This window comes from Ciconia boyciana, chromosome 13, assembly GCF_034638445.1.
Source record: "Ciconia boyciana chromosome 13, ASM3463844v1, whole genome shotgun sequence".
Taxonomy (NCBI): domain Eukaryota; kingdom Metazoa; phylum Chordata; class Aves; order Ciconiiformes; family Ciconiidae; genus Ciconia; species Ciconia boyciana.
The window spans coordinates 19,116,125-20,109,083 of record NC_132946.1 but is presented as its reverse complement, the minus strand read 5'-3'; the positions used below and the strand labels follow the sequence as shown (position 1 = coordinate 20,109,083).

Genomic DNA, 992,959 nt, shown 5'->3' with positions numbered 1-992,959 from the left:
GCTCCGTAAAGGGGCAACATTCTAGTTTCCTTTATCCTCAGGCTGCCAAATGGCACTCCCTGCAAACGATTGCGCCCACTCTGTAATGATTGTGGATGCTAATGAGCAGCATTCTAGCTGATCTGCACTGTCTCTGGAACTGCATTCGTCCCCAGCAGTTAAGCACACAAAAGCTGCCAGCACCGGCTGAAACTTACAGCGATTGCGCCCACACGAAAGATGCCAGCACCGAAAGCTCTAGCTGATTTGCACTGTCTCTTGGAACTGCATTCGCTGTCCCATAGACTTTCGTGCTCTGCAAAAGCAGTGCTTCGTAACGGGGCAACATTCTGTATCCCAATCTCCCGGAGCCCGGTTGCCAAATTCGAAAAGTCTAGCGATTGCGTCCACACGAAAGCTGCCAGCACCGAAAGCTGTAGCTGGTTTTCTCTGTCCCTTGGAACTGCATTCCCTGCCCCATAGACATTCGTGTTCTGCAAAAGCTGTGGTTGCTAATGCGGCAACACTGTGTATCTCACTCTCCCGGAGCCCTGTTGCCAAATTCGAAACATCCAGCGATTGCGCCCACACGAAAGCTGCCAGCACCGAAAGCTGGAGCTGGTTTTCTCTGTCCCTTGGAACTGCAGTCGCTGCCCCATAGATATTCGTGCTCTGCAAAAGCAGTGCTCCGTAAAGGGGCAACATTCTGTATCTCACTCTCCCGGAGCCCGGTTGCCAAATTGGAAACGTCCAGCGATTGCGCCCACACGAAAGCTGCCAGCACCGAAAGCTGTAGCTGGTTTTCTCTGTCCCTTGGAACTGCATTCGCTGTCCCATAGACATTCGTGCTCTGTAATATCTTTGCTCGGTAAATGGGCAACACTGTGTGTCTCACTCTCCCGGAGCGAAATTCAAAACTTCCTGCGATTGCGCCCACACGAAAGCTGCCAGCACCGAAAGCTGTAGCTGGTTTTCGCTGTCCCTTGGAACTGCAGTCGCTGCCGCACAGACAATCGCGCTCTGCAAAAGCTGTGGTTGCAATGGGCAACACTGTATATCTCACTTTCCGGGTCTCGGCTGCCAAATTGGAAACGTCCAGCGATTGCGCCCACACGAAAGCTGCCAGCACCGAAAGCTGTAGCTGGTTTTCTCTGTCCCTTGGAACTGCATTCGCTGTCCCATAGACATTCGTGCTCTGTAATAGCTTTGCTCGGTAAATGGGCAACACTGTGTGTCTCACTCTCCCGGAGCGAAATTCAAAACTTCCAGCGATTGCGCCCACACGAAAGCTGCCAGCACCGAAAGCTGTAGCTGGTTTTCTCTGTCCCTTGGAACTGCAGTCGCTGTCCCATAGACATTCGTGCTCTGTAATAGCTTTGCTTCGTAAATGGGCAACACTGTGTATCTCACTCTCCCGGAGCCCCGGAGCGAAATTGGAAACGTCCAGCGATTGCGCCCACACGAAAGCTGCCAGCACCGAAAGCTGTAGCTGGTTTTCTCTGTCCCTTGGAACTGCATTCGCTGCCGCACAGACATTCGTGCTCGGCAAAACCTATAGTTCGTAATGGGGCAACATTCCTTATCTCGCTCTCCCGGAGCACGGGTTCCAATTTCCAAATGTCCAGCGATTGCGCCCACACGAAAGCTGCCAGCACCGAAAGCTGTAGCTGGTTTTCACTGTCCCTTGGAACTGCATTCGCTGTCCCATAGACATTCGTGCTCTGTAATAGCTTTGCTTGGTAAATGGGCAACACTGTGTATCTCACTCTCCCAGAGCCCCGGAGCGAAATTGGAAACGTCCAGCGATTGCGCCCACACGAAAGCTGCCAGCACCGAAAGCTGTAGCTGGTTTTCACTGTCCCTTGGAACTGCATTCGCTGTCCCATAGACATTCGTGCTCTGTAATAGCTTTGCTTGGTAAATGGGCAGCACTGTGTATCTCACTCTCCCGGAGCCCCGGAGCGAAATTGGAAACGTCCAGCGATTGCGCCCACACGAAAGCTGCCAGCACCGAAAGCTGTAGCTGGTTTTCGCTGTCCCTTGGAACTGCATTCGCTGTCCCATAGACATTCGTGCTCTGTAATAGTTGTGGTTGCTAATGGGGCAACATTCTGTATCTCACTCTCCGGGAGCCCGGGTTCCAAATTTGAAACGTCCAGCGATTGCGCCCACACGAAAGCTGCCAGCACCGAAAGCTGTAGCTGGTTTTCACTGTCCCTTGGAACTGCATTCGCTGCCGCACAGACATTCGCGCTCTGCAAAAGCAGTGCTTCGTAAAGGGGCAACATTCTGTATCTCACTCTCCCGGAGCCCTGTTGCCAAATTCGAAACGTCCAGCGATTGCGCCCACACGAAAGCTGCCAGCACCGAAAGCTGGAGCTGGTTTTCTCTGTCCCTTGGAACTGCAGTCGCTGCCCCATAGACATTCGTGCTCTGCAAAAGCAGTGCTCCGTAAAGGGGCAACATTCTGTATCTCACTCTCCCGGAGCCCGGTTGCCAAATTGGAAACTTACAGCATTTGCGCCCACACAAAAGCTGCCAGCACCGAAAGCTGTAGCTGGTTTTCTCTGTCCCTTGGAATTGCAGTCGCTGCCCCATAAACATTCGCGCTCTGCAAAAGCAGTGCTTCGTAACGGGGCAACATTCTGTATCCCAATCTCCCGGAGCCCGGTTGCCAAATTCGAAACGTCCAGCGATTGCGTCCACACGAAAGCTGCCAGCACCGAAAGCTGTAGCTGGTTTTCGCTGTCCCTTGGAACTGCATTCGCTGTCCCATAGACATTCGTGCTCTGTAATAGTTGTGGATGCTAATGGGGCAACATTCTGTATCTCACTCTCCGGGAGCCCGGGTTCCAAATTCGAAACGTCCAGCGATTGCGCCCACACGAAAGCTGCCAGCACCGAAAGCTCTAGCTGATTTGCACTGTCTCTTGGAACTGCATTCGCTGTCCCATAGACATTCGTGCTCTGTAATAGCTTTGCTCGGTAAATGGGCAACACTGTGTGTCTCACTCTCCCGGAGCGAAATTCAAAACTTCCAGCGATTGCGCCCACACGAAAGCTGCCAGCACCGAAAGCTGTAGCTGGTTTTCACTGTCCCTTGGAACTGCATTCGCTGCCGCACAGACATTCGCGCTCTGCAAAAGCAGTGCTTCGTAAAGGGGCAACATTCTGTATCTCACTCTCCCGGAGCCCTGTTGCCAAATTCGAAACGTCCAGCGATTGCGCCCACACGAAAGCTGCCAGCACCGAAAGCTGGAGCTGGTTTTCTCTGTCCCTTGGAACTGCAGTCGCTGCCCCATAGACATTCGTGCTCTGCAAAAGCAGTGCTCCGTAAAGGGGCAACATTCTGTATCTCACTCTCCCGGAGCCCGGTTGCCAAATTGGAAACTTACAGCATTTGCGCCCACACAAAAGCTGCCAGCACCGAAAGCTGTAGCTGGTTTTCTCTGTCCCTTGGAATTGCAGTCGCTGCCCCATAAACATTCGCGCTCTGCAAAAGCAGTGCTTCGTAACGGGGCAACATTCTGTATCCCAATCTCCCGGAGCCCGCTTGCCAAATTCGAAAAGTCTAGCGATTGCGTTCACACGAAAGCTGCCAGCACCGAAAGCTGTAGCTGGTTTTCACTGTCCCTTGGAACTGCATTCGCTGTCCCATAGACATTCGTGCTCTGTAATAGTTGTGGATGCTAATGGGGCAACATTCTGTATCTCACTCTCCGGGAGCCCGGGTTCCAAATTCGAAACGTCCAGCGATTGCGCCCACACGAAAGCTGCCAGCACCGAAAGCTCTAGCTGATTTGCACTGTCTCTTGGAACTGCATTCGCTGTCCCATAGACATTCGTGCTCTGTAATAGCTTTGCTCGGTAAATGGGCAACACTGTGTGTCTCACTCTCCCGGAGCGAAATTCAAAACTTCCTGCGATTGCGCCCACACGAAAGCTGCCAGCACCGAAAGCTGTAGCTTGTTTTCTCTGTCCCTTAGAACTGCAGTCGCTGCCCCATAGACATTCGTGCTCTGTAATAGCTTTGCTTGGTAAATGGGCAACACTGTGTATCTCACTCTCCCGGAGCCCCGGAGCGAAATTGGAAACGTCCAGCGATTGCGCCCACACGAAAGCTGCCAGCACCGAAAGCTGTAGCTGGTTTTCTCTGTCCCTTGGAACTGCATTCGCTGCCGCACAGACATTCGTGCTCGGCAAAACCTATAGTTCGTAATGGGGCAACATTCCTTTTCTCGCTCTCCCGGAGCACGGGTTCCAATTTCCAAACGTCCAGCGATTGCGCCCACACGAAAGCTGCCAGCACCGAAAGCTGTAGCTGGTTTTCTCTGTCCCTTGGAACTGCATTCGCTGCCGCACAGACATTCGTGCTCGGCAAAACCTATAGTTCGTAACGGGGCAACATTCTGTATCCCAATCTCCCGGAGCACGGGTTCCAATTTCCAAACGTCCAGCGATTGCGCCCACACGAAAGCTGCCAGCACCGAAAGCTGTAGCTGGTTTTCTCTGTCCCTTGGAACTGCATTCGCTGCCCCATAAACATTCGCGCTCTGCAAAAGCAGTGCTCCGTAAAGGGGCAACATTCTGTATCTCACTCTCCCGGAGCCCTGTTGCCAGATTGGAAACGTCCAGCGATTGCGCCCACACGAAAGCTGCCAGCACCGAAAGCTGCAGCTGGTTTTCGCTGTCCCTTGGAACTGCATTCGCTGTCCCATAGACATTCGTGCTCTGTAATAGTTGTGGTTGCTAATGGGGCAACATTCTGTATCTCACTCTCACGGACCCGGTTGCCAGATTGGAAACGTCCAGCGATTGCGCCCACACGAAAGCTGCCAGCACCGAAAGCTGCAGCTGGTTTTCGCTGTCCCTTGGAACTGCAGTCGCTGCCCCATAGACATTCGTGCTCTGCAAAAGCAGTGCTCCGTAAAGGGGCAACATGTGTATCTCACTCTCCCGGAGCCCGGTTGCCAAATTGGAAACTTACAGCGATTGCGCCCACACGAAAGCTGCCAGCACCGAAAGCTCTAGCTGATTTGCACTGTCTCTTGGAACTGCATTCGCTGTCCCATAGACATTCGTGCTCTGTAATAGCTTTGCTCGGTAAATGGGCAACACTGTGTGTCTCACTCTCCCGGAGCGAAATTCAAAACTTCCTGCGATTGCGCCCACACGAAAGCTGCCAGCACCGAAAGCTGTAGCTGGTTTTCTCTGTCCCTTGGAACTGCAGTCGCTGCCCCATAAACATTCGCGCTCTGCAAAAGCAGTACTCCGTAAAGGGGCAACATTCTGAATCTCACTCTCACGGACCCGGTTGCCAAATTGGAAACGTCCAGCGATTGCGCCCACACGAAAGCTGCCAGCACCGAAAGCTGTAGCTTGTTTTCTCTGTCCCTTAGAACTGCAGTCGCTGCCCCATAGACATTCGTGCTCTGTAATAGCTTTGCTTGGTAAATGGGCAACACTGTGTATCTCACTCTCCCGGAGCCCGGAGCGAAATTCGAAACGTCCAGCGATTGCGCCCACACGAAAGCTGCCAGCACCGAAAGCTGTAGCTGGTTTTCTCTGTCCCTTGGAACTGCATTCGCTGCCGCACAGACATTCGTGCTCGGCAAAACCTATAGTTCGTAATGGGGCAACATTCCTTTTCTCGCTCTCCCGGAGCACGGGTTCCAATTTCCAAACGTCCAGCGATTGCGCCCACACGAAAGCTGCCAGCACCGAAAGCTGTAGCTGGTTTTCACTGTCCCTTGGAACTGCATTCGCTGTCCCATAGACATTCGTGCTCTGTAATAGCTTTGCTTGGTAAATGGGCAACACTGTGTATCTCACTCTCCCAGAGCCCCGGAGCGAAATTGGAAACGTCCAGCGATTGCGCCCACACGAAAGCTGCCAGCACCGAAAGATGTAGCTGGTTTTCTCTGTCCCTTGGAACTGCAGTCGCTGCCCCATAGACATTCTTGCTCTGCACAAGCAGTGCTTCGTAACGGGGCAACATTCTGTATCCCAATCTCCCGGAGCCCGGTTGCCAAATTCGAAACGTCCAGCGATTGCGTCCACACGAAAGCTGCCAGCACCGAAAGCTGTAGCTGGTTTTCTCTGTCTCTTGGAACTGCATTCGCTGTCCCATAGACATTCGTGCTCTGTAATAGCTTTGCTCGGTAAATGGGCAACACTGTGTGTCTCACTCTCCCGGAGCGAAATTCAAAACTTCCAGCGCTTGCGCCCACACGAAAGCTGCCAGCACCGAAAGCTGTAGCTGGTTTTCTCTGTCCCTTGGAACTGCATTCGCTGCCCCGTAGACATTCGTGTTCTGCAAAAGCTGTGGTTGCTAATGCGGCAACACTGTGTATCTCACTCTCCCGGAGCCCGGGTTCCAAATTCGAAACGTCCAGCGATTGCGCCCACACGAAAGCTGCCAGCACCGAAAGCTGTAGCTGGTTTTCACTGTCCCTTGGAACTGCATTCGCTGCCGCACAGACATTCGCGCTCTGCAAAAGCTGTGGTTGCTAATGCGGCAACACTATATCTCACTTTCCGGGGCTCGCCTGCCAAATTGGAAACGTCCAGCGATTGCGCCCACACGAAAGCTGCCAGCACCGAAAGCTGTAGCTGGTTTTCTCTGTCCCTTGGAACTGCAGTCGCTGCCCCATAGACATTCGTGCTCTGCAAAAGCAGTGCTCCGTAAAGGGGCAACATTCTGTATCTCACTAACCCGGAGCCCGGTTGCCAAATTGGAAACTTACAGCGATTGCGCCCACACGAAAGATGCCAGCACCGAAAGCTCTAGCTGATTTGCACTGTCTCTTGGAACTGCATTCGCTGTCCCATAGACTTTCGTGCTCTGCAAAAGCAGTGCTTCGTAACGGGGCAACATTCTGTATCCCAATCTCCCGGAGCCCGGTTGCCAAATTCGAAAAGTCTAGCGATTGCATCCACACGAAAGCTGCCAGCACCGAAAGCTGTAGCTGGTTTTCTCTGTCCCTTGGAACTGCAGTCGCTGCCCCATAGACATTCGTGCTCTGCAAAAGCAGTACTCCGTAAAGGGGCAACATTCTGTATCTCACTCTCACGGACCCGGTTGCCAAATTGGAAACGTCCAGCGATTGCGCCCACACGAAAGCTGCCAGCACCGAAAGCTGTAGCTGGTTTTCACTGTCCCTTGGAACTGCATTCGCTGTCCCATAGACATTCGTGTTCTGCAAAAGCTGTGGTTGCTAATGCGGCAACACTGTGTATCTCACTCTCCCGGAGCCCGGTTGCCAAATTGGAAACGTCCAGCATTTGCGCCCACACAAAAGCTGCCAGCACCGAAAGCTGTAGCTGGTTTTCTCTGTCCCTTGGAACTGCAGTCGCTGTCCCGTAGACATTCGTGCTCGGCAAAAGCAGTGCTTCGTAACGGGGCAACATTCTGTATCTCAGTCTCACGGACCCGGTTGCCAAATTGGAAACGTCCAGCGATTGCGCCCACACGAAAGCTGCCAGCACCGAAAGCTGTAGCTGGTTTTCACTGTCCCTTGGAACTGCATTCGGTGCCGCACAAACATTCGCGCTCTGTAAAAGCTGTGGTTGCTAATGGGGCAACATTCTATATCTCACTCTCCCGGAGCCCGGGTTCCAAATTCGAAATGTCCAGCGATTGCGCCCACACGAAAGCTGCCAGCACCGAAAGCTGTAGCTGGTTTTCGCTGTCCCTTGGAACTGCATTCGCTGTCCCATAGACATTCGTGCTCTGTAATAGCTTTGCTCGGTAAATGGGCAACACTGTGTGTCTCACTCTCCCGGAGCGAAATTCAAAACTTCCAGCGATTGCGCCCACACGAAAGCTGCCAGCACCGAAAGCTGTAGCTGGTTTTCTCTGTCCCTTGGAACTGCAGTCGCTGTCCCATAGACATTCGTGCTCTGTAATAGCTTTGCTTCGTAAATGGGCAACACTGTGTATCTCACTCTCCCGGAGCCCCGGAGCGAAATTCAAAACTTCCAGCGATTGCGCCCACACGAAAGCTGCCAGCACCGAAAGCTGTAGCTGGTTTTCTCTGTCCCTTGGAACTGCATTCGCTGTCCCATAGACATTCGTGCTCTGTAATAGCTTTGCTTGGTAAATGGGCAGCACTGTGTATCTCACTCTCCCGGAGCCCCGGAGCGAAATTGGAAACGTCCAGCGATTGCGCCCACACGAAAGCTGCCAGCACCGAAAGCTGTAGCTGGTTTTCTCTGTCCCTTGGAACTGCAGTCGCTGCCCCATAGACATTCTTGCTCTGCACAAGCAGTACTTCGTAACGGGGCAACATTCTGTATCCCAATCTCCCGGAGCCCCGGAGCGAAATTCGAAACGTCCAGCGATTGCGTCCACACGAAAGCTGCCAGCACCGAAAGCTGTAGCTGGTTTTCACTGTCCCTTGGAACTGCATTCGCTGCGGCACAGACATTTCGCTCTGCAAAAGCAGTGCTTCGTAAAGGGGCAACATTCTGTATCTCACTCTCCCGGAGCCCTGTTGCCAAATTGGAAACTTACAGCGATTGGGCCAACACGAAAGCTGCCAGCACCGAAAGCTGTAGCTGGTTTTCTCTGTCCCTTGGAACTGCAGTCGCTGCCCCATACACATTCGCGATCTGCAAAAGCAGTACTCCGTAAAGGGGCAACATTCTGTATCTCACTCTCACGGAGCCCGGTTGCCAAATTGGAAACGTCCAGCGATTGCGCCCACACGAAAGCTGCCAGCACCGAAAGCTGTAGCTGGTTTTCACTGTCCCTTAGAACTCCATTCGCTGCCGCACAGACATTCGCGCTCTGTAAAAGCTGTGGTTGCTAATGAGGCAACATTCTGTATCTCACTCTCCGGGAGCCCGGTTATCAAATTCGAAACGTCCAGCGATTGCGTCCACACGAAAGCCGCCAGCACCGAAAGCTGTAGCTGGTTTTCACTGTCCCTTGGAACTGCATTCGCTGTCCCATAGACATTCGCGCTCTGCAAAAGCTGTGGTTGCTAATGCGGCAACACTGTGTATCTCACTCTCACGGACCCGGTTGCCAAATTGGAAACGTCCAGCATTTGCGCCCACACAAAAGCTGCCAGCACCGAAAGCTGTAGCTGGTTTTCTCTGTCCCTTGGAATTGCAGTCGCTGCCCCATAAACATTCGCGCTCTGCAAAAGCAGTACTCCGTAAAGGGGCAACATTCTGAATCTCACTCTCACGGACCCGGTTGCCAAATTGGAAACGTCCAGCGATTGCGCCCACACGAAAGCTGCCAGCACCGAAAGCTGTAGCTTGTTTTCTCTGTCCCTTAGAACTGCAGTCGCTGCCCCATAGACATTCGTGCTCTGTAATAGCTTTGCTTGGTAAATGGGCAACACTGTATATATCACTCTCCCAGAGCCCCGGAGCGAAATTCGAAACATCCAGCGATTGCGCCCACACGAAAGCTGCCAGCACCGAAAGCTGGAGCTGGTTTTCTCTGTCCCTTGGAACTGCAGTCGCTGCCCCATAGACATACTTGCTCTGCACAAGCAGTGCTTCGTAACTGGGCAATATTCTGTATCTCACTCTCACGGACCCGGTTGCCAAATTGGAAACGTCCAGCGATTGCGCCCACACGAAAGCTGCCAGCACCGAAAGCTGTAGCTGGTTTTCTCTGTCCCTTGGAACTGCATTCGCTGCCGCACAGACATTCGTGCTCGGCAAAACCTATAGTTCGTAATGGGGCAACATTCCTTATCTCGCTCTCCCGGAGTACGGGTTCCAATTTCCAAATGTCCAGCGATTGCGCCCACACGAAAGCTGCCAGCACCGAAAGCTGTAGCTGGTTTTCTCTGTCCCTTGGAACTGCAGTCGCTGTCCCATAGACATTCGTGCTCTGTAATAGCTTTGCTTGGTAAATGGGCAACACTGTGTATCTCACTCTCCCAGAGCCCCGGAGAGAAATTGGAAACCTCCAGCGATTGCGCCCACACGAAAGCTGCCAGCACCGAAAGCTGTAGCTGGTTTTCACTGTCCCTTGGAACTGCAGTCGCTGCCCCATAGACATTCGTGCTCTGCAAAAGCAGTGCTCCGTAAAGGGGCAACATTCTGTATCTCACTCTCCCGGAGCCCGGTTGCCAAATTGGAAACTTACAGCATTTGCGCCCACACAAAAGCTGCCAGCACCGAAAGCTGTAGCTGGTTTTCTCTGTCCCTTGGAATTGCAGTCGCTGCCCCATAAACATTCGCGCTCTGCAAAAGCAGTGCTTCGTAACGGGGCAACATTCTGTATCCCAATCTCCCGGAGCCCGGTTGCCAAATTCGAAACGTCCAGCGATTGCGTCCACACGAAAGCTGCCAGCACCGAAAGCTGTAGCTGGTTTTCGCTGTCCCTTGGAACTGCATTCGCTGTCCCATAGACATTCGTGCTCTGTAATAGTTGTGGATGCTAATGGGGCAACATTCTGTATCTCACTCTCCGGGAGCCCGGGTTCCAAATTCGAAACGTCCAGCGATTGCGCCCACACGAAAGCTGCCAGCACCGAAAGCTCTAGCTGATTTGCACTGTCTCTTGGAACTGCATTCGCTGTCCCATAGACATTCGTGCTCTGTAATAGCTTTGCTCGGTAAATGGACAACACTGTGTGTCTCACTCTCCCGGAGCGAAATTCAAAACTTCCTGCGATTGCGCCCACACGAAAGCTGCCAGCACCGAAAGCTGTAGCTGGTTTTCTCTGTCCCTTGGAACTGCAGTCGCTGTCCCATAGACATTCGTGCTCTGTAATAGCTTTGCTTCGTAAATGGGCAACACTGTGTATCTCACTCTCCCGGAGCCCCGGAGCGAAATTCAAAACGTCCAGCGATTGCGCCCACACGAAAGCTGCCAGCACCGAAAGCTGTAGCTGGTTTTCACTGTCCCTTGGAACTGCATTCGCTGCCGCACAGACATTCGTGCTCGGCAAAACCTATAGTTCGTAATGGGGCAACATTCCTTATCTCGCTCTCCCGGAGCACGGGTTCCAATTTCCAAATGTCCAGCGATTGCGCCCACACGAAAGCTGCCAGCACCGAAAGCTGTAGCTGGTTTTCTCTGTCCCTTGGAACTGCATTCGCTGCCGCACAGACATTCGTGCTCGGCAAAACCTATAGTTCGTAACGGGGCAACATTCTGTATCCCAATCTCCCGGAGCCCGGTTGCCAAATTCGAAACGTCCAGCGATTGCGTCCACACGAAAGCTGCCAGCACCGAAAGCTGTAGCTGGTTTTCTCTGTCCCTTGGAACTGCATTCGCTGCCCCATAAACATTCGCGCTCTGCAAAAGCAGTGCTCCGTAAAGGGGCAACATTCTGTATCTCACTCTCACGGAGCCCTGTTGCCAGATTGGAAACGTCCAGCGATTGCGCCCACACGAAAGCTGCCAGCACCGAAAGCTGCAGCTGGTTTTCGCTGTCCCTTGGAACTGCATTCGCTGTCCCATAGACATTCGTGCTCTGTAATAGTTGTGGTTGCTAATGGGGCAACATTCTGTATCTCACTCTCACGGACCCGGTTGCCAGATTGGAAACGTCCAGCGATTGCGCCCACACGAAAGCTGCCAGCACCGAAAGCTGCAGCTGGTTTTCGCTGTCCCTTGGAACTGCAGTCGCTGCCCCATAGACATTCGTGCTCTGCAAAAGCAGTGCTCCGTAAAGGGGCAACATGTGTATCTCACTCTCCCGGAGCCCGGTTGCCAAATTCGAAACGTCCAGCGATTGCGCCCACACGAAAGCTGCCAGCACCGAAAGCTGCAGCTGGTTTTCGCTGTCCCTTGGAACTGCATTCGCTGTCCCATAGACATTCGTGCTCTGTAATAGTTGTGGTTGCTAATGGGGCAACATTCTGTATCTCACTCTCCGGGAGCCCGGGTTCCAAATTCGAAACGTCCAGCGATTGCGCCCACACGAAAGCTGCCAGCACCGAAAGCTCTAGCTGATTTGCACTGTCTCTTGGAACTGCATTCGCTGTCCCATAGACATTCGTGCTCTGTAATAGCTTTGCTCGGTAAATGGGCAACACTGTGTGTCTCACTCTCCCGGAGCGAAATTCAAAACTTCCTGCGATTGCGCCCACACGAAAGCTGCCAGCACCGAAAGCTGTAGCTGGTTTTCTCTGTCCCTTGGAACTGCAGTCGCTGCCCCATAAACATTCGCGCTCTGCAAAAGCAGTACTCCGTAAAGGGGCAACATTCTGAATCTCACTCTCACGGACCCGGTTGCCAAATTGGAAACGTCCAGCGATTGCGCCCACACGAAAGCTGCCAGCACCGAAAGCTGTAGCTTGTTTTCTCTGTCCCTTAGAACTGCAGTCGCTGCCCCATAGACATTCGTGCTCTGTAATAGCTTTGCTTGGTAAATGGGCAACACTGTGTATCTCACTCTCCCGGAGCCCCGGAGCGAAATTCGAAACGTCCAGCGATTGCGCCCACACGAAAGCTGCCAGCACCGAAAGCTGTAGCTGGTTTTCTCTGTCCCTTGGAACTGCATTCGCTGCCGCACAGACATTCGTGCTCGGCAAAACCTATAGTTCGTAATGGGGCAACATTCCTTATCTCGCTCTCCCGGAGCACGGGTTCCAATTTCCAAATGTCCAGCGATTGCGCCCACACGAAAGCTGCCAGCACCGAAAGCTGTAGCTGGTTTTCACTGTCCCTTGGAACTGCATTCGCTGTCCCATAGACATTCGTGCTCTGTAATAGCTTTGCTTGGTAAATGGGCAACACTGTGTATCTCACTCTCCCAGAGCCCCGGAGCGAAATTGGAAACGTCCAGCGATTGCGCCCACACGAAAGCTGCCAGCACCGAAAGCTGTAGCTGGTTTTCTCTGTCCCTTGGAACTGCAGTCGCTGCCCCATAGACATTCTTGCTCTGCACAAGCAGTGCTTCGTAACGGGGCAACATTCTGTATCCCAATCTCCCGGAGCCCGGTTGCCAAATTGGAAACGTCCAGCGATTGCGTCCACACGAAAGCTGCCAGCACCGAAAGCTGTAGCTGGTTTTCACTGTCCCTTGGAACTGCATTCGCTGTCCCATAGACATTCGTGCTCTGTAATAGCTTTGCTCGGTAAATGGGCAACACTGTGTGTCTCACTCTCCCGGAGCGAAATTCAAAACTTCCAGCGCTTGCGCCCACACGAAAGCTGCCAGCACCGAAAGCTGTAGCTGGTTTTCTCTGTCCCTTGGAACTGCATTCGCTGCCCCGTAGACATTCGTGTTCTGCAAAAGCTGTGGTTGCTAATGCGGCAACACTGTGTATCTCACTCTCCCGGAGCCCGGTTGCCAAATTCGAAACATCCAGCGATTGCGCCCACACGAAAGCTGCCAGCACCGAAAGCTGTAGCTGGTTTCCACTGTCCCTTGGAACTGCATTCGCTGCCGCACAGACAATCGCGCTCTGCAAAAGCTGTGGTTGCTAATGCGGCAACACTATATCTCACTTTCCGGGGCTCGCCTGCCAAATTGGAAACGTCCAGCGATTGCGCCCACACGAAAGCTGCCAGCACCGAAAGCTGTAGCTGGTTTTCTCTGTCCCTTGGAACTGCATTCGCTGTCCCATAGACTTTCGTGCTCTGCAAAAGCAGTGCTTCGTAACGGGGCAACATTCTGTATCCCAATCTCCCGGAGCCCGGTTGCCAAATTCGAAAAGTCTAGCGATTGCGTCCACACGAAAGCTGCCAGCACCGAAAGCTGTAGCTGGTTTTCTCTGTCCCTTGGAACTGCATTCGCTGCCCCATAGACATTCGTGCTCTGCAAAAGCAGTACTCCGTAAAGGGGCAACATTCTGTATCTCACTCTCACGGACCCGGTTGCCAAATTGGAAACGTCCAGCGATTGCGCCCACACGAAAGCCGCCAGCACCGAAAGCTGTAGCTGGTTTTCACTGTCCCTTGGAACTGCATTCGCTGTCCCATAGACATTCGTGTTCTGCAAAAGCTGTGGTTGCTAATGCGGCAACACTGTGTATCTCACTCTCCCGGAGCCCGCTTGCTAAATTGGAAACGTCCAGCATTTGCGCCCACACAAAAGCTGCCAGCACCGAAAGCTGTAGCTGGTTTTCTCTGTCCCTTGGAACTGCAGTCGCTCTCCCGTAGACATTCGTGCTCGGCAAAAGCAGTGCTTCGTAACGGGGCAACATTCTGTATCTCAGTCTCACGGACCCGGTTGCCAAATTGGAAACGTCCAGCGATTGCGCCCACACGAAAGCTGCCAGCACCGAAAGCTGTAGCTGGTTTTCACTGTCCCTTGGAACTGCATTCGGTGCCGCACAAACATTCGCGCTCTGTAAAAGCTGTGGTTGCTAATGGGGCAACATTCTATATCTCACTCTCCCGGAGCCCGGGTTCCAAATTCGAAATGTCCAGCGATTGCGCCCACACGAAAGCTGCCAGCACCGAAAGCTGTAGCTGGTTTTCGCTATCCCTTGGAACTGCATTCGCTGTCCCATAGACATTCGTGCTCTGTAATAGCTTTGCTCGGTAAATGGGCAACACTGTGTGTCTCACTCTCCCGGAGCGAAATTCAAAACTTCCAGCGATTGCGCCCACACGAAAGCTGCCAGCACCGAAAGCTGTAGCTGGTTTTCTCTGTCCCTTGGAACTGCAGTCGCTGCCCCATAGACATTCGTGCTCTGTAATAGCTTTGCTTGGTAAATGGGCAACACTGTGTATCTCACTCTCCCGGAGCCCCGGAGCGAAATTCAAAACTTCCAGCGCTTGCGCCCACACGAAAGCTGCCAGCACCGAAAGCTGTAGCTGGTTTTCTCTGTCCCTTGGAACTGCATTCGCTGTCCCATAGACATTCGTGCTCTGTAATAGCTTTGCTTGGTAAATGGGCAGCACTGTGTATCTCACTCTCCCGGAGCCCCGGAGCGAAATTGGAAACGTCCAGCGATTGCGCCCACACGAAAGCTGCCAGCACCGAAAGCTCTAGCTGGTTTTCTCTGTCCCTTGGAACTGCATTCGCTGCCCCATAGACATTCTTGCTCTGCACAAGCAGTACTTCGTAACGGGGCAACATTCTGTATCCCAATCTCCCGGAGCCCCGGAGCGAAATTCGAAACGTCCAGCGATTGCGCCCACACGAAAGCTGCCAGCACCGAAAGCTGTAGCTGGTTTTCACTGTCCCTTGGAACTGCATTCGCTGCCGCACAGACATTCGCGCTCTGCAAAAGCAGTGCTTCGTAAAGGGGCAACATTCTGTATCTCACTCTCCCGGAGCCCTGTTGCCAAATTGGAAACGTCCAGCGATTGCGCCCACACGAAAGCTGCCAGCACCGAAAGCTGTAGCTGGTTTTCTCTGTCCCTTGGAACTGCAGTCGCTGCCCCATACACATTCGCGATCTGCAAAAGCAGTACTCCGTAAAGGGGCAACATTCTGTATCTCACTCTCACGGAGCCCGGTTGCCAAATTGGAAACGTCCAGCGATTGCGCCCACACGAAAGCTGCCAGCACCGAAAGCTGTAGCTGGTTTTCACTGTCCCTTAGAACTGCATTCGCTGCCGCACAGACATTCGCGCTCTGTAAAAGCTGTGGTTGCTAATGAGGCAACATTCTGTATCTCACTCTCCGGGAGCCCGGTTGTCAAATTCGAAACGTCCAGCGATTGCGTCCACACGAAAGCCGCCAGCACCGAAAGCTGTAGCTGGTTTTCACTGTCCCTTGGAACTGCATTCGCTGTCCCATAGACATTCGCGCTCTGCAAAAGCTGTGGTTGCTAATGCGGCAACACTGTGTATCTCACTCTCACGGACCCGGTTGCCAAATTGGAAACGTCCAGCGATTGCGCCCACACGAAAGCTGCCAGCACCGAAAGCTGTAGCTGGTTTTCTCTGTCCCTTGGAACTGCAGTCGCTGCCCCATAAACATTCGCGCTCTGCAAAAGCAGTACTCCGTAAAGGGGCAACATTCTGTATCTCACTCTCACGGACCCGGTTGCCAAATTGGAAACGTCCAGCGATTGCGCCCACACGAAAGCTGCCAGCACCGAAAGCTCTAGCTGATTTGCACTGTCTCTTGGAACTGCATTCGCTGTCCCATAGACATTCGTGCTCTGTAATAGCTTTGCTCGGTAAATGGGCAACACTGTGTGTCTCACTCTCCCGGAGCGAAATTCAAAACTTCCAGCGATTGCGCCCACACGAAAGCTGCCAGCACCGAAAGCTGTAGCTGGTTTTCTCTGTCCCTTGGAACTGCAGTCGCTGCCCCATAAACATTCGCGCTCTGCAAAAGCAGTACTCCGTAAAGGGGCAACATTCTGTATCTCACTCTCACGGACCCGGTTGCCAAATTGGAAACGTCCAGCGATTGCGCCCACACGAAAGCTGCCAGCACCGAAAGCTGTAGCTGGTTTTCTCTGTCCCTTGGAACTGCATTCGCTGCCCCATAGACATTCGTGCTCTGTAATAGCTTTGCTTGGTAAATGGGCAACACTGTATATATCACTCTCCCAGAGCCCCGGAGCGAAATTCGAAACATCCAGCGATTGCGCCCACACGAAAGCTGCCAGCACCGAAAGCTGGAGCTGGTTTTCTCTGTCCCTTGGAACTGCAGTCGCTGCCCCATAGACATTCTTGCTCTGCACAAGCAGTGCTTCGTAACGGGGCAACATTCTGTATCTCACTCTCACGGACCCGGTTGCCAAATTGGAAACGTCCAGCGATTGCGCCCACACGAAAGCTGCCAGCACCGAAAGCTGTAGCTGGTTTTCTCTGTCCCTTGGAACTGCATTCGCTGCCGCACAGACATTCGTGCTCGGCAAAACCTATAGTTCGTAATGGGGCAACATTCCTTATCACGCTCTCCCGGAGTACGGGTTCCAATTTCCAAATGTCCAGCGATTGCGCCCACACGAAAGCTGCCAGCACCGAAAGCTGTAGCTGGTTTTCTCTGTCCCTTGGAACTGCAGTCGCTGTCCCATAGACATTCGTGCTCTGTAATAGCTTTGCTTCGTAAATGGGCAACACTGTGTATCTCACTCTCCCAGAGCCCCGGAGAGAAATTGGAAACCTCCAGCGATTGCGCCCACACGAAAGCTGCCAGCACCGAAAGCTGTAGCTGGTTTTCACTGTCCCTTGGAACTGCAGTCGCTGCCCCATAGACATTCGTGCTCTGCAAAAGCAGTGCTCCGTAAAGGGGCAACATTCTGTATCTCACTCTCCCGGAGCCCGGTTGCCAAATTGGAAACTTACAGCGATTGCGCCCACACGAAAGCTGCCAGCACCGAAAGCTGTAGCTGGTTTTCTCTGTCCCTTGGAACTGCAGTCGCTGCCCCATAAACATTCGCGCTCTGCAAAAGCAGTGCTTCGTAAAGGGGCAACATTCTGTATCTCACTCTCCCGGAGCTCTGTTGCCAAATTCGAAACGTCCAGCGATTGCGCCCACACGAAAGCTGCCAGCACCGAAAGCTGTAGCTGGTTTTCACTGTCCCTTGGAACTGCATTCGCTGTCCCATAGACATTCGTGCTCTGTAATAGTTGTGGATGCTAATGGGGCAACATTCTGTATCTCACTCTCCGGGAGCCCGGGTTCCAAATTCGAAACGTCCAGCGATTGCGCCCACACGAAAGCTGCCAGCACCGAAAGCTGTAGCTGGTTTTCTCTGTCTCTTGGAACTGCATTCGCTGTCCCATAGACATTCGTGCTCTGTAATAGCTTTGCTCGGTAAATGGGCAACACTGTGTGTCTCACTCTCCCGGAGCCCCGGAGCGAAATTCAAAACTTCCAGCGATTGCGCCCACACGAAAGCTGCCAGCACCGAAAGCTGTAGCTGGTTTTCTCTGTCCCTTGGAACTGCAGTCGCTGCCCCATAGACATTCGTGCTCTGTAATAGCTTTGCTTGGTAAATGGGCAACACTGTGTATCTCACTCTCCCGGAGCCCCGGAGCGAAATTGGAAACGTCCAGCGATTGCGCCCACACGAAAGCTGCCAGCACCGAAAGCTGTAGCTGGTTTTCACTGTCCCTTGGAACTGCATTCGCTGCCGCACAGACATTCGCGCTCTGCAAAAGCTATTGTTCGTAACGGGGCAACATTCTGTATCCCAATCTCCCGGAGCCCGGTTGCCAAATTCGAAACGTCCAGCGATTGCGCCCACACGAAAGCTGCCAGCACCGAAAGCTGTAGCTGGTTTTCTCTGTCCCTTGGAACTGCATTCGCTGCCGCACAGACATTCGTGCTCGGCAAAACCTATAGTTCGTAATGGGGCAACATTCCTTTTGTCGCTCTCCCGGAGCACGGGTTCCAATTTCCAAACGTCCAGCGATTGCGCCCACACGAAAGCTGCCAGCACCGAAAGCTGTAGCTGGTTTTCTCTGTCCCTTGGAACTGCATTCGCTGCCCCATAAACATTCGCGCTCTGCAAAAGCAGTGCTCCGTAAAGGGGCAACATTCTGTATCTCACTCTCCCGGAGCCCTGTTGCCAGATTGGAAACGTCCAGCGATTGCGCCCACACGAAAGCTGCCAGCACCGAAAGCTGCAGCTGGTTTTCGCTGTCCCTTGGAACTGCATTCGCTGTCCCATAGACATTCGTGCTCTGTAATAGTTGTGGTTGCTAATGGGGCAACATTCTGTATCTCACTCTCACGGACCCGGTTGCCAGATTGGAAACGTCCAGCGATTGCGCCCACACGAAAGCTGCCAGCACCGAAAGCTGCAGCTGGTTTTCGCTGTCCCTTGGAACTGCAGTCGCTGCCCCATAGACATTCGTGCTCTGCAAAAGCAGTGCTCCGTAAAGGGGCAACATGTGTATCTCACTCTCCCGGAGCCCGGTTGCCAAATTGGAAACTTACAGCGATTGGGCCAACACGAAAGATGCCAGCACCGAAAGCTCTAGCTGATTTGCACTGTCTCTTGGAACTGCATTCGCTGTCCCATAGTCTTTCGTGCTCTGCAAAAGCAGTGCTTCGTAACGGGGCAACATTCTGTATCCCAATCTCCCGGAGCCCGGTTGCCAAATTCGAAAAGTCTAGCGATTGCGCCCACACGAAAGCTGCCAGCACCGAAAGCTGTAGCTGGTTTTCGCTGTCCCTTGGAACTGCATTCGCTGTCCCATAGACATTCGTGCTCTGTAATAGCTTTGCTCGGTAAATGGGCAACACTGTGTGTCTCACTCTCCCGGAGCGAAATTTAAAACTTCCAGCGCTTGCGCCCACACGAAAGCTGCCAGCACCGAAAGCTGTAGCTGGTTTTCACTGTCCCTTGGAACTGCAGTCGCTGCCCCATACACATTCGCGATCTGCAAAAGCAGTACTCCGTAAAGGGGCAACATTCTGTATCTCACTCTCACGGACCCGGCTGCCAAATTGGAAACGTCCATCGATTGCGCCCACACGAAAGCTGCCAGCACCGAAAGCTGTAGCTGGTTTTCACTGTCCCTTAGAACTGCATTCGCTGCCGCACAGACATGCGCGCTCTGTAAAAGCTGTGGTTGCTAATGCGGCAACATTCTGTATCTCACTCTCCGGGAGCCCGGTTGCCAAATTCGAAACGTCCAGCGATTGCGCCCACACGAAAGCCGCCAGCACCGAAAGCTGTAGCTGGTTTTCACTGTCCCTTGGAACTGCATTCGCTGTCCCATAGACATTCGTGCTCTGTAATAGCTTTGCTTGGTAAATGGGCAACACTGTGTATCTCACTCTCCCGGAGCCCCGGAGCGAAATTGGAAACGTCCAGCGATTGCGCCCACACGAAAGCTGCCAGCACCGAAAGCTGTAGCTGGTTTTCACTGTCCCTTGGAACTGCATTCGCTGTCCCATAGACATTCGCGCTCTGCAAAAGCTGTGGTTGGTAATGCGGCAACACTGTGTATCTCACTCTCACAGACCCGGTTGCCAAATTGGAAACGTCCAGCATTTGCGCCCACACAAAAGCTGCCAGCACCGAAAGCTGGAGCTGGTTTTCTCTGTCCCTTGGAACTGCATTCGCTGCCCCATAAACATTCGCGCTCTGCAAAAGCAATACTCCGTAAAGGGGCAACATTCTGTATCTCACTCTCACGGACCCGGTTGCCAAATTGGAAACGTCCAGCGATTGCGCCCACACGAAAGCTGCCAGCACCGAAAGCTGTAGCTGGTTTTCTCTGTCCCTTGGAACTGCATTCGCTGCCGCACAGACATTCGTGCTCGGCAAAACCTATAGTTCGTAATGGGGCAACATTCCTTATCTCGCTCTCCCGGAGCACGGGTTCCAATTTCCAAATGTCCAGCGATTGCGCCCACACGAAAGCTGCCAGCACCGAAAGCTGTAGCTGGTTTTCACTGTCCCTTGGAACTGCAGTCGCTGTCCCATAGACATTCGTGCTCTGTAATAGCTTTGCTTGGTAAATGGGCAACACTGTGTATCTCACTCTCCCGGAGCCCCGGAGCGAAATTGGAAACGTCCAGCGATTGCGCCCACACGAAAGCTGCCAGCACCGAAAGCTGTAGCTGGTTTTCACTGTCCCTTGGAACTGCATTCGCTGTCCCATAGACATTCGCGCTCTGCAAAAGCTGTGGTTGCTAATGCGGCAACATTCTGTATCTCACTCTCACGGACCCGGTTGCCAAATTGGAAACGTCCAGCGATTGCGCCCACACGAAAGCTGCCAGCACCGAAAGCTGTAGCTGGTTTTCTCTGTCCCTTGGAACTGCAGTCGCTGCCCCATAAACATTCGCGCTCTGCAAAAGCAGTGCTCCGTAAAGGGGCAACATTCTGTATCTCACTCTCACGGAGCCCGGTTGCCAAATTGGAAACGTCCAGCGATTGCGCCCACACGAAAGCTGCCAGCACCGAAAGCTCTAGCTGGTTTTCACTGTCCCTTGGAACTGCATTCGCTGTCCCATAGACATTCGTGCTCTGTAATAGCTTTCCTTGGTAAATGGGCAACACTGTGTATCTCACTCTCCCGGAGCCCGGTTGCCAAATTCGAAACGTCCAGCGATTGCGCCCACACGAAAGCTGCCAGCACCGAAAGCTGTAGCTGGTTTTCTCTGTCCCTTGGAACTGCAGTCGCTGCCCCATAGACATTCGCGCTCTGCAAAAGCAGTGCTCCGTAAAGGGGCAACATTCTGTATCTCACTCTCCCGGAGCCCGGCTACCAAATTGGAAACGTCCAGCGATTGCGCCCACACGAAAGCTGCCAGCACCGAAAGCTGTAGCTGGTTTTCTCTGTCCCTTGGAACTGCAGTCGCTGCCCCATAGACATTCGTGCTCTGTAATAGCTTTGCTTGGTAAATGGGCAACACTGTGCATCTCACTCTCCCGGAGCCCAGGAGCGAAATTGGAAACGTCCAGCCATTGCGCCCACACGAAAGCTGCCAGCACCGAAAGCTGTAGCTGGTTTTCTCTGTCCCTTGGAACTCCATTCGCTGCCCCATAGACATTCGTGCTCTGCAAAAGCAGTGCTTCGTAAAGGGGCAACATTCTGTATCTCACTCTCACGGAGCCCGGTTGCCAAATTGGAAACGTCCAGCGATTGCGCCCACACGAAAGCTGCCAGCACCGAAAGCTGTAGCTGGTTTTCACTGTCCCTTGGAACTGCATTCGCTGCCGCATAGACATTCGTGCTCTGCAAAACCTATAGTTCGTAACGGGGCAACATTCTGTATCCCAATCTCCCGGAGCCCGGTTGCCAAATTCCAAATGTCCAGCGATTGCGCCCACACGAAAGCTGCCAGCACCGAAAGCTGTAGCTGGTTTTCACTGTCCCTTGGAACTGCATTCGCTGTCCCATAGACATTCGTGCTCTGTAATAGCTTTGCTTGGTAAATGGGCAACACTGTGTATCTCACTCTCCCGGAGCCCCGGAGCGAAATTGGAAACGTCCAGCGATTGCGCCCACACGAAAGCTGCCAGCACCGAAAGCTGTAGCTGGTTTTCTCTGTCCCTTGGAACTGCAGTCGCTGCCCCATAGACATTCGTGCTCTGCAAAAGCAGTGCTTCGTAAATGGGCAACATTCTGTATCTCACTCTCCCGGAGCCCCTTGCTAAATTGGAAACGTCCAGCGATTGCGCCCACACGAAAGCTGCCAGCACCGAAAGCTGTAGCTGGTTTTCTCTGTCCCTTGGAACTGCATTCGCTGCCGCACAGACATTCGCGATCTGTAAAAGCTATAGTTCGTAATGGGGCAACATTCTGTATCTCACTCTCCCGGAGCCCGGGTTCCAAATTCGAAACGTCCAGCGATTGCGCCCACACGAAAGCTGCCAGCACCGAAAGCTGTAGCTGGTTTTCACTGTCCCTTGGAACTGCATTCGCTGTCCCATAGACATTCGTGCTCTGTAATAGCTTTGCTTGGTAAATGGGCAGCACTGTGTATCTCACTCTCCCGGAGCCCCGGAGCGAAATTGGAAACGTCCAGCGATTGCGCCCACACGAAAGCTGCCAGCACCGAAAGCTGTAGCTGGTTTTCTCTGTCCCTTGGAACTGCAGTCGCTGCCCCATAGACATTCTTGCTCTGCACAAGCAGTGCTTCGTAACGGGGCAACATTCTGTATCCCAATCTCCCGGAGCCCGGTTGCCAAATTCGAAACGTCCAGCGATTGCGTCCACACGAAAGCTGCCAGCACCGAAAGCTGTAGCTGGTTTTCTCTGTCCCTTGGAACTGCATTCGCTGCCCCATAAACATTCGCGCTCTGCAAAAGCAGTGCTCCGTAAAGGGGCAACATTCTGTATCTCACTCTCACGGACCCGGTTGCCAGATTGGAAACGTCCAGCGATTGCGCCCACACGAAAGCTGCCAGCACCGAAAGCTGTAGCTGGTTTTCGCTGTCCCTTGGAACTGCATTCGCTGTCCCATAGACATTCGTGCTCTGTAATAGTTGTGGATGCTAATGGGGCAACATTCTGTATCTCACTCTCCGGGAGCCCGGTTGCCAAATTCGAAACGTCCAGCGATTGCGCCCACACGAAAGCTGCCAGCACCGAAAGCTGTAGCTGGTTTTCACTGTCCCTTGGAACTGCAGTCGCTGCCCCATAGACATTCGTGCTCTGCAAAAGCAGTGCTCCGTAAAGGGGCAACATTCTGTATCTCACTCTCCCGGAGCCCGGTTGCCAAATTGGAAACGTCCAGCGATTGCGCCCACACGAAAGCTGCCAGCACCGAAAGCTGTAGCTGGTTTTCACTGTCCCTTGGAACTGCATTCGCTGTCCCATAGACTTTCGTGCTCTGCAAAAGCAGTGCTTCGTAAAGGGGCAACATTCTGTATCTCACTCTCACGGACCCGGTTGCCAAATTGGAAACGTCCAGCGATTGCGCCCACACGAAAGCTGCCAGCACCGAAAGCTGTAGCTGGTTTTCTCTGTCCCTTGGAACTGCAGTCGCTGCCCCATAGACATTCGTGCTCTGTAATAGCTTTGCTCGGTAAATGGGCAACACTGTGTGTCTCACTCTCCCGGACCCGGTTGCCAAATTCAAAACTTCCAGCGATTGCGCCCACACGAAAGCTGCCAGCACCGAAAGCTGTAGCTGGTTTTCTCTGTCTCTTGGAACTGCATTCGCTGTCCCATAGACATTCGTGCTCTGTAATAGCTTTGCTCGGTAAATGGGCAACACTGTGTATCTCACTCTCCCGGAGCCCGGTTGCCAAATTCGAAACGTCCAGCGATTGCGTCCACACTAAAGCTGCCAGCACCGAAAGCTGTAGCTGGTTTTCTCTGTCCCTTGGAACTGCATTCGCTGCCGCACAGACATTCGCGATCTGCAAAAGCAGTACTCCGTAAAGGGGCAACATTCTGTATCTCACTCTCACGGACCCGGTTGCCAAATTGGAAACGTCCAGCGATTGCGCCCACACGAAAGCTGCCAGCACCGAAAGCTGTAGCTGGTTTTCACTGTCCCTTAGAACTGCATTCGCTGCCGCACAGACATTCGCGCTCTGTAAAAGCTGTGGTTGCTAATGCGGCAACACTGTGTATCTCACTCTCCCGGAGCCCGGTTGCCAAATTCGAAACGTCCAGCGATTGCGCCCACACGAAAGCTGCCAGCACCGAAAGCTGTAGCTGGTTTTCACTGTCCCTTGGAACTGCATTCGCTGTCCCATAGACATTCGTGCTCTGTAATAGCTTTGCTTGGTAAATGGGCAACACTGTGTATCGCACTCTCCCAGAGCGCCGGAGCGAAATTGGAAACGTCCAGCGATTGCGCCCACACGAAAGCTGCCAGCACCGAAAGCTGTAGCTGGTTTTCACTGTCCCTTGGAACTGCATTCGCTGTCCCATAGACATTCGCGCTCTGCAAAAGCTTTGCTTGGTAAATGGGCAACACTGTGTATCTCACTCTCCCGGAGCCCGGTTGCCAAATTGGAAACGTCCAGCGATTGCGCCCACACGAAAGCTGCCAGCACCGAAAGCTGTAGCTGGTTTTCTCTGTCCCTTGGAACTGCATTCGCTGCCCCATACACATTCGCGATCTGCCAAAGCAGTACTCCGTAAAGGGGCAACATTCTGTATCTCACTCTCACGGACCCGGCTGCCAAATTGGAAACGTCCAGCGATTGCGCCCACACGAAAGCTGCCAGCACCGAAAGCTGTAGCTGGTTTTCACTGTCCCTTGGAACTGCATTCGCTGCCGCACAGACATTCGCGCTCTGTAAAAGCTGTGGTTGCTAATGCGGCAACATTCTGTATCTCACTCTCCCGGAGCCCGGTTGCCAAATTCGAAACGTCCAGCGATTGCGCCCACACGAAAGCTGCCAGCACCGAAAGCTGTAGCTGGTTTTCACTGTCCCTTGGAACTGCATTCGCTGTCCCATAGACATTCGTGCTCTGTAATAGCTTTGCTTGGTAAATGGGCAACACTGTGTATCTCACTCTCCCGGAGCCCAGGAGCGAAATTGGAAACGTCCAGCGATTGCGCCCACACGAAAGCTGCCAGCACCGAAAGCTGTAGCTGGTTTTCACTGTCCCTTGGAACTGCATTCGCTGTCCCATAGACATTCGCGCTCTGCAAAAGCTGTGGTTGGTAATGCGGCAACACTGTGTATCTCACTCTCACAGACCCGGTTGCCAAATTGGAAACGTCCAGCATTTGCGCCCACACAAAAGCTGCCAGCACCGAAAGCTGTAGCTGGTTTTCTCTGTCCCTTGGAACTGCATTCGCTGCCCCATAAACATTCGCGCTCTGCAAAAGCAATACTCCGTAAAGGGGCAACATTCTGTATCTCACTCTCACGGACGCGGTTGCCAAATTGGAAACGTCCAGCGATTGCGCCCACACGAAAGCTGCCAGCACCGAAAGCTGTAGCTGGTTTTCTCTGTCCCTTGGAACTGCATTCGCTGCCGCACAGACATTCGTGCTCGGCAAAACCTATAGTTCGTAACGGGGCAACATTCTGTATCCCGCTCTCCCGGAGCACGGGTTCCAATTTCCAAACGTCCAGCGATTGCGCCCACACGAAAGCTGCCAGCACCGAAAGCTGTAGCTGGTTTTCTCTGTCCCTTGGAACTGCATTCGCTGCCCCATAAACATTCGCGCTCTGCAAAAGCAGTGCTCCGTAAAGGGGCAACATTCTGTATCTCACTCTCCCGGAGCCCTGTTGCCAGATTGGAAACGTCCAGCGATTGCGCCCACACGAAAGCTGCCAGCACCGAAAGCTGCAGCTGGTTTTCGCTGTCCCTTGGAACTGCATTCGCTGTCCCATAGACATTCGTGCTCTGTAATAGTTGTGGTTGCTAATGGGGCAACATTCTGTATCTCACTCTCACGGACCCGGTTGCCAGATTGGAAACGTCCAGCGATTGCGCCCACACGAAAGCTGCCAGCACCGAAAGCTGCAGCTGGTTTTCGCTGTCCCTTGGAACTGCAGTCGCTGCCCCATAGACATTCGTGCTCTGCAAAAGCAGTGCTCCGTAAAGGGGCAACATGTGTATCTCACTCTCCCGGAGCCCGGTTGCCAAATTGGAAACTTACAGCGATTGGGCCAACACGAAAGATGCCAGCACCGAAAGCTCTAGCTGATTTGCACTGTCTCTTGGAACTGCATTCGCTGTCCCATAGTCTTTCGTGCTCTGCAAAAGCAGTGCTTCGTAACGGGGCAACATTCTGTATCCCAATCTCCCGGAGCCCGGTTGCCAAATTCGAAAAGTCTAGCGATTGCGCCCACACGAAAGCTGCCAGCACCGAAAGCTGTAGCTGGTTTTCTCTGTCTCTTGGAACTGCATTCGCTGTCCCATAGACATTCGTGCTCTGTAATAGCTTTGCTCGGTAAATGGGCAACACTGTGTGTCTCACTCTCCCGGAGCGAAATTTAAAACTTCCAGCGCTTGCGCCCACACGAAAGCTGCCAGCACCGAAAGCTGTAGCTGGTTTTCTCTGTCCCTTGGAACTGCAGTCGCTGCCCCATACACATTCGCGATCTGCAAAAGCAGTACTCCGTAAAGGGGCAACATTCTGTATCTCACTCTCACGGACCCGGCTGCCAAATTGGAAACGTCCATCGATTGCGCCCACACGAAAGCTGCCAGCACCGAAAGCTGTAGCTGGTTTTCACTGTCCCTTAGAACTGCATTCGCTGCCGCACAGACATGCGCGCTCTGTAAAAGCTGTGGTTGCTAATGCGGCAACATTCTGTATCTCACTCTCCGGGAGCCCGGTTGCCAAATTCGAAACGTCCAGCGATTGCGCCCACACGAAAGCCGCCAGCACCGAAAGCTGTAGCTGGTTTTCACTGTCCCTTGGAACTGCATTCGCTGTCCCATAGACATTCGTGCTCTGTAATAGCTTTGCTTGGTAAATGGGCAACACTGTGTATCTCACTCTCCCGGAGCCCCGGAGCGAAATTGGAAACGTCCAGCGATTGCGCCCACACGAAAGCTGCCAGCACCGAAAGCTGTAGCTGGTTTTCACTGTACCTTGGAACTGCATTCGCTGTCCCATAGACATTCGCGCTCTGCAAAAGCTGTGGTTGGTAATGCGGCAACACTGTGTATCTCACTCTCACAGACCCGGTTGCCAAATTGGAAACGTCCAGCATTTGCGCCCACACAAAAGCTGCCAGCACCGAAAGCTGGAGCTGGTTTTCTCTGTCCCTTGGAACTGCATTCGCTGCCCCATAAACAATCGCGCTCTGCAAAAGCAGTACTCCGTAAAGGGGCAACATTCTGAATCTCACTCTCACGGACCCGGTTGCCAAATTGGAAACGTCCAGCGATTGCGCCCACACGAAAGCTGCCAGCACCGAAAGCTGTAGCTGGTTTTCTCTGTCCCTTGGAACTGCATTCGCTGCCGCACAGACATTCGTGCTCGGCAAAACCTATAGTTCGTAATGGGGCAACATTCCTTATCTCGCTCTCCCGGAGCACGGGTTCCAATTTCCAAATGTCCAGCGATTGCGCCCACACGAAAGCTGCCAGCACCGAAAGCTCTAGCTGGTTTTCACTGTCCCTTGGAACTGCAGTCGCTGTCCCATAGACATTCGTGCTCTGTAATAGCTTTGCTTGGTAAATGGGCAACACTGTGTATCTCACTCTCCCGGAGCCCCGGAGCGAAATTGGAAACGTCCAGCGATTGCGCCCACACGAAAGCTGCCAGCACCGAAAGCTGTAGCTGGTTTTCACTGTCCCTTGGAACTGCATTCGCTGTCCCATAGACTTTCGTGCTCTGCAAAAGCAGTGCTTCGTAACGGGGCAACATTCTGTATCCCAATCTCCCGGAGCCCGGTTGCCAAATTCGAAACGTCCAGCGATTGCGCCCACACGAAAGCTGCCAGCACCGAAAGCTGTAGCTGGTTTTCACTGTCCCTTGGAACTGCATTCGCTGTCCCATAGACATTCGCGCTCTGCAAAAGCTGTGGTTGCTAATGCGGCAACACTGTGTATCTCACTCTCACGGACCCGGTTGCCAAATTGGAAACGTCCAGCGATTGCGCCCACACGAAAGCTGCCAGCACCGAAAGCTGTAGCTGGTTTTCTCTGTCCCTTGGAACTGCATTCGCTGCCGCACAGACATTCGTGCTCGGCAAAACCTATAGTTCGTAACGGGGCAACATTCTGTATCCCAATCTCCCGGAGCCCGGTTGCCAAATTCGAAATGTCCAGCGATTGCGCCCACACGAAAGCTGCCAGCACCGAAAGCTGTAGCTGGTTTTCACTGTCCCTTGGAACTGCAGTCGCTGTCCCATAGACATTCGTGCTCTGTAATAGCTTTGCTTGGTAAATGGGCAACACTGTGTATCTCACTCTCCCAGAGCCCCGGAGCGAAATTGGAAACGTCCAGCGATTGCGCCCACACGAAAGCTGCCAGCACCGAAAGCTGTAGCTGGTTTTCACTGTCCCTTGGAACTGCATTCGCTGTCCCATAGACATTCGCGCTCTGCAAAAGCTGTGTTTGCTAATGAGGCAACATTCTGTATCTCACTCTCACGGACCCGGTTGCCAAATTGGAAACGTCCAGCGATTGCGCCCACACGAAAGCTGCCAGCACCGAAAGCTGTAGCTGGTTTTCTCTGTCCCTTGGAACTGCATTCGCTGCCCCATAAACATTCGCGCTCTGCAAAAGCAGTGCTCCGTAAAGGGGCAACATTCTGTATCTCACTCTCACGGACCCGGTTGCCAGATTGGAAACGTCCAGCGATTGCGCCCACACGAAAGCTGCCAGCACCGAAAGCTGTAGCTGGTTTTCACTGTCCCTTGGAACTGCATTCGCTGCCGCACAGACATTCGTGCTCGGCAAAACCTATAGTTCGTAACGGGGCAACATTCTGTATCCCAATCTCCCGGAGCCCGGTTGCCAAATTCGAAACGTCCAGCGATTGCGTCCACACTAAAGCTGCCAGCACCGAAAGCTGTAGCTGGTTTTCTCTGTCCCTTGGAACTGCATTCGCTGCCCCATAAACATTCGCGCTCTGCAAAAGCAGTGCTCCGTAAAGGGGCAACATTCTGTATCTCACTCTCACGGAGCCCTGTTGCCAGATTGGAAACGTCCAGCGATTGCGCCCACACGAAAGCTGCCAGCACCGAAAGCTGCAGCTGGTTTTCGCTGTCCCTTGGAACTGCATTCGCTGTCCCATAGACATTCGTGCTCTGTAATAGCTGTGGTTGCTAATGGGGCAACATTCTGTATCTCACTCTCACGGAGCCCGGTTGCCAGATTGGAAACGTCCAGCGATTGCGCCCACACGAAAGCTGCCAGCACCGAAAGCTGCAGCTGGTTTTCGCTGTCCCTTGGAACTGCAGTCGCTGCCCCATAGACATTCGTGCTCTGCAAAAGCAGTGCTCCGTAAAGGGGCAACATGTGTATCTCACTCTCCCGGAGCCCGGTTGCCAAATTGGAAACTTACAGCGATTGCGCCCACACGAAAGCTGCCAGCACCGAAAGCTCTAGCTGATTTGCACTGTCTCTTGGAACTGCATTCGCTGTCCCATAGACTTTCGTGCTCTGCAAAAGCAGTGCTTCGTAACGGGGCAACATTCTGTATCCCAATCTCCCGGAGCCCGGTTGCCAAATTCGAAAAGTCTAGCGATTGCGCCCACACGAAAGCTGCCAGCACCGAAAGCTGTAGCTGGTTTTCTCTGTCTCTTGGAACTGCATTCGCTGTCCCATAGACATTCGTGCTCTGTAATAGCTTTGCTCGGTAAATGGGCAACACTGTGTGTCTCACTCTCCCGGAGCCCCGGAGCGAAATTTAAAACTTCCAGCGCTTGCGCCCACACGAAAGCTGCCAGCACCGAAAGCTGTAGCTGGTTTTCTCTGTCCCTTGGAACTGCAGTCGCTGCCCCATACACATTCGCGATCTGCAAAAGCAGTACTCCGTAAAGGGGCAACATTCTGTATCTCACTCTCACGGACCCGGCTGCCAAATTGGAAACGTCCATCGATTGCGCCCACACGAAAGCTGCCAGCACCGAAAGCTGTAGCTGGTTTTCACTGTCCCTTAGAACTGCATTCGCTGCCGCACAGACATGCGCGCTCTGTAAAAGCTGTGGTTGCTAATGCGGCAACATTCTGTATCTCACTCTCCGGGAGCCCGGTTGCCAAATTCGAAACGTCCAGCGATTGCGCCCACACGAAAGCTGCCAGCACCGAAAGCTGTAGCTGGTTTTCACTGTCCCTTGGAACTGCATTCGCTGTCCCATAGACATTCGTGCTCTGTAATAGCTTTGCTTGGTAAATGGGCAACACTGTGTATCTCACTCTCCCGGAGCCCCGGAGCCAAATTGGAAACGTCCAGCGATTGCGCCCACACGAAAGCTGCCAGCACCGAAAGCTGTAGCTGGTTTTCACTGTCCCTTGGAACTGCATTCGCTGTCCCATAGACATTCGCGCTCTGCAAAAGCTGTGGTTGGTAATGCGGCAACACTGTGTATCTCACTCTCACAGACCCGGTTGCCAAATTGGAAACGTCCAGCATTTGCGCCCACACAAAAGCTGCCAGCACCGAAAGCTGGAGCTGGTTTTCTCTGTCCCTTGGAACTGCATTCGCTGCCCCATAAACATTCGCGCTCTGCAAAAGCAGTACTCCGTAAAGGGGCAACATTCTGTATCTCACTCTCACGGACCCGGTTGCCAAATTGGAAACGTCCAGCGATTGCGCCCACACGAAAGCTGCCAGCACCGAAAGCTGTAGCTGGTTTTCTCTGTCCCTTGGAACTGCATTCGCTGCCGCACAGACATTCGTGCTCGGCAAAACCTATAGTTCGTAATGGGGCAACATTCCTTATCTCGCTCTCCCGGAGCACGGGTTCCAATTTCCAAATGTCCAGCGATTGCGCCCACACGAAAGCTGCCAGCACCGAAAGCTGTAGCTGGTTTTCACTGTCCCTTGGAACTGCATTCGCTGTCCCATAGACATTCGTGCTCTGTAATAGCTTTGCTTGGTAAATGGGCAACACTGTGTATCTCACTCTCCCGGAGCCCCGGAGCGAAATTGGAAACGTCCAGCGATTGCGCCCACACGAAAGCTGCCAGCACCGAAAGCTGTAGCTGGTTTTCACTGTCCCTTGGAACTGCATTCGCTGTCCCATAGACATTCGTGCTCTGCAAAAGCAGTGCTTCGTAACGGGGCAACATTCTGTATCCCAATCTCCCGGAGCCCGGTTGCCAAATTCGAAACGTCCAGCGATTGCGTCCACACGAAAGCTGCCAGCACCGAAAGCTGTAGCTGGTTTTCACTGTCCCTTGGAACTGCATTCGCTGTCCCATAGACATTCGCGCTCTGCAAAAGCTGTGGTTGCTAATGCGGCAACATTCTGTATCTCACTCTCACGGACCCGGTTGCCAAATTGGAAACGTCCAGCGATTGCGCCCACACGAAAGCTGCCAGCACCGAAAGCTGTAGCTGGTTTTCTCTGTCCCTTGGAACTGCATTCGCTGCCGCACAGACATTCGTGCTCTGCAAAAGCTATAGTTCGTAACGGGGCAACATTCTGTATCTCACTCTCCCGGAGCCCGTGTTCCAAATTCGAAGTGTCCAGCGATTGCGCCCACACGAAAGCTGCCAGCACCGAAAGCTGTAGCTGGTTTTCACTGTCCCTTGGAACTGCATTCGCTGTCCCATAGACATTCGTGCTCTGTAATAGCTTTGCTTGGTAAATGGGCAACACTGTGTATCTCACTCTCCCAGAGCCCCGGAGCGAAATTGGAAACGTCCAGCGATTGCGCCCACACGAAAGCTGCCAGCACCGAAAGCTGTAGCTGGTTTTCACTGTCCCTTGGAACTGCATTCGCTGTCCCATAGACATTCGCGCTCTGCAAAAGCTGTGGTTGGTAATGCGGCAACATTCTGTATCTCACTCTCACGGACCCGGTTGCCAAATTGGAAACGTCCAGCGATTGCGTCCACACGAAAGCTGCCAGCACCGAAAGCTGTAGCTGGTTTTCTCTGTCCCTTGGAACTGCATTCGCTGCCCCATAAACATTCGCGCTCTGCAAAAGCAATACTCCGTAAAGGGGCAACATTCTGTATCTCACTCTCACGGACGCGGTTGCCAAATTGGAAACGTCCAGCGATTGCGCCCACACGAAAGCTGCCAGCACCGAAAGCTGTAGCTGGTTTTCTCTGTCCCTTGGAACTGCATTCGCTGCCGCACAGACATTCGTGCTCGGCAAAACCTATAGTTCGTAACGGGGCAACATTCTGTATCCCAATCTCCCGGAGCCCGGTTGCCAAATTCGAAACGTCCAGCGATTGCGCCCACACGAAAGCTGCCAGCACCGAAAGCTGTAGCTGGTTTTCTCTGTCCCTTGGAACTGCATTCGCTGCCCCATAAACATTCGCGCTCTGCAAAAGCAGTGCTCCGTAAAGGGGCAACATTCTGTATCTCACTCTCCCGGAGCCCTGTTGCCAGATTGGAAACGTCCAGCGATTGCGCCCACACGAAAGCTGCCAGCACCGAAAGCTGCAGCTGGTTTTCGCTGTCCCTTGGAACTGCATTCGCTGTCCCATAGACATTCGTGCTCTGTAATAGTTGTGGTTGCTAATGGGGCAACATTCTGTATCTCACTCTCACGGACCCGGTTGCCAGATTGGAAACGTCCAGCGATTGCGCCCACACGAAAGCTGCCAGCACCGAAAGCTGCAGCTGGTTTTCGCTGTCCCTTGGAACTGCAGTCGCTGCCCCATAGACATTCGTGCTCTGCAAAAGCAGTGCTCCGTAAAGGGGCAACATGTGTATCTCACTCTCCCGGAGCCCGGTTGCCAAATTGGAAACTTACAGCGATTGGGCCAACACGAAAGATGCCAGCACCGAAAGCTCTAGCTGATTTGCACTGTCTCTTGGAACTGCATTCGCTGTCCCATAGTCTTTCGTGCTCTGCAAAAGCAGTGCTTCGTAACGGGGCAACATTCTGTATCCCAATCTCCCGGAGCCCGGTTGCCAAATTCGAAAAGTCTAGCGATTGCGCCCACACGAAAGCTGCCAGCACCGAAAGCTGTAGCTGGTTTTCTCTGTCTCTTGGAACTGCATTCGCTGTCCCATAGACATTCGTGCTCTGTAATAGCTTTGCTCGGTAAATGGGCAACACTGTGTGTCTCACTCTCCCGGAGCGAAATTTAAAACTTCCAGCGCTTGCGCCCACACGAAAGCTGCCAGCACCGAAAGCTGTAGCTGGTTTTCTCTGTCCCTTGGAACTGCAGTCGCTGCCCCATACACATTCGCGATCTGCAAAAGCAGTACTCCGTAAAGGGGCAACATTCTGTATCTCACTCTCACGGACCCGGCTGCCAAATTGGAAACGTCCATCGATTGCGCCCACACGAAAGCTGCCAGCACCGAAAGCTGTAGCTGGTTTTCACTGTCCCTTAGAACTGCATTCGCTGCCGCACAGACATTCGCGCTCTGTAAAAGCTGTGGTTGCTAATGCGGCAACATTCTGTATCTCACTCTCCGGGAGCCCGGTTGCCAAATTCGAAACGTCCAGCGATTGCGCCCACACGAAAGCCGCCAGCACCGAAAGCTGTAGCTGGTTTTCACTGTCCCTTGGAACTGCATTCGCTGTCCCATAGACATTCGTGCTCTCTAATAGCTTTGCTTGGTAAAGGGGCAACACTGTGTATCTCACTCTCCCGGAGCCCGGGAGCGAAATTGGAAAAGTCCAGCGATTGCGCCCACACGAAAGCTGCCAGCACCGAAAGCTGTAGCTGGTTTTCACTGTCCCTTGGAACTGCATTCGCTGTCCCATAGACATTCGCGCTCTGCAAAAGCTGTGGTTGGTAATGCGGCAACACTGTGTATCTCACTCTCACAGACCCGGTTGCCAAATTGGAAACGTCCAGCATTTGCGCCCACACAAAAGCTGCCAGCACCGAAAGCTGGAGCTGGTTTTCTCTGTCCCTTGGAACTGCATTCGCTGCCCCATAAACATTCGCGCTCTGCAAAAGCAATACTCCGTAAAGGGGCAACATTCTGTATCTCACTCTCACGGACGCGGTTGCCAAATTGGAAACGTCCAGCGATTGCGCCCACACGAAAGCTGCCAGCACCGAAAGCTGTAGCTGGTTTTCACTGTCCCTTGGAACTGCATTCGCTGCCGCACAGACATTCGTGCTCGGCAAAACCTATAGTTCGTAACGGGGCAACATTCTGTATCCCAATCTCCCGGAGCCCGGGTTCCAAATTCGAAACGTCCAGCGATTGCGCCCACACGAAAGCTGCCAGCACCGAAAGCTGTAGCTGGTTTTCTCTGTCCCTTGGAACTGCATTCGCTGCCCCATAGACATTCGTGCTCTGCAAAAGCAGTGCTCCGTAAAGGGGCAACATTCTGTATCTCACTCTCCCGGAGCCCTGTTGCCAAATTCGAAACGTCCAGCGATTGCGCCCACACGAAAGCTGCCAGCACCGAAAGCTGTAGCTGGTTTTCTCTGTCTCTTGGAACTGCATTCGCTGTCCCATAGACATTCGTGCTCTGTAATAGCTTTGCTCGGTAAATGGGCAACACTGTGTGTCTCACTCTCCCGGAGCGAAATTCAAAACTTCCAGCGATTGCGCCCACACGAAAGCTGCCAGCACCGAAAGCTGTAGCTGGTTTTCTCTGTCCCTTGGAACTGCAGTCGCTGCCCCATACACATTCGCGATCTGCAAAAGCAGTACTCCGTAAAGGGGCAACATTCTGTATCTCACTCTCACGGACCCGGTTGCCAAATTGGAAACGTCCAGCGATTGCGCCCACACGAAAGCTGCCAGCACCGAAAGCTGTAGCTGGTTTTCACTGTCCCTTGGAACTGCATTCGCTGCCGCACAGACATTCGCGCTCTGTAAAAGCTGTGGTTGCTAATGCGGCAACATTCTGTATCTCACTCTCCGGGAGCCCGGTTGCCAAATTCGAAACGTCCAGCGATTGCGCCCACACGAAAGCTGCCAGCACCGAAAGCTGTAGCTGGTTTTCACTGTCCCTTGGAACTGCATTCGCTGTCCCATAGACATTCGTGCTCTGTAATAGCTTTGCTTGGTAAATGGGCAACACTGTGTATCTCACTCTCCCGGAGCCCCGGAGCGAAATTGGAAACGTCCAGCGATTGCGCCCACACGAAAGCTGCCAGCACCGAAAGCTGTAGCTGGTTTTCACTGTCCCTTGGAACTGCATTCGCTGTCCCATAGACATTCGCGCTCTGCAAAAGCTGTGGTTGGTAATGCGGCAACACTGTGTATCTCACTCTCACAGACCCGGTTGCCAAATTGGAAACGTCCAGCATTTGCGCCCACACGAAAGCTGCCAGCACCGAAAGCTGGAGCTGGTTTTCTCTGTCCCTTGGAACTGCATTCGCTGCCCCATAAACATTCGCGCTCTGCAAAAGCAGTACTCCGTAAAGGGGCAACATTCTGTATCTCACTCTCACGGACCCGGTTGCCAAATTGGAAACGTCCAGCGATTGCGCCCACACGAAAGCTGCCAGCACCGAAAGCTGTAGCTGGTTTTCTCTGTCCCTTGGAACTGCATTCGCTGCCGCACAGACATTCGTGCTCGGCAAAACCTATAGTTCGTAATGGGGCAACATTCCTTATCTCGCTCTCCCGGAGCACGGGTTCCAATTTCCAAATGTCCAGCGATTGCGCCCACACGAAAGCTGCCAGCACCGAAAGCTCTAGCTGGTTTTCACTGTCCCTTGGAACTGCAGTCGCTGTCCCATAGACATTCGTGCTCTGTAATAGCTTTGCTTGGTAAATGGGCAACACTGTGTATCTCACTCTCCCGGAGCCCCGGAGCGAAATTGGAAACGTCCAGCGATTGCGCCCACACGAAAGCTGCCAGCACCGAAAGCTGTAGCTGGTTTTCACTGTCCCTTGGAACTGCATTCGCTGTCCCATAGACTTTCGTGCTCTGCAAAAGCAGTGCTTCGTAACGGGGCAACATTCTGTATCCCAATCTCCCGGAGCCCGGTTGCCAAATTCGAAACGTCCAGCGATTGCGCCCACACGAAAGCTGCCAGCACCGAAAGCTGTAGCTGGTTTTCACTGTCCCTTGGAACTGCATTCGCTGTCCCATAGACATTCGCGCTCTGCAAAAGCTGTGGTTGCTAATGCGGCAACACTGTGTATCTCACTCTCACGGACCCGGTTGCCAAATTGGAAACGTCCAGCGATTGCGCCCACACAAAAGCTGCCAGCACCGAAAGCTGTAGCTGGTTTTCTCTGTCCCTTGGAACTGCATTCGCTGCCGCACAGACATTCGTGCTCGGCAAAACCTATAGTTCGTAATGGGGCAACATTCTGTATCTCACTCTCCCGGAGTACGGGTTCCAATTTCCAAATGTCCAGCGATTGCGCCCACACGAAAGCTGCCAGCACCGAAAGCTGTAGCTGGTTTTCACTGTCCCTTGGAACTGCAGTCGCTGTCCCATAGACATTCGTGCTCTGTAATAGCTTTGCTTGGTAAATGGGCAACACTGTGTATCTCACTCTCCCAGAGCCCCGGAGAGAAATTGGAAACCTCCAGCGATTGCGCCCACACGAAAGCCGCCAGCACCGAAAGCTGTAGCTGGTTTTCACTGTCCCTTGGAACTGCATTCGCTGTCCCATAGACATTCGCGCTCTGCAAAAGCTGTGGTTGGTAATGCGGCAACACTGTGTATCTCACTCTCACAGACCCGGTTGCCAAATTGGAAACGTCCAGCGATTGCGCCCACACGAAAGCTGCCAGCACCGAAAGCTGTAGCTGGTTTTCTCTGTCCCTTGGAACTGCATTCGCTGCCCCATAAACATTCGCGCTCTGCAAAAGCAATACTCCGTAAAGGGGCAACATTCTGTATCTCACTCTCACGGACCCGGTTGCCAAATTGGAAACGTCCAGCGATTGCGCCCACACGAAAGCTGCCAGCACCGAAAGCTGTAGCTGGTTTTCTCTGTCCCTTGGAACTGCATTCGCTGCCGCACAGACATTCGTGCTCGGCAAAACCTATAGTTCGTAACGGGGCAACATTCTGTATCTCGCTCTCCCGGAGCACGGGTTCCAATTTCCAAACGTCCAGCGATTGCGCCCACACGAAAGCTGCCAGCACCGAAAGCTGTAGCTGGTTTTCTCTGTCCCTTGGAACTGCATTCGCTGCCCCATAAACATTCGCGCTCTGCAAAAGCAGTGCTCCGTAAAGGGGCAACATTCTGTATCTCACTCTCCCGGAGCCCTGTTGCCAGATTGGAAACGTCCAGCGATTGCGCCCACACGAAAGCTGCCAGCACCGAAAGCTGCAGCTGGTTTTCGCTGTCCCTTGGAACTGCATTCGCTGTCCCATAGACATTCGTGCTCTGTAATAGTTGTGGTTGCTAATGGGGCAACATTCTGTATCTCACTCTCACGGACCCGGTTGCCAGATTGGAAACGTCCAGCGATTGCGCCCACACGAAAGCTGCCAGCACCGAAAGCTGCAGCTGGTTTTCGCTGTCCCTTGGAACTGCAGTCGCTGCCCCATAGACATTCGTGCTCTGCAAAAGCAGTGCTCCGTAAAGGGGCAACATGTGTATCTCACTCTCCCGGAGCCCGGTTGCCAAATTGGAAACTTACAGCGATTGGGCCAACACGAAAGATGCCAGCACCGAAAGCTCTAGCTGATTTGCACTGTCTCTTGGAACTGCATTCGCTGTCCCATAGTCTTTCGTGCTCTGCAAAAGCAGTGCTTCGTAACGGGGCAACATTCTGTATCCCAATCTCCCGGAGCCCGGTTGCCAAATTCGAAAAGTCTAGCGATTGCGCCCACACGAAAGCTGCCAGCACCGAAAGCTGTAGCTGGTTTTCTCTGTCTCTTGGAACTGCATTCGCTGTCCCATAGACATTCGTGCTCTGTAATAGCTTTGCTCGGTAAATGGGCAACACTGTGTGTCTCACTCTCCCGGAGCGAAATTTAAAACTTCCAGCGCTTGCGCCCACACGAAAGCTGCCAGCACCGAAAGCTGTAGCTGGTTTTCTCTGTCCCTTGGAACTGCAGTCGCTGCCCCATACACATTCGCGATCTGCAAAAGCAGTACTCCGTAAAGGGGCAACATTCTGTATCTCACTCTCACGGACCCGGCTGCCAAATTGGAAACGTCCATCGATTGCGCCCACACGAAAGCTGCCAGCACCGAAAGCTGTAGCTGGTTTTCACTGTCCCTTAGAACTGCATTCGCTGCCGCACAGACATGCGCGCTCTGTAAAAGCTGTGGTTGCTAATGCGGCAACATTCTGTATCTCACTCTCCGGGAGCCCGGTTGCCAAATTCGAAACGTCCAGCGATTGCGCCCACACGAAAGCCGCCAGCACCGAAAGCTGTAGCTGGTTTTCACTGTCCCTTGGAACTGCATTCGCTGTCCCATAGACATTCGTGCTCTGTAATAGCTTTGCTTGGTAAATGGGCAACACTGTGTATCTCACTCTCCCGGAGCCCAGGAGCGAAATTGGAAACGTCCAGCGATTGCGCCCACACGAAAGCCGCCAGCACCGAAAGCTGTAGCTGGTTTTCACTGTCCCTTGGAACTGCATTCGCTGTCCCATAGACATTCGCGCTCTGCAAAAGCTGTGGTTGGTAATGCGGCAACACTGTGTATCTCACTCTCACAGACCCGGTTGCCAAATTGGAAACGTCCAGCATTTGCGCCCACACAAAAGCTGCCAGCACCGAAAGCTGGAGCTGGTTTTCTCTGTCCCTTGGAACTGCATTCGCTGCCCCATAAACATTCGCGCTCTGCAAAAGCAATACTCCGTAAAGGGGCAACATTCTGTATCTCACTCTCACGGACGCGGTTGCCAAATTGGAAACGTCCAGCGATTGCGCCCACACGAAAGCTGCCAGCACCGAAAGCTGTAGCTGGTTTTCTCTGTCCCTTGGAACTGCATTCGCTGCCGCACAGACATTCGTGCTCGGCAAAACCTATAGTTCGTAATGGGGCAACATTCCTTTTCTCGCTCTCCCGGAGCACGGGTTCCAATTTCCAAACGTCCAGCGATTGCGCCCACACGAAAGCTGCCAGCACCGAAAGCTGTAGCTGGTTTTCTCTGTCCCTTGGAACTGCATTCGCTGCCCCATAAACATTCGCGCTCTGCAAAAGCAGTGCTCCGTAAAGGGGCAACATTCTGTATCCCAATCTCCCGGAGCCCGGTTGCCAAATTCGAAAAGTCTAGCGATTGCGCCCACACGAAAGCTGCCAGCACCGAAAGCTGTAGCTGGTTTTCTCTGTCCCTTGGAACTGCATTCGCTGTCCCATAGACATTCGTGCTCTGTAATAGCTTTGCTCGGTAAATGGGCAACACTGTGTATCTCACTCTCCCGGAGCCCGGCTACCAAATTGGAAACTTCCAGCGATTGCGCCCACACGAAAGCTGCCAGCACCGAAAGCTGTAGCTGGTTTTCTCTGTCCCTTGGAACTGCAGTCGCTGCCCCATACACATTCGCGATCTGCAAAAGCAGTACTCCGTAAAGGGGCAACATTCTGTATCTCACTCTCACGGACCCGGTTGCCAAATTGGAAACGTCCAGCGATTGCGCCCACACGAAAGCTGCCAGCACCGAAAGCTGTAGCTGGTTTTCACTGTCCCTTAGAACTGCATTCGCTGCCGCACAGACATTCGCGCTCTGTAAAAGCTGTGGTTGCTAATGCGGCAACATTCTGTATCTCACTCTCCCGGAGCCCGGTTGCCAAATTCGAAACGTCCAGCGATTGCGCCCACACGAAAGCTGCCAGCACCGAAAGCTGTAGCTGGTTTTCACTGTCCCTTGGAACTGCATTCGCTGTCCCATAGACATTCGTGCTCTGTAATAGCTTTGCTTGGTAAATGGGCAACACTGTGTATCTCACTCTCCCGGAGCCCCGGAGCGAAATTGGAAACGTCCAGCGATTGCGCCCACACGAAAGCTGCCAGCACCGAAAGCTGTAGCTGGTTTTCACTGTACCTTGGAACTGCATTCGCTGTCCCATAGACATTCGCGCTCTGCAAAAGCTGTGGTTGGTAATGCGGCAACACTGTGTATCTCACTCTCCCAGAGCCCGGGTGCCAAATTAGAAAGGTCCAGCAATTGCGCCCACACAAAAGCTGCCAGCACCGAAAGCTGGAGCTGGTTTTCTCTGTCCCTTGGAACTGCATTCGCTGCCCCATAAACAATCGCGCTCTGCAAAAGCAGTACTCCGTAAAGGGGCAACATTCTGAATCTCACTCTCACGGACCCGGTTGCCAAATTGGAAACGTCCAGCGATTGCGCCCACACGAAAGCTGCCAGCACCGAAAGCTGTAGCTGGTTTTCTCTGTCCCTTGGAACTGCATTCGCTGCCGCACAGACATTCGTGCTCGGCAAAACCTATAGTTCGTAACGGGGCAACATTCTGTATCCCAATCTCCCGGAGCACGGGTGCCAAATTCGAAATGTCCAGCGATTGCGCCCACACGAAAGCTGCCAGCACCGAAAGCTCTAGCTGGTTTTCACTGTCCCTTGGAACTGCAGTCGCTGTCCCATAGACATTCGTGCTCTGTAATAGCTTTGCTTGGTAAATGGGCAACACTGTGTATCTCACTCTCCCGGAGCCCGGATGCCAAATTGGAAACGTCCAGCGATTGCGCCCACACGAAAGCTGCCAGCACCGAAAGCTGTAGCTGGTTTTCACTGTCCCTTGGAACTGCATTCGCTGTCCCATAGACTTTCGTGCTCTGCAAAAGCAGTGCTTCGTAACGGGGCAACATTCTGTATCTCACTCTCCCGGAGCCCGGTTGCCAAATTCGAAACGTCCAGCGATTGCGCCCACACGAAAGCTGCCAGCACCGAAAGCTGTAGCTGGTTTTCACTGTCCCTTGGAACTGCATTCGCTGTCCCATAGACATTCGCGCTCTGCAAAAGCTGTGGTTGCTAATGCGGCAACACTGTGTATCTCACTCTCACGGACCCGGTTGCCAAATTGGAAACGTCCAGCGATTGCGCCCACACGAAAGCTGCCAGCACCGAAAGCTGTAGCTGGTTTTCTCTGTCCCTTGGAACTGCATTCGCTACCCCATAGACATTCGTGCTCGGCAAAACCTATAGTTCGTAGTGGGGTAACATTCTGTATCTCACTCTCCCGGAGCCCGGGTTCCAAATTCGAAACGTCCAGCGATTGCGCCCACACGAAAGCTGCCAGCACCGAAAGCTGTAGCTGGTTTTCACTGTCCCTTGGAACTGCAGTCGCTGTCCCATAGACATTCGTGCTCTGTAATAGCTTTGCTTGGTAAATGGGCAACACTGTGTATCTCACTCTCCCAGAGCCCCGGAGCGAAATTGGAAACGTCCAGCGATTGCGCCCACACGAAAGCTGCCAGCACCGAAAGCTGTAGCTGGTTTTCACTGTCCCTTGGAACTGCATTCGCTGTCCCATAGACATTCGCGCTCTGCAAAAGCTGTGGTTGGTAATGCGGCAACACTGTGTATCCCACTCTCTCAGAGCCCGGTTGCCAAATTAGAAAGGTCCAGCAATTGCGCCCACACGAAAGCTGCCAGCACCGAAAGCTGTAGCTGGTTTTCTCTGTCCCTTGGAACTGCATTCGCTGCCCCATAAACATTCGCGCTCTGCAAAAGCAATACTCCGTAAAGGGGCAACATTCTGTATCTCACTCTCACGGAGCCCGGTTGCCAAATTCGAAACGTCCAGCGATTGCGCCCACACGAAAGCTGCCAGCACCGAAAGCTGTAGCTGGTTTTCTCTGTCCCTTGGAACTGCATTCGCTGCCGCACAGACATTCGTGCTCGGCAAAACCTATAGTTCGTAACGGGGCAACATTCTGTATCCCAATCTCCCGGAGCCCGGTTGCCAAATTCGAAACGTCCAGCGATTGCGTCCACACTAAAGCTGCCAGCACCGAAAGCTGTAGCTGGTTTTCTCTGTCCCTTGGAACTGCATTCGCTGCCCCATAAACATTCGCGCTCTGCAAAAGCAGTGCTCCGTAAAGGGGCAACATTCTGTATCTCACTCTCACGGAGCCCTGTTGCCAGATTGGAAACGTCCAGCGATTGCGCCCACACGAAAGCTGCCAGCACCGAAAGCTGCAGCTGGTTTTCGCTGTCCCTTGGAACTGCATTCGCTGTCCCATAGACATTCGTGCTCTGTAATAGTTGTGGTTGCTAATGGGGCAACATTCTGTATCTCACTCTCACGGACCCGGTTGCCAGATTGGAAACGTCCAGCGATTGCGCCCACACGAAAGCTGCCAGCACCGAAAGCTGCAGCTGGTTTTCGCTGTCCCTTGGAACTGCAGTCGCTGCCCCATAGACATTCGTGCTCTGCAAAAGCAGTGCTCCGTAAAGGGGCAACATGTGTATCTCACTCTCCCGGAGCCCGGTTGCCAAATTGGAAACTTACAGCGATTGCGCCCACACGAAAGATGCCAGCACCGAAAGCTCTAGCTGATTTGCACTGTCTCTTGGAACTGCATTCGCTGTCCCATAGTCTTTCGTGCTCTGCAAAAGCAGTGCTTCGTAACGGGGCAACATTCTGTATCCCAATCTCCCGGAGCCCGGTTGCCAAATTCGAAAAGTCTAGCGATTGCGCCCACACGAAAGCTGCCAGCACCGAAAGCTGTAGCTGGTTTTCTCTGTCTCTTGGAACTGCATTCGCTGTCCCATAGACATTCGTGCTCTGTAATAGCTTTGCTCGGTAAATGGGCAACACTGTGTGTCTCACTCTCCCGGATCCCGGAGCGAAATTCAAAACTTCCAGCGCTTGCGCCCACACGAAAGCTGCCAGCACCGAAAGCTGTAGCTGGTTTTCTCTGTCCCTTGGAACTGCAGTCGCTGCCCCATACACATTCGCGATCTGCAAAAGCAGTACTCCGTAAAGGGGCAACATTCTGTATCTCACTCTCACGGACCCGGCTGCCAAATTGGAAACGTCCATCGATTGCGCCCACACGAAAGCTGCCAGCACCGAAAGCTGTAGCTGGTTTTCACTGTCCCTTAGAACTGCATTCGCTGCCGCACAGACATTCGCGCTCTGTAAAAGCTGTGGTTGCTAATGCGGCAACATTCTGTATCTCACTCTCCGGGAGCCCGGTTGCCAAATTCGAAACGTCCAGCGATTGCGCCCACACGAAAGCTGCCAGCACCGAAAGCTGTAGCTGGTTTTCACTGTCCCTTGGAACTGCATTCGCTGTCCCATAGACATTCGTGCTCTGTAATAGCTTTGCTTGGTAAATGGGCAACACTGTGTATCTCACTCTCCCGGAGCCCGGGAGCGAAATTGGAAACGTCCAGCGATTGCGCCCACACGAAAGCTGCCAGCACCGAAAGCTGTAGCTGGTTTTCACTGTCCCTTGGAACTGCATTCGCTGTCCCATAGACATTCGCGCTCTGCAAAAGCTGTGGTTGGTAATGCGGCAACACTGTGTATCTCACTCTCACAGACCCGGTTGCCAAATTGGAAACGTCCAGCGATTGCGCCCACACGAAAGCTGCCAGCACCGAAAGCTGGAGCTGGTTTTCTCTGTCCCTTGGAACTGCATTCGCTGCCCCATAAACATTCGCGCTCTGCAAAAGCAGTACTCCGTAAAGGGGCAACATTCTGTATCTCACTCTCACGGACCCGGTTGCCAAATTGGAAACGTCCAGCGATTGCGCCCACACGAAAGCTGCCAGCACCGAAAGCTGTAGCTGGTTTTCTCTGTCCCTTGGAACTGCATTCGCTGCCGCACAGACATTCGTGCTCGGCAAAACCTATAGTTCGTAATGGGGCAACATTCCTTATCTCGCTCTCCCGGAGCACGGGTTCCAATTTCCAAACGTCCAGCGATTGCGCCCACACGAAAGCTGCCAGCACCGAAAGCTGTAGCTGGTTTTCACTGTCCCTTGGAACTGCATTCGCTGTCCCATAGACATTCGTGCTCTGTAATAGCTTTGCTTGGTAAATGGGCAACACTGTGTATCTCACTCTCCCGGAGCCCCGGAGCGAAATTGGAAACGTCCAGCGATTGCGCCCACACGAAAGCTGCCAGCACCGAAAGCTGTAGCTGGTTTTCACTGTCCCTTGGAACTGCATTCGCTGTCCCATAGACATTCGTGCTCTGCAAAAGCAGTGCTTCGTAATGGGGCAACATTCTGTATCTCACTCTCCGGGAGCCCGGTTGCCAAATTGGAAACGTCCAGCGATTGCGCCCACACGAAAGCTGCCAGCACCGAAAGCTGTAGCTGGTTTTCACTGTCCCTTGGAACTGCATTCGCTGCCCCATAGACATTCGCGCTCTGCAAAAGCAGTGGTTGCTAATGAGGCAACATTCTGTATCTCACTCTCACGGACCCGGTTGCCAAATTGGAAACGTCCAGCGATTGCGCCCACACGAAAGCTGCCAGCACCGAAAGCTGTAGCTGGTTTTCTCTGTCCCTTGGAACTGCATTCGCTGCCGCACAGACATTCGTGCTGTGCAAAACCTATGGTTCGTAAAGGCGCAACATTCTGTATCTTGCTCTCCCGGAGCCCGGGTGCCAAATTCGAAACGTCCAGCGATTGCGCCCACACGAAAGCTGCCAGCACCGAAAGCTGTAGCTGGTTTTCACTGTCCCTTGGAACTGCATTCGCTGTCCCATAGACATTCGTGCTCTGTAATAGCTTTGCTTGGTAAATGGGCAACACTGTGTATCTCACTCTCCCGGAGCCCGGTTGCCAAATTGGAAACGTCCAGCGATTGCGCCCACACGAAAGCTGCCAGCACCGAAAGCTGTAGCTGGTTTTCACTGTCCCTTGGAACTGCATTCGCTGTCCCATAGACATTCGCGCTCTGCAAAAGCTGTGGTTGGTAATGCGGCAACACTGTGTATCTCACTCTCACGGACCCGGTTGCCAAATTGGAAACGTCCAGCGATTGCGCCCACACGAAAGCTGCCAGCACCGAAAGCTGTAGCTGGTTTTCTCTGTCCCTTGGAACTGCATTCGCTGCCCCATAAACATTCGCGCTCTGCAAAAGCAATACTCCGTAAAGGGGCAACATTCTGTATCTCACTCTCACGGACCCGGTTGCCAAATTGGAAACGTCCAGCGATTGCGCCCACACGAAAGCTGCCAGCACCGAAAGCTGTAGCTGGTTTTCTCTGTCCCTTGGAACTGCATTCGCTGCCGCACAGACATTCGTGCTCGGCAAAACCTATAGTTCGTAACGGGGCAACATTCTGTATCCCAATCTCCCGGAGCCCGGTTGCCAAATTCGAAACGTCCAGCGATTGCGTCCACACTAAAGCTGCCAGCACCGAAAGCTGTAGCTGGTTTTCTCTGTCCCTTGGAACTGCATTCGCTGCCCCATAAACATTCGCGCTCTGCAAAAGCAGTGCTCCGTAAAGGGGCAACATTCTGTATCTCACTCTCACGGACCCGGTTGCCAGATTGGAAACGTCCAGCGATTGCGCCCACACGAAAGCTGCCAGCACCGAAAGCTGTAGCTGGTTTTCGCTGTCCCTTGGAACTGCATTCGCTGTCCCATAGACATTCGTGCTCTGTAATAGTTGTGGTTGCTAATGGGGCAACATTCTGTATCTCACTCTCACGGACCCGGTTGCCAGATTGGAAACGTCCAGCGATTGCGCCCACACGAAAGCTGCCAGCACCGAAAGCTGCAGCTGGTTTTCGCTGTCCCTTGGAACTGCAGTCGCTGCCCCATAGACATTCGTGCTCTGCAAAAGCAGTGCTCCGTAAAGGGGCAACATGTGTATCTCACTCTCCCGGAGCCCGGTTGCCAAATTCGAAACGTCCAGCGATTGCGCCCACACGAAAGCTGCCAGCACCGAAAGCTCTAGCTGATTTGCACTGTCTCTTGGAACTGCATTCGCTGTCCCATAGACTTTCGTGCTCTGCAAAAGCAGTGCTTCGTAACGGGGCAACATTCTGTATCCCAATCTCCCGGAGCCCGGTTGCCAAATCGAAAAGTCTAGCGATTACGTCCACACGAAAGCTGCCAGCACCGAAAGCTGTAGCTGGTTTTCTCTGTCTCTTGGAACTGCATTCGCTGTCCCATAGACATTCGTGCTCTGTAATAGCTTTGCTCGGTAAATGGGCAACACTGTGTGTCTCACTCTCCCGGAGCGAAATTCAAAACTTCCAGCGCTTGCGCCCACACGAAAGCTGCCAGCACCGAAAGCTGTAGCTGGTTTTCTCTGTCCCTTGGAACTGCAGTCGCTGCCCCATACACATTCGCGATCTGCAAAAGCAGTACTCCGTAAAGGGGCAACATTCTGTATCTCACTCTCACGGACCCGGTTGCCAAATTGGAAACGTCCAGCGATTGCGCCCACACGAAAGCTGCCAGCACCGAAAGCTGTAGCTGGTTTTCACTGTCCCTTAGAACTGCATTCGCTGCCGCACAGACATTCGCGCTCTGTAAAAGCTGTGGTTGCTAATGAGGCAACATTCTGTATCTCACTCTCCGGGAGCCCGGTTGCCAAATTCGAAACGTCCAGCGATTGCGCCCACACGAAAGCTGCCAGCACCGAAAGCTGTAGCTGGTTTTCACTGTCCCTTGGAACTGCATTCGCTGTCCCATAGACATTCGTGCTCTGTAATAGCTTTGCTTGGTAAATGGGCAACACTGTGTATCTCACTCTCCCGGAGCCCGGAGCGAAATTGGAAACGTCCAGCGATTGCGCCCACACGAAAGCTGCCAGCACCGAAAGCTGTAGCTGGTTTTCACTGTCCCTTGGAACTGCATTCGCTGTCCCATAGACATTCGCGCTCTGCAAAAGCTGTGGTTGGTAATGCGGCAACACTGTGTATCTCACTCTCACAGACCCGGTTGCCAAATTGGAAACGTCCAGCGATTGCGCCCACACGAAAGCTGCCAGCACCGAAAGCTGGAGCTGGTTTTCTCTGTCCCTTGGAACTGCATTCGCTGCCCCATAAACATTCGCGCTCTGCAAAAGCAGTGCTCCGTAAAGGGGCAACATTCTGTATCTCACTCTCACGGACCCGGTTGCCAGATTGGAAACGTCCAGCGATTGCGCCCACACGAAAGCTGCCAGCACCGAAAGCTGTAGCTGGTTTTCTCTGTCCCTTGGAACTGCATTCGCTGCCGCACAGACATTCGTGCTCGGCAAAACCTATAGTTCGTAACGGGGCAACATTCTGTATCTCACTCTCCGGGAGCCCGGGTTCCAAATTCGAAACGTCCAGCGATTGCGCCCACACGAAAGCTGCCAGCACCGAAAGCTGTAGCTGGTTTTCTCTGTCCCTTGGAACTGCAGTCGCTGCCCCATAGACATTCGTGCTCTGCAAAAGCAGTGCTCCGTAAAGGGGCAACATTCTGTATCTCACTCTCCCGGAGCCCGGTTGCCAAATTGGAAACGTCCAGCGATTGCGCCCACACGAAAGCTGCCAGCACCGAAAGCTGTAGCTGGTTTTCTCTGTCCCTTGGAACTGCATTCGCTGTCCCATAGACATTCGTGCTCTGTAATAGCTTTGCTTGGTAAATGGGCAACATTCTGTATCTCACTCTCCCGGAGCCCGGCTGCCAAATTGGAAACGTCCAGCGATTGCGCCCACACGAAAGCTGCCAGCACCGAAAGCTGTAGCTGGTTTTCTCTGTCCCTTGGAACTGCAGTCGCTGCCCCGTAGACATTCGCGCTCTGCAAAAGCAGTGCTCCGTAAAGGGGCAGCATTCTGTATCTCACTCTCACGGAGCCCAGCTGCCAAATTCGAAACGTCCAGCGATTGCGCCCACACGAAAGCTGCCAGCACCGAAAGCTGTAGCTGGTTTTCACTGTCCCTTGGAACTGCATTCGCTGCCGCATAGGCATTCGTGCTCTGCAAAAGCTGTGGTTGCTAATGGGGCAACATTCTGTATCTCACTCTCCCGGAGCCCGGTTGCCAAATTCGAAACGTCCAGCGATTGCGCCCACACGAAAGCTGCCAGCACCGAAAGCTGTAGCTGGTTTTCACTGTCCCTTGGAACTGCATTCGCTGTCCCATAGACATTCGTGCTCTGTAATAGCTTTGCTTGGTAAATGGGCAACATTCTGTATCTCACTCTCCCGGAGCCCGGTTGCCAAATTGGAAACGTCCAGCGATTGCGCCCACACGAAAGCTGCCAGCACCGAAAGCTGTAGCTGGTTTTCACTGTCCCTTGGAACTGCATTCGCTGTCCCATAGACATTCGCGCTCTGCAAAAGCTGTGGTTGGTAATGGGGCAACATTCTGTATCTCACTCTCCCGGAGCCCGGTTGCCAAATTGGAAACGTCCAGCGATTGCGTCCACACTAAAGCTGCCAGCACCGAAAGCTGTAGCTGGTTTTCTCTGTCCCTTGGAACTGCATTCGCTGCCCCATAAACATTCGCGCTCTGCAAAAGCAGTGCTCCGTAAAGGGGCAACATTCTGTATCTCACTCTCACGGACCCGGTTGCCAGATTGGAAACGTCCAGCGATTGCGCCCACACGAAAGCTGCCAGCACCGAAAGCTGTAGCTGGTTTTCGCTGTCCCTTGGAACTGCATTCGCTGCCGCACAGACATTCGCGCTCTGCAAAAGCAGTGCTTCGTAAAGGGGCAACATTCTGTATCTCACTCTCCCGGAGCCCTGTTGCCAAATTCGAAACGTCCAGCGATTGCGCCCACACGAAAGCTGCCAGCACCGAAAGCTGTAGCTGGTTTTCACTGTCCCTTGGAACTGCATTCGCTGTCCCATAGACATTCGTGCTCTGTAATAGCTTTGCTTCGTAAATGGGCAACACTGTGTATCTCACTCTCCCGGAGCCCCGGAGCGAAATTCAAAACGTCCAGCGATTGCGCCCACACGAAAGCTGCCAGCACCGAAAGCTGTAGCTGGTTTTCACTGTCCCTTGGAACTGCATTCGCTGTCCCATAGACATTCGCGCTCTGCAAAAGCAGTGCTTCGTAAAGGGGCAACATTCTGTATCTCACTCTCCCGGAGCCCTGTTGCCAAATTCGAAACGTCCAGCGATTGCGCCCACACGAAAGCTGCCAGCACCGAAAGCTGTAGCTGGTTTTCACTGTCCCTTGGAACTGCATTCGCTGTCCCATAGACATTCGCGCTCTGCAAAAGCTGTGGTTGCTAATGGGGCAACATTCTGTATCTCACTCTCACGGACCCGGTTGCCAAATTGGAAACGTCCAGCGATTGCGCCCACACGAAAGCTGCCAGCACCGAAAGCTGTAGCTGGTTTTCTCTGTCCCTTGGAACTGCATTCGCTGCCGCACAGACATTCGCGCTCTGCAAAAGCAGTGCTTCGTAACGGGGCAACATTCTGTATCTCACTCTCCCGGAGCCCGGTTGACAAATTTCCAAATGTCCAGCGATTGCGCCCACACGAAAGCTGCCAGCACCGAAAGCTGTAGCTGGTTTTCACTGTCCCTTGGAACTGCATTCGCTGTCCCATAGACATTCGTGCTCTGTAATAGCTTTGCTTGGTAAATGGGCAACATTCTGTATCTCACTCTCCCGGAGCCCCGGAGCGAAATTCAAAACGTCCAGCGATTGCGCCCACACGAAAGCTGCCAGCACCGAAAGCTGTAGCTGGTTTTCACTGTCCCTTGGAACTGCATTCGCTGTCCCATAGACATTCGCGCTCTGCAAAAGCTATGGTTGGTAATGGGGCAACACTGTGTATCTCACTCTCCCGGAGCCCGGTTGCCAAATTGGAAACGTCCAGCGATTGCCCCCACAGGAAAGCTGCCAGCACCGAAAGCTGTAGCTGGTTTTCTCTGTCCCTTGGAACTGCATTCGCTGCCCCATAAACATTCGCGCTCTGCAAAAGCAATACTCCGTAAAGGGGCAACATTCTGTATCTCACTCTCACGGAGCCCGGTTGCCAAATTGGAAACGTCCAGCGATTGCGCCCACACGAAAGCTGCCAGCACCGAAAGCTGTAGCTGGTTTTCTCTGTCCCTTGGAACTGCATTCGCTGCCCCATAGACATTCGTGCTCTGCAAAACCTATAGTTCGTAACGGGGCAACATTCTGTATCTCACTCTCCGGGAGCCCGGGTTCCAAATTCGAAACGTCCAGCGATTGCGCCCACACGAAAGCTGCCAGCACCGAAAGCTGTAGCTGGTTTTCTCTGTCCCTTGGAACTGCATTCGCTGCCCCATAAACATTCGCGCTCTGCAAAAGCAGTGCTCCGTAAAGGGGCAACATTCTGTATCTCACTCTCACGGAGCCCTGTTGCCAGATTGGAAACGTCCAGCGATTGCGCCCACACGAAAGCTGCCAGCACCGAAAGCTGCAGCTGGTTTTCGCTGTCCCTTGGAACTGCATTCGCTGTCCCATAGACATTCGTGCTCTGTAATAGTTGTGGTTGCTAATGGGGCAACATTCTGTATCTCACTCTCACGGACCCGGTTGCCAGATTGGAAACGTCCAGCGATTGCGCCCACACGAAAGCTGCCAGCACCGAAAGCTGCAGCTGGTTTTCGCTGTCCCTTGGAACTGCAGTCGCTGCCCCATAGACATTCGTGCTCTGCAAAAGCAGTGCTCCGTAAAGGGGCAACATTCTGTATCTCACTCTCCCGGAGCCCGGTTGCCAAATTGGAAACTTACAGCGATTGCGCCCACACGAAAGCTGCCAGCACCGAAAGCTCTAGCTGATTTGCACTGTCTCTTGGAACTGCATTCGCTGTCCCATAGACATTCGTGCTCTGCAAAAGCAGTGCTTCGTAACGGGGCAACATTCTGTATCCCAATCTCCCGGAGCCCGGTTGCCAAATTCGAAACGTCCAGCGATTGCGTCCACACGAAAGCTGCCAGCACCGAAAGCTGTAGCTGGTTTTCTCTGTCTCTTGGAACTGCATTCGCTGTCCCATAGACATTCGTGCTCTGTAATAGCTTTGCTCGGTAAATGGGCAACACTGTGTGTCTCACTCTCCCGGAGCCCCGGAGCGAAATTGGAAACGTCCAGCGATTGCGCCCACACGAAAGCTGCCAGCACCGAAAGCTGTAGCTGGTTTTCTCTGTCCCTTGGAACTGCAGTCGCTGCCCCATACACATTCGCGATCTGCAAAAGCAGTACTCCGTAAAGGGGCAACATTCTGTATCTCACTCTCACGGACCCGGTTGCCAAATTGGAAACGTCCAGCGATTGCGCCCACACGAAAGCTGCCAGCACCGAAAGCTGTAGCTGGTTTTCACTGTCCCTTAGAACTGCATTCGCTGCCGCACAGACATTCGCGCTCTGTAAAAGCTGTGGTTGCTAATGCGGCAACATTCTGTATCTCACTCTCCGGGAGCCCGGTTGCCAAATTCGAAACGTCCAGCGATTGCGCCCACACGAAAGCCGCCAGCACCGAAAGCTGTAGCTGGTTTTCACTGTCCCTTGGAACTGCATTCGCTGTCCCATAGACATTCGTGCTCTGTAATAGCTTTGCTTGGTAAATGGGCAACACTGTGTATCTCACTCTCCCGGAGCCCGGTTGCCAAATTGGAAACGTCCAGCGATTGCGCCCACACGAAAGCTGCCAGCACCGAAAGCTGTAGCTGGTTTTCACTGTCCCTTGGAACTGCATTCGCTGTCCCATAGACATTCGCGCTCTGCAAAAGCTGTGGTTCGTAATGGGGCAACATTCTGTATCTCACTCTCACGGACCCGGTTGCCAAATTGGAAACGTCCAGCGATTGCGCCCACACGAAAGCTGCCAGCACCGAAAGCTGTAGCTGGTTTTCTCTGTCCCTTGGAACTGCATTCGCTGCCCCATAAACATTCGCGCTCTGCAAAAGCAGTGCTCCGTAAAGGGGCAACATTCTGTATCTCACTCTCACGGAGCCCGGTTGCCAAATTGGAAACGTCCAGCGATTGCGCCCACACGAAAGCTGCCAGCACCGAAAGCTGTAGCTGGTTTTCTCTGTCCCTTGGAACTGCAGTCGCTGCCCCATAGACATTCTTGCTCTGCACAAGCAGTGCTTCGTAACGGGGCAACATTCTGTATCCCAATCTCCCGGAGCCCGGTTGCCAAATTCGAAACGTCCAGCGATTGCGTCCACACGAAAGCTGCAAGCACCGAAAGCTGTAGCTGGTTTTCTCTGTCCCTTGGAACTGCATTCGCTGCCCCATAAACATTCGCGCTCTGCAAAAGCAGTGCTCCGTAAAGGGGCAACATTCTGTATCTCACTCTCACGGAGCCCTGTTGCCAGATTGGAAACGTCCAGCGATTGCGCCCACACGAAAGCTGCCAGCACCGAAAGCTGTAGCTGGTTTTCACTGTCCCTTGGAACTGCATTCGCTGTCCCATAGACATTCGTGCTCTGCAAAAGCTGTGGTTGCTAATGGGGCAACATTCTGTATCTCACTCTCCCGGAGCCCGGTTGCCAAATTGGAAACGTCCAGCGATTGCGCCCACACGAAAGCTGCCAGCACCGAAAGCTGTAGCTGGTTTTCACTGTCCCTTGGAACTGCATTCGCTGCCCCATAGACATTCGTGCTCTGCAAAAGCAGTGCTCCGTAAAGGGGCAACATTCTGTATCTCACTCTCCCGGAGCCCGGTTGCCAAATTGGAAACGTCCAGCGATTGCGCCCACACGAAAGCTGCCAGCACCGAAAGCTGTAGCTGGTTTTCACTGTCCCTTGGAACTGCATTCGCTGCCCCATAGACATTCGCGCTCTGCAAAAGCAGTGCTTCGTAAAGGGGCAACATTCTGTATCTCACTCTCCCGGAGCCCGGTTGCCAAATTCGAAACGTCCAGCGATTGCGCCCACACGAAAGCTGCCAGCACCGAAAGCTGTACCTGGTTTTCACTGTCTCTTGGAACTGCATTCGCTGTCCCATAGACATTCGTGCTCTGTAATAGCTTTGCTTCGTAAATGGGCAACACTGTGTATCTCACTCTCCCGGAGCTCTGTTGCCAAATTCGAAACGTCCAGCGATTGCGCCCACACGAAAGCTGCCAGCACCGAAAGCTGTAGCTGGTTTTCTCTGTCCCTTGGAACTGCAGTCGCTGCCCCATAGACATTCGCGCTCTGCAAAAGCAGTACTCCGTAAAGGGGCAACATTCTGTATCTCACTCTCACGGACCCGGTTGCCAAATTGGAAACGTCCAGCGATTGCGCCCACACGAAAGCTGCCAGCACCGAAAGCTGTAGCTGGTTTTCACTGTCCCTTGGAACTGCATTCGCTGCCGCACAGACATTCGCGCTCTGTAAAAGCTGTGGTTGCTAATGGGGCAACATTCTGTATCTCACTCTCCGGGAGCCCGGTTGCCAAATTCGAAACGTCCAGCGATTGCGCCCACACGAAAGCTGCCAGCACCGAAAGCTGTAGCTGGTTTTCACTGTCCCTTGGAACTGCATTCGCTGTCCCATAGACATTCGTGCTCTGTAATAGCTTTGCTTGGTAAATGGGCAACACTGTGTATCTCACTCTCCCGGAGCCCCGGAGCGAAATTGGAAACGTCCAGCGATTGCGCCCACACGAAAGCTGCCAGCACCGAAAGCTGTAGCTGGTTTTCACTGTCCCTTGGAACTGCATTCGCTGCCCCATAGACATTCGCGCTCTGCAAAAGCAGTGCTCCGTAAAGGGGCAACATTCTGTATCCCACTCTCCCGGAGCCCGGTTGCCAAATTGGAAACGTCCAGCGATTGCGCCCACACGAAAGCTGCCAGCACCGAAAGCTGTAGCTGGTTTTCTCTGTCCCTTGGAACTGCAGTCGCTGCCCCATAGACATTCGTGCTCTGCAAAAGCAGTGCTCCGTAAAGGGGCAACATTCTGTATCTCACTCTCCCGGAGCCCGGTTGCCAAATTCGAAACGTCCAGCGATTGCGCCCACACGAAAGCTGCCAGCACCGAAAGCTGTAGCTGGTTTTCTCTGTCCCTTGGAACTGCTTTCGCTGCCGCACAGACATTCGCGCTCTGCAAAAGCTATGGTTGGTAATGGGGCAACACTGTGTATCTCACTCTCCCGGAGCCCGGTTGCCAAATTGGAAACGTCCAGCGATTGCCCCCACAGGAAAGCTGCCAGCACCGAAAGCTGTAGCTGGTTTTCACTGTCCCTTGGAACTGCATTCGCTGTCCCATAGACCATCGTGCTCTGTAATAGCTTTGCTTGGTAAATGGGCAACATTCTGTATCTCACTCTCCCGGAGCCCCGGAGCGAAATTCAAAACGTCCAGCGATTGCGCCCACACGAAAGCCGCCAGCACCGAAAGCTGTAGCTGGTTTTCACTGTCCCTTGGAACTGCATTCGCTGCCCCATAGACATTCGCGCTCTGCAAAAGCAGTGCTTCGTAGCGGGGTAACATTCTGTATCTCACTCTCCCGGAGCCCGGTTGCCAAATTGGAAACGTCCAGCGATTGCGCCCACACGAAAGCTGCCAGCACCGAAAGCTCTAGCTGGTTTTCACTGTCCCTTGGAACTGCATTCGCTGTCCCATAGACATTCGCGCTCTGCAAAAGCTGTGGTTGCTAATGGGGCAACATTCTGTATCTCACTCTCCCGGAGCCCGGTTGCCAAATTGGAAACGTCCAGCGATTGCGCCCACACGAAAGCTGCCAGCACCGAAAGCTGTAGCTGGTTTTCTCTGTCCCTTGGAACTGCATTCGCTGCCGCACAGACATTCGTGCTCTGCAAAAGCTGTGGTTCGTAATGGGGCAACATTCTGTATCTCACTCTCCCGGAGCCCGGTTGCCAAATTGGAAACGTCCAGCGATTGCGCCCACACGAAAGCTGCCAGCACCGAAAGCTGTAGCTGGTTTTCACTGTCCCTTGGAACTGCATTCGCTGTCCCATAGACATTCGTGCTCTGTAATAGCTTTGCTTGGTAAATGGGCAACACTGTGTATCTCACTCTCCCGGAGCCCCGGAGCGAAATTGGAAACGTCCAGCGATTGCGCCCACACGAAAGCTGCCAGCACCGAAAGCTGTAGCTGGTTTTCACTGTCCCTTGGAACTGCATTCGCTGCCCCATAGACATTCGTGCTCTGCAAAAGCAGTGCTCCGTAAAGGGGCAACATTCTGTATCTCACTCTCCCGGAGCCCGGTTGCCAAATTGGAAACGTCCAGCGATTGCGCCCACACGAAAGCTGCCAGCACCGAAAGCTGTAGCTGGTTTTCTCTGTCCCTTGGAACTGCAGTCGCTGCCCCATAGACATTCGTGCTCTGCAAAAGCAGTGCTCCGTAAAGGGGCAACATTCTGTATCTCACTCTCCCGGAGCCCGGTTGCCAAATTGGAAACGTCCAGCGATTGCGCCCACACGAAAGCTGCCAGCACCGAAAGCTGTAGCTGGTTTTCTCTGTCCCTTGGAACTGCATTCGCTGCCGCACAGACATTCGCGCTCTGCAAAAGCAGTGCTTCGTAACGGGGCAACATTCTGTATCCCAATCTCCCGGAGCCCGGTTGCCAAATTCGAAACGTCCAGCGATTGCGTCCACACGAAAGCTGCCAGCACCGAAAGCTGTAGCTGGTTTTCTCTGTCCCTTGGAACTGCATTCGCTGCCCCATAAACATTCGCGCTCTGCAAAAGCAGTGCTCCGTAAAGGGGCAACATTCTGTATCTCACTCTCACGGAGCCCTGTTGCCAGATTGGAAACGTCCAGCGATTGCGCCCACACGAAAGCTGCCAGCACCGAAAGCTGCAGCTGGTTTTCGCTGTCCCTTGGAACTGCATTCGCTGTCCCATAGACATTCGTGCTCTGTAATAGTTGTGGTTGCTAATGGGGCAACATTCTGTATCTCACTCTCACGGACCCGGTTGCCAGATTGGAAACGTCCAGCGATTGCGCCCACACGAAAGCTGCCAGCACCGAAAGCTGCAGCTGGTTTTCGCTGTCCCTTGGAACTGCAGTCGCTGCCCCATAGACATTCGTGCTCTGCAAAAGCAGTGCTCCGTAAAGGGGCAACATGTGTATCTCACTCTCCCGGAGCCCGGTTGCCAAATTGGAAACTTACAGCGATTGCGCCCACACGAAAGCTGCCAGCACCGAAAGCTCTAGCTGATTTGCACTGTCTCTTGGAACTGCATTCGCTGTCCCATAGACTTTCGTGCTCTGCAAAAGCAGTGCTTCGTAACGGGGCAACATTCTGTATCCCAATCTCCCGGAGCCCGGTTGCCAAATCGAAAAGTCTAGCGATTACGTCCACACGAAAGCTGCCAGCACCGAAAGCTGTAGCTGGTTTTCTCTGTCTCTTGGAACTGCATTCGCTGTCCCATAGACATTCGTGCTCTGTAATAGCTTTGCTCGGTAAATGGGCAACACTGTGTGTCTCACTCTCCCGGAGCGAAATTCAAAACTTCCAGCGCTTGCGCCCACACGAAAGCTGCCAGCACCGAAAGCTGTAGCTGGTTTTCTCTGTCCCTTGGAACTGCAGTCGCTGCCCCATACACATTCGCGATCTGCAAAAGCAGTACTCCGTAAAGGGGCAACATTCTGTATCTCACTCTCACGGACCCGGTTGCCAAATTGGAAACGTCCAGCGATTGCGCCCACACGAAAGCTGCCAGCACCGAAAGCTGTAGCTGGTTTTCACTGTCCCTTAGAACTGCATTCGCTGCCGCACAGACATTCGCGCTCTGTAAAAGCTGTGGTTGCTAATGAGGCAACATTCTGTATCTCACTCTCCGGGAGCCCGGTTGCCAAATTCGAAACGTCCAGCGATTGCGCCCACACGAAAGCCGCCAGCACCGAAAGCTGTAGCTGGTTTTCACTGTCCCTTGGAACTGCATTCGCTGTCCCATAGACATTCGTGCTCTGTAATAGCTTTGCTTGGTAAATGGGCAACACTGTGTATCTCACTCTCCCGGAGCCCAGGAGCGAAATTGGAAACGTCCAGCGATTGCGCCCACACGAAAGCTGCCAGCACCGAAAGCTGTAGCTGGTTTTCACTGTCCCTTGGAACTGCATTCGCTGTCCCATAGACATTCGCGCTCTGCAAAAGCTGTGGTTGGTAATGCGGCAACACTGTGTATCTCACTCTCACAGACCCGGTTGCCAAATTGGAAACGTCCAGCATTTGCGCCCACACAAAAGCTGCCAGCACCGAAAGCTGGAGCTGGTTTTCTCTGTCCCTTGGAACTGCATTCGCTGCCCCATAAACATTCGCGCTCTGCAAAAGCAATACTCCGTAAAGGGGCAACATTCTGTATCTCACTCTCACGGACGCGGTTGCCAAATTGGAAACGTCCAGCGATTGCGCCCACACGAAAGCTGCCAGCACCGAAAGCTGTAGCTGGTTTTCTCTGTCCCTTGGAACTGCATTCGCTGCCGCACAGACATTCGTGCTCGGCAAAACCTATAGTTCGTAACGGGGCAACATTCTGTATCCCAATCTCCCGGAGCCCGGTTGCCAAATTCGAAACGTCCAGCGATTGCGTCCACACTAAAGCTGCCAGCACCGAAAGCTGTAGCTGGTTTTCTCTGTCCCTTGGAACTGCATTCGCTGCCCCATAAACATTCGCGCTCTGCAAAAGCAGTGCTCCGTAAAGGGGCAACATTCTGTATCTCACTCTCCCGGAGCCCTGTTGCCAGATTGGAAACGTCCAGCGATTGCGCCCACACGAAAGCTGCCAGCACCGAAAGCTGCAGCTGGTTTTCGCTGTCCCTTGGAACTGCATTCGCTGTCCCATAGACATTCGTGCTCTGTAATAGTTGTGGTTGCTAATGGGGCAACATTCTGTATCTCACTCTCACGGACCCGGTTGCCAGATTGGAAACGTCCAGCGATTGCGCCCACACGAAAGCTGCCAGCACCGAAAGCTGCAGCTGGTTTTCGCTGTCCCTTGGAACTGCAGTCGCTGCCCCATAGACATTCGTGCTCTGCAAAAGCAGTGCTCCGTAAAGGGGCAACATGTGTATCTCACTCTCCCGGAGCCCGGTTGCCAAATTGGAAACTTACAGCGATTGCGCCCACACGAAAGATGCCAGCACCGAAAGCTCTAGCTGATTTGCACTGTCTCTTGGAACTGCATTCGCTGTCCCATAGTCTTTCGTGCTCTGCAAAAGCAGTGCTTCGTAACGGGGCAACATTCTGTATCCCAATCTCCCGGAGCCCGGTTGCCAAATTCGAAAAGTCTAGCGATTGCGCCCACACGAAAGCTGCCAGCACCGAAAGCTGTAGCTGGTTTTCTCTGTCTCTTGGAACTGCATTCGCTGTCCCATAGACATTCGTGCTCTGTAATAGCTTTGCTCGGTAAATGGGCAACACTGTGTGTCTCACTCTCCCGGAGCGAAATTTAAAACTTCCAGCGCTTGCGCCCACACGAAAGCTGCCAGCACCGAAAGCTGTAGCTGGTTTTCTCTGTCCCTTGGAACTGCAGTCGCTGCCCCATACACATTCGCGATCTGCAAAAGCAGTACTCCGTAAAGGGGCAACATTCTGTATCTCACTCTCACGGACCCGGTTGCCAAATTGGAAACGTCCAGCGATTGCGCCCACACGAAAGCTGCCAGCACCGAAAGCTGTAGCTGGTTTTCACTGTCCCTTAGAACTGCATTCGCTGCCGCACAGACATTCGCGCTCTGTAAAAGCTGTGGTTGCTAATGCGGCAACATTCTGTATCTCACTCTCCGGGAGCCCGGTTGCCAAATTCGAAACGTCCAGCGATTGCGCCCACACGAAAGCTGCCAGCACCGAAAGCTGTAGCTGGTTTTCACTGTCCCTTGGAACTGCATTCGCTGTCCCATAGACATTCGTGCTCTGTAATAGCTTTGCTTGGTAAATGGGCAACACTGTGTATCTCACTCTCCGGAGCCCGGAGCGAAATTGGAAACGTCCAGCGATTGCGCCCACACGAAAGCTGCCAGCACCGAAAGCTGTAGCTGGTTTTCACTGTCCCTTGGAACTGCATTCGCTGTCCCATAGACATTCGCGCTCTGCAAAAGCTGTGGTTGCTAATGCGGCAACACTGTGTATCTCACTCTCACGGACCCGGTTGCCAAATTGGAAACGTCCAGCATTTGCGCCCACACAAAAGCTGCCAGCACCGAAAGCTGTAGCTGGTTTTCTCTGTCCCTTGGAACTGCATTCGCTGCCCCATAAACATTCGCGCTCTGCAAAAGCAGTACTCCGTAAAGGGGCAACATTCTGTATCTCACTCTCACGGACCCGGTTGCCAAATTGGAAACGTCCAGCGATTGCGCCCACACGAAAGCTGCCAGCACCGAAAGCTGTAGCTGGTTTTCTCTGTCCCTTGGAACTGCATTCGCTGCCGCACAGACATTCGTGCTCGGCAAAACCTATAGTTCGTAACGGGGCAACATTCTGTATCCCAATCTCCCGGAGCCCGGTTGCCAAATTCGAAACGTCCAGCGATTGCGCCCACACGAAAGCTGCCAGCACCGAAAGCTGTAGCTGGTTTTCACTGTCCCTTGGAACTGCATTCGCTGCCCCATAGACATTCGTGCTCTGCAAAAGCAGTGCTTGGTAAATGGGCAACATTCTGTATCTCACTCTCCCGGAGCCCCGGAGCGAAATTGGAAACGTCCAGCGATTGCGCCCACACGAAAGCTGCCAGCACCGAAAGCTGTAGCTGGTTTTCACTGTCCCTTGGAACTGCATTCGCTGTCCCATAGACATTCGTGCTCTGCAAAAGCAGTGCTTCGTAACGGGGCAACATTCTGTATCTCACTCTCCCGGAGCCCGGTTGCCAAATTGGAAACGTCCAGCGATTGCGCCCACACGAAAGCTGCCAGCACCGAAAGCTGTAGCTGGTTTTCACTGTCCCTTGGAACTGCATTCGCTGCCCCATAGACATTCGCGCTCTGCAAAAGCTGTGGTTGCTAATGGGGCAACACTGTGTATCTCACTCTCCCGGAGCCCGGTTGCCAAATTCGAAACGTCCAGCGATTGCGCCCACACGAAAGCTGCCAGCACCGAAAGCTGTAGCTGGTTTTCTCTGTCCCTTGGAACTGCATTCGCTGCCCCATAGACATTCGCGCTCTGCAAAAGCAGTGCTCCGTAAAGGGGCAACATTCTGTATCTCACTCTCCCGGAGCCCGGTTGCCAAATTGGAAACGTCCAGCGATTGCGCCCACACGAAAGCTGCCAGCACCGAAAGCTGTAGCTGGTTTTCACTGTCCCTTGGAACTGCATTCGCTGTCCCATAGACATTCGTGCTCTGTAATAGCTTTGCTTCGTAAATGGGCAACACTGTGTATCTCACTCTCCCGGAGCCCCGGAGCGAAATTCAAAACGTCCAGCGATTGCGCCCACACGAAAGCTGCCAGCACCGAAAGCTGTAGCTGGTTTTCACTGTCCCTTGGAACTGCATTCGCTGCCCCATAGACATTCGTGCTCTGCAAAAGCAGTGCTCCGTAAAGGGGCAACATTCTGTATCTCACTAACCCGGAGCCCGGTTGCCAAATTGGAAACTTACAGCGATTGCGCCCACACGAAAGCTGCCAGCACCGAAAGCTGTAGCTGGTTTTCACTGTCCCTTGGAACTGCATTCGCTGCCGCATAGGCATTCGTGCTCTGCAAAAGCAGTGCTTCGTAACGGGGCAACATTCTGTATCTCACTCTCCCGGAGCCCGGTTGCCAAATTCGAAACGTCCAGCGATTGCGCCCACACGAAAGCTGCCAGCACCGAAAGCTGTAGCTGGTTTTCACTGTCCCTTGGAACTGCATTCGCTGCCCCATAGACATTCGCGCTCTGCAAAAGCTTTGCTTGGTAAATGGGTAACATTCTGTATCTCACTCTCCCGGAGCCCGGTTGCCAAATTCGAAACGTCCAGCGATTGCGCCCACACGAAAGCTGCCAGCACCGAAAGCTGTAGCTGGTTTTCACTGTCCCTTGGAACTGCATTCGCTGCCCCATAGACATTCATGCTCTCCAAAAGCTTTGCTTGGTAAATGGGCAACATTCTGTATCTCACTCTCCCGGAGCCCGGTTGCCAAATTCGAAACGTCCAGCGATTGCGCCCACACGAAAGCTGCCAGCACCGAAAGCTGTAGCTGGTTTTCACTGTCCCTTGGAACTGCATTCGCTGCCCCATAGACATTCTTGCTCTGCAAAAGCAGTGCTTCGTAAATGGGCAACATTCTGTATCTCACTCTCCCGGAGCCCGGGTGCCAAATTGGAAACGTCCAGCGATTGCGCCCACACGAAAGCTGCCAGCACCGAAAGCTGTAGCTGGTTTTCACTGTCCCTTGGAACTGCATTCGCTGCCGCACAGACATTCGTGCTCTGCAAAAGCTGTGGTTCGTAATGGGGCAACATTCTGTATCTCACTCTCCCGGAGCCCGGTTGCCAAATTCGAAACGTCCAGCGATTGCGCCCACACGAAAGCTGCCAGCACCGAAAGCTGTAGCTGGTTTTCACTGTCCCTTGGAACTGCATTCGCTGCCGCATAGGCATTCGCGCTCTGCAAAAGCAGTGCTTCGTAACGGGGCAACTTTCTGTATCTACCTCTCCCAGGCCCGGTTGCCAAATTGGAAACTTCCAGCGATTGCGCCCACACGAAAGCTGCCAGCACCGAAAGCTGTAGCTGGTTTTCACTGTCCCTTGGAACTGCATTCGCTGCCCCATAGACATTCGTGCTCTGCAAAAGCAGTGCTCCGTAAAGGGGCAACATTCTGTATCTCACTCTCCCGGAGCCCGGTTGCCAAATTGGAAACGTCCAGCGATTGCGCCCACACGAAAGCTGCCAGCACCGAAAGCTGTAGCTGGTTTTCACTGTCCCTTGGAACTGCATTCGCTGCCCCATAGACATTCGCGCTCTGCAAAAGCTGTGCTTGGTAAAGGGGCAACACTCTGTATCTCACTCTCCCGGAGCCCGGTTGCCAAATTGGAAACGTCCAGCGATTGCGCCCACACGAAAGCTGCCAGCACCGAAAGCTGTAGCTGGTTTTCACTGTCCCTTGGAACTGCATTCGCTGCCCCATAGACATTCGCACTCCGCAAAAGCTGTGCTTCGTAACAGGGCAACATTCTGTATCTCACTCTCCCGGAGCCCGGTTGCCAAATTCGAAACGTCCAGCGATTGCGCCCACACGAAAGCTGCCAGCACCGAAAGCTGTAGCTGGTTTTCACTGTCCCTTGGAACTGCATTCGCTGCCCCATAGACATTCATGCTCTCTAATAGCTTAGCTTGGTAAATGGGCAACAATGTGTATCTCACTCTCCCGGAGCCCCGGTTGCCAAATTCGAAACGTCCAGCGATTGCGCCCACACGAAAGCTGCCAGCACCGAAAGCTGTAGCTGGTTTTCTCTGTCCCTTGGAACTGCATTCGCTGCCCCATAGACATTCGTGCTCTGCAAAAGCAGTGCTCCGTAAAGGGGCAACATTCTGTATCTCACTCTCCCGGAGCCCGGTTGCCAAATTGGAAACGTCCAGCGATTGCGCCCACACGAAAGCTGCCAGCACCGAAAGCTGTAGCTGGTTTTCACTGTCCCTTGGAACTGCATTCGCTGCCGCACAGACATTCGCGCTCTGTAAAAGCTGTGGTTGCTAATGAGGCAACATTCTGTATCTCACTCTCCGGGAGCCCGGTTGCCAAATTCGAAACGTCCAGCGATTGCGCCCACACGAAAGCCGCCAGCACCGAAAGCTGTAGCTGGTTTTCACTGTCCCTTGGAACTGCATTCGCTGTCCCATAGACATTCGCGCTCTGCAAAAGCTGTGGTTGCTAATGCGGCAACACTGTGTATCTCACTCTCCCGGAGCCCGCTTGCTAAATTGGAAACGTCCAGCATTTGCGCCCACACGAAAGCTGCCAGCACCGAAAGCTGTAGCTGGTTTTCTCTGTCCCTTGGAACTGCAGTCGCTGCCCCATAAACATTCGCGCTCTGCAAAAGCAGTACTCCGTAAAGGGGCAACATTCTGTATCTCACTCTCACGGACCCGGTTGCCAAATTGGAAACGTCCAGCGATTGCGCCCACACGAAAGCTGCCAGCACCGAAAGCTGTAGCTGGTTTTCTCTGTCCCTTGGAACTGCATTCGCTGCCGCACAGACATTCGTGCTCGGCAAAACCTATAGTTCGTAACGGGGCAACATTCTGTATCCCAATCTCCCGGAGCCCGGGTTCCAAATTCGAAACGTCCAGCGATTGCGCCCACACGAAAGCTGCCAGCACCGAAAGCTGTAGCTGGTTTTCACTGTCCCTTGGAACTGCATTCGCTGTCCCATAGACATTCGTGCTCTGTAATAGCTTTGCTTGGTAAATGGGCAACACTGTGTATCTCACTCTCCCGGAGCCCCGGAGCGAAATTGGAAACGTCCAGCGATTGCGCCCACACGAAAGCTGCCAGCACCGAAAGCTGTAGCTGGTTTTCACTGTCCCTTGGAACTGCATTCGCTGCCCCATAGACATTCGCGCTCTGCAAAAGCAGTGCTTCGTAAAGGGGCAACATTCTGTATCTCACTCTCCCGGAGCCCGGTTGCCAAATTCGAAACGTCCAGCGATTGCGCCCACACGAAAGCTGCCAGCACCGAAAGCTGTAGCTGGTTTTCTCTGTCCCTTGGAACTGCATTCGCTGCCCCATAGACATTCGTGCTCTGCAAAAGCAGTGCTCCGTAAAGGGGCAACACTGTGTATCTCACTCTCCCGGAGCCCGGTTGCCAAATTGGAAACGTCCAGCGATTGCGCCCACACGAAAGCTGCCAGCACCGAAAGCTGTAGCTGGTTTTCTCTGTCCCTTGGAACTGCATTCGCTGCCCCATAGACATTCGTGCTCTGCAAAAGCAGTGCTTCGTAACGGGGCAACATTCTGTATCTCACTCTCCCGGAGCCCGGTTGCCAAATTCGAAACGTCCAGCGATTGCGCCCACACGAAAGCTGCCAGCACCGAAAGCTGTAGCTGGTTTTCACTGTCCCTTGGAACTGCATTCGCTGTCCCATAGACATTCGTGCTCTGCAAAACCTGTGCTTGCTAATGGGGCAACATTCTGTATCTCACTCTCCCGGAGCCCGGTTGCCAAATTCGAAACGTCCAGCGATTGCGCCCACACGAAAGCTGCCAGCACCGAAAGCTGTAGCTGGTTTTCACTGTCCCTTGGAACTGCATTCGCTGTCCCATAGACATTCGTGCTCTGTAATAGCTTTGCTCGGTAAATGGGCAACACTGTGTATCTCACTCTCCCGGAGCCCGGTTGCCAAATTCAAAACGTCCAGCGATTGCGCCCACACGAAAGCTGCCAGCACCGAAAGCTGTAGCTGGTTTTCTCTGTCCCTTGGAACTGCAGTCGCTGCCCCATAGACATTCGCGCTCTGCAAAAGCAGTGCTCCGTAAAGGGGCAACATTCTGTATCCCACTCTCCAGGAGCCCGGTTGCCAAATTCGAAACATCCAGCGATTGCGCCCACACGAAAGCTGCCAGCACCGAAAGCTGTAGCTGGTTTTCTCTGTCCCTTGGAACTGCATTCGCTGTCCCATAGACATTCGTGCTCTGTAATAGCTTTGCTTGGTAAATGGGCAACATTCTGTATCTCACTCTCCCGGAGCCCCGGAGCGAAATTCAAAACGTCCAGCGATTGCGCCCACACGAAAGCTGCCAGCACCGAAAGCTGTAGCTGGTTTTCTCTGTCCCTTGGAACTGCATTCGCTGCCCCATAGACATTCGCGCTCTGCAAAAGCAGTGCTTCGTAAAGGGGCAACATTCTGTATCTCACTCTCCCGGAGCCCGGTTGCCAAATTGGAAACGTCCAGCGATTGCGCCCACACGAAAGCTGCCAGCACCGAAAGCTGTAGCTGGTTTTCTCTGTCCCTTGGAACTGCATTCGCTGCCCCATAGACATTCGTGCTCTGCAAAAGCAGTGCTCCGTAATGGGGCAACATTCTGTATCTCACTCTCCCGGAGCCCGGTTGCCAAATTGGAAACGTCCAGCGATTGCGCCCACACGAAAGCTGCCAGCACCGAAAGCTGTAGCTGGTTTTCTCTGTCCCTTGGAACTGCATTCGCTGTCCCATAGACATTCGTGCTCTGTAATAGCTTTGCTTGGTAAATGGGCAACACTGTGTATCTCACTCTCCCGGAGCCCCGGAGCGAAATTGGAAACGTCCAGCGATTGCGCCCACACGAAAGCTGCCAGCACCGAAAGCTGTAGCTGGTTTTCTCTGTCCCTTGGAACTGCATTCGCTGCCCCATACACATTCGCGCTCTGCAAAAGCAGTACTCCGTAAAGGGGCAACATTCTGTATCTCACTCTCCCGGAGCCCGGTTGCCAAATTGGAAACGTCCAGCGATTGCGCCCACACGAAAGCTGCCAGCACCGAAAGCTGTAGCTGGTTTTCACTGTCCCTTGGAACTGCATTCGCTGCCGCACAGACATTCGCGCTCTGTAAAAGCTGTGGTTGCTAATGAGGCAACATTCTGTATCTCACTCTCCCGGAGCCCGGTTGCCAAATTCGAAACGTCCAGCGATTGCGCCCACACGAAAGCTGCCAGCACCGAAAGCTGTAGCTGGTTTTCACTGTCCCTTGGAACTGCATTCGCTGTCCCATAGACATTCGCGCTCTGCAAAAGCTGTGGTTGCTAATGCGGCAACACTGTGTATCTCACTCTCACGGAGCCCGGTTGCCAAATTGGAAACGTCCAGCATTTGCGCCCACACGAAAGCTGCCAGCACCGAAAGCTGTAGCTGGTTTTCTCTGTCCCTTGGAACTGCATTCGCTGCCCCATAAACATTCGCGCTCTGCAAAAGCAGTGCTCCGTAAAGGGGCAACATTCTGTATCTCACTCTCACGGAGCCCTGTTGCCAGATTGGAAACGTCCAGCGATTGCGCCCACACGAAAGCTGCCAGCACCGAAAGCTGTAGCTGGTTTTCTCTGTCCCTTGGAACTGCATTCGCTGCCGCACAGACATTCGTGCTCTGCAAAAGCAGTGCTTCGTAACGGGGCAACATTCTGTATCCCACTCTCCCGGAGCCCGGGTTCCAAATTCCAAACGTCCAGCGATTGCGCCCACACGAAAGCTGCCAGCACCGAAAGCTGTAGCTGGTTTTCACTGTCCCTTGGAACTGCATTCGCTGCCGCACAGACATTCGCGCTCTGCAAAAGCAGTGCTTCGTAAAGGGGCAACATTCTGTATCTCACTCTCCCGGAGCCCGGTTGCCAAATTGGAAACGTCCAGCGATTGCGCCCACACGAAAGCTGCCAGCACCGAAAGCTGTAGCTGGTTTTCTCTGTCCCTTGGAACTGCATTCGCTGCCCCATAGACATTCGCGCTCTGCAAAAGCAGTGCTTCGTAAAGGGGCCACATTCTGTATCCCACTCTCTCAGAGCCCGGTTGCCAAATTAGAAACGTCCAGCGATTGCGCCCACACGAAAGCTGCCAGCACCGAAAGCTGTAGCTGGTTTTCACTGTCCCTTGGAACTGCATTCGCTGTCCCATAGACATTCGTGCTCTGTAAAAGCAGTGCTTGCTAATGGGGCAACATTCTGTATCTCACTCTCCCGGAGCCCGGTTGCCAAATTCGAAACGTCCAGCGATTGCGCCCACACGAAAGCTGCCAGCACCGAAAGCTGTAGCTGGTTTTCACTGTCCCTTGGAACTGCATTCGCTGCCCCATAGACATTCGTGCTCTGCAAAAGCAGTGCTCCGTAAAGGGGCAACATTCTGTATCTCACTCTCCCGGAGCCCGGTTGCCAAATTGGAAACGTCCAGCGATTGCGCCCACACGAAAGCTGCCAGCACCGAAAGCTGTAGCTGGTTTTCACTGTCCCTTGGAACTGCATTCGCTGTCCCATAGACATTCGTGCTCTGTAATAGCTTTGCTCGGTAAATGGGCAACACTGTGTATCTCACTCTCCCGGAGCGAAATTCAAAACGTCCAGCGATTGCGCCCACACGAAAGCTGCCAGCACCGAAAGCTGTAGCTGGTTTTCTCTGTCCCTTGGAACTGCAGTCGCTGCCCCATAGACATTCGCGCTCTGCAAAAGCAGTGCTCCGTAAAGGGGCAACATTCTGTATCCCACTCTCCAGGAGCCCGGTTGCCAAATTAGAAAGGTCCAGCAATTGCGCCCACACGAAAGCTGCCAGCACCGAAAGCTGTAGCTGGTTTTCACTGTCCCTTGGAACTGCATTCGCTGTCCCATAGACATTCGTGCTCTGTAATAGCTTTGCTTGCTAAAGGGGCAACATTCTGTATCTCACTCTCCCGGAGCCCCGGAGCGAAATTCAAAACGTCCAGCGATTGCGCCCACACGAAAGCTGCCAGCACCGAAAGCTGTAGCTGGTTTTCTCTGTCCCTTGGAACTGCATTCGCTGCCCAATAGATATTCGCGCTCTGCAAAAGCAGTGCTCCGTAACGGGGCAACATTCTGTATCTCACTCTCCCGGAGCCCGGTTGCCAAATTTGAAACGTCCAGCGATTGCGCCCACACGAAAGCTGCCAGCACCGAAAGCTGTAGCTGGTTTTCACTGTCCCTTGGAACTGCATTCGCTGCCCCATAGACATTCGTGCTCTGCAAAAGCAGTGCTTGGTAAATGGGCAACATTCTGTATCTCACTCTCCCGGAGCCCCGGAGCGAAATTAGAAACGTCCAGCGATTGCGCCCACACGAAAGCTGCCAGCACCGAAAGCTGTAGCTGGTTTTCTCTGTCCCTTGGAACTGCATTCGCTGCCCCATAGACATTCGTGCTCTGCAAAAGCAGTGCTCCGTAACGGGGCAACATGCTGTATCTCACTCTCACGGAGACCGGTTGCCAAATTGGAAACGTCCAGCGATTGCGCCCACACGAAAGCTGCCAGCACCGAAAGCTGTAGCTGGTTTTCACTGTCCCTTGGAACTGCATTCGCTGTCCCATAGACATTCGTGCTCTGTAAAAGCTTTGCTTAGTAAATGGGCAACATTCTGTATCTCACTCTCCCGGAGCCCCGGAGCGAAATTAGAAACGTCCAGCGATTGCGCCCACACGAAAGCTGCCAGCACCGAAAGCTGTAGCTGGTTTTCTCTGTCCCTTGGAACTGCATTCGCTGCCCCATAGACATTCGTGCTCTGCAAAAGCAGTGCTCCGTAAAGGGGCAACATTCTGTATCTCACTCTCCCGGAGCCCGGTTGCCAAATTGGAAACGTCCAGCGATTGCGCCCACACGAAAGCTGCCAGCACCGAAAGCTGTAGCTGGTTTTCTCTGTCCCTTGGAACTGCATTCGCTGCCCCATAGACATTCGCGCTCTGCAAAAGCAGTGCTTCGTAACGGGGCAACATTCTGTATCTCACTCTCCCGGAGCCCGGTTGCCAAATTGGAAACGTCCAGCGATTGCGCCCACACGAAAGCTGCCAGCACCGAAAGCTGTAGCTGGTTTTCACTGTCCCTTGGAACTGCATTCGCTGCCCCATAGACATTCGCGCTCTGCAAAAGCAGTGCTTCGTAACGGGGCAACATTCTGTATCTCACTCTCCCGGAGCCCCGGAGCGAAATTCAAAACGTCCAGCGATTGCGCCCACACGAAAGCTGCCAGCACCGAAAGCTGTAGCTGGTTTTCACTGTCCCTTGGAACTGCATTCGCTGTCCCATAGACATTCGTGCTCTGTAATAGCTTTGCTTGGTAAATGGGCAACATTCTGTATCTCACTCTCCCGGAGCCCGGTTGCCAAATTCAAAACGTCCAGCGATTGCGCCCACACGAAAGCTGCCAGCACCGAAAGCTGTAGCTGGTTTTCACTGTCCCTTGGAACTGCATTCGCTGCCCCATAGACATTCGCGCTCTGCAAAAGCAGTGCTTCGTAAAGGGGCAACATTCTGTATCTCACTCTCCCGGAGCCCGGTTGCCAAATTCGAAACGTCCAGCGATTGCGCCCACACGAAAGCTGCCAGCACCGAAAGCTGTAGCTGGTTTTCTCTGTCCCTTGGAACTGCATTCGCTGCCCCATAGACATTCGTGCTCTGCAAAAGCAGTGCTCCGTAAAGGGGCAACATTCTGTATCTCACTCTCCCGGAGCCCGGCTGCCAAATTGGAAACGTCCAGCGATTGCGCCCACACGAAAGCTGCCAGCACCGGAAGGTGTAGCTGGTTTTCACTGTCCCTTGGAACTGCATTCGCTACCCCATAGACATTCTTGGTCTGCAAAAGCAGTGCTTCGTAAAGGGGCAACTTTCTGTATCTCACTCTCCCGGAGCCCGGTTGCCAAATTCGAAACGTCCAGCGATTGCGCCCACACGAAAGCTGCCAGCACCGAAAGCTGTAGCTGGTTTTCTCTGTCCCTTGGAACTGCATTCGCTGCCCCATAGACTTTCGTGCTCTGCAAAAGCAGTGCTCCGTAACGGGGCAACATTCTGTATCTCACTCTCCCGGAGCCCGGTTGCCAAATTGGAAACGTCTAGCGATTGCGCCCACACGAAAGCTGCCAGCACCGAAAGCTCTAGCTGATTTTCACTGTCTCTTGGAACTGCATTCGCTGTCCCATAGACATTCGTGCTCTGTAATAGCTTTGCTTGGTAAATGGGCAACACTGTGTATCTCACTCTCCCGGAGCCCGGTTGCCAAATTCAAAACGTCCAGCGATTGCGCCCACACGAAAGCTGCCAGCACCGAAAGCTGTAGCTGGTTTTCTCTGTCCCTTGGAACTGCATTCGCTGCCCCATAAACATTCGCGCTCTGCAAAAGCAGTACTCCGTAAAGGGGCAACATTCTGTATGTCACTCTCCGGGAGCCCGGTTGCCAAATTGGAAACGTCCAGCGATTGCGCCCACACGAAAGCTGCCAGCACCGAAAGCTGTAGCTGGTTTTCACTGTCCCTTGGAACTGCATTCGCTGCCCCATAGACATTCGTGCTCTGTAAAAGCTGTGCTTGAATGGGCAACATTCTGTATCTCACTCTCCCGGAGCCCCGGAGCGAAATTCGAAACGTCCAGCGATTGCGCCCACACGAAAGCTGCCAGCACCGAAAGCTGTAGCTGGTTTTCTCTGTCCCTTGGAACTGCATTCGCTGCCCCGTAGACATTCGCGCTCTGCAAAAGCAGTGCTCCGTAAAGGGGCAGCATTCTGTATCTCACTCTCACGGAGCCCAGCTGCCAAATTCGAAACGTCCAGCGATTGCGCCCACACGAAAGCTGCCAGCACCGAAAGCTGTAGCTGGTTTTCTCTGTCCCTTGGAACTGCATTCGCTGCCCCATAGACATTCGCGCTCTGCAAAAGCAGTGCTTCGTAACGGGGCAACATTCTGTATCTCACTCTCCCGGAGCCCGGTTGCCAAATTGGAAACGTCCAGCGATTGCGCCCACACGAAAGCTGCCAGCACCGAAAGCTGTAGCTGGTTTTCACTGTCCCTTGGAACTGCATTCGCTGTCCCATAGACATTCGTGCTCTGTAATAGCTTTGCTTCGTAAATGGGCAACACTGTGTATCTCACTCTCCCGGAGCCCCGGAGCGAAATTGGAAACGTCCAGCGATTGCGCCCACACGAAAGCTGCCAGCACCGAAAGCTGTAGCTGGTTTTCTCTGTCCCTTGGAACTGCATTCGCTGCCCCATAGACATTCGTGCTCTGCAAAAGCAGTGCTTGCTAATGGGGCAACATGCTGTATCTCACTCTCCCGCAGCCCGGGTTCCAAATTAGAAACGTCCAGCGATTGCGCCCACACGAAAGCTGCCAGCACCGAAAGCTGTAGCTGGTTTTCACTGTCCCTTGGAACTGCATTCGCTGCCCCATAGACATTCGCGCTCTGCAAAAGCAGTGCTTCGTAACGGGGCAACATTTTGTATCTCAATCTCCGGGAGCCCGGTTGCCAAATTGGAAACGTCCAGCGATTGCGCCCACACGAAAGCTGCCAGCACCGAAAGCTGTAGCTGGTTTTCTCTGTCCCTTGGAACTGCATTCGCTGCCCCATAGACATTCGTGCTCTGCAAAAGCAGTGCTCCGTAAAGGGGCAACATTCTGTATCTCACTCTCCCGGAGCCCGGTTGCCAAATTGGAAACGTCCAGCGATTGCGCCCACAGGAAAGCTGCCAGCACCGAAAGCTGTAGCTGGTTTTCACTGTCCCTTGGAACTGCATTCGCTGCCGCACAGACATTCGCGCTCCGCAAAAGCTGTGGTTGCTACTGGGGCTACGCTGTGTATCTCACTCTCCCGGAGCCCGGGTTCCAAATTCGAAACGTCCAGCGATTGCGCCCACACGAAAGCTGCCAGCACCGAAGGCTGTAGCTGGTTTTCTCTGTCCCTTGGAACTGCATTCGCTGCCCCATACACATTCGTGCTCTGCAAAAGCAGTACTCCGTAAAGGGCTACATTCTGTATCTCACTCTCCCGGAGCCCGGTTGCCAAATTCGAACCGTCCAGCGATTGCGCCCACACGAAAGCTGCCAGCACCGAAAGCTGTAGCTGGTTTTCTCTGTCCCTTGGAACTGCATTCGCTGTCCCATAGACATTCGTGCTCTGCAAAAGCAGTGCTTGCTAATGGGGCAACATTCTGTATCTCACTCTCCCGGAGCCCGGCTGCCAAATTGGAAACGTCCAGCGATTGCGCCCACACGAAAGCTGCCAGCACCGAAAGCTGTAGCTGGTTTTCTCTGTCCCTTGGAACTGCATTCGCTGCCCCATAGACATTCGTGCTCTGCAAAAGCAGTGCTCCGTAAAGGGGCAACATTCTGTATCTCACTCTCCCGGAGCCCGGTTGCCAAATTGGAAACGTCCAGCGATTGCGCCCACACGAAAGCTGCCAGCACCGAAAGCTGTAGCTGGTTTTCTCTGTCCCTTGGAACTGCAGTCGCTGCCCCATAGACTTTCGTGCTCTGCAAAAGCAGTGCTTCGTAACGGGGCAACATTCTGTATCTCACTCTCCCGGAGCCCGGTTGCCAAATTCGAAACGTCCAGCGATTGCGCCCACACGAAAGCTGCCAGCACCGAAAGCTGTAGCTGGTTTTCTCTGTCCCTTGGAACTGCATTCGCTGTCCCATAGACATTCGCGCTCTGCAAAAGCAGTGCTCCGTAAAAGGGCAACATTGTGAATCTCACTCTCCCGGAGCCCGGTTGCCAAATTGGAAACGTCCAGCGATTGCGCCCACACGAAAGCTGCCAGCACCGAAAGCTGTAGCTGGTTTTCTCTGTCCCTTGGAACTGCATTCGCTGCCCCATAGACATTCGTGCTCTGCAAAAGCAGTGCTCCGTAAAGGGGCAACATTCTGTATCTCACTCTCCCGGAGCCCGGTTGCCAAATTGGAAACGTCCAGCGATTGCGCCCACACGAAAGCTGCCAGCACCGAAAGCTGTAGCTGGTTTTCACTGTCCCTTGGAACTGCATTCGCTGCCGCACAGACATTCGCGCTCTGCAAAAGCAGTGCTTCGTAAAGGGGCAACATTCTGTATCTCACTCTCCCGGAGCCCTGTTGCCAAATTCGAAACGTCCAGCGATTGCGCCCACACGAAAGCTGCCAGCACCGAAAGCTGTAGCTGGTTTTCTCTGTCCCTTGGAACTGCAGTCGCTGCCCCATAGACATTCGTGCTCTGCAAAAGCAGTACTCCGTAAAGGGGCAACATTCTGTATCTCACTCTCCCGGAGCCCGGCTACCAAATTGGAAACTTACAGCGATTGCGCCCACACGAAAGCTGCCAGCACCGAAAGCTCTAGCTGATTTGCACTGTCTCTTGGAACTGCATTCGCTGTCCCATAGACATTCGTGCTCTGTAATAGCTTTGCTCGGTAAATGGGCAACACTGTGTATCTCACTCTCCCGGAGCGAAATTCAAAACTTCCAGCGCTTGCGCCCACACGAAAGCTGCCAGCACCGAAAGCTGTAGCTGGTTTTCTCTGTCCCTTGGAACTGCAGTCGCTGCCCCATACACATTCCCGATCTGCAAAAGCAGTACTCCGTAAAGGGGCAACATTCTGTATCTCACTCTCCGGGAGCCCGGTTGCCAAATTGGAAACGTCCAGCGATTGCGCCCACACGAAAGCTGCCAGCACCGAAAGCTGTAGCTGGTTTTCACTGTCCCTTAGAACTGCATTCGCTGCCGCACAGACATTCGCGCTCTGTAAAAGCTGTGGTTGCTAATGAGGCAACATTCTGTATCTCACTCTCCGGGAGCCCGGTTGCCAAATTCGAAACGTCCAGCGATTGCGCCCACACGAAAGCCGCCAGCACCGAAAGCTGTAGCTGGTTTTCACTGTCCCTTGGAACTGCATTCGCTGTCCCATAGACATTCGCGCTCTGCAAAAGCTGTGGTTGCTAATGCGGCAACACTGTGTATCTCACTCTCACGGACCCGGTTGCCAAATTGGAAACGTCCAGCATTTGCGCCCACACAAAAGCTGCCAGCACCGAAAGCTGTAGCTGGTTTTCTCTGTCCCTTGGAACTGCATTCGCTGCCCCATAAACATTCGCGCTCTGCAAAAGCAATACTCCGTAAAGGGGCAACATTCTGTATCTCACTCTCACGGACCCGGTTGCCAAATTGGAAACGTCCAGCGATTGCGCCCACACGAAAGCTGCCAGCACCGAAAGCTGTAGCTGGTTTTCTCTGTCCCTTGGAACTGCATTCGCTGCCGCACAGACATTCGTGCTCGGCAAAACCTATAGTTCGTAATGGGGCAACATTCTGTATCTCGCTCTCCCGGAGCACGGGTTCCAATTTCCAAATGTCCAGCGATTGCGCCCACACGAAAGCTGCCAGCACCGAAAGCTGTAGCTGGTTTTCACTGTCCCTTGGAACTGCATTCGCTGTCCCATAGACATTCGTGCTCTGTAATAGCTTTGCTTGGTAAATGGGCAACATTCTGTATCTCACTCTCCCGGAGCCCCGGAGCGAAATTGGAAACGTCCAGCGATTGCGCCCACACGAAAGCTGCCAGCACCGAAAGCTGTAGCTGGTTTTCTCTGTCCCTTGGAACTGCATTCGCTGCCCCATAGACATTCGCGCTCTGCAAAAGCAGTGCTCCGTAAAGGGGCAACATTCTGTATCTCACTCTCCCGGAGCCCGGTTGCCAAATTGGAAACGTCCAGCGATTGCGCCCACACGAAAGCTGCCAGCACCGAAAGCTGTAGCTGGTTTTCACTGTCCCTTGGAACTGCATTCGCTGCCCCATAGGCGTTCGCGGTCTGCAAAAGCACTGCTTTGTAACGGGGCAACTTTCTGTATCTAACTCTCCCGGAGCCCGGTTGCCAAATTCGAAACGTCCAGCGATTGCGCCCACACGAAAGCTGCCAGCACCGAAAGCTGTAGCTGGTTTTCACTGTCCCTTGGAACTGCATTCGCTGCCCCATAGACATTCGCGCTCTGCAAAAGCTGTGGTTGCTAATGGGGCAACATTCTGTATCTCACTCTCCCGGAGCCCGGTTGCCAAATTCGAAACGTCCAGCGATTGCGCCCACACGAAAGCTGCCAGCACCGAAAGCTGTAGCTGGTTTTCTCTGTCCCTTGGAACTGCATTCGCTGCCCCATAGACATTCGTATTCTGGAAAAGCAGTGCTCCGTAAAGGGGCAACACTGTGTATCTCACTCTCCCGGAGCCCGGTTGCCAAATTGGAAACGTCCAGCGATTGCGCCCACACGAAAGCTGCCAGCACCGAAAGCTGTAGCTGGTTTTCACTGTCCCTTGGAACTGCATTCGCTGTCCCATAGACATTCGTGCTCTGCAAAAGCAGTGTTTGCTAATGGGGCAACATTCTGTATCTCACTCTCCCGGAGCCCGGTTGCCAAATTCGAAACGTCCAGCGATTGCGCCCACACGAAAGCTGCCAGCACCGAAAGCTGTAGCTGGTTTTCTCTGTCCCTTGGAACTGCAGTCGCTGCCCCATAGACATTCGTGCTCTGCAAAAGCAGTGCTCCGTAAAGGGGCAACATTCTGTAACTCACTCTCCCGGAGCCCGGCTGCCAAATTGGAAACTTACAGCGATTGCGCCCACACGAAAGCTGCCAGCACCGAAAGCTCTAGCTGATTTGCACTGTCTCTTGGAACTGCATTCGCTGTCCCATAGACATTCGTGCTCTGTAATAGCTTTGCTCGGTAAATGGGCAACACTGTGTATCTCACTCTCCGGGAGCCCGGTTGCCAAATTCGAAACGTCCAGCGCTTGCGCCCACACGAAAGCTGCCAGCACCGAAAGCTGTAGCTGGTTTTCTCTGTCCCTTGGAACTGCAGTCGCTGCCCCATACACATTCGCGATCTGCAAAAGCAGTACTCCGTAAAGGGGCAACATTCTGTATCTCACTCTCCCGGAGCCCGGTTGCCAAATTGGAAACGTCCAGCGATTGCGCCCACACGAAAGCTGCCAGCACCGAAAGCTGTAGCTGGTTTTCACTGTCCCTTGGAACTGCATTCGCTGCCGCACAGACATTCGCGCTCTGTAAAAGCTGTGGTTGCTAATGAGGCAACATTCTGTATCTCACTCTCCGGGAGCCCGGTTGCCAAATTCGAAACGTCCAGCGATTGCGCCCACACGAAAGCTGCCAGCACCGAAAGCTGTAGCTGGTTTTCACTGTCCCTTGGAACTGCATTCGCTGCCCCATAGACATTCGTGCTCTGCAAAAGCAGTGCTTGCTAAATGCGGCAATATTGTGTATCTCACTCTCCCGGACCCCGGTTGCCAAATTGGAAACGTCCAGCGATTGCGCCCACACGAAAGCTGCCAGCACCGAAAGCTGTAGCTGGTTTTCACTGTCCCTTGGAACTGCATTCGCTGCCCCATAGACATTCGCGCTCTGCAAAAGCTGTGGTTGCTAATGCGGCAACATGCTGTATCTCACTCTCACGGAGACCGGTTGCCAAATTGGAAACGTCCAGCGATTGCGCCCACACGAAAGCTGCCAGCACCGAAAGCTGTAGCTGGTTTTCTCTGTCCCTTGGAACTGCATTCGCTGCCCCATAGACATTCGCGCTCTGCAAAAGCAGTGCTTCGTAAAGGGGCAACATGCTGTATCTCACTCTCACGGAGACCGGTTGCCAAATTGGAAACGTCCAGCGATTGCGCCCACACGAAAGCTGCCAGCACCGAAAGCTGTAGCTGGTTTTCTCTGTCCCTTGGAACTGCATTCGCTGCCGCACAGACATTCGTGCTCGGCAAAACCTATAGTTCGTAACGGGGCAACATTCTGTATCTCACTCTCCCGGAGCCCGGGTTCCAAATTCGAAACGTCCAGCGATTGCGCCCACACGAAAGCTGCCAGCACCGAAAGCTGTAGCTGGTTTTCACTGTCCCTTGGAACTGCATTCGCTGTCCCATAGACATTCGTGCTCTGTAATAGCTTTGCTTAGTAAATGGGCAACATTCTGTATCTCACTCTCCCGGAGCCCCGGAGCGAAATTAGAAACGTCCAGCGATTGCGCCCACACGAAAGCCGCCAGCACCGAAAGCTGTAGCTGGTTTTCACTGTCCCTTGGAACTGCATTCGCTGCCCCATAGACATTCGCGCTCTGCAAAAGCAGTGCTTCGTAACGGGGCAACATTCTGTATCTCACTCTCCCGGAGCCCGGTTGCCAAATTCGAAACGTCCAGCGATTGCGCCCACACGAAAGCTGCCAGCACCGAAAGCTGTAGCTGGTTTTCACTGTCCCTTGGAACTGCATTCGCTGCCCCATAGACATTCGCGCTCCGCAAAAGCTGTGCTTGCTAATGAGGCAACATTCTGTATCTCACTCTCCGGGAGCCCGGTTGTCAAATTGGAAACGTCCAGCGATTGCGCCCACACGAAAGCTGCCAGCACCGAAAGCTGTAGCTGGTTTTCTCTGTCCCTTGGAACTGCATTCGCTGCCCCATAGACATTCGTGCTCTGCAAAAGCAGTGCTCCGTAAAGGGGCAACATTCTGTATCTCACTCTCCCGGAGCCCTGTTGCCAGATTGGAAACGTCCAGCGATTGCGCCCATACGAAAGCTGCCAGCACCGAAAGCTGTGGCTGGTTTTCACTGTCCCTTGGAACTGCATTCGATGTCCCATAGACATTCGTGCTCTGCAAAACCTGTGCTTGCTAATGGGGCAACACTGTGTATCTCACTCTCCCGGAGCCCGGCTACCAAATTTGAAACTTCCAGCGATTGCGCCCACACGAAAGCTGCCAGCACCGAAAGCTGTAGCTGGTTTTCTCTGTCCTTTGGAACTGCATTCGCTGCCCCATAGACATTCGTGCTCTGCAAAAGCAGTGCTCCGTAAAGGGGCAACATTCTGTATCTCACTCTCCCGGAGCCCGGTTGCCAAATTGGAAACGTCCAGCGATTGCGCCCACACGAAAGCTGCCAGCACCGAAAGCTGTAGCTGGTTTTCTCTGTCCCTTGGAACTGCATTCGCTGTCCCATAGACATTCGTGCTCTGTAATAGCTTTGTGTGGTAAAGGGGCAACACTGTGTATCTCACTCTCCCGGAGCCCGGTTGCCAAATTGGAAACGTCCAGCGATTGCGCCCACACGAAAGCTGCCAGCACCGAAAGCTGTAGCTGGTTTTCTCTGTCCCTTGGAACTGCATTCGCTGCCCCATAGACATTCGTGCTCTGCAAAAGCAGTGCTCCGTAAAGGGGCAACATTCTGTATCTCACTCTCCCGGAGCCCGGTTGCCAAATTGGAAACGTCCAGCGATTGCGCCCACACGAAAGCTGCCAGCACCGAAAGCTGTAGCTGGTTTTCACTGTCCCTTGGAACTGCATTCGCTGCCGCACAGACATTCGCGCTCTGCAAAAGCTGTGGTTGCTAATGGGGCAACATTCTGTATCTCACTCTCCCGGAGCCCGGTTGCCAAATTCGAAACGTCCAGCGATTGCGCCCACACGAAAGCTGCCAGCACCGAAAGCTGTAGCTGGTTTTCACTGTCCCTTGGAACTGCATTCGCTGTCCCATAGACATTCGTGCTCTGCAAAACCTGTGCTTGCTAATGGGGCAACACTGTGTATCTCACTCTCCCGGAGCCCCGGAGCGAAATTCAAAACGTCCAGCGATTGCGCCCACACGAAAGCTGCCAGCACCGAAAGCTGTAGCTGGTTTTCTCTGTCCCTTGGAACTGCATTCGCTGCCCCATAGACATTCGCGCTCTGCAAAAGCAGTGCTTCGTAACGGGGCAACATTCTGTATCTCACTCTCCCGGAGCCCGGTTGCCAAATTGGAAACGTCCAGCGATTGCGCCCACACGAAAGCTGCCAGCACCGAAAGCTGTAGCTGGTTTTCTCTGTCCCTTGGAACTGCAGTCGCTGCCCCATAGACATTCGTGCTCTGCAAAAGCAGTGCTCCGTAAAGGGGCAACATTCTGTATCTCACTCTCCCGGAGCCCGGTTGCCAAATTGGAAACGTCCAGCGATTGCGCCCACACGAAAGCTGCCAGCACCGAAAGCTGTAGCTGGTTTTCTCTGTCCCTTGGAACTGCATTCGCTGTCCCATAGACATTCGTGCTCTGTAATAGCTTTGCTCGGTAAATGGGCAACACTGTGTATCTCACTCTCCCGGAGCCCCGGAGCGAAATTCAAAACGTCCAGCGATTGCGCCCACACGAAAGCTGCCAGCACCGAAAGCTGTAGCTGGTTTTCTCTGTCCCTTGGAACTGCATTCGCTGCCCCATAGACATTCGCGCTCTGCAAAAGCAGTGCTCCGTAAAGGGGCAACATTCTGTATCTCACTCTCCCGGAGCCCGGTTGCCAAATTGGAAACGTCCAGCGATTGCGCCCACACGAAAGCTGCCAGCACCGAAAGCTGTAGCTGGTTTTCACTGTCCCTTGGAACTGCATTCGCTGCCGCACAGACATTCGCGCTCTGTAAAAGCTGTGGTTGCTAATGAGGCAACATTCTGTATCCCAATCTCCCGGAGCCCGGTTGCCAAATTCGAAACGTCCAGCGATTGCGCCCACACGAAAGCTGCCAGCACCGAAAGCTGTAGCTGGTTTTCACTGTCCCTTGGAACTGCATTCGCTGTCCCATAGACATTCGCGCTCTGCAAAAGCTGTGGTTGCTAATGCGGCAACACTGTGTATCTCACTCTCCCGGAGCCCGGTTGCCAAATTGGAAACGTCCAGCATTTGCGCCCACACGAAAGCTGCCAGCACCGAAAGCTGTAGCTGGTTTTCTCTGTCCCTTGGAACTGCATTCGCTGCCCCATAAACATTCGCGCTCTGCAAAAGCAGTGCTCCGTAAAGGGGCAACATTCTGTATCTCACTCTCACGGACCCGGTTGCCAGATTGGAAACGTCCAGCGATTGCGCCCACACGAAAGCTGCCAGCACCGAAAGCTGTAGCTGGTTTTCTCTGTCCCTTGGAACTGCATTCGCTGCCGCACAGACATTCGCGCTCTGCAAAAGCTATGGTTGCTAATGGGGCAACATTCTGTATCTCACTCTCCGGGAGCCCGGGTTCCAAATTCGAAACGTCCAGCGATTGCGCCCACACGAAAGCTGCCAGCACCGAAAGCTGTAGCTGGTTTTCACTGTCCCTTGGAACTGCATTCGCTGTCCCATAGACCATCGTGCTCTGTAATAGCTTTGCTTGGTAAATGGGCAACATTCTGTATCTCACTCTCCCGGAGCCCCGGAGCGAAATTAGAAACGTCCAGCGATTGCGCCCACACGAAAGCTGCCAGCACCGAAAGCTGTAGCTGGTTTTCACTGTCCCTTGGAACTGCATTCGCTGCCGCACAGACATTCGCGCTCTGCAAAAGCAGTGCTTCGTAAAGGGGCAACATTCTGTATCTCACTCTCCCGGAGCCCGGTTGCCAAATTGGAAACGTCCAGCGATTGCGCCCACACGAAAGCTGCCAGCACCGAAAGCTGTAGCTGGTTTTCTCTGTCCCTTGGAACTGCATTCGCTGCCCCATAGACATTCGTGCTCTGCAAAAGCAGTGCTCCGTAAAGGGGCAACATTCTGTATCTCACTCTCCCGGAGCCCGGTTGCCAAATTGGAAACGTCCAGCGATTGCGCCCACACGAAAGCTGCCAGCACCGAAAGCTGTAGCTGGTTTTCACTGTCCCTTGGAACTGCATTCGCTGTCCCATAGACATTCGTGCTCTGCAAAAGCAGTGCTTGCTAATGGGGCAACATTCTGTATCTCACTCTCCGGGAGCCCGGTTGCCAAATTGGAAACGTCCAGCGATTGCGCCCACACGAAAGCTGCCAGCACCGAAAGCTGTAGCTGGTTTTCTCTGTCCCTTGGAACTGCAGTCGCTGCCCCATAGACATTCGTGCTCTGCAAAAGCAGTGCTCCGTAAAGGGGCAACATTCTGTATCTCACTCTCCCGGAGCCCGGTTGCCAAATTGGAAACTTACAGCGATTGCGCCCACACGAAAGCTGCCAGCACCGAAAGCTCTAGCTGATTTGCACTGTCTCTTGGAACTGCATTCGCTGTCCCATAGACATTCGTGCTCTGTAATAGCTTTGCTCGGTAAATGGGCAACACTGTGTATCTCACTCTCCCGGAGCCCGGTTGCCAAATTCGAAACGTCCAGCGATTGCGCCCACACGAAAGCTGCCAGCACCGAAAGCTGTAGCTGGTTTTCTCTGTCCCTTGGAACTGCAGTCGCTGCCCCATACACATTCGCGATCTGCAAAAGCAGTACTCCGTAAAGGGGCAACATTCTGTATCTCACTCTCCCGGAGCCCGGTTGCCAAATTGGAAACGTCCAGCGATTGCGCCCACACGAAAGCTGCCAGCACCGAAAGCTGTAGCTGGTTTTCACTGTCCCTTGGAACTGCATTCGCTGCCGCACAGACATTCGCGCTCTGTAAAAGCTGTGGTTGCTAATGAGGCAACATTCTGTATCTCACTCTCCGGGAGCCCGGTTGCCAAATTCGAAACGTCCAGCGATTGCGCCCACACGAAAGCTGCCAGCACCGAAAGCTGTAGCTGGTTTTCACTGTCCCTTGGAACTGCATTCGCTGTCCCATAGACATTCGCGCTCTGCAAAAGCTTTGCTTGGTAAATGGGCAACACTGTGTATCTCACTCTCCCGGAGCCCCGGAGCGAAATTGGAAACGTCCAGCGATTGCGCCCACACGAAAGCTGCCAGCACCGAAAGCTGTAGCTGGTTTTCTCTGTCCCTTGGAACTGCATTCGCTGCCCAATAAACATTCGCGCTCTGCAAAAGCTGTGGTTGCAATGGGCAACACTGTATATCTCACTTTCAGGGTCTTGGCTGCCAAATTGGAAACGTCCAGCGATTGCGCCCACACGAAAGCTGCCAGCACCGAAAGCTGTAGCTGGTTTTCTCTGTCCCTTGGAACTGCATTCGCTGCCCCATAAACATTCGCGCTCTGCAAAAGCAGTGCTCCGTAAAGGGGCAACATTCTGTATCTCACTCTCCCGGAGCCCGGTTGCCAAATTGGAAACGTCCAGCGATTGCGCCCACACGAAAGCTGCCAGCACCGAAAGCTGTAGCTGGTTTTCTCTGTCCCTTGGAACTGCATTCGCTGCCGCACAGACATTCGTGCTCGGCAAAACCTATAGTTCGTAACGGGGCAACATTCTGTATCCCAATCTCCCGGAGCCCGGTTGCCAAATTCGAAACGTCCAGCGATTGCGCCCACACGAAAGCTGCCAGCACCGAAAGCTGTAGCTGGTTTTCACTGTCCCTTGGAACTGCATTCGCTGTCCCATAGACATTCGTGCTCTGTAATAGCTTTGCTTGGTAAATGGGCAACACTGTGTATCTCACTCTCCCAGAGCCCCGGAGCGAAATTGGAAACGTCCAGCGATTGCGCCCACACGAAAGCTGCCAGCACCGAAAGCTGTAGCTGGTTTTCTCTGTCCCTTGGAACTGCATTCGCTGCCCCATAAACATTCGCGCTCTGCAAAAGCAGTGCTCCGTAAAGGGGCAACATTCTGTATCTCACTCTCCCGGAGCCCGGTTGCCAAATTGGAAACGTCCAGCGATTGCGCCCACACGAAAGCTGCCAGCACCGAAAGCTGTAGCTGGTTTTCACTGTCCCTTGGAACTGCATTCGCTGCCGCACAGACATTCGCTCTCTGTAAAAGCTGTGTTTGCTAATGAGGCAACATTCTGTATCTCACTCTCCGGGAGCCCGGTTGCCAAATTCGAAACGTCCAGCGATTGCGCCCACACGAAAGCTGCCAGCACCGAAAGCTGTAGCTGGTTTTCTCTGTCCCTGGAACTGCATTCGCTGTCCCATAGACATTCGCGCTCCGCAAAAGCTGTGGTTGCTAATGGGGCAACATTCTGTATCTCACTCTGCCGGAGCCCGGTTGCCAAATTCGAAACGTCCAGCGATTGCGTCCACACTAAAGCTGCCAGCACCGAAAGCTGTAGCTGGTTTTCTCTGTCCCTTGGAACTGCATTCGCTGCCCCATAAACATTCGCGCTCTGCAAAAGCAGTGCTCCGTAAAGGGGCAACATTCTGTATCTTACTCTCACGGACCCGGTTGCCAGATTGGAAACGTCCAGCGATTGCGCCCACACGAAAGCTGCCAGCACCGAAAGCTGTAGCTGGTTTTCGCTGTCCCTTGGAACTGCATTCGCTGTCCCATAGACATTCGTGCTCTGCAAAAGCTGTGCTTCGTAACGGGGCAACATTCTGTATCTCACTCTCCGGGAGCCCGGGTTCCAAATTCGAAACGTCCAGCGATTGCGCCCACACAAAAGCTGCCAGCACCGAAAGCTGTAGCTGGTTTTCTCTGTCCCTTGGAACTGCAGTCGCTGTCCCATAGACATTCGTGCTCTGCAAAAGCAGTGCTTCGTATAAGGGCAACAATCTGTATCTCACTCTCCCGGAGCCCCGGAGCGAAATTGGAAACGTCCAGCGATTGCGCCCACACGAAAGCTGCCAGCACCGAAAGCTGTAGCTGGTTTTCTCTGTCCCTTGGAACTGCATTCGCTGTCCCATAGACATTCGTGCTCTGTAATAGCTTTGCTTGCTAATGGGGCAACATTCTGTATCTCACTCTCCGGGAGCCCGGGTTCCAAATTCGAAACGTCCAGCGATTGCGCCCACACGAAAGCTGCCAGCACCGAAAGCTGTAGCTGGTTTTCACTGTCCCTTGGAACTGCATTCGTTGCCCCATAAACATTCGCGCTCTGCAAAAGCAGTGCTTCGTAAAGGGGCAACATTCTGTATCTCACTCTCCCGGAGCCCTGTTGCCAAATTCGAAACGTCCAGCGATTGCGCCCACACGAAAGCTGCCAGCACCGAAAGCTGTAGCTGGTTTTCTCTGTCCCTTGGAACTGCAGTCGCTGCCCCATAGACATTCGTGCTCTGCAAAAGCAGTGCTCCGTAAAGGGGCAACATTCTGTATCTCACTCTCCCGGAGCCCGGTTGCCAAATTGGAAACGTCCAGCGATTGCGTCCACACGAAAGCTGCCAGCACCGAAAGCTCTAGCTGGTTTTCTCTGTCTCTTGGAACTGCATTCGCTGTCCCATAGACATTCGTGCTCTGTAATAGCTTTGCTCGGTAAATGGGCAACACTGTGTATCTCACTCTCCCGGAGCGAAATTCAAAACTTCCAGCGATTGCGCCCACACGAAAGCTGCCAGCACCGAAAGCTGTAGCTGGTTTTCTCTGTCCCTTGGAACTGCAGTCGCTGCCCCATACACATTCGCGATCTGCAAAAGCAGTACTCCGTAAAGGGGCAACATTCTGTATCTCACTCTCCCGGAGCCCGGTTGCCAAATTGGAAACGTCCAGCGATTGCGCCCACACGAAAGCTGCCAGCACCGAAAGCTGTAGCTGGTTTTCACTGTCCCTTGGAACTGCATTCGCTGCCGCATAGGCATTCGCGCTCTGTAAAAGCTGTGTTTGCTAATGAGGCAACATTCTGTATCTCACTCTCCGGGAGCCCGGTTGCCAAATTCGAAACGTCCAGCGATTGCGCCCACACGAAAGCTGCCAGCACCGAAAGCTGTAGCTGGTTTTCACTGTCCCTTGGAACTGCATTCGCTGTCCCATAGACATTCGCGCTCTGCAAAAGCTGTGGTTGCTAATGCGGCAACACTGTGTATCTCACTCTCCCGGAGCCCGGTTGCCAAATTGGAAACGTCCAGCATTTGCGCCCACACAAAAGCTGCCAGCACCGAAAGCTGTAGCTGGTTTTCTCTGTCCCTTGGAACTGCATTCGCTGCCCCATAAACATTCGCGCTCTGCAAAAGCAGTACTCCGTAAAGGGGCAACATTCTGTATCTCACTCTCACGGACCCGGTTGCCAAATTGGAAACGTCCAGCGATTGCGCCCACACGAAAGCTGCCAGCACCGAAAGCTGTAGCTGGTTTTCTCTGTCCCTTGGAACTGCATTCGCTGTCCCATAGACATTCGTGCTCTGTAAAAGCTGTGGTTGCTAATGAGGCAACATTCTGTATCTCACTCTCCGGGAGCCCGGTTGCCAAATTCGAAACGTCCAGCGATTGCGCCCACACGAAAGCTGCCAGCACCGAAAGCTGTAGCTGGTTTTCACTGTCCCTTGGAACTGCATTCGCTGCCCCATAGACATTCGCGCTCTGCAAAAGCAGTGCTTGCTAATGGGCAACATTCTGTATCTCACTCTCCCGGAGCCCGGTTGCCAAATTGGAAACGTCCAGCGATTGCGCCCACACGAAAGCTGCCAGCACCGAAAGCTGTAGCTGGTTTTCTCTGTCCCTTGGAACTGCAGTCGCTGCCCCATAGACATTCGTGCTCTGCAAAAGCAGTGCTCCGTAAAGGGGCAACATTCTGTATCTCACTCTCCCGGAGCCCGGTTGCCAAATTGGAAACTTACAGCGATTGCGCCCACACGAAAGCTGCCAGCACCGAAAGCTGTAGCTGGTTTTCTCTGTCCCTTGGAACTGCATTCGCTGCCCCATAGACATTCGTGCTCTGCAAAAGCAGTGCTCCGTAAAGGGGCAACATTCTGTATCTCACTCTCCCGGAGCCCGGTTGCCAAATTGGAAACGTCCAGCGATTGCGCCCACACGAAAGCTGCCAGCACCGAAAGCTGTAGCTGGTTTTCTCTGTCCCTTGGAACTGCATTCGCTGCCCCATAGACATTCGAGCTCTGCAAAAGCAGAGCTCCGTAATGGGGCAACATTCTGTATCTCACTCTCCCGGAGCCCGGTTGCCAAATTGGAAACGTCCAGCGATTGCGCCCACACGAAAGCTGCCAGCACCGAAAGCTGTAGCTGGTTTTCACTGTCCCTTGGAACTGCATTCGCTGTCCCATAGACATTCGTGCTCTGTAATAGCTTTGCTTGGTAAATGGGCAACACTGTGTATCTCACTCTCCCGGAGCCCCGGAGCGAAATTGGAAACGTCCAGCGATTGCGCCCACACGAAAGCTGCCAGCACCGAAAGCTGTAGCTGGTTTTCTCTGTCCCTTGGAACTGCAGTCGCTGCCCCATAGACATTCGTGCTCTGCAAAAGCAGTGCTCCGTAAAGGGGCAACATTCTGTATCTCACTCTCCCGGAGCCCGGTTGCCAAATTGGAAACGTCCAGCGATTGCGCCCACACGAAAGCTGCCAGCACCGAAAGCTGTAGCTGGTTTTCACTGTCCCTTGGAACTGCATTCGCTGCTCCATAGACATTCGCGCTCTGTAAAAGCTGTGGTTGCTAATAAGGCAACATTCTATATCTCACTCTCCCGGAGCCCGGGTTCCAAATTCGAAACGTCCAGCGATTGCGCCCACACGAAAGCTGCCAGCACCGAAAGCTGTAGCTGGTTTTCACTGTCCCTTGGAACTGCATTCGCTGTCCCATAGACATTCGCGCTCTGCAAAAGCTGTGGTTGCTAATGCGGCAACACTGTGTATCTCACTCTCCCGGAGCCCGGTTGCCAAATTGGAAACGTCCAGCGATTGCGCCCACACGAAAGCTGCCAGCACCGAAAGCTGTAGCTGGTTTTCTCTGTCCCTTGGAACTGCATTCGCTGCCCCATAGACATTCGCGCTCTGCAAAAGCAGTGCTCCGTAAAGGGGCAACATTCTGTATCTCACTCTCCCGGAGCCCGGCTGCCAAATTGGAAACGTCCAGCGATTGCGCCCACACGAAAGCTGCCAGCACCGAAAGCTGTAGCTGGTTTTCTCTGTCCCTTGGAACTGCAGTCGCTGCCCCATAGACATTCGTGCTCTGCAAAAGCAGTGCTTCGTAACGGGGCAACATTCTGTATCCCACTCTCCCGGAGCCAGGGTGCCAAATTGGAAACGTCCAGCGATTGCGCCCACACGAAAGCTGCCAGCACCGAAAGCTGTAGCTGGTTTTCACTGTCCCTTGGAACTGCATTCGCTGTCCCATAGACATTCGTGCTCTGTAATAGCTTTGCTTGGTAAATGGGCAACACTGTGTATCTCACTCTCGCGGAGTCCCGGAGCGAAATTGGAAATGTCCAGCGATTGCGCCCACACGAAAGCTGCCAGCACCGAAAGCTGTAGCTGGTTTTCTCTGTCCCTTGGAACTGCATTCGCTGCCCCGTAGACATTCGCGCTCTGCAAAAGCAGTGCTTCGTAAAGGGGCCATATTCTGTATCCCACTCTCTCAGAGCCCGGTTGCCAAATTAGAAAGGTCCAGCAATTGCGCCCACACGAAAGCTGCCAGCACCGAAAGCTGTAGCTGGTTTTCTCTGTCCCTTGGAATTGCATTCGCGGTCCCATAGACATTCGCGCTCTGCAAAAGCAGTGCTCCGTAAAGGGGCAGCATTCTGTATCTCACTCTCACGGAGCCCAGCTGCCAAATTCGAAACGTCCAGCGATTGCGCCCACACGAAAGCTGCCAGCACCGAAAGCTGTAGCTGGCTTTCACTGTCCCTTGGATCTGCATTCGCTGTCCCATAGACATTCGTGCTCTGCAAAAGCAGTGCTTGCTAATGAGGCAACATTCTGTATCTCACTCTCCCGGAGCCCGGTTGCCAAATTGGAAACGTCCAGCGATTGCGCCCACACGAAAGCTGCCAGCACCGAAAGCTGTAGCTGGTTTTCTCTGTCCCTTGGAACTGCAGTCGCTGCCCCATAGACATTCGTGCTCTGCAAAAGCAGTGCTCCGTAAAGGGGCAACATTCTGTATCTCACTCTCCCGGAGCCCGGTTGCCAAATTGGAAACGTCCAGCGATTGCGCCCACACGAAAGCTGCCAGCACCGAAAGCTGGAGCTGATTTGCACTGTCTCTTGGAACTGCATTCGCTGTCCCATAGACATTCGTGCTCTGTAATAGCTTTGCTCGGTAAATGGGCAACACTGTGTGTCTCACTCTCCCGGAGCCCTGTTGCCAAATTCGAAACGTCCAGCGATTGCGCCCACACGAAAGCTGCCAGCACCGAAAGCTGTAGCTGGTTTTCTCTGTCCCTTGGAACTGCAGTCGCTGCCCCATAGACATTCGCGCTCTGCAAAAGCAGTACTCCGTAAAGGGGCAACATTCTGTATCTCACTCTCCCGGAGCCCGGTTGCCAAATTGGAAACGTCCAGCGATTGCGCCCACACGAAAGCTGCCAGCACCGAAAGCTGTAGCTGGTTTTCACTGTCCCTTGGAACTGCATTCGCTGCCGCATAGGCATTCGCGCTCTGTAAAAGCTGTGGTTGCTAATGAGGCAACATTCTGTATCTCACTCTCCGGGAGCCCGGTTGCCAAATTCGAAACGTCCAGCGATTGCGCCCACACGAAAGCTGCCAGCACCGAAAGCTGTAGCTGGTTTTCACTGTCCCTTGGAACTGCATTCGCTGCCCCATAGACATTCGTGCTCTGCAAAAGCTTTGCTTGGTAAATGGGCAACACTGTGTATCTCACTCTCCCGGAGCCCCGGAGCGAAATTGGAAACGTCCAGCGATTGCGCCCACACGAAAGCTGCCAGCACCGAAAGCTGTAGCTGGTTTTCTCTGTCCCTTGGAACTGCATTCGCTGCCCCATAGACATTCGCGCTCTGTAAAAGCAGTGCTCCGTAAATGGGCAACATTCTGTATCTCACTCTCACGGAGCCCGGTTGCCAAATTGGAAACGTCCAGCGATTGCGCCCACACGAAAGCTTCCAGCACCGAAAGCTGTAGCTGGTTTTCTCTGTCCCTTGGAACTGCATTCGCTGTCCCATAGACATTCGCGCTCTGCAAAAGCAGTGCTTCGTAACGGGGTAAAATTCTGTATCCCACTCTCCCGGAGCCCGGTTGCCAACTTTGAAACGTCCAGCGATTGCGCCCACACGAAATCTTCCAGCACCGAAAGCTGTAGCTGGTTTTCTCTGTCCCTTGGAACTGCAGTCGCTGCCCCATAGACATTCGTGCTCTGCAAAAGCTGTGGTTCGTAATGGGGCAACATTCTGTATCTCACTCTCCCGGAGCCCGGGTTCCAAATTCGAAACGTCCAGCGATTGCGCCCACACGAAAGCTGCCAGCACCGAAAGCTGTAGCTGGTTTTCACTGTCCCTTGGAACTGCATTCGCTGTCCCATAGACTTTCGTGCTCTGCAAAAGCTTTGCTTGGTTAAATGGGCAACACTGTGTATCTCACTCTCCCGGAGCCCCGGAGCGAAATTGGAAACGTCCAGCGATTGCGCCCACACGAAAGCTGCCAGCACCGAAAGCTGTAGCTGGTTTTCTCTGTCCCTTGGAACTGCATTCGCTGCCCCATAAACATTCGCGCTCTGCAAAAGCAGTGCTCCGTAAAAGGCAATATGCTTATCTCACTCTCACGGACCCGGTGGCCAAATTGGAAACGTCCAGCGATTGCGCCCACACGAAAGCTGCCAGCACCGAAAGCTGTAGCTGGTTTTCACTGTCCCTTAGAACTCCATTCGCTGCCGCATAGACATTCGCGCTCTGTAAAAGCTGTGGTTGCTAATGAGGCAACATTCTGTATCTCACTCTCCGGGAGCCCGGTTGCCAAATTCGAAACGTCCAGCGATTGCGCCCACACGAAAGCTGCCAGCACCGAAAGCTGTAGCTGGTTTTCACTGTCCCTTGGAACTGCATTCGCTGCCCCATAGACATTCGCGCTCTGCAAAAGCTGTGGTTGCTAATGCGGCAACACTGTGTATCTCACTCTCCCGGAGCCCGGTTGCCAAATTGGAAACGTCCAGCGATTGCGCCCACACGAAAGCTGCCAGCACCGAAAGCTGTAGCTGGTTTTCTCTGTCCCTTGGAACTGCATTCGCTGCCCCATAGACATTCGCGCTCTGCAAAAGCAGTGCTCCGTAAAGGGGCAACATTCTGTATCTCACTCTCCCGGAGCCCTGTTGCCAAATTGGAAACGTCCAGCGATTGCGCCCACACGAAAGCTGCCAGCACCGAAAACTGTAGCTGGTTTTCTCTGTCCCTTGGAACTGCAGTCGCTCTCCCGTAGACATTCGTGCTCGGCAAAAGCAGTGCTTCGTAACGGGGCAACATTCTGTATCTCACTCTCCCGGAGCCCGTGTTCCAAATTCGAAATGTCCAGCGATTGCGCCCACACGAAAGCTGCCAGCACCGAAAGCTGTAGCTGGTTTTCACTGTCCCTTGGAACTGCATTCGCTGCCCCATAGACATTCGCGCTCTGCAAAAGCAGTGCTTCGTAACGGGGCAACATTCTGTATCTCACTCTCCCGGAGCCCGGTTGCCAAATTGGAAACGTCCAGCGATTGCGCCCACACGAAAGCTGCCAGCACCGAAAGCTGTAGCTGGTTTTCTCTGTCCCTTGGAACTGCATTCGCTGTCCCATAGACATTCGTGCTCTGTAATAGCTGTGGTTGCTAATGGGGCAACATTCTGTATCTCACTCTCCGGGAGCCCGGGTTCCAAATTCGAAACGTCCAGCGATTGCGCCCACACGAAAGCTGCCAGCACCGAAAGCTGTAGCTGGTTTTCACTGTCCCTTGGAACTGCATTCGCTGCCGCACAGACATTCGCGCTCTGCAAAAGCAGTGCTTCGTAAAGGGGCAACATTCTGTATCTCACTCTCCCGGAGCCCTGTTGCCAAATTCGAAACGTCCAGCGATTGCGCCCACACGAAAGCTGCCAGCACCGAAAGCTGTAGCTGGTTTTCTCTGTCCCTTGGAACTGCAGTCGCTGCCCCATAGACATTCGTGCTCTGCAAAAGCAGTGCTCCGTAAAGGGGCAACATTCTGTATCTCACTCTCCCGGAGCCCGGCTACCAAATTGGAAACTTACAGCGATTGCGCCCACACGAAAGCTGCCAGCACCGAAAGCTCTAGCTGATTTGCACTGTCTCTTGGAACTGCATTCGCTGTCCCATAGACATTCGTGCTCTGTAATAGCTTTGCTCGGTAAATGGGCAACACTGTGTATCTCACTCTCCCGGAGCCCGGTTGCCAAATTCAAAACTTCCAGCGCTTGCGCCCACACGAAAGCTGCCAGCACCGAAAGCTGTAGCTGGTTTTCTCTGTCCCTTGGAACTGCAGTCGCTGCCCCATACACATTCGCGATCTGCAAAAGCAGTACTCCGTAAAGGGGCAACATTCTGTATCTCACTCTCCCGGAGCCCGGTTGCCAAATTGGAAACGTCCAGCGATTGCGCCCACACGAAAGCTGCCAGCACCGAAAGCTGTAGCTGGTTTTCACTGTCCCTTAGAACTGCATTCGCTGCCGCACAGACATTCGCGCTCTGTAAAAGCTGTGGTTGCTAATGAGGCAACATTCTGTATCTCACTCTCCGGGAGCCCGGTTGCCAAATTCGAAACGTCCAGCGATTGCGCCCACACGAAAGCCGCCAGCACCGAAAGCTGTAGCTGGTTTTCACTGTCCCTTAGAACTGCATTCGCTGCCGCACAGACATTCGCGCTCTGCAAAAGCTGTGGTTGCTAATGCGGCAACACTGTGTATCTCACTCTCACGGACCCGGTTGCCAAATTGGAAACGTCCAGCATTTGCGCCCACACAAAAGCTGCCAGCACCGAAAGCTGTAGCTGGTTTTCTCTGTCCCTTGGAACTGCATTCGCTGCCCCATAAACATTCGCGCTCTGCAAAAGCAATACTCCGTAAAGGGGCAACATTCTGTATCTCACTCTCACGGACCCGGTTGCCAAATTGGAAACGTCCAGCGATTGCGCCCACACGAAAGCTGCCAGCACCGAAAGCTGTAGCTGGTTTTCTCTGTCTCTTGGAACTGCATTCGCTGTCCCATAGACATTCGTGCTCTGTAATAGCTTTGCTCGGTAAATGGGCAACACTGTGTATCTCACTCTCCCGGAGCCCGGTTGCCAAATTCGAAACGTCCAGCGATTGCGTCCACACGAAAGCTGCCAGCACCGAAAGCTGTAGCTGGTTTTCTCTGTCCCTTGGAACTGCATTCGCTGCCGCACAGACATTCGCGCTCTGCAAAAGCTGTGGTTGCTAATGCGGCAACATTCTGTATCCCAATCTCCCGGAGCCCGGTTGCCAAATTGGAAACGTCCAGCGATTGCGTCCACACTAAAGCTGCCAGCACCGAAAGCTGTAGCTGGTTTTCTCTGTCCCTTGGAACTGCATTCGCTGCCCCATAAACATTCGCGCTCTGCAAAAGCTGTGTTTGCTAATGGGGTAACATTCTGTATCTCACTCTCCCGGAGCTCTGTTGCCAAATTCGAAACGTCCAGCGATTGCGCCCACACGAAAGCTGCCAGCACCGAAAGCTGTAGCTGGTTTTCTCTGTCCCTTGGAACTGCATTCGCTGCCCCATAGACATTCGTGCTCTGCAAAAGCAGTGCTCCGTAAAGGGGCAACATTCTGTATCTCACTAACCCGGAGCCCGGTTGCCAAATTGGAAACGTCCAGCGATTGCGCCCACACGAAAGCTGCCAGCACCGAAAGCTGTAGCTGGTTTTCTCTGTCCCTTGGAACTGCATTCGCTGCCCCATAGACATTCGTGCTCTGCAAAAGCAGTGCTCCGTAAAGGGGCAACATTCTGTATCTCACTCTCCCGGAGCCCGGTTGCCAAATTGGAAACGTCCAGCGATTGCGCCCACACGAAAGCTGCCAGCACCGAAAGCTGTAGCTGGTTTTCTCTGTCCCTTGGAACTGCATTCGCTGCCCCATAGACTTTCGTGCTCTGCAAAAGCAGTGCTTCGTAACGGGGCAACATTCTGTATCCCACTCTCCCGGAGCCCGGTTGCCAAATTGGAAACGTCCAGCGATTGCGCCCACACGAAAGCTGCCAGCACCGAAAGCTGTAGCTGGTTTTCTCTGTCCCTTGGAACTGCATTCGCTGTCCCATAGACATTCGTGCTCTGCAAAAGCTGTGCTTGGTAAAGGGGCAACATTCTGTATCTCACTCTCCTGGAGCCCAGGAGCGAAATTGGAAACGTCCAGCGATTGCGCCCACACGAAAGCTGCCAGCACCGAAAGCTGTAGCTGGTTTTCTCTGTCCCTTGGAACTGCATTCGCTGCCCCATAGACATTCGCGCTCTGCAAAAGCAGTGCTTCGTAAAAGGGCAACATTCTGAATCTCACTCTCCCGGAGCCCGGTTGACAAATTAGAAACCTCCAGCGATTGCGCCCACACGAAAGCTGCCAGCACCGAAAGCTGTAGCTGGTTTTCTCTGTCCCTTGGAACTGCATTCGCTGCCCCATAGACATTCGTGTTCTGCAAAAGCAGTGCTTGCTAATGGGCAACATTCTGTATCTCACTCTCCCGGAGCCCGGTTGCCAAATTCGAAACGTCCAGCGATTGCGCCCACACGAAAGCTGCCAGCACCGAAAGCTGTAGCTGGTTTTCTCTGTCCCTTGGAACTGCATTCGCTGCCCCATAGACATTCGTGCTCTGCAAAAGCAGTGCTTGCTAATGGGCAACATTCTGTATCTCACTCTCACGGAGCCCAGTTGCCAAATTGGAAACGTCCAGCGATTGCGCCCACACGAAAGCTGCCAGCACCGAAAGCTGTAGCTGGTTTTCACTGTCCCTTGGAACTGCATTCGCTGCCCCATAGACATTCGCGCTCTGCAAAAGCAGTGCTTCGTAAAGGGGCAACATTCTGTATCTCACTCTCCCGGAGCCCGGTTGCCAAATTGGAAACGTCCAGCGATTGCGCCCACACGAAAGCTGCCAGCACCGAAAGCTGTAGCTGGTTTTCTCTGTCCCTTGGAACTGCATTCGCTGCCCCATAGACATTCGTGCTCTGCAAAAGCAGTGCTCCGTAAAGGGGCAACATTCTGTATCTCACTCTCCCGGAGCCCGGTTGCCAAATTGGAAACGTCCAGCGATTGCGCCCACACGAAAGCTGCCAGCACCGAAAGCTGTAGCTGGTTTTCTCTGTCCCTTGGAACTGCATTCGCTGCCCCATAGACATTCGCGCTCTGCAAAAGCAGTGCTCCGTAAATGGGCAACATTCTGTATCTCACTCTCCCGGAGCCCGGTTGCCAAATTGGAAACGTCCAGCGATTGCGCCCACACGAAAGCTGCCAGCACCGAAAGCTGTAGCTGGTTTTCACTGTCCCTTGGAACTGCATTCGCTGCCCCATAGACATTCTTGGTCTGCAAAAGCAGTGCTTGCTAATGGGGCAACACTCTGTATCTCACTCTCCCGGAGCCCGGTTGCCAAATTGGAAACGTCCAGCGATTGCGCCCACACGAAAGCTGCCAGCACCGAAAGCTGTAGCTGGTTTTCTCTGTCCCTTGGAACTGCATTCGCTGCCCCATAGACATTCGTGCTCTGCAAAAGCAGTGCTCCGTAACGGGGCAACACTGTGTATCTCAGTCTCCCGAAGCCGGGTTGCCAAATTGGAAACGTCCAGCGATTGCGCCCACACGAAAGCTGCCAGCACCGAAAGCTGTAGCTGGTTTTCACTGTCCCTTGGAACTGCATTCGCTGTCCCATAGACATTCGTGCTCTGTAATAGCTTTGCTTGGTAAATGGGCAACACTGTGTATCTCACTCTCCCGGAGCCCCGGAGCGAAATTGGAAACGTCCAGCGATTGCGCCCACACGAAAGCTGCCAGCACCGAAAGCTGTAGCTGGTTTTCTCTGTCCCTTGGAACTGCATTCGCTGCCCCATAGACATTCGCGCTCTGCAAAAGCAGTGCTCCGTAAAGGGGCAACATTCTGTATCTCACTCTCCCGGAGCCCGGTTGCCAAATTGGAAACGTCCAGCGATTGCGCCCACACGAAAGCTGCCAGCACCGAAAGCTGTAGCTGGTTTTCTCTGTCCCTTGGAACTGCATTCGCTGCCCCATAGACATTCGTGCTCTGCAAAAGCAGTGCTCCGTAAAGGGGCAACATTCTGTATCTCACTCTCCCGGAGCCCGGTTGCCAAATTGGAAACGTCCAGCGATTGCGCCCACACGAAAGCCGCCAGCACCGAAAGCTGTAGCTGGTTTTCACTGTCCCTTGGAACTGCATTCGCTGTCCCATAGACATTCGTGCTCTGCAAAAGCAGTGCTTGCTAATGGGGCAACATTCTGTATCTCACTCTCCGGGAGCCCGGTTGCCAAATTGGAAACGTCCAGCGATTGCGCCCACACGAAAGCTGCCAGCACCGAAAGCTGTAGCTGGTTTTCTCTGTCCCTTGGAACTGCATTCGCTGCCCCATAGACATTCGTGCTCTGCAAAAGCAGTGCTCCGTAAAGGGGCAACATTCTGTATCTCACTCTCCCGGAGCCCGGCTGCCAAATTGGAAACGTCCAGCGATTGCGCCCACACGAAAGCTGCCAGCACCGAAAGCTGTAGCTGGTTTTCTCTGTCCCTTGGAACTGCATTCGCTGTCCCATAGACATTCGTGCTCTGTAATAGCTTTGCTCGGTAAATGGGCAACACTGTGTATCTCACTCTCCCGGAACCCGGTTGCCAAATTCAAAACGTCCAGCGATTGCGCCCACACGAAAGCTGCCAGCACCGAAAGCTGTAGCTGGTTTTCTCTGTCCCTTGGAACTGCATTCGCTGCCCCATAGACATTCGCGCTCTGCAAAAGCAGTGCTCCGTAAAGGGGCAGCATTCTGTATCTCACTCTCCCGGAGCCCGGTTGCCAAATTGGAAACGTCCAGCGATTGCGCCCACACGAAAGCTGCCAGCACCGAAAGCTGTAGCTGGTTTTCACTGTCCCTTGGAACTGCATTCGCTGCCGCACAGACATTCACGCTCTGCAAAAGTAGTAGTTGCTAATGGGGCAACACTGTGTATCTCACTCTCATGGAGCCCGGTGGCCAAATTCGAAACTTCCAGCGATTGCGCCCACACGAAAGCTGCCAGCACCGAAAGCTGTAGCTGGTTTTCACTGTCCCTTGGAACTGCATTCGCTGTCCCATAGACATTCGTGCTCTGTAATAGCTTTGCTTGGTAAATGGGCAACATTCTGTATCTCACTCTCCCGGAGCCCCGGAGCGAAATTAAAAACGTCCAGCGATTGCGCCCACACGAAAGCCGCCAGCACCGAAAGCTGTAGCTGGTTTTCACTGTCCCTTGGAACTGCATTCGCTGCCCCATAGACATTCGCGCTCTGCAAAAGCAGTGCTTGCTAATGGGCAACATTCTGTATCTCACTCTCCCGGAGCCCGGTTGCCAAATTGGAAACGTCCAGCGATTGCGCCCACACGAAAGCTGCCAGCACCGAAAGCTGTAGCTGGTTTTCTCTGTCCCTTGGAACTGCATTCGCTGCCCCATAGACATTCGCGCTCTGCAAAAGCAGTGCTCCGTAAAGGGGCAACATTTTGTATCTCACTCTCCCGGAGCCCGGCTACCAAATTGGAAACGTCCAGCGATTGCGCCCACACGAAAGCTGCCAGCACCGAAAGCTGTAGCTGGTTTTCTCTGTCCCTTGGAACTGCATTCGCTGCCCCATAGACATTCGTGCTCTGCAAAAGCAGTGCTCCGTAATGGGGCAACATTCTGTATCTCACTCTCCCGGAGCCCGGGTTCCAAATTTGGAAACGTCCAGCGATTGCGCCCACACGAAAGCTGCCAGCACCGAAAGCTGTAGCTGGTTTTCACTGTCCCTTGGAACTGCATTCGCTGTCCCATAGACATTCGTGCTCTGTAATAGCTTTGCTTGGTAAATGGGCAACACTGTGTATCTCACTCTCCCGGAGCCCCGGAGCGAAATTGGAAACGTCCAGCGATTGCGCCCACACGAAAGCTGCCAGCACCGAAAGCTGTAGCTGGTTTTCTCTGTCCCTTGGAACTGCATTCGCTGCCCCATAGACATTCGCGCTCTGCAAAAGCAGTGCTCCGTAAAGGGGCAACATTCTGTATCTCACTCTCCCGGAGCCCGGTTGCCAAATTGGAAACGTCCAGCGATTGCGCCCACACGAAAGCTGCCAGCACCGAAAGCTGTAGCTGGTTTTCACTGTCCCTTGGAACTGCATTCGCTGCCGCACAGACATTCGCGCTCTGTAAAAGCTGTGGTTGCTAATGAGGCAACATTCTGTATCTCACTCTCCGGGAGCCCGGTTGCCAAATTCGAAACGTCCAGCGATTGCGCCCACACGAAAGCTGCCAGCACCGAAAGCTGTAGCTGGTTTTCACTGTCCCTTGGAACTGCATTCGCTGTCCCATAGACATTCGCGCTCTGCAAAAGCTGTGGTTGCTAATGCGGCAACACTGTGTATCTCACTCTCCCGGAGCCCGGTTGCCAAATTGGAAACGTCCAGCGATTGCGCCCACACGAAAGCTGCCAGCACCGAAAGCTGTAGCTGGTTTTCTCTGTCCCTTGGAACTGCATTCGCTGCCCCATAAACATTCGCGCTCTGCAAAAGCAGTGCTCCGTAAACGGGCAACATTCTGTATCTCACTCTCACGGAGCCCGGTTGCCAAATTGGAAACGTCCAGCGATTGCGCCCACACGAAAGCTGCCAGCACCGAAAGCTGTAGCTGGTTTTCTCTGTCCCTTGGAACTGCATTCGCTGCCGCACAGACATTCGTGCTCGGCAAAACCTATAGTTCGTAACGGGGCAACATTCTGTATCCCAATCTCCCGGAGCCCGGTTGCCAAATTCGAAACGTCCAGCGATTGCGCCCACACGAAAGCTGCCAGCACCGAAAGCTGTAGCTGGTTTCACTGTCCCTTGGAACTGCATTGGCTGCCCCATAGACATTCGCGCTCTGCAAAAGCAGTGCTTCGTAAAGCGGCAACATTCTGTATCTCACTCTCCCGGAGCCCCGGAGCGAAATTAGAAACGTCCAGCGATTGCGCCCACACGAAAGCTGCCAGCACCGAAAGCTGTAGCTGGTTTTCTCTGTCCCTTGGAACTGCAGTCGCTGCCCCATAGACATTCGTGCTCTGCAAAAGCTGTGGTTGCTAATGGGGCAACATTCTGTATCTCACTCTCCCGGAGCCCGGTTGCCAGATTGGAAACGTCCAGCGATTGCGCCCACACGAAAGCTGCCAGCACCGAAAGCTGTAGCTGGTTTTCACTGTCCCTTGGAACTGCATTCGCTGCCCCATAGACATTCGCGCTCCGCAAAATCTGTGGTTGCTAATGGGGCAACATTCTCTATCTCGCTCTCCCGGAGCCCGGTTGCCTAATTCGAAACGTCCAGCGATTGCGCCCACACGAAAGCTGCCAGCACCGAAAGCTGTAGCTGGTTTTCACTGTCCCTTGGAACTGCATTCGCTGCCCCATAGACATTCATGCTCTGCAAAAGCTTTGCTTGGTAAATGGGCAACATTCTGTATCTCACTCTCCCGGAGCCCCGGAGCGAAATTCAAAACGTCCAGCGATTGCGCCCACACGAAAGCTGCCAGCACCGAAAGCTGTAGCTGGTTTTCACTGTCCCTTGGAACTGCATTCGCTGCCCCATAGACATTCGCGCTCTGCAAAAGCAGTGCTCCGTAATGGGCAACATTCTGTATCTCACTCTCCCGGAGCCCGGTTGCCAAATTCGAAACGTCCAGCGATTGCGCCCACACGAAAGCTGCCAGCACCGAAAGCTGTAGCTGGTTTTCTCTGTCCCTTGGAACTGCAGTCGCTGCCCCATAGACATTCGTGCTCTGCAAAAGCAGTGCTCCGTAAAGGGGCAACATTCTGTATCTCACTAACCCGGAGCCCGGTTGCCAAATTGGAAACTTACAGCGATTGCGCCCACACGAAAGCTGCCAGCACCGAAAGCTGTAGCTGGTTTTCTCTGTCCCTTGGAACTGCATTCGCTGCCCCATAGACATTCGTGCTCTGCAAAAGCAGTACTCCGTAAAGGGGCAACATTCTGTATCTCACTCTCCCGGAGCCCGGCTGCCAAATTCGAAACGTCCAGCGATTGCGCCCACACGAAAGCTGCCAGCACCGAAAGCTGTAGCTGGTTTTCACTGTCCCTTGGAACTGCATTCGCTGTCCCATAGACATTCGTGCTCTGTAATAGCTTTGCTCGGTAAATGGGCAACACTGTGTATCTCACTCTCCCGGACCCCGGTTGCCAAATTGGAAACGTCCAGCGATTGCGCCCACACGAAAGCTGCCAGCACCGAAAGCTGTAGCTGGTTTTCTCTGTCCCTTGGAACTGCATTCGCTGCCCCATAGACATTCGTGCTCTGCAAAAGCAGTGCTCCGTAAAGGGGCAACATTCTGTATCTCACTCTCCCGGAGCCCGGTTGCCAAATTGGAAACGTCCAGCGATTGCGCCCACACGAAAGCTGCCAGCACCGAAAGCTGTAGCTGGTTTTCACTGTCCCTTAGAACTGCATTCGCTGCCGCACAGACATTCGCGCTCTGTAAAAGCTGTGGTTGCTAATGAGGCAACATTCTGTATCTCACTCTCCGGGAGCCCGGTTGCCAAATTCGAAACGTCCAGCGATTGCGCCCACACGAAAGCTGCCAGCACCGAAAGCTGTAGCTGGTTTTCACTGTCCCTTGGAACTGCATTCGCTGTCCCATAGACATTCGCGCTCTGCAAAAGCTGTGGTTGCTAATGCGGCAACACTGTGTATCTCACTCTCCCGGAGCCCGGTTGCCAAATTGGAAACGTCCAGCATTTGCGCCCACACAAAAGCTGCCAGCACCGAAAGCTGTAGCTGGTTTTCTCTGTCCCTTGGAACTGCATTCGCTGCCCCATAAACATTCGCGCTCTGCAAAAGCAATACTCCGTAAAGGGGCAACATTCTGTATCTCACTCTCACGGACCCGGTTGCCAAATTGGAAACGTCCAGCGATTGCGCCCACACGAAAGCTGCCAGCACCGAAAGCTGTAGCTGGTTTTCTCTGTCCCTTGGAACTGCATTCGCTGCCGCACAGACATTCGTGCTCGGCAAAACCTATAGTTCGTAACGGGGCAACATTCTGTATCCCAATCTCCCGGAGCACGGGTTCCAATTTCCAAACGTCCAGCGATTGCGCCCACACGAAAGCTGCCAGCACCGAAAGCTGTAGCTGGTTTTCACTGTCCCTTGGAACTGCATTCGCTGTCCCATAGACATTCGTGCTCTGTAATAGCTTTGCTTGGTAAATGGGCAACACTGTGTATCTCACTCTCCCGGAGCCCCGGAGCGAAATTGGAAACGTCCAGCGATTGCGCCCACACGAAAGCTGCCAGCACCGAAAGCTGTAGCTGGTTTTCTCTGTCCCTTGGAACTGCAGTCGCTGCCCCGTAGACATTCGCGCTCTGCAAAAGCAGTGCTTCGTAAAGGGGCCATATTCTGTATCCCACTCTCCCGGAGCCCGGTTGCCAAATTGGAAACGTCCAGCGATTGCGCCCACACGAAAGCTGCCAGCACCGAAAGCTGTAGCTGGTTTTCTCTGTCCCTTGGAATTGCATTCGCGGTCCCATAGACATTCGCGCTCTGCAAAAGCAGTGCTCCGTAAAGGGGCAGCATTCTGTATCTCACTCTCACGGAGCCCAGCTGCCAAATTCGAAACGTCCAGCGATTGCGCCCACACGAAAGCTGCCAGCACCGAAAGCTGTAGCTGGTTTTCACTGTCCCTTGGAACTGCATTCGCTGTCCCATAGACATTCGTGCTCTGTAAAAGCTGTGGTTGCTAATGAGGCAACATTCTGTATCTCACTCTCCGGGAGCCCGGTTGCCAAATTGGAAACGTCCAGCGATTGCGCCCACACGAAAGCTGCCAGCACCGAAAGCTGTAGCTGGTTTTCTCTGTCCCTTGGAACTGCAGTCGCTGCCCCATAGACATTCGTGCTCTGCAAAAGCAGTGCTCCGTAAAGGGGCAACATTCTGTATCTCACTCTCCCGGAGCCCGGTTGCCAAATTGGAAACTTACAGCGATTGCGCCCACACGAAAGCTGCCAGCACCGAAAGCTCTAGCTGATTTGCACTGTCTCTTGGAACTGCATTCGCTGTCCCATAGACATTCGTGCTCTGTAATAGCTTTGCTCGGTAAATGGGCAACACTGTGTATCTCACTCTCCCGGAGCCGCGGAGCGAAATTCAAAACTTCCAGCGATTGCGCCCACACGAAAGCTGCCAGCACCGAAAGCTGTAGCTGGTTTTCTCTGTCCCTTGGAACTGCATTCGCTGCCGCACAGACATTCGCGATCTGCAAAAGCAGTACTCCGTAAAGGGGCAACATTCTGTATCTCACTCTCACGGAGCCCGGTTGCCAAATTGGAAACGTCCAGCGATTGCGCCCACACGAAAGCTGCCAGCACCGAAAGCTGTAGCTGGTTTTCACTGTCCCTTGGAACTGCATTCGCTGCCGCACAGACATTCGCGCTCTGTAAAAGCTGTGGTTGCTAATGAGGCAACATTCTGTATCTCACTCTCCGGGAGCCCGGTTGCCAAATTCGAAACGTCCAGCGATTGCGCCCACACGAAAGCTGCCAGCACCGAAAGCTGTAGCTGGTTTTCACTGTCCCTTGGAACTGCATTCGCTGCCGCATAGACATTCGCGCTCCGCAAAAGCTGTGGTTGCTACTGGGGCTACACTGTGTATCTCACTCTCCCGGACCCCGGTTGCCAAATTGGAAACGTCCAGCGATTGCGTCCACACTAAAGCTGCCAGCACCGAAAGCTGTAGCTGGTTTTCTCTGTCCCTTGGAACTGCATTCGCTGCCCCATAAACATTCGCGCTCTGCAAAAGCAGTGCTCCGTAAAGGGGCAACATTCTGTATCTCACTCTCACGGAGCCCGGTTGCCAAATTGGAAACGTCCAGCGATTGCGCCCACACGAAAGCTGCCAGCACCGAAAGCTGTAGCTGGTTTTCGCTGTCCCTTGGAACTGCATTCGCTGTCCCATAGACATTCGTGCTCTGCAATAGTTATGGTTGCTAATGGGGCAACATTCTGTATCTCACTCTCCGGGAGCCCGGGTTCCAAATTCGAAACGTCCAGCGATTGCGCCCACACGAAAGCTGCCAGCACCGAAAGCTGTAGCTGGTTTTCACTGTCCCTTGGAACTGCATTCGCTGTCCCATAGACATTCGTGCTCTGTAATAGCTTTGCTTGGTAAATGGGCAACACTGTGTATCTCACTCTCCCGGAGCCCCGGAGCGAAATTGGAAACGTCCAGCGATTGCGCCCACACGAAAGCTGCCAGCACCGAAAGCTGTAGCTGGTTTTCTCTGTCCCTTGGAACTGCATTCGCTGCCCCATAGACATTCGCGCTCTGCAAAAGCAGTGCTCCGTAAAGGGGCAACATTCTGTATCTCACTCTCCCGGAGCCCGGTTGCCAAATTGGAAACGTCCAGCGATTGCGCCCACACGAAAGCTGCCAGCACCGAAAGCTGTAGCTGGTTTTCACTGTCCCTTGGAACTGCATTCGCTGCCGCACAGACATTCGCGCTCTGTAAAAGCTGTGGTTGCTAATGAGGCAACATTCTGTATCTCACTCTCCGGGAGCCCGGTTGCCAAATTCGAAACGTCCAGCGATTGCGCCCACACGAAAGCTGCCAGCACCGAAAGCTGTAGCTGGTTTTCACTGTCCCTTGGAACTGCATTCGCTGTCCCATAGACATTCGCGCTCTGCAAAAGCTGTGGTTGCTAACGAGGCAACGTTCTGTATCTCACTCTCCCGGAGCCCGGCTGCCAAATTGGAAACGTCCAGCGATTGCGCCCACACGAAAGCTGCCAGCACCGAAAGCTGTAGCTGGTTTTCTCTGTCCCTTGGAACTGCATTCGCTGCCCCATAGACATTCGCGCTCTGCAAAAGCAGTGCTCCGTAAAGGGGCAACATTCTGTATCTCACTCTCACGGAGCCCGGTTGCCAAATTCGAAACGTCCAGCGATTGCGCCCACACGAAAGCTGCCAGCACCGAAAGCTGTAGCTGGTTTTCTCTGTCCCTTGGAACTGCAGTCGCTGCCCCATAGACATTCGTGCTCTGCAAAAGCTGTGGTTCGTAATGGGGCAACATTCTGTATCTCACTCTCCCGGAGCCCGGGTTCCAAATTCGAAACGTCCAGCGATTGCGCCCACACGAAAGCTGCCAGCACCGAAAGCTGTAGCTGGTTTTCACTGTCCCTTGGAACTGCATTCGCTGCCCCATAGACATTCGTGCTCTGCAAAAGCAGTACTCCGTAAAGGGGCAACATTCTGTATCTCACTCTCCCGGAGCCCCGGAGCGAAATTGGAAACGTCCAGCGATTGCGCCCACACGAAAGCTGCCAGCACCGAAAGCTGTAGCTGGTTTTCTCTGTCCCTTGGAACTGCATTCGCTGCCCCATAGACATTCGTGCTCTGCAAAAGCAGTGCTTGCTAATGGGGTAACATTCTGTATCTCACTCTCCCGGAGCCCGGTTGCCAAATTGGAAACGTCCAGCGATTGCGCCCACACGAAAGCTGCCAGCACCGAAAGCTGTAGCTGGTTTTCACTGTCCCTTGGAACTGCATTCGCTGCCCCATAGACATTCGCGCTCTGCAAAAGCAGTGCTTCGTAAAGGGGCAACATTCTGTATCTCACTCTCCCGGAGCCCGGTTGCCAAATTCGAAACGTCCAGCGATTGCGCCCACACGAAAGCTGCCAGCACCGAAAGCTGTAGCTGGTTTTCTCTGTCCCTTGGAACTGCAGTCGCTGCCCCATAGACATTCGTGCTCTGCAAAAGCAGTGCTCCGTAAAGGGGCAACATTCTGTATCTCACTCTCCCGGAGCCCGGCTACCAAATTGGAAACGTCCAGCGATTGCGCCCACACGAAAGCTGCCAGCACCGAAAGCTCTAGCTGATTTGCACTGTCTCTTGGAACTGCATTCGCTGTCCCATAGACATTCGTGCTCTGTAATAGCTTTGCTTGGTAAATGGGCAACACTGTGTATCTCACTCTCCCGGAGCCCCGGAGCGAAATTCAAAACGTCCAGCGATTGCGCCCACACGAAAGCTGCCAGCACCGAAAGCTGTAGCTGGTTTTCTCTGTCCCTTGGAACTGCAGTCGCTGCCCCATACACATTCGCGATCTGCAAAAGCAGTACTCCGTAAAGGGGCAACATTCTGTATCTCACTCTCACGGAGCCCGGTTGCCAAATTGGAAACGTCCAGCGATTGCGCCCACACGAAAGCTGCCAGCACCGAAAGCTGTAGCTGGTTTTCACTGTCCCTTAGAACTGCATTCGCTGCCGCACAGACATTCGCGCTCTGTAAAAGCTGTGTTTGCTAATGAGGCAACATTCTGTATCTCACTCTCCGGGAGCCCGGTTGCCAAATTCGAAACGTCCAGCGATTGCGCCCACACGAAAGCTGCCAGCACCGAAAGCTGTAGCTGGTTTTCACTGTCCCTTGGAACTGCATTCGCTGTCCCATAGACATTCGCGCTCTGCAAAAGCTGTGGTTGCTAATGCGGCAACACTGTGTATCTCACTCTCCCGGAGCCCGCTTGCTAAATTGGAAACGTCCAGCATTTGCGCCCACACGAAAGCTGCCAGCACCGAAAGCTGTAGCTGGTTTTCTCTGTCCCTTGGAACTGCATTCGCTGCCCCATAAACATTCGCGCTCTGCAAAAGCAGTGCTCCGTAAAGGGGCAACATTCTGTATCTCACTCTCACGGAGCCCTGTTGCCAAATTGGAAACGTCCAGCGATTGCGCCCACACGAAAGCTGCCAGCACCGAAAGCTGTAGCTGGTTTTCTCTGTCCCTTGGAACTGCAGTCGCTGCCCCATAGACATTCGTGCTCTGCAAAAGCAGTGCTCCGTAAAGGGGCAACATTCTGTATCTCACTCTCCCGGAGCCCGGTTGCCAAATTCGAAACGTCCAGCGATTGCGCCCACACGAAAGCTGCCAGCACCGAAAGCTGTAGCTGGTTTTCACTGTCCCTTGGAACTGCATTCGCTGCCCCATAGACATTCGCGCTCCGCAAAAGCTTTGCTTCGTAAAGGGGCAACATTCTGTATCTCACTCTCCCGCAGCCCGGGTTCCAAATTAGAAACGTCCAGCCTTAGCGCCCACACGAAAGCTGCCAGCACCGAAAGCTGTAGCTGGTTTTCTCTGTCCCTTGGAACTGCATTCGCTGCCCCATAGACCATAGTGCTCTGTAATAGCTTTGCTTGGTAAATGGGCAACATTCTGTATCTCACTCTCCCGGAGCCCCGGAGCGAAATTAGAAACGTCCAGCGATTGCGCCCACACGAAAGCTGCCAGCACCGAAAGCTGTAGCTGGTTTTCTCTGTCCCTTGGAACTGCATTCGCTGCCCCATAGACATTCGCGCTCTGCAAAAGCAGTGCTTCGTAAAGGGGCAACATTCTGTATCTCACTCTCCCGGAGCCCGGTTGCCAAATTGGAAACGTCCAGCGATTGCGCCCACACGAAAGCTGCCAGCACCGAAAGCTGTAGCTGGTTTTCACTGTCCCTTGGAACTGCATTCGCTGCCCCATAGACATTCGCGCTCCGCAAAAGCTGTGGTTGCTAATGGGGCAACATTCTCTATCTCACTCTCCCGGAGCCCGGTTGCCAAATTGGAAACGTCCAGCGATTGCGCCCACACGAAAGCTGCCAGCACCGAAAGCTGTAGCTGGTTTTCTCTGTCCCTTGGAACTGCATTCGCTGCCCCATAGACATTCGTGCTCTGCAAAAGCTGTGGTTGCTAATGGGGCAACATTCTCTATCTCACTCTCCCGGAGCCCGGTTGCCAAATTCGAAACGTCCAGCGTTTGCGCCCACAGGAAAGCTGCCAGCACCGAAAGCTGTAGCTGGTTTTCTCTGTCCCTTGGAACTGCATTCGCTGCCCCATAGACATTCGTGCTCTGCAAAAGCAGTGCTTCGTAAAGGGGCAACATTCTGTATCTCACTCTCCCGGAGCCCGGTTGCCAAATTCGAAACGTCCAGCGATTGCGCCCACACGAAAGCTGCCAGCACCGAAAGCTGTAGCTGGTTTTCTCTGTCCCTTGGAACTGCATTCGCTGCCCCATAGACATTCGTGCTCTGCAAAAGCAGTGCTCCGTAAAGGGGCAACATTCTGTATCTCACTCTCCCGGAGCCCGGTTGCCAAATTGGAAACGTCCAGCGATTGCGCCCACACGAAAGCTGCCAGCACCGAAAGCTGTAGCTGGTTTTCTCTGTCCCTTGGAACTGCATTCGCTGCCCCATAGACATTCGTGCTCTGCAAAAGCAGTGCTCCGTAAAGGGGCAACATTCTGTATCTCACTCTCCCGGAGCCCGGTTGCCAAATTGGAAACGTCCAGCGATTGCGCCCACACGAAAGCTGCCAGCACCGAAAGCTGTAGCTGGTTTTCACTGTCCCTTGGAACTGCATTCGCTGTCCCATAGACATTCGTGCTCTGCAAAAGCAGTGCATGCTAATGGGGCAACATTCTGTATCTCACTCTCCGGGAGCCCGGTTGCCAAATTCGAAACGTCCAGCGATTGCGCCCACACGAAAGCTGCCAGCACCGAAAGCTGTAGCTGGTTTTCTCTGTCCCTTGGAACTGCAGTCGCTGCCCCATAGACATTCGTGCTCTGCAAAAGCAGTACTCCGTAAAGGGGCAACATTCTGTATCTCACTCTCCCGGAGCCCGGCTACCAAATTGGAAACTTACAGCGATTGCGCCCACACGAAAGCTGCCAGCACCGAAAGCTCTAGCTGATTTGCACTGTCTCTTGGAACTGCATTCGCTGTCCCATAGACATTCGTGCTCTGTAATAGCTTTGCTCGGTAAATGGGCAACACTGTGTGTCTCACTCTCCCGGAGCGAAATTCAAAACTTCCAGCGATTGCGCCCACACGAAAGCTGCCAGCACCGAAAGCTGTAGCTGGTTTTCTCTGTCCCTTGGAACTGCAGTCGCTGCCCCATACACATTCGCGATCTGCAAAAGCAGTACTCCGTAAAGGGGCAACATTCTGTATCTCACTCTCCCGGAGCCCGGTTGCCAAATTGGAAACGTCCAGCGATTGCGCCCACACGAAAGCTGCCAGCACCGAAAGCTGTAGCTGGTTTTCACTGTCCCTTGGAACTGCATTCGCTGCCGCACAGACATTCGCGCTCTGTAAAAGCTGTGGTTGCTAATGAGGCAACATTCTGTATCCCAATCTCCCGGAGCCCGGTTGCCAAATTCGAAACGTCCAGCGATTGCGTCCACACGAAAGCTGCCAGCACCGAAAGCTGTAGCTGGTTTTCTCTGTCCCTTGGAACTGCATTCGCTGCCCCATAAACATTCGCGCTCTGCAAAAGCAGTGCTCCGTAAAGGGGCAACATTCTGTATCTCACTCTCACGAAGCCTGGTTGCCAAATTGGAAACGTCCAGCGATTGCGCCCACACGAAAGCTGCCAGCACCGAAAGCTGTAGCTGGTTTTCTCTGTCCCTTGGAACTGCAGTCGCTGCCCCATAGACATTCGTGCTCTGCAAAAGCAGTGCTCCGTAAAGGGGCAACATTCTGTATCTCACTCTCCCGGAGCCCGGTTGCCAAATTGGAAAAGTCCAGCGATTGCGCCCACACGAAAGCTGCCAGCACCGAAAGCTGTAGCTGGTTTTCTCTGTCCCTTGGAACTGCATTCGCTGCCCCATAGACATTCGTGCTCTGTAATAGCTGTGGTTCGTAATGGGGCAACACTCTGTATCTCACTCTCCCGGAGCCCGGGTTCCAAATTGGAAACGTCCAGCGATTGCGCCCACACGAAAGCTGCCAGCACCGAAAGCTGTAGCTGGTTTTCACTGTCCCTTGGAACTGCATTCGCTGTCCCATAGACATTCGTGCTCTGTAATAGCTTTGCTTGGTAAATGGGCAACACTGTGTATCTCACTCTCCCGGAGCCCCGGAGCGAAATTGGAAACGTCCAGCGATTGCGCCCACACGAAAGCTGCCAGCACCGAAAGCTGTAGCTGGTTTTCTCTGTCCCTTGGAACTGCATTCGCTGCCCCATAGACATTCGCGGTCTGCAAAAGCAGTGCTTCGTAAATGGGGAACATTCTGTATCTCACTCTCCGGGAGCCCGGTTGCCAAATTGGAAACGTCCAGCGATTGCGCCCACACGAAAGCTGCCAGCACCGAAAGCTGTAGCTGGTTTTCTCTGTCCCTTGGAACTGCATTCGCTGCCCCATAGACATTCGTGCTCTGCAAAAGCAGTGCTCCGTAATGGGGCAACATTCTGTATCTCACTCTCACGGAGCCCGGTTGCCAAATTGGAAACGTCCAGCGATTGCGCCCACACGAAAGCTGCCAGCACCGAAAGCTGTAGCTGGTTTTCACTGTCCCTTGGAACTGCATTCGCTGTCCCATAGACATTCGCGCTCTGCAAAAGCTTTGCTTGGTAAATGGGCAACACTGTGTATCTCACTCTCCCAGAGCCACGGAGCGAAATTGGAAACGTCCAGCGATTGCGCCCACACGAAAGCTGCCAGCACCGAAAGCTGTAGCTGGTTTTCTCTGTCCCTTGGAACTGCATTCGCTGCCCCATAGACATTCGCGCTCTGCAAAAGCAGTGCTCCGTAAAGGGGCAGCATTCTGTATCTCACTCTCCCGGAGCCCGGTTGCCAAATTTGAAACGTCCAGCGATTGCGCCCACACGAAAGCTGCCAGCACCGAAAGCTGTAGCTGGTTTTCACTGTCCCTTGGAACTGCATTCGCTGCCCCATAGACATTCGCGCTCTGCAAAAGCTGTGGTTGCTAATGGGGCAACATTCTGTATCTCACTCTCCCGGAGCCCGGTTGCCAAATTCGAAACGTCCAGCGATTGCGCCCACACGAAAGCTGCCAGCACCGAAAGCTGTAGCTGGTTTTCTCTGTCCTTTGGAACTGCATTCGCTGCCCCATAGACATTCGTGCTCTGCAAAAGCAGTGCTCCGTAAAGGGGCAACATTCTGTATCCCAATCTCCCGGAGCCCGGTTGCCAAATTGGAAACGTCCAGCGATTGCGTCCACACGAAAGCTGCCAGCACCGAAAGCTGTAGCTGGTTTTCTCTGTCCCTTGGAACTGCATTCGCTGCCCCATAGACATTCGTGCTCTGCAAAAGCAGTGCTCCGTAACGGGGCAACATTCTGTATCCCAATCTCCCGGAGCCCGGTTGCCAAATTCGAAACGTCCAGCGATTGCGTCCACACGAAAGCTGCAAGCACCGAAAGCTGTAGCTGGTTTTCTCTGTCCCTTGGAACTGCATTCGCTGCCCCATAAACATTCGCGCTCTGCAAAAGCAGTGCTCCGTAAAGGGGCAACATTCTGTATCTCACTCTCACGGACCCGGTTGCCAGATTGGAAACGTCCAGCGATTGCGCCCACACGAAAGCTGCCAGCACCGAAAGCTGTAGCTGGTTTTCGCTGTCCCTTGGAACTGCATTCGCTGTCCCATAGACATTCGTGCTCTGTAATAGTTGTGGATGCTAATGGGGCAACATTCTGTATCTCACTCTCCGGGAGCCCGGGTTCCAAATTCGAAACGTCCAGCGATTGCGCCCACACGAAAGCTGCCAGCACCGAAAGCTGTAGCTGGTTTTCACTGTCCCTTGGAACTGCATTCGTTGCCCCATAAACATTCGCGCTCTGCAAAAGCAGTGCTTCGTAAAGGGGCAACATTCTGTATCTCACTCTCCCGGAGCCCTGTTGCCAAATTCGAAACGTCCAGCGATTGCGCCCACACGAAAGCTGCCAGCACCGAAAGCTGGAGCTGGTTTTCTCTGTCCCTTGGAACTGCAGTCGCTGCCCCATAGACATTCGTGCTCTGCAAAAGCAGTGCTCCGTAAAGGGGCAACATTCTGTATCTCACTAACCCGGAGCCCGGTTGCCAAATTGGAAACTTACAGCGATTGCGCCCACACGAAAGATGCCAGCACCGAAAGCTCTAGCTGATTTGCACTGTCTCTTGGAACTGCATTCGCTGTCCCATAGACTTTCGTGCTCTGCAAAAGCAGTGCTTCGTAACGGGGCAACATTCTGTATCCCAATCTCCCGGAGCCCGGTTGCCAAATTCGAAAAGTCTAGCGATTGCGCCCACACGAAAGCTGCCAGCACCGAAAGCTGTAGCTGGTTTTCTCTGTCCCTTGGAACTGCAGTCGCTGCCCCATAGACATTCGTGCTCTGCAAAAGCAGTACTCCGTAAAGGGGCAACATTCTGTATCTCACTCTCCCGGAGCCCGGCTACCAAATTGGAAACTTACAGCGATTGCGCCCACACGAAAGCTGCCAGCACCGAAAGCTCTAGCTGATTTGCACTGTCTCTTGGAACTGCATTCGCTGTCCCATAGACATTCGTGCTCTGTAATAGCTTTGCTCGGTAAATGGGCAACACTGTGTATCTCACTCTCCCGGAGCGAAATTCAAAACTTCCAGCGCTTGCGCCCACACGAAAGCTGCCAGCACCGAAAGCTGTAGCTGGTTTTCTCTGTCCCTTGGAACTGCAGTCGCTGCCCCATACACATTCCCGATCTGCAAAAGCAGTACTCCGTAAAGGGGCAACATTCTGTATCTCACTCTCCGGGAGCCCGGTTGCCAAATTGGAAACGTCCAGCGATTGCGCCCACACGAAAGCTGCCAGCACCGAAAGCTGTAGCTGGTTTTCACTGACCCTTAGAACTCCATTCGCTGCCGCACAGACATTCGCGCTCTGTAAAAGCTGTGGTTGCTAATGAGGCAACATTCTGTATCTCACTCTCCGGGAGCCCGGTTATCAAATTCGAAACGTCCAGCGATTGCGTCCACACGAAAGCCGCCAGCACCGAAAGCTGTAGCTGGTTTTCACTGTCCCTTAGAACTGCATTCGCTGCCGCACAGACATTCGCGCTCTGCAAAAGCTGTGGTTGCTAATGCGGCAACACTGTGTATCTCACTCTCACGGACCCGGTTGCCAAATTGGAAACGTCCAGCATTTGCGCCCACACAAAAGCTGCCAGCACCGAAAGCTGTAGCTGGTTTTCTCTGTCCCTTGGAACTGCATTCGCTGCCCCATAAACATTCGCGCTCTGCAAAAGCAATACTCCGTAAAGGGGCAACATTCTGTATCTCACTCTCACGGACCCGGTTGCCAAATTGGAAACGTCCAGCGATTGCGCCCACACGAAAGCTGCCAGCACCGAAAGCTGTAGCTGGTTTTCTCTGTCCCTTGGAACTGCATTCGCTGCCGCACAGACATTCGTGCTCTGTAAAAGCTGTGTTTGCTAAATAGGCAACATTCTGTATCTCACTCTCCGGGAGCCCGGGTGCCAAATTCAAAACTTCCAGCGATTGCGCCCACACGAAAGCTGCCAGCACCGAAAGCTGTAGCTGGTTTTCACTGTCCCTTGGAACTGCATTCGCTGTCCCATAGACATTCGTGCTCTGCAAAAGCTGTGGTTGCTAATGCGGCAACATTGTGTATCTCACTCTCCCGGAGCCCGGTTGCCAAATTGGAAACGTCCAGCGATTGCGTCCACACTAAAGCTGCCAGCACCGAAAGCTGTAGCTGGTTTTCTCTGTCCCTTGGAACTGCATTCGCTGCCCCATAAACATTCGCGCTCTGCAAAAGCAGTGCTCCGTAAAGGGGCAACATTCTGTATCTCACTCTCACGGACCCGGTTGCCAGATTGGAAACGTCCAGCGATTGCGCCCACACGAAAGCTGCCAGCACCGAAAGCTGTAGCTGGTTTTCTCTGTCCCTTGGAACTGCATTCGCTGCCGCACAGACATTCGCGCTCTGCAAAAGCTGTGGTTGCTAATGGGGCAACATTCTGTATCTCACTCTCCGGGAGCCCGGGTTCCAAATTCGAAACGTCCAGCGATTGCGCCCACACGAAAGCTGCCAGCACCGAAAGCTGTAGCTGGTTTTCACTGTCCCTTGGAACTGCATTCGCTGTCCCATAGACATTCGTGCTCTGTAATAGCTTTGCTTGGTAAATGGGCAACACTGTGTATCTCACTCTCCCGGAGCCCCGGAGCGAAATTGGAAACGTCCAGCGATTGCGCCCACACGAAAGCTGCCAGCACCGAAAGCTGTAGCTGGTTTTCTCTGTCCCTTGGAACTGCATTCGCTGCCCCATAGACATTCGCGCTCTGCAAAAGCAGTGCTCCGTAAAGGGGCAACATTCTGTATCTCACTCTCCCGGAGCCCGGTTGCCAAATTGGAAACGTCCAGCGATTGCGCCCACACGAAAGCTGCCAGCACCGAAAGCTGTAGCTGGTTTTCTCTGTCCCTTGGAACTGCAGTCGCTGCCCCATAGACATTCGTGCTCTGCAAAAGCAGTGCTTCGTAACGGGGCAACATTCTGTATCCCACTCTCCCGGAGCCCGGTTGCCAAATTCGAAACGTCCAGCGATTGCGTCCACACGAAAGCTGCAAGCACCGAAAGCTGTAGCTGGTTTTCTCTGTCCCTTGGAACTGCATTCGCTGCCCCATAAACATTCGCGCTCTGCAAAAGCAGTGCTCCGTAAAGGGGCAACATTCTGTATCTCACTCTCCCGGAGCCCGGTTGCCAAATTGGAAACGTCCAGCGATTGCGCCCACACGAAAGCTGCCAGCACCGAAAGCTGTAGCTGGTTTTCTCTGTCCCTTGGAACTGCATTCGCTGTCCCATAGACATTCGTGCTCTGTAATAGTTGTGGTTGCTAATGGGGCAACATTCTGTATCTCACTCTCCGGGAGCCCGGTTGCCAAATTGGAAACGTCCAGCGATTGCGCCCACACGAAAGCTGCCAGCACCGAAAGCTGTAGCTGGTTTTCTCTGTCCCTTGGAACTGCAGTCGCTGCCCCATAGACATTCGTGCTCTGCAAAAGCAGTGCTCCGTAAAGGGGCAACATTCTGTATCTCACTCTCCCGGAGCCCGGTTGCCAAATTGGAAACTTACAGCGATTGCGCCCACACGAAAGATGCCAGCACCGAAAGCTGTAGCTGATTTGCACTGTCTCTTGGAACTGCATTCGCTGTCCCATAGACTTTCGTGCTCTGCAAAAGCAGTGCTTCGTAACGGGGCAACATTCTGTATCCCAATCTCCCGGAGCCCGGTTGCCAAATTCGAAAAGTCTAGCGATTGCGTCCACACGAAAGCTGCCAGCACCGAAAGCTGTAGCTGGTTTTCTCTGTCTCTTGGAACTGCATTCGCTGTCCCATAGACATTCGTGCTCTGTAATAGCTTTGCTCGGTAAATGGGCAACACTGTGTATCTCACTCTCCCGGAGCTCTGTTGCCAAATTCGAAACGTCCAGCGATTGCGCCCACACGAAAGCTGCCAGCACCGAAAGCTGTAGCTGGTTTTCTCTGTCCCTTGGAACTGCAGTCGCTGCCCCATACACATTCGCGATCTGCAAAAGCAGTACTCCGTAAAGGGGCAACATTCTGTATCTCACTCTCCCGGAGCCCGGTTGCCAAATTGGAAACGTCCAGCGATTGCGCCCACACGAAAGCTGCCAGCACCGAAAGCTGTAGCTGGTTTTCACTGTCCCTTAGAACTGCATTCGCTGCCGCACAGACATTCGCGCTCTGTAAAAGCTGTGGTTGCTAATGAGGCAACATTCTGTATCTCACTCTCCGGGAGCCCGGTTGCCAAATTCGAAACGTCCAGCGATTGCGCCCACACGAAAGCTGCCAGCACCGAAAGCTGTAGCTGGTTTTCACTGTCCCTTGGAACTGCATTCGCTGTCCCATAGACATTCGCGCTCTGCAAAAGCTGTGGTTGCTAATGCGGCAACACTGTGTATCTCACTCTCCCGGAGCCCCGGATCGAACGTGGAAACGTCCAGCGATTGCGCCCACACGAAAGCTGCCAGCACCGAAAGCTGTAGCTGGTTTTCTCTGTCCCTTGGAACTGCATTCGCTGCCCCATAGACATTCGCGCTCTGCAAAAGCTGTGGTTGCTAATGCGGCAACATTCTGTATCTCACTCTCACGGAGCCCGGTTGCCAAATTGGAAATGTCCAGCGATTGCGCCCACACGAAAGCTGCCAGCACCGAAAGCTGTAGCTGGTTTTCTCTGTCCCTTGGAACTGCATTCGCTGCCCCATAAACATTCGCGCTCTGCAAAAGCAGTGCTCCGTAAAGGGGCAACATTCTGTATCTCACTCTCACGGAGCCCGGTTGCCAAATTGGAAACGTCCAGCGATTGCGCCCACACGAAAGCTGCCAGCACCGAAAGCTGTAGCTGGTTTTCTCTGTCCCTTGGAACTGCATTCGCTGCCGCACAGACATTCGTGCTCTGCAAAAGCAGTGCTTCGTAACGGGGCAACATTCTGTATCCCAATCTCCCGGAGCCCGGTTTCCAAATTAGAAACGTCCAGCGATTGCGCCCACACGAAAGCTGCCAGCACCGAAAGCTGTAGCTGGTTTTCACTGTCCCTTGGAACTGCATTCGCTGTCCCATAGACATTCGTGCTCTGTAATAGCTTTGCTTGGTAAATGGGCAACACTGTGTATCTCACTCTCCCGGAGCCCCGGAGCGAAATTGGAAACGTCCAGCGATTGCGCCCACACGAAAGCTGCCAGCACCGAAAGCTGTAGCTGGTTTTCTCTGTCCCTTGGAACTGCATTCGCTGTCCCATAGACATTCGTGCTCTGCAAAAGCAGTGCTTCGTAACGGGGCAACATTCTGTATCTCACTCTCCCGGAGCCCGGTTGCCAAATTCGAAACGTCCAGCGATTGCGCCCACACGAAAGCTGCCAGCACCGAAAGCTGTAGCTGGTTTTCTCTGTCCCTTGGAACTGCATTCGCTGCTCCATAGACATTCGCGCTCTGTAAAAGCTGTGGTTGCTAATAAGGCAACATTCTATATCTCACTCTCCGGAGCCCGGTTGCCAAATTCGAAACGTCCAGCGATTGCGCCCACACGAAAGCTGCCAGCACCGAAAGCTGTAGCTGGTTTTCACTGTCCCTTGGAACTGCATTCGCTGTCCCATAGACATTCGCGCTCTGCAAAAGCAGTGCTTGCTAATGGGGCAACATTCTGTATCTCACTCTCCCGGAGCCCGGTTGCCAAATTGGAAACGTCCAGCGATTGCGCCCACACGAAAGCTGCCAGCACCGAAAGCTGTAGCTGGTTTTCTCTGTCCCTTGGAACTGCATTCGCTGCCCCATAGACATTCGTGCTCTGCAAAAGCAGTACTCCGTAAAGGGGCAACATTCTGTATCTCACTCTCCCGGAGCCCGGTTGCCAAATTGGAAACGTCCAGCGATTGCGCCCACACGAAAGCTGCCAGCACCGAAAGCTGTAGCTGGTTTTCACTGTCCCTTGGAACTGCATTCGCTGTCCCATAGACTTTCGTGCTCTGCAAAAGCAGTGCTTGGTAAATGGGCAACACTGTGTATCTCACTCTCCCGGAGCCCGGTTGCCAAATTCGAAACGTCCAGCGATTGCGCCCACACGAAAGCTGCCAGCACCGAAAGCTGTAGCTGGTTTTCTCTGTCCCTTGGAACTGCAGTCGCTGCCCCATAGACATTCGTGCTCTGCAAAAGCAGTGCTCCGTAAAGGGGCAACATTCTGTATCTCACTCTCCCGGAGCCCGGTTGCCAAATTGGAAACGTCCAGCGATTGCGCCCACACGAAAGCTGCCAGCACCGAAAGCTGTAGCTGGTTTTCACTGTCCCTTGGAACTGCATTCGCTGTCCCATAGACATTCGTGCTCTGCAAAAGCTGTGGTTGCTAATGGGGCAACATTCTGTATCTCACTCTCCCGGAGCCCGGTTGCCAAATTCGAAACGTCCAGCGATTGCGCCCACACGAAAGCTGCCAGCACCGAAAGCTGTAGCTGGTTTTCTCTGTCCCTTGGAACTGCAGTCGCTGCCCCATAGACATTCGTGCTCTGCAAAAGCAGTACTCCGTAAAGGGGCAACATTCTGTATCTCACTCTCCCGGAGCCCGGCTACCAAATTGGAAACTTACAGCGATTGCGCCCACACGAAAGCTGCCAGCACCGAAAGCTCTAGCTGATTTGCACTGTCTCTTGGAACTGCATTCGCTGTCCCATAGACATTCGTGCTCTGTAATAGCTTTGCTCGGTAAATGGGCAACACTGTGTGTCTCACTCTCCCGGAGCGAAATTCAAAACTTCCAGCGCTTGCGCCCACACGAAAGCTGCCAGCACCGAAAGCTGTAGCTGGTTTTCTCTGTCCCTTGGAACTGCAGTCGCTGCCCCATACACATTCGCGATCTGCAAAAGCAGTACTCCGTAAAGGGGCAACATTCTGTATCTCACTCTCACGGAGCCCGGTTGCCAAATTGGAAACGTCCAGCGATTGCGCCCACACGAAAGCTGCCAGCACCGAAAGCTGTAGCTGGTTTTCACTGTCCCTTGGAACTGCATTCGCTGCCGCACAGACATTCGCGCTCTGTAAAAGCTGTGGTTGCTAATGAGGCAACATTCTGTATCTCACTCTCCGGGAGCCCGGGTTCCAAATTCGAAACGTCCAGCGATTGCGCCCACACGAAAGCTGCCAGCACCGAAAGCTGTAGCTGGTTTTCACTGTCCCTTGGAACCGCATTCGCTGTCCCATAGACATTCGTGTTCTGCAAAAGCTGTGGTTGCTAATGCGGCAACACTGTGTATCTCACTCTCCCGGAGCCCGGTTGCCAAATTGGAAACGTCCAGCGATTGCGCCCACACGAAAGCTGCCAGCACCGAAAGCTGTAGCTGGTTTTCTCTGTCCCTTGGAACTGCATTCGCTGCCCCATAAACATTCGCGCTCTGCAAAAGCAGTGCTCCGTAAAGGGGCAACATTCTGTATCTCACTCTCACGGACCCGGTTGCCAAATTGGAAACGTCCAGCGATTGCGCCCACACGAAAGCTGCCAGCACCGAAAGCTGTAGCTGGTTTTCACTGTCCCTTGGAACTGCATTCGCTGCCCCATAGACATTCATGCTCTCTAATAGCTTAGCTTGGTAAATGGGCAACACTGTGTATCTCACTCTCACGGAGCCCCGGAGCGAAATTCAAAACGTCCAGCGATTGCGCCCACACGAAAGCTGCCAGCACCGAAAGCTGTAGCTGGTTTTCTCTGTCCCTTGGAACTGCATTCGCTGCCGCACAGACATTCGTGCTCGGCAAAACCTATAGTTCGTAACGGGGCAACATTCTGTATCCCAATCTCCCGGAGCCCGGTTGCCAAATTGGAAACGTCCAGCGATTGCCCCCACAGGAAAGCTGCCAGCACCGAAAGCTGTAGCTGGTTTTCACTGTCCCTTGGAACTGCATTCGCTGTCCCATAGACCATCGTGCTCTGTAATAGCTTTGCTTGGTAAATGGGCAACATTCTGTATCTCACTCTCCCGGAGCCCCGGAGCGAAATTGGAAACGTCCAGCGATTGCGCCCACACGAAAGCTGCCAGCACCGAAAGCTGTAGCTGGTTTTCTCTGTCCCTTGGAACTGCAGTCGCTGCCCCATAGACATTCGTGCTCTGCAAAAGCAGTGCTCCGTAAAGGGGCAACATTCTGTATCCCACTCTCCCGGAGCCCGGTTGCCAAATTCGAAACGTCCAGCGATTGCGCCCACACGAAAGCTGCCAGCACCGAAAGCTGTAGCTGGTTTTCTCTGTCCCTTGGAACTGCATTCGCTGTCCCATAGACATTCGTGCTCTGTAATAGCTTTGCTTGGTAAATGGGCAACACTGTGTATCTCACTCTCCCGGAGCCCGGGTTCCAAATTCGAAACGTCCAGCGATTGCGCCCACACGAAAGCTGCCAGCACCGAAAGCTGTAGCTGGTTTTCACTGTCCCTTGGAACTGCATTCGCTGCCCCATAGACATTCGCGCTCTGCAAAAGCAGTGCTTCGTAGCGGGGCAACATTCTGTATCTCACTCTCCCGGAGCCCGGTTGCCAAATTGGAAACGTCCAGCGATTGCGCCCACACGAAAGCTGCCAGCACCGAAAGCTGTAGCTGGTTTTCACTGTCCCTTGGAACTGCATTCGCTGCCCCATAGACATTCACGCTCTGCAAAAGCAGTGGTTGCGTAATGGGGCAACATTCTGTATCTCACTCTCCCGAAGCCCGGTTGCCAAATTGGAAACGTCCAGCGATTGCGCCCACACGAAAGCTGCCAGCACCGAAAGCTGTAGCTGGTTTTCACTGTCCCTTGGAACTGCATTCGCTGCCGCACAGACATTCGCGATCTGCAAAAGCATTGCTTGGTAAAGGGGCAAGACTTTGTATCTCACTATCCTGGAGCCCGGTTGCCAAATTCGAAATGTCCAGCGACTGCGCCCACACGAAAGCTGCCAGCACCGAAAGCTGTAGCTGGTTTTCACTGTCCCTTGGAACTGCATTCTCTGCCCCATAGACATTCGCGGTCTGCAAAAGCAGTGCTTGGTAAATGGGTAACACTCTGTATCTCACTCTCCCGGAGCCCGGTTGCCAAATTCGAACCGTCCAGCGATTGCGCCCACACGAAAGCTGCCAGCACCGAAAGCTGTAGCTGGTTTTCACTGTCCCCTGGAACGGCATTCGCTGTCCCATAGACATTCGCGCTCCGCAAAAGCTGTGGTTGCTAATGGGGCAACATTCTGTATCTCACTGTCCCGCAGCCCGGGTGCCAAATTAGAAACGTCCAGCGATTGCGCCCACACGAAAGCTGCCAGCACCGAAAGCTGTAGCTGGTTTTCTCTGTCCCTTGGAACTGCAGTCGCTGCCCCATAGACATTCGCGCTCTGCAAAAGCAGTGCTCCGTAAAGGGGCAACATTCTGTATCTCACTCTCACGGAGCCCAGCTGCCAAATTAGAAACGTCCAGCGATTGCGCCCACACGAAAGCTGCCAGCACCGAAAGCTGTAGCTGGTTTTCTCTGTCCCTTGGAACTGCATTCGCTGTCCCATAGACATTCGTGCTCTGTAATAGCTTTGCTCGGTAAATGGGCAACATTCTGTATCTCACTCTCCCAGAGCCCCGGAGCGAAATTGGAAACGTCCAGCGATTGCGCCCACACGAAAGCTGCCAGCACCGAAAGCTGTAGCTGGTTTTCTCTGTCCCTTGGAACTGCAGTCGCTGCCCCATAGACATTCTTGCTCTGCACAAGCAGTGCTTCGTAACTGGGCAATATGCTGTATCTCACTCTCCCGGAGCCCGGCTGCCAAATTGGAAACGTCCAGCGATTGCGTCCACACGAAAGCTGCCAGCACCGAAAGCTGTAGCTGGTTTTCTCTGTCCCTTGGAACTGCATTCGCTGCCCCATAAACATTCGCGCTCTGCAAAAGCAGTGCTCCGTAAAGGGGCAACATTCTGTATCTCACTCTCACGGAGCCCTGTTGCCAGATTGGAAACGTCCAGCGATTGCGCCCACACAAAAGCTGCCAGCACCGAAAGCTGTAGCTGGTTTTCTCTGTCCCTTGGAACTGCAGTCGCTGTCCCATAGACATTCGTGCTCTGTAATAGTTGTGGTTGCTAATGGGGCAACATTCTGTATCTCACTCTCCCGGAGCCCGGTTGCCAAATTCGAAACGTCCAGCGATTGCGCCCACACGAAAGCTGCCAGCACCGAAAGCTGGAGCTGGTTTTCTCTGTCCCTTGGAACTGCAGTCGCTGCCCCATAGACATTCGTGCTCTGCAAAAGCAGTGCTCCGTAAAGGGGCAACATTCTGTATCTCACTAACCCGGAGCCCGGTTGCCAAATTGGAAACTTACAGCGATTGCGCCCACACGAAAGCTGCCAGCACCGAAAGCTGTAGCTGGTTTTCTCTGTCCCTTGGAACTGCATTCGCTGCCCCATAGACATTCGCGCTCTGCAAAACCAGTGCTTCGTAAAAGGGCAACATTCTGAATCTCACTCTCCCGGAGCCCGGTTGCCAAATTCGAAACGTCCAGCGATTGCGCCCACACGAAAGCTGCCAGCACCGAAAGCTGTAGCTGGTTTTCTCTGTCCCTTGGAACTGCATTCGCTGCCCCATAGACATTCGTGCTCTGCAAAAGCAGTGCTCCGTAAAGGGGCAACATTCTGTATCTCACTCTCCCGGAGCCCGGTTGCCAAATTGGAAACGTCCAGCGATTGCGCCCACACGAAAGCTGCCAGCACCGAAAGCTGTAGCTGGTTTTCTCTGTCCCTTGGAACTGCATTCGCTGCCCCATAGACATTCGTGCTCTGCAAAAGCAGTGCTTCGTAACGGGGCAACATTCTGTATCCCACTCTCCCGGAGCCCGGTTGCCAAATTCGAAACGTCCAGCGATTGCGCCCACACGAAAGCTGCCAGCACCGAAAGCTGTAGCTGGTTTTCTCTGTCCCTTGGAACTGCAGTCGCTGCCCCATAGACATTCGTGCTCTGCAAAAGCAGTACTCCGTAAAGGGGCAACATTCTGTATCTCACTCTCCCGGAGCCCGGCTACCAAATTGGAAACTTACAGCGATTGCGCCCACACGAAAGCTGCCAGCACCGAAAGCTCTAGCTGGTTTTCACTGTCCCTTGGAACTGCATTCGCTGTCCCATAGACATTCGTGCTCTGTAATAGCTTTGCTCGGTAAATGGGCAACACTGTGTATCTCACTCTCCCGGAGCGAAATTCAAAACTTCCAGCGATTGCGCCCACACGAAAGCTGCCAGCACCGAAAGCTGTAGCTGGTTTTCTCTGTCCCTTGGAACTGCAGTCGCTGCCCCATACACATTCGCGATCTGCAAAAGCAGTACTCCGTAAAGGGGCAACATTCTGTATCTCACTCTCCCGGAGCCCGGTTGCCAAATTGGAAACGTCCAGCGATTGCGCCCACACGAAAGCTGCCAGCACCGAAAGCTGTAGCTGGTTTTCACTGTCCCTTAGAACTGCATTCGCTGCCGCACAGACATTCGCGCTCTGTAAAAGCTGTGGTTGCTAATGAGGCAACATTCTGTATCTCACTCTCCGGGAGCCCGGTTGCCAAATTCGAAACGTCCAGCGATTGCGCCCACACGAAAGCTGCCAGCACCGAAAGCTGTAGCTGGTTTTCACTGTCCCTTGGAACTGCATTCGCTGCTCCATAGACATTCGCGCTCTGCAAAAGCTGTGCTTGGTAAATGGGCAACACTGTGTATCTCACTCTCCCGGAGCCCCGGTTGCCAAATTGGAAACGTCCAGCGATTGCGCCCACACGAAAGCTGCCAGCACCGAAAGCTGTAGCTGGTTTTCTCTGTCCCTTGGAACTGCATTCGCTGCCCCATAAACATTCGCGCTCTGCAAAAGCAGTGCTCCGTAAAGGGGCAACATTCTGTATCTCACTCTCCCGGAGCCCGGTTGCCAAATTGGAAACGTCCAGCGATTGCGCCCACACGAAAGCTGCCAGCACCGAAAGCTGTAGCTGGTTTTCTCTGTCTCTTGGAACTGCATTCGCTGTCCCATAGACATTCGTGCTCTGTAATAGCTTTGCTCGGTAAATGGGCAACACTGTGTATCTCACTCTCCCGGAGCCCGGTTGCCAAATTCAAAACTTCCAGCGATTGCGCCCACACGAAAGCTGCCAGCACCGAAAGCTGTAGCTGGTTTTCTCTGTCCCTTGGAACTGCAGTCGCTGCCCCATAGACATTCGCGCTCTGCAAAAGCAGTACTCCGTAAAGGGGCAACATTCTGTATCTCACTCTCCGGGAGCCCGGTTGCCAAATTGGAAACGTCCAGCGATTGCGCCCACACGAAAGCTGCCAGCACCGAAAGCTGTAGCTGGTTTTCACTGTCCCTTGGAACTGCATTCGCTGTCCCATAGACATTCGTGCTCTGTAATTGCTTTGCTTGGTAAAGGGGCAACATTCTGTATCTCACTCTCCTGGAGCCCAGGAGCGAAATTGGAAACGTCCAGCGATTGCGCCCACACGAAAGCTGCCAGCACCGAAAGCTGTAGCTGGTTTTCACTGTCCCTTGGAACTGCATTCGCTGCCCCATAGACATTCGCGCTCTGCAAAAGCTGTGGTTGCTAATGGGGCAACACTCTGTATCTCACTCTCCCGGAGCCCGGCTGCCAAATTGGAAACGTCCAGCGATTGCGCCCACACGAAAGCTGCCAGCACCGAAAGCTGTAGCTGGTTTTCTCTGTCCCTTGGAACTGCAGTCGCTGCCCCATAGACATTCGCGCTCTGCAAAAGCAGTGCTTCGTAAAGGGGCAACATTCTGTATCCCACTCTCCCGGAGCCCGGTTGCCAAATTGGAAACGTCCAGCGATTGCGCCCACACGAAAGCTGCCAGCACCGAAAGCTGTAGCTGGTTTTCTCTGTCCCTTGGAACTGCATTCGCTGCCCCATAGACATTCGTGCTCTGTAATAGTTGTGGATGCTAATGGGGCAACATTCTGTATCTCACTCTCCCGGAGCCCGGTTGCCAAATTCGAAACGTCCAGCGATTGCGCCCACACGAAAGCTGCCAGCACCGAAAGCTGTAGCTGGTTTTCTCTGTCCCTTGGAATTGCATTCGCGGTCCCATAGACATTCGCGCTCTGCAAAAGCAGTGCTCCGTAAAGGGGCAGCATTCTGTATCTCACTCTCCTGGAGCCCGGTTACCAAATTGGAAACGTCCAGCGATTGCGCCCACACGAAAGCTGCCAGCACCGAAAGCTGTAGCTGGTTTTCACTGTCCCTTGGAACTGCATTCGCTGTCCCATAGACATTCGTGCTCTGCAAAAGCTGTGGTTGCTAATGCGGCAACACTGTGTATCTCACTCTCCCGGAGCCCGGTTGCCAAATTCGAAACGTCCAGCGATTGCGCCCACACGAAAGCTGCCAGCACCGAAAGCTGTAGCTGGTTTTCTCTGTCCCTTGGAACTGCATTCGCTGCCCCATAGACATTCGTGCTCTGCAAAAGCAGTGCTTCGTAAAGGGGCAACATTCTGTATCTCACTCTCCCGGAGCCCGGTTGCCAAATTCGAAACGTCCAGCGATTGCGCCCACACGAAAGCTGCCAGCACCGAAAGCTGTAGCTGGTTTTCTCTGTCCCTTGGAACTGCATTCGCTGCCCCATAGACATTCGCGCTCTGCAAAAGCAGTGCTTGCTAATGCGGCAACATTCTGTATCCCACTCTCCCGGAGCCCGGTTGCCAAATTGGAAACGTCCAGCGATTGCGCCCACACGAAAGCTGCCAGCACCGAAAGCTGTAGCTGGTTTTCTCTGTCCCTTGGAACTGCATTCGCTGCCCCATAGACATTCGCGCTCTGCAAAAGCAGTGCTCCATAAAGGGGCAACACTGTGTATCTCACTCTCCCGGAGCCCGGCTGCCAAATTGGAAACGTCCAGCGATTGCGCCCACACGAAAGCTGCCAGCACCGAAAGCTGTAGCTGGTTTTCTCTGTCCCTTGGAACTGCATTCGCTGCCGCACAGACATTCGTGTACTGCAAAAGCAGTGCTTGCTAATGGGGCAACATTCTGTATCTCACTCTCCCGCAGCCCGGCTGCCAAATTCCAAATGTCCAGCGATTGCGCCCACACGAAAGCTGCCAGCACCGAAAGCTGTAGCTGGTTTTCTCTGTCCCTTGGAACTGCATTCGCTGCCCCATAGACATTCGCGCTCTGCAAAAGCAACGCTTCGTAAATGGGCAACGTTCTGTATCTCACTCTCACGGAGCCCGGTTGCCAAATTTGAAACGGCCAGCGATTGCGCGCACACGAAAGCTGCCAGCACCGAAAGCTGTAGCTGGTTTTCTCTGTCCCTTGGAACTGCATTCGCTGCCCCATAGACATTCGCGCTCTGTAATAGCTTTGCTTGGTAAATGGGCAACATTCTGTATCTCACTCTCCCGGAGCCCGGCTGCCAAATTGGAAACGTCCAGCGATTGCGCCCACACGAAAGCTGCCAGCACCGAAAGCTGTAGCTGGTTTTCTCTGTCCCTTGGAACTGCATTCGCTGCCCCATAGACATTCGTGCTCTGCAAAAGCAGTGCTTCGTAAAGGGGCAACATTCTGTATCTCACTCTCCCGGAGCCCGGTTGCCAAATTCGAAACGTCCAGCGATTGCGCCCACACGAAAGCTGCCAGCACCGAAAGCTGTAGCTGGTTTTCTCTGTCCCTTGGAACTGCATTCGCGGTCCCATAGACATTCGCGCTCTGCAAAAGCAGTGCTCCGTAAAGGGGCAGCATTCTGTATCTCACTCTCACGGAGCCCAGCTGCCAAATTAGAAACGTCCAGCGATTGCGCCCACACGAAAGCTGCCAGCACCGAAAGCTGTAGCTGGTTTTCACTGTCCCTTGGAACTGCATTCGCTGTCCCATAGACATTCGTGCTCTGTAATAGTTGTGGTTGCTAATGGGGCAACATTCTGTATCTCACTCTCCGGGAGCCCGGTTGCCAAATTCGAAACGTCCAGCGATTGCGCCCACACGAAAGCTGCCAGCACCGAAAGCTGTAGCTGGTTTTCACTGTCCCTTGGAACTGCATTCGCTGTCCCATAGACATTCGTGCTCTGCAAAAGCTTTGCTTGCTAATGGGCAACATTCTGTATCTCACTCTCCCGGAGCCCGGTTGCCAAATTGGAAACGTCCAGCGATTGCGCCCACACGAAAGCTGCCAGCACCGAAAGCTGTAGCTGGTTTTCTCTGTCCCTTGGAACTGCATTCGCTGCCCCATAGACATTCGCGCTCTGCAAAAGCAGTGCTCCGTAAAGGGGCAACATTCTGTATCTCACTCTCACGGACCCGGTTGCCAGATTGGAAACGTCCAGCGATTGCGCCCACACGAAAGCTGCCAGCACCGAAAGCTGTAGCTGGTTTTCTCTGTCCCTTGGAACTGCATTCGCTGTCCCATAGACATTCGTGCTCTGCAAAAGCTGTGGTTCGTAAAGGGGCAACAATGTGTATCTCACTCTCCCGGAGCCCGGGTTCCAATATCGAAACGTCCAGTCATTGCGCCCACACGAAAGCTGCCAGCACCGAAAGCTGTAGCTGGTTTTCACTGTCCCTTGGAACTGCATTCGCTGCCCCATAGACATTCGTGCTCTGCAAAAGCAGTGCTTCGTAAATGGGCAACATTCTGTATCTCACTCTCCCGGAGCCCGGTTGCCAAATTCAAAACGTCCAGCGATTGCGCCCACACGAAAGCTGCCAGCACCGAAAGCTGTAGCTGGTTTTCACTGTCCCTTGGAACTGCATTCGCTGCCCCATAAACATTCATGGTCTGCAAAAGCAGTGCTTGCTAATGGGGCAACATTCTGTATCTCACTCTCCCGGAGCCCGGTTGCCAAATTGGAAACGTCCAGCGATTGCGCCCACACGAAAGCTGCCAGCACCGAAAGCTGTAGCTGGTTTTCACTGTCCCTTGGAACTGCATTCGCTGCCCCATAGACATTCGCGGTCTGCAAAAGCAGTGCTTCGTAACGGGGCAACGTTCTGTGTCTCACTCTCCCGGAGCCCGGTTGCCAAATTGGAAACGTCCAGCGATTGCGCCCACACGAAAGCTGCCAGCACCGAAAGCTGTAGCTGGTTTTCACTGTCCCTTGGAACTGCATTCTCTGCCCCATAGACATTCGCGGTCTGCAAAAGCAGTGCTTCGTAAAGGGGCAACATTCTGTATCTCACTCTCCCGGAGCCCGGTTGCCAAATTCGAACCGTCCAGCGATTGCGCCCACACGAAAGCTGCCAGCACCGAAAGCTGTAGCTGGTTTTCTCTGTCCCTTGGAACTGCATTCGCTGTCCCATAGACATTCGTGCTCTGTAATAGCTTTGCTTCGTAAATGGGCAACACTGTGTATCTCACTCTCCCGGAGCTCTGTTGCCAAATTCGAAACGTCCAGCGATTGCGCCCACACGAAAGCTGCCAGCACCGAAAGCTGTAGCTGGTTTTCTCTGTCCCTTGGAACTGCATTCGCTGCCCCATAGACATTCGCGCTCTGCAAAAGCAGTGCTTCGTAAAGGGGCAACATTCTGTATCTCACTCTCCCGGAGCCCGGTTGCCAAATTGGAAACGTCCAGCGATTGCGCCCACACGAAAGCTGCCAGCACCGAAAGCTGTAGCTGGTTTTCACTGTCCCTTGGAACTGCATTCGCTGCCGCACAGATATTCGCGCTCTGCAAAAGCTGTGGTTGCTAAAGGGGCAACATTCTGTATCTCACTCTCCCGCAGCCCGGGTTCCAAATTAGAAACGTCCAGCCTTAGCGCCCACACGAAAGCTGCCAGCACCGAAAGCTGTAGCTGGTTTTCACTGTCCCTTGGAACTGCATTCGCTGTCCCATAGACATTCGTGCTCTGTAATAGCTTTGCTTGGTAAATGGGCAACACTGTGTATCTCACTCTCCCGGAGCCCGGTTGCCAAATTCAAAACGTCCAGCGATTGCGCCCACACGAAAGCTGCCAGCACCGAAAGCTGTAGCTGGTTTTCTCTGTCCCTTGGAACTGCTTTCGCTGCCCCATAGACATTCGCGCTCCGCAAAAGCTTTGCTTCGTAAAGGGGCAACATTCTGTATCTCACTCTCCCGGAGCCCGGTTGCCAAATTCGAAACGTCCAGCGATTGCGCCCACACGAAAGCTGCCAGCACCGAAAGCTGTAGCTGGTTTTCTCTGTCCCTTGGAACTGCATTCGCTGCCCCATAGACATTCGCGCTCTGCAAAAGCAGTGCTTCGTAACGGGGCAACATTCTGTATCTCACTCTCCCGGAGCCCGGTTGCCAAATTGGAAACGTCCAGCGATTGCGCCCACACGAAAGCTGCCAGCACCGAAAGCTGTAGCTGGTTTTCACTGTCCCTTGGAACTGCATTCGCTGTCCCATAGACCATCGTGCTCTGTAATAGCTTTGCTTGGTAAATGGGCAACATTCTGTATCTCACTCTCCCGGAGCCCCGGAGCGAAATTAGAAACGTCCAGCGATTGCGCCCACACGAAAGCTGCCAGCACCGAAAGCTGTAGCTGGTTTTCTCTGTCCCTTGGAACTGCATTCGCTGCCCCATAGACATTCGCGCTCTGCAAAAGCAGTGCTTCGTAAACGGGCAAGTTTCTGTATCTCACTCTCACGAAGCCTGGTTGCCAAATTGGAAACGTCCAGCGATTGCGCCCACACGAAAGCTGCCAGCACCGAAAGCTGTAGCTGGTTTTCTCTGTCCCTTGGAACTGCATTCGCTGCCCCATAGACATTCGTGCTCTGCAAAAGCTGTGCTACGTTATGGGGTAACATTCTGTATCTCACTCTCCCGGAGCCCGGTTGCCAAATTCGAACCGTCCAGCGATTGCGCCCACACGAAAGCTGCCAGCACCGAAAGCTGTAGCTGGTTTTCACTGTCCCCTGGAACGGCATTCGCTGTCCCATAGACATTCGCGCTCCGCAAAAGCTGTGGTTGCTAATGGGGCAACATTCTGTATCTCACTCTCCCGCAGCCCGGGTGCCAAATTAGAAACGTCCAGCCTTAGCGCCCACACGAAATCTGCTAGCACCGAAAGCTGTAGCTGGTTTTCACTGTCCCTTGGAACTGAATTCGCTGCCCCATAGACATTCGCGCTCTGCAAAAGCAGTGGTTGCTAATGCGGCCATATTCTGTATCTCACTCTCCCGGAGCCCGGTTGCCAAATTCGAAACGTCCAGCGATTGCGCCCACACGAAAGCTGCCAGCACCGAAAGCTGTAGCTGGTTTTCACTGTCCCTTGGAACTGCATTCGCTGCCCCATAGACATTCACGCTCCGCAAAAGCTGTGTTTGCTACTGGGGCTACACGTTGTATCTCACTCTCCCGGAGCCCGGTTGCCAAATTGGAAACGTCCAGCGATTGCGCCCACACGAAAGCTGCCAGCACCGAAAGCTGTAGCTGGTTTTCACTGTCCCTTGGAACTGAATTCGCTGCCCCATAGACATTCGCGCTCTGCAAAAGCTGTGGTTGCTAATGGGGCAGCACTGTGTATCTCACTCTCCCGGAGCCCGGTTGCCAAATTCGAAACGTCCAGCGATTGCGCCCACACGAAAGCTGCCAGCACCGAAAGCTGTAGCTGGTTTTCTCTGTCCCTTGGAACTGCATTCGCTGTCCCATAGACATTCGTGTTCTGCAAAAGCTGTGCTTGGTAAATGGCCAACATTCTGTATCTCACTCTCCCGGAGCCCGGCTGCCAAATTGGAAACGTCCAGTGATTGCGCCCACACGAAAGCTGCCAGCACCGAAAGCTGTAGCTGGTTTTCTCTATCCCTTGGAACTGCATTTCCTGCCCCATAGACATTCGTGCTCTGCAAAAGCTGTGGTTGCTAATGGGGCAACACTGTGTATCTCACTCTCCCGGAGCCCGGCTGCCAAATTCGAATCGTCCAGCGATTGCGCCCACACGAAAGCTGCAAGCACCGAAAGCTGTGGCTGGTTTTCACTGTCCCTTGGAACTGAATTCGCTGTCCCATAGACATTCGCGCTCTGCAAAAGCAGTGCTTCGTATAAGGGCAACATTCTGTATCTCACTCTCCCGGAGCCCGGTTGCCAAATTCGAAATGTCCAGCGATTGCGCCCACACGAAAGCTGCCAGCACCGAAAGCTGTAGCTGGTTTTCACTGTCCCTTGGAACTGCATTCGCTGCCCCATAGACATTCGCGGTCTGCAAAAGCTGTGGTTGCTAATGCGGCAACATTGTGTATCTCACTCTCCCGCAGCCCGCTTGCCAAATTCGAAACGTCCAGCGATTGCGCCCACACGAAAGCTGCCAGCACCGAAAGCTGTAGCTGGTTTTCTCTGTCCCTTGGAACTGCATTCGCTGCCCCATAGACATTCGCGCTCTGCAAAAGCAGTGCTTCGTAAAGGGGCAACATTCTGTATCTCACTCTCCCGGAGCCCGGTTGCCAAATTGGAAACGTCCAGCGATTGCGCCCACACGAAAGCTGCCAGCACCGAAAGCTGTAGCTGGTTTTCACTGTCCCTTGGAACTGCATTCGCTGCCCCATAGGCATTCGCGCTCTGCAAAACCAGTGCTTCGTAAAAGGGCAACATTCTGTATCTCACTCTCCCGGAGCCCGGTTGCCAAATTCGAAACGTCCAGCGATTGCGCCCACACGAAAGCTGCCAGCACCGAAAGCTGTAGCTGGTTTTCTCTGTCCCTTGGAACTGCATTCGCTGCCCCATAGACATTCGCGCTCTGCAAAAGCAGTGCTTGGTAAAGGGGCAAGACATTGTATCTCACTATCCTGGAGCCCGGTTGCCAAATTGGAAACGTCCAGCGATTGCGCCCACACGAAAGCTGCCAGCACCGAAAGCTGTAGCTGGTTTTCACTGTCCCTTGGAACTGCATTCTCTGCCCCATAGACATTCGCGCTCTGCAAAAGCAGTGCTTCGTAAAGGGGCAACATTCTGTATCTCACTCTCCCGGAGCCCGGTTGCCAAATTCGAACCGTCCAGCGATTGCGCCCACACGAAAGCTGCCAGCACCGAAAGCTGTAGCTGGTTTTCTCTGTCCCTTGGAACTGCAGTCGCTGCCCCATAGACATTCGTGCTCTGCAAAAGCAGTGCTCCGTAAAGGGGCAACATTCTGTATCTCACTCTCCCGGAGCCCGGTTGCCAAATTGGAAACGTCCAGCGATTGCGCCCACACGAAAGCTGCCAGCACCGAAAGCTGTAGCTGGTTTTCACTGTCCCTTGGAACTGCATTCGCTGCCCCATAGACATTCGCGCTCTGCAAAAGCTGTGGTTGCTAATGGGGCAACATTCTGTATCTCACTCTCCCGCAGCCCGGGTGCCAAATTAGAAACGTCCAGCCTTAGCGCCCACACGAAATCTGCTAGCACCGAAAGCTGTAGCTGGTTTTCACTGTCCCTTGGAACTGAATTCGCTGCCCCATAGACATTCGCGCTCTGCAAAAGCAGTGCTCCGTAAAGGGGCAACATTCTGTATCCCACTCTCCAGGAGCCCGGTTGCCAAATTCGAAACATCCAGCGATTGCGCCCACACGAAAGCTGCCAGCACCGAAAGCTGTAGCTGGTTTTCACTGTCCCTTGGAACTGCATTCGCTGCCGCACACATATTCGCGCTCTGCAAAAGCTGTGGTTGCTAAAGGGGCAACATTCTGTATCTCACTCTCCCGGAGCCCGGTTGCCAAATTCGAAACGTCCAGCGATTGCGCCCACACGAAAGCTGCCAGCACCGAAAGCTGTAGCTGGTTTTCACTGTCCCTTGGAACTGCATTCGCTGTCCCATAGACATTCGCGCTCTGCAAAAGCTGTGGTTGCTAATGGGGCAACACTGTGTATCTCACTCTCCCGGAGCCCGGTTGCCAAATTGGAAACGTCCAGCGATTGCGCCCACACGAAAGCTGCCAGCACCGAAAGCTGTAGCTGGTTTTCTCTGTCCCTTGGAACTGCAGTCGCTGCCCCATAGACATTCGCGCTCTGCAAAAGCAGTGCTCCGTAAAGGGGCAACATTCTGTATCCCACTCTCCAGGAGCCCGGTTGCCAAATTGGAAACGTCCAGCGATTGCGCCCACACGAAAGCTGCCAGCACCGAAAGCTGTAGCTGGTTTTCTCTGTCCCTTGGAACTGCATTCGCTGCCCCATAGACATTCGTGCTCGGCAAAAGCAGTGCTTCGTAACGGGGCAACATTCTGTATCTCACTCTCCCGGAGCCCGTGTTCCAAATTCGAAGTGTCCAGCGATTGCGCCCACACGAAAGCTGCCAGCACCGAAAGCTGTAGCTGGTTTTCACTGTCCCTTGGAACTGCATTCGCTGTCCCATAGACATTCGTGCTCTGTAATAGCTTTGCTTGGTAAATGGGCAACACTGTGTATCTCACTCTCCCGGAGCCCCGGAGCGAAATTCAAAACGTCCAGCGATTGCGCCCACACGAAAGCTGCCAGCACCGAAAGCTGTAGCTGGTTTTCTCTGTCCCTTGGAACTGCATTCGCTGCCCCATAGACATTCGCGCTCTGCAAAAGCAGTGCTCCGTAAAGGGGCAACATTCTGTATCTCACTCTCACGGAGCCCGGTTGCCAAATTGGAAACGTCCAGCGATTGCGCCCACACGAAAGCTGCCAGCACCGAAAGCTGTAGCTGGTTTTCTCTGTCCCTTGGAACTGCATTCGCTGCCCCATAGACATTCGCGCTCTGCAAAAGCAGTGCTTGGTAAAGGGGCAACATTCTGTATCTCACTCTCCCGGAGCCCGGTTGCCAGATTGGAAACGTCCAGCGATTGCGCCCACACGAAAGCTGCCAGCACCGAAAGCTGTAGCTGGTTTTCACTGTCCCTTGGAACTGCATTCGCTGTCCCATAGACATTCGCGCTCTGCAAAAGCTGTGGTTGCTAATGGGGCAACATTCTGTATCTCACTCTCCCGGAGCCCGGTTGCCAAATTGGAAACGTCCAGCGATTGCGCCCACACGAAAGCTGCCAGCACCGAAAGCTGTAGCTGGTTTTCACTGTCCCTTGGAACTGCAGTCGCTGCCCCATAGACATTCGTGCTCTGCAAAAGCAGTGCTCCGTAAAGGGGCAACATTCTGTATCTCACTCTCCCGGAGCCCGGTTGCCAAATTGGAAACGTCCAGCGATTGCGCCCACACGAAAGCTGCCAGCACCGAAAGCTCTAGCTGATTTGCACTGTCTCTTGGAACTGCATTCGCTGTCCCATAGACATTCGTGCTCTGTAATAGCTTTGCTCGGTAAATGGGCAACACTGTGTGTCTCACTCTCCCGGAGCCCGGTTGCCAAATTCAAAACTTCCAGCGATTGCGCCCACACGAAAGCTGCCAGCACCGAAAGCTGTAGCTGGTTTTCTCTGTCCCTTGGAACTGCAGTCGCTGCCCCATACACGTTCGCGATCTGCAATAGCAGTACTCCGTAAAGGGGCAACATTCTGTATCTCACTCTCACGGACCCGGTTGCCAAATTGGAAACGTCCAGCGATTGCGCCCACACGAAAGCTGCCAGCACCGAAAGCTGTAGCTGGTTTTCACTGTCCCTTGGAACTGCATTCGCTGCCGCACAGACATTCGCGCTCTGTAAAAGCTGTGGTTGCTAATGAGGCAACATTCTGTATCTCACTCTCCGGGAGCCCGGTTGCCAAATTGGAAACGTCCAGCGATTGCGCCCACACGAAAGCTGCCAGCACCGAAAGCTGTAGCTGGTTTTCACTGTCCCTTGGAACTGCATTCGCTGTCCCATAGACATTCGTGCTCTGCAAAAGCAGTGCTTCGTAAAGGGGCAACATTCTGTATCTCACTCTCCCGGAGCCCCGGAGCGAAATTAGAAACGTCCAGCGATTGCGCCCACACGAAAGCCGCCAGCACCGAAAGCTGTAGCTGGTTTTCACTGTCCCTTGGAACTGCATTCGCTGTCCCATAGACATTCGCGCTCTGCAAAAGCTGTGGTTGCTAATGCGGCAACACTGTGTATCTCACTCTCCCGGAGCCCGGTTGCCAAATTGGAAACGTCCAGCGATTGCGCCCACACGAAAGCTGCCAGCACCGAAAGCTGTAGCTGGTTTTCTCTGTCCCTTGGAACTGCATTCGCTGCCCCATAGACATTCGCGCTCTGCAAAAGCAGTGCTCCGTAAAGGGGCAGCATTCTGTATCTCACTCTCACGGAGCCCGGTTCCCAAATTCGAAACGTCCAGCAATTGCGCCCACACGAAAGCTGCCAGCACCGAAAGCTGTAGCTGGTTTTCACTGTCCCTTGGAACTGCATTCGCTGCCGCCCAGACATTCGCGCTCTGCAAAATCTATTGTTGCTAATGGGGCAACATTCTGTATCTCACTCTCCCGCAGCCCGGGTTCCAAATTAGAAACGTCCAGCCTTAGCGCCCACACGAAAGCTGCCAGCACCGAAAGCTGTAGCTGGTTTTCACTGTCCCTTGGAACTGCATTTGCTGCCGCACAGACATTCGCGCTCTGCAAAAGCTATGGTTGCTAATGGGGCAAAACTGTGTATCTCACTCTCCCGGAGCCCGGTTGCCAAATTGGAAACGTCCAGCGATTGCGCCCACACGAAAGCTGCCAGCACCGAAAGCTGTAGCTGGTTTTCTCTGTCCCTTGGAACTGCATTCGCTGCCCCATAGACATTCGCGCTCTGCAAAAGCAGTGCTTCGTAACGGGGCAACATTCTGTATCTCACTCTCCCGGAGCCCGGTTGCCAAATTGGAAACGTCCAGCGATTGCGCCCACACGAAAGCTGCCAGCACCGAAAGCTGTAGCTGGTTTTCTCTGTCCCTTGGAACTGCATTCGCTGCCCCATAGACATTCGCGCTCTGCAAAAGCAGTGCTTGCTAATGGAGGCAACATTCTGTATCTCACTCTCCCGGAGCCCGGTTGCCAAATTCGAAACGTCCAGCGATTGCGCCCACACGAAAGCTGCCAGCACCGAAAGCTGTAGCTGGTTTTCACTGTCCCCTGGAACGGCATTCGCTGTCCCATAGACATTCGCGCTCCGCAAAAGCTGTGGTTGCTAATGGGGCAACATTCTGTATCTCACTCTCCCGGAGCCCGGTTGCCAAATTCGAAACGTCCAGCGATTGCGCCCACACGAAAGCTGCCAGCACCGAAAGCTGTAGCTGGTTTTCTCTGTCCCTTGGAACTGCATTCGCTGTCCCATAGACATTCGCGCTCTGCAAAAGCAGTGCTTCGTAACGGGGCAACTTTCTGTATCTAACTCTCCCGGAGCCCGGTTGCCAAATTGGAAACTTCCAGCGATTGCGCCCACACGAAAGCTGCCAGCACCGAAAGCTGTAGCTGGTTTTCTCTGTCCCTTGGAACTGCATTCGCTGCCGCACAGACATTCGCGCTCTGCAAAAGCTGTGGTTCGTAATGGGGCAACATTCTGTATCTCACTCTCCCGGAGCCCGGGTTCCAAATTCGAAACGTCCAGCGATTGCGCCCACACGAAAGCTGCCAGCACCGAAAGCTGTAGCTGGTTTTCACTGTCCCTTGGAACTGCATTCGCTGCCCCATAGACATTCGCGCTCTGCAAAAGCTGTGGTTGCTAATGGGGCAACATTCTGTATCTCACTCTCCCGGAGCCCGGGTGCCAAATTAGAAACGTCCAGCCTTAGCGCCCACACGAAATCTGCTAGCACCGAAAGCTGTAGCTGGTTTTCACTGTCCCTTGGAACTGAATTCGCTGCCCCATAGACATTCGCGCTCTGCAAAAGCTGTGGTTGCTAATGGGGCAGCACTGTGTATCTCACTCTCCCGGAGCCCGGTTGCCAAATTCGAAACGTCCAGCGATTGTGCCCACACGAAAGCTGCCAGCACCGAAAGCTGTAGCTGGTTTTCACTGCCCCTTGGAACTGCATTCGCTGCCGCATAGACATTTGCGTTCTGCAAAAGCAGTGCTTCGTAACGGGGCAACATTCTGTATCTCACTCTCCCGGAGCCCGGTTGCCAAATTCGAAACGTCCAGCGATTGCGCCCACACGAAAGCTGCCAGCACCGAAAGCTGTAGCTGGTTTTCACTGTCCCTTGGAACTGCATTCGCTGCCCCATAGACATTCGCGCTCTGCAAAAGCAGTGCTCCGTAAAGGGGCAACATTCTGTATCTCACTCTCCCGGAGCCCGGTTGCCAAATTGGAAACGTCCAGCGATTGCGCCCACACGAAAGCTGCCAGCACCGAAAGCTGTAGCTGGTTTTCACTGTCCCTTGGAACTGCATTCGCTGCCCCATAGACATTCGCGCTCCGCAAAAGCTTTGCTTCGTAAAGGGGCAACATTCTGTATCTCACTCTCCCGGAGCCCGGTTGCCAAATTCGAAACGTCCAGCGATTGCGCCCACACGAAAGCTGCCAGCACCGAAAGCTGTAGCTGGTTTTCTCTGTCCCTTGGAACTGCATTCGCTGCCCCATAGACATTCGCGCTCTGCAAAAGCAGTGCTTCGTAAAGGGGCAACATTCTGTATCTCACTCTCCCGGAGCCCGGTTGCCAAATTGGAAACGTCCAGCGATTGCGCCCACACGAAAGCTGCCAGCACCGAAAGCTGTAGCTGGTTTTCACTGTCCCTTGGAACTGCATTCGCTGCCGCACAGACAGTAGCGCTCTGTAAAAGCTGTGGTTGCTAATGGGGCAACATTCTGTATCTCACTCTCCCGGAGCCCGGCTGCCAAATTGGAAACGTCCAGCGATTGCGCCCACACGAAAGCTGCCAGCACCGAAAGCTGTAGCTGGTTTTCACTGTCCCTTGGAACTGCATTCGCTGCCCCATAGACATTCGTGCTCTGCAAAAGCTGTGGTTGCTAATGGGGCAACACTGTGTATCTCACTCTCCCGGAGCCCGGTTGCCAAATTGGAAACGTCCAGCGATTGCGCCCACACGAAAGCTGCCAGCACCGAAAGCTGTAGCTGGTTTTCTCTGTCCCTTGGAACTGCAGTCGCTGCCCCATAGACATTCGTGCTCTGCAAAAGCAGTGCTTCGTAAAGGGGCAACATTCTGTATCTCACTCTCCCGGAGCCCGGTTGCCAAATTGGAAACGTCCAGCGATTGCGCCCACACGAAAGCTGCCAGCACCGAAAGCTGTAGCTGGTTTTCTCTGTCCCTTGGAACTGCATTCGCTGTCCCATAGACATTCGTGCTCTGTAATAGCTTTGCTTGGTAAATGGGCAACATTCTGTATCTCACTCTCCCGGAGCCCCGGAGCGAAATTCAAAACTTCCAGCGATTGCGCCCACACGAAAGCTGCCAGCACCGAAAGCTGTAGCTGGTTTTCTCTGTCCCTTGGAACTGCATTCGCTGCCCCATAGACATTCGCGCTCTGCAAAAGCTGTGGTTGCTAATGAGGCAACATTCTGTATCTCACTCTCCGGGAGCCCGGGTGCCAAATTGGAAACGTCCAGCATTTGCGCCCACACAAAAGCTGCCAGCACCGAAAGCTGTAGCTGGTTTTCTCTGTCCCTTGGAACTGCATTCGCTGCCCCATAAACATTCGCGCTCTGCAAAAGCAGTGCTCCGTAAAGGGGCAACATTCTGTATCTCACTCTCACGGACCCGGTTGCCAGATTGGAAACGTCCAGCGATTGCGCCCACACGAAAGCTGCCAGCACCGAAAGCTGTAGCTGGTTTTCTCTGTCTCTTGGAACTGCATTCGCTGTCCCATAGACATTCGTGCTCTGTAATAGCTTTGCTCGGTAAATGGGCAACACTGTGTGTCTCACTCTCCCGGAGCCCGGCTGCCAAATTGGAAACGTCCAGCGATTGCGCCCACACGAAAGCTGCCAGCACCGAAAGCTGTAGCTGGTTTTCTCTGTCCCTTGGAACTGCATTCGCTGTCCCATAGACATTCGTGCTCTGTAATAGCTTTGCTTGGTAAATGGGCAACACTGTGTATCTCACTCTCCCAGAGCCCCGGAGCGAAATTGGAAACGTCCAGCGATTGCGCCCACACGAAAGCTGCCAGCACCGAAAGCTGTAGCTGGTTTTCTCTGTCCCTTGGAACTGCAGTCGCTGCCCCATAGACATTCTTGCTCTGCACAAGCAGTGCTTCGTAACGGGGCAACATTCTGTATCCCAATCTCCCGGAGCCCGGTTGCCAAATTCGAAACGTCCAGCGATTGCGTCCACACGAAAGCTGCCAGCACCGAAAGCTGTAGCTGGTTTTCACTGTCCCTTGGAACTGCATTCGCTGTCCCATAGACATTCGTGCTCTGTAATAGCTTTGCTTGGTAAATGGGCAACACTGTGTATCTCACTCTCCCGGAGCCCCGGAGCGAAATTGGAAACGTCCAGCGATTGCGCCCACACGAAAGCTGCCAGCACCGAAAGCTGGAGCTGGTTTTCACTGTCCCTTGGAACTGCATTTGCTGCCGCACAGACAATCGCGCTCTGCAAAAGCTGTGGTTGTAATGGGCAACACTGTATATCTCACTTTCCGGGGGTCGCCTGCCAAATTGGAAACGTCCAGCGATTGCGCCCACACGAAAGCTGCCAGCACCGAAAGCTGTAGCTGGTTTTCTCTGTCCCTTGGAACTGCATTCGCTGCCCCATGGACATTCGTGCTCTGCAAAAGCTGTGGTTGCTAATGCGGCAACACTGTGTATCTCACTCTCCCGGAGCCCGGGTTCCAAATTGGAAACGTCCAGCGATTGCGCCCACACGAAAGCTGCCAGCACCGAAAGCTGTAGCTGGTTTTCGCTGTCCCTTGGAACTGCATTCGCTGTCCCATAGACATTCGTGCTCTGTAATAGTTGTGGTTGCTAATGGGGCAACATTCTGTATCTCACTCTCACGGAGCCCGGGTTCCAAATTGGAAACGTCCAGCGATTGCGCCCACACGAAAGCTGCCAGCACCGAAAGCTGTAGCTGGTTTTCTCTGTCCCTTGGAACTGCATTCGCTGCCGCACAGACATTCGCGCTCTGCAAAAGCTGTGGTTGCTAATGCGGCAACACTGTGTATCTCACTCTCACGGAGCCTGGTTATCAAATTCGAAACGTCCAGCGATTGCGCCCACACGAAAGCTGCCAGCACCGAAAGCTGTAGCTGGTTTTCACTGTCCATTGGAGCTGCATTCGCTGCCGCACAGACATTCGCGTTCTGTAAAAGCTGTGGTTGCTAATGGGGCAACATTCTGTATCTCACTCTCCCGGAGCCTGGTTATCAAATTCGAAATGTCCAGCGATTGCGCCCACACGAAAGCTGCCAGCACCGAAAGCTGTAGCTGGTTTTCACTGTCCCTTGGAACTGCATTCGATGCCGCACAGACAATCGCGCTCTGCAAAAGCTGTGGTTGCAATGGGCAACACTGTATATCTCACTTTCCGGGGCTCGGCTGCCAAATTGGAAACGTCCAGCGATTGCGCCCACACGAAAGCTGCCAGCACCGAAAGCTGTAGCTGGTTTTCTCTATCCCTTGGAACTGCATTCGCTGTCCTATAGACATTCGTGCACTGTAATAGCTTTGCTTGGTAAATGGGCAACACTGTGTATCTCACTCTCCTGGAGCCCCGGAGCGAAATTGGAAACGTCCAGTGATTGCGCCCACACGAAAGCTGCCAGCACCGAAAGCTGTAGCTGGTTTTCTCTGTCCCTTGGAACTGCATTCGCTGCCCCATAGACATTCACGCTCTGCAAAAGCTGTGGTTGCTAATGCGGCAACACTGTGTACCTCACTCTCCCGGAGCCCAGTTGCTAAATTGGAAACGTCCAACCTTTGCGCCCACATGAAAGCTGCCAGCACCGAAAGCTGTAGCTGGTTTTCACTGTCCCTTGGAACTGCATTCGCTGCCGCACAGACAATCACGCTCTGCAAAAGCAGTGCTTCGTAAAGGGGCAACATTCTGTATCTCACTCTCACGGACCCGGTTGCCAAATTGGAAACGTCCAGCGATTGCGCCCACACGAAAGCTGCCAGCACCGAAAGCTGTAGCTGGTTTTCTCTGTCCCTTGGAACTGCAGTCGCTGCCCCATAGATATTCACGCTCTGCAAAAGCTGTGGTTGCTAATGCGGCAACACTGTGTATCTCACTCTCCCAGAGCCCCGGAGTGAAATTGGAAACGTCCAGCGATTGCGCCCACACGAAAGCTGCCAGCACCGAAAGCTGTAGCTGGTTTTCTCTGTCCGTTGGAACTGCATTCGCTGCCCCATAGACATTCGTGCTCTGCAAAAGCAATGCTTCGTAACGGGGCAACATTCTGTATCCCACTCTCCCTGAGCCCGGTTGCCAAATTTGAAACGTCCAGCGATTGCGCCCACACGAAAGCTGCCAGCACCGAAAGCTGTAGCTGGTTTTCACTGTCCCTTGGAACTGCATTCGTTGTCCCATAGACATTCGTGCTCTGTAATAGCTTTGCTTCGTAAATGGGCAACACTCTGTATCCCACTCTCCCGGAGCCGGGTTGCCAAATTCGAAACGTCCAGCGATTGCGCCCACACGAAAGCTGCCAGCACCGAAAGCTGTAGCTGGTTTTCTCTGTCCCTTGGAACTGCATTCGCTGCCCCATAGACATTCACGCTCTGCAAAAGCTGTGGTTGCTAATGCGGCAACACTGTGTATCTCACTCTCCCGGAGCCCAGTTGCTAAATTGGAAACGTCCAACCTTTGCGCCCACACGAAAGCTGCCAGCACCGAAAGCTGTAGCTGGTTTTCACTGTCCCTTGGAACTGCATTCGCTGCCGCACAGACAATCGCACTCTGCAAAAGCAGTGCTTCGTAAAGGGGCAACATTCTGTATCTCACTCTCACGGACCCGGTTGTCAAATTGGAAACGTCCAGCGATTGCGCCCACACGAAAGCTGCCAGCAACGAAAGCTGTAGCTGGTTTTCTCTGTCCCTTGGAACTGCAGTCGCTGCCCCATAGACATTCGTGCTCTGCAAAAGCAGTGCTTTGTAACGGGGCAACACTGTGTATCTCACTTTCCGGACCCGGTTGCCAAATTGTAAACGTCCAGCGATTGCGCCCACTCGAAAGCTGCCAGCACCGAAAGCTGTAGCTGGTTTTCAATGACCCTTGGAACTGCAGTCGCTGCCCCATAGACATTCGCGCTCTGCAAAAGCTGTGGTTGCTAATGGGGCAACACTGTGTATCTCACTCTCCCGGAGCCCGGCTGCCAAATTGGAAACGTCCAGCGATTGCGCCCACACGAAAGCTGCCAGCACCGAAAGCTGTAGCTGGTTTTCACTGTCCCTTGGAACTGCATTCGCTGCCCCATAGACATTCGCGCTCTGCAAAAGCAGTGCTTCGTAACGGGGCAACATTCTGTATCTCACTCTCCCGGAGCCCGGTTGCCAAATTCGAAACGTCCAGCGATTGCGCCCACACGAAAGCTGCCAGCACCGAAAGCTGTAGCTGGTTTTCTCTGTCCCTTGGAACTGCATTCGCTGCCGCACAGACATTCGCGCTCTGCAAAAGCTGTGGTTGCTAATGGGCAACACTGTGTATCTCACTTTCCGGGATCGGCTGCCAAATTGGAAATGTCCAGCGATTGCGCCCACACGAAAGCTGCCAGCACCGAAAGCTGTAGCTGGTTTTCTCTGTCCCTTGGAACTGCATTCGCTGCCCCATAGACATTCACGCTCTGCAAAAGCTGTGGTTGCTAATGGGGCAACACTGTGTATCTCACTCTCCCAGAGCCCCGGAGCGAAATTCGAAACGTCCAGCGATTGCGCCCACACGAAAGCTGCCAGCACCGAAAGCTGTAGCTGGTTTTCTCTGTCCCTTGGAACTGCATTCGCTGCCCCATAGACATTCGCGCTCTGCAAAAGCTGTGGTTGCTAATGCGGCAACACTGTGTATCTCACTCTCCCGGAGCCCGGTTGCCAAATTGGAAACGTCCAGCGATTGCGCCCACACGAAAGCTGCCAGCACCGAAAGCTGTAGCTGGTTTTCTCTGTCCCTTGGAACTGCATTCGCTGCCGCACAGACATTCGCGCTCTGCAAAAGCTGTGGTTGCTAATGGGGCAACACTGTGTATCTCACTCTCCCGGAGCCCGGCTGCCAAATTGGAAACGTCCAGCGATTGCGCCCACACGAAAGCTGCCAGCACCGAAAGCTGTAGCTGGTTTTCACTGTCCCTTGGAACTGCATTCGCTGTCCCATAGACATTCGCGCTCTGCAAAAGCTGTGGTTGCTAATGCGGCAACACTGTGTATCTCACTCTCCCGGAGCCCGCTTGCTAAATTGGAAACGTCCAGCGATTGCGCCCACACGAAAGCTGCCAGCACCGAAAGCTGTAGCTGGTTTTCTCTGTCCCTTGGAACTGCATTCGCTGCCCCATAGACATTCGCGCTCTGCAAAAGCAGTGCTTCGTAACGGGGCAACATTCTGTATCTCACTCTCCCGGAGCCCGGTTGCCAAATTGGAAACGTCCAGCGATTGCGCCCACACGAAAGCTGCCAGCACCGAAAGCTGTAGCTGGTTTTCTCTGTCCCTTGGAACTGCAGTCGCTGTCCCATAGACATTCGTGCTCTGTAATAGCTTTGCTTCGTAAATGGGCAACACTGTGTATCTCACTCTCCCGGAGCCCCGGAGCGAAATTGGAAACGGTCAGCGATTGCGCCCACACGAAAGCTGCCAGCACCGAAAGCTGTAGCTGGTTTTCTCTGTCCCTTGGAATTGCATTCGCTGCCCCATAGACATTCGTACTCTGCAAAAGCATTGCTTCGTAAATGGGCAACACTGTGTATCCCACTCTCCCGGAGCCGGGTTGCCAAATTCGAAACGTCCAGCGATTGCGCCCACACGAAAGCTGCCAGCACCGAAAGCTGTAGCTGGTTTTCGCTGTCCCTTGGAACTGCATTCGATGCCGCACAGACAATCGCGCTCTGCAAAAGCTGTGGTTGCAATGGGCAACACTGTATATCTCACTTTCCGGGGCTCGGCTGCCAAATTGGAAACGTCCAGCGATTGCGCCCACACGAAAGCTGCCAGCACCGAAAGCTGTAGCTGGTTTTCACTGTCCCTTGGAACTGCATTCGCTGCCCCATAGACATTCGCGCTCTGCAAAAGCTGTGCTTGCTAACGGGGCAACACTGTGTATCTCACTCTCCCGGAGCCCGGCTGCCAAATTTGAAACGTCCAGCGATTGCGCCCACACGAAAGCTGCCAGCACCGAAAGCTGTAGCTGGTTTTCTCTGTCCCTTGGAACTGCAGTCGCTGCCCCATAGACATTCGTGCTCTGCAAAAGCAGTGCTTCGTAACGGGGCAACATTCTGTATCTCACTCTCCCGGAGCCCGGGTGCCAAATTGGAAACGTCCAGCGATTGCGCCCACACGAAAGCTGCCAGCACCGAAAGCTGTAGCTGGTTTTCACTGTCCCTTGGAACTGCATTCGCTGTCCCATAGACATTCGCGCTCTGCAAAAGCTGTGGTTGCTAATGCGGCAACACTGTGTATCTCACTCTCCCGGAGCCCGGTTGCCAAATTGGAAACGTCCAGCGATTGCGCCCACACGAAAGCTGCCAGCACCGAAAGCTGTAGCTGGTTTTCACTGTCCCTTGGAACTGCATTCGCTGCCCCATAGACATTCGTGCTCTGTAAAAGCAGTGCTTCGTAACAGGGCAACATTCTGTATCTCACTCTCCGGGAGCCCGGTTGCCAAATTGGAAACGTCCAGCGATTGCGCCCACACGAAAGCTGCCAGCACCGAAAGCTGTAGCTGGTTTTCACTGTCCCTTGGAACTGCATTCGATGCCGCACAGACAATCGCGCTCTGCAAAAGCTGTGGTTGCAATGGGCAACACTGTATATCTCACTTTCCGGGGCTCGGCTGCCAAATTGGAAACGTCCAGCGATTGCGCCCACACGAAAGCTGCCAGCACCGAAAGCTGTAGCTGGTTTTCTCTGTCCCTTGGAACTGCATTCGCTGCCCCATAGACATTCGTGCTCTGCAAAAGCAGTGCTTCGTAACGGGGCAACATTCTGTATCCCACTCTCCCGGAGCCCGGTTGCCAGATTGGAAACGTCCAGCGATTGCGCCCACACGAAAGCTGCCAGCACCGAAAGCTGTAGCTGGTTTTCTCTGTCTCTTGGAACTGCATTCGCTGTCCCATAGACATTCGTGCTCTGTAATAGCTTTGCTCGGTAAATGGGCAACACTGTGTATCTCACTCTCCCGGAGCCCGGGTGCCAAATTGGAAACGTCCAGCGATTGCGCCCACACGAAAGCTGCCAGCACCGAAAGCTGTAGCTGGTTTTCTCTGTCCCTTGGAACTGCAGTCGCTGCCCCATACACATTCGCGATCTGCAAAAGCAGTGCTCCGTAAAGGGGCAACATTCTGTATCTCACTCTCACGGAGCCCGGTTGCCAAATTGGAAACGTCCAGCGATTGCGCCCACACGAAAGCTGCCAGCACCGAAAGCTGTAGCTGGTTTTCACTGTCCCTTGGAACTGCAGTCGCTGTCCCATAGACATTCGCGCTCTGCAAAAGCTGTGGTTGCTAATGCGGCAACACTGTGTATCTCACTCTCCCGGAGCCCGGTTGCCAAATTGGAAACGTCCAGCATTTGCGCCCACACAAAAGCTGCCAGCACCGAAAGCTGTAGCTGGTTTTCACTGTCCCTTGGAACTGCATTCGCTGTCCCATAGACATTCGTGCTCTGTAATAGCTTTGCTTGGTAAATGGGCAACACTGTGTATCTCACTCTCCCAGAGCCCCGGAGCGAAATTCGAAACGTCCAGCGATTGCGCCCACACGAAAGCTGCCAGCACCGAAAGCTGTAGCTGGTTTTCACTGTCCCTTGGAACTGCAGTCGCTGCCCCATAGACATTCTTGCTCTGCACAAGCAGTGCTTCGTAACGGGGCAACATTCTGTATCTCACTCTCCCGGAGCCCGGTTGCCAAATTGGAAACGTCCAGCGATTGCGCCCACACGAAAGCTGCCAGCACCGAAAGCTGTAGCTGGTTTTCTCTGTCCCTTGGAACTGCAGTCGCTGCCCCATAAACATTCGCGCTCTGCAAAAGCAGTACTCCGTAAAGGGGCAACATTCTGTATCTCACTCTCACGGACCCGGTTGCCAAATTGGAAACGTCCAGCGATTGCGCCCACACGAAAGCTGCCAGCACCGAAAGCTGTAGCTGGTTTTCTCTGTCCCTTGGAACTGCATTCGCTGCCGCACAGACATTCGTGCTCGGCAAAACCTATAGTTCGTAATGGGGCAACATTCCTTATCTCGCTCTCCCGGAGCACGGGTTCCAATTTCCAAATGTCCAGCGATTGCGCCCACACGAAAGCTGCCAGCACCGAAAGCTGTAGCTGGTTTTCACTGTCCCTTGGAACTGCATTCGCTGTCCCATAGACATTCGTGCTCTGTAATAGCTTTGCTTGGTAAATGGGCAACACTGTGTATCTCACTCTCCCAGAGCCCCGGAGCGAAATTGGAAACGTCCAGCGATTGCGCCCACACGAAAGCTGCCAGCACCGAAAGCTGTAGCTGGTTTTCACTGTCCCTTGGAACTGCATTCGCTGCTCCATAGACATTCGCGCTCTGCAAAAGCTTTGGTTGCTAATGCGGCAACACTGTGTATCTCACTTTCCGGGGCTCGGCTGCCAAATTGGAAACGTCCAGCGATTGCGCCCACACGAAAGCTGCCAGCACCGAAAGCTGTAGCTGGTTTTCTCTGTCCCTTGGAACTGTAGTCGCTGCCCCATAGACATTCGCGCTCTGCAAAAGCAGTGCTCCGTAAAGGGGCAACATTCTGTATCCCACTCTCCTGGAGCCCGGCTACCAAATTGGAAACGTCCAGCGATTGCGCCCAGTCGAAAGCTGCCAGCACCGAAAGCTCTAGCTGATTTGCACTGTCTCTTGGAACTTCATTCGCTGTCCCATAGACATTCGTGCTCTGTAATAGCTTTGCTTAGTAAATGGGCAACACTCTGTATCTAACTCTCCCGGAGCGAAATTCAAAACTTCCAGCGATTGCGCCCACACGAAAGCTGCCAGCACCGAAAGCTGTAGCTGGTTTTCTCTGTCCCTTGGAACTGCAGTCGCTGCCCCATAGACATTCGTGCTCTGCAAAAGCAGTGCTTCGTAACGGGGCAACATTCTGTATCCCAATCTCCCGGAGCCCGGCTACCAAATTGGAAACGTCCAGCGATTGCGCCCACACGAAAGCTGCCAGCACCGAAAGCTGTAGCTGGTTTTCTCTGTCCCTTGGAACTGCATTCGCTGCCGCACAGACATTCGTGCTCGGCAAAACCTATAGTTCGTAATGGGGCAACATTCCTTTTCTCGCTCTCCCGGAGCACGGGTTCCAATTTCCAAACGTCCAGCGATTGCGCCCACACGAAAGCTGCCAGCACCGAAAGCTGTAGCTGGTTTTCACTGTCCCTTGGAACTGCATTCGCTGTCCCATAGACATTCGTGCTCTGTAATAGCTTTGCTTGGTAAATGGGCAACACTGTGTATCTCACTCTCCCAGAGCCCCGGAGCGAAATTGGAAACGTCCAGCGATTGCGCCCACACGAAAGCTGCCAGCACCGAAAGCTGTAGCTGGTTTTCAATGTCCCTTGGAACTGCATTCGCTGTCCCATAGACATTCCTGCTCTGTAATAGCTTTGCTTGGTAAATGGGCAACACTGTGTATCTCACTCTCCCGGAGCGAAATTCAAAACTTCCAGCGATTGCGCCCACACGAAAGCTGCCAGCACCGAAAGCTGTAGCTGGTTTTCTCTGTCCCTTGGAACTGCAGTCGCTGCCCCATAGACATTCGCGCTCTGCAAAAGCTGTGGTTGCTAATGCGGCAACACTGTGTATCTCACTCTCACGGAGCCTGGTTATCAAATTGGAAACGGTCAGCGATTGCGCCCACACGAAAGCTGCCAGCACCGAAAGCTGTAGCTGGTTTTCACTGTCCATTTGGAGCTGCATTCGCTGCCGCACAGACATTCGCGTTCTGTAAAAGCTGTGGTTGCTAATGGGGCAACATTCTGTATCTCACTCTCCCGGTGCCCGGGTTCCAAATTCGAAATGTCCAGCGATTGCGCCCACACGAAAGCTGCCAGCACCGAAAGCTGTAGCTGGTTTTCACTGTCTCTTGGAACTGCATTCGCTGTCCCATAGACATTCGTGCTCTGTAATAGCTTTGCTTGGTAAAAGGGCAACACTGTGTATCTCACTCTCCCGGATCCCCGGAGCGAAATTGGAAACGGTCAGCGATTGCGCCCACACGAAAGCTGCCAGCACCGAAAGCTGTAGCTGGTTTTCTCTGTCCCTTGAAATTGCATTCGCTGCCCCATAGACATTCGCGCTCTGCAAAAGCAGTGCTCCGTAAAGGGGCAACACTGTGTATCTCACTCTCCCGGAGCCCGGCTGCCAAATTTGAAACATCCAGCGATTGCGCCCACACGAAAGCTGCCAGCACCGAAAGCTGTAGCTGGTTTTCACTGTCCCTTGGAACTGCAGTCGCTGCCCCATAGACTTTCGTACTCTGCAAAAGCAGCGCTTAGTAAATGGGCAACATTCTGTATCCCGCTCTCCTGGAGCCCGGGTGCCAAATTGGAAACTTCCAGCGATTGCGCCCACACGAAAGCTGCCAGCACCGAAAGCTGTAGCTGGTTTTCAATGTCCCTTGGAACTGCAGTCGCTGTCCCATAGACATTCGTGCTCTGCAAAAGTGGTGCTCCGTAAAGGGGCAACATTCTGTATCTCACTCTCCCGGAGCCCGGCTGCCAAATTGGAAACTTACAGCGATTGCGCCCACACGAAAGCTGCCAGCACCGAAAGCTGTAGCTGGTTTTCTCTGTCCCTTGGAACTGCATTCGGAGCTGCACAGACATTCGCGCTCTGTAAAAGCTGTGGTTGCTAATGGGGCAACATTCTGTATCTGACTCTCCCGGAGCCCGGGTTCCAAATTCGAAACGTCCAGCGATTGCGCCCACACGAAAGCTGCCAGCACCGAAAGCTGTAGCTGGTTTTCACTGTCCCTTGGAACTGCATTCGCTGCCGCACAGACATTCGCGCTCTGCAAAAGCTGTGGTTGTAATGGGCAACACTGTATATCTCACTTTCCGGGGCTCGGCTGCCAAATTGGAAACGTCCAGCGATTGCGCCCACACGAAAGCTGCCAGCACCAAAAGCTGTAGCTGATTTTCACTGTCCCTTGGAACTGCAGTCGCTGCCCCATAGACTTTCGTGTTCTGCAAAAGCAGTGCTTCGTAAATGGGCAACATTCTGTATCCCGCTCTCCTGGAGCCCGGTTGCCAAATTCGAAACGTCCAGCGATTGCGCCCACACGAAAGCTGCCAGCACCGAAAGCTGTAGCTGGTTTTCTCTGTCCCTTGGAACTGCATTCGCTGTCCCATAGACATTCGCGCTCTGCAAAAGCTGTGGTTGCTAATGCAGCAACAGTGTGTATCTCACTCTCCCGGAGTCCGGTTGCTAAATTGGAAACGTCCAGCGATTGCGCCCACACGAAAGCTGCCAGCACCGAAGGCTGTAGCTGGTTTTCTCTGTCCCTTGGAACTGCATTCGCTGCCGCACAGACATTCGCGATCTGCAAAAGCATTGCTTGGTAAAGGGGCAAGACTTTGTATCTCACTATCCTGGAGCCCGGTTGCCAAATTCGAAATGTCCAGCGATTGCGCCCACACGAAAGCTGCCAGCACCGAAAGCTGTAGCTGGTTTTCTCTGTCCCTTGGAACTGCAGTCGCTGCCCCATAGACATTCGTGCTCTGCAAAAGCAGTGCTTCGTAAATGGGCAACATTCTGTATCCCACTCTCCTGGAGCCCGGTTGCCAAATTCGAAACGTCCAGCGATTGCGCCCACACGAAAGCTGCCAGCACCGAAAGCTGTAGCTGGTTTTCACTGTCCCTTGGAACTGCAGTCGCTGCCCCATAGACATTCGCGCTCTGCAAAAGCTGTGGTTGCTAATGGGGCAACACTGTGTATCTCACTCTCCCGTAGCCCGGGTTCCAAATTGGAAACGTCCAGCGATTGCGCCCACACGAAAGCTGCCAGCACCGAAAGCTGTAGCTGGTTTTCTCTGTCCCTTGGAACTGCAGTCGCTGCCCCGTACACATTCGCGCTCTGCAAAAGCAGTGCTCCATAAAGGGGCAACATTCTGTATCTCACTCTCCTCGAGCCCGGGTTCCAAATTGGAAACTTCCAGCGATTGCGCCCACACGAAAGCTGCCAGCACCGAAAGCTGTAGCTGGTTTTCGCTGTCCCTTGGAACTGCACTCACTGACACATAAATTCTAGGGCTCCGCAAAATCCTTGATTCGTAACGGGGCATCACTGTGTATCATCTCCCTCTGGCAGAGCCCGGCTGCTAAATTCGAAACGTCCATTGATTACGCACACACGAAAGGTGCCAGCACCGACAGCTTTATCTGGCTTTCACTATTCCTTGGAACTGCATTCCCTGCCGCAAGACATTCGCACTCTGCAAAAGCTGTGGTTGGTAATGGGATAACACTGTTTATCTCACTCGCCCGGAGCCCGGCTGCAAATCCAAAACATCCAGCGATTGCGCTCGCACGAAAGCTGCCAGGACCGAAAGATGTAGCTGGCTTCACTGTCCCTTGAAACTGCATTCGCTGCCGCACAGACATTGGCGCTCTGGCAAATCTTTGCTTGGTAAAGGGCAACAATGTCTATCTCACTCTCACGGAGCCCGGCTGCCAAATTGGAAACGTCCAGCGATTGCTCCCACAAGAAATCTGCCCGCACCAAAAGCTGTACCTGGTTTTCACTGTCCCTTGCAACTGCATTCGCTGCTGCACAAACATTCGTGCTCTGCAAAAGCTTTGGATTGTAATGGCGTAACACTATGTATCTCACTCTGGCAGTGCCCGGCTGCCAAATTCAAAACGTCCAGCGATTGCGCCCACACGAAAGGTTCCAGCACCGAAACCTTTAGCTGGCTTTCACTATTCCTTGGGACTGCATTCCCTGCCGCAAGACATTCGCACTCCGCAAAAGCTGTGGTTGGTAATGGGGCAACATTCTGTATCTCACTCTCCCGGAGCCTGGCTGCCGTCTTCGAAAGGTCCACCAATTGCGCTCACACGAAAGGTGCCAGCACCAAAAGCTGTAGCTGGTTTTCGCTGTCCCTTGGAACTGCATTCGCTGACACATAAATTTTAGGGCTCCGCAAAATCCTTGATTCGTAACGGGGCATCACTGTGTATCATCTCCCTCTGGCAGGGCCCGGCTGCCAAATTCGAAACGTCCAGCATCTACGGCTACACGAAAGCTGCCAGCACCGAAAGTTGTAGGTGCTTTTCGCTGTCCCTTGGAGCTGCATTCGTTGACGTACAGACATTCGCGCTCTGCAAAAGCTTTCGTTCGTTACGGGGCAACACTCTGTATCTCACTATCGCAGAGCCCGTCTGTGTGATCGAAACGTCCAAACGTCCAGTGATTGCGGGTACACAAAAGCTGCCAGCATGAAAGTTATAGCTGGTTTTCGCTGTCCCTTGGAAATGCATTCTCTGACGCTCAAACATTCGGGCTTCGCAAAAGCTTTGGTTCGTAACGGGGCAACACCTCTTATCATCTAATTTTTCCTGAGCCCAGCTGTGAAATTGAAAACGTCCAGCGTTTGCGGCTACACGAAAGCTGCCAGCACGATAAGCTGTAGCTGGTTCTCACTGTCTCCTGGAACTGCATTCACTCTTGCAAAGACACTCGCGCTCTGCGAAATCTTTGATACGTAAGGTGGCAACACTGTCTATCTCACCATCACAGAGCCCAGCTGCCAAATGCGAGATGTCCACCAATTGCGCCCACACGAAAGCTGCCAGGACTGAAAGCTGTAGCTGGTTCTCTCTGTCTCTTGGAACTGCATTCACTGACACACAGGCACTCACACTGTGCACTTACTTAGCTTCCCCGTTGTGCATCTCTCTGTATCTCACTCTCGCACAGCCCAGCTTTGAAATATGAATCTTACGAATCCCGCCCAGCTGCCTAGCTCCTGCATGGTAGATGAGGACATGACCTGACCTAGTGTCGCAATGGATCCTCTCTCTCTCGGCAACTCCTCTCCCCTGCTTTCTCCTTTGTCTTCCCCAATCTGATGATCTCCACTGTCACCTGCTATCTGTCCTATGGTAAGTGTCTCTATCACAGGTATTACTACAGAGAGAGCAGTAAAATAACCCCACAATAAAATCACCAACATTCAGGTCACTTGTAAAGTAGAAGGAGACAGGAAAAGCAATGTTCTATTTTGAATGAAATCTCTTTTTGAACTCCCATAGCTTCCGGTGGAGCTGAGGATGTGAGGAACATGGGGTGCAGAGAGTGGACACACCTCTGACCCGGAGCCATCACCCCAGGCTTCAGGGGACTGCACAGGCGTTACCTTCAGGTCTGCTCGTGTCCCCAGAGGTATTCCCTATTTCTCCTCACTGCTGCAGTGAGCATCGAGACCAGGCTGCATGGGTCCCCCTGCACGGCCCCTCCAGGAATCCCCGGTTCAGGCTTGGGAATACATACACCCTTCCCTTGCAGACTTGCAAGACTAAGCAAGCCATTTGGTCCAGTGGCCAGAGCAGCAGCATGGTTGGGAGACTACCACTCTTACTGGTAGTCCGAAAGCAAGTCCCAGTCATGGACATATGCAGGAAGCACTTGGGCCACGGGAGTTCCCACACATACGGGCCAAAAAGGAAAGCTGGCCAGCTGAAAGCTGGCATCCGGCCCAGCCACGCTGTCGTGCTCAGATGTTTACTCATGCAAACTCACCAAGAGCCAGTGGGAGCAACAAGAAGATGACTTTCAAGAACCTCTTCTTCTGCAGGGCCATCTTTTGCCTGAAAAAGAGGGAGTCCGGTGGCTGTCAGTGAGCCAAGTCTTGAGCAAACCCTTTCAGAGATGGATTTCCATTTTCAGGCCCAAAAGCAACCATTTTGGAAGCCTGCAGCTGACAGAACAGGGCCCAGGAGGAACACAATTTCTGTCCACACTGTTCAACATTGCCAACAGCTCTTCCCCAAAGGAAGAGCTCCAGGAGCACCTTCCGAAAGCCAATAAAAATAATCCCAGGAAGTAAAGAGGTCAAGCAAATGAAGACTGCTTTTCAGAGTCTTTCTGGTGTGGACCTTGCTCTCTCTCTCCTTTGGCTGAGAAAGCAGGCCTGTTCTCACTTGCGATCACACAGATCTCTCTGAGGGGTGCTTCTCTGCATGGCTGGGAAGCACAGAAGCCTTGTCTGGCTTTCCTCCCAGAACCTGCCCAGACCTGAGTGGTTGCTTGCCAGAACTGGGGAAAACCTTTCCCCTGTGGAGGGGTGGCTCTGCACCCGAGCATCTGGCTATGTGGCATTTTGTCCTATTGTGGCCAAAGTTTGGACCTCCGGCAAATGCGTGGGAGTGAGACTGCCAAGGGGCTTTGCTCTTGGTTCTCCCTGAGAATGGCCACAGCATGAGCAGCGCCTGAGCTTTGGCGCCTGAGTGGGAGCTCTGGGCAGCTGGCTGGGCAACACCCCCTGCTCTCCCCTTTGCTTGCACTGGCCCTCAGACATCTCCTTTCTCCCCCTGTCCACAGCAGAAACATGTAGTATGTACATGGCAAAGATGCATGTGCTCAGCAAAAGTCAAGGAAGGACGCTGATATAAGACTGTCTGGTTTCAGTTCAAGCTCTCTGGTTTTGCCATCTTCCCATGAACCTGCACTCGATAAATGCAGGTGTACGCTGGGTTTCCCCAGTTGCTCTTCACAAGAGGCTTGATATATGAAAAGACTCTGTGAAGTGGCACGTTCTGTGAAGAGAAGAGGGAAAAGGAAACAGAGGTGTTAAGAGTGACAGTGCAATCAATGTATCCTCCCCTGCTAGCCCTGTTCCTGCTCAGGAACAAGCTCCCGAAAGTGGGTGGGAGCGGCTGAGGACACATGAGGCTCACTGCTGGTACCGGGGCTGCTGGGGAGGCTGGGGACACGGGAAGGGGGAAGGCACCTGGCACCCGGCTGGGGCTGCATCTCTCTTCCCTCTGCCCCTTTTCCTCTGCTGCTTATTCTGTGCTAACAGAGAGGCCGGGGAGGTGCTCCTATGCATGGGGCAGCTGGTGTTCAACCCCTACCTTCCTCCTGGCAGGCGTGAGAGCACCGGGAGAGAAGGGGCATGCTATGCTGGGAGGAGAGGACGCTGTCCAGCTTGCCAGCAGGCCATAGGATGGAGCGACGGTGCTGCCCGATGGCTTTCACTACCAGGTGTCCCTGTTTCTCCATGGCACAAAGGCGTTGCTTTGGTGGAGTGGCCACGTGTGCAGCTGGCTCTGCTGAAGGCAGTGGCTGGAACCAGGGATCTCTCAGGACTCATGCTCCCATGGGCACAACCCTGCCCTTGTATCCTTTTGCTACCACCACCGCGTGCTACTCAGCCCTCCCAACCCTGCCAGGTCTCTCTCGGCAGTGGTCCTGGCCCACTTCTTCAGGTGCTTGTGATGTCACAGGTGGCTGTCTAGCTGATATGGGAGATGCAGGAACGAGGCTTATGCTGCTGTTTTTATGTCACTGGTGACTGCGTATCTCATAAGGCAAGCGTGGGAACCTGGCTTGTGCAGGTGTTGATGTCACTGCTGGCTTAGTACCTCATAGGACAGGCGCAGGAACCTTGCCACGCAGGTGCTTGTGCTGTCACAAGTGGCTGAGTATCTAACATGGCAGGCATGTGAACATGTCTTTTGCTGCTCTTTTGACAACCCTGGTGGCTGTGTAGCTCGGATGGCAGGCATGGGGAATCTGTCTTGTGCAAGTGTTTATGTCACTGCTGGCTTAGCACATCATAGGGCAGGCTTGGGAATTGTCGTGCTTTAACCCCAGTCGGCAACTAAGCACCACGCAGCTGTTTGTTCCCCCTCCCCCCTCCCAATGGGATGGGGGAGAGAATCGGAAAAACACAAATAAGAAAACCCGTGGGCTGAGAGAAGAACAGTTTAATAATTGAAATAAAATAATAACAACAACTAATTGTGATGAAAAGGAAAATAAGAGAGAGAGGAACAAAACTCAGGGAAAACCAACAAAAAATAAAACAAGTGATACAAACACTCACCACCTGCTGACCAACACCCAGCCAGTCCCCAAGCAGCGATCGCTGCCCCCTGGCCAATTCCCCCAGTTTATATACTGACCATGACATCATATGGTATGGAATAGCCCTTTGGCCAGTTTGGATCAACTATCCTGGCTGTGCCCCCTCCCAGCTTCTTGTCTACCTCGCAGAGCATGAGAAGCTGAAAAGTCCTTGACTAGTGCAAACATTACTTAGCAACAACTAAAACATCAGTGTGTTATCAATATTATTCTCAAATTAAATCCAAAACACAGCACTATACCAGCTACGAGGAAGAAAATTAACTCTGTCCCAGCCGAAACCAGGACAGTATCCACCCCTTATTCTATACCATCTACGTCATGCCCAGGTTCTACCCTTTCTAATACATTCCAATTAATCACCACCACTTTTCCTGTCTTTTGATATATACACACAGATATCATTCCTTCAGTCTATAGGCCATCCCTCTAAAATCTCCATTGAGTTCATTTAGTCCATGACTTTGGGCTCCATCTGTTATAACAGTCTTTCGGAGATGGTGTGTGGTGTTGGATTGTTGCATGCTGAAGCCAGTTTTGGTTCCATCATCACTGTACTTTGTTCAGTGTTATCAAAGTTCATTCTTCATTAATCTGGGTGGTTCTCACTGTAATACTGTTGATAGGATATATAATAACCATAAAAGTGATGACATACAGTATTGTATAGTAATTAACATCATACATACCATAACATCAATAAACAATAGTTTATTGGCTATTTTCACCTAAAATCAAATCCCCTTGAGGTACACAGCGGACTTCCCCATCCTTTTGCATTACCCACCAAATGCACCCAGGTCCTTGAGCAAAAGCAATCCCACGAATGGGCTTGCCTTTGCCTGAGGCAGGAATAACCCAGACCGTCTTCCCCAGCATATTTTTCATGTGCACTACAGGGACTTTATCCCCTTCTACAGTATGTAAAAGTTTTGACTAGGCAGGGCCAGCTCAATTGGCAGATCCTCTAGTGTTAACTAACCAGGTGGCCTTTGCTAAATGTGTATCCCAATGTTTCAATGTCCCACCACCCATTGCTCGCAGTGTAGTCTTTAACAGTCCATTGTATCATTCGATTTTCCCAGAGGCTGGTGCATGACAGGGGATGTGATATACCTACCCAATGCCGTGCTCTTTGGCCCAGGTGTCTATGAGGTTGTTTCGAAAATGAGTCCCACTGTCTGACTCAATTCTTTCTGGGGTGCCATGTTGCCATAGGACTTGCCTTTCAAGGCCCAGGATAATGTTCCGGGCGGTGGCATGGGGTACAGGATATGTTTCCAGCCACCCAGTGGTTGCTTCCACCACTGTAAGCACATAGCGCTTGCTTTGGCGGGTTTGTGGGAGTGTGATAAAATTGATCTGTCAGGCCTCCCCATATTTATATTTCAGCCATCGCCCTCCATACCACAGAGGATTTAACCGCTTGGCTTGTTTAACTGTAGTGCATGTTTCACATTCGTGGATAACCTGTGCAAGTGTCCATGGTCAAGTCCACCCCTCAATCATGAGCCCATCTATATGTTGCTTCTCTTCCTTGATGGCCTGAGATGTCATGGGCCCACCAAGCTATAAATAATTCACCCTTATGTTGTCAGTCCAGATCCACCTGAGCCATGTCAATCTTAGTAGCCTGATCCACCTGCTGGTTGTTTTGATGTTCCTCAGTGGCCCAACCCTTGGGTACATAGAGCATCTACATGACACACTTTTACAACCAGGTTCTCTACCCGGGCAGCAGTATTTTGCCACAATGTTGCAGCCCAGAGGGGTTTGCCTCTCCAGTGCCAATTGTTCTGCTTCCATTGCTGTAACTACCCCCACAGGGCATTTGCCACCATCCATGAGTCAGTATAGAGATAGAGCACTGGCCACTTTTCTCGTTCAGCAATGTCTAAAGCCAGCTGAATGGCCTTTACTTCTGCAAACTGTCTCGATTCACCGTCTTCGTCAGCAGTTTCTACAACTTGTCGTAGTCTACACAGCAGCTTTCCATCTCCAATATTTTCCTGCAGTACGACAGGACCCATCAGTGAACAGGGCATATTGCTTCTCATTTTCTGGTAGTTTATTGTACAGTTGGGCCCCCTCAGCACACGTCACCTCCTCCTCTGGTGATATTCCAAAATCTTTGCCTTCTGGTCAGTCCATGATCACTTCCAAGATTCCTGGACAATTGGGGTTTCCTATCCGAGCCCACTGTGTGATCAGTGCAACCCACTTACTCCACGTAGCATCAGTTGCATGATGTGTAGAGGGGACCCTCCCTTTGAACAACCAGCCCAGCACCGGTAGTCGGGGTGCCAGGAGGACTTGTGCTTCAGCTGTGTGATGCTTAGCTGCCTGCCAGGGTTAAACCAATGGGGCTTGAAGGGTTTGGGATAACAAAAGATTTGACCAGAGTGTCTTAGACGGAACCTATAATTATTACATCTGTTTAACAGTTGCTGGTTGCGATGCTGACTTACCTGTTCTCGACATTGGTTTATCATCTGATCTGTGCCATGCTCCCATTTTGCTGTGCTGTGTAGCACTTGGTGGTGTTTTGCCTGGAAGAACTATGATAAAAGCAGTGGCCATGAGCCTAATTTGGTATATGGGCCCTGCATTTATGCCTTCCCTGTATTTTGGGAACCATCTTATGGAGAAAATGAACAATTCCTTTTTTTCCCTTTTCTCCTCCAAGAGCCAATTGGTGGAGGAAACACAGAATGGCACCTTCCCCTTTTTCTCCTGTGGGGTAGGTTATTTTCTCTCTTGTTACAGTAATTCTTCAGTATCTTGAACAACCTTGGGTAACAAAAGTACTCCTATTGGTACTTCTCAAGAATATTGTTTCTGCTTTTTCAAAGGTTAAGCAAGTATTTAGAAATATCAGCACAGGAATATGAGCTTAGGCAGTGGGGTTATGGGTGGCAAGGCATGTGGAAGAATATGGGCAGGTACCTGGAGCGGTTGTCGCCTCTGGTGGTCTGGGACTTCACCCCTGAACAACTGTGGGATCCTGATGAAGTGACAGAATGTTTGAAAAAAGGATGTCCTGGCCCTGGCTATGGCAAAGAGACACAAATTGTCGCACTGTTCTGGGGCCTGGCCTGTGCCTACTGAGCACTATTCATGACTATACAGCAGCTTCAAGGAGAAGAGAGGGTCTCCAGGTCTGAAGACATACAAACAGACACTGGCTAAACTGGAGGCCCAAACCCCAACTATATCATTTGCCCGTACGGCTGGCTCCAGCTAAGCATGAAGGAAAGGTATCCCTTCAAAGAAGATGCAAATTACCAAGTCAAGTGGACCACTGCTGAGGGACGTATCCAGTATCTGAGAGAATTAGCTGGGAAGAAAAATGCCGCAGCCTTGAACATACCCCACCCCCCAATTACCTTCTCCCCCACCCCCCCTACTCCTTCTTCCCCAAGCTTTCATAAGCTGAGCACGATGTCATATGGTTTGGAATATCCCTTTGGGCAGTTGGGGTCAGCTGTCCCGGCTGTGTCCCCTCACAGCTTCTTGCCCACCCCCAGCCTCCTCGCTGGTGGGTCAGAGTGAGGAACAGAGAAGCCCCTGACGCTGTGCAAGCACTGTTCAGCAACAGCTGAAACATCAGTGTTTTATCAGGACTATTTTGGTCACAAATCCAAAACACAGCACCATATGGGCTGCTATGAAGATGATTAACTCCATGCCAGCCAAAACCAATACAGTGAAGTATGTGCTACTCCTTCCATGAGAGCGACACAAAGCAGAGAGTGTTCAGTAACACAGGAGGGGTTGTTTTATCCCACAGGCCTTCAATGCCATCTCTTGAAAACAGCCCGACTGCAGCCAACCCCAAAACCCTGCCTGCCCAGACAGGCTCCCAGTAGCAGAGACGTATTGGTGCCCGGGGCAGACGCAATTTTTGGAAAAGGGCTGGGGAGAACAAGGGTGACTGTTTCTCAGGACAAGAGGGAAAATCTCTCACCTCTCTCCCCAGCTGTGCCATCTCCCTGCTGGTGTCATAATGGACCTTCAAATGACATGGGCTGATGTCAAGGGGGATGCACTGCATCACAGGGAGGTCTCCCCGGCCCCACAGAAGTGCAGGCACTTCCCAGTGAGGCCCGGGTGCTGCTGGGCACTGGTCAGGTGTTCCCCACCACACTGCCCTTTGGAGCTGCTCCGCAGCTGGGAGCAGGGTTGGGAAGCAGCAGGGATGTCCTGGGGGGCCCTTGCTGACAGGAAAAGGAGCATGTCAGAGAGGACTTTTGGGTGAGGAGCCAGGAAGAGCGTCCCTTTTCCTGAGCTGAGGGCAAGCAGCAAGCACGATGGAGGGCTGCTGCACCATGGCCGTCAGCTTGGAGCTGACCTGCTTGTTTCCCATGCTTCTGCAGCTCTCCACCAAGGGTGAGGGCTTTGGGAGCTCTTTCCCGAGGGGTGGCACCAGTCAGCTGTCAAAAGCTGTAATTGCTGGGCTGTGGGGGTGGCTGGACAGGGCTGGGGGGCTGCCGCAAGAGCTCTGCCTGAGGATCGCACTGGGCTCGGGGGACAATGTGGCTGCCAGGACTGCCAGGTCTTGGTACTGGGGCTGCCCTGAGTATCGAGGCTCCTGTGGGCATGGCTCAGTTCCCTCAAAAGTGGGACCATTGAGGGCCAGCTTTCTCTGGGAGCAGGCAGTCTGAAATTGGGGCACAGCTCAGCTCCACAGTGTTTTTCTGGGCTGTTTGTATACACCAGCATCTGTCATCCCCTGGGCAAGGAGCTTGCCGAGAGTCTGTGAGGTGGCCGACCTGGAGCCCGAGACCTCTTTCCCTTGCTTTCCAGAGATCGTGGCTATCTGGGGAGCTGTGTCCGATTACATCATGGGACAGCTGAAGCTGGACAAGGTGGGCTGGCATCCTGGTCCCCCTCACCCTGCAGGGGTTCGGTCCTCCTGAGAGTCTGGGCCCCGAGGTGCGATCCCTCCCTGAGCATCGTGGCAGCACACCAAGACCACCCCGTGTGCCAAGAGCAGCTTCTTGGCAAACTGGGAGAGAAACCAAGTCCAGATCCAGTCTGAGAAAGCGAGCAGCACACCCTAGTGCTTCACGCTTCCCTGTGGTCAGAGTGGAGAGCCCAAGCAGAGAGATGGGGGATGATGCTGGGTCCGTGCCAAGGCTAATCCCTGGGAATAAGTCCCAGGGGTATTCCCTGTGTTGGAAATGCCTGGGATCTTCTCTAGCCAAGAGATGTTAGCAAATATTTTGAGAAGGGGAAGTCAAAACATGGAGAGCATGTTTTCTTTCCAAAGCTTTCCCTTTTGCTACCTCTAAAGTACTCACTCATCAGCCTTTTTGTCTTTTCCCTGGGCAGGGTGTCCTGGTTGCAGGACTTGGGACCTTCGCTACGGTCCAAGAGCAATTCCACGGCAAATGAGTGGTGTTTGTGGTTCGCAGACCCATCTTCCAGATGGACACTGATGAGTTATGGATGCGGGAGCTTGCATTCCCCACAGTGATTATCCCTGGTGAGAGGCAGCGGCCATCCTCTGCTTTCCCCCTCCAGGTCTAGGGGATCGTGGGTTGTGTGCTCCGTATTCCTTGGAAAGGGCTGGGAGAAGTAAACAATTGCCACCAAAGGTTGGGGGACAGCTTGAGCTCCCCAAGAGGACAAATGACTCCCCAAGAGCTGTTTCTATAAATGACATTTTCTCTAGAACTTTGTCATGAATCTTGCATGGAAATTTGGCCTGCTGTGGCAGTGACGACGTTCCTCCTCCTTGCAGACGATGCCAAGATGGAGCCGCTGAACCACAAGCAGCTATCATGAGCCACCTCCTTCCCGTGGCATATTGCGGAGAACTGTGTGCAAGTGTGTCACCCAAGACTAAGAAGACAGACAGGTTCTTTTAGGGATCCTTGGCGGAATGATTCTGGCACTAAATTGTAGTTATAATTAAGCTTTATTTTCTTAACAGGATACTATGATTAGTATAGCACCGAATTTATTATTAGAATAGCACAGGACTTCTACAAGCAGGATCAATGCAGTACTATTTATAAGTAGCGTAATAGAGAATTTATAATACAACTTAACTTATAATTTCTAATCACCTGGATCCTAACTTAACTTAACTTATGATTTCTAATCACCTGGATCCTCTGCAGATCGGGTCAAATCTTAATACTTGGTTTGCTGTATCAAGATAAAAATCATATTCTAGACTCGAAAACCATATAAAAGAATGTGAGTCACTCACTCAGTCCTTGGAAGAAGCAGACAATGGTGGAGGCATCCCTGACCACTGGAGGGTCACAGGTCTCACTGTCAAGCAGCAGTTCCAGTCCAAGTTCCCCTCTTAGGACTTGTAAATGCTTGATTTATGGACAGTGCTCTGCCTATAAAAACAGGAGGAAAAGGAGAAGGAAGCCACAGGAGTCAACAAAAGCAGGAAAAAGGAGGAGAAAACAGGATGAAACAACAGGCAAGAGGAGGCAACAGAAGGAGTAGGAAGAGGCAGTAACAGTCAACAGGAGGAAATAGGAGAAGGAAAAAGAGGAGGCAAGAGAAGGACAAAGAAGGACAGAGAAGGTAAAGGACGAGGAGGGAACAAGAGGCAACAGGAGGAGGAGAAGGAGGCAAGAGGAGGCAACCAGAGACAAGAGGAGGCAACAGAAGGAAGAGGTAACATGAGGAGGATAAGGAGGAGGAGGAAATGGGAGAAGCAGGAAACAGGAGGCCACATGGGCAGGATTGATCAAGAGGAGGCAAAAAGAGGAAAAAGGAGGAGGAGGAGGAAGAGGCAACAGGAAGTAACAGGAGGTAACAAAATGCTGAGGCAACAGGAGGCCACAAGAGGAGGAAGAGGAGGATGAGGAGGCAACAGGAGGCCACAGTAAGAGAATGAAGACTGGCAGGAAGAAGAGAACATAGAGTGGGAAGTGGAAAAGCAAAGTGGAGGAGGAGGTGGAGGAGGAGGAAAAGGAGGAAAGAGGAGCCAAAAGGAAGAAGAGGCATAGGGTGCAAGAAGTGGCAACAACAGGTGACAGGAACAGGAGGAGGAAAAGAAGGCAATAAGAGGCAAAAGAAGGCAACTGGAGAAGGAGGAGGAAGAGCAGGAGAAGGAGGAAGAGGAGGAGGAGGAGGAAGCAATAGGAGGTAACAGATGGAGCAGACAGTATAAGGCAACCGGAAGAGAAGGACACAAGAGGAAACAGGAAGACAAGGAACCAAGAGGTGAAAGGGAAAGGAGGCAAAATGAGGAGGAGGAGGAGAAGGGAAGAGGAGGCAAAAGGAGGAGGAGAAGGAGGAAAAAGGAGCTAACTGTGGGAAGAGAAAAAAGGAATTAAGAGAAAGCAAGAGGAGGATGAAGAGCAGGTGAAGTAGGAGCCAAGAAGAGGCAACATAAGGAAGAGGAGAAGGAGACAACAGGAGGCAAGATTAGAAAACTGGAGGAGGTGGAGGAGGAGGCAAGAGGAAGTAATAAGAGGAAAGAGGATGTAAAGAGGAGGAAGAGGAGGAGGAAGCAACATGATGCAACAGTAAGAGGAGAAGGGAAGAGGAGGAGGAGGAGACAACAGGAAAAAACACGTAGAAACAGGAGGCAAGAGGAGCACGAAAAGGAGGATGCAAAAGGAGGGGCAAAAAGAGGCACCCGAGAGTAGGAAGAGGAGGAGGTAACAGGAGGCAACAGGAGGAAGAGGAGGAAGAGAAGGAGAAGGAAGAGGAGGCAAGAGGAGGAAACAAAAGGCAACAGTAAGAGAAGGCAACAAGAGTCACAAGGAGAAGGAGGCAATAGGATAAGGAGGCAACATGAGGAGTTAATGTGAGGAGACTAGTGAAACAAAAAACAACAGGAGGAAAAGGCAAGAGGAAGCAAAAGGAGGAAGGGAAGGAGAGGGAAGCAATAAGAGGCCACAGGAAGAGGAGGAGGAGGCAAAAAGAGGCAACAGAAGGCAAGAGAAGACAAGAGAAGCTTACGAGGTGGACAAAAAGATGAAGTCAACAGAAAAAACAGGTAAGAGCTAAGAGGTAATAGGAGGATTAGGAGGAAGACACAGGTGGAAACTGGAGGCAACAGGAGGGAGAGGAGGCAGAATGAGGCAATAGGAGCAGGAGGAGCAAGAGGGAACAGGAGGTAAGAAGAGGCAATGGGAGGCAACAGGAGAAAAAGGAGAAGGAGGCAATAGGAGAAGAAAAAAGAGAACACAACAAGAGGACACAGCAGGACAAAAGGGGTAAAGAAGCAGAAGGCAAAAGGAGAAAAGAGGAGGAAGAGGAGGAGAAAATGACAGGAGGTAAAAGCAGGCAATAAAAAGCAACTGGAGAAGGAGTAGAAGACCAGCCTCCTGTTGCTTCCTCCTCCTCCGTGTCCCACTACCCTCTCTTGCCTCCTATTGCTTCCTTTTCCTCCTACTCTTCCTATCAACTATTGTTGCCCCTTGTTGCCTCCTAATACTCTGCCTCCTTTTGGCTCCTCTTTCCTCCTATTTCCTCCTCCTCCTACTCTTCCTCGATCTCCTCCTCATCCTATTATTGTTACCTCATGTTGCCTTGTGTTGCCTCCTCCTCCTTTTCCTCTTCCTTTGGCCTCCTTTTCCATTGTCATCTGGTTGTCTCCTCTTACCTTGTCTCGCCTCTTCATCCTGTTTACTCTCTTTCCCTCCTGTTGCCGACCCCTGCTCATGTTGCTGCCTCTTGCCTACTTCTCCTGCTTGCTCTTCCTCCTCCTCCTCTCTATCTTCCTCTTTCCTCCTGTTGCTTTTTGATGCTTCCTGTTGCCTCCTACTGTGGGTTTCTCTTGCCTCCTGTTCCCTCCTCCACCTCATCCTGCTCTTGCCTCCTCTTCTTCCTCATAACATTGCCTCCTGTCACCTCCTGTTGCCTCTGGTTGCATTATCCTCCTCCTCTTGCCTCCTGTCTCCTCCTCCTCTTTTCTTCTATTGCCTTTCCTTGTCTGCTATTCCCTCATTCTGCTGTTACCTCCTGTTACCTCCTGGAGCACAAGGGAACATGAGGAGGAGGAGGCAAGAGGAAAAACCCGGTAGCAAGAGGAGGCAACAGGAGGAAAGAAGAAGAGAAGGAGGAGGAGGACACAACAAGGGTCAAGAGAAAGCAGACGAAGGAGGAGGAGGTAGAGGAGGAAGCAGCACCAGACACCAGAGGATGAGGAAATGGAGGCAACCCAAGGCAGAAGGCAACAGTTGAGGAGAGGAGGCCTAGGAGGTGGAGAAAGACAGAAGCAAGAGGCGGGAACAGAAGGTAACAGGGGGAAAAGGAGGAAGAGGTACCAGGAGGCAAAGGCAGGCAAGAGGAGGAGGCAAGAGGAGGAGGAGGAAGCAAGAGGAGGAGGAGGAGGCAGGAGGATGCAACAGGGGGGGAAAAATTGGAGGCAACAGGAGGACACAGGAAATAAAGGAGGAGCAAGCAAAAGGAGGTAAGAGGAAAAGAAGGAGGAGTAGGAGGCAAGAGGAGGAAGAGAAGGGGTGGGCTAACCACCCCAGCAGGTTAGCACCAATCTACACCAGCATGCAACCCAGCTGGTGCAGTTTTTGAAGGCTTAGTTGGACATTTGATTGCAAAATCATTTCATTGCCACGGCTTAAGAAGGTTACTCCTCTCAGGCCATGGCACTGCCTGTTAGTGTCCCATAGGCTCTTACAAAAGAGATGCTATGAAACCAAAGTGAAGTAGGAGCCCTCAAGCCTTTGGTAACCTTTACTGCTCCTCAGAGTACAGGAAGCTGTCTGGCAAGCAGGTTGCTGATTATTCTCCAGAATCTTTTTCCTGTATCAGGTCGTGATCTTCTTCAATACTTTAGAGCGTTCTCTATCAGTTTTGAGCTAGCTGCAAAGAAATGATCTTTACCTAAGCAAATTAAAAGCATCAGGCTCAGGACTGGCCATTAGTATGGAGAAGAAAATGTTATCTTTTTAAGGACATAGCCCATAATCTCTGACCCGGCTTGCAGGTTTCTTATACTTGCTTCCTTAGAAAGAGGTGGAGTTCTAGGGACTGGGGAACTAAAGTGTTTACAACCTTTTAGCTTCCCCTATCCCCCCAAACTCAGTTTTCATTGCTCTCAACCAACACAGGCCCACAAAGTCGATTTTGCAGAAATCAGCCCATCATTGCCAGAAAGGAAAGAAACAAAAAAGGTTAACGATGCTATCTCTATGTCTCCTGGAAGCTACAGCTTTTCACAGCATCTCCCAAGCTCTGACCATTACAGCTCAAGTCTCCAAAGGCCGCTTACAGACAAGCCTTGTTATTGCTGTGAGCCCTCTGCAGCAGAAGTGGCCTCCTTGTCTTGTGGAGGTGACACATGCACCCCCACCACTGCCTCCCTTCACTCCCATGCCTCCGCACTGAAGGCTCAAGACAAGGCATGCATTTAGACACAGCAAGAGACTCAGCAGAGCTGATCAGCAACAGCCTCCCAGGCTGCAGATGGCAGAGCGGCTGCTCCAACCATTTTTCAAAACTTACCAATTCTCAGAATTTTATAAAAAATAATTTAACCCACTTCTGCATTTTATTTTGTCACCATCTGTGAAATACTGTGAAATAGCAAAAAGGAAGACATAGGGGAGGGAGGGGGAGATTATAAAGTTAGTTAATCCACAGAGCAGAGAGATGAAGGAGGAGCAGAGCAGTGTGGTGTGCTGAAGCAGACAGGCTCCCATGCGCCAGACCCCAGCCATGCCAGTAGCATGGAGACAGCAGTCCAGTCCCGTCTGGTGCACAGCAGCTGCAGTTTACAGTCACAGTGATATGGCACAGATGTCTGCCAAATAACCTTGCAAACCTAAGACCCTCACCCTCAAGGTGATAATGAACACTGTTTATTTGGGACACTCTGCTATCTGAAAAGTTAAGCTGAATGTTTCATGTTTCATTTATCCAATTACAATCCAACATTACGGAGATCCTCAAAATTGGAAAAAATCAATAGCACTCATGTACTGCAAGAGCAAGAGATAAGGAGGATGTGCTTAGCACGTCTGCCATGCTTTTCCCAGTTTGAATCAGAGCCTCTGACATTCATTTTGTATATTAAATTGGGCTTGTAGGAATCCATTTGAGCAATCACTGAGAGAGGGGTCATGAAAGCCTGTCCAACATGCGGATGTCATGCTGACAGGCTCAGCTTCACTTTTCCACCAACGGCAGTACAAACTCCACACTCCTGTGGACAAGCACCTATCCTTCCCCCACATTAGGGCTTCACAGGCTTCACAGTCACATCACAACTTTTAATGCTGACTTCCAACAGCAACAGCCTTACTCCAGAACAGCAGTCCTCAAAGCCTGCTGCTGTCCTGTAAGAGGACACCTCAAAAACTTCTGCTGTCCCCAACTAAGGGTTACCAGCCTTTCTGCTGTCCCAGGGCTGCAGTAGTCGAATGCCCTTACGGATCACTGAGCAGAGTTAGGTGTTCCCTAACCCTTCCACAGGCACTGCTGACAATGGAGCACACACCCACAAACTCTACTACTGCCAGGGACTGCCTGTAGGGTAAGGCAGGTTTTCTTCCACTCATACAAGTTCCTGTAAAGTCAGCTAGTAGCATTACTAACCATGGAACAATGCATGAAATACTTCTATTTCAGGGCTTCCACTCTCTGGGGTTTTTTCCCTGAGAGGGATCAATCTCACCAGCAAGAACATACGGCTGGATGCTACTAGATGGGATCCAGAGAACCATTTTCCTCACTGAAATTGGAAGTGATCCGGAAAAAAAAAATGCAAAAAAAGTGTGCAGGTAAGGTGCTATCATCCTCTCTTATCTACCTGGAATGCAGCATGTATCTTCATCTTTCAGTCATCAAGAAGGCTAATATTTGCACACCAAGCCTCAAAGGTTTTTGAGTGATTCATCCGTATCAAAGGGGAGACCTCTACAAGGTATATTTAAGACTCACAGAGAATTTCTAGGACTGTTGGAAACCTGACCGAGTATTCTTGATTACTGCTGACAGCTGCCAATTTCAGAACTTAATACACTACTACAACTTCCAACTCTTCACAGAGATTCCCGGTGATCTCAAAGTCTACTTTTCTCCTCTTATTCTTGGTCCCTGATTCAGCAATGCACCTTCCAGTCCTTATAACCAAAGCCTTACTTTTTGAATCCTGGTAGCCAGCTCCTCATTAAGAAGAATGCCGTTGTCTCTTGTCTCTGCTATTGTCCTGAGCATTGTTTCTATGATAATGATAAGGCTAATTTTCCTAAAAAGAAGTGTAACTTTTTCTCTGTGTGTCACCTTGAATCGTATATATATGAGTATGTATTTTAGAATGTTTTAGTATATAAGTATGTATTTCAGAATATTTTAGAACAAAATAGAAATAGTATAAGAGTTATTAGTAGTTAAGAAGGGATCACAGTTAGAAATAGAAACTAGCATACGAGAGTGAGAATCGTAGACAGAAACAGAAACTAGCATACGAGTGTGAGAATTGTAGAATCTTCAAGGTAATAGATAATGCCTAAGTTAAATAAGAGGATACGGGCACTGCATATTTTACCAACAAGCATATGTTTGTCCTAAAAGAATGTGAAGCTGTAACACTTCAAAGACCAACAGGAACATCCTCTTACCAGGAGAGCCATAAAGATAAAGGGACGCCACAACAACCATGAAAACAACAGGAATCACAGTAACTAGGGGAAAGGTAAAGGCAGCAGGGGGAGATTGCGACCACAGACCCAACTGAGGGATGAAAGGACTAGCCCCCTCCCCGCTCCTTGTGAGCATGCGCAGCAAATTAAAATCACACTGTGGCTTTAAATCAAAGCGGACAAAATACGGACCAATGGAAGAAGAGGATGATTAGTTAGTCTATGATTATGTATTAGATAGGCATGGTGTGTTAACTTTTATGTATAAATACTGAAAATAATTGCAATAGGTGTGCTTGATCTGTGGAAATTTTCCACCTTGCACCCTGCACAGAATAAAGCAATGTCTCCTCTCTAAACATACTCTGTGTTTCGGGAGTTATTTTACAGTGAGACAACAGTTTTGGTGACCCAGATGGGACTTTGAAATTCGAGACTGGACTTCGATTGACACTTGCTACTGCCGGAGGATCGCGAGCCGGACTCCAGCATGCACCGGAGGACTTTGTCCGGGGAATCCTCTCGCAATTCCCTGGTGGGTGGTGAGTGGCCAATTGATACTGGGATAGAGACATTGTTATTTTGAAATTTTGCTGGTTATTGGTCCGAACTGGAGTTGTTGGTATAATTGGTCCCGGCGTATTTACAAGAGTGATACGAACCGGAGTTGGTATAATTGGTTTTGGTTAATTGCAGCCGCTGCAGTGGTATATTGGTCTCTCCTGCACTACTGTGGTGATGACTGGAGCAGGTAGAGTTTTGGTTTGGTTCGGTTTACTTGTATTGGTAATCATTGGTGTTATTGTTGGTGATTTTAAAGAATATTGTTGTACAATATTACAAATGGGAAATGTGACATCTTCCACAGAAGGGGAAATACTTAAAGCTTTCCCATTGGGTTGTATTTTAAAACATTGGAATAAGTTTGCAAGTGACCCGTTATCACGAAAAAAGTTAATAGAATATTGTAATTAATGGAACTTTGAAATATAATACTATGTCACAGTTAATGCTGTTTTGTAAAAGAGAATAAATATATGGGGAGGTAATGACCAGGGTGGAAATGAGGAAGCCGGAGAAGGTGATGCTAACAGCGATGCTGAAAGTGAAGGGGAGAATTTCAGTCCGATAGCAGGAAGAGACAGGAGAGGGGGGGGCAGTGCTGCAAGCACTCTTAGGGCAGGCAGTAGGTCCAGCAGGAGAGCCGGTGTGGGTTAAAACTCCTTTCTCGGTAGCAGACTTAAGGGCTTGGAAAGAGATATACAGGTGGTGTTAAAGACATTGTCATATGAGAAACGGAAGACTGTTGTGGTTAAGGCTAGGGAAGAAGCAGAGAGGGTTCATGCCCAGGATGCACAGGCAGGGAGACTGGAGGATCACTTTCCCTCCAACAATCCGAATTGGGATCCTATCAATCAGAGACAAAGATTATTGTTAGCTGAATATCAGAGGTTAATACTGTTCGGTGTAAGGAATGCGATTCCAAAACCGAAAAATTTGTCTAAATTATATCAGGTGGTACAAGGGAAAGATGAAACTCCATCAGCCTTCTTTGAACAATTATGTGAAGTGGATAAGAAATGGACTGATTTGGATCCGGAGAGAAAGGCTGATACACTAACATTTGTGACTTTGTGGGGCAGTCAAATCCTGATATTAGGAGAAAATTGCAAAAGATAGGAGAGGATGCAAGATCTATGAATAGGTTATTAGAGGTGGTGTGGAAAGTGCACCTTGTACCCTGCACAGAATAAAGCAATGTCTCCTCTCTAAACATACTCTGTGTTTCAGGAGTTATTTTACAGTGAGGCAACATGTGGTCTTCAAGAAACTGGGCACATTAACAAGTGTGTAAGAAAAGCTAGGTCCCTGCACCATAGCCACTGCCTAATTCTCTTCCTATTCCATTAGTTACTAATTTATGCTTCTGGAAAGACTAAATTTGATACTAGAGCAAACCTTACACAATTCATACTTTTTTGGGGAAAAGATACACACATCTTCCCATTGTGACTCTAATGGGTATAACTCTATCTCTGCCAATAGGAAGAGTGCTGACTTCCCACAGTGCTTTATTGGCTCAGGACTTGACACCTGCAAAGTATTTGATGAGATCTAGGTTTTAAATGAACAGAGGAGAAAATAGTTCAGTGGCACACAGGAAAGAAAGAAAGGAAGGGAGAAAAAGAATGAAAAAATTAAGGAGTTAGTGAAATCAGTTACTTTTAGATCATTCTGGCAGAAGGCCCTACTTCAGGTAAGAAATCCCATCTAAGAAACACTTTACAGGCATTTAGAAGTCAGCAGGATACAAGGAAATACAGAATTTCTTCCTTAGATTAGGCTCATGGAGTCTCTTCCACGTTTGTATTGTCCACAGCTAGTATTCTATCATACCATGTGTTTTATGTGTGATTTACGTGACTGAGCGAACAAGACATACCTGTTGCTTAATAACAGGAACTGCGGTGGTCAAGGTTCAATCAAATTCTCACAGAAAGCCTGGGCAATATTTCCCATTTGGTTAGATATAGAAGAGGACCATTTGTCGTCACAGGCACTGCTTATTTCACTTTCTTTAGGCAGAAAAAAGAAATAAGACCTTATGTCTGGAGATCAAATCCAGCCTCCTAAATAGATGGTGGGCCAGCACCAAGTGCTGAGTAAATACTTACCACCGCACTTCAGGGAATTGCTTTTGCAGCCACATTTTTATGACCTGCTTCCAAGTGCAGCATTAGAGTTCACCAACGCAAGGATTAAACAGAATTTCTCATATTTGATTTTTTTTGACATGGCATTACATGGTATATTGGTGTGCATAATAACGGATGAGACTTTAGCTAAGTAAATCTAAGAGGTACTCTTGTTTCTCCTCAACATGAGGATGAGAGGAAAGAAGAGGAGGTGGAGAAAGAGGGGGAAGAACAGGATAAGGAGGATGAGGAGAATAAAGAAAAGGATGAGGAGGAAGAAAAAAAGAAGGAGAAAGGAAAGGAGGTGGAGGACGAGGAGAAAGGAGAACAGGAGGAGGAGGCAGAAGAAAAGGAGGCAGAAGAACAGGAGGCAGAGGAAGAACAGCAGGAGGAGGAGGAGGTGAAGGAAGAGAAGAAGGATGAGGGGGAAAAGGAGGAGGAAGAAGAGCAGGAGAAGGAGGAGGGAGGAGGAGGAACAGGAGGAGGAGGAAGAACATGAAGAAGAGCAAGAGTAGGAGGAATGGGAGGAGGAGGAGGAAGAACAAGACAAAGAAGAACAAGAGGAGGAGGAGGAGGAAAAACAGGAGGAGGACGAGGACGACTGACAAAAAAACAGAGGAGGAGGAGCAAGAGGAGGAAAAAAAGGAGGAGGAAGAACAGGGAAGAGGAAGAAGAGGAGGAGAAGGAGGAGGAGGAGGAGGAGGAAGAAATACCTCCAAATTCACTCTAGATTGTCAGCACCTCAAAATTCTTGGATGGAGCACCTGCTACATATGTTAGTCCATGGGGATTCACGAAATCCAAGCCTACTGGTGAAGCCATTACTCACAGGAGTCATTCCATGTCATGGCCATCACTCCTCTCAGGAACAGACAGGAAAGCTCTGGATGACAAAGACTGTCAGGATGTGCTCCAGAAACAGAAGACCAGTGCAAGAAGATCCCCATCACCTAATCGCATAGAAATAATTCTAGCTCAATGGAACGATTATTGAAAATGAAGGACACAGAACAGCATCCACCATCAAAACTCTTTCAGTGGTAGTTCTAAGTGCTGCAGAGCTGCAGGCTGACGACCTTTCCATTGCTGTCTCAGGACCCTAAAAGAAATAATAACTGGCAAACAGTAACCCTACCCATAGCCCATATCTATCTAGCTTTTAACGGTAGAATAACTCAGCCTACAGCTCTGGAAGTATAGACCAGCCTGACCTTATATCCTGTGTCTACCTACTCGATGAACTGTCCAGAAAGTCAAATCAGAATTACCTGTGAAAGAGGATGGAAAAAAGAGAAAGTGTAGGCACACAATTAAAAAAGAAAGGAGCCGAGTTATCCCGAAGGCCAGCTCAGCCCAACTCACTTTTGCTGGTGAAAGGCTGTGCAGCTTCGAGGGAAAAAAACTGACTTTGGTGCTGGGATGCACACAAATGTCTGAGTTCATATCTGAAACAGCAGAAAAACCTGGACACGGCTCCTTTTCACTTTCCTCATACCTGTGGGCACAGTGTGACTTCCTCATTTCCCTGAAGTCCTCCCAAACTAACAGGGAAGTGGCTTCCGTCCAGTCTATGTGCCATGAAGAGAAATGGTTTTGACTATGAAGGGGGTAGCAAACAACTGCATCTGCAGAACCAAAGGGGCAGCCGCACCTCGGCTTCAGAGATGCCCAAAGCTGCCCTGAGCCGCAGGAGCCCCTGGCGCCCCAGCATTTGCTTGGCCCTGAAGCTCTGTGGGGCCTGCCAGTGCTGGGGAGCCCCAGGGACAGAAGCGAAGGACAGCGCTCAGCCCCTGTGGGGAGAGTGACAGGGGCTCTGTCTGTCCTTCCGGCCACAGGAGGATGCCCTGGGCCACACCAGGACAGGGCATCTCTCCTCCTCACCGCCCGGGGGAAGGCAAGGCCTGAGGAAGGCCCTGGTGCTGGGCTCAGCACGGGCGGTGTGACCGGGGCAGAGCCCTGTCTCCTGCCAGGTGCTGGCCTGGCCAATGCGAGTGGCTCCCGTCACACAGCTCCTCCTGCCCAGGGCTGTGGCTGGCAGCACAGACAGACCCACATTTTCGGACAGACATGCCAATCCAGAGCAAATCCAGGGAAGCTCCCCTTCCCTCCCCTCTCCTCTCCTTCCCTTCCCCCCTTCCTTTCCCTCCCTCCCTGAGCAGGCCCAGACCCCAGGAGAGTATTGCGGGACGGCAGAGCTGTGCACACACCTTGCGCTGCTGAGAGAACCGCTCCTGGTGCCATGGCCCTTCTTGAAGGCCATCTCTCCGCAGGCCCAGTGTCCCGGCTGGCTGAGGAAAGGCTGCAGTGTGGGGGGCAGCGGGCGCAGGGCGGCTCTATGAGGCGAGGCCCGGGCTGCCTGTGCCTGCCCAGCAACAGCTGCGCCATTGGCCTTGGCTGAGCCAATCAGCAGAGCCAGAGATGGCCTGTCAGTCCCAGCCGGCCAGGGGCGGGGCCAGAGGGGGCAAAGGCCGAGCAGCCTGAGGAGGCATGGGTGAGAGACAAGCCGGGGGCAGCCGGGGAAAGGGGGGGACCAGGGCCAGGGCCAGGGCCAGGGCCGGGGCCAGGGGTGCTGCAGGAGCAGGAGCAGGTACCTCCCAGTGCAGATGGGCCTGGGTGGAGGGACCTGGAGACCTCATCTCCCACAGGCCCCGCCATGGCCCACTTCACCAGCCTGGGCCGAGTGCTCATCCCCAGGGACAACCCCACAACCAGGGTCAGAGCGGTTCCTGCTGCTGCCTCAAGGGTCACCAGCCCAAGCCCTGACAGCTGGAGGTCGGTGTTTCATGTGTGCAGGCCAGGGGAAGGTAGAGTGGCCTCCTCTCCAAGAGGCGGCTCTAAGCTTTGGAGCAGGCATGCTCTGGTGGGGACAGACCAGGTGCCTTTGCTGTCCTCAGGCCTTCATGTGGGTCTCATGCTCAGGGACAACCCCATCGCTGTTGACAGCCTTTCATAAATGTGGATTTCCAGACACAGAAGGCGTTTCTCCCTCCTGGTGAGAGCATGCAGCGGGGCTTTGTCAGAGAAGCAAGTGAGGAGCGCTCCTGGTTGGCTGCAGCTCCCTTGGCAGATGCTTGTGGCCTTCACTCGGCCCCAAAGTGTGATAGGTGCCTTTCCGCCCACCCAAGCTGTGCTGCTGGCTTTTGGGAAATGGGGGTACAGAGGGTGGATGGTTTTACCACAGCTGGGAAGTTCCAGTTAACCTGTGACATTTTTTTTTCTTCCTGGGTCTTGCAGTAACAATTTTTTTTCTTTTTAAAATAAGTTTTTTTTCCAAGGTAACTTCACTGAGGGAAGTGCAGTGTTTAGCTCTGATTGCTTCTTGTGTGGATTGTATCTGTCCTCAGCCAGGCGCACAGCAGCTTTCAGGTGAGGAACAGGACTATTCCAGGGTGAACTGAGCAATCAGGATCCCAAGCCTGTTTTGTTTAAGGCAGTCAGGTGAAAATGTGTGGTTAGAGCTGTCTGCGTTGCTTCCCCTTTTGATTGCAGTGCTCCCCTCTAGTTCTCTGTAATACTCACTTCTCCATCAGGTTTATATTTCTGTAAATTGATGCTACACTTTGCAACTGTTTCCACTTGATTCTTCACAGATTTGAAAATTCCCTGTTCAGGTCTCTCTACTTTCTTCTCCCCCCTGTCCCGCAGAACCGTATTTGACTTCAGGGACTGCAGAGTCTGTGTTTCCTCCCTGTGGTGAAGAGAATATGGACATGAAAAAGAAATGGATAGTGATTCTGAAAAAAGCCCTTTCTTTGTGCTCATTTTCACATTCAATTGCCTGTTGTGGGTTCTGAAATGATGTGAGTTACTGAGCCTTAGCAATCCCTTGTTGGCATCCCTGTGCTCAGGAGGTGCATCAGAAACTCTGGGCATTGGTTATGTCAGACAAGTAACTGCAGCCCTTTCTGAAAAATAGCTCATGGGTTAGTTCCTAGGCCTTAACAGAAGGGTTTCTGTTTGCATCTGCAAGAGCTCAGGAGCAAAGCCTGCTGACGGAAACCCTCAGAAGAAAGGGAAGACTAGAGAGAGAAGAACAGATCAGCAGTTACGCTGCTTTACCCCAGATGGTGTCACACCTTGTGGCACGGTGACTCTTACGGGTAAGGGTGTTTTCTAACCTTTTCCAGTGCTCATCACCAGAGAGCTGTTGGCCTTGGGGGAAGGGTGGCACCCCCCTTCTTTGTGCACCCCAGGATCTTGTCACACTGCATAACCTCCAGCACAAACAGAAGTGGCCGATAGTGGACTTCTTCAAGGAGGCTGGTGTGGGCATGATGAAGACCCCGGGAGCAGACTTCATTCAAGTCATCAGAGGGGTATGTAGGGAAAAGAACGGGAGTGAACTGCTGCCACTGCTCTGTGTCCTTGTGTGCAGAGCTGGGGTGGTTCCAGTGGAGGAAATAGTGGCGGTTCAGCAAGGGGCATTTCCTTTTGTCTTACGCTCAGAGGACAACTCCCACAGTCTGGAAAGCTGGAGGGGAAAGGGAGGGCACAGATGTGAGAAGTGGGATGTCATGTAGAGCAGGTTGCGGGAGTGAGGGTGCCTGTTGCCTCGCGGTCTCCAAAAAGTCGCTGGTCAAATACTGTGGCTGCCTGGATCCTGATGCAGACACTGAACTGGCATCATGTTTCCCAGTGTCGATACTGGACCTTTCCCCACCAGTCTCATATTTATATACCCATTGCGCTGCCTTCCAGCACATACCTGTGCAGCACTGCTCACCCTGAGCCTCACTTCCCACAGGGTACAGCGCCTCGGAGCTGTGAGGAGCACGCTCAGGTCTACAAGGGTTTGGCAGTGCAGGTGTTAACTGATACTCTAGTCCAAGCCAAAATAAGCCTTCTGGAAATGCAGGGGGCTGGGAAGTTTGGCATGTTAACAGCCAAGAGGTCTGCAGAAGGCAGCGAAAGCCCAGTAAAGCCCAGTCAAGTTGTTAATGCATAAACCTCACCAAGTTTTCTTTGTGCCGAACAACAGCAAATCATATCCCCGCCTACCTCTGGGGCAAGCCCTGATGTTTTTGTGATCACACTGCCATTTTCTGTACTGGTTGCCAGACCAAAGTTCCCATGAGAGACAAGGATCAGGAGGACATGATCATGTTGTTGATTTCCTTGAAATGGGTGAATTTTACAAGCAGTGGAGATCTGACTGAAGGTCAAAATCAGTGGCTGGAGATGAGGAATGGCGGATGCAGAGAGAGCAGAAGAGGTGAGAGGAGCACAGTGTGCTGGGAGAGCACCTCTGTATCCTCATTGAAAGGAGATGCCAGAGTGGATGCAGAATATGGTTCCCTGAGACCCTGTATCAGCCTATAGCAGAGTGGCCAGGAGGAGAGTGCTGGGGAAGAGCTTGAGAAGCCAGGGGATGTGCAATGCTGCAGTCAGCCTAGTGGCAGGAGAGAGGTTATTCAGGCCTTCAGGTTGGGCTCCAAATGTGAAGCCTGAGGTGTAATGTCCTGTACTGGACTGTGGTAGTTAGCACTGATCATCCAGCTGATCAAGAGCAGACCCCTTCTGCAGCTGTTGGCAGTAGCTGGAAAACAGAGGTTCAGAAGACCTTGCTTTTTAAAAGCTAACCTAGAGCAGAAGGCTTGTCACGGTACCTGTGTTGCCTTTAAGTTCACTTTTCACATCTTTGAGAGACGAGGCATTTGGCTGCCAGTTGGTAGTCCTGACTGTTTTGCAGATTAAACACACTTTGTAAGCATGGAAGAGAACTGGACATGGCCAAGCAAATGCTTCAGACAACTGAAAAGTAGAGGTGGGGGCAGTCTGTGATATTTCTGTCGGGATCAAAAGCTAAAGGATGTTTCCATTCAAAGAGCCGAGCGTGTTGGGAGCTGCAGTCTCCAAAATTCCAAACCCCGTGCGTTAAACAGTGGCCAGCCCTGATGTTTCTTTCTGCTACTCTCTAAGAGAGTTTCTCTGGGATTTTTCTTTGGTTGGTGTTTAATCCCTGGTAGGTGTAGGTAGGTCCATCAAACCACTTGCAAACCTGCCACTTGCCCACCTTCTGCTGGAGGCCAAGCCAAAGAGATGAAGCCTCGTGCTCATACCAAGTCCGAAGCAAAGTTAAAGCCCTGCGAAGTTCCCCCAGTCAGGCCTGAGCCAGAGTGCAGTTATTTAAGCTGCAATGAGATGGAGGAGCCTGGAAAGCAATTCATTGGCAGGAGATGATGGAGGAAGGTAGAGTGTATGTGGCACCCGGGATTAAGTGATGCACTCAGTTTCGTGTCTGGCTCAGTAGTGTGCTTGCACATTGACTAAGCCCCAGTTGAGAGCAGCAATTCTTGTTACTAATCGTGAGTGCCAGAGTGCTGTTCCTGCTCTCCTCCGCAATGCATTAATTTCATCTTTTGTTTATAGGCAGGGCCTTGATAATGCTACTGCATGGGCACCATGTATGTGAATGGCAATCTCAGTTTTCCATGGCAGGCTTTCTGCATGTTTGTGACTGATCTTTCTTGTTTCTTTTAAACTGGAAAATCTTGGTACGTACTCCCCAGGAACTAAAGAAAGGCAAAGAAGTGATGAAGAAAGAGGTGCCAATCAAGGAGGGAGCATAGGTTAGTTCTAGTTTTAAATGTTCCTGACTGTGTTGTAGCCAAAAGCCTTGTCTTCAACAATTGAAATGAGCTGAACTACTGGGTATTTTTCTTCCCTGCACAATTCTGTATGGCTACAACTTTACCAGCCATAGTCTTGGACTCTGAGCCTGTCCTGTAGTGAGGTCAAAGCAGGTATCAAAAAAAAAAATGTGCTTTTCCAAATGCTTACATGCTTGAAAAGAGCAGATGGCTGAGGGCCCGTGGGAATACACAGAAATGGGCAGTGTTACTCAGAATGAGGAACAGTGATGTAGGTACAGCCGTAGTATGACAGTTTTCACAGCCTTGAGCAGCACAGCAAGGATTTTGAGGCAGCAAGGCCAGCTGCCAGGGGTGTGTGAACAGCTCCTGCTGAGGATGGAAATAGGCATGGGAGAAGACAGTGCTGTTCCTGTTATTGTGTAGCAGGTGACAGTCGGTGAAAGCTGTTCTCAGGACATGCACTTAGGAGCTGCTGTCACGGTACTCAGTGGGAAATAACATGAGGGAGGAGGCAAAGTCATGAAAGGCCATATTAACTGTATGTGTGAAGTGACGGAAACAACTTCTGGGTGTTAAGGAAAGACAGTTAGTTGTGATTAAGGCAGTGAGTGAGACGATCCTTGTAGGAGCTTTCTGAGTGGGTCAGAAGGGGTCAAGATTGTGCGTAAGGCCAGAAAAGGCTGTGGCAGTAATTGAGCCGATCAGAACTCAAGTAGGAGATGATTTGGGCAATACCGGGTGAAGTCAGTGTCTTGCACGTGTTGTGCAGATTGCATAAGGCCTGACTGCTGGCGAGGAAAGGAATGTGAAAGGAGTGTAGGAGTGCCAAGGAATGGGGATAGACATGATCACAGAGTAATTTCTCAGTTTTCCATGGGCTGTCTTGTATACCCCATGTAACTCATCTTGCATTCAGAAAGAAGTGCCACCCTTTTGGTGAAAAGAGGAAAAACAATAAGGTAATCTGTGGCTGAGCTAGAATTGGAGTGAGATTACCATGCTTAGTCTTACCATTCTAAAGTATTAAACACATTTCCTTGAAACACTTTCTTAAAATAACAAGACCTGACTTTCTGAAATAGCTGTTTCCCTAGGAGCTGCATCTGAGCTAAGCCAGGTGAGAGAGTCTTGCCTGCTGTGAGTCACTGAGGCTGATGACAGGTCATCCAGCAGTTTTGGCAAGGACAGAACAAGATAGACACATATGCTTTCTGTGCTGATTGCAATTTCTGGGAAGTGTCTTGCGTAAATTGGTCTTCAGGTTTTGCAGGTTGTAGGTTTGGCAGGTTCTATTGTGTCATTAAGATGTTGGTAATAACAAAACCCGGTGGGATGGGGTTGAAAAAGAAGAAAATAAACAACAGAAAGAGGAAAATAAAACCCAAGAAAAACAAATGATGCAAATGAAAACAATTGCTGACCGATGCTCAGCTGGTCCCTGAGCAGTGGCCCCCCTGCCACCCTTCACCCCAGTGTTATTGCTGAGCACGATATGGTATGGAATGTCCCTTTGGTCAGTGGGCTCGGCTGTCCCAACTGTGTCCCCTCCCAGCTTTCTGTGTACCTCCAACCTACTTGCTGGCGGGGCAGTGTGAGGAGCAGAAAAGGCCTTGACACTGTGTAAGCACTACTCAGCAGTGACCAAAACATCAGTGTGTTATCAACACTGTTTTCAGCACAAATCTAAAACAAAACCAGCTGGGGGAGGGGACAACGGTGTCCCCGCAGGGTCAGACAGCAGGGCAGGAGCGCCCTGTGGCATGCCAGGAGCTGTAGTCCTGGGGTATGGGGCTGCCAGGTGGCTATGTTGGTTCCCAGGGCATGCTGGGAGCTGTAGTCCTGGGGCATGGGGTTGGTGGTCAGCCATATTGGTCTCTGGAACAGCAGGGATCAAGGGAGATGAAACGCTATGGGACGGCTCTGCCAGGGACACTGAAATGCCCTGAGTGCTGCAGGGGCATTTCTGATTTGGCAGCAGCAAATCTCATCACTAAAGGAGACCGATCCTCCCTGGATAGCATCTTTGCTGGCTCTCTATCACCCTGTCAGTGGCTTTTTGGGGCCCTGGCTGGTAGGACCCGTAGGGCACGTTCTGAAAATTCCCTTCCCTAACTATTAGATCAACCAGTCTTTATAGTATGAAAGTGTATTCACTTTGTAGATATAGATATGATTAATTCAGATGATACACTGCAATACGATGAGGTAGTGGAGTTTTCCTGGAGACTTTGGTATTTGGTATTGTATGACCTCACTCTCAGTATGACCATATGATGTCATGCTCAGTATATAAAGCCCAAAGTCATGGACTAAGTGAACTCAATACAAACGAAAGGACAGCCTGGCCCTGGAAAGAAGGACTTTGCTTCTGGGAAGCTTAGAGCTGTCCATGAAGGATAAAGGATACCCCGGGTCAACCAGGATAAGACCAGCATCCTAGCCCCTATAACATGTCTTTGAAACCCTCCCAGCATCATCTGGCATCATAGATCAGTAACTCTAGCAAGACTGGTGCCAGAGACATCTGGATCAATAGACAAGCAGCAAGAAAGCTGCAAAATAGAATCGCTTTTCAAAGTTTGATTATGATTAGTAATCGGTAGTGTGGGTGCTAGTGATTAGTCAAGTTGTTTTGTACCTGAACGATTGAAGGGTGCAAGAACCCTGTGTAAAAACACATTTGGGGTGCCCCAATTGGGCTGTGACACAGCATGCACGTGAAAAAATCTTTGCCCCTGTAATTCTATACTTTGCATCCTAGCCTCTCACCTTGGTCGGTACAGGCTGGTTGCAAATTTTTCGTGACACTGGCTCGGGGCTCACCTGTGGGCAGGGGTTTTTGCTGGATAAGGTCCAGGCAGTGCTGGACGAGGCTGTAGAGGGGACCAAGAGAGCGGGGCAGCTGGTGCAGCACCAGCTCTGGGATCTCAGAGTGCGAGCCCCAGCCAGTGATGCCAACTTGCTAGCCAGGTGCGAGCTGAGTTTTCTGCACTCCGCCAGTCCCTGCCCAGCTTGGGTCCAGCTCACCGGCTGTGATGCTGGTGCTGGGGCAGTGATAGTCATGCCGGTACTGGGGCAATGATGCTGGTACTGGGGCAGTGGTGGAGGCCTCTGTCCTCCCAACGTTGATGCTAATCAACATTGTTCCTCCCATGGGCGGCAGCCACCTGGAGTGATGCCCTGTCTACCCGTCCTCTCAGTGGCCATCCCCAGCCCAGCTCAGCCACCTGTGGGGTGGGCAGGGGCTGCATTAACCACACCCCCACACACAGTGCAAATGACTGCAGGCAGAGAGAGGTGCTGCAAAGCTGTCCTGGTTTTGGCTGGGATAGAGTTAATTTGCTTCCTAGTAGCTGGTATAGTGCTGTGTTTTGGATTTTAGTATGAGAATAATATTGATAACACGCTGATGTTTTGGTGGTTGCTAAGTGGTGTTTACACTGGTCAAGGACTTTTCAGCTTCCCATGCTCTGCCAGGTGCACAAGAAACTGGGATGGGGCACAGCCAGGATAGTTGATCCAAACCGACCAAAGGGCTATTCCATACCATATGACGTCATGCTCAGTATATAAACTGGGGGGAGTTGGCCGGGGGGGCAGTGGTCACTGCTTGGGGATTGGCTGGGCATCAGTTGGCAGGTGGTGAGCAGTTGTATCACAGTTTGTTTTTTTCCCTTGGGTTTTGTTCCTCTCTCTCTCTCTCGTTGTCTTCCTTCTCATTACAATTTATTATTATTATTTTGTTCCAATTATTAAACTGTTCTTATCTCAACCCACGAGTTTTCTTACTTTTGCTCTTCCAATTCTCTCCCCCATCCCACCTGGGGGGGGAGGGTGAGCAAGCGGCTGTGTGGTACTTAATTGCCGACTGGGGCTAAACCACAACAGTCCTTTTTGTGTATCCACCCCTTATTCTATACCATCTACATCATGCCCAGGTTCTATCCTTTCTAATACATTCCAATTAATCACCACCACTTTTCCTGTCTTTTGATATATACACACAGATATCATTCCCTTGGTCTATGGGCCATCCCTCTAAAATGTCCATTGAGTTCACTTAGTCCATGACTTCGGGCTTTATATACTGAGCATGACGTCATATGGTCATACTGAGAGTGAGGTCATACAATGGGCACCGACTCCTCCTGCTCCTCCAGCAGGGTGGGCGCAGCCATGAGGCCTTCCCATGGCCCAAGTGATAGCAGGGAGTCAGCGGGAGGGCACAGCAGCTACGGCGGCATGCACAGCCTCTGTGGCAGCCCCTCCCGTGGGGTTTGGCCCCCTGTGAGTGACCAGCACAGCCAGCTCAGCCGCTTGCCTTTGGCAGCCGCCCTGGTGCATGACTTGCTGCCTGATGCCGCCGCCAGTGCCATCTCCTTCTTGCCATCAGCCTGGGGCTTGGAGGCAGCTGGCCCCGCACTAGGTCTCAGGGCCGCCAGCAGGGGACTGGTGACCCTGGGGGGGCACACTGAGGCCGGCTTGGGGCTCTGGGTGGGGCGGTTGGCACACGAGCCCCACCACCTTCACTCTTTGCCCCAGCGGGTGGAAATTGCGGGTGGAAATCAGCAAGTGCACCCTCAGGTCAGTGCGGGGCATCGTCATCCCCAGGGCGGGGATGCATTTCCTGGGGACACCAGTTCCAGGCGGAGGTGGGGATGCCGATAGCGGGGCTATCAGCAGCAGGATGGGGTAGAGATGGCGGTACAAGGGGGTTGGTACCAGACAGGGGTGGGGATGCTGGTTCCGGGTGGTAGTTCCTTTTAGTAACGACGAGGTGGCACCGTGGCTGCAGCCTCTGCTGGGCATGGGGCGTGGCCTCCTCTCCGGGGACAGGGCCGGCGGAGGTGTGGAGTCAAGGCAGCAGAAGTGGAGCTTGGCAGGCCTGGGGCTGGTGCCATCGTGGTGGGGAGAGGGGGCTCCCGTGTACCAGAGCAGTGAGTGCATCTGCCCTGCCTTGCCCCTGCCCCCACTGCTCCACAGCTTCCTCCTGGCCTGGGGCCTCCCGGGGCCTGCCCCGAGGCACTGCAGCAACGTGCTGCCCTGTGCTGCCAGGAGCCGCGGGGCCCGACTGGGCCATGACGCTGGCCGCGCTAGCGGCCTGCAGCACTGTGTCGCCCATTCCAGTGAACATATTGCAGCCCCAGGGCAGCAGAGATCCATAGCTTAAATCGCGGGGGGACAGGGGACCGGGGTGGTTGAGGATCCCTGCTTGGGGCGGGGTGCGGGGCTGGAGGCTCATTTAAGGCCTCCATGCTGTGGGTTTTCGGTGCACCAGCTGCATTAAACCTGTCCCCGCTGCTGCACGAAGGACCTTTGCCCCCTGGCATCCCCTCGGGTTCCAGGTCACTTGGCGGGCACATTGTTGCTGTCAGAGGCTCTCCGCTTGCTGCTTCCTGCCTGCTGCCTGCTGCCGCCCACTGCTGCACCATCCCCGTCCAGCTTCCCCTCCCACAGCATTTTTGAGTGTTTGGCCACCTGGCACACCACCATCTTCTTTGTTTTCTTTGGTGGGATGTTGTCCCACGGGGAGGTCTCTTGCATCTTGGGGCTTCTTGCTGGCGTGGGGCATGGCCTTCTTGCCGCCCACCTCTCCCGATCTGGGCACCACCCAGCAGAAGACGATGCCCGATGGCAGCGGCAAGCAGGTCAAAACCTCCTGGGGCTGCCTCAACGGGGCCTTCTCCACCAGTTGGGCCATGCGGGGTGGATGACACTAGGGGGCAGGTGGGGGAATGGCCAGGGGGCTCAGCAGCAGGATCCGCAGGGGGCTCAGTAGGGGACTCTCTGGAGGAGTTTTCAGGGAATCCTTCCAGGGACTCTCCACAGGACTCTCCTGTGAAGTCTCCTCTGAACTCTCCAGACAGCTCTCCTTGGAAGTCTCCAAGGGACATAGCGGCAGCCAGGTGGGGAGGTTTGCCACCAGCCTGCCCTGCTTCCCCTTGGGGTCCTGCAAGGGGGAGGCCACCACCCCCCAGAAGGGGTCAGTGTCCCCCAGCATCGCCGCTGCCAGGTGGTCCTCGGAGCAGTCGCCCTCCTCCCTGTACTCCAAGGAGTCAGAGACTTCATCGAAGGAAGTGGTGCTGGCAAGGCTGTCGGGGACATCAGGGAAGGTGTTTTCGCCATCCACCAGCATCACCGCTGCCACTTGCTCCTTGTTGCAGCCACCCTCTGCCCTGTATCCAAGAGGTGAGGGAGCTTGTTGAAGGAAGTGGTCAAGTTGGGGACATCAGGGATTGTGTTCTTGGTGCACTTGGTCTGCTTGGTGCAGCCACCCTCCGCAACGTACTTGGAGAGGTTGGGGAGCTCATCGAGGACCTCGTCGGCAGTCAAGTTGGGGACATTGGTGGCCAAGATGGTGTCCTTGCTGTCCCCTAGCTGCGCCACCACCGCTTGGTCCTGGGAGCAGTCGCCATCTGCCACATACTCCAAGACGTTGTGGAGCTCATTGAGGAAAGCGGTGCTGGCAAGGCTGTTGGGGAAATCAAGGACATCAGGGATGGTGTCCTTGCTGTCACCCAGCCCCACCACCACCACTCGCTCCTTGGGGCAGCCACCCTCCCCCACGTGCTCGGAGAGGTCTGGGAGCTCATTCAGGAAGGCAGTCATGTCGGGGATATTGGGGACAGTGTTCTCACTGTCCCCCAGCCCCACCACTGCCACTCGCTCCTTGGTGCAGCTGACCTCTGCCACATACTTGGAGAGGTCAGGGAGCTCGTGGAGGAAGGCAGTCAAGCTGGGACTGCCAGGGGCATCGGAGACAGTGTCCTGGCCATCTGCGGTGTCAAGCCAGGTGAGCATATGGTTGATGGTGGTGTCCTCTGCCATCTCAGCAAAGGCCTCAGTGAAGGCGGCTGGCCCCTGCTTGGGCAGGTCTGCAGGCTTCCCTGCGGCTGCTGGGTTGGTCATCACTGCTGAAAAAGCAAAGCCAACCCAACCCCACAGCAATGCAAGCCTTCCTTAGCTTGGCAGCCCACCTGCGGGCTGTGGTACCCCCCAAAACTCACCTTTGGGCTTTGTCTGTGGTTCTGCCGGTCGGTGGAGCTAGGGCAGTCTGGTGGGGGCTCCGCTAGCCCCCCGTGGGCCACCCCGTCCTTGTTGGAGGCCTCCAATGGATTCTGGGCGCTGCCGGGCACTGTGTGGAGCGCAGAGGGGCCCTGCACCCAGTGCTGAGACCGGGGGTGGCAGGGTGGTGGGGGGCCGGGGCGGGAAGGGACATGCAGTGGGCAGGAGCCTGTGGGGTACAGGGGGTTGCCCTGGACCATGGCCTATGGCCCCAGCCCCATCAGCTGGTGGGGCACCAGCGTCCCTTTCACCACCTGCTGTCCCCAGACATAGGCAGGGGGACAGGGAGCAGGCACATGGGAGAGCTGCACCCCGCAGGGGAGCTGCACCATGGCAGGAAGCAACACCCCACAGGGGAGCTGCACCAGCTGCACTGGCACCCCCTGCCAGATGCTGGCCTGCCCCAGCTGGTAGGTGATGGGATGGAGCTGGGCAGGCTCAGAGGACACCGGCAGCCCCGAAACAGAAGGCGGCACGCAGGCAGTGACTGGTGGTGGCATGGCCAGAATGGTGAAGCTCACCCCGGGCACCTCCAATGCCATCAGCAGCCAGAGAGGGAAGCACTCTGTTGGGGGAAGTGAAGAGGGGTGATGGGATGAGATATTGGCAGCAGAGCCAGCTGGGGGGTTACCTGGAGGGCAGGAGCACCAGGAGGAGCAGGAGCCTGCTGCTGTACCTGCCATGGTGGTTGGTCAGTGTGGGGTTTGTTTGGGGCAAGCAGCCTTCATCACCATGGCGATCATTCCCTGGGTGCAGTGTGCCATTGTGCATGTGCAGTGATGCGCTCATGCTGGTTGTGACCTGGCTTGTGTGGTTGTCAGCCAGGAAACCCCTCAGCGGAATGCTGAGACAGGGGCACCCGAGTCGCCAGAGCAAGCGGGTGGGCCTGGGAGTGCTGCGTGCAAGAGAGGGAGTGGAGGCCGAGCCAGGGCAGTGTGGGCCTCTCCCCATTGTCCGCCTGCCTGCCCGGGCTGCGAGGAGGAGCCAGGCAGGTGCTGCTGCTGCGGCCCAGCTCGATCACTGAGGGCTGCGGCTGGATTCGTTGTTGGGGCGGGGGCTGGGGTCTCCCAGCGCCACTGTGATTGTGTCCTGAGGCCTCTGGCAGCCGAGTCTGCCTGAGGCCACGGGGCCTGGCCATGACGGAGCGCCATGGCCTTTGAGTGCCACCGGCCCACTCAAGCTCAGCCCATGCTGCTTGCTCTAGCCCCCTCAGTGGGCCCTTCCCCATGCTGCCGCAGGCCCTAACCTGGCATGGAGGCCACAACGCCATGTGCTGCGGTAGATGCCATCGCGGAGCAGACACTTCCAGGCACTGACTGTGTCGTACATCCACCACAAGTTCTCCTCCCAGCTGAATGGTCACCTTCAACGGCTTCCACATCTCCCTGTGAAACCTCAAGCGCCAGATCATGGGCCGTGAGAAGCTGAAGGCAGCTAACTGTGACCCTCAGATCACCAACGCCCAGACCAAAGAACGTACGTGGGGGTGGCCAGCATGTGGCCTTGTGGAGCATCTGGCTGGGGGTGGTGCAGACTGCCTGCGATGGCTGTGGCCTGCGGGAGCCATGCTCTGCTTTTTGTGGCTTGTCCCCACATAACGTGAGTCAGCCTGGGGCCCATCCCGCCGGCATGTGGGGGGACTAGAAGGGCAACTGGTGCCAGGGATTAAGCGAGGCAGGAAGTGATAATGCGACTTGGCCACGATAGGTAGCTGTGACTTATGCTGGGGGCCTCACAGAGCTGTTCTTTTGTAGCTGATGTTCTGACACCTACCTTCAGGTCTGTGTTTTAGACACGGACCTAGGTGTAGAAGAATACATGGTTGATATGTGATGTATAGTGCTTACAAAAGTTTCGGTTTCCTGGAATTCTTCTAGGTAAAATGATAAGGAAATGTGGGAGGATAACTTGCAATAACAAACTCACCAGATTTATTTGAAATCTGGTGGAGAAAGCTGGAAGTGATCAAAATAGAACAGATGGCTAATTTGAAGAAAAAAGGTGGGTTTGGTGACTTAATTTTGTCTTCAACTTGTTTTACACCACTGCACTGGAAAACCAGTTTTGTGGCTGTTGCAGAAACTGCTCACTAGCAACATTTTGGATCAAGAGTGTATCTGGGAGTTATAATCTGTGCAGACCCTTTAAAGCCATCTTGGACATGAGTGTTCTCTGTATCTAAATTATACTTTAGAATTTTTTGTTAATACAGCTTCTTTTCTACACCAAAGACATTGTCATTCAGATGTTATTGAGCATCATTTCATCATTCATTTCTAACCATGTTTTTTTTTCCTGCTACTACGTGTTAACCATAACAGGGCAGTACTGAAGTTTTATGGCAGAACATTTATGGTGAATATACATAAGAAATCTTCTTAGAGAAGTCATAAATTCTTTTAAATTGAATAAATGGTGCTTGATTCTGAGAGATGATAATGGTTTCATATTACTTAGTATCATGTTTCAGTTTGGTAATCTGACATCTTGATAAGTTTAAATGTGATTAGAGACATTGGGATGTGACTTTACAGAAATAAAAAGGCTTGTAAAGTGTTTCCATTCCTTAAATTTCTTTCCCCCCCCCCCCCCTGTGGTTCTGTGACACAACAGGTTTTTTTTCCAATGTGTACTAGTGGTTTTTTTCCTCTTCCTGTTTGATGTATTGAAACATAAACAGAAAAATATGTACGCTCTGGTAACTGTAACTTCAGCCCTCACCTTTAAAGTGGTTGGACCTAAAGCTCGCTGCTTATCTACAGATATTGAAACTATTTTCAGGACAATGTCTGTGAAGAGGCTTAAGAGCACAATGTTAGGAGTGTTAGGGATGCCATTGGATTGCATGACATGCGTAGGCAGAGATACATTTCAGCAGCCTTGAATTTTTCTAGTAGTATTGAATACAATTGTCAAGAGCTTTTGAAAAATGTTTAATTTGCTTTAAGGGCTTTGCTGCAGAAGGGTCTCTGAATTTTGTTTTCAGTTGCTAATGTACTTTCAGCTTCACAAATGCTAGCAGGCTGAATGGCCACCTGGGCGACGTCACTCCTGTAACAGTTGGGTCTGTGTAAAGCAGAGCCTTAAAAGCAGAATGCTGGATGGTAATAAACTGTGATGGAGCCCGATTATTATTGCCAGAAGAAAAAATGTTTTGAAATAGGCCAAACACATGGATTCTGTTATAGCAGGTGAGGAACAGAAAGCAAAGTTTTAGAGGAACAATTTATGTTCATAAATATGTTACCCCATAAAGTGTCACTCTAATATACATACTACCAGTTTTGCAAAGTGTATGGCTTTGTTTTATTATGTAATTAGAATCCAGTGAAGAAAAAGCATCTGCTTTGCTAGGTTCTGTTAAATGTAGTGTTGCCTACAGGTGAAGTTAGAGGAGTATCTTTCATAACAAGAGCATCACTCTTGTTTAACAGTGACAAGATCCTCCTCTAGGTAGGTTGTGTTGCACTTTGACCTTTGTAAAATGAGTATAAAATTTTAAACTTGGTATATTAGTGACACAGATGCTTATTGAAGCTTTTGTAAGGTTGTTTTCCATGTGAAAATGCAAAAATCCCCAGGTGGTTTTCAGAGCAAAGCTAGAGAATACAGTGTCATACATATGTATGCCAAATTTTTGGTTTATATGCATAGCCGTGAGTTTCAGTTTTTATTAATCAGATGTAAATGCTTAAACTCACCTTCAGAAGATAAAGGGAAAAACTAGACCAGGATATCCTGCCTAAATGGGGTGTTTGGAATTCTTACATGTGGACATGAAGTATTGGGGTTTTATAACTTTGTCTGTGCAGGAGTCCTGACTGAACGTTGACATGAGCTTGGAGAGAACAAAGTGAACCTTGAGTAAGATGGCCTACTTGTTCAGATTTTTCCCAGTACTCTAACCTTTTACAGTTCGGGACTGTTACTTTTCATAATGGAAATCTAGTAATAGAAGCAATGCTAATATAAGCTAAAAGTAAACAGGAATGTAAATATCAGTGGAAAAAAATTATATGATGGACCCTTTTTAAGATGCTAGGAAGACAAAATGGATGGTTAGGACCTATTTTAAAAGGGGTGTGTGTGAGGGTGTGTGTGCGTCCTCTTCCATGGTTATTCTACAGGCATGTTCTATAAAGGCAGAATTCCCTTCAAAAAGCTTATACTCGAGAATGATGCATTTAAACTTGCCTCCTTTTAATTTGACCTGAATTTCTTGACCTGTCTTTTAGAAGAGATGTTCTCACAGTATTGTGGAAGAACTGCAAACTCCGGAACTCAGGTTTTTGAGTACTCTTTCCTGCCCTGTAACATTCTGACTCAAAACACTTGGAGAATGTGCTTTTCTGCTTATCAGGCAAAATACAAAAAAATATAAAACCAAAAGTGGGACTCTGAATGATCTTAGATGAATAGTTTTAAGGAAGAATCTTGTGCTTACAAGACTGTCTCTTGAACTCAGAACTTGCTTGAGTTCAGTGTTGCAGCATGCACTTTGACAGTAATGCCATGATGTGATGTCTTCAAAACAAAGTTAGTTTCTGTTAACTCTGCATGAAATCATTTGGCCTCACAGCTGATGTCTGTCTGTCTGTCGGTCTACTGGAATGTCTTCAACACTGTGCAGACTTAGCATTTTAGAGAAGACGTTTAAGTGACTTTTAAACCTGGTCCTTCGCTGCACCATTTTGTGTTGCAGTGCTAGTATGGGGGATTACTTTGGTTACACCTCAGAGTGCAATGAATTCTTGACCTGCTGTGTAACATTATTATGTAGAGCTTTCAGAAAGGATATGGAGTTCCCTGTTTCCCTGGCTGAGTTGAGGGTAAGTCATGTACCCATTCAAAAACCATGATATTACGGTGGAGCTCATGCACTGCCTGTCTGGGAGTCAGCTGCTTTGTCTCTGTCACCAGCAGGTTTGGGACCTCTCGGGGGTGTGCTGTCAGCTAGGTTCATGTCCCTTGGCCAGGTGCTTAGGGCAGGCTCGGTTTGGTTCATGACCACGTTGTCTCCAGCATTGCTTTTGCTTTTCCAGTCACACGCCAAAACAGCAAGCAGTGCCATCGGGCGGTCTGTATAATCAGATTAATGATTGAAAGGATGTTAGATTTCATTGACTCATCCTTTCAAAGCAAGGTAGGTGCTCTTTTGGAGCACAGTACTGTATACTAATAATGGAAATGAAAGTTCCATGAACTGTTTGGCCTACTGAACTAACTAATTAAAGAAATGATGATAGTTGTAGATGAGATCTTTGACACCTATTCTGATGGAAGCTGAAAATGCAGGAATAGCAGTCTAGTCTATTAATCAGGATGTTTTGAGGCTTTCAGTGTCAGCTACATAGATTATTTGTTTGTCACAAAGTGGGCAAGTGGTGTTGATTAGAACAGAATTTTTAAAATCACATAATGAGAAAGCATATTTTTAAGCGCTAGAGAGAAAATGTGTTCTTGGGAGTTACCCTGTTTTCTGGTAGAGACAGCCTGGCATGTTAGTAGTCATTTTCATCTCTTACTCTGCAAATCCTTCCCCCAGGAGCATGATAGCTGGTTAGCAAGGCATCTAAGCCTAATAAAGGCTTTTCTTTGTCATTTCACATATAGGCTTGCCTTCTGATGACTTCTGTTCTGATGAACTTCTGTGCTTTATCTGGGTGGAAATACTTCTCTGGATGGTGCTCACAGAGATGCTTTTGCAACACTGTCAGACTCAAAATGTCGAATTAAAGCAAGCTGTGAAGTGAAGTAAGAGCTTTTTTCAGTAACTTGTTTATAGCATACATGTGACACAAATCATTGAAACTAGCAGATTTTCAGAATTACAGATGAATTTAAAAATGGGATTTTTAAATTGTGCATTAAATGCGAAGCAGTATCAACTTCAGAGCATAACCTGAGCTGCTTGTACTTTTTTGCAGGAAGGCGGCTGTGGACACTAATGCAATTGCTGATTTAAGATTTCTAAGTCAGTATGAGGCAGCAGTCTGTTTGTTTAAGCTGTTTGCCTCCATTAATTCCTTGAAATACTTCTTTCCCTTGACTCTTTCAAGCATACTCTTTTCTTGTAGAATAGATAGCAAGTTTTAAACTGTTCTGTCTCTTCTGCTCTTGACCTGAATATAACATGCAAATCTTCCTTTGCTGTTGCAAGCTTTCTGAGTTAACGGAATCCTTATTTTTAATCACAAGTCAGATCGACAAAAGCCCAGTAGGCACTTACTGGCCATCACTGGCAGTAAAACAGGTTTTGTGCTATAAGGGAGTAGGAATCAACAATGTTTTTACCTCCAGCTTTGTTGAACATTTCTATTGGAGCTGTGCTTGGACAAGTGTGAAGAGGAGCCTTATTGAGTATGATGTCACTGCTCACTTTGCAGAGGTGGAGTCATGTGGTGAGGCAGAGTGACACTGCTTTGCAGGTCCTGGCAGTTGCCAGGTCTAGCTGCCAGCAACATCCCGTAGCCAAGTCTCTGCTAGGGGATGTTGCTGCTCACGGGGAACAGGTTCCTGCTGGGAGATGCCAGTTTAGTCGGAGAGGTGTTAGACTAAGCTGGCATCTGTTAAATTCAAATTGAGCAAACAAAAATTTCCAGGGACTTCAGGAATAGCACTCTAGTTTTAGTCCTTTCCTATTTTAAAAAAAAAAAAGTTAACTTTTTAGTCTACATTGCTTGACTTCACTTTTAATAAAATTTCATCACCAAAATGGATTCAATTAATTGAGACAAAGGAGAAATAAATGTATTAAAGCCAACTGGTATCAGGTCCCTTCACAGAACTAACTCAGCAATGTACTCTGCTGTATGTAAACACTCTTCCACAAATTCTCTGACACGGTGACCAAGCTAGTGGGATACTTCAAGTAGCAAACACAAATATGTGCCGTGGTAACTGTCCTATACAAATAAAGCCTTTACTTCACCAAGTGCTGTGGTTTAGCCCCATTCAGCAGTTAAGTACCAGACAGCCACTCGCTCACCCTCCCCCATGGGTGGGATGGGGGAGAGAATCAGAACAGCAAAAGTAAGAAAACTTGTAAGTTAAGAACAGTTTAATAATTGGAACAACAACAACAAAAAATTGTAATGAGAAGGAAAACAACAAGAAAGTGAGAGAGGAACAAAACCCAGGAAAAAAACAGTGATACAACCGGTCACCACCCGCCGACTGACGCCCAGCCAGTCCCCAAGCAGTGACCGCTACCCCCCGGCCAATGCCCCCCAGTTTATATACTGAGCATGACGTCATATGGTATGGAATAGCCATTTGGCCAGTTTGGATCAACTATCCTGGCTCTGCCCCATCCCAGTTTCTTGTGCACCTGGCAGAGCATGGGAAGCTGAAAAGTCCTTGACTAGTGTAAACATTACCTAGCAACAGCTAAAGCATCAGTGTGTTATCAATATTATTCTCATGCTAAATCCAAACCACAGCACTATACCAGATACTAAGAAGAAAATTAACTCTATCCCAGCTGAAACCAGGACACCAAACTATTGTCACTCTTCAGTTGATCCATTTAAATGTGTACTGATTGACTTTTAAGGTGAATTCATTTTTCTATCATTTTTCTATCATTCTATTAGATGGCTGGAGGTCTCTCCATTGTGTACTTAGCAAATGGATTGAAAACAAGCATGTATCTATCTCTCTAGATATACATGCAAGGATAGTCTATTCAGAAGGCAGATGTCAATGCTTCTCTTCTATGGTCAATGAATACTACTACTAATACACAATACTAAAAGAGGGCTTATTCCTCTTTTTCCATCATACACCTGTTGTGCATGTTCAAATTGACCTCTGCAGGCTTGCATGACTTGTGAATAAATGCATTGGTTGCTGTCCTCATATATACACTCTCTTTCTAGGAGAGGTGCTGCCACTAGTAATCTTCTACAGAACTACCATAATCCTCAGTTTGGCACAGGCGTAGCAAACTCCTGCCTTTTTGTGGAGCCACTGTTGCTTATCCTGTATCTCTGAAATCTGAATCCGGTGGTTTGTGATCTCGATCAGAGAGAATACCCTGTATGACTCTGTTCAGCATGTAGAAACGGCTGCTTTGGGCTTCTAGAACTGCAGCTGGCATGATCTCCCCGTTGTTTGTCTGGGCCTCGGTACTATTTGAGCTCCTCCTCCATCACGAAGTCCCAGTGCAGGCCTTTCTTGACAGGTGGCAGAGTAACAGTCAGGGTTTCCTTTTGAGAAGAGCTCTAGGGGTTGGTTTCAGGATATGACTTCTGTAAAAGCTTCTGGTTTTGTCATTAGTAGTCCTTTTTCCTACACTTTGAAACTGCTCTGAAGTCCAAAGGAAGCTTGCTGTTCGGTTCCCTAGGGGGGAAGATCAGGAATTAGTTTCAGTGAAATGATTTCTCAGTTTTCTGAAGAAGCATTCTGTCATTTGGAAATAGAAGTAAAATTTTCATTTCATGGTTGAAATAATGTCTTCTGGTAGGTATGTTTTGGTCTAAGAGAGGTTCCTGCCCATAGGAATAATATACTGAAAAATGGAGTATAAATTGTGAAATATTCCTGTTCTGTATGTGATCACTGAGCAAAACTGCACTGACAGAGCTTGACTGGAGATACAGCACCTTTGGTTTTCAGACCATCGTTCTGATTCGGTCTCCAAAGGTAAGGGCTTTTAGTATTTACAGCTGTAGGCAGATTACAGGGAATGGCTGCTGATAGTGCTTTAAAATATTTAGTCACATCCAGCTCATGTAAGTACAATATACAAACCATTCTCATGGAGAGATCTTTGTGTTTTAAGCTTCCTCAGTCCAAGTGGATAGCTTCAGGCACATGCTCTTTTCGAAAGGCTTTTCAAGGCTGTCTTCATAGGTAATTTTGTTTGAGTCTCTCTGCTGTGCAAAAAGTGAACTGAAGGAATCCATGTCTCTTGGGTTGATGCAAACTAGATGATTAGCTTAAGAGGGGAGATACCACTTTAGTTGGAGCCAATTCTGCCCTACTTGTGAAAGCAAGCTCAATAAAACCTCAAAATATCTGTGATCCAAAGTCTAGCAGTGCCAGTTGTGTTTCCATTTCAATGTAAAGCACTGGGCAGCTGAGAAGTGTGGCTGCTGATGGATTAAGCTCCATGAAATGAAATGAAACTAAATTAAATTAAATTAAATTTAAAAATTAAATGAAAGAATGCACTTAATTTAAATGAAGCAAAGAATTGAAATGTAACAAATTAAATTAAATTAAATTAAATGAAGTGAGAAAATGAAAAGAAAGAATGGAATGGAATGGAATGGAATGGAATGGAATGGAATGGAATGGAACGGAACGGAATGACAATGACTTGACATGACTTGACATGACTTGCATGAAATGAAATGAAATGAAATTAAATTAAATTAAATTAAATTAAATGCAACAAATTAAGGAAAGGAAATGAAAGAATGGAATGAAATGGAGTGAAATTGAATGGCATAAAATGAAATGAAAAGAAATGAAATGAAATGAAATTTTAAAAGTAAATGAAAGAATGAACTTAATTTAAATGAAGCAAAGAATTGAAATCTAACAAATTAAATTAAATTAAATTACATTACATTACATTAAATGAAGTGAGAAAAGGAAATTAATGGAATGGAATGGAATGGAATGGAATGGAATGGAATGGAATGGAATGGAATGAAAAAAAATTGAAACAATGAAATTAAATTAAGCAAAGAAATGAAATGAAATGAAATTAAATTAAATTAAATTACAAAAGCAAAAGAAATTATAGGATGGAATGAAAAGAAATGGCATGGAATAAAATGAAATGAAATGAAATTAAATTAAATTAAATTAAATTAAAGCAAAATAAATGACAGGATGGAATGAAAAGGAATGGCGTGGAATGAAATGGAATGCCTTGGAATGACATGAAATGTAATGAAATGAAATGAAGAAAGCAAAGGAAATGCAAGAATGGAATGAAATGAAACGAAATGAAATTAAATTAAATGAAAAAAATGAAACAGTGAGATGAAATGAAATGAAGCAAATGAAATGAAATGAAATTAAATAATGAAATGAAATGAAATGAAATTAAATTAAATTAAGAAAGCAAACAAAATGAAAGAATGGAACGAAATGGAATGGATGGCATGGAATGAATTGAAATGAAATGACATGAAATGAAATGAAATGGAATTGAATGAAATGAAGAAAGGAAAGAAAATGAAAGAATTGGATGAAATGGAATGAAATTAAAAAGAAAAATGAAATAATGACATGAAAATCAATGAAGCAAAGAACTGAAATGAAATGAAATGAAATTGAAGAAAGGAAAAGAAAGAATGAAATGAAATTAAATTAAATTTAAAGAAATGCAATGCAATAAATTAAGGAAAGAAAATGAAAGAATGGAATGAATTGGAATGAAATTGAATGGCATAAAATGAAATGAAATGAAATGAAATGAAAAAAGAAAAATGAAATAATGAAATTAAATGCAGAAAGGAATTTAAAAGAAATTAAAGGAAATTAAATGAAAATCAAAAAGAAAAATACAATAATGAAATGAAATTAAATGAAGCAAGAAATTTAAATGAACTGACATGAAGTGAAATGAAATGAAATTAAATGAAAAATGAAAAGATATGAACAAAGGAAAGAAAATGAAAGAATGGAATGGAATGGAACGGAACGGAACAGAACGAAACAAAATGAAACGAAATAAAATGAAGAAAGCAAAGGAAATGGAAGAATGGAATGAAACGGAATGGCATGGAATTAAATGAAATTAAATTAAATGAACTGAAATTAACTAAGGAAAGGAAATTAAAGAATGGAATGCAATGGAATGCAATGGAACGGAACAGAACGGAATGGAATGAAGAAAGCAAAGGAATTGAAATAATGGAATTAAATGGAACAGCATAAAATGAAATGAAATAAAAAGATAAAAGAAAAAAGGGAAGGGAAGGGAAGGGAAGGGAAGGGAAGGGAAGGGAAGGGAAGGGAAGGGAAGGGAAGGGAAGGAAGGGAAAGGAAAGGAAAGGAAAGGAAAGGAAAGGAAAGGAAAGGAAAGGAAAGGAAAGGAAAGGAAAGGAAAGGAAGGGAAGGGAAGGGAAGGGAAGGGAAGGGAAGGGAAGGGAAGGGAAGGAAAGGAAAGGAAAGGAAAGGAAAGGAAAGGAAAGGAAAGGAAAGGAAAGGAAAGGAAAGGAAAGGAAAGGAAAGGAAAGGAAAGGAAAGGAAAGGAAAGGAAAGGAAAGGAAAGGGAAGGGAAGGGAAGGGAAGGGAAGGGAAGGAAAGGAAAGGAAGGGAAGGGAAGGGAAGGGAAGGGAAGGGAAGGGAAGGGAAGGGAAGGGAAGGGAAGGGAAGGGAAGGGAAGGGAAGGGAAGGGAAGGGAAGGGAAGGGAAAGGAAAGGAAAGGAAAGGAAAGGAAAGGAAAGGAAAGGAAAGGAAAGGAAAGGAAAGGAAAGGGAAGGCAAGGCAAGGCAAGGCAAGGCAAGGCAAGGCAAGGGAAGGGAAGGGAAGGGAAGGGAAGGGAAGGGAAGGGAAGGGAAGGGAAGGGAAGGGAAGGGAAGGGAAGGGAAGGGAAGGGAAGGGAAGGGAAGGGAAGGGAAGGGAAGGGAAGGAAGGAAGGGAAGGGAAGGGAAGGGAAGAAGGAAGGGAAGGAAGGGAAGGGAAGAAGGAAGGAAGGAAGGAAGGGAAGAGGAAGGAAGCGAAGAGGAAGGAAGGGAAGAGGAAGGAAGGAAGGAAGAGGAAGGAAGGGAAGAGGAAGGAAGGGAAGGAAGGGAAGGGAAGGAAGGGAGGGAAGGGAAGGGAAGGGAAGGGAAGGGAAGGAAGGAAGGGAAGGAAGGAAGGGAAGGAAGGGAAGGAAGGAAGGAAGGAAGGAAGGGAAGGGAAGGAAGGAAGGGAAGGGAAGGGAAGGGAAGGGAAGGGAAGGGAAGGGAAGGGAAGGGAAAGGAAAGGAAAGGAAAGGAAAGGAAAGGAAAGGAAAGGAAAGGAAAGGAAAGGAAAGGAAAGGAAAGGAAAGGAAAGGAAAGGAAAGGAAAGGAAAGGAAAGGAAAGGAAAGGAAAGGAAAGGAAAGGAAAGGAAAGGAAAGGAAAGGAAAGGAAAGGAAAGGAAAGGAAAGGAAAGGAAAGGAAAGGAAAGGAAAGGAAAGGAAAGGAAAGGAAAGGAAAGGAAAGGAAAGGAATAAAGGAAATTAAAGAATGAAATGATATCAAATTAAATGAAGTGAAGGAAATGAAATATAGGAGTGAAATGAACTGAAATGCACTGATAACACGGAAAGAAATGAAATAATGAAATGGGATGAAAAGTAAAAAAGAAAAATGAAATAATGAAATGAAATTACACGAAGGAAAGAATTCAAATGCAGTGCAATGCAATGCAATGCAATGAAATGAAATGGAGAAAGCAAAGGAAATGAAAGAATGGAGTGGAATGGAATGGAATGGAATGGAATGGAATGGAATGGAATTAAATTAAATTAAATTAAATTAAATTAAATTAAATGAAGAAATGAACTGAAAAGAAATTAAATAATACATCAAATGGACTGAAATGAAAAAAGAAGTGGTCAGTAGGCCGAATCAGTATAGGCCGAATGCAAACACCTGCGGGAGTGGTGGAACAGATGGAGATTAGAGCTCGATTTAGCTGTCAAGGCCTCCTCACTGCAGGACAAGGCTAGGAGAGTCTTCCCCAAAAGCTACAGGGTTTTAAAAGCAACAGCATCAGCACACTGCTGACAAGAAGACACAAAAATAAAAGAGTTCTGGTTGGTTCATCCACGGTGCTTGACTAAATTACAGCTGGATTCTATAATACAAATAACATTTTAAAAAAATTAAAAGAAAATTACTCCAGAACGAAAAAGAAAATTAAAAGAAAATTACTTCTACTGCTGCACCGGATTTGTTATTTTTTAATTTTTTTCTTACATTACATATATACACAGTGATTACTACCATAAATGGCAGTAATCCCTGACGAGACTAATCATCACCATACATTATTGTAACCAGTCATTCCATCCAAGTAGAATACTCACTGACTTCTCATTATGCAAATAAATTATGCAAATTACATGCAAAAATTTATCCTCAACACCCCCCCCTCCTCAAACACCCTCAAACATCAGCAGCCCCACCCACCCCATCAAAACCAAATACAAACAGAAACGGACACAACCAATAAAACAAATATTAAAGAAACCAAACACATGCTGTCACAAACCCAACCCCATCCCACAATTAAAACAACCACCACACAGAAAAGACAATAAAAACACCTTATAGCCCAAAAATCCAGAAACAAAACAAAAAAACATACAGGACACAAAGGGTTAAGACTGAAATCCACCACTTCAAAACAAAAATCACAGCAGGAGTTTCCAGCACTTTCGGAGGACTTCAGAACCACAGAGACTAACTTCCGGGTAACAGACTACACAATAGAACTCAAGACTATGATCATGAAATTAGTCTCTATGGTCCAGAAGTCCTCCACTGTTTTTGGAGGACTTCCGGACCATAGAGACTAATTGTATGGATCATAGAGTACAACACGGAAGTCAGTCTCTGTTTTAAGCACAAACCGAAACACAGCCCCATCCCAGATACTATGAGGAATGTGTCCCAGCAAAAACCAGTACACAGGTGCTGGAGTTACACGTTGGGATTTGTGAGTTGGAGACCTTCTGAGTTAGAAACCTCATTAATTAAGTCATGAACGAGTGAATTCACATGTTAGACGAGTCTCTACAAAGGGGACGGAGCCTGTGTTTGTCGTGTTTGTTTGTTTTCTTCCCTAATGCGATCATAAACTAGAGTTGAATTTAGAGAGTCTTGTCCTGTAAATGTGAGAGATCTAGCTGGGTAGAGAAGAGAGGCTCTCTCATGTGATGTGATGCAGAAAACACAGGAATCCCACTGAGCAATGCAGGGACCACAAAACACTGAGCTGGCATTAAAAAGCTGGAGTTAAGGAAAAAAGATAAAGCTGGAGTTCTGTGGAAACTGCGTCTCCGGGCTCTGTCCCCAGGGTTCATCCTCTTTCTCCCTGTCCAGTAACAAGAGGTAGCCGTCCCATTTTGGAAAGAGAAGAGATGCCCTTGTAATCCTCATGGCAGTGGCCCAGGGAGACCTGCGTGTAGTCAATTATGTATTCAGTATTATACAGCTATGTGGGAAGATTCAGATGTGAGAAGTACTAAAAATCACACCCCTTGAGCCGGAGACCTCAGCCCAAGTAGAGACCCCCTCACCTCTGAGCATGCGTAGAACATTAAAGTAGTACTGTCACTTTAAGGGTAAGGTACCAAAATGTAGACCAATAAGAAACTGTTTTATGTAATCGCTTATGCATATGTATAACTAAACTGTATAAATATTGTACCTGTTCAACCGATCGGTGTGCTAGCTTTGTGGAGTTACCACCTAGCACCTGGTCTTATGCAAAACTTGGAATAAATTAGTATCTCAGCTCTGTGTGTGATATTGGGTGTTGCACACCGGGTAATGAACTCTGTTTGTGAGACAACATTTTGGCAACCCAGATGGGACAGCCGTAAGGCCTTGTCCAGTTCGTCTTACTGTCCTGACAAGAAGTGGCGGTCTGAATGGATTCCAGCACACACCTACCTGTTGTTCGGGGACTCACTTTGGCCTCCCTTCTGCTGTCAGGCAGTAAGCAACACAACAGTGCAACACGAATTTAACGAGATGTCTTCAGGGGACTGCAGAGAAGGAAATCTGAGTGAGTGGGAAATCTGATTCTGTTTTTGTTGTGAGCTCTGCATAAGACGCATCAGGAAAGATACGCAGCGGTAGCATCTGGTTTATGTTTCCCGTACCGATCTGTTGTAGCGAAGGGAGACTTCCCTCGTTCTGGTTTCTGTATCAGTCTGTTTTAAAATTGCTCTGCATAAGATGCCCATAAAGGACCACAGCAGAAGCTTATTTAGACTTCTGTACGTAGATGCTTCGATTGCTGAGCACATGAAGTCCTGGTTAACAAAGTTTTTCCTAGGAAATTATATGGGTTTAAATCCCTCTACCAAGATACCTTCCTGCACTCCTTTAGGATGCGTCCTGAAGAACTGGCAAAAGTTTGGAGGGGATCCTCTAACTAAAGAAAAACTCCAAAAAAATGTAATCAGTGGTGGCCAATGTACAAATTAGGTGATGATGAAAAATCGCCAGAAAATGTAACTTTAAATTATAACACTATACTACAATTGATGCTTTTCTGTAGGAGGATGGATAAATGAGATGAAGTACCGTATGTTGATTTGTTCTTTGCATTACAGAATAATCATTAAATCAGAAAGAAATGTAAACTGTAAATAATGATCCTGATGGTATATATGTTTTGGCAGAAAATGGGTTGGAGAAGAAGCAGAGATGTTGTTCTGCATGTGATATTGGGAAAGGATGTATCCGGGGTAATAAGGAACCAAAGGATGTTCAATTATTAGTGCCAAGAACTAATTAGGAAAAGTTGAATAATGAAACTGAGTCTGATGGAATAGGGGAACAGTCCACTCCGAGGGAATCTTCAGCAATCTCCGGAAGGACTCGGGCTCGTGCACCTGTAATACAAGCACCACTCCAACAAGCAGTTGGAGTGGAATGCTTACCAGTGTTTGTGCATGTACCATTTACTACTTCAGACCTTTTAAATTGGAAACAATCAGGTGGATCATATCAGGAAAACCCAGACAAAATGTATCAATTAGGGGATGTGTGAGAGGCTGAAAGAGTTAATGTCTCAAACGTTGTGGAGAGATGAGGTGCTATTTGCATGGTGACAGCAGGTTAGCGAGCACAGGGTGGGGAAGAGCGAGAGCGGGGGTGGGATGTGGAGGACGTGGAGAGCGTGTCGGAGGACGCGCGGTTCCGGGTTCTGACGGACCTTACCATATATGGCCAGAGGTCACACAGAGTTTATTTGAGGAAGGGGCTTGCAACTACCCAAGAGACCCCTCGTGACCACCCCCCTCCCCCAGCACCTGCGCAGAGGATTGCGAACTTTCTAGAACAAGAACCATGTAAGTCCTGAAGGGGCGTACCTGCAGGCGGGGATTAGCTTATAAAAGACAAGCCCTCCAGGGAACCACGTGTTGCGTTAAGAGTTACTGTCACGTTACAAACAGGAGTCTGAGGAGTGGCTGGGGGGGAACCCTCCCATTGAGTCACGAGGTTCAGACAGAACCCCCTTGCTTCCTAAACTCCTTCTCAGAGAGGAGTCTAGGTGCAGCTAGGTCCAGTCCTAGTCTCAGACTTGGTCAACAGTTTATTTTCTAAGGACTGTGCATATAGCCACTTATCAGAACCAGAGCTCTCTCAGGGCTTTCGCAAAGGCGACAGCATTAATTTACAACGTTGTAAGTCCGGTCGTGTCCAGCATACTGAAGTTCATGGTTACAGATTCACTAATAATGCGCTTACACCCCCAGTCTAGTTGTGTTGAATGAACTATCACAGCCACACTTAAAGAGTCTGGTCATGTTCAATGAGAACTACCATGGCTAGATCAATGAAGAGTGCAGTTTATTAGAGCAACAAACACACAGATTCTTTGGATTACCGGTGATAAATTCACTGTCTGCAAAGCACATGCAAATACCAAGAATATGAGTAACACTGCCGGCTACAAATGCGTTAAAAAGATAATAAAGCAACTCTATAGAGATTTCTAAGTTTCCTGGGGAGGCACTTGGTATAACCAAGTGTTCGACTCTTACCCAAAGGTGTCCCGATGGGGGGGAAGAGAGGCTCTGCCCGTCAACTGATCCCAAACGTCAGAGTGGTACGCGATGGTGTCTTCCCTAACATTCTCTTTCTCTTAAACCATTTTATACTATCTTTCACCTTTTGGGTGGAGCTTGAGTGACTCTAGTCATACATACCTTTGTTTAGGATTGGTGTAAAGTTTTCTCGCTTCGCTTTTAAAGGTATAAGCTAGAAAAATTCAGTTCACCAAAAGGCAGCATTTTGTCAAAAACGTGACAGGCTGTTGGCCCAGGGTAGTAAATATGCAGCTTATCAGTTCCATGACACCTTTAAGTTCCCATATAATCGCAGAGCCTGGCCACGGCATCTCCACACCACTCCATCCTCCGAGCAGTACCTCTTAGCACGCCAAGTTTCCCTGGCATTACCGGCATCTGAGGTTGCAGGCCTCGGGAACTTCCATGGAATGGATTCCTTGCATGTCAGCCACATTCCACCTGGGAAGCTTCTTCAATGCTGTGCCTTACCTAAAAGTGTGAATATAAGTTCTAATTTCTAAGTCACCTCAGCAGTTATCCCACACCACGCGCATGCCCACCACTGGAGGATTGCCACGTCTGTCATCGTCATCACGGGATCCAAGGGTGGTGATACTTTTCCTTTCTCTATCCTCCTCTCTTTTCCTTTCCTTTTCTCACTTCTCTCTTCCTCTACTCTTCCAATATATGTAAGTTTTGGATAAATTGTGACAGATTGCCCGGAAAATAGCTCCATTGCCAAATCACCTCTGTTCGTTTGTTGGGCTTGCCAGTTTGTTAAGTTTGTCTGTTTGTTGAATTCACCAGTTAATAAAGTTGCTGGCCAGACTGTTCCTCTGAGTCATTGTCATGACTCTACCGACCACGCGGCTTTGCCGAGCAGAGATCGGCCTTTGTCGGTACACAAACCATCGGGGAATCAAAAAGATTCACCCATCTCGCAACCCACTGAGTGGGACAAGACAGGATGCAATTATAAACAATCATAACCCTACGTGGGGAGACATGCAGACACTGTTAAGCACTCTCTTTACTCCAGAAGAAAGGCGATTAGTAATGGAAAAAGCCAAGCAGGAAAATCAGAGGCGGAATGCCAGTGATGATCCTGCCAGGTTCATGCCTAAAAGTGATCCTGAATCGGATCCCAATACCAGTGTCAGAAGGGCTATGAATAAACAATATCAACAATTAATTTTATATGGTATACGAAACAGGGTCTCGAAGCCTAAAAACTTAGCAAAATTGTATGATATCAAACAGGAAAACAATGACAGCTAGAATGTGTGAAACAGCTAGAAAGTGGACTTATTTGAATCCAGAGGAAGAGACTAATTAGAGAATGTTCAATATGCTGTTTATTGGACAATCTGCCCCAGACATAAGGAAAAAGCTGCAAAAGGTGGATGGGACAGGAGGAATGTCTATATCCCAACTAGTAGAAATAGCTTATAAGGTGTGTAATAATCGAGATGAAGCAGAGAAAAGGGAGAGACAAAAGGAAAAGCTAAAAGACAGGAAGCTGCAGGCTGCATTACTAGCTGCAGCAATTGCAGGGAATTTGACAAAAGGCAGGGGAGGCGGTCGAGGATACTATCAAAAAGGTGATAGTGGCAGAGGTAGAAACCCTGGGTCTATCCCTGTCACAAGTCATCGGTTAGGACTAAATCAGTGTGCATACTGTAAGGAAGATGGACGTTGGAAAAATGACTGCTCAAATAGAAAACCAATTGACCAAAACGGGGGATCCACACAGGAGGCTGATCTAATTATGTTGGGAACTTCAGACTCAGATTGGCGGGGACCGGGGAAGAACATCGAAGTTTCCCCAGCCAGCCCCCTGGTTCCAGTTAAGCTGGGGAATGAAGTTATAGATTTTTTTGATAGATACAGGGGTCACCCATTCTGTAGTGATTAGTTGTAAGATACCGTTAAATAATGTATATATGCCTATTGTTGGGGTCACAGGAAAGCAAACTTTGAAACCATTTCTGAAACCAATGGAATGTCAGATTGGAAGTAAAGTGGTATCTCATGAGTTTCTCTATATGCCAGAGTGCCCCATTCCTCTCCTAGGGCAAGATTTACTTTGCAAATTAAGAGCACAAATAACCTTTTCCGATAAATCAATACAGTTACATCTACTGAAAGAAACTGCCTCGAAAGCACAGTTTTGCTTATTGACTGCAAAGGAACAGGAAAATATCGACATCCCAGAGGAAATCCTAGATGCTGTGCTACCTACAGTATGGGCAACCAAGAAACCGGGAAGGGTGAAAAATGCTGTACCACTAAAAATCAAATTGAAACCTGGAGCACAACCAGTAAGGAAAAGACAATATCCTATTAAGCTAGAAGCCGGAATAGGTTTGGAACCATTGATAAATTACTTTATTCAGTATGGATTATTAATAGAATATCAGTCTGAATATAATACTCCAATTTTGCTGGTTAGGAAGCCCTGAACACAGGAGTATTGGTTGGTACAAGAGTTAAGAGAAATTAACCAGATTACAGTGGATGTGCATCTGGTAGTTCCAAATCCATATACTCTCTTATCATCAATACCTGAAAATAATGTTTATTTTACAGTACTGGATTTGAAGGATGCTTTCTTTTGTATACCTCTGGAAAAGGAAAGCCAGAAATTGTTCGCATTTGAATGGGAAAGTCCAACCACCGGAAGGAAAACCCAACTCTGCTGGACCGTGTTGCCCCAAGGATTTAAGAACAGCCCTACCCTGTTCAGTAATATACTAGCCCAAAAACTGGAAGAATGGCAAGGTGAACATCCTTCTGTTACCTTACTAGAGTAGGTAGATGATACACTAATAGGGACCATCTCAGAACAAGAATGCAGAGGAGCCACTGTTGATCTGTTCAATTTCCTGGGACTGGCTGGATACAGGGTATCATGAAAGAAAGTCCAAATTGTACAAACGACTGTGGATTCTAAGGTGGGGGCTTTAATTCCGACTGGAAGAATTTTACTGGATCCTCCAGCATATTCGGAAAAAGACAATCAATTAGCAAAACTTTTAAACTGTACCAAAACCCAGGATGGATGGTGGACAACTGATGATGGGCAAATAATAGTCACTGTCCCACTAATGAAGGAATTAATAAAAAGGACTCATCAAGAAACCCATGTGGGAGCAGATGCAGTAATAGCAGACATCAAACGATATGCCATAGGACCAAGAATGCAAAAACTGGCTAATGCTATTGTAAAACAGTGCTCGTTATGTTCCAAGAACAATCCAAAGATACAGAAAAGACCTCCTCCGGGACAGGTTAAAAGAGGACAGACTCCAGGGGAGTACTGGCAAATAGATTTCTCTGAATTACCTAGGTGTAATCACTTTAAATACTTATTGGTATTGGTAGATACCTTTTCTGGATGGCCAGAAGCTTTCCCATGCCAAACCAACAAAGCTAGAGAGGTAGTTAGTGTACTGTTAAAAGAAATAATCCCTAGATTCGGTATCCCTGAAGGAATGGCCTCAGATAATGGGCCCCATTTTATTGCTAAGATTGTACAGGAAGTTGCTAAGTTTTTACGATTTGATTGGAATTTACATACCCCTTGGAGACTGCAATCCAGTGGGAAAGTAGAGTAGATGAACCAAACTCTAAAAAGACAGATTTCTAAAGTGTGTCAGGAAACTCAAATTAAATAGGTAGATATCCTACCCATAGCATTAATGAGAGTACAAATTACACCCAGAGTTAGGGAAGGTATTAGTCCTTTTGAAATTCTGTGTGGTAAACTGTATCCTATAAATAAGTTAACAGGAAGGAGTGATGCATGTCAGTGGAGACCAAATACTGACTGAATGTCTGCTGTCGTTGGAGTGTACTTTGTTTTCCCTTCACGCATACCTGAATGAGAGAACACCTGTTCCACTAGACACTCCAGTACATATCTTTCAACCAAGAGACCAAATCTACATTCAAACCTAGAAAGACAAACCTTTGAAGGAATGCTGGAAGAGACCATATTTGGTGTTACTAATCACTCCCACCACTATTAAAGTAAAAGGAATTGATTCTTGGATTCCCTACACGCGAGTGAAAACCTCTCCACTGGAAGAGTGGACATCAAGAGAAATCCATAACCCATACAGATTGTGTCCAAAGGGAATTACTTCTGTATTTTCTTGTATTATTTGGAACAATAATATTGTTAACGTATCTCTGTAAATACACTGAATTATTTCAGGTGAAAAGTGAAGTAGAGAGAATGATACCCCTCTTATGCTTAATGATACTTCTACGTGTCGTCAGGTGGGAACCAGGAGAGTCATCCGAATCCATGAAGTTCTAATGTCCACCTGGGATTAATAGAAAAAAACTATGAGGATTGCAAACATCTAGCAGATATCACCACGCAAAATAGAATGGCCTTAGACATGCTCCTGACTTCACAAGGAGGAGTCTGTACAATGTTAAACACTAGTTGTTGTGTTTATGTTGACCAGAGTGGACAAATCTCGACTGATCTAAATGAAATTTGGCAACTAACTAAAATTTTACATGAAATTCAAAAGGATGATACTTCCTTAGGACTTGAAAAGACCTGGAGATGGCTGACCTCTTGGTTCCCTGATTTAAGACCGTGGGTAAAGAAGTTGCTGGGCATAAAACTGATTGCACTGAGCATCTTTCTATGTCTGTATGTGCACCTGCAGATCTTGCTTGGCATTCACTAAACAACCTGAGGAGAAAGTGAGACTTATCTAAAAAAATTATATTCTTAGTCTCAAAAGGGGGAATTGTAGTCAATTATGTATTCATTATTATACAGCTATGTGGGAAGATTCAGATGTGAGAAGTACACTAGAGCTCGTGGAAGGCCGAAGCATACGTAAAGCTGGTAAGGAGGATTCATGCTGGAATGTGGAAAGAATTATTGTCCCTGGGAGTGAAACACATCCTGAAGAAATATGTGAGCTGAGTAAGACATTGTAACAACAATCTGACCACATTAGTAGAAGTGTGATAAGAAGCACCCTTACGCAAACTATCCTCATTATAATACTAAAAGTCACACCCCTTGAGCCGGAGACCCCAGCCCAAGTAGAGACCCCTCACCTCTGAGCATGCGTAGAACATTAAAGTAGTACTGTCACTTTAAGAGTAAGGTACCGAAATGTAGACCAATAAGAAACTGTTTTATGTAATTGCTTATGCATATGTATAACTAAACTGTATAAATATTGTACCTGTTCAACTGATCGGTGTGCTAGCTTTGTGGAGTTACCACCTAGCACCTGGCCTTAAGCAAAACTTGGAATAAATTAGTATCTTGGCTCTGTGTGTGATATTGGGTGTTGCACACCAGGTAATGAACTCCGTTTGTGAGACAACATGAGGACAGAGGGTGGCACCGACTGTGGATGCCCCAGGCAGGGGCGTGGGGAATCTGGGGAAAGCCACACACACTCCTGACCCAGGCACAGTGGCTTAGGGACCTCCTTGCTAAGCAGATGGCAACACCTCATTGCTGCTGATGGGAAACCCCAGCCGCTGCTTCCCCACTAAACTGCTCACAGAGAAGTGAGGACCATTTCTGTTGAGCACCGGAAGGCAGGACTGAGCACAGGACTAGGCAACACGACGAGTTGCCATGCCCAGTTCCCCACGGCCACAAGAACTCATCATATGGTCATATTTCAGGCCTGATTTTGCTCCCTCTTAAAACTCTCCTGGCCTTCACTAGGCTATGCCAGTACTTCATGCTGGTCTGTATTCTTACATACTGGAGAAAACAGCCCTGCCCCCTGCCCCCAGTTTCTGTTGGGGTCAGAACGTAGGTCTGTTGGAGCCAACAGCCACCAGTGCCGGCAGGACGGAGCTGTGCTGGCACTGAGCGGCATGGGGAGGAGGCAGGATCTGGCCAAGCAGCGCTGGCACTGGCACCGGTACTCCACTTCCCAGCCTCGCTTGAGCTGGCTGGACTGCAGCCTCGGCATCAGCGAGCACTGTGCACTGTGAGGGTCCTCCTGGCCTGGGCGGGATGGGCCAGGCCAACTGCTGCTGCAGCTCCAGGTGGGCTCCTCCCATGCCTCGGGGACACATGGGCACAGCCAAGCCCTGCAGCAGCAGCATTGCTCATGCCCGCCGCTCTCTGCTCCTCAGGGAGGCTCTCACCAATGCTGAGCCAGTGCTGAGCACGGACGTGCAGCTGACCTGGGGATGCAAGAGGAGTGAGAGTTGCCTTCTCCTCCTTCTCCTCCTCCAGGAGGAACTGGTCATTGCCAAGTTGCAGTAAGACCCTGAGACCCCAGCTGCCTTTCCCCATCCCTGGCCCTGGGAGCAGGGCAGGGACACCCTGGCACCAGCCCCAGGCCCCAGGACCTTGGTGCTGGATGCACCAATGTCCATCCTAACAGCAGGTGGGGGACAGGGCTCTGCCTGGGAGCACCCCAAGGAGGCCACCTCCCGCTCACTGCCTGCCTCTCCTCTCTGCAGACGTGGCACCATGGTGTGCCCATAGCTCCGCCTGGCCCTGGACCAGCTGTGGGTGCTGAGCAGTGGGAAGGAGGCAGTGGGGGAGGAATAAGAGGAGGAGGAGGTAGGCAGTGGCAAGGACAGGACGTCCTTCATCCTCATCTGGCCCACCGACTCCTGCCTTGCCACTTTTGTGTGAGTCATGGTGCCACGTCCCACAGCAGGGCTGGGCGGTGCGGCACGGTGCTGGCCCCCGTCCTCTCAGGTCTGGCAGCTGCAGTCAGGGCTGGCAAGGGGCAGGAGATGTTCCCAACCATGGCCACGCTATCCTGTGAATGGCCTCTGCCCTCCGTGCAGAGCCTGGGCAGGGAGCGGGCAGCATGCTGGCAGGGAGGGAGGGAGGGAGGCTGGGTTTGCCAGCTAGGGGCTGAGGGGTGGGCATGCAGGCAGCTGAAACGAGAGGGATGGGGGGCATTTCCACGTCCTCTATCCTGTGGTCACCTTTTGGTCACCAGAAGGGAAGGCCGAAAGCAGCTCCTCTGGGAGGGCAGAGGGAGCCAGGGCTTTGGCAGCCCCTCTGTCCTGCCCCACAGGGCTTTGTCCTGCCCCTGTGTCCTTCCCCATGGGGCAGGGCTGTGCAGGTGCCCGCCTCTGCCCACGGGCTGGGGAGCAGTGGGGCCTGATGCTGTTTCTCCTCTCTTTCTGCAGCTCACATGCAGTGAAGAAGCTGTGGGTGGGCACACTGCTGGCGTAAGCTGGGGGGGTGCTCCAGGTGCAGCCGTACGGGGGAACACAGCTCCCCAGCTGGGGAGAGGTGCCCCTGCAGCTGCGGGCAGCTCTCGGGCAGATGGGGGATGAGCAGGGATGGAAAGCTTCTTCTTCCTCTGTTTGCAGAAGGGAGAAGCAGACGGGGAAGTGGGGCTGAGTGTATGGCAGGCAGGAGCTCTGCAGGCAGTTCTGCTCTCTGCTTGGCTCTGGGGCGGTACCTGGGGGGGGGTCGGAGTCCCTTTAGGGAGAGAAGAGGTGGCTTGGGTCTGTCTCACTGAGGTCTTTCCAAGTCCACAGGCAACCAGAAGGAGCAAGGAGAGCTCGTGTGACCCAACTGCCGTTGATCCAAGTCCTAGAGAAGGAGCTCAGCCACTACCATGCTGTGAGTGTCTCTCTCATCTTGGCTCTGTCCCCCGAGCACTGGTCCTCCAGACAAGCATCAGAAGCATCACTCCTCACTTTCTTCCACTCCTCTCTTGCCCAGTGGAGGACATTAAGCACCAGGAGCCTGGAGACCCTGATCGAGGGACAGGCAAAGGTGAGAATGGCTGCCTTTCACCAGCCTCTTGCTGTGCTGGGGTGCCAGCGATCTCTGGTGAGGGGGTGAGCTGCTGCGGGAGGGAGGGAGGGTCCTGCGGGTGCCACTTGGGAAGCTGAGAAGGTTGGGGATCCACCAGGAACACTGGCCCGTCCTTGCTGGCGGCGCTGGGAGGAAACCTGTTGCGCGAGGCAGAGAGCCTGGGAGGGCAGACAGTCCCAGCTCTGCCGCGCTCAGGCTGCTGGTGCCAAGTGGCAGCTCACCAGTGGCCCTTTCTGCTGAGGGGCTGCTCTCTCAGCACAGCCTGGTTCTTGCAGGATGATCCCAAGCAAGGACCTGCGCCGGTCCCATCTGGCAAGGGAGGGGGACTTTGCCACTCAGCAGCTGAGTTTTGCAAAGAAAGGCATCCTCCTGCAACCGACACATCTGCTGAGCTGGGGATGCTGCTGCTGCTGTCCATTGCCCCAAGCAAGTCAGTCCCCATCACTCTGCAGCAGGAGAGAGCTGAACCCTCAGGAGCGCTCAAGGTGCTGCCTGCCACAGCTTCATCCTCAGAGCTGGGCAGATGGGTCCCAGTGCCTTGGGCAGAGCCAGGAGGAGCTGTGCTCATTTTTCCCTTGAGTGTCGCCATGCAGGTTTGTCACCCTGAGGGAGGACCTGACCTGGAGGAGCAAGGACACACACTGGGCAGCAGCTGCTGAACGTGGTTCTTCAGGGACACAGAGCCTCTGCTGCTGCCCACAGCTTGGAGAAGGGCAGGGCGAGGGCCTGTCCAGGCTGTCATGGTGGCATGCCTGCTCTTGGGAGCTGGAGTGGCTGAGCCGGAGCTGTGATTCCAGCTGCTCTCTCCCTGCCTGTCCTGCCGCACCACTCAGCACCGCGCTGCAGGCAGGGCAGGGCAGGGTAGGGCAGGCTCCAAGAGCGCTAGCCTGGTGGTCTCCATTTACAGGCTCTTGGTCTGTTTTCCTTCGCAGCAGGAGGGAGTAGGAAGAGGAGGAGGAGGGGGCTGCCCTGGCCCTTTGCTCTGTGGTGGACCCCAGCCGCTGCCGAGGCACCAGGGCAGGCAGGGTCCAGCTGCAGCCAGGCGCTCTTTGGCCAGCCCCTGGCAGCCCTCTGCGGGGAGGATGGCACGCTGCCCCAGCCCATCCAGGTAAGCCAGCATGGACAGGGGTCCCCAGCCCTGCACCTTTTTGGAGAGGTGGTGTCCCCAGGAGAGGAACCATGTAGCTCCGGGGATAGGGGCTTTGGCTCTTCACTATGGCACATGCTTCTGGTGCCAGCCCTCTTGGGGGGGGCAAGGACCCAGGTCTGGGGCAGTGCTCTGGCAACCACTGTTGCAAGGCAGCTCCTCAGCCAAGTGACTGTCCTCCTGCATGTCCTGCAGGAGCTGCTGGCTGTCCTTCACCAGGAATGGCCATCAACAGAGGGGATATTCCGGAGAGCTGCCAGTGGGACATTGCTTCGGGAGCTGAGGGAGGCCCTGGACCACGGTGCAGACGTTGATCTGAGAAGCCAGCCTGTGCTCCTGCTGGCTGTCATCTTGAAGGTGAGCGCTTCTGGCCTGCAGCTGGAAGAGCTCCTGGCTAGCCTGCAGTGACCAAAGGCTCACCTGGAGCCCTCAGCATTGCAAGACTTCCTCCAAAGCATCCCCGCCAAGCTCCTCATGACCAACCTCTACGAGGATTGGATGACAGCGATGGAGAGGACAAGCAAGCAGGAGAAGGTGCAAGAGCTGAAAGCGTAAGTGTGGCCAGCAGCCTGCCTGTTCGGCAGGAGCACTGACTGCTGGCTGAGAGCACCTGGAAAGCTGCGCAACACAGCCACTGGCTCCCACCTGCCTTGTGCAAGCCTGGGGGATGGCTGTGGGCAACATCTGCTTTGCTGACCTTGTGTTCCTGTTCCCTCGGGTGGCCGACAAGTTGCCTGCAGCAAATCTCCTCCTCCTCAAGCATCTGCTGTCCCTCCTCCAGCATATTGGCTACAACGCATCCACTAGCAGGATGAGCTGCAGCAATCTGGCCATCTGCATTGGGTCAAACCTGCTGAGCCCAACCAACGAGGACCTTCTCCCGCTGGAGGCCATGCTGGAGGTGACTGAGAAGGTACACTGTATTTACCGGCCAGCTGCAGCCTTCTTGGCCCATCAGAGCTTGGCTGTTCAGAGGTCCCTGGCTGCCTCCTCCCTTGAGCAAATGCTGGTGGGGTAGCAGCCTGGAAGAGCAGCCCCACAGCGACAGCCTTCTGCACAGAGGCAAGGGTCAGGAGTGGGAAAGCCTGCTTGACATGTTTTCAGGCACCTGCACTGAAAGCAAGGCTTTCTTGTGTGCAGGTGAAGGTGCTGGTGGAGTTCCTGATTGAGAACGGCTGTGAAATCTTTGGGGAGGAGATGGCTGGCCTTTCCAGTCCCTCAGCTGAGGAGTTGCCAGCACCCATGGGCAGATCCACAGGTATGAGGAGGGACTGAGAATTGTCACAGCCTGAGCAGACAGCTGGTGTAGGGCTTCGGGTGGGTTTTGCTTTAGTTGTTGTCCACTTCCAACAACTCACTTTGTTGCACGTGCTTTTGCTCTCCAGAGCTGCCTTTGGAAGAGCAACATGGCCCTGCAGGTGAAGCAGATGTGGAGCACCAGGCAAAAGCCATCCTGGACACACTACCCTCTCTGCTCGTCCTCCAGAAAGCAGGAGGGGCAGACACAGTGGTGGGATTGGAAACGACAGAGGTATGGCAGCTCCGCAAAATTGGACAACGAGTCTCGTGTAGGAGGGTAGTTCCTGATGAGTCCAAGTAGCTGCTGTGCCTCTTCCTGGTGTTCCATCTCTTGTGGCTTTGTGTGGTTTGGGTTTCCCCCCTGCCCCCCCCAAATGATACATTGTAAGTAAAACTGGAAAGGTTGTTTCTCAAATGTGTTAGGCATATGCTTAATCAAGAAAATACCTACAGAAAGATTTCAAAAGCAAAGCCTCCCACTGCAGAAGGTGGTATTGCACCAAAGGGATATCTGCAGCCTCTGTCTCAGGAGGGCAGAAGAAACCCCAGCAGAATGAAGTGGGCAAGCCTTTTCTTGCCCGGAGGGGGACCGCAGGCTCCCTGCTGAATGGCCCCCACAAATGAACTGAGTGTCACACACCCGTGTGAACATTGTCTTCCAAAGTGAGGCCCTTGGAAGAAGGGCAAATGCAAAGCAGCCAAAGGGATCTTCTCTGTAGAGCTAAGGTAGCAATTTGCCAAACAGTCACTTACTACTCCAGGGCGTCCCTTGCCACCTGCTAATGCCAACATTTCTGTTTTAGGCACCCATTGCTTTGCCTCCAACCAGCCCAGAGACCACGGTAGACACCCTGGTATGTGCAGAAGAACTAAAGAGCCTTTCAGAGGAAAGAAGGTAAAATAAGTCAGCTTTGGTTAAATCAAGAACTGATTCCAGTTGATCGTGTCTTAACCTATCTAATCACCCTGTGGAATGGAAAGGTTTTCAGGCTTCCTCCAGGAAAATGAAAACCAAAGAAAAAGAAAGAGAAAAGAGGCCGGGGCAGAGGAGAGGGAATGCCAAAAAGAAAAGAAGGAAGAGAGAAAAAGACAGGGACCGAAAAAAAAGCAGGAAGGGCCAGCAGGTGAAGAAGCCCAGGTGTGTACACAGCTCTGCTGCCCGTCTTTCCCAACTCTGACAATGCTCTAAGTCAGTCGAACTTGCTGGCAAGGGATGGTGAGGAATGGTGCTGCACAGGGTTTGGAAATAACTCCATCCCGAATGAGCCCTGCTGTGTGGCACAGGGGCACGGTGCATCTCTGTACACTCACAGGTCTCTAAGGGTATTACCCATGAGGATGAGGCGCCAGAGCCATTCCGTAGCCAATGCCAGCAATAGATCTCTCTTCTGGGCTACAAACAATTCCTTGTCAACTGTGTTCACCAAAGAAAGGGGAACCAAGCCATGCCTGTTCCTGCCTTTGTGGGTTTATCAGTGCTTTCTGACTCTGTCATTGTAGGTGCTGATTTCCTGTTACTGGCTGAACCACTATGACTCCCGGGCTCCCGCACTTGATGTTCACGATAAAAGGATATTTTCTCTCTTCTGACTCTGTCTGCTGTATGATATTCTGGACTAGGTAGATGTTGTTTTTTGATTAATCCTATTGGAGGAGTTTGGGATCATCCCTCGTCCCAGAATCCTTTCCAGCAGGCATCAGGGCTGAGTTCAGAGTCTTTAGGAATCAAACCAAAGCACAGAATCACACAGAACAGCTGAGGTTTGGAGGGACCTGTGGATGTCATCTGGTCCAACCTGCCTTCCTAAGCAGGGTCACCTGGAAGCCAGGAGGTCACCTAGAGCCAGGAAAATATATCACCCCCAACAGTAAAATACTGGTTTTTCAAGTGCAGCTGGAATATCATGTGTTTTAATTTGTGACCCTTTCCTCTGGTCCTCTCAGTGCACACCCTTGAGAAGAGCCTGGTCCCCTCATCTTCCTTCCTTCTCAGCAGGTTTTTATACACATTGATAAGACCCCCCACCCACCCCCAGTCTTCTCTTCCCCCAGCTGAAGAGTGCCAGCTCTCTCAGCCTCTCCTCACATGGCAACAAGGAGGAGAATTTCTGCTGGTCCTCTTTTGGAAACTTTTGCAAGGTGTCCATCTCAAATAAGAAATTTCAGACATTAGTCTTCATCTAGGTTACCTCATGAGCTGTGCGATTGCAGTTTGGTGTAGAAGTGCCAGAGCACATCATTAACGGGGTGTTAATTTGGCAGTTCTGGTCATGAAGCTCATTGGAGCACTAAGCTGGACACCTGGAGATTGCACCTGTGTGTCAGCCAGGCTGGATGCTCAGTGTTCAGCACAGCAGTGGCACAGCAGTGCCACAGCCACTGCTCCAGGCATGCATGCACTGACAACTTGCACCCAAGTGTCCTCGTGCCCTGAGGTTTTGGATCTCTCAGGTTGTTTTGACAAGAAGTTACTGACAAAGGTATGAAGGTGGCGCAAGGCACAACTGTTGGAAGAATCCGCCACAGTCCTCATCTTGGTGGGAAGGTGTTGGCAGTGAGAGCTACGTAATGGGGGACATTGCTTACCGCTAGTGCAGCAACCAAGTGAGGAAGGTGCTACCATTTGCCACCTACCAGGAAGGTAAGCTGTAACAGAGAGGATGCGCTGCTTTGCTGCATGGGTAACAACCAGAAGTATCAACTTCAGTTTCTTCAGTGTCTTTTGAATACCATGTGTGGCTTTCTATTCTATGTGTGGTGTTGCTATTTTGCCATGGAGGGTAGTTTCTGTGTGCTGTGCTTTCGCCTTTTCCTGGTCTCTAGTGAAATAGCTGGTATCGTCAATCCAGTGCAGTACGTAAGAGAGCAGAGTGCCACTGATGGAGGTTTGGGCTCATTGCCTCGAGCTACCTGCGTAAAACAAATGCAATGAAGCTGATGACTCTGGTCCTGAGTGTCTCCCTTGCCCATGTGGAGGCAGATTGCCTGGGTCTCAGTTATCCTTCACTTTCTGTAGTCATTTACAATGCTGGCTGCTTTTTAAATGTTTTTCATGGTGCAAGTGCTCTTTGTCTTTCTCCCCTTCTCCCCCTCTTTCATAGCACATTGCTCTTAGGAAAATTTACTGATGAAATGAGATGTGCCAGCTGAAAATAAGTAACAAAAATAACCTCTGCTGACTGGACAGGGCCACTTCTGAGCAGGAATTTCCTAAGTGCAAAATGGCTATGGAGAGGAATCTTTGCCATCCAGATTCCTAGAGTGACCCAGACTGGGGGATAAAAAGACAAGAAAGCATGGTAGCCTGCTTGCTTTATTTTATTCTTCTTTATTTATTCTACTAACCTCTCACATAGGTGTTCCCATCTTTCATCCCTTAGCTCCTCAGAAGCACGGACTCGGCACTGGATCATATTTTAGAAATTATTTGTTCACCTCCTTCCAAACAAAGACTCAAGTGATTAAGACCTGGATGTATTTTCCAGTTAAGTATTTATTCTAGTCAGGGCATCATTGATTCTGTAGCTGTTGAGAGTTTAAATCTTTGTTGAAATCTTTTTCTGACCAGGCCATCAAGAAAGCTGATAGCAGTAGGTAGTTGATCTGAACTGGCCCCAGCAACCCACCATGCAATTAATTGTTCCCCTCACTAAGAGTTATGGAAATAGGTTTTTCTGTGAGGTAAGTACATGCAGCTGCTTCAGGGGAGATGCACCAGCTGATACAGGACGTATGGGCCTTGAAAGCTTGTTTGTTCTGTGGATTTTGGAACATGTTGAAATGCTGTTTTTAATTGGGAATGAATGTAAACATTTGCTAGCATATTGAAGTGCTTCCAGAGTCACCGGTTCAAGAAAACTGAGACACTGCACTGCATGTGACAAGGAGGAAAAAATGCTGTTGTTAATAACTCCCTGAGAAGCAGAAAACTGAAGGCTAGGGGCTGTGCATTCGGGCCTTGTTTACCTTGCCTTTCTGATTTGTGCCTGCTAAAAACGTGTAAGCTTCTGTTACTGTAATAAAAAGCAGCCATTTTTTCAATTGCATACATTGATAGCTATGGCAATTACAGAGTTGCTAACTACCATAATCTGGCACCTAAAGCACAACAGACATGTTCTGAAGGCTTTCTACGAATGTACAACTTTGAAATATGGCACTCGGTGAAAACATGGCTTGTTCAATAGTGGGTTATCTTGTTCCTGGTCGGCAAACTGAAAAGCACAAGGAGGTCAGGCTGCCACAAGCCGAGATGGTGCTCTTGAAGAAAACGCCTGTCGATTGTAAATAGGCAAATGTGGCAAACTTTAAAAAACCTGGTCCACAACACAATACAACACAATACAACACACCACCACCACTGTTTTAAAACAGCATTAACACCATCATGAAGACAAACCCGAGTGGTGAATATTTACAGACAATCTCCAGGTGCGTAACACCTTCCCTGGGGAGAGGGGACATGCTAGTAATATAAACAACTGATGTAAATGGGTCTTTTCCCATTTTCAGTATCCATGGTTACATGAGACATTGGCTGGGGACCTACATGAGACCTCCAGCCCCTGGAGTGGTGGCTGGAATATGGGCAGGTCAAAGGACCCTAATGGGAGCCCTGCAGGGCCTCATCCATTGGACCAACCTTCCCTTGTCACACAGAACATCTCATGCGCTGGAAAAGGGATGCTCTGGAGAGTTTCTGGCAAATCTCTGCAGAAGAGCTTCTCCCCTAGCCTCTCCCAGGGGCTTTCTCAGCTCTGGTGCCCTTCCCAAGAACAGCCCCACCAGGTGGGTGCAGGCAGCATTGCAGGAAAGAACAGGCAGCAGCCACAACAATCAGCACTGCAGGAAAGCTGGGACCCCAGAGAGCCTCCCAGGCTCTCCAATCCCAGCCTAGCCCAGTGGGTGTGAGACAGTGCCCAGAAGAGTAGTTTTATATCCCTTTTCCCAAAGTGTTAAATTCCCCTTAAAGAATTAATACTGGACCCACACTGTTTCTCGCTGGACTGTAAAATATCCAAAAGATACTTTTACAAATGTCTCTGGTTTCCTGCATTTTTCCTGAAAAAAAGGCAGGTTTTTAACTCTCTCAATTGCTTCTATTTTAATGAACACATTGCTCAGTCTCAACAGTTAAACCAGACACACGACATCAAAAGCTGACTTTGGATCCTTTTTTGGCCATCATGAAGGCCTTGCACACAAAGTTGTCCCTGGCTGTGTTGGCCGCTCGCTGGGTGAAGGTCACAGGTAACAGGGCAGGACTCCTTTCTGGGGCTCCTCCAGCCAAGGATGCCAAGGATAAAGCCTTAATACCCAAGTGTGCTGCTCCATGGTCATGAGTATTCCTGCCTAAGCTCACCACTCATTTCATTTCCATGGGGCTCTTGGAGCCATATGAATGGCTCTTCAGTGCTGGTGGTTCCTCCCCTCTTTCAGTAAAAATGGCAAATTTTCTTCCTGTTGGACCTGCCTTAATTCCAGCGTTTTGGGGATTGAAAGCTGGAGCAGCATGCGTGCCAGAGGCATTGCCACAGCTTGGCTGGTGTCCACCAAGAGGAGTCTGTCTTTAGCCATGATGGTAATTTCCAGGGAAAACAGCTTGTTTTATTGACCAGGACCCTACAGGGAGAACAGAAGAGCAGGGATGCAGACACAGTGTTTGCCACAAGTCCAATGGAGCAGGTTGCTCAAATGTAGCCCACTGTGACTTTCTGCGCTGCTGGGCCTGTGGGAGTGTTTGGGGGACAAAGGATTAAATCTGAATTACCTACCTGAAATACAGCTATGGCTAGCCTCAGTACAAGTGGACCCAAGAGATGGTCCTGAAAACCATCAATCCAGGGCATGGAAAGCTTTTAGCAACTGTGGCTATTATGGAATAGTTGTGCCATGTGCATCCGTTTCTATTACAACTCTTGTCCTGTAGCTGAAAAGGAGCTTGAGATCTTGCTCATGGCTAAAGGAGGCTGAGGCCTGGGGCTTGCATTGCCTATGACCAGCTATGCCCACAGAGTGACAGAGGAAAGAGTGGCGCTGGGAAGAGGCAGGGTCTGGCTGAGCAATGCTGTCCCGGCACTGGCACCAGCACCCTGCTTCCCAGCCTCGTTCATGCCAGCTGGCCTGCATCCTTGTCGTCAGCCAGTGCTGCGCACCATGACGGTCCTCCTGGCCCAGGCAACCTCATCAGCTCTAGTGGGAATCTCCCTCCTGCTCTGGGATAAGCCTCATCTCTGCTCCTAGTCCTTGCAGGTTGAATTCACCTTGCTTGATTGTCACTGTGAAGAGCTGGCAGTGGAGATGATGAAGGTGGAAGAAAAAATCCTCAGAGCAATTCCTGAAACATATTTCAGACAGAAAAACAAACCTGTTCTTTCAGGGATCTGCTCTGAGCTCATCAGGATCAGGATTTCACATCCAGGGGCCATAGAAACACACAAACAGCAAAATCGCTGCCCATGCCTCCACCAACTTGCAATACGAGGGCTGCAGTGTTTACAAATCCTTTGCATTCCTGCAGAATTTAAAAACCCTTTAAGTGCAAGTCTTCAGGAAGACCCAGTGAAGATCACAAGTCCCTGATGCCCTGCTGCTGTATGTTTGAACTCCCATCACTCTCAGGGCCTGCCCCTTGGCAATCTGGCAGAGTGAAGAGCCAGTGAAAACTGATGGGAACAGCCCCATGGGATGTCCTCCAGGAGATCACAGCTGCTGCAAGGCTGAACTATTGAAATGAACTGTTGAAATCTTCCCCTTTGGAGGGGAAAAGAATGCACGATCATTCAAAGGGCTCAATTCTTTTCACACCGCTGCTTTGTCCAGCTAGCTGAACTGGTGCAGCCCGCAGGGGCAACTGGGAAGAACAAACACCTGCCATTTTTACCCAGCAACTCCCCTGACCTTCTTACAGACTCCAGGCCCTGCTGCATTCCCGAAGATAGACTTGGATGCTTACAAAAGCAGAGCTCCCAGGTACTCTGTGGGAACGTGAACTAACTTTGGAGGAGACAAGACTGTAAAACCAGGGCCAGCAGACTACTGCACAGGAAGGGTAAGGCAGCCTGCCATCTGCTCCTTCGCTCCTTTTCCAAAGCCATCCCTTAAGCATATCCCCTTTCCACTGGGGCTTCTGAAAACTAAAGACTGTCTTACTGGAGCGACAAGCTGCAGGACAGCAGTCCTGCTCCCTTCCCTTGTCCCAAACCCAAGCAGAGGAAAGGCAAGGAACACATCTTTTCCTTTCCACTGTCTCAGCCATTAAATGTTATGGGCTCATACATTGCAAGCTCTTCAGGAGGACGCACCTCAGAAGGGACAAGCAGACACAGCTGGGAAGAAGAACTTGGAGGGGAAGGACACCTAGCAAAGTCTGGCTGGAGCTAGATGTTCTCTGGACTTGGAAGGAGTGCCAGCTCAGCTCCAGCTGAGCTTTTCACATCAGCTGTAATGGGCCTTTCAGTCTATTTGCTGTTGAAAACAAGATTTTTGTTTTAGTGTCCTTAAAGAAAAAAACAAACCAAAAACAAAACTTTAAGCGACATCTTTTACTTCTTCCTAAACTGTTTTTCTCTTTTCTTCACATTCCTCCCCAAAAAGAGAAGGAAATGCCAATGAATAACAGCATCAGGGCATCTGGAATGCTCTGCTAATACTTGAGGTTTACAACAAATGTGCCTTGGGAATGGGTGCAGTGAGCTGGAAGCTGCAAGGCACACGTACTGCAGTGTGCAATGAGGAATGGCCAGTGCACATCAGCACCCTTGTTCTGACAGACGGCCATCGCTGAAGACAAGTCTGCTTGGTCAGGACGCTGAACCTCCACTGCACCCATACCCAGCCCTCACCAAAAGGGGACACAGAGAGACACAGAGTGACTGTCCATAACCAGTGTTTGGCTTAGGGGGACGTGCAGGGCAACAGGGACCCAGACAGATGGATAACAAGTGCCCATGGTCACCTTTTTCTCCTTTTCCCCTTCCAAGTGATCAAGCCCCAGGCATCTGCAGCCACATTTGGCTGCACACTGTACACAACTCCCCTGGTACTGGATGTCTGATACATATTTAGTAAAACAAGGTACCCCCCAAGATTTTTTTTCTTCACCTTGAGACATGGGGAGGGGGTTTGTGTGGGCGAGGAAGATCTGCTTTCTCTGTTTAATTTTTATGCCTCAGCAAAAACACTGCAAGATTAGGACTGGAGGAGAGCACTGAAATCAAAAGGGGAAGCGACACAGACAGCTCTAACCACACATTTTCACCTGATTGTCTTGAACAAAACCAGCTTGGGATCCTGATTGCTCACTTTGCCCTGGAATAGTCTCGTTCCTCATCTGAAACCTACTGAGCACCTGAGGTGCTCAGGTGAGGACAGAGACAACCCACACAGAGAGCAGAGCTGAACACCGCACCACAAAAGCAGTCAGGTGCTTCCCTGCACACTCTCAGCAGAGAGCAGAGCGTCCTGGGGACAGTTCAGGAAAAATAATCATTAATTCATATTTGGAAAGGTGATAAATAATGATGCAGAAAGGATTTTTCCTGGGGGGTAAGGGATATTCTGATAGGCAAGTTTGCAATGACATGGCTTTAATACACAATTACATAGCTATGATGTTGGACAGTAACACTTCTATTTTGGTCGCTTATCCTGCGTAGTTGTAGGATGTTCTTTGACTGGAGACAGGTTTCAGGTGTCAGACTGGGGTCAATGGGCACCCTGCCCAAAGCACTCTTGCTCTGAACCAGCTTGTAAAAGGCAGTGTGTTTGCATTTGTTAGACCTTTCTCTTAGGACATGAGCTGGGAGACACAGACAAGCATCTGTAGGGGAAATTGGTGACTTGCGCATCAAAGCCTTTGTTCCAGCCCCTTGCTAACGTCTACTGTTGGCAAACCCTGCACAAACAGTGCACAGGCACAGCCTGGAAACACAGGCAGCAGGAGACAAGAGCGCAGAGAAATGCCTGGAGCAGGAGGAGGGTGCGCAGTACCCACAGGCTTCTGCTGTTGGCCAGAGGGCAGCAAGTGCCAGCGCTGCCTCCAGCCATGCAGCTGCTCCCGGGTAGCCATCGGATGGGGCAGCTCTCACAGGCCAAGGGAAGAGCCTCTCACAGCTCCAGTTCATCTCCTCTGCCAGGTCCAACCTCAAGACATTTGACAACACCCACTGCCTCAGGCACCCCTGGGGTAGAGACATCTCACCTGAGGTTCAAGCGCCTTTGGCGTCCATGTTTCAGTTTTAAACTCCCGAGCTTAACAGGAAACATTTACATTTTTTTTTACAGATGTTTAAGATCTAGAGAAATTCAGATGATCGGGGAAAACTAATAATAAAATTGGAAAAGGAATCCCAAAAGTTTCCTTTGCAAAGAAAGGGCAAAGGCCAACCAAGCCTGGATGAACGGGGGGACTGGTTAGAGCCCAGACCAGCACATACAGATGCTGAAGGCTGTTTCCCCTCCCTGCAGCAGGTAAGCTGCATGGAAAAGCCTGTTTCAAAACAGCCAAGGAAAGAAGGGCACAAGGAGTGACTCTGGCCTGAGCAAAGCACGCTCTGCTCCACTCCCCCTCCACTCCCCCTCCACTGCTCAGCCCAGGCTGCTCTGCTCAGCTGCATGCTTGCTTGTGACGTGAAGGGGAAATTCAAATTGTAACCGCTCAGCGGTGGTGATTTGTGACCAGGGGATGATCTGGCATGGAGGGCAAGAAGGGGTTAAGCAGGCTGGGAGCAGGAATGCCAGAGCCAGAAGGACTCCATGTCAGGGAGGGAAGGTTCCCTGGCTGACGAGGTGAGAAGCTCAGCAATGCTCCTTGTCCTGTAGCCATGGTGCAACAGGGGTGCTCTGGGGCACCTTCGGCCAGCAGAGCTGGTGCTGGGGCATGGACCCAATGCTGGGCTAAGGCGCCCCATGCCGATGCCCGCCGGATCGGTGCTGCTGCCAGTGTATATAAGGAATCAGCTGGCGGCACGTCTTCGCAGAGTCCTTGCAGAACTGCTTATGGCAGTAGGACTCAATGACACAGACAGTGGCAACGCTGCGGTGATGCCAGTATCAGGGGGATGTGAAACGGTACAAGGAGCTTTCTTTGGAGCTTGGAATATACTGGCCTTTTTTTCTCCCTTTTTTGTATGGTGGGTTTTTTTGTCATTTTTCTGCCACTTCCCTGTCAACCTGTGAGCCCCAAATGAAGTCCTTGGGGAGCAGCAAAAGTTTTGCTGCAAAAAGAGGTTTGTGTCCGTGTCCCCCCTCCCAGGTCTGTCCTTGTCCAGGGATCAGTGCTGCTTTCTGCATGGGGCTGTGTCCATGAGTCCTGCAGGGACCCGCCTGTCCTGGCTCCCCCCACCAAAGGGCTGCTTCCCCCCGGGGAAAGGGACAGGACAGTCACCCCCCTCCATTGCCTGCCCGCTGGTGGTTACTCAGCCCTGGGGACGGCTCAGCACCCTTTGGGGCTTGCTGGCTCCGATTTTGGGCTCAGCAGTGCTTTTGCACCTCTTTGGTACTTCCTGGTGCCCCCTGCGCTCCCTCCCCCTCCCAGGCAAGTACAGAGTGGTTCTGGAGAAAAGGCATTTAATGGAAAAAATGAGAGCAAAGCTCTCATCAAAGCAACTACAGTGAACCCCCCGCTCCCTGCCCAGCCCCCACCCACAGTCCCTCTCATCTTGCAGCCTGGCCTAATCCCACCCTCCTGTCCCAGCACTGGCTGCAGGAGCCTTGCGCTTGCTGCCTGGTTTTGAACACGAGCTCCACTGCCACTTTTTCTCCCACTTGTTCAGCCTGCTGCTGCCTGCCTGCATCCCAGCGGGGTCCCCAAGGGCTTGGCCATGGCAGATGGCAGAGTGGCCAGGGGCGATGTCATTACCCCTGGTGATGTCACCCCCCGGGGAGATGTATCTGCCCAGGGTGGATCCACCGTCCATGGGGTCATCAATGCCCAGCACGATGTCACTGCCCAGGGGGATGTCAACATCCCTGGGGACCTCTGAGCCTGGGGGGAAGCCACTGCCCAGGGGGCTGTCAATGTCCATGGGGACTTCTGTGCCTTGGGGGATGGTACTGCCCCGAGGTGCTCCCATGGGGTGGCCGTGGTGGAGAGACTGAGTTTTGTGATCTGCCCCACAACGTGGTGGTAGCCAGGGAAGGAGGGCGGCAGTGACGCAGGGGCTTGGACCACTGCTCTCCCCTGATGGGTGCAATTCTGGACCAGCTGCTGTTGGCCCCGGGGGGTCCACAGAGCTGCCAAGGCCAGGGGGAGCCCGCAGCCCCATGGGCCACACAGGGCAGTGCCTGGTGGAAAAGTGGAGCTGCGGCTGAGCACGAAGGTGGCCGGCGGAGGCAGGTTGGCAGTCCTCCGCTTGATATGGGCAATGCAGTGGCCAAAGCAGCCGCCACACAGAGCCATCCACAGACCTGCCTGGGTGAGTGGGAGCCATGCTGGGCTGGGGGACCATTCTAGGACACCCACCGAGCTGGCCCTGATCACCAACAGCCCCCAGCCACCAGGCACGTCGGGAGCTTATGGCCGGGGTGCTCCTCACATGGTCAGCTGCTGTGCTGGCGGGACAGGGTTTTAAACTGGGGAGGAAACTTGCTCATAGGAGGTGAATGGGGAGAGATGGCCCCAGGTGACCAGGGAATTCACCCAGGCTTGCTAACCTCCCGTGCCAAAACTGCCAGGAGGACTGGGGTGCTGGGAATTCTGTGGTACCAGGGTGCTAGGGGGTTTGAGGGTTCCGAGGGTGCCAAAGGTGCCTGGACACTGGGGGTTCCGGGGGTGCAGAGGGTGCTGGGAGAATGGGGGGAACGGGGGTGCTGGCTTACCAGGTCAGTTAGGTGTGCCATACCTGCTGGGGGTGTCCAGGGTGCCAGTGGTGCCACTGCTGCAGGAGGTACCCGGGGTGCCCACGGTGCCACTGCTGCCGTGGGTGTCCAGGCTCTGGGGAAGAGGGTCTGCTCCTGCCCGGGCAGTCGGTAGAGCTTGGCTGAGCCTGAAAGAGACAGGAGCAATCGCCGGCAGTCACCTCTGCTCCTTCCCCAAAGAGCATCCCTGGGCTGCAGGGGTCGGGGTCAGTCCCTACCTCTAGGGTAGAAGGTTTTGGGCAGGACAAATGGCTGATGCAGCCGAGGTGCTTGGGGGCCCAGAGGCCACATGGTGGGAGCCACAAGGCTGGCAGCTACATGGTCCATTCTGTCTGTTGGCTGCTAAGGACTTGGTGGGGTTGCCGGCTCTGGCTGCTTCTGTTTGGGGGTCTCCCAGGAAGGAATGTGGGGGGTCCCTGTGTTCCATCCCGCCCCCAACAGCCTCCCCAGCTCCTCATGGGGAAGGGAAAGGGTTAACAAGAAAGGAACAGCCAGTGGCCCAATACCAACTGGAAGCCAGCAAGGAGTGGTGTCCCTCAAGGGTCCCTACTGGGACCGATAGAGTTTAGTATCTTCATCGATGGCATGGATAGTGTCATCAAGTGCACCCCCACCAAGGTTGCAATGACACCAAAGCTGAGTGCTGCAGTCAATACGCTTGAGGGAAGGGATGCCATCCAGAGGGACCTGCTTGCTTTTCTCCAAAACAGAGGCATTTCACATTCTAGAGAGGGGAAAACACACCCAAAACCAAAAAAAATTTGTTTTTGTAAGAAAAATCCAAAATGGAGCAGGAGGTACAGTGCCTAACAGACCTTTCAGGAGGAGGAGTTTTAGGGAGAGTTTTCTTCCCACAAAGCATTTGACACCTGGGAAGAAAAGTCATCATGACTACAGCCTCTGAAGACCCTTTTTGCCCTCCTCTGTTTTTACTCAGGGTTTACACCTACCAAAACTACATCACTGGTTGGGCCAGGTGAGTTTTAACCCCAGTCAAAAGTGCCAGCTCCCCAGCCTTATCCAGAAGCACAACACGCACTGGAGCAAGCCAGTGGCACACAGAGAAGCTCTGTGAAGCAGCAGCATTTGCTAAATAGCGGCCAGGGAAAGGCCATCATGAAACCACAGAGTCAGCTGCTCCTGGAGAAGTAGCAGCAAAGGGATCTACCTCGAGATGCAAGAAAAGCAGCAGCCAAATTGGTCAGAAATGTCCTTTTTCTAATGAAAGAAACACATTTCTGTCAAAGTTAAGTCTTCATATCCACCTTGGATAATTTCCTCTAGTCAAAAAGGTTTTTAAACTCTGGCCGAAGTGAAGAAAATACATTAAAGCTGACATCTACATCTTCTTACAAGTCTTTCTACATTCCCACTCCAGACATTACCCAGTCTCTCTAAAACACTCAGGACAACATAAATACTCGTCCTCTCCCAAGAATCCATACACTGTCCAAAACCACGTTGGTGCTAAGCAGCAGGTAAACCAAGCCTGGGACACAACCTGAGGGCACTGGTGAGACACAACTGGCCTCTTTTCCAGCAGTACACAGCCCACGGCTCTCAGAAAAGTCTCCTCTTAGCAAATATTAACCTTCTGGCTAGAAGCTACATAAGACCAAACTGCTTTGGTGAACACCAGGAACATCCACGACTTTCTCAAACTCTTCATTGCCCCATCTGAGAGTCAAGGGACAGGATCTCCTAAAGGCTCCTTCACAGGCACAGTCCTGAAAAAATAACGCACTGCTTCTCTACTAGTGCACAAAGAGATTAGGAAGAGTTCCATTTTCAAGTGTATGTAGACGCTTTCTGAAATTAGACAAGTAATTTCTAATGAGAAGCCCTTTGCCTTGCATCTGGCAATTGACAGGGAGGTGGACGCAGCAGCACAGACCAGACACCAGAAATGAACACAGGAATGTCCCACCTTCTCCTCACCGAGTTACCTCCTGTCTTTTTGGAAGCCATTAGCTGACACGGGAAGAGCAAGAAGTTGCATGTCAAGCAAAACATTACTAAAATAAGTTGTGAAAGAGTAATTTGTTCAGTTCAGAAAGAAGATTGGACAATGCCAAGTACAAACCACCTCCCTACGCACAGGGAAATCTCGACAAGTCAGACATGGTACCAAATAACGACAAACAATGCCTCTTCACATCAGTTTTCTGTATGTTCAGGTTAGTTCTTTTAGTCAGACACAGAAATCAGAAGTGATTTCTTCTTCTTTTACTGAAGTAGACTTTTAAGTAGGTATTGCTAAAGATTGCAAAAACAACAAAAAAAAATTTAAAGCAGGTACTTTCATCCTCATAAGATGTACACCATTGTACATATTTCTCATATTAAATTCTCTTCTCTATTCTAAAGCGTCCCCATTTTCTCAGCTCCAAGGTAAACATCAAAACTATGTATGGGTTTTCAGAGAAAGGAACACATATGTCAGTGCTCAGAGCTATGGAGAATGGAGAACACTTACAAAACACTATAAAGGCAAATAAAACAGAGAGCAAACATTAATGGGAAATCCTGGGAGCAGAATGAGAAACACCACACAAGTAAAACTGTCACAAGCACATACACCTCCATCAAAGACCACAAGCCCTGAGGCTGATAATGGCTGTTGGATGAGTTTCCCTCCCCCAGATGGAAGCACCTCTCACTACACTATGCTCAGACCAAGGAAGGAAAAGGCAATACACTCCAACATCTAAAGGCATGCCACTCCATTCAAAGGTATTTTTTCATTTCTTTAGGTCAGCTGCCTGGCCAGTTACAACACCTGCTTATACTGACTCCATCCACCTTTACCCACGTAAAGTTGTGACATGCTGAGTAAGTGTAGAGAGTCAGGTGGACTTTGACACACACGCACTGCTACTTAACCTGTTTACATTTACCCGTCACTTTGAAGCTGCCCAAGGATCAGCATGCCCTTGCTACTGGAGGTTCTTGCTCTGTGTAGGCACTAAGGAGGACATTTCTGGTGATATACTACTTTCAATGGGTAAAGCACAACAGAACATACTGTTGATGAGCTGCTGAGAATCATCCCCCAGGCATATCAGGAACAAGGGCAAAGCTTGTATATTTAAGATGCAATTGAGTTACATGACCATTAAACATCCACCACTACCAGCCATTTCTCTAGACTGAAGGCTGACAGCAGTGTACAAGGACAGTCTTTTCTGGACATCTCACTCCTGGGTAAAAATCCTAGAGACTTCCTTTAAGGACAGAAATCCAAAGAGCTACAAAAAGCTTTTTAAATTAAGCAGTGCAAATAAAAAGCAAGCAAGCAAACAAAGAATGACACCTGAGGCACTAATGAGGAACAAAAAGTCTCCTGTTAAGTCCACTACCCCTCACAAAACAGACAAGGGGCTTAAACAGATTCCTGCAAAGAAACCGTGGATGGAAGATAACCTTGATAACTGCTGCACAAGTGATCAACGTGGAAATGGCAGTGCTGACCCTTCTGCTACTCCTCCTACAAGCTCTTCACCAGCCACGTGAAGAGGCGAACACAAGGATGAATGAATCAGACCTGACAAGAAGTTGGCCTCCAAAAATTCAAAACAATCAAGAAGTATATTTGAAATACAGATTCTCATCCACTGTCGTGGATGATGAACGTCGCCCTAAGCACATGTCGTGCCCTGAGACAGGAGCTAAGGACTGTATGAATTCACCACCATGAGCATATGTTCAAAACCAAAGCATTCAGAACATGTAGACAAATTTCTACCCTTTTTTCAGCGATGTTTTAAGTGACGCAACACTCAGTCCAGGACTTTACAAAATGTCACTAAACTTAACGATAGCAGCCTCTTTGCAGGTTTCTTACTCAAAAGCAAAAACCAAAAAGCCACGTACCCTAGGGAAAATCCTTGTCCTTCCATGAGGCTGGTGTCTTCCCATGGCTCTTCCTCAAGGCAGGAGAAATGACCATGTATTTGGAAGTCTACACAAATTCAGAAGTACACTTAGCCCTCTGACAGTCATTACCTATGGCCCAGAAGTCCTCCCACACCCCAGAAGTGCCTGTTACTCATCTGGCAGTCGTTCTCCATGGACCACAAGTCCTCCATACCTACCTACCTACCTATTTCCAATGAGTCGGACTGCACCAGAAGTCACACTGTCCGACCTGGTCAGACATATTAGACCACAAAGGGTGGTTGTAAGACAGAAAACGCAACACAAACCACCAGAACAGCAAAAAAACAACCAGAAGAAACATACATAAACCAAAGGCTCCTATCCAAACCTGGAAAGACAAGCACGATAAAAAAGGACTCTCCAAAAAAAAAAAGGACCACCCAGAACACAAGATAAGGCAAAAGTAAAATAACTCCAAGAACCCAGGGCCAGCATACCCAGATCCTGTCCATAACAGTAACACACTCTAATCCTAACTCGCTCTGGCATCCCATAACCAAACTCTGGCAACCTGTAATCCTGCCACCCCATAGCCCTAGCACACTGTAACCCTAGCATACTATAACCCCAGCACATTGTAGCCCTAAGATCTCAAAAAATTGAACACAAGCTCCCTGGAGATCTCTGCCAGAGCCTTCAGGTGGCCCCAGATCTCAGATATCACAGCTCTGAAGTGGGAGTGGGACAGAGCCACCAGAACATCATCAGCCATCTTCACGTCATCTGTCACACCCTGAAAAAGTGCCCAGGTTAAACACTCCTGAGGAGAAAGGCTAAGGCACTCGGAGACTTTGAACCGGCCAGGATGACCACAGGGCTTCAACTCATCATTTCTGTGTCAGAGACACCAGGCAGATGATCTCGTCCTCCCTGCAAGACCCCCTCGGGACAGCCGTACCCAGAGCTGGGTCACTGGATATGGCCTCTGCTCTATGGGGAGGCACTTCCTGGGAGCAGGATCTCTCACGGGGGCACTGGGAAACCCTTCTCAGGCCTGAGAAACATCTCTGCATTGCTCCATATCTCACCAAAACCAGGGGTGGAGGAAGGCTGCTCTGGTGGCCTCCAAGACAACCAGCTCACCTGGGCTGCTCTGTGGCCACCGAGTGCCTTTGCTGTCAGTGGGTCCCAGTGCTGCTCTGCAAACAGCTGTCACCTCCCTGTGGGATGCTCTCTATCACACAGTACGTCTCCACTTGGTCACCCTGTGGACAAAGATCGAAAAGTAGCAATTTGATTTGTTTTGTCCCCATTCCCAGAGTGCCACAAGAGAGACCGGCCACCCCCAAATCAGCTGTGTGATGTGGACACAACGTACAAGCTGCAGATGTGGGTCAGGACAGCTGTGGGGAGCGGGCAAGGCATTCTGCAGTGGCCCCAGCACTGGCAGAAACCAGAGCTGGAGAAAACAGGGGGGGAAGCCCAGGGCAGCCAGCAGTGGGGCCCAGCAGGGTGCAGTGCCCACAGAAATGCCTGGCTCCTTGAGCCGCAGCCCCGGGACTGCAGCACAGGGCTGGCACCACCTGGGGCTTGGCTGGGAAAAACCAGGCAGGGGTGACCCTGACCTGACCCTGTTGTGGTTTAGCCCCAGTCAGCAATTAAGTACCACACAGCTGCTTGCTCACCCTCCCCCCAGCCCCAGTGGGATGGGGGACAGAATCGGAAGAGCAAAAGTAAGAGAACTCATGGGTTGAGATAAGAACAGTTTAATAATTGGAACAACAACAACAAAAAAATAATAAATTGTAATGAGAAGGAAAACAACAAGAGAGCGAGAGAGGAACAAAACCCATGGGAAATAAAAAAAACAGTGATACAACCACTCACCACCCGCCAACCAACGCCCAGCCAGTCCCCGAGCAGTGATCGCAACCCTCCGGCCAACTCCCTCCAGTTTATATACTGAGCATGACGCCATATGGTACAGAATAGCTCTTTGGTCAGTTTGGATCAACTGTCCTGGCTGTGCCTCCTCCCAGTTTCTCGTGCACCTGGCAGAGCATGGAAAGCTGAAAAGTCCTTGACCAGTGTAAACACCACTTAGCAACAGCCAAAACATCAGCGTGCTATCAATATTATTCTCATACTAAAATCCAAAACACAGTACTACACCAGCTACTAGGAAGCAAATTAACTCTGTCCCAGCCGAAACCAGGACACACCCAGCACGCATACCTGGCCCCGGGATCTGGCAACCTGTCCCTCTGCCCATCACCACCACGGGATCCAGAAAGCAGCGCTGCAGGCCCTGGCATGGTCCTGAGTCATCTCTCGATGGACAAGTCTTTAACTAGCAGGCCTAAAAAGAGGAAAAACTGCCCAGAATTAAGCTGTGCTCAAGTTTTTGCTGGCAGTATAGTTTTTTGAGCTGCCTTGTGGTGCAGCTCCTAGGGAATGCTCAAGAAACAGGGCGGCTGCCTGTACCTGCAGGCAGGCAGTGGAGTGTCCACAGCGGGAGTGAGCAGTGGTTTGTGCGACTGTTGAACAGGTTCAGGATTTGAATGTCTCCAACCTGGTATGCTTGGTTCCTTTTTCCTTGCAGGTTGTATTTAGAGCTTAAACCAAATTTTTTTTAGAAGCAAAATCAACAAGCAAACAAACAAAAAACCAGCTGGGTGATTTTTTTTCCCCCCAGCTGGGTTTTTTTCACCAGTCCTGGCCACTCTGGAGGGCAATGCTCGTCACCAATATTAGGGTGCAGGACTGGGCCCAGGGCAGGGCTTTTGCAGGCAGCACATTTCTTGAGGCTCCCGGTAATGCAATTCCAGGGAGGTGCTCAAGAAATGGGGCAGTTGCCCATAATAGCAATTTTTGGTCTCTCCACATCGCTCGCTGTCCGGCTCCCTGTCCCCATTTTTTAATTCCTCCCTCTCTGTCTTTAGCCCGTCAATATTTATTTATTTCTCTTTCTTTGTCTGCTCCCTGTCTGTATTTTCTAATTCCTCCCTCTCTGTCCTATAGCCTGCTGCTATTTTTTTCTTTCTCCGTCTCTCTCTGTGTGCTGGTTTTGGCTGGGATAGAGTTAATTTTCTTTATAGTGGCTAGTATGAGGCTGTGTTTTGCATTTGTGCTGAAAACAGTGTTGATAACACCGGGATGTTTTAGTTGTTGCTAAGTAGTGTTTGCACTAGTCAAGGACTTTTCAGCTTCCCATGCTCTGCCAGGTGCAGAAGAAGCTGGGAGGGGGCATGGCCAGGATAGTTGATCCAAACTGACCAAAGGGCTATTCCATACCATATGGCGTCATGCTCAGTATATAAAGCTGGGGAAGAAGAAGGAAGGGGGGGACGTTCGGGGTGATGGCATTTGTCTTCCCAAGTAACCACTACGCGTGATGGAGCCGTGCTTTCCTGGAGATGGCTGAACACCTGCCTGCCCATGGGAAGTAGTGAATGAATTCCTTGTTTTGCTTTGGTTGCATGCGCGGCTTTTGCTTTACCTATGAAACTGTCTTTATCTCAACCCACGCGTTTTCTCACTTTTACTCTTCAGATTCTCTCCCCCATCCCACCGGTGGGGGAGTGAGCAAGCAGCTGTGTGGTGCTTAGTTGCTGGCTGGGGTTAAACCACGACAGTCCTTTTTGGTACCCAACATGGGGCTCGAAGGGTTTGAGATAATGACAGATTTAATTGGAATGTGCTAGCTAGAATTTATAGCTGTTATTGCTGTTTAGCTATCAATTGGCAGGCTTCTGTGCTTGCCATTGGCTTGCTTGCCTTACTGTATATTAAAGTCTAGTGCTCGTTAGTGACTGGTTTTTTGCTTTTGTTGCTTGCCGTGCTGCTGTACTGCTTATCACCTTACTCTGCTGTACCTGGAAACATTTTGATAACGGCAATAGCGATCCTCCTGGGCTGGCAGATGGCCAGGGCATCACTGCTGTTTCTGTGCTGCTGTACTGGACAGGCTGGAACTCCAGTGTGAACTCGCGTCGAAGGGACTGTGACCTGTGGATGAATCCATGTGGGAGCAGGACACCCCGAAGCATCTGTGCCCATGGATAAGCCCATGCCACAGCAGGTGTACCTCTGAAGGGATTGTGGCCCAAGGATAAGTCCATGCTGGATAAGGTACACCTCGAAGCATCTGTGGCTATGGATAAAGTCCATGCTGCAGCAGGTACACCTTGAAGCATCAGTGGCTGTGCATGAGGCCATGTTGGAGCAAGTTTACTTATGAAGGGACTACATTCTGTGGATAAGTCCAAGCTGGAGCAGGGGCAAGGGGACGAGTTCATTGCAATGTTAAACCCGATGGTCGGGTCCAAAGGGACCAGGGGTGGAGATTGTAATGGAAATACCTTTAAATTGTTGTAACCCAGGATTTGAGTTGCATGTTATGGGAATTACTATAGCAGGAACCCCTTGTTGCTAGCCAGGCTAGGAGCAAGGGGAGGAGTTCATTGCAATGTTAAACCCTATAACCTGGCGCAAAGGGACCAGGGGTGGGGACTGTAATGGATATACCTTTAAATTGTTGTAACCCATGATTTGAGTTGCATGTTCTAGGAATTACTATAGCCGGAACCACCTGCACCAATGGAGGACAAGCCTTACAAGAAGCAGTGCAAGTGCAGCAGGGACCTGACCTGAGCTGGCTTTGGTGCCCAATAACTCCAAGAAACACACCACCTCTCCTGTCCTGAGTGACCACCATAAGAGATGGAGCCCAAAGTCATGGACTAAATGAACTCAGTGGACGTTGTGTGGACATTTATGAACATTTCACAGGGGTGGTCCATAGACTAAGGGAATTATATCTGTGTATTATATCAAAGGATAGGAAGGGTGATGGTGGGTAATGAGAATGTATTGGATAGTGTGAGACCTGAGCATGACATAAATTGTATGGAATAAGGGGTGGAGAACATACTGGTTTTGGCTGGGATAGAGTTAATTTTCTTTACAGTAGCTAGTATGAGGCTATGTTTTGGATTTGTGCTGAAAACAGTGTTGATAACACCAGGATATTTTAGTTGTTGCTAAGTAGCGTTTGCACTAGTCAAGGACTTTTCAGCTTCCCATGCTCTGCCAGGTGCAGAAGAAGTTGGGAGGGGGCACGGCCAAGATAGTTGATCCAAACTGACCAAAGGGCTATTCCATACCATATGATGTCATGCTCAGTATATAAAGCTGGGGAAGAAGGAAGGGGGGGACGTTCGGGGTGATGGCATTTATCTTCCCAAGTAACCATTATGCGTGATGGAGCCGTGCTTTCCTGGAGATGGCTGAACACCTGCCTGCCCATGGGAAGTAGTGAATGAATTCCTTATTTTGCTTTGCTTGCGTGAGCGGCTTTTGCTTTACCTATGAAACTGTCTTTATCTCAACCCACGCGTTTTCTCACTTTTACTCTTCAGATTCTCTCCCCCATCCCACCAGGGGGGAGTGAGCGAGCAGCTGTGTGGTGCTTAGTTGTCAGCTGGGGTTAAACCACAACAGTGGTAAACATGTTTTGTTGTATTCTTCTCCCCTCGACTTCATGTGATAGTTCAATTCACCTCTGACTCTTCTATCCAGTACAACCTCTTTTAAAACCCAGGCTGCATGCCAACTGATGAACAAAAATGTAGCTGAGCAACTGTAAATGCCACTAACTGTCTTGCATCTTCAAGGCAGATAGCTTCCTTAGGACAAGGATTATATGATTCCAGAATAATTCCAGGAGATCTGTTTTACTTGTTGGCAGTTGTTAATCCTGTCTTGATTGCTTTTTACGTATTACATTTCATTTTGGAAAATGTAATCTATATAGAGTAAGATCTTCCTTTCTTTTTTTTAAGTCCCACACAGGTGATATCTCTCCTTTATTTTTGTCATTCCAACAGTAAGCACCCCACTTTTAAGTTTCTCATGTTGACCTATCATTGTGTCAAGAACCTGAGATGTGGCACTAGCATTGGGCTTCTGACCTGCAGACCCACTAGCAGTGTCCTTGCTCATCCAGCTGGGAAGTTGTAATTGAGCATGTTTTTCTCCTGACATGGCTCCCCTGTGATATCTTAGGGCGTAAGGCAAAGACAACTGCTGTTTGCAGGTGAACGTGACCATTGCAGCATCTCCCCTCACAGCTACAGAGCTAGGTGGGCAACAGCTTTCCTATACAAATGTGCAAGATTCCCAATACTTTCACATTTCTGCATCAGGAGAAAACCACCTGGGCCAAAAAGCTTTTTAGTGAGGCAAAGGGTGGAAAAAAGACACTTCCTAGAATAGCCAATATCCTGACGGAGATGCAATTTTTTGTTTTAGAAAGAAGCTTCATTCTGCACCCAGGTGAAAGTTAGTTGAAACTGGTACCTGGTGGCCTTCTTTCTGCCTAGTTCTTCCTCAGTTCTTTCTTTCCTCTGATTGAAAAATTGCAGTGATAAACAAGCCAGCCTGCTGAGTTTCTAACCAGACCAATACTAACAAAGTGTGTCATTCCCAAATAGTGAGATGGTTGTAAGCTTCATCAAGAGTAAAAGCTGTTGAGAAAGTCATGAATCATGTCCCATTCTGTGAGTTCAAATTCTTGACTATTTTCTCACTACTGTTGATTTAACTGTAAATTGCTTTACAATAGCACTTTAAATTGGTAATTTTTCATACCAGTAATTTCTTGATGCCATAAGAGAAACGTGCTGAGAAGGCACTATAAACATATGGCAATGTTTGTTTATATACATTTTGTCTTCCCTTAGATGAAGTTATTTTGTAATTTGAAACCTTAGTGGAAGGATTTTTGGTTTTATCATCAGACATCTAAGTGCCAGCCCTCTGCTGCAGCTGCAGCAAAGTGTTCAAGTTGCTTAAGCACCAAATTAAAATTTTGCTTTGCACTTATCTGTCAGTTTTTTCCTTCTTCTTAATTTTTATATTTAAAGAAACAGTTTAAGTATATGCTTACTTGGGGAAAAAGCAATGCTATCCTTGTCCTGTTATGATAAGCTACTTATTTGAAGGGCAGAAAGCTGAGACCACCAAGAAGCTATTTAGAAGAGGGGGAAGAATTTGAGAGCCATAAGTTGGATGTTCTTCAGCTGGCCAAAACTGAGGAGGGGGAAGACCACCTGCAGGTAGCTAAAGGGAAGCACAGGAGAGCAGCTGGGAGCCAACAGTGTGTTGTGGGCATAAGAAAGTGCTACACTGCAGTGTGTCAGGCAAAGCATTTTCAGGAACTGTAGAGAAGAGTTAATGCCATTGAACAGAGCACTGCTTGTCTGATGTGGTTGCTCTGCTGGTCCTTCACGTACAAGAAAGATGAACTCCCCCTGGGATAACTGGAGCGGAGAGCTGCAGGGATTGCTGGGACATGGGAGATGGACATGCATGGTGACATCAGGAGTTGCTTAGGCTAGAAAAGCAAGTGGAAGAAGAGTGGGGTGACTTCTGTAAAGTCAGAAGAGGGAAATACCATTTAGGGAGAACAATTATTAAGCTTGAAGGTGTGGGCACCAGAAAAAATGTGCACCACCTGGCCCTGAGTAAATTTAAGCTGAAAACTGGAAGAAAACTCTTAATGGTTAGAAGATTCGGGCTCTGCAACAGCCTTCCAATGGAAATAAAGTAGGAAGCAACCAGCCCACCCCTTATTGCTTAATATGGAGTTCAGTAAGTTTATGATGGGCCTGGAGATCTCTTCCAATCTCTCCTTCCTCCAAATTAACTGCTTCTTCAGGCATTGTCTTTCAAGATCTGTGTTCCCTTTTCACTTCTTAATTGCTCTGATGTCCTCTTGTTTGAAAGACTGAACTGTTGCTGATCAAGTATTTTGATGGCAAAAAGTGCTATGCTGACAGGATCGCTTCACTTGTGAACTGTGCTTAGGTACTTGCTGACCCTTCCCGTTTTCTGTCTCTATTTCTTCAGTCACTTCTTGTTACTAGATCCTACACTTCTGATAATGCCTTGTCTCTTTGTAGATGCTTAATACCTTTTGTTCCCTTTTTACTTAAAAGTAAGAAGTTTAAAAACAAAAAAAAACAACCAAAAAAACCCCCACACCTTCTACCTGTTGATCACAGTAACAGAAAAAATTAATTCCAGTTGAACATTGGGTTTGAAGCCAGATGCTCTTTAGGCTGTATTCTTAAGACAATGAGCTGCTCTTCTATCCTTGAGATAGTGGATGAGCTTGGTTTATTTACATTGCTTTCCTCTGCTTTTGTTTACTGCTGTTCCAAGAGAGTATTGGAAAAACCTACCCTGTGTATGTTAGCATGAGATGCTGTCTGAGGGAGAACTTTTGGCAGCATCTGTGGTATTGAATTAAACAGCACCAGTGAGTGTTCCCATGAACTGGACCTTGATCATGTGTAGTGCTAAATTTTTTGGAGGTTTACAGGTACAGGTTTGGCCCATGTCACCTGAAAAGCTCCACAGATTCCTCAGCACCACTCATGAGTGGGAATGGGCCAGGGGATTTCCCAGTGGGCATTTTGCATGCAGCTATTCTGCATCCAAATTTTGCACAACAAAATGCAACCAAATGGACAAGGGTAATTGTGCCAGTTGGCTTCCATTCAAGGGAATGGTGCCGGGCATGTGTAATTTATTGTTGTAGAGAGAGTTTTTTTATAGTTTAGTGAAAGGGAATTGGAAAATGTGAGTGCATGCTTAGTGAGACCTGGGGAAAGTTACTTGTCTTTGGTGTCTCATCATTACTGAAGTTGCTGTCTCAGCAGTAGATCAAGGAAAATGCTTCCTTTTCTCTCACACTATGGCTGTTGTGTGAGACATTTGGGCCATGGACTGTATCCCTCTCTCTAAATGACACTCTGTTAAATTGGGCCCCTGCACTGCTTCCAAGGCACTCCCGCGAAACCAGACAATGAGTCTTCATGATGAGGAAGAGCAAGCACTGTTCTGAGTGGAAAAGCCACTCCACGAGTAATGCAGTGCCAGTGTTTGTTGCTTTCACTTCTTGTCGTTTTCCAAGCTTCTGAGGTGCAGGAAGGCTGGAGGTGAGACGCTGTCAGCATCAAATACTTGGAGAAAGAACATTTATATCTCCATTTTACTTTCCTCAATTACATATTGTATTGGCAGGGCAAGAAGTAGGTAGGCAGCTTGCCTGGCCAGTGCCTGTGCGGTTCTGGCCCAGAGTATCAAGTGCTTCATGCTTCAGAGCTGTCAGGCTGGCACTTTTCACCACTAAATGCAGCTCTAAATTAAATCTAAATTAAAACAGAAATTTTGCTTCAGAGCTTGATCATGTCATTTTGTTCCATCCTTTTACTTGTTCAGTGGCTACAGAAGGGAACCACTCCCTTGGTAGGAGCATCCATTGAGTTACAAACGTGTGATATTGGAACATCTTTGTGTGTATTTATGCATGAGATCATAACAGTTGCTGTTTTAAAGATATCCATCTCTGTAATACATAAAAGCTTTGGCAGTAAAATTGTAAATCCACACAATGGGGTGTTAAGCACACAAATCCAATGAAATCCTTCAAACGGCTTTGAAAGCCTCTCCCAAAGGGTACAGAAATGGTTATTTGTGATTCTCTTGAACTGCCTTTTATGGCAGCTTGCTTAGAGTGTCTGTGACAATTTGTCTTCTGGGGGTTTAACGCTGCAAATGGTAGGTTCTTTAAACAAGCAAACAAATAAACTTAAGACTTGGTTTTACTCTTTAACAGATCCTACACAAATGGGAGGCCTGAGTAGGCTGCTTTCAGCAGGGGAACGTGCCCTGACTGCTTAAGAGGTAAGGAACTCTCTTCTCTCCCTTACCACGAGCCTTCAGTTTAAAGAGAGCTCTGAAGCGGAATATTTGACCAGTGAGAAGGGAAATTTAGCATACATACCTCAGGTGGGCCTGAAGTGTGAGCCCTGTGAATCAAGTCTTGTATCACAACCGTGAATGTAGAGGTTGAGTCCAGTTTTTATATCAGTTCACTATTAACTCTGCTGACTGAATATTTGATCAGACCAGGCAAGTCTGCCCCCTGAGAGGATATTGTCACAGGGGGAAGGGTTGAAATACAGTGACTGAGTTAATAAACAGGTGGCTTGCAAACTCTTTTGGACAAAGATTTCACATGCTTGTGTAATGCCTCACACAACTGTGGCCTTGGCACTAATAGCAAAATAAATACCTGATAATTTCCATACAGTCAGTGTCATCATGTATCCATTCTGAAACCATGCAAGTGCTAACAAGCAATCCAAGTATTGCAGGATATTCCTATTCACTAAGTCTTTATGTCTAAAAAGAAGTTTGTAGTTCAGTTGCCATCACAAACGTTTTGTTTTTATAAAGGAGTCCAGTAAATGAAAGTGTTCCTGCATATCTCCAGTAGTGCAGAGACCTCTGGTCTTTCTTTAGACTGATTATTATTTATGATCTATTTTTTGGGCTAGCTTTGAAAATTGTTCAAAATGTGTCTTGTATGTTGGGTAAGATAAGTAGTCACTGCCATAAATCTCTAGCCTGGAAAGAAGAGCCATGGAAGCAAGGGGGGTTTGTTTTTTCTGTTTTTCTTGTTATTGGGAGGAAGAGCAACGATTAACTATCTGTATGTGATACCCCAAATGCAAAATGTGTAGTGCATTTGAGATGGATTGCTGCTGTACTGCCAAGACTGAGCCAAGACTCCTCAATGCTTTGCACACTGGTTTGAACAGTGGAAGTCTTTGTGCAGATGTGGGTACTGGTTTTCTGTGCTGCAGCATGAAAAATAAGAAACACTAGGCAGAGAAGTGAAAAGAAGTTGATTCTTTTGTGCTAAAATGAGAATGTCCTGTAGTTTTCAAACTTTGAATCTCTCTGCTTGGAATTTAAAAACTGTTTTTGATCAGGTTCAGAACCTGATCAAACCTGATCAGAAAAACTGTTGTTTTTCTACACTTGGATCTAGTGTTTTCAGGGGAGTATGGGTAGCAGATTCCTGAAACAAAATACCACTGGTGCTATTGCAGTGCTTAAGCATCTCAGATAAACAGCAGCAGGAGCAGCAGTACAAGCTGTGTGTGCTGGAGGCCTGGTTATTCTGTGGTGCTTTGTGCTTATGGGCAACAGATGCAGTTGCTAGCTAAATCACATGTGTGCATTCATTAATAAATGCTATTGACATACTTGTTTTGGTAATAAATAAGGCAAAAAACACATTTGCATTGAGATGTTTTCAAGAAACTGAAATTTCATGAAGAATTAAAAATTGTTAGGGAAAAAAAATTCCATCCTGTTACTTTTCCTAAAATCCCACAGTCTCCTTCCTTTCTTCAGTTTCCTATAAGCCATGTTACATACCTTATTTTATACTAACAGCACCTCAGGCTTCTAGGAGTTACACATGTAAATCTTTTATACTCAAATGTGACATGTAATGAACATATCATATTCAATACAATTCCTTTACAGGATGATGGTTGATTAACACATTTCTGGCTAAGAATAGTACAGCTAAGCTCTGTGTAAGGCTGTTGGTTTTGAACAGTAATTTCTTTGTATTTTGATTTCAGCAGTTATGACTCTTTCTTGCACTGCTTCTCATAAACACCCCTAAATGGATTTTAGGTACATTATTTGAGCAATTTTAGGCTTGTGGTACCCTTAACTACTTATTGTCATGCTGTTCAGTGATTGGGGATTATTTTTCTAATAAGTATTTCTGTCACTTAGCAACCCTCGGTGTCTTCAAAAACCTTTTTTTTTTAGCTTCTAAGTAATTTTCTTATTCAGAATGGTAGTATAAATTACACATATAGCAGCGTTGATAGCATCACTAATAGAAGGTACTTGTGTCTGTAGCCCAAAATCATCAGTTTAGTATTTGGTTGCATAAAACTCCTTTGCAAAGTTTGGAATAAAAAAAAAAAAATCCTGGTATTTTTGTGCTCTCTTCTCAGGTGGTGGTGAAATACATTAAAATAGGTGCTAAACTATGTTTTCACCTTTTAATTTGATTTAACCCATCCAGGACTGTGAAGCATTAGATTGTCCATCTTCTCTTAAACACTGCTCCATGTTACTGCTGCCTGGTATTTTGTTTTGCTCGCTGTTGTTCTTAGCTTGGAAGAAACACCCCTGAGGTCTTACTCTCCACACTCCTTGTTTCAGGTTTCCTCGCACACTTGCCAGTCTGATGTGACTAATTCTACAGAAGCTTGTCAGAAGTCATCATTGTTTCAGTTTGCAGAGGTGAGTTTCTTTGAAAAGGGTTGTCTTCCCCAGTGTTTCCTTTTAAGAAGCATCTGATGTTCAGCTGAAAGAGACATCAAAAAACTTTAGCTAAAATTCATGCTTTCATTTGTTCCTTCTTTTTGGGTTTATGGTACTGGATCATTTATCAGCTAGATAGGTCAAACTTGAAGTGCAGGAGAGTGTGTTTAGGAACACAGTGGAAACCCTAGTGCAATAATGGAGCTGTGGTTTAAGCGGCAATTTAGAGACGTGTCATTCCTGCACTTAGTTTTTAACTAGAGTCTTAGTAACTGAAGTTTTAACATGTATATTTGGATGTTACATTATGTCCTTTATCTGTTGTGGCTGCTTTAGTTGCTGACTCCATCAAACATAACTGTAGTTCTGGAATTTCCAAAATTGTCTTCTATTCTGTAACCACCAAATAGCTCTATGCATCTATGCTTTAGTTTTGCAATGTACAGCATTTTTATCAACATATTTCCAGTAACTGCTAGAAGTGCAACTGTGGTGTTTGGTTTGTTTGTTGCCTGTTTGAAAGTATACACTATTTAATCGAAGTTTTAATGGATTTCAATGGCGTAAGTCACAAGAAAAGAATGAGGTTGCAAAGAATCCTGGCCCTCTGCAAGCATCACTTGCTTGTTTATATCCTTCCAATTTTTGAAATGGTCATAATCAAGTGACATATGAATATTTAGCTGTGTAAATATTGATTGTACAGGATGCTGGGTGGTGTTTGCATAAGTGCATATGGAAAGAAATTTTGTCATAGCAGGGGCTTCTTTTTATTGTTTTCACACCAGCCATGAATCTGACTCCTGTGTCTTTAATACTCATTGCTGTGTGCACCTTCATACTCCTCCCTAAACATCATCACTTACAGAACAGATACATTGCAATCCTAGAATGCAGAAAATGTGATTTGTTTGTTTGAACATCAACCCACAAGACCTTGAGTTCCCACTTAAGATCTGAGGCTTTCAAAATGCATTAGAAAGAAATTAAAGCACTGATCTTTTATTTCTGATTAAAGGTAATGGCCAGAGTGAAGTACCTAACCTGTGATGAGGCTCTTAAACAGCCTGCTGGCTTTTCTTGTTAGGAAGATGGAACGCCTGGTTTGCCAGCAATGAAAAGCAATACTTAGCAGCTTCTTAAAATTGGTTAATTCCGGTGTCACTTATGATACTTCTATGGTAATAATTCACCATCCCTCTTCCAGTATTTCTAAGATGCTTTTGCATACTTAAACTGTCAGTTATACTGTCAGTGGAGCAATGTAATACTTTATCTAGTTCCTCTTGATGATGGTCTGTTTCTTGAATTTCACTACTAAGTCCTTTAAAGAGTAAGACAAATACCAGCTCACAGAATTGTTTCCGTTCATTTTTTAGTGCCCAAGAAGGAAAGTGCCAGAGCCATGTGCTGGTAGGCAGGAACTGTGCTGTGTGCTGCAAGATACACTCTTGCTAAGGGCTTGTGACTGCTGGCTTTTCCATACCCATCGAAGAAGAACTTCAGTGGGTGCCAGGAAACAAGCTTATCTGCACCGCTAAAACATGCAGTTTAGAAGTAGCTCACTGATGACCAGTACTTAGAAATGCATATTAGCTGGTCTTCTTTTTCAAGGATGTTAAACAGACTGTAGTGAGGCTGCAACTAAACAGTGCATGGTAGGTCCGTGTGTCAATGGCAAAACAATTGGTCCTGTACCTAGGTCTAACATTAATCAGAAGTGTCATTTGCAACAGAAATAACTGACACAAGTTAAACAGTATAAAATGCAGTTCCCTTGGTGTCTGGGATGGATCCGGTATCTCTTCTTAAAGTACCTGCACATGTTGTGTCCCTGTCCACACTTACCTTCCATGCTAAGTAGCAATTTGTGCTCTATCAGCACCAGGATTCTGCAGTCTCAGGTCTTTCACTGAACTGTGAAATACAAGATAGTGTTAAGTTTTTGTTGCTAACCCTCTTTTGACATATCAGTGGGCAAATAAAAGCCCTTCAAAAAAGTCTTAGCCTGTTCTATTGATCCAAGGAAAGATTTTCCTTGTAAAAAATTATTCAAGATCACTCTTTCACAGATCACCCATTTACACGTCTCCTGGGAAGGCAGATACTGTGCATTGTACAGGTGTGCTGGGACTCCTCTGCATGTTCTTAGGTACCAGGGGTCTTTCTGTATGATGGATCAGAAATGTAGCATGTTGAAGTTTGATATTGAAACTGAAGAGTTAGGTAATACATGTTTTCCTGTACAAATAATTGTTTTCCTGACAGAACTCATAAAGCTCATTACATCCTGGAGTCTCGGGAGCTGTAAAACAAACTGAAGAGTCTGCATTGTTTCAGTTTTCTGAGGTATAATGGCTGAAATATGGTGGGGCAGGATGGGAGGAAGCAAGGAACCAGTAAGAGTTGTCACGGAATGGCTAAGCACCCTGTCTTATAAGGGATTCCCATCAGCAGATGTTTATGTTCATGACAGCACTGTGTTAAGAAAATCATGAGGGGGATAACCAGCAATTGGACGAGATGCTGGCCAGTTCAGCCAGCTGTAGTATGCACAAAAGATACTGGGCTTGTGAACATTGCCTGGCCTTCCATACCAAAGGACCACTGCAAACGTTTTTTTCCAAATGGCCTTTTAATTTACATCTAGAAAAACAACAAATAAAAGACATTCTGAAATGACACTACACACTGCCTAAGGAAGGGGCTGCAGCAGTAAAAAATGGCAAGTGCTCTAGAGGCAGGAATCCTTTGAAAAATAAACTTGCAGGTCAGAGGAAGCTTATCACAACAGCTACAAGGCTATGTAGCAGCATCGTTAGGTGGTGACTTATAAAGCCTATAAATTACCCTTAAGAATGTAAGTTCTCCTTTCTCCATGTATTGAAAATTTGGAGTTCATCAAGAATGCTTTTAAGAATTTCTTCTCCCATGTGTTTAATGTGCCTCTATGAATTGATTTTCCACACCTATACTCTCTTGCCCATCTGGGGGAGTCTGGTGCTGCTTACAGAATCAGTTATCCTAAATGTATAGTCTGGGTGTGTTTGAGAGGACTGGGATTGGACCTGGTGCTATCGTGGAGGAGCACAACGAGATGAGAAGATACCCAGTTCGTCATTCCGTGTAGTTACAGAGGTTTGACTACATACGACATGCTTCCTTCTGTAAATGTTAAGCTAATTGTGTACTGTGTGTTTTTAGCTTGGCTAGGATGGGCCTTGATGTATTTCTTAGGACATTCAATTAAGAAAAAAACAATTTACTGATTCAGGCACCATAAAATACCTGAATACAAATACCCCTCTAAAAGATACAATAGAGTTAATATCTCTAATCATTAAGATGTTTGCATATATGCCATCTTTTTTTAAAGTTACAAGTTAAATTGGGAAGTTCTTTTGAGAAAATCAGTGGAATTGAGCAGGATGAAGCCATGTGCTGAAGCCAGCCTTTTAAAGCCAGTAAAAGACATCAGCTGGAGAACATTTCCTGTGAATTTTATTGCAAAGTCTTGCACGAGTGAATTTGCTAACTTAGTTTCAAAAATCTTAGCCATCTTACATTTTAATTAAACAGCAATTTTAGGTATCTGCAGAGTTGAACAGCGTATGAATTGCCTTTACTACAGCATTTTCAAATAGTCTTTTAAAACCTGACTTAGCCATACTTTCAAAATTTCAAAGAAAATAAAACCAGTTCCTCTCCTAAATGAACACACAACAAAACAACAAACGCGGAAATTGTCATACAAATGTGGCAGTGCATTGAGTTGCATACCACTACACTGAGCCAGCTCATTTGGCACATTGGAGTGCATGTATGAATCATCAAATGTTAGGTAGAAGAAGTGCTGAGAAAGTTAATGAGAAACCGGAGAGGACATTTAAAGTCAGGGTTAATGCGGGTTTTTTTGTAAAACATATTAACATGTGTGTGCAGTCTGGAGGGGGTTGTGTTCTTTAGTTGTTTTTTCAGTGTCTGGAAATAAGGGGCAGAAACCAGGAAGACTGCACCTTGATTTCATTTAGGTTGCTCCAGGGGAAAGTACTGAGAATGCTACAGAACCTCTTAAAGCTTTCTCCACCCCCCGCTATTAAAGCTGCCTCTGCTCTTTCAAATAGAAGGGCTTTCATTTGTGCAGTGTGTCTTTGTCAAGTTTGGCAAAAATCCCATTCCTTGCTGTGCCACTTCTTACTGGGTCCTGTCTATATGAATGCATTACTGCATTTATATGTCCTGCCTTCGGCTGGGATAGAGTTAATTTTCTTCCTAGTAGCTGGCATAGTGCTGTGTTTTGGATGTAGGATGAGAATAGTGCTGATAGCACACTGATGTTTTAGTTGTTGCTAAGTAATGTTTGCACTAGTCAAGGACTTTTCAGCTTCCCATGCTTTGCCAGGTGCACAAGAAGCTGGGAGGGGGCACGGCCAAAATAGTTGATCCAAACTGGCCAAAGGGCTATTCCATACCATATGACATCATGCTCAGTATATAAACTCGGGGGAGCTGGCCTGAAAAAAAAAAAAACAGGTCTGAAAAAAAAAATATTATGAGAAATTAGTATACCCAGTTATATTAGTGTTATAGAAGAAATTTGATTTAACTATATTCTTCTCTCTGAATAGTCTTGTTTAGCATTAGTAGCTTTAACACTAGGGGCTAAAGTAGTTGAAGCCTTAGGCCGTGAGAGCTGACCAAGAGTACTTTTTGATAAAATTAATGCTGCTAACACAGAACTAGCTGAATCCGGCAGATGCAAGCAGAATGAAGAAGGTAAGGACCAAGGAAACAATTCCAAGAGAATGAGGTAACTTCAGAAGAAGGCCAGCCCAGTGACAAAGAAAATCAATAAGAAATCAAGACACCACTGACCAGAATTAAGTGATTGGACTTGGGGATCAGCTGATGGGTGGTACGGGTATAACTGGGGGGCGTGATCCCCCTGGTACGCCCCCCGGGCGCAATCCCCCCTCCAGAGAGGGACCAGGTAGGGGTCCCCTCTCCAGAGGCACCCAGCTCAAGGTGTAACCTGAGAACTAATAAAAGAGGAATTGGAAACCTACACTGAGACTTTGCATAATCAGCAGGATCCTAGGGTCAGACCCTGTCATGGTGGCCGGCATGCATAAATCCATAACAGTACACAATTAGTTGGGAGGGGACATAGCTGGAACAGCTGAACCAAATGACCAAAGGGATATTCCATACCATATGACATTGTGCTCAGCAATAAAACTGGGGAATGGAGGTTCACAGGGGAGTGGAGGTTGGCAACAATCTTGTGTTGTAGCTGTCAAGACAGTGAATGGTGGCATCTAAGACACCTCCTCACACTCTCTAAATCATAGAATCACAGAATGGGTTGGGTTGGAAAGGACCTTTAAAGATCATCTACTTCCAACCCCCCTGCCATGCGCAAGGACATCTTCCACTAGATCAGGTTGATCCGTCCAACCTGACCTTGAACACTTCCAATGATAGGGCATCCACAACTTCACTGGGCAACCTGTTCCAGTGTCTCACCACCCTCACAGTAAAGAATTTCTTCCTTATATCTAATCTGGATCCACCCTCTGTCAGTTGGTGTCTTCAATATGAGGCTTCCTAGATACATAGCTTCCTTCATGCACACACACTATAAGGCCATATCTTACTTTTGGGTACTTATACAGAGCCTGCGGTGGATATTGGTGATCTGGTCTGATGAGAACTACTAAGAGGGATCCTTCCTCACCTGGAGAGACAGGCCATCTCTTGTCTGCAGCTGGAGGCAGTTTCTGCCTGGATCCCCTTCATTTCATGCTCCAGCTGCTTTACCTTTTTCTGGTCTGTTGAACTTCAGCCACAGCAGCTCCTGCGCAGGGCCTGCCAGTATCCCCCCTCCCCCACCAGCAGCATGGAACTGCGGTAGCGATTCGAGGCCCCTGGGTGGCAGCAGTGAGCGATCCAGGGCCACCGCGCATGCGCTCCCCGGCCACTGCAGTAGCGCCGTTTCTTTGCCGAGACGCTGCGGCGCGCATGCGCGGCACCCAACTTGCAACACCGAGCTTAGGTCACCAAGCGGCAGCAGTGAGCGAGAGCGCGCCACCGCGCATGCGCAGCCCTGACCGGCAGGAACCACTTTCGCTCGGGGCGACAGCAGCCAGAGCGGCGAGCCCACCGCGCACGTGCGGCAGGCGACCGCAGTGCTGCCTCTCACTCCCCTGGCGAGGCTGTGTCACTGCGCGTGCGCCTTCGGTGCGCTGCAGTACCGCGTTGCCGCAGCATGAGCCCCGCAGAAAACGCCACGAAGCTGGCGGGAACTGCAACTCCCGGCATGCGGCTGGGACCGCGGCTGTAGGAACGGCTACGCAGCCCCACATGCGCCGGGACAACGACGGCCGACCGCCAGCCCGGCGCCGGAAGACTACAGCTCCCGGCATGCCCCAGCCTCGTCCGAGGCGTGGCCCTGCGGGGACGCCGTACCCCTCGGCACTGCCCCCGCCTGACCTGGGAGTCCGGAGCCCGGCCCCGCGGCCGCCTCGCTTCGGGTCTGTTGCGTCGCGGCCCTCTCGCACCCTTAGCACGGCCCCGACCGCCACCGCCGCTCCCCCGAGCCTTTCCCTGGGACCCGCAGTTCGCACGGCCTCCCGCCGAACCCCAGAGTCCCCGGTGTGCCCCCGCCGCCCGGGCAGTCCCGCACGCCCGGCAGGCGGCCCCCGGCCCCGGGATGTATCTCCCTGGGCCCCGTCCCGACACTCCCCTGCTCCCACCGTTTAGTGCCACGGCGCCGGAGCTTTCACGGTCCAGGGCATGCCCGGCCCCGCTCACCTTTTCCACAGGCCCAGGCAATGTTCGGCGACAGCTCCACCGACCCAGACTGGCCCTGCTGCCCCAGTCCCCTTTCACAGAGGTGAAAAGGGGTCCCTACCATCACTCTCCCTGGCCACACCTGGGGCTCCTCCAGCCCTGGCCCACAGCTGCAGCCCATCAGCAACACGGGGCCATCACCTGACACCCACCCCCCTAATATGTAACCTGCTCCCCTGGACACTATCACAGCCACTGACCAAGTGCAAAGGGATTGCAGGCACAGCCACAAGTACAAAGAAAAGAGCAATCACTTATTTTTCAATGCACATAGGTCATGGGACTGAATCTGCTCTAGGGCTCTGTGCCTGTACGCTCCCCCTTCCCCAGGGACACCCATTACTGGAGCAGCATTCATCAGGCTGGTGAGGAATGGTCGGCTTCTGCAGGGATGGGTTGCAGGGCAGCAATGACAGAATAAATAATAGGGCTGGGGAGCAGGACAGAGAGGAAAAAAGGGACAGCCAGCTGGACAGAGGAATATAGCAAGAAACAATGGGACAGACAGCAAGACAGAGAAAAAAAGAGGTATGGAGCAGGACAAAAATACACATGGAAAAGAGGGACAGGGAGCAGGAGGACAGATAGGGAAAGAAAAAAACAGGGATAGGGAGGAGGACAGAGGGACAGAGAGGCAAAGAGAGGGATGAGGAGCAGGACAGTGGGGTAGTGACACAGAGGAACAGGGAGCAGCACACAAGAATACAGAGAAAAAGGTACAGGGAAGTGGAATGGCAGAAAGGGACAGAGAGATGGAGAAAGAAAAAAGGAAGAGGAAGGAGGACAGAGGGATAGAGAGAAAAAGAGTGGGACAGGGAGCAGGGCAGAGAGCTGGAGAAAAAACTACTGATGGGGAGCAGAAGACAGGGATCAGGCAAGTAAGATGAATGGGAAGCAGGGCAGTGGGATGCAAAAAGAAAAATGGCGATAGGCAACAGGACAGATAGCAAAAAAGAAGGACAGGGGGATTAACAGAGAAAGACGGACAGGGAGCAGGACAGAGGGATGCAGAAAAAAATACTGATGGGGAGAAGGACAGAGGGATAGAGAGAAGAAGGAGAGGAAGAAAGAAGGAAGGATAGAGAAAGAGGGAGAGAGCAGGACATACAGACAGAGAAAAAGAAGGGCAGGGACTGAGAAAAGGGAGGGATGCAAATCAAGATAAAGAGATGGAGAAGATAAAAGCAGTGATGGGCTGCAGGACAGACAAGGAGGAAAGGAAAAATAGGGATGGGGAGCAGGACAGAAGAACAGAAGAAAATGGGGACAGCCAGTTGGACAGGGATATAGCGAGAATTGAAAATCAGTAGCACTGGGAGCAGGACACAGTGACAGAGGGGAAAAAAAGCAGAGGGAGCAGGACAGAAAGACTGAGAGAAAAAGAGGGACAGGGACCATGACAGAGGGACTGACAGAAAAAGACAGGGACAGGGAGGAGAACAGAGAGATGGAGCACAGGACAGAGGGACAGAGGGGAAAACATGAATGGGAAGAAGGACAGGGGATATAGAAAGATAAAATAGTGACAGTGTACAGGACAGAGGGATAGAGACAGAGAAAGAACAACAGGAAGAAGGACAGAGCAATGGAGAGAGAAAGACTGGGACAGAGAGTGGGAAATGCAGACAGGGAGAGAAGAATAAGTACAGGGAACAAGTCAGAGGGATAGAGGGGAAAAAAAAGAGAGGGATGCAGATCAGGACAAAGGGATGGAGAAATAAAAAAAAGCCATGGCCTGCAGGACAGAGATGGAGCAAGAAGAAATAGGGACAGGGAGCAGGACAGAGTCACACAGAAAAAAGGGAGAGGGAGCAGGACACAAATGGAGAAAGAAGAAACAGGGACAGGGAGCGGGACAGAGGGATAGCAAGAAAAAGTGAGGGACATGCAGCAGCACACTGGGATAAGAGAGAGAGAGAGGGACAGGAAGCAGGACAGAGATGGAGAAAAAAATAGTGGGCAGAGGACAGATGGAGCATGACAAAATAGGGGTGGGGAGCAGGACAGAGGGAGAGAGACAAGGAGAATGACAGGGACAGAGAAAGAAAGGGAGCAGAGGGGAGAGGCAGAGAGAAAAAGGGCAGGAAGAACAGTGACAAAAAAGGGACACACAGCAGGACAGAGGAATAGGCAACAAAATAGAGGGAGAACGACAAAGGAACAGAAAGGGAAAGAGGCGCATGGAGCAAGACGGGGTAGAATAAGAAAAAGGGACAGGGAGCAGGACAGGGATGCAGAAAGAAGGGCAGAGTGACAGAGGAAAATAAGGGACAGAGCAAGACAGATGGAGAAAGAAAGCACTGTGATGGGGAGCAGGACAGAGAGATAAAGAAGCAAAAAATAGTGATGGGCTTCAGGACAGATGGAGAAAGAAAAGATATGGATGGGGAGCAGGACTGAGAGAAAGAGGGACAAGGAGCACAACAGAGAGATTAAAAAATACTGATGGGGAACAGGACAGAGGAATAGAGCAAGAAAGAGAGGGACAGGCAGAAGGACAGAGGGATAGAAAAAGGGACAGGGAATGGGACATACAGACAGAAAAGTAGATAAAACAAGGATCAGGACAAGACACTGGAAAAAAGGAATGCTGATCAGGACAAAGAGAAAACAGCATTTGGCTGCAGGACAGAGATGGAGGAAGAAAAAAAACTATGGGGAGCAGGACAGAGCAACAGAAGGAAAAAGGGACAGCCAGCTGGGCAGAGATATTATAGACAGGATGACAGGACAAGGAGCTGGGCAGGGAGATAGAGAAAAAATAGGGACACGAAGGTGGACAGAGTGACAGTACCAGGACAGAGAGATGGAAAAAGAAAAAACAGTGATGGGCAGCAGGACAGAGGGCAAGAGAAGGAAAAAGAAGGACAGAGGGTTAAACAAAAAAGTTGAGGGACAGAATGCCAGAAAATGGGATACAGAGAAAAAGAGACATGGAGCAGGACACTGGGAGAGAGAGAGAAATAGAGGGACAGGGAGAACAACAGAGGATTAGAGAAAGAAAGGACAGGGAACAGCACAGGGATAGAGACAGAAATAGAGGGATCACAGAATCATATAGGTTGGAAAAGACCTTTAAGATCATTGAGCCCAACCGTAAACCTAACACTACCAAGACCACCACTATACCACATCCCTGAGCACCTCATCCAAACATCTTTTAAATACCTCCAGGGATGACGACTCAACCACTTCCCTGGGCAGCCTGTTCCAATGCTTGATAACCCTTTCAGTGAAGTAAAATTTCCTAATATCCAGTCTAAACCTCCCCTGGCGCAACTTGAGGCCATTTCCTCTCATCCTATCACTTGTTACTTGGGAGAAGAGACCGACCCCCACCTCACTACAGCCTCCTTTCAGGTAGCTGTAGAGAGTGATAAGGTCTCCCCTCAGCCTCCTTTTCTCCAGGCTAAACAACCCCAGGTCCCTTAGCCTCTCCTCATAAGACTTATGCTCGAGACCCTTCACCAGCTTCATTGCCCTTCTCTGGACACGCTCCAGCCCCTCAATGTCTCTCTTGTAGTGAGGGGCCCAACACTGAACACGGTATTCGAGGTGCGGCCGAGGAGCAGATATGGGAGCAGATGAGGAGCAGAACAGAGGGATAGAGAGAAAAAAGGAGGGACAGGGAGCAGGTCAGAGGGATGAGGAAAGCAAAAAACAGTGATGAGGAGCAAGACAGAGAGATGGAGCAAGAGAAGCTAGGGATGGAGAGAAGGACAGAGAGAGCAACAGGGACCCAGGACTGAGGGATAGAGAAAGAGAGGGAATGGGAGCAGAATGCAGAATAGAGTGAAGAACAGTGGTACAAGGAAGTGGAAAAAATTACAGAGAGGGAAAGAGAGGGTTGGGAAGTCAGACAGAGGGACAGGGAGCCAGGCAGATGGATGGATAGGCAAAGAGAGATGGAGGGGCAAAGAACAGCACAATAGATGAGGCAGGGACAGACGGAGAGGAGGGCAAGGATCTGGAGGTGTGGGGGGATGCAGAATGGGTCAGGAAGGGACTGGGACACAGAAGATGGGGACACGGTCCCAGGGGCCTGGGACTTACTGCAGCTCCTGCTTTTGGTGCCACTCAGAGAATTTACAATTCAGATGCTTCTCCCTCCCTCTCTCTTTCTCTCCTGTAGCTCTGGCTGCATGACTGTCATCCATCTACAAGAATACCTTGGTGTCTTAAAGCTCTTAAAATACAAGGCATTATAAATACATAGTGTGACCCACACAATACATAGACATACTGTACTTTTGGTTACACATACAGAGCCTGTGTAATATGTTGCTGATCTGGTCTGCTGAGCATAAGGATGGGGAGCCAAAGAGAAATAGAGAGAAAAAGAGGGACAAGGAGCAGGAAAAAGGAAGGAGAGGGACAGGGAGACAGTGAGATGGAGAAAGAAACATAAGGATGGGGAACAGGACAGCGGAATGGAGAAGAAGAGGAGCAGGGAACTGGACCAAGCCCTGGGGCTACTCTGGAGCACACGCTCCAGGAACTCCACAGCTGTGTCCTGGGGATCACCACCCTCTTACCTACTATGTCAGGGAAATGGCACCCTGCCACCCCTGCCACCCTGCACAGGCGCCAGGGAAAGGTGCCTCCCTGCAGAGGCTGAGAGCCCAGACAGTGAGGGGGCAGGAGAGAGGGCAGGCAAGAGACTGGGACGGGGCTCAGGGCAGGCACACCAGCAGCACAGGGTGCCCAGCAGATGAAGCCAGGCCTGGTCCTAAGGGGCCACGGTGGCCAGCACATGTGGCAAGTCCCTGCCCCTGGGCCCTACCAAACATGCCTGGCAGCACGGAGCTGGGAACAGAGGACGTTTTATTTAGAGTTCACCCTGCGGGCTCAGGGAGACCGTCCTGCAGAGACTTCAGGGTTCATCAGGGACCTCTGTCAGGAGGGCAGCAGCACCTCGCTGACCAAGGTCAGGGTCTGTCCCTGTTGGCATGCCAGGCAGGCATAGCGCTGCACCAGTCACACCCACAGCCGCACGCAGTAGAAGAGCTCAGGGTCGTGCTGTGAGCCATGGAGCACCGCAGCACCTGGCACCAAGCTGACAGCCAGCTCCAGGCAGGCAGAGAGCAGGCAGAGGGTCCTGGGAGACAGCACCAGGAAAACCCACCCCCATCAATTCCCATCTGCAAAGCCCACAGCTGGCCAGCAGCAGCCCATCTGGAGCAGGCATCCAGCCCATCCCACCCATCACAGGAGCCCAGGCACAGGCCCTGGGGTGCAGGGGACCCGAGGGGACAGTTGCTCCAGCCAGAAAGTGACGCTGCATCTCCTCACCGGCGCATCCCTCTCCTGTGGTACAACAGAGAGTGGAGACATGTCTTGGGTCTGGACCACCAGCGATGACTCCAGGATGGGGGCTCTGTGTGGGACTGCACGATGTCCCTCTGCCTCCACCCTGCACAGGCCTTGGCCAGGTGCTGTGTGGACCCCTCTTGCTGGTGAGACCCTGCCAGCTGGGGCAGGGTTGGCATGGGCTCGCCCCCTTACCAGCCATGCTTCTATGACTTCTGGCAGCACAGGCACCTCAGCCTCCTGCTCCACCTCAGCCTGCTGCTTTGTCTGCAGCTTACTGCAGGCAAAAGAGCTTGGCTGGGTGAGTACAGACCTCCATTGTACCTCCCCTGGGGCCAGGACAGGGGTTTCCTGTCATACCTCATGCTGCACAGACCCCCGCACCCCCCTCCCCTGTAGCACCATCGCTCTGGGTGCTGCAGCGGCCCCCAGCACACCACAGTGGACACAGGGAGCAGGGAGGGAAGAGGAATAGTCATGAGGGTGCCCAGGTGCCCCCCGGGAGACGGGCTGCGGCTGGGGGCAGCCCTGCCATGACCCTGTGGCTTGCTGCTGTGCCCAGGTGGCCTGAAATATGTATATGTGTGTCCCCGAGGATCTGGTGCCTCCCAGGGTTCCTTCAGGGTCATCCAGTCTCTGCCTAGTGCTCAAGACCCCCGCGGGGGGAGCTGCTGGGGGGGCTCCAGCCGCCCCTCTGGACCCTGGCAACCCCTGGAGCCTTCCCCAGTGCCCGCCTGGGACCAGGGAGTGGCGGCTGGTGCTGGGGGATGTGCGTGTGGATGTAAGTACGTGTGTCGGGGGGTTGTGTGTGCAAGGGGAGGCGCGCGTCAGGTTGTGCTCAGTGTCAGCGTTCAAGAGGCTTGTGCTTGCTGGTGGGTTTTGTAAGTGTGTGCTTTGGGGTGGGGCGTGCATGTGGTGTGAATGCTGAGTGTGTTCTGCGGGGGGCCGTGTGTTGCGGGGCGCAAGTGTTCACACATGGGTGTGCTGGAGTGTGTCTATACACGCGCGCGTGCCCCGGAGCGTGTGCATGCATAAAGTGTGCGCGTGTCCAGGGCTGCGCTGGGCAGGGGTGGAGCCGCCGCCGGCAGCGGGGTCTGCCCGAGCGGCACAGGCAGCCGAAGCGGCACCGGGCAGTGGCCCTGGCAGCGGGAACAGAAGCGGTACCGGCAGCAGCACCGGCAGCGGGCAGCTGCCCTCAGCGAGGCGAGCGGCGGCGCGGGCCGGGGCCAGGTAGGGTCCCGCCGGCGCGGGCGGAGCGCTGGGTCCGGCCGGTGCCCCATCGCGGGCAGAGAGGCTGGGAGCGGCGCAGGGCGCTGGGGACCGGCGGGGCAGGGGCCGGCGGACCCTGCGCCAGGCTGAGCCGCTGCCTCTCGCGGGCAGGGCAGGGGTGGGCAGGGATGGGCAGGGGAGGGCGGCGAGGGGAGCGGCTCCGGGGGACGGGCGGCCCCAACGGGGCACCGGCAGCCGTGCCTGCTGCAGGACAGGGCAGCGCTCGGGCTGCCCGACCCTGCCCGGTGCCAGGGAGGGGGCTGTGACCAGGCTGGGCACAGGCAGGGTGGGATGCCTGGCAGGGTGCTGGAGGGCAGCGGTGGCTCCCAGGCTGAGTCCCCGAGCTGGCCAAGCAAAGGGGGCTCTGCCTTGTCCCCCCGCAGAGCGAATGAGGCGCCTGACTGCAGCTTTGCTGCGCAAATGGGGAGGTGGAGGCACTCTACAGCAATGGCAGCAGCATAATGAGCCTGAGGGAGCTGGCTCCCAAGCCCACTGAAACAGGGAGTTCAAACCACCTGCTCTGTCTCCCCTCTCCTCTCCCTGCTCCTGTCTGGCCAGGCCAGTCGCTCCCCCAGCACTGCTGTGTCTGTCCCCTTACCCTGCCTCCTCCTGCCCTTCTTGGCCTTCCCTTGACACAGGAGCTAGCTATGCTGGCTCGCAGGCATCTCTGGCATGACCAAGGCCCCACCAAGGCTCTGTGTTGGTCCTTTCATTACACCCACCAGATGGTTACTGGGAACCATTCTCCCTGCCAGTCCTTCACTGAACCCTCGTTAGAAAAATCAGATCTCTTGAGTCCCAACTTTGCCACTGATTGGCTTCTCATTCCTGGGAATACTACCTCCTCCATCACATTGCCTTTGCCCCTGCTAACCCTGAGTAGCAGATGTGGGAGAGGAACCCTGTTGCCCATGCACTCCATTTTCCCTCTGCTCAGAGCAGCTGTCATTCTCACTGCTAGTCAAGGTTATTCAGAACCAAGTGAAACTCAGGAACATTGTCATAAACTCATTCACAAAATGGTAGGGTGTGAAATGGTTGCAAAATGCTTCCAAGGGACAACAGAGCCATGGGGGTGAGTGGCAACTTCCTGAGAAGATGCTAAATAGGGACTGGGAGACACCCCACTCTGTGAGAGGTGCTCTGAATGACTCTGTGAGAGTCTCAGTGCCCCAGCATCAGTGTCACATTTCGTATATGTCACTTAAGAGACCCTGCTTTCAGTCTGTGCCTGTTCTATCGCTGTCCTGTCTGCAGGCAGGACTGTGCATGGAGGGGTGGATCAGAGCTAATCCAGTGGAGATAAAGATTTGCTTCTCTGCTGCATCTGATCTCATGCTGCTTCTCTGAGTTCCCTGATCCGACCAGTTACAAAGCCACCTCTTCATGCTCGCTGTGTCTCAACTCCCATCTGTAAAGAGAACTGAAGCACTACTTTGACTTCATGTAGATGGGTCATGAGCCACAGGCAACCAGGGAGAACCTCAAAGCTGTGGCAAGGGTACAATTACCAGCCTGCCACCACATCCTTCCTGGCACTTTGCTCCTGGCCACTGGCTGTCCCTGAAAAGAACTCACCAAGCTCCCCGAATTCACGTTCCTACAGGCTCAAGAAATAAGCTTGGAGCTGAGTGGTAAATGACAACAGCAGTGGCTCCGTGACAGCCAGAAACAGTTTTTCCAAGTAAAGCATGAGCTGCTCACGTGCACATCAAGCGATGTCAAATTTGGACCGCAACCAGGCTATGTGGTGTGCCAGTACTCCAAAGTGATTTCACTGCCGGTCACACCAGTGAGGGGGAAGTTTGCAGGGTTGCCTTCCTTGATTTGCAGGGGGGTGCACAGGTATTCCCTGTCTTTTTGTTCTCTTTAGAGCAGCCTTTGAGGAGGGCTAACTAGCAGCTCATCTGCCTTACAAGAGAGAGCAAAGAAAGGATGCTTGGCAATGAGAAGGATGGGGGGAGCAGCCCAGGGTGAAGCAGCCAGAGACTCTACCAGGCAACACAGGCACTGTCTGGGTGGATGATAAGATGAAGTTGATTTCTGGCTGAGCTGTCAGCTCTTCTCCAGCTTTGCTAATACCTTTGCAGCCCCATGGAAGAAGGATCTCAGTGCCACAGCCTTGCATGGGGTATAATCCTGAGCACAGCCTAAGCCAGCACAATCAGCTAGAGGTAAGAATAAAACCAGTGGCAGCCTGAGTTGCTCTCCCCTGCATACAGAAAAGCTTCCTGGTCCCAGAGGAGTTAGGCAGCATGACCAAGGTCCTCAAACAGACTCTGGCACCAGACCCTCTAGCAGGCTCCCATCCAATCTCTCCCACTCCTGCCAGGGCCAGTGTAAGCTCCCCTGTTTCCCATACACCCATACTGCATGGGGTAATCTCTTCTTCAAGTGGCTGCAGGGGGACTTTTGCCTGTACTGAGAGCTGACACTGCCATTTGAATTGACTTTGTTCAGACACCGAAGCAGAGCTAGCAAAAATAAGCAGCATGCACTTCAGTACTGGCGATCCCAGCTTTGCAGAGGAAAGCTCATCCCTCTGACACACAAGCAGCATTCATGGAGCTCAAGGTCACTATAAAACAGAAGAGTCTAAGCCAGACATAAACTTCCTGTGCTGCACCTGCCACAAGGCAAATTCACATTCAGAGCAACTGAAGCCATCCTTGTGAAATCCTCTCTGCTTCGGGATGGGTAGGTGCTATAGGAGCAATCCACATGTAACAAATGAGATGCAGTGACCTTTTGGGTCCCAGAGAGCAGAGTCCAGCTCCCAGGTAGTAGCATAAGCTTCCTGCTGCCTGGGCAGAGGAAAGGCTGCCATGCCAAGTGGGGTATTTGACTTGTACCAACTATTGGGCAGTGCACAACAGGCCAACCAAAAGACCACATCCTGCTTCCTAGACTTTATAAGCCTTTGGCACTTGCCTCTGGGGATACTTGCAACTGTACGGGAATGGTCTCATTACAGCTGTGGTAATGTTGAACAGGGCTCGGTGTGATTCCAGGCAGCTTTCTGGCATCCCCAAATCTGCACTGCTACCAGGAACACTTGCAGCCAGGGACCCATGCCCACATGCCCCTTGCAGTGCTTCTGCTTCAGGCACTTGCACTGCTAGTGCTCCTCAGGGAGCCCTTGCTAATTCCCCAGCCTGAAAGGGAATGCACAAGCTAGAAGGTGGTTTCTTGCACACTCTGCTATCTCCATACTCATGGTGAGCCGGCCTTGGGGCCACACGCTCTGGTAACCACATCACATCGCTACAAACACTGCAGAGGGGGTAAGAACCCAAACCATGTGTTTATTCAAGGGAAGCTGTGCCTGTATCTGTATGTGATACTCCCCCAGCTCCAGAACTCAAAAACATGCAGACAGATTTCTATGGCTGTGACAGAGAAACGAGTGTTTCCACGCACAACCTCACCTTCTGCTTTCAGTTCAAATGCTTATTTTGGGGGCAGGGGAATGATACAAAAAGTCCAAGTCCTAGGGAGAGCTGCCCTGTGAGACAAAGAAAGGGAATATGTATCTGGGTCACTGAAGCCAAGGCAGGAGTAGGTCCCATCAGAGCTGTCCTCCTCAGAAAGTCCCCACCTGAGCACAACATGGAGCTGTGTAGTAGCTGTCACTGCCAAAAGCATTTCCAGCCCTGTGCCTAAGTGTGTGAGGTTTATTCTATGAGCAGGTACCAAAAGAGCTGGGAGCAGGGTAGGGATAAAACCCTGCATGTCAGTATTGGGGGAGCAAACAACTTGGCTTGCCCAGCTGGTTGGTTTGGGGCTGGAGCCCCATTGCTGGGAAGGAACATCACACCCCTCCTGCCATCAGCTGAACCAGCTGGGAGGCAGAGATCCTGACTCCATTCTCACACAGAGGAGGAAGCTGGGGATAGATGCCATTCTCTCCTCTCCCCCAGACCTCACCTCCAGCATCATCAGTCCAAGGCAGCACCTGAACATGGGCTGTGGATTCATTCCAGGGCCAGAATGGGGGAGCAGGGCACTCCCAACCTAACCCTACCTGTCCTCCAGGCCGGCAGTGTCCAGGGGAACCTGCTGAAAAGCATGTGGGTCACAGAGCTGAAAACGCGGCTCTGTGTGTCTCCAGTGAGCCAACAGGCCCATCAGCCAAGCTAACAGGCTAAGCAGTGTTTCTCCAGTCTCTCACATCTTTCCCTGTGTTGCCCCAGGCTCCAACGTCTCACCACAACACAGAATGACGGAGCATGAGGACTTCGCGAGCTTGGCTGGGTACTGGAACTCCTCCAACAGTTACCAGTTCAGCCCTGCCAGTGTCATTGTCCCTGTGGTCTTCTCCCTCATCTTCCTCCTGGGCACAGTGGGCAATAGCCTGGTGCTGGCAGTGCTGCTGCGCAACAGGCAAATGGGCCACAACACTACCAACCTCTTCATCCTCAACCTCAGCCTGGCTGACTTCTTCTTCATTGTCTTCTGCGTGCCTTTCCAGGCCACCATCTACTCCCTTGAAGGCTGGGTCTTCGGCTCCTTCATCTGCAAGGCTGTCCACTTCTTCATCTACCTCACCATGTATGCTAGCAGCTTTACCCTGGCTGCTGTCTCTGTGGACAGGTAACAGTCTGAAGACACCCTTGGGCTGGGGAAGGAGGGCAGTCTGAGAAGCTTGCCTGAGTGAGGGCATGGGAAGATCGTGGCCCACCACCATTAGGCAGATGGTTCAAACCCCAGTGGTATTGATCCATGCCAAAGGCAGTTTGGGGACCAGTTGTGTCTCCCTTGCCCTAACAACCTCCAAGCAGCACTTTCAGATCTCTCAAGCGCAAAGCTGGTGCTGCTCCTGTCTGTGCTTTCTGCAGGAAAGACTTGCCTTGTGGTTAGAGCACTTGAGACCCAAGCTCAGCTCCCCACTGTGCTATAGGCTCCCACTGAGAGTCGCCTAGCTCTGTATTAGAGATGGCACTCAGAGGGTAATAGCTATCCCCAAGCCACCATTTCAGAAAAGCATCATGTGCAGGCAGCAAGGTAAACAGAGAAGCATAAGAGAAGAGAAACAGTGGCACCATAAGAGAAGCCACATAAATACCTGAGAGATCCCAGTCCTGCAGCAAACACATCTCTCATTCCCCAGGGGCTGCCAGTCCAGCACAAAACCTGTCATCTAGCAAGTCCTGTTCCCCCACCACCCCCAGCCCTCTGGAACCCTGCGCAGAAAGGCACCCACACCGTGAGCCAAGTCCTTTCTCAGGAGGTCACCCAGGACACTCTGGCCTTGATTGATTGGTGCCACTTACATTGTTCCTAAAGGCTCTGTACGGTGACTGTGTCAGCTGCCCCACTTCTGACTGAGCCCACACTTATGGTCCAGGATGAGGAAGAGGTTCCCACCAGGGTAAGCTCCAGCCTTGACTGCCACAGGGAACACGTCCTGGCCTGTCTTGCTCCTTGTGTTTGCTTCCAAGGTACCAAGACAAGATAGGGCCAAACAGCCCTCTGCAATGAGGAAGTTCACAGCACTGCGGGCAGAAGGAAGCTTCAGTACCAGGGAATATCTGGGATGGGTTAAATCCCAGCAAAAAGTGTGATTGGGCTACTCTTCCAAGCCACCTTCCACTTGGTCCTGCTCCCAGGTGCCACCTGCAGAAACAGGCACCTGGACTCGAACAGTGATCTAACACTTCAGCAATTCACCCACCCTGAGATGCCAGCAGCCCCTGGTTGGGGCGAGGGGGTCACATGGAATCCCTGAAAAAATATCGCAATCCTCTGGGATTCCAATGGTTACACAGTTTGGCTGTGGTCACGAGGAAGACCCGAGATTTCTCATGGTCTAAGCCTCTTGCTTTCCTGCACATACATCACATGAGTGCAGTCTGTCTCTCCAGCCAGCTCAGAAGGAGGGACAGTATCTCAAAAAAAAAGGACATTTTGGCAAGGTGCTAGTGCCTGTGGTCTCTCCCTTTCTGGTGGCACTTGTGTGCTGTAGTGCAGTGCTCCACCTAAGAGGTGGCTGCATTTCAGCGTGACATGAAGTGATTCTCACAGAGCTGCCAGCAGCTTTCAGGATGATAGGATCGGCAAGCAACAAGGGTTTTGTCACACATGTGATCCTTCATACCAACTGCATGTCTTATCTACCTGCTCTGCTGGCCTTACAGTGCATCAAATGAGCATCCTTCTGTGGACGCTGGCAGGCTGAGGCTACAGCAGTTGCACTCCTGTCTGTGCTGACAGCTCCTCTCCTCTCCATCCCCTACCCACAAGCACCAAGCCACCTTCTCTCCTTGCTGACATCTGCCTCTTTGGCCTATGGTGTTGCCTGGAGGTGGGCGAGCAGAGCTGGTCCTTACACCGTATCTGGCCACTGTTGCTGGAGGGAGCAGACAGACCATCACTGCCTGCTTTGGGCTGGCCTGAGAAACCAGACAGTACCAAAAAGCAAGGCCCCACCTGGTCCTTTTGGTACCAAGGTGGAGGCAACCACAGCTCCAGTAAGCAAATCTCCCCCCTGCCAGGCTAGTCCGAAAGCTGGAGAAGGCTGGAAATACACCCTCAGTGGGCAGGAGCCTGCACAGTGCCCATCACCTGGTGAAGCTTCCCCAGGTCTTGAATCCTCAGTTCAGACCTCTTTCTGCTGGATAAATTCTGCCAAGCAGTGGATATCTGCATGGTCTCCACAGCACCTTCTCTCTGGCCCTAGCTCAGGGGCATAACCCACCCCACCATGTACAGAGGGGTGAACCAGCCTAAGCCTGTGGGAGGAGAAGCATCCTTGCTAGAAAGATAAAAGCTGCTTTACCCAAGAGTATCTCAAAGAGGGTGTGAGATAACAGGGACCTTCAGGAGAATGAAGGAAACTCTCTTGTCCCTGGAGTTTATGTGGCCAGGCAGAGCTTAGCTGAAATCTCAGTGCTGGTTGCTTTGCTCTCCCCTCCAGGTACCTGGCCATCCGCTATCCGCTGCGATCCCGGGAGCTGCGGACCCCCCACAACGCAGCGGCTGCCATGGCTGTGATCTGGGGCCTCTCTGCGGTCTTTGCTGGGCCCTACCTAAGCTACTATGACCTGATTGAATGGGAGTCCAGCTACATCTGCATGCCTGGCTGGGAGGAGTGGAGACGCAAAGTCATGGACACCAGTACATTTGCCTTCAGCTATGTCATCCCAGTGCTGGTCATCAGCCTCTCCTACACCAGGACCATCAAGTACCTGTGGACAGCAGTGGACCCCCTGGAGGACATATCAGAGTCCAAGAAGGCCAAGCGGAAGGTAACCAAGATGATCATCATTGTAACCATCCTTTTCTGCCTCTGCTGGCTGCCCTACCACGTAGTCATCCTCCGATACCTCTACGGAGACTTCCCCTTCAACCAGGCCACCTACGCCTTCCGCCTGCTTTCCCACTGCATGGCCTATGCCAACTCCTGCCTCAACCCCATTGTCTATGCCCTAGTCTCCAAGCACTTCCGCAAAGGCTTCAAAAAAGTTTTCAGCTGTCTCTTGAGGAAAAAGCACCGCAACAAGGTGCATGTGGTGCACGCTGCCCACATTGTGCCTGGATTTGAGGCAAGCTCCACTGAAGTGTCACAGATGCACGAGGAGAATAACAGATGTGAGCTGAACCCAGTCTCCATGGCAGTTCCCTCCAGTTCCTCCAAGCCCCTTCATATTTCTTAGTGGCCAAGCTCCACACCATCTGCCAGCTCAGCTGTGTCACCAGCTTCAGGCCACCCTTTCTGACTGGGTGAGAGAGGATGCTGGAAAGGCAAGCCAGAAACTGCTATACACTTGCTTCTGGCCTTGTCGTTCCTTCCCATTCCATGCACCAACTGTTCTCCTGAGCCATCTCCCCACAACATGCTGCATGCAAGGGAAGGAATGGACCCAGACTTGCTCCACCTTGATCCACTTGATCCACCTGGTCTCCAAGGACTAAAGCTCCAGCTCCTCTGTTGGTTTCATCCTTCCACCTCCTCTGCTCCATGGCCCCACTGCTCTGGACACACTGGTTAGTTGTCAAAGAGTCTCTTCTGCCTCCTAGTGCCCCATCTGACCAGACTGGCTCCCACAGCAGGAATGGCAAGGGATACAGGCAGTGCAGGCAGGGCCAGGCAAGCAAAAGTGATGTGGAATGCAGCTGGCACAGCCTGTGGATGGTTGCACTGATGCCTTTGGTGCTGGCTGCGCTGCTCTCCCAGTGACTGGGTCCTCCCTTGGGATGTGGGGCGGGCTGTTTGCTCTCTGCATGTGTGGGATGTTGCTGCTGTACATACTAGAGAAATGTCTTTCTAACCCGGAGCAAATAAATGCACTTCCCTCATCCAGGCAATAGTGGGGCCTGCAGTGGTCATCTGGGGTGGGGATGGGATACCCCATACCTCAATGGGGCCTTTTTGCTGACTGGTGTAAATCACAGTGCACCATGAAAACCAGCACTAAGCAAAGTCTGCAGAGCCAAACCCTGCCTGGTGTCCCCACTCCTTTCTCCACAGCTGTGTTTACTGACATGGTTGCCATGTCTCTGTGCAGGTCAGTGCACAGCTGAAATTTTCTCCCAAGATAAATGACCACTCTCCACAGTTAGGAGTCTACCATCAGTGCATAAAAGCAGCTTTACCTGACCACCACACTTCAGAGGTCCCATGGGCAGGCAAGGAGCTAATAGGCAGAGGCAGGGTTAAGCGGTTGGTTCAGTTATGGTTCCTCTTGCCTACATAGCACAGTCTTTGCACAGAGGATTGAGGAGGCTCACTCTCCATAGTGGAACAGATGCTCTTCAGGGCATGCTGAATCTCATCTCAGGATCTAAGCATGCACTTGACCCTGTGCAGCTGCAGGAAGGAGAACTCTCATCTCCCTTACCAGGCCTGATTAGATGCAAGTGGGTGCCTTCCTACCATTGCTAAATCACTGGAGATCAGAGAATCATAGAATATCTCAAGTGGAAGGGACCCATAAGGATCATCAAGTCCAACTCCCTGCTCCTCGTAGGACTACCTAAAAGTAAAACATATGACTAAGCGTGTCATCCATACACTCCTTGAACTCTGAAAGGCTTGGTGCTGTGACCACTTCCCTGGGAAGCCTGTTCCAGGGACTGACCACCCTCTCAGTGAAGAACCTTTTCCTAACATCCAGTCTGAACTTCCCCTGACACAGCTTCATTCCATTTCCTCGTGTCCTATCGCTGGTCACCAGAGAGAGGAGATCAGCACCTCCCCCTCCACTGCCCCTTGAGGAAGCTGTAGACTGCAATGAGGTCACCCCTCAGCGATGGGGTCACCCCTCAGCCTTCTGTTCTCCAAGCTGAACAAGCCAAGTGACCTCAGCCACTTCTCATAAGTCTTGCCCTCGAGGCCTTTCACCATCCTGGTCGCCCTCCTCTGGACACACTCATAGTTGGATGTTCTTCTTGTATTGAGGCACCCAAAACTGCACATGGTACTCGAGGTGGGGCCGCACCAGTGCACTGTAGAGTGGGACAATGACCTCCCTCAGCTGGCTAGCTATGGTGTGCTTGATGCACCCCAGGACACGGTTGGCCCTTTTGGCTGCCAGGGCACACCGTTGACTCATATTCAACTTGCCATCAACCAAACCCCCAGATCTCTTTCTGCAGGGCTGCTCTCCAGCCTCTCGTCCCCCAGTTTGTACGTATAACCAGGATTACCCCGTCCCAGGTGGAGAATCTGGCACTTGCTCTTGTTAAATTTCATATGCTTGGTGATTGCCCAGCTCTCTAGCCTATCCAGATCTCTCTGTAAGGCCTCTCTACCCTTGCGGAAGTCCACAGCTCCTCCTAGTTTAGTATTGTCAGCAAACTAACTTAATGTACATTCGATTCCTGCATCCAGATCATTTATAAAAACATTAAAGAGCACTGGCCCTAAAATTGAACCCTGGGGAACCCCACTGGTGACTGGCCGCCAGCCTGATGTAACCCCATTTGCATTAACTCTTTGAGCCCGACCCATCAGCCAGTTGCTTACCCAACGTACGATGGACTTGTCTAGCAGTGTGCTGGACAGTTTATCCAGAAGGATACTGTGAGAGACAGTATCAAAAGCTTTGCTAAAATCCAAAACCACCACATCTATTGGCTTCCCTTGGTCAACTAGATGACTGACCTTGTCACAAAAGGAAATCAAGCTGGTTAAGCAGGACGCTCCCCTCATGAACCCATGCTGGCTATGGCCAATGACTGCATTGTCTCTTTTTCAGTAACTCCCAGAATAACCTTCTCCATAATTTTACCAGGCACTGAAGTGAGACTGACAGGCCTGTAATTACCAGGGTCTTCCTTCATACCCTTCTTGAAAACTGGGATAACATTTGCCAGCTTCCAGTCAACTGGGACCTCTCCAGACTCCCAAGACCATTGAAAAATAACGGAGACAGGTCCTGTGATGACATCGACCAGCTCTTTCAGCACCCGGTGATAAATCCCATCAGGCTCCATAGATTTATATGCATCCAACTGGAGTAGCAAGTCTCAAATAAGTTCAGGGTCGGCTGGGAGTTTATCATCCCCCCAGTCACGGTGTTCCAACACAGGGCTCCAGGGGTCCCAGGGCCCATCATTGATGTTAAAGACAGAGGCAAAGACGGCATTAAACATCTCCACTTTGTCTATGTCCCTATTTGTGAGGTGACCAACCTTATCAAGTAACGGACTAATGTTATCTCTGATAACATTAGCTATCGCCATTGGATAACATCAGTTATCACCATTTCAGCGAAGCCTCCAAGGCAAGGGGCTCTGGGACACAGGACCACATCAGGGGACCGTTGCTGAATCGGCTAAACTGCAGCAAAACCGCACAGGGAAGGGAGAAAAAATGGCACGGAGAGAGAGGGCTACCACAGCCACGCCCTGGCCCCCGAGCAGGAAGGAGTGAGCTCCTGACAAGGGCCCGGCTCTGACTCAGCGTGGGTGGGGACAAGAGTGACGGCCGCAATTCCCCTCCCGTGCAAGAGCAGACCCCAGGGAGCGTGAGCGAACAGGACAGGCAAACAGGGCGTGGCACATCAGAAGGGCGTGGCATGGCAGTTTGCACGGCAGTTTGTGCAGGCAGGGCATGCAGGGAAGGCGAAGTCACCCTACCAGCTCAAGAGGTGCGTTCATTCAGTAGCCCTCATCCTTTCAGAAGAAACCTAGCTATGGTATTCACTCATCAAAAAGCAATGCCCTCTGTGCTCGCCAGGGTGGATGTGGCTACCCAGATGGAGCTCCCGCGAAAACATGCAGCCGTCCAGGTCTCAGGCTGTAGGGAGTGCCAGGGCATCTCACTGTTCACGGATGGCAGCCATGAGGACAGCTGTGTGAGGTGCGACCAGGTGGATGATTTGCTCTGCATGGTGGCAGAGCTACGGGAGGAGGTAGAAAGGTTAAGAAGCATCAGGGAGGCTGAGAAAGGGATAGACTGGTGGTGCCATGCTCTGCCCCCCCGAGACAGGAACAGGAGCAGCGGCAGCCACCAGTAAGAACCCACGATCATGGGGATCCTGTATCCCCCCCCCCTGCACCAGGCTGAAGGAAGCAGCTCAAAGGAAAAGAGTGAATGGAGGCAAGTCCACGCTTGTGGCAGCAGGCTAACGCCCTCCTTGCCCACCTCACCTCCTCAGGTGCCTCTGTACAACAGGTATGAGGCACTGGAGGTGGAAGGCCAGGCAATGGAGGATGAGGATGATGGTCCATCTACGCCAGAGGTGTCGCCTAGGTCAGAAAAGTGTACCTCTCATATCAACACCACCTCCATAAGGAAGAGAAGACGGGTTATAGTTGTGGGCGACTCCCTTCTAAGGGGAACCGAGGGTCCGATATGCCGGACAGACCCTCCTCTCAGGGAAGCCTGCTGCCTCCCTGGGGCCCGGGTGAAGGATGTCACGAGGATACTCCCTAGCCTGGTATGGCCCTCGGACTATTACCCCCTACTGCTCTTCCATGTGGGGGGCGATGAAGCTGCAACACAAAGTCCTAGGGCAATCAAAAGAGGTTTCAGGGCCTTGGGACGGCTGGTAAGGGACTCCAGAGCACAGGTTATTTTCTCCTCTCTCCTTCCAGTTGTGGGCAGTGACACTAGAAGGAACAGAGGTACCCAATCTATTAACTCATGGCTCCACGGCTGGCGTCATCGCCACAGTTTTGGTTTTTTCGATAATGGGATGGCCTACACAGCACCAGGTTTGCTGGCGTCTGATGGGATTCATCTTTCTTAAAGGGGAAAGAGAATCTTTGTTCAGGAACTTGCAGGGCTCATCGACAGAGCTTTAAATTAAACTCGAAGGGGGAGGGGGATAATATCAGGCTTGCCCAAGGAAAGCTGAGGGACGACGTGCCACGGTTAGAGGGAGTGGGTGCCAGCAAGGGCACTCAGCCTGTGTCTCTGAGATGTGCGGGGTACACTGGGGCACAGTTGAAGTTGTGCAGAGTTGAGAATACTGAGGCAATAGGAGCTAAGAGGGAAACGCCAGTGAAACACCTCAAAGCACACAAGGGGTGTTCCTCTATGAAGGAGGCATGGACGACAGCCCAGCTGAAGTGCCTCTACACCAATGCACACAGCATGGGCAATAAACAGGAGGAACTGGAAGCCATTGTACATCAGGAAAACTATGATATGGTTGCCATCACGGAAACATGGTGGGATGACTTGCACAACTGGAGTGCGGCGATGGATGGCTATAAACTCTTCAGGAGGGATAGGCAAGGCAGGAGAGGCGGTGGGGTAGCCCTGTATGTTAGGGAGTGTCTGGATAGTTTAGAGCTTAATGATGGTGATGATAGGGTGGAGTGTCTATGGGTAAGAATCAGGGGGAAGGCCAACAAGGCGGATATTGTGGTGGGAGTCTGTTACAGACCACCCAACCAGGATGAGGAGACTGACGAACTATTCTATAAGCAGCTGGGAGAAGCCTCACGATCAATAGCCCTTGTTCTTGTGGGGGACTTCAACCTACCGGATGCCTGCTGGAAATAAAATGCAGCAGAGAGGAAACAATCTCGGAAGTTCCTGGAGCGTGTGGCAGATAACTTCCTGACACAGCTGGTGAGTGAGCCAACTAGGGAAGGTGCCCTGCTGGACCTCTTGTTCACGAACAGAGAAGGACTCATGAGCGATGCGATAGTTGGAGGCTGTCTTGGGCAGAGTGATCATGAAATTATAGAGTTTTTGATACTTGGAGAAGCGAGGAGGGGAGTCAGAAGAACTGCCACCTTAGACTTCCAGAGGGCAGACTTTGGCCTGTTTAGGAGACTGGTCGACAGAGTCCCCTGGGAGGCAGCCCTAAAGGGCAAAGGAGTCCAGGAAGGCTGGACATTCTTTAAGGAGGAAGTCCTAAAGGCACAAGACCAGGCTGTCCCCAGGTGCCGAAAGATGAGCCGACGGGGAAGAAGACCGGCCTGGCTGAATAGAGAGCTCTGGCTAGAACTCAGGAAAAAGAGGAGAGTCTACAACCTTTGGAAGAAGGGGCAGGCAAGTCAGGAGGACTACAAAGGTGTAGCGAGGTTGTGCAGGGAGAAAATTAGAAGGGCCAAAGCCAAGCTAGAGCTCAATCTGGCTACTGCCGTAAAAGACAACAAAAAATATTTCTTCAAATACATTAGCAGCAAAAGGAGAGCTAAGGAGAATCTCCAGCCTCTAGTAGATGGGGGACGGAACACAGTGACAAAGGATGAGGAAAAGGCTGAGGTACTTAATGCCTTCTTTGCCTCAGTCTTTAATAGTAGGGCCAATTCTTCTCTGGGTACGCAGCCCCCTGAGTCAGAAGATAGGGATGAGGTCCAGAATGGAGCCCCCATAATCCAGGGGGAAATGGTTAGTGACCTGCTACACCACTTAGACATTCACAAGTCTATGGGGCCTGATGAGATCCACCCGAGAGTGCTGAAGGAACTGGCAGAAGTGCTCACAAAGCCCCTTTCCATCATTTACCCGCAGTCCTGGATAACTGGGGAGGTCCTAGTTGACTGGAGATTAGCAAATGTGACACCCATCTTCAAGAAGGGCCGGAAGGAGGACCCGGGGAACTACAGGCCTGTCAGCCTGACCTTGGTACCAGGGAAGGTTATGGAGCAGATCATCCTTAGTGCCATCACACGGCATGTAGAGGATAACCAAGGGATCAAGCCCAGCCAGCATGGGGTTAGGAAAGGCAGGTCCTGCTTGACCAACCTGATCTCCTTCTATGACAAGGCACCCCACCTAATGGATGAGGGGAAGGCTGTGGATGTTGTCTATCTTGACTTCAGTAGTCTTTGACACGGTTTCCCACAGCATTCTCCTGGAGAAACTGGCTGCTGATGGCTTGGACAGGTGTACTCTTCGTTGGGTAAAGAACTGGCTCAAGGGCCGGGCCCAAAGAGTGGTGGTGAATGGAGTTTAGTCCAGTTGGCAGGTGGTCACAAGTGGTGTCCCCCAGGGCTCTGTGTTGGGGCCAGTTCTGTTTAATATCTTTATCAATGATCTGGATGAAGGGATCAAGTGCACCCTCAGTCAGTTTGCAGATGACACCAAGTTGTGCGGGAGTGTTGATCTGCTTGAGGGTCGGAAGGCTCTACAGAGGGACCTGGACAGGCTGGATTGATGGGCTGAGGCCAACTGTATGAGATCCAACAAGGCTCAGTGCCGGGTCCTGCACTTGGGTCACAACAACCCCATGCAACGCTACAGGCTTGGGGAAGAGTGGCTGGAAAGCTGCCTGGCGGAAAAGGACCTGGGGGTGTTGGTTGACAGCTGCCTGAATATGAGCCAGCTGTGTGCCCAGGTGGCCCAGAAGGCCAATAGCATCCTGGCTTGTATCAGAAATAGTGTGGCCAGCAGGACTAGGGAAGAGACTCTCCCCCCTGAACATGGTACTGGTAAGGTCGTACCCATGGTACTCGTTAAGGTCGTACTGCTCTTGGCTGCTGTAGTAAATTCACCCAATGGTGAGTGCCATAAACAAACTACTTACTGGTTTGGTTCCTGCTAGGGAAGGAATCCCCTGGCGCCTCTGCGAGGCAGCTGTAATTAGTGACAGAGAGCTCCCCCAGCCCAGAAATACTTAGTCAATACTCATAAAACAACAGAAAAGCAGTAGCAACTCCAAAGTTTACAACTCACACCTCCACCAGTCATACCATGCCTGATGCATCAACACCACCAGACCTGGCTCAGGAGCAAACCAGGCAGAGGAAACCTTGGGGTCAGGAGAAGGGGAACCAGATGCTGCATGAGGCTGGTTCTTTAGTCCCACTGAGCCCTTGCTGATGAAACAGGATCTTCCCCTTCCATTTTGAGCAGCTGCCTCTTTCCAGTCTGATTGACTGTAAAGGGCCTTGGCAGGAGATGCGGGCTCTTGAGGGGTCCTGATAGGCATTTTATGTGGTATCACCTTGTGGTGCTTGCTTTGAGACCAGTGTAACTCATGCACAGCAGGCAACCTCTCCTTTGGCTGATCACCAAGGACTGCTGTTTCTAGTTCAAGCCCTGAGGTCATGAACATGTATGAGTTTTGCAGGAGACAACTCCAGCACAGTCCCTCTGCATTCCACCTTTCATTAGTATTACTGAAGTTCTGTAGCGAACCACAGTTCTGCAGCTAACCACACAGCCTCCAGCTGCTCCATCCCATCAGGAAACACCTCCTCTGCCTCATCTTCATCATTAAGGAACCAGGTTTGATTTTTCTCTGCTTGAATCAGATTGATAGCCATGGCCTTTAGCAAAGCTCTAGTTACTGCTAGAGCTTTCTCACCAGAACTCTTCTCCTGGGGAAAAAAAAAAAAAAAAATCTGTGCAGGAGCCACCAGACAAGAACATATCAAACTGGGATGCATCTATCATTGCTCATTAGCCCTGTTGGTGAGCTCCAGGCATAGACAACAGTACAGGAAAGACAGATGCTGAGTGGTAGCTGCATTTTATACTTCTTGCTCTCTGGAGGAAGGTGACTGCAGATTTTCCAAGGAGTTCATCTGGACTTGTTCTCCCGTGGGATTCACTCCTTCACCCCATCCCCAAAGGAGAACATTGTGTCCCTAGATCTCATTCACCTAAGGCTGTTATCTGCATCAACCCCGAAGAGCACACACTGAGTTCAATTGCTAATGGCAATTTCAGACACTTTGTTGTCAAGCTAGTGCTGGAAGTTACCTAGGAGTTGATGGGAGGAGACAGAGTGGGATGGATAAAGTTGGGGCCTGGGGTATCAACCCTGGCTGGGAAGAAAGCAGCCCCCTACTTACAATGCACACAGACAGTTAACCTGTGTCTGCATCTGCTCAAATAGAGGAAAAGCTTTTCCTCTCAAAATAGAAATCCACATTTGTTTGCAAAAATCTAAAAAGAGCATTTCAGAAAGAGATCACAGCAAGATGGAGAAGACGCTTCATGACATAGTACCTAATTCTTTTTAAACACAGAAATGCTCTCAAGAATCTCCCCAAACTGACTGAAAATTCAGCTTGCAGCACATGAAAGAGCTCCTGGTGCGCCCAGACCAGGAGAGGAATTTCAAATGTGATTTGGATGGAAGAGTTCAATCTAAAGTAACTGTGGATTTGTTCCCACAAAAAGAAAACTGGATTTAGTTTGTTTTGCAGAAGGTAGATAATTACCTCTCTCCCAAACCCAAAAGCTAGCAGAAAACCTTCACTCCCTGTATAGATCCCAGCTCAGCTGCAGTCACACTCGCTCTTCGGAGAAAACCCAGTCACAGAAGTGCATTATCCCATGCAACTAGCCACGTTGCCCCTTGCATAAAAATCTCTGCTGGCAGATGCAGCAGTCAGAAAGGGGCACATGCAGGGATTTCAGGATCTCACCATACCTAGGCTGGGCTCCCCTCCAGAACTGCTGACAGATACTGACATGTCTGCCACATGCATGGTCTAGAGGGGCTGAAAACAGCCCTAGCGCCCCAACCCTGGTAAAGGTGCTGAGCCAGGATGGCGGACGGAGGGCAGGAGGCTACAGTGAGAAGCAGAGGCACGTGCTCTGGCTTGGATGTCCTTCTGCATCAGCTGCTATAATAAATAAAGCAATTGTGCTTACTGCAAGCTGGGCCCAGCCAGAGCACTTGAAAGCTCTCACTGAAGAGAAGTAGTTAAGCCCTACCTCCCACACATGTCTACAAGACAGCACAGGCTGCCCCTTGGTGTTTGGCCTGGGGGGACAGCAGACCTAGTTTCCCATATCCCTTGGTCACACACAGCTCTCTCAGGAAGCTCTGGAGATGACAAGAAAGAGATGCCCCAGGTCCCTTGGGTGCATGACTGGCAAGGTTCTGCTGTCTTGCTAACAGGAACCACACAAGCAATTAAGCCCAAATGCAAAGATTTTCATCAGGGGTGAAAATCCACAGGCATTCTGTAGCTACATCTATAGCTCCTATTACAAAGGCTTAGTGCTGGGCTGACAGGTGGCTTTGTACGTATTGAGTGGCTGCCATTCCTCTATTCTTGCTGTACCTGCCCTCCCTGGAGAAAACCAGCTGCTTCAGCTCCTCTGTGCTGGGGAAGGGACGTTCAAATGGCGGCCAGGGCCCAACAGCAACGTGGAGGGGCAGCAGGTGAACTTTCTGTCATCAGGATTGGTGCCATAGCTGTGCAATCACCTATTTTACACAGCACCCCCAAATTCAATCCTCATGTTTGGAGCAATTGCAGTAAGGCGAGCTCTGTAATGACCAGGCTTGATTACCAGTAAGCAAGCACTTACCTGTTGGCTCAGCAATTAGAACCAAATCAGCACTGACCCAGAAAGAGCAAGGGGATGTCTCCTTCCTCGGGGCATCCCATGCAAAGATTGCCCTGCCAACCCATGTGGCCCAAAGTACCTCTCTCCAGAGCGCAGTCACATGCACAAGTGAGGTCCCCATTATAAGCTGAGGCACATGGACCACCAGCGAGCTCCACAAAGGGCTGCGTCTGGGTGCCAGCTACGGGCCAACCCCACATGAGGCTGCAGGTCCCAGGGGTCCGGGTGCCAGCAACTGCAGAGACCTGTCCTGAGCACGGCGGGGGAAGACTAGCAAACCTCAGGTCAGAGTAGCCAGCAAGTAGGACAGGCAGAGCTGTGAAAGGGGTGTTCCAAGCATTGAGCTCTAAAATCAAGATTATAAATCAGGATTTGAGGGTGCCAACAAAGGTGCCCCCTCCTATCTGTGCTAGTCTGTCTGTGGCTGGGTGTATCTGTGCATACTTGTGCTCATTCCTGTGCAGAGTCCTCTTGGTTTTACCAACTATTAAGTTATTTTCTACTTGTTTTCTGGTCATTCAGTGAGGTTTTTTAAGGAATGGAAGATACACAGGGGTAGGGGAGGTCTGAGGGACTTTACTTTTATCAGCAGAGAGGTTTTTCTCCTAGAATAAAATCCCTCCTCAAAGTGCCTCTGTGCCAAAGCTAGTTGGGTCAGAAGACCAGCAATCTTAAATTACAGAGAAACAGCCTCTTAGTTCTGCAAAACCTGCCCAGCACAGCCTCTGCCACCTCTGGCCAGGGCTCCACAGCCAAGGGCAGCTTCCACAGCCTGCAATACCTTCATCAGCTCTCTCTTTGCCTGCATGTATCTCTCTTTGATTTGAAGGATCAAACCAAATCAGCAGGTCTCAAACTTGACTCTCTGCTCCCAGGGCGGGCGCTTCAAGGTCTGACCTGAGTGCCTCACCACCAGGAGAGATCACTGCCTTTCAGTGGGTTTTAGACCATGCTTTATTCCTGTGTTTGGTTCTCCTGTATCATTCCCACATTAGCAGAGGGAGAATTATCTTTCCATTGCACAAGTAGTCTACGAGACGATTCATCTCCCAAAGAACTGAGTTTGTTCACAATCCCAGTTCAGTTCCCACCAGAAAAGGACATGGAGAAAGGTGACCATACTAACATAGGATCTGTACAAAAGTCAGTGGTGCGTGCTAATGGTCTCCTACTGCCTGTCTTGAACACTCAGCTCAATTCACACTTTCTTGAACTGCAGTAACTCAATCATCAGCACATTCAGATGAGGAAAATGGAAAAACATGTTAATACCCATTAGAGACAAAAAGGGACAGAAATTGGTTAGGAAGAGAATAAATCAGGAGAGTAACAAGCTCTGAGATTTAAAAGGCTGTTCCTAATGGTGGAGAACACTTTGTACAGTCCATGAGTCATTTTATGTTTGGCTGTTTGCTCTGACTGGTTTTCACTTATTTTTGTTTTTCTTTCTAAAGATGACAGAGGGCAAGATCGGGCAGAACATCTGAAGTGAACAGAGCTCCAAGAAGCACCTCTATTTTGGGAATCCTGATAGAAATCAAACTAGACGCTTTTCTGAAGCCATGGGGAAGTGCCAGCTAAGGCCTGGCATGAAGGGGAACACCTGCACATGGTGCCCCAGGTGTGGAATAATAGCTGGAGGTGACTTAGAAATTAAACTTATATTCACACTTTTAGGTAAGGTACAGCATTGAAGAAGATTCCCAGGTGGAATGCGGCAGACATGCAAGGCCATTCCATTGCAGTTCCCTAGGCCTGTAACCTTAGATGTCAGTGACACCAGGGGAGCTTGGTGTACTGACTCTAAGAAGGTACTGTTCGGAGGGTGGAGCGGTGTGGAGACACTGCAGCCAGGCTCTGCAATTAAATGGGAACTCAAAGGTATTGTGTGTGACCAGTAAGCTGCACATTTGCTATCCTAGGCCAACAGTCTGTCATGTTTCTGACAAAATGCTGTCCTTTGATGAACTTTGATCATTATAAAATCATTATAATACCAAAACACACCTCCATCCCAAAAGCTACCCGCCTCCAAGGTGTGACCACCCCTCACTGAGCTTGCGCTTTGAAGTTTTCCTAGCCTATACCTTTAAAAGCGAAGCAAGAAAACTTTACACCAATCCTAAACAAAGATGTATGACTAGAGTCACTCAAGCTCCACCCAAAAGGTGAAAGATAGTATAAAATGGCTTAAGAGAAAGAGAATGTTAGGGAAGACACCATCGCGTAACACTCTGACCTCTGGGATCAGTCGACGGGCTGAACCTCTCTTCCCCCCGCATTGGGACACCTTTGGGTAAGATTCGAACACTTGGTTATACCAAGTGCCTCCCCGGGAAACTTAGAAATCTCTCTAGAGTTGCTTTATCATCTTTAACGCATTTATAGCTGGCACTGTCACTCATACTGTTGGTATTTGCATGTGCTTTGCAGACAGTAAATTTATCACCGGTAATCCAAAGAATCTGTGTATCTGTTGCTCTAATAAACTGCACTCTTTATTAATGTGGCCGTGATAGTTCATGCAACACAACTAGACTGGGGGTGCAGCGCGTTTAAATTAACGCTGTCACCTTTACTCTGATGAATGGCTGCATATACAGTCCTTAGAAAATAACCGTTGACCAAGTCTGAGACTAGGACTGGACCTAGCCGCACCTAGACTCCTCTCTGAGAAGGAGTTTAGAAAGCAAGGGGGTCCTGTCTGAACCTCATGACTCAACGGGAGGGTTCCCCCCCTCCAGCCACTCCTCAGACTCCTACATGACAGTAACTCTTAACGCAACACCAGGGGAAAACACAAACAAGCTGGTTATAACAGGGCTTGACCGGCTTCCTCATTTGTATTGATTATCAGGGGTAGCTGGCTTAGTGTACATGAGCTGCAGCCAGAACCATGGGGAACAAAACTGTGGAGAGGCCCCATGTGCCTGGGTCACTGACAGTTGTTCTTCAAACCTTCCTGCAAAGAACTCCTCCAGCTTTTCCATCACAATATTTTTTTAGTGCCTCATCTGTCCCTCAGTAAATTGAAGCCCATGGACTTATCTCACTGACTGCAGGTGGAGAAAAGATATCACCTCTGCACTGCAGCAATGACTGCCATATATGAAGACTTCAGTCTCAAGAGAATAAGGAGGACAGAAGCAGAAGAATCCTGGTTCAATCAATCTTCCCTCACATATCAGACTTTTTTAGACTTTTGCTTGTTCTGTCTCTCTCCACCCTGACATGAGTTTTTAATTATACCCATCAAACAGGCATCTCACACACTTTTCCTACAATGCCACAGCATCTGCCTGTTCACATATGGGTGCTGTCCTTGGCTCATGCGGTCAGTTAAGATAATTTTCTACATCTGATACAAAGGGTCATGGCTCAAATAAGTACACCACTCACTTCCACCTGGGTACCACAAACCAGGCACAAAGCAGCTTCCACCAGTGACCTTTGAGATGCAGGAGTCCCTCCTGCTCTGTGCTGGGGAGAACATGACTCGCTCTCCCCCTCCATGGCAGATGTCTTTCTATTCACTAGAAAAAGCCAGGAGTTAGAGTCTGGCAAGGTCTTTTAAGGTGAGGAGGGAAGGGTGGGCAGGGGGGAGAGAGAGAGACTGAAAGGAAATAAATGAAATTGTGGGAAAAAGCAACTGCATTTTATCTAGGCATATTCAATTACAAGTACAGAAAATAACCCTACAAACAGCACAATATTGCCAAGAGAAACCTTCACGTAACACCTTAGGGTTCAACAGACAAATCTCAGCCACAACCATTCAATCCCATGGCAGCAGATGACTAAGATGGGTCCCTCCACACAGCAGTGCATTGGGGCAGGGCTCTGGTGGCGAGGATCCACATGCATGCTTTCAGTTCATGCAACAAGGAGACACAGAATACAGTTGTGCATAACTCGATGTGCCTGAATCACTACTCCAGTGAGGCAAACTGCAACTAATGATGGGGCTCCCCAAAACACAACATGCTACATGCACAAACACAACATGCACAAACAGCTACTTCAAGCACCAGAGGTGCCTGCACGTGACACGAGGCAGCATCAGCAAAGGTCCCTCCAGCATAGCTGCAGTAGCAAAAGAGTGGTCAAGTGAAATCCTCTTTCAGTCCCAGGGTATGTTTGCTTGACATGGAGATGTAGGAGCGATTTAAGAAGCAGATAGTGGTTCTTCCCTCCTGACCTAGAAGGGAAGGCCATGGCAGCACTCAGCAGTTTGGGAAGGTGTGCTAGTAACAGGAACAGGCAGGGAGCCCACAAAAGAGAGAATCTGGCACTGTTTAGCACATCATTCATTTCTGTGAGATTCCTGTCCCCCGCAGGGAGTTTTACAGCTCTTCAAGGGAGATGAGGCTTGCTCTCCAGCCAAGGAGGATGGTACAGATTGCTGTGAGGAAGCCAGTAGCAGGGGAAGGAGCTCAGAGTGGATCTGGAAGCATCTATGTATCCTGCCCTGAGAGCCATGAGCCTTTCACTGCAAGGCATGCCAGGGTCATCCCATGTCAGGCACAACAGCTACTTTCCCAGCTACTTCCCTATGCTGCAGTGAGGGTCAGCACCCACCTATGGGCTCAGGACAAGTGTTGCCATCTGCAGGAGCCACCAGGAGCCCTGCTATCTGAGACATGGCAGGAGCAGAGGGAGGTGAATGCCTGGCCCCAGGCATCATCCCACAGTCATCCATCTCAGCAGCACATCAGGTAAGCCCTAACCCCTAGGTAGGTGTCCTCTGTGGCAGAGGCAGTCACTGGCCATGCCTGGCAATCACTCCCCTGTGACTGTTCACTCAACTCCTGCTCAGATTTTGTCTAACTCAGCTCATGCTAAGGCCTGATGTATGGTGGCAGCAGCACCATTAGGTCAATGTGAGAGTACCACACAGGCAGGACAGGTGGCCAGAAAGAGCTAATGGTCCATTATGCAGCCATGATCACCTGCAGCTGGCTGTCTCCTGCAGCCATTATCTTTTGTCTGGCAGTTTCCTCAGAATCCACTAACTTATGGAAATGGTATAGACCAAACCTCCAAGCTGGAGGGTATAAAACATCAGCTTACCCAAAAAGCTTTTGAAGCAGATCCAGCAGCAGCAGGACTGCTGAGACCTTCATGCTTCCCAGTGTGATACGGGGGATACTCACATCGTGACCAAGGAGGAAGGATGAGCACTCTCACCATAGGCTAGGGAAATAATTCTTTTTGTTTTGCTCATAGGTGCACAATATTAAGAGTTGTGGGTTATAAGTTATGGAACGTTATGACTGGAACGGTGAATAAGTGAATTCACGTGATAGACTAGTCTGGGCAAAAGGGGATTGAGCCCCTGTTTGTTGTGCTTGTTTGCCATATTTCTTAATGAGCTCATGAAATAAAGTTTAAATCACAGAGTAGGTTGTCCTGTAAATTTGAGAGATCTGAATGGACCATGATGAAAAGAGCTAAAATCCCCAAAGACAAAAAGAAATGTTGTAAATATGTTTCCTTTTAGTTTCCCTTTCACAGATAATTTAGCCTAGCTTGCCAGTATTGTTGGCCTTAAGTAAGGAAGCTTAGTAGAATTGCTAACAAGCATTCTTTATTTGAAGGAAACCTACATATGGTCTTCCCCCCCCCCAATAATAATCATTAGAGTAAGAATGCTTTGCCTGTGTTAAATCCTTGGTTAGCTGAGATGGTTGCACTGTAGATAGATAAAAGGAATTCTTCAGGCCCTGTGTCCCTGGAAAGGGTTGATAAGGAGAAGCTACACAAGAACCAACTGGTTTTGGATATGCAAGGAAGGTACGAGCAAGACAAAGATGGACTGAGCATGCGTAAAGACAAAGTTCAGTCAGCGGTCAGAGTGATGAAGACTACTGACTTCCTCCAACGACCACCAGAGGATCCCTAACCACCACCTAAGGACTTAAGTACGCATGTGTCAGAGACATTTACATATATTAATGAGTTCCAAGAAATCTCATGTTTATATAAATTAATCTTATGAATATGTATGATTTTGCAACATAACCTCTGTGATCTTGCTTGTTTGTCGGAGCACTTATGGTGGAGCGATCCCCAGTGCTGCCCAGCGCTGTAAGGATGCCTGCTTAATAGTAACTCCGTTGCTATTGAGTTTTATTTTGGGAACACTCTGAAACTCCGATTCGCCTGCTGGGAGATTCGGATTTTAAAGGGTAGTCTCCATGAATTTTGCTTCAGTGACACCCCCCATAGCAGACTGCACCCTGGGGTACCAAGAGGCTTTGCAGTATGCAGCTTTCTCGAAGGTAGCTGTGGCACTCAGGAGTGCTGGGAAGGAAATTGCATTTGTCAAGTTATTTACAGATGTCTTACAGTTGTAAATAATTTGACAGATCTCATTTCTTCCTGACATGCAGGAGAGTGAGCAATATTCCCAATCTTCTTTGTCATCTGGATCTATTTTGCTGGACAGGATGAATTCATTGTCATCCAACGTTAACAGTAATGTCTCAGGATTTGCCCAGGCACCCAGACAGATGACCACAGCACCCGTTTCAACCCCAGTGCCAGCAACGAGCCATGGCAGAGCCAGGAGTCACTCTGCACTGAGGGGAGTGCTAGGAGCTCATCTGATCCTGGGGGTCGAGTTTTGGTTTTCCTGGGGACAGAGCCCATGCAGCACTGTTGCCAGGGGTTTCTCCTTGGCCTGGCTGGAAATCTCTGGTTTTGCTCTGTGTTGTGATGGTTTGGGCAGACTAACACGCTGTGTTTTTCTCATGTGAAAGACAGTTTGCTCTCCCTGACTGATACCGAATGGCTTGTAATTACCTTAATTATACCTCTCTCTCCTAATGTCAGACAGAGAGCAGTACTAATTCAAGTATATTGGTATAGACACACACCACCTGGGTGGCTCATGCAGGGACCTGGCTGCACCCTTAATAACCGCAACGGTAACACAGTCAAGGAGGAGATATGAGTCCTGGAGATTTCAGCTGGGGTCAATAAAGACATGAGCAGGCAGACATCTCCCTTGAGCATGGAGCCTGTCTTCTGCATGGGCTGGAGTGCATTCTCCAATGCCTGTTTCTCTACCCTCCCAATATATCACTTATGTAAATGCTGTGATTAGGGAGCCTGTAGCATGACCTGGCATTAAATAACATAGTCTGTGCTTCAGGACAGGCGTCACAACACTTCCAGATGCCTTCAGAGAAATTAGTATCAATCCAGGCAGAAATAAATGGCTCCATCTGCTCTTACAGCAAGTCCATCCTTCCCTGCTGACCAAGAGCATTCAACTTTCAGAGAGCAGTAATTTCATTTGGATGAATAATGTTCCAGTCAATGGAAAAAGAAGCTGTGCTGGGGATACCAGGATTGTTATTCTGCTTGACTTTTCTGGGTGGACACAAAATTTCTTTACAAAACTGCACTCAGTGGATGAGTTGGGTTTAGCCTCAAGGCACACATGACTGCTATATACATAATCCTGTGTTAGTCACATTTGTTTTTTTACTGCATGTAGCCAGAAAGCATCAGTGGAAATAGTCAAACCATTCCTAGATTGCCAAGTCTTGAAGGGAATGTAACATCAGGCTTGGAGGGGGACCTGTGAGCAGACATAATACACTCAAAGAGATAGTATGCTACCAGCTTTCTTCTGGGATGGTTGAATGGAGGGACTGCAGTGAGTACAAAGGTGGAATTACTGTATAGCAAGAGAGCCCTGCTTTCCTGGAGATGGCTGAAAACCTGCCTGCTGATGGGAAATAGTAAATTAACTCCTGTTTTGCTTTGCTTGTGCGCACGGCTTTTGCTTTACTTATTAAACTGTCTTTATCTCAACCCACAAGTTTTCTCACTTTTACTCTTCTGATTCTCTCCCCCATCCCACACAGGAGGGATGGTGCTTAGTTGCACCACGGGGGAGCTGTGTGGTGCTTAGTTGCCGGCTGGGGTTAAACCACAACAGTCCTTTTTGGTGCCCAGTGTGGGGTGGTGTGAGAGGCAAGAAAAGGCCTTGACTCTGTGTAAGCACTGCTCAGCAGTAACTAAAACATCCCGGTGTTATCAACACTGTTTTCAGCACAAATCCAAAACATAGCCCCATACTAGCTACTATGAAGAAAATTAACTCTATCCCAGCCAAAACCAGCACAGGAAAGAAGAGAAGAGCTAATTTTCTCCTCTTGGTAGAGAAGATAATTCTTCAAGTCACAAACAAAGTGCAAGGCTTTAGCAAGAGACAGGATTCATTAGGTTTGTCTGTAACAACTGTGTAGCCAAGCACACCCAGGAGCTACCTGGGTTTTGCAGGAAATCAGCTCGGCCAGAGCATTGTTTTATGTTACTTGCATGCAGATCCTCATCACCCAGCCTATTCTGGGGACAGTTCACGCCCTCCCTAGTGCCATCATCCACACACTATCTTCAACCAGTCCTCAAAAAAAAAAAAAGGGGGGGGGGGGGATGACTTCATTTGCCAAGGGCTGGCCCTCCAGAGAGGGGTCCGGAGAGGGAGATCTGCTAGATTCAGTGCCTGGGGGCTGCTCACATTGGGCATGGGGTCCCTAGAGGCAGCAGCCACAAAGCACCACTCTTGCTCTGCAGCCAAGGAGGTGGCTGGCCTTGGGCTCTGCCACACACCAGTGGGGAGGACAGGACTCTGCCAGCCAGTCCTTGCTGCTGTTAGAAGTGGGGGCACTTTACAAATGTAATTATTCTGTTTTATAAGCCAGCTTGGGGGAGCACCAGGCACACGGTGAAAGGGAAAATGCCCTGCCTCAGTGCTAGCAGAGGTGTGCCCTGCATCAGTTTTAGCTTGCAGCGTCCCTCTCTCCTCACCGTCCCTTCCCACGTAGCCCACCCATCATCACCCCAGGGACCTGGCATGCCCTTCTTCCTGCCCCTCAAGAGGTCCATAAGCACCCATAGGTGCCTCACAGCAGGATGTTACTGCCAAATGTACTGCAGCAGGCAGCCCCCTGAGTTAGTCTAAAGGCACCAGAGCAAGCCAAGTCCTGGCACTGGGAGACCAAGGTGAGGATTTACAACTCTGGGAGCAGCTCGTGGAGGGAACTGTGAGCTCCTACTAGAGCTGGAGTCACAGATTTTTTTGCCCTCCAGTCACTGATTTTAACTTCATCTTCAATAACATCAAGATGAGCACATGCGAGCTGGTCCCACATCTTCCATTTCTTCTGCCACCACCTGGGACTGAGCACAGAAGACACCCGCCTCCTCAAAGAATAATGCCATCTCAACCCACCCATGCTCCTCTTCATCTCCAGTAGCCACAGGTTAACATGGGACCTGCCTCTTCTTGGAAAGCCAGCAATGGTTAAGCTCATTCCTCATGCTGGGGCCTCCAGACACAACTCTCCCTGCAAGACTGAGCCAAAACAACCTTCTCAGCCCAACAGTCCTGGGATCCATTTGTTCTGTGGGCTGCAACTGCCTGAAAGCTCACACCAACTTGTGCTACTGCATCAATAAAAGGATCCAAATGGAGTCCATTGGATAGGCTCCAATTTGCTGGGCTGGATTCTGGATCAGGCCCTCCCAGAGAAAGGCACATATTTCAAGGGATATTTAAACATAAATTGTTTAGTGCCGTCTAATAGACTGATGCATTGTAATCAATTCATGCCAACAGCTGTGACACATGAGAAGTATTTTCCATTAGGGAGTATTCTCCATTAACAGAATTACTTCATCCTGTGCTCAAGCCATCTCATCAACTGCTCTTGCCCAAAAAACAGAAATAGAAGACACTTGACAACAACGGAAAGACCTCACATTAGAGCAGCAGAACCTGGGGGGAATACACAGTGCAGGAATAAGTGAGCACAAACCCCTGTGCAAGGCCCATGTGGAGCAGGCTGAAGGCTCTCCCATATCACATCTCCCCAGTACCTGCCAGTGCCACTGCCTCTGAAAACCACCCACTGGATGTCTGAGCAAAGGGACTGCACCCCTTAGCACAGCCCCACACTGAAGGGACCTCTGTTAGCGGCAGCTCAGACCCCTGCACTCCCAGCCTGGTACACAGCCCCCAGCGCAGTCAGACACATGGATGCCGTGCTGGAGCACAGCCTGCACAAAGGCTGCAGACAGAGCAAGCTGTTTGCAGATTTGCTAATATTAGAATGTTATACAGCTTGCTTCTAATGAAGTGTTCATCCTGACTTTGTGCTAGACAGCGAAATCCTGGCACTGTGTCCTGTACAGCTTCCTGCCCACAACACCTACCCATGTCCTTCCTGCTTGTACTAATGACTCCCAGCTGGCTGTTGCCCCAGCCAATAGCTAAATCTAGAATAAGTCGATTTTGGCTTAAATTTTTTCCAAAATGTTTGGTGCTGTTTTAAATGAAGCCACTTGCATCCTTTCCTTGATGATTTTAATGAAAAAGCTTTCCTGGAGAGAGATGATTTTAAAGCAGGGGAAGACCTAAATGCACATAGTTAAAACAACATGAGTTTCTCCCCTGAGCCTTGACTCCACCACGAGCTGCTGCCATTGTGCACAGGACGCGGTGCAGAGAAGGAGCGATCCCCCTTGAACACCATGGCTTGGCGATGCTCAGACTACCTGACAGCTGGCAGCATGCTCCTGAAGGCTCTCCTTGGCCCTCAAACACAAGGAGCAGCAAACATCTCTGCAGAGCAGGAGATCCAGCCAGGAGCACAGGTAAAGTGCTCACCAGGGAAAACTACACTTCAATGGTTTCCTTCACCCTTCTGCCATAGGCTGAAGAACTGCACCATCAAAACCAGCTCTCAGCACAATGCTCCCAGGAAAAGCTATGCCTTTGAGGTGGGAAGAAGGACAAGAGATGCAAAAGATATTGCCACAGAAGAGCTGGGACTTAAGACCACATGCTCAAAACCCTATTTTAGCTGTTCAGAAGTGTTGCCCTGCTCCCTGACATACAACTTGTATTTCCCCAAAGGCCCTTGGTCACTCTGACCAACTTCAGAGCTTGATTTGAGGGCTGATGTTGACAGATATATGCATATGAAAGTCAGACCTCCTGATGCTCCTTAGAGAGGCCAAGGAGAGAAAGCTCCTCCTTTCTCCCTGGAGAAGAGCTATGAGCTGAAAGCAGCACCTACCCTTGTGCAACCCCCAGCCCCACAGAACCATCTCAGCTCAGGGACTTGAGACTCTCCTCAGAAGATCTCAGCTGCTGCATTGACCACAGGGTTAAATGTACTTTTTTACATCTTCCCCCTTGATAGGAAGAGTCCCCTTAGCTCCTGTAAGTGCTGGATCAGGCCTGTTTATTGTCTTCAGGCAGACAGACCCAGTGGACCAGCTGCTTGACCAGGCTTAAAAGCAGCAGCATCCCCTTGACTTGCTTAGGACAAGTTAGTGGCATAGGACAGAGCTGTTCCCTTCCAGTGACACAAATACTTCTTGGGATGGGAACCTCTGCCTTCACCATGCATCAATGCCAACAAGCACCAGCTTGCCCACAAGTCACTCTGATGCAGCCCACCCCACTTGCTCCACGGAGCCTGTTACTAGTCAAGTCCTCTGAGAGAGAGCATCCCCATTAGCTCAGGATGCTCCGCTGCCCCAGGGCTCCTTTGGGATCACAGCTACCTTCCTCCAGAAGGCAGCAGCTGTCATTCAGCCCCACAGGGCTTTGCAAACATCTCCCCAAGTGAAGCAAAGTTAAGGCAGAAAGGGTACAGGGTACAGGATTTTCAGGACTGCAGGTACTCACAGTATAAGTCCTTCCAGGTTCCACCTACCCAGCGACTGCAGGAGTTTCCCAGGTAATAGCAAACTACACTTTGGACTCTTTTGGGGAGGGGGAAAAACAAAACAAGACCTAAAACAATGCAGCCCTAGGACAACTAAGACAAAGTTACAGGCCAAATCTACCTCCACACTTCTTCTGCAAGCTCTTGAGCCCTACTGTTCATGGATGAGCTTGTAAAAGGTTGCCAGAGGGCTGCTCTGCATTCAGAGGTTATATCGACACATCACCTTTCCCAAGAAGGGGACCACAATATCTACAGTCATCACTCGAAAGGTTTAAGGCTTACTTGCAGCAATGCAGAGCTCTCCTCTGTACCCCAGACAGGGACAGGCAGTGTCATGGGTCCATTACCTCCTCCCATGCTACACCACTCAGGACAGAGAGCCTCCCAGCAAGGGCTGTGCATCCTCTCCCCAGGAGATCCCTCAGCAGTGCAGCGCAGGCAGAGCTCCCCAGCAAGGAAGGAAGTGGAAACCAGGGGTTTAGTTCAAGACTGCCCAGCTTTACCTTGTATTTTACTGGCCATGCTGCAGCACACAAACACTGTGCTTCCTTCTGGAATGAAAGAGGGCAGGCATGTCCTTTGAGAGCCTCCACCAGCAGATGCCAAGATCCTTCCAGCAGCGCCCCATGGCACCACTACCTCAGCACCACTCAGGTCATTACAGCGTTTGCAGCTGCCTTTCCTGGTTTTTCCACCACTAGGCTTTCCCTATATATACATATAGGGAGCAAAGGGATGGACACAGAGCTGAGGGAAGCAAGGGGATCCAGCTCTGCTGGTGGAGATCCTGAGCATAGCAGCCCCCCCAGCAGGTGCTGTCAGAGAGAGCAGAGCACGCTCCCATCCCTGGCTAGCTCTGGAGCAAGTGGGGAACAGCCCTTGCTGCTGAGCTCTGCTCCAGCGAAAGTCAGCATGTTTGCCCAAAGAGAGAGCATCATGCAGGTGCAGAGTGCAACCGCATCCAGCCCCAAGGGGAATGGGTTTGTGAATTAACTGCAGCACCAGCTAATGGCAGAGAGCAAGCGAACCAACACACCAGCTCCTGCAAGCAAAAGTGAAATGAGACTGCTCAGCAACTGGTCATCCCCTAGTTCCAGTGACACAAACTCTAAAACCACTCAGGAGCAGCAGTGTCCTGGCCTTGAGGCAATTGCTGATCCTGGGCAAGGACCGGCGTGGGATTGCAGCTCTCCAGCACCTCATCCCAGCTGGCTTGCGAGGGACTTTGCTGGGAGAACTGGATTTTCCAAGATGTCTTTTCCTCTGATTAATTTAAAGCAGAGTGAACAGGAGATTCTTGAGCAGTATTTAACACATGCATCTGTGAATCCCCCTGTCTTGCCAGTACCTGAAACAGCCACTACATGACAGGAAATTTCTGCTCTGAGTGGCAATGCTAACATGCTCTGCCTGCCAGAAGTCAAATATCCCTGGACTTTCTAAGAACAGGCAAAGATAGTTTCCTAAATTAAAGCACTGCATGAGCAGATTATATATCACACTTTAGCTTGACAGAGCAGCGTTCAGTCTTAGAAGACCTGTCAATCACTTTGGTGTGCAGAAGTGTGAGGTGAGTATATTTATTACAGTGCAGCAGAAAAAGTTAAATGTAGTTAGATGTATAACCAGAAGACATCACTCATTTCCTCTGCACAGAGAGTCCTTACAGGCACCAGATCGACAGAGGGAAAGAACTGAAACAGAAAAATATAATAATTAGATTTTTTTTTCCAGGATGTTTTACTGTTGGCTAAAAAATACACAGTTCCACAGTTAGGAAAGGAGACTACCTGAGGAAACATGAAAAACGAAGGGGAAAGAAAACAATCCACAAAACAGATTGGCTAGGAGAGAAAATTAAAGCAGTTAAGAATGAACTGCTCCCCAGTCAATGCATAATAAATAACCAAAGCTAGAAAACTTATAAGGGAAGGAAGGAGACTGCTATAACCAACAGAAGTACCTTGAGGAGCTGCAATACTAGCACAGACAGGATAGAAGAGTTAATGAATATTTCTGTTCCCTCTTGGCAAGAGGAGATAATGTGTTCCTATCACGGGATGCGGAAATACTCCCCAGCAGTAATGAAACTTGGCAATCAACAGAAACCTCAGGAACAGCAGAACCAGAAAACTTGCATCTAAATTTTCTAGGAACTGTCAGGCCAGCCAACACTGGCTTTCAGTAAATCTTCAAATTCTTCGGAAGGTCTCAGGGCTGGCAGAGAGATTTGCAAAAGGAACCAGGAGGATGCAGGTAACTATACAGCCATCAGCCTGATGCCAACTCAGGAAAATAATGGAAAAGCTGAAATGGGATTCATTAATTAATGTGTCACGTGATCGTAGGACAGAGCTTTTACACATGTCTTCTTACATAAAATATCCACTTGCATTGAAAAATATCAAGTGACTTTGATGAGAGCTATTTTCTATAACCCCACTTTGATTGGCACTGTCTACCAGACCATGCCTGACTGCTTGATTAACACACAAGAAAAGACAAAATCAGAATAATGCACACTAAGTGGGTTAAAACCCCGTTAAAATGTCTGTCCCACAAACCACAGCTAGAAAGGGAGAATCATTGCTGAGCGAGTACCGCTAGTGATGTGGGATCCTTCATCACCCATCTTGTTTGGCAGCCTGGGAGACGGCAAGCATTTTGGCATTTCAATCCGGCTGAATATTGCCTTCTTGTGCTAAAAAAAAGAGAAGCCCCATTTGCAGACTGGGATCTCACACACTCAGGCTGGAACCAAAGCATGCATTTCTTTTACCAGGCAAGATGATAGTCATTAGGATTGGCAGCAAATCCTCCCAACAGTGGAAATGTTTGAGCTCAGGTCAAAAGCTTTCTCAAAGAAAAGCTAAAGGTCAGCCCCAGTGATGGGTCTTGCAGGAGCTTGTGCAATCCTAGGTTTGCAGAGGAGCAGGGCATGCTGTCTGACTGCCCAGGCTCTCTGGGGTGAACTTAGGGCTAGAAATATCCTCTGATGGGCAGCTCACCTGAGCAGAAAGTCACCAAGTGGCTCCCTTGGTCCCTCGCATGCATTGGTATGAGTGTGTGTATTCCTTCCCTGTCTCCTTCACTCATGATCTGACTCCCTACATGGGATTTGACCCCCAAATCTGTGTTGCTAGTGTGGGCTGATCATGCTGATAACCTGAGCAGCATCACTCACACCACTACAAAGTACACAGAGCCCGGAGATCTATTTAAAGAAGGAAAAATTACTCTCACATCTGTCTTGCACTTCCAAACACCCAGCAGTCATAGCTGCTGAAAGCACACCATGCCTTCCCGGGGGTGCCCAGCAAGACGGTGTTGCAGTCCCAAAGTTTAGTGAGGAAGAGGGGAGCTCAGGGACAGTGAAAGCAGCTGGACCAGCAGTGGGAATGCAGCAAGGGGGGAGCAGAATGAGCATAGTGGGGAAATGCAGCAAGATGCTGAGTAATTTTGGTGCTCAAGAGCCAAGGACCACCTCCCACAATGGCCGCAGCATTTTGGAGACTATGTTTTCTCTAGGACCACAAATCATTTTTGCACCCAGAGATGTGTAAGGCACAATCTCTCCATTTTCACCAGCTGCTTAACCTAGTTCTTCCTCATGTCTATTTGCACCTTTCTAGCCACTCAGCAAATAAATGAAGCATTTTGCCTCTTGCCCATTCAAGCTTTCAATCGCCCCAGCTAACTTTCTATCTGCCTGTAAACACACTCAGTCATCTAACTGGCCATGTGGGCAAATTTATCCAGCCACTGTCTCCTCTGGTGTCCTGCCCCCATCCCAGCTCTCACAAACAGCAGCCCAACAACGAGACATAAATGTCGTTCCCGTCTCTGGGCAATGAATCAGCACACATGAATATCTTTCAGGTGAATTGTGGACCCTGCTGATAAGAAGGAGAGGCAAAATATTCATTTGCCTGAGTTGACTGAAAATGCTTCCATTCTGACACCATGATTTGAGTGGTGGTGGAATTTGGCTCTAATTAGACTACAGGAGAGAGAAGCAGGGACACATTGTACGTCCCGCTGTTCACAGCAATCAGGACAAGCAATTCCACCTTCTGCAGAGATTACCGGCAAACAGAACTGGTTGTGTCTCCCACCTCAAATACACCACATGGGTGCCTGTTTTCTCCTGCGCACCTAGGTGCTCCCTGCTCCTAGGGTGTTGCACATATGCAATGAACCACTGAGAGGACAGCCAAGGGACAGGCTCCATGTGCACCCATACACATCCTGGACAGAGAAGGCAAGCTTTTACATCTATGCAATACATCCTTATCCATGACAGACCATGAGTTCTGCATAGAACTCTTGCTCTGTGCAGAAAGATTTGTATCGATACTGTGGAAGTTCTCCTTATCCCAGATGGGACAGAATTTCCCCCCAGATCTTACCCCAGGTAGACATGAAGCACCAGATTTCAGCTGCAGCCCCCATGCTCCCTCCCCCAGGGTGATGGTGTCCTTGGCAGCCTGGTGACAGCCTGCAGCAGGGACAAGGGTGATACCACCCTGTGAGACACATAGCAAAGTTCCCTGCAGCAAGTGTAGCACAGGCAAAACTGTGCTCTTGCTTCTGCCAATGATTTCCCCATGGGGAAGGATGTCACCAGAGCAGGTGGCAGGAGGAGGTGGAGACAGGGAAAACTCAATTCTCACTGTGCAGCTGAGGACAACCAATGAGATCTTCCCCCCTATTGCCCAAACCCAGAGAGGAAGTGGATGTCTCCAGGGGATTACAGCCCACCACATTTTGGGAATGGTGTAACTGAGGGACCTGCAGTGGAGAGCAGGTGGTTAGGAGACTATGGCTGCCACAGCAAGCAGCCATCTGGGTATAAATTGCAAGGACCAACAAAGGAGGCACATTCAGTGAGTCTCTGGATGAAAAGTGCAGGGTACCTGGTTCTGAACCATTCCTATCCCCTCTGGCTTCACCACAGCTCCTGGCTTGTGGAAAGGAATATTAGTCTGTGGGTCCTTGTGGAATGGTGCATCTATCTCTTTTTCAAACCTCCCCAGACACAGGCAGGTCCTAGAAGACTACCCAAGCTTTTGAGGACTCAGCACCACATCTACACACAGCCTCGCCCACTGCACATGGCTCCCCTGCCTGTTAACACGAGGACAGCAGCAGGACCAGACAGCAATCCTTCCAGATCACTGGACAGCAAAGAAATCTTATCGCGCTGAGGTCTGAGCCTCTCCAACAGAGCCTCTCCCACTCCAAGCATGCACCAAGGATCTTCATTGTTCCTCAGCTTCTCTCTTAACAAAAAAATAGCAGCAATAACATCACCAACATAGCACCCATAACAGTCCCTTACCCACTTCACATGGGGGCTTGTAAGGTCTTGTTAACATTCCCTAGTCCTTTTGAACACTAATAATTCTCTTGAGTCAGAGCTTAATCTGGAAACAGGTGCGCTTTATTAAAAATAGAAGGCAGCTGGGGATTTTCAAACCATAGAAGCAAGAAATCAATGCCTAATACTTTACCTAGTACATGCTCTGTCAGAGCATCCCCCACGCAAACAGACACTGCCTCTCACCAGCTGCCCCAAAAAGCTCCAGACACCCAAGCACTCTTGGCAGGCTTGGCAGTGGGCCTTCCCTCTTGACCCAGCTCTTCCATTACTTTAACACTGCCTTCTTGGCTTGCTGAAACGCCAGTAGCTCCCTCCTGTCTAAGCCATAGATTGAGGATCTGGCCCAGCACTGTCATATTCAGGATGAGCACCTATGGATTCATGTATTCTGCCAGGATTTAATGTTTAGAGGAACAAAGCCAAACACATCTCAGACCCACACCTCTCTCCTTCTGATGCCAGCAGGGCGCCTCATTGTGAGAGACTGAAAGAGTTAATGTCTCAAACATTGTGGCGACTTGAGGCGATATTTGCATGGCAACGGCAGGTCGGTGAGCATAGGGTGGGGGAGAGCGAGAGCGGGACATGGAGAGCGCGTCGGAGGACGCGCGGTTCCAGGTTCTGCCGGACCTGACCATGTATGGCCAGAGGTCACACAGGGTTTATCTGAGGAAGGGGCTTGCAACCGCCGAGAGACCCCTCGTGACCACCCCCCTCCCCCAGCGCCTGCGCAGAAGATTGAGAAGTTTCTAGAGCAAGAACCGTGTAAGTCCTGAAGGGGCGTACCTGGAGGCGGGGATTAGCCTATAAAAGGCTCCCCCCCCCGGGAGGCGCATGCGCCCACCACTGGAGGATTGCCACGTCTGTTATCGTCATCGCGGGATCCAAGGGTGGTGATACTTTTTCTTTCTCTTTCCTCCTCTCTTTTCCTTTCCTTTTCTTGCTTCTCTCTTCCTCTGCTCTTTCCAATATGTACGCAAGTTTGGGAAAAATTGTGACGGGTTGCCCGGAAAATAGCTCCATTGCTAAACCGCCTTTGTTCGTTCATTAAGCTCACCAGTTCGTTAAGTTTGTCCATTTGTGGAATTCGTCGGTTAATAAAGTTGCTGGCCAGACTGTTCCTCTGGGTCATTGTCGTGACTCTACCAACCACGCAGCTCTGCCAAGCAGAGATCGGCTTTTGTCGGTACACAAACAGTCGGGGAATCAAAAAGATTCACCCCTCTCACAACCCACCGAGTGGGAAGAGACACTCGTGCACAGGTCTGTTGCTGACTGATGCTCCCTGGGAGCATGGTATACTGGGCTCTTCCTAGCTCCAGTCCCCAGGAACCCACATGCATCCTCCCCTGTATCCCGAAGCTGATTACACAGCCCTGCCATGATGCCTCCATCCACTGGACTGCTCTACAAGAAGCAAGTAAGGACAGTCTCCTGGAAACGAGCAACAAACCAAGGTTTCCCTCCCCAGCGCCTCAGCCCCGGAATGAGAGCCAGGTCCTGAAAATGGGGGACACTAGAAAGAATAGCAGCTCTGCTAGAGCAAAAACCTTGAGACCTGGGCATCGGCTCTGCCAAGCAAGTCGCCTTCAGAAGCAGGAGGCCATGCATCAACCCCTGCACCACCTCCTCCCTCCTGCTGAGGATCAGGGAGATGGGACCAGACAGGCGTGAAACTACACTTCACTGTGACTCTATGGAGCAAAAACCCAACTGTCAAATCAGCTTGTTTGCTGCCATTTCAGATAACACAAGCACTGTCAAGCCTGGGGTGTATGTGAGCAAAATCCTTGTCTCAGCCCCCAGGCTTTCTATGAGGAGGCACAGACCCCATCCCAGGCATCATGGGAGACTGTGCCCAGGCAGTTGCAGCTGCCAGCACTCAGGTCTACGGCAGGCAGGCAGACCCCCTGGGTGCCTCTCCCCATCGGCACCAAACCAGCACACACTGCTGGGAAGTATCATCCCGCTTGCACTTCCATGGCACCAGAGCTGTTCTGACGCCATGCTGCTTTCCTGAGGAGTGTGCCATCCATCTCCAGCTGCCTGGGATGCGCATCCAAAAAAATCACGCCAAAAACATTTTCAACACCATTAACTAAGGCTATGACGGTTACCACCAGCTAAACATCTAGCCCTTGTAAACTGGAGTCAGAGCTTCAGCTAAACTTGCAAGATCTCAGGGCTGCTCAACTTGGCTCTAAACCCACAACTTCACCTCACACAACCCGTCCCGCCATATCCTTGCTCTGTCAGGATGGCTCGTTCTAGCAAACTACTTTTGCTATGTGATTTTTTGTTGTTGTTGTGCAAAAATGAAAAGTAACTCTCAGTATTAGACGTTCCTGCCTGTAAGCAGCATTCCCTCAGGACTACTGTATTGCTCAGTAATATACACAAGGTTCTTATAAGAAATAAATAGATTTTTGTAGCCTCAATGAAGAGCACTGTGGTATGAATTTCAAAATTAGTTTTGCACCTCTTAATGTGAAACAACATGGAGCAGCAGTAAAGGCAGAAAACATTGTCAAGAAAGGGGAAAATAAATTGCAGCAGGTCCTGTGGGTGCTGCTCTCTGACCCTGCAAGAGAAGGGATATGAGGGTACGGGAGCTGACGAGCCGGAGCAGGACTTCCAGCCTGGTCCCTCCAGCCTAGCCAACGGTGTTATACTGCTGCTAATCCCAACCCGCACTAGAAAAAGCCCCTCCTTGGGAGCTGCTTTAGGACAGCTTCAAAAGCAGAGAGCCAGAGCCTGGAGATCACTGCCCAGGTACCTTACCCCCAGTACAGTGGGGACCACATAAATGGGAATCGTGTCAGCAGCACAGGGGGAAGCAAAAGTGACTGCGTTTGGTGGAGGCAGGTAGGGAATGCTGCGGAGAGGTGCCCCTGGGCTCCACAAGCCTTTGGGGTGACTGGGCTGCTCCCACTGACAGCAGTGCCTCCAGCCAGGCCCCTGATAGCACCAGCCCAGGGGGAAAGGTGCAACTTCCTCAACCACTTGCCACTGCCTGGCTGCTCCCTGTCAGCCTCCCCCAGCCTGTTGGGGGATCCCCTGGCTGATCTCCAGGCCAGGCCTGTCCCAGCAAGCATGGTAGGACCACGGGGCCTGGAGCTGCTGACAAAGGGCAAGGACCCGCCTCACCCCAGGCTGATGGCTGAAACCAGGGTCTGCAGCCCCCCACTCCAGCAGCGCAGGGCTGTGGCAGAAAGGAGCCAACAGCAGTGTTTGCTGGGGCTTGAATTGCTTTCCTGCAGAGGTACAAAGAAAAGGTGGCATGGTCTATGCAGAGCTCTCCCCCCGCCATGCACCCAGGCTCCTTTATTTCTTCTTGGGACACTGCTAGTTGCAATCCGTCCTCACATTGCTGGACACATCAGCCTGGTCCCTGCTGCCCCAGGCTGGAAGACTACACTGGTGAAGCATGGCATCAACTGCTCACTCTAGGGCCACAAGCTGCCAAAAGCAAGACCCGTCCTGCTGGCTGGTTTTGGCCTGTGCCCAGCTTCCCCTGTGGAGTCCTCCCAGCAACTGCTGTAATAAAGACATGTAGACTCTGGAAGGGCATTTCTGCATCCACAGAGCAGGTTGGGGTCAACATTTTGAGCCAGGCAGGTACAAGCAGCTCCCAGTGATGGCTGTGGGTCACTGCTGGTGCCACAGACAGGTGACAGCAGCAGGAATAGCATGTGCAAAGGCTCCTGAGCCTCCATGCTGGGCTAATCTCTTGCAGGATGTTGCCTCCCGGCTCCTCGTCCTCCTTGTTACCCACTGCAATTCAGGCGACACGAGCCCTGCCTGGCTCCCTGTACCCTGGGGCCAGCCAGCAGCTGGTGCCCACATGCCTGGAAAGGGCTACCCACAACCAGGCCAGGAGTGGGGACAGGACTTCCACTCCACAATAGGTGGGTCCTGGAGGCCCCTGTACCTCTTGCCCTGACCCACTCCATAAAATCTTTGCCAGTGCTGGCAGAGAACAGCTGGAGAGAGGCTGGTTTGCTGACAGGCCAGGGATAAGGTAAGCTCTGCTGTCTGTGCCCCCTTCCTCAGCTGGCTCCCAGGGACCTGCCCTGGCAGGCACACACCCACCGACCCAGGTAGGGGGGTTATCCACCACTGCAGCATTCTCTGAAAGACTCTTCTTTAAGACCATGTGCCTGGTCAATAATCACAAGGACCTGAAAGATCATTTTTAGGTCATCAGGGATTTGCTGCCCCTTGGCATATACACACAGACATCCTTACATAAGGAGTGTGAGTGCAGCTACAATCCCTTTAAGTAGAAGTGAATTCAGCAAGAAAAAGGGAATGCAAATAAGATGCAACCACATAAAGGGAAACTGAGACAAGCCAGTGGTGACACATCCTCGCAGGACCTATGCAGGAGGGCTATGCTGTTTCACAGCTTGTGAGATGAAGAGCAGGCAAGATCACACAATGCACACCTGAACTACATAGACTCATAGAATATCTCAAAAGCTGGAAGGGACCTGTAAGGATCATCAGGTCCAACTCCCTGCTCCTTGCAGGACTACCAGTTTAAAAAATTATCATAATTCAGAAAAAAATAGGCTCATTCTACAATATGGTAGTTAAATGATTTACCTCAAGCTAATAGGACTGTTCATTTTTTAACTGTTGTTGTGAACAACTTGTGGAAAATAAATTTTCAGTATTCCATTTCTTTCAGTTGTGTTGCTCTTCCATTTCACTCAGATGAGACAATGGAAGTAAGTGTCCCTTATGGTTCAGTCACTTTCCACTTTCTGATTCCCTTTCACTAACATGATACCTTTTGCTTCTCTGCATAGATGTTGTGGATCTGTCACATTTCAGCCCTTCCAGTCCCACAGTCTGAGCAGAGGAAAGCAAGGCAGGAGCATCTGGAGGCCAGGTGGAGCAGAGGGGCCTGGAGCCACATGAACAGGGAGCCCAGGCACCACTGTGGGAGGAAGCCAAGTGCTGGGCTGGAGAGGTTTTCTTCTGGAGTAGCTCCTCCGGAACCCACAGGGACTGCCTTGTGTGCTCGGAGAAGGGCAGCGCAATGGGGGACCCCACATGCTGCCTGTGACCCCACCTGTGAACGGTTCTCCAGGGCCACAACCCCACAGGCCCCCAGCGTGGCTGCAAGCCTTCCTGTTCCTCCCTGCACCACAATGCACCACAGGAGAGCACTGCCACAGAGCTGGGCATCCCCATCATCCCCTCCTGGGCCCCCAGCTCACCCTGTCACTCCTGACCATGCCTATGGCTGAGGGGCTGGGCATGGACACCTTGACCCCAGGGAAAGGACCACCTTTTGGGGTGCTGCTGTGGGGCCAAGACAGGCCTGGCATCAGGCTCCCCTCTCCTCAGGGCTGAGCCAGGAGGCAAGCTGGGCTGGGAAGCCTTTGACCCCCTGCGGGAGGCTGGGGATCCACCTCCCCACAGGGCTGGCACCCACATCCGCACAGCCGGGAAGCCAGGCCCTGGAGCTGCCCTTGCCCTGAACGCCACACAGCTGCCAGAAGAGGTTTTCTCCTGCTGCTCCCCTGACAGCCCCTGAGCCTCCCTGCCTGGTGGTAGGTGCTATCTGGGGATGAGGTGGGGGCCGGGCCACGGCAGCCAGCTCTGCCCTGGGAAGGGGACATGGGGCAGAGCTAGCGCACAGGCAGCAGGGTAAGGCCAGACATGGCTAACAGGGAAGTGCGACTGGGAGGGAGGGAGCAAGGGCAGGGCCTAACTGCAGCCCTGGGACATTGCCTTCTCCTCCTGGGTGTCCCAGGCACGGCCCACCCCTTGCTCTGAGGTATCGGGCCAGGGAACCTCAAGCCAAGGCCTCGCTCGCCTGCTCTCTCTCTCCTCCCTGCAGGGGGTTGGTACCTCCTTGCTGCCTTCTCCACCCATTCCTTCTGCAGCAGAGGCTTCCAAAAAGCTGGAAGCCCTTCCCATTGCCATGCACCTGCCCAGCTCTGCAGGCTGGGTCCCACTTCTCCCTCCTGCCAACCAGGCCTGCAGAGGAGAGCAGGGTGCCACACTGACTCGACAGCCTGCATCTACAGCAGTTGCATGAAATGAGGGCAGCTTTTTCCTGACAGAAGTCTTGCCAAGCTCCTGCTCTAGCCTGGGCACAGTGTTCCCCACGCTGCAAGGCCAGCCCTAAGTAAAGGCTCGCCGTCAGGGTTAGAAGGATCACCCTGTCCCCAGGCAATGGCCTGCATCCTCTGGTGAGGGACCAGCAGCACGTGGCTGCATTTCTCTTCCAGTCCTCCCTGCTAGCAGGGGCTGTCTTGCCGCCCAGCAGGTCCACAGGTCGGCCACCTGGATAAAGCTCTGAGCAGAAATTGGGACAACGAGCCAAAGCCTAGAACTAGAAAATGAGATCCATGACTTCCTGAGCTGGCTGACAAGAAAAAGGTTCTTTGAGACTGAGTGGGACCTTTGCCATCTTTGCCATCTTCTGCCTTTGCCATCTTCTTCATCTTCATGGGTGAGTGCATAGCTCAGCACAAGGCATGTGCTAGACAGCTTCTCTTGGTGCTGGGCTCAGCAGGCAGCTGCCCTAATCCCAGCAACTCATGCAGCCCCCCCAGCAGCACAGCCCCGGAGGAAGAATGGCAGTGTGGCCACTCCATTTACATTCAGCAGGCAAGGGCAGCAAAGATACAGGGGCCCGGAGGAAACATTCCCTGTGTAACCTCCCCTGGTTGCAAGACCACTTTCATAACCATGCCATCACCTTGCCTAACGCTACCACAGTTCCGACCAGCCTGGGCTCAGATGGTGTTTGTGGGGTTGCTGAAAAAGGGAGCAGACAGCCAAGAGGGTACTTGCTGAAACGCAGGGTGCTAACAAGGAGATATAGAGGCTGATGCTGATGTAACTGCTCACTTTTCCCCAGGGACTCAGCTTCTGCTGCTGCTCCTGGTGCTTATCCACTGCTGCTGCTGCGACTCCCCAAAACAACGCAAGATGATAAAACTCAGCCTGCTCCCCCAAGAATGACCTGGGACACACAGGAGCTCCCAAAGCTGAGGCCTGCCCTGCAGTATCTGTGTTGCTTGTCGAAATGAGGGGGCAGGGGAGGAAAGCAGGCAGAGCACTGGACAGACCCTGCTCCCCCCTGAGAGACACACTCATGTCTTAGGAGAAATACAGCCCAGCCACCAAGGGGGAACATTTATACAGGGAAGGTGATGGGGAAGAGAGAGCAGGTTGCATGTGCTTGAGCAGGCACAGACATGCCCAGGACCTTTGCACTGTCCTGGGGGAGGCAAGTGGTACCTGGGCTTGAGCACAGACAAAGCATGGAGACTATTTTAATTTGTGTGTTCATGCATGTGCATGAAACTCCTTCCCCTCCCCTTTACAATGACACATCCTTTTCCAAAACAACTAGATTCCCAGAAGAAAAGAGGCCATAGACAACCTGGCAATGGAGCCCTAAACCCACCCCCCTCCTCACAGCTAGACAGAACGACTCTTCCTGCTTCGGCCCTCTGCTGCACCTACAAATCAGACTCTATCTTCACCTTGAGTGCCAAGAGCTGCCCAGCCACTTCCATTCTCCTCTACAACCTCAGCAACTACCCCTCCTATTCTCTCTATGTGGATGAATGCAAACCCCTTGCACGGTACCTGCAATGCCATCCTAGGCCAATACACCCACTTGAGTCAGTCCGCTCCACAATCCCTGTAAGATACAGTACCCTAACGCAGACTTTTCAGCTACAAGCCACAGATCATCCTCAGCTACTGCAGCCAAAGTGGAGAACAGGTGCTCCCCCATGCAGAGCCAGCAGCCATGGGAACCGCCAGGGAGGGAGGGCAAGGAGAAAGTAGGATAAACTATTGTTTCCCTCCGGCTAGAGGCTGGGATCCTTTTCCAAGCTCACCCTTGCTGATCATCAAAACATGCTGTGGAGCATCCTAACGCTAAGGTCCCTTCTGGGATGACTGAATAGGAGGCCCAGCTATGCTTCTTTTCAGGGTTTTGGGCCCTTCCATTCAGGCTTAATTTCCAGCAGGACTGAAAGCAAAGCATAGCACTGTCCTGGGCTGTGAACATCCATTAAAAGAGGCAGCACAGGGCTCTAAAGATGCTTCAAAGCACAGCCACAGCTTCTGGGAACCCTTTCAGTCCCTGCAGAGACATTTGGAGCATGTCATCAATGACCCAGCTTCCTTTATGTGCTACATCAACTTTAGAAACTGCCTCACTCTTTCCAGGGGACACAGAAGCATGTGAAGATCAAACTGTGCAAGGGAGCAGTGGCTCCCTCCTCCCTATGGACTTTGCAGAGGATGCTTGGGGCACCAAAAATAAAGCTTGTTCTTCATCCTGAAGATTAGCAATGCCTCCAATTTGAAAAGCATCACCCCCTTACCTAGCATCCTTACAATCCCAGGTGGAGCCACGTTTTCAACTGGTATAGTCCCCTCTGCTTTAGGGTGATACTCTGTGTCCCCATAGGTTGACCCCATGACGGGGCAGGGTGACCCTTTTTTGCTGGGGCACATACAGAACAAGAAAGGTCCAGTTCTGTCCTTAGAACACCAGCTCCAGAAGGCGGCACCCTGAAAGGCAGCAAAGCACCTACTCATGAATGGGAGTGGTGGTACATGCCCTTTCCGATAGCTGGAAGGCAGGATGAGGCCAGGGATGTTAGGTGCAATTCCAAGCAATAGTCCTGGCAGTGGCAATACTTGAGCAGACTGGCATCAGCACACACAAATACCTTTAGTTTCAACTCCAACTCCAGGAAAAAATTATTGTATCTTTTCAAACATTTAGCCTTAGCTGAGCTCAGCAAGGAGACATCCTTGTCTGCTCAGTGCTGAGATGCTGGGAAGAGTAGCATGGGATTCTGATCGCTGTCTGTCACTACTCTGTGGACAATGCAGAAATAGCTGCTCAGATGAGATAGGCTAGAGGCAGCCATAAAATAAACTTTCTTCATTGCTCTTTTAGTCTGTGCTTCTGCTCTGTCATTAGCCTGCTGCAGTGCTGTTGTTGAAAGATGCCCAGCAAGTGTCTTCTCCATCTTAGGAGGCAACTCTTAATTCCTTTTCGAAGGGCATGTAGAAGCTCAGCAGCAGAGGCCCATGGTCTTCTGTGGTTCCAGAACGAGCAGCATCCAGGCAGCAGCAACTCAAATGCTAGACCTATCAAAAGCAGGCAGGCAGTGGATCTAAGCAGCAGGCCTCTATCACCTGAAGACTAAGTAGAGATTCCCGGGGCAAAAGGGAAAAAGAAAGGTGCCACCAAGAAAGGCTTTGCTCATAAGAACTATAGCTTCCCCAAAAGGAAGCTAAAAAAAGAGAATAAAAACCCAGCCCAGGAAAAGGCAGACAGTATGATTATTTCATTCTGCTCCAGTTGCACAGCAGCATTCATCAGTGCATGTACCAATCAAAAGCCCTTGCAGTATTGCAGAGCAGCCCAAACTTCACACACACCTTGTGCTGCCAAGCACTTGCCAAAGACTGTGGCCCACAGCACGTTTGAGTTGCATTTGCAAGGGGAGGGGTGTGCTGCCAGTAGCTGCCCCAATACCAACCTCACTGGGCTGCAAAAGCAGAGCCCTTAGGGCCTTGTCAATTTTCTTCTGTGCTCAGAGGCTTACTGGGGAAGAGAGATAGACTGTCAAGCCTTTTAATTGGTGGACCCTTGTTTTATCTTTCAAATCACAGGCTACCAGCCCAGGGCTTTGGGCCAGCCTCTCCTGTTGAATCCCACCCACCCTGCTGCTACCCTGTTCTTCTGTAACAGTAACCTAGGCAGTGTCCTGTAGCAGCTACCACTGCCACCTAGCAGTCCTCATGACACAGCCACTGTGCATCAGAGCTGGAATCAGGACAGGTATTCCATTTTGCACACTCCTGCCCTCCAGAACTGAAGACAACTATTTTCATCAGAAGAAAATACACACTGGGTTGCATGTTATATCCCTATCAGCAGGAAGCTGAGTTGGAGAGGATGTGGCAACATTGATTGGACTGCACACACTAGTGTGAATTAAAAAAGGAGCCTCCTCCACACACAGGGAGTGTTAAAGAAGAGCACAGACAGCTCCAGAGAGGTTATCAACTATAAAAATACTCTCATCCAAGAAGCTGTTAATGGTGAGCAGTTCCACATATGCACAATCACCTTCTAAGCAGAGAATGGTCTGGAACAGAGCAAGGGTTGGTAAACACATACCCAGGGTCATGACCACAGCTAGTCATAAGACTAACTGACTGGAATCAGTAATGAGTCTGCTATTGCATCAGCCCATCCAAGCCTCTCTACCTTCCACCTTTCATTACTTACTACCAAACACATTAATCAGTCACAGCCCGATACTGATTTGTAGGCTCTCTTACTGCCTGCAACCTGTAATATTAGCATGCGTTAAACCAAGCACAGCACCAAGTGTCAACTCCTCAGAGAAGGAGGCTGCAGCAGTAACAAGGCTGGCACTAACCCACTCAGGATCTCAGGAACCTCACAAAGGGACAGAAAGTGAGGTCGCAGACAAGGTAGGCCACGCATGCCCACAGCAGAGGTCTATGCAGAAGGAAAAGGAAGGGGGGGAGGGTATCAAAGCAACATATCTATCTCTAGTCTCCATCCTTGGAGCTATTCAAAAGCCATCTGGACATGGTCCTGGGAGTCTGGCTTTGGATGGCCCTGCCTGAGCAGGGGAATTGGACCAGATAGACCCCAGTGGTCCCCTTCCAACCTCAACCATTCTGTGATTCTGCGATCTCTTCCTTTTGAGCACAGCACTCTTGACAACCACGCTGTCAAGATAGGCTCCAATGGCCCTGATGTTTTGTAGGGACCTTGGTGAGCCTGCAGTCTTCACCTCAGCACACATGTAGGTTCCTGGGTAAGGTACTCCAGTGACGAAAGCCACCAGAAACACAGGCTGGACAGGGCTAGCTGGAGCCAAGCAGGAGACAGGTGATGCTTCCTCATCACGTGACAGCCAGCTCCATGAGCCAGCCCAACCCAGTCTCCTACAGCGTACCCAGCCCAACCCAGTCTCCTACAGTACCTACAGCGTCTTCCAAACATGACCATGAAGGGAAGTTTGGAAAAGTACTTCAGGTAGTACTCGGGTCTCAGACAGCACTGGGCTGAGGCTACACAAACCAGGCCCAGCGTTTGAAGAGCTGCCCACCTCTGCCCTCAGAGACCATTACTGTCCTCCCAGTAAGGCAAACAGTAATCCAGCATGCATAACTAAGAACAGCCACTCACTTGTAAGAGAGCACATAATCTTTCATACTCTTTCATTCTCAGCACTGACGGTCCACAGGAGCATGGCAGGTCTGAGGATCTTTATTTCACAGTTATCAATGGCTGGAGGGATGAGTTACATACTGTAGCATCCACAGGTAGGCAAGCAAATCGTAGTAACAACATGGTACTCACTTGGGGTTTAATGACAGGATGTGACACTTGCACAGCTGTGCTCAAGGTACCAAGGCAGCTCCAAAAGCTGGCAGTGAAAACAAGATACTAAACCTGGAAAAAACCAATTGGCCCAACTAGGGCTTAGGAAAAAAGAAATATATTATCACATTGATGCCAGGGAAAAAAAAGAGTTCAAACAGCAGCCAGTAAGAATATCCCCAAAGGGGAATCAATAACATGGGCATGGACAGAGCAGATAGGAGAGGGAGAAGCTCAGGGCAGGTCATAACCATAGCTGGACCAGATCACAGCAACATATTTCACTACATGGAGCAGCATGCCCTACACTTCTCATGGTGTGTTAAATTAGTCTGTCTTCATCCCTTCCCAGCCAACTCACAGTCCAGCAGTTAGTTACAGCACTGTGTGCAAATACAGTTAGTGAGAGTGGTCCACAGCTCCCCATCCCTTATAATGGACTAGTGTAATTCATCAGAGTCTTGGAAAGTGTAAACCACACAACCCATATGAGAACAAAGACAGGTGGAAGCTCTCACCAGCCACACAGCATTGCTTGGTGCCCTGCTTATGCAGCAGTCCCAGACAAGGCTACTAAAGTTGTGTCTGGATACACTGACCCTACCCTATGGAGAACCACATGGTAGTGAACCACAGCACTCCTCAGGCTGACCTGGACTCAGCTGGCATGTTGAAAACAAACAGGGAGACACTGGAAGTACTGTAAGGACTTGGACACTCCACAGATAATTAATATGGCCTGTAGTTCCAGTAACTGGAGAAAACAGAGATCTGGAAAGCAAGAAGAAAAGCAGGTAAGTTCCTGTATCCCTTGGGCCATAGAAGAAAGAGCACATAATGCGTGCATGAAGATTGAGCTTTACAGCATTACACACTCCAGCACTGCACTGCAGAAGGGCAGATTTGCTGCTGTTGTCACTGAAGAGGCTTGGAGCACAAAGTTACTTGCTCAAGGTGGCAGCCAGGTCAGCTACAGAGCTGGAACGGAACATTGGTCCACTGGAATCTAGCTTGCTGAGGTCTCCATGCCTTCTCTCCAGCACCCTGGCATTTCCTCACATCCAGCTCATGACTGAGAACACAGAAGTGTCTACCTGCTCCTCTCCATCTAGTCAATAGTTCAGCAAACACATCTGCCACACTACTACACTTATCCCAGATGGCTGTCTGCTAGGCAGTGCCAGCCAGCTCCCTGGCTCCAGAGCATTGACTCATCGCTTGTTTTCAGTTTATATGTAAGTTGTACAGAATAACATCACATCAGAGTTTTAGGTGATCTGAGGTCCCCTCAAAATCCAGAGTTAAAAACAAAGCCCCTTCTCTAAGGCCATTACCTTGTCCTTTAGTTGCTGGCAAAGCTGCAGTGAAACTGTGAAGAAGACAAGGGCATCATTTAACCATGGTACAACACATTCCACTTTATGGACATGGCTGACTTCATACCGCTGGTTGCCAAACTCACTGGAGGGGGGGGGGGGGGGGAGGAAAAAAAATACAGCTTCACACACAACAGCACAGACCACAAAACTCAACTGTCCTCCGTTCTCACAGAAGAGATCACTATGATTTCTACTACATTTAAAACAGCACCTGGTAAAGTTATAGAATGCAAACTCTCAGTCTACCTCTGATCAGATTTAGAGTCAAGCTAAATCTAATAGGGTTAAGGTAGAAACTTTACCACTTTCCAGAGAGGCACAAAGGCAGGAAATGCAGGTGGCAATGCCAATAACCTAATGTTCATTTTGGTTAACAACTCATCTCTAGACACGCTCATGGCACTGTATGGGTGGGCTGTATCCTGGAAAGTCACATCTTTGGGCCTTTATGACCAAGTCATTAAAGAAACACTATTGTGGCACACCTGTGCATTCACAGGCACAGCCACAGCAAGTGACTCCGTCCAGCTTCTCCACTTAACAGATGCTACAATCAAAACTGTGTACAACCATTTGGATCTCATCCTCAGCATACTCTGTAACACAGCCCTTGTAGTGACTGTACTTACAACATGGCTCCAGGGTTGTGTAAAATGGACCCTCCAGCAGGCTTGAAGTTCTAGAGGAGAAGGAAAAGGTCATTAGGATTTTGATGCAATAAACAAACTTCTTAGAAGGAGGACGTTTAAGGTTTGTACTTTCAGTAGCCTGACATCGAGAAATGCCTATACTGTATCTGCCTGAATATTCCATTCATAGGGAATCCATGTCATTTGATCCCTTCCTGCTCCTTCATGAAAAAACATTTTACACAGTGGTCAAGTCCAACTTAGCTCCAAATTTTAGCACCACAAAAATAAGATGAGAAGATCCAGAAGAGAAACAAAAGATAGATTTTAGGAAGAATATCTTTATGGAAGGACTGCATTTCATAAAGCTTGAGTTTAACTCTGTTTTTACAGGATTTCAAGCTGACCCAAATGCAACAGGTGAAGCAGAAAAGTATCCATCAAAACTCCATTCAGAAAACCCAAAATGCTACTTCGATGTAAACTGGATTAATACAATCATGCCCTTCCAAAATTACAAAAAATTATCAAATTATATTGTAAAGATAAAGTATTACTTGGCAAAAAAATAGTTACTGGCTTTCTCCAGAGCACTGGTATTTTCTTCTGGGCTAAGTGGCCATGCCCCAAACTAGATTTAGAGCCAGTGTTCTGTCTGCAGCAGATCTAAACACAGACACTTAACACCAGTTACAGTCATTTCTGCATTATCTTATGCATATAGCATCGCACCATGTAGCAGTGCAATCTCCTCCTCACAGTGGGACATAGGGAGAGGTAAATAAACAAGGCTCAAGAGATAGTAGGCATCACCTTGGTTGTGCTGGGCTGCAGCACATGGAGTTGGTAGACAGTCAGGCACAGCTTATTCAGGTTAATATAGAAATTCACAAGGATGTCTGCAGGCAGAGCAGGGGTGAACATTTTCTGGTGAGAAAACAAGTAGTTTCTTTGTCAGTGAAAGGACCATTATTTCTAATGCTGGGAAATCACTACCTTTTTCTAAGCCATACTACAGTTACCCCATAGTGAGAAGGACATTAGAAAAGAAACAAAGACTGAGCAACTTGCAGGCAATTGTTGTTCCTCTTGCTGCACTTGATCAAATGGTGTGTGCACGATGGTGACAAAAGAGGATGGAGCAGTGTTCACAAGGGAAAATAATCTCTGGACAAGATTCCTGGGCAGAGAACAGAACTTATGCTCTGAGAACCAGAGGCCTCATGCCCAAGACACCTGCTTTCCCACGGGAAGATACAGAGCAGCCAAAAATGCTCAGGATTTGCACCTACTTCAGCTCTCTCTTTCTGCCTCACGAGACACTTCAGAAATCCACTTCCACCAGGATGCAGCACAATATCCTAACTGTTGCAAGCTGCCAGAGCATATGGAGATCTAGACCACCACATACTTACTGTGAGACCACTGGAGGCAATCTCTGGTAGAGTCAGAGTGGCTGGAGTGGTAAGACGATTTCGGGCTCTTGAGAGCTGTAACATCACAGCATCCATAAGCTACAAGATAACATACAGTACATAGCTGAGTGGTGATCCCTGGACAGCTCTGGATAATGTGCTGCAGAATTCTACAGGCTTTTGCAAGTGTTACAACAACAACCACCACCACCACCCCCTTGCCCTTCCAGAAATTCAGGGAAGGGGTGGCTCCCACATAAATGCAGTTTAACTGTTACCACCATCATAGACACTTGTGAGACAGGCCAAGAGTGTTTAATACCAGGGACTGAAGAGAGAACAGCTATTCATTAGAAGAATAAGAAGAGAACATGAGATCAATTACTGATGCCACAGAAGCACTGACAAACTCATCACCAGCTCTTCTGAAGAGCAGGCATTAAGGAAAAACAAGCTGTGTTCTACTTCTCCCCATTCCCACATGACAGGTACAACAATTGCTAAAGGGGCTCCCCTTGTTCATAACCATCTATGAGGTAGGGCACTAGAGAAAAGAACCAGCTCATTGTGAGTCCAATCCTGCCAGAAACCACAGTTCAAAGGCTCTATTCAGGCAGACTTCCTTTTCCAGAAAAAAAGTGGGAAGCAACATGTGGCTGTTATAGAGCTCATGACTGCTAAGATGAAGGCATTTTATATTATGACTAATTTCTCCCCTGTACTTCCACCAAAAGTAAAAAGGAAATAGTTTTATTTTATTACCTAGCTTCTTCCTATCAGCAGCCCTTGCCCATGTGGAGACTAAAAAGGTTTAGCTTTCTCATGTTTGATATTGTGATGGATTCTAATGAGTAAGTCAAAACCCTGGTAGCTTCAGAGAGCATTTCCAAGCAGAGGGCTGGGCTTTATTGCCATGCAGCAGCTGGTCTGTATCAGATCGCATCAACTACTACCAGCAAGTGAGCAGTCACTTTCAAATCATCAGTAAATCACAAGTACTAACTGTAATCTTTTGTTTGCTGATGACTGCCTCCTTTCTTTTCTCGCCAAAAGCACTGACTGACAGGGAAGAGCATGAGCTGTGTAACCACATCATCCAAAAAAGATCAAGGGAGATGCTCCCAGAATATCACTGCTGTGCAACAGGGCACCAACTGCTCAGATTACCATTCACCACGATGTACAACCCTCTTACTGATGTTAAACTGGTATAGATTCATACCAAATATGAGGTCACATGGATACCCCTTGACACAGGAACATATGGGTACAACTGGGGAATCCATTTCCAGTAAGAGGCTCAAGACAGCAATGTGCATTAACTGTGTTTAAAACAACAAATGGAGGGAAGAAAATGCACATTCCTACCCAAGTAGAGAAGGCTTTCTCCTCACCTTGAGAACCTCCAAGCCTGTTTTGAACTGGTAGTTTACATCTCTGTTCATAAGCAGGTAAATGGCTTGGTTAACGTGGTTTCTAGCATCCTGGATCTGCAAAGGTACAAATGCAGCCCTATTAAAGAAACACTCTCTATAATACACACTAGGAAGTAGAGGTTTCTCTGATTATCTCGTTGGCCCTAAGAAAATGGTGACTTCTCAAATGATAAGGCCATTTCTCTCTGAGTACCAGACACTTGCTAACACAAATCTACCACTGCTGCCCAGATGCATTATTGGGTTCTTCACTCAAGGACTAGAGATGCAAAACAGTCTGATAGCTACAACCTGGATTGTCAATAAAAATATTGCTGCTGCCCTGAAAGAACAGTGACATCAGGCACTCTCATCCTGGGAGCACTCTGATCATGACTGTTCAGGTAAGAATTCTCACTGTTAATGGTATATGGCAGTCAGGTCTAGCAACATGAATAATGATTTCTTCCTTAGGAACTACTAGAGCTAAAACCAATTACATCAATTACATCAATAGCAGCAATGACCAGCAAACACTGATTTCTAATATGGCATCTCTGGCAGTATTCCAGAGTCCTTCTAAACTATAATTGTTGGGGTTGAGAGTTATCTCCAGCATCAAGAAGCTGCCATCGTGCCGCTTCTGTGGAACTTGACCAGACTCAGGACACAGCTAGCTCAAGTCCCTCTCAAGCAAGACCACTTGCAGCCAGGAGACAGTTATCAAAGCAAGGTTGATAGGTGTATCCCAGTGCTTTCATGGGAGCAAGGACAAACCAGAGGAAGAAGAAAATGGCCCTGGGAGAAAGTGACTTGTGTTCAGTTCCAGGCAGCAGCAGGAAAACTGAAAAAAAGCAAAGGGGTAAATCAGAGGGTGCAATAAATGGAAAAGGTAAGCAGGGAAGCCTGTATGAGAGGTGGCTGCTGGGAGATGGATAAGACAGCTTGGGATATTTGTAGTTTGATACATCTACACAGCTCCCCAGCAACCCCAGATCCCAGCTCAGCCTTGTAGATGCCTCCCTGGTATAGATCTGGGCACTGGTTCCTTCTCATCCGGAGCTCAGTGATCACAGAATAGCCCTGCTCTTAGAAAGCACAAGGCACTGGAGGCTAGAGAGAGAAGAGACAGATTTATAAAGTCCACTGTCAGACAGCAGAGAGACTCTGCAGGTACTCGGGCTATGGCATCTCCAAACATCACCACCTCCAGCCTTTACATCTCACAGATGCTTTTGAGCAAGCTAAGTGGTTCCTGGCAGCGTTACCCAACCCAGCAATGCCAATCCTGCTATTATAAGGACTTGCTTCATTCTATTCCCCTCTGATTTTGCTGTTTTCTCATCAAGTTCCTCAAAATTTGTGTGCCTGCACTTGTGTTCCTCAAAAATGTGCCTATACTACAATTTCTTACCTATGCCTTGACTTTGCACAGAGAAACAAAACTCCAAGTGGCACCACTCACTAAGGGAAGAAACTCACAATACTTCAAGATGCTCATTTTTAATTCAGACAGGACAAAGACCTCCACATAATCACTGTAAATGCTTCTGCTCAGAGTACTTTAGGCACTCACATTCCACATCTGAACAACATTAGAACACAAAACTCTTCCAAGTAAATAAAGGTGTTTTCCATAAAAGCAGGTAGAAGCCTATCAACCAGGCAGCAGTACAAAATACCACAAAACAGCATGCACTGCTGAGTGTTATCACAAAAACTTCCTTGCCTTGTTGTGAGGCATAAATAAACTCAGTCAAGTTTGTCATTAACATCTCAAGTACTCAATTTTCTAGATTCCTACAAAGTTACCAGGTAGAGCTTTCACTCCACTGCCAAAGCAGCCGTTGGAAACTGCACTCAAGACAAATGCACTGATCACCTAGAAAAATCTGAGCCATGGCGTAGTGAAGCACATGGAATATGTCTTTCTCCAACCTACTCAGCTATGACAAAGTCTGTGGAAAACTACATCTTCAAGATCAGGCACTAGATCAGGTCCTGAAACCAGGTATCTCCCAGCAAAATGGTGGGAAAGAGATTCAATGTTCTGAATAGCCACATCCCTTTAACTCCTTAACTGAGGGAACTCAGCTATGCCACAAGAGCACAATGCAGTGAGATTTGTTCGCAGCATAAAAAAATGCTTCCATAAGAGAATAAGAGCAAGCTACTCAAAGCCTCTGAAGTTGCTCTTTGCCCTGCTAGCCTGGGTTTTACAAGCAGACACAAGGCCAGTACTGCACAGGCACCCTAGGCACTCCTTTTAAAGGATTATGACTGCTACGCAGACAGCCTTCAGCTTGCTCATGTTTCAGGAACAAGCAGAACCCACCTCTCTCCTAGCACCATAACGGAATTTAATTGCATCTGTTTCCTCCCTCAGCTTTTACTACTGGAGCTAACATGGGGTGGACATAACCTTCCCTCTCGGAAAGCGAGGTGCTACAGCTACTGCTTGGAGGGCGCAGACACTGCAGAGGGGTAGGCATCTAAAGTTAACAGTACCTGCTGCAATTTCCACTGCTTGTCTTCCCGAAACGCGAAGTGCAGGAGCTGATTATTTCTGGGCATTTTCAGATTAATGTCCTTGAAGAAAGAAACAAACACGTGAAAGCAAGCAATCCCCATATGCAGAACATGGAGACTGCCGGTCCCACTCCATTCTGTCTCCCAGACCATCTTGGCAAGCTGCTTTCAGCAGTCCTGGCATGGCCAGAACCTCAGTCCTCCTACAGGAAGATGTTAATACAGAGGATAAGTTGAAAGGCATTTAGTGAATCGGGATCCAGGCAGGACACATGACCTCATCTCAGAAGGCCCCCAAAGAAATTTGATATTACACAGCACAGGTGGTAAAGGCAAGGAATCCCCATGAAAGACGATTCCACCACTCACCACAGAGGGGGTGTGTGGGGGGGGTGGTTAGATGCCGGATCTTGACAAATTTAAAGAGTTGCTGAAACGTTAAGGATTTAAGGCCTATTAGGGAAGACTGACAAAGAATACTTATTGATCACTGGTAAAGCACAATAAGGATGAACTCTCCCTTGATGTCATCAAAGTGTAATAAGGATGACTCCCACCCCTTGATAGTAGTACAAAGCAAGAACCACAGCAAGTACTCACAGCTTGACACAGGGCATCTCCCTGCAGCGTCAACACACCTTTCACCTGGTCTGTGCTGGAATGAGAAGAAAGATCTGGGCAACACAAGTCACAGGAGGCAAGACACACCTACCAAAACTGCCAACCTGGCACCGCCCCTCCCTGTCCCATGTAGCTAGCCAAGCTCCCCTCCTTCCAGGGGTCAGCTGGGGGATGCAGATGCACTCTACACATACTTTCAAGTCCCCAGCTCTTGGCCTGCCTCCAGCTGCTGTCATATTCTTTATGAGCCACCTCACCCTATCTGCCCTGCCTAAAACATTACATTCATTTCTGATCCCATGCTTGTTTCATGCACTACCTATCAACAATTTGGTTGCTGTTACAAACAGCTTTAGCAGGCACAAACACAAGATATTAGATGAATTACTAACATTTGAGTGCTACGTGGTTCATATGGGAGTTGTAAGCTACAAACCCCACCCCATTCCCCCAACAAGAAAAAAAAACCCTAAATAAACAAAAAACCCACACCTCAACCCCTTTAAAAGGTCCTGCAAGATGGCTCACATCTACAGTGAACAGTGGGGGGAAGACTGAAGCACCTGGGTCTTCAAGAACTCAGTTTAGCCATACCTTACATTTTAATGCACTAGACAGAGACTCTTTTAGATCAACACTTTTTAAGATCCACCTTGCAACAACAATGAATTAAAACTAGAATCAACTTTAATACTTTAAGATCTGAAGAATGCAATCTTCAAACCCAACACAGAATCATTTCATCATTCTATAAAATGCTGCTTCTAAGGACTAAGGTCTCCTACTTTGCAACAAGCTTGCAACCTCTGCCAGAGTGCAGCTATTCAGACCAAGGCCTATGCTGAAGATCACAAAATGGACAGCTATTTCAGAAGAACTGCACTTCTATAGCACCTTCTGCACTGGTCTCAGTTTGCTCTGTGCAAAGTAGATTTATTGTTGCTATTTTAGGGAGATTAGGACAAGGTTAAGATTTGTCCACAGTCAGAGTCAGAAACTAAGCCAAGAGCAGAATTCAGGTCTTGTAACAGCAACTCCCTGCATCCAGAATCAGAAAAATGCCCCTTGGCAAAACTGCTGACAGCAGCATACTGATTCAACACACCAGCATATGGTCGGGAATCAATTACTATATTACAGGTGTCAGTAGGAAATGGCACAAGTCTGGCTAAGGCAGCCCCTGGAACATTGCTACAGACTGTTACGTTAACCTGACACAGGAGTTTGTTCGTTTGTTTTCCTTAAGGCAAAATCTCATATTAAAGAAAACCTCTTTGCTCTGGGGGTGCTGTAGAGACCTCTGCTGCAGACGCTCAGGGAACAGCGCCCTTTGCTACAGCAGGAAGCCCCCGGCACAAACACAGGCATCACCGGGCGCGGGGGGCGGTGGCCCCCACCGGAGCGGCCTGGCAGAGCACCAGCGTCCCACTGACCGCCACGACCACTTACCCCGCTGTGCTCAGCACAAAGTTCTCCTGCTTGACGGCTCCTCCTGAGCCGCTCACGGGCAGGGTGAACCGGTGAGAGGCCTCCTGCCCAAGAGAGGAGATAGTGAGTGCTGAAGCATACACCTAGGCTCAGCGTACCACAAAACAGGAACAAAGACAAGGCAAGAGCAGAAACGTAGATGGCTGGCAAGCGGCCCAACATGGAGCAGTCACCTTTGCAAGCCTCCTGCACCCCACCTAGCAGAGCACACGGATGTTCCCTCGTCCTGCAGGACAGGCGCGGTGTGTGTGAGGCTCATGGTGAAAAGCGTCAGAAATCCCGCGCTCCAGCTCTGCACCCCGGAGCCAGGTGAAGTAGCAGTGCCCAGAGGGATCACCTAGCTGTCCGCAGCAGGAGTGGCACTCTGCACAGCCTGGCCTTTCCACAGGCGACGTGGTGCTGCCCCTTTCTCAGCATGCTTGCTGGCCCAGGCTGCACAGTGCGAGCGCCACCGGTCCCTTACCCACATGGGAAGTCTGGAGCAAAAACCAGCACTCCTGACTGGTGACTGTCCCTTAATCACACTTCACCCTTAAAACTATTACAAATTCTTCAAAACAGACACTATATATATACAGACACCGCAGGTTATTGTCACCTGCTACTGAGTCACGTCCTGGGTCAGCACTATGGCACTCCTATCTCCTCTGGCACCCGCCCCTCACCTCCACGTTTTTGCCCCTGCTCTTGCATCACGCACTAACCCCCACCAAAACCTCAGAGCATTAAGGGGCTGGGCCTGTTGAAAACTAACCTAGCAGGAGAGTGGTGAACTCTTGTGCGCACAATCCCCTTTGGCCAGTTCACCACCTGGCTGCCTGGAAAGAGCCAAACCCAGCAGCCAACGCGCAAGGCTGGCAAAAGGTGCTGCAGGCCTGGTTCAGCTGAACACTTCACGCCTCTGAAAGGCGCAGGTACCGGCAGAGAAGTGGGTATATCGAGGGAAGGATGGTTTTGAATGAGGAGAGTGCATGCTACTAATTACTGCACAAGTACTAGCTTGTCAGCTAAAGGCTATCATGCTCATTTCTACCATTACATAACAGAGTTACAGGCAGATCCAGATTCTCTGTTTGAGAAAATATTCACATCACAAGCAAATGCCTGACAGACAGGTCTGGGTGCCTCCACGTGCCTTTTCAAAGCAGTTGTCTCTCAGGAAAGAGGGTCAAGAACAGAGCAATCTAGGGGAAATCAGCTTTATTCTGAGTCCTCGAGACCAGAGGGCAAGCAGACACTTGGGACAGCACTGGACATGCATGATGGACCTTTCTGTACACCCTCTACCAAGAATTTTTTCCTCCAGGGGAAATCTACCACTGTTCATCACATGGGAGAGCAAACAAACCCACAACACAAAAAACAGATGAAGCAAATTAACCTTACCTTCAAAATATCCTGCAGCTGTTTCAAAACAGCATGGACCTCTTCTTGTAAAAGCCACTTAAATTCTTCTTCCTATGTTGTGGAAAGATAGCAGTGGAACCATTAGAAGACAAACACTGGAAATAAATCAGACACATATGAAAATTATATAAATTCTAAGTATACTGCTATGTCCATGCTGCTTACATCACGTGTTAGTAGGAGAAGAAAAAGATTTCTTCCTGATTTGTTGGAAAGGCCTTACTCTCCACTTCTCCACCCCAGCCAAATGAATTGTCCTCATTCTTGTTTTGACTTCATTTAACAAAGCAGCATTCATACAAATCACTGTACGAATAATCACAGAATTAGGAAAGAACAGGCAGCACAGGATGTGAATTTCAGAGCAAAGTACAGATTCTGCTGCTTCAAAATCTGGGGCATAGTTTTAAGCTGCTGGGGTGGGCTGACCTTGGCTGGCCGGCTGCCAGATACCCACCTAGTCTCTCCCACTCCCCCTCCTCAACAGGATAGTGGGAGGAAATAAGATTAAAAGCTCTTGGGTCGAGGTAAATACAGGGAGATCCCAAAACAAACTCAACTTGCGGACAAATTTGTTGCCAATTAGATCATGAGAAACAAAGACAAAAACTAAAATGCTCCTCCTCCCTCCCAGTAGCATTTTACCAAGCAAGAGCAGCCTAAAAATAAAGCAAGCTAAACTGAAAAGTGGGTGGGGGGAGAGAAAGGCTGAGGACTCCCAACCATTTGGGCAAATTCAGTAACAAACAAGTTCAGATCTGATGACACACAACCTTGGGCCTCAATCAGTTGTCTGCTACAGAGAAGCCTGTATTAAAGCAGATCCTCAAACCACAGCTAAGCATTCCTGTTAAACCACAAGACCCCACACAGAAGATTATCAGAGAAGTGGGGACAGAAGCAAGCAAGGGACAAAGAAGAGATTGATGCTTGCTACCTTGTAAGGGAGGAGAAATTTTCCATGTGGAAAGTACTGGAAGGGAATGAATTGAGTGGGTTGCCCACAGAAAAATTTGAAAGGTGTGGTCAACTCAGAAATTTAAGCCTGTGGTTTCTCCACTAGGCAGTTCCTGTTCACCACAAGAAACACAAAATAACTACTCACTGATGTGTCGTTGCCTTATGCAAGAGTTATCTGAACAAAGACTAGGACAAGGATGGTTTTCTCTAAACAAACATTCACCCAAAGCAGGTACACACAACAAACCTAGGTAGGATTCTCTGTTACCCTTCAAACCAGCGCGTGCAGAACCACTGACTTTCACCATTTAATCCTGTTCTGGGTTTCTAGGCATCATATTGACATATTGGATTCCTTGCTCTTCAAATCATCATTGGCATCTTTCATCCCCCTAGTGACAGCAAAAGATCTTCCCCCTCCGGTATTAATTTCAGGCTAAGTCAAGTTCATTCACCATGTCTGTGCGCTACACATCTGTATTTTTGAGGAATGCTAGTCATATCATTCCAAATCACATCAATTTCAGAAGAATCTGTTTTTCACATGCGGCTTTCTGCCTAGCCCGGATGCATCTCTAAAATTCCCTCCCTAGATAGGAAGCTTTCACTGCTTCTTGCAGCTCACGTCCCCGGAGTTGTCTGCAATGTCAGCTGGTCTATGTCTTTCCTGCCTTTATCAAGTCAACAAGGCTGCTTTGACACGCCTGCCTGCCATTTGCTAGGTCTGGTCTTCCATCAAGCAGCGTACTGGACTGACTATGAAAAAATCAAGGTCACGTAACACATTTCACTGTTTACCGTAAGGACTGCCTCCGGCACTGACCTGCCTCTGGACTCACCCGAGGCCAACGCAAGGAGTGGCGTCAATCGCAACCCACCCTCGTACTGCTCAGGGGGAGAACACCAAAGCGGAGACCATTAAAGCAGCTAAAGGGGTAGGCTGGAGGAGACCACGGCCTCCTAGGTGGTCGCGGGCCTGAGGGGAGCACGGCAACGGAGCCCAGGGCCGACCCGAAAGCCTGTGCCGGCCGCACGGCCGGCCACCTAGGCACCGCCCTGCGGGCCCGCCGCGGCCGCCGGAGCAGCTGCCCCACGGCCCACGCCGCGGTGAGCGGGCGGCCCTCACAAAGCGCCTCAGCCCAGGCGCGAGGAGCCGGGGGCAGGCAACGGCCTCGCCGCCGCCCGGGGCCAGCCGGGGTGTGCGGCTCCCAGCCCGGGCCCGGCCAGCCGGAAGGGGCCCGAGGGAGTCCCGGCAAGGCCGCTACCGCCCAGGGCCAGGCCGATGCCGCTCGCCACGGCAACAGCGACCCCTCCGCCCGATTCGCCCCTCCCGCCTCACCAGCACCGCCCGCTCCGCCGCGCTCGCCATCGCTGCCGCCATCCCGCCACCGGCCCCGCCCCCTCGAGGAGCCCTCGGCCGCCCCAATCGGCTACCGGCACCACCCTCAGCCCGCCCACGCCGCCCCGCCCTCAGCCCGGCAACCATACCGAGACAGCGTCTGATTGGGCAGCACCGCCCTCCCCCCGCGATCGAGGCGGTGCCAGAGAGGCGTGACGTCAGGCGAGCGGCCGCGGGCCGGCGGCGCTGGAAGGAGGGCACGCGGGGCCAGAGGCGGGAGCAGAGAGCAGAGACCGCGGCCCCGGGGAGCGTTCAGGAGAAGCGCTCGGTCTTACCCGTGGCTACCCCACACCTCACTGCCACGGCTAATAGCACTGGCTCATAGGTGCAGTGCAGATGCGTGTTAGTATTGCAGTATGAATTGTTTTGATCTGCACTACTCACAGCTGTAGCTGACCGCATACTGGTTAAGATAAAACTGAGCTACATGTAAGAATCCTCAAGCATAGGTAAAGACGTGGAAGTTTCTTCTCAAAATTTTGAAACTGAAATAGCTTTATACTGGCATTGAAGTCTTTGCATTGAAGTTGGTGGGTGCCTTTTTCACACTGGATGTACTGCACATGAGAGGTGGCCAAGCAGACAGCATCATCTTCACCACATCAGCAAGGTGGGTCGTGGAAGGGAATACCTCACTCATTCACTGAGCAGGTAAAGCTTCCAACATTGCCAGTTTCTGCTGCGAGCACAACTCTGACTCAGTGGCCTTACTCCATCACTTTCTGCATTACTTTTAATCACAGTGCTAAAACTTAGTTTTTCCTTACCTTAGCACCTGTAATTCATTTTAACTAAAGCACACCATTTAATCAGTACTAGCCCATTATACCTCAGTACATGAAGATCTTCTGCTATTCAACATCAAAAAGGAATATTCTGGAGCTTGTAAACACTTCAGTTAAGGGGTCTTGTCTTGGAAGAGCCCAAGTGCTCATAAGAGTTAGTGCTCAAAAACCCCCAAACACTAGAAGGAAGGATAGTCCAGACAGCAATTGGGCCACCAGGCTCCCAACACTTAGACAACACAATAAGTCATCAACACCAGAAAGTTCCCAAACCTCCATCTGTCAGCATTCTTTGCTTTAAAACTAAGCCTTCATCCTCCTCTCAGTCCAGCTGCATGCAGTCCTCTACATGTGGAGGCTGGAATTTATCCAAATTCATCCTTTGTAGTGCCTCACTGACAAGATGAGGCTTCTGCAATGACCCACATGCCCTCAGGGCATACTGCTGTTTTTCAGCAACTCTGAATTTTGAATTTTCTTTAATGCCACAATACAGGTTTGATAGCCTTTAGAAACTGCTACAAGAACATTGTGTTACCAAGAAAGGTTTTATTCTTTTTGCCAGTAGCTTTGTTAATTGCACAAAAAAAAAAATCTTTTTGTTTTGCCATTTAAACATTTTCACACATCCTATTCTGAATGACAAACATTAATTAAAAACAAGGCAAAAAAAATTCACAACCTTAATTAACTATAGGATCTATCATTGAGGAAAAAAGAAACTGCTTTTCTTACAAGCTTTTCACAAGTGTCACATTTTCTCTTTAAAAAGGAGGGAGTCAAAAAAAGCAAATTGCTAAAACAGAAATCCTCATAAAAAGGAACTTTACAGAATTGTCAACAATATTAAGACAACATTGACTAGCCAGTTTTATTAGAGCATCTCTCAATCCACAGCTTCCCCTCCCCTTCCCTCCCCCAAATCTCAGGCCTAGGAACAGATTAAGATCCATGTTCAGAGGCTACAGACATAAATACAAGAATCCAAGTTAAGACTGACACGAGTCAATCTCAAACGGCATCTGAAGCAGTCCAGTCTTCACCATTTCCATCCCTCCTCCTCACTTTGCATCCACTTCAGAGCTCTTGGTCTCCTTCTGTTCCTCCCTGGCATATCTGTGATTGTACAGCTGGCTGGGCAGCACCCCATCCTCCAGCCACTCTACATCCACCTACCTCACCAGAAAGCTGCAGTCAGACTTTCCCAGGATAAATTACAGCATTTAACTAGTCCGCACCTGCCGCTCCCACATAAATAACTATCTCCATTTTGAGAACTACAGTATTTCTGGAAAACAAAACCTGCAGCAGTGAGTTGCCTAGGGAGTGGTTTTCCCTCTCACAAATACAGTTCTTCAAATTCACTACAAAATATATGTCACAGGACTCGAGAGCTCCTTTTGTATTCTCACTCTTATCCAGAGGCACCACAAAGTAAAAAAGAGGGAGATCCTCCATTACCTTTGCTCAGACCCATTCACCTTCACTCTGGCCCAAGAGACCTCTGCAGGGACAGGTCAGGGATGCTGCTGCACTGGCTCAGCACAGTTCCACTCTCAACTGGACCCGAGACAGTACCTCCCTCTTCCTCCCAAAAGATTTCTTACACTATAAAACCTGTGGTCTTATCTCCTGCCCCCAAAAAACACCATTTCCCCCAGATGCCCTCAATACACAATTCATGTAAGTGACTTAACTGCGGCATGTTTAACCAAGGACTTCTGATGCTAATAGCTGAGTTCTTCTGGATGGGAGAAGCACAAATGTGTCAAAAGCAGGCCAATGGCTGGTTATCCTGGGTAGTTATATGTGCCTTTAATATGAATATCTACATGCAGGATGACAGTTGCACTGCCAAAGAAACATGTATGTATAACTAGTATTGTTCACATATACCACTGGCAAACGGGCAAAGTGATAGACATCTAACGGATCTATTACTAGATGTTCACCACAGGACATAATGCATAACACAATATTAGCCCACAAATAATAGTGATCACAAGAGGTGAAATATTCAACAAAGTAACATTTACAGCATTAGGCATTAGATGTCATGATTTGTAATGAGTATCCAATACTTTCTCCGTTTCATAATAAGGTGCCCCTGAACCATATGCATGTGCTGCACAAAGCAGGACTGGTAAGAAATCCTAACCCACAGGAAAATTTCCCTACACAGCCATTAAGTTCCTAGAAAAATAAGACAGTGGGAGGGGCAGACCTCATGGATTTAAAGGAACATGGTCTAATTTGAATTCGCTTTTTTTTCTTTCAGAATCCCAACCAAAGGGAGGAGATTGTGCCACTGAGAAGTGATTTTGGCCAATGAAGTTTCTTACTGGCATTTTACTAACTCTCAAATCTAAAATGCAAGAACCTTCCTAAAAGGCTAATACTGAGAACAATTAAAAAACAAAACAAAACACGCTCTGTGCATTTTTAGAGAGACAGGCATCCTTTGCACTCTGGGTTGCTCTGCTATCAACACTGAGAGCATCTCTGCTCTCTAGCCTTGGCATCTGCAGTTCAAGTCCCACATTTCTAGAGTAAAGCTCAGCAGTGGTCTTAGCCTCCCATTTCATTTACTAGTCTTTCTAGAAGTTGGTATCTGGCCACAAGCAGAGTCACAGGTACAGGGAAAAGTCTCATGCTGTGCCACTGTTGTACCCAGCGTAGTAACACGAAGAACATGTATGGAAAATCTGACATGTATAAAGATCACTAATCAGTACACAAAAATATCCCTGTGAGGTAGGTAATCACCACCCACCTTTAAAGATGGGCAAACAGGCTAACAGATATAATGACCATGCAAAGGCCAGAGAGAGAGTGTGGAAAGGAGCTCAGGATTCTCAGTCTCTTGGCTCTATGATTGTTCTTCTCGCCCCTTTCAGATTCATCACTCTGCTTGTGACACTGCTACAATCCAAGACACCTTTGTAATTATTGACTACAAGGGTTAAAAAAAGGCAAGTAAAGCAACATAAGCTAAGGCCAGGAGCAACCCTAAGGTTTGTTCCTTCCCCAAATAAAATATCTCTGGCCCAGTTTTAGGTTATATGTTTCTCTTGCAGTTTTCTATGCAAACGTGTTGATCTCCAATGCTGTTTGTGGGACGGGCAGCTACGATTAGCCTTTTAGGAGGCTCATTTACACTGGCATTCTCTCATTTTCAGTAAGGTTTGTGTTCCCTAAGCTATAGTTGTCTGTACAGGGGAAGACACGGATGCAATCTGTTCTTCTCAACAGTACAAGGAATTCCTCCAGCAAGGAGCTGGGGAGGTGGAAGTTTAAAAAGAAACAGAATCAAGACAGTGTTGCATGCAACCCCATTACCTTCTGGAACTGCCATTGTCCTCCATGGGAGGTGCTTTGTTCTCTAACAGTGGCCAATTAACAGGAATGCTCCTCACCTGACTTCCTTACCTGGGACCAAGGACTTTAGTGATATTCACAGGCAGATGGGATGTATGTCACCTGTCCCCTTGATGCAGAGAGTCCAACACACACATTATTTCACAGCAAAGGAGAAAAGGGATTGTTAGAAACAGCATCTTGGACAAGCATACAAAGAGGAAAATAAAAGCAGCCAAGCAGCAGATTTCTGGCAGAGTTGCCTCAGAGCTTCTGAACAAGCCGCCACTGTTCTGTTCCATGACTGTCAGTGCATGGCATGGTTTTTCTAATTAGACTGCAACAATCCGAGCCCCCTCCTCCCCCCCTTCTGCCACCAGGGGAAGGCTCACCGCAGCAGCTGCCTCCATGGCAGATCTCAAAGTCTGTGTATAAAAGGAAATGGAGAGACAGAGATGGACTGGTCCAGAGTTAAAACCCAGTATCATAATAATATTAATGAATAATCATAGTATTAACAGTAAGAATGGTGCAGCCTAGTGGATGTAGGCCCTGTACACTGCAGACATGTCGTTGTCTGATTGGTCCAGTGCTTTTGCTCGTTTATAGACCTAGAGAAGAGAAATTAGAAAAGGATCAGTGCCTGCTCTTGTGCAAAGCCTTTCCCCAGAAGAAGAATTATTGCTGACCATTGCAAACCAGAGAACTGCATAGTATGTCAAGTAATTAGAACAGCGTAGTGCAGAACACACCAAGTCTTGTTGAGGCCATCCATGTTTACTGATGTGACATTCTAAGGTCTTCTACTACGATCAAAACAAATCCAATTCCATCCTAGTCAAAATATATTTCAATCACTGTTCCCCTGTCTTAGAGATTACTTAATTCTTAGATTTTTGTCTCTTGTTGACAAATGGCTCTATTGAAGAAATTTTGAGTAACACATATCTGAACACTGAACAGCTCTCACCTCGTTGGCAGCAGCTGCCATGGGAGTTGGGTGGTTGACAGAATCGCCCAGTGCAATAGCTAATCTAAGATCCTTCTGTATGTATTTCAGGTAGAAATCAGGTTTAAAGTTTCCTTGCAAGATATCTGTCGAAAAGAATGTGTGCAAAAAATAAGCATGACAAAAGTAAATCAAGTCCACATTGCAAGGGCATGCAATTCAACACCAAACTTCCCTTTCCCATGCTGATCACCAGGAACACTGTTTTTAGCTCTTCTGTTTCTCTGCTCTCTATCTTCATCTGGCCACAGCAGATAATGTCACTATTGCCCACTGACAAAGTGAGCTCAGATTTCTAAGCAGCTTGCCCTCCATTTCACTTAGTACCCTGCCCCAATGAAATCCTCACTGTGAACTCAAGTCCTAAGCAGGCTGTAGACAATGCAGAGCTTAGGGTGAATTCTCAGAAGCCCTGGCTATGAAGGGGAAGGAATGGAACTCAGCTTTTCATTTCCAGAATGCTTAAAATACCCAGAATCCCAGGCTGATAAAGATGGGATGGTTATTTTCTCCCTTCTGCCATTATCTGAAATGCTGCTACGTTGTGGCAAGTCCTATAATAAAACAATGTAAGAGAACTTTACTTTGGCACTTCTGGTCCAGGAAGATGCTGGCAAGTTGTCCCTGATTGAGGATATCCAGAAGGGTCTGTTGGGACTGGCCAGTCACTTGAGCCAAAGTCAGTCCTTCTGCTATCGTTGCCATGAAGCTGCCTTGGACCATGTTCACAATCAGCATCATCTTGGCAGCATTGCCTACTTCACCTGGGAGCAAGACATACCATTGGGCATTCCTCCAGAAGAGATACAGCAGCCTTGCTCCCCCATCCCACACAGTATTAACACTACCAGACTCTTCATATCACTTGGCAGCTCTCCCTTCCCCTGAAAGGCTTCAGAAAACTTACCTATTTTCCAAGCACTCAAAGGGAGAAATCATAACAAAGTACAATTTAAAATAAAAACATCATGGATCCTCCAAAATGAGCCAGTATTCAAAAAAGAAAACTTAGGCTGGAGGCTCTGAAATTGGCCAAGTTCCAGAAGAGCAGGCCAGTTTCCCATACTGCCCAAGGAGACAAGAAACAGATGACATACGCCTCTCAGACTCCTTGCTGGAATTCCCAGTTCTTGCACTGACTAAGAAACTGCTATCACACCCTTCATGTTTCAATTACCTAGAAAAAAAGAGGTCTTCCCCATCGCTTGGAAACAGCTACTGCAGTCCTCATATAAACCCCTGTCGCCAGCTGCCAGGATCACAAGCATCCCATCATTAGATAGCTGCTGATTTCCTGAGACCGGTGCTTCCAAAAAGCGACCACCCCGGGACACTATCACCTGGAAAAAGAGCATCTCTTGTTAGCTGTGCAGGAAAAGCACAAATTGATGCTGAGTAGGCAGCACAACAAGAACATTGTTTAGGGCATTCCTGTCCCTGAGGACAGAATTTGAAAGCAGAACAAATAGTTCAGACATATAAACAGGAGAGGAAAGCACTAACATGTGATGCGCTGCATCCTGCGCAAAGGGTACTCAAGACCAAAAGTTGCCCTCACACTCCAGCAATACTTTCCTGCACCCATCACTACCGTGCATATTTTAAGCAGCTGAACTTAGGTGCTTTTGCCATGGCATCCTGTAATGGCCAAGCAACCAGTGCTAAAGGTGTGCATGTGGTGTAGGAATCGCAGAAGATTGACTGTTATGATATTTTCCTCCGTTTTCCCCAAAGAGGAAAGGCCTTTGACAGATCTCTTCAGCCAGAGGTTTACTAGTATGTATGACTTCATTCTCCAAATTCATGTTGCACACTACTGCATCACCAATACGTCTGCTTAAAACTTCACCAAAACTAGCTCCCCTTCCTCGTGCAACAACACACACTGCCTTTAGGGTGGAGGATAACAATCAAGATACCAAAGAGGAAATCAAAGATACCACATCAGAAATAATCAGAACACTTCTACAGAAATCCTCTCTATAATAATATTTCTACAGAATGAAACATGAAGGCATTCTTTTTCCCCCAACCAGAACATTTAAAAAATAAGCAGATTATGCATTTTATAAATGTAAGGATAGTTATTAATCCAGACAGTGCTTCCTCTTCCAGTGTGCTACAGAATACCAATCTGGCTATAAATACTTCTTAAGGGATCAAAATTTGGCTCACTGTTTGCATTGGTGCCAGCTAACAGCCCTGCCAAATCTACAGGCTTTGTTGTTATCACCAGGGAACATCTCATCCAACTTTGTTTGCCGGTCAAGATTTGACCGTTTATTTTGTCTTATTTGCCTGGGACTTGAGTGTCTCCTAAAGAAGCCCAAAAATCTTCAGAAGCATCTTTATTATCAACAGATTACCACCTGAAGCGACAAGAACTGCAGTACTGCTGCTGAATCACAGACGTTAGAAGTTCAGTTCAATGTGATTACCTGGGCCAACTCTGTGACTGTATCCGCATCCACAGTGGACATATCCACGTAACACTTCCCTGGGCGAATCCCCTGCAACACTCCACTCGGACCAAGTACCAGCTGTGGGGAACAGAAGAGCGGTAAAGCAATAGGGTGTCTGCAAAGAAACTCCAATCCTGCAGGACAGCAGTTCAAGTGAGCCTGGCACTGCAGTGGTAGACTCCTAGAGGGATATCAAAACCTAACCCCCCAGGGATTATTTTTTAAAAAGTATGATTTTTATTGGGACGTTTATTTTTACATAGCTGCACTGCCCAGCATCTACGATGACCCAGGCTACCATGGTTAGTAGGAATCAGAACCAGTATTCAGTGACTGTATCTCGTAGTCTAGCTGGTGGAGGAAAAATAAGAGCTAATCCTTACATCCTTTGCTGCTTTTGGATCCGATACACAGGCAAAGGTGATGTCACAGGTAGAGACAACTTCAGCGGGGGTTCTTCCCAGCCGTGCCCCCTCCTGGATGAACAAATCACACTGCAAAAGTCACAAATCCAAACGTAAGAAAAATTAAGTACAGAGCAAATGGGTTCTCTAGCATTTGCTGAAACAAACTCTGCTGCTGGACCCAACTCAAAAGGAGCCAGGCATATTAATTACATAGCAACTGGGTTGTCTTCTGTTCGTTTGTCATGCCCCCCCCACACACACACTCACGGCGCCCTTTTGCAGCTTTTCTGAAACCCCAAGTGAAGAACTTCAAAAGAAAGACACAGGAAAAGAGAACACTTAGGTGAAATGATAAAGAGATTGAATGTTGTGGTTTTGGGAGGAGAGATGAAGGAAAAAAAATTGGTAAGCAGACATAGCAAAAGGTGTTACTGGACAGTAAGAGACTGACGTGTTTTAGTGGGCTGCTGCTTCAAAATCTTAGCTCCTTCTTACCCTATGCCCTCATACCATCCATGCTTTGCAGTTAAAAAAAAAAAATCTTTTAAACCCTTTTAACATAGTAACCACGGTGCCCTTCTTGCCTTTGATATATATTCTACAGTATCATCCGAGTTCCACATCTCCCCCAGTTACCTACTTTTCCTCCTCCACTACAAAGAATAATGCTGGCTAGAATGTAAGTGTAATATAAGCTCAATTTTCACTTTGAATACACCTATAAAATCCTCCTCATCCTGGTCTTATGACACAGCAAATTTTTAACAGAACCTTTGTTACTGCAACATGAACAGCACAATGGATGTGTAGGTGAAGCTGTGGTCAAGCAGTGCATCTTACCACACCACTCCCAGGATCAACTCCCCAGCACTTGGTCTTTTTGTCCACCTCCATGACACAATGATGTGGCTATTTACATCAGCAGTATTTCCAGAGGCACTTTACCTTGCATCCCTCAACACATATACAAGGTTGTTATTTTTCTGGCAACTCTCTCATCTCATACAAAATGGCAATGGTGTGGGGACTGTTCACCTAAGAGTGACCATACTAGGACAGACCATACTAGGACAGCTTCATCTAGTCAAAAGTGGCCACCAACAAGCACCTAGGAAATAACAGAACAAGGCAGCAAGCATATACTTGTGCTTCTTTGGCATCCTCTCCCAGGCACCACCGACTGGCGACTCCAGGCCTCCCCGAGTTAAGAGGTGGAAACTACATGTTTAGAAAAGGTTAAGTATCATCTGTACCTTGATCACATGCCTACCTTCTCGGCAGTCCGGTTCCAGACAGTGACAGTGTGACCCATCTTCAGTAAGTTGGAGACAATGCCACTTCCCATCAGGCCAAGTCCCAGAAACCCTATCCTGAGGGGAAGAGATAAACATTAATACAACAGAAAGCAACTGGTGTCAGCCTGTCATGGTCTTGGAAATGATGAAGAGCAAACCCTGGAACATCACCAGCAAAAAACTCCCAAAACCACAACAAAACCAAACATGTTCCACTGTGGCCACAGCTAGAATGGGCAGATACTGAGCTTTAAAAGCAAGCTGGTATTTATTTTGCTTACCAAGCATCCCTAACAATTTCCTGAAGAAAGTCTTTAGTCTGCTTCAGAAGACTATCTAAATATTAAAGGTTTGGGTGGTCTGGGGTTTTTTGTTTGTTTGTTTGCTTGGGGGGGGGGTTGTTTGTTTAGGGGTTGTTTGTTTTGTTTTATTAAAATTGCTGCTCTTGTGCTTTCTGTTGCCAGCCATTGCCTTATTGAAGATAAAGGGAAAATTCAGAGATCAACAGGTGCTAAAGGTGCTATTTTTAAACTAAGTCACATGTACAATGACTTGCTTATACTATTGAATGATACATTACAATCTTTATTTTAATAAAGCCCAGCAAGGACTACTGGGCTAAGCATCACGGACAGACCAAAGACCTAGTCCCTGCTCTACAGCTGCAACTTTGGACAGACGTAGAAAGGAAGTAATAGGCCAGTACAGGTCACCTACAATACAATAGTCCCAGGTACCAGCTGCCTTCCCCCATGCCTCCCCCCTGCCCCTCTCAAAACTGGCAAGAGTTTTGCTCCCCCCCCCTTCAAGAAAAAGGCAACACACTAACAAGTTCCATCCCTACAGTTACCTGCAACAGAAATTCCTTTGCAGTCATTGCTGCAAGGATGCTTTTATACCTCGTGCAGCTAGCTTCATACCAAAACCACAATTCTAGCAGGAGATTCTGAAGTGTTCAGTTACACATCTGATGTAACTTCACAACGAAATCTGCCTGGCAGTTCCCCAGTTAATTCTTCAGAATCAGCCACACTACAGATGTGCTGTGGCTTTCGCAAGCCACCCGCGCTCTCCCAGCTAGCCATGCTGCCTTTTGTTAGAGCAAACTAATTTAGACAGGTCAGAGCAAGTCACTATAGGCTCCTTAAATAGCCCAAACAAGGTCCACCCATTTTCAAGTCTCTAAAACAGAGGAGATACTCCTTCTCTCCCAACCTACCTCTGAACCACATTTTCCTGAGAGACTGTTTTACCTGAACAGCTTCATTGTTATTTTGGTTCCCCTGGAGTACAGTTGAGAACTGACATCCCATGAGAACGACCCCAACAGCAAACAGCAAGCTGTGGCCTGAACTCAATTTGAACAGAGCGGAAGTTACAGAGTGAAACAGGAAGCTAAAGTTAGGCTTCTCTCACTCTAGAAAGGAGAAGGGGGACGTTAGAAGAAACCAGAAAGCTCACGTGCTACACAGCAAAGCCCTTGTGCTGGGAGAACACGCCTCCCTCTTCCTCTTGTCTTCTACATGCTCAGGAGAGCAATTAAACGACCCCAGTCAACTGCCAGGCACTACTGGAGAAAGATACCCTATTATCTTTCTGCCTCATACAGCATTCAGAAGTACTGCTGCTTAATGTTCTGCAGTATGTCCTACAGGAAAAGGGCAACTGCAGAAAAGCCCTGAATTGCAAATGTACCTAGGCCAGACCTTATTCTGAATTTTCCTACTGTACAGCTCCTGTTTGTTTTTAGCTGCCTCCCTCCCCCCCACCCCCCCAAATCAGAGTTTCACACAAGGACAGAGGAGATCTGTAGTTAGAGGGAAACATTAGGTTTATTTATTCTCAGTGACAAGCTGGATAATGGCTGCATGTATGAGCTGGGAAGGAGAAAAAGGAAGGGAAATGGCTGAAGTGCGTTGGAGATCTTACTTTTTATCTGTAGGCGTGATACTGCCATTGACTGCTGTGCTGTCTGCTGCCTGGATGGAGGTGGATCCTGTTTCCTGGGGGGTGGAGGGGGAAGAGGGGTGGGGGTGGGGAAAAAAAAAAATAGAGTGCACAGCTCTGGAGGAACTGCAAGTCCTCATGACAATAAGGAAAATCCATCAAAACCAAGATTTGCCTTACCTCTTCACAAACCTTCAGCTTCTTCGTGATGGCCTGATAGCAGACAGCTGGCTGTATGGAGAAGACAAAGCATTCAGGGGACGGACAGTGCTGATTTGCTCTGCTGAGCAAACAGACCATATCCTTGTCACATAGAAACAGACAGCTCACCCACCCACCACCATCTGCAAAGCAGGAAAACTCTCAGGCTTCCCTCAATGGGAGAAAATAAAAACAAAAACCTTTCGCAACATACTAAGCTCTTCCTTTCCCACCCTGCCCCAGCCATTCAGCGTGTCTTCTGATACAGGTACTGCAAACTCCTTTCTGTAGTTCATATACATATAGGCTCCTCTAGAGGCAAGGATCCAGGGCATCCCTACTCTCTCGTTTGGCCCAAAGAAAACAGAGATCTCTAAAGCCTGCCATAGAGCACCTTGCCTCCTATCTATGCTCAGTATTGTCAATGCAGCTGTGGAAGCAAAACCTTCTTGTTAATATAAGAAGGCATGTGGCTTTCAACAAACTTTAAGGTAAAGGCTGCTCCTCCCCATGCTGCTTATTTTGAGCTTGTCTAGATTAAAACTGTTAGCTGCTCTTAATCATTCTGGCTCTGCCCAGATCCTCAGCTAGATATAAATCCTTTTTCATTTAAATTTGATCTTTCCTTTTCCTCCTGATGTTCACTGCTGAAGATAAAATCCTGCAAGGCTTCTGACTCTCAGGAGATAAATGGGCTACATTTTACATGGAGCTTTTCTGGTCCTGGAAATTCTCCTGCGATACTCAGTTAATTGACAAGTTCATCCAGATGAAGGAACCAGTAGGACAACCATCACAGACAATCAAACAACAGGGTTTTTAAACAGAAAAACAGCTTTTCCTGCTTCTCAGTGTTCAGTCTACAGAATTTACTAGAACAGATCTGTCAAATCCTGGTGCTAGATAATCTTTAATTACTTGAACTATTCACTGTACTCAATGCTAAATCATTCTAAACCTTAAGGTTAGGAAGTAATTCAACTACAAGATTGCATGTGAGAATCTAATTGCCACTAGCCCCCAAAGAACAGAATTTCAGAGCTCTTTATGCACACTCCTTGTACTTAGTCCCAGCAAAGGGCAGGATGCCAAGTTAGACAGACCAGCAGAATGATCCTGTCTGCCAAATCCTCACCTTCTCTGTCTGGCTCAGCAGAAAGTGATGGAAGTGTGGATCGCTGTCCTTCACAGGCTACAAAGAGAGAAAGTACAGGCTCAGAAACATTCCGAGAGAGTCACTGAGCAACCACAGCACAATTCCCTTGCTCTCCCAAGCTGCATGAGAACAATAGCTTAAGGTGGAAAATACAAAATGTATCAGCTGTTATCAAGCTGCCTGTTTCAATTAAGCAGTTTACATTATGTTTCATTCTCGAAACCAAAGCCATTCAAGTCAAATTCCTCATTTTTGGACATCTGTAGGAAAACGAAAGAAGATTGTGAGCAAGATTAACATGGGACAAAGAGATCTCATATCCTGCTTCTTCTTCTTCCCAAAGGGATGGAAACACTTATTTTCCAGCTTCCAAGGAACTCCGTAAAACAGCACTCTGGGAATTGGCTGGAGATTACACCTAGCACTGCCACATGCTAGGCAAACCCATATGAACAGCAACAAGGACCGTTAGGCCCAGGCATCTCACCTCCCCGATGAGCATCATATGCACTAACCTAGAGTCACACTGCTCTTACTCTGCTTTACTGACCACTTATTTATTTATGCACAAAAATGAAAGGTTTCCAAAAACTGCTTATGAGGGAAATCAAATGAAGCCACCCCATATGATAGTATCCAGACAGGGAGAGACTATCCACATCATCTCCTCCAGTTTTGGAAAGCCAGTCCCAGAAATACTTTTGAAACAAGAAGTGCAAAAATCAGTGCAGCAAGTTAAGTGTGAATCTGTAAATGGTTCCACAAAGACTGAAATCTCACTTTCAGCATACTTCCTAATTGCCCAGGATATTGTCTAGCTTTGTTACACTAGAGAATGACAGAATGAGAACGTCTTATTTTGTTCCTACAGGAGGAAGAGAAGATCTTGCTATTTTACAGCCCAGACAAAAGTTTCTAGATTTGCTTCCACAAACTCAGTTCCTAGATTATGTATGTTGTAAAGTTTCTCACCTCACTGACACTTGGCGGCCATTTAAATCCAGCCACTGTTCCAGTCATCACTCTCTTCACTGTACTTGACTCTGGAATTGTGAGGTCCTGAGGAGACAGAAGGAGGATCAGAAAGAGCTTACAGCCTGGCTCAGTGGCTGGCCACAGCACGTGAATCATATGAGCACACATACAGAGTTTTGAGAAGCACTACAAATGCCTTCCATTTCATATGCCCTTCCATGAAGAGTTCATATTTAAACACAGTGTATTATCAACACAGGTGACGTGAAGAAAACATGAACTGCCAACAAAGGAATTCAACCACAGTTATGGCTTCTGGAGAATGCATTCTTCATATGTAAGAGGAATCATTACACTTGTCTAATCACACAAAGAGCAGAGAAGCAAACGAACACACTCAATCCAGCATTTTCCTCTGGTGGATGCAAAAAGCTAAATAAATGGATGAAGAACATCACCACAGTCAGAGGTCTGAACTCTTCTAATCCTCCACTGTCATAAAAACATAGCCTACTTGTTAACAGGAGAACCTTCAAAGCATGAGGCTGATAGTCACATCAGCTCAAGTCTGCAGAATCCATGAGACAGAAACTGCTATGTGGACTGCCCCATTCACTCAACAGGCCCCAATTTGTAATGTCATGATAATACTTAACGTATTGGGTTGTGGTTTTTTTTAAACCGTTGAGCAGATTAAAATTTATCTTTCTTATTTCCCCAAGATATATAGGTTAAAATAGGTCTTTATGCTACAGGTCATAGACATAGGCTATAGACATATAGGTCTTTATGCTATGTGAAGAGAATGTGCAGGACTTATGCATAGTATGTGTTATCTTCCTGAAATGAGGGTTCAGAAATGGAATCACATTATCTCCCCTCCAAAATTACTTCCTGAAAATGCAGAATATACCTTAGTGTCAACGCAGAACCACAAGAGAAGCGCACTGTTTGCAAAAAAGGTAAGAGCAAGACTCCTGGAGGTAACCCAGATTGATGCAACCGTTTCATCTGTTAGCAGGGACAATTTAGACATCAGTCTCCAACCTTAAAGTGTCATTTCAGTCTAGGGAGAGCCTTGCACACTAAAACTGTCTCCTTAGAGACCATGCTGCTGTTTCAACTGGTAAAGCATGGATGAAGCCTGCTCTGATACCTATGAAGTCATGTTGGTCCTTTGAAAATATTCATATAAGCTTAAAAATGAGAGTATTTGAATGATCATGTATGCCTACTGAGCATTTCTAGATAGAGCACACCTCAGCAACAACTGGATCCTTGAATTTTGTGCATCTTTATTACTTGGAAAGCCAGAATTTGGACTGTGACAGGGCAAAAACCCCCAAATCCCAACACTGCAGTAATTCAGAACAGCGACATAAATGATTTCTACCCTAGGGCTAAGAATTTGGGGAAATTATGAGAACCAGGCAAGAAGACAACAAGATTTTAAAATTATTTCACAGGCTGAAAAATAAGGCAGTACTGTTATATTTTCATGGCAATTCCTTTAATTGTCAGTACTTTACTTTCCAGAAGCTATAAGGCTACTTTCCTACATTAATCTGCTTATTTTCATGGTCTGTGGCCAGACATTTATCACATAGCTGGCCACCTCTTTGTGATAAGCTGTTTAAAACCACTTTGCTTGCAATTTGCCAGTAAAATAATTTTTACTACCACAATTAACTCACTCAAAGCACTCCAATGCCCTGAGGTAGCTAACACAGTAAAACCTAAGCACACAATGTGTCAGCACGATCAGAATTCTCCCAGCCGTTAGTTTTGATCAATTTCAGAATGAATCTAGCTCAAAGACACAAAAGCATTTTGCAAGTGGAAAAAAAAAGCCCTGTGGCTTACTGTAACAGAAATTTGTGAAGATACAACATGCTCGTAGCAAGACACTTTGAAATGTGAATGTACATTGCCAGTAAAGTGTTTTCCTGCATCAGTCGAGTCACAAGTTCCGTAATTATTAGTAAGAAATCACAAATATACATCCATTCCTCCCCTCCTCCAACTCCCCCCAAAAGGAGAAACTGATGGGCTCTGTTGTACAGCCTGATTGAACAGAAGCTGGCTCTAAGAAAAAAAAAAAGGCCAGTATTTCCTTCATAGCTAATATCTGAGATGATCAGCTTCATTTTACTACATCAAGAAAGAGTTTGCTGTTCAACCAGTGAAGGCCAATCCATTCACAATTTTGGAGATCAAAGACTACCATCTTGACTTGCATCCTGAAGTGCACTGAAAGCAAAGATTGTGAAGCATAGCATAACGTGATCCCTTTGAAGCACAGCTGAGCAATCAGGCTGCCGCATGGTGTATCAGCTGAAGTCTCCCAATGGTCTTCAGGTGTAGTCTCCGATGGAGCATGTGCATTGTAATAATCCACTGAAATAATTATCCATTTGGAAAAGAAAGATCTGGACCACAACAGTGAGTTCCACCATAAATAAAAAGGCTGGAACTCTAGATGAGGATAGACAAAGTATTGGTGGCTATTGCTGCTGCCACAACATCCAGAAATAACAGGGAAGTAATGGGGATAAAATAATAATGCTCCAAGGTTGAACCTTTATAATGGAGGATGGAAATATATCCTATAGCATAGAAGCTGAAACAAATACAATTAATTCTTGTGGTGGATTCCCCAGGCTACAAGAGTTTCTTCTTTAAGCCCTAGCCCTTAAGAATGCCCCACCTTCTGTAAGTACTGAGGGTGAAGTTGAGTGACTACTAATCACTTAATCATACAAAGTAGATGAGATGGGAGAAGTCAGGAATCAGATGAAGACCCACATCTCTTCACTAATCCTGCCCACACAAACTGAACTTGAGGGATGGCAAGATGAAAGGTGGAGTCTCACAACACAGCTCTCAAAGCTCTCTCAAAGATATGAAGAGAGCCACTCAAAATAACTAACTGGTAAAAGTTACAGGAAGAATCAACAATATGCTTGCCAAAGGTATCAGGCAGCCAAATGGTCTAGAAGTAGTAACATGGAACAGCTTAAAAAAAACTGATACTGAACTGACTCTTCCTGCTGGCCTGTTAGTCAAGGTGCCAGTCAACCCTAGAGTCCATCTGCAAAGTCCACAGGGCACTGGCGGACATGCACAACACAAACCTTCTCATCCTTGGGTGGACGCCCCCGCTTTCGGGGGCTCTGATCCTGGGCTCTTTTCAAAGGTGATTTTGATCCTCTCTCTGATGATACAGAAGAGACCCTCTTTTTTCCTTCCCCTGTGCCCTTCTTCAACTTCCCTTCAGACAAACTGGCTTTGCGTTTCTCTTCACCAGTGGATTGCTTGCCTCTTTCTTCACTGGAATTACGACGATTCTTCTCTTCATTGGAGTTATGGGAAGACGCCTGAGAGATTACAGAATAGAAGATGGTAAGGAAAGAAGAGAAGAGCTGGAATGATTTTCATGCAAAACCAAGGATGTGAAGGACCCTGTGCTGATTACTATCAAGCAAAACAGCAGCACAGTAACTTGAAAACTAGATATTTTTTAGCCCTTTGAAGTCAGCGAGTGAAGTTCCTGGTTAGTTCTCCTGCAAAAACACATCAGTTTAAGTAAGTGAGTAACAGAACAGGCCACTTGAAGACTTGCTGGGAGCGCGTGCACATATATGCACTTCCAATACACTAAAGACAAGATTAGTAGATATCAAATTCTAGCCCAAGACTTCAGACTGATTTATCATATCATCTTAAACAGATCAATTAGCCTCTTCAGTTTCTCCATCAGTTTAACAACACTTTTTTCCCACCAAACAAGATTGAATGGGGAAGAAGAAGTGGGAGGGACGGACGGACACCACAAAGGAATGAAAACGAACCCCTCCTCAACTTGCCACAGGCAACAAACTCCTTTCACATAAAAATGTATCTGACCATCATTCATGCCAAGACTTGTTTTGATGCACACAGTAAAAAAGAACACACTCACCTGGTCCTTGCCTTTGGTTTTTCTAAGAAACTCCTCTACAGCATCCACGGCTTGCTGGAAGCGCTTACCCTTGTTAATCTTTATCATTTCCTCTTTGTGAGGGTGATAAGGCTTCAGCTGCTCCACTTTGATCCAAGCACTAGAAACAAAAAAAAAAAGTTAGTTATATTCTCCAAACAGCAACTTTCTCAACCATCCCACTTTTAGAAACACACAGATACACTTTTTTTCTCCAGAGCAACTGATGATAGCAGCCCAAACTGACTTGCTTTCTACAACCTGAAGGGCTGCAATTTCTGCATTCACCGAGAACTTTCTTCTGACACTTTTACTTGGTTTCTCTCTCAAGTTTTATATCCTCTCATGCTAGCAGTACTCCGCTCTAAGCTTTATTCATATTCTCTATCAGCAAGACAGCTTTTGGATGTGATCATAGGTTTAGAACAAAGGCAGTCTAGTGACTGCTCTTGCATCACCAGGAGGAACACCCACAATGCCTCCACAAATGGTAGCCAATAATATGAATCTTCGAGAGGTTGTTGAAAGCAGAGGCCACTTAACAATTCTAAGCCATCAATACCATGCACACACAAGTGTCTGCAAAAACTGGAGAAAAAACCCCAAAATTATGTATCTCACAATAGAGATGACCAGAAATAAAGTGAGGGCAAACACCACAGCTCTTTGCTGAACATATTTCTGAGGTACCTTGATATTCTGCATGAAAACAACATTTTCACTTTTGAGGAAAAAGAACTGTTTTCTTCACTGTTGATATTTTAAGATAAACTGGTACAGTAGCAGAGTATTAACCTGACTGCAGTCCTATGAGGAAACTCAAATGACTTCCCTGTTTCCATTGCTGCTAAATAGGACTTCTTGACATTTACCAAATGATTAAGTGGTCAAGTACTCGGTGACAACTCCACTTTCCTTCAAGTTGGCAAGCTCTTCTACCACTCCTTCACTGTAGCTTAGTGGAATGCCTTTACTTTCAACATCCCTTGTGGCTCTCACAGGGATTAGACTACCTTCTTCTCTCCCCACATTCAAACCCAGGCTTATCAGCCACACTGTTACAAAGGTACTTCCATCCTACTGAAAACAGACCTGTATAAGTTTTAGAAAAGCTTTTCCTGAGCTAGGATGGCCAACAGTGCTTCTTAGCATACAGCAGCCCAGCACACAGTAAAAACCAGTCAAACTGATTTTGTCTGGTCCCAAAACATCTCTATGTTACAAACATGGACTAGCCATGATTATAGGTTTTAAATATTCTCCAGTGCTGTCTAGCTCCTGCAAGCAGGTGAAGTGGTTTAATAGCTGCATCTTCAGACACTGTAAGCGTCACGTCATACAGCTTAACTGAACATAAAGGTGAAAATAATAATAATAATGCTTTGCTGGATCTTGCTTGTCCGCTCTTCACGAAGTAGTAAAGCCCAGTAAACTCTTTAAAACTTCATGGAGATCTTTCTCTTCACTGGCATTAGCCACTGTTTGTAGTCAGGAATCAACTTGCTTAAGGTAGACTGAAACTTTTTGGGTTGCATTTGGAGAGATGAGGCCTCCTGCTAGAACTGACTACAAAAATGCTAGAATCCTTTCCACACTGCCAGTATAGCCTACACCATGATTCCACCATAGCCTGGAAGCAGAACCCAATAATACTCTTTTGCACACAAAGCTGAATCCTTTTGCTTAGTTTACCTCTTCTTCATAATAACTGACTTAAAGTAATATAATAAGTCAAATCATTACTTTCAGACTAGAGCCTCCCATCCAGCAGCTATTCAGAGAACCCCTCCTAGTTGCCCAGACTTTATAGTGAAACGCATCTTAAAATTCTCTCATACTCCAAAGCTCTTCTGTGTGGCACAAAGCGTTCCTAGGTACTAGACAACATCAGCTCGTGAAAAGCCTTTCCATTATGTATATAAAGAAAACAAAATTTTGGAGTACTTTATAATAAAGCATGTTAAACATTGTTGCCAGATTTGAATTTCTAAACAAAAATAACTTTTTTCTATCAAGGCATTCTCTTGAGTTTCTGCATATCCTATCCCTCCTCACTGCACATGTTCATTAGCTTCCTTTCTCATTACTTTTCCTTTGGTATGGAGAAAGTCTGAAGCACAAAGCTTTCTGGCTCCTGCCTTCGAAGGTACATCTTGGCACTTGTGATCCCTCAGGACAAAGAGCTACAGATCTCAGAGACAAACTAATAAGTGAAAAACAGTCTTAAATGCTGCCTCAGGGTTAAAAATAAATTTTAAAAAAGGAAAAAAGAAAATTAAAAAAATAATTAAAAACAATCTGTATTTTCCTTTCCAGTTTATCCTTTGTGTGTCACCTACCTGGACAACCTTCTATAAGATATGAACATGTCTTTTGACACCAGATGTCCATAAAGCGTTTTGTGCAATGTTTCAGACACTTGAAAGTGAAAGAACTTTCCAAACAAAATAATTCATGTTTATACACAAGATCTCTCTCAAGCAATAACCTCAAAGCCAATGAAGGCCAATATTGAGATAAGAGGTCTCTAGGATGCAACATATAAAAGGAACTACTATTTCTCTCCTGACTTAGCAATGAATTAATGCTCTAGAAAAGCATTAGTGACATTACATTACTGAAGATGTCATATTTAAGACGAAATTGTATTCATACTGCTGCACAGTCATATGGTATCTGCAAAGAATGGGCTAAATGGAAAGTGAAAAGATGTAAAAAAAGATACGTTAGTAATGGGTTTCTCTGCTCAGTTCTCCATACCTTTCCTCATTCCCTCCAAAATGTCATTCTTATAAAACCACTACTCACATAAACTCCACGTTATATTCATGAACAATAATCAAAACTTAGAATGCTTGTAAAGCAGAGGCAAGTATGAATGTGACCTGGAGCTGCATGGAAAACAGTGCCACAGAAGAGATGCAATGAGAGATACCGGATTGAAATCCATGATATGAGCTTAGCATAGGCAAGGAGACCTTAAAACCCACAACTTTCTAGCCACTCTCTTCCAGTCTAAAGATATCAATTCCTAATGATAAACTGGAGAAATGAAAGTGAAGGAATCTCAACAAATACTCACTTTTTGCAAGCCTTACAGTTAGGGATGGAAAACAGTGGCACTGTATCTCCAAATTTCTATTACTTACTGGGAAAAATTTTGTAAAGTACACTGTAAAGTAAAGTACACTGTAAAGTAAAGTACACTGTAAAGTAAAGTACACTGTAAAGTAAAGTACACTGTAAAGTAAATTTCACATGTAAATTTTGTACACTGTAGCATTTAGTGTGGGCATCTAAACTGCTAACACAACCATTTTTGAAAGTCAAAAGATAATTGCTTGGTTATTTACAAGCCCAGTGTGTGTGAGCACACAACAGAGAAATCAAGACGGGTTTCCTGCTGTTAAAAGGGAGCGCTCCAATTTTTATCAGTAAAACAACTCAAATGGCTGAACTCTGGAATTTGATATGTAAAACCTCTTAATGAAAAAAAATACAAAAATGACCACACTAAATTAGAATAAACATCCATGCAGCTAAAAGGAGGGAATACTTAGCAAAAGAAAACAATCAGCAGGGCAACACTGAAAAAAATTCTAGGTATTATATTTTTCAAATTTGTGCAATAAAAAAATTTTGCAGAGTACTTACGCATCCAAAGATATCAGTAAGAGGTAGAAAAGTTTTGACTATAGTAATTTTCAGCTATGGCACTCTGCTTGCAGAGATGTCTGTAACAACATTCCACCTGGCTCTGCTATACAGCAGTTTGGCTACAGCAACATAGAGCTCTGCATGGGATAATCTGCCTAACTGAGAAACACCAGCAATGTAAACTAACCCTCTGTCAGCTTAGCCTACACCTTCTGGCTCCTCAGATTGCCAGAGTACCACATCCAACACCCAGCAAACTTTAAGCAAGTGTTTTCTGATGTCAGGACCTGAAAGAACATTTTAGAAAGACTACATCCAGAAATTTCCCCCTTCTTGAGAACCAGGGAGAACAGTGGCAGAAGAAGAGGGTAGGTGTTTGCATCTCAACAAGATATGGAGGATGGGAAGGCAATGAGTGCTGTGCTAAAAATCACTGTGCCTGATGGAAATAGGCTGCAGATTATTATACTTATCTTGGATTGCAAGCTTGCTCCAATTTTTCCTTAATATATCAAGTCAGGAAGTGCCCCTTGACCCCACCACATTTAGTGAGACTATTTAGTTTTGTACTGATGCTTCAAAAAGGTGCTATGAGTAAGAATGGACTGCTCCAGCTTCCTGTTAAGACTTTGATATACATGACTTGCAAGACCATTTGGCTATTACAGAATATCTAAGGGGGGAAAAAGGGTGGGATGGGAGGTGAATGCATGCATTTGTATACACATCTCTGACAACTGCAGGACTCTCCCTAGTACTTCTATGAAACACAGCAGAATGATACCTTCAAAGCAATTATTTTATTTTTTTTTTAGTTTTGACAACATCATAATGAATTCCCAAGCAGGCCATGAAATGTAAGAATATTTTGAACTGGATGAAGCACATCAAGAAAGGCTTGTAGGCTGTGGGCCTGCCAGTCTATTAGTTCTAACTACTAAATGCAATAAATGCATGTATATAGCAATGTGTAAGTTCTTACATTGCAGAACTTGACTACTGGAATGATCTACAAAGATTTCCTATGACAAGACTGTAGCTTGGGAAATAAAAGGGGATCTTAAAAACTAGCTGAAAAGCACAGTTAGAAACACAGATAAGAGGTCAAAGTTCCACTGCTATTTAGAAAGACTAAAACAAAATTGTTTTTTATACTCCCATAATTGGATGTGGTTACATGCTTGCCAGGTCTATGGGCAGGAAACATCAATTCTTCTTGATTTTAGATGAGACACTCAGAAAAATAACTTGTAGGCAGACTAGAAAAATCTCCTTATCAATTTGGAGAACAAGTAAATAAGAGACATTACATGAGTATGTTCATCACAATTAAGGCAATCACTTAGAATAGGACATGGATATTATATTACTACTATGAACATCAAGGTGGCTTTCACTGTGGTAAAGCATAGGTGTACTTCACAGTTTAAACAAATAAGCAAATTGTTCTTCCATGGGTAGAGAATCCTTATTTTCCAGAAAACCTATTTACTTTGAAGTGACAGAAGCAACTAACTCCACCAACACAATAAACATAAGGAGCATAGAGCTCAGTAGAAACTGTATCAAAGCCAGGTCTTAAAGCACCGTTTGAATGCACTCATGCTCTCACATTTATGTCTTTGGCTAAAACTGCTTCTAGTTAATGTATTTCCTTAGTCACTGCAGCATAGCACTGGGCCAGTCAGTATTAGTATTCAATTCACAGGTAAAGAAAAATGCATTTTCTTCTGTGCTGTATCTTAAGCTATTCAGGATTTTACAAATAACCAAAACTGATCTATACACTACACTAAAACCACTTCCAAACTCATCAGTATGTTTTTATTCACTTGTCCACTCCACTCAGATGTATGCACACCAGTTCTTACTTCTAAGCAGCTTTCTCCTTAATCTTTGGTATGGCAAACTGGAGCCATGTAAGTCAGGAGGAAACAATTTTTAACTAGCCTGAAACAGCGGCATTTCTGGCCACAGCAGTCACCTGGGAATCCTCAGAAGAAAGCAAAACTACCAAGTCTGAGATTGCCTACCCATCGACAAACTGGCAATCACGTTCAGAAGTTTTTGAGAGGGATTCCACCCAGCAACTAGCATCATCTTCACCTTACACACACTGGACAATAAGCAAATAGCTTATATCCAGATCCTCACCTGTTAAACTTTGACTTACTTTGAGTAAGGCAATAATAGAGGAGCTGTAAAAATGGATCATTGTATAGTAATGTCACCTTACAAACTTCAAAGTGGCAGAAAGAGCAAAGTGCTAGAAAACAGAAGCAACATGCACTAGAATATCAGCATGAGTCAGCGTACTCATCACACCACGACTACAGTCCGTGACAGAGCTTTGCATCCTCCTATTCATCATGCTGTTCATTATGTAGAGTAGTGACATTTTGTCAGTTATGTATTTCCACTTACTGTTTAAACACACCTAGAAAAAAGTATTTGCAAAACCCATTAGTTTACTTGCACAAAATAAGTAAAAGGATTTTCCCTTCATGCTCATATTTTAAGTGAAATCATTTAAATTTTTCCTGATTTGGTTCATTGATTATGCTCAAAGATAAGGATTTTCTCAAGCAGCACATTGGTTAGAACAGCATGGTTCTAACCAGCACACTCTTTTAGAGTTCCAAGTCAGGACAGAATAGGCACACAAGCGTCTCTCTTCTGTCTATCAACATTATTTTAAGAGAACAACAAAGGGGACGGTATTTATTTCTATTTAATTGTCAGGTAGGGTATGCCAGTCAAAATGAGCAAATTTCTAAACCATGATTATCTAGCAGGAAATGATTAAATTTCACAAGCTGGAGACGGAGCAGGAGGGAGAGACACAACGACCACACTACCTTACTGTGCCAAAAGACTGGATTTTCCCTAGCCAGAGCTCTAGAATCGTGTAATAAATCCCAATTATTTTGCAGCTCTGAACTCTTCATTTGCAATCATGCTGCTAATCTCAGCTACAGTACGCCAGACATATGACCACTTTTTCCAAACTTGTCTTAATACAAAATTTCTCTGTGTTTGATTCAATAACATGTAATACAAGAATTGAGAACAATCAGGACAGAAATAGTCAATCTCAAATTTTAGACCTTGATTAGCTCAAATAACCATGTTTAACAACAACATCACCACCAAAAACCACTGTCTACCCTAAAATCAACCTTCACCTGCCTTACATTACTAGAGATCCAACAAAACATTCCTATTAGCATGCAGCATTCACTTCTACTCCATCAAGTTTAGACCTCAGTTCTCAATGGAAAATGATTTTTAAATATTGAGCAAAAATAATTTAGCAGTCAAAAATAATTTCCATAAGAAACATCCATTAAATGGTCTCAGTTCTTGTCACCTTTTTTCCAAAGAAGTAAAGGGTTTTCTAGTCTTACACAGATATTTGTAATTTCCTCCCTTACTGCATGACTTAATGCAAAAGAGCAAAAAATAAAGGGAAAAACTGAAAATTTAGCAAAATAATTTTCAGTTTCATGAAATACCCAAGTTCTCAGGTTTTTGGGTTTTTTCCCAGTTTGTAAGTGTCTAAGTCTAAGACAACTGTGATTTTGTACATGTGTTTGGAATCAATAAATTCTGCCTTGCAAAAAGGTAGTCTGTAACAGTTTTGGCTTTCCTATACTAGAGTCTTCCCAAAGCACAGCAAGAACATTTTCAGTCATCAGGTGTGACAGAATATTATTTTACAAATGGCAAGTATATAGCTATTTTATTTTTCTGCCAGAAAAAGAAGTGAATACTCTTAGCTGTACCTTTCTCATACATGGTTACATGCTAAAATCTAACCCAGTCACGTCACACCTACTCCCCTAAAAATGGCAAGCTACCGAGAACTTTTCTTCACAGTGGCAACTAAAATCCTAACATGGTTGAGTATGCAAGTCTTTAGTCTTCATACACCCACACAAGCGGCTACAGCATGCAACAATAGTTGAATTTTTTTTGTGTGTAGATCAAAGACAATCCTTTGCAAAGCTACACTGCACTGTGTTAGTAAATATTTCTTCCATGAAAGATCCATATTATATGGCATAGTATTTTCACCAGATGAAAACAAGCAGGTACATACTGATCTTCTGTTCCAAAAAACTTCACAAAGAAGCACTTTTTTCCACGTGGTTTCTTCAGATCTTTAGGTGGATTAACAATCTGAAGGCGATTAGAAGTGAAAGTTAAAAAGCACATAATGAAAATTTATACTCTGTGATTTTACTGTCATATGTTACAGCTATTGTAGATTTTTTTTTTTTTAATCTGACTAGGAAGAGAACTTGAATCTGTTATAAGTCTTTCAAGTAAATATGTATTTTCTTAGATATGGGTATGCTGCAGCAGAGTTAAAAAGTACCCAAACTCCACTGATACATCACTACATTCTTAGTGAGGTTTTCTTCTCCCTATTCCCAACAGATAAGCTAGCAATCTTTTTTTAAATTTAGAAAGCCAAATGGCATTAATAAAAGTTTGTTGCAATTAGGTAACTTCTAAAATTTACATTTAAAGCTTTGTCTTACTCCCAGAATAGATTGCTTCTAAAGCTTAAAATATTAGTAAAGAGAAAAGCTGCCATTCAGTTACACAGGTGACACCTGAAAGACTGCAGGGTAGCCTGGACTTAACTTGATCCAATAACCACAGTGAAACCAAATGTTTATGGTTGTCACTCACATTGACAACACTTTTCCCTGCTGCATGCTGTTAATCTCAGCATGCTTAGTCCTCATACCTACAGCAAAAACAAAACCAAAGTTCTTTCAGAGAAGTAGAAATAATAAAAATGGCAGAAATAATTCAATTGTTTTAAAAATCTTTTTGGCCTTTCATCAGAAAAAAAACAACCAAACCAGACGAGAAAGTTTAACTATTCCCTACCCCCAGAATTATTACTCAAAAAACATAGCTCTAAAACAGTATCTTGAGAAGCCAGACTCTTTATTTCTATTATTTAACACAGTGCATTTAACCAATTTACTACGGGAGGAAAGAAACTTGTCTTGCAGAAAGTGATAGATATTAAATAACTAAATTTGGGAAACACAATCAGTTCCAGAGCTGGATGAACTGCTCTCTGTTGCTTTTCATTCCATCTGAATTAACAGCTGTTAGTGACAGGCTGAACTTCTAGATCAGCTAAAGCCCTAAACTGGTTCACAGTTCAGATTTGTGGGGTATGTATTTAAAAACAAAACAAAACAAACAAACAAAACCACCAAGAAACCCAATATTAATCTTTAACTGAAATGCTTTTTAGGCAAAGCTTTCTCTGTGCAGAAAGAAAAAGCAAAAACAAATAAACAAAAACCAGGAAAGCAATAATAAAAATAGAAACAAATCAAACCTCACCTTTCCTGGCCATGGAGGATACCTGCCCAGCTTCCCCCTAGAGAAAAAAGAAAGTATTAGGCGCTAGAACCAGAGAAAAAACAACAATCCCTGGTCTACCTTTTTGTTTTATGTCATATTTTTCATATTAAGAGAGTTACAACTTAGAGTCAAAACCTACCGTGAAAAACAAGACGCGCAGTTGACACACAAGCATTATACAATTAGATACCTGAACCTAAACTAAGCCTCTAAACAGTCTGCGTGAACTCACTGGACTGTAAGAACTTAAGTGAACAGAACAGCAGCAGCACACCTATTGCCTAGAAGATACAGTGCTAGAGCATTTATTACTCTTGTAAGACTGGATATTCCCTCACAAGGAACTGAAAAAAGTATTGACGCAGGCAATCAAACCAAAGTTCAGGTTGGTAACTTATGTCCATCTGGACAGAACAGTCTAGTGAGCATAGCAACCACCAATTTCCAGCTCAGAGAGACAAGATTCTTGGAAGTTCTCACAGGAAAGCAGTAACGGCAGGACCCCCTGAACAGATGTTCCATTACTACTTTATTCAGGTGCTCGCCACCACAGTAAGGCATGCTAAAGATATGAGAGTGCCATAAGAAAGGCAGAAAAGTTTATTTCCTATGCTTGCAAATATTTCCATTACGAAAACTACACAAAACTACTTCTTCACAGAGGAGGAAGAGAGACGTTAGTCTTAGCCCTCAGCACGGTGGCTTTATCATTATCTTACCCTTGTCACTTACTCGGGCTGCAATACTCTCACAAAACCTCATCAGTCATTGTCTTGCAAGAGACCGGTAAAGAACCTGTGGAGTGCACCAGCTCCTGAACCAAAAATACTCAGCAAGTGGCACTGCAGCCCCTCCTGAGGTGGCAATGCTACACAGATGATTCAGTAGCAATGGTCAGGCAAGAACATCGCCAAGAGCTGTAACTGTGACCATGTCTCATATTCGATGCTTCCATTCTTGTACTGAACAGGACATTCATCAAAGCCTTTCATATGTTACTGACTTATTGTTACAGTTCTTCTGCAATGGCTCTAGGGATTGTACCCGTCTAGGTTGTCATGTACAAAACTAAAGCAGGATAATCTGCATTCCAACACTGAGAGCAGTGCACTCCCCAAATCCTTGTTTGAAAAAAATTTGCTAAGAGAAACCAATCTTTACTTACTTTGCTATATAAATTAGACAACTTCACAGCACTGTCAATTTTTCAGATGAGAAACTGCAGTTGTCACAGCCTGAAGCACGTGCTTCTTTTTATCTGGGACATAAATATAAATGCATGCACTTGCGTGTCGGGGATTAGCTACTTCTTGCAAGCCCTAGCAGGGCACCCTAGCCTATCAAGTACCGTAGAGCACATGGACTTAAAAATCAGCGCTTACAGGGCTCGATGGAATCCCCTCAGTTCTCCTGATCAGGAAATACAAAATCACAGCTCTCTGACTAGTTGAGAGTAAATGGCTTCTGTGAGCTTCAACAGGGACATTCTGACCTGCAAAAAACTGCCGTTTTCCCGGATTGCTGTGTTGCTTCATTAAAGTACTACCAAGAAACGGTATCGGTGCTCTCCCTAAACGCCTACTAACTTATTTATGTCCCTTCTCACCTCCCTTGGGAGAGGACCGTCTTTCCAACGGAGCCCCGCAATGATCGCCCCTCTGTCCCGCTCCCCTCACCCCCCTCCATCTTACACGCGTTCTTTTATGCGCCGCCTCCCGTTAGTCTCCGGTGCTGTCCCGGCTAAGAGCCGAGCCTGCCTCCCCTCGGCCCGCTCCAGCCCAGTCCCGTGGCCCCAGACTGCCCCCCGCCGCCGCCCCTCCTCATACCGCCGCCCGGGCCGCGGCCCCGCCGCCACCTGCCCTGCCATGCCCCTCCCTCCCCTCAGCTGCACCTGGGAGTTCCACGCGGCTACGGGGTGACAGCCCTCGGCCCGGCCCGTCTCGGCTCCCGCCGCGCTCCCCCGGGCCGGGCACAGCCCCACCGCCGCCCCGCCTGCGCCTCCGCTGCCACAGGAGGAGCCTCAGCCTTATTCCGGAAGAGGTGTCTGTCCCGCCGTCCACCGCCGGCACCCGCGGCCGCCGCCCTACTCTGCCCCGCCACCGCCCGGCCTGCACAGCCACTCACCACACCAGGTCTCCGAGCCTCAGACTCACGGCCGCCATCTTACCGACAGAGCCACCAGCCGCACCGCGCAAGGCCTGCCGGGACAGGACGGCACCCGCCGCGGGGGGGGAAGGCAGCGGTAGCGGGAATTGGGCAGTCCCCGTCACGTGGGTGGGCGGGCTGTCCCCGGCCTGTCCCCCGAGGCGTGACTGCGGCTGCGGCGTCGATTGGATGCGTGGTATCGTGATGACGTCGGGCTCGCGCGGGGCGGGACCGGCCCGGAGCGGCGGCGGAGCGGGGCTTGCCCCGACTCCGACCCCAGGAGGCCTCTCACCGGCTCACCCTGCCCGTGAGCGGCTCAGGAGGAGCCGTCAAGCAGGAGAACTTTGTGCTGAGCACAGCGGGGTAAGTGGTCGTGGCGGTCAGTGGGACGCTGCTGCTCTGCCAGGCCGCTCCGGTGGGGGCCGCCGCCCCCCGCGCCCGGTGATGCCTGTGTTTGTGCCGGGGGCTTCCCGCTGTAGCAAAGGGCGCTGTTCCCTGAGCGTCTGCAGCAGAGGTCTCTACAGCACCCCCAGAGCAAAGAGGTTTTCTTTAATATGAGATTTTGCCTTAAGGAAAACAAACCAAGGATCCTGTTGGTACCCAAGACAACTTGTTGTCAGGATGCCGACTCTTCAGGGTGTCTGGATACCAGAAGACATTTGTGGCCTGCACTTGCACCCCGTTAGGCAAATTAGGAGGTGGTAGGTTTTAGAACATGGTTTGCACTCGCTCTCCTGCCGTAGCAGCCAGGAGATGCTGTCTGTAGCCAACCGCTGTAGAGTTGCATCAGTTTTTCCTGATGACTTGCTGTGTTTGGGGTTGCCCTTTCTGTGCATCTGACTAAGCCACTTTCACAATTTTTCAAGCATTCTTGTGTCCTCTCCCACTCTGTGCCCCCTCAGAAACCTGAATGTAGGTGCCTGAGAGGGCACGGGCTTGATACCTGTACTGCATAGCCCTAGATATGAGCTACCCACTCTGCACCCTGTAATAAGTGGTTTAATTGCTCTGCTTTTTCTCCCAGATTTGGGTGGATTGAGGTCGAGTATCTTATTCTAAATTGGTTTGTCAACTTAAGCAGGTATGTCCTCCTTGTTACAACTCCCCTGTCCTTTTCACGAGATATGCACCATATTAGGAGAAAACGTCCTCTTTTAAGAGCATTAATAGCCTTTACAATAGGTGTTTTACTTGTTTTGTTGTGTAGCACACACCCCCTGCTCCCCACTTTTTGCTCCACACATTGATCGTGGCTGCGGGCAAAAACCAGTCTCTGAATGCCTTCAGTAAAGGACTCTACAGCAATACTGGAATGGATGCATTTCCTTCAGTACAAGATATGGGTTTAAAAAGAAAAAAACCTTTCTCCTGAGAAGTTTCATTTAGCAGTCTGTAGCCAAAATCCAGGGACTAGTATAGCCAGAGCTATGCAGTTTTCTACTCCTTAAATCTATGCTGCAGGCAGCAGTTTCTGCCCGTGTGTCTGTCTTGCATTGGTGCTCTGCAGCCAGAGCGGTTCGTGCAAGGGGGACCTTGTCTTGTCCCGGGGAACGGAGTTAGGAGACCCGGCCTCTGCTCTTGGCTCTGCTTCTGACTCTAACCTCGGGCAGACCTTCAACATTGCTTTAATCTTCCTAAAACCTATCTGAGTGATTTACTCTCTGGCTTTGAAAGTTCCCTTCCCCGGGGCCTGGAATAGGTGAATCTATTCAAATAGATTTTTCTACCCCAGGCTTTCAGTTACTAAGATCCATCTCGACAACCAAAGTGTGCTGATCGGAAGGGGCTGTGCAGCACGTTGAAACGTCAGGGCGTTGCTGAGCTGTGCCTTCCGAAAGCCCGGGTGTTTCTGCCATAACCCACGCCTGCAACCAACAGCGAGAGGCGGACAGGTTTTACCGGCAGGAGCGGGCAGGCCTCCCGTGTCCGCACCGGGCTGCGCCTCGGGCCGTTGCCTGTCGGAGCCGTTCTGAGAGCAGCCAAACTGCTGACCGGCCGGGGCCCGGCCGAAGGGCGGCGGGGCGGCCACAGCGGGGTGAGGCTGGCGCTTCGGCGGCTGGCGGCGAGGGCCCCGCGGGCGGCTGGGCCGCGGCACAAGCGTTCCGCCGCGGCACAAGCGTTCCGCCGCGGCACCGGCGCTGGGCGGGGCGGTTTCCGGGCGACACGGGAAGCGGCGAGCGACGGCGGGGTCCCGGCGGAGCGCTCCGCGCTGTTGGCCGGCGCCATGGCCCGCAAGAAGCTGTACCGGCCCATCGCCGCCATGGCCAAGAAGATCCGCGAGTACCGGGCGCTGAAGAACCGGCCGCGGGACTCGCAGCGCTTCGCCCTGGACTACGAGACCATGCGGCGGCCCCTGACGCAGAAGCGGCTGCCGGTGCGGGCCTGGGAGGACGTGCGGAGCGAGAACCGGCTCTTCGCGCTGCTCTGCCGCCTGCCGCACTTCGGCGTGGGCCGCACCGTCACCCGCAAGTCCTGGCTGTGGGCGCACGACGAGCCCTGCTACTGGGTGATCACCAAGGTGAAGGCGGACTACACGGCCGAGGTAACCGTCGCCCCCGCCCGGCTCCGTGAGGGGCTGCGGCGGCGCCGGCCCCCAGACCCGCTCCCCGCCGCCGCCTCCTCACCGCTTGCTGCCCTCAACAGGTTCTTGTTTTCGTTGCAGAACATGGATCATGGAAGAGCTTGGGGCTACCTGACCTTCAGAGGTAAAACCGGCTTGTTTTCCTACGTACAAGGTTTGGAGAGGGCATCTGTAGGCAGGACCGGAGAATAACGTGCGGGGGGGGGGGGGGGGGGGGTATGGGAAGGTGGGAGAGCTGCAGGAAAACTGCAGCCTTCCTATTTGGGAAGTTTGTTTTTCTCAGATCCGCTAATGAGAAAATAAGTTCTCCATGTTTTAGTTTCACATGCTGGGATCTAGCCTTCACATAATGCGTTTCTAAGGAACGTTGTGGGAGAGCCAGTGTAGGCTGACCATGGGGAAAGACAGCATGCTAATGGGATTAGATGAGGCGACAGACTGGTTTGAGACTTCAAAAGCAAGACACAGAATGAACACATGAGGGTATTCCAGGTAAAATCATCAGTAAAACAGGAGTGATGGCAAGTAAATTTACATTACTGGGATTTTAAATCAACGCTTGGAGTTGAGTGAGTGAATTTGCCTTTCTAAGGCTGCTTTATATTAGGCATATTATTATCATTTACTAGAGTTTCTGAAACATTTCTCACTGAAAGGTTTTAAAGTTGTTGGTTATTTTTAACGTTAAATTTCCCAGGGAAGTTTCATCAGTGTAGAGATAAATTACTCTCGTTCCTTAGCCATGGAAACTGAACCAGAGAGACATTAAGTGACATTTTAAATTAAGAGAATTGGAACGACTTGCCTGTAGTCCTTTCAGCATGTTTCTGTTTTGATTTTCAAGGACAAAAGTGGGATCCCATAGGATAGCAGGGAAGCTACTGTCCGATCCTTTGAAAACTTCCTTTACTGTTGCCTGTTGTAGCGTCTTTGATACCGGAGAGTCAACACTTGCTGCATTTCCTGGAGGGAGTTTGTTGTCAGTAGCATTGTCCACTGGTGTTCATCATCTTTTCTCAGGCAAAACCGAAGACGAAGTGAGAGAGATCGACAAAGTCATGTACCATGACTGGCGTATGGTGCCCAAGCATGAGGAGGAAGCCTTCAAGAAATTCACCCCAGTGCCAGAGGAGACCATTCGGTACCTTCCGTACCCGCCTCTGCTCCGAGCCATGATCCTTGCGCAGTGGCAGAAAGAGGGAAAACCGATCACAGAGGAGCCAATGATTGATCTGGAGAAGGTCATGGCCTCTCCCCATTGGGGTGCAAAGAAAAAAGCTACAGGGACACCAGTGTAAAGACTTGTTCTATGGCCTGAGCTTCCCACGTGCTCTCACTGTGTGTTAGAAGCACGTCATCTTACAGAAGACCCCTTTGTCCACTGTGGTATGGTGTATCCAGGTTTCCTAGCTTTCTCCCCAGCCCTGTACAGTCACCTCATCTGAAAGGAAAGATGCAGATACATTCAGATTTTTTTTCCATAACTGTGGTCTCAGTTAGCAGAGGAGCCTTCTTGGTTCCCTGTAGTCTCTGAATGCATAGCTCCTGTCATCCAGCTACGATTCTTTGGAGCACAATTTCCTCTACAGCCTGAAAATCAGGTTTTTAAGAACATTTTCCAGGTAATTTGGTTCCTACATAAATCACAGAAAAATGACTGAGAATATCACAGTATTTCACAAAGCTGTGTACAAATGTATCTACTAACAAAAATAAATGTTTTCTTATTTCTGCAGCACAGTTCTAAGAAAACTTGGTATTTTTTTCAGTGCATGGAGATCATCGTTAGGTCCAAATGCAGAGTAATTAGCTTACCAAATACAGACACAGCACTGGATTCCTCTTAACCACTGTAGAATCATCTGGATTACTTATATATGATGGCAATGAAAACACAGGAGGAACACAACTTAACTTGACTTTAGATCCTAAGCTTATCCAAAGCTATCCATCTCTTATTCCCAGCGATGGCTGTCAGGAGATAGATAGGAGAAATCGTTTTAATTCTGGTGATGCAAAGTATACTCTTACTATTTGAAGCCAATTGCAAATTACCACCCGTTCCAGTGCAGCATGGCGTGGTGAGCATTACAAAAATGCAACTCCTTAGCATAGCTCTTGGCATTTCATTTTCTCTTGCAGTGGCTGTGGATTCTGCTGCTGAGTCAGGAACTATTGCAGGGTCTAGGCTGGGTGTGGGTGGAAGAGGCACAAGAGCTGTTCTGGTCTGTAACCCTACAGATCAGCTCCCTACAGAAGCAGCTATTCAGTTCATCCGTTGAAGTAGGTAGTGTCAAGAGGTGGTGTTCCATTTGCTGCAGCACCCTGAAATCACAAGTAGCCTGAAGGGCTTTCCTGAGGGAAAGCAAAAGCTGGAGACTCTGCCCTGCCCAGTGTGCATGGCAGGCCTGGATGGGTCAGGGGAACATGTGGCCTCAGCCACCACAAAAAAGGCTGTCATCAGGCAGGAGCAAACGGATCAACATCAGCTACCTTGACTTCCATGGGGTTCCTCACCAGGCGCTCCTGTGGGATAAGATGGAAGGTTTTTCTCATGAGTTAAAAGCTGGTCCTATGACAAGGTGCAAAGGCTGGGAAGAGCTGGGCTCTTGTCTCTCTGTTGTGGCAGGAGCACTGCAGGGCAGGTGCCAGGGCTGATTCACCAGCTTCAGAAGTAATGGGACTCCAGGGCAGGGAAAATCCAGAGTGTTGCTAAAGGCACAAACAGTTTGAGGCTGTGAGACTTCCCACTGCAGCTGCAGCTGATTGATGAACAGCTTCTCTGGTTTCCATAGCCTCTGCTGCCAGGTGCTGGGCTAAGGACAACAAGCCTTACCGTGATTGAGGTGCTACTGAACCAGCACACAAACTGAGGAGCGAGGTGGGAAAGGAGGTGTAGATGTGAGTTAGATGGGACGAGTAGAACAATCTAGTTCTCTGCCCTGCACAGCCAGGAGCTGAACACAACCCCAGCATAGGCAGTGCCCTTCCTAACAGGGCACAGCCCTGCACAGTCTGACCACAGTGGGCAGAGCCAAGTGCTGGTAACAGGGTCCACCAACAGCCCCAGACAAAGCAAGAAATGACCCACGACCAGGGTCCACCCAGGGAGCCCAGCCAGGAGCAAAAGCAGATGGAGATAATACACCATAAGGCATAGAATGATACAATGGCTTGGATTGGAAGGGACCTTTGAAGATCATCTACTCCAAACCCCTAAGTCCAAGGAGTCCATCTAGGAGCAGCTGTAGATATGCACAGCTACAACACAGCTCAGGCAAAGACTGAAGGCACCAGGCCAGTGCTTAGATGAGACTCCTGGGCCATGGGTGGGAAGGGTCCATGTACAGGTGGGGGCCCAGGTGGGGCTGATCAGGACAATCATGGCCTGCTGGTGACCTCAGAGCCTTAACACCTGAGGGGGGAGAGGATGTCTTCACACAGAGCCCTGGGCAGCCCAAGAGCCTTGTCCGATTGTGAAGGCCCCCTTGTGGAAAGCTGCACAGCCCTAGTTTGCCAGGTGTTGGATTCAATGCCTGGAACATGCTGGGAGCTCTGCCAGGACTCTCAAATCTGTGCATTAACCTCCTGGATCGTTTAACAGCATGGGGGTGGTTGTCTGAAGGATGACGGTAGTGAGCCTCTTCCTCAGCCATCCAGGTGGGTGCCAGACACGGCTGCACTTCACCCAGTGCCTTGCTCAAACTGCTCCTGCCTGTATCCAAGGGTGCAGCCCCAGGGGTGCGGGACAGGTCCCAGGGCCTGTTTCCAAACCTCATTGTTGAGGTGCTTCTAGTAACCCAGGAGGCATTGCCTATTGTACTTCACCCTGGCCTGCACAGGACCACAGTGCACGTGTTAGTCATGGAGCTGCTCAGGGTAGAAGCCACCCCTGGCATAAGGAGGTGGCTCCCTTGTCTATTATTGCTATGTACAGCCCTTGAATTAATGCAGTTCTACAAAATAAATATGAACATGTTTAAGTGCTACTGGGACTAAGAGGAATTCGCTTCCTGCAGTGCTGAATGTCACTGATTCGTATGGAATTTTGTGAAGGACCACCCTGTACTGACAGGGGACATCGGCAAACTCAGTGTTGAAAGCTGAGCCTGATGTGTTAACCCTGGCAGCTCCTGTGAAGGGGACACCACGAGGACAGCTGCAGCTAGCCAGCAGCTGAATGGTTGTGTTTTCTGCCTTTTATTTCTGGGAGCAGCTGGGAGAAGCTACAGATTGCACTGTGGCTTGCAGGATCAGCCCCTTCTGGTCTGGCCCAGTGAGCAATCCACATCTCATTTCTTGACACTAAATTGCTCAACAGTGAACATGTGAGCTGCCATTCCCACCCTTTTAAGTGTCTTGCTGTTATTAAAGACTGAGCAGAAATCCCAGTGCCTTTGTAGGAACAAGACACGCTGCACTTGCTGATGTTAACACATTTATTACATACAGAACAGATACGGTTTGTTGATAGCATAAGGGACAAAGCAAGGGAACGTATTCATACAGCAGTCTCTTTACAGAATGCCATCTTCAGAACAAATAGCGGAGTTTACAGGCCTTAAGACACTTTTTAAAATCCTTTTGTAACATACAAGATACTTTACATACATCACAGTGGAGATATGACAGGGAAGTGTGTTGAAGCCAGTCAGTTCTCACCTTGCTGCCCAGCAGCCACCAAATACCCACAGGAGCTGACAGCAGACGCTGGTTCTACTTAGCTGTAGCTGCCCCTCTTAGACATGTGCTTCTCTTGGAGGAAAACATGCACTGAGCTGGAAAGGAACCTGTTGGTAGAGGCCCGAGACCGGTTTCCTTATGTTGCCAGGGCCCAGTGGGTGACAAGAAACTGTCACTTTGACTGCTAAAACCAGATAGAGACCAAACAGTAAGAGCTAAGAATGTTGCAATTCTGTATTTTCCTATGGAAGAGTCAATAGTGCTAAGGAACTGGGCCTACTAGGGCACTTTTTTTTTTCCCCTTCAATTAGCTCAAATTATGAAGTTTACCTGGCCCTAACTGATGAACTGTTACATGTCTGTGGAATCTGTGGTCTAAATGTTGATCTTGTTAATTTTAATGCACTCTTGTGTTGTCATCCAAAGAGCTCTTCCTAGCAGAAAGCATTTTGGCAAAGTGAACGAGAAGTCTGGCATGGTCAGCAGGGCCCTGTTGAAATGTCCCTAGTGAAAGGTCCCCCCCACATGCAGGTGGTGGCTCCAAGCATCCCTCAGCCAAATGCCAGCCACAGAGCCCGGTGTGCCAATGGCTGGAGGACACCGTCCAGCTGGTTTCCTACCTCAGCGAAGAGTGGTGGTGCACATGTCACCAGCACCGCTCACAGGCAGCATGGGCACCACTGTGGCTCTGTACTTTGGTGCCCAAGGCCTCTATTCTCCAGAGACATCCTCTTGCCCCAGCCTTTTCTGAACTGTGGATCCAAAAAGCATTTCAGTGCTGCTGCATCAGGACAAATGCCACATGTTAGAGCTTGCCCTAGGAATACTGCATTCCTGCAGAACATGAGTTGCTTTAGACCACAAGCCTTGGGGGCAGCCTGGTCCATGGCAACAAGCACAGGACAGAAGCTGGGAGCTTCCCAGAAGATTGAGGCTTCCCCCAGCTGTCCCCATACCGCCACATTGGCACAAGGACATCCCTGTGAACCCTGGAGTGCTGCACAGCTCAGGGAAGAAACAACATGAGCACCAGGAGCTTCCAAATTCATCGCCAACAACTACTACTCACTCTAGTCCTGCACATCCAGGAGGAAGTGTTCAAAGGAAACGGAACTTGTCCTGGTGGAGACAGGACTGTTTCTGCTGTCAGAAAGGGAGGACAAACCATTGCCTCTACATCTGGAGCTGCTATGTTCTGCATGGAGCTCAAAACTGCTCTCCCTGGCCCCATTTTTTGCTGCTCTCTTGTAAGCAGGACACACATTTGCAATCCCCCAGCACTGCTTACACCAGGAGGGCCATCAGAATTTTTCTCGGGGGTTGTCAATTCTTTTCAAGAGTCAGAAATTTCCAGCTTTTCAAACTACTTAGTAACAAAGTCAGTGCTCGCAATGTTAGATAAAAGAGGTTGGGAGATCTGGCCTCAATTCCTTTTTCTGTGTGACCTCAGGTGAGACACAGCCTTTCTGTACCTTGACTGCACCTACACAGTCCTTCCTAACAGACAGCCACAGCATGAAGGAAAACAGCCATCTCCTCTAGCAGTTCCCGGGATGGGGACTCAGCCTTATGAGTCAAGGTAATCTCAACGTGTTAATGCAGAATTCACAACAGACCAACATCATTTGCTCTCACGTGTGTTCTGAAAGTCAACAAATGCTATGCAGAGATAGCTTTCTCCTGAACCTTTCAGAATGAGCTCAAGTGTTCTTTTCTGCCTGGCATTTTTGGAAGGGGGAGTTAAAAGTATTGCTGTCTTTTCTGCTCTTAAAAAAATCAAGGTTCCAGCACCCCTTTGCTACCGCAGTTTCCAAAGGCCCTGTGGCCTCCACGATCAAACACCCGTCTCCCATCTGAGGCTACCAAACAATCCTCTCCGGACACACACAGTCACTCAGCACACGACTGCTGAGACAACAACAGCAGCAGCAGAGGAGGGAGACTTTCCATCTGCATGTATGGAGGATGTGTTCCCCACAGTAATGGCACTGCTGCCTTCTCCAGCCAAACAGCAGAAGTGCTGCCCAAACCCTGACACTCCTTTCTATTGAGGGTTCCTTGGACCTGGCTGCTCTCAGCCTGTGGGACATTATTCTGTGCTTAAGGGTGGATAAGGTGGAGAGTCCACTGGTGAACTAGAAAGGATTTCTGCTAGGGTGCTGTAGAAGTTGTGATTCATCATCACTGCTTTGGCAGGGGATACCAGGGGGATGTACTTCTTCTCATGCAGGTGGGAGTGAGGCAACCTGCCAGAGAACCTGAGCCACCACCCATCCAGCTGCCAGCTCCCGAGTGCTGGGCAAAGGCTTTGCACAGTTCTAGCTCCAAGCTCCACTTCATCGATGCACTGCCATTTCTCTCCTTGTAGATGCCAGCTCCAGAGCAGAACAATAATCCAACCACGCAGAAAGCACAGGCCCAAGATGAAAGCTGCAAGTTCAGAGGTTAGAAGGGGGTCACAGTCCGAGGCAGGAGCCGTTGCAGTTGTCTGGGGTTGGTTTCCAGCAGTAGGTATAATGCAGGCGTTCTGTATGTACATCTTGGCATTCAGGCGGGAGGAGGGACACTTACATTGGTGGGAAAGGAGAAATTCTCACTCAGGGATATACGATACCTGCCACACAATAATGTGGCTCCTTTCAGCCTTGGAAAGTACTGGCTTCACCTGGGTGGCATCTCCTGCATTCTCCTCTGTCTCATCATCTTCTCCATCCCCTGAAGAGAGAAAACAGAGAGTAAAAAAAGGCAAGAAAGAAAAATCCCAAATTGCACTGCTCTGGAATACTTCCGAAGAGGCTAATATCCCTGTTACAGTCTCGGCAGTCTGACAACAGATAGCATGAGCTGAGACCTTCCTTTGTGCCTGGAGAACATTTATAGCAACATGATGCTTTTCTGAAGCAGGACTGTATGGATGGAACCAACCATCTCCAGCAGCAGAGAAAACCACCCTTCCTTTCGGGGAAGCTAACGCTTACAACACAGAGCGCCCTCGAGCAGCACAGGTGACCACAGCAGGGCAGCAAGGTTTGGAGCCAGTGGCACAGATGGTTTTATTCTTTCCAGGGCCATTAACTCAGACTGCGTGGCACTGCAGGCACAGGCAGGGGCAGGGTTTGGCAGCCTTGTGCTGTGGAAGGAAAATGCTTGCTATCTGCCCTCACAGCCAAAGGCAGGAGAAACAGAGAGCACTGCTTTTCAGATTTTGCTCCTCACTGCAGTGATGCCTTTCTCCACAACCATGTCCCTGCACCCCCTCCCGTTCCAGATGCCTCCCACCACAGGCGCTCACCGATCCGGAAATCGATGTACCCTTCTCCTCCACTCAGCACCAGGACGTTCTTCAGCTTCTGCCCCTCGGTCTCTGTGGCTGCTGTGCTGGGGTTCTCTGAAGGGCTGTCCAACACACTGCCATTCAGGGTTGCTAGGACATTGCCTGGGAGAGGACAGAGATGCTGTCGGTGCCTCTGCTCAGCCCCCATACAGTTAATGCGCGCACACACACACAAACACAATTGGGCAGGCCAATTCCTTCTGCTGGTGAAATCTCTAAGTTGCTGCAGTTTAAACTACTGATGTCTGAGCCACAGTGATCTGCAGCTGCTAGAAATGACATGGACAGCTGTCTGCTGCAGATCAGCTCAAGCTCCTGCTGCAGAATGGACGGCAGGACAAGACCCACACAAGGAAGGGCTGTGCTTATCCTTACCAGGCACAGAGACGAAGAACTTGACAGCATCACGGTGGCCGTGGAAACAGAGCTGTGCCTGAGCCATGGAGCAGTAGGGAATGAAACTGCTGGCAGATTTGTCACTGTTGTCATCACCATACACGTGGATGACCCCGCCAGAGCGGCTCCCCTCTCCAGAGGTTGGTGAGGTCTTGTTGGCTGGGGACAGGGAGGAGGAATATTGTCAGTGATGGCTTTGAGTCCCATTTACAGAAGGGACTCAGTCAAAGAGAAAACTCATGAGCCATGAAGGAAAACCTTTAAAGGCGCAGGTCTCTTTAAAGGTCTTGTGTAAAGGATGTGATGGAGGATACCACACTAGACTACACATCCCTCTCTCTTAGGCTGCTAACAATCCACCCATTATAACAAACTACATTTTCTCATCAAATCTAGTATTTGGCTACTAATGAGGCACACATCCCTGGCGGTGGTGGGCAAGAGTGACCCTAGGGCAAGCTAGACAAGGTCTCTGAGGTGTCCCAGTGAATGCCTCTTCACCAGCAGCAATCCTGTCGAGGCTCCAGAAATCACCTACTGTCCTAGCATCAACCTTGGTCTTTTGTACCTGGCAGGGTATCCAAAGGTGTCCACTGTACCCATGAGACATTAAGGGCACCTGGAGGAGAATTACTGCTATTTTTTGCATTGGTGAAGTTGCTCAGTTTCCAAGTTAAGTCCTTTGCCCATGCCAAGCTGTGAGCACACAGGCTGCTGAAAGCTCTGGGCCTCTCAGCCCAGTAAATATCACAGCAGTGGAGTGAGGTCCTTCCTTAGTCCTTGATTTAGCCGTGATACCAGAAGATCAGCTACTTAAGCAATGAACATCTGAAGGATGTTCACCATCCACAGCTTCTAAGGATTTCAAGGTGGGCTCAGGGGCCTGCATCCTTCATGTCTAGGCTCCGAGAACGTGAATGCTTCCACTCACCAAGGAACAGAGACCAGTGCTCAGAGCTCAGGATGGGAGATGCTTTCCTTCCGCATGTACCCACATCAGTAAAACAGAAACAGCACTAAAATCAGAAGGCTTTCACTTTCTGTGAGAGAACTGAACTGCTTGCTTAATTATCTATAGTTCTGTATTTTGGCTTGGGCTGGATTTCAATTATTAAGTGACTTGGACAAAAGAGACTTTTACCTATCAGGCTCAAGCCAGGATGGCAAGACAAGCACAAATATTTTGATGGAAGAATGAGAAGCAGTGTGTGCAGGGGGAAGATCCCCAAGATGAAGGCTCTCTGCACCTCTGTGCTTTGGTTTGCTGTGAGCAGCTATAACTGGATGAGCTCATCCGATTGACAGACAGGGCTGGTACTAGCACTTCTTCTCACTCAATACCTGGCTTCTTACTGCAGCCAACATCAGATGCTTTAAAAGGAAGAGACACATGTTCATAATGCTTCTGGGCAGCCACAGAAATGTCTTACAATGGGAAAAAAATACTCCTTTCTGACCCTGGAGAGGCTAAGGTAAGCATAAATTTGAACTCAGACCCTGCCTTAACTGGCACAAAACCAAACAATTCTTAATGTTTATCAAAGTCCCCCCTGGTTAAAAGTCTTGGTTGATTACTTGCAGCTGGCAGGTAACACAGCACCTGCTGCCATTGGCCTGGAACCAATGAGAGAAGCATCCTTGGAAAACCAAGAATGACCAAGGAAGACCTTGGAAGAACAGTCTACTGCTTCCTGGAACTCTCTGACTGAATGAACCTTTACAGTCCCCATCTCAAACCTAGCCTACCACAATAAGGGAACTACTGATGAAGAATAAAGTACTCTTGACACAAAAAAACCAGAGGGATGGCTAATGAGATGGATGCAAATGGTTTTAGCCGTGCAAAATGAGGATATTTACATTACTGTCTCTGGTCGCTTTTCTCAGATCAACTTAAACTGAGAGAGTGATGAGGAAAAATGGATGGAGAGAGCTGAATGGCAGGATGGAAGCATGGGAAAGTGACTGCAAAGGTGAATGAGTGCAAAAGGAGTGAAAGCTGAAGGAAGGAGGCAATGGACTTACCCCGGAGCCCAAGGAGTTGGCCTCGGTGGAGGACTACAGCTAGGCACAGGCAAGGAGTGGGAACACAGAGGGGCACGGGAAGAGACAGGCAGGATGGGAGAGAAGAAAAAGCTGATTACTGGGAGAAAATTCAGGGAGCAACAGAAATGTATAAAATCTAGAGAAACCACAACAGGAGCTACAGGCTTGGATCACTTTATACCAACACTTCTTGCTCACTTGGCTCTTATCTTACAAGGACAAATGTAATATCTGAGACGGGAGAGGGACCATGGTCACAAGGATTCATTGCTGAAGTTTCTAGTGAGACCTTACTGCTTACCACATTTTTACAGAAACACCAGAAGATAACACAACTGGTTTACAGCAGGGAACAAGCTTAACTCAGAATTAGGACAGCAAGCCCTAAGAAAGAATGGGCTTTAAAACAGGGATTCAGAAATGAGACCAAGATTGCAATGTGCAAAGATGACTGTGTCACTGGCTTCCTGGTGTCAGCCCTGGGCATATCCAGCTCCACTAGCCTTAGAGGACACCATCTCAGCCCTGACTTCCAGGAGGATTACAATAGGTTTGCTCCTCTTATACAAGAGCCATTTGCTTCTCAGTTTTCCTGCTAGCAGTGGCGAGAAAAATGTAAATTTGGCTGCTTTCTGTTGAAAGCAACTGCATCAGCCTCAAATCCTACTCCCCCATTATAATCTGGAACAGACCTTCAAAATTAGATGCTGACTGGCAGGTATAGAACAGGATTACTAAGAGCTTCAACTAAACTTCCAGCTCCAGAGATGCACCTATTAACTACTACTGCTGGGTCTCCTCACCAGGTTGGATTTGGTGTAGGATACTGATTTCTACTTGACTGATAAAGCTGAGCCCTAATTTGAGTAAATTAAGCTTTTCTAAGGTCAGTTTCTGGAAAATACTGTTATGGAGACGTTTAGATGTCTATGCCAAAACAAAATTTCCAGGGAGATCTTCCTGGTGACTTCTCATCCCATGGCCTCCTTTTGGAGACTTACTACAGTTCCCAAAGCTTTGTTTCTCCTGCTTTCCAGTAGCTACAGAATCAGTTCACATCAGTCTGCTCTGTCACGGTCATGCTCAAAAAAGAAGACTGTATGGATAGTAGAGATGTCATTGGTCCCCCAAGAAGGAAATGGCTTCAACTGAACTGAAAGGGACAGTAACAAATACCTATTTGGTTTTAAACAGGTTAAATCCATTCAACTGAACACTTAATTTCTTAAAAAGGAAGAGTTAAACCAAGTTCAGGGTTGCTCATACTCAGGGCTCTTCTCTCTGAACACTGCTATGATCAAAGGTGTGTCAGGTTCAGAGTAAAAATGTCCAGAAAGCATTAGCCTGCCAGAGCCATGCTGCACAAATAACACGCAAAAGTGTTCCTTTTTTAGGGGGGGACATAGAAGTATCTCCAATAAATGTCACTTACTCTCAGTCAATGGAATGGAGATGACGACACCGTTCCCTGTCCCTACCCAGAGGCGGTTGCCAGCAATGAGCAGGGCTGTAATCCGCACAAACGAGAAGCCCAGCTTTCCAGTGCCTAGTAAGCATGCATAAGAATTGGAGAGTCAGTTATGACTTTGGGCAAGGTCTGCTAATGAATTTTGATTTCTCTCTGATCTCAGACCATTGAATGATTCATTGAATGGTCTCAGACCATTTACTGACAGTCCCTACTGCCTCACCTAGCATCTTGCTGACGTAAGGCTCAATGTCGACATCTTGCAGATGTTGATGGCTGTGGGCATGGTAAAGCCTCAGAGTGGAGTCCAGGCGGATAGAAACCCATACTCCATCTCCAATCCATGCCAGCTGTCGCACCTGACTCTCCCGCCGAGGGTGGGCGTCAAAGGATTTCTGAAATGCCAAATAGGTGGACCAATGTGAGTTAACAGAAGGTTTGCAATTATCTACATGTATACTCCATTTTCCTCAAATGAGATCACTTGTTTGGGTTTCAAAGGTCTTGGAGAAAATGTGTTAGTGCCAGCTGACCTCAGAAGTTCACTACAGTATACAGAAAATCCCTTGCTTGAAATGATGAGTCGTATAGCAGCTCTGCAGAGATTATGGTCTTTGCAGACCACTTCAGGAGCAAGAACATTTAGAAACCAAGAGCTCTCAGTGTGCTTGGTAGAAAAGGAAAACACACAACTCCAGTATAAATTCCAAAGATCAAAGTGCCTTGGCTCACTGATGCGAACTTCAGATTCAGCACTTCTTCTCCCTTTGATAGAATTATTCCAAGCTCTGTCAAACAGGTTTGTACCAACACCACTGTATTGAATTTCAACCAAGAGGCTCTAAACGTCATTTTTTGATTAGGCAAGTGGGATCACTGGGGCTCACTAACTGTACTCTTCCTTTGTGCCACAACACCTACAGATGGAGAAGTCTCAGACCATATATGAAGGGTAGCTGTAAAGCGCACACATACATTTGTACAGTATGTGGCCTCATAGACTCACTAATAAAGGCAAAGAAAGTGCTCAGTTTAGATTTATCTAAAGATTTAAGCTCTGCAAAGGGAGGAAGGAATAAATACCCCCCTGGCAGATTGGGTCATAACATGACTCAGATTGACAGCCTGGGTCCTACGGTCAGCAATGACAATACAAAGGTTCTGCATTTCCATACACTGCAGCAGAAAACAGCTATAAGAATAAATACACACGAGCATGTGCATGCATACACACACACTTGCTCTCTTACCTCAATCTGCATTGTCTTGGGCTGGATAACATGGATTTTGTTCTTGTAGCCACACCAGACTCTATCATACACAACAGCCATGCAGCGGATGGAATGGTGAGTGTGACCGAGGTCCATTAGGTGGTAATTACTGAGATCCCACTGACCATCTAAGGTGAAAAACAAGTGTGGAAAGGTGCATCTCCTTCATGACATGTCAGTACACAACAGAATCATCTACCTTTCCATGTATATCTCAGTATACAGGCTTAAGTAATACTCAAATGCTCATTTTGCTTATGTCTGTGAACTTCCCATGAATCCACAATACTACTTCGGGCACAGCCTTATACTTACGGAATACATGACAATAAATTTTAGTTTGGTGGGCTGAAAGCTCTCCAAATCAGGCTAATTTAAACACCCTTTTATTGTAATGAAGTGAACAGGCTTCTCTAACAAGTACAACTAAAACAGCAGGGGAAGAAGAAAGACAGCCTAAAAAGACTATGCAGAAACTTAAAAGGAAATGGACCGTTACAGTCCTTGTGTGTGAGGCTTCCTCATATCACAGACAGATAACATAATTTCCCCCAAAGTGTATGGTCCTTTCCCCAAGGACCATACAGTCCTTGTGATATAAGGCTTCCTCATACACAGACAGATAACATAATTTCCCCGAAGTGTCAAATCCAGGATAAGGAATCAACCTCCCTTCTCTCATGCTTATTTTCTACCTAACAAGGCAGATACTGTGTCCTTCACAGACAGGTGGCCTCTGTGTCATGAAGCTTTATCCTATTTCTGATGGGAACAATTTTAATGTGTAAATGGTCAGGCTTGAACTTATGACAAAGGCTGAATCAAAATTTAGATTGCACAAAACCAGAAATCTCTGTATTTCAGCTTTCTGGATAAACTGCTACTCAATGAATAACTAAGTTCTTAATATACAAACATTAGTCACAGTTAGTAAATCCCCATGTGCTTTCAGGTATGAACACAGCTCAGAAACTGCTCAAGTCATAGGGAAACAAAACCTACAACAGTGAAGAGGACAAGAAATACAGAATTCAAAAGATATCTTGAAGTGACAGGATTAAGGCACGTCAGATTACTCAGACATCTCTTTTTTGCAACAAGAAAAACTGACCAAGTGTAATGCAAAGGCGCCATTTGTTTGGGACTTCCAGACTTCCAGAGAATCCCAGCTCTGCCTGCTGTATATGCAGTGACCAATTCCACTACTTATACAGAGTCCAACTTCTCTGGGAAGCAGTAGGCCTATTTGCAACTGCACAGATGATCTGCTCAGGTACAGCCTAAGTTGTGTGGAGCTCCCTGTGCATGCCCTGTTACAGTGAATGCACAGTAACACCAATATGGCCCAAATGCAGTAAATTTACCAAGCGTGCCTCAAACAACTGCACAGCGTATGTATTCCTAGAAGTGTTGCATTTACTCCACATGTGCTACACAGCACATACACACATTTTTGGTCAGAAAAGCTCAGGAAATGGTGTTAAAGTATGCCTTAGATGTTTTAGCATAAACACTTTTGGCCAAGTTTGGTTTTCTCTTATTACATAGATTCTTACCTTCTCCCCGGTGGAATATGGCTAGTGTTCCATCTGCCAGAGCAACAAGGACTCTCCCTTTCACATGCCTGAAATCACAGAAAAGTAAATACTTACAAAAATCTGTAGAAGTAAGGGACTAACAAATCCTTTCTGACATCCATGCATACCATCTCTACAATTCCCATTCAGTTTAGCACTTGCAGGAACATCCTGCAAAGGGCCGAGGGTCATACCTCTTACCTTTGTTGTAGTAAGATCATCCATACATTTCCTGTTGAGGTTAACTTCTCCTTCACACTACAAAGTCCACCAATTTCAACAAATTCTACCTAATGTACACCCCAGTGAATTTTTTTCTTTCTCCTCCCCACTTATTTCCTCCTCATGCTGCTAATCTCATTTAGTATCTTGTTCATTTAATTGTGTCAGGTCTGCAGTTGAGCACGAAAATGGCTCAGTATGAGGCTTTCCAATAACAAAAACCTTGGGAATCCTTCTTCACAAACCAATGCACTTAGAAGAGCAAAGAAAAAGATGACTGACAAAGAGCTGCTACTCCCATCCAAAATATCGCTTTGGCACTGAACCTTCTCCTTCAGTGTCCCTTGGCATGCACACTTACACTAGACTCAGTACAGAGTCCTTCAGCTTTATCGAGTGCAGACACTTCTTCCAGTTGGATACAGCCGAGTGCACATAAAGCCTGTGAGAAAGGACAAATCGGGGAGGGTTAGCAGCAAGGCCCCACACCTTCAGCCTGCCTAGGCTTGAGTCTTTTCTTCTGGTAGGAAAGGTGGAGGTTAGGTAAGAAAGTGAGGTTAAATCCCTCTGCCTATGATGAGCTGAGGGCTCAGAACAACGATGAGCAATAAAAACCTACTCCAGAAACAAGAAGTGAACTAAAGGTGTGAGGACATGAAAAGCGGAGCCCAGAGGACAACAGAGGTGACAGAGAGATCTGCTAGCCCAAGGGGAACCTACCAGCCGTTCTGTGCTCCCAGCCACATGGTGGGGGCAGCACTGGTGCAAGTCCCAGCAGCATCCCCATTCAACTCCTGATCCGGCAGTGTCGTGCTTGACTCTGTCTTCAGCTGCCCATTCTCCCTGAAGATGCAAAAGAACATTGTTAGAGGCTTTAGTAGCAGCAATGCACAGACTGCCCGTCTGGCATTCACAAGCAGATAAGGGCACTTGTATACACAAATTGCTTCCTTCCCTTCAGTGTTTTTTAATTGCTTGACTCCTGAATCTGCAATTTGCAAAACTTCCTTTTTGACTCACCAATACAAATAGCAAGTACTTAAAATCTATAGAACTTAACTTAGGGTTTGGCAGTACTATTATACAAATAATATTTTCTCTGTTTATTTCCAACTTCAACAGAAACAACTTTGAACAACTTGGTCATTTAAGAACAATTTCTATCCAAGACTTCCACCTTGGTCCTCAGGTCATCACATCAGACTCAATTGTCTTAAAAATATTTGGGTGCTGAATATGTTTTCTTCATTATCTTTACAGCACATTAGAGGTACTACTAGAATAAATCAATCATTATTTTTACACATGAAACAATAAGCTCCTTCAGTAAGAACATTAAGTGTACATGTACTCTGGAAGATCTGTCTTAACAGCGGGTCTAAATTCATACTGAGAGATCAAATATTTGCACTTAAACAGCTGACACAGTCTGCTGAACACAGGCTGCACCACGTTTATTTTCATTTCTTTCTCTCCCTATCATCCCATCTGTAATACTATTTAGGCACAAAACTGAAAAAAGTTTGACACCTTATCAGAAGATCAGGCTGGTTCTTATATCAAAAAGCTTAGGAAAACAGAGCTGATAAATAACTGAGCTGACACTTTGGCCCCAGACTGCCTACCCGTTCTGCCTAAGAGGTGCCTGTGCAGGGACTGGATCTGTAAACACGTGCTCCGTGAGGGGCCCAGGCCGGGCCTCAGCAGGCTCTGCCTCGCTTGTACCATTCTCTTGTACCTCTGTAGCTTCTGTTGCCTCCTCAGTAGACTGGGACTGGTTAATCTTCCCATTGCAGACAGCAGCCACCTCACCTAAAGACAAAGAGTGTGAGACATACTGGAGAATGAGCTGGTAAGTTACCTATACAGAAATCAGGCTGTCAGTTTTTGAATTTATCCTTCCCTGCCAAATTCAATCAAGCCCTGAGCCTGCACCACAGACAGCAGCTCATCCTCATGCCTTCTGCTTGGTTGGGGAACGGAGGCTATTTTAAAGTGAGGTGTAATCTGTGACTAGCAAAACATGAGAAGCTCTCCAGGGCTGCCCACTGTAGTATGGAGTCAGCATCACTATGGTTTTCATATGGGCTTAACTGACTTCACAAGAAGATATGGTTCAGAGGAGAAAGCAATGAGAACAGAAGCAATTGTAGCAGGGCAAACATATCACCTGTCCAAAATACCCTGCTATACCCCCCACAACCAGGCTGCAGGATGTGGATCGCTCAGAGAGAAAAGGAGGGCTCTGAAGAGCAATGTACCAAAAGGGCCTTTGGTCTTCCTGTACCACATTAAGAAACTTCTTGAGGCCTCTGAAGTAGTCAGCTCAGGGACAGGAGGATGCAGCTGTAAGACCATAAGCTCATATGGGACTAACTATAATTGGACCGCCATTCAGTTTTATGTCCCAAAACTCACTCTGTCCCTTGTCCAGCACAGGTGTGTCACCACGCGAGGAACAGTTGCTTCGTGGCACATTGCAGCGAGTAGCACAGCCCACCAGAGTGATTCCTGCCAAGACACCATCTGTTCCAGATGACTCTTCAGGATTTACATCTCCCTCCAGAAAGATCTCGCCTGGAGGATAATCACTCTCACTGGCCGCTGAAGGGCAAAGAACAGATTCTCCCATAAATCTAGCTGTCACTGCTAATTTAAATATAGCAGTACTCCTGAGGTAACCATATGTATGGAAGATGCTGACCTTCAGGGTTCACTACCCTGGGGAGGCACCACAGCATCAGCCAACATCATGGCGAATCCCCTCATCCCTAGCATCAACATCCAGGCAAGCTACAGAGCCCTCCCAAACCTGGGCAAGGCTCACTCCTGCCCCCAGGAGCCATCCTTAATGTGCTGAAGGAACCACTTACTAAGCGTTCAACAGTGAGGGATCTCCACGGAAAGGTACTACAAGAAGGCAAGATCTGAGTTATGGTTTTGAGGGACAATTACAGAATGTAGCAGGGTCCAAGGGTTAGTTCTGAAGTGAGGACGCTACATTTATCACTCCTCAGTGGAGCAGGTGACCCTGTGCAGATCACAGCCGGTGCCTGGGCCCCACTTACCAGGGATGCTGGAGATGCAGAGCACATGAGCATTGCAGACAGTGAACTGGTCCACCACTGTGCCAGGCTGATTGGCATCAATAATTACAACTTTACTTGTTGACAGCGTACTGGTGAGGATCCAGACACGACTGGATGTGGCGTCCATTTCATGGAGCTCCTTTGCCTTCAGGAGAGCAATCACACAGGCAGAATCAGTGCTCCTCTCAGATCAGACTGAGTGTATTAGTGCTTGGCAACATTTACACATGCAAAGGCCACAATGCTGGCTTCAAAGAGCTTCAAAGAGCCAAGTCTCTTCCTAGCTGATGCAAATAAACAATACGAGCCATGCAAATTTCATTCACATTGCCGCACTAGTATCTGGAACACTGGCCAAAGAGCCTGTCTGGCTCCCTAGGGTAAGAGGAGTTTGGCCATTAATTTATCTTCTGAGATGTCTGACTAATGTATTACTGAACATTCACTTTAGACAGAATACCATGGAGCTGGGATGCACTCAACCTACTAGTTTAAGCAAGCTGATCGCAGAAGACTATAGGGCAGCTATAAGACACACAGTAAGACAGCTGTGCAAAAGAACCCCACGAACCAGAAAGGATAAAACGTTCTATTATTATTATTTGCAAATTACAGCTTGGTTCTTAAAAAAACAAAACCACTTAAGACTATTAAAAAACAGAGCTGGAATAAATCTTGAGAGCTTCAACTTCTGAAACAAATGGACTCACGGACTCTGCTATGTCTATGTTCTTTTTAACAAAGCTTTGCCTGAATTTATTTATTATTTAATTTACAGTGATGAGGACTCCATAATCTTCCTAGCAACCTCATCAAGCACTTAATTATCCTTATTATTAGGAATTTTTTCAAAATGCCAAATGTTTCAAAAGCACAAGTTGGAAAATTTCATCCTGGATGATTTATCCCAAATCACACAGAGAGCTTCTGAAGAGCCAGAATACCACAACCCTACCCCACAAGATGATGCATCAGAATTACAAGTTAGAGCATTATATAGCATAGTACAAAGGTATTGAGAGAGGGGGGCATGTCAGGGATGGAATGAGAAAAAACACCGGAGGGGAAAAAAAAAAAATTCATTTTCTTTTCTGACCTTTTTCTTTTCAGGAGATGTATGGTTACTTTTGTTGTTCTCCTCGCCTTCTGCTTCCCTATCACTGCTGAGGGGATCACGTCCAGGATCCAGTTTCTGCCCATTCCCAGGCTCCTGTTCCAAAGGTCTCCATCCTGTGAGATTGACTCCAGCTGCACACCACAGCTAAGTAACAGAAAAAGGAATCTTAAACTAAGAATTCTGGAGGCTCCAAGGTCTCCTGAAATTCAGGCACCTTTGTAGAGAACTGCGGACACATGTCAAACACCTAAAATATTTAGTGGGAAACAAAAGAACTTGTTGACTTCTACTAGAAGACATAGTCAGATTTGATGGAGGTAAGATAAAGGTTCTCTGTAACCTAACGAAAATCACTTTTTTAACAGATGTGACTAACAGATTTAAAGAAAATAAAGATAATAAATCAGGTGCATAACTGAAAACAGGTTTCTGAAATGTCCCCAGTTTTTCTGACTCTGGGGTTCCTAACTCATTGCAGCAAAGCAAGCAGGACACAGCAAGATGTTACTAGCTTGGGGTACAATAAGCGTGACTGCTTAAACAAAATTGACAGTGACTGCTTGGCTGAGGATACGCATTCCGTGTGCTCCTGTTCCCTAGTCCCCCTCCTACTCCTTGCACTCTTCTGCTTCCTCACACGCTCCTTTGCCCAACAATCAGCATTCGCCTGATCTTAGAGAGCTATTTAAAGTAGTAAGACAGCAAAAAATGAAGTCACCAAAAAAAAAAAAAGGGTGAAAAAAAAATCTGCCGGTTTAGCTCCCTGCATAACAAGTGTAGAGTGAAAGAAGCACACCGAGTATTTTCTGAAATCCAGTTTAGCTAACCTCCTATGAGCTATTTCCAGATAGTTTTTTAGGAGAATGCTGGGAACAGGACTACAGAGTTTACTGGATTTATCCAAAATCATAAAGGAAAGATGCTGAACAGAGAATTATCCAAAGATCATGCCAACCTTCTAGAAAAAACTAACAGCATAAGAATTTTCTTACAACCTGAACATCAGAATAACATCTAAAAATCAGGTCTGAATGAAGTTACTGACAAACTGCCTATTTCAAAACAACTAGTTATAGCAGATAGATGTGCTACCTGCAGAGAGATCACCATCTATTCTCAACTGCAATTCTACTCAAAATATTCTAGTCTTGACAGACATAGCTTCACAAAAATCTGCTCTAGATAATTTTGGCCTGTTACCAGTGAATGCTGGTCAACAGTGGAATCTAAAAGAGAGTGATGAAATGCATTTTTACTTTCACCTGCTCGTTTTCATGGATTTTTATATTGCTTTGTATTACACCCTAAGGAGTCTTAGCAAAAGCCTTATAAGCATAAAATGTTGCTGGTATTATATAAGTTGTCTCAAAAAAGTGTAAGATGTAAGACAGAAGCATGTGACCTGGCAACCAGAATCAGCTAAGAATTATGTCCTTACAGAGAGAGGTACTTTTCCGTACACACACTAGAAACCACCATTCAAAAAAAGGAAGCGGAATTTGGAATATATAATGTAAAAAAAAAGAACCAGATTGTTGTAAAAATTGCACATTTAGCGACCAAAATTCTTTGCTTATTCCATATCCCCTTTCTGGACCAGAATAGTACAAGGAGACAACATACCTTCATGGTTGGGTCCTTCTCTACTAGTGGGCGACAATATACAGGCACGGGAACATTTTTCATGCGAGTGTCTTCCTGACCACCATTGGGACTCAGCTGTGGGGGAAGAGAAGATGAAAAAGACAGTACAAAGCTGTAAACACCAGGGTATGGTAAAAGAGATGTAACCAATATGGCAGAACTGAACTTATTAGCCTCAGAGGTGGGTGCTGCTGAGGCTTCATCTCACATCTTGTATGAAACAGTCCCTACAGGGATGGGAGCAGCCTACCCAAGAGACTGCCTCTCTCACTAGGATGCGGTGCCCCAGTTATGGTCAACAGAGGCTATACGCTGCACTGCTGATGGAGAAAGTGTTGTTAACAGATGCTCCCTGCAAAGAAGTCAGAACACTGGCGTTCCCTTCCACCATGGCCTGAAACTCATCCACTTTCAAGCCACACTGCAAGACTCCTTCCTTTCAGGTGGTCTTTGACCAGCTAAATGAGTCATAGGCCAACAAATGAGGCTGATGACATTTGATTTTGTGTTACTGCTGGGGAGAAGTGTGAGCAAACTGCACTGCATTTGGGTTTTATACCAAACGATTAGTAAAGTTCTCAGAGTATAAATGAAATACCTGATGTTCAAGCCCAATTATAATAACAAAGGAAATAAAAACAAGAACAAGTACTGGGCTCTGGACAAAGAAGGTTAATTACTTGTGGTTGAGGGTAGGTTCTTTCAGTACCTTTATGCAGAGGAATGCCCCCTCCATTGACTTTGGTGGAGATACAGAAAAGATTAATTTAATCTGTGCCTACAATTATCATACAAATAAAACATGCATATGATACCTCTAAATGAAATATTTAAGGACTAAGGCTGAGGTTACTAGCGGGAGAGTTAGGTCTTCACTGGTTTCACTGTGGGAGACGATGTCTCCTCAGCCTGTCCTGAGAGTGGTCCTTACCTGCTTGTACTTGGCAGGGAGGCTCCAGCCACAGGCCTGCAATCGCCCATCATCATTCCGCACATGCTCCCGGACCTGGCGGTACTGCTCCCGTTTCTGCTCGCGACGTGCTGAGGATGTACAGTCACTGAGGAGAGAAGCAACAGCGTTACTTCTCAATCTATGGTTAAAAACAGAAGCTGAAGGTTAAGGGAGTGTTGCCATAGCAGGGGGAGGAAACACAAAGCAAACCAAATGCATCTTTGCAAACAGATGCAGGAAATCGGAGAGAGAAAAACCCTTGTTAAGAAGCAGACACAGGCATCCCTAAACCCTAACTCCCTGTTACCTGAGCGATGTGGCAGGCCAAATCATTGTCATCTCCACTTCAATGCTCCAAGAGCCCTTCAGAAACAGGGAATCAACCCTCCATAAGGCCTATGAATCTTTGAGATTACACCCATTTTTGCTTAGCTGTTACAATTTACTGATCTTATGTCTCCATCAGGAAGGCATTTTGAGTTCTTCCCTTCTTCATTATAGTCAACTATTTATTTTTCTGTCCATTTTAAAGCTTTCTCTCCTGACAAGGAAAATATGCACTAACTGCTGTTGAAACTGCTGGTTTCAAAAAAACAAATCCAGCTTTGCACTGGCAAAGGTTAAAAGAAAAATTGATCTGTGAGCTCTTAAGATATGTTTTAATATAAACAAAGGCTGTTTGAATATCAGCTCCAGCTCTCAGTAGGTTTTTAAAGTATCATTCCAAGGTACGAACATCAGCAAAAAAATCCGAAACAAAACCCCTACACATACACACATAATGGCATATATACTTAAAGCAAAAACCACCCCCCGCTAAAACAAAACACTTCCCTGCACATGCTTCCTCCCCTAGGGGGAGGATGAGAGAACAAACAGCTCCTGACAGTGGTTACTCACATCGCTTAATGCACTGCTGAAAAGCACTCAGACACCACACAATGACTATGATATTGTAATCAGATAAAAAGAACAGAATAAAGGCAGTCAGTATCTATAAAATACAAATTTACCCTTCTAAAGACAATCTCTCTTCTCCTGATCTAGTGCATTTCCAACAAAGCCTTCTTATCGCAGAAGTTGTAATACTTTACTATCACATTCTCCAAAGTCCTTCCACAAAAACATACCACATATGAAACTGTACAACCTCATAATGGTAGAACACACACATTTTGAAGTAAAGCAAAGCACAGAAGAGTTTTCTCCCTTCATGTCAGAGACATAAAGGGTAGGGAGCAGACTCTGCACTAGAAACACTTAGAGGCTCTTTTTTAGCATGGTTAAGATTAAAACCAAATATTGTAACCTAAATGTGCTGTTGAGAGAACTTTTGTCTTCATCTACACTCCTTGTCAACAGGGCTGGGGCAAGACACTCCATCCCACTGTCCCAGTGCTGCCATCACACTCTACCACAAAAGCCCTACTTCATTCTATCACGCAGTCTGCAAATACGAGTGCAGAACTAGGGTTGAGGCCAACTCAAGCCTACAGTGGTCCCTGCTGAGATGAATCATCATGGCCTAGAAAGCCACGGCAGCGATAGGTTTGGGAGGACAAAGTTTGCTGAGCCCATCCATGTGGTAACTGATGACTGAAAGATCAGGGAGATATACCACAAGAGACAGAAACATATTAACACCACACAGACTTTTTTTAAAGCAGAAAACAGCTTATTTTAAGAAACGCTGCTATTTGGGAGAGCTGCAAGGGCACCTGGCTTGGCACACAGCACACGACTCACTCTTCAGGGAAGAACTCCAGGGTGCGGCTGCTGGAGGAGATCTGGCACATGGTGTGACTGCGACGCTGGCTGAACCCTGCTGTTGTTGGAGACTTGTAGTGGATGTTCACAGACGGGTAGGTCCTCTTTGCTGGTGGGGGACTCGAGGAAGAGCTGAACAGACGGCTGAAGCTAGGGACAGAAAAAGGCCAACAAATAAGAGAAAAGGTGCCTGGGGAGACAACACACCGTAGATTCACAACAGGGGAAGCAAGAGGTATGCAACCAGGGGCTGTAAGCCCTTCATGAAAACTGCCCTACTCCAAACATAGAGCTAAGTCCTCAGTTTGATTGACATACGGTGTTTTTAGCTTCCAGAAACAGATACCTTCTGAAAACAGCCCTTTATTAAAACTGATTGTGAGTATATGTATGTTTCCATTCCAAGATACTCATGATCTTTTTCAGCTTGTAAAACAAAACCAATGCGGATGATCAGATCCGATTTTAATTTCACTAAGGACAAAGGAAGCCCTTGAAGGCAAAAGGGTTCAGCTAACAACACTTTTAGTTGATGTTTCATTCATGTCAGAGTCTATTAAGTCGCTGTCTAAAGTTGAAATGGCAACACTTCCCCTTTTCTTAATCTTACATACAAACCACCAAAGAACTTACAACTGCCAAATAGTGGATTTCTTCTTCTCCTGGACGGAGGGGTGCTCACGGGAAGCTCTAAGGACAAACACAGCATAAGCAAGTTAATTTCAGCATCTCTTACGCAAGCTTCTGCCAACCAGCAGGCCATTTCCATCAAGGAAACCACGTCAAAATTCAGAATTCATTCTAACATGTTTCTAAACACAACAGAGGAAGTGACGTGCACTGGTCTTTAATGTAAGCTCACCCAACTGCTTTATGTTTCAATGTTGACATGAAGTGCAAGTAAGTGGGTTCAATTCAAAGTTTTATCAACTCCCTGCAATATTATCATTGCCACAGTACTAGTATGGTAACTACAAACCCCAGAATTATATTCACTTCAAGCCATAGCCTTTAAAATTCATTAATTAGAAGCAACCCTCTTCCCTACAGCTTCTCCTAGTTTAGCACACAAGAAACAAGAAAGACAAACAACTGCCCAGTGTCTCCAAGTAACGATGGCAACTCGAGATTTGCAGCCCAGGTTCAAGGATAAGAGAGAAAGAATTAGGTATTAGGAGAGAAGCATCTACAGTTTGGAAAACTTTCAGCACTTCTCAACCCCTATCTTGGTAGGGGTTCCATTGACCATGAGGTCAAATATGGCCAGGTTCTGTCCTAAATAGGAATGTTCACCAACACCCAGTCTCACCTAATCATCTCTGTCCACCTGACAGCCTCCTGGAGCTCCATCAACCTCTCTTTGTATTGATTGCGTTCCATCAGAACCCGGGCCATTTCCACACGGGTGAAGCGGCGGCGCTGAGCTATGGGAATGTTGTCCTGCAGGGGGGAGGAGCACTGCTTCAGCCAACAAAAGATGGAAGGGGATTGATGTTAGTACAGGGCAATTCAGGAGACAGAAAGACATATTTGTTAGCTCTCCTCCTGTTCTGTTTGATGACCCCCTGATTCCCCTGTATGAGGTGCTAATTCTATTCAAGTGAGCTCCAAACTATAGCCCATGGACCTCTGGGGTGTTCTGCAAACCCATGGAAATTAGAATTAGAACCACCACCAAATTAAAAACCCCATGCAGGGACTATTTCCAGCAAGGTGCTTTGATAGTCTGCAAGGAATTATGAGAATTGACAGTGGTCCATTGGTCCAGAAGTTTGGAAACCAAAGTTTTAGTTCATTAGCAAATCCAGTCACAAGCAGCAGGGAGCAGCACGTAATGCCATCCGTCCCCTCAAGAGGACTAGGAAGGAGGTGTTCTGTTAGTACACAGTAATAAAGGTGTAGGGCACAAGAAACTAAAGAAAGGCATTTTCCTCTTTGGTGACACAACTTGGCCTTCCAATGAGGGTACAAGGGGCTTTGGGTTAGTAGGCAAAAGCAATGAGTTTCTCTTTGTCTCTTTTGAGGAGTGGAAAATGAGAACAACATGACTAAGTGGCGGAAAATATCTGCCCAAAAATAAATCATAAGGATTCTGGGAACTCATTACTAGGAAGTGCCACTGGGTTGTGCCTAGACTGTGGCAATTCCCAAGCTCAGCCTGGCTGGTGAGTACCGCTGAGAGCTGGAATAGCACAAATTAACCAAGTCCCTCTCCAGCCTCCCCAGACTTGGAATAAACCTGTATGAGCAGTCAAAACAAGAAGTGTATAAATGAAAAGGAATTTTACAAACTTTTTTTTTTAATTTAAAAAACCCAGACCTCCTGTCAGTTCAGATTAAAAGAAATCTAGTCCTCTTCAGCATTTCACAAGCACAACTTGAAAATTTTCCTATCTACCTAAATTCTCAACAGACCAAGTTCACCTCAGTTAAGTCAAGAGAATTAGGCTAGAATTGAACCTACTCCAATACCTTTTACAAAGTAAGAACACAGTGATATTGAAAAGAAGTGTATCTAATTCCCTGTCCCAGCAGAGTGACATTTACAAGGAAAATCTCTGTCACCGCTTGGGTTTGCCTTTTTTTTTTGGCTACAGTTGGTCTTTGTTGAAAAGCCTCTACCTCAGCCAAAACTTTGAAGAGCTGTCACAGAAGAACAGCCCATGAGCCTTCTCTGCCTGCACCCTGTAACAGGCAGTGCTGGCTTATGTAAAAGAAAAAGAAAAACAATGCCACAAGACTGAGATTACAGGACTAATAGAAGAAGGCAGTTACTGCTGCAAAGCTGTCTGTATAACCTGGAATTCACTGCACAATGTCCTCATGGCTTACAGCTTCACTGCCAATGTAGAGACAAGCTCTTCTGGAGAAGCCTGACTATCAAAAGACCCCAAGAGAAACCACAGTGTACACTGGACTGTAATTCAAAATTAGGGAGAACCAGATAAAATGGGAAGGTGCTGAGCAGGGCACCACTCTAGCACCGTTCTGCAGAAACCACATTGTGCATTGTATTGCCACTGTGTCGGCTGCTCTTCTTTGCCAAACTATGGTTTGAAAGTCATATGAAGAGGTAATCTCATGGCATCTGTCTATTAGCATTGTTCATCAGCAACAATGTTCACCAGCTTTGCCCTCATCGTTAACGAAGGCAGATCAATCTGCATCTCAGGACTCACATATATGAAGTAATATAGAGAAAGTATATAAACCCCCTTTCCCCGCAGGCATTTTAGTAATGTAATATACCAATTCTGTACAGAGATAGCTGCTTACATCCTCCACCTCCTCTTTGGGTTCTCGTCGGGCAACAATCGCTTCAGATTTCACTCTAGGAAACAGGAAAAAAGGCATCAAACCAGCAAATGATACCCTGGCTGGCCCTGAGGACTTCTGGGAGGAGAACCATCTATGGGAAGGTTTGACTGCATGAATCACAAGGAAATGTTTTCAAACTGCAAGCTAAGTGTACAAATTATGAGATGCTTCTCTGATATTTTTCTCTCTCTCTTGCAGCATGTTACTCTGAAGAGCTTCACCAACATCACCCCATTTCTTTGGAACCTTTGATGTAAGCACCAAAATACTGACCACTGGAACAGTCCACCCAATTTCTATTTCAGAGCCATAATCTATGTTCAAATGTTTGATGAGATCTTAACCATGGGAAAACTGAGCCATTATCAGCAGTGAAAATGCTGGCTTAAGTTCTTCTTCTGGGCTGCTTCTGTTTTCAGTGCAGTGAAAAAAGCCTCTAACGTGAAGGACAGTTTGCCATAATGGTAAAGAAGAGAATACCAAATTTGTGCTAACAAAATACTTAAAGTATTTATCCAAGTGCTTTTAATTTCTTTAAACTCCATACCGAGGTGCAGCCATGCAGTCCCATTTGAACTACAAGCACTTCTATTAATAGCAAAGACACTGTGGAAAAAAAATGCTGTCTCCACCTCCTAAAAAGGCACACTTGCCAGTTAAAAGTCCATGTCCCTACTGCATAATATATTAAATGTATTATGTGTATTATGAAAGACTCAAAAAGGCATTTTAAAAAATCAGACCTACTTCCACTGCTTGTGATACTACTTTCATTTCAGACATTTTGAACAACAAAGAGACCAGTCTGTGCTGCTCTTGGTGATTTTGTGCTCAGACTACAGAGGCAACCTTCCAGATTCCAGCTGCAAAGTAAACACTGTCCTCTGAATTGAGATACCACAGTGCTAGTCAAAATGTAATTATGTTGCTTTGAGCCCCGTGGGGCATCTTTACTTTTAAGGATGTGAAATCATCACAGGCTTTGCTAGGCATTCAGGCTTCAGTTTCTCTAGTTTGAGCAGAAAATAAGAAGTGGGAACTCTCCAAATGCTACCTGCATAGGAATTTAAAATCTCTTCTGCCTCTTCTCATTCTTAACATGAACAATGAAACAATTAACAATACTGGCATTTAAATATTGTTTGTGGGAATCTGTATTAGCTCTTTCATTAAATGTATGGGCATTCAGTCCTCTCAGAGCTGTCTTGGCTGCTGTGAGGATCAAGCTCTTGACAGTTTCCTTCAGAACTATTGGTTTTGAAATCCCCCCCCATCCCCCCCTTTTTTTTTTAATTGCAAATTGAAACTCTGAACACTTCACTCCAGGGAGCCTGGATTTGCAGTTGCTGCTGCAGAATTCTAGTCCTCGGGAGGAAAATTCTGCGGGTTTTCTAAGGTTCAATAACCCATTTCAAACCAATAAAAACAATGTAACACTAGAAGTATCTCAACCACCTACCATCAGGCTCTGATGTGCTCTGTAAGTGTACCTTTGAACCTTGAAGTGCTCTGTAAGGTACCTTTGAATTCCAATGCTAACCTCCATGAGGGAAACAGAGTAAAACAGAGGAGGTGGGTTTATCACTCATGTCCTCCCAGCTCCCTGGGGCAGGGTGTGAATCACTCACCTTTTCAGCTCCTCCTCCAGCTCCTTGACTCTGATTTCCATTTTGGCTTTGGCCTGCTTTGTTGCTTCAAGCTCTCCCTTCAGCACTTCTTGCTCTCCAGACAGCTGGTCCACCTTGGCAATCAAATCATTCTTCACAACGTTCAAAGCATTTCTTAAAGGTGTGAAAGGGACAATAAGCAAAAATGCCCAAAACCAGCAGCTGTCCATAAGAGAGACCTGAAACTAAAGTTACAGGCACTACAAGGAGAGTTGAAATTAGTGTATTTAAACAATTCAATCCAGCTATAACTCATGAAAAGTAGATTTTGGCAAGAAGAAGCTGCAGAACACCACAGAAATCACCATAATTGGTCAGGATGAGGTCTGTTCAATCCTGTATCCTGACTGACAGACCAACATCTCCTTAAGAAAGAAGATGGCAGAATACTGCAGAAAGCAGGTGTAGGGCAACCTATCATCTGCATGAGGTTCAAATCTATTTTTAACAGAATGAAGATCTGAAACACGTCTTTCAGAACTGCTGTTATCTGTAATCATGGATAATTGTGGATGATCGTGATATAAATGTTTCCAATCAGCTCCAAAATATCTTAAAATCTTTAAAATCAGCAGCTTCCTGTCATAGTAAGTTCTGCAACTCTCCCCTGGAAGTACTTTGCCTTCCTCTTCCTGGCTGCTTAGCTTTAGTATCTCATTTGCCATGCCTTTCTCAAAAAGTAAGTCCATTATATTGTCTGCTTCTCCTTTATCAACTATTAAATCTTTGAAAACTCTTCTCAATAGTAAGAAAATTTTCTTTCCAAATAGCAAACCTTGCAAATAAAAACTTATACAGCAATATCCTCACAGAGGCTCAGACCCACATCTAGATTCCCACTAAAGTTAATTAAAAGCTTGCCATTGATTTCAGTTGGGATCAGACCCTCCCAGCACATGCCCAGAGACTTCACCCAAGTGCCTGCAGAAAGGAAACAGTTAGGAAAGTCGCTCAGAAGAGCAATTCCTCTTCTACAATTGAATGAACAACAAGTATTCAAGAGAACCTGTTAGATAAATAAGCAAGCTCCTGTGAGGCAGGAGTTCTGGCCAAGACCTACTTCAAGATGACATCTCATTTATAACTAGGCAGGCAGTTCAGATCACGCAACAGTTCCTTACTTGGTCTCCAGTAGCTGTGAGTTCTCCAACAGCAGATTCCCCACTTCTTTTCCCATTCCTGAAAAGAAAGGCCAGGCAGTTTTCACCTGCTCTCCTAGAAATAGGAAGCTTGTGTGGCACTGCCTGACTCATGCTTGAGGAATAGAAATCACTTTTGTTAGGCTTCCCTAGGCTTCTGTGTCCTACCGTGGAGAGTGGAGTGCCTCTTGCTGAAAGACCATGCAGCACAAGCAAAGACACCCATGTGTCCTTCTGTAAACAGCCCAAATGCAGACCTAGCTTCTTACCCCAACTTTGACATACTCCCTTGAGAGGGACAGAGAGGAGAGCTTCACTAACACCAGTCAGGGGAAGTCAAGTCAGTAACTCCTGGTTCACCCATGAGCTATTGCAACCATTTTTTATCATCACTCATACAGAAAGAAGGTAGAAGTTCATGGGATTTTCACAGAGGACAGCAGAACACTGTCCAAATTGCTGGCCAGATCCACACATCAGTGATTTTTTTTCTTTCTTAGTGTAAGCCAATTTTTCTGTTTCTCAGTACAGATTTGGGATCATGGTTGTGACCAGTTTCATGCACCTTTCAGGCCTCCCATTATCAGCCTTCCACCAGAACAATTTTAACAGGACTTTAGATTGTCCACTGCTCTATCTACCTTTAATAGTTTTCCCACAGATGTTTAAAATCTGACGTCTCAGTCCCATCACTTAAGACCCACACTCAAGAAAACATCTGTACCAGACACACTGCACTTGCACTTGGTCATCAACTTACGACGACTGCAATATGCAGATTGGGTTGCAATCACTTCAAAAAATCTGGGGCTAAGAGTGAAGGTTGAATTCAGTATTTCATAAAACCAAACAGAAAGCAATTTAGGGACCAAAAGCACATCTGGATTGTTTCCTACTGCCAGGGACTTGCTGGCTCCCAGGATCAGATTCTGTCCTACAGTGGGGAACAAAGGCCACCTCAGAGCTAAAGGCAAAGAGACCTCTCCCTGTTGGGGGACAGTGCTGAGGGTTGCAGCTCATTTCTCACCACAGGTCCCAGAGCATGAAGAAGTCTCACAACCATCAGTGTTTGTGCTGAAGTGCTCCTTGTGCTGCCCTCTGAACTACCTCTTCCTTTACAGCAAAGACATCAACAGTTTTCATGATCTGTTATTTGCTGATTAATTAATATTTGCAATAAAATAAAAACAACACAAACTTGAAGTAAGTGGAAGTTAGAGAAACATGGTAGCATACAAGAAGTGAGAACACATCACAACACTCCAACATACAGATCCTCTTCCCACAGTTAAATGGGATGAATTTATGATGGCAAAAGCAAATTCCCAGCAAGAATGAGTAAGAAGCAGCATTTTCAAATAACTTCTGAAAAATTAGTAGACAAATAATTAATCACTTTGATGTTTCAGGCAATGTGTTCTTTGGATGCTGTGTCAAAGAATACTGCAAACAGCAAAGAAGTGAGAGACACTAACTGTGGTGTAAACTGAAGTGTATTTTTGGTTTGGTAAGGTGAATCACCTATAGCCCTTTCTTTTGTGGCATGCTGTATGTTGATTGGAAGACCAAGAAGTCATCTGTTTATTAAATGATTTTCTTGTTCCTTTTTATTGATTCTACAAATGATCAAAAAAATATTTAACCAGTAAGACATTAAAATGGCACAAGGACATTACAGGTGCTGAGGGACATCAAGGGAAAGAGTTTGTCCCCAGTTTTTTGGGGCTAAATCTTTTTCCTTCCTATTCTTGAGTCATCTATCCCTCTCTGCAGCTGTTTTGGGGAAAGAAAGGAACTCTGGTGAAGAGGGTGAGCTATCATGCCAGAACTAAAAGCCATACAGCATCCCAACCATCAGTATCCTCACCACAGCTTCTACCTTGCGTGTGAGACAGTCACAGCCCAATGCTTTAACCAGTGAGAGGTCTGAAGGGCCAGTCTTGCAATAAAGAAATGGATGAAGCCATCCCAGAGTCATACAATTGACACTATGAGATAACCTTATGCAGGCTGTAATGGGAAAGCCCTGCTCATGGGGAAAGAAAAACACTGTGAGTGACTAAAAGGAGATCTCTTCACCCCTTTGTGGTGTGGAGCAAAGGGAAGAGAGGTCTGGACAGAGCCCTAACAGAGCCCATCCTACACTGTCCACCTCCCATAGCCAGGCAAATAGTGTGAAGCATCAAAGTGGATAATCAACTACAAGAAACAGAGGAGAATCTGCAAACCACCACTACTGACCAGCTGCGTCCTGCTTCTTGGAGAGGTGATACCACAATCACAAAAAAACCAAACCAAGGGAATGCAAGACATATGGAGGGATGTTGAATGAATGGAAGAAATTTAGAAAAAAATGCACATTAAAAAAAAAGAAAAAAGAAAGAAAAAAAAAAAAAAGAAAAAAGGCCTTCGCCTTACCAAAGAAATCATCCCGTACTATGAGAGCCATCCCATACGAGAAAGGGAACAGAAAGAGATGGGGACAAAAGGGGAAGAAAGGAAGAGAAAAAAAGCAGCCATTAAGTACCAGTCTGTAAATAGCAAACAGAGCAGCTCATCAGCATGTGTACATCTTGTGTGTGGTGCCAGTATATGTGATGCTCAGTAGTAACTAATCTACACCTTGTTCTGCTGCAGCCTGGTCTAACCGCGATTTACACCTGAGATGTCAGGACAAGCTCAAGATGAGCTCATCTGTTTCTTCCATCTTCGTCATTTCCCCTGGACTACACGTCTTTGGGTTTCCCATCCCTACAACAAAGGTAGTTCAACAGACATTATGAATAGGGTGAGGGAGGGACAGAGGCAGGTGGAAAAACAAAAAGGGGGGCGGATATCAAAGCTCTCGTCTGGCATTTTTGCACAGGCCCAAATCTATCTCTGCACTGTGACAAACTCCAGCTCAGCTTCAGCGGGAGGTTTTCGCGGTCCTTTCTCAGAAAAAGTGGCTTATAGTAAAAACAGTTTGAACTAAAGGAAAGGATTATGCCATCCCTTTCTTTTATAACCTCACAGAGCCAACACCAAGAGGCGCTGGGCAAAGGAACGTGACAGAGCTCAACACCGCACAGCATTACGCTATCACGCTGCTTAAGTCACCTGCCTTTACTATAGGGAAAAATTAACCCAATTTGCCCTGAAATCAAGAGAGATCCCCTTGACTTCATCTGAAATTGCATCAGGGCCCAAATGCACTTTATGGAAAGGTGCAAACCTTCTGACGACAGCGTGTGGCCCTAAGGCAGTGAGTCTCCTTTACCAAAACAAAAGACAGAGCTATCACTTAAACTCCTGCCAGAAAGGCAAAGCTTCAACAAAAGACAGAGGCTTTGCCACTCTAATCCATCAAGAAAGTGTCTTTAATATCACTACAGCTATTCCAGAAGAGGGCCAGTATGCATCAACTAACCCACAGCAGCCATCATGCACACAGAGGGATTCCTCACAGCGTGGTTCGCTGAGAGGAGCGTGGGAACCTAACTCAGTCCTGTGCCCACCCGAGCTCTGCTCCAAGCACAGCACCCGTCCTGACAGAAAAAAAAGCACTTTGAGACACAAGACCTTGAGTGACAGGCCAGTGTAACACAGTGGAGCAAACCTGCAGAAAGCCACACAAGAAAAGCTTCTTGAAACACAGCAGGCGTGTAAGCACAGAGAGGGCATGCCCTGCTGCCCAGGGACCCACCGGTGCAAGGCAGTCAAGCGAGGCGAAGGTGGGAGAAGTCTGCAAAGCCAACCGTGTTTGGACAAGAGCAGGGGAGTATCACACGTGTATACCACGTCATTCGACCTCAACAAGGAAAAAAGAAACAACAAAGGAAACTGAGCAGAGGAGATACACACCTGAGAACTCCCCTATGGGCCATGTCCAGCGAAGCACAGAGACAAGGGAAAAAAGGAAGTGAAAAAAGGATCAATCAGTGACTGAAACCAACAAAAGAAAAACTTTGTTCAAAAAAAATTAACAATGATTCAGCCATTTCAATGTCAAAAGGCATGAAATAGTAAGGACAGGACCTGCCATGACTGTAGATGGCATGACTCTACATACAGGACATAAAAAAATCAAGGGAAGGTAACCTGTGGTACAACTGCAACCACATGCCTCAGCTACCCCCCACTCTTCCAGACATGAATGTCAGGCAGTTGCATCTTCCCGGACTGGATAAACCTTTATTTTCTCTTTATTTAGTCATGTACCACTAAACGAAGAACAGCTAGTTCCCACTACGTTCTCATTTCCCCTCCCCTTGTGATTTTAGCAACTAGATCTTCTGATAATAAATGTGCTCTTCAATGATACTTTAGCTTGCAAAAGATAATTAGTTGCATTGAAAAACTTTTTTTTTCTTTTTTACAGTGCAGTGCTGGGACTTAGTTTGATAATCCCATTTTGAATCCCATTTCTGTACAAAAAACTATACATAAACTTACCGCTAATATGGCTGAATTTCTGTCTTCACCACAAAACCCCTGTTATTTTAAGTGAGGTTTTAATTTCCAAAGCAAACACAATTGGGCACCCTAAAACTGAACGGAAGGACCTGCCCACAGTGCACAACCAAACTGCTAGTGCTCCTTCACGTCCAGAAACTCTTGGGATAGCAAAGAGCAGGAAGAGGGAGATGGGAGAAGGGGGAGCCTGCCCAGGATCGGGAGGTAAGAACCTGCAATTAACAAGTGAATACGCAGGAAAACAGCCAACTAGTGTTCCTAAGGCTGTAGTGAGAAAGAAGGGAATTTGGTCTACAATTACCACTAGTAAATAATTGTTCTCATTCCACATTTTTCTCCAGAATACTTCCTACACAAACTCATGCATGTAAAGCAGTATTAGAGGCAGGAGGGGAAACCCATATATTTTATTTATTATTTTATATTCAAAAATTGCAATGAAGAGTGCCAATTTTGTACCAAGAGATGCTGGCCGCTTTGCAGATATCCAGAAAGAATGAGTGAGATTTTCCATTCAAGAAACAGACTTGCCTGCCAGCTACTGCTCAAGGGTAATTTCTTCGAAAATAGAAGGTAAGATCCTTCTATTTTAAAGTCCTCTTTAATGAGATTTCTCTTTAAGAAACTGAGCCCAAAAGGAGAGAATATTCTTTGAAGATTGATTGCCAAGTTTTGAGAGAGACTAGAGGAAATATCCAAATTTCACTTAGGTGGGGTAAACTTCATTTGATTTACAGGGAGAAGTGAGCTCCAAATATGACCCAGAGAGCACTCTTTTGGCTTGTGGATGTTGTTTCTTACGTCACGCCCATAAAGCACAACTTCCTCTGTGGCTCTTCAGACTTAAAGGTACAGCAGGAAGAGAGAACAATTTATCTAACAGAAAAGGCAAAATTTTGAATAATGTTGACAGATTTGTCAGTACTAAGATCTAGCCTTTTGCTTCCACCTTTACCAGACTTTCTTAGTGCTTTCTACTGAGCAAAGCCAAAACCAAAAAAAGTACTAATCTCATTTCTTGGTCAGAGACATGACCTCTAAGATCTCTGTCTTCCTCCCTTTGTACAATCCTGGCAACATGTGTGTTCATTTTAAAGAACACTTTTATGTAGACAGAGTCAGTAGCCAGAACTGAACAAAAAGATTGATTAGATTAACATTTCTCACAGGAAACTCACAGAATGACCTAATTTCATCACAGCCCATCTTCCAGGTTTAAAAAGGAACCAGGAGAAGCCTTCCTATTCTGCTACCCTGCCGTGGGATCACGTGCAAGAGTTTTGCTGCTCTGCTCAAACCAGAAAATTGTCCCAGCACAGAAATGTACTCTCTAAAAGCCACACTATGTGGTCTTCATAAGCCACACTTACACAGGCACTGTTCAACGAAGTCTCTGTACATTTTTATTACAAGTGGTAACTGTCAAACAACAGATGTCTCACAACCCAAAATCAAGCGCTGGTCTTTGGGTAGCCTTATTACTGGAAGAGGTGAAGCACCTTTGACTTTAACTGAAACTGCGATGACCAACCTTGCAAGGTTTGGGCAACTAAAATCTTTGACCCTTTGAAAACAACAGTTTGCATTTCTCACTGATCACTGGGCCAGACTACAGGGTAATCCAAAGGGGATTCCCAGAAAGCAGGCTTCCAGAAGTGCGAAACAGGTTGTCTAAAGCAGTTCATACACCAAGCAAATCATTTTCCTGAACAGTAACTCTTAGAAGCTGACAATCCCTGATGCCCCAGCCATTTTGGGGAGAGAAGGAAAGCAGCAGTTGGCACAATGATTAGGGGAGGATAGCCATATAATCAACCATACACCTTCCTAGATAAGGAAGCACCTAAGGACCAAGATAAATTAGATGGGCAATGGCAAGATTGTCAGTGTTTTTAATGCTTTGATTCTAACTAGAAAGAGAGTTCCCAATAATGTGTGGGGGCTGGCTAACCAAAATTCATTCCACAGCAGGTAGATAAAGCTTTAACCGTCACATAAAGTTCCTACTGTCATCTTCACTTTAAGCACGAGTCCCAGCCCTTCTGCAATGACTGCTGCTAACATCCAGGTGATTCTCAAACCTGGAAATCTTGCTTTTCTTTCTAAATTCTTAATTTTGTAAGTATCTGCACACATTGGCTCCATTTGCAGGCAGAGAAAGCCTGTGCTTTCATCTTGACTCTTCTGTAGATTTTTTTCTTCTGGCAATCTTGAGTTGGAGGTGAAACAATAAATGTTTTAACGCTTCAGGCAATGGTCATCAATCCATGCATGAGAGCTCTCTTGCATGTTGCAGGGCTAGCACCATGCTTCTTAAAAAAATCCCCTATCCATATCAAAAAGGTATTGCAAGGGTTCTGATGATAGTCTGGAACATGTTCTTACATTCCAGGCACACTATTGCCTATAATAGTAACGATTTCACAGATTTTTTTCTTTGATAAAGCAAGAAGTATTGCATTAACCTCCTTTCCAGTCTTCAGTCCACGTCTTCATAGTTAAGCCTTAGGTGAATAGGGTAAAATCTATCCTCTCTGCAGAAACATACCCTTTTAGAGGGTCCTGATACAAGACACGTATTCAAAGGTGATACAAGTATCTTCCTAATTTAATTTCTGCAAAGGTGAGCTGCTGCAAATCTGTGACATAATTCAGCTCATCCTGTCCTGGACATATACACAGAACAAAACTTACAAGATTATCCATAAGCAGCTCTTACATCAGTAATCACCAGAAAGGAAATGTACACTTTCAGATCACATCTCTTGCTACTAAATGCATAAAAGGCATATTGTTGGAGTCCTCATGTCTCCTAAGGCTCCTTAAATCAAACAGAAGTAAAGTAAAATGGAAAGTGAGCTACACAGTAATAAACTTTGTCAGCTGCCCGTGTTGTCTGGGTATTCAACGATCACTCATATTGTCCTGATTCAGGAAAACAGTCAGCAGGACTTAAGAACATGCTTGAATTCTGTCATGAATTAAAGTCTACAAACTCAAGAGCCCAACACCAAAAAGTATGGCAAGGGCTCAGACTGCTACCTGAGGCAAAGCTGCTTCTCTGACTGCTTCAAAGCCCTGGTTAGGAATACGGAATATAACCAGAATATAATGGAATATAACTTCAGGTATTACAAGCTCCTTCAAAATCAGCCTGAAAGTGAATTACTACATTTCTTAGACTGACTATAAAAGGGTAAAAAATGCAATACAGGCCATAATATTTCCTTATCATTTAAACGTCACTTAACAAAAGGAGTTACTGTCTTGGAAATTTCAAACAAACTCTTTATTCCAAGTGAAATTGCTAGCATGTAAAATTACAGGGGGGGGGAATTTGGGGGAGGAAGCAGAAGGAGCAAATTTTGTCTTCAAACTGTTTGTGTGGGAGAATCCTATAGAAAAATAACTTATGCACATAAAGACAACCCAAATAAAAGTTATCCAACAGTTTAAATTATTTTCTAAGTAAACATTACTATACTGCAGGTACATAACATCTCAATTTCCATGCCATTTTTTTAAAAGCTAAACATCCAAGATCTGGGGAAAAAAAAAAGAGAATGTAAGCGCTTCTAGACGCTTAATATACTTGTTACTGTATCAGAGAAAACACAATGGTTCTAAACAAGCTTTTACCTAGGAGATCTGCTCCTTCATCAACATCTCCGATAACCTCAGACCCTGCTGTGGAAAGTTCATGATACAAAGAGTCTGTGTTGATGCCAAACGCTTTGTTCACAATCCCCTGTGTTGGGCTGTTGTTGAAAGAAAAAAAAAACAAGGACTCTTGTTACTTGGCAATATTTAAGCTAGAACATTTCTCTCCAAAATACTGAGCATCCCAGACCATTGCGATCAAAACCCTGAGAGCACATTCCATCTATTCGCCATGGGCTGATTCAGGGAACATATTGAGTAAAGAAAAAAGCACGTTTTATTCCCCATATCAAGGACAAGTACCTATCATGCACAACCTCAAAGCTCGCCCAGCTGACTTCCTTTTAAATAATAATAGTTAATGACTATTCAATACTTGATAGAAAAATTTCAGCTCGCAGCAGCTCTCAGCTCTGACTTTTCAGACTCTGCAAGGATTCCCACACTCCTACCAATTTAGATAGCAACCTTAGATAGCAGTAAGATGAGATAAGGGCTCAAATGTTGAAAACAGTTATGGTCTTTTTTCTTCGCCAACCAGTAACTGAAATCAGCCTGAAGGGTTAGTTTCTTCTTTGGGTGAGCCTATGCGCCAAAATGCTTCTTCACATGTCAGCAAAATATATTTCATTAAAGGTAAATCAAAGTTAATGTTTTCAAATCATATCATATGGGAGCACATTTCCACCTCTTAGTGTCTCTGGTACCATTAAGAATCTTCTTGCATTTCTTGACAGTCTCATGGCTCAAACAGAAAATAGCTGTTACAGATGTTGAGGGTGAAGCAACCTCTGTGATTGTCATTGCCTACTCTAAAAAATGGTCTTAATGTGGGTATAAACACTTTTAAGTGCCCTGCTCTGTATGAGGGGAATCAGCCAGCATGAAGAGAGTCTGTGCAATTTTTCCAGCAGTCTAACAGAAAGGTCAGTACCACTGGAGATTATCTCAAGTTGTGTGGCTTTGTTCTTAGATAAATCAAGTGATAAAGTGATAAAGGTGATATCACTTTATCAGGTGATAAAGCCTGGAGGTTACAAATGGGGTGTGGTAGCTGTCTCTGATATTGCAGAGTTACAGCACACTGCAGAGAAAAGGAAAAAAAATAGTGGTTTTTTTTCACAGGTTACAGAAAAATTACAGCTACCCAGACATCAGAGAGCACTGAGGAGTTATAAATGGGTGCATTAACTGCACCAGAATTAATCAGTTCATGCAGTCTAATGGACAGCACAAGTGACAAGAAGCAACGAGCACTCAGCGTCTGACCGGAAGACCCAATTCAGCTTGAACCTACCTCTTCAGCACTCAACTTTCAGAAGCTGTATAGATCTCAAAAGCAATCTGCTTTTAAAGCAGCAAGCACACTGTTCAGCAGCTCCAGAGTTAGCTTGTGTCTCCTGCAGCTTTCAGTCTCACTACCTGGATCAGAGATCACTGCCTGTTCCCAGTGCAGCAATCCTCTCCGTTCCCTTCTTTTCCTTGGGTTTGACCAATTTTTGATCTGATCTCATCAGTCACTTTGGTCTTCCCCACATAGAGCTGTTTTGGCTACCTAGATTCCTCCTGCATCTGATCCTAAAAATTGTCCATGCATCCTACATATTCTGAGGGGAGCTTAATTGTATGTAGTTTCACAGCTGACAAATGCATCTCTTATTGCTGCTCATACCCTTCTCAATGAGGGTGCTCAACAGGGGGAATCCAGTCCAGATTTGGACTGTGACAAAATCCTGCCTTAACTTTGTCAGGGTATTATCTTCTGCATACCTGTAAGAGCTAGGGGGTTATTTTTGCTGGTGTAGTGCCAAGTTACCCACTGGATGAGGGTAAAAATCCATGAATCCTGTAAAATTAACCACCAGACCTTAGTAAAAATGAATCAAGGTACCTAGACTAATAATTCTAGATCAATACATGCCTCACAGAAATATGGTGCCAAAATTAATAGCCTTTAGGGAGCCTCCTATTTAGAACAAAACGGGTGATGGATAGGAACCAGAGCAGCAGAGTAGTTCAGTAAAAGTCTGCTAATTCAGAGGACTCTGTGAAGGTCCTGAGTGCACTGATGGGTCAAAATTGCTCTGACCAGCCTCACCTGTGACCCACACCCACCTACCAAAGGGTCCAAGGGCTCCCTTTAACCTCAGGTCTGTGCCTTCAGTCCTTCTCCGAGCTACACTGTAGGCGTACCTGTCTTCAGCCGTATTTCCTACTGCTTATGGGTAGCACCGGGACCTAATTCATCCCCTTGTCTTGTCTGGGGCTGCTGATGGAGCTCGTTATCAGTGCTCTGCCCTCTCTGCTCAGGACTTGCAGGACTGGGATCGCTGGGGTTACTCCTGCTTGTCCTCACTCATGGAGCATCCCTGCTCCTGCTCTTCAAACACTTGAAAAAATTAAAACTGAAAAAAGCTTGAGGTTTTAAAACTAAATTCAGAACTGATCTCTTATTAGACAAATGCACCTTTTCCATCTTCCTGAGAGCTTAAGCCCATGTCCCCTTTGCCTGTCTTAAACCTTTTGTTGCTCCATCTCTCTGTCCTCCCTGATCCAGCACGGCAAACAAGCCCAGTTCTGGGTCAGCTGGACAGATCCTTCTGCAGATTACCAGCAGACATTTGCCTTCTCTGCAGAAGTCAAAGGAAGTCAGGACCCCTTATATTCGCACTAGGCAGAATATATGGACTTTCTCAAACAGCTGCATCTTGAACTCAGTGTGAGCCACAGCATCCATTCCTCACTCCTCATAAAACCAAGCAAAAGAGCACACAGTGAAGTCACAAACAATACCTGCTACCAGTGCGTTCCAGGCGGGGGTCTTGACACATATCCAGCTCTGGAGTAGAGTCTATGATGTCCTGAACATCGGACCACTCATCACTGCTGCCCATTCCTAGGTAGGACAATACACATGATCTATAGGATCAGGACTTTCACAGGATGGTGTTCCCCGAAAGGAATTTTGCAGCTTTGAATACCGAGGTTTCAAAACTTCATGGTGTTGTGTTCAGTCTTAAAATAGGAACAGAAAGTGGCTGATCATCTGGAGTCACAAATGCACCAGTGCTGCGAAGGTGCCCTCACAATTCCAGAGTAGGAAGACCATAAGCATCCCCTCCCTGCCACCACACCAGAGTGTCACCAAGGTCACTGGCCCGAATCCTCATTAAAATGTGATAACCAGAAATACTTCATCCATTAAAATAAATTCCAAATAAACTTTTTATCTCTCAGTAAAAACTCTTCAATCACCATGCAGCTTTAGCTGCGATCAAAGACACAGTGACTTTCTGTATAGCTTCACAGAGATTACTGTAGTCATGAATTGGCATTATTTAGTGTTAATAGAAATATTTTTTCAATACAAACTCTCAAGTTTACAATTGGTTTAGATACCCATTACAGGGAAATTTCACTTAAAAACTGATACATGGAATCTCTGGTTTCTGTATAATCTACAGCCTGAAGTAAGTATTTAAAGAATAAGGAACTTCCTCCTCTTGTCAAGTCACATTTATTGGATACCAAACTGTTCAAAAGCTCAGACTTGCACCTATTCTAAACAAACAATATGAACACAGTGTCTGTTCACACAATAAATTCTTGAAGGACTGAAGACCTAATCTGTAAACTGTATTAGTCCCTCAACGGTGTTAGATGTGAAATTTTTGACCTTTCCAAATGGCCTCAGTAGCCAAATATACAAAGCCCATGACAACTTGAGTGTTGGTTTTATTCTTTTAGGCTGGCATTGTGCACCAGCTGGCAACAAATGCCACGTTTGAAGACAAAGCATGATGTGTATCTGTTGCCAAAGTAGGCATCCATACACCAGTGGTTCTCAAGCTCACAGAAACAGAGGCTTCCTTTTCTTTATTTTTTCAAGCTGGGAAGCTTTTCTGCAAATACCTTTGAGTACCTTTTTTTGGTAGTTCAACTCTAAGGCATTTGCATCACTGACAGACATTTTAATTACAGATGCATAAAGTACATGATTAAAATTCAAGTATCTGTGTTTCTCCACAGCATGGAGATCTGATTTTGCATTATGTGTGAGAAATAGCTGAAAGGTTGAATATGCAGAGCACATAGGAAAGATACAACTATCTGCCTTGAGCAGATTCCACAATATGATACTTCCACCAAGAAGAAAGAAGCTTTCACATGCACAATGACTTCAGAGTTGCACACATATAGAAGAGGGCAGACTTTGACCCAAGAAAGCTATTGATCGTAAATAAGCTTGTAAAGCAGCAACTGTAAAAATAAGGGGAAGTATTTACAGGGCATTCGAACTACTGACATACGTGCTCAATTTCTCTGATACCAACGCTTATACTGACTTGCCTTGGCCAGGATCACCAAACAGATCACAATTTAACAGTTAGCTATGCAGAAGCCATATGCTTTTATGGAGAACCATACTAGTTTCTGGCAGATTGACATCTGTGACCCTGTGACCCCCTCAGCTGCTAATATAAATACAGAATGGGACTCAGTCACAACAATTCTCATTCAAATGCTATAACAAAAGATGTTACATGTTGTTTTATAGTCTTAATTTGTTAGGAACCAGCTTGTGAATGTTAGCAGAGGAATTTCCTCTGTATTACTTAGGAAAAAAGATGATCACCTGGTTCAGATGCTAACCTCTGAGACCTACGCTCATCCCTGTGCTCCTGCACAGACTTTCCTCACGACCTTTAGCTAGTTTTACAGTCCTTTTGTATATAAGTTCGTGACCTATAAAACAGACCACTTCTCATTTCTGAAGGCTGCTGCAAGTCTGCATACAATACAGGCTGGGAGTTGCTCAGATACTACATTGGCACAGCTATATTAAAAAGCACAGAAAGGGGCTTTTATCATGTTATTACACCATTTTCTTTATTTAAACACCCTGGTGCTAAAGGCTTAGGTGATGGCTTTCCTGACACGAAATCATGAATTCAAATTACTAATGGACTCTGGGAAGTGGAGAGAAAACAACTGTAACTTCCAAAGATTTGGGGGGGGGTTCTTATATGATAAATAGACTAAAAGAAATCAGCTTATTTATCTGAGAAAAACGGCTGGATATAATTGCTATTTTTAAACACATCAAGGTGTGGGATAAACACACAGAAGGGAAAATAATTATTTAACCTGACTGACAAATTTGGCATATGAACAACTGGATATAAAATACTTACAAATAAATCTGGAGAGAAAACTAAATGGAAGCTTTTAACTATCATACTGATGAGATCCAGAAACAGCTTTCCAAAAGCTCAGTTAGACTAAGATGGGACTTGACTGTTCATGAAAGAGGTTCTATGACATGGATGAATGCAACTGCAGGGGACTGAACTCAATAACCTGTTCCCATCCTGTACGTTTGTGAAACTATTCATATTACTGACATTTTGAAAATTTGCTACCCGGAAAACCACTAACATCCAATCAGCCCTGTCTCACTCACGTATCTTTCTAAGTAAAGCTACCTCAAATTCTATACTTATGAAGCTGATTACCCCTCAGTCTCCCAGCCTCTTCCTCTAACAGAAGGACACAAGCACTGAGTCAATTACTTTAACGACCAAATACCCAAGCTCCAGCTTCCATACCTATGCTGACATTCCTCATCTCCTGCGTGACCTGGACTTCCATGTTCCGGCTGTTCCGCTTTTCTCGTGCCCTCTTATTGCTCTTGGTTGTGCCATTGTATTCGCTGATGGGCTGGACGCTCTCATTCAAGGGTGTGACGGCAGCAGAGGGCACAGATGACGTGGGAGTGTTGGACTTGGTTCCAGTGGTGCTCGGTGTGGCAGCTGCTGAGGACTGCCCAGATTCGGACATTTCATCTTGGGGGCACTAGGGCAATTCCAGGGTGGGGGAAGAACAGAAAGCGAAAAGCACAGCTATACATTTCAATTAATCTCCCACTTGTTGGTGTATGGCTGCCTTAAAGAATTATCAAGAATGAGTCTTGCTCGCTGTACCAGCTACATGTCCAGCGCTGGCTGGTAACACTAGGCACTGCAACCACAATGAAGCAGTGAGTTCTCATGCTGAACTCAGCAAGCAAATCCTACCTGTGAAAGGACTGATACCCTTCCTCCTCTACCACTAAACATTGTTCTTCACAAGTCACATCAGTATGTGATCTCTTCATCATGCATCTCAGGAAAGGTGGCCTCATCATAAGTGAAAAGCAGCTGCAGCTCACACTGACTATAGTGGAAGCTGAAGGGCTTTGGCACTTGTGGTAAGCCAGGCCAGCATTTCCCAAGACTGGAAGGCAACATCGATATTGCTTGGGAAGGATCTGAAGTGGCCTCTTAGAGGTCTTGGATGATGTCATTACTGTAAGCCGTCAACACAACCTGGATGAGGGAACAGCAAACTGGTTTTGACACTAAACTACAAAAGCAAAGTGGATACCAAGCTAGGATGGTCTGATTTTGCTAGCGAAGGAGACCTATGTCCCCATACCACCCTATGCAGAAGCTAGCCAGGCATGGGTCCAGCTTGACAACACAGCAGAAACAGGTGTGGTCTCCCCACTTCCAAATGACAGGATGACAAGACCCAGGAATTCAAAAATCAAAAGCTGACAAGTTAACATAGATGGATTCCCAGTGTGAAATGCGCACACATGGCTCTCAGTTTTACAGACATTACAGCCCCATTTCTTGTAATACCACCTCTTGAAAAACATGGGAGGCTTTCAAGGATTTGTCAGGATTTTATACTGTGACACTTGTTTGTCAATTAAAACAGCATTGCTTCACAGTCAGCCAAGTAACGTCTTGACCAATGCTGTGATCACTCCCAGACCCAAATGAGATCTCCCCATTCTTCACAGCAGCCCACTCTAATTACTGCCTGCAGGGAGATGACAAAATTAATATTGAGAGTTATATGTGATAATGAGTTGCAACTGGGTGCAGTGACATTCAGCATCTGCACATCCAGACCCAGCTTTAATCTTTACTGCTTGTCTCTCCCCTCCTGTGCAAGTACTAGAAAGATCCTGATTCTGCTCAGAGGCTGCTCTGAGCCTCCCAACCCTGGAGCTGTGACGCTGTTTCACTTCACTAATTTGGAAGTCTCGGTCTCTTGTTCTAATAATAACTTTACAACATGACAAAAAAATGCAAAATGGCATGAGACAAAAGACTGAAAAAAATGGTGACTTAACCCTTTGCAGCCATATTTTTTTTAAAATCTGGAATCTTATTAAGATCTTCCTTTAATTAGACTGGCCTCTATATGCTTAAAATAGCCTGCTGTACATTGCACTGTGGAAGTCAAAGGTTTTACATTGCGTCGGAGCATTTATATTGGAAATGTAAGAATTTTTAAAACTGCTTCACCATTAAATACGATCCACATTTTGTATATAGTTTGTGCATTGTCAGTCCAAACAGCACCCACATTCCCACATGGACATTCAAATAAATCATCTCCCTGCACATTTGCTGATTTTAGCATCAAGACTGAGATGAGGACTTTTCACTTAAGCTGCTACATGTGAAAACCACACTTCCTACTTCTATTTCATATTCCTGTTTCAGGAGCTACTTTCCTAATATATAACGAAAAAAAAAAATCAAACCAGGTTTTTGAGAACAAATATGATTCAGTAAACCTTGTACTACTTCAACTGCAGTTTGCCTGCTGTGCTTTCTAAAGTACAAAGGGACAAAGAGTATCAAGTGTAAAGTGCAACCATAAAACCTCTTTCCCTAAACAAAACTTCTGTTGGATGAAAGGATTCAGAGATGTTCTTGTACCCACTGTCAGTCTACGAGCATAACCAAAGTCCATGAGCACCTTAGCACTGTAAAAGAGACACCCAGGTGGGTCCATGTGTCATTCCTTGTTCTTAGGAACTAGATATCATTCAGAAAGCCTGTAATCATCAGTGTCTATAGGGCGGTATTTGTATCAGAGATACCCTGTAACTTCTTGTTTATTGATATAATCTGCCCGTCACTCAGAACACACCAGTGAGTAATTACCCTGGTCTTTCACTTACTCTTTGGTTATACATCCCAGTTTTATATTTACCTAGAAAACGTACTTTATCAACCTACCAGCCTGCGCTGGAGAAATTCCTCCCAAATGTAAATACTACTAAGGCGCTCCTCTTCACAGTCCCGAAGCTCTATTAATCTTTGCTGGTATCTTCCTTCTATTGTCCTGAGTGCTTCGTTAATGCTAAATATTCCACTATGTGTATTGGCTCTCCTCTACAGCGTAGGAGGCATTCTCCATAACCCATAGCTCACCCAAAGAATACTCTCCACAACCACCACTTACCTACAGCCATACCTGTCAACCTCCTAAACATCAAATGTGTAGTAGTGACCTCCAAAATGCATTGCAAAGGCCCAACATTCATAGCAGTCATATGTCACCATGAGAAGCCACAATTGTATGGTTATAACACTGAAAGCATAGTACATAAAAACAAAAATGTTAAGGACTTTCATCTCCAAAACATTATATAAAATAAATGTACAACTGAATGTAAAAATAAAATAATGACAGCAACTAAAACAGAAAATACTAATAATAAGTACACAAGGACACTTAAAATATAACTACAGTATGGCCCCATGAAGAAGGAAAACTAGTCAAAAGAGTTAGGATATACATACTGGGAAGGTGAGTCATGTGTGTGCAGCTGATGTCAGTGAAATATCAGAGCTGCTGAAGAAGAGGCAAGGAGTGCATGAGCAGTACTGCTGAGATTTCAATCATGCAAAATATTTAAGAAATAGCATTCCAGTCAGAAAGTGTGCAAGAAGCTTGCATGAGGTAAAATCTCCATTCCAAACTGCAAATCTACTAAGTCAGTCAATCACATCCTTTAATTATTCATAGGTTTGCTCCATACTCTTAGGAAATCCTCCGTAACACACTACCCCATCCAAGTCTTCCACAGCCCAAGCTCTCTAACTCCACCCTACCAGCTAGCCTCCTTAAACCCGGCATCCCACTTCTGAGTTTCCCTAATGAGCACCAACACAAATTCCAACACTACCTGTCAGACACATTTGGAGTAGCACACTCCTACTTCCGCACAAAGCTTTCTTGTAACCAGAAATGGATTTTTTTTTTTTTTGCCTGACATCACCACCACCAAATCACTAAGAGATCCAGTCAGTAACCCTCCATTATCTGAACTTGGACATCAAAGCTTCCAATTTATCTGGGTTCCTGTTGCATTCTCCTGCAATGCAGATGCTGGGTTATCGGTGAGATCCACTCAACTTCTTTCAGAAGTTCTGCAATGCTACCACTTAAAGAATAACGCCTTAGCAAGTCTGTGGAATATGGATCTAACCCCAACGTCCTCACAACTCTTCTCTAAAAACTAACCCCTGCTGCAAACACCTGATTGCTAGAGAGCTCAAGGGCATGTTCAGGCCATAGTGTGCAGCACTGCCTGGAGATCCCAAGGAATAAACTGGTTCCCAAATCAGAAGCGGATTGGTCTCGGAGCATTCTGGTTGCTGTCTGTGTCCTTGCAGCAGTGTTACGTTGGCACAGCACTAGTCTGAAGAAACATATTCATGCTCTATCTTCATTTCCACCATCCTTAATTACATTATTGCACTGTGACATTGCTATTCTCTAATTCCAGGCAAAGGTCTCCAGAAATGACGGTAGCACCTGACTGGCATTCTGCAAGTTGCTACATTTCCCAAACTTCCGTGCCTCTAACACTACAGCAAGGATTGGGTTCCAAGAACATTCTCCATCCTATCCAAACATCTTGCTTTTGGATTTCCAACTTCCATGATGGCAGAGGACTGACAAAGTGCTAAGGTTTGTGCTGTGCTAGGCCTGGCTACTTTACAAAGGTAGTGTTAAAAAAAGGGAAGTTGCTGCTTTGTTTTCTGTATAAATTTTGAATTTGTCTAAATTTCTTGTGCGATGCATCAAGGAGGCCACTCCTGCAGAGTCCCTCAGGCCAAAGTACCATTAATGTAATCTGGAGATATGCAGAATGGGTATAACAATAATTTGGGTTTCTTCTTTGTTTTTTTTTTCCTCCTCTTTGCCTTTACTGCCTCAATGTATTTTACAGGATTAGTGATTTACAACTTGTCAAAAGAAGACTAGATGTGACATATAAAACACCTGATGTTCTACAAATTCCAGGCAGAGAGAAAGTAAATTCTATCAGACACTTTTAAAGCAGACCAGAAGCTCTGTGAGATACTGGTGGACACACTGTAAGCCGTGCTGGATAGATGTACTGCTGGCTCTCAGGCCTGTCACCAGGCATTTGTGGAACATCATTCAAAGAGAGGAATTTGGTGGGATCCTGAGCACAAAGACTTTGAGCAGTCTAGAGATACAGCTCATGGGAAATGTGGGTCACCATGTGTAGTCTAAACTGTAAACAATTGCAGTGAGCTGTCAGCTAAGAGTACAACATCTGAGTCTTTAGGCTCAGACCAGTCTCCAAATGGCAGAGCGGAGCACCACAAGCAACAGGCAGAACCATGCAGCTGCTTCAGCACAGTTGCAATGCTGTGAGGTTTTTGGCAAGCCTTAGTGCAAAAGGCAGCGCATTGAAGGTGACAAGTGTATTGAAGGTAGACAATGCAAGTCTAGAGCAATGACTAGATATATGAGGAACTGAAGATCTTTAAGCACAGTGCAAGACTTGGGCATCCAGAGAGCATTAGGAGCCCTTTTTACTGAAGACAGGAAGGCCAGAACACCGATCAGTCAAAAAGGACAAACACTGGAGAGCAAGCGCAACCCAATGCCTGGTCCCAGCTGAGGTGCAAAAGCACTGCTCTTACCAAGGGGGAGAGAGGGGACAGGTTCCACCATTTCCTCTCCCAAATAAGCTATAAAAAAGTGAAGGATTTACCTTCCCTAAATCCCTAACTGCCTCCCCACACATTCCTTTCAACTTGGGGCCAGCCAAGTAAAGGAGGAGCTATCTCAAATCCCTCCCGCACCATATGCCAGATCTGCAAAAGAATATCCTCCCACCTACAGCACAGCTACCAAGGGAGCAGACACACAGCAGGGAGAGGCTGCAAAGGGTTATGGACACAGACTAGTCTCCATCTTAATGAAAATGTGGGATGCTATTGACAGTGGGAGGGTGGGAAACCCTTGCTCCGTGATGGTCTATAAAACCTTGTAGCTGGAGTTGGACTGCAGCTGGCCGAGGTCACTCAGGTGCCAGTGGTCCAGTGTTGGGACGATCTTGGCCCCTATCTGCCCACGTACCATGCCATCCGCGAGGGGGAAGACATTCAGAGAGTTAGGACGTTCCTTCCTGCTAAACAGAGAAACAGAGAGAGAGGGGAAACCAATGTTAGCCGCTTACAAGGTTCTTATAGAAAAGAAACAGCACACTAGCTTATGTGAAATATTAGTCACTAGAAACGGCATTACACTCCTTCCCCTCATGTAGCAGGTGTATGAACTCTCAACTCCCACACTTCCATGGTGTGTCTACTCAGACCCATGATGTCTACTGCTAGAGCCATACATCTTCCTGGGGAGACTCTAAGAGGGAGGGGTTCAAGTGACCACAACAGGCACGACTGACTTCTCCATCAGTATGAAACATTTTGGGGGAATGCAAAAGTGCAGGGAATCATCAGCCAATTAAAGTTGGTGTATCTTCTGAGAAACAAAGGTACTGTGGGAAAACATGCCACAGCAAACAAATCTCGCAGCAAAACAAAAAAGCTTCCATAGATCCTAGAGATGTCATCACTGGATCAGGAAAGAGGCTTTTAAGTAAAAGTTATCTACACAGCACTTCTGTACATTCCACCCCAAATCTGGTTAGCTCCAACAGCAGAAATCAGAGGTTTCTGGATCACTTCCAATATTAAGCAAGAAAAATAATACTTGTACTCTCTGATCCCCTCTCCATATACATATTACAATGCACTCAAAAATCAGAAATTAAACAAAGGTATAAATGAATGCATCATTCATATTGCCAGATGTCTGTAATTAGTTTTCTTCATCCTCTTCTTTCTGGCAATTGCAGGTGACTAGCTAGCTGCAGGTTTGATTCTGAATATAAAAGCTGGCACAGATTTTGAGACCAAGTTCCAGTGGGAGAAAATCTAGAGCGAGCAGTGGAGGTGGAAAAGGCTGCAGCAGCATGCCGAAACCGGCAACTGGTTTCGCGCCAGAGAAGCAGGCCTGCAGGGACAGAGCACACATCCATTTAGGAGATATCCCCAGCAGCCTCCACTAGCTGGACTCCAGTGGCCCTGCAGAGATGAACTAAGCTGATCCTCTGTGTGACATGCACCCACAAAGGGGTTCAATGATGGTACTTCACCTACTCCTGTATGGGGCTTCCGCTTATTGGTGTGGGGTGATGAAATCTGCCCTTCTGTACTCCAGTATTAATAACAGTAGATCTTCATGTGCCTTTCTTTAATGATCATCAGCACTGGTCTGATGACCAGGCTAGGCAACCATCACAATCACCTCACCTGTGACCGTGGGCAAAACGACTGCAGCAGGACCTAAGGCCTCCTGGGACATATGCAAACACACTAACAGAGGAGATGGTGCATGAACCAGCTCATTTATGACCAAAGGAGGTGGAGTGTCTAGCAGAAGAGACAATGTTTGTGGAGAAAACCAAGATGCCCAACCTTCCCATTCTCAGCACTGCCTGGCCAACACAGTGTGCCACACCGCTGTGTCACTGTCGCTCATGCTGAGGAATAATCGCTTGCTGTGGCCTATCTTGGACAGGCAGAAGGGACAGAAAGGTGTTTCCAGTGTGGCCCAGCAAGGAGATTGGGGATGCACTTTTCCTAAGAATCTGCATTAAAATCCTCTCCTGAAGATCCTAAAGACTCATACATGGAAGTTTCATAGACAAACCCTCTTACACAGGTAGCATGTAACTGGATTTTAGAGGAACACAGATCATTGACACAACCTAATTAACCTTACTTTCTTTTATAGAGAAGATGTAATCATCTTTCAACAGATTCAAAACCAGATTCATATATGATAGGGATGATCAGTTTCCTTGTAGCCTTTCCATTCAAAAGGCATCTTGGTGCTTGTTACTTTTAAATATTAACAATCGCTGAAGATTTATAGAAAACATTCCACTGCTGTTTGTCTAAATACCGATTTACAACCTCTATCCTTCCATTTACACCTGCTCCTAATAGATCATGATGCCAAAGTACCTTTACCTCTGTCTGTCTTCCTGCATTTACCTCTCTTTATCCTACTGCTATCATTCCAAGACCCTGAAAGTTTCTAACAAACAGCCATGTTTTAAGTTTCTAAATAACGTACTAGGGAAATTTTTCCCCTAATACGAAATCTTCACCCTGGCATTGTACTGAGCTAAGTGCCACAAAAAGTATAGTCAGTTACGTATAAGAGATTATGAAGAGATTCAAAACTAGACATTAGAACTTTATGCCACAAAGACAGAAAATTCCTAGTTTTACAGTTAAAGAAATAACTCAAGGGTCCCAAAGAGTCTCCTGCAAAAGAATGATTCTTTTCAGGGAGAAAAAAAAAATTAGGCCATTTTTTGAGCCGCTTTAACCATTAGTTTCATATCTTTCCTCTTCTTCAGGTCAGAATGATGGTCTTAAGGGAGTCATGCTTCACAGGTGTATGTAGCTGGAGAAAATTTCCTATAACTGCAAAACATTCCTTGCAAAACAAGTGGTGCAGTCAGAATATCTAACAACATGCTATAATATAAACGCTTTTGTGACTATGCTGGGATGGCCTGATGTAACTCACTGGTGGCACTGAGAAATATAAGCCATCCCAAACGTATGCTGAGAAAGACATTAAATTATACGTCCTCTTTAGGTAATCTCTATCAGATTTCTTTTGGGAACCCATAGCTTATTTCTGCGTTCATATACAAACACATTCGCATTTAACATGCAGGGAGACACAGCACCCCATTGAATGTACATGGAACATATGAACTTCACCGTCCCTGCTAAACAGAGACAGAAGTACAAAGTCTCTGTAGCATCAGAAGCTGTAGGATCTTCAGGAAAGGATTTTAATGCAGATTGTTAGGAAGTTAGTAGATTGTAGGATTGTTAGGAGTTTCTTTGAAACACCTTCCAGCCTCTTCTGAACCTCCCAGGGAAGGGGAAAGAGCAAACACTACAGAAGAGCTAGCTTTAGCTTTGCAGTCCTGCGGCTGACTACCAGTCTTCAAAGAACTTTAGAGCATCCTCAGGGCTGGTCTAAATTTTGAGTGCTGGAGTAACCTTCATACACACAATTCTTTCCAGTACAGGGTGACTCTTAACACTTGGTTAGTTCCACCTTGCGTTAGTTACAAGGTAAACAGCAAACTCCTCAATAAAGGTTTGCAGTAGCTAAAACCTGGGATCAGGATGCTCTATAAGTAACGTCCTAAAGTTTATAAAACATAACAAAACTACAATTTGTTTGCCAGCATTTAAAGATGAGAACTGCTCTCTTTGCAGGCTCCAGGCACAGAACTTACTGCCCAGCCCAGAGTCAGAAGTGCCTTTGGAGAACTACTGACACGCATGTTCTGCCCCACTCAGAAAATATGCATGCCTTGTACTCTATAGCAAAATAAGGGAGAAAACATGACTTTTTAAAACATTCTGGGACGTGAAATGTAAATGTCCAATCACAGAGGACTGATCCTGTTTTGGGACCAAACTTCTGCGTTTTCTGCGTTTGAGTACACAAGCTTCTTCCTGATGTGTTATCCCAGCAGCTTGGTGGCTCCCTCTGCCTCACCCGAATGAGCAAGTCTAACACAGGTGCCAGTAGACAAAGAGGGCAAACATGCCGGTACAGCACATTCCCAGCATCACACTGTTGCCACTCAACAGCAACCTCCAAAACTAGGATTAACAAAGTTAAGATGCAGCAATAGGATTTACCTTTTCCTCCATGACTGGCGATGACTGCAGTGACAAACATAACAGCCAAAACAGAGCAGCAATTGCACAAAAAGCGAGACAAAAAAACAACCATTAGAGAGCAAAGGTCATGCAAACATGCAGCCCTACAACAGACACGGGGTACGCATGCACTGTAATCCACACCACGTGGAAGTGTGCACCGTACTCATTAACCGTCTCAAATGGCGGTAGATACACACACCCCCCAACAGTTCTTGCACAAACTTCTCCCAAGTGACAGGCAAACATACTTGGTGTACTTACGGTCTTATGCAAATATGCACCCCTATACAGTCTAACATACCCAAGCACATCCACAGATGAAAATAAATAAATGTACTCAAATTTGTGTGACAGGCCATGAGAAGTTATGCCCATGTCCCCCCCAGTGCACATCAGTGCACCAAGATACACAAACGCTGGTGTTCACCCCCACCCAGCTGTGCAGTGACACAAAAACCACATCTGATCCAAGTGCTTGTACACAAGCATATACAAACACAGAGCTACACACGCACGCACACACGCCAACAGTGCAAAGCTTGAAATGAAGGAAGAAGTCCCATTTCCCACTGGTGGTTCCTACAAACTCAGATCATAGCCCCATCGGGGCTTTCATAGACATAATGTGTTTCTGTTTTTTTTCTCTCCAAGGAGACTAGCAACATGCCACACTTAAAAGAGTAAAAGACTAATTTCTCTAATATGAAGAGGCAATTCTTGATGAAAATTTTGCCCTTCATCCCAGAGAATGGCAGTCTTGCACATACAACCAGTAACGCTTTTCACTGTGCATCTCTTTCATGGAATGATAACATAAAGCCACAATTAATATTAGCTTATTTGAAAGTTAGGGAAGGAAAATCTCATTAAAATCAATTTCTACCATGCAGTCCAACCCAAATTTGGCAGATGCATATATGAACCACCCTTTAAAACAGAGAGGCCCTAAGCATGCTTCTGCCTACGGTACTTTTGTATTTTACTGTGTAACTATTTCCACAGATATGCTCTTATTTACAGAAGGATAACTGGGAAAGGAAACAAGCCTAACACACTTATCCCATTTCAGCTGTAACACTAGGATCAGATCATGTTCTGGGAGCTCACTCTGGACTTCCAGACTGTGAGGGGGAGAGGAAAAGGGAGAAAAATAGTCTGATAAGGGAGATTTTATGAACAGAAGAACACCTACAAACTACTGGTTCTTTTTACACCATGCTTTCTTCTCTTGCTTTCTACACCCCTCATGCCTGTCTCTTTTGCCTAGGAAGGCTGCCATCTTTCTTTTGATTTTTTTCCCCCAATAGATTTTTATATTTTAGACAATCCAATTTTTGCTAGACCCCAAAACACTGTATTCTGTATTTATTTTTATTCTCCTAAACCACTCTCGTGAGACTAATTTACTGTTTTGCAGAAAATAGAGCACAGAGATAACTCACTGTACAGCCTACTCAACAACTACAACAGCCTTTAGTTACTCCTCTCTAGAAGAAATACTGTAAGATAATCTTTTCTGAAAGGACTATTCAACTGCCAGAAGAGGAAGGGTAAATAGTCCCCCTTGATTCACATACAACCGTGTCTTTCCTTCCTTTATGTAAGGCTTTCGTAGCCTCACAACTGAGAGTATAAAAATCTTATAAACTGATTCAGAATAAATAAAGGATCTTTCTTTGAGATACCACTATCTTCCAGCTGCAAGTTACTCCTGTAGCCAAGGCTTACAGAAGTATCTTTAATTATTATGGGAGGTAACGGAATAGCAAAGAGACAGTATTGGAAAAAATTCTTCACTGAGAGGGTGGTCAAGCACAGGAACAAGCTCCCCAGGAAAGTGGTCACACCTCCAAGCCTGTCTGTGTTCAAGAAGTGTTTGGACAATGCTCTTAGATATATGGTTTAACCTTTAGGTTGCCCTGTGTGGGGTTGGGAGTCGGACTCAATGATCCTCGTGGGTCCCTTCCAGCTCAGGATTTTGTATGACTCTAAGGCTGCGGGGAAGCTGGCAGGAGTCCCAGGCTAGCTACCAAAGTTTCTGAAGATGCATGTCTTTTACTACTCCCTTTCCATCCTTCAAGCCTCTTTCATTGAAAAGGTGGGGTTGGGTCTCTTTTTCTCTCTCTTTTTCTTTCTTACAATACACAGTCAAAACTTTGGCAATTTGAATTCAGTCTTTTCCAGAGCAGTCCAATGCACCAACAGGGAGCCATAGCAGACTGAGGGTATTTACATGTCCTATGCCAAGACCTGAAATTTCCTTTCTATTACATTACCCCAAAACCAACTGACATTCTGGTATTTAAGTGTTACAGACCTAAATACAAGTTACTAAAATAGCCTCACTTATTCTTTCTTTATTCTTAATATATTTCTTTATTCTTAATTTCAAATAATTTTGCTCTTCCTTCATCTCCAAATTTTGCTCAATGTTCTTCTTTTGCATTTCATCATCCCTACCAGATGGTAGTTCAAAAACCTTCATGGCTTTCCATTTATCTGTTTTCCCAGTATTTTCATCTCTGTGTCTTTGCCCATGCTGCCCTTTGCGTATAGTCTGCCATACCAACCCCACTCCTTTTCCTAGCCTAATGCTTCCCAAAGGTTTGATTTTTGAGTGAAGTTCAGTGATATTAACCACCTGAAGTTCACAGATATTAACCAAGACCAGTCAGACATATTTTGTAAGAGACGAGGGAGGACACACCTAGCAGCCACTCTTTTCTGAGTATTGCTGTGCAGCTGGTACTGTCTATTTTTCAGACCAACAGCTCCTACGGCTTGTGGTCAGCATGTGTGCAAAACCTTTTAACATTCCTCAAGGCCAGAAGAAATTAAAAAGTTATAAAAAGACAACAACAAAAAGATTTAATCTCCTCCAGCATATTACTTGGTCAATAATGTTCCCCTGGAAAACACTGTTTTAGTTTAAAACTTCCTGGGCTAGACAGTGTCACTACAGTGTTAATAATTTCATTAGCATGTGATGATTAACACAACTAGTAATCTGCCATGCATAACAATTGCCACAGAAAACATCTTTTTTATGGCTGAGTGACTTAATAGATTATGCTTAATCTGAGTAGATTATGTGTTATGTGATCTATTACTTCTCTAACCAGTATTTATGGAACATCACTTCTATTTCTCACCTTGTGGGCAATGTTACTGGTATATAGCATCATCAGAGAGAAAGCATTTGGTTCCTCTACATACCAGTTAAAAACAGATGTATCTGTACTGAAATCAATGTAACTGCAACTTTTGTGCTTTAAATTTGTTCTAAGACTACAAAAGACTAGCTCTTCTATATACTGAACTTCTTTCCTACCACTGCCTTCTTTAAGCAAAGGCTGGTTCTTACTGGTTCGGTGCTCTGAAAACGAGGGGGCGGAGAGGGAGGAAAATCAATTTTGTGAGCGTAAGTAGGTCTATTGGGTGACTGACTTACAGAAAGCTTCCCTTGAAAAGAACAGGGGAAAATAAAAACTCCTATAATGGCTAATGCATTTAATTGCTACAGTTTTGCTGCCTATCACACATACGAAGACACACACACACAAATACTTTATATGACACCTCCACCCATTTTATAGATAAACCTTTTACATGCTACCTAAGAATATAAACATTTTTTTCCAGAGGCCCCCCATCAATAGCAGCATGACAAAGCCTAAGCTTTGTAACAGAGCACATAAAGCTCCTCGTCGTCAAGCCTTCGAAAACATACCCACAACTCACCCACAACCCATTTCAAAAAAGCTTCAACTACAATCCACACCCACAGGAAAAGGTCCTGCTTCTAGTTTCTCTCTCTAAAATAGTTTGTAAGTTTGTAAATTCCCAGAGGGCATATATTACATGGAGAGGTTATGGCCCTACCTTCTCCCAGATAGACTGCCCTCAGTTTGATTATTTCCCCCAACTTGCTGCATCTTGGATCGCTCAATGTGTTCCACGTAGGTCTGGATCATCTATGAGGAGAGAAAAATCCATAAGCCAAACAGAGGAGAAGAAAAGACTCATTTTCTGCTTTTGTTTGATCTGGATGCTGAAAAGCATCCATTTCCAATTCCCTTCCTTTTTTTTGCACATCTCCTTGTCTTTGCTCTTGTCTTCTAAGCTGATAAAGTAAGTGAATGGGCTAATCTGACAGAAAATCCAACAGCAAATAGTGTCAGAAATTACTTAAGCTTAATCTTGTAACAGAAGAGCCATGAAAGAGCATATCCAAAAATAATGTAAGACGTCCCCTGGGGGCTCGTTGGCAGTGGGAGATGAGGTAGTGGGGCACTGTTCACAGAATCACAGAACAGCTGAGGTTGGAAGGAACCTCCTGGGGTCCATCGGGTCCAACATCCCTGCTCAAACAGGGCCACCTACAGTAGGTTGCCCAGGACCATGTCCAGGTGGCTTCTGAATAGCTCCAAGGATTGAGACTCCACCATGTCTCTGGGCAACCTGTGCCAGTGCTCATCATTGCCACAGTAAGGAAGTTTTTACTTATGCTCAGAGGGAGCATTCTGTGTTCCAGTTTGTGCCAGTTGCCATTGTCTTGTCACTGGGCACCACTGAAAAGAGCCTGGCTCCCTCCTCTTTACACCCTCCATTCAGATATTTCTGATGTTCCCAAAGTTCAGAAGCTCTAGTCATCACTAGTATTGTAGAGCTGAATTCTTTGACATGACTTTACATATAGGCTAAGAGTTTATTTATTTAGAAATAATGAGATTACATCCTACCTCTGTGTGACGCTGATGTAGAGCATTATACTCTTTCTTCATTTCTGATTCACGTTCCTCCAGTCGTGAAACTACCAAGAGAAGATTCCAACCATCAGCTAACACACATCAGGCTCTCAAAAGAAACTAGAAGTCTCAAAGCATATTTTGTTAGAAATTAATTTATACCTACTGAACAAAACGAACCAAAACAGAATAATGCACATTGTGGGATCTGGTCTTCATTACAAACTCAATTCATGGGTATCTGCATATTCCCAAAATGAGTAGACCAAAGAGTGCAGTAAGACCACAGAAACAGACTTCTTCAGCAGTAGCCTGGTGCCCCATAAGTGTCCTAGTTTGACAACAATTTCAATTATCCTCTGGGATGGGTGCCTCTGGCTATTTGAGGAGCAGGAGTACTGGACAAAACACCAATTAATTCTGAGGGGAACCTCAGCCAACAAAACACGGCTGCACGTGTTAAGGAAGTATTTGTAAAAATAAACATACAAACAAATAAATGTGATAGTTTATATGAGAAAAAAATTCAGGGACAAGGAGAAACTGGAAACCAGGCTCCGAAGCTTCACCAGTGGCCCAAATCTTACATCTGGAGAGACTGAGCATGCCCCACACAAGAGAAGCAATGAAGCCTCTACTAAATTAGTGTGGATACATCCCATCTTTTAGAAGGCTCCGAATTTTATACCAAAGTAAGGGATAACCAGACATTTCAGGCTTTGCGTAAATTACATTAAAACAAGCAAAAAGTATGAAAAATATTTTCAAAGTAGCAGTATATGGGTGTGGAAGGCAAAGTGTATAATCATGTCTGGTGTACAACTCTGCTTACTCTGATCTGCATAGTTTTTGGTCTTCAGCTCCAGCTGTCGAGTCTGAAATTCAAGGTGTTCCACTTGGATTTGTAGTTCTTTCTTCTCCTGCTCCAGTGCATCTTCAAACTCTATGAACTTCTGAATAGGGAAGAAGCAGAGAAGGAGGCACAGATGAGGAAGAAATGTAAAATGTGCTTGCCCTCTATGACTTTTCCTCTCCTCACAAAAAAAGAAAAATTGAGAGAATATACATTACAAAATAGGATATAAGAATTTTTAAGTACTGTAATTAGTACAATAGCATTTAATCAAGCTGAAGAGACTATTTTATATGAGAAAGTATTAGCTATATTTAATGTATAATTAATACATGAACTATGGTCCAACATAAGTTATGTAAACCAGTGCAACTCTATCATCTTCAGCAACATTGTTCTTCCTCATGCGAGGCTGAATTTTGATTCCTGTTAATTTTACATCAGAGAAGACAAATTCTATTTCTATGGTCATATATTTATAAATATATATGTCAGAAACCTTCAGACCAATTCTTCTATTTGTGCAGTTTTAGAAAGCTTCACCTATAATTCATGCGGTGGGTAAGTTTTGCAGAAATGTGCAAGTCTTGCGGAAAACTTATCCACGACTCCGGGCAGCTGAGAGCAACCTCTGCACCCAAAGATGGTGACGTGCCCCAGCAGCAAACTCAAAAATGGCTCTGTGGTACATGGGAGCCGAGGGAAGGAGAAGGAAAACAGGCGGAGGAGGAGATTCTCACAGCAGAACTTAACAAATTTATACCTAGCAAGAAAAAGCTTGGCTAGCTGCTCTTGCCAAAGAAGGGAAGGAAGGGATCATTGCTGCTAACTCTCATTAGCAACAACAAAGTGGCAGCTGTGCACATAGTAGTGCACAGAACATTGTCCTGCACAGAACATTGGGCTGAAGGAAAGATTTTTACAGATATACTCATTTCACAATGAAAACACAACAGAAAAATACCTAATTTCAGGTTATTATTTCTGTAAAATGTCACTTTTGATCTGGGAGCTATAGTCATCCTCTGCATCGGATACTAGCATGCACAGCAAAGAAAAGTAAAACATGAAACATTCAATTTAGCTCCACTGTAGTGAATTGATATTACACATTACTCTTGATAAAATCTGTAGTCACAGTTGCTTTCATGAAATATTTACACTAAACAGGGTCCCTGGAAAGTGAATAGCACCTTCAAATCTCTGAGTATACTTAAGCAAGCCTAGTTCTTGCGTTATACGTGGTCACAAGAGTTTTTCTGCACGAACCACTAATGCATACCCATACGCAATAACGACCCCTAATCCATACTTCTGGACTCAGAAACTGAGCTGGTTCTAAGTAACACCCCTGACACAAACTTGTGGAAAAATCCATAAGGCTCAGAAAACATTTGCTCTGTTAACCACATACAGCCTCTCCACAGCAAGCCAACTCTAAAGCGCAGTCCCACCATGCTTACAATAGTGTAGGATACTAAAGCTATCTCACTACCTTCAGAACAAGTCCTATTCTGGCCTTATGAACCCAAAAATTCAAGTCTCGTTACATTACTCCTGGGTAGCTACATCCAAGGAAGCTAAAAACAGAGTCGTCTGCATCAACCAGTCCAGTAATTAAAACACAAACCCGTCAGCTGAGCATCAAGAGTACGACTGGGGCCAGGAGCAGCACTGGATTCAGAGCTGCAGAGGAAGAGAGCGAGCAGGAAATAAAGCTGAGACGGCTTTAATCTACCTTTAAGGTGTTTATAGAACAAGAGGAGCCTGCAGGAGGTAACTCGGGGCTATGTGGAGCTCACAAGGGTGTCCTGCTCCTGGCCCTGCCTCTCTTCCTCTCCGTCTGTTTGCAAAATGCTCCTTAGGTCGAGCTCTAACAGATTCACTAGCACATCGGCTGGCTGAAATCTCCTCTTTCTAGAAGTATGAATACTGGGGAAGAAAAGCCTTCTCCCACCCTCCTCTATACGGGGAAAGTGTTGCTCTCCACAAATAATGCCGCTCAAGAGCACATGGAAATTTTAATTTAACAAAGTAAAGCCTCATTGTACTCTAAGAGACAGACTCTGGTGAAAATGATTTTTGGGTAAGATTCCCAGGGAAATGAATGCATTTAAATGCACAGTAAGATTACTTTGTTAAATTCCGCACATGAAACAATATGCACAGTATTTGACTGCATTCTCAGGATAAGCCCTGTGCACATTTTCTATTTTACTGGAATAATTAGCAGTGACACTGGAGCCGTCATTATGTTCATGAACTGGATCTTCTCTCTGTAGACAACTGAAAGGCAACATCATTTACTATTCTTGCAGACTTTTAAAACTGTTCAGTAAATTCATCTGAACAATGAGTCAGTTTTCATTCCTGCATACCTGTATTTATAGAAACAATCAAATGCATTTTAGCCATGTCTCATTTTCCTGCACTCAGTGTTCTGCAGTGCCTTTAATCTTTAACTGGACTTTTAACTTTCTTTTCCTTCCCACCCAAATTTATTGCAATATGGGGGGTTTTTGCCCCCTTACAGTTGTTTTCCAGCAGTATTTTCTAGAAATACCAGAAATGCCAATAACTTTCTTCCACTATAAAGGAGTCATCTCAGAGGCTAAACATTTACTTTTTAATTAAACTTTAAGACTGTACAAGGTTTTAGAATTTTAAGTAAGCGTTTTTTCTCTGACATGTCAATTAAACATTGAAATCCCTTAGTCACTCACAAATGTCCAGTAACCTATTTTATGGATTTTGAGAAATTTATAAAGCAATCTGCTTTGTAAATTTTCAGATTTATTCTTGAAACATTTTCCAGAGTAACAAAGTAATTTCAGAGTGAGTAAAAAGGAAAAAAAAATCCTAACTGACATAGCTACACTGAGCAACAGACCTAGAGAAGCAGCAGTTTAACTTGCTCCATTTGGAGGACTGATCGAAGCTACACCAACAAAAGAGCTATTTTCCTGGTATAATCTCCATCTCCTCGCAGGGTTTTGCTGGAACCACTCTGTGCTAAAGCTCTATTGACAAACCCTTTTAATTACAGCCAAGGGCTAAATCCCCATCACATTGCAGTGGCTCAGCTTTCACTACCCTCTTGGCTCGAGATGCCCTCCTGCTCCTAGTTCTCCATCCAAGAGCACATCACCCAGGCCAGGCTGGAATGATGGTTTTAGCAGCAATAAAAATGAATGGACTTTAAGGAAAACATTCACAGATTTCCCAACAGTAATTTAGGAAGCAAAAGAAGGTACAAGCCCAATTTTATTCCCACTATGTAGGTCAACTTTAATAGGATTCCTGGATTTGCTACTGCTGTTTTGGTTTAATACAGACAAAATTGATGGAAAGATTAAGTCTTCTACAAATATGGCTCAGTCTTCTTATTCAGTCCTGTCTCTTTTGCAACCTAAAAGTAATCAAAGAAACAGAAAACTAGAAATCAATTAACCATTTGGAGAAGAAACATGGAGACAACAATGTTAAAAATTAATATTACCCTAAGTATTCTCAGGGAAGAACAGCATTTCAGATAAATGTATTGCAGTATATCCTGTCCTGTCTGCTGAAGGGATTGAACAACCATTTTTGTGTGCAGGGACCCAAGGGCTCTTTACTCCCCATCTCTGAAGCACCTTTTAGTTGCTCCTGCATCAGAAGCCATCTCACCTGAGGCTCTCCCTGTGCATCACAAGGTCTGAAGGGCTGAGAGCAGGAAAAGTCCCAGGAAAAGTCCCAGATCCAGACAAGAGTGAACAACCACACCAGTGGGATGAGGACGAGAGGTTTCACTGCCAGGGTCGTCCCCGAGGAAAGCGCGCTCCTGATTGAGAAGACAGCTTAGCACACACTGTCACTGCTGCTCATCCTTCATGATACAAGTGAGCTCTCATCAGGGTATTCAGGCAGGCTTTATTTTTTTTCCAATAAGCCAGCAGCAGACATTTCATATAGCATCCAGGGAACAGCCTTACTAGCCACTAAAAGCAGCAGAGATTGAAATGACCTTGCTCAGGAATATGAGCACATCCACAAGCACAACCAAGCAGTGCCAGTAGTTTGGGGAAAACAGGCACTTCAGGTACATTTGTATTACTCCTGTGAACAACAGCCTCCAGAGACAGAGACAGCAGAGGCACGATGCTGTGCCATGGTCCTCAAGCTGTGGCTCGTGGACCACGGTATATGGCTGCAGATGGCCCAGCCAAGCAGCACCGTCCAGGCTGGCTACGGTTTCTCTCCTGTCCTAACTCAGCCTGCCAGGTGCATCTCCTAGCACACAGCAAGTCCCCCTACCACATGGTGCTCTCTGCACCAACCCTTGTCTTCCCATGTTGCTAGAAACTCATACCAGGGCAGGAGAAACAGAGAACACAAACTGAATACAGGATTGTAATACTTTTTTTTTTATTAACCAGACTCACAGAGGCAGTTATGCTTTAAAACCAAGCACAGATTATTGAGTGAATCCAGTTCAGTAAATAAACGCCCATAGGCATTTCATATTTTCCATTTCTTGGGGCAGGGGAAGTACAATCCTGGTGCTACTGAAGCTGTGGGAATGTTCTCAGTAACTTGAAGAGGGCCAAGACTTCATCCCGACCTTTTAAACCTCCTAAAAATAAACAAGCAGAGGGGACACTAACTTGAAAGTCACCTTCCCATCTGAACATTTTCTGTCTGTAATATTTACAAAAAGCACCAAAACTAGTTATAATAGAAAAAGAATCCCTCTGGTTTACTCTTGTTTCTTGTGTTTTTCATCTAAGTTTGTGCACAGCCAATCCTATCTAAATGCTGCACAAATGTTTGATGCACAAAGATGAAGCTCCACCTCTCTGTGGGTGCTAACTAAAATCAGCAAGCCTTCATAAGGGAAAAGAATATTCACATGAATCAAATTCATACTTCTGGCCTCAGAAATAGTACAAATTCCAATGACTTACTGCAAGCAGATACTGCAGATATTGCTCTTGCTTCATTATAAAGTTAAATATTTAACAGGGTAAGGGTGGGCCAAAAAAAAAAAAAAAACCCACCACAAACAAAACCAAACAGCATAGCCTTATAGTCTTTTTAAAGACATCTTAAAATAACTGAGATACACTATCTACAAAAAACTCTGCCACAAATTAAAATGCCCAGGGTACTAAGTTTAAAAACTGAAATGCAAATTTGCTGACTGCATTCTTTCACTTTAGTGCTGCCAAGAGGCAAAAAAAATACAGTGCTGGCAAAGAATCACAGGCTTAACTTGCAGCTCATAAGCTGCCCTTGATTTCAAGGGGTCTCATTTGCAGAGTCAGGTGCTGCAACTCATTTTCTCTAATGGTTTCACTGCACAAAGCTCAGTTCAGACCCCCACCTCAGTGATTTCACAGCTCCCAGCCCCATCTTTATGGAGATGTAGTAAAGACATTTAGAAAACAGAAATAAAAAGGACCAGATAATTCCATGGATGGTTAAGAAAAAGTACTCTTCTTTTTTTTTTTTTTTTTTTTTTAAATCCCACTATGACAAAGTAGATGGGTGCACTGGAAGAAGAAACAGCCCACACTCCCAGCAGTTCTCAATAGCAAGGCTGACCACAGCATTAATATTTTCGCTATTTTTTATCATTTTACTAGTTTTTCCAGAGCCTCTATGCTTGCTGTCAAATAATAATTTCTGAACATGAACAGTTACAGTTAAACAATTAATCACCTCAGTGATCTAAGAAAACTGGAGTATGAAAATGCTACACATAAAAATTAGTCACATGGATTTTTTTCTGCCAGCCTCTATCCCAAGATTTCAGGCAGGATAACCGGTCTGTGATAACCCAGGATTATGACAAACAACCATGGCTCACACCCTAGTTTTTAAAGGGAAAATATCTAGCATAAAATCATCTTAAGGCAAAAGAATGAGTATTCCCCTGAAAAGCAGTGGTAAAATGCAGATTGCTTGATTTCCTGCTTTACTGCCTTTTGCAAAGGAAGAAAATTACTAAAAATAGTAGCATATAATCAGAAATCATCACATCACATCAGAGATAAATCAAGTAGAGAGACAGCAAGGCATATATATGCAGAAATCTTACTACGTGGCCTTAATCTGTGGTGGCTGGTAGTATGTGCCATGGTACTGCACACCAAAGGGAGCACTGGGGGTTCAGTCTCAGACCCCTCCCCTCGTCCCTTTGCTGGCAGGAGATGGCAGTGCTGTGGGTGCAAAAGCAGCGCTGCGTGAAGAAGCGAGGAATACACACCTGGCAGAGACATCCGCTAGGAAACTAGGTCTGTTGGTGAAGCAGGGGAGGGCTTGTGCTGCGTGCGACTTCCCAAGGGAGGTCACCTCACCTGCAGGAAGCCCGCAGACAAGGAAGGCAACGCTGGTTGTATAGTCCACCTCACAGCTTCCTGGCAGCACCTAATTAGGTTGGCAATTTAGGGAGTTGTGTTGACAGTATTTTGTCTTAGAAAGCCACAACAAAGAAAGAGGCCAACTCCTGGCTATTTAAATTCTGACTTGTTCAAAACCAAGTCTCCAGTCCCATTCTCAGGCCTGCTGCTGCTGAGTTTTACATGCTACTCAAGGTGAAGACCTTATTCTGGTCTCTTAACAGGAGGCATTTCACTCAATAGCAATTCAGGAAGAGAGATTACTTCCTTATGAAGCAGATGTCTACCACGCAGTATCTGACACTCAAATCAGCAAGTCACACTTTCTTACTGTAGCTCCTGTACAGGCAATGGCCACAGTTGGATACCAACAGTGCCAGAGCTTCAGGAACAGAGTGTTAAATCTTTTCAGTTTGACAATCAGAAAAAGGATCTTTAAATTAAGCCACTTCTCAGAATTACGGTGGTCATCAGCAAAACGCTCCCTCAGGAAATAACTTCTGTTTCAGTAGTCAATATCAAGGGAATTCTGCTTCTCACTTTATGAGCCAGCCTACAGTGATGCAGCTACTTTTTAGAAGAGCATTAGAGAGCTGTGTAAAAAATCAACAAATAGTTAAAAATCTCAAACCATGAATAGATGTTCAGATTTTTATCCCTATAGGCATTTTATATAAAGTCAAGTCATTTATTTAGCAAAGCTGAAGTAGAAGATTAAGGAATTGAGTCTTGTCTACCTTACACCAACATTAACTTGACTCCATTGCATGAAAACATTCCTAGTTTCTACCAAGAAGAGAAGCAGTACAGACATATTTAGTGCTTCCCTTGTGAAAACAAAGGTTTTGCAAGTATTTAAAGCCGCTCTCCCTCGCTGGTCTCAACAGCTGAAACGTACCCTCACACAAATAGAAAAATATGGCCATCAGCCCACGCACAGTGATAAAAGCATACCTGAATTTCCAATGTGTTGTATCTAACATGACATGAATTTTAGAAATGTTTTGGCTCCCTCAGAGCAGAGTTTCACTAACAGGTAAAAAGGGACTCCTTGCATTTCACCTGATAATCACTCATCTCGCTCTTCAATGCCCTGAGGTGACAGATCCATGGGTCTCCAGTCAGGGTGCTCCAAGCAATGCTCACCCTTTCTCCTGGAAAGCCCTTGCCTTCAGAAGGCCCTTCTCCAGGTGACCCACGTCAATCCCACCCATGGCACCTGAAGAGCGAACCCCAGATCCCCCGGCAGCCTAGATGCTCCCCAGCAGTATCAACGCGCAGTGAAACCCCAATACATCTGTAATCCATATAAAGGAGACCCCAAACAGCAACTGTGCCACAAGAAAATATGCAATCAGTAAGTGTAAATTCTAGTAACAGCCCATATCTTCTCCATCTCAGAAGGATCTTAGTTACCACAGACAAGAAGATACTACCTCAAGTATGAATTTTATAAGGCATAGTTCAAAAGACCAAACTGTAACACTCCCACAAGTGCACTGACAAACAGCAGACAGTCCACAAGCTGAAAAGAAGTTCAGCTCCAACTGTGAAATGAAGCAATCAACAATTTTAAACCCCTGACTACAACACACTTTCTAAAACTCAGAGATAATTTACCATCTCAAATTTCTTGCTTGTTCAAAATCTTATCCTGAACTCATCACAAAACTCAGCAAATCAAAACTCTGTTCTCCAATGGCTCTTGCTGTACTCTGTGTGAGTTCCCCACTTCTGGTGTGTTCAGCAATTATGCAATCACAGTTGTGACAGCTGTGATATAAAAACTCTTAACATTTTCATTGCAGAGCTTGGCCTGAAGTTCAAACCATATTGACAAGTACAACTTATGTTACGCATCAGCCTTGGGACCAGGAGGTGTTTTATATGAGGAATGCATGATTATATTAATAATTCTATATTGAATACTTAAGATACATAACACTGATTCACATGAAGATGTTTACACATAAATATGCATCTAATATGGAAAAATAAATATCAGCTTTCCTTGGCTGAGGTCTCTGACCTCAAATAAAGCTGACAGTGAACTAGGCCATTTATTAGTAGAACAGCCAAAACATCATAAAAGAGAACAACCCTTTCCTCCTCCTTCCCATTTTTTCTGACACATTATAACGCCATTTTAACTGTATTTTTAACTTAGTTTTTAGAGTTTATTAGTCCAGAAGGGCACGCAGCACACAGTTTCGTGATGGAAAGATGCTCTGAGCTATGCCCTGTGCCTCTTTGCTATTCTTTTCAAAAACAAATGCACTCCTGAAGGAACATTTCCATCTCCATAAAAGCATACAACCTTCTAGTGAAATAACATTTCCTTTACATCTGCAGAGCTTGGAGATAAAGAATTTTGTTCCTGTTGCTAACTTCAAGAAGTCAAAAAGACATCTTTTATCTGCTAGATACTCTGTAGTCATAGATTGGTCTTTGCATAAATCAACAGAAAAGACATTTATTTCACAGATTACAATCTCCTATATTGCTATTGCAAGGGATCTGAGTCTTTTTTCAAAGGAAGATGACTTTCCTCTTAAGATGCTGTCGTGAGGTAGGCCTGGTCCTACAGCAGAGCCGGGAGAAGCAGAGGGGACCCACACCCTCAACCCTGCTCCAGCTCTGCCTGAGACACAGAGTTCACCCGTCCTGCCACTCACATCTCCTGGTGGGACTAACGACATGCTTGCTTGGGACAGAAGATGCAGTGGATGAAAGGGGTGCACAAAGAAGGGATGGGCTGCTAGCAGAGTTCTTCTCAAAACTGCCCTGAGAACAGCCTTGTCCTATATTTCCATTGGCAAGCATGGCCAACAAGAAAGGAGGTGCGACTGTGAAGTCTTGCAGATGACACAAGACCAGGAGGTGCCATCAGCACTAAAAAGTACCAAACTATCACGGGGAAGAACTGGATGATGCTGAAGACCAGAGCAATACTGGGACTGAACAGCACATGAGTGCAAGGGCACGCACATAGGGGCAGACATTTCTGCTGTGATGAGGAGGGTCGAGAGGAAGGAGCTGATGACAGAACAATTAGTATATTGGGCCCCGCGGTGATGTGCTCTGGGCCAGATGCAACTGCAGTATGAGGAGGACAGAGAGGAGATGGACATGCTGCCACCTCCTGCCACCCCATGTCACACAGACTGCACTGGACCATGCTAACGAAAGTGACAGCCCTCATAAATCTTATTACTAGGACTTTGAAAAAGGCAACGTGACACTGGGACACTCCCAGGAGAGCATTCACGCCACTGTATGAAGCACTGGTAAGATGTACCTGGAAAACCACCCACTATTCCTCCTACCTCTCAGGGAGGATCAACCCAAGCACCAGATGTGGCTAAGTGTTACTCAAGGAAGAGAGGAATGAGGGAATCTGTAAAACAGGACTAGGCTGGCCAGGTGACACACGGGCACCTCCATGCTAGCAGGACGCACAGCACAGGCCAGCTTGCCCACCTTCTTCAGCGAGGGAACAGAGAGCTTGGCTCCAACACCTAGCAAAGGGAGACCAAGATAGGACAGGACCAGTTTCCATTAACACAGCAAATACATAATTATTTGATAGAGGGAAAACTTAATAACAGTAACAGACAACGCTGGCACAAGAACAAACCAGTAAAATCGGGCCATGAATTAAAAAAAAAACCAAAAACAAAACACTCCACTGCAATTTAGAAGGTTACCTTTCAGAAGAGTAGAGGCAGGAGATTTAACTAATGGTTTTAAGACAAAGCTTTATATATATATTTTTTTATATATATATATGAAACGGATTATGTAACTCAATTGCCTGCAATACCAAGGGACTGGACATGCTGACTCAGGAAGTCCCTTCCAGTGTTACTGTCCTAAGCTTTTAATTAAGAGTGGGTGTCTTTCTAAGAACGCTAGAGGCAAAACAGTTATAGATTTGGTGCAAAAATTACCATGCGGTAAGAAGCCCGTAGGGATCAAGTCTGGAGTAACTCAACTTAAACCAAGACACTCCCCAGTGCTATAACTATACATACTATAGCTACATACATATTTAATACTAATATTATCTTATATGTGTGTGTGTGTATAAACAAATAGTAATAGATCACTCAGTATTAAAACAACAGGTTGAGTGGATGCTGGACGCCCATCACATCATGACACCTCCTGCTTCACACACTGCTTCCACAACAGACTGTACAATGAAAGCTGGACACTTGGACAGAGGCATTTTCAGTAAAATTACATGGTAAATACTAGTTTAAGATAACTTTCCTTATTTCAAGAATGTAGATGTTAATTTTCTCCCAAATCATAGAGATCATCATACCACAAGTGCAGGAAGCGGAGAGCACCCAACAACCACTATCCAAACTCTTGCCTCCCTGTTTTTTCTTTCTTTCTGAATTTTTTCACGTTTGACATTGCATTATTGAAGTCATGGTTTTCTGCTTCCTGCATAGATTAGCACAAGCCTCCATTCAGGGAGATAAAAGATACTGATGCACTGTTTTTAAATGTTGAACAGAAACAGAGCATGGATAACAATGGATAATGAAACAAATATTAATGAACAAACATTTTAAAAAGGAAAAAAAAATCAAAATTATGCAAGCTAGTAATGTAAACTTTTCTTCCTTAGTGAGTACTAAAATGTATTTGTATGTATTTTTGTATCTGGAATTGTGGTGCAAATTGTGTGGCAATTCCGATCCAACTCAGGCTACACACTACAAAAGCCACGCAGCTGAAGGAACGAAAAGGAAAGAAACCAGGGAGGTGAGACTAAGGTGGGGCTGGTAAAATGTAGGCAGTGTTTCAAATAACTGGAATTACAAAGACACTGCAATTGCATTTAATGCTGCTACAAAAGGTGGCTGAGATGAAAAATTGTGTTAAACCACATAACTATCCTAAGAGGTGCTTAAATCATTAGTTTACAGATTTAAAAAATTGTAACAAAGTGAGTAGAAGATTTGCCAAAGACCACCATGCAAGTGAGCAGTAGAACAGGTAGCAGGCTAGTGGGAAGGGCAAGGTCAGCTGCCTGCAGGCCCATGGCAGGGCCCTAGAACAGGGTACAGCCCCCGCTGAAGCCACAGCCACCAAGGAAGGAATGAAGAAGCTGACAGCCATCACTGGATGGACAACCTCAACACCATGGCTGTGATGAGTGTGGCAGTTGATGGAGCCTGTGATGTCCCTGAAGCTGAATGCGTGGCATGTGTTCTGCTGGACTGGGACCTCCAGAGAGAGGACAACTAGTGAAACGAGAGACCCCGTGCAGCCCCAGTAGGCGCCCACAGCCAGGCCACCACAAGCTCTATCTCCCCCGTGCAGAGCTGGAGGTGCCGCAGGACTCTGCCAAGGCACCTTGCTGGGAAGCCCCTTGAAGCAGGCTTCTCCAGTTATGCTAGTAAGTAGAGGAGATTTCTGGAGACACAAGGCACCTAGTACAACGTATATACAAATCAATGGATAAAAATAACAGTCATAACAGTTTAAACTGAATGTGCTTTTAAACATAAATGCTCAGAGATTGAATGTGAAAGTATGGTAGTACCTGTTGAACACTATTGTGTTCAAATCACAAATGAAAAAGTATTATTTCTCTAACAAAGTCTTTCACCATTTTCTAATAAAATGAAAATGCAGGAAGAAGTATGACTAATGTAATTTCTTAAGCATATGCGTGTAAATACTGTATCTATCTCCTTATTTTATATATACATAGAGCCAAATTGCATCGAACAAGTGAGAAACAACTTGTCTTTAAAAGACTACAGAAAAGCACAAAGTGATAAAATAAAATAGATCATTTAGAATGTGAAATCTCTGTTTAAATAATTAAAATCAGTTACTGGAGCTTATTTTCAGTCACTCTAGTGTACTAAGGATAAAATTGATACCAAATCCAATCTAGTACACCTTAAAAACAAACACACCTTAAAAACAAAACTTTTTGTGTGCAAAGCTACCAAGCCACACACTCTTCATGTAGCTGTAACACTGGAGAAGACAAATTCCTTGTGCAAGAAGAGCCTATTAAGCATTATGCGAAAGTGAAGAGGCCAGCTGCCACGGCCATCCTTCTGTACTTCTCTCAATACTTTTTTTCATCCTTATTCCATGAATCTCTCTTTCATCTCAAAGGAAAGGATATTTCTAGCGGATATGTGTCATACTGTACGGTATGACACCTTCACGATCTAAAAGAAAAAAATAAATGTATTGGTAGCTGCTCAGATCTTCATAGGAAGCACTCCTGAGGTGTCTCAAAGCTGTACAGAACTTTCACCAATCTAGCAATGCTCTTCTGAAATCTTCAGCAGATGTAGTATCCATGTCTGTGATAATGTCTTACATAATAGAACATTTCTGCTTCCACAGCAGGGACTCAGGGTCGAAATTTAACCCTCCTATTGGAGGTAGGGCTAATTTCTTTTCTAGTGGAGCTTCAGATGAGCTTTAAAACTAGATTTTGGAAGGTCTAATTTAGACCATGTAGAGAAACACATCAGAAATACTCCATTATACCCAATATAAATCAGTGGATATTTCACTAACAAAAAAACATCCATTTCATGGGCTTCTGGGGAGATTATTAAAACTTAGCAACAATAAATGCAGTGAAATGGGAAGGCAGATGCAGACAAGAGGTAGTCAATTAATGCCATCATCACCATGAAATATAAAACTCTAAGATTTAGTAAGAAAAACACTACTTAATATATCAGTTACTTGAAAAATCTCTTAGCTCTGAAACCACTCACTCTGATTTTAGCTCTGATACTCTGAAACACAATCTATACAGTTTCCTTAAGTAATGCTGGAGGAGAACATATGCACCAAATTAAATGCCAAGAGCACCAGATTCCTCTTAATTTTACCACCACAGGCAGCTCTGCAATGAATACCATCAACCCTGCCTACCCACTCCTCAACCTAGGGAGGTTTCTCCTGAAAACAGACACCTGCCTTCTCAACTGCAGCTCTAAAGCAAAGAGGGAGACCCAGAACTTGCTATACGAGATGTGCCACGTGAGTAACCAGCAATTTTCACCGCCTTCTAGTCCTGCGCACACAGACGCGCACGTCTGCACGCACCACGCACCTCTTGCCTTACTCCTCATCTCCGTTTGCTGTGACACGCTGAATTTAGATTGCTCATTCTTTAAACACGTCCTAGTGTCCCATTTTCTGCAAGACACAATGATTAACAACTTATTTTAGAGTATTTTACAATGATTAACAACTAAATGAAAAAATAGAGGATTCTGTTTTAGCTCAACCAAAACATACATTTGGATTATTCTCCAAAGCTATCATGGCTTGGTGAAAGAAAACTGTAAAATATCCTCAAACGATACCTCTCTCCATAGTGGGAAGGGGAACGTACTTCTCCATAACCGAGTTCTTCTAAATGTGTTGTACATCATGTTGTATACTTCTTCCAAATGTGCTGTTCATAAATGTGTTGCAAATCAGCCCTTTCAGTCCTTTTTCAAGAACAGAATCCCAGAACCAAAAATTTCAGACTGACTCTGAAAAAGAGGGCAAAAAGCTAACGTGCCTCTGGGCCATACACCTTGAAAATATCCAACCATTAACAGATTAGTTAATTTTCCTGTTTTAAATTAGGATTTACAATTACTATCTACAATTATCTTTTGGGAGAAACTCACCATGTGTCTGACAGGAAAACCTTTCCACAAAACACTGCAGATGGAAGGGCAGGCAAGCCTGTTTTGATGCTGCTACATTGCTTCCCCTCTTCAGGGGGATGAGCAGGTCTGCTCTAGCACTGAGAGGCAACTAGCATTCATGCCACAAAGCAGAGTGGCCAAGCCCCAGGTAGAACGGGAAAGAAAAATAAGAGCCTGAAACTGTTTTTGTCAGACCCAGTTGAGCATCGCATCCTCCCTTAAGCAGGTCCCTTTGAATCAGGGCACTGGGAGACAAGGCAGACACCAGCAGCTGTCCATGACCAGTGGAGATCACATCACCATCCAGCTCAGGAGCAAAAGGTCCAGTGCTTCCCATTGATACCTGAACTAAAGCAATCTGTCCTGCAAAGCAAGACACAGCTCCAAGGATATCATTCTGGACACCCCGCAGCCCAACAGACTGCGAAGTGAATTGCAGGCAAACACAATGCCACACCTGATACATCAATTTTGAAGGCTGACCGCTTCCTTGCAGAAAAGAAGGGATCTTCTACCGCAAAATACAGAAGAATGGCAGTGTTTGTCATGGCCCATGCGTGGCATCCCTGGACATGCAGATTAGCTGTCAATCTTCCTGACATCAATGTGCAACCTCAGACTGATGGTCTATCTATTTGAAAGACTGGGCTAGAACTGAAATCACTGTTGATCAGGAAGCAGACAGATGAAATGGCAGCCCTGCACAGATCTGCTGGTCCTCACACAGCAGTAAGCAAGGGCTGGACACAGTCAGCGTGACACAGACTGAGCCTATGAGGCTCACATGCACAACGTAATGTAGTATTTGAGTACCATGGTGCAATCTCCTGGAAATGCCAAGCAGCTTCCCACTGGGAAAGCAGGAGAGAGTCTCGTTGGCTGCTCAGACATCCCTTCACCACCTGAAGTCAATGGAGAGCAGCCACCGCCTGGCCAGCACTCCCCAGTGAGCTCCAGGACTACGCAGGAGAACTACGCAGGAGGAGATAAGAACAGGAACGGAGCAGTTCCTCTCTCCTGGAACACCCCACGCTTCCTCCCCAAAGGCATGAAAGGATCTAGCCTGCTACAACTTGTCAGAGGCACCATGACAGCCAATGATGATGGAGATATGTACCATATTCATCCTCCTCAGCAGCCAAGAGGAAGAATGAAGGTGCCAGGGTGCCTCTGCTAGATTAAAGATTGCATCATTCTCAGAAAAGTGAAGACTGGCTAGGGATTTTTCTTGAAACTTCAGCCATCACAGTTATGTAAATACATTTGCAATGGTAGTAAGTCCTAATCTTCCCAAACCTTCTTGGCTTTTCTCTTACAATTCTACCTCCTAAAACCCCAATGCTAAGTTCTGCCTTCATATACATAGCACGTCCCAACAACATCCTTGAAAAATCCACCTGCAGAGCCATGAACAGAAAGTGACCACGAAGCAGCCTGCTTTTCATCAAAAGAAGAAAAAAAAAAAAAAATTCTCATCAAAGCCCGCTTGGGGATTACAATTTGACTTACGCGGGTAAACCTGTTGAGAGGAAACCTGGCCATAACCCCAGATCATCACCATCAACTAACATCCAGAATATTATCTTGAATTGCTCTTTAAATAAAGTAACAGCTCATAGTGCTTGCTCAGATTAATTTTACTTTAAAGGTAATTTTTAATAAAACACACTGATATTTATGAATAAGTGCCATAAGCTTGAGTGACATAAAGAGGATTTGTATGAAGGATCTGTGTTTGGATATAGATTTTTTTCTTCCAAGATTAGTGAGAATAAAGTAAGGTTACCAGATGGCAAGGGCTGATGGTCATTACGTTTGGAAAGCCTGATTCCTCATAAAGAAGTAATTTAGAAATACTTATCTTATGGTCAGTTTCTACTGCCTGTTACAAATCAATTTTGTTAGCTTTCCTTAATTTAATAAAACCTGTAAATTGAAAAGTCTCCAAATTCATTGCATCTAATCAGTGTAGACTTCATACCATTTATTAGAAAAACTCAGAATAATTAATCAAGCATTTTTAGCAAGTGGCTTTCCAGCAACTGTTTGTCCTATAACAACATCTCTAGTATGCTAAAAAAAAATCTATAGTTTTTACATTAAAAAAAAGCATTCTGCACACAAACTTTTTATGGGGAGAAGATCAAAAAAGTAGAGGGAAGGAAAAGCCGCTTCTGCATTTCTAAGAGCATCTTTTCCTCTGCCTAACCCCAAAGCACTACATCTTGTACTTTAGCTCTTAGTCTGCATTTGATCCACCTCCATCAGACCAGCTTGGCTTCTCACCAGCAAAAGGATACATCTCTCTCCTGCATCTCAAAACCAGTGCTGACTAGGCCACCACCAAGACAGATCCCATGGGAGACGAGGTCCCGGGAACAGACCAGCACATTCTGCATCTTTCAGGACGCCACACTGCTGCCAGCCTGGGTTTCATCAGCGCTGTCGCCCCCGGTCTGCACCCTATCACGTGCCAACTCGCATTACTCCTAATGGAGTGATGCACAAAGAAGGAAGCAAATAAAAAAGGGCAGACTGCCATAATACTAAAATCATACTGTGGAGAGGGAGAGAGTGACTGCTGCTCCCCCGGTGTCATGTTAACAGGGGTAGGGGCAGGACAGGAATCAATCTAGAACTGCAGCAAATCCTCCTTCCACTTGCAGAGGCAGCTCTCGACCCTCACATCTGAGTAGAGAAAAGGCATCATTTAATTATTTCCCAGCAAATGCCCCTACTTCACCTTCAGGGGAAGGAAAGAATTATCTCTATCACTGTTATTTGCATTAACATTGATCCTAGTCCTGCATCAGCAGGCAAGCAACGGGATGTTAAATCTTTGACTTACAATCCTATTTAGTTTTATTGCTACAATTTTTTGTAAGGAAAGGCATGCTCAGAATCTAAAGATTACCATCCTTCACACAGTGGATGTGCTGATCGTAAGCCAAAGCACTGATGAGGTTGTCACTATTGAGGACGGCAAGTAGGTTTATTTTGCCATTTAAGAGGGCAAGGAGAAAATTAGCATTGTTATAACTAACGCTGTCTACTTAGATATGAATTTGAAACACAGGGGTCTCCAGAAACATTTTTTGTTGTTGTTTACTTTTTAAATATATGGAGTTAATTTTATTATCTTCAGTTGAGTTTTAATCATAATCTGCAATATTGTGATCAATTCTGAATCATGTTCAAGTGATATCACTGACAAAAGACATAGGAGAAAAATGAGAAAAGATTATTAATAGCCCAATGATTTAAGGTTTGTCTCACCCAGAAGACATGGGATCACTTTACAGACACTCACACTTGTGTTGCTTTTTACTTCTGAACAACTAAATGGATATATTTTGGGACCTTACAACAAGTACGGAAGAACGTATCATAAATATGAAATCTAACATTTGCATGCTCAGTAGAAAAAAAATCATTACAAATATCACAGTACTTTTCATTAAAATAAAGAATCTAGTTTCTCTGGGACCAACAACTTTTGTAAATCAAGACAATTGCAAAAGAGGACTCAAGGTAAATTGGAAGAACCCTCTAATAACGACACAGATTCTGCTGCTCATTCTGTTGGTGAAATTTGACAGTGCCTGCAGGCTCCAGGAATGGATGAAGAGGGTTCTGAAGAGTATAGAGACAGATCTTGGACATAGACGGCTGTGCAGTAAGCCTGCATTTCATGTTTGCCAGTTACTTTCAACTGCACATGGTAGAAAGGATCCATGTGATAAGCAAAGCCTTTCTTTATCTGGTATCTGCTATTCCCAAATGCTTTTCTTCTTCGATGCGATGAGGTCACCATCAAGCTGCAGAAACTCCCATTAATCAGCTATTTGTGAGGTCAGGTTTCAGGGTGGGGAAACAGAAAGTGCCTTCCCAGGCTATGATTCATTTCACAGAGAAAAAAAATACAAGGCAAAAAGGGAAAAAGCGCTCACAGTGGAGAACACCAGGGGTTGGAGCACAGAGCACCACTTTTATCACCCTTCCTCACCCTTCCTCATCATCTTCTTAAAGGGAATTAGGGTACGAGGGATGGACAATATTTAAAGTATGTCTTAACAAATTGGAGGGAGGGGGTGATTTTCAAAAGCGTTTCTGTTGTTTGAGATGCAGATAGGAGCCAGTGAACTCGCAATATTGCCACCCAGCTGGAGAGCTCTTTAAGTACCTCAAGCCACACAGAAACCTGCAGCAACTACAGTCCATGCCTCTCACAAAGGACCATCTCTTCCCAAAGCACTGCCCACTGATTTTCAAACAAAACACCAGGGGCATCTCCAACTATTACATAAAAATAAATACTGGTAAGTGAACGTGCTTATTGTGTAAAATAACAATGCAAATAGCAAGCCATAAAGAGGAAGCGATTGCCACAGCAACATGCCATCAGAAGACAGAGATGCTGCCTTTTTTTGGAACCAGGAAAGGATGACACCCAGGTGTCCCTTGAACACAAGTCCCACAGTGGCAACGCCAGCAAAGGGCTTTTACAGTTCACATCCTTTTTGGGTCCTGCACCTGGGGAAGCACAACCCCAGGCATCACTACATGCTGGGGGCACCCAGCTGGAAAGCAGCTTGGAAGAAAACCAGGGGTCCTGGTGGACACCAAGTTAAACATGAGCCAGCAATGTGTCCTTGTGGCAAAGAAGGCAAATGGAGTCCTTGGCTATGGCCAGCAGGTGGAGGAGGTGATCCTTCCCCTTTATTCAGCACTGGTGAGGCCACACGAGGAGTGCTGGGCTCTCCGGTACAAGAGAGACAGGGACATACTGGGGAGTCCAGTGAAGGGCCACAAGGATGATGAAGGGACTGGAGCACCTGAAGAAGAAAAGGCTCAGGGGGATCTCATCAATGTATATAAACCCCTGAAGGGAAGGTGCAGAGAGGACAGAGCCAGGCTCTTTCCAGTGGTGCCCAGTGATAGGACAAGAGGCAATGGGCACAAACTGGAACACAGGAGGTTCCCTCTGAACGTCAGGAAACCTTTTTTCACTGTGAGGGTGACTGAGCACTGGCACAGGTTGTCCAGGGAGGTGGTGGAGTCTCCATCCTTGGAGATATTCAAATGCTGCTTGGACACAGTCCTGGGCAATCTGCTCTGCGTGACCCTGCTTGAGCAGGGTGGTTGGACCAGAGGACCTCCAGAGATCCCTTCCAACCTCAACCAGTCTGTGATTCTGTGAAAGTACCCAGAGCACAGATACACCCATTGGGAAGCCCAGAAGATGACAACTCAAAAGAAAGCCCACTAGGAATGTCACACGTGGCAGCACACACTGCTTCAAGGGTTTCCTGCGCTGCCAAAGCTCACGTCACGTCACTGGGCAGCTCTGAGCAACACTGTCCACCTCTCGGTCGGGTCCAACAGCAAGACAAGTCTTTGAGAACTGCAGCCTAGAAGGCTCTGCCACATGGTCGCATGCTGGCTCCTCGCTCCCGGAGCTGAGCAAAGGCCCAACCACGCCGACATGGGCAGCGTCACCTCCCCTCCAATGCCTGCAGCCTAGAAACACACCTACCACCACAGGCAGAAGAGTCATCATTTAGAAACAACAGTCACATTTACTGAGACACAGGTTTCTTTAATCACTTTCCAATGGAGGTTGCTTCCAGGTGCTGGACTGCCGTAGTGCAGAACACAAACAATAAAAGCCTTTCACGAGGGGGTCAGACCTCCTAACCAGCACTAGGTACTTATCTCTATACCATATGTATACGCATGTTAAATGAGCATCCATTTAAAAAATTCTAATGAGCATTAACTGATGTTGCAAATCAATCGACCAAGATCTTACTTTGCTATTAACGTACTTTTTGTTTCTTTGGACAGCCACCATCATTCCCTTGAGATGTATGAAATCCCAATGGAAGCAGTTTTCATGCAATGAGAGGTCAGAAGGCCACCTCCACACCTGGCAGAGATCCGCCTTGCTTTTCTGACCTCCAAGAAGCAATGCTAACGTACACCAACCGGCCCTGTGCTTCTGTGCTTCACATCTGTGAAAGCTTTTATGTTCTTTTACATGTGCACATGAATTTTGGAATTAGTGCCCAAATGTGATGGATAAACTCTGCAGAAACCAGCATTTAGGGCACACAGTGGTGGTTTTCTTCAAGGGAAGAAGAGTCCAGAACATTAGGAAAGCGGCTTAGATAAAACAAAATGTCTCATTAAGAGTGGACCCAATAAAGCTTGTTTTCCCTGGGAATTTCTGCTGGTGTCCCCTAGCCCTATCCCCGTCCCAAATCTACCCCCACGTCTTCGGAGCAGACACCAGAAAGACACAGCGTTTCCATGGGCTAACAAGGGCTGGACCCACCTGCCCCAGACCCACGTGCCAACTGTCCTGCTGCCTGCTACTGACCTGCACGCTGGCAAGCTCTGCCTGTCTCTCCTCCAGGCAGGACCTTCACTTGGCCTTTCTCTCTTTTGCTTTTCACAAAAAAACCAACCAAACAAAAAACAAACAAAAAAAAAAAACAAACAAACAACAAAAAAAACCACCTAGCCTTTTTTTTTTTTTTTTTTAACAGATATGGCTGAAAGTAGTCACCAGCTCCCTAAGTTATTGGGGGCAACTGCCTAACAGAGTGATCACACAGGCTTTATTTCCTTAAGAAATCAAGCTAAAAACAATACTTGGCCAGTAAAAATAAATAAATACCATGTGTTAGTATACACCACCACAAACACCAGGGCCACAAAGGTGGTAAATGGACTGGAGCATCTTTCATAGGAGAGGAGGCTGAGAGAGCTGGGGCTGTTCAGCCTGGAGAAGAGATGGCTCAGAGAGATCTTATCAGTGTGTTTCAGTACCTGCAGGGAGGGAGGACGAGGGAGCCAGAGGCAGCCAGACTCTTCTCTGGACAAGAGGCAACGGGCACAAATTAAACCACATGAAATTCCATCTGCACACAAGGAAGCACTTTTTCACTGTGAGGGCGGTCAAACACTGCGACAGGTCACCCAGCGAGGCTGTAGAGTGTCCATCTGTGGAGGTGCTCAAACTCCGACCGGACACCGTCCTGGGCAACCTGCTCCAGCTGACCCCGCCTGAGCAGGGGGTGTTGGACTAGATGATCTCAGGAGGTCCCTGCCAAACTAAACAAGGCTTTGATTCCTCGAAACACCATACCATGCAACCGATAATTACCCTATGTTCGTACATAATACGAAACAGATGGAAGAAAACAAAAACACCGAAAATCTGGTGCAATCTCACATCTTCAGTAGCTTGGAGGTCATGGAAAACTGAAATGTTGTGTACTAAGCCCTGTAATCACAGAGACTGACAGCACCACCTCATCTCAAAGAACTTCTATTTTCAATCCATTTGCCCAGGTGCTTCTGCTGTCCTATTTTAGGACAAGTGGAAAATATGGAGTCACTCTGCAGCCCAAGTGTTTAGAAAATAAAGCAATAATTTGCTCTTGGCAAAGATTGTTTTAAAAGATAATATACAGAATCATCTTAGAGAAAGAGACAGAAGAGTACTGAGAAGGAAAGCTTTCCTTTATGGCATTTTAGTGGAAGGGAAATGAAAGTTGTTAGAAACAGTCCTAATTTAACAAAACATACCTATAGAGTCTGTTTGTGCACAATTTCTGCATAAAGATGAAACAGCAAGATTTGATGGTTCTGCAGCAGCGGTAACGAGACAATACAATGCACACTTTTATGCCAGAGAACAATGCCCACTTGTGGTTTCAGTTACTTTGAAATTAATAAACTAATATAAAGTAATTTACTTGTTGTAATTAGCACTCATATGCAGAGAGGAATCAAGACTGGGGTCAAATCCTGTTCCCAGATGAGGATCCTCCCACTTAAAAGTGAAGATCTCACCCCAAGACTCGAGGAACAGCACAAGGAGGCTGAATGCTGCTCGAGATGTGGGATGGACCTTCCCTATGGGCACTGCTACAGAACAGCAATCCACATTCTGGTGGGAAAAACATTTTTCTATTTTTTGATCATTTACAATTATCTGGTGGACAGCAGAATTCTCTGTAATACATAGATTTTCACCTCCTTAACATGTAATTTACTGCATAGTAAGCGGCACATGGGAAACAAGTGCAGATAATGTACTTTCTTATATACAGAGGGAAATAACAGCCATATATTCCATACGTGACATTGTAACAGGGATTATGTAGAGGCAGAATACTTATTTGTTCTCATAAAAAGCACATTATCTATTCCTTTTTGGTAACAAGTCTCCTTGCAGACACTTTTTTCCCCATTTACATTGAGCTGTACACAAGGATGACAGAGTATCATCATCATGGGTGCTTTTGAAACCTCAGCAAACAGTATCCTGTGCTATGGTTCCTGAGTTTCCTTGCAGGGAATGTAACTGTTGTCACTACATTTGCTCCCAGAAAACACATCCTGTATCTAGTAAGTCAAGAACAGAAATCCACCCAAGTCCAAAGATGCAAGATCATTCTAACTGGATTGTTCCATTCCCCATTTGTAGTCCCATTCTTTTTCCCCATAAATAGTGCACTTCTAAAAAATTTTATTTCTCAGAAGTGGCAAAATACTGTCTCTACACAATGTTTAATAAGTAAAGTCTCATGTATTCAGAATCATTTTTCAATCCCTACATGCATTCAAAAGAATTTTAAAAGATTATTTATTAGTCCATTCATACATAATTAAAACCCAGGACTAAAACTGTTATTGACTGGCTCTCACTTTCAGTATTAGTAATGGACCACAAGTGTCCTCCTCATGAAGTTACCAAGATTCTTGCACGTGATTATTAAGCAACAAGAACATGTCTGTGAAAATACTGCATGGCGCTTTACATGGTTCTCCAGTTCAAAAGCTATTTCATTAACTACCCCTTATCAGAACTTGACTCCTAAGTAAGACTACTGAATCTTAAATCTTCTGCTCTTTCTTAAGTCTAAAAGATGGAAAAAACCCCAGTTTTTAAAAAGTTGTGTAGTGAAATGAGGATGACATGGTGGTGACGGACTTTTTCCACCACCAATGCTTTATCCCAGTTCACAGACTATCACTTCAAGAGGCTAAACAGCAAAACCTAGGGTTCACAGTCCTCATTTATGGCTGTAAAGATGCTCTTGATTTCAGCAGGGACAGGCGCAGATGTGGGAAGAAGACAGAGTGCAGTCACCTCCCCTCTCTGTTTTGCCTACATCTGAGTCTTTGTAACCCAAGGATTTTCGTTCCTTTCCCTCAGAGGGATTTGTTCTTCTCATGATCCACTTTCAACTCCCCCCTCCCAGCTGAGCAGCTCTGACATGGCTCTCATGGGAACGAATCCATACTTGAGGAAACTGCAGATGCTAACTTGGGAAAGTATTTTATTAAGGTTCAAGGTGTAGTTTTGGTAAAAACAAGTTTCAAAAATCAAATGCTATACTCTAAAGGTAATTTCTTGCTCCAGCTAAATAGCTTACTGCTGACATTAAAAAAGCTGTATGGCTGCACCGAAATTATAAATTTACAAAAGCATTTTTTAAGCCACAAATTGGCATAAATGTCAAGTCCTCTATGTGTTGTTGGCATTCCAAAGCGAATTCTTCAAATCCACAGGACTGCAGCTATTTTCGTTTAGTTTTTTTCTCTCCTGCTTTTACAGGGGCGGATCAGCCGCAGAGGCACCTGCCCGCCCGGCTCCGCGGCGCTGCGGAAGGCGCGGGGCCGGGCCGGGCCGGGCCGCCCACCCCGCGGCCTGCCCGGGCCAGGGGAGGGGATCCCGCCGTGGGGGGGCAGCGGCAGCCCCGCGCCCCCCCCCCGCAGGAGGGGACGCGTCTCGCAGGGCCCGGGCCCGCACCCGCGCCGGCTGCCCGCGCTCCCCTTCTAGAAGGTACGGCCGGCCGCTGCCCCGGGACGCCCCCGCCGCCCCAGCCTCCCCGCCCCGCCCCGGGCCCGCCGTCAGGGCCCGGGGAGGAGGGGACCCGCCGGCGGCGGCGGATCGAGGAGATTCAACCGAGGCCCGCGGGTAGGCGGCCCCGCCACAGGCCCGAGCCGCCCCCGCGGCCTCGCCCCGCCGCACCCCCCACCGCGGGCCCTGCCGGCCCGTCAGCCGCAGCGGGGCCGCGGCGCGGTGCCCCCGCCCGGCGGGCGGCCAAGATGGTCGCGGGGCGGCGTCGCTCACCTCCTCGGCCTGCTTGCGCAGCGCCTTCTCCCGCTCGTACTGCGTGAGGAGCTGCTCGTTGTCCTCCCGCAGCAGCTCCAGCTCCACCTCGTGCTCCTGGTTGTCGGTGAGCACCGAGTCCAGGTTCTCCAGCACCGTCACCACCAGCGGCATCAGCTCCTTCACCACCTCCTCGTCGTAGCAGTGGATCAGCCGCTCGAACTCGCGGTAGATGCTGTTGGCGAGGCCCGAGACCCGCTCCGACATCACCGACCCCGAGCAATAATCGTCGCCCGGGTACCCCCCGACGCCGCCATCGTCCAGCTGGATCTCCAGCATCCTGCCGGCCCGACAGCCACCCGCTCTGCCGCGCCGCGCCGCTCCGCTGCCGCTGCCGAGACCGCCGCCGCTGCCGCCAGGCTCTGGCCGCCCCCGCCCCGCCCGCCGCGTCACGGGCCGCGGGGACCGGCCGGGGCGGAGCGCGGCGGCACCGCCCCGGGAGCCCGGAGCCGCCCCCGGGCGGTGACCGAGGGACGAGAGCAGGGGGCCTCGGGGCGGCCTGGCCGTTCCGCGCGCGCAGGTCCGTGGCCGTGCAGAGAGAGCAGCTCCCAGCACATCAACACTTTTCCCACAGGGGAGACGCTAACCTCCTCCACGAACAGCACCTGCCCATCTGAACCTTCCTCCACGCGTGGCACACGCCGTTGTGCTGTGGGGGTACACCAAGATCGAGCCCACCCGTGGCCAGTTTCTTCCCCAAGACCTACGGCCAGACAAAGGATGGCAGCGAAGCGTCAGCTGCACGTAGGGGCTCCAGGCAAGGCACGAGATCTACACGTGTCACACCCCAGCGCTGCAGAGCACCACGCGGCAGAGGTACCAAGAGCACGGACAAAATACAGCGAAGCTGCAAGTTGCGCTGCGTGCTGGAAAGCCATCTTCTCTGGGACCCACATTAAAGACTTAGCAAATCTAGCTCTGTGCTTTGGTCCGTTAGGTTCATCCTAACTGAAATCCAATCCCGAGTCTCTACATCCTGATCTGGACCCCAAAACCAAAGGATTCAGGGAAAATAAGTTGTCCCAGGCCTGGATACATTAACAAGCTACAGACTGGAGAGGTCTTCAAAGTAAATGCTCTGAAGGTCACAAGTCAATTCTTTCCTATTCACACTCTCAAATTCTCCGTCATCTAACAAAAATGTAAGAAGCATTATCTAAACTTGATGTTGTTCAATCTGAGGCCTGATCTAGGACTCTTTTGAGGGAGGGGGACAACTTCCAGCTAGAAGAGTGTTCGAACCTAATTTTGCAATGCAATTATTAATGCAAAACCTCCAAACACCTTCAGACTTGCAAGTCTCTTCCTAATATCTATGAAAATCAGGGCACTCCTTTGCTCTGTATATGCTAGTTGTTTCACTTTAGTTACTCAATTATATTTCCAAGATAAGGCAGCTAGGAGACAAGGACCTATTCAGGCAGGGATGAATTGACAGATAAAACCAGAGGTCAAAACTGGCCATCTGAAGTCCTAAAAAAATCCAGCACCTGAGCCCTTGAAAGTAGCAGCACAATCACAGAACTTCATCAATAGATTTCTATAAGCAGCAGCACACTCCCAGATACAGGAGGCAGACTCCAGCACCCACAGCTTATATTACAAAAGGCAAATCGATGCATACAATACTCATTTATGTAATACACTTGTACAGAGCCTAACAATGGGGTAGAAATGGGAAATAATGCTCCAAAATGCTTACGTTATCAGCATCTCCCAGTTCTCACTGCTGTGACAAGAACATTTCATTACATTGTTATTCATCTCGATGCCCTTTTGCAAAATATCCTTGTGAATAACCTACTTGTGAGGGATATCACTTTTCATGTTCTTAGCTGAGAAAGTAGAGAGATTCTGAAATATCAAGGACATACTTTACTATTCTTAACAAAGACAAGGCAAATAATTAAATTCTGTACATATATCTGAAATTCAAAAGCTTCTCAATTAGGCATCCTAATTAGAAATAAAAATGGTTTACAAGCTAGGTGAGTGATTTGCAGCATTGGAAGAAATAAGCATAGGTAAATGAGAAAAAGAGATTTATTCATTAGCCAAGCTGTTGCTGCCTTAAAAAAAATAAAAAATCAAGCCCTAAAAATATTTTATTATATGCAAAATACCTTTTCAATCACCTTAAGATCAGAAATATTCAAATAAAGTATCTCTAAAGTTGTCTGAAGGATTATTTCTTTCCACTTTCAGGGGGTTTCCAACTAATTGAAATGTAAATCTAAACCAAAACTGTTGGAGGTTTATGGTGATAGTTGCCATTTCGAATTTTCTAAACAAAATATTTCAAAGTTACAGGGCAAATTTATGCATAGAAAATATGACCAAATCATTCTTCAAAAGTTAAAATTTCCTTTGTAGTACCCCAAATTCCACTCCTCTGGGACTCAACCACCTTTCACCAGTGTTTACTTTTGTCTCTTTTAGGGGTGCAGAACAGCCCCCGAGAACTCGTCAGCCAGGAAGAACGAATGGCCAAACTGATATTGCAGTAAGATTTCATATATTAGGGATGCATTTTTTCATCACGGGGGCAACACTTCAGCCTGAGCCTAACGAGCAGATGCAGGACTTCATGCTAACTGTACTCATTTGTGTTAGCTGCATATATATTAACACCCAGGAAACTACAGTGTGGTTACATTTCAGGTGCCATTCATCCAAGCCCAGCCTTACTTTTTCTTCCTCAGATTTCTACAAGTCAAGAATAGACACTTAAAAAAAACAATTATTGGACAACTTAGGTGTCTAGGTTCTTGGAACATACATGTTTTACTGTCCCTTTACAGTTACAGAGCTTCTCCTGAAGAAGCAATTCATCTTTTGTACAGTGTTTTTAAAAAAATTAAAAGCAAACTGGCCAAAGAAGGGCTAAGAGAAATATACAGCCCATTCACTATAAGGAAACATTTTCAGTTTGGGTGGTAAAAGGAGGAAACAAACAACTGCTTAAATTAACAGCTTAAAACCAGAAATAAATAGGTTTTCAGATTTAGTATTGTTATTAAAAGCTGCAAAACTTGGATAAAAAAGACATACCTGTTTTACAACACCACTGAAATCTGCATTTTGCAATACAGCTTTATTTAGACTAAAACAAGATAATTTAACAAGTCTGGTTTTGTAGGCAAGCAATACTTTACAGCAGTAAAGAGTTGTTGGTATCTTTCTAGCTGCCTTTAAATAGTTTACATCACTAGAGTCCCAAATATTGGATTTTATTAGACAAACTGAACAAGCTGAAGTATATATAGTCTTTCTGAATTTCAACTGGGCAAGGCTACAACAAATAGTGTAAACACCGTGACAGAAAAAGGGATATGCCCCAATGTTATATATGATTGTGTTTTCAGAGGAAAATTCAATGGTTCAATCACCTAGAATATAATCCCAGATATTAGTAGTTGTTATTAAGCACGGGGATAAAATCTGCATGATAGAAAACAACGTGGAACATTTTGCTCACAGATGAACTGAGACGCCTACTTGCATTTCTACAGATGTATTATAAAACAAGTTTCCCTATCTAACACCACCAAATAAGCATATCCAATGCAACCTGCTGATGCTGGTGACTCATATTGTGCTCTAAACATGGGAAAATGATGTTTAATCTGAATCTCCAACTTGCTTATTAAATACCTAGAAAAGAAATATCCACTAAACCCATATGCTAGTACTTATAGGTAGCTATTTCCCCCGCATACATGCAATAAGTACTAAACCAAATAAATCCAATTGTTTTTTTAGACACTGTGTCAGATATAGGGAAGAAACATGTACTATTTTCAAATAGGTCCTCATTTAAAAAGATATAATAGTATAATTCAGATGTCAAACTTCTTCTCGAAAATAACTTTTTAAATTGCACAAATGAGTGCCCTCGTGTTTTTGTAAATAGTCCAGTTTAACATAGTTTTATATGGATTTAAATGTTCCTTTCATCAGAATTTATAGATAAAACTGTTGAGTTAGCAAGGGGGGGGGGGGATGAAATGGAAGATTGAAGTGAATTGCTTATTTTCACAGAAGAGAAACAAGATCATCCTGGTTATAATGTAATCAAATAATTGCCCACAGTACCAACTGGAAAATGTTTCTGTAGCCCATGCAAACTAAACAGAGATTAAGGTGGATGAAATTCTCATCACCTAAACAGGGTCATTTTTTTGTCATTAATAGTAAATAAGGTAGCATCTAAAACTCCAAGTACAAGCCACAACAGCAGCATACTAAACATTAGGCAAACAAAGGCAGTAAGGTAAAAAATGGTCCCATTCAGAACAATCTTGTTATCTAGGAAAAAAAAAGTAGAAAAAAGTCTTGCAAAAACATGGGCAATTGGGAATTTTCCCATACAACAAATGAAAACTAAATACTAAGGCAGTCAGTTGTACACAGCAGCATAGGTATGGGCATATTCGACCGCACCTCGAATACTGTGTTCAGTGTTGGGCCCCTCACTACAAGAGAGACATTGAGGGGCTGGAGCATGTCCAGAGAAGGGCAACGAAGCTGGTGAAGGGTCTGGAGCACAAGTCCTGTGAGGAGCGGCTGAGGGAGCTGGGGTTGTTCAGCCTGGAGAAAAGGAGGCTCAAGGAAGACCTTATTGCTCTCTACAACTGCCTGAAAGGAGGTTGTAGTGAGGTGGGGGTCGGTCTCTTCTCCCAAGTGATAGGACAAGAGGAAATGGCCTCAAGTTGCACCAGGGGAAGCTTAGATTGGATACTAGGAAAAATTTCTTCACCAAAGGATTGTCAAGCATTGGAACAGGCTGCCCAGGGAAGTGGTTGAGTCACCATCCCTGGAGGTATTTAAAAGATGTGTAGATGTGGTGCTTAGTGACATGGTTTAGTGGTGGACTTGGCAGTGTTAGGTTAACGGTTGGACTCGATCTTAAGGGTCTTTGCCAACCTAAATGATTCTACGATTCTATGATTCTATATCCTGCAAACAGAAGCAATACAGAACTGAGTGGGATTACAGTGATATGTGTATTAATGATACATGTAAGAAATATCTGTCTTTGGTATGTGTGAGTCCACAGATCCACAGCAACAGTAACTCCCATTTTACAAAGGTCTTACACCTTCTTGTGAATATTGTCTCTGGTTTAGAGATGGAAGAAACTGAGGCAGAAGTGTTAAATGGACCACATAGGGAAGGACTGCTAGAGCTGGGATTAGAGCAAATAAGCTTTTGAGGGCTAAATGCAGATCCGGAGTCTGCATTTGATCTGTGTTTTCATCTTTCTACAGCCGTGTGAAGCACCACCATGGCCGACAGTCTGCCTTGGTGCACTGGCACTTCCTGACTGTAATAGAGTTATCAAGGTAAGGGAAATGCCAAAAGGATTGTACTTGGATAGGGACCAGCTATTCCCTTCTGCAGCACAGCTACAGAAAACCACTGCAGGCAAACCTCAGAGCAGTCAGCCAGATCTTGGGCTCAGCGGATCATAGACTGTGGAGTTCAAGTAGGAAGGCAGCAGAAAGCCATCTTCTCTGTACTGAGCCCAACCTGGCAGGATAAAGAAATGAGGGGTTGATTTGTGAAAAGGCTCCCAACATACACACTTGATTTAGAGCTCTTGAAGAAGAGTGTAATTCCAAAGTCATCATTAGCAATGACCCTAAAAGCTTCATATTACACAAAGGGAAAGAACTTTAAACCTATCCAGAAAGCATAATTGCAATGGGAATATCACATCTCATCGGTAATTAACAGTTTTAAGTCTTATGACTGTTTCATCCTATGTTATGTCATTATAGCTAACTATATTGCTAGTACATTATAGATTCATTGCATGACAGCTTTTAGAGACAGCTGCATTTATAGCAAAAAACCTGTTTGTCTCCCAAAAAAGGAGAACTGACAGAGAAAGAACAGAACAGAACAGAACAGAACAGGATAGGATAGGATAGGATAGGATAGGATAGGATAGGATAGGATAGGAGTTCACTTGGAAGGGACCTACAATGATTGAGTCTGAGGTGTAATTAGTTAGGGGATGGATCACCAATAAATCATGAGGCATTTGAATGGAACAGTCAGATTTTCAAATGTTCTCCACACAGAGCAGGTCCAGTCGAGTGCAGCGGATGCAAGGGGTGTATACATATAAGCAACAAATGTGAATGCAAAAAATACCACTGAAAAATTTAAAACTCAAAAAGTTGACCAACATGTTGGGCCTTGATTCACACTGTCTTGCATGGGAAACTATACAGACAAAAAGTTGCACTGTCATTCACAACAAAAATAGCATTCCAGCAAACTCAATTGCATGCTTGATTAAATGCTTGATTGCATTTAAAATATTATGAATAAAATTTTACAAGAACAGGTAAAAAGAGAGAGAAACAAGGCAGGTAAAGGGTGAGAGAAGGCTTATTTGCTAATTTATTTTGATTCATTCCTCATTACATCAAACTTCTAATTTCATGTAATCTAGAGGGTATGTAAAAAACATTTATAAAGTTTTCTGGTGGTTTGCCCACACACATACAAAACTATAACAATGGGAGTGACATGAATTAAAACCCACTAAATTGCATAGCCTGATGAGTTCATGGTATTACCCACACTTCTGGACTGTAATCTCAAAAGGTCCAGCAGGCATCCCTGAGTTGAGGTGATCTGAGCTTACATTCTCCTTTCTACAAAAGACAGCTTGTTCAAGTCCTATGATGTTGTTAAAGCTCCTACTGAAAAAGACGAGTGATTGCCTTAAGTTAAATTATACATTAAAATACACTCCTGTGTTTATAAATCCATAGATAATTTAAAGTCTAGAGATGAGTCAAGAAACTGCAGAAATGCTAGGTGCTGCCACATGTGAGAAAGAGTTAAAATTACCACTTCAAAATGAAAGTTGTCAAGGAAAAATATTTGCTTATTCTATCCCTCTTGGTTTTTTATTGCATCTAGTATAGGAACTTATATATGATTCAAATTGTCATTTGCTTAGCACTAACAATATGCTAAAAACTAATTGTTCTATAGATATGACTGCAAGGTCCCTTTCCTAAAGAGTTACTTTTCCAAGCAGATAATATAAAGGCAACACACAAGGAGTAACAAATGGATAGAAACACTGAGACTAAGCAAGTAAAGTCAGGATTGTTTTTTAATAACCATGCGATCTCCAATTAGCCTTTTTTTTTCCTTTGGACAGCTGGAACTTTGCCGTGTGAAAGAATAAACATTTTTAGGTTTTTATCTTGATGGCATATGGCCAAGGGAAATATTAAATTGTTTTTAGTGGCTAGAATTTACCTTCAAATAATAATCAGCTGAAAGCCAAGGTGTTAAGTTGTTTCTGTGGAAAATTATGGCATCGTAGTACCAATATGACAGTTGTGGCAGTGGTAGGATTTCTGTAAACCGGACTTTCTTTACAAGTGATTGTTCTTGTTTAAAAATACCTGTACAGCAGAAACTATTTGTGCTTCCTTTCTGTAAGACAGTATCTGGAGAGTTGACTGGCAAAATTTAGCTGCAGGAATGGGATCGTATAAAACCTTTTTAAAGAGGTTTATTGCGGTCTAGCATAAGAACTCTTTAATGACATTCCTTTTAAGTTTAAAAGGAACACTTGATTTGGCTTCAAATAACTTAATGAAGTTCCATAAGCATTCTAAAGACAGTGTTTACGGAAGACCACTGAAAACCCTATATAACAAGAGCAACTGATGCACATATAGCTCATCTCCCACTACAGAAGCTTCTTCCATATTTGTTAAGGTCAGGAAAAAATATTCTGGTAGTTTTACAAAACCTCATTCACCCAGGAATTGCTGAACTGTGGTAATGACTTGTGCTTTGGCCAGAGAATATATGCTACAGAGATATTCAGCCTTCATTTTTAAAAAGACAATCTACCATATCTCTTGGAAATCCTTAGTGGTATTTCCAGCTTTAAATCTTTTATCTTTAGTTTCAGCCATGGGATCTTAATATACCTTCTACAAGACTCAGGAGCTGTCTTGAATCAGACGTCTTTCCTTAGTAGGTACTTACAGACCACGAGCCCTCCTATTTCTGTTTGTCCAATTCTCTTCTGACTGAAGAAAACTGTGTGTAGTTTTCTACATCATTACACAGAGTGTCTATTAATTAAATGGCCTGTAAAAAAAAGGTAGATAAAACTACATATTGGATACCTTCACAACCATGAAATTTTTTTGTAGACTAGCTGTGTACATCTACTCACCCTACTAAGCACGCCATCATTGTTTTGCAAATAATACTCTCAGAATTTAACTAACTGCTTTGATGTAGCACTTTGCTTTCTGTAACCAATGGAGAAACAGGTGCACCAGTTCATCCTCCCTAATCTTTAAAATTTCTTCCGTAGTGTAAATGGCACTAGTATAAATATGCACAACAACCAACAAAAAAAAGCATTTTCAATCAAGGAGCAGTAGGCAAGATTGTGCAAATACCAAACAAGATCTCAGACAGTTGTTAGGGGCCATGTAATGTGATCCATTCCCCATCTGATCCTAATGGCTAATCGAGGAGGCATTTTGAAGGTTCTGGCAGAAGTGTAACCAGAGCCTTAGTCTTCAGAGGATGGTGGAAGGACGAGGAGGAAGTCAGACCTTGTAGGAAAGCGCAGGACAGTTTGAGTTTTGTTTAGCGTTCATAAAACATTAGTAAAGGCAACTTCTATTCTGAGTGAAATCCCTAAGATCTGCAAACACAGATTTCTGCATCCCTGAAGGCAAGTCCCCTTCTTTTTTGTACTCTATTTTATTTGAGTTCTTTAAAGAATGTAAGAAAGCACTGTGATTCTGTCTTTGAAATGCTTCAAGTAATTATATTTTTGACAATATTTTGATTAAAACACAGATTTATAAAATCTGACATTATTTTCTTCCCATCTGCTGGTTTGCTAAATTTTAAAGTGCACTACTCATTGCTGTGACGATATAGTTTAGCAACAGAAAAGTTGCTTTCTCCTCTACCTCTCTTCACTGCACTTCAGAAGCATTTTCTGGACACAGTTTTAAAAGTGGCATCTTTGCCTAAAGCAAATTTTTACATGGTTCTCCAAAGTCAGCGTGCACCCACTTATTAGGTATCTTTTGATCTGTCACAATAAACTACTCAACTTGTGCACTAAATAACTTGTCCCCAGTACATATAGCTGAAGTTCACTTGAGAGCTCTGCAATACATGAGGAAATGATATGCAAATGGTATAGTATTTCCTTAAGATGGTATTGTGCTAATTACCAAACCACTGATTGCAGTGGTGATCTGCCCGAAGGATCTGTAGGATCAGAGTTCCATCTTCCATCTCTGTATTTTATTAATTCTCATAGAATCATAGAATCATTTAGGTTGGAAAAGACCTTTAAGATCATTGAGTCCAACTGTATTGTCATTGCTTTATTACTGATATCCAAGCGTGCTTTTCAGGGGAGATGATAGTTACATTCACAGTGAATATTAACACCAAAAATGCATGCAAAGTGAAAGTTCAGAGTTGGTTTTTCTTTTACTAACTTGCATGTGGACTTTGTTATTTTTTTCTTGCATATTAAATCAATGAGTAGACTTCGAACTGAAGGCACAAAAGATTTCCTGAATGAGGCCAGGATGTCCTGGCCTGCTGATCTCAGACATTTTACTCCCAGCCCTATAAAGTACAGAGAGGATAAAAAAACCCCCAAGCAAGCTACATTATATGAAAACCATGGCCACTGCAAGTAAGGAAAATTGGAAAAATGGAAAATTAAGAAAGAGTAGAAGCGTAGCAAAATGTGCAGAAGCTCATGATGTTTTCAGAAACACTGGCTGCTGTTAAATGTTTTATAGTAGCCCTTCTGCACCTGATATCCTTCCATGCCAGTGAGAGACAGAGACAAACATGAAAGGAGTAGGATGAGAGATTTCAAATGTCAGTTTTGACACATATATTCTGTACCAGCATGCTGCTTTCTTCCGGTGTCCTGGACCTTATCCTGAGCCCCACTTTTACTCCTGTGCTTTCAGCTGACAAACTGCAGGTGCAGGGACAAGCCTGGCTAGGGACAATCTTTTCAAGCAGAAAGGGGCAGCTGCACACACCTTAGTGCCTGGAAGATTTACATCAACTCCCCCATTTCTTTCCATTTGCTTTTTATAAAGTAGGAGAGAGACTCTTGCAGACCCTCTAGAAACCTAAGCTACGTTTAAAAGAGACCTTCAGTACAAAATTAAAGTCACAGACAGATGCTCAGATGTGGCAGTAAGGGATGCAGTACAAGTACCGAAAGAGTCGGGTTGCCTTTATTAGCGGTTCAGCAAAGAGGGAAAATTCAGCCTCTGTGACAAGGACAAAGAATATAATTAACTAACAGGACTCCTTAGTTTAGTGCCATATTAAATCCATGGTGGGTTTTAAGGTCTGTCCTGAACCTGTGGGAGGGATGGCTTCTAAGCTAGCTGGAATGAACATCAGCAAATGGAGCAGTAATGCTAGGGAAGGTTACATTATTAATTATTTTAAAGAGCTCTCTTGCAACAGCAGGACAGAAAAAAAAGAATAGCTCATCCCTCAGACACCACAGTAAGCAAACACACACAAGTGTGGGTCTTCCTGCCGTTGTAAACCCCCCTCCTCCCCCCTGCTCACCCCGTGCATTGGGGATTTTCCTCCTCTCCAGCCACTCAGCCTTGGTGGGGTGAGCAACACACATCATCTGGTGAGGGAGCCTCCGACAGCAGCAGCAGCAAAAAGACGTTTCAGAGCTTGGCAGCGGAACAACCTCTGGGGACCCAGTGAGCCTGAGAGAAGACACTGGCTGGTCAGTAAGAAAAATACGCAGTCATGAGAAGGATATGGCAAAACATGTTAAATGTTTCCATATTAATGCTCCTGTTTCCTCTGTTTTCAGAAGAAATATGCAATTCATTGCAAAATTAAGTATAACACCTGACAAATTAAAATCACTCGCCTGCCTGAAAACATTGTAATTACTACGGCTATACTTTTACCTGACTGTTTATGACTGAAGAGATAACAAAAAATACAGTATCTTTTCAAAAAGATTTAACACAACTCGTCACAAAACCAGTTTCGCTGTTTTCTCTCATGTAAGGCAATGACTTGGAAACAATGCAAATAATGACACATGCTTTAATAAGTTAAGCATTAAACTCAAAGGGCTGTCCCACAATACTTGAGGAGTCCCTGAGACCGAGATCTTGGTGATGAAAAACCCAGATAAACAAGAGGAAACATGTACCAGAAGAGACTGCCTGTGTTAAGATAGAAAATTGAAGCTATAACATCAAAAAACTGGCACAAGAACTTCAAGGGCAGGAGAAGGACTTGATACTATCAGTAAGCTTTCTGTAAAGCTGAATTACAATTATCTGTGTAGGTTTTTATGAGAGGACTAAAACCACGACTTCTGAGAGCTTCAGGAAATAACAAAAACTCTGCAGTTTTGGAATAAATTTACAGTTGAGGCAAAATGTTATAATGATGTATTTATGGATGCACAGGTGTAGGAACCAGGTAATGGTTCAAATAAAAATCAGAATGACTGAACACCTACAAATTCAAGTTAAAATGAATGGAATTTGACAGAATATAAGAGACCTAATAGACAGGAGACAATATTAAAATCATGGATATACTTACAAGGTAGAACCTAAGGCAAGCCTTGAGTCAACCAGCTACCCACAACCATGCTCCAGACCTTACAAAGCCATCATGGATCCTCTACATTAAAGGTTTTGTTCAAGGATAGTCTCCATAGGTTGTGTTCATAATCTCCATCTTACTTGAGAGCTACCGGATTTTTCTTATCAAATATTAATTCTCTTCCTTGAAGCAGTAATGGAAAAAAGAGCTCTCCTCTGACTGAATTGGTCTGGTTCTTGCCCCATAAGTGTTGTGAGTAGATGAGGTTTCTGACATACTGCTACTTCTGCAGTTTTAAATTTTTGGATCTTCCTACTCCATTTGCGACATAAGCCCACACCTCTTCTACTACATAAAGACTTCTTACTGGATAGAAGATGGAAATAACAACAGTCTTCAGGTTCAGTGTTCCCAAATTATTTCTGGATCATAGATTTTTAATTGGTCATGTCTATTAGTTCTGAGTCTCTTCTAGGAAGCTCTGAGCAACAGCAGAGACACCAGAGCTGCTGACGTAGAGATTCAGCAGGAAAGTATTTCACCTGGCCATGCTCAGGAAGTTATCTTTAACTGACAAGACATCTAAAGTATTTTTATGCCTGTCCCTTTCCTCCCTAAAGACAGCCTAAAGGTTCTTCTAGACATGCAGTAACCTGAGTCTGGACAAACATTCATGCCACCATTCCAAATCCCTCACAAGCATTTGACCTCACCATCACTAGTCCTATATACTAATTCTTACTAAGGGCTCATGACTCAAACACACTTCCAATATCTACTCCACATCCTTTATGAGCTGGAGCTAAGAGGGGGAAAAAAAAGAGTAAAATTCAAAAGGTGAATTAATTCTAATGCATGAAATTAATATAGCCTGTTAGCCAAAGATTGAAAGGAGGGAGGGGAAAATATTTCATATATGTGGAAAATATATATTATCTATTTCCATATATATAACACTGAATATTATGAAATATATATGTATTTCCATATATACACACATACATATATACAGAAAATATTTCATATGTGTGATGGAAAACAAGACTCTTCTGAGGGAGAAAATTGGAAGTGTGTGAGCAGACTCACTATGCAAAGGAATCCAATATCTTCAACCTATTATTTACATAGCAGGATGCCGATACGTATTTTTCATTTCCACCCCTTTGGCACCACAGTGAATTTTGCCCAGCATATTAGTATTTTTCATAAGCAATGTGATTGCTTATGAAACACGTTCCTGAAGTGTGATCCAAATACCACTAGTGGCACAAACACGTCTTAGAAGTGCTACAAAGCTTTGTACAGAACGGGAACCTGCTGCTGCTCCCAGCAGTATTGGTACACACCCCCACCGCTGCTAGTAATGGTTATAGCCTGACAGGAAATCTGAGAATCTGTGGGCTATAGTACCCTGCACATATGTATTACTCCAAGTCTGGAATCTTAGATTCATTCTTTGACTTTAAAAAATAGTGCTGTCACAGTATATTGATAGCTGAAAAGGCTCTCCCAGATGCCATTTTAACAAAACTTGCCAGCAGGCATCCTTCATGAAGACATAAATCAGAAATGAAATGAGGGGCAGCACTGTTAGAAAGAACTGGACCTGGGAGCATTTCATAGCTTTCGTAAGGAAGCACCTAGAATCAAACCCCAGCTAGTTTCCTGAAAACCTGCAAATCATTAGGAAAGCTCTAACCCTAGTTTCCAAATCAATCATACACACAATTGCATATGTTTTATACATACACACACACATTTTTGTATACATACACTTATATATACACACACACATGTATATATAAATGTTACTGTTATCCAGACATTTTTATTTTTGCTAAATGCCTCTATAAAACATTTTTATTTGGCCAAAAGAGTTCCTTTCAGGAGCTGGTTCTTAGTGTACTGGGTTTACCTGGGAAGGAGTTTATTTTCTTTATAGCAGCTGGTACAGTGCTGTGCTTCAGGCTGGTGAGGAAAACAATGTTGGTAACACAACCATGTTTTAGCTGACCAAAGAGATGTTCCATGCCAGGTAGCATCATGTTCAGCAAGAAAGCTGAGGGGGAGTTTTTTCCAAGGTAACTGTTGCTTGGGGGCCAGGTGGGCATTGGTCTGTTGATGGTGAGCAATTGCTTGTGCCTCACTTGGTGGGTTTCCCACAAGGTGGGAAAACCTTGGGGTTTTTTTCCCCTTCACTTATTAAGCTGTCTGTATCTCAGCCCACAAGGCTTTCTGGTTTTTTTCCTCACTTTTGCCCTTCTGACTCTCTCTCCCATCCCACCGGGGAAACTGAGTGAGCAGCTGGGTGGGAGCTCACCTGTTCATTGGGATGAGCCCACCAAAGCTAGGTAAGGACGACATGGATCAGCAACATGAACCATCCTCTGCACATAAGGTAATGATGCTGTTTCAGCGTTCTCCACACCTGCAGCCCACGGAAGTGAGAAATCATAGCATAGGAAAAAATAAAAAACTGCTACATGGCAGCACAAGTGATGGCTAAAATGACAGCATTTATAAAAATAGACTTTAAGGATATCTTGTAGTCTGACTCTGTTCACAAGTCAGATGCTCCTAAAACTGTTAGTCATTGAACTATTTTCAGTAGACGCCACTGTTGAAAAACTTTTGTTTAACATCGCATTGGCTACCTGAATAAACTTTGTCTTAGTGCACATATAACATGAGCGCAGAGAACATTTTGTGGCACGTGTCCAGGTTGCTCAAGGTTATTTTTTCATCCTGTACCTGTTCTCTGATGTGTGTGTACCTTTGACCCACTGACACAGGAGCGGGAAGAAACTTCTGGATTCCCAAGTCGTGCTGCTTGCTGTGAAGGACAGCCACACCACATAGCCTTACTCATGTACTTATCAAGCCCTGTTTTAAAATCAGGTAAGGCGCTGGCCCTCACTGTTGCTGCTGCAAGGCTTGCCTTATTTGATGGCTCTTTGTGCCTTGTTTGGGTGGAAAATATTCTTCAAACAGGACGAGAAATATACTTACCCTTTCAATCATATAGGGGTTTTGAGGTTTGGAGGTTTTTGTGTGGGTTTTTTTTCTCCTTCTTCTTTCCTTCTTTTTCTTCTTTTCATTACCAGGACCCTGCTCTTGTGATAACTAGAAACCTCTAATTTATGCTTGGCTGGTTTCTATCTATCTGTTCTTGTGCAGTATCTCCTGCTAGCTTAAATAACTGCTCTCTTTCTGTGTTTCTTACATGAGACACTTCTATTAATACAACCTAAAAGATAGGCCTTTTTTCCCCCAGAACATCGCATTTTGACTCCTCTTTGGTTTATGAGGCCTTACAAACCAGTTTCTTCTGTGCTGCTGTTCCCTAGTCAGCTATTCCCCATCCTGTATTTACCCGTTTGTTGTCTTCCTTTTATGTACACTAGTTTTAATTCTCTTTACTAAATTCCCTCTGTTTAACTGAGGAGAACTCCTCCAGTTTATCACGCTGCTTTTCAAATCAGATCCTTTCCCTTCAGATTCCCTTCAACCCCTTCCAGCCCTGGCTCAACCCAGAGGGGCAGGCCGCGGCCCCGCGGCCGTACCGCGCCCTGCCGGCGGCCTCACCCCGGGGAGCGGCCCAGGCCTCCGCGGGCCCAGGCCTCCCAGGCCCGCTGTCCCCGCTGTGGGCGGCCGGCGGGGGGCTGGGCCCGAGGCGGGGCCGGCGCAGCGGCCGCGGCCGGAGGGAGGCGCGGGCTGAGGCATGGCGGTGGCGGCGGAGCGGGGTGAGCGCCGGCGGGGCGGGGGGGAGGCACGGCCCGGGGGCGCGGGCCCCGCAGGCGGCGGTGGGTCGGACCCCGTCCCACCGTCGCCTGCGGGGCCCGCAGCCCCGGGCCCGGCTGGGCCCGCCTGGCCGAGCCGCAGCGTGGGGGCTCGGCGGGACCTGCGGGAGGGCTGGGCCGTGCCGCGAGGTGAAGGGTGTGAGGTGAGGGGTGAGGTGGGTCCTCTCTGCCCCGCAGCCTCCTACAGGTTCGTGGTGCTCCTCTTCAACTGCCTCCTCACCTTCGGCTCCTACTTCTGCTTCGACATCCCCAGCGTCCTGCAGGAGCAGTTCCAGGGGGTAAGTGCTGGGTGTTCGTCTGGGCCGCGGCCGGCAGCGGGGCGGGCAAGAAAAGGCAGAACCAGCAAAACGGAGGCCTTGGTCGCCGGTAGAGTTCCAAAACCTTTTCTTATGATGTCAGTGTAGGAGTCGTGTTCCCAGGTCTGTTCCAGACGCTGCGGGTGAGGGGTTATTACTGGCATATTTGCTGTGAAGAAGATGCATGAAGCTGGGACAAGCCGTGAGGGGTTTGAGTTCTCACTACTGCCTGGAGAACTGGAAATCTAAAACCTGCCCCTGCTCAATGATTCTCAGCTCTCCGTCCCAATGACTGTTTGCTGCACTAATGAAGTTCAGAGTTAGAATGGTGTTCACACCACTCTGCGCGTGGAAGATACATAGAATTGACCCTTATTACCTACACTGGACTGGAAGACTAGTGATGTTGGAGACAGGAGACTAGAAAAGACTTTCTGGGTCTTCAGATCCAAACCTCCTGATACTGCAGGTATCACATCACACATTTGTTTGCCACCCGAAAGACAGAGCCATGCAGGGAGATCACAGGAGGACTCTGTCATGTAAAAACTAGTCGTATTCTCAAATGCTAGAAAATTTTGTTGTTCAGGGTTCAGACTGATATCCCAGCTGACTTCTGGGATTTCTCCAGGGATGCCGGAGTCCCAAAGTTCTTAACTGAATTCCTGAATACCTGACAGAAATTCTTACTTGAGTCATGTATCTGTCATTATTGCATTTGTTTCATGTCTTTTGAGAGATTATTTTAATCATGTGTGCCATCTGCTGGTAGATTAGTATGTGTAGGCTGAGAGTCGCTGTCCTGTTCTTTGTCTGCTTCAATAGCAAGGGCAAAAATATACATAGCTTTTATCTAACTCTTTTTTTTTTAAATGCAGTTAATCCATAACATTCAGACAGTGAATTCCAGGCTAAATTTGGTCAGTTTGTCATTGCAAAAAGGAGTAAAAGAAGAAAAAAAAATAGGTCAGTATTTATTCCTTGATCCTCCACAACTTCTGTAGGTCTATGGGAGAAAAGTCAGTTGTTTATTTATGGAGTAAAGGAAAGGTTATGTCATATTTTGTTACCTAGGTAACTTTATAGGGTAGTGAAACCAAGCCATATTTTTCTGTGTTAGGTACTGTGCAAACAGTGTTTTTATCTGTTGACACTCTCACCATATTTTTACTCTGGCGAATTTAGCCTCTACCTGCCTTACACAAGTGGTATAGGGATAGTTGGAGCATCTAAGTCCAGTGCTTGCAGTGAAAACACTTTATTCTAGAGAACTGTTTCCCCACAGCCTCGGACATTTCTACTATGGCAGATCTGAGGGGTTTGTAAATATGATGGCTATATAAAAACCATGTGGTTAAAATCATGCTTTCCTTGTGCTTATTCAAGACATTAAGCTTGTGCCTACTGGTGCGGAAGACCTAGCGTCCATTTCCTAATGCAGGTAAATTTTTAGTAGTTGGAAGATTAGGGTTTTTTTCTGATCATATGGTGTGGAGGAGATGTTGCTTTTCAGTAGCAAAACCAACATTATTAAATCATGCTAGGACTGCCAGTTCCCTACTGTTCAGCAAATGCTTTATAGCTGTGAATTAATATGGACTACTGCTAAGTTTCATATTTACATGCTGCTTAAGACTTTATTGTATGTAATGAGGAGTCAGATCAAGCTGAACTATAGCCAAGAAACTAAGGGATCTCATGGTGCAGTCTCCTGGCTTTTCTTTTGGACTGAAATGTCTATAAAAGTGCTGAGCCCGTGCCGCTACTGCCACAGAAGGGGAAAGGGAAGACGTGACGTGCCAATGGCCAATCATTTCTCATTTGACAAGGGCTGGCTTCCTGAGAGAAGACGCAAGTCCTCTAACTGCTGGTCGTGGAAGTGGGAACTGAGTAGGAGAAATAGAAATCTAGTAGGCAAGAACTTAACTTAATTTTTAAAAGAATGCATGGGTTTTCGTCTGTGTCTGCTGCCTAACACAGGCTCTGTGACTTGTTATGCAGAACTTGACCTGCCCCAATGGAACCCATCATAACAGCACCGGGCATAATAGCACGCTGGACTGTGTTGAAGGCTTGGGAATGACACCTGCGCAATACAATTTGCTGTACGCAATCTATGCTTGGACGTAAGTCACTTCTCTCTTGCTTTGGGGGAGCGGGGTAGTTTGCTAGTTGCTTCCCAGCAGCAAGACACAAATGTTTCTGTTCTTGTTTTCTCCTAGAAATGCAGTAGTGGTTATTCTGGCTGGATTCCTGATTGATAAACTAGGAAATCGCTGTAAGTTCTGAGGATTGATTGATTTATTCTTGTACTGAAGTGGGATTTCAGGCTGTTCTTTCAGTGCAAAGTGATGATCAAAGGTTCCACTTCAGTAAGATCACAGAGGGATGGGAGAGGAGGTGCAGCCCGGTGTGCAGAGTGTGTGACGGTTAGTTGAGCAGCTCCATGGAGGCACCTGAGACGTTTTCATCCTTTGACCACTGACTTACCTGAATTTACACAGCAGTGCAGTAAACATGCTTTCCTCTGACATGCATGTAACAGGGAACAGTGTTAGCTGTTTTCGATGGGACAAACTGATAAAGTAGTGTTCTGTTCTCTGCTCTGACATTCCTTCTGGCATGTGCCATAATCTAAGACACAGAAGTCCCAGCAAATGCAGTTTGCTCTGTCTCTGTATCCCAGAGGTAAATGTCTTACAGATGAGGAGACAGAGGCACAGAGAAAGAGATTGCTTGCTCTAGGCCATAGTCTGTAGTGGAGCTCAGGACAGGAACAGGGACTCTATAGAGTTCAGAGTTCTCTGTCTGACTTATTCTGCCTCTCTAACCTTCCACCATCATTATTTTGAGGATTCACAGGTCATTTTATAAAAAGACCAGTCTTTACAAAATTAAAATAATGAGGGTAAACTGATGGAGGCCCACAGGTTTACTGGCGTGTTTTGAGGTTGCTCTTCTGCTTTTTGACAAATGCTTTTGTCTTGATCTCAGCATGTCTGTTGAGGTTTGTGTATTTTTTTTGTTTGTTTCTCCCTAGTTGGTGTCTTTGTTTTCTCTCTTCTGACTGTGCTGGGATCTTCAATCTTTGCTCTAGGCTCACATTTCAAGGGGTCGCCATACCTCCTACCAATGATGCTAACAGGAAGACTGCTCTTTGGCTCTGGGAATGGGTCACTTACTAGTAAGGAATTCACATTCTTAATTATGCCTCAGCAGAGGGTCATGATACACTTTTATTTTGCCTCCCAAACCCTTGTCCTACCAGTCAGCTCTACCTGCTCTGCACCAGGAACCTATGTTGCTAACAGCAGAACACTGCTCCTTAAAGGGTTGCATGGATTTAATGTATGCTGAAGTGTTTAAAAGTCTTCCCCTCTGACAAGTTTGTCCTTTTCCCAAGGGTGGGGACGGACATGTGATTGCTGTGCCTTTGGGGTTATTTTTGCTTGCCTTATTTGAGGGATAAGTTCACCTTCCATGTCCCAGCATGATTTAGTACGTTTTAAAATGGACTGCGAAGTCGACACGTACTACCTCCACTTGGGATGTGTAGCGGTCTCTTACCCCAGCTCAAGCACTCTAGTTTGAGAGGCTGTGTTTGTTGGTTTTGTGCAATGCTCTTGGCCAAGTCTGTTCAAGAGAGGATTTTTGTCTTCTCCAAGTTGTGCAGAATCGTATCACAGCCTTCTGGTTCAAGGGGAAGGAACTGGCACTGGCATTTGGACTGACTCTGTCTTTCTCCCGTCTTGGGAGTGTCCTCAACTTCTTCTTCACCCAGCAGTTTGAGACAAAATTTGGAATGCAGTGGACACTCTGGGGAGGTGAGTTTCTTTGGTGCTTTGGCCTTTTGTTTTCTACACCTGAGGCTAGCCTGTTTCGTCCAGTTATGAAAAGAACCTGAAAGAGATAGTGAAGTTAGCAGGAGGAGGCACATTATTTTCCAGTTTTTCCTGTTGCTTTCTGTATGCAATGGAGTGGTGTTTTTCTTCACCGATGCCTGAAAACCCTCTCGAAAGCTGTACTGTCAGCCTGACAATTTTGTCTGCAGTTTTCTTGAGATATTTTAACATTTACAGTCCCAGGTAGTCAGTACTTGATGTAGGTTTACTCCCATGGAATGGAAACTTCAGAGTAAAACAAAAGAGGAATCTAATGTGTGTGTTCTGTATTTTAGCTAGCAGAACATGCTGGTTCTGTAGGAGTATCTGTATTGGTCTCAGCATAAGATGCCTTGCACGTAGACTGATCAAAACTGTAGGTTTAAATTGCTGTGAGAAGCAGAATCTGAATTACATGTTGCTTAGTGTGAATCTGTTCTAGGGCTCATATCTTCAGAAGATTTGAGTTTCTGTCCTCTCTTTGGTACAGTGAGATGGGATCTGTCTCTAGCGGACTGGATGATCTGTTTCACTGTGCAGTTAAGTAGTGGCACTCAGGTACTCTGGTGTGCTGGAATGGTGACGGTAGGGAGACCTGCCTCGGCATCCTTTGTGTACAACTCAGTGATTATAGGAAGGTGTTATTTCCCGAACAACAGAACAGTATGGGCCATCACCCATGGAAAAGAGGATGCATATGTGAGATAAATCTCTTGCAGAAATTGAAACCCGTTGCTCTCCTCTGATTCCAGCTCTCAGAGAAGAAACTGGGCTGGGCATGGCGTGTTGCATCCCTTCTATTACTGACACTATTAGTTTTGTGCTCAGGCAGCATTTGCAAGCACAGCACAGACAAAGTGTGTATGCGTCACAGAGATTGTTTTGGCTCTTTGGAAAACAAAACGGATACAGATCTCTTTCTGAGAGAAGGATGTCTGCAGCAGATGCCCATTGTCAAACTTGCTTCTGGCATACCCAGCATGATCGGACTCACTTCTCTGGAGCTGAGTGTGCTAACAGGTCAGATTGCTGTGGTAACGGCAGTAGGTCACATAAATGAAGAGGTATAACTTGGCTTCCAGTACCAGCCCGTGTGTGATACCTCTCCTGCTCATGGGACCATGGAAGTTTCTTAAGGTCTGGCTTGGTTTAACCTTGGGTTTGTTATGCACAGGCCTGCTGCAGTTTAGAAGGCATTCTGGCCATAGTCCAACAAAGTGGCTGTCTTTAGAGGCGGGTGGGGCTTTAGCTTCACTGGCCTCAGGCAGTTCTGCTGTGCATTGGAAGCTTAGTGAACAAAGAGCTCAAGGACTCTGACACGGTGGTCAGTGGTAAATGGTCCTATTATATGGCTGCAGTAGGGAAGGCTGTTAATGTTAACAGAAGCTGGGAGTAGGAGTCATAGAGAATTCTGGGTATTACATGCAGTTGGTTTTGTCATTCAGCTCTCTCCACACTGAGGAATTTCTAACACCTCTTGTGTCTTTTCTAGGTACCCTGCTCTGTGTGCTTGGTTTTGTTTCAGCCCTCACAGTCAGTGTACTAGATAAAGTGGGCATGAAGCAACTGGGCTTGGATGGGATTATCCAGCAAGAATCCAAAAAAGTGGTAAGTGGTGCACAGACAGCTTTTCCATCTCAGTCTTGAAAGCCTGGGGTGCATGAGCATTGCTTTTGCAGTGCAGGGAAGCCTGCAGTAAGTAAGAGCTGGTCCTGGCCAGAAGAGGGCATTAATACTACTTGGCTAAATCTTGCAGAGTAGTTCTTCAGGTACGTCTGAGGGTATTGCATCTGCAAGCCAACAAAGTCTAAATTTTCTGTTTAGAGCCTATGCATTTGCAGCTTTCCAGGGAGCTGAGTTAGCACTCTGAACGGCATTACTTTTCTGAGCCAGTTACTTCTTGACTGTAGGTGGCTCAGAGGAGGATTTTGTGCATAAAACTAGATAGTAGCCTCTCTCTGGAACTGCTTACTGGCTCACAGGATCCGTAATACAAAACAGCTAATCTGGTCAGTACTGAACTATCTTTTGCCAGCCCTTATCTTCCATTCCTCCTTGCATTCTTCTGTCTAGTAACAAGCATTACAGGCAATAGGTTGCAATTTTTATGGCACTTGAATCTATTAGCTTTCTTCTCATGACAGTATTCTTACTGGTTTCTGTATCTCGGTGTTGTGACTCCTGTTTATACTGTATCTTTTCGCTGTGCTTCACTTAAGGTTTTGCAGTAGAGCCTGCTCAGAATAGTCTCTTACAGTCATAACCTTTATAAAAATAAGAATAAAGCTTTTTTTTGTTTTCTTTACTGAATAGTGTTAAGGAAGGAATGCTTTGGAGACAGCACATGCCAAATTTCACTTAGAGGTACATGAGCTGCCTTTCAATTCCCTTTTATCTGCTGTTACTTCTTAAACTTTTTGTGACCTTCAATGGCTTGCAGGAGGTGGCATAAGTGTGAAGCCAAAGACTATTTCCTGGTGAGTGAGGGCACATCTTATCTTTGCAGCGCATTCAGGACATCCGGCGGCTTCCCCTTCGCTACTGGCTCCTGGTCCTCACCATCATGTTCTTCTACAATGGAGTTTTCCCCTTTGTGGCAGATGCCAGGTATTGCTCTATGGCTGTAGCCCCACTGACTGATACAAGCCTATCAGAGCCTTGCAGGCCCTCAATTTTTAGTTGACTGGGAAATATGGGGTAATATGCTTGTTCCTTCCACTCATGAAACACAGAGAAACATGTCTTTAACACCTAGTTAAAGAATATGAGGGTTCTTTGACCTTTCTTTCCCTTCAAAGGCCACAGAGGCTTCTGAAGGAAAGTAGAAATAACTTAAAGGGAAATTATTCATCCAGTATTTAAAGCTTGGAACACTGCTAAAGGAGGATCAGAAGGATTTGGAAGAAGGGGAAGAAATACTTTGTTTAAAAAATAGCCCGTAGACATTTCACCTTTGTGATTGATAGTCCAAGAAAGTGGCTGTCTTTTGAGCTGGGTGGGGTGTTAGCTTCATAGGCCTGGGGCAGTTCTGTCCTGCAGTTCCTGCATGTTGTCTGCTGTGACTGGAACAAAGCTAAGCTTGCAGCAGCCTGGGTTTGTAAGTGAGGAAGCCTTTGCATCCCAGTGCAAGGCTTGCAGACTTCCTTTTTTATGCCTTCATTTGCTTAAAACAAAGAAGCAACCTGCCCGACTAAATTGGGACTCCTGCTTCTGTCCTGTGGCTCTGCCACAGACTTGTCATTTTGCTGCTTTTTTCCTGTTTGTGGATGATGCAGCTTCTGTCACGTAATGAGTATGAACTTTTATATTAGCAAAGGCCTGTGGTAAGAAAAAGAAAATCATTTTGGTAGTATTTCATTAGTGATGTGTAGTAAGCCACTGTGAAATCGGGAGTGAAGAATTGTCATCAACATTGTCATAACAAATGTACAAGTGACCTCTTATTAAAATAAAGACATTCAAGATGGCAAGGATCGTCAAGGCCTTGATGAGATGGGCTTTCTATCAGTTGCCCTCTCATTTTAATTGAAAACAGTGTGATCACACAGAATCTTCATTTCTGCAATTCTCCCTGCAGAATTTTTTTTGCTCCCTGTGGAGCAAAAGTTCAGGCACCAAGAGTCACGTTTCAGACATCTTTTCTGGCAAAAAATGCTATGTTGCTTCCCAGTCAGAAAAATAATGGTCCCAAGGCCACTGCTCTTTGGCAAATTCTGCTGCAGTAAATCTTCAGGGAACAGTGTCTTGTTTCATACTTTGCTGACAGCACAGGCTCATTACTAATGGTAAGCAGCCATGCAAGTAGCCAAACCAGGTTTAAGCAGCTACAAGATCTCTAAATAAACTAGTCTTTCTAAGCTGTTACAACTGTATGACTATAAATTCTGTAAAGAATTTGAGTAAGTTTTAATGCCATTTTTGTGTGTCCCTAACAAAGGTGAAAGGCTGACTTCTGACAATGAAAACAAAACTTGGTTTGTATGTTTTCTGCTTTAACCAGAAGTCTCCTTAAAGATGCCAAGGGGGAATTCCTAGTACTTCTAAAATGCAGGTCTTCAATTTAAATGCTGATCTTTGCTGCTGGATTATTTTAAAATATTTTTCCTGCCCCTCAGCATTCTCAGCCTTGGATTGATAATGCTTTCTGCCTCTTCAAAGAGAATGTAAAAAAATCCATCCGTATGTTTTGGACAGGTGACAGCAAATTCCTGCTTGTGAGCTGTGCTGATGTAATTGAACATATGCCCAACTTTAACCTGCAGTTTTACTCTGCACTTGCAGAAGCATCTTGAAAGTGGCCATTTAAGCTACCAGCTTCTCTATGGTGTGCACCAATTAAAAAACCCAAACCAACAAAGGCTTGGCACTACAAACCAGATGGAATCAAACTTGTTTACAATTCCTCTCATTAAAACCCTTCCTGTCCATATGTTTGTGCTCAGACTCACTTTCTGTCATAATAACCAGATCAAGAATTCTAATTATGTAATTTCCCCCTCCCCCCCTTTCATTTTATTTTTAGCAAGTTTATCCAGGATAAATATTCTGGTTACAGTCAGCAGGCAGCCGCTTATATTGCTGGGGCAGTGTACGACAGCTCCCTTGTTCTCTCTGCAGCAGTTGGCATATTAATTGTGAGTACCCAAAACCAGAAATTGCTTGCTGATAACTTTTTCCTAATTTTTTGAAATGTCTTTGTTACAACCCTCTGAACCAGAATTTAGCCTGTGGTTGCTGAACAAGCAGTCCTTTAATTCTTGCAAACTACAAGATGCACTTTAGTCTGAATTAAAATACAAGAAATAACGTTAACCTGTTTTTCCCTCTGTCCCTTAATTGTGCTATGGTAGCATCAAACCATGGCAAATGGCTGTATGTTTTGAGAAGTCTTGAGAGTGGAACAGAAGGAATCGCGATAAGCTTTGCAAGTAGATGGGAAAGGACAACCTGCATGTAATCAGTCCCTGTTTTGTCAAACTCTTCCTTCCCTTATTTCCATAATTGTCAGGGTGTGTTTTTCCACCCCCTTTATTACAATTTCACATGAATACTGGACACTGATTCTCTGGCAAGTGTTTCAGTCTCTGTTCAGGAGTACGCAAGAGGAACTAGTAATAGCTAGTCTGCTACTATGTCAACAACTAGGAAATGACATTACTGCCACTCATGCCAGCCCACTTTGTGCGGCCACTCATGTCACTAGGATCTGTGGGAAGCGACGATCCCTTGTAAGAGGCCTTCTGTTTGTTTCCTGTACCAGGACTACGTTGGACTGAGAGGCATCTTTGCTGTTGGCTGTGCTGCATTGACTCTGCCAGTCTTCGCTCTCCTGGCATTTACATTTGTTCCTCCATTAGTCTCTACTATCTGGTTGGGAATTACTTACTCCTTTGCTGCTGTAAGTTCACAACCCTGCTGCTGTAGTTGAGTGTTTTGTGGCTGTGCTTCTACATCCTGGATGGCATGTGTCACTGCCCTTGTGTCCTGAGGAGCAGGTTTACCAGCCACAGTTTGAAGTCATTGGCTCCCCAATCCTGAAGACTTTGATTAGTAACAAATAACCCCAAAGAATCAACGTGGAGCAAAACACAAAGCAGAGTAAGGGACCATTTGATGTAGTGTGAAGCATGAATTTGTCTATGCTTTTCTTAGGGCTTTTTTACCTGGAATGTAACACCTGAATCTCCTTTGAGTCTTACGAGCTAAACCATCAGGTCTAACTCCCCTTCAGACATCTGGAGTCAGGTTATTCCAGTTTCAGATAACATGTGTTGTCTGTGCTGTCTCGAGCTGCTTGAAAAGGATGGGGAACAGTCTAGAACCAGCCAATAGGCTGGGAGGGATAAATACCAGATTTTTTGAAGAGAAAGTATAAATGCTTATTTAGCGGGAATAATTTATTTTTAAACCAATGACCATCTAACATGTTTAAATAAGGCTTTGAGTTAATTCCTCTTCTCATTACTCCTACCAGGCTAGTATGTGGCCATCCATACCTCTTGTGGTTCCCCAAGCAACTTTGGGGACAGCTATGGGGCTTGCAACTTCTGTGCAGATGATTGGAGTTGGCCTTTCAAATCTGATTGTTGGACACATTCTAGGAACAAAGTCCAGGTAAGAATGCTTTGTCTTTTTTTTTCAGGCAGGGACATCAGCAGTGCTTTAGTGGAGCTGTGTGAACAGAAATCAGTGTCTTTGCGACCTGATGCTGCAAGGAACTATAGAGATGCCTTAAATATCTTCAAGTGACTAGTTATTCCATCCTGTTTTGGCCTTTTCTAGTGAATTAAAGATCCCCTTGTGGCGTTGGCAGCAGATGATGATCTTTATGTTGGCAAACACTATTGCATGCATTGTTGCCTCCGTTAGCCTCAATGTTGTGGACAAGAAACAGGTAAGTAAGTGTGATAAAAGGTGAAGAATAGCCTTGCATCACTGAGTTGCTTTTATTGATGTAATAGCTGTTGGGTGTGTATATAAGTAATTCCCCCAACATAAAAACAGGACTGCATAAAAAGAGAATCATCTCCTAAAATATTGATGCAGTGCATAGTAGCCTTACCTAGTATCAAGCTATTTGGCGGCTGTATTTTTTTGCAAGAGGGGCAGGGAAGGGCCAGGACACAGCTGTAGCAATATACGTGTACAGGAAGAACAGTATCCTTTTTGTCACTAATTGCTTCTTTGAATTTCTAGAGTGGGACACTGAACAGAACAAGAAAGGGAGCACCTGTGGAGCAGGAGGACAGAGAGCCTGCAGATGCAGCACCACTCCTTGATGATGAAACAGGAAACGAAGGCTCTGTCAGCTGAACCTTTGCAGTGTGAGAACAATGACAGCTGCCAGACAAGCACTGATCAATTCTGTTTGATAGTAGATTTTTAGCCTGTGTGTTTTAAACATCTTTAAAGGGAATCTTGAAGGGAATTGTCTACAGAAAGGGAATGTTTCCACTTTCTTATGCCTGGCACACAAATGAAAGGTGTCTGCTGTATGGTTCTTAGGCATTCTCCAACACACAGAAACCTGCATGGGGCACTTTAAGAACTACACTACAGTAAGTGAAACTAACCTAGCTGAAGCTTGTTCATAAGCCATTAGGTACTTGCTTTTCACTCTTGCATCAAAACTGCCTACATAAGGTGTGCCTGCCTGGTCCACTGCTGTTTCTCCATCACAAGAATCCTGTACATCAGCACTTGCTAATCCACATACCTTGGTAGGCCTGCTGTTTCAGTTATTGCTCTAGATTAGCATGCATCTTTCACACATTACATATCCATGCAAGTGCCACCATCATTATTCTTTAGGCAGGAGACTGAATTAATCAAATTGATTACTTTTTGCGTACAAGCCTAGCTTAGTTGCTTATTACCTTATTAGAAATGCTTCTGTAAGCTGTGCCTATTCATTTGCCTTCAAAAGCATAAAAGGTTTTGATCCGAAATTCTGTCCTTTAAACCAGGGTGCTCTTACTCATGAATGCTAGAGGCTTATTTTGCTCAGCCAACTGCCCTTTTCACTATGCAGAATGCTCACAAACACTCACACAGTGTTTACAGAAGCACAAAGGATGCTTTAAGAATGAAGTAAACTTTAACATAGCCAACTACAAGGAAAGCTGAAGTGAGCAACTTATGTAAATTATTACAAATTCTTACGAGAAAGAGCAGCTCTGCTCAAGTTGCATTTAACGTAAACACTAGTAGATTGAAAACAATTTAGGCACTGACAGCATCCAGTAAAGTCACATTTTAAGTAGTTGTCACAGAAGACAAATCCACCCATCAAAGCAAAGTTTTCTTAAACTGATTTACTGAAGAGAATGTGTTCAGAGAGCAATATCTTCTAAGCTTTAAGTTACACTGTGAATTCATTTCACACCACAGACAATTAAAGGATTTCCCTGTTGGAGTCTGGTGCAGCAGAAATTTGGGGGTGGGGTGAGAAGTCACAGAACTGCAAAATCACAGACTCCTTTAGTTTGGCAGTGACCTGAGATCATCTAGTCCCCTGCTCAGGCGGGGTCAGCTGGAGCAGGTTGCCCAGGACGGTGTCCGGTCGGAGTTTGAGCACCTCCACAGATGGACACTCTACAGCCTCGCTGGGTGACCTGTCGCAGTGTTTGACCACCCTCACAGTGAAAAAGTGCTTCCTTGTGTGCAGATGGAATTTCATGTGGTTTAATTTGTGCCCGTTGCCTCTTGTCCAGAGAAGAGTCTGGCTGCCTCTGGCTCCCTCGTCCTCCCTCCCTGCAGGTACTGAAACACACTGATAAGATCTCTCTGAGCCATCTCTTCTCCAGGCTGAACAGCCCCAGCTCTCTCAGCCTCCTCTGCTATGAAAGATGCTCCAGTCCATTTACCACCTTTGTGGCCCATCGCTGTACTCCCCAAGTCACATCTCTCTTGTACTAGGGAGCCCAAAACTGGACTCAGTACTCTGTGAGGCCTCACCAGTGTTTTCACTCAGCTGGTAAATTGGACTCCTCCTAGACTGTGGCTTAAAGTACATCCCTCAGCTTCCAGTCACTCTACTACTCTTCAGTGCCGAAATCCTGCAGTTGCATTTTTTCATAGTGGAAAAATCCCATGGTGAATTTCCAAATGCGATTATGAAAAACCACATGCAGCAGTGCTATATACTCATGTTGAAGGCTTGCATAGAGAAGAAAGTATGTGTTCAACAGAGCTGATTTTTTGTGTCAATACTACCAACACCTGGCTTAAAAGCAGTGACTTCAGCCTGGCTGGCAGGAATCCATCAGCTTTCTCAGTTTATATACCATACGATGCTGCAGCTAAACTCCATGGGGCTGGTCCTGTAATGAGTGCTGGGATACCCACTGAAAGTCCTGTACTTGGTTCTTCACAGAAGAAGCTCAAAAGCCAGCCATTCCTGTTTGCCATCCCATAATTACCTCCAAATTACCAGAAAAGAAACTTTACTCTTCTGTTCTAAAGAAGGGTTGTGACATACTTTCCTTAAAATCTGCCACTGGTTAACAAGGTTCATGACAGTGTAGCACTGGAAATCTCACTGCCTACTCTACCAGGCTTCACAGTGAAACATTCCTGCATATTTCCTACATTTGCCACCTAGAAGGAGAACTGTTGGCTACAGCAGTTTTTGTCGATACCATTGTACAAAGATCCCCGCACGTGCTTTTAAAAACCCCTTCATATAATCTGAAGATGTGGGGAGATTCTAGTCACCTTCAAGTCTGTTGCACAAAGACCATCTTTAGGTTCACAGAATTCTACTAGAGCCTCTCACAGGCAAAGAGTTGTTCTTAAAAGACTGCTCATGTCTTTCAGCTCAGATTAATAAAGCTTGAAGCTGACTAACAACAGCCTTATGGAGGCAGAGAATGAGTCTTCCTGCAACAGTACCTGCTCATCTCCATTAGAGTTCATCAACAGCTTCCTGTTACTCCTGTTTAACTGCTTTTTTTCATTAATTACTCCACTGATGACAGGAAAGCCACCTTCACTTTGCCTGTCTTCCGAATTCTTGCTTGACACCTGCTGTTGAGATGCCAGGGCTTACTTCTGAGAAACTTTTTACAAAGTAATTGCATGGCTCTCTACTTTGTTTGAGCTTGTCATGAAAATGAAAGGGTGGCATTGACAGAGATCAACATGCTGCAAGAAATGAAAAGAAACAATCAGCTGGTTTTGTTTGATTTTTGCAGTGTTGCACTGATCACGTATACAGGCAACTGAAACCCCCCCACCCCTCACCCTCTCCCTAGCCTTGGGCAGCCCTAGAAATGGTAAGCTCTTTTCAGCAATATTTTTTGGCAGAACCTTCCTCTTGTGTAAGACGCAGTGGATTGCAACTCTTAAAATATAAACTATGAAACTTGGAAGTAGACTTTAGTTCAGGCAACTCACACCGAGGTGGATTTTTTTTTTTGCTCATCATGCTCCAGAGCATGCTCCCGGAAGCCAGAACGTTCAATGCTTTTACACAGTAGAGCACACATTTATGTAAGTTTGTGGGAGGTGGCAGCGGAGGAAAAGCCATCATCTTTATGAAGAAATTGGCACAACATTAAGTTCCTGGTTACTTCTGATAGACCTCTATGCTTCTGATACACTTTGGCACAGATCTGTTCGTGGTTTTGGCTTAAGTGGCATATAGCATACACCCAGCAGTAGCGTGGGAGGGATAATCAAGAAGCCAAACGCAGCATAGCTACTATTTAAAAATATATGTATATGTAGGAGGGAAGAGGAAAGCAGTAGGGTAAGAGACTAGAATTAGAAGATGGCTGGAGCTAGAGAGGCTGATGGCTAAAGCAGATTACTGTGTTCTTGCTGGTTATGGCCAGCATTTTGACCTGCTTGAGGAGGAGGAGGTCCTGTTAACAATATAAGGAATTGCAGCTTGAAAGAAAGGGAAAGCCAGATTCAAAAGAGGATAGTCTTCATCATCCCCAGAAGCAAGATGAAACAAAATAATCAGGGCTGCAAATTTAGCACAATAATTAAAAACTGCTCTTTCTGCTCATTGTATTTTCAGAGGGGGGAGCAAGCAGCAGTTGGGCTAGCAGCCTGGACATCCCGCTTAGTCTGCTGGCTGTTTGTGGGGGTTCTGCACATCAGTTCTTGGCTAGCAAGAAATCATTACCCTGTCTACTTCTTGCACAGCTGATAACAAGTAATGACATAAATGGCTTACCACCTGCCAAAGTCTCTGTAATCCTGCCCTCTGTTACCAGCAGATAGCCTACACTCACAGAGGTCAGTATCCTTTTGCTTTCTTTAGTCTAGCATAGCACAGCATCCTGGTTGTGACCCTACTTTATTCCTCCCTTTTGACAACTGAGCACACTCCACACGTTGACAGGCAAGCATCAAACTTCACCATGCAATCACACAGGTAGCCAAGATACTTGGACGTCCACGCACCAGTGTGATCACATTATATGTAAGAAACCGCGAGAATTTTTCAGGGAACATACCACAGGCTAGTCATTTAGTGCTTAAATAATTGTCTCTACACAACACTACTTTACATATGTTCTCTTACTAAACAAGCCCTGAGAATGTACTTTAGATATTCCAAGTCTTATTAACCTCTATAAATCCTTCAAAAAACCACAGTAATGCTACTTAAAACACTAACAGAGAGGACATTAATCTTCCTCATTAAGAGTGCAAAGTGGGCATTCATCAACAGTTATGCAGTGATGTAACAGAAGGACAATATCAGACAGTGCTTGCTTAAGAGGTGTTGCGTGGAAGCCAGCAGTCTTAATAGAGGAAAACATGCACTGATCTGGGTTGATCAGGTTCACAGGGGATCAGGAGGGATGACATATTGCAGCTGGGCTGCTCATTAGAACAGTATTGTCTTGGACTGGACAGGCATGGTGACATATTTAGGAACTAAGCAGCAGCTATGTTGTACACATGACTTAAGAAAGCATACAAGTCATCCTTTAACCACTTTCCAAGCTAAGCTTACTATAACAGGTACATCATTTTCCTTCCAAGACTGAAACAGTAACCTGGATAATATTCTATCCTAAGTGTTTAAACCACAAACCTTCTGTTTAGGGGCAAAGCAATGAGGTAATTTATAGAGTTGCAAAGTGAAGCTATATTGTCGTCTACTAGTTGGCAGCAGTTCAAAGGAAGGACAATCCTTTGTTGCTAACATATTATCTATCAAGGATATTCACAAGTTCCCACACTAAGCAGATCCTACCCAAAGCACTGTGCATGCTTGAGAGAAGAGTTCTGAACTATAAATGGCAAAACTCTCAGTGCAAAATACAGAAGTCACTGTAGAAACAAGTGCTGGCCAAGAGGCTCTGTAGGGCATTGCAATCTGTGAATTAAGGGATGAACGCAGCAGATTTAGAACACCCTAGCTGAGAAGCCACCATGCCCAACTCACCCGGAACTGGAATTGCTGTAGTTGTAGTTAACGCCACGCTGTCAGCCAAGACAGTTTGGCACATGAAGGATAGTTTTATGCACTCACCAGAAGTGTAGAAGTTGGGGTATGACTTCTCCACATAAAGAGCATCCTGTGCTCATGGGGAATTATTACACTATTCTACAAATAGACTTAAATATTTAAAATATTTGAATATTTAAGTCTATTTACAATATTGCTGAAGAGCATAACAGCATCCCTGCGTTGTACAGAACACCATGGAATGTTGGTGTTCAATGCCCACAACAAGGCTTTGACCTGAACAGCCCGCCCTTGCTACCATCCCTTCACACTCCCCAGGGATAAGAGGTGCTTGTCTCATGAGCAACCTTGAGCAGGATGTCACATCTCCAAAGCATACTCCATCTCCACTGCAGAAGGCCTAAAAAGATTTGTGCAATTTTTCAAATTTCAGATAACAAAATTCACCAGTGTATCTACATTGAACTAGATTACCAGTTAATTTATAAAAGCAGACATCTACAGCACACAATGAAGTAACAAAATACAGAGGTTTATTGACAATTGCATGATTATTCATTTGATTTCCAATCCCCTTCTGTCCCGGAGAAATGTTCTTATCAATCTTACTTGATGAGTTGAAAACATGGTTTAGATTCCAAAGAAAGAAATGCAAGAAAATGAACATAGTTTACCTAATTTAAGGCCTAGTTGGAAGTTGCTGTTTAAAAGACAGGCACTGTAGCCAATGCACATCAGGTACTAAAAGATGCCGAGTCTAAGCTCAGTATTACAGACAGCATCAATTACACCAGACCCTTCAATGCAGAAAGCAGCCTCTGGTTGACTCTTCCACATGGTAGCCTCTTAAAACCCTGTCAAGTACTGGAACAAGGAATTGAAACCGATAGATATGTCTGAGACTCAGCTGGAGGCTACACAGCACAGACTCAAGAATAGCTGCTAGGAAATACATGTTGGAAGTAACATAAATCTGTTACAGGGCTGCAATTAGAATCACTCTCTTGTTTTCCTAGGGGGACAAATAACAGGGAGCTCCAAATCTATCCAAAAGGTACAAAGGCATTGAAATCTCTACTTTCCATGGCTATTTCCACTCTCAGCACTGCCCCACACATTTCACTATTTGAAAAGGGAACTAAGTCCTCATGCAGTCATCCACCACTTCTGACATCAAGTGAACTGAGCAGTCTAGTAAGCACTATAATCAGAGTGTTTTAGCACATGGCCCAGAGAGTCCCCTCTCAACAGCAGCAGTTCCCAGGGAACCTGGGCTAGAACAGCAGTGGATATATGCAGATAAGGCCACTTGTTCTTTGGTGTACCTGAACAACTCCCGTTTCGATATGTCAGATTTAAAAAGTTGCTATTAAATACATTGAACAGTAAGCACCTAATGTTAAGATTCATATATCAAAGCTCTGGATATGATCAGAAAGTCCATTCAGAGAACAAATGATGGGAGCTACCCTCCCCAGCAAATGCTTGTGCAAAACATGCACATCTTCCAAACATGATTTAAGATAGCCAGCACAACCAAAAGGTTTGTATTGCTAAAGTCTTTGTTTCTCCAACTAGGATAGTCTACAGCATGTCTCAAAACAACTACAACTGTGGTTTGGGGAGAATCCACGTAGTTCTCCCAACCTTACCAACAAAAATCTGAGGCAAAGGCAAACGTAAGGCTGACCAAAGACAAGAGAATTCACTAACAGAGTCAGCACAGACAAACAAAAAAATGCACTGTGGTGAAGACAGCAGAACAGTCCTGGTTTCTGCAGGGTACAAAGTAAAAATCTTTGCAGAAGCTAAGGCATTTCTATACAGGTTGGGTCCAAGCTAGCTGGATGGACACCTCAGTATATCCTCCACAGTAATGGTACACTTGTAAATTGCTTCTGTTCAAAGAGTACCATAAAGCTATTGTTTGCACCCACATCTTTACCAGAAAATGTGCAAGCACTCAACCAGGATACTTTAAATAAAAGTCTTATAGAAGCACCTACATGAAACAGTATGTTGGACTGATATTATCACTTGTCAGGAGCTAGTCGTAGTAATCAGCAGATTACTGAAGGCGTCAAAGGCCTGAATACTCTGGGGAGGGGAAGACCACAATATTTATTAACATACCATGGTTTACGAGTATAAAAGAAGGTTTCAGCATGTTTTGTCCTTGTATCAGCAATCATGTGCTGCAAAGCAAGAAAGGAGAAAAAGAGAACCAAAGACTGAAGACACTCAAAACCATGGTAGCACTACTTGTTCCAGTGGGACATATTTACATTAAAGTGACTGCAAGTCAGCTCACACTGTGAAGCTGCATCCTATTGCCTAGGGAAAGCATAGCCTACCTGCTGTGCTTCAGGATCTTTCAGATGCAACCTCCAGGTCCTTATCCATTCACAATGTTTTACGTGTTGACTGTATGGATAAGCCTGACTCCACAAGAATCCTGAGCCACTAGCTAAGAACTTAACAGTCTGATGAACTCACCACAAAGTAGCACTGATCTTTCACAAAGTTACACTAATGTCCCCCTCTGCCACCCAACCAGTCCAATACTCACATCTTCCACGGGGCACCCTCTCCCTCCCCAGCCCTCCCTCCCCAAATCATCAGGTTATCCTTCCTACACACTTTAGCATAACCCTCATCCATCTGCCTAAGAATCTATCCACAAACAATAGTCTATAAACTGACCTCGCAACCACAGACAAGAGTTTCTGTGCAGACTCCATTAGTGAAAGTGAACAGATGACCCTAATAGAATGCAATACTGGATTTCCCCCCAGGGGGATTGAGAACTTTGTTGTGTGAGCGTGGCCTTGGCCCTAATCGGGGCTCGTGATTGTCTATCTTGGGTTCTGGTTCCTTGCATCGCTCCTCTTTGCCCAGATCTTTTTTCTCGCCTCCATCTTCCAGCTGTGGTTTGATAATTTCTGTAGCTGAATAAAAAGAAAAGGGATTAGATCAACTTGCTATCCTGTAGGGCACAAAGTGCCTCATCTTCTGTAGGCTGCATTATTTCCCATGTCTCCCCTCCATAGCACACTAAGGTTTCTCTATATCTGTTCATTTTTCCTGAAGGAAACAGGTGCTGAGCAAGAATTTATCTTTTCACAACAATTCCTCTCTTCCTTCACAATCTTTGTAACAAAGATATGTAGGCTAAGCAATATACCTTCAGAATTATTTTGGCAGTTTCAGACAATTAAGAGATGCAACATACCAATGAATCCTTTCATACTGACCTTGAAAGCAGCATTCCCACCATTCTTTAACAATAACTAGCTGAGCAATAATACATTTTGTCAGTCAGCTATTTGTTATTTAAAACTACAGAAGACCAAGATTATACACTTGAAGGAGATGGAGGAAGAAGCAATCTGATAGGATGTTTTTCTATATATACAGATTCCATATATATCTATATATACACATATGGTATCAAGCAAAATATATACACACACGCACACAGGATCAAGACTTATGCCTGTGGAGTTCTCAATAAGAGGAAAAGAACAGTTTCCCTGAAGTCAAGTGATTAAATTTCTGACTAACAGAAAGAAAGCTTCTCAGTTATATTATCCTAAACACCAGCCTTAGTCTTATATTTTTAAGAGGAAGCATAAGAAACTGTTCCTCAGAGCTTATCTTCTCAAAGAGAAGAGAGAAAGGAATTTCTCTTGCTGACCTTCTAGCTTCTTTGGTGTTTCATCTTCTTTCAAGACAATGTGATCCTGCAAAGAAACCAAAAACTATCTTAGTATATTATCAAACAGTAACTCTGTCAAAATCCTTCATAAAGTTTTGCTTTGTTTCTGATCCAAGTTTATACATTTATCATGGTAAAAGCCAACAGCTGCAGACGCTGTGTGCAGCCCTGCATCCCCTCCACCGCTACATAATCCCAAAAGTTGTAGAAGGTAACTCCTACGTTACGTCAAGGTGCACATCTCAGACAATTCACTGAAACATAGATGAAGATGCTACATTAGTTCATTAGAGGCTTAAAGCTTTGTCTATGATAAACAGTTCAGTCCAAAGGTCTGGAATTACCATTCTTGTCAAGCACCCACTACCACCCAGGAGAAGTTGGTATTCACAACTAGAACAACAAGCAGCCCTTGAACACCCTATTTATATGGAGCAATTACTGTCATCAGTAGTATCCATAGTGACCCGAACACTCAGGTAATTAACAAAACCTTTTAAGAGCATTTCCCCAACAATCCCAATTGATTGTCAGAAATACACAGCAATACTTCAGAAAAGCTTGCATGTTTTCCCACCCATGAAATTCAACTTGCAATAATTTTTGCAAATATGCTATCTCCTTTCCATCCCAGTATTTCCCACAATTCCAATGCTCTAATTAAAGACACAGGAATTTCCGAAGTGTTGTCCTCCATTTAGTCAGGGATTCACAGGAATTAATTTTACATTTGTAAAAAAGCAACTAAAAAGAATCAGAGACCAGCCTGATAAAGGGGTACAGAGAAACAAAACAAAGCCCTTTCCTACACCAACAGCACTACTCCTGACAAAACCTAGCTGCCAGTCTTTTTTTCTCTCCTTTCTTATGACCCAAATCCCCCAGAATACACTGCAGAGTCTGCACAAAAAATAGGCAAAAACCACACTCCCAGCACCTTCAAATTTAAGGGGAAAAAAGGAAAAGAAAAAGTTAAATTGGACTAATCTTTTCTTCCTAAGGTTCCAGGAAAAATGAGATTCCTGCTACTTTTTCAGCACAATGAGCTGTGTTTCAGGGGATGTTAGGTTCCCATGCTATCTGACATGTCAGAAGCATTGCCAACATAGTAGCTACTCACTTAATAGTATCTACTTAGAGTAAGGCAGCAGGTTGTAAATTCAAATATAGAGCATTTAAATACAGAAATAAAGTAACTGGCAACATATCTTCCTTTTTCCTAAAGCCAGATTTGGTCATAACTACAAGCATCTCCAACTATTACACATCCCAGCTTTAAGATGAAAAAATAACAACTGATACAGCAAGACACACTTTTGGCTGACATCAGAAAATCAAGTGCATGCTGGACTTGACACTCAAAGCTGATCTTGAGTTACCTTTTTCATCGTCATTAATCACTTAAGCTTAATCTCCTGCTAAAGTGCTTTCATGTTGAATGTAGATACATATATTTAACAGAGGTGAAGAGCACAGCCAGGCCACATGGAAGTTTCATGACTGTAGCTCACTGGTGTTCACCGACTTTCCAGAATTGGTATCAAGATCACCTCTGCCAAATTGCAGAATAAAGAAAGATATCTTCTCCTCATCTAGCTTAAATGCCTCCTCTTGGCTGTGTGCCAAGAACTCCAGCCGCACCTCACAAGGAAGAACAAAGGCTTCAGAAGCATTTTCTCTTTTCTGTTTTGTTTTTGGTTTTTTTTTTTTTTTTTTGTTTTGTTTTTTTTTAAACACATATCCACAGTCTAATTAATAGTTTTACTGCAAACTACAGAGCATTCTGAGATCTGATATACCAAAGATAACAAGCTATCAAAACTAGACTTTGGGAATAACTGTCTAATTTGAAGTTACCCTATGCATAATTTAGGTCTGTCATCTTAAAAAGAATACAGGCACTGCATTGTGACAAGACTGTAAGACGACTCACTGAGCTGCTAGCTTCTCAGTTTGACAGCAAAAGAAGTACAAATACCTTAGGCTTGTTTGGGTGTGCTCGCACAACACTGGTAGATACAGGAGACCCAAAGATATCGCTTGTCTTCCCACCAGGTGGATTCATGCGTGGACGAGGCTGAGCAGAACTAGAATCCTCAAAAATACCACTTTCTTTTCCCCCTGCAAGGTAGTTGTTAATTTTTTTTTTCTAGATGACTTGGTTTTACCACACTATATTAAAAAATAAAAAAGATATAAGAATTCAAAGACTTTAGAACCCTACTGCCTAGAGACTTGCTTTTGCTTGCCTGAAGATAGTAGCTGAAATCCTTTTTTACAAGAATTCACTAGAGGATCTCAGATTCACAGCTGTACTCACTGCAGCTCACTGATGACACAGCTCTACAATAGAAGCAGTTTCCTTTCACCACTTCCTAGACCTCAACTCAGAAAGAATTAGACTTGATGTGCTAAAAAGTCTGTGAACATGTAGATCACGGAAATATTCATATATTCAGAAATCCGAATAGATTTATTGTTCAAGCCCACTCAATTTGTAAAAATGCAACATAAAAAGACAGACAGATCACAGTGTTCCACTTTAGGAATACGAAACCAGTTCTGTGCTGCAATTCAGAGCCCAATCGTGCTGAAGGAGGTAGCTGCTCTTACCTGGAGGGTTTGTTCTTTTTGGAATGTTTTGAGGCTCTTCTGATGCTCCAAAGATATTGGATGCCATTCGGTGTGGCCTGCTTGAAGAAGAAACTTCTTCTGTACTCCCAAAGAGATTACTAGAACCTCCTCCAGGGGGCTTCAGTACCCTACATTGCAGAATGAGAGAAGCAAGAGACAACAGTTTGAAATTTATAGCATTCAACATATTTTATGTCCCCTCCCCTTTCTCTCTTGTATATTATGAATTCCGATTTGAACTTAATTCTGGTAATTCTGCTATGTCCATGAAGTATTACTTTTCAAGATATGTTCTAATAAAATATTCTCAAGTTCAGCACAAATATTGCCAGCCTCCTAGTCAGTCAACTTGATCATTTTGTTATTCACGATTACTTGGAATGGTCATAACAGTGCCACCAGAACAAAGGGCTATGCTATCTGTGGTGTTCCAGAAGCAACAGGAGATTAAGAGAAGACATATGACTCGGTTAGTATTTTAAAAATAACCATTACAGAATCAGACTTTTTGCTTGTGCTGGTTTTGGCTGGGATAGAGCTAGTTTTCTTCATAGTCGCTAGTATGGGGCTGTGTGTTGGATTTGTGCTGAAAACAGTGTTGATAATACAGAGATGTTTTAGTCCCTGCTGAGCAGTGCTGACACAGAGTCAAGGCCTTTTCTGCCTCTCACCCCACCCCACCAGCGAGGAGGCTGGGGGTGGGCAAGAAGCTGGGAGGGGACACGGCCAGGACAGCTGACCCCAACTGCCCAAAGGGATATCCCATACCATACAATGTCACGCTCAGCATATAAAGCTGGGGAAGGAGGAAGGAAAGGGGGGACGTTTGGGGTGATGGTGTTTGTCTTCCCAAGTAACCGTTATGCGTGACGGAGCCCTGCTTTCCTGGAGATGGCTGAACACCTGCCTGCCGACAGGAAATAGTGAATGAATTCCTTGTTTTGCTTTGCTTGCGTGTGTGGCTTTTGCTTTACCTGTGAAACTGTTCTTATCTCAACCCACGAATTTTCTCACTTTTACTCTTCTGATTCTCTCCCCATCCCACCTGGGGGGAGTGAGCGAGCAGCTGTGTGGGGCTTAGTTGCCAGCCAGGGCTAAACCACAACACTGCTAAACTGCACACACCAGCTTTGCATGTGTGATACAATTGAAACCCATTGACTTTTAAATAAAAGCAGACATTTTGTAACTACTAAAAAATTTGCTAGTTTCAACCATCAGTTATCATATTAGCTGCTGTAGAGTTTAGAATGGAAATGTGGAATGCCAAGAAGCCAGGTTTTCAGTGGTCAAGATGCAAATCCATTACAACCAAAGCTCTGCACCAGAGGTATATCGAACGGATTCTCATAAAAATTGGAGGTTAAATAGAAATGGACTGAATTCTTGAAAACCTACCAAAAGTCATGCTTGTCCTTAAGTAATAAGTCCACAGTTAATACCTATGCCTTGCTCAACAGGCTTCAGGTCCTGTCCTGAAAAGGAACTGAACCACTACATGGGAGTAGAATCAGTGGAATTAATTGGAAAATTAACAGAAAAAGCATGGGAAAGCGATGAATACCTAGGTATCAAAAATAATCCTTACAGTTATGTCTACTTAACCAGTTACCCACAATTTTAGCAACTGAGCAAAAGTAATAGGCGAATTATACCTCTTCTAACCTGAATACTTGATCTGGGACCTAAACTAACCTTTACTTTTATACAAAGATAACAGTTACAAATTGCAACATCTTTATCCCACTCTACCTGAACAAAATTCAAACATCAGTGAATTAATACAACACATCACCTCCACAGATCTGTGACAGAAGCAAGCCATTTCAGGTTAGATTATCTGCCAGGCATAAAAAAGGGGTTCCTCTGGGAGCCAAGATCTACTCCGATTTAACTCTAAGATTTAATTTCACAAAAGCAGAGATATTGGGCTGCCCTGTCAGAAAATGAGCTTTGTCAGCATTTCAGACCTCAGGATACAGAAAGCAGTTCTATTCTCTTTGGGAGGAAAGAGGAAAAAAGTTCCTTTTTTAGTCTGGGAGTAGTTTATATAGCCTCAGAGAGACTGTCTTTACCGGACAATTTCAATATTTTAATCCTTAGTACAACTGTGGATTTAATGAACCCCTTTAGCTTGAGGGAGTAACTAGAATTTCAGTAGACAGGACAACTGTCTTGTCCACTGCACAGGTAAGATCATATCTGAGCAGAAGGTTTATTTACAGTTTAGTGTCCAAGAGACTACAGATCCAACTATGCTATAGGCTTTCCACATATCTTAGGAGATCCAAAACTGCTATTAAAGCAGACATTGTATAGGCAAATTATGTATTTCAATCACCGACAATGGTCCAGAAACCATGAGGCAGTTTAGGCATTTAAACTTGGGAGATGGAAGGAAGAGAAAAGGGAACAATAAAAAAAATCTAAAACTAGAGGAGTTTGGGAAGGGACTCTCGTTAAAAAAGCAGGTCTGCTAGTATCCCTCATGTAATTTAAGCAATTTCTGACTTTACCCATTCTTTTCAGATTTTTTTTTTTAATGCACCTAGTCTTTCTTGAGTTCTAAGTATACTAATCTAAGTATACTATCAAAGAGATTGAAAGGAAGAGAAACATAGTTTATACGGATGGAGTTTCTTACATTACAGATTCATTCCATTTACCGTGCTGTTTTCTTAACACATGCCTACAAGCGTAGGAGGGAATAACAAAATAACTATATTCAGATTTTTTTGGTTTAAGAAAAACAACCAGTCATAAGAATGAAATTACTTCTCATTCCTGCAACTGGATTTAAGATCCATTGCAAAAAAAAATTCTAGAGAAACCCCATTTTAAGATTAAAAGTCTTGATTATTCAGTTAACAAATTTAATTAAGCACCAAAAGAAATCCAACACTGGTTAATCTTATATTGTCCTCCCATTTTCAGCTCAATATATACTGAAGAAAATCCTACTGTTGCAATGAATAAGTCAGAGGCACCACTTGAGGTGCTTACAAGACACTTTGAAATCAGCATAATAGGTGACCTTTTCTGCCAGCATCACCCTTGACTCTACACACACAAAGTGGATTTGCCTCCTCAATTTCAGAAACTTCCAATTGCTAGGAACCTTCCAAACATTCCATAACCTTTCAAGTGACTGTGACACCAGGTCCATAAAATTTTAACTAATGCAAAGTCAGATAACTAAGTCATTCACAGGAATTATCAAAAATAATACTGAAGTACAGCAACAAGGTCTTCCAGCTTACAACAGCAAATAGGATAGGGTTTTGCGCTCCTTCACTTCAGCCAAAAACCGGGGAGAATACAAAGCTATTTTCTTGCTGTGTAGCCTCTAGAGCATTGCTGACCTCCTTGTACTCCCATGTCACTCGGTTCTAGATCAGAGTGAGATGTGCAGGTCACCCCCACCAAATAAGAAAATAAGATTTAGCCTGGAAAATAAGATTTAGCCTGTGAATCCTACCGAAGGAAAACAGCATGCTAAACTTGATAAGCCAGTGTGAGCTGCTTCAACAGAGTACAAGGAAATTCAACATACACTTTATAGAAATTTTAGTTTATACTTTATAGTCATTTTAGCTTATATTGGTATTATGCCAGTTTACACAGAGATATTTTTGTGTCTTGCAGCCAGATAAGTTAGATCTTCTTTATTCCTTTGGGGATGGGGGAAAGGAAGGTGATGTTTTATTCTTTTAAACAGTAAGGAAAAAAAACCCTTTGGTTTCTATGCAATCTAAATCTGCCTCTTCTCCCCCTCCCCTCCAGTAGACCAGAAGTTTTTCAATTCATCTAGAACAGCTAAATTAAGAACCCTACCCTGTAAGTTTAAAAGCCTCTACTAATTGCTTTGTTCTCTTCTGGCAGGCTTGAAGAAGTTTAATTGGTTCTTGTGGTCTTTTTTTCCTACATTCTAATACACTTGAATTTGAATGTCCTTTCCTCATTAAACCCTTCAGCCGACCTGTGGAAGAGGTGCCAAGACTTAACTATTACTTCAAGGCACTGGCTATATAAATAGATTTTTTTTTTTTTTTAATTCTGCCTGAAAGTTAAACACTGAAGTCCTACCAGTTTTCAGACAGTTCTAATAAAGCAAGTAAAACATAAGAGATCATCAGTAAGGTAACTAGCAGAAAGCAGGTGTTAAGGTTTGGAACACCAGGCTCTAAAGCAAAAACCAGAAAGTTAGTGGGGGCACTCCTGCTGTTGGATCAATACAAACTCACGGCTCATAAAATAGCTCACTCGTAAACAAACAGCAAGCTTTGCTAAGTCAGTTATGCTCTTGACCTGAAAGCGCTGCAATATTCTGCAATAACACGGATGGGGAGGAGGGGAGCATATGCATCACACTTCCAAGATGGCTACATTTAACATTTTCAGCTCTACACAGCAGTTGTGAAACTGCTCAGATACTAGATGAATTGAGAACACATAAAAGCAATGCATCTTTACAGTGTGCACCAACACTAGAATGATACAATTCTGTCCTGCTTTGCTTTCACAGCAACAGCAACTCTTAGACATGCAATTCCTCTTTTTATTTCAGAAAAGCAAAACTTCCTTAAAAATACAAAGTGTCATTATTAAAGTTTAATAAAATAAAACTAGGCAGTTAAACTGCCAAAACATTCAGCAAACTAGCTGTTTGCTATATCACTGCACACATTATCTGGATCACTAGACATACATCTCACTGGACAATTATTTAAGTGGAAGCTTTCATTTAAAATATTTTTAGCATAATTTATTTCTAACAGTAACAACTCTGTATTATGCAGTTCTCAAAATGCAAAACATTTGTTTATAATTTCCTCGCAAAAATTTTCATATTAGGAAGAGTTATTTTTTCCCACTTCCACAGCTGTTGGTGGTTCCTGCAAGGATTTTGAATTAAGTTCAGTTTTAGTTATAGAAACTTCTCCACATCAAGAACTGCAAAAGGATTTGCATTATCATCAAATAAAGTTTTGTTTAGAGAAAGAATAGAATAAGGTCTGGAAAAAGCGTCCTTAAACCAAGTACTTTTTGCTTTTGACAGCGCAGGGCCGTATGTCAATAGTCACCATCTCAGGGACCACTCTGTGAAATCCAATAATGTAACGTATTGCAGTGCTGCAGTATGCATACTTGCTATGCTGGGTCTGTTTATATAGTTGTGTGTATTACTATAGCATGTTCTCAGGCACGATGAAAAAACACTCTGCCACAATGCCAGAAGCTGTAACAAGACCACCTTTGCTTGCTGTTCACTAAAAAGTTACGATGGTCTGCATTCCAGATTCTACCCAGAAACCCAATTTATGAGTTAAACATGGTTTCAAAATTACCATGAGAACAGAAGCTTCTCAGAGACTATATTAAAGGCAGAGCACCGTCAGAAGTCTTTTAAAACCAGGTCATAGCTTAGAGCGACTGGAATAAAAGGCAAACTTAAAGCACCCTTACACAATTTCGAAACACTTCCTTCCTTCCCCTCCGAGCACGTGATTACCTCGCAGATGGATTAATCACTCTAGCTCCAAGTTATGAGGATATATGCCCTCGTCCAAGTATAACAATATATTTCAGCTTCATAAGGCAAAAACAAGATAACATCTGCTTATGCAGGCGTTTGCGTTGGATCCTCTCAAAGCTTCACAGAGCGTAACCAGGCCCTCCTCCCTCCTTGAGAAGGTACAAACATGGGGGAAGGAGGGCCTCCACAGCACCAGGCCTTTCTTCCCGCACAGCAATCCCCTCAGGATCCAGACCTCTTCTCCAGCTCGGTAACGCCCAGCAGGAGCTCAGCTTCCGCCCCGGCGGGCCGGGACCAGGCGCCGAGCGCTGTAGCACCACGGCGACCGGCCCTGCCCGCTCTCTCTCCGCATGCCCCACGCGTGGCCTCCAGCCCAAGGCGGCACGCACCGCCGGCGGCGCGGCGCCGCGCCGCTCCCCCCCCAACCCCCGGGGCGCAGGAAAGATAAACTGAGGTACAGCAAGGTCACCGGGCAGGCGACGAGCGCCGCCGCCCTGTGCTGACCTACTGCCCCAGCGGCTACCGGAGGGATGGGGGGCGGCGTTCCCGCCCACTGCAGCCGAAGAGGACCCACTCCCCTCAGCCGGAGCCCCCCATCTGCTTCCCGTTCCTCAGCCGGAGCCCTCCCTCCCCTCAGCGTCGCGCCTCCGCCGCAGCACACTCTCCCCCCGCCCCCTCTGCCTCCCGTCCCTCGGCCGGAGCACCCGCCCTCAGCGCTGCGCCTCAGCCGGAGCCTGTACCTCTCCCTCACCCCAAACAAAGCCCCGCTGCACGGCTCTTCCCGTTTCCCCCTTCACCCCCGCACCGCCAATCAATCACACCCCCGCTGCGCCACCTGGAGCTGGGCTTGGCCGAGTCGGCCTCGGGGCCCTGGAACATGGTGGCGAACGACGGGCTCGACTCGACAGCCCCGCGCGGCGTTCCTTCTCGGCTGCCTGGCCCGCAGGTAGCGCCGGCGGGCCCGCCCTGCCCTACCGTTGGTTGATCCACCTGCCCATCACGTCGAGCAGCCTATCGAACGCAGCCCGCCCTCTCGATATCCCGCCTGTCCGGTGAGCCTCGCAGAGGGCGGGAAGCTTGAAAAGGGCCCTCGTCGTCATTCATCCTGGCCGCCTCCCATTGGTAAGACCGCGCGTCCGTCAGAGGGGACGGCAGAGCCATTGGCTGAGAGAAGGAGTGGGGCGAGCGGCGGGAGGGCATTTAAAGGGCCAGGGAGGAGAGTAGCACCCTGACTGTAAGTGGGCGGCAGAAGGCTGCGGGGCCCGCACGGGCCTGGTCGCCTTCCCCCTGAGGGGGCGCGGCCCGGCAGCCGCCTGCCTGCAGCCGTCCGCTCCCGAGGACGAGCTCTGGAGCGTGTAGCCCCTGCCCCACGGACGACCCCAGCCGGCCCCGCCTCTCGGACGAAAAAGGCCAGGTTTTGTCCACTGAAGGCTGGCGCCCTGTGGCGAACGGCTGCGACAGCCCCGAGCGGCGTCGGCTCCCGTCCGTGCTTCTCCCGTGCTGCCAGGCCCCTGGGGGGCCTTTCACCCAAAAACGTCAATGTAAAGCAAAAATCGGGAGGAAGACCATCGTAAGGAATAACCTCAGAGACAGCTTTATGACCTGATGATTTCAGCATCCTGTCTGTTGGGAACCTCTGCAGCCTCACCCAGCTTTGTCAGAGAGGAGTGGGTTGCACTTCAGTCTCAGGAAGGCGGAGAGGCATACACCATTATCGACCCCAGGATGTAATCTGATCATAAACAATCCATCTGCTATAATTCACTTCTTTCCCTGTCTCAGGAATTGGTGTCCATAAATTGCTCACAGCTCTGCAGGCTGTAGCTGAAGCAGTGTTGGGCAACAACCACATGAAAGCCATTGGTTTCCTGGAGAATCTGGGCTCAGAGGAGCTGGTACAGCTATACTCAAGGAACCAGCGCTTGCAAGAGCTTGTACAGTTACACTCAAGGAGCCCACACTTGCATGGCCTTTTTAACCAAACATTTTTGATTGATAGTAACATTACAAGTTAACATTTTCAGCTAAAGATTTTATTTAATGGCTCCACAGCTTTCCATATGCCAAGAAGTAAATTTAGAGGCAGCCATATTGCTGCTTTTGTCCTGAAGGATTAAAAAACAAACAAACAAAAAACCAACACACCAAAAATACATACTCTAACTGCAACATCTTGCTTTGTTCCACTTCTTGCTTTGCTAATCATTCTTTAATTCTGACTCATTTTTTCTGTTTTTACAGTGTTAAGTTTTGGTCATTAAGGGCAAAATTAGATAATCTGTGAGAAAAGAAAGTGGTAGGATTCAGTACCAGCTTTGACATAAGGTGGAAAAAAAGGTCTCTCTTAGCTTTAAGCCTTTGTCACAGCATAGTGGAGGTGAGAAGGTGCACAGAAAGAGCTTACACTTGGTCATATAGTCCACTTTTCCTAGTACACAAATGGTGGAGATGAGTCCTCACTCTGGATGGAAAGGAAGCATCAAAGAGTATTACTAATAAGGTTTTTGTTGAGCTTTTTAAAACGTTCATTCCTTATAACCTAGTTTAAGAACATTCTTGCACTTTCTCAATGCATAATTAAACCAAAGTTGCCATTGCATATTGCAGAGACCAAAATCCTAAATGTGTACAAAAAGCAATTAGTTAATGACATAGATCACAAGATAATTCAGCTTGAAAGGAACTTCAGGTCTGGAGTCTAACCTCCTGCTCAAAGCAGGATGAGCTAGATCAGACCAGCTTCCTCTGGGCTTTATTCAGTTTTGTCTCGGAAAGCTCTGAAGACAGACACTGCACAACCTCTCTGGGCAACCTGTTCCCTTGCCTGACTGTCCTCAGGGTGAAAAAGTTTTCCTGGTGGTGGCTATATAAAACATGATGGCCTGAATACAACCTCAACATCTAAGTTCCTGCTTAAGCTGTGAAGGAAAAAAAAGCTAGGGGAAAAAAAATAAAAACCAAGATATATGATACCCTTTTTATTGTACCCTTTTGCTTGGTGGTGTTTTTTGGGGTGGTGTTTTTTTTTTTTAATCTCTTTTCTTTCTTCCCCTTGTTACTGGTGACCAGGGAGAAAGACATTCAGGACAGACAGCCCTCTGGTTTGACCCATTTCTGATGCTCACAATTAGTGGACACTACTGGGAATGGAAGCTATAACGCAAAAAGAAAAAAAACAAAACCCAACCAAAACCTTCTCTCAGCATGGTGAAAATAATGAAAATTCTGGGATGGGAGATGTCAATGGAAGTTATGCCACTGATTTCACTGAAACCAGAATTTCACCTTGGAAGGCTTGGCCTTATGCACAAATTTTTAGCTGCCCTCCTCCCCAAGGGGCCATTATTATGTAAATCAAGGTTAAATGGAAAAATCTGATAGGGTATGAATGGCAAGTAACACACTGGACATAAGTTAGACCAAGTATTAGTATGTATTTATGCACAAGAATAAAAACAGCTTTACAAGTTGAATTGGAAATTTAAACAGAGGAAGTTTAACAGCTTTTGTATATTATATTAAATAACCAAAACACCTTTTTCCAAAATTGGTAAAGAATAAATAATATAATTTACAATATGGTACAAAAAATAATCAGTAAGGACAGGCATTCTGCTTTATACATACACTATATAGGTATATTTATAATCTATAAAACAAATTCACATCTCAAACAAGCCAGAAACCTTAGATGATATGGCTTAACTATTATTAAAAGAAACAGCATTAAATTTTGCTGCCAGAACCATAAGCTCTAAAGCAGTTATCATGTTTCAATAATTAATGATAACTTATTGCCGTAGTGCTTGCCAAGGTTTCACTTAGTTAACATTTACAAATTGCTGTGAAATTAAGAGATTCAAAGGTTTGAAAAGGTTAAAAAAAAGTGCAGTACTTTCCTTATAAATGCATCCGAAGTCTGAGTGTAAAAAACAAAATGCAACTTAATTTCCACTCTGGGATCTGTGGAGTCAGTAAATGAGATGTCTTTATAGATTAGATTTGATCCAAGCCATTTAATTCAATTTAGAAATATAAAGAGGGGTGTCAAGAAAAGGCTTAACAATGCCATATTAAAAACAATTAGTATTCCTATGCTTAGTAGATTTAGTGCTAAAGGATAAAATGAATTGTGTGGGTAATCAGGATGCAACACCCAGCAGAAAACCCAGTTAGCGCACACATGGGTAGATCTAATCTTTAGGATGTAGTACTGCTTTTCACCCAGACTATGATGACAACAAATACTGAATTTTCTGCCATTCACCTTGCTGAACTACTCAGAACTTCCTTATTATATGTAGTCACTAAACCAACACAGAGAAAGCCTAGAGCAATTAATACTAGAACTGGAGGTTGTTAGTGTCCATTTGTCCTCTCCAACCACCTTACAGTGTCCCAAGAAGCTATTAAGCTAACAAAGTCACATTTACCTCGAAAACAATCCTGCATTTCAGTATAATGTGCTTGAATGTTTGCTTAGGATAGGCTGACATTGTTACACATATGGATTTTGTTACTTCTGTTGGGGAAGCTGAAATAATTAAAATTGAAAAAGTTTTGTGTTTTACAAAAAAATAAATATATATATACACACATAAGCATACATATATATGTGTGTGTGTGTGTATATGTATGTGTGGATGTGTGTGTACACATACACACCCCCTACACCCTCCCTCCCCCCCAGTTTTTCACTTAGCAGTCTTAGGCACAAACTGATGATGATTAGTATTGTAAAGCACATCCACCTAAAATTCAGAACTGGTGGAATCAGAGGTGTGTTTAAGTGACCTTTCACATAATAAGGATAACAAATTCTGCATCAATTCAAAATTACCACAATGATCTAAGTTATTTTCAAGTTTTTCCCTGATAAGACTCACATGTCCTGAAAGGGCTTTATTATTAAACTGCAGTTTGCAAAGCATTACATTTCTGAAATCAAATTCTGTTTCATAATGACAACTTTTAAGGGGCTGATGCCAAACACATTTCTAACCACAAAATTCTGAGTGCTGAACTGACCTCTGCAATTTCCACTTTGTTATTACTTGGTGGCCCAAGTCTACTTGCAAAGGTTCAGGATATTAACATTTTCTGATCTCATGGCATCATTAAAAGTAGCCACTACGCTGACTTCATTCTGCAATTCTATTATTCCCCTATGGCAACTGATTGGGCTGAGAAAGGGCAACTTGACAGCTCCCTGTATCAGACGGCAGAAAGTCTTCACAGATCTTGATGAAGTGCCTGCCATATAGGTGCAGCAACACTGCCACTTATTCTAGACAACCTAAGAGTCAAAACCAGTGTCACATCCACTCCATTACCAGCATGGGTAAAGAAGATAAAATGTTTGTCAAGCTACCTAAATACACTGGAGACCATCAGGCTTGTCTTTCAATATTCAGAAGTTTAAGAATGAGAGTTCAGATTTTTTAATACAGTACTTGATTAGAATGTATCACATCTCCTCCTGCATGTGCTGTAACCCACAGCCACAGCTACAATAGGAGCCCTCTACTTTTGTCCTGCAAGTCCGAAGGATTTTTGGAGGTACAGCATATACGATAACCAGCATTACTAATGTAAGAAGCCAAAACCAAGAGGAAACAATCTGGGAAAGGCTGAACCAAAATACAGCTCAACTCTAAGTGAAACTTAGAAGTTTTAGACGCAATGAGTCTTGAGATTAATGGGTATCCTCTACATACCAAGGGTGAACGCTCAGAATGATACACTCCTCAGCATTCATTTTTCTGACAGCCTTCGACTTTTTATATTCTAGGTTTACATGATTTCCTGATAATTGCATCAGAATTCTCAAACAAGGCTCTGTAAGAATAATGAAAGAGAAATAGAGGACTTAATATCCCACATGACATGCAGTCAGAATAGGAAGTTAGCCCACAGGTAGGAAATTCTCCATTCTTCTGGTGACGATTGTTTTCTTGCTAGTAATACAAGTTTGCCTCCCTGCTGGGAACATCCAATTGTACTAATGCTGTTTTTACACATCTGTATGGTTCCTACGTCAAAGAGGACAATGTAGCAACCTGATACATGGGGTCTTGGAACGTCATCCAAATCTCACTACTTTTTGAGTGAAATCAGGAAGGTTGCTCTGGGCCACACAAAAGGTGAATCAGAAAACTTGTTACATTTTCTCTTAATGATAGGAAATATAAGGCAAACTATATAGCGGTTGAAGAAAAAAAAAATCTACATAAAGCAGGGTAAAGTGACTGGGAAAACAGCAAATCCAATCAGTGCATCGTGAGCAAGGTTACAAGAAGAAACTCCCAGTCAAATGCCTTGTAAAAGTAGCTAAAGGCAGGCAGAACTACATCCACCAAGTATAGTGCAAGTTGGGAAAATGAACCCCTGATAATAGTCTAAGAGATGGAGAAGTTTTGTTTTTTTATTAATAATATAAAGTTGAGGTTTATATATGACTAGCCCCCTGGATAAGTTCAGAGCTTCTTAAAATAGCCAAGGGACATCCTCTTACTGGAGAAGCAGACAAGTGCTTAAAAAAGGGGCACAATAAAGGTATTCTCTCTCATGACTGGTAGGAAAGGAAATAGGAAAAGACTCCTGAGTTATAAAGGTAGAATTGATGGACAACCAGCTGTAGAAAAAGTAACTTATAGTCCTTTGAACCTGCTGGTATCAGGATCTGGGTCTTTCAAATATTAAAACACTAACATTAAATGCATAGGGATTTAGTAGAGGAAGTACCAGACCCACTAATGCCTGGGAGTGACTATAATGAAAAATGATGCCCTGAGGTACTACAGAGCACCTGGAATTCACAGAACAAGGAGGAAACAAGGAAGGACTAAGGGATTAAGCTAGGACTTGACACCTCTCCTCTTCATGACACAAAACAGGTCTCAACAACTTTAGCGTTAACATGTTATTTGTTTCTATACATTACAATATTCTTTCCTATTTCCTCTCCCAGGTAAATCTCCCAGGTTTTTGTGAAGAAAGATGGCAATATATACAGGTTTCCAGCAAAGCCAAGACTAATTATGAGAAAGCTTTCATAGTGATTCCAGTAAGCTCTTTTGCAGTGTTTCCTGACTTAAAAAGCAACCATTCTTCAGGGAAAGCAAAAAAGCACTCTCCCACTCATGGGATGAACTGTGCAATGTGATGAAGAATCTCAAAGGTGGAGAATATGAGTGCTGTCAGGATGATGATGATTGTGACATGTGATGGGGTTTAAAAATAGAGGAAACTCCCCAAGGATCCATGCAATCTGGGAGTAGGGTGAATCAGAGCTCCCCTACAAAACAAGAAAGCAGGTACGTGCCCCTGCTGGAATGGTCAAACAACAAAACATAGCCAAAGAAACAGAATGGTCTATAAAAACAAAGCATCGTAGAGTTGCGTCTTTGAAGAGAGTGCAAGAAACTTCAGTTTGACTGACTGATAAAAAGAGTGCCAACTAGGACATATCAAGATGCAAAATGGTTCCCATACCCACCCCCAACCGTCATCCTCCACAACGTCAACGTGGATCCCAAATCATGGCATTTTGATTACTATGCAAAAAATATTTCATGTAGGGGAGCTTCTGGCAATACCCTTCCCTGCTTGAGCTTCTTGCTTAGGCCATTCCAAAGTACAAGTCCAGGGCTGTCCCATAAACCTGCCGTCTTATATCACTGATGCAGGGGACACACCATTTCCTGTAATACTATTCCATGTTTTGTTGTTCCCAGTATATTGCACATTTCAGGACTTGCAAGTACTTCTTCAGATCTTTGAAGACAATGCTTCTCTTTTAGAAAGAAGCGCACAAGACAGGGACAACTGAGCCTCAGCTGCTTCTCTACAACCTGCTCTTGCCATGATCCAGTGCTGCAAGCTCCAACTTTAGCTGAACAGTCTACACCAGCCTGCTGGTCTCATACACTCACTGGGAGAGATCCCCAATTGGAGGACCACCACCTCCTCCATCAAACAGAATTTCCCTGCGGGTTGGCTCAGGTATTGACAGTTCCTGGGCAAGGTCATTAAAACGAGATATGTAATCTATGCTGTTCTCATTCATCATGCAAGCCAGCTGGGAATCCACCACCTAGAAGAGACATGAGAGAAAAGAAAAACTACATGTCAGTGGAAATTTCACAGAATCACAGAACTGTTTAGGTTGGAAGGGGCATCTTGAGATCATTTTGTCCAACCATCCTGCTCAAGTAGGGTCAGCTAGAACAGGTTGCGCTGGACTTTGTCCGGCCAGGTGTTGAATTATCCCCATGAATGGAGATTCCACCACCTCTCTGGGCAACCTGTTTCAGTGTTTGACCACCCTCACATTAAAAAAGTTTTCTTGTGTTCAGGTGGAATTTCATGTGTTTCAATTTGTGCCCACTGCCTCTTGTTCTGAGAAGAGTTTGGCTCCCTCATCTTCATTCCCAGCCTCTCCTCATATGAAAGATAAAAGTGTATCTCACTTTATTTGAGTTCGAGAATAGCTCTTATCCATGGCTAAATGGAAGGATCTAAAAAAAAAAAAACCCACCAAAAAAACCCCCCAAACAAAACTATAGTCTCAGCAGGCCTTACCTGCCTATCCTTAATTCAGCATTAAGGTGCACTAGTAGATGCACTGTACAAAAACTCTACAGATATTACCTCTAACATAATAAATGCATTTGTAAATAAAACTTGATTCTGCAGGACACTTAATAAAAGGCCTTTCAAAATTCTCCCATCATTAAAGCAATTTTTAAATGATACTTGCTTCCTCTGAAAACTCCCACACAAACCCATATCTGCCATAACAGCTGCTCTGGTGTGCCTAAAATGGTGGCTTACCCTATTTTCTTCTGAAGGCAGTTTGTAAGATCAAGGGCTGCAATGTCACTTCAAATCCACACAAATAAATTATCATACATTCCTTTAATTAACAGACACCTTGACAGATTCTCACCACCAAGTCAGCAGATTCTTCATATTTATGCCAGGAAGTGGAGCTGTATGTGGAGTCTGAAGCTGCCAAGGGCACATTAAAACAGCATGAGCTTGCTGCAGCTTCTGGTTAGAAGGTCTGTATAGAACTTTCTTATCCAAATCCAAAGGGTAATGGAGGACTGACATTTTCCTTCCATCAGGGCAAGGCCCCACAAAGTTACAATGTACATGATGTTACACTGAGTCAACAACTGTAAACTGTAGGATAATTAAGATTGGAAGGGACCTGAAGAGATCTCTAGTTCAACCTCCTGCTAAAAGCAGGGTCACCAAGGAAGACAGACCCGCTTACTCAGCGCTTTATCCATGTTAGTCGTCAAAACCTCTGAAGACAGACACTGCACAACATCTCTGGGCAACCTGTTCCCCTGCTTGATTGTCCTCAGGGTGAAAAAGTTTTTCTTTATATGTAGTCAGAACCTTTCTCAATTCAGCTTTTGCCTGTTCCTCCCACCATGCATCACCACTCTGTGAAGTGCCTACATCTTCCTGATGACCTCCCTGCAAGTACTGGCAGGCAGTTAGGTCCCTCCCACCCTGAAGCCTTCTCCAGGTTGAACAAGCCCAGTACCATCAGCCTTTCCTCACAGACAGGCACTTCAGCCCCCTAATCATCTTGGTGGCCCTCTGCTGAACTTGCTCCAGTTTATCTATGTCTTTCCTGTACTGGGTGCTCAAAACTGGTCACAATATTCTAGACATGGTCTCACAGCTGTTGAGTGGGGTAATCATCACTTTGTTCAATCTACTGGCTATGCTCCTGTTGAAACAGCCCATGACACTGTTGGTCATCTTAGCTGCCATAGAACATCCTGGCTCATGTTCAGCTTCCTGTCTATCAAGATGCCCAGGTACTTCACAGCAGAGCTGTGTCCTGAACAGTCAGTCTCCAGCCTATGTTGCTGTCAGGGTTATTCCTTCCCAAGGGCAGGACTTTGCATTCGTCCTTGCTGAATTCCATAATGTTCCTGGCAGTTCATTCCTCCAGTCTGCCCCTCTGAAAGGGAGCTCTGTCCTCAAGCGTATCAAAGCCTTAATAACTGCTGGTCTTCACTCTACCCCTTCAAAATATTTCAGAACAGAAGGATAATTCTACCAACAGAGAAAATAACTCAGCAGCATAGGACCTTCTGCCATTCTCTCAGATAACTCAGTATTAGCCATTAGCTTCTTCCTTCTGGAAGCCACTCGTCCTTCTATTAGCCATTAGCTTCTTCCTTCTGGACCTATTTATTTTTTCTACCAGTCCTCCAACTGTACTGTAGCCGCATCAGTATTAACCTTTCTCTCATCTTTAGTATTTTCAATTCCTGCTCTACAAAGCGGGACACACAAAACAGAAGATTTCTCTCTGTCAAAACAAAGATACATCCAACAAGGCAAACATGACCTCCCCAGCAAAAAGAACCTGGGTCAAAGGTGCTCACAACAGCTTCTTGCACCAGCTCTGGTGCAGTATACCCTCAAGTAATTTTACATCCTTCTGTTAAGACTGTAACCCTGTTTTACTAAGGTGAAGTGCAGATGTCAAAGCATCATTGCCTTAAGTATCTCAGGAAGGTATGATGGACAATATACAATAGCACTGCACTAAAAAAGGAAGCAGACAGCTGAATGTAATTTGATGACATACCTCTGCCACATCTGCCAGAGACCGTGACACAAAAGAGTCCCGTGAGTTTCCATCCAGAAGGCTGGGACCCAGTAAGGAGGTGCCACTGGCAGTCCCAACAGGAGTTGGCAACATTTTTCGTCCCTTCTCGGGGGAGATGAAACTTGCTGTAAAGAACAGGCACATCAGTAAGTCACTGCACTGAAGGTTTGCAATTGGGAGGATAAAGAGAAGGGCAAGGAAACTGAAAATTGAGGACAGATATATATTTCTTCTCTCTCTTAAAAATTATGTTACCAGCATGAACACCATCAGCACACTGCTAACAGTACAGAGACTCATTACACTGGCCCCATTAAATATTAATTAAAAAAACCCACCAACCAAACCCCAGACAAACCCAGTGATCTCATGTCTTTGAGATTATGCTCACCAACCACAGAACGAAGCCTATTTTTCCAACAGCAGAGCCAGGGGCATCTTTTCATTTTGGCAGAACAGCCAAAATGTCTCAACCTAACTGATGAGTCAGGCTCCAAACAGACTACAAAGAACTGCCAAGGAATTATTTGTCCCAAGGTATGGGCCCCAATCTAGCAACAGGATCTTTTCAGGAACAGACTTGTAAAGAGAAAGAAAATGTATTCAAGGCAACACCGTTGAAATGAAAGCAAGAAGTAAGGGAAGAATTCTACAAACGTCCTACTGGGTTTATGATTTTCCACTTCTAATAAACAGTGCGCCCTTTTTTTTTTTTTTTTTAAAAAGGAAAGAGCTTTTTTGTTGCAGTTCTCCACATACTGACACTTACAAAACAAGCTGCTGAGAGACGAGTCTGTGGAGTCATTGGGGTACCACTGGGGATCATGGCTGGGAGAGGCAATCCAGTTCTGTTGAGGACTACTGGATGGGGACGGAAGACTTTTGGAGCTGTCACTGCCATTCAGCTTTGCAGGAGAGAGAGAAACACCTTCACCTGTAAGCCAATGTCAGGAATCACTGATTCAGTCAATGCAGTAAATTTTTGCACTGCACCAATTTATGTTTAGAAAGGAAAAAAAAAAAACAAACCAAAAAAACCCCACACCAACAAAAAATCCACCTATATATGCTAGAAAGTAAAGGCTAGGCACATAATTTTATTTCCAACAGATACTAAAAAAAATAACCGAGAACTGCTTCCTGGAAAAGTTTCTGCTGACATGTAATATGGCAGAGATTTTTTTTTTTTTTTTAAGTTAATAGGAAGACTTTAGCTAAGCTCAGACTTACTGTATTGACCAGAGCTGATAGCTATTTCAATGATAGAATCACTGATTTGAGTGGCAGGTTCTCCTTGAGAAAGCACATCTTCAGGTGGTCCAGGCAGAGAAATATCCAAGAGAGCAGAAACATTGGGAGGAGAGAGCCGGGTACTGGAAGCCTCTGCTGAAGGAAGCGGAGGGGTGGAAAGACCATTTTGGAGGGGAGTCTTGGACAGTTCTGACAGAGAAAGGACTGATGTGCCCTGTTACAAGAAACAGAGTTAATTGTTTATAAATTTATGAAGGACTTGGAAATCTGTCTGAAAAGCAACAGCTTCGCTCCTAAGCATCAGATTAAAATCAGACTGAGGGGAAGGGAGAGGGGGAGAAGACGACTAATAATCCAGCAGAAAATATTCCTAAAGTTTTAGGAATATATTATTTATATAATAAGTTTGTATTATTTTCATGAAAAATATCTGTAAGCATAAACAAATATGCTTCAGCCCATATCCTGCCAAATCATCTGAAAAAATATGGGTCTGTAATATTCCAAAGAATATTTAATACAGCCTACATAACAGAAACAAGCATAATAATAAAATTAACATGATTTTGATAAAGCTACAGATAGTTCTTAAGTACTAATTTGCCTTTGTATAGGCAAAAAACCTATAACTGCTTGAAGAGTCTATAAATATTTTAAACTGCTAACTTACTCCTCTTTACAGCCAGACTTCCCAAAACTCAATCGATCTTTTTTAAGGAGTCTCATTATTAGTACCTCATCATAGAAGCATTTGTGATTTTTTTCTGATGTAGTATATACAAAGCTGTCCTGAGAGCAAGAACCAGAACCTAAGGCCCCATTACTGCAAGTAAATGCCTAGTAGGTTCATGTCCTAACATCTGTGCTATAAAAAAAAAAAATTAAAAAAAATTCCTCTCCTCTGTGCTCTCCCATCAAATTAATTTGACCTTTTTCGCATGTACCTGTCACAGGAAGGGTGGAAAGTGCTTCCACTGAAAAAAGAAAAGCCTGTATTCTGAGGCTTAAGTATCTAACACAAGGTCCTGCATCCCACTGGAGAAGGAAGTTGGGGATAGGATGACAACTTAGGTGCTGCCACAGTTCCTTTTTAAGTATCTATGTCTTATTGGATCCAGCATAAAGAAATGTGATTCTCTGAAGAGTATGCTGGCATTATAATCACGCTTTTAGTCTTAAATATTCCTCCTTCAGCAACATACAAGCAGCAGGACTGCAATTGCTGAAATCTTTCTTTGTGATGTCTAAAATACACATGTATGATATAGCAGAGCGATTATAAACTCCTCCACTGTATCAGGAAATATGTAAAACTTGTTTGTCCTTCAGAGGTCAGAGATTGTCAGCTTCGCTTTGCTTTTTTAGAGAATGGCACCCACATAAATTTAAGCAGCTTTCCTAAATTTCTTTCTTTAAATTTCTTCAGATGCTAGAGATTTCAATTGCCACAAAACTGTGCCAACGGTGTAGAATTACCTGGGAACAAGGGGTTTTAGACAGTAATACCAGTGGTGTTTTCAGAACATTACCCATTTCATACAAATGTTCTTTCAACACATACTCTACCTGGAAGCCATCAGGAACTGCCTCCTGCTCATGTTGTGTTGGTAGGCTGATGAACGGAACCCGACACCCAGGGCCTGAGCCCTAGAAGCACAACAGAAATCATGTGAGTGACAAACATTTACACGAGATGCTGCAAATATAGCTGGGGAGGTAAGAGACAAGTGCCTATCACCATTTATGCATGCTCTTTTTACATATCATGCCTTTCAAAATCGTCCATCAACTCCCTGAGAAAATGACATGGACTAAACATGTATCTGGGTCTCAATGAAAGAAACAGCAAGGAGAAATCAGTTTCCATTCCAAACACATCCCTAAATGTCCATGCTTTGCCCCAGATTCCCTCCCGAATTACTGTCTATTGAAATGCTACTGTTTCTTTTCAAGCCCAAATTTCTGGATGGACAACTTCAACAGTCTCACAGCTGAAAGCTATTCTATAGGATGGAAATCTGTTTGATGTGATGATGATTTGATCCCTCAACCCCAAAATACACACTATACAACACAGATTGGGTTTGCCATGATAAAAGTGTCTAACAACAAGCTCCAGGAGAAAGCTCACTGAAGAGTCATTAATAATACAGCTTTTTTACACAATGAAAGAGCAAGACACTTAACTACTTTAAAAAGCATGCTCAAGAGACTGACCTCTACAGTGGCGATGGAGCCTCCATTCTGATGCGCTACCGTTGACTCCTGCCCTGTTACCACTGTGGTCACTCCGTCTGGTGACAACGGAGATACACCTGACAAACCATCTGCATCCAGGACAGGCACAGGGCTACCAGGGATAATACCAGCACTTTTAGCTGCCAAGTCAATAGCGCCTTTTATGAAACAAAAAAGCAAGACACATTACAAGCTTTTCTTCAGGCAATTACTTTGTTGTAACTCATCTAAAAGATTATTTTTTAAAAATTGCCCAGAGTCAAAACCTAATAGATGCAAAAAGCGAAAATGGGAATTATCTGATCAGCTGTATCAGTTGTTCTTCTTCACAGAGTATAACATTTCTTTCAGCTAAGATGTTTAATTTTTCTGCCCTGTTCCAACATGTTATCAGGTATATCAAAATTTAGAGAAACATCCCAGTTCTCCACCCCTGCCCTTTCCTTCTATTTTTTTGTCTTTTTTGTCCTGCAAATTGTTAAGTATTTGGTTATGCAATTTCTGGAAACTTCCTATGGTGTACTAGAGGAGCTATAAAAACAACATAGTCTTATTTTGTTACCTTGCCTCTAGCAGACATTTAGACTCAATATAAAAAACTTATGTTGTTGCAGGGTCAAGCTCACCCAGATCTTTTAAAATCCACTTAAAAGATCTGAATGTCTTCCCATCACAGAGAATCCTCTAAGTAAAACACAGAGGCAGGCATTGTTTTCACCCCACTAATCATTCTAATTATGGGACCCATTCTTTTGTTGCAAGACAGTACTTGCTTGGGGTACACCGGCATGTTTTTTTCTTGCAGAATTCATAATCCCATGTTAGTAGATAAGCTGTTTATAAGTTTCTTTCAAATATGTCACAACCCCTTTTCAAAGTGGTCTTATAACAAAACATCACAAAAGTGCTCAACTTTGGTTACAAATTCTAACCCCTTGCTTTGCCTGCAGGTCAGACACGGCAAAGGAACCTAGTTCACACCGTCCCACCACTGACTGCTCCCTTTCTGCAGCCACACAAAGACACAGAAAGTAAGATATCATTAACACTTCCAAAGGCACTAATGATTTTACGTAGGAAATAGAAACCAACCATGTAACATACACATCACAACAGACCATGACTCTCATTCTGTTTAAGAAATTACTTACTAGACAAATGGTTGGTAGCCTGTGTTGGAAGAACTTTGGGCACAATTGGACGAGAAACAGCAGCTTTAGTCAGTGAGGACTGGATTGGCCGAAATGAACCTCTCCCTAGGGTGAAGGATTAAATATGGTCTCAAGCAAATGAAATCTAACATCTTTAAAGCAGAACACAACACAGTTCAATGAAAGCAAACAAATTCCAAGCAGTAGCGAGCTCCAGGAATGTAAATAGTGGAGACGATGAAACAGACTTGAAATAGTAATGCAACCTAACCAGTGCCTTATCACAAAAATGCAACAGCAAGTGTTGCTGTATTATTAAAGCTGTCTCATGTTGATTTTGAGATTTAAGTCGAGATGGGGGATCACCTGTACTACCATTGTACTCAAGAGTGTATCAGCAGAAAAGGACAAATGGGCAGTATATTGATTGTACTGTATTAAATTTAAACTGTATCCCAGGTACTAGGAAAAGTCCATTATAAAATCTAGACGAATGATTACACCCTACAGAAAAAAAAATTCTTATCCAAGTAATTCATTCCAAAATTTTGTCGTCCTGTAAAGAACTCCTTACTCTTCCCTGCTTTCAATACTGGGAAATGGAAGAAAAAAATTTCTGTCATAATCATGAGTTGCTTAACAATGATCCAGGAGAACAATCCCATGATCCTGTAGGAAGTGACTCAAGCAACTGGTAAATGACCCTGTGGTTTTGAAAGGGTATTTTCCTCTTTTTAGAAATTATTTCTTTATGCAGTTTTAAGGGACACTTTCCAGTCCATCTCGTGGCAGCATAAAAGTGATAGAAGATATGCAGACTCACCTGTAATGGATGAGTTGGATAAGATAGAAAAGGAACAGACATGCTGGGATGGATTTCCAGATGGCCTCGGGAGCAGTGTTCTCTACATGAGAGAAACAACAATAAACCAGAACATATTTAAACACAGAACAGAGGGTAAAGCTCATCTTCTAAGGCACAGAACTTCATGATACCTTCCAGAATAAACAGAGTATTTACATGGCATTACTATCATGCAACAGACACAGCAATAAGGTCTGTGTAATCTTGAGAAAGAAGCTACAGATAGGAATCATGTGTTTTCTCTGTAAACTACTATAAGAGAAAATTTCCACATGGATAATTCTCACAGAAATGCTAATTAGAACTACATTCCTTTCCGATTATACTTGCAGTAATTTTCAAATTTCCCACAGAATTACAGCAGTGATCTTAAGGATGGGATCTAGTCTGTGTGCAAACTGATCTTCCATTACAATTAAACAAGTGTGAATTAATGAAGCAGCTGTAGGTATTTGGGAGCTCTTAAAACAAATGGAATTGCATAGACCAGAATATGTCAGTACCAAAAAGTAGTATCTATGTAATTTCTAGGTCTCCTACTCTTATAAAGAGCAGAAGAGACAAAAAGGTATATTGATACTTGGTAACTTTGTCTTCCCCAAACAAGTTTCCATTATTTTGTTTTTGGATTTCTTGTATGTTCACCACCTGTGGTTTCACAGTGGCATGTACCTTTTTGCTGGGTTATCAGAGTAGTCTAAGGGAAGTTAATGCCTGCCTACCACCAAAATTCCATGACAACAGGCTACCTCTTCCATACATCTCTTTGCAAGTCCCATTTTTTTTCCAAAAAATCACTGTTCTTTCAAATAGTGTTATGTTTTATTTTACTACAGAGGTTTATACCCACACCAGTTTAAAAGCCATTAGTGAGCAGGAAGCAGGAAAAAAATAAAATCTAAAGGGAGATCTTGTTGCAATAGCACTAAGAACTCTAACAACGACAGATACCACATGAACACACAGCTTGTGCATCAGTACCAGCAGGCCCAAACAGCAGAACCTGCTTTCAGATGAGGGGCTTTTTTACTTTTTTTTCCAAATTACCTCATGCACTGGACTACTACTGTTGTTGACATTCCTCTTATAGGGAACATCACATGGCTGGTTACAATATAGACTAAAATGCTTCTTCCTTCATATGTTCAGCTTCACTTTTCCAGCAGATGTATGAGGGAAGTTCAGTTTTTTATTTCAGTTAGGTGCAAATCATTATAGCCTTACTAATATCTATTCAGGAAGCAAAACAGGCATTTCACACTTTCCAAATTGTTCTGACCTGTACTACTAACGGCTTCCGTAAGTGCCTGTTCCGTAGCTTCCTCGGCTTTGGCAAGAAGAAGTCCGACTGCATCTGGACAAGAACAGGAAATGCATTAGAAAGTATTTTAAGCATGCAGACACAGAATAAATTATACCCCCCAAACTCTGTTTTTCAATAAAGTTGTAACTATTTACTAAAATACTGTGTTTTGTTTCAGGCAGTAGAATATTCTTTGTGCTAGAGTAGGAAAATTTTCCACAAAGAATGTATTTTTTTTCTTCTTGTTTTATGGAGATAAAGCTTTCTCCCAAAAAAAGCCATGTCACTACTTAACTACTGGAGCTTGCCATGAAGTTGTTACTGAGATTGTATATATAAAAATATAATGAGTATTTGAATTAAATACAGCAATAAGGTTGTATTAAAATTAGCTGCACGATAAGAAGGGTATCAGTTTTGCTAAACCTGGCAAATATATTTGCTGGAGCAACTTAATTGGAGAGAGAACCAGTTTCATCAGGCTGTGTGATGGCATTCAGATTCAGGTCTGAAGAGGTAATGTTACTTCAAAGCACAGTTATATAGTCAAAATCTACCTAATCTCAGCTAATATAATGTTATGCTTGAGCATCACTAGAAGCACTGCTTCATAGGGAAGCCCATACTTTCTGATGAACCAAAAAACCCCTGTAATACCTACTGGAAGCTGGCCCAGGCACAATATGCTACCTTTTTAATTCAGTCATCTCACTCACACTGATTGTGTCTAAGTGCTGCCGGAAGGTCAGTTCTGCTTCTTTGCTAGGCAAGAACAGTTTCCCATGGCGGCTGTTGGGTGGTAGAGTTGTAGGAACTGCAAAGAGTCCACCATCCGCATCAGTGCTTCCAGAACTTGAAGGACCAGCCACCAAGAGAGGTCTAGGCAGGTTTCTCAAACCTAGGCAATTTAAATGAAGTAAAGTGAAAACAGAAAGAATGTAGCTATTTAGTAACTGATGGATCATACAGAGAGCTGGGACTTATGGATGCTGGCTCTGCCACCATCTGTTTGTGATCTCAAATCATGAAACCCTCAATATTTCATCTTTCCCACCTGCAAACTGACAGTATTTACCTGCTTCTCAAGGACACTGCAAACATTCATTTGCTTTGAAATCCATAGAAGGGGGTTAAATGCAATTTTATGCTACTAAAGGAACTAGAATTTAAGCAACCAGTTTTAAGCCCCACACAGACTGTGTTAACCAGTTTATCTATTCAGCTTGTAGAAATACTCGAGAGCCCTTCCCACTAAACAAACTATATATCCACCATTCCTTTTGTAGGGAAAGATAATATGAACACAGACTCATTCTACAATGTTTATGTTTTATTTACACTCCCCCCACACCCCGTGGTAATTCAAAGTGCAACCCCAATAAAGTGATTCTGGTGACAGAGGAATGAAAGGGCAGGGATCAATTTACCAAAATACCTTCCAAAAGATGGATTGTCTTAGAAACACATTTGGCACATTGAAATAATGGCATCTGGTCCGAGTAAAACTCCTCCATTTACATTTAACTTTAAAAAACATTATAGGATTTCACAGTGCTGTGCCCACTCTGCAGGCATCCAGCTAGGATGAAAACCAGTATTGTTAGTATATAATTCTAAGATAACCAAGAAGTGTACCTGCCTCTCTTCCACAGAAGCGCTCGCTGCACATATAACACCCGGTTTCATTACAATAGACAATAACGGCTATTTTCACACTCATATTGCACCCATACTTGTCACGGTACTCCTGCCTCTACTGCTGGGCTGGAGATCTCAGCTGGGAAGCAGTAGGCACCTGACTCACCCCAAGGGGGAAGAAGCAAAGTGGGCAACCATCCTTAGTCATGCCTGCTGCCTCCCTGGGCAGGAAGACAATACAGCACAAGCTTAGGCCACCCTAATGCAGAGATGGGTATATGTAACCGTGTTCAAGAAGTGTTTTGAAGAACATCAAACTTTATTTACCTAACAAACCTGCAGGTTTTATTATCCTCCTGTTTAAAAGATGAAATTGCTACTTCCCCCTGCTGCTCTAGATTCTGCTGTTTTTCCAAAGTTAGTTAAAATTACACTGTGCCAATGTATCTAAAAATAATTAAATGCTGAACAACATAATTTGTGCCTCCTGCCTGACCAGGATTTAGAGGTAATTGTTAAAGATAATACACATGACAGTATCTTTAAAAAAAAATAATAAAGGAATGCAACTATAATTACGTAATGATATTTTAAGCACTATAGGTGATGTTTCATTACAGCTGTTGCTTCACTTTTTCTAAATCTCTTCACATGACGCTTTTTATCCTCTTTTTTGTCTCTCCAGCTAGTAGCATGGCTTTTATGGAGCTGTCAGTTTGCTAACGCTTTCGGTTCTTCTGGAGTGGACACAAGCTATCTTCTAATCTTTATTTTCTACTGAGAAGGCCAAATCAATTTATCTTTAATTAAAAAAACCCAAAAGATGAAAACCAAAAAGCAGTTAGCACCTAGATGGACTCAGGACCCAAGTCTATGAGGGAATGCATCTAGAAGGCTCACCAGCAGAAGTAGCTTAGCAGCTTGCTTTCTGACACCCAAATTACTGCAGTCATTTAATAGCACTGTATGTGAGGATACAAAGAAGCTTGGTAATTACTGTTTACTAAAGGTTGCAAGCCAGACCACAAACAATCCTATTTTAGATCCAGAACACCCTTATCAGGGCTGATAAAAGGGATTCAGGGCTGATAAAGGGATGTCTACCAAAACAACACAACTTAGGGTGAAGATATCAGACTTGCTTGGGTATCTGTTTGACATGCTGGAATGCCATTACCTGAGGCCTAAGCTGACTGCATTACCCCAGGCAAAACTGCTGGGAAGCTAAACTAATTAACTAGGTAGAATGTTGTATTGAACACACTTTTACTGCTTCTCTGTTAAAGCCAAACAGCTCAGCTGAAGCCAACTTGGCTATCTTTGGTACTGTACAAAAGCAGGAATACATAGTCTATATTTTTCACTTCCTGACTTTGCACTAAAGACTATATGCTTCATTATGATATCTTAAAACCATAGCGCCACACAACCCTACTTGTAATTCAGTGATGCAAATCAAAGACTAACATGGACAATTATATTTGGTTTTGCATCAGCGAAGCTCTGTGTAAACAAAACAGGTGTCTGCTTCTTGGGGATCAGATACAAAGTATTGTTATCTTCTTGCTGTTTCTGTCTGGTATCCTCAGCGGACGATCCTTACCCTTACTCAAAAGGCTTCAGAAAGGATTTTCAAGGCATTAGGAAAGCATAAAGTACAATCTGATAAAAATGAATGTTGCCAACTAAGGAAGTTTAATTCTACTTGCGAGTCTGATTTAAAAAGGTATGTCCTTCAAGCCTCTGTATCTCACTGAAATGTAACAATTTATCAGTTTGATCTATTAAATTATTGGCTTTTTACTAGATATTTAAGTAAGTACACCCTTGTCTGCAAGTAAGCACAATGAAGCTTTAGACAAAGATGAAACTGCTATAATTCCATTTAAAAGTGAAAACCACAAAGAGCAAGTATGTTTTACAGCATCAGTTAAATTGCTCATGGTCTACCACTTCTTACAGCACGGGTATGAAAAGGACAGCATAAGAATAACAATTGTTCCAAATAACCCTGACACCTTCACAGACTTTTCTAAAGTCATAAAACGTTTGCTGGCAAATGCAACTGGACTGAAGAATAGAACTGAAGTTCTTGGTCTGCATGGCTAGGGCTCACAAGTTATAGCAGCTGTATCTTCTATTAAAAGAAAAGGTAATTCATAATCATTCCATATTTTATAATGGCAGAATGGCATAGAAAATTTTCAGTAATTATTTTATCAAAAAACTTTACAACATATATTTACTCTCCTGCTCCGTAAGCCTTCACTCAAGAGATCCCATACCCTGTATCAGTCAGCCCCTAACAAATGCCAGCATCTTCTGTAAGAGTGACTCATGAGAGTTCTTCTGGATTGTGAACTGTATTATTGACATGCATTGTTTTTCAAGATTCAAAGTAGTACTGAATTTAGGACAAGTCTAAAGTAAATTAGCACATACCAATGTTCTGAAACAGTTAAGATTGTAAGAGTAAGAACACTTGTTCTCCCAGTGTTACATTACTGGGATGTACTCATCATGGTATGAGGTACTAATGGTCTGATCTCTTGAAACAGATTTTTATGAATACTAACCTGAGGAGCTGGAAGCAGCACTAGGAGAAAAAGTCTTGTTGTTGCGAAGGGCAGATTGATTTCGTGCACAACCTGGACTCCTGGTGCTGATGGCAATCACCTTTCCCGGAGGAGTCAGTGACTGCTCCTCTTGAGCAGGCTTTATAGGTGACGTGGCAACAGAGCTCATCTCGGGCGTCTGAAAATCATGCACGTTAAATGAATATTGTGTACTGTTACAACAAATATATTGTTAAACTCATTCTACTTAGGAAGCTTAAAAAAAAATAATGACATACTACAATATCTTTAAGTACTCTAACCAATACCCCTGTGTGTGTGTGGTGGGCAGCTGAAATTCCCTTCCTGTGCATTTAGCAGTGTTAAATGTTATCGGTTCAATATCGTTAACTAATGTTACAATTGGGTTAACACTCAACAAGCTTCACAGAGTGTGCTGGACCACCCCAGGATAAAAAGAAAAAAAAAAAAAAAAAAAAAAAGAAGAAAGGTAAAGACATATATTTGTCACAGTAATGGAAAACATGGTGTTTTTAATTCAATGCAAAACTAATTTTCATAAACTCTAACCATCCAGAGGGCTCCTTTGGTTGGAGGTATACCTGGACAAAAATATTTTGCTCTTAATTCTAATCAAGTAGAGACCAATAGTTTTGAATTTTTTCCCATCCCTTCTCCTATTTCATGCTGTAATACAGCAATAACAAGAGGCACATGGCAAGGTGCTTTACTAATTTTCCAGGCCTATCCAGTTATTTCATTAAGTTGTTTAAATGCTTTTCTAGAAAATGCTCCCATTTAAAGGAATCTGTGTGCAACCACAGGCATAAAATTACCACCCACGCTTGACTGCAATGCAATTTTCTACAGTTTGTTTTATGCTGGTAATCTTCATTTAAAGGAACGAACCACAGCACAGTTGGCCATTTTGGCTTTGTTACATACTACCTTGAGAAAATATCAGGCATCTAGACAATCAATCCTTCCCCTGTTTAAGTACCTTGCGGCAAAAATATCATGGTTCCTGTCATTATTTGATGAAATGCAGAGGATTTAAGAGACAAAACTTTCAAAAAGTCTACAGTACTTTCAATCAGGCAGTAAGTATCATCCTCGCCTCTTGAATATGTATCAGTCCCATGACATTCACTGCTGCAAGAAGAGCATCTCTTTCTAAAACACAGCCAGTATAAAGTGGTATTTGACAAATAAAAGAAAAGCTTACATTACTTCTTTTTATTGGAATGCATGATATGGTACATATCTGAAAGAGCTCCATTATTTTTCAGGAGCACTATGCTACTTACATTAAGACACTAGGAGTTCTAAAGCGACAGGAAAACACTTGCAAATAATTGCTAGATTTTTTTTGCCCCTCTTCTATCCCTCTCCCCCCAAGTCTAAGGGGATGTCCTTCTTCCTAGTTTGTGATTGTTTACTCATGTCATCCCTGGCTGTCACATGTGCCACCAGAAGTAAAAGTAGATGCCAAAAGAGGAGACACTGTCACAGATCTGTGAAAAGTCTTTACACTTTAAACGAAGTCTGTATCTGGAGCTGTATCTGAGCAAAGATGGTTTTAAATTTATATAATCCTACACTCTATGTCTATAGACATAGAGATCAAAAGGAGCTTCGGGGGGTGGGGGGTGGGTGGGGTGGGGTGGTGGTGGTGTGTGTTAAGTCTGCACCAACAAAGAAAGATCAAAGAACTACGTGTGTTTGGGAATAGTGATGCATTTGCATCCTATGCTGGAATACGATGCAAATGGTATCTTTAACTCATCGTATCTCCATCACAGGAATTCAGTCAGATCTATCAAATTCAGTGTCTTTTTGGTCTTTAAAAGGATGTTTTACTAAGTTTCGATTGGTTGCACCAGGTTGAAATGGCTGCCCAGGTATCACAGGGGCAGATCTTAAACATTGGTTACAATGCACAAGAAGGAAAGCAAGTTCATTTTCAGTTGTCTGCCTAAGGAAGAAGGTATTTTTCTGGGTCTGTTAAACAACTATCCCAGAGTCTGGGAACTTTTACAAAAATCACTGTGGCAGGCACAGTTATATTGGCTATGCTATCCCAAAGAAATAAATTCTTTTCACACTTACACTTTATGTAACTTGAACTACATAAACATTGGAAATTAAGGGTTGCAGTTTTCACATGGAATATTAATATCATCTAGGCTCCCTTTGTCATCTAGGCTCCACTTCCCACAAAACGCTGGACCAGATGATCTTCCAAGGTCCCTTCCGAGCTGGGCTGTTCTATGGTTCTATGAACCTTAGAGAATAGAAGGCACCTTCCCAACCTAACCTCATGACTGATCTTTTCAGTAGTCACATTAAAAGTTCACTGTAATACCATTGAGACTCACGGCAAACCAGAAACTAAAAGGTAGTGTAAAAAGCAGATGCAGCATATTGAGGAAAAGTCCACTCTGTGGCAAGCCAGGTTGTGTTGGGGTTTTTTTTGGGTTTTTTTGTTGTTTTTTTTTTTTAAACACAGGAATCTCCAAGACCTTGACAAGGCTGGTGACTGATTTACTATGAAAACAGGACTGGGCAATTATTCCCCAGATAAAATAAGAATTTAGCATCTGGAAGATGAACAAGAGCTACTTACTGGTTTGGGATTGACTTCAGTAGAGATGAGTTTTAAAAGGCAGTTTAGGAGTCTCTGCTTGTGAAAGGTGGTACATGCAGGAGCAGCACTCGACTCAGATGTTTGCTCCCTAGCATCCTGGGTTTCTGGCTCCAAGACAGCCAACCAGTCATATTCCAGCTGCAACTTGTTCGGTTTGCCCATCATGAGGTAGACTTCAGCCAGCGTAAGGCTCTCAGAAGTTCGCAGACTCCATCCTTCTTCTCTAACCTGTTGAGAGAGCCGGCTTGGGTCATCCTTGAGAGACTTTGTACTAGATTGTCCCTGAGGTGGAGGTGGAAATGAGGAGCCCAGCTTCTCTTGCGAATCCTCCATTACTGCATCTGTTATATCCTTGGTACAAGCATCAAGCTGCTGGCCCTGGCTGTGGGTAGCCTGAGTTTCATATCTGGATGGGCCACTGCCAGGTGAAGCCACTCCACCTCTTGGTAGCTGTGAAAAGGAGTCAGATGTCTCTGTGCTCCTCCCACTTGGAAAAGCCACAGGAGAAGTATCACCAGCTGCTGGAGTAGAGTCTTTCCCATGCAGTTTGTCTGTGCAAGAACATTTCTCTGGGACAATCAGGTCCTGACAGGACTTCATGTACCGTGGGAATGGATCGAGCAGAGAGAGCTCCTCCACATCAGGGATCTTACTGCAAGCACAAGCTGTGCTGCAAGATGGTAGCACAGTTGCTTGGTCACTAGCCAGGGCCTCCCTGCCCTCCACACAGAAGGCCACTGAGCTCAGCTTTTCATGGTTCCCTCCTGGATCTTGAAGTCCAGAAGGCAGTTTTTGGAGAGAATTAGTGATGCCAAGATTTGAAGCTGTTCCTTCCACCAGGCAAGCCTCCGGAGTGCCATCTTCAGTGCTTGCAGAAACTTCAGCTGTGGGCTGAGAGATTCTGCTTGACTCTGTAGTGCTCTCTGCCCTTCCAACACCCTTACCTTCTGTTCCCCGCGTATATTTTAGCTGTCCCCTAGCTGTCCCCTGACCACTCTGTATGCCTAAGATTTGTGCAGGGGGTAGTAAGTGAGAGTCTTTCGTGTTCTGTTTGCATTTGCCAGTTTCCTGCCAATGCACTGTGCAGAAAGCCTTAGAGTGGACCACTCTGGCTACCCCAGGCAGTGGAGTGAGTGTACAGTTCTCTCCTGGAAAGAGATGGAGCATCACTTTCTCCTCTGACAAGCTGCCTCTTGTTTCCAAGTCTCTGGAGTCTTGAAGCTGCCGTTCTTCTAGTGTTTTACGCTAAAAAAGATGTGTCAAAGAATACAACAATCATCTGCCCCTTCCAAACAAGCACCTGGTAGCTTATTTTGCAAGTCAAAAAAAAAAAAAAAAAAAGGTAGCTGATCAAGGACATGTTCTCTATTCAGCATAGATATGAGTACTCTATGATCAGAAATTAAGTCCTTTTGTGGCCATAAGGACTACACTGAAGACCTGCTACAAGCACAAACTAAATCTCTGTTCCAAGACAAAATTACTTATCTCTGCTTCACACACCATTGTAATTGTAAAAAAACCCAACCAACCAACAAACCCCAAGAAAACCAAGCAAAGAAATCCAACACCACTGCATAGCAAAACAGACTCCCCTTTCTGTGCAGTAACTTCCATCTTACATGTTTTGACATCCTTCTAAGTTTCAAGTGCTATGTTGCTACTTCTTCCAGGCTCACAAATTAAAAATAAAAGCCTGAATTAAAGGACTAAGAACAGGATACAGCATACCAGTCAACAGGAGAATGGAATGGCTGTTAACTCACAAATCCTTCTACTCCATGGATCAAAGTTCAGATGAAGGGATTATCTCTAATGTTGTATGGCTCAGACAGCATATAGATACATAACAGGTAGCAGAAGCTACCTAGACAGGAAGCTTAAGCCTTCATTTGGTGAAACTGCATAAAGCAAGTAGAAAGATCTGTCCTTAATCTCCTTGCTGAAACTGGAAACAAAATTGTCAGTTATTACCCAGGCTTCTCTGGCGGTCACCCATCTATAATGAACAGACTAAGCGCACTGTTTAAGGAAATTAAATACAGGCAGGGAGCTTCATTTATTACTAACTAGCTTTTCAGGGGATCATAGTAGAGAAGAGTTGAGGTAAGAGTGGAATACTATGGGATTTCCCATGAAAGGCTCCATTAGTGATGCTGAGGTACTGACTTTACTAAGCACAGGCTGGTAAATTTATGAGGTAGAATCGCATTTCCGATGCAGAACTGAACATGGAATAGGAAGGGAATAGCTCCCAGGACACAGCATACAGAACAGACTAAGCAGAAAAAGGATACAATACGCACTTCATGGAGAGCCCACTTCTGCTTCAGGAACTCAATGAGGCTGGAGACCTTCCGATGTAACTCCACAATCATCCTGTATGCAAGATAAACAAAGCAAGGGAACAGAGAAAAAAATGTCAGCAAGAGTTCAAATCACAGCCTTGATGCTAGAATGGGAATTAAGGGAATAAACTGGCATTCTGTAATACAAGGACAGAGAACACACCTACCACTCCCAAGCTCTAAGAAAAAAAAAACCCAAGAAAACCAAAAACATATGTTATCCCACAACTTTAAAATCTAGGTAACTTACAGCTGAGAAGGATCTAAAAGCCTATCAGATAAATCTGATTGCCATGATTCAAGATACTAGTTTCTCCAAATGGAAGAAGAAGGTAGGAAAAAATTGCAAGATTTAGATAAACTGCAAAACTGCAGGCAAGGCACAAAGCTACCACATGAAGTATAGAAAAAAGGAGAAAAGGGGGCACAAAAAAAATCCACAAACCTTTACTTTTTGCTCTCAAAGCATTTTACAAAATAAACCTAATGCTAAAAATCTTATTCGCCTCTCTGCATGATCTTTGGTCATTATACTGAAGTACTCTATTTGAAAGAACAAACAACATCACAGAGGCTTCGTGTTTTCTGCCTTGAGTTTTGGACTAAATCTAATTATCAGGATGAACAGCTATTGATGACACTGAAACAACAGCACCAACTACATTTTGCAGGGAGGAGATTAAGCTACAAATACCTTCCTTTCTGCTAGTATCACTGTGTTGCAGTTGACATGTTCAGAGTCTTGGTGCAGGCATCTCTGACCATTGATTTACTTCCCTCCCCTGTGCCTCTGTCTCATGGTACATTCAATAAAAATTTTAGCAGAACTAGTGCTGCATATCTCCATTGTACTTGCACTCTGCTCTGACAACTGGGTTTAAGTGACACAAAGTATATTCATCTCCCACTCTAGTAGCTCCTATCAGTACTCAAATTAAAAGATATAAAGAACAACAGTAATCTAATTTTCAAGTCTGATATCTCATGTTTACAACAATCATGTACTCTGGTTGGACAAAGCTTTCAGAATAAGTACATTTAGGCAAACTGCATTATCAACTGCAGATGAACTGCCCAGTTGTCAAAGAGAACCCTGAAGAGAGAGGAAGATGCTGGAATGCTGCTCATATATTTCCCTATTCTATTCTGAGCACCACAATTGGTTCTTCATTACCTAAGCCGTGGATTCTGGGCAAGACTCTGTACTCGAGCCCATGCATGATTATTTCGTGGCTGCAACTCCACAGGGACCTTGAGAGGAAGACGTACTGGCTTCTGGTCCTCTTCATCACTAACGCCTGAAGGGAGATGAAGCACAAAGGGCATGGGTCAAAACAAAGACAACTCAGTCAGAACACTATATGCCCAGTTACATGAAAAAAAAAAAGCATCACGGACATCGGCAACACCTACAGACAACTTAGGCAGCTCAGCTTCACCAGTGGAGCCTGCTTCCTTAGATTATCTCCTGTTCCAAAATGTTTATTTTTTTCCTTGGACACTGCAGTGGTATTGGAGCTTCCAGTTGAGCAAGCAGTGTCAAAATCAGGTGGCTGGAAACTTTCAACAAGTACAGTATTTCAGACCTTTAAACTGCACTGATTCTACTTATTGGGGGGGAAGGAAGAGGAAGAAAAAAAAGTAATAATAATAATTTTTAAAAAAAGTCACACATAGCTGAACTGGAAGAGGTAAAAAAAAGTCTAAAATGCTCAATGCTAAACAACATACTACTATTTATTCACTGGCACAGGGGACTAAACTTTTCATATAGTGAAAGCAAAACTGGTAAAGCAGTAGCGATCTTGTCTGGCGTAGCTACTTCATTTTCAATTTAGCTAGTGACATACTCCAAGACTTAGAGAGCTGGGTGGGTCCTAAAGTTATTGGAATTATACAAGCAAACAGGATAAGTAAGACAATAGGGACATATCTGTGCCCAACACAAATGTGAAATAGCACAAATTCCCCTGCCAGTGATGTACACATCAAAACAGACCTACTCTCTCTCATATTCTTCTGACCATCTGTTAAAACCCTTTCACGTTCCAGCGTCTCTTACTTACCATCTGGATCACAGAGTTTCTTCAAAGCCCTGCACATCGGAGCTTTGATACGAAGGTTTCTGCCTTTGTAACGAACAGTCGTAGCCCTGAATACGTTGAAAGAGAAGTATTTACAGCTACCATTATCAAAAGTTTGTGAATACATACATATTAGGGACACAGAGTCAAATACAGCTATGGCTATAGGTATGAACAAAGAAATGTAAGGGTTTGCAGTGCAGATTCACAAGAGCATTCAATCTTTTCTATCATCTTAATTTTCATTATAGAACTGCTACTCTTGTGACCCTCTTCTTCCAGACTTTCATGAAACACTGGACTGCCCACTTAGGGAAGGACTGCTATTTTATAAAGCAGACCAGAATTATGTTACTTCGGTTGAAGAGAGTACCCTCAGAGACAGCTTCTTCATAAAAGACAAGTGGTTTAACTTTAGTCTCCTCTTTATACTCCCAACTCTTAATTATGGGAAGAAAAAGTCTAAAGTTTTTGAAGAGTCTTCCATTCTGGAATATCAACACCACATCTGTTGCAGAAATGAGGTCTAACGGCTCATGCGGGAATCTGAACAAAGTAACTTTTACAGTATGATTTCACTGGCTTTTAGCTTCAATACCACATTAACAGCTATTAAGATCCTTAAAAGCAAGAGGCCATTTTTGTTTTCATACAGTGGAACTATTTGATTTCTTCACTCAGTCAGCTCTGTTTTCTTTTTAGAGACTTAAAAGGCAACAAAGTTATTGATGGCAGTATTTACTACCTAATACTTCAAGCAATAAGGATCAGCTAGCACAGAAGCAGCAGGATTGAACACAAGTCTTTGCAAGTAAAATGAAAGAAATTATGGAGAATATTCCTACAGAAGGATCTTATTTTTTCCTATGCTGTAAGGAAGGCAACATCAGGCAGAAAGAGCACTTGTCTACACTGCTAAGAGGGAAATTCACAAAAGGGCAGCAGAAGTGAAGTCAGACCTGAGAAGATGGAGTTGATGAGGTGAGCAGCTCAAAAGTTTCAGTTACTAAGCTGTGAACTTCTACAGATTCAAATATCCCAGGGCTGGAAGATTTACTCAATCTGCACTGAGCTACCAGAAGCTAGAGGGAATATGTTAGCCCTCACTCTTTCTAATAAGCTCTGGCACAGAAGTAGTGATGGCTCAACTAATGAAAAGAGGAGAAGGCTCTCAAGTGCTGAGGAGAAACTAGCAACAGTGCTACTTAAGAAAAAATAAAAAAGACCCAAGAGCTACTCCTGGTTTTAAATAGTGCTTCCTATTTCCACATCTGCAACAGCAGACACTACAGCTGCTATAACAGAAGCATTGTTGTTACCTTTCCTCTTTCAGCTTAACCTGAACTTGAATTGTGGGAAACTTGAATTGTTTGAAGATAGTGGGTCCCACCAAGTACAACAGTCAATCTCTGCCAGCGGAAAGACTCTTAGAGGAGGACATAGTAACACCTAGTCAATGATATAAGGGAACGATGAAAGGTAAAACTTCCTCCTGGCCATTGCAATGGACACCTTAGCCTTTTCGCATGAGGCTTAATATACTTTTGTCATTATATTAAAGTGCAGATATGATTTTATCAGAAAATCAGCATTTTTTAGAAAATAAATCTCCTGAAAATAAGCTTAATCATATGCAGCTAGCACCCTCTTTTTTTTTTTAAATGTGTAAATAAACCAAGTTTCAATACAAGTGAGGACAAGATCAGTATGAATCAACCCAAACTCACTTATATCAAGTTAATGGGGACTGCAACGTATAAAGACAGGAAACTCCAAATTCTGCTGCTCTCAAATTCAGCTGGTCAATGTTTGGACAACTTCTCTCTTGGGTCTGAATCTTTAGGTGGAGAATCTCCACTTTTCTTCACAAGCCCAAACTTTGGTCTCGGCCAGCAGTCAGAAGCAGCAGCCTAGTATTAAAGTGCTTGGTACAAAACCTGAAGGATTTGGCAGAACCTAGAGAATTTGCAGTAAATAAAAACTCTAGTTAGATATTATGTTTCTTTGTCCAGTGCTTATTATTATTTCCTCCAAGAAGAGTAACTGAAAGAACAGCTGAGGACTAAGCTAATCACTTTTACTATAGCTCCTAGAAATCTCTCTTCCTGTTACATAGTTTTACAATAAAGTAACACGTCCTCATGATTCACAACAAATACCCTTTGCCTTTAACTACAGGGATTCAATGAAAGCTACATTTACTGTATCACCACTAATGCTGTTCATCACAGTAAGTAATTTTATAAAGCTCGTGTTGAGATGATAGGATGCATGAATGCATCCAACTGCTAGACAACGCAAAGTCTGGGAATGTGATAGAATGGTTGTACGGAAAACAATGCTGCTGCATGCTCACACCAAAGTTATTGTCTTCCTTGTTCTTGCAAGGAGTTAATTACAGCATTACAGCAATCGGAACTGCTGTAATGATTTCCTTGCTTAGTGAAGACATGCCTAGATGTTCCCTCCTGTTCTAGTGGAAAACACAGTTTCCTAATAGCCTCATACAAAATCCACTAAAGCCAGTGAAAATAAATGCAATAATTCAATGCACCTTGAAACAGGTTGCTAAAATTTACACTACTTCAGGACAGCAAGTTCTGTTGACTACTTGTGCGAGCCAAGACTCTCCTCCTGCATCTTGATTTTAGCTAATGCAACACCTTTTTATGAGATGTGCCCTTGAAGTAGCTGCATGCAAGTGAAGAGTCAGAAATAGCAGCATTATTATTACTGTAACTTTGACAGTGTAAGGGTGTAAGTGAGAAGGGATTTGTGGGGAGAAACATTTCTTCTTAGATTAACTGATATGACTATATAAAACAGACAAGCTTTGTGGAAATTGTTTCGTCACATGACTTGAAGGTGACTGAAAGAAGGGCCTGAATGCTCAAAAGACTATTTGATCCACCCAGAACAGCTGAGCTAATATGATCAAGAAAAGGAAGGAAGAAGAAAAGCACTGCTGTTCATTTTTCGTATCTTCTATTTCTTTTAAAGAGCCTAACTAGTCGGTCATAAAGCATTTATTATTGAGTCAGGCTTCCTGGCAGTTGTTCCTGATCAATTTGTCTACCACCTGCTCTGCTGCACCTTGGGTTGCAGATGCCCACTATCTGTTACCACCACAGAGCAGCTCACAAATAAACAACGGATCAGCATCATAAGCTCCTGGCTGCATTTGTACCTGTGCTTAAAAGGCAGGAGGGGAGGGGGAAGGGGGGACACGACCAAAAACGCCCACCAAAACCTAGGATAAAAGCCAGAAAAGAAGTGTGAAAAACATATTACAGAAAAGATATTCCAAAAAAATTATAAAAATCTAGGAGAAAAATCATATTGGAATAAAGAAAATAAATGCAAAACTGCTGATAGCCCTAAAAGAGGAGCAAGAACTACTGTATACCCTGAGTACTGAGTGAGAACGGCACAGTTTAGAAGTTAGCAAGCAAAGCACACTGTTCAGTAAATGAAGGAACACAGAACACACACAAATTTGACAAAACAATGTTAAAACTTCACATGGAAGTTTTCGCCCTGGCACTACAGCACTCTTCCATGACTACAGCAATAAATACTTTTATTTTCATTGTTCCCTAAAACACATTTTAGAAGTAGCATCCCAGCTCTCTAGATTCAGGTGTTCTGCTTGGAGAGTGAGGAATAATTCCCCTAATTCCCTTTTCCATAAAGTATGATGGGCTTCAGGCAATCTAGGGAGTCTAATAATAAATTATTCTTTAAAACTAATATAAAATTAGATACATACAGAGACTGCAGTTTCCTAGTTGAAATCCATGGCTGGGAGGCTGGAAAAAGAATAGTTCTACTAATTTAAAAGAAAAGCACAGTAAAAAGGAGACAGCCTGCAACAGAACTACTCTTAGCTTAAAAATACTTATTTCCTTCTCTTCTCTTACCTAGATCCTGGATGTTTCCAAATGCAGTGTGGTAAATCTTAAAAAAAGTTATTCTACTGAATATACATTAAGAACTACTAGTATAACTTGACACCAAGAGCATATTCTGCATACTTAAAAAGATCAGTTTTGTATATGAGTTTTTTCAGGATGAATTGCTATTTTATTATCAAGATTTTTAGAGAGTTACAAATTCCCCCTCAGCATGCCAAACAGCTTTTACAAGGAGCAACGAAGGATCACTCCCACTGCACACAAAGCACACCCAGGAACTGAACCAGACAGATCAATGAATACCTGTTAAAAGTTTCTGTCTTTAATGGTCTTTCTTACTTGTGATATTAAGAGCCTCTCAGGTTGGGTGGCAAAAACACATATGCTAACAGACACTGAGTAGTACTGTGCTTTAACTGTTATGTATTTATGGTATTTCTTTAATTATGTGTTTGTTGTGGTTTGCTGTTTGTTTGGTTTGGTTTACAAAACTTAAAAGAGATTTACAAAAATATCCAGAAAATATTTCTATTTCCTCAAGTGCAGTTTTTTATTAAATGTAAAGATTGTTGCAAAACCTAAGTTAAATAATGTTTCACTCCTGAAAGTGAAACAAAACACAAAAACTTTGGTTTGTTTAAATGGGTTTCTGAGCAGTTCTGATATACTGCCATAAATCTTTGTTTCTTGTTATATATCCTAATCACACAATCCAGTGACATATCATTGCTGTAATAAAAAACTAGCACCAGGGGACTGGACAGAAAGTGATTCAGATTCCCTATAATTTCTAAGGGAGCTTTGTTTCATAGTTGTCCTGCTTAGTGATTCTGAAAACTTCTCGAAGCAGCTCATGTGGGCCAGTGTTGACATGAGTATGCTAAACTACTCAGACCAGTTACAAAAGCTGACAGAACAATTCTTATCTTCCCTTTGCATTTATAAATATCTAAACGTTGATCTATTTTCTGAAAGATCCCTGATTCACTCAACTACAATTGTACCAAAGGCTATGGTCTAGCCTGATTTTACACGTTACCAAAATTCTGAAGACAAGTACAGAGACGTATAGCAGTGAACGTCCTTAACTTCAACGACCAAACAGGGACATTTCACACAAAGATTTTGCCATTACTTGAATGACTAAGTTTTCAGGCACTATTTAGTATCTGTGACCTGGGTTATAAGCTCAGCTAGGAAGATTTTAAATATGGTTTTCTTATGGGCACCTCACAGGGTCATCTGTTTTTCCATACACCATGTAATTATTACAGAAAGCCAGAGATGATGTGTAACATAAGCAAAATAAGCACTGAATTAGAATGTATAACTCCAGGGTCTAGAATCGTCCTGCAAATAAATTGCCAGGTAGCTCCTTACAATCTTAGACTCTCTCGACCCTTCTTACCAATTAAATGAGGCTCATGTTTACCTAGTTCAGAAGATCATCAGAATAATGCATGTTCACGTTCCCCATTTTTAATCACTTTGGATTTGCTTTCACTCAAGACTTTCAACATACTGACAAGCCTTACAAAGCACACTGCACTCAGAGGAAAAGGAGGAGTATCACACTTAGGAACTGAAAAAAACAACTGCTTACAAATAGAGAGGGGGGATTACAGAATTGCAACATCACTGAGCAAGATGGAAAGTTTCATCTAATGGGATATATGCAATGTGTTTGCTTGTGTAAGAGATGAGGCTGCCCTGCACATGTAGAGGATTAATTCAGATGGTGTAGACATCCAGGCAGTAACGACAACAAAAATGTGAACATTGTTTCCCTGCCCAGTTTTCTCTGCTTCAGCTGACAAGGTTTACCCACCAAATGGGGTAAGAGATGCAGGAGAAAAAGGGAAGCAAAGATGTGTCCTCCACCTGGTAGACAAAAAGCCTATGCAAGAGCAACTATTTCTGAACAGCCTAAGAATGTTAATATTATGTACATTCTAGTTTTTGGTTAGAAGATTAGCATTAATATTTTCAAATGCAAAGACTCCTGTTTTCAAAATGGTTTGTTACAAAACTAGCTTTTATAGAATAAACACTTAGACTTCATAGAAATCATTAGCCCTCACTAACAATTAATTAGAAGAACTAAGACCTTAATCATGCGAAGTGCTAGACTGACGCTACAGCTTGCTAGAAGTCATCAGTCTCATTTCTTATGGTTTAGTCTATTTGCATGACACAGTATTAGAAAGGCTCTCCAGTACAACACAGAAAAACCCAAATGACTGCCTATATTCTGAACTCTAGAGATATTCGGGACACCAGGCGAAAAAAGGCTTATCCCAGGCCCATTTTAACCGATAACTCCAATTTAAAGAAGTAATTTGCTTTAAGAATCATTTCGTTATACGAAATAACTTACTGCTAAGATTTTCTTAATTGTACAAAACCAAACCAAATGACAATTTCTCTTCTAATTTGAAACTTCACAGTTAACAAAAGAACAAAAAAGTGATTTCATAAATAATCACATTAAAGACCTGCAACACAACAGCATACTGTACAAAGTGCACCTCCCAGGAGATGAAAGGTTAATAAACTGTAAGGAACTCATTTGGAAACTCAGTTTGTGAACAATAGAAAGGCGCAACAAGTATCCATTTTATGTAAGGTAAAGTCAAAAAGACAGCAACTTCTGAGTGGGCAAACTCTTCCTTCTGTTTACAGTAAAGTTTACTTCATCAATAATTTGTCTGCTACAATGAAGCACCCTAAAAGCACAAAAGCCAAAAGTAAAAAGAGATCTGCAACAGACAGAAAATAATACTGTTTTCAAATTGCTTTTAAAGACATGATTAGGACAAACCAATGCCTGCTTAATGATCACACTCCTTAAAATAATATCCTTTAAAAGAGATTTCACTTTAGAATACAAAAATTCTAAAAGCAGGACTACTTCAGAAAATTTAATGTACAAATATATCAGGTATTTCCTCATTTCTAATAGTACAGCAACTTCTAACCCCTTCTGTATTCTAAAAGTACATTGCCAAGACTGACCCCCCAAATCCCATAATTCTTTCTTGAAGTGAAACAGAATACTTGTTCTTAAAGCCAAGTAGATGCAGAAGCAACTGGAGGGCTGAGGCCTACAGTATACTGGAAGTATCGTTTCAGGTCTGAAAGTCAGGACACGTGAGCACTCTTGGCAGAACTGTTTGGAGATGAACTATATTCCCTATAGTGAATCAACATAGTTATAATGCCATAACTTCTGTAAAGAATTCTCATTTCATTACCTTCTTAAACTTCACCCACCATTTCTTACTAATAACAATTAATGACTTCATGGAAAAGGGGAGAAAAAAACCCATACAGAACAAATTAAGAAGGGAAAACGCCAAACTGCAGCTCTAAAAAAGTAAGGAATGCCCCCTAGACTCTGGATGACCAATTCAACGATCAAGCTGCTGAACAACCCAGTTTTAAGAGTTTCAGGAATAGGTTCTTACTTACCCAGCTTGAATGAGCTCATTGAGTTTAGCTGCATTCTTGTCATCCATACCTTTACATGAAATGGGATAACACAGTGAATTAGGATTTAAAGTGATATAGTCATGACCTTTTTTGTGTCCTGTCCAGTTTTCAAAGCTATTACATTCTATTCTCACATAGGGTTAATGTGCATAAATGTGCTATAACATACCCTTTCTGAAAAGTTTCTATTTTCATAATGTGCAAACTTTACATGATCCTTGCCACGAAAATGACATTTTACTCATAGATTAAATGACCCTAGTTTGGTGCTACAGTCATCTTGGGTTGCTGGGCGTTAATCTGACACTGCGCTATTAAAAAGAAAAGCTTCCTCATCTTCCTGTTCGATCTCTGTTGCTAAGGCAGCACAACATAATGAAAGAGCATCAAGCCCTCACAGCGCTGAATGCAATAAAAGTAAATAAAAATAATAAAATGCACACGTAGCCCACACTTTTCTTCTATGCATGATACAACACATTTTTAAATGGACATTATGGTAACTTGATTTATATTCCCTATGATTGTTAGGCCCAGATCTATTTACTGAACAATTAACCTCCCTCTGGCAATGCTGAAAGTATTCCTGACATGCTTTCATGTCTCAATAGCTCTATGTAAGTAATCTCAATTTCTGGGAAGACAGGACTGGGTGAATACCACAAGAGAGGGAAAAAAAAGAAAAAAAAAAAAAGGAAAAAGAAAAAAAAAAGAGAGAGGAAGAAACTACTTTCACCAGCTGCAGAGCAGACCACTCATAAACTGGGTGTAGAGGCTTGCAGCTTAAGCCCATTTGGTCTTGGAGACCAGAATTTTCCAAGTGACAGTGGGTAAAATATGTAACCAAGTTCCAAAGTTATAAAAAGACAGAAGCACAGAGTATGCATGCATTGCCATGGTGACTGTGTGAAACCTTATTCCCAGTCATAGCAAGGAGGGTCTTTTGATGCTTTTAAGACAAGACGTGGATACAGGGAAGGAACACTAATACTGATTTCTACTGACAATGCAATCTGTCTTGCCTCTGCACATTCTCTGTCATGAAACAGTTCAAATTGCTTCTCCGAGATGAATTAACACACTGGAGATCTTTGAAGAAACAGAATAAAGATCATTCGGTATGAACATTCACAACAGTCTCGTTCATGACACATTACAAGAAAAATCCCAGGTGAGGAAATAATATAGCAAAACAAAAAATCTGCCAAAATACCATGATTCTATTAGGAATTGTACACATCCACTCATTAAAGCTTTCTTGTCTTTTGCACTTTGCAACTAATATGACTTTAAAAAAAGGGGAAGTATTTTGATGATTTTCCATGTCTCACAAATTAAACAAAATATGTAGAAGATGCACTATGACATAACACTGACTCTACAAAAAGCTTGGCGAGAAATGAAAAACCACAGATAAGAAGGTATATGTGCATGGACTTAGTGCACAGTGCACATTCCTCTGCCCATTCTCCAAGCTAGCCACATTAAAGCTCTCTTTAGTCTGGAAGCCATAAAGACCATGTGAACCAAGTGTGGCCAACAGATCAAGGGAGGTGATGCTCCCCCTCTACTCCACTCTGGTGAGACCCCCCTGCAGTACTGCGTCCAGCTCTGGGGTCCTCAGCACAGGAAAGACATGGAGCTGTTGGAGCGGGTCCAGAGGAGGGCCACAAAAATTATCAGAGGGGTGGAACACCTCTCCTGTGAGGAATGGCTGAGAGAGTTGGGGTTGTTCAGCCTGGAGAAGAGAAGGCTCCAGGGAGACCTTATTGCAGAATTTCAGTACTTAAACAGGGTTCATAAGAAAGATGGGGACAGAGTTTTTAGTGGGGCCTGTTGCAATAGGACAAGAAGTAATGGTTTTAAACTACAAGAGGGGAGATTCAGACTAGATATGAAGAAGAAATTTTTTACAGTGAGGGTGGTGAAACACTGGCACAGGTTGCCCAGAGAGGTCGTAGATTCCCCATCCCTGGAAACATTCAAGGTCAGGTTGGACTGGGCTCTGAGCAACCTGATCTAGCTGAAGATGTCCCTGCTCATTGTGGGGGGGGGTGGACTAGAGGACCTTTAAAGGTCCCTTCCAACCTGAACCATTCTATGATTCTATGATTCTGTTTTTTCTGCAGTGTGTTTCCCAGAAGCCGGGGAGGTAGTGGGGTGCTGCTGTTTGGGTGAAGGTGGTGGGTGCCGTCCCCTCTGTGCCTGGGGTGGAGAGGGGCTTCAGCCTCTCCCCGAGGATGCTCAGCCCTGCTGCCTGCACAGCCCTGCCTGCGGTTGGAGTGGTGCTGGGTGCCACTTTGCCCATAAAGCCAAACCCATAAAGGTTCCTTCCAACTCAAACCATTCTATGAACATGGTACTAAGCCTAAGCTCAGATATCTTGCTAATGAAACTAATCAACTTGCAGAAAATGGGGGAGCATTGGTATGGCATATACTCATTCATCTACACTCATCCTTATGGACAAAACCAGCCTCCAGGATTGAGAAGGTCAGAACGCATCTTGGTTAGCCAGTAAAGTTGTTATTTCTGATTATGATTTGTAATGCTTTTTCATCATCAGGGTTCAATAAGTAAAGATTTAGAGATTGACTCAGAGAAAGGCACCATCCCAGATATTGATTGCATAGGCAGAAATAATTGTGGGTGCAAATGATATCATTTACACGTTTAATTGCTTAGTTTTCAAGAATAATAAAATAGATAATCTAAGCTGCATATACATTTACCTGCCATCTGTGGGCATTCCACAGATAGCAAAAGCTAAAGAAATCTATCAAAGAAAAAGGGGACTAATGCAACAGACTAAGGTCTTTAAAAATAAAAATGCATTTAATGAAAAAAACGATACCACAGATTACTGCAATAGAATACAATGAACACAAATTCTGAGTAACTCAAAAGTAAAACTGTACTAGACATTGCCAACTTCAAGGGTAGACACTTCCGATTCTACCATATAAAAATAATTTTAAATCATTCATACTCACATCCCCCAATCTTTTTCCTTAGTTCCCCATAGCAGATTAAGCCATAAAGCTCCAGGGAGGATTTTTTCAGCCCTTGAGAAAATACTGAAAAGCAGAAAAGGTGTAAGTGAGAAGCAGATTACAGATACTTATACACAGCAACATTGCAGATACTCATTTCAACACAGAAAATGAGATGATTTGTATTTTCAATGATGAGACAAACACCTCAAAGGTAAGACTAAGTTCTGTTTCAAGAAACACTATAATGAGATGGGTTCGCAAATTTCCTTTTGGTGACTTAAGCATCTGGGAAATGCAACTTTTTTTAGATTACAGAAAAAACAAAGCAGCTTCCACAGAATTGAAACAAATATGCAACAGTTCAATATGCAAAATAAAGCTAATTCATAATAAAGCTAACTCTAGTACCACTTAACTGTTTGCAATTTCTAAAGGAAATGTCCAGATGCCCTCAAGAAAATGCATATAGAACTCTTTCTTATATGAAAATTAAGAAGTAGGTCTGAATTTTCCAGAAGAGAATGTCTTCTGTGCACATGAATGCACCTTAGAGATTTAATGCAAATTCTAGATTCTAAATTTTTATATGAAGAATTACATACATTTTATTCAACTTTACAAGTTTTTTTTTTCTTCTTTCTCATCAACACACATGATGTGGATGTTATTACTGCCAATAGATCTAAATATCTATGACAGCACAGAAAGACAGTCTTGTGGTTTACAAATCAGATTAAAATACTTATTCTTGTCTATTAATCAAGAACTCAGTTCTCTTTGACTTGCAGACTCATTTAATATCAAAATCCAGACACACATATTTCTACCAATGCGAAAGCTTGTCAAACTACTGCACTCATTCTTGAATTCCTACAGCCAATCAGATTTCAGACCTTATAGGTACAGATACAGAACTTTACGTTATCCAGAAAACAGATGAAGTTCCTCTGTGACACCATTTTTTTTAAAAGTTCTTCCATACTGTATTTGCTGTTAATATTTGTTTTTAAATAAAATACTAATGGCTTGTTTCATCTTAAAAAGCTGTCTTGTTTTGAAAAAGGAACTCAAAAATACACCTTATGACAGGTGTTTTAGACATCTAAGTCCCCCTTTAGATAACCTAATCTCAGGAACAGACAAAATTTCATGAAGAGACTATATTGTACGCTATCTTTGCCTTCCTTCAGCTTTTTTCTAGTCATATCCATTTCTCACTGAGTTCTTTTTAACTTGAGAGGCTCTGGCCACAAATCATGTAGATTAATGTACTATCCAAACTTTTGCTGATGTTAAAGAGAGTTGTTTAAAGACCAAAAAATTCAACCCCCATGAAACTGCCATGAATTATGCAACTTAGAATATAGAATCAGAAGGATAGGAAAGCCCTAGAGACCTTTACTTGATCAACAAGCTAACTGGAGAACTGACATTCATCATACCTTAAAGAAGTCAAAAGAACTGCGTCTTAGTAAAATCTGTTCACTCTGCAATAGATTTCTTTAACCTGCTATTCAGTTTAGGCTACCTGCAAATTGACTTGAATTCTTGCTGCCTGTTACTGAGTAGTATGCATTTGATAAAAATCAATTATCAATGATCATATATTACTATTACTGTTACAAAACACCATTAGCAGTTCATATGACTTCCCAATTTCCTTTCCATTCAACAAGCTACGGAAGAAGGGAAAAGAATGGGAAGGAGGGAATATGGCACTGGGAATCCTAAGTTACTGAACCAATGATACAATTTCAGGCTTATTTAAAGTGTGAGCAAATATTTCACCCTTTACACTTGTATCTGACTATTTATTTATTTCTACCTTCCCCCAAGAAGTGCAAAGTACTGCTGGAGTCAATTTGCTTGACGAAGTCATGCCTGACTAACATTTAGGTAGCTGTCCTCAAAGGTGTGTTCCTGAGAACGGGAAAACATTTCCTTGAACCTGGCTTTCCCCCACTAGTAATAGTAGGATCAGCATTTATTACAGTGTGGTGAATTGATATAAAAGCAGTGATACAAATACCAGGTTTTGAGTAGTATTTTTCAAAAAACATGAACCTCAGTATGGCCATGCTAATAAACATGTTCACAGACATCCTATTCAGTATTTATTTTCTCATCTCCACCATTCCTACCCTCCATGATGGCACTAAAAGGCACCACTCCAACCCTCATGAGACTGTGAGCTCTACACTGAGCCTATTTCTTTGCATACTAACCATTATCAAAGTCAATGTACTTTGAGATCTTGTGCCAGGTGCGGTAGTAGAAATGGCGGACCTGTTCCTTATTCTTCACCATGCTTGCCGGTTTGCCTTTCTTCTTGTATTTCAGGGCAATGTTGTTCTGGATAGCTTCAAAGTCCTTCCCATGCTGAAGAATAAATAAAACAAATCCAAAACCTCAAAACCAAACTTCTATCTTGTCATAAGACAACTCCAACAACATGAAGGACTTTGGGGTTCTTTGTGGGAAATTAGATTTCAATGGTCATAAAATTCATGGGTATCAGAACTCAACAGCACAAGAATGACACTGGCTTCCTTTATTTTATATAAAATATATTATAGATGCCAAATAAATTACTTTCTAATTTCTTGAACTGTTTCAAAATAAAAACAGTAAGTTGCTAGCAAACTTTTTTAAAAAAAAAACAAACTTTACTCATAAATGTGCCAAGTAGCAGAATTGAAAATACTGACTTTCTCACTTAGCTTTCTCTACTTTCCTCTGCATCTTCCCCCCTCTCCCTCCTACCTCCATTTCTGACTAGGGTGAATGAAAAGCCTATTATATTTAACAGCTTCACTTTTATTTACAGTAAATTTCACATTCCGGTTATTAGGAGTACAAAATTTGAGTTTCAAATAATGAAGGAAAATATTATATTTCAAAAAAATATAAAAATAAATAACTTCTTACAGAAAACACATTTTTACACTGTAGGTCATTCAGAAGTTCATTCTCAGGGTAAAAATAAAAATGAGACACCTAAATGTGCCTTTAAAACTAGCCAATTCCTATAAAATCCTTGGAGTTCAAAAGAGGAAAACGTAATTTTATATACAATTTCATATCATTGAACTCCTGCTATCACAAAATTTCTTAGTATTCAAAAAAGGTTAGAACTGATTTAAATACAAAGTGTGACAACCTCTCTTGAAAGGTAGTGACACAAAATGAATGGAAGTGGGGGACCAAATAAACTGAGTCCCAAATCCATCTTAGAGCAAATTTTTGATCTTTTTCCTCAGCATTCAGAAAAACACATATTCTTTGAGTGATGAAGGGACTTAAAACTTACATGATTCCCAGGAATATTACTGCAAGTCAGAGGAGTTAAAAAAAGAGAACAGTGTTTAAGTGTTCATTTTGTCCACAAAATATATACATGTGAATCATGCCTACCACTAAAAAAAAAAAGTTTAAAAAGATGCACACATGCAAAAACCCACCACCATTTTTTTTTCTTTCACCTTTAGTATGTATTTTCATAACAGAGGTGCTCTTAAAATAATCATAAGAACAAGACAACCAGGAATACATCGTATACATCATACGAGAGAAAAGATCAGATGATCTAACTTTTCTTTGTCTCTCAGCCCTAGCACAAATCTTTTCATGGTCAAAGACTAAACACAGTGCCTACAATTCTTATTAGAATAGAACATATTTTCTTGTTTGCTAGTATTACAGCATAAGTGTGTTGCTTTTGAAAGTTGAGATGGGGACATTATTTCTCATTTGAAACATAACCATATTAGAAAAATAATTTAAATTGTTATAAACATTCATGAATAAAACTCACAAATATTTCCTGTGTATTTCAAAACAAAAAAAAGCCTGACACTTTTGAAATGTGGCTTTGATTGACAGCCAGTTTATAGCCAACTGTATAGATGCATATGCATAGACAAAGAAATGCATATGTGTACGTATGCATTTTGCTCCTGCAAATCTCAATTGAATCAACCTTTTTTAGGAATATCCAGATACTAAATGAAGCCATCTAAGCTTGTTATTTTCCTCTACACGTACCTCATAAAGCCCCTCGAAGAAAGTATTTTTGTCCTCTGTGCTCCATGATTCCCACTGCCGTCTGACCTTCTTTCCTTCCTCCTTCTCTCCAGCTGAGGAGCCCAGGTTCCTTGCCGCTGACTTAGAATTCCCAGCAGGATTGCTGGGAGGAATTCCTGATGTGCCACCAGATGCAGTCCCTCCATTATCTGCTGCTGCAAAAAAACATGACCAGAGTGAATATTAAACTCACAGGAGGATTCATGGATAGAAGTAAGTGAAGAACTCAAAATGTCCTCCTTCTTCACCACTCCCATCTATATCCGTTTTTTTCAAGATATTTCACTGAAATACAATAGGCAAGTAACAAGGTTTTTTTAAAGAAATAAAATCTCAAAGAGCAAAAAAAAGGGGAAGGTTTCAATGGCTTAATTTTGTATTTCCAGAGATGAGACAGATAAGCAGGAATATACCAAAGCAACCTCTAGAAGACAACACACTCTCTGATGCTTATACACCGGTGTGCTCTACAGGTGCCCCTTTGCAGCTGAGGGGAACTTCTGAGCAATGCTGAACATGGATGTGACCAATAAAGCAAACTAATGACCATGAGAAAATACACATAATTTCATATCCTTGTCTTTGGTCTTGATCCTACTGCCTCCGAAATAACTGTGGTAAAAAAATGACTGAAAGATGCCTACTTTAGTTCATCACAGGACAAAGGATCAGCATTAGCAAGAATCTGATCCTCAGTATAAAAAGCACCATCTCTTGACACTTAGCCCATCTAGGATAATTCAAGGCATCCCAAGAATGGGAAGTCCTAACCCCTTCTCCTTCCCCAAATCCTGGTGTGGCTTTTGGAAAAAGGCACAGAAGTGTAATCATGATTGTACCTTTGTCAGTTATCAGCACCCCAAAGAACATGGATCAGAAAAAAAATACGAAGATCGGAAATATTAATATGGGAATAAAGTCTGATGGAACAAGAGAATTTACTGTTTATGCAAGTAGGGGACAGGGAAGAAAATGGGATGGAGAAACTGCAGGAAGGTGAGAGCTACATATAATGCAGTAAGATTCCATTCCCCCACCTTAATTCAGGAGAAAAAGCCTCTTTTGGTTTTTTTAATTGCCTCTGAAACTATTAGTCTTTCAAAGACATTTTAATCAGCAAAAACATTATCAACTAACCTTAAACCTGTGGTTTATTCACAACAAAAATCAAACCAGACATCATGCTTGACACTGTAAGATTATCAGAATGTTAATTCAGAAACCAGAGACCTCCGTTTCATTTTTTCCCATGAAAATCTAACCATTCTCAGTAACTTACATTTCCAAAATATATTCTCTTCAATTTTGCTAAGAAGTATTATTTAAGATTTGACTGCCCTTATCAATGCAGGCGTGTACTTAATAATACAGAAGCCTTTTACTGTTAAACATACATTGCTCGTTATAAAAAATGCTTATTTCCATTTCCATTTTTCTGGTTACTGTCCTTTATGTTTTGTCTTTTATCTCATGATAAACTGGCTTGCCTTTGTTTATTTGCTTATAAATCCAGCTTGTACAATACAGCAGTCCCAACTAGTTTCCCAAACTTCTATACACATTAGCACAGTTCTCTCTTTCATATTTAGGCTTTAAAAGTTCGGTTATCTTTTAAAATTCAATTATATGAAGCAGTTTATTTCCTTGACAAAGTCGGTATTTTTATATATATACACACACATATATATATAAAAATATATATAATTCAAGAACCAGGATAACCCAGTTTGATAATCCTAATATTATTTTTAAAAGAGTATCAGAAGAATCAACTATTACAGGCTTACTCTCCTTCAGAGATTTGAAAGACTTGTATGTAAATCTTAACTGTAACTATTCAGTTGCAATTTGAAAGTAATTCCTTTGGATGACAAAACCATATTGCTCCAAAACCTAAAAAAGCTGTTTGTTCAAGTAACAAAGAACATACGAAACCAAATCTGGAAGAGAGTAAGATGCGTGAAAGTACTTTTTTTTCCGCATACAATAAATATTTACTTGATATAAACTGCTTCTCTATTTGCTAAAGCCTTCATCAGCCACTGATAAAATAATGGAAAGTTAAGCAATTTAGTTCTGTTACTGTGAAGGTAAATCCTTTAAAAAAATGAAAATATTAGAAAAACCTGAGCACTTAATAGATGGCTGAGAAGAAAACCAACAATTTTAAGACACAGAATTGCTTCTTTATTCTGCAAATATGTGATTGGAGTATCACAATTTGCATGGTAAAGAAATACAGATCTTAATATTTAAAATCTTTGGTCAAGAACGGGGAATTCAAACACATCAGGCCTCAATCTTAATCTACAATCTCCTGTTGCTACTAGTTCACAATGCAAAAGACATCCTTTATCAAAAGACAGATACAGGATTGCATTCCAGAGTTTCTATTCTGATCACAGACCTCTAACTTTCTGAGACATCATTTAGAGGAACCACGAATGCAGGGTTTTGGGGTTTTGTTTGGGGTTTTTTTGGGGGGTTGGGGTTTTTTTTGTTTTACATCACTCTGTATACATACTCAAATAAGTAAAAACCTAAAGTCAGCTGCCTAAAGTTCAGATTTTATCAAGGATTTTTTAAAGATTGTACAGTATACTTGGTACATGTGAAGTTTTCATTATTTAAAAGTGTAAGAAGCAAAAGTATCAGTGAGGCCTTTAAATTCTAGTAAGACTATAAAGTTCAGTAGATTTCCCCTTAGTTGTATGTAAAAGATGAAATGAACAGAACAGTTCTACTGAGGACATGCTAAGGACTCCACTGATTCAACTTCTACAAAGGACATGTAGCTCATAATTGCTCTTTTGTTACTTTATATGTACTTAATATTCTACAAGACAAACTGTAGTCCTGGGAAGTTTATCACAGTCTTTCTTGTTTTAAACACAAATAAATTACTCTCCAGACAATTGTTTAGAGTATCGTATATGAAGATCTAAAAATTCTAATATCCTGTCATAGATCTCTACAAAGATCTTATATGCCATTTAATTCTTCCAGGAATAAAGGAGTTTGCTATATTAACCCTTTGCATAAGCCTTCTTACTACTGTGCATGGTAACATCTATCATTGGGTTACCCCAATCCACTCTAGAGTTTACTGGATCTCAGTAAGGCAACGGAATGCAGTATACTCTAAAACATGGTATTATAAACCAATCCAGGGTAAAAGGCAAAACAAAAAGTAAAAATAGTCATACATCATTAAATGACACTGCATAAATTCATTCTTTCAATCTTACTGTATGAGATTCTTGTAACATACAAAACAGCTAACAAGTTTTCATCCCCTCTCTAATGATAGATGATGAGGATCATTAATTCCCAACAATAGATTATTTAAAACTTAAGCAATACATTAAAACAAAAAGGTCCACTGAGGCTAGCCATACCATTACTGCTGCAGAATTGCTGGAGAGAGGAAGGGGGCTTACTCTAACAATCTGCTTAAGTGCTTGTTCTAAGTAAAATAATTTATAAAAGGAGATCACTGCAGATGAGACAAAGACAAGATGGTCATTCTCACTCTGTCTACTTGTCCTGCATCACCCAACCACTGGACTGGATATCCCCACAATTACAGCTACGACAATTCCTTCCCTTTGCTCCAGGATGCAGTGGAGCACCAGCACCTGCATATGAGGTACAAAGCAGCAAGTTTGGATGCATAACTTCTCAGCATTTTCACTCAGCTTTCAACCCACAGTTTGCAAAGACATCAGGTTTCCGTACTTGGTATTTGAACTAACCCCCAACAAAATCACAGATCAGAACACCAATGTTTCAGAGAAACTTATTAATTCCTTTTATCCAGTGTTGTCTATCCACCTATATGCCCCGTTATTAGAACTCCATTTATCTGTGAATGGCGTAACATCAACTCAAACTACATTTTCTGTAGAAAAAGCTGTCTTCTTTGTAGTTCTAAGCAAAACACAAACACTTGCAAAAATTTATATAACGGGATTTAAAGACTGCAGTTTAAAAATCTGATATGAAAATGACAAACAATGGAACACTGCGTGTATCAAATAATTGAGCCCCTGACAGTATCAGTGTCTTACCATGGCTCCAGCCACAAGAAGGTCTTCCTTCCAGGCTCTACATAGCATCTTAGTGTTTGCTTTTCAATTTTCCACTGGCAGCTCTTACATGCCAGCTGATTCATATCTTCTATGACAGATTCCACATTCACAGAAGCTGGAATTCACAGAGTTAATCCCCACTACACCCATGTATCTCAACACACAGGCTGGTTCCGTTATTGGTGTTCTACAGGCTTAGCTTGCAAAATCTCAACTTCTTCAGGAGTCACCAGTCAACTGTAGGTGGAATATCTATCAGGGAATACTTTTATAAATGAGATGGTACTTTCACAGACTTTTGCATGCCACAGGCCAAAATGCAGAGCATTAGGATAAACTCACTCCCCAAAGCGCAGAATGCAAATGCCAACTTGTGACATGCTGGCAAGTTTCCTTCAGAACATTATTTCTTCTCTTTTGGATTCCACAGGAGTCAATAGCAAGGCAAAACTACACAAGATCACCTTCAAAAGTGGTTTTGGTAAAGACTGCCATTGAGGAGGCCATACCAGAAAACCCCTTCCAGTGACTACTTCATTCTCACAAACCTGCATTAGTGCTCAGCAGTCTTATGAAATGTACATCAAAACATCTGTTACCAACAGAGCTGGGTAAGGTTCTATGATGTATACTTTCCAGAAAGCTTCAAATGCATTCTGCTATTCCCATGGCAGAGCATGCCGCAATGAGCATTTACTCCTTGATTTTAATGAAAAAGCAATTGAAGACAAATGTCCAAACTTTCTGACTGCTTGGTAAATGAGCCCCATTTCTAGCCACGTATCTTTCTAATGGCAGATACGACATCATATACTTGAGTGAAGGAATCAATCAGGTGATCCCATAGGAAGTGTGCGCTTTAGTGAAGCCACTTGCTCTGTGGAAGGGCAACCCAACAAAGCTGCAGGCTGGATCCCATTTGCTTTTGTCTCCAAGAATTGTAGCTGAGAAGAGAATACAGACTAGAGAGGGAGACGGACAGACACATTCTCTGCAAGTCAACACTTCCGTTTGAGTGCTAACATTATAATTGGAAAACAAGTTTCTACCTTGTATGCCTCCGCAGTAAATAGCATGGACTCCTAAGAAGGGTAAGTCTACGACAGCTTATGCCATATTGCGTGGTTATACCATATAGCGTTCTTGTTATGAATTAACATCCAAAGTTTGAAACACAACAGGTAACTGTCCTACAACAATACAGACTAGTCTAGCTTCTTCTACTCATTATTATTTAGAAGATTTACATAACCAATACCTAGCTGAATGTTTTTAAACATATACTGTGTCAATTACCAACAGGAGTCTACCAACAAAACTATACTGAAGGCTTGCTTTTCTACAGACAGTATGTATTTAACACATAATACATCAAATGCAGCACTATCTGAGCTAACCAAGCATAGCTGTAAAAAACAAACATGGTTTATTATAAATTTGGTTACTCCCCCATCTCCAGTAAATCATTATTCTCTTGCTCTTCCATTAGAAAACACCAATAAAGCCTAGTATGAAGTTCCATCTAAACCACGTGGTTGTGCAGCCTTGCAGGCAGGCACCTTTCAAAGTTCAGTACCTACTGCACAGGGCACATGAAAAAAAATCCTCCTCTTGTGGTGCGGGATGAGATACTGCAGAGTTCTGGTCCTGAGCCACTTTCAAAGGAAGGGAGGGAGAATTGGGGTAAATGGGAGGGCAAAGATGAATGAAAGCATGTCAGAGTAGGATGGAAGGAGAAGTACCAAGTGTAAACGAGATGGACAGAACTAAGGAGAATATTAGAACAAGGGACCATGACAGTAGTTTTTAAATAGTCATTCATGCCCTAGAGAAATAATGTTGGAGGAATGACATCTCAAATGATGGTTACAATACATTCTGCAGCATACAAATTTGGGAATACACAAATCATATCACACAATAATCATATCACACAATAATCATATCGTAAGTACACATATCGAGTATCTTGGTATATACATCCTCTCCACAGGAGAAGAGAGTAGTTAATTTAATCCACATGCTACAGGACAGGCAACTTTGGTGGGCTGAAACAAACTGGTCTGCTTTCTAGCAAGTTATATACGATGTCAAAAGATGGAACGTTTCAATTCAATTAATGCTTTCAACCTAATGATTCTTTTTTCAAGAAAGAACTGCTTATTACTGCAAAACAAATCCAAATACTTGTTTAGGCCATTCTACACATTTTCTGAATAAATCTAGAGCAATGGCATGAAAGACATCTTCAAGCTTCAGCTCATCACCATTAGACTTTGTTACTGTTTCCTCCTGACTTCATTCTGCATTCAGAAAATGGATAAAAACACAGAAATGGGAACACTCTACTCTAGTTCAAACTAAGTCTACAGCACTTGATGGCAATGTATTCCACATTTGCTTTTACCATTGTGGTCACAACACACACCTGCATATTCTAACCACTCTCGCTTCATGGAAAAAAGCCCCAAAACACACCTTGAAACCTGTGCTCAGCAACCATGTGGCGTATTTGTATTTGAGAAGTAAACTCTCAGAAATACCTCTTTTTCAGCAACCTTATACTGGTCTGCTTCCTCTTCCTCAATGAACCTCCCTGCTTTTGAACTCTCATAATAAACTGCCTCCACCCCAGTATTCCTTCAAGTTCCTCCTCTGATTTCATGCAAGTTACTTTAAAACTTACTTCCAAGCATTCATACTTTAAAAGGCGTGCATTAGTTGAGGTGTGGACTATGAACTTGAAAATACAATAAAAATATGACCAACATTTGAAAATAAGATAGTAATCATTCTAAAAACAAAAAAGCATAGATTTAGATATTTGTGCAGGAAATTTGATAAACCTTTTAGCAATTCAAAACAGATTGGCATTTTGAAGTGAAATAGTTTTCAAACTTTATTTTACTACGCTACTTTCTATGTCATTTTTGCCCTAAACTCAAAAGTGCAACTCAGTACACAAAAGGCAAGAGACAGAATCCAAATATGCACTTAAAGATTACATCAGGGTAATCTGAAAATTAGCAATATGTTTATACATTCTACTAGGCAGAATTTGAGAATTATTATTAACAATGTTCCTTGAACCATAGTAAGGCAAAGTCAAAAAGTCAGCAGCTGCTGAGTGGGCAAACTCTTCCTACAATTTACAGTAAAGTTTAGTTCATCAAGAATTTGTCTGCTACAATGAAGCAACCTAAAAGCACAAATGCCAAAAGTAAAAAGGGATCTGCAACAGACAGAAAATAATACTGTTTTCAAAACTCTTTAAAATACACTATTAGGACAAGCCAATGCCTGCTGAATAACTACAATTTGAAAGAAATTAAGTTTATTGATTACGCTCCTTAATAACAGCCTGTGAAAGAGTTTCACTTCAGAATACACAGACTCTAAAAGCAGGACCACTTTAATAAAATTTTAAGGGTTACCTAGCATTATTGAAAGACCATAACAAAAACAAGTTTCTGGTTTCACTGGACCAAGTATAAGTGTGGTCTAGACACTCCTGCTGACCAATGTTAAAATTACCTTTGCAGCTATCACCTTGACTGTGACATGCAAAATGGAAAAGTTTACAGTTTTCAGAGCTGATCCAAAGCACATGCATTTGAGCTTTTTATCGTTTTTATACTTACAGGGGGAGGACAACTTGGTGGGACAGCAAATGGAAGGATTTAAGTCCAATCTTTATCAGTAATCTTCACCCTTCAATTAGTTCCCTATTGGAAGCTAGCTCTGTGAGACACTTCACTCAGAATGCAAAGCCCTATAAATTCTGGTCACAAGACATTCCATGAGGGAGAATTCAGACAAGCCTGGAAAACCTCTCAGTATGCATCCCTGAATGTAAAGAACTCAAATTAGAAAGGAACCCACTCCGTGGCTCTGTTCTCCAAGATCTGACAGTTATAAACTCAACCATATCAGAGAAATCAACTGTAATGCATTCACGTCAAAACTAGCCAGGCAGAGCTGTGGCTGGTCTTACAATTCAAAAAGTGAAAGCATAACCATAATTCTACCATGTCACCCCCAATGATTTAAGAAGTTTCCCCAAACCAGACAACAGAGTCAAGTACAGTGACTACAAGCACTATCTATGACCGATTACTGAAATAATATTTTCCATTCTGTATGTAATTTTATTAGGGTTATTTTGGAATCTGAATTGCAAAATAAACAAAGTTTGTTTTTCAATTGTGTCGATACACCTTGTTAAAAATCATTGCTGCTCTCAAATTGGAAATGAATGTTTATGTACAAATATACAAACATGAATATACACGTGCACAAAGATACATGTATTTTGTTCACATGTGTGTACACTTTCAAAGCAATGGAATAATTTCAAATACATATATTCAACTTGTCAATCATGGACAACATGTATTCCAAAGAAACACCTCCTCGCATTTAATACTATTTGCAACCCTTGAAATAATTATCTGTAGGTAAACACTCCTGGGTATTTCATCTGTTTGTTTATTTGGTTTAATACAACTGGGAGAAAAATTACGTAGGCCTTTCTGTTCTATCCTCCAACATCACACACAGGAGTTTTTAACTTAAAACAAAAAGTTTAAGAGATTAAAGAGGATTTACTAAGGTATTAAAAAATACTTTAGTCAATTATATAAACTAACTGTCAAGCAACTGAGTTCAAGAATTTTTTCGTGATATGGCAATAACTAAAATATCACAATTTGCACTGCTTTATTACTGTAACACAAAACTATCATAATTCATATGTTTACCTCATGTCCAGCATGTGCATACCACTGTAATGGGCCAAAGAGTGAGGTAATCTCCAAGACACATTTATGCGACATGGAGTTTTATTTCGTTTTAGCAGACAAGAGTAAATTTTGTTATTTCAAACGTTGAAGCAATCTCCAAGTGTTGTTTTTCTCAAAAATTAACAGAAAACAACACTTGAGTACTTTTGCACAAGGTATCCAAAATTAGTCTCAAGTACAGCTCAACTACAGTGCCAGGTGTCATCCAGTAACTACTGAGCACAAACAATAGCACCAAGATATTCAAATATCCCTGCTGTCTTCTAGCTACTCAAGTAAGAAACAGCTTCAAAAAAAATGAAATTCTTATCTACAATGCTAAAGTGAAAAAGCATGTGTATGTATGTATGTACATACAGACATTCAGATGTATACAGAACAATCTTAATAAAAACTCACATTACGTGGAAATGTCCAAACTGTTCTGAAACAGTAATGCAGGACTCACAAAACCTTAGAAACAAGTATGTCAATGTGTGTATTTCATAGCTGTTTCCAAAACAGTTCTTTGGGTAAAAGAGTAGTAGAAATAATTGGGGGAAGTCACCAATGTCTTGTGGGTTGTTTTTTTTTCCCTTTTTCAACTAGCACCCAGTGAATATTTTGTTATTATCCAAAAACAGAATTCAGAGTGCAGCCACCTGATTACACAGCTAGCTAGAGTCTAATTTCCTAACCAAAATACAGGAATTCCCTAAAACTCGAGAGATGAAATGCAGGAATTAAAGGTTTGCTTCAGTAATGAAGATTTTTTTCCTCCTCCACATACAAATCCAAACCCACCATTTCTGCAAGTAGAAAGAGGATAGTGGGCAGCACAGAACCTGAAGCCTTGGGACACAAAGAAGATTTCAGCTACTGTGAGAAACAAGCACCAGAACACCTTCCCCAAAACCGAACAAAAGATGGCATCTACAGGAGAATGAGAACCCCCAAACCCACAGGTGACTCCCCCCCGCCAGCCCCCTTGCCCGCGTGTTTTAAGGGTGCCAAAATAGAGTACCTTTGCCTTTTGCGGCAGTGCTGCTGCCAACTGAAGAAGATGCCTGGGAATCCTTCTTCAGCCTCTTGCTCTGAGGTCTGACGCTGGACCTGAGAAAATGATGCTGGTCCTGGCTGTGGGAGGGCTGGAGGGAGGCCGGGGCCTGCGATAAGCTGGGGTTCAGTGGGGGGCTGCTGTTGGTGTTGTTGTTAATAATCTTCTCTTCTTTCTTTGTGCTGCTGCTGCCTGGAGCTGCCTCTCCTCCTCCTCCTGCCCCTTCTTCTTCCAGGGACTCCTCATCTCCTCCTGCTCTCTTGCCCAGCTTTTTCACCCCTTCCTCCCCGCTGCTCTCTCCCAGTTTCACTGTCATCCTGTTGGGGAGGAGAGAGAGAAAAGAGGGAGGCACAAAGTCAGGCCAGGGAGCCCCCCAGAGAGGGAGAGAAATCCCTGGGCTGAGAGGGGAGAAGTTTAGCTGCAGAAATTCCTCTCAACATGGCCGCCGTTGTTTGTTACTAAATCCCCTTTCGTTTGCTGTCCCGACCCAACAACCTGTGCCGAGGGCGGGAGGGGGAAAGCCCCGCCGGAACCCCCCCCAAACCGGCCCAAAAGGCAGCCGGGCTCCCCTGACAGCCCTCCGGCACCCTCCCGAAGGGGTTCGGGGCGCCTTTGGCGGAGAAATCGCCCAGCCAAACTCGGGCGTGTGGAAGCGCTCGACAGCCGCTGAGAGGAAAGGCAGCCGCCGAGCCCGGCGGAGCGGAGCAGGGCAGCGCGGCCGGGCCGGCCCGGCTGCTCGCCCCCCATCCTACCCATTCCGCGGCTCCTCGGGCCCAGGGGGGCTCTTCCTTCTCCTCACCATGGAGCCGAAGTGATCCGACCTGCCGCGGGGGGGGGATTCATATTCCTAGATGCGGCGGCGGCGGCTTCTCCTCCTCTGTGTGTGTGTGTGTGTCTCTGGGGCTGGGACTGGCCGAGGCTACCGAGATTTCCAGCTCCCCCTCCGCCCCCACCCCCGCCAAAGCCCCGGCACCTCTCCGCTGCTCCCCGCGGGGCAGCCCCAAGCCCGGCTGCCTCCTCTGCGAGAAGCATCCCGCCGCGGGCCGGGCGCCTGTCACCGCCGGCCTCTGCAGACCGACCCGCGCCCGGAGACGGCCTGGCTCCCCACAGCCAGCACCTTCTGGCTGGCTCCGTCCGCAGCTTCCAGCACGTTTTTGTTTCAATCAGTGTGACCCCCTTTATTATTTTTTTTAATTCGAAGGGCAACAAACTCCGCAGGCACCTGCAGCGGCTTTTCCCCCCTCACCTCGATGGGGACCGTGCAACTCACAGCGATACTGTGACCTCTTGGCCAAGCAAGAAAGTTTTAAAACACCATTTGCTAGAGGACCAGTCCTGGACTTTCTGAGAGGCATCGCTAAACAACTTTAACTCCAAATCTGACATTTGGACTGGCCACCGGTCTAACTTCAGAAATCCTAAGGTTTTTTTTAAGACTTAGAACAAAACACCAGATACACACACAAAAGCTTAAGGCATTAAATCATATTCTCTGCTAAAACCCAACAACTGTTGGTTTTTTTTTTTCCTTAAAGAGTGTTTTAAGATATAAATAGAGATATTACTGACACCATATCTAAAAGAAGTCAACTTCCAAGAAAGAAACCACTTACAGCAAAACAGAAAGAAGTAGCAGTTGCAATGCAGCTGCCTTATCACCAGAGCAGGAACCACAGTCCAACTTTAATTAAGGGAAAAGATAAAAACCAACAAGAGAAGGAACTTCTGAATATCACAAATAAAAAGTGGAATTACTACAGATTAGGCTGACACCAGAATAACATGGTTTAAAATAAACAAGATCCATCAGCATTATGTGGCGTACAAATTTGTGCGATTACAGTTTATGGATTGTATTCCTACTATTAAAATGACACTTTTCCCTCTAATGATTTTCAGCTAAACCACTGAATCCACCAATTCAGAATTACGTTGGGCAGTGTTCCATTCTTTGCAAACACTTGATAAACTGATTTAAACTGTAGATCTAAACTCAAATTAAAACCTGGTTAACTATTCACCTGACAGACACCTAATTACAAACACGAACTTGTTCTCCACATGACAAGAATTAGTGTTTTCAGTTATTTTGAGGACAGAAATCTTCCAAGTCTGACAGTTTGTGCTCAAAAACTTCACGTAAATAAGGCTTAAATCTCCTTGATTTTAAGTTTAATTATTGCAATTAAATGATGCATCCACTGGCATCCCCAACAATTAGTAGGGGGATGAAACACAACGAAACACAACGAAACACATCTTGGGGACAGTTACTTACAAGACTAGGGTAGCAAATCCCAGTATCTGCCCCACTTCCCAACAGCTGGCTCCTTACAGCGTCCTGCACCTAGTTCACCCATTTCAGCTGCCTTTCGTTCTGACGTTGCCCCTGCTTTTCCCTTTTCTTCCAAAGGGAAAATCTTCTCAACCTCGCTGCTTTAGTCCTCTAGACCTTCATACTTAGTCGCCGTCCCTTCACCCTCCCTCCTACAAAAGCCCGGCTCCCCTCAGAGGAGATGCTTTTCGTGCGGCGGAGCTCCTCGCAGACCCCCGCGCCGCCGCGCCCCGTTGATCGACGGCACGGACAGGAGAGCTGGGCCGGGGTGGGGCGGGCTGGGCCGGCCCTCCAGGGACACGCACGCCCTGCGACGGCCCAAGGCGCCGCTTCTCCCCCCGCCACAGCAGCCCCTCCGCCATCCCCCGTCCCGAGTCTCACCTGCCGCATCAATGCCGCTGCGCAGCCTCCGCGCTCCAGCTCTCCCGCCGGCGGCTGCCTCGGGTCTTCCGGCACCCGCAGCCCTCGGCACCCCCAAGCTGCGCCCCAGACCCGCCAGCTCGGGAGGAGGCCGGCGCGCCCTACGACCACCGCGGACCCCAGCGGCCCTCCCAGCTTTGCTGGCGGCGGCAGCCCCGCTCCCGGCCGGGGAGGCGACCTCTCTTCCCCGGGCTCCTCCGCAACCGCGGCCGCGGTCCCAGCACCGCCGGCTCCCCGTCGGGCCTCAACGCCCCCGGCCGGAGCCGCGGCTCCCTGGCGCCCCGGGCTCGGCTGCGCTCCGCCGTGGGCTCCAGCCCCGCGCTCGGCCGCAGAGCGGGCCGCGATGGGGTCCTGGCCGCAGCGGTTCCGCTTCCTCGTCACCCTGCGCCGGGCCGAGGGGGCGGAGCAGGACGCGGCGCGCGGGCCCAGCTGAGCGCGCCGGCACTCCCCGCCCCGGGACCCCAAACAAGGCGTCCCATTGGCTCGCGGCAAGCGGGCGCGAGGCGGGAGGCGGGGCCGGGGCCCGAACGCAAGCCGAACAAAGCGCGGCGCGGGGCGGGTGACGAAAGCTTAACGCAGAGGAAGAGGCGGACACTGGCGTCCGTCAGATGGCGAGACGAATCCCGAGAGCTGACTGTTGATTGGCTAAAAGAAAAACCAATTGAGGGCCCTATAGCCGGAGTCCGTGGACGTGCTCCAGGATTCCATTGGTCAGAAAGCTGGTGATTTGCATGCGACGTGTTATTTATTGCTGCCGGGAAGCGTTCCGCCGTCCGGACGGGGCGGGAGGGAGGCTGGGAGCTGCTCTCGGTGCTGCTCCGCTGGCGCGGGCTTCGGGGCGCTCTCGGGGCAGGCGCTGCCTTATGTGGTTGCTGCTTTGTTTCGTTCGCTTCGAACCCTGGCTCCGCCGGGCTCGCCCGCGGTGCTCGGGTCTTAGCTAGGCGGTAAAGGCGGTGTGGGGCTCCGCCGTGGCGGTACCCGCTCGCCCGGAGGGGTCCGCTGGCACAGGCGAGGTCTGGTTCGCGGTGCGGGGGCTCGCTGCCCGGCTAAGCCGCATTGCGGTGGCAGTGCCCGGTGCTCCCGCTCGCTTACGCCCGTCGGAGCGTGAGGGGGAGCCCTGGGGCCGCTCTCTGCTCGGAGCTACTTGTGCCTTCCTGGGCCGTACCTCCGAACCGGGGGGGACGGTGCTGGGGCGTCCACTGGGGAGGCACTTTGCTGTGCTGTGGGTTTGGTACCGAGCATCCCTCCACAGCGTGGGCTTAGTGGCTCCTTGGTGTCCACTAGAGAACCTTCCACTTGCTAATTTCGTATTGGCATTAGTAGTTCTTAAAGGAGAAAGACAATGCCAGGGAGCGGGGCTGAGCGCCAGGGACCTGCCTGCCGCAGCTGGTGGAAGGCCAGGCTGCCTAACATGGCGGCCGTGCTTCTGAGAAGCTCTGAGCTGAGCGGGGTCCTCAGGCCCAGAGTGGTGCTGAGGCTTTCGCTGTCCTAGCAGCTTGCTCGACAGCATGCTTCTTACTAATTAAATATGCTAATAAGTTATTTATTGTTCATAAAGGTTACCACTAACATACATGAAATTACAAATGTGAAACTGCCTGGGAAGGCCTAGTGTCTTCGCAACTTTCTGTAGTCTTCTTCCAGAGTTTGCAATTGTGTAGGTACCCTTAAGTGAGATTTTCTTTTTTCAAATAAATTGTCTCCAGGATTAAGAAGCTTTATTCAGTGATGTGCTGAATTAAAGCGGGTTGAATTTCACTTGTTAACCTAATGTTTTGGCCTGTTTTCCAGTGACTGCTCTCTGATACTTTTGTGTGGTGACTTCATGGTAACTGCTAGGAAGAATGATTTCCAAAAATCTTACAACTGGTACTGTGTGAGATATTTTTTTTCCTTGATAAATTCTTTGTGGAAAGAACATTAGGTAATCCTCTTTGAAACTTTGTGGGTATCATAGCAGGAAAGGATGCCTTAGTCCTCTTCTTCTGAGGAAAATCTTCATAAGCTGTAGCTTAGAAATCAATGTCTTAACAATTTTCATGATGGCATCTAAATTCTGGAAGATTGGGCTCCCATGGAGAGTGTTGCAAGTAATTTTCTTATGATGGTGAGCTAAACTTGAACATGCCTTGGCCTCTGTATAAAGCATAGCTGTGAGTAACCAAGTGTATTGCTATAAATGCAATTGGTAAACAAAAAAGCAAAATTGCTTAATGGTCGTCTCCACTGTAGAGCTTTGCATTTAAAGCTACATCTTAATTAGTTCCTTTTTGTAGACAGTATTTTGTAGTTTTGTTATAATGTAGCACAAGATCATATGGCTTATTTTCGCCACTTGGTTCAACCACAACCAAATTTAACAATACTGGCAGGAAATGATGCATTCTGCATCTACAGTGCCATATATTTCCATGGTGCTTTGCAAAGAGACATGAAGGTATGTTCAGCTCCCCAAGGAGCTCAGAGTTGAAGGTTGCCATTCTCTCTGTATGTAAATAACTTTATATGCTTGAATAGCCCCATTGCCTCAAGTGGCCTGTTAAGGTGTGAAATTGCTCATGTGTGTAAATGTTTGTGAAAGAAAGACTGAATAAAAAGGAGTTGGACAAGAGCTGAGAGGCAGGGGGTAGGTTGAGATGTCAAAAGACACTTGAACTTTCATTCATTCTTTTTTAATAGTAGGGAGGGTCCATGATCCTACCAAAGGAGGGTCCTTTGGTAGACCTGCACAGATACAAAATGCAAATAATCTTTCACTGTTTGTTGCCATGGTTTTCTAGACTAGGCAAGAACATTAACTTGGATTTGTTGCACATCCTGTGTGTTTTAAGGTACGAATAACAAATTGCATGCTTAATAGAAACAGAGCAAGCAATGCAGAACTGTCCAGCAGAAGAACAAAGTTAATACTTCTGTTTTATGTTGAGGTGTTCTTAATTTTGCATCTAATGTGCATGATCATTACACTAATTATAGCATGAAAATACTTTTCCAAAGATTTTAGATGTAAAAGCCACCAATATAGTGGATGTTGTCCTGTATTTTCCTTTTAGGTTACTTAGAAGCTACTACATTTCATTCATAACTCATTTGTTCTTAAAAGGCTCTGAAGTTTTTTAATCTGGCAAATGATAACGGATGATCTTTGTGTTACTAAAGCAGTTCTTTCCCATTCAGGTAAGAGGATTTAAACTGAAGGTCAGACTTCTATTTTTAATCCTTTATGGCTTACTAAATAGGAAGCACCTAATCATGTAACTTATTTTTTTTTCTCAGCATCTGAAGCCCTTAGAGGAAGGGAGGAAACGCACTGTGTGCGACTACACTGCTGAAGCTTGTTCTTTGTCTGTCCTGGGACTTCTAGGGACTTGGAGCTGTTAGGCATCTTTTGAGTGCAGTACTCAGGTGGGAAGATCTTAGGATCTGAGGATGCCCTGTTCATTTGTCTATTTAGGGTATAAATCCTTTACAGCAGAGCTTCACTGTTGAATATTGGAGGGCAGGGAACTTTAATTTACAGCTAAGCCTGCACAAGTAGGGATATGTAGTTTAGCTATTGAGCAAAATTTTGTGTAACATTGAACCAGGCAATTAGGAAAGCTGTGAAAATGGTCACTTGAGCGGAGACAGTCACTGGGGTTTTTTTAGATGATTTTTATTCCAGCCCAGAAAGGGATGATAGACTAGACGATTGCTTGAGGTTCCTACTGGCCCTGTATTTGACTTGATTGTACTATGTAGTTGCAATAGTTTCCTCATTAACCTGGTTGAGAAAACTAGCCATCTGCACATGTGGTCTGCTCAAATACTCAACTTCAGGTCTGATGATCTCAAAAATACTATGTGCACAAACAGTGAAAATAGTCAGCTGGGCAGAGCCAAGACATGAATTACTAACTCTACTTTGGGAGTGGCACCTGAGTGAGCTAATGATGTTACTACATGTCCAAGAATCCACCAAGAAGAGATGCTGTAAATGACTTTGTTTAGAGCTCATGCCTTGTAAAGGAGAAGATAATTAAAGCATGAGATAAAAAGCTATGGGAAACAGGACTTTTCAGTTCTGCTGCTCAGAAAACAATTTGTTCTAGAGGGGATTGCTGAGCCTGTAGCAAGAAGGTCTGAAGCCAGGGTTTTGCCTCCCTACCTAAAGTCTATCTTCAAGCTCTGGAAGAGACAGCATGTTTTAATGCAGTCTGCCTCCCACCTACTACTTTTTCCTACTTGCTAACAAAACTGACTTTTTTTTTTGTTAGAAGAGTCCTAGTAGTTTCTGTATACTTGGAAAAGGGGAACAGTGTGAAACACCACATAAAATACACAACATTACATGTGGCCAGAGTCAACAAAAGTTAGTGCATGCAAAAACTGTTGGTCACAGCTGTACTAGAGGTGTGGCTTGTTTTCATCTGTTTGTGGAAGTGTTGGGACTTCTAAGAGGAATTACAAATGATTGTGGAGTTGACAGTGGTACAAGGATTGGGTCTTGAATTGTCTCTTTTGAATGTGTTGGGTAAACCTGGCTGTTAAGGCTGAATGTAGGCCCAGCACTGATGAGGACTGGAGATGGAGCTGGGCTGTCCCTGACCAGGACCATACCTGCTGCACCTGGGGGTGCTGGAGGAGAGGAAGGGTGGTGTGTGAGGGCAGTGGCAGGAAGGCTTTGTGGGGCTATCTTCACTTAGATTTTATTAGAAAAACTTGGCCACTATCTTAAAAAGTTACCAAATCACTTTTCCCACAAAAGCTCTGAAAGAGCTCATGAGCTCTGGGCTGTATAATCACATATGGTTATGACACACATTTATATTTCACTAAGTTTAAGTTGGATCAGGTTCTGTTGCAGTGAGCATTTAATGCATGTTCAGCAACCTGAGGAGTTTGTGATTGGATCTTGATTCCCAGGAAGTTGGGGAGCTGCACAGTCCCTCATCTGTGTTAGAAAAAGTTCCTCACGGGTTAATTCACAAAATCCTGAAGGCAGCTGCTGATGCTTGAAGGCTGCCTGTTGTGATTTGGGGTCTCACCAGCTGGAGCCCCGACGGTGGGTGTCCAGGTGTGGAGGTGGTTCCGCGCCCGGAGGTGTTGGCTGGTTTCCCTGCCCAGAGGCAGGAGGGTGGGACGGGGCGCTGGACCCGCCGCGCAGTCCGAGGAAGGGGCAGCCCTCCTTCGGTAACGTGCTTGGGGTGATGGCTGGGGAGGCTGGTGCCCGGCCGGTCCCCCGGCCCCGCGCAGAGCAGCGGCGCTTCCGGCCACTCCGACCACCGCTCCCAGGCGCCGTTCGCGGGGCGAAGGAGAGCCAGCCCGGAGCAGTTGCTGCCCGCTTCGGCAGGAGTTCAGGCCGCGCTGCCCCGCTCCCGGCAGAACGCTCGGTGCCGGTCCCCGCCCCGGCCCGCTGGCGGAGGACTGCGGGGCACTACGGCCGAGCGCGCCCGGCTCCCGCTGCGCTCGGCACTTTCCGTCTATCTCCGGTATGCCAGCGGACCGCTTCGGTTATTTCCGTGACTCTTCGGCTCCGGGTCGGGAGTTTCCGTGCTGGGCTCTCCCCGTTGTCAGGGGTAACGCAAAGCATCTCGGAGCGAGTGCGGCCTTCAGGGCCGGGGCCGCCGCCGGGACCGCGCTCCGGGGCTGCTGGCAGGTAAGAGAGGGCCGGGGGCGCTGGCCCGCTGGCGTCGGTCCCAGCGAAGGCGCCGGGAGCCCTTGGCGGCTTGGCCGGCTTCTTTTCGGTCGGTCTGGGCCCGGTCTGCGGGAGCGGGGTCGGTCGCGGTCAGCCTGAGGCTCCGGGGCGGCCGGGCCGCTGCCTGCGGGCTCCCCGAGCTCGGGCGGGCGGCGGGAGCGGCCGGGTCTGCCGGCGCGGCCACGGAGGGCGAACGCGGCGGGCAGGACCCCCGTGTTTACCGCGGCCGAGCTGGGAGCAGTCGCTCCGCGCGGGCTGTGGCGGGTTCACGGAGCCCGTTGTTGTTTTGTGCTGGTGACTGGCGGTTACAGCTCGGCCGAGGTGACCCACGCAGGTTTCGGCCCACGTGAAGCGTTGTCCCACGGGCACAAGAATTGCTCGAGAAGCATGCTGGGCTTGTCCCTGTGCGTGTTTTCTCATTCCATCTCCCTCAGGGAGGGTTCAGGATTTAATCAGATTTTTACTGTTTACTCTTTCTGTTTTACTCATTAGAGGAAATAGCATTTAGTCGTTAGCCATCTTTTTGTAGCATAACTCGATTTTGTATTCTAATTTTTTTCTGGAGCTAGCTATTTGAAACATTTTAAAATTTAAAAAAGCTAGCATTTCTTATAGGTAGGGATTATAAGAAAAAAACCTATGTTTTTGCATAGGTAGTTGTCAAGTCTTGTCAGGGAAACCTCACGGCAATGCATACAGAAAACTCATGTTATGAATATGCATTGTGATGGGTTTTCTGGTAAGCTTGTGGCTGGTAGCAGTGCCACTAGAATAGCAAACCTAATTGTAATCAGCCTCCCTTAGATGCTAAATGTGCTGACAATGTTGTCATACAGAGCATACAGGCAACTTTTTAAGAATTGTCACCGAAGACAGAATAGCATAATTTAATTTTTTTTTTTTCCTGAACGTAGATGATTGCTTTTTGAGATATGTGCATGTATTCTGGCTCACTGCTGTTATTTGTAACAATAGGAATCTCGAGGTTACCTACATAAATCCCAGAAAATTCAAACCAAACAAATAAAGTCTATTTGTTTTGTAATATTTAATACCCTGTCAATTTGTAAGTAATGAATTTAGAGGTTTGTCTGGAGGGAAATCACCCCATATCAAAGGATAATCTTCCCCTACTCATAAAATTACTGACTCCTTGTGAAATCTTATGCATGTCTATGTTGGTGGGTGCAGACGAACAGAGTCCTTTGACCATGCTCTGAGATGATGGCCAGTTATCAATCTGCATTGGTCCCTGTATTGGTGGTATATGACCTATGAGCTGATAAACCCTGAAATAAGGCTTGATTTCCCCAAAGGACCTGATATCCTGAGCACAGGGCCATGTTAGTATGAGTGCATGATCTCTGGACTAGACCTGGCTTGTGTTCGGCCAGTTAAGAACAGGGGTAGAGAATGACCTTGAACTTCTCTTAACTTTTCTCTGGGCAGACATTAATGTAATCTCTGATGTTTGCCTGTGTGAACCTTGTGAAGTTCAACAAGGCCAAGTGCAAGGTCCTGCACCTGGGTTGGGGCAACCCCCAGTATCAGTACAGACTGGGTGATGAATGGATTGAGAGCAACCCTGTGGAGAAGGAATTTGGGATACTGGTGGATGAAAAACTGGACATGAGATGACGATGTGCGCTCACAGCCCAGAAAGCCAACCATATCCTGGGCTGTGTCACAAGAAGCATGGCCAGCAGATCAAGGGAGGTGATGCTCCCCTCTGCTCTGCTCTGGTGAGACCCCCCTGCAGTACTGCGTCCATGTCTGGGGTCCTCAGCACAGGAAAGACAAGGACCTGTTGGAGCGGGTCCAGAGGAGGGCCATGAAAATGATCCAAGGGCTGGAAGAACCTCTTCCCTGAAGAAAGGTTGAGAGAGTTGGGGTTGTTAGCCTGGAGAAGAGAAAGCTCTGGGGGACCTTATTGCAGCCTTTCAGTACTTAAAGGGGGGTTATAAGAAAGATGGAGAGAGACTTCTTACCAGGGCCTGTACTGATAGGACAAGGTGTAACGGTTTTAAACTGTAAGAGGGTAGGTTTAATTTGGACATAAGGAAGAAAAGTTTTACGATGAGGGTGGTGAGATACTGGAACAGGTTGCCCAAAGAGGTTTTGGGTGCCATATTGTAGGACGTTTTCACGGTCAGGTTGGATGGGGCTTTGATCAACCTGATCTAGTGAAAGATGTCCCTGCGCACACAGGGAGGGTTGGAAGTAGGTGATCTTTAAAGGTCCCTTGCAACCCAAACCATTCTGTGATTCTGTGAACTCATGGATTTTATGAAGTGCTTGTGGGTTGTTTCAAAAGTGTCCATCAGGTGTATCTAATCTGATTATTGAGATCAGATATCTGGACTTGGTCATGTTGTATTCCAGTCCTCAGAGTGGTTAACTTTTTCAGAAATTCTTGTCTTTTAGACCTTGAAAAAAAAAAATAGAAGGTGCAGTGCCAGAATCATTTGTAGAGGTAGTGCTACTCAGTTTTCATTTTTTTTTTTTCTTTGAAGGCTTTTTTAAAGACGTATCTGTCAAAGCTACAGAGTGTAAGTACATGAGGTTGAAGCAACAGTAAACATGAATTCCCAAGATTACAAAAAGCAAATGAATGTTGGTTTAGTGATTTTTTTTTTTTTACAACACTGAGTAATCCACTTATATAAGAAATTTATTTGCATATAACAGTCTCCTGCACAATTTTGTATAGTTATGGAGATTCTGAAAAGTATTTTATATTAGGGATTGTCCATAATTTACTTGACAATATGACTGAAACTTGTTTTAGTAAGTGGTAGTTTGCCTCTTTAAATATATACAGTATTGATTGAAAAATTGTTTTTGCTGCCTATTAATGCCAAAAGGGATAGTTAGCTATAGCTATCCTAATTGGAACAAGCTGACAGTCACCTGTAGCAAAGCAGACAGCGTGGCTTGATGTACACATTAGTAAGTTGATTAAGAGATGCAGTTTGTAAGCTTGACGAACTTATTTTCTTCCCTCTCTGAAGGGGACTGAAGTAACTGAATAATAATAAGTAGATATGATAATAAGTAAATATGTACTTATTATATAAGTAAATATGACTACAGATGCAAGGAACACTTAACAGCAGAAAAAGGTGGCTCTACAAAAGGCATTACAGCTGTGTGGTTTTGTGTGATAAAACCATTATTTCACATCAAATGTGTTTTTTTTTCATTTAGGCATCTCAAATTTTTATTTTAATTTGAAGTTAATTTCTCTGTTAGTTCAAAGTTTGAGCCCATATAAAGCTTATATTCAAATATGGACTAAATTCTTCCCCTGTTAGAGTAAAATGAAACAGATGAAATAAGAACAAAAGTGGTAGAATGGGTACAGTATTTTGGAACAGAATTGGAGATTTAAGAAAACTATTAAAGCATGAAATAAAGATGAAAACTACTCCAATTTTTATTTGAATGGTTTGTTGGGGTTTTTTTGTGTGGCAATAAAACTAGACCTACACAGTGCTATGGGAACGCAGAGGATTTTGAACGAGTGCGAAAGTAAAGGTGAACGGATCTCGTTGGAAATCAAATTGTTTGTGATTAGGCTAACTATACTTGTTTCTGTTTTGATGTCTGGTAGTTCATGTTGTTCTTCGTAATACCAGAGGCAAGATACAGAACTACCAACTTATTTAAAAGTGTTACCCACCTTTCTAACCTGTCTAATCAAAGGTGCTAATCTGATTTAATTTTTCTTTTTTTTTGGGGGGGTGGGGGGGAAGACAGCCTTCTTAAAGCAAAATATTTATTTTAAGCACTGACAGAATATTTGACGTAAAGAGACTTTAAAACAAGAGTCTGTTTATGTCCATTTTACATCCTGCATTGGTGTCCATTTGGTGACTCAGGCAAATCTAACTGCCATGCATATGTGTGCCTGCAGGTTCTTAACTCATGGTTTAGCTGCACAGAAGAAAAAGTCCCTTCCCCTGAAATGTGAAGAGAGTCTTTTAAACCTTTCACAGTTGTTTTTGTGTTTTTTTTAATTATTATTTGTTTTTTTCACCAGGTCTTGACATTATTTGCTAATAACTCTTGAGGTGTTTTTCTCCAGCTGTTTTTCTTTTGAAACCAAGCCACTAAGATCACACAACACAAATCCCAAAGACCATCTCTGTATATATATATTAAAGATTATTAGTGACTTCCTCCATTTCTAACACACAACTCTGAAAAGAGCATTGCTTTCAGGTTCTTTTCCATGGAACATCAGCACTTATTGAGTATTTTCATGCAAATGTAGATAACAGATAGTATGAGTTAAACTAATCTTGCATAATTTCAACAGCACAGGCTCCAAAGTGGTGACAACTGCTAAAACTTACTTTGAAAGCCCAGATATGAGACTCTAAAACACAAAATCACTCTGTGCATTATTTGACATCTTTGGAGATGAAGTACTGGAAGTAGCTTTCTGGTAAATTCTGAGTTATTTCAGAGTCCTCTGAAATAAGCCAGCACAAGCCACTGGTGAGAGATTGGTACTACCCTATGTGCACTATGAATCTACAGACTACAAGGCTCAGTATTCCTCTGTATTTTTTAAAAATACCACTGTGACCTTTTTCATGTCTGTGTAGTGCGTATTAACAAGATGATGCTGTAGCTTTATTTTTTCCCCATTTTTAACCATACTTGTTATTGTATATATAATGTGTATATATATTAGATATAATATAGCATATATATATAGTGTATATATATGATATACTTAAGCATACCTGTTAGAAATGCTTGTTTTCCTTGTACAGGTTTGCAGTCTGTGACAGCTTCTGTTATTATGGCTGTGTATGTGGATCATCGAACAGAAGCTCCCGATTCAGTTGCCTCCCCTTCTCATATTGCATGGCACCTACTTCATCCACTCCTGGCAGTTGGTTCCATCAGCACAGCATCTGGGGGCTGTGTGGATATCTACCTGGAACAGGTGAATAATCAGCAACTTTGCTTTTGGGCTTGATACCATTTTGCTGGTTTGAAACTTCATTTTTTCTATGTATATATATGCAGCCTTACTTACGCTCCTTGAATTCCTCTCTCTGGATTTTAATTACTGTCCCTGTCCCATGCTATCTAGGGCATGTGAGATTCATCAGTTACTGATTACATGTATTTTATAAAAAGGTCTTCATAAGTAAAATTGCTCTTTCAATTGAAATTTAATATTTACAGCCTTTCAGTCTTATTTGTGATGGTTACCAATTTGCTTTTTACTTCTCATAGTATGAGAATTTCAGGCGTAGAAGTAAAATGAACACATGCTGCTGCCTTTTTTTTTTTTTAAAACTCTAAGTGAATAAAATGTACTAAGAAATGTAAATAAAAAACCCCATGCCTCCACCTTGAGACTGAGCTGATTTGCTAGACTCAGCTTGTTCCATTTGAGTAGGATGTTTCCTAGTACGGTTTCTGCCTGTAGACAGATACTTCCTTTGCATACTCTAAACTTTACACAAGAGGCTTGCGTAGGACTTGGGTTTGCATAATTTTCAGGAAAAAAGTGTGCTATGTAGGGAAATGGTACTACAAGCTATCTAGCAGCAGACGTACTGGAAACATTTAAGTCTGTTAATGAGTAGCCTATAAAATGTATACTTTCCAAAGTGCATCATGAAAAATTGTAATCCAAATTTTACAAATGGAAAAATAAATACATAGAGAGGTTAAATGATTTGCCTGAAATATAATTGCAAACCATGCGTAAAGGAGTGTCTGCCTTTAAGAGCTGTTTAAGCCTTAGTTTATTCTGTGTCCTCAGTGACATGCTGCTTTTTCAAAAGTTGTGGTTTTTTTACCTTGAAATGCGCTCGAGGCCGCCTTATCCTTCATACAGGAGTAAAAGCTTGATATTTAGTGAGAGCTTCTCATGTATACTGTGAGGGAAGAATAGCCTGGAAAAGCAGCGTGAGGCAGTCACTTAACACTGCTGTGTTTTTATTAGCAATTTTTGTGTGGATGTACTGCATGTTGTAGTACGTTTTTATGCGTGTGAAATAGTTGTAAAGAGAATTTCTGTAGCCACTTCATATCTCTTGCATATCTCTGTTACATGCCAGTCCTTTATCATAGAAAAATATCTTGTTGACTGGGAAGCGAATCTGAAAGTTTAGCTGCATCTGTGTACTGAGTTTCCATTGTACTGAGCTTGCACTTTATTTCCATTTGCAGGGAGAACATGTGTCTGATGCACATGTTGAGAGGAGCTTTCAGGTCACATCACTTTCCTGGCACCCTTCCAGACCAATTCTTGCAGCAGGCTGGGAGACGGGAGAAGTTGTGATACTTAACAAACAAGACAAGGAGCACCATGCTGTACCACCAAATCATAACGCCAAAATTACAGTCCTAAACTGGAGTACAAATGGTACCTGCCTTGTGTCTGGTGATAGGGTGAGTAGCTGAAATACCAAGTGTGTGTTTGATGTGGAACACAGTGTTGCAAGCCCTGTGATGGGAAGCCATTATGGAATGGATTGGTAGGGGAAGGGATAGTTGTGGGGGAGATAAATTTCCTCGCTTTAGGTACAGATTAAAACTGTTAGGGAGTAAAATCAAATCTCAGTGTGTTAACTTTTTCTACAGTACTTGTTGCTGTTTTATCAATTTATCTTTAAATAAAAGTGTATCTAATCTCATTATGTGCTGAGCAGTAGATTAGGGTTTAAGGCTATTTAATGGATGGGATAATTGAGGCATAGGCAATTTGAATGATTTGTTCCTGTCTATGCACGAATTTTGTGGCAGACTCAGGAATAAAGCCCAGATGTCGAGAAACAAATTTCAGCTACAACATATTCATCCATAGTGAGTGCACAGCAATGCTCACTTAAGTAAAAAAACCCATGCTAGTCTCTTTTGTTCTGTTTTTATTAATACTCTAAAAATGAGTCAAACTGACTGTATGGAAAATATGTTGTGGAAATACTTTAAATGTGACAGTCTTTATTTCTTGATGAGGTTGGTTGCCCTTTTATATAGTCAAATGAGAAACTAGCTATTGAATATTTAGTATTCAGGATTAAGTATTCATAGAAGATCCTGGTTTTGCCAGTTCTTGAGTCAGCAAATGGAAAAAAAAAAGGGGGGTGGGCTTTTCTATATTTTCCCTGATATAAACTTGAGCTTGTCCAAGAATTTAAGTTCTGCTCTTTGAGAATTCTTACCTATATGAGTCAGAGGAATATACAATTTTAAATCATTGTTTGTAAAATTCTGTTGCTGCATTTGACAGAAATGCAGAAATACAAAATTGAGTCAAAAATTAATTTATCCTCTTCTTTATTAGAAAAGAGAAAATGCTGCCCAGGCAACAGAAGGTGATGCACAGTGTAACTGAGGCCTTATTTATATGGAGATAATACATTAATGTAGCCACAGCTTACGTTAACCCTATGTTTATGAACAAACTTTTTTCAAATTGATTTATTTGGTGTCAGATCACAGTAATGAAGTCATCTTAAAACAGATACAGCTGTTCTAATAGGCAAATTTAACAATTTTATAGACTCATCCTAACTGCTCCTCTGATGAGAGTATTAATCAAAGTAGAATAAGCAGTGGTTTCAAGGAAATACCTTAACGTGACAAAACAAAGCCTATGCATGTGTTGACATGAATGGTCTTCAGTTTCATGTAGTTTCAATTGCAGTAGTTGGAAAGACCAACCTCAATAGGTGGAACAGCAGCACATTTGAACTCAGAAAAGTTAATTATTGCAAAATAGCTGTGTTACTCTCTGCAGACATTGAAACACACAGCTGAGCACAGTTCAAGGTACTCCCTGGTCAATGAAATGTGGGTCCTTAAAAACCTGCAGCTGTGTGTGTAGTGGCCAGCTTGAGCTAATCAGCCTTGCTAAGAGCCCAGGCTTGTTAGGCTGTGCATGCAGCTGGTTCAGCCTCCTGTGGCTAGCTCCAAGATGGTGTCTCTGCCCAGTACTGCACTGAGTGGGCCCACTCATCCCTTGTGTTGCACATTCAGTGTCATTGTACCATGATCTGATGTGCAGCATAGGTATGTTTCATTTCCTACATATTTTCTAACAGCTTTTAAGTTTATTTTTAAAATGTTTCCCATGAAGGTTTATAGTCAGGTAACTTTCATTAGGTGAGTGCTGCCAGGGTCATACTCGGCTCATAGTAGAGGAATACCCTTAGAAAGAAGATACATATTTGGGCCCTGATCTGGTTTCTGTTTGATCTTCACTGGGACTTCATAACTGAGAGTGCTCATCTGGGAACATTCAGTCATCATAAATCTTGAGCTGCAAGAAAATTCTTTGAAAATAACTTCTTAAAGCTGGAATAGGATGCTGTGAAAATCAGAAGCTCTTAAGTTGTGTTTTAAGTAACAAGTAACATGGGTGACTTCCAGGTTTCAATCACACAAAAGAATCCTAAGGATCTAGGTGCTTTCTATAATGAAAGGCTATTTATGAGGCAAACAGCCTTTATAACAAGAAGCTAAAGCTTTGGGTTGTTAAGAATGATTGGGAAGATACAGGATACCTTAAGAGTCAATCTTATCTATAAGGCCAATGTCCTTTGTCCTTTGCCTTTTGTCCAATGTCCTTTGACCTTTTGAAAAGAGACCAGTTCTGCATCCTTTCTATAACCAGTCACACTTAGAAGAGGTAGTGAGCTTTTTTTATTTCAGATCTCATGTGTTCCAAACTCAGAACTGAGTTTGCAACTAGGTTATCTGGATGCAGGATGGGATATCTAGAACGGGACAGAAGGAAGGTCAGCAGCTTTATAAAGCTGCAGGCTTTTCCTCCGGGTTATAAATGGTGCAGGTGTTCTTAGTTGGGATCCCTGGAATTTGGTGACATTTAAAGCTGAGGGAAAAGTGAGAGGAGGAGCCAACAAGATATGAACTTTCAGATCACAGGATCCTGTGATTTCCAGAGGTAACCAGCAAACATTGTATGAACCGCAAGTGGCCTTTTGAAACAGGAGCACAGCATTTTCACAGATGCACAGCTGTGTCACATTCTTTAAGCTGTAAGAGACAGCATTGCACTTAATAAACAGTTTTGGGTGGTATAAATATTATCATCTTACTGCTGAAAATAAGTTAGAACTTTGATTCTTGATTCTTAGGAAAAAAAGAAGGAACTGTTACCTTGGAAGGCCTCAGTTGCATCTCATGTGGCTTCTAGTTAGGATTGTGAAGAGTGTTTAGAGTGTACCACTGCTCTACTAGTCTTTCAATTCTAGAAAGACTATACTCCATTGAAAACAATAACGAAAAAATAGAGCAAATTATAATACCACTGTATTGTTATCTATCTTAATGAAATAAAATGAGATTGAACCTTGATATTGCAAATTGCTGTTTTTTTCATGTAATGCTTACACAGAGGGCCTCCAAATGCAATTTGGTTCCGTAAGCACTAACATCATAACAACAATATATAATCTTAAAATTCCAGCTGTGAGGCTGTAGCGTAAGTCAGTTCATTGGCATGGTTAATGTCTATGTCATGCTGAACTGTCTTTTTGCTTCTCTGCCTTCCCCATTCTTTCCAGTCACCAGGGGTTTGCTTCTCATTCTGATCTGGCACTGCAAAATGCATGTTACCTTCAGAACCTGTGCCAGGCTCTGAGGACTAACTTACATTGACTACTGTTGAATTAATTAGCTAACCAGTCTTCCTTTCTTTAGCGTCTATGATTCTTCTAGTTACTAAGCTCTGTTTCTACAAATGAATTCTTCTTGTACTCTGAAAGAACAGGAAGGCTCCAGAAATTCTGAAATTCTTTCCTTAGATTCTCTGCATCCTGTGACTTCACATGTGTCTATAATCATATACCCATGCTTGTCTATATCAGTGTTATATGCACTTACTCAGGGATGCATATCTTATACTTTACTATCCTTTATCTCAATATCTCTTCTTTTAGCAATCAGACTACTTGCAAAAAAAAAAAAGTGGAAAAGGAGTTACCTAAACAAATATTGGCATATACTACTTGCAGAGGAAGACCAAGGCTGTTCCATTTAATTACTCTGGCAGTGTCATTTTACTAAGAATGGATATGACCAACAAGCTTTTTTCGATAACTTGATTTTAATTAGCAAATAATATAAAGTTAAAAGAGAATTTTTATTCCTTGTGGCCTCAGTTTGAGTGGGAGTAATTGTATGTGTCAACTAAATGAAAGGTGTAGCTCTGTCAATAAAATGTTCATTTTTATGTGCGCTGAGTAGCTGGAGTCCGTATCTTCATCTGTGTGCAAAGTGTAATGAATTAACTGTTACCTTTTTCTAGCATGGTGTCTTGGTTCTGTGGAGAATGGACCAGCGAGGCAGAGCGCAGGGTCGTGCCCTGCTGAAACTAGAGTATGGAAAATGTCTGTCTCACTGTGTCTTTCGACCACCCCCTCCTGGCGAGTAAGTATTGTGCCCCGTTAGAGCACTGGTAGACCACGTCTTTCTCTTGTTCCACAGAAAGAAAACCTTACTCACAGACAAACTTTTAAAAAATATATATAAAAAAAGTTGTTCTCCTAACTGTCCTTTATTTCCAAGTTCTTCTCCCACTCTAGTAGCTGGCTATTTGTGTCCTGTATGCAGCAACAGATCTTCTTCCTTTTGTCCATACCTTTCTCTGTTGCTGTTGACTCTTCTTCCTTTAGTTCTTCTAATTAGCAATGTTGCTGATTGTGAAAAGCAGAAAACACACTGAAAACACAATTATCCATGAAATTATTGGCAAGAATAATTAAATTGAAAGTCAGTTCTTAAATATTATTATTTCTTTCCTCTCCGAGCAAGAAATAGGAAACAGTGGTAGTAAAAAAAAAAAAAGAATTTTCCTTGTCTGGGCCACTTGTTTCACATCTCTGTAAAAATAATAATGCTTATGGAAAAAAAGGTGAAACAATGCAAATTAAAACTAGTATTAAATTTTTACTTTGTATCTTTTTGAGTCTGTTCTTTTTCCAATCAGTGTATGAAACATCTTTATTCTCTCTTTACAATATGTTTTATTAACGATTCATCCATTCTTTGAGATGGAAAGTACTCTGTTATGTAAGGAATTGGAAATTAGGTATCTCTTTTGGCAGGGACTTCGTACAGCTGGCAAAAGCAGCTGTGGGTGGTGATGAGAAGGCCTTGGATATGTTTAACTGGAGAAAAGCTGGAACAGGAGCACCTCTGAAAATGGGACTCCAGGAAGGACTGTCTTTCTTTATCACTTTGACAGATGGTAAGAGCAAAACCACTTTTCCAGTCTGCTGGAAATTTGTCTCCTTAGTGCTTCAAAATAGCTCAGTGCACAATAGTCCTGTTTTCATATATCCAACATCTAGAGTATATCCATATATCCATCATATTCATATATCCAACAGGATAGAGTATTCATAGGAGTTGAAGCATGTTTGGTAAGAAGAAATGAATAAAATTATTAAAATCTTAGCATCTTCAGGGTGAGTTGTCTCCTAAAGGTCACCATAGGTATTGGATTAGTCAGGTTCCCAAAGAAGTCAGTGTAAGGAAAGTGATCTCTAACACCGAAGTGTAAATAAAATTAGAAGTTGGCATTTTGTGCAAAGCTTCAAAATAATGCATGTGTTGTGGGGTTTTTTTTCTAGGAATAGGCAAATGCTGCTAGAACCTTTTAAAATAAATTATTAATTTACTTTTTCTCTCATGCTTTGAAATGAGGCTTCAGTCTAAGGAAGCAAAAAAAGTCTGAGTATCTGTTTTGTTAGTTTTCTTCCTAATATTGTTTCTTCCCTGCCATTTGTCTTTTCCTCTCCCTTTTACTGTTCTGGGTACTAGTTTTCTCCCAGCTCATTTTCTTCCTACCCCAGTTGTTCTCATGATGCCTTCTGTCTCTCTAACCTGTTAACTCTTTGGACAGGAGCCAGAATGTGTGTGACAAGTATTGTAATGAGTATGTTTCTGGTAGATGATTTGCATATGTAATCCTCTCGATTCAAGTGTTAACTACTCCGAAAAACATTTAAGTTATGCTAGTTCTGCAGCTCAATTACAGTTTGATTTGGTGTTTACAATATCAAGAATGAGACCCATCATTTACACCAGTATAGCTTCTGTATGATTGCAGGAGTGGCATTGTCCAGCTGTGTGTTTGTTTTGCAGAACAGTGGACTGTACCTTCACTTGATTTGTGAGTTACAAGCCTCTTTGCTAGATATGAACCATTTAAATGAAAAAGGGTACAGGGCACTTCTTAAATGTACAAGGAAAGAATCTTTGAGTAGCTGTGCCCGTTACAGCCTCACGTTCAAAGCAACTGTTGTGGTGGTACACAGCTCCATCTAGAGACAGACTCTGTATGCTGCAAATGGCTGTCCGCATCTTCTTTCTTGGGCCTCCTATTCAAACTTTTCAAATTTCAGTCAAATGACACTGTTTCTTTTGAGCAGTCTCATTGCCTAGGTTGATTTGGGCTTATGTATTTTGGACCCAGTTCTTAATCTAGTTAGTGATCTGTCATAACTTCAGAATCAGTTAATGTTTTCATAGGGTTTAAATGTGACCTGTAAATTTCCTGTAAAGTATCAATTCTCAGCCCAAACTTATTTCAATAAAAATGAATTTTAAAAAAAATTCTTATTGCATGCTTTTAAATATCTCAGAAGAGATTTGACTAAAGGCAATAGAGCAGCTTTTAAAGCAAAACTAAATAAACAATTAAGCTCCTCAAAAAAGCCGAAAACAAAATGAAAAAAACTCCCAAGTTTCAAACATTTATTAGTCTAGATATTTTTTGATGCTTCCAAAACACTGATCATTGTAGTAAAACAATAGATGCAATTCAAGTAATATGTTACATGAGATGCTTATCTGAAGAGAGGATACCTGAACTGGTAACAATTTTTGGAGGTTGGTTTGCAACACTTTTGCATGAGCACAAAAAATCATCTTCATTACTGAGCATTTGAGATGACTGGCACAGGTATTGGGACATAACCTGAATAGTGCAAGTCATCTTGATATTTTTACTGAATGCACCCTTGTTTGTCTTCACTGCAGACATTTTAGGTCATGAGTAGTAATCTTCTTCTGGTCCCCTTTGTATTTCCTAAACAGCATACACTTTCTGCTGCTTTTTGTCTTCTGAATATCAGAGTTCTTTGCTCTACTTAATTAGCTCAGATTTGTTAACTTTTGAGATTAGTCTCTTGTGTGACACAGTGTGAAAACTTTCTTAAAGTTACTCAGAAAGCTATAACCCTCTCCCTAACCACCTAAGTAGCTTCAAAATAGCAGGTAGTGTTATCTGTGTGATACCTGATAGTTTGTATGGTAATGTCCAAGTACAGAAGGTTAATTTAACTTAAAAACAATTTCAAATGGCAAAGAAAATCAACGGACTGTCCATTTCTTGTAAAAAGATCCCGTAAAACTGAGTTTCAGTAGATGGTTGATTACTGCAATAAACAGACATCTGTGTGGTAGAAAATGCTACATTGGAGCACTATCCCAACAATCCCCGGTATTAGTACAGACTGGGTGATGAATGGATTGAGAGCAACCCTGTGGAGAAGGAATTTGGGATACTGGTGGATGAAAAACTGGACATGAGATGACGATGTGCGCTCACAGCCCAGAAAGCCAACCATATCCTGGGCTGTGTCACAAGAAGCATGGCCAGCAGATCAAGGGAGGTGATGCTCCCCTCTGCTCTGCTCTGGTGAGACCCCCCTGCAGTACTGCGTCCATGTCTGGGGTCCTCAGCACAGGAAAGACAAGGACCTGTTGGAGCGGGTCCAGAGGAGGGCCATGAAAATGATCCAAGGGCTGGAAGAACCTCTTCCCTGAAGAAAGGTTGAGAGAGTTGGGGTTGTTAGCCTGGAGAAGAGAAAGCTCTGGGGGGACCTTATTGCAGCCTTTCAGTACTTAAAGGGGGGTTATAAGAAAGATGGAGAGAGACTTCTTACCAGGGCCTGTACTGATAGAATGAGGGGTAACCGTTTTAAACTGGTGGAGGGTAGATCTAGATTAGGTGTAGGGAAGAAAGTCTTTACTATGAGGGTGGTGAAACACTAGGTTACCCAGAGAAATTGTGGATCCCCATCCCTGGGAGCGTTCAAGGTCAGGTTGGATGGGGCTTTGATCAACCTGATCTAGTGAAAGATGTCCCTGCACATGGCAGCGAGGTTGGACTAGGTGATCTTTAAAGGTCCCTTGCAACCCAAATCATTCTGTTTTAACAAGAGAGATGAATGAAGGTATCTGTTCAGTGTTTTATTTCAGGGAGAAAATGAAGCAATGTGGGAGGAGGTGGGAGAGGAGTTTGAATTTTTTTTAAGTAGTTGGAATGTAGAGAATGATAATTTATTTGCAAGAGTTTTGGAAATTAAAACATTCTTTTTAATTAGGTACATCATATTGCCTCTTGGGTACAACATATTAGCATGGATGCTTAATGTTCATTCTTACACATTTGTGTTTTCTACTTCAGCTTTTGGGGGAAAATATTACTTCATTTCATAGGGTTTTTGATTTGTACTGATTTGAAATGCCATGTTTATATATCATATCATGTTTTGCTAAGGAATTATGTGTGTGTGTGGCATAAGAACTGTGAGATTTCAATGACTTCATTTGTTTGGGTGATTTCTGTAATACCATTTGCAGACTGCTATACTAATTCAAAGGTTTTTCACTGGGTAGACCTGTGCATGATTATTTAACCAAATTATAATGGCTTTTAAAATGTTGATATGTGCTGTAGTTGCCAAGTCGCACACTATGTTGTCAGCGTTCTTAGAAAGACACTATCCCATTTGCTTGTGAAATTAATGCAGGAAAGCTGTATTTAGTGTGTGTGGTGGAGTGTTTCTAAACAATGAAGAACTTAATATCCACAGTTTTCCATAATCTAGATGCTGCTGTAAATTGTACCAATTCTTAGCTGCCATTCTTCTTTCACAAATTGTTATCAATCCTGAACATTTCAGAAGCCATCAGTCATGCACATGTATGCAGAAAGTTTACTTTTAGTTTAAAATTATTTAAATTATGGTGTTTAAATTATTCCCCTCTGGATTTCCTAGATGGGGGAAAAAGTGAATAAGTTTTGTTTTATTGCTGTGGTCAACTATCATAGTCTGTATCCTGAGGCAAACTGGAAGACAAAAGAATTGTGATTATTTTTACCTTTTCAGCACTTTAATTATTTTATTAAGGTTGAAAGCAGCAACTTTGATGTTTGTAGCTAAAAACTGTTAACTAAAAACTATACCTTGTTTATCTGTACTACAGGTTCTGTGCATTATGTGAGTGAGAAAGGAAAGACAAGGCATGTATTGTCCACAGACAGTCTGGTCCAAAAGCTTCTGTTCATGGAGGAAAGAGATGTTTTAATTGTAATAACAGAGAACCTGCAGTTGTCCTTGCATGCAATTACTCTTGAGGGAGAGGCAGAAGAGCTCATGAAGGTAAGAGTCAGTCTACAGGGTAAAGTTGCAATATTTAATCTTTATAAGAATTTGTTAGGGTTTTTTTGATTATCACTTTTTGTGTACAAATGAATCAACTCTCATTTTTGTTTCTCAGATAATACCTTAATGAGCAAATATATCCTCATTTAGAAGTGGAATAGAGTGAAGTGTTATTGCACTTGGAAAGATGGTTTTCATCTTGCCTTCCTGTTTTTTCTTAGTTTCTTTCATTTTGACCCTATGTTAATCCTTTTACACTTCATTTACCTTGTCTTAGTGAATTATAGAAGAATTGAAAATTCCAGTATAATCAAATATTTGTTAAAATGTCTTGTGGATAAACAGTTGATAATCTGTGTCCTCGGTTTTATTAGCATCAGTCACTCAGAGCTGTCTTGTCTTTCAGATTCTAAGGAGCAGTACCTCTGCTTGGTGATACTGTCTTTGTCTGCAAATCTGAAAGACAGTTTCGTTCTCACATTGTGAAAGTGTTCTTCATGGCTGCAAAGGCTAGGAAGCTTTTAAAAAATAACAACCCAGAACTCACAGAATCACAAATAATAATGTAGCAACCCAAAAATTATTGTATAGGAACAAAAACCAAACTGACCTCACCCAGGACTCGTAATCATCTTGGCTCAAATAAAATACTGTACTTCTGGATAATACTGGTTGGGGGAATGGAACCCAAACCTTCACCTTCCTAAGATTTTTTTTTTTCTTTTTCTCTAAGATTTGAAAAGGCTGGGCACTTGTGTATTACAGGAGTGTCCACTTCTTATTAACCTTTGCTTATTTTTGACCAGGAGTAAGATTTGGTATTTCGCATTTTAAAGCAATTTTTATCAGGGTCTAAGAGAAGGTCTAGTAGTACAAGAGAAAAAACTGTTCCTTACCTAATTAATTAACCCACTACAAGGTTTCTTTTATTAAATTTATACATCATATAGTTGATGCATTTAGAGGTGATCACTGCCTGAGAAATTATTGTTCTATCTGAACTGACAGGTCTAGTTATTCTTATAATATAACTTTTTAGCCAAATTAGGCAATTCAGATGCTTACTGTCTTTCAGTGTGTTCCTCCTACCTTCTGTAAATTTATTTATTTACTTATGGTTAACAGGTGAAGTTGAGTGGGAAGATAGGTCATTCTGCAGACATCATTTTAATAGATGATAGCCTTGTTGTTACAGCACTAGGCGAGACAGTCATCAGGTAAGAATCCTGTTTTAAAGCTGTTCTGGCTGCCCATGAGAAGCGCCAGCTAAAAGGTTTATGGTCTGCAATGCAGTGAATATTTTACTGAACTGTTTTTTGGAGGGTGGTTTTTTTTTTTACCAAGAATGAAAAAAATCCCAATATTTTCTAATTTAGTTTCTCAAAATAAATAGAGAAATTAAATGAAAAATATGTTTCCTTGAGGACAAAAAGTAATTCTAGATATCTTTTTTCTCTCTAGTTATTTTATTTTGTCAGGCAGCGCTACCCAAATCTGTTCCTTTCTTGAGTGCTGTTATTGATTTCTTCTGAAAATATATCCATTTGGGACTTTTGCATGAAAAAGCCACTTTGCTGTTCTTTCCATTGTTATTATCTGATTCTTAGGATAGTCATAGCATCAGCAACAGGGGAAAAAAAGCGCTTGCTTTTCAGGATTTTTCTTTGTTACTGTAATATAAGACAAGTATTTCGCTTACTTCTATCCCTAATTCTTTAAACTAAGTATGTTACTTTACCATGCTGCTATGTTACCATGTTCTGTAGTTTTTATCTTTTTGCATCTTTTTAGAAAAAGTATTGAATTCCCCCCCCCCCCTTTACTATGACTTGCTCTGTGTGTTTCCTCTAACTTTTTTGGGGGGGATGGTGGTGTTCCATTAACATCAGAGTTCTTGAGCCTCTATCTGCTAGTATCAGACAAAATCAGCTGTTAACTTTGTGAGAATGTGATAAAGACCAAGTATCAAGAAGGAATATGTTTGATGACAATGCTTAGTTCTAGAAAATAAATCTGGAATCCAAAGGACTACTGGTTAACCAAGGAATATTCTTAAAATAGAGGAGGAAGCATAAGTAGGGAGGAGGAAAATTTCAACTAGACTTCTTTTTTTTTTTCTCTTAAAGCTGGGTTTGCTTCTGACTCCTTTTTTCATAGGAGAATATCACAAAACATGCTGTAGATTAAAAAGCCAAAGGGAAAGGAAGGAGATTGTTAAGAAATCAACATTCCAGAGGCAGCTGCTGGCAATTTAATTTTAAAAATTGAATGATCTGGGCATTATGGAAATAGCAAATTAATGCCATGTACAGTATCCTATTGACTGTGTTTAGCAAGACACCTGGAAGGAAAAGCATTGTTAACACTCTTGTTTTGTGTACCTTAGGTTCTGGGATTTGGACCGAGATGAGAACTATGTGCTCTCCCCAGATGTGCAATTTGGCTTTGAGGGAGGTGAATGTATTAACTGTGTTTCTTACTGCAGTGCTAAAGGTGAGAAATAACATGGCAGCTGTGATCGCTGTATCCTAAACCTTGTCAAACCTCAGCCTTCAGTGCCCTGTAGTAATTTCAGTCTGTCTTGTTACTCAGGGTTTCGGTAACAGCATGTGATGTAGAAGCCTTTTAGTTCAGATCAGGAGTGTGCTTTCGAAGGTACAATGAGATCATTCGATACTCACCACACTTTGTCTCAGTGTGGAGTTGTCTGCCGGCACACAAGCTGGATTCCCTTTGACACTGAACTGGTACAAGTACTCCTGGAGTACTCCAACATGTTATGGGCGTTCAGTCTACAAGCCCACACTAGAGCTAATGCAAAGTAGAACTCACCAAACATGTATAGTGTGGATGTCAGGTCCTTAAAACTGATGTTTTCTACAGAGCTACTCCTATGCATCACCTTGTTTGCCAGCACAGGCAGAGCTAGTGTCTGCTAGAATGGTTTTCAATGGTGACTTGCCCATGGTGACTACAAAACCAGCTATTTGAAAATAAATGGTTAAAATTAAATCATTGTCTGACAGATTTAAAAGATAACTTCATCTGGTAGCTTAGAAAATGGGCTTTGCCACGTGAAACTTCTCCCATTGTTTCTTCAGAAAGTTTCTCCAGTTCAGGACTAGGATGCTGGTTTGCAGGAAGGCAAAGCAATGGATGCTGCTAGAAGAAGGCTTCTCAGTACCTTAGAACCAGAGCTAGGCTGCCTGCTACTTTGTATATTATAGGTTTGGTTTTTTGAAGTTTAAGATATGAAATGCCTAAAAGGTTTGTGAATGGCAGGTCTCTTAGCAGCTGGTACTAACAAAGGGAGAATAGCTATGTGGAGGAAAGCAGCAGGATCTGATCAGAGCATACGGGCTTTGGAGGGCAAGGAGAAGTGGAAGCTACAGGCACCTACAGAACTTGAAGGAAATGTCACTCAGATAAAGGTAAGACAGGAAAGAGTCTTCTTGCACGTTAGTAGGACTTCAAAAACATTAGATGAATAGTTCATCTTTGTGAAACAGATGAATATGATTGCTGTCATACAGATATGTGCACCAGTAGAGGCTGGTCCTCCTCCAGGAGAAGGAGGAAAAGCCATCAGGATCAAGTAACTTTTAAAATTGAAATGGGCAGAAATATTACCTGTTTGTAGCTATTCTGTTACACGCAGGGTTGAAATGCTCAACAAGATAACACACTGAAATGCAAATACATCTCTCTGGGAGAATTGGCAGTCATGGCATCCTTAAATCCCAACATTTCTCCATTATATGTCTCATTGACAAACCCTGTAGATTCAGCACCCTGAAATTATTTTCTGGAAAAGATAGATTGTCAGAAATGTCAAATTTACCTAAATTTATTAAAATAGCAAGCAAGAAAATCTGATTAAATGCATGACTTTATTTGTAGATAATTTTCTTTTTAGTCACTTTCTCAGTGTAAAGTTTGCTTTTTACTGGTAGCTGCAAAAATAAAAAGATGTATTTGCAACCAGATATTCTTTAGTGAGAAGATGTGCCGTTTAGAAGGGAATGCTGTATTTTTACACATGAAATGATGTGTTCAGCTGCTTTTTTGTCAGAAAGTGTTTCTTGTTTGCTAGATGTTATTTTTGTGCATGACAGTGTCAGACTAGATGTGGATGATAAGTTTTCTCTTACAAATTTGCAAAACCAATGCTTTAAAACATTTCTACTGCTATTTACAATATTTTTAATGCTGAAGGCTGTGACAATACATAGTGTTATAATATTTATTTTATAACCCATTGTCTGTTAAGTGTCAGGGTGCAGCATTTTTATTTGAAGTATTTTCATTTATCACAGTAAGCTTAAACACTGTAATTCTACACTTATTAGCATTTTGATATATGCAAAAGAGAAATGCTGAGTGTTACAATTGTAAATTTAAATTAAAGTTTTACACTAACAAACAGTTAGCTTTTTTGACTACCACCATTCTGCTAAAAGGCAAAGCTTGTGCTATTAGGTTCTCCAGTATTTTTGTTTTGTTTGTTTGTTATACCCTATTATTAATTTTTTTCCAGGTTTTTTAGAGTTTGTTAGATTATTCTGTTGCTGTCCTTAATATGTGAGAACAATACCTGTTATTTTTCAGAAGGAATGAAAATCAAACAAATATATCTGGTGCCTTTCAAGAGAACGTAACTTTGTTTTCTTTTATGTTTTTTATGTTCTTTATGTTCTTTTATGTTTTCTTTAAGTTTTCTTTTATGTTTCCTTTTATTCTGTTTTCACATAAGAATGGAAAGTATTTAAAACGCAACGGCATTTGCTTGCTCTGGGTTGGCATATAGCGCGAGGGTCTGTGTCAGAGTTCTAGTTACAAAATTAAAACATAAGTACTATTAAAGTGGAGAACCCAAATCTTTTGTTAAGATGCTTCAGTAACAAAAGGTCCAGGATATAGGAAATAGTGTGTGCCATTAGTATATCATACATCTGCTAATAAGTTGAGGGAAGGGAAGAGATATAGGTGTTTATGTCAGCTTGACCATTCAAGTATTTTCCAGATAACAGGATATGGAGTGCTGTCCAGAAATAGCACCTTGTTCCCAATGTTTGTTAGCATAAACAAAAGCATTGCCAAACAATTGCCAACAATCACTGCATTTTTATCTCATGTTATAAAGCTGTCTTTAATTATGGAAACTCTAGATTATTTTTTATTGTAATCCCTGGATTCCAAATAATATTTTGTAAAAGATTTTAAAAATTGTTACATGTGGAATCTTTTGGTAATTCCTACAAAAGCCTTTTCCTATATTACCATGAAAAACTCAGAATAGAAAGCCTTATACCATGGTGAGGTCAAAGGGCAGCAATAACTTCATTTGACTCCTTGCCAACCTCATCTTTTTTCAACCTGATATGGTGGCTTCAAAAGGGAGGTGGTTGGGAAATGCACTCTAGCTCATCTGTTGTGCAGCGTAGTATCTAGTTAATTGTAACTAAGCGCCATTAAAAAGAAAACCCCCCAAAAAACTGTGCAAAATAGTTTTATTTCTTAGATCATGCTCTTGAATAAAATGAAATTATTTCCAAACACAACTATTTAAATCAGTGTTGTTGGAAAGTATAGCCGCAGAAATATCAGTATGTCAGGAAATTAATATGAAACCTCAAATAACTTTGAGGGAAATAGAGACCTTAGAGACTTGGCATATCCCTAGAGTTTATAGAGCTTATCAATTGTGCAAGGACAGAGAAGTTCTTGGACTTCAAAGGGATTTTCTGCAGCTCTAAGAAACTTCGTAATTTATCTAGCCCATGAAAGCATGTCTGTATGAATAGATAATCTGGTAGATTTAATCTCTGGTAGATTAAAAAAAAAAAACCACACACAAAAAACCAAGCCCAAACCCCTCTGCATGTTCCTTGGCCCAGCCCTGAGGGAGCTCCTATGCTGAAGCTATGCAGTGAACTATGGACTGTGCTTATCACGGAGCATTATCAATGGTGTGTAGTAGCTCAGGATTAGTACCCCTGCACCCCCACACATAGTTATAGCTTTCAGACTGGAGTTTGGATCGCTTGTGGCTAATGTGGTATGTGTGAAGAGTTCGTGTGTAGTCAGCTGGTTGCCACAATGCTTTCTGACAAGAATCATCCTTTGGTAGGAATAAACATAAATAATGTCAGACACGCTTGTTTAACTGTGAATATAGAAAGAAAGAATGAAAATGGGAGCATTACTTTCTCTTTAATAATAGAATTCATCAGCTACATGTTAGAAACTGTGTCTTTGCAAGCCGTCTTGGAAACAGACCTTATCTTTCTCCCATTGAATTTTGTCAGGTATTTTCAGTTTTAGAATTGCTCTGCATAGGTGCTCTTTTTCAGTCTTAAAAGGAGGGAAAGATAACCTTCATAGAACTCATTGAAAAAGGGATAGCTGGAACATGGAGATTCTTCCAGGAGAAGGGTGTTGGAAGCCACCGTGTTGCTAGAAGGCTATGACCTAGTTGCCATTACTGAAACTTGGTGGGACAAATCCCATGACTGGAATGGGGCTATTGATGGCTATAGGCTGTTCAGAAGGGACAGGCGAGGAAGGAGGGGCAGAGGCATTGCCCTCTATGTCAAGAAATGGGTAGATTGTGAAGAGCTGTCTCTGAAGAATAGCCACGAACAGGTTGGAAGCTTATGGGTAAGAATTAGAGACCAAGGCAACAAAGGAAACGTTGTGGTTGGTGTTTACTACAGGCTGCCCCATGAAGGGGAGCCTATTGACGAAGGGTTCTTACTCCAGCTACAGGAGGCATCACGCTCGCAGGCTCTCATCCTTCTGGGGGACTTCAACCACTCTGACATCTGCTGGAAAAGTAGCACGGTGAGCTGTAGGCAATCCAGGAGACTCCTGGAATGCACTGAGGATAACTTCTTAAGCCAGGTTATAGACAGCCCTACCAGAGGGGATGTGTTACTGGACCTGTTGGTCACCAACGCAAGTGAGCTAATTGGTGATGTCAAGATTGGAGGCAGCCTGAGCTGCAGTGATCATGTACTAGTGGAGTTCACAGTCTTGAGGGATATGGGTCAGGCAAAGAGTAAAGTCTGGATCCTGAATTTTAGGAAAGCAACTTTCCAGCTGTTCAAGGAGTTACTCAATAGGACCCCCTGGGAAACTTTCCTCAGGGACAAGGGAGCAGAATAGAGCTGGCAGATCTTTAAGGACACTTTCCATAGAGTGCAAGAACTTTTGATCCCCAGGTGTAAGAAATCAGGAAAGGAAGCACAAGACCAGCATGGATGAGTCGAGACCTGCTGGTCAAACTAAAGGGCAAGAAGGAAATGCACAGGTGGTGGAAGCAGGGGCAGGTATCCTGGGAAGAGTATAGGGATGCTGCCCAGTTGTGTAGGGATGGGGTTGGGAAGGCTAAGGGGCAGCTGGAGCTGAACATGGCAAGGGATGCAAAGAATACTAAGAAAGGCTTCTATAGGTATGTCAGCCAGAAAAGGAAGGTCAAAGAAAGTGTACCTCCCAAATGAACACAACTGGCAAACTGGTAGCAATGGACAAGGAGAAGGCTGAGGTACTCAACAACTTTTTTGCCTCAGTCTTCACTGGCAACCTCTCTTCCTACACCTCTCAAGTGGATGGACCTCAAGGCAGGGACTGGGGGAGCAAAGTCCCTCCCACTGTAAGAGAAGATCAGGTTCGAGACCACCTGAGGAACTTGAACATCCATAATTCTATGGGACCCGATGAGATGCATGCCACAGTCCTGAGAGATTTGGCTGACGTAGTTGCCAAGCCACTCTCCATGATATTTGAAAAGTCACAGCAGTCAGGTGAAGTCCCTGGTGACTGGAAAAAGGGAAACATTGCACCCATTTTTAAAAAGGGTAGACAGGAGGACCCTGGGAACTACCGACCTGTCAGCCTCACCTCTGTGCCTGGGAAGATCATGGAACAGATCCTCCTAGAAGCTATGCTAAGGCATTTGGAGGACAGGGAGGTCATTCAAGACAGCCAGCATGGCTTCACCAAGGGCAAGTCCTGCCTGACCAACCTAGTGGCCTTCTATGAGGGAGTGACTACATCAGTGGACAAGTGAAGACCTACAGATGTCATCTATCTGGACTTCTGTAAGGCCTTTGACATGGTCCCCCACAACATCCTTCTCTAAATTGGAGAGATATGGATTTGATGGATGGACTGTTTGGTGGATGAGGAGTTGGTTGGATGGTTGCATCCAGAGGTGGTCAATGTAGTGGTCAATGGCTCAATGTCCAGATGGAGATCAATGACAAGTGGTGTCCCTCAGGAGTCTGTACTGGGACCAGTACTGTTTAATATCTTTATCAATTACATAGACAGCGGGATCGAGTGCACCCTCAGCAAGTTTGCGGATGACACCAAGCTGAGCAGTGTGGCTGACACGCCTGAGGGATGGGATGCTGTCCAGAGGGACCTGGATGAGCTTGAGAAGTGGGCCCATGTGAACTTCATGAGGTTCAGCAAGGCCAAGTACAAGGTCCTGCACCTGGATCAGGACAACCCCTGGTATTAATACCTTGTTGGAGCAGGTCCAGAGGAGGGCCACAAAAATTATCAGAGGGGTGGAACACCTCTCCTATGGGGAATGGCTGAGAAAGTTGGGGTTGTTCAGCCTGGAGAAGAGAAGGCTCTGGGGAGACCTTCTTGCAGCCTTTCAGTACTTAAAGGGGGCTCATAAGAAAGACGGGGACAGAGTTTTTAGTAGGGCCTGTTGCAATAGGACAAGGGGTAATGGTTTTAAACTAAAGGAGGGGAGATTCAGACTAGATATAAGGAAGAAATTTTTTTACGATGAGTGTGGTGAGACACTGGAACAGGTTGCCTGGAGAGGTGGTTAAATGTGCCATCCCTGGAAACTTTCAAGGTCAGGTTAGACGGGGCTCTGAGCAACCTGATCTAGTTGAAGATGTCCCTGCTCACTGCAGGGGGATGGACTAGATGATCTTTAAATGTTCCTTCTAACTCAAACTATTCTATAAGGGGAGAAGTGTACTTTTGGACCCCTTTATTTATCCATCTGATTTAGCACTCTTTTCTAGGGAATTTGAACTACATTGACTTAAAGGGCTATCAAAACTGCAGAAAAGAATATGGTAGTCAAAAAAGAAACTACGCATGCAACTTGCTTTTACAGATTGCAGCATTGTTTAGCCCTTTAAATATGTGATGCTCTCTTGCAGTAGTAAATGTAAGGTGGTGCATTAATACCTTAGGAAAGAAAAGTGGTTTTAATTTAAAAAACAGCTCCTCCCTTAGACTAAGGGAGTCTGAGTAGCTGGGTAACAAGCACAGTAGTTTTAATATGTAATAATTCCTAGTCATTGGCTATAGTTGTACTTTGATAGTAGGACTTTGTATATGCGTAAAAATGTTTATTTTATCCTACCCCTTGTCATCTGTATTGGGACATTGCTGTGACTGTTCAAGATCCTAGATGAAATTGTGTTGTGCCTTTTTTTCTTTTCTTCTCCCCATTTTGTGCAGTGGGGCTCCCGAAAAAACCTACTGGCAGTGAACAACATCAGCTCTGTGGTGATACTCAGTGAGCAGGCCATGTTGTCTCATTTTCATCAGCAAGTGGCCATTGTACAGGTGTCTCCCAACCTGTTTAATGTCACCTTCTTCAGCACAGGAACCACACACAGTCTTCGTGTTGATATGAATGTTAATGGAGTCTTCGCTACTAAGGTTAACTGGGGTTTTTCATTTATTTGCTTGATCGTTTGCCTAGTTAGGTGTTTAGACACCAAACTTTCTAAATCTTTAATATAACACTTCTTTGATATTCAATTTATTGTGCAATGGAAGTATTGTTATGGTGGTAGCAATGATGCTGTGGTGGACCTGATTGTCAGATACCACAGTGACTCAGTAATTCTCTGGGTGCTGACCAGAGAACTTTTGGGTTACCAAAACCCTTCCAACTCAATATACAGAGGAACTAGTGAATGGTGGCTATTGTGTGGAAGGTCTTGCTGTGTTATTGCATGAATTCCTGTATGATTCCAAAAGAAACTGAATTCTTTTGCTTTTTTGATTGGTTTAGGATGCTGTAGTATTCTGGAACGGGAAGCAAGTTACTGTCTCTGAGTGCTCAGGAGATACCTTCAGAAGTGCAGGTAGGACTTGGAATACTGATCAGAGTTGCAGTGGTTCTCTTCCTCCAAAGTTATATGTTATCTTCATTCATGATAGCTGATGGACTGTAATCATTAGCGTTAATAATATTTTTCACTTCACACTTATTAGATTCATATTCCCATTTTGCAGAATAGAAGGATTAGGGTATAAAAATCATCAACAAAACCAGAACTCAAATGCCAACTCCTACATCTGTGCTTTATTCACTAAATATGCTGGGATAAAATGTGTGGGTTAATCTCAGAATATGTTGGTATTCCTGGATATGAGTAGCAGCGCAGCAACAGAGGTAAAACGGAAGGTGATGTGCATCTGTAGGCATAAAATTAAAATATATACCCTCTTAACCTCTGTTCAGCTACAATCCAATCCCGGAAGTACCTAAAGACTAAATGTGCTTCATTCATAGAGTTCCTAAGGCATCCAGGTGTGTGACTGGCCTTGACAAAACCAAGTTGCTGTTTCCCACAGATTAGATGTATACCTGACTGTCACACCTAGAATTGAAAGGTATCCTCGGAGCTAGCATATCATATAGGGCCTTGCACAAAACATGATATGAGGATAAGGCTGCCTCTTCTTATCTTTTAAGTAAATCATTCCAACAGTTGATCAAGAACAGAATTTTTTCCTACTTTTGTAGCCATAGCTCCTGTTGCCTTCTACAGATAGGTCATGATGATGGCCATTGAAGGCTTTTCTTTTGCTTGGGAGAAAGTGTAATCAAGGTTACATAGCACTTACATAGGAACTGGGAAGGAGTGGGTTTTAGTCCCAGGTGTCAGGAAAATCTGTTCCATAAATTGCTGTATATACAGCTATGTCAAGTAAATTAGTTTTTTCTGTGATTAATTCTCCCTAAATCTTTCTGCCTTGAGAAACAGGTTATGCAGAATTCCATCAATCCCATCCAAAATCTTGAGAGTTTAGGCTTTGTCTTCTAAGAACCATAAAGTGTTTTCTGAGAAGTGGCTTATCTTGTCTATATTTACTCATTTATTTTATAACTTTCCCATGCTGAATCAAAGCGTTATTACCACCAAGGTCCCAACAGTCTACAACACTCATGAAATTATTTAAGAGCCGCTCTTCTTTTCTGACAGAGATTCCTTTATCACTCTTCAATTGTAGTTCAATGAAGGAAGGAGTGAATTCTCTTAACGGAACCTCATGTTACACTAGTCTTTTTCTTTCTTTCAGTCCCCATATCAACTCTTTCCCCTTCTTCTCCCACTTGTTTTCATGGGCAGAGTGTACAAAACACCTGTTTTCAGTAGGAGCCCCAGCTTTTGGTTGTAGTGGCAGAATGGAAGAAGGCCGCAACACCAAGGAGTTTGGGGAATCAGCAGAGACTGATGGATTTGGTGCAAGACAGTGGAAATTGAATGCTTTAAGTCAAAATTCCTTCCCCTCCCCTTTAAAAAAAATCTGTTTATTGTAATGTTGGCTTTATTGTGATTGTTCCAGGCTCTTTTCTTTGTGACTCTCCAGTTCTGTCTGTGCATGGAGAAAATCTGTACACAGTTGAGCCGTATCGAGTCCAGGTCCGCACTTGGCAGGTAAGGGCTGATGAAACCATGAAGTGACGAATATGCCTTATTGTTTTAAAGACTGGTGTTACAGCTTAAAATTTAAGTGGATGTTCTGTAAATCTATTATCTCTACCTTTGTCATAGAAAAAATATTTTGAGTATTTCAGCAGAAAGATCTTTGACATTTTCTGTTCCTTAAAAAGTCTGTCACTTTAAACGCTACTGCACTGTAACTAATAAGTATTTATAAAAGAAAACAGAATTCTGTAAGGGCCAGACTTTAATAGCAGGTTGAATATGCATATGTATATTACTGACATGAAAATGAACATACTGAATATTCGTATAAGACAAAGAAGAATACCCCCTGCACATTCTTGTGTGTTCCTGCAAAATCTTTCGCTTAACCTTTGCAGCGTCTGCTAGTCCATGAGAACCAAAAAGAGAAATCTAATTATCAGAGTTCTATGATACATAATTTTATTTAAGAAATAAATCTTGTATTCAAGAATGGGTGGGATTTATCACAATAAAGACTGATTTAATTCATATATTTATTTTTGCAGCTGTATATTAAAGGACCTTCAGGGACCTGTATTTCTGTATCCATCTTAGTTGGAAAAAGTTGTATTATTGAAGAGGAAATTGTTGCAGAAACATACCTCTAAATTTTGACTTTTTTGGAGGCTATACATCCAGTTTTCAACCTGAAACACAGATTACATTGGTAGAGACTGTGTGTGTGTACTTTCTCTCATTTTGCTGGTAGTGATTTGTCTAACATAGAAGTACAGCAGTTAGTTACTTAACTTGGTGACAAAATAAGTCCCTTCTAGTTAGACTCTGAACACACAAACCTGGTGTTTATACGTTTCTTCTCAGGGCACAGTTAAACAGCTGCTGGTGTTCTCTGAAGCAGAGGGGAATCCGTGCCTCTTGGATGTCTGTGGAAATTTCCTGGCTGTGGGAACTGATTTGGCTCACTTTAAAATCTTTGATCTCTCTCGCAGGTATTAACAAGCCTTTTAAAAACATCTGTTTATAATTCAGCATATATTTTGTGGGGAGGGGGGGAATCTTTAGTTGGTTTTGATCTGATGAAAAGTGATAGCCACTTTGAATCTTGAGACAATACATGCAGCCTATGTGAACTGATGACCTATCCCTAAAGCAAGGGAAGAGCCACAGAATTATTAGACAAGTCATGGGATGAGTAATAATAATCATAATAATGATTTTAAAAGAGGATATTGTGAGGGATATTTGTGTGTATTTGAAAATGGGTGGAGAATTTATGGAGGATCAAGAAAAAGGATGTCACATGTTTCTGCTGATAACTTGACCAAGACCTTAATCTCAGAAGAGTTGAAATAAAGAAAAAAAAAAATGCTGGATCTTGTATTTCCTCATAAATCAACAAACTTGATTCAGTGAATCCATGGAGGAAGTGAACCTAGAATTGTGGACATTCTGTTCTTCCTCCTGTTTAGGTTGAGAGAGAAGTTTACTTGACTTTGTTCAGACTTTACTGTATGTTCCCATGCTGATAAACAACTGTGGCATGAAAAAGCTATGTGCCTGACATGACTTTCAGTTGGAAAATTTATCTGCTAATGACAAATGTAATTTTGAAAACCTGAAAAACCTCAAGAGTAAAATGGATTCTGTTCTTCCTTACATACTGTCACCAGATGAATGCTGAAGTCTAGTTAGTTACCCACTTGGAAACTCGTTACCCGTGTTGAGATGGCACAAATTCTGCATGGGACACAATTTGAAGGTTATTGGATTTGGGCAGGTTGTAACTAGCACAAGTATTGGATTATGATGTTTGATAGTGGAGAAAAAGTAGCTTAACTCTTGCATGCTATGTTAAATTTTTGTGGCTAGTAATGAAAATACCCCTTCTCAAATGATGACAGTATAGTGCTCTTTAATTTCAAAGCAAGCATAGTTGGCTTAGAATAAATGAGAGGTCTAAACATGTAACCCAAGAATGTTGTTATTACAGAATCAAATATTTTTTTCATGGGATCGTATTATGGGTCTAAATTACTGTCGCTTCTTTCTGTTGCATTCTTTTGATTAATGAGATTTGTCCTCTTTGTTGTTGAATGATTGCTGGGTTTGAATCTATACTGGTAGTAAGATTCTTTTGAGATAATAAAAAAAGCGGGGAGCGAGGGCAAGGGTGGGTGTTAAGTGTGAATGATACAGTCTTTTGGAAGTTATGTACAGAGGGAAAGTGACCAGTAAGATGATATAAATACCACCTCCCCAGTGACATTTCTTTAGTTCTGCTCCACAGTGTGTTTTCCATACACAGAACTTCTATGTGATGGGCTATATTCAACATTCATGGTACTGTTCAACTTACATAGGAAAAACAGGCCTCTAAATGCAAAATTCTGATAGTATGTTCTTGCTGTGTAGCCCTGTTTTGGGAATCCTGTAAGAGCACTGAAGTTTATTCTTGCTGATTCATTGAGGAAAGACTGTCTCATTAACTTCTTCCTGAAAGAAAGGCAGGTCGCAGCAATTCTCTGGAGAGGAAGCTGGAGTCTGGGGCAGTGGTGTCATAAGGTAGAAATAGTTTGTTTTTAAGTCTTGCGCATAATCTGAAAAATGTTTTGGCTGATGCATATTGCCAGTTGCTTGCCACCATATGATTTAAGTTTATTCCTTTCCACAGAGAGGCAAAAGTGCACTGCAATAGCAAGAATTTCTCTGAGCTGTTTCCTGGCCTTGGAGGCATTGCTTCTGTCAAGTGCAATGCTAATGGCAATAAAGTCAGCATCCTTGTTAGCAAGGTGAGGCAAAGCTCTTCACTTACCACCCTAGGACCTGACCATCAGTTAATACTGGTGCAGTTCAAGACGATTACTGAAAACACAAGATTCGCTTCTCGGAAATAAACATATATGTTCTATGCAGTGTATTGGGTCTTGAAATGTCATGTCCAAGCATGTAACTAAACGCTAAAATTAAGGTATGGTAGGGTTTCGTACATGTGGTGAGAAGAACAACCCAGAAAAGGAAGAAATATTTCAGTTACAAAAGCTGCTACTTAGCATTTCAAAGAAATCAAAGGCTAACTTGCTAGAATAGAAAAACAGCAAGAAATTTTCTGATATTTCTTCTAAAGAACGTTCTTGTGTGAATACCAGCAAACAAAACTGAGAGCATGAATCACATAAGATAAACATATCATCTGAACTTTACCTTTTTTCTTTTTGACTGCATGCTTCAGCAACTTTAGTTTTCCCTTCTTGCAGGCAGATGGGAACATTGATTCCAAGATCTGTTTCTATGATGTTGAAACGGACAAAGTTACACTCTTTGATTTCAAGGCTGAACAGGGAAATGGTAGAGAGAAGCTTTCTTCTGGAAAAGGCATTGACAAGTAAGAAGCTTTTATTTTGAGAAGTATTACTTGTGGATTTAAGATAGGAATCTGCTCTATGAAGACAAGCAACACCTTGATGCTGGCATTCCTCTGTCTTTGTGTAGGAGCTTGTACGAATTTAATAATTTTATTTCTAAAGAATTAATTAAAACTGGTGCATTGTATGTCGATCAGCCTGCATCCCTGTCTCTTCCAATACGTGAACTAGGGAGTGTCAAATGAAGGTATCTGAAAGCAAGCTCAAAATAAGCAGGAGGAAGCGGTTCTTCAGACAACATGCAGCTGAGCTAAGGAACTCCATGCCAAAGGAAGTGATAGATGATGAAGGAAGGGTTCATGGAGGTATTGGACAAATTCATAGAAGAGAAATGCAGTGAGTGTTGTTAGATATGTGGGAGCCATATCTTGCTCAAGAGGTCTCTGAGAGGAGGATGATTGGGTGTTTAGGGGGGTATGCGTAGAGGTATTATATGACTGGAATCAGGATCCTGATCTTAAAATAAAGAAAAATCTTGGAAAGCTGCTCTTCCATGAAGAGTTTACGGGGTAGGAACTGAAAAGAGGACATTCAGAATCTCCTCCTAGGAAAAAAGTTAATTTTTAAGTCCAGTACAGGATGTTTTGTATGGATAAAAACTCATGAAATGTCTATTTAGAACTGACAGCTTTGTTTTCATACAAGCTGTTCTGTGGCAAATACATTAGAAATCCTAGTAGTGAGGCAGCAAAATGCAGTGAACTAGGAATTCTCATGGAAGTACAGTGGAATGTTAGGGTACAAATTCCAATCTGGTTTTACAATAAGTTTTCTGACTGTATTTTTCTTAAGAAAAAACAGCATTAGAATAGAAGATGGTTTGCTTTTTTAGCAGCTTTCTGCTATAGATATTATAAGCAAAAAAGCATTTGCTCTCCTTATCACTGAAAAACAGAAGAAACTACCCAGCTCATCAAAAACTAAGGGCAGTGCAAATTTGGGGCCTTATGTCTTGGTCAGTTATGCAAACTGTAATAATGAGTAGTGAGAAAGTTGTTTTCAAGTGTAGTATCTTGAGTAGCCCAACAGGGGCCACCACAAACTAGTAAAACTATTTCACTAATATTTAAATGCTAGATGGTGTCGGCATAAATAATCCATTTATCTGTGCTTCATTTTAGAGTATCTTGAAATTGGAATGAGTAAACTCACCAGAAAATAATAATCTACACTTCTTCCCCTTCTCTTTCCCTCTCTTCCTGAGGCAGAATCTAAACACTCTCAATTTTTTTTACACAGTACTGATTTTTCAGTTTGCAGGTAATTTATTTTGAATTCAGTGGCATGGATAGGACATTGTGTGTTTCTGCATCCCTTTGAATCTCTCCCTTAATTTGCCTTCCAGCCCTATTCCAGTCTTCCCCACAAAGTCCACCCTTCAGTGGTGACAGCAAATGAGAAAAATATTTTAATGATGTCTTTGGTTTCTCTCTCTTTTAAAATTTGACATCTATTTATATTCTGTATTTTTCAGAAGAATCCTAAGCCATTGCTAAAATAGTCTGATTTTGTGTGTCTAAAGTCTTAACATGGCCAGCACTGAAATAGTATTTAAATGCCTGAAGGAGGCAGTAAAATGTTTCTTATTTAAACTGCTGCCAGAGAGTGGCTTTCCTAAGGCTGCAGGGGTTGTCCTTGTGTTTCATGTGCTATTTCACAGTGCCTCGGAATTCTTCATACACAGTACTAAGTTCAAGCACAGTACTGAGGGAATGAACTGTGGCATATCTAGAGACTGAAGTCCCCCAGCTGTAGGTCACATTCAGATGCAGTTCTGGAGTTTCCCTCAGCACTGAGAAGTTCAGCAGTTCAAAGCATTGATCATGCTGCATGCCCAGGTCTCTTTGCTGAACTCTCAGTAGAGAGAGATCTGTTGCCTGAGAACATAAACTAATTTTTTTTTTTTCCGCCATCAGTTTAATCACAATTGTCTAGTTGTGGTCTCTTATGGCCGCTGCCTAGCTGGATTTGAACGTGATGCATATGTACTAGAAACTCCCTCTGCACTGCTTGTCTAAATGCACATCAGTGTACTTAAGCTATCTTTAACCTAGCTGGGCATTTCTAGCGGTGCTGGCAATAAGCACCTTGGGGCAGGCTGTAAAACCCACAAGAAGACAGAGCTGAGGTAGTCCTTGTGTTACAGTACCTACACTGGTAGCAGTCGCTGAGGTAGATCACTTGAAGAATGCTCAAGTATTTCTGTAGGACATGTAATCTCAGTGGAGGCAGATTTTGGGTGCCTATTTGTATTTGTGGCAGTACCAGCTTTTTTTTCTACTGAAATGCTTTGTCCTATAGTCATGGTTAATGTATACAGAACAAACTAAAAGTGGCATTGCCATGTATAAAGCATTAAGAGGTAGGAAGATGTATATGGTTAATGTTACAATGGAGAGGTACTGGTATAGATAACTGATGATCATCTGAAACTTATCGCTTGGTTAGTCCTTTATTTACATTCATGCAACTGAATGGGCTAGAATTATTTTGTCTCCCTTTCTACATTTTTTTTTCTCGTCTTTTGGTAGGTCTGTTGTGGAGTATCCAGAGTTGCACAGTCACATCCCTGCTTGCCATTTCTGGGACCAGAGTGAACCAAGACTTTTTGTATGTGAAGCAATTCTTGAAACAGGCCTACGATCTCCAGACCAGAAGGAAAACCAAGCTGAGAGCACAGTATGGTCTTTTTGTTTGTTTTACCTTGCCTTACATGGAGTTCTCCCTGTCCAAGTAATAAATCATTTGTCCTTCATTAAGGATGTGGGAGTAGGTAGTATACATTAGCTTGTACAAAAATAAGTAGTGAAACTACCTGTTTGGTGTCTGTGGCTTCAGGCAGTCACTAGTTTTCTGTTTTAGCCCTAGCTTGCATACAGCGATGAGGAAAAAGAAGCAATTTCTTTATCTATGCTAGAATTTTGAGGATGATCATAATGCAAGCTTGTATCTGGACTACAGTTTTTCAAGTGACATTATTGGGTGAATTGATAATCTAGAAGTTTGATACTTATTTTAAAAAAATGCAGATTTTATATCTTGAGTCCACTTTTAGCAGCAAGAATTAATTTGATAGACTAACAGGGACCCTAACCGTTAAGGTGAACAGTGAAGTACACTCTTGCCACCCAGTTCTTACCATCTTCTGCTTTTCTGGACAGACATTGTACGTATCTATGGTACTTCCCAAATTATCATTTACTATCTTTTTTACATTAGAAAAAAGATTTTGTTTTTGTTGATCAGAAATGATCTACTCAAAGATTTCTTTCATCAGACCAACAATTCTTCCCTGCTTCTCCTGCTAATATGCTTGTAGCAGTCCTTACTATTTCATCTGTACAGAACTGCCTGTCCTTCATAAATATTCCATTGATTTGAAATGTGCATGTTGATTTAAAGTTTTCCGATTCGTGCATTATTTCAGTGAAACCTCTTCCAATTAGAGATGGAAAGCTCTTTGTTTCTTTTGTTGGTTAAAACAACCTTAGAAAAATAATGGGAAGATCAATGTAGAAAGGAGGAGTGGAACAGGAATGTCTCAAAAGGCCTTGCTAGGGTCTCCTAGCAAATAGAAGAACACTTCAACCTAATATTCCTAATGTAAACAAGTAAAAATGTTTGGCTTCTACATAAAGTTGAAAAATAAAAAGATATAACAGGAGTGCAACTTTTTGGCCCTTTCAACAGAACTTTTAACTGTGTGCTTATCCTTTAAGAAATGAGAAGTCTGACTAACTTCAGTTGGAAATAAATGCTTCATTTTGACTTGAGTCAGGTCAATATGTAAGATGTTACAGAAACTATTTTTAAATGGCTGATATATTTCCCGGGAACTCAAAGCAGTCAGTGAGCTGCTGAAATTATAATAGAAATAATATAGTATTTAAAAAAGATAAATTGTTGAAAACAGTTGGGAGTATTTCTTTGACCTGAGTCAGCTCTGTCAGAGAGACTTCTAGAGCAGCAGTCTGTGGCCAGGGACTTCCCTCTTTATGGTCGGTGAAGTTGGTTCCTGAAAGGCAGAGGTGGAGGTCCCTTTGCAGTAGGAACACAGTCTGTAATGTACAATGAGTTGTTGGCTACTTACTATAGGGAGGGAGCATGCAGTTCTGCCCTCTCCAGCAGGTGTGTGCATATGAATGTATATGTCACATTATTTTCAAGAGAAGGTTCTGCCAAGTGAAAATGGAAAATAAAAACAAAATGAAAGAAGGATATTGTAGAATAAAAACAAAACAATGCTTTGCTTCCTTTTCCAGATGGATGCTTGGATTATATCATTCTTCAGTACTGAAGAGCACGGCCTTTTGCTTCAGGACAGTTTTCCATTGCCTTCATCCTACCAGGTTCTTCTGGGCATAGAGGTGCCAAATTATTACTTTGCAAAAAAGGTGAGGAAATCTTGCACAGTTCCTTCCCTTCCCAGAAGTTCAGACTTTTCATTGTGTAGGGATCAAATTTAACCAAACTGAGTCTGGGGTAAGTAGAACAACTCCAATGGCAGTTGCTGCATCACATGTAGAAATGATATAAAGATAATTCTAATGTGGGTGTACCTGGCAGTATTGTGGAAATTGTACTGAATTGGCTTTTCATGGGTATTGCAAACTGGATGCGACGTAGAGCATAGGAGACACAGTAATTACCAGGGAATGCAACTGAAAAAGGGATGTGAAAAAAATTCTTTCTACTTTATTTAGTCACCGTGCCTATTGCAAGTAAGGGGGGTGTGTGTGTCAACTTTACATAGGCCATAAGAGGGGACATTTCCTACTAACTTCAGCAGAAGCAACCCATTTCCTTCTTGGAATTGAGCTTAATCCCCATGGAATACCAAAGAGAGCAAGAATACTCATCTTGAACTATCACCAAATACCTACGTGCTACAAATACCAGGAATGCCTGCTTTAACTTCTTAAACTTGAATGTGAATCCAAAATTGTTTGTGTCTTAGGTAAATAATACCATGCATACTGGAAGAAATAAAGCCTGTTATGTACAGATAGGTTTTCTGGTTAAGCTCTGACCTGAGTTTCTTAGTGCCTGTTAAGATGGTGATTTACATGGCTCCCTTCTTGTAGGGGGAGCTTAACAGATTCTGTTTATTCTACCAAGGCATGCATTTTTGTAAAATCTGCAGGAACTCAATGAGACTGCTAATCCTCTAAGTCTTCTGAATAAGACAGACCAACGTGATCACGTAAATCTAATTTCATGTAGTTTAGGAGCAGTGTTAAACAGGGAGAATGTATCTAGATGTTTTTCTCCTTAATATATTTAGATTCAGAGCAGTACTTTGCAATTTAGCCCCCTTCCAAAGAACTGACTATTGTCACTCTTCCTGTGCAGATCTAGCTTTTAGAGTTGCACTCTATTTAATTTCCTTTTTCCCTTAATTTGAAAGGTCAAACATGATCCGCTGCATTTTCCAGTCTTTCTTTTAACACTTTCCCCATCATGTCTCATGCTATTTTACTTTGATATTATGTCTTTTTTTTTCTTTTAACTCTGTATGGATTATTGCTGCTATTAGTTGTTTTTTCGGAGGGGATGTGTCTATAAACCTGTAAGTATCTGCATTATTTTGCTCCTCTTCCTTCATTGTCTGCCTTTCTCTCTTCTGTTTCCATTTTATTCCCTCAATAGGTTACTGTATCTTAGTGACTAAATTACTTGTTGCATAATAATTCATTTTGGAAACATGATTTAGTATATGAACAAAGCTGCTTTAAATATAGCAAATTGAGTTGATGCAACAAGTCTCTTTTGACCAGGTTTCATTCCAGGGTTTCTCCTTATTCATTATAATGTCTTTTCTGTCCTGGTTCAAGAAATTCCCCAAATTGTAGTCAAATACATTTGCACTTTTGATTTCTGTCTTTTACTGTATCTAATACTTTCATAGTATAATAATATAATACTATTTTTATTGGCTTCTGTAAACCTTACTATTTAGTTATCTCCTCTAACTATACTATTGAGGTAAAGTATATGTGAAATTTGGTGTCCTTCATGACTCAGATGATCTTCCACTGTGTTTGGCTTGTGAAAGTTTCCTTATTACACTCTAGATGGATCATTTGATATTGATGATTGACTTTATTCCTTTTCTGAATAATGGTTAAATTGCTTTGAGCTGCCTTTCAATGACTGGTGAAAGTATCACTGAAGCTCCAGAGGCTCCAGAACTGCTAATTGTATGGGGAAGGGTTTGAATCTGAGCTTTAGGATTCATAAGCTTCGCATGAAGGCAGGAATAAAAGAATTGGGTCTATATAGTTAAACTTTCAGAACAGCAGACTCATTTTTGAGAAGAGACTAGCCTTAGAGAAATGTTCATCTGAAATCTCCAGAAATCTGGGGACTTAAAATAATAGTTGCTTATTATAAGAATAATAATATAATATATAAAATAATAAAAATTATGACTATAATAATAGGAGGCTGCCTCTCCTGTGGTATTTTACCAGTCTCCAAACTATCACTGACGTACTGTGATTGTTCATTATGATATGCTAATCTCTTCTGGGGCATTTTCTAGGAAGTTCTGAAACATTGCAATTATTGTCACTATTGATCATGGTCCTGCAGAAATAGAAAGCTTGGACTGTAGAGGAAATAATGTAATTAATTATATGTACAAAGGAGTAAGTTTCAACCTACTTGATACCTAAATGATAACATTTTCATTGTAGCCAGGAGAAGCTGAGAAAGGACAATCAGAGTCTGGCTCAATAAAGGTGTCTCAGATGGTTGCGAGAAGACCCATGAGAGATTTCATTGGATTAGGAGACTGTGATAAGACTACCCAGGATGCCATGCTGAACTTCAGCTTCTATCTGACTGCTGGAGACATGGATGAGGCCTTCAAATCCATCAAGCTGATAAAAAGGTATTGTAAATATTTGTATGTATTTCTTTATGGATACAGTCTGTTTTTGTTAAAAGTTTGTATGAAGTTTTGATCCTCCTAAATTCTCATGACATATTCTCATGACATTTTCCCTCTCTGATTTCATTCTCCCTTTCATTTTTAACAGGATGAAATATCTTTATCTTACAGATGTTTTAATGTATTCTCTGCTTATTCTTTGTCTACGAGATGTTGCAAGCTCTGTGGATTCTTTTTTACTAAATGGGAAAAAAAGATTGATAACAAGCAACCTTATTCTGTGTCTGAATGGCAAAAATCTCACGTTATCACTAGAAGAAAATGAACATTCACAACTTTATTTATACATCTAAATTAATCACAGTAATACCACGTATTATAAATTTACTGACCACATAGCTGATTTTTAAATTTAAATGTACATTATTATAATATGGGTATTGTAATATTAGAAGAAATAATATAATGTATTTTAAATATTCCAATATTTTATTTTTAAAAAACCCTGCAATTAATCATAGCATATTATTTCTAGAAAAGATTTTCCAGAAAGTAATGCAGGCAAATGAATACAAATCTTAGTTGGTTTTTACAAACCTACTGCTAGAAGAAACTCTTTGTTAGCTTTATGGTATTCTACCCTGATAGTCTAGAACAATGCAGTTGTTCTAGAGCATCAGTCTCTGCAGAGTGTTGCTCACTTTGAACATGGTGCAGAGCAGCGGTTGGGGTTGAGTTTCTTATTACATCAGAACTGAGTGCAGAACAGAACTCAAGAGCCAGCTTGATGATCACATTTTAACAAAGTGTGGAAAAGTATAGTGGAAATAATGATAAAGAAGAAAAGCAGTGTACTCAGCTGGGAGTGACACAACAGTCCTAAAGAAGTTGTAACATTCGCAGCTCATGGTCCTTCAAACCTATCAGTAACTGTGCTCAGAGTAGCATCCTTAGAGGTTTTAAACATCTGTCATTGCTTCTAGTTCCTGTTGTTTTTCCTCCTGAAAGTTAGGTGCACATGACTTTTGTGAGGCCATGTGCTTCTCAGTCAGGCTTATAAACATTATGCCTAATTCCAAAGGTACTAATTATTTTCATTTCATTACCATATTAAGTTACCAGGCAGGTCTTTTTTAAATCTCATGCTTAATTCCTGTATATGGGTCTTATTCTCCAATTCAGGTGCTTGAGTGGCAGTTATATTCTCCAATATTCACTGTGTTATGTGCCTCTGAGCATTGCTGGGCAGAGCTGGGTGTCCTGACATAGCACTCTAATCTGAAAATGTCACAGCAAATGTTAAAGGAGACTGGGAAGAAAAGAAATTAATTTGGGCTGAAATATCTGTTCTTAATAATCATTTCCAACAATGTAAGTTAATAGTATCTGTGATTATTAGGGAGCCCAGGTAACCTTATTGTGTAGATACCTGCCCTCAGTGTAACACTGAAGTAGACTTTTCAGCGACATGTAGGGCCTGTTCTAGCTGCGTACCCTTTTCATTTTTAATGGCATGTCTGTTTACATATAGGATAAACCCAAACCTTTGTCTCCGTATACAAAAGAAGTGTCTGAAAAAATGCAACTTAATTCTTCTGCATTCCCTTACTTTACAATTAGAATGGTTAGAGTTGCTTTTGCTTTTTACTGTCTGGGCTATGCTGTGGCTGGGGAGCAGGTGTTGCAGCTAATGAGAAGTTCCTTGAAGAGGGGTGAATGGAAGGACTAAAGATTCATGAAATTTAAACAGCTGTTAAAATAATCACTAATTCTACTGTGAGTTTTCTGCTTACTGAGATTGTCTGTTAACTCCAAAGCTGTTGTCACTGGTCTCCTATAGCTTTTTACATTATTATTAGGGAGCAGGATAACTTTATGCAGACAGAGAAAATGTGTTTGGTTGCCTCTCTTCTATATTCTCATTGCATACACTCTGTGTCTGCTACAGCTGACCCTGCTGATGTGTAACTGTGATGCTCTGTCAGGATTCTGACAATCCAACATTCTGTGCTGTACAGCAGAGGGAGAGGGCAATATAATATAATATGTATATAAAATTATGTGTTTTATACATATGTATATAGATGGAGCCCATCCAAATAATAATTGAGGGCCTCTGCCCACAAGAGTGAGCTTTGTGATGTCTTTCAACCCTTAGTTTTAAATTATAGCATATATTTATAGAAAACAACTCCAATGCAGATCTCCTTGGAGATCTTTCCCCTTTCAAGTCCACTCTTTCAGCACGGTGACTCAACATAGTCGTTTTCCAGGCCACGGCGAAACCGAGCGGTCAGGGTACGGCTAATGACAATGACCCGGGGCGCCATGCAGTCCTCACGCCTATGAAGGATGTTCCATATGAGAATGGCAGCTGCCAGCGTGGCCAAAAGACAGGCTCCAATGTTCAGATAGCAAGACCAAGAGAGGTTGGTGTATGGTCCGATGCGGTAGAAAGTCACCAATCCGATAACCAGAACAAAACCTGCAAGGAGAATGTGAGAATTATTTTTAATGTGTTATTCTCTTGAATTTCTGTAGTGGCAAGATGCCATAGGCCAACGTTCATGAGTCTGTAAAGGCTTCCCTATTACGATGTGCTGTATGTGTTCTTGAAGGCATATTTGGGCATGATGGTATATGCAAAGACTGGGTGCCTGAAATGGAATCTCAATGTTAAGTTTAAATCTGTTCACTCTGATTTAAATTTCTTACTCCCACTTAGCTGTATTTTACGTTGTGGTTTTTTTCCCCCTCCTCTTGTCCCACTTAAACAGATGTTCTCTTTCTTATTCCCATTGCCAACACAGAAAACTGGTGTATTAATGATAATAATAATGAAAATCTTTTATTCAGAATATGGTACACTTATTCTGAAATTTTAAAATGTTTATTTAAGGCAGGCCACTATTGTAAACTGCAAAGATGATGAATAGCTAAATATCTTACAGAGATAATTTAAAAAATGTACAGAAGCCTAAAAAAAAGGGAAGGTGAAATAAATGGGACTTCATGGTCCTACTTTTTCTATGCTGGAAAAAAGTGTTATGAGGCAGGAGTAATATCATGCCTCCAGAAGCTACCAAAGGCAAGGTTTCCATTCCCTTCCTAACTTTAAGCACAGTAGTAAGTTACCTAAAAGGCAGGTAATATTAGAGTAATATTGTATTTGCAAATGCAAATGTATTTGTAAATGCAAAATAATGCATTTGTCTAGCATTTCCATCCAGATGTCACAGTGTGATTTGCAAAAAAACTGAAAAAAGTATTTTCCACAATCTTTTTGGTAGACACCACTGATAAATAGTAATGTTATTTCAGAGATGAGGTGGGGTGACTTTTCTAGTCATGCAGGAGGTCCATGTTAGAACAAGGGGCAGAATCAGTATCCCTTGACTCCTACTTTTTTGTTACTAAGACTGTCCTTTCCCTGAAGAATGCATCAACAACACACAATTACTTTTCTGCCCTCTGTTTATTGTATTAGTCTCTCTTCCTGTCCCTACTCTCAAATAAAACTACTACTTTTCAGCTTTTTAAGAGAAGTAATTTATACATGTGATTAGATTGAAACAAACATACAGAGAAGCAAATATGCCTCACTAACGGAAAAAAGGTTTTCTCTTTGTTCTCCTACACACTTCACCACCACCATAATACAAAAGGACCCCTTCATGAAGGAAGCGTAGAATAAACAAAGTCCCATAAACAGCCAGAGGATTTCTAGATACCATCTTCCTAAGTTCATGGGCAAGGACAAGTCAAGAGCAAGTAAGTCCCAGTGGCTGCATGCTGTTCTCTCAATTAGCCATGCTGCTTGCAAACACTGTTCCCAGAGATACATGGCAGTGCTCTAAAATGGTGTTACACCTGGCTCTGGTCCTTGATTTTTCCATGAAAGAGCACATCCTGAGTATGCATTGTAACAAGTTTCTTTCTAAAAAGGGTACTAGTAATGCAGTGAAGATGGAAAAGACACAAATTATATACAGGTAAAAAAAAATAGAGGAGGGAAATTAAATACAAGTGGGAGAAGAAAAATCAATCACTACTTAAGTAGGCATGACACTTTTACTATTCTGAGAGTCAATAATGTGAAGGCCGAATCCCCCTCCTAAGAAAACAAGCAATCAATGAGTATTAATTCAGGAGATGTCTGGCATCCTCAGCTCTCTTGTGTCTACCTAGAAGGTGGTTTGTAACTCAGTTGCTTGCTACGCCTTCTCCTCCTGAAGTAGCACTGTCCCACAGATGGCATGTACCAGAGCGGGTTTGAAGTGAGGCATCTGTTCCTAAGGATATATCAGGAGGAAATAGGTTCTTACAGGAGGAGTAGCTCTTTCCTGCTCTTCTGCCACTCTGTAGTAGCGTTTGCTGTGAAAAAAGTCTAATGTACTCTGGATGCATTTTAGGCTGTCGAGTCAGTTGTAAGGACAGCAGTTAACTCCTTGATTTTATCAGTAAGTCTAGTAGTTATTTAATGATTCAGCTTAGTTATAAGTGAACAAGTTTCATCTGGGAAAAATGTGGCCACATGGAGCACATTGACTTGAGTTGCAGAAATCACTGATCTGTACAATAATTGTTCACTAGCGCTTCCAAGTTGAGCCTGCAGACCTACTTAGGAGGCGGTTTTAATGTTAGCCAAGTTGGAGATGGGATCCTAATACATAGGTGGTCATCTAGCATTATTTCAAAGTATATAGGTTTGAGAGTTGCTTCTTGACTCCTATTCAAAAAAATACTGAGTTACAGTTGAGGTAGAAAAATTGTGAAGTTGTGCTTTTGACAAATTAAGCTTAAGTCTTCATTTTTTTTCAGTAATCGCTGTTGGATGACATGCCTTTATATCAGATTACGCATGCTTTTTAAAATCCTGGTCTCTTGAAGCCAGGCAGATGTTATCTACATCCTTGGATGGACTGTTGAAGGCAAATCATCTGTCTTTGAAGGAGTTAATTTTTCTGTATATTCATATGCTTAGCTCATCACCACATGAAAGTGGAAATGTTCTCTCCTTGTGCATTCAAAATCCTCACTGAAGTTTGCAAATGTTTTTTCAGCATTCACAGAACACTACTTTTGTCCCCAAAGCCACAGTTAATTGTGCTCTTCCTTTTCTGTGGTGTTTCCTTGAATTGCTTGTGAATTCTCATGACTTTGCTGTTTGGTGTTACCTGGGTCTTGTATGACTTTATTTCTTTATTGTTAGCAGTAATAGCATACAAGAAGATTGCAGCAGAGCTGGGAAACAAAATAGTTTTCCCTCATTTCCAGTGTCATTCTCCAAGTTCAGTTTGTCCTGAGGCACTTGGTAGAGAAGAGAGGGGGAGATCAGATCTTGTATTGTGGAATATATCAGGTTTTTTAAACTCTCCTCTGAGATGGCTCGGTTCCCCATCTGTGGAACGAAGAGATAAAACTTATTTTCTCCTGTGTTTTGTTTTGTATTTCAGGGCTTTGGGAGCAGAGTGTGCTAGCTGCAATGTGCTTATAGAGAATGTGTATCTCTAGGTCTACGATTGAGGTCTTTAGGTCTTATAATACAGATAAACACTGATAGTGCTTTGGTCTTCCATAGGTTGCAGTCCAGTTATCAAAGGATGATAGATACCAATTTTCTTATAAACGTAGGAAATGGAGAGGAAGGGAGGCTGCACCTCCTGCGGCCAAGTTGTGGACCTGTTTCTTCTGGTTTAAAATTTGCAGGAAGGGGAGTAGTGAGGTACAAATCAAGAGACCCATTTTACTGATGAGTCTGGCATGTGACAAAACTTTGTGTAGTCACTTTTCCTTTTCAGTTTTCCTTTCAGAACTCTTTTCCAGTTCACATACACTTTCACAGGGAATCCAAAAAGCATTAAATAAATTTAAAAAATGTGTGAAGCACATCATAAAACCTTACGCAGGAAGAACTTTGAACCTAAGCTATTTGTACCAGTGCCTGCTTACAGATAACTCTAAGGGACAGTTATAAATATGAACAACGGTCCACTTTACACTATCTTGCATTATTTGTTTGAGGCTCTCGTGGCAGAGGGACCTAGGTTGAGGAACACCAGTTACACAGAGTAATCCTGATGCTATGTTGTGTCTTGCAGCTTAATTTCCAGTTACTGAATCGTGACTGGTGCTTTCCCACTGCAGGTTTACAGGTATTTAGCGTTATCTCTAGCTTAGAGAAGTAATGGATGATTAGCACTTCTAATTTCCTTACTGAAAGTCAGGTCTGCTTGTGCAAACCTGCTGGGAAAAACCTTTAGGGTTCCTGGTGTGTGTGAGTGCTGTACTCCCTTGGGCATGAGTTTTGCCCCATTCTTTGCTCACTTAGCCAAGGCAAGCAGCCAAGGCAAGCAAAGGTCTATACACATTCCTTTATGGCACAGTAGAAGTAAATAAACGCTGTAGGAATATTTTCAATATTTAAACTTTTTTCCAAACACCCACCTTTAAATTACTTAGCTTTTTCTTTCTTGCTTATGTATCACTTGTGGTTGATTACTGTCCTAAATGGCTACACATCTTCATGCTAGACCAGCCACCTTCATGAGCTCCCTTCCATCCGATGGAGAAATTATCAACTAGGGAAAAGCACTAAGGCTTCCTTACAGGTCCCAAAAGAAAACTATCTATGCTAGCAAGACTATTTCCCTTCACAGGCCCTTTGCCTGAACTCTGATCAGATGAGCAGCCAGTCATGCAAGTGGCTTTTTCTCCTTTTGCAGTTCTGTGCCAGTGTCTGAGTCGGGGGGAACTGGGAGATAATGGGTTTGAGATCTCCCTGACTTGGCAGGTAGCAGGAGTGAGTCACTGGAGCTCTTGAGTGAGAAATGTAGGATCTGTTTAGTTTGGAAGGCTTTGCTGCAGGCTAGACAGGAACTGACATTCAAGAAAAGAGAAAAACATGACAGAGGTGGGAGAGTTGGAAGCGTGTTACTGTAGAGTTTCCACAATTAGTTTTACAGTTCTGCCAGTGTAAGTGAGCTCCAGAATAAAAATGTCACTGTGAATATTATTTTCCAGTATTCTTATTTCATATTAGCATGACCTGATATTGGATTTATAAATGTAGGAAATCAAGAGCAAAGGGTGAAGAAATCATATTGATCCAAAAAGACTTGAGTTTGCATAGGATGATATTTAAACTTCAATGAATGCTGCTTTTGCAAAGATGTTGTGTGAAAACCCCCAAAGTTTGCTGGGAGAGATTTTGTCTGTAATAACTTAATCAAAATTAGACTTCTTGAAGCAAAGTGTTCCAGTGTGCTACTTATGTTTTCCTTGCCCTTAGAGTGGTCTTGTTGTACGCCAGCCAAGAATTGAGATGGAACACTTAGCAGCAAGTCTGTTTTCTAAATGACTGGGCAAACACATTCAATTCACTTGTTTGTGCCAGCCTGGCCCTTCTCCTTCAGTGGTTCCTCTTTCTTAGGGAAAGTAGATTTTTAATCCCCCCCCCCCCGTTATATGGATGTATCTGAGGAATGGTGTCTTCCTAGTTTGGATGAAACCTTACGAATAATTACGTGTGTACCATTTGGTTACAAACCATAGTGTACTGATGCAATAATACTCAGTTTCTGTAAGGAGAGAGAATGAAACTGAAGTTTGACTAATGTTTTACTTTTACTAACATAGCTAAAGTAGTGTATTTTCATTATATTGGTATCTCCTGTTTTGCTTACTGCCTTCACTGTGAGTGTTATTAGCATTAGGAAATATTTGACAACATTTTAATTTGTTGCCTTTGAATATTGTAAAATATTCAATTAGTGTATCACTTTTGTGAGAATTTAGTGTAGGAAAAACAGTGCTGGAATTCTACTCCTACTGATGATTGTGTAATATGGATATTTTTAATATATATGTTTGTGTATAAAAAAAACAAACCTCAGTTGTTAATGTAAATATACCAATGCAGAATTTGGCTCTGTATTCAGAACAGTTAGAAGTACACCTATAAAAATTAGCCTTGTATGAAGAATAGCTTCTGTCTCCATGACTAAAACTGACTGTGGTGACTTTTCACTTTTTAGATAGATACTTGTAACATTGACAACAATGTCTGAATTTAGTTTCAGTATTCCAATAAAATACCTGGAGGGAGACAGTTTGCTTCCCAGACTATTTCCCATGGGTAACTCTACAAAAAATAACCAGAAAATTGCTCTACTTACCATCAGTCTTCTTGACCTCTTAATTTACAATACAGTTTGAGGAGGGCTGCAGATGGGAAATATTTCTTTAAATTTAGTTATGAAAATATTAAACATTTTTCATCTGGTTTTCATTTCTGTTTCGTAGTGATGACAAGACTTTTAGATGCACGGCTGAATTTCCCTGAATTAATCTCATTATGTACATCAATCAATTTCTGATCATTTTATTGTGTATTGTCTAAAGTCTGCACAGAGGCCACATCTTTATTAAAAATCCTGATGAGATTACTTAAAGTACTTTATTTTCCCATAGAGCTGCTGTTTATCTCTAGTTGTTTCCCATCTGTAGCAAAACAAGCCTGGGGGGGGGGGGGGACTTTTCCGTTGGGGAAGGAAACAGATAACAAATTCACTAGGAGGACTTTTGGTTGGGACAGTATTGACTGTGAGTGGGGGTGGGTTGGGAGAATGTTGCTTTTTGAACTTACATTTCAGATCTGTATACTGAATTTCCTGTTTGACTGTAGCTGGCTGCAAGCCAACTACAGATTTTTAGCATTTTAGAAGAACTCTCAGTCACTTTTTTACTTCTGTGATAGTTTTGTTTTGTTTTGTTTTTGTTTTTTCCCCAGACACCCCTTGATTCGCATTCCTCCTTCTTATTAGTACATTGATAGTACAGTTGAAAAAATCTATATTATGTTTTTCCTGGGTTGGTAGAAGGTCTATATTGGGAGTTATAATCCTCCTCCTTACAGCTTGTCCTACAGGATGACTATTGCTGCCAGCAAGAGGGAGAAGAAGGAAAATAGAGCAGCCAGACTGTTGTTCAGAATTCACAACCCACGCTTGTGCAGCAAAACTGCAAACAGAGAGGGGAAATTTTTCACCCCCCTTCTCTACACACCCTGTAAACATTTACAGGGAAAGATTTAGCTACAGTGAGTCAGAAGCCTGAATAAGCTGCTTGCAGGAGCTCAACTGTATTTATCAGTGAGACAGATTCCTGAAGTGTGATTGCTATAAGACTTATGTAAATGATTAATCAATTAACACCTTTTCCTGTGTCAGCTTGGCACAAGAGAGTTGTTACAGTGCAAGGCAAATGTGGAGCTTCTGTAATAGTTGTGTGCTCTTCGTTGTAGTACCAGGCTGAAGGCTGTAGAAGTATGCTTCCTTTGGTTTATAATGCCACTGAGACTTCAGTGGCCTTTGAGTTTTCAGTTGTACATTGCTGAGTACAATAAAAATTTCCTTCCAAGGATTTTGGTAGAATGTAACATCTCTTAGAATTAAACAAGTTATGAGTAGCAAAGCTTCTCAGGGGCAATAAGAGCCTCTTGTCCTTCACTTTCACCACTGAATTACAGTGGCTTTCCACTTGTGTTCTTTGCATTTGTCAGTCCCTCTTTGTCTTTAACTTGATAAGGTTCGGATATTTAGTCAGCGTAAGGCAGTGAATTCTACTTTATGTTGGCTGGAAATCTTCAAAGGGAGGTGCAGAGCACTGTTTAACAAGTTTAGGTCTACTGACAGTGAACTTACTTTTCTTGGTTACGTTTTGGAGGTTTCCTTAGAAATTATGCCAGTCCTTGAACTGAAGGTTGAAAAGCATTCATATTAGACATAATTGCTGTTGGGCAGCTGTTTAAATAAGGATAAATGTGCAGACTTTCACACTGAAAGTCAGCTGCAAACATTGCTTGGCACCTTGGATTCAGAGGCAGCTGGAGTCAATGAAAGCTCTGCTTTTGATTGCAGTAAACTTCATATCAGACACAGGTGAGAGCTCTGGTCAGCCTGAGCAAAAACAACTTGTGCAGAGAGAAGCAGTCATTGACAAATTATCCTCCTGGAAGTTCCAGTGGTCGTCGTCTTCCATTTTTCAAGTGCTCTGTCCATCTCCTGATGCATCAAAGGGTAAGAGTTGCATAACTGTGGATCTAGCTGGGCAACTCAGTTTGAAATTTTTTTTAGGAGACATCTCTATATGTAGTATGCATGCTCATAAGCAATACAGTGAGTATTTGAGTTGAAGAACTTTTCATTTCACACGCTTCTTTCTGCATTACTGCATGATTTCTAACTCTGTGTCTGTCATAAAACATGTTCCTTATACTTGTGTAGCCAAATGATATTTACCTGCTAATATATTTGTTACCATATTTCTAATCAGAATACGTGCCCTTGACATTGAGATGCTACAACAAATCGCCTCCTACCCATATCAGTATTTAGACATGAAGAATATACGCAGATCTCCCTGCTGCAGTTACACCAGTTGAAGAGTTCAACATGCTTCTTGTGAGCTACTGCCCTTTCCAGTTCGCTGGTTCAGCTGCTTACATGAACCATTTCAGTCAAAATAAGTGGGATAGGCTTCCATATTTTAAGATCTTTGCAAATGTGGTTCATTTTGCAAACGTGTGAAAACAAGATCATTTTATTGTGAGGTTTGCAGTCCACATAAAGAACGTGCAAGTTTGGCACTGAGGTGAAATAAAAATGAGAAATAATGAAAACATGTAGCACAACTCAAGCAGTCAGGTTCTCTCTCTTTGTTATGATTTTTAGATTATTTACAGTGTCTCATTTATTTGCTTCCTTTTCAGGAAGTATTAGGTTTACAGCTCCATAGATTTCATCTTAGAACAGATCTGGCTTGAGGGTGTTGTGAAGGAAAAAGGTGGAAGGAAGTAATACAGAAATCAGGATCACATTGCTATCAAGAATATCTTCAGCTATATTCTCCAGTGGCTGCTTTGCTGGTCTGTTCTGCATTAAGATTTTCTGGGTATCAACCAATCTAAAGTTGTAGTACCCAGAAAGGAGAGACGGTAAATGGTCTAACAATTGTTTGATTTAGGTTTAATAGCACAGAGATGAGAGTATGTGTGAACTCAGATTTCCTGTGATGCGTTAGAGGTCTGAAGTGAAATACACCATCAGCAGAAAAACACAGTAGGAAAAGCTGGAATGCAATGCTTGAAATTTGAGAGAGGTGATATTGTAATTTATTTGGCTGTAAATTACAAGCTCAGTAGGAACACAAAACTTTTTAATCTTCAGGATGTTATGTATTAAAGTAATGCAATGCTGAAAACGGATTGGCAAGAATATTAATCATTATGATTCAGGTTTACTCCAATCTTGGACTTTCAGAAACCAGGGTGAAATCTATTGTAAGGGATATTTTATCCTGGATTTTCCCCACTATGTTTCTAACATTTCACTCTAAAGTCTGTGATAATCATCGTTGTACAAGATCGGAGACTTGGCTAGAGTTCCTTAAGGTCTGATCCAGTCTAGCAGGTTACTGCTTGTAGTAGTTTAATATTCTCTGAAGTGCTCTTGATTCCCTATCCTGTTAGTATGGATTTCCCTTTCTAACTGCTCTTCTGTCAGCTCTGTTATCCATCCTATATTCAGCACGCTGAGTTTGTAACAGTTCCTTGGAAAAAAAACATAAAACCCAAAACCCTCTAGAGGGAAATTTCTGAGCATTGACACAAAATTCCACATACAACACTGGTTCCATTTTCACCACTTGCCTTTTCCAAAGCAAACAGCTCGCTTTCCTGTTAACTGGGAGGTGTGAGGTTGCGGGGCTTTGGAGCTGTGTGAATCCCGTTGCTGTCCCAGGAGCAATGCTGTTTCCTCTCTTCTTTCCTTCCTCTTTGTTTCCTGGGGCTTTATTTTCTGTCAGAGGTCCATCCTTTTTGAATGACTGTCAAATGCTTGTGCAAGTGGCAGAAGTGAAAAAGCGGTGGAGCCTGGAGTCATCGCAAGCTCTAGTGGGATCAGAGATGGTTGATTTGAACTTGTGATAGGGTTTGGAAGATAATACTTAGTACATTTAGTTTTCTAAAACAAAAAGGACTTTTGTTCAGACCTCAGAAAACTCTAATGAAACCCACACATAATGTTTCAGTGGGTAAACTCTGACTAAAAATAAGTAAATTGTAGGTTGACTTCACGATTCTGAGCCATATACTCAAGCCTTCCTCCATAATATTAGACTTCATTCTACCAGTGACCATTGCAGTTCTCTTCAGCACTTGTTGGAATATTCCAGGATGAAAGTTAGAGATCAAACAGAAGTTGGAATTGGAGGGGACATGATTCAAGAGAATTTTTTCTGAAATTACTGACAGGATGAGCAGTTGCAGAACAATTCTCCAGATCATCTGGATTTTGAGAAGGAAAAAAAGGGAGGTGGGTGCTTGTGTTTTCAGTAACATATTTGAAAGTGTAATAAATAGAAATTACCCAGCCAGTACTCAAGAGATATTTAATAAGATCTAAGTGTGTATATTCTTAAATGTTGCTTGCTGTTCTCATGCAAATGATCTGTCTGGCCTAAAGTACTTGGCTTTAACCCTTACAATGAAGTAGGAGAGAGCTTCACAGCAATTTCTCTTGGGCTATTTTGCATGGATAAAGTGCTTTTAAATACAAGCTTTGTATCCACTGTTCCAATGTTTTTGCCTAATATTGCTACTTGAGTTTGAAAATAGATGAGAGGTTACCATCTCAGAGTGGAGGCTCAGAGGCTGAGTATTACCTGTGGCTTATAGGATAAGGGGTGGCTGCTTTCCTCCCCTTCAATAAAGAAATCTTGGTCTCAAAACGTAGCAGCAATCCTTCATCAGAGCAACAGAAATGCTGGACTTGCTCACAGTTTGCACGTGTTTTTGTCTGCTATTAAAGATATTTCAGTCATAATGTATAAAATGCTGTCGCCTGGGCCCAATTCAGGGAATTTGGTGGACAGGGCTGATTTTTGTGGCCAGTCTGAGTGGCTCAACATTACAGAGCACATGTTGGGTTCTGTGAAAGAGGAAACAGCCTCTTTTGTCAGTGCAAGCTGTACTCTGAACTGCCTGTCCTGTGAGTGCAGACCCTTGATTACCCAGGTAGTCAGCAGCTGATGTACCGCTGCGCTGGAAAACTAGGGAGGTCTCCAAGAAGTCTATATTATATTGGGATAATGGCAGGTATGACAACTCCTCTTTTTTCAAAAGTATACATTCCAGAAGACTTCAGCTGGTTGTTCTGGATATCAGGAAGGAATTTGTTTAAACATAAAACTTTCATTAAGATAATGAGATGTAAAATGAGTATCATGTTACTGACTGCAAGGCAGAAAACAATCTGATGACGGTGAAGGAGAGCATGGCATAACTGCAAAGGAGAATGGGGAAGGCGGTCAGGGATAGCCACCAAAGTCATAGAGTTATTTCTGCAGATGGGAGACCTTTGATTCATATAGCGCAATGTCTGTCTTTGTAACTGTCAGGAGCTGCCAGATCCATCTCTTCACACCTTTTGAACACAGGCAGGCAGATGAACTCCTTGATTCAACAGCTTCTTCAGCCATTCTCATTAGTGTTTTGTTAATCATTCTGACTCTGGCTTTCCTCCCCTCTCCCCTCCCAACACTGGGGATTTCAAGGTTCAGCTTGCATAACAGGTAATAGCAGGCATTTCCTTCTCCTGTGTCGGGATATCCTGGCGCCCTTCAGTCTCTCTCTGACTGTGTTTAAAACAGACTCCAGCACAGGAAAAAAAAAAGGGGGGGGGGGGGGAAGCCTAGTCTAAAATTAGCAGCCTTGATAGAAGAAAGGCACACGGCTGTCCCCTGTGCTGTTTGTCAATGAAACAACACATCTAAACAGGGCCAGAATGCATTTCCTCTCTGGGAAAAACAGACATGTTGAGTTTTGGGGAGGATGGGAGGGAGAGTAAAGCAGGCATCACACCAATGATCAGGGAGAACTATCCAGAAGGTATCCAGAGTTACAAAGACCATGGTGTGCATGAAGAGGCTATAGGGAGGTCTTGTTATGGCAAGGCTATATATCTTGTTTCTTGATAGCATTGACTGGTGCTTGAAAGTCTCACTACACCTGGAAGCTGGACCAGATGCTTTGAGAGTTACAGAACCTCTCCAGTCTCCTCCTGTTTGGATTTCAGGTTCATCATCCTTAATGGGTGTTTATTGCTGTGAGGACCGTATTTAAATGACCTAGATTCTGATCCTGAGGTCTCAGTAGGTTTATACCATTCTAAATATTCTGAGTTTTTAAAATTGAAACTAAAATTTTAAATAAAATGGTGTTACTTTATTATAACCTGTTGATTACATTAATAATAATGATACGTTTTTAATCCAATCTTGTAAGCAGCCTGAATGTTATAACTCCATTAATGACAGCATGGATATTTTATAGGATTGGACTCTTGGTGTAATGAATACTGAGTGACTTACCTTTCTTTACTACATAAAGTATTATTGCAAAATGTTTACAGTTTGTTGCCACTGCTGTCAATATGGAATTGTGATAAAACCATTTCCTTCTTTTCTCACTCATTTCTGTATACAGTCTGTGTCCATGAGAATTACTGTGGGAATTTTATTTATAGCAGTCAATGTTATGAATTGACTTCAGCTTTCTTTGCTAGATTGCAGATGTGTCTGTCTGTCAAATTCCAGCTGATGGGCACTGAGTAAAATTCAGTTAGCTAAAAGCAAATAATCATGTTTCAGTAAGACTTCAAAAATTTGCTCGGCTGTTCTGCTCTGCTTTCAAACACTTCCTTTGGTGTATATTGTCCTCCTAAATTGTGGGATTATATTGCATCCAGTTTATTTCTTTCATGTTTGCCTTCCTGGTTTCATAGGAAATAATAAAGGTTTGTTTTACTTGGTTGGCAGAAGACTCATTCTGATATATCCAAGATAAAAGCTTCTATTCATGTACTGCAGAATCTCATGGGGAGAGCTTTTAAAGGACAACGAGCTTACTTTTAGATTTAGGCCTTTTTGCTATTCTTTGTCACTTGAAAGATTGATAAAGTAAGAAACTCTTCCACGTGGATTTAATAGAGACTAAGTATTTTTCCATCAGTAAAAAGAAGTGGACTTACTGGCAAGTTGGAACACGGCAGCTATGGCCTCCTCCCACCACTGGGTATCCTGAGAAATGATAGGTAGCTCCATCAGGCCCAGGACGAAGATGAGCTGGCCAGCAGTCAGAGCAACAGTGGCGATGAGGTTACAAGCACGCATCATGTCAAACTGCACTAGGGAAACATAAGAAGTAAGCATAACGTTAAAATGATATAAAATTAGGAAAAGGAAAATCCTGGCTGAGCAGGTACGTAAAATTTGTCAGTGCATAGAAAATGATTCTCGGACACTATTCCTACTCCCAGCAGTCCCTTGCTCTAACTGCATTCCCCGTGGTCTGATTAAGAAAAGATTTTCTTTAGGATGTGTATTGAATCTTTCCTTTAGTTACACAGCATCCCGTAACTATTGCTTCAGTGCAAAACAATCTTGTATGAAACAAGCAGCTAATTTCCCAGGATGACCTGCTGGAGGTGCTTGACTTTTGCCCTATGAAGATTCTACCTATAATTAGTAGCCAGAATTGTTTGGGGTAGGAATGGTGTGTGTTTTGCATTTATGTGGCACTGACTGAAATGGAACCTTAGTTCATAAATAGGTTTTTAAGGCCCTAAAATAAAGATTATCCCAAAGACAAATCTGTAACAACCTGAATTTCTTTTTCACCTAGTTCATCTGTCTTGTCCTAGAAAACATCATGTGCATGTTAATGCTAACATCTTATTGGCTTAAGGGAGCTTTGTATAGAGAATTCTTAACTTTTCCTCCTTTTAACATTTATTAATCTTTTGGATGCACTGGAAAGATCCTTATATTTCTATCTGTGTAATGAGGGAAATGGTTATAATGAAGATGTCAATGCTTGGCAGTTCCGAATGATGTGTTATGGCATAATTTACATGTATAAGTAAAAAGTTCCTTTTTTATTTATACATATATATATATTAGTTCATATCTCTATATATATTAGTGGATGTTGTTATGGGAGTCTACTATTGACCACCCAGCCAGGACTACAACACGATGAATTATTCTACAAGGAATTAAGGGATATCTCTATTCAACTGCCCTTGGCCTTATGGATTATTTTAACTTCCCAGACATCAACTGGGAATATTGTACAGCGGACACAAACAGGTCCAGGAAATTTCTGAAGCATGTTAAAGATAACTTCTTGGTGCAGGTACTGAGGGAGCTGACTAGGAAAGGTGCCCTCCTAGATTTGTAGTTTGTGGGCAAAGTGATGATGGGTGGCTGGCTTGGTCACAGTGACCACAAAGTAGCTGGGTTTCAAATAGTTGGTGATAGGAGAAAAACTGCCAGCAAAATTTGACCCTGGATATGGGAAGAGCTGACTTTGGGCTGCTGAAGGAGCTAGTTAGTAAGGTCCCTTGGGAATCTGCTTTAGAAGGTATTGGGGTCCATGAATGCTGGTCACTTTTTAAGAGCCATCTCTTAAGAGCGCAGGAGCAGGCAATTCCAAAGTGTTGGAAGTCATGCAAGTGGGGCAGAAGGCCGGCTTGGCTGAGCCAGGGATCTTTTTAGGTGGAAAAGGAAAGTGTATGGACATTGGAAGCAAGGACAGGTGACACAGGAGGCCTACAGGGATGCTGTTTGCCACTGTAGGGAGAAAATTTGTGCGGCCAAAGCTTGATTAGAGTTCAAGCCAGCCAGCACTGTGAAGGACAACAAAAACGGCTTTTTAAAATATGTTAACAGCAAAAGGAGGATCAGAGATAACACTGATGATGTTGGTCACCTCACAAATAGGGACATAGACAAAGTGGAGATGTTTAATGCCATCTTCGCCTGTCTTTAACATTGATGATGGGCCCTGGGACCTCCGGAGCCCTGTGTTGGAACACCGTGACTGGGGGGATGATAAACTCCCAGCTGACCCTGAACTTGTTTGAGACTTGCTACTCCAGTTGGATGCGCATAAATCTATGGGGCCTGATGGGATTCATCCCCAGGTACTGGAAGCTGATGTCATCACAGGACCTGTCTCCGTTATTTTTCAATGGTCTTGGGAGTCTGGAGAGGTCCCAGTTGACTGGAAGCTGGCAAATGTTATCCCAGTTTTCAAGAAGGGTATGAAGGAAGACCCTGGTAATTACAGGCCTGTCAGTCTCACTTCAGTGCCTGGTAAAATTATGGAGAAGGTTATTCTGGGAGTTACTGAAAAAGAGACAATGCAGTCATTGGCCATAGCCAGCATGGGTTCATGAGGGGAGCGTCCTGCTTAACCAGCTTGATTTCCTTTTGTGACAAGGTCAGTCATCTAGTTGACCAAGGGAAGCCAATAGATGTGGTGGTTTTGGATTTTAGCAAAGCTTTTGATACTGTCTCTCACAGTATCCTTCTGGATAAACTGTCCAGCACACTGCTAGACAAGTCCATCGTACGTTGGGTAAGCAACTGGCTGATGGGTCGGGCTCAAAGAGTTAATGCAAATGGGGTTACATCAGGCTGGCGGCCAGTCACCAGTGGGGTTCCCCAGGGTTCAATTTTAGGGCCAGTGCTCTTTAATGTTTTTATAAATGATCTGGATGCAGGAATCGAATGTACATTAAGTAAGTTTGCTGACAATACTAAACTAGGAGGAGCTGTGGACTTCCGCAAGGGTAGAGAGGCCTTACAGAGAGATCTGGATAGGCTAGAGAGCTGGGCAATCACCAAGCATATGAAATTTAACAAGAGCAAGTGCCAGATTCTCCACCTGGGACGGGGTAATCCTGGTTATACGTACAAACTGGGGGACGAGAGGCTGGAGAGCAGCCCTGCAGAAAGAGATCTGGGGGTTTGGTTGATGGCAAGTTGAATATGAGTCAACGGTGTGCCCTGGCAGCCAAAAGGGCCAACCGTGTCCTGGGGTGCATCAAGCACACCATAGCTAGCCAGCTGAGGGAGGTCACTGTCCCACTCTACAGTGCACTGGTGCGGCCCCACCTCGAGTACCATGTGCAGTTTTGGGTGCCTCAATACAAGAAGGACATCCAACTATGAGTGTGTCCAGAGGAGGGCGACCAGGATGGTGAAAGGCCTCGAGGGCAAGACTTATGAGAAGTGGCTGAGGTCACTTGGCTTGTTCAGCTTGGAGAACAGAAGGCTGAGGGGTGACCCCATCGCTGAGGGGTGACCTCATTGCAGTCTACAGCTTCCTCAAGGGGGGCAGTGGAGGGGGAGGTGCTGATCTCCTCTCTCTGGTGACCAGCGATAGGACACGAGGAAATGGAATGAAGCTGTGTCAGGGGAAGTTCAGACTGGATGTTAGGAAAAGGTTCTTCACTGAGAGGGTGGTCAGTCCCTGGAACGGGCTTCCCAGGGAAGTGGTCACAGCACCAAGCCTTTCAGAGTTCAAGGAGTGTATGGATGACACGCTTAGTCATATGTTTTACTTTTAGGTAGTCCTACGAGGAGCAGGGAGTTGGACTTGATGATCCTTATGGGTCCCTTCCAACTCGATAATCTGTGATTCTATATTAAATATAAAGAACAAATGCAGAAATTATTACAGACATAGATATCTGGAGTCTTGGCTAGAAACGTAATTAAAATGTGTCTTCCAGCTGGCTACTGAATGGAATATATTCATTACAAAGTTGGGTACTTTTAGTGCGGCTTTTTTCCTACTTTTCCTGTTAACCTGATGGATGTCCTGTTTTCATCCTTTTCCTTCCTCTCTAGCAAAAGGTGGGAATTGTAAATATCATTGTGCCAGTTCAACATCTTTTGCTAATATGTTGTTGCTATTCTGAAACAGAAGCAGCTCAGTGTTTAAGTTGGCATACATTAGAAAAGGAAAGACTCTAGACATGAATAATCACCAGATTTTCAAAAGTGACTTAAATGGTTGTATGTTTACTGGGTGCACTGACCACCAGAATTTGATTCCTGATCTTCCAAGGAGACTGAGAGGAAGTGCAGAAAACGAAATGATATAAACAAGCAAGAGTAAACTTCATTGTGGTAATCGTTGAGTCTGGTCTACATTTGTGAGCCATAAAAATGAGTTATCCTTTATTTTCCCCTCATAGGTTATCTTTAGCTTCCAGTGTTCTAAGTAACAACTCATGATTTAATTAAAATTTAATAAAATATGGTATTGTATCTGAAAGAGTTAGTTAAGAACCATAGTCCCTTAAACTTCTTAACATGGAATAAAATGTTAAGAAGATAACATACTTAGTATTTCTGGTTTTTCCTAGTGAGTTCATCTCTGACCAGAGAGGAAGGTTGTTTCACTCAAAAAAATAGTTTGCTCAAAGATTTTGTGTTTAACTTGCAGAGTCATGCTTTCTAGCATTGGGAGCATTTAGATCTCTTGCCACATTGAACGCTTACAGGTCATGAAGCATGTTGGCTGATAACAGAATCATATTCAGATGCCTGAGCTTTGTAAATATCAGTAAAACTTTGAGCATTTGGAGTGTTCTGGTTTTCCTCTGAAATGGACTTCTGTAATACTTTGAGGACCAGTGCTTGCTGAAGAGATAGCAATGACTTTCAAAGGAGAAATGTACTAAGTAAAGAGGAGGCTTGCAGCCATTATTATTAAAGTACTTTAATTTGTCGACAGAGCTATCTGTAGTGTCAAATTAAAAAAACAGTTGGTTTACAACCATAATGAGTTCTGTTGCCTTATCTGTATATAGTATGTATGAGCTTAAAAAAAAAGCCTATGTTGTTATATACTCTCTGAAGCTTATCCCAGAAATACATACTACCCCTTGACATAGAAACAAACACCAAATTTTTGCCTTCACTGTTATTCATGACTTCTTTTTAACACTTAACTGTATTATAAATTCTTTTGGCTTTGCCATAGGCGATTTTATATCTAGCATACTAAAAATAGTAAGTTTATGACTGTGACTCAATTGAATTCCAACAGAATTTGTAATAATTTAGTCTTTGAATAACTAAAGAATAACTTTGAATAACTAACGTTTAAGGATATAGAAAAACCCCTACACATTTAAAACAAACGAAAAAAACCCCACAGAAGACCAAGACAGTCCATCTAATTTTTAGACACACCACAAACTATTCTTAAGTTCTCTAGCCAAGGCTTGTTAAAAGCAGAACATCGTATATGTTCTAAAAATTTGTATGAGAAGCAGATGGAGTATTTCCTTACAGAATGAGCCTTAAGTCAAGTGTAACAACTGGAATATATTGCTGTCCTCTTGCAATTGGAGAGTGCAGTAGCACTGGATGTGTAACACTGATGATCTTTACTGCTGTTTATAAGAACTGCAGACTTAGGGATGTTTATTTGCCTAATACACTACACTGTTCAGAGAGATGTAGAAATGCAACTGATATTTTGCGTAGCTGCTTCTTTTAACTGAAAAGAAGGTCACACATGGTCCAGGTTGGAACCACAACAGGATGATGATAAGTAGCATAAGGAGGAAGCAGCTAGTATGATTTCATTAAATGTGAAGACAGTTATTTTTATGGAATAAGGTATTACAAGAATTGAATACCCTTCCATATTTCATATTCGGATATTGTTGTTTTATTCTAGATGGTTTAATGTATCATCTGTCATCTTTTGGTTTTATTCTAGAATTGTAATGATTCCTTTTCCTCAGCAGGGGAAAAAGTCAAACTTAATAATGTGTAACTCTTATGAACGCCATTCTTCTTGCAGTGGAGCTTGTTAATTGTATTCAGCCTGAAAGTGCCACTCTGCAGATGACTATGCTTTCTTACTCATAACTTTGCATGTAACTTTTGTAACTTTGCATGTTGTCAACTCAGCACATGGTAATTCTATTTTGTACATACGCAACCCTAAGCTGAGCTTCTGCAACATGAAACCTACTACCCCAAAAGGTGGTAGTTGTGGAAAGCAGCTCTGGCCTCCTTTTATTGAGGACAACCAATGGACCACACTGATCAAGAAAGGGAATTGAGTGTGCAATTTCAAAGCATTTCTTCAGAGCCTGTACCCAAAGATATTGAAGATGTAAATCATGTTGAGGAAGGCCAGGCCACAAAGCTCTCTTCCTGCTTGAATGAATGCTCGATCCAGGAATAAATATTTCTCATCTCTTATAAAATTGGCTGCAATATAATTTTTGTAAGAGCTGTGAAATTTAGTGTTTACCTGTGTGCTCTTTTACTCTGCCTGTTGCTATTTTAAATTATATGTAAACCAGAAATTCCTCAGCCAGCTTCAGTCCATTCTGATATGTTTTCTATAGACTTCATAATTACATGACTTTAGGATCATCTGTTCAACCATTTCAGACATTTCTGCTTCATTTACAATAGCCATGATCCCATTGTAACTTTCTGTCACCATTGCAGACTTCATCAACTTTTGCAGAATGATTTATGTTAGCCACAATTTGTAAAAACAAGAGGTTCATAATGATTATAATGTCTGCACAATTACTGGTGGCATTTGTGTTAACCATTAGCTTCTAGAATCTGTTGTCTAAGACTGTCATAGCATAGGTATTTTGTATTTTGGATGTCCCACTTTTTTTGTTTTGAACTTGTTATTGTTAATGTCACCTGTCCCCTGAAGTTTTAACTGTGAAAGGAGTTTTCTATAGCTAGAGGTGGATGCTTCCAGCAGAACAGAACTGCACACTGCAGAAGGTGTTTATTCTTTCGTGCGTGTCTGACATAGGTGAAGGCGGGATGGCAATCCAGAGTATATCTCTGCTTTTTACATACCTTTCCTTCACCTCCCTTAAGATGTGACTTGGCTGTCGAGAACTGGAAAGGGGTAGACATGGAATGGCTCCAAAGCTCTGCTCTAAGGAGCCGTTGTTCATCAATATAAAATGCTAGTCTCTTTGACTTTTTCCTTCTGGAAGCCCATCTTGATCCCAGTTTACCCTGAGAAGTAGTTAATTCATGGACAGGGTATCCAGCTGGGTCTCTTGTACAGCTGGGGTACTGGCTAATGAATTCCGCTTTGTTTAAAACAGTGATCAGTCAAGGGTCAAAACCCAAACTCCAGGGATGAGACCAATTCAAATTCCTTCTTGTCTTGCTCACTTCCTAGACCAGATGTATCCATCTGGAATAGAAATGTTGATTTGATTTTGTTATTTGCAAGCAGCAATTTTGTTTTGTTATGTTCCGTGACAGCCCCAGGACTGATCTGTGCTTTGCAGAAGTAGGTTAGTCATATCGGAGAGTAATTTGCAGTGTTTTGGGATAATGAGGAAGGATGATCTCACTGAAAAATCAGATTATGCTAATTACTTAAAATGTGAGGTTTTCTTCCCCTTTGCTGTCTGCATATAGGGGAAAAAACAATCATAGCTGGGAATTCAAGCTTTTGACCGATTAAAGCACAGAGTGTGTATGAAGGAAACTAATGGCCCAAGATATTTTAATATTTATCTAAAACTTCCCCTGAGAAATACCACTTCTGGTGAACAAAAAGTTTAGTGCAAACTTAAGTCCAGCTTCTGTAACTTAAGTTACCAGCCCTGGGAAGAGTCTAGTGACCAAGCATTTACTCACTGTATAGGAGCAGTACTGGCTCTGAACATCTCACCATGGCTTCACAATTTCCTGCCTGTCATCTAAGCTGCAGGAGCTGACTGTGAGCATGCTGTTACCATATCCCCACTGTGGGACACAAAATGTGTTACATGTAAAAAATGCTATTTAAACTTTGTAATTAGATGGGCAGGAATTCGTTATGCTTAGCTGAAGGATAGTACCACCTTAGGCTGCTGCTAAGTTGATTACATCCATCAGTTTATCCATACTTTAAATCTCCTAAGGAATTTTGCTTCCTTGTTTCTATTGATTGTTTTGGTGTTAAACAACTATTTTAGTTGTGTTTAACTTCAGTTTTCTTTTAACCAAAAGTTACCCTTTTAGGTATCGATTTTAAAAATTTTCCCAACCAACTAGGGTTCTGAGTGTAATACCTTTTCATCATTGACTTGCTTTTTAAATATTACTCAGTTGTTAACCTTTTTTCACTGTCAATATAAAAAGTCAGACTTTATAGGAGGAATTCAATGGTTGCTATGTTTGCAATGAAAGGAATTTTTTTTTTTAAAAAAAGTATTTTATCGGTGCTCTTTCCTTTTTATGGTTCTTGGGTTTATTTATTGATTACTTATTCAGTGAATTATTGAGTATACATTCTGAGATATACCTGATTGTCTTCATAAATGCTTAATGTTCATATGTGACTTTATTCTGGAAAGGAGGATAAATGGTTGTGTTTCTGAAATAGAGGTTTCTAAATAATTATGGACAGAACTGGTAATGCTTCTTATGCTTAAGTTGCTTCACTTACTTTGTAAGAACCTGTTTTCAGTTGCTTGTAACTTTTTGCTAAACTTCACCTTCTTGGGCTGGGTGTCTGCAGGCTGAGATCATATTCTGCTGTTAAAGTTTAATCTAACTAGGTCAGTAATTAGATTTTCTCTAATATAATCAAGAGATTCTAACAGTACACAGTTTTCCTCTGGAACTTGATGTTTTGCTGAGGTGTTATTGTGAGATAAGGGATGCATCTCCTGCTGTTCTATTAATATTCACTCCAGTAAGTAGTTTGAGAAGTCTTAGTATGCACTGCCTTAACAGAACCATAGCTGACAACTAAATCCTCTGAAAGCCCAGCAGTGCTAGGCATGTTTGTCACACGACTCTGCTGTCACAGAGCAGTGGATATGCCACAATATTGACTACAGCCTTTGCATGTGTTCATCCAGCCACTGTGGTACCAGACACTCAAAAGCAGAGAGCAGGGAGTTCGTTCTGTCCAAGCTCTGAGCACTCGCTGGGCAGCTTCTCATTCCTGCCCCAGTTACTAAGCCATTTGGAAAATAAGTAACAGTTATGCCTGTGCATTAACTTGAAGGTTTGAAGCCTGCCCATGATTCAGGCTGGGCCTAGTACATGGTTTCATATAGCAGAGTTCTACTTTTTCAGTCTTTTGGAGTCATTTTTAAAAACCACATTATAGGGACTTCAGAAATGCAAAGCGAAGCATCCAAACATTGGGAAAAGCCAGAATAGTACACTTTAACCTAAATAGGCTTATACTGTTTTTTTATGGGAGCTCTGATTCATTCAACACATGAAAGAGTGCTTTGCAAAAAAGCTGAAGTGATGCTGTTCAGACCGGCTCTCTATTTGACTCCTGTCTTGCTAACTCTTACTTATGGTCTTGCTGTTAATGAAGTTGAGTTCCAACCTGGAGAACTGAATTCTGTATTAATAAATAATTTTAGAAGAAATCCTTCTTTATAATTAAAAAAAAAATCCACTTTAGCCGAACTTTTGGCAACTAATTTTGTGTTCCTTTTGTTTTGGATGTCAGCAAAGATCAGATGTGCAGAAACGGTCTCTGCAGCTGACATGGAAATCAGCTGGACCTGTGCCTTGAATATCAAGAGCACTATGAAAATGCGAAGTACAACTATGCTTCATTTTACAACAAAGATTTAGGAGATTCAGCACTTACTGTTAAAATAGTTAAGATAGAAATATATTTTGCAAATATTTATCCAATATTTTGCAAATATTTTCCAGGACAATAAATAGAATCACTGTAAGTATTTATTGACAGCATCATGCTACGCCTCCTAAACTTGTGCTCTATTTATGAAGTCTTTGGACATTTCATTTCTTCTGTTGATTTAAATTTGTGGTATTTGTGTTGTTAATCTCTTGAGCTGTTTTTTCGAGTATGAATTAGGAAATATATTGAAACACTTTAAAGGTATTTGTGAAACAAACTAAACCAAATGCTGGCAGTATGTAAGTGCACCTTTGCATGCTTTAATTAAAGCACTGCCTCTTTGCTACAGATATATTTTGATGGTCTGAATATACACTAATTTCTTAAAAGTGAAACAGGTCTGAATCTAGTTTTTTCTTCATCAGTTTGTTCCCTTTCCACATGAGGATGTTGTTTGCATGTCTTATTGTAAGGACAGGACTTTATCCTGAAAAGGAAAGTCTCTCCCTCTCTCTTTTCTTTTTAAATCTCCGTAAGCAGCCATATAGCTTTCAGCTACAAGGAGTCCTCAATATGTTCTGTTGCTGGATGGATATCTTAAAAATGAGAACAGTCACTTATTTTGCTTGGTTTCATCTCCTGGGTAGCTTTCTGAAGTATGCAGTTTATGCTTTTTCACTTAAAAATAATAATTTTAAAAAAGGGGGGGGCGGGGGGAGAAACCAATCTATTTTGGCACAATTAGAAGAATGTTCTGATGTGACAAACTGGTGAAATCTTCCACCCCTTTATGTATTTTGGAACTTTATGATTGAGCTCATCTGAGTGTGAAACTTCATATTTGAATATTTAGTTTGAAAGGCATACAGATCTTGTTTGGGGAGAGAAGAGTGTGGTTGGTTGGTTGTTTTTTTTTTAACAGCTTCAGTTACTTTTGGAGTGAAGACATAACTACATCAACTATTTTCAACATAAACAAGTGCTTATGGTTAAATGATGGGAACCTTTCAAACTCAACATTGAGAACACTTCTAGACAGTGATAAATTTTAAAAGACAAGGCTGTTACATAGTTCCTGTTGAGATGTTAGTTGTCTACATACTATGGTTTGCCTGTTTATAAGCATCAGTAGGGTATTCTGTGCTGGTGGCTGTAATAAATGCATGTAATCTGAAATTTTCAAAAGCTCCATAGCCATTTTCACTCTTAATGCTTTAACTGAATTCAAAGTCTCGATAGTAAGAGTAATCAAACATTGTTTTCTCTGATAGTATTTCTGTGCAACACATGTTGAAGGTACGGTATTGAAATATATATTAGGTTCGTTTTTCTATCCTGAATCCCAAAAAGTTTTGAACTCTTCCAAAATAAGTACACAGCATAGTAAAATCCACATTAAAATGAGCATTCACTCTAATTTGAAGAGCCAGACCTCTTACAATTCACCTCCATTGGCCTCTACTGTTAAATTAGTAATTTCACTTATTTAAATATTGATCAGATTGCAGATGTTAGGAGGGGAAATCACAAGCCCTGAGCTGCCAGCTGTATGCACTGCCTCCATCTCTGTGTAACAGCCTGAGCAGTTTACCAGGCAACCATGTATACAATAATTTTTTTAATCTGATGGTAGTTCCTGTCTTCTCCAAACGCAGCGGGCCTCCTTTCTTGACCTGTATATGTTGAAAAAGTAACATGTGTCTACAACATGCTCAGCTGCTTGCTCCAGCCTGGCTTCCATCCAGCCAAATATCAGAGAAATTTGTGGACATTGGAAATTTGTGTAAATACAGTGGACATGGGCACTCACGTGAACTGTTGCCTCTGCAAGCAAACGTCAGCTCCTTATTCCCACACTGAGCAGCATCCTGCCTCAGCCACCTTATTTCACAGTGTACATGTGTTTGCATAAATCATACATTTAGGCTGCACAGGTGTTTATATTTGGTCCCTATGGCAGTCCTGTAGTCGCTCATGATACTGTGCCTCTCCCTGGTGCTGGTTATACTTCCTTGTAAGAACTACAGTTAACGAGAGCCTATCTTGCTCTGGGCATCTGTAGTTGATACGTGCTTCCCACTGTTGGGATTTTCATTATGTCTTCTGGAGCCCTGAAGAGCCGACCAAGGTTTTTCTATCTTTTTAAACCCCTCCCTATTCCTGTGTTTCCACACTGTTCATAATGTTCTTTAGACAAAAAGGGACAGACTGTGACCTCTGCTAATGAATAAATCAGCTCCATCTGTCCACCCAGAGATAGCCTTTTAGCACAGTAGGACTTAAGGGCGTATTTGTACTGTGCAGTGTGGTTAAAAATATCTAAGCTGATTCCAAGTAATCTGGTGTGTTCACACAGTGCAACGCAGTATTACTGGCCTGGTGCTGGGCCAGGACGTAGGTAACGGTGGATTTGAGCACATCTGGTTTGCTCTGAGAGGGCATCACTGGTGGTGTAGCTACGTGTTCTCGCTACTCAAGGTAGCTTATGTGTCCCTGTGTGATGCTGCGTCGCTTGGTATGCTGTGTCTGCTCATGCGTTAAGTGGGCACAAAGCTGAGTATTGAGTGCTCAAGACATGCTGTCCTACCCAAGATCTTACTAAGTGTACTTCTACTACATGTGGGGTTTTTTTGAAGGGTTAAGAGATGCAGACAAGAGCATAATCTTCCAAAATTTTGCAACAGCTTTGAAACTGCATCTCCATAACCTCTGGCAAATTTCTTTGCCCACACTCAGATGACAGGACAGTTAGGCTACCCAGGTAGGTTTCCTTGAAGTGTTTTGAAGAGGGGATGTGCTATCTGAGTTCTTAGTGAAGCCTTCAAGTTTGTATTGTCTAGTGGTTTGTCCACGTTAGAAAAACTTTGATTGGTGTCCTCATAACTGGGTTCTGATTCTCAGCATAAGCAAAGATTTCAGATCTGATAGCTCCCTTTTAGTGGCAACAAACTATCTCACCCGTCATCACACTTGAATCACTCAGCTTGTGCTAGAAGCAGTACTTGTTAGACTCCTGATACCACTGCTTAATCCAACAGAAAAATAACCACACAAAAACCCACCCCACCCCCCAACCTTCCAGTCCAAACCTGGGTATTTTCTTGCTGTTAGTCATTTGAACTGTCTCAGAGAAGATTTTTAGCATCACAGCCGGTTCAAAGAAGGGTGCAGGACTGCACAGCGAGGTGAGAAAGAAAGAAGTGCATAAAGACAGATGGAAGGGTCTGAGATCTCCCACTTCCAGGAGCAGTGAGGCTTGAGCTTGAAGAACAGAGTTGAGGTGGTTTCCCCTAGGACCAACGTCATCCATGTTTCTTGTGTTGTGTCTTGTTGAAATAGTTCACATTGAGATGCTTAGTTTCCATATAATATTTTTAATATCATTTACTCCTGTCCCCAGATTTCTTTTTTTCCCATTTCTAATCTTTTTTTTCTCATGGTATCTCTTTGCTGCAGCATCTGTAATCTCCCCTTGTCTTTTATGTTACTTGGTATTTATACCTGCGGTCCTTTACTGACACTTTAATATCCTTGATGCATCACATAGGATTTGAATGCAAAACACTTTAGTTTTTCTCTTGCTCCAGTGGTTTCTGTTATGGTGAAATAATTCACACAGATGTCCTGTTAGTGGGGAATTGGGTCAGAGAGGTATTTGGTATGGAATTTGACTTTGCGATTCCAGAGAGGCTTTTGGCAGACATGCTCCATCACATTGACTTTTTCTGTTCATTCCCTGCACGATCTTTTGACACATCATTTACTATGACTTTTACCCAAAATATGCAAAACTTCAATTATTGTTTCAGTTCGCTGTAGTTTATTTTTAGTTTAAGCACGTGCAAGTCCTGACACAATGAGCTACTTCCATAATTTTTATTGCAAATAATTTTGCTTGAGCTGTGTACATGACAAGGGGGAAAAAAACCCACCCCAGCTTTGTGTCCCCTGAAAAGGAGCTTTGCCAATGATTTCTAATGGGAGAAAGAGCAGGCAGTGAAAGTCAGTGAAAAATAGGTTTTAAGAATGTGCTTCTCTCTGCCAGTGAGCGAGCCTGCTTAGAGTAGTGCATTTAGTTGGCTGTTATTTACATGCTACTTGTACAGAAGTCATCAGTATATGGAAAAGCAAATTTTCAACGGTTTTACAGATGTTCCTGTTGAACTGTGAGATAAATAACTTCTATGTGTATACATAAATAAATCTATGTACATATATACACACACACGTTTGTGATTTATCTACAACTGACAAATTAGGATTGCCATATATATTGCTAAAATAACGTGTGATTTCTTATTAGAGAAATTCTTTAAAATGACAAAAGCATGGATGCAGAATCAGGCTCGTATTGACTATGTGTACAATCCATGGAAACATATTTGTCTTAAAAATATGTGCAACAGATTTGTTTCCTCCTTAGTTTGTCACGGCACAGCTGCAGAGGTGAGATTTTCTTTTAAATGCTTTATAAAGGTTCAGAATTGGCCTTTTGCTTACTATTTGCTCCCAGATTAAATACTGCATGGATGCTTTATTCCTATACAAATTGAGTCATTGGGCTTCAAAGTCCTCCTTTAAATTCGAATTTTTAAGAGTGTTTGTTAGAGAATTCTTCTGGGGATTTGATCATGCCATAATTATTACTTTGAAATTTTAAAATTTTCTATCACATTTTGCTTCTATTTGACATAAGAAATTGCTGCCTATACAATTCTGCCATGAAACTGATACATCTGTGCCCCTCTTTATAGCACCACCCATCATCTGACCTGTGCACAGCAAGAAATACGAGTTTGTGTGTTTAAAATGCTCCAGGAGCCAAATTCAGTATGCAGGAGCTCATTCTAGCTGTTGAATATAGAACATGTCCTTTTAAAATTCATGAATGGTATGCATGTTTTTCAAGTTAGAACATGGCTTATAAATATTATTTGGGGCAGTGACTCCAGTGATGAAGTTGCAAATACATTATCAAGGAACTTTTTCAATGGTCTAATCCTTTTTATAATTATTTGTCATTACAAAAGTTCTTTCAGTTAAAAAAAATTGAAAGTTAGGTTTAGGGCTTTATAACAGTTTAGAAGTGTTATGTTTGTGGGTCATGCAGGTTTAATATTAGCAAATGTACAAAAAATGTTACTGCACAATTTTGTTGGAAAACATGATATGGAATGGGTCCACATTGAAAGCATTTTTTAAAAAGAAGTTCCTCTCATATTTCTTTGTTTTCGTCTCCAGAGGGATATAAGAGACTGAGGAGGAGCAGGGCATTTTGCTCTTTCTCCAGATAGATTTTTTTTTTTTTTTTTTTCCCCATGGTTTGAAATATGAAGTCACTTATGTTACTAATGCTACCATCCTTCAGAGGCACCAGAGCTGTTTATGAGCACTGTTAAAATCTCTGGAAAATCCTAGTGTCTGTCAAGGCATGAACTTTATAGACATTTGTTCTGTTAAATTCAGTTCTTTGAAGGATGCAGTTAAAGCATTGATTTGGCTGAACGAAGAGCCCCCGAGGCACTGCTGCTCACAGCCCTCGCCTGTTACCAGCCTGCTCAGATGCCTGCCTAGAAGCCAGCTGCTGGCAGCAGAGGCTTTCAGTGGGGCAAACCTCTTGGCACCATGGTTAGTTGTGGTCACAGCCACGGTGTCCGAGATGACCACGGGTATTCTAAGAACAGTTCTGCCTTAGTTTCTTAATAAGAGGAGGGTCGCACCATTAACATTACGAATGTGATAAGTAAGATGTGCTTTTTTATTATTCAGCTTTATAATTCTCAACATGAGCTTACAGGTTTCATCTTATCAAAAAATTGTAACTAGCGCAGTTTAAGCTATATGCATTCTTCAGATCCCATGAATGCGTGAATTTGCAAAATGCGAAATACACCATGCTTAATGATTTTCACGTTCCCCCAGAAGTATACTCATTGTGTTTTTTCACCAAGAACAACAGTTGCATACATCAAGGCCTATCTCAATTTTACATGGTTTTTACTAAAACTATTTCTGTCTTTTCCGCTCCTGGCACTTCCAACAAAAGTAAACAGAAGGGAGAAAACTTAGCATGGCATCTGAATACTTTATTTGGGGGTTGTTTTTTTTTTTATTTTATGGTATTCAGAGCAACTGTGGTTGGAGTTTAATGTACTCAGCAGGAAGGCATATGCTTATAGCAGGAACCCAAGAGGGAAAAGTGAGCAGCAGATGTCTCAAAGCTTTAGACTTACACTTCACAGATTATTTTTTCAAAGTACATCGTTCCATATGCTGTGTAAACCAGACAGCGCAATGTAGATTTACTGCTTTTGGGGACGGAGGAGGAGGAGGAGTTTAATTCATCACTGGTGGACATAATTATTCTTATTTTCCCAAATTAATTTATTTGGGGATGAATGTTAAGAGATGTTTAGAAATCAGATGGTTAACAATGACTTCAGGATGCTTGGAAGTCTAGGCTATAAATCTCCTGGGGACCAGGTACGCCGTATCAATCGCTATCTAGTGTAAGCAGAGAAAAGAGATTGAACTTACGTTTGACAGTACTGCGCGACTCCTGGAACCCAGCTGACTCTGAACCCCAGCCCAGGGCTTCACACTCGCGCTCCTCCCCTTGCCCATGCCTGGCACTCGTGCTTGCACCTCCTCTGTTCTTTTCTGCCAGCCAGCACATCTTCCAGAGCCCCACGCTGCGCTTACGCCCATCCTCCAGGGTCTGGTATACCCAGTTAGGAGTAAAGGCAGCTGCGTTGTTAAGAATAAGTGAGACCAGGGCTACCAACACAGCTGTGGCTACCAGTTTCTGGACAGTCATATCTGACTGTCAGCTTGCTGCCAGTCTCTATTTGCAGAAGACAGGAGGTCTCAATCAGCTGCAGCACATTGAAATTGGACTTGAAACAGAGGCAGCTTTGCTAGGATGTTACAAATGGCTAGAGGACATCACCGTTCATTCTCAAAGTCAACTCCAGAGGCGTTTCTGATCAAGGAAATGAGAATTTTGTGAGGTAGATAGGAGAATTCCATAAAATAAGAACACAAAGCTTTTTTAGGTCCTTCCCAGCTGTGGCTTATCCACCTTCTTGCACTTTGATAAGTAATGCCAGTCCTGCGATGAACTGAACGATAGGGAGGTCCATTCCTTGTGAGACGAGGCAAATCCAGAAAGAATCCAGTCTCAGGCAGGAGAGCCTGAGCTGCTGCCGGGGCAGAGGTGGGGATGCTCGCCAGCAGTGTGCCAAGCGCGCTGGGTCCTCTGAGTCAACCAGTGCTGCTCCAAAAGCCTTTTTTTCAGGTGCAGACTTCAGAATATCCTGCAAACTGTGACAAATGTCATTCTCAAAGCCAAGCCAAACTGGAGGTGAACGCTGTCATCCCAAAGGAGCTCTGCAAGTTTGGAGTATCTCGAGGTGTTTGCTCTGCTGTGTCCCTCTCTGAAGATCCGAGCTGCGAGTGCAGGGACCGGCGAACGGCCACTGCTGCGAGGAAAAGGCCCCCCCACCTCTCCACGAAGAGGAAATGGCTGTTTTTGTGGCTGTTTTTGGTGAGCCTCAGGGCGTAGCCGACTGCAACAAACAGAGCCACTGCCACAGCAGTCAAACATTAACAGGATGTATTTCCTGAAAGGAAAAGGCTATGGAGACTTCTAAAGTTGTACCTCCTCCCCTCGGAGAGCCCCCCTCCTCGTCTCACTCCTCCTCCCCTCCCAGCAGCACAAAGCAGGGCTGTGGGGACTGGGCTGTACAGCGCGGGGAGCAAAGCAGAGGTCCTCTTTAAAAGGAGAGCCCCAGCCTCAGCCCTCGGAGCGTGAGGTCTGCAGACACGGATTTAGGAGAGGGATTTTGAAATGCTTTTTACTGAAAGCAAAGCAATATTGGGGTTAGCTGTTGAACAGCATGATGGGAGGGGGGGCGGTCCACTGATGTCCCCCTTCCTTTCTGCAGCCCTAGAAGGGAGCATGGCAGATAGATAGAAAATATAAAATCTCGAGGTTCTCAGCCTGATAAACAAACGAATCTGGGGGTGTCTGAAAAGGCAGTTGCAAGTGTTACAATGTGAGCAGAGTTGAAAATCGCTGCATTGTGACTGGCACAGCCCTGCGCCCCACGTCCCAGTTTGCCGTGAATGCTGGTGGCTCTGCAGTGCCTCTGAGAAGGCGGGCCACCTCCCTGCAGTGCTCAGAGGATGGAAAAGCTTCTGCAAGTTGCTTAATAGAATGCCTCTGTTCACAATCCAGTACAGAGTTCAACTGCCATACAGCAAGCCAGGACCACGGCACTGGTGCTGCACAAGCTGCAAGGAAATCAGCTCTATTAAACATTAGATTAACATTAAAAAAGAGTTGTTGAGGACATTTCATACTGTCCCTGAACATGGATGTTTCCAGACAGATCTTGCAAAGACCAGCTCTCCAAATGGCTGTTCGCTGTTTCATGTTTCCATCAGCTGCCACGGCAGGACCTGCCGCGGGGCCGGGGATGAGGGCAGCGATCCCTGGCAGGCGTTGCTCTGCTGCGGCTGCTGGCTTCTCCTGCCCCTCTGGGCCTTACTGCCTGTGGTTATGCCCTTCCTTGATCTGAGTCTGTCAAAATTCTTTAGGCTGAAAAAATACTGTACAAGGTGTAGCATTGAACGGTATATTGTGAAATGAAGGTGTGACGTTCTTGTCAACAGCCTGGAGAGGGAGTAGTGAGAAGTCATGGCAGAGTACCTTCATCACCTGCACTGCACCGACCTTTACTTTTATAGCAGTTCTGCCTTACCAGCTATGTTACTTTGCCCTTAGGCAACAAATCCGTGCTGACCCAATATGTGTAGACAAACTGGTTGGAAATTTTTTGAAAGTCAGCGTTTTATTTTCTAAGACTTGTTGCTGAGAGGAGTGGAAAATATTTCAATGAAGTTCATATGCCCCTATAATTAGGTTTCAGCTATTGGAATTGAATGTACAAATCTGGCTATGAATTCACCCCTTCTCTGTGCACTTGGTTCATTTTTAATCCTTAAATGGATTAAGCTTTAGGTACTTTGAGTATCTTCATGCTCTGACAGCAGTACAGCATCTTTGGTTTCTTTTTTCCTGTGGTTGGTCGGGTTTCCATACATCTCTGGTTTTAGAAGTTTCAATATAAATAGCACACCGGTGCCTGCCATTCTTCAAAGAAATTTCCTAACAACAGTGACTATATTTTCATATTTTATAACCCATGGATTATTTGTTATTATTTTAAGCCTGTGATTCAGCAGCAAGGCAGATGATGTTCATATACAGATAATGCCAGGAGAGATTTACCTTTAGGGAAAATCTCTTCTACCCAATCACGCACCTGCTTCTGCCTCCTCCTGTCTTCGATTTTTGTGATTTGTCAAAGTCTGAGTATGTATTTTCAGAAGGGCACAAACTTTGTTTGCATGTTACATGTAAAAAAAATATAGCAATTGTAATTTACAAAGGCTGAACAAATCAGTCTAATCATTAAAACTTAGTCACATCTCTTCCTCTTTCCACACCAATTATTTGGTGTGAGAATATTCAACCTTTTTTGAATTCCATTAACATTAAAAATAAATCATATTCTTCCTACGTCATACTTGTCTTTGAGCGTGAAATGGATCAGGTGATCTAAACATCATGGCATTAGTTTGTGCTTTGGGATATATGATACTTGAGAAATTCTTCATGTTACATATGCAAATCCATGCAAGTCAATGAGTTTACATTTAAAGCAGCTTTTCCAGAGGAAAAAAATAAATCTCTTTCCCTCTCCCAGATTGCCTCTTGTTGTGGCCGCAGATGGGTGGGTGGCTACGTAGTAAGTTGCAGCTGGGAACGGATGCGGGTGAGTCAAGTGGACCAGTTCACTGCCACGTAAAACACAGGAGGTGGCACTGGGACTGGTGACAAAGCTGGCCTTAGATCAGATGCTTCATCCCTCCAGCTATGGTGAGGTGGTCATCTCCGAAAAGGCTGCATAATTTTAAGTCTATACTGTGTCTCTCTGTTGGTGGGGACTGCCACACCAAAAATGATTTGGGACTTACAGTTTTTGTGATGATGGAAATTTTTCTGGCAACCCTGATCATGACTTCCAGAGCAGAAGGGACAGCAGCACTGCAGTCTGCAGCCCGCTCAGATCATACACCAGTATGGGGAGTATCTGAGGGGCAATGCAAGGCGACAGTAACTGCTGTTGGCTGCAGTAATTCAGCAAGCACACGACCGGTCTATCAAATCACGTGTATGTAAATTTTGCCCATGGCAAAATTTCTGATAGATGTTCTTGTCTGAAAGTAGCTGTTTGCTAATTGATTGTTCCATGCTAGAGAGTGGTTCTGCTCAGTGGTAGGTTAAATTACTCCATACAATTTGCATAGCAGCTTATAAAGCATTTTGGGTCTTTCTGGGTGAGAAATCGGTTATGCAAATGTAATTTTACTTTCAGAATCTCAATAATTTAGATTATATCAGCTAACTAGTTGCTTCCATACCGAATTTATCCATTTGCTACCGAATAAATTCTGTTTGCAGTTGTTTATGCAGGGCACAGTCTTTTTTCTATTATTTTTTAATAGGCAAATTGCTTTTTATCATGCTATTCAACTAATAACAATATCTAAAGATGTAAATTGGGGAATTCCCCAACTAAGTGGATTGCACCAAGTCAGAATTAAATGAGTTTTGCAAAGGTCCGGTAAATTTTCCTAGCCTGCTCATAGCAAAATGGCTCAGTTACTTATTTTTTGTTACAGTTGTAATCAAAAGATTCTTCTTGGCACTTTCACAGTCAGTGACGCTCTCCATCTTCACTTAGAGATCTTGTGTTTCCAGTACAAAACAGTCCCAGAATCCTTCTGATCCTTTAAAAAAAAAATTTACCTTAATGAACACTTCTCTACTGATAAATGTGCAGAAGTATATTCAATTGCAGTACTTACTGCATTCCTTAGGACACAAGAGTTTTGTCTGATTACAGTTCACGCTGAAAAATAGCTTGGTGTTGATTTTGTCAGGATAAGTTTGGAACAGACAAAGCTATGTATTTAATATGATATTATAGATTGTATTCTGTAAAGCTTTTGTTGATTTATCAAATACTGTGTTTCTGCCAGTGAAGAGTTTTTAGGAATAATCTAGGCAGCTTTCAATGTTTTGTGAAAAATGCCTGATGTGTTTCTCAGAGAAGCATTCATTCAATATAATTAACGCTGTCAAGACTCTCATTGAATTGTTGCAACTTTCCATAGCTACATCAGATAAAACTTCATTTTTTTAAGTCCTGAGTTTTTTCTGGGTTACAAGAGAACAGACAGGAAGCCAGCAATTTTGACATTTTAACTCTCTACTTATTTTGCAGTGGTTTGAAGATAAGATCAGTGTCCATTTTTATAGATGTGTTTAAAATTTTACATAGTACTTCTAAATGATCTGCTTTTCATGCCTGTAACCTTGGGTGTCATTAGGTTTGTCTCATTTGACAATGTCCAAGCCCTCTGTAGCTGTTATGGTCCACAGCATGGTGCTTTTATCGTATGGCCGGTCTATCAAATCACACGTATGTAAAGTTGATCATAAATGAATTATCTGGTCAGAATCACCCACTGTCATGCATTTCAGCCAGATAACATTATTCTAAAAATGTTTTTTTCAGGGGTTGGAAGGTGCAACTTTAAGTTACTGAAATCCAGGCAAAGGATTAACATTTGAAAAATAGTAATAGATGTTGTTAATTTTCCTTAGGAAGCAGCACCTGCTTTGTCCCATCCTTTTCCTTTGCATAGAAAACACTCCTGAGCAGCACGTAGGCAGCGGGTGGAGGCTGGGGCAGGGTGGTGCCCAGGCCAGCCCGGACACCGTTCACGTTAGGGTAAGTCGCGTAGTAAACACTTGGCACCAGAACGGTACATCCACTGCAGTCCCAGTTGGCTGAGCTGCTGAGAATCTGCTTCGAATTTCTTGTACAGTTTATTTTGTGATGGGGACGTGAAGCTGCTTTGTCCCCACCGTTGGGTCAGCAAAAGCTCTCCCACTTGCTGGATTTATTTCCATTTTTGACAGCCCAGGCTGTGCCTGACGCACAAGGGGACACCCACCCGCTCCAGGTAGATGTATGCATTAGGGACGTAATAATATATTATATATAATACAGTGTAATAGGGATGTAATAATGTATTATTATATATTATATAGTTATCATATATTATATAGAAGAGTGTTATAGATATTATGTCTGATACTAGTATTATAGGTATTACAGCTTATTTTAGTATTTCCCTTTGTGTTATACAGTAGTCTTTTAAAGGAGAATGCTTAGGGTCCTGTTCAATGAAGTGGGGCCCAAATTGGAAAGAGAGATTATTTTTTCCTCCTGATCAAGATATTTCGAGGCAAGAGATGGAACATATGTTCATTTTCCAAATATACCCCATTAAATAGAGAGAGAGAGATTTTGTAGTGAGGTGCTTCAGACATACAAATCTCTAGCACTTCGAAATAATACCCTATTTACTGGATTTTTTCTTTAAACTTTCATGTAAAATGGGCAATGAAAAATATACAGGAACAGAAGGGTTTGTAAAATCAGACTGTTAGATGCTATAAACATAGTTTCATAGAAAAACATATGCAAAAGATCAGCTATAAAGGAAGAAAAACTTTTTCATCAAATACATGGTAAAACTTGTGTCCAATCTTAAGAGGCATCAAAGTTTGCTTCCCAAATCCATAGCGCTATTGATGTGGCCTGAAGCCTGGGAGTCTGGGGTGCAGCAGCAGATCATTTATTCATGTGCTTCATGGGGAGGTGTTGCTCCCCTGGGATGCTTGGGGAGCGCATTCCCATGGCTCTGCTCATGCTGTTGTTGCGTCTGGTCTTCATTAAGTTTCCAGCTTCGGCTGATGAAGTACAGATGCGAGTGGCTTTCCAGGGGGGAGAAGAGGAGGAGGAGGAGGGGAAGAACAGGAAATTCCCAGAGCATGAGCTAGGGACAGGGTAAATCATTACTTGGCATTTTATATGCGATGGTGGGGCCAGGCCTGGAAAGAAGAGTTGCTACTTTTTAGGGATGCAAGGACAGATTCATCTTTCTCGCTACACTAACAACTGTTGAGAGATAAACCATGGTTTTGCCTGGGATTAAAGTGAGCCTGTTCTGCACCTCCTGTTTCTTGTTCCTTAACCAGACCTGCATTAATTTGCCCACATTCCCGAGGGGCAGCAAAACTGATGGGCAGAACTCTTGCTCTGGTGCTGGAGGTGTCTGCCTGCTAGGGAGGTTGTGCCATCCCAAGGCTGAGACTGGTCTTCTTGAGACACGGAGAAACATGGAAGCATGTTGCTGATGCTTCGCAGATTGTTCTCTTCTCTAAACCCATCCCTTGCTTGCAGGCCTGCCTGCTCCTGCCAGCAAGCCTGCCGGGTGCCTCAAGCTGAATACTTTGCAAGGGAAATGTCTAAAAACCAATTTGGCATTATAAAAAGTATCTGTTCTCTCTGATCAGCTGTGGTGTGGAGAGGCTGGAGGTGTCTTTTCAGGGTGAAGGTAAAAATGAAGTTCTGGCTAAAGGTCCCCTGATCTTTCTGCAGGAGCTGTGGGTAGATCAGTCCCAGTGTCCTGGCCCTAGCCCAGGTTTGGGAGCGTGGATCTGCTGCATTATCCCCCCGTGGTTTCGGCGAGATATGATCCATGCCATTGCCCAGCCATGAGGCTTGGTCGCGGTGCTCTGTGGTGGTCAACAGCTCTGCCGTTTGTGCCTCTGTTAGGCAGTGAGACCTTCTGTGTGTTGTGGGGTAGTTTATTTTTGTAAAGTACTTCAGGTCTTCTGCATTTCACAGGGTGGTGTTACTCTGGTACCTTTATAGTTTTTAAATAAGATATAATAAACAATATATTAAAATAATAAATACAAACAAATATATTAATAAGTGTATAATATATGCATATGAAGATGGTCTTTGCATCTTCATATGCATCTTCAAGCAAATAGTACGTTGCTGTGTCAAATACTGGCGTACTTCAACAGCAGTATATGGAGTGTGGTGCTAAAATGAACGGTCACTCAAAGCAGAAACAGTTTTCTAATATTTTCCTGCAGGAAGAAAATTGAAATAGTACATGTATGTACCTTATCAGAGCAGTGTCCTTCTTGTGAGGAACATGTCTACTGGAAAGAACCTGCCTGTGCTGCAGCTCCACATAGACCAGGGGAGAAGGTTTGGCTGTGGGTTCTCCCCCATGCAGCTGCTCCAGTGGGAGCATGGGAACTCCTCTGTGCAGAGCAGGGCCAGGTTCATTAGATTAAAGATTCGTTCTGGAGGGCAGAGGCAGGAGAAGGGATGGTCCAGGGGGAGGCAATGTTTTCACATTTCATAGGTACGTGTGCTGGTGAGCTGCTCTTAGCCTGTCTGTTGCTTTGGTCTCTGCACTGGATAAGTCGGTGCAAGCACTGCTCTGCCATGAACGCTTCCAAATTCAGTATCTTTAGTCCGTTTTGACCACAGTGCTGAATTTCTGGTTTGTGCTCACCATTTTCCCAGCTAGGGCTGTTGGGAGGGCAGTGCTTGCCAAAATAAAACTAAATGCAGAGCACATCAACTGGACATGTTTCTTCCTCTGTATTTGTTGTACCCAAGCGGTACCCTGCTGCTGGAGCCTCTCAGGTTAGTTTTGCAAATGGTTTGGAGTGGAGGAGGAAGAGGCGGGATGGTAGAGCTCCAGCTCCTCAGGGCAGAGGTGCATCAGGGTGGTCCACTGCGTACAGCTGGCGCGGGTGCTGAGGTGGCCCACGGGCAGGTTGTGCCTGGGGCAAGAGCTCGCAGAGAGGAATCCCTGGGGCAGCAGCTCCCACCGAGTTTTGAAGTTGGCAAGAGCCTTTGCCGTTCAGGAAAGCATAATGCAGCCAATAGATGATGAGTAGCATCTTCTAAGTCCTGCTGTGTGTGTCTGCACACTGTTACCTTTTAACTTTGTACTTTAAAATACAGTATTTGGCCTATTTCCTTTCAAAAGTTTCCGTTCCCTGTAGTTTAAATAAGATTTCTCATCCGCTCATCTCTGTTCAAGCCCATGAACTCTCATCTTCTTGCATTGAGGGAATTGCGAGCTGTCAAGGCTCTGAAAAATGAAGATTTTGATTTCCTTTCTTTCTGAAAGGAAGTTAGTTGCTGTTAGTTAGTTTGACAAAGCACAGCACAGGTGTGCGTTCCTTCACCCAACGGTGAAATGGCTATTGGCAACTTCTGGTGTGCTACAGATTTGGGAAAATATATTTCTTTTCCTTGTGCATAGTGAAGCACAGCCATGCCCACGCGCACAAGATTTGACGTCTTTTACTAATGACAGAACTCGCTGTCCTTGTTGATCAAAGCCAGGTGACAATATCTACCAAGACCTAAATGTTCTTTAAAGGTGTTTTGCCTGCTTTTTCGAGTTCCAGGTACAGGCAGTGGCTGGAATAAAAGAGAAACCAGTTCCAACTTTTCAAAAATTAGGATGGTCACATCTTCTGCTGTTCTGTATTGAGTGGCAATGCATAGACTTACACGCAGAAGGATCTAGCACTGAAGTTTTTGTAAGGCCTTTCCAGTTCAGAAATTACTGTGCTCTGTTTCAATGTTCCTTTTGGCCCCCCAGTCTGGGGGACTTGGATGTTCCGGAGCAGAGCATGAGAGGAGGCTGCGTTTGAATCACATTCAGCATGGACATGCAGATGTAAGAAATTCAGTAGAATATTCAGACATGCATTTTTGCTTTTCTAAACAAGCAAACCTGCTGAACTATCTGAAATTTGCCCCTGATTTATCACTTCTGATCCTATTTTATTTTCTCTATACTATTTGGCCTTAATGAAGTTTATGTCACATATTTATGTTAATTACTACCTGAAAGCTTTATACCAGTTGTAGTTGCAAATAAAATATGATCTAATTGTAAAATAAATTAGGAAAAGCATTTTTTCTCTGCCTTTCTTTATTGTATGTGTTTGACAGCACATCGTGTCTCATCTGCTTCGCTGCTTCCTGGTTACTCACTTTCCCCTGTTTGTGCAGGGCTTTCCCACAGCAACTGGGAAGAGAAAAACATTTTAATCGGAGGAAAACTGGAAGGAGATCTGCTTGCAGATGCAGGACCTGAAGTGTCATTCAACTCTTTTTTTTTTTTCCCTCCTTGCTTTTATCATTTAGATATTTATTTTGTGCTGTGGTGGTGTCTGACAACTGTATGAACCATACCTCCGCTGAGGTTCACACACTGAAAAAACCTGTATTTTGAATGCTTATGGTTTCTATTAGTCAAACATATTACATTTTATTCTGAAGAGCCTCAAACATAAATAGAATCTCCAAAAATCTTTGCTTGTCACCCCTTGTAATGGTGAACTGTGTCATGGTCCTTCTGTTGAGCAATGCTGCCTGCTGAGACCTCATGTTCCTGCATGGGAGCGCGGTGCTCAGCCAGTCCCTGCCTCTGTCTTGGCAGAGGATTTTGCAATGTTAAGTGTAAGCTCTTAGCCCTGAGGAGTTCTCATTCTGAGCATTGCACAGCTTTTCTTTGTGCCACTTTTTATGCAAGTTTTAAATTAGAACACGATAGTTTGGTCAGTTGTTTCCTACACATCATTCCCTGTTGTTGAGTGCAACTATTAAGCTCCTAATAGCTGTTCCATATTTGAGCTATACAGGAGAGTAGCAGGACGTTTCCAGGGTAAGGTTTATGTGTATAAGACTTTTCTCAGTTTTTCTTTTGAATTCTGAACATCAACATGGGGGTGTTGTGAATGTCTGTATGTTGCAGCTACAGCAAGAACCACAGTGATGGGTGCATGATAAATGTTTATATATGTGCAAACATAACTGCTTTTGTTTAGGCATTGGTGTAAAACAAAACCTGCAATATTTCCTTAAGGCTGTGGGCATTCAGCTCCAGAACTAACCTTCATGTCCGAGGCCTATTTTTGTTCCTCTTCAATCTTCACACAGCAACTGGAGTCTGTTACATCCAGCAAGTGTCCAATGTACTAATGGTTTTCCCTTTCACGCTCTGCTCTTTCCTTGCATCTTACCTGCTTAGTACCCAAGCCTTAAAGGTGACACCATAACAGCTCTCCTTTTCTTTCCCATTTCTCACAGTGAGGCTGTCTGGGAGAACATGGCTCGCATGTGTGTGAAGACTCAGAGGCTTGATGTTGCCAAAATTTGCCTTGGAAACATGGGTCACGCAAGAGGAGCCAAGGCGTTGAGGGAGGCTGAACAAGAACCAGAGCAGGAGGCCAGAGTGGCTGTGCTGGCCATTCAGCTGGGCATGCTGGTAAACCCCGCCGACCATATGCATCCAGGAATATCCACCCCGCTTAACTAGGGACAAAAATGAGAAACTGATCGGGTTTTTTTTTAATTCTGAAATGCAAAAACCTTGGTAGGGAGTAAAACCTATTGCCAGGTTTCCAAGGAGTGATGAAGAATAGTTCTGACAATTATTTTCCAGAACACGAGTTTTTATCCTAGGGAAATGGGCATCTCCTTCAGCATCGCACAACCCCGTGCTGCACGATTCCTGTGTGACACTGATCAGGGGCTTTCCCTGAACTCCAGAGGCTCAGCAGCCCGCTGAGCCCTTTTCGTGTTCCTCAAAGAGTAGATGAGAATGAGCATGGCAGAATCTGATGCCTGGAAATAAGAGTACCAGGAGCCATAGCCGCCTAAGGGTATAGCAAATTAATTGGTTTTCTTAACTGCTGTACAGAATTTATACAGGAGTTTTACTCCCATATGAAAAATTGCTGAATGAAGGAAACATCTTTTAAGGATGGTTTATGTGTGAAACATTAAACAGAAAAACTGTTTTCTTGGGCCAAAATTCTTCCAAGCTTAATTGTTCTAGGTTTGAGTAGGTTAAAAAAAGGATGTACTTTAAAGTATTGTAGCTAAAATGTTACAACAAACATATTTTAAGGTCCAGTATGGGAAATGCAAGTTCCATTTTGACATATTTGTTTGAAAGGCTAAAGCTGTGTTCTGCCAGAGAGCGAGGGCTGGCTTTAAGGCGTTTAAGCAGTTCAGGCAAAATTGATGTTTCCTGCCGGGTTGGAGAGCTCTGGTGAGTCACATTTGCTGCTTACGCTGTCCCAGGGATGCCTGCTCTACTACAGTTGCCCAGATTTCCATCCTGGCTTCTCCTGTCATGGGAGCAGTAAGTTGCCTGGATCCAGCACAGCCAGAGGACATGGTCAGGCTGTTCTCCCCGTAGTCTGGTGCACGGGGCGACTGTCCCTTGTACCTGTATCTGGAGCCCAACCTGGCAGCAAATACATACCAAAATGGACCTTGTCTTTCCCATGTGTCTTTATTGTAGTCTGAACCCACTTCCCTTGATTACCAGTAGAACTGAGATCTAAAATGGGTTTGAGACCAGCATCATCATGTGGATTGAAAACTGACAGGAGCACTGTTGAATTAGGTGGATGACAAGAGCATGTATTCCACTCGGTTCGCCTTTATTTAATGTCTTCATCAATGATCTGTAAGAAAAGCAGAGATTTTTAGTTTGGGAACCATAAAAGATCCAGGCATATGATCTGTAAGAGGGAAAAACTGGGGAAGAAAAATTGATGAAATACCCCACAGTTCATAGGAAATCACAAATTAGATAAAAAATGGCAAGGTGCTATGACAGCAAAAATCTGTTTGGGGCTGCGCTTGAGGAGACATCACATCCTGGGGCTTTGATTTGGTAACTTCCGTCGATGTGTTTGTTGCAGCTACAGCTGGAACATTGACTTCAACCCTTAAGTATCTCATTACCAGAAAAAAACATTGATGAACTGGAAGAAGTTCAGAGAAAATCAGTGCAAATTGTTAAGCTCTTGGAAAGGTTTGACAGACAAGGAAATCTTTAAGATAGCCAAATAATTCGAATTCGGCTTAAAAAGGTGTTTAGCAATCTACAACCATTTTAAGAGTATAAATGCTAGAGAGATAGAGTAACTATTCTGAGTTAAAGTGAAGAAGAAGAGGAAAATTCAAACTAAATGTTTAGAAAAGCTTCCTGGCAGAGAAATCTGTGAGACCAAAAAGTGTCAATACTTCTTCTTTTGGATATTTAGATCTATTTGGAGAGGCAGAGGGGAACTGTAGCAAAACAAATGCAATTCTGTTGCTTTTTTCATCTCATACAGAATCATAGTGCCGGCATCTTCCATCTCTACTTTCTATGCTTTTTTGAATTTGAAACAATAAGAGACAGAAACTATTTTTCTGTCTTGGACAGATAATCTCAATTTACTAAATATAGTGTTCAGCTGGACAGCAGTCGGGTGGAGCAGGAAAATGCTCCTTCCACAGGAGTACCTCTCAAAGTGTAAAAATAATAGTTCCAAATTTGCTCTCCCTTGCGTCAGCATCGGCAAAATCCTCCTGTTCTAATTCTGTCTTAAATTGATAGCATTTATTCCCAGGAATGGATCTCAGTTATCCACGAACACTGTTGCTACCTCTGAGACCTGCTCAGAGGTCACAGAGGGTCTCCTGGCATGTAATGCCTTCTTGCCAAAACCCCTCGCACCTAGGACTTTCTCCTGGACCTCACCTCTGGGTAGGCAGCATGGCTGTTAACTGTAGCCCCACATGAGCATATCTCCCCTTTCTGAAATGGTTTATGCTCTTGATGACAGCGTTTCATTGTCGATGGCTTGCTCATGTCACCCCCAGTTGATACTGTACAGTAAATGCCAGGATCTGAGTGCTTTCCTTATTTTCACATAAACATCCTGTTTCCCAGTAATGTGCTATTCCAGGCTATGTATATTTAGTTGGTTAAACCCCCTGCCTGAATTATTATTACTTTAATTGCATTAAAATGACTTGCACTAATAAACTACTCAGAAGTGCAGTGTCTGTTGTGAAGGACACCTATGAAACACGGGGCAGAGCTAACGAGGTAACTGTATGCTCTCCTTCCAGGAGGATGCGGAGCGACTGTACAAGGCTTGCAAACGCTACGACCTCCTGAACAAGTTCTATCAAGCCTCAAACCAGTGGCAGAAAGCCATTGAAACAGCAGAAGCTCACGATCGGGTTCACCTACGCACCACGTACTACAACTATGCTAAGCACCTGGAGGCAACTGGAGAGCAGAGTCTTGCACTCACCCAGTAAGCACCAGCCTGTGGCACCCAGGGGATTTGGAGCCTTGTTCTCCTGTGAAGACTGGAGGCAGGCTAAGGAGGATGTCTGGTGGTGACTACGAATAATTAATTAAAGTCTTTTCCCGTTTCTGGTGCTTTCTATCTCATGGAGTGAAAGCATTGTTACAATAAATTTCCCAGCACCCTCCCAGGCTAATAAAGCTTAGCATCAGAAAGGTTAAGTGTCTTGTCGGGGCCAGTAGTTGAACCCCCCTAATATCCAATCCTGTACTTGTCTCTGGAAGACCACTGCCCTCTTTTCCTTCCTTTTCCATGACCAAACCACTTGTTTACTTCTCCTGAGAGTCCCAGACACAACTGCTGTGGCAGAGTTTAGTCTGACTTCAGTGCTTCTGGTGCCTGGTCCTCTCCTGTGACTAGAGAAGTTAGGGGAGGTGATTTTTAATGTATTGTATTTGTTGTTTGAAATCTTGTTTTTATATGAGTTTTACCATATGAAGCCTCACAATATAATAACAACAACAATAATAATAATATTATAAGGTCACTTCTGTTCAGAGTCAAAGTAGAGCTCTGATGTGATCAGACAGACAGATCAGATGATCAAGGTGGGCAGCGAGGTGAGGAGAGACTCTAACGGTGGATGGTGGCATAAGTGCAGTCCTCTCCTGGTAGCGGAAAAGAGGCTGAAGTTGCAGTGGATGGCAGAAGGACTAGGCAAGATCAGGAGCCCAGGGCTCTTGCAACCTTTTCAGCCAGTTGCACAGGGATGTGCTTAATGTTTGGGGAGCTTTCTGGGATATTTCTTTGGGCCATCACTGGCACTTCTAAAGTATCTACTGTTCTGTGATCACATTGCCTCCCTGATTCCAGGTGCCTTGCAGAACCATTGAACTTCTTCTTTTTGATGGTGCTGGCAGGCTGCAACTGGTCTTACAGTGAACATCATAATACAAATGAAGCAGTGTTACCGGTGCTGTCACTCTATAGCTGTCAAACGACATTAAATGGATTTTTTACACAGGAAGTGAGCTAATAAGAAGGTAGTCATTTCACATCTAATATGTTATTTTTCTCTACAGCTATGAGAAGTCAGACACGCATAGGTTTGAGGTACCCCGAATGCTCTCTGAAGACTTACAAGCCCTGGAGAACTACGTCAACAAGATGAAAGACAAGTCAGTGCTATGCTTGTTCCTTCTCCCAAATGGGACTTTCAGGTCTGAAACACAACTTGTGAAGAGAGCAGGGAAGGAGGAGTATGAATCCTCTGAGTTGCAAGTTCAAGCCCTGCCTTATCCATTATGATCCTCTACAGCTTTTCAGGATTATGTTACACCTCACTCAAGAACTGCCACATTAGATATCTAGGCTGAACTCGCTTATAGTGCAGACCTTTGAATGTCACCCTTGACTTGGGGTAAAGCCTTGTCTACATTCTAAAAAAATGTATTTATCTAGTCTTGAGATCAAGATCTCCCGGAGTAAAAAAATGCAGTCTCTGGCAATTCTTGTTACTGCAATTAATATTGTTGCTTTTCTAGGAGCCTGTGGAAATGGTGGGCACAGTATCTGGAGAGCCAATCAGATATGGAATCTGCACTAAAATACTACACACTGGCTCAGGATTATTTTTCCCTAGTCCGTGTCCACTGCTTTCAGGGCAATGTTCAGAAGGTAAGGCAGCCTGCTCCCATCTGCTTTGAGAGAATTCTCATTCCTGGGATGAGTATGGGCACAAAGTAAAGCTATATGATTTCCTTTTCAGGCTGCTGAAATAGCAAATGAAACAGGGAATTGGGCAGCATCATATCACTTGGCCCGCCAGTATGAGAGTCAGGATGAAATCAAGCAGGCTGTACATTTCTACACCAGGGCCCAGGCATTTAACAACGCCATCCGCTTGTGTAAGGTATGTGTGGAGGTACATTTCTGTCCAAAAGCAAAGTAGGATTCTATCTTTAGGCAGCATACACAATGAAAGCGGTACACATTGTTAGTGCCCATTCTCTCTTGTGAGACACTGCTTGCTCACATACAGCCCACTGTGAAGATGCTCCTGGTTTCTCCCTGCATCTTCTCCAAAAGATGCATCAATAAAGGCTTGGTTGTATGGGACATTATTTTCTTTTATATCTCAACAGAAAACTGCCTGAAACAAATTAATCATCATTGCAGCTCAAAGGTACTTGGGTTGGTATAGGTTTTACACAGAAGGGGGTTGATGGGCTACTATGTGACAGTATAAAGCCGGAGGCTTGCCAGAAGACAGAATTATGAAATCTGGTTACTGCATACCTAGAGCCAAATCTTTGCTTTTGAATAGGAGAACAATTTAGATGATCAGCTGATGAACCTGGCTCTTCTGAGCTCTCCAGAAGACATGATAGAGGCAGCCTGCTATTATGAGGAAAAGGGGGAGCAAATGGACAGAGCTGTCATGTTATACCACAAGGTAAATGTCTTTTTAGTAAAAAATAACAAACTTTAAACTGAGGTGGTTCCTACAGCAGAGGAGCATTAAATCAGCTGTAGTTTTTGCTGTATGTACTGTTTATTAGTCATTTCTTCAGGGTGGGTAATGCTTTATTAATCCACTCTAGGGTATCCTGTAAACTGATTCTGCAGTGCTTATTCTAGTCTTTAAAGACTCACTCTTAATTGTGCAGGCAGGACATTTCTCCAAAGCACTGGAACTAGCCTTTGCTACACAGCAGTTTGGGGCCCTACAGCTAATTGCTGAAGATCTGGACGAGAAATCAGACCCAGCTCTGCTAGCCCGCTGTTCTGATTTTTTTATTGAACATGCTCAGTATGAGAAGGCAATGGAGTTGCTGCTAACAGCCAAAAAGGTAAGCTTCAGCTTCTCTGGTCCCTCCATGCACAGGTCAAGAGGAGCACAACAGGTGTGTACATGCAGGCACATACATTTATCTTTGTTGGTAAACAGATATGTGGAGACATTTGTAAGCTTTAAAGTTTCCTCTCATGCCAGTGACTCATGGGGTGGTAGCCCACTGGCTCAACTCTAAAAAAGGATTCCTTTTTGTCTTATTTCTGGCTTAAAACCTGCAGATTTTGCACTCTTGGGAAAAGAAAAACTCCTACTCTGTAAACTAACATATTTGAAGACAGGGAAATAACAACATCATCAGTCAAAAAACCAATGCTGTCCCTCTTGTCATACCACCAACGTAGTTAAGGCACTTCATTTGGCACCTAAACTTTTACATATGTCTGCCTTGCCGTCATTATTGTGCTGGCAACTCAGCCTTACCAAAATGCTGGGTACCAAAGCAGTCCTATACCCACTCCTCTTTAATGAGCTCCTATTCCTACAAAATGTGTTCTTAGCGAAGAAAATGAGACAGCATGTACTTGAACAAGAGTTGATGTCAGGATGCTTAACTACACAACAGTGTTCTACATAGAGCGTCCACAGCTGCTAGCATTTGTGCCTTCATATAGCTGATTTCTGTAGGTTACACCACAAATAGGGTTTGCAACATCTCATTGGTTTTTCGCTTCCATTAGTACCATGAAGCTCTGCAACTTTGCCTGAAACAGAACCTGACCATCACAGAGGAGATGGCTGAGAAGATGACAGTCTCTAAGGACTCCAAGGACCTCTCTGAGGAGTCCCGGAGAGAGCTGTTGGAGCAAATTGCCGATTGCTGCATGAGACAAGGCAACTACCACATGGCGACCAAGAAATACACACAAGCAGGAAACAAGTTAAAGGTCAGCCTGGATAGGTAGAAAAAAAGCTGAAGAGGCTGAGCCTATTACCTTCCTAAGATTTCTCAAAACAAGGGTGTTTTGAGAAGTAAATCTTGGAACAGTCTTCATACAGTAGACTATCCAGATGAGGCTTCCTAGCCATCTTAGCATAGCTTGTGTTTTTGCATTCACAGTGATATTTTTCCCCTTCTTCCCCCATGCCCCACTTTCCATTGCTAGGCTATGAGGGCACTGCTGAAATCTGGAGATACCGAGAAAATTGTCTTCTTTGCGGGAGTTTCCAGACAGAAAGAGATTTATATCATGGCAGCCAACTACCTACAATCACTGGATTGGCGTAAGGACCCCGAGATTATGAAGAACATCATTAGCTTCTATACTAAAGGAAGGGCCCTTGACCTGTTGGCAGGTTTCTATGATGCATGTGCTCAGGTACATGCTCCTTTGGTAATTGCTAAAGGTGTTTGGTTTGTTAGCTCTGGAACAAGATATTAATCTCATTTTCTCCTCTTGCAGGTAGAAATTGATGAGTATCAGAACTATGAGAAAGCACAAGGAGCACTGACAGAAGCATATAAGTGCCTTTCAAAAGCAAAGACTAGAAACCCTCTGGAACAGGAAAGCAAACTAGCACATTTGCAAAGCAAGATGACCTTGATTAAGCGATTCACCCACGCTCGGAGGTGAGCTGCTGTATTCAGAGCATGTAAGCTAATGACAGAAATAGCATACAAGAAAAAAAGTTGTACTTGTACCTACAGTTTAATAAATAATTTGCAGACTCACTTCTAAAAGCTGCTGTTACATTTTTCTAGCAGGGAAGCCATTATGTGATTTTTAAAAGTGCTGTTGACATTAATGACAAAAAGGTAACCTGAAATACAAGCAAGTGTATTGACCAAGGAAAGTGTAGCTCTGTCAGAAGGGCAATTATGAAACATAACACAGTTTAAAAAAAAAAAAAATCTTCCCTGTTCTTCACATGACAAGCAGAATGCTCTCCCCCAGATTATTAACAGTTTCCTTTTGCTCTTTTACTAGAGTTTACTCTGAAGATCCCAAAGAAGCAGTCAGACAGTGTGAACTTCTCCTAGCTGAACAAGATTTTGACAACGCCATCCGTCACGGCGATGTCTTGGGATTTCTGGTTGAACATTATGTACAAGTGGGGGAATTCCATATGGTAAGTTAATTCTTAATTCTTCCAATCTATGGAGCCCATATTTTATATACACCAGTGCAGCTCAGTATAGCATGGTTATCTCATATAGGAAGACATTCCATAGTAGAGGCTCCTTTACAGGAGCTGAACTGCTCCGCAGGGTGTGGTAGACCTCAGGAACTATATCCATATTAATATATTTTTTATTTCATGGGACTGAAGAGAAAAAGAAAGCTCACAGGACATAGAGCATAAATAGTGGTGGATTCTTAAACATTCCCAGTTATTAGATAAGAACAGAAGGGTCTGTCTGGGTGCATGTCTTAGCAATTACACTGTACTTCTTTTGACGCTTGGCCAAAGAAGAAAAGAAAATTGTAAAATTGCAGTCATTTGAGGAAATGGCGAATCACTTCTTCAGGGCAGAAGTGCCACACACACCAGCGTTTGGACTAAACTGTAACCTGCTTTAGTATGAAACGTAAGGATGCCAAGTGCTAATTTCTCCAGCTGTGCTTGTTGACCTTATTTTTAACGTGTTGCTTTGACAGTGCTTCAGCTATCAGGAGAATGTAAAACCAGCCTTTGAGACCCCTTCTTTTTCAAACTGAAAAAGACAGAATTGACACAAGTCACTATGAAAGGTCATCGTGTTAGCAAAGGCTACAACTCCTGGCTCAGCGAAAGCACCCTTCAACACTGAGCTCCTGTCAAGAGCTCAGCCACGCACTAAGGGTGGATGCTTTTCACTGTTTTGCTAGGACTCATATAAGCAGTACACCCCCCATAACAGTGATCTCTGTGCATTACTTTAGGCTTACCGGTATCTGGAAGAGATGCAGAAAAGAATTCCACCCATGAACCTGAGCTACTACGTGACTCGGCAGACCATTGAGGCAGTTCACCGAGGAGTAGGCGTTCCCGTAAGCCAAACCCTGGTTCCAGAGCAAATTCGCCACAGCAGTATGGAGAACAAAGAGGTGGAAGAAGAAGTGGCTGATGAAGTGGAGGACCCTTGACAACTTACACTTACCAAACGCAAAGTTGACTTTAATACCGGGTCATTTATTCTGTCCTTGTTAGAGGTCATATATCTGTCAACACACTGCTGCAACAAGGCTTTTTGGTTATTACCAAGAAATTTATTCTTCCTGCTTGACTGTACAAGCAACAATATTGAGGTTAACATTATCTCAAACGCTACACACAAAGATTCACATGTATATCCTGTAATCAAGCTGGGTTTAGTATTTTAATAAATTTGAGGAGGAAAAAAAACCAACAGGAACTGCATATTGTAACTTCAGGCCTTTTTCCGAGTACAGAAAAGAGCTGAGTAACTGAGGTGGAAACTCCTGAGTTGACAAAATTTTCAAGTACAACTTTGATCTGCTAAGGTGCTAACTTATTTGTTGTTCCCTGGAAGTCAGAACTTCTGAAAACAATCTCTGTCCTGTTTGGGTAGGAGCTTGGCTAAAAGTCAAACTACTCCCCTACTGCAGAATGAAGGGAGACTTCCCCCAACCCAAAGCTTTTGTATTTAAATACATCATAGGGTCATGCAGGTTAGAGCTACCATTTACAAAAATCTGGACTAAACCTCAGAATCACAGAATGGTTGGGATTGGAAGGGACCTCTGGACATCATCTGGTCCAGTCCTCCCTGCTCACTTTGAGCCAGTGAAGCTTCTTTCTCACTGTGAAGCTTCTTTTCCAAACACCATAGTTATGACAAGCTACTCTGTACTAGTCAGATTTTAGGATGCAAAATTTCTTCCCTGGCACAAGTATGACCATGAGAAGTGAAGCCCAACATAAGTAAGCAAGGTTTTGCTCACCTTTAACCCTGTTACCCTGCCCCACTAAGGTGTATTTGTAAAGTCACTCTCATACATTTCATACCAACCAGCCCTTCTGCTCAGAATGATTTTTTCTTTTTCCCATTTTGTGACTTGCTTCAAAACTTGGGGTGAATATGAAGTTTTTAAACTCTATGCTTTCAGGGAAGAAGCATGGGGGGAGATTTTAAGGTCAAAATCTGGATGTTAGTTATCCTTTAATAGAAACTTATTTCTGTACTAAGACTATACAAGAAGAATTCCTGCTTTGTTCCTTCCTAACCACAGCACAGCTCTAGCTCAAGCCTTTAAGGTTTGGCACATTTTCAGAACCTCAGTGTAGCTATTCAGTTCTTAAATCTCATCAGTAGTGTCATTCCCTACACCATGCCACTCCTTCAAACAGCAGACCAGTAACTATGCCACCAAACACCAACTGCCAGAAGACGCAGGAGCCTTTGTTATGGGCATATCATAGACATAGGCCTGGGAGGTAAGTGGCGCTCTCCAGACCTCCTGTTTTTCTGACAAGAAGTCTGCTATGAGATCTTCCCTGTATTTTTAGCAAAGCACTCAAACCTGCCAAGGTTATAAATAGCTGGGGGTGGGGGCTGGGGAGGTGTGGGGAGGATGGCAGTGCTCGCCTACCTTCCTGCATCTGTACGCTCTGTACCGGATAGCAATAGCTCACTAAATTGGCCTCCACTACAAAGTCCAGATGTCAAGTCAGGTTCGCTGGCTTACAGCTCCCTTCCCCTCTTCTTCCTCTTCTCCAGCCAGGTGACTGCTGAAGAGGCCCCAGCAGTGCCTACACACATCCAGCTGGCAAAAGTATGAGGTAAAGGTCATTTCTTTTACCCTTCAGCTAGGAAGGGACGGTTTTGAGTTTCTTTTTCAGGTTCTCCATTAGTAGCAAGTTCTGCAAGGCCAGCCTCCTGCAGTCCCCATCTGGATCTTTCTCCACCACATCTGTAAAAGAAGCAGCCACTGTTAGCTGGAAAATGAGAAAAACTGCCCTTCACCTAACCGTTCTCTACTGTTTCACTGACCATCACAGAACAGCACTAAACGCAACAGCAAGTGCAACTAAGTCTGGGCTGTACTTGCAGGAATTATGTTAGACCAGAAGGCAAAGATGCGCAAACTTGATCATCTTAAGCAGTATGAGTTTAGCTGAGCTCTGACTGTCACGTGATAATGCTCAGTTCATTCTTGTAGCAGAAACAAATAGTCAGTTGGGTTGAAACACTATAGTAACTGTCTGACCTTGCATTCCATGGGATAACCTCCATAACAGAATTTATACTTGTGCCCTTGAGCTATACATAACCTTTCTACAGTTGATCTACTAGCATGAATGCAGTTTGCAATTAGAAATCCTCAAAAGCCTAAAATCTCCATTCTGCCAATTCCTGCACTCTAAACAAGTGCTCAGTGCTCCCTCCTGAAATCTGTGGTCACATTGCCCTTCAAATGGGGGAAAGAAAGAGGCAGGCCCCAAGTTTCAATACATTCTCCATTCTGAGAGATTAGTCTTCTGATAAACTAGTAGTTCTTTTCACACTTTATGCAGCATGTAAGGGAGCACATGAAGCTGCTTCCAGCAGCTGTTATTTCAGGGGCCCTTAATGGGCCTGCAAAGTAAAAACCAGGATGCAGGCAGGATGTCTGAGCAGGGGGAGCCTGGAAGAGCAGAGAGTCTGTGTAAGGATATCCTGTACGCACAAGCAGTGTGCTCAGAGCCCAGTACTGTCAGCCCAAACACATGACTCATTCAGATGGAGTAGGGCTATTTATAACCTCAGGGAGAGCTTCACGATGGTGTTTCCATACTCCCTCTACAGAAGGCAAAAAGGGGGAGGTTACAAGACAGATTAGTACAAGCTCAAAAGCGAAGAGACTGATGTTGGCACTGTTTCTAGTTGCCATGAGCATGGACCTTGAACTGCTGCCACTGAAAGGGAGGCACAGGGCACCAGAGTATCATTCAGGTCCTTACATAGAACAAACTTACCTATGACATAGCTCTACAGCACTTGCAAGGGGTGGGAAATTCCCTCAAAGGCAGCTGCTGAGGAATCAAAAGAACTGTTTCCTAGAAATGTTTAGGTATTCCCTCCCTCCCTCTCCTGGGAAAAATTAGGCTGCTCAATAGTAGGTCCAGCATGGCATTAAGGGCAATGACAGACAAGTACAAGGTGGATCCTAGCCTCTCTCCCCAGCAGAAGTGTCCACTACAAAGCATCCACTAAGTAGGCAATACCATGACAGTGACTGAAGTAGTTTCTTCACCACACTACAAACATTTTCTAATGGGGAACAGTTCTAGTTACAGCCCAAAGGCTGAAGGCCAGGAACAGTCCATCATATTCACACGATGAACTACAGCAATCTGCACAGGCTGTGATATAACAACAAACGGGAACAGATTTGTAGATTTTTACTAAATGCTTCATGGATAACATTTTCTAGCCCACTGTTCCTCATTGTGCTTTAGCCATAGCAGGAGAAATGTAGATGCTTTAAGCTGAAACCCAAAGTGGTGACTTGTCCTGGCCATTACGCATGGTAGTAGAAGGCTTGCATGGTTAACAGCTTGTCATTCTTCACAGCTACAGCAGTAGGCCTAATACATGACACCCCTTGCAAATCTTGTCTGGAAGAGTCATGAAGCAACAGCAAGTAAGTCCGCTAGCTCAAAACTGTGATTCAGTCACAAAAGTAGGTCTCTGACTTCACCTGTTGGAGCAGCAAGGAGGAGCCCAGTGCCTCCCTGTGATAGCTGTTTTACCAACAATATTACAACAAAGAGCAAAGGCATAGCCCAAGAAGCTGTTGGGTTTCAGGAAGAAGCTCTAGAAGCCCTTTTAAATTGCACTTTAGATGCAAATTTCAGATGTGGAGCTGAGTTGTATTCTTTAAGGGTTCTGAATGGCTCCTAGAACAATTTCCCCTTCTCTACTACGCACACAACTGTGACCTTATCCTGCTCTCACTTCCACCAGCATCTACCGTGCAATTTTTTTTCATGCAAAAGCATTACATGTAAAAGAGATGGCTATTACACTACCTACAGGCATAAAAAGATGCTACTAGCTCTGTCGTCCTCCTCCTTCCAAAAATAACTCATTAAAAACAGATTACGTAGACCCTCATGCTGAAAATACATTTATAACATTCCTGGAAAGGCTTTACTTGGTAATAGCAGTGTTAACTGCAGAGACAAGCAGATTCCTTAGAGCACATCATGTCATGGGAAAAGAAAAGTTTTTTGGCCGCACAAGGCAGCTCTCTCCCTTTTAAAGGGCACAGAGCTCCGCAACCTGCAAGGATCAGAGGCCGGCTGTGTCAGTGTCGCTTCCTGCCTGCTCCCTGTGGGAAGCCAACTCACCAAGAGTGAGAACGGTGAAGGAAGCCAACCCAGGGAGTCACATTAAGTTCACTCAGAATACAGTGGAGGCTTCAGAGCTACGAAGCATACAGCATTATTTCCTCTTGTACTTCCAGCACACTGCAATACCTAACCACCAATTTGTGCAGTTCCAGCCTACCAGAACCCACAAACATAGCTCGTGTTGATGTAAGGTGTGTTGGGTGCAGCACACAGTCATTTGCTGTCTTTCATAGGTTGTTCTTTCCATCAGCAATAGGAAGTTAGGAGACGGGGACATGCTCTTCTTCCTCCTATTTTTAGCACTAATGAAACCCATCTTCTGTGCACATGGTGTAAACAGGCCATGCAAGCCTTTGCGTGTTACTGCTGGTCAAAGTCACTGCCTGGATGTAATATGCAATATGACACCACTTTCTGCAGCTTCATGAGGTGGGTGGTTGGATGCTTAGACAGAGAAAGGGGGCACGTAATATATTTTGGAAATTTTTGGTTGGCGTGGAAGGTGAGGATAGTCATACTTTGAAATGCCATACGCAGCTCTCGGCTTATGCTTTAAATACCTTGGTAATACGTCTGTACAGCACACAGTGTGGTCTGGTATTTGCCCTAAACTTACAAGCAAGCGATAAATACGGTTATCATGCACATCTCCGGTGCACCACACTAGGACATTACTGCTACCATCACAATTAAAGAGATGCTGCACAAAGACTGCACCACTAACCAGAAAAACACTGGCGCACACCGCTACATCTTACCTCCCAGCCAGGACTGAGTCTCCAAAAGCTCTTCTGTCATGTCTTCCAGAAGACGCTCCGTAGGGACACTGAGGAGCATGGAGGAGATACAGGACAAAAGACCCTGGCGCACATACCTGTTGGAGAAAGACTGAACTGGTTAGAGCCTGCAGCTTCATGCTCTACCTCCATTTCCTCACCTCAGGGGTTCTCCAGTTTCAAATGCTTGTGATTATGATGACTTTTGCCATATTCCTACCGATTATGAGTGTAATCATGCACCTGCTGGCAGAATGCCCACATACAAAGCCCCTGCCATGCTGCAGTGCAGGGAGTCTAGCATAATTCAGAGTCCTGGAAAAGCCTGAGATCAAAACAGAAATTAGATGTTTACAGCATTTTGGCTATATGTCTTATTTTCTTTCCAAGGTTGAATGCTGGAGTTGAATCTAAGTTTTCTGAGCTCCCTGAGTAAACATAGTTTCATCTATCACATGGATAGTTGATCAAGAAATTTGTCATGCTTTCTATAGGTAATGACTGTACCTCCACACTACAAGACACTAGTCAAGTTCATATGTTGGTCTGACATTAAAGCAATGCTTTCATTACATATTCTTGCAATACTCAATCATAAGAACACAAGGCTGGAGGAGAGCATAGAGTTAATGCATTAAGTCATTGACATTCTCAGTCAGGTGCTAGTCTTGGACAAAGACAAAGCATGGCTGGAGACTGGCTCGCAGCTGATCTTTAAAAATGAAAGCATATAGCTACAACTTACGAGTCAGTGTGGAAACGCAGAGCCCAAACAAACTCCAGCAGTGCCTTTCCCATTGCAGTAACTGCCTGCAAAACAGGATTATGGTATTCAGGTATTCAGAAGCGCTGAATACCTTCACATTCATACCACCCTATGGAACTAGACCTTGAGATACACTGTTGTGAAGATCAGGGTTACAATTAACTTTATTTTACAGACGAGGAAACTTAGGCAGTAAAGTGAAACAATGTGCCCAACATCCCAGAGAAGTTGATAGTTTTTCTACCAGAAGCAGCAAAAGATAGTTGCAGGGATGTCTTGAATCCCACGTCTCTTTTCTCACCATTTTTTCCCAGCCCTTTTCACAACTTCTGAGCACAAACTTGTTGCCAGTCTAAGCATAGCAGGTCCCAGAGCACACTGCTATTTCAGAAGGCACCCCTGAGTTCCCAGGCTGGAAGTCTCTCCTGCAAGCTCATGCAGCCTTTCTTACCACAGTGTTGACAGCCAAGTACATCAGGATTGCTAAAGTGTGGACCAGTCTTCCAAGGACAAAGTGATCTTCCCCCAAGAGATCAAATGTTGTCAAAGGCCTGCAAGTGCAAGATACACAGTCCTGTAGCAGTGAGAAGGCTGATCAGTGCATCTTTGGAACAGTCAGGGTGGTTATGCAGGGCAAACTGTCCCCGACAAGCCCGAATCCCTACAACAACAGTCATTATACAGTCATTCCCAGTTTAACACAGGCCACAGCTGTTTGCTCTCATCTTCACTCCCAGACCAGTAATATCCTCTACTCTTACAGCAAGTATCACTTATTCTATCAACAGGCTTTACTTAGAAAGAACTGCATGCAAAAGCTAGCACCACTGCCATACTAGAAATAAACAATTAAGACTGGTATTACAAGAATCTTGATTCTCATGGAATCAGTTACTCAGCCTTCATTAGGTAAGCAAAGGCTTAAGTGATTGACAATAAACTGTGTCGTATAACATAGTCACAGGACCAGTCCAGGTGACAGGCCCAAACCTGAGACAAAGTTGACTTTGGTTAAAGACTGCAGTCTGAGTTCTGCGGTTTTGTGTGAACCTCCCAAGGTGGAGGGTCAGCCAAGACAACTGGTTTGGTGCTGCCAAAATCATCCACCTATGTACCTGCTGACAGGTTTTTCTTCATTATGTATCTTCACTTCTGCAGGATCTTACATACTTCTGCCCAACAAGACTTCATAGGGTAAGTCCAAGAGACCACACACCCCTCCTCTCTAAGCTTTATGCATGAGCCAGGCATCAGCGTGGTGTCACTGGACTTCTGCACAGCTTCTGGGCTTTAGCCTGCTGCTCTGAGGCAAGCAGAACAAGCAGAAAGGTTCACTCTGGCAGCTGCCAGGCCCACATCCCAAGGTGTTCACACTCACCTGTCAAAGTGCTGAATCAATGGAAAAAAGAAGTGCCCAGCAACAGAATTGAACTCATTTGGGCCAGAAGCCAGTTCCACTTGAGACTGACCCTGTGCCAAGAGAAAAATGAAGTCTAGACACAAGATGCAGCATCCAACTCTTCCACTTCACTGGACACTGTCAAGACTATGGGTTCCTTGCAGCCATCCCACTGTCACCTACTGCTTGCTTGTACACCTATGGCTAGTAGTTTCCAGACTGGATGGCTCACTTCCCACTTCAGATCCTCTCACACATCTAAATATTTCAGTACAATATAGCTCAGTACTGCTGAGTTAGATATAAGAAATAATAACATGCAAGGGATAAAGGAGTTTTGGAAAGCAAGTTCTCCAGGATGAACCACAGGGGAGTTCTGGGAACTAGGAAACTGGCATCAATTTATCTCCCTGAAAAATAGGAAGGCTGAGACAGTCCAGTCCAGAGGCAGCTAGTGTGATGGAGGAGCCTCTGGGATCCATGAGGTGCAGTCACAGCTCCCTGCAGTGGCCAGACAAGCTCAGAACAAGCATAGAACAGCAACAATTACACCTCAATGCAAGGCAAGGAGTTCAAGGTTTATTTTCCTCTCCCTGCCAGGAGAGGACTACAGGAGTTGGTACTCCACACCAAAAGATTCAGCCAGATACTAAGATAAATTTGTATTTGAAGTTACAGTCATTCCTTTGGATTGGTCCCAATTTCACAGATATTTTCCTCTTTCCAGATAGAGCTACAGCAGCTCCTAGCATCCCTATTTTTGCTGGACTTGACATTAGTTTGTTTCTGCCCTGGCCTCACCATAGCAAATCTCCGAGTCTTGCTCTTGATCCTCTCATCAACAATTCTTCTCCAGTCCTTAGAGCTGTCACTTCCAGGAAGGAGCTGGATACAAGGTTTTTGGGCACCAGAATGCTTGGTCTTGCCATGGGATTTGGGATAGGACAGTTCCTGAGCTGCCAAGACCAATACCTAGATGAAAAAGAGGGAGGTTCTATTAAAAAGGGGAAATCCCTGTACTAGGGAACAACAACAACAGAGTTACCTGCACCCAAACTGACAGGAACAGCAAGGCAGAAAGGCACAACAGGTTTAGAATGAAGAACAGCAAAGTAACTGACCCCCAGACAACCAATTGGCTCTTAGGTACTGACCAAGCACTTGGTCACTTAGCCCTGAAACAGAACAGTGGCTCATTCTTCAGACACAGTAAGTGAAATCACGTAGGAGTCGTCACAGGCAGATTGCGTCTTTCAGAAAGTGAAGATATAACAGACTGATGACATGTTAGGAAACAGGGGCTTCTCCTAGGCAAATGACCATCATATATTTTGCATTCTGCAGGGAAGGATCGCTGTATAATTGGAGTGTAGCAGCGTTATGAACAAGAGGGGAATGCCAGGCACAAATACTAACGTAACGGATTCCCATGCCTCTGCCTCCTCCTACGAGGAATAAACAGTAACCCCATTACATCTCAGGGAAACAGCACTGGTGCAACAAAGACACAAGGAAAGCAGGAAGTGAAGAGCACTTACATCGAGAATGTCCATGCGCTGACGAAGACTGTAGTTCAGAGAGTAGAACTGGGAGGTCAAGTACTTTGCTACCTGTACATAAAAATCAAGGCACAATGCACACAAACCCAGGCTGGAAACAGCCTTCCCACTAATTCTAAAAGCACTCAATTTCAGGAGAAGTCCTGCTTCCTGTTAGTTAACAAGCTTCCAAGAGAAGGGAGGAGACATGTTGTGCAAATAGGGGAAATTCAGACACTTCCACTTCTAGATTCTCCCAAGGGAAGTAAATGACAAAATGGGACTTTGCCATTCTTCTCTCCCTCCTATGCAGAGGTACACAAACAATTGCCATGGCAGCTTTGGCACTTCAAAGGAGACCTTACTGCAGCCTTTCAATACTTAAAGGGGGCTTATAAGAAAGGTGGAAAGAGACTTTTCACCAGGGCCTGTACTGATAGGATGAGGGGTGAAGGTTTTAAACTGACAGAGTATAGATCTAGATTGGGCATAAGGAAGAAATCCTTTACTATGAGGGTGGTGAGACACTGGAACAGGTTGCTCAGAGAAGTTGTGGATGCCCCATCATAGGAAGTGTTCAAGGTCAGGCTGGATGGGGCTTTGAGCAACCTCATCTAGTGAAAGATGTCACTGTCCACGACAGGGAGGGTTGAAAGCAGATGATCTTTAAAGGTCCCTTCCAACCCAAACCATTCCATGATTCTATCATTACAATCACCAGTCAAGTCGTTTTCTAGAGAATCCCTTTGTGCCTCAGCTTTCCTCTATGTGAAACAATCTCCCTTCAGTGCAACAAGTCCTTATCTAATTTACCTTGTCAGGTATACTAACAGCCTCCAAACAGTTCCTCCAGTCCGTTACAGCTCTGACAGAGTTTTCTCTTTCCTGTTGTTTCAGGCATCCATTGCAGATTTTTCAGTACATAGCCCATCTCTGCATAAATGCTGTCAGACATGAACTAGCTATTCTACCACACTCTGATAGCTGCTTCTATCAAACTAGCAAGAGACTTCAGCTGCTTAAATTTTTTGTCTGTGCCACAACTGGAAAAAGGAAAGCAGTAAGAAGGACTCACAGGTATTGGATCTGTGGTTAAAACAGCTACTTGAGTTCTTTGACGGAGCTCCACAAAGCCTTCGATACAGGTCTTCTCCTCCAGATGCAATAATATTTTTGCCAGCTCCACGCTAACCTGCTCAAAATATGAAAAAAGGAATCAACTCCCTGCAGGTGTTTTTTCTCTCACAGGATTTAGACACCATTTCTAATGTTTAAGCAAAGACAATGAGGGTATGGAATATAGGCAACATGTCCATTACTTAGGAGGGAGAGAAAACACATTAAGCTAAACGCCATCAAGACAGATTTCTCAAAACACTGAACAAACCCCTATGCCAATTTCTTTGTCCACATTCACTTTGGCTTTTTGGACAAGTGGTGGCATCTTGATATAGGAGGACTTGTCACTATAACTGATGGGTTAAAGGGTACGGTATGATACTCAAAGCCCATCCACCTCAGTAACATGTCTGATGAGCAGCAGCAGATTGCGCACTGTTTACCAGACTACGCCCCTTCCCTTTCTCAGCTGGCAGAGGCCTGTATCTCTGCCACCTTCAAGTGTTCACTAACAAGTGATGGTGACCTCATCACACCGGTGACCTTGTCCCAGGTTCTCTCACCTGAGCTTTTCATCTTGACCAGTACAATCCAACTACTGCCTCCAGAAGACACTATGCTTGTACAAGCAAATAGGGAAAGTCCATTTGATTTTATACCCCTTCTTGTTGGGGAACAACAATTAAATTCAATTTCAATTCAAAATCAATCAAATCCCAAGTTAAAATCAATTGGTCTGTGGACTTTGTGGCTGCTCTGTAAACTGCATTTCTAATGTTTTTTCCGCCCAGCACAAAGCATGACGCTTCCTCGCGTTACTGGCAAGCTCTACTTGCCATGCATTTCATTTTCAGCACTGGAGCTGCTAAATGCCATACTGTTGCCAGCACCTTTGCCTGCTTCTTTGTTCCTTTGTGCTCTGTAGCCTCACCTCCAAAGCAACTATTTCCTCCTATTTCCCTTCCCAAGTTGAAAGCTTTAAATCCAGGTACGCATTAGCCTGGCCTGCTGCTCTGTTGGCATGTTTAGTCTCCTCACCAGCGCAAAGAGATAATCCTGTATTACAGCCCACTGGTAACTTAGCTCATACTACTTGACCTCTCTTGTTGCTGCTGGATTCTTTCGAACCAAGCTCTCAAGAGCCTTGACTGTAGCTTCCCATTTGTCCACATCTTCACATCCTGTCAGGACTGAAGGTAATCAAAAGACAAACAAAAGCTGTTAACAGAATGGTTGTGCTTGGGTATATATCCCCAACTTTCTTCTGCCAATAGTTTGCCGTGTTATAGGCAGATATCACTGACCCAGCACATGACCGGCATTAGGAACTAAATTGAAATTACTCAGAAATTACAGTTCAACACTTGAGCCCAGATTACTGAAATCCTACAGCTTCTTCAAATTAGCTCAGAAAAAAATAAACCTATGCAGAGATGACTCTCCCAAAACCAGTAAGAAACAGATAAAGACTCAGCCCAAAATCTCCTACCTTCAATACAGTCTCGGATATATACAGGAGCCTTAGTCTTTAGTTCTTTATCCTCTGACATGTTATAAGGGATGAGGTCATCATCACTGTAAAAGCAATAAAGGCAGGAGTTAGTCTATGGGGTATAGACGTTCTTCCTTTCCCCAGCTATCCATGCAAAAGGGAAAGAACCAGCACATACACTGTCGTAACACCATCACTCTTGCTTCATCCAGCAGCACTGCTGAAGCCTAGCCTGAAAGGGTTCCTTAGGAAGTTCTATGAATTACCCTGAAGCTCAGTGAAAGAGCAGTTCTGTGACCAGATCTAGAACTGGATCTCCTGGTCAAGTGCAGGAACGAGTCAGGTGACCAAGAAACTAGAAGGTGATTCTTGAGATTTCTTTATATATTGGTAAAGTGACAGAATAAGGCAGGTCCGCTATTGAAATGGGTAGATAGATCCATAATTCCAGGAAACATGTATCTAAGACAAATGGAATAAACACAATGGTTGTACACAACGCGGGCTCTGCTTAAATTACTAACTTACTTACATGCAATTTCCTACACAAAGTCCTACTCTGCTGCATACCACTCAGCTGAAGAAGGTCAGAAAGCACAAGATTTGCCAAGAAATGCAGCTACTGATAGCTCCCTTCTCCCCACGTCTGCTCTTAAGGACCTGCCACGTATTTTCCATTTCCTACCAGTTTCTTGCCCCATACCTGTCAAGCTCAGCATCCAACTCCTCATCTGGCATCGCAGGGGCTGCTGTATGTGATTTCTTGGTACTTTCCAATACCAATGGCAGTGCAGCATCTCCTTTCTCATTCCTGCTGTGAGGAACAAGAAGTATTAAAACCAATAAAGTAACAGTCCTTATTCACAATCAAGAAACTACCCACGCCATCAATCCTTGCTGCCTAAACAGAATGGCAGATAATTATTTCTGCTGCAGTCTCCCACTTAGCTTGGCCAACACAGGGAACAAAGTCCTGGGAAGGATAGTGAGGTGAGGGGAGAAGAGAAACAGAATCTCTTAACAGAAGAGCAATGGATAACAAAAATTAAGCTAGCTAATTTGCTGTGTTCCCCCTGGACTAACTTGTAGCTAGGACTGCTAAGGAAAGACTCACCTGGGATAAGTGGATCACACTGCCCTGCACCATATTTGAAGCTGTGAATGAAACTGAATAAATGGGGAAGAAACATCTTTAACCATTGCTAGTAGGATGAATGGGTAGTATGATAATGGAGAAATTCTTTTCTCTCTCTGTACCTATTTCTGTGGACCTTGGCATTGTCCTCTTATCTCTCTGCTTCTGAAATGCTGTCTCAAACAGTTGTCTATGCTGATTATGCCCCTAAAATGGGAGCAATAAATCTTCTGTACTTCACTGGAGTGCTGGACAGCTTCTTTTGCTAATAACATGAAATGCTTTGTTCATCTGTTGATAAAACTAAGTGCTTCAAAGAGCCTCAGCAGATGCTATGGAAGTTAAGAGCACCAAAGCACCAGTCTTTAGACTGACAGATATGCTAGATTTTTGTTACTGATGAATGGGCTGGGGGCATACGGCCCAAATGCCAGATTTCCCAGATGCGAACAGAAAGGCCCATTTGATTCTGCCCAGGGGCACATAAGACCCCTAGATTGCAGCATGGTTTCACCACGTGCAGCTATGAAACAAGCAATTTTAATACATGCTACCATTTGAATTATGAATTTAACACAACTACACTGCATTGTAAGAATAAGATGCATTATAATGCCTAAGAATATATAAGACATCTTGAATACCGTATACAGTTCTAGTGTGTAACTCAAAAAAAAGTATGGAGAAAGGCAAAAAGATGGCATGGAGATGAACAGTAGCAATATCTTACTCATCATCCGGAAAGCTGGGGACAATGCAGAATGGTGGAGTCTGCACCAGAAGGGACTTCAATTCTCTTGCTTCATCATCTTCTTCGTACTAGATTCAGAATAACTGTTACTGCAAATATACCCAGCATTCAACATTTGACTGCAAATATGCCCAGCATTCAACATTTGACCCTTCTGCTGTGTGCAAATGAAGACTGAATCATGAGCAGATGAACCTACACAAATCCCGTTTGTTTCAATCACTGTGCTGCCAGCAGTAATGTATCTATGCTGTATAGCAATCTGTGCCATGTGTCATCTTTGTCCCTATATTTAACAGTACCTGATCAGACCTTGCCTGAATGTTATTCACATTCTTTAAAACAGGTAATAAATGACAATGTGACATGAGGGATGTCGCAGGTTTTTAAAGACTTGATGTGATTCAATCAATAATTCTTATAAACTCTACTGGAAATAGCAGAGCATATATCCCCATGTCGGTCTTGAAAACCTCAACTCAGAGCAGGTCTTCCCACCGTGTCACGGACTGAATGTTCACCATTAGTTTAGGTTTGAAGTTCCCTCTCAACTTCCATGGGTCAGATTCCAATTCTCTCATGCAATATGACAATCCTCTAGCAGTCCTCTACTATCAACAGTTTACCCTGAACTTTGCCATCAGATTACACTCTTAAGGTCATCTCAGCACCTGACTATTTTCTATACAATTGTTTTTTGTAAACAGATATCCTCTCTTTTTGAAAATGTTGCTGCCTCTCCTTATTTCCAGATAATAAGTTTTAGAACTTGCTATAATGCCCTGGATCATCTGGTTTAAAGCTTTTATTTTCTCTAAGCCCTGCATACCAGATGTAAATTTCATTATAACCTTCACCTGAAACTTCAGGACAGGCCCATCAGTGTTTATTTTTGAACTAATGCTCTCTGCCACAATCATTCCCAGACGCCGTATTTGTGGCAGATTGCTGTCCAAGTGGCATTTCACGCCCTCCATCATGCTTGTGAGAAGCTCTGAAACAAACCAAACAGTGCATGAAACAATGACAGAAACAAACATCCATCTTTAGCCACTCACCACCCAATAATGGGTAGAAAGATAGGAAGGGCCCACACAACTGTGACTTCTCTTTCTGCAATGGCAGTTAGCACCAATGCTGACTTTTATTATATTGGTGCCTTCAGCACCAATATAATAAAACCACACTTTTTCATGGGGTACAAAGTCAACAAAACATTACAATACATTCTAAATTCGCAATATTTTGGTTTTCACTAAAACAAAAAAGGATGGTAAATCAAGTCAATCTTTAGGTTGTTTTTAGAGTGCTTCAGAGCCACTTAAGTGAACAGTCATGTTTTGCGGAAGCTACAAATTCTGACCAGTACAACAATCATGGAGGGAGAAATTTCCCTCACCACCTAGGTAAGTTGAAACAGGCAGATAACACCAGTATTTCTCAGCCCAGAAAATGATGGTTGCCAGCTTTACCAGGCAGGCTTACTGCTGTTAGACTGACCTCCTTTAACTCAGAAAAGCTTACCTTTTCAACAGCTGTCAGATAAAAAACAGATTATAAAACTACAGTACTGTTAGTAAATAACAGGTCACTTACTCACCTAAAGAAGAATTATTTCTAGAATGAAACAGATGAACAGGTCTTGTAAGTCAACCTTCTCCCCCCACAAAAGCCACACACATAGAGAAGTAATTCTAGACACTGGACTGAATTTTTTTTTCTTGCAACAGAAACAGAAATTTTAGACCAGGACCCCAATGTGCTATGCACTGTATGAATACAGAATAGGAGGTCCTTGCCGGTAACTCACTAACCCTACTCACCTCACACTGAGGGGAACAGAATGACACAGAGGAATGCACATGGATAGTCGGAGACCAACCAAACTGCTTTTTATCCTGATGTACCTTCCCCTGTCCCCTTTGGGCCTTACTCATACTCCAACTGTAAGCCTATAAATTGCAAATCACACCATTCCTCTAGCCAGTCCCAGAATCAATCCTTGTTTTCCTGTGACAAAACTTAAGGGTTCCTAAACCACTGTTCAGGTAAGAACGTTAGCTCAAAAGATACGCTTCTCCAATTTCATAATTTAAAGCTATGCACTTGGAATTATATCATATCAGTGCTAAAGAAAAAGAGGATTCCAGAAGGCTACCGTGTTTGCCAAGATGAAGATGGGACCATTTTGTTTATCCATAGATCAAAACAAGATATTTTTCTACTCACAGTCAGACTTTCTGTTAAACAAATCTAACCCCTGCCTCTCCCACTGCCTCACCTTGTCTGCAGCTCTTGATTTCAGGCTCCTTCAGGTGGGACAGGCAGATAAGGATGGCCTTGCTAATATACTGCTGCTGCTCAGGTGGAGAGTGTTTCACAGCACTGCTGCTGCCCCAGGTCTCCAAGAGTTCTTGCAGCACCTGAATCAGGGAACTCAAGTTGGCTTGAAATGGATCTTTTCTACACATAAGTAACCTTGGTTTTGAAGCACATTTTTGAAATGTGCTTTCATACAGCACATTGTATATTCTGACGACCCTTTGGTCTTCATGCTTCCCAGTGAACTTTACACTCCCTACAAATGGAGCTAGCTTTGTATTTCAGGGCCCAAAACGTACTGTGTTTGACCAACTGAGAACTCAACACCACCTACATTAATATATTGTTAAATATAATGGTTTGTTTTATTTAAAAGTGATAAATATTCTATGCAGAGCAATACGTATTATTGTAAAAAACCAATATGGTATTATGTGGTTTCATATGGTTTTAGTCCAATCTTATATAGCTGCCAGTACTTCCAGATAATTAGAATAACAGAACATGTAACCGGGGGGGGGGGGGGGACGGACGGGACGGACACACGACACGGACATTGACAAAACAGTAAGATTTCCAGAGATACAAATTTCCTAGAAGTTCCATCACACTGCTGACTTGGAAAGGGAAAATATCTGCATCCCCACTGAGGAAAAGGTAGATGAGAATGATTCTGAAGCATCAGTCATTTGGCACACAGACAGTTCTCAACCAGCTTCATCACTTGCTGCTATCTGCCCAGCCACACAAATAGGAGATGACAGAGAAAGCTGAGAAGGATGGAGGACATGGGACATCTGTCGGAATCCAAGCCTCATTAGTTTTGCTACTTGGAAGACAATTTACTGATAAAATATGAAAAACTAATGCCAGCAGTGCCGAAAGTCTTCGATTTATATACCACAATTTACTTGTGATATGGTAGGGCTTCCCTCACTCTCATGAACAGTAACAAAAGTGTCTTAGAAAATTGTGCACCCCACAGACACACATACATGCACACTCACACAGTAGAATTTTTCCATCAGATACCTCACCAACAATGCTACTTAACCTTACTTTGATCAATAAGGCACGCCGAAGGCCATCCAGAGACAGGTAGCCAAGGAGGTTCTGCAGCACTGCAGTCTGCAACGAAAACCACAAGTCTTGCTTTAACTGGGCATAAAGTTTTCATACAGCAATGACAAGCGTGTATTTTTACTACTTAAAACTCTTCATTCTGAGGGACTGGTTGACAACATTCAGAGACAGAAAAGCAAGCAAATTTAAAAAAACAACCAAACACAAACATGCAGCTGCTGATGAAACACATGGAAAAACAGGTCAGGAATACAGTACAGTATTTTTACCATCAAAACCAGATCAGCACAGTCCCAGGCAAACAAGGAACACAGAAAGTCTAGAGAACATTTCTCACAACAACATCACAAGCCACAGGACACTTCCTAACAACTTGTGACAAACTTAGGTGCACAGGGAAAACAAAACAAAACAGTCCTTGTCTCATCTTTTCAATCTAGTTCTTATCCCTGAGGGTGGGTCACGGCTTCTTCAGTCTCTTCTTTCAGATTCTAAATTAACTGGAAGTCTCCAGCTCCCCAGAACACTGAAATTATGTGCAGATAACCATTTGGTTCCAGAAAAAGAGTACAGTAATTCCGCTAATCGCCATCAATCCTGAGAGAGCACATGAATCCCATGATTTCAAAGCAACAGTTTACCACTCCCTGTTCATTATGTTCAGCTGAGGGGATGTAAGTGAACAGCTGCACAGCTCAGGTACACGTGGAGAGTCTGAGGGCCAATTTCAGAATGAAGAGTTAAATTTTACTCAAGACGACCTGGAGCTCAGCTAAAAAACACATTGGCACTTGGGAAAAAAAGGCATTACTACACCGCTGTTCAACGCAGAGTCCTTACCGGGTGGCAATACTGCAAGAGCAGCACCTTCTGTGTCACCACAAACTGAGCTTTCTTGTTTTTCACAACCAGGTTCCCCAGCAACCTAGACAAGATATCTGCCCTAGCAGGACAGGTCAACAGCAAAACATTAGGAATCCATGTAATTACTGTCATGCTGCTACTAACCATAGGAAATTCTGTGAGCAGCGATTTGCAACAAAGTCTCTAAAACACCTCTAAACTTTAAGAGTCAGTAATTGCAAAGAATGTTTTCACTTGTTTTTTCACTGCATGTCATGACGCAGATCTTTAAGGAATGGTGCAGGTTCTACCTGAGAGGGAACAATCAACTACTTTACTCCTAGAGTCTCCCAGGAAATGGCACTGTAAGAAATCACCTACACAAACACACACACGTCAGCATCTTTCAGAAACTGATTCTGCAAGTATTTGTGGAAAAAATTCCATCCTTTGCCCTGGATCAGGGAGGAAAATAGAGTTCTTACCCAGGTGCTCTCTGCACAAAACCAAGGACCACTCCTTCCATCCAGCGGTCTGGCACACATTCAATCAATCGCCAGCATATTCTTTGCCAGATGCAGTCTGACTTGGTGAGATCCGTTAGGCGGGGTACCAAAACGCTCAGAATTTCCTCTGAAGTGGAAGAAAAAACAGGTAAACACACCAGATAGACAGAACTAGTGCAATGGTACTCAAGGTCAGCCTGCAAATTTCAAGATCCTTACAAGATGAAGAGTACAGTTTGTACTGTACAGAATGTACAGTTTGCAGTTCTAAATTGTTCCTGTGGTAGGAACTAACCTAAGCAGCCTAAGGAACTTGCAAGTATTCCTGATCACAGTAAACAGCCACAAAATATTTCCTCTTCTTCCCCAGCCCTGTTAACTACATTCAGTGGCTTCAAAGTCCTCAGCAAAGCCAGACTGAAGGCTACTCATATGAGAGGATTATTACAGTTATTTATGCTGGTATTTGCAAGGCACTTTCAGACCACTGGATGAAAAGCACTAGAAGAACATTTAATAGTTATGCCCCAAATGGCAGGATGAGAAGGCTAATAACCTCATCAATTTTTGAGAGGAGAACAGATCACATTCACATGGGCTGACAGAAAAGCCTTGACATCTATCAGATGCGTAGTTGAGTAGCCTCAGAAAACAGAGAGCAGCCTGTACAGTCCAACTCGCAAAACTCCCAAAGTATTAACTGGTCAGTCTCCCACTCCCTCTGTTGATCATCATCATAGTCATCCTTCCGTACTAAATACAGTAAAACAGACTTTCCCCCTCCCCAAAATAGTACTGTAAACCACTCACTTTGTCTCCCATGAACGCATACCTTCCCCAGGACATGAGAAACAAAAGAGATTGAGCAATCCAAACCACCTGGGATAAAACAGACAAGCTTAACAACAGCATCACCAGCATTCTCCAAACAACCTTCAGAAGGAGGTGCATACACTTCTACAAGTACTGAAGCCTGAAAACACAGATTTTTTTTCTTCAAGCATCATCCCTTCCTCCCTCCACCATCTGCTTTCATGCACAAAACGGCACTTGGTATTATTTATACACAGTGACAGTCAGAAGACTGAGTAGCTCAGTCCTGCTTGAACACAATGATAACAAAGCCACTGGTTCATTCAGTACCATTTAAATCTTCCATACAATTACTTCAGCACAGACCAAGTGACCACAATTAAGCTTTGGCAACAGATGACGCTATTTAACAGCTTGTAGGATTGCAGCTTTCAGTGAGATTTTAAAAAGGCCTCAGCCACCTTCCTCATTCCTGGTATCTTATGCTTTTAAGCACAACAAACTTCGGCGTGAAGGATGAATGTGAGGTTCTTCAATACCCATTATCTGTATTTCAAGCGCCAGCCAAGGGGGTCCATGCACAAACCACTTCTTCAGAAGAGTTGTCCCTATAGCACAGTTCTCCTGCAATCATACCTCTTAGAGAATCGGAGATCTTCTGCAGCACCTGGATAATTGCACCACCCAAGAGAGGAAAGTAGTTCTGTGGGAAGAATACTGGTGGGTTTTTCCCCTGGAGTTTGTTGCTGACATGATCAGGCAAACATACAATCTTGTTGAGCAGGGCCTCTTGCAGCTCAGGTGAGCCAGCCTGCGCTTGCTGCTGACAGACCTCCCACATCAGAGCTGAAATCCGTCCCTCCTGCAGGAATTGTTCCAGTACCTCAACGACCTCCCTCAGATGAAAGCTAGGACTAGAAGAAAGTAACTGAAATAAGTCCCTGCCCCTTTTAACTGGTAAAAAAAGATGTGCACGCTATTGGTTTTCTGTTGTGGTCTCACCACCACAACACTGCTGCTCAATCACACAGAATTTTAATCAAAATCAAATTAAAATCAAAGTGATTTTAATCTCTTTGTATCACTACAGTTTCCTCGGCTCATAATGTTTGAGGATATTCAATAAGCATAACTGAAGACAGTTTTGTGACCTCTGCAGGAAAATCAGTACTGTACATGGGTTTTTAAACGAAAGGATTCAGTGGGCCCGAGGGCAGAGCAAGGCTCCCCACGCTCACTCTCATCTCTGTCCACCTGCGCATTTATGCCTCCCTTATGCCACAGGTGGGGCATCCTCAGACATCACTCCTTTTGCACTCCGAGACAACCTCTGAGGAGGACGAGCCCCTATCAGCTCTCCAGGCCACCGTGCCGGGTGACACCCGCCTCTACCCTCCTCCCACCAGGGAGCAGGCCCGGAGCCCCGGTCGGGCCCGCGGGAGCCGCCTGCCCGCCCGCCGCGGCCCAAGCCGGACTAACCCCGGGGAGGCGAGGGCTTCCAGCAGGACGCAGAGGGCGAGGCCGGGCGGGCCCTCCAGGAAACAGCTCTGCCACACGCCCTCGGGCCGCGCCACGCGGGGCGCCCGGGCCAGGCTCCGCAGGAAGGCGCCGAAGAGAGCCCGCTCCTGCTCCCCGAGGGCGGCCGGGCCCCCCGCCGCCGCCAGAGCCGCCGGCACCGCGCCCAGCGCCGCCGCCGCGGCGGCGGCTCCCTCCCCGTCCTGCCCCAGCGCCGCCACAGCCTCCCGCAGGGTTCGCCCCAGCGCCGCCGCCGCCGCCATAGCGCTGAGGGGGAGAGCGCTGAGGGAAACGAGGCAGCGACGCCGCTTCCGCCCGCCCTCAGCGGCAGCCAGTCAGCGGCGCCCGCCGGCGTGACGCTGGAGAAAAGCACCGCCCACGCCGCTCTTAAAGAGACAGGTGCCCTTGGCGGGGAGACGGGAGCCCCTCCGGCGGCTCCGGCTCTGCCGCCCACCGCGCGGGAGGGGCCAGCGCTGGTTTTACCGTAAAAATCCCCAGTAAAGGCTGCTGCCGGCCCCACCGCTTCTGAGCGGAGCAAAGGGCTGGAGAAGGGAGCGAGGGAGGCCAGCTATTCTCAACCCTACTGCTTTATTCAATGTCGCTCGTCCTACACAAGTACAAACACAACATGGCGCAAAAGGCTACAAAGTGATACAAAAGAAAACAAAAAAAATCTTTATAGTATTGACTGTACAACAGGTGGTAAATTCTTTGCCTTTCCCCATGTGAACCCCGGTTAATCCAGACAGCATCGTGGCCTTGAGCCTCCCTCTCTGCCTTGCCGTTTCCAGGGGGTTGATGCTCAGTCGCTAATTTGAGATTTGCAAAAGCAGAAGCACTCACCCTGTTTCACTGCGGGGCTGTGTAGGAAATTTTTACCAAAACCCTTTAAGAAAAGGTGAAAGAAATAACTTCCGGGAGCAGCTACAAACCAATTTTTAAGATTTCCAGCTTCTTTTCTAAAGTATCACGTTCAGCGGGCTGGACCATCGTTTCTGTAGTGATCGCCTGGTATATGCGTTACAGAAGAGCTTAATCTGCAGAAAGAGCTTACTCTGCAGAAACTAATAATCTGTTTGGGAATTGGAATAAAGCGACAACTCCGTATTTAAATCTCAGGCAGATCTGGAGTCCAGCTGCTCTGAAAAATCCTGTGCTAACACCTAGAGATCAAGTTAAATGCCTCCCTGTCTTACTACACAGGGTTTCTGAAATAGCTCAAGATTTACATGCTCGTCTGTACAGCGTGCTAAGCGTTTAGAAATCACCAAGCAGCAGCCTGCTAACTGGAGAAAGAAAGGCTGTAACATCTTCCCTTCTGTTTACCTGGAAAAGATGTTTTTGCAGCCTTTAAAATCAAAGCCATTTTTAAATAATTTCAATTCAATGCCAGGAAACTAGAAGCCCCACAGCAAAGGCTATCTACTGGCCAGGAATTGGTGCTCTCTCCTCTTAGGTTGCCTTCACTGCCAGGATTATCTGTCTGTCTCTCACTCCTCCTCACCCAGACCCATTATAAAAAAAAAGGTACAATATTTAGTCTGATGGGATTTAAGTTAAAAAATAAAAAGCTGTCCAGTCTTTTTGCTTTATCGTGAAGAGTTTGAGCTGGAACGGCTGCGATGGCGCCTTCGTCCAGGAGATCTGGATCTTGATCGCCGGCGAACAGGGGATCTGCGCCTAGGAGACCGGGACCTGACAAAGAAGGAGAAAGCTTTCATTAGGAGACAAGAGCAACAGGTTCCAGTAATTTGTCAGCTCATCTACCAACTTTTCAAAAACACTTCCCGCCCCCCCCCCAAAAAACCCTCACACACCACGGTAAAAGAGCTCCAGCAAAATACAGCCAGCTCCAGACAGGAAAAAGGCAATTTGAACATTGACTACACAGCAGGAGTATTCTGGCTACCCTCCCTCTGCTTCAGGAAGTTGAAAGAATGCTTAATATCCAAAGAACAGACAAGAATCTTGTCTTCTTCCTCAAGCAAAATAAGCTCACATTCGTTCTACATCAGTTTCTCCTTCACCTGAAAGGTCAGCTTTGACTCCTGCAATACAGTGATATTCAGGGAAAGGATTTACATAAGCCCTTTCAAACCACAGGGACATTTCTTAGAGGAAGTCTAACTCTAAAGAAATAGTTAAGCTTCAAGCTCTTCAGTACTACAATCAATCTGTACGGCCACCAGTATGACACCAAGATTCCAGGCACAGAATATTAACAGAGCCTGAACGGGATAATAGAAGTTAGACTAGGGAAGAAAACAAACGATGAGGAGGGAACGTCAAACCTAGCACTTGCCAGACCTCAGTAAAAGGCATGTTTAAAGGAGGACCAACAGGAAGTGGATCTTGTGCCATATCAACTAGTTCTCATTTTTGAACCTGTAGTTCGCAAGCTATTCAACAATCAAGTGGCTCAAACAGGAGCCGCTTTTACTAGTGACAAGAGTTTAAGCAGACTTCTAAGACAGAGGAGCCCATCTAGATGCTGAGGAAGACTCCAAAAGACTTATTATCTGAGCACGTTCAGGCAGCCCCAAGTTACACAATGGGCACGTGCATGTCAGGTCACATCTTGGAGTCAAGTGTACCCCGCTCACCTGATGCAGAAGGACTGCTCTTTGGTCAAGTGCCCATTCATAGAAATAAGGGAGAGAGGTGCAAGGGCTTCAGAAAAGCAAGCGGCTGGAGCAGGCTGCTGAAAGCATTCTGCCAGCCAGAAGTCCATTCCCACTTTACCTCAAAGCATTTATGCAGAAGGGACTCCAGGGAACAGGCTGGAAAACATCTGACATTTCCAACAGACTTAATATTCAGGTGCTAAGGAGTTAAGAAGTACAATCCAGGTTCAACTGATGCCCAAGAGGTGTTACTGTCACATGGAGGGGAAAGTCAAGTCCAACAGGATTAAACTGTCCCCATGCTAAGTCCTTCAGCGATAACTTGTTGTTACACTGAGAAGGAAATACAAGTTGTCACAGCCCTCACCTTCTCCTCATGCGAGGGGGTGACCTGCGCCACATCGGTGGTGGTGGCAGCATCCTCCTGGGTGGACTAAAGCGTCTGGGAGGTGGCCTAGGTCGTGGTGCCAGCACAGCTGTGGCAGTGATCTCCTGACCATCAATCTGGCCTTTTTAGGGAAGCACAGAAACAGGAAGAAGTAAGTATTTTCCCACACTAACATCTACACATCACATTACTGCAACTCACAGCTTTGTCACATGCAACTGAAGCATCAATCAGCCTACAGTCCTATTTCCACCACTCGCTCAGGGGTTATTTTGACAAAGTCCACATACATACTAGACTTCTTAATCTAATATCCCATCAAATTGCAGTTCAGATGTTAACTGGGAAAGATTTTCACAGAAACTTAAAGAATTTTATTACTGTTTGTTTTGAAAAAACCTCAGTATTAATAGTTCTGTGACGTTTTGGATATGTCCTGAACCACACAAAAGCCAAAGCCATTTGGGCTGAAAACAGACAGTATTTCAGGTCAGTTCCCCAAAGGCTTCCCTATCACCTCTAACTCATTTTCAGATCAAACTCATCTGCTCCAAAGATTTTTAAAAGCACCCAGCCTTCTTGCAGCACTTCATACCTACCTCCGTCCATGTGTTTCAGGGCTTTCTCAGCATCATCTGGGTTCTCAAACTCCACATAAGCATAACCTTTAGAGAGGTGTGGATTTAGTCTGTCAACTGGCATGTCAATCATTTTAATCTTTCCGTAAGTGGAAAAAATTTCCATGATGTGATCCTGCAGAGAAAGAGCCAGTCTTAAGGACACAGACCACACTTACTGACCAGGTCTGGCTGGTGCAGAGCAGTAAATCCACAGCACTAGATTAGCTTTAAATCAATGCCACCATCAGGAAGAGACATATTTCATTGGCAAGATGTGGAAAGGATTACCACTGCTTTCTCTACTGTTGTCTATTCAGTTCCTCCTCAGGTTGTTCCAAACCTTAAGTTCTAGCAGCATTGCTGCTGCATGTCAACACTGGTTACAAAAACACAACTAGTGTAAAAATCCTCTTGGCGACCTGAAAAGGGAACTTATGCCTTCAGCTGAAAACTCTTAAGGTGCTATTGTTAATATTTTTTTAAAAACATCATTTTTTCAGCACCCTAAACCTTTTACCTCTGAAGACCTTTAAACTACATCCTAGCAAAGACAACTCAAGCCAGCCTATCTCTCTTCAGATTCTTGAGCAAGAACCTCCAGATATCCTTAATGCCTCCAAGGTAACTTCAGCTATTGTCCCAACTTCTACAGTTTTCTTCCTAGTAAGACAGGATACAAGGTCTGGAATACTGACAAAGCAGACAGACCTCTTAAGCACTACACAGTCTCAAAAGCCTGCACTGTATTTGACTCAGTAAAATCCTACCAGAATTTTTCTCACTGATCAATTTGGACACAAAGTAAGAACTTCCAACAGCAACACCTTGGCAGCACTCTAGCAACGAAAAGGTTTTGAGAGCTTTAAAAAAGCCACTCACGTATCCTCACAGAAGACAGACAAGCTTGATGTAACAGGGGAGCATGCCATTACCTTGGTCACATTTCTAGTGAGCCTTCCAACATGCACTTTTGTAGGTCTGGGTGACGGGCTCCGCCTCTTCCGCTCCTTTTCATCTCTCTTGGGTGGCTTGGACCTGATTTTGACAACAGAAAATGTTTAGTTTTCAGGGAATGTGCAAGACAAAGCCAACAAGCCAGTCATTATTCAAATGACTAAAAAAAGCACCATTTTTCTTGGGAGGGCATCTTTTTTCTTAAGAAGTCACAGGTTAGGAAGTGCTGGGGGGGTGGTGGTACGGTGTTCCACTTAGAAACACCTCAGGACTTGCATTTGCCTTGTCTGCTTTTGCTTTAGAACCTTCTGGAATTTGAGAGCCTTTTTTTGCGAGTTTTCAACTTTACTGCGACTATGGTAACAAACACAAAATTCAGCAAACATTTCTCCAAAGTTGTTGGCCCTAGTTAAAGAATTTCCCAGTTGTTAAAACAAAAAACTTTCTTTGCCTCAACAATTAAAGAGGCAAAATAAACACCAAAGCATACAGCATAAACACCATAAACACCAAAGCATACCACATCCACGCAAATTAATGGATCCAATGATTTGTTTCTGTATCTTCTGTTCACTACAGGGGTCCAGAAATATCACCATTAAAAAGCTATTTAAGTAGCTGCATATCACAATTTCTTTGTAGTTTTAAAAAAAATAATCTGGAAATCTTTTAATCTGTAAAAAATTCAGTATGCAGAAAATTTGTATTTATGCTTCTTCCTAATCTGACTGTCCACAAATTGAGGGATATACTAAAAAAACCACACTGGCTTATAATACTTCAGGAGATTTTATAAGCCTTCAGCACCTTACCTACCGAATTATCCAAATGGACATTAACATAGTTTGATTCCTACCCTGACAGGAAAATGCATCCTTTGCCCCCCCTCGCATTTTAATTTTTTATACATAAGAATATACATACACACATATACACCATTTTCAGCCCTGACTTTTCTGTTAGTCTTGGCTGCAATATACAGGAACCAAAGAGCTTTACTCTTGCCTAGTGCCCATATAGTCCCACACTGTTTGGGAAACATTGATTAAAACTGCCTCTACAAATATAGTATTTAAAATCACTCTTTAAAATTAGGTTTTTAATCTCTCTTCCTACAGGGCATATGTTTTGATTGTAAGCAAAAGGAGCACACTCATTCTAACAAAATTCACATCTCTAAGTTATGGAGAAAGCAAATGGTCCTCAGAAAAAAAAATCTATTCTGATCACAATCTTGTATTCTACATGGAAATTAACCTGCCATCCGGTAATTCCTAGAAGGCAAATAAAACTCACTTGGAGCGGGAGCGTCTCCTGTTGTCATGTCTCCGTCGAGAGGGACTTGGAGATCCAGAGGAGCTGCTGGAACTGGAACTGCGTGAGGTGCTGGAGCTCCCAGAGCGGCTTGAGGCAGAAGAGGAGCTAGAGCCGCTGCTAGAACCAGTGCTGGAACTGGACCCTGAGCTGGAAGTTGAGCTGGAACGGGATCTGTTGGGGCATGGGGGAAATAAAAATGATTGTAGTACACAGAAAAAAGAATGTCTGAAAAACTTTGGATAATTATGGAGAGAGCAACTGTGAGTTAGAACAATGAAAACTGATGCTCCATAGCTCACTAGACAGCCAAAGAAAATTCATACCTATAAAAAATAAACCCCTTAAGTTAGACAAAACTGCACTGTGACTAACACAATGCAAGCTTTTAACAAGTCCATGACACAGGGAATAAAACGTACCAGAAATCAAGCTGGTGGTTTCTGAAAACGCTGTAATTTGTTACTACCTGTAAAAGTAACTACCTGGTACTGCTGCTCCCACTGGAAGCACTGCGTCTTTTGCGTGTCTTGTCTCGACCACGATCCTTTTCACCAGATTCCTTAGTGGTTGCTTTATCCTTGGACCGGTCCTTTGATTTCTCTTCAGACCTATCCTTGCGCTTGGTTGGTGAGGGAGCCCTTCAAGAACAAATTGCAGAAGACATTGTTTAATATAGAAAAACACAAACAACAAAAAACCCACACCCAAACAAAGAACAGAACAGCAACACAAAACATTGAACTTCAAATGTAACTCAAGATCACCATAACTGCAGAGTTAAAGCATTAGGCAAGTTGGACTTTTTGGAAAAAAGGAAAATATTTTACATTACAGAGCAGCTTTGAGGAAGACAGCTATAGCATTCAGAAATTCTCACATACAGAAATTCACGCAGAAAGAGGTACATTTCCAATTCCTCACCCTCACTGGGAGAGCCCTAGTACCCTATAACATCCCCACTTTTGTTAAGCCTAGAAAATTCGGACAGAGTGATTACCTAGTGTTGGATTTTTTATTATTTTCTTTGAGTCCTAGCAAACTCTTCTTTTTCAATCCTGATAACTCCATTTCCCCTTCGGAGGCGTCCAAAGCAGCACCGAATGGGCCTCACTTATCTCAAATCTCACTTCTAACACCGATCCCTAATCGAGTGCAATAAACTCCAAAGAACAGCCTAGTGACAAGATAAAAGGGTTTAGAAACAAGAAATTAACAGATAGGCATAAAACAACAAAACTGCTTTGCAACAATAGCAGCACACTGGGCATCAACTGACTTCTACAGAGTACTTCAGTTACACATACTGGTACACGGCCATTAACAGCCAACCTCTGTGCCAGCTCACACTGGCACTGCGTGCCTCATGTAAAAGTGTGCATCCACATTTAAAGCTATCATTTTGACATTCACAGAAGTACAAAGGACCCTAATTATCCAACCAAAAAAGTGGCAGACAGAGGACATCCATTTTCTCCGCAAGATGCAGCTCATGCCCCTTGACAACAGCCTTGTCGCCAGAGGAGTAAGCACAGATTTTCTCCAAAGCCAGTTTGTGCCACATAGCATGTATTTGTCAGAAGAAAGGGTTGTTGAGAACAAAACCCCTCACTGAATTATGGCTGCTTTCAGCCTCAACAAGCTGCTTCCAAAGCTCTGTCAGCCTTGGCAAGACCACATGAAAGGACCCAGTTTGCTGCACTGCTGCAACAGCAGATTCTACTTTAACTTCTTAGCAGAAAGTCTAAACTGGATTCTGACCTCAGCTAGCCCCAATCAGTTCCCTCTTTACTCTAGATTCAAAAGGAGACAAATTTAACACCCCGCTATTTAACACTGAAATACTGGGCATTAGTTGAATTCCAGATGTTTCCCATGGCAGGGCTGCATCCATCACATATTCTGTGATGTCTAAACATGTTCCATTTTGACTATTCCACATGGATTGTTTAACACCTGCATTACAAAGCTGCCTCCAGTGTATGTTTTAATAACCACTAAAAGAGTGTGGCAGATTTGATTTGCTGTAACACCCATTATCTACCTATGAAGGAAACATTCAGGAAATAGAGGAGTGGGGACAAGCATGTCTGAACCGCCAGGCTTATCTGAAGTGACACTGAATATTCACAGTACTGCATGATGTTGGAAACATCTCTATCTCCACATACATCACAGGCAAAATTAGCAAGAAAAACACCTCTCCAGCTCACTGCATCCAACAGTCTTGTTGCATCTATGCTTCTGGTGTCAGATTCTGGTAAGCAATTACTTTATTCTCTAAATTGCAATTAAATTTATGTTTGGGAAGAGATCACCCCTGAACAGTTGAACTCACTTTCCTGATTTTCAGCTTCACAGTTTTCTCTAATACAACAACTCCAAAAAGCAACACAAATGAACATTTGCAAACCCAGCTCTCTGCAGATGCAGAAGTCAAGAGACACCCATGCCTTTTTGCATGGAGAACAGGAAACCCACAACACAAATGTGACACTGGCAGGGCTTGCTGGGAGAGGAACTGTCTTCTCTAACACCAGTGGCAGTAAGAAGGCAGTCCATGGACTGTCCCATAGGTGCTGCAAAGGTGACTTTTCTTAAAAGCAAACCTGTGGATGTCATTCAGCTGTATGACATTTCTAACCAGCTCTATACCTCTAGTGCAAAGTGAGAGGGGGCTGCAGTTCAAAAATTGAAAGCCACTGCATGAGACCAGCTGACTCACTTGGAAGAACAGAACAGACAAGTTTCTGGACTCACAAGACCAAAAAACTTGACATTTTCTTTTCTCACCTTTCTTCTCCTAAATATATCACAGTCAGGTTTGTGTTATCTCTTCCTACACACCGACTTCTCTTGCATCTGTGGGCTATCACAGTGATCATGCTATCAGCTCAGCCATGCAAAATGATCTATTATCATCTGATAGCTGGCTCTGGTTTTAGCCCTACTGGAAGCAGGGAAGACAAAGAGCCCAGACGAAGACCAGCACATGCTTTGCTGTTACCCAGCCTGCTGTGGAGTAGTAAGTTACTTCAGTTAAACAGCTACCACTCCAGCACCACTCCTCAGGACAGGCACTTAACAGACAAATTAGCCATATGATGTTTATACATTCAGCAAACTTCCATAGGATGGAACATGCAGCCTCCAAACTACCCAGTGTTTTCTCTCCATCAAAATATATGTACCTTTCTCAAGAATGCCACTTGCCTAGCTCACTTCAGTTGGAAATCTCAGCCTAAGAGACACAGCCTGTGGGCACTTTCACCTGAACGTGTTCAGACATTCACTGGAAGATGTGGAAAGAATAAAATCATGGTCTTCACACAAGGGTGTATAACAACGCATTTCTAAGCAACATGCTTCTTTCCTACAATCAAAAAAACTCTCAATCCCTAACAAGTCAAACGTTTTTGCAGCACCCACCCCAAACCAGAAAGTCTAAAAGAAATCTACACAGGCCAAACATTCATTTCACACACACACCTCTCTGCTTTAAAGAGCTGACTTGCACTCTTAGAGAGCTGCAATTCTGTAGCAAAGGAAGCAAACTCAGCTCTCCCCCGGACTTCCTGTACGACTACAGGCAAGTCCTTTAATGGCAGTTTGCTTCAGATCCTCATTTGCAAAATGGGGAAAAGATTTCCTCGTGTGAGGAGAGCGTTCAGCGCTTGGCAGTTCTTTGCAAAGTTACGGCCGCTCGCCCAAGCTAACTACAGCGAGCCGGGCCGGAGGAGCGCAGGGGCAGCCAGCTCCGCGTCCCGGTTCGCACGCCATGGGGTACGTTACGGCGCCGGGCGGACCGAGGGCTTGTCGCTGCTGACCGCACCGTACGTGTTGCCATACTATGAGCGAAGCCAAGGCGCGGGCTGAGGAACAGGGAGAGAAAAGCACAGACCAAGCACAGAGTCGGTTCAGAGCAGAGCCCAGAGCCCGCACCCCGGGGCCCGCGCCGCCCGCCGCCTCCGCCAGGCCCGGCGCCGCCGGCCCGCCCGCCCCCGGGCCCGCACAGCGCTCTTCCCGCCGCCCCAGCCGCGGGGAGCGCCGAGACCCCGGGCCCCGGCTCCCCTCCAGGCCCCGGCCCGGCCCCGCCCGGCCCCTCCCCGTCCCAGCCTCCCTCCCTCCCCGCCCCCGGGCGCGGTAGGCCGCGGCGCCGAGGCCCCATCCCCGACCCTCGCCCCGCCATCTCCTCCTCGGCGGCTCCAGCGCGCTCCCCTCGGCAGCCCCGCGCGGCGGCGGGGCCGCTCCGCACCGCGGCCGGGCCGGATGGACGCCGATCCCCCGCGGCCCCAGCCCCCGCCCCGGCCCCACTCACATCCTCGGCGCCCGCCGCAGCCGCCGCTCCCCGGCCGTCGCGCGCGATCGACGCAGCGCGAGCGGGAAGCGGCAGCGCGCGCCGATGGCGTCACGCGCCGGGGGAGGGGGGATGGGAGCGGGGCCAGGCGGGCGGGTTTAAAGGGCCAGGGGGAAGAGAAGGAAACGGGCAGTGCCTTCTTGCAGAGGGGGAACCGACTGCTCATCAGCGAGCTGCAGTGCTAATGCTGTGGCCGTGACGGCCAACGGGCACCGACGGGCAGGACAAGCTCCGCAACCGGAAAAGTCCGATCTCATTTATGAGAGCACCCCATGTTCCCCCCGGCTAGAGGTGCCTCGGCTCCGGGGGTGCTAGCCCTGCTCATTCAGGGATGTCTGACCTGGGCAGCCCCGTGGAACGGTGAGCAATTAGTCCTGTTTGTACTGGTTGTCCTTGCTTGTCTGGTGTTTGCAGCTACACTTACTGGTGTAATGAAAGTTAAGTCTTCCTACAAACCTTGTCCTGCTTAATAATAATAGCCAGGGCTTCAAGGCTTGACTTTCTGTAAGTGACAACCCAGCAAGCTGTAGGCCTTCACCGGTAGATGCTGGGCCCAGTGTCATGTCCGGGTTGCAGAGTCACAACACACAAGTCTCTAATTTGAGGTTGTGGCAGACAGGGACAGGGAGCAGAAAGGGACATGTACCACTGAGAGGGGACTCACCTGCTCCCTGACTTGCAGAAGTGCAAGAAAAACATGAAGAGAACAGTGAAAGACTTAAGATGGAGCACCATCCAGTGGCATTTCATAAATCCAAAGATTTATGTGGGAAGAACATTTTCGCTCTTTTTTTTTTTCCTGCCAAAACGTGTGCTGTGAACTTACAAGGAAATTTGCCGCTGGACACACTGATCTTCTGACCTGGTCACGTTGGATTCCAGCTGTACTGGCTGCCCGACTTCTGACTTCGAGGGAACAAAGTCAGAAGTGCACTTTGACCCCATTCCTAACGCGGGGCCTTAAACGTGACAAACCTCTCCGAGAAGCAGGTGTGCTAGTCAGCTGAAGTGTGATCATAGGCATTTTTGTTAAATCCGTAAGATTTGAATCCTTATGCTCCTCTGTGAAAGGAAGACAGCTCTGCCTCCTGAACGCAGTGTAAGAATATGTCCCGTCTACCTCCCTGGCAGAATGTGGGTGAGAACAGGGCTGGTGTCTCTAAGAACATGAGTGGCAAGGAGAAGAATTGGTTAATTTTCTCTTCTGCTGCAAAACCAAGGGGGTATTACATGAAACCAGCCATGGGCAGGTTCAGAAAAAAGCAAAAGGAGGTTGTTCTTCACACAACATCTTGTTAAAGGGCAGATTTCCCTGCCATAGGATGTTGTAGCCTACTAAAGGTTTACATGGGTTCAAATGGAAACTGGACTATGCCTATTGAGGACTGTCATTATGACCTTAGAATCATAGAATCGTTTAGGTTGGCAAAGACCCTTAAGATCATCGAGTCCAACCATAAACCTAACGCTACCAAGTTCACCACTAAGCACCACAGCTATATGTCTTTTAAATACCTCCAGGGATGGTGACTCAACCACTTCCCTGGGCAGCCTGTTCCAATGCTTGACAACCCTTTGGTGAAGAAATTTTTCCTGATATCCAATCTAAACCTCCCCTGGCGCAACTTGAGGCCATTTCCTCTTGTCCTATCACTTTTTACTTGGGAGAAGAGACCGACCCCCACCTCACTACAGCCTCCTTTCAGGCAGTTGTAGAGAGTGATGAGGTCTCCCCTCAGCCTCCTTTTCTCCAGGCTAAACAGCCCCAGGTCCCTCAGCCGCTCCCCATCAGCCTTGTGCTCCAGACCCTTCACCAGCTTCATTGCCCTTCTCTGGACACGCTCCAGCCCCTCAATGTCTCTCTTGTAGTGAGGGGCCCAAAACTGAAAACAGTGTTTGAGGTGCAGCCTCACCACTGCCCTAGTCCTGCTGGCCACACTATTCCTGATATAAGCCAGGATGCTGTTGGCCTTCTTGGAAAGTCTCCCAGTGCCGTGCTGGAGGGAGTGTACTTTGGGAAGTGCTACTATGTGCTTCCACTGCTTCTATATTCCTGCCCAGGCACCTGCTAGTCACCCTGCTGGAGATGGGGTGCTGACTCAAAGGAACCTGTGGGCTGACCCAGCATGGCTGTTATTCTCTCCTTTCTTCCAGCTAACTTGTTACACATGAAATTTTAAGTACTGTAGCTTTAATTCTTGAGTTATGCTTTATTAAAAAGTTATGCTTTATTAATTCTTGAGTATGGTGCTTTATTAAAATCTTCAGCCCATTTTTGTGCTAACCATTTTTGTGCTAACCATTTTTGTCCATATTTAGTGTAACCACTGAACAAAGAAATACTTAAATGAATGTGCCTGTTAGATAACAACTGCAGCCATGGCTGGAGAGCAAGACATGACACATCCGAACCTCTTCTATACCACATTTTAGCTGAAAATCTGAAAACCACTTTATGAAAGATGGCAAGTACCATTATCTTGATTCAATAAATGGCAATATGGACTAAAGATTAGGCCTCACAAAGATAAGCCAGAAGTCTCAGCCTGCCTTACCCGCAGGACCTACGGCTTTCAGCAGGTTGCACTGTTTAGTGACAGCCTTTTAGTGCTCAGCCCTAATCTAGCCTCCACCCCAAGTACTACTGCAGAGACAAGGTCCTGTGGGAAAGGCCATGCTTCCTCGGGCAGGAGGGTTGGAGGCCAGGCTTGTTCCCACTCATCTGTGCTCACTGCTGTTAGGCTTAGGGCACAATGTTTAAAATTTTCGTTTCTCTCAGCTGTAGCAAAGCCATAATGGCTGGCTGATCTCAAAGCCGTGCACACCCTTATTCTGAAAATGGCTCTCATCTCTCCAGGGGTGGTCAGGTGAGTTCACTGAACCAGCAGAAAAATACTACTACTGTGAAAAAAAAGAAGTTTCCTGCCAGTTCTGTCCCTGAAGCAGCTTCCCGCAGAGCTGTGAGCAGCAAGGCCAGCCCCAGGATGGTGGTGGCAGGGCGTGGGGGGGTCTGATCTCTCAGTGGCTGCTAGCAGTCAGCAGGACTAAGCCTTAAGGCCAAGCCGGAGCAAGAAGAGACATTTGATTGTCTCATTTGAGGGCATAAGCAGAGGTGAGAACAGGTCAGAGCACGCATCCGCTTCATTTTCAGAGCAAACAGCACCGCTGTGGCCCACTGCCCCATGCCAGCAGCTCAGACTGGCGCAGGGCAGCCCACCATCACCGCTGGTGCTTCCAGGTCTGGATGGGACCTCTAGGGATGGCACTGCTGCCTCCTGCGGGGTTTCTTCTCCATCCTCTGACACGGGCCACTGGCCACGTCGGAGCCGTGGTCCAGGATGGGATGATGGACCCAGTCTGCGGCCTGAGACTGTGAAGGTGATGTGGCTCCTGGTGGCCCTGGAGCGAGGCTGCCGTGAAAGAGTTAAGAGGAGGGCTCCTCCCTCCCGGTACATAAGTCTCCTCCTGGGTGACCTTCCCGGCAGCCTTTGCTGGCTCTGCCCCAACCAAACAAAGAGGGCAGGAGCTTTTCAAACAGCAGCCTCCCAAAAAGTTGGCTGCTGCAGAGCTGGGCTGCCCTGGGACCCTGGCTGGCCGCGGCCACTGGAGGATGCGGCAGCAGCAAGTTGGTGCCATCGCCTGGGAGGATCCCGGCAGTCGTCTTTAGTCCCTGTACGTGGCTGCTCCGCCTGTCTGCTTCTGTGCATTGAGCTGGTTGGGGTGCTGGGAGAGCGATGGGGAGGGACGGAGAGAAACTCCTCGCAGTGGTAGTTTGACGGGGGTGTGAGTTGCGGGGAGGGGTGGCAGGAGGCCGGTGTTCGTGAGCGCCGCTGGCCCACGCCGTCCCGGGCTGGGTGCGGCGCCGCTCTGCACGGAGCGGACCGGACCGCTGCCGCTCGGGACGCGGGCCGGGGCCGCGCTCCGTCTGGCGCCGCACTGGCTCGGCGTCAGAGCTGGGGGCGGCGCGCCTGATCTGAAATGCTGTCCTCCAGCTCCTTCTTGAACTCGGAAACCTGCCTAGCAATTTTCCAGCGGAGGTGCAGACCCTCTGTAGAAATTGCCCGTGTGTCAGTAGACTGCTGGGTGGTGGGTTTAAGGCAGCGATCACACAGCTGCTCTAGCCAAGACACCGTAGATGAGCAGGAGAGGAAAGAATGGAGCTCCATGAGTGCTGCTTTTGGGTCTTACCTCTGTGTTTTTCTGTTCCTTCATTCCTGCACCTCCAGGCTGTTGATGAGAACAGTGCTGTTTAGTGCCATCTCTGCAGGTGAACTGCTCCACTTGCGGTGGCAGATGGTGGTTAGGACTAATTAGTCAGTGTCTGTAAATGCCACCTGAGGCTGAGTGCTTGTCCTGTGTGTTGCACTGTCTTGCAACTGGGTGCTTCGTTTTTCCTTCCTATTCATTGCCTTTGGGCTGTGGAGCTGCAGCAGCATGGTGGTGTGGCTACAGAGAGCTCCCCTGGAGCCCCAGAAGATCCAAGTGATCGGTGGGTTATTCTGCCAACAGCGGCCCTAAACCACTGGTGTTCATGTAGCGTGGTGAGGTGCAAGGTGCCGTATACCAGGCGTTACTTCGCGCTTGTAGGGATTGCACTGCAGCACTGGCTCAGCCTGCAACATCTTGATGCTGATGTTTCCCCTGTGCTGGTCCGTCTGGTCCAAGAGCTTTGGTCCATCTCCTTGTTCAGTCTGTTGCTCCTTCTGCACCTGTGTTAGAGTGGGGTTAGATGTGTGTCTGGCTTCAGAGAATACAGTCTGTGTGGCTTCATTAGAGGAATTGCAGGATGGGGGATTTGTCTCGTAAGGGCTTGGAAGCTTTTCATCCTAATGTGTAGTAACAGCCTTGGTTATCTCTGCAGAGAGTTGAGATTAGCCTGAGTTTCCAATGGCTGCACTGTTGAGTCCCTGTATAGATTTGGAACAGCAGAAAAAGGAGATTTGGGGGGTTCCACTCTAATCTGTAGGAGGAGGTGAATTTAGCAGTTTAGCTGAAACACTTCTAGGTGAATTAAGTCTTCAGCAGTAGTCTTTGAACATCTGGCCTGCCCTCTCTTGAGGTCTGAGGCTGATTCTGCAGTGCAGCTAGGCCATGGACAAGTTCAAGACTTCAGAAGTGTCTGCACCTGAATATGCCTGTGCACACATTTGTATTTTGAGGCTCTTAGCCTGAAAACTGTGCCATGATGCACTTTTTCTCTGTTTTCCTGCGACACTTACAAAGCATGCCCTGACGCTCTAGGAATATGCCTGCTCAGTGTTTAACCTTCCTCAAATGTCCTGGTTTCACCACAAGGAACAAATATCATGTTATACCTTGCAGTGATTTATTTGTTTTCAGGCACATGAAAGACACTAGAAATTCAAGGTATGCTTAGGGTTTAGCCTTTGCAACTTTCTCTGCTGGAAGGGCTGCATCTTTGGAGAGCAGAGACCTAAAGCTGCAAAACACTTCAGAGAGGCTAATGTTGACTGCACAGATAAAGGCAGGGCTGTAAGACACTTGGCATTTATTGCTCTTGTCTGAATACTTAAGCTCAGCTCGACGAGTTTAGTCAGTCCCAGAGCAGAGATGGATTTCTGAGCGTGGATGTGAAATCCAGCCTGTTCCTCTCCCCCAGGCCTTTCCAGATGGCCTGTGAAAGCCTCTTGTTCCTTCAAGCTGTGGTTCCACAGTCCTTAACATGAGGTTTGGATCCTCTAGATTATTTCTTAATACAAATCTAACCTTTACCGGGTACAGGCACAGCATCACAACCATGCTGAATTTGTCAGACCACGTGATACAGTGTTGATGTTGACCTATGGTTTTTGAGCTGTAGGAGAGCCAATCCAATGAAAGCCTTTTTGTACAAAGCTATCCATCAGCGCCGTTTTATACAGTGTCACTGCTTTGTGCTGCATGGCTTGGGACCCTTTGACCATCAGGGTGTATTTTCCTGTATTCCTGAAACTCCTCCATTCTTCCCCTCAGACATGAAGAACCAGTACTGTGTTTATACTGTTGTTACCCTGTGCCCCTAAAAAACCCTAATACTTATTACATATACATGCTTCTATGTATCCTATCACCTTATCTTTATACCCTATTCCCCAGTTAGCACAAGGCTGTAGTGGCATTGTCTGGGTCAAAAGCAAACTATGTGTATCATAGGTAGGAAGGCTCTACAGAGGGACCTGGACAGGCTGGATCGATGGGCCGAGGCCAACTGTATGAGATCCAACAAGGCTCAGTGCCGGGTCCTGCACTTGGGTCACAACAACCCCATGCAGCGCTACAGGCTTGGGGAAGAGTGGCTGGAAAGCTGCCTGGCGGAAAAGGACCTGGGGGTGTTGCTCGACAGCCGCCTGAATATGAGCCAGCAGTGTGCCCGGGTGGCCAAGAAGGCCAACAGCATCCTGGCTTGTATCAGAAATAGCGTGGCCAGCAGGTCTAGGGCAGTGATCGTGCCCCTGTACTCAGCACTGGTGAGGCCGCACCTCAAACACTGTGTTCAGTTTTGGGCCCCTCGCTACAAGAGAGACATTGAGGTGCTGGAGCGTGTCCAGAGAAGGGCAACGAAGCTGGTGAAGGGTCTGGAGAACAAGTCCTATGAGGAGCGGCTGAGGGACCTGGGGCTGTTTAGCCTGGAGAAAAGGAGGCTGAGGGGAGACCTCATCGCTCTCTACAACTGCCTGAAAGGAGGCTGTAGTGAGGTGGGGGTCGGTCTCTTCTCCCAGGTAACAAGTGATAGGACGAGAGGAAATGGCCTCAAGTTGTGCCAGGGGAGGTTTAGATTGGATATTAGGAAAAATTTCTTCACTGAAAGTGTTATCAAGCATTGGAACAGGCTGCCCAGGGAAGTGGTTGAGTCACCATCCCTGGAGGTATTTAAAAGATGTGTAGATGTGGTGCTTAAGGACATGGTTTAGTGGTGGACTTGGTAGTGTTAGGTTAATGGTTGGACTTGATATTAAGGGTCTTTTCCAACCTGAACGATTCTATGATTCATCCTACTCACAATTTGTTTTGCAAACCCCAAAACTGTTAATTAAGGAAACCTTGCAGGGACCCAACTTTCTTCAATTTGTATGTACTGAAAACCTTAAAGTAGAACCTTAAAGTTTGGTATTTTCCATTTGAGGATCTAATTTTTAAAGTGTGTCCAGGCAGGGGGCTAGCTCCTCAACGGCTCTGAAAGCAGAGCCTAAAGGAACTGGTCAGTTGTCAAAGGTGACAGAGCAAAGTTAGGCCTGGGCTCCAAATAGCTCACTTCCAAATCCTGGGCCAGATATACAACCCTTCCTTCTGTGCCGTTCTGATGGCTGAAGTGCAAGTTGATTAAAAAGCTTCTTATGAGCTTATCCCTTCAGAGGGGGAGCCGGCACAGCTCAGGTAACAGCAGCATCATCTAAAGTCAACTGGCCCATCTCCTTTTAATAAACCTGTAACAGAGTTGCTTCTTCACCAGTTTTGCAAAGAAAATCAGGGCTGTGTAACATGGGATACAGCAGTCCGCATGGCTGGTGGCAGTCGATGTTGTTAGATAATGTTATTGCTTCTGTGGGGCTTGACAAATCCTGCAAAGCAGTGACACTGGGTAAAATTGCAGCCTGGGAGAAAGTGCCATTCTTCTCTGGCACAGATCTTCCTGCTTTGGCAACATTTCACCATAGGACACCTAATACTGTTAATCTTCCTCCAAGCTAAGTACCATTAAACCACATTGCCAGTTCTTTCTGATTACCTGTCTCCATGGAGCTAAGACTTTCCAGTCTGTACAGCAGTGAAACTGTTATCTAGGTGAAGAGCTAAGAGCTATCAGTGTCCCTTCAAAGCTGTGCTGGGCAGGCTCCGAAACAGGACTGCAAGGGCAAGAAACCAAGTGGGGCTTGTCTTTCCAGCATGGCTCACTGAGTTTAAAGCACATTTCTCTGCAGGGCAAGAAGGAATCAGGTGTTCCCCCAGCAGACTAGCCCCTTCCACAGCATCTTCGCCTTCACTCTACTTGAAATGCTTCTTGTTCTCTTGGTTGCAAGAAGCTCTTTTCCATATCTGAATCAAGTGTAAACCAGCACTGTCCTCCTTGTGCTTCTGGAGGATGTTTTTAATATATTTTCTTCCCCTCTGAGCTGCTGCAGAGTGAAAAAGGACTCATCTTGCCAGGTTTTGCAGTGGCTATTTAGAACCCTGTGGGAAAGCAATAAAACCAATGAGGATGGATCAGTGTCGCTCCCCAGCTGCTTGCAGCTGTTCCAGCTTCCCAAAGGCACGCTGGGAATCTGCGAAGGACGGCTGGAAATCAGAGGCAAAGAGAAGGGTGGGCAAGAGGACCTTGTTGAGCTGCTACCAGCCACAAGGCCCAGGGTAAAGGGAAGTCTGGCAGATTGGGCTTGTGGCCCCTTACAAGGTCCATGAGGATCAACTCCCTTTTGCTAACACCTTCCCCTTCTTTATTTTCATGCCTTTGCATAGGCTGGGATGTCCTGTGCATCTGTTATGAATTAGTCAAACTGTTTCCTGTCCCATGCCCTGGTACACTGGCCTTGCACAGTACAAAGGCAGTTCAGGTTGAAAGGAAAGGGATATTCCCGCATCTAACTTTGTCCTTCATGGTCCTACATGGATCTTCTTAGGGCAGGAGTATTTTGCACTCTCTGCAGCCCAGCAAGCTCTTGAGTCCAATGTGCATTGGGATGTTAACAATGTAAAGTGGCTGGTTTCAATTGCTGAGACCAGACAGGAGGAGCTACATCTTCTCGCTCTCCGTGGGTTGCAGTTTTTCCCTATCCCACTCCTTCCTCTTCCTCGGTCACAGTCATTCTCAGTATCAGCAGTTTGTCTCACTGGTGAGACATGTTGCTCCATCTTGGTATCTGCTACCCTTGTGGCTGTGCTGCTTCTGAAATAAGATTGAAGCTTGTTGCTCTGGTTAAGTCCATCCATAGATAAATGCCTACATCTCTCCAAGGCTGTTCCATCCCTGAGGGCCAGGCTGGCCACAGGCGTGCTGTCATGCAGCTAACCCAGATGACTTAAATAGCCATTGAGAAAATGCAGCCCCAGGGTAAAGCAGTTGCATGACCGTGGCATGGCACTACTGTCTATTGAAGACTCTGTGGGGATCTGACTCTTCCCTGCTTCACCCCAGCATGAATTTCGGAAGAAGCTTTGCTTGCACCTCCCCAGGGTAAAAACTGCCCGTGTCCAAGAGCAGGCTTGCAGCTGTGAGACAGAAGGGAGAAATAAATCTTCCCAGACACAAGTCAGCTCTGTGGTCACACAACTAACGTTTGACTCTTGGGGAATTTGGCGTTCAAACCCTGGTAATCAGGGCTGCAGAAAGTCTGGGGGAGAAACAAGCAGCAATGCAGCTGGTGGGTGTACGTGTGTGCAGGCAAGCGGGGGAGCTTTACTCCGATGGACTTGCAGGATGGACACTGGGGAGCTGCTCTTGCTCAGGTTCACCTCCTGGAGCTGGGGCTTGCACTGGCGGAGAAACAAGTGGTGAAGAAGAAAAGCCTGCTGCTTGCCCTAAGGCTAATGGTTAGGTAACTTCACCTGGGTTGTAGGAAACTTGGATTCATGGTCTTCTTCATTCTCAGACCTTAAATCCACTCTGCCGTGAAGGGAACTCTGGGGCATGTATGAGTGCTGCCTTCTTTCTCCTTCTCTCTTGAGGCTATTCCATTCTGTATATAATATTTTCTGGGCCAGAGAGCAGAGGAGCTAAGGAAATAATCCCCATGATGAGAAGGTTGCTCCAGGCTCTGGTCTGTGTTTCTGTGGCTATTACTGCCTGCAGAGTTATGGAATAGAAGTGTTACCAGCAGCAATGCCTGGTTAAAGGAGGTTTCCCAGATACAAGTAGTACTTAAAGACTTTAGGCATTGCAAGAGTTCAGCAGCAGCTGAAGAAAGGGTGGCTGATGTGAAATTTGGACATATGCCTAAATTGGCAGGCTGAAGCAAAATTCCTTTTGCAGGCCTGGCTGTATAACAAAACATGCAGCTGCTCACACAAACGTGTATGTCCAGCTGGCTGGGTAAGATCTCAAAAGCCAGCCCACCAAAGGGCAAAACTTGGAGCCTGTGGTGCTGCGTGACAGCCCTCTCGGGCTGTAGCTGTAAGCCGAGTGTTCCAGTCACTGCATCTTCACCCTGCGAGTACCCATCCCACTGCAAAACGAGGGGTGTGGGTGGGGGAAGGACACTTGCAGACCCATGAGGAATCACAGTGAAGCTATCATAGCTTGCAGGGGAACGATGTTGTGTCCACACAGGCATGACTGCAGAATCAGGGCTTGCAAAATGACTTGCAGCTGTGGCTGGTGCACAGTGCAATAGCTGGGTAGGTGGAGGCAAGCTGCGATTTCGGAACAGGGGACTTCTGGTGCTCACAACACAGCTCACAGCGCCTTTGCTTTGTATGGAAACCTCCAAGCCAAGCAGACTTTGTGGTGCTGCTCTATTTTAGAAATAGCAAAGGCTGAGTCAGCCCAGATGAGATTGTTCCAGGGACTTTCCGGAGATGAAACTTTGCTGTTTTCCCGATATCCACAGAAATTAAAAGGGGTAAAGGCAGAGAGTAAGCTCACATAGTTGCAGTGCTGCCAGTTTGCTTCCACTGATGCGCTCCCTTTCCCTGTCCCTGTGCAAAGCCGTCACTTGAGTGGTGTAAGAAACCTTCAGTGGAACCACATCACGCCCCCAGCCTGGCCCTGGGAAGTGAATGGAACTCCATATCCAATGGAAAATCACAGGTCTAGGAAAATCCCTGAATCTTTCCCTCTCATTGGATTGATTATTTTTTTTTCCCTTGTGCAAAAATTATTGGAGAATAACAAACATCTTTTAGGCCAGGTGAGTGTAAAGGTCTCATCTCTGTGAATGTGTAACTTGGGCAGCTGTGTTGCATAAGCTGTGTGCGTGACAGGCTGCAGCTCCATTGGGAAAATCCCCTCTGGAGAGGGAGAAAGAAGAGAAGGTGATGGACCAGGCTGTGGAAATGGGGAGCATGTTTAGTACAGGAAAACTGCAAGTTTGCATCAGGACCTGGATAAATAAAGGCGTAACTAGAGATGGAGCCAGACCCGAGCAGTCAGAGAGGCTGACTGTTGTCATCTTGGAGGAAATTATTGGAATACTGTATTGTCTGGAGGGGCAACCTGTTGCTTTCACTGTCAGCCCTCTTCTTCTACCCAACAGGGTAGACAATAGCTGCTGTGCACTTTGCATGCCCTCATGGTGTAAGTGAGCAGGATTTGAGCTGGATTTCACCCTGCCCTTCTGCCTGCGCTTGCCTCCTGCTCGCCAGCTGGATGGACTCTGACCCACAGCCTGCTTTTCATTGTCTTCTCTGAGATGGGTTTCCAGGTCTTGGTCTATCTCTGATCAGTAAATACATATTTTTAAAAAGCCCCACTGCAGAGACAAGTACTGTTCTTGAAGCATAAGGAGCCTGGATGAAGCTAGCCTTGAGCCCCGAGGCGCTGATGGTATCTCCATGGAGCTGCTGCTTGCAGCCATGCGCTGCTGGTGTGGAGCCATCCTGTGGAGGCATGTGCTGTGGCGAGGAGCCATCCTGGCCAAACTCCTCATCTTGCTGCCCCTCCATCAAATGGGGGCTGTGGAGGAACACCCTTCATTGGGAATGCCAAGCTGACATTAGTGGGGCAGGGATGGTCTGTGCCTCCCATGAGCTGTCCCCAGGCCCAGGAAGGCAGGGCGGTGGGAGCTCTGCAGAGGGCTGGGGAAGGTCTGGAGGGGATGAGCAGGTGAAGAAGGAGAGAGCTGGGACATGGTGCAAAGCTCAGTGAAGAGGGAGCTGGGGGAGATGCTGTGTGGAGTCAGCGCATCTCCAAGGCCCTCTCGTCATCTCTCCTTCCGTGCGGAGGCTAGATGAAGGCTGCAGGCATGGGGTGCTGGCTTTCCTGGCATTTATGTAAACTATGTTTCTGTCACTGGCTGTTAGATAGCTACACTGCTTTGCTTTTGCTCTAGTGTAGTCTGGCCATGTCTTGAAACACTCTAGGGTGACGGCAGAGCTTCTTGCCAGGGCCTAAGCTCCCCGTACCTGCAGCCACAGGAAGCCACATCTCCCCTTGGCATGGAGAAGATGGGGTATTTCTGATCTTTTCCTCTTGCTCTGCAATTGCAGTGTCTGCAGCCAGGGATGTCTGTTTTCCTATATCCACTATCTCGCAGCTCTTATCTACAAGGTCCCTAGTGCACATAGCAGGGTGTGGGGAGGCCTTTAGATGTAAACAGATCTGGATCAGAGTACAATCTACATCTCTGGAGTTAATGTCTCTCTCTTCTGCCATGGAAGAAGTAAAACACAGAGGGGCACAACTCCTGTGTCGAATTAAGTGGCTCCATTTCTTTCTGTGGCTGATGTACAATAGCCTCTGTGCCTCCTTGGCCAACAAAACATGTTAGTGTCCTTTTTAAGATCCACATATGCCTGGGGAAGTGGGGTTTGGAAAACACACATCTGCTTGGCAGTGACCACTTGAGGTAGCCTCTATTATACATTGCTAATCCGAAAACTGTTTTGCTGTCTTACGGGAATTCTTGGAGGCTGTTTATTTTGGTGAGGCAAAACCCAAACCTTTAGGCAGCAGTTGCAGCACTGAGTGTCGAAGAAATGCCTGCAGATGAAGGAAGCTGATAGGAAGCGGAAAAAACCCTCCACGATAGCTGTGTACACGCACACAGGTGTATGTATACACATATATAGGTATATCCCCATGTAGGTATAAGTGTATATACACACATACACACAACTCCAAGCACTGTCCATCCTGACCTCGCCCCCCTGTGATGCCTGCAGTGAGGGAAGGGGCTGGTCCTGCCATGTTGCTTTGCTCTGGGGTGCAACCCAGAGGAGATGCACGTGCAGGGGCTGTACCAGCAGCACAGTCACCGCTACACCCACCCACGCATGCACAGCAAGTGTGACCACATCCTGAGCCACTGTCCCCTGACTGATACCCCCAGCCAAGGCTGTGTGCATGGGGAGAAAGGAAGCACGGGAGATACAGTCATTGCATTTGTAGTGTGCATTCTTTACAACTGGTATATAAACGGTTGCTTTTGATTCTCCCAAAGGTACGGGACGGTGGTGTCTCCAGACCCAAAGGGCAGGCTCTCTGCCACCAACGGTTTCCACGCAGTAGTTGTCAACGTGGGCATCCCCGGTTGTGCTCGCCGTAACCTTCCAGGCCACCAAGGAGACGCAAGGCTCCGGTGGAGACCTGCCAGCCTCGTGTGATGAACTGCTGCTTGCCAGGACTCGCGCCCTGCTCCCCCGGATACTGAGCTGCTGCTCGGGATCCTGACCGTTCCTGGTTCCTCACTGTGCTGCTGGCAGTGAGGAATCGATGTCCGGTTTGGGACATTGGGCAGAGCTGAGCCCATTACCATCCTCTGTGTCCTTGGCAGACCAGGGGACTGGGCTGGACCCCCCTGTTCTGAGGGGGCTCTGCATGAGCGAGGGACAGGTTTTGGGCTGTCCCTAGTCGCTCTGGTGGGAAGACCTGCCACCTTCCTCCTCTCCGGCGGGGAACTGGATCACTGCTGGAAGCTGGGCATGGCGCTGCGTGGACCCGCGGCCGGGGCTGGCAGCCTGGTGCCAGAGCACTAGCAGAGCCGGAGCACCGTCGCGGGGCTTAGTGCTCCCTGGGGGGCTGCTGGTGTCCCCGCAGCGGCTGCGCTCTGGGGATGTAGGTGCCAGGAGGAGGGGTGCCGGGAGCGATGGGCCGGCTGGATGACCATGCCAAGAGGAGGATCGTGGAGCTGCGCAGGGCCGGGCTGAGCTTCCGCAAGATCAAGAAGGTGCTGGAGCTGGACGACATCAGAGTGACGCCACAGGCTGTGTACCTATTCCTCAAGCGGAAGAGCGTGGAGCCGGGGTCGGCAGCAGCTGGCTGGGATGGCGACCAGCCCTGGCCCCCGCTGCAGGGGCGCGAGGCTGAGCCACCCGAGCCGATGGGTGCCCGGACCCCCACAATGCCCAGCGGGGGCCCTGCTAGCAGCCACGACACCAAGGAAGGCATCCAGATCGTTAGCGTGGCCTCGCTCTGCAAGGACAGTGGGCAGCTCGGGGAGGCTCTGCCCGTGGGACTGCTCCCTGGGAATGGTAAGGCCTGGCTCCCCACGGGGGGTTGCCACCATGGCCGCGCCCTGGCAGCGCTGGGCCGGGGAAGGGGCTCCCTGTCCCCTGCTGGGGAGCCCCCAAGGGCCTGCTTTCGAGGCATTTCTCTTGCTGTCCCTTGCAGGCGATGATGGCTCCACAGGTGCCCCCTCGACTCCGGGGAGCTGCGCCCCGCCGGGGGGCCCAGCCACCCCCCCGCAGACCCTGCCCAGCCGAGGGCGGCTGGTCGCACCCCCTGCCAGGAACGCAGCCCTGATGGTGAAGAAGAAGATCGTGGACAGGGCTGTCCTCCCGCAAAAAAAGGTAGGATGCCAGGTGTCATGGCAGGACAGGAGAGCCCGTCTGCTCTGGCTGGGAGCCGGTGCGGTGCTGCCCGCCGGGATGGCCCCACACAGCATCCTGCTGCATCTAACCCATGCAGATGGGGCAGGCCACTGGGGATGGAGGGCTCCTGAAATGCCCCCCCCAACCTCTGCTAGCTGCACTCTCAAGTGACGCTTGGCCCTGGCACTTGGCGAGCTCGTCTGGGAAGCCCCCCTGTCTGCTGGGGCCATGGCGTGTGCTGCTCACCCGCCTGCAACCAGCACTCACTGCTGGCCTTGCTGATGCTGGCTGCGGTGACGCCAGCTTCTGCCAGCGTTGGCCTCCAACCTGCAGCTCACAGACCCCCTCTTTAAGGCTTGGTTTCAGTACCAGCTCAGGAGGTCCCCCAAGCCACCATGAGGACACCAGCTGTTGAGTGGCTTGGTGCCGTACCAGGAGATGAAGGGCTGCAGCAGGCCAGAACGGGGTGACACAGCCAGGACCGCCTCCCTGTGGGACATGTCCAGCCATCGCAATCCCTAACGTACACCCCCCACCTCACCATGCCACAAGACCCCCAGGCCATGGCCGTGCGTGCTTTGTCCCAGGAGGTCCACATCCCTGCAGCCGTCCTGCCCACCATGGTGAGCATGCAGCTGGCTGGCCAGCCCCACGGCCAAGCCCAGCTCTGCTGGCAGCCGTGGCAAACCACAGGCCAAATGTAAGTGACCCAGCAGTCCCAGGATCAGCCCTGGGTAGGCTGCCAGCAGGCTCCGAGGTTTACCCCTTCAGAGCAGCCTCCAACTTTTGGAGACTTCACTGACAGGCAATGTTGTTGCCCCCACAGAGGATGGTAGGATGCTGGTCTTCCTTGCTATGGCATCCTGGGTACAAAACACAGCCGTGAGTCAGGCTGAGCATTCATCCACGGCCCTGTCTCTGCTCAGACACAGCAAATGCCTTCTCCAGCCCACTAAAGTGTTTGTCAAGAGCCCTTGCCAGCTGCTTGAGAGGACACAGGTTGTTCAACACCCTTTCCAGGAGAAAGGCTCCCCTCGGGTTCAAAACCAGCACGTGATCCCTCTTGGGAAGCGGAACAGCCCTTTGCTTCAGGGTGCAATACAAGAAATGGGGGGTACTGGAAAGAAAAACCCAGGGTATGCTATTCCTGTCCCTGCAGGGAGCAAACACAGGCCTGGCATCAGCATGGGCAGCAGCGTCCACCACCAGATGGCTAAGCACGTACTGACAGCATGCAGGGCAACATGGTGTTCCTGTGGAGCAGCAGCATAGGGGCTGGGTGGGGATGAAGTGCAGCTCAGAGCATGGTGAGGTCTAGAGGTCTGCAACAAGGTGATGGCTTTCTCTCATGCCTTGTAGCTAAGTGCAGAATAAATCCCTCTCTTGCTAATGACCATTGAAGGAGCAGCTGATCATGTTTCACCTCCCCTTCTCTCCTGCCTCCCACTACTCCAGGTCAAAGATGCCAGCACTCAGACTGCCCTGCTGAACCCTGCAAGTCCTGGAAATCAAAACCTTGCTTGGGGTGGACCAGTGCTTCCCCCTGCTCCCAGCTCTTATGCCATTGCTGAAAAGCTGGATGCTGTACAGACGGAGATCCAGAAGCTGAGCCAGGCCCTGCACGCGGTGCTGGAGAGGCAATGCCGCCTGGAGCGCCAGCAGGAGCACCAGCAGCGGCTGCAGCAGGAGGTGCTGATGACGCTGCAGCAGCTCAGCTCCACTGTGAGCCACAGCACCGTGCCAGCGAACCAGCCCTGCGTCCCCTTCACCAGTATGGCCGAGCCCTCACCCACCGTGCCGAACTTCAGCCAGTTCAAGATGGAGCTCATCTGACCTCACGTGATGCCAGCGTGCTCTAGCACTGATGGCAGGATGAAGCCGTGAAGAAGAACCACCATGAAGAGGCTATGGCAGCTGCCTAAGGATTATATGGGGCACCCAGCAGAGAAGGTCACTGATGCCTCATGTTTTCAGTGCTGTTGACTGAAAGGGGCTGCCTGGCACAAGAGACAGGGCAATGGAAAGCTGAGGCCTCCTTCTCCCATGCTGCCTATCCCGGCTGGTGCTGGAGCTGGCTGGTGGCCCACAGACTTCAGCAGCACAGACAGGCTGCCTGCAAGTAGAAGATGCAACTAAGAGAGACACGGCACGGAGGTGGGTCTCAAAGAAAATGTGAGACTTCCTCTCACGAGGGTCAGTGCTGTGATGATCAATCACAGAAACGCTTTGTGCCCTCCCTCTGCAGAGCCTTGTTCAGTAAAAATCTATATATACCATGGTTCAGAAACAGTGTGGGATCTCTTTCTTCATTTTACCTACCCCTTGCCCCACCAGCAAGCAGGCTGGATCTGTCTTGGGTGCTGCCACCATGCGCGGAGCTGCGCAGGGTGCTCGAACCCACGAGGTGAGACCACCACTCCACACACGAAGGATGCTACCGGAAGCCTGGCATCAGCTGCCGCACTGTTACGGATATATCACACTTGTGCAGGAAACAATCTTTTACTGAGCAGATTCCACCTAGGTCACCCTCCTCACCCCAAATTCTCAGCAGATCTGGAGTCTGGCACTGCTCCTGCCCCCTGTCTGGCCAGGATATGGGCAGGACCATACCAGTAAGAGTTGCACCTGGGCATGAGCTGGGTATTCGTCTCTCCTCTAAACGTTTTTCTGGGCAGGACATTCTCCTGGTTGTGGTCCCTATAGCAGCAAGGGCTCTCCCTGGTGCAGGCTGCTGGTGGTGCAGAGCTGCTCAAGCAGAGAGAGGCATGATGCTGCGAACTCCCTTGCCTGGACAAGAAGGGCTCAAGGGAGGCTGATGTACTTGCACTGCATCAGTGGAGTCCCGGGGGACTAGAAACTGGAGTGGCCTGCTGGGTGGAAAGGGCTGCTGGGGGGTGGCCTTGGTTCATCACCCAGCAGTGAATCTCGAGAGGAGACAGAGTATGCCCTTCCTCTGCATCAGCCAAGCAGGCTTCTTTCCTTCTGGTCAGAAGTCCCCAGCCTGTTTCTTTGAAGTCCTTTAGTCTGAGGTAAAAATTTAGAAGTGTAAAAATAATTCAGGTATTTGTATACACACAGAAATACATACATACACACAGAGCTGTATACAACACACATATATATATATATATATATATATATATGAATATATACACCTGGGCATTTTCCAGGTCCTTGCAGCAACCCTGGTGATGGGGGAGGTGGACAACCAGTGTGCCCCCCAGAGACACATGCCTGGTCCCAGTGCTGTTAGACCCAATTCTGCAGCTGTTGCCCAGGAACATTAGAAGTCTACTGCCATCTCCCCGCGGTCATTCATTTCAATGTTGGTGTAATTTTGGGGATGTCTGAAAAGCAACAGACAAAGAAAAATGCAAGATTAGTCGCTGTGCTCTTTTGCACAAGGCAGCTAATCTGCATCTCAGCTTTGCACTTACAATGAAGAGGCTGGATGACCAGCCTTCAGCAGGCACAGAGTTTACTAAGGTCTCTGTTAACGTTCTGGGGAAAAACAGGGGCAGAATGCCTGCCATCACCTGGCACATGTACATCAACTTAAAACCACCCTGGTTTCTGAAAGAGATTCCCTAAACCTGACTTACGGTATTTTTTAAATTCCTTAAAAAAAATACATACTGAGTTTTCTATTCCCCAAATGTATTTTAAGACCTTCCCTCATTTCTAACACTTGCACATCAGCCCCATATCCAATGATGAAAAAAGATCAGTAAAAATTCACAGAAATAAATCCCCTGGGCTGGTTAAATAACCCATCCACTGTAACATTTATTTCAGACAAACATGCAGCCTGAGTGTTAAGCTGCTGTTTGCCTGCTGACAATGTTAGAGAACGCCAAGTAATTATTTAAAGTGGTGTCATGTTATAATGTGAAAGCAGTTTCCCATCAAGGTAATCCTAAACTGTTCGTTGCTTCCACCCGGCTCTAAGGAAGAGCTCTTCCCTGTGGCCAAAGCATCATCTCTCACTGCCCCTTGCATGCCACGAGCCTTCAGCTTTCTGCTCTCCCACCACAGCACGTTGTAAGTAAGATTGATGGCCTTTACACTGTGCCTATCCGTGGGTTTATTGGTGGTTATCTTAACCTCCTGCAGAACCTGCAGCCTGCCACATAAAAAGCAAAGGGGCTTTGCTGCAAAAATTAGGACCAACACATTGGAGTGTTTGGATGCAGCATCTGAATGTAGGTGTTCACCCGACTGAAGGAGCAGGTCCCTGCGCAGTGATTAGAGAGGAAGCACTAGGGAGGGAGAGGGTGAGAGATGCAAGGCAGACGGGAAGGTGGTTTCTCACCTTTTGATGAAGTAAAATGCCAGGCTGACCAACAAGAACATGAGCAGGAGAGATCCCATGACAAACAGGGCGATTTCCCAGCCCTGGAAGGAAGCTGAGGATGCAAAGGCAGAGATGGAACATTGTAGCCATGACCTTTCCTAGCACAGGGTGCCACCAGAAGGTCACAGAATCACAGAGTCACAGAATGGGTTGGGTTGGGTTAGAAGGAACCTTTAAAGATCATCTAGTTCACACCCCTGCCGTGGGCAGGGACATCTTTCACTAGATCAGGTTGCTCAAAGCCCTCTCCAACCTGACCTTGAACACTTCCAATGATGGGGCACCCACAACTTCTCTGGGCAACAACAGGTTGGGCTGTCCCAGCCTCCTGATCTGGAGAGCCACTTTTCCATCCCCCGGCTGCACCCTCGCGGCATGCTGGCTCTGGCCAGCTCCAGCCTGGGTGCCAGCTGCTGCTCCGAGCAATTGGGCTTCAGGGCTTCTGGGCTGTGTGCCCAACAGCTCCAAAAGCAAGGGGCTCCCCAGTGAAGCCCAGTCTCATGAGAAGATTTAGACACCCAAACTTCCTGTGGTATTGCCGTGATAGGGCTGACTATCCCATCACACTGGAGGAACTGATCGTCATTACCTCTCTCGTAATGACCCACCAGTTTCTAGAAGGCAGCTGTGTTTTTGAAGCATCAACAGAGGTCCCTGGTGGCTTGCCCTGCATTGCCCTTCTCACATGGAGATGTGGCCTGACCCTGGCCCTGGTCCCGCTCACTGAGCTGGAAGCAAATCACGATGCTTAGCTTTGCCTCGTACTCACCATCACTGTGCGACATGGATGGTGCATTTTTTGGGGCAACGCACTCAGGACTGGTTTTCAGCACTCTTCCATCCACGGAGAAGGGGTGGGGGCTGGCCAGGAAGCCCTGGTGCCAGGTCTCAATGGACTGCTGCTGCTCTAGCTGCCGAGCCCACACCTGGCCCCAGACCTTCACCAAGGAGCCCACGCATGTCAGGTTCAGCTCTGCAGAGAAACAACAGTGGGGTTTGGGTAGTTGGAAACCCTCCAACTGTTGAGGAATACATTGCTCCCATGACTTCATGCCCTGCTCCAGTAACACCCTCCTGCTCCCATGCTCTTCACCCTCTTCTCCCCACCTCTCTGAAATCACGCCACCATGCTGTATCACAGGTAACTTGAGCATATGCTCAACCTTTCTTTCAGTGACAAAAGGACTTGGAGTTGTCCTCCCAACCCAGCAGAATACTTTGTACTACACTTCGTAACTTCATGATCTCTACCCATTGGTGAGAGTTGTCTGAAATTGTTCAAAAGGTCAAAAATGTGTTTGGGCAAGGGAGACAAAGCATGGCTGTGAAGCCTTCATTTCCTTACAAAACCAGCCAAAAAATAGGAAACATTTCTTCCCATTCCTCAAAAGCTGTAGGCCCCTATGACTTCCAGAAGTGACTTTTCTGTCCAGGTACTTCAGATAAGTATAGGACACTGAAGGAGTCTCATAGAGGAATAGTTGAGAACCAGAGTCCTCTAGAGTGCAAATGGCTTTTTGCTTTGCAGGTTTAGGATTTTCAGTTTGTCTGGCAGACATCTCAAGGCATTATCAGAGACTGCCATTCCTCACGGTCCCTCTAGCTTGCCCTTTCTCTAGTAAGCAGCCTGTGTCAGGCTCTCTCCAGCTCTCCTCGCTGAAATCCCATGTACCCACCACTGATCCTCCAGTTCCCCTCACTCGGGTGCAAGCCTGCAAGTTTGCCTTGAGAAGGGACCATCCTGATGATGAGCAGCTGTGGGTGGGTGACGGAGGAGGGCACTGCAAACTGGGTGAGCGGAGCGGGGCACCAACCTTGCAGGTAGAGCTCAGAGACGCCGCAGGAGCACTTCTCCTCTAGGGAGCTCACCAAGACCCTTCCCAAGCTTTCCAGCATCCTCCTGTGGTGCAGGGTCCACATGGAACAGTCTAGAGGAAAAGGAGATGTAGTTTTCTGGGTACAGCTCAGGGCGGTTAATAAGCTCCCAGCTGTGTCCCCCTTCCAAAACACTTGGCTTCACACCTGAGCTCAGGAGCAAAGCTCCTCCAGAGCCTGCGTCCCGCCCTTCTCTGCATCCCACCCTCCTCTGCCCCCCTCCTGCAGGGTGAGTCTTCACTTCTGGCCTTCTACCACCACGTATGCCAGCGTCACTCCTTCACCAGCCTCCCAGGGGAGTGGGGAAGAGGTATGCCCCACATGTCCCACCACATGGGCCAGTACAAAGTGGTCTCTTGTGCTGGGAGAGGAGGGAGAGGCCCACTGCCTGCCCCTCTCAGGAGGCTGGAGGAGGAAGAACAACCTCGGTTTCATTTTACCCAGGTCTTGACTGCCCCAAGCTGATCCAAGCATGGACTCTGCAGGGGCTGGAGACCCCACTGTACTTTTGCCTGCTGGCTCTGGAGTAAGGACTGAGCCACACCATTTTGTTCCCATGGATGGGCTGAGACGGGAGGGTTTGCTGGCAGCTTCCCTGACTGTGCCCCTGCCATCATGAGAGACCTGGGGGGGCTTTCCCGCCATTGCTGCAAAACTAACGATGCAGAAAGAAATCCCAAGAGCAGGGCTCGGCCCTGCCTGAGCAGAAACGTCTCAAATGAAATACGTGGCCACCTTCATACAAGCACACGTTGAAGCTGTGAGCGAGGCTGCCCTCTTGGGATGGTGGCATCACATCAACACATGGCTGCCTGTACCAGCTCTCCCCCAGCACGTCCTCTTTCATGACTGGGAGGCAGCAGGGTCCCCGCCAGCATCCCCCTCCCATGCCATGGGAAGTGGGGGTCAGCCTCCCATCCCCCTCCAGCCCAGCCCTCCCACCCTGCACCAGTGGGGGCACCCAGCTCCACTCACTGGGTGTCAGGAGGCAGAGGTGGAGATCCACTGCAAAGGCATCCTGGGGACAGCTGTTCTGCAGACCAGGGGTAGGGTCCGAGACGGCAAACTGCAGCTCTGTGCTGGCATTGCCGCAGGTACAACGGCTCAGGGACACAGGCCTGTCCCCAGAAGAGGAGTCAGAGCTCACCAACATGTCACGCACCTTTCTTCCCACCTCCAACCACAAATCCCTCCCAGGCCCCAGTTCCTGATGCTGCTGGGGATGATGGAGAGTTTGCTGGAGCTGGAGCTGAAATCAGCTTTCACAGGGCCATCACAGAGATGGGTCCAGCCAATCCCACTAGTTGGAGAAGACCTGGGCTTGGCCAGAGCAAACCTATTTGGTCTGACTGGCTTCTGTGGGAGTAAGATTGCTGCCTAATTACAGCCAGCCTCCCAAAATTAGAGTTTGTCCTCCAGGATAAGGAGTTACAAGCTACACAATATACAAGCTACACAATATCTGCCCCTGCATTTCACTAACCTATTGCTTCCCTCCCCACACCAGGGCTTAGAAACTTGGTCATGGTGTGAGGAACCAGCTTTTCTGGATGCAGTCGTTCAGGGCTGGACTGACAGAGGCTGCCTGGAGTCAGCCCACATGAGCCCTCCCACCAAACCTCCGCCCTGACCTTGTGAATAACCACCCCGGTGAGGTTTCAGCACAATGTTTCAGCCAGCCAGAAGCTGGAGATCTGTTTCCTGGGAAAACCACACATGTGGGGCTGCACTCCGTGCACACGTGCTCGTAGGGGAGGCTATGAACGCAGAACCTCCTGTCAAACCAGATGGGACAGGGGAGCAGAGGACTTGAGGAGGACAGATTTAATTAACAAAGGTGATCATGTGGACAGGAGGAACTCTGCTAGTATTCCCACCAAGAGAAAGGCTCAGCCCTATTTGTTGTTGACTCCACCTAGGAGCGAAAGGGATGTTGGGTTTTGTTTTGTTCTCCTGCTCACAGGGATATCCTTTTTTGTTTGGTTTTTTTTTTTAAAGAAAAAGTTTGGCAAAGAAGCATATGCAGCTGCTATCTGTAAAGGCTGCATTCCTTCATGTGATGCCATGCATATCCCTTGGGGAGAGCAAGTTAAGTGAGCAGTGGAGGAACAAAGTTCAATTCTCTATGCCAAGGGCAAGGAAACATTTTCCATTGCAACATGCTATCCACCTCTCTGTTTTTCATCACAGCGCCGGTGAATGCATTCAGCCGTACAGGACGCAGGACAAGGCAGCAAGCTCAGCAACATGCCAGCTGGAGGCTCTGGGTGCGGGGAACCCAAAGACATTTTCCTAGAGAAGTGACCTCACCTGTCATCCTTGCAGGGCACAGCGTAAGATGGTCCGAAGAAGTCCAAGTGTCCTCCAACTGTGCTGGGCTCACACGTGTAAACCAAGGCATCCACCAAGTTCTCTGATGTTGCCTTTGTGCCACCAGGAATCAAGCTGGTGCTGTACACAGCAATAGCGCTGGAGCCTTCACTAGCAGCAGAGATGTCTTTGAAAGTCAGGTTTGTGCCATCTGGAAATGCCAGGGGAATAAGCGGGGTGAACATCTAGATAGTGTTAGGCTGAGCCTTGAGCCTGACAGGACAAGCTGGTAATGAGGAGAACTCCAAGAACAGAAATGGAAGACAAAATAACGGTGGTGACTGAGGCCAAGTAAAGCTGTAAAGCAGCAACTGCTTGCTGTGAACACAGGTTTCCAAAAAGATCAAGGTTCCTCTGAGATCAGAGTCCTCTTCATGGAGCCCAGCCAGAATTTAAGGTGAACAAAAAATAAATCAAGGTAAATGAATGTGCCGAGGAAACACCACCTCAGGACCAGGAGGAGGCAGCCGCACTGTAGGGCTCAGTGAGCATCAGTGAACGTGGCATCAGTGAATGACCAGACAGACCTGGTGGACCCTGCTTCTCCTGAAAGCCCCCGTCTTGGTACCAGCAAGAGGAGCTTTCAGTCCTCCTGGTCCCTCTGCACTGCACGGGGAGCTCAGAAGAGGCACAGAGGAGGATTAAGCACCTTCTCAGCTGGAGTGTGATGGAACAGCCCAGGCAGAACAAAGAGAGAAAAAACAGGAATAAAGGACAGGAAAGGCAAGGAAGAGTTGTTCCCCAAGCCATGCACCCTTCTCCATCCCTTTCCTCAAAGCCACTCAACCACCTGCCCATTTGTTTGAAGACAGACCACACGCCAGGTCGTGCCATCAGCCTCACCGTGCCCGTGCCCTCCGTCCAGTGCAAACACAAACAGCCCCGTGGCTCCAATGGTGCCCCTCAGTGGGACGCTGCCATGTGCCTTGCCCTCCTTCCCTGAGAAGAAGACCAGGCTGAGCCCTCCCAGGCTGGTGCCAGGCTTCCCCTCCAGCTCAATGAAGCGGTAGCGGGTAGCACCACTGGCGAGGCACAGCTCACTGATGCGGATGGCAGGAGGGGCCAATGCCGAGGACCTGCTGCAGAAGTTCTCCCCCAGTGGTGTCACCGTGGTCACCTGCGGGGAGACACAAAAGCTGCTGCCACCCCTGCTGCTCCCATTTCTTCAGGTGGAGTGACGGCTGCTCATGGTGTTACCTCTTGTTTGTGCCTCCGACGGCTCCCTGGTGAGGCCCAAAGAGGACATGATGGTTCTGCCTCACACGAGCTGCCCCTCACTCCCACCATCTGTTCAAGGGTTGTCCTGACTGCGAGGTCCCATCGACTGCGAGGTCCCATCACCATGCATCCCCATCTCTGCCTTTGCTCCCACCCTCGGGACTAGGAACAATTCTCTTTCCCTACTGTCAGGAGCACTTCTCCACTTTTGTCTCCAGTCCACAGCATCACTTCCTTGTGGTCCTCTCCCACTGCAAACGCACCTCCCTTCTGCCAGCTTCTAGAGCAGTTTTATTGCCCCAGTTTTGGACCTGAGCACACCTCTGCGCTGGCCCGATCCCAGCAGGCATCAGCAATGGAGCAGCAAAGCCCTCCCTTACCCAGCTTTGTGCAGGACAAGCATACATACTCTGTCATGTTCCTTCAGGGGGACTATCTGAAACTAGACGTTTTGAAATAAAAAGGAACAGTTCAGATGAATTAACACAAATCAATCACACCAGTGGTCGAGGCACGTCCTTCACACATTGGCCCTGCAGGAAGTTGGGTTTCAGGGAAGTGGCATGCTGTACCACACATCCTGAAGGTGGCACCCAGCGAGGGGGGGTGAAGAGGTGGCTCCACATCTGGCTTGGGGTAATTCGAGAGTCCAAGGTGCTGCCCACAAGCAGACTCCCTGGTTTGGGGGCTGGTGGCATGTGAGCTGTCTTCAGGGATCTCCTGGTTCTGAGCCACGCTGCACAGGGCAGGGAGATGTTACCTGGCCAACAACAGGCAGGTGAATGGGGCAGGGAGGTGAGGACTGGCGAGAGCATCAGCAGATGGCAGGAGGTAGATGTGGCTCACTAGAATGCTCTGCTCTCCCAAATAAAGGACATACTGAAACATGACCTCTGCCCTCCCAGTGACTATGGATGGAGAATGGACATCTTCCCTCTTAGTGACTACGGGCAGAAAAAGGACATCTGCCATCAACCCACCTGGAAGCTGCTCTGGAGTTTTGCACTCAGGCTGTGGCAGCGGCTCAGAGACTCATCCTCGGTGCTGTGAGAATCATTTTCGTACAAGATACTCTGCCCTGGTACCAGCACTCTGACCAGCTGGTCTGCCTTCTCCAGCATTCGGGACGTGTACACCACAGCGTCCACCAGCCCCTCTGCAGTCACAGCCATGTTGACTCCATAGAGCGTGGTGTTGCTGTAGTAGAGAGCCACAGCATCTGCCCCATTCTGGATGGTGTTGGGGGGCAGCCTGATCATGGGTGCTGGGCTCACAGCGCTGCTCCCCACCAGGAAGTAACCCAGCTCATCTGTGTGGTGTCCAGACAGGTCCAACACCCGGTACGCCCGGCTATTTTTACCATTGTAGAGGACCAACCAGTATCCCTGGAGGTCAAAGTGTGTCTGTCCAGTGTAGAAGAGTTCAATGTACTCTGCATCCTCTCCTCCCCCTGGGTTGTCTGGGTTCACCTCGTTGATGAGTAGCTTGGCCACTTCTACAGAAGGTTCTTGAGTCCCTTCTGGTATCTCTGATGGGACACCTTGGAAAGCAAAAATGTCACAAATACGGGCCTAAGCACAGAGCCCCAGGGAAACAACACAACATTGCACACTATTTTGCTGGGGTGAGACCCAATTCAGCAGAGGACTGAGGATGCTGGCTTAGATTTTTATCATGTGTGTGCTCCATACTCCTTAGAAGACCCTTGGCAATACTCTGGCTAATACCAGCTCTAACAACAGAGCTCACTGTTATTCCAGATAATGAACAATATGGGCTCTAGTAACTGGATGCGATGGAATTGGAAGGGATCTTTGCCAGAGTTGGGAAACTGGAGGGAGGGACACCTCCCTCCTCTAGGAGAGCTAGACCCACAGGTCCACCCTCAAACACATCGTATCCCCCAACCTGCAAGAATGATGACTGGTACCTGGAGGCAAGTCTGGCACATTAATATCCTTGAAGCAGGAGCTTTCTGCTGTGATGTTCCTTCTGTCAAAACTCACAAGTCTGGGTGTCTCTAGGAAGGTCTTGAAGGCTAGCAGCAGGCTGCTCAGCTGGTCCTCTGACTTAGCAGTTAGCAGAGTGGTGAACACAAGCCCCACGTCCTGGCAGGCTGCCTTTGGCTCTGTAGAGGCAAGCAGAGAACTGCCTCAGTTTCCCCATGCTGCCAAAGACCTACTTTCTCCTGGAAGAGACACAAAGCTCACCAGCTCATCTCTACCACTGCTGCTTTCCTGGTGAGACTGACTCAGGGCAGCTCATAACATCCACACAATGCTGTGAGCTCTGCCTGTGCCAAGGGGCATCCTGGGACCAAGTCACACAGCACACCCAGATACTGTCCTCATCCTTTTGAAGCCTTGTAGTCCCAACAGTGAACAGAATAGTCTCTTTGGGGGGTGTCTAAACATAAGCTAAACATAACACTGCTGAAAATGCAGACTGCAAAGTCATGGCTCTTCTCTTCATGTGTCTGCTCATCCCACTCGCACACTAACCTAGTAGGGATATCAGAAAAGCAACGCAGACCAGTAAGGCCACTTGCATTTCTGCTTCAGCTTGGCTTGGTTCATATGGATAATAAGGTCAAGTAGGCAACAAACTCCTAGTCGAGATGTCAACCCGGTTGCCACATCTGTCTGACTGCAAATGCTTAAGGCCAAAATAGCTGGTGGTCTGCCGATGAGCACTGATGTGTGTTGGTGGAGCTGCAGATGGGAGCACTCTGTGGAACATGGAAGAACAGCACCATGCTCTGCCTAACACTCAACATTTCTGTCATCAGCACCAAGATCAAATTAGCTGGGATCCAAGCCAGGAGGACACAATGCAACAGGGAACACAGGGCTGAAAATCAGAAGCAAATGGGCTTTAACCACTGGTGGTCCCTGGCCTGCTCCGCTCTTGCCCAGCTCACCTTTGAAGTAAGCAGCAGAGACTCCACAGCTGCAGGATCCATCGAGGGCCTGGACCAGAGTCATGAGGATCTCTTCTGACTTCACAAGCCACTCCTGGCAATCTAGGAAACAAAAAGCCAACTGTTACCCAGCCAGTGCAACCTCGGGCATGGGATCCAGGTCGTTCTGGGGTGGGTGCAGCTCAGCTCCTGCTTATCACTCAGAGGGCCCAAAAAGGCTTCACTTCTCCCCAAGCAGTTGGGTGTGGGAATGAAGACTGGAGAAGCTCCGCTTGGCATGGGTTGCCATGAAGAAAAATAGTGCAGAAAATTGTCAGATGTCCTAGTTGCATTTCCTTTGGTGTTACGTTCACACAACCCAGCACAACTCTGGGTGGTCTTCCTGGACAGCTCCAGCTTTGTGCACGTGCTCTTGTCCTTAGGAGGTCCTGCCTACAGGAGCAGAAATAACTAATACCCACCTGCTACACGAAGGCAGAAGGAGAGAGTCTGGCTGAAGCGTTTGCTGGGGCAATCATTGAACTTGCCAGGGGTGGGTCTGCTGAGGACGTAGGATAAGGAGTCCCGAGTCACAGAGCAGCAGTTGCACTGGCTCATGGACACATCTCCCAGCTGGTGCCTGCAAGAGACAGACGTGTAAATGAAAGAAAAGTTGACTTTCCAGCTGGAGACCTGTGTCCTCTTCACCCACCAGTCACACCTGCTTGCATCAGAGGGTGAAACCATGCACTTAGAGTCTTCTCCCTTCACAAGGTTTGGAGATCCTCATCAGTACCTACTTGTCTCAAAAAAAAAAAAGCCCAAGAGCTCACTAAATCTTGAGAGAAAAGAGCATGGGCTTCATCCAACCCCTTCTCTTCTAGCACTGGCTGCTTTTTTGACTGATCTGAAGACAGGCAAGATAGTACAGACACACTCGTGCTCAGCCTGGGACCACTGGGAATAATGGTGGGGTGCAGCTAGAGAAACTGGAAAGGCAGCACCTGAAGATGAAATGCTTGAGCAAGAGCCCTCAACTCAAAGGCAAAGAGCATGACTGGGGGTTGGACTAGATGACCTTTAAAAGTTCCTTCCAACCCAAACTATTCTATGATTCTATGAAGCCCCACTGTGAGAAGCTGCACAGAGCAGAGCTGCTCAGAGCTCCTCAGGGAAGGAGACCACCTCCTTATGGGTCAAGTGCAGGTTTTGTTTCACAAGTGGGAGGAAGAAGAGCAAAGGGAGGAATAGGAACATGCTGTGGATAAGTGGTGACCCTGTCATGGGAGTAAACTACACCCTTTCCTGATGCAGTTGACGCCACTGTAGTCTCAAATGGCCTTTTCACAGGCCCATCTAGAAAGGGTGAATCTCCTCCAGCTACAGAGCCAGGATATTGGTATTTAGTTGACAGTTACACACAGAGGTCAAGTCTGGTGCTTTGCCATCAAAACCACAGACAAGAGCTTGCCCAGATTTTTTTTGCTTATTGCCTGGTTCTACACACTCCACCCCATCTTCACATGCATGGCACCTCGCTGCCTTTGCTCCTCCACCTGCTCCACTGTCCTTTACCCACTCTGTTGTCCTCTCTCTCCTGTTAGTAGAGCATGCCTAAAATGTGAAGGAAACAGTTCTCATGTCTCACAGGAGTCTGAGGTTACTAACGTTTCCCTTAATGCACAAAGACAAAAGGAAACCCAAAAACCAAAAAGAAAGTGGCTCAACCCAGAATGAACAGTAACCCAGCTTCCAGTCCTTGGTTTGGATGAAGCAGGGCAAGAATTTTCTAGTGGGTCAGGGGAGAGATACTGAAGTCCCTCCCTTGCCCTCATTTTGACCTAAAATTCCATCCTGAACCTAAGAAAAACCTTTTCTTGTTGAAAGTGGTACTGGAAAATTTATGATATTGACCATTACACTTTTATAAATAATAAATAATTAAAATTATCAAATAATAACCAGCAATCATTTGGTCAGAAAATTCCTCCTCAAGTACTTTACTCCGCAACTGCACAGCTGCACCAGGACTGCTGTGGAGAGGGGGACACCTACAAACTCAGACCAGGCAGTGGAAAAAGGCCGGGACTCAATATCGGCATGAGGAGACCCTGGCCTGGAGGTGGCACTTGTCTTCCAGTCCTGACTGGGGTTTGGGACAGCAGGCAAGGGCAACTCTGGTGCCAAACTCTCCTCCCAGCCCTGCCCAGCCTCTCACCGCTTTTCCTCGTAGGCAGGTCTGCCAGGGGTCAGGGTCTCCAGCAGCTCAGGGTTCGGTTCGTCATTGGTCGTGTACACAAAGGCATCCAAGAGGCCTGTCACCGGCAGCGCCTTCCCTGGGACAAAACTGCTGCTGTTGCCGCTGTAGAGAGCAATGGCATTGGGGCCACCTCTGAGGACAGGACGGGTGGTGTTGTCCGGGAACGGCAGATCCACTGCACACCAGCAAGGAAAGGAACAACGATGGCACGTAAGCAACACGAGTGATACCCCCTATGTAGGTGTGCTGGTTTTGGCTGGGGTAGACTTAATTTTCTCCATAGTCGCTAGTATGGGGCTGTGTGTTGGATTTGTGCTGAAAACAGTGTTGATAATACAGAGATGTTTTAGTCCCTGCTGAGCAGTGCTGACACAGAGTCAAGGCCTTTTCTGCCTCTCACCCCACCCCACCAGCGAGGAGGCTGGGGGTGGGCAAGAAGCTGGGAGGGGACACGGCCAGGACAGCTGACCCCAACTGCCCAAAGGGATATCCCACCCCATATGGCCTCATGCTCAGCATAGAACGCTGGGGAGACGTTCGGAGTGATGGCGTTTGTCTTCCCAAGTCACCGTTATGTGTGACAGAGCCCTGCTTTCCTGGGGATGGCTGAACACCTGCCTGCCGACAGGAAGGAGTGAATGAATTCCTTGTTTTGCTTTGCTTGCGTGTGTGGCTTTTGCTTTACCTATGAAACTGTCTTTATCTCAACCCACGAGTTTTCTCACTTTTCTGATTCTCTCCCCCATCCCACCTGGGGGGAGTGAGCGAGTGGCTGTGTGGGGCTTAGTTGCCAGCTGGGGCTAAACCACAACAGTAGGAAACCAGCATCTGTTTGGTCCTGGAGAGCAGGACACAGGAACTCAGAAAGTGGCTGGGGTTGTCTGGTTATTGCAAATTTGACATCCGCTGCCCCATCTTTCTGCTCACTAACATTTCTCACGTTCGCTCAGCCTGAATTTCCCCATTCGTGGCCAGATCCACAGCGTGGAGGAGGCTAGAGGGGGAAATCTGAGCAGAGTTCATCCTGCTATTTTGGTTTTCCGAACAGAGAAGCTGATTTATGCATCAGCAAGGGAACTGGAAAGCAAGTGCTGATGTGAGTCTGTCTACAGTAAAGTCAATTTTTAATTCTAAAAGAGATCTGCAAAATCCACTAACCTTTCAGGTAGCAGTTGCTTTAATAGTACACAAAAATATTTAAGAATTTACATTTTATTCTAGCATTTAACAGTCCTTGGTTTCTACAAACACAAACACTCTACACATACACACACACATATTCAGCAAAGGTCCAGATACCAGCACACAGAATTAAGGCTGAGGTTTGGCAGAGCTTTCCAATTTCCTTCCTCGTATTTACTGTTCCCTTCACAAGCTATTTCCCTACCACCCAGTAGGAACTGCTGAGGCTATTAAAAAGCAGCAGAGTGCTGATATTTGTTCTCCCTGTGTAAATGGCTTCAGGGAACAAACATTAAAGGAGGAATCACATAAGAGGCAGAAGGGTAAGGAGAAGTGGTTACTCCTTGAGAAGTGCCACCAGCGCACCTGCATGCTAAGGGGCAGTCCTGTGACTTAGCCCTGATGCATCCCTGCCCAGGGGACTGTTTTTCCCCTGCCTGACTAATCTGGTGACCTTCTACAATGGATCGAATGCGTGGAGGATAAGGGAAGAGCAACTGATGTCATCTGTCTTGACTTCTGCAAGGCCTTTGACATGGTCACACAAAACATCCTTGTTTCTAAATTGAAGAGATATGGGTTTGATGGGTGGACTATTCAATGGATAAGGAAGTGGCTGGATGGCCGCATACAAAGAGTTATGGTCAACAGATCTATGCCCAAATGGAGATCAGTAACAAGTGCTGTCTCTCAGGGGTCTGTATTGGGACCGATATAGTTCAACATCTTCATTAATGACATAGGCAGTGAGTGCACCCTCAACAAGTTTGTGGATGACACCAAGTTGAGTGATGCAGTTCATACACTTGAAGGAAGGTATGCCATCCAGAGGGACTTTGACAGGCTGGAGGAGTGGGCCCACGTGAACCCCATGAAGTTCAACAAGGCCAAGTGCAACGTCCTACAGCTGGGTCAGGGCAATCACGAGTATCAGTACAGACTGGGGGATGAATGGATTGAGAGCAGCCCTGCAGAGAAGGACTTGCGGATATTGGTGTACAAAAAACTGGACATGAGCCGGCAATGTACACTTGCAGCCCGGAAAGCCAATTGTATCCTGGGCTGTATCAAAAGAAGCGTGGCCAGCAGGTCAAGGGAGACAATTCTGCCCCTCTACTCCGCTCTAGTGCAACCCCCCTGGAGTACTGCGTCCAGCTCTGGGGGTCTCAGCACAAGACAGACCTGTTAGATCAGGTCCAGAGCAGGGCTATGAAAATGATCCAAGGGCTGGAAGAACCTCTCCCATGAAGAAAGGCTGAGAGAGTTGGGGTTGTTCAGCCTGGAGAAGAGCAGGCTCCGGGAAGACCTTATTGCAGCCTTTCAGAACTTAAAGGGGGGTTATAAGAAAGATGGAGAGAGACTTCTTACCAGGGCCTGTACTGATAGGACAACGGGTAATGCTTTTAAACTGACGGAGGGTAGATCTAGATTAGAAGAATAAGGAAGAAAAGTTTTGCGATGAGGGTGGTGAGATGCTGGAACAGGTTGCTCAGAGAAGTTCTGGATGCTCCATTCCTGGAAGTGTTCAAGCTTAGGTTGAATGGGGCTTTGAGCAACCTGATCTAGTGAAAGTCATCCGTGCCCACAGCAGGTGGGGTGGAACTAGATGATCTTTAAAGGTCCCTTCCAACCCAAACCATCCTATGATTCATTTGAAAGTTTCCCACTGGCATCTGTTAAGGGAGGACTTTTGCTCCAGTGCTCTCACAGCTTTAAGTTCTCTGCAGTGATAGGCAGACAGGCCTTACAAAGACAGGACTAACAGCCAGGGCTATTTTAAGAGCTCTTGTCCCAAATCTGAAGTAGTCAGGTTAAATCAAGTGGTCAGCTTCTCACAGAGTGCTCAGCATGGAGTCACTATATAAGTATCCTTTTAAGATGATTAAAATGTAATCACACAGTGTCATTGGGTGTTTTTGGGGGAAAACTTTTCACAAAAATGTGTGTGCAGTACGCTTGAGACATCTTGACAAAGCCTCATTGGAAAAAAATGCCAAAGCGTATCTCCAGCCACCTTCTTGACTTGAATGAGCCTTGAGGAACAGTTGAACATAATCTTTAGGAATTTCCTGCTTAGTCTGCAAGCTGGTTGTGCTTCCGCATTGCTTTCTTTGAACCCGCTTAGCTGTTGACTGCTAATAGCCCCAGCTCATCCAGAGGTAAGAGCAGAGCACCTATCCTGGTGAGAAAAGCAGAGCTCAAGTGGACAATCAGCCCTTCTACTTGTGGCGAGAGAGTATTTGGAGCAGTTTGAATTGTAAAAAGGAGCTCAACTGCTTTAAAAAAAAAGTTTTAGTTGCAAAAGTATTTTCATTTTTATGGGAACCAGCTTTGTAAGGGATGAATATACTCCCTGACTCAGAAATCATGAGTCAGTGAATCTGCAGAGTCAGTGTCTCCAGCTGCCAAAATCTTCTTTTGAGGTGCCCAAAATAACAAGATATTTCTTCCTCCTCTGGTGGCCTGGAAGAAATTTTGAATGTTGGGAGGAAGTTTAGATCGCAGCTTCACACAGCTGATATATGTGACCTGCATTTGCAGATGGTGCAATGGAAGAAAAGCCCTTGTGCTTTTTTGAGAAGAGATTATGTATCTGCTGTGAATGACCACCAAGTTACAGACAGAGAAGGGGGACACTTCAAGGAGATGTGGCACAGTCAGGGTCCCATGGCAGGCTTGCCACAGGGCTGGGAGCAGAACTGCATCATCCTGAGCAGGCACATGTGGGCTTCTGACCTCCATGAGGTCCCTCACCTGGAGCTCTGCAAGTCTACCACCGCTGCGAGACATACCACCTCCACTTGTTTGTCCTGAAACCACCTCCTTCTACCTTCTTTTGGTGCCCTTTAGTTCTTGTACCAGGATAAAGAGTAAGCAATCAATTGCTGTCCACTTTCTTCAGGCTACTCACATTTCTGAAACCTCTGTCAGGGCCCTCCTAAGCTTTCTCTTTTCTAGGCCTACTTAGTTATTTCTTCTGTGGAAGCATTTCCAGAGCACTATCCATCCTAGCTGACCTTCTCTGAATGTCTCCAATTCTAATATATCCTTTTTGAGATTAAGGTATTGTACTACACAGGACACAAAGATACAAGCAAACTGTGAATTTATACAGTGGCATAAAAGATGGCCTCCATTCTTTCCTCTTCTCCTAATAATTTCTAATACTTAATTTGCTTTATATAATTCCTTTTCCAATAATTTCTAACACTGGATTTGCTTTTTTATTTGCCACTGAGTTCTGAGTCACATTTTCACTGATCTCTCAGAATGTCAAACAACAATAAAAAACAACAGCATCCTCCAGCCCCAAACTTGGCTGATCGCTCCCCCAGCTCTGAGGTAGTCATCAAAATGCAGTCCTTACCTGGGGTTTTGCTTTGTGCTGGACCGATCAGAAGTAGCCCATCCAGTGAGGTTTTGCCGTAAACATCCATGGTGAAATAAATGTCTTTGGTCCGACCATCGATCAGCACCAGTACCATGTCCCTCAGCATGGTGGAGTGGGGACCCTGAAGCTCTATGAACTCGAACTCTTCAGAAGAAGAGGCAGCAAGGACCTCACTGATCAGGACAGCAGATGCGTTCAGCTGAGAAGTTAGGATGCAGTGGTTGTCTGTGCCTGGGGTGGGCATGGCCACTTGGAAGATCCACTGAGAATCTGCATTGTGGCACCTTTCTATTGACTCATCCATGGTGCTGAAGGTGGAGTCCTCCAGGAAAGCATCTCTGCCAGGGGTCAGAACCCTGACCAGCGTATCTGCTCTGTCCGTCTTCTTAGTCTTATGGACCAAGGCATCTACTAGTCCATAATTTGTGACACTCATGCCCTCCTTGTAGGTCCCTTTTCCATAGTAGAGAGCAATCGCGTCAGGGCCATTCTGGATAGTGTTCTTAGGAATAACTATAGCAGGGTTCACAGAAGAGGAGCCAACGAGAAAGAGCCCTTGGCTGTTAGTAACGTTGCCCTGGAGGTTTAAAACTTTGTAGGCTCGGTTTCCATTGCCATTGTAGAAGACCAGATAGTAGCCATCCAAGTGGGCTGTTTGACCACTGGTGTGATAGAGCTCCACAAACTCAGAAGTGTCCTGTCCTGGGCTGTCAGCATTGACTTCATTAATCAAGAGGGTATGCTCTGTTTTCTGGTTCCGGGGGTTTTTTATGAGATTCTGAGCAGCAACCTTGGGAAAACAGATGTACACAAGTACCATCAATCCCATCAGCCAGATATCTCCCATGATGAAGGCTGGGGTTTTTGTTTCAGTTCAAATCTAGAGGAGAGGGGCCTGTCCTTTTCACAGCCACAAACAGAGCACAGAAGGAAGCTGCCACCACTTTGCTGTTTCAGGACAGCAACGCAAGGCCTCCGACCTGGATGCTGACTGGCAGAGGCACTGGCAGAGGCAGGCACACTTCTTCAAAGCAGCAATCCCACAAAAATCAGACGGAGAAGGGTATGGCTTGAACAAGAGATTTCCCAGCTCAGCTCCTTTAAAAGTCAGGGTGGTGGAGAAGAAAAAACTTGTTAGGAAACACAGAAACACACCACCGACATTTAACAGCCTTAAAGCCCCTGTGTTTCTTCAGAGGTTTATCAAGATGCATAACAGCGACTGCAATGGGACAAAGCCAGCAGTTTTCAGTCTTCGAAACCCTGAGACTTGCGTGAACACTGAAAGTTGTACAGTGTCTGTGTTAATAGTTATTTCCCTCAGTCCAATTTATTCCACAGGAATTAACACAAAATGGCACTAAAGATGATGGTAACCATCTTCTCCATCAAGGTGAGGGTGAGGAAGGAGAGGACAGATGGGTTTGTCTGGATTCTTGTCGCATGATTGCAGAGCAGCTCCACTGACCACCACACCAACCAACCCTGCTGCAGCTCTGGCAGATGCAGAATAAGTCTGCAGAATAAGCAGTGGGGAGGAACTGACAATTTAAGACACTTGGAAAAAAAAAAAAAAGATATTTGTTTTCCCATTTCCAGAGGTGTTTCTGCAAACAGCCTTACCATCACCTGCTGAGTTTAGATGACCTCCTTGCAGTCTTTGGCCATCTGAGATCAGACACGTGGAGGTTTCCAGCCTGTGCAATGCTTACCAGCACGGATGCCGGAGCCCTGCCTCCTTCCTGTGCTGTGGGGCCACATCCACATGGGGCTTACGGATCAGGAACACACCTAACCCTCCAGCTGCTTCAAGTCACAGCTGATGATCACAGCAGCCCAAAGGGCTGACTGCTGTGCGGGTGGCTACCTGCAGTCTTTGTTAGGTGAAGTGCCAGCTGCCGTGGGACCATAGCATCTCAACCTTCAGCTACGGACGTAAACACCCAGGCGTGTGAGTGAGCCTGTACGGTCTCATTTATCACAGCCACCTGAGCTACTGCCCGTGCACAGACATCTCGTCACAAACAGGAGGAAACTGCAATAACTCCAAAGCATGAAGCTGACAGTGATTCACAAAAGAACAGACCCCGATGGAGAGGTGACCCTGAGCCACACTGCCCCAAAACGCCTTTCCCTTTTGCTGTGCCTGACAGCCCTTAAGCTCATGTGCTCTCAGGCTACAGAAGATGGAGAAGCACACACCTGCCTCATGCCTCCACCACACAGGAGCAGCCCAGTGCTGCTCTCTCGTCTGTTAGATGGTCACTATCAAAAAGGTCTCCATTCCCTTTCAGGCACAGATCATCCCCCAAATCACTAGCAACATCCCCCCTCTGGCAGACTCTTACTCCTGCCCAGCCTCCAAAGAAAAAGAAACTGTACCAGCTTCTCCCCGCCAAACCCATCCCCACAGGTGCCCTACTTCCACGGTCTCTCCCCATTTCAGTTAAAGGCAGCATAAAGGAGGAGGAACACACAGGGGAGCTCCTGTCCAGGGGCGTGCGCAGGGCAGAAAGAGACCCGCCAGAAATCGGAGAAAACAGCAGGAAAAAATATATCCCCCCCCCTCCCCAAGCTGGACAGACTGGCAGGGCAGGAGCGGGGCGGGATTTCCCGGCGCAGCAGGGACCGAGCGGCGACGCCCGGCAGCCCCTGCCCCGGCTCCCGGCTGAGGAGGGCAGCGGGAGCCCCGGCCCCGGCCGGAGGGGCATGAGAAGGGCCGGGGATGGGGCCGGGAATGGGGCCGAGCCTCCGTCCGGCCCGGGGAGGCGGCCCGGCTCCCGGCGGGGCTGCGCGGAGCGGCCGGAGCGGAGCTTGGGGCTCAGCCCGGGCCGCCGGGAGCGGGCTCTCCCGGCGCAGCCCCCGCGCAGCCCCCGGGCCGGGCCGGGCCGGGCCGGGCCGGGCCGGGCGGTCCCCGGGCGGAGCGCACAGAGCGGGGCCGCGCCGGGGGGGCTCGCTCGGCCCCGCCGCCCCACGCACTCACCGCCGCTCGCTGCCACGGACGCGCCGCCACCGCCGCCCGCCGGGACCGACCGGGGAGAGTGGGGCGGGGCGGGGAGGGGGAGGAGGGAGAGCCATTCATGAGGCTCCATCCCCGAAATAAGTGCACTCGTGCCCGTGTCCCGGAACACCCTTCTCTGGCTCTTCCCAGCTCTTCCCCCCGGGGGGGCGGACGGATGTTTACCCGTTGTGCATCCCGGCCCCCAGGGAGGGAATTCCCCAGCCAGGACCGGCAGCACAGCTGGGCTGGAGGACGTTGCGTCTCTCCCGGTACCAGCCTCAGTGGTTGAACCAGGAGCTGGAGGGCTGCGTGTTGGTGCTGGGAGGCCGTGCCCAGCCTGCCCCAGTGGCAGCGGCAGGGCTTTCCCGTGGGACCGGTCCCTGCAGCCTCCATGAGCTGCTTTGCCCCAGTGCTGTCTTTCTGCTGTGCAGGATCCTGCGCCCAGCCTGTCTGGATCCGGAGGGAAGAGCAAATACTGCTGCGCATCTCCCAGCACGCCTGGCGGGGGGAGCTTTAAGCCCCCCCAAGTTGCACTGGGACCCTGCTCCATGGGCGATGGGGAGGAGGCAGGCCTGGCCTTCCTCTTCCTCCCCATCAACTCTCGGATCCTGCTCCCCCAGACCTGCTCATGGGGCTGCCCAGTCCCCTTTCCCTAAATCTCCCCATGGGGAGATGCGTGTGGTTACTGCCCTGCTCCACAAGACACGGGGACTCAGTGGGAGGAGGAGGTCCCGGAGGTCCTGCTCTGGCCTGGACTCGGTGCCAAACACCCACTTGATGAGGCAGCTGCTCCTGCCACTGGGCCAGATGTGGGGTCCTACTCGTGACTCAGCAGCCCAGTGTCCTCCTCTCTCTTGTAACTGGAAACCAGTGCTTCAGCGCAAGGGGGGAAGCTCTGCCAGAGGGGCTGTGTTTGCCCCAGGTCTTGCTGGCTGGGCTGGGGGGGACCTGTGCCCCCTCAGCCCCAGCGTCTTCATGGGATCCGCAGTTATTCTTGGAGGAGAGGCTGCGCCGCGAGGGGCAGGATATGGCCCTCAAGTGCTCCTTGGGGTGTAAAACAGTGCAAGGGCATCTGCACCCCAGGGAGGGAGGACCTTGGCAGTATGAGCTTCCCTGCAGGCTCTGGCGCAGACTCCAGCAGTGAGTGCATCCCCAAAGCAGCGCTGGGGCAGTTCCCACCTGGGACTTGAGCAAAACAAACTCCCTGAGCACGCAGAGCTGATAGCTGGGCCTGAGCACTCTGCATGGCTGTTCAACAACCGGTTAGTGAAGCCAATATTCCCCCTGAAAGGGTTTATTCGGTTTAACTATCACATTTTGGAGACGTTGTATTTACGTAATCACGGGAAAGGGAGGTGGAGAGCTGTTGGGGAGAGGGAACACCCTTACACAGAAGGGGCCCTGACTCATCCCTTGCCGGGATCCACGTGGCGCAATCAGGCTCGAGTGACTCCCTGTCACGCCTGCGGCAGGTCCCACAGCTGCTCGGGTCCCTGCACCCTCCCGCCTCCGCTGCATGCTCAGCTCTGGTGCCCACTTCGCCCACTGCTGCTCTGTACTGCCAGGCTCCTGTTCTTCTGGTGGGGAGCACAGCCTGGACCCCCAGAAAGCTCCTTCCTCCCATCTGTGCCTTCTCCAGCCACACAGTAGCCCGCCAGCCTGTGGGGAGGCAGAGCAAGGGGGAGTTTGGGGACAGAAGACCAAACATCCCACCACAAGGTGAAAGGAGCCTCCACGGAGCCACCGCTGTGAGGGGCTGCTGCCCATGCAACGAGTGGGGACCGTGGGGGAGAACCTGGCCCCCCAGAGGGGAGAAGCGCAGGGCTGATGGGGCAGGACCTGGGGATGTTCCTCATGCTCACACCCCATTTGTGGTCACCGTGCTCAGGCATATTAGGCTGATGCCTAAATTTATTTTGTGTCCAGTCTGCCCAGCGCTGGGCAACTCTGGTCCATGGCACCAGGAGGCACCAGGAGGAAAGCTGCAGCTCTCACCACTTTTGGAGGGGTCCATGTCTGCTGGCTGGGTGGGCTGGGCTTTCCAACAGTCTATGCTTTCCACGTCTATGCTTTCCAACCTACAGTGAACATGGTGCGGCTTGGCTTTGCCAAGGCAGAGCTCAAGTGGGTCAAGTGCATACAGCCCTGCAAAACCTTTAACCACTTCATGAGGAAAACGTACCTTGCTGTCGGAATATATTTCCTACCTGTATTCTGAATAAGCTCTGCCAGTTGGGCCTATTAAAGGCAGCAAAAACGTGGAAGGCTCAGATGCTGTACGAGGGCACATTTTTCTCATGGCAAAAATACACCCTCAGCAGAAGTTGCTTGTTAAGGTGCTGGAGCATGGCCAGCCTGTACCTGGGTAGAAGGGTCTTATCGTGGGATGGGACTTGCAGCCAGTGAAGGAGGTCGGAGATGGCTAATCCTGCGTGCATGGGGGACAAGCAGGAGCACCCGTTGATGCCACTGAGGCTGAGTGGCACTGGTGGGACCCGTGCAGGACCAGCCGGGGCAAATGCAGCTCTCTCCAGCAAAGCCCCTTGGCCAAGTTCATGCCCAGCATGGTGCACTGTGGCCCCCCACCACTCTTACCCTGGGCGCTGTGGGGTATGCACCGCCAGGCCGAGGAGATGGCAGGGATGTGGTCAGACCCAGCACAAGGCAGGACAGTGGCTGAGGTGATAGCAACCACCATGAGCCTGCACAGGGTGGGTGCCTGGCAGCGGGTGCTCACCACTGCACTGCAGCACCAAGGGGTGTGGAGGGTTCCCTGTGGCCATGGGCATCATGTCCGCACGGTCAGCCGGAGCTGCCACATCCAGATGGTCAGCCATGGCTGTGGGTGCCCTGTCCTGCTGGCTGGGTGGCCATGGCTGAGCTGCCACTGGGCACGTGGAGCAGGGACAGGGCACGGGGAGGTGAAGCGAGGAGATGCGCAATGAGACTCAGCTTACTGACTAATGCAGGCACAGAGAGCTCGGCGTTTATTGGTTTCACTCCAAATGGTTTGTACAAGGAACAAGCGGACTCTGCTCCACATGCAGACACACACACCCATCACTGCAGGCTGCCTTGGCAGCTCTCCCGGCATCCCGGAAGCATTGCTCAGCCTTGCAGAGCGGGGCTGTACCAAACCCCCTCGGCCAACGCTGCTGTGCTGCCTGCCAGGCTCTGCCTGCACCCACGCTGCCAGATACTGGGCTGCGCCCCAGCCAGCACCCACAGCAATCACCAGCACGTGTCTGTGCGGGCACCGACATCCCTCGGCGGTGTGGGTGAAGGAGCCTGCGCAGGGAGCAGCACTCCCCAAACGTCTGCTCTGCTGTCCTGACAGAGACGTCTCTGAGCTCCTGCCCTGCAGTTAACAGGACCTGTCCATTTTTATCGCTACTCTACATTGCAGTGATACCTCTCAACTAGCGAGCGCTGCATCTAAGGCTGCTGCTGCAAAGCAAGTCTAACACATGCTGCCCTCCTGAACCTGGAGACCTCCTCGCTGCTTATAACAAAGTGCTTTTGGAGCTGCTGACCTGTCCCTTGCAGGCTGAAAGACACCAGGCATTTACTGCTGGGTGAAGGGGGATGTACCCATCAGGGCGCCAAGATGTGAGGTCTTCCGGTGGGGTTTTACAGCACCCAGCCAGGAGATGCTCCCCACCCCAAGGATCAGATATCAGGGCCTGGGGAGACTGCAGGGGCAGAGTTAGACCAGCTGCAGCCCGCCCTGTCCCTGTCCCCTTCTGCAAAGGGCTGGTGGGTGGCTTTGAACACCACTGGCATCCTGCCTGGAAGGACAGCAACAAAGACAGGGTGACCCTGACAGCCACTGGCGCCGGGATCAGAGAATACAGCAAATAAAAACATGTGACCAATCCTGTCCCATGGGACCCAGGTGATGCTCCCAAGCTGATCAGCCCGGTTCTGGGCGATGCTGTCCCTCCAGGGAGATCTGCTGCCCCAGGTGAGAGTGTGGCCCTTACCTCTCCCTCCTGCTGAACCCACCCCTGCTCCAAGAGCTCCTGTCCTGGCACCTCTCAAGGGCGAGCAATTATTGTCCACCAGGAGGCTATTTTCAGCATCTTTATGCTGCTCATCTGCATCCACTCTAGACGAAATCCTGAGGAAATCCTTACTATTTATCCACTTCAACTTTCTTCCTTCCCCAGTCACTGCCAATAATGGTCATGAATTGAGGATCTGCTGAGAGTTGTTTTGTTTTTCTTTTCTTGGCAGACTACGTTCACTGGTGCTGTGCGTCCATGGGGTCTCACTGGCATGTGTCCAGTAAAAGGACGGTGGGTGTGGAGCAGTTAGAAAAAGCTCCTTTGTGTACCTTTCTGCCAGCCTAGCAGCAGGGATATGGAACTGGCAGAGCGTCCCAGCCCAGCCGGGGCGGGGGGGGGTCTCACCTCCCACCCACCTGTGCTAAGGGTAAGACTCCCCACAGGACTTGCAACTCAGCCCAGGAGATCGAGGGGTCAAAGCAGAGACTACTGCCTCCAAGTCTATCCTGGAAGAGCGTCACTGCACCAGCCCTTGGGAAGGCTCTCCTCCCTCCTCTGTCAGGTCACGGCACAAAGGCAAAAAGCCTGAGGACATCAAATACTGCAGATCCAGGCTGAAGAAGTGAGAGCGCTTTGGGGACAGCATTTACATTGCAAAAAAAGGGAGTGAAAAAGCCACTGGATGGGGTTTAGCAGGTTAGATGGGATGGATCAGCAGCCCAGAGCATTTCTACCAGCTGTGTTGGCTCTTCTCCCCCACTGAGCCTTTGCCCACTGCCTCCTGGCATCACTGGTCACATCCAACTCCTCTGACTTCCAAGTGCTGCCATGTGGGAGGGGGCTTTGGAAAGCCATTGAACAGGGGAAAAAAAGCTCTAAAGAAGGACATGCACCAGTGCTCAGTCCCAGCACTCTCTGGCTTCACTCTCAGATGAAGAGAAGCAAGTGACAGCTTTGGGCTGGACCCCGATAGTAGGAAGCACATCCAGCCCCCTGGTTGCCACCAGTGTTTGTACAAAACCCATCTCCTCTTAGCCAGAAGGGTCAAGCCAGGCAGCTGCCGGCTATAAATGCCAGCAGTCCTCAGGTCGTGGGATAGCTCTGGATTCTGCGTGGCCTGAGACAGGCAACTACAGTGCTGATGTACTCAAAGAGGCTGGCCAGGCCAGGCCATTTGGTGTTTCTTGAGATGCTGTCCTCTCTTTTTAGGCATTGCCTTTTCTCTCAGTGCCGCGTGGTGCTGACCAGGGCCAGCAGCTGGGTGGGAAGCTATGGCTGCTGAGAGGAGCAGGGAAGGGCTTGCTGTGGAGCAGTCTATCTTCAGCCAGTGAATGTCTGGTTAGATCAAGACTGCAGCTGTACAAACAAGACGGGACGTTTATTCTCAAGAAACAGCAAATGTACCTGACCTGGCCTCAACACAGGGAAAGCTTTTTGCCTTAGCTGCAACAGAACAGCAACGTCAAGTGTTCCTTCTCCCCTCACCCAGGTATGCCACTAAAGACGCCCCGATCCCATCCCACCCCACCAAAGCCCTTGGTTCACTCTAGGTCTCCTCCAGGAAGGCTGCAACGCCACTAGTTCTGCAAGCTGCTGCCACACGCCGTGGAAGCTGGAGCTGTTAGGGAACAGAAAGGAAAAGGGAATGAGACCTGGCTGCAGATTGCAGGAATGGGATGTAGACAGAGACTCTGGGAGGAGGAGGAGGAACAGGAGTAAACACTGACAGGCCATGTCCTGGTAGGAAGGCAAGCATCTGCTCAAGGCAGATGACAATAATGGTGGCAAAAACCATTTCTCAATTGCTGGTTGAAGTGGCTCCAGAAAGCCCTGAGACCAGCAACACCTCTGCCAGCTCTGCATTTCTTACAGACATCCAGGCTGTGTCTTGGCAGCACCAAGAGAGTCTCAAACTGTTAAGCAGATCATACCCACGGAAACCACATAAGCATGAGGCTGAGGCAGGAACCCTGTGGCGGTGGGGTAATGAAGGCAGATGGGCTCAACCTCAGTCCTCCTCTCTGGTAGCATCCAGGCAGGGACAAGATGGGCAGGAAGAGGCATGCAGTGGGACTCCAAGCCCGCCGGGACTTCTGGTGCAATACAAAGCACAACCTGAGGTTCAGGACATCAGCCCAGCCCTCATGCTCTGCAGTTTCTTGATCCATGGACATGAGGGATAGACAGGACAGCCGCATGTACCGCCTGCAGATGGGTGTCACAAGCTGTGGCCACCTAACCCCTTTAGCCTGATGGAGCTATATAAAACGGGCAGCGAGTGATGGGGGCACACTTACCACCTACTGCTCTAAGTAGTATCAGTCTCAGGCTGAATGGCTGTTTCAGGCCTGCAAGGAGAGAACAAAACCAAAACACGCAGGCAGTCAGTGGGGGGACAACAACCACATCGTGAAGCAAGAGGAGAAACAAAACAGTAGCATCACCCTTGGAGGGAAGGACACTTTCAGAGTAGAGCAGCGGTCCTCAGCCCAGTGCTTGCAGGTGGGACCTGCTGATGCTGCTCACGGGCTGAGGATGCAGCAGTTCAAACCGAGGTCACTGGGGAGAGCAAAGCAGCTTTTAGTCAACCCAGTTGCAGAGCTCTTTGCACACTTATGGCTCTGGCCCAGATGCTCATCTTCTCTGCACTGGTGCAAAGCCCAAATGACTTCAGTGCCCCAAGCTGGACTTTACACCAGAATGAGCTGTGACAGAGTACAGATGAGCAAAAAAAAAACCCCAACCTGAGCCACAGCAGATGAGGTTGTCAAAGGCCCTTACAGCATGCAGGGGCCCAGAGCCCACTCTTGAGGAACATCCCAGCTATGAAAAGCTGAGACTGTTTGTCCAGGGAGTGCTTGAACATTTGCACCTACTTCAAAGAGGGTCGAAACATGCATGTAACCCTTGATGCTGGGAAGCACAAGAAGTTATTGCTTTCAGCTACATGCAACCCCGACTGAAGACTATCATCTTCCCTGCTCATCAGCTCCTGGGAGATGGACTCTCTGAATCTACTTCCCTTCTCTATTATGTGCTCAAGGCAAAAAGGGGAAGCTGCCTGAACATCTGCCTGGTCCTGGACACTGACTGAGCATCTCCACATGGAGTGGCTGGGTCAGACCCTTGCTTCCTGTTGAGACCCAGCCCTGTGACCAGGACACGGCTTTGCCAGCAGCAACACTCTGGGGAAGTGGGTCCCACCAAGCCACCTTCCCTTGATGTGGTGGACGGTGGCTGACATGATTAAGCAGGGTCCTACACCTATGAGGCATGAACATCCCTCCTCCCCGCTCCCCATCTTCCTCTGAACTGACTCTGCACTGGTGCAGCTGCCGAGGAAAGGGCTCTAATTATAAACCAGCAGATGCTTTGCATGTCTGAGGAAGGTTATTTCAGCTATCAACATAACCTGATGCTTAGGGACCCTCGGCCAGCTCTAAATTGCCTTGATGGAGCATTTGGCATGACCTACCTTGCAGAGCCAAAGCAAGGTTAAACCATGTCATTACATATACATACCACTCACACAATATATGCTTTATATGACCTAATATATTGTATACAGCTAATGCATCAAATATCCCTGTAGGGGATACCTGACAATAAGCGTGCATACATAAACTATCTTCAACTGTGCTTAATTTCATGAAAGCAGCACAAATGTTTAATGTGTGCTGAAGAAGGTGGAAATGGGCAGAGGATGTTCTAGATAAATACATACATGCATATCTGTATATGCACATACATTCATCTATACACTGTGCATTATACTGGACAAAGAACACTACTACAAGGTGTGAAACCAAGCTCCCCCAAGCCATAGATTACAAGACCATTCTCAGAATGTGTAAGCATTGACCGCTGAAACAGAAAAGAAAATCCCAAGCAGGTGCTTTTTAATGGCTGAACAACGTAAAAAGAGAGCCACACTCCCCCCCGGCCCCCCCTTTTTTTTTTTTGCACAAACCCTATATCCCCCTTGCTCTCCTCCTTTTCCTGAAGTGGCTAGAAGCTGAACAGCCAGCTGCCTGGCAGTAGGAGCCCACACTGAGTTTCCATAGGTGCCATTTCTCCCTTTCCTGTCACTTAGGTAATGGTAAACTTTGGAGCTGGACTGAGCCTGCTGTAACACGGCTGTTCAGCTCTGGTCCATCAGCATGGCTCATTTTGAGGTCTCTGAGCCTGCAGTGAAGGGGCTCAGAGGAAATGGAAATAAAACCTTTCCTCTTTGCCTCAAAGGTGTAGCCCCCAGCGTCCCTGCACAGTGACTGAGGACAGCTCAGACAACGCAAGACCAAGCCGCACTGTTGACTCCAGGGTCTTACTTGGCATAGCCGCTGCAGCCCATCAGGATGCTGGCCAGACTCCGGGCTCCATCAAGGGCTCAGCTGCCAGCCAGAGACAACGCACTGGGAAAGGCCTCTCCATTTCCACGGAGGTTCCCAAGACAAGATACTGTCTCTTCCCCCAGACACTCACACACACCAGGTGAATGATGGAAGCCAGGTAGGGCCTCTGCTGACATTTCAGCCAATTCAGGCCACTTACGAGACACTCTCTTCACTGGCTCATGCCAAGGAAGAAAAATGATGCCACGTCTTCCTCAGCTCTTCTCCCACATGGCCAGAGCTCCTGCCCCACATTAACAGGGGAAAGTATCCCAGAACCATCTTGAGCTCCTCCACATCCCCCATCTTCACAACTTCACCCATCCCCAGCCCACTCCTGTGGCTGCTCCTGCCGCAGGGCCACTGCACACCTCCCACAGGGAGCCACCAACACCATGGGGAGCTGCCAACAGTTGTCCTCTCACCCCAACCCGGTAAGGACACGGCTGAGCTTAGCAGAAACAGAGTCCAGAAGGGCAAGAAAAGAAAGGAGGAAGGAGGCAAGGAGGGCTACAGACAAAACAAGATGCCCATGGAGAACTGTCTTTACCGGTAACCCTCACGGTATCTCCTGGAAGCAGTCGGGCGCTGTCTTCTTCTCACATACAGATCTGTGTCTACCGTCTCCTGAACCGCTTGCTCTGGAAGCAGGACAAAGAAAGATATACCTCTGTTGATAAGCTCCTTGCAGTCGTCAGCAAGCCCTGCAGGAGACTGCCTGGTAATAGCTGCTGGTGTGGGTTGAGCACTGTGGGGGGTTAGGAATGGCTCTCCTGAGTGCTGGATCTCGTGTAATGGTCCTGAAAACCTGTACTGCAGCCCTCTGCCTTTCCCCAGTCGAAAATGCCTTTATCCTCTCAAGCTCAATTAAACTTTTTGAATTTGGTGCCTTTTTTGGGGGGCATGTTTGGAAACCCAGCACCTTGACCTCCTGAAGATCACAACTGCTGCACAGTGCAGGAGACCATCGCCTCTGCATTCTCCAAGACTCAGGAGGGACCTCTCAACCGGGAGTCATACCTAGCCCCACACAACCAGTACAAAGCAGTCACTGGCTTCCAGCACAAACACAGCCCTTGTGTGCACACACAAACAATGGCCTCCAAATGGCTTCATGGCCATCCTCTCCTCCACGCTGGCCAACGAGGCTGGCCTTACACCATATGAAGGCAGCGCATCCTCTTTCAATACCTGAAGCTGTCCGTCCTGCTTTCCTAGGAAGCACTTCACCTGCTGCATTTCTCACATAGGTTCAGACAGCTCAGAAGAGCGCTAAACCAAATGGTCAAACCAAAAATCACTCCCCGTTTGGAGAACTGCCATCAGCTCGTTGCTGTTCAGTCTCTTCCTTGCCAGCTGGTGCAGCTGAAAGCCTGGGCTTGTGCTTTGTGTGTCACACGGTGCATTGTGAACTGGTATACATACTCATTATGTTAAATATGTGTGTGCATTTAGCATAATAAGGAGGTATATAAATAAGCTGTGGTTTCCAAACATAAATCTGCAGGGACTGCAGAATGAGGAAGCGGGTACTTGCGTGTGATAAAACAGAGGAAACTAAAATTAGGAGGGCTTCCTTCCGTGCAATCCATACAATACTAAATGGCCGTAGAGCTGGTCAAATCAAATTTTGGCAACAGAAGAATTCTTGTAAAACAAAGCATGGATTTAATTATTTCTTTTTTGGTCAAAAATGCTTGTTACCATTGTGGTTAGAAGCAATGAAAATTTCCAAAACCTGCCATCAAGAGTAATTGCCAGTGACACTTTGTGGAGTGCAGTTCTGAAACCCACTGACTGCGGAAGGGCTGGGATGGGCACAACCCCCTCTCCACTCTTGTCCCGGCAAACCCTCGTTTATTTAACCAGCTCTGTCCACTAACGACTCAACTTTTGGGCTCACCACCTTCACATGAAAGAAGGGTCAGTTTGTAAGGAGAGAATATAAAATTTGATTTTCAAGTCAATGATATATTTGCAAATCAGGCTGACAGGAAAAAGCTTAGGGAAGGGTTTCAGCGCCGGGGTCACCGGGCAGGCAGAGTGGGGCATGAGGGTGCCACTGAGTCAGAGCCCATGGAGCGGGCTGGCAGTGTGGCTGGCCTGAAGGAGACCGATGGGAGGAAAGGGAAGGCAAGATCAAGAGCATCCAGATCCTCACTCCCGTCTGCTGCCTTAGGAGTCCCTGGTGGTGGTGGGTCAGGGTGAGGACCACACTCTTTTCCTTTTGTATGTGACCTCAGGCACAGCCAGAGAGCATCCTCCAGAGCACGCCAGGTGCCACATGGCTGAGCGTGCCAGCCGCAGAGCCACGCTCCCCCAAGAGTATCTGCTAGGCTAGTGGGAGTATCTTCTGCTTACCGACCCCATTTTCAGGGCTCTGTAGGCATAGCCACAGCGTTCAGGAGAATGGTCTTGGCATATATCCTCATGAAACCAATGTCCAAAGACAGCTCTTCGCTTGATTTCCCTGTAGGTTTGCTTTCCTTCGAAAACTAGCTGCAGGGAAATGCCCACTTGCCTGGCAGATAATACCCAGTGCTCGCAGCCGGACTCTGGGTGCTAAGTAAGAAGGAACCTGAATATTTGGCTGGGCGTACAGATATTCATGCATGAGATGGCAAAGCCAGGAGAGTTTTCCCCATCACTCCTGGTTGAAGTGGCAAAAGCAAATGCCTGCACAGGAGAAGGAGATTTCTCTAGCCATAATTTCAGTTTGGCCCAACTCACCAATCTCTTCCACAATATTCTCAGTGCTTCCAGGAGGAGTGGTTTTCTCCTGTTCAGAAACAAAACAAAACAAACAAAAAAAGAATAACAACCTCAGGTGGCTGCCCCCTTGACCTGCCCTTTTGCTCTGAGAGAGGAATAGGAAGCACTGGGGCTTTCCTGATCATTGCTGTGATTAACACCACGAACATCATGGGGACAGAACTGCTGCCCTCCTGCTCTCAACACCAGCACCTGCTGTCTTCAGCCACTCCACCCAGCCAAGTGGTGTCCATCCCATCCAGTGCAAGTCCTTCAGTTATGCTGTTATGCAACCATCTCAAGAGCCAAGTCCTTCTCCTCAGGGTTTTTTTCCTTAAAAAAGCAACATTCAGATAACTGTGCAAATTGGCACTGTTTGCTCCAGAGTTTGGGAAAAAGAGCAAGAACAGCCGCTGTTCATCCTTCTGAAAAACACCACTAATGTGACTGACATGCACACAGAGAAACAATGGAGAACAAAGCTGCCCCCAAACCTGCAAACACATACTTAAAGTTTAAACTTTAAAATACACTACAAGTGGTGTATTTAAAGTAGGCAAATATTAGAGATTTGTGTATACAAAAGGTTTAAACCCTAACCATACAAAGCCATTGGCACTGCAAATCCAGTTAAACACATGCTGTCCCCCTGCAACTGTACCCATCAGAGCTGCCCACAGACACGTTCAGGTCTTCAGGAGCTGGATCTCACTCACCTGCACCAAAAGAACGGATCCAGGAATCCGCTCACTCTGCTCACTTGGACCTGTAATGCCAGATGAGGCTTTCCTAATTCCAGCTGAATGATGAATGCAAATACCCCAAAACATCAGATGGCATTTTCTAATCTATTGAACTCAGCAACCATAGCGTATATAGAAAAAGATGAATTATGAAAGGAAATGGGGTGAAATGATGTTATGAATTTCCTTAGGGGTTCACAGAGTTTATCAGTGGAAACACTGACTACATTGATCCCACAGGTGCTGGAGTATTTGGTGCTTTGTTATTTGGGATAACAAAGGAAATCACACCACAGAGTCCACAAAGTGGCACCTGATTTTAAATATTAAGAAAAGAATAAAATTTAGAGAGAAAAAATTTTAGAATAAACGTTAAAAAAATCAGAATAAAGAATCCCCCTTTTTTTTTTTTTTACACTCATAAGGAGAAAGTAACAAAACTCTGATTTGATTTAATTCAAGTCCAAGCTATCACTTTTAGTCCTGTGCAGGTGTCAAGTATACGCTGCCGTTATCTTTTGTGCCCTCTACCGTCGGTAGCTTCTCAGTGTGATTCCTCTCCCATTAGTTTGGTGTGTTAGCTGTCCTCTCCCTGCTCACCACAGGACCCAGCTCAGAAAGGCTCATGCCTTGGGTAGAAAGAAGCTGAAAGCAGTGCAGAAATAATATTTTAATCAATCACAAAATCTCTTCTGGGCTTTCCACCATGTCTTACATCTTCTGTACTCATCCTTCTTATGCCATAAACTCGTAAATGAATATGACTTAAGGAGGACAGCTGTGCCTGAGCAAGAGAGATACAAGCAGTTGGGAGTCAGTTTGCAGGTCTGCTGGCTGAAGCCAGCCAACTCCCTTTGCTTTGCTCATTGACATTGACTGCAAGTAGCACTGACTGGACAGTGTCCTGCAGTCTGGCAACAAAACACCGGAGCTACGAACCAGAAACTTGGGACACGAGTGACTTCTGAGCTCTCACACTAGTATTTATATTAAGGTTGTTTTAGGTTGTTTTCCTAGCCTATGAATTATCCTGGATGGGCTGCGAGTCCAGCTGCCTGGGTACTCATGCTGCTAACAGCTGGTTTGGATTTTGGGTCAGCTCGTAGACACAGCTTTTCTGTGAGTGGGCACCCTTCTGGGTCACTCCTCATACGCCTGTGAAATGAACCTCTCTGAACTCAGAGGAGGTTCTGTTAATCTGCTTCTTTTGTCTCCAAGCACAGCTGTGGCTTACTAGGTTTCCTTGTATGTGAGCTGGTGCAGAGTCATGTTTCTTAGTCAAATGGCAAGCACGAGCAGCTGAACAGGACCTGACCTTTGAGCTGAGGAAACTCCTGTTCAAAGTGCAGACCTCCCTGAAGGCAGGACTTACTGTGGACCTGCTATGTGGGCTCTTTGCTGAGCACTGCCTGCCCTCCAGAGCTGTCTTTGAACTTCGTCACCCATCCAAGGGCTTTAAACAACCCAAAGAGGCCACCTGAGCCACCCAATGGAAAGGTTGGCTCATCTGGGCTTCACTACTGCCCTCCAACACCCAAAACCTGATGTTCTTCCAGCAGGTTAGCGCTGATCAGTGAAAGAGAACAACCAAACAAAGGAATGGAAAAATACAGAACAGATGGGAGGAACATATCCAATTAGCTCCCCAGACCGCACTTTCAGAAGCCTTCCTTCTGGCAAAAGTATGCTGTGACATTAACTTGACCTCTCTCATTTAAAGACTGCCCATGGCTCCTGCTCTTGGTTGGGATATCTGAACAGGTCATACTGGCACGATCCTACATTCCTGCGGGGGCCTGACTGTAACTCAATACTGTCCCGGTCAGGCAGTCCATATACTGCAGCAACCTGCCTTTGGGAGCAGGAGTCCAAGACCCCTGGCTCCTGCTCAGAGGCTGTGCACCCCATGAACGCCATTTGGAGAGGGCAGGTGGTGCAGCATGTGAGGGTGACGCTTGGACAAAGACAGGTTTCAAACAACAGACAGGTTTTCCAAGGTTTTTCCAACAAGAGCTGTGGGTTTTCCAGGAACACCATTCAGCAGGGAAGCCCACTGCTTGAGACCAGAAGTTGTACAAGAGCAGTCAGGAAGAGCAGACCAGAGGGTCTGACACGCTGGTGGTGTCGAACTCAAAACAGCCAGCTCCCCGGGCTGCAAAAAATTTACAGGAGAACCACAGCAGTACCCACTGCCAGGCAAGCACACAGAGGATTAACACTTTCCTTGCACTTGGTAGGGTATAACAAACTAGGTGTTATGTAGCTATAGCTACCCCAGCTCTCATGAACTTGTGCTTCCTAAATCCAAAAGGCCATCTGCCAAGAAGTGGCACCCATGGATGCACCACTGCCACTGGACACAGCAAGTGGTGGTTTTGCTCCATCCTTCCTCAGACTTACTACAAGAGGTCAACTTACTGCATCTGAATGCTCTACCAGTCAGCTGAGCCAAGGCATACCCTGACTGGAAGGCAAAAGTGACTTAGAACACTCAGAGTGATTTAAGCTAACACCCAGATCTCCATGCTTGCAGTAGGCTAAAAGCATCCACATGATAGCTCCTGCAGCTCTGCTGGGGAGTTTTAATAAAACCTACAGAATCTTTCACCACTTTTTTGTGGTTCCCCTCACTGAGTTTCTTCCTGGTCACTTCTCACTGCACTTTCCATCTGGCAAGTTCTCTGGACTTAAGAGCTTCCTGTCCAAGTTGTCCTTTACAGAGATGGCCTTCAACCCTCTTTTTTCAGCCTGGAGAAGTTCAATTAGCTACTGCTGACCTCCTCCTTCCATCCCTGTTGTCCCATGACTCCTCAAATTCATCTTATGACTCCCTCTCTTCCACCCCTGATGAAACCAGTATTGATGGTCTGCCAGTCCATAAATTCTGGTCCTATCTGGCTTACTGTCCTGAAATACCTCCCCTTTCATTCTTCCTCAGGCACACTCTTGTTCACATTTCACATTCATCTGCTTTTCCAGTTTACTACCCAGTTCTAATCCTTATAGTCCTCTAGCCCTCTTTGTGCTGACCTTGCCTTCAATTATTTTCTTCCAGTTCCTGCTGGAAGCCCCAGTGCCAGCAATCACCTTCTCTGCTCTTGTATTGCTTGTCATCTGTTCTGAGCCAAATCAAGAGAGTGTTTTGATTTCCACCTATTACTTTTACATTAATGTTTTATCTTCGTGTCTCTGCCAAGGCATCATCTCTTGGATGTCTACACCACCTTTGTCAACCTGATGTGCCATACGCATATTCTGTATTTTCTTAGGAAGAACTTGTGCCAGTTCCTTTCTGTCCTAGTCATGTTAGACTCTGTCCACAACCTCAGCATATTAATTGGCAACTCTCATCTTTGCCTCTGCACACAAGCTTTCATTAAGTCCTGGCCATTCACCTTCCTCATCTGATCTTTGAAGAGCTAAAAGGCATAGATGAGCCTTTATTCTTTCTCCTCTGGCACCCCATACTACCCTTTCCTTAAAGCTTTCTTACGTATGGGAAAATTGACCCATTTTCAGAAGGCAAGCTAAGGTTGTGTCTCCCAGGAGCACAATGTACTCCCCAACCTACTCCCCATGCATTCAAAGCCTTTGTAGATGGCCCATGAGCAAACTGTGTGCGTATGCTTGCTAGTGACCAAATGGCCATTCAGTGTTTATCTGAAAAGAGAACATGCTATTCTCTTTGTGAACCTGATCTTGAGGGCTGCCTCCAAGTGCTCTGCAAAATAAAGCCTACAATAAGACTTACCCAAGCTGAAGTGGAGCAGTGGGGAACAGAACCCAGAACTGTTAAGCCCTGACCATAATACTGTCCTTCTACTCACCAAAGACCAGCAATCTAAAAAATGCTAAATATTAAATACTATTACCTCAGCATCAGCTCCCAAATCCTGAAAGGTCAGTCCCACCTCATCAGTCTCAAGCAAGTGGTATCTTTGGCCTACTGGAAGAAAGAAGTCATTATCATGTCTAGGACATTACCTTTAGGCTTATAATGGTTCCTCAAAGGGTTTAACCCAGCTTGGCTCCACATCTTGCTGTAGGCCTGTGTACTCTTTTCAGAGCACCTCTGTAATGCACCAGCATTTCTCACAAAGCCCTTCAGCTGTCTCAGACCTGAAGACAGATATATGATCAGCAGTAAATATGTCACTCTAAATGTTGGTATCGTTGCTCATTACTGAGGTTTGGATAGCTAGCAACCATGCTGGATTCCCTTCTGGTTGCCAGAAGATCTTGAAACCTGGTTTGTCAGAAGTGAGGCAAGATAAAACAAATGGCTCTCTTGGTTTATCTGCAAGTTCACCTTATATGTTTGCTAGGACTTGGGAAACTCTTCCCTTTTGGGCAGGACTCCAAAGGCTAAATATTCAGCACACCTGCCATGTCCTGCCTCCATTCAGCCTATGAAATAGTCTACTTTTCAACTATCCCAGTTTCTAAGGGGACACTGAAAAGTCTTTTTCAGTCCAAATCCAAGATGTGACATACACAAGGTAACAATTTTTTTAAATTTTTTTTTTTTTTTTAAACTAAGGACATGCAGGACAATTGCCTGCCCTTTTGGTTTCAGGGATTCAGGGACAAAAGTGTTTAAGAGTCTGTCACAGCCCCAACTTCTACGAATGCACTTAATCCTTTAGAAAGCAATTAATAAATTTTGTTTCCAGGTCATTCTTTGGCAGAAATTCACAGTTAAACTATGTGCTCTGTGAGTGCTGCTCTGCTTTAAATCTGATGCTTGGCAATTCTGTTGGCTAACCCACATTTTTGCAGGGAAAGAGAGCTAGTGCACAGTCATTCCCATCTCACCTTCTCTGTCCTTCAGGTTTTACAGAGTTTACCATATTCTCTTAATCTGGCTTTTCCCAAGACACATTTGAAATTTAGATTCATGCTTTCCGAAACTAAATTGAATTTGGTGTTTGCTTAAAAGCACAAAGATCAACAGCATCAGAGAGCAAAATCCGATGCGTGTCTACAAACAGGCATGCATGGACAGCAACAGCTCACTCCACAGTTTGTGCCAAGACTCTGGCAGGTACCAAACTGAGATAAACACACGTGTTTACTAACAACTGGACTGGATAAAAAAAGATGTCACAGAAGCCACTCGAAAATCAGATGCAAGAGTGTTTAATCACTACTGAGAAGCTGATATTTAAGGCACCCACTTGAAGACTACCTACTGTCTACGTACAATTTCCTGAAATATTCAGGCACCTGCTCAGGTGTGTTTTCAGGCATGACTGGCTTTGAGAAAGATTCCTTCAGAACTAAGGATCTGCCTGAACAGCCTGAAGCCAATGTGTTAATACAGCTTAATAAAGTTCATAGCAGGGTAACTTCAGCTAACATACTCTGGATTGCCATTGTAGAAAGCTCACTGATAAAGAGGAATTCATCGAGCTGCAACAGATCACCACCTTATGATAATATAAATATGAGTTCACATACAAAGAAGAAATGACAAAACTCCAGTATTTCCTTCTGGAATCAGTGACAAGGATATTAGCTCTTGTAACTCTTTCCTTCAGGAGGTTTCTCTTTGTACAATTGTCAAGTTTACAGCAGAAACTCAACATAAGACATTGAAGATCAACTACTCTACTGCCTTTAAGCCACAGAATAATCACGAGAACTACCCTGACCAAGTAACAGGCATTTTGTTTTAAGGCTAATGTATACATTTGTTAATCTCTTTGTTAATTTGTTTAACTGGGATCTAATGGGATTAATCCTTTCCAGAACATGAGTCTGTCCCCAAGACCCTGAATTTAATGGGAAGACTCCTAGTCCTTTATTAGCCTGTGGGTCATACCAATTATGAAGATATATTGGGCATTTTTGCCCCTTTCGTAAGAGTCTGTGGAGCCTAGGAAGTGAGCAAAAAGAATTATAAAATGGTGACCTGCAAATCGTGGAGCAATCTAAAATCTAGCTATTTAAAATAATTGCTAAGGAAAATGCTGAGCTAACTAGCATGAGCAGAGCACCATTGCAACAGAGCCGCACCACCTGTTTCCACCATCAGCTCAGATCTCTCTAAACCACACTCTGCTGTGCCATAAAGAGGGATGGGACTCATTGCCCAGCTTGGGCAATTCACCTAAACTGAGATGGTGATGCACAAAATGAGCCAGCATCCAAGGATGCCTGTTTCTCTCCCTTGACTACAGATGGAGCCATGGTTAATTAGCTCAGGGTTTAGACATCTTTTAAGTGCCTAAGTTTGGGCACAGGAATTCTCCTCCCACATATGTCTCAAGTTAGACAAGTATAAGGTTTAGGTTCAGCCTCTTAAAAGCACTCGCAGGCATGGCACTGTTGAAGACTTTGTCATCCCTGAGCTGCAAGTCTGCACTCCCAACTCTTTTCAGTGGCAATGCTATGGCTCATCGGAGCAGTGCAGGCTAGGGGCAAGCTAATGGAAGGGAGGTGGTGTATGGTTAATCACACCATTAATTGAGGTTATTTTAGGCATTTTATTTTTGCTCCTACCTTCAATGCTCCAAATCACACCTCTCTCCCAGGGCACCTAAGTTAAATGTCTGCAGTTAGATAGTATGAATACCTCTGAGGTCACTTCTGCTCACCTTAAGAGGTTGGCAGGGATACAGCTCCAGATCTGGTAACACTTTGAGCAGAGTACACAGAACATAGTGATCAAAAATTTCTCTCAGTTAAAGAGATTCCCATTTATCAAAGGCTGGGACAACGCTGCCGTAGAGCAGAGCTTGGGGGACAAACTGATATGCTGACATGAGAACCAGCAAGGCAGCACTGGTAGACATGGCTAGCTGTGAGGATGGAACCGTGCTGATTTTGCTTGCTTGCTTGCTTATGGTAATTTTCTTCTGCTGCTGCCATGTCTTATCTTGACAGTGCCTTCTGGAGGTCTGTAAAGCCCACTACAAAGTGGTGTTCAACAACTAGAGTCAAAGGCAGAAGCACTGAAATGATCCCCAGATTTGACATGAGAGATATGACACAGATGCTTCAGCTATGACCTTCCTAACCATAGCTGTGAAAGAGTAAACAGGTCATGACAGTGGCTGCAATAAGCAGGTGGCAAAACTTTGGACTAAAGCTCAGCACCAGCTCAGTTGCAGGAGATGTGGTACCTGCTCTTACCAACACTGCCTAATTCAAACAGCCAGGAAAGGAAACACTGGAAGCTGGCAACACTCTTCCAATGAACTCTTCTTCATTAGGTTTCCCCAAAATAACATCAACTTTTTCTACTCTTTTTCCCAAAGAACCAAATATCTTCTTGAGTTGATATGTCCTCTTTCTCTTTCTTCATTTTGACTCACCCAGCTCTAACAGCAAGTACCACACTATTAAAAATGCCTCATCACAAAGCATACGGTGATACCAAATGGATAATATATGCAATACAGTCAGCTTATGAATAACCTGAAGGCTGAAATTTATTTGCACAATGCCCTTGAATAAATAAAATCCAGGGGCAGAGCTCTTGGAAACTTCGAGCCTGGACAGTCTTTTGAGAGCAAACAGAGGACCGTAAATATCCATCCTTTGCCATTCTAATATTCCTACTAATTTGTCACCTTATACCCTTCCTTTTATCTCCTTTAACCTGAATCTTACATCCACTACTGAAACAGGAAAATCAATTCAACAGGCCTAAAAATGGGAATGTGTACAGGATGACAATATTGACTCAGGTATTCTCTCAATATTCTTCTATCAACTCCTGGACAGCAAGTCCACAAAAAACTCCTACATGCTGTCTAACAAAGCAAAATGATTAAATGCATGTTCTCCTCTTCTTGCTCCTCTTCAGTCTGTATCATTCCTTCTCTCCCAATGTATGGGGTGGATCCACACACACATCTACATTGCCGAGTGCTGGCTCACATTACAAACTGCTGGGACACGCTGAATTCTTACAGAGCTTGTGGATCACATGAAGACTATGCCACAATTAATTGTTCAGCCAACTGGAAGTTAAATCTTGCAAGTTAAAAAGTCCTAATTGGCTAGACTACAAATATAGCTGTTACTTAACTGTCACCAGCTGCCGAGGTAAGGAATGTGATTCAAGGAAAAGGAAATTCTGTACATGTAAATAAATGCTTGTTACTGACGATAGGCTTGAAACCTACTGAACCTCTGATCATCTTGCTGGAACATCCTAGGCTTCCTTACCAGCAAGGAAAAGTGGGGCAGAACTGTCTTCTCACATTAAAAGAGAAATTTAGAAGATCACCATGTTTCATGTGCTGCTTGGAATATACCTGATTACAAGTCAGGGCAGAAGCACAAACGCGAAACTTCAGTTTTCAGATACGCATCCTGATATCATATCGAAGTCTAAATGACTTCACTGGGGTTACAGTGTGTGCTACAGACTTCAGAGACTGAGAAATATCTAGATGCAATACAGCGATGGAGGACCTGGACAGAAGCAGAGACTTCAAAAGAAATGGTGTTTTGTTTTTCCTGCACAAATGCTCAAATTTTACTGTGTTAGAGGACATCCAAGTATCTAGAGAGAGATATTAAAAATCTGACTGGACATAGTCCTGGGCAATCTGCTCTAGCTGATCGTGCTTTGAGCAGAGGGGTTGGACTAGCTAATCTCCAGATGTCCCTTCCAACCTCAACTACTCAGTGAGGTAGTGAGGTATAGTCCCTTCTACAAGGGACTATATCGGGGCACCCTGAAACACAAATGTAGCAGATAGATTATCTTCTCTGATATAGCTGGGGGTTAAAAAAAAAAAAAAAAAAGAGAGAGAAGCTTTCAGGCACATAAGCTCCACAGGTGTAGTGACAGATATCCTCTCTGCCTACAAACCTCTATGCTTGAAAAATGACAAATGCAACAGAGACCTAAAAAGCAGCATGATGGCAGGCCTTGAAAGGATTACAGAAACATGCCCTAACAGTATTATCTTAGGTAATGTCATTTCTCGTGCTGTCTATCACCGCAGCATGAGATCCACAAAAACATTTAATCATATGACTGAGTTAGCCTTCTATGTAGTTTTCAGGGCCTGTGATGGGCTGAAGTAGCAGACAATCAGCGATGGACCGAAGGAGTAAAGCCTCTTGCAGCATAACTAAAACCACCCCAAATCCACCAGGAATGCACTGCAGAAAGCTTACCACTCTTGCCAGATCTGGAGAAGCGAGGAGGCCCAGTAGGAGGCCCACAGAAGTCAACTTTGTGTGGATGAATAATAACTATTTTTCCTTGCAGCTCTGCCTATTCGTGTCATGCCCATGTGAATCATGGCTGTATTAGCACTGACATGTCATCACAAGAATTTCCATGGTACAACTCAAAGATATTCAGGCTAAGGACAGCACGGGAGATTACTGACTATGGGAAGCACTTCTAGCAGAAGCACTGGTTTTGCTGAACCTCCTGACCTGTGTCAAACACGGCAAACACAAATACATGTCCGTCAGTCAGGCAAGTTACCATGAATTTACCCAGCGGGTATCTTGCACAGCCACTGATGACAGACAGACATCTCTGACCCACTCCTTCTAAACTCGAATTCTTGCTGTCACAGGGCACGCACCAGTACTCCGCCAAGCACCTTTGGAAACAACTCTCAACTCACCATCAGCTGGGGCGTTGCACTAGCTTTCCCCCCACTGCATAGCTCGAAGCTGGCACTGTGGGTTTTCTATATCCATGGCTATGTTAAAGACTTCCAATTTCTGCCTTGTCCTAACACGCACATGTGCTCTACCACCCATGGTACGTACCGCAGACTGGCTGGCTATCTATTTTTCCACCATGTAGGAGGCCCACGCCTCTCTGCCATCTGCCACCATTCATTTTTCATTGCTTCTGAAAACAACCTGAAAATAACCCTGCTCTGATTAAGTTTAACGACGCAGGAAACCCTCAGAGTACATTTTTCGCCAAATCATCTGCTTACTGCTCTGTCACACCTACTGCCTTTAACCGTTTTACCCTCCTGCACTTCTCAATCCATTCTCCTGCTTTGGCTGTAACGAGTGGACTGCTCAGTTTCCACGAGAACAGAGAGTCAGTGGGAAACGAGGGAAAATCTAGAAATTATTTTTAGATAATGTAATAATTTACTGTGTACCAAGAAATAGAAATTCATAAGAAAATATGGATTCTACCCTACTAGGCAAGGGCTTAGATGACTGCAATGAATGACAAAAACCCCCTAGCTCTTTCTGAACATCTGTTTGCAAGACAAAACAGCTTTCTCCAGTGGAAAATGTGGTAATGGAAGGTGTCTACATTGACAGCTGAGCAGCTATGGCCAAAGTCTATTTACTAAGTCCAATGCCCCCTGAGAAATCTGCAACTAGTATTGCCTCTTGCCAATACTAGTTACATTACTCTGAATTTCCACAGATATTGCTCCTGTATGTCCTTGCCTAGGGCTCCAGCTTGGTGGTGTTTTCTCTTTCTCCATCCATAACAGGTTTTAGATCACTCCTCTCTGCACAGTAGTGCCAGCAGAGCTGCAGGCTTTTTCAGAACAGGGCAGGAAAAGCAAGCAGAGATCCTAGACGTGGCTGATTAAGAAGACTAGCACACTTACTGAAGAAGCTTTTGCTGCAAGCCATCCTACCTCTGCTGAGGATTTAGTTTTCCAGAGATCCTAACTTGGCACCTCCCAACAACCTACATTCACTCTGAAAGAGAGACAAAATTCATAGAAGAAGAAAGAGAACACTATCCCCTCCCTGAACAAAAGCAACAATGTCCTTCCTTGACCTGGAAAAGACCCAAAAGCCTTCGTACGTACCCACATGTTGTCATGCTCGTGGATGGCGCCTAAATCATGTTCTGAGCTAACTGCATTTCTGTCATGCTGTGCATCCAGGTAACCACGCTCAAATACAGCTCCTGAAACTATCCCAACACTTAGCCTTTGCCTGAGCAATAAACAAACACCCCGTCAGTTTTGGCACTAGTACTATTCCAAGCAAAGTTGAAGTTTCCCATTTCACTTCAGTGGCTGGACAACTTACTGACAAGCGCTTGTTTAGGTGGTGACTTCTTTCTCACTACTCCCAAAACACAAAATGAGGAACAACAAAAGATTATTTCTGCTACTTTGCTTCTGCATGATTACGGTTCATTCCATACATCAAAGGAGCTTATATTAAAGTTTTCAACTGTTCAAAGAAGGATCATCTGCTGCATCAAGTCTGTGAAAAAAGTGTACTCCCTTTTTCTAGGCAAGTGAATGTTCACTGAAGCTAACTAGCATTACATTAAACTGTACCAAGATAGTGACTACAGCACTTTTTCTCCCCAATTTGTATTCTGCAAACATAGTAATCTCTAACCATAGTAGAAAAATAAGCTAACACTGTTATTTTGCAACATGATCCATTTCCATAACGAAAAATCATTGCTATTTTTTGATCTATAATAGATCTAATAAAATAGCATCTTCTTCAGTAAATGAAATATGCCAGTAAGTAAATAACCACTTGAATTACTCTTTCTGCCCACGTACTCTGCACAACATTCTCACATTTTGTATATTTGCCCCTCTGCCTTCAACTGGATGCACTGATTCCCACAGATAGCTCAGGCAGCTCCTGAAGACTTAAGAAGTTATAATGTCCTGGCTCACTGAAAAGGCTGTTTACAGCAGTGCCTTCATCACTAAGAAATCTGTCTCTTGATTCTTCAGCAGGGTGCAATTACTGACATCAAGGTCTGGCTCTCCCCGCTGAGGTGAAGGCTTCTTACTGGAGCTTCCACCTGGACCTAGAACATGCTCAGTGACAGAGCCGGGCATTGGCACTGCAAGATACATGTCTCAAGAATGAAGAATATAAACAGCTGCTAGCATAAAGTAACACAGCCTCGCATAGCTGCCATGAAACCTGTCATCTCAAGGGCAAAATCTGATGTATTGCAATGAGGATAACGATAAAAATATAAAGGCACGCATCTTGTTCCATCCCCTAAAAAAGGGCCTTGGCCAAGGCAAAAAGAATTTTACAGGTTGCCAATAGCCACTTTCATGTTTACAGAGTATGCTATGCATGACATCGTGCACAGCAGAAAAATGATGTAGCTATTTCCCACGGCTTGATACCATGCATTCACCCCTAGATAGGCGTCTGCAGAGCTCCTGTACGCTGCTGGGCCAGATCCTTAGATGGGCAAACTGGCAAAACGCTGCTGTATGTGTGGAAAGTGGGAGATTTATAACAGCTGAAGAGCTGCACAATAATTTCTTGAAGTAAGAAATGATACCTATTTCTATTAATATGGGAAGGAATAATTGACATATAGATACACACACATGCATAGATGCCAATGCCAACATTGACGTCTTACACACGTAAGTACATACAACTCATGTCACATACAGCTGTCTCTGAATGACTGCTTAATGTTGAAATATACAGTGCAAAAATAGGAATGTATTATTATATTTCCAAATAGTGAGACTTCCCCCTCCTCCTCCCCATCCAAGTTCATGGACTATGCATTTCAACAGGATTCACTACCTCAGCCAGGAGCTCTAAGTCTGGTTGAGTCTGAAAGTCTTTATAAGCCTCATACCTGAACCCTTGTGTAGCTTGACAGATACTGAGAGCGTGCTGCCTCCTTTCCTGAATGCTCCTTAGTTTCAGACATAACATCAGCGCTTCTGTGATGGTGGGACTTCTGATCATGGTGGCCATCCCTTTTCCTGGCTTCTGTGTCAAACAAGACGTGGGTTAGCCTGTCCAGATATTTCTCCAGCTCTTCCTGGGTGTGCTCCAGTTGTTTGCCAACATTGCTAGGGAAAAAAGAAGAGGATGGCGGAGGGCTTTTGCTTTCCCTCTCCTTCTTGGCCTCTTCCACATGCGGGTTATGCCTCATTAGAAGAAGCACCATGATAAGCAAGATCAGGCAGAGATACACAACCCAGACTTCTTCCATCTTGGTGGTGAGATACCAAGGAGCTAGTAGTGTCTGTTGATGTACTCAAAGGGAAGAAGACAGATGGGCCAAATACAGTAGGTGGTTAGTGCTTCCCAGCTGTCAGCATCCACGGGAAGGACTGTTGCCAGTAATCAAAGCACTGTGGTAGCTGATGTCAAAGTTCAATTTTCTAAAGCAGTGTGGCTTACAAACCTTCCTGCAGTTCTAAATATGAAAGAAGCACAAACAGTAAGCAGCAAAAAATTTTAAGCAAAGAAAATAAAACAACTTCGTCCTTAGAGTAAAATAACTTCAGCAGAAAGATACAAGATCATCTGTCACAGCTCCCTGTGATCTTAAAATAGGAGCATTTATCTTTTTTTATTAAGGAACTGCAGGTTCAATGCTTATTACTCTTCAAGTAACTTTTCTTCTGTTACAGTGTCCAAATTGTCGTCTTGCTTGAAGTGGTAAGCTTTTCTTCTTTCTAATTCAAAGAAAAGATAAGTTAGGATCGGGGTTTTCCTTCCCAAAGGAAGATAATAGAATATTTTATCCTTTAGGGGTCATTAGATGCTGAGCCTGCAGTCTACCCTCAGCACTCTTCAAAAAAATTTAAGTGGCAGAAGAGAATATTAGTCACCTGAGTTACAGATTCAGTAGGACCAATTTGTTGGCTTCCTTCTGTCTTTGCTGGTCTTGGGAGAGGGAGTCCTTGTAGAAGTGGCTGCTGGGACTCAGGAGATAATTTCAGCTGAACTTTGCAGGGATCCCTTGGAGATCCTTTGTAGGCTGTTCCTCAGTGACTCTGCCCCCCGATTACTCAAAGCAGAAGATGGGCAGCCCAGGGACCAATAAATGCATTTCCACTGACCAAGCCTAAGGGAAGGGATTGGAAGAACTTACCAATTAGTGCCCAGCGTCCAGGTTAACAGCCAAAATGTAAGCAGGGACGAGCACCCACCAGGACAAGGCCAGCCTGCAAGGGGGGAGGCTGGCCATCGGCTGCTCTCTCCCCCCAAGAGGCAGGGTCTGTCTGGAATGGGATTGCGTTTCCTAACCTTTGCTAGGGGGATCTTTTTACAGATGAGGGTGCCAAGCCTAAAAGGAGCAGAGATCACACCCAGATTTCTGCTGCCTCTGTGTAGAAACATTCTTGGGCTCACCCTGCACAGAAAAAACTCTAAAATTCTTCACTTTGTTCCAAAAAGTAAGACCTTTCCTCTGCTTTGCTACGGTGAATGGTCTGAGAAAAATTATAGCATTCCTTCATCCCATTACTCACTTTAGAAGTTGATCCTCAGCTTTTACTTTTTCAAGACCAATGCTATTAAGCAAGTTTTGCTCTAGAGGCACTGTTGTACTTCACACTCCCTCTTTGCCTTGTCTTTAACTCATTCCTGAGGTCACAACCATACTGGAAGATCTTGTAAGCAGTTTGCTGCCTACAAGCCTGGGCCTGGCACTGCTGCACTACATTTAGGTGGGCAGTCACCAAAGAGATACAGTACCGCAAATCCAGTCACCCCTTCTGCACCGATCTCAAATGCATGACACGAACCTGAGGACAGGATGCAGAAAGAGACAGGCAGGTCAGAAATTAGCTCAATTTTCTACCAAAACTGATCTACACTTCCTTAACGCAAGAACACTGGAACAGAGAACTCCAGATGAGAACATCTCCTTTCTCCCCCACCAGTGTACATCATTAATGCCTTAGGGCGTGGACCATGCCTCCAGCTACATGTATTACAGTAACTAGTAGAGCAAAGCCCTGACCCAAACCTGACACTGCTGTAAGAAGAGATGTCACTGAAAACTAAACAGCATTGAAATCCTAAAGAAAGGAAAAAACATCATTTTTAAAGGTGTCATTAATACTGCATTGTGTCTCCTATAAAGGGGAACAGACTGATGGAGCAGCGACAGCATTTCCTAACTTCTAATAACATTGCTTGTTTCCTTTTGAACAAATGATAATGCAGCAGAGATGTTTCAAACATTACAAAGCTTAAGAGTGAAGTAAAGACTGCTGTAATTTCAGATGCAAAATACTACAGAGCTGCCTCTTCAAGACACAGTCATTAATGAAATAACTTGGGCATGTCTGTCAAAAATGCAGGCAGCATCACCTTCACTATGCAAACAGGGAGCTGACACAGAAAGGCAAAATGCCTTGTCCAAGATCACACAGCCGACTCATGGAACTGACCCAGCCAACTCTGGTCTTCCACTCAAGTCCACAGGTCAAGCATGATACTCAGGGCTATGAAGTATTGCATCGATGAACATTTGCCTTATGAGTCCTCCAATAATGAAGCACTGCGAAAGGAGTATGGGTTGGCTTTGCAAGTCAGCATTATGTGAAGACCTCAGAAAAACCACAGGAGCCGCTCAGGTATTAGAATACATTTTTCTCTGCCCTCTTTGGAGATAAACCGGATGGATTAGGTACACCAAATGTCCATCTCACTGGTATCTTTATTCTAATTGTGAATGCCTAACAAATAATATAAGCATGAGGCAGTTATATAAGAATGCTTCCCAGAATACTCCTGCAGCTTTCCACAGCACAGGATTTTAGCAACTCTAGCTTACCTGAAACAAGACAAGGAAAAAAAAAAAAAAACTATTTCCCAGACATACATTGCATAACCAGCTAGGAAAGAAAACAGCTGTAGTTCCAAGGCCATGTATAAGATGCTCTTTAATCTTAGTAAATGGCATGAAAACACTAAAAGCTTGACAATGCATCTTTTGTATGTTTATTAAAAAATCCTGGAAATCCAAAAAATACTGTATAGCGTTGTTCCACAGTCAAAGTAACAGCAGTGCTCCTCAGCCAGTAAAACAAAAATCTGCTAACCTATCGATTTCCAGTATTAACCTATTGATTTCCAGAAGACTTAAAAGTCTGCATATTTCTCTTCATGAGATATGTTACCCAGGTTCAGTTTCTCCTTATGCCTAGACAGGCATTCTTTAAAATATTTAAAACAAAACAAAAAATATCCTCACAGATGCAACTGACTGCAACAGAGCTTAGTAATAAATTTTTTTTGTAGCCAACATCAGGTTTTTTGAAGTCTTTCCCAGCAAATGTTTTCCACCATCTCTCAGCTGCTCTCAGTACACCCTGGAATCTGCCTACACTCCCATTTCTCACTTCTCGTACAGAATGACTGACTGGACTATAAAAAGGAAGGAAAGCACTGCACCCTAGGGACACCTGATACCATGTTTCCTTTTAAAGGACTTCTGTCCCTTCAACTTTTTTAGGCTGAGTGGGGAAGATTTTCTGCATGAACACAGAAGGTGGGTTCAGTGGCCGAAGCAGTATCGAAACACTGGAGACACATTCAACTGTTCGGAAAGCAAAAATTTAATACACATCAAATGCAAGAGAATCTTTGGGCTCTCACAGTTCATTTTACCACCACCCAAGGTTTGGCATGCAGCTGATTTATCCTCTGAGTCACTGGTGGTTGTAACTGGGCTACTTATAAAGTAAACTTCTTTTTTTAAGAACTGATTGTGCATCCTTCCAAGCAGGCCAGAACCTCGCTTCAGCAACAGAAATCTTTTCCTGTTTGGAAACAACTGTCCTTACATCCCTAGGCTAGATTAAATCAGCATTTGCAGTTCTCTTCTAAGTCTATACCTGTCAATTAAAGAGATGAATGAGCAAGGATGATTCTCACTTATTTTCCTCCAAGATCCTGAACTTGTACTCTCTAGATGGCAGTGATTACACACATTGCCCAGTGCTTTCTGGATACCAGAAGCTGCATTCACACAGACTCATACAGAGTGGAAGCATTCAACTATCCAGTATGCTCACAGTGCTCATCTTCACAGAAGCTGGATCTTCATTACAAACCTTTCCCTTCTATATGCATTGCTGCCTCACCTGCTATAAAAGGTCGGCTCTATTTAAAAGCAATAGGAGAATGGGAAAATCTCCCAGTATAAAAGACAGATTATTTGGTTAATGTCAATTCTACAGGAAGAAAAACAGATCCTCCCAGACTCTGTGCTGATTTTTTGCAAAGGTGCCTTTCTACAGTGTGAACACAGAGGAGTACTATGTAGACTGAATCTTGGGGTCATATGCGTAGTAGGCAGATCTGTTTTAAACCTTTATATAAGGCACTCTGAAAGAGGATTCTTTCTTTAGGAAATACACAGAGATTCTTGCATAACATTTTCTACTGCACAGCATCTTTCCGCCATTCTTAAGTTTATAGGAGATTTGGCACAGTTTTTAGCTACGGTTTTAGTCTAAAAGACTTTCCTACAAGAAATTAAATAGAAACTCTTCTTGGGAAGTTGTGAATTTGAATGAGCCTGTGTTAAGTGTCCTGGGTGACTCTGAAGGGAATTCTTCTGAACCTTGGCTTTTCCTGCAAGCTCCTGAGCGCTTCCGAATGAACTGGCAGTTCTTGTTGCGGATATTTCCCTTCACTTCCACAACCCTGGCAGATTTCACAGCTTAAAGAGGGGAAAAAAAGAGCAGTAAGAGGTGTTTAGTCATCTCATATAGTGAGGTCCCACTCTGCAAAGCAATACGGAGGGCAGGAGCGAAGCCCTTTCCTCTTCACTTCCCCCAGCATGCAAAGTTCTCCTACCTGTTTCCATCAGTTTCAGCTCTCTGCACCGCTCCTCCTCCATCTTCTTCCTATAGTCACCAAACATGGCTCTCATGAGCTGACGCTTCTTCACCAGTGGAGCCTTGTCATTGCGCAGTGTCTTGATTGCACGGAGAGCCTCCTCGGCTGAAGCAGTGCAAAGGAGAAACAACGCAGTTTGACTCCCCACTGGCTCTGCCCCCGCATGCCTGCCAACCCTTCCCACAGGGGAGATCTCTTGTTTACTTCAATGCTTACCCTGCTTTGGAGTGGATTTCTGTGTCTTCAGGCCAAGTTCCAGCTGTTCCACACACCAGTTCACCTCCTTCCACAGCTGGTCATCTGACTGCTATGCAACATGGAGCAGAGTGAGCATGAGGAAATGAATCATCCAAAAATTAAAGCAGCAGTTGCTACACAGGAAAAAAGGTATCTGCATAAAGTCAGGACTTCCAAATTTCATGTTCTAGTGATCACTTTATAGACTTCATGACATTTTTCCCTATAGTGCTTTTCATTGGATAAACTTAAAGCACTGGACAAATGTTTAGTTGCAATTCACTGCCTCTGTTTGATGGATTTAATATTTGGCTGCCATTCAGATGATGCCATTTTCTAGAAAGCTGTCTAGGGCCTTTCCTCTGAAAGAAGCTGTCAAATCAACTTACAGATGGGAGGAATAAGCATTAACAACAAAAAAACCCCCACCCCCAAACCTGCCCGAAATCAAAAAGCAATGGACAAAATCAGAAGCCAAGTCTTGGTGTCTTGGCTCCTGCGTGCTTGCTCAACCAGAAACGCATGAGGAGAAGGGAGCTGAAGCCCATGAAGATGGAAGAAGCCAAGTCCCATCGGGGAAAGTCAGCTGGCTAACTGAGCAGTGGGAGAGAAACAGGGCTGCATCCTGGGGCTGAAGCAATTCTTAACTGTTATGTACATGTAAACACAAAAGCCCTCATGCCGTTTCCTTCTTTTCCTTACAACAGTCTCCTTCCAATGGACTGGAAGGGCTTTCCATCACCTTCAAATCTTTCTACCTTTCCGGTACTCAGCAGCATTTATTGTCAGGGTTGTTGGTGAAGCAGCACTTTGGATGGAATGCTTCAAAAGGCAGGTGAACACTCAGTGCAACTTCAGTGTAGAATATTAATGAAAGCAGGGGGTTTTTTTGTAATTTTGTATTTCAGTATTGCTCAGCTGGCATTGTTTGTTAATAATAACTACACCAATGCTGAAAAGAAAAATAAAATGAAGACCTGGACCTTAGCAGAACATTATAAAACCTCAGGGTGTGCCTTAATGGCGTGTTTACACATAACCTGCAACTTCAGTTGATTTCTGTGCCATGCCTTACAATGAGAACCTTCTTGGAAGCACTCTTAAGCTTTGCACCAGACCCTGCCACAGCCTTGGCTACACCAGGTGGCAAAGCTGAGGTGCAGAGCTGCAATCTGCGTTATGTATGCAATTCATCCTACCCGGTAACATGCAAGTCAGGGGTACCGTGCCTGGTTCAGCACACACAGATACCAGCTTGGCACTGACTGAGGACAGTTACCTCTATTTCTTATTTTCATTTTTTTAAGAAAATGTGGCACCCAGGTTCCCAGGATTAGCCATCACAAGTCTAAACATGAAATGTTTCAGCACAAGTCTGAAGCAGACAACGAAGGACCATTAACTTCCTTTCCGATAGTTAGGTTCCTCAACTGTCTAGCAGAGAAAGAAAACAACTGCTGTAAGATATAAGCAGCAATCTTGGTCTTTCAGCGTTCATCTCAAGCCAGTATGCTAACTGTTAAACTACGCAAAGAGACAAAGTTTCTCTTTTGCTTAAGGGTTTATAAATTATGGGATCCCATCAATAAATACCTGAGAGGTCTCGTCCTGGTGGGAAGTATTTTTATTCTGACATCCATTAGCTTCTGCCTTTGCTTTCCTGTTGACCTCAGTTTCTTCTATCTCCTTTTTACTGACAGATGTTTTTTGTTTCTTCTTCTTTATCTTCTTTTGGGCAGCTCCATCTGCTGTTGATTTCGCAATCACTGTCTCACCTCCAGGAGCAGTCTCTGGTTGGGGGATCTTTAATGTGACACAGCTTCTATGCTCTTTGGGCGCACTGCCTGCAGTTTGAGTCAACTCAGGCTTCTGCAAGGCTGAAATCTGCAGCATACCTGCTGATTCAGTAGGCAGTGAATTACCCAGCACTTCATGATCTGCTGTACGCTCTATATGTTGGCTTGCTGGAACCAGTGGAACCAGAGGACAGTCTTCATTTGGGATGGCAAAGTTGACAGCAAACTTGGGTTCTTGTCCAGAGGCAGCAAAACTCAAGGCTCCATTCCAGTTCTCCTGCTCGGTGGCTCTTACATTGGTTTGTATCTGCTCAGCACCACTGACACCAGCGACTGCTTCCAAAGATGTGCCAGTTGCTTCTGGGTCTATCTCAGAAAGTGTAAAATCAAATCGGAAGCTGTCGTCAGATGACATGAACCACTCTGGCTTTGCCTCAGAGATTTGGTCAGATTGTTTCCCATACACCACACCATCTGAAGCCTGCCCATTGCTTTGCTGCACTTCCACATCACCAGATTTCACGTCTAGAAAAGACAAAGAATAAAGTTTCTATCAATATGCCAGTTTCCTACTATGGGGATGCCACTGCTACTGCAACTCCCTCTGCAAGGCACTGCTGCAGAGAGGTGATCCAATCAAAAGCTGCAACATAAGACATCTACAGAAAAGAACCAAATATCACTATCCCCTGAACAGACAGTTCAAGCTCACCTGCTTTCTCCTTGCTCATCTGATCCTCAGCCACCTTGAGATGATAATCCCCAAACACATGGTTCATCACTTGTTGCTTCTTCACAAAAGGAGTCTCATGGGAGCGCAGGACCTTGAGAATGTGCTGTGTCTCCTCTGCTGCACTCAAGAAAAAGACCAAGAGAGACAAGAAACAGGTTATGGGGGGGCCTTACAAACCATACTGTGGGATGCTGATGACTGGGTCTCCTCCGAACATGTTCTGTGCTCATAGCGCCTCTGACTAATTCATGACTGGCATTCGATTGAAAGGAAACTCCAAGTGCTTCTAGAAGCTGAAATACTGTGAAATGTTTTTAAAGGAAAAATAAAATAGAACTTAACTGCTTATTATATATGGTAAGAATCTTATAACTGCAGTAAGTGCACTACTAATGGCACAGAAGCTACACAGGGCTTAACAACCCTTCCCCCAAAGCAACAGACAAATCCAAGAGCCTAGCTCGGTATCTCTTCTCTGGAAAACTGGAAAAAATCTCAGTAGTGAACACACCCTGGAAAGCAGGACTCTTGCTTGACTCTCATGCAAACCAGCCTGACCACAACAGTAATCCCAATTCTTTATGTCAGAGCAAATTCTCTAAAAAGCACAGTTGTTGTTCTGTGACAGCGGTCCCCAGAGCCCTCAGTTTGGGAACTCCAGATATGCATAATCTAGTATTTGTCTCACACATTTCAAGCCACAAAAAAGCTTGATGTACTAGACTAGCACTTTGGAATGGGCACACACCCATCTCTCTTGGCTGCAGTGCATCTCTCTGGGACTCTCCAAATGAGGTGTATCTTGCAGATCCAACACTGAGAGTCGCATGCTAGGAATAGAGTAACGGCATGCAAGTGTGAGGCAGAAATGCCGCAGTGGGGCTGTAGCCACCTGCAAAAGTGGGATGTATCTTCATAGCACCTGGTTATCAGGGTCCTGAGCACACATTTCCCCCTACTTCAAGGAGTTTAGCTGGCTGCATTCAAGGCCTGCTTGCTAATAAGAGCTGTTACAAAGAAAGAGCTAGAAAAAGCTTCAGGGGAACCTTTCCCCTCCCTCACTTGGGACTCATTTTAAGCTGAGGATCTCATGCATAGCACTGCTGCAGCCAGGTACCTCACTGATCCAGACCTTGAATTCCTGGCTAAAGCTTGGATCTGCCTCATCACTGCAGACTTCTCTGGCGATCTGGACTCCAGGCAGAGCCTGGTTACCATCAGCAGCACTGCTTTGCTCTCCTGGGTCAGGTACTGTGCAAATGGGCCCTTTTCTGGCCAAGTCATTGCCTCTGCTTGCCTTGTCACTGTGCTCAACTCCTGCCTCCCCTCCAGGAGCAGCCTTCCCCTGCTGCTGCTGGACACTAGGTACTGGGTGTAACAAAATGGTCTGATGCTCAAGTATAGTGTCTGGGCAAATATGAATCACTGCTACAACCTCAGGTGCACCAGCAAACACTCATCTAGGCATCTTACAAAGGGTAGCCACACCCCTCCCCTAAATGTTAAGTACTAGCCATCAGTAGGAGCAGGACATACGTCTTCATATATTTACAAGTTGGACTGACTAGATCAAACTGTGATCTTCTGAAAAGTATTTTATAGGACTTTATCTTTTGTGTAATTTCTCCTTGGAACAAGAACAATGAGGAACAGGCTTCATAAAAATAAACCTACTGGCATTTAAGGGCCAGACACACGGACACAGTATTTCCTTAAGACTGGAAGACAAAAGCAGAGCTGTAGCAGAACCAAACAACAAGCCATTAGATGGGAAAATGAGAACATGAGAAAGAATACAAGAAAACAGGGAGAATGAGCATTACAGGAATGAAAGATAAAGCTGCTTCCAGACAGATAGTTCATAAAGTTCAATACTTTATCTTGTTTTGTATTTAGAACAAATCCCATATAATATAAGAATAGGAAACAGATGGGAGAGAAGAAACAGAAAAACATCCAGGTCTGCTAAATCAGAACTAAGGTTGGAATATGGCTGCAGACCGTGAGAGAGGCAACATACCTTGTTTTGGGGTTGGGTTGAGGCAAAGGAGATTTGCCTCCAGCTGCGAAATGCACCACTCCAGCTCATCTTGGAACGTGCCCTGGGGAGCCTTGGACATGGGATGGGGGAAAGCACAATGTTCAAAAGAAGCACAAATCTCTCACCTGCAAAATTGATTCCAAAACTGAGTTTTCTGAAGTCCTCTCCCCTCTTATGTAGGAGATCAAACTAGTGGGTCATAAACCCCTTTTCTGGCTTTACACTTGGGGTGTGTTGTGTAACAGCTGAATTTATACCATAAATCAACACAGCACAGGCTGGGACACAGGCCCTGCAATATTCCCTATTTGGAGGGCACCAAATGAGCCCCCTTCACTACAAAAATCAGAGACAATGAACTCTTACTAGCAGCAAGCCACCCACTCCTGGCAAGCCAAGACTTCCCACAGATTATTTGCTTTCTTTTTTCTCCTCCTCCCTTTTTAAAGGCCCCAAATGGAAAATTTCTCATTTTTCCTGAAGCTTATTCTATGGCATAATATGTCTCCACAGCAGGAAATTTCCCTCCAGCACAGCTCTGGCAATAGACAGAATTTATCTTTACACTAAACACAAGCCTTTAAGAGTACCTTTGCTGTATTTTTACTCTGCATGCCCCCTGCTAAGCAGCTGGAAAGTAAGGCTTAGAAGTCTGCCTGTGAACAAGACAGGCGTTACAATGCATTAGGAAGTGAAAAATATCTTGCCTTAGCAGAATAACAAGGTGATGAGGAACTGGGAAAGGTAGGCACAAGACCTAGGGAACTCCTTTAAAGAAAAGCTCCGGGAGCTAGGGGCTGGTGCGGGCTGGAGAAGAGCCTGGGCCTGGAGAAAGGTGCCTCGGCCACGGGCCGGTGGAGAAGAGGGTGCCTCAGAACAGAAGCGAGAGTCAGAGAGGGGCCGAGCAAAGCTCTTACCCGCTCCATACTGGGCAGTCTCCGTGCCGCCACAGAGAGGAAACCGGGCCCCTCTTGCCGCCGACCACCTCCGGTCACGGAACAGCGTCTGGCCTCTGGGGCTCCAGCTCCGCCTGGGCCGGACTGGCGACGGCACCAGCGACTGGGGCCCGGGGCCTGCCCGCCGCCCCTCGGCCGCCGGGACCGGGCCTGGGGCAACTTCGGAGGCCCGGGTGGCGAAGGCGCGAAGGGCCCGGCCGCCGTGCACCGCCCAAAGGCCTCCCCCCGCCGCGGTCCGCCCGCCGCCCCTCCGGCCGCTCCCCGCGTCCCACGCCTCCGTTCCGCCCGCCGCGCTGAGGGGAAAGCAGGGCCTGCCCGGGTCCGCCTCGCCCCTCGGGGCCCCGGCACCCAGCACGGACCCGCCGGGGAGGGACGGGAAAAGGCCCCGCTGCCTGTTGGGGGCGAGGGGACTCATCACAGACCGCCATGGGCCACCGCCGCCACCGGGGTGGTCGCCTCCGCTCGGCCCGGGGCAACAGCAGGGGCAGGCCCGGGGAGGCCACCGGCACCGGCACCGGCACCGTCCACCCCGACGGCCTGCCTGGCCCTCTAGTGCCTGCCCTCGCCGGGGCCTGCGCAGGGAGGGCCGGGTGGAGGCACGGGGTGCCGAGGCACAAAGCTTTCCCCGAAGCCGGGCGAGCCAAGGCTGGGGACGCCTTGGCGGGAGGCGGATCAGAGGAGCCGAGCTCCCACCTTGGCCGTGCATTTTTCCCCCCACAAACTCACCTCCCTCTCCCCAGATCCCCACAGGGAGCTGCTGGGCCACATTTCCACCGCCAGAACGTTGGCTGTCCGGCTGCGGCATCCCTCCATGGGACGAAATCCCACGGCACCTTCAGGAGCGCCCGCATCAGCATTGTCCCCATCAAGACGCAGAGGCCCGAGGGCCACTGGCAGCTCACACCCCAGCCTGATACGCGCCATGCCACCATATAACACCACGGGTAGGGTACAGCGTATTTTCAGCAGACAAAAAAGGGTAATACACATACACAGGTATTGTCTAATTCCATTTCTGTTTTAGAATTCCTTTTGATTATTTAATTTTGTAAAAAAAAAAAAAAAAGTTAGACACCTTGTTTCATATGCCTTTTTTTCCCTTGGATTTTTTTCAACAGCAGTGAAAAGTGCCCCCACAGAGATTTGTAATGCTGTAGCATGTCACATTTCACAGCACAGTATTTGATGTCTCTTTCAAATGCTTCAAATCGTGGAGGTTATAGTTTCTGCTGACAGTGGCAGTTGATGTTAGAAATTCTCCAAGGCTGCAAGTTATTCCAGCAGGGCTCTAAAGTGCTAGGAAAGCACTTCCAAATGTTGCTGTTAAAGGTTATAAAAAGGTACTGGAAAAATCGGCACACTTCTGCCAATCCCAACCAGACTTTTGTCTTGCCTTGCAACCTCCACCCTTGCTAAGACTCAGCCCTTGTCTAAGCTCCCCCCTCACTACAAAAACTGCTTGTCAGAGGTTGTCTAAGACTTATCACAAGGCTCTTCTGACTGTGGTAGGTTCGAAATCAGCATCAGTCTTCGCATAGAAGTGTCCAAGTGTCAGGAAAAGAGCTGACGATCAAGTATTGGAGCAGATAATAATGAGCACGGGAATAATGAGCTATCAGCAACTGTCTTGAAAGGCCAGAATCCCACTGCAGAGCTGGACTGAGGACTTGTGAGCCCGTCACTACCAGTCTGGATGCATCCCCTAAAGCAAAAGCTTCCTGTCTGTGGCCTGAGGAACGCACAAACCCATCACATGATGCAAAGGCTCTACTAGGTATGGCTGGCACAGAGCCTGCAGAACCCATCTAGACAGAGCAAAGGGTTAAGAGGAACATTGCTTTCTGTGGGAGGATGCTGTCCATGTCTCCAGCTGAAACCACGTGCTGTGGACTCAATGCCCATGCAGGGAAAAGGCACAAAGGACCAGCAATGCCTCATTTTTCCTGGGTTTGATCTCTGCCCTGAGGATTCAGCCCACATGGATTCACAGCCTCACAATGGCACTGAGTCAGCGAGCTGTGACAGCCTTGCTCCGGAGGACACACGACAGAGGGACTGCCGAGGGATCAGAATGTGATCCTCAACTTCTGCTGACACAACGGGAACCTTTTAACATGAAGAGCTGCGAACTGAGCTGGTGGAAGCTGATGTCTAACCAGCCACGGCTGCCCGGGACCGAGGCAAACAGCAGGCAGAAGAACGGAAATGGCTTGAGCCTGCCTCAGGCATGGGACAGGTTAGTGTGTGCTGTATAAAACAGTGCAAAGGCTGGGACAGCTTCACACTGCTGTAAGACGGCACCAGGAGCACCTCTGTCTGGGGACTCCACGCAGGACAGCTGTGCAGTCTTTCAGGTCACTCTGGGGACTGACAATCCCCCCCAACACAGATCTGCCTGCTTTCCCCACTCCATGAACTGAGCACCAACAAATTTGTTGCAGGCATGGCTGTAACTGGAAGCAGCGGTTGCGCTGGAAAACGCAGCTCTTTGGTATGAGGCTCCTTTAAGGGAGTTGCAGGAAGGAATTAAAAAAAAAAAAAAAAAAAAAAGAGAGAGAGAAGTGGGGTGGTTACCAAAGCTGCTAACCACAGTGCCAGGGAGCCTCAGAGGGCACCAGGACAGCCCAGTGTCACATGCCTAACGCATCCTGTCTCCAGACTTCCTCACCCGCGATGTACGTGGCTTGCACATACAGACCGTCATTCAGCATCAGGAAATCTGCATCGGACAAGAGAGAAAGGAAGCAGCCGTTGGATAAATGGAGCAGCTGAAGCTGGCTGGGAGGAGCTGAGCTCCATGGGAAAGAGCTTCTCCCGACCCAGACACGGCAGCAGGACAGCAGTGCGGTGCCATCCTTGCTATGGCAGCTCTGCTCCATGCTTGGCTGAGGTGTGGGGGTCGCTCCAAAGGGCTCATGAACACCGCCAGTATCCAAGGGAAAAACCACAGGAGCAAAAGCCTGGAGCAAAAGCCCAGAGCGAATCCCAGGCAGAGTGAGTCTCCCTGCAGCTCCCACTGAAGCAGGGGATGAAGATGCGTTCGCAGCAGCCCCTGCTTTGCTTCAGCACCCGGGAGCCCTCACAGTGTTGTCCCCATACCAGTACCTGCTGTCCCCATACCAGTACCTGCATCGGAGTCATAATTTAGTGTCCCCTTTTTGTGTTCAATCCCCAGGAGCTGGGCGGGATGCAGAGACGCTGCCTCCAACGCGGTCTCTACTGAGCACCCTTGGACAGAGAAGGGGGAGGCATTAGGGCAGCAAACAGCCCCATTGCCAGAGCAGCCCAAACCCCCCTGGCTAAGGCAACTGTCAGCCTGGCAGAGACCCGAGCTAGAACACCCTCGCCACAGCTGTATGGAGCTGGGGAGGGGAAACATCCCTATGGGAGACAGAGGGAAGAGGAGAACTGAACACCTAGGGTATGGGGAGGGGAAAATCATTCACCTTTATGAGAAAGGAGCAGGAGAGTTCACCTCTCATTAGTGCTACGGGTTAAAAGGAAACCTCCCCTCAAAAAGGTGCTCATCTGAGGCTGGTGCCACTGATCTCAGCCCTTCTCATTGTCTCAGGCGAGAGGGAATGTTCCCTGGTGGAGCGGACACAGCTGGCAGGAGACCTCTTCCTGAGTCAACGTAGGGAGCAACAGCTTGTGGACAAGGCTCACTTACCTGTGGCTTCTTGGAAGTGTCGCACGCACGTGTCCATGGTCGCCACACTACCACTCAGGGTCTTTGTGCCTGGGAGAGGAACAGGATGGCACTGAGCAGGTCCTACAACTCATAGCAAGGAGAACCAGGGTGGTGGGAAAGCATAGTGTGACCAGAAGGGGTAGAAATCCTGGGTCACACAAAGAGTGAGTTGAAGGGCCTGCAGCCATGGCTGCCGAGTGACACGAGAGAGAGCCTGTGCTGGCAGCACAGGGAGAGGTACCAGGATGTCACCCTGCAGCTCCATCATAAGACCAGCTGGATTGGGTGAAACTCTAGGTCACAACACAGGCACCTGCTGCCAGAGACAGAGGAAGGGAACTGAGAAAGGAGTGATCCTTCTCCGAAATACCTTCCCAGTCTCCAACTGCTTGCAGTTTAGGGAAATTTGTTAGCAAGAAGTGGTGGTGGTATAGTAAAGACAAGGGACACTAAGTATCTGTGGGATTTCTCTGTCCTTTCTGTCCCCACTGGAACCTCTAGCATCCATGACATTGGGCAACAAGTTGTTCAAAGGTGTTGCAGACAGCTAAAAATTGACAGATTCCTCCTCACTCCACCAAGACAGGGCAACCCCCCTCTTCATGAGGTGCCTCATTCTCCCCAGGGCCAAGTCACTGCAGAGCCATTAACTGATCAGGCACCAAAACCCAAGCGGATGGCACAACCAACGAGCACTGCAAGGCATGCTGAGCTCTCCAGGAACAGACATGAGTGGCAGTGCTGCCCCAGCTCTTCTGCAGGATGGCACTTACCTGCAATATAGGTATTCAGCCCATCGATCTCTACCACCTGCTGACCCAACGTGTGCCGACCTGGTGCCAGCCCCATGCCAGCGATCGCATCCGTCACCAGCACCAGGCCTGAGGAACACAAAGAAAGAGGCTGCATTAGCTTTGCAGCTGACCTTGCTGCAGCTCTGAGCACTGCGCCATGCTGGTCCTCCCAGAGAGGGGCCAAAGCACCTCTAGCCACATCCGACTGAAGCAAGAGGCTGGTGGATCAGCACACATGGCTGTGACCTCTTTCAGGCAGCGAGGGCAGCACACCACAGCACTTGCGCGAGTGTTTTGTGGGAGATAGCACAGCACTCGGGATGGCTGGTGACACTGCGTGGGCCTGGCATGGCTCACCTTTGGGGTGGGCTCGATGGGCAATTCGCAGGGCGGCGGGGTTGGTGTGGATGCCATCAGAGATCATGCCATAGAAGACTCTCCGCCCAGCAGGAATCTTGTCACTTGTCAGCAGCCCCACGATCCCAGGGTCACGATGGTGGAACTGCCCAAAGGGAGAGAGGACAAGCTGTGGAGCATCACCAGGACTTGTGGGCTGAGACCGTTCCCATCAGGGGATGCAGCTGCCATCTCTATCAAACAGTGCCTGGCAGCTGAGTGCTCCATCCTTTACCGGACGAATCTGGGTATTTCCTCGAATTTCAAGAGTCTGCTATAGCCTTGACTCTCTTTTAGATCAGGCAGTAGAAACAGGAAGCCAGAGGTTCAGTGCTGAAACCTCATTGCAAGGCCTGTTATGAAACAAGCTGGGGAGAATAGGCATCTGTGGGGAGCAGGAGAGAAAGCACCGAAAGCAATACAAGCACAGGGCAAGTGCCCTCGGCTACTCACTGGCAACATGGCATTGAAGAGGTGAGTGATGAAGGTAGCACCATGCTGCACAGCCTCCTCAGCCTGGGAGAGATTAGCCACTGAGTGACCTGGGAACAAAGACCAACACATGATTTTTCTGCCCATCTCTCTATTTATTTCCCTACAGGAGTGAAGATGCTCTGTCACTAGGACTCTACTCTGATGCCCCACCCTGGGCTGAGGTCTGAGGTGCCAGCCTTGGCACAGAGGTGTCTGGCCATGACTGTGGGGGACTCTGGCAGTGGGTGTTTCACGTGAACATGTTCACTGTTCACATCACAACCATCACAAATGCTGCCTTGCTCCCAGAGAGTTGCCTTCAGGCTGGGCTAGAGGTCCAAGGACATGCCTTTCTGCTGTCCTCAGATATTTAAAGACTTTAGAGAGAGCTGTCAAGGGAGTAGAGACAGTGAGGACTTTGCCAAGAAATAATATGGGGATAAAACTACCCAGAAGGAAAATTCTGTTTTCCCCAACACAGACAGCAGCTCTAATGCTCTGTTGGTCAACTTTGCCTTTTTGTGGTTCTTCACTTTATGTGGCTATGAGATAAGAGATGCTCTGCTGTATGAATGCCCTTCCCACTTAAGGTTTACTTTCATCCTGAATAACTCTCCTTCCCCCCCCCCCCTTTTTTTTTTAAAAAAAAAAAAAGGCTTTCTTTAATGATCTGGGGCAAAGAAGAGTTTGTGAAACAGAGGACAAGAAAAATGCAGCCAGTTTTAAGTCAGTGGCCTGCCAGGCAGTGGAGGGAGAGGTCTCCTACAGCACTTCTGGTTGAAAAACAGAGTTATCAAAACTCAGCAGTAACCTTTGGAAAATTATTTCACCTGTCAAACAAGGCCTAAAGCAGTTGAACTTCAGAGTTTGAACCTTTCCACGTCATCAACCCTCAATTACATCTTTATTCAAGTAAGACTGCTATTCTTCCCTGTATATCTACAGCACCAAATGCTACCTTGTGTTAAACTGCAGGGGTTTTTCAATCAATATGAAGTTTGGCCCTTACCATACAAAGGGCAACAGATTTGCAGCATCAAGTGAGGTCCCCATTTGTGACAGGTCTGTCACCTCCATATAGGCCAGGCAAAAGAAAATCCCACCCCGTCCAGGTGCACTGAGACACCATTAGAGATGCTACAGCTCCGAGAGAGGGGCTGCCTGGCCTGCGTGGCACAGGCCTAAGCCTCCCTAAGCCTCCTCCTCCCCAGCCCTTACCGAGTGAGACACAGATGCCCCGCTTGGTGAGTTCCCGGATCACCTCACTGCTCCTCTTCATCTCTGGGGCCAGGGTGACTATCCGGACACAGTCCAGGGAGCCGTACGTGGCAAGCAGGTCCTGGAAGGCACCTGCCTCGAAGGTGCGGAGGCAGTGCTCCGGGTGTGCCCCTTTCTTCTCCTGGCTGATGAACGGTCCTTCCAGATGGGCCCCTGCCCAAACAGGAACACAAAGCCATGACCCTTCCTCTCCCCACCAAGGACCAAGAAACCTGCTGTGCCTACCCTGGTCCAGTCAAGCTCTTGCCATTCTCCCTCAGCAAAACACATGGCTCAGGTGACTCTGAGCTCAGCACAGCAAAAGATCCAGTGCTGGCAACTGGCCAAGCCAAGCCACCCTGCTGCCATTACCCTGTGGGGCCCAAAGGGCTGAAGCAGTGCATGTATGATGGCAGAGACCATGGCAAAGGCCAGGCACAGGTTGAGGGAGAAAGCAAGTCTGTGGCCACCTGTGCATCCCTTCCATAAAGAAGGCTCCAGCCCCCATTTGTGCTGTCCCTACAGTAGCTTCTTTCTCCTTAACAATGAACAAGATAATTGCCTACCTAGAGTAGCACCAGAGAGGATAGCGAGGGACAAAAGCACTTACCCAGAATACCTGCTCCGTGGGCTCCACCATTTCTTATACTGATCTGAGGGAGAACCTAGAGAATGGGGTTTGTCAGACATAGCACCCCAGACACAGCACCCCAGCCTGCCAAAACAAACCCAAACTTCAGGTCTGGAGAGAGCTTTGTAGCTGGACCACTTGGGACGATCAGCCAAACACAGCTCGCAAAGAAAAAGCCAGCTGCAAGCCCCATTGTGCAAAGCTGGCCTGGGAGACATCACTGTCTCAGCGGTCTAAAGGTTAAGGGCAAGAAATCCAGGGCTAGAGTCCAGCTCCTCATGCCCATGGCTTTTCCACCAAGGCAGTTGTCCCAGTCTCTGCAGAGCCAGCCTTGGCCCTCTCACCTCTTGGTCCCAACCTCAGCCCTTTATCACCCTGTGGATGAGAGGGGGAGAAAGCCACTTACCTGGTGGTACACAGATGGAGGAGAGGTCACCAGGGTAGGACAGAAGGAGGTCACTCCATGGGAGAGGATTTTCTGACTGACTAGGTCAATCCCTGATTTGAAGTCATCTGTAGCCAGGGAGAAGTCCACCCCAAAGCCTCCTGCACCATGAACAAAACAGAGATGAAGCTGCAGCCTCCCCAGTGGACGTTCTCCCACCTGAAAATGCCGAAGAAACATTTTGCGTGATTGGAATGAGTCACTCTGTCTGTACAGCACCGACCAGAAGCAAAGGGCTCCACCAGCACTTCTCCTGTCCTACATTCGCAAGGCTCCACGAGTACAAATCCAACCGACACCATCCGGCTGAAGTGCTTTTCCACACAGCATCCCAGTTTTTTGCAACTTTTTATTTTGATGCAGGGCAAAATCTGAGGATTCCCCACTGAAGAGGGGATCTAACTTCCAACAAAGCTACCATAGAACGAGCCTCTCTTGACCCTCAGGAAAGAACTACTGCTGCTAAGGTTTGTTCCCTTTAGAAGTCCTGCTCTGTCCTCCCCGCATCCTGGAAAGGGTAGGGTGGGCATCCTGCCAGCGCAGGGGCAGGGACTGTTGATGAAAATGAGGTTAAGAGGAAAGCTAGGCTGAAAACCCCACCTAGCCAAAGGGGATCAATTATGCGACAGCAGCAACCATGGGTAAAATTGTTCTTTATCATTAGTTTGGTGATTCACATCTCCCTCGAGCAGCTGAAACACACTTGGTCATGGGCAGTGTGCACACAGTAGGCTTTGAAGGTCAGTGATGGACAACCTCAGGACCCCCTACCCCCCTGTGACTGTGTGTGGCTTCACCATACCATTGATCTGGACGTCGATGAAGCCCGGGGCGATGATGCTGTCCTTGCAGTCCAGCTGGATGTCAGCAGAGCCCTTCTCGTCAAAGAAGAGTTTCTCTGGGTTGAGGATCTTCCCCTCTCGCACCCACAGGTCCTCCCTGAAGGGACAGTTACACACACACCAAGGTCCTCTGCCATCTGTGGTGGAGCACACGGGAGCAGGTGGCCATGGGCCCAGTGACAGGGGTGGCCTCGGGCAGAGCAGACCCCACCAGCACTCTCCGCCATGGGCTCTCTGATGTCTACTAGGGCAAAGCTGCTCTTCCAGCAGCAAGACGACTGGCAGCCCTCTCTCTGCCTGGCCTCTGGCTTTACAAAAAGCACGGGAATGGGATTTTCATAGGCTGCTCGGCAAATGTGGCAATGGCCAAAGGGCCCAGGGGCTGGCAGAAGAGGCAAAACGAAAGACGAGGGGAGCAGAGAGAGGCTGCACAACGCGCACACCTCCTCTCCTTCAGAAACCAGGCGGAGGGAGCGCAGTGGACAAGAGCCAACAGCTGATGCGCCGGGGGACCTGGGGACAGCCCCTCCAGCGCCTCGGGTTCCAGGTCAGCTCTGCAGCCCCGCCGTGAGCCCCGGCACCCCTCGGTACCCCCCAGCAACCCCAGTACCCCGGCAGCCCTCACCTCTGGAGCTGGTGGCTCCTCAGGATGCGGCAATTGGTGAACTGGACGATAGGCGCGTCCGAGACGGATTTGTTGGACGGCATCGTGGACCCGACGGGAGATCCCCCCGGTGACCGGCGTCAGGGGCACGGGGCGGGGACCGGGGGTGGCGGAGGCACCCGGGCGGGGCAAGGCCACGGCTCCGGTGCGAGCTGCTGCCGCGGGAACAGGGAGCCGGTGAGGGGCGGAGGGGCCGGAGCACCGCCCCAGGGGCAGGCGGGGGGTAGCCGAGGCTCCGGGCCGACGCTGTGAGGAAAAGGCCCCGCCGGCCTGTGCGGCCAGGGCCCCGCCGCGGGACCCGGTCAGGGCCGGGCCCGGTGCAGCTCCCACCTCCGCGGGGCACGGCAGGGACCGGGACACCCGGGGGCGGGGGCGGGGCCGGGGCGGGGGCGGGGCGCGGAGCGAACGCCGGCCTTACCCGCAGCGCCGCTGCTTCCCAGTCACGTGAGCCCGCTCAGCTGACGCGCCGGGGTTCCCTCCCCGCCCCGCCGCACGTGACCACCCCCCAGGAGCCGCCATCATGGGGAGGGCGCCGCCATCTTGAGGAGGTTGGCGGCTCCGCAGAGGCGGGCCGGGTGTCGGGCTGAGGGGAGCGGGCAGGCCCCGCCGCCACGACCTGGCTTCGAAAGCCGGTGGTGAAGGAGACCCGGAGGTGGAGGAGCTCCCTTCCACAGCAGTCCTTGGCCCTGGCTGCCCCTCGGGTCTGCGGTCTCCTGACGGCCCACGCAGGCCTCTGGGCCTGTGGCCTGGCATCGTCACTGATGTGGTGTCAGAGGTGGCTGTGGGGACAATGCGGTAGAGATGCCTGCTCTCGCCCGGGAAGCCAGGGAGGGTGGCAGGCCCTCCTGGCCCTGCAGGCCTGGGGTCTTGCACTGCAAGCTGTTGGCAGGCCGAGTGAGATCCCGGGCCTGCTGCCCTCCCTCCTTGCAGCGAGTGTCTCAGGGGATTTACTTTTTGGGTCTGGTTTAATCACACTAAGCATTAAATAGAAATGAATAATGTTCCCTTTTGGAGCCTCTAAGGTGGCTGGCAGCAGCATATGCTGGTGTTTCGCCACAGCACGTAATGCAGAGCTGACGAAATGCTCTTGAAAAGGTCTGATACCAGTGGGTAGTGACGGGTGTCCTAAGGGAACTCATCTTATCCAGGGAAACTCCAGACCTGGTGAGCTCTGGGAAGCTGGAGAGGGGTGAGGAGGAGCTGCTGTGCTGACTGTGCAGGTGTCAATATCTGCTTGTCACAACCATCTTCCCAAGACCACCTTCTTGCCAGGCTGCACACACCTCCTGCTGTCTCTTGCTTTATGCTCTGATGAGAAATGTTTGGGGCAGAATCTTTTTCCACTGTGTCCACTGACTCCAAACTGGAGCTCCTCAGTGCAGGTGGTCTAGAGCATCATCACTCAAGAACCATTAGTCAGCCCCAGGACAGACTAGAGTAACCTTGAGCCACCTTTACCTTCACAAGTTCACTAGTACCCAGCATCTTCCAGGCAAGGATCCTGCAGCCCTTAGTGAGCCATGATGCAGCTCCTGCACAGGCACTGTCAGCGCTAGCTGATGACATGTCACACGCCGACGGATGCATGCCTTTGTGGAAGAAATGTTACCCGCTAAGTATTACTTTTTATCAGGCAAAGTCGAAAGCCCTGAGAGGTCAGAGGAGATGAATTAGTGGTTCCTAATGGCTTGTAAGTCTGTGAATTTGTGAATAAGTAACCTTGGCTTGAACGGCCACAGTGGACTATGTATTCCTCTATGGGGAATGAGTCTGCTTGGAGGAACTGCTCTGCTTGCTGTGGTGCACCGCACATGCATGGGACAGCATGCACGCTGTACCATGAGGGGCCAGCGGGCTACATCCACTGTGCAAGGAAATAACAGTGCAGGTCTTGCTTCATCTGACTCGTGATTATTTACTTGTTGAGTAGCAACCCCGGGCAGATCCAGGTGTGCTGGATGGACCTGTCACAAAGGACCAGCTGATCCTCGCCCCTGAGAGCTGGTAGACAAGTGTTGCAAAGCATGTACCTGCTTGGAAATCTTGCTGGGCACAATAATAATTACACTAACAAAATTAAATTTGAACTGTTTATTGGCTCAGGCAAAGTAAGGTTTCTGGAAACCCCCCCCTTCACTGTTCCTTTCTCAGTCTAAGCTACAGGGAAAAAGAGTTAACTGCAACCTGGACAGGTAAGTCATTACTTCTTTTAAATGTTACTTTCTAACGTAGGCAGGCTCCTAAGGTCATTTGACAAGTCAGCAGCAGCCTGGGAGAGAAGACAGAAAGTTTGTTCTGTGCTTTACAACCAGGCACCTGCCTTTTCTGTCCGGCAGACCATGCTACCGCGGGTCCTTATGTCTGCAGTCTCTGTGGCCAGAAGGGCAACAATGTCTCCAAAATGTTGAAGGCAAGTACTATGCTTTGTTAAAATTAAAGCCAGCATCCCCAACAGTCTAAGCATCTACTCCTAAACCTCTGCTGGCAGACGCTTCCTCTCTGGTCTCTTTGCTCCACAGGGACTGCTGTGTGCTGCAGCAGTCCACCTAGCACTCTCACTTGCATGTTTATCCCGTTTGGTGTCCCACAGTATTGCAGAGAGAGTCAAGTGTCTCATCAAGGACTGTGTCTAGGCAGGGTGCTGATGTGAGCTCCGCTGATGATTCACACCAAGAAAAGATAAATGATGGGGAATGTAATTGTGCATGAACGTAACATCCCCGTCTGGCCAGGAATTGAATTTTAATGAGGTTTTATGCTGTACTTATCGTTCCATGATGTCAGTGCTTGTCCACAGTACAAGCTGCCTCTTACTGTCAGTGCTTGTCCGCAGTACAAGCTGCCTCCTACTGTCAGCAGGATGCCAGTAAAGGCCCCTGAAATGGAGAGCTGGGAATGATGCTAGTTGAGGCCAGGAAAACTATGTGCAGCAGTTTTGGGAATCTGAGGCTAAGAATGGCTTCAGGCAGGTTTTCCTCATTGTGGCTGAAATTATCCACGTCTGGGGCACACAGCAGCATATTGGTGGGAATGATTTGTGGCTTCAGTACAGGTGAAGTCAAGGAGACTGCAAAACCGAAGATTAGAAAATTAATCCTATAAAGCAGATCTCAGGCCTGCTTATTTAAGTAAATGACTCTGTGAGGAGGGAAGTACTCTTCCAAGCAGCTAAACTGAATTCAGATGTCAAAAGGCATATACAGCACCCAAACCGCCTATGGCCAAAACAGGGCACTTTCATATGAATGTACATGCTAACAGACTTGTGACAGTAACTTTTCTTGGCAGTGGAAGAGACATCTAGGTGGAAGAGACATCTAGGTAAATGCAAATACTGATTGCTTACAGATAGTAACATCCACTATAAGACATCCTGCCATGGGGTCCACCCCATTGACACAGCTTCACCAACCCTTTGGTGACAAAGAGATCCAACATTTTTCTAGGCTGCAAGCCCCAAAGTGAACCACTGAATCAGAACGCTGGAAAATGGCCCGGACCTGCCTCTGCACTGCTGGGAAGAACAGAACAGCCTGTGCTGAGATGAAAGGTACGGAAATTTGCCTCATTGATGCTGTAGGTATGTCACCCAGCCCAACTTCATGTCATGTATCTGTCCTGCTTAAGTCTTATCCCTCTGGATGTTCTCCTTTTATTTCTCAGTATTAAATTAACCCTGTCTTGCATCACCAATAATTGCACACTCCTCCAATAATTGCATGTTCTTTCTCTCTACTGCCACAGTAACAGGCTGAGGGAATCACAAGCTGTAGTTTCACTTGCATTTTCTTTAGCAAACATTTTTTCTTCAGGTTGAGTTATTTTTAACCTGGCTCAATTCCCAAATTAGATTCACTGCCTGGCGGCATGAGTGTAAGAGCGCACTTGAGAGAAACAGGGGAGTGCGTGCTACAGATGTGAAAGAAGGTCTAGGTGTCCAGAAGGAGGGCTTAGGCTAGCACTGCTGCCAAATGGAAGTGCTTGTAGAGATGCAGCCTTGGCTTCTAATTTTTCACGTGCATTCACAAAGAGGTCTAAGAAGTTGTCCTAATGCACACAAGAGCCAGGGAGGCTGTTTACATCTATGAGTTGAGAACACACTTGCCAATCTTGGGAATATACGTGAATTCCTCAGCCTACCTTAGGTAGACAAAGCCTTTAGGTGTAGGTGGTCGTTATCGCTCTCTGCCACTTGAGGTCACCCCTTTACCCTCTCCCAAAGGCAAAGGAGGAAAGCACATATAATAGAAAGGACAGGACAGTTCAAAGTGACAAAAAAGGGTCCAGGACTGAAACATCCACCAGTATCCCCTTGGTAAATCCAGAACGGCCAGGTCTTGAGACTGTCATGAGTGCATCTCGTCCCCTCAGCAAAAGGAAGATGGCAAACATGAGCCACTGATTCTCCAGGAACCTCATCCTGCTCTCCTGCTACCCAGCTCATACTCTCACAGGTCAGTGAGAACTGTCAATGGTCTGTAGATACCTTGTGGGAGGCACTCGGGACCCCAGACTTTGGCACCTAGGAGAGCTTCGGGCCTTACACACTGTAAGGCTGGGGGAGGATTTTTTTCTGTGTGCTTTGGCACCGTGATACAGGAACTAGCTCAACAGAAACTCAGTGATACAAGTTGCAAAGCTGCGACTGCCTCAGGAACTAAATGAAGCATGGCTCGCAGAGAAAAGGAACAGCATTCATTAGTGACTAATAGGAACAAAAATGGAGAAGCTTTTTGGGACACAATCCTTTGACCCTGAAACAGAAAATTCCCACTCCAGGATAAGTGGCACTGGCAAGAATTACGCTGGGTTTAATTTAATTATTTCAAGAGAAAAAGATGGTTAATACCTGTGGAGCAGAAAGAGATATGCTAAAAGCAGAGGTGGCAAGTCCTGTCTGTCAGAGACAGAGGTAATTCTCACCTGAGGAACAGTAAGGCTGGATAGAAACAGCAAAAAGCCATAAAATCAATATTCCCATGGTTAGACTGTGAAGGAAACAAGGTTTACTGTGAGTTGTTTTTATTAGATTTGCTGTTACCCTGTAGTTGAAAACAGCAGCTTGGTTTCTGGGATCAGTTTCTCTTAATGAGTTTTTTATTTCCCCAAAGCTTATTTACTTTTCCAGGTTACTAAGGTTCTCTGTAAACCAGGTCTCCCAAGGAAAGACAATCCCTGAGCAATTACAGATAAAATCTTACTACTTAAAATGCTTCTCCAACAGAGCAGTAAAAAAAAAAAAAAAAAAAAAGAAAAGAAAAAATCTGCAGCCTTTGAAAAAAAAAGTCAGTATGAAAGAGTTAAAAAAGAGAAAGGTCAGCAAGCTCTGTGAAGGCATTGTCTATGCAGGCAGCATCTAGCAGCAGGCATCCCTTAACCTTACCTAGCCTGAACCGACTGCTAATGGACATTTACCCTCTGCTGCTGCTGCAGAGCCACCCTGCTCCATTCTCTCTCTGCAGGGCTGACTCACTCTGCAGTGTACACTCACAGGCACGCAATCTGCCACATTACAGAGGAGTATTTAAGTGCCAGCAGACGCCACCTCTTTTAATCAGGCACTCTGTGAGTCTGTCATTTCACGCTCTGAGGCTGCCTGTTCCCCTCTTCCAAACCAAATACAAAGTCAGTCCTTGCCAGATGGGACTGCATTCTGATCTAGCACACTGTTGTCAGTAAATGAAGGCAAGTAAAGGGACCAAAAGGTCCATAATTTTCTTAATGCCCTAAATCACTTGAGAAATTTGCTGATGCAATAGCATCAGTGAAGGATTTGAAATGCAAGTTTTCACCTGGGAGTCATCAATGAGGATCTAGAGCATGCTGTCAGAAAATGCTTGGCCAAGGCAACATGATCAGATTGTTCAATTTTACTCCTGGCATATTTACAGGTACTCAGCTCAAAGCAATCTTCCACCTATGCATACTAACCCCCGCTTTTGTTATATGCTCTGCTCTCCTGACTTGCATGGGTAAACCCATGTATTAGCGAAACCCATGTTGTATTAGCGAGAAAGGCTTAATGTTCTAAGGCATGAACCAAAACACTGTCGATGGGATTTCGCCTGCATTTGGTTACGTAAGTATCCATCACCATCCTGAGCCTAGTAACTGCCTTCTGCAAGGTGTCACCAAGCTACAATGGGATCTTAAAGAGTTCCTATAGACCAGTGCCTTTAAATTGCTTATTTCTCTTAGAGATGAGAGCTACCACCAGCATTTAGTTGCTCTCTTAAATATGTTTTGCTCATATTCTTGTAAACTGGCAAAAACCGAGGCTGGCAGCACGTTCCCCTTAAAGAAAATAAAACCAGATCTTACCGTACTTGCAGCCCCAGCCAGGACCACCTCCTGTCCTGCTACACAAGCAAAATACAATTCCTCTCACCAGAACTGCAAGATGTACATGGCATGCTTTCCAGAAAGCCTGAATTCATGATTCACCCCCTCCCAGCTGCAAGCTCTATCAGACTCTGCACAGAAGTACTGGGAAGGCACTCATTGCAATCAGTACTGAGAGAGAATTATGCTATAGTTTCCATAAATGTTTATGACCCCTGGGTAAGTCTAATTCAGAAGTTGAGAGTCTACTACTTTTGCTGAAGGAAAGAATGATCAACACCATTCAGATGAGGAAATTTTCCCTTACCCCAGGCAATACTTCAGCAGACATCCAGGACTTTCCTTACATCAGCTTATGCCTCTGTACAGCCCAAGCACCACCACTGCTCAGACTGCCATGAAGACAAGCCCTTCTGAAACATGAAACCAGTAGTACAGCCCACCCCAAAGCCAAGCAGCTGACAGCCTATTAAATGAATGCAGACAGATCAGCTTTTTAACAAAGAATAAACTAATTAATTTGTTAGTAATTATTGACAATCAACAATTATTAAAACTACACCTTCACAAAAGTCTGAAAATCTATACTAGCAGAATGATTGGCTCATAGCTGAAGTGTCCTGAATGGTCCCCAGTTTGGAGACCAGCTACCCAGAAGGCGCACAAGATGCCACCAGGCCTGGGCTGGTGAATGCTCCTGCCAGGTTAGAAGCTCCAGACATAGCTTCAGTGAATTCCTCATGCTCTGGCCACAGGTCTTCAGGGTACTTACACCAGACTTGTTTGCTGCACAGGTAAACACAAAGTACATGTGTGAAATACACATACACCACCACCACCTCCATCCCCAACCAGGCTGACAGAAGATGTTCCCACAGATCACTCCAGGTTCCTCAGCTTGGTTTGATCACAAAAGCATTACTAGTAGTAGGTATCTCCGCAGTATTAACATTTTGGCTTGAACAAGGTAAAGCATGACCTCTTCTCAAACTATAAAACTAAGATTAAGGTGATGTACCTCCCAAAGGCAATTTGGAACAAGCTCTACATTCGTAAGGGTCCAACATGTATTTCCTATGGGAAATCTTCAGTGTTGCTTTGCAACACTCATAAATCCTCAGGACAAGAGAAGGTTGCTACAGCATTCTCTAGCTGCAAAAGCAGAACTTCTCAGTTCAAATGCTCCTGATTTACAAGTTAATAAGAGTTCTTGAATGAACCCATTTTGTTGATGAGACAGTCAGGTACTTCAGAGGCAATTGCTGCTAACAGTGCAGCTTTCCAACCAGCTAAGTTTCTGCAGAGCCATCACAAGGACAAGCTGCCTAAAGGCTCTTCAGCAGCTCCTATTCCCTGTCACATGCTGAAGCCTGCACCCTTGCTCCCTGACCTTGTCTGCTCAAGCCATGCTGCACAGCCTATGACATGGCATTACCATGTGTCAGAGCAAAGATGTGCTGCTTGATCAGGGTAAGCACAGCACTGCAACAGCCTCGCATTCCTGCTCACCATGGGCAGCAGCTGGAAACAGCATTGCTACTTGCCCAGGAAAAAAAGGGAATGCTTTAGCAGTGATGACAGCATCACTTCTGCACAGTACTCAGTCACTTCAAGAACCTGCCTCCCCCTAAAAGGAACCCCTCCTCTTCCTAAAGGAGCAGCAAAAGCATGAAATCAGAGGCAGAGGACTCATTACAGCAATGTAGTGAGGAAGTTTTATTCGGAAACATGGTATAAGTTTGTAACCCAACACTGGGTGCACGACTCTGATGCCGGAGCATACGCAGTTACTACTGAAACACAGGAGTGTTTCGGACAATTGCTGTAATAAAACACGAAATTCTCATACTCCAATACCAGGACACTACAGCAATCTTTAGAATCAAAGTTACATCCAAGGAATTCTCTGCACTTACAATTGACCCCACAGTGTAATCTACCTATATATAAGATTAATATATATAGCATGGGAAATTGAAAATCCTTGCTCCATAGATGTATGAACATGTCAAGTCTTTTATAAATAAACATCCAGTGAAGAGAAAAAATTACATTTCTAGTTCATATTTATACATAAAGTACTAACAGCAATGGGTGGAAAATTGCACACAGGCCACCCCAAGCCATGCAGCAGGCTTGGAGCAGCCCATCCAATTTAATATTGAAGTACACACAGGACAGACAAGTCACTAACATACATTGCGCATTTACAAGAGATCAACTACCAAATTGGGACAACTGTACACATTGGAGAGACCATTTTCATTCTGGAGCTTTTTTTTAAACACAGATTTGTTACATCTCTTTACATCATACCCCGACATTTACTTTGTGGAGAGGATAAGGGCAACAATGAGGCCATAGAGACCCAAAACTTCAGCGAAGATCAAAATCAGGATCATGCCCACAAATAACCTGGGCTGCTGTGCTGTTCCCCGTACACCTGCATCACCCACAATACCAATGGCAAAGCCAGCAGCCAGACCACTGAGGCCCACACTCAAGCCAGCACCCAGCTGAAGAAAGCTCCTGTAGGACAGAGATGAAAAGAGTTTCAGTGGCAAGCAACAGGACACCCAACCCTTCAACTTCAGGCTAGCCTTTTTTTGCTCTCCCCAAAGGAAGTAAGAATTAACATTTAAAGGGAACCTCTTTCCTGCAGAATGAGCTTCTATATTCTTTAAGCATGCACAGTATGTCTCAAAGCAAATGCTTCCTAAGACTCCTAGCTCTTACACTTAAATAAGAGGCAGCTATGCAAGATCTTTAGCTGATATTCAGGTATGGCTCATACGCTAAGCTACTGGGCCTGTGAGTTCATATGGCCACCCAGCTTGTCCGTAGCCACTTCATTCAGCTGCAGGCTTAGCATGCTGCCACAGTTGTACTTACTCCAGCCATACCTGCAAGTGCAAGACACTCTGGGCTAGCACTTGCTGAAATGCCTGTGCCATAGTGCTGTGTAGCCTGTTAATAGCTGCTCTTGCCACTCACCTTTAGCAACCTTATTATACAGCCATAGCACAGCCAGGTGATTATTAGGTCTCTTGCACTGCAAGAGTTGGACAAGAATGGTCTGGTTTCCCAGGCAGGGGTACCTGAGGAGCAGTCCCTATCAGTATCTAGCCACCTGGTAACTGCAAAGGAGCATTTGTACCTTTCTTAGATCATGGCTCTTTAGGCCAACCATACTGCTCATCGGCTATAGCTTGTATAGTGACACAGATATCTGCTCTTAGACCTCAGAAGCATTGTTTTATTCTGAGAGGTCTCAATCAAGCCAGTTCTAGCTGTTCTGAAAAGCTAAAAATAGATCAAGTTTCAGACTGTAGCTGGTGTACAGGCCCAATGTATAGCTTGAGGGTTGACTTACCAGCACATAAAGCAGCAAGCAGTATTATTTACTTGCATCTCCCAGGCAACAGGAGAACTATTTTGTCTAATCTGATTGTCTGTCTTCAAAAGACCTGTGTATTCCAGGTCTAGAATTTGGCATGACAAAACAAGCTTAGCCTCCTATCCCAGTACTGCCTGTACACAGTTTCTTTCAAGCCATAAACCACTACATTATCTCCAGAAGTGGGATGTCTGATCTGTTAGCTAATACAGCAAACTAATCAGGCAGCACTACTACTGAGGCTAAGGCATTAGGCAGGACAGCTGAAATCCCAGTCCATACTCCTAAGGCCAGGTTAGGTACATTTAGCACTGACAGTCCTTCCAGGGGTCTTCAGCAAAACCCACCCATTCAGCAACATCAAAATAGCAACGGGACAAACTTGAACAAAACTGACAGACACAGCAACTTACTTGAATAGCGTGATAGAAGGTGAGAGAGCATTGGCAATGAGGACTGCCACTACGAGGCCATAGATAGCTATAATACCCGCCATGACAACAGGGATGATTGACTTCATGATGAGCTCAGGCCTCATGACAGACATGGCTGCAATACCCGTGCCACTCTTTGCTGTTCCATATGCAGCTCCCAATGCTGGAAGAGAAAAAAAATGCATTAAACATCCCCAAATACCATCTCCTTCACTAGGCTGCAGTATTAGAACAGCTGAGTCAGCACAAGGAAGAATTGTGCAAAACTAACATGGTCACTTGACTACTTAGTTTGTCAGCCAGGAGTATTCCCCTAAGGGATGAGGAAGTGACCTATCCAGAGTCCTAGAACAAAGCTAGATAAGTAAAAAGGTGCTGTTCAAACAGTACTGGTAACAGAATACCCTCTCTAAGCTAGCTTCACAGCAGGGCATACTCTCCAGTAGACATTTGTTCCCCATTTAGGAATCAAAACCCAAGGTCCAAACTTGAACTCGTTACTTCAGTTTGTGCCCTCAGAGCCCACAGTGAGGCTCTACTCAGCTGAACTGCAGAGGAAACAGCAAAGCACACCTTGCTACTGCAGCAGGAAGTAACCTGTCTGAAAGCTGGATTTTACAGACCCTGAACTTTGAGCCACTTGGCCCAAGTTCTCAGATGCACCCAACATTTAACAAGTCATCTCCTGGCATCCTTCATAGGTTTTGTGGAAGAGGTCCCATCTGGCCTATGCTTTATCCTGGGGTCAAACATGCCATTTCAGCTTCATCAGACACATACTGAGCAACAAATTCACATATTATTGCTGCACTTCATTCTTTGGAGAAAGGACACCCTCTTCATGTGTCAATAACCCCACCTGTGAAGGATTCAGGTCCAAACACTTGTTAATCCAACCACTGGAACCACAACGTAGAGTATGGCTTGTAGGTTACAGAGGACCACAACCACCTTAACCCTAAGGTTCACTGATCACCTGTGTAAACACTTGAGCATGCAGAGATCAACACAGGAATCCAAAGCTTGGTTTTCAAACCAGAACATGGGCTTATCACCTCCAACTGAGAAACAGTAGAATCAAGAGCCCCAAAGCACTACCCCAAAAAGTAACTTCTGCCTTAAACTTTGTAGTGTCACATAAAAGCTTCCACAAATACCTCATTCTTTGATTTTGAAGTACTTGGAAAGACCATTCTCCTTCCAACCTTGCTCTGGAGTACTCTAGGAACTCCTTAACTCTGGACTGCACTCACCATCACCCAAGAGATGATATACAGGTGTGCAGCCATCCAGGACTAAGTCCTTGAAGCAGCACTGCAAGGTATGTGGAAGGGTAGGTAGTCTCCTTCTCAGACACCACCAGGCTGATATTCAAAGGTAACAGTCCAACTTAGCATGAAAATGCTCTTGCTTGCTCTAAAAGGCTACTGGAGAATACTAAAGCCATGGGGATGTCAAATCTTTGTACTGTTCAGAGACCTACTTTTTGAGCTTGTTCCGCCCACTTAAAAACTAAGGTTTCTACAGGGGAGAGCTGCTTGTTCACAAAGATCTGTAGCTGCCTCTTACACCAGCATCCAACTGTGATATAATGCACCTTGCCCAAAAGATTTGATGGGAGGTATTTGAAGGGTTTAGGATATGTACTTTCCCCCTCCTCACTCAGCACTTACTCCTCACTCAGCCTATCTCTGAGCAGTCAAGAAGTGAGCAGTAATCCTCCTGGCTTTGCACTAAGAAATTTCAGAAGTTTAATAAAGGTGGCCCTGCTGCACTAACACAAGACTCACTATCAGAAGGAAGTTCAGTTTTAGTTACAAAAACTTGAAGGGAAAGCCTCATTATCAACTACAAATTGCTTCTGTACTAGCAAAGCTCATGAACCTCCTGTAATCTGGATCCTCTTTTTGTTAAAGTCTTGACTGTCACTAAATGAGAGATGTAAAGAGCTGTTCAGTGTGATACAGAACTAGAATCCAGCTTAGCTGGAACCCTGAGCCAAGAGCAGAAGACAAGTTTACCTGCAAATGTAAGCTGAGCCTGGAAACTAGTGCGCAGACTTAGCTAGCAATATCAGTGATGGTGGTGTTTAAGGGTCTAGCCCCTAGGAAGTCTAGAAAGAAATCACTAACTTGAATTCTCTTCTGTTGGATGAAGCATCTTCTAAGGACTGGAAGTAGAATCAATGTTCAGTCTATCTAGACTTCTAGGCTTGCTATAGCATTTTGCAGAAACTATTCCTCATTTGGAATATTTTAAACCTCTCCAGAAACACCAAGGCTCATGAGGGTAGCTCACTGTATAAATTAGATCAGTCATTGCTTCCTCAAAGTCTGAAGTTAAAGGTGTTGCAATTAATGCAGGGATGGATTACAGAAGCTGATTTTGTAATCCCACTTACAGAAAGCCAGCCTGCTTAAGCTTTTGGGGAGGGGCAGATGAGCACAAGTTTGTCAATTATCAATTGTTAAATCCCATTTCTAGGGAACAGGCAAGAGCTTATGCCTTGAACTTGGTCTAAACACACTAACTAATAAAGTCTATATGTACTCTGTGGCAGCTAGTTGTAACATTACATTTTTAGATGGCACTGAAGAGCTATTACACTCCCACTGGTGGACAGTCACAGGTGCTACACATACAGCTTCAGAGCTTGGCACATCTGCTCCCAATGAAGTCTTTATCAGCATCCTGACCAACAGGCTTACACTGGAGTCCCCCACAGCTGCACCTCTAATATCTTACAAGGCAGCTTGTCTTACTGCTCTCCACTAGCCTGAGAAGTTCTCCTTGCACCTTTGACAATACCCCAATATTACAGTCCAGGTGGCAAAGATGATATCCACTTCCCACCATGACACAGCCACCTAAGGGCACAGCTATTCAGTTATGGGCTATTTGGAACTTAGCTCAATCTTCCTGCACATCTTGACTTGCACCTCTTGGCAGCTGCAACATTTGAAGCACATATGCTACATTTAAATACCCCTGATAAGTTGGAAGAACATGTTTCCCACAATCCTCTTGGTGAACAGGGTTTGAAGAGATCTATGTGGAAGACACTGAAAATGGAACAAGAACTGTATACACCAAGACTCCATGTGTTTGCTTCAGATTGTACAGCTCCATCACCTCTTACATACAGACCAATTAAACAGCAACACTACCTTTAAAGTATAGAAACATAGAGCTATCAAAACATTTACCTAGCAGCTGGAGAAGCACTTTGCCTACCTAGCTTTATCACAGAAGGAAGCCATTCTGGTCTATAACCAGGAACTGTGCCATTTTTAAGTTCAATGGTGTTATAATACAGAGAAGTTGCTTTACATATCATTCAAGACCACCTACTCCCAGTAAGCCTGTTTCAAAGGTTAACTTGATTTTGAAATACTTCTGAAGAGTAACTCCCTGAACTCACAAGCCAGAGTTGATTTAGTACTGCTCCTGGGGGCAAAACACTCCCACAGGGCTGTGGATATGCTGCCTGGCACCTCGCCATAGCTGTTACTTTCTATTAGTCAAAAGTGGTAGCAGAGGTAGTATAGCTGTGCAGCTGCAAGATGAAGTATGAACTAGAAAATAACTCACCATATAGGCAATAGCTTCAGTAAGGACTGAAGACTACTAGTTGTAGTCTTGCCACTGCCAGGACTTTCAGTAGAGCTTTGCCTCTGATATTCACTGTCAGTACTCAAGCAGCCTGACGTTTAGATCAAGTGCTAGTCCAAGTACTAGGACCAATCTTTTGTAGCTGTAGCTACAGTGCTCTGTAAGGTCATGCACCAAGAACATTAATCTTGCAGCCAAGTTAGCTGCAAGTCACCTCATGTGACACTCCCTCAGTATAGAAAGAGGCTATTACCAGAAGCCTTGCATTGTTCTGCAAAGCTCTGCAGACAGATATGCACCTATGGACAGTGACCACATTATCAGGAGCCCTCAAGCCAGGGAACCATTTGCATAGATGCAGTTTCAGCAGCTGCACCACATTCAGACATGCTCAGCCCAAGAACAGAGGTTCAGAAACAGCCACACACACTCCAGCAGCATTTGGTCCATTCAGAGCCAGTGATTCCTGGGTCCCATCACAGAGAAGCAGGTTTTCACACTGCAATGCGTGAAAGATTTCCAGAACACTAATAGGCAGAATTTCCCTGCATTAGGAAGTGAGCTAGGAACACAAGCCAAACTTCCAATTAAGATACCATGGGTTACTATCGTAGCAAGTCTGAAATACCATCCTGGATGAGTACTTACATCTGGAGCCTTTTATAATGAATCCATTATCAAATGGGCTGCCCTCTACAGTAGGTTGGCTTCCCTTGAACCAGACACTAGGCACCAACTCACCTCAGTGCATATTCATCCTTGAGCAGGTTGTTCTTAAATGGTCAGAGAACTGTTAGAGGTGATATCCAGGTCAACTACAGTCCTTGCTTTGCCATGCCAGAAACCTGGGCATTTTCAAAGAAACAGGCTTCTTCCCACTCATATTCTAAGGCCCCTCCCACACCACCACATTTAACACAAACACAGCTCTGCCTCAGGTTACAGTAACGGATACTCCATGGCTGCCTTGCAAAAACCCTGTTGCTATGTCCAGTTGCATCTCCACAGGAGAGAGAGTCAAATTAGTGGAACTGTATCTGGCACCTATGCAAATTCAGATCACACTGACTGAAGGCTGGCTATAGCCAGTCCCCCAGTGATAACTGGAGGGGTAAAGAGATAAGCTGCCCTACAGGAAGTTGTAGACTTTGAAAGTCTTTAGCAAGTCACCTGTTATAGGATTAGGGACAGCATGCTTTTTGTTCTTCCCTAATGTTATGAGAGGGTGTGGGGATTTCAAACAAGCTTAGCACTGTCAGCTTACAGCATTATCAAAAACAACCTGCAAAGCTAGCACACCTTTTATTTCTGTTCAGTAGATCTGAGAGCTTAAAAGTCTACCAGCTCCTCAAGAAGCTGCTGCAATAGCAGCAGTCCAAAGAAAAAAAATGAGTTACCAGTCAACTGTCCAAGCACCTGGGACTGCTGCAATTGGTACTCTGGATTGTCTGACATAGCACACAAAGCAAATTTTTTTTAAAGTACGGCAAGGCTGACACTTTACACCACAGATTACAGACTTGCTATTCTACAAGCAGCAAAGTCCAGTCACTTGTTATTTATCTTTCTTTATCACACAAGCTCCACTGCAACCTTAAAGATGACCCATTTCACAGACTGGGTGGACCACTGTACTCCAGGTGCTGACTGGCAGAGTAGTTTGTTACACCAGTTAGCAGGAGCCCTTTTCATCTAGTTGGTCTAACAGCAGCTTACACCACTCACCAGCAGGCATCCACAGCTAAGCTGCCTCATTTCTGAAGCGTGGGAAAGCCAAGGTCATCTGACCACATCCAGCAGACACTCCTGTGGCTAGACTAGCCTGACTTGAAGCCTCATGCTCACAAGATTCACAGTCTGAAGGAAGCGAGTTCAGCAAGTTATGCCTTATTGTTTGGTGAGGACAACAAGCACATGGAAGCATGCACTTCTGTGAAACCATTGTTTCAAGCATCACTGAACAGCCTGATCAGGCTGGAGAGTTTTTCAGCTTGCAACTGCTGCCTGAAATCAGTCAGACTCTGGACAGATGGAAGAGGCTAGTTTTCGGAAGGGGGGAAAAAAGGAAGTTGACTAAGAGGTCCTGATGCAGCTGGCATTCATCTCCACTACTGCTCTGAATGTTCCCATCAGAGGGGAAGTGCCTACAGACTTTGTAGTCTACAGTGACTTCAGGGAAAGACAGGAGTCCCATCAGGTACACCTGGAAACCACAGTACAAGCAGCAGCATATCTGCTTCAGCCAAGTTTTGTAGAGCCAATGGTTTATCCTGATGCTTTATCTGGTTTTCAGGTGAACCTAAGACTAGCATTTTTTACTGAGTGGAAGTGATGCCCTTGTTAAGATGTCTTCCCTTAATTTAACTGAGCTGTAGAAATAGTGCTTCTCTAGTTTACTTCTGTTACAACGCTTATGTCTTAATAGTCCACTAATTTACCTGTTAAGGATGAATGCTTAAGCTAGTCTCTCTACTGTAGACAGTCTGGTAGCTCAAAATCTGACCCACTGAGTTTTCCTGCCCATACCATGATGCCTTTGAAGTACTCTTTAATGATTTGGAACAGAAGACTACCTTGAGCTCCACTCTGTTCTGCCATTTCATTTTCACCTGCAAGCTACAGCTAAGGAGTCTGCAAGGTCCTCTTAGGATGAGGTCTACAGCTCCTTACTGAGAAGCAAGCAGCTCTCCTCTACCACCTCCCTACCCCTCAAGAGAGTATTTCAGGAAGCACAGGTGTAATTTGCCTTCAAGGCTGCAAGTTGTTTATAGTCATGATGCCTTCTAGAATCAGACTGCACAGGGCTGTCAGCTGCATCAAGCTAGATATTCTGAGCCAGCAATTTCACCATGGAGGTCTCTTAATAGCTAACCAACTGCTAGAGTATCTGCAGCCCTAGTTTAAAATAAAAAGTGTTATTTCATTAGCTCTGCAGCAACAACGAAAAGACACAGGACTAACCTTAACACTGCTAGCTTGAGTTCTCTTCATTAGCAGTCTTCCAGATGCTTGATAGTGAAGCAGTATTGAAGGCACTGAATGCCCATCCAGCATGCAGATCTAAGTAAAACTCCTTACCACATAATGGAGGCCACAGTGGGGTGTGCCTGGGACATCACACTTTTCTTCATGGAGCATCAGTCAGCACAGAATCAGACAGCTTTGCCCAATACCATGCTTTTCCATTTTGGCATGCCAAAGTTGCATGGAAAAGCTGCAATAATTTGATCACTCAACAGCACCTGACACTGAGCCAGCCACATGTTTTACACATAGGAAATAAAGAAACTTTAGCCATCAGAACAAGTTGTAATCAGCAAATGAATAAGCAGGCTCAAAGATAGCCAAGGTCACAGCAGCCTGCTTTAGTCTTTCTAGCTGCCATCAGTACTAGCTGATCAGAACAAGTTCTGCTATCTATTTACCATCAGCAGTTAATGTTCAAACACCAAACAGTACTGCATAAAGTTGCCTGTTTTCACATCAAACTAGCCTGGACAGTATAGAACTTGAATGTGTTTACTTGAAACAGGTCTCAGAACTACAAGCTCCACAAGAATCTGATCTTTAGATACAGCACAAGTCAGACATGATCACTGCACTAATTAACACTGATCTAGGACAGTTTTAGATAGTTTTACACTGCTTGTCCAGACAGACTTAGCTCCTTACTTCTACAGAGTGGGTTTTTTAAAAAACTAATGTTCAATTAACATCAGAACATGCTGTGGCATCACATCCCTATTAGGAAAGCTACATGACACTGCAAGTTTTATTTTATCCCATATTGATGCCTCTGCCATATTGCCTTAAAAATCCAAGTTGCTTCACTAAACAAGCAGTTCAGTAACGTTCACAACTAAGAAATAATTTTGCATCATCAGTATCTATAACTTGTTCCAGCAACCGAACCCATCAGACATGCTTAGGCCCCAGCAAGAGACTAACTTCACAGCTCAGACCCACTGGTATTAGGACCATCTGACACACATTCTGCATCAAGGACCAGTCGTGTACCAGCAGTGACACAAGAGTTACCAAACCTTCAACCATATAGCTTAAGCACTCACTTTGAATTACCTAACTCAAACCTTCTCCTTTAACTTGCAATCCCACATTACCATGCTATCAAACCTGCAGCTTCTAGGAAATGCTTCGCTGCTAGTTTAGACACGCCAAGACACTTGGAATTCCTATTAAAATGCTGACTCAAGTTTGCATCCCTCACTGATGTTGCCACTGAAGCAAGCTTGCATATCACAAAACCAGTGTCTAAAAGCCCATACAACCATATTCTTTTGCTTCCAAGTTCAATTTTGCAAGAGGAATCCTCAGGAAGAAAGCTCAGTATCTACAACCTTAATCACTGCTACTTTGCAAAAGGCAGTGATCTGCTGACTCTTTTTTCAAAGAAGTAACTAGGTCTTAGTCTATTCCTCCATTATCTTCATTAGCTGAGAGGCAGGTAGGTCAGTAGTCCCAACATTGGCTCCTACAGCATTCCAGCCATACTGTCAAGTGTGAGTACAATGTTTTAACCCCAAGGTGGCAGGCCACTAATTACCCTCAGCACAGGACAACTGCATCCCACCACTGGGTACAAATTGAGCAAGACTAAACACAGCCAGTCAGGCTTTTTTTTTTTTGCAAAGATTAAAGCCATGAACATGGCTAGTGATAAACTAGTCAATGGTGCCAACCACCAGCATGGCTAAACAGCTTCCTCTCAAACACCAGTTTTAATCCACTGTCTACTTGGCTATTCACACAGTTTAATCTACCACACTAATCAATCAAGAGTAGCTTCCAAAAATTTGCCTTGCAGACCCAGCTACCATTCTGAGAGGCTACTTTAATATAGAGACTCCAAGCACATGAACAGCTATAGGCAACTCAAGCTACAGCCAATTCAATACTTGAGTGTTTTGATTCCTCAGCTGGGAGCCAAATTAGGTGGCAGATGAAGACAAGTCAGTATGCTCACACATGTGGAGACACTGGCTAAGTCTTCAGAAGAAAAAATCAGACTGATTCCTAGTTCTTGTATTCCTAGATAATGTAACACTTGCATTTGGAAAAAAACTAGCTGAAGCCTTCCCCATGTTACATCCCAAACAGAACAGCAGGTCTGCACCTATCAGGAAACAGTAAATGCTCAGTCAGAAACAGCAGTTGTTTGCTGCAGAAGGTTTACTCAGGCTCCAAGAAAGAGACAAGGCATCATATGACGGTCTTTCTAGTGTAAAACACCATTTACAGGTCTCTACATAAACATTCTTCAATAGGGAGAGCAGTACCACAGAATGACCCAATTTACTCCATGCTGCACCTCAATGACTCAAGATGCAGATGGATGGCAGCTAGAGAAGGACTTCCCTTTTTCCATATTTCATGGATCTCCTATTTTAAGGGGAAGGTGAGGAGCCTATCAGTTCCTTTTCATGTTATTAACATCTTTAAAGCTGACTTCCCTCCTAAAATGCTTGCATATTTAGCCTTCAATCCCATTAAAAACTGGTCTTGCCTTATCCAAGGAATGTTTTAAAAAGCAGCTTTGTCCTATTTACAGCGGGAGAAGTGCTGTGCTCAGCCCCAGGAGAGCCAGACCAGCCCTCCCTGCCAGGAGGGCCCGCAAAGGCTGACTCCTGTGGAAGACCAGGGCAGACCTACCACAGGAATAGCCAGGGCCCCAAGGCAGCCCCGAGGGGAGGCCAGGCATGAGAGCCTCTCGCACCGCGCGCTAAGGCGCACATTAGCAGAGCCGGGACGAGGGCCTCCGGTGACACCAGGCTTCTGACCGATAAGACCCCCCGAACCGGTAGGTCAGCGGGTCTGGCTCCGCGCCCCAGCTCCGCGGGGAAGGGAGGCACGGCCGCCCCCGCGGGGCCGGCCCGGGCGGCAGCGCCGCCGCAGTCACGTGGAGCGGGGGCTCCGCCGGCGGCGGCACGCTCCGCGGTGACGTCACCCGCGCAGACCCCCTCCGCCGCGCCCCCGTAGCCCGGATGGAGCCGGGGGGGGCCCCTCCTCGGGCCCGGGGCCGCCCCCGCGGCCAGGCCGGGAGGACGCCCCGTCCAGCCGGGCACCAGGCCCACCGCCGGGGACCCGACCCCACCCCCGCCAAGGGAGAGGGAAGACGGGGAAAGGGCTGCCCCCCCCCCCCGCCCCCAGCGAAGCCGCTCCCCCGGCGCTACGGCGGCGAGCTAGGCCGTGCTCCCGCCACCCCCCTCCCCGGCAGCTCCAGGCCCCGACACCGCCCCGGGAGGCCGGACGGGTGCTCACCGCTGAAGACCATGGCAGCCGAGGCGCCCATCACAGCGAAGAAGGAGGCGTACTCGGGGCTGGCGCTGGAGGACATGGCTGCGCGGGCCGGGCCGAGGCACCGCTGGGAACGGGAGCGCGAGAAGGCGGGGAGGGGGGAGGTGGGAGGCTCCGCCGCGGCGCCGGTCCTCCGCAGGCAGCGCTCGGCCACAAAATGGAGGAGGCGAGGAGGGCGCGGGCGGGGCGGGAAGAAGGGAGATGGGGCGGAGGCCGGCTGCGGGCAGCGCGAGGGGGGGGGCCGGCGGCGGGAGGGAGGGAAAGGGAAAGAGAGCGGCGGCGCGGAGCTCCGTCCCGACGGGAGTGCGCGGCGGCCCGGGCGCTGCGCCCTAAATACTGCCTCAGCAGGACAAAATGGCGGCCGCCCGCCCGTCACGTGATCCGCGGCCAGGGCTCCCGCCCGCCCGCCCCGCCCTCGGCCGCCACCACGCGCGCAGGTCTGGGGGGCGCCGGCCCGACGGCCCCTCCCCCCGCGCCCGATCCCCGCGCTCCTGCGACGGGTATCGCACCCGAGCACGCGCGGAGCTGCTCCTGCTCCGCGCCCCGGGCTGCGAGAGGGGCGCTTGTCCGCGCGGGCCCCCCCCGCTCTGCTCCCCTCCACTCGCTCTCCCCTCCCCTCCGCGCAGGTGGTTCAGTCCTGCCCGGCGGGCGCATCCCGCTGAGCGTGATTCAGCGCTCATTAGCATAAGGGGCGTGTCCGGGGTGCGGGCCCGCCCACGAGGCGGCGGGTCCTTTCCCGGGCCGGGGGCGCCGGGGCCGGGGCCGGGGCCGGGCCGTGTCTCCTGGCCGGTGTCCTCTGCGGCATCTCCTGTGCCGTGTGCCGTCCTCCCTGTGCCGTGTCCCCTCTGCCACGTCCCCTGTCCCCGGTGCCACGTCCCCCATGCCGTGTCCTTGGTGCCATGTCCCCCACGGCGTGTCCCATGTGCCCTGTCCTCTGTCCCACGTGCCATGTCCCCAGTGCCATTACCTGTGGTCGCTCTCGCACGTGCCATGTCCCCGGTGCCGCGTCCCCCATGGTGTGTGCCATGCGCCACATCCCCTGTGCCCTGTCTGCATGTCGTGCCCCGTGTACCCCGTCCCCCCTGCAGGGCTGTCCCCTGCGCTGTGCTGGCCCGGCACGGGCTCACCTCGGGGGACGTAGCTGTGTCCATGGGGCCTTGCTGGCTTGGGTCCTCTCTGGGGGTCTCTAGCCCCTGCACTCCACCTCCTCCTGGGTCCTGGCAGCACGGTGCTGGCATTCTCCATCTCCCCCGTGCCTCTCCCTGGCCTGTCTCCTGCCCCCTTGCGAGATGGCAGCCAGTGCCTCTGGCCCATCCTTTTCTCCCGGGGCTGAAGGGGAACGGGTGGGCTGGGTTTGAACTACGGTATCACCCCACCACGGGCGCTGCCACCCACCCCTTGCTGCAGACAGGGTGCAGGCAACCCCCTTCTGAGCTAACCCCATCCCGAAACATCCCAGAGAGATGCTACTACAGCCCGTCCTAAAAGGATGACTGATGCTGTTTCTGTTACCCAGGGTACTCTAGAAAAAACCCACGTCAATTCTGGATTTGGGGTGTTTGTTAATAGTTGCCTGCACCTGCTTTTGCTGCTGCCACAAGTCCTGCTGATCTTCTGATGTCCTGAAATACCAGACCTCTTAATTAATTGAGGGCCACCTACCTCGTCCCATTGTTGCCACTTTTCTGGACACCTCAGCCTTGTCAAAGCTCACAGGGAAGGTGAGAACAGGTCTTAAATCCTGCTTGGCAAATTCCCTGCCTGCTGGTTGAATGCAAACGCTGCAGCAGGCAGCAGAGAGCCCACGGCTCCCATGGGCATTTGCTGGGGACCGGCTCCAGGACATGTCAGCTTGGTGGAGAAGATGGGCTTGTGGCAGGCTCTGTTGCCAGGTCTTCATGGGGGGCATTCGGCACGTGGCTTGTGGCAGGGACTGGCTGAAAAGCGCAGTGCTGGCAGGAGAGGAGGAGGGGGCTGTGGGGCACTGCTGGTGGTCACAGCCCCAGAGGGGGACCCTGTTCTGAGCCCTGGCAGAGTTGAGTGTGGGGGCTGTGGGTCCCACGTGTGTGCCACCACTGCTACCATCATCACTGCCACCACCATCACCACTGCCACCACCATCGCCATCATCACTGCCACCACCACCACCACCACCACTGCCACCACCACCACCGTCATCACTGCCACCACCACCACCACCATCACCATCACTGCCACCACCACCATCACCGCCACCGCCACCACCACGAGCACCACCATTATCATGCTGCTTTTCCTGCAGCATTGCACCCTGGGATGTGTAGTTTGTCAGCACGGTACTGTCATGGTTGCTATGGTGGCAGCTATTATTAGTAATGAGCGTTTCCAGCAGCCCCAGTTAACATCAGGAAGCCTTGCACTAGGGTGGGGACAATCCCTGCCCCAGAGGTCTGCAGCAATTGGTCTTTGGGTGAATTTCTCATCCCTCAGGCACTGGTGGCTTTGGTAGTTTGTTCACCAGGTTTGGGCTGGTGAGGGGAGCAGGGACCAGCGATGCTTCATCCCACTCCCCACACTGAGGTCTGTGCCAGCTGAGCCCAGTGCCTGCTTGGGCTTTGTCTGGCTGCATCGCTGTCAGTCCTTGCCCAGAGCGGGCACCTCTCTGAACGCCGTGCCCAACCTGGCTGTGGCGAGGGGTCACCGTGGGGTGCAGAGCCTGGGCAGAGCGTGGCATGAGCATCCTGGCCGGCAGGGATGAACCCAGTCGTCTGCCCCCAGGGGATCTATCTGTGCAGCCGCTGCGTGATGGGTGCTGACATTGCGCAGGGCGAGGGCTTCGAAGTCCCAAGGACAGCTGTGGACTGGGGCAACACTGGCAGCGATATTTTGAGCTGCGACCCAGGGAGCAGGGTGGATTTTAGGGGCCCCCAGAGGATGCTTTTCCCCCTGTGCCTCCAGGCACCCGCTGCCACTGAGGTCTCCCTGTCCTGCTGGGCAGCCCTGGCTGCCCAGTGCAGCAGCTCCCATTACCCCATGTGCCATAACGCTGCCTTCTCCGCTCCCTGCGCCTGGCTCCATGCCAGCTGGCCGCCCTGGCCCCACTGCTCCTCACCGACTGGCGGCTTTGCACAAGTCATCCAGCACTGTCTCTGCTCCCATCCACCCGGCAAATGGCCATTGCTGGCGAACAAAGAGCCTCCTTGTAGCAGCGAGCTCACGAGTTGCAGCGGCGGCGGCAGTGCTTCAGGGACGCCATGACTCCAGAAGGGCTGAGCGCCGGCTCCGTGGTGCCTCCAAGGGCCGAGCTTCCCTCCTTCCACCCTTTGCTGTGGGATACCAGGAGCCTCCTTGCCTCTGCACCGTGGTCGTAGCCAAAACCCCGGGGGGCATAAGCGCCTCGAGCCAAGCCCTCTTGTCCTTCCCCCTTTCCTTCTCCTCCTCCTTCTCCTCCTCCTCCTCCCATGCTCTTCATCTGGGACTCACTCAATGTCTCTGGGTCTCAGTTCTCCAGTACTAAAGGTCTAAGAAATTGATTGGGTTTTCACCAGAAATTGCTGATTCATAGAAAGGATATTTTTTAATGCTTTTGACAATGCTTTCTTCCAAAGTATTTCCTTTTACATTTTCTCCCATGCCCTGTATTTATTTAGCCCTCATATGCCCTGCTTGTCCCCCTGCTGCTGGAGCCAGCCAGGGGGAGGCAAGGAGCGGTCATGGTGGGGCTGGTGTGGTTCCTGCTGCACGTCGCAGTGCAAACACACTCCTCTCTTTAGGGTATGCACGTGGGGAACGTCTGGGTGCTCGAAACAAGAGCGTCCATCTCCTTCCATCCACCCAGGACTGCCCGGTCCTCCTCCACTCACCCCACACGACCCTGGGCTGACCACAGCCAATGGAGGGACCATGTGCCGAGCATCCTCCTGGGATGCCCGCTGAGCCACACTGGTTGCCCCAGGTGTGTCTGTGATGGGTGGAGGAAGGACAGTTTGGATGCTGGTGACAGCACATGTAACCTTGTCTGGCTCCCTGTTGTGCCCAGGTGCCCCGCGAGCTGCAGGGGGTACCCAAGAGTAATTTAATGCTATGAAATCCTTTCTACACTATTGCTGTTTAAAAGCACGGTATTTCCGCCATCACTGACACTCTGCTGCTGCAGCTGGGTCTCCTGGCCCATGCAGACCCTGGAGCAATTTGGCCAGGGTCTCTCTCATCTGGCTCCTCGGAGCTGGGTCCACTCTGCCCCCGTCGGTGCTGCACCCCATCCAGCCCCCTCCGGGGTGCCACTGGCCCCACTGCCACCCCTAAGCGGGGTCACCCGAGGCTCTTCTGCCAGTGCTGGTTCTGCCTTGTGGAGGTGCAGGGGTGCTTTCTTCCTCAGGGAAAGGACGACGAAAGGAGGGAACAAAATTCAATGCAAAACTGGGAGGTGAATGCAATATCAAAGACAAAGAGCCAGAAACCCAGAGGCAGAACAACCCAAATTACTGTTCCCACAGCAACTTGCACTCACCCTCCTCACACTGCCAGGCAGACGCTTACCAGGCTGCCACCGAATGCACGTACGTGTTCGCCATGGAGGCTGAGTTTGTCATCTCCAGTTTTGCTTTTTAATTTTGGGCTGTATTAACCCTGTTCCGCGTGCGTGTCTGGTGGTATTGCATGGCACCGCGCCAAACACAACCATAGGGTGATTTTAGGTTGTCCATTCCCATCCCGAGGAAGGGAGCAGAGGGTTGAGATGGGCTTTCCAGAGGATGCAGGCTCTGGCTGCCACCACCTTTTTGGGGGGCATTTTCTGACTGGACTTATGGCAGATGCCTTTCCCACCACCCTGGGACCGTGCGTCCATCTTTGCGTGGACAAAACACGCCAGAGAGTGATTTAACAGAGGGCTCCAGCTTTTGTCGGCTGCTTTTAGCGAGCAGGAGCTGGCCACAGGCTGCCCAGTGCTGCCATCCGGGACAGCAGGGCTGCTTCTCTGCCCTGACCCTGGCTGGGTTTCAGCAAGCACTATCAGCTGTTTCCCAGGGGATCTGTACCCGCTCCAAGGTCCTGTTTCTACACATTGCAGCGATGCCAACGGCTTCACCTGTGTCGCAAAGCAGGGCTGGAAGGGGTCTGGAAAGGCAGCTGGGAGCACCCTGCCCCTCCAGCCGGCCCAGGCATGGAGGTCCCAGCATGGAGGCGTGTTGCTGCGGGACAGGGTGCTATGGCAGGGGATGCTCCGGCCACCCGGTCTTCCCGAGGGGATTTGCTGTTAATGTGTTAAAAAAGCTCTATACCTCCCAGGGCCCCACAGCTTGGTGCACGAAAAGCCCGGGCAGGCTCTTGGCCAGGGCTGGGGAAGGGGCTCTGAAGGGGTCAGCGGAGCTGAGCTGGTGCTGAGAGTGAGGATGGGAAGAGGAGGGCTGACAGCGGACCCATCGCCCTCAGCCTCGGCAGCAAACACTCACCAACAATGGAGCAAACTCGGCTGGACCATTTCCGCATGCGGTGTCTGCTGTGGTGTCTCACTGACATCACATGGCCGGAACATGGGGCTTGGGGGGCACCATTCCCCGGCTCCTCCCTGCTCCCCATGTCCCTGGGGTGACACCATCTCCCAGGAGGTCAGGACCTTGGGCGATTTGCAAATGAGGTTTCTTTTGCTCTACTTGGGTCTTAATTAACTGATTTCCATCCTGAGCTGTTAACTCCTTCTTAGCTGGGACACTACCCAGTGCTAGACTTCCTGATGAGGCAAATTAGGGGCCTCTCATTCTATTCTATTCTATTCTATTCTATTCTATTCTATTCTATTCTATTCTATTCTATTCTATTCATCTTCCCTTCTCATCTCTCTGTCCAGGACTTTCCTGCCCTATATAAAACCTCTGATCTCCCTCTTTTCCATGGCATGTTCATGGGCGAACGCAGCTGGGAAATCATCCTTGTTTCTACAGTTTCTTCAGCTCCCGGGGACAGCGCAGAGAAAAGCTGAGGGTTTTTTTCCACTGTCCTTTTCCTGACATGCCAGGAGACATGCAGGAGGAGCTCCTGGTCCTCTCCAGGACCACGCGCTGTGTGTTGGCTGGTCTTCTCCATCCCTCCCTCCACAGGGCATCCATGCCTGGACCCCACCACTCAGCTTGCAGCTGGGATCAGCCAGGGCTTCCCATGAGGAAGTTCTGCCTGTGGTTTGAAAATAGCATTTATTTGCTCTGGGTTACCATAGTTACTTGTGGAAGTCGCACGGTGCCGCTTCTGCTGCTTGGTTGGGCGATTCTCTCCGATGCAGCACGACCGGCTAATTTTACCATCAAATCGACCCATCAAAATTGCAGGAATTTCTTGGGCGCTGGGTGAGCTCTGTGTGGGATGCCCTAGCCTCCCTTCACACCTTTCAGCAACCCTCTCTTTAAAGTGCTGGATGCACCTGCAGTGCTGTAGCAGATTTTGGGTCCTTGATCACTGCATTTGAATTGCTAGAAGGAACTGATGTGGTTTTCCCAGTGCCGAGCCTCTACTTGTGCTGCATCTTGGAGCTCTTGAAGACAATGGCATGGCAAACCTCCGCTGCAACCCCATGCCTGGTTTTCAGGAAGCCAGTCTGCAAATGGGGGACTGGAGCAGCTGATGTGTCCTGGAGAGACACTTTCGGAGAAATGATGCTTGGTGAGATGGGGATGCAGAGTGCTGCTCTCCTGTGGGCTGGAAGCTGGTGGTGACGGCTCTTCAATCAACAGTGACCAGCAGCTCAGCGTGTAAAGCACCATGCATGTTTATGTTACTTTGCACAAGCGATAGAGCTTGTCCTCGACGCTGGACCTGGCAGAAGCAAGCTCTGGCAAAGCCAGTGGGATGGATGCTCAGTGGCAGGGAGCCACGTGTGGGGCTGTGTGCCCATGCGGAGACAGCCAGAGCAGCGTAAACCCAAAGCGCAGGGTGGTACAGCACTGGAGCCTCCAAACCACGGGATTTTCCTGCCAGACGTGGGGGCAGGTGGTATTTGTTATCTTCCTCGCAGTGATGGCAGACAGCATCCCATGCAGGAGAGCCAGGAGCCTGCCTGGGATGCAGCTGGGACTTGCCTGCCCGCAGACGTTTCCCTGCTGGCCCTGGGAGCTGGCGACCCGGCTGCCCCACAGGCAGCTGCCCAGGGGACAGCAGGCGCTGGGAGCGAGGAGTGCATTGGGGGCAGGACATGGCAGGGCAAGGCAAAGCCCGGGATGCCACGCTCTGGCTGCGTGGCCACCTCTTTTTGGGGATGGAGCTTTTAGCAGATGCCAAGAACAAGCAGCCACAGGGCGCCGAGGAAGAAAAGCCTGATTTTGGGTTGTTGCTTGGTGCCACGCTCAGTTTTGGGGAGAAAACATGGGTTGGTTTCTACCAGGAAAGGTGAGGGCAGAGGCTTTCTGCTGCCTGGATGGGAGCTGCTTCAGAGCCATGTGCCCCAAATCTGTCCTTCGTTCCTGGGCTGGGACAGTGCCATGGCTCTGCTCCCCCTCCACAAACCCACTCCTCCTCCAAGCTGCCAGCTCTCCCTCAGCCTGCAGAGCTGGCAGGCGGAGAGGGAAATAAAACCTTGGCTGGCTGGCAGGACACACCGCCTTTCTGCAGAGCTGCCGCTGCCGTGTGGTGAGGTGGCCAAGAAAATAGCTGTCTTTCTGCTCCAAGCTGTGCCAAGGGCAGGAGCCTCCCCTCCTCTGCCTCCCTGCCTGACTCAGCTCTCATCAGAGTACCCCACTACCAATTAGCAAATTAAATCAAATCCCTCTGGCACTTCCCAGGTATTTCTGCACAGCTGCTCTGCTTTTGGCTCCTCTAGCCTTGGCTCCTACACTCTGATGGAGCATCACCTCCGGCACGCTGCCTCTGGCCGGCTGCTGTGCCGTGCCGTGCCATGCCCTGCCGCGCCGCGCCGTGCCGTGCCATGCTGTGCTGTACCATGCCTTGCCATGCCAGCCTCTCCTCTGGGCTTCTCATGCCTATGGACCCCTCAACAACTAGAGATGAGATTGAGCTGGTGTCGGTGCCAGTGGCAGCTTGGTGGCAGCCACCTGGGAGCCCCCAAAACTCCTCTCCTCCGGGGCTCATCGGACGTGGCCTCCTGCCCTCCTCCTGCACACACTTCTCTGCCGGGCTTGCCTAATACATATAGAAAAGGATATTTTTGCCTGGGTGAAGAAATTTGCCAAAACAGGGTTAGATTGTCTCCAACAACTGTTCTGTGCATGAGTTGGAGCAACCGGTTTTCCTGCAGATGTGTTTCTGGGTGTGGGTGCTGGCAGTGCCCCAGTCTCGCTCTGCCTGGCTAGGGGGTCCACAGGCATCATGCTCCGGCCCCTGGCAGCCTCCGTTAACTGATTATGGGGCATGACATCCCCACGGTCTCACCTCCCTGCCCAGCTGCTGGGCAAAGGATGTGGCAGCCGGCTTCGCTTTCCCAGCTGTGTCCTTGCTGCCCAGGAGCACCCAAACCAAAATGCTGCGGGTGAGCCAAATTAAACAGCACTGGTTATCACTTTGTTTTAGCAAAGACAAACTGAAAGGGAGATATAAGGTGTTTTCCTTTGCTTTTGTTATTTCCCTCTCAGCCCGTTATTTCCTTGCTTGGTTTGCTGGGGAATGGGAGTTGCCTGCTGAGCCCCAGCTGGCTCCAGAGCCGCTGCCGGGTAAGGCACGAGGCCTTTTTATTTTAAGACTCATTTTTCTGTTTCCTGGGTTTCACATCTCTCTTGCAGGCAGTTCCTCTCCTACAACGCCCACTGTGAAACATCACACCAGTAGCAAGAGGATGGTTAGCTAATCATGGGGACGAAGCGCACATCTGCTTATCTGAGCTGCCCGGACCCTCGCGCCGGGGCAGGTGGCCACGCAGTGCCTGCCGGGCTGTGCCGGCACACTGGCTGTGGAGGCCAGCGCCTATTTTCCAAGAGCATGGGAACCTCATCAGGAATGAGCATCTCATCGGGAATGAGAAAGATCACAACAATGCAGGAAAGGCCCCGGCAGTGGGAGGGAAAAGTTTCTGTTTCCCTTGGGCTGCAGGAAATGATCACAAAACCCCACTGGGCAAAATTCACATCCTGAGATGAGGCGGGCTGGGCTGAGCTTTCAGGGTCTCCTCTGTCCTTGGCTTCATCCATTGTCTTCTCCTCTAAACCTCCAAAGAGAAAGCGCTGGAGCTCGCAGCCAGGGTCGTACCCAGCCCCTGAAGGCTGTATTTTAGAGCTGCCTTGCAGGAGAGTGAAGAAAAAGCACAAGGTTTCTCCATCAGCCCCAGCTCCAAGGCTGGGATTTGCTGGACTGGGGCGGCTGGGCCAGCTCTGCGCACGCCTGCGAAGGGGGATGAGCAGCGAATGCCTCTGGCTGCTGCAGCCAGGGAAAGCGGAGGCAGGTCGAGGTGGGACCACAGTCTGTGGCAGCCTGGGGCTGTCACAGCCTTTCTCTGGGGTGCCAGAGGTGGGCTGGGGACAGTGCTGGGGTTTCCTCTGCCCGTGATCATCCTCAGCTGTGCTAGGCATGGCATCAAACACCTCTGGAGGAAGCTCCATCATGCCTAGTCAAAGATGGCCTTAATCAGACCACTTTGCTATCCTAGCAAAGAGAAAAGACCACAAGGAAATCCGGAGACCTCCAAAGGGTCCAGTGCCAGTTTTTGGCAGAGCAGGGAGCGGGTTGGTTACCTGTTGGTTCCTACTATCCTTTTATATTTGTATTACAGGTGCACCCCAAGCCTCAGCAAAAGGCAGGGTCCAGCCATGCCCACCGCTGCCGGCAGGAGATGCACTGCCCTCAGGGGTGACATACCCAAGAAAGATTATATCTGGCAAGAGAAATTACTGTGTACCATGGACCTGCTCACCTCAATGCCACCAAAGCAGCAGATCTGGACCATGACCCCAGGGTTTCCAAAGCCCAGTGCTCTGCTTTTAGTGCTTTTTAGGCTGGCCATCCATCACAGGCTCAACAGGCATCTCAGGGCTGCTGGGAGATCTTGAATTTGGGCTCTTTGCTGGGGCAGAGAGGCCAAAACCGCTGGGTTTTGAAGAAGACACAGCCGAGACGGCAAAGTTCAGTGGATGCAGATGAAAAGGGCAAGAGCGTTTGTGGATGACAAAAGATCATACAGGGATATTGGCTCAGAAAAGGGGAAGAGGTAGAGGAGACTCAGTGGAAATATGTGGGGGGGACATGAAAACAATCAGTTCCTCTTTCTACCATATCCCGTAAGTACAGTGCAGACACTAAAGGGCAGCATATGTGGAACAGATTAAAAGAAGCTGATTTTATGTATTTTGTTTACTGTCAGATTTTGAAATATACTGGCATGGTTCAGAAAGCCAGAGGTAAGGACAGCTGCAGCATGAAGCCCAGATGACAACACAGGTAACGAAGCACCGTGCTTTCCAGCACTGCTTTGAGGGTTTTATGAAACCAAGGGGTTTTACAGTGGGAATAAATCTAGTTTTGTGACTCCTTTGTCTTTTGAGAGAGAGGGAAACACTGTCACCTTTAGTCCCCTGATGGAAACCAGGGACAGCCAGAGATGAGCACAGTCCCCGTGGTGTCCCTGCAGCCTGGCCCTGCATGGGACTTACCCTCCCCACCACCCTCCTGTCCCCGGAGGGAGAAAGTGGCCGGATACCCCCTGGCATTTGCCAGGAAAGGGAGGACACCTCCCAGCAACACGGGGGGCTGTGATTAGATTCCAGCCCCTTAATTAAGGTCAGGGCAGTAAATCTCGGCGAGCCAAACATCTCGAGCCAAAGCTGAGTCTGGTCGCTCCTCCATTCTCTCTCCAGGACTCATCGCTCTGTCTTCACCCCATCCCTTGCGCGCAGCTGGCTCTGAGCTGGCTGAGCACAGAGGAGAGGGGGGATGTGCATGGTCTGGGGCCTCTCCAAGGAACACGCCATTTCTTCCCTAAAGAGATTTTTTCCCATCAGCTGACACAGTCAGGATCACACGGGGCAGCCTGAGCTCAGGAATAGCTCATTATTTAAGAATGCCTGTACGGCTACATATGTATTAGTAGTATTTGCTGATGCACAGGCACCACGCTCACGCAAGCTATTGCTCTGTCCCAGCACCCTGCTCATCCTCATGGCCCAACCCTTCCCATTTCCAAGCTTGCAGAAAAGCTGCTGTGTGCTGGAGCAGCCCTGGCAGAGCCTGTGGCACTCGGCTCGTCACCATTCGCTCACCGGGAGACATGGGCAAGGAGCTCCCCACTGGGGCAGCTGGATGGGGGGCAGCAGCCTGAAGCTCTGGACCTTGCCAGGGAGCCCCTGGGGACTGCATGGTCTAAACCCAGCTGCATGCCCCTGCGGGAAAGGCAGCAGAAAACATTTGTGATTGTGACAGAGAAATTTTTGTCCCCCGGGGGCTTTCAGGACAGATCCCTCCCGTGGTTGTTTCAGCGACTGTGAGTGACCAGCAGCGGGGAAGATTTGTTCGAGATAAGGTTCTTCAGAGAAAACACTGGGGGTTGTTTGAGGCCAGGGCAGAGCCATCGCTTAGAGGACACTGGCTGGCTCTGGGTTTCAAGTGGGACCTGCTGGACAATCCCCAATCAGGCAGCCCTGGGAGAGGGGAGACTGTGCAGTCCCACCCTGAGGTGGTCTAAGAGCCCACGCCTGATGGCAGGAGGGACAGAGCAGGTCTCATGGCCTTGACCAGGGGGGAAAGGTGTTGCTGCAGCAGTGCCCAGGGCCACGGAGGGCTTGCTGCCGAACACGTCTGCTCCTGTTTGCCAAGAGCGGCATGTTTCTGCAAAAACACTGCCCAGAAATTCAAAACTTTCTAATTCTCCCTCTTTCCTGTGCTCACAGCACAACTCCTTTGCCCTGGAGGTGGTTGTTCATCATGTGCCTTTCACCAGCCCCAGCAAGCGGCTGGATTTCACATCGCTGTGCTTCCGAGAACCTCCCAGGCTGGAGGCACACAGACCCTGGAAAGGAAGAGGACCTTATGCAGCCATCTCCCAGTCTTGTTTAACCTCTGCAAGTTCTTCTGGTTCGTAGGGTGCAGATTAAACATTAAGCCCTTAAAAACATCCTTTGCCTCAAAAAACCAGCATAAAGGCAGGGCAGGAACTGGCTAGTACAGATGGTCATGAGAGCATACCCTTGTCGTGTGTACAAGGAAACACAGATCCAGCCCCTGCAAGTAGGCTCTGGCTGCGTGAGAGATGGATCACGGCAGAGGTCATGAGACGCAATTCAGGCCAAAGGCTTCTGCTTGGAACTTGTTTATGCTGGTTTATGGGCCAAGAGCCTGCCCTTCCCTTTTCTTTTGGGAGCCCTGGACCCTCTTCTTTGCAAACAGCTCTTTAGGGCAGCCCATGAGTCGGGGCAGGTGGACGTTGCTCTGACCCAGGGGACAGGCTCGAGCGAACATCTGCTCCCACCAGCTGAAGGAGCAGCATATCTCCCCTCCCAAATACAGGCTAGAAATTCTCTCCAAGATGTCAGTCCGAGCTAGAAGCAGCTCCAAAACCCTCAGGGGGTTGAGCACAAGGTAGGCAGCTGTCCTGGAATGAGAGGTGCTTTAACCTTTCCTTGGAAATCTCTACACTTGCCCCTACCTCCACCCCCAAGGCTATGTTGAACATGGCTATGTTGAACAAGGCTATGTTAATCAAATTTCCTCTGCTAGTCAGTTATTCCCCGTGTGGTTTCCACTTCTGCAATTTCAAAAATCTGTACATGATCTTGTTATTGCTCACTAGGGAAGGAAGCTGTCCCAAGAAGACCCACACCCTCAGAAATGCTGAGAGTTACGGTTGAGTAGAGCCCTGCAGTCCTTGAAGCTAAACTGCTCCCTCCAGAGTCAATAGTTCATGAACGGGGAACAAACCCAGGTGCACAACTCACGGCGTGGCTGCAAGTGAAGCTGTGACTTTGAGAAATGCTTTGCCTTTATCTGCCCCAAAAGAGCGCATGATCACACTGCTATGTAGGAGCTGTGGCTGACGTTCCTGTAGCGTAAGAGAAAGCAAAATGAACTTACGCATATAGGTTACGACAATTGGTAAAAATTAGGCAGCTCCTTAGAGGAAGAGAATATCAACAAGTACTTCTGTGAGCTGTGGAACTGCTGATATCAGTTTTCCTCTGACTTTGTCTCAAGGGTGGGTAAGTGGGGGGGGACTCTCTTCTATCCAACAAAGGTTACACCCACGCTGCAGCCCTTCCCTCTGGGAGGCAGTAATAGAGGCTCGCTTCCCGGTTCTGTGAAACAGGCAGCCAAACATGGAGAAACTCAGCATCTCTGAGAGTTTGCTACCTCTTACCCCCATTACATTTGTGTGAGTGTGGCCATGAGGAAGGTCCTGCAGCACTTTGGCTGTGGAGGCAGCAAGGAAGCCTGGACTCCCCTGTTCCACCATCCCCAAGGGTTATATCTACGTACTCTCCTCCAGGTGAGGGGAGCAGGTGGCTGTGGTGTGCTGCATCGCTTGCAGGAACACAGCTGGCGTGTGGCAAAGCTTCTGTGGGTGCCGAGATTATAGAAAGGACTGATGCGGATGTACCTATCCCGCCAGCTCAACAGCCAGCTGGCTGCCACGACTCTGGCTGCAGGGCACCGCAGCTCAGCGAGACCCCTGTAGCCACCGGCCTTGTGCTGCTTGAGCAGGCAGAAGCTGCCCTCTCGATGCTAAGGGCTATCTCCATTGAGCACATATGATTCAGCATGCAAGAGGTCAAGGGACAAAATACCAGCCTGGATGTACACCTCTACCCACCTCAGCAAACAGTGACAACTCTTGATGTTTCAGACCTAAACCTCCCTTGAACAAAACCGGACAAGTTGTTGCTCTGCAGGCTTCATAGTGAGCAACCAACCTCATTCTATTTGTGGTCTTTGTTGGGCTTGAATTCAGAGCCTCAAACAAGATGAGTCTACCAAAGCACGGCATACTCAGACCCCTGCAGAAGGTAAGTGATGCAGAAGCCTGCACATTCTTGAAAGGGACTGGCTGCCTGAGGCAATCCCTGCAGCACAGCAGAGAGCTTCACAGTGCGAGGGGGCAAAAGTGGGTCTTCACATTAACCCAGAGGGCTTTAAGGAAGCAGGATTTTGCAGCATGAGGAGGAACATTTGAGGAAGAGAAACAGAATGTGCTCCAGCCACTGTGACCGGGAGGGTGCTGGTTGCAGCCAGCTGGCCCTGCTGAGCTGGTGGAGCCAACTCTGGCGCTGCTCCGTCTGCAACACGCGCAGGTCAAAAATGTGGACTGCCAGTTGTTTATGGCACGGAGGATCCAGCATCACCCGGGTTGGGAGGATGAGGCACTGATCATGGGCTCGCTGGACTTGCACTCTTTCCTATAGGTTTCCAAAGCTGCCTCTTTCACCTTGTGGCTGTGAGAGATCAGGAGGAGAAGTCCAGTCAGAAACCCTGCCAGTCAATGGCAGATGGAGGGCACAGCCCTTAATTTTGGAGGACAACTTAACCACAAAAAGGGAGGTGACTCACCAAGCAAGCAACGAACTGAAGCTGTGTCAGCAACAGGGAAGCGTGTATCCAGGTCCAGGGATAGCGTAGACAGTCCTAGCGCCTTATCTACCTTTGCACAAGAGAAGCCAGCACCAGGTTAGCAAAACAGGAGCTGAATGCTCTCAAATATTGCCCAGCTAAAGTCTGGATCCAGTTCCATTGAGCAGCCGTTTGTGTGATTTGAAAACAAAGTCAGAAGCAGCCTATGACACCAGAGCACAGCCAAGGAGTCAAGCCACAACCCTCCCAGCTGGTCATGCAGAGGCTCTGCAACCCAAAGCAGTGCTTGGGAAGAGTGATAGCAAGGCAGGTCTGGAAACACCCAATGGTGTGCCTTTTAAAAAGGCAGGAAAACCTTTAAGTTTGCTGCCAGAAGCAGTCTTGTGCCATCAGCTGGTTACAAAACATCTCCCAACAAAGCAGGTATCTGTGTCACATTTACAGAAAAGACTGTGCATAGGAAATCCAGAAAAAAAGGCACAACTAGCAAGCATCACGCACTTCTCATGCCACAGCACCGTGGCAAGACAGAGGACAGCCTTCCTTTTCCAGGAGTTATGTCTCCTCCAGCTTCATTACGAACTACCAGCCCTGTGAGACATCACCCATAACTTTCCCATCATCAAGCCCTCCAGGCATGATGAAGAGCTCCCACTACTTGATGCAATCAAGCATACCATTTTCCTTTCAGGTCCTCACTCACATAGCTTAAAGTAGCTGTAAGGTTCAAAACCAACAACCCGCATTGCTGAGTTCCTCAAGATCCCTCAGTTGCATTTTCCTGCTACTGAGCACTTTCATTATAAATGTCTTCAAGGGAGTTATAAAGTGGTGATTTATGGTATTTAATGCTAAGCTCACTTTTGGAAATCAAGTGAACAAAGCCTATTCATACCCCTTTTCCCTACTCCCATCTCTTTTAAAAAAGAAGTACTCATCCTGACAATGTTTACTGAATTTTGGGACTTTTGGCTTGCAAGAATGGATTTATTTCTAACGGAGGGAGAAAGAAGCTGACGACCAGGCGAAGGGGATCCTCTAGCGGCCGCAGGCTTTATTTGCAGCAAGCCCTCATCATGGCAGTGCAGAGCTGGCATGAAAATCACCTCTGAATTGTTTCTGCAAGCTCAGCAATCCCTCTTTTCCACATTGCATCACCTTAGACCACAGCTTTGCTCTTGGAAACACCCGTGTACGGCAGCACAGGAGACCCCCGTGTTGTGTATGAGGTGTATATGTTGTTTGTTTTGTTTTTGTTTTTTTCCTCCTACCTGCCAGGAGTTTCATTCAAACCCCAAGAATTTAGTGGAATTTCACTGGAAAATCAAACAGCTTTTTTTACTTCATTGGTCATCGCCTGCACGGAGTTTCCAAAGGTATTTTATGCAGAGGATCTTGATATCCTCCTACTATACCAATAAGTTCCTGTAGTACCCACAACTCTTACATTTAAGTTTTGGGCATTGGCAAAGACTAGGCTTAAGTAACAGGAATATTTGTTTAAACCAGTGCTGCTAACTAGAAACACTCCTTTCAACCATGGCAAAAAGCATCTGCGCGGTTATCAGAGACACAGGCAGGGAAGAGACCCAGGTTAAACCCAAGCCATCAAGAGGAACAAAAATACTAGTTTTAAACAAGCAGCTCCCAGACTGAGCTGCCTGCCTGCTGCCAACAGTCACGTTCGTGCCGGCACAAGGAAGGCACAGCCTCTAGCGAGAGCAGTGCTGACTTACAGCGGCTGCAGGACTGTAGCTGAGTCGATTATGGCGTTTACATGCAGAGGATGCAATGGCACCGTTGGTCTGATCTACAACTTACAAGTGTTGGTGCCCAGAAGACACCTCTAACCTCCATTTAAACCCAGGCTGGGCTGGGGAAAAACACACTCTCTGGCCCCGCCAAAGGGAAGAAAGCTCATTTCAGAATTTGCCAATCTAAGTTTTTTTACAGTCAGTTTGGCACCTGATCTCAGTGGAAACCTTGTGAGATCTAAAACAGTCAGGAACTGTGTAACTGCTTCACTGTAGTGAAGAGTTCATGTGAGAGAACACATGCTCCAAGGTTTATTTCTCAGTTCCAGCATGCCATTTGCTATGAGGTCTACAGGAAGAAAAATAACTGAATGAAGGACAAAGTCAGTTGCCTCCACAGTCAAATGCTTTTTAATACAATGTAAGATTCTGCACAGTGACACAAATACAATCAATGTAGGGCAGCGATTCCAATGACAGGGTAGAAAAAACAATTCAGCAGCACACCACATCCGAAGAAAATCATCACCGCAAATAATATGCACACTCAACTATGAATAGTCTGAAATTCATGACAGAGAGCTGGGAGAAAGGCATCTCAACATTAACAGCTGGGTGCCCAAGCCTCCGATCTGTCCGACAACCAGACTCCGAGTGTCAGTCGCAGGAGCTGAGCTCTTCCAGCGCCACAGCTGCAGGTGAGCTTTTGGTCCCCAGTGGCCGTGGCATCCGCATCGCTATGGTGACTGCGTGGTCAGTGGGCAGAGGAGCTCACTCTCCATCAAAAATGAGGATGAGTTTCCAAGGACAAAGTACACAATTTCAATGCACACACACAAAGAGCAGTTGATCGATTTGCAAGTGCCAACCTTCCATGGCTAAACAGATCTCTATTGGCATGAAGTTTAACTCTTTAAAGAACAGTACTGCCCACCCCTCCGATTTGTCTTCAGTTATCTCAACACAGAGGAAATGGGAGTTTTCCCCTTCCCTTTGTTAACTGGCCTCATTAATAAGAGGCCAATTAATGTGCTTCATCAGAAAATGGAGCATGTCAAAGAGCATGATCTGTAGGAATTACAGCTTTTGGGTTCAGTGGTGAAGTCAGTCCAGCCTGGCTAACAGCTGGAAACAGTTCCTGTGGCCTGGAAACAGCTTAGATACCATTTACAATAAATTCAGGTTCCTGATGTCAGGAGTTTCTAGTCTTTTCTGCCTTCAAGAGAACATTACAAAGCAAAAACGGCTTCTCAGGAAAGCAAATACGTTCTTGAAGAACTGTGGTAGCTGACACCCAGCCTTCAGCTCTCCAGCTCCACAGTGAACAGCTAATCAAGCAACACTGGCACCCTCCCTGTCATTGCTGCCAGCAGGACTATTTATCAAACATATATAAAATTATACATGTTCCTTTTCCAGGTTAAGTAAAGGTGGCCCATCCATCTGGTAAAGACTGGTAATTAGTGTCTTTAGGCAGGGCTGATGACACGTCATGACCCCGAGTCCCACATTTCCCTACGTACTATTAACACCCTATTACAAGCTTTTGTCACCCTCAGCAGCATAATGGCACCTACAGCTCTAATGGCACCTTTTGGGGGGTCCAGCTCCCACCTGAGATAGTTAAGTAGAACAAACAGTTTATTAACAGCTCATAAAATAATACATTTACAAGTTATTCATTCATTCAGATCTTACAACAGTTTGTTTTACTAACAAACATATGTACAATGTCAACTGAAGAAAACAACGCTCGGTTTGATAGATGCCAAGCAACTTTGTCCTGTCGGGAACAAGAGAGTCCAAAGTTCGGTTAATAACTTGTAGTTGCTAGAATACCATTTTCCACATGCCCCTAGCGGAAATCCCATACATTTGATGTTGCTAGCCTTTGTCAGATCTTGAATATGGCCTTTTAGATGTTTATATTTTCTAACCTTCACTGCCACTGCATCAGCCAATGATGTTAACTTACTTTCATATCTTACTGTAATATCCACCGCTATAGCTTGGTCTTTCTTCGCAAATACCAAATCCGGCTTATATAGCTCATTCCGTTCATCTCGTACCTGTGGCTCCTGAAATACCGTCCATTCTTTCTTTTTGGCCTCCTCTATCAATAACTCACATATATCCTGGCGTCCTGTACTGCCGGACAATATCCAATGATATGGGAACAGGTCTCGTTTTCTGCTAGGCAGTGACAGCATGCTTTAATTTGGGTTTCCTGTCATCCCCTCGCTAAGAATTCTCTTGTAGGGTAGACATTAGCCCTCAGTTGTAATGTCTTGATGAGCTTTCTATGGGGAATGCCCCCTATAAAATTCCAGTCAGCTGTTACTGATCTTATCACGCTCAAAGCTGGAAATGCCACAGCCCTGGGAAACCAACTTGGTCCAGTTCACAAATTCTTGTCTCCGCCAATTGCAGGACCTCGGAAAGATGACTTTTGGATCGGGCATCTCCCATTCCGAGACCTGTTTCTCACCGCCCGGTCCCTCTGATATCACCATAACTGCTCTCAGGTCCCATATAGATGGAATTTTATCCTTATCTCCCCCTGCTGCAATCCACAACCTTTCAAATTCTTTCTCAATGCCTTCCTGCTGAGCTACCACTCTTACTGTTTCATCTGAAGACTGTGCAATTCTGTGTAGTCTTTGGGCTTGCACACTGGGAATCAAACCCACTGGCCTGGGAATACCTAGACCTCCATCCCAAGTGCTGGAATACAGGATGGCATCACAAGTACTTGCTGGAAGATGTAACCATTCCTTGACTGCCGCTCGGATTGCCGAGTCAAGGGTCTCCAGGTACGTTGCTTTCACATCAGCCTGGTCTGCCAAGTAGATAAATCGTGGAATAGTACACCCTTTCAAGATGTCAACCTTCTGAAATGGCTTTAGTGTAGTTTTCCCAATTTGTTGCAACCATTCGTTCACTTCCTCCAGTAGTTCCGGTTTTGATATTCCAGTCCATGGGTCAATACGCAGGCCCAGGTACTTCTCAGAGCTACCGGGTTCAATCATATTGAGGGGAGTGCTGTTAATTGTCCATGGAGGACAATCATTGATCCTATATGAGTCTTGTCGGCTGGATGTAAAAGCTGTGGCCCTTCTCCCCTTGTGTCTTGAGGCCATTTAGTTCACAAAAGACCTCCAAAATTTCAATGTTTTTCTACATTCCTTCCCATGATCCACTCAGCAGTACCAAATCGTCTGCGAATGCCATAGTTGTTACGCTTTTCAAACAGTGTTGGAATGCACTACCCTCCTCCTCCAGCTTGCACAGTAGGGGGTCCACAGATAAGTTAAATAAAATCGGGGACATTGGATCGCCCTGTTTCACACCAATCCGAATCCCAATGGGATCCGACTGTTCACTCTTCAGGTCAATACGAGTATTGATGTTATGGTACAAATTTGTAATCAGGGTAATAATACGATTGTCCACAGCCTTGTGCTTAAGAACCGCTATGATGTGAGAATGGCTCATGGTGTCAAACAAGGACTACAAACATCATCAAGGGCTGTTCAGAGTTACAATGTGACCAAAGCACTTCACAGCTTGGGTACTTCAGATAATTTTAACTTTCTGATAAGGCGCCCATTGTAATCATTGTCTTAAAAAAAACAGTCTGTGGTCCCCACCTGAAGAATTTTGCATGTAACACAAACTGTTGGCTTAATTACCTGAACTTTGATACATGCTTGGTCAGCAACAACCATTAACTACACAGACAAAATAAATGCCTCTTCGCTACTGGAAAGAAAGCCAAGTCACAATCCTCTAAGGTGTCTCACAACCACAATGAGAATTATACATGAGGATCTGCACATGAAAAGGAACATTCATTTTTACTGAACAAAAGGATTGTGTGAAGATGACACAGCATTGTGCAATTCCTCTTGCTAGATTATTGCAGCCTCTTGCTTATTCAGGCTATTCAAATTTTAAACACACATACTAGTCCTGCAGGATGTCTGCAGCAGGGTCATGCTGTATCAAACTAAAACCATCCCTGTGACATGGGCCTCAAGAGTGATATGAATAAGGATAGTCAGCAGAAGGAGGATCACCTGTTAACTCTTTCACCCTCTGCTGTAATTTGCAAACTCAGGTTTGCAGGTCTTTGCTCAAATTGCTCTGGACATAGTGTGCGCTCCAAGTGCGCCTACACCAATTGCAAATGCATAGACATAGAGCAGCTGTTAGACACTGCCAGCCAGCCGGCATAATGTCTCACTTTAAGAATTAAGATTTACCTTCAGTCCCATGCAAAAGACTGGTTGGCCATCTACATAAGCTACAAAAAAGGGGTCTTTTGTGGACCTTCGCTGCCAGGGGGGTCAGAAGTTGTACTCATCTGGCACAAGGGAAGCTAAGCTGAGGCCTGCAATAGACTTTTGAAAGACACTCGAGACTCATGCCTACACCTCACTGATTTTCAGTACTGCTCCTTGGATTCTCACACTAATATCCTATGATGAATTTCTGAGCAACTATGAGTCATTTCTGATTTCAAACACTCAAATCCCTGTGCACTAAGGACAGAGCAGGGAAAGGACCAGTGTTTCTTAGATATGGCTTAAGACATTGTACAGTACTCAGGTTTTGCTGATACAGTTGCATCCGGCAGGGATGGGGAGTGAGAAAAATCACATCACCACTGCCAGCTGCAGGAGATTTTGCAGATAAAACCTATTCATTTTGAGTGGAATATTAAAGTCCCCCAAATCCTGCCAACACACAGCTCGAGGGAATTTCTGACAACTTAACAAGCTGAAAATTAATGCTATTGTGGTGTGTTTTTTTTTTTTTTTTTCCTCCTCCAAGGGCACCTCAGATGAGCTCGAAAGAGAGGAGATATGGACAAAACTGAAATCTCACCTACATTTAAGAGAACCTGTGAAACAGGTAACGTTTTTGAGTGATTTCTTTTCACTGAGGAAGCTTGTGCAATACTAGCAAGTGCAAAGTGATACAGCTAGCTTTGAAAAAATAATAGAAGGCAGCATCAGCCAGTATTTGTAAAAAGCCAGATATGACTGTTCGAGTTCTTCCCCATCAAAATACATAAGTATAAGTGAATTATAGCTCCCCTTCCAGTTCAATCAAGCTTACGGTAAACCTATGAAAAGACAGCTGGACAGAACTCTGAGTGGGAAGTGGGAAAGAAAGAGAGGCCCCATGCTGACTCTCAAACAGGGTGAAATAATCTAATTGCAAATATAAATGGTGCAAAAGACATCTTAAACTGTTGTATATGCAGTCTAATATTTCAAAGAGCTATTCTGACAAAAATTAAACTGGCACCTTAAGAAGCAAACTGCATTTTTGCCAAGTTTGTTCATGTACTTTGCAAGAGGCAACACTTTACCAAGACACATGGTACTTTCATTGATGGCAAGCTAAACAAGCCAACGTTACCAACAAGACTCACCTGTGATCTCTGAATATTAACATGACCCTGTCCAGCCTAGTTGAGATTTTATCACTATAAATTTTTAATTTTTCCTTTTAATGAACTTTAGTAATAACATTTCCCCCACTCTAAAGCAATTTTTCAGATTGAACTGCTGAAAAAAACAGCAATTCCTCTTTCCCTTCATTTTACCTGTTGTGGTAAATCTTCTTACTAGTGAATTACCCACTGAAGCTTTGAGAGCATCCTGTCGTATTCTCTGGACTATCCATTGATGTTATGTACTTGTGCTTCATGTGGGAGAAGCTCTACAGCAGACACCGCAAGTTTTAGATAAAGACACTGGGCAATTGCCTCCAGACATCACATGCCACAGGGCATGCTTGCAGAGAGCCGTATGAATTCTGAGGAATGAGCAAAAGCTTCTTTGCATCATCCAAACCCTACCAGAACACTGCTGGCAAAAAAGTGTTACCTTTTTCAGGATTTCATCACTGGGAAAACTCATGATATGGAGAAACAGTGTTGCCTAGAGTTCTCCTGGGAAACTTGTCCACTTTCAGAATAATACTACACAGAAGATTTCCCTCCCACCTCCCTTCATTTAGTTGTGGGGAGAGCAGTAAGCCCCTGTATCAAAATGTCTAATTCCCCAAACATGTAGGGATATCAGCACAGTTAATTCTCAGATTTAAAGCTCCATTTCAGCTTCCAGGAAAGATGAAGAAAGGGAAGTTTCTGAGCACTGCATATATGCTCTGGCTTTCAGCTGCCTGAAACATGAGTCAGTTTGAAGTCATTATACTGATATGGAATAGGAATGTAAACAAAATGAAGCCTTTGAGATATCGTTGTCCAGTCTGGATGCCTTCCTCAGAGGCAGACTCCTCAAATAGATGCAACTGGAATGTGTTAAGGGTTCAGGTACAAGGAGAAGGATAACTAGCAATCATGGTTCTTGTGTGAATCGAGGGCTTTCATAACTTACGAAATGGTACTGATAATAACTCATGATTTGCCTGCACCATGTCTGCTTGTAGTAGAGCAATGATTTTATGAACTACTGTTCTACGTCAAATCTGAGGTCAATGTTCCCTGTAAGCAGACATTTGATATTACTGGCTCAAGCCAGATACTGGTGCCAGTGGCACACAGCTCTACAGTACACCTCAGCCAGCTCTGTGCCTCTGAGGAATTGCATCAAACTGCAAACCTATCCTGTGATATGGACTTATATCCATTTAGGATGGTTTGAAATCATTACATTTTCATTTTTACCTAATAACAGGACCTGAATCCAGATCTCCAGAGGTAAAGAGCTAAGGAGTTAATCAGATACATTACTTCACCTTGACCTGTCTTAAATAAGAGTAAACAACTAAGCCCTGCCTTCAAGTGCACCATTTAGTAATTACTAAAAAACACTGAGCCCAGCAGAAATTATGTTCTAACTTGCTCCTGAATTAGAATTTGCCTTGGGAATCCTAGGACAACTGAAAAACTAGTTGATTAATGATAGTCATGTCAACCATTCATGGTGTCCCTAAAGCCCCACACCTCCAAGACAGAGATCTGGAAGCTTTCAGAGCACAATGGCTGATTATTGAAAGTATTGCAGTGGCTGGTTCTTCCGTGGTTCAGATCTGCATCGAGGTAAAGAGCCTGGCCATCACCGCCTCCTGTGAAGAGCCAAAGACAAGTGTAAGGGTGTCTCTGCCTTTTTTAGCATGGGAAACTGCTATTCGGAAAAAAAAAAAAAGACAGACTTAAGTGCTTTTCTTATGGGAACAACTGGAAGCCCTAAGAGATGTTGGCTTGCTGTCTTCAGGTGTAACAGAGTATGATCAAATGCATAGCTTTCTACTGACACTATCAGAACTGGATGATTTGTTTTTTTTAAATTTAAAAAAACAGTAATGCAAGTCAGTAAGAACAAGAAGCCCGAGTCAAATGCCTGCATTTAAGATTTGTTTTTCAGTGCTGCAGGATCGTGGAAGCTGCCAACTGCATATTTTCCCTCCAGTAAAGAAAACAAAGAATTCTGTTAGCAGTAAAAAATGAAAGCTGGGAGAAGAACAAGATCAATAAGTAACAACACTGGCTTGGTCTTCTAAATAATTATAAAACACGTCAGAGTTAAAAGCATTTTGATTATCTGTGGGTCTATGTCAAGATTCACAGAGCTTACAGTCAGAGAATGCAGTAAAGTGAACTAAATTTAGACAGAGATGTGTTAGGAAAACAAAAAGGAAGATTCCCCTATTGCTTATAGGGCAACCGTCTAAGAATAACTACCAAAAACATTGGAAGAATCAAAAGGGAGGAAGTTCTGGTCTACAGCTGGAATTGTGTACAACATTAATTTCTATATATCTACTACCCAAGCTTGTATTTCTCTTATTACTACCCATAGTGTAATACAAGGTAAATAAGTGACTGTCTTACCTAAGGCTGATAGGAAGAGCTGGTGGGATATATGCTCAACAGTAAAGATCTCTGAAATATCTGTGATACATCATTAACAGTGATTTCTAATTCAGTTACACACACACTGAAGTTCTCACCAGCCTAGCTGATACTGCAGCAGCCCAACTTATGGTCAATTAGAGTACATGCTGCTAACTGGGAAATCAGCCAACACTTTATGTTACAGAGGAAATCACTAGGCTAGTTGCTCTCCTAACAAGTGTCAAGTAAAGCTTTTTGGGAAAAGGACACCTACGATTTTTATACCTGTTCCTTGTAAATCCCATTTAGGCGACAACTTTACTAAGCAGGCTTTTGCCAAAGTCAGCAGCACCACAGATCCAATAAAGTTCCAGGAGAATTAACATGTTTCATAGTTTACCCTGTGTTTCAAAAGCCTCAGTAAGTTCCTCTTCAAGAACTATTTCTCATCGTGAATTAGGCAGTATGAAGGTATGGCTGTGCTTAAAGCTAGGAGTTACTATCTTACTCTAAAATGCTTGATGTGCAAGTTTTCTCACAGAAATTTTTTTTTGGGTAATATCATCAGGTTTTGGCCACTTTTATCTCTAACTATAGCGATACTGAAATACATATATGGTAAATATAGGTGACTCTCTTATCTAAGGCAGATAGGAAGAGCTGGTAGGATATATGCTCAAATTCTCACACTGACTTACCTATAATGATGCATTCACTGCTACCAGCCATGAACATGGAGGCTGTTTTGGAAGGCAAGTTGAAGTGCCGAGCTGATAAGAAGGGAGAAAGGCGATCTGAGGGGTCTGATGGGACACTGCCAGAAGAGAGGGTGCTGGGAGCTGGTGAGGCATGATTTTCTGGCTCTGAACCAGTCGTGGCCAGTTCTGGGTGTTTTATGATCACCCATTCATAGCGTTCCACTTCTGGCTGCAGCTGCATAGGGGCAGAGAAGAGGAAAGCTTTAGTGCACATGCACCACACAGAGTGCTCTGCACAGCAAAGAACATTCAAGCCCCTGAGATTCCACCGCACGATTAGTGGTAAAGATTGGATCAAACTGTCGTTTAGGCCAGATGTTATTTTCTTTCTTTATACCTTTGTTTTTAGGTGATTGAAGAAATGATGCAGTGTTTTCTGAGTTACCTTATTACATCTTTTAAGAAAATATTCTGTGCAAGGGGAGAAATAGGGTTACCACAAAACTGAAAAGCAGAATTTTCTCCCCCACATTAAGAGTTCAGCAGACTTTATAAACTAGGAGGGCATATAATCCAGCCTCTTCAAGCAGAAGGGAAGTAAGAGTTACTCACACCAGTACAGCAGTTCTGCCTTGCTACTGGGTAGCGACAATAAAATTTTACTCACCCTAAATACAAAGCACTCCCCAGTTCCAAAGAAACTCAGCTTGTTCCCTCCCCGCCTGCGCTCGCTCCAGTCAGTTGATAGATAAGCACCACAGACCTAGCACAAACAGCACCGTCAGGAGGCTTTCCATTGAAGAAGAAAGTGTGTTAAACCAATTGATACCAGCATTTCAGAGTCCAGAACTGAAGGTTTTATTTTAGTTTGATTTTCAAAATATCTTTATCAGTGGATTAAGGCAGCACAAGTACTTATATCTAAAGATAGATTTAAACTGCTTTAACCCACTTAAGGTGGATACCCTTAAATCCTAAGAGTTTCATAAATTATTTCACATCTCTGAAGCCTTGAAGGAGAAATGTTCCAAGACAGCCCCAGCTACCAAAACACAACTCACTCCAAACTTGTAAAGCCTGATTTCCACTTCCTCATTTTGGCAACCAAAGCAACAGTATGGTCACAAGTTACAGTATGAGCAGTTCTGCCTGAACATTTTGTGGTCATAAACAGTAGCCTTGGTAGCTTTCTCCATTTCAAACTGTAGGTTACAATCAGCTTATCTAAGCCAATGCTGAACTAGCTCAGATATTTAAAGCAGCCTATTCAAAACAGCATGGGGTTCACTAGTTTCCAATAAAGAAAAACATAGCCTTAGAGGGCTGAGCTTTTCTGTGGAGTCTTTTGTTTGAACTAGAAGAATTTCTCACTACCAGCAATAAGCATCACTGCCAAGTAGACACAATGAAGCTCTAAGAATGGGATGAAAGCAACCTTGCATTATTTTTTCCAGAAACTATGGTTAAACAGAATTGTTCTAAGGTACATTTGCTGTTTAGCCTCAACCAGCATTAACAGCAGAGCTCCTAGGACCAAATTACTGAAGAGCAGGTTTTTTATATAGATAAATCGTGTGCATAAACAAAAAGATGGCCCAATACTCCCTTTGATCTAATATGACCAAAGTATGAGAGCCAGAAAATCAGAAGGCAAATTTTCTTCTTTCTAAAATGTAAGTATAGACATATGAATAAAAGATGAACGTAATCCTTTGCAAAAAACCAAAACCCACAACCACCAAAAAACCCCCCATACTTTTCTCCTACTTTTTTGTTTGGACTATCTTTTTTTTTTTTTGAGGGGTAAGAAATGGACCATATTATAAAAACCAGCATCACTGACAAAGCTAGACTTTTGACATGCTCCAGGACAAGAAACAAAATAATAAATAAATATTTTCCCTCTTCCCGTTAGATACCACAGACATTCTATAAGCCATTGGCATGTCAATGCAGGCCTGGGATGGCCAGAGACCATACACAAAACTATGAAACAACCTGGAGCGTTAGCATGAGGCAGATGCAAATAAGAGTAGAAATGGGCTTGTTTCATGGACAGTCATCCTGCAGGAACATAAGCAGAAATATAAGCCCACAGGCTGCAATAATAGCTTAATGTTATCCACAGAATATTTAGAAGTCATGTACAGTGGCACAGACAACCAACGCTCATTACAGGAAGCACCCGTGTGTCCTCCTTCAGAAGGTCTGGGAAGTGTTCTTGTTTTATGTATTTTTTTTTTTAACAAGCATGAGATAAAGCTAATGTTTCTGTTTTCACATTATGTTGTCCAATATTGTCATACACAGTAGAGCAGAGAACCAATGCTCATTAGATAAGGCACCTGTGTGCACTCCTCCTCAGGTTCTCAGAGCTTTCTTGTTTCATTTTTTTCAAACAGGAATGAGATGAAGCTAAAGCTTTTGTTTCCACATTATGTAGTCCAGTATTATTCATACCATTTAAATTCTGCTACTTTCTCTCCTCATATGCTGGAGAAAATGACAATATCTTCTACGAATCATGAGTTTCTTAACACAATTCCCCAGCCTCTCCCTCTGATTCTGCAATTAGGAGAATCTGTCCAAGAGCTCAATGAGTTACTCTAGTCCATCATCCCACATTACTTACAAGAGAAAGAATAGCTGACCAAGACCTAGTTTACAAGATTTACCCAAGAATGCATAGTCCCATAATCAACAAATGGAACCACTTAAAGCATGCATCGTTAAAAAAACAAAACCAAACCCCAAGCAATTTCAGGTCCCTTGTTTCTTCTTTTCATAATAAACAGTTGTGTTTTGCAATACAGCATTACATAACTGCCTAAAACCTAATTTACTCACTTGCCTTTCACCTCACTCACCTCTTTTGTTGTGGTCTTGATGAGGAGAAGAGTTGGTTCATGTCCCTCACTGTGAGAATAGAACCTGAAGTGCAGAGTACACAAAAATGAGCACTCAACTACCACCAACTGCAGTTCTTTTCCTCCTTAACGTCAGGCACCACCTCCTCCTCCAACTGATGGCATGGCAAAAAAGACATCTGAAGACTAAGCATATTCCTGCAAATGCTCTCTACAGTGCATTGTAAATAAGAGAGTTGAGCGTAAACAAATATTGTCAAGCAGTTCTTCTCTACTCAGTTCTCTGTAGAGTTGTTTATGCCTCTGCAGAATAACTGGAAGACTACCTATCACAACAGTGGCATTTTACAGCATTTTGAATTAAGACAAGCTAAAGGAAGTTGTGTCCTGAGGACTGATGGCTGTGTCTGAAGAGCTTTTGGTTTTCATAGAAAATAATTATGACGCATTCTCTTTGCTTGCTTTTGCTTTTCCTCATAGGCACATGAGGCTGGGACAGCAGACCACTCCCCACCTCAGTACCTCAACTGCAGATGTTGAAGTCATTATTAGGAGCTATAGGATTATAGTCTTCTGTGTCAAGTGCAAGTAGAACTTATATCTAGTTTATCCCACTTTAAAAATAATACAATCAGATTTATAGGTAGAGGAATCTCCAGTTTTGAGTTCCCTTATTCTTTGGATCAGTTTGAATGTGGTCATCTATCAAAAGAGCCTGCAGAGCAACCACCAAGTTAAAACCATTCATAGCCAGTGGGGAATGAACCAGTCTCAAACCAGCATATTCTGGGAACTGATGCAAGTTTGACTCTTCCAATTGGTCTTGGACAGTTTAAAATGGCTTGCCATGTTCTGGCATATGAAGTATCCTGGTCAAATGCTGTAGCCAACAGGAATTTGTCACATTTACATCCCATCGCTAATAATATTCTTCAGATCAAGTTCTGACTAGGCATGGCCTTTTTGTCAATCCAGCAAACAGTTCACCAGTTGCTCTTTTTTGCCCTCACAGTAGAGAAGAGTGGGGAAGGTTTTCCTTACCTGCTCAGACTACAGCCATGTTCCAAGGTGGTGAAAAGCAAGAGGGGCTGGCAAAGTGCAAATCGCTCTGGGATCCATGACCAGATATCTCGCATCTCTTTCACACTGACAATTTCAGACTTGAAGTTCTCAGCATGAACTGCTAAGTGCACATTTTGCCTGAGAAATACAATACAAAACATTGAGAAACAATAATTTAACAACAAAACAAGTTCTGAATTACTGGACAGTAACATGCAAAGACAGCTGAACACTAAAAGATCCTAGCAGACATGCTATTGTTCAAAGCTCCAGCCCATGAGATTAGAAGGCCATGACTTAGTGAAGATAATAAACTACTGCAGTTTAACATAATCCTTGAGAGGTAGTGATCTGGCCTTACTGAAATACCTGAAGCAATTCCTCTGTATGGCAGCTATGGCCTGCACCTTTATATATAGAGGACATAACAGTGAGCCAACTAGGATGACTATGACCTTAAATAGATCAAATTATATTTGCTGTTTGAGACAGTCTCGCTGGTGCTAGTATTTAAGCATAGAGAACAGAATACCTACAGAAACAGCCAGGATCTGAAAAGAAGAGGTAGTACTTTTTCCCCCTCTGAGGTCCGGCCTGTATCATGGAATTAGAGATTCCTAAAACCCTCAGAAATCTTAGAGGAATCAGTATTACCAGGCTAAGCAATTTTAATCCAAGGCAAATATCTGAAGCTTTTGGAAAGTTCCACCTCTTGGAAACATGTCATTACCAATGACTTCCACTTCATTAAGAACCAAAGAAGTTCCTAGGTTCATGGTTACAGATGGAGCCTGAAAACATGAAGGAACGCTAGACACTCACAACAGAAAGCAAACCCCCCATGCCCCCCCCCGAGGGGTCTGATACAATTAAAAGAACTGATTCATGGCTTTTAAACACTTGAAGGTAATAATAATAATACTACTAATCATCATCATCTTAACCAGTCTTCATTTCTCAGATTAAAGAAGCACACAAACTCAGAGCCTGGGGATTAAACAAGTGTTATTGCATCAGTGGCCAACATTAAAGACTTTTAAAATGCAAGGGTGACAGCCAAGTACATGGTGGAAGTCACACAGGAACTTACACAAGATACTAAGCTACTGGGTAGCCATTAGTTAAATGAAGCTTTAGGCAGTTTGCTCTGCATGCAAGGGTTCAGTTGCAAGTATTTGCCAATTCCTGGTGTGTGGGGTTTTTTTTTTTTTTGACAATTACACATTTCTTTCCTCTCAGTTTCATGGAACATAAAGAGGACCTCAATACTGCATATCTGCATGTAATCTGAATAGCTTAGCTCATTCCTTAAAACATACAAACTATACATTTTTTATTATTTTTCTTGCCATAGTACCAAGAAATCATCAGCATTTGCACTGTACTTTAGAGTGGTGCTTGCTTGGAGACATTGGGAAATGCTTTCTGAAATTTATTGTAGCTGCCTTAGTGTCAGCATTTCTAATGAAGTGACTCCTTAGGTCACTTAAAAAAAAAAAATTGCTTCCTCTAGCAAACAGAACCAAATCACTGCTTGCATTGCTGTCCTGCATTATTTAATTAGGAAAGAACTTATATGGACACCTATTTAAGCAGGCTGCAACTATTAATGGGTTTTAAAACTTACAGTATGACTGACTAGGACATTTGTGCTTTTAAACACAGCAAGCTGAGGCACAGGAGAGATCAACTGAAGCAAAGTATGAGCCAAGACTTGAACCTACATCTTCAGAATCTTATTTTAGGTTTCAGCCCTCCCAGTCCTCTCTGGTCAGCAGCTAAAGACTGGTGGCACTACAGAACAGAGCTGAGAAACAAAGCTTTGGTTTCAGTTCATCAGAAATTAGATTTTTCTCACATTCAAGGAATTAAAAAATATTCAGTGCAGTCAACTAGCTTATTACAGTGAATTTCTGGAGGAAAAGTAATGATGATAAATAGCCTAACAATTAGTAGCAAATATCAAAATAGTTTTAAACTTACTAAACCTCAAACAAGCAAGCCTCATAATTATTTGTATGCTTGGTCTGTACATTCTTCACACTTATGTGGACTGTTTGGGCAACTAAACTTCAGTACTTGTTCCTAAAAGGCTCTCAACCTCAGCGTACCTTTTCTTTTGCCTCTGTTCCTTCTCCTGACTGCTACGAACTGCTGATTTAAGAGCCTTCCCACCCAGACCCCACTCAAAGTCTGTGTTCAGCAGTATTCACAGTAACACATCACTTTCAGTACCCTGTGTCTTCCTACAACTTTTCCATGTAGGTAGAATATCACCTTTACAAACAGATGTTTCTGATTTACTAGAAAGCATTTACTATTGTATTGGCCATTTAAAACTATTCCAGGCATGCTGTTCCTGCCCCTTGAATTTCATGGCGAATCATTTTATATTTAATATCACCATTCAGTTAGTAAAACCTAGACCATAGCTTGACCAAAGGATTTGAAATAAAATGACCTGCTATTTCCTAGTCATAAATCACAGCTGCAGGTGCTTAAGACTGAAACCCGATCCTGTGTTGAGACCAGCATCAATACAGAGCCTGCACCCACATCAAAGTAAACTCTGCGATGTTTAACAAAAATACAAATTTTTTGGGGGTTGTTCAGAAAATTGCAACTAGAGTTACAAGTATCTGATCTGTAGTCATCCTCTCATTTTTGACAGTATTTCTGTAATGACACTGAAAATCATCCACTTTGGTTGGGTAGTTGCTTTTCAAATTAGTAAATGAGTGAAAATGAACAGCACACAAGTTGGCTAAGAAAAAACCCCAACTTTTTGGTTTATATTGGTTGATGAAAATTAAGCTTAGCCTTCACCACACCAGAAGTCTTTCAGGGTTACCTGCGAAAAAACCAGCAGTTTGAGAAAACACTAAATTTGGACTGACACTGCATTAAAGTCTACCACTATAACTGAACAAATTCATTAAGATTTTACCCTGCTTTACCATTTTCCTCAATTCTTCATGTTGGCTTACTGGGATCAGCACGATGACTTTCTATTGATTACTGACGTTGGAGAGACATGTTCAATTGTTATTATCCCAAAGGAAATTAAATTTAGAAAAGTAGCACAATTTAAATGTTTAATAAAGCAGCTTATTTGCTATTTTCATAGGAATGTTGTTTTTACATCTATATCATTAATACAATGTGCTTCAGAGACCTCAAAGTTCCTGAAGATAAAGCCACTGTTGACAACATGCGGTAGCAGCTGTCACAGTGGATATGCTCTGTATGTATTCCAAGAAAACAAATACCACACTCCAGTGAGGTATGACTCACCGAGTTATATCTTCTTGCTCTACTTTGTTTTGGATCACATCTTACAGAGTCTGCATTATCTTTAAAATCCATTATAATTTCAGTTAGGGCATAAACACATGGTAGAAGTGATACGTTGTTTCTCATTCATAAATGGCAATAAGCCATATGGGGTGTAGAAGCCTGAAACCTAATCCTGTGTTGAGATCAGTGTCAACAGACACCCTGCATCGACCTAAGTCCCCTCAAACCCAAACTACGTGCTTCCCAGCAGAAATCAAGGCTTTCTGCTCCTTTCAGAACACTGTAACTACATTAAAATAATACAAGGACCTTAAAGATTTGCTTGGCTGGAATCAACAGCCTGCTTATTTATTAGAGGTAAAATCCTCAACACACACGATATGATATGAAACATGCTTTGATAAGTCTCTTAAGGTGTTTTTTTGGACATGAAAAACATGAGGAAGTTAATTCCAATTTTGATTTTATAAATTAGTACAAATGTTAGTGTGCATCACTCACTAAAGTTAACTCAGGGCACCTGCAACAAGGCCAGATGATTCTCAAAGGCATTAACTTAAACCCATACATCTGTGGTACTTAATACTCATAGGGCATTCTTTCTCCTTTCCAAGTTCTCTGCTTATCAGGTATCACAATCCACTGGGTTTTGTTCTTTAAGATTTGCTTTTCAGGCCAAGACTTGATGAATGACTTCATTAACCATTAATGCTACATGGCTGAGTAACTCTGACCTCCTTGACACAGGAAAATAGTCTGTCTTCTTGCCTCTAAAAAACCCCCTAACTACTTAAAAATAAATATAATCTAGTATGAATAGAGACAAGTCACTTTTAAGAGTGTGCCAAGTTGGGTTCAGTCCAATATCTTTCCAATTAACTGTGGAAAGCTTGCAAAGAAGAAAAAAAGTTGAGTATGTCTCACATCTATTGCAACAGCATATACCAGGTTTGGATGTGGTACAACACCTAACAGTTCTGAAGACATGTTACTTGAGATGTTTCTAAGCAAAAGCAACACTTTTTCTTTCCAATGTAGAAAGGACTTCTATCCCACCGTTAACATCACACTTTTCCATTCTGGAAAACACAGGCTTGTATTGCTGTATGGAAGTGCTATGTCGACTAGCTGGGCCCACGATCACTTATCTTACAACTTTGCAGGTGCTTTGAACTAACTTTGCACGAGTGTATTCAGGAGATGTTACACAGCAATTGGATGCTATAATTGCTGCCCTGCTTCTCCTGCCCCAGCATTAGCAATAATGACAGCCTCGGAAAAAATAACCAGCCAAAGACAGAAGAAACAAGGAAAGCGCAAAGATTCAAGTGTTTTAACCTACCTTTTGGGAGATGCAACACTGCAAACAGGAGGGGTGCAGTAGGTATGGAATTGACAGAAGGAGAATGTACAAGGAGAAAGACAAAAAAAAGATAGAAAACATCAGTGATTTCCTACATCCGCGACAAAGTGAATGAAAGGAGCCTGGAGAGAAACAAAGTAAGGTTTGATTCGAATCACCAAGCATGAGAAAAACAAACAAACAAAAAGACAGGTTAAAATATTTCCTATTTCTATTTTTTTTTCCTTTTTTGCTACCTGCTTGTAGTTATCTGACACAGGCCAAACATCTGGACAAGAGAACTCTCTCACATCCTATCAAGCACTGGTGAAAAGCTCACTTCTCCAGCACCCACATCTGCATACACTGGGATCCAAACTGAGCCAAGTTCACAGCAGTACTGTGCCAAGGGATACTGAGAAGTTTCAGTATGTTTACAAAAGTAGCTGAGAGAGGATAAAAGTTTTTCACTAGCAACTCTGCCTGGTAAGGCAGTAACTACGGGCATTATTTGTGTACAAAATTTACTACATTTTGCTTTGAAGGCATCACTGTTGTTCTGAGCAAGACTACCTCAACAACATTTAACACAGCAGGAGCTTCTGTGGGTTTTTTTTTTTTAATTTGTTTTTGTTTGGGTTTTTTTTTTAAGCTCTCATTCTGTTGCTGAAGAATATACTCAGAAAGGATATTAGAACTCTTCTGAACTTCAATACAGGAAGAAAAGCTACACACTGGAAGAGTTAATACTTCTGGTTGCGAATCCCAGATACAATGGTCTGAACTCTACCCAACGTGACATTCCAGTGGCTAAAGGCCTTGAAATACTTGAGACTGACAGAGCAGTCTCTTCCAAGATATGAGCAAGATAAAACACAAGCGAATTGTAAACCAAACTGTGAGTCTAAAAATAAACTGTTGGAAAAAACTGGAGGGAACTTTACATGTACTTCAGCACATGAAACAGGTTCAGCTAACATTTACGTTATTTTATAGGCTGAAACCTGGTTAAATATATATTTCAATACCATGGAATGGTGTCTGTTTGCAACTACTGTGATTAACTCAGCAACACGACTGTCTGTAAGATCCTAATACGTTAGTGGCTGGTACCTTTTGATTTTTAAAGATTTTGAGAAAATGAAAGAGAATACCAAGTTCTAGATATCACACTTACTGACCCCAGTAGACTTCTAGAAGCCATCCTCCCTTCAGAGGTCAGGACAGCTGATAAAATTGTTCAACACTTAAATTTCAAAAGTGGTTGGGAGGAGTTTTCTGCAGTCACAGAAGGCCTTAGGAGAAACATAACATGTCTACAACACCAGTATTTTCCTGCACATACATTTGCACTTGGCAAGATGCTAATTTTGTTTAATTAATTGCTGCCTTTTCTGTATAAATGGAGAGGTCTTTCAGCTAAGCTTTTTATTATTGTGGCTTTTACTACCACATTGGAGCAGGATTTCATTTACTAGTTTTACAGCTGGCTTTTCCTCCCCTCATTTCTGAAAATAAATTGTGATTATGCAATCATCATTTGGCTCAGTATCCTCACCCTTCTCTTCCATGGTTCTTTCAAAATCATTATTTCTAATAGTACATGGACCTGTCACAAAATAGGTCAACTCCTACCTATGATTACTCTACTCTTGACTTTCAGGCGGCTTGCAGTCAAACTAATTTGAAGAGTAACATGTAAGACAGACTGATTTCTTCCTTGCTGTTAAAATAACTCCCCAGTTAAGAAAAACGTTCCCAGCTGGGACAGTGTTTGTCTACTTACACTACAGAAACTGCCGAATTCACAGTCGTGGGCAGCATGAAATTGACATTTTATACAAATAATCTCATATTTAAGAATTATTTTTCACATTTGTTTGGGTATTTTTCTTCCAAGTAATTTATCAGTGTTTTTTCCAGCTTTGCTAAAATGCCTCTTAGTTTAAAAACAGCCTGTGAAAGACACTTTTGAGATACAGTATTTGCAATTAATATGTACCTGTAAAAAGTAATTATAAATTCAGAGTAAGCTATGACAAACTGCTTTCTTTATCTTCAGTTACATGTCTCATTACAATCCCATTAATTTTGGGGCTGCTGACTTTTTCTGCAGAGAAAAAAAATCAGCAGAGATACCAGCATGTACCAGTAGAGCTCTTCTCCTTCCCCACCAGTAGTCACCCAGGACTGACTGCTCATCACGCTGGGAAAACTCACTAGATCACTCAGGCTACCTGTAGTGAGAGCCCTACCTTTTCTGTTTGACCGTGATGCCCTTCTGCTGCAAAGCCTTCTCATTGGCCATCTGCAGAAGCTGGATCTCCTTCCGTGAGAAGAGGCGGATAGCAAAGGCTTTTTCCAAAAGCCTCTCCGGAGACACTGACTTGGCAATGTCTCTCACAAAAGCTCGAATGTCCTGCTGTATGCTGTCAGACTCTGTGGGCTGCCCAGCTCTGACTTTGTGAAAAAATTTCAGAAGAGCCAGTGCAACACGATAGAGAACTTTGTAGCCCTCCACCAGAAACACATCAAAGACCCGAGCAATGTACACCATAGGCAGTTCTCCGAAGAGCCACCGTTGCCAGTCAGAGTATACCTCCAACACATCCTCGGACACTGCTACCATCAGCTTATGTGCTGCCTGACAGTATTTGTTAACCAGGTCACCAAAAGTCATGCAGGAGGACTCAAAAGCTAAGAATGTCTGATCAATGAGCCGCTTAGATGGGTCATTGCAAGCAAGGATGCGACAAACCTGTTCAAAGCACTCTGCCTCATCTTTGCTGTAGTGGAGGAGCAAAGCTATCACAGATGGCAGTGCTGGGCAAAATGATATGTCTGGGAACTGATTTGCAATGCACAATATAATCTTCCTGACCGCCCCGATGCCTTCTGCATTCAAGCAGTACGTGGGGACCAGGCTGTTATCCACAAACTCTGGTAGTGGAAGGGAGCTACTGTTACGTTTTCCAACAATCTTCACAACAATGTCCCGGTACACATTTGCATCTGGGGTCACTGTGCGGCACGGGATATTGCTAATTAGTTTGTGGTACACTTTGGCTCTCAGAGAGTGGTTCTTGGCCCAGTAGCCCTGCCGGGCCAGCTGCTTGAGCTCCTGGAACTCTGTGCAGGTTAGCTCCTTCGCATCCTGGCTCTGGACAGTAACATCCATTTTGTCCCAGTCCACAAAGCGGTTGTATTCATCCATGGCTCCAAGAGAAGCATATCAGATAAATCATGAGAATGGAGACGTTATTTGGTCATTAAATGACTTGCAGCTTTTCCTGCAAAAGGACAAGTAAAATAATAGAGGCTTGAGTAACAGGTAATCTCCCATTTTCTTTAGGAACACACACATACGTTCCACTTGTACGTGTACTTGCAATGCCAAAACTGTTTTCTAAAGCAAAGAAAGTTGAAGATACATGCCTTTTTATTTTTAAGCCAAACTTTACTTCCATTCTGTCAATAACTCATACTGAAGTAATTTATCAGTGGCCAGCCAAGAGGTTGATTCTGAGGACATCTTGACAGGAAGTTGTTTTCCCTAACTAAAGGTCCAAGCTGAGGCATAGACCTTTATGTTAACTTCTCACTTAGAGAACAGAAGCCTTCCACTTCAAAAATATCCGTTGTAAAATCTGTTCAATTTGCAATCTCTCCTCCTAATTCTCTGGGGAAGTAACTGTTATTTATACAAGGATGCAGTCTCACGAGCAGCTTACACTGTTCTAAGAGTGCATGGCCAGTGACAAGAGATGCTGACCTCCTGCTAGCCACAGCCATGTGTTCTTAAGTCATTTCTTCATGCTGGTACTAGCATTTGTGTGGCCACACAGTCACTGAGGTTAGCCTGTTAATCTGGTACAATTTTTCTTTTCCCTTGGATAAGCAAGACGCCCAGCTGTACAGTCAGCCAGATCAACAGTAGTGCCAGAACAAGGATGAGTGCAGGACTGAACCACCCTTTCCGATTGCAGTACAGGCTCACGTCAGCTTAAAACAACTTCATGAAACTGCTTCTTAATTCTCTCGAGTACTGCACTGGACTTCTGGTCCTGACCTGGCACACACTTCTATGATCAAATCACCCTCTAGAGGGCCTGCTATCACCAACATCAGAAGATTTTAAAAACGCACACCACTGCAACAGCACCAGGAGCTCAAAGATCAGGTTCCAGCCTCTAGTTCCTCAAACCACATGTTTACATGATCTACCTGTTGACTCCAGCTTTAAAGTACGCCTGTGTCCCAGCAGACAGCATGACTGCAACCACTAATGGCCATACCTGAATCAGCTTTAATCAAGTCAGTGCAAAACTAGGAGGGGAGATACAATAAAATGCACTAATAACAGCGGGCAATAGGTTTGCCCGGTGCTGGAACGTCTCTGCCAATGTGTCCTCAGTGCCAGATTAAAGCTAGGAAGCACATGGTCGTTGATGCTGCACACTCTGCAAAGGCAGATAATCCCTATAAAATGCAACAGGCCTATAAAACTGTTTTGTACAACTAAGACATTATGTAGCAAGGTTAAATCAACAAAAACAGTTACTGAAATGCTTCCAAAGAACCCTTAGTCATTCCTGTGTCAACAGACTGGAGAATGCATGGAACTTGACATTTATCAGCATGGTCTTTCATATAACAGGTACATTAAAATGATTTGAAACTCATAAGGTAGATACACCATCAAGACAGACTACTCATCTTCCCTACTTCACTACAGAAAAATAAACCAAACATTCTGCCTCAAGTAGACAGAAGTTCATAAACATACAATTAGCACTAGCTTGGACAGCAGTAAATTTAATTCAGAGTTTTAGATTCTGACTAAATATTAATCTGGGTATTTTGGGATCACATGCTGAAACTCCAAAATTTAACTCCTCTTTTATAAGGTTGGCAGCAACACACAGGAGCCTTTCAGAGAAGGCTTTTGGATGGCTCTTCTCTACCAATTATTTATTTATTTATTTTAAAATAAAAAGAAGGTTCTTTTTTAGTCATCTTTGTACAATGTAAGAGCAAAACAGAAATGCTCACCATTTCTTTTTGTTGTCTTCTTCCACATCTGAAACTAATTCTCAGACTGTAATTAAAGGAGGTAACACATTGTCCCAACTTCAGTTCTGAAAGTGAGGTATCTTACGATGTTCAGAAATGATGCCTCTCAGTGTGAGCTGAGAGCATGTCTTCAGGATATGCAAAGACAGTAACAGTAGGATACCAGTCCATCGCAGAGTCAACGTCAGCTCTGTGGAAGTTAACATTTTTCTGTCATTCTCCATCTGGGAATCATAGGGAAACTCATTATCTTTCATTCAAATGCTAGAATAAGATCCTTGTGGAGAAGAGAAATTTAATCCTATTTAGCAGTGACTAAAGCATGGAGAGATGAACCATTCTGTTCACGGTCACTTCAGTATAGAAACTATTACTATCCTGTGCTTGCTGGAGTCTCCACTATGCAACAGCTTCCCACTTCTGCCATCATCCCTTGGGAGCTGCTTATATTTATATTAGGGAGGGTTAATTGGGGAGGGTTAATTAGGGAGGGTAAATTGTCCATCATACAAGACAACTTTTAAGATACTCAGTTACATCTCTGCTGTTCTTTTTCCTATAAACTTTCTTCTCCCTCCTCCTTACTCTTTCCTGCCTTATTTTCTAGCATTCAGAGACAGAGGCATATTTAGAGGTTGCATCAAACAGTCATTTTTCCCTCCAGAAGTTACTGCCCATTCCAGAAACTAATGAATCTGATGAGTATGTGCTCCTCAGCAAGCTCACAGAAGTCCCTGGCTAGAGAATGGAAGTCAGACTGCCAGAACTTTTGATTTGAGCTTACAGTCTCGTACATACTTTGGCTAGGATAAATCTGCTGGGCCTGCAAGTAGGTCTGGCTGCTTATGCTTTTCAAAGCTCTAGTTGCTGCAAGAGAAAATGACAGCAAAGCAAATGGGCACTGTCAAGGTTGCCAGAGCATGACCTTAACTGTGCTTGCAAAACCAACAGAATTAGTGTGCTTCAGTGTAATGGTGCATAGCTCCTGACACTGTGCCAACAGCTACTCTAAGCCTGCAGGCCTTGAACAGGGAGTATTTACTTGCCAAAGGAGAAGAGCCCAAGAAATCTCAGGAAAATTCCAGCTAGCCTTCATCTCCTCCTCCCACTCCTTCCGAAGCTTCCTCCATCCCTCTGTCCCTCTGGGCAAGTTCTCTCTCTTCTGGCAACCATGTAAAGAGCAATGTTTAACTCTGAGCTGGAGGGAAGAGGAGACAAAAGCTGTCTCGTGTTCAGCAGCAAAGGGCTAGCTAGGCGGGGCTGCCTCCTACCCATCTCTCCTACCACAAGGGAGCAAGCACGCAGTACAGACTGTTATATTTAGAGGGACCACTGGGCTGGGGCGTCAGTTAAGCAGTAGTGCATGCCTGTGTTGAAGTCCCATCTTCACCTAAGCTACCTAGCTTTCACATATAAAGAAGGGGTGAGACACAGGTGGAAGAGAAAAAACATTTTGGAATGTAATGTTTGTATAAAGATATGGTTAAAGGCAAACAGAGAGACCCATTTATACCTCCTTATTGCAACAAACCTCTTTCCCTCTTGCTAAAGTAACTTCAGAGAAGTTAGCATCATGTTGTGGTAAGTATCCTCTAACTGGACATGGGGACAACAGGATGGATCAGCACCTGAACAGCACAGAACTGAAATGCTTTCAAATTCCTGTTAGAACAGAACTACAAGGGGATTGTAAAACTTAGCAAAAAAATTACATTACTCATAACAATGACAAAGCTTGAAAGTTATGTATACCTTATTTAAGGGGAAGCAGCCATTATCCTTTCTGATCAGATGGACTTTTACAAAACCATAGGAATTAACACAGAAGAACAGAACCACGAGAAAAAGCTTTTTTCTTAGTAACTGCCACACAATTTTGAGATTGTTAGATCTATCAGACTATAAAGGAGCTCTTCAGTTAAGTGCAATATAAAAAAACCCCACACAAGGGGTTAAATCTGGGATTAATCCACGACAACAACTAACCTGAAGGACAATTATTTCTTGCAAATCCAGAGTACATGCAGTACGCCACAGTATTGAAATATTTACATCCTAAACTTTTTAAAAATAAATTCCAGCTTTGGTTAAAACCTGAGATTACGTGATTGGGTATTGCTTTTAATAAACACAGGAAAGTTTCCTAAAAAAAAAAAAAATTATAATTAACCAGGACAACCTTGCCCCTACTCCATTTAGGTATTCTTGCAACTTTGTGTTCTGAAAGTTTGACTACAGATCAATAGCTTAAGACACTTCACTCAAATCTAGTGTAGCTGGTCTATAACAAGAAACCCAAACTTTGAAAATAACATTTTTCATCTAAACCATGGACAGTTACAACACCTTTGATTCAGCTATTTGCTATGTACTGTACAGATACAGCTAGATACTGACAACCAAAATTTTGGCATGCATTTTTATGATGTGCTAACAGAAAACAAATATTTTATTTTGCTGCTCTAAAATAAAGACTAATACTAGACTCCCAGATGTGCAACATATCGTCTGCTGTTTATACGGTTGAGTAGAGATGTAGGCAGGGAAAAGACTCAAGTCTACTCTCTTTCATAACCTCGTTAAACTAATCCATGCAGAAGGCACATGAACAGATAATGAGAACTGCTTCCTCAAGACTGCTAGCTATTAGTCCTCATCCCAGTAAGAGAAAATTAAACCCCAAACTCTGAGTAGATTATTTCTCATCCTTGAGGAATACTCAATCAGGTCTGAGATCTTTGCTTCATACACCAAAGAATCTGACAGAAGAACAAAGCAACACAGTAATAACTGCAGAATAAAAGACAACTAGCAGACAGTTACTCTCTCATCCCCAAGTACTTCAGTGCATCCTGTAGTTTTCCCCGAGCCCAGACTTACAGCAGCATACCTTGACATCTCTGCTACATGGATCTGGAAACAAGACTGGACACGACAGTGCTGTCCCCCCTTCCCCCAAACACTTCCTGATCAGAAGCATGTTTTGTCGCATCTACAGCTTCAGTTACTTTCTATGCCACACATCATTGGGGAAGATGTATGCATCAGAGCCAAAATTAAGCACTCAATTTAGCACTAGAACAAGCTGAACACAACTAGCTCATCTTGTGTAGGAGAGCAATTTGGACCACGTTGATGTATTCTGGAGTGATGATCCTTTTCAGTAGAGTACACAGAGTTCAATGGATTGCTTTAATGAGGTTAAACGCAGTTCGATCATCATTTGCCCTGGGCACTGTGTACAGCACAAGCTGGGCTCCAGAAATACAATTCTGGATAATGTTCTAATACTAGTTTACCAATAACAATAGGGGATTAGTTAGCTGCTCCCCGCTGTTTTTTAATATTCTTTTGGGACAAAGTCTAGAAACCTCTCACTTTCCTGAGTACCTAGTAAAGACTTGATAGAAGAGTACACTACAGGGCAAATAATTTTAGGCATCTAGATGATTTATCTTGGGATGTCATCGTTGCATACGAAGCACAGTCACAGAAGGTTTGTCCTAGAATCCCATGCTTTCATTCTTAGGAAACTACTACTGCCTTCTTAAACAGGGTCTTTAAGTTATCTGTGATTAATCTATCGTGTACTTTATTACAGTCAAAAGTTCAGACACACAATGAGCTCTTCACTGCTGGCCACATAAATGACAGTAGCTTATATTTAAGAGAATGCGTATGCCTTATATCTGCAAGCACTTCAAAAGAAAGCAGCACCCCTTCCTTCTCATCCCTGGCTCTGGGATGACACAAGTACTTCTAATGCTCAATCACTGTTGATACTGTGAGCTGTACTGATCTTAAGATACCATAGAGGTACAAAAGACAAAAAAGCCAAACAAGATAAAAGTCTGGAAAAACCCCCCAAACACTCTTGTTGAAAAAAATGGAAGAGAAAAGACATGGTTAATGCTTCCACAAAGGGTGAAAAAGGCTAAAGAATAGAGCATTGTAAGAGGATACTGGATGGTAAATGTTATCAAAGACTAGATCAGGAGCTTTCTGTCCTGCCTAAGTCATAAAAAAAACAAGGAACAACTGGTGAAATTAAAGAGAGGAGACCTATCTTTTTTTCCCTCCCAAACCAAAAGAAAACTGCATTTAAGCAGCAAAACTATTTTACACAATGTATTAAAAATGATCCATTAAAAAAACCCCAAACATCTGTGAAAGTAGTGCAGAAAAATCAATAACATTTTCCTACTAAATGGACTGTGTTTTCCTTCTGGTTTCTTCCAAATTGTAAGAATGAAAAAATCCCTCACATTGAGCTAATTATTCTTCTTCCCTTTGTTTCAAAAACTGATGTAACTAGAAACAGGTCTCTCTTCAACAGCAAACTCTGGCTCTGAAAAATTTTACACTGAACGTGCAATCTTCAGTCTTCAATCTTTTTTTTTTTTTTCTTTCCCTAAACACCTCAGTTTATATCTTTCCCTGTTTGGAAGTAGAGTTTACTATGTGCAACCACAGATGCAGTGTAACTGTCAGTGAAAAGCTCTGACATGGTAGCAAATCCATACGCAATAAAATAATCCATTTTCCTGCTCTCTTGCATTGAATGCTGTCAGTTTGACGTCTATCACCTCTACATCTCCCTCCACTACAAACATTTACTGGCAGAAAAATATCTTTAAAGATCTGTGCTTTGAACTGTTCTCCTCTTAGACATGATGTCTGCATTTGTTTATGTTGAACACAGATTTATTTCTTTTCCTCCTATCTAAGCCTTCTCTACAGGAGTACATGTAACCATGTTTTATTTCTTAAGTGTTTAGAGTTTCTTTAGGTCCACAGCAGCAGCGGACAGCACGAAGGGAAACACACGTAGAATTTTTACAAGTAGACACAATCTTAGGTGTGACCTTTTCTGGTACCTAAGAGAGACATCTGCCAAGAAGCATTTCACAGACAATGGCAACGTGTATGGGTTTATTAATATGAGAAAACCATTCAGAGGTTAAAGAGCACATACCTCCTAGACCTGTTCCTCCCACTGTCTGACCTGTTCCTCCCACTGTCTGACCAGTTTCAACAGTACATGATTATACCTTTTCAATAGTTTTTCAAACTGCAGTGAGTGCAGGTCCCAAAACTAATGCAGCCTAACTACAACATCATGAGCCTCCCAGCTAACAGGAACCCCCTGGCCTCAGACTGCCACAGTTAGTATTGCACTGAGAAAGAGAATGCAAGCTGCTTTATGGAGATGAACACACCTTTTACAAAGCCCCATACACCTTCCTACAGACAACCTCAGCACTCTCCAAGTCATGATCTGTACCATACTGTAACTGGGGTTTTTTTTGTTTTTATCCTTCTGTTCTCTAAAATAGTAGCCTTTTCTGTGTAGGATTTAACAATACGTCTGCTAGGTTGGGCCAGGTAGAACAAGGAGCCTTGTCTGCAGGCTACAGGGAAGCCTTTGTTGTTCAAGTGCTGTACAAGCAGAACTAGCTCATCACAGTCTCACCCTGTATCTTGTCAATAAAAATATACTTTCCATTCAAATATATATACATATACACACAAAACCTACATTGCACATATACTTGCATGTACATATACATATTGTATATATATAATATATAGACAAATATATATCCCATTTTTTAAAACTAACGATCAAATTCAGATTCTTCACAATATTCACTTTTATCAAAAACATATCCACACGGATGAATGTTGTACATTCTCTCTTGCAAAAGTTTCAAATATGAACTGTGCCATTTAAAGTCTGTTAAGGAAACAGACCAATGCCCCAATTTCCCACATCACCTTTAAAGCAAAACAAAAAGACAATTTAATCAAAGCAGTACAAGTATCAGTGCAGATACTTACGCCAATTTAATTCTTCTGTTAAATTAACTGATAGGACATGTTTATATTGATTTAAGACTTCCCAGTGCAATTTATGAATATACAAAGCCTTAATCTGGCAATACTGGAGAGCTTAAGGGATACCTACATTAGATAATGGGCAGATGAACCAGTAACCCTGGGCTAATTGAGCACACAAGTCCTTACTCTCTTAGTGAGCCTGTGGAAATTGCTAGATGCACTCCTTGCCTCTGTAGTAAGGAAATGGGGAGGGACAATATTCACACCAGCAGTTATCAATAGATCTTTTTTCTTCCATGTTAAGTTTTGTGCTCCCACAATTTCAGCTGACAGCTAAAAACAAGGTAGGAAAACCTTATCTCGACTACTTCATTATTCTCTGCACTAATGCTAAGGGTGTAGAAGTTTTCTTCCGGAAATCAAAAGCCAATTTACAGTAAGATGAGCGTATGAGAATTACAAAGTTAAGGCTGTAATTTTATACAGGTTTTATTTCCTTCCAGCTCTGCAAAACCCTACAGATTTTCTCCCTTCCCTCCAAGAGTGCTCAGAAGAAAAGCTTCAATAATCTGGTATTCCTGAAAATGGATTACCCCTCTCCTGAAATAACACAAAGGGTAGATTATCCTACACACAAGAAGAGAGTTCAGACACCAACATCAAGCCCGTTCCAAATACACTTTACAATTAAAGGAGGACCTGATCTCAGCAGAATGCCAACAGTTGCACTTCAGGGAACTTGAACAATATATTGCTTCATTTTGATACTTATTCCTGTAGTCTTTCCAAAGTTATGCTCTATTAAAAGTCAAAGAGTAGCAACAAACACCTCCTCTGGAGCAGCAAAGGTACAGAAAAAGCATTTCATAATGAAAAACTAATCAATGTAGAATCCCAAACTAGTCCTGCATTATTTTTATTATGATTTTAAAGTTTATTATGATTTTAAAGGATCAGCTGCTGAGTTTATAACCTTACTATTAGTGTATATTGCTAATCTCTAGTTTTACCAGTGGGGCAAAACTTTGGGAAGACTAGCCCTGTTAGAAGGCCACTAAGATAGTCAAGGGGACAGAGCACAGGATATATGAGGCCTTGCTGTTGATGCTGTTCTTTAGCCACGTATTTGTTCTGAGTAGACCTAAAGGGACTTAACATACCTGACATGTCTACTCCTCTATCAAGTGTCACTGCACTGGCCAGTGGGTTCAAAGCTTCTCAACTGGAGGAGAGGGCTTACAGGCATATTGAAATGTCAAGCAGGAGCAGGAATCTTGTCTCCACTTGGAACCAGATAATAAGGCAAACATTTTCTGTACACAGTGAAGATACTACCAAAAAAACCCCAGACAAAATAAAGAACCCCAACACTCCTCTGTCCCCTAGACTGAAGTGCTTTTATTAATCCTTACCTTAGAACTTGTCCTTGTATAGATCTTCTTATGACTTACCCCTTTCTGCTGGGCCTGTTGGTGTGGGGAAAAAAATTAAAAAATTAGACTGTTTTTTAAACAATGCATTGGGGAACATCCAAGTGCATCAGGTGCACCACTGACCTCCACACCTTTAAAAAAAAAAAGTATCTGCCTGCACTTCTGCATGGCTTCCAACCTTCACACTTGCAATTGTGGTATAGAGAACACAGGACAAGTATCCTCACAACAGAGGAGCAGCTAATTAACCACATTATTAAAGTGCTTACAGCATAAACAACTCCTTTCAGTCTCTAAAACCACAAGGAGCATTACCACTTTGGCATGTCTGTCATAAATACTTTTTTAGCTAATATTTTCATTGTAGCTGACTGCTGTGTTTCCCCCCTGCCCTCCTTCTCTACAGGAAGTACAAAATTCTGCATTAAACAGGCAAGCTCTGAAGAGCGTCTCTCTTCCTAGGACTAAGAGAGATATTTGCTGCACAGGCAGGGGATTTTAGAATATCAGCTCTGCAACTTACAGTATTTAGATCCCCAGTTCTGAAATAAAAATAGCTATATTCTGAAGATATCCAATGAAGTATGGGTTTAGATCAGTTGACCTGCTGAGGGTTGATATACCAGGCCCTTGTCCTATTAGGTAGAAAAGTTCAAACTAGTCTGATGAACATTATTTTTGTTTTCAAATGGATGATACTCAGCCTAGCAGTTTTTGAAATAACCCAGTTCTAGTTTCCTGCAAAATACAGTCATTACAACAACTTTGTGTACGAGTTATTTCTCCCTCAAGTTGTTCTCCCCTGAAAAAAGTAACAAAATAATCCAGTGTTGGTGTAGCTACACCAAAGTTACACCTATTGCTAACATAACGTAGCTGCATACACCCCAAGCACAATTAAACATGGTTGTTAATACAGATATGAGATTTCTTCTGAGTTTCTTTCCTGAGACAGTGGGAATCAACAACACATGGTCCTTTGCAACATGTCTGAAAGTTCAGGTAATTGTCCTCTAATTTTAGAAGTTTAAGCCACAGGACAACAAATGAGATACGGTAAAGCCTAAGAGTGTGAACACCACAGATACGAGCACTTTCATGTATTAATCTTTGAGAATTTAAAACGGTTGATTCCACAGCTGGACATCTCCAGCATGTACGCCCACCAATACACATGGACTCCAAGCAAGTCAATCATTAATATAGCGCAATTCAGTCTGTCTATTTTTATATAAGAAAGGTCGCGTGACTGCCTGGTCAAGTACAAAAGGGGTAAATGGCTAAAGACTAGCATTACTTAGACAAACTCCACTGCACGTGCCCCCCCCCCCCTCAAGTCACACACCATGCAAATGTGTCAGAATACTGCAATTAAACCCAACAATAAAGGTACCCCCAAATCAGCAGACATTTAAAAGAAATTTTAGTTCTTTAGTTCTCAGTCACAATTCAAGGCTATGTATAGATATAAATAGCTATTTTTCTTTCAGACCATTAACACAGTTTATGTATTTTGAGCGTGCACATACATCTATCTGCTTCTGCATGCATCCATACAGCCTAGCACAAGCAGTTTTAGTGGCCCCTCCAACCTAACAGGCAGGGCAGGGTGCATTCTAAAGAGCTAGAAGAATAGTAAGGACTAAATTCATGGTCTGTTGCCAATAATTTGCTTGTCACTAACTCCATCCGGCTTCGGCACTGAAGCAAAGGCACTTACGATCTAAACGAATGCCAGGGTAGTATTATCAGATTGCAATAACCTTGGTGTTGGAGATGGTGAGACACACGTGCAGTGCGGACTGGTTTGCTTTGCTTTCTTGCCTGCCTTAAATTTATGGACAGTGTAATTTTAGTGCAGGAATAGCTTTTTTTTTTTTTCCCCAGTTTTCTTTACAGTCCAAATGACAAAGTTGATCAGCGGAAGGAGACTCTTTCGAGATTTCAGATTAACAGAATGAAGAAGCAAAGACAACCAAGGAGAGAAAACAAAAGTCGCAATAAAAGGAGAGAGCTGGGAAGAGCAGAGGTGCTTAAATGTGACAGGTCCACAGATAGCCTATTAGAAACATTTACTTGGCAGCATTTAATTATTAACAGCAAAAAAGAGAAGCAGAAAGCTGCTTTCCCTTGCGTTCAAATTCTAGCTGCAGGAACACCTGCAAACTTTCAAATATTAATGACAGAAAGACATTCAGTACAAAGATTCCCAATAGCTAATTATTGTGCAATACTATCCACAGCCATTTTGCAAGTTACAAAGGACATAAGTATCATGTATTGCTTGGAAGCAACAAAGAGCTAACATAAAATGTTGCTGGAGTCCTTAGATTCGAGTTATCAGTGCTGTTCCTGCAAAGTAACTATCTTAGAGAGAAGTCTTTTGCAACACGGTCTACCTGCTAGCGATTGCACAAAGAAGGAAATTCTAACAGGGAATTCCCTTTCCTGGTAATACAGTCCTAGATGTGATCCATGTCATTTCTGTGCTCTGGGTATTCCTGGATGCTCTGACAATCCTACTGGGATTTCCTGTAAGCCAGAAAAGCTTTCAGACGCTCCAGCTTCCTGTAGGAATTAGACATAAAAATGCAAGGTTTTAAGATAATACAGTTCAATATAGAACCACCCACTTCCCTCTCATCACAGCTACATGGCACCTGCAAGATATCATCCCTCCTGCTGCCCTCGGGCACCACCTGGGGCTGGAGTCAACTAAGCATATTGCATCCACTTGGTTATTTGCTCTCCTGTTCATAGGCCCAGAAAGGCTGAGGAACATTGTAGCATGTTCTAGTGGGCACCCTAAATCTGGTGTTCAGTTGGGCAACGTTCTGGCAGCCCCAATATTCCAACAGCAATCGCCCGCTTAAGGATGTGCTGTATATATATATACACATATACGTACATATATATGTTTCAGAGAGCAGTGCCTAGATAAAGTACAACATGAAAATAAACTCCTAACAAAATTTTACTTTCGTGATAGAAATTGTAAAATATTCAAGGACGAAGCTGCAGAACACAACCTTTGGGTTTAGAGAGCTCTTCATATGAACATAAACTGCCCCTTGAACAGGGACCAACTGGCAGAATAAGTGTAAATTGCGAGTATTTGGGTGAGCATTACCAGTAATCAGAGGATCTGTCTTTGCCTCATCCCCAGGTCTTGACATACTTTGCAGAAAAAGCAAGCGTAACAGCAGAGAGGTTTGACCCGCGCATTACGCCAAGAGGCGCCCCCAAGCCATTTAAATGCCTTCGAGAGCCTGCACGCACTAGAACAAACTAAAAGCTAAATCCAAAGCCTCCCACGGCCGGCTCGCAGCAGAGAGGAGCGGAGAGCGCCGGCTCCTTCGGACACCGACAGCTCCCGGAGGTGCCACCGGTGCCACCAGAGCCCAGGGAAAAGGCGGCTCGGGGCCGCGTCCCAACCCTCCCCCAGCAGCTCCTCCCCAGCCACGCGAGCCTCGCACGGGCACGGCCAGCGACCCGCGGCTCGGCACCGGGAGCGAGTCCCAGCGCGGCGCCCGCGAAGGGGGGCCCGACGAAGGCCGGGCTCGAGACAGGCCCCCTCCCGGTCCTGCCCGGCCGCTCGCCAGGAAGGCGCGGCGCGGTCCCGCCGCCTGGCACCGAGTTCCACCCCCCCCCCCCCAGCCAGCTCCCGGGGCTGGCGGGCCCCCCCGCCCCCCGGCCGCGCTGGGGCCGCCCTAGGGCCGCCCTTACCGCCGCTGCGCCTGTCAGGCTGCCTCCGGCGAGACCGGGGAGCGAGCGGCTGCCGCGCGCATGCGCAAAGGTGGCGGCGGGACGGGCGCGCGCATGCGCTCTGCCGGGTGGCGCGGGCACGTGCGCGGCGTCTCCGGCGTTGAGGCCGAGCGGCCGCGCCGCGGGAGAGGGAGAGGGAGAGGGGAAGGGGGTGGGGGCGGCCGTGAGGGGAGCCGTGCGGGCCGGCGGCGCGGTGGGCGTCGAGCGTCGAGCGGGGGGCTGTGAGGGGTGCCAGGGGGCTGTGAGGGGTCGGGGGGCGGTACGGGGTGTGGGGCAACGGTGAGGGGCGGCGCTGGCGCTGCAGGCAGGCAGGGCTGTTGGGCGCGGCAGTGTTGAGTAAGGAGGCCTCGGGCTTGTGGTTCTGCACTGGAGACTGCAGTATTTGCCAGCCTTGCAGACGCTTCGGGTGAAAAGCTCAGTGCAAATATTAGATACAAGTGTTGCTTTAAGAACACTTTAAGATCTGAATAGTTTTGTGCTCGGTTACAAAGTGACTGGCTTTTTGCAAAGCCTGAAATGGCCGGGACAGAAATGGGTTCATTTTAGAGATGAAGGACTTCCACAGTGTTTATTTGACTTGACTTGGCAGCAGTGCTCTGTTTACGACTGGATAAATAACTGCCACATTAAAGATTATTAACTAGGAATGCTTAAGTGACCAATAAAGCACTAATCTTTTATATGGCGTTGTAAACGTACACAGCTTGGTAATGCAGGCTCTTGCCAAACAGATAACAAATCCCTTACCCGGAAGGTTTACAATCTAAAAGAAACCATAAGGGACCACAAGGAAAGTACAAGACATGATAATGAAACATAAAACACAAAAGAGGAGGTGTAGCCATTGCAGCTGTATTTTAAATGGGGTCTTAAGGGGATTTTCATATTTATCTTAAAGCTACTGGGCAGTGATCAAAAGCAAGATAGACACAGTGTCCATTCTGCCAGAGACAAGTGGTTAGTAGGGTCTCGGGCACTGTGGTGAGAGGCAGTGCTGCGTACCCTACCTCTGACGGTGGCTAGTGCTTCAGAAGGCAGGGCAGTCTCCTTGTTTCAAAGAATGGCTAGGCTCATAACTGGCTGAAAGCACTAAGCAGTCCTGTTAATATGCGCTTCCTTCAGGGCTTCCTTGTGACTAGCTGATACTGCTGTGGAGAGCAATGAACTCGTGTGGTGGAAGCACATGACAGAGCCATTTCCAGAAGCTGTACTGAGAAATAATTTGTTTATCCAAATGTAAGTTGCAAATATAATGCATGATTTTACATTCACTTGTGTTTGGTTCTGTACGGTCCTAGAGGGCACTTACATACAGGGAAAGGATTATGTTCCCTATGCCAGATGAAGTTGAGCTAGCAAGGAAAGCAGGTTTAGAAGAAGATGAAAGTAGATGGAGAGGTGGGGGAACAGAGATAAGTGTGGACAGTATTTGATAAGATTTTGTAGGAAGATGAAAAGCTTCAGTATTTATAGCACCCTTTCACTGTAGTACGTGGGTCCTATGTAGTCTGTATGTTTGGGCTCATGGTGCCCCTCTGAGGTAAAGCAGTGCTGGTATTCCTGTGTTTCTCCAGGAAAACAGGCAGAGAGAAGGTGTTTACATGGTGTGAACAAGGCTGGAATTGACAGGCTTTAGAAAAGCAAGACCAGGCACAGGGAGATGGATTGGACTTCAGGAATTTCTCTGATGAAGTGTGAACCATGATTTGAACTGAACATACCCTTTAGCAAAGAATTGTTCTCAGTGTTCAGAAAGGAGAAGTAATTGAAGGCTCAGTGGTGCACTATCAAGAGATATTTTAGGAGTATAACAGTGACACTTTTGTCACCAAAGTCTCTACATTGCTGGATGGTTTTACCATTCCAGTAACCCAGGTGCCATAAGGGATAGTGTTCAAGGAGGCAGAGCCCTGCACAGAGATAAAGCCAATGTGGGGAGATCTTTCAGAAGGGGGGCCTGTGTCATGGCAGGATAAAAGGAGACGGCAGCCTGTGGACTAGTAGAGGTTGAAAAAAAGGCAGACGATGTGGACAGAGTGGATGCAGTGTACTGTCTTAAAACCTTGGAGACTGCATGGGCCTATGAATAATCTTCATTAGCCTGTACTCAGGCTGTTGGACTGTCTGTGACTATGTGAGAGAGAAGGTAAAAACCATGCTTGACTAGCTAGTTGATGGCTGATGGAAAACATGTTTGAGTGCATCTACTTTTCTTCCTGGAGAAAGGTGTTCATTGCTGGCAGCTTTACAGAAGCCAAGGAATGCTAAGTCTCTAGGTACTAAACCCTGCAGCGGCTCAAATAAAGAGCAAGACCCAGTGACCCCCTGGGCACTGAGGGCAATGAGCCTGCAAGGGCTTTCTAGGGATAAATGAAGGATATTCATTTATAGGGCTGCCCATCAAGAACTTCCCTGAATTTTGGAGAACTTTCACATGGTACGAAATAAGTGGTTCCACAAGTGCAGTGTTCAATGAAGCCTGTTTTCATATGGGTTTGTGTCTTGAGGGTGGCTTCTCTCTCTGTTCTCTGAAGACTAGTAACGAGTAAGCTCATACTGAACCATTTCTTTGTGTGTGGATGCTATTCCACCTAAGTATTCGTTTTCCTGAAGCGTATTGGAACAGAAATTTCTCCAGTGCATGCAGTTGTGTATATCTCATTTTCTTATGAAACCAGGCTGGAGTTATGGTCTAGGCACTGGATGTAATGGAGTCTTTTTGGCAGGGGCAATGGAGGGAATGGAAGGCTGGATTGGGAAAGGATGTGAAAGCAAGAAAAGAAAAGAAAGTGAGGAATGGCTGAGTGGGTGGAATGGGCCATTGCACAGGAAAGCTGTCCATATGGGTGTCCAACAGCCTTGGAGAGGAGGCTAGCACTCGTAGGGCAGGCAGGAGAGCAGCCGGAGCATCAGTAGAGAATGCCAGGATGCGCAGAAGGGACTTAGACCTAACCCTGAGCTGGGCTAGTAAAACTGTGGCTTTGCTGATCTTGCAAAGCGTAGGGCTGCTTGCATGGAAAGCTGATAAGCTTGGCAAAGTGTGACCTCCTGTGGGTAAAACTGGGAATTACCATGGGATAATTAAGCAAATCCTTTTCATATCACGTGCCAGCATCTTAATGGAAGGTTTGCCCAGTGGTGTGGATCACCTTATCTTCCACCTGCAGCAGGCAGACCTGGTTCCGCCCCTCTGGATGATCTGCTGATGTTCCAACTGGCAACGAGGGTGAGGCTAAAGCCAAAGGTGCCAAAACTGGGAGAGTGCTGGTGGATGTTTTAATGACACTGAAAGGGACACTGTCATGAAGGTGGTCACATGTTTCTCTGTGGCTCCAAGAAGTGCTCTGCGGATGCTATGTTTTCCATGCAGTTAGATGGGTTGCAGCCAGCTTTTCCTGTTTCTTTGTCCCTTCCCTCTCCCCAGCTATGGTACCTCCTGCCTTCTAGGGGTGGACAGTCATCTTATTGTACCATGAACGCCATGGGAAGGGTTAGCTTTTGGTACTAGGTGATCCTCTTGACATGGATAGGGGATTTGTTAGGAGGGAATTAGCAGCCTCCCTTCTGGATGACTTAAATCCCCCTCCTCCATCACGGGATCAGGATATAGCTGTGTGGTAACGTGTGTAGTACACTCTCAGCATATTCCATCAGGTATTCCAAAATGTGTGGTGATTGCCTGTTAGCATCTGGCTTTGGCTGAAGGTACTGCTGGTACATTAGATACCCGGTAGGGTCAGGTCCACAGAGATCCCTCTGGCTGTTGAGCACCTTTGGGGCACTCTTTCCAGCTCCTGACTATCTGGAGGAAGAGAGTTCATTGCAGAGGGATCTTGCATGTGGCAGTTTGCCTCCCTGCACTGCCTCTACCCATGGAGTGCCTGCCTGATGACCTGTGGGGTCTCAGGGAATGGCTTATTTTCCCAGGGCTTTTCCTGAGAGGGTGATTTTGGAGGAGTTTGGTTTATTCTCAAGTGCAGGTGTATCATATAAGCTCCAGGTGAGTCACATGCTACAGACATGGATTGATAACTAAATGTTGCTTGATTTATGCCCCGCACTGTCTTTGATGTTGTCTTGGTCCCTTCCTTCCCCCTGTACTCCTCTGCACCAGCCCAAACACAGCACTGCCTCTTCTCAGGGGACTTACTGGCTTTCACCAGGCAAAGCAGGATCTGTTTTTTTGGGCAGTGATGTCCCTCATAGGATTGTGTCTCTGCCTGGCAGCTGGCTCTGGGTCTTGGGTGCATTTACACATAGCGTGATGGACTGGGAGCTGCGAGGGGCCTGCAGAGTTCACAGCAGAGGTGGCTGGACAAGCATGTGCAAAACCAGGCTGCGATGGCATGGCTTTGCTTTCTGGAGACTTGACAATAGGCTGAACTCACCTGGGTGAAGGATGAGAAGAGGATGTGGTGCCCAGAGGGCCTCTGGCTGAAGGCCCTTGCTGTCCCAGCCAAATGGCCAGGGCAGGTCCCTAGCTCAGCCTGTCAAGTAGGCTTTGCATCAAAATCCATGGCACTGGGTGCTCTCAGACCCCTCTGTGTTGTCCCTTAGGGCAAAGCAGAACCTGCAATTAGTGTTTCCAAAAGGTGTGAAATGGAGCCAGAGCAAAAGCACGCTTGGTGGGTGCTCTGACCCAGGCCTGGTCTTCGCAGCCCTCACACCTGTGCCGGAGCGTGAATTGCCACTCTGTGCCGGTGCCCCTCACCCCCTCTGCACACTCTGTTTTCATTAGTGCGTGCTCTTGGGTTAAGGACCGTTCTCACTTCCAGCTGAACAAACACTTTCCATCGCGTGTAAAATCCAGCCTGGTGCTAATAGGCGTCTCCCCCTGCCTTCCTCCCTCCCCTCTGCCACCTTTTGTGCAGTTGGCAGGACAAAAAAGTGGCGCTATTACCTGACTTATTATCGGCACGGGACTGTAATTTATGGCGTATGCTTGGTAAAGTGCCATGCTGAAAACATTTATGGCCCACTTAGAGCCCTGCGGGGTGGTGGGGAGGGTGACGGCTGCGGAGGGGAAGCCAGTTGTTCCACCCTTGCAAAATACTGCACAGCCTGAAAGCTTCCTCTACCTTCTGACAGCAACACTATGGGCAGGCAGGCTCAGCACCCCTGCCCCATGGATGTCAGGCCAGGTTGAGACACCAGTGTCCAGGACAGACATAAGGCCTTGTTGTCCTTAGGAAACACACAGTTTTGCCTCCCTTTACGCATTTATCAAATTTCCTACCTTTACTGCTTGTGGTCCTGTACAGTCTCACCCCTCAGGCCAGGACCTCAGATCCTGCCTTCCTTATGTTCCTCATACATGTGGCACCTCCTCCTTCCTCCCCAGGCTCCAACACCCTGTCGTTTTGTGGAAGAACAAATGCCAGCCTGCTCAAGCTGCCCCATGTGCAGCAGATCAAGCACAGGAGCTGTGAATAACTCCTCCTAAAGGAAGGCATTACAGCAGGTCAGCTGCTCTCTAGCAACCAGGTTCATGCTCTGTCTGAAGCAAACAACCCGACCATTTAGTGCACCATGTCTGTAATTGACCTGGAAATATGCTGTGGAGAGAAGGGGACAAATGAATCGTCATTGCTGTAGGTGGGCTGGATTTGAATAGCAGTCTAGGGGGCAAGGGAAAGTCATTCCCGGCAGCAGTGACTTTTCCAGTGATTGAAGAGAGACTTGTGAGAAATGGGACTTCATACCCCAGTCTTGCCATGTGTGGTATGGAAATTCATCATGGAAAAGTGTTTTTGACACTGGGCTATTTGATTACTGAAAAATTAACGTTGGGTGTTGAGCTTCTCTCAGGAAAACATCATCGTTCATCTTTTAAAGGTATTTGGAGCTTGGCTGTCTGCCCTGTCCAGTTGTCCTGATTCAAAGGATGGGGAAGCAGAGCATTGTCCAAACCATTTCGCCAGCTTCAGGAGCGCACTTTCCCTGAAGCTGCTTAGTTAGAGAGAGCATTTGCTTGGCCTGCAGTAAGCCAGGCTCTCTGTACACTGTGGGAAAGGATCACATGGCAGTTTGTCCTCTTTCTTTGGGTTCAGTCTTTGCCAGCTGCTGTGTGAAAAGCAGGTCTTATGAGCCTTCTGCTTCAACAATGCTGTACGGATGTGTGCTGGTGCTAAAGGAGATGTTGTGGCTGTGGTTGTGTTGGTGCGTTAAGTACCAGGTGCTCTCTGCTAGTTGCTGTCTGAAGGTTTGCAAGATAAAACCTTGGCAGTTGGATGACACAAGGAGTCATGTGATGCCCACAATGCCAAGCTAATGCCACTTCCAAACAGAGTCATCCCCCCTAGCTGCTGTTATTTCTGGACATCCTGTCCGAAGGGTCCCAAGGCTGAGGTTTTGCTCCGGGAGAATGCCTTGAGCTGGAGTTGCTTCACTCGTGCTGTGGTTGGACAGAGCGCATGTTTTGGATGGCATTCATTTCCCCAAACAGTAGCTGTCTAGAAGTTTGCCATCTGGTGTAATTTTGTCCTTTAAGCTCCATCTGTGCTGTGCAGTGCGGAGAGACTGAAGCCTCCTGCGAGTGAATCAGCTCATTTCTCTTAAGCACTGTCAGAAGGGAGCAGGTCACTCTGGAGCTACTTCTCTTTCTTCTCACTGGAGCTTAGATATTCAGGTGCCGAACTGGGTGCTAAAATCAGAGGAGGTAAAAGCCACTCCTTGCACTTTTTGTGTGAGCAAGGGATGGTGGGAAGCTCACATTGTCTGTGGGGTCTGAGCCACCTTTTCGCCTTGTTCTGTTGACCAAGTTCCAGACACCCCATACCCAGGTCAAATCTCCCTCCAGATCCTAGAAAGAGCCCCCCTTTTCTCAGACAGTGTGAAGCAGATGGGTGGCAATGCTAGGGCTGGATTCCACTGATAACAGAGAAGAAATGCTTAAGTGCATCCCGCAGGGTGAAAGCAGTTTGGCTGATAATAAAACCTCTGCTGAGTGCGAGATTATCCAATGGGGGGGTGGAGGGGAATGGCAAAAAATACCTGTCTTAAGAGGGTTCACTGTATGTGCACCTGATAAAAATCATAACATGGGATCAGCTTTCTTCTCTGCTTGCTTGGCTTTTGGCATGCGTAACCAAGCTCTGGCAGGCAGGGCAAATTTCCTTCTCCCCGGGGTTGTTAAAAAAAGACCATTTCCCCATTTAAAGAGTGGGAAGGAGGTGGGGATGGAAAGGGGAGCTGATCCAGGCAGCGGGCTAGCCCTGCCCACACTCCTGCATGAGCTAGGAGAGCCTTGGCTCTTCTACCCCCACCGCTCTCTGCGGCGTTAGGCACGTGGGATTGAGGGGGGCTGGATGGGTATGAAAGCAAACACACATCTGGAAGTTCCTCCAGTTAATTGGGCAATTATTCATACCACTCTTGCTGGAAGCAGCCTGCTACTGCTGAGCCAAAACCAACAACAACAGACCATGGGCGTACTCCATCCCTGCTCGGAGTTCGGAGGCATGTGTGGCAAGGTGGGGCTGGGGAGGGCAGGTTAAGCAGTGAGGGCATAGACCCGCTCCTGGGCTGCTTTGCTTGGCTGTGGAGGTGGGTGGGGAAGCCCTGGAGGCCCTGGATGCGGTGAGATGCTGGGGAAGCACTTGCTTCACAGCGCATGTGGGCCCCAGGTGGGGAGGGGGAAGCTGCTGCTCTGGAGCACCATGAGAACCCAAGTCAACCTGTGTTGGGTTTTATTAGGAGCTTGGCAGGCCATGGTGTCGGTGAAGGTAGTCCAGGCCCAGCTGTGCTCTGTAACACTTTACTCCTCGTAAATAGTAGATTCGCTGCCATTTCTGCCCAGCTCCCACCTGAGCAAGGCTCTGGCAGCCCATGTTCACCTTTTCCATCCCTCCTTCCCCTTCCTCACATCCCTGGTTCCTCCTTAGTCCGACAGCATGTCCCCATGCCCTGCCTGTCTCTGGTACCAGTGCTGTGCAGGTGAAGCACTGAGGGAGTGCGAAGCTGTCTGGCCTTGGCTTTGACAGTTCATTCCCCATGATTTGCCTGTGAGACAGGAGTCGGGTGCGAGCGCTTTAGTCAGAGCAGCTTTCCCTGCGGCAGAGTTAATGGGCCTCAGCAGATCCTCAGGGAGATGATGTGTGGGGGTACACTGGACACCATCAGCTTTGAAGCATTGTCTCTCCTCCTTCTCATCTTTAAGTTTGGTGGGATATAGGGTTGCTCCTGAGGCTGAATTCTCTGTGATTGCGTATCAGTGGGACAGACCACATCTTGAAAGCATTCCCCTGGAACTGTGGCTGACTGCTGTTTCAGTGCTTTGCCATTCCCTCCTCGCTGCTGAAGCTCACAGGAAGCCTACCCCCTTCCAGCAGAATATCTGTTATTGATAAAAACGATCCCCTTCTCTCAAATTGTGCCGCCGCAAGGAGGTGGGGGTGCTGCATTTAGCCCATCTGCTTCCTGCTTTGCCTGAGAGTGCGTCTCTGGCACTGGGAGATATTGTGGCAGCCTCAGAAGTGCATGCAGCGCTGGGCTCCACCAGCATAATTGGAGCCAGCTCCAGCCAAACCCAGCTGGGATGTGGAAGGAGAAGAGTTCCAGTTGTTCCCTCTTTCCTTGTCTTTTTCCCTCTTCCATGAGATGGGTCTTCTCTGAAGAACTTTAGTGCCATTAACTCAAGATCTTCCTTAGGATAACGTAAATCAGACAGACAGTTTGGCTCCAGGATGAACGGGTGAACGTAAGCAAGGCTGTACTGGGTCACACCATGGAGCTGTCTAGCAGGATCCTCTCCCCAGCATCGCTGGAGTGAGTGCTCTAGGAAAGGGCTTAAAACAATGCATGCATGGCGTGTGTTGTCCTGCCTCTTCTCTGCAGTCCATGGATGTGATGAAAGGTTTATCTAGTGGGTGATCAGCTAATATTTTGCATCTTTGTCCGTTTTTGAAGTGTTTTAGAAGCAGCAATGGTGCTAACTCAGAAAGGCTTGGGGATGTAAGGTTCTCTGCATGAGACTTAGTAGTGGTCTCAAAAGTACTGTGAGGACATCTCATCATCAAAAAACACTGGAGAGAGGGGAACATGATTCCCGGTTTTACAGGAGGGAGCAAAGAATTTAAATGGCTTATCTGAAATCTCAGTGGGAATCCTTAACAGAGTGTGGTGTTGAAACCAGATTCTTGGACTCCTGTGACTGTCCAGCCTTCGTCTTTGATAATCACCCACACAGAGATCCAAGTTAGGATGGGAACTGATTGTTGAGGAGCTAATGCAGAAATAAAACTAACTGAAGTGAAAGCCTTCCTTACTGCTAAGGTGGATGACTGTGCTGTAGAAGGAGGATATCACCCAGGTGGAGAGGCCAACCAACAAAACTTGCTTTGTCCATGTTTAAGAAATGGAAACATTGCTGAGGGTCCAGCTGAGGAAATACAATGCTGAAGGCGCTCAGAAAATCAAGATATGTGGTGAAAAACAAATGAGAGCGGTTCAGTGTCAGGGAACAAGGAGCGAGTTCAGGACAGGATCCGGTAGCCAGCCAGAAGGGACAGGCTAGAGCCGCCAGCCATGTCGAAGGAATGGGAAAGGTAGGAGGGTGTACGGAGCTGGGCATTGAAATGAAACAGCCGAGATACAAGTACCAAGGGACAGCTCTCGCTCTCACTGAAGGGAATGGACCGACTCCCATTGACGTCAATGAGGGCTGAACTGGGACCCTTGCGAGAAATATATTGAACACAGACAAATCCAGCAAAGTCAAAACAGATGATGCAGGCCGCTTAATACAGTCACAGGGAGCTTGTTGCGAAACCTCCTAATGAGGCAGTTCTGTCAAGCAGCCATCTCCAAGCTCAGTAGGCTCCAGCCTAGGAGAGGAACATGGGAGGCTGTGGTCCTGGAGAAGGCATGCCCAAGATGGAAGGCAGAAATGGCATGAAATGGGTCCTCATTGTGCTTGAACATAACATAACCCCACTGGCAACCTGGTTTGTGTGACCTCCTTAGCTACCTTACCATATCCCAGGGGGTTTTTTCTTGAGGCTTCCCTGTCCCACTGATGAAGCTTTTATGAAGCTGGAGGCACGGACAGACTGGACAAGTTATCACAGAGGAATATGCTGCTGTACATCAGCTGATGGTGGGGGGCATCTGTGTGCACACCCTTAATCCATGGCACATGCAAGTCAATTTGAGTTAGCCAACGTGACAGAACCGCACTAAGCTGGCTGAAATGACCTTATTTGCATGGACTAAGCGAATGCACATGGACTGCAATGCTGACACGCAATAACTGGTTACCGCGTGATAGCCTGTTCCTGTGTTTGCGTTCAGTCTGTGACTCATCACCCCAAACTCTTCCCTTGCTGTGCTTCTCAGTCCCTTGTTCCAGGTTCCCAGTACCCAGTTTCCTCTGCATCAGGGATGTCTGTGATCCTACCCCAGCCCCTTGTCTCTCCAGGGAGTAGTTTTAGCTCTCCTGCCCTGCTCCGTGGAGTCACAATAATCTCTGGGGACAGGCTCTCCTAGTCCTCTTTGTAAAGAGGATGCCAAGGGTACTCAGGCAACCAGCTCCCTGTGGGGACCCAGGTTATGGCTCAGAGCATATCACAAACGCCTGTCCCTTTCCAGCCCAGCAGGCCTCCTTTGGCACCATGACCTGCCTCTCCTCTATCTTTGCTTGTTCTTTCCACTTGCAGAAAGCAGTGAGTCAAGACAAGGTGGTACCCTTAGAGAGCAAGAAGATGTGGAGCACCCTAGTGAGATCAGTGGGAAGATCTGGGCAATATCCTCTCTCTGGCACAGTGGGAGTTTGGAAAAGGTGAAGGAGTTGAAAGAAGAGGCAAGATGAAGTTGCCAGTATGGATTATGAAACTGGAAGCAGAAGGAGCTGAGTTTCTGGATGCTCTTGAGGATGTGGGCCTCTGAATGTGACTTGACTTATCCATGACTAAGCCCTGGTTCAGGCTGAACAGCAGAGACTTCAGTGAAGCCACCCTTACTCTACACCATGTTGAAGCAGAATCCAGTCCTGAAAGTCCCATCTCCCCTAAACCTGGAGTTGCATGTCGTAGCTGCGGTATGAGAGAGGGAACAGATCTAAATCAACTGATTTGCAGCCGGAAAATGCAAAGGAATGGGAAGAGAGCGCTGGGATGGAGACAGGCAGGGGGCGTTGTTGCTCTTAGAATGGTTCTGTACTGTATGTGCGGCTTAGATGTTTTGGGAAGGGTGTAATTTCACCCTTGATTCCCCCTGGATAGGCTGGCCTTCCTTTTCACCCTGGGTCCACTGAGATAGCAGCATCTTGGCCAGGGACTAGCTTCCTTGATGTAAGAGCAGTGCTTTGGGGAGGAGCCCGAGAGGGGACTCCTGAACAGGTGGCAGAAGCACGGACAGGCTGCCTGCAGTGGACATTGAGGCATTGCCTGAGCTTTCAGGAATGGAGTGAGGAAAGCCAAAGCTCAGCAGTGTTAGAGCCAGCAGATGTGAAAGACACCAAGAAGGGCCTCTTTCCAGTATGCCAGCAGCAACATGAAGGCTACAGAAAGTGTGGGCTCACTGCTTACTGGGGCAGAGGACCTAGAAACAAAGGACACGGAAAAGGCAGAGATACTCCATGCTTTTTTGACACTGGGACCAATAATGTTTAGTGTCTTTATTAATGACTTAGAGTGCACTTTCAGTGAGCTTGTGGACGATACCAGATTGGGGGCAAACAGTTGATACACTGGAGGGCACAGCTGCTATTCAGAGGGACCTTCACAAGCTGTCTTCTGTTTTATGCTGTGATGTACATTTCTGGACTGATGGCCTGGCTTTTCTCTGCTGCCTGGGTTGCTCGTTTGCTTCTTGGTTCCATTTCAGGCAGCCCTCTTTCTCTGAAGATGTTGGAAACAAGCTTCCATTCTCAAAGGAAGCAGCTGAAGGGATTGTGTTAGACTAGTTGCATCTCAGTGAGTGAAATTTGCACTGTGAGCCATAGTTTCATGCTTGTGGGTTTCCCACAGTAACAGCATCGCCAGGAACCACATCTAAGCTACTGTATCAGCCTAATGTAGTTTTGCTGATGACTTGCCTATGGGCTGTGAGGTGGGAAAGGGGCTGGATTTGAGAGGAGGTGTGGGCTGGGAGGAACCCTGCCCCAGGTTAGCTGTCCAGCCACAGCCTGGCACAGAGCTGCATCCCTCTCCATGCAAACTGGCACACTGAGACTGTGTTCTGGGAGAGGAGTAACCAGAGAGGTTCCACACTGTGTGGCGAGGTAGAGGTGTTTCTGGAAGCGCACAGGAAAGCAGCAGCAAGGATGGTGGGAGCACGTCATCAGCACCACCATCTCCTTAGCTGTACACAGCTGCACAGCATTATAACCAATTCCATGTCTTCCGGACAGTATCTGGGACAGCCTCCCCCATCAGTGTTCCTACTTTTCCTTATTCATGGGTATATCATAGACTGAAGTGTATGTTTTATAAGACTGATTTTTCTCTCTCCCTTGTCTCTTTATAGCAAACACTGTTCCTTTCCACATCTCACAACCATTCACCTCCTTCAGATATCTGTATGGGGATGTTTGTTGACATGACAGCATACAGCAGGCAGTGCTGCCAAAGTCAATGTATCCCGTGTCTGTTTAGGGCAGGCTGGGGCTGAGAGCTTTGTGTCTTCTGAGAGATACCAAGGCTGTTTGTTGACTTTGCCCTTGGCCGGTGTTAGATAAACAGTGAACTTGTATTATTTTTGTGCTTCTTCCTATGAACAGCTCAAGTGCTGTAGTGGGCACATCAGTCACTGACATCAATTGTTTCCCCTGGATTTTGTTCTGAGTGTTTGGTGAAGCCTGAAGAAAACACACCATTATCTTTAAAACCTGCCTGGAAGGGTGAGAAAATTGTAGCCCTTCCTGCTGTTCTGGGGCCTGGGCATGGTTGATGCTGCCTGGCACTTTTGGGTGCTGGTCTCCCAAGGTGGGGGGCTGCTTCTTTCCATCAGGTACTGGCATTCTTGGTCATTCTGTTTCTTAGCGTTAACCTCTCTGTTTGATGGTGGTGGCAGCCTCAGTGCAAAACCAGAGGCAGCAAGTCTGAGCAGCCAGCTCAAGGAAACCTCCTCTCCCAGGTCTCTGTCTTCTCTGGTGGATCCCTTGGTGTCCTGGAAAGTGCGAGTCCCACCTAAAGCTTCTGCATGAGGAGGGCGTTTAGGGAAGCTCTGTGTACTGTTTTCTGGTGTCTGATAGAAGTTGAGCTCTCACAGCAGCTTTCTGTGTGAGTTCCTCCCATGCTAGGAGAGAGGGACCTCATGTCAGAAATTGAGTCAGACCATTAGCTTCTTGACCCCTCTGTCAGATTTGGGTGAAACTTGCCGAAGGGTTCCCAAGCTGTTGGGGATGGATGAACAAACACAAATGGCATTATTGCTTAAGTTTTGTTTCTACTGGAAACCAGGCTGAAGCAGCCAGCTCCACCATTCCCTATGGGATAGCTTGCGACCAAAAGCATTGCAGAGGTAATGAGAACAATGCTTCCCAGTTCCTGGATGGGATCTTTTGTTGGTGTAAACTAGTTCTGTGCCATTGGAACTAGCTGACAGATGCTGATCTGCAGCAGCTGGCCTGAAACTGCAGATCCTGCTGCGCTGGGGTTTCAAAGAACTTTGCTAAGGCATGCACAGGTAGCCAGGGGAGAAAACGGGGTTAAGAAACGCTTGATTTTGGTCTTGGGCTTCTGCCAACAGAGAGCAAGCCCCACTGAACACAATGGGGACACAGAAGTGAGACCAGTCATTTTCCCAGGTGCTGGAGTCTTTCAAAGCGAGTCACAGCAGAGCAGAGTGGCCTGGGGTATGCTGGCCCTGGTGGGGTGGGCTTGCTCGAGACAGGTCATTCCCACTGGACTCCAACCAGCAGGAGGATGAAGATGCTGGGAGAGGTGACCCAAGTAGTTTTTGGTCTGCTTGGCTTTCCTGGCTACCTGGGATTTTTGTTTGTGGCAGTAAAGTAGAAGTTGGAGGCCAGCCTACCCCTGCAGCAGAGTACTATGTTTTGGTTCGTCACCCTACATTAATAAATTATGCCTAATCTGCAGGATTAGAGCATGTCACAGTTCCCTTCCAGGCTGTGTGTCCAGCTTTCCTTCCCACAAAACTCGGCGAGGGAGAGGGCAGGTCAAACAGTCTGTAGCTGGTGTGAGTGATGTTAGCACAAGCAACTTATTATGAACCACCAAAATGGTGAGCAGAGTAGCTGCTCTGGTGTGATTCAAGGCTCTTTAAGAAGAACAGAGGAGATAAGGAAAACCAGGCAAAGTGTCCTTGGAAAGATAAACAGAACAAAACAAAGCAAGTTACAGTTGAGTTAGGAAGAACAACAACTGCTGAGAGCAGCAAAGGTGTTTCTAGACAAAGAATTGCACAAATTTTAAAAGGGAGCCAGAATGAAGAAACCATGAGCAACTGGGCAGGCTATGACCTCCACTGAGCCTGAAGGAGGTGAGTTGGCACAGATCCCCAGCACATCATCTCCATGTTCCTGATGCTCTGCAAATGTCTGCCCAGCACCTTGAGGTCTTGCTAAAGGCAGCGTGTATCGCTGTTTAGGGCTGTATGTGAGTCCAGGACAGTGTGCTGACTGCTCAGCTCCTGCTGCCTTGACTTACTTTGGCATCAAGAGTGGGAGGGATGACTGATGACTGTGTTACCCTTCTGCTGTGGAGCTGTGATGTGACTTGATTCCCACCAAATACTGATGCTGAAAGGTGTTCCTGGGTCCTGCAGTTTAGGCGCAGTTACTGTCTCTCTGGACTATCTCATACCTCAGTCCTCAGCACTGAAACCCTCGGAGGTGGCAAAGATGAAGAACTGAAAGACCTTATTTTTAGATTACCAAGAATACTCTTTCTGGCTCCTTGTTTTCTGTTGTGGCTGGTCACACTGCCTGTTTCCCTTTGTCATTTCCTCTTCCACCCTCTGTACCCATCCATTGCCCTTCTGCCCCATCCTTCACATCCCTCCTGTAGCCTCCCTGGTGCTGTGATGCCAAGAGAGCAGATACGCTGCCAGGGATGAAGATGGCTCCTGCTATGCTGATGCTGTCTGTGAGCTGTCTGGTTCCTTGTGCAGTTCCTGGCACAAGTTCCTGCACGGCAGCTCCATGCACTGGTGTCATGCAGCTGTTTCTGGAATCAACTCACAGCCACAGCTCTCCATGCGTTTTCCACTGCTTGCAGCACCCACATGGTCGTGGATGGCAGCTGGCAGTGATGTGCTAAGCAGCAGGAATGTGGTCGCTTGTGAGTGTGTCAGCATAGTCTTGTGGTGATTGCCTGTGGACATGTCAGAACATGTCCTGCCCTAGACCCATGTGCTTTTCTGTGTGGGTCTCCCTCCTCCCAAGTGCCCACCCCGAGGGGGTTGGACAAGGTGACATCCAGAGGTCCCTGCCAGCCTCAACCATTCTGTGATTCTGTGAAGTAAGACTTGCCCCTCCACAGGGGAGGATGTGCTTGTTACAGAGATGGCACATGGGATCTATCTGTGAGGTGATGCTCCCCTGGTGTGGCTGGCAGTCTTAAGTATTGAGAGTCAAAGAGAAGTGAAGCGAGTCTTAACAGGAAATGAGCTCAGGGAACTGGGTACTCAAGTGATAAATTGTTCGACTGTGTAGTGGTGTGTCTTGTGCACCCTGTGCAGGAGCTGGCCCGGAGACCAGGAGCGCTTCAGAAACAAACAAGACAGCAAAGATGTGCCTGGGGGCCATGGAGCACAATCTCAAGCATCCGAATGTTTGCCTTTGTAATGCTGCTCCTGGAAGCCTTGGGTGCTTGAGATGACAGTATGTACCCGTTATCTCAGCTGGGCAGGCTGAAACACCCAGATTTTGTAAGATTTTTCTGCAGTACCAACCTGAAAATCTTTCTTGGAGGCTTTGTGTACACCAGCCTCCCATGGCTGAGAGCTATCCATTTATAAAACCATTTTGCAGGACAGTGGGAAACAGATGCTGAGGTAACTCACAGTCATTGCTGGAGGAAACATGTCCTCCCTCTGAAAGCACTGCTCCAGCTGTGGGCTCCAGGCTGTGCTGGACCACAGAGGTTCCCAGTGCTCATCAGGATCCTTGCTCTTCAGTAGCTCCACCCAAGGCCACCACCTTGACTTGTCCTCAGATTCAGCATGCCTTTTGCTCCCTCTCATCTGAGGACATGCACTAGCTGGCTCCTACATCGCCTGCAGTTGCTCTGTAAAAGGCAGAGGAAGGAGAGGAAGTAACTAATGAGACAGAGGTTCACCGAGATGCTCCTTCCCACCCTCCAGGTAAAGCCACTGAGGCTGGCTGGGATGTTTTGGTGTCTGGACAAACTTCTGCGGTGAGTGGCAAGGTGAGGTGAGTGATGCTTGAGTCCTCCCTTGCAGTTTCAGGGCAGAGCACAGCAAGCTGCATACGTGTCTGGCAGAGATACCCTTGGAGCTGACCCTGCTGCAGACCAGCTCTCTGCATATGCACACCTGCAGGTGCGTCCTGCCAAAGGGAAGGACAGTATCCTTATGCTCTGAAAACCCCTTCTGCTTGGGGCTGAGGACAACCAGGGCTGAAATAGAGGAACAGCACAGCTGTGCTATGTGGCACCCCAAGTTCATGCTACATCAGGACTTGATCCTGCCTTCCTGGCTGAGCTCTCTGCCCGCATGTGGCCGCACCCCTGGTCACAGCAGCCCTGCTCTGTCTCAGACACAACCGCCTGTGAGCAGGCCCCCACACAGGCCTGCGGCTCCATCAACGCCTCCTGCACTGGGAGTGCGTCTACCTGGAGCCGGGCTTGCCCGGGGGAGCTGGTGTGGGACAAGCACACACAGCCACTTGTTGTCTGCAGCCCCTGCTTGCCGCCGTCCCTGATGTGATGCCCTTGCTTTGCTACCCGCAGTGCTGGCCTCTGCCCCCACGTCTCTGTGTCCTGGAACATTAACTGGCTTACACTGATGAGACCGGCTCAGCAGCAAGAGTCAGCAAAGGTTTTTTGTCTGTTCACGCAGGGCTTGGGTTCCCACCATGCTCACACACGGCATTATGAGCAGGGCAGGCGTACAGTGTCAAGAAGACAAGGATTGCTGGTAATGGGGCAAATGCTGGAGAGAAATGGGACAGTCGTAGAGCAGAGAGAAGCGAATAAAAGAAGAGAAGACAGTGAGGAGCTGCTTCAGAGGAGCCTCCTGCTGAGCCGCAAAGGCCTGTCTGATGCTTTATAGGCCAAGTTCTCAGCCAGCGCACAGATGCGGGCACTGAACTGCTCAGGGACAGCGGTGAGGGAGGCTGTCACGGACCTGCACTCACAGTCGGGGGCCCGCAACCTCTGAAGAATGCTCCTGCCGAGCTGTGTGTGACCTTCACGGCACACCTGGCCAGAGCTGGTCGGAGCAGCCACAGAGATCTGCTCTGGTGTAGGAGCGGGGCCCCAGGAGGGAGCAGCATCCCAGCTACAGTGCTGCTGGCAGCACAGCCTGCCAGGGAATTACGGATTAATGTGGAACTGATCTGAGATGAAACACTTTGGATCAGGACCACAACCAAAAATATTTCAAGTCAGATCAAACTGAACCAAACAAATCTGTTTGTTTCCTGCTTTCCCAGCAGACAGTCAGTCTTAAAGGTCACAGAGCTGAGAAGCGTGGCTGGGCACAAGTGGATTTTCCTTTAGGAAAAATGACAATGACAGAAAATTCCCAACCAGCTTTGCCCTAGGGATGAGGAAGGGGGTGATTCACCTCTCCCAATTTTAGGCTCTTTCCTGAGGAGCTGAGATCGGGAGCCCTAGGATGGAGAGAGTTGGGCATCTCCAGAGGGCACCTGGCACAGAGGTCCTGTCTCCCCAGGGGACATGGCTGGCAGGAGTGATGGCTGGTCCCCCTGCATCCTCCTGCATGTTGAGTAGAGGCTGGGACTCCTCAAAGCAGCTCTCTGAACTGGTGACTTGGAAAGTGGGAGCCTTTCCAAGCCTTGGGGACTGCATCAACATGGCATGAAGGTATGCAGGACAGGTTTAGGCAGACTTAGCCCTTTTGATGACTGCTTTTTTGATAACTCCCTGCATTGTTAGCCAGCATCAGCCAGTGACTCAGAGACAGAAATCTGCAGGGACGGGCTTTGTAACCAACCCAGCTGCTGGTCCCCCATTCTCCCCCAAAAGCAGGGCCCCCATACTCTGATCAACAACCCTGCGGGCATGCTGAACCCTGGACCAGGCAGCTGGTGAAGACTAGAGCAGTCTGGGGGCTGCTCTCGTTCACTTATGTCTTGCTGCAGGCAACCATGCTGGAGGAGATGCTACAGGGCTGGAAAGCTGCTGGCTCCCACCCGAGTGCAGGTCCCCTCTGCTTAAAACCCGAGGGCTCTCAGCTCTGTGCCGTGAACTCACCTCAGTGGCCGGCCGATCCCCGAGGTGATCTCACCACCAGGTTTTTCTGCAGGTGGGAGCAGCCCGGAAGGCTGCGCAGCCATGGGAGAGCAGCAGCAAGGCGCTGGCTCCCGGCGAGGCATACTGCTCCGCACACGGCCAGCTGCAGCCTGCGCTGGCTGCCGGGAGCCTGCTGCGCTGCTGCGCCTTCCTGCAGTGCTGTGTTCCCAGTTCCTGTGGGAGCCCAGCTCTCCCAGGCAGGTGTGTGTGAGGGAGCGGGCCCAGGACGTCCGCTCTGTGCCCAGGGATGCTACCGCTGAAGAAGCAAAGCAGAGGCCAGACACGTATATGTGCAAGCAGCTGTGTGCACATATAGATGTGTGTAGGAACATACTGGGTGTATTCGGTCTGCATCCTTCGTCTCTGCTGGTATATTCATGTCTAATTGATGCAGTCTAGTTTCTAAACTAAGAACATGCACTTTAAATTTGGCAATGTCTCTTTAATTCAAAGAGCACTTTTGAGATGCTCAGATGTATTTGGCAACTGTGGTCTGTTTTTATTAGTAAAATGATAGCATATGATATCAAAGTCTGTTTTCATTGCCCTTGTTGAAAGAGATGCCAAATGCAAATCCATTTAGAGAAGCGAACCGGATTTATAAACTTCCTTTTGCTGTGCCTGTTAAACTGGTGACAAGCCGGGGCCTTGGAGTTTCTCTCATTTTCCAGGCTGGGAGCTGGGTGCTGGGTTTGCAGCAGCGCCCACTGGAGCAGCGGCAGAGGGTGCTCTTCCTCTGCCCGGAGCTGTGCTGCCTGCCCAAAACACATGCAGCCCTGCCTTGCCTGGAGCCAGCTGGGAACTGGAGGGGAACAAACTGTTCAGGCTTTGGGAGTGGATCTGCTGGAGGTGGCAGGGGAGGCCCGTGGAGCCCCAGGAGGAGCCCTCATGCCTTCACCTGGCTCTGCTGTGACCTGGCCGTGCTGGGAGCTGCCCGCAGACTCGCCGGCAGAGAGCTTGGCTGCCACGGTCTGTGGGAGCATCCCTGGGGGCTCCCTGGGGAGTGTCCTCGTGGACACTGGGACTGATGTGCCCAGGGCCACACCACAGTCTGTGGCAGAGGAGAGCTGTTCTCAAACCTCTGCAGCCCTGGGGACAAAGCTGGCTGCTGGGGACTGCTGCGTGTTCCCTTTGGCAGGTCCCTCCCCGTCCTTTCTGTTTCTCCCTCGGGACCCTAGTAGCCGCATTATCTGTGGAAGATACCTGTGTTCCGATGCATGCATTTTTCCTCTCTCTGTCTCTGGCTGTTCATCCTGTGCTGTGGAAGGGAAGGTGCCTGGCTGCACGCCTGGGGCACACATGAGCCCTGCAGAGGGGAACAGTGTCCTCATGGGAAGGCTGTGTGTGGTGGCGGTGCTGGGCAGGGTGCCCCGAGCTTGCTCTCCAAGTTCACACCATTGCTGACCTCTGTAGCTGGCTTGCCTCTTGCTGCCACAATTTTCTCTTTGGTAAAATGCAGAGAACATCATGTCCTGGGGTAATGCCATGTGGAAGGAAACCGTGAGCCAATATCATCAGGGGGATTCACGTTCACGGACTGACCCTTGTTCTTCTCCAAACAACTGCAATGCTGCCTACTGCACCTTCCGACCTCCCCCAGATATCTGGCCTGGGACACCCGTCCACATTCCCCACCAGTTTCTGCATTTCTTAACTTAACTTCATCCCCTTGTAATGTCCCAGAGGCCACTCTTCTGGAAGCTCTTCCAGGTCCTGGTGATCCCTACCCCAAATGCCTGATGTCTGCAATTGCCCAGCCCAGTCCCACAATGAACATGGGAGCAACACCTCACAGGCCTGTGGGTGCAGCCCCCCGACTGGTGTGCATCTGTACTAGTGCAAGCCCAGAAGATGCAGAGCTTGCACAGCATTAACAGCACTGAGTCATCATGGTGGTCCAGAACATTTAAAGTTTTATGTCTAGCAACAAGCTTCTTTTTCCTGGGGGAAAAGTGTCTGAAATCCTGGCAACACCACTGCTGGGTCTGACCTGCATCTTTCCAACCAGGCACATGGCACTGGAGAGGGGGTACGGGAGCCCCATCTGCCCTGGATGGATGGAGCATGTGAGGCTGTCCGAGGCAAAGACGGCCTCCAAGGATGTGGGGATGGTGGAGAGGGGCACAGGGGAGAGAGGAAGGAAACCACCTCGGTGGCACAGGCGGCGTGGCCCCCGCTCTGCCTGCAGCAGGCTGGGTACACTCGGGGTGTCAGCCTGCTTCACCTTGTGCCTGGTAACGGGGATGACCTAGTCCTCAGGGCAGAGGCTGGTCCTGATGGAACCAAGAGCTGCCCTTCTCTGCCATGTTGTGCCTTTGCTGCCCATCCTGCAGACAGCCAGGTACATCCGCCTGGTGCCTGGGGAGCAGCAGCTGCCCCAGCCAGCATTCTCAGCTGGAAACACACGCGGAGGGAAGTGATTCACTCAAAGCCACCCAGTGAGTCCGTGGCAGAGCTGGGAATAGAGCACAAGTCTTCTCCTGCTCAAACCACTAACTCAGCCAGCTCCTCCAGGGAGGTCGGGTGCGTTCGAGGGGACTGTGAACTATTCTCTCGCCTGCTTCAGCAGTTTCCAAAGAATCAGGGCTGTGGAAATAACCCAGTCCCAGTTTCACAGCAGACGCCTTGCTCCAAACTGCACTTGCAAGACTGGTTGTTTAGAAAAATATAATGAGCCCAAGGAGCAAGGCTGCTGCTCCTGCCAGGGCAGAGCACGGCAGTCTTTGTGCAGTGGAGAGGGCGGTGAGCCGGGTGCGGAGACCCTGACTCCAGCCCTTGTGCAGTCACAGGCAAGTCAAGGTGCCTGGGTGCTTCCAGCGCGGGGTCTTAACAGCACAGCCACAGCAGCTTAATGATTTACTGCCCTTCCTTTCACCACCATCACTGCATGCACTCGGCCACGTGGCCTCTCGCAGGGCCGGCTGCAGTGCAAGGGGACGGGACTGCCCTCTCCGGCCCAGCCTGACCTCCCTCCATCCCGCAGCTGGAGCTGGGCACTGTACGGCAGAGCCAGCAGCTGCAGCGTGGCTGGGCGCTCCTGCTCACACCTCGGGGTGCTTCCCCTCCCCAGCACCCAGATGTGGGACCTGGCACCTGGCGGGGCTGTCTGCTCTGCAGCCAGCACGTGGCAGCTCTGCCGCCCTCTCCTCCCCGCTCCACTGCCTCACTGGGATTCTGCTTTTGGAGCAGCTTATCTCTGTTTCCAATGTGCAGGCCTAGCCAAGCCATGCATGTTTCTTGTTTGTTTGTTGTTTCAGTCCTGCTCTCCGCCAGCCGTGGTGGCAAGCAGCACCGGCAGCCGAGCCCACAGCGACCACAGGGGTGGACCTTGCTAAACCTCTCAGTCGTGCTGCCGGCACAGCCGGCCCAGCCGAAGGCGGCTGCGGTGGCAAGAGGCAACAGCCCTGGAGGAAAGGCTGTTTGTTTACCCTGGGCCACAGGCGCACTCGCGCCGAGTCTGCGGGGCACGGGCCAAGCCGCAGTGTCTGGCGAGCGACCGCGAGAAGATGGAGCGCGCAAGGCGTGGGAGCTGTGGTTTCTGCAGGCAGAGGAGCTGGTGCATGGCTTTGGCAGTGGCTCGCAGGAGAAGTGGCCCCTGGGTTTGGAAAGGAGGGATGGGGAGAGCCCCAGCTCTGTGGCGCAGCTGGATTGCTCTGTTTGGGTTTCCAGCGGCTGCTCTGGAGGTTAATCTCACGTCTGCTCTCCCTCCTGCTCCACACTGGTGGAGTGGTGGTGGGAACCCACTGGCTACTGCTGCTCCGGATGAGGGGCTGGGAGGGTCCCTGGAGGTGCTGCCCTCCTGGTTTGTCCCCAGCCCAGTGAGCCCAGTGGCTGCAGCCGTGTGAATGCCCTGCCTGCTCTGCCATCCCAGGGCCCACATGGGATGGATTGCCTGGCTGGAGATGCCGCTCAGGCCCAGGGACGACCATCACCCCTCTATGGCCATCTGAAATAAGCTGGCATACGGCTCGTTTCTCCCTTTCCCAGGGGAAACCAAAGCGCAGCCCATTGCCTGAGGCTGCTGGGGGTGCGGCGGTGCTGGGATGGAGACCCTGGGGAGATGCTTACACCAGAGCCATTTGTCTCCCGGCTTCCTGGTTTGTCCTTCGTCCTGGCCAGGAGGTTGGACTGTTGCCTGGACCGTGCTGAGAAGGGCGGATGGAGGAGCAGTGTGAGGAGCCGTGGGTGTCCTGGCAGGGGACAGGTGTCGGGCCCGATGCTGTCACTGTGCTGTAGGGATGGTAATGGGGGATGGTGATAGAGATGGTTACTACATCCTGCAGTAACCAGGCCCCGGTGCTGGCAGGGTCAGACTGGTTGCCTGTGGCCTAGCGCCCCGACCTGCACCCCGCATCCCCTCCGGCGGGCAAGGACATGCTCGGTGCTCAGACAGGAAGACGCGGAGGAGCACCGGGGTGAGCCTGCCGCTGCTCCAATACCCGGAGAAAGCTGCTGGGGCGGCTGCGGAGCCAGTGCCCTTGGGGAGGCGAGGGGGCGGATGTCTGCATCCTCTTCTGCACCTCATTAACAACAAGGCGTCCCCTGTCACCAGCTCGCTGCAGAGCCCCTTGTGGGATCCTGCTCCCCCCGGGCTGTGCTGCTCCATTCTCCCCTGGCTGCTGAAAGCACCAGGGGGTTTGCTTACAACTTTGCCAGGCCGGCAGTGAGCTGGGAGGGCTCCAGCTGGCGTGCCGCAGTTAGCCCCGGGCTCGGCAGCCCTCTGACACAGGAACCCCAGCGGGAAAATTATTCCCACCCGGGCAAGCGGTCAGAAATCAGGGCCAGGCTCTGTTCGCTCGCCTTGTGTGCTCTCAGTGTCGGGACATTGTTACTGTCACTGCTTGGATGGCGCTGCCTCTGAGAGCTGGGGCAGGGGAAGGGGAAGGTGAGAGACATTCCTGTCCTGTAGTGCACACTCCAGAGTGAGGCAAGGGGACCCCAACCTGCCAGCACAGCCCCCAGCCCCATGTCCGAGCCCTGTCTGCGCTCAGGAGCCATGGTGCAGAACCAGAGCGGGGCAACCACAGAGCCCAGCTGGGTTGCCACATCCCTGGACACCACTTGGTATCGGGTCTGGCACCTCCTGCCAGAGGTGCTGCTGTGGTGGGACAGGATGCAGTAGCTTGCTGGGATGAATTATCACCCTGCAGCTGCTGATGGTGGCAAGACCGGCACCGTTACGCTTCCCTGACAATCTCTTTATACCAATTTCATGCCTTGGATCTGCCCAAGATCTGCCCTTTTTCTATAGGGAGAATAGCACGCGAGGGGCTCCTCCTCCACCCGCAGACCCTGGCCCTCCGCCACTGCTTTCAGAGGCTGTGGCAAAGTCATGCCACACTTTAATTACATCAATTAATTCCTGAATACCAGCCTTACTATGGCATGGGGCAGGGCCGGGGGGGCCGGGAGCTGAGAGCACAAACGGGCCGTTGTATTGTCCTCCTGTCTCATCGCCTGCCAGGTCCCGCTGGCCTGCCCCCGTGCTCCGAAATGCTTCAGCATCCTCGTGGCCTGCCTGAGGCACTTGGCTGTAGCTCCCTTCCAAACTGGATGCCCTGGACTCTTTCTGAGGACTCCTTGTGCTGGGAGAAAAAGAGCTGGGAGCTGTCGAGTCCCGACCGGGGGGAGTGGGCAGTGTCGTGCCCATCCGGGGGGCCGCGGTCCATGGGTGGGGGACACTTCCCAGGGTGTGAGGGTAACTGGGGCCACTCTCAGCGGTGTCTCCATGAGGCTGCCTGGGACAGCCAGAGGTTACGCTGACCCCGCAGCTCTGTGGGGTGTTGCTTTGCTCCAGTTGACGTCAACTACTCTCCCAGTGGCTGGAGAGCTGTCAGCGTGCCGTGGGAGAGCATGGCCAGCCCTGGTGCCCCCATGGGACCCTCTCACTGCATGGTGGCTCGGCAGTCTGGGGAGTTAATTTGTGAGCGGGGTCCTGTGGCCCTGCTCTCCACTCCCGTCGGAGTCCTAGATCCTGTCCCATGCTGGGTCTTGGTTTCCCAGGGGGAGCAAAGCCCCTTGGTGCCTCTAGGCTGTGCGAGGCCTTCAGGGGCATGGAGGATGGCCAAGGAGTTCGTGCTCACGCCCAGGAGATGTGGTCTTCATCCTGCTGGGAGCAGCCTGGGGGGCTCAGAGCATTTTGGCTCTCTGGGTCCTGTTTCTTGCTGTGGGGTGATGGCATCATCCCACCCCAGGGCCCCCTGCCGAGGATGGGTGTGCTACTGGGAGCAGAGTTGGGGCTGGGCAAAGACCAGGGGCTCAATGAAGACCAGGAGAAAGGGACTTGAATGCTTGTTTGAGCTCCTGGGTGTAAACCCTGCAGCCACTGGAGCTCATTTGCCATGGGGCTTGGGATTTGCCCTCCACAGCCATCCAGGTGCCACGCTGCCCTCTGTCGTGAACCCCAGGACCTCTTCCTGGAAACACCCTAGAAAATATTGCTTGGCCCTTGCTGTGCTCCTCTTTTGGTTGGAGTTTGCTGTCTGAAGTTGCTCCTCTTGCATGCTTCGATGGCTGTCCATCCCTGGGGCCTCCCACCTGCTCTAGGATAAGCTGGGCAGGGAGAACCCTCAGCCTTGTGTCACTTCGCACCCAGGAGCCCAATGTATCTTCTAGCCCCGGAGCTGAGGCCACCCCTTGCCCAGGTTAATCCCCTTTTCTCTAAGGACATTTTATCCACAGAGATGTGAAGATTTTCGGCAGTGAGCCAGGGCCGTGCCGGGGTGGAGAGCTGGCCCTGAGCAGAGGCAGGGTGGGCAGAGCTGCCTGCTGGGTGCTAGTTAGGCAGCACTGCCAAGGCAGCGGCTGCTGGTGGCCCTGCTCCCAGTGGAGAGCATTTTGAGGAGGCGGTTTAATTCAGCCCATTGTAATGCTATCTGCAGGAGCATTTTTGTGGAGGGTTTTTGCTCATTACAGCAGGGGCATCCGCCAGCATTTCCCAGCCATGGGTCCCCCCACCCCACCGCCTCTGGTGCTGTGAGGCACCAGGGGCTCAGGCTTGTGCTGCTGTCCCCCCACCAATCCTAGCCCCCACCCCAGCTCTATGGTGCTGCTGTGCTCATGCGCTGCAGCCCTGCTTGCAAGCCGAGCTGGCAAATGATTAATGGGTGTGTGAAAGTCAAATGCTCTTTGCATGGATTGCATGCAGCTGGAGCAGAGAGGAGGGAGAGAAAGGAAAGAAAAAGAGAGGAAAAAGAAAAGGAAAAAGGAAAAGGAAAAGGAAAAGGAAAAGAAAAATGGAAAAATAAAATAAAAAAAGAAAAAAGAAAAAAGGAAAAAAGCAAGAAAAAGAAAAGGAAAAATAAAAAATAATAATAATTAAGTAAAAGAAAAAAGAAAAAGAGAAAAGAAGAGAAGGAAAGGAAAGAAAAGCAAGAAAAGAAAGACAAAAGAAAAGGAAAAAAGCAACTGAGGTCAAAGTACCGTATGGAAACAGCCCAGGCCCATGCGGTGCTGTCAGCTGGGAGCACTTCCCGATGGGTCGCACTGTCTGCGGGGCTGTCTGGAGGAGAAAGCCAGGTTTTACTCCTGGCTTTACATCCAGGTTTGCTCTTGGATGAAGCCTTTGGGATCAAAAATGATCAGAGGGTGGAACACCCTATGGGGAATGTCTGAGAGAGTTGGGGTTGTTCAGCCTGGAGAAGAGAAGGCTCTGGGGAGACCTTTTTGCGGCCTTTCAGTACTTAAAGGGGGCCTATAAGAACGATGGGGACAGAGTTTTTAGCAGGGCCTGTAGCAATAGGACAAGGGGTAATGGTGTTAAACTAAAAGAGGGGCGATTTAGACGAGATATAAAGAAGAAACTTTTTACGCTGAGGGTGGTGAGACACTGGCCCAGGTTGTCCAGAGAGGTGGTAGATGCCCCATCCCTGGAAACATTCAAGGTCAGGTTGGACGGGGCTCTGAGCAACCTGATCCAGTTGAAGATGTCCCTGCTCATGGCAGGGGGGATGGACTAGGTGACTTTTAAAGGTCCCTTCCAACCTGAACCATTCTATGATTCTATGATTCTGTTTTATCTGCAGCGTGTTTCCCGGAAGCCGGGGAGGTAGTGGGGTGCTGCTGCTTGGGTGAGGGTGGTGGGTGCCGTCCCCTCTGTGCCTGGGGTAGAGAGGGGCTTCAGCCTCTCCCCGAGGATGCTCAGCCCTGCTGCCTGCACAGCCCTGCCTGCGGTTGGAGTGGTGCTGGGTGCCACTTTGCCCATAAAGCCACTGCAGAGTCAGTCCTGCTCGGCATCATACTTGGGCCACCTGGCAGGCTGAGAGGGGGACTGGCATGCGACCAGCTATCCTCCAGCTTGCCTGGGGTCCTCCATGCAGCAAGGTGGTGCTTCGGAGCGGGGGAGAAGGGTCCCCAGGCTGCCGTCCTGGGGTGATGGTAGCTGCCTGGAAAGGTGCAGTGTGTGAGCTTGCACACATGCGTGCAAAGGGACAGGGTGTGAGCTTGCACAAGTGTGTGAAAGGTGCAGCGTGTGAGCTTGCACACTTGTGAGCCTGCATGTGTGTGTGTGGGTGGCAGCGTTTGAGCCTGCACATATGTGGCTGGATATGCAGCGTGCAGGCCAGTGTGTAAACAAGGAGTGTGGGATCCTACTCACATACTACAAGATGGGCTGGGTGTGAGGTTGTGCAGGTGGGCTTCTCCTGGGGAGACAGGGCCAAATGGAGCCCCAGGGCCTGAAACAAGAAGGGAGGATAATTTTTGCAGCGAAAATGTTCCCTTCACAGCAGAGGGTTAGAAAACAAACGGCTCTTCCAAAACAAATGGGGCTCATCGGCTCCAGCAATGGAGAGAGCTGCCAAGAGGCTGCTGGGTGGGAAAGGCCACGCAAACATTGGTTTAATACCTCTGTCCTCCTGCCGTCTGCAGGGATGCTCTAGCAACCTCCCTGCATCTTGCACCCCGAGATGCTTCAAGGCAACAGGGAGCTGCCTGGGGATTGCTCCTCACCCAGGGGGTCTTCTGGGTCCCCCTCTCTGGCTCCCCCAGACCTGCCCTTGCCAAGTGGCTGAGGTCCCCAGAACGTTTCCATCCTCCGTCAAGGACTTGTGCTTCCTTTGCTGTAGGGCATGGGGCATTTTGTCATCCAAGACCAAATGGGAGGGTGCAGCGAAGATGCAGCCAGGGCTTCTTGAAGGTGCACAGAGAGACAGTGAGAAGCAGCAGCAGGAGCTAGAACAGGGGAAATGCCCTGTAAATGCAAGGACAAATCATGAGACTACTGTGAGGGTGCTCAAATACTGGAATGGAGGCCTGGAGAGGGATGGGAATCTCTGTCCTTGGAGATACGCAGACCTTGACTGGCGCACCCTGGGAGCAGCCTGCTCGGAGCTGGCCCAGGTGAGAGCAGAGACCTTCATGAGGCTCTACCACCTGGCACTGCACCCTGGTCCAGGGATAGGGTCCCTCCTGGAGTCGGAGGTTGCAGGTGGGAGCCCCGTGCTCACAACCCAAGCGGGGCAAGCAAGGGTGGGCATGGAGACTCTCCTTCCCTCCCCTGCTGCAGCTATGAGTCTGGGTGCTGCATCCTCGCATCCCGTGCTGCAAGCGAGTGAGTCTGCCTCATGGCCTGGATCTGTGCTTGGCTCCCATGTCCCGGAGACCACCCTGCCTCCTCCTCCTCGTCTTCATCCTCCTCCTTCTCCAGCATTTTGCTCCGTGAAGGCCCTGCGGCACAGCTGCCCTGTTGGTGCACTGTGTTGTCTGCTTCAGTCTGAACCAGTGTCTCGCTCATCAGAACCACTGAAAGAACTTGGGACAAGGCTCAGCAGTGCCTGGGAAATGTAGGATCCGCTTGAAAAATATTTATGGAAGAGGAAAAAAGTAAAATGTTGAGGAAAGAGAGAAGAAGACAGACAGCAACCCCACGAGACCCTCCCCTTGGGAGCAGGAAGCGGGAAACATAAGGAGCCATTTATTTTAAGTAAGCTGTAAATATTGGACTACAACAAACGCATGTAAGAAAAGAAAAGTTGGTCTGAATCCAAAGATTTCCAAGAGGTCTTGAGCAAACATGTGTGATTGAGTCTGGCAATGTTGTGTGTGCATGTGTACCGGTGTGCGTGCTAATCAAGGGCTGTGGTGCTAGATATGGCATCATCCCCCCAAATTAAAACCAGAGCAAATTCAAAATCGAGACAAAAATGTGTCTGAGTGTTGAGGCTGGTGATCAGATCAGTGTGTGGGGGGTGAGAGCAGGGAGTGCCCTGCTGTACCCTCATGCCGGGGCACATCCCTCCAAAAAGCTGCTCTGGTCGGGAGCAGCACTGTGCTGCTGTGCCATGCTTGCCCATCCCCAGCATCACCAGTGGAGAGCATCCCGAGCCTGTGGTGACGCGGGACTAGGGGACCTGGGGCTCCTCTGGACAGAGTGCTATGGGGGCTGTAGGTGCTTCCTGCCAGGACTGTGGCATGGGCTGCCAGGTCGGCTCTGGGCTCGTACCACCACTGCTGTCCTCCTTTCCCAGTCTGTCAGCATGCTGCCTGTGAGCTCTTGTGACCTGGGCTGCAGCCATGTCCTTACGGGAGCACCAGGGTAGTCCCAGCTCCATCAGCCATACCCCCTGGATCGTCTTGGAGGAGCAAACGCTGAGGACAGTGTCTGGTGGATGCAGCCGCACCGCGGTCTGCTGCAGTGTGGGCAGGGCAGCCCTGCTAGAGAGGAATCTGAGCAGAGCTTGTTCACCACCATGGCTGGGAAGGACCCCGAGTAAAGGTGTTGGGTGCTGGAGAGCGTGGTTTGGTGCGAGCAGACTTCCCATCCTGCTCCTGATGGGAGGGGACCCATCCTGGGCAGATGCCACAAAATCAGCCTTTCTAACCCCAACCTGGCAGGCTTGGTGAGCAGTCCTTGGGTTGCCAAGCTTCAGCCTTTAGCAACAGTCCTGGAGCTTGCTTGCACCCTACCAGTGCTAGTAACTCTGTGGTCATACTTGGGTGGCTTTTGGCTCATCTGCACCAGCTTCGTTTGGGCCAGAGCCCTGCTTTAACCTCAGGCAGAGAATAAATCTGATGGGCATGAGGTGATGGCCCTTGTCATGCTGCCAGGCTTGATGACAGTTAACATATTGCTCTGTGAATGGCACCTGCTTTGTGTGATTGCTCTTATCGCAGTGAGCTGACATGTTTTGCTCTTTTCTTTTCACCCATGTGAAGTATCGCCTCGGTCCCCCAGGGCCAGCCTGACTTTCACGCACTGCCCGCCCTGGCGCTGGGATGCACCGGTGTTTCTGCTGCCTGGGGCATCCCTGTCCCTCCTTCCTGCCAGCGCCTGGCCCTTAAAGGCAGCGCAGGAGGGAACAGGGATGCCGGCAGTGTGCCCAGGGCTGGGCTGGGCTATGAGCGGCCACATAGCACTCAGAGCACCCAGAGCCCCACGCGCTGGCCGCCCTGGCACTCTGGCTGCACTGGCTCATTGCTCTTGGCCAGCTGCCCAAGCCGGCAGCTCATGGAGCTGTGTGCTGCTGGCATGGGGCTGCTCCTGCCACAAGGGACCAGCCGGCGCAGGGGCTGTGCCAGGGTGGGTGGCCAGTGGTGGGCAGCCAGTTGCCAGGGCTCAGCAGGGCCTCAGGCTTCTTGTCCTGCAGCGCTGGGGGGGTCTGATGGCTCCTGCACGGCCCTGCTGGCTCTCCCCTCCTCTTGCTGAGTTGGAGGGCACTGGCGGAGCCAGGATGGAGCGGACCAAGGTATCAGCTGTTGATGTGCCACACCAGACCATGCCACCACTCCTTCACATCCCATGCTGCCCACGGGAAGCCGCGGAGAGAGGTCTTGCCTCCAGTGCTGCCTGTTTGATCCTTCAGGAGAAGCGCAGGACCGCAGCACGCTTGGTGCCAGATGTGTCTGCAGGATTACAAATAACCCGAGTAACAGATTACTGTGTCACCACTCGTTTGCTCTGTCTGCCACCAGCATTGTCTTACATCTCTGTGGTCACTGTGGCCTCCTCCAGCTGCCATCACTCGTCACCATCAGTCACACACACTACCCTTAGACTTAGGCCATTAGGCAGATTAGCCTTAATTGGTACTGCCCGTCATCACTAATCACTATCTTCATTGTCAGCTTCAACACCACCCAATGCCTACAGTTTCCACTTATTAGGAGCGTGGTGGCTTCTCTGGCACGTGGTGTCTCTGATCCAAGATCAGATATCTTCTCTGAAAGCGACTGCCTGGCTTCAACATGTCCTAGGGACCCAGCTCCCTGAGCAGGCTCTTCCAGCACTCTCAAGGCATTGAGCAGGTTTGGCGCTTCTTGGCTTAGAAACCACCTGCTGCTGGTCCCTGGCGCTGGTGTTGGCATGCTGCTGCGGTGAAATGAGACCCAGGTTGTGCTGAGTCCCAGCGTGCCTGGGTGAGCCAAGGGGGTGCTCAGGCACCCGGGCAGCTCTGGTGGGTCTCAGGGGGGATTGCATGGCCTGAAGGTAGGACACAGATGCAGACCGGTCCCTATCCATAGTCCCTTCACCCCCCATTCCCACAGGATTTTTGGGCAGGAGCAGACACCTGGCAGGTGGAGGCCATGAGCCAGGCTCTTGGGCAGGGTGGGCACTCAGGGTTGGTGTCCTGCTCCAAAATGTGCTGAGCGGGAGCTCAAAACAGGGCAGGTACAATGCAGAAGGATGTTTTCTGCCCCACTGGGCTTTCCTCTGGGCTCGTGGCACTGCTCTGAGCTGTGCCCTGCCCCGCATCCCCTGATGCTGTGTCCCAGGCACCCACAGCTGCCACTGTGCCCGCAGTGACGCCTGTGGCATTCATCTGATACATGGCTGGTCCCAGCAAGGAGGGAGCAGCTGCCGTGTGTTTAGGAGAGACCCAGAAAATATCAGGGTGGGCTATGGGGAAGGTCAAACAAACCATTTATTTTCAGGCAGAATGGTCAGATGTGAGCCTCTCTGTTTAGGAATCACATCCAGATGCTGAAGTTAAACATCTGGGTTTCACCTCTGTGTTTTGTCTATGCCCTCCAAGCGCCGCACAGCCTTTGGAGCCATCTGCTGAGGTGTTATCACCTCGTTCATCAGCTGCCCCTCACCTCTGGCCGGGGCTCCCACATTCCCTCCAATGTGCTAGGAAGGGCTGGGAAGAGCGGGGATTTCGGAGCTCTGCTGTTGGCCGTGCTCTGCCTGCCCCCTGCATACACCTCACAGGCTGCTCTGCAGCTGTCACTGGTGCAACGAGTCTGAGGGCCTCAGCTGCACAGGTATTTTGGCCCTTGCCCTGGGCAGCAATGTGGGAACACGTTTGATACAACTTTGAATTCGTCCTTTCATGTCCTGGGGAAGATGAGGGCTCTTCATGTGCCAAGAAGGGTTGGGGGGCTGGTGGAGGGTTTGCACAGCCCCAGGGGAGTGGGACTGGCAGCTACATGCTGCCAGCCCCATGCCTGCAGGGTGTCAATGCTTCGGCGGAGGTTTGTGTGCTGGGCGTCTGCTGCCCAGGCAGCTAATATCCTGTTGAGCAACTCTGCTGGCACAAACAAATCTGTCTGCAGGAGGAGGTCCTGAAACCCTACATGCAGCCAGGGCTGGAGCAAAGCTGGCAGCGGGGCTGTGGTGTGGGGTGGCACGGGGCACGTGGCCAGGGCACGCTCCAGGCTGGAGGGTTTGATGCTGGTGGGTGCAGCCCGCTGACAGTGAGGTGGATCTCAGCAGGGCTATGCCATGGGCAGAAGGAGAAGCCAGAGGCTCTGTTGAATGGCTCCAGCAAGCTGTTTGCCCTGGTGCTGTAGCTGCCGAGTCCTCTCTATTCGGCAGAGCCCTGCTCTCCACGTGGGGTGGTTTCTAGAGAGGGTCCGGGGCTTGCAGCCCCCGTGTCATATGATCTGCGAAGGTTCAGGCTCTTTGGACATGTCTCCCGCATGAAGAGCTGCTGGCTTGCTGGACTGGAGCCCTTGCTTGCTTTGGGTGATCTAACCCATGCAGTGGCACGAGCGATGGACGGGGGATCTTCATGGTGGTATTTGAATACTCTATATGTTTCCTCTTCCTTCAGCAGTGCAAGGAAAAACCGTCCTTGCACCATGTAACCTCTGGGAGCTGAATAAGAAGGTGCATTTTGCTCAGGGGACTACAACCCTGTGGCTTCAGTCATGAGATGGGATGGGAATCACCACTGTCCCAACAGAACCAAGACCTAGGTCTTGTGACTTGGCTGACCCAACCAACTCAGACCTGCCTGTGTTGCTCTGGAGGTTATTTTGTCCCTGGCTTGCTGCTGCCTCTGCTCTTCCAGGAAGACCTCCCATATCCCCGGCATGCCTGGAGGCAGGGTGTGCTGGAAGTCTCACTCAAGTCTATTTACCACCCAATTTCCAGGTGAGCACTGCAGACTTGAGACAGCTGCAATAGGGAATCTGAGACCCTAAAGAAGGCCCCGAATTCCTACCATGGTGACAGTCCTGCCTCCCCACAGTCCTTTCACTTGCAGAAACCCAAGGCACATTACATTTTACAGCCTTGTACCAAGGACTCACCACCTCTGGAACAGGTCATCAGGCTGGATATTGTAACCTTTTCCTTTCTGGAGGTTAGCTACTACTGATCATTGGGGGAGATGGGGTTTTGAAGCAGAGTTAGATGAACGCAGCACCAAAATCCTCCTTGGTACTATGAAATCTTCAAAATCCAGATTTCAAGTTGAATTTCCAAGTGACCCTTCTGGTTCAGAAGGGACTAAATGGCAAAAAGCCTGTTGTTTGGTTGGCATTCTCCATCTGCAGAGCTTTACGGTGGTGAAGCAGCCTGTGCTTTCTGTTATGGCTGTGCTGTATTCATGGGGGAACCTCAAACTTAAATATTGATTCCACCCGGAGACCTGGAAGAGGCTTACCAGATGTCCCTTCTCTCTCATGAAAACAAAGCACTGAGGTGAGCGGCAGAATCGAGGTCAGAGCTCTGTTCCCCAGCATCCTTCTGTCATCAGCGCTGCTGCAACAGGGCCTCTCCAGCAGTGGCAGGAGGCTCAGTGCTGCTGTCTGAGGCCATGGCCAGGAGGAACGATCGCAAACCTGGATGGGAAGTGCAGCTTCATGCTTGCTGCTTCCTTGGCTCAAAGCATCAGGCCCATAAAGATCAAAGAGCTTCCCCTTGTTTTGCTTCATTCTTCTGCTGGGAAACTTTGTGAATGTCCTGGCATAGGCGGCCTTGGAGCACCTTCTCTGTGCAAGTCAGATCCAAGATAATTAAAAAAAAATTTGGTTCCTTCCAGCTTTTCCAAGGGGAAAGGAGTCTGACCACGAGCTGAAGCAGCAGAGCCCAGGCGTGTTGGCGGCACCTCCGGTCCCAGATCCTCTGCTCGGGGCTGGGACAGCCGCTGGATCCAGTGCCCTGGACATGAGTCCCTGTTTGTGTTTTCCCACAGCTGCCTCTGTGCGCGGGCAGCTCTGCTCAGGATATGTCAGCTGGGGGTAAGTCAAGCTGACCTTGGTGTGGTCTGCTCTGCAGAGTGCTTCATCCACCCTTTGCTTTTCTTTTGTCTTGTGAACCCATTTTTTTTCCCCTGAGACTTCAGCCCCAGCTCTGCCTGGAGGTGAGTTGGAGTCACACAGGATGATGGGGCCGATGCTGCCCTCCTTGTGCGGGATGCTGGAGTCAGGAGTCAGGACAACGGGCTGAGCAGCATCAATATGCTCCGTCCACTGTCAGTTGCTGAACAGGTAGCGCTGCCTGTGCCCTGGACCTGGAGCAACGCAGGGTCTGATTACGTGGAGCAGCATGGTGGCCACGGGCGCGGCCATACAGGGTCATCCCAGCCCTGCTGACAGCACTCCCGGCCCCTCACCTGTGGCACGAGGGGGTCTGGGCGAGTGTGTCCCGACGTTGCGTTTCTGGCCTCATGTTCAGGCAGGCCACGCGGAGAGACATTTGGAGCTGATTAATTAGTAGAAAGGAAACAGGTCTAGAAATAAGGAACAGCTGGCCATCTGAAATGGAGAGCGGCAGTGAGTTTATTGCAAGGGCCAGAGGCAGTGAGCAGCAGCTTTGGAGGGTTTTGGGGATTCCTTGCAGCTAATTGCCGTATGACAAACCCTTCTTGTCTGTGCAAGCGGGCCCCACGGGATGGGGACTGGCTTGTGATGATCTGCAATGCCTTAGCTGCAGTTTTTGTTCAGAGCTAGCCAACAGACAGGCTTGTTTGATGCCACCAGTTGACCATGTTTAATTCAAAAAGGGGTCAGAGAAATGTTAGTATGTTGGTGGCTGTTGAAGACAGTGATTTGGATGTCCCCAAGTAGCTGACTGCTCCTGGGAAGGTCTCTCTTGAGTTCTTCTAAATATCCACTATCAGTCAGTGCTGGACACACAACCCCAGTCAGATGGGCCTTTTGGTGTAACCTTGTGGGGCATCTCTAAATGCATCCCTGTGAGCTCCCACTAAAATTAATCTTTTTCTTGCCTTTTCTTGGCACCCTCCTTCCTGAATGTAGGACCCAACCACCTAGAAGATGGGGTACAGGGAGGGAAATCGGGCAAGGCAGGCCCTGTACAAGAGCATCCTTGCTGAAGACATCTGCCTTGTGCCTCCTAATGGGGCTCAAGATCAAGCTTGACTTCCAGGCAGGTCTTTTGGTGGCTCTTCTGTGTAAGAAAATATCCTTCCCTTGAGCATCATCATTAAATATAGCCCTGTTGCCTCCATATCTTTTCTGAGGTCACGATCTTCAGCATACCCCAAACGTGTGTGGTTGTCCTTCTTGCCCTACCTTGTGCACCCTGTGATTCCCACAGGTCCCCCTCCTCTGCAGCTCAGCAAAAGCTGGTGGGGATGGCACTGGTGTTTGGCTCCGATGCTGTGGCCAAGCTGGGAGAGGGGACCACATGAGGGCCCTGATGGGATGCTGTGTGCTTGTGCCTTATTGAACACCCAAGAGCCCTCCTGGGGAAGGGGCTGCAGATGAGACATATATATACATATGTGGGCATCTTCTGCGTGGGTGGCTGGGACCTCCTGGCAGCACTGCTGGGGTAAGGTCTTGGGAGAAAGTGGCTGAAAGTCAGGAGTTTTGCCCTTATGGAAATTGTGATATTTCAGAATTTGTTTTTGTCCTCAAGAGGGTGGAAAAATCAACTTGTTAAAATCTGCTGTGGGATGGAAAGTTCCAAAAAGAATAAAACAAATGAGGGCAGAAACGCTCAATTCAGCAAACTTCATTTTCAGCTCCCACACGCCAGCCCATGCCCTCCCAAGCTGGTGGGGCATTGTCAGCCCCCACTCTTCTGCCTGGACCGAGCTTCATGGGGGCCTGGGCTCTCGTGGTGGAACTCAGGGTGCACGACAGCAACCTGTGATGCGTCATGGGAGGTTTCATGTCAAGCTGACCTCAAACTGTTCCGGTTCGGCTAAACAAACCTGAGGCTTGGCCTTTGGGAGAAAACCAGAACTGTCTTGCGGGGAGAACATTACTTTTGCAGAAGCTGTGTTTTCCACCAGAAAACTGCTGACCAGCAACGCTGTGGGCAAACGAAGCCTGGCTGAACAAGAAGAGCGGGATGTCCCAAAAGTGGGGAGAGGCTGTGCCAGCCGTGGGCACCTCTGCCCAGCCAAGGGGTCTCTGCTCTGAGCTTGTCAGCAGAGCAGCGTGGAGTCCAGCCACCTGTGGTTGGATGGGAAGGACTACTGGAAGACTCCTAAAGAGGTAATCAGAGTCTGTGATGGTCACATGGAGTATCTTTCTCCAGCCTGGTTCCCTGATGCAGAGAAGAGGCTTAAAAGTGGGTGTCTGTGGTTAAGTTGGTATTTTACCAGTGAGAAGAAGAGGGGACCTCCCAGCTCTTCATCTCACATGTGGGGTCTCACCAGGAACCACCGCTGAGGCTCTCCATCCCCACAAAGCAGCAGGATGCCAGGCTGGGAGGGCACACAGAGGGACAGATGGGCAGGTGGGAGTGATCTGTGCCTTGGTCAGGTTCAGCTTTTCTTTGCTGGGAGAAACAATAGTAACGAAACGCCTTGTTCCTTTATTTCCCCCCAGGACTGGCTGTCCCCTCAGGCTCCTGCCCCCGCTCGGGCTGTTGGTAGGGCCAATTTGTGCAGCAGATTAACTCCTCCACGAGGTTGGAAAGAAGTTTCCATTTTCTGTGAAAACACATTAATTAATAACACAGGAGATGTTGCGATTTTGTCCATCTGCGGTGAGGCGAGGCCCAACAGCACCTAATGCGAACCAGCTGCTCCCTGGCTTGGAGGTGCCTCCGGGCACCCCCTGGCACCCCACTTATAGCCCATCGTGACTCCTTTTTTGGAGACTTTCGGTCAGGGAAGCTGTTGGCGTGGGAGAGGGCAGTCTCACTGTTTTGGGGGACGTGGATCCTGGGGGTTTGGGCACCTGTGAGGGTGTGCATCCCTGACCCAGGTGATAAAATGAAGGATGCTTGGGTGCTGGTCCTCGTGGGATACCTGCTCTGGATGCAGGTGGGCACCACGAGTGATGCCCGCATGGGGCTGGGATGGTGGTATGGGGTCTGGGCAAAGTGGGGATGTGGGTGCCCTGGAGTGGTGGGTGCCATGCAAGAGCCAGGGTGGCAGCTCTGCAAGCGGGGGGAGTGAGTGATGCTCAGGGCAGGAGAGGCAGGTGGAGGCAGCCCTGTCGTGGATCCAGTGGGTCCCCAGGGGTGCCCTCCTTGGTTCCGCAGCCACGGGCAGGTGGGGCACTGCCCCTCCAAGCTGCTCCCCCGGCCACAGAGCCCCATGCTGGGAGGAGGACTCAGGGCCACCCTGCTGGGGCAAGCCAGACCCCCTACCCAGCACGGGAGCCAGCGAGCAGCTGGCCCTGCAAGGCAGAGCTCCGCTTAATTGGGCTAATTAAGAGTGTAGCACCTCAGAGAGCTTTCAAAAGGGCAGCATATTTGGGATGTCAAGGGAGTATCCCGGGTGTTTTCCCTGCTTTACCTGTTCCCACTGCCAGGGGAGCACAGGAGAGCACTGAAGCTCAGCTCTGCGGGGGCCACCTGATGGCCCACCCTCGCTGCTCTCCCTTGCCTCTCGCCCCTGGGCTGCTCATGCCCATGGCTCCTGCCACTCTTCCCCATGGCTTGTCCTGGCTTTTGGTTGCTCCCCTGTGAAATTTAGCACTGGGCACCCACCACCTGGGCTTGGACCCACACCCGGCGTGGCGCAGCTGGGGTGAGCAGATGGGGCCCCCGCGGTGCCCTGTGCCTGGGCATCTCTGGGGCAGGCGGCAGGCTGCCAGTCCCAGCACGGCTGAAGTCTTGCAGGCTTAACAAGGGCTGCTAATTAGCAGCCAGGCTTGGCCCGAGACAGAACCCCACTGGGACCTGCACCTTCCAGCCCCAGTCTGAACTGGTGGGCAGCGCTGTGCAGAGCCTCGCATTGCCAGACGGTGCCACTTATGGCTGCGGGGCTTGGATCTGTCCCCGGGTGCTGCCTGCTGGCTCCAGCCGTGTTGCACCAGCTCTGGCTTGCCGTGCCTTCGTCCTCCTGGATGGCAGAGGAAGATGGGCTGGCAACTCTTAGCTGACAACCAGCTGCTGTGTTGGGGCGATCTGTTTTGGGGTGAGGACCAGAAACATCTTCATCTCCAGGGCAGTGTAGGGGTAAAGTGCGGCTGCATCGCAACTGCAGTTGCTAAAGTTTCCAGCCACCGTGGAAAACCCAAACCCATGAGTCAGAGGGATGGGAAACCAGAAGGTGAAGAAACAGATGGGTGTTTATTAAAAGTTTTTGCAATCTGACAGTTTTTAAGCCCGCCGCGCCATTTTGCTGGCTTTCCAACGGACTTGTGGTGGAAAGGCGTGGGCACAGCTTGTCCGGATGTGTCCACAGGGACTTGGTAATGGCTTGGCAGGTTTTAGACCAACCTCTGATCCTACAGGTTATGTGGCAAGAAGCCACCACCTGGCTAGCCCAGACCCCAGATGAGACTAGCTCCTCTTTGGGTGATGGTGGGAGGGAGCTTGCTTCAGTCTGGCTCCCTTTTGGGCAGCTGTGAATCCAGGCAGGAGGTAAATTCCTGGAGAAGTGTCTGAGCTGCTCCTTATGGCATGTGACACCACCCTGCCAAGCTCAGGGCTTTGGTCCCCTCCTGCCCGGAGTGCTGGTGTGAGCTGTGCAGGGGTGCTCCGGACGTGGAGCTGTGAATTGGACAGATGCTCCGATTCATGGAGATGTCTGCGCCTGTAAGCAAGTGTTCAGCGCAGGGTGAAACGTCTTGGGGCACTCCCAGACCCAGAGATCTCTCACTCCTGTCGGAGCAGGAATCAACCGCTGCCATCCTGGCTGCTCCGGGGACAGAGTCGGCCTCAAACCTGCCACAGTGATGGCAGAGGTGGTGACGAGGAGGGGGTCTTTTCTCTCAGCAGACTGCCACTTCTAAGCCCATCTTCCTCATGCGGGCTGGCTTTGAAGGAAAGCTCCTAAGTATGCGTTTCATTAAGATTTAATAAAGCAGCTGCCTGCTCCTGAAGCACAAAATGATTATTAGACCCTTTATTGAGGATTAATAGCTATGTAATCAGCACGTATCTGGTTCCTACAGGCATCTATTACATAGCTTCTAAACCTCAGTGAATATGTTTCTAATTGGCCTTTAAGAACATGCTGTTGCTTTATTAAACCCTAATTAAATGCATATTGGGTGAAGTCCATTCAGAAGTGGTTATTGCAAACTACTTGTCATTACCTAATATGTGCAACCTACTGGGCGTTCAGCTTATTTGCTCTGTTAATTATTAGATTTTACGGCCTTTGTTTGGGCTTTGTTTTTGTAATTTGGATCGCATATGTTGTTTTCTTCCCTATTCAAAGTCTTCTGAAGAAAGGGGTGCTACTGTACAGGGAGGGACTGGCACTGGGCTCACCGAGCAGAGCGGGCTGGGAAAGGCTTTCCCAGTCTACAGGTCCTTTTAAGGATGCTCCTGGGTCACCTGCTTGCATTGGGCTCAAGCTGTGGCATCTCGGCCCTGGTGGAAAGCATGGCTTCGGGATGGGCTGGGGGCTTCAGGATGGGCTTCAGGATGGACCATCCTGGAAGTCCTGGGGCGACGCTGGGGCTTGGGGGCAAGTCCTTTACCAGGCTCAGCTGCGGCTTCCTCTGGGGACCCGGAAAACCCTCCAGTCTTGTTTCTAGCCATTTCCACTGAGGTGAGATGGTGGTGCTGGGGCAGCCACGCCGACCACAAGCAGCCTTCATCCTTGACTTGCCTTGCTGTCTGCAAAACGGGGATGCCGGTTCTGCCTTTACAGAGGCTCTGAGCTCTGTCAAGCATCTCTTACAGGTATGCAAGCCTGTTTCTCAAAACCTTGTGAGCACAAAGCATAAGACACACAATATAATAATTAGGGCACGTGGAGGATGTCAGAGTACAGGCTCTAGCTAAACAGCAGAGTGAGGGATGCTGATGTGGTGTTTCAGAAGAAAGGAAGGGCTGCAAATGCAGCCGGTCAGCAAAATGCTGATGGGAGGATGCTGTGTCGAGCAGGACGGTGTGGCTGAGCTCTGGGAAGCTGCATGGATTTCAGTTTGGGACCTATTTTCCATTTTGTTTTCTGGCGGAGTTAGCACATCTCCATTCAGCAGATTCAGGACAGGCCATTTCCAGTGCCAGTTTGGGAAAAAATGATGCTTTGTTTTAATTTGCTGTTGCATAATGTTGTCTAAGGCAAAATGGAAAAGTCAAAATCAAGGAAAGTCGGAAGTGGAGCAAAAATGCTTCAGTTTGCCCAAAGCAAGTTTTTTGGATTTTTTTTTTTTTTTTTTTTTTTTGAGGGAGAGAGGAAGGAATTTTCCATTGTTGGAGAATTTCAAAACTCCTCAGAGCCACTCGGAGGGAGATGGTGCCAGCCATGAGTGCAACACCCAGTCCTTATCCTTTACCCTGCTCTGCTGCCCCGCTCTCTAGTGAGTCTGAGCACCGTGCTTGAGGATCAGCCACCTCCACCGGCTTGGCCAGGCAGCGCTGCGGGGTTGCATGGGGCATCAGTCATGCAGTGCCGCGTCTCAGTGAGCGCAACTGGCTCCATGGTGGGTGGAGGCACGTTATAAGGGGTTCAGAGGGAAACCAGGTCATCCTTGGAGCTTCTCCAGGTCATCCTAGGACCATCTCCAGCTGTTGAACTGGGAAGGTGGCACTCCTATTGGGGTGCCCAACCTCCCTGCCTGCATCGGGGGGGTCTTGCATGTGCTGCCTCGGCTGTCACCCTGCATGTGCACTCCGATGCCTTGCATGGGGCGAAGCTCAGCTCCCAGCCCCAGGCTGCCCTGGCCAGGGAGAGCACACAGCCCTGGCCCCAGGGGCTGGCTCTGGTATGAGTCCCTGCCCCTTGACAGCTGCCTCTTGATCCTCAGCTTCCTGCAGCTCCGTCATGTGATTGTTAGGATAAATGCGGATGCTCTGATTCACGGAGAATGAGCACCTTGCCCAAACTTTCACCACCAACTTGAACCACCTGCAAGTCAAACTTGCTAACACTTGAAAACCTTCGGTTAGCCCCCCTCCCCCTATTTTTTTTAGGTTTTGCAGCCTTTGTACTTTCTGCATCCGTGTTGGAAGCAAAGGTGCCAAAATACTTCGCAAAAGGCTGTTCTTGCAGTGTTTCCCAGACCTTCCCACACTAGGAAATGCCGGAAACCGTGGGAGCAAGCCTGCTCGCTGGAGAGCCTCAGCGCAGGTTTTGCAGACCCTGGAGATCTGGAGAAGCTTGAACTTCCCCAGGCGTGGACCTCTCTCCAAAGCCAACAGGAACTCGGAAACTTTGGGGCCTCTTTGGTTTCGCTCCTCTGTAGACCCTGAATCTTTAAACTCAACCTTTGTTTTATATTTATATGTTGCATGAATATGCCCTTATTTTCCTAATTAGGGTCACAAATTCCTTGTTAAAGCTGGGTTTATCTTGCTTGACTTAAGGCCAAATCACAGAGGTATCCAGGCTTGGAGCTGTATCTCCTTGTCCTCCTTTGGAGCCAGCGGAGAAAGAAAATGATCCAGACCTCAGGGAGGCTTTCCTGGGAAAAGGGCTCCTCTTCTCCATGGTGAAAGGTGGAGACCAGGTAGCTGCAGAAAGGAGCTGTGAAAGGCTTTAAATGGCATCGCCAAAACAGGCCAGAGGACCTCCTCTTCTTCTGCCTGAACTTTGGTGGGGATGGAGATCCCTGTCCTCTGTGGAGCTGGTTCGGTTTGAAATTTAAGAAGAGCAGCAAACTATTGTTTGTTCATTTAACACTTCCCAATGACTTTGCTCCCAGCTAATTTATTTCAATGGGCTTCCCCTTCCTCTAGCTTTATCTTGAGTTTCTTTTCCTTCCTAGAAAATGCAAGAGAAAGGGGAGAGGAGGAGATTTCCTTTCCCGTGGAAACAGCACTCGGCTGCTTACCTGCCCTGGGTGGGGGGAGAGGGAAGAATTCATGGGAAAGCTGAAAATGAGAAATTTTCATTTTGAAATTTCCCTTAAAATAAAAAAAAATAACACTTTTGGCAAACCCTTCTGGCTATGATTTCCTTTCGTCCCATTTCCAGCCAAGGAGAGAAGTCTCGGGGGGGTTTCCTGCCCACTGGAGCCCTGCTTCGGTTTGCTCCTGCTCTCGTGGCAGTGTGTGGCCAAGCCCTGACCCTGGGCATCTCCAGCCTGTGGTGGGGCTGGGGCACGGGTGGCAAGCCCTGAGCATCCTGCTGCTGTCCTGGGACCTCTGCCTGGCCAGCCCTGGTGAGGGACAGACATGGTCTGCGGCAGGTTGGCACTCCCGGCCTCTGGCAGAGGGGCAGGGCGGACGCCCGGACATGTCTTCAGCTGCACCAGCAAGGTCTGCTCGAGCCATTGCTGGGGACAGAAGAGTGAGGCACTGGCCCAGGTCTCCCCATCACCTCCTCTCCACTGGTGGCTCATGGGTTGCTCTCCGACAGCCGGATCCCGCCCAGCTCTTCCTGACCATGTCTGCACATCCATGATAGCTGACGGCTTGAGCGATGCTCTTCCCACAGTTTCTCTGGAGCTCTTCTCCCAGCGGTGATGTCGGCTGGCACAGGTATACCATTATGGCTCCAGCTGTGCGGCACAGACAGTGCCAGTGGTGTGGTTGGGTGTTGTCAGTGGAGATGGGAAGGGGAGAGCAGGTCCAGCTGCTCTCCGAGCAGAGGTCTGGGCTGAGAGTGGCAGCAGGAGGAGATGCGCAGCCATGGGCACCTGGGGCAAGTGGAGCCCAGGGCTGGGCAGAGGAGCCCTGCGCTCAGCTATAATGAGAGGAGCGGAGTGGTGGCACACTGGAGATGTGGCTTCTGACTCACCAGCTTTCCTTCTCCCGCAGCCTCTCCCAGCCAGTGCGTGTGGCCAGCGGTGTCGGTGCTGCATCCCTCCGATGCCCGCATCCCTCTGGTGACCCTGCAGGTTGCCCGGCTGAAGGTGGATGTGGCTGTGGAGGTCCCACCTTGGAGGAGAGCTGGATCCCTTCATTTCCCCCCTCTCTTGATGTTCCCCTTGGCCGTGGATCAGCTGGCGGGACGCAGCAAGTCTTGCAGCAAAGATGAGCGAAAAAAATCTCTTCATGCCTGTAAAAGGAAGAAGGAGAGCGCGGCAGAGACAGGCTGGCTGATACAGCTCCACTTTCTGCTGCGGAGGCGGGAAGCCTTTCGGACAGGATTTATTTTGTATAGTCTTCCACGCAAACTGGATCCCCCTCCCCTCCCGGCCCTACCCGGCCTTAAATCATATCCTTTGTAATGACATTTCGTGCTTGTGTGGCGCCTCGCTTCTGAGCATCCCCAAGTGCTCTATAAATAACAGATGTCTCTGAGCCTGCCAGGAGGATGCAGTACCAGCCCTTCCACGCCCCTGCCACCCAGGGAAGGTGATAAACCCTTCCAATGGTCTCACCTGGATGCCTGACCATGCCAGGATTAGGGCAGCAGCCTCCCTGACATTCCTTCTGATTCTCCTCCCACCCCAGCCACCCCCATGGACATCTCTGTCCCTGCTGAGGTGCCTGGGGTGAGGCATTCAGGTACAAGCAGCACTGGTCTGTAGCCGGCAGGATGCTGCCCTGCAGCCCAGCACACGCCGCGCAGCCTTGCCTCCTCCCGCGGGGACCCCGGGGAAGCCCCCTGCCAGGGAGCTGGCACGGCCACGCCCCACCGTAGCTGCAGGACTGGTGATAAAGCCACCCTCCATTTTCCCAGACCCCTTTTTTTAGGTCAGGAATGGACTTGTCTGGCACACTGGGTCCTGGCACTGGACCAGGGCGGGTGTTAACCACATGGAAGTCTTGCTTGCTAATGAGTCCAAATAATATAGCATCTTGGATTCCCTCTTCCCTGTCCAAGTCCTTTGCTGTCATCAGGTCCTTCTTAGTCCTGTCCAGAGGTTTGTTCGCAGCTGCAGCTTCCCAGGAGATGCAGCGGTTTTCATCGGACACCGCTCTGGCTTGGCCCGGCAGCGGGAACAGTCTGCCTTTCCAGATCTGCTCTGGGTCCTTTGGCTGCCTGGCTTCCTCTGCTGGACATCCCGGGCTGCGGGCAGGGAGGAGCCCGTCTGCTGTAGGGACCATTGGCTGGCTGCTGATGAAATACCTGTGTCCAGGCAGGATTTTTGGCTCTGCCTGCTGGTTTTGGAGGCTGTCTCCAGCTGCCTACTGGATTTTTCTGAAAATTGCCCCCCCTGGGAAGAGGCCTTTTAACTTCTCTCACAGCTGGAAAGCCACAGCCGAAGACCTGACTGGAGGCAGTGATGCCTTCTGTCTCAGAGCTGGCAGTGTTGCCAGCTCTGCTGCAGGCTCCAGGGAGACCCTTGCAGTCTATGCAATGGTGGCTGCGAAGGGTCTTCACCGGCGAGTGGAGGAGCCTGCTTGCCTACAGCCTGATCCGTATCAGACCAGCGGGGTGGGGATGGGAAGAGGAAAGACTAATCCTGGCTGTACGTGATGCCTTCCTCCAGCTCCAGCTGGTCAACCGCTGGAAGAGTCAATGCACAAACTTCATGGGCACATGGGTTGGTTCCAGGCCCTGATGGTGCAGCCACCTCCTGGGGGCAGGAGGATGGGGCTCAAGTCTTCTGGGCCACTGCAGCTGCCTCCATGCGGAGCAGACCTGGTGGCCTCCCCCAGCCCTCCAGGGATTCAGACATGGGTCTCCAGTGAGCCCTGTGAGTACCAGGCTGCTCTGGGCTTCTTTTTCCTCTGTAGAAAGTTGGTTTCCTTTTTCTATGGCAACTTGAGGAAAAAGATTAAAATCTGAGGAAAGGTTTGTGGTGAAATGGGGAAAAGCAATTGCTCTCATCTCGTCTCATCTCGTCTCATCTCGTCTTGTCTCTTCTCATCTTGTTCCATCCCATCCTGTCTTGTCTCATCTCATCATTTTATCCCATCCCACCCCATCCCATTCCATGCCACCCATCCCATTCCACTCACCCCATCCCACCCCACCCCATATTCCATCCCTTCCATCCCATCCCACCCTATCCCATTCCACCCTATCCCATCCCACCCCACCCCATCCCCATCTCCTCTGGGCATCCATGCCAACCATCCCCAGATGGAGCTCCTCATGCCAGTGGAGCAGGCCCGTTGGTGATGGAGGCCACTTGGAGCATTTTCTTATCCAGGATGTATGTCACTGAAAACAGAAACCCAATAAGCAAGATAAGGAGATGATTTATAATGGAGTTTATGAACTTTAGGAAAGAGCTTTACAGCCAGATTTTGGAGACCACACAGGGAGAGGTTATACTCTCCAAAACCTTGGAGATTTTTTAAAAAATATTTTTATATTTTAAAAAAAGGGTTTCCAAGAATTAAATAACACGAAAGTGTATGAAATATGATGTAGGGAATGTTCCCATTGCTCTCACATCTGAAGTTAATTTGGGAGACGCTCTGAATAGCTTTTTAAAGAGTGGATAAACATTGGCATCAAAAGTGTAAATAAAGTTAGCAGACAAAGCGGCTGTTCAAAGAGAATCGTCTCTGGGACATTGGCTGGGCAGTTTTAATGGCTGCGTGCAGGAATATTTGAAGATAAAACAAGGGCCTGGCTGATTAGTGTGGGGTGAGGTTCTCCACTTTGTTTCCCTCTCATGATGCCAATGGCAAGCAGCACTGGCAGCCACGCTCAAATGGCTTCCCACCCAGAGGTGGCACCGGCGAGAAGTGCCGTGCCCACGGGACCCCGGCTGCCCCCTGCGCCGCTGCTGCCCAAAACTTTGGTCACACAATTCCAAGCAGGAACTACTGAAGATCCAGCCTTTAATTTGATGGGCGCTGATCCCTTGGGGGATCTGGCTTTGTCAGAGGTGATGGCCTGGTGAGAGCCTGGCCCAAAGCATCTCTGAGAAACCTCTTGTGCTGTCACACCTTGCCTCACATCCACTGTTTCACCCAGGACAGTCCTCCCTGTCCCCACAAATGTTTTGACTGACAGGTGCTTGGTTGATCACAAATATTCTGAAATGCAATAGGACCGTCAGCATTACCGGGTTTAAAATTACAGCTGGTTGGAAGAACACGGAGGGGTCAGTTCTCTTCCAGAGTGCATCTCTCCACCTGCATCAGGGTTCTGCATGCCAGTCCCCCATGGTCTGTGGAGGGAAGGCAGAAATGGTGAAATGAGATCTGACATCTCTTTTTAATCTTTCCAAGAGGAAGAAAAATGAACGCTTTTGAACTGACGTTTCCCTTTGCATCTTTGGGTATGAATTTGAAGGGGAACCTTTAGGAGTTGTCTTTGATGGAGCAGTTTGTGAGTGAGAGGCGGTCGTGGGTTGGAGTGAATCTCAGCCCTGGCAGCCAGATGCTCGTCGCGGGGTGCAGCTTCTCCCTGCCCTATGGCTCTATCAGAAATGATTTTCCTGGGAGCTGTTGGACAAGTAGGAATGAGAGTAGATAATAATACTTGCTCTCCTGCATCCAGGAGCTCTTACCTCCAAAGCACCCAACATCAAGGGCTGCTCTTGCACTTGGATATATGGACCAGTGTCAGTTCCTTCTTCATCTGAGACCTTGGTCATGGCCCTGAATAACTTGATTGGTGAAGATAGGATGGTAATAACAGTGGCAATGAAAAAAGACATGGTATAAATCCACCGCTGGGTTGTCCAAGAGCGGATCACCTATTTCATGGCTGACTGTACCGCAGTAATAGTATGATAAGTATACTTCATGGCTGGAAGGCTGATGGGCTGCTCTTGCTGCTGGCATGGCCCTGGTGACCCAAGAGTGCTGTGTCTTGACTGACCCAGCCTGGGGGGGAGTCTGGTGGATCCATCACGTACCCGCCAATGTGTCAGGTGGGATTTGGCTCCCACTGCAAAGGCTCATGTGTTAACTGGGCACTGTCATCCTGGGTGAGGTATCAGCTCCTGAGACTGAGGAGCAAGCATGCAAAGCATCATCACTGGTAACTCTGCAAGTCCCCATGGCTGCAGGACCTTTCCCAGCGGCAGCAAGTCCTGGTGTCTCCTGCCTTGTCCTGGAGACCTTCCCTTCGTTCCTCCCAGTGCCCTACTGCCAGAGCAAACCTCTCTTGTGTCCAAGCCCAAAGCTTGGGCACTGGAGGAAACAAGTTGATTTGAAGTGCGACCCATATCAGGTAGGAGTTACAAGGTTCTTCTTTTTTAATTTTTCACCTACTCGGGTGTTTTTAAGATGGATAAACCCGGGAGGACTCATTTACTCTGTCCTTTGCCTGGCTATAATAGGGGTTAACAATGGCCATAACTCTTCTGATCTTCATCAGTAGGGCTGGGAAGATGCTGGTCCCACACCCTTGGTGTTAACCACAAGCAGCAGCAGCTCCTCTCTCCACCCCTGGGTGAGACCCAGCAGGATGGGGATGCTGCCTGCCTGGGCACCAGCTGGAAGGGCTGCGTTCACCCCAGAGACCGTGGCAAGCGTTTTATTTCAAATAACTGAATAATTACACATGAACTCTTCCTTTGCCTGGGACTTGCCCGCAAACAGTGGCTGATTCCTGCACAAGGGCTTGCAAGCTGAAACGCCCAGCGGAGGGCTCGCGAGTGCCTTTGGGATGGAGGAGCTCGGTGCCGAGGAGGTGACCCTCGCTCAGAGGATGCCCGGTGCGATCGCAGCAGGTTCGGGCTTGTGCAGACCGCCCCCGCGCATCAGGAGACATCGGCCTTCGTGCCACTTGTGTAAACTATTACAGCAAAGGGCAGAGGTTAAATGCAGCACATGTGTGGCATCAATTAACAGGATTTCAAGGTCTCTAGTGGAGTTTCTGCTCAAATCTCTTGTGGCAGGTTTGGTTTTCTTAACCCCTCAGATGCTGTGCGGTTGGCAGCCTTGGCTCTGCCACGCTCTTGGGGAAGAACGGGCTCGTGCCAGCTGGGGGGGCTCCCCAAGGACCACACCAGGAGGGGCCTCTGCCGGTTTGGGCATGGAGGGACAGGGATGCCACACACCCCACACCAGTGGTCTGTGGGGCAAGTGGAAGAGGCTGTGCTGCTCCCCGCAGGAAGAGTCCCTGGAGAGGTGTCAAGCCCCAGCGAGGCAGCTTGTTGGCAGGTTGGTGCACAAGCAGCCCCCTGTCCCGTCTCCCTCTGCTTCAGATCCCCTCTACCCCCATCTTGGAGCCCTCCTGGGGAGTGGCTGCTCCTGTGTTTGGTCCCCAGCCAGACCCCGCCATCCTACCATGTCCTGCCGTAGAGCAGGCAAAGGTCCCTGCCAGCCTCGGGACCCTCTGGTGCCTTCAGTCCCTGCCTGTAAAATGGACATAGTCACCCCCCCCCACTGCCTGTGGGGACTGGGAGGAGATGGCTGCAGTGAAAGGCTCAACAGCGATTCAAAACCAGGGCAATCTGGATGGAGAAATTGCAGTTATCAAGCTTCACCAGTCTGCGGCATCATGCCATCCCCAAGCAGCTGTTCAGGGCTGCTCCCAGACGAAATACCCATCAACAGTGCATGTCCTCCTGGATTTACCAACGGTACTGAGGATACTGGGAGAGGGAGTGATTTAAAGGGTGGTGCCATGACTCAGCCCTTGGTGCATCCCGCGTCTCCTCCAATTGATCCATCAGAGAGCTGGATGCCATGACTTTGCACTGCAGCTCTGCCAAATTGTCCTCCCTGAGTCCTGGATGTTCCTCCTAAGGGCCAAGCTCTTGGAGTCACAGTGCTTGGGGGGCTTCCACTTTGCTTGGTTGAGGGGTTTGGCAAGGAAAAGGAAGGCTTGAGCTGCCACCACCACGGTGAAAACCTGAAAATGTGATACTAGCATGGCCTGAAGACTCTGAAAAATAAGATACATTAAAAGAAACTGAGATGCCCCAGATTGATTGCTTGTGCAGGTTTTTTCCCTGCACAGACTGCTAATTTTCCATGAATGGGTGCTGCTGAAGGGAAGCCTGCCTTTGGGGTTTCAGTTCCCATGGTTCCCAGTCCCAGCTCAAGGCTGGGCACCAGCGTAATGGATGGGTCAGGGCCAGGAGCTCAGTGAGGAACATCAATTCCAACACCGCAGATGCAGACCCTTTTCCAGGGGACTGCCCAGGGCTGTGACCTGCCTGGCTGGAGGAACAGGACATGCATGTGCCCTTCTGCACCTGCATGTCCCTAACATCACGTTGCCTATGCACTCCTCTTTTTTTTTGGAAATGAATAATTCCAATCCCCTGAGTTAAAAAAAACAACCCCAAACCATTCAAAAGCACGAGAAAACCATGCATTTTGGCTAGCTTTTGATGAGAAATTTTGATGTGTTTTTCAGTCCTGCATCCTGTTTAGATGAACAAAAGGCATGCCTGAAAAAAGGAGATGCTCAGCTCCCCCAGCTCCCAGTGACAGAGCTGTGGGGAGACTTCTGGATGAAAGATGGATTTGGCCCAAACAACTCCACACAAATACTCCACTGTTTGTTAGCAAACCTGTAAAAATCTTGGTAATCCCCTTGATCTGAAACAAATGGGCTCTGCTGTCTGGTGCTGATTTTATTATCAGACTGCTTAGTATCATCACATGGCTTGGACTTGTGCCTAAGACTCAACATTGAGTCAATCATGCACTGGCAGGCAAAGATCTCTCCTTTGCTCTAGATGCATGCTGGTGCTCCGCACACGTGTGGTGCCCTGGATCCTGTTGATCGGTTGACCCGAGCACGGAGCGGTGTGGTTCCCCTGGGACCTCCAGGACCCCAGAAGGACTGCTCCAAAGTCGACTCCAGCCAGGATGGGAGCAACGTAGCACGGCTGGCAGGGAGCTGCCCGGAGGGCGACAGCTTGGGTTTTGTTGAGTTGCTCCTGGTCTCTGCTTCTGCTGGGGTGGTGAGCTTTGCTTGGTGGCTGCATTTCCAGGGCCTGGAGCTTTGTGCAAACACAGGGTGGGAGAGCAGGAGTGTTTCTGGAATGTCACAGCAGCCCTAACACGATTCCCAGGGTGTCTGTCAGCTGACCTCCTGCCCAACCATCTCTTGGAGAGGGACCTAAGACAAGCCTCGAGCATCTGCAGGCTGATCTGAGGACTATTGGGCATCTTGATGTTTTTGAGGCCAGGTTGATACCTGGCTGCCTGCAAGGTGGGTGAGTCAATCATGGCCCCCAACAGCAGCACCCCCAGCCCCGCTCTCCCTCCATGCCACCCACAGCAGCCGAACATAAAATTTGAGCCCCCCCGAGACCCACCATCAACCACGCGAGCCCCAGCTGGTTTTGTTTTGATTATACATTTGTTTCCTCCCTCCTGGGAGCGTCTGACACAGCTTTTACCTCTCAGCGTGTCAACGCTTGACTCCCCCCGCCACCTCCCTCCCCTCCCGTCGGCTCTGCTTGGATTAGCCCTGACCCCTGCTGAACTCTGCTGCCAGGAAAAGTGTCAACCCCTTTCACTTTCCAAGAGCTTTCCAGCCCTGAACACTGAGCAGAGAAGGAGTGTCCTCCAACGGAAAACCTCCCACGTCATTTTTTCCGACTCTGTGCTCTTGCCGTGTGGCCAGGGAGGGCAGGCTCTGGTCCCTGTGCTTGGCCATGCTCCAGCTGGGGCAGCCTGGGGGACCTGCAACAGCACATCTCTACCCTTCCCCAAGCCAGCACAGGTGTAAACAGGGCAAAAGGTATTTTTCAGGAGGATTTGCTTAGTGGAGGAAAAGCAGTGAGAGAAGAGAGAGTCGGTGGTTAGCTATGGGCATGGCATGGCATGGCATGGCATAGCATGGCATGGGGCCAAGGGAAGGTGCTTTTGTGCAAGTATGGCAGGGTCAGAGGCTGTATTTCTGCAGAGGGATGTCCAGCCTCCATGGGATGGGTGGACCTCAGCAGGATGGGAGGGAGAGGAAGAGGTGGCTGCTGCCACCAGGAGCGCAGAAGATGAGGAGAAGGAGCTGACTGCTGCCATTAGGAGCACAGAAGACAGGGAGAAGGTCCTCTGACTATTTCCACCAGCTTTTAACAGAGGTTGTGCTTCTCCACACTGAGCAGCAGCAGCTTAAACATTATGTAAGAGCTACAAAATTCCCAGAAAACCAGCTCACTGAAAAAAAAAAGGACCATGCAAGGAAAGGGCACAGGGCGATGCTCGCATGCCTGCAGCTCGGTGGTGTTAACGCTTGCGGAGCCAGGAGGCAGTACACCCACCCGTGAGCAGGCATCCAGAGAGGACACTGGGTGGTGGATGTGAGGCCGCAGCCGGGGAGTGGGAAGGTTAACTCCAGCAACACCAATGAAATAAAGAAAGGGAATGCCGCATGCTAAGGAGTTGCAGATGTTTGGACGTTGGCAGGGATTTGGGTGGAGCTGCTGATATACAACATGGTTTGCAACAGGCTGAAGGGTGGGAAGTGCCGGGGAAAACCTGCCCCTCCTCTAAAGCCCATCGGTGCTGGGTGGCGGAGGGAGCCCTCCCCAGCACAGGTGTTTTGGGTGAGTGCATGGCTGGGGCTGTCTCTCCTCCTGAAGCTCAGAGATGCCATGGAAAAGGGGTGGTGAGGCCCTTAAAAATAAATCAGCTGCTGCTGGGCCTGACTGCCGCTGTGGCCCTCTCCATTAGAGCCCCAGAAGCAGCCATCTGGGCAGGTCTAGGACAACTGAGCCATGGAGACAACGGCTTGGTGAAGTGATGGCCTGGCTAGCTGATGCTGGGAGGGGTCACTGGCCTGTTTTGGTCTCACTGGGTCAGCAGAAGACTTTGTGCTTCAGTGTTGTTGTCCCAGAGCTGAAGTAGTGGTGCACGCTGTGCCAAAATGAGGAGCAGCATCTCCTCTGTAGTGAAGAAGGCACCTTCAGTGAAGAAGGTCCGTGTGGTCAGTCTTGGGTCAGGGAACTCCCCAGGAGTTGCCTGCCTTCCTCCATTAACTGTGGAGATGTTAAGGTTAAGCAGGATAAATCCAGGCTGAAGTGCACATTTAGGGCTGCACTGACCTCTGCATTTAATGATTTTGCCTTATCCCTGGCACGGGGACAGGCAGGGGCCTGGCCATGCTGCTGGAGCTTCCCTCTGCTGGGAGGAAATGAGGTCCAAGCCCTTTGCTGCTGTACCCAAGGGAGGTGTTGGGGTGGTGGGGACATGGGGCTGAGGGGCTCTGTGAACCTGGAGTCCATGAGATTCACCTCTGGTGTGTAAGTATGGGCAGGTCTTGCTCCTTCCTGGGGTGCCAGCTCTTCAGGACAGGCATGAGTCCCCTTGCTGGCTGGAAGACTGAGTCCCACCCCAGAGGAGATCTTTGGGACCTGCTTTGCGTAGGTCTTGGTGAAAGCTTGAGCCCCCAGAGCGCTTTGCACCTGCAGCCCCGGGCTTGCAGGAGCATCCCCTCCACCTAAAGGCCTCCTGATGCCCCCTGGTCACCACGGCTTTTCAGCCATGCCGGCTTGCTTCAGTTCTCTTGGTCTTTGTCAATGGCACGTTTGGTAGCTCTGCGGCCATCGCGCTTTCTGACATGTTTTCTTTTCCCCTGTGATTTTGAGAAATGTATTCATTTCTTTGTTGAGGAGGGAGAGGGAAAGGTCATCCCTCGCTAGCAACTCATTAAAGTGAAACAATGGAAAGAACAGCAAACGGGCTCTGGGACTGGCTTCTTCAGGCATGTGTGATGCTGCCTTTTGTCAACGCAGGAGAGGGGCGGCCATCGAGATGGTGGCATTGTAGGGAGGCCCTCCCACAAACCAGTTCAAGGCATCGCTGGAGGACCTCAGTGTGTGTTAAGGCTTTTGTTTGTTTGTTTTGTGTGTGTGTGTGCATGTGTGCAATGCGCGTTTAGCCCTGCTGCCATTAAAAAAGAGTATTTTATGAAAATTTTCTCCTTCCCCCCTCCCGAGCTTCCCGGCTTTGACCAGTTCTGTTTCCTTCATGTGGGAGGCAGCTGCATTTGTCTCAATAATTGTGTTTCCCTGTTGCTATGTACTGCTGAGGACTTGGTGACACAATGAAGATGTGAAGCTTTCCTCTTTCCCAGGCCTGGCTCTGAAGGTTTGGTTTCGGGGGACGTTCTGGCCTCCCCTCTCCCCAGGATGCCCGTACGGGGTTTGAAGTCCATCTGGCATTTGAAGGGAGAGACATTGCTTAGAGCTGATGGTAGTGCTCAGAAATGATGTGGAGAAGGAACCACTGCTCTGTGCCTGCGGTACATCTGAGGATCGCTTGCTCAAGTCCACTGCCTGTCCCAACAGGAAAGGGGGGACAGTCACCAGTGTTCATGGAGGATGGCCTGTCTCTGTCCATGAGGATGCCCAGCAACTATGCTTGAATGTCCTGCTGGGCCTGTTAGTCTCCAGACCCCAAAGAACCACTTAATGGCCTGTCCCAAACCCCATCCTACCGGCTGCTGGCTGGGCTGCTCTCAGACAGCTGTGGTGTCCCATGCAGGAGTGCGGAGAATTGCATTGTGAGCAGAGGCTGCTGCAGGCAGCTGCACCCATGTGGTGCATTGCCCGTGCCCGACTTCCCCTGCCCTGTCCTCTGTGGGGACTTGCCACTCACTGTAGGACCCATCAGCCCTTGAAGGTGGGAAGCCTTCAAGTGCATCCTGCCCAAGGTGCCGGGCTCAGGGCGGTGCAGAAGTTCTCCCAGTTTGAGGTGGGACATTTCATTGCACTGGGAAGAAGGGCCAGGCACAGGGGTTTCAGGCATGTTGCCGGAGCAGGGCTAGGAGTGGGACAAGGAGCGCTACTGGCATGGGGCAAGAGGGCCGTGTCGGGAGCGGAAGCAGAGGAGGGACCTTGCGGATTTCATGGGGGGCACCTTACTGGAGCCCACAAGGCAATGTCACTGACTCGGTGTGGTCTGGATGTGAGGGAGAGGAGAGACCTTTGAAAGCAGAAGGGTATGGAAAACATTTTAGCTACTGATGGGCAACCTGCCTCCCAGGCAGCAAGCTCGGGGCGGGAGAAGCTGAGAGCCCTTATCACCACTCTGTCCCGGGCGTCGCTTTGGAGCAACGACAAAGTAGAAAATTTGTTATTTCTTGACATGGTGCGTTTATGACAAACTGGCAAAATAGCTCGAGCTGGCAGCAGGGGCTGTACCCTCCAGGCAGCCGGCTCCCGCAGGAGAAGAGAGCACCCGGCCGCCTTGCAGCCACCCTTCCCGGCCCCGGGAAACCCCCGCGGGGCTACGGGGGCCGGGGTCCGCGTCCCTGGCGGGGCGGGGGCCGGGGTCCGCGCCGGGGCCGGGCTGTGCTTCCCCGCAGCGCGGAGAGGTGGCAGCAAAGGCCCTGGGACGGACCGGCCGGGGGTCGCGGGGACAAGCGGTGGCAGGCGGGGGGCCGGATCCCGGCCCGGGAGGTGCTGCACGTCCCCCCGCCCCGGCGCCTGGTCTCACGATGGACCCTCGGGCTGAAGCCAACTCCATGCCTAGCACATAAAAAGAGAGAATGGTTTGGGTCAGAAAGACCTTTAAAGATCATCTAGTCCATCCTCCCTGGACGTCTTTCACTAGATGATGTTGCTCAAAGCCCTGTCCAAGCTGACCTGGAGCACTTCCAATGATGGGGCATCCACAGGGGCAACCACAACAGGTTCAGGGGATCTGAACCTGCTTTGAGGACCAGATGAGATTTAGCATTTTTGTCCCCTGTTCCAGTCCAGGGCTGCCCCTCTGTGCCAGCTGACAGTCCAGGGCGATGGGAATCCCACGAGAACAGCTTGTGAGACTTCAGGACTTGTCAAAGCTGAAGTTGAACCCTGATCCCAGCCTGGCCGGGTGCCCACAGCCCGGCCAGACCTAATCTGGGACTGTACACTGCCCATGTTTAATGAGGTATTGTGTACGGATGTGTCTGACTGTGTGTATGCACATGTCGTGAGCTCCGGGTGTCTCGCTCAATGTTTGCATCTGTCTGTTAGCGAGTTTGGGCATCTGGGGCTGTTCCCCTTGCCTGATTAAATATCTCCCGGGGAGCATGTTTGTGTAGCTGTGGATCTTATCACATGTGTCTGTGTCTGCACACAGAGGTGTTCACAGCTTTGCATGCGTACAGTATTTGCACAGTGCCAGTGGGCCACGTTGGGCTGTTGAAGATGCTTCTTCCACCGTTGGGATGTGTTGAGTGATGGGGGATGGGTGGGCAGCCAGCCTGAGGCCAAGGGCTGGATGAAACAGTGCAGATCGGTGGTGGGTGAGGGTGGGGACTGGCGCTGCTCTGGAGCCATTCCCTCTCCCCAAGGGCAGGTGGAGCCCAGCCTGGACACTGTCCTGCACCCTGCAGCCGTGGAGGGGGATACAAGCCATCCCTGAGGCTTGGAAGCAGCATCACAGATGATCCCCCCGCCTACAGTGAGGTGCCTCTGCAAGGGCTGCTGGCAGCTGCTGTGGCCCTGGGCAGGGCAGTGCCCTAAGTCTGACTATGGCTCCTTTATCCCAAGTGGCTCTGGAGTTCAACAGGCCCCCCCTTGCCCAAACGGCTCGTGACAGATAAAGCAGCGCCCACGTGGCAGTCTCTGTTCCCATGTCTCTTCCCTCCTGCCCTCCCTGCCTCCGCCCAGCTCATTTCCCATCCCAAGAATCATCCCTCCTGGCCAAAGCCTTGCCCTGCCTCACCATGCACCCTCCCCGCAGGGACCCCCAGACCCCATGGGGCACATGGCCGGCAGGCAGGGAGGGCCGGCAACAAGGGGCAGCAGGAGGATCACAGCCTCCCGCACATGTGCTGTCCACCCTGTCGTCACCTCCATGAAGCAAAGCCAATGCTGGCTGGGGATGTGCCCCCCAGCTCTCTCCCTTTGTCATGAAGAGCCAAGCGTGCATGCCGGAAAAATCACCCCGTGGTAGAAACCATCCCTGTGGAGCACGGCACTCCCTCCTCCGCTCCATGGCTGCAGGGGTGTTTGGCTGCAGATATTTACCGAGCAATTTGCATTCAATTACAGAAGCCGGAAGGACTGGGAGGATTTTCCTTCTGGTTTTCTCTCAACTGAAGCCAACTTGTCCGAATTACAACCTAGGAAGCATCTCATTAGTGGGGAGTGAGGTCTCCAAAACACAGAGGGCACGGAAAACCTTCTGCCAGCGGCATAGGGATGTGGGCTGGCTGGCGTGTGAGAGGGTGAGGAGCTTATCTGGTCACCATCTTCCCTTGCTCGTGGTAATCTTCCCCATGCACGCCCTCTCCCATGGCACCTGAGCGGAGAGGAGATGCGATTTTGGAGGCTGTCAGCTCATCACATCACTTCCCTGTTCTCGCTTTGGCTCAGGAGGTGTTTGATCTTGCTGGGCTGAAGTGTAGGCTGGTTTTCCCACCAATTTCTTTTCCCACCATCTCCTCCTGCCCTTTCTCCCTGGGCGCGTGGTGTCACCCGGGTCAGGAGAAGGTGAAGGTCTAGTGGCAGAGTCCTGGGGATGGCAGTTACAAGTGTTTAATAACCTTGCTGAAAGCAGGATCCTCAGCAGCGCCGCTGGGCTGGTCCGTCTCAACACTGTTGTCCCAAGAGGCTGGTGGCTGGGGGACATCCCTTACCTGGCCTCCTGGAGATCTCCTCCCCGGCGTGGCTCTCCCGGAAGGACTCATCCCAGAGGGACCTGTGTGGAGCCCGCACAGTCCCAAAACTTGCTGGAGGCCTTGTCTCGGGTGGGATACAAACTGGCACAGGGGCTGAGACGTGGGGAGGGGGTGAGGCAGGAGCCATCCAATGCAGCGGCAGAGGGAGAAGGAACCTGGGGACCACCAGCTGCGACTACAGAGGGGTTTTCTGCTGAGGTTTGGGAACGGGAGAGATCAGGGAAGTGCAGCTGGCAGCTGTGTTTGGGCTTATATGTCTATGAGGTGACTTTTATGCCAATAACCTAATGCTCTTCCAAAAACACTTTCCTGGGTAGAGCTCACAAGCAAACTGCTGAGCCAGCTTCTGCCAGCGACTGAGATGGAGGCATGGCTCTGACATCTTCCTGCCGACCGCTGCACTCTGGGCGTACATGCTGGCCGATGCGATGCTTGCTCCCATGCAAGGACATCCGTGTTTTGAGGGGGGAGCGTGTGGGGAGCCTGCTTGCCCGGCTGTCTCCCCGTCCCAGCAGAGCCCGTGGGTGCTGGCGGGGAGCCGCGCCATCGCCCTGGCTCCCGGCCCGCACGGGGAGGTGTCTGCGCTCCCCTGCTGACTGCACCATCTGCTACCCGAGCTGCTGGCCAGGCTGGCTTTTCCTGGCTGCTCTCCCTGCCCAGCGCCTCCCAACCCTCCTCAAGCGTCCGGTGCCTGGGCAGGAGCATCCGTCTGGGCTCTGCTGCCGTGGTAAAGGTGGCTGCCAGGCAGCCCTGGTCCCCTCCCCGCATCATGCTGCCTCTGCCAGCATCTGGGTGACAGTGCGCGCTTGGGGAAGTGGCTCTTGTGGCTGTGCCATCGAGAGCCACCTCCTTTCTTTGCTCCTCTTGGCAGCTGCAAGGCTGTAGCTTCTATTTCAAGGTTGAATTTGATGAGCTCCAGCTTCCAGCTGGGTGATCTTGTAATGACTTTGTCTGCAAACAAGCATCGCTCCTGAGTCCTGCAGACATTCCCTGGGTAGGGGGTCAGGCTGGACACCAGCTCCCTTGAGCACAAGGTGAAGGAAAGGCTGGGATGGAGAAAGCCAAGCTGCCTGCATCAGCTCAGCCACTCTGTCCCCACACCTCCACCAGCCCCATTAGTAGGAGAGCTGCTGAGTTTCTCCGGTGCGATGTGCTCCCCACAGAGCCAGGATGGCCAGCATCTGCTGTGCCCCACGGGTCCCCATGTCCCCAGGACACCCTAGCGTCTTGCTTCTGGGCTGTGAAGTGCCTGAGCCCCTTGACATGACTGAGGCTGGTTTTGATGTGGAGCTCCTCCTTGCTCCCCATGAGGACCGTGTCCCACTGAGGGAGGATGAGGAGGAGTTTCCACCAGAGGAAGCTGTTCCTCTCCAGCAGGAGAGGTGGGAGAGTGGTGGCCTGGCCCAGCAGACATAGGATGCAGCTCTCCCCACCTCAGGCTGCCCACTCTGTCCCTGATGAGCCTCCTGCCCCTCTGTGTGGATGAATTGGGTCCTCCTTTTCCTGAACCAGCCCTGCCTGCCCCTTGGGGGCTGCCTGCCCTTCCTTGCTGCCTGTAGAGGGGCTGGTCGCTGCTCCCAGCCAGGCAAGGCAAGCCCCCAGGTGAGCCCCGTCCCATGCAGCCACTCTAGGTGGCGTGCCATGCTCCACGCCCTGTCGTGGCTTTGCTGCCGCTGGCACCCTGGGGACGCCCACCCTTCGCTCCCCTGGCCTCCAGCAGCCCACAGCCCCAGCACCACCCAGCTTTGCCCCTCCAGACCTGTCCCTGCTCCTCTCATCCTGCCACCCCTGGGCTGCCATGGGTCTGCGGGGAGCCCTGCCTGTGGTCCCTTGGGGGCTGGGGGCAGTGTGGGGGGCAGAAACACCCCCCAGGTGGCATGAGGCCGAGAGGAGGAGTGGGAAGGGGGTTGGGAGACAGGGCAGCCCACTGCCCGGCTCGGCTGCGCCAGCTCCCCTCCCTGGCCCCACCATCCCATTTATTACCCCTCCGCCATTCATCGGGCCAGACAGATGCCCCCAAATAAATACCCCCAGACAATAGGGTGGGAGGGGCCAGCGAGGGTCCTCATGAATAAACATGAGGGTCTTTGGACACAGCTTCCTCTCTTCGCAAAATGGGACCGATTGTGTGGCAGGCGTTTAAAATTCAGCTGTGGTCGGGCTGTCTTCCAGTGCCCCCCAAACCACCGAGGTGCTTCATTTATTTCATAATTTCCCCTCCTCCCCTCTCGGTGACAGACCTGGCTCTTTTCACGCCCTGTCCTCCCTCTTTCTTTCCTTCTTGCTCCCTTTCTCTATTTTTTTTTTTTATCTTCCTTCCTTTTCCTACTCCTTGTTTCTTTCTCTCCCTGGCTTTTGTGCCGGGGGCCGTGACGAATGGCTCAGAAAAGAGGGTGCTGTGAGAAACTGGAGCTGCCGCTGGCGGAGTGGGTGGTGAGGACTTGGCGCTCGGGGGGCCGGGGGGGGTCGTCTGCCTGCCAGTGCCTGGCTGGGGCTCCTGCATGGTGCTGGGATGGGGAGGCAGCAGGGTGATACAGACTCCCCAAGGGCCTTGCTGCCTGGAAGGCTGAGGATTGGGTCCCCCTGCCTGTCCCCCTGCCTGTGGGGAGCCAGCCCTGCCAGTGCCCATCCCAGTACTCCCAGCCTCTGGCTCTGCGTGGCCACAGGGAAAGGTCTACCCTGCTGTATCACTCACTGTGGTGAAAAGTAGCCCCAGGCGGGGATGTCAGAGCACCCGAAAATTGGGAGATGTGGAAAGAATAAGAAGATGCCCGGCCGTGCCAGGGCAGCCCCAGACTTGGTGGAGGGCTCCTTGGCTGGGGTTTGCTGGACCCCTGACCTGCTCCCATGCTGGGATGGCTCCAGCAATGCTGGTCTTTAGATCCTGTATGAGTGGCTTTTTGGGATCTTGGACAGCAGCATCCTCAATGGGGTCCCACTGCCCCCATACCCACACATGCCATCCATCCCAGGGAGCAGACGAAGGGGTGAAGGCAGAGCTGGAGCAGCAGCAGTGGAGTGGAGGGGTGGGAGCCCCAGGGGGATGTGCCCGGATGTGCTCAGCATCCCGGGGGATGTGCCGGCACCCAGGTGTTTCATCAACCACGTGCCGAGATCCCAATGCCATGCACCCCTGGGAAAGCCAGAACATGCCCTGCCATGCATGCAATGGCTCCACAGGTTGTGGCACCCTGTGCCCCGCTCGCTGTGCTGCTCGTGGGCTGGCAGGAGGATGCATGGAAAGGCAGAGTCCTCAATGGTCATCCTGCCCCCAGGGCTCTGCCTGGTGGGATGAGCGGCACCCACGTCCCTGGGGAGCTGCAGAAAGTCCCCGGGCAGCTCTGGCATTGTCCCTGTGCTACGAGAAAGCATGCCTACGCCTTCCCCACCTCTGCCTGGAGGCTAGGCAAGGCAAAAGGGAGTTTCTACCCAAGGACTGGCAAGAAGGATGCTGCGAGTGCGGTGTCCCCTGCCAGACCATCTCCCCTTGGGGACCGGCTGGCAGGGGAGGCGAGGGCCATTCTGGCAGCAGCAGGTGCTGGTGGGGACAAGGGGACATCACCAGGTGCAGGTGGGGGTTAGATAGAGCCTTCATCCAAACCCCTGGGGACTCTCAGTGCCTGGGAGCTTGGGGCATGGCTTCCTCAGCACATGAGAGGATGGGAGGGATCTCATTCAGGGCTTGGGCATGACGCTGTGGGATGTGGGTACTCATGTGAAGAGCCACCATGGATTGCCTACTGCCACCTCCTGCCCAGGGACCGCTGCCCGGCTGTCCCGCTGCCCGCTGGTGGGGCATGGCCGGCCGGCAGCCCGCGGGAGGACAGGCCTGGCAGGTTCCAGCAGCGGGAGGGCTCCTGCATTACAATCCAGTACAATCTGTCCCCCTTCCCGCTGCCCAGCAGTAGGGGAGACGGTTACTGTTTAATCCCATTTGACAGCTCTTTCATCATCTGCCTGCCTCCCTCCAGCTTCCCCATGGTTCCTCCAAGGCTCCTTTGTGGCTGTAATCAAAGCCTGGTGAGTGATGGCTGTTGGGGGGAGGGAAGGGACAGCTGAGCAAGGGTGGCTCGCTTGCCAGGGGGGGCGAGGGAGCACAGCCTTGCCGCGGCCCTGGAGAGCTGCTCGGATGGGGATGGTGGGATCACAGGGTGCGGGTGCCTTTGCTGTGCAGCTCCTGCAGGTGTGGCTGTGGGTGGTGGCACTGCGAGCTGGAGCATCTCCAGCGCTGGAAGCCATATATTGGGCTGAGCATCCCCAGTGCTCAGAGACGGACTGGAGTGAGCATCCCAAGCGCTGGGAGCTGGTCTGGATGGAGCATTCCCAGTGCTGGGAGCCGGACCAGACAGAGCATTCCCAGTGCTGGGAGCTGGACTGGATTGAGCTTCCCCAGCACTGGGAGCTGGTCCAGACTGAGCATCCCCAGCACTGGCAGCTGGACTGAGCAGAGCATCCCCAGCGCTGGGAGCTTGACTGGATGGACTATCCCCAGTGCTGGGAGCCAGATGGGACAGAGCATCCCCGGTGCTGAGAGCCACACTGGACTGAGCATCCCCAGTGACAGGCGGGTGGCTTCCCCACGGTTAGGCTGGGAGGTCCTGGTCGGGACAGCAGGGCTGCTGTCTGAGCAGGGGCCAGGCAGGAGGTCAAGGCCACACCAAAGGCAGTCTACCTGCAGGGCAGAGAAGGAGATCTCCTCCCACAGCCCTCTCCTGCACATCCTGAGCATCCTTGCCGGGGCTGGGACATGCTGGCTCAGACCACCCTGATGGCCCAGCTCTGCCTGCCTTTCACTCCTGGGGGGTGATCGTGGCCCTGGAGGAGCACGGCTGCTCTCTCTCCGTGTCAGGGAAGACTGGGGACACTGTGTGGGAGGGATTTTGGTGCCAATCCACTGGGCAGCGCACAGTTCTGCCAGCATGGCATGGCTTGCATGTCAAGGTGAGCCTCGCCATGCCACGGGAGCCTCTGCTGTCCCCATCAGCAGAGAGTTGAGGACTTGACCACTCCCAAACAGGCTGGTTGCAGGCAGGGCAGGCTGGGGCAGGTGAAATGGCCTCCAAGGGGTCACCTGGCTTTGACATTTCTGTGAAATTTGGGAAACCTGTCCCCAGCCTTGGTCTGGAGGCTGTGTGTGGGTGATGGGCCCTCTCCAGAGATTTTTGGCTGGAGGAGAGGAGCCCATCACTGACCCCTCTGTGGGGTCATGCATGGTTTCTCCTTGCTCAGCTCTGTCTGGACTGAGACTCAGGCCCTGGTGCCTCAGCTTCCCCCAGCGCAGACCAGTGCTCAACCATTGCCACACTGCTGATGGAGCCATATGGGTCCACAGGGACTGGAGGAAAATACCCTCCTTCCTGCATTCATGCTTTAGGCAGGGACTCAGCACCCACCGGTGCTGCTGGGGAATCCTCCTCATCACCACCAGCCTGGCCCGACCCATCCTAAACTCACTGCATTTTTTTTTTGTGGGTTTCCATAGGTGTTAAACTTTTTGCTGAATTGCAAAGCATCCGAAGAGCTGAGTCTCTCTCTGGGAGGACCTGGCGGTGCTCTGCACCACAACATTTCCTTGCTCAGCAGCAACAGAGCAGGGAAGCAGGGGAACATCCACCCCTGAAAACATGCTGCTGTGGCCCAAGGCAGCTGCCCCTGAGCCCCTGTGGACGAGGGACACCCCAGTTCCCTGGGGAGGGAGCCTGCACGTCCTTGGGTTATCACACATATCGCAGCTGGGTGACGATGTTTCCCAAGAACACACGTTCCGTCATAAACCCCGGCTCTGCTTATCTCAAAGGGCACATCCGACAATTAGCTTATCTGCTGTGAAAGTGAGGAACGGCTTTGGTTATCTGGCTGGCTTCCACAGGCTTGGGAATTCAAAAGGGGAAAGAGCCCCTGGAAGACCAAGGCACATCCTTGGCATCCTATAAATAAAGCGACTGCGCTCTGAGCGTGCTGCAGACAGACTCCATGTGCTCGGGGTGGGCAGCCAGAGGTGCTCCCTACTTTTAAGGATGCTCGGTGCTTCCTTCTGTAAAATCCTGCCTGCAGTTGCTGCCAGCTTTGCCAAACCATCCCAGGCTGGGTGGCAAATTTTGCAGAGTGGGTTGCAATCTCCAGTTAAATTTTGGGGGAAAATTTCAGCTGGAGAGCATGGCTCTTTCCAAGAATGAGGATAAAGGAAAATAAGGCATTTGTCCTTATTTTGTTTTAAAATTCTGCCTTTGAAGCAATTTGGCAAGTAGGGAGGGAAGAGAGGCTGAGGTTTGTCTTGTGTCCCTGGAATATGCTCAAATTTGACCAAGCTAGAACACTTTATTTGGGAAAAAATGTTAGCACAAACTCGGTGCAAACCTCTTCCATGGGAGCAGCTCTCATCCCAGGGCACAGGTTTGCCACCTCCCAGCTCCTGCCCGAGCGGCCGCTGAAGCAAAGGGCCACCAGTGTCCCAGGGGTGCTGAACCCCACCAGTGGCACGGGGGTCAGAGGAATGACACGAGGGAGCCTGCAGCCAGGTGAGCTCCATGCTCTGCTAGCCATGCCAGGGCCACACTATGCTTGACTTTGTTTTGGGTGATTTACACCATTTTTCTCCTGTCCCATAGCAATCCTACGTGAAACACACACATAGCAAAACACACATGTTTAGCCAGCCCCGTGCAGTGTGGTTAAGTTGTCCTCTGGGCAATGTCCTTCAACCCCAAGGATATTTCTCCTCCCTGCCTGGCCCAGGACACAGTATCCCTCACTTGGAGAGAAAATTAAGAACTGGTTAAGTTAATTTGCTGCAGATTATTGTTTGAGGAGAAAATAACAAAAAAAACTGGTGGAGAGCCCAACTTTCCTCCCTCCTGGAGACTTTCTGGAGGACTTTCTGGAGCTCCTTCCTCCTGGAGACTTTCTGGAGGGCGGCTGGTACTCCATGTTCTGCTCCGAGGAAGACATGGGCTGCCTTTGGAGGGGAGCTTCAGTTGGCTCCCCCCCACTCCTACTCTTGCCTCCTGCTCTCCCCCAAATCCGTATGAAGAAACAAGTATCTTGTTTGCAAGCTAAAAACTAGAAATGATTTATATGTTTATAAGCCCAGCTCTGGCTCCATTTATTTTGGCAAAGGAATTGTTTGCATCTTTGCAGAATTCCTTCACCCAAACCACTTATAAGATATGAATTTCAAAACAGCCAGAGGGAGCGGGTGACTCAGGGGAATTAGCAAATGGCTTCCCAAAGCCTTTTACGTCAAGGCCAGCAGCTTGATTCCAGATCTTGATGCCAGTGGCCCAGAAGACATTGTCATCTAATGTTGGGTCAGTGACCGCAAGTCAACGAGTGCATTTGAGGACCTTGGTCTTTGACTCCTAGCTGGCAGGTGCCTTCACCATGAGAAACCTCAGCTGAGGGAGAAGCCAGAAAAGACAGGAAGAGAACAGTTCGATCAATGAGCTTTCACTGGACATGACGATGTCGGCTGCAGGAGCTGACTGAGAAGCAGAGATATTCCACCACAGCTCTTTCACTCCAGTGTGGAGATCTGGGGACTTCTGGAAAGGACATTTGAGGAAATGCATGCGTGGAGGACATTGCACGGCACCACATGGGCTCTGGACTCTTTCAGTGCTTGGTATGGGAGAAGGAACAGTCATGTCTTTTGTGGGAGAAGGTCTGTGAGGAGTGGGATCAACCGAGATCCCCCTCACAGGACAGTGCTCTCTCCACCCTGGACCAGGCAGCCTGAACTACCAGAGGTGTCCCATCCTCTGAACCTCCATGGGTACCTGGCGATGGTGTCCCCAACCTCCACGTCACCCATTTTCCCTGGAGGCACAGCCAGAGGTCCATCAAGCAGCATGCCCTGCAGCGATGGTATGAGGAGCCTGTGTTGGCACTGCTGGTCCCTACCCACGTGTGTCTGGGAGCTTGTGGTGCCACCAAGCTCCTGGTCTTCATCCCTACTCTACCCCAACCTGCCCTGTGCCCCTGCCTTGGCGCGCCGGCCTGCTCCAAGCCAACCTTGGCTCCTTGTCTCGCAAGTAGAGATGAAAATAAACTCCAGTGAAGGGTCCTTTAACTTTCTCTACTCGAGTGAAAATAAATGCGATTTCCCCACCACCCAGCCCTGTAAATTCCCCGCACTGTGAAATATCTTCCAGATATAGTAAAGAGACGGCTTTCGGCTATTTTTTTTTAAACATCTTTAACTGCTGTATATATTTCCAGGGAGACGTAATAAGCGCTACAGCTAATTTATCTGCGTGTACTGTAAATATTTTCAGGAGATAGCAGAAAGGATTTCAAACACATGGCTGGGAGGATTGGCGTATGCTGGGTGGGAAGGACACCTTTAACCCTTCATATGCCGCATCCCTTCCCCTCACTTCCTCTCCATGTGTCCCCCCCGCAGTATCTCCCCCCCGGCCCATGGCTGTCCCTCCAGCCTGATGTCTGGCCAGAAGATGTTTGGTTTGAACAGGGCCATGAGGTTTGCTCTTCCACTTGATCGCAAGGTCCTTGCTCCCAGGGCACTGGGAGCACAGCTCTGCCAGGACCCCTCCCTCCTGACCCACTGCTCACAGCCATGCCCAGAGCCCCCTGTCCCTGCCCGCACAGCTACCTGCTGCTACAAGCACAAGACAAGCTTTGGGAAGAAAAACACTTGCTCAGGCAGCTAAGCGAGTGTCTTGCAGCCCCAGCAGCCTCTGGGTTTCAGCAGAGGTTGCAGCCCTGTGGGGGGAAACCAGGGTGCCCAGTTACTGCTGAGCACTGGGGCCAGGCCAGGAGGCTGAGCAGGGTGGGGGCAGAGATGCTCGCCACAGGCTTTAGGTCCCCTATGTCCCCTGTGGGGGACGGTTGGCCCCTCAGTGTGCCCTGGCACCCGGGATGGGAGCCCTGCATAAGGAGGAGCCTTGTCCCCCAGACAGCCCATCCCCAGGGGTCCTGGCTGGGATGGGAGAGACCCTGGGCGATGGAGAGCTGGGGGAGCAGAGGGTGACAGGATGCAGGTGCGGGTGGCTCTTCGGGGAGCAGCCACCTGTAGATGCAGAGGTCCCTGTCCATCCTCCACCCAGCCCGGCCCCAGCGGACACAGGAGCAGGGAGCCTCTGGGACAGAGCCCACCATGCACCCATGGCCCCACTCCTGGCACGGTGACGCCCTGCTACGCATCCCACTTATGACACCATTGATAGTGCCATGATCCTCTGGGAACCATGGCCCCATTTTGGGGACGACTCTTGCATGGATGGGTGAGATGGGGGTCCAAAGGCCACCTTCACTCTCCCTGTGCCCCGATAGCCTCCAGGAGCTTCTGTGGGGGGACGGGAACCTTTCCAGGGGAAGGTCTGGGGAGGAAGCCATGGAGTGCTGGGCTGGGGGAAGCAGAGGTCTTTCATCACACAGCCAATGTCTGGTGTCAGCAGGGAACCACACAAAAAGCACATTCAACTCAATGCCTGTTATTAAGCAAACCCAGCTCTGTGGCACGAACAGCCTGTCCTGAAACCGCGGGTCACCGCAGCCGGGCCAGTCACCCTGCCGAGGGGTCTGCCTGCCAGATCGGGGAGGTTGTGCACCCTCCCCATTGCTGCCCTTGCCTCTGCTGCGAGCTTGCTGCGAGCCCACTGTCAGTTCCTGCCTCCCACCTGCCTTGTGGAGGTGATCTGGCCAAGGAGGTGTTTCCCCTGGGATTCTCCTGCAATAAGCCCCCTCCTCCTTTCCGATCACATCTGCATGGCAGCATCTTTCCTCCTGAACCCAGCTGGGGGTCGGGGGTCCTGGGGGTGGCTGGGGCTCCCATGGTCCCATCAGCTGGGTGCTTCTGGCTCACTGCAGCTGGGCGCTGCCTCAGAGAGAGCAGGTTTGGGGGCTCTGCTGGCACGTGGGAGTGGGGAGAATGTGCTAAGGGTCTGTTAGGAAGGAAGATGGGATTTTCCCAGCTGTTTGCACAAGACCTTGAGGTTTTGGAACTCCTTTCCATCGTCTGAGTGCTGGGATCCAGGCTTTTAGTGGAGGCACGGCTCTGATCCAGACCAAAACCCAGAGGGGTTGTGGTCCCTTTGGCTTGTTGCAAAGCATCACCTAAGTCCTAGTTAGGGCAGTTCCTCCCACCAGCTATGGCTGGACAACAGGCTGAGGTTTTCAGGGCAGGAAAGCTGCCCCGCAGTCACTGGGAGGACAGCCCTGGCAGAGGCGAGCTGCATCCTCCTTGCGATCTGCTCCCCAGCTTCCTTTCTTCGTGATGTAATTTAACGCAGAGCAAGGACACGAAGTACCTATTGGCTTGGAGCCCACATGAAAAGCCATAAAAAGGAGATAAAAGCCTTTAAATGCTAAGCCTGTCCGAAGAGACAATAAAAGGCAAATGTCTTCCCAGCTTTATGTCTATGCCTTTTTGCTTGATTTATGGAGTTTTTGCTATATTCCTTCATGGTTTGTGACTCTTCAAGATGTTCGGCTGTCGTAAAAGGCCCGTGGAAGCAAACTGCATCAGCCGGGGGCTCGTCTGGTCTCCAAATCCATCCCTCAGCCCAGGCTGGTCCTGCTGCAGGGTCCAGCTTGGGGTCTATGATGGCCCTTGACCGATGTCCCACAGGGCAGAACAGCTTGGGCTGAGTCCCGATGCCCCAGGGCAGCACCCGTGCCACTGCAGAAGGCACAGGGAGGGTTTCATGGCCACAAAGAGGAAGAGGTGAGCGAAGAGAAAGGGCCCAAATGTTTCCATTCCGCCTCCGGGTGAGCAACGAAACTTTTGGGAGCTGGATCTGCAAAGAGGATCCAGATGGGGGGAACCGCAGCTGCTCCCTGCGAGCAGAGCCTGGATGTCTTTGGGGACGTGGGGTGGAGGGTCAGCGGGGGGCAGCCCTGGGGCTGGGGGGCTGCAGGAGCGGGGAGCAGGAGGCAGCCAGCATGTGCAGATCTGGAGCTAATCAGCACTGAGACAGGATGCATACGTGTCTGTTGGGGCAGGGCTATGAAAGTAATTGCTCTCAATAAAACAATGCTTCCCTCCTCCATTTCGTTCGGAAGTGAAGCTGTGAGCCCGAACATCCTCAGCTGACTCTCCTGGCCCGCCTGCCTCCTCCGAGAGGGAGGAATTGATGGAGATGTGGGGATCAGTGCAGCTGAGCAGGAGCCCATTTGCTGTCACATCACCCAGTACTGCTGCCCCCAGGCCAAGCTCCACGGCTCTGCCCGCTGTGCCGGTTGCTGGCTGTGGCGCTGGGCAGCTGAGAAGGTCTAAACCTAGGGACTCTCAAGCGCAAGCGTCCCTCTGAGGTTGGGAAGTGAAGATGTCGCTGCCTTCCCGCATCCCTTTGGTCTTCCCAGACCAGCTCTTGTTGCAGCGATGGGGCTTGCATTGCAGCAAGGGGGAAGCTCTGAGCCAGTGTGGATGTGGGGATGGGATGGTACCAGGGTCTGATGTGCAGTGCCTCTGGGCTGGGGCATGGCAGTGGCGGGGACAGCCCCTCTAAGTGCCTGCTCCACTCTGGGAGGTCAGAATTGTCCCTCCAAGCACTTCTCCCGTGGAGCTGGACTGGGAAGGTTCTGGGTGGCCAGGCAGAGGGCAGCAGTTGATTGTGGCCATCCTGGGGGCACCTGGGGGCATCCCCGCTCCCTCCCTGCAGCTGGTGGCCCTGCTGTCTCCTGCCTTCACTCCTGAAGGGCAGCAGCAGCCCCAAGAGCAGCATGTGACCCCTGTGTGGGGACAGCCTGGCCTTGTCCTGCAGCAACCTGGGAAGGGCACGCATGTCCCGGCACATCCCCTTGCCCCACAGCCTGGACCACTGCCAGCAATGCCCATAGCAGCATCCCCTCCCCAGTGCCACCGTGTGCTGCCACATCGCCAGCCACATTTCATTTTCTTTTCCACAGCACTCACAGCAGCACTTCTTTTTGTGCCCATTCCCAAAACCTTCAGGCTCCGGGTCCGACTTCTGCAGCTTCAACCGGTGACTTTGGGTCTCCCCTTCCCGCTCCAGCTCCACGGCTGGGCTTGCCCAGGACCCCCAGCTCACCGAGCCCTCCATCACCTCTCACACTTAGTGTCAGTTTGCAATAAACCCAACGAGGGGGGAGATTTGGGGGTTTGGGGGGGGGAGCGATGTGGGGGAGCAGAATTTGGCCTGTCCTTAAAGGTCTCTCAAAATATATATATTCTCTGCCTGTAAAAAAATTAGTAATTTTAAACCACAGGCGAATGCTTCACATTCCTGAGCAATGCTGCCCTCTGTTTACTGCCCTTATTGTTCTCAATGAGCTGGAACCGTGGAAATGAATATTTGCTCCGACCCCATCCTTCGCCCTGAGAAAGAAAGGAAGAAAGAAAGAAAAGAGGAAAAAAGAACCAAAACTGCTGAAGGAAAACAGAGTAATTCTCCCCATGATTGAGTGAAAGAATAACATGGGACTGTGGAAATAGAGCTGCCAGGGTGCAGCAACTGATTTAAAGCTGGATCTGAATGCCGTCACTGCCCCGTTGTGCAGGGCTTACCCCACTGGGGGTTGCTGCTGGGGTCCCCGAGCCATCTCTCCAGTACAGAGAGGAGATGTTGGCCATGGGATGGGGGTCAGACACTTGGGGGTTGCTGGCAAAGGGCAGGAAGATTTAAAGCTCAGCCTGGGGCTTCCTCTGCTTAGGTTATCTCAGGCTGGGGCATTGCTGCAGACCACACAGGCACATGCCGAAATAATTTTTACTGGTTCCGCAATATAACGGGCAGCACATGGGGCTAGGAGCCGTGCTGCGCTGACAAGCTGCCTCAGCATGCCTGCACGCCATGGGGCCTGCTGATGTGCTGGGCAGCAGGGGGGATGTGCATTGCGCTGCAGGAGGACATTCACTGGGCTGCAGGGGGGGACACGCATCAGGGGGACGTGCATCAAGCTGCAGGAGGATGTGCATTAAGCTGCAGGAGAACATGCATCGGGCTGCAGGAGGACGTGCATCGGGCTGCAGGAGGACGTGCACTGGGCTTTGCAACATTGTCCTCCATCTGACTGAGTGCTTCCAGGCTGCTGGAGGCCAGGGAGCAGAGACCCTGTGCAGAAGAGGACTCCAAGCCCCATCGCCTGGTTTTCTCTTCCCAAGTCATGAACCTGTTGCCTGAGGACTGGGAGGCGCAGAGAAACCAGCTGAGCTTTGGGCTTTGTGGCAAACAGCCCTATGCCCCACGGCACCCAGTTTCTGAGATGAGTAAGGAGATGCTGGGGAAGGGACATTTATGCTGAGACCCAGGTCCCCCCAACACCCACCTGCGGCCCTGGCTTTCGGGATTGCTCTAGAGGCAGTGCTGGGTGCTGGGCTGCCCAGGGTGGGGGGGACCCAGCTGCCCCGCATCAGGGGCGAAGGCAGTTGCTGCTGGCAGGGCAAAGTCCTCGTCCCTCCTGCGCTCCCTCAGTTAATCATCATGTTGGGTAATTGCATGAGTGGCTGAGCGGGCAGCCCCTGAGGACTTGCCTGCAGGTGTGGGGTGAGCCGGAGGCCCAGTGGGCCATGGATGGGTGCAGAAAGCTTTTAACTGGAATAGGGTTACAGCCAGGCAGCCCAGCAATGCCAGGGATGCAAGGAATCCCCTACCTGCTTCAAAAGGACGCTTTCTTTATCAACTAATTAAAAAAAGGGCAGGGGTAGGGAGGGGACTGGCGTGCACCTGCACCGGCAAACACCCGGCCAAGAAAGGGGGGGAGCAAGGGACCGAGCTGGGAGCAGGAGCGAGGAGGGGGTGAAAGGACTGCAATGGAGGGCAGTGGCAGAAGAGCAAGGACTGGGACTGGTCAGCACCTCCAGGACCCCATGGCATCGCTGCCACCAGCCGGTTGTGCCAGGCAGCCCCTGCCTGATGCCCACCGTGGTGGTGCAGTGGAGAGGCTGTGGTCAGGTCCCAACCTGACCTCCCAGCAGGTCCTGACCCTGTGGTCAGGCTGTGGTTCATCCCCATGCAACGGCATCCCTCTGACTGCCAGGTCCGGAGGGAGAGACCCAGGCTAGAAAGCACCTCCATGGTTGATTTATTGGCAGGGTTTAATATTAATCCATAGGGATGCATCCTAGCTGGGTGGTCTGATGTGAGCTGTATGCACTGTCACAGCTCCCCAGCAGTGCCCTGGCCAAGTTTCACGCTGCTTGGCTCTTGCTCTTCCTTTCCCTTTCCTCAGTTGTTATTATTAAATGGGAAGGGTATTTTAAAATTGGGGTTTTGGTCAAATGGCTCCTGCAGTGAATCAACCTCAGCAGCATCGATGAAGGCAAAATTTCCAGTAGGAAAGAGCAAATTATTCTTGGGGCTGGTGGGGATGAGCCCCAACTTGGGGATTTGTGTCTCAAGGCTGCTTTCCCATCTGGCTCCTTCGGTGTCCAGTGAAAGCAGGGCTGTGGACGCAGCATCTCCCACCCTTCCCACAGGACACATGGGGACGGGGCATCTCTGAACTCTCCATCTCTGAACTCTCCATCTCCACTGACTCCAGTTGAAATTGGCTGGTGGCTTTGACAGTTATAGAGCTGGACAGAGAGACATACCTGCACATACCACAACTGCAAAAACCTCGTTTGCTTTGGAAACCAAGCCAAAAAAAGAAAGGGAAAAAAAAAAAGAAAGAAATGATGAAACATAGTGGAAATGAGCCATTTGTAAGCTGTAGGAGCAGTTTGGACAAAGAGCCCTCTACGGATTTAATGAGATCATTTCACACCTTTAATTAAATAGGTGCAACTCTGTGCAGGGAGGAGTCTGTGGGCACTGGGACACCCTGGGGGTTTGCAGGATGGAGGGGTCTGGGGATGGGGGAGCAAGGCTGGTCGCTGCAGCTGTGCTGGCCAGCTCCGGCTCTGGGGAAAGGGATGGAGCCATCACCGAGCACATGGAAGAAACCCTGGAGGGGTTGTTCATGTGTAGGGGACCGTCACATCCCACCTCCACATTGGCATGCTGCAGGGATGGACACCCCCAGTGAGGGCAGGGGATCCCCAGATCCCAGGAGGATGCTGGTGGCATCTTGCTGAGGCCAGACTGGGACATGTTCTCACCCAGTGAGCCTCCGTTTCCCCAGCTGTGGAGCGCAGGCTGAGACCCCCGAGGAGCGCTGGGAGGAGGCAGGAGGAGCTCCAAGCCTGGTGTCTGACCTGGGGATTCAGGTGGACAAATACAAGTGACAGCTGAAATCCAGCTGGACAAGGGGGTCTGCATCTTCTTACAAACGTCCCCCCCACACCCCCAAATGGGGCTTGGGTTTCCTGGGAGGTTCCTGAAGGTTCTGCTGCCCTCCACCCTGCAGGGACCTCGGCAGTAGGGCTGGGTGCTGTCCTGTTCACACCAGCAGCGGTGACAGATGTGTCCTGCCAGTCACAGCACCCAGCATGGTGTCCAGGATGAGTACCTGGGGGGCTCACCTCCATGGGTCACATCCTGCACCATGGCCCAGCCCCAGCCTGTGCCCACCCCTTGCAGGGCCAGGGCTGGGTGATGGGGACACGGGGTGGATGCTGAGGCAGCAGCATGTGTTAGGGAGCGCCTGGGTTTGGGAAGCCTCCTGGAGCTCCCAGCAGCCCCTGCTTTCTCCCTGGAGCAGAGGGGCTTTGGCACAGACCCCCAAGCCTGAGGCTGCTGCAGCCGGGTACATCCACTGCTCCATTCTGGCTCTGCTCCCGGCCAGCCTGGCCCTGCCAGCATATGGGAAAGGCACAGTCCTTTGGGGACTGGGGGTGGGAGGAGAAGGACACGGACGAGGACAGCTATACCTTGAGCTTCACATGCCTTGCTCTGTAGCTCTTGGCTTAGCCTCGCCTCCCCTTCCCACCTGGCAGCCAGGCTCCACGTGGACCCGCGCCAGCAGAAAACAAATGCCCTTCCAGCCCCTTGTGGGGGGCAGTGGGGCGGGAGGGCAGAGGAGCAGGGGTTGGGGGGCCGTGCAGAAGAGGAGGACCTCCTAAAGCCCCCCCATGGGGCGGGAGAGGATGCCTCCATCCCTGCTGCAGCAGGTCCTGGGGCAGGGTGGAAGTGCAACCCTGGCCATGGGAGCACTAAAGGCCCCCCCTGGCTGCACCCTAAGGATGTGCACACGGGGCCCCCTCTCCCTCCATCTCCCTTTTGCAGGAGCAGGAGCGGCGGGAAGCGATGCTCGGCCTTGGCAGCAGCATCGCGGCGGCATCGCAGGGACATATGGTCCTGGCCGCGCTGCAGCTCAGTGGGGAGCTGCGGCATGGCCAGGGCCGGAGCCATGTGGCAAGAGGGGGAGCGAGCACAGAGCCCCAGCCTTGGCAGGCCTGGACTGTGGTGGGGATGGGCCTTTGCAGGATTGAACCCCGCACCCTGGTCCGGTTCACAGACCTGTGCCGTGCTGGCTGCTCCCAGCCCGGGTCCCCAAGGCCAGTGAGGGGACGAGCAGCCCCATAACCCCAGAGGGGGATGCCCAGACTGTGTAACGCCGTTTGGGTCGATGCCGCCTCCAGACACACTCCCCATGCTCCTCGGATGCCCAGGGAAGAGTTTGCAAGGACTGTCCCCATGGCACGATGGACCTGTGCCAGTGGGAGCTGCAGGCAGCTGAGCATCTGCCCGCACTGCCTCCTGCTGGGCAAGATCTGGGATGCATTTCCAACCTGGAAGATGGAAGTTATTTTAATACCCAAGTTTCTTGCTGAGGCATTGCAGCTCCTGGCTTTCTGGCCCATCTCCCCTGGCCAGGGGCCTCGGCGTGTCCCTGTCCCCTGACCCTCGTCCCCATGGTGGGAGGAGAGCCAGTTCCCTGTCCCCTGCCAGCTCTCCCGTGGGACAACATACTGCCACTGCCCCGTGCCAGGAACGACATGGTCACACTGTGAGCCCCCACCTCGCATGGGCAAACACATGCAAATCTGTCCCGAAAGTCAGCATGCCAGGTCCATCCTAAAAACACCTGCTCGGACCCTGCAAACATGGCACATGTGTGAGCTGGCCCCTCGGGACCGCCTGGGACCTGGCTGGCAGCTCCTGGCAAGCAGAGCTGGTGGCAAGGCCAGTACGGCCCTTCCTAAAGCTTCCTAAAGCTGTACCTTCTGTCCCTCTGCCTCAGGTGATAAATTTTAAAGGAAAATTTCAAGGAGAGGGTGTGGAGCTCGGCAGCTGCTTGAGCAGTTTGAAGCTGAGTACAGAATTTGGCCAGATTTTTCCAGTGTGTGCGGTGGTTTACTCAGCCGCTCGCATCTCCCTGCTCTGCAGTGAGGGCCTGTGGCTTGGCATGATGGAGCTTGGGGTGAAAATACCAGGTTTGGTTAAAACATCTGTCCTCTGAAACCTCAGTGTCGGTAGCAGCTTGGCACATCCAGCCTGTGATGCCATTGGCTGCTCCACACAGCTCCTGCTCAGATCCCATGTGATGAGTTGTGTCCCTACTCAGCACGGTGGGACTTTCCCCCAGCTCATCACCCCAGGATGCTGCACCCATCCCTGCTCCGCAGCTCTTGGTGCTGGGCTCTGCGGGCTCCCCCACCACCATCCCGCTCCTGCTGCTGCCTGCAACCTGGCTCGACTGCGTGCCTGCAACCCACCTCAGCTGCGTGCCTCCAACCTGGTGTGGCTGCCTTCATGTCAGGCACCACTGATACAGCTGTGCAGGCACAGCCCTGCTGCCCGTCACGGCACGGGGAGGTGCTCCCCAGCCTGAGACGCAGCTCCATGACGTCTTCAGCTTTTCCAGAAGAGCTGTGAGAAGCTGAGCTGCCCCAGAGGAGAACCCGGGGGTGGGGGGAGCGGTAGAAGGGAGGAGGGGGAGTTTCCCCTCCTAATTTCAATAAACTAAATGAAAGGGGTGGAAAATTGGTATTTCATGCAAAACTTGGCAAAGGTTAAACCACTTCCAGATGCTGTCTCAGAAGGTTTTGCTCCAACCTGATCTGTTGCAGATAAAGTCGTAGACACCCCTGCCAGATATTGTATTACACACCAGCGGAGTTTCCAAACAGCGCTGTGATCCAGGCAGCATTTCGTGCCATGTTGTCCCATAAAGGGAACAGAAAGGACCCAGAAATGTCCCCACAGCTGCAAACCCATCCTGGGACTGCACCAAACATCCCTTGGTGCGGGTAAAGTGGGGCAGGTGTTCGGGGTGGCCACGGGGTGGCAGCCCTGTGGGAGACCAGGCAGCGGGCAGCTGCCAACATGAGGGATGCCCTGCTCCTGGCCGCCACCGTGACTGTACCCCCTCGCACCAGCCCTTTCCATCAGGAACATCCCTGGCTTCTCCCTTTGCTCTTGGTGTGACCCACTCCCATCCCTGTGGGCTCTGCTCTGCACTCCTTCACCCCTGTGGCACCCAGTGTGCAGCCGGAGAAAACCTGGCAGGGTGACCAGTGGTGACGCAGGGGTTGCCTTCTCCATAACCAGGGACATGGGAGATCAGAAGCGCCCTTGGTCATGGCTCTGAGTGAGTTCCAGGGCCGTGCATAGCAAAGCCCTGCATCTCTCAGCCCCGCTGACAGCTCATGCCTGCCCCAGCACTCCTGGGATGGGGCTCACCACTGTGTGTGGCTGATGTGCAGGGTGATTTTAAGACTGGGGAAACTGAGGCAGGGCCAGGCCAAGACTAGAAGAGGAGCTGCCTGCACCCCTCGGGCTGCCGCTCCACTCCACGCCTGCCCGTGCAGAGGAAACGAGGCTCCCACCGCCAAGCTGCACCTTTGGCGTGGGCCAGCAGCAGGGCCAGCAGTGGGTCTGGCACACCTGCCCGCAGCAGGGACATAGCCGGCATTCCTGCCCTCGGAGCCCCCTTCCTGCCCCCCCGCCAGGCACTGCGCCCCTGCTGCCTTTCGGCTTGTTTTCTTAGCAGGCGGGTCCCGCGCTCACCGAGCCCAACAATTTCCTGCCCGGGTGAACACATTCCTCTCCCCCATCGCAGGTCCCTCCAACCGCCTTCCCACCTTGGTGTTGGATGCTGCTGCCAGTGCAGTGTCCCCTCTCTCCCCTCCCGCCCCCCTGCCATCACTTTCCCCATCTGGGAAACGGAGCAAAGCCTGGGGATGAGGGATGCTGAGGTTTCTGTGACCCTCCCACGGTTTTGGGGTGTGAAAGGAGGCGACATCTGTCCTCCTTTGCAGTGTTGGGGGGCTAGCTGAGCACCCGTTGGGAGGTGGTGATGTGGAGCGGGAGCTGGGGGACCCAGCCCAGCCCCAGCCTGGGCATCAGCTCGAAAACACTGCTGGCAGTGCCAACGGCACTGGCGATGTGCCCAGGCTCATCGATGAGAGGTGATCCGGGGGGTCCCCCTGCCCCCCAGGAGAGTGAGCCTGCGAGTAGGACAGGCAGAGAGAGGTGATGCTGGGCACTCTCCTGCCCCTGCTTGGGGGCACCGCTCAGGTGGGCTTTCCCCCGCTACAAGCTGGGAAAACCAAAAAGGCAGCAGAGAAGTGGTGGGACAGTGACCTAGGATGGCCGGGGACAGTCAGGGTGGCACTGGCGGGATGGTGGCATCACCTCGGGGTGCCGAGCTCAGCACTGATGGAGCTGCTGGGGGGGCTGGGAAGGGAAGCGGTGGGCAGAGCCCATCAGGTCCACCTTGGAGACCCGCTCCCCAGCTGGCCGGGGGACCGCAGCACAGGGACCAGCTGCAGAGGACCGCGGTCAGCGTGATGTGATGGGGCACGGGCTCTGAGCCAGAGGCACCCCGGTTTCTGGGGCTGGTGCTGCTGGCAGAGGGGTACTGGAGACACGTGGGCAGGGGCGGCAAGCCCGGCGTGGGCAAGCCTGCAGGACGTGCCCTTCCCACCCTCCCCCCCTACGTGCCGCCAGCACTCCTACCCGCCCGTGGCCCAAAAAGAAAGAAAAAAAACCCGGCCCGCCCGTCAGGAAACCTCAAATCAAGGCCAATGTTTTTGAAAGGTTTTTTTCTCCTCTCTCCTTTAACACATCTGCCAATATAACCTGACCTTTTCCAAATAAATAAAGCCCACGCGCTCCAGCTTTGATCCTGTGCTCCAAATTTTCTATTTACTTAATTGGCCCATCCAAGGTCTGAGCAAGCCGTGGGTCGGCAGCTGCTGCCGCCGCATTCCTGGTGACTTATCGCCGCCCGCTCACCTGGTTGTCATTACCACGGCCGCCCCCGGCCCCACACCCCTGCCACGGCCACCCCTGCCCCGGGATGCCCGTGCTCTGGCCCCCCACTCCCACTGGGTACCCTGCCCTGCTGCTATGGGGTGGGGCGTGTGGGACCGGGGACACCCGTGGGGGTCTCATAGAGGATCCGTCTTGTCCGGCGCCTGTGCTCACACTTTCACCCCGCTCCACCCCACGTCCATCTCTGGAGGGTGGCTTGCTCCAAGGGAGAGGAACTCCAACGTGATGTGGGGTTGGGCCCTGCTAATCCCATCCCTGTGGAGGCGTAGAGGGTCAGGGGCTTCCCTAGGCAGTGTGGGGAAGGATGCTCCACCAGAAAGGGGACCAGAGCTTGATTTGCTGCTCAGAGATGCTTCTGTCTCTGTACAGAGTGTATCCTGGTAACCCTTCCCTGGATTAGGGACTGTAAATGTCCCCCCTCATAGCAGGAGGGAGCACAGAGCTTTGATGCCACGTGGGGATGAAGGCTCTGGGCACCCAGAGAAGGTCACCCCTGCGCAGTGACAGTCCCTTGTTCCCCAGACCTTCCCTGCCAATGCACCAGGTCATGGTGGGGACCAAGCCCTCCTGCTGCAGACTGCTGCTGAGCAAGTGCATGTCTGACACCTCCTCGTGTCCTTGTGACCTCATATTCTGGGACATGCAGGGCTGGGACCAGCAGAGGTGGGAGGACCGTGTGTCCTTCTGCAGCACCGCCTGTGCCAGGGGAGAGGAGGCTATTGGACCATGGGGAGATGGAAAGGTTGGGTTGCTCCTGTCCTCTCAGCAGATGCCTTTCAGCTATTATTTTTCAGTCCAGGAAAAGGAAAGAAGTGCCGGGAAGGCTGCAGGCAGACCAGACACATGCTTTGGTCCTGCGTCTTTCCTCCACACACCAGCTAAGGTGGTCTCTGCTCCTGCCTTGAAGAGGCAGAAGATGCTGCTTCTGGCTGTGGTTCCTCAGCTTCTTCTGGCAATAACCAAAGGGCATGAGTGGGCTTTGGGACCCTGCAGCTAGCGGGGAGGCAGGGAGGAGAGCAGCACCCAAAGGGACTCCTCTCCAAGCTGCAGGGTTTGCCTGGGCACAGGCATCGCTGGCGTGACTTGGAGCCTCTTGCGGGCAGGTCCCGGCCATCGCAGCCCTGTGACACCGCACAATGCCTGCTGAGGTAACCACATGCAGGCAGGGTTTGGCAATGGGAGGGATGGCTCAGCTGTCCTTTACTTCTCCACCCCTCATTTCCCACTCTCGCTGGGGAGGGAGGGAGGTCTCTGCTTAACCTGGTCCAGCTCAGTGACATGGGAAGACATCAGTGGTGCTTTGTGCACCCAGAGTAACCTCTGATGTGTGGGAAGCACTGGTTGAGCCCTGGGGAGCTTGTCCTGGTATTTGGACACCGCTGAGGCATGAGGATAGACTCCAGCTCCCGAAAAACCTGGAAACTGGCACCCACCTGGTTCCCAGGTTCCTGGCACCCACCATAATGAGATGTGGGAGATGAAAGCCCTACAAGGCCCTAGTCAGTGCTTGGGTTTGTCTGGCAGCAGTACTGGTCCTTGTCCTTATTGATCCTCAGCACGCTGTGAATGAAAGGAGGTGGATGGTCCTGGCCGTGGTTACTCCTCTGGACCAATCAAGCCCACGCCCTGGGTTGCAGGAAGCTGAAGAGCAGCAGGTTAGAGGAGGCCATGGCTTGGCCCTGGAGTAACAGCACTGGGAGCTGAGGCCAGAGGTGTAGAAGAGGTGGTCAGGCTTGAATGGATGGACCTCAGCCTCTACAGGGCATCCAGCATGAGGAAGGAGCTGGCCCAGCGTGGCAGGTACCACCCAGCACTGCCCTTGTCCTGGGGTGCCATACCTCCTCCCGAGCAGCCTATTGGGATTTGCCTCTGATTAACTCCCAGTTCTGCTTTTTCATGTCACGGCTCATAATTTATAAACCACTGATGGGAAGAAGGAATATTTCACTCCCGAGCATAGAATCATAGAACCGTTTAGGTTGGAAAAGACCCTTAATATCGTTAAGTCCAACCATTAACCTAACACTGCCAAGTCCACCACTAAACCATGTCCTTAAGCACCACATCTACACGTCTTTTAAATACCTCCAGGGATGGTGACTCAACCACTTCCCTGGACAGCCTGTTCCAATGCTTGATAACACTTTCGGTGAAGAAATTTTTCCTAATATCCAATCTAAACCTCCCCTGGCGCAACTTGAGGCCATTTCCTCTTGTCCTATCACTTGTTACCTGGGAGAAGAGACCGACCCCCACCTCACTACAGCCTCCTTTCAGGCAGTTGTAGAGAGTGATAAGGTCTCCCCTCAGCCTCCTTTTCTCCAGGCTAAACAGCCCCAGGTCCCTCAGCCGCTCCTCATAGGACTTGTTCTCCAGACCCTTCACCAGCTTCATTGCCCTTCTCTGGACACGCTCCAGCCCCTCAATGTCTTTCTTGTAGCGAGGGGCCCAAAACTGAACACAGTGTTTGAGGTGCGGCCTCACCAGTGCTGAGTACAGGGGCACGATCACTTCCCTAGTCCTGCTGGCCACGCTATTTCTGATACAAGCCAGGATGCTGTTGGCCTTCTTGGCCACCCGGGCACGCTGCTGGCTCATATTCAGGCGGCTGTCGAGCAACACCCCCAGGTCCTTTTCCGCCAGGCAGCTTTCCAGCCACTCTTCCCCAAGCCTGTAGCGCTGCATGGGGTTGTTGTGACCCAAGTGCAGGACCCGGCACTGAGCCTTGTTGGATCTCATACAGTTGGCCTCGGCCCATCAATCCAGCCTGTCCAGGTCCCTCTGCAGAGCCTTCCGACCCTCAAGCAGATCAACACTCCCGCACAACTTGGTGTCATCTGCAAACTGACTGAGGGTGCACTCAATCCCCTCGTCCAGATCATTGATAAAGATATTAACAGAATTGGCCCCAATACTGAGCCCTGGAGCCCTGAGCCACTTGTGATCAGCCACCAACTGGATTTAACTCCGTTCACCGCAACTCTTTGGGCTCGGCCATCCAGACAGTTTTTTTACCCAGCAAAGCGTACGCCTGTCAAAGCCATGAGCAGCCAGTTTCTCCAGGAGAATGCTGTGGGAAATGCTGCCAAAGGCTTTACTAAAGTCTAGGCAGACAACCTCCACAGCCTTTCCCTCATCCACTAAGCAGTCACCTTGTCAGAGAAGGAGATCAGGTTGGTCAAGCAGGACCTGCCTTTCATAAACCCACACTGACTGGGCCTGATGACCTGGTTGCCCTGTACGTGCCGCGTGATGGCACTCAGGATGATCTGCTCCATAACCTTCCTCGGCACCGAGGTCAGACTGACAGGCCTGTAGTTCCCCAGATCCTCCTTCTGGCCCTTCTTATAGATGGACATCACATTTGCTAACTTCCAGTCAACTGGGACCTCCCTGGTTAGCCAGGACTACTGATAAAGGATTGAAAGGGGCTTGGTGAGCACTTCCGCCACCTCCCTCAGTACCCTTGGGTGGATCCCATCCAGCCCCATAGACTTGAGTGTGTCTAAGGGGTGTAGCAGGTCGCTAACCATTTCCCCTTGGATTATGGGGGCTTCATTCTGCTCCCTGTCCCTGTCTTCCAGCTCAGGGGGCTGGGTACTCAGAGAACAACTGGTCTTACTATTAAAGATTGAGGCAAAGAAGGCATTAAGTACCTCAGCCTTTTCCTCATCCTTTGTCACTGTGTTTCCTCCCGCATCCAATAAAGGATGGAGATTCTCCTTAGCCCTCCTTTTGTTGCTAATGTATTTATAGAAACATTTTTTATTGTCTTTTACTGCAGTAGCCAGATTAAGTTCAAGTTGGGCTTTGGCCCTTCTAATTTTCTCCCTGCATCCCCGGGTGGCACTGCTGGATGCACCGGCTCAGTGATGGATGGGCACCATGGGGTGGGGGGCGAGGACCGCATCCAGGGTGCGGCAGAGGGGCACCACCCAGGAGCAATGCTGGCCTGGGCAGCTGACGGATGTGCCGCGTCCAGCCCGTGAGGGGTGACACCTCCAGCGGCTGCCGCTGGCTGCTGCAGAGGGGCGTTGCGGTACGCAGAGCGTGTCTGGCTCAGGATGGACGTCACGCCCTCAGCTACTCCAGCTTTCGCTGATGTGCTCTCCCCGCTCACCTGGACAGCTCTGGAGCCGGTATAAATCCTCACAGTACATTTACAGTGATGACGATGATTCAGTATGACTGGTCTGTCCAAGAGCTCCTTTCTCTCGGGAAGCGGCCCCAAGACTGCCGGCATGCCTGTGCCCTTCCTGCCTCACTGGCAGCTGTCTGCTCAGCTGAGTTCACCCAGGGAGTGAGAAAGGTCTTTTCTTTGCCTTGCTGGGAAAGCCTTGCTGCCAGAGATCTCAGATGGCTTCACCACCCAGACTGTCCTGCTGCAGCCCTATTCCTGGCTCTTTGAAACCTCTTGCAGATGCCTGCTCAGGTGCCTGGCTCTGCCTCATCCATCACAGGCTCACCCAGCCTCTCCATATCCCTCTGCCACAAGCTCACCTGCCACGAGCTCACCCAGCCTCTCCATATCCCTCTCCTTCGTGAACCAGTTGTTTCCAAGTGACAAGCTCGGCCCATTGATGCCTCCCGGTGACACCCAGCAAGGTCCCAGACAAACCTCCCCTTCCTCTTGGTTCATCCCAGGGGGATGCTGCAGGCAGCACAACCAAAGCGGGGCAAGGAGGCGGCAAAGAGGGGAAGGGAAGGTGGTGTCAGGTGGGATTTCGACGTCTGACATGTTGACGTTTCCCAAGTAGAAGCCAGTCACTCAACATCTGGCCGAGAATATTGCGTCTTGCTTAAGAGCAACTCCAGATGTTCCCAAGACCTTTTTTTCATTATTTTATTTCTTTCTTTCATTCTTTTCTTCTCCCCCCTCCCTCCCAGCCACTCTTGACTCACTAAATCAAGGGAGACAGGCTTTTAACTCTCTGGAAAGAAATAAACGGCTCAATAGTGAGATGAAACGAATTCTCTGGAACTGTGTGAGCAGATGTGTGTTGGGGGAGGGAAAGGGGGGAGCAAGGTAAGGGAGATCAAGAGAAAGAGAGGGGCACATGTACATGGCCATCTCTTTAGCATGAGGTGCCCCAGCTGGATGCACAGCATGGTGGCCGGAGGGATGTGCGGTCTCCACTGAACACGCAGTACTGGTCAGGGCAGGACTTGTGACTGGAGAAAAAAGGGGGAACAGACCGGTTCTTGTTTCACTGAGTCAACTGGTGATCTCCTCTCCAGTGTAATTGGGTCCAGTTCTTACCTCCTGGAGGTGGCTCAGAGCCGAGGAGGTCAAAAGAAGGATGAGTCTGGTATGTTGATGACGCTCATCCGAAGAGGTGATTTATCATCCCTGACGGGAATGGGAGAACGAGCAGCCAAACAGCAAGAAACCTGGGAAAAGAGAAAGTTTGGTGGGAGGAGGGGAGAGGTCAAAGGCGAGAGAGATGAATAAGAGAAAGATGGAGGAGGGTGGTGAGAATGTGAAAGGAAGATCCAGAGATACAAAAATGTGGTTTCTCTGTCATGTTTCTTGACTCCTGCTGAAGATCTGTTCTGTGCTGGTCAGCCCTGCAGCGTTGGTGCTCACCATGTGCCATATAGACAAAGGCCTCATGTATCTCTGATGTCCTAGAGCTGCTCCATCTGCAGTGTCTTCAGGCAGAGAATCACTAGCGCAGTGCCTGTCTCCCATTATCTATGCTATCCCCTCCTGAGCCATCACCTCCAGCTCCATCCATTTGTCAGAGCTGCTTTGCCTGAGTTTGAATGCTCCCAGCCTCTGGCAATCTCACCCCTTCCCTGTGGGGTTTTGTAGACTCCTTAGATAAAGCCACGGGGCCTAAACCATCTGCTTTCTTCTCTTCTTACATCTGTAAAGGCACCCTGACAAATAGTGCCGTGGGGGTAGTGCAAGAAAAGCTTGTTTTGTTGCCTTCCCCTTCCCCTTAGAATTAATGAGCCAAAATATTGGATGACCACTGCAGTCAGCCTAGAGAAGCAACCTGATGGCATCCTGTGCATGACTACCAACAAGCCTGGGTGAGCTCGCCTCAGAGAAACATGCCATTAAGGGGCAGTTAGGACAACAGAACACAGCTCTATGTCATTTAACCCAGGCCAGAAACCTGCCACTGGCTCCAGAGCAACCGAGGAGCCAGGCACCTCCACCAGCACTTCTAACACGGCGCTCAGCGTGTGGTGCCAACCTGCTCATGCCAACACCTCTGCAGGACACATCCCATGAGTTAGCTGAATGCCAAAAATTCATCAGTAGGTGAGGCTGATCCTTTGCCCTGGTGAAGGCCAAACTCTCAAGCATGGGAAGTGGTTCCAGATGCCTGCCTTTTTAGCCTCCCTCGTGGCAATGACGTAAAGGCTCCTGGCTTTCCAAGGTGCTCAACATCTTCTGATAGCTGGGTCTCCAAGAGGTCTGAAGGCTGGAAGTGCAACACACAACCTTGTTGAGGAGTTTTCACTGTGCTGTACACACTTGAACCTCATGAGAAACCCTCAGAGACCTTCTGTCTGTCAGAAAATGATAGAGGAGGTCTCCTGAGGCCTAGAGAAACCACAAGTACTGCCCAGCTAACAGATGGTTGCTAACACAATTCTGCAGAGCAGTTCAGCACATTCATGAGCAGGAATTAAGTCTAGAGTTGTGGAGCAGGAAAACATCCACTGGCATGGCATGTGCAGGGGCTGCTGAGGAGAAACAACCTGCTTTCCACACCAGCAGCTAGCGCACACCAGCCCCTGTGTCTCGTCCAACTGTGGCCAGCACCATGCTTGATGGTCAGAGATAGGGCTAGTTAGAAAATTCCCAATCAAACTGGTTTTACCCTCTGAAAATGCCAGTTTGCCTGAACTGAGCCAGCTGACGGCCCCCTCCTCAGCATCCAGCCCAGCCCCAAGGGGCTGGACCCCTGCATCCGGAGAGCCCCGGGGAGGCTCAGCTCTGGCTCCAGGTGGGGTCCTGGTCCTGGCTCAGCTGCAGGTGGCCTGTAGCTCCATTGGGCTCCAGCTCGAGCTGTGGCTATGAGAGTTTCTAGGCTTCCTGCCCTGGAGCCGGGGTCTTGGCTCTTGGTTCCTGGCTCTGGAGAATGAAGCCGAGAGGCCATCCTGGCTCTTGGGAGGACCTGTGCTTCAAAATTTTCCAAACAAATCACTTGGATTATTTCTAACTGACATTTTTTGGAGGGCTTTTCCTTGTGTCGGAAGGGAATTACTTGATTTATTAATTTTTCAAAAATTCCTTATTCAAACTCCCTGGATGCTCAGAGTAGTGTGGAGAGAGGGCCAGTGAGTTTGGCCAGACCAGGTCCACCAGACCTGCCTGAAGCTGGCAGGCATGGGGGGCTCCGGCTCCTGGTACCTCCTCAGTGCCCTGGGCTTGCAGGTGGGCTCCCCAGCACCCCTCTGTGTGCCCACAGCCACCCCAGAGCCCCCACAGCACCCTGACACTCGCAGGCTGGGGACCGGGGTGCCGTCAGCTCTGCGCCCACAGCCCACCCTTGGGACTCGCTTGGATGGAGCTACCAGCTCATCTATGAGCAAAATTTCAATTTTTATGCTCCAGTGTGGGGAGGGGATGGGAAACCAGGACCTTGCTGGGAGGAACCAGGCTGCTGGAGCTGAAAAATCCCCAACTTTCCTGTGCCCATCTGCCCGCCTTGTCCTGGGGAGGGTTGGCAGAGGGTTACTTGCACCGGCGATGGGGTCGGCTTGGGGACAGCCCTGTTGTTGGTGGCCTCTGGGCATCCCTGGGTCTCCCATCACCCTCCCATTGCCCCCTACTCCCCCCAGTGCTGGCTTGAAGGGGCTGCAGGGAGGTGGGGGCACATCTGACCGGCTTTGCCAGAGCATCTTTCTGGGGGACTTGATGGTGTCACCTCTTCCAGGGGCTGCTCTCTGCCCGGAGCACCTCCTGCCCAGACTCCTGTGAGCAGTGCCTGGAATGTTGGCTGCTCTTCCCAGCATCAGGGAGCAGCACCAGGGGCTCACCACCCTCTCCTGCCCCAGGGAACAGTGGCTGTGGGCAGCAGGTCCTCACCCCCACCCCACACTGCAGAGCCTCTGGTGGGTGCGAGACCGTGGTGCGGGAGAGGCAGTGGCACCTTGCTGCCCGGGGACAGGAGCCATCTGGGCAGGGGGACGAGGGAAGCAAAGCTCTGAGACACCTGCATCCCTGGGAATATGTGTTGTTTGCAGGGGGACAGGGCAGATTTCTCCTCTCTGGAGAGGCTGTGAAATTCAGATGGAAAAAAAATATATTTTCCGACTGTTATATTTCACAAAAGGAGCTGTTCATCCACTTAAAATATAGGTGACAAGTACAAAAGGCATTTGGCATTATAAAGAAGGCCAAATCTTCAGGAGATCGAAGATATATGGTATGCAACCAAGTCCCAGCTTCAGTCTGCTCCTATACTGTAAATTCCAATTACATCATGCCGCCTTGTTTAAATACCGTGAAACCTGGCTCATGCCCTAAGTATGTTTTATATATTGCCACATCCATTTGAAATAGATGGGCAATGTGTTTTACGGCACATGTGCAAATATCTCTGTATTTTTCCATCTGGGGGTTTATGGGATCTTTCAGAAAATTAATAATGGGGCTCAGAGGAAATGTTCGACTCGGAGGCAGTAGCGGAGATTTATGGCCGTCCCGCTGGATGCCAGGGAAAAGTCTGAAAGCACCCGGAGCAGACGAAGGCCCCGCAATTTCACCAGGCGCTCCTTGAGAGCTAATTTTGCATAACGGACGAGACTGGGAATTTCCCCACGCGAGCTGGCAGGTTGCTGAAAAGGGATCGCTCTTGACAGCGAGGACCTGAGCGCTGGAGTGAGGGGTGGGGATGGAGGTGAGGACCAGCACCCATGGGGCTGCTGCTGTCCGGCTCGGACCCGGGCAGGGCAGGAGGAACAGCTGAGCCTTGCTGGTGATGGGGACAGCGCTGCCCGGCCACCCCACCTCCCCCTTCGGCCAGCCTGCCTTGCTCCCAGCTCCAGGCACTGTCCAGCTTCGCTGGAAAAGGGGCAGTGTGAAGCTCCATATGGGTGGGCTGGCCGAAGCCACCCCAATTTCTGGCCCAAGACATGAGCTCTGCTGGGCTTCCTGCTAGATGAGCAAACCCTTGCTGTCATGGTGTGGAGAGCACAGAGGGCTGCCGGGGCACTGACCCAAGCAGCACCGATCCCATCCTGGCTGGGACCCGGGGCTGCAGGCATTACAGCATGGGTGGCCAATGGCACTGGGAAGGAACACTTAAGGGTCACCACATACCAAAAGCCTCAAATGGCCATGAGGTCAGGGCTAACAGTGCCGGAGCTGCTAGCATTGGAGAAGCTTTGCTCCTGCCATCGTCTGTCCAGCAGGGCACAAGCAGGAGACAGGCAGGACACAGCACCTGGCTTTATACCGCTACTTCAGAGGTCTCTGTGGGGATGCTGGTGCCGGGGAGAGAGCTGACCCAGCTGCCTCTGGATCCCTTGGATGTGCTGAGCTGGGTCCACTCTGCCCTGTCTCCATCCCCTCTCTCCCCACGCCGTAAGCAGAACTGTGGTCCCTGCTGCGATAAGCTCAGGGGTCAGCTGGTGGCTGCGTGCACCCAGACTGGCCCCTGCCGGATCTCCAACAGGCAGTCCCTCCTCCAAACTCCCCCAGCACCAACCGTCTTCTGGGAGTACCACCTCTCCTTGCTCCTCCCGATAAACAAAAGCCGATGATTTCCCATTGCTTGCGTACACCGAGGGCGAAGTGGTGGGTGGTGTTTTTGGGGTAGTGTGTCTTGTCCAAGATGAAAACATTGGCCGTTTATTTGAGTCTCGTGGTAGCTGTGTAAATAGAGGACTCACATCAACGGATGCTGGCTGGTGGCTCGGTGGTAAGGGCCTGATCCTGCCCTGCATGGAGGGTCTCAGCCTGTCATCAACCTAATGGAGACATAGCATCCCTCTGAAAAAGCAGTCCCACTGGGTCCTGTGCCTTGCAGGCTGGGAACATGAATGGCAGAGGATGAAACAGGGGGGATGAGGTTGTGGTGGCAGCTGAGTGGTGAAAGCCTGGAAGGAGCTGCAGCGATGTTGAGCCTGAGTCACAGGGGGACCAGCATGGCTCTGCCAGGTCAGCAGCATCCCTGGGTGGGATGCTTTATTTGTGCCATGGCCCCTGTGCCACCAGCAAACCTCCTGGCACAACACTGCAGTGATGCCTTAGGGCCAACCCAGTGGGGATGCAGGCCGTAGGCTGCAGCAGGGTGCCTCCATCCCCAGGGGGCTGGCGGGGACCTCTCTTGTCTTTTGCCTCATCCTCTCTATCGCCACCGAGGTGGGAAAACCCCGGCAGGAGGGAGCCGATGGGTTTCTCCAGATGGTGCCCCGCTGACCCCAGCCATTCCCCGTCTTCAGCTCTTCCTTAGGAAAACACGGCGTGGGCCAGCCCATCGATTAATGGTTTCCTGATGTTCCCCCCACACTGCCGACATGGGAAGCTGCCTCCCTGCTCCCTGGGCTCTGCTGAACCAAGGCCCTGCCTCCCCATGCCCCTCTGCCCTGCACGGGTGCTGGGTATCCTGTGCACACAGGGAGCACATGTTTAACCAGTGAATTGTGCCCTAATAAAGATGAACAGGGAGATCGATAGATTGGATGAAGAAATAAATGAACAAATGAATTAATTACATGGTGATTAACTCTGTTTTAATAAATGCCCCTAAGACTTGTAAAAATACACTTGGCATTTTGAAGAATAGCACATTTCTCACCATTTTGCAAGGATGAGAGCGGCTGGAGCAGCTAAACCCCCTGCACACTTGGCTGATGTGGTCCTGAGTGGGAAAAGCCCATCCTGCTCTGGCAGGAGCCTGGGTGGGTGGAAGAGCTCTGGTTGGGGTTGGGAGGGCAGGAGGAGGGCTGGGAAATGTAGAGGTCGAGGTTTGCTTAGGAAGCAAAATGTGGGAGATTAATGAGATTTGTGAGGGCTGTAAAGCGCCAAGTAAAATGCCATGCTTGGGTAAGGAGTGGTGGACAGAGTGCTGCGGCACCTGCGGCATGGCAGAGCCTGTGTGGGCTTTGCCTCTGCAGACCTGCTCTGCTGGGAGCTGCTGCTCTCCAGTCTCACTGTAGAAGGGCTGAGGGAAAATCACTTGAAATCTTTTCATCATGTTGGGGAAGGCAGATGAGAGACGGATTTTTTGGGCCCTGGGAGAGCACAGAGCCTTTGTCCTCAGCAGCAGGTCCTGGCTGTAGGGCTCTGGCCACTGTTGTGGACAGTGCTGCCTTGCCTGCCCGTCCCCGAGGGCTGCCAGGATGGAGGACGCAGCACTGAGCGGAGTGGTTGGACAGGTCACCACACCTCAGGGATGGCAGCAAGCCACCATTCCCTAGTACACCATGTCCACAGGAGACAAAGCACCGCTTTTTCATGTTATTAACCACAGCAGTATGGAAGGGACGGGCTGGCAGGGCCACCATCACTGCACTCTGACAGCTGGAGCCACTACTTAGACCCATGTGGATCTGCATCACAGGATGGAGAGAAGTTGCCCTGTGTACCAGAGACCATCAAGGGAGCAAGGAGAGCAAGGAGACCATGACAACGGGCCAAGCAAGTAGGTCTTGCTTCTCTAAGTACGTCCTGCCGCTACTTAGAGACACAGCTCCTCACCAGGCACCATGTTCCCAGAGCCCAGCACTGAGCTGCGCCCCGCTGGCCAAGCAAAATGCTCTTTGCTCAACTGCGTTGCACCTAAGGGAGGTTTTTTGCTGTGGGATTCAGGTCTATTTTTATTTATATGGACTTTGGTTACCATGAGCAAAGTGATGGGAAGTAATCTGTGTATGCAGCCATCTGTCTGCCCATCCACCCGTCTGTCTGTCCACTAAGGCTGGGGTTCAGCTGTCCAAGCTCCTGTGATCTCTCGTGAGTGGAGCTGGCTGGACAACACGGAAAAAGAGCATCGAATTTTCTGTAGTATTCTCACATTTTGCTTCTTTCCTTGGCCAAATTCCGGGTTTCCATGAAAAATGTCCATTGGCGTTTTGAAATGAGAAAAATTTCAACCAGCTGCAAAATTCAGTCCCAAAGCAGGGGGGAACTTGCAAACTTGGCCTCTCTTTCAGCTGCCTTTGAATCTCAAACATTTTACCCCAGCTGAATACCGGGAAAAGGTCTGTTAAAAAGAACACTGATGCAAAACGTGCATGGTCGTTCTGGCCCTTCCTGCATGGGGACGAGGCATCTGCCGCCTGGAGCAGCTGGTCCTGGCACGGCATTTCTCGGTGCACGCCTGAGCTCAGCCAGCTGCTGCACGGGGTGGGCGAGATCTGCGCTCTAGGAAACAGGAGTGCACTGGAGCGTGCTGAAGTCTTTTCAGATCCTTTGCTGAATTAATATTTTTTTCCTTGAAGAGCTGTTTTGGAAAACATACACCTTCATTGTGGCAAGGCGGGGTTGCACTGCAGCATCGCTTGCTCTTGCAAAGCCTATGGCTGCTGGCCATGGCCACCAGGACTGTGCGGCATCCCCTGCTGCCACCCAAGTCCCCCTGCCCCAGCGTCACCCACGGGCTCTGGCAGCGCTCTGCGATGACAAGCACTCTCCACCACCAAGGGGGTGGCCGGGGCTGGGTGGGTGCAGGCGGACATGGAAGTGCCCCAGCAGACCTTCAGCCTGCCAGAGCTTGCGCCAACCAGCCTCTCGTTGCATCAGCGTGGGCGGGAAGGCAACTCCTTGCTTGACTGCTAATTATCCCTCTTTTTCCCCCTTAAATTAGCTTTGAAAGCAGTTAAGCCTACTGGAAATTTGGCTTGATTGCTCTTTCTTTTAACTGTGGCTTTGTTTAAATGTTAGTGTTATGAACAGCAATGGAATAATTACATAAGCCATTAATGACTATATAAAATCAATACCCAAATAACATAAACAGCAAGTAATATCATTAATGCTCCTGTTTTTTTCAGTTACAGCTCTTGGGGAGTCATGATGGGAAGGTGGAAGAGTTTTTCCAGCTATTTAACCTCTGTGGCTGCAAAGCCCTGCAGGTTTTGGGTAACTCCAGATGCTTGAGCTGCCAGGGAAGTGGAGGTGGACAGGGGCTCGGGGAGAGCCCCCCAGTTGCCTGATGAGTCCAATGAGTACAAAGAAGCCAGCTGGAGGCTGGTGACCCAGTCTTGGTGAGGTGGAAGAGCTCTCTGGGGTCTGCTGTCCCTGTTGTGCCCAGATGGGTGGACAACTGCAGAGCCAAGCCTGGTGACCACGATGGGCCATGAGCCATCAGTCCCTGGTGCACCTGGGGATGCTCAGAGCCAGCCCTATGGCATGCCCCAAGTCCATGGGTATCCTCATGTCCAGATACAAAGCTGTGGGGAAGTTCCTGCAGCGCTCGTGAAACCCTGTGGGTCAGCACAGCCCTGACCTGCAGAGCTGGGGGTATGAGACAGAGAAACCCCTTGGCAAAGCCCCCTGGCTTCCCAGTCCACACGCAAACTGCATGTGCACACAAAGAAGATGCACAGTTAGTCAGTTGGTACTTACTAGACTCATGTTATTAAACATAATAGAAATAAAATAATAATAACCCCCCCAAACGTACGTATCATATACGTTACACTATAGTCCATAACATTCACTGGCTTTTCTTTTTACATATTTCACAGGTGCCATCACGTTGCAGGGCCTGGGTCCCTCCGCACAGGCACCCTCGCATGGCATTTACACGTCTCAGCAGCCAGGTCCAGGGCAACCCAAGAAGCGCAACAGAGCCCACCCCCAAATCTGCACGGGGTGACTCACAAAGGATCCCACCAGCATCCTGGATCTGCCCCATCCAGTCATACATTTAAATTATAAAGCAAACAGAAAAAGACAATAAAAAGGCACATGGATGTGTGTGGGGATTTAAATATGCGTCTGGGAGCAGCTCCATGTCTAAATCCCCTGGGCAGCATTGCTTCTCCCAAAAAACCCTGGCGCCTGGCACGGCTTGGCAGGCTGGGTTCCGCAGCCGGGGCTGTCCCGCTTGCACCTGGGGATGCCTCTGGCTGCATTTGGTACCTGGCTTCAGTTAAATGTGGACAGAAAAGTTAAAGCGGTGCCAGGCTGCGTAGTGCAGGGGCTGTGCAAAGCTTGCACATAGGCTGGATGCGACATTGCCAGCCCTCTCTGCAAAGGGCCTCTTTTCCCCAGCAAGCTGCTCATGCAGCAAGCGGGGCATGGAAAGGCACAGCCAGAAGAGCCAACTCAGCAGCATCCCTGGGGTTATGGCACAGCAGTCCCTGGTTTTGCAGCCCTCCCCCAAACTGTGCCTGCAGTAGTGTCTGTGCTGAGCCCTGCCCTGAGCTGCAGGGCAGGACAAGCAGCGTCTCCATGCAACCCCGTGGTGCCTCCACCACCGCACTTGGCACCCCAGCACCAGCTCCAGGGGACCCAGCCCCGGTGTCCCAGGGACAGCTGAACCCGTGTGCGGGGGTTTCCAGCCAGCCATGCCAGGCAGAGGGAGAGGAAGAAGAAAGACAAATTCTTGCTTCGGCCTTTGGGGTGACACAAGCAGAGGAAGTCAGGAAAACATCTTCCAGGTAGCAGCCTTAAGGAGCAGAGTGGCCTGCTCCGGTTCTTTGGCCAGGATGTTAGGACATCCCCCAGCCAAAGGGGGAGAGCTCCTCTTCTCAGCGGCAGCCCATGGAGTATGCGGTGGTCCTGCCTCAGTGTCTCTGATCTGCCCCAGCAGGACACAGATGTGTACTGGGACACCAGCTGGGAGCCAATCCCTCCTCGTCAGCAGTCCCAGCTGGCAGAGCTGAAACAAGAGGGACAAGCCGGCTGGGAGGATAAATCGAGAACTTCAACCACCAACACCAAAGTCCTCAAAGAGTTTTAGGTGCCTCGCTTCAAGGGAGGAGAAATCAGGTGCCAGAGGAAACCCTGGAGCCTCCTACCCCAGCAGGCTGTGCAGAGCGCTCTTTGGGGGCACAGACACATCATGCCTCTCCTGAAGGTTGTACTTGCATGGAGAAAGCACATGCCTTCTGCAGCCCTGCCCTGAGGAGCATCCATGCCCATGGAGCAGTGGTGCTGCCCTGCTCTTTCGGGGGCTGTGGCTGCTGAGAAGAGGGGCCAGCGAGCCCCCGCAGCCTATGGGGTGATTCCGAGTAGCCCCTGGGGCCATGGGGATGACCTCGATGGGAGTCCCGGCCACACACAACCAAAAGGTGTTTCACCACTGACTCCTGTGTGAGGACCGTTGGGTGCATGGGGTTGGAGTGAGCCTGGGGCAGCTCTACTTCCAGGGCTCTTGTGTGTAAGCAGCCATGGGATGAAGAGGAGGGCTGGATGGCCCACATACTTCAAGGGCCATCTCGTGGCAGAGGCCGATAGCCTATGACAACCAGAACAAGAAGAACCAGGGATGAGAGGGTCCCCTCAGCTCAGCTGGAGGAGGGAAGTAGGGGTCTATGTCAGGAGTCTGGCATAGGACCAGCTCATCCAAGCGCAAGTGGTCCCACATACCCTTTGCCCCTCAGCTTCTGGCCACCCGCCCCCAGGTCTGCCCATGCCCTGTGTAGGCACCTCAGCATCCATGGGATCTGAAATATGGCACTGCAGGCGCCCTGCATCTCTGAAAAGCCACTTACAGCATCTTCAGCAGCTTCACCAATGCACTGAGCTCCCCGACTAGGGCACCTGCGTGTTCACACAGACATCGCCCTGTGCCTAGATCCTCACTCCCCAAACTCCCCTGTCCTGAACCCCAACAGTGCTCCACTAGTCTCTTCAGCTGCAGGCTTCAGCACCACCCTGGGATGCTGGAGCCCAGAAGCACCAGACCACCCATGGGATGGGGAGTCCATGCAATCTGCTGTGGGCTCAAAAGGGCAAAGCATCATCCCAAAGCACTGGAAGACTGCAATGCAGGCTACCATACCTTGCTGAGCCATTCAGTAAGCAAGGCAAGGTTTGTAGGGAAAGGAATACCTATTGTCAGATCACCTGTTATTTCTACTCATATTTATTATGCCAAGACCACTACAACCTCAACATGGGAAGATACTGATGTCTGTTTGAACTGGAGACTAATACACGGTGAAGAAGAAATAAAAGACTAGAGGTGGGTCAATGAAAGCTCTTCTCTCTTCCTGCCACCTCTGCCTTGTGCATCACCTCAGACAACCTTGGCCACAGCAATACTTCCCAGGAGAGCACACAGTCAGGCCAGCTCTGAAGGATGCACACCAAGGCAGATGGTCACTTGGTGTCGGCTCAGCAGAAACAGGTGGCATTATGTCAGTTGGTACCAGCTGAGAATATAGGGACATAGACGTGGGTGGATGGATGATGATACATGATAGCTCTGGTCAGCCTGTCCACTCCACCCCAGGTCCTGCTGGCAGGGCAGGCTATGGCCTTGGTGGACATGGGAGGGGAAAATGAGTGTCTCCAGGTCTTTCCCACTGGGTCGCCTGGACTATGCACCGGGATAGGTAATGGCCAGGGGGTTGTGAAGTCTGTCCCTTTCTCCCTGGTGGACACAGCTCTGCCACCAACCTGCTGCCAGGGCCTGACTCCTCCCCATGGCACTGCAGCATCGCATGGGTCTTGTCCCAGGTGGCAGCATTGGTCCGTGTAAACCCAAGGTCACCGGAGAATCAGGCCTTGCAAAAATTCATTTGTTCTTCCTGGTGGAGCTCCTGGGGCTGGTCCCTCTGCAGCACTGGATGGTTTCCACTCAGCCTGCCCATACGCACATCAGGATGAAGGACAGAAAACTCTGACCTCCTGTTCCTACTGGGCAAGGAGAAGGGCAGAGAGAGGTCTAACAGCAGCACATTTTCAGAGAGCAAGGAAGATGCAGGCCCTGGACGCTGGAGAAGGGAGAGCTGTCAACTCAGGCATCAACACCGGGCAGAAGACGACTTTGTTAAAGGGAAAAGCCTAGAAAACGAGCACTTCGAACAGCATGCCCGGAGCAAGACACCAATCCCCTTCAAGCTCCTTCAGGTAACAGGCACCCCTGGGATCCTGCTCTGCTTTGCTCCTCATTAAAGGTTTGTCATTACTGCGTTATTTTTAATACACACATAGAGAAAAAGACCCACACGCACACCCATGCGTGCACACGCACACACAAAGGGAAACCATTGCCAAAATATACACTATAGACAGAAGAGTCTGTTCACACTATATATATGTACAGAGTCTCTGGGTGCAGTCTGGCAGTGCACAGCCGGGCTGGGGCTGAGCGCGGGGTGGGACAGGATGGGTGGAAACCCCTCAGGGCTTCACGCACTTTCCCTTCTTTTCCCGCCGCTGCAGTTTCCGAAGGCGACGCGTCCAGGCGTCCCGCCACTGGATGACCAGACTGTTCTTGTCGGCCATCAGTCCCGGCCGGTCAGTGGAGTTTTCACTGATCCCCATGACCAAGTACTTCTTGCTGATCTGGATTTTGGGGCACTTGCAGGACAGGTCTTTCAGGTGGATCCACAAGAAGTTGTCGCCACGCTTGACCCGCTCATCGCGGCACTTGTAGACAGAGAGGATGTTGATGGTGAACTTGGCCCAGTTGGCCACTGTCTCCATTTCCAGGATGTTCACCTGGACGACTGAGGGAAAAGAGGGGGAGGCATGGTGAAGGGGGATGCTTTGCCTTGCTCCCCAAAGGAAGCTTTGGTGACAAGAACTACCCATCCTCAGCAGCCCCACCTGCCTCATCCATCACACCCTTGGGAGGGCTGATTTGGGGACCGCTCTCCGTGCTGGGTGCTCCCCATCCCCTGGGACGTCTGCATCTCCCCCACCCATGGCCAGCCTGTGGCCGGCCCCTGGCTGCCTCTGCAGCAAAGCCCAGCGTGGCCCAGGGAGGGAGGAGGTCCTTACCATAGTCTTTCTTGCAGTACTTCTTCATGTTAATCTTGTAGTTGCCCTTGGCTGGCTTGCAGTAGGAGTCACAGTCTGTGGAGGAAGAACAGAGGGTTGAGCACTGAAGGGCTTGAAGCACATGGGATCCCGTCCACTGCAAGGGAAGGGGGAACGGTGTGGAGGGGAAAACAGCAAGACCCAGCCTGGCAGAGGGTGGTGGGTACTCCATGTCCCAGCGCCCTCTAGAAGGCTCCTGAGCCAGAGCCTGGGCTGCTGCTGGGGATGGGGATCTGGCGAGCCCAGCTCACCACAGCTCACAGGGGCTGGTCCAGGATGGGGCTGTAGCGTATCCCACCATGAACCCCTGACACGAACACTGACACCACATCAGCTGGGAAGAGAAACCAGGTGGCTTTGGGCCCATTCAGCAGGCTGTGTCCCCTCCTGTGCTGACAGTGACGGTATCCTGCAGGATAAATCAGCACAGGGGCAGTGGAGGGAGCTTAGGCACCCTCCTCCGGGATGCAGAAGGGGATGGATGGGAGAAATGCAGGTGAGGTGGTGGTGGCCACTGGGGAGAGCAGGCAAGGGCCATGGCCAAGGAGAGTCAACCAGGACAGCTGTGGCCCTGCAAACCTGGGTGACGTGGGGAAGAGAGGACTCAGCACCAACCCCACCATCGGTGCAGCAGGGAGGGGACCCAAAGGAATGTCTGACCCCATACCAAGGGGGTCGTGATCCTCAGGGCTGACTCAGCCCTCAGGGGCCAGGGTGGTGGGAAGCATCCTCATGGGGCAGCCCCTCCAGAGACCTGCTCCTCGTTGGTGTCCCAAAAGTGGGGGAGGGGACTCAGGCTGGGGGAAGCAGGCAGTTGAGGTAAGGGGCTCTGCTCCACCAGGTCACTCCTGCTGCCCAAGCATCCCAGGCTCACGCTGCTCCAGCACAGCCAGGGAGGGCACCAGGCTGTCTTCCGCCCCACGCAGCATCCCTCCCTGCTGTCCCCCAATTCCAGGCAAGGCTCATGTCCTCAAGGAGACTTTTTTTCTGTGCATTTCTAAAGACCCCAGATTTGCATCTCAAGCAGAGGGAGGGCAGGGAATGCCTCTTTCCTTCTCCCCCAAAGGCTTTGATCCCAACAATTGCCTGAAGCAGTCCTGTTCTTCTCCTTTCTTTCCCCCTGCCATCTTCCTTTGAACATCTCAATTTGTCTCTTTCCAAATGGCACGTTTTTTCTAAGCCCATCTTTCTTCTTTTCTCTCCCTCTCGCAGGTTCTCTCTCTGGCTTGGCCCCATGTCCAGGGACGGAGCCAGCAGTCCCTGAAGTTGTCTTTGTTTGCGGGTTGCCACAGCGATCACTGGGGATGGAGGCGAGGGTCTGGGGGAAGACGGGGGAATAACAGCGCCCTGTGCCAAAGGGAGGAGGAGAAAAGAGGAAAGAAAGAAGCCCAGAAGCACAAACTCGCCCTGGGCTCTGCTGCTCTCCTTTCTGCCCGGTTCCTTTTTATCTGGAACTTTGTGCCGGCTGTTCCAAATTTGTCATTGATAGAAGTGGCACAGCACGAAGCTAATTCTTGGCAGAGGGGGGTGAGCCCCGATTCTCAGCCCAGCCCCACCGTGCTGCCACGCTGCCCCTCTGCCTGGGCTGGTAGAGCTGCCCAGCCCCGTTGCATCCCCTGGGACAGCGGTGGTGGCTGCGGAGGGGGCACAGGGCCCCTCCGTGCAGGGTGGCTGCTGAGTGCACTGAAGAGCTTGGCTGTGGCACTGAAGGTGCCCCATCCGCTGCATCCCAGGATATGCTACAGCCCCATCCCAGACACTGCTGCATCCCCTGGGACATGCTACAGGCCCGTCCCTGAGACTCTGCTCTGTCCTTTCCTGCTACGTGAAGGGGACTCTAAAAGGGAGCTCCTGCCTTATTTTGGGGAGCGCCCAGCAAGATGGGTGACCTTTTCCTCCCCAAGCAGAGCAGAGGAGGCTGTCGTGTGCCCAAGCAACCGCCCTGGCATGGGAGGGCTACCAGGCACTTTTTGGGGATGGGTGCAGGGCATGCCCCTCCATGCCCGCTGCAAGGTCCAGCCCAGGTCCTGGCCCTGTGCGAGCCTTCGGTGAAGATGCAGGATCGTATGGGTTTGCAGTGCCCCTACTGCTGGAGCCGCAGCTGGGAGCCGTGCCACCGCAGCAGTTTGCCAGTGCCATGCCATGCAGGGCCAGGCAGCGAAAGGAGGTCACTGAGGGGCACAGAAACCATCCCGCAGCCAGCATTGGTCACGGCTCCGCCATGGGCCTGCCCACGGACACTGGATGCCGTGGTGGAGGAGGGCAGCACAAACCGAGGTGTCTGGCTAGGGTGGCTGCCACATGGTGCCGAGGCCACACCGGTGCTGAGCCCATGGGCGTTGGGGTGATGGGTGGTAGGACCGGGCTGCAGGGCAGCCTTGGCCAACCTGCCACCCCCCTCGCTCAGCAATGGGGAAGAAAGAAAAGGCAGAAAAGCAGAAAGAAAATCAGTAACTGCCCTGGGCTCCTGCTCATGATTAACATAATAAAACTGTGATTCAAAAGAGCCAGAAAATAGTGTTGGGAATCAACAATTTGGGATTAGTTTGGGGATTTTTTTAACCTCAGCTTTGTGCTGAGGAACATTCCTCAAATATAAAATCAATTCCTGTTCAATTTATGTAAGAAACTTGGGAATTAAAAAAAAAAGACCAAGTAACTCAAAGCATTTTCCTTTGTTGCCTTTGAGCACATGGCCTCCATCATCGCGCGTGGGGCGGGTGTGGGTGCTGTGGCTGGGGAAGCAGCCAGGTGGGTGCCGGGGCTGCCGCCCAGCTCAGTCAGCACCCGGGGGGGCGGCTGGGTCCTAGCCCACATCTCCACAAACCGCCTCTCCCTGGGCACCCCATCCTGCCCCACAGGATCCCCCTGCAGCAGGGCTCTTCTCGGGGTCTCACCCCCGTGCCTTGCACCAGGACATGGCTATGGATGGCAGCTCCATCCCCCCATGCCCGCTGGGATGCCACATGGTGGTGCTGGGGGACGGGCTCTTCCCAGGCCCAGCAGCAGCTCTGTCTGCCCTGCCAGCCTGGCTGAGGCAGTGCACTCTCTGTCCACCCCATAAAACCATCGGGCTGGATGGCCATTGGAGAAGCCGCCTCATGAGTGCCTCTCCCCTGGCAGCTCCCAGAGCATTCCCCACTTTCCCAGCTTGTTTTTAGGCTTCCCGGACGTGGCATTACACGTGCTGCAGGGTAGTGGAAAGAAGACCAAGTTTAGCCTCTGCCTGCAGCCACCCTCCTGCCCACCCCTCCTGCTGTGTCCGTGCAGCCTGATGGGGCAGCCGAGCCCCACGGAGGGGCAGGGGCTCTGAGACCTGCGCAGAGACCTGCCGCAGCCCGAGGCTGTGAAAGTGCACCCACAAACCCCGGGATGCTGCTGCTGGGATATGCTACAGCTCAGTCCCGGACAGCGCTGCATCCCTGGAATGTGCTACAGCCCCATCCCAGACACTGCAGCATCCCTGGGATACGCTACAGACCCATCCCGGACACACTGCTCTGTCCTTTCCTGCTACGTGAAGGGGAATCCAAAAGGTACCTCCCGCCCTGTGCCACCGCTCAGTCCCGTTTGTGTCCCAAAGGAGCTCTCGGCCCCTTCGCCCCATGGGACCCTCCCACAGACGCTGGGGGCGACGACTACCACAAGTGTGTGCCCACAGAACCGCTGCCTGCTGATGCCGGTCTGGCACCGGCCCATGTACGGGCAGCAGCATCCCATGCACGGGCAACGTCTTGGCTGCTGGCGGCGGGGAGCCGGCACGCAGGAGGGATGGACAGAGCGGGGCAAGCACTGGGCGATGCCGCACGGACATGGGAGGAAGTGGATGGTGACTGGCAAGCCCGGCGCAGGCATCCCCCGTCTCCATGGGGAGAGCATGTGTGAGAGGCGGCAAGTTTGCACATCTGGTTTACTTCTCCTTGCCTTGAAAAAAAGAAGGAATATTTTGTTTTAAGAGAGATGTAACTTAATTAGGTGCTATGGCTGCAAATCTTTTACTGCTGACTTTGAATTCCTTTAAAGCCCTGTTTTGCACTCCACGAGTTTTGTTAATTCTGCTAATGGGGAACAAGGATTTTTTTTTTTCCCCACTAAGTGGAAAATATTTTAAGATAATAATAATAAAAATTACGAGAAGTGGACCCAGGACATTTCACTGCTGAGCCAGTCGGCTGCTTGGGCAAAGAGATCAAAGCCGGACCTCAAAGGCTCTGGAGGGTCGGAAAGGCAGGAGAAAGCTGGGAAGAGCAGTGCAGAGGATGGCAACATCAGTGAAAAGCCTGGACACACCCGGGGGCAGGACCCCAGCAGGGAAGAGGATGGGGAGAGGGGGCAAGCCCAGCACCTGAGCGCGGCGGCCCCAAACAATATCCCCCTGTTCCTGCAGTCTGGCACCTGCTGCCAGAGGCAGGGAGGGAGGTGGGGAAATGGGGGGAGAAGGGGCTCAGAGGCTGCCTGGGGTGGGAGGACTGTGGGGTGTTGAGGGGCTGAGTGCTTCCTTGGGGAGTGCCCTGCTCATGGGGGAGCCTGGGGGCTCCTGGGGCAGAGGGATGCAGGCAGCAGGGGCGGGTGCAGGCAGCAGACAGGGTGGGCTGCTGTGGGCAGCCCTGCCTGCAGCACAAGCACTCTGGAGGCAGGGTGCCCCAGGCAGAGCTGGGCAAGGCATGATCACCACCCCATCTCTGATCCCCCCCAGCGAAGGGGGCAGCAGGACCCCCAGCCAGGTCCCCTGCTCCCCCGCGCAGACTCTGGGCAGAGGCAAGCTACTTTGCATTAAAGATATTTGAGCTAGAAGCCAGAAATCTTAAAACAACGAACCCACAGATAAAACTAGAGGCAGTTTAAGGCAGACCTGCTCCGCTAAAACAAAGTAAACGCCCGGGTCTCCAGGAAGTGCCATTTATTTTTACACAGCTGAAAATATCCGACATCACTCTAAGACTGTTCCTATTTATAAAGCACTGGAGGGGAGTCACCTTGATTAACTCTGCTCCATGTGTCACTCTCCGTTTGCAATAAAACCATCCAAAACCCCCTTTCCCCTCCCATTTTTTTCCCTTTTTCCAAAGCCTGGTGTTCCCAGCTCCCTCCCTAGCAGCAGGCAGGGCAAGCAGGGCAGGCAGGAGCAGAGGTGGTGGTGGTCTGCCCTGTCCTGTGCAGCCTCCCCAGCAGTGTTACTATCACAGACAGCTTGGCTCTTACGGTCATCCCATCGTGCAAGATGTGCGCTGCATGGAGGACTGGCTCTCCTCCGCTGCCCCAATGTGGAGTGAAACCTCTGCCAGATCCATGCAGGGCTGCTCGACTCATGTCCTGATAACACCTCCTGTTTCCCAGAGCCTCTGCGGAGCAGGGCCGGGAGGGCTGAAACATGCCTGCGGGCGCTGGGTTGGTGCTGGGCTGTGCAGCTCTCCCAGCCCCTGCATCGATCCATGGGATCCACATGTGCATGGGGGCCAGCACTGCTCTGCGAGGAGCCGAGCTACCGGCCTCCTCCCACGCATCTCGCCCCTCCATCCCCATCCGCACGCTTTACTCCTGCCATAGCTCCATATCTTCAACACCTCTTGTCCCCGTCCCCCCTCCTACAGCTACCAAGCACACTCAGAGCTGCACACGTGCATGCACGTGGCTGCAGGGGCCACGCTGGAAGATGTTCCCAAAAGGGTTGAGGAGCACATCACAGGCATGCGCCAGCCTGGGAAGGGGCTGTTGGCATTTTCCACCCCCCAGGAGAGGTGGCTGCGAGAAGGAGAGCTGGGGAGAAGGATGCACGCAGGGCACCCTGGGATGGGACGGGGCACGGGGAAGCTCCTCATTAAATATGGACGTGGGGAGCTGGAGGTGTCCCTGCTCTCTTCCCAGAATCATGTGCCATGGGATGGAGTGGAGGATGGTGCAGGATGTCTGTTCCCCACACTGGCATGCCGGAGAAGACCAAGGTCTTGGGGACAGCAGGGTGAAGGGTGGCCCGAGGACGAAAAGGGCTGCTTCTTTCCCTAGCTTCTCCCCCTTGACCTGGCTTGGGATCCCTACAGAGGGATAGACAGTGGGATGGCTAGGAACAGCCACGCTATGGTGCTGACAGGACTGTGGAAGGAGAGGAGGGGAGAGAGAAAAGCCTTGCTACAGCCCCCTCCGATGCATGGCCATGCATGCCTCTGAAGAGCTGGCCCAGCATCAGCACAGCCCATCCACTGCTCCCACCGCTGGTGACCACCACGTAGGGCACAGAGGTGCCAGGAAGATAGATGAGACGGCAGAGCCTGGCTGATGGAAGAGGGGTGGTCAGGGAGGAGATGCAAAGTGGATGCTTTACCTGTCTGCCATGGCATCTGCTGGGCCACATCCTGCAGTGCCAGGGGGGGCGGAGCGTACTGGTGATGGCATAGGGTCCGGAGGCCAGCGCACCACCGTATGGTGCTACTGGCATGTGCTGTGTCAGGGTAGGACCTGAGGGCACCTCAGTGGGTCCCTGGCAGCCATGGCTGGGCTGGAAGAGGGACCCTAACCCATTGGTGTGGGCAGCACCCCAGCACCCACCAGTGCCCAGCCCCAGCCAAGTCTCTGCAAGAGCACGAGCAAACACAGAGTATGCACAGAGACACGAGCCTTTTGCTGCTCCAGCCTGGGGAAGCCAGGGCGGCTCTTGAGGAGCTCTGAGGACAGCGGCAGAAATGCCTCCCTCGCCCATGCAAAGCCTGCAGCCTGCTGCCGGAGCTGCCCCCCCCCCCACTGGCTGACAGCAGCAGTGACATTGATCCTCTCATGGTCCCATGTCCCATCAGCCTGCAGAGCCGGGACAAGCAGCTCAGACCCAGACACTTCACTCCTCTGGACCTGAATGGGGCAAGCCCCATGTCACCCATGCCCCAGGGGAGACCTCGCAGCCCGCGCCCTGGCACAGGGGCTCCTGAGCCTGCCTGCAGCTGGCAGCCTGCCAGCCCCCACCGCCCTGGTGCCCCTCAGAGAGCCAAGGCCCTGCGGAGGTAAAAGGCACCAAGGAGAAACCTCTTGCAAAAGGAGATTAAAAAAGCCAGCCCCCAAGCACCCACTAAGCCATAGGTGCTGTACACCACAACCCCTGCTATAACCTGCCAAGGGATGGTGAGGCCCTGGCAGGATGCATCCCTGCTTTCCTCCTCGGAGGGGATGGAGAAACCCTTTCCCCAAAAAAGCCCGGTCAAGCTTTGTCGGTCCCTTACCAGAAATACATAGGATTTCAAATCTCAGTCATTTTTTTGCCAAAATTGTTCGCCATTAATCTTTTCACCAAAGGGTTTGGTGGGGCTCAGCCCTTCTCCCTGGTGTGCTGGGGACAGGGGAGGGGGCATGGGACGTCTCTGGGCAGGGCTGGGGCCATGGGCTCAGCCCGGGATGCGGAGCACTTACCTGCAGGCGCCTCCGTGCTGGTGACCAGGGAGGTGGGGTTGATGGCAGGAATCTCTGGAAGAGAAAGGGAGAGATGTCTTAAGGAAAGGGGTCCCCATCTCTGGGGGTGACACCCGGACAAAAGCCCTCTGCAAGTGGAGTGCAGAGGGAATTTTGTGGGTCACCTCTGGCAGCTCGCTAAGAAAGATGGATGGGATGAGTCTGACCTGAATATCACAGGCCATTAAATAGACCCGGAGATGCCCAAACTGAGCTCAGTAAATTGGGACAGGCTGAGATGCTGCAGCCCCCAAGAACCATAAGTCACTGCTGCAGAGGACACACTCCTCCAGGGATGGACAGGTGAACAGATGCTCGGCTGATCTGAGTGGGCTCCAAGCTGCACAGCACAGGGATAAGTGTGGGCAAAAACAACACTTTCTCGGGACTCCTGGCAACAAAACCTGGGGGAAATTCTATCCTAACCCCACATCTGGGGAACAACAGAGGGAGACAAGCCAGCCCCGCCAGTTCACCCCCACTGCCACAGCTCCAGCAGCGCCCGTGGATGCTGCAGAGCAGCAAGTTGTTCCTCTGCTGCTTGGGTCAAATTCAGACCCACTGCAACAATAAACATGGTTTTACACTGACCACAGGATCAGGCCTTGCCCCAAACCTGACCATGCTCAGGGCTCAGCTGGGTGAGGAAGGCACCTTACTGCAGCTGAAGACACGTCCCAGCAGAGCTCTTTCAGCCGGCTCGAAGCACTAACCCAAGGGGTCTTTCAGAGCCTCCCGGGCTGGGGGAACAAAGCATCGGTGCCCCCAGAAGGTGACCCAACCATCCTGCCTTGACCACCTCCTGGAGCACAACCATGTGGATGGGCAGCCCCTCAGCTCAGCCTCCCACCCACCACAAGCCAGCCCAAGGAGAGCATCCCCTGGTGCCGGCAGGGGTCCCTGAGCGCAGGGCAGGACACGGCGGCACTCACTGATGCAGGGGGCCACCGGCGAGCGGCTCTGCTGGTAGCCCTTGGCACAGCGGTTGCAGGTGAGGCCGGTCACGCCGTCTTTGCACGGGCACTGCCCCGTCGTCTGGTTGCAGGTCTTGCCAGCTGCGCCGACGGGGTGGCAGTCACAGGCTGGGTGGTAGAGACAGAAAAGATTACATGACAGGTGATGCACAATGCAAACCCCAAACTGGATGCAACGTGCCAGCCCTGGAGAGGCGAGCAGGAGGTGGGTCCTTCCAGCGCACCAGTGGAAAGCAGCCGCTGGGGCCAGCACAGCCAAGACCTATGGGTCCAGACCGTGGCCCCACATGTGCTGCGAGCAGCATGGGCGGGAGGGCGAGCAGACAAAGGGCTTGGCCAGGGTATGGCCTCTGCTGGTGGGGATGCTCAGGATGAGCCCCTGGAGACCCCACAGCTCACACAGGCACCTGCAGCTGCCAGCTGGCATTGAAGGTATGGACACCAGTAGAACAGTTTCTTCCTGCCCGCTTTGCAGACAGCTGCTCTGGGGACAGCTGGGCATGCGTGCAGGCAGGAGGAGGGACTTCCATGGGCAGCCCCGCGCCTGCTGCCAGCCTTGTCCTGTGCAAGCAAAGGGAGCGGGGCTCACGTGGGGCCATGTAAACCCTTGTTCATGGCCAGGGTGGGACTGAGGGCACTGCAGGGACGGAAAGTGGACAGATACACATCCAGGTCTGCTCTTCCCCCACCTCAAGCCCAGGGCGATGCTCCTGTTGCAACAGTAAAAGGCATTTTCTCCACTTGCTTCCCCACCTCTGAGCTTTCCAGTCCATGGAGCTGAACTGACACTGAGCTTTTGCACAAACTTCAGCCTTGTTTTGGTTTTAGGATGGTCTGAAGTGGATCTTCGTGATGTTTCCCAAGCTGACGAGCCTCAACACCCATCCTGCCTCCTGGAGACCCCAGCCAAAAGATGTCCCCATGGCTTTCCACCACAGCCTCCCCAGGGGAAAAGCCGCACCTGAGGTGGGTGAGAGTTGGGTCTCCATCCTCAGGACAGACCCGAAGTGACTCTCCATCACACAGCACTGGATGATGGACCCACCAGGGATTGCCTAGGAGGAGGGGTGCAGGAAGGAGATGCTCACTCAGGAGAGGACCTTCCCATCTGCCTGCCCAGGGCTGGACTGGCTACAAGCTGGAGGAAGTTATCTCGGCCTCCATCAGTGTAAGAGTTGAACGTGATTCCAAAGCAAAACAAAAACATCCCCCCCCCGCCTGCCCCCGCAGCCCCCCGATGTTATCGTTTCCCTAATTTTCACCAGATGGGACTGGTGGGAGCACCACGGCGCTGCTCCTCGGCCCCCTCCCGCACAGCCAGAAACCAGAGCAAGCAGCCTCTAATGGGGACCAGATGCTTCATCCTTATCAGATCTTGGCTGGGACTGGAAGCGGACGTCTTTCTGACAAGGATATTTTGGGGGCTCAGCTGTGATAACAAATGACAGCGAGCGAGGGAGTCTTGGCATGACGTAGGGCTGTCGGAAACACAGCGTCTTTCTTCAGCCACAACAGGCTTGTCTCCTGCCAGGGCAGCCAGCTCTCCCCAGTAAGCCAGGCTTTCCCGGCTCTCCTGACCCTGTCAGGTCATAGGGGACCCCCAAAGGTCCTAAGATCATGGGATGGTCCAGCCCTGGACTGCGAGGAGCAAAGCCGGCAGCAACGGTCCAGTGCTTGGTCAGCCTCAGATGACCCATGGGAACAGCACTGCTGCTTCGCCTGGAGGAGAACATCGGGCTTACCACCCTCTCTTGAACCACCATGCTCTGGAACATTTCAGCTGCATCTTGATGGTCTCCCTATGCCTAACCCACAGGGCTCTTCTGTGCAGGCTCAGCTGGAGCCTGCAGCACTTGGAGGAAGCAGGTGCCTTTGACGAGCTGGCAGGTACACCTCTTGGAAACCGTCCATTGCTTTGTCTCTTTTCTGCTAGCAAAGGCTTGGGTTTCTGTTAGTGGGGCTGGGCATGAAGCATCACCCATCCTCATCACCACCTGTGCTGGAAAGAGCAGCCCAGTGCCACCAGCATCATGCCGGTGCTGCCCTGAACAAGGGGCTCTCACCCCACCACTGATGCTCGGAGTGCTCCCAGGGCCACAGTGCCCGTCTCCAGCCGGCAAAGTCCAGACCACCCCAGAGCAGCTGGGCACAAGCCCTGCCAAACACCCACTTCTCTGAGAGACATAACTGTGCAGGGATTGCTCAGAGGTCCCTGCAGCCATGACTCCTGCTCTGCATGCACAGCGACAGACAGTCTGTGCCCTAAAAAATTTATGGCCGAAGGCACGCTTCCAGCAAAGATTTATACAAGCGCTTAGCTTCACACATTGTGGATAACCTCTTGGGCCCCAGCGGTGTATTCCTGGTGTAAAGTCTAAGGATGGACATAAATCTCAGCACAATCAGGATCCAATTCATGTAAGCAGATCCCTCTTCATGCAGTAGAAGGCGGCTTTCAATGACTCCTGATGTTTTACCTGGATCAGCAATTAAGGCAGTTTTGCCCATCTTGCATCCACAGCAGATAGGTGTCTTTGGGAGATGAGCTTGGTCTCTGCCAGACCACTCTCTGGCCCCTCGCCCCACCGTAGTGGGATTTCCTGCAGTCCCACAAAAATCCATTGCTCCTTCCCGCTCTGATGGGAACAGCATCCCAGGCAGTGCTCGGTGTTTACCCTGACCACTCCCACGTACCAGCATGCCTGCATCCCACCACTCCAGCTGTAGCATCTCCATCCCTCCTTGTCCTGACATGACCCACAGAGGGGGGCTGGCCGGGGGACCCCATCCCAGCACCAGGGAATGCAGGCGCTGGGGGCACAGCACAGCTCCATGCCTGCTGCCCACTCACCGAGCCCTGCTGCTCACAGCCCTGCCGATTGCCAGGATCTGGCCCACAGTGCTTGAATGGTGGATTAAGTCACTAGCTCACAGCTTAACTCATCGAGCTGTGCTTGCCAGAAAGCATGTCTTGCACCTAATATTGAGGGTATTTTTGCATCTTAAGGCTTAGCTGCTACTGCTTCACCAGTTTTCATTGGAGAAAGCTCACGGTTTACAGCTTTGTTTAAATTACAGGGATTAATGCACAGCCATTCTTTATTTGACTTTTCAATTACCACCACTGAATTAATCCTGTAGGTATTTCTGCCTTTTCCATCCTCCCAGCTTTTCCATCTCGCAGCATCCAGTGGTGACACTGGCTGCTGGCGGGCCGGCAGCTGGAGGGAAGATCTTGCCTCCCCGCTCACCAGCCAGTGGCTGAGGGCTCCTCTTGGTTGCCCGCAGGAGATGCAGGCTTGTGCAATCTGCAATTGATATTTTTGTGCCTATTTCAAAGATGTTGCATCCCAGCAGAGATGAACCATGGTTGGATAGTTATTTAGTAACATGCTTTGGGGTTTGTTTAAATAAAATGTAGTAGTTCCTGGCCTCTGGGCTAGTATTTCACCTCCTGAATATGAACTGAGCTTCGTTCCTAGCACCTGCAAAATCTGCCTTTGCTGGGATGCTCAGCTTCTGCCCTGGACCAGTGCTGCGGTGGGTGCAAAAGACCTTCGCTCAAAGCTGCACATATCAGTTCACAGCAGCTTGCTCCACACCTGCTTTTAAGATCTGCTGTCACGAGCCTTGCTTTTCCTTTTCTTTCTTTTTTCTTGCAGGAGTGTAGGTATCTGAGCTGTAGGTACAGGACACAACTTTGGAAAAACCAAGTCCAAACTGTCTTGTCACATCTCCGTGTATTTATATATCTCTCTGGCAGCACCAGCTCCCATTCATGGCACCGGGCAGGCAGGCTCACAGGTGCTGGTCCTGCTCCAAGGAGCTCCCAATCCCAAGAGATCCACCACTGGATAAGTACAAGAAAGGGTGGAAATTCTCTCTGCTTTACTGAAGGAGGGGCAGCCAAAGAAGCAGAAGCATCAGGGATTTTATTATTAACTCGGTTCCCTGAGGCAGAGCCAGGAACTGGCTCCCAAGTCCCAGGGTACCGCCTTTACTGCCAGATCCTCCTCAACATATGCACCATAGCAGGGGACAGCCCTTGTGCACATGTTCATCTGGCTGGGCTGAACCTTTGCAGCATTTCCAAACCACAGGCAAACCCTGCCAGCCCTCCGGAAGCGGCAACCCCCGGACCAGGCTGGCAGAGACCTGCCCATGGCTTGGCAGAAGATGGGCAGGGGAGGGAGGTTTGTCTGCATGGGGGTACCTGCCACAGCACCCCACTCCTCCGCTCTGCTGCAGCCCGGGCATCTCTCGCTGGTGTTTCTCCTGCACAGGGGCATCAGCCCTTGCCCTGTCCCACCAGCTCCTGAGCATCCCGGGATGCTGTCACCCACCCCGTACCCTCCAGAGGAGCCACCTTGAATCCAAGATGCTTTCCATCACCTTAATGCTCCACAATTACAGCCCTGCGAGGATGGTGGAGCAGGACTTGCCCTGACAGACCGCAGACTGCTGCCTGCATTAGGCAGGCGCAGGCAGACGGAGGCAGCCAGGACCCCTCTGCTTCCTCCATCCTTGGCCCTGAAAATGGAGGGACCTGAGCCACAGCCCACTGCGCCCGCAGCGTCCCCGGTTCCACAAACTCGTATGCAGCTCCCACCCACACGTCGAGCCAGGCCATATTCAGTTACCCTCCTCCCTGCTTCCGGCACCTAGCGAAATCCTGCTTGCTTTATTTATTATTTTATTTTTGGTAAGTGCTCCCTTCCCTGGCTGGACCAGAAACTGAGACCTCAATGCCCAGCAGAGGTGGCAATGGGGACCCCGGGTCCCAAAGGAGGCAAACACCTGCAAGGCTTCCACTTTGCTTGGGAATTTATCAGATAATTTTGGTAGCAAAAGTAGAAAGAGCTGGTGAACCAAAGGGGAGCAGAAACCCCTCATTCAGGGAGGGGTGGGGAAGTTGGGTGCTGCCCGCAGAGGATGCGAGGCAAGGTGCAGGTGGCACAGCCACCCCAGTGCCACATGCGCCCCAGTGCCAGTCGGGCTGAGCCAGGGCTGCCTGCAAGCCCTCAGCACTCGAGGAAAATCCTCACGGAAGAGGGAATTTTGCTGCAGCTGCCCCAGTCCAGTGGTGCTGCAGCAGGAGCCGGGGGCTGCTGCCATCCCTCCCTGGCCTCAGTCAGAGCCAGGACCCCTCCCAGGAATGGGACACGGCCTGAGATGCTGTGCTATAGACCTTCAGGATGCATGCCTTGTTCTGCCTCCTCCTCTTCCTCTCTCCCAGTGCCTCCCAGTGTCACCAGATGCTGGCACCTGGCATGGCTTTGGGACCGGGCTGCCACCTGGCACGAGCCCTGTCAACAGGAAACCCTTGCTGCTGCTGGGGGGCTGCCATGCCCATAGCCATAGCTGTGACATGGCTTGGCCAAGGCCATGGGGCTGTGAAGTAGTGCGTGGTCCCCCGGGGACAAGGGCCTCTGAGGTGGGACCTGTCAAGTCAGCTGCTCGCATTATTAAAAATTACTAGCTTGCCGTTTGCTAACGAGCTGGCCGCAGGCAGGGCTCCCCCTGCCAGCGCCCGCTCAGCTGCGCTCCCACTGCCGCCGCAGCGTCGGTCAAACGTGGGAAGTTTCTCCCTTTGCTCCATCCTCTCGACCACTCCATGGGAACAAGGATGGGGAGAGGCAGGGGCGGCTCACACAGCACGGGCAACAGAGGGATTTTACCTACTACATCCCGGACCCAACTGAGCCATACCTACAAACAACACTAATGCACCCGACAGGGGAACCCCAAAAGCCAAATCCTTCAATTCAGGTCTGTGGCCACAACAGTAATGGTCCAAAACCAGCTTCAGCAGTTCCTGTAGGCTTTACATAAACACACTAGCATCATGTCCTCGCAGCAGCGAAGGTGCCCAGTGCCCGTGCAGCTGCACAATGCACCAGAGAGGGACGCTGTGCTCCCTTCTGGGAGGTACTTGCAATCTAAGCTGGAAAAAAAAGGGATCAGGGATGAATTCCCGGCCTCAGAGCAGCCACGGCCAACCTCCCGCCTGCTCCAGTGTTTCAGCCTGGATCCCACCAGTCCTTGGGGACAGGCAAGGTGTTTTCTTATCTCAACTTCTTTGGTGAAACTATTGTTTTGGGGCTTCACAGAGAAAAAAGGCTCCACAGAGGGGGCTGAGCAGAGAGACATAAGAGAAACCAGACAGGCTTGGCCAGAAGCTAGAGGAGGGAGAGGAGAGGTGCAGGTCCCATGACATTTGGCACAGGCTGGGGACCTTGCGAGGTCAAGCTGTGGCTTGATGGCTTGGAGCCAGCGTGGCTCCTGGCCAGCTCAGGGACAAGCTACCCTGTTTGCAGGCACCAGGAGCCATGGTGCTCAGCATCTCCCCAAAAACAGGTCCGAAGAGCCACTCCATGGCTGAAATACATGGGGTCCTGCACTGCAGTCCAGCAGGGTGATGGAAACCTCCGTCAGCATCCCCAGCCCTCTAAGGCAGGGAAGCCACTGTGGGTCATTTTGTGAAGCAGCTTGAATATTTCCAAGCGTGTCTATGGCCCAGACAATGTCAGCGACAGAGATGAGTTTTCAGCACATTTAGTCATGCGCCTTCTCCAGCACCTGCCCAGCATCTCTCCAAACACCGACTGCGGAGACCATAACTGCAGCCCCATCAGGACCCTCCCGGGATGGATGGGGCTCCTGGGAGCCTGCTCGCTCCCTGCCTGTTGTCCTCCCCATCCCTCAGGGAGATGCTGGGCTCAAAGCGATGTCCCTGCCTGGTGCCCTTGGGGTGGCAGAGGTGACCAGGGTGACGGAGGCTGGAGGTGACCTGCAGCTGCTGAAGGAAGCAGCCAGGCTCCGAGCAGAGCAGAGGGATGTCCCAGGGATGGGAGGGAAAAGTGAGGAGACCACAAGAGATTATATCACCCATGCTGCCTGCGTGAAGACCCCCCCCAGCTTACCTTTGCAGGCCTTGCGGTCTGTGATGGACTTGCTGAGGTCCCGGTAGAAGCCCTCCTTGCAGTAGTGGCAGTGCCGCCCCGCAGTGTTGTGCCTGCAGTTGAGGCAGACGCCACCACTCTTCCTGCCTGAGAGCTTGTACAGCTCCATGTTGAAGCGGCAACGCCGGGCATGCAGGTTGCAGTTGCAGGCTGCAAGGAAAGGGGAGAGGGTGAGGGCTGGAAGCGAAACCTGGGAGCCCCCCTGGGTGAGCTGGAGCTTCCCCGGTGCCCTCCACTGCTGCTGGGGGCCAGGGCTGCCTGCACCAGGGGAGTGGGACAGGCAGGACAGGGCAGGGCATGGCACAGCCAGCCCCAACATGCCGTCCAGATGTGCAGTATCCGCTGCCCCATGGGGCCGGTGCTGGGAGGTCAGGGCAGAGAAGAAAGGGCGTGGGTAGGGACGAGGCACCGCTTGGCTGAAGGCAGACAAGTGTGGGAGGGAGGGGTGCAGCTGGGGGGTCTGGCAGTGCCAGCCGGGCACCTGCATCACTGCTGTCCCCCCTTTCCCCTTCCCCAGCAGCCGGTTCCAGTGACAGAGCCCGTCTGACCTTTCGGCAGGACCACACGCCTCATGCCAGGGGGTGTGACGGCGTTGCCCCTGCTGCCTCACAGGGTGCCATCCTCAGCGTCAGCAACGGAGCTACCAAATTCCTTATATTTAAGGCTCTACCCTGTGTTCATGTGCACACACACAAAGAAGCTCACATTGCACACGTGTGCACGTGCACACATGGGTTGCTCACACAAATGTGCACAAGCACACACACAAGCTCGTGCATACAAACATGTACATGTGAACATGCATGCACACAAATGTGCACCTAAATATCCACACTGTTACATGTGCACACACACAAATGTGCACACACGTGCACAAACATGCACACAAACATGCATGCTCACATGTGCAAGCATACACATTCATACACATGCTCACATGTGTGCATACATACACATGGATGAATATGCATGCACAGATGCTTGCACATGCACACACACACGTGGACGCTCCTGCAAACACACACACACGCTATTTTTTCATTAGCCACAGGAACCATGCAGCCCCCCCGCCCAATTCCACGTGTGCGAGATAAAAAGGCAAAGCAACGCCCGTTCCTGCTTAACACTCTTGCAAAAAGATAATGGGAACAAGATTTCCTTCGGCAAAACGCGGCGCCCTCCTCCCCCAGCCCCGGCCCCCTCTCTGTGCCGGTAAATTGAGGTTGGGTGAGAGTTTTTCCAGGCGTACTGTGAAATTCATTAACGTGTCAGCCCAGATTTAACTGCTTAGGCCTGGCTTGGCGGTCGTGTGAAGTTGCCTCCCCCCCGGCCAGCAGCGCCGGTGGGAGCTTCAGCCCGCGCAGATCAAACGCTCCCTCGCCCGCCTCGTTGCTCCGACCTCGGAGACACTGGGGGAAGAAAGCCGGAGTGAACCCTAGCCCTAAAAAAGAGCCTTTTCGGAGGCTTAAATGAGTTGAGCAAAAGGTTGGTGCCGGCCTCGGTGCTGCCGGCACCATGCGCTCAAACCTCAGCTCCCCCTGGAGCTCCCCCGCGTTATGAGATTAGTGTAAAAATCACATGGCAGGCATCAAAATAACACTCCGGCATGGTGGTAGGTGCCTTTGGGGGCTTGTGCCTTTTAAGCTCGTTTTTTTTTCCCAGTGCCAGTGAAAAATAGGGACTTCTGAGGCAAATTCTGAGACGGGGCTAGGTGCTGGGATGTGGCGCCTGGAGGAAAAGCAGCAAATACTGCCTGTGGTCCCAAGCAGCCTAGGATGCTGCTGTGCTGGGAATGCCAACACTTGGCCAGGCTTTGCCAGGACCAGGAGAGATGCGGTGAAGTACCCTGAGATCCAGGCTGCTCTTGCACTCATCAGATAATGGGACAGGGACAAGCCGGGGGGGTTCGTGCCACTGAACTGAGGCAGCCGCACATAATTGTGGCAAAGGAGCAATTTTTTGAGGGTAGAGGGGCCTTGTTATTCCCTTGCATCACTGAAAGGCCAGCCGGGTCACCCCAAAAGGCAGCTTTGCTGTCCCACTGGGAATGCTTGGGGCCACCCCCACGAGCCCCCGGCATCCTCTGGGGAAGGAGAGGGGACGGCAGCCCAGAGGGGAGGCGATGGGCAGCGGAGGAGAAAGGTCAGGTAAATGATTCGCTGCCATCGGCGCAGAGTCCCGCTCTGCCTCCAGTTTAATTGGTGAGAGAGTAACTGGCTGGAGCCTTTTTGTGGCATCACCAACCTTGCCACGGGCTGGGGGCCCTCCTGGCTGGCACGTCCCCGTCAGCCCTGGGGCACCTTTCCCTGGGAACATGCTGCAGATCCTCCCAGGAGCCGGCTTTTGGGGAGAAACCTCCTCTTGCTGCCCAGCATCGTCCCCTCTGCCTGCAGGCAGTGATGCTGCCCGCTCTGGGTTGTTGCTCCCAGCTCCGGCTGGGTGTCAGCAAACTGCCACTGGCTTAGCAGGAGCCAAGCCAGGCTTTTTGGTGAGATCCCAGCCAGCCGACATGGGGACCTGGCTGGGCTTGGCCATGCTGGGATGGGTGGCTGTCCCCTGCTCAGGGACAGGGTCACACCAGCACGCGTGACCGTCCCCTCACCCCCCCGGCGCAGCTATCCGGAGCTAATCGGGGCAGACGGGTCCCCCCTCTTACCCAGCTAAATACTTGCACTGTTCCTCAGCACTGACTTGGTTGCAAGCTCTGTCTGTCTCCTGTTAATCACTAATTAAAGGCTTGAATGTTCCCTGCTGTTTGGGGTATTAATAAGAATTTAATTGCACAGTTTGGGGCTAATTACGTGGTAGCTCTCTTCCGCCCTTGTACAGTATGCCCAATTAAACAATCATATGATCAATTAAACAATCACAAGATCTAATAATTTACAATAATAGACTAATTAAATGTCGGCACCTTGCAATGAAGCAACTTTCTGTCCCGCTTTTGATGGTGCTTGAACCCCTGCCCAGGCCCTGGCCGCCCCACAACCTCTTCTCCTCCAGGCTGCTGCAGATAGAGGAGCCCAGGGCAGTGGCACAAAGGGGTTTGGGGCAGGGACCCTGGCACAGGGCAGCACTGTGCGCCAGGGTGGACGCATGGCAGGCAATGGAGCCCGCAGGGCAGGAGCGGGGCTCGCCGCCCCTACAAGTTCCCTGGGAATAATTAGTGAAGGCAGCCGGCTCAGCGAAACCCTAGACCGGCTGCTGCTGCCAACCCGCAGCGGATTCGAGCTACGCCCCTGCTTTGGCTGGAGGAGAGCCCAGCCGGGACGGTGGGGCAGGATGGGGCTGCACCTCCACCCCGGGGACAGGAATTGAGACCAGAAAAGCCCCTTCCCTCCCATCCGCACTGCCCCTCCATCACGGGGAAGGTGTTCGGAGAGAAGGGCTGGGGCTTGCACCTCTACTGCCAAGAAGCAGGAGGAGAAGCAGAAGCAGGAGGAGAAGCAGAAGCAGAGAGTCCTCCCCGAGGTGCTGCGAGCTCAGAACAAGAGTGTGAGGAACAAGGCTGAGCCACTCCAGCCCCATCCTGGGAGTAGCAGGGCTCAGGATGGTCAGAGAAGTTTAAACCCCTCCACCACGGTGGCTGTCTCCCGCCTACACCCTAGATCTGCTCAGATGCTGCACCCCATGGGGAGCAGGTGCCCAGGCAGGGGTGGTAGGGGGATGCTGCCTGCTTGCCCACCTCTGAAAGCCACCACCTACCCCGAACCACTCCCCCCTGCTCTCCCCAGGGAAGGACTGTGGCCAGTGCTGCTGGGAACCCGCTGGTTTCCAGCACATCTGCTGGGGAGAGGGTGAGGAGCACCCTACTGCAGGGGACATGGCAAGGGAAGGGGCTGCAGGTGCAACTGCCAACAGGCCAGCAGCAGCACAGGTCCTGCTCCATGGGTAAAAGCCCAGGCCAGCTCACTGGGGGATTTCTGAGATAATTTTTGCATGGGAAGCACTGAGATAAAAAAAGAAAGCAAACATGTACAGGAAGGGGCAGAGGACACGGGGGAAGCACATGGGATCCTCAAATCCCTTCACCCCTCTGGGGATCAGTGTCTTCAGGCACTGGCATCCCGGATTGATCACCACAGCACCCCAGCCCGAAGCGGAGGGAGCAGCAGCCAGCAAGGTCTTCCCAGGAGAGCACAGCCCCTTCCCTGCTGAGCCCCCCAGATCAAAGCGAGCCCCATGCATTATCCCGGTGCTCTGGGGAGTGCTCCTGCCGCGGCAGCCACAAAGGGAACAAGAGCTCCTGCATTACCAGGGAGGGCATCAATTACTTCCAGTGGCTGCCTTGTGCTAATCCGCTTCCCCCCCTTCCCCAGGCCGGGTGTTTCGGGGACAGCCTGCCGAGGGGGTGACCGGGCTGCCCCGAGCAGCTCCACGTGTGCAGGCAAGGACCAGCAGCGGTGGTGGGCAGGAGGAGGCGTGAGTCTGCAAGAATAAAGCTGATGCATCACCTGGGGGAGCTCGGGATTTCAGCTATCATGCTCCCACTGGCCGCTCTGCCGGGATTATCCTTCACGGAGCCTGACTCAGGCTAAAAGCTGGGGGGACACATGGATGGGGACACGTCTCTCTCTTTCCTGCTCTTCTCTTTCCCCTGTTTCAGGCAGGGCACACCAGAGGGTACACGGAGCATCCCAATATTGTCAGGGCGAGCTCCCCGTGGGACACGCAGCCCTTTTGGGGTATCGGGAGAGCCCCCTGTGCCCGTGGACCAATGGCACTGCTCTCTAACCACCAGGGACGGGACCACGCACCCTGCGCACAGAGCTGGCACCGTGCCCACTTACCAAGCCGGCAGCATGGCAAATCCACTGTTGCCGTCCTGGATGCGACATCCTCAAACCTGCCTGCTTGCAAAAGTCACGCTGACCCCCATAACACCGCAGCACAGCAATGTCCTTGCCACCCTACGGCAGCTGTGGTGGGGTCACACCCCGCGCCGATGCTCAGACCTCAGGCGTCACTGGGCTGTGTCACCTCTGCATTTCCCTGCACCAGCCAGAGGCAGAAATTCTTGTGAAATACGAAAATTTTGTCTTCACCTCCAGCTGTGTGGATGGATCTCCCAGCACCATGACATGGTGCAGGACATCAGTTTGTCCCCATGCTGAAGCAGGCAGAGACTCCTGTGCACTGGAGGGGGACAAACCCCCGTGCAGGGCACTGGGGAGCACAGAGCCAAGAGGTGACATCCCAACACGACCTGAGGCTGTACCAGCCCCGTGGCTCCATCCGGATCCACTTTTGGGGTGCTGCAGCCCCCGACCCTGCCCCTCAGCTGGGCTGCCAAGCTCCTGCATCCATCCGTGAACCCTCCTCCTCTTCCTCACCCCTCCCTGGCCACACGCAATCATCCACCAGCCCGAGCCAGCACCACCGATGCCCGGCCGCAGGACCAGGGTCTGAAACCCTGCAGCCCCCGGGCTGAGCAAAGGGAACTTCCCGGGCGGCCTCTCCTTTTAATTGGTGCTAATTGCTGCGTCTGTTCATGCTGGCTGGGGAGATGTCATTGTTGAAAGGCACAGAGGGGAAGGCTTGGGGAGCTAATCCAGCTTTCAGCCGCTAAGCCCTTCGGAGGCGGGTGATGGAGAAGCTCTTTCAGGTCCCTTCAGATAGGGCACAAAGCCCGAGAGAGGAAAGGGAGAAAGAAGGGGAGCGAATCAACAGGAAAAACTACTTTCACAAGCAACTCGTGGAAGGGTCTTTGTGCGCGGGGCTTGTCAGAGGGGAGCTTGAAGGGACCGTGCCGCACCCCCGCCTCCTCTGCTCTCTGTCGTTTATCTATTCAGCCCCATCTGCCAAAAGGGTGATGCAAATGGGGGCGGGGATGCTCAGGAGCATGGCCCTGCAGAGCGGGACCCTCGCCCTTCGATGGACAAGATGGAATGACAGACAGGAGATCTGCAGATGCTCCCCCAAAATGAGCTTCCTCCGGTTTAACCCCTTTTGTGCTGCAGAGCCACCTCCGCTGCCTCTGCTGCTTTACCGGAGGATTTGGCGGCAAGGAGGATGTGGCGTGGGGTGCCACAAGGGAGGCAGCCATCGGGTCGGGGTGCTCCTTTTGTCCCAGGGGGTTTCCATGGGTTCACCCACCAGCCAGAGCCCTCCCCTGCCCAACCTGCTGACAGCTGGAGGCAGCAGCCATGGGCAGGGTGTGGAATTGAGGGGTTTTTTTCTGAGCTTTCCTCCAAAACTCATCTTTCTGAGGAAAGTGGGAAAACGCAAGGGGTGACGCATTCCCACAGGGCATGAGGTGGTTTAAAGCATCAGCTGTGGCACTTGCTTTGAATCCACTGCCTTTTCAGCCATTCTTAGAAGAAATCCACTGTTTTATATATATACATATATATATATACTTAAGCCAACAGCTGGGATCTCAACAAGACATTGATCACAAATACTAACAAGTCCCTCTGACCTCTGGCACATCCACTGAGCCTTTCAGGGGCTGATTAATGGTATGGCTTTCCCTTGTCTCCATCCTCCTGACACCCCCTGGGACCCGGGCTCTGGTCCAGGAGGAGCGAGAGGCTGTTCCTCCCTCTCCCAGACCTTCACAGGGCTCTGGCATCCCCCAACTGTATCCCAAATCAGGACAAAAGGCAAAAACCTCCACCAAAATCCCACAAACATTCATGAGCGGGACAGCCAAACAATGCCAGTTTGATGTTTTGGAAATGTTTCATTTCGATGACAGTATTTTTAACTCATAGAAACCTTTGCAAGGACAGACAAGCTAAAACTGCCACGCAAAGCACCATGCCAGACCGAATGCAAATGATAAAATGTTGAATTGGGGTATCTCAAGTATTTCCTTAATCTCTGCCAAGTTTTGCTGCCTGCTCCCTGCCCCAGAGCACATCTCACAGGGGACCGCCATGTCTCCCTCTCCTGGCCCAGGGACAGCTGGTTTGCTGCCCAAGAGAAACGCCCCCAGCCAGGCATCCTGCATCCCACACCGAGGTTTGCTGACAAGCTGGAAGACACTGGTGATTTTTCAGAAGGTTTTGGTGCTTTGGCTCATGGCCAGACCACCGCACCTCCAGAGGGGCACCCGCAGCAGAGACAGGGCAAGTGCTTGAGCCTTTCCCAGCCCTCCAGCGAGGCGGATGCTCCCCAGCACCTCCAGACAAGCACGTTCCATCACTTCGGCTCAGCACCCATCACTTCCTCCCCCAAAGACCCGTTTGGGGGTTTCAGCCCCAGAAAAAAAAATATTTAAAAATCACTTACCCAGACACTCGTTGGCCTCGCGGGCGCTGGCCCGCTGCCAGGGCCGGTCATAGTGGAAGGGCTTGCAGCGGTCACACTCAGGACCCTCTGTGTTGTGCTTGCAGTCACACACCAGCTTCTGCTCCTTGTCCTTCACGCAGCGTGCTGCGTGCCCATTGCACTTGCAGCGTCCACCGACCTGCAGCTCCCCCACCGCGTAGTAATAGGGGGTCGAGCCGGTGCCCCCCTCCTCCTCGCCGGCATCCCGACCGCCCAGGTCACGGAAGAGATGCGGGCGGCTGAAGACCACGCGGATGTCGGTGGCCGTCACCCAGTCCTGGAGCACGGGGCTGCTGTCGAAGTCCTGGGCAGAGGGTCGCCCGTCAAGGGTGCTGAAGGCAATGAGCCCGCCGGTGAGGGGGTAGAGGTCAGTGAGGCCATCAGTGCAGAGGGCTTCCTGCTCGTTCTGCTTGGTGACGGTGGCTTTGCTGGGTTTGCCGTAGATCTTACGGCACTGGGAGGAGTAGTACTGGTATGGCACCCAGGTCTTGCCGTAATCCATGGACTTGAGGATGGCGGTGGACTCGGGCCGGGGCGAGCAGAACTGGAGGCTGACGTAGACCACCTCGAACTTCTTGCCGAGGGAGAGGGTAAGGGTGACGTTCTGGGGTGAGTGGTGGAGAGTTTCCGAGCGCCAACACGTCATGTTGGAGGCGGTGTTGAGGTCGGTCAGATAGGCGGGCGGGTGGGCTCGGCGGGGGTCCGAGGCATTGCAGTGCCGCGTTGGGGGCTTCCCACACGTGCTGGAAGCTTGAACCTCCTTCCCGAAGGCGGCATTGACGAATTCAGGGATGCAGCGGCGAGGAGCGCCACTCTCGTCATAGCAAGGGTCTGGGGGGGTCTGCTGGGCCACGAAGGGGTTCACCGTCTGGGAGAGGCCCAGCATGGCAGTGGTGAGGAGCAGGCGCAGGAGCTGCAGGACCTCCATCCTCCCAGGGCGAGGGAAGCGGCTCCTCCCTGGGGTGAGAGCAAAGAGAGCGAATGGCGCCGGCAGCCCTGCCAGGAGTGTCACAGCCCCGTCACTGCCCATGCGGGGAGGCTGGTAAGGGATGGGAAACACCCCTGCGTCTGTCCCTTGACCTGTGCATGCCTTCCCACCCCACATCTACTGATGCAGCATCCTGGGAGCAGGACAGGGAGGTGATTACTTTGCCTTATCTACAGCGATCCCTCGCCACTCATCAGCAGGAGCGAAATACTGTGGGAAATGGCAGAAGGAGCTGAGCTTTGGAAGGAGAGGTTGAGATCAAGGGTCCAGCCCTTCCCAGGCTTCTTATGAACTGTCTCGGGGGAGACAGGAACGTTCACGCCTGCCAGCGGCCCTGGCTGTCATGCACAGCTCGGAGACCCCCATCACCACACAGCTGCCGAGAAGAGGTGGCGGGCAAGAGCTGGGGAGATCTTACAGCTGCGACAGTAGCTGCAAACCCCTAGTTATCCAACTGCAGCCCAAAACAGCTCCTGCCAGTGTGGGAGAAAGAAGCAGCAGCAAAAACACCTTGCTGGGTGTTTTGCAACAGGCAGGAGCTCACCATGATGAAGGCCTGGGGCTCAGGCAGGGCTGGCACCACTTTCCCTGCCATGCCACAGCCCTGGCAGCATCCCACTGGCCATGGGCACGGTGGCTTCTCCGAGCCGGGGGCTGGATCCCCTCCAAATCCCACAGCTGCACTACCCAAGTATTCCCACTGGCAAAAGGAGGTTATTCTGCCCTTACCCCCAAGAGACCCAGGTCTGGGTCTAGCCTGTCTGTTAATGGAGGGAAAAGCAAGGGCCAAATGCAGGGCTCGACTGGGCTCCTCTCCTAGCAGCCGCAGCACAGGGTCAGGGGATGCTGGGTGGCTCTCAGGGGACATGGCCGATCTCCTGTGCTGCTGGCTTGTAGGGTGGAAGAGGGACCGGAGGTCACGTCCCCTCCCACCAGCTCTGGCTGCAGCAGGAGCATCCTGTGAGATGCAGATCAGCCATGCCCCATTCTGAGTATCATCCGAGCGGCATAGCTCACACATTCACCAGAGAACGGCCCCAAGTGCTGCAGTTGGCGTAAGACCCCTGAGCCGCCCAGCTGGGCAGATGGCATCAGCCCTGCTTTCCCACATGCTGGGCTGGAGGGGCCATGCTGAGTGCTGCCTGCCCCAGCAGAGTCTCTGGCCTCTACCAGCCCATGCCACGGCCAGGGCAGGCGGAAGGGATCCCCCCGTTGTCCCCTCTCCCACTAGTAAATCCTTACGGGATGACGTGGGCTTTGCACTTCACTCTCAGGAAGGAAGCCCGGTGCTGGCAGCATGACCCAGCGTGGCAGATGCTCTGCTCCCCATCTACAGCTCCCTGCCCCTGCTCCTGCCTGTCCAGCTGCCTGCTCCGGACGAAGGAGGCTGGCAGGGGACAGCCCGTTTCAAATGATCCAGGAATTTTTTTTGTTTTCTTTTTTTCCCTTTTGCAAAAAAAAGGAGCCATGGCTGTGGAAGAAAGCTGCCTCTCTCCGGGCTGCCAAACCGTTAATGGGGGGAAGCTCCTTTTCCAGCCATGCTCAGCCAGGCAGGCAGCACCAGAGCCCGTGCCTGCCGAGGGGGGAGTGGGGACAGGGGTCTCAGCCAATCCCTGGACATCTCCCCCAGGACAAATCCTGGCCCTGCCACCTCTGTGCTGTTTCCTCACTGCTTAATCCTCTGCTGATGGGAAAGGAGATGCTCACTGGTGAAAAATCGGTGGCTCCCTTGGTGGCCTCTGCATCACCCCAGCAGCGCATCCCCTGCTGTCCAGCAGTGCTGCAGAGCCTTTCAGGGACACGCCAGCCCATGGCTCGGTGGCTGGGCAGCCGGCAGGCAGCAAGACAAGGGATGCTGTCCCTGGAGTGCCCAGCGCACTGGGAAGCCCCTACTTGAGGAGTGTGGCATGCAGGTGAGGGCTGCGGGAGTAGAGAGGGGAGCAGCAGGGACGTAGCAGTCACCACAGCGGAGGAAGCACCGTGCCGCAAGCACCAGGCTGTGAAGAGCATCCCCCGCTGCAGGCAGCCCACAGGGCTCTGTTGGGAGCCCCAGCCCCACTGCAGGCAGCTGCCTCCTGGGCAGGAGGCAAAGCCACAGCTGCTGCAAGCTCCCCAGCATCTGCCTGTCTGGGAACTGTTGAGCGAAGACAGCACCTGGTTAACCCCCTGCAATGCAATCCTGATGGGACCACCCCCAGCACCTGCCTGGTGCAGAGCAGTGGGCAGCGAGACTGAGCCCCTGCCAGCCCCCAGGCAAAGCTCTGCTCCTGTACTCACACCCAGCACAGCAGGCTGCAAAACGCTGACAGACTCCCCTGCAATGCCCGGCAAGACCTGGCCACGCACATACCTGCAGACACCCAGCACAGCTCCTGCAGTCCTGCCAGCTTCCCTGTCATCCCCATCCCACCACACATCCCACAGAAGGGGACCCAGCCGGGTGCAGCCACCACCGCCTCCCATCCCACCAGCCCCAGGGCAGCACGTAGCATGGGGACAACCCCGTGGGAAGACCTCTGCGCTGGAAGGAGAGAGGAGAAACCCCTGGGATGCCTCAGCAGCTGCATCCATCCACCCCAGGGTGACTCAGGGTGTATCGAACAACGCTAAATCCTGCCAAGGAGAAGTCTCTCTGCCACCCACCACCTCCTCTCTGCCACATGGCAGCAAGGGGACACGTGTAGGGCCACCACGGCAGGTGTACCACCTGCAAAGGCCTTTTAATTCCCCCTTTGGTAAGACACGAAGGTGTTGGGAAACCCCTGCCCAGGGGAGAGAGACAGCACCAGTGCACAACGGCAGCAAGGGGAGAGCCCAGAGGTGAAGGTGTTATGAGCAAGGCTGGGGCAGGGTTACCACTGCTTTTGGGACACATGGGGGGGCACGAGCATCTTGTGCCCATCCTCCCTGCCCCGATGGGAAACTCTGTCCCTCCCACCAGCCATACCAAGGCACAAGCCCAGAGATTCAGTGCTCAACTTTTGGGGGCTCTGCTCCTGCCAGGGAGCAGCCGCCAGGGAGCCAACGCTCACCCAGCGGCACATCAGCGCTGCAGAGGCAGGGCATGAATGGAAATCATTATCATCTGTGAGACCACACACAAGCACGCACGCTCCGCGCTTGGCTCACCCCATTATCCTGCTGAAAGAGAGCCGGGGTCGGTGGTCTCCGCGGGCCTCACCTCCGTATCGGAGAGGAGGGCAAGCTGCAATCTGCTCCCTTTTATGCATATTCAGTGCGACCCCAGGACTGCCGGCAAGCTGCCAGAGAGGCCCAGGAGTATTTCTCTCCCCATCCCCCACCTGCCCCCCCTTTCTATTTCCCATCTTCACTGCCCCCGGTTCAGATCAAATGAAGACACTGCTGACTAAGCAGGGAGCGATGGGACGAGCCCCTTGGCACCAAATCCAGCCCAGCACCCGCCTGGATCCAGCCTGAGGAGGGACATAAGCGATGGGGTGCACCTCCCAGGGACAGCACCCCAAAGGCGTTCCCAGCAAGGCTCTCAGGTGGCTGCCAGCTCCTGGCCACCAGCAGCACCTGCGAGGCTGGGGGGACGTGGCGGCCGGGCTCACCCTTCCCGAGGAAGCGTCCGCCCTCCCGGCTCCTCCCCAGAAGCAGCTGCATTTTTGAGGTGGGCGATTTCCTCACTCCTCTGCTCAGGGAATGCTAACAGCCATGCGGTTTGGAAGGAAGTCACACCGCCGTAGCGCTTCAGAAGTGCTTTAAAAAAGTTAGCTACCGCATCCAACGCCTCCACACCCCTTCTCCCTACAGCAACACGCTTCCCAGGGTGACCGGTGGCATTTCCCCTCCTTGCGGGAGGCTTGTCAGGGCAATGCTCCAGCCCACCGTGGGTTGCCCTTCCCATCGCCTTCCTGGGAGGCAGTGCTGCCAAGAGCGATGCTGGGCACAGATGCATGCCCAGAGCCCCAGGTCTCCTGATGCCAAGCCATCGGGTGGGTGTTTAGTCCCCAAAACTGAATGCATGAGGCAGGTGCAACAGGTGAGCCAGGGCAAAGAGATCAAACTTCCCCAAATATGGATGCTGGTGCCTACAGCAGGCCCAGGGTCACCACCCAGACCAGGGGTGGCGGCAGCTTTGCAGAGGTAATTACAGGATTAAGTGGAACAACACAGGGCGGAGAGGGAAGGGGGTTATTAGCCAGATTTGATCCCAGGACCTTTGCAGCACCGGAGCAGCCCTCTCTAATTAAAGCGGAGGGGGAAGGCATGAGTGGCCCGAGCAGGGCTCCGCCATCCACTGAAGTCCTGCCACCGAAAAACATGGGTTTAGAGGGCAGGCAATGGCTAAAGCCGAGCAGCCAGCACTGCCTGGGAGGGGAAGGGGAAAGCACTGAGGGACGGCAGGGAAATGGTACTGCCCTCCTGCCAGGGACCTGCACTGCTCCCCTGGGTCCTCTCCGATGATGCTGGCAGGGTGCAGCAGGCTGGGTTTCTCCTCTGGGCCAGGTCAGCACAGTGTGTGGGGTGCTCACATCACCCAAGGAAAACACATGGCTTTAATTGGAACTGGTTGAGACGGGGACGCCTGGTCCCCACGAGGTGCTGCATCACCCCGTGCACAGGGACGAGGTCCTGGGTGCCAGCACGGGGCAGGGACGGAGACACCCACCCACATGGGGCACCAAAAGGCTCCTCATGGCACAGCACAGCTATGGAGCAGCAGGCAGAGAAACCCTGGGAAAGACCCGAGTACTTGAGGGGATCCAGCAACTAGATCCAAAGTGCTCAGATAGGGCCGATCTGTGAGGGCTGCTCATCCTCGAGCTGTGCCATCCCCAGTAAAGCCCGCCAGCAGCTCAGGTGCCCTCGGAACAGGACGGCACAGGGGCAACAGGAGGGGACCCAAAGCAGAAGAGGAATGATGTGCTCAGAGAAGCTGTAACCGGGCACAAATGACCAGGGCATGTCCCTTAACCAGGATGTATCTGCTACCAGACCTTGCACATTCCCACCTCTTTATGGGCCGTTTCTAATGAGGGCATCCCCGCTCCCTTGCCACACGTGCTGTGGGAGCAACCCACTGCAGATCTGCCCCAGCCCCACGAATGGGACCCACCTCAGGGAGCTGCCAGGGTCCCCAGGGTCCCCCTGCCGCCTCCTTCCCCTCCGTGGGCACCAGTCCCTCACCCACCACGCCAATGCCAGCTGGGGGATGCTTCATCCTCCCACCTAACAAGCAGAATGCATCAGGACTAAACTGTGCTCCGGCCATGGATAAATCGTTCCATGTGTCGCTGGGACAAAAAAACACAACTGAGAAGTATTTAAAATGAAAGGAAAAACCCCATGCAGCCAAGGCACTGGGACTGGGCTTGGCTTTCCGGTGGGAGGGAGCGCACACGGCAGGGAGAGGCCGGAGGGACACGGCGCGGCGGGCAGTGCTAATCACCTTCCCAGCCACTAATGGAGCGACTGGTGCCCACTTGGGACACAGCTAATAGCACCGAGGAGATGCCTCGCTTTTCTTTACAAGCTCCCTCCTCTCTTCTGATATTTAAATATCGGAAGCTTCCAAGCACATACGGACCCACATCCGCAGAGCCGACCACTCTGTGCAGCCCCTCGGGCTTTCAGCCCCTGCTCCCCAAAGTATGCGCAGCTCACGTGGGCAATTACAAGGCAGCGTCTTCCTGCAGCAGGCACTCTCGGCGATAGATATTGCAATGCACTCTGGCAGGCCGGAGCCAGAATTACACAAGCCATACGATACCCCAGCGGTGCAAGGAGACGCATACAAATTACACTGCATGCAGGAAAGGATGGGCCAGATTCTGACCTCAGCCCCTTTGGCATCAGCCAGAAGTAACTCCATTCAGATCGGGCCAAACCAAGACGTAAGCGACTCCGTTCAAATTTACACTGGCATACCTGTGGTCAGAATCTGGCCTGGCTTGAATTAGTTGCAGCCTGACGTTACAAAAGGCAGAAATGGAGCCCAGATTTCCTAGGTTATCGAAAACAACCAAAAAAAAAAAAAAAAAAATCCACCATGAAGCAAACAGTCCCCGGGCTACTCAACCATGTGCACAGAGCTGTCAAAGGCTGGACGCTCACCCGTTTCGGTAACTCATAAGCCACGCTGACCATGGGAAGGAGGGACCAACATCCAGCATGGGCGTCCCGCTGGGACCCCCATGCCTGCTCTGCTTGCCAGTGGCCCTGGGTAGAGGTGGTCCTGCTCCCGGCAGGGTAGATTTAAGCATGTGGGTATCACCCACATGCTGCGGAGCTGAATCCGTTTTGCTGCAACACTCTGTTGCATCCCTCGGCCAGCACAAGCTGGAGATCTCCTCCTCGTGCTTCCAACGTAACAGCAGCTCAGGGAGGCATCTGGAGCCCCTGGCCTTGCAGAAGCAGAAAGCACGGCTGCCTTGATGCTACCCTATTTATTAACCTCTACTGCTCAACTTGTTGCTTTACGCAACTCTAATCCCACCCCAGTTCCCTGCACCCCTTCGCACACTCCTGGTACGCCGCTCGGCTCTGCCGTGTGCTCCCGGGAGCATCCCTCAGGGTGCAGAGGGTTTTCCTCCCGCTGCTCCCAGCAGATGCACGGGACTTGCGCGGTCCTGGCCCAGAAGTCCTCATTGCTTCAACCCCTTTCCACTCCATATGGGAATAAAGTGATCTGGTTTCCATAACGTCCCTTGTTGCCTTTTCACAACATGCCGGGCACAGATGTTGAAAATAGTCTGGATGAATATTTAAAATGGTATTCAGAGATGACAACATTTGGCCGGCTTTGAAAGATCTCTCACATCGGGTAGAGGATGGCTCACGACAATGGGGCCGGAAACACACTGCACTTTGACATCTCATTTCCACCCCCCCCCCCAGCTATTGGTACGATATTTCATGCCCCTGGTGTCACACAGCCTGCTATTGCTTGAGTGCCAGCCAAGTCTGCAGCATTTGGAAGAGGCCGTCACGTACGTTTTTAAACATCACGGGGCAAAGCGGAATATGGAAAATCTGTCGTGTTTCCATACCGAGCGCAAGTGTCCTGCGCAGGCTCAGGGAGGGGCTCGTGGGGGCACAAAATAATTGCTTCCTTATGGAGCAGGGCCTGACTAACAGGGTGGGGGAACAGGAGGCAGAGATGCCATGGACACCCTTGGCACAGCGGGCTGCTTCCCTGCTGAAGGAAGACGAAGCCATCTCAGCACATGCCCCAAGGTCTGCACCGATGCTTGCCTCCTTCAGGGCTGGGAATCCCTGCTCAGGCCCCCACCTCCGCCAGCTGCCACCCAAGGTGGGACCTCTGTTACAGCCGGCCCAGGCTGAAGACATCATGTTCTGGGAGCAACAGCAACGTTCCTCAGCCTAGATTCCCAGCAACTTGCATTTCTGGTGGGCTCCTCACTTCAGGCCACAGCGTGCTCAGCTGCATCCCTAGGCCTGGCTTCTTTCTTCCCCAGGCTGCAGACTCACCTCAGCTCCTTCCCAACCTGGCATTACACCTGCCCTCTTCTCTGCAGGGACCCAACTTGCCTTCCTCCTTCCACATGCAGGCAGAGGAGGAAGGGATGTTGGGAACCCCACAGCCCACCATGCGCTTGGACTGCTGGACCTCCCGTCCCCTCACCAGCTCGCTCCAACCAGGTGGTCAGAAAAGCACAGCAGCTCCCTCTGTTTTATAAATGGGATATTGCAGAAAAAAAAGAAAGAAAAAAAAAAAGTTGCCCTCCATCCATCCAAACGCCTTGGAGGGTGTTTTCGGAGCATAGCTCAAACACATCCCTGTTGCACTGGTTACAGGGAGTTCCAGCCTCTCCTGGCTTTGAGAGCAGGCAACAGTGAACTCGGTTGGGGAAGAAGGATCTGTGTCATTTCCAGCCGTCTGGGGTTTGCACATCCAGGTCTACGCTCAGTATCATCTCAGCCTGACCACAGGTCCGACACAAACAGCATGGACAGAGGTGGGGATGCTCAGCCCGGCTTACATCCTGAATGTTCATGGGGTGAGCTCACTGAGAGAGGAGAATCCATGCACAAGCGCTGCCTGGCTGAGCAGCAAGCCAGCAGGACCACCGCACTGCCGGAGGAGCTCCTGCTCCTGCCCACGGGGCCTTCCTCACCCACCCTGCTCAGCAAGAGCCAAGCGAGGCAGCAGACTGCCGAGCGCCACGTCCCCCATCACGCCAGTTATTCCTTATCCCAAGAAAGGTATTTCCATCCACCCACTCTCCAGCGGGCCGGGGAAGCTGGGGGAGGGACAGCGTTTTGAAGAAAAGAGGGTTCGGCAGCTCTGAGACAGAAAACTAAAAGCAAACCCACAAATCCAACCCAGCTTCCCTTCTCCCTGTGCCACCACCCGCTCGCACATGCCCTGGCCAGAACCGCCAGCCCTCACCCCAGCTGTGGTTTGGGGCAGGGTGCTGGGGGTGCCGAGGGGCCTCACCCAGTCTGGCCCCAGGACTGCAACGCAGCTGAGTACATCGTGCAGGAGCTATTTCCAGAGGGAACCCCCCCTCTGAGCTGCCCCGCAGAGGGGTCTCTCCGAGGCAGCTGTGCGGGGAAGGGACCAGCGGTGGCCCCAAGCCTGGGTTGGTGGCAAGGGCGAAGCCACCCTGCCAAGGTGCCCGATGGCTTTGGGCTGGTGGAGACCTTCCGAGCGGATAAAGGCCTCCGGCATGACCTGCGGGCAGGGGGGGGAGCACGTGCGTGCCCCGTGCCTGCCCAGCCGGAGCTGGCACTGCAGGCAGCAGCCTGGCAGGGCTCCCGCCGCCGCTTGCACCCACAGCCGCGGTGGGGCCGGGGCTCAGCGCCTCGGGAGGCTCCGGTCCCCCCGGCAGCTCCGCGGCAAGGGGGGGGGGCTGCGGCACCCCGAGGCTTCGTACAGCGCCGAGCACCCCCGCGTCCCCCCGCGCCGGCTCTGCCGTGGCGGTGGCAGCCAGCCGGGCCGGGCCGGGCCGGGACAAAGCGCGGAGCAGCGGCGGCCGGAGCTGCCCGGGGCCGGGAGAGGGGCTCGGCCGTGCCCGGCTGCGGGCGGGCGGCACCCCCGGCCCCGCCGCGGGGAGGTCCCGTTTTCGGCGGTGAAAGGATGGAAAGGGAAATAAAGGGAGGGTGGGGGGGAAGAGGGAGGAATAAAAGGCAACGAGGGAGGGAGCGGTGGGGAGAAGAGCAGGGAGCTACTCGGCCAGGGCCGCCAGCGCTGGGAAGTTGGAGGAGCAGCAGCAGCTTACCGCGGCCGGGCAGGTAGCGGGGTCGGTCCCGGCGGCAGGTCCGGGGTCGAGGCGGCGAGAGGAGCCGGGGCCGCCGCCGCAGCAGCAGGGCGGGCGGTGGGGCGCGGGGGCAGCTCCCCCTTCCCTTGTCTGATCGCGACACAAAACAAAAAAGAAAAAAAAAAGCAATAATAACAAATTGCCAGGGAGGGGGGGGGGGGGCGAGAAAGCAAAATAAGGCGAAATAGTGCAAAGCGGGAGTGCTGCTCCCGGCGGTGCGGGCGGGTCCCCAGCGCCGTGCCCGCAGCCGGCCGTGCTCCCGCCCGCTCCGCCGCACCGCCCGCGGCTGCTCCGGCTGCGGGAGGGAGGGAGGTGGCAGGAAAGGAGGGAAGGGAGAAAAGGAGAGGAAAGGGAAAAACAAAAAAAATTTAAAAAAAAAGAAAAAAGAAGAGCAAGAAGTGGAGAAACTGAGCCCCGACCGCTGCCTGGAAGCGGAGTAAAAAGGCTCCAATAAATCCCGGGTTGAAAAGAAGGGAAAAGTCACCTCCCCGAGGAAATCAGAAGCAGATTTCGAGCCATTTAATCACATGCAGGGAGGTGTGTGTGCGTGTGTGCGCCGCCCGCCGCGGCGCTGCCAGCCCTGCCTCCGCCCTCCCGCCGCCGCGGCCGCCCCGCCGGGAGCGGAGCGGGAAGGGGCCGGGAGCGGAGCGGGCCGGGAGGGGAAGAAGGGGCCGCCCCGCCGGCGGACAGCCCTCCCTGTCGGGGCACCGTCGCGGGGGTCCCGCTGGCCGCGGACTCCCACCTGCCGCCCAACCAGCCCCACCGCGACCCCGGGAATTCCTTTTGCCCGAAGCGGGTCCATCACCCCGGGCGCGCTGGTGGCTCCGGAGCAGCAGCCCGGGCAGCCCCGCACGGCGAGGGCTCAGCCGGTGCCGCAAGGAAGGCAGCCGATAATCCTCCCCCTGCTTCCCAAAGCAGAAGAAACGAGGGATTTACTAGGCAGAGAGCAGCCTCCTCTTATGGAGGAGGATGGAGTCTCCGCTCCATCCCGTGATGCGGGGGCTTTTCACGTGCTGCTGCACCAGGGCCGGCCTTGGCCTCTGATTTTAGGGAGGGGGGCAAGAGAAACGGGGGCATTTCCACTGCGAGCGGCTGCCCAGCACAGCCGCCTCCGGGCTGCCCCAGGAGGGTCTGCCCCCTGCCATCCCCAGGCCACCTGCCATCCGGGCAGGAATAAAGGTGAAACTAATTTAATCAGCATTTGTGTGAGGCGGTGGAGGAGAGCAGAAAACCTGGACCTGGATCCCCTCACTCACTGGGGTCATGTTCACAGCACTGCAGGCCCCACATCTTCCAGCCTGGCCTGGGGAATGTCCTTCCCATAGATGCCCTCGCAATGGATGTGAGGACTGAGGAGGGTACTGGAGGTGGGGAGAAGGGCAAGGTGCCAATATGGTGCTCACCCATTACATTCAAGGCCCCCACTCAGCATTGCCCTGCTCCCAGAGGACCCCTGGTTACCCACATCCTGTTGCTTCAGGGCAGCAGGTTGCAGGAGAAGTGCTCTCCCCAGCCGGCTGGCAGATGCTTGCTGAAGGAGGAGACCTCAGCTGGCCACGAGTCCCAGGGGAAATGCTGTTTGCTGCTCTCAGCCTTGTTGCACAAAATGCATTTTCCCCCTACTCCAGCAGCAGGGACATGGATAAAAAAGGGCAGTCACCAGGTGACAGGGCAGAGGAGACCCAGGCCACGGACAGGGGAACCTCAAGGCTCTATAAATCTGATGCTGTGGGTGTCCTGCAGCCCCACTGTCTCTCTCAGGGACACTCGTGCATTTGGAGAGCCAGGAGGCCAAGCCACAAGCCACAAAGCCCCAGCAACTCAGATGCAGATCCCAGAAGGGAAGCAAGTGCAGGGCCAGCGTTTGCCTTGCATGGGGCCAGATGGAAGCATGGGGCAGAGTGAGGCCAGCGATTGTCAGGAAAGTGCGAGACTTTGTGCATGGGGCTGAGAACAGGCTGAGATGACCAAGGCAATGGGGCAAAAGTGGGTACGGCTCCATGATCCTGAGGTGACACAAAGCAGGAGTTGTCCCAGGGATGGACCTGAAGGTGTTTTCCTCACCAGAAAGCACAGGGACTACCATGGATGTGAGCTGTGATGCTGAGCTGGCCTGGCCTGGCCTGGCTGCTCCAGGGTGGTGCTGGGTTGCGGGGCTGTGCCACCACCCTCAGCCTCAGAGGAGTCTCAGTGCTGCTGTTTTCTTTCACACTCAGAGGACAGTACTGGACCCCCTTGTCCTAGGACCCAAACGTGACATTAGAGGTGCTGGCCACCATGCGGGAAAGTCCTGGGACTGCTGCCCACAGGCCTCTCATCAGTGAAAGCCCAGCTGAGAACAGCAGAAGCTGTTTCCTGGTTCCTCATTTCCACTGTTCCCTACACGTTCCCTCTTTGCAGGATGGAGAGCCCGAGAGAAAAATATGAATCTGGGTTTGGCAAACAGGGGGATGCTGAGGACATCTGCAGGGATGGGACACTCACTGTAGTAGGAACCAGATTGTTGAGACCCTGCTGGGTGTCCCTTGACATGCCAACATTACCATGAACGGGGTACCCAACACTCACTGCATTGCACTAATTCCTGGGCAGATTCGTGAGGGCTGGGAGGAGGAAAGGGCGAATGCACTGTGTGGTTTCTGTCACCCTGGTGTCTGCAGGAAGCTCTGCCCCCTGCAACCTCCTGTTCTGCATGCGTATCCATTCCTGCTCCTCGTGCCACGTGAAGGCATGATGTCTGATGCCAGCCAGGCTTCTCATTTAACGAAGGGTTGCTGGAAGGACACAGACATCCATGAGCTCTTGGAACAAAAGCTGTGGCTCCAGCACTGAGTCAGCTGGGGCAGACATGGAATCACAGAATGGTTTGGGCTGAAGGGACTTTTAAAGACCATCTAGTCCAACCTGGCTGCAGGGACATCTTTCATTAGATCAGGTTGCTCAAAGCCCCGTCCAACCTGACCTTGAATACTTCCAATGATGGGACATCCACAACTTCTCTGGGCAACCTGTTCCAGTGTCTCACCACCCTCATATGAAAGAATTTATTCCTTATGTCCAGTCTGAACCTACCCTCTGCCAGTTCCAACCCCCTGCCCCTTGTCCTGTCACTACAGGCCTTGGTACAAAGTCTCGCTCCATCTTTCTTATAACCCGCTTTCATACGTTGAACGGCTGCAGTAAGGTCTCCCCAGAGCCGTCTCTTCTCCAGGCTGAGCAACCCAACTCCCGCACCCTCCCTGCAATCAATACCTCACATCCTCTCCGCAACACACACTCACAGCCGGTCCAGTCCCGCAGAGGGCTTGCCCTTCGCTTTGACCTGCAGAGAGCTCCGCACCACTCGCAGCTCGGGCTTCGAGCACCGCCGGCACCCCCCGGCTCCGGCGCGGCGGGAGGAGCGGGGCGGCGGGAGGGGCGATGCGCGGCCTTCGCTTGCCCTCTGCTGGGCTGGCCCCGCCGTGCCGCGGCACCCCGGCCCTGCCTGGGGCCCGTCGCCGGGGGAAGGGGGGGCGGTGGGTCCAAGCGGCGGGGACCCGGGCTCCGCAAAACCGGCGATGAGCCGGACCTGCCCGGCTGCAGTCCCTGGTCCGCCCGGGCAGACGCAACGCGAGTCATCTTTACAGCTCGGGGTCAGCGCCCTGCCCTCCCTCCGGCTCAGCTGAATTGGGGTGGGACAAGGGGGGGCCGGAGCTGGGTGCAGGAAGGCACGGCGAGGCAAGGGCCGGGCACCCCAAGGCTGTGCCACTTGCCAGACCCGCAGCAGGAGGGCCACGGCCCCCAGCCCCGCCGGGGGAAGGAGAACGTGTCAGGGCCAGGCAGCACCTTCCCCTCGCTGCCTCCACGTCCTAGCATGTAGGAAAGGCTTTGAGAGGTGGAGGTTCATGTTCCCAGGCAGGCTCCTGCCACCTTGCTGGGCAGGCAGGGAAGAGACCCCATTTATCACCTTCCCCGAGTTCTTCTTTAAGCTCTGCATTTATCTCTTCTTTAACACCACCGCAGAGTGCTGTTACATGGATTTTTTTTTCCCTGTGCCGACCCTGCCCACCCCACTCAGAAGGTGCTGTACATTACCATCACACAGGTCAGGCACAGAGTCGGAGCTTTAGCTAACAGCAGAAGACCAAGCTGGGGCAGACCAAGGGCCAGCCTGCCCCGCAGCTTCCCCAGCAAGATGTAGCCGGCGGGAGGCTGGAGGGATGCTGAACCTGCAGCAGTCTGTGCTGAGGCCATGTGCTGGTGCCATCGCCCTTCCCAGCCTTGGGCTGGGTGGATGCTGCAGGAGGAGGGTGCAGAGGCCAGGAAAGATGTGCAACACCTCCCCAAACACCCTCTGTGCTCTCAGCAAGCTGCAGCTCTGCAGGCACCTGAGGTCCTGCTCTTTCAGCATGTCTCCAGCTCCATGTTATCACCCTGTGGCTGCTCTCACCCCATGATGAAGGGACTGGCATGTCTCTGCTTACGCTAACTGCCACGGTGAAGACATGCCCTGGGCAATGCTGAATGCTATGAGCGTGTCCTACTTAACTGCAGGTCCTCAGACCTAGCAAGCAGCTGTTAGTGGGGGTCAGGAATTGATTTGGTGCCTCTTTCCCTCTCTTGGCAGCTTTATGAGCTGCAGGCCCTGAGCCTAGCCCTGTCCAGCCACGCTAAGGTTCATTTTTAACTATTCCCATTGCCGCATCACCGCCGTGGCTGTGTGCGCAGATTGAGCAAGAATTTCATCACCCCACCTTACAATCCCGTCTGTGGCCACCCCCTGCTCCGCAGTGACTGCTACGGCAGGCGGCGCGTCCCTTCCCCACGGCAGGCAATGGGACACGCGTGTCCCGAGCTGTCCCCAGAGGCGCAGCAGCAGCAGCCGCGGGCGCCGGCCGGGCAACCCCGGCTGCGTGGGCGAGCGGGAGCGGCGGGTGCGAGGCCGGGCCCCGCCGCGCTGGCGGCACAGCCCCGGCCGGGAGCCGCCAGGTGGTGCCGTTTCCCCGCAGCGGCGGTCTCGCAGCCCCGGAGCGGCCCCGGCTCCCCGGGGCTTGGGCGGGGAGAGGCTCCGGCAGCCTGGGAGCGGGTGGCTCGGTAGGGTGGACTCGTGAAAAACCCGTCCCCGGGGGCACTTGCAGCTAAATTTGCGTTTTCGTCAGCGGGAGGATGCTGTGCGGTGTCTTGCACGCCTGAGTGCTGATCGCGGCAGCCTCCGGCACGCTCCACGCCTGGCTGGGTCTCCCGGGGAAGCACGGCCGCCCGCCAGCAGCATCTCTGCTTAGCGGGGTTATGTGGATGCAGAGCAAGGGTTACGCCTAGAAAACATCTCATCAGACCTCTGAGCACTGCTTTTCAGGGGCCCAAACGCTGTCCACAGGCCTGAAGTCAGCAGCAAACCTCGGCTTTAGCACAAGGAGCCCTAATAATAAGTTTCATTACGTACCTGAGCATCTTCAGGTGCTGGGGACACTACTCTTGTCTGCTCTCACTTCCCAGCCCCAGTCAGGTGCCCACCAACCTTGGGCTTGCTGCAGGGATCAGGAGGAGATGTCCTCATGCACTGGAGGAATCTGAGCCGTGCTAGCTGGTGGATTAACACCTCCTCCGCAGAGCTTGAGGAGCAGGCATTCACCACAGAAAGCGTCTCCTGATGTTGCAATTGGAGCACAGCACTCTCCTGGTGCCACAGGGGTGTTGCCAGCAAGACACCAAGGGAAGAGGTCCACAAACCTGCCTGGCAGATGGAGGCTGTCCTGTGTGAGCCAGGAGCAGCCCGCCAGGCTGGCTCTGGCATGGCTGGGGTTGAGTTTTGGCTTGTGTCTTGTTTGCTCCAAACCAATTCAGCCTTTTGTGTTTGGGTAGATTTGGGTTGGGATTCCAGAAAGCCTCAGCAGCTTGGACCATGCCTCTGCTGCTCAGTCGGGCACGGCGTGGGGGGCCCCTGGTTTGCTCCCAGCCTGCTGCTGGAACCATGAGTTGCAGCACGGAGATGCCAGCCCAGGTCCCTGAAGCAGCAGGACCTGTTGCTGCTCAAACTTGCCTCGGGTAGTGTCCTGCAGTCTCTGCTAGCAGCATGTGGCTCCAGAGCCTGCTCAGTTGCAAGCAGCAGTACCTTGCATGATGTAAACAAACCCCTGTTTTTTTGAAGTGGTGGTGGGATTTAAGTGCTTGCTTCCTCACCCTCTTTGGGAGTGCTGGCACACAGGCAGGCCCGTAGGGATGAAGGCAATGCCTGGGGGGCAGCAGAAGCAGTGTGAGCACCTGGTCAAATTGATGTGCTTGGCAGGACCGGTCATCTGTGCCGCTGCCAGCGTCATCACACCCAGCGGAGACCGCAGAGCACATCCCTGCTCCCAGCAGCAGCGGGGTGGAGCACGACACTCTCCCGAAGCCAGTGTGTGCAAATGGGGCGTGCAGGCATTTTCCAAGCACCGCTGCCGCTGTGTTGCCAAAGCCCCTCACTGCAGCACCCCGCGTGGGCCAGCATGCCCCCGCCCTCAGCCCCCAGTGTGGCACTTGCTGGGGCTACAGATGGCCGGAGTGCTCACAGTGGGGCTCACGCTGCTTCTCTGTGGCCACCCTCCTCCACCTCCAGGTACTGCTGGTCACCTCTCCACCCAGACTCTGCTGATGGCGGGGCTGAGCTCCTGCTGGGGGCGAGCCCAGGGGTTCCCCTGGCATAGCCGTGTCGCACCGAGCAGGAACTACAGCCCCTGTTGAATCAGCTAAAGGTCTTAGTTTGAAGCTGGCCTGGAAATGAGTCTGGCTGGGAAGTAGTGGGTGTACCCGCCCCCCATCAACAGGGAGGGCTGGAGGGAGCAGGGCTCCAAGGGAAGGGCTGGGGCAAAGGGGTGGGAAGGAGGGACCAGGATGAACAGGGAGAGAAGGAAGGCAGGAGAGGGAGAGGAAAAGCAGGAGGGAAAGGAGGGGAAATAAGCTCATAGGAAAGCAGAGCATGAAGGGGGAAGAGAAGAAAGACGGGTTGGGGGGAAGAGAGAGACACAGAGACACAGAGAGTTTTGTAACAACTTAAATTCATTCCAGACAATGTCCAAGGAGCCCTGGCAGCACGGGTTGAAACAAACCCTGCCTTTGATTTTATGAGTTCATTATATGTTGTTTGGGACAGTGATTCACGCGTCTTGGCTGCTTCACATTTTCCCTTGTGTCACAAATGAAGAGGGGACCACGAGATGGATTCTTTGGGTGGAAAATATTCCCTCAATTGTTAGGTAGACCTCTCTGTGCCATGCAGAAGTCCCGGGAGAGTGGTCTCCTGGGCTGCCCCGGCTCCCCGCACAGCACACACAACCTCTGTGCCTTATGTCTTGCTCCCTCTTAAAGGGAAAGCACTGGGACCAGCCGGGCAGAAGGAGGCGAGAAGATGCCCTGTGGTGGCCTTGCATGTTCTGCACCCGCCTTCCGCTGCAAAACACAGGACAGGCCAGAGGTTGGCCACCTGGGAGAGCTCAGACTCATTTGGTGAGGAGATGCAGCCACCAAGGATGGTCCTGTGAGAACAGTGTCCCAGAGCCCATCTCTCCTGAGGGTGAGGGAGAGTGACCCCAGGGCCACAGCCCCAGCCATGGGGACCATGCTGCAGTCACACGGAAGCACTGCTGTGGGTGTTCCTCACCTCCGTCCTCACCCCAAGAGCATCACTGCGCTTACAGGTTGTTGCTGCCTGAAGGTGCGAGGCACTGGATGAGCTCCAGGGAAAACCATTCAGGAATGGGTTGGTGGCTTTCCTACACCATTTTGGTTGGATACATTCACAACCTTGATATAGGGCCTGGTCAGAAAAATAACAACTCCTGCCTGAGCCAACACCGAAGTTTGCACTGGAGTTCATTGAAAAACACCAATGACTAGGTTGGGTATTGTTACTATTTTTAGCTTCCTGTGCCATTTCAGGTTTTCCAGTGAAAGGAAGAAAAAAACGCACTGATTTTTAAAACATGTTGTTGGTAGAAAAAATACAGGCCTCAGAAACTGAACACCAAAAGCTTTTTGCCCAGCATTTTCTGGTTTTGATTTATAATTTCTCTTCCAAACCCAAACAAAGTTCAGTAAATTTTTTCATTTTGACCAGAAAGCCATTTTTCGGTGTGGTCAGTTCTAGCCTGAGCCCTGGGAAATGACAGCACGTCTAACCTGAACAGCCATGACCCAACCAACCTGAACAGCCATGACCCAGCCTGCAGAGCTTCCCACGCTGGTGTATCTTACACTGACCAGCGTGAAGGTGCCACGAAGACCCACACACTCCTCATCGGGGTGTGGAAACTTTTGCACAGATCTGGATTAGCTCGTAAGGAGAGCTGAGACTCACTTACAAGCTTGCACTGGTGCCAGATGAGCTTCATGTTGACTCCCAAGTAGAAACGCCATGCAGAAGCCCACCTTGAGGTGGGCTGTGGCAAACAGGACAAGAAGCACTGAAGCAGGGTTGCTGAAAGCTCATAGGCCAGTAGGGAGGACTGATAGCCCAGCCCTGCAACCACAGAGATGCCCTGCTCCGAATGAGTCCCAGAGACCCAGTTACCCCATGCTCCCTTCTTCCTTCAGGCCTGGGCGAAGGCAGTGCCAGTCCTGCGGGGGGTTTCTTCTGAGGATAAAGTGCAGTCTTTATTCTGCTGGGATTGCAGGCCAGCATCTTTCCCCAGCACAAGCTTCACTTCAGGAAAATGAGGGGTTTTTTGGTTTGAATGTTGATGTTTTTAAAGAGAATTCTTAGGAAAAACACTCGCTGAGATGGATCAGCTCATTTTCAGAATTATCCTGGGGCAAAAGACAGAGGGTGTGGGCTGTGATACACACCCACATCTGTACAATAAGGAAGGCAACAGCACAAAGCAAAAACAATTGCATGAAAAGCTTTCCAACAACAAAGTTTGCAAACCCGCAGAGCCCAGGCTATTTCTTGTGGTCGGTGGGTAAGAGTTCCCAGATAATGGGGCCTGACAATGGAACAATGGGGGCCGAAAGACACGGCTCATGATTAGGAGTTATATAACAGCGGCTGGTATTTATTAATAACAGTCGTTTTGTGCTTTATTTTCTTAGTTAGCACTTTTCAGGTTCAGAGCACTTTACAACCCCTGGCTATTCCATATTTGATGCTTGGCGCGAGGTGACTAGAAGGAAATATTGGCCTGTAGCAGTAGGAACACCCTTCACGCCTGCTTCTGTTGTAGACCTTAAGGGGAGAAGGGGAAACGCTAAGTGATGGGCTTGCACTGACTATTTGGGACCTCTCCTGTTCCCCACAGTCTTACGGGTGGTGTAAGTCCACAAAGAAACATAATTAGGTTTATGGTTGGACTTAATGATCTTAAAGGTCTTTTCCAACCTAGATGATTCTGTGATTCTGTGAGTTACAGAACCTTAATGTTTTCAAAGTGGTCCTTTTCCTGGAGAACAAAAAAAGCAGGGACTTTTGCTGGGATGCAGGAGTACGGCTGGGTGTGATCCCAAATGGGAACCAGCCCTGGAGGAGCAGTCCACAGCCAGCCTGCAGCGATGGCATCTGCCTATTGGCACAGCTTTGGGAGCAGGAGCGAAACGTCCCACTGGAACAAAGACAACCCTGATGGCTGCCCACCACATCCTTGGGACGTGCCAATTGAAGCAGTAACCATGGGTCCTCTTGGAGGACCCGCTTGGTACAGTCTGGGCCAGGCCAGAGGCTTTCTTTCCCCAGCACGCACGAGACCTTGACGCAGAGCAATAGTCATTCTGCCCGGCGCAGGGGATGAGCGGTCCAGTCTGAACAGGTTGTCTCCTTCTGGTCTGGGTAGGCTATTTATTGCTCCTCTGACTGTTGCTCGTGGTATGTGCTGACCGCTCAGCCTGCTCATGAAAAACAAGAGAATTCCCGTCCAAGCTCCAGTGCCAAGCAGGCAGCGACTGTTTCTTCTGAGCAGGCCTGGGAACCTCTTCTCAGCCCTGGGCGGCAGATGTCTCAAAAGCAGCTCAGACCTGGGATAGTCGTAGCCTGGGACCAGGCTTTGGACTCAAACACCCGAACAGCTCATCAGACGGTCCCCTGGGTTGTCCAAAAGCAGAACTAGCACAGATAGGAGCAAAACCTGCCCATGTGCATGCAGGTGAAAGTGAAGGGGTCCTCACGGCCCCACAGCTCTACTCCTAACTGGGAGGCATGGGGGAGCCGCAGATTCCCACAGTAGGACGCGCTGCAATGAGAAGGAGGCAGGTTTTGCAGCTACAGCATGGGATGGGACCTTGTGCTTTTCTCCAGTGGTTCTTGGAGTGCATGTGCTCCAGTGAGCAGACCTGAGGCATGGAAATTCACAGTTCCAGCAGTTCCTCTTATAGGAAGGGCCCAGGGATGCTAAACAAAGCCAAGGGCAAAAAGCCACCCTAGGGACAGCCCTATGACAAGCCCAGGAGTCCTGGGGAGGTGCCCGCACAGTCTTGGCTGCAGTTCTTAGATCGCTGGCTGAAGGCACAGGGCTATGATGCCGAAGTGCGATTCCCAGAGCACATTGAGCAGTAGCCAAGCTGATGCATCCTGTAAGGGGGAAAACTTGTTTGGTGGTGTGATTTAAATCATTCACATCTGCCCACACATGCCCACCTGCACAGGAGAGATCTTGAGATAATAGATACCATGAACCCCGCTTTTATTTCACCTGGTGTCTCAGAGGCACTGGCAGCATCAGGAGCATTTTTTGCACTTGTGATCCACCCCCCCCATCTGGGGAAAAACCACATGCACTGCCAGCTAATGGTCTTTGGTGGAGAGCATACTGCCTGCTGCACTCCAAGTGCCAGAAGCACTGTGCAGGGATTCTGCTCACTGGCAGTCACCTGCCAGTCGGTGGCTTATCATCTCTTCTTAGTTAAAAGTGTTTGGAAAGGCAGTGGCAAGGTAACCCCCACAGACTAGTCATTGCATATCTTCTCAGCCCTTTGCTGTCTGTATGCCAAACGGTGTGTGAGACAGGGACAGCAGGATGCCAGCTGCTCGGCATCCTCCATAATGTAGCCAAGGGGATGAGTACAGGCAGGGCTGGTACCAGACATCACTGGTGACACATGGGGACCACAGAGAGTGGGCCAGGGTTGCTCTCAGGTCTTCAGCTGCAGAACGTATTGCTGACGGTGGCAGGGAAAACAAGGGTGTCTCCTGGGGTTCCTCTCTCATCATGGGTCTGGCTCAGCCTTGGGAAAGAGTCAGCCCTGCAGCTTCTTCCCACCCCTGTATGGCTTCTTGTATGGCAGGGATGGACGACAACCAGGCTGGGTCATGGGGGGCCCGTACAGCTGCACGGCTGTGATATGTGACACGGGTACTAACAGGGGGATAGTGCCCCTCAAGCCCCCACCTCAGGACATCTGGCCCTGATGATCTCACCCACGGGCTGCTCAGGACAGCGGTGTGGATGGGATCCAGCTGCCTGTGCCTGGCTCCAGGTGAGGAAGGATGAGGCAAGACTAGCTGGATGAGACAAGCAGCCAGAGAATATGATGAGAGTCATTTCAGACCTTTTAAATCAAGATTTATGTGTGCCCTTTGTTGCCGAGGTTGAAATTGGGACCCTCCCAGCTTCAAAGACAATGGGCATAAAAGGTCAGATTTTTGTTCCAAACCTCCAACCTGAAAGCTATAGCTAGAAACATCTAACAGCACACTACTTGCAGGCAGGAAAATCCTTTTTGTTATGCGCCCTGAAATACTGCACAGAAAAGGCTTAGTGACAAAGGATTTTCTTTGGGGAAGAAAAACATACTGATCCAGGCAAGTTGATGAGGAATAAAACATTCTCCTTGCACTTACTGGCAAAGGATCACATCCACCATCCAGCCTGAAAAGGACCTTTTCGTTCCTTTTTTGCCTTGCGTCACTGCGACCACATCAGCACTATAATCTGAATGTACAGAGTCTGGGGGTTCAAACTGGAGCAAAAGGCTCTGATGCTGTCTGAGGGAAACCTCTGGAATGCCCCATCGTTACTTTTTTTGCTACAATTTAATTTGATGGGAAATTGCACAGATAGGCAAATAATATGGTTCAAGGTAAGTTTGGTCTGAAAAAGTTTCCTGCCAATAGCAAATCCAGTTCCTGGGGCTGTTCCTTTCCAGCGTGGGCCTCCGCACTTGTCTTCCGTGCCTTCTCACCTCCAGACAAGGTGCATTTAACAGTATGGCTCTGGCTTAATGTCATCTGGCTCCAAAGTTGGTCTCACTAGATCCTAGTGACAACTATTCAGTGGCCCGCCTTGTATTTCTTGATCTGCTCTGCCTGGTTTGAGGTTTTACCCTCTTGGAGGTTGTTTTTTTTGGACTTGTCCTTCTGAGCATGGCCTGCACCTCGGAAATTGAATTGAGGAGCTTTTAAGAGAGGAGAATGGACTCCATGTTCTCTGAAGCTGTCCAGGGCATTGGGATTTCCTGGCCTTGCTCCAACGGCTCTCAGGGCATAGCAGAGCCAGCCTGCCCCCTTGGAAGCTCAGTGTCCCAGCAAGATGAGAGGAAGAAGCATGGTAACAATGACTGGAACTGCAAGTCTGCAGGGTTTGTAAGTAGAAATTACTGCCTTATTTACCAGTGCACTCCTCTACGCCCAGGATTAAATCCTCACATCCCATGTCCACAGCACACGAACAAGTGCTCTTATTCTCTTGTGTGTGCGCATCCACAGAGACATCTCCCATCCACATTACAAAGGGGTGGAAGTTTGCAGATGGCCTTTCTTAGGCAGCAGATATGCCGCATATTGCTTGCCAGCACTTTTTGATGAAAAGTGGCATAAAAATATGAAATTTTGACAAAGAACAGAGGAAAAAACCTGACTGAATTTTCATGATTCCTTTCCTGACTTCTGGCTCGCTTCTGTAGCGACACTGGTCAAATGTTTCTAAATTCAGCCATGCTTCAAAATTTTTTACCAAAAAACACAAGGATTGTTTTAGAAAAACTTTTCTCAGTTTTTCCCTTCTGGTTTGGCCATGTGTCCTATTCACTGAGAGGAAACTCCAGTTGGTTTTTCTGACAAGAACCACACTTTAAAGAGTGCAGCCATTCCCTTAATTGGGGCTGATAAATCTTGCAGGCATAGATGAAGATAAATCACATTTTAAGCCCAGAGTACAAATTCTCAGGGTTGAAACATTTGTGTGGTATTTGTTAAGCAATTTGAAGGCTTATTGAAGTAACTGAGCTGGACAACAGGGCTGGACCTGGACCAGGACAACAACTGTGTACAGACACTAGGCACGTAGGCAACAGAGATGGAGGGGTCTAGATGAATCCCAGTTCACTCAGAGCATTCACGGAGGATATCTTTTCTTCTACGCAGGGTATCTTTGGTTGCGCTTCTTCCACCACTCCCTTTGGGAGGATGGAGGGCTGCTTAGTCAGTCCCTGTGGGAAGCCTTTAGATTCAAGGCATGCTGAAGTTCCTCATGAAGAACAAATCCACTCCAGCCTAGAAGAAAGTTGTGGAGGGCTTTGGACTTCTTGGGTCTGTTTGCTGGCCAGTGGCTGCCACTGCTCCTGCAGGGGCCAGAGGAAAAGGCAGCTTCTGCAACGCTGGGGGGGCCTAATGGGACCTCTGGGGTTGGTGATGGTTGGCGAGATGCTGGACTTCCCGCATAGCTGCTGCATGTCCAACACGCATCATCCAGCCCGGGCTCAAAGCTTCAGCCCCGAGGGCGCTCAGCTGCTGCACGGGAGAGCACAGCTCCCTCGGCAGGACGAGCTCCTCTCTGACACTGCTGCACCGCGCCTCTCCCAGACCACTCGGCAAAGGCTTCGGCGTGTCCTCGCCGGCGTGTCCTCGCCACCGGTGTGCCCTCGCCACCGATGGCTCCTGCCTGGCAGAGCGGGGCCCAAGGCCGGCTGCTCCCTTCCCCTCGAGGCTGTGAGCCCCGTGGCGGGTGCTGGGGCTCCGCTGGTCGCCCCCGCGGCCCCCCAGAGCAGGAAGGGCCGCGAGGCCCCAGGGGCAGGCCGCGGATTGCCACGCGGGTCCCTGCCCACGGCGCGGCGGGAGGGAGCTGCCTGGGACCGGGCACAGCCACAGGCCGGGAGAACCTGCGACGTCGCTCGCAGAGGTGATGGCCGCCCGGACCGGCTTGCAGGCGCCGGCGGGGCCCGGTGGGGTGGGCGGAGGGGAAGCGGCCCTGCGAGGGCGCGGGCGGCGGAGGCCCCGCGGGCGAGGACCCGGCGGGCGGGGCGGGGCGAGGCGGGGCGGTGGGGCCCGCCTGGCCCCGCGCGGCCGCCAGGTGGCGCCCTCCTCCCGGGCCACGGCGCCCGCGGCGGCGGCGCCAGGCGCCGGCCCCCGGGTGGGCCCTGCCCGGCCCCGCCGGCCCCCGGCGCCTCGGAGACGGGGGCAGGAAGGCGGGAGGCCGCGGGGCCGGGGCAAGCCCTGGAGCTGGGGCGGGCCGCGGGCTGCACCCCTCGGGGCAGGGTCCTTCTCCCGAGGCGCTGCCGGCCTGCAGGCCCGGCCTGCTCCCCTGAGAGCCCCGGAGCAGGGGGAAGCCCTGGCCCAGGCCTGCTGCCCGCGGCACAGCCCACGCCCGAACCCTCCCCGAGGGACCCGGCCTGTCTGGAGCCCAGGCTGAGCCGAGTGCCAGAGCCCCGGCACAAACCCCTCTGCCGCAGAACCAGGCTGTCGAAGCCGCTCTCCAGGGCCCCCCCGCCCTTCCCAGCACCCGCCCTGCCTCGGTCGCAGGGGCAGGCCCCAGCAGTGTGCCACGGCCCTGACCCCAGGACCGCTGCCCCTGCCCAGCTGGGGGTACCTCTGCCTGCTTTGGGGTCGCCTGTCCCCCGTTGGGACTACCTCCAGAGCAATGTTTGGAGGAGGCAGAGCCCCCGTGTTCCTGGTGAGAAACCACACCACAGCCCAGTTCGGCAGCCGGTGGGCAGCCTGGGCTGAAGGCACCTGCTGGTACAGCTCGGCCCAGGGCTCCCGTTGGGTACCACACCACCACACGTACCTTCACCGACGTCCGTCGTTATTCGTGCCAAAGTCCAGCTTCATGGCTACGCATTAACCGGCATGCTGCCTTCTCTGGCTCAAAGAGGTGTCCAAGAGGATTGTTGGCTGCAGTTCCTGGTGGGCAGGGAGGAGGCAAAAGTAGGCTCTTTCCTAAAATACGGTCAAAGAGCGGAACACCAAGTCCATCTCAGTGCTTAATCTCAGCTCCAGGATGAAATATGGTCCCTGTCCCAATAAAGCAGATAAACTGAGCCAAGGCTGGAGGCCCAGTTCTTTGTTAGTACCACCTCCTGGACAGAAAGTGTCTTTTGGCAGTAAATGGGATGGAAGCAGACCAGGCAACACTTGAGGACGCAGCCAGCCTCAGAGGGGATCTGATGGCTCTTGCACAACCCTCTAAGAAGCCTGTAGACCTCAACACCTGTATGTGATTCCCCAGAGTGAGCCAGCATCCGTGAAAGAAGCTCTTTTTCTCCAGCACCGTTGTTCTCTTTTTCCCACCCCAGACTCAGAGCCTGCTCCCCAAAGGCTGTCCTGCCCTGGCACCCAGAGATGGAGCCTTTACTTCCCTTCTCACCATTCTTGCTGCTCAGCTCTGCCTCCTGCTATGTCCCCAAAGGCTGCCTCCCAAGCAGCCAACGCTGAGACAGAGGAGCTGCAACATGGTGTGCGCTGGGCATGCTGCTGCTCAGCAGGTGGAATCACCATCCTGGGAGCTCCAGGGTCCTCACCGTGGACTCCCAGCAGCTCTGGCAGCACTGGCTCCAAAGCCCTGGCTTTTCATAGTGGCTTGTAAGACTTCCCTGGGGGGAAAAGTCCAGATCCTAACTAATGGGGGTGGCCAGTGAGGTTGGCTGGTCACCCTGCTCTCTGCTCTCCAGCATGGGGAGATAACTGGTTTCCAAGGACCATGTTTGCAGGTGACAAGGCACATGACATGGCTGACCTAGCCAGGCACTCTGTGAGGAACCATGCCCCAGATCTGGCAGTTACTTCACCTCCAGCTTCCAGATCCAAGGAAGAGCCTTTCCCATCATATGCTCTGTTGGCTCTCTGGGAGTGTGGGCTTCTGCAAGGGCTCCTCTCCCTTTTCAGGACATCTGTGTGATGCTGGAGAGCAGGGTCTCCTACCAGACCCCAACAGTGGTCCGTGGGCCCTTGGTGGTCTGTGTCCTGCTCCAGGGAGTTTGGCAGGAGGCCGAGGTTCTCTGAGCAGGGCACTGAACCTCCTCAGGAGCAACTGCACCTATGCTGGGCTTGGGCATGACTGCACCAGCCACGTCCCACACATCTGCTTCAGGGCTTGGGTGTCTCCCTGGCAGACTCATCCAGTGCAAAAAAAAAAAAAAAATATAGACTGTTTTGCTGTTTGCAAACAAGCCCTGCTTTTTTGTGAATGGATTCATTCACCGGCCGCCTGAAAGAGCCATTTTAGCCAATGGTCGGCTTGTGAGTGCTGCCTCCCAGCTAGTCGTGATTTGCTCTTCATGGCTCTGCCTCTCTGATTGGGCTCCCAGGTGCCACATGATGTGGTCCCTTCTCCTTGACAGGGTGACTGACATTTTTAAGCAGAATACCAAACAGCTAACGCTGAAGAGCAACCATGTCTCCTGGATGGTGCTGCTGTTAATGTTTGGTTTTAATCATCATCGAGGGAAGGGAGGCTCATGCACATTTTTTGCAGATGAACCAGCAGTCCATCTGACACCTTTGGAGTGACAGTGAGTAAAGCCCTAGATACTCCTGCATCCCCTTACACGCATGCTGGCAAGGGGTCAGGGCCCAGCTCTGCCGAGCAGCAACTGGGCATGTGGTTGGGCTTACCATGGAGACACTGCTGTGCCATGGAGACACAGGCAGCTAAGGAGAACTGCAAAGGAGCGGAGAGAAAGGCAGCCTGAGGTGGGTCTTGTGCAGAGGAAGCAGACCCCTCACCCTCGCACCCGGTAGCCCTGGGGAGATGGCGAGACAAGAGCACACCTCTGCCCACCCCATGGGGCACACCTGCGGTCAGCACGGTCCACCCTGGCCTGAACTGGCACTGTTAACCTCAGCATTGTTGCATGTTTTTCATCATGGTGACAAACAAGAAGCTGGGAGTGCCTGGAGGAAGCAGGTCCAGCTCACCTGGAGCTCCTACCCAGCAGCGGTCAGCAGGATGGGCTCACCAAGGACCTGCTAGTGGACCAAGCAGGGCAGGCAGGGAGACTGGCCTTCCCTGACAGCTCCTGGTGGCCATGCCAGGCTGCAAAGGCGAGTGACAGCAAATGGTCACACTGGGGGAGGAGACGAGCACAATTTTGCATGTTGAGAAAAGTCCCAGTTTAGCCTGGGCTTGAAAGTTTGAGGAGGCCAATTACTGCCTCCAGACCATTCATCTGCCTTTCTAGGAATGACGAGCGATGGGCTTAGATCATCATCCGGGCCTGAGTCAGATATCTCAAGAGCTGGCATTAGACATCTGCAAACTCTGGCCCTGTGAATCTGGGTCACCCTGGCAGAGCCGGCACGCTGACAGAAACTGTGTTCCTGGAGACTGGCCTTAGCGGAGGGGACCTGAGCTAAATGGGGTGAGGCGGCACAGGAAAATGAGACCTTTGGCAATGGAGACAAAAGGGTTAACCTGCTGCTGGTGTCAAAGCCAAACCAGGATGTGCAAGGCAAATGGGAAAGTGCCACTGAGTCATATGTCAGAAGCCGTCCTGAGCTCACGCTCTCTCCCAAGACAAACAGGATCATCTAAATCTGGGGTTCGTGCATGGGAGAGCAATTCGCCAGGTGACAGAAGGGCCTTGACATGCAGAAGGAAGAGATGGAGACCTCTGCGGACCCGAGCGAGGGGCTCTCTGCTCCAAGCTGGGTTTTGTAGGGACCACAAGGAAGAGATCCGGATGTGATCCAGCCAAGGGAGCTGCCCCAGCACAGCACGTGGTGTCGGAGCAGGCAAGCTCTGGACAGCGCTGGCTGTGGAAAGGAAAGCTGCGTTTGCTTCCTTGTCGCACCAGTGGACATGTGCCTGCAGCACGTGGGGCAGCTGTCAGGTCCCATGGAGCCTCCTCCGCCATGTCCGCTCTGCCCTGCCTGAAGGAAGAAGGGGTTGAACCACTGATCCTCCTGCTAACCACCTTCTGCTTAAGCCCCGAGAGTGCAGAGAAGGGAGACTGCAAAGCGTGTGGCTCACTGTGGCTTCGCAGGGCATGGACGCGGTCTCCCTGCAAATAGTGAGTGGATGGAGGGACCGGCTGGGTGCCCAGGAGCAGACGTGCACATGCCTGTCAGTGTGTGGCCACAGCTGTGCACGTCTCTTGCCAACGTGATGACAAGCGTGACCCAACCTAGAGGATGCCACCCACCCTTGGTGCTCCGGGCCCATCTCCCAGGCCATCACCCCAGAGCGCAGAGGGAAAGACCCATGTCTTCAGAAGTTGGCACCCACCACATCTTTGGGTTCTGCTGGTTCTGCCCCTTTTTCCCCCCTCAGCTTGTCCCTTAATCACAAGCAGCTTGGGGAGACAATGAAATAACCGCACCAAAGAACCAGGCTTGTTCCCCTTTGTCTTTCGCTCCTTTGAGGCTCAGCAGATGAGGCGAGCTATCACGCCCACAGCCCGGCCGTCACACGTCCGACTCATCGCCTCCCGGGACAGCCAAGCAGGAGGTGCCTGGGCATGAGGTGACCGCGCATTAGCACGAGGTGACCGCACACCAGTGCTGCAGCAGGTTGGCAAGGCAGGGCCCAGCGGGCTGGCACACACCCCGCGGGGCCGCCCTGTGCTCCCTGGCCCCTGCCCACACTGAGCACCTCAGCTCTCGGCTCTCATGCTTTCGCTTCCAGACAAGCCGTCATCTCAAGCGGGACCACTGAGTTCTCTCCAGAGACGGAGGCAGCCCCCCTCCTCCCCCCAGCACATGGCACAGAGGCTTTTAGGCTGGTTTTTGCTGGAGTTCACACAAATCTCGCCTTCCCCGTTCCCACCCCCCTTCCCTGCGCAACTGAACTCAGCCATTGAGCCCAGCGAATGGTTTATTTCCCAGGTTAGCACAAAGCAGGGGTCTCTGTGTGCCCCTGGAACCAGCAGAACAAAACGCACAAAGACGTTAGAGGGCCATTTGTAACCAAATCCCAACACACCAGATACTGTTGGGATTATGTCAGAAATATTTTCCCAGAATGCCCTCCCCCCATGCTCCCTCCTACAGATGTTCAGCCCCCACACCACAGATGTTGTTCCTCTTGCAAAATGAGCTTTCCCCTTCCTCTCCCAAATGCCCCTGATGTTTTGCACATTGCCTTCACCGAGGTCTCTTTTCCACCCTGCCCTCTGCGTCCCCCCCTTCCCTGGTCCCTTGCTGACGAACGTGCAGAAAGGCCAACCTGCCTCCTCGCGCGGGGCTGAGCGGACAGCCGCTGGGATCTGCGGGGTCATCGGCTGCTGGATGTCACTGTCCCTCTCACCTCGTCCCCACCATGCCCGTTAGAAAAGCCCTCTCCCTGTTTTGGCCTCTCTCCATGTGTGACCTCCAGGTTCTGCAGGCCTGCTCCAGGGGGGCTTGCCGGACCGCGGTCCCCTCAGAGGAAGATGGAGGGATGTGAGCCAGACCCATCGGAGGGTCCCGACGCCTTCCCATGGGCTCAGTGTCATGCCGCTCTCCTCTGCTGCGTGCCAAGCTGGAGCGGGACGGGGTCTCCCCGCTGCTCCGCAGACAGCTTGGCGGAGCACAGCTCCTCGCTGGCAAGGGCCTTCAGCAGCCGTTTGTTCCTCAGGGATGCCGGGCGCATTTCAGACACCGGAGGGAACGGCCAGACCTTCCCCTCCAGCACCAGCAGCCCACGCAGAGCACGCAGGGGGATGGCCTGGCAGCCCGTCAGGGCCGCACTCCAAGCCCTATGACAGACAGACAGACAGATCTCCGTCGGGAGTGGGCTTGCACTGCCAGTGCCCCCACTCACCAGTCCTGAGCTCCTCCCCAGACAGCCCGGCTGCCGGCAGCCTGCCTGTGCAGAGCTGTCCCGTCTCTCCCTTGCCCTGGCTCCATGAGCTCCAGTGGGAGAGCAGGGGGTCCCGTCCGGCCCCGGCACATGAGAGCAGAAAGCTGAGGGCACGCAGTGCCATTGCAGGATCAGCGCTTCCTCCTGACCCCAGCACACACCTGGCTACGCCATGGGGGAGAGATGCCAGCCCTGGGGCTCCATCGCGGCAGCAGGGCTGGGCACAGGGCTCGTCTCCATCCTTCCCTCCTGTGCTAGTGGCGGCAGCCAGGAAAAAACATTTGTTCTGACACACACGGGGCTGCTGAGCTGTGTCAGGCGCTTTGGTGGCCGGGGCGGTAACCTCGACTGCTTCCTCTGCCAGCGGGAGAGCAGAATCCAAGAGCCACAGAGCACGCGGGAGCCCGGGATGGGCGACACGAAGCAGGAATCTCCCGAGGACTTCAGATGACACCTCCTGTCCGGGACATCGCAGCTCTTTTATGCATTACGAGCCACTTCTCTCCCATCTTTTTGTCTCCCCAACAGGTTATATATGCAAAGAAAACCCAGAGCAGGATCCCGGAGAAGCGTAAACCGGCGGAGCTCTACCAACCTTCGAAGTGTCTCGTGATTTACACCAGCGTGGCCCAGCCAAAGCCCTTTACTCATCACCTGCGCCGAGCAAGAATTCGAGTCTCCGCTGGTCTCCCAGGGAGCTGGGGTGCCGCATGGGTTTTTTTCTTCAAAGATAGAGTTTATTGCTAAAAATGTTTTGATCAGTGATAGCTCATATTTACATTGATATGTTTTTAAAGGAATATTCAAGTAAACATTTCCAATAGTTTCTGGCATAATCTCTAGCTTTTTTTCCTATACACAAATGTTAAAAATAAATAAACTGTACACAGAAAATTTCCTTTAACAACTCTACATGACTATATGTATTCCCACACAACAAAATGATTCCACTCTTTCATAGATTTGTACTTTTCTTTAAAATTTCCTCCTTAATTAATCGTTATACACTTTAAAAAAAACCCTAGAGAGCTTGGCAAATTAGTTCAAACATCAGTGACAAGGTCTGAAGAAGACAAAAAAAAAATACAGCACAGAGAAACAACCGTCTTCGGGGATGCTGCCGTTCTTTCTTTTTTTTTAACACCCCCCCCCCCCTTTTCCTTTTGATAAAATCATCTTCACAGGAAATTTCTGCCCTTCCCTTCAGCAGGGAAATGCTCAGGTTCTGTGGGGATGGATTTAAAATGTGGTCCTATGTCTTTAAAATAATAATAATAACAATAATTATAATAATAAAAAAACAGCTGCGATTTCCCCCCTTTCCATTAAAATCTCTCTATTTACACGGCTGGTAATTTTTTTCTTTTTTTTTTTTTTTTAGTTTTTTATTTTCCTTTTGTTAGAAGGCTATATACGTATAAAAATAGACATCTGATTGTAGTGCTTTACTGTGCCTTTGGCCTGCCCTGCAGTTCCTGGGTTCGCTTTTCCCCTTTCAAATAAAATAACATTAAAATAAGTCCAAAAAAACCCCAACCAACCCGGTTCCTCCTCCCCCACCCCGCGCTCGGGGGGTGGGAAAAAAAACCCACCCCCCCCCAATCATCCAAACGACAAAAGAAGGCAGTGCAAGGGGCCGAGGGAGGCTAACAGGAGCACTTGCACTCGGAGATGAGCGGGTACTGCACGGGGATCCAGGTGCAGTACTTCTGGCTGGACCAGCCCTGGCAGTGCCAGCGCAGGAAGGTCTTGGTGACCGACTTGACGGGCTTGCAGAACATGCCCTCGGGCAGCGAGCAGGACTTCTCGGCGAAGCAGTTGCCCTCCTTGATGTAGCGGGGCCAGAAGCGGACGCCCAGGTCCTTCCAGGTGTAGAGGACGGGGCAGTAGGTGTACGCCCAGAGCCACTGCAGCACCTTCCGCCGCGCCTTCTTGCCCACCTTGAGGCGCGGTCCCTGGGGCGGACCCAGCTCCAGCCGCCGCAGCTCGGCGGGCAGCGCCGCCCGCCCCCGCCCCGCCGCCGCCTCGGCGCCCGAGGCGTTGGCCGGCCCCGGCACGGCCACGGCCATGAAACCGGGGTCGAAATGGCTGCCCAGCTTCTTCCTCAGAGTCCTCTCGTCCAGGTCCTGCTCCTTGGGGTCGTACTCGGGATCCGGGTGCTCCACGATGTCTTTGACGGGCAGGTTGTCGCTGGGCGAGGGTCGCAGCCGCAGGAAGGGCTGCCCGGCCCCCGGTCGCAGCAGCCCCAGGCAGGAGCAGAGCAGGAGCGCCCGGATCGCCGTCATGCTCCGGGCGGGCCCCCGCCGGCCCCGGCTCGGCGCTGGCTTCCCCGCGGGGCTGGCGCTGCGGGCTCGGCTCCTAGCGCTGCCCGGCGGCGCCTGCCAGCTCCCGGGGACTCATAAATAGGCAGAGACAAAAGTCCGGCGAGGCCCGTTACTTTAAATAGCTCGGCCGGGGTTGTGTGACAGACGCATCTGAGGCTCGCTCCGCGCCCGCGGCCGCTGGCTCCCCGGGGCTCCCCGCCGGGCCGGCTCCAGCCGCGGCCGAGAGCGCCGGGGGGTCCGTGCCTCCCCCGCGGGCGGCGGCGGGGCAGGGCAGGGCACGGCGGCGGCCGAGCCTTCCTCCTCCTCCTCCTCCTCCTCCTCCGCCGCCGCTCTCGCTCGCTCCCCCCCCAAAATTCACAGCGGACTCGTCTCCATCGCCATGGTGACAGCTGGGCCGAGCCCCACGACAGCTTGTCTAGACGGTGTGACAGGGTTTGGCGTGAGACCGGAGCCCGAGAATAAAACCCTCCTTTATAGCCGGGCGAGCCGGGCGAGGGGGCGGGGAGGAGGGTCACGGCGCCGCGGCCCACTCGGGCGGCCCCTGAGCGGGCACCGCCGGGGCGCGGGGCTCAGGCGGCGGCGGCGGCGGGCGGCGCCGGCAGCGCCCGCGGCCCGGCCGGGCTCCTCCTCATGGCGAGCGGCTGGGGCGGCCCGCGGCCCCCCGGGGCATCCTCGGCGCGGGGGGGCGGTCCCCGGCACCGGCGCGGCGAGGCGAGGCGAGGCGAGGCGAGGCGGCGCGCCCCGGCTCCCGGCGCGGTCCCTGGCGGCGCCCGCCGCTCCGCGCGGCTCCTCGGCGGGGGCGGGCAGGGGCAGGCTCGGCCGCCGCTCAGCAGCCCCGGCGACCCATGCTGCCGCTGCTCCGGGGGCCCGGTCGGCCCCGCCGCGCTCAGCGCATCCAGCCGCGGCTCCGCGCCTCGCCCGCTCCGCGCCCTATGCTGCCGGCTCGGCTGGGCGCGGTGCGGCGCGGCGCGGCGCGGCGCAGCCCAGCCCGGCGGGGCTCGGCTCGGCTCGGCGCGGTTCGGCTCGGCTCGGCTCGGCGCGGTTCGGCTCGGCTCGGCGCGGTTCGGTGCAGTCCGGCTCGGCCGCGCCGCGCTCCCCCACCCCGCCGCCCGCCCGCCCGCCGCGCACTGCCGCGCCGCCGCTCGCCGCCCAAGTTAAATACGCGCCCGGCGCGCGGCCGCCCCGCCCCCGCTGTCACTTTCGCCGCGCGCTGAGTGACAGCCGCGCCCGCGCCGCCGCCGGGTCCTGCCGCCGCCCCCGGAGCAGCCAGCGCCGCGCAGCGCGTCCCACCTGCCGGCCCCCGGGCGAGCGGGAGTCGCGGGGCGCTGGCCCGGGCTGGGGCGCGGGTGCTGCAGGGCCACGCACGGAGAGGCGGCGGGGCCATCGCCCCAGCGGTGGGCACCGCACTGGGTTCATGGCATTGTCCCCCAAGCCAGAAGGAGCCCCCCTTTCCTGCCCTCGGCAACCTCTGTCTGCACCGGCCCAGGGCGGTCCGGGCACCGGCACTGACCTCCCGGGTAGCTGGGCCCTCACTCTGCCTCTGCTTTCCACCACCACTCTGCTGCCCCACCACGTCTGCTTCTCCACGAGAGCCCGCGCCAGCTTCACAGCCCTCTTCCAGCTCACGCAGAGCTAAAAGATGAGTAGGGCACCATATCCCAACAGGCCCTCTGGGCAGGACCCCTGGGGCAGCACACCGGAGTGTTACCACCGGATGCACTCCAGCATCAGCATCACGGCAAGGGAGGCTACAGCCTTCCAGGATCATCGCTCTCACCCAAGAGAAAGTGTCCCCGCATCCCTTAGCGTGACATGGTGTGAGAGCAAGCCAGGTTACATCAGTGGCTCTTTCTTCACCCCCATCTCAGCAGTGTGGGGCTAAATCTCTTGGCGGAGAGCTGGACCCACAACCTTTGAGGCACAGAGGGTGGGAGCCTGGTGTGTGTCAACACAGTGAAAACCCAAACCCTTCTCACCTCCCTTACCTCCACATTGCTCGGCACTGAGCTCACACTTGAACCATGTCCAGAAATTGGACACACAGCTGGTTCCTCCAGGCTGACAGTGTGTAAGAACATTCCTGCCCATGCCAGTCACTCCCTCCCAAAGGCATGAGATAACCAGCTACCCACTGGGGCCAAGGCAGGGCGCGGAGGGAATGAGGCAGATCACTGGGCCAGTTTCTCACCGTGATGTGCTTATGACCCACCAAGCAAAGCGAAGGGCTGCAACGGCAGGCCAGCCAGGAGCACCCCACTGGTGCACACTGAGGATGTGCGGAGCTGGCTTCCCTCAGCAAACTAACAAACTGAGCATTTCCCCCAGGTTTCTGTCTCTTTGTCATCCCAGAAATGCCAAATGTTGGGTTAAGACAGAAAAAGAAAACAAAACGCCCCAAAATGGAGAGGTCGGAGATCCAGCCCTGAGTCTGCATAAAGTCAGAGCATCCCCTGGACTTCAGGGAGACAAAGCTTCCGTGCACTGGCTCAGGAGCTGGTCACAGTGTGTCCTGGTTATTTACAGTGCGCAGGATTAAAGAGCACAGTTTAAATGTATTCAGCCTTTCTTCCCTTGCTGTGTATTTCTGCTATCATGATCCCAGCTTGGTTTGCAGAACTCTGAGCTTTTCTTCACTCCTTTTGGTCACACACACTCTGCAATTAGAGTCATGAAACAATACTGTTCCCCAGCTCTTTTATCATTAGCTCTCAAAACAATTTGCAAAAGAGATGTGTATCATTATCCCTTGATACTGAGTACTATCAGTAAAACATTCTCATTACCGATTTCCTGACCCCAATATGCATGCGATGCTTGAGCCGAAGTCAGCCTTGATGCGGAGGCAGATGCGCACTCTGCCTTCGCTCGTTGCTGGGTGGGAAAACACGGGTCTCTCAGCAGTGTCAGAATTAAAGCGAACACAGTAACGAGAAGCAGCTCAGGGCAGCGACACCCAAGAGTCAGGAATGGGGCAATTACTCAGCGAGATGTACTGCTGTTGGCACTGCTGCCTTAGTAAATCCCGGTGAGAAGATTAACATCTGACTGTAATTGTAATAATAAGATCCAACATGTATACAGCATTTTTCATCCTGAAGGATCCCAAAGCACTCAAGTAACTTAATTTCTTCAGCTGTCTTCTGGACTTTATAAACATGCTTCTTAATCATCCCATGCCAGGAGAAGATGGCTTTGCTCTGGGCACACTCACATCACTTCGACAGGTCCCCTGTGGGAGAGGAGAGGCTGTCCAGGGTGGACTGGAGAAGGTTTCCCCTTTCGGAGGCAAGTTCCCTGGAAAACAGTGTTTGGCACGTCCCAGGGGCAGTGGGGGGGAGGCACCAAGGTCTGCAGGGGGCTTGGAAGACCCTCCCAGCCTTTCTAGTGGGCAGCCCACCGCTGTCCTCTTGTGCTAGCCGATGTGAAGCATTTCATTTGGTGTTCTTCTGAGCTTTTCAAGGGGCGGCGGGAATAAAGACAAGCTCCTAGGCAGGAAATTTAAGGCTTAATTCTGCCCACAGGGTCCACCAGCCAAAGGCTCCTTCTCCAGCCCTTTCCCATTCTCTTCTCTTTGGGACCAGAGGCACTGGGGCAAAATCCTATTTATGGCTGCGTGCATGGACTAAGAGGCTGAGCAGTGCTATGCATTCATATACATTCCCTCTTACTGCTCTCTGTGGGCACAGAGCCCAACTCACAATCTAGCCCTTCATTAAAGGATTTAAAGTTAGAAAGGGTACATATCACATACAGAAAAGCCTTATCAAAATAATTCCATGTATGAAGAAAGACATGATGTTAAAGGGACCTTCTGAAGACTAAAATGGTTGCAAACTGCTTATTTTTGCTTCTTTCCCTTCTCTGGCATCCTTTCACCAACTAAAGAAGACCGGAAAAATTTTGTGACAAAAGAAAAAGGGCATTTCTATTTCACATTTGAAAATTAAGCGGTGCCTACGCTGTTTTCACTGGAAGGCTCCACAAGCAAGTAAATTCCTAGTAGCAGCAAAACATTAGTGATACTGTCTTAGCAACACAGTTATTCAACTGACAAGGTTTTTTATCTTTTAGCTTGTTTCAGGCAGCACTAATTTAACTCAAAGCCAGGGGTAAAGATACAGAACAAAATTATCTTTGTTACAAAGTCATTCCTATTCCTTCAGCTGTACACACAAAAGCTTCAAATCCACACCTTAAGCCATGAAAAAGCCTCCTGCCCAATCCAGGAGAGCAGGAAGCCCATGCTTGGAAACCTAAAAAGTGAAGGAGAGGAGAGGAGAGGAGAGGAGAGGAGAGGAGAGGAGAGGAGAGGAGAGGAGAGGAGAGGAGAGGAGAGGAGAGGAGAAGAGAGGAGAGGAGAGGAGAGGAGAGGAGAGGAGGGGAGGGGAGGGAGGGGAGGGGGAGGAGGGAGGGAGAGGAGGGGGGAGGGAGAGGGAAGGGAAGGAAGGGAAGGGAAGGAAGGGAAGGGAAGGGAAGGGAAGGGAAGGGAAGGGAAGGGAAGGGAAGGGAAGGGAAGGAAGGAAGGGAAGGGAAGGGAAGGGAAGGGAAGGGAAGGGAAGGGAAGGGAAGGGAAGGGAAGGGAAGGGAAGGGAAGGGAAGGGAAGGGAAGGGAAGGGAAGGGAAGGGAAGGGAAGGGAAGGAAGGGAAGGGAAGGGAAGGGAAGGGAAGGGAAGGGAAGGGAAGGGAAGGGAAGGGAAGGGAAGGGAAGAGAAGAGAAGAGAAGAGAAGAGAAGAGAAGAGAAGAGAAGAGAAGAGAAGAGAAGAGAAGAGAAGAGAAGAGAAGAGAAGAGAAGAGAAGAGAAGAGAAGAGAAGAGAAGAGAAGAGAAGAGAAGAGAAGAGAAGAGAAGAGAAGAGAAGAGAAGAGAAGAGAAGAGAAAACCCAGCTCCCAGCTAAACGTCCTTTGTCTCTTTTGGGTTTTTCTGTTGCTTTCTATTTGCTTGTTTAAGTTTTCCAGGCTCTCTTTATGCTTGAGAAGTAATGCTGATGGGCTGGCATGGCAAGTATGGGGAAAGGCTTGGGTCTGATAAGACAAAAGCCCTAATTTTCACTTAAGGAACAAAAAAAAAAAAGGACTAAACGACGGTGCACCAGGTTTTCATTAGAGATATGTTTATTTTCCAGTAGAAATACATTACCCTGCTCTCGTCAGTGTGTCTAAAGAAGCAGTTCCCTAAGTATGCCACGGCAAGTGGTTGGCAGGGGTCCACGGAGCAGCCTCCCGCAGCAGCTCACGGGCTCGCTGGTTCCCTGCGGTCTGCTGTGAGCAGGAGGAATTCAGAGGCTGAGAGCAGCTGGCTGGCCCCAAAACCTGGTGAAGGTGAGGGAGACAGCAAAGCCCACGCAGCCGCCTGGGGCTGGCTGTGACTAGGCATGCACCTCTGTGCAGTGGAGCTCAGGCGCAGGACTCAGGTGTCTCTAGTCGGCCGGATTCCCCTGGGGCAAAAATGTCACCGTAAAGGTCAAATGAATGGGACACAGGGACACACAAACACACAGAGTGTTTCTCATTTTCACCACAGATCTACTAAAGTTTAATTGCTGTAAGCAGTTCAGTAGGCCCAATATTAACAAAGTAATTCACCAGCTCACAAGTTTCTCTTCCCATCCCATCAGGAATGGGATGGGGAGAGAAATGAGATGGTAAGAAAGGTGGCCCCAGCCACCTTCTGCTTTAGGGGCTTAAATCTGTACCTGCCCTGTTCACCCCCAGCTCCCTCCTCCACAGCTATGGGCCACCAGCCCCGACAAAAACCCCTCGGCTGCCCAGTGCTGCCCTTCCCAGTGGGGCCACAGAGGAGCATCTGGCAAAGATCTCCTCTGAGAAGCCGAGCTAGCAGCACCCCGGTGGAACCTCATAGCCATGCTCCTGGGAGCTCAGCACCGCCCCAGCACTTACCCTGCACCAAGTTCAGATGTGCCAAAGAGCTGATGGGAAAGAAAAAACACCTCTGAAGCTCCAGGGAGGGGATTACTTGTGCCTCAGAAACACATTTTCTCTATACCAAGTAGGGTGTTTTTGCTATTCTGAGCTTCCTGGAATCCTTTTTTGTCCTTATCATGAGGTATTTTTCTGCTTTTCAAGCTCCTTGTGACTTTCTTCCTCTTGGCACCATGGTGTTGTGCCCCACCCCTCACTGCCTCACCCATTTACGATCCAAACTGATTTCCTGCCATACGCCTGGCCCTGTATCTCCCTGTTTTCTGTGCAGCTGTACCTTACAGTTCGTCCTTCAACATTTGCACTGTGGATGCACCTTGGTCTCCCATACCTGATACCTCTGACTCCAGCCCCCTGTTTCCCTGCTGTCCCTGAGAGCCCAGCAATTGCTCTACTGGTTCCAGTTAACAGTCTTCCCAAATCCTGGCACATTTCCAGTAGTGCCAGATGTCCTAAATGCTTCAGAAAACCTACCCTGTTGCCATTACATGTGAAGAAGTCCAACGGGGGTTTTCCTCCCTCTTCCCTTACAGCCTGGGGTTGATTACATCCAATTTGCTGTTGCCTAAAACCTAGACAACTGGGACAGGTGATGCCCAGGGTGGTGGAGAAGGCTGCACTGGGCAAAATGGTCAGTTGGTCTCAATCAATTCATAGTGACTATAACTTTTACCACCTGATGGACCTTACTGACTAGGCTGATGGCCTCTGCACAGCTCCTTCTGGGCAGATGTTGGCAATGCAGGAAGGCAGAAGGAGTGTTGTTTCACTGCAGCCATCAGCAGTTTTGTTGTCATTTGCCCTGTGAATATTCACATGCAGCAGTCATTTTGGCCCAGCGCTCATAGGCAGGAGATATCACCCTCCAGTGAGGGAATTTGCAGAAGGAAAGTCTCCGGTGGAGCAGTTTGATCTTCCTGATCCCCCTCCAGCCTGAAGCTCCCACTGTACAGCCCAGGGGCTTGGCAGAAGCTGGGATGTCAGGATGGAGTCCTCGAAAACTCGCCAGGGCGAGCTCTCCTTTCCCAGGGGACCCGCAGGAACGCTCCTCGGCGGAGACACCAGGAATGATTCCTGGACAGCTGCCAACATTAAAAAACAACAACATGGAGCTCTGAGATTTCTACCCGCTTGGCATACATCTGTCACCGCATGTGTTGACACAGAGCAATGCTGCCACGTCATGTTGTACGTGGCAGTCACCGTCAACACGAGTCCAAGGCAGAGAGAACTGCTCAGGGCAGCTATTTTTTGAAAATGTCCTGAATAAAAGGGCTAGAGCATGCCTCGGGGACACAGCTCACCGCTAAGGGTGGCCATGCCAGGGATCAGCTCTGGCTCAGGGACTCCCAAGCTTCTCTCCAGGGAGAATGCATTGCTGCCAGTATAAACCAAACCCAAATGACCAGCCCCAGGCCAACTTGGTGACAACAAGACTTTGCCAAATTTGCCACTCCTTCCTTTCCGCTCTGACAAGCCCTGCCTTTTACCCTGTGCCACTCTGAAATGCAGGGAGACCTGGCAGCCGGCAATGGGAACTCTTGCCATGCAGATGAACAGGAGAAGCTGCAGCTCGGGACAGTACACTCAGCCATTGCCCAACACAGCTACAAGAAATCTCCTCCAACTGCAGCTGGACCAAAGATCCAGCTACAGCTCATCCGCAGCCCACTCCCCATGCATCTCTTCTTGCAAACATCCCTCCCCCAGCAAACGCTGCTGGAGGACACAGCACTTTCCTTTTGCTGCCTCCTCTAGCCTGCCCCAAGCACTGGCTCAAGCTCTCCTTCCCATAGGGCGCTGGCAGGTTGGGTCCCAGCAGTCCCAGCCTGCCCTCAGGCCCCCTCCCCAAGCCAATGTGCTCCAGGCTCTCATGGACTGGGTGCAAGTCCATATCCCACCATGGTGAGCTTGAGGCCAAAGGGAGCATCACAGCGATCACCACAGCGATGATGTTCCCAGGGACACCAAGTTGTGGCTGTAACTGATGTGTGATGGAGGGGACCCAAGGGAGCTCCTGCTCAGGTCGCAGCCAGGACAGGGCTGCCAACCCCCCTGGGGCACAGAGGGAGTACTTGAGCGGTTCAATCACCTGCACTCAGCTCCACAGAAGTCGAATTGCTGCTGCGCCAGCTAATGTACTGCTACCCCAGGACACCTCTGTGCTGAGGTTCCAAGGGACCTGGGTGACCTGCCACACTGCATCTGCAGCCCAGCTCTTCTCCCCAGCCTAGCACCCCAAGCACACACCATCCTCCCAAAGGCAAAGGGGCCGTGTCTTGGGAGTTGCACTGAAGGCAAATGTGCATGGATGAATTTTTTTCAATCTTCTTTTTTTCATCTTCAAGGTTTTTTAATCTTCAAGGACTTTTAATCTTCTTTGATTTTTTCATCTTCAAGGGTTGCCCTGGTGGGTGGCATCAGGAGGCAGAGACTTGCTCCCATAACCATGCTGTGATGCTGCTGTGCCCACGGGACTCTCTTGCCAGCTGACACAGCGGGTGGCTTGTGCCCCTCGCTCCAGCACACTGCAGGGTCACAGAGCACCTTGCTCCAAGCTCACGCACCTGCACAGCCTTTGCTGGATCTTTCTTAGAGAGCTATTCCAACCTACTTACCAGCTTTGAGGAGCTACATCCCAGAGAGTCCCCCAAGAAGAGGTGTCTCTTCCTGCTAGCACTGCCCACCCCTAGCAGGGCATGGGCATCAGAGGAGAGTAGGGCTAGGAGGGTCAGACAGCTTAAATAACTAGGAGTTAGGGAACCTCAGTGTCTTTGAGGAGCTGAGCCCATCGCCCACTAAGTCGAGGTCCATGGAGGCCAGAGCAATCCTAGGAGTGTGCATGCAAGGTTTAATACTGCCAAAGCCTGGTACTTCTCCTGTACAACAAGGGGCCAGGGTCAGTCAGAGAGAAGGTCCATGGGGTTGCTTCCTCCTGTTTCAGGTACCTCCAGGAGGGACATTTCTCACTGCAGTGACATGACTCCCTGCCCAAGAGAAGCTAATGGAAGGCAGCAGGAGGCGTGGGCTGACACAGGAACGAAAATGGGATCCTATGTTGGCATGTGGCCTCGTGCCTACCCTGAGGAAGACACTTTTTCTGTGGAGCTCTCCCATCCACCTCTCCTTCCGATCCATTCCTCCTGCCCCACAATGCAAGCAGAGTCGGCTCTGCACCAGCTGTGGGACAAGTTCCATCTGTCTTTAAAACCCAGGGAACCCCGCGGCTGGGCTGAGCTCAGCCCCTGAGAGTGATTAGCACTGAGCTGCCTTGTGTGGTGACGGAGCCCGTCCCAAAGCCAGGAGGGGTGGAGCAGGGGTGCTGGTGTCCAGGTGATTCTCCTCATGGAAGAGATTTCTTTTCACCCTGGAACAATTCACGCACACTCTAATGGGGGACTCCGGTGCCGGCTCGGAGCATCCTCTGCGACTCAATTCTGGAGGTCGCACCAGCTCTGAGCTGCAGCTTCTCAACCAAGTGTGCGCAGCCGGCTGCCTCCTGCCTCTTTTTTTCTTCCACAGCCTTATTACCAGGCAGCCAGGAAACTTGCTGCTGCACATGCTCCACCTGGCATTTCTCACTCCAGTCTGCAAATTCAATTTATTTTAGCCACGGAAGACAAGGTTATATGTTTAACAAAGGTCTTTCTAACACAAGACACACAGCAGCACCCCAGCTTTCCCGAGTGCAGGCTGGAAACCCTGCTACCTGGTTCAAAACCTGTGGGAACTACAGCTTTCCAGCTTTCCGTAGGCTTTGGACAACCCCCTGGGGGAGTTTATATTGCACCCATGCAGCTTTCTCTCAGCTGTGTTCTGCCAGTGTATTTGTTTTCTCTTGATTCAGTTCCAGCTTTACTTGTCCCTAAGATGCTGTGGAGATGTAGGGAGATAAACACGGGGCCGGGTGACTCAGGGACCCTGCGGGAAGGGAGCAGGCAGAGCCAGGGGGTGGGTGCCAAATCCTCCCTAAATTCCTGTTTGAAAAAGCCTGTCTGTGAATAATAATTCAATGTAATAATGTAATCTCTGACCAGTTGTAACTCTCCCTTCAGGCCCTGAGGAGTGTGAAGCTCAGGAGGAAGGCAGCTGTTGCGGAGTGGAGGGCATGAGCATCCCGGAGCATGGCCCTTCGAGGGCAGGCAGGAGCAGGCAGGGGAGGGCTTGCAGGACCAGCAGCACATCCCAGTGCCTACGGAGTGCTCCTCATCCAAAGACCCCTCCAGACCTGGGCAGCTTGGAGGGGAGCTCTGGCTCTGCATTCAGGACCTATTCGCATGGCTGTGGCGTGGTCAGGACTCAGACCTCCCTGGGGCTCGGGCTGTGCCTCCTGCGCTGCAGCCTGAGCTGGGCTTCACCGCCCTCCTCTGGGACGCACAGCACAATTCTCAGGGATGAGAACCTGAGAAGGCGTTTGCATTTTGCTCAGATTTTCCCGGTTAATCAGGACCCTTCAGTCTAGTCGCTTGCTTATTTTTTTAAAGCAATGAAAGAGATTTCCCAAATCCAGCCAGCTCTAAGATTACACACAGGCAGAGACACCATCAGTCTCTGTCAGTCATTCCCTTCAGCCGGAAAGTTAGCAGCAAAGGAGTTCAAATGCATGAGCGGCGGAGCTGAGCCTGGCTCCCGCTCGCCCTCCTGTCCTGTGCAGCCCTTCGTGGGTGCAAGGAGCTGCTGCTCTGACCTGGGACGTTTTGCTCCCATGCAAATGCTTGCAAAAGATGCTGCGCAACTAGGATTTGCATCCAGAAGCTTGTGGGTCTTTTATCAGCCCTGGAGGGCACCACAAAGGGAGTGAGAGAAATGCTCTTGGTACAGCTGACACTTTGACGTGGCCTTTGTCCTGATGGATGTTTCAGAGGGCAGCAGCAAAGAAGAAGCAGAGGGAAGGAATAACATTGAGCCAGGGAGAGCTGTGAGATGTCTGCTCCAACGTGAGGATGGGCTCTTCAGCACCTTTCCTCCCAGGTGAGAAATCCCTCCTGTTCATGCCATTCAGGCTGGGCCCTCCATGGGCTATGGGCTCCACCAGGAGAAACAGTGATTTCTTCATCAAAAACTGGTAAAGAAACCAAAAGCCTTGGATCATGACCCTCAGAGCCCTCCGAACCATGGGTTTCATTTGGGGACAGACGCTGGCAGGCAGAGAGGGCAGCACCTGCCTGTGCAGTGGCCAGAGGAGAGGAGGAAGCCCCAGCACCCTGCCAGTTCCTGCCAGTGTTCCTCGCCAGGCAGGGTTTCCTCTGCACCCCGTATTTCAGTGAGCAGCGGAGGTGACTATCATGCAGCCCTGCCCATGGAGCCGGCTGCTGCAGGATGGCGTGGGGCTAGGACACGTGCCACAGGAGAGGGGACACAAGCACCAGTTGCAAGAGGCTGGGATTGCACTGGAGAGGGACAACTGCACCTGCACCCTTGTAACTGGGCTTTCCCTCGGCATCTGCATGGGGCGCCCAGCTCTGCTTCACCAACTGGGCAGAAATGTCCATAGGAATTATTTCATTTTTTGATGTCTGAATGAAACTTTTCCAGACTTCTCCTTTTCTCCAGAGGAAACTGTTTGGTTAATTTGATCTAAATTCAGGACAAGTCTTGATTGCTCTGAAGCTGCATTTAACAAAAAAAGCAATAAACTATTAATCAAAAAAATTTTGTTAGGCGCCGTCCAGAACTTCCTGCTCCAGCACCTGGCCGCCTGCGGGGAATGCATGATTTGGAGAGCGAAGGTGAGGAAGGGGTACGAGGAGGTGACCACTTATAGCAAGATGCATCTGAGGGCTTGCGCTGGCAGGCCAGGCATCTGCAGGCAGAGTGGTGCGGACAGAAAGGATGTGAGCTCCTTGCTGGAGAAGAGTGAGGAAGGCAGCACTTGTTGCATGAGAGCATCCTGCCCTTCCCTCCATGCTGATGTGAAGCCAGGCCTGAAGCTGCTCCAGGTCGCAGCAGGGGGTTGGCAGTTTTTGTCCAGTGAGCAAGTGATTTATTGACCTTCTGCGCCAAAGGACATTCCTCATTATTCAAGTCAACTTGAATTATCCAAGTCAACTTACAGTCGTGCTTCTCAGTGCCTTCAGATGTCCACAGTCCTTGTCCCATCGCCTCCTGGTCACCACCAGGGCTCCTGCTGTGTTCTTGCACTCTTGACTCCTGCACAAAGCCAGAAGCAATAATAGCACAAATAAGAGACAACATAAACCTGACTCTTGCACCTGTGCCAGGAGGTATGTAGCAGTGACTGGGACCTGGCTGGAGACTGGCCGTGCTAGAGCCTCACTGGAGCCAGGCTTTGTGGACATGCTGAATGGGATAATCTACTAAAATCAAGTATCTTTGCCTGTAGCTCATCACCTTGTCTGTCATGTTTTGTAACTCTTCAGCTTGGCTGGAAAGATTTGGACACTGGTTATTCAAGCAGTACTTTTTGTATGTTGGCATGCCCCTTTTACTCACAAGAGATTAAAATTAGATATACTAGGTAGCAAAGTTAAAGAGGAGCACCTACATCAGTGTTAATTAACCCCTGAGGGTCCCCATTGCTGCACTCTTCAAGGCAGCCCCACTCCAGGGCAACAAGGCAGGAGATGCTCCAGGTTTCCCCTGCTACAGCTCTGCTCAGCTCTGGTGCAGGCTCCAGCACCACCGCAGCCCTTCCGCTTCTCTTCTTGTAACCCTGCTTTGCTTCATGACCTCACTCCGATGTCATATACCCATTGACTCCTTGCCCCAAGCTTCATGCGTCCAACCAGTGACATGAGCTGCCCGAGGAACCCCAGTGCCCACGAATCCCTTGAGGCTGCTCTCCTTGGCCCCGTACTGGTCTCCCAGATCCTCTCCCCGCTGCAGCAGGCAGGCAAGGAGCATCACCCAGCACCAGCCCCTTCATCCCCGCTGGGCATGGACACCCTGCTTGCCTTAAACTCTCCACGCTTTCCACCAAGGTCAGCCCTGGCTGTGTGCCTCCAAAGACTCCTCCAGCTAAAAGGACACCAGTCACGGGAGTCCCAGCATTTCGCTGACTAATTTCCACTGGAATCAGGAAGCTGAGGTTACAGGGAGAAGTTATGAATGAAACGAGCCGGCCCTGGGTTCCACGCAGACCAAAGGCATTACTATCCTACGCGACGTGTAATTAAATTGTGGACCTCATTGCCACAGGATGCCGCGCAGGCCAAAAATACACACGGCTTTGAAATGAGATTAGACAAATTCACCGAGGGCAGACTCCGTGGTGGCTATTACATGGGATGGCACACATACCGCTCCTGGCTCAGGAAGTCACTAAGGCATCAATTGCTAGAAAATGGAAGGGTATCGCAAGGGCAGATCGCCTGCCTCTATCTGCCTGCAATTTGTCATTGTCACTGGCGGGGATAGAGCTACCTCAGCTGACCCGGGACCCACTGCAGCCTGCTCTGCTGCTCTCTGCAGCTGCATTCACAGATGCCTTGTGCAAAGGATGGCACCCTGCAGAGCGGTGGGAGTTTTGAGGACCCCAGCACCCTGCACTGTCCCAGCCATGTGCTCTCCTGCATCACCCCACCCTCCGAGCAGCCTCTCCCAAACCAACCCTCTGAAACCAGGGCTCAAAACCCTCCTCATTGCACACAACTGCCCAGAGATACTGCTGCTGCAAGGTTAGCAGTTCCTGGCCCTCTGTGCCCAGACCCATTCACAAGCCCATGAACCCTTTGGGCTTGCCCTTTCCTCACACTCTGAGGACCTCCTGGGATGGATAAGCACCAAGCCAAATCCCTGGCTTGCCCTCCCTGCCTGCCCAGCCAGGAGTGGTACTGCTGAGCATCTGCTCTTCCTGACTCAGAGCAATAAAATCTCGGGCTCTGCAGGTGTCTTCCCAGCAGCTCCGAGGTGCTTGTGGTGCAGAACGAATGCCTGGTGCTCTGTCAGTGCCCGGGCCAAGACCATTGCCCAGCTTGTCAGTCTCCCATGGCAGCCAATCCAGCTGTGCCATGGAGCTAACGGCAGGGCTGCGGTCACAGCAGCGGGTAGTCACCTCGAATCGCACCATGTGCCCCAGGTTGTGCTGCCGCCTGCCTCCATCCCTGTTGGGCTCGGTCCCTGCACATCCCGGGGCTTTCTGCAGGCTCTCTCATCCCTCTTCTTCCCTGGCACTCTGTCCTGTTTCCTATACCCGGAGGTTTTTCGTGTTCACTGGACCACAGTGGGCTCAGTTTCAGGAGTCTCTCTCTATCCTGGGTTCCTTTGGCTGGAGTCTCCGCTCTTGACCCCTTTTACTCAGTATCTCTACAGCATCCCCTGGCAATGAGTCCACAGTTTAGTTCCATGCTGTGTCAGACAGTAATGCCTTGTCAGCGTATCCATCGCTCCATGGTCTGGGGCTACTCCGATGCCTCCATCTCTCCTGCTTATCTAGTTGCACTCTCTAGTCTGGCACTTGTTATTGTGCCTTTGGTCTGGTTTAGGATACTGGGCAGGGAGCGTGGGAGCAGGTGGTGTGCGGACTGGACTTTGCTGCTTGTGATTACAGGGGACTGCTGCTCGTGGCTCAAACCAGTTTGCCCAGCTGCCATCCTGCTGCTGGGTTGGCCATGGTGCCGTGCGCATGAGCAGGCTGGTGCACGGGATGGGGCAGAGCCATGGTGTGCAAACCTCCTCACCGGGGTGTTTCCTTCGCCCTCCCTTGCACGAGCACGAAGGTCTGGATCCCCTGTGGAAGGAGAAGGAATAAAATTCTGGTAAAGACTTTGACTTTGGGGTTTGTTTTTGTTTTTTGATAGTTCATCAGGAAAAAAAGATGAGAAATTAGTAAGACACTATCTTGAGGAATAAGGCCCAAAGCTTGGAGGAGCTGATGAAGGAACTGTGGGGACAATACTGTTTCTTTATATAAAACCCAGAAGAGGGACCATGCACACGCAGAACCCTGGTTTGTGTGCATCATTTTGGAGACACGAAGTGTTCTCATGTTAAACAGAGGGCAGTTAGAGAAGTTTGGTTTGAGAGCATTGGTGAAAGCATCCAGTACTGAAAAAACTGTGCTAAAAGGCACGAGCAATTGGATGGCCTGCATGTGCTTGCAGTGCTCGCAGGCTTGTCCTCTGCTGCTGCCCCTACGACACTGCCTGAAAACAGTCAGCCTGAATACGGGGAGGCCTCCAGCCACTGTGTAAAGGCATTTAAAGAAGGAAGGGCATAAGTGGTGTTAAGCAGAGGAGCACCACTGGCAGGGTGCAAGGGACCTGAGGCTGGTCCTCACTCTGCAAACCTGTCTTGCACATACCAGGTAGGTGGCAAAGCCGTGAGGACCGAGCTGAACACAGCTTAGCACGCTGGCTGGCACCTTCCCACCCTAACTCAATATCACAGGCAACATGGGCAGCCTGAGCTTTGGAAAACCTTTAGCTGAAATAAAGTGGGAGCACAGCTGCTGGAGCAGTTGTTGCCCCACAAACGTGAGCAATGGCAGAAGCCGCATGGCCATTCCTGGGAATAGTTTTCCCTGCTCTTCTCTTTTGGGCAAGGCTTGCACACATTATTTTGAGGCAGGAGAGGTAAGTCTCCGGCACCCAAGGGGCAGGAGAGCAGTGCCAAAGCCATAATAAGAAAGCAGATGCCAAGGTGGGAGTGGGGCCATGCACATGCAACGCCCGTGGTGCAGGAGCGTCTCAGGCTCTGGATGTTGGTGGGACACGTGAGGACCGCAAGGGCAGCCTCGGTCGAGTTATCAGAGCAGATGGAGAGCAGGAAAAGTGGCTAACACATGTTTTGCTGCTCTTTTCCCCTTCCACCCTTCAGTTGCTCACTTTAGGGTTTTTTTTCTTTTCAAAGGAATGACTTTTAATTTACTTCCTAAAAAAATTAATTTTCTGTCCTCTCAGCTCCTCCACAAGCCTATGCACTTTCTGGGACTCTGCTCACCGCTCTCCTGCCTCATCTCCATCCTGCCTTTTCCCATTACATGCTTCCCCCTCATCCTTGCTCCTGTCCCTCTTCCCACTGCCTGCATCCTTACAGCCCTGGCCCAGCTGCCCTGCCCCGCTCCGGGGCTGCGGGCTCTGCACACCCACCCCTGCCCCCTTCCCAGGCCCGGAGGTACAAATGATTAGATTTTCAGCCCAATTAAGGCAGCCTGTCTCCTGGCTGGGACAGAAAAGGTTGGCTCTGGAAGGTGGGAAACAAGCTTTGACAGGTCCTGGCGTCCCCAGCGCCCTCCGATGGCTCTGCCTGCTGGGCTCCTTTGTGTTGCTCCAGGAGCAGGGCCAGGGCTCAGCTGGGGGTGCGTGAGGGTCTCCTCTTGCCCCTCCTCTTCCCCAGCCCAGCAAAAAGAATAGCTAATTAAGAGGTCTAAACGCAGGCAAAACTAATTCCCTATTCAGAGCTCTGACGGGCAGTGGGGAGGGAGGGGGCAGGCGGTGCGCTGGAGAGCATGGCATCATCTTCTGCAAGAGCCGAGGACCTGGGGGAGCAGGTTAACCCTCTCCTCCCTGCCCTCCGGGGGCGGGCGAGCCGGGCAAGACACATCATCCCGTGTCCCTCACGCACCAGGGCAAGGCCCCGGGGCCCCCCCGCAGCAGGGATGCTCAGCCATGAGCGCTGCCGCGCCTGCTCAGCAGCACTGTCCCAGCCCAGGGCTGGCTCCATCTCGGCCAGGCTCTGCGAGAAGCTTCTGCTGCAGGTTTTCCATCCCCGTCACCGCCCCCCCCCCCCCCCCAGGTAGCATCAAAAGGCCTTACTTGTACCCAGCAGCACCATGTCATCCCTGTGAGCCCCTGGACAGCCCCTCTGTTCCTGTCCTGGTGCCGTGCCCATGAGCCCACTGCTGCCTGTTCCCGGTCTGAGCCTTGAGCCATGAGCAGCCTCTCGAGGCAGCTGGGGATGGCCCTGAAGAGCTCAGCTTCCCACTTGTGCCTGGATCCTACAGCCCAGGGTGCAGCCCCATGTGATGCTGTGATACTGTGGAGGGAGCACGGAGCACGGAGGGAGCCCATCCCGCCCAGCCCTGCCCCTGCCCCTGCCCCTGCCCCTGCCCCTGCCCCTGCCCCGGGGAGGCTCCTGCTCGCCCTGCCCAGCACGGGGGGGGCCTCAAGCAGGGCACGCTGCCTTTAGTTGCTTTCCACAGCATGACCTGAGCCTGGCACAAGCACTCTTACCTGGCTCCAGGTGGTCAAGCTTTAGGGAAGTGGAGGTGAAGGGCTGAGGCTGCTGGAGGGCAAGGCTGCACTGGAAGCGGAACCAGGCAGCTTGGCTAGCCCAAGGGGATGCTGCTGGGATTTAATTTGCTTTGCTTTAAATAAAAGGAGCCACATCCACCCAGATGATATTGAGGTGCACAAAGAGAGCTGTAGCACTCCTCAGCACCTGTGCAGGGAATTACATGAGTGTCACTGCAGCAGGGTACGATCCTTCATTTTCTCCATGCACAGATCAGCCCGTCTCTGCAAAGCCAGCTCCTGGGCAGCCCCAAGGCTGGGTCAAGGAGCCATGACCCATGCACAGCCCATGCATGCTCTGCAGCCAGCATCACACAAAGCCTGGGGACTGCTTCTGAGTCCCCATGTGGAGACACAGGGCACAGGGTAGAGCAGCATTTCCCACACTGCCTAAAAAAGTCTTCCAGAAAAGTCTGTCCCCTTGGTTTGTGCACTCAGTGGGAACTGAGCTTCCTGCAGACTGAGGTCCTCACTGGACAAAGAGTGTCCCCAAATAGGTAAGAGAGGAGATGGCAGACAGCCTGTGGGTCACAGCTACTTCTGCCTGCAGTGACATCTCTCTTCCCTCTCTCCAACTCCTGCCGGACACATCTGGGTTCACATCCAAGTGAGGGTATCCCTGTTCCAGGTATCCCTGTCCTCAGCCACCCGGCCTCCCATTCCAGAGACTGGACATTCACCCAGTATGGACCAGCAAAGCTTTGCTCTCTCCAGGACAGCACCAATTCTTGCCAAAGATCTGGTTATCTAGTCCTAAAATCCATCTGCTGTTCTCAGAGCCCAGTCTCCTCTGCTGTGCGTGGCACACTCAGGCAGCCTGTTTTTCTCAGCAAGTATTCAAGCAGGGCACGCCGTGGCCATGATCCTGTGAATGGTGCATGTTGCACCAGGGCGATGCCTCCCCTGCAGCAAGACGGCGTGCTGCCCACCGAGCCTCTCCTTCCCAGGTAGTGCCTGAAGCCAGAGAGCACAGGCAGGGTCCTCTGCGTCCCCGCTGATGGAGGACACTGATGCCATCTGCACTGGCATTGAGTCCTGTGGGTGATGGCAGGTGACGCATGTGCAGCCTCAGCCCATCCCCTCCTCCAGAGGTTATCTATAGAGGGATGAGTGAATTCAACAATAATTAGCCTCCCAGCATGAATCACTGCCCTGTTGGGAGTGATGAACAGTGCCAAAGAGCGATCCAAAAGCTTTTGGCTGCCAGAGAGCTGGGAACATTCAGGCCAAACTGTGGTTAGGAGGAGACTGGAGTCTCCAGAGCTTCCCAGCCCATCAGTGGCTGACCAGCCTCTCCCAGCCCTGCCCAGGAGCAGCCACACTTCATCCCCCCTGGCTGGGTCTCTGGAGGAGCTGGAAGCAGCCAAGGGCTGGTGCAAGAGGCACGAAGGGTATCCTGGAGCCTTGTCCCCAGTGCACCTCGCCATCTGAATGGCATGGTAGAAGCAGGACTCTGCTCTGAGCAGCAGACCAGGCTCCAATGGCTGTTCCCATCACGAGCCCCTTTGTGCTTCCCTGCACACGCTGGTGCACACCAAGCCATCGTCTTCAGAGGCTGCTGCAGGTGACAGGCTATGAATGCCTATTCCTGCCCAGATTTGCTTTGCTCTGGGAAGGGTTTCTGCCATGAGTTTCCAGTAGCTTCCTGAGATTCTTTATGAAAAAAAAGCTCAACATGGTCTTGCCCTGCCTTTAAGTGAAGCATGGATTGCAATTTTACTTGTCTTTTCTGAAGGAAGCCCTCATCTGGTGGGTGTTGAGCAATCAGGTCTCATAGTACTATCAATCATGCTTTCTTGTGCTACAAGTTGTATTCACCGGCACCACCCAAGATAATATCCACACTGGGCCACGTGCCCCACATACTCACAGCCAGCAAGAGGGCCTGCTGTAAATCCCCTTCAGCCTAAAGAGACAAGACAGATAGAAGGTGGGGGGAGAAACTCAGCTCTCTATTTTTAATTAAAATGGAACTATTTTATTTAAAAGAAACTGGGGGAAAAGCATAAAGAAAAATCTGGAGAATTTCCATGAGGTTTTACGATGTCATGTCTTTCAAAGAGATTCCACAGAAAATATTAGCAGCCAAGTGCCTTCATACTGCCAGAGAGCTGGGAGAGATGGTCCTGGGTGATGTTGTCTTGAAACATTTGGGTGACTTGACCTGAAGCAGGAAGAGGAATTCAGAAAAGAAGCAGCAATGCCAGCCAACATCTCCAGCCCAGCTTTCCCCAGGCCAGCTGGGGTGTCCAGCTGGCCAAGGGGAGCTGGGTACCCCCATGCCTGGCCAAAGCATGCATCTGCCGAAGGGGAGCACGCAAGCCGGGGCAGTGGGAAGGGATGCTCAGGGCCTCTCAACAGAAACAGCCCTCTTCCTGCTCGGGCTCCGTGGTGTGGCCATTTCCTTGGTCTGGGCCCCAATTAAAAGAGCCAAATGGAAAGGACCGGAGAGAAAGAGTGAAAGAAACAACATTTCCTGCCTGAGGAGATTAACTCTCCAAATTACATGTGAACAGAGGGGGAGGCGAGAGGGGAAAAGGAAACCCAGCTTCCACCCCAATAAAAGCCAGTTCATTTAATAAAGGAGGAGCGAGGAGGGGGAAGGTGGCTGAAAGAAAATGAGGCTGGGGGGTGTGGAATTAGCCTTGTCAAACAAGGGGCTTTGCTGTCCCAGAACTACTTCTTTATTGTTCCAATTTTTCATGCTTACTTAGCTCTCAATGCTGCACAAGACAACAGCTCATTATCGGGGGGCGGGGGGGGGGGGGGGGACGGGATGGACACGGCTGCGGCAGTGCTGAGAAGTGGAAAGGAAATAAAATTTTTAAAAAAGGAGTCTTTTCCCTGAGGCTTCGGCCTCTCCCCCCTGTGTGGAGCTGCAGCCATCATGGCTGGGAGGAGGAGGGCATTGCCGAGCCAGGAAAAAGGGTTTTCCACAACCTTTGGCACCAGCACCAGGACAAAAGCAGCTGACCCTGAAATGCCATCTTATAGCTCGAGGAGGGGGAAGGAGGGGTGACCGAGGGTGATACAGAGGGCTCCCCTATCTCCTTGATGCTCCTGAAGCCTGTTCCAGCGGCTGCTGAGGGAAGAGGGGCTGAAGCAGGGCTGGGGCAGCTGGGAGCGGGGGGACAAAGCCCCCTCTGCCCCGTGGCCAGGCTGCTGCGTCCTTACAGATCAGCCAGCCAAGGCACATCTGTGGCATCATTGTCTACTAAACAACATCTGCTCTGACTCTGGAAAGTGACTTCCAGCCTCCTCCTGGGGCTCCTTGTTTGTTTTCTCCCCAGGATTTTCCTGATCAGATTGGCTTGGCTTACAAAGCCAAACTCACACCAGAAAGGGTATCAGGATGTTTGTGGGTAGGAAGGTTACGCTCCATATTAGTGATGCTGCCTTATAAAGGCCTGTTTGCACAGGCTCATAACTCTCTGAAAAATGCTCCCTTTTAGGATCAGACGGCGGGGATGGCTCTAAGAGCTAGCGCCGTGAAGCCAATGCTTTCCACCAAGTCACCCCCCAGCCGTACTCTTTGCACCCACCCACAAGATCAGCACTCGGGGAGAGGGCAAGCTGGAGGACATGCAGGGGGCTGAGGGATGGAGAAGCACCAGCTGGGGGAGAAGAGCAGCTATGACCAGGCTGGATGGTTTTCTATGGTCCTTGGTAGAGACCCAGGAAGCAAGAGTGCAGGCTGACCTTCCAGATAACTACCATTTGGAGATTTCAGCCACCAGCCAAGAGGTGGCAGCCATAGAGGACACAGTTAGGGACACTCCTGGACCATAAGGAGCAGTGACAGCTCCGGTCAGGACTTGCTTGACACCTGCAATGGATGGAGGGATCATTTTATGTTTTTAAGTGTGTTCATCTGCCTACCAACTATCCATAGCTTAATCAATCATGGGATGACTAAGCACTCCTACACTGAAGCTGTTCTCATGAACACTGAGACACTCAGCAGTTCTGTTGTCCCCAGTAAAGTTTGTGGAAGGCTTCCACAAATGAAGATGTTGGGCTTGGAGATGACTTGTATCTGCATTCGCACACTGCAGGCTGGGTCACCATTTCTCAGTGGAAGGTGGTTAACCCTTCCAAAACAAAAGCCTCTGCAAAAACTCATGGATGTTCTCCAACAGTGAACCCAAAATGTTCCCCCATTCTCTCCAGTCTGCTTGAGTTTTCCAGTTACTGGATGTAGTTCCCACTTGGGAAGCTGCAAGTCCAGTGATGTCCATTCTGCAGGCAGGAGGAGTGAGGGTCCCTCAGGACACCCTAATCAGGGGTTTTCCTGTTTACCAGGCACAGTCCATTCAGGTACAGGGTGCCACCAGGGAAAGAAAAGTTGTAGAAGCTGTACATCGCTTTTGGTGCCCAGGAAGCCTTTGTAGCCCAAGAAGCTCCTGATGGACTGAGTCCAAATCCACCCTGGCTATGGCAGAGGGTGCACCCAAGCCATGGACACCACCAGGTCCCTTTGCTCTGTGACAAGCACTGACCCTGGCTGCCTGGTTCAGAGTGAGCCCTGTTCTCATAGTACTGTGATATGAATCCTGGAAAGTTCTCAACTATTCAGAAACAGCTCCTTTTCTCCAAAAATTCGAGGCATGCCTCACTTGGAGAGCTGCATTCCGTCCCTCCCACCATGGCAGTGACAGCGTGCAGCAACCTCATACTTGGGCTGCAAGCCTGGGGAAAGCCCACCTGATTTTCAGGCTCTGCAGGGAGACTGCAGCGGATGGGTTACGGCCCCAGTTTCACTGCTCTTTCAGAAGTGTCCCAGGTCTTTTTATGCTCAGGAATACTATCCCAGCACCCTCCCAAACCTCTGCAGCTGCAAAACCTTCTTCTGAGACAGCAGGTGGAGAGTAAACTGGTCAATTAATGTCACGGTGCCATATACTGGAGCACCTGGATTGCTCTTTGCATTGATCCCAGCAGCAGACTGTGGCTTGTGACAGCAAATACGAGCAGAGCAGCTCTGGGCAGGATAACAGTCCATGAGGCAGGTGGCCAACAGTTCAATTCCGCTGTCAGAGCTGGAGCTTTACCTGGCAAAGATTGCTCTTACTTGCCTGCAGTGGGCCATGCACGGATTGCACGAGCAGGCGCAGCAGCGACGGGGCAGGCAGGGACTCTCGCAGGCAGAGCCAGAGCCCTGGCACCCAACACAAGACAAGGGTGTTTGCAGGCAGAAGTGTCAGCTGAAAAGTCCAGTCCCACTGGGTCGTCCCAGCCTGTCCTGCCTGCAGCCTGCCCAGCCTTCGGAGATCTCCCAGTCCCCTAACTGGAGGGCTGCAGCCAGACTGATGCTCAGCTGCTCCCAGTGGCAGGTGCTCAGTGGGAGCAAAACACAGCCCCTTGGACGGACGCTTGGTTCAAGGCGGGGCAGGCAGACAGAGACAGACAGGCTCCATCAAAAGCCTAAAGCCAGGCTGAGACCCCACATCACTGCTCAAAACCTTGCAGGACGATAACTCCAACCTCTCCATGGAAAACCGTTCCTCTGTGAGTTTTCCCATGCCACTTGGGTATGCTGAGCCCGGGGTGAGCTCCAGAGATGTGCTGCCACTTCCACCTGGGGCACAGCTTGGGTTTGCGCCTATCTGCCCTGGGGACTGGCACCTCCTTTTTCTCCCCCCTCTCTCCCCTCTGCACTCTCCTCCCTCGGCTTTGCCTTCAAACAGTAAGGAACAAATTCCAGGGATTTTGCCTGGGGGCCCACGGAGTGGGGATGCGAGCTGGTCTCCATCTGACTGCGACCAAGTCTCTCCCCCTCACTGGAAATTGAAAGCAGAAGCCGTGGAGCGGTGACAAAAATCTGCATTACGTTATGGCAACTGGATTTTTTTTTTTTTTTGAAGATTTTATAATACATCGTTTTGAAACTCTGCCAGTGATCATCATCAAAGTGAGAGGAGCGCCTTAGAAAGAACAATGGTGGTAGAGGGTGGGGGTGAGCAGGGTGGCTGGGTATTGATGTGTAATCCTTTTTAAAGCCGGTTCTAGAGACAGCATGGGATATATATTTTTTTTTTTCCTGAAGCGCAGATACAATTTAGTATGGTAACGGCAGCCAGTAATACCAGAGCTCTAGATAGAGGCGCTGGATTGCATTAGGGCTGCGCCGCAGTTAACCCCCCCTTCGCTGCCTGCCGCCTGCCCCCGCAGCTCCAGTCCCGGGAGGGCAGGTCTCGGGGCAGGGGGAGGAATGGGAAATGCAGAAGGGTCCAAAACAGAAGCTCAGGAGAGACCAGATGGAGAGGAGAGGAGGGGAGGAGAGGAGAGGAGCACACTGCTGCAGGCAGGGCCAGGGCTCCGCATCCTGCTGGGAATCACAACCCGGAGACATCATCACCTCCAAGGGCAGCAGCTTGGGCGCTGCCAGCGCGGTCTCCTGGGCTCTGCCAGTGCCACGGGCCGCCCGTTTCCTCCTCCATCAAAGCCCAGCCAAGCTGGGGGAAGACTCCCACGGCCCCCAGTGCCTTGACATCAGCTCCTTGGCCCGTGCGACTCCCTCTCTACCCAAGCACTCATTTTTACTGCCCCTGTTTCCCTCACTACAAGGGTTCCTCCTTCAAGCCAAGCAAAACGTGGGGCCTTTCCCAATCCCTGCCCCTCTAACATCCTCCCACTGCACAGAAAGAGGGGAATGACAGATCCCAGCACATGTCCCAGTGGCAGCGAATGCTGCGAAACCCCGCTGGCTCGGGGGGCTAGGGTGCCAGCGTCCCGGGGTGCTGAGGTGCTCCCCGGAGCCTGAGTCTCTCTTAGGTTCTCTTGGCTTGAAAAAAAGAAAATAAAATCCCCACAAATCAGCCACTCACTGTAATTTTGTCACAGCAGCTGTGTCAGAAGCACCAATCGCTCTGGACAAACTCATAAGGATAAAGCTCATTATTTTGGCACCTTTGCAACATCAGATGGCCATGCCGGTTGCCTAGGTATGGTGGTACATCATGGGAGATCTCGTTTTACCCTGGCTTGGCTGGCCAGGTGGAAAGAGCCCATGGTGCTGTGGTATCATTTTGTATCACCTGCTGCTGCTCTGGATTCCAGCGACCTACGAAACACTGGCCCTGCTCATGCTGACTTGGGCAAGCTCTTCCAGGCCTGCTAGGCTCACGACTGCCTTGCTCCAGACTGGATCTTCAGAGTCTGTTGCTTGCTGCTGCTATGGGAAATCAGGCTGGCAGCTTTCCCATATGCCTTTACCAGCAGAGTCCATCCCTAAGCCACCTCGCTCAGGCTTCCTCTCACGTTCGTATCACTGAAGCACGGCTTCCCACACCTTCATAACCACATTTCCTTCTGGGATGGACATAAAACATTTCATACCACAATGCTTCCTTCCTCCAAGTGACTCATGAAAAGTGCCTATTTTCAGTGAGCCCAATGCCGAGCTCGGTTGTCCGGCATGCACGGGAGCTGCTTGGCTGAGTCCCATGCACTCGTGTCTGGGAGCAGACCTCATCCCAGGCATGTCTGGAAGGAGCAGAGCTGGGGGAGCCAGGCAGGAGGGTAGCAGCAGACCCTAGGGTAATGGTTCAAAGCTTCTGAGACTCTCCTGCCATGCCTTCAGAAGATGACAACACACATGGGCTCACTGCTGGTCCGTGCCGCCTCAGCTGAAGTGTGCAACATGCAAGCTGAGGTCACCAGTGTAAAACAATGTTTATGCATCCCACTCTTTTGAGTGCTAGGCTGGACGTGAGATGTTCATCTAAGCATGCTCTGGCTATATATCATGCACATTATGCCCAGATCACCACCTTCTCCACTCTGCATGTGCAGCAGCCTCTCCAGTGCCACATTCAGGTGCTGTCTCTCTTTTTCTTGCCAGATGCAGATGACATTACATAGCAGCAATTGCTCAATTCCTTCAGGCCATGGAGAATTGCACTGCCCATCAGAAACTGTAAATCTTCCAGGTAAACTACAGCCCACCTCGTTAGAAGTGACTGATGGCATCAGCTCAGAGCTTCCTGGCTTAGGAGATAGCTTGCTAGCTAACGATGTGCTGATAATTAAGTCCAGTCCTTTCCAAGAAGAGCTTCCCCCACCAGTTAATCCCAACAGCAAATAATGTAGATTGACTTTGTCTTGGTCTGTAAATGCAGGACTGGCCATGACAGCTCTATCCCAAGAGCTCTCTGCTCTCCAGCATGGATGGGTCCCCACTGCACCCTGGGGGCTGGCTGGGTGGGGGGAAGGTGCAAAATGCCTCCGTGAGATGCAAGCTCAGCTGGGGGTCTGGCCACCTCCTCACAAACTGCTGGGTGTGGGGACAACCCCAGCTCGCCATGTGGGTGTGAAGTGCGAGTGCGTTGTGGTGGTCCAGGAAGGCAGACCCGGCATGCAATAAGGAAGATCAGAAAGCCCCCAAACTGTGTCCCACTCTCCATGGGGCAGCCTGGGCTTGCTTGGGCAGCGTGCACCGAGGGGGAGAGATCAGCCTGAGGAGCAATTCAGCTCCTGCCACCCTGCCCTGCTCCTTCTGCACATGTAGCACTGAGCACCACTGCACTGTGAAGGCAGAAGAGGCAAGCGACGGGCATTTTTGTGCTCGTCTGCCAGGCAGGTATGTCCCAGGCAGTGCGACATGCTAGTGTTGGATTGCCAAGTTCAGATCTAGATAAAAACCCCTCCCTGCATGTTGGCCCCATCCTGGAGCTGAGCTGCGGGCATTGGTCACAGTTGGAAAGCTCTGTCTAGCTCTTCAGACCTGCCTCCCTTGGATCACGCAAGAGACTTTCACTCCTAGTGCCTCCCAGTGACACCAGTTCTGGGCATCATCTGCAGACCTGAAGAGTGATGCAAGCCCAGTCCCTGGGCAATTTGTTTTCCCCATGTTCTTCCTCCTGCCAGGCAGGGATGTCCTGTGCCTCCAAGAAGTGGTGAATGGCAGACTCCGAGGCCTTCCCCACCGCTGTGCAAGATGCAGATGTCCAGCCTCTGCCTGGAAAAGCCCTGTCCCCAGCGTGGGCATCTCACCACTGTTTCCACCATCACATGTCAGGCAGAGCATGGCACTGAGATACCCCGGCTATAGGGCTGTATGACCCAGGGAGTACAGGGGACGTGGGCACCTGGTCACCTCTCCTCCCCCGGCCCTTCTCCCTGCATGGCTCTGAAGGTAAACTGCTTCAGCAAGTGAGGGCAAACCCACACTGCTCCAAGTCACTGCAAAATGGGTGTGCTTTATGAAGCGCTCCTGGGGAGGCTGCCCACATGGCAAGGCTTGCTAGATCTCCTGTTGGGATGACGTGGAAAAATTTCCAGCTGATGGTGAAGAGCTTCCTACTTCTGGAGTGAGCCTGAACAGTCCTGCCATGCCTTGCACCCATCTGCTTTCAGCAGCTGCCGTCCTTGGCATGAGTTTCTGAGACAGACCACGGGGTGGAAGAGTTGAAGTGGCCTCCTCAGCTCAGGCCTTTATGCTCACAGGAGATGACCTCAATCATTATCATTAAGCTCATCATTATGTTGAGAGGTTCATGTGTTTATGGCTAGCATTAAGGGCAGCTTTGACCTACAGACTGTCAAAGCCCAGACCCCATCTTCCTGCCTGCAGTTAGGATGCTGTGGCAAGTCAGACGTGCTCTTGGTGGGGGAAATGGGGAAGGGTACCAGCAGTGGCAGCAGGTCTTTAAGGATGGTCCCAGATAACCATGGCAGGAACAGGAATCCATTTGCATTTCGGATTTCAAACCACTGCCCTTTCCTCTCTACCTTTCCATCTACCCCGTCACGTGCACCCATCTTATTGACAGCATACTGGGCACTTCCCTGAGGCGTGACCCCAACCCAACTGTCCTGTTCCTTGCTCTGGGTGGATGGGGACATTGTTCTGCTGACACTGCTAGGGCCAAGCCCTCTGACCCTGCTATGCGTGGATGCCACTTTCTAGGGGATGTTCCCCTCCGCAGCACAGCCCCAAAGCTAGCAGGGCCTTGGTGAGCACGAGGGGGGCATTCAGCTCTGCCAGTCTGCCCTGTCAGTGGGGACCCTTCACCACCCAGCATCACCTGGAGGCAGACAGCACGAGTCACTTGTGCCTGGCTCCAGCCTAGGTGACAAATGTCCTCCCTGAGACACCTTCCCACGTTGTATCAGACAGGGTGGGCGCGGGGGTGTCTCCCACTATAGGGCCAGAGATGTGCAGAGCCCTGAGGTCCAGCACAGGGAACCCCTTGTTTCCCTGCCAGTGTTGTCCCTCTTGCTGGGGTGGTGGCCCCAGAGCTGGAGCACAGAAGAAGAGGCGAAGGGCTGTGACAATGGAGTGGGGTCCCTGCCTGCTCAGCTGGTGCTGGTGGTTGGAGCACACGTTCAGCTGCGTTTGACCTTCGCAGGGAGCCCGCTGCTAGCTGCATCGATGCGGCAGCCTGGACCTGCGTGGGAACCCACGAGGGCACCAGGGAGCCCAGCTCCACCACCTCCTCACCCACTTTGCCCAAAACCAGGACTGGTCACTACTGCTAGGTGCCCTGCCCTCCAGAGGAGGACGGACCCTGTCCCAGCGCACCCCTGGGGGAAGCCAGGCACTGCACCTGTGTGTTGGCATCTCTCCTCTCAACCAGGAGATGATGGGGCAGACTGGCTGTCCTGGCCAGCTCGCCAGTGTGCTCCTCCCCGAGAGCTGTCTGTGGTGGCAGCCAAGGCAAGGACCAGGCATCAAAATGCCACTTTGCCTCCATTGTGGTGACCTGAAGCCCCCCCTTGGCTGTGGCCAAGGTGGATACACCACGTCTGTATCCTCTCCTCCTGCCCGTGTGGCAGGCAGCTGCTTGCTCCTCCCTTCCAGCCAGCTTCTGAAAGAGAAAGTCCCCTTCTCTCCCCAGTCCCACCCCTCCACCTGCCTCTCTGAAGGTGGAAGGTAAGGGGACCCCCCCCATCAACTAATTTGGGGGATTTCCTCCATGGCAGGCAGGAAAGGGGTCTAGGCTGTGTGGGGAACTGCCCTTCGCTGACCCTTCCGCTCCTGCTGCAGCACAGAAAAGTCTGGGGGTCCCTGGCCACTGCCTAAGGTGGGCCACAGGTCCCTTGCCCCTATAAAGCTAAAAAAAGACCAGCTACAAAATTTTGGCACTTGCAGAAGGAAACAGGTTCCTCAGCCTTCCTCCATCCCCTGCCCAGGCAGAGTCTTCCTCCTCCACTATCCAGCCTCGGGGCTCCTCTCTCCCAGTCTGGGAAGATGCTGGTCTGCTTTCTGTGGGATCCAAGCAGGACTGTCACCTCCTCCCTACCACCCTCGGATAATTCGTAGGCTCCCACATCCCTGTCCCCATGCACCTGAGATGGCTCCCAGCCTCGATCCAGCAGCTCCCAGCAAGCAGGAGGCTGCAGGCTGCCTCCCACCCTCCTTCTCCCTGGGTGCAGAGATGGAGGGTGCCAAGGAGGGGCCGAGAACACACACAGTTGCACTCACTTCCACACCCCCCCCCCCCCAAAAGGAGCAGACTCTCTTTAATGAAAAGCAACAGATGGGTGTAGCTGGCAAGTGCAGGCTTCCAGGGTGGGGGCATTTAATGATGTCTTTAAACATTGTGAGCGTGTCTGTCTCTCACTCGTGTCCCTTCTGCTGTGCAGTGGGGACGCCTCTCCCCAGGCCAGTGCCTTGGGAAGAGCCCTCTCGCCAGTGGGGCAGGTCAGGGAGATGAAAGCATGCCTGCGAGCCCCAGCTCCCACCTCCTAGGAGACGGACATCGCCTCTCAGCCCAGGGACAATGGCAGGGTCTGATCCCCCCACGTCGTCTCTAGGTGATGTCACATCGATCAGAGCAGCCGTACCGAGGGGAGGGGAACAAACACGCACGCACACAAAGGAGTCCGCTTTGAAGTCCCGCGAAGGAGCGTGCCTGCTGCCTCTGGGCTGCCCATACCTCCCAGCACTCAGGCTCCGGGTGTGTGTGAATGGGGCTGGGGTGGCACAGGACGGAGGGGTAGGTGGATGCCCGTGGCGGCTGAACGGGAGGGCCGGAGCCTGTGAGCATCTGCTGTGCTCCCGGGACGCGAAGGGGATGGAGGCTTTGGTTTCCTACACCCGCAGCAGCCTGGTTTGCATGTGAGCCCTCCCCTAGCTCAGGCAATGTAGCAGCCTTCCTGGGGGCTGCAAAAGCAAACTGGCCTTTCTGTGGCCAGAGAGATGTTCATGGACCCCCGTGTTAACCACACCGGCCATACCGGGTTTCGAAGAGTCGCTCTGGGTTTGTAGCTGGCGGTGCTACCAGCAGTGACAGGAATTCACTTGGCCACCTGAACCAGAGCTCTGATTACAGGAGGTAATGAAACACATTTGTGTTCTTTGCTTTTTTTTCCTGATGGACCAGTTTTGTCCACAACTGGGAGGCCTGGGAGATTATCCAGCAAAACCAGAAACCCTTGCCTCATCACATGACTCCAGGAGCTGGGGCTTCAATGCGAAAGCACCAGCATGAACACCACGCGTGTTGGCAACACCGCTGCTGTAACCGAGCCCAACGTGTGACCAGCCTTCAGCTCCTTGTAAAGCAGAAAAGATACAGGCTTATTTAAATGCTAAGGACTATATGTACCAGCAACTGGATTTGCCATCACGTTTTCTCCTTTGCTGTGCACAGCAATGGTTCCCATCCACAAAAGAAGGAGCATGAAGCATCCATCACCCTGTACCACGTCCATCTTGCTCTCGCTTCAGCCAACGTTGTTGCACTGGTGGCATTACTGGAGTTACCAGGTTCCTTCCAGCTGGCTACTGCAAGAAGTAAAACATGTACAACCCCCATGGGACAGCCCGGGCCAAACCTCTCAGTGCTACAAACAAGTGAGACGAGCTGTGTTGCACGGGAAAGCCGGGCAGAAGAGTGGTGAGGAGCCGCTTGTGTGTGCAAGATGAGTGCACGGAGCAGGAACGGTAACCGCTGGACTGGAAGAGCTCCCATCCTCGCACTTCAAACGCACACATACTTCAGCACAAGCTGCAGCATCACAAGCTGCATTGCCAGCCCAGTCTGGCCCTGGTGGGACGGGGAGCGTTTCCTATTGACTTCAGAGTTCATCTCGGAGGCTGCGCATACTTCTCAGAGAATAACTCCCTGATTGGTATCATTTTCACTCATTTTACACACCTACTAAATGCCAAATCGGTGCCAGCCACCCTGACTTCCCACCTCCACCCAGAGCATACCTTCTGGCCCCAGTCACATCACAGCTGAACAAAGCAAAAGAAACTGTTGGCTACAACTTTTAAAAAGTGACAATTGTTTTCAGCATCTTCCTTTTAATTAAAAAATTAAGGATCAAACCAAAAACACTCGAGAAGAATTCAATTTTTAGAAAGAGTGGCGCACTTGTCATTTGGAAAAATCCGATGGCAGGCAGCTAAAAATAGAGATCTCCTGAACTTCTGAAAACTGTGCCCACTCGCGCTGGTTTTCTTCCACTCTAGCCACACACGAAACCATCAAAACCTTTTCCTCCGCTCCTCTGTTTGGGCACCAGTTTAATCAAACAGCTCGGGGAACAGCATGCATCTGCAGCTGCCGGGGGGGCTGGCAGACAAACCCTGCTGACAAGTAGGCTTTCTGTAAACTGTGGCTGCAAAGTTTGTTTACAGTGTTAAATGTCCATGAAAGTGGTGGCGATATTTAAAAATGAGGATGTTTTTTAATCTTCTGAATGGAAGTCTGGGCCTGGCCTGTGTTGTTGCAGAGAGGCAACACGATGCTGCAGTGGGCTCCTGCAGCAAGGAGGATGGATGCTCATGCCAGGACCTTCTCCCGGCTGCCTCCGTACCCCCGGTGCTGAGCTGGCACCGGACTCGCCGTGACCTGCCAGCATCCCTGCTCTTCCAAGCCACCCTGGACAAAAAGATGCCCCTTGGTACCAGCTGGGCTGTGCATGCCTTGGGAATACAGGTTTGCCGATGCCTGCAGCCTACATGCACAGCAGGCAGGGCATGCCTGCGCTGCAATGCTTGCCGATGGAGACATGAGTGTGCAACACCCAGGTGTGTGGCTCTTGCTCTTGGAACTCACGGTGTTGGCAGATGTGCCCACGTGGCACCAGGCACAGCCTATTTTTAAATGGTGGAGCATCTTCCAGAGCATCTCCGCCTTTAAAAGAACCACCTTGGAAGCCTGACCTGGAAATCTTCATAGCCAACCAAACAGACAGTCTCACCTTGTGCCTATGCTTTGGGTCTGCTGCCTTGCATTTGGAGGAGGCAAGGCACCCAAATACAAGAAACAAACCAACCAAAGGAAAACACCATCACCACAGTGTATGCCTCTGGCCTGGGGGATGGGAGGGAAGAGAAAACAAATGAAGTTAACCAAAATTTTAAACAAAAGTTCTAGGGCATCTTAAAAAGAAGGAGGTAAAAGCTTCAAGTATCCTGTCCTTCTCCTGTTGGAGCCTCTTTGTTCCCAGTGGATCTCCTCTCCTTTAACAGTGCAGCGCATTATTGCCCCTATACGCTAGCAAACACGTCCGCTGACCAACCCATGGAAAATGGTTGGGCTTTCATTTTCCACAGAGTGGGTACATTTCTTTGGCATCTTGGATGTCAAGCATTCCTGAGGCAACACGGTGAAAACACACTCGGCTTGCAAACGGGGGATGTTTCAGGGCTGCAGTAAACACCAGTGCTACTCCCTTTTGGGGACTTCTCCTCCCCTCTCCGTAACCCAGACTGCGCCACAAAGGAGCAGATGCCGGAGCTGCTGCAATTTATTTTAATTCCAACCCCCCCATCTTTTTCTTTCCCTTTTTTTTTTTTTTTTTTGATTTTGCGTGTGTCTGGGTAAATTTAGTTCCCATAAAAGTGAAGGACTGTCAACACTAGCTTTGGAGCCAACCATACTGCCGGCAGCTGTTGTGCGGGCTGTGCACACAAAGCCCCTGAGTGCACCTCGGTCTGTCCCCCCAGCCTCCACGCAGCCCTCCAGCAGGTCCAGCTCCTGACCCCCTCAGCTCTGTCCTATGGCCTGGAGCCCCAGCTTGGCCCAAATCACACAGCCTCCCCCGCCCCTGCTCCTCCCAGCCCTCCCAATCCCCTCAGCCTGGCTCGATCCTTCCTGATCCCCATCCGTCCCCACACCAGTGCTGCTCCTCCCAAACTCCCTGTCCTCTCCCATTTCCCACACCCTCCCAAGATGGGGGCAGCTGGGCAGAGGTACCATCCCTTCGGCCAATGTGCTGCCCCAAGGGCAGCTGGATCCTGAGGAGGGACAGGACAGGGTCCTGCCGAGGAAGCTCTCCTTCAGTGGAGGATCCCAGTAAGGTAGCCCTCCTTGGACGGAGGATTCCCTGAGATAGTTCTCCTTGGATGGAGGATCCCAGCAACGAGCTCTCCTTGCTTGGGGAACTCGCCAAGGCAGCTGCACGTGGCCCAAGCAGGTCCTGCAGCACTCCCCACTCCCACCCCCTCTGCCCTGTTCCCTCCCTGTACCGAGCATCCCTTGGCTCCCTCTGGGCATCAGCAGACCCTCGGGAGGGTTCCATCCCAGCCGGGTCTGTGCCATCATGGGGTCCCTGTGTGCAACCTCCTGCAGGCAGGGGCCCAGGGAGCTCTGCAGGCAGCAGCCCTCTGCCAACTGTTCTTCCACCAGCAAAACCCAAGTATTTGGGGCTTTTCCTGGAGTTTCTTGTGAAATGGTGCCTGAAGGACGTGTGGGAGGAACATGTCCCCTGCAAAGTGGGGCCAGCCCCGCTCTTGCACATGGGTTCTCACCACCGTGCGCCTTGGGGCACAGGGGAGGGGGCAACGCTCGGGACAGGGATGGAAAACCACTCCCTCACCGGAGAGCAAACAGAGATTATGCTCACCAAGCAGCATCGCCTCAAGAGTCCCATGGAAACAAACCACTTGTCATTTGGGTGCTGAGGGACCCCATTCCCACCACAGGCAGTCCAAGGGGGATTCAAGGGCTGAGAGCCTCTCTCCACTTTCCTGCAGCTCTAAGATCACAAGAGTCTCCCCGCTTCCTCCCCTAAACCACGAGACGGGTCTCAAAGCCTGGGGGAGCACTTGTTTTTCATGGCTGCTCTTTAAATAGAGGAGTTTGAATGTGGCGCTCTGGTTTGTGTTTTGATGGACCTTCACTCGTGCCTCCCCACTCCTTCCTGCGTGGGTGCAGGAGACCTCTAGGCACAGCGCTGCCGGCCATTGCCCACACATCCCTCTGCGACCCTCTTCCCCCAGCCACCGGAACGGCGAAGCCCCCCCCGGCTGCCTCTTGGTCTTGCTTACCCATGGCATTGTGTCTGCTCCTTCCTCCTGCACAGTGTCTGGGCGGCTTTCCCTGCTCGGGGCCAGGTCCTGCAGAAGATCCAGGATCACTGGGCTCCCTCTGCTTGCTGCATGGAAGCATTGTTCTCCGAGACAAGGGGAAGGCAGCTCCTTGTTGGTAGCTCTTCTCCAGGTGGTGGATTCAACCTCTACCAGAGAGTTGAATTTGCCTGGGGCATGGGCAGAGGGACTCCACGTCCTGCTAGGAAGTTGTTCACCGTGAGAAACACAACCCTCGCTAGCTGACTTGCACCAGCAAGCACTGAGAGGCTCTCTGAAGCATCCAAACCATCTCTGCACCCCACTCCCCTTCTGAGGCTCCTAAACACCTCCAACAGGAGACCCCAAAGCCTCCGGCAGGGTCTGCTGAGCTGGGTGAGGAGGACACGTGAGAAGCCCCCATGCAGGAGCAGGTAATGCTCAGCCTGTCCCTGGCACTGCTAGGAGGTATGTCCTGCCAGTGCACTGCAGTCCCACAAGGATGCGGTCTGCTGGCAAGCCTGTCCAGCGGGCCGTCCCTGCCAAGGACGCATCCTGCTCCTGATCTGCTGGGAAGCCAACTGCGCACACAGCCGGGCTGAGCTCCTTCACCCTCTCCTGCTCTGCTGCGTGACCGGAGCCTTCTCCGTCCAGCATCTCCTGCAACCCGCATGGCCCTCCTGAAGGCTCGCCATGATTTCGCCTGTGCCTCCAGCCTCCTCCGTCCCTGTCCCCAGGGAACAAGGGGCAATTCACAAGCCACAGGGCCAGGAGGGGCAGCCTGGGAGTGCAGTGAGCTGAGGTGTTTGCCAGGGGCCAGCACAACTTCACCTTGTATGGAGGAGATGGCTGGGAAGCGGTTAACACTTTGGTACTGGATTGATTTCTCCTGGAAGGAAGGAAGTGTCCTCACGCAGAAAAAATGCAGAAATAACAGGGTTGGGGTTTTTTTTGTTTTTTTAAAAATAGCTATTCTTTTTTTCCAGCCATCTGTGCCATTTGCAGCTGATGGGAGGGGGGACGGTGCTGGATGGGGGTAATCATTTGGGTTTGGGACCAATATTGCATTTACAGTGTACAAAACAAGAGAGGACATCTGTCCCCAGTGGAGTATTACGCACAGATCTAGGATTTTAGTATTGCGCTCACGTCCAGTGCTATCATTACAGATGCACAGAGTGGAGATGGTCATGTACAACACTGCACTCCCTCCTCCTTGCCATCTTCCTCGTTTGCAATCCGCCATGGCTCCCTTTGCCCATGGGCTGCTGCTGCTATTCCCAGATCTTTGAGTGCTTTCCAACCACAATGGTCTCCTAGCCTTCCCCCATCCCTTTTCCTGCGCATTGATGCTGCTGGGGAACAGCACCTGAGCAGCACCACTGCCTGGGCCAAAGGCTGGTCCTTCACATCTCCATGAAGCCAGCTGTGGAGAACACCTCCCTTTGCAGATGGGGGGTCTCCAAGCCTCTTTCAGGAGCAGCCCTCAGCGACTGCAGACTCATTCTTCATCCACATAAGATGCCATTGCAGACAGCATCATCCCAAGTGCTAGTCGTGTAGTGCTGCAGCTAACCTGCGCTTGCTACAGATGCCCTCCAAAAACACTCCAACCCCTCTTTAGCGAGCCCTGTCACTGGCTATGCTCACTGTTAGGGTATTTCTGTCATCACCCAGGCTTAAAACCTGCCACGCTTGTCCACAGAAGAGGGTCTGGGTGCTCCACTGGTGCTTCCACAGCACGCTGGCTGGTGCAGAGCAGCAGAGCTGCTTGCTGGGGAACCTCTGCTGGGAGCATCCTGAGGGAGCTCCTGTGCTGGGGTGAGCATGCGGGAGGGGAGGAGGCTGCTCCTGCCAAAACTTGGTCACATCGGGAAGACGGCAATGCTGAACCGAGCCTCTGGCCAGGACGTCCTCGGGCACAGTCCTGGCACTCGCACGGAGGCTAGCAGTCCTGGATGGGCCCTTGCTAGCCCTGCCACACGCCTGGAGCTCGCTGGGTGGGCTCTGACTGCAGGCGGCATGTCTTTGCCAAACGCTTTTCAACAAAACCTTCAGCCTGATGTTGGCTTTCGCTTTTGGCGTCTCCCTCCCCTGCCTTTCCTGGTTATTTCCAATGGTGTGATCACCCATGCAGTATTTTCAATCCCGCCAAAAAGAGCTTATTTAAGTTGTTAGCGAATATTCAAATGAAGCAAGATGTTGCTCTGTTGGCTTGAGCAAGACAGGACAGTTGGGTGAAACGTGCACAAGGTGTGAGGGCTTGAATGAAGAAGGGATCTGGGGAATGCGGCTCTGCTGGAGAGGTCCCAGGTCCCCTGCTCCTGCCCTTGACTTTGGAAGGCAAAGGGTGGAGAAGAGAGGGGCAGGTGATAGATGAACCATGGGAGGGAAAAGAGGAAGTTGAGGGAGCAAAGCAGACCACATTAATTATATTATCTGTATATAAATGTGAAGGTTTGCATGTGCCACCTGGAAGTTTGCATGCCCTCCAGAGCAGGCAAAGGGGAGAAGATGTGATCAGGAGAGGCAGTGATGGCAGGGCAGAGAGGACTACCAGTGGTTGGGAGAGCCTGCTCTTACAGCAGGGAAGTGAGCATGTGCCCCATGGTTCGTTACAAGCCATTCAGGCAATTAAGCTCACTTGCCTTGGGACTTTGGAGGAGAGAAACACCAGACTGGTGGCTACATCCTGTGATTTACAATACATCTGATAGTTCTAGCCCACTAATAAAACATGCAGTTGGCCATGAAAGGCACATCTGCCTATTTTAAAGACTATAATAATGGATAAAGCTCTGACACATGGATTTCTGTAAGAAAACTAGCACTGTAAATAGCATTCCAAAATGATGTATTCCATCAAATTCAATGGGACAGTTATTGTATGCTAATTAAATACTACTGAACTATTCAACGGTTGGATGGTGAATAGAGACCCGATTTTAGAAAGCCACACAGTCCCTCGGAACACCCACAGACTCCTAAGGCTTCTACCACTGTCCTGAGCCTGCAATCAGCTCTCATAACAGGCTGTGGACAGGCAGAGCACAGGCTATTCACAGGTCAAATGACCTGTCCATCAGGAGCTCTGGGAACATGAGCACGGCTGCAATGCACTGTCTCGGTGGTTAAATGATCTCAAACGAGGATTATGCACCCTGTCTCCTGGAAATCAGACCATCCAGAGCACAACTTGCTCTGTGGTTATTCTTCTCTTGGGAGAAGAGCTCCACACGCTCCTCACCGATGCCTCTTCCCCCTTCCCGGGATGATCTCCTGACGGTGCTGCTTTCCAAGAATTTCTTCACTTCAGTTCACCTGGGTCAACCTTCCTTTGCCTGTTGAAAGTACATGTTGGGCCCTCCAACCAGTGCAGACCCATCTCCATGCAGGCTACAAACAAGCAAACGCATGAAAAAGGACCAACTGCAAAGACAAGTACAGTATCTGCAATGGGAGAAGTGTGCGAAAAAAGACAGGTCTTGCCCCAGCTCTGAACTGACCTGCTTGGGGCTCAAGATGTTCACTGGCAGGGATGGAGAGCCTCGGGGGAGTTCCCAGGAGCGGTGCCATGCTCCATAATGCCACAGAAAACCCTTCTCCAAACTCCTGTGCTGTGGCAGATCAGCTCTCAGCCAAATCCAGCCTGTGGGGCTTCCTCCTCCTCGGCCCTTTTCACAAACAGCCAGACCAAAAGCTAATGAAGTGGAGACAGACAGACAGACAGACAGAGAGATTTCGAAATCTTCACTGGTCCCTAACATTGTAACCTAATACGTGGGATCTCGTTCCACCCAGCACCTTGGTCGGGGAGCTTTTGCACGATCTAGCCCAGGACTGCCAAGTTCTCTGTATAAGAGCAGTGTATTGATAAAGCCTGTGGACACTTTCAAGTCTGCTAAAAAGATGTTTCGAGGTGACAGATCTTAAGCAACACACAGAGCTGAGCGCTGCTCTGCTCTCCACACCCTTCCCCGCTGCCAGGGGAAAGCAGCCACTATCAGTGATAGCTGGATCCAATTTATTAGGCACTTCGAGGAGACATTCATCAGGCAAGAAGATAAATAATCTTCAGATGGAACAATTAAATTTAATTGCCTGAAGATTATTTGTCTCCTTCCCTGATGATTGTCTCTGCTGAGCGCCTTATAAATTGGATCCAGCTATCAGCAATATTAACTGTGTTTCCCCTCAAGACTGGCCCAGCTGCCCAGACCAAAACACTGGGCTCAGAATAAACTTCCACTGTTACGCATTGAAACCGAGGTTGCCTCAGTGCTCATGGGTGCCTTTTTTCTCGAAGATAGACAGGTCCATGGTCTGGATGGGTGGGTTTTCCAGTCCTAGGTGAGTGCATCCTGAGCTCAGCAGTGCTGCTCCTGCTCCGCCGGCTCTGTGGCAGTGATGTGATGCTTGGCAAAGGCTTGAGGAAGGACGAGGTGAGCCCTGAGATGGACCGTGCAAAGTTTCAGTGAGCTGGATTTTGTTGCAGCTGGAGAAACAAAGAACTGAAGGAGTGGGGTCCATACCATGCTACAGAGCAGCGATGGCATATGCGGGAGCATGCTTGTGCTGGCTGCAAGAGAAACGGTGACGGAGCCACATCTCAGACTGAAGAGACCTTCAGCATGTGTGTGGGCTTGCTAATGCCTGTCCCAGTCAGTCTGCCAGCTCGACGGCCAGCAAACTGTGGGAGCGCGGCTTTTCCACGTAGAGGCAGAGCAAGGGTAGCCACCATTTTCATGTTACTCCAGGCCAGGACCAAAGCTGGAACTTCTTCAACAACCCAGGAGCCATCAACTCCTTCCTCTGAATATGTCTGAAGTCTGGAAAATATCTTAAATATGGGAGAGGAAAGGGAGGGGTTTGATCCTCAGCTGGTGTAAATCAACGGAGCTCCATTGACGTTGTTGGACGATTACTGAGACTTATGTCCTCTGACCCCAAAAATTTCTAGGGAGGGAGGTAATGACTGCAGAGCATTCCAGTGTTGCAAGAGATCTTCCCTCAGCCTGGCTATGGGGAGGCTGTAACTCCAGGGGCTGGGAAGTGCAGGGATAAGTGTCTGGGTGAAGGAAAGGGAGAAAATGCCCCAAGATTCCCAGCTGAGTCCCAGTTGGAAGGCAAGCTGGAAAGCAGAGAGGCTGGGCTGCAAGGACCATATACCACGGGGAGATCGTATCCTCCTGCACCTTTCTGAGTGTGGAGGATGGATGGCTCTGGATACAAGCACCATGATGTCCTGCTCTCAGCCCACCTCTGGGCAGCGGTGGAGGCTAACGCGTCTGCCAGGCAGGACTGAGTCCAAGTCCACCGGTGCCCACCCTGCAAACTGTGCACCATGGGAGCAATCAGCAACTTCACCCCACATCATCCACCCTCCCTGCCTTGGGAGAACTTTGGGTTGTTGGCGATCGCCAAGAGCCATGGGCAATGCAACCCTCCGCTCAAACACTGCTGATCCTCCGACAGATGAGCTGCGTCCAGACATCCCCGAGCAAAAGGCAGTGTTTGGTGGTGTGGGCCGGGTGCCAGTGCTGTGTGCTCTTTCCTGCGAGCAGCACAGAAAAGACCCTGGAATCAACATGTTTACTGACAGACTCCTGCTCTGTTGGCCTGGTTTTCTAAGGAAATGAAGCTTGTGCAATCACATTGTCTGGGGGTGTCTGTTCCTAATAACTTCTCAGTCCACCAGCCAATTCCAATCCAATCTGACAGAGGGGGAGAGGTCTCAAAATATTGCATCCTCCCAAGTCTCCCGGCAGTACACTGCATGGCTAGCTGGGGTGCAGGTAACTTGGACCAGGCAAGGAACGGAAGCATCTTCTATACAGAGGCACGGAGAAGAGCAACAAGGTCACAGTTGGCTGCCAGTAGGTAACCCACAGCCCCGTTGGGAAGAGGACCTCACCAGCAGTGGCCAGAACTGGATGTGCACCATCAGTTAGGAGAAACATGCGTGTCCGGAAGGATGCGAGCTCCAGCTACACAGGGCCTTGGCGCTGCCTGCAGTTAGCACACGTCTGGGCAAAGGAGGACAGAGTCTGCAGCAAGCCATGGCTGCCAGAACGTGTGGAGCTGAGCGCTGAAAAGCCTCCAGCTCCCCGAAGCGCCGGGGCTGAGGGATCCTTGGCTGGAAGGCGTGGGCTCCCAGCAGGCAGAAGTCTCCCTTCCGCTGGGGACGGGCGCTTCCAGGAGCGGAGCCATGCCGCGGGCACCTCGCCAAGCAGAGCAGGACCCACAGCTGCCCCATGTCGTGTCTCATCTTGCTTCAGTCTGGACAGGATCTGGACAGCAGTGCCTTGTTTCTCCTCTCATTGACGCTGGTTTAATTTGCTGAAGGCGTTCGATGGTGCACATAGTCTCTTTAGCTCAGCCCTGCCAGTAATATGAGCTTAACAGAGCTGGAGAGGACTTTTTTTTTAAGCGCCTATACAAACATGATTTGTTTTGTAATAACTCTTCTTCTGTTCTGTTTTGAAGGGGATGATGGCTCTGGGATCTGAGGGGCTGGGAGACAGCTCAGAGCTGCTCAAATTCCTCTCCACGTGCTATCAATTAACGTCTTCATTAAACACCCAGATCAAAGCTACTTCCAGCCGGAGCATGACGGCGCAGCAGAGCTCGGCTTCGTGAAGTCACCCACAATCGGTGACAAATGAAAAAGGGCTTGGTTTGTCCTGTCCTGTACATGGAAGAGGGCACCACCCCTTGCCCAGCAGCCGGTGGCCACATCTCTGATCCCACCGGTGCCAAGGGCAACTCTCCAATTGACTTCACTGAGACCTGACCTTGAGTTAACCTAGCAAAGCAGGAGGGCTGGGAAAGTCATCTGGAAGGAAACACCACCACAAAATTGTCCAGATGGGTGTTTCCTAGACTCTCCAACACACCTTCTACCTCTATTTTACTTAACCTGTGAGCATCCAGGAACCCCAGCCCCTGGCAGAGTCCCAGCTGCCCGTCTGCACCACCATGCACATCCTTGTGGGATCAGGCCTGACCAGCAAGGGGCCACAGCCTTCTGCTAGCATGGCTCCATCTCTGCTTGCCACAGCAGCACATATCACCAGCTGACCCTCCGCTGGTCAATTCTGCATCCTAGACTTTGTTCAAATATTTGTGCATTAGCCTGGTGCAAAAAGGTACGTTTCCACTTACAGCCAAAACAACAAAACCTGGGATGTAAATCCCTGTGGCAGCTTGGGTGCACCATTAATCCATGCTCAGTGCTCAGCCTAGAGTGGAGCGACTGCAGGCCATATCAGAGGGTCTTCCCCTTGCAGAGCCCTTCATTAGACTCCAAGAAAGCTGAAGGTCTCTAGGAGACCTCGCAGCACTGCGTCCCACCGTGCAGGCAGGCTGTTTGCCTCTCTATTCCCACTCTCCTTCCCAGTCCGAGCGTGCTGGCTGCCACCACCTCATGGTGATTTCTCACTCGGTGCTCGCAATGGGTGGCATGGCAGAACCAGGCAGCCCCTGCGAGAGGATGCAACTGAGCACGGCCAGGGTGTGCCTGCCAGCCTGGTGGTGTGATCCATGCTCATGTTTTACCGACGCTGACCGCAGGGTGCAACAGTGGCACCCTGGTGCATTCTCCCTCCCTTGCTTCTGTGCCCAAACAGACATGGTATTTGTGGCTGCTCTACCAAATGCCACCCAAGGGAATTTTTCTTTAAAGATATATGGATCTATAATGAGTTGTTCATTTCCCGCAACCTTTAAGATAAATTTAGTAGACTTTAGCACCTGGTTTCAGCTTACTGGTGTCATTACAGGGTAAACTGTGGGCAGAGTGAAAATCCAGCATGCACAAAAGTGTTGCCCTCATCTAAGCTATCCTGTTGTATGAAAATCTCCACCCCACGACATGCTGAGCTTTGCATCGATGAACGGCACTGTGGGGGACTGGGCTGGGTTTGTTCTTAATGTAGATCAATTAACTGAGCGTGTTGCTCATGAAGGAGCAGGAACAGCAGCACTGGGGCCAGGAATAGCAGAATGCTTGGGGAGATAACATCTCCCAGTACGCTCCCCCACCACAACACTCACCCCATGAACCACAGCACACGCTGCTAATCCTTTCTGGGACACTTTGTCCCTCTCTGCCCCCTTCTCCAGGCAGCATGGTCAGGAGCTCAGTGGGATGGATTTCCAGGATCTCGGTGGAAGCACTTAGTGCATTTAATTTCCAGTTTTGAGGCATTGTTGGAAACTAGATGTCTTAAGGGAAAAGGCTGGGAATCAGGTCAACTGATACCATCATGGTGATGGGCCCTCTACAACTGCAAGCAGCAGTGGTGACATCTGTCTGTGCAGAGTGCTCTGTTGTGGTTTGGATGTGGCCGGCACCACACAGGGCTTGGGGGGAAGAGAGGAATGTGGCTGGCTCAGGAGCAGTGCTTGCAGCTATTTCTGCCACAGCAAACTGCACCTCGACGGCAGAGCTGCTGTGATCTCCTGCAGGCTGGGCAGCCAGCTCCAGCCCGGGATTTCCTGGGGGCCGAGTCGGGTGACGAGTGGGTACCAGCCAGCTACTCCCCAGCAAGGAGCTGCAGGACATGCACAACGCTGCCCTGCTTTAGCCAGTGGCTATAGCTCCTGCTGCCCACCACCCCATTTCAAGCAGTGGCACACGAAATCTAGGAGTGGGGTCCAGCAGCTCAAAAACAGTCAAAGAAGAGCAAAATCATACTCTTGTTGCTATCTTAATTTACAGATCAAATTGAGCTACTTCAGGACAAACATGTTTGCATCTCCAAAGGTTCTTTGAAGCCTGAGTCAGCAAGGTGCGTGCTCAGCTTTAAGTATGTGGTTTACAGTCTATTGGATGAAACTGGAGCTTGAGGGAATAACCATACAAAAACGTTGTTTTAACACATCATCTGTTGGGTTTTTCTTTTTCTTCCCACCAAAAATGCCATTTTAGCCGTAATATAAACGTTCATAATAGATTGTTGGTTTCAACAAATGGTATCTTCCAAAATTCTTGAGTTAGAACAAACTTGTTCTAACTCACTGGCCTAATTCACTGGCCTGTTTCCATGTTTTGTTTTTTCAAGTGAAAATTAGTTTGGTTAAAAAAAAGTTAGTGGTTTTTTTTTTTTAAGTGGAAAATAAAATAAAATAAAGCACTATTGCTTCCTCATTTTGTATTTTCAGTTCCTGTTTTCACGGTATTTTATTTTTCAGGTCACTTTGGGAACAGAACACTTTCCTGTGTCCCAGGAATTTTCACGGAGTGGAAAGAGCTGTTTTCTGCCTGGTCTATAGGTGGGTTTGGAGAACCTCAAGCCAAAAAATCCTAGACACACCAAAGTCAGCTGGAGCTTGCCGATAGTGCTAACATTACCAGGACTCCATCTCCTCCAATCCAAGTGTCTTTGCGGTTGGGAAATTGCAGTCTCGGTCTAAAATCTGCATTGTCCAGCCCGGCTCCACATGGGAAGTGGCTTTGCCCACAGTGTACAGAGTACACCAGTGTGTGGTTTGTTGGAGAAACCTGGGCTGTCTGAGTAAAAGCTACTTGACAGCGAGCCTCAGGCCAACAGTGTTTTGCTCAGTGGCTGCTCGGCGAAGCTGCATCCTCAGTGGGCATCTGTGCTGGGGATGGAAAGTGTGGGCACTCAGCAACCCCTTGATTCACCCAGCATAAATCTGATCACGCCACATTTCAATTATACGGCTACTCTATTTATAAGCTACGTGGGTAAACAGTCCATGTAACTGCACAGTAATTGCACAGAGTTCCTACAGATGATAGAGCAATAATTACCTTAGTAATTGCATGTGCCGGAATAGCCCTGGAACTTCCACTGTGTTTTGGATGGCTGGCATGGCTCTTGCTCACTTTCTCACCTCCTGTTTGAGGGAAGAAAGGCTTCCACTGACTTCAGCAGATCAGGCTTAGAGCATCTCTCCTCTGTGAACATTGCAGCTGCTTTATAGAAAGGGTAACTCTTCAGCTTTGCCCCGTAACCAGAACTAAGGAAAGAAATTCCAAAGTAGCAACATGAGAGGGAAGTGTCCCAGGGGAAAAAAAAAACCAAAACAAAACAAAAAGGGGGGGAGCAGGGAGGGAGAAAAAGGCAAAAAAAGAAAAAAAGCGAACAAAAAACCCCCATGTCTCAGACTCAGAGAGCCAAACCTTGGGAAAACAAAGCTGGATTCATGTCTGATAAACTGAGCAACTCCCTTTGGACAGGAGAAAAGAAATGCAGATGCTTTAGAACTGATGCCAACAAGCTCCTGATTTTGGGGAGGAAATTCAGAGTGTCACAATTCAGGTTTATTTCTATGAATCCATACTATGTGAGCAAAACAGCATGCAGGGATGGCTTTTCTAGTGATGTAAATTAATACATTCCCATTAACCTTCATGGAAGTACGGCAGTTTTCTCCTGCTGAGCTTCTGGACCTGGGTCTACCTCCAAGCAGAGGGACCAGAAGACCTGGTTGCTGGACTGGACAAGCCGATGTTTGGCTTTGACTGTCACCAACAGCAAAAACTAATACACTGATCTGCATTTAAACGCTGTTAGTGATGGAAGCGATGTTCACAAAGAGATGAAAAAAACCTCACAAAGTACAAATTGTTCTGCAGCGTCATCTTTTGGTGCACCACAGTGCCTGGAAGAGGAGGCCACAGGTCCCAGCCAAGGATACCGGCCCCTGCCTCCCAGGCAAGGTAGGAAATGCATCCCAACGCGATGCCCACTGCTGCCTTCAGGCCCTTCATGCTGTCAGCTAGAAGGGAAACCCCGGAACCATTTGGTTTGCATTTGGTCTTAAGGTCAGCAGGAGACAAGCAGTGTTGGCACAGAGAGCTTTCCTATTGAGCACACGTTTGTGGACAACGGCCTGCTCTCAACTTCTCCCAGACCTTTGCTTCTGTCCCATCTCCCAGATAAGCATTGCTCCTATCTGCCCTAACCCAGATGAGATTTTTAAGGATGCCCCGTCCACCAGGATGTGGGGTTTTCCGGGGTAGGTAGGTGTAGGGATGGTGTGTGTGTGCAGGGTGTCTGGGTGTGACGCCGGTGCAGAAGGCGTTAGTGGGCACAGGAGGTGCTCGCCTGGGTTCAGGTGGGTGCATGGCATGTGGGTGGGTGCACGCACATACGGACACAGCGGTGTTTGGGCCTGGATATTGGCAGTGCCTGTGGCTGGCAGTACTGGGGACACAGGCACTGCAGGGATGGTGATGTCTGTGCCTGGTGATACAGGTCTGTGCAGGCATGGTCTCCCTGGGCTTCTGGATTCTAGCCTGCTTTGCTCATTAAAATATTGGAGAAAAGGGATTGCTACAAGCAAAATTATGCCTCTTCCAGCTCCACCTCCACTACTTTCCCATGCCAGGAGAGAGCAGTGCTGAAGCCAGGTGCTCTGGGGATCTTCCTCCATCGCCTGTGCCATGGTGCACACACAGGAGAGAGTGCCAGGCTGGCCTCCACTGAGAAAGCCCCTTCACCAAACCTCTGCCACCAGTGTGAGGAGACCTACCAGGGCAAATACTGTTAATCCCTGTGCTGTTGGGAATGAGTGTCCTGGCTCCTCCTCGCCTGACAGCAACACCTCGTCATGCCATGCTGGCTGCCCAGAGAGTGAGGATGAAGCTGGTGGGAGGTTGTCAGCCCCATACCAGTCTTGCTTGGGCCACTGGCTGCCAGGTGCATGGCTTTGGGTTGGAGAAAGAAGGGGACAGAGAGCAACTGAGGCACAGGAGGGTGAAGAAGTGACAGAGCAAAGCTTGAGCCACCTAACCCAGAGCCTCAATGCCCCTTAGGACCTTGAGCCGCTAAGCTCCAGTCTTAACTGTAACACCATCCTGCTTAAAAGCACATGTGACACAGTCTTCAAGTATTTAAAAAAACAGCCTTCATGTAAACAGCTCATGGCTCCAGGCTGATCCAAGCAGCCACATTGGCTCCCCACAGCCCTTAGAACTGAGATTACAGCCTTACAGACTGCCGCGTAGAGAGCCTACACGGTTTCTGCTCCTACTCCTTGGCCACGGGGAAGAGCAGGAGAGAGCCTGAAGGCTTCAAGACCTGTTTGGAAAGAAAACATTGGGATGTGCCCATGAAGTCACCCAGGGAGAGAAGGAGAACGTGAAAAGATGCAACCACCTTGCAAGTGCTGTTCTTCAAGAAACGTTGTGCAGCAGAGCCTGCCCCAAAAACCCCTTCTTCACCCAGGTCCTCTTTGCTCTGCTCTTCATGGTAGTCCCACCTTACCATGCATCATTTACCAGGGCAGGGCAGAGGTGTCTGTAAAGTCCATCTCATGGGGTTGAGGATGTGCTTGGGGGAGGAGTGAAGCTTCCATCAGGACATCACATGTCCCAGTGACCCTGGTAGGGGAGTTTCCTACATGACTGCTATGCAACTCCCACCTTTCCCACTCTGACTGCATCCAACTCTGCTTCTACCCAGGCCCCTGCTCTTTCCCTCTTCCTCTTCCAGGCAAGGGGAGGAGCTCCCATGAAACCACGTACTGTTTTTATGCCCTGCAGCCAAGTGATACATCCTGCTACGCAGCCAGAGACACTCCTGCAGAAAAGCACTGCACGGCCAGCGAGATCGTCCCATGGGCAGGGGCTCTGCACTGAGAAATGTGGGTAACCAGGTTCCAACAGTGTCTAGCTGCAGAGCTTGCCCCATTGTCCACCCCAGCCAAAGAGTCAGCACTTGGCTTTGGGTCACGGCTCCATTTCTCTCAGTGGAGCAGGGCTTCTAGGAAGGGAGAACAATTGTTTAAGAAAAGGGGAGGCCTTTTTTCCCTCTGGGGTCAAACAAAAGGGCAGCAAGTGTTGCATGGATCCATGCTCAGGAGCATCAGGAACACAGATGTAGCTTTCTGTACGTAGTCCTGCTCTAATACTGAATTCACTCTGTGACTTCCAGAAAGCCACTTAATAGTTTTCCACCAGTTGTGCCTTCCCTCTCCTCTGCCCCAGGCTCTGAGCATCAGTAGGTGACGCATGTGAACAGGCTCTTGCTAGGGAAGGGCTACCCTGCAGCTCCTGCCTCTTCGGGATGTTGATGACTGTGGGTGCCCATCAAGGACAAACTCCATGGGAACCTCTACACTCACCAACCTGCTTCTCCCCTGACCTGGGAAAGTGGGATTGGATCTAACTTGAGGCAGGAGATGAGCGAAGGGGAAAGGAGATGGGAGAAGTGCCTTTTTAAATGTTCCTTTGCCGCTCGCCTCCACGTCCCATGGTGGTGTCTGCGCTGACGTCAATGCGGTGCTGTTGATTTGCAGCAGCTGAAGGGCTGGCACATGATCCTCCCCTTCAGAGTGGCTTTGACATGGGGCGGTGAAGGGCTCGTGCTGGGATGTATTCCTGCCCGCACCGCACAGTGTGCCATTGGCTCTCCGCAGCAAGGCGAGGAACGATGAACCTCTGAGGAGCGAGGGCAGCCAGCAGGCAGACCCCATGCAGCTGCCCGCAGGGCCCCTGCCTTCATCCCGGCACCCAGGGATGGGGGTCTGCTGCCCAGCCCTGACCCCTCCATGCAGAGAGAAGGCGAGCGAGCTGGCTGCTGAAGGGGCATCAGCAACACGAGCCTCACCTTGCGAAGGACCGCCAGCCTCACACCTTGCTTGCTGCCGCTCGCTTGAAAATGTTTGCGCCAGCTGCAATACAGCTGTGAGCTCTTGCTGCCTTCCACGCTCTTCTCCTGGTGTTCTTCCCTTGGTGGAGGCTGCAGGACCGGATTAATGCATTTAACTGCAGATGCTTGGGCCCTACAACCACTGGGTTTCCAACACCACGTGGAGGTGGCTGTTT

General features: G+C 48.4%; 20 protein-coding genes and 1 long non-coding RNA gene across 83 annotated transcripts; 5 read left to right on the top strand and 16 right to left on the bottom strand.

Annotated features, from left to right (window-relative positions):
• Positions 1-233,652: 233,652 nt before the first annotated feature.
• Positions 233,653-307,709, bottom strand: ROGDI (rogdi atypical leucine zipper). Of its 10 annotated transcripts, none has more exons than XR_012045014.1 (13): positions 307,653-307,699; positions 305,333-305,404; positions 303,908-303,990; positions 302,438-302,492; positions 301,817-301,897; positions 299,288-299,383; positions 297,894-297,992; positions 297,292-297,405; positions 296,479-296,528; positions 295,805-295,931; positions 295,123-295,241; positions 294,450-294,571; positions 233,687-234,796 (listed from the first exon to the last, which is right to left on the bottom strand). XR_012045014.1 is itself a non-coding variant. In XM_072878483.1 (12 exons), the coding sequence occupies exons 1-11, from the start codon at positions 307,692-307,694 to the stop codon at positions 295,129-295,131; spliced, it is 840 nt and encodes a 279-aa protein (XP_072734584.1). In that variant the 5' UTR covers positions 307,695-307,699; the 3' UTR covers positions 294,347-294,571; positions 295,123-295,128. The 10 variants fall into 10 exon arrangements, 4 of the variants coding, with proteins under 4 accessions (XP_072734586.1, XP_072734584.1, XP_072734585.1 ...); XR_012045012.1 differs by lacking the exon at positions 233,687-234,796 and adding an exon at positions 269,972-270,101; XR_012045013.1 differs by lacking the exon at positions 233,687-234,796 and adding an exon at positions 279,328-279,353.
• LOC140658996 (galanin receptor 2b-like) lies at positions 247,991-256,419 on the top strand. The gene is made up of 3 exons (XM_072878129.1): positions 247,991-248,145; positions 252,378-252,777; positions 255,101-256,419. Exons 2-3 carry the CDS (start codon positions 252,404-252,406, stop codon positions 255,837-255,839), a joined length of 1,113 nt encoding a protein of 370 aa, XP_072734230.1. The 5' UTR covers positions 247,991-248,145; positions 252,378-252,403; the 3' UTR covers positions 255,840-256,419.
• Positions 307,710-312,312: 4,603 nt separating the features above from the next.
• On the bottom strand, positions 312,313-336,536 carry GLYR1 (glyoxylate reductase 1 homolog). Of its 6 annotated transcripts, none has more exons than XM_072878652.1 (16): positions 336,464-336,536; positions 334,319-334,355; positions 333,045-333,124; positions 325,268-325,406; positions 324,441-324,683; positions 321,304-321,390; positions 320,311-320,367; positions 319,155-319,205; positions 318,957-319,030; positions 317,003-317,102; positions 315,709-315,819; positions 315,302-315,403; positions 314,041-314,203; positions 313,448-313,627; positions 312,825-312,949; positions 312,313-312,465 (listed from the first exon to the last, which is right to left on the bottom strand). In XM_072878652.1, the coding sequence occupies exons 1-16, from the start codon at positions 336,499-336,501 to the stop codon at positions 312,391-312,393; spliced, it is 1,662 nt and encodes a 553-aa protein (XP_072734753.1). In that variant the 5' UTR covers positions 336,502-336,536; the 3' UTR covers positions 312,313-312,390. The 6 variants fall into 6 exon arrangements, with proteins under 6 accessions (XP_072734753.1, XP_072734754.1, XP_072734758.1 ...); XM_072878653.1 differs by having other exon boundaries at positions 315,302-315,400; XM_072878657.1 differs by having other exon boundaries at positions 336,507-336,525.
• A 157-nt stretch (positions 336,537-336,693) lies between these two features.
• On the top strand, positions 336,694-340,800 carry MRPS34 (mitochondrial ribosomal protein S34). 4 transcript variants are annotated; one of them, XM_072878661.1, is made up of 5 exons: positions 336,707-336,847; positions 337,509-337,565; positions 338,217-339,026; positions 339,147-339,189; positions 340,086-340,800. In XM_072878661.1, exons 3-5 carry the CDS (start codon positions 338,709-338,711, stop codon positions 340,361-340,363), a joined length of 639 nt encoding a protein of 212 aa, XP_072734762.1. In that variant the 5' UTR covers positions 336,707-336,847; positions 337,509-337,565; positions 338,217-338,708; the 3' UTR covers positions 340,364-340,800. The 4 variants fall into 4 exon arrangements, with proteins under 4 accessions (XP_072734761.1, XP_072734760.1, XP_072734759.1 ...); XM_072878660.1 differs by lacking the exon at positions 337,509-337,565 and having other exon boundaries at positions 336,694-336,847; XM_072878659.1 differs by lacking the exon at positions 337,509-337,565 and having other exon boundaries at positions 336,695-337,185.
• A 2,705-nt stretch (positions 340,801-343,505) lies between these two features.
• On the bottom strand, positions 343,506-422,061 carry MAPK8IP3 (mitogen-activated protein kinase 8 interacting protein 3). Of its 9 annotated transcripts, none has more exons than XM_072877722.1 (32): positions 421,659-422,061; positions 397,396-397,516; positions 396,558-396,628; positions 395,698-395,789; positions 391,792-391,815; positions 388,124-388,175; positions 382,480-382,726; positions 379,664-379,766; positions 376,850-376,968; positions 372,599-372,610; positions 368,738-368,795; positions 367,578-367,730; positions 365,881-365,962; positions 363,941-364,092; positions 363,265-363,321; positions 362,611-362,781; positions 360,844-360,970; positions 359,892-359,987; positions 358,248-358,412; positions 357,131-357,296; positions 356,481-356,666; positions 355,688-355,874; positions 354,783-354,905; positions 354,424-354,504; positions 353,820-353,887; positions 352,243-352,391; positions 351,216-351,387; positions 350,957-351,070; positions 349,504-349,542; positions 347,458-347,637; positions 347,041-347,184; positions 343,506-346,463 (listed from the first exon to the last, which is right to left on the bottom strand). In XM_072877722.1, exons 1-32 carry the CDS (start codon positions 421,974-421,976, stop codon positions 346,342-346,344), a joined length of 3,951 nt encoding a protein of 1,316 aa, XP_072733823.1. In that variant the 5' UTR covers positions 421,977-422,061; the 3' UTR covers positions 343,506-346,341. The 9 variants fall into 9 exon arrangements, with proteins under 9 accessions (XP_072733823.1, XP_072733824.1, XP_072733822.1 ...); XM_072877723.1 differs by having other exon boundaries at positions 360,844-361,003; positions 363,941-364,071; positions 365,908-365,962; XM_072877721.1 differs by lacking the exon at positions 372,599-372,610 and having other exon boundaries at positions 360,844-361,003.
• Positions 422,062-436,926: 14,865 nt separating this feature from the next.
• LOC140658778 (lysosomal dipeptide transporter MFSD1-like) lies at positions 436,927-453,824 on the top strand. 9 transcript variants are annotated; one of them, XM_072877556.1, is made up of 15 exons: positions 436,955-437,095; positions 437,330-437,430; positions 438,327-438,414; positions 438,835-438,889; positions 439,450-439,574; positions 439,671-439,726; positions 440,489-440,632; positions 441,114-441,272; positions 442,822-442,937; positions 443,836-443,936; positions 445,852-445,963; positions 446,590-446,727; positions 447,304-447,443; positions 447,612-447,723; positions 448,026-453,824. In XM_072877556.1, exons 4-15 carry the CDS (start codon positions 438,884-438,886, stop codon positions 448,140-448,142), a joined length of 1,326 nt encoding a protein of 441 aa, XP_072733657.1. In that variant the 5' UTR covers positions 436,955-437,095; positions 437,330-437,430; positions 438,327-438,414; positions 438,835-438,883; the 3' UTR covers positions 448,143-453,824. The 9 variants fall into 9 exon arrangements, with proteins under 9 accessions (XP_072733664.1, XP_072733656.1, XP_072733655.1 ...); XM_072877557.1 differs by lacking the exon at positions 436,955-437,095 and adding an exon at positions 437,725-437,917; XM_072877560.1 differs by lacking the exon at positions 438,835-438,889 and having other exon boundaries at positions 436,957-437,095.
• JPT2 (Jupiter microtubule associated homolog 2) lies at positions 453,781-466,142 on the bottom strand. Of its 2 annotated transcripts, none has more exons than XM_072877564.1 (5): positions 465,988-466,142; positions 459,596-459,744; positions 458,961-459,103; positions 456,962-457,007; positions 453,781-456,206 (listed from the first exon to the last, which is right to left on the bottom strand). In XM_072877564.1, the coding sequence occupies exons 1-5, from the start codon at positions 466,029-466,031 to the stop codon at positions 456,028-456,030; spliced, it is 561 nt and encodes a 186-aa protein (XP_072733665.1). In that variant the 5' UTR covers positions 466,032-466,142; the 3' UTR covers positions 453,781-456,027. The 2 variants fall into 2 exon arrangements, with proteins under 2 accessions (XP_072733665.1, XP_072733666.1); XM_072877565.1 differs by having other exon boundaries at positions 453,781-456,212; positions 465,988-466,133.
• A 2,287-nt stretch (positions 466,143-468,429) lies between these two features.
• CRAMP1 (cramped chromatin regulator homolog 1) lies at positions 468,430-521,459 on the bottom strand. Of its 3 annotated transcripts, none has more exons than XM_072877849.1 (21): positions 519,065-519,123; positions 518,280-518,629; positions 508,345-508,535; positions 506,526-506,679; positions 504,298-504,381; positions 501,284-501,332; positions 493,881-493,966; positions 492,989-493,112; positions 491,764-491,845; positions 489,446-490,711; positions 486,820-486,997; positions 483,322-483,503; positions 482,582-482,656; positions 481,261-481,342; positions 480,438-480,542; positions 479,266-479,444; positions 478,615-478,695; positions 477,028-477,262; positions 476,567-476,731; positions 475,777-475,922; positions 468,430-473,247 (listed from the first exon to the last, which is right to left on the bottom strand). In XM_072877849.1, the coding sequence occupies exons 1-21, from the start codon at positions 519,112-519,114 to the stop codon at positions 473,083-473,085; spliced, it is 4,029 nt and encodes a 1,342-aa protein (XP_072733950.1). In that variant the 5' UTR covers positions 519,115-519,123; the 3' UTR covers positions 468,430-473,082. The 3 variants fall into 3 exon arrangements, with proteins under 3 accessions (XP_072733950.1, XP_072733948.1, XP_072733951.1); XM_072877847.1 differs by having other exon boundaries at positions 468,432-473,247; positions 508,345-508,538; positions 519,065-519,122; XM_072877850.1 differs by lacking the exon at positions 519,065-519,123 and adding an exon at positions 521,029-521,459 and having other exon boundaries at positions 468,433-473,247; positions 508,345-508,538.
• Positions 521,460-522,960: 1,501 nt separating this feature from the next.
• Positions 522,961-614,864, top strand: IFT140 (intraflagellar transport 140). 5 transcript variants are annotated; one of them, XM_072877791.1, is made up of 31 exons: positions 523,997-524,244; positions 524,344-524,472; positions 531,529-531,704; positions 532,946-533,167; positions 537,051-537,172; positions 537,850-537,992; positions 542,024-542,199; positions 543,328-543,419; positions 544,589-544,695; positions 545,485-545,633; positions 551,701-551,904; positions 552,263-552,335; positions 553,825-553,916; positions 554,772-554,899; positions 556,582-556,699; positions 557,165-557,292; positions 559,864-560,011; positions 561,595-561,726; positions 564,031-564,227; positions 605,889-606,066; positions 608,718-608,908; positions 609,985-610,080; positions 610,447-610,579; positions 610,671-610,814; positions 611,229-611,357; positions 611,572-611,754; positions 612,437-612,643; positions 612,863-613,075; positions 613,160-613,326; positions 613,685-613,826; positions 614,621-614,864. In XM_072877791.1, the coding sequence occupies exons 3-31, from the start codon at positions 531,558-531,560 to the stop codon at positions 614,822-614,824; spliced, it is 4,365 nt and encodes a 1,454-aa protein (XP_072733892.1). In that variant the 5' UTR covers positions 523,997-524,244; positions 524,344-524,472; positions 531,529-531,557; the 3' UTR covers positions 614,825-614,864. The 5 variants fall into 5 exon arrangements, with proteins under 5 accessions (XP_072733893.1, XP_072733892.1, XP_072733891.1 ...); XM_072877792.1 differs by lacking the exons at positions 523,997-524,244; positions 524,344-524,472 and adding an exon at positions 522,961-523,220; XM_072877790.1 differs by lacking the exons at positions 523,997-524,244; positions 524,344-524,472 and adding an exon at positions 526,382-526,705.
• Positions 564,636-596,446, bottom strand: TMEM204 (transmembrane protein 204). Of its 2 annotated transcripts, XR_012044886.1 has the most exons (4): positions 595,297-596,446; positions 579,317-579,472; positions 569,405-569,628; positions 566,604-566,712 (listed from the first exon to the last, which is right to left on the bottom strand). XR_012044886.1 is itself a non-coding variant. In XM_072877798.1 (3 exons), exons 1-3 carry the CDS (start codon positions 595,574-595,576, stop codon positions 566,468-566,470), a joined length of 681 nt encoding a protein of 226 aa, XP_072733899.1. In that variant the 5' UTR covers positions 595,577-596,430; the 3' UTR covers positions 564,636-566,467. The 2 variants fall into 2 exon arrangements, 1 of the variants encoding a protein (XP_072733899.1); XM_072877798.1 differs by lacking the exon at positions 569,405-569,628 and having other exon boundaries at positions 564,636-566,712; positions 595,297-596,430.
• Positions 606,592-635,361, bottom strand: TELO2 (telomere maintenance 2). 4 transcript variants are annotated; one of them, XM_072877796.1, is made up of 21 exons: positions 635,060-635,361; positions 634,217-634,494; positions 633,578-633,646; positions 632,747-632,894; positions 632,259-632,361; positions 631,395-631,463; positions 630,295-630,436; positions 628,871-629,007; positions 627,993-628,081; positions 626,831-626,941; positions 626,125-626,210; positions 625,734-625,825; positions 624,592-624,708; positions 623,517-623,588; positions 622,780-622,950; positions 621,958-622,049; positions 621,031-621,130; positions 620,559-620,623; positions 619,796-619,911; positions 616,502-616,612; positions 606,592-607,276 (listed from the first exon to the last, which is right to left on the bottom strand). In XM_072877796.1, the coding sequence occupies exons 1-20, from the start codon at positions 635,356-635,358 to the stop codon at positions 616,509-616,511; spliced, it is 2,460 nt and encodes an 819-aa protein (XP_072733897.1). In that variant the 5' UTR covers positions 635,359-635,361; the 3' UTR covers positions 606,592-607,276; positions 616,502-616,508. The 4 variants fall into 4 exon arrangements, 3 of the variants coding, with proteins under 3 accessions (XP_072733897.1, XP_072733896.1, XP_072733898.1); XM_072877795.1 differs by lacking the exon at positions 606,592-607,276 and having other exon boundaries at positions 616,188-616,612; XM_072877797.1 differs by lacking the exon at positions 606,592-607,276 and having other exon boundaries at positions 616,188-616,612; positions 626,831-626,938.
• Positions 635,362-635,664: 303 nt separating this feature from the next.
• Positions 635,665-645,408, bottom strand: RNPS1 (RNA binding protein with serine rich domain 1). 4 transcript variants are annotated; one of them, XM_072877786.1, is made up of 8 exons: positions 645,314-645,403; positions 641,996-642,172; positions 641,481-641,636; positions 640,978-641,169; positions 639,660-639,762; positions 638,707-638,860; positions 638,087-638,228; positions 635,665-636,790 (listed from the first exon to the last, which is right to left on the bottom strand). In XM_072877786.1, the coding sequence occupies exons 2-8, from the start codon at positions 642,064-642,066 to the stop codon at positions 636,685-636,687; spliced, it is 924 nt and encodes a 307-aa protein (XP_072733887.1). In that variant the 5' UTR covers positions 642,067-642,172; positions 645,314-645,403; the 3' UTR covers positions 635,665-636,684. The 4 variants fall into 4 exon arrangements, with proteins under 4 accessions (XP_072733887.1, XP_072733888.1, XP_072733890.1 ...); XM_072877787.1 differs by lacking the exon at positions 645,314-645,403 and adding an exon at positions 644,485-644,814; XM_072877789.1 differs by lacking the exon at positions 641,996-642,172 and having other exon boundaries at positions 645,314-645,408.
• A 3,433-nt stretch (positions 645,409-648,841) lies between these two features.
• Positions 648,842-662,107, top strand: LOC140658848 (uncharacterized). The gene is made up of 4 exons (XM_072877784.1): positions 648,842-649,024; positions 658,444-659,473; positions 659,613-659,791; positions 661,268-662,107. Exons 2-4 carry the CDS (start codon positions 659,089-659,091, stop codon positions 661,643-661,645), a joined length of 942 nt encoding a protein of 313 aa, XP_072733885.1. The 5' UTR covers positions 648,842-649,024; positions 658,444-659,088; the 3' UTR covers positions 661,646-662,107.
• A 188-nt stretch (positions 662,108-662,295) lies between these two features.
• Positions 662,296-682,482, bottom strand: LOC140658847 (uncharacterized). 4 transcript variants are annotated; one of them, XR_012044883.1, is made up of 16 exons: positions 681,232-681,757; positions 680,988-681,111; positions 679,341-680,462; positions 674,750-674,966; positions 673,014-673,171; positions 672,553-672,654; positions 671,563-671,760; positions 670,613-671,172; positions 669,258-669,531; positions 668,355-668,565; positions 667,020-667,162; positions 665,984-666,097; positions 664,939-665,142; positions 664,128-664,221; positions 662,971-663,162; positions 662,296-662,839 (listed from the first exon to the last, which is right to left on the bottom strand). XR_012044883.1 is itself a non-coding variant. In XM_072877782.1 (15 exons), exons 2-14 carry the CDS (start codon positions 680,209-680,211, stop codon positions 663,099-663,101), a joined length of 3,210 nt encoding a protein of 1,069 aa, XP_072733883.1. In that variant the 5' UTR covers positions 680,212-680,462; positions 682,348-682,482; the 3' UTR covers positions 662,296-662,839; positions 663,050-663,098. The 4 variants fall into 4 exon arrangements, 2 of the variants coding, with proteins under 2 accessions (XP_072733883.1, XP_072733884.1); XR_012044882.1 differs by lacking the exons at positions 680,988-681,111; positions 681,232-681,757 and adding an exon at positions 682,348-682,482; XM_072877782.1 differs by lacking the exons at positions 680,988-681,111; positions 681,232-681,757 and adding an exon at positions 682,348-682,482 and having other exon boundaries at positions 663,050-663,162.
• A 2,868-nt stretch (positions 682,483-685,350) lies between these two features.
• Positions 685,351-691,769, bottom strand: LOC140658919 (uncharacterized). Its single transcript, XR_012044926.1, has 3 exons — positions 691,314-691,769; positions 688,670-688,720; positions 685,351-687,990 (listed from the first exon to the last, which is right to left on the bottom strand). It is a non-coding gene; the product is annotated as an uncharacterized lncRNA (long non-coding RNA).
• Positions 691,770-707,807: 16,038 nt separating this feature from the next.
• On the bottom strand, positions 707,808-717,824 carry C13H8orf33 (chromosome 13 C8orf33 homolog). Of its 5 annotated transcripts, none has more exons than XM_072877978.1 (9): positions 717,559-717,824; positions 716,621-716,766; positions 714,580-714,717; positions 713,665-714,392; positions 712,051-712,138; positions 711,793-711,939; positions 709,377-711,655; positions 708,676-708,725; positions 707,808-708,043 (listed from the first exon to the last, which is right to left on the bottom strand). In XM_072877978.1, exons 2-7 carry the CDS (start codon positions 716,718-716,720, stop codon positions 711,459-711,461), a joined length of 1,398 nt encoding a protein of 465 aa, XP_072734079.1. In that variant the 5' UTR covers positions 716,721-716,766; positions 717,559-717,824; the 3' UTR covers positions 707,808-708,043; positions 708,676-708,725; positions 709,377-711,458. The 5 variants fall into 5 exon arrangements, with proteins under 5 accessions (XP_072734079.1, XP_072734078.1, XP_072734076.1 ...); XM_072877977.1 differs by having other exon boundaries at positions 712,051-712,141; positions 716,621-716,711; XM_072877975.1 differs by having other exon boundaries at positions 712,051-712,141; positions 717,559-717,823.
• A 773-nt stretch (positions 717,825-718,597) lies between these two features.
• Positions 718,598-727,228, bottom strand: AMDHD2 (amidohydrolase domain containing 2). 3 transcript variants are annotated; one of them, XM_072878248.1, is made up of 12 exons: positions 726,753-727,226; positions 726,088-726,224; positions 725,247-725,386; positions 724,820-724,874; positions 724,171-724,383; positions 722,932-723,020; positions 722,440-722,584; positions 722,062-722,169; positions 721,268-721,336; positions 720,724-720,825; positions 720,266-720,316; positions 718,598-720,099 (listed from the first exon to the last, which is right to left on the bottom strand). In XM_072878248.1, exons 1-12 carry the CDS (start codon positions 726,833-726,835, stop codon positions 719,948-719,950), a joined length of 1,344 nt encoding a protein of 447 aa, XP_072734349.1. In that variant the 5' UTR covers positions 726,836-727,226; the 3' UTR covers positions 718,598-719,947. The 3 variants fall into 3 exon arrangements, with proteins under 3 accessions (XP_072734349.1, XP_072734350.1, XP_072734351.1); XM_072878249.1 differs by having other exon boundaries at positions 719,956-720,316; positions 725,247-725,444; positions 726,088-726,264; positions 726,753-727,228; XM_072878250.1 differs by having other exon boundaries at positions 719,956-720,316; positions 726,753-727,223.
• Positions 727,229-734,822: 7,594 nt separating this feature from the next.
• On the bottom strand, positions 734,823-747,242 carry ATP6V0C (ATPase H+ transporting V0 subunit c). The gene is made up of 3 exons (XM_072877939.1): positions 746,856-747,242; positions 736,944-737,127; positions 734,823-735,662 (listed from the first exon to the last, which is right to left on the bottom strand). The coding sequence occupies exons 1-3, from the start codon at positions 746,929-746,931 to the stop codon at positions 735,458-735,460; spliced, it is 465 nt and encodes a 154-aa protein (XP_072734040.1). The 5' UTR covers positions 746,932-747,242; the 3' UTR covers positions 734,823-735,457.
• A 16,265-nt stretch (positions 747,243-763,507) lies between these two features.
• On the bottom strand, positions 763,508-796,398 carry TBC1D24 (TBC1 domain family member 24). Of its 7 annotated transcripts, XM_072877653.1 has the most exons (12): positions 796,324-796,398; positions 794,997-795,165; positions 792,577-792,630; positions 792,325-792,447; positions 785,303-785,513; positions 782,506-783,540; positions 780,251-780,268; positions 775,591-775,749; positions 774,550-774,613; positions 772,350-772,445; positions 771,683-771,917; positions 763,508-770,215 (listed from the first exon to the last, which is right to left on the bottom strand). In XM_072877653.1, exons 6-12 carry the CDS (start codon positions 783,462-783,464, stop codon positions 770,061-770,063), a joined length of 1,686 nt encoding a protein of 561 aa, XP_072733754.1. In that variant the 5' UTR covers positions 783,465-783,540; positions 785,303-785,513; positions 792,325-792,447; positions 792,577-792,630; positions 794,997-795,165; positions 796,324-796,398; the 3' UTR covers positions 763,508-770,060. The 7 variants fall into 7 exon arrangements, with proteins under 7 accessions (XP_072733754.1, XP_072733756.1, XP_072733752.1 ...); XM_072877655.1 differs by lacking the exon at positions 792,325-792,447 and having other exon boundaries at positions 785,303-785,547; XM_072877651.1 differs by lacking the exon at positions 792,325-792,447.
• A 93,598-nt stretch (positions 796,399-889,996) lies between these two features.
• NTN3 (netrin 3) lies at positions 889,997-914,235 on the bottom strand. The gene is made up of 6 exons (XM_072878263.1): positions 913,242-914,235; positions 905,967-906,155; positions 899,002-899,151; positions 898,031-898,084; positions 890,600-890,674; positions 889,997-890,325 (listed from the first exon to the last, which is right to left on the bottom strand). Exons 1-6 carry the CDS (start codon positions 914,206-914,208, stop codon positions 889,997-889,999), a joined length of 1,764 nt encoding a protein of 587 aa, XP_072734364.1. The 5' UTR covers positions 914,209-914,235.
• Positions 914,236-942,844: 28,609 nt separating this feature from the next.
• On the bottom strand, positions 942,845-946,884 carry LOC140658912 (noggin-2-like). Its single transcript, XM_072877966.1, has one exon. The coding sequence runs from the start codon at positions 945,736-945,738 to the stop codon at positions 945,100-945,102; it is 639 nt and encodes a 212-aa protein (XP_072734067.1). The 5' UTR covers positions 945,739-946,884; the 3' UTR covers positions 942,845-945,099.
• Positions 946,885-992,959: the final 46,075 nt, after the last annotated feature.

Bases quoted from the DNA above. Each gene is read 5' to 3' on its own strand.
- LOC140658996 (XM_072878129.1), top strand. From the start codon at position 252,404: ATGACGGAGCATGAGGACTTCGCGAGCTTGGCTGGGTACTGGAACTCC. The intron at 252,778-255,100 runs GTAACAGTCTGA...TCTCCCCTCCAG, and splicing joins GCTGCTGTCTCTGTGGACAG to GTACCTGGCCATCCGCTATC.
- ROGDI (XM_072878482.1), bottom strand. From the start codon at position 307,694: ATGGCGGCAGCGATGGCGAGCGCGGCGGAGCGGGCGGTGCTG. The intron at 303,991-305,332 runs GTAAGGTTAATT...TCTCTTGGGCAG, and splicing joins AGCTGCAGGATATTTTGAAG to GAGGCCTCTCACCGGTTCAC. The intron at 296,529-297,291 runs GTGATGCCTACT...CTTCTCCTCTAG, and splicing joins TGCAGCCCAGCACAACCAAG to AACTTCAAGCCTGCTGGAGG.
- GLYR1 (XM_072878652.1), bottom strand. From the start codon at position 336,501: ATGGCGGCCGTGAGTCTGAGGCTCGGAGACCTGGTGTG. The intron at 334,356-336,463 runs GTGAGTGGCTGT...TTTTTTCTCTAG, and splicing joins AGGCTCGGAGACCTGGTGTG to GGGGAAGCTGGGCAGGTATC. The intron at 319,031-319,154 runs GTAAGGCAAATC...TCCACCCCCCAG, and splicing joins AGCTGAAGGTTTGTGAAGAG to GAAACAGGATCCACCTCCAT.
- MRPS34 (XM_072878660.1), top strand. From the start codon at position 338,709: ATGGCCCGCAAGAAGCTGTACCGGCCCATCGCCGCCATGGCCAAGAAG. The intron at 339,027-339,146 runs GTAACCGTCGCC...TTTTCGTTGCAG, and splicing joins AGGCGGACTACACGGCCGAG to AACATGGATCATGGAAGAGC. The intron at 339,190-340,085 runs GTAAAACCGGCT...ATCTTTTCTCAG, and splicing joins GGGCTACCTGACCTTCAGAG to GCAAAACCGAAGACGAAGTG.
- MAPK8IP3 (XM_072877721.1), bottom strand. From the start codon at position 421,976: ATGCTGGAGATCCAGCTGGACGATGGCGGCGTCGGGGGGTACCCGGGC. The intron at 365,963-367,577 runs GTGAGTGATTCA...CCTGTTTCCTAG, and splicing joins CTGGAGGAGGAGCTGAAAAG to AGTGAAATCTGAAGCGATTG. The intron at 361,004-362,610 runs GTGAGTCGTGTG...TTTTAACCATAG, and splicing joins CTGGAGTTCTTCCCTGAAGA to ATTGAGAAGTAACGCTGTTG.
- LOC140658778 (XM_072877554.1), top strand. From the start codon at position 437,074: ATGGCGGTGGCGGCGGAGCGGG. The intron at 439,727-440,488 runs GTAAGTTCTGAG...GTTTCTCCCTAG, and splicing joins TGATAAACTAGGAAATCGCT to TTGGTGTCTTTGTTTTCTCT. The intron at 447,724-448,025 runs GTAAGTAAGTGT...TTGAATTTCTAG, and splicing joins ATGTTGTGGACAAGAAACAG to AGTGGGACACTGAACAGAAC.
- JPT2 (XM_072877565.1), bottom strand. From the start codon at position 466,031: ATGTTCCAGGGCCCCGAGGCCGACTCGGCCAAGCCCAGCTCCAG. The intron at 459,104-459,595 runs GTAAGAGCAGCT...ACTACCTTGCAG, and splicing joins AAAAAGAACAAACCCTCCAG to GGGGAAAAGAAAGTGGTATT. The intron at 457,008-458,960 runs GTATTTGTACTT...GTTTCTTTGCAG, and splicing joins CACACCCAAACAAGCCTAAG to GATCACATTGTCTTGAAAGA.
- CRAMP1 (XM_072877847.1), bottom strand. From the start codon at position 519,114: ATGGTGAGGAGAAGGAAGAGCCCCCCTGGGCCCGAGGAGCCGCGGAAT. The intron at 490,712-491,763 runs GTATCCTTTTTC...CATCTTTTTTAG, and splicing joins CTCTCCATGAAGTGCGTATT to CGTAAAACACTAGAAGAACG. The intron at 478,696-479,265 runs GTCAGTCTCTTG...TTGTGCTTCTAG, and splicing joins GCTCCATCGCCACTGTAGAG to GGCTCAGGCCCTGGGTGTCG.
- IFT140 (XM_072877792.1), top strand. From the start codon at position 531,558: ATGGCTGTGTATGTGGATCATCGAACAGAAGCTCCCGATTCAGTTGCC. The intron at 537,173-537,849 runs GTAAGTATTGTG...CTCTTTTGGCAG, and splicing joins CGACCACCCCCTCCTGGCGA to GGACTTCGTACAGCTGGCAA. The intron at 564,228-605,888 runs GTATTGTAAATA...CATTTCTCACAG, and splicing joins TCCATCAAGCTGATAAAAAG to TGAGGCTGTCTGGGAGAACA.
- TMEM204 (XM_072877798.1), bottom strand. From the start codon at position 595,576: ATGACTGTCCAGAAACTGGTAGCCACAGCTGTGTTGGTAGCCCTGGTC. The intron at 579,473-595,296 runs GTAAGTTCAATC...ATGTTTCCCTAG, and splicing joins GTCGCGCAGTACTGTCAAAC to TGCAGTTTGACATGATGCGT. The intron at 566,713-579,316 runs GTAAGTCCACTT...TTCTCCTTGCAG, and splicing joins TGCCGTGTTCCAACTTGCCA to GTTTTGTTCTGGTTATCGGA.
- TELO2 (XM_072877796.1), bottom strand. From the start codon at position 635,358: ATGGCGGCGGCGGCGGCGCTGGGGCGAACCCTGCGGGAGGCTGTGGCG. The intron at 626,211-626,830 runs GTATGGGGCAAG...TTGCTTTTACAG, and splicing joins TTGGATGCTGAGCTTGACAG to TGATGATGACCTCATCCCTT. The intron at 619,912-620,558 runs GTAAGTTGTAGC...TTTCTCCAACAG, and splicing joins CTGCGTTTCCACACTGACTC to GTATGTGCGCCAGGGTCTTT.
- RNPS1 (XM_072877786.1), bottom strand. From the start codon at position 642,066: ATGGAGTTATCAGGATTGAAAAAGAAGAGTTTGCTAGGACTCAAAGAA. The intron at 639,763-640,977 runs GTGAGTTTTATT...TGTCAAAATCAG, and splicing joins AGGAGACGCTCCCGCTCCAA to GTCCAAGCCACCCAAGAGAG. The intron at 636,791-638,086 runs GTGAGGGCTGTG...CTTCTTTGTCAG, and splicing joins CCCCCTCGCATGAGGAGAAG to GTCCCGGTCTCCTAGGCGCA.
- LOC140658848 (XM_072877784.1), top strand. From the start codon at position 659,089: ATGGGCCGGCTGGATGACCATGCCAAGAGGAGGATCGTGGAGCTGCGC. The intron at 659,474-659,612 runs GTAAGGCCTGGC...TGTCCCTTGCAG, and splicing joins GGGACTGCTCCCTGGGAATG to GCGATGATGGCTCCACAGGT. The intron at 659,792-661,267 runs GTAGGATGCCAG...CCACTACTCCAG, and splicing joins CTGTCCTCCCGCAAAAAAAG to GTCAAAGATGCCAGCACTCA.
- LOC140658847 (XM_072877782.1), bottom strand. From the start codon at position 680,211: ATGGGAGATATCTGGCTGATGGGATTGATGGTACTTGTGTACATCTGT. The intron at 674,967-679,340 runs GTAAGGACTGCA...GCTGGTGTGCAG, and splicing joins AGCACAAAGCAAAACCCCAG to TGGATCTGCCGTTCCCGGAC. The intron at 669,532-670,612 runs GTGGGTTGATGG...GTCTCCCCGCAG, and splicing joins AACTCCAGAGCAGCTTCCAG to GTGACCACGGTGACACCACT.
- C13H8orf33 (XM_072877977.1), bottom strand. The intron at 712,142-713,664 runs GTATTTATTGAT...CATGTTGCATAG, and splicing joins ACCAGGACGAGACCTCTCAG to CAGTCAGATGACCAGCTGTG. The intron at 711,656-711,792 runs GTAGGAGAACTT...CCCCTCTTTAAG, and splicing joins GCTGAAACTGATGGAAACAG to CTGTGAAATCTGCCAGGGTT.
- AMDHD2 (XM_072878248.1), bottom strand. From the start codon at position 726,835: ATGCCGTCCAACAAATCCGTCTCGGACGCGCCTATCGTCCAGTTCACC. The intron at 722,585-722,931 runs GTGAGTAGCCGA...CCCTTTGGGCAG, and splicing joins TCTTCAATGCCATGTTGCCA to TTCCACCATCGTGACCCTGG. The intron at 720,100-720,265 runs GTGAGGAAGTCT...ACTCCCTTAAAG, and splicing joins GCAAGCCACGTACATCGCGG to GAGCCTCATACCAAAGAGCT.
- ATP6V0C (XM_072877939.1), bottom strand. From the start codon at position 746,931: ATGTCCTCCAGCGCCAGCCCCGAGTACGCCTCCTTCTTCGCTGTGATG. The intron at 737,128-746,855 runs GTGAGCACCCGT...TTTCTCTTCCAG, and splicing joins GGCTGCCATGGTCTTCAGCG to CATTGGGAGCTGCATATGGA. The intron at 735,663-736,943 runs GTAAGTTGCTGT...TCTGTCCTACAG, and splicing joins CCTTCTATCACGCTATTCAA to GAGCTTTCTTCAGCTGGGTG.
- TBC1D24 (XM_072877653.1), bottom strand. From the start codon at position 783,464: ATGGATGAATACAACCGCTTTGTGGACTGGGACAAAATGGATGTTACT. The intron at 771,918-772,349 runs GTGAGTAAAATT...GCCCCTATGCAG, and splicing joins GGGAGTGCTTTGTATTTAGG to CTGCAGCCAGAAGTGGAACG. The intron at 770,216-771,682 runs GTAAGTCAGTGT...GGCTCTTCACAG, and splicing joins CAGTGAATGCATCATTATAG to GAGGCGGTGATGGCCAGGCT.
- NTN3 (XM_072878263.1), bottom strand. From the start codon at position 914,208: ATGGAGGTCCTGCAGCTCCTGCGCCTGCTCCTCACCACTGCCATGCTG. The intron at 898,085-899,001 runs GTGAGTGCCGCC...TTTCTCTTCCAG, and splicing joins GCCGGTGGCCCCCTGCATCA to AGATTCCTGCCATCAACCCC. The intron at 890,326-890,599 runs GTAAGGACCTCC...CTTTTCCCTCAG, and splicing joins GTACTGCAAGAAAGACTATG to TCGTCCAGGTGAACATCCTG.
- LOC140658912 (XM_072877966.1), bottom strand. From the start codon at position 945,738: ATGACGGCGATCCGGGCGCTCCTGCTCTGCTCCTGCCTGGGGCTGCTG.